We start from the raw sequence: 1153433 nt of genomic DNA on the forward strand, positions 1-1153433 counted from the left end.
GGGAACTACTCACTGTGTTATTTATTAACGTGCTATTTACAGATTCAGAAAACATCATATATATATATATATATATATATATATATATATATATTCCTCAATACAACATTGTAATTTGGTTCTTCCTGACGATTCCTTAACCTTCGATAATCCATTCATCATTTTTAAACTGTACCGCAATGTATCTGGTAGGTGAGCTGACGACTTTATAAAACTTGCTGGAACAATGTAAATGTGTACAGCGTTCTAAATTTGCACAGGTAACGGCGTTCTAAATGTGCACAGGTAGCAGCCACATAATGGGAAGAGAAAGTTTGCTTCCCCGCCTTAGATGTATGGTCCTGGCAAAGATACAATTACTTCTGTATTAATTTATCAAACGTGAGCCCACCATGTAACTGGTCAAAAGTGGCAGCATTGGATGAAAACAGACAAGTCTTTAATTACTGTACCTACCTACGTCTACTGTGCAGTCATACGAGTGCATTTCAGTATCCACACAACATCTGGGCGTTGTAGCTGTAGATGTAACAACTGCCAGAGGCTCACGGACACGAGCTGCGTGCGCAGTGGTAGTTGGCTCAGCGAAGAGAGCGGCGCTGACATAGCACGTGGATTAGCTGTGGTGCAATATAGAGGAGGACAACAGAGCGTTCCACTTTCCGGCAGGTCGAAGCGTCCCAGCGACATGGCGACAGCGTTGTCAACAGTCGAAGTCTGCACCAAGGCTGCGGAGCAGGGGCGAGCAGCTACCGGCGCGGTTGCTGCCTGGGCTGGGCAGGTAAGCAGACGTCTGTCGATTGTGACCTGGCAGTGGCAGAATTACCGCATAGACTCCAGGGCAGTGTAGTAGACTCGTAGCGACTATTGACACAAAGAAGATATTGTGCGTGGCGCTGCCATGCTGATCATGACCCTGCTGATCATGATGTATTGTGTTAAAATGCAGCTACTTTGATCGATTTTGTGGAAGGATTACGCTTGTGTGACACCATGGAAAAGTTCAGAACAGGACCGGTGACCAGCGTCAGTCTGTTATCAGGTGACAGACTGCCCAACTGCTGAAATTTCCTGGAAGCTGGTCAATGTCCCATGTGACTGAGACATAGAAGTGTGACAAACATAAGTGGACACGTGATGAGGGGATGCTCGTGCCAGAAGGACGCTGATCACAGCTGCTGGCGTTCCAGATATGGCACTTGAACTGCCTGAGTGATAAGCTGTCGCAACTCCTTCCCTCTGTGGAAAAACCCAACCTTCGTTTTGTGCTGAAACTCAGATACTGGTTTATTTTCAACAATCTACACCTCACATTTACACCTTCACTCAGAGTGTTATTTTGTCCTTTACACTATGTGCACTTCCTGGCCAACTTCATTATCCCCTCGATCGACACAGAGGTATTTTTCATAATTCTCCTTGTCCTTCGTGAAATTATTTATCATTGTGAATATCTTTTGGCTCCACTATGTGGGAGGGGACAGTTGTCGGGTGACTTCCTAATACTACGATCTCATTTCCTCTTATTTCTCCCTCTCCATATCATCTTCTTCATGTTTATGCTGGTAACTTACTATTTACTATCAAAAACTAGAAGGAAAATACATATACTGTGGCAAAAATCTTATCTCAAACTATGGGGAACAAATCTGACCATTGTGAGCAGAATGGTTCGTGCACTGCTGTATTGTTGACGATACTGATCCAGGTGAACACTGCAGTTTGTGCACTGTTCTTTTGCTCTATGTTCTTATACATTAGCAATTTGGAAAAGTTTATTTATAACCTTGCTTTTGTCACCTTTCAAGACACGCTGAATGGGGCACCTGCCTGAACATCCATAACTTAATAGCCTTTTCACTCTTTATTAATCATTTATTTAATATTTCCTGTCGCTTATTGACTCGGCCTGCTTTAAGAGCTCTCCGTTACCACTGACTCAGTTACACGCGCTATATCAGCCCCACGTATGCTGTACAATAATCCTGACATTTCTCAGCTTCCGGCGCTATATCAGCCCCACCTTGCTGCACAGTAACCCCATAATTTTCCGTGACTGCAAGCACTATATCAGCTGTGTCGTAGAGCAGAAAAGAATCCCCTTAATTTCTTGACTTTCACATGTGACAAACCTTCCCACTATGTCACTTCTTCCGTTTAGTCAGCTGTTGTTGGTCGATCTGACACTATGATCAACATTGACTCTTTTTTTTATTCAGAAACAGTTACAACAACATTATGAAATTGTTTATTATAGTGACATAGGCCTAAAGATAATCTTCTACATTACTGGAAGCCTTTGCGAAAACAAATCATTTCTTGAAAGTGATGTTCGTCTTGCGACCTGGAGAAGTTTAACTGATGACGCCACGCGTGGCCACAGTCATGTGGGTATGTCACTGCTTTTGGTGTTTTGAGAAAATGTCACATTACGTGAAGACCGTAAAACCCAACCAAACAATACCTTTGCGACTCTTTCTTGCTCTAATTATTGGCATTGTATCATGACTTAAACATATCCAATGAACTGAGTTGTACCTGTTAACTATTTTCCATGGGTGTCACATTTTCCAGATAACATCTCCCAATATTCCACAACTTAAAACCTTACATGATTCCTATCTTTAATTACTGATAGGCATTGTACTCCTATCGTCCTTACCCACATTAAAACATTTAATCTATACAATTACTATTTCCAGTAAAACGTTTATGCCTAGCCTGGCAAATCCTTACGCCTGAGCCAAGCACACTTTCTGCGCTGGCTTGCATAATGCCCTTTTTAATGGCAAAGCCATCTAACTATGGGGTGTTACTCGATGCATGGAGTGTAGTATCTAGCTAAACTGTATTGGGTGCATATATACAGGAGTTAACTTTTCGGTCATCAGTCCTTTCACGTACTCTACAACAATATTTAACCCCAACACCACAGATCAATGTAGGGAAAGGTCAACCCAAAGGACGTAGGGAATCCTGTACTTACATATCTTGCTGTCCGAGACGATTCTTCAGCACTTTCATCCACTTATACATCTACATCTACATCTACATCTACTTCCACATCTACTTCCACATCTACATCTACATGATTACTCTGCTATTCACATTTAAGTGCTTGGCAGAGGGTTCATAGAACCACAATTATACTTTCTCCCTACCATTCCACTCCCGAACAGCGCGCGGGAAAAACTAACACCTAAACCTTTCTGTTCGAGCTCTGATTTCTCTTATTTTATTTTGATGATCATTCCTACCAATGTAGGTTGGGCTCAACAAAATATTTTCGTATTCGGAAGAGAAAATTGGTGACCGAAATTTCGTAAATAGATCTCGCCGCGACGAAAAACGTCTTTGCTTTAATGACTTCCATCCCAACTTGCGTATCATATCTGCCACACTCTCTCCCCTATTACGTGATAATACAAAACGAGCAGCCCTTTTTTGCACCCTTTCGATATCCTCCGTCATTCCCACCTGGTAAGGATCCCACACCGTGCAGCAATATTCTAACACAGGACGAATGAGTGTAGTGTAAGCTGTCCTTTTAGTGGACTTGTTGCATCTTCTAAGTGTCCTGCCAATGAAACGCAACCTTTGGCTCGCCTTCCTCTCAATATTATCTATGTGGTCTTTCCAACTGAAGTTGTTCGTAATTTTAACACCCAGGTACTTAGTTGAATTGACAGCCTTGATAATTGTACTATTTATCGAGTAATCGAATTCCAATGGATTTCTTTTGGAACTCATGTGGATCACCTCACACTTGTCGTTATTTAGCGTCAACTGCCACCTGCCACACCATACAGCAATCTTTTCTAAATCGCTTTGCAACCGATACTGGTCTTCGGATGACCTTACTACACGGTAAATTACAGCATCATCTGCGAACAACCTAAGAGAACTGTTCTGATTGTCACCCAGATCATTTATATAGATGAAGAACAGCAGAGGACCCAGGACGCTTCCCTGGGGAACACCTGATATCACTTCAGTTTTACTCGATGATTTGCCGTCTATTACTACGAACTACGACCTTCCTGACAGGAAATCACGAATCCAGTTGCACAACTGAGGCGATACCCCATAGGCCCGCAGCTTGATTAGAAGTCGCTTGTGAGGAACGTGTCAAAAGCTTTCCGGAAATCTAGAAATACGGAATCAACTTGAGATCCCCTGTCGATAGCTGCGTTGCACAAGAACGATGTTTTCTGAAACCATGCTGATTACGTATCAATAGATCGTTCCCTTCGAGGTGATTCATAATGTTTGAATACAGTATATGCACCAAACCCCTACTGCAAACCGACGTCAATGATATAGGTCTGTAGTTCGATGGATTACTCCTACTACCCTTCTTAAACACAGGTGCGACCAGCGCAATTTTCCAATCTGTAGGTACAGATCTATCGGTGAGCGACCGGTTGTATATGATTGCTAAGTAGGGAACTATTGTATCAGCGTAATCTGAAAGGAACCTAATCGGTATACAATCTGGACCTGAAGACTTGCCCCTATCAAGTTATTTGAGTTACTTCGCAACTCCTAAGGTGTCTACTTCTAAGAAACTCATGCTAGCAGCTGTTCGTGTTTAAAATTCTGGAATATTCCATTCGTCTTCCCTGGTGAAAGAATATCGGAAAACTGCGTTCAACAACTCCGCTTTAGCGGCATAGTCGTCGGTAACAGTACCATCGGCACTGCGCAGCGAAGGTATTGACTGCATCTTGCCGCTTGTGTACTTTACATACGACCAGAATTTCTTCGGATTTTCTACCAAATTTCGAGACAATGTTTCGTTGTGGAACCTATTAAAGGCATCTCGCATTGAAGTCCGTGCAAAATTTCGCGCGTCTGTAAATTTTAGTCAATCTTCGGGATTTCGCGTTCTTCTGAACTTCGCATGCTTTTTCCGTTGCCTATGCAACAGCGTTCGGACCTGTTTTGTATACCATGGGAGATCAGTTCCATCTCTTACCAATTTATGGGGTATGAATCTCTCAATTGCTGTTGCTACTATATCTTTGAATTTGAGCCACATCTCGTCTACATTTGCATAGTCAGTTCGGAAGGAATGGAGATTGTCTCTTAGGAAGGCTTCTAGTGACACTTTATCCGCTTTTTTAAATAAAATTATTTTGCGTTTGTTTCTGGTGGATTTGGAAGAAACGGTATTGAGCCTAGCTACAACGACCTTGTGATCACTAATCCCTGTATCAGTCATGATGCTCTCTATTAGCTCTGGATTGTTTGTGGCTAAGAGGTCAAGTGTGTTTTCCGAACCATTTACAATTCGCGTGGGTTCGTGGACTAACTGCTCGAAATAATTTTCGCAGAAAGCATTTAGGTCAATCTCGGAAGATGTTTTCTGCCTACCACCGGTTTTGAACAAGTATTTTTTCCAACATATCGAGGGAAGGTTGAAGTCCCCACCTACCATAACCGTATGAGTGGGGAATTTATTTGCTACGAGACTCAAATTTTCTCTGAACTGTTCAGCGATTATGTCATCGGAGTTTGGGGGTTGGTAGAAGGAGCCAATTATTAACTTACTTCCGCTGTTGAGTATAACCTCCACCCATACCAATTTGCTCGGAGTATCTACTTCGACTTCACTACAAGATAAACCACTACTGACAGACACAAACACTCCACCACCAATTCTTCCTAATCTATCTTTCCTGAACACCGTCTGAGATTTCGTAAAAATTTCTGCAGAACTTATTTCAGGCTTAAGCCAGCTTTCTGTACCTATAACAATTTCAGCTTCTGTGCTTTCTATTAGCGCTTGAAGCTCAGGGACTTACCCAGCACAACTACAACAATTTACAACTACAATTCCGACTGTTCCTTGATCCAAGCACGCCCTGTATTTGCCATGCACCCTTTGAGATTGCAGCCCATCCTGTACTTTCCCGAGGCCTTCTAACCTATAAAACGCCCAGTCCACGCCACACAGCCTCCGCTACCCGTGTAGCCGCCAGCTGAGTGTAGTGAACTCCCGACCTATTCAGCGGAGCCTGAAACCCCACCACCCTATGGCGCAAGTCAAGGAATCTGCAGCCAACACGGTCGCAAAACCGTCTGAGCCTCTGATTCGACCCTCCACCCGGCTCTGCACCAAAGGTCCGCAGTCGGTTCTGTCAACGATGCTGCAGATGGTGAGCTCTGCCTTCATGTCGTAAGCAAGACCGGCAGCCTTCACCAAATCAGATAGCCGCTGGAATCCAGAGAGAATTTCCTCAGATCCAAAGCGACACACGTCATTAGTGCCGACATGTGCCACCACCTGCAGCTGGCTGCACCCTGTGCTCTTCATGGCATCCGGAAGGACCCTTTCCACATCAGGAATGACTCCACACGGAATGCACTCGGAGTGCACACTGGATTTCTTCCCCTCCTTAGCCGCCATATCCCTAAGGGGCCCCATTACGCGCCTAACATTGGAGCTCCCAACTACCAATAAGTCCACCATCTGCGATTGCCCGGACCTTGAAGGCTGAGAATCATCCTCTGAAACAGGGCAGGCAGCTGCATCCGGCTCAGATAGAGACAGTACCTGAAACCTGTTTGTCAGACGCACCGGGGAGGCTTTCTGATCAGCCTCCGGGGCTTCTTTCGCTGCCTGCCACGCCTTGGAACGACCTCCCAATCAACCACAGGCGAGGGCTCAGCCCCACTGCGGGCAGCAACCGGGGCAACCACAGCGGCAGACCGATCTGGGGACAGACGGGACGAGGTTGACATCCCCGTGATACCCAAGTCCGGCTCCCCACAGTGGTGCCCATTGGCAACAGCCTCAAGCTGCGCGACCAAAGTCAGCGCCGCCTGCAGCTGTGAGCGAAGGGATGCCAACTCAGCCCTCATCCGAACACAGCAATCGCAGTCCCTGTCAATTCTAATCGATGTTGAACAACAGTTACTGAAACACGAATCCGTGCCTAGATAACGCAAGGGAAACACGCAAAGAATGTATGAACTAACTTGTACAAATGCCTAACGACTGCGCTACAATCTGCCTGAATTTACGATTACAGTAACTAAAACTCGAAATTACACCTCCTATACGAAACTCACACGCAATGTAAGTAAGAATCTACGAAATAAACACAGAAAAGAAGCTATATACGTATCTTTCTGCGCTGTCGATGTGCACCAACTGGGACCTCAGGCCACACTGGTCTCTGAGAGCCTACTAGACAGACAAGTGCCACTGACGTACCGAAACAAAAGCCTAACGACTGCGCTACAATCTTCTCTTCCCCCTTGATGAAAGTACTGCTACAAAATGGTTCAAATGGCACTGAGCACATTGGGACTTAACCTCTGAGGTCATAGTCCCCTAGAACTAACCTAAGGACATCATACACATCCATACCCGAGGCAGGATTCGAACCTGCGACAGTAGCGGTCGCATGGTTCCAGACTGAAGCGCCTAGAACCGCTCTGCCCCAACGGCCGGCATTACTGCTACAGAACCATGGCACCGGATGCTGTCTTCTGACTGTCCACCTTCATCTTCAGTAGTCCTCCTTTCAAAAATTGTAATGGAGAGAGAGGTTAGCTTGGTGTTGGCGTCATTCTGTGCTGAAGACTTGATACAGGTGCACAACAGAAGCAGGTTGTGTTAAGGATACAATTGATTCTTTATTACTGCTTTATTACCTTATCAAACTTGACTCCACCATGTAACTGGTCAGAAGTGACTGCGTACAGGCATGAGGATGAGCACAAACTGGTTCTAAATTACGTCACCCAAGCTGTACAATCGTTTAAGAGCGATTCAGTCTTCACATAATATTCTGGGTTTGTAGCAGCAGACGTAGCAACAAAGAGGGGCTCGGGGATGCGGACTGCTTACGTAGTGGTATGGCAACTCGGCACGCTGACTCCACCGTGGTGGCGTGGACACCACATATGACTTAGCTGCAGCATGGTGAGGAGCAGGCCAACAACATCTTGTACTTTGCGGCAAGTCACGGATACACGCCGATGGTGCTGCCTAGATCGAAGTCTGGACTAGTGCTGAAAAGCAGGTGCGAGCAGCTCACGGCACAAGCCTGGACAGATAGGCGAGGGTCTATGGATCGTTGCCTGGTGGCGGCCGAGTCGCGATGAAGACTTCAGGGCTGCGTCAGTAGATTTTAGCGACGATTTACACACAACATGTGCATTGTCATGTCGATCATGAAATAGTCTGATGAGCCGTGGTTTAAATGCAGCTTCTCGGTGCTCACTCCCAGAAGCGTGGCGTCTGTGTGTCACCTTGGAAGTGGCTTAGAAAGGGCCAATCACTGGCGTCCATCTGTTGTCAGGCGACAGTGTGTCAAATTATGTAATAAAATGGAACATCTACAGAGGTCCCAAAGATGTTATTTATTATTAGATGGCTACCAGTTTCGGTGCTTCGGTACACAACCTTCAGGCCTTAACTGGGGTTAACTCCAATCGTATACACGATTCCATCAGTGGCCAACATCTATCAACTGGTTTTGGCCATTGATGGAAGGCTATTCACAATTGGAGTTAACCCTCTCAGCAACAGTGAGGACCTGAAGATGGTGTACTGAAACACTGAAACTGGTAGCCATATAAGAAATAACATCGTAATGATATCTGTAGGTGTTCCTCAAACTTCCAATCAGAAGGATGGACATGCAGAGATCTGCGTCAAACTGCTGAAGGTTCCTGGAGGCTGATCGGCGTCCCAGGTCATCAGCATGTAGAAGTGTGACGGCACAAAAACGGGCACCCAGAGGGGGGCTCTTCTGTCAGCAGGGCACTGACTGCGGCGGCTGGCGTTTGAGACACAGCACATGCACTGGCTGTGGCTTAAGACATTACTGCTGTATGATATATGAATTTCTGAAGGAGACCTTTTTCCAGTAATGTTTGTGAAATTACTGCTGCTGATGATGACGATGCTGAACAAAACACAGATAGTGATGACATACGTAAAATTTTTGAATCTCACATCCATGCCCAAGTAAAGAATCCAACCAGAATCCTGAGCTTTACGAGACAGTGGCGCTGGCCTGTGATCACAGAATCGAGCAACTTTTCAATTACATGCTCATTTCAGCCCTCCATTCACTAATAAAATCTTTAGTCACTTTTCGTACCTCTAACTTTTCCTTTTATGGTCATTCTTCTTTGCTATCATCCTCCAGAAAATTCAGAGCAGCTGGTGACACAGTGGCTGCCTGGTGTGGACATACAGGCGGAGGCCTGTGAATCATGGACCGGTGATGGCAAAATCACGGTCAAGATTCCAGGGCTGCGACAGAAGACTTACAGCGACGGGTGACACACGACAGATGCCATGCGTTGCGCAGCTGTTGCAATCGTTTAAATGCAGCTACGTGGCGCTGTCTCCTGGAGCGTGGCATTTGCGTGTCGTTGTGGAAAAGAATAGAATAGGGCGATGACCAGTATCCATCTATTGTCAGACGACAGTGTTTTAAACTGCCGAAGCTTCGTGGATACTGGTAAACATCTCAGGTTAACAGCACGTGCATGTGTGAAGACACAGAAATGAGCAAACAACAGCAGCGCATTGACCATGGCTGCTGGCATTCCGGATACGGAACTTGCTCTCGTGGTGGCTTAAGATATTACAGGTGCAAGACATGTGAATTTGTACAAGAGTCCTGTAGCCAGTAGTGTTTGCGAAATTTCTGCTTCTGATGATGATGATGACCATCATGCAGATAATAACGATGTATGTAATATTTTTGAAACTCTCATCCATGCCCAGTTCAAGACTCCAACTAGCACCCAAAGCCTTATAAGACAGTGGCACTAGCTTTTTATGTATTTGATACATACCACAGTAGAACGGATATTAGTAACAGACAGGTACATGCTAAGTGCAAAATATGGGCTTAGAACCGAAAAAAAATTATGATAATGAATGGCTGAAGCTCAGAATTATATATGAATAAAATGTAGACAAGGACAAAACTGGAAATAGGGGGACTGAAAACGCGTGATTTCGTGTGCTGATAAAACAAATGATGAGCCTTAAGCATAAAATACAAGGGAAAAGTAGACAACAACTTTATTATTCAACGGCGTCACCAAAAGAGGGAAATGCCAGTAAACAGCAATCTAGAGCTATTGTTTTGGCACTAAAAAGAAAAACACAGGGGAAAGACTCTGGGTGTAGACAGACAGCAGAATACACAAAAGAAAGAGTCTGTAGGGCGCAGTAGGTACACCGCAAGAGACATCTTCTAACAGCTTTAACTAAGACGGAAGACTGCGAATTAAAAAAAATAGCATAAGAGCAACAATACTTATCATAATTCTAGCGTATTTCTGTTGAAATAAATTCATAATTTTATCTCCAGCCTAAGAAAAATATGGAATCTGAAAGTTTCGTGAGCTAGACAGAGGTTTTTCGCAGTGAATGTGATTGCAGTATTTGAATGAGGCTTTTGGTTATTTTTCATAGCAAAAGCAGTGTATATCTACAGAGAATATTACTGTGAGCCGTGGCTGGCTCATGTTATGCTTTGCATTAAACCTTGGTTACTATTCTGTGATTAGTCTTCCAAGGTTATCGCGATTATGCTGTTGTCCTCTCTCTTCACGAGTCGCAATAGCAGCGTGTATCGATATTCGCACCCTTGCAGTATCTCTGGTCTCGAGCTTATAGTCTCTGGCTGTGCCGTGTGCGGGCAGTTGGTCGGTTGGCATGGAGCAGAGAGGAAGTCTCCGTGGCGCATGTCTGGCCGGAGCCATTGGCGGCGTCCACGCGCGGTCGGACTGTGTGGTGCTGTTCCCATTGCTACGAGATCCGTGGCTCACCGATCCCACACAAGGAAGCTGACTCTTTACTTAATCTACCAGCCAGCCCCAACTATTCACATTGTGTCGTTTGAATTTCGTTGTGGGCTGTTGTGGCATTCCCGCGAGCAACAATGTGTGTTTTTTAGGTTGGCGAAATTCTAGCTGCCCTCCTGTGGAGTTTAACTTGATTATTTTTGAATTGAAGTGCACCGGCGCAATCTTCGGCCTTGTGGCTATTAACGTTTTATTTATCTGCCCTGGGCGTTGACGTAACAGTGTATTTTTCTCGTCGTGTTGTGGCTGTCCAGCACGGCGTCTAGTTTGACAGCTGAATGTGTAATTAGTTGTGGACGCCGATGCCTTCTGCGTTGTTCCATTGAACTCCCTGTTGTGTGCTGGTCGGGTGGAGCGGAAGTTATCATGTCGGTGGGTCCGTTGACTGTCTGTCGGTTTGGTTGTCGTCGGATTGAGAATTGTTGGGCCGACTGCCTGTCTCACCCAAGCGAGCGTTAGTGTTTGAATTCCAGGCCGACCCTTGGAAACTAGCGAGCGCCATTTGATGAACTGCCTTTTCTTATTTGTTCTTGTTGTTTGTTTATGTATGGATTCCAGCCGATTTTAAATTAAAGTTGTTTTGCCCTTAAGGCGTGAGATTGTTTTGGCCTTCAGTCTGATTTAAAGAAATTTTAGGATAAGGCCTTCTGCCTTTAAAATTCAAATTCCAGTTTTTGAGTCTTAAGTTTTTGGCCTTCAGCCGGTTTTAAATTGAAGTTGTTTTGCCCTTGAGGCGTGAGATTGAATGGCGAATTTAGCTGGGAATTAAGTTCTAAAATTAATGTTTGGCTTGCTCTGTTTTTAATGTTTTCTTTACTCTTGTAATGTTTGCCAAAGGAATAAAGCAGTATGTTCGAGTGCAACTGACAGCCAGTCATTTTCAACCCTTTCCACAAATTAAACTATCTGTCCTGTCCTGCGGGTATAGCAGGGGATCTCGTACTGGTTTCGAAAACACTATGCAAATCCAAAAAGTGCTTTTGAAAAACTGTCGTTACATATTATCTCGACGTTTGCAACACAGATTTTGTCTGCATTGCCATTACACTTCAGAAGCGTAGTTCCAAGCGGAGGTTTGAGGATCAGTCTATAAATTTGTAAGTCTCTGACCATAACCTGCCACTGTGGCGGGTTTTATTGGCTCCTTCCTCTCGATGGAGATAACGCCGTCGAGAGCAACTGTAGCCCAAGTCATGGACGCTTACGATTTTCAGAATGTGCGAAGTTTCGAGTGGTCACTGTTAGGGAGTCGCGAACTTTATCTACTGTGCTTCTCAGCTGCCGTAAAACGAATATTGGCCGAAAAGTATTAGAGAACGAGGGTCATAAAATGAACACAGGAACGTTGTAGCTTGAATTACTCTTTGAGCGTAGCTGACTTCTCCCTTTGTTCCACACTTCTTTGTTGAGACTGTCTGAACGTTGTCAGATCGACTGAAGTAAACTTCAATCGATATGCTATGCAACAAAATAAAAAGTTAATTGAGTGTTGCGGGGAGTAAAATCAGACTCCAGTTTTGTTATTGGAACGGAACATCTTCAGCGCCTTCAAACGATCTGGATTAGTTTCCCTAAAACGATTTTCACGTTTACATCGGACGCCTATTCCGCAAAAAACTAAGTTCTCCAAGCAGAAGCATATTTTGTATGAGAAACACTTAAGTGGGCTATAGACCGACTTCAAGTCGCCACTATACCAAGTTTCGTACAGCTCGTCGTTCAGAAATACAGAACTTCTTTACACTGTTCAGATTCTTCATATATATTATAGCTTTAATCTCTATCTCGTGCGGAATCTCAGAGCTCTGTTTTGGCTGTAAGTAGTAGTAAATCTCCAGAACTATTTCATAAGTGTACATATTCGTCCAGAATGAAAGTGTTTTATTCCAGAACTATCGAATGGATATTGTTTCTAATCTGTCAACGCTCTTGGAATGTAGTGCAATTTAAATATCTTATTGTCTGTGGAATTGAGACATGTAGAAGGAACGAACCCTTGTCACAGTATTTAAAAATCAAATACCGGCTCCGTAAGTGCTTTTAATGAAATATTACCTATCTTCTGTATTTCAGAAGACTGACACAGTTCATTCACCCTGCAATTCCTCCATAACTGAAGTACTCACTGTCTTATTTACGAGTATTATTGTGGTATCTGCTGCCTCAGATAACTACAAACGTTCATAAACCTTCCTTAATACTATATTGTACGTTATTTTCTCATGAGGATACTCTTAAACTTTATGTACTTTCCATTACTAATAAATTTTGACCTTAGTCCTATCTTGAGAGGTGTGTTTATGACATTTGGGGAGATTTAGAGGCCCCACGTATGCATATAGATGAAGGCCATAACATTTTATATGGATGTTAGATGTTACATGGATATTACTGTTACTTGTTTTCGTTAGAGTATTTCGATATGGTTTTCACGGTTCAGACGGAAAGGCCAGACCCTGATTGGCATCAGTTTGGACAACGTTACTCTCACTCGGTTTTGGTTGTAAAAAGAGTTTGTTCCTGATTAGTATGTTGTCTAAATTCATAGGCACTGGTTTATGTTTATGACAGTGATAGAGGGCAGGATAATGCCCTCGATACATGCCCTGTTCAAACTCCTACTATTTTTGCAAGTCACTCGCCACCAAAATGAGGGAAGTATCCGTCTTCTGAGTGGTTTGATACGTCCCCTCCACGAATTCCTCTACAGTGCCAATCTCATAGCAGCAGTTCCAATCTGTGTCCTCAATTATTTGCTGGAGGTTTTTCAATCTCTATCTTCCCCTTGTAATGGTACTTGAATTACGTAACCATTATGGTACCTCACCTGAACCTCTCGATACCAGTAATATTCTACTGTATTTCTGTTAACTACTTACCATATTTCTGAGACAACATTCAGATTTGATTTCACTTTTGATACATCGATATGTTTATATTGCAATATATTATTCTTATGTGTATTCTTTCTTTTGTCACTATGATCTTTGACGTACTTGTAACTCCGATTTTTGGGCGCGTAAGCGATTAATAGTTAATAGTTAGTTGTTAAGTTGTTAGAGAGTCGGACCTTGAAAAAGTCAAGTCCTGGACGTCATGTTGGAAACGCGCATAACGTAGTCCTACTATAAAATGTGAACTTTAACAGTGACTGTGAGGAAGATGTTTTCAAGTATGTTATGTATTGTGAAGTGATGTTTTGTGTTTACGTGATATTGCAATAAAAGCAATTAAAAGGAAGTGTAACTTAATTTCGGAGTGCTGATTATTTTTTTACATCACCATTGTCCAGCAAAAGTGTAATCTTCAAGGATGGTTTGTGAAGCGCATCTACAAAAATTTTGAATATAGCAGAATAAAACCTAGGCCTCTTTGCATCCGAGCTTGGAATCATGACCACCTAGATTTTCAACGATTGAGCCATGATTTTACGACGAGACCAGCGTGGGAAACACAAAGATGAGTGCCTAGTTTTTTGATTATTACATGAAATGACTTTATTAACTGTGCTCTAATGACACCTGCCACATAATATGACTGTTGTTCCCCGAAAATGCAGTATTTAGCAGCGTGAGCAACACCACAATCGTTATCAAATGCTGGCCTTTGTTGTGGTAGGGTTGTTAGACCCTGCAGTTTTTGTCCTCTACAACTCTCTCGAGTACCATGGAAGTTATTCATTGATTCTTAACGGGTGTCCTACCATGCTGTTCCTTCTTCTTCGTAGGATTTTCCATATATTCGTTACCTTGCCAATTCCCTGGAGAACCTCGAGATTCATTACCTTATCAGCCCATTTACTTTTAAATATTCTTCTGTAGCACCACATCTCAAATACATTGACTCTCTTTTTCGGTTTTTCCACAGTAATGGCGTGCTCCAAATGTACATTCTCAAAAATTTCTTCCTCAAATTAAGACCTATATTTGATAGAAGCAGACTTCTCTTGGCCCGGAATGCTCTTCGTGCTAGTGCGAGTCTGCCTTTTGTTCTCCTTGCTCCGTCTGTCATGGTTTATTTTGCTGCCTAGGTAACAGAACTCCTTAACGCCATCCACTTCGTGATCACCATTTCTGATATACGTTTCTCACTGCTCTCATTTCTGCTACTTCTCATTACGTTCGTCTTTCTTCGATTTACTCTCAATCTATATTCTGTTCTCATTAGACTGTTTTTTCCATTCAGCAGATCCCGTACTACTTGTTCACTTTCACTGAGGGTAGCCATGTCATCAGAGAATGCTACCATTAATATCCTTTCACGGTGAATTTCTTCAAATTGCACAAGGTTGAAATGAACTCTGAATTAATTCTTTTAGGGTCAAGAAAAATATTCGTACTTTTCTCAATCACCATTCACACTAAGGTCACAATAACACGCATTTCGCAGCTTCTGAGACAGTCATGGCTTTTAGAAAGAGATACGGTCGCCGTACTACCAAATATTCTTTCATAAAACACTAAATGACTGCCAGTCTTCACTTAATTCGCTGCTATGCCTGATTAGGTGCGTACATCGCATACATCAGCGAGCTGACCTGCAGGCCTGTTCTGAATGCAGTGGCTCATTTCCGAGGCCGAAATCGGCAGAGGTTACAACCTCACCCTGCACACAAAAGGGAATTCCCACGTCATCTGTGTTGCTACAACCGAACAAAGATAAGTAAGGCAGATTTGATGTATTATGTACAGGATCGATACCTGTGCCCTTACAACGAGCTTCGACATACTTGTCAGGGCCGTTATGAAAAATGCAAGACCCATTGTGGGCAAAGTTGGCCTCTACCTAATAGGTCTTTAGAAACTGCAGCAGTAATTGTTTTAATCGACTGTGGGGCTGATGTAAAGGGTGAAACCGAAACCCACTGACTATATTTCGGAGCTTTTGAGGGCTATTTCTTGTGTATTTTGGAAAAGAGGACTCGTAGTCACCGGTGGATATTTACAGAGTAATAGCATTTCGTTTGATTTCTTAAGCCCATTTATGCCCGTATCAGTCCAACACTTCAGATATCTGTACAACAGTGCAAATGAGAATTGTAAGCGCCTTGTGTCTCTTTTGGAAACAAAGTTGTTCTGTTCACTCAGGTCACTTGCTGACGTCAGTAGTGTCCAATTTACTGTTTCCCTCGAGTTTATGTTTAATACTGCTGTATGACTGTCTCGGTATTTTTCCCAGCAGCGTTAGTTGTACAACAACATAGACACTGGGCAGTACGGACAGGTCTTCTGATGGAGAGTTGGCCGGTATGGATCTCGCGTGTGGGTCCACATAATGCAATGCAAGTGCGACACAATTAAACTACACTGAAATACTGAGAACCTCCCGATCCGACACCAACCACATAACAATACTTTCGTATATAACGGTTGTTACATTAATCTGTGTTTTGCACCGTAATTTTTGGTTGTTGATCGTTACAAACTTTTTCAGTGTTTTGAAGGAATTTTCATAAAAAACAAAGATAACTGGGGTAAAACTCAGGTCACTCGCACCAACATACTCAGAACATATTCTTGAATAACCTCCGAAATTTGTCGGTCTTGTTCGCGATCACCCTGAGTATAAATCCTCCTTGGCCTCAAGTGTGTTCTTACGATTCCAGCTGGCCCGAAACGGATCCTGCGTCGTGACCTTTGACCTCAACTTATTCAGGAACTGAATCTTAATGATCTAACACGGCGTGACAATTTTCACGCGTGCAGCGTGCGCGCTCCGCGAGCGGGCCAAGGCTCGGCCCGTCTCAGCTCCACACGGTCCTCCCCGGAAGTATCCGGAACGGCGAGAGATCTCGGTCGGCACAACTCTCTCCATTTCGTCAGAATCGTAGTGTCACCGTTGTTTATCCTTCACTGTTGGTTTGTCGTATGAAGGACGTTCAGAGGACCAGGATCAGCGGATGTTTGGTCACAAGCCTTTAAAAATTAATGGGAATGAGAGAAAAGAGGGATGAGAATTCTCTATATACATTACGCATTCGCATAAGCTATGGGTACTGCAGATTTGCAACGAAACTACATTAAAATACAATGCAGAAAGAATTTAAATACATGGTTTGCAATGAAAGAGCAAAAACTAATAACGATCAATATTGGAAATTTGTGGTAAGTTCCCATGGGACGAAACTGCTGAAATCATCGGTCGCTAGGCTTACACACTACTTAATCTAACTTACGCCAAGGACAACACACACCCATGCCCGAGGGAGGACTCGAACCTCCGACAAGGGGAGCCGCACGGACCATGTCAAGGCGCCCCAGACCGCGCGGCTACCCTGACAACGATCGAAAGATGGCACTCAGTGTTCTAGTCATCAAGAAGCACTTCGTGCTAAATTTGTAGGGGTGGAGCAAGTGAAGAAATCTGTGGTACGAATAGTAAAATTTCTGAAGTCACACGCGTTATTTCACAGCCTTTTGCAACAGTTTATGATGGAACTGAATGAAGAATATGGAGACTTTATATATTACTTCAAAGTACAAATTGGTTAAGATAAGGGGCATGCCTGGTACGATTTTTCAATTTCAAACAAGCTGTTGTATTTATGACGGAAAAGGAGTGAAGGACCGAAAATTATAAGATCCGAACTGGATTGCAGACCGCATCGTAAGTGGATTTGACTCGACAAGGTGAGAAACAGCTTCATTCCTACTTGCATTTGAAAAGAAATCGCTTCTTAGAACAGGCACATTCTGACAAAAACAGCCCAATATTCTAAGCTCACTGGCGTCAAAGAGGAGGTGAGATCTGAAGAATTAATTGTGGCCTTGGAAGAATTATAAGAATAGTTTCCTAGACGTTTAGAGGACACTGCCAATCTTACAGTTGTTTTCGAGCTGTTTTCGAGACGATTTGCACTTTTCAGTTGAAAGCGCTCCTGTGCATGTGCAGACGTAATAGTTTTGATATGCAAGGTAATTCTCGTTGTAATGACAAATTCTTTTACCTTAAACTCTCCAGGACATCAACATTGATTTCCTCACGTAAAGATTCCAAGTCTCCATAGTGACGTTGTAAAAGTATTACGATATTTCGACCAATATATGTGTGTGAAGGATGTTTTTTTCGATTACGTCGCAACTTCAGCGCGAAAATCTGTGAAACTATCTGCGTCTGTTCGTGTACCGACAGTTTATATCAGATAAACATTATATTATGTCCTCAGCGAGCCAAAAATAATTAAATAATACCAAAAATTTCATTTGTTTATCTATTTGGTTGAGAAAAGTCAAATGTAAGACAAGTCGTATGCAGTGCGAATGTAGTGTTATTTAAATATGGGCTTTCGCAGTTTCCCTTCTTGCCCCTCCTCGTGCTCAGTCGGCGTACCGCGGCGTTGGGGGCAAATGGGGCAACCAAACTGAGTGCTATGGTATCCGCGCCAGGGCATGGTTCGCGAGTCGAATTCTTCACCACAACTGACCTAATGCCTTTCAGAAGAACTGCTTTTGAGTGATGCCCGTTTAATATGCTGATTCTCGCCGAAGTGTATGGCCTCCGTGTATGGCCTGTGCTTGTCATCACTGAATCTTATTCAACATACTTCAAAGCTCGCGTTATTTCAGATGCTGGACTAGTTGGCATAGTAACAGAGTCAACGGTCATGCAGGAATCAAGCCTTCGCCTGAGCAGCTTCATGTAGTCTTTCATTAAGCCTCTGTCACATGGAAACCAGAAATGTTAGTTACACCTTCCACTTACATCTCTACATAGTCACCGCTCCAACTTCGAGTGTTGTCGTAGTGTTGTATCAACTTTCCAATATCCTTATCACAGAAACCAGCCGCCTGTGCTTTTGGCCTGTTATCTGCACTGGTCCGCAGCTCGTTGTCTGTAGAAAAATTTTGTCGTCATAGACAGTAGTTCTTGTGAGATGAGATGAGACTCGGGGAGAACCAATTACGGACCGTGTTGTTGGTGATCAAACACTTCTGTGGTGTCACCGCCAGACACCACACTTGCTAGGTGGTAGCATAAATCGGCCGCGGTCCATTTAGTACATGTCGGACCCGCGTGTCGCCACTGTGTAATCGCAGACCTAGCGCCACCACCAAGGCAGGTCTCGTGATACGAGAGAGCACTCGCCCCAGTTGTACGAGAACCTAGCTACCGACCAGATGTACGAAGCCTTTTCTCTCTCATTAGCCGAGAGACAGAATAGCCATCAGCTAAGTTAATGGCTACGAACTAGCAAGGCGCCATTAGCCATACAATGATTGTAATTAAAGTCTCCTGTGTATCGTCAAGATCGATGTACCACAATGATATTAAAGATAAGTATTAATCAAGCTACGTACTTTTCTTCTTAACATTAATAACGTAGCCTGTTCCAGTACTTCACGCCCGTCTGCGTTAGTCTAGCGTGCATTTTCAGCCATCTCAACTTCACGGTGTCGGCCCAGATACCGACACAACAACTTCTCATCGGAAACGCTGCAGGAGCGTCTTCATTGCCCCTGCAGTGTGCGGCCGAGAATTGGCATGAAGAAGGAACTGCTCGGCAGCTGTGTTATGTGGGCTGCATGACACAGGCAAAATCTCTAACCAGGCCCTCTTACTTGGCGGGAGACGCTATTCCCTTGGCGTCTCTACGTGCTCACTGTTCACTCAAAGCTGAAAAGAGCGACGCGACACGATCAACTGGCATACTAGAGACACTGCCCAACACATATGTGCGAAGCTTTACCGGATTTTCCCAATGGTTTCCATTTCGCGACCGATCGGAACTTAATTTCCGGACAACCCTCGTAGTTGGGGAGCCACTGCAATGCTTTACGAGTTTATGGGAGAATACCAAGTCGACTGAGGCGTGAGCGGGAATTTGGATTGAAAAGGGGGGGGGGCGTGCTAGGGTAGTGCATGTGGTTAGCACGGCCGCTGTGCCAGAGTGGCGTAGTGGTTAGCGCATCTGCCTAGTGAGTAGGGGAAACCTGGCCATGGTACACATTTTCATTCATCTCTTTTGTCTGCATATAAACATAGATAATAAGATAAGGCTATACGTGATCCTGCATCATAAGATGCTGACATGAAACATGGAAGCAGTGGGTCACCGAACGGTTATCATAATTAATATGATACGAATTTAAGCCTGTATTAAATTTTCTTCTAGCTAGTTAACTATTTGTTCTATACTGAACTGGGTGCACATAAACGGGGAAAGTGCCCTATGTGGCTGTTGGATGGTACAGACAGAAGGCTTACGCACATTCACCACATTGTGTTGGTTTCACTACACTACTCATTTATGTAGTAGATATCGCTTTCCCCGGTAGCTGAGTGGTCAGCGCGACGGAATGTCAATCCTAAGGGCCTGGGTTCGATTCCCGGCTGGGTCGGAGATTATCTCTGCTCAGGGACTGGGTGTTGTGTTGTTCTAATCATCATCATTTCATCCCCACCGACGCGCAAGTCGCCAAAGTGGCGTCAATTCGGAAGACTTACACTCGGCGAACGGTCTACCTGACGGGAGGCTCTAATCACGCGACGACTTTGAGATATGCAGGCCCTTTTCCTCTTTTCGTTGAGATGGGTTTATGAAAGTGTTAGCTGGATAACTTCACAGAAGTTTTACGAGTCAGATAGCGTTGTAAATTTATTCCTGGGACATTATATTTCCATTCTGCATTTCACCAAAAACATCACAGCATATTTATCATTACCTATGGGAGTAGTAGATATTTCTTTGTAGACACACACGCACACCTTTAAAGGTACCATTCCAACATTTGCAATCGTCATTAGACAATTGTAAGCAATTATTTCGAAGTTAATTAGCTGATTCTGAATTCCTTGACATCAGCAGCATTAGCTATAAATCTAGAACCTAATAATGACACATGAAAATCCGTGCTGGACCAGGACTCGAACCTGGATTTCCTGCCTATCGCGAGAGGTCGCCTTAGCTACTTCGGCTCTGCGTGCACGTTCCCCAGCCCAACCAAACTTCCACATGTCACACTCTCTGAATCCTTATAACGTAGTCCACTCAGTTCCTTACCTAATGTTGGCAACACTTCTTCGATGCCCGCAACAGGTAGAATGAGACTGTGAGGAATCGGGACCAATGTTAGCGTCGTTTGCTCTCCTACCCTTGTAATCTGTCTGTGCACGACAGTGCTCGCAACCAACAAATTCCAAAAGTTTGTGCGCGAGAATGCGATTTTTGGGGGTCAAATCTCAGTTTCTATTGCTCATATAGAAAAGAAGTCAAGTGTTTCGGATTGCCCTTGAGCTAGTGCCCATCTTGCAGTTATCTTACAGTACAGGGTTAGAAATTACACATTACATACTTCCTACAGTCCAGGCGATTTGAGAAAATCTGTTGGTTCTTTTGCATTATATGTGGTCCTGGATTGGACATAGATGCCTTTTATAAGCACCATTTGTTTGTGGGTAATTCCTGAGAAAACATCCAAAAACCATGATTTTTGGATACCAAAAGTACCAGTTGTGGGGATGGCCACTTCTATAATTTATATTCTAGGTAAACCATCAAAAATTTTCCCATATGATGCGAGCTAACATTCCAAAGATGTTCGGGCTCACATGCGGTTCTTTGTCGAAATGTCTTGGCTCAAACTCGTCTAGGAGTTGAACCGCACTTGTCGCATAACACGCCCTAAATTAGTGGTTAAATTTTCTGGCTGATGGCAAGTTTGTGACATTTTATGTAACATACAACGTTAATATAACATATAACAACGGTAATAATAATATCGGGAGCTAAATTAACGACCCATAAATGATGTAGGCCACACAGTTGCGATTTCGTTAGAATAACGTTTATTCAGAAAGCAAACTAATAGCGAAAGTGTTCGTATTTAGAATTAATGTTACACTCGAGCTCATATTGATTTGACACAGTTCGATCATTAACAATCTCATCGCGAAATACATCTTAGGTCCGCCACATTTAACACTACTACGCCTCCCTGGCCACAAACAGCTTCTACAGGGTATCTCTGTGACGTAGGTTCTCGTCTGTCTTACTCGCACACTACAGAGCTTAGGCCTCATTCAGCACAATAGACAGCTATGAATATCCCCATCTCGTGGCGAATCTGCATTCTTTGTGGCACATGGTCCTGGACGACAGGATTCGTTTCACAATTCCTGACGGCTGACTCTTTCGCCCATATACTTAAATGAGAGAAAAATGCTCGTTAACTCACAATGTTCTTAAGATGATGTTCTCGGGGAACTTGGAAACTTTTGAGATATCATTGTCCATGACAGAGACCCAGGGGTTCAACCTTATCGTTATTTTGCAGAAAACGGAAAATCTTTTTAGCCGTTTTTCACCTTGTACCACAGTTATCTAAATAACTAACAATAAAGAATGGCTAAAATATGAAGTGCACATTCTTTATCTAGAAATACCAATTTCGAGTTTTCGAAAATATTAATCCGCTATAAGTTATGCCAGAAAAATCATGAGTTTTCGGTACCAAAAGTACCAATTGTCAGAATGCCAGTTCTGCTATTTCTGTTCATGGGAACTGTAGAATTTTCACCAGACGTTCTTACAATGATGTTCTCGGGGAACCCTTGTAACCTCCCCCTCACTTATCGACCTTAATGACAGTGAAAAATTAAACCGCGTGTACCTAATGGAAATTTGGGAAAAGCAATCGTCACCGAAGTTAACCTGTCGGTAAAGAGGGAGGAAAGGGTTACATCTAAATGAAAGGAAAAAAGCAAGTGAAACTGGTGGAAATTAATTTTGAAATAGGGATAAAGTTAATAAAGAAAGTAAATGTGCGGCCGTTACGTCAACAATCAACTAGCGGTAATTAGATATTTGAGATTTGGGGGAAATTACGGTCGCCAGTCCTATGGACAATTACTATAATAACTGAAAAAGAAAGGTTATTACACATATAATTAGCACTAGAAGCGTGGCAACTGAAGGTTGACACGTGTAGTGTGAAAACTGAAAGTTTGTCAGAAGTAATAAATTTCGCTACACTTACTTTAGCAAAAGAATTAATGAAACCGGAAAATCGAAAGTTAATTTAGTGACTGAAGTTAATAGTGAGCTTTCTTTCTGAAGCACATCGAAATACAGTTAGTCTTGGACTACCTCAACAATCATTTCTAAAGCTACTTGAATCTACGCAATTTGGAAAGAAGAGATTTAACTTTGAACTTGAATTAAACGATTCTGAACAATTAACAATAGTAAAATTTAGTACGTACCAAGCTGAGCTGCAGTCACAGGTAAGCTAAAATACGGTAACAAAACTCGCACTCTTAATTTGTGCTTGTGTAATCTAACTATTGTGGCCAGCTATGAATACTTAAATTGAACTTTGAAATTAAAGCAGTGAAATGGAATTATGCTGGCGTTTTAATTTCAGCGACACTCGGGTTCATTTCGGAAAAGGAAGGGACCCTGCTTGGCAATGCAATTGGGAGAATGAGCAACAAAGGTTCATGCTAAGTTGCTGTAATTTTGAGAGGCAAATGGAACAATTTGAAAAGCTGAGGTCTGCCATACAGTTCTGAAACTTTACGTGCTTTTAGTCTTCCTTGTTGGTTGATTGAAGGTTTGAAGCCGTCGATCGAGGAAGTGGCGACAGTCACTCATTGTCGGCCGTCGCTGTTGCAGAAGCTGGATGTTGGCGCGCCTTCTTCTCGACACGGTCACCAGGCGAAACGGGCTCTTGATGTGCGCCAGCTAATGCTTCCCGTCCGCGACACCATGTCAGAAACTATCATCGCGAGTCGAGCGCAATTACATGCTGCCAAACCCCGAAAGCGCGGCAACTCGCGGGAGCGTCACACAATACACTTGCTCCACTCGCTACTCCAGCCAGAATCCTACTGCTCTGCCCGCGCTCCACGCGGCAGAGTTAACACTACCAAAGATCCTACACACTTTGAGTCTTCACACGACCTATTGATGTAATCGTTCGATAGCAGTTTTCCCTAGGCAAGACCCAGCGTAAAAATACAAATAATATTTACGAAACAAACCAATTATACATCGACATAAGTGCATAAATATATATATACAAACAGTAAAACAATTACAATACGTAAAGACACAGAAATGTCATATCTTGAGGTAACAAAAATAAGGAAAACAAATTATAGTACAATAGATGGAAATACGAGGATATGCATTTCCGGCGTTACACCCTGAAACTTTTATCCATTGGCCAGATCCACAGGTTCAAACTTACCTTACATACGCATGTAAAATATGCATAATGTTCAGTCTGAGGCGTAAAGGCACTTTTAACTGACGTAGTAAACACATTGCACAGGTTACAGTGTTATCCAAAGGGTTCTGAGGTCATTAAACTACGTCTTCAGTCGCCATTTTTTCGCCTTATATCTTTATGACGTTTGTTCTCTGTATAATGGGTACTACTGATTTGAGCTGGAAATTATGCAGTGATGTCATCTGGAGGCGTAAGAAACTTACAAAAAATTATTGCGTCATATGAAATTCTTTGTACTTGCAAATCAACACCGCATTTTTTGGTACACTGAAGGTGTTGCCTAAAAATGTAGTGCCTTTTTGTGTTAAGTAGCATGAAGTGAACTTGCATGCGCACTTATTTGTTATTTATATGTGTCAAAGTATGTGAATGTGTCGAAGTATATAAATAAACTGTTAAAAATTGACTGACCTACAGAATTCGTCCCATGTAACCTGCAAAATCTGCTGTAACAGGAAAAAGGAGGGAACCACTTGAAAAATGCTGCTGTCTCAGCACAATATGGGTGAATATCGTCCTCTTTAAAAGACTGTGACAGAATAAAGGAGAACCAGCTGCCTCGGTCCTCTTTCCACCTTCCTCACCATAAACTTTGGCGTGTGAATATATTCGCGTTTTTGTGCTAAAAGACAGTAGAAGAAAATGACTGTGGAAGAGACAGGACACAGTGGTAGAGGGACAGAAAGAGAGAGGAGACAGTGTGGTGGGAGAGAGGAAGAGGCAGTGGAAGACAAGTAGAGCTGGAGACAGTAGCAATAGGATCAAATGGGAGAGAAGGTACTGGAAATGAAAGAGAGAGGAGACCCTACACGACTTTGGGGGGTGGACACCACCTCTCACGACCACCCGAAGCCGGCGAACTTTAACAAGAATAAATTTGGCCGCTTTCCCAAAACCCCTATAACCATGTATTAAAGTTCCCCAGTCTAGAGGTCAAAATCCCAAGCAACCCACCCTGAAGGACAAGTGTGGAGAGGAGGCAATGTCAACTGAAGAGAAAGACAGACATTGTAAGCAAGAAAGGAAGCGGCAGTTGCAATGGAAGAGAAAAGAATGGGACAGACACAATGGCTGTACAATGGAGAGAAAGAGAGGAAGCTAGAGGAGGGGGCAATGGTAAGGAAAGGGCTAGAGAAAGGTACAAAGAAGACAGTGACAGTGGGAGAGATGGGCAGGAGAAGAAGACTGTGGGAGAAAAAGAAGACGGTGGGAGAGACATGTACAGATAGTGGTAGTGAGAAACAAAAACTGAGTATGAGGGCTACAGCACAAAGAGAGACCCGGTAAAATGATTTTGAATTCTCTGTGTTTTACCAGGGCAAATTTGTTCCCATGCCACAATTTTTGATGAGGAAGACGGAATGAGGATTGACTTTTCTGTGAGAGTCTTTTAAATAGAAGCGTATTCGTCTTTTTGTGATCCGACATGAGCATTTCTCGCTGACCTTATTTGCATGTCCACGAGATTAGGTTCGATTAGATTAGATTTAGTTTTCGTTCAATAAACCCAAAAATGAGATGATCCTCATGTGTGTGCATGGAACATGTCAGAAAGTATAACATAAACACCATAGAACATTTGTATATGATACATCCAAGATTGTGGAGAAGATTTTCAAAAGATTGTCAAAATATGTGAATACATTGTAGTAAAATGGGACTACTAATATATACAGACTAACACACTTTCAGAATGAAACACAGTTACGCACTTTTAATAAATTTATCATACACAGAATACCTAATCTTGACTGTTGTGATTGATGTCAAAACTGAAATATAACAGACGTTTTTACTTAAGCTGATCTAACAGAGACTGTTAAGATATTTATCTGCAGAGTAGGACGATTTGACTACCAAAAAGCGTGTCAGATCCTGTTTAGGTTGTGAATTATCTAAAAACAACTTGTTAATGGTTGTTGGCAATTTATTGAAAATGTATGTTCCGGAATATTGGACCCCATTTGGGCCGTATAAGCGATTTTAGGTCTTTGTGCCGATTATTATTATTCCTAGTATTGATATTATATACTGAGCTACTGGTTGCAAATAGAGGCATATTATTTGCAACATATTTTACTAAGAAAAAAATATACTTAGAAGCTGTGGTTATAATATCCAGTTACTTGAACAGGTTTCTGCATGATGTTCCTGAATTTACAGTGTTAGAATTAACTTTAAACCATTTATTAACGTTAGTTTAAATTTGACTAGCAGCCATTTCTAATTTTCTACTTGATTTACTATTTATTGCAATGTTGTATCATCTGCAAACAAAATAAAAACTTAGCATCTGGCAACATAACAGACGGGAGGTATACAAGAAAAAGTAACAAACCCAAGGTAGAACCTTGAGGAAGACCACATGTAAATAGTTTCCAATCAGGCGAAGATTGACTACTTACTCTACAAGTATTTCGCAACGACACGCATTGCTTGCTGTTGGTTAGTTAAGACTCAAACCATTTGGTAGCACTGCCAGTGACACCATAATATTGTAGTATATTTAGGGAATGCCATGATTGAAACAGTCATAAGCTTTTGACACGTCACAGAAAATGCCAGTACCTCAAATTTTTTATCTAATCAGTTAAGGACATTCTCACTGTATGTATAAATAGCATTCTCTATATCTGAAGCCTTAAGGAACCCAAATTGTGACTTGGACAACGTATTATTTGCAGTCAGATGCTAAAGAATACTCTTAAACACAACCTTAAGTATTTTTGGAGAAGCTGGCAAAAGTGAAACCGGTCAATAGTTTGATGGTGTCACTTCGTCACATTTTAGCCAATCTGGGAATGTTCCACTACTAAGAGACTGAATACACAATTACTTTAAGACAGAACTCAACTCACATATACACTTTTTGATTAACTTCTTTGATATGTTGTCAAAACCACTAGGATACGTTGATTTCAAGGATTTTATGATGGATGCTACTTCTTTGGGAGAAATGAGTGTCAGTGTCATTTTACTGAAGTTATTTGGTGAGACTGGTCTCAGATATTCCACTGCACTCTTTACTGGAGGCGACCACCCCAAGCTGCCAGTAACACTAGCAAAGTACTTGTTTGAGAGGTTTGTACATTCACTTGTTACTAATGTGTCATTTACCTTTAATGCTTTCTATTCCTCTTCCATTGTGGTTTCACCTGTCACTGTATTCGCTGCATCCCATATAGTATAGCCTAAGTGGTTAAGGCGACCGCTCGCAATAAGCGGGAAATATGGGTTCGAGCCCTGGTGAGGCACATTTTTCGTATGTCACTATTGGGTAGTAGACCCATACCTAGTACAGCTGACGTCCAGGAATAGGCGGTGAGCGAATTAACTTCGAAACATTTCGCCCAGCTGTCTATCATCAACAATTTCTGCTCTTCCAGACATGCATGGAAGTACCAGCAATTATTCCAATCAACGTTGGGTAGTACCAAAGAGTTTGAAGGTGATATTTCACTCTGGCAGTCCGCTGTGCCTGAATTTTGTCACACACGGCCGCCGTCCGGAATGCGAAAAACAGTAAAGGCCGAATTAGACTGGTTGTAGGACTTGGGAGTAATTGTACCAATCTCAGCTAGTCTCTAGGCGACCCCATCGTGGTCGTACAGAAAGCAAACGGTTCCGTCAGGATTTGCGATGCTTTCGATACCACGATTAAGGTAGAAAGTGAGAACGACATTTGCCAAATTCCTCGGCCAGAGAAGCTTTTAGAAAAATTTGTAATGCGGGAATATTTTTGTAAGACTGACTTGAATGATTCGTTTCTTGCAGCTACCTCTAGACGTCAGACACGTAGAAAATCTTGGTAATGAACACTCCTTTCGGAATGTACCAGTACCGGATATTACCATTGGGGGTCGCCTCAGTAAGATACGCAGAGCAATTAACTCAAGGTATTCCAACGTGCATATATTATTTGGATGACGTTCGGGTGACAGGTGGTACCAGGAAGGAACACATACAAAATTTGCGAACAATATTTCAGCTTTAAGTTGAGAACGGGCTTCGTTGTCACACGGAAAAATTGAAGTTCTTTGCACAGTCCGTTCAGTAAATGGGGAGTATGCTGACAGCAAAGGAATCGTAACGACGGCAGGGCACATTGAGGCTATCGAGTAACTACCGACTCCAAAAAGTCTGATGGAATTGAAGCCTTACATTGGAAAGTGAACTACAACGCCCAGTTCAGTTCCAAGGCAGGTCGCCTCATAAATACATTGAACCATTTCAGGAAAAAATGCGTTTAGTTCGTTTGGTCTCACGAGTAGGTTTTGCGACGTTGGGACCCTTGCTTCTGATGTGTCACAGTACGGTGTTAGAGCTGTCCTGTCCCATAATAATACTGATAGCACAGAGCACCCAATTGCTTTTGTATTTAAGACACTCTCTCGGGAGCAGCAGAATTATTCACAAATTGAAAAGAAGGCATTTGCAATTCTTTATATTGAAGCATGAGTTACTCATGGATCATAAGCCCCTCGTCTCCTTGTTTGGTCCACGTTCTCACCTTCTAGGCCGGCCGAAGTGGCCGTGCGGTTAAAGGCGCTGCAGTCTGGAACCGCAAGACCGCTACGGTCGCAGGTTCGAATCCTGCCTCGGGCATGGATGTTTGTGATGTCCTTAGGTTAGTTAGGTTTAACTAGTTCTAAGTTCTAGGGGACTAATGACCTCAGCAGTTGAGTCCCATAGTGCTCAGAGCCATTTGAACCATTTTTCACCTTCTAGACAAAAAAGCGCAGCGTTTGAAACATTGGGCATTATCATTATGAAATTCAATTTATTCTCGCTGTACAGCATGAAAACTCCGACGCAGTACTACGCCACCTCATTGGCCCCGATGTTGTATTTGACCGCCAGGAACTTTGGAATAATCGGTCAGTATGCGACAATGTGACACAGAATATAAAGGAAACAAATGTCATAAATTCCATTTGTGGATAAACGTAGAATTCTGGGAATGACATTTGATTCTCAGCTGAAGTGGTATGAAGAGACAAAGATACTTGCAAACAGAATGTCATCAGAATGTCATAATCCTGTCGTCAGTGTGTAACAGTCAGTGTCTTTTAGTCAGGTACTTATTGTACACTTAATTCTTAGCTATGGAATTATTTTCTGGGGAACAAGTGCACAAAATACGAACGCACTTTTCAGTTTGCAGACAAGTGCCATAATAATAATAATAATAATAATAATAATAACCAAAATAGTAGTCGAGCTCATTGTAACAATCTGTTGAAAAAGTTGGGGATTTTAATCACACCACAAGGGTACATTTACCAATTAGGTGCACGCATAAGGAATAACATTGATAATTACAGCACAAACAGCTGTATCCTTGACCACGGAACAAGATTTAGACTGAAATTACGTTTACCAAATCTCAAAACAACATTTTCTGCTAAGGAATAAACTATACAGTAAATCGCTCAAAGAGACGATAGATATTGCTACAACGAACTTATTTAAAAAAAGGCAGTTAAAAAGTACGTGTTAAGCAGTACAGTCTATTCACTGAAGAATTACTCAGTTAACACAGTGTTAGTGATGGTAAAAATATACGTAACAAAAAAATGGTTCAAATGGCTCTGAGCACTATGGGACTTAACATCTGTGCTCATCAGTCCCCTAGAACTTAGAACTACTTAAACCTAACTAACCTAAGACATTACACACATCCATGCCCGAGGCAGGATTCGAACCTGCGACCGTAACAGTCGCTCGGTTCCAGACTGAGCGCCGAGAACCGCTACACCAATATGCGTAACAAATCAATAATAACAGTAGCAGTAATAATAAAACATTTGTCATTCCACGTAACAGTTTCCCATTATGTTCTTTCATCATTTTGTCTTTTCTGCTAAAACTTATTCTCAAACTTTTGATGTGTATAATACAAACACCTTATTCTTTTTCTGAGCTAACGTTCCACTCGTTATAGAGGGACATGACTCGGTTTTTCACGTTAACAAATAGAACTCTGCGGTACACAGAGCTGAAACCAAACGTCGTCACTATGGTTCTGACATCAGCTGGCAGTGTATGCAGTGATACATAATGAAATAATCTGTGTAGCGTGTGTAGTGTGAGCAATGACTAAAAGCGAGAGATGAATTAACACTGTAGCCGTAGCATTTTACATTACTTAATAACATATTTAGAAAACAGTAGTGCACACCAGAGATAAACTGAATGACGTAGCACTCTCGTGAACAGACGAGCCTTCTGTTCGTAAGGGCGGAGGCTCTAGTCTTCATACGGCCAACCTGACGAAGGTTTTCCGTGCTTTCTCTAAATTGCGTCAGTAAAAGGCCGGGATTGTTCATACCTTATCGTGACAGCCGAGTATCTGTCCCACCATTATCAAACTAGACCTGTAAGTATACAAAAGCCAGTAATATGATTTAAGTCATTTTCATTATTCTTAAATGTGCACAACTTGGATCATCAGGCAAAACGCAGAAGAGTCCGCCATCACATCAAACAAAGACTTTGTTATTTATGTTCTGAATCATCACTTTTTGCAATCTTTCAAAATAAAGAACATGTCGTAATAAGATAACGTATAGGTGATGCAGTGGTTCTGAAGTCCTAAACGTGATTAAAAATGTATTCAATTTATTAAGCTTCTTTTTTGTTGGAACAAATTACAGTTAAGGCCATGGTATGCTAATGGGTGCATAACGATCTCAAAAGTCATCGAACTTTTCTTAACTAGTTGCGGTTGTCAGAGGGAGATACAAGTCGTATTAACAGAAGAGCTTTCCGAAGTACCCAAGTAGGAATTCTTGAAACAAGCTGAAGAAAATAAAACAGCTAATGGCTGCGCTCGCCTCCCATTTAAAGGGTGAATTAATTAAATGTGTGCTTCGGTTCAGACTGTATAGGGACTTTATCTTCCTAATCAAATTGTAATTGCGAGGAAATGCTTTGCAAGCTGTGGCAGAGAAAAATATAATTACAGTCAATGAGGAGTGGAAATAAATGTTTACATATTACAAAGACTTTCAGTCAATATTATCGTAGAAACATTTATTTATTTATTTTTTACATATCAAACTCTAGTCTAGGTATATCGCGGCTATGTTGATACAGGTATGTATGTGAACGCGGCTATTGACAACGTCTGTAAATAAGTCTCACGTGTATTTGGACAGACAGATAGTAAGGTAATTTAACACTAGAAAAAAGCCTTGAATCTTAGTGACTGCAGTATAATTGTCTTCATTAATGAATCCCGCTTCGAACTTATCCCCTATGACCAAAGAAGACACGCCTGGTGACGCCTCAGACAGCGGCGGGGTACTAACATGACCGTAGACCGCCATACGACCCGACAACCAGCAGATGCCATTTCATTTCACAGTAGGAGTCTTTTGGTTGTCATGCGCGGCACCCTTACTGAATAGTGGTACGTCGACGATATTCTAGGGGCCTTCATGGTAAGCCAACATAGTGCCCACCCGTAAGCGAAGAGAGTTTCTACCACTTGTCTTCGTGCTTGCCAAATCCTATCTTGGGCAGCAAGGTCGCCGGATCTCTCCTCAACTGACAACAGTTTGAGCATTATCGGCAGGGTCCTCCAGCCAGACTAAGATTTTAACGATCTGTCACGCCAGTTGGACATGCTTTGGTTCGATATTCCTCAGGACGACATCCAACAACTATATCTATCAACACCAAGCCGAATGACCGTTTTTTAAGGGCCAGAGGTGGACCGACATGTTACCGACTTTTTCAATTTGTGGCGATCTTTCTGCTGAATAAATTACCCAATTTTCTCAAACAGTAATCATTTGTTTGACTGTACATCAACATCACATCTAACGATTTCCGTGCTGTTCGGATAATTCCTTTCTTGGTTCATCATTTTCCTTTTTCTGCCGGCCGGTGTGGCCGAGCGGTTCTAGGCACTTCAGTCTGGAACCGCGTGATCGCTACGGTCGCAGGTTCGAATTCTGCCTCGGGCATGGCTGTGTGTGATGTCCTTAGGTTAGTTAGGTTTAAGTAGTTCTAAGTTCTAGGTGAATGATGACCTCAGATGTTAAGTCCCATAGTGCTCAGAGACAGAGACAGAGGCAGAGGCACAGAGGCAGAGGCAGAGAATACAAACGTTAGGCAGCGACAATCGACAGTAAGGCTACATTTTGTGCTGTGTAGTCTCCTTAAATTTTATCTTCATGTGACAAATTATTCTTTTCTATGTATTTCCTTTTTGCTGTAGTTTATATTTATTTGTTCACGAAGCTGATGCTGCTTTTTTTTTTAAATAAAAAAGAGAGCCAGGAGAAAGGAAAATCTCTGTGCAGTGACATGTTTGGTGGACTGTTTTATGTTTTTCAGATTATTCTTAGACAACCGAGGTTTCTGATCTGCTTCACTGGCGCTGTTACGTATGCAGACAGCTGGTTCTAGTCTACGGGAAGAAACTTTCATTACTAGTAACTTTCCGCCATTTTCTCCTCAGTCAGAAGCTTTTTTTATTTATTATATATTTATTTATTAATATTATTTTGTTCGTTTTCGTTCGTTGCATCTGTTCGGGGCGGACGTCGTAAGTCATCCGTTAAAGTTCGTCGTTGATCAATTAACTCAGTTTTTTTTTATTATAGAGGGCAGATAACCCTCTGACCGAACACGCAGAGCTACCGTGCCGGCATCTTGGGTAGTGGAATGCCATTCGGAGTGCTGTGTTTGCGTCACCTCTTTTGTGTGACAAAACTGCTGCAGAAATGGTCCGGAGCAGGGATGAAGGACAGCAGTCCCTTATTGCGCTTGAATTGAATGGTAGGCTTACGGTATGTAAATAGGCGCACCCACCGCGCTGCGGGATGAATATAACCTTCCACTGGCAGCTTCGGCATACATATGGGTTATGTCTGTGCACTGGCAGCTTCGGCAAACATATGGGTGACGTTTGTGGACTGGCTAGCAGCTACTTCTGTTCGGTTACTGAAGATGATTCAAACAGTTCTGTTTGTCAGCATTCATCAGGAGACAAATCATCTCAGTGAGTACATCGAATAAGATTAAACCAACCTTCGTAAAGCGATGATTAATAGTTCAAGAAGGATCATCTGTGTTGTTCGGCAGTTCTTTTAAAATCTTGCGTTCTCCCTCTCCTGGGCTTTTCCCCAGTTTTTGGTCTAATTTCACTAGTGTAGTCCGTGGGTGGTATCTATTTCTAGAACCGTTATCTATCCTTCAGTCTGTTCCTGCTCTTCTCCATTTCTTTTTGTGTCTTTTCTTATATTCCTGAACTTATTCGATGGCTTTGGAATATCTTTGATCCTGTAAAGCGTCGCCGATGATTTGATACTGTTCCAGTTCTCTAATACTCCAGCGCTATAGCGCGTTCTCTTCTCCTCAAGAGACGGTGCATGCAAAATTCCGTCCGCTGTCGATTGTTTTCAGGCAGTGGATAGAGGCGTCATTGTTTTATTAACTTATAGAAAATCTTTCTGTGTTGAGCGCGTGTCTAGAAGTAAGATTCATAGTTTAAGGCAAGCCACTGAGATGGATCCGTATCTGCGTTTTACAGATGAGGAGTTCCCTGGAGAAAGTGTAGCACTGATATATTGTACTATCTAGACATAATGCACGCGGAAGCACTGTAGCAGCTATCCCAGCCCTGTGACAAATGAATAGTGCTCAAATAAGATTTAATTAAGACTTTAGATTATAAATTCGGCTTCTTCTTTAGCTTACGAATCTACTGATGTAGGTCACTGTCTAATCGGTCCAGTAGTTTAATGCCGATTTTCCCCGGCAATAAGGATTGACCAACTATAGCGCTCCCGGATCGGAAAGAGATTATAATTTTATGAAGTCTGGTTTAATTAAGGTAGAATTTATACAATATGGTGTATTTCTGGAAGGCCAAGTTAGCCGTTAGTTTGAATTTCAGTCCTTCTTCACCAGCAATGGAAGGGGGGTCACATTCCGCCCGGCGATTGCGCAGAAGACCCGCTATTCCAGATCTCCCAACTTGTGGGCCCAGGCACTGCCTTAACGCGCCAGAACAAATTCCCAAGAGACGCATCTGTCAGGTTTGTTACGGGACACCTCTTCTTGCCGGCGCAGGAATGCAATATCTTTGGGTCTTCGTACACAAAAGTGACGCGAGACGCAATCGCCACGCCGTGGAAGTCAGTGCTAGAAAGGTGCACGTTCGTGACCATCGGCAGCGAGTGTGTTTCCGCCGTTACGCACGGGTGGGCGTGCTTGTCACATCGATAGCGGACATCGATCGCGCTACTCGATACAATACGGTCAGTACCCATACCCGTACGGTCAGTAATCAGTTTCCGCTTGCTAATCGGTAACAGTTCCGCCGCGATGCAATAACGCGTGCACCGTACACTAAGGGCGCTGACTGTGTCATGTTTCTGGAGTACCAATCTATACCGTCCGTGCCCGTGTCAGTCTCCTGAATTCTTATGACTATTAGCACTCAAGTATCTCTAGGCGCTCTCGCTCTTAATCAGGTGTTAGATAATGCAGTACAATTTCCGTAATAGTTTCCTCTTCAATTGTTCTTGTGTCTTGACCTGCAACTTAATTTGTGTGTACTAACTGTTATTCACTTGTAACAGCGTACCTCTCATCTAATATGTTCTACTGAGGCAATATATGCTAAATTTTACCAGATCTGTGTTACTTTTTTGGTCTGCGGTTCACCCTGTTGTTTCTTTTTATTATCAGTTGAATAATGAAACTCCAGATAGACGTGACGGAGCCTGATGCCGGCTGTGGCCTGAACAACAACATAACCGCAGGTGTGGTTTAACATCGCAAGTTCGTTATAGGAACAATTTAAATCACTGGTATCATACTTTGGATTAATCACATCATCTCACTTCATCTCGAGAAGCATTGCAGCCACAAATAGTCTGTACCAGTGAGAGTGTCCAGCAATGAGAAACGAGTCAATCATTCTGCGGCCACAGTTATGATTGTCTGAAAGGGCTAAACTACTCAGCAAGTTCGGAGAGCTGTCCTGAAATAACGAAAAAGGAATGTAGTTATTCTCCTTCATGCAACGAATAAGGCGTGTCTCACAAGATCAGGAGTTTCATCGGCAGATCTGTTTCATTCAGGGATTTAATTTTACCAGGTGCGAGTGTGATTTTGCCTTGGAAATTTTGCTGTGGTGATAGCCGACCGATAATTGTGGCTTTCAACGTTAAGTGTACTGGCGATTTACCTCAAATGATTAGTACCATTCGGAAGCAGCCTTCTCTCAGATCACAGAGACAATAGTTAGAGAAGGTGCTTGCGAAGAGATTGGCTTGGTGGGGTTCATTATCATGGCAAAAAATTGGATCGATAGAGTGAAACCTTAACTATATCATTTTTGAGTGGCTTTATGACTCATAAATTAACTGAGTTATCTTCTCGTAACTCTTTATTAGCTGACATTGCCAAAGACATTGCAATGGGCAGATTACAGGTTACGTAGTGACTGTTAGCGATGGATATTGCAATAAAAGGTAAAATCTCGACAGTTAGTACAATTGGACTGAAACAGGGCAGCAGTCAGTGGTTTCATAGTTATGACTTTTTATCCTCGTCTCGCAGCTCGAAGCGTGGCTGTGGACCTGTATCATGAGCCCTGCGTCCGGCGTTACACACGGGGGACGCAAGCGTATGTTCAGGCCTATCCCTCGGACTTTTGGAGGTGTCTCTATGATAATTAATGGGGTTATAGAATGATGGAATGAAGTAGACCAGAGGGTTGTTGCTAAGCAACTTGGGAGCGTGCAGAGATTTGGATGCCCAACCATAACAAGTGGAATTAGGAACACACCGTATCGCAGAGATGAAGACCATGGTGCAAATACCCCCATAAGATCTTTGGGCTATCATAGAAGCAGCAGAAAGCAAATACTGGTTAAAAACTGGAAACCTTCTTTGACATATCGAGAATCGCACACTAAAGAATGTGATCAAGATAGGAATGGTCGTGTAAATGTCGGCTGACTATACACCAGATTACAGCAACTCCAACGAAGTTTACGCTGTAACAGTTGAAGTACGGGGCAATGGAAAATGAAACATGATACCGCTGCGAGAGGTAGTATGGTTTACTGACGGGTTAAAAATAGACGAAGGCGCTGGGGCCGGGATATACGGCATGCAACCTACACTAGAGACAGCAACGTCTCTGGGGAAGCTGGCCACGGTATTACAGGTGGAAATATTTGCTATTAAGGTGCGCACAGAGGAGAATCTGCATAGGTGCACAAGAGTCGTGGTTTTACTGTCATCTAGACAGCTAAGTTGCTCTGAAACCTCTGTCAGAGCCCTGCAACGAGATAGAAGATCTTCGCAGAATGCCTTGAACCTCTGGTGACGCTGGGAGAAGGCAACACGGTAAGCCTTTTGTGGGTACCCACCCACACAAGAATTAGTAGTAATGAACAAGCACATATAAGTTGACCATGGGAGGGACGACATTTCCGCCGGAGACTGTGTTAATCAACAGGGAAGCGATGGTAAAATCTAAACTACATAGATGGGTCAGGAGGCAGTATGTAGAATATTGGCGTAAATCGAAAAACAAAGAAAGGGCAAACTAATGATTCCAGAACAATGTTTTCAGAGAAGCTCTAAAGAATCATGGGCCTGAACGTGAGGTGTATTAAACTCATTGTAGATCTAAAGACTGGAAGCAGAAACCACTTGCACACGATGCGCATAGAGAAAGAAGCGCCTAACTGGAGAGTGTGATTTAGGGGATAAAATCGTTAATTTAATATTCCAGTCACTGGAGGCCAAAGGATACAGAATATTTGAGTCACTAATTCCTAAACACACATGTCTAACAAGGATTTATTAAAGGGGTCACCTACTATCCTTCAAGGGTAATGGCTGGCTTTATTAGAATGCCAACAAGAGCAAACACACAATAATCTGTTTGGGAATGGACAACAGGTGCTAATAACATGTTTTTGTCCTCCTGATTAAATCCAATCAACTGGAAAATGGGTAACTGGTTTTAGCCGAACTAGACAAGTTATCACAGGCCTCTGAAAGAGGTATGTGAAAATCGTTTTACCTTTTAGCATTTCACACTGGCGTGAATGCAGTTTTTGGTCACACAGCTCCGCCCAAACAAAACTTATACCTTGAAAGTAATAACAGCGCATTGACTGAGCAGTTCAGACGCTATAGCTCAGCCTCAGTACTGCAACTGGCTATAGCAGCCTGTGGATAAAAGAGACGTTGTTGCTCCAGAGCTTTTTTTTTTTATTATGAAGCGTGACTACATTTATCAGTATTTGTGAGTTTACAAAGCAATTGAGGTTAGGTTAGGTTAGTGTTTTTTAGCGTCCCGTCGACAGCGAGGTCATTAGAGACGGAGCGCAAGCTCGGGTTAGGGAAGGATGGGGAAGAAAATCGGCCGTGCCCTTTCAAAGGAACCATCCCGGAATTTGTCTGAAACGATTTAGGGAAATCACGGAAAACCTAAATCAGGATGGCTGGAGACGGGATTGAACCGTCGTCCTCCCGAATGCGAGTCCAGTGTCTCGATTGATCAGGTTGCTGTTCAACAGCAACCTGATCAATCGAGACACTGGTTTCCAACTTAGTACAGCTTGGAATCCCGCAATAACTAAAATTAGAAGAGAACGCTCCGGCACGAAGACGGTAGCGGCCACAGACGTATTAGGAACCGGCAGGGACTCGTCGCCCGGTCCGCGCCGCGAACCCTCCACCGCTGGCGCGGCGGCCGATTCCGCAGGTACCTGATTGGTCGGCGCCCGGAATCAGTCACTGGTCCAGGAGCCTTTATAGGACCGCGCAACACAGCATCTCGACACTTCGCTTGAAGATGATGGGTACGAAACCCTTCGAAACGTTGCGAGAAGACGACGCCTTTACTCGGCTGATCACCCGAGAAGATTTCACGAATGGAATACGCCGAGAAAGTCTCAAATCACATTTATTTTATATACATTATATACACTCCTGGAAATGGAAAAAAGAACACATTGACACCGGTGTGTCAGACCCACCATACTTGCTCCGGACACTGCGAGAGGGCTGTACAAGCAATGATCACACGCACGGCACAGCGGACACACCAGGAACCGCGGTGTTGGCCGTCGATTGGCGCTAGCTGCGCAGCATTTGTGCACCGCCGCCGTCAGTGTCAGCCAGTTTGCCGTGGCATACGAAGCTCCATCGCAGTCTTTAACACTGGTAGCATGCCGCGACAGCGTGGACGTGAACCGTATGTGCAGTTGACGGACTTTGAGCGAGGGCGTATAGTGGGCATGCGGGAGGCCGGGTGGACGTACCGCCGAATTGCTCAACACGTGGGGCGTGTGGTCTCCACAGTACATCGATGTTGTCGCCAGTGGTCGGCGGAAGGTGCACGTGCCCGTCGACCTGGGACCGGACCGCAGCGACGCACGGATGCACGCCAAGACCGAAGGATCCTACGCAGTGCCGTAGGGGACCGCACCGCCACTTCCCAGCAAATTAGGGACACTGTTGCTCCTGGGGTATCGGCGAGGACCATTCGCAACCGTCTCCATGAAGCTGGGCTACGGTCCCGCACACCGTTAGGCCGTCTTCCGCTCACGCCCCAACATCGTGCAGCCCGCCTCGAGTGGTGTCGCGACAGGCGTGAATGGAGGGACGAATGGAGACGTGTCGTCTTCAGCGATGAGAGTCGCTTCTGCCTTGGTGCCAATGATGGTCGTATGCGTGTTTGGCGCCGTGCAGGTGAGCGCCACAATCAGGACTGCATACGACCGAGGCACACAGGGCCAACACCCGGAATCATGGTGTGGGGAGCGATCTCCTACACTGGCCGTACACCACTGGTGATCGTCGAGGGGACACTGAATAGTGCACGGTACATCCAAACCGTCATCGAACCCATCGTTCTACCATTCCTAGACCGGCAAGGGAACTTGCTGTTCCAACAGGACAATGCACGTCCGCATGTATCCCGTGCCACCCAACGTGCTCTAGAAGGTGTAAGTCAACTACCCTGGCCAGCAAGATCTCCGGATCTGTCCCCCATTGAGCATGTTTGGGACTGGATGAAGCGTCGTCTCACGCGGTCTGCACGTCCAGCACGAACGCTGGTCCAACTGAGGCGCCAGGTGGAAATGGCATGGCAAGCCGTTCCACAGGACTACATCCAGCATCTCTACGATCGTCTCCATGGGAGAATAGCAGCCTGCATTGCTGCGAAAGGTGGATATACACTGTACTAGTGCCGACATTGTGCATGCTCTGTTGCCTGTGTCTATGTGCCTGTGGTTCTGTCAGTGTGATCATGTGATGTATCTGACCCCAGGAATGTGTCAATAAAGTTTCCCCTTCCTGGGACAATGAATTCACGGTGTTCTTATTTCAATTTCCAGGAGTGTAATTACAAAATAAGTCATACATTTTTAACGTTGTGAATGTTTCATACTGCACATGTTCAGTAGTAATTAAACATAAATGTGTCGTGCAGAATGACAAAAGGAGATACTGTATGTGTAACACAATACACATGCTAAGAAAAACATTTTAATAAATATAAATGAGACAGGCTTAATACATGTTAACTATTGGGAAAATGCAGTATGTAAATAAGGCACAACAGCATGGTACAATAACATTTTCAGAAGAACTTATGTAATAGGGTGGTCATATCATAAAGCAGTTAACTATTGCGTAAAAATACATGATGTAAATAAAGCACAACCGCATGATACAATAACATTTTCAGAAGTGCTCATGTAATATGATGGTCCTGTCATACAGCAGTTTTAATGGATCAGATCATTTTTATTACATACTTTAAATTCTTCTATTGTATAGAATGCTTTTTGTCCAAGCCACTGATTTGTAATATTTTTGAAGACATTCAGTGATACACTGAGTGCTGTAGGTGGTAGCATGTTAAGTAATTGTATCCCTGTGTATGTGTAACTGTTTCCGGTTTGTTTAAGCCTAGTAACTGGGATGTCCATCATCTGCCTTTGGCGTGCGTCATGGCTATGTATAGACTCGTGCAGTTTATAGCTTTCTTGGTTTTCCTTTATGTGCACTAAGCAACTGAGAATAAACAGTGATGTAAGTGTCAGTATTTTTAACTCTTTGAAATAGTCTCTACATGATACATGGTTTCTCACTCCAGCAATACACCTAATGGCCTTTTTCTGCCAAAGATAAATTCTTTTTGCACCAGAGGCGTTGCCCCATAACAGCACTGCATACGTGAGGTGGCTATGAAGAAAGGCAAAATAGGCATTTAGCAGTAGCTCATCCGTCACACAAGTCCAGAGCTTAGTTAGCAGATAGGTGACTCAGGATAACTTTTTGTATATATAATTGGTGAGAGTTTCTCAGGTTAATTTTGGGTCCAGATGAATGCCCAGAAGGTTAACTGAGGAACTACAGTTGTCATTGTTACATAGGCTGAATAGAATGTTTACAGTTTTAGAGTGGTTAATTTATAATTCATTTGCTCTGAACCATACACTGGATAATCTGAGTTGTTCTGCACTTTTGTGCTTGAGTATGTCCAAGGACCTATCTACTGTAAGAAAGGTGGTGTTGTTGCATATAGTATGGACTTACAAGGCATCACATTGGACAAATCATTTACATAAATTATGAAAAGCAAGGGTCCAAGCACGGAACCTTGTGGCACACCTCATGTTACACCCAGTGTGTTTGATTTGTTTGTTAAAATGTACTCTCTGTTTTCTCTCACTCAGATAAGACGTAATCAGAGATAGTACTTTGCCTTCAAAACCATACTAGCAGAGCTTATTTAATAGAATTCTGTAGTTGACAGAATCGAAAGCTTTAATTCAGGGCTTCACAACATACGTGCTCGTGGAGCAAGCTGTGAGCAGGAAGGCGGGAGCACGGAGCAGCGCGAGCACGCTACCCCCACTACCAGACCAGAGCAGAGAGTGGGGAGAGTCACGTGGGGCACACAACAGCTGGCGCCAGTCAATGTAAATCCGCGGCCACCTGCAGGGATATCACTCACTAATTATTACTGCGACAAATGAAACAAATAAAGGAGAATGTACACATGCCACATAATTTTATTAGCTTAGTGTATGCCTCTACATTCGCATTAATTTGTGAACTGTTACACAATAAAAGGTGTCACTGAAGTGTGGGATACTCGGTTATCTTGTACTTTTTGCCCTTTACAATTGCGTCTATGTTCGGAGTAACTGTTCTTGTGCATTTTAGGCACAGCGTACAGTTTAAATTTCGATCAGACAGTGCGTTTCTCAGGCGCATCTTGTTACATTTCATTGCAGAGAACAGTTGTTCACAAACATACGTGGAACCGAACATTGATATTATTGTAGCTGCCAGTTTGTGCGAACGAGGAAATCTATCCTGAGGGAAGTGTCTGTAGAATTCCAAAATGTTTTTCTGTTCTGAAATTTGTCTCTGTATTCTCTGTCACACTGCAGGTCAATAATTTCTTGCTGCAGCTCAGGACGAATCTCTTAAATATTCACTGAATATGGAAAGAACAGATCAAAATCACTGTCTAGTGCCGTCAGATCTTGAAAGCGCTGATCAACTAAACTGTGTGAATAATGTTCACAATCTTTGTGAGCATCTTGCATGGAAGATAATTTAGGAAAATGAGCTAGGTTTCCTGTTTCCAGCTGAATCGCCCAAAGTGTCAATTTCATGTTAAAAGCTCGTATTCGATCTATGAAATGAGTAATTAGCAGATCTTTACCTTGTAGTAAAATGTTCAAGGCATTCAGATGGCTAGTTAAATCTGCTAAGAACGCGAGATCACATTCAAACGTGCGCGCGCATTTCCCCTCCCTCCCCTCCCTCCCTACTCCACGACGCTGCACCTGCTCGCGAGCACGTGCCTGAGCAGACGCGAGTACTCGCGCTCGAAACCGGCCAGTTGTTAAGCCCTGCTTTAATTGGAACTACAAGTCTGGCATTTACAGAAAGCTTGGCTTCGAATGCAGACAAAGTGAAAGAAATAATATTTTCCACTACCTTCACAGTTGATAACATAGGTCTGAATCCAAATTGAGAATCACTAAGGAGGTTGTTGGCAGATAGATGCTTATGGATTTGGAGTTGCATGCAATCCTCTATTACTTTCGATAGAATGGGTATACGAGAAATTGGTCGATAATTACTTGGACATGACTTGTCTCCTTTTTTGTGTAGTGGTGTGACCACTGTCTTTTTTAAACATGTTGGGAAACAACCACTAATAAACATCCAATTTACAAGTACACAGACTGGAAATGCTATTATATCTCCTATTTTTTTAATTACAAAATTAGAAAGACCTTAAATGTCTTCTGCTCTTGAACTTCTTAATTTTGCAATTGATCTCATTATATCACTTAACTGGACCTCTTCCCATTCACATGTAGGATAAATGTGTTCCAAATATTGTAGGAAAGATACAGCTTCCTTTAGGTCCTGTTGACATTTATTATTTGACTCAGCTGCAGCAGAGGAACTTATGTCACAAGCATTAACGAAATAGGCATTGAATTCATTTGTTGTGATATTCACATTACAGTCATCGCTTTTACAGTTCTTACTTCTCCCCAGTTCAGTCTTTACAACATTCACGCAACTCTATATTTGTTGTCAGAATTATTAATGTAATTGTCATTTGCCTCATACTTTGCTAACCTGACTTCTGGTCTGTATTTACTCTTTAACTTAATATACCTAGCTTAGTCTGCATCATGATTTTTATATTTATCATAATAAATCATAACCAGTGCTCTAAGCCTCTGCAGAGTGGGTGTGAACCACTTGGGTGTAGAGTCATGTTTTCTGGTTGCTGCCGTATTTCTTTTCAGAACTTTTGGACAACTGGTCTTAAAAATGTCTGCGAGTATATTGATAAAAACTGTAAATGCATCCTCGACACTTCCACTATCAAGTAGGATATCATTCCATCAAGCCATCTACAACTGTGTCCTGCAGTTGTCAATACTTTGATCATACAGTAGCCTGATATGCTTTGCTTTGGGGCAGTTAGGTAGAGGTTTATTGATTTTTAATTTTAACCATATCCCCTCATGGCCTGAAAGAAAATAAGTACTGAACAACCCTAGCTCATACAGATCTTTTTCAACATTGGTGATAACGTTACCAAGACAGGATAACTGCTTGATGTCTTTAGTCTTATATCAATTTTATGTCTCCAAATATTAATATTCTATATATGCTTAATTTTTCAAAGTGTAAGATCACTTTTTCTAAGACCTGTGTAAATAATTCACTGTCACTATCTGGAGTATGGTATACTGACACTATTATGAGTTTTAGTGTTGTAAGTAGCATTGCACAAGCTGGAATCTACGCTTCTTTTCCTTGGCGCTGTAACTAGTTGCCACACGTTTAGTTCAGTGCCACTTATTTTAACAAGCTGTACCTGTGGAATTGCTGTTCTTCATGGAGGGCTGAATCCATGATTTTTGCTATTTTACTTGAGTGTTTTCGCTCAAAATGTATGCTCATAATTTTAACGTAATGTAAGTTATGTACGAGCCATTTTTATTCCATGTACTTCAATTCACTGTTGTAATGTATTGGTTATTTTCGATTGTAACATTACAGGTGATATTATTCCTTCTGAAGAAGATACCATTAGTGGTATCAAAACTCGGTTAAGGCTTTTTACAATCAAGTTTTTGCAACTGGCTGGCTGTATACATCATCAGTTTAAAATTTATATATGGTTACTGGTGCCAGCCATGTTTGAAACTGTGATATTTCGATAGTATCTAATTTTCCTCTGTTACATCTACGTCTGCCAATGCAGGATGTTCGTATTACTACACGCGAGTGCTATTGGGTCGCCTGGTTTCACCAACATAGACTTCGTCGCAGTCACATCGAAGTTAGTAGAAAGCAGCAGTGCTGAGAACATCTACCGGATCCTCCACGGGCCTCAACACATTTCGAACCTTATGGCCACTCTGGAACCATGGATCTAATTCCTCTGCGATGCAGAACCTTGCCTACACGTCACTGACGGTTCTCACGGTAGGTAAGAGAGCAACAGGAAGAGTCCCTTCTGTACTTCTGTCTTCGCCGTACTTCATAACTAGTTGCATATTTCTGTTACTATATCCATTCGAAGGAATTTCGGGATGAGCTCGCTCAGTTCGTCTTGTATGTGGTTAGCGTCACTGATATGGTGAGCTCGGGCTGTCATTGTAGGTAGCAAATCGTTCTTTCGTGCTGGATGTTGCTGCGAATGAGCATACAAGTGCCTGTTGGTGTGCACTGGTTTCCTGTAGACTGTATGTCTTAGTCTGCTGCTAGGTATTCTGTATCACGTCCAGAAAAAAAATCGAGCTGTTATTTCCCAGTTCTTGCATGAACTGTATGTTCTTCAATAAGCTGTTGAGATGCTGATGGAATCTGCGTAGTTCAGCCTCCCCATACGGCCATATGACTTGTCCTCTGATTACCTCAGCCAGCAGTGTTGGAGCAGCGGCACAGAATTTAGCGCTGTCTGTTCGAAAGCTTTCGTGTATATGTCAGCTGCTAAAGACGAAAGGGGCGGCCCATTGCCATTACGTCTATATGCTCGTAAAATTTGCCCTGGCAACTACAATATGTTGATAACAAGCACAACTGCACCTGGTCTCAGTAGTATCGGCGTGTTTGATCCTGTGGGGTGTTGATGGCTTCGGATATACTCACCCCGGTAGACAAAGATTTTATCCATGGGCGCGCATTCTGTTGTGATGAAAGGCAGCCACAGCCGAGGTGACGCGAGTGTTTTGACAGCTGAGGAGGTATGCAGGCCAAGTCAGGCAGAGCTCAGTGGCCATCAGCGTTCCGCGGTGTCATCAATAGATAGCGGCAACCCTTGATACTCAGTGACTGGCGGACACTGAGTACTTGAATTGCCAAGACCGCAGAGCAGAAACTAGCAGGCTCTGGCCGTATTGTCGGGATAACATGGTTGTTGGGATGAAACTTGGAGGGGTAACCGCCGTGGCTGAATTGACTTGCCGAGAACATATATCGAATGAGACTTCTTCTAATGAAACGTAAATCTACAAACGTACAAATACAAACGGTTATAGGCGCTTCAGTCTGTAACGAAGCGGCTACTACGGTCGCAGGTTCGAATCCTGCCTCAGGAATGGATGTATGTGATGTCCTTAGATTAGTTAGGTTTAATTAGTTCTAAGTCTAGGGGCTGATGACCTCAGATGTTAAGTCCCATAGTGCTTAGAGCCATTTTTGAACGAGTACAAAACTAATATGTGTGCTTGGGCGAAAACACTCTCTCGATATGAAGTTATTTCATGTTAAATGCTTTATGTATGAAACACACTTAAAAATTGATAAATCGATATCTCAACACCGCCTTCAGTGATTTTCACAAATAAAATATATATGGATAGGTCTCATTTAGCACTATAAGATCGTTACAGCAGATAGTATTTAAATAGTGCCTATTTTGAATTACAGGCCGGAATCTGCAGTCCGTAAAATCCTGAATTTTCACGTGAATAATAAATGATGCATTACAAGTAGCGGAAGCATAGTAAAGTAGACGTAGATGTGGCTAATTGAATGTATTTAGTTTTAATTATTTATATTTATTAGTAATAGAACAAGGTAAACTTGGGTTTATCTGGGCATAACAATTATTTTTGGACAAAACTATTTAATGTACAGAAGCAATAAGCAACAGAAATCAGAGGCAATTATGTACTAACTGTCCTGTGATTATTATATATATATATATATATATATATATATATATATATATATATATATATATATATATATATATATATATATATATCCGTCTCTGTGCAGGAGACTACACTTTACTTGTGGACCGGATGCGGTGGCCGTCTGATTTGAGATCTGGAACAGGGAGTATTTATAATCGACGGTAGGTCACCTCTCATGTATTCTAAGTGTTGAGTCATGGACTTATGATTGTCATGTGTATCGCTAGTCAACAGTCTGAGATATTCACAACATGGGTCTTAGAATATTTCGCATCAGGTGGCGTATTCCTAACTATAAATCTTTACTGCTGTTATTTTTATGCGTGGAATGCATTCGTAATTTAGTTAGTTCGCAAGTGTTGAACTTGAATTTCAGATTTGTGCTAAGGAACTTTGATTATTTCCCAGAAATTTATGTGAACTTCAGGTACTGTTTCATATACATATATTAATTAATCGAACGTTAAACTATTATTATCTAATGATAAGCTTTAAGAATTCTCAGAGAAAAATTCGGAGGCAGTGCTTTTCAGCATTCCATAGCGCATTTCTGGTATTGTGTAAAGCACAGAAGTTTTTCAGAGCAGCAGATCAAGTGAAAAACAGCTTTTGCATCGTCTTCTGAATGGAAGTAGAATGGAAAAGATGTTGCCTACTGCTATTTGTTACATGCACTCCTCAGTGTGCATTATGTTTACACTATCACACAAAGGTGTGACCGTAAGAAGTGAGAACGATAGTCAAATGACATTATAAACGCAACGTAAAGTGAACAGTAAATGCACCAGGTAGCTGTATGAAGCACGTTTTCGATTCTACTTGCCATCAAAAGACGAAACATAACCCACCTTGCAGTATGTCTGCGCTGTATAAAGGTGTCTGCGCTCTACGCTAATACCAGGATTGCAACAACACTAATATTCACTTAAAGATGATGTCGCGAGCCATCGAAACGCGTAGTGGGAAGGTAAGTTGTTAGGGCAATAAACTGTTCGAGCTATATTCATCAACGGTCATTTATAGACGAAATAATCTTTCCTAGAAGAGCCAGTAAATCTACTGCTTCCTTCCACGGATGTCTCACGAAATGTCATGAATATAAAATTAGAGAGATTCGAACTCACATGGAGGTTTATCGACGATCGTTCTCTCTCGCACCAATCGCGACTGAAACAGGTAAGGGGAAAGCGACAGCAACGCACAAAGTAACGAGATTACGGAGGGCTGTGTGTCGTAGGAAGCCGTCTAAGGTGGTGTTGTTACTTGCCGACGTCACCGCAGCTCAGTCTGTACGTACATAGTTACACTTACAGCATCTTTAGCCTATCAAATTTTATACCAGCGCTCCCCCTCCCCCCCCCCCCCCCCCCGACCCTACACACCTTCCCATATTCTCCTAAAATGGCTTCTTCTTGTTTGCATGGATGAGGAATACATTACATGGCAAGCATTCCTTGAGTGAAGACCAGGTGATTTTCGAGATGGAGCGTTTCCTGGACAGCCAATAATGCAGATTTGTACAACCAAGGGCTATGCCAAGTTATTATCACATTGACAGGTGGATATGTAGAGAAGGACTCAATACATTACGTACTTTTATCATCGCAGCTTGTACCTTGTGGAAATGACGAGAAATGGACGACTTGTAAGTGCCTGAATAGACTGGGATCTAGAGTTGGCAGATCAAAGGTTAATTTGGCCAGATGGCGCTACAAGGATCAAAAATGATCAGCATCATATGCTTCAGTGCCAGGTGTGTCCAGTTTCTTGCACAGATGATGAACTACATCAAGGAGTAGGAAATGAACTGTAAGTGGCCAAGTTTTGGGCAAAAGTCATATAATTGAAACAGTGTGTAGTGTTGTCCAGAGGGTTGTCCAGAAAGTAAGTTCTGATCGGTCGCAAAATGGACACCACAGTGAAAACCTGATGAAGCTTTGCACAGATGTGTTGGATAGTGTCTCTAGTATGACCGACGATCGCATCAAGACGCTCTTTTCAGTTGTGAGCGCACTGTGAACGAGTAAAGATGCCTAGAATAACAATGTCTCCCGCCAAGTAGGAGGGCCCAATGAGAGGCTTCGCCTTAATGAATGCAGCCCACCTAACACAACTGCCACACACTTGCTTCTTCATGGCAGTTCTCAGCCACACTCTGCAGGGGCAGTGAAGACACTCCTGCAGCCTTTTCGATGGGAAGTGTTCGATCACCCACAACACAGCCGTAATTGGCTCTTCCTGAGTGTCGTCTCTATTCACATGAAACGCTGGATACGAAGACAAGATATGGACGCAGGCTACGAGATACAGACCAGCGTCTGTGTGTCGTAGGAAGCCGTCTAAGGTGGTGTTGTTACTTGCCGACGTCACCGCAGCTCAGTCTGTACGTACATAGTTACACTTACAGCATCTTTAGCCTATCAAATTTTATACCAGCGCTCCCCCTCCCCCCCCCCCCCCCCCGACCCTACACACCTTCCCATATTCTCCTAAAATGGCTTCTTCTTGTTTGCATGGATGAGGAATACATTACATGGCAAGCATTCCTTGAGTGAAGACCAGGTGATTTTCGAGATGGAGCGTTTCCTGGACAGCCAATAATGCAGATTTGTACAACCAAGGGCTATGCCAAGTTATTATCACATTGACAGGTGGATATGTAGAGAAGGACTCAATACATTACGTACTTTTATCATCGCAGCTTGTACCTTGTGGAAATGACGAGAAATGGACGACTTGTAAGTGCCTGAATAGACTGGGATCTAGAGTTGGCAGATCAAAGGTTAATTTGGCCAGATGGCGCTACAAGGATCAAAAATGATCAGCATCATATGCTTCAGTGCCAGGTGTGTCCAGTTTCTTGCACAGATGATGAACTACATCAAGGAGTAGGAAATGAACTGTAAGTGGCCAAGTTTTGGGCAAAAGTCATATAATTGAAACAGTGTGTAGTGTTGTCCAGAGGGTTGTCCAGAAAGTAAGTTCTGATCGGTCGCAAAATGGACACCACAGTGAAAACCTGATGAAGCTTTGCACAGATGTGTTGGATAGTGTCTCTAGTATGACCGACGATCGCATCAAGACGCTCTTTTCAGTTGTGAGCGCACTGTGAACGAGTAAAGATGCCTAGAATAACAATGTCTCCCGCCAAGTAGGAGGGCCCAATGAGAGGCTTCGCCTTAATGAATGCAGCCCACCTAACACAACTGCCACACACTTGCTTCTTCATGGCAGTTCTCAGCCACACTCTGCAGGGGCAGTGAAGACACTCCTGCAGCCTTTTCGATGGGAAGTGTTCGATCACCCACAACACAGCCGTAATTGGCTCTTCCTGAGTGTCGTCTCTATTCACATGAAACGCTGGATACGAAGACAAGATATGGACGCAGGCTACGAGATACAGACCAGCGTCGAGAATTATCGGAAAGCATAGGCGGCTGCCTTCTATGACGATGGTGTTGAAAATTTGGTATAACGCTCTGACAAATGTTAAGTCGGTGTGGCGACTACTTAGAGACGTATCTGGAAAGTGTATCTGACTCTAGCAAATAAAATGTTTCTGAGTTTCACTGTGGTTTCCATTTAGTGACCGATCGGAACTTACATTCTGGACAACCTTCGTATTTGATTGGAGCTTGATTTTTCGAGGCAGTAATTAAAACTGTACGGCTACCACTCGGAGGTACACTACACATGTCAATCGAGTCGTCGATTTTACTGTGTGTGCACATAAACAAATACAAATACACATTCACTAGATTTTCATGTCTTTTGTCTGGAACAAAATGGTAGTTGAAATAAAGTTATTAGATTAGTACATAAGTTCAAATGGTTCAAATGGTTCAAATGGCTCTGAGCACTACGGGACTTAACATTTGTGGTCATCAGTCCCCTAGAACTTAGAACTACTTAAACCTAACTAACCTAAAGACATCACACACATCCATGCCCGATGCAGGATTCGAACCTGCGACCGGAGCAGTCGCGCGGTTCCGGACTGAGCGCCTAGAACCGCTAGATCACCGCGGCCGGCAGTGCATAAGTTCGCACCGGTATTCATTTCATTTTGGTATTCCGATTGCAAGGGTTTATCTATCTACTGTCGTTTATTTGTAGTCCATTGTTGCTATGTGAGTTTATGTATTGTCATTTTGTCATTTGGCGATCGTGAGTGGACCTGGGGACACTAGTAAATGCAGTGCCAAATGGATAAGTGGGAACATTTCCGATATATTCTTCTGTTTGAGTTCAATAGGGAAGTGACAGCAGCGGAGGCGGCCAGAAGCATTTGCGCCATGTATGGGAATAATACTACCTGACAGAGCACGACAAGAAAATGGTTCTCATTTTAAGGAGGATCATTTTGACATTAGTGACTCTCCTCGTCCAGAAGACCCTCTGTGTTTGATGAAGATCGTTTAAACGCATTAATCCACAATGGTACACGTCAGTGTACTAGAGAGCTGGCACATGAGATGAGCTCTGATCATTGCCCAACATGAGATATTTGCATGCAATGGGGAAGGTGGAAAAATCATGTGTATGGATACCGCATGCTCTAAGCGAGGCTCGTAAAAATCAATGGGTGGCCATATGTGCATTTGTGCATGCTCGTCATCAATTTTCACGTGAACAACGCCGACCATTCCTATCCTGTATTGTTACTGGTGACGAGAAATGATGTCTTCGTGCTAAGATAAGGAAAAGAAATGAAAGGTTGAGCTCAAACAAAGCAGCAAATACCGGTACAAAGACCTGCATGAATCCTCAAAAGATAATGTTATGCATCTGGTGGATCAGCGGTGGTGTGATGTACTACGAATTGATTCCCCGAGGTGTAACCGTCACTGCTGGCATTTATTGCCAACAATCGAGAAGTCTTGCAGACGGAGTCGAAGAAAAGCGACGAGGAACTATGCGTGAAGCGATGCTACTCCATGATAACGACCGCCCGCATTATGCTAGACTGACAAAAAACACTACACAGGAACTGGGTTGGGAAGTCATTCCCCAACCACCTTAATCAGCTGATCCTGAAACCTCAGATATTCATCTTTTCCGCTTTCTATCGAAAAGCTTCAAGGAACTTCCTTTCCGGATGAAAATATGCTAGGAACATGGCTCGACAAGTTCTTTTTCTGAAAACCACGTGATTGCCAAGTCGCAGAATCGAAGAATTACCCCAGCGTCGGCAGACTGTTGTAAATAGAGCAGGAGAGTATATTATTGAGGTCTAAAGTCTGAATTACGTTTATCTTTTGTGTCTGTCCATCTTGTTGGAAAACGATGCGAACTTATGCACCAACACAAGAGTTCCTTTGCCCTGGTTCTGACCAAGGTTCTGAGCAGGACTCCCTTCGTTTTAAGGCAAGTGCTGGAACTGGAAATCCCTCCCAAATTGAGACGAAGGTGGGCTGCTATCTGGCTAATAAGTCCCTGACTCTCCAATGGGTTGTTGTTCGAACAGCCCACTATACGTTTGGGATAGGGAATCAAAAGTTATCAGAAAAAACCTCGTTGATAATATTAGGACACTACAGTACGTCACGTGTTCGGTATACTGAGAGTCAGTCCTGTGCGCCAGACTTAGGAGCTGGACAACGCGCGTCCAGGGTGGTCCGGTTATGTGTCGGTGCGAGATCCTGCGGTCTCTGGCGGGGCTCCAGCGGGCGCGCGTTATGAATAATTCGTCGTCCGTGGCGCTCTCCAGACCAGACCAGACCAGACGGATCCCAGAGGGCCGGGCCAGCGGCCGACCCGCGCCGTAAATTATCCATTCAGCGCGCGGACGGCCCCGCTATCTGCCCGTAAAATGTTTATCGCTGCCGGGTGGCAGGCGGGGGGCGGAGGGCGGGGAACGCACGCCAGGGACCGCTTCCTGCCGCGCCCGCGTGGTCAAGAGAGGGCTGGGCAGGGGCATTCCAAATTTATCGCAGTTAAGCACCGAGAAAGCTTCGAGGAATGTCTCTCTAACGGTAAAGTCCAATTAAACTCCTCGGCCCAGTTACATACGACGAGGTAAATAAGTATTGTTTGTTCTGATTGTAGGCACCATCAACAGGAATCCTCCGGCACGGCAGATGAAAATGTTTTTCCATAACTAGTACGCACATAGTTTTGACTATGTGCTTACCACGCAAATCTGCAGGAATTTGTATAGACGTTTGTCATAGAATCTGAGAGAGACGTTTAATAAGCAACGCAACACTTCTTTTCGTGGGCAATTTCGGCTGAAAAAAATACGGAATTTGTTTTGGGACAGCGTGGAATATTCCCGCTTCAGTCCTTATAGTTTCATTGACATATGCGCTTGCAGAATGTCTTCGGGTACCTGTCAATGAACGAAAGCACGGCGAGTCGTTGGGCGAGGCGTCGGTCATCATCGCAACAAGGTCGCGCAAAACTGTCCGACCTCCTGCGTGTCGGCCGACCGCACACAGCCGTGACACCTGCAGTGTTGGAACGTGAGGACACTGCCATTCGAAGTAATCGACGGATCTCGATCAGACACATCGCTGCTGAATCGGACGTCTGTGTTAGTAGTGCTGGCCACCCTAGATGAGCCCACAAAACTTCACTGGGCTATTCCACCTCATCCACCCTACAGCCCGCGTCTCGCAGTTTCCGAATTCCATCCGTTTGGCTCAATGAGGGATGCACTCCAGGCAAAGCAGTACGTAGTGACGGGGAGATTATTGATACAGCAAGACGATGACTCTACAGTCATGAAGGGATACAGGCCCTCCCGGTAATGCTGGATAAGGCTGTCGCATGGCACAGGCGTTATATAACCAAAAGTGTGGGGAATAATGCTTTATAGTCAAGTCCTGAATACGGCTAACCTGTTTCTGAGAAAAATGTGTTGAATTACTTGCTAAGCGCCCCTCGTAAAATCTTCTAGGATGGTAGGCCGCGTCATGTGACTTTTCAATATTTTTTGCACGCTCGACGTTTCGACACTTCTTTTGGGATCTTCTTCAGTCACAGCTATCCGCGAACACCAGACAATACTGAAGAAAAGACCAGCAGTCGGGTCGAAATGTCGATCGTGTAGAAAAATTTGAACACGACCCGGTCTAACATATTAGATTTTATCTTCACTGTAAATATCATGTTTGACAGTGCGTTTTAATAAGTTAGTGCAGTAAGTTTGAGTATGAGGAATAGTCATAACGTTATAATAATCACCTCGGAAAAATAAAATTACATAATTCATTTTTTTTTCTTGCTGGTACAGGTCTGCAGGAGAGAAAACGAGCTTCGCAATTCACTGTATTCCGCAAAGTGCCCTTTATGTACAAGAACGACTAAACACGGTTTTGGGAAGACGAGTCCAGTGTACTTTGGTGAACATAAATGCGTGCGACTGTTTTATCTCATTGTTTCAGTTGGCTACTCTAACACATTATTGTGAGTAACATGAGAAGGCTACGTCCAGACTTTATTTTAGGCTCTAGTTCTCTACGTAAATCGGAGTAGATAAACAGAGAAAGATACGAATTCGTCCAGAACAAAGCTGCACGTTGTCAAAATAGTTAGCTGGACAATTTACACTTAATAAAAGGAGTTGCATCCTAAAGCTTATAAGTTATCATTAGCTTAAAAATATTTTCTGAATAAAAGTTCTTGCAATTAAAACTCATTTATATACTCATTTCCTATACAAACATTTTCGTCATACTTCTTTCAGTTACGGTATTTAATGTACTTTACTTTTTTTAAAATTTTGTAATAAAATTATAATAGCATTGTGTCTATCAGGCCAATCCAGTGACTTCTTTAGCGGCTTAAAACCACAAACAATACACATACCATATATAATAGATACAGAACAATGTAGTATGTATGCCATCTCCTACACTAATAATGAATCTATAAAACTGTCGCGTCTATCTGTCGGATCACGCTTCTCCAAAACTACTAAACGAATTTTCTTGAGTTTCTCACATGCAGCTTTAGTGAGGTCTGGGGCACTATACAGGCTTTATTTTATCAAATACGCAAAATATCTAAAACCGCTGTATCGTTCTGTTTCTCCGTCTGAACACACTGATCTCCAAAACTACTACACGAATTTTCATGAGTTTTCCACAGATAGCTTGAACATAGCTTGGGACACCATGCAGGCTTTACGTCATCAAATTCGGATCGCGAAAAAAAATGTATCAGTACTAATATTATAAATACGAAAATAACTCCGTCTGTTACATTTCACAACTAACCCGCATAACCAATGTCGATAAAATTTGGCATGGAAGTAGCATGAACCCCGAGTAAGAACACAGGCTGCTTTAGGAAGTGTGTAGTACAGGATATTTATTGATTTGAAGAGAATTACGCGACTCAGGACAAATTCTTTATTCTCTGATAAAGCTATTTACTCTTTGACTTTTGATCTGTATCATATTTGTGGAAAAGCTTTTATTGGTTGATATGCACTTCATGATACGATTCAATGGTAATGAATACAATGCTTATAAAATTTTCATTATGTTTAATTGATATTTCCACTCTATTTGTTGCATAATGTACACGTATTAGTATGTATAGCTACTTCAGTAACACGATGCATAGATGTGCATTCCTGTCCATACGCCTCTGATGCACTGATCAGCACTGACACACAATGTGAGGGGCAGCTCGAGAGGGGGGAGAGTGGTACACACATTACGACCTGTGCCTACCCGACCGAGCAGACACGTGAGGGCAGCTGATGTTATAGCACATACAGTAGCTTACTTACTCATCATCACTCATAAAAAGAGCTAATGATATACAGATATGTATAACAGGTAGTACATAATATGTACACATGGATACATGAAAAGAATATAAAAATGAATGTAAATACAGGGTGTTACAAAAAGGTACGGCCAAACATTCAGGAAACATTCTTCACACACAAAGAAGGAAAATATGTTATGTGGACATGTGTCCGGAAACGCTCACTTTCCATGTTAGACCTCATTTTATTACTTGTCCTCAAATCACATTAATCATGGAATGGAAACACAACAACAAAACGTACCAGCGTGACTTCAAACACTTTGTTACAGGAAATGTTCAAAATGTCCTCCGTTAGCGAGGATACATGCATCCACCCTCCGTCGCATGGAATCCCTGATGCGCTGATGCTGCCCTGGAGAATGGCATATTGTATCATAGCCGTCCACAATACGAGCACGAAGAGTCTCTACATTTGGTACCGGGGTTGTGTAGACAAGAGCTTTCAATTGCCCCCATAAATGAAAGTCAGGAGGGTTGAGGTCAGGAGAGCGTGGAGGCCATGGAATTGGTCCGCATCTACCAATCCATCGGTCACCGAATCTGTTGTTGAGAAGCGTACGAACACTTCGACTGAAATGTGCAGGAGCTCCATCGTGCATGAACCACATGTTGTGTCGTACTTGTAAAGGCACATGTTCTAGCAGCACAGGTAGAGTATCCCGTATGATATCATGATAACGTGCTCCACTGAGCGTAGGTGGAAGAACATGGGGCCCAATCAAGACATCACCAACAATGCCTGCCCAAATGTTCACGGAAAATCTGTGTTGATGATGTGATTGCACAATTGCGTGCGGATTCTCGTCACGCCACACATGTTGATTGTGAAAATTTACAATTTGATCACGTTGTACAGTACGTACTGACGAAACTAAAATGAGCTCTAACATGGAAATTAAGCGTTTCCGGACACATGTCCGCATAACATCTTTCCTTTATTTGTGTGTGAGGAATGTTTCCTGAAAGTTTGGCTGTACCTTTTTGTAACGCCCTGTATATTAAAAATACAGCCATATATTTATAAATAGTCACATAATTTAAATGAGCTGCCAATAATCTCTAAACATCTCCTATCAAAATATGTATAATTACCATGTTTTCTTTACATTACTAGCCGAAACATGTTTGGAGGACACAAAGCATTTGATTGCAAAGAATGGAATTTTCGCTAATTATATTATAAAACATAATATCCAGTATATATTTAAAATGTAGAAAGAGCAACCTGGTATAGGGAAGACTTATGCAAACCCACTCTAGTATGTTCATTGAAAGATAACTAAAGCTATGAATTCGATTGCCGCTGAATTTCAGACTTTCTCATGGTGGGCTGTGCCTGAACCTTAGGAGCCAGCACTTGGATGCATAAGCTTCAACAGGTACAGCACATTGCAGTCTTGGGCAGAAAGTAGCGAGGAACACACACGAGGCGCGAGGAAGCATTCAGAGTTACGCCGCTATAAGAGCTCATCACGATTTTTGTGTTGTGTAAGGAAACAATGAAACTTATTCTGCACTTCATTTTAATGCAAGACACATTGAGAAGGAGAATTACATTCATTTTTGTAAGACCGTGTTCAGGAACAGCCGTGCCCAGGTCATAGTGTGCTCGTTGTGGGACATGCAGAGTTGCCCCCACGACATGGCAGTGCCCGATGGAATCTACACCAGATTCTGCACAGAATTTGCAACTGAGTTAGCCTGTCTTCGAACCATAATACACTGTGAATATTTTGAACAAGAAATCATATGACATACTCGTCTACATGACGGACATCCATTTGTGTAGAATTTTAGAAATATTCTAAACCCAAAAGTATTTGTTTCTAATTACAATTACAGTAATTATTAATTACTGTTGCTCCTCAGAATGATATTTGACCTTAAGATAGAATATATCCTATGAAAGTACTTGCTATAACTAAGAATAGAATTACTGTACCAATTATTCAGGTGTGTATATACATATAAGATTCGTTGTAGATCCCTCGTCCTACATTCAAATAAATGCAGATAAAAAATATAGGGGCTCCATTTGCATGTAATGTTCGGATAATTCAACCACTATTTACGTCCTGACAGATGTGAACTACACTACTGAATGCTATTTCAATGTTTCATTTATAATGTATAGCTAAAAATAATCCGCCCACAATTTGAATTACTAAAATAGCCATAATAGAGACCCAAAATTTCATCAAAATGAAAAGTTTGTTGATGTGGATAGATCAATTAGGGAATTATTAATAATTTTAATTAAAGGGTGTCGTAATCATAGGGGTTTATTCATTAGTAAAATTTTCTTACTTTAAGAATCGGTCCTTGGTTAATATTAGTAATGTTAACTACTGCTAATAATGCTAAAAATAAATACCTTATTATTATTATTATTGTAATAATAAATTTTGGTCTATTATATAATTTTTTAAAGATTTTATTTCTTGATAATTAATTGAGTTATTAATATTTGTAGATTCGGTATTTTTGAAGAAACCTGAACGTTTAAAATACTCCTGCGACCAGCAATGAACATTTGCAGCTCCGTACAGCCATTCGACACGATGCCTAGCTACACTATGACGCCGTCACCAGCAAACAAGCCACTTTCCACTGTTCCACAGTTGTGTCGGCTACAATGTTCTCTCCAGAGTAACGTGCAACGAGAATCATTTTGTAAACGGAAGCGGGATTCTTCTGTGAAACACTCCTTTCACTCGTGGTCCAATTTTGATGATGCCGATTTCACAACACACAGGCCTGTCTCTGCGCTGGAGTGAGCGGGCTGCACACACCCTCTCGCCTGACAAACAGCTCGGATGTCCGGAACCTGCAATACACAGTCTGTCAGGGAACAGCAACTCCTGTGGCTGCTGCAAGCTCTGCAGCCAATTGTCTTGCAGGTGCACTCCGATTTCGTCGGGCAGTTACGGTCAGATATCAGTTCTGTTGTGTGGTTATTCTTGGTCGACCTGGTACTGGCCTACGATGATCATCTTCTGTACCTACACCGTCTTCAAAGCCTTTTTTGTAGCACATCCAAGGATACTGTGACTTCGGTCTGTGTCTGACCTGCTTCCAGGCGGTTGAGTGTTCTATCCTGCAAAACAGGGTGCAAATGTCACGTTTATCGCATTACGTTATCCACTTGACCAAGAGACTACACTCTCCTCACAGTGAACGTACTAACAAGTCAGATATGAGTGGTCTCATGGCCTGTTGTATTTTTGCATTTCGGTTACGCTTCTTTTCACTACACGAAGTACTCCTTTCCTAAACAAAGCGAACAAGTAGGGTTCGCAGGTAAATATTTACGGTGCTGCTGGATGATTGCTGACCTTTTCTCTTTTCATTTTCGTGTTTTCATTATTGTGCTTAACTTTTGGACACTAATGTATGTGAGCATAAAACTTATTCCATAGTTCTACAACAGGCTGACGCCAACGATGTACGCCGATAATTACGAGCGTCTGCCCGACGTCTTTCTTATTAGCGAGAATCACCTGTTCCTTTTCTCAACCAATAAGTACCCTTCCTCGCTTCCCTGTCCTTTGATAAAATACTCCCAGAAGGGGAGCAAATTCTTTTGCATAATTGCCATAGAACCTCCCAGGTACCTCGCCTGGTGCAGTTGCCCTTCAAGCATTCAGCAGTTTTTCTAAATTTCGGTATGCTTACTAACGTTACATGAGACGAAAATATCTTAGGAGTTTTAGTGAGATCCTTTGGCATAATATTTCCTTGAAATTCACTGAATGCTTCTCAAATCGGTCACCTCACAATCATTTTGGCTTCATTCAAATTATGTTTATCGACCAAGCTTTGCCTTCGCCGAAATCTGAGATGTAGTTCTCTTTGCTTTCGCAGCTCGTTTATAACACGGATACTAAACCACGGTGGGTCTTTCTAAGTCCCTCACAAACTTTCTCAGTGCACATGACAACTTGTCTAAGGCATCCTGTACAATACTTTCGAGTTTTACTGATTTGGGCTCAACATCTTCAACCTCAAAGGACAATATATGATATTGCCTACTTATATACTGAACACTGCAGTTCATATCCTGTCACTCTTGCTTCCCATAAATGTTGTCCTACCCTTTTACTCCTACCATTTTTTACATCTTTTGTAATACCCCTAGTCGCTCATGCTATCTATCATACCCTTATGATCACTGATTCCCAACCCGGCTCCGTATATGAAGTGACTAATGCACGCTTGTGCGGCGGCGTTCGACTCTGTGGTAGGCGATTACGAGTCCTAGTTTTGGATGAAATTGTCACAAACAGTATTTGGCCAGCAAGAGATGGAGAGATGATGGCTTAAATTTGCTTATCGCCAGTCCTTACGTCAATCTACTGGATTAAATTTCAAACTTCTCCGCGTTGCCTGATAAAGTCATATAGGAACGTCAAGCTCTACGACCCTCTTGGTGCTATTCGAGAGTTGTTGGCTATGTGGTGGCAACGGGTTTCACCTTCTCCCTTCTCTCATTTTCATACAACACAAACATAATATTACACTGTACTCGCGTCCATTACACTCAGCTACATCATCCTATAGCGGAGATAGATGAAATTGGCATCCGAGATCGTCGCAGAGCAGCTTTAGCCGCTGGTTTAGATAGTCAACGCAACTTCAAACAAAAGGACCGCGATCAATTGTGCTCACGATGCTGCCAAAGGTGAGCTGTGTTTGCACTCTGCCTTTATCTCTCCAGCTAACATCCCAAAGGGACCTAGGATAGCCTAAGAACCCAGGCGACAAGCGTCGTTCGTGCCGACACGAGTCACTGTCAACAGCTGATAGGCACCGGTGAGTTCAATAACTGCCGGCAGCGTCTCCCGCACATCTCAGACGCCACCTACCGGAAATTACACCGAGTGCACTCTGACATTTTACCTGCCTGCTATTTCCCTCTAAGGGTCAATTACCCACATAACGCTGGAGATCCCAAAGACCAAACCAGCCCTAAAAAAATTGGCTGCTGGCCCAACAGACGAGCAATCCCGTGCTGGCTCAAATATGTTATCAACAATGGGCAGCAGCTAGTACCTAGTACGTGTTCTGTCAGAGATACGAGAATTCGCCACAGTCATACTTTGGTGAGGACAAATTGACCACATCACGCACAGTCTAAGAGGTAGAGACATCGGGGTAGCGTGGGCAGTCCAGCAACACCAGATGTGTCGCAGCTTTCATCACTGTTGCCCCAGTATCGCCGCAGCTTAGTGCAGCAGTCTGTGGGCATATAGGTTCAATGATAAGTGTAGCAGATGGCAGATATAGTTTCATTGGAAGGTTACTTAAAAAATTAAGTTAATACTCAAAGAAGGCTGCTTATAAGACACTAGTGTTTCCCATGCTAGAAAACTGCTTACTTGGGTGTGCTCCTTATGAAACGTGACTGCCAGAGTTATTTGACCCTCGGGAGAGCGTCATGGAAAGGCTGACATCCTACACGACTAGACACTTTGAGATAAATCCTAACTATACCGTCAAAGCTTATTTTAAACCCCTCAAGGAATAGTCGCCAACAAAGAAGAAATTAGATTAATTACAGAATGCCCAGTCTTATTTAAGCAGTCATCGATTTCGCTCTCATTACATCAATGGAAGCAGAAAATCTGTAAGACGGAAGTGCCGTCTGACAAGCACTCAATAGTGCTTTGAAGAAAATAGACGTAGATGTAGATAAGTAAATGAGAATAAAAATTGGCATCATGGGAAAGGACGGAGCACTATGATCGGGTGTGAGGGGTGCCATTGTGTGAGAGAGAAGGACGGTGGTCTGCTTCCGTGGTGCTCTGCCTTTTTCTTGAAACATATCTGGTGGTGCTGCTTGTGAAACAATTTTTCCCTAGAATCGTTAGACTTTAGCGTTCGTTCCATTGATGGGCTTTAATTTATCCTGTGTTCAATAGCCCATACGAACTTGGATTCACCTAGTTAGTCATCGATCCAGGTATATGCTACACAACGGGGCTTAAAAATATGTATCCCTAATAATTCTTTAACTATCTCAGTTAACTAGCCCTGGAAATTTTCTCAAATTATCTGACTTCGTGCTCATAGTGGTGAGAGATCAGAGCTATACACGCAATAAACAATGTACCTTGTCGATGTGAAACTTCAACCACGCAAACTCACTAATAAATTCATTCAGTGAAGTAAACTGCGAATCAAAAGGTGAGAAATGCTCTAAATAAGTGCCGAAGTATTCTCATTCCCTTACAAATATCGCGCCGATATACTCTGGCTATCAGTAATCAGTAATATTTCAATTCAAATTCCAGTGAAGCAAATCTGGCCTGGTGCATGCATGTAACACAAGACTTCGTACATAATTAAAAAGTATAAAACTGGTTTTTAGCAATATCACTAAATACTTTCAGTCATTAGCGGACACGGCCTGGCGTTCTTTGACAACCGCGGTTTTATCGCCAGCTGTCGGACAGATCGCTGCCAACGACGAGTTACAGGTGTACCAACCGTCGTATCATTGATAGTGTAGCTCAGTTATGAAACAGTTTTCATCCATTTAACACACAGAAAATCCTCCACGCCATCAGTTCGTCGGCATCTCAGCAATCACCTTCTTAAAAACTCAAATATTGCAAAGAATGTCATGAGGGTCGATATAGGCGATCCATCACACGCTGTTTGCTGTCTACAACAGGTGTTTGACATGACCTGGAAGCTACACTGTGGGCATTGACGAATTCACGCAAGTGAGTTAATGCAGATAAGAGTAGATTTACATTTTATCGATTGAACATGTAATGCAACAGCTGAAATTCGACTAAAAATTAATGAAATTTAACCCTTTAACTGAAACCAGAAAAATCGATGCTTGAGACACCGATTTTATGAACAATGTTAAAAGTCTTTGACTAACTATTAAAAGGAAATGATTGAATTATTATTTCTTAAATAAACTAATAGCATAATAATTAATGTTTATAGTAATTACAGCAGCAGAAATATTCATAGGTTATTTGGAAATGTCTAAAACTTTTGAGTAAGCTAGTAAGAGAGGTGGAGATCCACTACGGGTTTTCAGTCCGTTCTGCGTGGATGACCTTGGCGCCGACTAGAAGGAACGTAATGTTTCATGGCATTTTGACCTGCTATATTGTGACATACATTGTATAATTGCCACTATTTATGTATTTGAATTCGTGGTTTCAATGTAATATTTTACGTAAATTAAGAACTTTATATCTCTGACTCCCTACGCCAGATAGCGGTTATTGCGTTATAACAAATTCTGTTATATTTGATGTCATGTCTCGTATTTGTATATTTCTCTTTTTTACTAGTCCTGTAATCTGACACCATATAATTTTACCCGCTGATTTTTATTCTCACATGTTTTTTAAGTTGTTTGAAAATAACACACCAGCATATGTTGCCAAGAAGTGCATTTCCCCCCTTTTTTGCCATGCGCTTTTTAATGTACAATTTTAAAAATTGAAATATTCAGTTAATGATTTGAAATTGTACTTTGCTATTTTGTGGTAATCTCTTGCCAAATAAAGTATTGTTAAGTTATTCACGTGACACACGCCACATAGAGGGCGTTACGAAATCCTGTCAAACCGAAGTCTGCTGTATAAGTGAATGTAAACAGCGGCTTCAGTTATTGTGATCGTCTCTCAGTTTTGGTTACTGGTAACTTAATACCAGTGTCTATGAGTTTAATTTGTACACCACAAGCATGTTCTTTCCAAAAGTTGGTTTATACTCAGGTGTATTTGTGGTTTTTGTTTTTTATTCACTGATCACTATGTGAAATTATTAACTTTCAGCACTGAAGATGATCACTATGTGATTGAAAATCGATTTTGCTATCAATAAACCCTCAATATTACGGCCAACATTGACCTTCCTTTTAATTTAACATACATGGTCGTTGTGCACACAGCACTCCATGGAGTCACCGATCAATTCTAATTAACAAATCCTTTGGAGGGAGATTTCAGAATTTCATATCAATAAATAAAAAAACAGTTGGTCATGTGTTTATTTTCTACAGAAAAGGGACACCTCCCTTGAGAAATAGAAAAGCTATATTTGCATTGATGATCAAAGAGTTGTAGTTTGATCCGTATTTAATACCTGATAGTGCCATAAACCTGTATGCTGCATTACCGGAACATAACAGAATGGAAAGTACTATTAAAACTATTTTAGGCATACAAGATGCTCAAAATTGGTAAACTATAAATGATTAACGAATAATTGTTTGTAATTACATTGTGCAATAGTGAGTATGTTTATATTCAAACACAATTTTATTTGAATCGAAGAATTGTTCAGTCGTTCAAAATATATTACCAAATTTCAGCTATTTAGCAGATAGTTACCAAAATACAATACTGAGTGCACTGAAACGAACAAAAACAAAATTCCTGTGTTTGTGCAAATATGTTAGTAATAATGAAACTTTTGTTTGAGCATTTAATATTTTGATAGGCTTATCTACGACTAATTTTTTTCATTTTCAGCATCACATTCATTAGTACCATTCTGTAGAATATAATCTATGTCGGGTGCCATTTTTATGTGGTAATGCATATTGTTAAGTCCAACAGTGGAAAGTCATTTTTATGTAAAGATCAATTTATATGGTGATGGATTGTATTGTGTTAGCCAGCTTGGGAAACCAATGCACACTGAACGTATTTCTTAATTACAACAAACAGCACTAGAGTGCAGGATGTAATTAAAACATATTAAATTTGTTATTATTTCCATAGCATGTATTTTTCCCTGTTTAATTAGCAAAAATGTTACATTTGGCATGTGCAGCTATAACTCTTTTGTCACTAATTGTGGCAAGGAACTGTCAGAGGAGCACAACATTGTAGTACTTCATTAGAAGACGACCAAATACTCAGAATCACTTTTTATTTCAAATAAATATTCTCTCTTCCTGAAAATCGTGGAAAAATTAAGTTTCCCAGGAATATATCATGTGGTCTGTATCTTAAATGTGCATTTCGTACAGGAAATTGACAAACACTGGGTATTCTCTGCTAAATCCATTATGAGTTACATAGAAATACTAATAATCTTTTTGAAAACTGTATATTTAAAATCCTATTGTAAGAAATGCATTGTTGGGACTTGAAGTTCGTATCTCTGGGACATTAAATAGTAACAAATGCTGGTGTCACTTCAGGTACCATGTATTGAAATACATGTTTCCTTTTACATTGAGAAGCAGATACTTGGGCTCCTTTTAGTATCATGTTATTGTTAGTGAATAATCGCTTAGTTTATTCGTAATTTTTGACACCTATAGTGACATGTCTCAGCAGGTGGCGTGAACTTTGTTCAAGATGCGTCTTCAGTGCTTACATTCAATTTGGCGAATTACATGTGCTTAAATGTTGAACTAGTGCGGTATATGTTTTAGGAGGTCGTCTGCACCTGTGGTGTTGTTCCACGACTATGGATTGTGTGAATACAGGATAAGTGAAACAGAGCTGAATCAGTTTTCTGATCAGCTTATGAACAACTGGATAACGCTATACTACTGAAGTCATATAGCAGAATTGCCACCGTTTTGGCAGTAGTTTCGAAACAATCCATTTGTTCTTCTCCAGGCATTGAGGATACCCAAAGCAATAGGTGCAGGAACACATAGTATTTTTTTCTGTCCTAGTGATTCAGAAACCTTTACGCTGTAATAAGGCAGGAAACTATGTACGAGAATCTTTGTCCAACACGCTCAGCCATCTACTGTTTCAATGTCTAAATCTACATACTGTGCAGTCCTGCATCAACTGCACACTGACCATTGCAGTTCCGTGAAATGGCATAAAGAAAGCACTGACATGAGCGCCAATGGAAAGAGTGGGCAGTGCCACACCTCCAGGAAGAGTACAGCGCCACCTGCCAATGCTGACTTAACGAGCCTCCCATCGCTGATCAGAGCTAGTTTGGTCACAGCCTTCGAGAGCATCAGTACAGAGTTGTGGGAAAACGGTACTTAGTCTGCATTCTGTGAGTAGTAATACTGTATAAAAGTAATTGCATATAGGAGGCACAGGAAGGACATCTAGCCACATCATAATGAGAAGTTGAGCTACGTTTCCCTATTGTCTGGAAATAAAGTGTTCTGCAAGTGTTTTCTACAGATCATTTTGAATTCCTGCCACAGCCAATCACAACTGCTCTTCTTCCTTGCTTGAGTAAGTGCTAGTAGCAGGGCAAAGCAGGTTCTGGCACACTTTTGATGTCAAATTGATATGAAGTTAATTATGGAAAATAATTGATTGAGAAATTAATTATCCTCATTCCTGATGACATCATGGGTTTTTCCCAGCTGGCACATGGGTCCTTTCTCCAACCCCACCACCCCACCTCACCCCACCCCATCCCTCATCTCTCCTCCCCTCCACTCCCCTGACTCCTCCTAACCTATTCCCTCCTCTCCCCTCCACACATCTCTCTCCCATCCTGATCTCTTCCCACAAACTGATGGGAAATTGAAATTTTGGTGGGAAATTCAAATTTGTTGGCAGGAATATCAAAATTTGTGTTCACCTTGAGGTTCAGAGACAAATTGATCTAGCTACTAGTTCACAACACCACCACCACCACCAGAGGGCGCTGTTGGCCCTCCACATACCCCTCTCCCCCACCTGCACTCCTTTCCCCGAACTGGAAATTGGTGGGAAAAGTGTTAATTATCTTACCTGAACACAGTGTCTGAAGATAAAAAAGAAAACTGACTAGTCATCTCCAGTCTAGGCTAGCGCTATCTACTAAGTGTATTGTGAACAGGAACAGTTGGCACATCAGGACATCAGTGTGTAGCAACAGCCATGAGCCTCGAAATTCTGTTGCGTGACATCCTCATTACCCCTCGTGCCACTGGCTGTGGCATACGGCGAGTCAAGCACCAGCGGCTTGGATGTATACAGTAGTTCTGACCAATTCCATACCGACATAGATTACTCAGTTTAAAAAATTCGAGAGAGGGCTGATGTTGAGCATACACCTCAAATTTCTCATGCAAAATGTAGATTTCTCCCTTTTATACGAGTTACTTCTGAAGTCAAAAGAAATAGCAGCACACACGCATTTTCACAACGCTCAAGTATCGTTACTTGTAGTGCAATCCTGTAACAATTTGGCGTGGGCTATGTTACCTCTATGTATTCTCTCATCAGGTAAAAAATTTGTGCTAATCAGCTTAATATCTGTCATGCAACTCAGGACTAGAATATTGCACTGATTTTTGGCTGATGATGCAGTTCTAAGGCTTACCTCTGTCACAGGATACCTCCTCTGTTTCGAACTCTCTTAAAGTAACCAATTGCTTCGCCACATATGAAGTCTCCTAAGGTAAAAGCACAGAGAAGTTGTAAATACCAGGTTTATACCACATATCACTTCATAAGTTCGGTAATACATCTCATTTTATTACGATGGTCATCCCTGCCTGTCTATGTGGGAGATCGAAGTTTCGTTAAAAGGTACCGCCACAACGAAAAAATGCCTGGTTTCTGCTCCAGCTGTCGAATCATCTCCTTGGTACTCTCAACCTCGCTTCCACCCACCTGGCAGCATGTCATTGATATCAAATCGATTAGCTAATCAATTAAATTGATCATGAGAGTCCCTTTGCATTATGAGTAATTTTTTTCCTACAGTCAGATTGCACTCTTCAGGTAACCATTACAGACACTTCCGTGACGTCTTCCCACAGGCTCAAAGTGACTGCCACTGACATCAAAATTGGTAGTAATCATTGTCAAATAGCTGAAGATATCAAACACTAATTGCATTCCGTCTCTCGGTTGTCTTACCATGATATTGGAAATAAGGAACTTATAATTTTGGTATATTGCTCCCAAATTAATTTTGCTGAGACTTGCCGATCTCCACCCCCATGACGCCTCCGTCACTGGATTGCAAGTGAACAGCTGCCACTGCCGCCACAGGGTTGCATCAGGCCTCTACCGCAGCCAGCTGGTAAGCCACCACTCGCCGTGCCACACAATCAGTTAATGATCCCAGTCCTATCCTTCTCAGGACTGGGCGCTTACATGTCGCTGGGGTAAATAACAGTAAGTTGAACAATCTGCTTCCCTCATCACTCCTGCAAACTGAAACGCTCTGAGATGTGTTTTCAAGGTATTCCGAAAAGGCTGACACAGTGAGAAATAACAAAATACCTGTCTACTTACCGCCACGTCCTGAAATTGTACGAGTCTACAGGCGTAGGTTTTCCTCAGAGTACAGTCCTATAGAAGCGTTCGTTTTGGCTCTCGCCAAATCGTGGGCGGATTATTCGAGAACTCAATTGGGAATCCCTAGAGGGAAGACAATGTTCTTTTTAGGAACACTGCTGAGAACCGACATTTGAAGCTGACCACACAAGGATTCTACTACTGCCAATGTACATTTCGCATAAGGACGACGAAAATAAGATACGAGAAATTAGAGCTCATACAGAAGCAAACTGGTAGTCTTTTTCTCTCGCTCAATTTGCGAGTGGAATAGAGAAGGCAAAGATGAGTAGTGGTACATGGTACCTTCGCCACACAGGGCAAAATGGCTTGCAAAGAAACCATGTAGATGTAAATGTAAATTTAATCTTCTTATTAAGGTGTCAACCCATCGATTTATTGGCACAACAAATTCAAGGAAGAATGTTGTCTCTTATTTATCGACAACACAAAAGACAGAACTTATGCTGGTGCTACTTGTCTCTCTGTAGAAACATTCATATTAGCCCCAAATTTCCTAATTGTAGTCACTTCGCGAGACGTTTATGGGAGGTTGCAATATGTTTGCCCACAATACTTACAAGAAACAATATAGAGCTCACCTCTCAACTCCTCTTTCGTCAGAGTATCGCTTACCTGCCGTATCCTCATGAATCTTCGAATCTTCGGTATATAGCATTTGAGTCCACCAGATTCTGTGAGTAAAAGATGTCCCCTGTCAAGTTACAGACCCCACAATTCTTGCGAAATCACATCACATTCTGACTGCACTGTTCCATGAGTTAAAAGGCTGACAGGTAGAGAGCTATCACAACGAGGGAAATACCACAGTAATGTACAGAAGGATACTCATAATCAGGCACAGTATGCTCAGTCCACACAAAGAAATTCAGAAGTGTAACATTGATATTGAATGATGGATGTCACTCTCTCTCTCTCTCTCTCTCTCTCTCTCTCTCTCTCTCTCTCTCTCTATATATATATATATATATATATATATATATATATATATATATATCTCCTAATCTCCTTTCTCTAGTCTCTCTCTCTCTCATTATTTTTGTAAGACCCAAAGGAGTAAAATTACAAACAATAAAAGCTTCGCTAACATTGCCTGGTATAGAAATCAATAAGAGTTTACAGCGTTTCTCTCTTCCAGTACAATGGGAAACAACGTCTGCATGTTGACATCAACCATATGCGGTGATCCCACGAAATATACATGTATTGACCCATTGGAGCACGCGACCAGTGATCAAAGTCGCTTCCATGGAGTTCTGTAAAGTTTTGATGCCTGTTCTGTAAGACAGCAATGCCCTCATGGTATATGGTAGCGTCTTTGCTTAGTAATCTAAAAAGTCCTCGTTCGTAGGTTGGAAATCCACCATTGCTTAATTTTTGATTAATAATCAGCAGTGGCAGCTGAAGACTTCTGGCATGAGAAGTCACCCTCATTCTGTCTACAGCCCTCTAAAAGAGGGTGGAGGAGCAGAAGTTCAGGACACTCTCTTGTCCTAAAGATGGGAAACTGCCTGTAAAGGCGGAAGAATCAGCAATGATCAACGGAATCGCCACAGCTTTCATCTGCCAATCACCACCGCCGCATCATTGATTTAGCTGCTCCCATTCCTGTCACATCAGAGCCATTCTCATCGTTTACAACTTCACCACAGCTAGTCACTATCATCCCAGCGCTGCTTCAGCAGCTGTTCATCGCAATCAACGCCTTTCATCACTCTCTGCCACTATAGACCCTACTATTTCAATCATCTACACCTCTCAGTCTCCTGCTCCCACTGTCACCATTTGGAGCATGTCCTCTAACCTGCACTCCTACATCCATCCCCCCTTACCTACCATATCATGTTCTACTGCCGCAGTCACATAAGTATCTGTCTCTGTCCCCAGCTCACTCCACCTTTTCTCTTTCATCCAGGACTCACCAGCCAGCTCCACCACTGCTGCATATGTCACTGCCTGCCAAGTAACAGTTGCAACAGGTGATATCTCAAGCATCACCTCATTGAGCCTAACTCCACCGACCAATGCAAGCCATGTTGAAGGACCTACACCAGGTAACCATCAACAACTTCATATCCCACCACCCACCCATCCCAGAACCATTCTTCCCTCCCAAAGCCGTTAAGAAACCTGCGAAACGAGAAACCACTGACATCTCTCCCATTCCCACCCCTACAAAACCACACACTGAACCTGAAGACACCCTGCATATGGATACAGCTTTTCCTTCTCCAACTTCTTCCCTTACCCTCGACACCTTTATCCTCTTCAACCGTGACCCAAAGTTCCTTAAACCGAAATCCCTCACCTACAAAATCAAAAAATACCTGCCCAGTCTCCACATCCAACAAATCATCCCAAGAAAGTATTCCAGCTTAGTATAAAGTCCCTAAATCTCAACTTCGATATTTCACTCCCCTCCAAAATTATTTGCATAACCTTTGGTCCCAAAGCCTCCTTAACACCTCTCACCACCACACCCAGGCCTAATTAGGCTCAATATCTCCACCATTCACCCACCCTCACTGCTGTGATAGCAAAAGTCGACCTTGAGATCATGGATGAGGAAGTGGTGCCAGAGCTGAAAAATCCCCTGGATTTAGTCTGAAGAGCTATATTCATCAATAATGACCTGGGTCCCATTCCCTTGTCCATATCTTTTCTGAATCTCCCGCCATCATAGACCTCCTTCTTAAAGAGGGAACCCTGATCTACCACCATCAACATAAGATCGAACCTTCAAAATTCCATCTTTAGTCCTAATTCTGCCAAAATGCCTCTATTCAATGACTTCCTTACCGCAGATCGTCGAAACCCACCTACTTGTCCACACAGAAAAACCTCCCATTTTCTTAAACAGTGCTCTAACCTAGCACCCCACATACCTGTAACACCTGCAATGACTCCCACCCCACTTTCTCAGCGAAAAGCAAAGCTAATCTACAACCTACCAAACATGAACTCACTGTCCCAATCTGTACCACTATATATCCACTCATCCCATCAATTCCCTCTCCCAACTCCCACTACTGAAAATATTATCGATATCCTTACAATCGAAAACATCCATCCATTCCAATGCCCACACACCCTCCAACAAATCTCCCTTGCAGCCCATTCCATCTTCCATATCAACACACAACCCATCTACTTCCGTAACCAGATGCACTTCGTTTTCACCCACCTCGACAGCCTTTTCTAAACGTGCTCAGACCTCATTCACACAAACCATGACAGCACCACAAAATCCTGTAACACAACATTCTCTTTCTCCCCTCCAATAAACACCTTCTAATGCATACCCTATCCCATCACAACATTCATACATTTATCTTTAGCGAAACATTTCTCCAACGCCATTACACTAATTGCACCTCTTCTATGCCCTCCACAACACAGATAATCCTCTTCCCCTGACCAGAGTTGGAGTTGCATTTGGCCACAACAAGAACATTCTGGTTTGGCCACAGCCCTTTACAATACACCTACTGAACACCTGATCCTTACTCTCTTTTTCCACACCCTAAACATTGGCTGTCTGACCATTTACATTCGACATCATCAACCCATCCTGTATGGCTTCGTCAGCCATATAGATTGTACATTTCTACCTACATTATTGCTGCAGCCCTGAACATTCATAGCAGATCGCTGCAGAACACCAGTGGTGGCATCAGTTTACTGATTCCCTGCAAGGGAAAGCCACATCACCCCTGATATCATCCTAGCATCTCCCAATCTCCTTGGACATCTCACTGCAGAAGTCCTTGATCCAGTTGGGAGTGACCATCTAACTGTACTCCCCACAATATCCTCCACATAACGTGATCCCTGTGCAACCCATCTGAATCTTTATCCAAGAGCCACCCCCTATCCCTCCAGGAACCTGATGATAAGCCTCTTGCCACGTCCTTCCTGCAGTGGACCTTGTCAGACTTTATATCCACTCACATTCCTACCAAGACCATATATCCCCACTGCCCCTCCCCCTCCAAAGCCCTGCTATTTCTTCGAGAATCCTGTCATATGTACAACTCATTTTTGCAGACTCATTTCTGTGATGCAGTCAAAAACTACAACACCTGTAAATACAGAGACATATCAGGAATGCAAGAAAACGCCGTGACTGGCACTAGACATGCAACAAACTCAACGCTACACTCCCCATTAACTCTTCCAAGTACTGGAAAGCATTCCATTGACTCACTGGCTACAATCGAATATCTTACTACCCACTTCTCCCTGATATCTAACCCTTACCTGACAACTTGAGCGAAGCTAACCACTTTGCATTCTATGTGTCTGACATCTTCTCCATTCTTGATGGCGCACATTTTATTTACTCTCTTTTCACTAATGTCCATGAACGTACAAATGTCGTTGTTCCGCCCCTGGCTCCCAGCTTTCAGTACTTGGATAACATACCACACAGAGAATTAAATACACCAATTACAGCAAGTAATTCAACAAAAAACGCAACACTTTCCCCAGTCATGACTGCATTACATATCGACTCCTCAAAGAATACCTCCTCTCTTTCCTCATCACTCTCGCAACCCTTTATACCACTATTCTCTTCACAGGTAACTATCCTCAACAATGGAAAACATAAAAAAAATCCTACTTTTTGTCAAACCCCAACAATCTCCTACTGATATCACCTTCTACCGCCCCATCTGCCGCACCACAGTGTGGTGAAAGGTAGGAGACAAAGCTGATAGTGTGATTACAGACATTGGGAAGGACAGAGGGTGAGGAGAGTAATGGTGTGGTCTTCAAATCCATCCTTTTCCTCAACACTTGAACCAACACCACCTTTTTCCCATTACCCAGTGTGGCTTCCGTCTTAATTTCTCCTCTAATGTCCAGCTCCTGCATCTCTCCCATCTCCTACCCCACCAACTCCTGTAAATTCGTTATTTTTGTCTCCCTTGACATAGAAAAAGCCTAGGCTCATGTATAGCAGTCCAGTCTCGTCTTCAAACTCCAGACATAAGCACTTCCAATTAAATATGTCTGCCTTATTGCATCCTTCCTGCCTAATCACCCATCCTTTGTCACTATTAACTATAGCAATTCCCATACTTTCCATCCCACTGCAGAAGTACCCCAAGGTTCTGTCCTCTCTCCTCTCCTTTATCTTCTTTACACTACTGATATGTGCAAACCACCACCACCGGTCCATCTCCTTCAGAATGCTGATGACACTACTTTTCCTCACCCTCAAACCAACACTCTAGAAATCCCAACAGTCCCTTCAAATTCACCTCAATCAGTTTACATCCTGGTGTAACCAATGGCTCCTCAAGATCAACCCCTCCAAAACCCAGGCAATACTTACAGGATAAACCACCTGCATCTCCCACCTCTATGACATAACCTTACCAGTTATAACCTTCCTATCCAGATAACTAATACACTAAAACATCTTGGACTAACCCTGAGCAGGCACTAGCAGAAAGCCCTCAATAGACTAAAATGACTAAAACTACTAAAAGGCTGAACTTGGCGATTACACCCCTTCACTGTCCTCCACACCTACAAAACCCTCATCTGACCTATCCTTTGTTACTCAAATATTGCTTGGCTCTCCACTGCACCAAATTTCTATAAATCCTTCCAAATCCTCAAACACTATGCACTCCATCTTGCTTTTTGCATTTGTTTACCTTCCTCCACCTGGATTCTATACCATTTCACCGAATTCCCACCCCTCCTCACAAACATCGAGTGGGTGTCTACAATCTAGTCTCCAATAACCCCATTGTCTCCACTCTAATAACCAACCCTGATATGCAGCCACTCCTTCCAACCCTACACCTTCATACACATCATATCCTATCCCAATGACACTACAACCAGCTCCCTCTCCCAGACAATCATATCCACCCTGATATTTATCCCTCCAACCAACTTTAACCCGTCCCCACCTGTCGCACTCCACATCAGGGCACCTCTCTCTTTTTCGTTCTACACCCACTCATATCCATTTCTTCTTATACCACTACCCTCCCCACACACCATTACTCTCCTCACCCTCTGTCCTTCCCAATGTCTGTAATCACACTATCTGCTTCGTCTCCTACCGTTCCTCTCCATAGTTTATCCACCTAATTGACCCCTATCTCCTTACCCATTATCCCCTAAACCTCTATGGAGCATATTCTCCCCACCCAGGGTATTTTTTACCTTCTGCCGGTCTTTCAGATGTTCAATGCAACTGCAGTGTTCCTGTGTTTTTTCACTGAAGAATTTCGCCTAATCACATCTGTGTTTTTGAGTTGCATATATTCTTAGTCCTTTTAGCTGCCAATCATTAATCTTTTTAACTTACAATGTAATAAGTCCTCACATATTTGTTTTTCTATCACTTTTGTTCTATTTTTGTGAGCACTCTTCACTGAAGAGTGGAATACTGTACTGCTGACAGCCCATGCCCCACCCATATGGGGGTTTGGGGAATGAAAGAACAATGAAGGAAAAGAAAATAGGTGTCCTGGGTCAGTGGATCGCTGTTCTAATATTGTTATAACCCATCCTTATGCTCCTCCCAGCAACAGCTATTCACTTGTAGATCTATACTTTCCAAATAGGGCTATTGGCTAAACTGGCTGGAGCAGTTCTTCAGTGTTAGACCAATAGCGAAAATATCCACTCCACATACGGAAGCTGCTGACTATACTGGGTGGAGCTGCTATTTAGTGCTCAATCAATGGCAACTCAAATTGTTTAAATATGCATTGTTCTGAAGGTGGAAGGGGCAAAATACAGGGAGCGAAAGGCTATTTACAATTTGTACAGAAAGCAGATGGCAGTTATAAGAGTCAAGGGACATGAAAGGGAAGCAGTGGATGGTAAGGGGGTAAGACAGGGTTGTAGCCTCTCCCTGATGCTATTCAATCTGTATATTGAGCAAGCAGTAAAGGAAACGAAAGAAAAGTTCGGAGTAGGTATTAAAATCCGTGGAGTAGAAATAAAAACTTTGAGGTTCGCCGATGACATTGTAATTGTGTCAGAGATAGCAAAGGACTTGGAAGAGCAGTTGAACGGAATGGACAGTGTCTTGAAAGGAGGGTATAAGATGAAGATCAACAAAAGCAAAACGAAGGATAATGGAATGTAGTCGAATTAAGTCGGGTGATGCTGCGGGAATTAGATTAGGAAATGAGACACTTAAAGTAGTAAAGGAGTTTTGCTATTTGAAGAGCAAAATAACTGACGATGGTCGAAGTAGATAGGATATAAAATGTAGACTGCAATGGCAAGGAAAGCGTTTCTGAAGAAGGGAAATTTGTTAACATCGAGTATTGATTTAAGTGTCAGGAAGTCGTTTCTGAGAATATTTGTATGGAATGTAGCCATGTATGGAAGTGAAACATGGACGATAAATAGTTTAGACAAGAAGAGAATAGAAGCTTTCGAAATGTGGTGCTACAGAAGAATGCTGAAGATTAGATAGTTATATCACATAACTAATGAGGAGGTATTGAATAGAATTGGGGAGAAGAGGAGTTTGTGGCACAACTTGACTAGAAGAAGGCATCGGTTGGTCGGACATGTTCTGAGGCATCAAGGGATCACCAATTTAGTACTGGAAGGCAGCGTAGAGGGTAAAAATCGTAGAGGGGGACCAAGAGATGAATACACTAAGCAGATTCAGAAGGATGTAGGCTGCAGTAGGTACTGGGAGATGAAGAGGCTTGTACAGGATCGAGTAGCATGGAGAGCTGCATCAAACCAGTCTCAGGACTGAAGACCACAACAACAACAAGCAATGTTGCGCACTGTGTACAAAATAAAGACTTAGGTCCATCGTATTCGGCAGACCAACACAGTCTGAGCCCTTTTCCCATCAGTTTCGAAATGACGGAGGGGGGAAGGGTAGGGGAGAGGGGAATGTGGAGGCCCAAGGGCTCCATTTTTTAATTTCTCACCAAGAGGAAGGGTCCCACGCGTCAGCTGTGGAAAACTCATGACTTCATTAGGAGGTGGGGGTAATTAATTGATCAGTTAATTAATTTACTTAACTAATTTGATATCAATTTGATGTGAAAGGTGCGCGAGAACCCGCTTTTCTTTCCTACTGGTGCTGACTCCCTCAGTAGCTGACACAACACAGATACACCACAAGCTACCGTTGGTGTCATTTCCTTTTCTGCTCCACTCGCAGACAGAGCGAGGGAAGAACGACTGTCAATATGCCAATATACTAGTCCTGATCTCCCCACTCTTACCTTCATGGTCCTTAAGCGAAATGTAAATTGGCGGCAGTAGAATCTCTCTGGAGCTAGTTTCAAATGCCGGTTGTCTAAATTTTCTCAAAGTGCTCCTCCAAAGGAATGTAGACTTCCCTCCATTCATTACCATTTGAGTTCTCGATGCATCTTCGTAATAATCGCGTGCTATTGTAAGATACCGGTAATAATTGTAGCTGTCCACTTCTAAACTGTTTCGATGTCTTGTCCTAATCTGACCTGGTGCGTATCCCAAACACTCGAAGAGTAGTCTACAATGGGTCGCACTATGTAGGCTCTTCTTCACAAATGATCGACACTTCCCTAAAAGTCGCCTTCCCACCACTTACATGCTCATTCCATTTCATGTTGCTTAGCAATAGCTTATTTCATCGACGTAACTATGTCAAGGAACATACTACTGTATTCGAACGTTATGTGTTTGTTTTCCCTACTCATCTGCACTAACTTAGACTTTTCCTACATTTAGAGCTATCTGTCGTTCATACACGAGCTAGAATTTTTTTCTTAGTCATCTTGTATCCCCCTACAGCCACTCAACGACGATACATTCGCATACATCACAGCATCATCAGCAAATAGCCGCTGTCTGCTGCTGACACTGTCAGCAGATCGTTTATGTGCATATAAAATAACAGCGGTCTTATCACACTTTCCTGAGACACTTCTGATCATACTCTTATCTCCCGTGAACACTCGCCGTCGAGGACAACATACTGGGTTCTCTTACTTAAGAAGTCTTTGAGATACCTAACTAGGAACCTATTCCGTATGTTCGTACCTTCGTTAACAGTCGGCAGTGTGGCACCGTGCCAAAGGCGTTACTGAAACCTAGAAATATGAAACCTGCCTGTTGCCCTTCATTCATGATTCGCAGGATCTCACGTGAGAAAAGGGCACGCTGAGTTTCTCATTAATGATGTTTCCTAGAACCGTGGTGGTTTGTGAACAGAAGAAGCTTTTCCCTCTCAAGGTAACTTATTAAATTCGAACTGGAAATATATTCAAGGATTCTGCAGCAAACCATGTTAGGGATATTGGTCTGTAATTTTGCGGGTCCGTTCTTTTACCTTTCTATATACAGAAGTCAGCAGGTCTTTTTACCTGTCGCTTATGGCTTTGCTCTGGGCGAGAGATTCGCGATAAATGCAAGCTAAGCAATGGGTCAGTGATATCGAGTGCTCTTTGTAAAACCGATTTGGGATTCCATCACGACCTGGTATTTAGTACGATTGTCCTGTGTGAAATGTTTGTTAAATTCGAAATTTAAAACTTAGGCATTACTTTTTATAATTCTACTGCCACACCAGACTGGTCAACGTGTGACTGAATACAAGACATCGACCCACTTACCGATTTTACTTAGGACCAGAATTTTCTCCGGTCTATGGCAAGATATGACGACTGCAGTTGTAAGCTTCGCCCATTGATATTTTTGCAGACGTACGGATTTCTCTTAACTTTTTTCTGTCATCACTTGCCCATTCTCTTTTGAACCGAGAGTGCAGCAGCTTTGTTTCCTTAGCATTTTCAGAATTTCGTTGTTAATCCACTTAGTCTGCACATAGTTCTCCAGAGTACGAATTACAATCCGTTTAAACTTTGAGTATAATTCCTCTATGTCCTTCAATATGTCAATTCATTGTTTAAGTGGGATGCTAAAAACCGTCTATTTGCTATTTCTTGCAGAAATGCTCACCTATAGCCTCTTGACTGATTTATTAACGCTGTCAACTAAAGTCGCTACGATGACATCATGGTCATCAATGACCGTCTCTATACTGACGCCGTCGATTAAGTGAGGCCTATTTGCGGATACGAGGTCTAAAATATTTCCATTCCGTGGGGGCTGTCGAACTAACTGCTGTAGACAGTTTTCGGGCAACGTGTTCAAAGAACTTCACAAGTGTATCTGTCTGTACCTCCTGCTTTGTATCCATAGACATACCAGTCCATACTTGGTAGGTTAAAGTCGTCTCCAACTAATATTGTATGATGTGGTTATTTCCGCTCTACTGACGTAGACTTTCTGTCAGTGTCTCCAAAACAGTCACAGAAGATTCGGGTGGCCGGTAAAAATGTCAAAAGTTATTTTGATTTCACCTAGACCTGTTACACGCGACCAGATAAGGTCAGTGTCACACTGACATTCGATCTCAGTAGAGACATTTTTCTCAGCTGCACTGAACAGATCCCTTCCCACGGCGTCTAAGCTGTCTTTTTCATATACGTTCCATGAATAGCTAAATGTCTCAGAGCTTCCTATTTTGGGTGTAGCACAATCTGATACATACAGTAGGGAAACTCGCTGCTATGAAAAACGTTCCCGTCTGCCATTTACTGCGACACTAGCGCCCCAACCGGCCAGATAACAGCCGTAAAATTAAAGTTTGTTTCTAATTATTTTTTAGTTAATTAGCGAAATAGTTACAGGACTTTTGCGTTCCAAGCGTTAGTAAATTATCAAGAGACTTCAATGATCATGAAATACGTGCAAAAACAGTCAAATCTCTCTAATTCAGTGACATAAACTAGAAATTAATAATGGATAAATAATTCCAAATACATACGTAATTGCCCTCCCCCCATGAACCATGGACCTTGCCGTTGGTGGGGAGGCTTGCGCGCCTCAGCGAGACAGAGGGCCGTACCGTAGGTGCAACCACAACGGAGGGGTATCTGTTGAGATGCCAGACAAACATGTGGTTCCTGAAGAGGGGCAGCAGCCTTTTCAGTAGTTGCAGGGGCAACAGTCTGGATGATTGACTGATATGGCCTTGTAACATTAACCAAAACGGCCTTGCTGTGCTGGTACTGCGAACGGCTGAAAGCAAGGGGAAACTACAGCCGTAATTTTTCCCGAGGACATGCAGCTTTACTGTATGATTAAATGATGATGGCGTCCTCTTGGGTAAAATATTCCGGAGGTAAAATAGTCCCCCATTCGGATCTCCGGGCGGGGACTACTCAAGAGGACGTCGTTATCAGGAGAAAGAAAACTGGCATTCTACAGATCGGAGCGTGGAATGTCAGATCCGTTAATCGGGCAGGTAGGTTAGAAAATTTAAAAAGGGAAATGGATAGGTTAAAGTTAGATATAGTGGGAATTAGTGAAGTTCGGTGGCAGGAGGAACAAGACTTATGGTCAGGTGATTACAGGGTTATAAATACAAAATCAAATAGGGGTAATGCAGGAGTAGGTTTAATAATGAATAAAAAAATAGGAGTGCGGGTTAGCTACTACAAACAGCATAGTGAACGCATTATTGTGGCCAAGATAGACACAAAGCCCATGCCTACTACAGTAGTACAAGTTTATATGCCAACTAGCTCTGCAGATGATGAAGAAATTGATGAAATGTATGACGAGATGAAAGAAATTGTTCAGGTAGTGAAGGGAGACGAAAATTTAATAGTCATGGGTGACTGGAATTCGTCAGTAGGAAAAGGGAGAGAAGGAAACATAGTAGGTGGATATGGAATGGGGGGAAGAAATGAAAGAGGAAGCAACCTTGTAGAATTTTGCGCAGAGCATAACTTAATCCTAGCTAACACTTGGTTCAAGAATCATGAAAGAAGGTTGTATACCTGGAAGAATCCTGGAGATACTAAAAGGTATCAGATAGATTACATAATGGTAAGACAGAGATTTAGGAACCAGGTTTTAAATTGTAAGACATTTCCAGGGGCAGATGTGGATTCTGACCACAATCTATTGGTTATGAACTGCAGATTGAAACTGAAGAAACTGAAAAAAGGCGGGAATTTAAGGATATGGGACCTGGATAAACTGAAAGAACCAGAGGTTGTAGAGAGTTTCAGGGAGAGCATAAGGGAACAATTGACATGAATGGGGGAAAGAAATACAGTAGAAGAAGAATGGGTAGCTCTGAGGGATGAAGTAGTGAAGGCAGCAGAGGATCAAGTAGGTAAAAAGACGAGGGCTAATAGAAATCCTTGGGTAACAGAAGAAATATTGAATTTAATTGATGAAAGGAGAAAATATAAAAATGCAGCAAATGAAGCAGGCAAAAAGGAATACAAACGTCTCAAAAATGAGATCGACAGGAAGTGCAAAATGGCTAAGCAGGAATGGCTAGAGGACAAATGTAAGGATGTAGAGGCTTGTCTCACTAGGGGTACGATAGATACTGCCTACAGGAAAATTAAAGAGACCTTTGGAGAGAAGAGAACCACTTGTATGAATATCAAGAGCTCAGATGGCAACCCAGTTCTAAGCAAAGAAGGGAAGGCAGAAAGGTGGAAAGAGTATATAGAGGGTTTATACAAGGGCGATGTACTTGAGGACAATATTATGGAAATGGAAGAGGATGTAGATGAAGATGAAATGGGAGATAAGATACTGCGTGAAGAGTTTGACAGAGCACTGAAAGACCTGAGTCGAAACAAGGCCCCGGGAGTAGACAACATTCCATTAGAACTACTGATGGCCTTGGGAGAGCCAGTCATGACAAAACTCTACCATCTGGTGAGCAAGATGTATGAGACAGGCGAAATACCCACAGACTTCAGGAAGAATATAATAATTCCAATCCCAAAGAAAGCAGGTGTTGACAGATGTGAAAATTACCGAACTATCAGTTTAATAAGTCACAGCTGCAAAATACAAACGCGAATTCTTTCCAGACGAATGGAAAAACGGGTAGAAGAGGACCTCGGGGAAGATCAGTTTGGATTCCGTAGAAATGTTGGAACACGTGAGGCTATACTAACCTTACGACTTATCTTAGAAGAAAGATTAAGAAAAGGCAAACCTACGTTTCTAGCATTTGTAGACTTAGAGAAAGCTTTTGACAACGTTAACTGGAATACTCTCTATCAAATTCTGAAGGTGGCAGGGGTAAAATACAGGGAGCGAAAGGCTATTTATAATTTGTACAGAAACCAGATGGCACTTATAAGAGTCGAGGGGCATGAAAGGGAAGCAGTGGTTGGGAAAGGAGTGAGACAGGGTTGTAGCCTCTCCCCGATGTTATTCAATCTGTATATTGAGCAAGCAGTAAAGGAAACAAAAGAAAAATTAGGAGTAGGTATTAAAATTCATGGAGAAGAAGTAAAAACTTTGAGGTTCGCCGATGACATTGTAATTCTATCAGAGACAGCAAAGGACTTGGAAGAGCAGTTGAATGGAATGGACAGTGTCTTGAAAGGAGGATATAAGATGAACATCAACAAAAGCAAAACGAGGATAATGGAATGTAGTCAAATTAAATCGGGTGATGCTGAGGGACTTAGATTAGGAAATGAGACACTTAAAGTAGTGAAGGAGTTTTGCTATTTAGGGAGTAAAATAACTGATGATGGTCGAAGTAGAGAGGATATAAAATGTAGACTGGCAATGGCAAGGAAATCGTTTCTGAAGAAGAGAAATTTGTTAACATCGAGTATAGATTTAAGTGTCAGGAAGTCGTTTCTGAAAGTATTTGTATGGAGTGTAGCCATGTATGGAAGTGAAACATGGACGATAACCAGTTTGGACAAGAAGAGAATAGAAGCTTTCGAAATGTGGTGTTACAGAAGAATGCTGAAGATAAGGTGGGTAGATCACGTAACTAATGAGGAGGTATTGAATAGGATTGGGGAGAAGAGAAGTTTGTGGCACAACTTGACTAGAAGAAGGGATCGGTTGGTAGGACATGGTATGAGGCATCAAGGGATCACAAATTTGGCATTGGAGGGCAGCGTGGAGGGTAAAAATCGTAGAGGGAGACTAAGAGATCAATACACTAAGCAGATTCAGAAGGATGTAGGTTGCAGTAGGTTCTGGGAGATGAAGAAGCTTGCACAGGATAGAGTAGCATGGAGAGCTGCATCAAACCAGTCTCAGGACTGAAGACCACAATAACAAACAACGTAATTGCAGCTGACTCCGCTGGAAACAAGAGAATACAAACACATATTTCACGCATGACAAAAAGTGTTTTGTTGTCAATTCCTCTTCAAAATGGTTCAATTGGCTCTGAGCACTATGGGACTTAGCTTCTGAGGTCATCAGTCCCCTAGAACGTAGAACTACTTAAACCTAACTAACTTAAGGACATCACACACACCCATGCCCGAGGCAGGATTCGAACCTGCGACCGTAGCGGTCGCACGGTTCCAGACTGAAGCGCCTAGAACCGCTCGGTGCAATTCCTATTATGACAGGCATTTTCCTTGTATAACAACTTTGAAGGGTGCCTAATGCTTCACACAGTCTTACACTTCGCTTGACTTTCTAGTGCATAAATGTTTTTTGTAAATGTGATTATTTTTGCTTTAAAAGCGAATGTCTTGAACATTACTGAAGTTTGTGAGTCAGATGCAGTAACAATTGTGAAACTGGTTTCCTCTGCGTTCGGAAACAATTGTTATTCCTTTTGTTATTTTCTTATCACGTCTGTGCGGTTTTTACTTCAGCTATAGTTGTTGTAGCTTATCTGCTACGTTAAATAATGTAGGTATTGCATTCTGTACACGATACCGATGTTCCACATTCACTGATTTGACTGAAAGTGCTGTGAAGAAACTTCAGGTTTTTGAGAAGATTGAAAGGTGGCTTCACTGAGTCATAGCGCCAGAGATGCGCCAAAGATTATTATTCCGCCGCCTCCACTGGTGCAGCAGTAGTTCAGAGGTTGTCGAGGGCAGTACTTGTTGAGAGGATGTCGAGTGCAGTTGTTGTTCTGTTGGGCGAGAGAGTAGATGCTGTTCGGTTGGTGTAATGTATAGATGGAAGATGTTGCAATGCTCACAGGGTATTTTTCGTCAATATTGAGGTAAAAAAAAAATATTTCACATTTCTTTAATGACAATGTCTTTTGGTCACTGGTTCAGTCAACAAAGCATCTGGCTCGTGTTCATGTATTAGACTTGTAATTCTGGTTTCTATGTGCAATTATAGTATTTCTGGTTTTTCAATTAGTTCATTGTAAATGGTGTTTAAAATATCTTGTCGTATTGAGGAAGAATCGTGCCAGATGCATGTACGTTGAATCACACTACCACACACAGAACAGTTACACTTGTGCTTTGTTGTTTCGTAGCCTTTGTAGTTGCAGGGGACTTAATTAATTAATTGTGTTAATGGAAATTTCTTATCATTCTTTATTTTTATTTTATGCAGTCAAATTGCGTGCTAATACTACTCAGGGCCAACCGGTTACGAGACTTCGTAACCGGACACACAGCTACTAAAGTTATTACATTTATTCATTATTCCTTTTTATTAAGGCCCCATGCACGTGGCGACCGCTGCTTCGGATGGTCCCTTGGAAATCTTCAGATAGTAAAAATAGCAGACAGTAGTATTGTTGTAGTAATTTGTAGTTTAGTAGCTGTAGTCTGTAGTGCACGTATAGATTTTGTAATTGAACATTTGTAGTTGTCTTGTCATTCTTCTGATGGTACTTTTGTAGAATTTAATTTTTGATGTCTCGTTTACGGGTTTGACAATTTTGTGCAATTGTGAAGGTTTTAATTGTTCGCTAATCGTGTTTGTCGGGAAGCATTTCGTGTGAATGGTATTGTTGGTGATAAAGCGTTATATTGAGTGTAATTTTCGTATAGTGACGAGTTTTGTAAGTATTGTAAATGATTACGCAATCGATGAAAAAGGCAAAAATGATGGATAGTCAGAATGACGAAATTGTTAACATGGCGAACTCGCCAACACAGGGGAACAGTATGATGAATAATGAAGTAGAAAACAATTTAATAAGCCGGGCAAATAGTCCGGAATCAGTTCAAAATTTTTCATAATCAAAAAATTTTCAGAATACGAGATTAACGACAGAAGATTCTGGAATAGTATCGAACACAGATAGCTTTACAGCTATGACGAAGGAAGTTTGTTTTACGGGAAATGTTAGGGGCAAAAAGAATTTCGAACCAGTTAATATGGAGCAGTTGATGAGTGCAATATTAAATTTGGGATCACAGTTAGGATCTGAATTAAAAACAGTGGCAATACGGTTAGAAACTGATATGGGAACAATGGAAACACGGTTAGACTCACGAATAGGGACATGTTTTAAAACATGAAAGATGAATTAAAGAAAGAAATTAGAGAAGAAGTACAACTGATTTTGAATACTCATAATAATAGATTAATTTCAATAGAAATTAGACAAAAGGAACAGGATAGAGAACAGGAAGAAAGAGATCGCGTGATAGTACAAAAATTTTCAGAGTTAAACTTACAACGTGCACACGACAAGGAAGAAATATTTGAAAGAATCGAGGAATCCGTACCAAATGGCAGAATAAATAACCTAATACAACAATATGAACAGTTAACTACTAAATGTGTCAATACTGAAACCCTAGTCGCGACACTTAGGGAAGACGTAAATAAACAAAAGAACAAATAGGTGACTTATCGGAAGGAGTTGAGATTTCACATAAATTGACAAATCTTAGTTTAAATGGGGACAGAGATTCAGATGATACAGCTCCATTGCCATTTGCAGAAACAGAAGGGTACCAGAGTATAAATAAACATGTTGAAAATCAGGGAAAATTTAATGGACGCGTTAAAAGGGAATTTGAGGCGTTACGAAAGCAAGGTAAACAAATTGAAAGCGATATCGTAGGAAAAGACAGTAGCAGAAATTTAGAATCACCAATAGCAGCGGGTTTTGAAGAAAAGAATTTATTTCATTTACGAGATGCAACAAGAGAGCGCCAGGCGCGCGAACTTGACAGTAATAAACATTCGGACTGGGACTGACGCGGTAGGTCTTTGTCGCGATGAGGTGAAAACTTTGACTATAAACACTTTTTAACTGTTCGGAAATTTAAGATCTTTCGCAATTCTAAGAATGACATACATCCATGTTCATGGTTAGATCAATTTTTGTATGCACTTCCACCAAATTGGCCACTAAGTCACAAACTGGAATTAAGTGTGGCTGTTTAGGTCCTCAGGGGATTCACTACACTAAGTGAATATATGCCGTAGCGTGCACAGGGCCCCGAGCTGTAGTGGTACTATTTTCCTTTTAGTTTTCTGCACTGCTGCCTACTCTTTTACTATTCTTTGTATCTATCAAAACAACCCTTCAACTATCAATATATCTGAAAAGGAGTTAGTAAAAAATAACCGGATATGACTATTTTACCCAAAAGTGACAGTTTTCAGGATATTGATGAAAAACGTACCGGCGACGCGCATGCGCACACTTATTACAGATTGTAATAATTTAAATGATTTTTTATCGTGCATTTCTATCGGCATATTGGTCTGAAAACACGCAAAACAGTCAAACATAGTCTTATTATGCAGCGTAATTTTAAACAGTCAGAGTTCCGCACACCGGCAGAATACTTTGAAGACATGATCCGAAAGAATCAATTCCTTTCCAACCCTTATAGCACGACTGAATTAATTCGCATTTGTTTAACTAAGCTGCCACAATCGATAAGACACATTGCTTTAGCCGGAAGATGTAAAGACGACATTGAAATTTTTAAGACTTTGCTACAAGAACTTGACTATGACAGCGACGACGGAACTTCTTGTAATTTTTTCAGTCACGGTAATCACAATACATTTTCAGAGAAAAGGGATAATGATCGGAACGGACGTTATAACGGTAATTTTGGAAATGACAGACGAATCATACAGGACAATAGATACCAGCCTTATGAGAAAGGAAAGCGTAGCGATTAGACACTATTATTTAGTTGGCAATGACATTCTTTTTAAACGAAAATCGGTTGACAACTCTGCTTGGTTACAACTCTGTTTGGTTAGTTTGCATTCTTGGTGAGTGGGTTAATAAACTTGATTTGGTATACACATTTCAGTTGTGCACACTTTGATCCCAGAAAATGCTTTCATAAATTACGAGAAAATTGCTACTTCAGTAATATGGAAAAACGTATTCGATTTGTTTTTGCCAAATGAAAATTATGTCAAAAGGCTAAGCCGCGAACTATATCTCACAGAGCACCGTTGTTTCCTATCATTCCAGCGAAATTAAATGAGATGGCTGCAGTCGATTTGTTCGGTCCAGTGGTTCGTTCTACTAATGGTTTTGCGCTCATTTTGCTAGCAGAGGAATTGACATCAAAATATGTGTGTTTTACACCTTTACGTAAAGCAACAGCTCGTTCAGTATCTACTGCTTTCATCAAACATTTTCTTAAAGAAGTGGGTCATGTTGATAAAGTTATATCAGATAATGGATCACAGTTTCGCTCTAAAATTTGGCTTCGTACTCTATGGCGTCGTAAGATTAAACCAATTTTCATTTCACTTTTTCACCCTCAATCTAACGCTTCAGAAAGATGGATGAAGGAAATAAATAAGTTGTGTCGTTTTTATTGTCATCATAATCACAAAACGTGGGATCAGTATCTTCATATTTTTCAAAACATTCTGAATGAACTCCCTAATGATTCAACTTCTTTACCGCCTATATTGATATTAAAAAATAAAGCACCGACATATCGCATTTCTGAAATCGTTCCTTTTCCACCTACACGGAAACTACGGCATTCTGAAGTTGTGAACCGGGCTGTACAAAATATTGCATCTGCAGCTGCTAGAAGAGAGAAATCAGCTAAACGTCCTGGTCGTTTAAAAACTTTGTCAGTTGGTCAAAAGGTGTTGATTAAGTCTCATCATTTGTCTCACAAAGGAAAACGCTTGTCGCAAATTTTTTCTGCTTCATAACGGTCCTTATAGAGTAAGCAAAATTATTCATGATAACACTGTTGAAGTAGAAACTCTTAAACCACGGCGCTCTAAGGGAATACATCATATATCGAATGTTAAAATTTGTGTGGAATGACATACTCTTGAGAAATTAACAGTTACACGTAAACACGCAGAGAATACAAGGATACCGCGCCGTGTTTTGGAGGCGGCACATACACAAAGCGACAGTCAGTCCGCGCGCCGCACAAGGTAGTCGTTGACCGCAAACAATTACTTCCTACGTCACGCTTACGTACAGCTGATCAAGCGCTCAGTGCGAATGCACTGACAGCCGTAGACAAATACACGGTCTAATTTCTCCGATTAAATTCAGTATAAAGCTATAGTGACTTGACAACTTATGTTATTAACGTTCAGTTTTCTCTGGGATACAGTTGCATAAAATATTTAAGAATTTCAGGTAAATTCGCTGCGTGTCCGACGTTAAGAGGACTTGCTATCGAGAAAATTTCAGGAAGAATGTTATTTCGAAGAAGAAAGTAATTAACTAAAAAGGTAACAATTAATTGAGTTTATTTTTCAGGTAACATATTTCTACTTAGGTATGTACTTTATACGTAATTTGCTGCTCGCGATTACGTGATTTATCCTTTTGTTAACTGATTTTGACAATGTTTTATTAATGAACAGGGTTGTTACTTGTGTATATTATGCATAACTTGCCTGCTCTGTCTTTTCACTGATGTCATATTTTTTATTATGTGCCTGCTGTGCCTATTTATTTAAATTATAATTGTCACCTGATTAGTTGTGCTGATATGGTTATGTATGTAAGTTACACTTTGTGATTTATCGGCTTGCGCCTTCATGTTTACTTATTGCGATTACATATGAACATTTATTTGCTCATGCTGATATGATGCTAATGACCTATTTATTATGTAATATATATACTTGCTGCTTTGCTTATGGATTGCATATTTACACATTTGTGTTTTGTTGTTGTAACTACTCTATAATTTGGTATATAGAAATGCTTATATACTGTGTACGAACATGGAGTTTAGGTTACACTATGGTACTAATTATAGATTGTTTGCTTGGCAGAGCCTCGTTGTAGGGATTGTGCTACATCCACTTGTTGACATTCTGTTCTCTACTGGTATATTTACTCGCTATTGCATGTTTTGCTTACACTCAGTGCTTTATATTTTACGATAAGAAAATGAACTGCTATAATTCTACGAACTACATTGGTACAAGAAACTTCATTGAAGTCACATGAGCTGGAGGTTTTATGGAAGCTGTATAAATGTATGATAATAGAATGTTAGCTAACGACATGAAATACCAACATTAGCTTTAGACCATTGACAGTTATTACACTGCATTCTTCGTGAGCCATTGAAATAGCAAGTGGCACTTGACACAAAGAAATACTCCACATGTTTGCTTCTGTTTTGCCATGATTCTTGAAGTGGTGTACACACTGTGAAATATTACGATTTATTCATTCAAAGTCTTATGTGATCGTTCATACTGCGTACTCGCACCTACTTACTGAAAGTTATTCAAACTGAAGGCTGTTAGAGGTCATGTATGCATTTCTTTTATTTTATGATGGACAAGGTAACCAAAATGTACTTTATAATTCATAATGAGTAGAAGATTTGGCTCAGGTGGATTACACAGAGGTTGTGTGTGGACACTGTGTCTTCGGGTTGTATGGGATGATGAACTGAAGTTTGTACTAGGATTTTATCTGTACTTGTTCGAGGAGACTGACTAGAGGAAAGAGTTGTTATGGAAGTGAAATGATATTGGTGATGAGGTTTATATGTATCGACGTATTGAAGAGGTGTTATTGAAATATTGAGATTGGATGATTATTGGAGTTTTGGTGGATAAGACGTAAGATAAATGATATTAGTGATAAGGTTTATATGTATCGACGTATTGAAGAGGAGTTATTGAAGTATTGAAATTATGTGAAGCTGATAATTATTGGAGTTTTGGTGGATAAGAGGTAAAGTAAGTGAGGAGCATATTTTTTTTTTTTGGTTTATATGGAACAAGACGGATGAAGATGGCAGACTAGAACACTCCAGAGGAAAGAAGATTGTCTACACACACACTTTGTTAAATGAATAAGCAGTGTATACTTTTTTATGGAGAGAGGAAGTATTTGCATATCTTGGCACACTGACAGTTGTTCAGCAACCGTACATTTTGATTTGTCTTGGCAAACATTGGTCTTGACATGATGAATATGACGTTGACTAACTATTATTGACTGTTATACACTGCTGCCACTACTATTTGATACACATGTTGAACATCAAATTTTGACAGAATTGCATTTACATAGTTAACACTGTTCAATTACACAATAGTACTTAATATGTGGATGAAAGATGAATGAGTGTGTTTTGTGTGTTTTGCTTTCCTAATCCCAAATAACTGGTATCGACCTAACTCCTAAATATTATTTTTCTTCTTTGTTGTGGCTTGGACTGACACCCATAAATATTATAGATTTACTGATATTTGTGTATTTGTAATAGTTAATATGACAATTATCTGATATCATTTGTGTGTTTATTATAATTTGTATGTTTAGTGTAAGAGCATTGATAATAATTTTATAAAAGCAATTGTGTGTGCATTCAAACTGTTGTTCGTGCTTGCACCTATTATCATTGATGGGTGCCACTTGGAAATGTTTAATTTCTGCTGAGGATCTGATGAACTGTGTAATTATTGCTGGTGAATATTATGGACCGTTACCTGCACTTGTTCAACATTGGTGGGTGCCACTTGGAAATGTTTAATTTCTGCGGAGGAACTCTGATGAACTGTGTAATTATTGCTGGTCAATATTATGGACAGTTACCTGCACTTGTTCAACATTGCTGGGTGCTACTGTTGGAACTGCTCAACCACTGAAGAGATGACACTTGTTGCTGTCTGCACCCGTTCAGCATAGCTGGGTGCCACTGTTGGAGCTGTTCAAATACTGCTGATGAAATGTTATGGGACTGCTATTTGCACCTGTTGACCATTGCTGGGTGCCACTGTTGGAACTGTCAACTACTCTGAGGAGTGCTAGTTGTTTATTGAACTATTGATAAGATGTTATGTGAATATTTGTATAAATAGATTTATTGTGTATAGACTGTTCACGAAATGTTATGAAACTCTTACCTGCACCTATTTGTCATTGCTGGTTCCATTGATTGAACAGTTTAACTACTCTGAGCAATGATACTTGTATAAACTATTATGTAAAATCACATGTATGCAAGCATTTGTATTCCTTACTGTATTTTATATAATAGGTTATTGAAGGGTCAGTGCAAAACCAAAATTTATTTAGTTATATAATATTTACTTATTAATATCATCTTTTAGTTTGGCTGTGTTTTTTAGACGAATTTGGTGATATTTTCACCACCAATGCTAGCACAAATACCACCAAATTTTAGCCCGTGGAGGAGGGGCATGTGAAAAGTGGCTACACTGAGTCACAGTGCCAGAGATTGCGCCAAAGATTATTACTACGCCGCCTCCACTGGCGCAATAGTAGTTCAGAGGTTGCCGAGGGCAGTACTTATTGAGAGGATGTCGAGGGCAGTACTAGTTCAGACAATGTCGAGTGCAATTGTTGTTCTGTTGGGCGAGAGAGTAGATGCTGTTCGGTTGGTGTAATGTATAGATGGAAGATGTTGCAATGCTCACAGTGTACTTTTCGTCGATATATATTGAGCTAAAAAAAAATTTCACATTTCTTTAATGACAATACCTCTTGGTCACAGGTTCAGTCAACAAAGCATCTGGCTCGTGTTCATGTATTAGACTTGTAATTCTGGTTTCTATGTGCAATTATAGTATTTCTGGTTTTTCAATTAGTTCATTGTAAATGGTGTTTAAAATATCTTGTCGTATTGAGGAAGAATCGTGCCAGATACATGTACGTTGAGTCACACTACCACACACAGAACAGTTACACCTGTGCTTTGTTCTTTCGTAGCTTTTATAGTTGCAGGGGACTTAATTAATTAATTGTCGCTTCCCACGCCCGGGTTCCCGGGTTCGATTCCCGGCGGGGTCAGGGATTTTCTCTGCCTCGTGATGGCTGGGTGTTGTGTGCTGTCCTTAGGTTAGTTAGGTTTAAGTAGTTCTAAGTTCTAGGGGACTCATGACCATAGATGTTAAGTCCCATAGTGCTCAGAGCCAATTGAATTGAATTAATTGTGTTAATGGAAAGTCCTTATCATTCTTTATTTTTATTTTATGCAGTCAAATTGCGTGCTAATACTACTGAGGGCCAACCGGTTACGAGACTTCGTAACTGGACACACAGCTACTAAAGTTATTGCATTTATTCATTATTCTTTTTAATTAAGCCCCCATGCAAGATATACGACGCTTTTCTGCAAAAGGTCAGGTCTTCTGCTGTTTAGTATTAATTTTTTATTCTTAAAGGACACAACATTCTCCAGTAAATATGTGTAGATTACAAGAAATCGTACCTGAACTGTTCTGTAATGTAGCGATTCATACCTCCTAAGATCGTTAGGAAACCAAAAAAAAAGACAAGTGTGGTGTCTTCATCTTCTTGTTGCTGCAGTTTATTGCGCTACAGACGCTCTCGTTTGTAAAAATCATTTTACAGCCCAATATAAACAATTACGATTTGCTTTCGCTTTCACAAGATATCACCGAACTTAATAGTGTAACCTCCTGGCGGCTTGGTGGGCTGCAGTCGCTACTATTATGCCTAGTTTACACGACGACACTAGATTACATGCAACGGTGCTACGTGACTACCGCTCATGCGTGGTGCGCGTTTGCGCAACCCGATTATGAACCTAAGAGTTTCGGTGCGGTCCAACTTTGGCGACACGACTATACTTGGGCGAGCTTTGGGGTTACGTGTGTCAGTATAGTTTAAACAAACAGAAATATGAAGTGAGGAATGAAAGACATTCTTCGCATTTTGGACATCTACACTATGGATAAGTGTTTGTGGCATTTCAATGATGCCGACTAGAAAAACAAGCAGCGACGTGTTGTTGCACTTGAGGCCGTCCTACGTGATGTAAACATTGAAGGACTAACGATGTCTGAGCTGCAGGGCAAAATAAAATCAATTAGGAGTACATATACCAACGAACTAAGAAAATGCAGGCAAGTAAAACATCTAGCTGTGGAGCAGCCCTTGTCTACAAGACGAAAATCCCATGGTTCGATATGGCTGATTCGTTTTTAAGGGAAATTGTGTACAGGTGAAAAGGATACACAAATCTGGTAAGTTGAATTCTTTACTCTATATTCATTTATTTAAAAAGTCGTCAGAGCTTATCATTCACATTTTGTAGTACTGGTACATATTTTCAGATTCTTAAATTTTGCCCCGGTTCAGCTCCATCTGTAATAAACATGTTATTCTTAATACAGCCTGTTTTGAATAATTACTGCTGCCGGCTTGTAGGCTCGCATCTATCAGCCCCTCTGCATTTATACTCCATGTCCCTGGTTGGTAAATTCCACTTTCCACATTCGCCTGGTCTATCAATTTGGGCTGTAAATATTGCTGGGGAGCTGTTCTTCTCTGCCATTTGTGGCCAGCACATGTATACCTTACAATTCTGTCCACTATTTGTGGGTTGAGTAGTATCGGCTTTTCAGATACACGACATTTCGACACGAGAATTCCGAACGCATTTGCTACAACACGTCGTGCTCTCGAAAGTCTGTAATTGAATATTTTGTCTTTTATGCTCAGTGGGCAACGTTTTGAAAAAGGATTCATCAAATACGGTGTCAACGGGGAAAGCATCATTACCAACTAAAACTGCATCTTCTGCCAGGCAAAGAATTCTGGATTTTATTGCCGATTTTAGTGTACAGCTTGCAAAAATGCCACCAGCAGACGCCCTCTCTGCTTCACCAAATTCAACAGAAGTAAATCAGTAATTACTGTGTACAACAGCAAAGAGAACAACGCTGAAGGTTCCCTTGTACAGTACTGTCCATTAAAATTGCTACACCACGAAGATGACGTGCTACAGACGCGAAATTTAGCTCACGGGAAGAAGATGCTGTGATGTGCAAATGAGTAGCTTTTCAGAGCATTCACACAAGGTTGGCGCCGGTGGCGACACCTACAACGTGCTGACACGAGGAAAGTTTCCAACCGATTTCTCATATGTAAACAGCAGTTGACCGGCGTTTCCTGGTGAAACGTTGTTGTGATGCCTCGTGTAAGGACGAGAAATGCGGTCATCACGTTTCCGACTTTGATAAAGGTCGGATTGTAGCCTATCGCGATTGCAGTTTATCATATCGCGACATTGCTGCTCGCGTTGGTCGAGATCCAATGACTGTTAGCAGAATATGGAGTCGGTGGGTTCAGGAGGGTAATACGGAACGCCGTGCTGGATCCCAACGGCCTCGGATCACTAGCAGTCGAGATTACAGGCATCTTATCCGCATGGCTGTAACGGATCGTGCAGCCACGTCTCGATCCCTGAGTCAACAGATAGGGATGTTTGCAAGACAACAACCATCTGCACGATCATTTAGACGACGTTTGCAGCCGCATGGACTATCAACTCGGAGACCATCTGCGGTTACACTTGACGCTGCATCACAGACAGGAGCGCCTGCGATGGTGTACTCAACGACGCACCTGGATGTACGACTGGCAAAACGACATTTTTTTGGATGAATCCAGGTTCTGTTTACAGCATCATGATGGCGGCATCCGTGTTTGGCGGATTCGCGGTGAACGCACATTGGAAGCGTGTATTCGTCATCGCCATACGGGCGTATCACCCGGCGTGATGGTATGGGGTGCCTTGGGTTACACGTCTCGGTCACCTCTTGTTCGCATTGACGGCACTTTGAACAGTGAACGTTACATTTCAGATGTGTTACGACCCGTGGCTCTACCCTTCATTCGATCCCTGCGGAACACTACATTTCAGCAGGATAATGCACGACCGCATGTTGCAGGTCCTGTACGGGCCTTTCTGGATACAGAAAATGTTCGACTGCTGCCCTGGCCAGCACATTCTCCAGATCTCTCACCAACTGAAGACGTCTGGTCAATGGTGGCCAAGCAACTGGCTCGTCACAATACGCCAGTCACTACCGCTGATGAACTGTGGTATCGTGTTGAAGCTGTGTGGGCAGCTGTACCTGTACACGCCATTCAAGCTCTGTTTGACTCAATGCCCAGGTGTATCAAGGCCGTTACTACGGCCAGAGGTGGTTATTCTGGGTACTGATTTTTCAGGATATATGCACCCAAATTGCGTGAAAATGTAATCAAATGTCAGTTCTAGTATAATATATTTGTCCAATGATATCCGTTTATCATCTGCATTTCTTCTTGGTGTAGCAGTTTTAATGGCCAGTAGTGTAATTGTGGAATTCAGAAAAAGTATTTGGTGGACATTTAATCACTACATGTTTCCCATCTACTGCACAATAACATGGGAAATTCCATAAGTCTTTCACTATGTCCCTCCTTTCATTTTCAGTCAGGGGTACCTGAAAAAAGTAATCAGGATTACTGATCCAATCATTCCAGGTCATTAGAATGATACTAAATTATGATCAGGTATATTACAAATCTGGTTATCACAATCTCGTTCTCTCCCTTCCAGGATGATGATAAAGAAAATGAAGAATATGAAAAATCAGCATGTATTGGAGGACACACTAATAAGTGAACTACAGTCTCCACCCACATGAACAAAATCAATTGTAATTTGAGTGTTCAATCTTGCAGCAGCTGCTTGCAATCAGCATCAAAATACAGTTCAAAGGAGAGGCGTGTCGAAGACTCTATCCAGCATCTAGAAAATGCTGTCGAAGCGCTAAGGTCTAATTACAGATCATCCTGAGGAAGAGGGTGAAATTACCAGTTTTTGCAAGAGCATTATGAAGCAAATACGGAAATTGCCAGAAGAATATAACATAGAAATGATGGAGGAAATTAAGTCCCTAATTAACTCTAAGTGAAAGCGTTTCTTGACCGAACAGCTAAAGAAAGAACAAGTCGACTCAGGACAGTTAGTTGCTGCCGAGCAAATATTATGTGGGGAAGAAGGACTGTAACAGTCAGAAGCCATCACCTTATAGTCCTCATATAATGACACAATGAATTAAGTTAAATTGTAATGGGAAATTCAATTTTGACCTTTAATAATAATATTATAAAAATAATTAAACAGTGTTAGGCTTTACCTCCATATATTCTGCAAGTCCCATGTAGATGGCATCACAAACAGCTGGGACAAATTTAACAATTGTGGATTTAGGAACACGATACAGGTATTGCAGTGAAGAATATGAATCGCCACTTGACAGGAAACGCAATGTAATTTGTAACTTCAGCTCTGGCTGCACACGCATTACTGTATCATTTTTCCGTATTGCACTGTTCACTGTATTGAAAGACACGTGAACTGGTCTGGTGACATTCGGAGGCGATTCAAATAGTTTTTTCGAGCTTCTTTTAGCCCGCTCGGTTAGGCGTTCGGTCTAACGCACAGCTTTCCGGATTGGGTAGGAGCACCTGGTGGACTTGTGTCGAGGTCCGGTGAGCCCGCTAGTCTGTGGTTGGTTTTTAGGCGGTTTTCCATCTGCCTCGGCGAATGCAGGCTGGTTCCCCTTATTCTGCCTTCGTTACGCTATGTCGGCGATTGCTGCGCAAACAAGTTATCCACGTACGCGTACACCACCAGTACCACGCAAACATAGGGGTTTACACTCGTCTGGTGTTAGACGTTCCCTGGAGGGTTCACCTGGGGTCGAACCGCACAATAACCCTGAAAGAGTCATTCGGTGTGGGGTGGCGGAGAGGTGAAGTGGACTGCGGTAGTCGTCGTGGGGTTGTGGACCACTGCGGCTGTGATGGGATTGGAGCCTTTCCGTCGTTTCTAGGCCTCTGGTTAACATACAACACCATTTCTTTTAGCAAGATCGCCAAGAAACCAAGCTGACTTCTTTTCTTGATCCACTTGCAAACCCAAACACGTTCCTTAATATTTTTTCCTTATGCAGCGATTTCACGCAAAGAAGCATTAACTCCACCACAACTCATACACATGTCAAAAGTTTCATTTTAGATAAGAATATATGGCACTCAGAAACTGAAACGTACGCTGATGGCGGCGTGTCTACAGACATATACGAAACCATTTGCGTGCAACGCGTTTCACGCAATGAGTGACGCAAGACGGTGCCATCGTGTGAACTAGGCCCTATGTTAGACTGTGGGTTTAGCCAGCTCTCGGTCCCGAAAATTATTTAATCGCTGGCAGAGAACACTGCAACCCATAGTCACTGGTAACAAAGCACAAAAACAAGTCACAGAATATATGTATATTGTATGTTGTGGTGTAAGGGGTTCATTATATAAGAGGTTTACTGTTCACTACCCTACAAGAGCAAACGTAATTTCGATGTCTTGCTCACGCACTGCCTGCGATATAAAACATCTCTGCTGTAATAGAATCACAGGTCAGAGCAGTGTCAGCAGAAGTAATAATCGCTCTGTCCTACAGAGCAGTCGCAATAGTTCATTGTTACAGAGAAGTCGTAGTAGCTCATCGCTAAAGTACAGTTGCTAGCTACGTAAGAGCAAAAGCAGTCGCCGCTGGTGCAGTTCAGTTCATTGCCATGTAGTATGAGGTAAACTTTATTATTCTTCATCGCCATACAAGTACTTAAATTTGTCTGAGATATTAATATGAATTTGTTTCAATCTTTTTGTGATTTGTCAGCACTAATTAAGTCAGACTTGTAATGTAACGGTTTGCAGAAATGTTTTCAGTAATAAGGTTTTGAAGAACATAATTTTTTCCAGTCATTTACTTGAATTTAAATATTTTACAAATTTTCCCAGAACATAGTCATGTGTTGCTTAATAATCAGAGGACAAGCTATGCAGCTGTGTCAACAAGCAAAGTCAGTTTTTTTCTAATAATGCAAATATCAGACAAACGTTGTTCAGTAGTAGTAGATAGGCCAGCATTGCACTTAGCTGTGCCATTTAGGAGCAGATATATAGATAGTGTTATCCGGCGACACCATTGGGTTTGGTTGGATTGTTTGGGGAAGGAGACCAGACAGCGAGGTCATCGGTCTCGTCGGATTAGGGAAGGATGGGGAGGGAAGTCGGCCGTGCCCTTTCAAAGGAACCATCCTGGCATTTGCCTGGAGCGATTTAGGGAAATCACGGAAAACCTAAATCAGGATGGCCGGACGCGGGATTGAACCGTCGTCCTCCATATTGCGAGTCCAGTGTCTAACCACTGCGCCACCTCGCTTGCGACACCATTATGAGGTAAGAGTTTTCATTTTATTCAGGTTGATTTCAGAGGGCCATGACGTAGCGCTGCTAACGTCCAAAACTTTCAGCTTCAATTCTCAGTCTATTTTGTATAGGAAATTTTTTTATACGGGATGGTTACACTTGGCGACATCCGGCCAGGATCGTACTTTTGAGAATTTTCTGAGAAGTAGTCAGCTATATATCTGCTCTTACTTATCCAGTGTTAAGTGTAGTTTATATCTGGCGCAAAGCATTTGCTAATTTGTTATTTTTTTCGCAGATCATTGGCAATTTATTGCTCTTTGTTGTCATTGTACTTGCTCCAGTTTGTGTCCGCTTTGGCTTTGTTTAATTTTGTGTCCACCTTTGACTCATGAAAATGCTGTGAAGAACTGCAAACAGTACGTCGCGAAATGCAATGAATGAAAACGCTGATATGAGTAGTTTAACTGCTAACACTACAGATAATCAGTCTCACAGTTCTAATTCAACCTTAGACAATCAGTGCGTAAAATTTCAAATTTAAACGATGAGTCAATAGATTTAATGATGTCCACAGTAAATATAACAACAACTGATGACTCAGTGCGTCAGACTACATTCAACGCTGCCCAGTTTCACACATCAGAAGTACATAATTTACACAGTGAGCAGCTAAATACTACTAGTGAAAACGAGCAATTTACTCAAAATATGCCAGATTTATTTAGTTCCGATGTAGTGACCAACAGTGCACAACCAATCAGCAAACCTTTTCATGAATCAGACAATGAGCAAATGGTTACACAACAAGTACTAAATGCAGATACACTATTATATAGCACAATAAACAGAGTCGCTAACTTTGATCTTAATCAAGTTATGGCAGTATTGCTACAACTAAATGAAAATATCAGACGGTCGAATGAAAAACAAAACAACAATTATAAACGGCTTAACAAGCGCCTTGATCAGTCTGATGAAAAACACGACAGGTCGGTCAAACAAACCAAAGAAAATTTCAAACTGTCAAATGAAAAACACAACAGATCAAGGAAACAATCCGATGGATATTTCAAACAGATTAATGAAAAACTTGACACCTCTATTAAACAGCTTACTCAACAGATTACAGCTATTGCCGTGCAACGTAATGAAACTAGAAAACAATTACGTGAGGAAATTAAGGCCTGTACCAGGAATGGTAGTGAAGAAATCAGACCCGTTGCACGATAAATACGCAACACACACAAAGCCACAACAAAATTACTTAGAGATGAAATCAACGCAGTCGCTAAACAATGTTCAAAAAACACAACACGGTTACACGATGAGCTTAAAGCAATATCAGCAGAACTTTCACGTGCTTTGGATGCGAAAGTTGAAGAGAAATTTGAACAACAGAACACCTAAATTGACGAACATCTTTTTATTACCACATACAAAGCAGCGAAACGCGTTACCGCAAATTCATACAAGAACTGAACAAAGTAAAGAAACAAGTCATGCAAACAATTATTACACAGTGACAGGAAGATTAGTGTAAGTTACTCGTGAAAGCAGAAACATATGTAGACATCAGCATTGCTGCAGTATCGTATGAAATTAACACAGTCAAACAATGGAACACAGAATTACAGGATGAACTTACCGATCTGATAACAAAAACAGACACTAATCTTCAGACCTTATAAAATAAATACACAGAAGACTTTCAGACAGTTACTAGTAGAATTGAACAATTGGAATTAGTACAGGATCCCGATGCCATTAAAGCAGACGTTAAGAAATTAAATGAAACTCCGCATAAAATGCAAAAACAAACTGATCCTTAGGACGCCATAAATGACAATCAGGTAGGAGCAATGACTGAAAAATTTGATGAATTAGCCACTAGAGTTGACATTATCGAAAAAAATAATGACATTAAATCAGACGATACGTAACCAGTTTCCTTCAATCAGACACCCAAATTTCAAAATATGCAGCAAACAATAAGTGAGTTAGGTACATCCAATAAAATGCTATGTCAAAAAATGTCATCTTTACAGCATGAATTGACAGAAATGAAAAATATTTCAGCCTCTAACATCTCACAGCATTCGCCACATTCTGAACATTTGTCACACTCCCACAGCCAACACAACTTAATGCAGACAAACAGGTTCTTACACAACCCTGATCCTGCTCAAACATTTAGAGACGATAATTTCGACTACAGTCACTTTTTATCCGTTAGGAAATGTAAGATATTTAAGAAAGACAGAACACAAATTCAACCCTTGAACTGGATGCAACAATTTACTTTTGCATTTCCACCAACTCTGATCTTGCTCAAACATTTAGAGACGATAATTTTGACTACAAGCACTTTTTATACGTTAGGAAATTTAAGATATTTAAGAATGATAGAACACAAATTCACCCCTTGGGCTAGATAAAACAATTTACATTTGCATTTCCACCAACTTGCACTGTAACACACAAGCTACAATATATTTGCAGCTTTTTGGAAGGCGAACCGGCAACTCGAATGAGACCGATCGCGAGACAATGTTACTCAGTAGAAGAATTTAAAAATGCTTTTCTGTCAGCGTATTGGTCGAAAACGACACAGCTCGGTATCAAGGATGAGTTAATTAGCCTACCGAACAATGAAAACTCAAATTTTACCACTAAGACACAATTTTTTGAACATATGGTACAGCAAAACCAATATTTATGCGAACCATAAGCGAGTCAGCACTAATTCAGCTATGTCTTTCGAATTACCACGATTGTTAAGAGTATCGCTCTTAACTGGACAATAGAAAGAGAATATTTCGGCATTTAAAGACGTATTACAGCTTTTGGAAGTCCAGCAGTCAGATTATTCATTCATAAATAAAAATCTTCCACATCATAACCAAGGCCAACGGGTATATGGTAACTACGACCAGCCACGCTATTTTAGTAGCAAAGGAGCTAGACGTTCCCGAAATGACAAGAACTACCACCACAACTTTAATGACAGACAGAATTTTAATCATCAGTATGAACAAAATTATCAGCAACCGCAGACACATTTTGGCAACAATCGAGGCTTTTCCCCACAACAGCAGCAAAACCAGTCAGTTAACATACCTAACCAACAATGCAATTTCCAAGGTCAGCCAAACTTTAATGTTACGCTGTCTACACATATAGCATCGGCTCCGCCGACTAGTAACGCTCAGCAACAAGGAAATCAGTACGTACAGAAAACCCATTATTTCAACTCTTATCGCAACGCGCCGTATAATAGTAATTATCATGACAAACGTAAATGCAATGAGCACAGTTATCGCAACAGTAGGTTTTGTCAGTAGCAGAATCATCCACAACCACAGATTAGCATGAATGAACCAGACAGTCGATATCATCCTCAACCTAATACGGCAGAACGAAGTAACAGAACAGTACAGATAGCTGAAATACCACAGCATCCTCCCGCAAATAACAGCACGTCAGAAGGAATTTGTCTAGATACAGTACAGGTTGCATCTTCCAGCAACGTAAGCAACACGTTTAATACACAAGATTTTGTTCAAGAAATTGTTATTTCTTTTGACGATATCCAAGATACGCTTTTACATGAAAAACCATTTATACAAAAAGCCATCTCTCACCCTGTTATTGAAGTAAAAGTTGGATCATTCACATTTTCAGCAGTAATCGATTCTGGATCACCTATTTCAGTAATAAATGAAGAGACTTTCAACAAAGGTAACAAAGGAAATAATTATCCTACGTTACCACTAGGCAAAACTAAAGTAAGAGGTGCAGTATCTGGCAAACGAGTAGATGTAAAACTACAGACACACTTATTATTTTTTATTGCAGGTCATACGTTTCGCACAAACTTTTGGATTGTTCATTTCTTGACAACAGACGTTATCTTAGGCACGAATGTTTTGGTACAACACGACGCAATTATGGATTTCAAAAGTTCCTATTTGATGTTAAAGGATGGAAAAGCACAGCTGGCACGGAAATTTCAGCACACATTATCAGCAGAAGAACAGGCAATTAATCGAACAGAAGTCATGTCTACATCCCATAACGTCGACTTGCATTCCACATTATTCACAGATACGTATGTACACAACGACGGGACAGCAGACGAACCTGATTACGACGTGATGCAAACGATTTCTGAGAAAGTAAAACAGAGCAACGAAAATACAGATAACGAACGTACTCAACTACGTGAAAGTGTCATACAGCAGGCCCCAGGTTTCGACAACATCCCTGGTACTATGTCTGGTTTCATGTATGAATTTCAAGTTAAACAGCACGACACACTTAAAGCCAAACATTATCCTATTCCTTATATCCACAGAGAACATGTCACGAAATAACTCCGAGCTATGCTAGACCAAGGCATTATCGAACCGGCAGTTAGTCCGTACGTAAACCCGCTTCATATTGTGAAGAAAAAGGAGGGCTCACTTTACCTTGTACTTGATTCTCGTCACGTCAATGACATCATCATCAATGAAATAGATCGCCCACAGACACTAGAAGAACTTCTTCAGAAATTTCATGGTACTGCTATCTATTCCACCTTAGATTTAAAATCCGGGTTTTGTCATATTCAGCTCCATCCGAACTGCAGAAAGTACCAGCTTTCCTGTGTTTTGGTGATTGTTATCAATTTTGCAAATTACCGTTTGGGTTATCAATTTCTTCAGCAGAATTTATTCGTGGTATGAACACAATACTTCTGAAAGAACTTAAAGATAGAATCACAACGTACGTAGACGACGTCCTTATAGCAGAAGCTAACTGATCTCAACATAATTTCATTCTTGAGCATCTGTTACCAACTTTTCGTGCACAAGGAGTCACAGTTAACCTTAGCAAATCGCACTTTGGCAAACCCTCCATAACATTTCTTGGAAATGTAATTTCAGCAGGAGGCTCTGGGCCTGACCCTGAAAAACTTTAAGTTTTATGCGACATTACTGTTCGAACGAGTAAGAAACAGCTCCACAGTTTTCTAGGATTAATCAACTTTTTTGGTAAATTTATTTATTACTCCACTTTGGACACCCCAAGATTTATGCCTGTTGACAGGAAAAATCGCTATTTGGTCGTGGGGTAACCAAGCACAATCTGAATTTATTAATCTGAAACATGCCTTGTTGAACGCACCACTTTTATCACACCCAGATCCCACCAAAAATTTTTCCATTGCTGCAGCCAGTTGTAACACAGCTCTAGGCGTACACATTTTTCAGGAAATCGAGGAAGATGGTACTACAGTAATCAAAAACATCGCATTTGCAAGTCGCATTCTGTCATCTGCTGAACGAAATTATTCTGTTACAGAGCTTGAAACATTATTTGTTGTATGGGCATTTACCAGATTTAGGCATTTTCTTTATGGAAGACATACTATCGTTTACACAGACCATAGAGCTATACAGCTTTACTGTCCGCCAAATTCACACATGACAGATTAAGTAGGTGAAAACTTTATTTACAGGAGTTTAATTTTACAATTGTTGATATTTTCGCTGAGAAAAATATTGTAGCAGGCGCACTATCCCGTTCTCTCAGCAACAATGAGCAAGACGTTGCAGCTAACTTCTGCCAAACAAATTTCAGCCTCATGTATATCAACAAGTCACATTTGAAAATTTCATTTCGTCCTCATTACGAGACATTGCGAAAGAACAGAGCAAAGACAATGTATGGAAAGAAATTAAATACCTTTAGCAAGATAGGAATAATGATACCATTAGAAACAATTACACTGTATGCAACAATATTTTGTTCCACTGCTCTCGCCCTGACAGCAACAAGTGGTTACTCTGCATACCTGAAGAGCTTGTTAACAAATTAATTTGGTACACTGATTTAAGCTACGTCCATTATGGAGCCAGAAAATGTTTTCTTATCCTAAGACAGAATTGTTATTTTGCCAACATGGAGAAACGTATTGGACGAGTTTTAGCGTCATGTAAAATCTCCAGAAAGCTAAATCAGCCACTACTTCACATATCCACCGTTATATCTTATTGTACCCATTAAATTAAGGCATATGACCGCTGTAGACATCTTTGGACCGATTCCTAGATCTAATAGAGGTTTTTGTTATATCTTTGTTGCTGTTGAAATCACTTCGAAATTTGCTACCTTTACTCCGCCACGCAAAGCTACTGCTAAATCTATTTCAAATGCATTCGTAAAACATTTTCTACCTCATGTAGCTCGTGTACTGAAAGTAATTACCGACAATGGACCACAATTTAGATCTACAACATGGACACGTATGTTACAAGCTAGAAACATTTCTCCGATTTATATATCCAAGTATTATGTTTCTTCGAACCCTTCTGAACGATGGATGAAAGAAATTGGTTAACTGCGTAGAATATACTGCGATAAGAAACATATTAATTGGGACACACACAGATTTTGATTCAAAGATGTAACTAATTCTATACCAGATGAATCCACTATCTTATCTCCTACTGTTATTTTGAAGAACGTTGAACCAACCAATAAATTATAGAACTGTTATCTTTTCCTACATCACGTCGACTACGCCACCACGAAATAATTGACATTGCGCTAAACATATCAAGCATGCCGCAGAGCACCGCAGAATACAGGACGAAGTAGATGTAGTAAATTTGAACTTCTATACGCTGGTCCACATAGAATCCGCACCATTCCTCACCCCATTGTAGTAAATATCGAAACTTTACGAGCCAGAAAGTCAAAAGGTAACCACCACATTTAAAACGTCAAACCCTTTATAGAATGAACCTGTTTAATGATTGTCACAGTGTAATGACATTTCCAATTACATTTACGTTTATATTCAAATGGTTCAAATGGCTCTGAGCACTATGGGACTTAACGTCTGAGGTCATCATTCCCCTAGACTTAGAACTACTTAAACCTAACTAACCTAAGGACTTCACAGACATTCATGCCCAAGGCAGGATTCGAACCTGCGACCGCAGCAGCGGCGTCGGACTGAAGCACCTAGAACCGCTCGGCCACATGTGCCGGATACTTTTATGTCACCACATACTGATTATGATTGTATTTTCTTGGCAAATGGCGGGCAAGATAAGGTTAGCAGGTCGCTTTTCTTGTCGTAATATCAGACCGTGCACATTTTATAAATAACATAACTTTTCTTGGCAAATTCACAATAATTTTAACTTACTGATTATGGTGGTATTTTTCCTGGAAAATGCCCGGCAAGATGAGGTTAGCAGGTCGCTTTCCTTGTCGTATTATCAGACTGTGCCAATTTTATAAACAAGATAATTTCTCTTAGCAAATTCCCAGTAACTTGAACCTAGTAAGTCAGTTCACTTACTGTAATCACCGACCTAGTATATTTTCCATTTTGTAATGTACATATGATGGTTTTCCTATAGAAAATAGAATATTCTCTGTATATACTATGTAGTTTTTAAGATATAACAAACACAAGTTCACTTTGATATTTTTGCATTATGATGTCCCACTATCTTGTTTATTGCATATTTCTTTATGCCACTACATTGTGATATTGTGTCTGCATTTCTGCACTTGAAAATATTCTTGTCTATGGATTTGTGCCTGCCACATTTTCCTATTATACTATGCTACATGCACATACCTTGACATATGTTATAAAATAAAACAAAAAAAACGTTTTTACTATGTTGTATTTGATCATATCTTTAGAAATAAGTTTTCCCTTGTTGTGTATATAATGTAAATGCTAGATATTACTACATATTCATCATTTTCAGAAATAAACACCTTGTAAAACAAATAAATTAAAAAACTACAGTGTTTACTGTAAATTGATGTGGATATTTTACCATCAGAACGAAAGAAAGAAAATGAAACACACTGTCATGTAAAATAAATGGCCCAGAATTAACAAGCATAACAAGAATATACTATACACACCATATCACATCAGTCTTAACTAATAATTTTTCTTTCAGAGTTTGACACGATTATGGCAGACTATCAAGAAGATCTATAATGTTAATTTTAGTGATGCAGTATGTTAGATGTAACTGACTCTATAATATATGAAATGATGATGAGAATGAATTAATGTGAAAGATAATAATGATAGTAATAATGTTATAAGAAGAAAATGATACTAGAGAAGTCATGCCTTGAGCTGACACAGACAAATGATGATGATGAATACTGAAGTCTTTATTTTTTGCATATGATAATAATGATGAAGTTTTCCTTTTAGTTATGAGATGCTATGTAGTTGTTTAAGATTTGTTGTAATTCTTTTTTACAGTATGTCATATATCACATAGTGTAATGACTGAATTTTTTGGTAGAGACAGCTAGATTACATTCATATTAAATACAATTTTTTCATTACCTGCTAATTTGGAGTTTATTACTTTTCAGCCTAATATGCATTCATTTCTTCTTTCAGCTTAATAATCCAGGAATAACATTTCATGTCATCACAATCATTTCTGAAATATTTTTGGTTATATGCTACAGACACTTAGTTATTAAACCTGCTCCACTACTTGTATTTTACCTGCTTCTTTCTATCATTCACAAATGTGATCACATATATTTACTTAATTGTTAACCTAGCTGTGGCTGACTCATGATGAATGACAAACAACGTTAATCATTTTATTTCCAGCAGTACATCAAAAGCAGTTAAACATTAATCCCAAAGCAATGCATTGCTAGTCCGATATATACCCAAAAATTCCAATCTTGTCTTATGTATTGATTCCATTACTTGTATGTATCATTAGGCTAAGCACCTTGATCACTAGGTTAAATGTCATACATTTTAGGTATCTCTTATGTCACTTGCACAAAATTATATGTACTTACTAACAGCTTAATGCTATATGTAATAAAACCTATTTCTGAATTTCTGTATCATCTGTATCACTTAATGAAGTATTGACAGGTCACTGAGTGCCAACACTTCTTCAGCTAAGAATGTAAAATTACCAGTAATGATCCCCATTAATGATGTAATAACTCCTATTTATGAATAATGATTTGTATATCATCTGTATCACTTAATGAAGTATTGACAGGCCACTGAGTGCCAATACTTCTCCAGCTAAGAATGTAAGATTACTAATGATAGTTTATATGTTACACTTATTTAATGTTTTAATTTTATGATTTGGCCTTTGAACGCCACAACATTTTGTAAAACTGTCATGTAAAGCTTCCTTGAAGCCATATAAATGAGTAACATAAAATTTTTTCTTGATCGACTAATTATGTCACATCAAGTATATATCTATGTAAAACCGCCAATGAAACGCTCATGTTAGTTTAACTTACATATTTTATGTCACGGGAATTTGGCTTGTACTTTGTAACTTTGGATTGGTGTCAATTACGTAATTTTTTTACAATATGTTGTAAGACTAAATGTATCCTTCAAACTCTGACCCAGTTATCACCAGTTAATGAAACATTCCTATATCCTGCCCATCCTCATGGTCATGGAGCACTCTATTTCGTTTTTTCACTAATTCTGCGTTGATGTAAGGTTATGGATTCTACAAGAATGCACTGTGGACATATCAAGCTGTCCACCACCCTGACCAACGTCGATGTTATCATGGACCTACAGTTTGGTGTGCCTAATGTACTACCAAAAGAACAACAAACAATATTAGTTCATTTCAGTGTCTTGGCTACACTGATAAATGCTTTGGGAAAGAGAACTTCAGATTGTCACACTTGGAGTTGTGCTTCTGTGAAAAGATATGCACTTTTCAGTGCAGCTATGTGCAACCCACTGTGCCACAATCATGATTCTATCCATTCCTTCCTCACCTTCTTCTTATAAAGATGCTAAAGACTTATACAGTGCATTTGCACTTCATCTCATTCTTAATATTCATAACTGCCTTTGTATGTTCAGTACTTATACAGGGTGGTCCATCGATAGTGACCGAGCCAAGTATCTCACGAAATAAGCATCAAACGAAAAAACTACAAAGAACGAAAATCATCTAGCTTGAAGGGGGAAACCAGATGGCGCTATGGTTGGCCTGCTAGATGGCGCTGCCATCTGTCAAACGCATATCAACTGCGTTTTTTAAATAGGAACCCCCATTTTTATTACATATTCGTGTAGTACGTAAAGAAATATGAATGTTTTAGTTGGACCACTTTTCCGCTTTGTGGTAGATGGCACTCTAATAGTCACAAACGTATAAATACGTGGTATCACGTAACATTCCGCCAGTGCGGGTATAAATTACCCGTGTTAAAATGGACCGTTTACCAACTGCGGAAAAGGTCGATATCGTGTTGATGTATGGCTATTGTGATGAAAATGCCCAACGGGCGTGTGCTGTGTGTGCTGCTCGGTATCCTGGACGGCATCATCCAAGTGTCCGGATGTTCGCCGGATAGTTACGTTATTTAAGGAAACAGGAAGTGTTCAGCCACATGTGAAACGTCGACCACGACCTGCAACAAATGATGGTGCACAAGTAGGTGTTTTAGCTGCTGTCGCGGCTAATCCGCACATCAGTAAAATTGTTCGAGAATCGGGAATCTCAAAAACGTCGGTGTTGAGAATGCACATCAACATCGATTGCACCTGTACCATATTTCCATGCACCAGGAATTGCATGGCGACGACTATGAACGTCGTGTACAGTTCTGCCACTGGGCACAAGAGAAATATCGCGACGTGACAGATTTTTTGCACGCGTTCTATTTAGCGATGAAGCGTCATTCACCAACAGCGGTAACGTAAACCGGCATAATATGCGCTACTGGTCAACGGAAAATCCACGATGGCTGCGAGAAGTGGAACATCAGCGACCTTGGCGGGTTAATGTATTGTGTTCGTCATTATGGGAGGAAGAATAATTGGCCCCCATTTTATCGATGGCAATCTAAATGGTGCAATGTATGCTGATTTCCTACGTAATTTGCTACCGATGTTACTACAAGATGTTTCACTGCATGACAGAGTGGCGATGTACTTCCAACATGATGGATGTCTGGCACATATCTCGCGTGCGGTTGAAGCGGTATTGAATAGCATATTTCATGACAGGTGGATTGGTCGTCGAAGCACCATACCATGGCCGGCACGTTCATCGGATCTGACTCCCCGGATTTCTATCTGTGGGGAAAGTTGAAGGATATTTGCTATCGTGATCCACCGACAACGCCTGACAACACGCGTCAGCCCATTGTCAATGCATGTGCGAACATTACGGAAGGCGAACTACTCGCTGTTGAGAGGAATGTCGGTACACGTATTGCCAAATGCATTGAAGTTGATGGACATCATGATGAGCATTTATTGCATTAATGTGGCATTTACAGGTAATCACGCTGTATCAGTATGCGTTCTCAGAAATGATAAGTTCACAAAGGTACATGTATCACATTGGAACAACCGAAATAAAATGTTCAAACGTACCTACGTCCTGTATTTTAACTTTAAAAAACCTACCTGTTACCAACTGTTCGTCTAAAATTGTGAGCCATATGTTTGTGACTATTACAGCGCCATCTATCACAAAACGAAGAAAGTGGTCCAACTAAAACATTCATATGTCTTTACGTGATACACGAATACGTAATAAAAAATGGGGGTTCATATTTTAAAAAAAACGCAGATGATATCCGTTTGACCTATGGCAACGCAATCTAGCGGGCCAACGATGGCGCCATCTGGTTTTCCCCTTCAAGCTAGACAAGTTTCGTTCTTTCTAGTTTTTTTGTTTGACACTTATTTCGTGAGATATTTGGCCTGGTCAAGATCAATGGACCACCCTGTATAATTTGTCAACGATTTGATATATAGCCTGTAATGGTCTAAAACATATGTATATTAATTACTAGAACTCATTTTGTAAACTTAGTAACCTAAATATGTCATATCTATTTGCAACAGAAAAATTTGTTGCTCATGGCAAGTCCAATTGACTTACCATCGCTGCTAAATTTTTACCTCCTAGTGGAGGCTTATGTAAGGGGTTCATTATGTAAGAGGTTTACTGTTAACTACCCTACTGGACTAAATGTAATTTCGAAGTATTGCTCACGCGCTGCCGGCGATGTAAAACATCTCTGTGGCAATAGAATCACAGGTCAGAGCAGTGTCGGCAGAAGTAATAATCGCTTGCTCCTACAGAGCAGTCGTAATAGTTCGTTGTTATGGAGCAGTCGCAATAGCTCGCTGTTGCGGAGAAGACGTAGTAGCTCACCGCTACAGTACAGTTGCCAGCCACGTAAGAGCAATAGCAGTCGCCGCTGGTGCAGCGCAGTCCATTGCCATGTAGTGCATCGCCATGTGCATACTTAAATTGTGTTGTCTGAGATGATAATATGAATTTGTTTCAATCTTTTTGTGATTTGTCAGCACTAATTAAGTCAGACTTAAAATGTTCAATTTTTTATGTAACGGTTTGCAGAAATGTTTTCAATAATAAGATTTTTCAGAACATAATTTATTACCAGTCATTTACTAGAATTTAAATATTTTACAAATTTTCCCAGATCATAGTCATGTGTTGTTTAATAATCAGAGGACCAGCAATGCCGCTGCGTCAACAAGCAATGTCAGCCTTTTTAAATAATGCAAATCTCAGACAAATGTTGTTCAGTAGTAGTAGATAGGCCAGCATTGCACTTAGCTGTGCCATTTAGGAGCACATATATATACAGCGTTATCCGGCGACACCATTATGAGGTAAGAGTTTTCAGTTTATTCAGGTTGATATCACAGGGCCATGATGTAGCGCTGTTTACGTCCAAAATTTTCAGCTTCAATTCTCAGTCTATTTTGTACAGGAAATTTTTGTATAAGGGAAGGTTACAATGGCTCTGTTTTGAATTTAGGAAAGATCAGTGTAGTTAGGTAACATCTAGTTGCTGTACCATTCACACATCGTGCACCTTAACCATTTACTCTTAATCACACTGTGAAAGGGAATATACTGGAAACTCAGAAGAAATACAACCTACATACATTTGGTTTAGATAGAGTAGCAATCAGTCGTAGAATTAAGTTGCTTTAATATGACATTTATAGTCACAACGCAGATCTGATTTCGACCTGTGTCAGGTCATCATCAATGCAGTGCGGAATTGAAGCAGTTGTTCGTGTTCAAGTGAATGTTTACATAGTTCAACCATTGCTGATTTATTTGCGTCATGTACATTTGATAAATTGCGAAAACTGTTTCTGAGATTTTTGGGACACTGGTGCTGATGGTACTGACTATGGATTGCCTGTCAGGACTATTGAAGCATTTGCCACAACTGAACAATTTACCAAACCGTTACTTACGAGACATGGGAATATTGGTCGAAATTACATTCAGATATAAAGCCATCACTGTTTTAATTCTTGGTAAAGTAAGGAGTGATGTTATACTGCAACCATTCTGATTTAATATAGACTAAATCATGCAGCATATCAAGCAAATTAATGTTGGTGGTAAGATGTGAATGTGATATCGGAGTAAATCAGGAAGCTTATAACTTGTAACATACGTAACCTGCAACCATGATTTATAATTACAAATATAATATTGGATATAAAGCAATGTGGACTATATAACTGCAGATGAAACCGATATAAGTTTCCCACTACTAAGATTTTTGTCACTAAACCATTTTTCCAACAGTCGTAGAATTTATTAACACTCTTTCGTATATCTGATGTGCTGGTTATATTACTTAACAATTTTCAAACTTTTCAGAAATAAGTTATGCAAATTTAATGTTATCTCAAAGTTTCCTTAGTCACATAATGTTGTCAGATCACCTTTCTAAAATTACATCAATACGGGAAAGCTGTTAGCGATTCCAGGCTGTATTGTGTACATATAAAAAATACGATTATACGCAATGAAATTCTGCCGTCCTTCAGCAAGCAGAAAGAATTGCTTGAGGTTTGCATTTTTTGTTAATATTTCGAGAAGAAAAGCCGTGACATATATATATATGCAACTTTCAAAATGTGTTAGCTAGCTGGAAGAACAGCCTGAAGTTTTGCCAAATTATCTGCGGTGAAATGAGTACAGTGGATGCGGATCTTGCTCGGGACATATTCGCTGTAGCGACAATACGAATAGCGGTGCACATGGACGCATCAAAACACCGCTCGTGGTTGCAAAACACAGCACGACAGTACGTTTCTGGAGCGGAATAATATGGCTGGACTAGCCCCGGAGATTGTCTGCGGAAGCCTGTCCAGTAAGTGAAATCCTCTTTCAGTTCAACCCTGTCCGCCACACCACACAAATAAAGCTGCAGATACAAGGTAAACTCTGGTGCATCCAGTCTCCCTCAGTTAACCACACGCGGGTGGATCGATAAGTCTGATGAATCAGTATGTGATAGGGGAAAATGTAGTTACGTTGAAATGTGCGGTTATTATACTTTTTAACAATTTCCAGCGGATGCAATACACAGTTGTTCATCAGAAGCTTTCTTTCGTGTAGTCATGTATCGCAGAGAAACAGAAACAGAAGATTCCTCTGCTGCGATAAAACACCTTCATTTGAGAAGTTGGACTGTTGACACTGGAGCCAACATTGAAGACCCTTTATCACAAAGTAAATGAATTTCAACGTGGTCGGACTGTAAGTAGGCTGTTTATGTTTTCTTATTGGCAACGTTACGTAGCGCCCTGTATGAAAATCACTGGCTGTGCTGTGTGCAGTCTCTGGCTAGTTTGCATTGTTGTCTGCCATTGTAGTGTTGGGCAGCGGTAGCTGGATGTGAACAGCGCGTAGCGTTGCGCAGTTGGAGCTGAGCCGCCAGCAGTGGTGGATGTGGAGAGAGAAATGGCGGAGTTTTGATATTTGTAAGAATGGATGTTATGAACTCCTATATATATTATGACTTTTGATGATATTAAGGTAAATACATAGTTTGTTCTCTATTAATATCTTTCATTTGATAACTATCCCTATCAGTAGTTAGTGCCTTCCGTAGTTTGAATCTTTTATTTAGCTGGCAATAGTGGTGCTTGCTGTATTGCAGTAGTTCGAGTAACCAAGATTTTTGTGAGGTAAGTGAGTTGTGAAACGTATAGGTTATTGTTAGTCAGGGCCATTCTTTTGTAGGGATTTTTGAAAGTCAGATGGCGTTGCGCTAAAAATATTGTATGTCAGTTTGAGCACAGTCATGTATAAATTGTTCAAAGGGGACGTTTCAGGACAAATTGTGTAGATTTGACACGCAGAAGAAGACGCAGGATTACAATTCCCTCTGCGTAAGTGGTCGATTACATTAATGTTAATGTGATAATCTCACATCACATTAATATTCGCAACATTCCTAGCCATCTCATCTAAATGAGCAATAACATCTTTGAATGCATTTCTACACAGGAACGCCAAGCGCTGTATGTAACAAGAGGAGCACAAATGTAAAATAGCAGCAAATATCTCAGTTGTGAAAAAGATGAAGCATGAAGTTGTGTATTGTGACATGCAGGTGACAGAAGCCATGAACACGTGCATAAATTTAGCTGGCTCTGAGCACCACGGGACTTAACATCTGAGGTCATCAGTCCACTAGACTTAGAACTACTTAAACCTAACTAACCTAAGGACATCACACACATCAATGCCAGAGGCAGGATTCGAACCTGCGACAGTAGCAGCAGCGCTGTTCCGGACTGAAGTGCCTAGAACTGCTCGGCTACAGCGGCCGACTATGAATTTAGGTATAACAAATAACGCGGAAATATTGTGTGATCCATAAAGTGTTAACTCATGTTTTACAACTTAACTTGATAACAGTGGCACACGAAATGGTAGCTTTGTTTAACATAAATACATGACTAAATTGCACAGAGCTGAGATGATCTCGCGTTTTGCCGAGTGGCGCAGTGGCCTGAGGGTTAATTACAATGTAATGAAATACTTAATACAGTAAAGTCTTAAGTAAATATTCTAATACAAATTGAAGCATTGAGAAGTCTCTTCCGCAAGTGTTTGTCTGAAGTGTAGCCTTACGAGATAGTGCAACGTGGACGATAAACAGTAAAGACAAGGAAAAAACACAAACTTTTGAAATGTAGCGCTACGGAAGTATGCAGAAGATAAGGTGAGTAGATCGAATAGCCTAATGAAGAAGGTACTTAATCGAATCAGGGAAAAACGAAATGTATGCCACAAGTTGGCCAATTGAAGAATGAGTGTTGGAAATAATTCTGAGGACTCAACGAATTGTTAACTTGGTAATGGAAGGGAGTGTGGGAGTAAAATTTATAGACAGTTGTCAAAGCTTGTCTGCTGTAAGCAGCCTCAAAAGGATGTGGATTCCCATAGTTACGTAGGGACTAAGTAGTTACACAGACTAATGTGACGAGCAGCATCAAATCAGTCTTCAGAGTGTAGCCTACAACAACAGTGTGAATATTGCCCTGTGTCAACCAGCACAGCATTGTAATGGTTCAAAAGATACCGAGACACACACTAGCCGAATGGCTATTCACACGATTTGTGGTAGTATCTGTAGAAGTTGTAGCTGTCATTATAATTCACAGCTGCAGTCTCAGGATGAGAGCTGTGAGCGTACCACAACATATCGAAGCAGGAGCTCCTGGTTTCCAGTACTTGGACAACATTGCACACACGGAACTCAATGCCCCTATCACTACACAGGATCTCATTGATACCCTCCGCACAAAACGCAACACCGCTCCTGGTCACGATCGTGTCACGTACCGTCACCTTCGTGAAGCTCCTGTCTCTTTCCTCTCCACCCTGGCCAGGCTCTACAATGTAGTCCTGTCCACCGGTTACTACCCCGACCTGTGGAAAACCTCCCATATCCTCAAGTTCCTTAAACCTGGCAAACCGCCGTCCGCCGTCTCCTCCTACGGTCCCATAAGCCTTACCTTGGTCTTCAGTAAGGTCCTGGAATCTATCCTCACGCGACGCATCCACCTGTATGTCCGCCAGCACCGCCTCCTTCCCGTTACCCAGTGTGGCTTTTGGCCGTCCTTCTCTTCCGACGACCTTCTCCTTCACCTCACTCATCTACTTTCCGAACAGCTTAATTCCCGTCGCTCCGCAATCTTCCTCTCCCTGGACCCCGAACGTGCTTATGACCGCGTATGGCATTCCGGTCTCCTCTTCAAGCTCCAAACCTTCGCCCTTCCGATTAACTACGTCCGTCTGATCGGCTCCTTTCTCTCCCGCCGTCCTTCCTATGTCACCATCCATAACACAGATTCCTACACCTTTTCCCCCTCTGCCGGTGTGCCCTGAGGTTCCGTCCTCTCCCCCCTTCCGTACCTTTTGTACACGGCGGACATGCCGCCGCCGTCACCCCCGTCCACCTTCTCCAGTTTGCCGATGACACCGCCTTCCTTGCCCTTGCCCCTACCCTACAGCGCTCCCAACACCTTCTCCAATCCCATCTTGACTGGTTCACCGCTTGGTGCAACCAGTGGTTGCTCAAGGTCAATCCCTCCAAATCCCAGGCGATCATTGTAGGCAAAACCACCCCTTCCTTCCGCCTCCTTGATTTCTATATCACCATCTATGGCCGACCTATCACCCTCACTCCCACCCTTAAGTACCTTGGCGTCACCCTCGACCGTCGCCTCACCTGGACTCCCCACCTTCGGACAATCCAAGCCAAGGCACGCTCCCGACTCAGTCTCCTCAAGCCCCTCTCCGGCTGTATGTGGGGTCTGGACCCCTCCACCATTCTGCACACCTATAAATCCCTCATCCGCCCTATCCTTTGTTATGCCCATCCGGCTTGGATCTCCGCCCCCCCCTACTTTTTACAAATTCCTCCAAATCCTTGAACGCCATGCTCTCCGCCTCGCCTATCGCATCCGTCTCCCCTCCTCTACGCGGATCCTGTACGATCTCACCCTTTTCCCCCACCTCCTCCTTTTCCTTGAAAGGATATGGATCGTGTACACCTCCCGTAAACTCGATCCTCCTCACCCGCTCGTCTCCCCGATCCTCTCCCATCCCCACCCGCTGCTGCGCCTGTATTCCCACGTCCCACCCGGTCTCCATCTCTCCACCCTCCTTACCCTCTCCCAAGGTGGCTTCAGCCAGCTCCCCCTCCCTGATGATGTCCTCCTCCCCTCCATCTACCCCTCCTATCAACTTTGACCCTGCCTCACCCCCCACTTCCGGTGTCCTTTCCTTTAGGCACCCTCCCTCCCTTCTCTTCCTTTCCCTTCTCTTTCTTTTTCCCCCTTCCCCTCCCTCCACCCCTCTCCCCCCGGGCTTCCCCTCTCCCTTCCTCCTTTTCCCCTATCTCCCCTGCCCGTGGCATCTCTGCTCTCCCCTCTCGCTCTCCCACTCCCCTTCCTCCTCCTCCTCTCTTGGCAGGTCCCCGGACTCGCACACGCATAGTGAACATTCGCGCGCCGGAGATCATCGCCATCGGTGTCTCGTGTGTGTGCCTCGTTTTGTGTTTCGCGTTCTTTCGCAGTTACAACTCCACTGTTCACATGTGCCGTCGCTGTTCTCCGTGTTCTGTGCGCCGTGTCAACAAGTGTTAGTGTTTTTATCGTCCAGCGTGAACGGCTTCATGTTTATTGTTTTTTGTCTCTACTTTTTTGCCCGCCATTTTTCACTGTATTGTCTATGTCGCCTCTTTGTCATATGATTGTACCGCTTAAGGCTGAAGAGCGGCGTACTATGCTGCTGACAGCCCGCCTGTATGAGGTGCTAAAATTACAATAAAAAAAAAAGCTCAGCCTGCCAGTATAACCTTGCGTACGTCTCAGGACATATCGCCTCACATTGGACAGCTTATTTACTTTCGTGTTTTCTTTATGAGTGGACGTGGTTGTCTTGTTTGGTTTTCTTGACTGTGTTATCCGTTCTTGTTGTTGTCGTAAGGTCCTTCGTTGGTCGTGTCCGCCCCCTCCCGTTGTGTTGTTGTTCGCGGGCCGCTCCGCGAGTCCCGCCGCCTTTCCGTCACTTCAACTCCACGACTCTTCCGGTCGCTGTTACAACATTTTGGCGACGAGGTAAATGGTGGTCGTTGTTGGTATGAAGGTGAAGTTGGTCTGTCTGCTGGAGCAACAGCAGCAGCTCACGTAGCAGCAGCAGCTCCAGTTAGACAGCTTACAAAAGTTGCTGCAGTTGCTAAGAGACAAAGTCGATGCCCGGGACACATTACCACAACAGCTTCAGAGTCCTAGGGTGTCCAATGCTTTCCCATGTCCGCCGTCGTTTCCATCCATTAATGACGCTGACGAGGACTGGGAAACACATTGGCTGAAACAACATTTCATCTCTTTTCAAGTCACGGACGACTCCTTGCAGCGGTCGTTGTTTTTGTCTTAGGCCTCCCCAGACACGTTCTTTCTTCTCCTCAAGCTGGTACCGTTGTCCGATGCTGTGGCTCTCTCTTTCCAGGAGATCTGCCTTTTGCAAACAAAATATTATTCCCAATGCTACCATGTGGTCGCCTCTTGGCTGGTGTTCCACCAGTACCATAAACAGCCTGGTCAATAGTATCGTTTCTGGGTCACGGACTTGCAGGGTCTCAGCCGTCGATGCGATTTTACGTGAACCAATCAGCGGTGTAAGGATTCGTATACTGACTCCCTGATCCGGGATGAGGTGGTTCAGCTGGCTCCCGATCCTGAGGTCCGTACTGCGCCATTGAAACTCGACAATCCCTCCTTGGAAGAGATTCTCCACACTGCCCACACCTTTGAAAATGGTCAAGCGGCTAACGAGCGTCTTATGGCGCGACCACAGGTGGCGGCGATCGCGGCGTCACGGCGCGTTTCGCCCTCGCGACGTCGATGTGGCCCAGCCGACAGAGGCCAGCGCCGTCGGGACTCTTCGTTGTCCGACGTCTCTATCGCATCGGCGCCTATGGTCGCCCCAATCCGCCGGTCGCGCGGCCCACTTCCACCTTGCCCATAGTGCTTTACTGCACATTCGCGGGCTGTTCCCACAGCTGGAAAACATGCATGCTGTCTAACAAGGAGGGCTACATCCGATCGGTTTGTTGTAGTCGCTCGACTCGCTCCAGTCCTGCCCCTCCTGGGCCTCAAGATACAGTCGATGCTCTGCAATTGGTCATTCCACAGGACGACCCGTCAGCGCAGAAGCTTTTTCTCATGCTCCGTATTTTCGCTGAGGATGTCAGTTTTCAAGTCGACACTGGGGCCACTGTGTCCCTGATTAATATGGCGGCATATACCCGGCTGGGCTATCCTGAATTGTCGCCTCCCTCTCGCCGTTTGGTCGCCTATGGAGACGGTTCCATTCCCCTTCGTGGGCAGTTCGTCGTCCAGGCGACGTACAAGCGTGTTCCCCGGCTTCTTACCCTCTTTGTCGTCGACCATCAGTCGGCTACGAATATTTTTGGCCTGGACGCGTTTCAACTGTTTGGCTTCTCAATTTCCGACGAAGCTAAGGTTGTTTCCATGGCTGTTCACTTTCACGACTTGGACGATCTGTGCTCCACTTTTACGTCATTGTTTTCACCAGATCTCTGATGTGCTTCCAGCTTTCAGTTGCACACCACCCTATGGCCGGATACACAGCCTTGCTTTTTCCGGGCCCGGCCCCTTCTGGTAGCCTTATGGTCAGCGGTCAAGCAGGAACTTGATCGGCTCCAGGCCGCTGGCGTGCTGGAGCCTGTCACTTACAGTGCATGGGCGACAACAATGGTGGTCACACGGAAACCCAATGGGTCCCTTCGGCTGTGTTGGGACTGCGGCGCTACAGTCAATGCTCAGTCCCTCATTGACACTTACCCCATTCCCCGACAGGAAGACCTTTTTCCCAAGCTTGCCAGGGGAGAGTATTTTTCCAAGATTGACCTGGCTGAGGCATACCACCAGTTGCCCTTGGATGCCGAATCTCAGAACATCATGGTTATCAACACGCCTTTCGGATTGTATAAGTACAAGTGCCTTACCTTTCGTGTCTCTTCGGCGCTGGCCATTTTCCAGGGTTTCCTGGAGCAGTTTACACAACCTATCCCTGCCTATGTGAATTATCTGGATGACATCTTGGTCACCAGGCGTTCCCACCAGGAACATTTGCAAAACCTCAGCGCCTTATTTCACACTCTGCAGTCGGCTGGTTTACGCTATCGACTGGAAAAGTGTTGATTTTTTTCAACTGGAAATGGAATACTTAGGTCACTGGCTTAGCAAAGATGACATTTGCCCTTCAGGTCGTAATGTCATGGCCATTGAGGCCCATCCTCGTCCCAAAGACTTATCTGAACTGCAGGTGTTTTTGGGCAAGGCCACTTTCTACTAAAGTTTTTGCCCCAGGCTACCTCCATTGCTCAACCCCTCAATCACTTGATCGCAAAGGGGAACCTTTTTATTGGACCCCTGCCTGTGACCAGCCTTTTCTCTGTTTAAAGGCGATGCTGAAGTCTGCCCCTTGTCTTACTCCCTTTTCTCCAGGCAGCCCCTTGATTGTGGCGGCTGATACGTCGGCATACGGCCTTGGGGCCGTCCTTGCACACCAGGATGCCGATGGCTCCGAACAGCCCATCGCTTATGCCTCTAAGACGTTGACTCCAGCACAACGGCCGGCCAGAGTGGCGCTACAGTATCGGACTGCGAGACCACTACTGTTGTGACTTGGCAAGACAGCCAGCCACTATGAGATAGCCGAAAGGCACGCGTTTAAACTCACGCAGGCTGGCGTGAGGTCTGGAAAATGATAAGGAATTGAGACTAGCAAAAACGGTACGTAGCTTCTGGAATACTTAACTTTAATCCAAAATTGGTGATCATCGGTCTGACGGTACATGCATCAGAAGATAAATAGCAATTGATAATGGCGCCTTGCTAGGTCGTAGCAAATGACGTAGCTGAAGGCTGTGCTAACTATCGTCTCGGCGAATGAGAGCGTAATTTGTCAGTGAACCATCGCTAGCAAAGTCAGCTGTACAACTGGGGCGAGTGCTAGGAAGTGTCTCTAGACCTGCCGTGTGGCGATGCTCAGTATGCAATCACTGACAGTGGCGACACGCGGGTCCGACGTATACTAACGGACCGCGGCCGATTTAAAGGCTACCACCTAGCAAGTGTGGTGTCTGGCGGTGACACCACAACTACAGTCCCAGGTTCGAATCCTGCCTCGGTTATGGATGTGTGTGACGTCCTTAGGTAGGTTAGGTTTAAGTAGTTCTAAGTTCTAGGGGACTGATGACCTCAGAAGTTGAGTCCTATAGTGCTCAGAGCCATTTTTTGTTTTTGAGCCCAGCACAACGGAACTACTCCCAGATTGAAAAGGAGGCTCTGGCGATCGTGTTCACTGTCCAACAATTTCACATCTATCTCTTTGGGGAAAAGTTCACCCTCCTGATGGACCATAAACCCTTGGTTACACTTTTTGGACCCCACGCTCACCTTCCAGAGCGGACGGATCAACGTCTCCAGCGCTGGGCATCGTTTTTACATAATTACAGTTACACCATCCAGTACGAGCCCAAAGTCCACTACGCTAATGCTGACACTTCGTCACATCTCCCAGTGGGCCCCGATCCTGCCTTTGACCAACAGGAGGTGCTCTGCTTTCACATTGATTGCACCCGCCGGGATGCGCTCGTTGGTCTGCCTCTTATGGTTACTCACATTCCTGCGGCTACCCACCATAACCATGTCTTGCGGCAGGTTCTCAACTACATGGTCCACAGGTGGCGGTCCTACATCACTTGTCGGATGCAGTCCGATTTCAGCCACTGGCGCCACCTGGACCCCGTGGTCAATGATGTCCTTCTGTTGGCCATGGAATCAGATGCCCATCGGGTGGTCATCCCTCCGGCATTGCGGCTTCAGGTGCTCATTTTGTTACACTGCGGGCATTAGGGTATGTCCCGTATGAAAGTTTTGGCTCGCCAGTATGTGTATTGGCCGAGCATTGATGGCGATATGGAGCGACTGGTCCATGGGTGCACTGTGTGTGCGCGTCATCAGGCGAGTCCCCCTCAGTCATTTGCACCCTGGCCTGTGCCTCGCTGGCCCTGCAATCGCATCCATATCGATTTTGCAGGCCCGTTTTTGGGGTCCATGTGGATTACTCATCGTTGATGCCTACTCCAAATACCCATATGTTGTCCGAATGGCATCCACCACCACGGAGGCTACACTCACGGCCCTGGGCCAGGTTCTTGCCATCGAGGGTCTCCCACACACATTGCTCTCCAATAATGGTCCCCGATTCACGGTGTCCTCCTTCCACGACTTTTGTCAGGGCAACAGTATCAAACATATCCGTAGCCCCCCTTTCCACCCTTTGTCCAACGGCGCGATGGAGAAGCTTGTTCCCACTTTGAAACAACAGTGGACTAAGGCAGTCGACACTTTTCCAACAATGTCGGCCCTCACCCGGTTTTTGAGCACCTATCGCACTACGCCCATTGACGGACGCAGTCCGGCACAGCTCCTTCATGGGCGACAGCCGCAGACCCTGCTCCATTTGCTGATGCCATCCTCCTCCCTCCCCCACTCCAGGCCCTCGCAGTGGTACGCCCCTGGCACGGCCGTGTAGGCCCGCGAGTACAAGTGCAGGGTGGGTTGGACACCCGCCACAGTCGTCGCGGCCCATGGGCGGCGTGTGACGTCGGTGCTGGCATCGAACGGCTTGGAGCGCCGCCATCATAATCAGCTCCACGCGCGTGCCGCTACGGGACTCGCGCTGCCGCCTCTGTCCCTACCTCCTTCAGGTATGGACGTGGTCCTCGAGTCACCATCCCTGCCCCTGGTTGCCGTCTCCCCGTGGGCCTGCCGCCATACCTCTCCACCTCCGGGTGAATTGGCGGCTCCCTCACCCACCCTGGACTACAGATCGGCTGTCATGGATACCTCGGGCGTCCCTTCCTCCCCGCCGATAGCAGTTGATGAGCCCAGCTCCTCATCCTACTGCCGCCCGCCTCGGCACCGTCCGGGGTGTTTCCGCCCCTACGCGCAAGTTTCAGGGGGGAGGAATCTGGTACCGCGCGCCGCGGAATTTGAATCCCCACCAGAAGTCATGGACGTCGAGGACCCATAGAGGTCTCTGCAACATCGCGCCGTAAGCTGTGGCGGCGCGCGTCTCCTGGTCTGCATTTAGAGTGAGGGCGCCACAGTGGAACACGTGGTTGCAGCGGCCAATAGCGGCGTCCCCGATCGAGTACTTAAGCTCCTGCCTGTCGCTCAGCCTGCCATTATAACCTTGCGTACGTCTCAGGACATATCGCCTCGCATTAGACAGCGTATTTACTTTCGTGTTTTCTTTACGAGTGGATGTGGTTGTCTTGTTTGGTTTTCTTGACTCTCCTGTCCGTTATTGTTGTTGTCGTAAGATCTGTCCTCCCCCGCTGTGTTGTTGTTCGCTGGCCGCTCCGCGGGTCCCGCCGCGTTTCCGTCACTTCAACCCCACGACTGTTCCGGTCGCCGTTACAAGAGACATATTCTGTGACGTGGCACGGAGTCGGATTGCTTTGGCAGACCAGCAAACGGGTGCACCTGCACACCGGAATCCACTGGGGTTCCAGAGGCTCATTGGGAAGTACCTGCGTTCGGAATTAGCCGGACGTGAGACTGCGTACTTGCATTTTTAGGCGCGCGCCATTAATAACAGATTGCTGCCGTCCATGACTCCAGTCGTCGAGCGCATCGTGGTGTGCCGCCCTCACCAGCAGGAGGGTAAAATATTCGTTGCTATGGCGTAGGGCTTCAATATATGCGTCGCAGCAGCCTGTTCTTTGGAAACATATTTTTCTTTATAGAATGGTAGAGTATAGAAGCTTGATAGTAGCGTAGTTTTTGGGCCATACCACGGATTCACATGTATGAAGTGAGGTAAAGCAATTAGTTCTGGTTAAGACCGTGTGTTTATCCGAAGCTGATCACTTTGGTCACCATAGACCGCATATCAGTGAAAGCATTTGCCCGATAAAGAATGTTTGTGCCATACCTTTAGCCATTTTTTCTCTCGTGATGTTAAGAATGAAAAAATCTATTGCTATTTAGGCCACATTTCCTCCTAGTGTTCTGATTACCATTACGTTTGCCATTTTCATTAAATTCTTGGTTGCAATTGAACGTTGGAAGCTTGCAGAATAACGCTTGTTTTACCACCAGTATGTGACATATCCTCAAAAGTCAGACAGGGATACCTTAACAGAAGTGTTTGTCTCACTCAGGAACAGTTGTCCCCAATAATGTGTGATGAACAGCAAGACCGATGGTGTCATACCACGAGCGCCTGATGTCATTTAAGCATAGCACAGGTTTCCTATTACAAACGTCGTGGTTTGTTGTTGAGTGCCTGCATTCTTGACGACTTATGAATGCAGAGAGATACTTGAAGCAATGTCTAGTGGTTCAAATGACCCTGAGCACTATGGGACTTAACATCTATGGTCATCAGTCCCCTAGAACTTAGAACTACTTAAACCTAACTAACCTAAGGACAGCACACAACACCCAGTCATCACGAGGCAGAGAAAATACTTGACCCCGCTGGGAATCGAACCCGGGAACCCGAGCGCGGCAAGCGAGAACGCAACCGCACGACCACGAGCTGCGGACTAGTGAAATACAATTTCCTCAGGAGACGGCAACCATCACTGGGAACGACACAAAGTGGAGGAACGTGAAAAGGAGACGGGATTTCCCAGATTATACACCAGTCACCGTGTAATGGTCACCTAGTCGTAGATATTGCTAATTGCTATAATCGCACTATTTCACTCCAATTTACAGAGGTTGTTAGCACTTGATGTTACGTTGGCGCCACTAAAATGCATTGTAGCAATCGCTGCTGCTTGCTGGATCGCTGCTGTGTCTTGATGCTGATGCTGGCTCTAAATCTGGTTGTCTACGGTAAAAACATGAGGTCCCGTGTTTTTTTATGTGCTTTTGATGATAAAGAACGAGCGAAACCAACAAATATGTAAACATCAAATATTTATTACTCTGGTGGCCATCTTAATTCCACTGTCCACCAAAGACCATGACACAACACAAAGTAGTACTTCCTTTACATGTTCTTAGCATTGTTTATCCACCTCAATCAATAACACAGAAACACACTTTACCAAAGTTACATTTCGACTGCCTCCCCAACCCTTCTTGCTGCTCGTATTTATAACCTCTTTTTAGTAGCTCTAAAAAGAGATATAGTTTATAAGTCACATGTACATCTGTTATCATAATTTGTGCAGAAAAGTTATTAATTTGCATCGAGTGACATAATTTAACATGTTATTAAAATGACAGACAGATTTGTTGAGTTGACAGAATAATTCTTTGTTACAAAAACGCCGTTTTTTAGAAGTTTGTCAATTGACTTCTCTAATTTGCATAAATAAATAAGTAACATGAATTATTAAGAATTATATTGGTTTTCGTCTAAACTAGGATTGATTACGTGAATACTGAGTGAAAACGCTCCTAGTGAACAAATAGGTTTCACTGGGTGATTTTTAATTTAAGGAGATCCAAAATACCTAAGTTGGCCATTATTTTTCGTACTTCATATTAATTATTTAAGATGAACTTAGTGTTTTTACATGATTACATTTGCTGTATCAGTGATCAAGTGATATTAACTTTTGTGTGGGTCAGTTATTCAGTATAATTTAATGGGTTGACTGTTTATGGAGACATGTTATGCAATCATTGTTAACATACACAATAACTTTTCTATAATCATAAATACTCGTTAAACTGGTTGAATTTGGAGGGTATCGCATACTTCATTAAAGTAAAGCCTTTAATATGTTCCGTTACAACCGTAAGATGAGATATTCTCATTCTATATGAAGACAGTGATACATGATTCCACAGCGTTCATCGTCCACTGTCTTGGATCGAAAATTGGCTCCACCAGCGACAAAAGCGCCTTGATGGAAAATTAAACATTCTGGAGGACAGAGCCTGGGAGGCCATGAACAAAACTACCAGGCAGGGACAGCCAAGAGATCAGTCGGTCGGGTAGATAGTGAAGAAACAGGACTTTTCAGTCAGATGGAGAGCAGACAGTCAATGGACGTGGGTAGACAGAGATTAGACAGTAGACAGTTAGTAGAAGAGAAGGCAGTCAAGGGACAGCGAAGAGACAGTCCGAGGTATCAGCAGAGACAGTGATTTTTGTCTTCTGGAGGTATGTCAGTCTATTGCTAACTAAGTTTTCGGACTTTGAGTCGTTATGACTCTACTCATTCCGATTTCACTTTGTGACAAACTCGTTTCCACTCCATTCGAATGGGCAAATCCTTGCAGTTCAATGCTTGAATCTTTCAGCATGTAACTGGATTTTCTTGTGTGAGAGCCTCCGAAAATTATGCTAGCACCACTTCTGCATGACAGTTACTGCTGACGTTAGTAGACGGAAGCGTAAACACAGGAGCACTGCATCGTCCGCCGATTGGACTGGACACGAACGAATTACATTGTCCAGCATGGAAGAAGGAATGAGTTAAGCTGCCCACGGCGTCGCAGTAAAGCCAGAGATCACGTAACGTGAAAGCTGCCTACTGCCAACAGGCAGTAACTCAAACAATGAGGTGTGATCATGGTGTCGTGCTGACCTCGAACCCACTCCACATTGTCTTCATGCCAAGCTGATATCCGTGAGTGATGAGATTAGACAATTCATTTCCTCCCCTTTTACTTTCTCAATTTCTACGTCATGTTTATGACCTGTCAAATCGGACCAGATACTACTATTTCTGTTGATGATATAATAATAAGCATAAATGTTTCCATGTTTTCATCCCTTTAATGATTTGTTTTCTCTTTGGCCTTATTTTCATACCAAATTTACTGTTGCATTACTTTTGGCGGTCGACATGGATTATTAAGGCTGATTAATTTTCATGATTTATATGTCAGTTTCTGTGATTCAGAACAGCTTTGGCATCACGTGTGGGAGAATTAGTAAATCAGTTTCTTGAATTTACTTCACTGTAAACTTAGGTATTGCCACGCACTATAGCCCCAACTCCGAGACATACCGAGGCAGCGGCAAACTGAATAGTTACAACAGAATTCCAAGCGGGTGAAGATGCTGAAAAGTCTTGTGAATTTCGTTTTTTGTTTTACTGATTACTTACTTTGATTTAAATTTATTGCTAATTAGTTAGAAGTGATTGTTTAGAATTAATGTTAAGTTGTTCTGTGTAATTTGCCATCTTCGGTACTAAATTATTGGACGTTAAGTATTAGAGAACATAACACGCAGCGGATGCGTTCTAAGGTATAGCTCGAAATTTACTTTTTTCTGTACTTTGGAGTGATTTGAATCTCTGTATTTTGAGTAAACTGTAATTTTTTTAATTAATGAGACTCAATAAAAGATTCAAAACAGGACCTGAAATCTGTAACTACAATATAAATTTTAAAGTAAAGTCTCTAATGTGGCTTTCACTTGCTGGATAGGCGGTACCGCTCACCTGAAATTTTGAAGAGGAGGCCGAAGGAGGGGGAGAGGAAGAGAGAGAGAGGCAGAAACGCAAGGCCAGGCGGAGTAGAATGTTGCTTGATGAGCTCCATTGTGAGTCGAAATTTACGCTTCTTAGTCGTCAATTCCCTGGACCTCTGATTAAAGGAAGAAACCAGAAATCACTCCTTTTGACGTCAGTCCCTCCAGAATTACATCTTAAAGTCTTGAAGGAATATTGAATTTTTACTCGTTCCACTATACATCGGATGAAACGACTGGGCGACTGCCTATTCTCATTAAAGCGTTGCTTGTCTGTTTTTCTACTGATTCTTACAAACATCTAAATAATATATAAAAAAAGGAATAGACATATTATTTTTACTAATAAAATGTCGAATGATCGAATGATATTGTCATTTGAGGTTGTCTCTTTAGTTTAAGCTGCCAGAGTCGTAAAGGCATTATTTATTGGCAATCAGTGGCCATATATCGTTTGCGGAATGTGAGTGTAGTGACTTATTTGTGACTGTATCGAGTGCGTGGGGAGTGCAGGTCAAGTGGCGACCAAGCGCTCAGAGTAAACTACGTGGAAGAACTGGACCGGGTTTCAAGCAAACAGCTACTTATTCCTAGAACTGAACTAACTACAGCTCTTCTACAAATTTCGATTTACGATGAAGGCTCCTGGGGCTGAAACCCGTCTAACGGCGAAACTGGAACCTCAGTCGTTGGATAATCGCGCCTCATATTTCTCTCTTCGTCATCTCCTCAAAGATTTCTTCGTCCGTCTGGACCACGTCCTTCTGTAGTTTGCGCATCATCTCATCTCAAAACATCACGTTTTCTGAAATTTAGTCTCCCGTCAGACCGGTACACGGGTTCCCACGAACCAAGACGTATTTTTCTTTTCCAATTGTTACCATTTTGACGAGGTGGATGACTAACTCACAGGTTCGCAATCAGGAGCTTCATGTTGTGGTAGAATGAAGTGCGTTTGTATAAACTAGCGGGTTCTCCCACATTTACTTCACACCCACAGCCACACTCACAAGTAAATGCAAATCTGCTTCTGCATCGTTCGTACCAGGACCGACTAACGTCAGATAATTTTGTTTGGCAGATCCTTATTAGCTGTTTCTGATCATCAAAATGCCTAGTCTGACATGCTCCTGCTTCTCTTGCCCCCAAAATTCCTGCAGAACAGCCTGTTTTAAATTCCTCGAAAGTCCTGCATTTCTCCATGATCACGTGTATTGTTGCGGCTGCTTCTCGCAGATACTTGTAAATGAAAATGATTTTACAAACGGCGGATAGAACCTCGGGAATCCGTACTGGAATAGTGCAAGTTTTGGGATGCAAACTTTCAATAAAGCAGAGAAAGAGTGCATACTCCTGAATGGAAACAAAATGTTTACTAATTTCATGCATTTCAGCGTCCTTTAACTTATTCCTACCGGTACAGCTGATTGTATTTGTACATTTCCAGGTGATGGCATGGGTCCACCGCGAATATGGCAGAGTCTGTTGATAATTTAAGTATCTTGTGCTCTTCCTTCTGCACATTTACCTCACCCATTAACGTCTATCCCATCTGCGTATTGTTTGCTGATTCACTATTATGCTGTTTCTCTTTAAACAATGCCTTCAGCGTTCCACGATTGTGACAGTTATATCTTCTTGTATTTATTTAAACTAGAAGAACAGTTTCATTCCTCCTGGTCTTTGAAATCAATCAGGACAGTTCTATATCTCACGTGTTACATTTCACTCATACAGTTTTGCGTATGTAGCTTAGTTACTCCATTTCTTCTCCCCTTTGTATGTATCTAAAGCTCTTCCTCCCCCTCTTATCCCTGCACCACTTCCCCACCTGCCCTCCCCTCCCCGATTATTGGTCGTTACTGGTCTTTTATGATCCCAGTACTTTACGATCAGTCTCTAACTGGATTTTCTTCCCTTGGTGCAGATGGTTAGTTAAAGGGAACTATTAATTTTCGTAAGTTGCAATCATTAAGCTAGTTTCAATAATTTGCCGTAAGTAAATCTAGTTATACTCATAAAACCAATCATTTGCAATTGACATCCGTTAAATAACTAGTAGTATTTTACACACCATAGCTTGGCCACAAACTATTGCGTTTACTTGCTCTTAGTAGGCTATATACAGTTACATTTAAAAAGTTGTTCACAGCTGCAGTTAGACAAGTTTTACTGTTTGGTACATTTGTTATTTACAGTTAGTTTCTACCCTTTTTTCATAGCTACTTTTACTAAGGTGATTATTTACAGGTTTTCAGTCATGCACAGTTGTAAGTAGTGGTGTTCTTCTAACTCTAAATGGTTAGTCATTTACATTATTAGGTAATTAACCATTCATTGTTACAGATAATAAACTATCTACGACTTACAGGTGGTGACTCATTTTTGTTCCTAGTAGATAGCTGCATATAAATGATGACCGGTAGACACTCTACTCTTATAGCTCTACATGCTTTACTTTATATTTACAGGTAGAGTTTAGGGCTTACAAGCACTTTTAGTCATTCAGCGTCAGGTATACAAACCTGTTGTACTTATTTCATATGATTAATATGACTGTCGCTAGTTATATTTACTTCACGAAGCTCATTTAAGACTTTGTATACATTTCTGAACTAGCTGTTTCACAGTGAGAGCAGTATACAGCGATGTTCACATTTCGTTCCTCCTATACTTATTTTTGAGCCTTCATTTTGACTACTGATTAGGAATTGTTATTTGCACGACCATATTTCCTGCGAACACGGTATTGACCTCCCTACAACAGTTCAGCGATATGTTCGAAACTTACTATACAAATGGTGTGAATATCGTAGGTTACAGTTCATTCACGAATGGTATTTTCGACCTGCATATACTCCAGTACTAGTTGTTTCACACAACAGAAGTATATAGGTATGCCCACGCTTCCTCTCCTCTCTAATCTTGTTCTGAACCTCTATGTTAGCTACTGACTGAGAATTGTTTCTGCGCTTACTCCAGTACTTACAGCTTCCAATGCCATGATGCGGTTCGCAATATGTTTCCGCCGACAGGTTCCCTGCTAGCAAACTACTAACCTCCCTACACATTTTTCAGAGATTAGCTCCTCAACTTCCCATCCATAGCACCACATGTCCTTCATACTACTTTCTTATTTATCATTGGGTTTCTATATACTAAATACTTAAAACGCTGGCTATGCACACTTACATTTTCGTTTATGCCTAACGGCAACAACAGTTGCTTAAGTTTTTGTAATATTATTTTATCGTCGTTTTACCCCAGCCCTGAGACCAACCTCAAGATATGCATGTCATTATCTTTTTAGCTCCAGTTCTGGCATGATATCTGCATTTGTAGTTTGGTTTCCTTATACCGCACTTATACAGGCATTATGGTCCACATTTAAGTACTTACGAGGTCTTTTTGCATTATCGCATTTATTGCCGTAATACACTACGGTAGGATTCTGCGTACACGTACTTATGTTTGACGGTCGCTAATAATGCAATAATTATATTTTTATCTTCAAATTTTTAAGCTTTCTTTTCTTAAATTCCTAAAGTCTTATCTGGCATGTACCTAGTTGTAGCATATTTTTCTGTACAATCCTCAGAAGAAGGGCTCTATGTGCCCAAACCTGTGTAGTTGCTGACTTTTTCAAGAAATACATATGTAGTTCCTGAATGATGGATAAAGGTCTAGACCGAAAGCATCAAGTTTTTTGCAGCGATTTTAACTATTGGGCATGAAAACAGACTAGTGCTGCTTGATGCTATGACTATGTCAAGTCATAATTCTAACCAGAACCGAGCATCGCCCAACTAAGTCTAGTGGTTAATCTCGTCTCAAGAATTTAGTGTAAGGGCATTACTACTAGTAAGTTGCACCTTTCACCGTTAGTTTTAATCCCACTCCTAAAATATTGCTTCCTCAACGTTTAGTTCGAATAGCAATGGAGATAGACTGCGTACGTGCTTTATGCCCTTTTTATTTGTATGAACAACCCATTAACAGAGCAAAGTAAATCAATATTTCAATTCGTGCAGCATGCATTCCTCATTCTTTTCATCCATTCCGTTCACATATTCTGCTCTAAGCTTCTTGAGCTATTCCGTGTTGTGAGGCTGTTTAATTTTTCTTTCTTGTTCGTCTTTGAAGATCACTTCTTGCATTTTATTCATAAAAAATTCTGTTATGTGCTTGCATTATGTTTATGTTTTGTTCTTTGAGGTCGTTAAGTGTCGATGTAAACAATGCTGGTTGTCCTATCCGCTCCATAATTTTACAAAAGATTTGCTTTGTCAGTCTCTCATCATCCATTCTGGCAAAATGCCCAAAGAACGACATTCTTATTCTGCACATTGTGCGCATTATGTTCTCCTTCATATACATAGCCTGTAGACTACCGACTGTAGTATTTTGTTTCTGTTGTTCTGGGGTCAAGTATGCTGTTAACCAGTCATCGCCGGCCGGAGTGGCCGAGCAGTTCTAGGCGCTACAGTCTGGAACCCCGCTACCGCTACGGTCGCAGGTTCAAATCCTGCCTCGGGCATGGATGTGTGTGATGTCCTTAGGTTAGTTAGGTTTAAGTAGTTCTAAGTTCTAGGGGACCGATGACCTCAGAAGTTAAGTCCCATAGTGCTCAGAGCCATTTTGAACCATTTTTTTTTTTTTGAACCAGTCATCGTTTTACTTTCACAAATTTGTTTACGCCACCTAACCTTACTGGTTATAGCGTTTCCGCGCCACAGAGAGCCTCAGGTATTAATGCTGTATCACAATGTTTGCTTTTGGTGCCCAACGATAAAGCCTTTTCCTTGGAAACGAACTTCAGATATTATGGACTAGCTACGCAGTATGGAATACTGTGATTTCTTATTCATCGAGTGGTGCTCCGTAGCGGGAGATGGATGAACTACAAAATGTTCCTGTGATGCTCTGCAGCTCTGTAGCTGGTCCAATTACTCTCTAATCAGGGTGCGAGTTAAGGCACAGATAAATTGTTTTCGTAGCTTGATCAAAATTTTGCAGTTCAGTTTTCAAAACATGCAATAATTATTGAAGGTGTTCACTACCGATGAAAACTATGCATTTTTAAAGTAAAAGAGTAGTAGGTCGTTATGTATAGCTCGACTTAGGGCTATGTACATAGTTGGTTCTGTTTTTATGTCGCGAAGTCGGGATAACGTGGGACCACCTTCACTGTGTAAGTGATGAGAACGACGATTAGATACGTGACTTCCGCAAACAGATGAATGCCAAACGAATCACCTCTACTGTTTTGGAACATTGTTTTGAAGTTTATAAACTTAACAGATTTGTTATCCAATCAAATTATTTTTTCTGTTACTGAATTATTTTAAGAGTGTAAATGAAGAGCACTCTCAAAATAGCATTTTGTGTACTTTTATTAATATGTTTTATCCGAAATTTACATGATTATCTATATATTTCACTACCCTATTACATAATTCCCGATAACTTCGTGTTAACCTCTAAATGCGAACTTTATTTAAACTTTATTTTTAGGCCGTAAGTTTTCTTAAATTTTAGTAAGGTAAATACAAATACTTGTTGGGAAATATTTGGAGTTTATAATAAAGTGCGTGTGAGATCTAAAAATGAGTCCAGTTGGGAGACAGGCCTAAAACCACAAAAGTACATCTTATTTGCACTTTTCTGTATTCTGACTTCCTCATTGCTGTTTATGTGAGAGCATGCTGAAAACTAATGGCTCCAACTTTATGGGTGAAGGCTCCTAAAGCTTTTTTAATAAAACAAACGTTATTAACAGTCTACACCCACTATAGAAAATGGTTCAAATGGCTCTAAGCACTATGGGACTTAATATCTGAGGTCCTCAGTCCCCTATACTTTGAACTACTTAAACCTAACTAACCTAAGGACATAACACACATCCATGCCCGAGGCATGATTCGAACTTGCGACCGTAGCAGCCACGCGGTTCCGGACTGAAGCGCCTAGAACCGCTCGGCCACAGCGGCCGGCCCCACTATAGAGCTCAAAACTGTAGCGTCTGGCATGGCGGTACGTAACGTAAATATATCGGTGCATGATAAACAACATGCTGTAATGAAGTTTAGAAACCGAAAAGCTCGTCCACACATGGAACACCCTGTCCTTCACACGTTAGCCTTACATCTGCAACAATCCGACGCCTTGTTTTCCCAGTCATCGATCACCCTCCATACACTCCCGAGTTGGTACCGTCTGATTTTCATCCATTTCCAAGAGAATAACTTCCAGGACTTCATTGTGACAGTGCCGAGGCAGTGGAGGGAGAGGCTAGGTTATGCCTCTTTCAAAGAAGTCTTACTAGGACTACTATGCTGACGGTATTAAGAAACTGGTCTCTCGTGTAGCGGATTAGTGCCGAGGTCGGGTGTGCCGGCCAGCCTGTCGATGGTTTTTTAGGCGGTTTTCCATCTACCTCGGAGAATGCGGGCTGGTTCCCCTTATTCCACGTCAGTTACACTATGTCAGCGATTGCTGCGCAAACACTGTTTCAACGTTCGCCTACACCATAATTACTGTACCACGCAAACATTTGGGGTTACACTCATCTGATATGAGACGCTCCTGTGGGTATCCACCGGGGGCCGAACTGCACAATAACCCTGGGTTCGGTGTAGGGTGGCGGTGGGTGGGTGTACTGCTGTGGCCTGTTGTGCGGTTGTGAACCACTGAGGGCTACGGCGGAACGAAGCCTCTCCATGGTTTCCTGGTCCCCAGTTCAATACATACATACATACATTCATACATGAAGAATAAGGGTGGAGAATGATGATAACGTTTGCTTTATTTAAAATGTTTTAAGAGTTTACATGCAAAAATATTCTGAAGCATCCCTTTTCAGCACGCTCTCGTGCCTAGCTACTCACGTAAATATTTGAGAGAGACAACTTTTCAATATGACCGTTTATGTCTTGTCCTCTGGGTACGAGGATACCGGTGCTAAAATCCGTACAGTATGGACAGGAACGCTGCTGTTTCGTGAAACACAAAACGAAGTACGAAGCGGAAGAGGTGTTCCTTAAAAGCCTGGCATTGAAGGTGAGCATATTATGACATAAAAACAGAGCGCCTGTGTTTGTGGGCGGGAAAGCGCGCAGCGTTAATCCGGGCTGCCGCCGGCGGCTGTGTGGACCCGCCGGCGAGCGTCCCCTGCGGCGAGGAGCCGGCAGCACCCAGCCGAGAACACGGATCCGCTCTCAGCTGCGGCCTCCGGCGCCCCGTCCTAAGCCGGCAGCCACTTGTCATGGCGAACCCTCACCGCCGGACGCTCGGTCGGCTTCATTACTCCACACCGCTTCCAGACAGAGGCGGCCTCGACTGGGAATCTACTTCATGCGATACAGGAATGCATCGTCTTCATACCAGAAATGGCCATCAAGAAAGTACGAGGTCTGCTACAAAAGTATCCGACTTTTGGCCAGGAAGAAAAACTGGGCAATCTGGAGCGTTGGACACCTAATCTCCTTCAAAGTAGTTCCCTGGGGACTTCATACACTTCTTCCAGCAGTGCCTCAATTGTTAGAAGCATGCCGAATAAGCCTCTTTCGGAATGTTTAGCTCGGCTGTCGTTGTTGCCACAATGTCCTCTCTTATCTGAAATCGCGTTCCTGTAAATGGCCTCTTGAGTTTGGGGAACATCCAAAAGCCTAAGGGAACCATATCAGGAGAGTAAGGAGCCTGCTGAAACACTGGAATCTGGTTGTTCGTCAAAAAGTCAATCAAGTGTGAGGAATATGCAGGAGCATTATCGTGATCGAGGCACCAATTTCCTGTTGACCGCAAGTCGGGTCTCTTGCGCCACACAGCATCACGTAGGCGACGGAGGACGTCTCTGTTGTACCCTTTGCTGATTGTTTGACCCTGTGGTGTGTACCCATGATATACCACCCCGCTGGTGTCAAAGAAAGCGGGCACGTTCACTTTGACATTACTGCACACTTGGTGATGGCGAGGAATTTTTCCACTGTGACGACTGGGGTATCTGGTTTCTGGCTCGTACCCAGACACACCCAGGACTCGCCAAAAGTGCTTCTGACGTACACGAAGTTGGGGATCGATTTTGTAGAGTCCAGCATGCCCTGTGAGACTCCAACATCTAGTTACTTTTGCCCCGCCATCAGCAGCTTTGGCACTGGTTTTACCTACACTCTCTTCATGGTCAATTCTTTGGTCATAATGAAATATGCCGAAAAAGTGCTGATGCTAGACCAAAATGCTAACTTTGGTAGTGACATACTCATTTAGCCATGTTGATGGCCGACTGAAGTCTCATTACGCTTGCAATGCAAAACCGACGTGAGCGCTACACACTTCCTCACTCAACTGCTACATGCCAGCAACTGACGATATCAATAGGCAGGAAAAAATTAACGCATGCACATGAAGGTTCAAGGTCGTCTCATGCAAGTGCACTAGATTCAGATCCATCAAGTATTAGTTTTAAAAAAAAGTCTGCTACTTTTCTAACTGACCTCGTTTAGAGTGTCTTTTTAAACAGTTATAATTTCTTTATTTATGAACCAGTTTTCATACAACTACTTTCGTTAGAAACAGCACTTCTTGACGTTGGGCCGAATGTCATTTTTTTTCTTTTATTTCAGTTGGAAAATGATGCACGTGTTATGAAACAACGGATGAAAATAGGAGCTAGTTATGAGGTCTGTGAATATGTGGTGAGTAGAAAGGTTTCATGCAACAGAGGGTGCAAAAACTGTTAAAAATTCCCAGGACACCAGAGAATGTTGACAGAGTTCGTGAAATGTTCATGAGGAACCCTAAGAAGTCACTGCGTCAAGGATCTCTTGAAAGTAGTCTTTCACGTTAAGCAGTTGCAATGATTCCTAATAAAGATCTCACTTTTATGTTGTGGAAGCCAGTTTTAGTGTCAGCATTTGTTTCATGATGACTGTGCCAGAAGAATGAACTCTGGAGAAATTATCTTGGGTTGGTATGATGACTGACCTGAACTTTTTGAGAACGTTCTGTGGACTGATGAGGCAGTTTTCCACATCGAAGTATTTGTAAACAAGCATAACTGTCATTATTAAGCAGCTGAAAACCTACACTAATGTGAAACTTCCTGGCAGATTAAAACTATGAGCTGGGCGAAGACTCGTACTCGGGACCTTTCCCTTCACGGGCAAGTGCTCTACCGGTAGAGCACTTTCCCGCGAAAGGCAAACGTCCTGAGTTCGAGTCTCGATCCGGCACACAGATTTAATCTACCAGGAAGTTTCATATCAGCGTACACTCTGGTGCAGAGTGAAAATCTCATTCTGGCTACCCGAATGTGCTGAAAAGCACAGGGGTCTCCATAGGTGACAGTACGATGTGTATCACGTCAGCCTTTGGTCGGCCAGGGTGGCCGAGCGGTTCTAGGCGCTACAGTCTGGAACCGCGCGACCACTAGGGTCGCACGTTCGAGTCCTGCCTCGGGCATGGATGTATGTGATGTCCTTAGGTTAGTTAGGTTTAAGTAGTTCTAAGTTCTAGGGGACTGATGACCTCAGAAGTTAAGTCCCATAGTGCTCAGAGTCATTTGAACCATTTTTTTTGTTGGTCCTTTCTTTCTATGGAACACAATGAATGGCGAAATATTCCTGGAAATACTGCAAGATCATGTATGTACAGAAATTTCGCAATGGAAAATCCCACAGTTTCACTCCATGCAGAACGGAGCACCAGCTCGTTTTGCAAATGATGTCCGCGAATGGTTGCATAACCATTTCCCAGATCGTTGGGTTGACAGCTGTGATGCATATGAATGGTCTGCCTGCAGCCCTAATTTAACAGTTTGCGATTTTTTTTCTGTGGGTTGCACTGAGTAGCAGGTTTTAAAGAGAAAACCACCTAACTTGGATAAATTGGAAGCAGTAATATCCGATGTATTAGGTAAAGAATGTTGGAGCTTATGTGGAGGTATAGAAAGATATTAAACACAAGTTCGAGGAGTACTCCTTCTAACAAAAGTAGTTCTAAGAAAATTTGTTCATAAATAAAGAACTTATAACTGCTTACATAAAGGAAAGGACTTATCAGGCACCCTGTAGTCATTTCAAGATCACACCCATTGCTTGCAGTCCTCAGATGCTAACTGCAGTGTTTCGTCTGCCTCATAACTAGGCTGACCAAATTTCAAAGAGAAAAATCCGGAACACTTTTGTTTATACCTAGACTCGTTACTACACGTCACACTTATCTTTCTTGTCACTTATCTCAGATTTTGAGATCGATAATAGGCCGATGACGATAGCAGTTGAAAAACCCATAGCGAGAATGTATCTTCATTTCGTGACTTAGAAAAGAAAATGTAAGTACATCACACATAAATGAATTCTTGTCTTTACAAAATAAAAAAAATAAAACGATTGATGTATTCTTTTTCATTGTAATAACTTTGACATATTGTCTGCAATAATTAGTCACTTACTAGGGACGTAGCTACAGTTTGTTAATCCTGAAAAATATATAATAATACTAATTAGTAATCAGATACCAGGTATATTTTTCATCCTAAAATTTAAGATTTCTCTTGACTGCGGACGTTTAGGACAAGCATGCATCATATTCGATAAGCACTGCTAACACGCGACGCATCGCTCGCATTCTTAACATAATTATCTTCCATACGACTGCAGCCCCGTTAGGATAAATGGTTTAAGTGATGATCCGTCACACCACCTCTGAGTTTGGTTTCAATTGTCTAGAGGACCATAAAGTGGAAGATCGGCAAGTTAGAGATGGGGGTAGGTAGTAACTAGTTTTCTTTTCAACTTATCTCTCACTCTACTTTTACGCATAAGACTAATTAAACCAAATGCTGTACAGCCACATAATGCGAAACTGTATTTCTGTAACATTCTACTTCTAGAAAAATTGTTTTCACAAATACTTAATTAAATGAGAAGCATTATTACTAGCATTTTGTTCCTCAATTAAAAATCGGGACAAACATGTGTCCCGAATGATTTTATTGGAATGCCAGACATTTACGTGGAAACCATGACTGTCCCGGCAAAAACTGCTCATCCATGTTCACTGTTAGCCGTGTTCACGTGTGGTTTCAGTCTACCATGAAATGGTGCGTTGGCGTATGTTTGGTAGTCAGCAAAATGCAGAAGCAGGGGACTACGTACAGTGTTACTCTTAACGGTGTGCATAAAGGGTGAAGAGACGTTCTAAAACAATCCGAAGTTGTAGCACTGAATACACTGAAGTTTTTTACCGATCTAGACAACAGCGAAGAAACCACGAATAATAAATTTTGTGAAAGTTGATAACATGGCAACAAAGCCGTATTGTATTCCTGAATCGACTGCATTACATATTAACAGTGCAGTAACATCGGCAGTCTCACTAGATGTGAGCACATGTTTTGATTCTCCGAGAAATGGCTGTGAGTGAAAACGGCATTCTACAGAATTGGACGAATGTGACAAAAAGTTAGTGCGTATTACTGTACTTCGATACTAAGTCAAAGGAAGGTATCTGACGGCTTGCAAAATACAGGATAGTCTTCGTGAACAAATATTGTTCTGTCTCTGAGACCTCTTTTCTTTGTCTCCCCCTCTCACTTGGCTTTTGATTCAAAAAGTATAATGATGGACAAAAATTTTGAGTGGAATTCAGAGATGTTGCAGCAGCAAGAGCGACGTTTTGTGTGCAATGCACTTACTGCGTGGAGGGCAACAGTCTTGTAGTATACCTCGATAAAACTTGGCTTTCATGAAACTACAGACAGAAACATATTTTGCTCACTTCAACGGAAATATTGGTCTGAAAGTACGTCAGTTACTTTCATATAGCGTATATCTGTGATCTGCCAGCTAAGTGCATTGACGAAGAGTCAGTAAGACCTGCAAATAAACAATTTTCGGGAGACAGGTAAAATCCTCGATCGTATTGTGCAAAGCCATCGGAGCTAAATTCCTGGCGGAGGCATACAAGTAGTCGCGCGCTGCCAAGCACAGACTCTCTCCTAAATAAAATGTATTCATAGGCGACGCAACACAATAATGTTCTCTAGTGTTAACAAAATTAATTTTATAATTTTCTTCTCAATTTTCTCACTGGAAATTTCTACAAGGCCTTTCAGAACGCGAAATTCATCAACGACGAATTTTTTCGTTACACAAGCGGAACAGTTACACACTTCTTAAGGTAATTAATTTTTTTATATTTCAGATTACTTTCATGTTTCCACAATAGAATGTATCTCACTTCCTTCTATAAACCTTAGAAGTATTGATATATTTTTTAGTACAAATATGTCTGTGCTTCTGTTTTTTTCACAAGTTGAAGTAAAAAATTTTTTTTCGAAATTTTTGTGACGCTAATTCTTAATTTTATCATAGAGATGGCAAGAGTGTTCTTTTGGAAAGTACGGCTTCATATTCTAGACTAAATTAGAGATGTCAAATTTTTTTCCGAATTTTCACTAACTAGCAATGTTGCAGGATTGAGATGACCTTGAGGTGTCTATAATAGTGAGACCGCTTTATCTTCGAACTTCTGGTATTATGTGGCGTTCATGCCACCTTTCCAGCCATATTTTATTATATCATACCTAAATACTTACGCTGCTGTTATTTAGCGAGCAAGCACGAACGGGAGATTACCCACTCCACAGGTAAGAGATGCTTATGCTAAGTGGACAGGGACCTTCATGAAATATGAAAATATGCTACATTGTGCTGAAGTGTCGACAGCGAGCAGTGAACCCATTTCAGCATTTGGTACAAAGATGAGTAGCTTTTAGTAATAATATTTAAATGTTTATATGTTATTCTAACAGTACTCCAAACCTTATCCACGCTGGTATATATCTAATTATAATTTCAGTCATTCAAAATTTCTTTGCCAGGGTTAATTAATGAAGCAATTAATGTCACAGATGATTAACACATTTAACTGACCAATCACAAAAGCACCCTGCCAGGGCAAAGAAATGGTTCAAATGGCTCTAGGCACTATGGGACTTAACATCTGAGGTCATCAGTCCCCTAGAACTACTTAAACCTAACTAACCTAAGGACATCACACACACCCATGTCCGCGGCGGGATTCGAACCTGCGACCGTAGCACGGCGCGGTTCCGTACTGAAGCGCCTAGAACCGGTCAGCCATAGCGGCCGGCCTGCAAGGGCAGACTAAAAAAAGTTAGCATAGCCATGTAGCAGTCTGTGACTAGCTTACTTGAAGGCAGCGTGTGTTCTCTACAATTTCTTGTGTATTTTAACTAAAAGTGAACTGAAGTTTAACTTCGGCTCCAGAAGCATTTCAGTCAGTCTACAAGACTATTTCACACCGGAAAATTTTGGTGATCTATAAACGCTTCTTTCGTTCCATTAAAAGTGAGATAAAGTTTACCTTTGCCTCTGGACATGTAAGTGCTCGGTCTATGATTAGTTTCCAGGCAGACAACACATGTGTTCTGCGAATGGTTATTTCATTTAATTAGAAATGAATTAATGTCTAACTTTGCCTTGGGAAATATTTTATGCAGTCTCTTATTGCCATGAATATTGTGTGGGAACAGATCTTATGTTCTTGGTTATCAATATCATGGTACTCTACAGGCTGTAGTCAGACTCCAATATCACAACCAAAGTTAATTCAATTTGGTTTCAATTAATAAATGACTTGGAAGCCCATATTTTGAAACTGGATTGGAGTGTGACAATAATATCCCCAAAAATCACTCCAAAATGAATTGCCTATTGACACATGTAGTGAGCAGCACCTGAAAGCTAAGAAATCCAATGGGGTCATCGAGACAGCTTCAGAAGAAAAGAGTTGCCCAGTCCCTCTCCTGATGATCTAGGAAAGAAATAGGAGAAAACTGCTAGAATTCTTCTTCAGGGATTGCTCAGTGCAGCCCTACACATACAACTTCGCACAAAGTAGATCTTGCACAGTTAGTACATGTGAAAATGTAATATACAGCATGAACCAATGTTGTAGAAAGTGGGATGTTACATCTAGGGATCATTTTCAGTTTCGATTTGAAAATTTCGTTACTCACATTGTTTGCCTATTACGATACTGTTGTTTCAAATACATCAAAATACATGACCTCAGCAAGGAAACACATCATTCTTTTCCTTTTTTTTTGAGAACTGAATGTAAATTTTGTTTAAAGAATTAATTTAGTGAAAGTAAAAAGTTTTCGTTAAAGAACTGATTTCAAGGTTTTTGTGTTTGGTTTTCACATACATTAATAACGATCAGTAATTCAGCCGTGTTCTCATCTTTTTAATTTCGCTGATTAATAGACAACTAAGCCAAAACAGTCTGGAAGTCATTCATTAATGAGTCTCTGAATCTCCCTTGTTATTTTAAAAGTTATAAAACGTAGCAATACGGACTCGCACTGTAAGTCACAAGATGTGATTATTAACTTGTGATTTGCTGGCCCTCAGCAAGTTGTACTTTAGTAATGATAAAATCAACTTCTTTCTTTTGGCTGATTCCTGAGAAATGCGATTGATTTGCTATAGCCTGTTTATCCATTGCTCCACAGATAAGCCATGTGATTATTAGCACCAGAATTAAACATGTCTTGTGGACTTAGGGAACAGTGATTGTCCACCCAGACAACATTCAGTGAAGCAATAACTGGTTTGATATATATTTTGATATTATTTATTTCAGTGATTGTTAAATGTTTTGTGTTAGATATTCATGTATTGATATCAGGTATAAAATTAATACAGTAACGTAATATTCAAATATGGAAGGTCAAACGTGAATTTTTCATACATATTACAATTAATAGTTAAATACAGCTAACACAAAATTTTTTACAGATTTAGAAGGAAAACTGCTACAATTATGTCTACTAGCGAAACCATGAGCTAAGAAAAATACAGATATTTCCTCGGCATATGATGATCTAAAAAATGCTTTTTAAAATGTAAAGTATTGGAGGATATTTAAAATCCGCAGAGAAATAATCTCACAACTCAAAATATGAATCACCCACCTGAAAGAACACTGTCGACACTTTGCAGCGTTGAAGATGGTGTATGCGGCCATGTGACCGTAGACTGATGACATAAGCTGTGACGGTGAAGTGGCTTACATGTGCCGGAAAGTTGCTTGGAACTAGCGGGTGATAGCAGAAAGGAGCTGCAAAGTTTGGTCTTCTCCAACCTGCAGGAAATTGCCTCAATTTTAATCTACCAAAGTGTGTTATCTAACCTCTCAACAAGGAATGGTATACTGCTCACAACCGTTTAGCAAGGCATAACACGGTAGCGGTGGAAACATTCTAATCTGCGGTGACAGGAGATGAGTGAGCCACCTTCACAATGGTAACCACTTTAAAAATAGGAACCGCGCTGTCAGTGGGTACAAGTCCCATTCAACCTGTTTGTGACCGAACACTGCGAACAGCAGTGCATCCGATGGACATATGGAGTATTGCACCTTTCAAAGGGTCGTTTTCACAGACGCACACTGACCTGAAACGTCTTCAGTAGCCCCAAGAAGACAGAAACTGGGATTTAGATGACTGGTTGTGTGTACTATGGACAGACTCTGAGAGTTCTGGTGCAGGCTGCGTAGTTGCCTATTTCCCTTGTCCCCATCTCCCCTACCTTACCCCTTGTGATGTCACACACTGTTGCCAGTTTGCACCATCGTCTCTCCACCCTCTGACATAGGCCAATTCACCTATGAACACAATTTTGAGAAATTAAAAAAGTGGTAAAAATCAAAAATGAAGAAAAAATTTAAAAAAATGTTGGAAACTCAAAAATTGCGCAATTGACCTATGTACAAAGTTATATAGTCTGAGACTGCACACCTACGCCAATTCTCCAAAGTGTGAACTGATGGAAAACCAACATGCATAATTATTCTACTGGTTGAAAATTCAAGACGGCTAATGAAGGGATATTGGTACAACTCTATGACGTCAGAATGCCAGAAGGAGATCCAAGAAGAATGACTGTGGAACAGTTGTTTAGATGTATGGCGTTAGAATCCAAGATGGCTACTTAGGGTTATGGTGTAGCTTCAAGACATCTGAATCCTGCAGCTCACTGATGCAATCTGCGTGGTTACCAATCCATAAGAAAAATAATTTAAAGTCTGTGGTTGCACATCATCTAGCAACCATAAATGTTCCCAGTCAGTTCTCAGAAGGTAACAAGGGAATGGTCCAATAAGACCTGTCGAAACCTGCCCTGAAATTTTTTACACAGGAAAAATACTACGAAATAGACGCACTGCCAAGCTTTCAGATGCTAAGAGGCACTGCAAGTATTTTGTAAAACATATTGAAGTTACTCATTTTTGCGCGTGAACAGTTAATAACAGTGGTTTGTACAGCCATGCCCGCCTAGCGCGCGACTCAGCGAATCACTCACGCAGCCCTGAGTAGCGGAATTATCCGGAGTTCACAGACACCAATTTTAAGCTCCTATAGCGTGGTTTTCAATGGAGCGAATGGAAGCGCACACTTGCCAATGAGCATATGCAGAAAATTCCCTAACATTTGCTCGTTCATGAGTAGAATCGTTCATACTAGAGGGAACCGAAAAGAACATTGCCTATGAATGCTGCGTTGTTAGTTTTTAGTTTTTGGAGCTAATATTCAGCATACAAGATACAACTCTATCTTGTTAGAGCCACGATGCGAAACTTTGCTCTTCCGTAAGAATTATTTGCATGGCGAGCACACTGTGCTTGACGGACAATGCAAAATAGCGCAGGGAAGGAAGAATTTAAGTGTCTCAATGTGTATGGAAACGTGACATGCGAGATGATCGTGCACTCTACACGGAATTGCATCTCCGTCTCTCCTTATTACTGGTCCAAAATTTTCCTTCTATGTAACCTGCTATTCTTCTCTGGCTTCTCATTACCACTGAGGGGAAATTTGTAAACAGAACACTAATTACCGAGGTCGAGCATCATCTCAAGAGGTGACACATCTAGCGTGTCCACTATGCTTGTATGGTTTAATGGTCATATTCATTTTTGTTTTTTTTTTCTTCTAAAACAAAAATGGTCTAGTGGCAAAGTACACGCTTTGTGATCCAGAGAGCCCGCGATCAAACCTGTTCAGACCACATCTTCCTCACTATGATTTTTAACCAAGCATCCAATTCTCATAGATGTTGGAGTTGCCACGAAAGACATGTGGTTCGGATTCCACGTTGAACTGCATGTCCCCATTTTCCGATTAGGTAACTGGGAGGATTAGGGACCCGTTAATAGGTGTAGTGGCGGCCAGTTGAAAGACCTGAAAGAGGTCTACCGGGTAAACCAGGCAGAAGTCTCTTTTGCTCGTGCTTGTTTGCTCCGGTGAAAACCTGGGTTAAATTACACAGAAATTTTTTGAATAACTTCATATCAACATTTCAATTTTTGGACAAGTGAATAGCAGAGAAAATAAAATTATAATAGTGTTTGATGCCACAGACGACTTCCACGGCCGGCCGGTGTGGCCGAGCGGTTCTACGCGCTTCAGTCTGGAACCGCGCGACCCCTACGGTCGCAGGTTCGAATCCTGCCTCCCGCATCGATGTGTGTTATGTCCTTAGGTTAGTTAGGTTTAAGTAGTTCTAAGTTCTAGGGGACTGATGACCTAAGATGTTAAGTCCCGCCGGCCGAAGTGACCGTGCGGTTCTAGACGCAGCAGTCTGGAACCGCGTGACCGCTACGGTCGCAGGTTCGAATCCTGCCTCGGGCATGGATGTGTGTGATGTCCTTAGGTTAGTTAGGTTTAACTAGTTCTAAGTTCTAGGGGACTAATGACCTCAGAAGTTGAGTCCCATAGTGCTCAGAGCCATTTGAACCATTTTTTTGTTAAGTCCCGTAGTGCTCAGAGTCATTTGAATCATTTTGAACGACTTCCATCAGTGAGGACTTATAATTTGTTGAAATGAAATGTGTCTTGCAATACTACATTTTATAACAATTCCTGTAGGCCATTCCTTATAATAATGTTTGAATGTTGTACGTCTGTCTATCAGTGGAACAGTTCTTTGTTTATTCCCTGCAGTCGTCACAAAAATGGGAAGAGTCTATTGAATGACAAAAACAAATGTTTTTCTTGCACCAGGCACATCGGAAAAAGGAAAAATTGACGCAGTCAGGCACGCCGCAGTAACCACTAGTTTTATTTAGACAGAAGTGGGATGAAGTCAGAAATGGCTGGCTCTGGGCACTATGGGACTGAACTTCTGACGTCATCAGTCCCCTAGAACTTAGAACTACTTAAACCTAACTAACCTAAGGACATCACACACACCCATGCCCGAGGCAGGATTCGACCCTGCGACCGTAGCGGTCGCGCGGTTCCAGACTGTGGCGCCTAGAACCGCTCGGCCACCCAGGCCGGCAGTCAGAAATGGTCCCGGCCGTTGTTCTGCATTTGCCCCGCATACCAGGCATACTTGATCAAATGCGTAAAGCGTGGCGAAGAAAATTGGCAATGCACAAATGACTGGAGCTTAAGAATACGGTTCCGATGATAAACCTGAAATCAATGAGAGGTATCAGAAATTATGTTGTCTGATAATTTCCTGATAAATGCTTTCCACTGTAAAAAAAAAAATTTATCGGGAGGTTGAACTTCACTAGTAAGTCCGGCAGAATCCACATTACATCTACAGATTTTTCGACGTCCTCCACAAAAACGAAGGTGTCATTATGTCCAGACCATGACTCCAACAAAAGCAATGAATCAGTTTTTGCAGCTGGTAGGAATATGTTTCGCATGAAATGTTGAAAATTATTCTTTCCCATTTTTCCAGGTTTTGATACTTCGATTACAAGATTTTTGCAACTAAACAGTCCACTTTTTATTTTTTGTACTAATTTGCCTTGCGGTTCTTGAAGACAGATATACAGCAGCGGAAACAGTAAACCATTCATACTTATCACTGTCATTATCGTATATGAATGTGTCATTGCATTCATTGATTGGGCAACCGACTCCTCCTTTTTCCACCCCGAAATGATAAAGTGCAGTGTACACGCAGTTCTTTTACGAATCCTGACCAATAGCGTTATAAACAGCAGTTGTGGGCATAACAGCAAGTTTAAACTTTACGTCAGCTATGAATTTCTCTACGGCATTTTCTATTACTGGCAGCTGATCTACACGTTTACGTGACGTAAACTTGGTAATTTTACGACTTCCTGTTCCGTACGATTTCTTGAACATGCGTAGCCAGGTCGACAAAGCCTGGAAATTAGCAATGTTCATGTCAGGTGCAATTCAGAGGACCCAGCTTCGTAGATCTCCATCGCTAACGGTAATAGCTTATCACAAGCGGTTCTAAGTCTTTCGAGCAGTTTTCATTCAGGTAGTTTCGGGTTTCTGTTTGGCGCATATTTATTACTTCATGTAATTCGTTCTTCCATTTTTACAGTTCACGCTCCGATTTTACATACGAAAACGCCTTTGCACACTGCGTAACTTCAAGCGTTTTGCCCTCCTTCGTTGAACCAATATATCATTGCCTTTCCTTTGTCTCTGAAAACTGTTGCAGTACGTGGTTTTTTAGGTTCGGAAGGTATTGTCCTTCACAACTGTTACTGGCACAACTGATGTCCGAACCATAACTCAGGGAATCGTCACAGTTATTTCCTATTTCTTCTAACATATCCACAATTTTAAACGAAATGTCGATATCATTCGAATGAATGTAAAGGAAATCAACTAACACATGACACATATGTACGTCTTCAGGAGAAGTAGGTGATTTCGTCTGGAAACCACGTTCTTCATATTTCGCTACTGCAAAATTGAGGAGTTAATTGGAATCCACATTACTGTGAAACTGGAAGGGAAAAAAAGGTGGTATTAGCAGGCATGTCTTATGAAAGCACAATAAATATTAATTCAGCTTTATATGTATAGTCAAAACTTACCAATACTGCAAAAAGCAACTGATTATTTGTAATAGATGTTACTTGAGTTGCTAATTCGAGAGAATAGTAACTGTGTACTATAGTGTTAGAGAAACTATCAACGAACGGTAACCTGAAACGTCCTTTACAGTTGCTACAACGCCAGTAGGGGTGTACATTTCTATCGCCACCAGGCGCGTTATAAATTTGGCAATTTTCAGCTATAATTTTTAATACTTGCAGTGCCTCTTAGCCGCTATTATTTTGACAGTGCAATTCTTTCGTTGTCTTCTTCCTGCGTAAAAAAGATTTAGGTTTCGACATGTCTTACAGAAACATTCGTCTGCAAGTACAAATGAATGTGAAACCATTTGTGTGAACACTTGCCGTCCAAAACCTATCATTTTAACAAGACTGAAACTGCACTATCAGTATACCAACAAATTACCTCCAAACCACTTTGTATAGATGAACCACTCAACTCAGATTGACCTAGAGCAACTTATCACTCGCACTTTTAAGCCTTCAGTTCCCCCTCTAAAATTCACAATGTACTGGGTGTACATAAATTCCGGGAACACTTTCAATTATTTATTGTACAAGAACCAAACATTGTGCAGATATCATACATATGTCATTTTGAGGACAAACCTTGAAAGTTTTTTTTTCATGTATACCGCAACAGCGCAGTTTGGTAATTCGCCGATAGTGAGCTCTAGTCGCAAACATGGCGAGTTCATGTGCAAGAGCACTTCGCCTGCAGCGCTGTCACCGGATATTCCTACTTGAACATGTTGCAGCGATTGATGATGCCTCAAATGCAATCGAACTCTCCATTCATCTTTCAGCAGGATGAGGTTCCACCCCCTTTTTCATCGTGAAATTCGTGGGTACCTGAACACGGAGCTGACGCATCGATGGATCGGCCGCGCTACGGAAGGGGACAGCTGTTTCATGAAATGGCCCAGTCACCAGATCTCACTCTGTGTGACTTTTTTCTGTGGGAACACATTAAAGATCTGGTGTATGTACCGCCTCTAGCACGTGTGTATCAGCGCTCAGGGAGAGAATACGGGAAGCGACTGCCACAGTCGACGATGCCATGCTGGGACGGGTATGGCAAGAATTTGATTACCGTATCGACGTCTGCCGGGTCACCCGTGGTTCGCATATAGAATGTTTCTCAAGAAAAAAGCTTTCAGAGTTTTTCAGAGTTTCTCTTCCAAATGCAATATGTATGACATCTGTACAATGTTTAGTTCTTGTGCAATAAATGATTGAAAGTGTTCCCGGAATTTATTTACACCCTGTACTTTTAATACTGAAAATGGAGCAATATTCAAAATATGCATAAATTACAAAAATTTCATATATGTTAAAGTTCTTTGTTACCTGGTACCCTTCACACCAGACACATTATTACATATCTAAAATTTTAAGCATAATCAATTAAAACATCGATCCCTATTACAAATGACAAAGAAAAAGTTGTTAAAATGTGTGAAACAAAGTTTGACCAACTGATATGTACTCTATTCAGTGATGGTATCAAACCATATATGGCCGGCCGGAGTGGCCGTGCGGTTCTAGGCGCTGCAGTCTGGAGCCGAGCGACCGCTCCGGTCGCAGGTTCGAATCCTCCCTTGGGCATGGATGTGTGTGATGTCCTTAGGTTAGTTAGGTTTAATTAGTTCTAAGTTCTAGGCGACTGATGATCTGAGATGTTAGTTCGCATAGTGCTCAGAGCCATTTGAACCAAACCATATCTGGCTATTACGTGTTCCAAGTGATAAGTGTGTTTAATACAGACCAAATTAAGATTACATTAAGTAAACTAGAAGTTAGTACGTTTGCTTGCGTGGTCATCTTCCGTAGCAGCTGTTGACATGTGTTACTACAGGTTATTCATCTTGAGCGGACTGCATTCTAATCAAAAGGAATTATACCAGACGCGTTTTGCTTTGGTTTTAAAGCATCGTCCGTGGTTATTCTTTAAATTGGATAAATACGTTTGTACATCAACCTTCGTTTGTACTTAAAACAATCAAAAATGTACAAGCGTATGCAGTCTGGAACCGCGAGACCGCTACGGTCGCAGGTTCGAATCCTGCCTCGGGCATGGATGTGTGTGATGTCCTTAGGTTAGTTAGGTTTAATTAGTTCTAAATTCTAGGCGACTGATGACCTCAGATGTTAGGTCGCATAGTGCTCAGAGCCATTTGAACCAAACCATATCTGGCTATTACGTGTTCCAAGTGATAAGTGTGTTTAATACAGACCAAATTAAGATTACATTAAGTAAACTAGAAGTTAGTACGTTTGATTGCGTGATCATCTCCCGTAGCAGCTGTTGACATGTGTTACTACAGGTTATTCATCTTGAGCGGACTGCATTCTAATCAAAAGGAATTATACCAGACGCGTTTTGATTTGTTTTTAAAGCATCGTCCGTGGTTATTCTTTAAATTGGATAAATACGTTTGTACATCAACCTTCGTTTGTACTTAAAACAGTCAAAAATGTACAAACGTATGCAGTCTGGAACCGCGAGACCGCTACGGTCGCAGGTTCGAATCCTTCCTCGGGCATGGATGTGTGTGATATCGTTAGGTTAGTTAGGTTTAAGTAGTTCCAAGTTCTAGGGGACTAATGACCTCAGAAGTTGAGTCCCATAGTGCTCAGAGCCATTTGAACCATTTTTTACCCAGCTGTTGGCTGCTCGGCTTAAACGGACGGCTCGGTACGTGTTTTCCCCCTATCAAACTTCTTTGGGAGGTGTCAATAACATCAGCACTGTCCTCTGCCGCTATCGGGACATAATCGCTTTTGCTTACGCTCGTTGTTGCCTGGACTTCTGGCAGCTCTTGACTTTAGACAGGCACTCGATCGATTCGATCACAACTTCCTGGAAGGGTGCTCCGTAATACGTACTACCCTGATACTACCGTCGACGTCGTAATGCGTCCAATTCGTGGAGCTACGTCTCGTGTATTCTAAAATGGCCGTCTTACTCCTCCCATCTCGATCCGTTGATCAGTGCGTCAGGGGTGCCGGCTCTCTGGACCGTTGTGTGCACTCGCCACGGTACTATGCTGCCTCCGTCAACGCCTCTCTGGAATGTCTCTCGATGACCATGTATTCAGCTGCACTGCTTATGCAGACGATGTCGTCATCGGCCTTCGTAGCGGCTTTGAGGTCAGGGAGTCACTGGCATGGGTTACCGCCTACGACGAAGCTTCTGGTATCTGCCTTAACTGCCGCAAATCGAGCCCCAAGGCTATAGGTGTGGGCGTCCTGCGGACAGTGCTGCTCCTTCGTGTGTCGCTGATACCCCCAGATTCTTAGGGCTCGATTTCGCAAGTGATCTGCGATGGACAATTGCCCTCATCTGCCGACATATACTTTCGCAACAACGAGCTGGACTCTTAGATCACCGTTTACGAGCACTTAATCTTCTGCAGCGCACACAATACGTAAATGTATATTCTGCGTCACGTATCCCCCACGTGGCACAGACACTTCCTATTCCGCCATCCATGGTCCGCTGCGTGCTAGCGGCGTTGGGTTCGTTTGTTTGCCACGGCTTGCTGTTCAAGATGATACGAGAGCTTCACCGTCCCCCTCCCGCGGTGCAGGGGTGGTTTAGGTCTGTATCATGTGCCTGACAAAGCGGTAGCCTCTTCATTGGCTCTTACGTGACGTTGTGGCGGAGTCGGACAACATTTACTTCTTCCCACATACATCTCGCGAATTGACCATGAGGAGAAAATTCGAGAAATTAGAGCCGATGTAGAGGGTTACCGACAATCATTCTTCCCGCGCACTATTCGCGAGTAGAACAAGGTTGGAAGGATCAGATAGTGGTAGCGAAAGTACCCTACGCCACACACTATTAGGTGGCTTGCGGAGTATGATGTAGATGTAGTTCTATGCGCCTTACCAGCCTATTGCTGGAGGCCCGGGCATCATATTCTCCCTCAGCACCTATCCAGCTTTCGGATGTCCCACCGCCTTTCCTTTACTTCCGTCACTTTTTCCTTGAACTGAGCTACAGAGTACCGTGATACTGCCGGCGCAGTTGACATCCACGAAAGCGATCTATGGTTTCCTTCAGCAGCACAGGTCACCAAATGTGATTGAGGGGAGGCTTTCCCCACCTCGACTGGCGTGCCGTTTGGCGGTCGGTATGCGCTCCTTATCTTGACACTGACGTCCATGGTACCTTACTGTCAATGAGAAGCAAGTATGCCGGTCACGCCTTCACACGATTCATCCCGCAGACATCCCGTTGTGTGTCGTCTGTGATGTTATGGACACAGACGAGCACCGCCTGGCGTGCAGATCGGAGAGTGGTGTCTGGTTCTCGGTGCGACAGATGTTGTGCGACTCCACATCAGATACCTACTCAACTACTGCTCTTTCCGGACGCTGGTTACTTCCCGCAAGCGAAGACGAAATCTGTGACGTGGATTTGTGGACACGCAGGACACTACTTGTTTGCTGATGGCGAGAAAAGTATCCTTGACTTTTGGCTGTTCCTTAATGAACGCCATTGTGCAGTTGCCTGCAATACAAAATATGGACAATTTTTCTCCAGTTCCCTCTGCAGTGTCTTTCTTAACCCACCCCAGGGCTGGGGTATTCCTGTCATGAAGAGCTGATCTCCGACTCCTCCACAGATAGAACCGATATATTCACTGTCATTGGAATGTTCTTCGCAGAAAAAGTATACGTTGATAGTCTCAGTTAATCTGACTTCTTGCTGCGCCCTCCTCTTGTGGGACGCCGGTTTCCTGATATTCTCGGTGCTATTAATGACAAAAACAGAACTAAAAGGAAAATAAATAAATAAGCGATGTTCATTGTACCTCTACTCCACATTCCGTACTCTCTCTTTGGTTCGTAGAGCGTGGAACTGGGACATGGTGTCCAGGCTTTGTCCCCACCCCTCCCTATCAGCGCCGGGAAGGTTCCTTTTACAGAAAAAGGTGGTTTAGTAGCTAACGCACCTGCCTAGTAAGCTGGAGACCTGAGGTCAATTCCCGGCCTTGGTACAAATTTTCGCTCGCCATTTCAGTCTACATAAAAAAAAAGTGGTTAATGCAGCTACACATGACACGTGGGAAATCCGAGTTCGTGTCCGGTTCTGGGATAAATTTTCATTGGCACACGTAGCCGACGAATGTGTACTCAGAATATGCAAATTCATTTCACGACTTTTACAGCACATTTGTAGAAATCAGCCACCTATCCTGACTTCATGTGGCTGCCATTAACAGTAAGCCGGAGTTCGTCAGAGAAGCCAAACTAAATTTCTGTGCAAAGTCACTCACAGGTGACTACCATGCTCAGACGAACTCACAAAACTTTGGGAGGTGCTGCATGAATAAGGTTGTCTAGAATATTCCACGGAACTCAGTAATTTTGATAGGCAACGCTCTATAGCACATCATAGGTGGAGAAACCACTCAAGCGGTATGACACAAAAGCAAGAATGTTGGAATGGCTGCAGAAGAGGAATGTTGAGTATAATGACAGCATGTGAATCCAGATCCTGTTATCTGTACATCAACAAAACAAACCTGCGAAGAAGTCGTAAGCGGTTGGCGAAATGGTAAGAGAGAAAGACCATATAGTTGTCTCCTTGCCCCCATATAACTGCAATTTAAATGCTGTGGAACTAGCATGGGCAAAAGCTGAAAGATTGTTGAGCGAGCGAAATACTTCTGGCGATATTTCAAACGAAAATTTGATGAATAGTGACAGTGAGTCCCTTCTGGCAGAAACTGCTGAACACTAGTAAGCATATCGCAGGAATCCAGTAGCTGGAAGAAGATTACTGGAGGCGCTACGTGGAACTTGCGATAGGCCAATTCATTACTGATCCTGCCGAATCAGACGATAGCGACAATAACAAAAAGTCTTGCACAGATGAGGTATGCAGTAAGATTCAGAGTGATTCTTGTAATTATTAAGTGTTTATAATTATTCTATATTTTATAATTATGTGTTGCATACGTTAATAAAAGTTCGAAATTTTCATCACTCTTTCTTATTGCTACAATGTAATACATTTCCAGCTCTTTTAATTTCGAATTGCCTGTGAGAACTGAGACGGAATTAGCAGCAGCAAGCTTCTTCATTTCATATGATACTCTCGATTATGACATTAATGTTCCTGCAAGCAATTGTTATGCCCTTGTCTCCGTTTTTACATTCGCGGATGCTACGGCAGTGGCAATACGTAGCTGTTGTTACGGTGACCAACATAAGGCACTTTTTTCAACGCTGCTTGGGACATACATTTATTTGTGACGACAAGTACGTTTTCAGCACTATGTTACGTAGTCTCGGCTTGTTCTCCTCGCACGTCCCTCACCCATCAGCAGCCATAGTATTGAGATTCGGTGGGCGGAGCCTGCTTCGTCCGCTCCCCGCACCCCGCTCGGGACCCGTTCTGCCCGCTGTGAGCAGATAATACATATTAAGCGAAATCAGTTGTTCTTTCAAGGACAGCAAAGCTATAAGTCATAGAATTTTGAGTAAGTATTCTGTTACGATTCACATAAACGGAAAATACTCAATGTGACAATCGGTATGCACTATACGTAGGCATGATATTACAGCTAGGGTTGCCAGGTGTCCTTATTTTCGCAGGACGTCCCGATCTTCAGGGATCTGTTAACACATCCCGATTCACTCTCGATCGGGACGGTGAATATCCCGATTTTACAGCTGTCTTATATTATAAAAGTTCCACAGCTAAAAAGTGGTGCGATACAGACATCGTATTGTTTAGTTCTTTTCGCTGACGCGCGGCTACGGCCATTGCCGTTCACGCCCACTGCGCCGCTATACATTTCATACTCAGGCAGACACGTTAAGTTACGTGCGTTTTGTACGCCTTCCAGTTTTCTTATGAAAAAACTAACGAAAGTTGTACCCGTCCAATACTTTAATACATCCTTTAGAAGTTGTATTGTTGCAATAAACATATGTTCTTAACGTTCTGTTCTACTTTTACCTGTCCGTTTAAGGTTATCCGTTATAGGTACAGTGACCAATTCAACGAAAAAAGGAAAGGAAGGAAATATCAGCACGGGACATTCGTGTGGTTATGTATGGTGAGTGAGGATAACTAAATAGGGGTGTCTGAAACTAGGAAAAAAACGTAAGTAACTGAAGTATTAATTTATTTCTGCAAACATACTTCTCATATGAGTAGCATTCTTTTGTTCCTTTGTTTTGGTTTAGAATTTCAAAAACGTTTACACAACTGCCCATACCACATTTTACAATAACCACTGCACGTACCATTTCAACTTTTAGTGTTGATTTTTCCACCTACATGGAAATTATCAACTAAAATACTCTGTCGGCAGACGCGTTCGTCACTGACAGAGAAGGTACTGTATGATGAGCAGGTAGCTTTTGCCTGTTATTTGCCGTTCTTTCAGTTTCCCGTATACCTCTCATCATCGTGTGTCTGCATGTCTCTTCATCTCCAGCCATCACTTCAGAAAACAGTGCTGCAAGGAGTTTTGAAATGGAGAAATATTGATAACAAAGGACCTGTAAACGAAGAAAAAATAGATTAACTGGTAAATTGCTCCAAAACAAGAACTTTACCGCCAGAGGTCAAACGTGATGATAAGGAAACAATCTCAAGAGGTCCGCTTACCTGATCGAAGCATCTCCCGCTAATGAAACGTTTTTTGAACGCAGCTGGGTTCTACAAAACTACCGACCTTATAAAATTGTGTACTATATACAACGAGTTTCTAAAGAAAAAATTCGCTTTTCCATAAAATGTTTTGATTGCTTCCTCCCGATATTAATTTCTTTAAAAAAATTTAGGTCTTCTTACTCGCACTGTACTTGCTAATATGTTTCCATATTAACAGTGGTATCATACTCGTGATATACACAAGTGTGCTAAGCGTACCGTCTTTGGCACACCAATGCGGTAGCAGCTCTTGTTTCACTTGAATGTGGCTCCTTTCTGTCGTAGGGTTCTTATTAAACTATTATTGTTTGCTTTGCCCAGTGTCTAAAGTAACGATATTTCAGGGCAATAGAATAAACATAATTGCGTTTCAAAAACAAAAAAAGGCCACTTTATTTGAAAACTGATAACTTTAGTGCAAAGCCGAGGCAAGACGATTTTGGCGGTTTTTCCCAATCGGTTGTTAATAAAAAATAAAATAACCGGCTAAAAGTAAGACAAAAAATAACCGATATACCGGATGGTCAAACCTAAAAACTGGTTTTCGGTTTTAACCAATAACTTTCTATCCCATCACTAGTTCTGAGGTTTTGGTTGATTAAATAAAAGCTAAAATGATACACGCCGAAGCATACATTTGCATTATACCATAAGCGTGAGAAATTCATGAAACAAGCTGTTTTACAAATAAATATAGATTGAATTATGTTCCAGCAATGCAACATGTTAATTCAGTAGAGCAATATACGTGCTTCTTAATTCGAGTATTTTAATGATTCTACAGGCTTCTAAGCGACTCGTAGCTGCAATATATATATATATATATATATATATATATATATATATATATATATATATATATATATATATATGTATGTATGTATTTCAAGGCTAAAATATATACTTACTAAATTATTTCGTAACAATCGAGCTAAGAGATTTGCTTTTGGAGAGGGTCCAACTCGAGCAAAACACAATTTTTACTTTTATTTTTATGTCCCAGGCATGTTCCACTGAAATTTCAGCATTATCTGTGGGTTTGTTGTTGTCTTCTTGTTACTACGTACTGTGGATTTTACAAACAGTGACACATAAAGTTACTTAGTGTAGGCTTTGCAGTGACGATAATGGGGAAACCAACAAAAATGACAAACTATGAAATAAAAAATGCATTAAATTTTATAAAATCCAGGAAATTCACATGTGATAACAAGAAGGTAGCAAAAAAACCCATTGATGCCCTCTGAATCTTCAGCGAAACACGTCTGGGAAATAAAAATAAAAGTAAAAATTGTGTTTTGCTCAAGGCGGATCCTCTCCAAAAACAAATCTATGTGTAAGCAAATGCGGAAAGAAGAGCTTCAACCTCAAAATGTTTAATCGAGCATAGATTTCACTCTGTTATAAATGTAACAATTAACAAGTATTACCCATCTCTTTTGCAACTTCCGAATGAAAGTTTTCCTACACTGGAACGAAACGAAAGCTGCCGACCACATAGCGCTCACGCGGAAAGAAGTTCTCAGGGATGGAGAGAGGTGAGGGGAAAGGTGAGAGGAGAATGTTTACCACAATACCAGCAGTGCATGTACTGCTGCATATCGATTAGGAGCTATAGTACAGGATGTCCCACACAAACCTCCCTGATTTCAAGGACCCAGGATAGAAAAACCGCAGTAGATACGACAGTGAAAATGCACCACATTGTGGAGCATCTCAAAGAATATATATTTCGGCGTCAGAAGTGCCAGCATCGTTGCCAGAGTGCAGCATGATCGCTTGAAGTGAAAATGGCGACTCCACAGCAGTGCGCAGAAGTAGTAGTGTGGTTTGCAGAAACAAAATCGCCGATTACTTTGCAAAGAAATTATCGTTGTGAGTATGAATGTGATGCACCTGATGTGAAAACAATGAAGGAATGGTATAGGAAGTTTCTGGCAACAGGAAGTGTTCTGAAACATTCTGGTGGTGCACGTTACGGGCTTTCAGGAGAGACACCGGACGATATCAGACAAACGTTTCTGTACTTCGATCAACATTGCATCGTGTAGTTCACCAACGTCTTTGTATGTTTGCTTACAAAGTGCAAATTCTGCGATATCTGACGCCGAACGACAAACCACGCCAACAACAAATTGCTGCAGATATGCTGCAGCGTATTGATATGGATGCCAGCTTCGTGTAAAAATGTTGATTCTCAGATGTGGCAACGTTTCATCTATCAGGAACGGTTAGTAGGCATAATGTTCGGAATTGGGGTTCGCAAAATCCGCACGTTGTCATTGAACATGTTTGTGATAGCCCTAAACTAAACGTCTGGTGCGGGCTAATGCACGACAGGATGGTTGGACTGTTCTTCTTTGCGGAGCGACCAGTGAATGGGTCAATGTACCAGGACATGTTGGAGCAGTTTGTGTACCTCAGATACAAGACTTGCAACCCAACATCATTTTTCAACAAGATGGAGCTCCGCCGCATTTGTCAATGGCTGTTCGTAGGTTCCTTGGTTGGATATTTCCCAATCGTTGGATCTGACGCGAAGGAGTCATTGCATGGCCACCACGTTCACCCGACGTTACGCTGCTTGATTTCTTCATGGGGGATTCGTGAAGGACCGCGTGTATGCGACCAAAGTGGACGACGTTCCTACTTTGCGACATCGTATCACTAATGCGATTGCAACAATAACAGAGGAAATGTTACAAAGAACTTGGCAAGAAATTGAATATAAACTTGATATTCTTCGTGCTACAAATGGTTCACACGTAGAAGTGTATTGATGATAAATAAATAAATTTCTTTGAGAGGCTCTACAATGTGGCCCATTTTTCATTGCCGTATCTTGTCTTTGAAATAAGGGAGGTTTGAGTGGGGCACCCTGAATATGTTACACTTGGAAATAACAGTGTTATAAAGACGGTTGTCTTCAAATGCTGTGCTTCTAGCAATGAACGTGATATCATTTTTATGCTGTTGTTATGCCACCATGAGATCGTTAAGTTGGCACAGATGTAAAACAGAAGGCAGTCAACACGAAATGTCCTAAATTATGCCGATCCAGCTCGAGGAAGACTGGGCGCAAGGACTACTTTCCAAGTAAGCACTACCCACGAAAGAAAAACAAATCCATTTGGGGAACTCTGGACTGTACAGTAGCATTAACATTCACAGTGTGTTTTATCTCTAACATATTCAGCTCATTTATTTGATCGTCAGACAACAGTCTTTTATTCCTATCCTTTTTCTGTAGAAGGATGTACCCCAGACATTCACTGATTAAAAATTGTGCGTAATTTGAACTGAGAGCGGTTGTACTGCTGCTGTATCATTCGAAACAACCAACAGCGGAGCACGTAAGCAATTCGCAGCGCCCCCAGCTAAATAGGCAATCGTAAATGAGACGCATAGTGCATATTTCTGTCCATTTGTTGAATGATTACGATGTATAATTACCACATTTTCCTTTTCAGCATTGGATTAATTACGAAACAGATTTTTGAGACAAGTAACATTGCTTCAACGAGTTTCGTTACTCCCTGATAATATACAGAGCACGCTGCACATTGTGCTCAAAGGATTTCAGCACATCTCATGGAGGCAAAAATGACATAGAAAAGCACAGAAGTAGCGTTGATCATACGAAGAAATGAAGAAGTACCAATGTCACGAAAACTTAAAAGGGTTTCTGAACACCGTTCAAATAAGCACTCAAGAAGAAAAACTTGTAGCTGCCAAAGTAACTAAAACCTATCATTGCGTTAAGCACACTCTGTCTCTGGACTGTGAAGCTAAGCCTTATAGTGTCTTGTGTAGTGATTCAGTAATTTCAGAAAAACTTAAACGTGGAAGAACAAAGGCCAGCGCAATTGCGCATAATGTTTTAGGTCCATTGTCTATTCAAGAAACGATAGAGGTCTTCCGAAGTAGCACTTTCTAGTGTTACTACAGATACTTTCTAATCAAAGTATAGCAAAACTGTTTCTATTGTTTTTAAGATTTTATAGCCCAAAGATAAATTTAAAAATATAAGTGCTTGGCTTTTACGAAGACGCAGATGAAACTGCATTAGCCATTTGCACACTTAGTAGCACGTCTAAAGGAACGCGATACTGACGTCAAATTTCTTACCAATTTTTGTTCACACAACGAAAATGTAGGTTTGGGATGACGTAATTCAGCTTTTCAGATGCTGTATAATGAAAACAATAACCTTTTTCCTGGGGGATGTGAAGAACGTATTTTTCACAAGTGTAAAATTTGCTTTGAGTTAAAGTAAATTTGATTTGAAAAATTTTATTCTTAAGCTCCATAGACATTCTTCATAGTAAGCAAAAAGAGAAAAAGCTTTAAAAGATCTTTATGAAATGCATGTATCTGAATTTGCTCCGGTCCTGCGACATGTAAAAATGCGATGGCTATCATTATTTTCCGTTGTAGAGCGTGCATTGACATCCAACTGAATACCGAAGAAATATTCATCTCACTCGTCGAAGAGGAGTGTTCTTTTGTACTCTGGAATTTCTTTAATAGAGGTCAAACATTCACACCACGCTTTCTTCCAAAATGCACTGAAAGAGCTACAAGACGCTGCACTGAGCCTTGAAAACGAAAGACTGCTATTTCACGACGGCTATGATATAATGATCGGAGTCACTAACAAATTAAGGCAAAGGATTGACGAATAATTTTGGGTTTCACTTGCAGCAATGGAATAAAAATGTACCTATTGAAACTGCCTCAGGAATAAAAGCTGTTTGCTGTTGATGGTATAAAAAAGTTTTAAACTATATAAAAACAAGGTAAGAGTTTAATACGAACAAATTAAAACTGTTTAAGCCATTTGCTCTACTGATGACCTTTTAACTTAGGTATCAATTGTTAATTTTACTGAAAAATGTACTATTACACGTTTTTAAAGGACGCTCTTTATGAGGAAGTTCCTGATGTCGAAGACGTACTAAACGCAATAGTACACAACAAAAAGTTGACGACATTAAGAAGATGGCACGCTTTACTTGAAAACCATAATCTTCTCAATATGCACCATTTATTTTATTTAATAGCATCCATACCTGTTTAAAATGGTGCAACAGAGAGATTTTTCCTTAGTCAAATATAGTTTGGTCTGTGAAACGTAATCAACTATCTCTTGAACAAGTAAAAGTAGGGATACAAGTAAAAATGTCATGCACAGACTTTAATAATTATGCTATAATAAAAAAGTGCTGCTTAAAACTGTAAAATGAAATTCAAAATACAATTTTAATAAAAAATAATTATTTCATGCACAGGTATTGTAGATTTCAATACGACAAATGTAGTAATATAGCCTATATTGACAGGTATGACAATCATCCAGATAGCTTAATTTATGAGCACAGTTACGTACGTTGTGATTTGATTTGATATCTTGACAGACCTACTAAGGGTGTTTGATAACTCATTCTTTGCTTAAAAGCAAAGTATATTTCTAAAAAAAAATTAATTAGTTGTACCAATTTAATAGTTAGGATTTATTGTGTTGTAAAATGTATGTCGACGTTCATTACTTGATAGGTAATAACAGTTTTATTACCATAGGTTGTTAGTGGTTAATGAAAAAAATAAATTCTGGTTTTCAGAGACTGTATTTATTTTAACTGTCCCGGCTTGAGAAGCAAAGTCCCAATTTTTGTAGCGTACTATCACGAAAATTAATGTTCTCGAACTGGCAACACTAATTATAGCGTTGTTTCCAATAATGAACTCATTAAAACCGAATAACACTACATCGCTATGAACAATATTAACCCCCGGTTGGTTCTTTATATTTACTGTTGCACGACGTCCTTCAACAATATATTTTGGTATGCAATCATACAGACGCCATCTCAGCCAATCGCTTAACTTTGTGAATATTAGATATCGGTATTCACAAAATCGGAACTGAAACAACACGCCACTTACAAGATTTTCAATTACTGCAAACTTCTCTGTATTACTAACGTCAATCAAATACAAATGCAACTGACGAATCTACGAGTGCTGAAAAACACAATATGAAAAGTGACAACGTCACCAGATAGAACAGTGTAGTTTCGGTCCCATCTTGTTAACGGATACACTTCCGTGTGCGATGTCCGAAATTATTTACAATATTTTTCAGTAAAAGAAATGCGAGTCCAGCTGCTAGCTAAGAAAGAAACGGTATGTTGAATCACTGATTAAAGCCCACTAAAGTGCCCAACGATATAATTTAACTTTAAAAATCGTTCAAGATTAGTTAAATTTTTCAACTGGATTCTGTGTGCCTAAATAATGTAATTAAAACATTACGACGCTAATAAAGATTACTTCTACGATGGTCTGCCATAGCTGCAACATTTCCGCTGATGTAGAAATCGAATTATCGCACGATACTCCACTTTATCAATGGGCTACGCCATTTTGCTTTAGCTCTTCTAGCGATATGTTATGGTGCTACCGCTTGGGGGTTTCTGCGCTGCCGTCATGTTTCAGTAAATAAACAAAAAAATAACTTTATTATTACGAACTCACTATCAGAACATTATGACTACCTCTTTACTACGCCCGTCTATAGACGAAATTCGGCGGAACAAATGTCTCCCGCCGATTTATTTCCAAGCTGCTACAGCGTAATCCAAAGCCACAGCATTATGGAATTTAGGAAACAGCTGACCCTTGTATCACGTCTCAGAATAATTCTCGAATTTTCCTTGCATACACCAATAAGAAAAGGAGAAATTTGATAACTGGTTGCCAGCGGTTAGGAACTACTCAGTACACACGTACTGTACGGCAGGGCGCTTGGACCAGCGACGCCGCCGCCATCGTAACGACCGACGCCGTTTTGACTTGCAAATGCGTCTCGACGCCTGGTTTAGCCCGCCCACGCTCGGGCGACACTTGAGCGGTCGCTTCGTCTCCCGTATTTCCTCTGCTTCCTCAGTGGTTCGCCCAATATCTGAGAGGTGCATCTGTGGACCGTAGACACATGGTTTTCGGCATAATATTCGGAAGCAACCAGTGTGATAAATTACAGTCGTATGGAATTTTTTGCCTCAATTCAGCCTTCTGAATCAGGAAGATCTACTTTCATTAGAAAAGAATCCTTTATTAAGCTATGAGTCACCACGCAACTGGTAACTAGTTGCATGTAGTGTTCCACAAGGTTCCATTTTAGGGCGGTGGTGATGGTTAGTGTTTAACGTCCCGTCGACAACGAGGTCATTAGAGACGGAGCGCAAGCTCGGGTTAGGGAAGGATTGGGAAGGAAATCGGCCGTGCCCTGTTAAAGGAACCATCCCGGCATTTGCCTGAAACGATTTAGGGAAATCACGGAAAACCTAAATCAGGATGGCCGGAGACGGGATTGAACCGTCGTCCTCCTGAATGCGAGTCCAGTGTGCTAACCACTGCGCCACCTCACTCGGTCCATTTTAGGGCCCTTACATTTTTTTATGCATACTGAATTCTCATCAGAAATGTTACCGGAAGCTAAGTTTGTTTTGTTTGCAGACGATACAAACATTATAATAAATAGAAAATCGGATATAGTTTCAGCAAATGTGATTAGTAAAATTTTCGTAGCAGGGCATTGTTTTCAGCACCATACTCCAATGCAAATGGGCGATAAACTAAAGTTATATGGCGTTCTTCGCTTGGTTTCAGTCGGCATTATCTAAAAGATCTCCTTTGAGTAAGACAAATTCCTGCATTCAAGCCAAACTGCGAACTTATTACACGTGATGTCCTACAAGTTGCCAGTGTGCGGCTATTAATTTTTCTGTTGTGTATTAATGACCTTTCATCAGCAGCATTAATAGGTGCCAAGTTTGTTTTATTTGCAGGCGATACCAACACTGGAATAAATTACAAATCATGTACACCTTCAAAAACAACTGTCCACTACCTGCATGTTGCATTTACGAAAACATTGACACACTGCTTCATCACCATTCGAAAAAGTAATAAATGGGATACTAAAAGTCGTATTCGTTCTTCGCTTGGGTTCAGTTGGTTAAACAAATAAAATCTGTTTCAACAGGAAAGAGACCTGTACTAAGCTATCAGTCATCATCTAACTGGTAAATAATTAGTTATTCTGCCCCATAAGGTTCCATTTTGAGGTGCTGAAATTTCCTTCAGTAATTAACGAAATTTCATCAGTAACATTATGGAATGCCAAGTTTTTGTTTTGCATAAGTTTCAAACATTGCAATAAACAGCAAATGAAGTATGGTTTTAGAAAGAGCTTCTAATGCAATTTGCTTGACATTAATACACGATTCCTACTCTAGTATGAAAACACAAATAAGTTAAATATATTTGAACTTTTTTTCAATTTTAATCTTATAATTATACACACACACACACACACACACATATATATATATATATATATATATATATATATATATATATATATATATATATATATATATATATTTTGTTTCATAGTGGAATGTCGTGTTCCCAGTTTGGCACAGCTTTGCCACAGGAAACACGAAAGCGGTCGAAGAAATCCCTCTTCTGGTCGGCTCCTGATCGTTGTCAGAAGGAGGCTAGTTTTTGATTACGCAAAGACTTCTATTATTTGGAAAAGAACAACCCGGATTTCTTTACTTAATCAGTATGAATTTTATAATTACCTAAGGGACCTTTAACAATGAACAATAAAAAATTTTGCATTTACAAATGAAATCATTAATAAATGGGGCAGCTATGAGTTGTATAGAAGACAAGGAGCGGCCCTCTGTCTACGACCAGAATGCCGCAGTATTCTCTGCTATAGAAAGGCTGTTTGATATTTACAAAAATAATATGACATGGAGGTAAAAAAAATATAAAGGAAAAGAATAGAATAAGAAATCTGGTAAACACTAAATATACGAGGGCAGTTCAATAAGTAATGCAACACATTTTTTTTCTCGGCCAATTTTGGTTGAAAAAACCGGAAATTTCTTGTGGAATATTTTCAAACATTCCCGCTTCGTCTAGTATAGTTTCATTGACTTCCGACAGGTGGCAGCGCTGTACGGAGCAGTTAAAATGGCGTCTGTAACGGATGTGCGTTGCAAACAACGGGCAGTGATCGAGTTTCTTTTGGCGGAAAACCAGGGCATCTCAGATATTCATAGGCGCTTGCAGAATGTCTACGGTGATCTGGCAGTGGACAAAAGCACAGTGAGTCGTTGGGCAAAGCCTGTGTCATCATCGCCGCAAGGTCAAGCAAGACTGTCTGATCTCCCGCGTGCGGGCCGGCCGTGCACAGCTGTGACTCCTGCAACGGCGGAGCGTGCGAACACACTCGTTCGTGATGATCGACGGATCACCATCAAACAACTCAGTGCTCAACTTGACATCTCTGTTGGTAGTGCTGTCACAATTGATCACCAGTTGGGATATTCAAAGGTTTGTTCCCGCTGGGTCCCTCGTTGTCTAACCGAACACCATAAAGAGCAAAGGAGAACCAGCTGTGCGGAATTGCTTGCTCGTCATGTGGCTGAGGGTGACAATTTCTTGTCAAAGATTGTTACAGGCGATGAAACATGGGTTCATCACTTCGAACCTGAAACAAAACGGCAATCAATGGAGTGGCGCCACACCCACTCCCCTACCAAGAAAAAGTTTAAAGCCATACCCTCAGCCGGTAAAGTCATGGTTACAGTCTTCTGGGACGCTGAAGGGGTTATTCTGTTCGATGTCCTTCCCCATGGTCAAACGATCAACTCTGATGTGTATTGTGCTACTCTTCAGAAATTGAAGAAACGACTTCAGCGTGTTCGTAGGCACGAAAATCTGAACGAACTTCTCCTTCTTCATGACAACGCAAGACCTCACACAAGTCTTTGCACCCGAGAGGAGCTCACAAAACTTCAGTGGACTGTTCTTCCTCATGCACCCTACAGCCCCGATCTCGCACCGTCGGATTTCCATATGTTTGGCCCAATGAAGGACGCAATCCGTGGGAGGCACTACGCGGATGATGAAGAAGTTATTGATGCAGTACGACGTTGGCTCCGACATCGACCAGTGGAATGGTACCGTGCAGGCATACAGGCCCTCATTTCAAGGTGGCGTAAGGCCGTAGCATTGAATGGAGATTACGTTGAAAAATAGTGTTGTGTAGCTAAAAGATTGGGGAATAACCTGGTGTATTTCAATGCTGAATAAAACAACCCCTGTTTCAGAAAAAAATGTGTTGCATTACTTATTGAACTGCCCTCGTATTCTAATAATTCTCACAAGCAATTAGATCTTCTTTATAAACAGTAGAACTTACATAAGTAATTTTCTAACTGTATGGTGCGATCAGATTTCAGCCTGTCCTGTACTAGCTTTTTGGTTCACGTTTTTGTCACAAATATTACAGTCATTACTTTTCTCCTTCCTTCAAGACAATTTTTGCACCGTTCAACACCTTCATAACAATAACTTGCCGGTGTACAATACCGAACATCAATTACTCGAATTTTATTACTGTAATAATGTTGTCTGCACGCTGGCAAGGCCGCTCACTTTTATGGCTTAAAGACGACCTTCTTTACGCTTTCACATTACAAGTGGAAGTACGATAAAATCTGAAGATCTACAAAAGTTTTTACGGTCATCTTTTTTTTAGATCGAAGCGGAACGTTCAGTTCAGCTTCTGTTAAAATGTTTCTTTGACTACGCAATCGATGTATTAGCGTCCGTGCTAGATGCGCATCTTCACAGTTACGTAAATTATATAAAACAAATGTCTTTCGAAGAATAGGTCTCATCTCATAAGTTGATCATTTAATATACAGATAGGTGAATGCCTTTCCAAGGGTACTCACAGCTTTCATACTACGGAAATCGCAATAATATTACATCTCTTCCCGCGTGAGGAGTAATGATTCTGAAAGATCGTTACGACTCACGCGCAGTCGTAATATTATTGGATTCACGTACTTAGTGAATGAAGTATTTAACGATCTCGTCTTGTAGGGAGCAAAACAAACAAGAATTACTCTCATTCAATCGATAGAAACATTGAAATACTAACATAGATACAAGTACAAATCAAATACACATAAATATATACATAAATATTGACAAGAAGGAAAGAAATTCGATTACAGGAATTCGTTTGAAGTACTGGTACATTTCCGCCAATTTTGAACAGAATATAAAACTTGTATCAGTCTTTCTCGTAGCGACGTCACTCTTCACTTGGTGGTTCGGAGTATTTCTTATGAGCTCGGGTGATTTTCACGGGGAATTCTTTCACCACCTTTCACTTTTCACTGCACTGTAACTGGGGACCACCTTTTCACATTCTGGTGGAAAACACTGGGAATTTCACTATGTGAAGGGGGAAGTGATATTTCTTGACTCGACGATCCATCGGGTCAAGTCGGGAAACAGGAAAGTTGATGACTGGCTCAATGACGAATGAGTCAGTTTGGTGGCTGTCTTAATCTCATTCCAATTCATGTTTCAGCACATGAAAATACAGAAAAAAATCTGTATTAGGACTTGCTCATTAAATATCATCTTAATCTAAGGGAATATAGAGGAAGAATTTAAGACAATAAAAATTACTACATAGACTATGTAAATATACACTATATATTATTCATGGTTTGTGTCTAGGTTTTATATTCTTTCGTTAGCAAACAATAGCAAAACACGTTTCGTCTTGTACAGGTCTTTCTTAAACAATGTATTTAGCAATATTGTTGTAGCAATTTTCATAGTTAAGGAAAAGTCATCATTAGTGTCCTTTTCATGTAAATATAATTAAATCGTGCGTATTTTATCAACGTTTTATTATTTTTATGTCCATTTTCATCTCAAATCTGGAGCATACTCGCACCCGTTATGGAAAGGAATGCTTATTGTTGAGTACGGGCTGGCGAGCAGTCATTGAATGTTGCCACAGTGCTTCACAGTCACGTGGTAACGAACTGGCGGTTTAACAGCGTTGGTAGTCCGCGTCCTGCACGAGGCAGGTAGTTCAGTGGCTACCAATCGTTTTATAATTGTGCATTTTGTTGAATCATGGGTACTGAAGCAGCTCGTCAAGGCGACGTGGTCAACCTGGACGGTAAATTGACTGCACCAGCGACAAAGAACAGTCATCGATGACTATCACCTATTGCAGTGAGTACAATAACTTGTCTATTCTTTGACTGGTAGTCATTGTATCGTCGTTGCAACGTGAGAACACTTGTAATGCTAGTTCACACGCAGAACATCACACGTGTCCATAAGTTTGTCACAGTTTTGATTCACACAAGAGATAACTAGTTTACTTGTCCATACATGTGTCAGATTATGATTTTACATGGGCCAACACACACACACATATATATATATATATATATATATATATATATATATATATATATATATATCATTTTGTCACTAAGTCACACGCAGTAATCCATACGTGTCCATATAGGTGTCTTTATACTACAGAGTAGCACAGGTAATGCTAAAATTATTTATCATAAAAGGATCATTTACAAAATATAGATAGTTTTTTTTAACTACTGTCCAAGACCTAACGAAAGTCGTGTTCGCTATTCTGAATGGTGCTTCTGAAGCACGTTAGATTTTAAATGTATTTAAAATCTGATTCTTTTCCTTTTATTATTGTTCTATAACAGCCTTTTTTTTACTTTCTTTGTTCATTTACTCGGTTACATCAATAATCAGTAAAAAATACCCTCTTTGGCGTGCCGAACAGTTCACGTTCAAAACTTCATCTAACAAAAATCGGGAAAATTATTCATATTTACTAGGATGCTTTTGCTCACGGCGAATCAGATTTACATCACGTTTCGATAATTAACTGCAGATACTCATTAACCAACGAGCCACGATCGTCAATACACACAATATACACACGTCAAGTCTTATGAACCAATTTCCAAATTACCTCCCCTACCGGGTAGGGTAGGAAGGTAAGAATGCTAAAGAAGAAAACTACAATAGGATAGTAGAAAGAAATGAAAGATACGAAGATAGATAATCGCAAAATAATCAGTTTAGCAAATTCATTCTTCGGCTCCACCGTTTTTAATGTCATCCACGCGGCATAACTTGACTTCAGTATTAAAATGTCGCACAAATCCGCTTCCAAAGCATCTTCAAGTATATCTCAAAATCACGCCATGCTGACATAGCAGAAGAATATAAGTAGATTATCTCAGTCCTCAACTAGGTATCTTAGTATCGAAGGTTTCTGTATGATACTCGTGGCATTGGAATAGTCCCTCTAAGTTTCTCCAATACAGGACCTAATTATCATTATAAATGCATATTTCTTGACTGGTTGACTCATAGTAATAAATAAATTAAAGTTGCTCTCGAGCTGCGAGTACCATGACTCATTTCTTTGTACATTAACTATATGTTGCTGCTTATACTCGGTGTAATCTACAGATTACAATGTATCAGTTTTTCATCGTACATGCGACTTAAAATATAAATCCTTTGAAAACTTAACTTAGGTTATTACTTCACATATACGGACATTCTGGTCTGATTGAGGGATTTAAAGGAAACCTTTACTACTTAGTAAAAAGGAGATTTGCCATAACTTAAAATTAAAGCAGCAGGTGGCACTTCGGCACATCCCTTACTCAATTCAACGACTGCAGCCCTCTATTGCTCAAGAAACTTAAAACTACCTTAAAACTAAAGCAAATCTTATTTTCCAAATACGTAGAGTACCTTCTTCAATCACCTAATATCCTTCCAGCTCCATCATTACTTTATGTCCACTTCACTTAAATGATTACGTCAGCTGCAGAATACATGTACGTGCTGTTGACTCACATACTTTCTAAACAGATTACACTCTTGCTTCAGGTTGCGGCTTAACATAGTAAATGATGTTTTTTAAAATGTTTTTCATGGTACTTCTTTAGGTCTACATGGTGGTAAAGTCCTTTTACTCGTCCACTAACTGGATCTGCCAACACATAACAACCAATATGTGGCTTCCTGACTATAACAAACGGTTCTTCGTGTAGGTGTTGCCACTTACGATTTTTACGTAAGATGAGAGATGGTTTGAAGTGTGTCCTCAGAAGAACACGCTCGTTCAAGCGATACGACAGCACTTTATTGAGATGCTTGTCAAATGCCTTTTTTCTTAAATTGGCATTTGTTGTGAGAGAGATCAGGGCTTGTCTTAACTTATTATCTAGGTTGACTTCTGGACCTTGTATCTTGGGGATAGGATCAGTCCATCCATTGCTTTCCTTTTGGCTGGAGATTAGTTCTGAAGGTGTGAAACCGGTCGAAGTGTGTTTTTAGTTTTCCGCATGTTCATTAGGTTGAATTTCGCTCACAATTACCTATGAAGTACCGGGCGGTAGGCTCGGTACGAAGTTTGCTTCCGTATTCCACCTAAGTTGCGGGCTATTTGCCGGAATTTCAGCCGAGATGGTGTGTGTTGGCTGGTTTGCTCGGGCACAATAGATGCGAGAATTTTGAGGTTCATGATTTTGAACTTGATTGTTAGTAAAAGGTGGAGGACTATTCCTAAAGTTTGGAGCATACCGTTGTTTGTATTGCTTGGAAGGATCTGGAGCATTTCTCCCATGAGAACAGTGCTGGAATCTAGGCTGGTTACAATACTGCTGTTGACTGTTGGTATAATCCAACGTCCCTTTCCATTTAAATTATTATTATTATTGCCTTGGGGATCGTTATTATAGTGATAGCGATCACTGTAATTATCTGGTGAATTACCGTATTGCTGTTGTGTTGTCTGGTATGTTGGGTGGTACCTGTTTTGATCCTGGAATTTATGTTTCTGCTTGCCGTTGCGGCGATAGTAGTTGTTATTATCACACGGCACGTCGTGTCCTTTACTGTTGTTTGGTTGGTATTACATACCTGAGTCTGCGCCTACGCCCTGCGGCTGTGTAGTGTGCGGGTCAAGATTACAATTACTCCGCGCACTTGCACGCACGTTTCCTTGAATCATGTCAAGGTTGTCAAGTACTGACAGAAAAGCGTCCGTGTCGTCGTCACTGACATTTACTAACTTCTCCCTGATTGATACCGGTAGCTTTGAGTTAAGGATCATAATTACGTCCTTCGTGTAAATGGGCGTGTCCCAATACTGTATTTTTCGCAGGTATTTCTCAAAGTACCTACGGAGACCAGCACTTCTCGTATTAAACGGTTCAGCATTATATACTTCCTTTCTAAGGCGTTGTTGTATGCCTGAACTCCAGAATTTGTTCAGAAATTGCTTTTCGAAGTCAGCGTAATTATTACATCTGTCAATTACTTCTGTTCCCCAGACAGAACCCTCTCCTTGAATGTAACCTCCTATAAAGCGCATACGTTGCTTGTCATCCCAGCTCTCAGGAAAAACACCATTAAATGACTTCAGAAAAACCATTGGGTGGATGTTGTTTTTCTGGAAGAAAAGGCTGGAACACGCGGTGCTTGAGAACGCTTTCTTCTTTCATGAGCTCGACAAGAGTTACTTGATCATTCTGGTTGCGTACTAACGGGTTCTTACAGCTGCGACCATGAACAAGTGGAGAGAATTTTACACGAGACACGGGATTATTATTGCATTCATGTTCTGAAGAAAGCAAGTGTGAATACTCACTTCTATTGTCATTAGGAAAATCATTGGCTTGTTGTTTCAACTGATCGATTTCCTCAGTGAGGTGCCGTTTTCACTCAGGAAGATCGCGGTGAAAAACTCTACGAACCTCTCCTAATTCACTGAGAAGCGTATCTCCTGATGTACCTGGAGCAGCTAAAACTTCAACTGTGGCTGACTTAACGGCTTCTTTTAAGTCGTGTTGAACCTTGTTTTCTATGTACTGTTCTTTAGTCTCGACCCATTCTACAAATTCTTTTCCTATCGTGGAACGTACGTTGGCTGCAGCATCGTTCACCCTCTTTTCAATGTTAACGTCGGATAGCGCCTGTGTCAGGTCATTGACCTGGCCTTGCAGGGTGATGACATTGTCTGCAAGCTTGTTTACTTTAGCTCCGACCTCAGCGGACTTTTTTGAAACTTCCGTTGCAACTGCCTGGCAACATTCGATTTTTAGTTTGATGTCTTTGTGCACGTTACCTACTGTGCTCTCACATGCATCTACCTTCTGCAGAATACCTTCTATCCTTTCATTAACTTTCGTACTTAGTTCCGTGATATATTCCACCGTGACTGTCCTTATTCTTGCCTCTAAATTGGCATCAATATTATCTAACCTATTTTTCATTGTACCAATGGTGGTATTTGGATCAAACCATTTTCGCTCTGACTCCTGTTCCTTTTCTCTTTCTTTTTGTTTCCTTTCTTGTCTCTCTCGTTGTTTTTGTAATTTATAAGCTTCCCTTTCCAGCTTCTCCTGTTCTCTTTCTTGAAAAAAAATTCTCATCATTTCAACCATCGAATTTTCTTCCGCTTGCTGTGACGATGATTGCTGTGACAATACGTCACGCACACTATCTTCGTCTGCAGTGCTCTCCATTCGCGAATCGGGTCTGCATGTTCGCGAACGTAGTGGGTATGACTTGACAACTGTGTCATCACCATCATCTACACCGTTTGTCGCCTTGCCTCTGTCATCTGCCATGTTCATTTCCAAGTTCGTGACGCAACTGCTCAAAGAATTCTTTCGCAGCACGCCGATCGTCAAAACTCTCAGATGCACACGCTGCGACGCTTCCTGGTAGTCAAACGTCACACCGCGGTAGCTGACAATTGCAGAGCAATACCGGGTAGAAGACAAGATGGCACCTAACTTTGAAAATAAGTGACAAACACCTACTAGACACATAATCCTGCTATTATGGCATCCATCTTGTGTTCTTAACCGCAGCAGCAATGATGATGCTAATAATGCCAACAAATAAACTTTGCATGAAGAGATGATCAGAAACGAATTCTAACTACGTAAATAAGCAACTCTGCAAGGAAATAACAGCGATAGGATAAAATGAACCAATAAGGAAAGAAATTCCGGAAATCAGTTTTTTTATACAAGTCACGAGATCTTATGCGTAATGAAAACCGTACTTACATCAGTCGTTTTGCGCACTGCTGTTATTTTTCGAATTTTTTTTTCAATACTTCCACGGTTTTGTTCAGTACTTCCTTTACGGCTTCTCGATGTCCACCGGATGATGTCATGAAACAATAACAGAACAGATTAATTTTTTTTTTAATCAGGTCCCTGTCCGGGCGTCTCATCTAGTATGAAAAAACAAATAAGTTAAATATATTTGAATTTGTTTTTCAATTTTAATCTGATAATTATATACATTTATTGTGTTTCATAGTGAAATGTCGTGTTCCCAGTTTGGCACAGCTTTGCCACAGGAAACACGAAAGCGGAAGACTTCTATTATTTGGAAAAGAACAACCCGGATATCTTTACGTAATCAGTATGAATTTTATAATTACCTAAGGGACCTTTAACAATGAACAATAAAAAATTTTGCATTTACAAATGAAATCATTAATAAATGGGGCAGCTACGAGTTGTATAGAAGACAAGGAGCGGCCCTCTGTCTACGACCAGGATGCCGCAGTATTCTCTGCTATAGTAAGGCTGCTTGATATTTACAAAAATAATATGACATGGTGGTAAAAAAAATGTGAAGGAAAAGAATAGAATAAGAAACCTGGTAAACACTAAATATATTCTAATAATTCTCACAAGCAATTAGAGCTTCTTTATAAACAGTATAACTTACATAAGTAATTTTCTAACTGTATGGTGCGATCAGATTTCAGCCTGTCCTGTACTAGCTTCTTGGTTCACGTTTTTGTCACAAATATTACAGTCATTACTTTTCTCCTTCCTTCAAGACAATTCTTGCACCGTTCAACACCTTCATAACAATAACTTGCCGGTTTACAATATCGAACATCAATTACTCGAATTTTACTACTGTAATAATGTTGTCTGCACGCTGGCAAAGCCGCTCACTTTTATGGCTTAAAGACGACCTTCTTTACGCTTTCACATTACAAGCGGAAGTACGATAAAATCTGAAGATCTACAAAAGTTTTTACTGTCATCTTTTTTTTAAATCGAAGCGGAACGTTCAGTTCAGCTTCTGTTAAAATGTTTCTTTGACTGCGCAATCGATGTATTAGCGTCCGTGCTAGATGCACATCTTTACAGTTACGTAAATTATATAAAACAAATGTTTTTCAAAGAATAGGTCTCATCTCATAAGTTGATCATTTAATATACAGACAGGTGAATGCCTTTCCAAGGGTACTCACAGCTTTCATACTACGGAAATCCCAATAATATTACACTACTCAACTGTTTATCTCTAATTTTTGAAACGACACCCTGTACACAGTTCACAACTTCTATGAGGTTGCCTTCCAGTATATGACTGAAATACGACGACAAACACATAGAAGAACTTGATAGGATTAAATTCTTGAGATTCTAGATTCACAGCAAACTGGGACAAGCAAAGCGCGGAACTGTTGGAAGGAAAACTTTATTTACAATGCGGATATTCTCAGATACAGGTAGCGTAAAAATAAATATGCTACCTTATATCGCTTACTTTCATTTCTTAATGTCATAAATTTACACTTCTTATGGTGGAGGGGGGAATAACTCGTCAAGCCAAGGTAACGTTTCCGATATTCAAAAACATCTAATACGAACTTTTTGTAGTGTGAACTCAAGATCATGCTGTATAGGTCTGTTCAGGGAACTGGAGTTCCTACCTACTGCTTCCTAACATATTTATTCCTTAATTAAACCTGTCATAAATATTTTTTAATCCAACAGCTCAGTTCATAGATCCAATACGAGAAACAAGAATAAGCTACAGAAAGGTTAGTGTCAAATGGTTCAAATGGCTCTGAGCACTATGGGACTTAACTTCTGTGGTCATCAGTACCCTAGAACTTAGAACTACTTAAACCTAAGTAACCTAAGGACATCACACACATCCATGCCCGAGGCAGGATTCGAACCTGCGACCGTAGCGGCCGCGCGGTTCCTGACTGTAGCGCCTAGAACCGCTCTGCCACCCTGTCCGGCCGGCTAGTGTCACTTGTGTATTGTATTGTGTATTAAACCGGGGACCTAAAAACGACAGAGAGGCTTTGTCCCGCTGTAGCCCTCAGTGGTTCAAACCCCACAGCAGTCCACCCATCCCACCGCCGGCCCACACCGAACCCAGGGTTATTGTGCGGCTCGGCCCACAGTGGACCATCGCCCCGCAGGAACGTCTCACACCAGACGATTGTAACCCCAAATGTTTGCGTGGTAGAGTAATTATAGTGTTCGCGTATGTGGAGACAGTGTTTATGCAGCAATCGTCGACATAGTGTAACTGAAGCTGAATAAGGGGAACCAGCCTGCATTCGCCGAGGCAGATGGAGGACCACGTTGAAAATCATCCAAAGGCTGGCTGGCACACCGGACCTCGACACTAACCTGCCCGGCGGATTCGTGCCGGGGACCGGCACGCCTTCCCGCTCGGGAACCACCGCGTTAGACCGCGCGGCTAGCTGGGCGGGCTCCAGTGTCAGTTTGTCCAGAACGGTGTCCATTGCTAGGTAACACATCTTTTCAATAACTGGCCAACAGACATAAAAAGTTCAGCTATTAATGAAATTAAATTATTCTCATTCTGATCCATAAACGAATTTCTTAGTAGACTATTTTTATCTATGTGAAATTTTAGTTGCGTGCATTTCTGAAGAAGATGGGTTTACATGTGTCGAAACCACGATAAAAGATTGAATACATTCACGTTTTGTTGCAACTGATTGGCTGCTTTAGATTCACTTGCTGTTTTATGTAGATTTTATTAATAATGCAAAATACGCGAGATTTACTAAAATCTGGCTACAGCACATCTTCATTGCAGTAATGTGGCCAATGTAAATAAATATTGTAAACTGTTTTCTCGTTGATGATGTGTCGTTGCAGTACTCTAAAAATTATATTATACCCCTCAGAGCATACTGATTTAAACATTTGTTACAAGATTCGGTGTTACCTCTAAAAAAATGTTTCAGGTTGTTTGACGTTTAATCCATACTGATGAGGACCGTTACACTTAGTATCTACAGGAATATTAACATATCTCTTTCTTTAAATACAAATTTTGTTTTTATGTGCCGGTATTTTTGTTTCATGGCGTGTTCTACATTATTGAGGATCTGACTGTGGATCTGTGGAACAAAAAGTATATCTAATATAATCTAAACGCACCTGACTGGGCGCTCTTCCTCTGTATAATGTTATACTGTGCCCTGTTTCTTGTATATGACTGTCATGACTGCATATAGAGCGTAGTACCATTTTCGAACTGTTGATGGCAATGAAAAAGGAAGGGGGCCCGTGCTAAGCCCTCTGCCAAACTTTCTATGTCCATCTGCTCCATCTGCTGAGCGGAACACCATCAACTATCTTACATGAGACACTACTTGCAGATTGAATAATACTGCACTGCAGCACGTTATCGACCTCGGCTACTGAATTACACAGGGCGACAGTTGGTATCTGTGGAAAAGTTTCAGGCGTGTAGCATACAAGTTTGGTAGTTACTTATTCAATTCGTGTTTTATTTCGAAGTGTTCTTTTATGTTGATGAAATCACTATCACGCTATCACGAAAATGGTTTTATTTCGTGTAATTAAAAAGACAGCTTTTCAGCAGTATGTCCATGCAAGATGTATTCGATCCACTTGCAAGAAAAAGATGTCTTCTTTGTCCACCTACTATTAAGAGGGTAATATTTCTAAAAATCTTGTTCTGTTTGTCTCACAGGGAAGGTTTTCATTGCTTGCACAAATATCTTGCAAAAGTTTCTGAGTTGGGGTAAATTTACAAGCTATATCATGATGCCAGTCCAAAGTTTTCTAATTTTTCGAGTGAAAAGAATAGTAACGAATTGTGCTATTAGTGGAAGAGTGAACAACTCAATGCGGTGGCTGATTTTCGAAGGCTAGTGCTATGATTTAGCCAACGAATGTGATTTCGTGGCGACAGCCCTGCGACACGTTGTAGGACTAATCCACTGATCAGCCAAAACTTTGTCACCACCTGCCTAATATCGTGTCGGTCCAATTTTTGATCGCTGTACAACAGCACTTCCGCTTGACAGAGATTCTAGAAGTCTTTTGTAGGTATTCTAAGGTATGTAGCACCAAATATCTTCAGATACGTGATGCAACTACCAGAAATTATGTCACGGTGGCTTGTGGACGCGGAGTTGGTCCCCGATAGCGTCCGAAATGCTTTCTATAAGGTTCACATAAGGGGAATTTGACGGCCAAGTCATCAACGTAAATTCACTATCATGCTCCCCTAGCAACAATAGTGCGATTCTGTCTTGTAATTCGAACAGTTATTTTGGTGGAAGGTTTCATCACCGTCGGAGAAGACATTAAGCATTAAGAGGTTGTACCATGTGCTCCTGGAAACGTTGGCTAATAAAAGACTCTTGGTTTACATGAAAATTAATAAGTACGAAGAATAATAAAACTGTAAAAAGACATTCTGCAATTACGTTGTCGAGAAAATGCGGCAGCGAATCTGTATGTAAAAATATATATTCTTTGAAGCAAAGGACATTATTTTTTCACAGCACCATGTAATACACTGATAATAATGATGACTCTCTCTCTTCCACTTTGGTCTGAATAGCACCCAGGGTCGGCCATTGCCTACGTAAGTGTAAACCATAGAATAACTTTGTGCTAATTACGTTATATAGTATAAAGTTGTTTTTACTTTAAGCATTTAGTGTATCCCTCCTCACAAAGCAAAATAATTTTATAAGTTTTCAGGAAGCTGAGTCGAGTTATGCGGTGCGAGATCGGCAGCATTGTTGGCAATCAGTTAACGCCACAGCTAATACAAATTCCTTTACATCTTTCTGCACGAGATACGGCTGCGAGTACGTCATATACGTACTCTGCAAATAAATTTCAAATATAGCAATAACAATTGTTTTAAAAATAATAAGAAATTCAACGATAGTTCAGTGAAGATATACGAGAGTAACGAGTATCTAAAATAAAACCAATTAATAAAATGGCTCCCTAACTGTGAGGCTTGAATTATTGTATATATTTACCTGTTTGTACATGATGTAACATACAATGTGTTCTTTTTCATGTACAATTTACACGACTAAGTCTGTATATACGGGACAAAAGGAGATATGGAAGTAAATCATTTACTGGAATTTAATCTTCCGTCAGTACCTAGAACTGGAGAGACGCGTGAAGCAACAAAATATTAATCAAGGTAAGGATACGACCGTATGGTCTTCCAAATTTCAGAAAGTCAGGCAATTAGTATCTGGGGGCCATGCATGAAGCATAACTTATGTAAATGAAGGATATCTTCTTTGATGATTCTGTGTAAATTCTGAGATTTTATATGCCGTAATAAAGTTTCTGGTAGTTAAAACCAATTTTTTATGTGACATAATACGGAAATGTACTTAGGTGTCACAGTGTTAGTAAAGATATAGCTTTTAGATAGCTAAAAACAATTTTCTAAGTGAAGTCGTATAAAGTGTACTTACAGTGCCTTAATTTTAAAGTGCAGATAAAGTTTGCAGAAAGTTTAAATCAATCTTTTAAGCGACTTAGAGCAGAATTTTACTTACAGTGCCTTATTGCTAAAGCACGAACAGATTCATATGGCTGTGTTTCATTTGCTTCAAGTGAAAGATTTAAGATTAATACAATCAGTGATTAGGCAGTAGTATTTTATATTTGTGGTGTATGTATATGTATGTTTGTGTATATTTGATGTGTGTCACTGCGTATTTTTGGTGGGAATTTGTAGACTATAGAACATGGGTAGACCACATAAGAAAGACAAAGCTTAAGGTGAAGTATCATCCGAAGTCGAGATGACGGAGGATATGCAAGAAGGGAATTTAATCGAATTAACTGAGAAAACTGATTCGGGGATCCAAAATTTGCAAACAGACGTCATGTCAAGACAAAATGTTCTGCCCGGATCTAGCGTGGAAGCGCTGGTACAGCAGACAAGCATTGAATCAGCTGGAGCTTTAAACAAAGTCGAAACGCGAAACGGCTACTACACCAGCCGATGTAATGCCACTGCCGCGCCAGACCAATGACTTCCTGACGTTACTGCTAGCGCAGCTTGATGAGAGGGAAAAAGCAAAGGAACGTGAGAGGGAGGTGAAAGAGAGACAGAAGAAACGTGAGAGGGAGGAGAGAGATAGACAAAAGGAACTTGACCGCGAACAGAAAGAAAAGGATAGAAATGAAAAACTTGTCGAAAGGTTCAATAAAGTTTTAGATGATAGTTCTTTGCATTTCAAGAGGGAAATGGATGATCTCAAAGAAGAAATGTCGAACTTCATTATTCAAACAAAAGATCTGCCGAAAAGGTCGAAGAACTGGACACGAAAGTAAACAGTCTCGACAATGCCTAGTTAAAGCTAGAGGCGAAGGTTAAGACACTCACTACTACCGTGGATGTGTTGTTGCAAAATATAGAGCAGAAAGTAAAGGGAGAGGTAACGGCCGGATTCAAGTACTGAAAGTGCATTAAAGGTGTTCTAAAAAGAACTTTATGTTACGGGCGCTTCACGTAAGCGCAATGTCATAAAGACTGTTTGTTATCAACAGTGAATTTAATTAAATATTCTTTGACCGTTGCGAGAACATTTTAAGATGTAAGGCTAATCTACGGAATAGTTTACTTTACAAAGTTCACTGACGTCGATGGCTCTACTATTATTCTTCCACCAAAGACTATGACATAATCTCAGTCTTAAATTCCTTGGCCCTAGCATGGGATCATGACGACCTAAGTGGGCGGACTATTGCACATAAAATACCAGCATAACATCCGTCAAAACACTGTAATGTCATTAGTTGTTAGTCAGCTTTCGAATGTGGAGGCAGAGGAGGTTAAAGGAAGTTCGAGATATTTTTTTAAATCTTACGCGGCAAGACTATTCAGCGACATTACAATAATTTTTCCACCACTCGTAATGTCCTGCCACTTGCCCTGCGAGGAGTGGATGGGCCGAGAAGCACTTTGTAACTCATGAATGTTATTTCTTTGCGACGCAACACAACACGGACAACAGTCACTGCGCAATGCCTACATACTGTACGGAACGTTCTGTATTGGATCGCTGAGGCTGAGAGCAGCTGGAAAGAAAACACCGCGGCCCAAAGCAGAAACGACATCTACCGATTTCTGCCGATCCAGAACTGACGAGCCCGCTGCCTTCTGGTTGCGAACAAGAAGTAATACATGGTATTCCGCTGCTACCAAAAAAAAAAAAAAAAAAAAGGCACCCTGTCAGCTCTGTCTTCAGATGAAATTTATCTTCCCTGGCTAATTTAATACGTATAAAAACGTACTTCCACAGCCTAATCGACAGATAAAGTTGAACGCTTTTCGTTAGTAGTGCATTACCTTTACATGATTTCGGTAATATCCATAACCGTAGTAAACTACATACACACATCAAAAAATGTGTTGCATCACCTCGGTTCCAAGAGTTCCGGAACCTGTACAGAAAATTCGAATGGAGATCAACATAAATATCATTTCCGACCTTTTTATTGCTCATGAATACCACACATTGCATGCTGTACCACCATACAGCGAGACCTTCAGAGGCTGTGGCCCAGATTGCTGTACACACCGGTACCTCTAATACCCAGTAGCACGTCCTTTTGCATTGATTCATGCCTGTATTCGTCGTGGCATACTATCCACAAGTTCATCAAGGCACTGTTGGTCCAGACTGTCCCACTCCTCAGTGGCGATTCGGCGTAGATCACTCAGAGTGGTTGATGGGTCACGTCGTCCGTAAGCAGCCCTTTTCAATCTATCCCAGGCATGTTAAATAAGGTTCATGTCTGGAGAACATGCTGGCCACTCTAGTCGAATGGGTCGTTATCCTGAGGGAAGTCATTCACAATATGTGCACGATGGGGTTGCGGACTGCCGTCCATGAAGACAAATGCCTCGCCAATATGCTGCCGATATGGTTGCACTATTGGTCGGAGGTCGGCATTCACTTATGGTACAGCCGTTACGGCGCCTTCCATGAACACCAGCGGCGTACGTCGGTCCCACTCCAAAACAGCAGGGAACCTCCACCTTGCTGCACTCGCTGGACAGTTAGCCTAAGGTGTTCAGCCTGACCGGGTTGCCTCCAGAAACGTCTCCGACGATTGTCTGGTTGAAGGCATATGCGACACTCGTCGGTGAAGAGAACGTGATGCCAATCCTGAGCGGTCCATTCGGCATGTTGGACCCATCTGCGCCGCGCTGCATGGCGTCGCGTTTGCAAAGATGGACTTCGCCATCGAGCCGGCCGCGGTGGCCGTGCGGTTCTAGGCGCTGCAGTCCGGAACCGTGGGACTGCTGCGGTCGCAGGTTCGAATCCTGCCTCGGGCATGGATGTGTGTGATGTCCTTAGGTTAGTTAGGTTTAAGTAGTTCTAAGTTCTAGGGGACTGATGACCTCAGATGTTAAGTCCCATAGTTCTCAGAGCCATTTTTTGAACTTCGCCATCGACATCGGGAGTGAAGTTGCGCATCTTAAGCCTATTGTGCACAGTTTGAGTCGTAACGCAATGTCCTGTGGGTGCACGAAGAGCGTTATTCAACATGGTGGCGTTGCTGTCAGGGTTCCTCGAGCCATAATCCGTAGGTAGCCACGGCAGTAGTAGCCCTTGGGCGTCCTGAGTGAGGCATGTCATCGACAGTTCCCGTCTCTTTGTATCTCCTCCACGACCGAACAGCATCCCTTTGGTTCACTGGGCACTTAACTTGTTGAGAACTCTTCCTGGCACAAAGTATTGACCGTCTAGCATGGTTGAAGCACAGACAACAGGAGCCGTGTACCTCCTTCCTGATGGAATGCCTGAAACTGATCTGCTGTCTGACCCCCTCCGTCTAATAGGCGCTGTCCAAGCATGGCTGTTTACATATTTGGGTGGGTTTAGTAGCATCTCTGAACAGTCAAAGGGACCGTGTCTGTGAGACAATATCCACAGTCAACGTCTATCTTCAGGAGTTGTGGGAACCGGGGTGATTTTTTTGATGTGTGTATATCGAGCCCGCGACCTTCATGGCACGAGATATCGATTTTGTTTACAGCGCTGCTGACAACTCATCTAATGTCAGTTGTGTTCTGGAGATGAGAGAAGCTGCTGTAGTGTGGACTTGGCACTACTCTTACCTCGCGGTAATTACTTCGAGATTGTGTGCTGTGGAAAGTGGTTTTGACTTCGTTTACTTGCGAATTACGATTACGATTATAGAAATGATGTTGATTGTCATGGGGAGAAGCATGGTGAAAGACATAACTAAAGAGTACTGCTCCCAGTTGGATACACGAACTATGGAACTGTCAATGATGGAGATCTGGATCACAAGAGTGGTAAGTTACATTACTCTCAGCTTTTTTTGGTACATCTTTTGTCGTTTAGTCAACGCTATAAACAAAACGGATATTGGATCCAACACAGTCACGCGGTCACTCGTTGTTGTTGTCAACACTGCAAACAAAATCGCCATGACAGTTGCGCACTCGATAAGTATGGCTTGAAAGGGATCTTGGAAATTACCACACATTCTTTACCATTAGGATTTATTACGCACAAACACTCCCTCAAATTTATAATGCATATTGCAAATTTTCATTGGTGGACTACATATTAAAGAAAATGGAATCTCCAGATAAACAAATTCACTGATTCACATTATGACTTGTTCGTAGTTTAACAAACACGCAGTCTTACTTGTCTACTGTTTCTGAGTTGCGTGAATACATAAATCATTTATAATTTAGTGTTGTCTGCGCAGTTCCTGTAAGTATTTCTACTTTACTTATTAATCCATGGCGTGTATTGATAGACATGTTAAAATAGTATTGGATACACAAAAATTTCTATTATTTATACTTTTCCTTCTGTAGCTAGAACAAGCTATTATCAATGCAGAGCCAGGGATGCTTCTTCCAATATCAGGGAGAAGGTAGTGGGGGCTGATTGAGTGGCAATTGAAAACACATGGGAGCGTTCTTGCAGTCCTGGCATTTGCCTTACAATCAAGGGAAACCTCTCGAACTTTGCTCAGAACAGGGGATGGTAACAACATTTACTTTAATTCTGAGGCAATAAGTCAGACAAATTGTTTTGAAAACCTTTCGTCTGTGTAAGTATCTTTATTATGTGTATACAGAGTAACCTCTATTATTGCTTGACATGTGCAGTGTGCTTACATCACGACAGATCGCAGGCGATGCGATAAGACAGGGAATACCCATTCCTCTGAATGCTGTATTCAGTGGGCTTTTAGTGTTTCTTTATTATTTATTTTCTGTATTCACCGAAGGATCATGTCACAATGATACACGATTTGTGAAGTTAGTACAGTTCAAATCAATAGACCAAAATATATAATAAGCATCCTTTATGAAGATAGGGCAGGTAGACTGTGTTGTCAGGACAGGTGGTTAGCCATGGCCTTGATTGAAGAACCGTCTCAGCATTTGTCATAGCGATCCAGGAGAACCACGGTAAACCCAATTCAAAATGGCCTCGTAAATATAAGGTCGTGTCTTAACAGCTCCACTGCCTCATTTGCTAAGTCCCTATTGTTTAATGTTCCTTGATTTACACATAGTCTGCTTCAGGTGACTTACAAATATAACGTTGTTTTGTTCTTCATTGCAGCACACACTGAGGATACCCGCTGATGACTCCTAGACTGTTTCCAGTTACGTGCAATGTAAAACGGAGTTCCGCTCTTCACTACCCCACAGACTAAGGCACCTATCGATGACTCCTGGACTTTCAGGGTGCTGCGGTGCCTCTTGCGACAACTCCAGATTCTATATTCAATTATGTGTCGCTGTCCATCTGAAAAACTTAGCCAATGGACATTGCTGTCGTGTATTTTTACATCATGCCATATGTTTTTTTTCCTTATGCAAGCAGTAAACCACAATCAGTCATGTATTGAAACGTGAAAAGGGCTGTAGTTACCCTTGCATTACTGTCCACTATTCTGCGTACTCTAAGTAAACATTAACTGTGTAACGCATTTCTAAAGGACCTTTTAGCTGCCTTTTATAAAGATGTATCTTTTTCACTTCCTTTGGTAGCATTTTTATACAGTTTTATCCCTTGATACAAAATGCTTTTTCTAATATATTGTTCCTTTTTCCTGGGTACGCGTAACTCCAAACAGACTCTTGTTTCATATTTTGTGCATTCGATTCCCAGCAAGAATTGGTTGTTACAAGCTCATACTAACACCTAAAATGCATAACATGCTGATGACACTCTTTTAGCCAGTATATTTGTATGTTCATTCAGTGTTTGCTAAAAGTCGACGTTCAACTCCAAATAAAAGCTCTACATTTATTGTCTATGCTTGGAGTATATTGCGTAGTTTAGTTTTGTCTGCGAGAGAGTTAAATTGTTTTATCAAATTAAAGGAACCAGCCTCTCTAATTTAAATTCAACTGTTACAGACTATCGTTTATCTGTGTCACTCTTATGGTGTTACATATCCCTTCCTGTCAAAATGTTCGTAGATGTATAGAAAATACTTATATATTCTACACTGAACTAACTATTCGATTAATGCTAAAGTTTATATAATTTCATAAAAGCAGAAACATTGTAATAGCAGATAACTATTACTTATCTTTCTGTGGCTGTCTCGGTGTCTAGAGTGTGGGTTCGTGTGTATGCTTTACAAGTAATTGATCAAACATTTTTTGTTTCAGTAAAAGTCGCTGGTGCTCTTTGACACTATCAGTACTTATTCATGAATTCTTGACACTTTCTACAACACTACTTGTTAATAAAATGTACTGTGAAACATTTCAACAGAACACATAGAACTTGGGAGTTACATTGACCACTCTCGACAGCAACTGAAACTGGTATGGCGCATCTGGCACCTAAAATTTCTACAAGTACGTACATAGCTTCCAAAATCTTATAGAACAAGGTGTAGTTAAAATAAATCCTCTTATGACTGCAATAATTCAGATTACTTTTCATGTATAATTTATATAATGTTTTTGGGAAATAGTTATGTATACAAAGATTAATGCGCCTAATAGTTAATAATGAAAGTTGCAAATTGTGACAATATAAAAGGCTTCTTGTCTTTGTATAATTGTCGATTGAATTACCGATAATAAAATTAGAAAAATTAAAATGCAAACAATAATTGTATTTACATGAAAACTAAAGCATAATGTTTCATTGAAAAGTGGGTTTTGACATGTTTAACAACTGTGGTTACTAATTTTCATGGTTTAAGATTGATGTTGCTAAACGGATCGATATGAAAAATAAAATTATGTTATAAGGTAAGCAGTGTTTTGCTGGTCAGATGATATGTAAAATTATTTTTAAATGTGTAATATATAACTTAGGTACAGTCCGAAATTTATACGGAATCGAAAATTTCAATTGAAGTACAAAAGTTCTGAAGAGGCAAGGGTCATTACATCGTGCAGGTTGTTAATATCCCTTCTGCGGCACCAAAGGTATGAATTCAATGTTGGCTTCTGCCTGTTGTACCTAGGTGGCGAGGGGTACTGAGATCTATGACTCGGCTGTCGGCGATTCCGCGCCGCTATATGGCGAATCCTCGTGTCTGATTCATACGGATCTGCAGTTAAAATTATGACAATAGAATTTGTGAGCTGAGGCACTGGAAGGTTCACAGTTTTGGAGTCAAGAAATACTTTCAAGAAGAGCGGGTTGAAATGTTCATACTGGGCTGACATAAAATTTTCACTTGCACACAGTTTTCACTTACGAACAATCGCACAACAATCTCAACGATCGTTTATTAAATAGCTGCTTAAGAAAGTCAGTGTGCTGTGCCCGTGAAAATGTTACTGCTAATTATTCTCAGTCTCATGTAGGACTGGTTGAACAAAGAAACGTCGTCGTAAAATTCTCAAAATCTGTTTGATATGCAGTTCACGCGTTCCATACAGTGAATAAACTGAATCTCTTTTAAAGATGGTGTGGAAAGCAGTGGAAATGCAGCAGTACGTTCATTACCTTATAAATATCTTGCAAGAAGTCTAAGGAACAGATGAGAATATGTAACAGCTGACAGTACTATTCCGACGCAGAGAACAACTACGATCCGGGCGTGTTGGGAACTGCATCGTGTCCGTAACACATAGAAAGGAGCAAGGAAATGGTACGAGGAAGTGGAGAGGTTAGGTGGGGACTGCTGGCCACTTCCTTCGCAGACCGTCACAGCGGGAAAACGGGCGCGGCTGGCTGTATCCTTGTACGTGAGGGGAATGTAGCGTACAGCTGCCGAGGAAACGGCGAGGGAACTGTGTGGTGCAAACCACACAGGTGGCCGCACTCAGCTGCTGGAGTACCAGCTGCAGTCTGCTGTGGAATCGGAAAACACTCACGCAAAACACTACCCACACTCTTTACAACTCTTTCATTTCAACAGTGGGCGAATTTTAGAAGAACACAGTGTGTAGTGTGTGAGTCGGTTGATTCTGACATACAACGCATTTTGGCTCGTGATTGATGTATAATTCCGCTCTGCTTTTACCCCTAGGCAGAAACGGAGGCTACTTTCTGGATAACAAAGTTGTCGTTTCTAGTGTTGTTGCTGCGGTCTTCAGCGGAAAGACTGGTTTGATGCCCTACATCCTAGGCTGTCCTGTGCGAGCATCTTATTCTCTAAATAACTGCTGTAAGCTACTTCCCTTCTAAACTGCTCACTGCATTAATGCCTTGGTCTCCCACTATAATCCCTAATGTTTGAGGAGATAAAACAATAGTTTACAGTGTGTAGTGGGCATAAGTACAGAATTTTTTTTTTGCCGGCCGGTGTGGCCGTGCGGTTCTAAGCGCGTCAGTTTGGAACCTCGTGACCGCTACGGTCGCAGGTTCGAATCCTGCCTCGGGCATGGATGTGTGTGATGTCCTTAGGTTAGTTAGGTTTAAGTAGTTCTAAGTTCTAGGGGACTGATGACCTCAGTAGTTAAGTCCCATAGTGCTCAGGGCCATTTACAGAAATTTTTATATGTGGTATCTTAATATATACACACATATCACTGAATGTATTGTTTCTTCTCTGTGTCTAATAGTCTTTCCACAAATACGTTACGTAATTTAGTACCTGATGTTTTCTGCATGGTATTAATTGCATCAAGAAGCGAACTGTATCTGTCAGTGCTGACCAGCAGAATATAAGTATGAACAGCTTGCTGTTGCCACATGTACTAGGAGGCACTATCCAATCTAAGAACGTGCTACTCCCAGTAGCTGTAATTATTAGTCTGCAAATAAAGTAATTGCTGATATAATTTTGTCCATATACTGTTCTCGGTCACCAGTAACAATATCTCCACTTAAACCTGTTACGTCCTGTATAAGAAAGGTATGTTTTGCACTGCTTTCATAATATCGCACATCTTTACCCTTTGAAGTTATCGATGCTTAATGGCTTTCATCCTCATTAATCTATGAGGAAGGTATGTCGTTGATCACTCTGATTGTAAATAGATACCCTTGTATTCTCCTTGACTTTTGTCTTCTGGCCACCTCTTAATATGGCAGGTAATGGGCTTGATCGTTCATTTCCCTTCCCGGGGGTTGTAGAGTTCACACTGTTCAACATGTAGTGTTGATGAGGGGAATTTATTTGGAAATATCACTCAAATGATGATTTACTTTGTTTATTTTTTATGCCAAGGTCATAGGAGACTTAAATTTATTCAATGTCTTTTCTTTTTTAAATTCGTAAATGAGACGCTATACAGGGTGTTACAAAAAGGTACGGCCAAACTTTCAGGAAACATTCCTCACACACAAAGCAAGAAAATATGTTATGTGGACATGTGTCCGGAAACGCTTACTTTCCATGTTAGAGCTCATTTTATTACTTTTCTTCAAATCACATTAATCATGGAATGGAAACACACAGCAACAGAACGTATCAGCGTGACTTCAAACACTTTGTTACAGGAAATGTTCAAAATGTCCTCCGTTAGCGAGGATACATGCATCCACCCTCCGTCGCATGGAATCCCTGATGCACTGATGCAGCCCTGGAGAATGGCGTATTGTATCACAGCCGTCCACAATACGAGCACGAAGAGTCTCTACATTTGGTACCGGGGTTGCGTAGACAAGAGCTTTCAAATGGCCCCATAAATGAAAGTCAAGAGGGTTGAAGTCAGGAGAGCGTGGAGGCCATGGAATTTGTCTGCCTCTACCAATCCATCGGTCACCGGATCTGTTGCTGAGAAGCGTACGAACCTTTCGACTGAAATGTGCAGGAGCTCCATCGTGCATGAACCACATGTTGTGTCGTACTTGTAAAGGCACATGTTCTAGCAGCACAGGCAGAGTATCCCGTATGAAATCATGATAACGTGTTCCATTGAGCGTAGTTGGAAGAACATGGGGCCCAATCAAGACATCACCAACAATGCCTGCCCAAACGTTCACAGAAAATCTGAGTTGATGACGTGATTGCACAATTGCGTGCGTATTCTCTTCAGCCCATACATGATGATTGTGAAAATTTACAACTTAATCTCGTTGGAATGAAGCCTCATCCGTAAAGAGAACATTTGCACTGAAATGAGGAGTGACACATTGTTGGATGAACCATTCGCAGAAGTGTACCCGTGGAGGCCAATCAGCTGCTGATAGTGCCTGCACACGCTGTACATGGTGCGGAAACAACTGGTTCTCCCGTAGCACTCTCCATACAGTGACGTGGTCAACGTTACCTAGTAACGCATCAGCTTCTCTGACGCTGACATTAGGGTTATCGTCAACTGCACGAAGAATTGCCTCGTCCATTGCAGGTGTCCTCGTCGTTCTAGGTCTTCCCCAGTCGCGAGTCATAGGCTGGAATGTTCCGTGCTCCCTAAGACGCCGATCAATTGCTTCGAACGACTTCCTGTCGGGACACCTTCGTTCTGGAAATCTGTCTCGATACAAACGTACCGCGCCACGGCTATTGCCCCGTACTAATCCATACATCAAATGGGCATCTGCCAACTCCGCATTTGTAAACATTGCACTGACTGCAAAACCACGTTCGCGATGAACACTAAACTGTTGATGCTACGTACTGATGTGCTTGATGCTAGTACTGTAGAGGAATGAGTCGCATGTCAACAGAAGCACCGAAGTCAACATTACCTTCTTCAATTGGGCCAACTGGCGGTGAATCGAGGAAGTACGGTACATACTGACGAAACTAAAATGAGCTCTAACATGGAAATTAAGCGTTTCCGGACTCATGTCCACATAACATCTTCTCTTTATTTGTGTGTGAGGAATGTTTCCTGAAAGTTTGGCTGTACCTTTTTGTAACACCCTGTATACGTGACAGTGTGAGGATGGTTGTGGTTACATTGCGTGGTAACCCTATGGGTTACCGCACCCTTTGGCTGGAGTTTGCACGGAATTACTCTGCCGCCGATTCCAGCCACAGCAGGTACACAGCTGCTTTCCGCCTATACGATCGCTGGAGAACACCCAACGCGCTCTTTCATGAGCCACCGACCATGACGCGTTATCTTGAGGCTCTCCGGTACAGCCACAGGCACGTAATAGAGACATACACCAGAGGGAAGCACCGCAGAGTCTGGAGAGAGTCCAGATCCAAATTTGAGCACGTCGGGATCCTCCTAGCCTCACTTTTCAATCTTCAAACTACGACTCCTATTAAACACCGAACCAAAATCTCAGATGCACTTCATTTATTGCACTGTTTACCGTCATTCTACTGTACTGTGCTTCGATACTTCAAGTGCTATTAACTTGGTTACGCTGTTGGGCTGCTCTGAGTTGTCAGATTATTACGCTTTTGAATGTTTTGTACAGTACTTTTCTGACCCAAATACAGCTGTCTACAGTTGTGCTGTTTTGTGTTGAGAGTAACAGCACAATTGGCGACGGCGCCAGTCGGACCAGTGTATGCTACTAATTGCCATGGACCGTCAGTAACATTTTCCACTGCCACAGCAGACACCTGCCTTATGGAAGCATTAGTGCTGTGGATCCTGCATCAGCCATTCGAGAGCCAGATGCGCCAAGAGGCTTTGCTGACTAGCAACTGTGTCATCCGTCAGCGTTTCATCCTTCTGAGAAGCCCACTAAGGTTGAAACTGCTACAAAAAACGGTTTTCTCAACATTTGGCTGCATTTCAGATAATCGACGCTGGCACTGTTAAATCTCTTTTCCTGCCTTGGATAAAGTCACCCACTTATCACTTATGGCGCAAAGTCGTCCTCTTAACGGAACAGGTCACATTTCGAAGAAATGTGTAATCTACTGAATGCATACCTGCATCGTCAGTGTCATGTGATTTCCTCTCGAGTCGAATTCTACCAGCGCTATAACAACAAAGTGAAACCTACTGCGCCTAGGCGGTGGAGGTTGTGTCATAGCCCCTAAAACTAAAGAATCATACTCTAACGCTATGATCAATGATGTAATTATTCAGGCAGCACCAGTTAAGGAAGCCACTCAAAATGCTTTGCAGTTTGCTGATCCTGCTCTGGAAGAAATTCTTAACCCAAGCTGCAGGCCTGAATTTAGAAATTTGGACTAAGGTGAAGCAGTAAATGCAGTACTGAGTAGTCCTTGCTGTTTGTGAGAAGTCAACATCAACAATGGCGCACACCATTTCAGCAGTAGTAGGGTAACGGTGGCATGAGCGCCTTTTTTTAGTGCAGGTTGCATACATCAGGGGCAAGCATACTTTCACGCGCAAACCTATTGTTATGCTAATTGATTTATAACCCCCTTGGGATAATCCTTCTTTACATATTGTTCTCTTAAATGGTTTTCCATGTCACTCCATAACCCTCCCCATCCCCTCTCATTAAGCTACTGTTCTGCTCTATTCCTCCCCACCCCTTAACATATTGTTCACTGTAACTTATTGTTCATTTCTGAGCCACTTTTTGTCACCCCTCCCTTCACCCCTCTCACTAGCCTATTGTGTCACTTTTTACCCCCTCCTCTCCCTCTCTGGGAAATCCTCCACATTCTCCCCCCCCCCCCCCAGAAAACAATTTAGCAGGAACATCGCTCATTCTGTGAAGAAGTGTATGTGTGCAAGGACATATTCTTTATTTTCGGAAATTATGGGTTTTATCCTCTTAGAAAATTTCTCTATATTGTCAGGAAAAAGTTCTGTGTGTTCTTACCTTGATGTACAGGGATCAACTGAGCAGCTCTACAATGCCACCACCAGATGATGTGCCTCCCCAATCCCTCAAGCCTTACACTCTCCTTCCCCACCACTCCCAGAAAAAATTGGTGGGAAAAGTCGCTGAGCTGGTGAAGTGGAAGGATTCCACGACAGAAATTTAAGTTGCATTGAAGAGGACACGATAATAGTTAAAATAATAATAATAATGTATTCCCTATTAATAAAATTTAATTTTCATACCAATTCACAGGGGTTGGTTCTCTCATTTATTTGGTGGGAAGAGCTCATCATTCTCTGGTGTTTATTTAATTCTGGAGGAATCAAGTCCTGTAAACTAAATCGAAAAAAGTAATTAAATACACAAATAAATCTCTATCTTTTCCAATCGCTCAAGGAATACCATAATGAAATTGGCAGAAAATGCAATGACAGCAGTCACTTTCTTCCAGGAAAGTATACTTGGGCTGCAGCTGCAGCATAAGACCAGTAGTAGCCTCCTTTGTAGTAGCTACACCCCGAGTGGGGCCATGGCTGACCGTATGCGCCCCACCCTCCATAACCCTCCGCCATTCGATCCCCTCCTCTGCACTCCTTCCCTGACATGCAGACCTGGACTGCTAGTCGATGTTTCTTTTTGTTTTCATGCTTTGGGTGCTATGGAAACCTGTAGCAGCAGTCTGGAAGAACTAGGTAGCGTCTGTCATGTGCCACCAGAAACCACACCAACCCCTTCTTTATGCTGAAGAAAGCAGCATATACCTGAGAAACCCCCAGCGCTTATGTTACTGTGGAAATGTTGGGAATAGGCCCCAACTCTACGAAACTGATTGACTAATTAATAAAATCGATACCCTCTGTGTGGGACAGTTTTCCTTTGCATCCTATTGGTGGATGATGGGACTGGCACATTTGGCAAGCATTCCAGGATTGATGCCTCAACCACACGGTTTCCAAACCCTACTCCTTCTGGATTTTCCTTTCCTGTCATTGGTTGTTACTGGCACAGTTACGTCGTTTGGGGAGGGGGGGGGGGAGGAGGGGGGAATCCATTATGATGGAGATAGCTGAAAATTGTGGCGAGAATTCCAAATTTCATCTCAGTTGCGCTATGTCACTAAGCAGTTTGCAGGAGACAGGACAGGGATTTTACTGGAGTGTGCTTGTAACACCACTATGAGAAATAAGGAATTGACCAATCAGGAATTTGTCATTGCGGTTGGATGAGGTTCTCTATAAAACTGTAGTTGTGATTTCAAATTTTGGCGGGAATTTATGCCACCATGGTTGTGTAGTTCCCGACCACCTACAGGTCTGCTATGTGTATTTTTTAGAGCACTACAGAACTCCTAAGTTCGTTCTCGCTGCCACACCAGGAAGAAGAAGGAGGGGAAAAAATGGTTCAAATGGCTCTGAGCACTATGGGACTCAACATCTTAGGTCATAAGTCCCCTAGAACTTAGAACTACTTAAACCTAACTAACCTAAGGACATCACACACACCCATGCCCGAGGCAGGATTCGAACCTGCGACCGTAGCAGTCCTGAGGTTCCGGACTGCAGCGCCAGAACCGCTAGACCACCGCGGCCGGCAAGGAGGGGAAAGGGCATGCCATCTAATAGGATGGTAACATCAACAAATCCACATTTATTTAAACAAATACTACTCTACCTTTTCGCTACAAGACAGAATCCATTGGGATATATTGAGAGGCACTCAGCACCACACGCAGTAGCCGTCAGCACATGGACAGGGCACATTATAAACACATACACTTAAACCAGGATCCTTTCCTTTGTAGAAACTTCTGTAGGACACTACCACTGGTCGTCTTCATACATACATCTCTTGGCATCCACACACCAGTTGTATCAGATGCTCAGAGGCTGGAGAGACTGCCTACATGACTGCTAAGCCATCAACCAGGAGAGCGCTCGCAACATACACGACGGCGAAGGCTGCCTGAATATTGGTTTGCTATTGATCCGTCCAGAGGGCGACACAGTTACGTCAACTGCACATTTCTACCCTGCCTGTCTGGTTTGGGAGGCTCAGTGGCTGCTCGCGCCATTCAGCTACCACTGCCTGGTGCCTAGAGCCAAGTACAGTCATCCTAGGAAATTAGTCACATGCAAGTATTTATCAGTGTAATTACAATTACATATTATGATTGCACCACCAATGTGACGACATTCAACAGTGACTGAAGTAACAGAAACACCTCCTCCTGATGACGTGGCTCTGACACTATCAGTTTCTTCTGATGATTGGACATAATTTTCCATGTAAAGCGTTTCATACTCCTTACAGTTACTGATGCGTTGGAATCGCAATTTTCCACGTCTAATCCATATCTCCCTTACGAATGGATGTATTCCCAACTGACATCATCATTTTCTTCACATGCGGTGGAACACTGACCACTAACTTTACGCTCCAACACATACACATATCAAATAAGCAGTGCAATTAACGTTTATATGTGAAGAAAATTATGGTGTGGCCACACCCACACCAGCGAGGTGTCTCGATTCTCCTGATATCTAGGAAATTATCTCACATTTAAGTCTTCCTGCCAATCAGATTCAAAAATAGATTGCAGGTATTTTCAATCAGCACTTCCGGAAGATGCTGCGTCCTGCCAGGAACCTCTCAAACTATTGTTGTAAAGCATAAGCGTCAGGCACAGTGTGATAATCAACAGCGCTCCCATGGACGAAATGTAGGAAAGACACCACCGATGTGCATTTGTGTACTGTAATAAACATCTCAGTCATCAGAGCGTAAAGAACATCTGAGGATCATTCTACTGGACCTGTTGAGGCGATGTTATATGTATCCATGATGTTACAGCTGCATTGGTTGCTCTGCTTATACACTGTAGCATACTCAGTTCAGCTCTTGCATTGCTGCATTGAGCAGCTGTTTATGAAGTGAATCTATCATCCCTTAAAGTCTGATATACTCGTCAATACGTTGAAGTCACAATTCCCCACATTTTATCTATCCTCCAATTACAGCTAGATACCAATAATGTTTTACAGGAATAGTAGTTTGATCACTTTCCCACACTCAACTTTTCGTTCCAACAGCATACCGCCCGCATCTCGTGGTCGTGCGGTAGCGTTCTCGCTTCCCACGCCCGGGTTCCCGGGTTAGATTCCCGGCGGGGTCAGGGATTTTCTCTGCCTCGTGTTGGCTGGGTGTTGTGTGCTGTCCTTAGGTTAGTTAGGTTTAAGTAGTTCTAAGTTCTAGGGGACTGATGACCATAGATGTTAAGTCCCATAGTGCTCAGAGCCATTTGAACCAACAGCATACCATTCCCGACAAGTAGAGTGTTTATCATTATAGGTGTATAGCAGCCGAACAATTATGGTATGTTCACACTGATACCAGCTGGGTGTCATTTTGCATGGCCCACCATAGCTTCCAGTAGCAAAACCCTACCTTCACATCGTCGGTATTACATATTCGTCGAGGATTAAAGGGCGAGATGACAATTAAAAGCCCTGCCATGTTCTATCTATGTTACACATGTTCTTGCACAATATTTGGCGTTTGCCAGAGTAGGAGGAACTGGTACCCCAGCCAAGTCAGAAACTCCTGCTATGTTTCTTGAAACCCCATCAAGTTCTGACAGCACTGTTCCATAGTCAGGAGACTACTAGTCCTCCATTCGTCACTAAGCAGGTAAAGGGCTATCACAAAGAGAAAAATAGCACACTAACCCACAGAGTGAAATTCACACCAATGCAAAGTATACAAGAACTCCACAAAAAAATTCAGAGGTATAACACCTACAATTCATCGATAGTGAATGACAGTCTATAAATATCCTCCCGTACATGCCCTAATCTCCTTTATCGTACTCCCATGATTACCACGCTATAAATGGTGTCAGAGTGTTCGTTGAGAGCACAGTCTCTCTCTCTCTCTCTCTCTCTCTCTCTCTCTCTCTCTCTCTCTTGCTCTCTCTCTCTCTCTCTCTCTTGCTCTCTTTCTCTCTCTCTCTCTCTTTGTAACATCCAATGGAGTAAAACTATGAACTATAAAAACTTGGTAACGTCACATGGTAGAGAACTACTGGATTTTACCACGACTCTCTCTTCCAATATATGGGTAACCAATACCGTCTATGTATTGACATCGACCATACGTGGTGACCCCATTAAATATACTTGTATTGGTCCTTTGTAGCAGGCGACCAGTAATCAAAGTCGCTTCAACGAATCTGTCTGAAGTTTTGTCGCCTGTACTGGAGGAAGACTATACCAGACAGACTATTAGTCACAATACAGGGTGGTTGTATTCTTGTTTCACAAGCAGTCTGATACAATGTTCTTTGCTGTAACTCATGAAGTAATGTATGATTACAGCTGTGTACGTAGCCTTACGTTTTGTTGTCCTACCCTGGCTTCAATCATTAACACATTTCGATCCATGACTCTCACAGAAACCTCAAACCGTGTGGTGTAAACTAAGCTGCTCGCACAACACACAGGATTGTTGGAATACATGACCGAAGGGGTGTTTCTTTCTTACAAAAATGGGGAAAATATCTCAACATATGCAAACAGGAAGAATTTGCGGATTTTTGGAGTGTTTCCAAACAGCTATCCGAAGGTGATGACCATTATATTTAATCTCATCTTCCAAAGTGACGAGGTAGCACATGTCTCAGTGTTCCGTTTTCGGAGAGACTCAGAGCATTGATTCCTAATATTGGTGGTGCATATTGCACCCAACTATGTGGTCGGTGTTTCGGTGTCTTAGGTGGTAGTCATTCTGAGCTCCAAATCTTTGGATACGGCGTCTTTCATTTTTATGACTTACAATGCATAACTGTATGTGAAACAAGGGATTATCCTGCCTCACGTAAACCCATGGAGCACATATAGAGTGCACCATCAGTCGTCAATCCCACCGGTGGAGGAATGGAACGATTTTCAAACAACCAGGCGAGCATGTAAGTACTATCAGCCCTCTACATTTTCGTCATATTTTATCAAGGTCCAAGCCACCACTCAGAACGAATTGTCTCAACACAACTTCTTATCATGTAGATCTGGTGATGCTATTGCAGCATGGTTGTCAATTTCTGTTTCGTTGCCAAACCACTCCGCCATTAATTTGCGAGGGTCATACACATGTGTACATAACGTGAACCACGTTACACTGACTACGTCACATGATACAAATATTATTTCCTAGTTTAGGAGATAGCCATCGGCAGAGTGGGGGTGCGAGATCTAAGTTAGTTATACGAAACACTTTACAAATTCGGTAAGATTTTATTACGATTTACGACCTCTCCCTACGTGGATGGGAGTGATAAAGTATTCTTGCATTCCTAATGTATAGTCAGAGATCACCAACACCTTTGATAATTACACCCCCAACAGACGAATCATATCCATATCAGCACACTGCCCTCTATTTCGAAGCGAAATGCCCCTTCGATCTCCATACTTCACCATCAGTGCTGTGTCATACACGATCTCTCTAGATGCGTGGATGCAGAGGAGGTTAACACCCCTTACTGGTGTACAGCAGATAAGAGCCAGATACGTGCGAGAGTGCTGTGAAGAAACGTATGGTTTATGCATGATGGAACTCCAGTAGGAATGAGTTTGAAATATTTTGCACAAAGCACTCGTACTATAAATTCAGCAGTATTGTTGTGCTTGGCTTCCCAACCAGAAAGGTACTGGGAAGAGAGACATGATCATAGAAAATAAACACACACAACTAAGACTACATGGTTCTGCACTTAAGCATGCTATAATTGTAAAGTAGTGTAATTAACGATATATTAGTCGCGTCGACTGGAACGCTGTTAATACTCCAAAGAAGGAAATATATTTCCCCAACAGCAGACAAACATTCAACCTGCAAGTTTTCTGTCCCTCTCACTATGGCGAGAAACATTAAGATGATGAAACTACTAACTTTTTACAGCAAAGTAAAAAAACAACATGGATTCTGTGTGAAACATGCATTACGTAGCTTTCCTGAAGTGTAGCACAGTTCGGAATCTATGTTATGCTCTCGTCAATCCTACATAATGGTCATCGGCAATGCAAAATGCAAGAAAGAACGACATCTTATGAGGAAACAGGCAAAGGCATAGCAAAGGTTTTTGACCTGCGAAACTACACGCCACGCTGCGCTAAATCTGTGAACAGAATACAACCTCTTCCACACGCAACATCCGTCAAGCAAATGTGTACACTGTGATTGCAGTAACGCACAAACCCCTATCACTAACTTAGAATCACTGCACCTATGAAACTGAAGACCTGATTTATGTCCAAGATGTGGCAGGGAAATGGAGTACTTCGCGTACTTCTATGTTCATCTAGAGAAGAGTGGCGAAATAGGTTTCTCATCGGTTCGGTGGATATGATTCATCAAACATGAGTTGGAAGTCCTCTGGTGACTGCGGTATGGAGAGGTTTGCTGTTAGCGATCGCAGGAAGATAGTGCTCTAAGTCACACACAGAATACGCAGTTTTTAACCAGTCTAATGCAGGCTATATCACACAACTGATACACCCGAGAAAACAACGGAAAAAGCGGTCAAATGCGTGATAAATGACCTGCCGCAACATCTCCCTCTCTCTCGAATGCATCATCAGTCTATCATTGAATCACACCTCATTAAAACCATTTTCACCGTTTACTCTATCTACTTTCCATCATCCTTCAACGCAGGTCGATGGCAGTTTAGAGTCAGATGATTCTCTTTTCAAGGAAAGCGTCAAAGGCAGCAGTCAACTTATTTGTATCCCTTTTACCTCAATAGACAAACAGCAGAATGTTGTTAAGGATCATGCATGCAGGTGCTTTTTAGCTGACACCGTATGGTTGTGATTGGTAGAGAGAACAGAGATGCACATAGTAAATACTGTTGTTCGGGTTTAAAACACCTGAAAAGTATTGCGCAGGGCATAATACGCGATCCATTCTGTGGATGTATGTTGCAGCTCCCAAGTTGGTAATACAGAGCCCTTTAGCTAAGGACATTCTATAAAAACTTTGGGGTCATACCTGGGCTTGTGATCCGACGTATTACTTTACATTGGTTGTCATCCACGTCAAACAGTCTGTTCCAGCCATCTTAGAGCTGCCCATGAAAAATGACTCTTTCTCTTAATTCCCAGTTCTCGTATTCCTTTTGCTGTCACAAACTCATTCCCATGTACAAGAATTTTTCTACACCAAGCAGACATGTACGTAGTGTTTGGCCACGATAACTTGACTATTGCGTTAGTGCTGACAGAAGCGCGGGAAATCGGCGCCACTTGAAAAATATTTATTTGTCTGTAAGCGCGGCCAACTTCATGCTGCTCCTACTCGCAAAGTACTACGAAAGGCTGGAGTTTACCAGCAAGTAACTTCTGTAAGCACCTCCTGTGTTTACATTAGAACAAAATTTTACTCAAATTTACTTGTTCAAGTCACTGTGCAAGTTTATTTCGGGAGCTTTCTGCAGGTACTTGTTGCAGAAGTGCAGTTACTCTTAAAAACCAAAGCAGTCTTCACTGTTCTTGTTTTATTATTAATCAATAAAAATCATGACGAAACACAAAAATAAAAAATAGAAAAAATGTTACCAAGAAACACTATTCACTTAACTAAAATCAGAGCATTTCACTTTGATTGAAAACTTTGAGGACGACATATGCAAATGTGGACCATCTCTTGTCTATTGTACGAGGTTTGGAACTTAAATAGTGACAACTATTTATTCACAACCGATACAAAAGAGTTACATGTTTGTACCTGTTACTGTCCTTCAAAGTAGTGACCAGCGTTGTGTAGAACCCCTTTTCCAGAGATGTGGAAGGCGTAGTATACCGTTAGCAGAGCCTGTTCTGTTGATGGTGCGAATGGAGCGGTCTACTGCCTGTCGAATCTCTGGAACAGTTCTGAAGCGAATGACACGAAGTGGTTCTTCATCTTCGGAATCAAATCAGAGTCACAAGGACTTAAGCACGGGGAGTATGGTGGATGGTACAGTGTTTCCCAGTCCCGTCGACCGAACAGAGCAACCACAACTTGCGCTGTATGTGCCCGCGCATTATCGTGGGTGGGCTGCCCAGAAAATGTCGCCGCTTCTTTCGCAAAGCCGGTCGCACTTGATGCTCCAAAAACGGACAGTAATACTGTGGACTGACGGTCTGCCGTGGAGGAACGTAATGCCTTAGGTAACACCATCACAGTCGTACACGAGAATCACCATAACTTTCACCATACTGGGGCTCTGACGCACTTTCTAATTTCGCAGTGACCCATAATGTAGCCATTCATTGGATTGACGTTTCAGTTTAAGCTCGTACGATGTGGCCGATGTCTCTTCCAGTATTAAGATACGGCATGAGCAAGCCTCTCCTTCGCGCTCATAGCGCTCCAAGTGCGTCAGAGCAGCGTCGTAACGCATCCATTTCTGCGTTTCCGTCAAGTCATGCCGAACCCATCGTAATGCAACTTTTCGTATGCCTAGTCGTTCCTTCAGGATGCGAAGCACAGTCGTATGTCCTAATCCGGTTTCGTGGGCGAGCTCATGAATCGATATGCCGTCGATCACTGTCCACTAACGTGACAACAGCATGCACTTCTTCAGAGTCGCTAGGATGACCTGCCCGATGCAGGTCTGCCACAGTTTGCCGACCTTCGTTGGAGGCTTTTACCCAACGTGCCGCTGTTCTGTACGCCAATGCCGATTCCCCGCACGCCTCTTGAAGACCTTGATGACACTGTCGTGCAGTAGGACCTCTGGCACCTTCAGTCTCGATCCAACTCCGTTGTCCCTGTTTCAAAAACATATTGACACCGTTATGTTACACTTCTCGCTCACAAGTGACTGTGTTTCTCTCGATTGTGCGCACGCCGGTGGCGTGGGACGGACGAGCCCATTTGCTCGGAGGGAAGGTAGGCATGTCAACAACGTCTGCTTTCAACGACAATAGTAGATTCCATTGCATAATCTCCACAGCAGTGTTGCCACTATTTAGGTTCCAACCTAAGTATAATCAAATACTCGGTAACAGGAAACAAAAATGATGTACGGTGCTTCACCAACAGACTGCCTTTTAATTACTCTTCGATTTTTACTAACAGTAGTTACTACTTTTATCATAAATATTATGCATTTATGTTTACAATAACATTACAAAATCAGCTAAAATTAAAAGACACCTGTACTGCCATTTTGCTTTCCCTTCTGCTGAAACAGAGTGATTGGTAAAGTAATTTCGCACCTCCTTAACTGGTGGTCCCAATTATATGTGTTTAGGGGTTCCAACAGCACATTTGTTGCGGCCCATCTGTCTTTGTGCCACTTTTATTTTCGGCAGTGGCATTTTCTCATCGGTACTGAACACACACAACCTCCGTAAGATTGAGAAAAACTTCCACAAGTGACAAATTCGGCAAGTATTTGCAGGAAGATGCAAGAAATTAGAACGAACTTTCACCTTTCAATGGAATGTGCGCTGATTGGAAACTCCCAGATAAATTAAAATTATGTGCCCGAGAGGGAATCGAACCTGGGAACCCGGTGTGGGACACAAGTTTAGTTTGTCAGGAGTTTCATGCAAGAATCTGTTTTCACGAACTTGCGAATTTCTTGGAGTAGACGGAGAGGGGGAGCGGGGAGGGATGTTTGGAGATATGTTGATTCCTATATTTCACCTAATTCTGTGATTGTATGGATAATGCGCCATACCATAACAGGAAGTTCGACAGAATGTCTAATAAATATGATTTCAGGATTACGATGTTAGAGTAGTTGCGAGACAGGCAAATAAACCTTAACTACTCAATGAGGGAAACTGAACAGTTTTGTAGAAAGGAAAACAAAGTAACCGTGAAAGTCTATGTCGTGGATAATCCGTTTACTGCCCCGCAACTGCCATCTGAATCCGATAGATCTGGCATGGGCCAAAATAAAACACAATTCTAGGGGACAATGTCACTAGTGACATATCGAAGGAAAGATTGCAGAACCGTATTATCGCTACTTTCCTCTTCAGTTACTGCACAGGACTGGCTAAGTTACTACATGAAAGTGCAGCAGCTGGAGTGGGAGTATTGGACACGACGTGGAATAATGGAAATTGTCATGAATTATCATGAATACCACGCCCTTAAGTTATGATGATAATGATCCTCAGTCAAATAGAAATGACAGTGATCTTTAGCGAACATAATTTGGATAGTTCTTCAGGCACAGTTAATTACACTTTGTAAATGTTACTGCTGTGCCGTGTTTAATAAATGCAGTGAGCAAACGGATTCCAAAAATCTGTTTTTAACTTGTGATTGATAGTGTCGTATGATGTGCATTCTTCTACTTTCATTTTTCATGATTTGCAATGAATAAATAATAGATAAGTTATAGGTAAAAAGTTTTGAGTTTTGACCGCGCGTGTGTGTAATGGATGAGGATATCGGATAGTAATTTTGAGTATATTGTAATTAATAGAAAAACTAAACATACTTCTACTTTGGAGATAATGAATCTCAATGTAGACAAGTGTAATGTGCTGCGAATACATAGAAAGATAGATCCCTTATCATTTAGCTACAAAATAGCAGGTCAGCAACTGGAAGCAGTTACTTCCATAAATTATCTGGGAGTACGCATTAGGAGAGATTTAAAATGGAATGACCATATAAAGTTGATCGTTGGTAAAGCAGATGCCAGACTGAGATTCACTAGAAGAATCCCAAGGAAATGCAATCCGAAAACAAAGGAAGTAGGTTACAGTACGCTTGTTCGCACACTGCTTGAATACTGCTCAGCAGTGTGGGATCCTTACCAGATAGGGCTGATAGAAGAGATAGAGAAGATCCAACGGAGAGCAGCACGCTTCGTTATAGGATCATTTAGTAATCGCGAAAGCGTTACAGAGATGATAGATAAACTCCAGTGGAAGGCTCTGCAGGAGAGACGCTCAGTAGCTCGGTACGGGCTTTTGTTGAAGTTTCGAGAACATACCTTCACCGAAGAGTCAAGCAGCATATTGCTCCCTCCTACGTATATCTCGCGAAGAGACCATGAGGATAAAATCAGAGAGATTAGAGCCCACACAGGAGCATACCGACAATCCTTCTTTCCACGAACAACACGGGACTGTAACAGAAGGGAGAACAGATAGAGGTACTCAAGGTACCCACCGCCACACACCGTCAGGTGGCTTGCTGAGTATGGATGTAGATGTAGATGAAAGTAGTAAAGTTCACCAATGAAAGAAAAATCGAACGGTCGTCAGCCCAATTAGGCACATTAATTTGAAATATTATGATCAAGAGAATTGAATATTAGTTGGTGTAGTGACTTTCATTAAGTATCCCTTTGAATAGCACTCTCGATACTCACGAATACAGGGCAATCTAAGTTGTGGGTAGCAGTAGTTACCATTACTGCACATATCAGTAATCATAGAAATCAAAATTGTACACCACTGATAATAATAACAGTTATAATGACTATCATTACGTGACTCATTATTGAGATATTACTTTAGGAAACACCGAACTAAAGTTGGATATGGAGGAGCTCTCGAGCATAAATATGACAACAAATTAGGTGATATGCGACCCAACGGAAGTGTCACGTAAACGGGCAATATTTCTGCGAGTGCCGCCCCCGATTTTGCCGATGCTGCCTTCCCGTCACCACTTCTCTCCCCGCTCGGCAGCCGTAATGCGGGGGCACGGCCGTTCCCGACAGCCACCGCGCCAATCGTCAGCTTAACATGGACAGCCAGTATTTCCTCAGTCTCCCCACATTTTGGCGTATTTTCCCTAAATTTATAAATGTTTTCCATCAGTTCTCCTAATTTTATCTTTTTTTGTCATTTCAGCTAATGTGATCATGATGTCACTTCTCGCCACATATTCTAAAATTCCTTTGCTACTCTCAAGATATGGTAAGCAATGTGAAACGACTCCCAGCTGGTCTCAGTGTGGACATATAATAATTTTTCGCACACTTTACAACTACAGGGTGATTTTTTCCGTTTACAAACTCTAGGGACTGATCGATGGAGGATATTGAACAAAAAATTTCTAATGAACTTATGTCTGGAAATGCATAGTTTCTATGCTAGAGCCCGTTTATTCAGTTATACATTGTTACAGAGACTGCGATCTAATGTGCGCTCTACGATGCAGCCTCAGTTCCACGATGTGATGAAAATGGTTTCCTTGTGCCACAATGCACGTGTGTATGTGCCATAGCAAGTTCTGTCTCATATTCACATCAGCCAGGCTGCATCCGAACAGCGTCAAAGGGAGCATGAATACGATTCCCCAGTGCCTCCACATCTGGCATGGGTTCTACAGACACGATACTTTTAACATGGCCGCATAACAACTGGTTGAGATCTGACGAGTGAGCAGGCCATGCAACTGTACCTCCTCTTCGAATCCATCGACCAGGGAAGACACGACTGAGATGCATCCGGACATTAACAGTGAACTGGGCTGGAGCACCATCATGTAGCAGCCTTATAATCCTTCGAATTATCAATGGGACTTCTTCCAGCAGAGAAGGCAAAGTCCCCGATAAACGCCGATATTTCAGCGTGTTAGGAGATGTGGAAGGAAACTGGCGGCAAAGTAAGGGTGTCAATTATCCCCACCCACATATTCTACCTGCACTGATGCTGATGATTCACTGTCACCATACCGTGGTGGTTCTGCATAGTACCTCAAAGATGACCGTTAAGAAAACCTCATCTGTGAATAGGATGGATGACACAAATCTCGGAATTGTGGTTGCCTGGCGAAGAAACCAGTGACAAAACTGCTTCCGATGTGGAAAGTCTGTCGCTAGCAAGCTCTGCACACTCTGTAAGACAAGTGTAATAACAATTCTCATGGAGAATCTTCCACCCGGTCGTCTGGCTTACTCTGTACTGGCGGGCCAACTGCCTGGTACTGACATGGTGGACGCCTTCCACCAGTGCTAATCACATTTTCCTCCAAGTCTGGTGTCCGAACATTTCGGGTACATCTTTCATGATTTATTCCTTCCTGGAACGACCCTGTCTCAGGCAAACGGCAAAACACTGCTGCAAACATTGAATGGTGTGGTTGTTATCGGCGGAGATAGGTCTCGTGATAGAACCTTGCTGCCCGCCGCCCGTTGCCATTTGCCTTTCTGTAAGTAAACACCATGTCGGCAACCTCTCGATCCGAATATGGAATCACTATGTACAGCGCAGTATCGCATCCACTACAAGTTGAGTCAGCAAGAGAAGTGAAATGGACACAACATTACCAATTACTACGGCAGGAGAGGGTGTTAGGGCATGAACTACGAGGAAGAGTACAATTCTCTAGGAGGAAACCATGGGAACTGTAACTGTGGCTGCGTGGTACAGTGCTTATTAGACCACAGTCTCTATAACAATGTATGTTTGAATAAATAGTCTCTAGCATTGAAACCATTCATTTCCTGATGTAAGTCCATTAGATCTTTTTTGGTCCATATCATCTCATCAATAAATCCCTATAGTTTGTACACGGTGGAAATCATCACGTTGTCTAAATGCTAATCATGTTATTTATGAGAAATGCTGCGCTGCTGTGGTTAACGTTCCAATATATCAATAGATGTGTGTGAGTATTTATGAGACTAGTATTATAATAAAATATTACGTATGTCTGACCATAAGGGGAGGATGGATTTCACCTGGGGAATTGTGATTTCAACGCAGAGGCGAGTATATCGGATCATGAGCGGTGATAGATCCGCTTCGTAAACTGCTGCACACTATAACAGCGCTAGGGTTCAACTGGATCTGCTATAGTGTACGAACAGGGCAGCCAATACATCTGTAACATCATGTATACGCAGAACATCCTGTTATCGGCGCCACCAAACACATCCTCATATGTTCTTTGTCGTACCATTAACTTTATTACAGTACACCAACCCATATTGGTGATGTCTTTCCAATCCTTTCATCCGTGGGAGCGCTGATGATTATCACATAGTACCAGTTGCCTATGCTTTACAACGCTTGTTTGCAAGGTTCTTGGTGGGTTGCAGCACTTTCCGGAAATGGTGACTGAAGATACCAGCAGTCTATTCTCGAATCTGACTGGGTGGATGACTTAAATGTGAAATAATTTCTTAGAGTTGAGGAGGCTAGACTCATCTAGCCGGTGTGAGTGCGGACGCACCATAATTTTTCAGAAGTTATACGCGTATAACAGACAATTGTGCTGCTTATCTGAAATGTTATATGTTGGAGTGTAATGGGTAAAAAAAATTATGTAGGTTGGGACCATGTAAATTGATAAGGGAGCTATAGATTTGACGTGGAAAACTGGGATTTCAGTGCATTGATAACAGTAAGGCGTATAACAGATTTTACATGGAAAATTATGTCTATTCAGGAGGAGGATACAGATTTACGTGGTAAGCTGATATTTCCAGAACCACAGTCATCAGGAGGAGGTATTTCTGATACTCTGTTCATTGTCAAATGTCACTAGATTGCTGATATGATCGTAATATTTAACTGTAATTACATTGATGTCTATGTGGCTGGTTTCCTAGTACAGCTCTGCTTGGCTTCTAGGTGCATGGCAGAGTTTACTAATGGATGGAACGAATGGAGATTTCTGGCTTAAGGCCTTAGCCACCACTGAGCCTTCCAAACCAGACAGCTGGGGTACGAGTGTGCAGCTGACGTAACCATGGCGTCCTCTGGGCGGGTCACTAGCGAACTAATACATGGTATGTGTTAGGCAGCCTTCGCAGTCGTGTGTGTTGCGACTGTTCTCCGATTTTTATGTAGCAATTTGAGAAGATTCAATATGGCGATTGTTTGCGCTGGACGATTATTCCTCTTTATGTAAATTGACCGGTTGACAACTTGGCAGTCATGCCGGCAGTCTCTCTAGCCTTTGAGCATTTGATACAACTGGTGCGCGAATGCTAGGAGATGTGTGTGCTTGAAGATGACCAGCGGCGGTGGCCTATGGAAGTTTTCGCTATCTCCAACATCTAATCATGGCAACCACAGCAGAGTGGATCATGGATTAAGTGTATGTGTTTACAAAGTGCCCTGCCCATGTGCTGACAGGTGCTGTTTGTGGCGTTGAGCGCTTCTCGATACATCAAAAATGGTTCAAATGCCTCTGAGCACTATGGGACTCAACTGCTGAGGTCATTAGTCCCCTATAACTTAGAACTAGTTAAACCTAACTAACCTAAGGACATCACAAACATCCATGCCCGAGGCAGGATTCGAACCTGCGACCGTAGAGGTCTTGCGGTTCCAGACTGCAGCGCCTTTAACCGCTCGGCCACTTCGGCCGGCTCTCGATACATCCTAGTGGTTTCTGTCTTGTAGTGGAAAGGTGTGACCTGACTGTCGCAATATCCACCAATAGGAGGAAAGGAAAATCCAAAAGCGGGAAGAATTGGGTTCGGAAAACGAGCAGTTGCGGGATCGAATCTCAGGATTTCCCTGCCACATATACCAGTCCTATTATTCACCAATAGTATGAAAGGGAGAATTGTCCCACACACAGGATTTCGATTTAATTAATTAGTCAAACAATTGATAGAATGAGGGACCTATTTCCAAGGCATCCACAGCCCAGCATTTTGGGAAGGGCTGGGGGCTTCCAAGGTATCTGTTTCTTTGTTCAGCATGTAGGAGGGGTTAGTGTGGTTTCTAGTGTAACACAGCAGACGCTACCTGGCTCTTCTGGGCTACCTTTGATCCATCTGATACAAGTTTCCATAGCACCAGAAGCAAATACCAAAAGTATATACTGACTACCAGCGCCAGGGAATGAAAGGGAGGAGGTGTTGGTAGGGTGTGTGGAACATCCTTGTCTGAGTGTGTTGGCACATGTTTGTTCACACAAATACACAGGATGGAACCATTGAGAGAGAGGGGGTGAAAAGGGAGAGAGGGAGGAAGGGAGAGAGTGACGGAGGGAGGGGGGAGGGAGGGAGGGAGGGAGCGAGGGAGGGTGGGAGACAGGATCTGATTCTGGTATCAAAGGGACGCCAGCACCTGATCCTTTTGTTCAGGAAATCAGTGCAGTTCGGCGGCTGCTACTGTTGTGAAGGCCTGGCCGGTGGCATGAGCACAGAGTTCGACTCTGGCGGCAAAGCTCCGACAGCAGTTTCGACGCACAGTGCGGCCACTGACCACGGGTTCGATGCGCGTGGTGCTGCACAGTCCCAGTTGAGGTGCGGCTGCCACAAAAGAAGCAGGGTGCTTCTGCTCTTATGCCACAGCTGCAGTTCAAGCGTTTTTTCACGGAAGAAACTTCCATTGTGATTACGTGTGGTGAGTGTGTTTTGCCGATTTCACGTTGGTATTCCTTGTGCGATCGGAGAAAACACTAACGATTTGTGTTTTTAACTACCTTTTCTCGATGTATCTTACAGGACCTGCATCTTCCAAAATTAAATAAACAGCAGTGAATGAAGAGCTTTTATGTCCAAATAAAAGAGAGATCCAACTCCTGTGGATTGGTATGTAAATTGAATTTTACGGATAACCAATATATTATTATTATTATTATTATTATTATGTCCCTTTCAATGTAACTGAATTTTCTGTTGTTGGATCCTTCCACTCCACCAGCTCAGCGACGTTTCCCGCCAGTTTTTTCTTGGAGGGGGCAGCGAGGGGGTAAGTTGACAGGGGATTGGGGATGGACATCCTCTCATCTTGGAATTGTGCCCTAACTCAGTTGATCGTTGCATGTCAAGGTGAGCACACACAATGTTTTTTCCCATCAGTTTCAACAAAGGTTTCCAATAGCATTACACCAATAATTCCAAAAAAAAAAAAAAAAAGTATATGTCCTTTCACACCAACAGCTCAGCTCAGACAGAGCAACTTTCCTACCAATTTTTTTTCTGGGAGGGAGTTGTAGAGGGAGGCTGGAGGATTTACCAGATGGGGAGGAAAGGGGGCAAATGGTAACGAAATTGGTTAAAGGGAGGCAAAGGGGGAGAGAGTCAAAAAGAGAGGCTCAGAAATGAAGAATGGGTTACGGGAAACAATAGCTTATGGAGGGTGGGATCAGGGGGTGACATGGAACAGAAAAATGGTTAAAGGTAGAGGTGAGGGGGAGGGGGAATGAATGACATGGGAAACCACTTCACAGAACAATATGTAAAGGATGGATTGTTCCCAGGGGGTCATAAATCAATTAGCAAAACAATAGGTTTGTCCATGAATGTATGCTCGCGCCCGATGTATGTATGTAGTTCACTGTAACAAAATATGCTCATGCCAAGATTACCCTGCTACTCTGAATAACAGCAGATGACATGGGCTGATCGCAGCTTAGGAATATGTGTGTATTCCGACCTTGCCCAAACTATTCTGTTAAACATTCTTGTGATGACTGTCCATACACATAGTCACAATGTTATAAATGTAACGACACGGACACCATGCTTGTGCATGAAGGGCATCTACCTTCCTCAATACTCTTTGACATGAGCAACCAATGTAAGTTAATGCTGAGGTTTCAAATGTTACACATGTGGTTTCAGCACCCAGAAAACTTTTCATAGCTCTGAGCATTCGGAAAAGTAAATTCATTTACTGGTACATAGACTGGAGCAGCAGCCTCCCTCCTGAACTACACCCTTATTTTCAACCGGGTGCAACACATTAACTTATATGTAACGCAGGCTAGTCACCTATAACAAACGATGTATCCCTATGAAGTGCCAGTTCACATTTTTCCAGAGCATTCCCCCTACAGGAGCTCGTGAAAGCAGAACTAGACATTCACAGATGGAAAAAATAGCAACACCAGAAAAAAGGACTAATGTAGAGTAATGAACTATCAGGCCTATAACTGTCTAGGTAAAATATTTAAGTGATTAACATCGCAGATCAATGCAAGAGGTAGATAGATCATGACAAATGTGAAACTGTGGTACATTAATAACCAGTGTAACCGCCAGAGTGTTGAATTCAAGCATGCAAACATGCATGCACAGTTTTGCACAGGTGTCAAATGTCAGTTTGTGGTATGGAGTTCTATGCCTGTTGCACTTGGTCAGTCAGTACAGGGATGGGGGATGGTTAATGCTCTTTGTGGATGAGGCTAGAGTTGTCATCTGATGATGTCTCATGTGTGCTCGATTGGAGATAGATCTGGTGACTGAGCAGGCCGATATAACATGTAGACACACTGTAGAGTATATTGAGTTACAACATCGATATGTGGACGAGCATTATCCTGTTGGAAACATCCCCTTGAGCGCTGTTCATGAAAGATAGCACGATGGGTCGAGTCACCAGACTGATGTACAAAATTGCACTTAGGGTATGTCAGAAAACTGTGATTGCTTCTGCTGTCATTCGAAATTACAACCCAAACCCTATCTCCAGATATAGGTCCAATGGTTCAAGGACACAGACAGGTAGTTTGCAGGCCCTCAACTGGATTCCTTGTAGCCAACGCACGGCCGTCACTGGCACAGAGGCAGAAATAGCTTTCATCAGAATACTCAACAAACATCCACTCAGCTCTCCAATAAGCTCTAGCTTGAAACACAGAAGTCGCCATTGGCGGTGGTTTGTGGTCAGTGGAATGCACACTACTGGGCATCTGGCTGGGAACTGTCCTTGAAGTAACCGATTTGTAACAGCTCGTTGGGTCACTATCGTCCCAAGAGATGCTCGAATTGGTGCTGCACATTCAATACGATGGACCAGAGCCGTGCACTGGACAGAATGGTGTTCAATCTTGGTAGTGCCATGTGACCATCCCGTGCCCAGTCTCTTTGGAAAGTACATTCTCGTGACCACTGCTGCCAGCAATCGAGTACAGTGGCTACATTCTGGCCAAGTCTTCCTGCATTATCGCAGAAGCAACACCCAGCGTCTAGTAGTTCTACTTCATGACCCATTGAAACTCCAGTGTTGATAATGGCATCTTTGTCACCTTAAAGGCATTCTTGACTAACATCAACTCACTATGTCCAATCTCTGAGGCAATTAACGCTCACGACCGTTACAGTGTGTATTTAAAGTAAACCTGATTGGCATTCTCATAGTAGCGCTTAAGCAACTGATGTGACACTTGAGTAGACATCACCTTTTAGGTGTAAAAACACGCCTACCGTATTTCGTTTATGTCACACAACTCCTTCTTTGTGTTGCGATATTTTTGTCTTCAATATACTAAAATACATTCTGGAAGCTATCGAGCCTGTCTCAGTTAAAGATTCAGCAACACTAAATGTCATTCTGAAAAAGACTTCTCGAGAACACTGTCTTTGCGGCGACTTTAAAGTTACCATCAATTAACTACGGAGGAACTGACACTTACCCAGTTCTCAAATCTGTGAAACACCTTGCGAAATGGGCTGCGAGACAGTACTTCGACAACACTTATCTCACAGATGCTTAACAGCAGTTATTGCGTGATGAAAAATCACAAACATTTCCTTGTTCTCCAAGACTGAACATGTTACACCAGCGCTGCTGTTAAGGTGGTAAATATAAGTATGAGTTATCGACAAAAACGAAGTGAACATAATTAGTAAATGAATGTTTTTTAAAGCCAGGAAAAAGAAGTGGAGCGGTCTGACTGTTTTCCCACTGCTCATTCGCGAAAGGATATGCCCTTCCTAATCAACACTGAGTGTGTATTATAGTGTTAAAATTGGCATGCAAGTCTTAATGATCAACAGGATGATTCTCAGAGCTGAGTAAGGAGTTGACATTGGCATTCCCTACACTGCTTGCACTGAGCTACGTTTTACCATATCGGCCATTTGTGCTGCGGCGTCGTGGTTGCATTGGGGAGCATCCATCAGATGTCTGCCTTCAACGTCTGAGGATTAGCCCAGTGACGTTAGGAGTTGGGTGTTACACAGTATTGGTGTGTAAGGCTGAAAACAGCCTGAACTATGATGGCCCTATCGTTGTTGCATCTAGGTCACTTATATGCTGCATGATGGGTCTATTTGTAAAGACACTCCTGGTGTGGAAAATACGACTAACCCTGCCCTATTTTGAAGTAAGTACCAGAAGATACCCGTTCATATTAACGTTAATGAGGACGACGGTTTGTGTCCATTTCAATGCAAACCTGCAGTTAAACTTCCGACAACCAAATTATCGATTAATAAATATTCTATCGGTATGAATAGAGTGATACTGAGTGATGCTCATGTCGAACTCTTACTTAAAGTTAAACTCTCCTGCTTGGGTGAGAAAAAAAATGCTGAATACTCTCCATTTTCAGAAATATGAACCAAATGCTTGTCAAATTTCATATCTAAAGACAAAACTTGAGCTGACACAGCAGAAGGTTAAACATTTGACTGTCATCTTGGCTGAAAGCTACGGCAGAAGCCATTCTGCAACTGCACAGGACCAGCCATCGTTGGAGACACAACGCCGTTGTTACTCGTAGACTATGTAAACCAGTTAATAGATATTGGCCACTGATGAATCATTTATACAACTGGAGGTAACAACCTCAGCGTCAGCTAAGGCGTGAAGAAACTGTGCTGAAGCACCAAAACTGGTAGCTGTATAATAAACAACGTCGTAAGGAGGGTTGTAGGTGTTACATTTCAGTACCGAAATTTTTGTCCCCACTAAAGTGTTGCAAGTTCTTTAGTATGCAAGAATGAATTTTGAAACGTTTCTATGACTGTGTCTCAAAATAGATAGAAAATTTTACTTGTTTGAATCCTGTTACATTACATGTTTCATTATGAAGCCATCAGCAAATACAACATGAATATGTTTTTTATTCCAGTCTTTGATCACAATATAAATTCCTTTGACGATAGCCGTTTTCAGTAAATCGAATGCTTTGCCAAAAAAACTGAAACTGAGTACTTCATTGCAAATGTACCTCACTACTGATTTTATGCTTCAGTTTACAGAACCTTTTGACTCTGTCGTAAGCCAGACATGGCACTAGTTTCACCAGCTGCGACATAGGCCGCATATGAACAGTGATCCAATACTGACAAATCAAAGACTGGAATAAAAAACATTTGAGAGTATTGGATCACTGCTCATATACGCGACTATGTCGCAGCTGGTGGAAACTTTACGCTAAACAATATCTGATATGAAAAGAAAGAAACGACTATGTCGAATGATTTAACAATTTTGCTGTTATTGAGGTTCAGTCAGAAGTCTGGTTTGATGCAACTCTCCATGCGAGTCTATCATCTGCAAGCTATTTCGCCTCCACATATCTACCGCAAGCTACATATATCTGTATTTACTGTATACACTGTATATACTGAATACACGTCCTGCTTTCCCTCTACGATTTTCACTCCCCTCCCCCTATGTCTCTCCAATACTAAATTGATGATCGCTCGATGCCTCATGACATGTTCTATCAAATCGATCACTTCTTTTAGCGAGGCTGTTCCATTAAATTATTTACTCCCCAAATCGATTAAAGCCTGTTCATTAGTTGCCCGATCTACCCATCTAAGTTTCAGCATTCTTCTGTAGGAAATTTCTATTCTCCTCTTCTTGTCTGAAACGTTTATCGTCCAGATTTTTCTTCTGCGCACGCCAGACAAATCAATACATAGCATAAAAATGGACTTGTTGACAACCAGTCACATTGCAGTATGCATTTTTCTGCAAGAGCCTTTACTCAAAAGTATCCACTCACACACACACACACGCACACACACACTCACACACACACACACACACACACACACACACACATGCCAGATTCTTCAACAAACGGCGCTTTATTCGAAAGTATTTGTTCAATAAATTACATGAAGGGTGTACCTTGCCGTATTTTTTGTTGTGCTCAAAAGTAGCGGAATGCTCGGAATTTTTGCACCTTATTCGAAACCATTCATTAAAAAATTATGTAAAACAGCAACTGCGTATGTACAAAGTTCGATTTCCTTAGCACAAATAGTGTAAGGCACAACGAGGACTGCCGGCCGGGGTGGCAGGGCGGTTGTAGGCGCTACATTCTCGAACCACGCGACCGCTACGGTCGCAAGTTCGAATCCTGCCTCGGGCATGGATGTGTGTGATGTCCTTAGGTTAATTAGGTTTAAGTAGTTCTAAGTACTAGGGGACTGATGACGTCAGAAGTTAAGTCCCATAGTGCTCAGACCCATTTGAACCATTTTGAACCACAACGAGGACTCAGATTAATTATTTCACTCATCTAAATTGTTGTGATGCTCGTCAAGCGCCAGAGAGCAGCGGGCAGACGTCGGCCGTCGCTGACTGACAGTGAGAGTGATGGTTCTTGTCTTGCTGACATACACTGCATCTGACTCGTTCAACTTGGCATAATACGAAACGCGTGCTACACTGGAAATACATGTCAGCACTACTGTACATCAGTCTTGTAGCTTCAAGGGCGCCCGTCAGTGTGAGTAAGCAACGTTATTCTCATGTCAAAATCTCGTCGTCACTGCTCATTCACTAACTGTAATATTACACATATTTCGGAAGCTAAACTTACTATGGAAAAGAGCAAAATTCTTGTTAAATTGAATTTTCAGGCCTGTATTAACGCATTAAATTTTTATGCGCGATGCTGAGCGTAGCCATTATGGGAATGTTTTGGAAAAAGATTTATTGTATTCACTTTGCAGGCATTAATAATAATAATAATGATAATAAAAAAAGAAACTTCTTGAATTTACGATAAGAAATTGTAAACTAGAATTAAAGGGAATGAATTCATGGATAATGTCGCCAAATCTAGATGCCTTCATTTTGTTCCCAATATTTCGAGAGGAAAGTGGCTGAGAGAGAGTTATATAGAATTTTCTGATTCAGTTGAGCTTTCACTTGTTGGAGCAACATGTTGTGCTCCACGACTATTCACCATTCAAAGTAGATGGCGAAATCTATTTACTGCGTGAAAAATATATGTTCTGTGATGTGATATTGGACAAGATGGTACATTTTCAGAGAAAGTTTATGTATTTTTAGCTCAAGCTGATACAATTCCGAGACAAATTAATATTTTTCAGCAAAGCTGATACATTTTTAGGGCAAGTTGATAAATTTTCAGGACAAGCTAATATTGTTTACATGTGTCATGACGTCAAAAATTATGTACAATAATTGTGCACTAGCCTCATCATCATCATAAACATTAAATTTCATATCTCAGATTTACGTACAACAGTAAATTTCATTCCTATGTATCTCTCTTTAATGCTTGATTTAATAAGGTAGCAAAATTGTAATATCTATGCTTGACAAGTCTCAACTAGTTGATTATTCACTTTTACTTGGAACAAGTCACGACTTGCCGAAACAAGTCACATCTAGCTTAGCTCATACCATGATTGGACTTGCTGCCTTGGTTGTCCATTAATACTGCTTAAGCCATTTAGATGTTAGTAATTTTCAAGGTAATACGTACATTCGTAACTTCCATTATCAATATGTAAAGTACCATTACATTTACCGAATGGTTGTTCATGACTGCTTCATTACTTCGATTCCGTCGTTCATATGGTGTCACTACCTGTTCTGCATCTTCACTAATACGGATTTTGGTTACGGGGCGACTGTGAAATATTTGTGGCCTATGAGGTTTTGCCAATGCGATGTGTGCGTTACTGTAACGGCCACTCAGCTGGAAAAAACCACTCACAGTAAACCTTCAGAATACTTGCTGCTCATGTGACAGCCAGCCCACTTCGACGTGAATATACTTCCCCAACAGCAGAAGTTGAGATTAAACCAATAGCTCCACTAGAAGTTGAGATTAAACCAGTAGCTCCACTTGCTACCTCTTCGTTATCCTTTCTCACCTGTATGAGGACTCAGGCTGTGCCGAGCCGCTTGTCAAACCAGTGCAAGTCTGTCACTTCACAGCCCTCAACATTAATTCTTCTTCCAAATTTCTTCTTGGTTGCTTACACTGCTTTTTCAGTACACTGACTGAATAAAATCTGGGATAGGCTACAACTCTCTCCCTTTTAAACTACAGCTTCCTTTTCATGACCTCCAACTCTTGTACTAGAAGACTGATTTCTGTATAGGTTATGAGTAATCTCTAGCTTGCAGTATTTCAACCTTGCTACCCTTAGAATCTAAAAGAATGCTATCCAGTCAACACTATAAAATGCTTTGAAGACTGATTTCTGTATGGGTTATGAGTAATCTCTAGCTCGCAGTATTTCAACCTTGCTACCCTTAGAATCTAAAAGAATGCTATCCAGTCAACACTGTAAAATGTTTTCTCTACGTCTACGGTTGATATACATAAGGTTTGACTTTCTTCGCCCACTCTTCTAAGATGTGTTGTAGGGTCTGTGCTGCCTCGTCTGTTTCTATATTTCTCCATAACCAAGGATGATAGGGTTGTTGAAAATTCATGCACTACTTGTACGAGAAATTACGAGGTGAGATTATCAGTAAACATTTGGGCAGCGATTCTTGGTGATCACCATATATGCCCACACATATTGCCAGATCGTATGAATCATGCATGATATTTGAAAATTCTGCACAATGCCCTACCTATACTTCTGGAGGACGAGTCCTTACAACTGCTTACTAGTTTGTGTTTTCAAAACGAAGGCGATCGAGTGCACTTTCGTCGTAGCGCTAGGGCATATCTCACAGACAACTTCAGGCAGAGGATAATTTGAAAGAAATGGCCCGTATCTTGGTCTGTGCGCTCTCCTGAGCTCACCCCCTAGACTTTTCCTCCACAGTTATGTAAAGTCCTTATGTATTCAACCCCAGTAGCAACAGTATCTGCGCTTATTGAGCACATCTTCACTGCGTTTGTTGCCATCAAGGAAGAACGCGGGTTCGTCGTTGCACATTATGTAATGAAGTTGATGGTCGTTACATTTATCGTTTACTCAACAGTAGTGAAGCCACAGCAACTGATTGTACTCTACTGTGAATAAATATTATCCAGACGGAGCCGCGTCACCGCTATGGTCGCAGGATCGAATCCTGCCTCGCACATGGATGTGTGTGATGTCCTTAGGTTGGGTAGGTTTAAGTAGTTCTAAGTTATAGGGGACTGATGACCACAGATGTTAAGTCCCATAGTGCTCAGGGCCATTTGAACCAGACGGAAGTATTCAGGTGTTTCATTTTGCCTTCCGAATGCACAGAAAATGCATAGTTTAGTAAAAGCCTTATTTCACAATTCCGACTATAAGTTCCTTATCTCAACACCTTCAAAATTTCATCTTTACAGTCTCACAAATTTTTGAAACTTCATTCAGCTACACCCTGCGTGCTGTATGTACGTCTGATTTGTCAACAGATTGTAAAGTGGGACATAATATACACCAAGATGACATCGCTTATTGTTTATCTCTGTGCTGTGACAAGGCACCATTTGTACACGGTGACAACTGTTGAACTGTATTAAATAAAATCTTCATAATTTCTGAACGGTTTGCGTTAGGCCGTTCATGGTGCTGGGTTGGTCGCGTGGCATGATGAGAATTAGTATGTTCATGATTTAGCGACGAAGCCCACTTTCATTTGGATGGGCTCGTCAATAAGCAAAATTGGCGCATTTGGGGGACTGAGAATCCGCAATTCGCGATTGAGAAGTCTCCTTACCCTGAACGGGTGATTGTTTGGTGTGCAATGACCAGTCACGAAATAACCGGACAATATTCGTAACGGTATGGTGACTACCGAACGATACGTGAAGTTTTTGAAAGATGATTTCGTCCCCATTATCCAAAGCAACCCCGCTGAAGCAGAAGAGTGTTTGATGTACTGGAGGGGCACCTTGGGTACCGTATTTCGGCTCTAGGGTACCTAGAGGCCACTGGCATGGGCCTCCATTGGTCGCCATATTCATCCGATGTGAATATGCGACCATTTTTGTGCAGCTATATTAAAGACAATGTGTGCAGCAATAACCCCAAAACCATTGATGAGCTGAAAACAGCCATTCAGGAGGTCATCGACAGCATCGATGTTCCGACACTTCAGCGGATCATGCAGAACTTTGCTATTCGTCTGCTCCAAATCATCGCCAATGATGGTAGGCATATCGAACATGTCGCAACGTAAATCTGAATATCTGTAGTGACTTCATGTTGAATAAAGTGTGTGCTCGCCGTACATTGCAACTAATTTACTTTTTTGGTAACTGTGTACGTGTACGACAGCACGTTGTCTAGTTTACCCTTTAGACTTTTGTTGTTTTCTCATTATTTTATTTATGGGCTCGTGATAAGTTCAAATGGTTCAAATGGCTCTAAGCACTATGGGACTTAACATCTGAGGTCATCAGTCCCCTAGACTTAGAACTACTTAAACCTAACTAACCTAAGGACATCACACACACCCATGCCCGAGGCAGGATTCGAACCTGCGACCGTAGCAGCAGCGAGGTTCCGGACTGAAGCGCCTACAGCCGCTCGGCCACAGTGGCCGGCTCGTGATAAGTTTGTGGTAATTGGCAAAGAAACAAACGCTTGACAACAAGGGGCGGAATGGGAAGTCCATTGAAAGATGACACAAAAATCTCCCATTTAGGATCGAATAAAGGAAGAAATATATTTGGGTTAAATTGGCACAGACGAAAGATTAATAGCTCTCCTGGTACGATATACGACATAAAATTGACGAAAAAGTGACAGACTACAATATATTAACACACAATTTAGAGAAAGTTACAGCGTAGTAAAAGAAGAAGTACAGAGGAAAGATTGTTGAACGTAGATAGGGATATGAGACTACTGAATCAGACGCCTGAAATAGATAAAGAGGGGTAACGGATACTCAGAGCTTGAAAAGTATTGGTGTTTGTATCGTAGAAGTATGTAGAAAATCTTTTTCTTACAAAAATGGAAAAATCTTGTTATTGATTACTGTCAATAACTGACTGATTAAAACTGCTTTTTATTACGTACTAGTCAGGTTTTTCTAGACTTGCTGTCTATCGTTGAGGAAATCTTGACAGCGTACACAGTTAGTCAGTTTAATTGGACTCAAAGAAATTAGGCAAATAATAAGCAACAGTTACAACAGATTTAAATTGTTAGTCTTAAAAAAATGGTTCTGTGACACTTCCTTCAAAAGTTAATGACTGACAGCCCAACGTATATATGCGTTGTACTAATGGAAATAAATCTCGGTAACTCAAATCGGACCACAGCTTTGTCTCCACTTGTGACAAAAGCCAGATTTCAAATCTGTAGCATTATTAAAAACACCGCTAGATTGCAATATAAATATGGTTACATTTCGTTTTGCATATGAAGCACTGAGAGAGGAATTTTACTTCGAGATATCGTATTTGATACAATGATGACTTTATGTGTTAATACACCACCCCGTGTACACAGGGAGCATTCAGTGTAGAATAAGAATTAACTTTCAGCAGCAATAACGAAATAAATTCATTATTAATTAAGTAATTCCTTATCCTGAAAGTTTTAGACAGATTAAAACTGTCCTTCGGAACAGGATGAGAATTAACCACCTGTCTTTCAAGTATCCATGCACTCCATTACCTCTCTCCGATTGCTATTGGTGGCAGATCGATTACCGACTAAACTATCCAAGTACCTCGGGAACTTCTGTCCTACCTTCGTAACTTTTAGGAACCTCTCTCACACCTCTCTAATCCTTTAGAAGTTCTCCTGTGTTCCAACATGAGCTAGCCACCTTAAGATCGTAAGTCTTCAGGCTGAAAGAATGGCCTGTTACACATTGAGGACGCGTTGGGATGCTACCTTAGAAAATGCACAACTGTTTGTTATGTGTCCTTCTTGGAGCTTATCGCTATTTGTAACTGGCCGTCGGAAACGTAGCATTACTCCTTACGATAACTTTTAGCCATGCATTTCATGTATCATGTTATAGAGAGCAATGAAGTAGTCAAAGGAATGTGTTTATAAAAGCTTGGAAAGATCAACGGCCAAATTGGAATAATGTATCGTCATGGGCTGGAACTTCGCGGTATCACCACAACCCACAAAGAACTGACAAATATTCAAAATAAATTATTTTCCGAAAGCAGAATTTGAGGAGGTGATGTTGGATCGTGTAGGGGTTAGATTCATCAATATGCACCAATCCACTTTGCCGTGAAAGGCACATATTGAATAATACGGTGTGGAGTGTACTGATGGAGCTGAAGTTCCTTGCGTCCTGAGTGCTGGGGACAAATGATTTTCGTTCCAAAGCTCAGTTCCGTAACGCTTGCACCGACTAGCGAATATCACTTTGAATATTTACCGTCAGCATGAGTTGTTGCTGCAGGGTATAATCTTGTTTTACCCATGACGAAATAGTTATTGGAAGACTGCGATAAAAACAATGGCATTTGTTAGGAAATATACACTGCTACCAGACCCTTTTCTCTTGATATATTCTCCAGGCGACACACTCTGGAAACTAATTCCATTATAAAGCGCATTTATTCGTGTACTATTATATTTTTAGGTGTAGTGCTTGCGATATATCAGCAGCTGCGTTATTCTGGTGATTTTAAAGTTTCTTGTTGTGGATTACACACATTTATAATTACGTTTTTAATTTTTACTGTCAACTGAGAACTCTGAAAGTAATGAATAAAGAGTGGCCATGCACGTAAGATGATAAAAAGAAATCATTAAGAGAAGCATTATAACAAACGCTTTTGATATTGGAAATTATTTCCCAAAGCACGTCGTGCGGAAATGAAATAAAGGAGAACCGTAACTGTTAGCATCATAGGAAATTTTATAAGAACCAAAGCCATTATTAGGGGAAAGCTGGTTATGTCAATCAAGAACTAAGTATTTATTTTTGACTATCAGTACCTGATATCATTCAGCTTTGAGTCGTCTATTGTCTGCCTAGTTTTAAACTACAAATTCAGAGTACCCTGTAGGAATGGAGTGCAATTAATCTAATTAGGGATGGGAAAACCGACTATTTAAAACCCATACCAATATTTTCGGTCTGAGAAACTGGTATTCATCGGTATTTGATTGTTCTCGATTGTAACACGTATTTTTTTGTGCTTGCCAACAGCCGGGTAAAAATCCGAAATATCAATTAGACATGGCAGCAATGCTACAATTTTTCTTTTATAAATAAACTTTGATAAATGAATAATTTTTGTTTCGAAAATTCCCATTGCTTTAAATAATTTTGCGTTATACAGAACATGGGAAAAGCTATCATGGCGATTGTAATACCAAATGCCGAGAGAAACGAGCAACAAAAATATGACAGAAAAATTGGTGCAACATTGCAGACAATAATGCACCTGTTACAATGTGGTGTGGCTTATTAGATGGCACATGTGTACATGCAGTCTGCAAGACTTGCCCCATCTCGTCTATAATATATGGTGGTTTCTTGCTGCCCTCATTGAACATCAGTTCTATTTCAAAATGGCACCATCCTCAGCTCCTTAGCCTAATAATATTTTACCAAGTACGGTATCAAAGTACAATGCTTTATTTGCTTTAAATTGGAGGTGCACAACAATCTTGGGACATTGTATAATACTTAAAAAAAACCTTGAAGAAAAAAACATTCAAGTCGCTGATCTCCTGCCTGTGGTTAATTAATATGCCTTTATATGCTTATCGCCTTGTTAATGAACAAATTAACACTCAAAATACAGTTCCTCAACTTCAGCGTTCAGCCTTCAGCACTGATTATTCGTAATGCCCAACTAGTGGTATGATCCTCGGTAACCATATGATTTTTGAGAAGAGTTTCAAAAACCAGGAATCAATATGAGAATGCTGGTGATTTTTTATAGTGTTCAACCACTTTTCACTTATAGAGAAAAGCAGCAAGCGGTGGACGGATTAAGTTTTTGTTTATTTTACTATTTAATTTAATATTGCAAGTCTATGTCTCTTGAAACTGAGGTACGTAAATTTTATCAATTTTTGTTCGGTTTCTATATTTATTATAGAAAATTAAAGAAATAAAAACTGAAAATCGGTGATTTCAGAAACTAGTTATTTGAAGCGGTTTTAACATTGCGGTTGAAATGGCGTTAAGAAAACCGATATAACAAAAATACGGTTGTTTCAGCGATAAGCGCCATCGTTAATGCTAATTCATACCTCTTCACTAGAGTATATTACTAATTTTCAGAGGGCAAAGGCTCAGGAGTAGACTTCGCAAAGCCGAGAAGTACGCGTGGCCGAGATTTGAGAGCCGCGCCTTCATTTGTCTGCAGCTCCCCGCCCCCTTTCCTGACCCTCCTAGCCCCTACCATCCGCAGCCGAGCCAGCAGCCGCCTCTGCTAATTACACTCCTAAACTCTGCAACTTGCCCACTTACAGAGACGATTACGCAGATTTCTTTCTGAGTACCTGAGTGGGAGTTAAATGGCTTCTGATTACTCTTTGTCTGGAAACAAACTCCCCCACCGCCGGAATGACGAATGCCCTCTGAATTCGTGCTACTACGAGAGACAAAAAGGAATCTGACTTTCTCTGCGTTTAGAAATGTGTTTTCTTATTGACAGTAAATATACTGGTATTTCGAGTGCAGACATGACTTAGTGTTTGTACAAGTATTATAAGGTTTCTAAGGAGTCCAGAATTTTAGATAATATTGGCGAACGTTCCGGTTACGACAAAGTAGCTTTCTTATCTCGATGAAGCGTGATGTTACGGTGAATCTATCCTAACAGTTATCTTATTATGGTTCGTTTCGAGAAATATTAGAAGTTTCGTGGAGATGCACCGTAACTATTAATTTCTTTCAGAGTATTCTGTGCATCATAGACTACAAATTAAATACAAAATCGAAGTTCAGTTAATATTGTGAGGAAAAAATTCAGATATCGTCATTGACTTAAAAATAGTCATGTGGTTCCCTAGGAATATAGCGTACATATAGAATGCTCTTCTTGATGAGAAGTAGTGGTGTATTGGCAATGTTGACTCTTAGCCAATTGTGATGCATGTATTAGCAAAGACGTATTGTTGGGCTGTTGATGACGACTAGACGGCAAAAAGGTGAATAGCCTCTAAAAATTTACATGAGCTTTTGACTGAAATAATCCTTAACGTTAGAAGTAACGTGCAAGTGATAGATTTGTACGGGGTGCCCTCTTGCACTGATATGTCACAAGCTCCTCTTACTTATCTCCTTTCGCATTAAATAACATGTGTTTACACCTATTTCTACGCAATAAATTGCAAATGCTTGCAGCAACTATTGATTTTCTGGCATTGCTATATCTCACCATCATCTACGAACAGGATCATGTAACTTCCGATGTCAACCATTAAATATGCCAGTTGTGGTATGCCAACGCTACTTTTAAATGCTAATATTTCTCTCCGTTAAGAACGACATGTATTATATTTGCTACAAAATCTTCATTTCAGCTGGTCTGTAATTACATATGCCCATAATGTGATCAGCCTACATGGATGCCGGTATCTGCTGCCTTTTAGGTCTCACAGATGAACAGTGCAAGCTGGATTTCAGAAGCCTATTGTTTCCTGCAACTTTGTTGATTGGTACAGAGGTCATTTTCAGTGTCCAGAAATGCCACAGTAATAATTCTACAACCAACTAAGGTCAGTGATACAGGCCTATAGTTTTGTGCTTATGTTCCATGACCGTTCTTGATTATAGGAAAGTAGTCCGACAGTGTATGGTGCCGCTTTTGATATAAAAAATCCCCCAGCCCTTCTCTTCCCTGCTTCATGTCTCCTCTCCCCCACTTGTGAATTGGAGGGAAAAAGACTCAGCCTGTGCTGAGTTGCAGGAGAGGAAGGATTTCATGACCAAAATTCAAATCATTGTCATTTACATTCTAGAGTATAAAATAAAATTTTTTTGTTCTTTGGTGCCCACGGCGCAAAATATGTCCTCTAGTGACATGATTATTACGAATATCAGCCAGCTGCATTGCTATTTAAACAAAAAGAAGAACTCGAGGCAAGATCCATAAACAAAGCACTACAAATCCTCTAAATTACGCAAAAGGGAGCAAAAGGGAGGTATATTCATATGTATATTGCTACCCCACAAATTTATTAAATGTGCAACCCGACATAAAGCACAAAAAATAGATAGAATAATTTATTCACATTAGAAAGGAACAAAATGGGTTAAAGTAATAAATCAGAAACACTAGATAACACATATTCATAGTTACAGCGATAACAAAGGGAAGAGTATAAAACAACGTCATAACACAAAGAAGAAAAGCATCACAAATCACAGACAATAACAAAATTATTATTATAACTTTTCTGATCATAGTTACAGACCATTATGTTCGGAATAACACTTCACCACTTACTTATGTATTTGCAGAGCATGTTATGATGGCAATACACCGAAATGGGCTCAACGTAAGTGATTTATGTAAGCCATTTAGAAAATAAAACTATTTAAAGAGCAGTGTAGATGGCCGATATTCATAATAATATGTTGTTTATTTATAAAATTCAGTTTTCATTTCTTTATTTATTCATTTTGTGATAGACAGCGCGCCTCCTTTGCCTCTCCCAATTGTGATTTGGTGGCAAAAAGGATGGAGAGTATATTGGTGTCACTATTTTTAACAATAAATCTGTTCGACTGACGAGATGTTGGTGTTGGACAGAGAGGAGTTTAATATGTGTATTTTCTATAGCATACATGCATTTCAAAAGCTTGAAATATGAATGTTGAACAGTGTCTTTCATGTATGTCACAAAAGTCAGTTTTACGTTCGACAGCAAGCTGCAAAGCACATCTCTATCCCTCTCTTCCTTGTCTTGTAACATCCATTCGAGTAGAACTGTGAATTACATTAAAACACCCTGTATTTCGAAACGAGCTGCCTCTTCATTGAACCTATTGGCTAAGGATCCTGAAAAAGAATCCTAGAAAGTCTCCCTTTCTACGCATCATATAATTGTTTCTCTGTCTTTGACTAACTCTCCTGATTTAGTCAGAAACTAAACAGAAATAGGAAGGCACTACACCTACTACATTTGACTTCTCGTGATGGGACAGAGCGAACCCACATAATCAATACACTTCGATATTTTACTTTCAGTAACGGCATTACATGTGTCCTAAAATTGCACAACCGACCATGACTAGCAGGATTGCCTGGTCTGATTACAATAATGTAACTGCCATTCTGTGAAGTCTCTTCCGCACCAATCTTACTCAAGACACACTCCAAGTACAAGCAATCATTCTAAATGTGTGCATGCTCAGTAGGTTAGCATTGCTTTTCGCTGTGTAGCAGATATAGCCCTAAAGCGTTTGAGAGTGTTGTGGTGTTATAGCAGACAGTTAAGAAGAAGTAGGAACATGTGGTTTATGCATGCTGGAGCTTCAGACAGAAGGAGTTTGAAACATTTTACGTAGATCATTTGTACTATCGCATTGCATTGCTTTTCGCTGTGTAGCAGATATAGGCCTAAAGCGTTTGAGAGTGTTGTGGTGATATAGCAGACAGTTAAGAAGAAGTAGGAACATGTGGTTTATGCATGCTGGAGCTTCAGACAGAAGGAGTTTGAAACATTTTACGTAGATCATTTGTACTATCAATTCTGGAATATCGTCATCATGTTTGGTGTGCATGCCAACAAGGTTTTGGACTGACAGATATTATCGTATAACACAGTGCTAAGGTTACATGGTTCGGCACTTAAACACACTGTACTGTTAACACTGTGGGGTTTTCTGAGATATTAGTCATGTGGAATGCAATTTTGTTAATAGTCCAGTGCAGGAAATATATTTTCAGCAACTGAGGTACATTAACCTTGCAAATTTTGTATCCTACTCACTATAGTGTGAAACTTTAATATTAAAAAACTACTACCTTCTACACCAAAAACATAGATACCTTGTGATAAATGCAGTATATAGCTTTCTGGGGGCATATAGCACAAACTCTTCACATCCAATTTATGCTGTGCGCACATCAGTTCTATAAAATGATCATCAGCAATGGAAAATGCATGAAACAACGACATCTTGTGAGGAAATAGACAAAAGCATAGCGAATTACACACCATGGCAGACAAACTCCATGAACAGAATACAGTCTCTTCCACACACAACAACTGTCAACCAACAGTGTACACCAGGTGTGCAGTATCTCACAAACTCCTCTGTCACTGAATTGGAGTAACTCTATAATGCAGAGATCGAGGATACACTTTCGTAGGTCAGCAGGACCCATGCAGCCTTGCTGGCTCAGCAGCGGCCCTTGGCTTAACCCAAAAATTTCCATTCTTTCGGCTCACAACTGAGGCCACCAGCTGTACTATGCAAGGCCCATGCTCCACGTTCTGACTGATGGGCCAGTCGGTTTACCTAATTATATCGATTTGTCACATTATATTCAATGCAAGTGTTGATAAACAAACATCGACCCACTTTGACCATGATTCAGCCCCTCAGATATCATACCTTAAACGACTTTTGAGACCTCATATGGTCATTATGATTACAGAGTCACATACAATGCTCTATGCTATCAGTATGTCTCATGTTATCAGTGGCCGATTTTAACTGTCAGTCAAACAAACGCATGATAAACAGTATTCCATTTCTTATATTCGAGACAGATGTATGATGCATCAGTTCTCTCAATAATTATGTCCCCACAATGTTGTAGGAAGTGTCTCAAAAACTCAGTAACACAACAGTGGCATCTCTAAGGTTGCGAAGGGTTCTTGCGTTGTAGTTTTGTAAGCAGTTTGAGACACTATTTTTTTAGTATAATACACCAAAGCAGCGTGCGACACCAGCTTTTTACTGCTACACATTTTCTTATGTTGAAAACTAGGAGGACTGATAAGGTAAGGAATGAGGAAGCTCTGCACAGAATTGGAGAGGAAAGGAATAAGTGGAAAACAGTGATAAGGAGAAGGGACATCAGTTAAGAAGGAATGAGTTCCTTGGTACTAGAGGGAGCTGTAGGGGAAGACAGAGATTGGAATACATCCAGCAAATAATTGAGGATGTAGGTTGCAAGTGCTATTCTGAGATGAAGAGGTTGGCACAGGAGGGAAATTCGTGGTGGGCCGCATCAAACCAGTCAGAAGACTGATGATCCAAAAGAAAGAAAGTAATTTATTTTCGTACCACGATTATGAGGTCTATGTCAGTTGCTAAACCAACATTAACACATTTTGATCCATTGACTCTCACAGCCTGTTTGGCGGACATGGAAATGTGTAGGGTGAGCTGCTACCACAACACACACAGGGTGATGGAGATAAAAGAGAGGGGCAGTGTTTCTTATAGACGAAAATGTGGAAGACCCACAGCAAAGGGAAACTGGAAGGGCTTTTAGCATGTGAAGTGCTCCAAACAGCTTTCCAGAAGTGATGACCTCTACATCTAATGTCATGTTCCACACCGATGGGGTAGCACATGTTATGGTGTTCCGCTACTGCCGCTGACGACAACAGCTCAGGTGCCAGTGGCGTGAAGGAGAGAGAGTGTGGGAGGTCCCAGCTTATGGATCCAACTCACAAAACAGTATAACTGTGCTCTGCAATGTGTGTGTGTTGACGACAGAATAACGTCAGTACCTTACCTTGCCTCAGTAATCCATTTACACGCGTGTGTGTTTTTTTTGTGATAGTCTGTAGATAACATGACTGTTTTGGGGTCTATACATGGAAGTTGAATGTTGAAACAGAAATAGCAACTCACATTTGTAAGGAATAAGTGCGTATACATATCGATAAAAATCGAAAGTATCGAAAAAAGTCACAAAAATTCTTTTATGAGATGTTCTTGCCTGACATCTATGTTTATACATAGAGTGTAGTGGAAATGTCAGTTCGTATAATAGTTGCTTGGGATTTTACCTATCATGCTGCATGTATGGGTCTCTGATCGAAGTTGTTTCCATAGACATGTCAGTGACCAGTGTAAAGTTTTGTCATCTGTACTGGAGAAAAGACAAGTCAGTTTTGGAGGTTCCTGTAGTGACAGAAGAGCTGAAAGTTGCAATGAGGGATGCTGTAATTTTGTAAACAGTTTATTGCAGTTTTGATGTATTTTGCTAGACATTTTCGTGCAATTTTGGAGCGTATTGTTACCATGTCAAACTCAAAGACAATCCAGACCGAGGTAAGCTTTTAAATTATGCTATATCTGCATTCAGTTTTTATTATCCATCTGTAAACTATGTGGGTATTCATAACACTAACTCCAACAAAGACGATATAAGTATTACACAGAAGCTCTTTATTAAAGCAGGCGAAACGTATATCCCCCAATACAGGACAGAGTTCTCTGCCATACCATCAATTACAGACATTACCTTATTACAGCTCATTCTTGTAAACAAAGCTTTTCCTGCGAGTGTTAAGGAGGGGAACCAATGTATTGAACAAACTTAAACCATTTCTTATTAAGGAAATTCCTCCTCTAAGTACAGATACTGCGCTATGTTTATGGAAAAGAAAACTGGAGCTACAATGCTACAATGGCAGATTATCAAGATTTAAGTGGGTTCGAACGTGGTGTTATAATCGGCGCACGAGCGAAGGGACACAGCATCTCCGATTTAGCTATGAAGTGGGGATTTTCCTGCACGACCATTTCACGAGTATATCGTGAACACGAGGAATCCGCTAAAACATCGCCAGACGCTGTGCCCGAGCGGTTCTACACGCTTCAGTCCGGAACCACGCCGCTGCTACGGTCGCAGGTTCGAATCCTGCCTCGGGAATGGATGTGTGTGATGTCCTTAGGTTAGTTACGTTTAAGTAGCTCTAAGTCTAGGGGACTGATGACCTCAGATGTTAAGTCCCATTTGACACTGAAGTTATGAAATGAGAACCGGGGTGTGTGGCGAAAACAAACATATCTGGGAAAAGAATACAGTTGCAGATGTGTGAGCAAGTTTTCCGCATGGGTTTAAACATTTTGTATGGGGAATCTGATTATGGTGGCGGGAGGGGGGGGGGGGGGGAGGGACTATTAGCATTTATACTTCACAGGAATGGCAACTGGGCACTTGTTGGAATACTGAGCGAAATTAATAGAACTGATTGTTTTGGGGGAGGGTTTAAGTGACGTATCCCTCCAAGAAAGCCACTGAAGTCACCACTACAGGTTTGCAAGTACAAGCAAGTTTGAGATGTCTCACTTTCTGGCATACGTGCATCTTTAGAACACACACAGACAGAACATTCTGACATTTAACAATATTCATAATGGTTATTGCTCTTCGTACCATTTCAACCAACGTCACTCACATCTTAGTAATGGAGTAGTGGTTTAGCAACGATACAGAAAATCAGAACCAAGATGTAATGTCATTAACCGAGATCATCACTGGATCGACACGATGAGGTGTTTCATTGACATGATAAGATGATGAGAGAAGTTATTTAGAGCTCAGATAATTGAGTAAAATGCATTGAAATTATTAAACAGCAGATAAAATAGCAAAAATTGATGGAAAATACTCAAAACTGAGAAAATATGACAAAAATTAGGGTACTTACATGCCAGGCTGGGCGGATGAAAATCGTTCCATTCCTCCACCAGTGCGATTGATAACTGGTGGTGCATACTATCCTCACTCTGTGGGTGTAAGTCCTGCAGAACACACCCTGTACTACACATGGTTAGTAGCTGTAAGCCATAAAAATAAAGTGTGCAGTGTCCAAAGATTTGGAGGTCAGAATGACCAACACCTAGGACACAAACAGTAATCATATACTTGTGTGCAATTATATGGAACCAATGGTCTTAGACTGTTCAAAAATGGAACACCATACCATCTGCTTCCCCATCACTGTGGTACAAGAGATTAAATGTAGAAGTCATCAGATTCAGACAGCTGTTTGGAAATGATCCACAATGTTGCAGACTCTTCCAGTTTGCTTATGTTGCGATGTCTTTCATATTTTCGTCAATAAGAAACATCGCCTGTATCTTTTATTTCCACCACCCTGTGTGTATTGTAGGGGAAGCACACCCTACCCCATATGATGTACAGCCTGCACACTTTGCGATCCAATGGACTGAAATATGTTAATGTTGGTTTTGCTCCTGACAGTCCTCAAAGTCGTGAAATGGAATGAGAATGTATGGCACTGTACAAAGCTGTAGTCCTACACTTCTTGGATGTGTTGTAGTGAAAAAAAGCATCAAACTGCTTACAAAACTACATCACAGGAACCATTCATGATATCAGAGGCAGCAATGTTGAGTGGTGGTGGTGGTTGCGGTAAGTTCGTGTGCGACCAAAAAGCTGTCCCTAGGTATGCACACTACGTAATCTAACTTAAACTAACTTACACTGAGGATAACACAAACATCCATGCCAGAGGGAGGACTCGAACCTCTGACAGGGGGAACGACGTGGTGCGTCTTACAACCAGTTGCCAACAATAAATGCAATAACGTTTATCACTTTTTTGATTTACTAACGAGATCATGAAACATACTGACAGCATCGAACATAATATGTGAATTTGGAATCGTAGTAACAATATGAGGTATGAACAATTGTTTCAAGTGTGATATCTGAGGTGTTGAATGATGGTCTACATAGAATGATGTTTTGTTATCAATACTGCATTAAATTTGACGATGAAGAGAAAGATGAGTAAATATAGTGAGGTAAAGTGACCAGTTCGTTGGTCACAACTTGTGATGTGGCATTGCCTAGTGCAGCCAGCAGTCTTGGATGCTAGCACAATGAATGGGCATTTCTGGATTAAAGTGCAGGCCACTGTTGAGCCTCACCAGACTCGACAGGCAGAGTGTGAGGGTCCTGTGGACCTACGAATGTTTTTCTGTGACCTTTGTGTTGTGTGACTTTTGACCACGACAACTACAGAAGGATCGATTTACAAAGTACTTTATCCATAAATCGAGCCTTCAGTTTCATAACTGCAGTGATTCCAATTGAGTGAGAGGGGTTGGTGACGTACTGCACACCTGTGTACACATTTGGTTGGCAGTTGTTATGTGTGTGGAAGAAACTGTATTCTGCTCATGGAGTTAGTGTGCCATGGTGTGTAATTCCGCTATTCAAACACTGCTGCAATGTATGTGTCTGTTTCTTCATAAGATGTCTCTGCTTCATGCATTTTCCATGGCTGACAATCACTTTATAGAACTAATATGGGAATAGCATAATTTCCGACTCCAATCAGATGTAACACTGGGAGCTATACAGTTCCAAAAAGCTGTATAGTGCACGTATCGCAAAGTATCTATGTTTTTGGTGTAGGAGTAGTGGGATAATTAACTTCGAGGGTGAATGTATGTCAGGTGTTGGAAATACATTTTCTACATTGGAGTATTAACAGTGTTGCATTCCACATGACTAACATATCAGAAAAACACACAGTTTTAATATTATAGCGTGTTTCAGTGCCAAACTGTGAAGCATTAGAACTTCGTGTTTAGAACTGTGTGTTTATGTTCTACGATCATATCTTTCTTTCCAAAACCTTCTGCATAAGGATTCCAAACACTAGAAAAACAGTAGAGAACTGATAGCACAAGTGATTTATGTGGATTGTTTCAGAGTCCGTCACAAGTCACGCACAAACCAGACATTTCCTCTTCTTAGTTGTTTGTTATATCGTCACAACATTCTTAAATGTTTTAGGTCCATATCTACTATTCAGCTATAAGGAGTGCTAAGATCATCAGGCTGGACACGTCTAGAGAGACAGTATGTATTAGGAAGGTTCCGTGAGTAAGATTGGTATGGAAGAGTATTTGCAGAAAGGTATTTACAGTATTGGAATGAGAATACCGGTTTATATCACTAACGTCAATCGATTGTGTAAATTGGAATACATGTTATGCTCTTTAGAAAGCAAAATACTGAAATGTATTGATTACTTGTTCCATTATGAGAAGTCAAATATGTCGTGTCTGATGCCCTTGTGCTTCTGATCAGTCCCAAATTAAATCAGAGACAATGTTGCAGGGAGAGTTATCCAAAGACAGAGGAGCAGTTACACAGTGCATAGACGGAGAGAGAGAGAGAGAGAGAAAGAGAGAGAGAGAGAGTGTGTAGAGAGACCATCTGGAGCTTTGCTCAGGATCCTTAGCTAATAGGTTCGACAAAGAGGCAGCTCGTTTCGAAAGAGAGGGCTCAATGCTGCTAATGTAATTCATAGCTTTATTTCATTGCATGTTACAAAGTAACTAGGAAAGTTGTTTTGACGTGTGTTGAAGACACTGTTCTGCATTGATATTTCATGCATCTGAAATGTATATAATAGCCACGTGCATAGCAATTCATTTGCAAGACTTCCACAGACACTAACTTTGAACTTGGGAAAAGCTCTCAAACTGTAACATTTTGTCCATCAAATTGAAATAAATTGGTAGTATGTTTTGTCGTGGAATCATGACTGCTTTATTATCATCATGATTGTGCTTTTTAATAGCTGGTCACTTAAAAGAGGTAGGATGACGTTAGATACGACTGTTCCACTGAAAGATTCCGTCACACAAGGGCACTTAACACTGATGTTTCAGAACTTAAAGTTCGACCCGAAATAGTTCTCGCTTTTAGTCCCATTGATGTTGCTAAACAACAAGGATATTCTATAGCTTTCACATCAAAATACTGGAAGTTTCCGATGTATCATCGATTTTACACATGGCAGAAAAATGCTAAATATGTATTATTGGTTAAAACATGTATGGAAGGTGGGATGGTGGCGGTGGCGTCTGGAAACGGTGGTGTGTGGAGAGAGCTGTAGCATAACAACGTCTAAAATAGTGTTTGTCATGCGACATTGTTGTGTATGGCATACGATAATGTCATTTTCGTGGCTGTTACAGGGAATCTATGTTTTCTTTGGTGTAAAATGTAGTTGTGTTATCACTTTAAATTTTGTCGGCACAGTGTGTCGGAGAGAAACTTGCAGGGTCAATGTACGTCAGACGCTGGAGGGGGCCACTGTAGGATAATAGCCTTGAAAATAAAGACACCACCCAACGTACCCACAGACCAGTAAAGGTAGATGATTGTAGAATGCTGCACTCCTGCCAATGTCGAACACGCCATACACCAAGGAGAGCTTTCTGGGGCAAGCAGTGGAATGGCCGCCGGTTGTTTGACGCTCCCATAGATCGTTATCATCAATAATAGTTCAGGAGTAGACCACCCACATTGTGAGTCTTTGTTCTACAAGCACATACGTGTCGAAGAACAACCATAGCTACGTGCTCGATCATCGGATAAATTGGTGGCCAATTTAGAGTGGTATTGTGGACTAGGGCACACAGGAAGGTGAACATATTATACACACATGCAATCAGAAAAATTGGGAGCTGAGACAATGGAAATTGGGACGGGGAGTTGGCGGAATGTGGAAGCATCTATAGGAGAATCCAAGATAATATCTTCAAGGATAAATAAAATAAATAAAAATTTTACATCGCTTTTCTCAAGCAGCTCAGCACACAGAGTCTATTTCTCACCGATACAAAAGTGGGGGACAGGAGGGAAGTGGGGGTGAGGAGGAAGGAGAACATCTTGGTCCATGGGTTTGGGGAGCAAGTGTTACAACAAGAAGTAACCACTTGAGAGAGAGCAGAGGTAGTTTATCAGGTATCGAATATCAAAGAATACCACAGTCGCTCAGCTGTGAAATCAAAGGGAGCCACTGTGTCTTGGCTGCAAATTGGGCTTGCGCTTATTGTTGCAGGGGGAGGTCACATTGGCGGTGCTGGCAGCGCCCTGTGGGAGGCTGAAGAGTGAACTAACCAATATGCTGGTTGAGTGGGGCAGAAGCAGAAGGGTACGTTTTGTGTATTGCATCAGAGGGTCTTACCAACTTTATTTAACTGCCATTTTTTCGTGTACGAAAGTTCTCTAGTGGTGGGCGCCTCTTTTCTTTCGTGACATGGTGTTTTGTTGTGTGACTAATTCATCGATTTTCAATTCGTGTGTTTTTGTACCTGTACATATGAAGGTTTTGTATCTGCAGCAAGCAGCATATTATTAGGACAGTTTGTTTTTCGTTGATGTTTTCCAGATGTCTGTGTGTAGCTCGAAGTTTTCAACGATATGTGATGAGTTACAAAACGTTTCTCGATGTGTATGCGAGATTATGGTTTTGTTCTAGTTATTTACTTTTGAGCGTTTTCTATGTGTGGACGATTGTTTCAACGTGATTGCTTTTTTACATCATCCTGCCAGTTTTAAGCAGTTGTGTTGATTTGAATTTTCGACAGTAAGGCTGTAAGGTAACTGTCAGTTCGGTTTCCGTGCCGAAATAAAGAAAATTCTTCCGGCAGCGGTTGTACGACAGTTTCCCAACAATTCGAACTTCAGGCTGGCACCAGCGATCCGTGTGCCAAGGCGAGCACCTCTGGTTCATTCAGTCTGAGGTAGCGGAACAGGATAATGTTGTCTCCTGCACTTTGGATGGACTGGTTATTTAAAAAACCATAAACAGCTCCAGAACTGGAAATACACTTACGAGTTGCAAAATGCATCCTCAATGTATCCCATTATATCACCTTTATTTGCTGAAAAGTATTATCCCTGCGCTCATCCATTATCACTTTCTTCCATTCCGCATGTGGGAGGCTATGGGCACAGTCCTCAGCTGTATGCTTACAGGTAATTCACATATTAAATTTCTCTCTGCCCAACACCAACATCTTCTCAATTAAACACATTTCCCGACAAAAATAGACAACACCTTCCTCTCCAGTCTTTTTTCGCCAATTCAAATCTGGTAGAGGGGAGAGGAGGTGCCCTGTCTCTCACAAACAGATTAAATAAAGAATATGAAAACTGAGTTTTGTGAATAAACTGTATATCACTATCTACCCTGCAGTGTAATTGACATTAAGTAGAATTTCGTGTCGTGAGATTGTTCCTCTCCAGCAGCTCAGCAAAGACTCAGTCTTTTTCCTGACAATTCACAAGTGGGGGTGGCAAGGGAATTAGGGGAGAAGGGAGAAATTTGGGAGGCGAGGGGAGGGGAGGGCTGGCAAATTTCCCAGGAGGGGAAAAACGACTCAGAACTAAACTGAGGAGAAGTTAAAAAAAAAGTGTATTCCTTTTCCCTGAGTGTTGGTGGAGGACAACCTGTACAAGGGAGAGTGGGGGGCTCTCGGAGTGGTGGATTATCCCCTGGGGGTCATAAACCACATAGCAGAAGAATAGTCATGTTCAGGGGATCATGTACCAGTTAGCATAACAATGGATAAGGGAATTACATCATCAATTTAATTAATGGGCATATGAATTCCATATCAAAAGTGGCGCCATAGTATCTCTGCGCCACTATTTCGAAACACTTCGCTCTCCCCTATGACTTATGACAGGCTGGTAGTACTCGTACAAAAGCAAGAAGTGCTTACTTGTATTCTTTTTTTTTGCGCAAAAGGTATGTGTATAAATCATCTATGACTAATTAAGTAAATCCACTTTATGATGGATGTAGGGAATTACGATAAATGATTCATTCGTTTTCAATGTTCTATATTTTCTAGAGTGTTACATGTGCAAATACGATTGATTCTTGAAGAGAGCTGTAAACTCTTGAAGTTCTCTTTGCACTCACCAGTTGGCGTTAGGTGTGCAGTGTCTTGACAAAATGGTGAGAAAGCAGGAAAAGTTTTTTGTGTTGGAATATGCGAGATGTTTCTCTGTTATAACAGAGCAAGATGCGTTCAGAAGGAACTTTGGAAAGAACCCATGGTATTATGCGTTAGTATCGATAACTTACAGATAGTTGTCTGAGTAAACAGAAAGGTACTTGTCAACTAAGCGTGGAGATACAAGCGTAGAGAGGGTGATGGAAAGTTTCGTACGCAGACCGAAAAAAGTCAACGGTCCGTCCAAGCCACAGAACTTGAATAGCATTAAAACGACATGAGATGATTACGGCCGGCCCTTCGATTTTCCATCACAATGCAGGAATCGGTAGACGATAATAGTTTCACCTCCAAGCTGACATTCAACGAAGAAGCAGCGTTATACTTATCTGGAAAAGCTAATCGCCACAATACTTGTATGAGAGTGTGGAGATCCGAAAATCGCCGTGAAACAGTGGCACATGAAAGAGATTCGCCGAAGGCTAACTTCTCCTGTGCAATGTCACAGACGAAGCCGTACGGATGCATTTTCGTCTGTGAGAACACCGCGATGGTTACCTCATACCTTGATGTGTTGGACGCACTTCCGCATTGCTGGATTGGGCTTGGTGGTGAGGATGATGTGGCTTTGCACCTTGTTCCTCAGATAGTTTGATCGAACGCCCTGTTACACTAAGGACAGTGTTTACGTACCCCGACTGCCGAGCACATTTGAACCAACTCGGAGAACATACATGTGGTCACCATTGGCAGAATGTTGCTACATAAAGTATGGAACAAACTTTATTACCTAGTGGTTATGTGTCCTGTGCCCAGGGGGCAATAATAGAACGTTTGTACAGTGAATGATGTTTACTGTTCTATTCGTGCATCAGTCATATCTGTACATGTAATAATAAGGGATTTATAGAGTTTTGAACATGACTGAATCATTTATCGTATCCCTTTATAATCTTCTGCATTCCGTAACTGGAAGCTCAGTTATTTGCAATTTACAGTAGATAATCAAAATTAAATAGCTCGTCAAACTGGGTAACACACAAAAAATATGCCTAACAAATAGGCCACTACAAGCTCTAGAGTCAAGTGCAGACTCTGGTAGAGCATACAGGATGCAGACATCTTTCTGACATACTACTCGAACTCATGGTGGGATCGGTAAGACAGACAGCTGTGGCACTGATGGTGTTCTAAAACCGATGTTTTTTAAGATGCTTGATGTCCGTTTAAACTTGGTTTTCATGGACAATTGACAACTGCTAACATTAAGATACTATCAGACTTGTATCTGAGTCAAACTTAGCTGAAGTGTTCAAAAATGCAGTTAAGTGCTCTGGTCGTCAAAATCTCCTTTCCGTCAGTAACTACAAGGAAGTTATATCTTGACATTCGGGATATTCGGGAATACAGCAGGATGTTCGCATCGTTCTCGCACGATATTTCAACAGCGTGCCTCGCTGTACTCTATAGTTGCTACCTGAGCCTGGACATTGGGTCGATCGAGTCCAGTATTTATGCCTGGAAGGAGCTGGGCGTTCCCTAATTGGTCCGCGACGAGTCGAGTGTTCCGTCTGTAATCCGCGCCCGCCAGACTCGGCTTCAATGGATCCCTCCAGTCGCGGATGTTCCGACTGCCGTCCGCGCCCGTTTTGGCCGTCTTCTGTTGTCGAGTTCATGATCTGGGGTGTGTCAAATCTGGTCTCTAATGTCAGATAGCCAGCGGCAGGCCACTCGATGGCTCGCTACTGCAGAGAGTATTGTTGGCTCCCAACATATGCTGGAGTCATGCCGAGGCGAGGGCCGCAGTTTTGGCTGTCAGATCACAGGCTCTTGTAGTCAACCGTGATCTTAACCACAATGGTGTAGAAGCACGTGCCGGCCGGAGTGGCCGAGCGGTTCTAGGCGCTACAGTCTCGAACCGCTTGAATGCTACGGTCGCAGGTTCGAATCCTGCCTCGGGCATGGATGTGTGTGATGTCCTTAGGGTAGTTAGCTTTAAGTAGTTCTAAGTCTAGGGGACTGATGACCTCAGAAGTTAAGTCCCATAGTGCTCAGAGCCATTTGAACCATTTTTGAAGAAGCACGCAGCGGGCCGCCCTGCGGCTCCCAGCGAGTGGTGCTGAGGCAACTGGGATGATGGATGCTGAGTCGGCTGCCAGCGCATCCTGACATCGTCAGAACTCCACGGCTGTACACAGCCGGCACGCCGCAGTACATTGCACGGGTCACTGAGGTAGCCCTTCCGTGCCAAGCCGTTCTGCAGACAGCAAAGTGGCGTCCTCAGCATCGCCGTAATCTGTGATGTAGACAGAGGGGAATGCGGCAACGTTGCTGGGAATAATAAAACACTTGAAAATTACGGCCGAGTTTTAACGTGGCGCGTCCTGACAGTTTCCACCCACATCCTACATTCCTCCACCACTTGCAAATGTCTACATTTGGCAGTGACAGCTGCAAACTCCTGTAAATGAACTAGCAGATAATGTCGGAATCTCAGTGCAACTAATAGTGAATGATGCACGTAGATAGTCCCTAGAAAACTCTAGCGAAATGCAGGAAGACTTGCAGAGTATCGAATCCTGGTGTATGTAGCGTGTTGGTCACAAATAGTGGGAAGACACGGTATTTATCATTATTACTGGAAGCAGTCACAATCATTAAATATCTCAGAGTACACGCATAGAAAGATTGAAAGTGGAGTAACCACTTAAAACAAACTGTAGGGAAGGCAGATGCCAAGCCGGACGCTGTGGCCGAGCGGTTCTAGGCACTTTAGTCTGGAACTGCGCAACCGCTACGGTCGCAGGTTCGAATTCTGCCTCGGGCATGTATATGTGCGATGTCCTTAGGTTAGCTAGGTTTAAGTAGTTCTAAGTTCTAGGGGACTGATGACCTCAGATGTTACGTCCCATAGTGCTCAGAACCAGCCAGCAGATGCCAAACTTGAAATGCATTGGAAGAATCCTCAGGAAGTGTAAAACAGATGAGAAGGATGTAACTTACAAAACGCTCTGTCAACCGATACTTGAATATTGCTTATCGGTCTAGAAACATTGCCTGATAAGATTGACAAAGGAAGTAAAGGTATAAAGAAGAGTGGCTCATTTCGTCATAGATTCGTTTAATAAGCATGAAAGCATCGCAGAGATACGCTTCTAAAGCTACGGCCTTGCCAGCTGCACCTCGCCTGGCACCTAAGTAACTCACGACTCACCATGTGACTCATGTTCCGAAACAAACTGCTGTGAACTTAAGAGACCGGCCGCAATTAGCGCTAGGTGAGGTTGGCGTGTCGCTAGAGGAACGGTCGATTAGGTTCTTCTTGGCATGTCGCCTAGTGGTTCTGAAGATTATCCTACATGACAGAGGTTGCTGATTAAGTCATTTCGTTTGTTTCTTCTCTAACGTGGAGAACAAAACATTAATAGCAGCATTTTCGGAAGGAAAAGCTTGTGCAATCCAACGGATGATCTTCACAAAATCGTAGAAGTTCCAAGAAGATGTGAGAAGGTGTTACAATGGAACCTGGCAGCTCCAGTAAATTGTGTTTTTATTTTTATTCATGAAAGCAACTACAGATTAACTAACACTTATAATTACATAATAATAATCGTAACGGTTTAAGGTATTTTTAATTTTGTAACAAACTCATTTCTGAATAAAGTCCATCGAATTACCATCACGTTCAATAAACAAGATATTCCTAGCATTTACTGAGCTGCTCATATACACTGCAGCGCCAAAGAAACTGGCATAGGTATGCGTATTCAAATACAGAGATAGGTAAACAGGCAGAATACGGCGCTGCGGACGGCATTTCCGTGGTGGCCGCTATCAATTGCTTCCCCCTGGCGACTGCTTAGCTACTCACTGTTGTAGTGCCGTTTTTATCGTCTGGGACGGGAAGCTCAACTGGAGCTGCTGCTCGGTGACGCGTGGTCACTTAAATCCGTCCTCGCCGTATGTGCATTTACTCTGCACACCAGCGGACACGTAATCAGCGTAAACAATTAGTTGCGCAACTGTAGCGCCACCGGCAAAAACATGAACGCAGCTGGTGTCGACGCTGGCGCCGCGATTATCCATGAAGCTTGCCACAAGTTAGCTTGTAAACATACAAGCGTTTGTTTGTATGGTATTTCCCATAAAAATGTGTGTAGTCAGAATGAATATGGAATGCCAGACTGCACAAGATTGGACACGTAGGACATCAGCAACTCAGAGGTCTGCTTCACTTGTACTAATAATTATTCAACAACGACCTGTTTGGAGATTATAAAATCCCATCTTCAGGTGCACGAAATTATAGTATTTGGCAATACATCACACGCGTTCGGGCCAGTCAGTGCATGCCCGTCACCGGGCGGTCGCATGGCAGGAAAGTCGAAACCGGTCGTGGTCTGAATAAATATTAGAATTGAAGCAGATCTCTATAAATTGATTAGATTGCGCTGTAGCTCAGAATACTAACTGTTCTGAGGTGAGAAAATCACAAAATTTGCAGCAGGACAGAAAATAGTTTTGTTTAGTTTTCGATTAAGATGTGATTTGAACAAACTCCTATTGCAACTGATTCTGAGTAAGTATGTTATTTTTCCCACCGTGATGAACCAGGCACAGAGATAGCTGTAGGAGTGTGATGACATATACTGCCGTGGACAGCAAGAATAATCGGACTTCGAATATCAAACAATTTAGACTGCAGGTTCTGTGAGAAATGAAGCAAATATACGTACGATAGCACGCCGATGGCATCTAATCATGGCATCACCGAACTTCGCTTCCGAGCGGAATTAAGCTGCTGTAATATAATTATAATAAAATTGTACAGACAATTAGTGTTATTAAGGTACATATTCAATAAATAGTGAGTCACTTTAACACAACAGTGAGATTATTATTCATAACTAACTTAAAGACGTATATATGACTTCTTAAATGTATCTACACAGAAGAATGAACGGGAAGTAAGTAGGGCTATAAAGAACTTCATTTTTTTCATATAAAAGAAGAATAAATTTCATCTGTCGACTCCAATACGTCGAGGTCAAGCATATACATGTATCACTGCATAGTACTTAATTAACCAGAAAAAAATTAATTTACCAGGTCTACATATACCAGCCGATACATTTATCTACAAATGGTGCCCGCCAGTGTGCTGATGTTTTATTTAACAATAACCTTTTTAGAATTTACCTAAACGTTATAACATAAAAGTAACATCGTATAATTAATGCATTATTGTTATTGAACAGCATTAAACAGAGAGAACTTTAATTACGTAACATTTATATCACCCGATGTGATCAATGTTAACACGGATGCTACGTGCAGCTATGTGACTGCCCTATTCTATTTGAAATATATGCAGCGAAACGCTGTATATAGTGAACTGCAAAGACGGCAAATGACTTTACTTTTGGGTGTACGGACAGTTTTTCTGCGACATGTTGAGATTCTGTTTTCAACGGGCTGTGATCTGTTATGAGCAGTGATTCATAAATGTCAGAGACAATATCACAATGTTTGTATTACTGGCTGCTGTTGGAGTAAGGTTAAAACATAATGAAATACCCACATCTAATTACAGGAAATGAAATGTGTTTTAATCCACTTTTACTCTCAGAAAGTTGTAGGGTCCCAACTGGTTCCAAGACCACAGCCTTGTCTGGTTGCCGATAAAGGTCCACCGACACCAATAACAACACTACGACTTGCATGCACATGTCACTATGATGCCGTACCGTCGAAGAATAAAAATAAAAATTAAAAAAAAACTTATGAAAGGAAGACGTATGAATGAAAAAACAATTGTCCTTTGTTTCCACTGTAAATAGCAAATTCTACTCCTCCACTCATTCCAATTAAAATAAAATACTGTTCCATGTAAATTGAAGGTGGAGATGGGGAGAAAGGAAAGGGAAAAGATTAGTGATGTCAGCTGCATCGGGATATGTTATTCAATATTCACGACGAAATTCAAATACTTTGTACGAAAATACTAAACCTTACGTAAAAAATGTACAAAAATCTATCATAAATACATTAAAACGATTAAAACGCGCCTCTCAGATTGATTACTTTTCAATAGTGTTATAAATCTGCATTGTGTAATATCAATATCTCAAGGTTGAAGGCTCCTCTTGATGTTCTGCCGTCGTTTTTCTCAAAAAAGACCAAACACTAGGGCATATAAAGAACAGTACAGTGCTTACAACCATGCATACGGAGTAGGCATTGTAGGAAAATTACTGATTTTCAAAACAAAACTGTATTAGACGATTCACTGAAACAACAGTGTAACAGCAAAATAACAGTGTGATGTAAACTTGTTAAAAACATAGGGAGAACTCAATCTACACTGAAGAGCCAAAGAAACCGGTACACCTGCCTAATGTCGTGTAGATGCTGTGTCCCATCGCTCGTGCACCGACTATAACACCACGTTCAAACTCACTTAAATCTTGATAACCTGCCATTGTAGCAGCAGTAACCAACATCTGCCCCAGACACTTGTCTTATATAGGCGTTGCCGAACGCAGCGCCGTATTCTGCCTGTTTACATGTGTCTGTGTCTGAATACTCATGCCTATACCAGTTTCTTTGGCGCTTCAATGTATTTATTGTCAGTGTCAAAATGAAAAAGGTAAACCTAAGAGAAAATTACGTTATATGTTCACTGAATACTCGATTGCTTCATTTGTATGTGCTGATGAATTTGTACTATATTTGTCTGAAAATGTTACAAGAAAAACCTACTAGTTTTTGCCCTTACCAGCTAAGAAGGCAAAAATTTCAAATAAAAATAAAAATGAATAATGACAACAGCTTTCAGCCACAGGGGTTTGGGAAGCTGAATGGAAGCATTTACATCTGATAACTAACGATGTCTGATTCCACTGAGGGCTTGCTTGCATCTCAGTGTTATATTTGTTGCTTCATGCTAATTGTCCGACTATCTATTATAATATGTAGTTAGTAGTCAAAGATGCAGGGCGTACGCATATAATGTGGCCGAAAGTTAGTTGTAACACTGCTTCTTGCGACGAAATGTCTAAACCATTATTAACTCTATATTAGACTCTGATATGTGACGCTGGTGTATGTTAAAAAAACAGATAGTAACCATTGCTGTAAAGAGGCCATTTTCTGAAAAAGTACTGGCAAAAATGCATTCACGATCTGGTGAGAGCTGTTTATGAAACAGATTAGCTTTTATTATTCTGTAGCTAAAATACCTGTGTCATTTCAAACATATTCGAATATTCACTGAATTATTTGATATTATTTTGGCAGCCTATGTATTTATTTAGAAGTTGTGTCCGTCAGTGTGTTAATCGCAAAGAAAGGGATGAGAGTGCCACAGATACGATACCGAATCATTAAAAGGAAGACATTTTTCACTGTGATAAAGCCTCATGAAATTTCGGTCACCAACTTTCTCCTCAGAGTGTGAAAATGTTTTGTTGTTGTCCCACCTACATAGGGAGAAATGAACATTGTAATAAAATAAGAGAAAACAGAGTTCGCGAGGAAAGATTTCTGTATTCGTTTTCCCGTGTGCTATTAGATTGTTAAACGGTAGAGAGACAAGAGAGATATCTGAAAGTCACCTAACAGAAATTGTGAACTGCAGGATAGACATGTAGATGTAAAATCCTCCAGGTGGAGGCCTGTGAACTGGCAACTTACCACTCAAGCTGGTGATGCCAAGAAGCTACAGCAGCAGCATGCAACAACTCAGCTTCTGCCTAAGATAGCAATGTTGAAAACAAATAAATCTTGAGTTCCAAATTGTGTAATATCTTCGAAATTACTGATCAGATTTTGTAGAGTGAAACACCGTTCAACTTATATAGTTTCTTAAATGTTTCAAGAAATGTCTGATGCGAACAGATTAACTGAATCGCCCTGAATAGCAGTAAGACTTTTAGTTAACTAGCTCAGTACTTATTCCAATCGTCTCTTTGTCCACATCCTCCTCTCCCCTCTCTGTTCATTCCCTCCTCCAATCTCTCTCTATGCATTTCCCCCTTCTCTGTCTCTCTCTGTCCATCTCTTACTCACCCTGATTGCTATCCATCTCTGCCTCTTTTCTTTCACTGTCCGTAGCCTCCCCTCCCCTCTCTCTGTCCACCGCTTCCTCCTAACTTTTTATGTCCATTTCCTCCTCCCCTCCGTCTGTTCATCTCTTTCTTCCCCCTCTCTCTGCCTACCTCTTCCTCCCCTGTCTCAGTCCATCTACTCCTCTCCCCTTTCCATGTCCATTTCCTTCACTCCCCCCCTCCCCCCTCTCTCTCTGTCCATCTCCTACTCACCCCGATCGCTGTTCATCTCTGCCTGTTTTCTTTCACTGTCCATACCCTCCTCTCCTCTATCTCTGTCCACCTCTTCCTCCTACCTTTCACTATCTATTTCCTCTTCCCCCTCCATCTGTTCATCTCCTTCTCCCTCTCTCTACCTTCCTCTTCCTCCCCTGTCTCAGTCCATCAACTCCTCTCCCCTTTCTCTGTCCATTTCCTTCACTCCCCTCCCTCCCCCTCTCTCTCTGTCCATCTCTTACTCACCTTGATCGCAGTTCATCTCTGCCTCTTCACTTTCGCTGGCCATACCATCCTCTCCCCTCTCTCTGTCCACCTCTTCCTCTTACCTTTCACTGTCCATTTCCTCTTCAAAATGGCTCTGAGCACTATGGGACTTAACATCTATGGTCATCAGTCCCCTAGAACTTAGAACTACTGAAATCTAACAAACCTAAGGACATCACACAACACCCAGTCATCACGAGGTAGAGAAAATCCCTGACCCCGCCGGGAATCGAACCAGTGAACCCGGGCGCGGGAAGCGAGAACGCTACCGCACGACCACGAGCTGCGGACATTTCCTCTTCCCCCTCCATCTGTTCATCTCCTTCTTCCCCCTCTCTCTGCCTACCTCTTCCTTACTCTGTCTCAGTGCATCTGTTCCTCTCCCCTTTCTCTGCCCATTTCTTTCTCTCCTCTCTCTCTCTCTCTCTCTCTCTCTGTCCGTCTCCTCCATCTTCCCCACTCTCTGTCCAACTCCTCCTCTTCCATTCTCTTTCCACATTACCGCACTTCCTACACCCACAGTATTTCTTTACAAATTGTAGCTGTTATACATGTCAAATTTCGTTGAAATAGTTTCATCATCGATAAGCGTTTTTCCTTGCGTCATTTGGTGGGGTCGTCAGCGAAAAAAGTTTCGTGAAGGTTTAAAATTATGTGCATTCTCACTGGATGACTAAAGTTAGGGTATTCGCCAATCGTGTGATACACTGATTTTTCACTCCCAATACTTTGATAGGTAGTTGGTTCCTAACACCGTAAAAATAATTTACAGAGCTTTAATGATATGTGTACCAAGTTTTGTTAAAATCGATTAAGTGGCTTAAGTGGATATGAGGAACACACATACGGATATACATACACACACATATATGCGTACATCCATTTTTATAATATGTATGGATGTCCGGTGTCTCGAATTATATTTGTTGCTTCATGTGAATTGTCAGAGTATCTGTTATACGAGTATGTAGATAGTAGTCGAAGGCGCTCAGCGCACGTACTTAATGCTACCGAAATTCAACTGTCCGATTGCTTCTTGTGAGCAAACGTATGAATTATTAATCACTCTGGGTTAGAATCTGATAGGGGGACGTTGGTGTATATTCGTAAAGAGGTAGAACTTATTGTCATAAAGAGACCATTTTCTAAACTGAAACTAGAGAAAATAAACTCACGGTCTGGTGAGAGCTGTTGATGAAACAGATTATCTTTTATTTTTATGCAGATGGGAAACTGTTATCATTCACTGACGCCTATCGATTGAGGACAAAATGGAGGGTGGTCGGTACAGTTGGGCTTCCGAGGCCTCTGTGGACGGAGTTTAGTATAGGTTTAGAATATTTTTAACATTTAAAAGGTATAACTATCGTCGTACTTTGTCGAGCTTATGCCGAGACACATTTAAACCTGCAATCTTCGGAACAGTTATTTCAGTTTACAACTTACGAGAAACACTAAATATCATTGTCATCCTTAGCTCGATAAACTTTTATCACGTAGTACAGTCCCCGTGAACACAATGACAGCCACAGAAAGAAGAGCAAAGAGAAAAGGGATAAGAATCGAAAGAGAAAACATTAAAAAAAATAACATAAAGTGTTTCTCACATTTAACTTAATAAGAAACATATTAAAATTGGAAAATAAGAATAGGAAATTACTTTGCCTGGCTGCTCTGTTTTGGTTTTGCTAAGACTTCCCCACGTACTTTGTTATGATAATCTGATTTTTATCTGCATTATCCAGCGTTATGTACATAACTGCCTACATTTTCTTTTTGTATAACATAATTGTACGTTACACCGTAGCTACAGTAGTTTCAATGTTTTGTGCGTATTGTTTCAGGTATTTTAATTACAAATTGTGTTTGAAGGAAACGAGATTGTGGGCGCTGTCAAAATTACATACAGCGCGAACCGAAGTAAACATACATTAATTCCCTTTATTGTGTATCACTAATACATACTTTTTTTCACATCACATAATTGTACGACTGTAGTGTTCAAACCACTAGTCACTATAAGCTGGTTCTGGCAGTAGAATCGAACATGTCAGCCTTGACCTCATTTCTCTTCCACACAAGAAGTGGTAGACTTTTTATCACATCTTCCTCTTCCTCCCACAACGGCTTTGCAATAACATCTGATTTCGTTTTTAATCAATCTTGAGTCTTTAACAAAGATGTACCGTATTCACAAAATGCGCGAAGACTTGCAGAATTTGAAACAAAAAATGGAAAGCTGGAGGAAGTTATATTTACATGGGACCACAAAGTGCAACGGCTTTTGTGGAAATATTTATCCTTCTTGTACTCAAACAAGTAAATATTTCTCTACCACTAATCAAATATACTCACTCGGCACTTGTTTGTTGCCCTGCGCGCACCATCTCCACTTTGTTTGTGTAAGCTGATTAAATTTAAATTGACGCGTTTCAGATCACATGTTGTCCTCCGCGTTCCGCCTACGGTGTCACGTGGCCGTAATCTACAGTTTATATGAAAGAATCGGCAAAGAGTAATACGCGAGTTTGCGCACCGATTATCCTATTAGTATTGCTCTCGCTATAGTAGTTTTCACCACTTTTTTCAAGTAGCCGCATGCTTTTCTTACCGTACTCACACACAAGTTGGTGACTTCATTTTAAGGTATTTGCTGTTGACATGATCTGCTGCAGTGTTTTTAAACGTGAATACGTTTTCCTTCCTATTATAAAAATAGGTGACACCTACGGACAGGATTTTTCTACCCTTCCAATGTCATCGCAGCAGCAGTGTTTTGTGTTTACTTCGCCATCACTGTACAATGTAGAACACGTATTGACGCTGAACGTTGATGGGGTATCCACCGTGGGGTGAAGGTCTGGTGCACCGCGAGGGCATCAGCGCATTCAGCGGAATACAAGAATTTGGTGAAAATTTATGCACCCGATTTTAAAAACAGGTAGAAATGAACTAATTTCACTGCAACTCTCTTTTCAGTAAATACACTGAGTTCAATGTTTTCCCAGTGACAACATGCCATGTCTGAAATAAGAATTGCAAAGATTGGTAGAATACAGCTACCATTTGAGTAAAAACTCCTAACCACTTCATTGGACACAAACCCTTCTCGACCCTCAATTTTTTTTTTATAAGTTCGAGTATATGGGAGTCAGAAGAGGATCCCTTGTGATTATACTGGATGCTCTAACAACTTGAAAAGCCTCAGCGGTTTCTATTGGTAAAGCAATTTATGGTCAGCTGCTTTTTCAAGATGTCCCATTGCTTTTCTTTTACAATTCAGATCGCATGATATGAATTTATGTCTTATCCAGTTGATCTAGAGCATCCTTGCTCTCTTTAGCAGTTAATGATCTACCTTATTCAAAGTTAATCAATATAGAGCTTAACATTTCCGGCACATGACATCGACTTCTGAAATTCTTAGTGATTGGACACATATTTCTACCATTTAACTGAGGAATGTTTGGCTTCTGAGTGTGAAGCGTGAACTCCTTTCAAACTTTTACATTACTGAAACTTCATGCATTATTAAAACTGTGTGCCGGTCCAGCACATAGATTTAATCTGCCGGGAGGTTTTAAATCAACGCGCCCTCGGCTGCAGACTGAAAATTCGTTCTGAGTTAAAATATTGTTAATAATGTTCTCTTCGCATTTGCTTTGCGCCACAATCGAAAAAATGCGCCACTACAGTTGCACAGAATCTCCTCTAAATTACACAGTACTCTTCCTGATAATAGTTTAGGGCATTAGATATTTGATGCAATGCTAGAAACCAATCATTCATTGAAATATGGCCCCTTTTCCATACTAGTTTTGTCTGTGATTTTCGTCTGTGGCTACAGTTTCGCGACGTCCTTCACTTTGATCAGTTGCAACAGGAAATGGATGTGCTGAATTCGGAAACCGACATCGTAGCTGTTGAATATGAACAAACAGCCTCTTTGTAACCTTGTCTACGATTAAAAGTCCAAAACACACAGTTCTGTCGTGACACGAAATTTCAAAAAAATGGCTCTGAGCACTATAAGACTTAACATCTGTGGTCATCAGTCCCCTAGAACATAGAACTACTTAAACCTAACTAACCTAAGGACATCACACACATCTATGCCCGAGGCAGGATTCGAACCTGCGACCGTAGCGGTCACGCGGCTCCGGACTGAAGCGCCTAGAACCGCACGGCCACACCGGCTGGCACGAAATTTCAGATTATGCAGTTGAACACATCATTCAATACTATTTAAGCGGTCTTATAAAGATAAGCAGCTTGTATGTCAAGTTGGCAGTTTAGTTACATTATTATGTGACATACACTATGCGATCAAAAGATAGCTGACAACCGCAAAAACATATGTTTTTCGTATTAGGTGCACTGTTCTGCCACCTACTGCCAGGTACGCCAATCAGCAACCTCAGTAGTGATTATACACCGTGAGAGAACAGAATGTGACGCTCCGCGGAACTCACGGACTTCGAACGTGGTCAGGTGATTGGGTTTTACTTGTCTCATACGCTTGTACGCGAGATTTCCACATTCCTGAACATCCCTAGGTCCACTGTTTCCTACGTGATAGTGAAATGGAAACATGAAGGGACACGTACAGCACAAAAGCATACAGGCCGACCTCGTCTGTTGACTGACAGAAACCGCCGACAGTTGAAGAGGGTCGTAATGTGTAATAGGCAGACATCTATCCAGACCATCACACAGGAATTCCAAATTGCATCAGGATCCACTGAAACTACTGTGACAGTTAGGTGGGAGGCGAGAAAACTTGGATTTCATGGTCGAGTGACTGCTCATAAGCCACACATCGCGCCGGTAAATGCCAACGACGCCTGGCTTGGTGTAAGGAGCGTAAACATTGGACGATTGAACAATGGAAAAACGTTGTGTGGAGTGACGAATCACGGTATACATTGTGGCGATCCGATGGCAGGGTGTGGGTATGGCGAATGCCCGGTGAACGTCATCTGCTGGCGTGTGTAGTGCCACCAGTAAAATTCAGAGGCGGGGGTGTTACGGTGTGGCCGTGTTTTTCATGGAGGGCGTTTGCACGCCTCGTTGTTTTGATTGGCATTATCACAGCACAGGCCTACATTGACATTTTAAGCACCTTCTTGCTTCGCAATGTTTAAGAGCAATTCGGGGATGGCGATTTCATCTTTCAACACGATCGAGCACCTGTTCATTAAGCACTGCCTGTCGCGGAGTGGTTACACAATAACATTCCTGTAATGGACTGGCCTGCGCAGAGTCCTGACCTGAATCCTGTAGAGCACCTTTGGAATATTTTGGAACGCCGACTTCGTGGCAGGCCTTACCGACCGACTCGATACCTCTCCTCAGTGCGGCACTCCGTGAAGAATGAGCTACCATTTCCCAAGGAACCTTCCAGCACCTGGCTGAACGTATGTTTGCGAGAGTGAAAGCTGTCATCAAGACTGATGGTGGGCCAACACCATATTGAATTCCAGCATTACCGATAGAGAGCGCCACGAACTTCTAAGTAATTTTCAGCCAGGTGTCCGGATACTTTTGATCACTTAGTGTATGCCATCATACAAAAAACAAAATACAATCCATTTCAAGGATGTCTGTGTGCAGAAAATTTTGTCTTTACGCTCTGTTATGTATCTATGTATATTTAGTGATATCATCCGTCTCTGTGTCTAAGTTCCTAAACGATAGTTATTGTGTCGCTAAAACATTTAACAATGAGATATGTATATTACTTGTCTCACTAACTTGATTCAAACATGTTTATTGCCTGCTGCATGTCGGTTTTTCTGCTATAATGTGTCAGGATGCGACTCCAAAGTTTCAAGGTCAGTTCTGTGCTTTATTGGAGGATTTGATTTGTTTACAGTGGTACTGAAAATGAGGTGTCGTCTCTTTTGTGTCCTGGCTCGATAGCGAGACTGCTGGAAAGCACAGATAAAAGTTTCCGGCGGTCCATGTATGGTACGCCGACGGCGATGCATGACAGAGGACATCCCATGGTCAGCGTAATGGCGGGAACACATCGACACAGCCGCAAACAACTGCGTATGTGCCCTGATGAGTGACTGCCTACAGTGCCGTTTCGATATCTTTGCTGCTCGGGTGCATCAAGCATAAGAAATGATGTATTTGCAAGTAGTGTTAGGGTCCTCCCTCTTAGTCTGCATATCAGAGAAAGAGCTGAACTCTTCCGGATGCAGAAAAAGTGCCATAAAGGGTAAACAAAACACTTAAGTCCTGTGAACGTAAGCCCATCTCCATCAGAGAACGTATTATGTGCGGATTTGCTCCAGGAGAGAATGTGGTGGTGGTGGTGGTTAGTGTTTAACGTCCCGTCGACAACGAGGTCATTAGAGACGGAGCGCAAGCTCGGGTTAGGGAAGGATTGGGAAGGAAATCGGCCGTGCCCTTTCAGAGGAACCATCCCGGCATTTGCCTGAAACGATTTAGGGAAATCACGGAAAACCTAAATCTGGATGGCCGGAGACGGGATTGAACCGTCGTCCTCCCGAATGCGAGTCCAGTGTGCTATCCACTGCGCCACCTCGCTCGGTCCAGGAGAGAAGGAATCGTTCTGCCACTGGGAGGCAAACGTATACTTTAAATGTGAATGTATGCTTTCCCGACGTATACAGCTGGCGAAGAGTTCTCGGGCTTCCAGCCGGGTGGCGGTGTCTTCAAACTGCGACGTTTCGACGAGTGACATACTCGTCATCTTCTGGCGAAGTGCCGAGACTTTGCGGATGCCGGTCCCTTTATACCTGCGGCGTGCCCCCCACCAACTGGCCGCGAGGTTATCAACTGAGCGCGGCCTGGAATCCAGCATTGGCCGCAATACGCCAGGAACGCACCAAGAACCGTCCAGCTCACGAGACGCGACCGGAATGCTCTGACGGAGACACGAACGGCGCACCCGCTTCCCCCTCCGCCCCACCCACCGGACCCAGCCTCCCGTGCCAGCTGGTGGGGGGCACGCCGCAGGTATCAACGGACCGGCATCCGCAAAGTCTTGGCACTTCGCCAGAAGATGACGAGTATGTCACTCGTCGAAGCGTCGCACTTTGAAAACACCGCCACCCGACTGAAAGCCCGAGAACTCTTCGCCAAATGTATACTTTATTTCCAAATGTCAGGAGGAGACACCGGATGGTACACGTTCAACCAACCACAGGTGTTGTACACTTTCTGGCGGGACATGGTCCATACCCAGATTATGTACGAAGAATTCGAAAGAAAGAGCATCCCAGTTGTAATCGCGGAGCAATCGGTACACCAGACCATGTCCTTATGGAATATCCAATTAATGATTCCCTGATGGCAGACGGTATCCTGTCTGCGATGAGCAGAAATTTGAATGAAATGGCTTCAGTCTTCTCACAGACAGCCAAAGGAAAGCATGCAGACAAACTACTTCGTGCCTTGGGCAGAAAGATGTAACATGCCGTAGAAGAGGGGAACTTTTCGATATCAGGTCGAGGATTAAAGGGGGGGGGGGGGGGACAGAGCTTAGTAGACCGTCAGCTTGTCTCCTTTTTCGAAGCCGAGTTGTCCTCAGAACAGATTTAGAGTATGAAAGGGAGACTGTGTGTACAGCGCCTTACCTGCCACACAAGTGCTGAAATGGAAATGGTCCAGAGCAACCCCCTGAAATTATTTTAGGTTACTAAAAAAGCATGTAGCACTTCTCATCTCCCCAACAAATTTGCTTAGCAATGATACATATCTTTACACAAATGTAGTTATTTTAACGGTTGAGAATTGACACATATGGTTACTGATTTCGATTACATTATCACCATCACGAGATCCTATTAACCATGAGAAGTGAATTTTTGTATGTTTCTTTCCTTCTCAGCTCTATTTTGCTTTCTGTTCCTTTTCTCTCACTTTTCAATCTTTTTATTATTATTACTATTATTATTATTATTATTATTCTGTAATACTAGGTGGAGGGTAGTTCTAATGGCTACCTCCAATGGGTTACAAATAGCTTACAGAAGATACAAGTTCAGAGGAATGCGCAGTCGGGAAACGGTTCTCCGCTGGCAGCAAACTAGGTCACTAGTATATACACTGAAGAGCCAAAGAAATTGGTACACCTGCCTAGTATCGTGTAGGGCACCCGCGAGCACTCAGATGTGCCTCAACACGACGTGGTATGGACCCGACCAAAGTCAGAAACAGTGCTGGAAGGAACTGAGCTGGCCGAGCGGTTCTAGGCGCTACAGTCTGGAACCACGCGACCGCTATGGTCGCAGGTTCGACTCCTGCCTCGGGCATGGATGTGTGTGATGTCCTTAGGTTAGTTAGGTTTAAGTAGTTCTAAGTTCTAGAGGACTGATGATCTCAAAAGTTAAGTCCCATAGTGCTCAGAGCCATTTTAACCATTTGAAGGGAACTGACACCATGAATCCTGCAGGGCTGTTCATAAATCCGTAACACTACCAGGAGGTGGAGACCTCTTCTGAACAGCACGTTGCAAGGCATCCCAGATATGCTCAGTAATGTTGATACCTAGGGAGTTTAGTGGCCTGCGGAAGTGTTTAAACTCATAAGAGTGTTCCTGGATCCACTCTGTAGCAATTCTTGACGCTTGGGGTGTTGCATTGTCCTGCTGCAATTGGCTAAGTGCCTCGGAATGGACAATGAACATGAATGGATGCAGGTGATCAGACAAGATGCTTACGTACGTGTCACCTGTCAGAGTCGTATGTAGACGTATCAGGGGTCCAATATCACTCCAACTGAAGACCACCCTGTGCGACTGGTCCCGGCGGAGGTTCGAGTCCTCCCTTGGGCATGGGTGTGTGTGTTTGTCCTTAGGATAATTTAGGTTAAGTGGTGTATAAGCTTGGGGACTGATGGCCTTGGCAGTTAAGTCCCATAAGATTTCACACACATTTGAAATTTTTTTTTGAACACCACCCCACTACATTACAAAGCCTTCACCGGCTTGAACAGTCCCCTGCTGACAAGCTGGGTCCATGGATTCATGAGGTTGTCTCCATACCAGTACACGTACATCAGCTCGATACAATCTGAAACGAGACTCGGCCGTTGTGCGGCATCACGCGGCTCTTAAGCTGGTGTTCGGGACCTCGTGGTTGCTGCCGGGCCGCGGCTTTGACGAGCGTGCTGTGCGGCCGCCCCAACTCCGAACGTCTAATATTTCCAGGGCGCCACATCTCGCCTGTTACCTCACATAGTTATGACTTTTTTAAATGAGATGATTTTTGTTGATGCACCCTGTGCTTCCGCTGGGAGTGTCCACAATGAGGGGACACATTCCATCGCTTTTTCAGAAAGAATTCAACGTTGAAAAAGCACAATTTTACGTTCATACAACATGTAACCGCGGTAAAGACTTTTCACTGTGACGTAGAACGTTACAAGTGTTGACACTAGAATATCTGGTTTCTTACAAGGTTAATTTCCTGCGAAGAAAACAAGGTAGCAGCAGAAAATGCTAGCCAGACAGAATACAGCTCTCTTAGTCTGTCCGCAATCTTAGACAACAACATGCTGCGAGGATGTTCAGGCAGGAGCTGAGAGAAAGCTCCCTGCGAGCATACCGCTGCGCTACATTTAATTAAGGTGGATCTCTGCGCACAGCGGAGAGAAATGAGGTATTTCCGCGTCGCCGTAATTAAAGCTATAAATGGTCGAACACTTGTTTCCAACGTTCCCATGGGCTGTAGCCCGTCTTCCATCACCGACGTTACAGAGAAACAACGACGGCGACATGTCCTCGAGGCATATTCAGAGTGACGAGCCTTCCGTTATTGAGCACCAGAAACGGGGCCGCAGTACTACTAGACTTCTGTCTCTCAACTGGAGCGTCGAAATTACGTAAGCTGTTCACATCTCCAACACTGTCGTGTTCCTCTGACACAAGGTTGTATTTAGTATGATTTCTATATCAAAGTTCTAACCTTTATTCTCTTGGCGACGACATAAACTGCTCGACAGGATTTTTCACTACACTCAACTGTGAAATGAAAACAAAACAATAAACAGTCTGTTCGGAAGTGCCATATTTGTACATAAATACGTAATCAATTGACATCAATCTTTCACATACCTTAAAAATCACAAAGAAGTCAAGTTAAAGGAATTCATTTAAAATAAAAGATATAGAATGCAGGGACCCACACATCAGCGTGTGAGCCCTCCAGCCCCTTGTCTAGTATCGTACAGAAAGGGCACGCTCTCTAGGTAGCGCTCTCAAGCTCCCCTCCCCAGTTATCCGTTGCGAAATTTTGATTCAGGGCTTGACGACATCTACTTTCATCTGGCGTCCCTAGGCAAGGAGGTTAGACGGTAAACTTTCACTATATCAAAAGAAAAGAAGCAAAAGGTAGGCCAGGAGCCTAATGTCTCTGTGCTTTCTAACACACAGTAAATATTTAACCAATTTCTTCATTGATAGTATATATCGGATATAAACAAAGACATAGTCGAATAAATATATTCACAAGCATCCTGCTACCGTTTTTTCGTGTAACTGTGTAGTACTTATGACCTGACGCGATCGATAGTAATCGGACACTTTGACCTCCAGTAACTCATGTACTATTCAAGTTACATGCCTGTAATTCATACCAATTTAGGGTTACACTAGTAGCTTTCTAAAGACATGGCGATCGACAAAATCGTATGAAGCGTTTATATTTTGGAAATTTGTTTCTGGCGTTACTTGTATAATTTACCGTCAGATAGTTAACTTTAAACTAATAAAGATACTGAAAAATCTGATTATACCATCAGAATCGTCGTGCAAATAATAGTAATGTACATCTTTCTTTGCGATGTATCATCTGGCTACTGTTAATTTCTATACGAGCTGTGAAATGTCTGCCATTAGGCCTAAGGTTTCACAAAATACGCCATCTTTGGCACTCCCGGCGTGTCTCCTTCATCAACTCAGCGTCACGATGGATTTCCCAAGTTTATTGTATTCGAACTGAGAATATGTTAAAGGTTTCTGCAGCAAACAGAAGTTAGGGATATTGGTTTGTAATTTTGCGGGTCCGTTCTTTTACACTTCTTACATACTGGAGACCCCTGCGCTTTTATCCAGTCGCTTGGGACTTTGTGCTGGGCGAGAGTTTCTCGATAAATGCAAAGTAAGTAAGGAGACAACGACGTAAAATACTCTTTGTAAAATGGAATTGAGATTCCATCCGGACCTGGTGATTTGTTTGCTTTCAAATATTTCAGATGTTTCTTTACCTTAGGGATGCTTATTACTATGTTGTCCACACTATTCAATGGTCAAATGAGGGTATGTTTGTAGGACTTTATGAAACACAAAATCCTGAGAAAAACTGAAGTAGGCTATAGGGAATGATGGATAATATACAAGAACCAAGAGGGAACAATAAGACAGCATGACCAAGAACGGAGTGCTCTAATTAAAAATCGGGTAAGACCTTAGTAAGACAGGAATCCAATCATTCACATCTACTGTTCGGACTTACATTGAAAAACCTATGTTGGAAAAAAAGAAAGGTTCAAAAGTGGGATCAAAATTCACACTACAACATTCGCTGACGACGTTGCTAATCTCAGTGAAACTAAAGAAGAATTACAGGATATTTTGAATGGAATAACTGATATAATGAGTACAGAATATGGATTTATAGCTTACCGGAAAAAGAAGAAAGTAACGAGATGTAGCAGAAATAAGAGTAGCGAAAACTTTACTTCAAAACTGGTGCACAAATTAGGCGGTGTTACGAAATTCTTCTATTTTTGAAGAAAGATAGCCCATGAAGGAAGAAGCAAGGAGTACATAAAAACCAGAATATCAAAAGGAAGAAGGAAATTCCTGGCCATGAGAAGACTTCTGGTATCAGGTGTAGGCGTTAAGACGAGAAAGAAATTTGTGAAAATGTACGTTTGGAGCACGGCATTGCAAAAAAATGGTTCAAATGGCTCTGAGCACTGTGGGACTTAACATCTGAAGTCATCAGCCCCTAGAACTTAGAACTAAATAAACCTAACTAACCTAAGGACATCACACACATCCATGCCCAAGGCAGGATTCGAACCTGCGACCGTAGCGTAACTAACCTAAGGACAACACATTCATCCATGCCCGAGGCAGGATTCGAACCAGCGACTGTAGCGGTCGCACGGTTCCAGACTGAAGCGCCTAGAACCGCTCGGCCACACTGGCCGGCACGGCATTGCATGGAAGTGAATTATGGACAGTGGGAAAACCGAGACAAAAGAGAATCGAAGCATCTGAGATATGTGGCTACAAAGAATGTTGAAAATTAGGTGGACTAGTAAGATAAGGAAATAGTGGACTGTCCGCAGAATCCACGGTGAAAGGAACACATGGAAATCGTTGACAAGAAGAAGGGACAGGACGACAAGACATACGTTGTGACATCAGGGAATAAGCTAAACGGCACTAGACAGTTCTGTAGAGGGTAGAAACTGTAGGGAAAGACAGAAACTAGAATACGTCCAGCAAGTAGTCGAGGACGTAGGTGCAGTTGCTACTCAGAGAGGAAGAGGTTGGCGTAGGAGATAAATTCGTCGCAGACCCCATCAAACCGGTCAGAGGGAAATGCTCGATCGAGTTAATGTCAGTATATACCACAGGTCATTCCATTTTGTTGAGGATCTTATTCGATGGTGCATAACCCTGAAATTAGTCTTGATAGTCAACATACGTACATGATCGTGACTCAAAACATATCTGATTCTCATTTCCGTTCAACTGACGGGAGTTGATTTGTTGTCCAAGAGGTGCATATGTACTTGCCCAGCCCAATGATAATTATCAAGCGTCAGTCTGCAGCTCGTAGTGTAGTTGTTAGCGTTGCCGCCTCTATACGCTAGAGAGCCTTGGATTCGATTTTCTCCGCATGGGTCACTGGTTTTTTGTGCTGTCTTTATCTTTTTATGTCATCTTCATGAACGCGCGAGTTGCCGAAGTGGTGTCAGTAGCAGGTGTTGCTCGAGACGCAAAGCTAACCCGCACGGGGTCTCCAGCTGAGTAGTGCCATACGACAACCTAAACTCGTCGATGAAGAGACACCGTCTACATTGATCCAGGGTCTATTAACACCAATTTGTGAAGATTTCACTAAGCAAGATACTGCGGTTGTTGTTGGTAGGCCAGACCATAGTAATGTCAGAGATACTGCATAAAGTGACCTGAAAGATTTGCAGCAGCATGGAGACATTCCAAGTGCTGAGTTTGTATCCGTTTTGGGACGCCATATTTTTATGTTCTTGTTTTATCTTTGCACTTCCATCTTAATGAAAGCCTATTGGTTCCACGTGGCGAATTGTCAGACCGTAAGAGCAGATCGGGTCTGCCATTCAGTGATGTCAGTAAGATTATCCTTCAACGTAATTCTTACGTAAGCTTCAGAATTGCGGTTGCTAGTTGCTGAAAAACAACCATCGATAGTATCTTCATAGAGAGATTTAATGACAAAACTGTATTAGAAAAATGATAGTCAATGGCCTCTCGACCGTGACATGCTGTTCCTTTTGGTAAAAGTTAATACACTACTGGCTATTAAAATTGCTACACCAAGAAGAAATGCAGATGATAAACGGGTATTCATTGGAAAAATATATTATACTAGATCTGACATGTGATTACACTTTCACTCAGTTTGGGTGCATAGATCCTGAGAAATCAGTACCCAGAGCAACAACCTCAGGCCGAAATAACGGCCTTGATACGCCTGGACATTGAGTCAAAGAGATCTTGGATGTCATGTACAGGTACAGCTGCCTATGCAGCTTCAACACGATATCACAGTTCATCAGGAGTAGTGACTGGCGTATTGTGACCAGCCAGTTGCTCGCACCATTCTCTACATCTACATCTACATCCATACTCCGCAAGCCACCTGACGGTGTGTGGCGGAGGATACCTTGAGTACCTCTATCGGTTCTCCCTTCTATTCCAGTCTCGTATTGTTCATGGAAAGAAGGATTGTCGGTATGCCTCTGTGTGGGCTCTAATCTCTCTGATTTTATCCTCATGGTCTCTTCGCGAGATATACGTAGGAGGGAGCAATATACTGCTTGACTCTTCGGTGAAGGTATGTTCACGAAACTTTGACAAAAGCCCGTACCGAGCTACTGAGCGTCTCTCCTGCAGAGTCTTCCACTGGAGTTTATCTATCATCTCCGCAACGCTTTCGCGATTACTAAATGATCCTGTAACGAAGCGCGCTGCTCTCCGTTGGATCTTCTCTATATCTTCTATCAACCCTATCTGGTACGGATCCCACAATGCTGAGCAGTATTCAAGCAGTGTGCGAACAAGCGTACTGTAACCTACTTCCTTTGTTTCCGGATTGCATTCCCTTAGGATTCTTCCAATGAATCTCAGTCTGGCATCTGCTTTACCGACGATCAACATTATATGATCATTCCATTTTACATCACTCCTAATGCGTACTCCCAGATAATTTGTGGTATTAACTGCTTCCACTTGCTGACCTGCTATTTTGTAGCTAAATGATAAAGGATCTATCTTTCTGTGTATTCGCAGCACATTACACTTGTCTACATTGAGATTCAATTGACATTCCCTGCACCATGCGTCAATTCGCTGCAGATCCTCCTGCATTTCAGTACAATTTTCCATTGTTACAACCTCTCGATACACCACAGCATCATCCGCAAAAAGCCTCAGTGAACTTCCGATGTCATCCACAAGGTCATTTATGTATATTGTGAATAGCAACGGTCCTATGACACTCCCCTGCGGCACACCTGAAATCACTCTTACTTCGGAAGACTTCTCTCCATTGAGAATGACATGCTGCGTCCTGTTATCTAGGAACTCCTCAATCCAATCACACAATTGGTCTCATAGTCCATATGCTCTTACTTTGTTCATTAAACGACTGTGGGGAACTGTATGGAACGCCTTGCGGAAGTCAAGAAACACGGCATCTACCTGTGAACCCGTGTCTATGGCCCTCTGAGTCTCGTGGACGAATAGCGCGAGCTGGGTTTCACATGACCGTCTTTTCCGAAACCCATGCTGATTCCTACAGAGTAGATTTCTTGTCCCCAGAAAAGTCATTACACTCGAACACGTTTTCATTTGATGAGAGATCTGGAGAATGTGCTGGCCAGGGCAGCAGTCGAACATTTTCTGTATTCAGAAAGGCCTGTACAGGACGTGCATCAAGCAGTCGTGCATTATCCTGCTGAAATGCAGGGTTTCGCAGGGATCGAATGAAGGGTAGAGCCACGGGTCGTAACACATCTGAAATTTAACGTCCACTGTTCAAAGTGCCGTCAATGCGAACAAGAGGTGACCGAGACCCATATCATCAGGCCCGGTGATAACGCCAGTATGACGATGACGAATACACGCTTCCAATGTGCTTCCACCGCGATGTCTCCAAACACGGATGCGACCATCATGATGCTGTAGACAGAACATGGATTCATCCGAAAAAATGATGTTTTGCCATTCGTGGACCCAGGTTCGTCGTTGAGTACACCATCCCAGGCGCTCCTGTCTGTTAAAATGGTTCAAATGGCTCTGAGCACTATGCGACTTAACTTCTGAGGTCATCAGTCGCCTAGAACTTAGAACTAATTGAACCTACCTAACCTAAGGACATCACACACATCCATGCCCGAGGCAGGATTCGAACCTGCGACCGTAGGCTCCTGTCTGTGATGCAGCGTCAAGGGTAACCGCAGCCACGGTCTCCGAGCTGATAGTCCATGCTGCTGCAAACGTCGTCGAACTGTTCGTGCAGATGGTTGTTGTCTTGCAAACGTCCCCATCTGTTGACTCAGGGATAGAGACGTGGCTGCACGATCCGTTACAGCCATGCGGATAAGATGCCTGTCATCTCGACTGCTAGTGATACGAGGCCGTTGGGATCCAGCACAGCGTTCCGTATTACCCCCCTGAACCCACCGATTCCGTATTCTGCTAACAGTCTTTAGATCTCGACCAACGCTAGCAGCAATGTCGCGATACGATAAACCGCAATAGCGATAGGCTACAATACGACCTTTATTAAAGTCGGAATCGTGATGGTACGCACTTCTCCTCCTTACACGAGGCATCACAACAACGTTTTACCAGGCAACGCCGCTCAACTGCTGTTTTGTATAAGAGAAATCGGTTGGAGACTTTCCTCATGTCAGCACGTTGTAGGTGTCGCCTGAAAAGCTAATCATTTGCATATCACAGAATCTTCCTGTCGGTTAAATTTCGCGTCTCTAGCACCCCATCTTCATGGTGTACCAATTTTAATGGCCGGTAGTGCATTTACCAGTATACGAAATCGGCTAAATCTGAGTTCAAAAGGAGTCAGTACGATAAAAGTTGATTATTTGAGGAAACTCATTAAAGCCATCAGGTGGTGTACTCGTGGTAGGAACGAAAAATTACAACAGTTATTAATCACATTCATTAATGAATTCCTTTACTTCTTCGACAGCATTTTATCCCCCAGAAGTAGCTTTCTCAGTAATTCTGTGCAGCCCACTGCCGCGAGTTCATCTAAGCGGCCGGCCCCGTGGTAATGCAGATGTAGCGGAAACAGTAGCGGCTGCGAGGGGCACATCCCCGCCAGTCGTCCCCGCCGGTGTCGCGTGCGCCGCGCCTTCAGGCGGTCGTGACGTCATAGGCGGCGGCGGCGGCTGTGCGCGTGCGCAGTGCGCGACCGGTGTTTGTTTTGGGAGCGCGGCACGTCGGCGGCGACGGCACAGTGTCGGCGGCCGGGGATGCGGCCAGCTGTGGCCACACACCATGGGCGCTCACCAGTCGGCGCGCGCCTGCTCGCGGGGCCCCGCTGACCAGGAAGGTGGGTGCTCTCTCTGCTTAATGTAGTCCAGAGGCTGCAGCGCGGCCGCACCACGTCCACAAACGCGTCAAGGTCATTGTTACGCGTTCTTCGCGTTTCCTCGTGCTTTATCTTTCACCGTAATTTCCTGCCATTTGTGGCAATATCTATGTAACGCGACCATGTCAAAGTCGATGCAACGTATTTTGCAGGGAAGTCACCAACTATCGATAATTTTAGTGACCGTCGTCGGATGTCGTTAATTTTCTTAACGCTTAATGTACACAATGTTCACAGTAAACTGCATATCTTTTTCTAATGAACTCTTCATAACTTGAATTACATTTTAGAATAGTAGTATTAAGAAATAGAAACAGAAATGACCTTCAGTATTCACCACGTAAATTCCCTGTTCCATAGCAGGGGGAGGGGGCAAACCATGTAGCCACAACAATATTTTACCACCGCCGTCGAAAGCTAAATGCATTATTAGCCAAAGGAAACAGTTTTGAAACAAATTTTAAACCATCTTTACTTGACAATTCCTTTTACACCAGAAGTGAATGCGTGACTGGATAGAATTTGCGAGCGAATGTTTCACTTGGTAAATTACAATCAATGTAAAAACCAGTCATATAAACCGTCAGAATATAGCCACGTTCCCGCTAATGATATGTATTACACTGTTACATGGATTGACATGTTCCACGTTATATCGAGATGTTATTATTAAAACATGTAAATGACTAAGTACCTAATTACTTCTGTGGCCGAGCGGTTCTAGGCGCTTCAGTCTGGAACCACGTGGTTGATACGGTCGCAGGTTCGAATCCTGCGTCGGGCATGGATGTTTGTGATGTCCTTAGATTAGTTAGGTTTAAGTAGTTGTAAGTCTAGGGGTCTGTTGACCTCAGATGTTATGTCCCATAGTGCTTAGAGCCATTTGAATCATTTTTGAACTGTTAACGTGATGTAGCTGATAAGAATACAATGTGCAGTACCAAAGACGACGTCTGATGATGTCCGTAAGAGGACGAAACCAGTGATAAAGCTATGTATTCTATGCGTCCACTTTTCTTTTGTAAATTATAATGAAATACGTGTGGTCAGCTGTTGCAGATCTCACATGATGTTAGTTGAACACTTAACTTCTTCGTCGTTATAAAACAGGGAAGAAGGCAAATAAAATGAGTTTTTCAATATTTTGACTACTTAGTATATTATGTAGATACCCTCTCTTAAAAGTTCCAAGGTTACAATTAAGTTCGTCTGCGTGATTTAAATGTTTGCTAACAGATCTGTGTGTGATTACAGTTCTACTTTTATGAAAAAAAGGTTAAGTGAAGGAACAATGTAAATCCTACATTCGATTATAATTGTTCTTAACGCTGTATAACAATGTGTCTTGCTAACTTGAACGTGTGAAACGCATGTAGGCATTACAAACCATCATTAGGAGTGTTGAAGAGTATTCGAATACGAAGATGGGTTAAGATATATTGAACATAGGAAATTCGATCTGTGCTCGTAAGCGTAGCTACGAAACTAAGACTTCAATTGAGAAACGGTATTTTTGCGTAAATACCTTAGTTTTCTGTCTTCTAGATTTTATGTAGCAGTACCTCGAAGGAAGGCTGTTAGGCAATCGCCGATGTTCACCTAGTGTGAAATTTCCCTTTGTCTATTACACATCATTCACAAATCTAAATACCATGGGCACTTAATGTAACTATTAACCCTTTCATCCTTTAATTTTTGGTGGAGAAAGAAAAAGTTTTCTTTGTATGGTAATGCTCTTAAGTGATTTTTAATGATTTTAGCTACAAGATTTATACAAAAATATGTACCTGTTTTCAAAATATACTTAGTATACTTGGCTACATTTTATGAGCTACAATAATTAATTATGAAATTCTGTATTGTAATAAATAGTAAAATGATCATCAATAATTATCATGGAAAATAATAATTACAATATTCAACTATACAATGAAATATAGCGAACCAACGACAAGCTGCTGCACAATGCTACATTGACTTACTGACATTTTCATAGTGATGGAGAACAGTTGGCAACATTTGCGCATGATGAAGAGTATCAACATTCACAAATGTATACCTCAGGTTTCCATTGAGAAGAAATACTTCTGTTCGAGCTGAGACACTGTAAAAGTTAATGTACACAGTTGTAGCCGGAGGGTCTGAAAGGATTAATTGTATTTGATAATAAATTCCAGTTGATTACTTTTTTTGTTTTTTGCGTTTATGCAGAAATTTTTAAAACGCTTTTAGTGCTAATATGGACATTTATCTAAAAGGACGAAAACGTGCGGAAACTTCCTAAAGAGAAGGTGGTACTCTCACGAGATATTGTAGACGTGTGTTTCACCACGCTTGAGCAGGAAGACATTACTATTTGTCGTTGATTAACGGACCTCTAGACCACTATGTTACGACACGATAACTATAATTCTTATAGCGCCTGAAACGAGTCCTTACTGAATAAGATTAACCTCGGTTTGTGCCTCTACATCACAATTTCCGAGCTGTTCCTGGTCGTTGGTTTTATACGTGCAGATTCAATCCTTGTTGGATTTGTTATTAACAATAAAGTAATGCCAATTCAAGTTACATCATAATCGCGATGAAGCCATACCGTAATATTTGGAGTCAGATGCTGTTAACGAAATCCATCACTAACGGAATTAAATAGGGAGATGGTTTACGTTGGCGTTGCGTGACGAAATATTTTTATTTAAGTAGTCAGGTGAACACCATGTTTTATTCTCACCCGAAAGATTTTATTTTGGACTAGCGAATCCCGCCCTAAACATACTGAGAAATCGTAAATTACGATGTTGATCTCTCGTTGTAGACCTAAATCAGGTTCACGTACATACGGAGAATCAGCTGAATGCAGCCATCAGTCCACTGTTTTCTTAGTTAAAACACAGTACCACCGAAATACTTATTGAAATGTTCTTCTACCACGGTCTGAAACTAAACTGATATGCAAAGAACAATCTACAACAAAATACATGGAACTCCATCAGTAGAAAAATAGTATATTCGAGGAATATAAACCGCCACTCTCAAAGAGTTCCTTTGAGTTTTGAGTTCTTGTACCGTTTTGTTTAGTAATACACCCACAATTAATGTTGGTTAAGTGTTGGTAGAAAGAAACGTATTAACGCAATTTGTTGCTTGTGTCACTACAGAGTAGCAACTTTGCTACCTTGAAAATTTGTAGGTAAATAATTTATGAACAATTTACAGTCGTGATAAAAGGATGTGAAAACACAAAAACAAATACGGCCTGTTAACAAACAGTCCATGTCTATTATGATTGCGGGAGAGAGTAATTAGTGGATGTCCTGTGTTTCCAAATATTGGCTCGTATGTCAAGTACAATTGGCATGCTAATCGGTGTGGCCTGCAAATTGTTCCCAAAGTCGAGAGTAGAAAGGCACAGCTTTCAAATACTCGTAGACTATCAGCAGCTGTGAGCCACTGTCTGGAATGGGCAATAGAATTTTGTTCCTTTTACCTACATTCGCTATTCCCAGAAATTCAGTAGATAGGATAAAAGTGAGTATTTGAGCTCTCCTCAAGGAAAACCATTAAATCTTTCCGGTGAGCACCTCCAGTGACTTCAAGAAACCTGCCTGGAAGTTTTGCTGCAGAACTTTTATCTCGTTTCTTAATTCGATTTTTGCATAATTGAACAACACAACTGAATATTTGAAGTCCATGTTTCTTTCACTCTATCGTTGAGTAATTGCGGTGCCAAAATTACAATATACCACTATAAAATCTGTTACTTGGAATGGTAACTCTACCACATGCGGTCTCCAGTTTGTAAATGGATCCAGTGGATCTTCGCTTGTTTTCGAATATATCGTTCATTTAAGAACATTATCACCAACTGGACAGAATGGAAAAGAACAGACGAGTTGCAAATGGTTATTGTTGGTGATGATTCATAATACTGGCAATTTGAAATGCAAAACGCTAATTCTGAGTTTAATGAAAGTCAGATTTGTATTTAGTCTACATAAATAACTTACTGCTAACTTTGAGGGAAACAGATGTTATGGCTATGCCCAGTGTTTCTAGAAAAGGAAGCCGTGTTGCATTTTGTACTATGAACGTAAATGCTGTGGGGAACGTATGTGGTTCTGTGACCACACTGAACTTCGTGCCTTTGGCAAGGAGTGCGTGCGAAACCAAGATTACACGTTACATGAGGACCCTCTTCACGGCACCGTCAAAGCTAACAGAGTCGTCACAGACTGCTGTCGCGAGTCAGAATGATCTTTCAATGAAATGAATACCCTTAGCTGCATACAGGCGTTGATATAAGTCAATGGGGACGGTTGAAAACGTGTGCCCTGACCGGGACTCGAACCCGCGATCTCCTGTTTACATGGCAGACGCTCTATCCATCTGAGCCACCGAGGACACAGAGGATAGTGCGACAGCAGGGCTTCATCCCTGGCACGTCTCCCGTGAGACCCACATTCGCATCTTATTTCCCGCACTATATTCATAGTGCCCCTGCCCATTACACTCATTACTCGCGGCTTTACTGCCAGTTCCCCTAAGAGCTCGCGCGCTGTTTGAGCATGCGCCCAGAAGAAAATGGTCAAATGGCCGGAGAGCCTTAACTATATATATATAAAGATGGTATCTGTTCTTTCGGACATGTCCGAAAGAATATATATATATATATATATATATATATATATATATATATATATATAATGATTTCCGCTGGCCAAGAAGGAGAGGGCAGAGAGTGCTTTTGTCGTATTTCTCTCATAACAAACCGCGCAGAAATACGTGAACCGCTCTTGCAAACATTCTTATTCAACGACATTTCCTGTGTCGTGCTATGATCATCTGTTAGTTCTATCGGATAAACTGTAAAACACTTGAGAAATAAGTGGTTCATAAGCCAAGTTATCTTTCAGGAAAGACAGATCAGCAAAACGCAAAAAAATACATTCCTCGCATCAAAAGTCGTCCGCAAAGGGGATGATTTAAATAATCCTTAGATTACGTTCAGACCGCTCGTTCTTTTTTCCACAGCCGACCTAAGGTTTTTAAAATCGTGCGGGATTCATTGTCGTCAACTTCTTTTATTTCAGTATATAATGGCGACCCATTTGATGGCATGTCCGTTGATTCTACACTGTCTAGTTACTTTAATATGACCATCTTGCAGAAGCTTTAATAACCACCATCTGAAGCGCAGACCGGTGCTATACGCACAAGAAGAGTCAGTGAGGTTCTGAGGTACCGACAGGGGTGACGGCACGGTAACTCAGCGTGTCAGGTCAGAGGGTTAGCTGCCCTCTGTAATAAAAAAGAAAAAAAAACTGAGTTAATGGATCAGCGGCGAAACGAAACGTGAGTCTTGCGACGTCCGCCCCGAGCAGATACAACGAACGAAGTCGAACAAAATGAGATGTAGGAAAAAAAAACAAAAAAAAAGAAAAAACAGGGATGTGGAGCCGTGCCGACTCCAGTGCTGTGGCCAGCTGCGATAGGCTTCTCGGTTGAAGATCCACCGTGCGAATAGCCCGATAAAGATGTTTCCACGAATTCTCAATTGGACGTAAATTCGCGGAGTCTGGTGGCTAGAGGAGTGACGTAAATTTAGCCTGGTGTTTCTCGAACCACGCTTGAAAACTGCCAGCTGCACAACACGTCGCATTGTCCTGCTGGTAGATGCCGTCGTACGGGGGAATAACAAACTGCATTTAGGGGTGGACATGGTCCACAAGGATAAATGCATACTTGTGTTGATCCATTGCGCCTTTCAGAGATCACTCAGGAAATGCCTCGGAAACATTCCCTCCACCGGCCTGCACCATTCCGACGATTTTTCCATAGTGTTTGCTTTCAGAAGTTTCACGCCGTACGCTTCAATAGCCGTCTCTACAATGGAGCATAAAACGTGATTCATCTGGAAAGACCACCTATCACTACTTGCTAGTTGCTTTCGTCACTGATGAACAGCAGTGAGCATGGGTGCATTAACAAGGCGCCAGCTGCAGGTGCCCGTAGGCAGCAAATGTTCTCTGAGCGGTCGTCGAGGAGACAGTGTTGGTAGCCCCTGGGTTCACCTGGATCGTCAGTTGCTGAACAGTTTCGCGTCTGTTCGCCCATAAACATCACTCTTATCTATGTCCCGTGGTGCACCACAGAGTCCTCGGTACCGGGTTAGGACATCGGCAGTTTGCCATGCACGATATATTTTAACGAGGATGGCAAGCGAACTGTTTACAAACTTAAGCCGTTTTTACAAATCCTACCACCCTTGGCCGAATGCCAATGATCATACCCTTTTGGATATCAGACAAATCTCTCCTTTTCCGCATTACAACAACGAGTGCATCGTTTCCCGCGTCCCCCTCCAGTACTAGTGCTGCCACCTGCCATCTGTGAGTGATAATTGCACATTGACGTCGAACAGAGGTCGATGGTCACATTAAAGTGCCACGACCGTGTATATTACCGACCATATAGGGTAGCATTGTTGCCTGTCAGCATTGCCTGCCCCATAAATACCAGCCAAATGTTCGGCAACATTCTCGGCCACTGTTGTCCGGCAGTGTTTACGGTAGTATATTCCCACAGTACTGTGCGAAATCGACGAGAACCACCTAATGAAACAGAGCAAATGGAAAAATAGATGTTGGCGAAAATTAGATAAATCCGGCAGTAAAATATTGCAATACAGTTAAGGACTGGGGCAACAGCCTTGCCGCCGTGGGTACACCGGTTCCCGTGAGATCACCGAAATTAAGCGCTGTCGGGCATGAGCGGCACTTGAATGGGTGACCATCCAGCCGCCATGTGCTGTTGCCATTTTTCGGGGAGCACTCAGCCTCGTGATGCCGATTGAGGAGCTACTCGACCGAATAGTAGCGGCTCCGGTCAAAGAAAGCCATCATAACGACCGGGAGAGCGGTGTGCTGACCACACGCCCCTCCTATCCGCATCCTCAACTGAGGATGACACGCCGGACGGATGGTCCCGATGGGCCACTTGTGGCCTGAAGACGGAGTGCTTTTAGGGACTGGCGAGAATCTTCGCATAAAATTCGCAGTCTATTCGACGATTATGCTCAGGCTACAACATTGTACTGGTGAATAGTTAAAGGCGGGCACAGCTGTGCCTAATGCCAAATTTCACAAGTTACTCCATTATGGCGTTTAAAATAAGTTCTAATCCTTCGGCGAGTACTAGACCGGCCATTAGCGCTCAGAACTCATGCAACCGTTAGATGAAAATAAGCACTGAAGTCCGCCTACAGCAGTTAGAGTAACACTTTCCGCAGAACATGGTTAAAAGTTTTGTGAACATACGCGGCCAGTTCGCCGCTGAACTGCCACAAGCACTTCCCTCAGCGACTACTGGACACAGCATTTTCATTCCCTGCGTACAGATGTCTGAAAACCCATTCCTCTCTCACAGTAAATACCTGGCCTTACAACTGTCGACGACATTCCGCATATCTACCTAAGGCAGGGAAGGCGTACGGTTAGCACGGCTACCATTAGTGGTACGTGACCAATTACACACATCAAACAATGTTTTGCATCACCTCGGTTCCGAGTGTTTAGCACGTTCCACAAGTTCATCAAGCCACTGTCGGACCAGATATTCCCACTCCTCAAAGGCGATTCGGCGTAGATCCCTCAGAGTGGTTGGTGGGTCACGTCGTCCATAAACAGTCCTTTTTAACCTATCCCAGGCACGTCGATAGGATTCATGTCTGGAGAACATGAGGGCCACTCTGGTCGAGCGACGTCGTTATCCTGAAGCAAGTCATTCACAAGATGTGCACGATGGGAGTGCGATTTGTCGTCCATGGAGACGAATACCTCGCCAATACCGCCGATATGGTTGCACTATCGGGCGGAGGACGGCATTCACTTATCGTAAAGCCGTTACGACGCCTTCCATGACCACCAGCGGCGTACGTCGGCCCCACATAATGCCACCCCAAAACAGCAGGGAACCTCCACCTTGCTGCACTTGCTGGACAGTGTGTCTAAGGTGTTCAGCCTGACTGGGTTGACTCCAAACACGTCTCCGACGATTGTCTGGCTGATAAAATATGCGACACTCATCGGCATGTTGCTGCGCGCATCTGTACCACGCTGCATGTTGTCGCGGTTGCAAAGATGGACCTCGCCATGGACCTCGGGAGTGAAGATGCGCATCGTGCCGCCCATTGCGCACAGTTTGAGTCGTACCACGACGTCCTGTGGTAGCACGAAGAGCATTGTTCAACATGGTGGCGCTGCTGTCAGGGCTCCTCCAGCCATAATCGGTAGGTAGCGGTCATCCATTACAGCAGTAGCCCTTAGGCGGCCTGAGCGAGGCATCTCATCGAAGTTCCTGTCTCTCTGTATCTCCTCCATGTCCGAACAACATCGCTTTGGTTCACTCCGAGACGCCTGTATACCTCCCTTGTTGAGAGTGCTTCCTGGCACAAAGTAACAATGCGGACGCGATCGAACCGCGGTATTGACCGTCTATTCATGCTTGAACTACAGACAACACGAGCCGTGTACCTCCTTCCTAGTGGAATAACTGGAACTGATCGGCTGTCGGACCCCCTCCCGTCTAATAGGCGCTGCTCATGCATGGTTGTTTACATCTTTGGGCGGGTATAGTCACGTCTCTGAACAGTCAAAGGGACTGTGTCTGTGATATGTTATCCACAGTCAACGTCTGTCTTCAGGAGTTCTGGGAACCGGGGTGATGCAAAAAAAAACTTTTTTTGATGTGTATTATATGGACACGGCATTCACACTTTCAAGACCAGCTACTTCGAAGAATATTGGGCCATTTATGCAGTTATTTCAAGCGTTAGTGGCACGCAAGTAATTATGTATTGTCAAGAGTAATACACACTACACCAGGGCCAAGCTTCAAGATTTATTTCTCAAATTTGCTTTAGTTCTTTGATCGATTACTAATTTTAAAATAATTTTGACAGAAAGTATCATTACCCTGCCAAGAAAAAAATGAGACGTCAGTTATTGAACAATTTCATCCGCATGGGCTTCCAAAATTTCCTGAACACTCAACAAATATGACGTATCTGAAACAAAATTACCGCGAACTGCGAAACCTAATGCGTACGTGCACAAAATTATGTCAAATGTTATTAGCTCAGCCATTCGCGACAGCAGCTGTTTCGTTCGCTAACGTTTCTTTTGAAATAAGTCTAGATATGGACAACAGAGGGCAGCATCAGTCAATTGGCAGATAACGAGACGTCAGTTCATTATTCTCATACGAAATGTGTCGAGTTTTCCAACGGTAGATGGCTCGCGCGTCCAAAAACTCGCGGCCCGAAATGTGCCCGAGAGCGGCTTTTTAACTGGAAGTTTTGGCCCGAGCCAGGCTCGTGTTTTGTCACCAATATGTTAAATGAGGAATTTAGGTAGGTACACCTGATACCAATAATTTATTTGTATTTTAAGTGATAGAATCAAGTACATCTTGAAAGTGCTGTCTATACCGATGCGTCTTAGAAGTGGTAGACGAAATATCTTCGCACAATCCCACGTTGCGAGTCATGGCGTCCTCAAATGCGTTAGTAATAACGCACCGTTATACGCTGTTTGATGGCGTAAGTCGGTACCTGCTCTACCAACGATGATTTCAGACGTCTGCCGACAGACACCGTACTGACAAATTGTCGTGGCGAAACAGGGTTCACCAGTTAGATTTTGTTTGTTGCACGCTTACTTCTTGTGGCGCAATTACACATAGTTAGTACCATTTTAAACCTATGAGGTTATGGAACTTGGGTAGTTTGGCAAAGGAACGAAAAATTCTTGTTAAATGTAACAGAGAATTTCGAACTTGGTGGACTGAGAAATGTGGGATGGTTAATAAAGCCAGTAAAGTGGTTTGTTTTGTTGTGGGACAGTAATACGTGGAACATCGGCTATAAGACGGCACTTTGAAACAAATTACAAACCTCTTTGTAAAAAAAGCGAATCAGAGAAAAAGCAATTCGTTGCATGTGCTATTAAACATAGGAATGAGCATCGATATCTATGATTAAGTATTTTATCAAGGATTGGCGGATCAGTGCCAGAAGTTTCTCGGTGCAAATTCTGGTGCCCGGCATGGTCAACACTTCGGCGACGGGGAATTTTTTAAGGAAGCCTGGTTGGCATGTGCCCCATCAGTTTCTGAAAATAAAGGTAAGATAATTGAGGGCAATAGAGATGGTCGTCCTTTATCTAGAAACAGAATCAACGACAGAATTGTAAGAATGGCGGAAAATGTCCTCTCCATATATTTAGTTGTGTCTTGAGAAAGTAGAGTTGTAGCTAAATCTTCCCAATTAGCTGAGTTCTCTCAATATTTGAAATGGGATCAAAGAAGAATTGATTGCAATACTATTGTTACCAGCTACTACTAAGAGCAGAGATGTTTGTACGGCTGTTGAAAGTTCCCTTACTTAAAGGAAATAATTTTAAGCAAAATTGATTCGGTAACGACTAATGGTGCTCCAAATATGGTTGACGAAAGCAAAGGATTTACTAATTTATTTCAAGCACGCACTGGACATTCTATTCTTGATCCCCACTGCATCCTACTACAACCACCCTTGTGTGGAAAGGGTGGTTTTGGTTCCCTTGATAAAAAATAGTAAACCTTATATCGTCGTAAGCTTCTAATAAAAGAAAGTTCGAAGCGTTGTTAGATAAAGTCATGTCGGTGTATAAAGGCTTGCTGATGTACAACAATGGTCGCTGGTTGAGCTGCGGCTACGTATTTCAATGAATTGTGGATTGCTTGGAAGAAACCAGGCTGTTTTTACAAAATGAGGGAAAAATTGTGCAATACTTACATTTTATGGATATTAAGTGGTTTTCAAAATTGAAATTTTTTACGGGCATTTCCCATCATTTCAATTATTCGACCATAATGCTTCGAGGCTCAAACAAAACACGTATTGTTATGATACATCTTATTCGTGCTTTTGAGGCTTAACTGAAAGTTTTTAATAAGGATATTGCTTCCAAAGACTACAAGTATCTCCCAAACCTGAAAAAAAAATGCCAGAGATTTGGATTTATGCGGATAGGCACACGAAGAAAAAGTTACTGCGAAACTTTCGTCGATAGTACATTCTTCAATCGAAGCATTTTCATTGAGATTTTCTCAATTCGAATAGCTGTCGGAAGCACCAAAATTTATTTTGTATCGAGATGTGACTTGAATGGATGCACCGAACTTGTCTATACTTGATTGGTTGAAAACTGAAGAAAGTGAAACTCACCTGTTTGATTTGCAGACTAATTCAATTTGGACTGAAACATCCATCGAAGGAAGAAAAGCATTGTAAGTAAACGAATTATGAGGATTACCAGGCGATAGGAGCAAAAATGCCGACAGTAAAACTGCGGAAATTCAGAATTCAGTTCCAGATCGGTATAGCTGTCTGTAAAACATGGCGCTTGTTATCTTGATAGTATTTTCATCTACCGACGCCTGCGAGTCATTATTTCCTGAAATGATTAAAATTAAATATTCGCTAAGAAACCAATAGTCAGATGATTTGAACTCAGCTGGAATTCGGCCAAAAGCTACAAACTATGCACCTGATGTAATGTAAATCGAAATTGCAACAGCAGAAGTCACATTAATTTCTTTTTATTTAGGTGGACTAGAAATGTTTATTTTATTATCGGACTATGAAAGGTCTATTTCGTATTGCAAATGGAGTATTAATATTGAAGTATTTAGTTTGTTTTTTATTAATCGTTAGAGCCATAAGTCCTAAGCACTATCAGATCTGAAAATATGCATTCATTCCTGCACTGTCGTATGTTTAAACATGCACAAAATAAGCAAAAAAAGGAATAGTAGTATGCGGTAACAAAATTTAGCTCTACAATTAGTTTGATGGGTCACCACGACCTAATGAAATATTTCTTTGGAGAAAAATGACACTTAGAAGTACAAAGATTCATCATCTCTGACCGAAGGGAGGTCTTAGAAGCTGTCTTTTTATATAGAGCATTCAAATTTGTAAATTTCGCACCGTAGGTGCTGTAAAATGGCTTCAAATGGCTCTGAGCACTACGGGACTTACCTTCTGAGGTCATCAGTCCCCTAGAACTTAGAACTACTTAAACCTAACTAACCTAAGGACATCCTAATTAACCTAAGGACATCACACACATCCATGGTACTGTGAAATCCGTGATGGTTCCTATGTAGAAGTTGTTTGTACGACTAAAGCGTCGCCATACGCGACTACTAAATATTTTATACAATTTTGCAATGAAATGACCTCAGCACATGAGAGACGTTCTGCATGTTTCTACTGCTGTCATCCTCACATGCGTCCTTTACATAAGTCATAGAAATTGCATATTGCCAGCAATATAGCCTCTTAGTGCCGTCCGTCAAATTGCCGGCGATTGTTGCTCCGCAGCGGTTGCGGAAATACATTTACATTTCCCTTCATAAATGTTTACAAGCAGCTAAATGGTCGAAAGCAGATAGTTGGACGGAGAGCGGCTGTTCAGATGGGAAAACCATTTATTTTTCCTTAGTTGCCGTACATATACCAAAATTGAAACTTGTGAATTTCATCAACGTGTCGGCCCATTATGATTTATATATTCTAAAAGCAATTACTCCGAGAACTGAAAAGGTAAGTATCAATATGGCAGACTGTATACTGGTTACAACCAGACTGAAGATCAGCCTTCTGTTTCTGATAGTACGAATGTTTGATGTACGTCTTTAAATTGCACTTCTCACCGGTATGACACTTGGTATCAGAAGCATGCAACGCTTTGGTGGACAAACTTAAGGAATTCATTAAGGTAAGTCTGAAATCTCAATCAGATGTTTGTACTAATGATTTATTGTGGTTCCCCAGTGCAGTGAGAGCACTATGAATTTCATGAACGCATGAATACATCTATGACCAGAGGTGTGGGGCGTGGAAAGAAATATATACAGGGAGAGTCATAAAAATGACAGCCGGCGAGTTGCTGTCTTTGAGCACAGAAATATACGTGATGAAACTCACAAAAATTTTAGAACTCTTAGGAACTATGCAGAATACATTTACATATCACTGCTCTATCTACACCTACTTACACTTTCCGCACGCCACTGTGTGATGTATGGTGGAGGGTACCATGTCTACAATTGGTCACTTCATTTCGTATACCACTCGCAAAATCAATATTATCTTGTCTTCGCGGCCCATTCGCGAAATGTACATTGGGGTCAGTACAATCGTTTTGAAGTTCTAATTCGCAGAGAATCTCTGTGACACGTATGGATTTACCCTACCGGTAACAAATGTAGAGACTCGCCTCTGAATTGCTCCAGTGTCTTCCTTTAATTCGACGAATGGGTCGCACAAGTGTTCTATACACTATCTCCTTTATAAATAACCTACACTTTACTGCAACTCTCCCAGTAAACTGAAGTGGACTATTCGCCTTCCTTACTACCGTCCTTATGAGCTCGTTACGTTTCATTTCGCTTTGAAATGTTACGCCTACGTATGAATGCTGTTTTTTTAACCTTCAGTCGGTCATGAATTGTATCGTTTGCAACATTTAGCTACACCCTCCAGCTAGTAGTAGCCGCCACTCCGATTTAGATATCTGTCCTAGAATGACTGTCAAACAGCACACCATTAATACTGTATTCGTATATCACAACATTGTTTTACCTGAATGAGATTTTCATTCTGCAGCGGAGTGTGCGCTGGTATGAAACTTCCTGGCAGATTAAATTTGTGTGACGGACCGAGACTCGAACTCGGGACCTTTGCCTTTCGCGGGCAAGTGCACTTGATCCTACAGATAAGATGAGTAACGATCTGCACTGTTTGCTGAAGACGCTGTAACATATGGGAAAGTATCGCTGTGTAGAAGGATACGGGATGACATAGACAGAATTTTATTTGGTATGATGCAGGGCAGTTTGCTCTAAATGTAGAAAAATAAGTCAGTGCAGACGAGTAGGTAAAACAATGAAACTTCCTGGCAGATTAAAACTGTGTGCTGGACCGAGACTCGAACTCGGGACCTTTGCCTTTCGCGGGCAAGTGCTGTACCAACTGAGCTACCCAAGCACGACTCACGATCCGTCCTCACAGCTTTACTTCTGCCAGTACCTCGTCTCCTACGTTCCAAACTTTACAGAACCTCTCCTGCGAAAGTAGGAGACGAGGTGCTGGCAGAACTAAAGCTGTGAAGACGGTGCGTGAGTCGTGCTTGGGTAGCTCAGTTGGTAGAGCACTTGCCCGCAAAAGGCAAAGATCCCGAGTTCGAGTCTCGATCCGGCACACAGTTTTAATCTGCCAGGAAGTTTCATTGTTTTACCTACTCGTCTGCACTGACTAATTTTTCTACATTTAGAGCAAACTGCCCTGCATCACACCAAATAAAATTCTGTCTATGTCATCCCGCATCCTTCTACAATCTCTCAACAACGATACTTTTCCATATGTTGCACATCTTATCTGTCGCATCATTTATGTATACGGAGAACAAGAGCAGTTCTGTCACACTTCCATGGGGCGCTTCTAACAACACCCTTGTCTCTGACGAATAGGCGTAGTCGCCATCGAGGACAATGTACGGGCTTCTCTTATTTAAGAAGTCTTAAAGTCTCTCACATTTCTGGGAATCAATTATATGTTCGTATCTTCGTTAAGTCTGCGGTAGGGCATCGTGTCAAATGCTTTCCGGAACACGGGAATATGGACGCTGCCTGTTGCTAATCATTCACGGTTCGCAGGATATTGAGAGAGAAGAGGGCAAGCAGAGTTGCACGAACAATGCTTTCTAGATTCGTGCCGATTCGTGGACAGAAGCTCCTTTTAATAAGATGGCAGCGGCAGAAAAGCCATTTTTCAGATTGTGGTTTTCATATTCATTATTTTCTACATCCCATATCCCTGGACGTAGAGGTTTCACTTTCATAAAACGCATGGTATCTCATTTATGACTTTCTCCATTCCTTTAGACCACAGATAAATAAACTGCACCTACGCACGTGCAGAAACCCTCGGACTGGGGGGAAATCATATTGCTTCACCGTTCAGACCACCTTAGTCTGCACAAAAGCTGTGTCAGTGTAAGAAACAGATTACAAGTCAGTGACAGATAAGTATTTATAATTACGAAGACAAGTATGGCCTGGTTGTAACAGTCTCCAGTCCAGACCGAAAACGTCGGCTACATCTCGGCCACATCTCTGCAAATACCTGAAACAGCTTACTTAAGCAACGATATTGCCGGGCAATACGTCAATATTGCCACATATTCCGATACACTTCAACAGTATTGGAGGTGATACTTTTGTGGGTATTCATTGCTGTAAGATACTCTCCCCGTGATCGTAATTGTAAAGACTGGAACAGTCTGTGCCTTCATCCAGTTTCGTGTGATGTATGTTAGCTTCTTGTTAGACTATTTCAAAAGAATAGTCAATTGCACTGTGTATTCGATACAGAACCTAACAGGTGCTACATCGAGACCGAAGTTTTTTTTTTCTGCTGTCTGTCTTCAGTTGTGTTCCAATTCTGTGCTCTGTGCTCTGTGCAGTTCCCGACTTACTTAGTACGTGCAATGTTCTAAGGTTGGAACTGTGATATAGTGGAACAGTTTTGGAAGACAGATTATAGTATTTTTACCATTCATTTTACCGTCTTATCTTTAACGTCATTATAATATACGAGCATGTGGACAGATAGATGACTGCATTCCACTGGCTGATTTCCCATGCAATCAAATTTTTAAATTTTTTTTTTAATTTCCAAACCTGGTCGTAAAAATCTTGCTTTGTGTACGCTGAAGGACTTCCTACAAATTCAAGCTCTCTTATTATGATTTTCATCAGGTTTTACTTTTTGTAGCACAAAATTGGCTACTTAGTTTGCCCCCCCTGCGGGTCTGAGGGGTTAGAATAGGCGCGGGGTATTCCTGCCTGTTGTAAGAGGCGCCTAAAAGGAGTCTCTCACATTTCGGCCTTTATGTGATGGTCTCCTGTACGGTTTCACCTCCATTTTTCAAAATTTTCCCCAAGAGCTAGAAAATTGGGGAGGGCGCCTTTCATGGTGCATCGTGTCCATCATGCGTTGAGACCTATCGCATCGTTTGTCGACGTGGATCTGCACTTCTCCTCATTCTCCAACTGTTGGGCGAGATCACCCTCCTGCGTGCGTATTTTTCCACTAACGTGCAATATCGTCTTCTACGCTGACGATCATAATGGACTTGTTTGCTTCATGGCACCTGATATCCATCATGGTAGCCAGTCCATTGTGATGGGGCCTCCATGTACCCTGTTGGTTGTACCCCCCTGACCACACAGGGATCGCTCTGCTGATGCCTGCGCCGTTAACTCCTCACATATGCCGAGAAATAGATGCCCATCACCCTGGGGCTTCGGGACTCCCGCCAATGGCTATCCCGCCAGGTGGCCTTTGTTGCGACTGGGTGGCGCCTGTGGGGAGGGCCCCTGGTCGGTGTGGGTGGCATCAGGGTGGACGGGTGGAGTGTAGTACATCATCTCTTGCTGGTGGTCAAACACCAGCAGTCTCTAAGCATTCACGGGCTCAATTCAATGCACAGAAGTACGACCCCAAATCGTTGCCGGCCACTGGTGGCCGAGCGGTTCTAGGCGCTTCAGTCTGGAACCGCGAGACCGCTACAGTCGCAGGTTCGAATCCTGCCTCGGGCAAGGATGTGTGTGATGTCCTTAGGTGAGTTAGGTTTAAGTAGTTCTAAGTTCTAGGGGACTGATGACCTGAGCACCCGTAGTGCTCAGAGCCATTTGAACCTTTTTGAAGTTGTTGCTGTCAGAATAAGGAAAACACAGGAAATAACTGTCCGCAGTGTAATCTTACTCCATATGGTGCAGTACCCCTGAATGTATTAACTGCACTGGTTAATGAACTCCCTAAACCTTTCGTCTTTTGGGAGATTTTAATGCCCATAACGCCTTCTGGGGTGCCGCCGTGCTTGCTGGCCGAGGCAGAGATTTCGAAACTTTACTGTCTCAGTTCGACCTCTGCCTCTTAATTACTGAGGCCGCCACACATTTCACTGTGGATCATGGTAGTTACTAGGGCATTGATTTATCAATTTGCAGCCCAGGACTTCTCCCACCAATCCACTGGAGAGCACGTTACGACCTGTGTGGTAGTGACAACTTCCCCATTTTCCTGTCACTGCCCTGGCGTCAGGCCCACGGACCGATTCCCTAACTGGGAAACTTTCGCCTCTGACCTCTGCTGTCACCGTTGAACCTCCCCCACACGGTAACATCGATGTGATCGTTGAGCAGGTGACTACAACAATCCTTTCTGCGGCAGCAAACGCGATCCCTCGCTATTTAGGGTGCCCCTGGCGAAAGGCATCCCTTGGTGGTCGCCGGAATTCGGTGAAGCAATTAATGATCGTCGGCGGGCTCTACATCGGCGTAAGCGGCACCATTCCCTGTAGCAACTCGTAGCCTTTAAACAGCTCCGTGCCCGCGTTCGCCAACTTATCAAACGACGGAAGCAGGACTGTTGGGAGAGATACGTCTCGACCATTGTGTGCCATACGTCACCTTCCCAAGTATGGGAAAAGTTCAAACGTGTTTTCGGGTACCAGACCCCAACAGGTGTTCCCAGTGTTAACATAAATGGCGTGTTATCTACCGATGCAATCGCGATTGCCGAGCACTGTGCTGAGCACTATGATCGAGCCTCTGCGTCAGTGAATTACCCCCCCCCCCCCCCAGCCTTTCGCACTCTCAAACGGCGGCTGGAAGAGGAAGTCCTCTCGTTCACTACACACCACAGTGGAGCCTATAACTCCCCATTTACAGAGTGGGAGCTCCTCAGTGCCCTTGCACATTACTCCCACACAGGTCCTGGGCCAGATCGGATCCACAGTCAGATGATTAAACATTTCTCATCTGACTAAAAGCGAGATCTTCTCGTCATCTTTAACCGGATATGGTCCGATGGCGTCTTTCCATCACAGTGGCAGGAGAACACCATCATTCTGGTGCTCAAACCCTAAAAAAAATCCGCTTGATGTGGATAGCTGTAGGCCCATCAGCCTCACCAACGTTCTTTGTAAGCTGCTGGAACGTATGGTGCGTCGGCGGTTGGGTTGGGTCTTGGAGTCACGTGGACTACTGGCTCCTTGTCAGGGCGGCTTCCGCCAGGATCGCTCTACCACTGATAATCTTGTGACCCTCGAGGTTGCCATCCGAACAGCCTTTTCCAGACGCTAACACCTGGTTGCCGCCTTTTTTAATTTACGAAAAGCGTATGTCACGACCTGGGGATATCATATCCTTGCCACATTATGCGAGTGGGGTCTCCGAGGCCTGCTTCCGATTTTTTTCGAAAATTCCCTGTCCCTTCGTACTTTCCGTGTCCAAGTTGGTGCCTCCCATAGTTCCTCCCATATCCAGGAGAATGGGGTCCCGCAGGGCTCTGTATTGAGTGTGTCTATTTATAGTGGTCATTAATGGTCCAGCAGCAGCTGTAGGGCCGTCCGTCTCAACTTCTTTGTATCCAGACGACTTCTGTGTTTCGTACTGTTCCATCAGTGTTGCTGAGCGGCGCCTACAGGGAGCCGTCCACAAGGCGCAGTCATGGGCTCTAGCCCACGGTTTCCAGTTTTCTGCCCCAAAGTCGTACCGTTCATCTAGAAACAGAGCTTTGCCTTAATGACGATCCAAGCACTGTAGTGAAGACATATCGATTCTTAGAACTGGTTTCCGATTCCCGATTGACTTTGCTTCCTCACCTTCGTCAGCTCAAGCGAAAGTGCTGGCAGCACCTCAATGCCCTCCGCGGCCTGAGCAGCAACAACTGGGGTGCAGATCGCTCTACGCTGTTGCAGCTCTACAGAGCCCTTGTTCAATCCCGCCTTGACTATGGGAGTCTAGTTTATGGTACGGCGGCGCCATCAGTGTTGCTTTTACTCGACCCAGTGCACCACTGTAGCGTTCGCGAAGCGGCAGGAGCTTTTAGGACGAGTCCAGTGACTAGCGTTCTTGTGGAGGCCGGAGTCCCTCCATTGCAGGTTAGCCGTTCACAGCTGCTCGCCAGTTACGTTACACACGTTCATAGTTCTCCTGCGCATCTGAATCACCGTCTCCTTTTCCCACACACGGCAGTTCATCTCCCCCATAGGCGGCACAGGTCACGGCTTCCAATTGCAGTTCGAGTCCGATCCCTTCTTTCCGAACTGGAGTCCTTGCCTTTACCACCTACTCTTGAGGTCCATTCGCGTACACCTCCACGGACCTTTCACATGGCCCTAAGGACTCCGTTACCCCCGCGGCTCTCCGCTGCGACTTCCTCCCGATGCCTGACATGTACCGAGGCCACAAAGTGGTTTACACTATCGGCTCGATGGCTGATGCTTCTCGTATGTCCATGGAGGACATAATGAACAGCATTCCTTGCCCGATGGCTGCAGTGTTTTCACTGCTGAGCTGGTGGATATATCTCGTGCTCTTGAGTACGTCCGTTCATGTCCTGGAGAGTCGTTTCTTCTGTGTACTGTCTCCGTGAGGAGCCTACAAGCTATCGACCAATGCTACCCTCGTCATCCTTAGGTAGCGACCATCCAGGACTCCCTCTACGCCCTAGAACTGTCCGGTCGTTCAATGGTGTTTGTGTGGACCCCAGGTCACGTCGGAATCCCAGGCAACGAACTGGCCGACAGGCTGGCCAAACAGGCTACACGGAAACCGCTTATGTAGATAGGCTTCTCTGCAACTGACCCGCGTGCAGTACTATGCAGCAAGGTTTTGTAGCTTTGGGAGACGAAATGGCAAAACCTCAGCACACACAACAGATTGCATGCCATTAAGGACTACGAATGTGTGGCATTCCTCCATGCGGGCCTCTCACAGGGACTCTGGTTCTCCACTGGCTCAGCATTGGACACACTTGGGTGACACACGGCTACCTCCTGCTCCGTTAAGACCCACCTCAGTGTCAGTGCGACGTCCAGCTGACAATGTCCCATATCTTGGTGAGCTGTCCTTCCTTGGCTGCCCTGCGACGGTCTCTTCAGTTACCGGACTCGTTGCCATTAATTTTAGCTGACAACGCTTCATCGGATGATTTAGTTTTACGTTTTATACGTCACGGTGGGTTTTATAATTCTATATAAGTTTTAGCGCATGTCCTTTGTCCCTTCGTGTTCTTCACTCTAATGCTTTTAGGGTGGGCGTTTTAATTTGTCGCAAAGTGGCTCGCTTTTCCTTTTTATTCTCGTGTTCGGCCAGTCACGGTCATCTGATCTCCTGTTTTTACCCCTTCTACCTTTTTCTTGTTTCTCTCTGCCGTTTTGTTTTCCAATTTTGTCCATAGTAGTGTTGGTTGTTCTGCCGTTCTTCTGGTACTTCATTTCTCCTGTTATTTTGCTGTATGTCTCCTTTCTTTTCTTCTTTCCATTGTGTGATTATTTTACTGGGAACAAGGGACCGAGCCGGCCGCTGTGACCGAGCGGCTCTAGGCGCTTCAGTCTGGAACCGCGCGACCGATACGGTCGTAACTTCGAATCCTGCCTCAGGCATGGATGTGTGTGATGTCCATAGGTTAGTTAGGTTTAAGTGGTTGTAAGTTCTAGGGGACTGATGACCTCAGATGTTAAGTCCCATAGTGCACAGAGCCATTTGAACCAAGGGACCGATAACCTCACAGTTTGATCATTCCCACCCCCCCCCCTCTCCCCTCTCCCTTTTAAACCAACCAACCTACTTAGTTTGGTGTGTATCCGTCCCGCTTTTGTAGTAACTTTTGATACTGTCATTGAACAGTGGAATGTCCTTAACCTCCCCTTATCGTCTTAGACGGTAGAGTCTTATATATCATTGTGCATGCAATAATTCTCATTTTGCACCATTGAGAGAAACATATTGTAATTTCCACGTCGGAGGATAACACCTGTTAACTGCGTACCATGTTTACCTTCCGGATTACAAACGTTGATCAGTATGATGACCATTTCCATCTACAATAGCCGCCGTTGGATAAGCAGCTGCAGCAGCAAGTCGTATACTCCTAGCTCACTCATTTGTTACATAGTTTAATTCTTAATTTATTTGCGTGTTTTTGGTACTTGCATTGTTTAATTCATAAATTTCGGGCGTATTATAGTATCGCGTTTTAGTACCTGAATAGTGTAAATTCGCGTAGTCTCCTTCCGCCGCCGAGCAGTGTCAGCAGTGCGCAAGTAGCAGCATTACTGCATTTACTAGGCAATCTTGTATTTTAATAACCGTTTAAATTTTGTCGATTTGTTTGCGCTCTCTGTAGATTAGTTCAGGTGTTCTTTGCAAAACAGGTTTTAGCATGGATAGGGACTGCAACTGCTGTGTTCGGATGCAGGCTGAGTTGGCATCCCTTCGCTCCCAGCTTCAGGCAGTGTTGGCTTCGGTCACACAGCTTCAGGCTGTTGCCAATGGGCATCACTGTGGGGGTCCGGATGAGGGTTTGTCGGGGACGGCCAGCTCGTCCCACGCATCCCCCGATCGGACTACGACTGTGGTTGCCCGGGATACTGCCCGCATTGAGCCTGATCCCTCACCTGTGGTAGAGTGGGAGGTCGTCTCAAGGTGTGGCAGGGGCGAAAGACATTCAGGAGGGCTGAACGGAAGGCCTCTCCAGTTTGTCTGAGGAACCGGTTTCAGGCTCTGTCTCAGGCTGATACTGATCTTCGGCCTGACATGGCTGCTTGTCCTGTTCCAGAGGTTGCCCCTCAGTCTGCAAGATCCAGGCGGTCGCAGAGGGTGGGCTTACTGGTAGTTGGGAGCTCCAACGTCAGGCGCGTAATGGGGCCCCTTAGGGAAATGGCAGCAAGAGAGGGGAAGAAAACCAATGTGCACTCCGTGTGCATACCGGGGGGAGTCATTCCAGATGTGGAAAGGGTCCTTCCGGATGCCATGAAGGGTACAGGGTGCACCCATCTGCAGGTGGTCGCTCATGTCGGCACCAATGATGTGTGTCGCTATGGATCGGAGGAAATCCTCTCTGGCTTCCGGCGGCTATCTGATTTGGTGAAGACTGCCAGTCTCGGTAGCGGGATGAAAGCAGAGCTCACCATCTGCTGCATCGTCGACAGGACTGACTGCGGATCTTTGGTACAGAGCCGAGTGGTGGGTCTGAATCAGAGGCTGAGACGGTTCTGCGACCGTGTGGGCTGCAGATCCCTCGACTTGCGCCATAGGGTGGTGGGGTTTCGGGTTCCGCTGGATAGGTCAGGAGTCCACTACCCGCAACAAGCGGCTACACGGGTAGCAGGGGTTGTGTGGCGTGGGCTCGGCGGTTTTTTAGGTTAGATGGCCTTGGGCAAGTACAGAAAGGGCAACAGCCTCAACGGGTGTGGGGCAAAGTCAGGACATGCGGGGACCAAGTAGCAATCGGTATTGTAATTGTCAACTGTCGAAGCTGCGTTGGTAAAGTACCAGAACTTCAAGCGCTGATAGAAAGCACCGAAGCTTAAATCGTTATAGGTACAGAAAGCTGGCTTAAGCCAGAGATAAATTCTGCCGAGATTTTTACAAAGGTACAGACGGTGTTTAGAAAGGATAGATTGCATGCAACCGGTGGTGCAGTGTTCGTCGCTGTTAGTAGTAGTTTATCCCGTAGTGAAGTAGAAGTGGATAGTTCCTGTGAATTATTATGGGTGGAGGTTACACTCAACAACCGAACTAGGTTAATAATTGGCTCCTTTTACCGACCTCCCGACTCAGCAGCATTAGTGGCAGAACAACTGAGAGAAAATTTGGAATACATTTCACATAAATTTTCTCAGCATGTTATAGTCTTAGGTGGAGATTTCAATTTACCAGATATAGACTGGGACACTCAGATGTTTAGGACGGGTGGTAGGGACAGAGCATCGAGTGACATTATACTGAGTGCACTATCCGAAAATTACCTCGAGCAATTAAACAGAGAACCGACTCGTGGAGATAACGTCTTGGACCTACTGATAACAAACAGACCCGAACTTTTCGACTCTTTAAGTGCAGAACAGGGAATCAGTGATCATAAGGCCGTTGCAGCATCCCTGAATATGGAAGTTAATAGGAATATAAAAAAAGGGAGGAAGGTTTATCTGTTTAGCAAGAGTAATAGAAGGCAGATTTCAGACTACCTAACAGATCAAAACGAAAACTTCTGTTCCGACACTGACAATGTTGAGTGTTTATGGAAAAAGTTCAAGGCAATCGTAAAATGCGTTTTAGACAGGTACGTGCCGAGTAAAACTGTGAGGGACGGGAAAAACTCACCGCGGTACAACAACAAAGTTAGAAAACTACTGCGAAAGCAAAGAGAGCTTCACTCCAGGTTTAAACGCAGCGAAAACCTCTCAGACAAACAGAAGCTAAACGATGTCAAAGTTAGCGTAAGGAGGGCAATGCGTGAAGCGTTCAGTGAATTCGAAAGTAAAATTCTGTGTACCGACTTGACTGAAAATCCTAGGAAGTTCTGGTCTTACGTTAAATCAGTAAGTGGCTCGAAACAGCATATCCGGACACTCCGGGATGATGATGGCATTGAAACAGAGGATGACACGCGTAAAGCTGAAATACTAAACACCTTTTTCCAAAGCTGTTTCACAGAGGAAGACCGCACTGCTGTTCCTTCTCTAAATACTCACACAAACGAAAAAATGGCTGACATCGAAATAAGTGTCCAAGGAATAGAAAAGCAACTGGAATCACTCAATAGAGGAAAGTCCACTGGACCTGACGGGATACCAATTCGATTCTTCACAGAGTACGCGAAAGAACTTGCCCCCCTTCTAACAGCCGTGTACCGCAAGTCTCTAGAGGAACGGAAGGTTCCAAAAGATTGGAAAAGAGCACAGGTAGTCCCAGTCTTCAAGAAGGATCGTCGAGCAGATGTGCAAAACTATAGACCTATTTCTCTGACGTCGACCTGTTGTAGAAATTTAGAAAATGTTTTTTGCTCGAGTATCATGTCGTTTTTGGAAACCCAGAATCTACTATGTAGGAATCAACATGGATTCCGGAAATAGCGATCGTGTGAGACCCAACTCGCTTTATTTGTTCATGAGACCCAGAAAATATTAGATACAGGCTCCCAGGTAGATGCTATTTTTCTTGACTTCCGGAAGGCGTTCGATACAGTTCCGCACTGTCGCCTGATAAAGTAAGAGCCTACGGAATATCAGACCAGCTGTGTGGCTGGATTGAAGAGTTTTTAGCAAACAGAACACAGCATGTTGTTATCAATGGAGAGACGTCTACAGACGTTAAAGTAACCTCTGGCGTGCCACAGGGAAGTGTTATGGGACCATTGCTTTTCACAATATATATAAATGACCTAGTAGATAGTGTCGGAAGTTCCATGCGGCTTTTCGCGGATGATGCTGTAGTATACAGAGAAGTTGCAGCATTAGAAAATTGTAGCGAAATGCAGGAAGATCTGCAGCGGATAGGCACTTGGTGCAGGGAGTGGCATCTGACCCTTAACATAGACAAATGTAATGTATTGCGAATACATAGAAAGAAGGATCCTTTATTGTATGATTATATGATAGCGGAACAAACACTGGTAGCAGTTACTTCTGTAAAATATCTGGGTGTATGCGTGCGGAACGATTTGAAGTGGAATGATCATATAAAATTAATTGTTGGTAAGGCGGGTACCAGGTTGAGATTCATTGGGAGAGTGCTTAGAAAATGTAGTCCATCAACAAAGGGGGTGGCTTACAAAACACTCGTTCGACCTATACTTGAGTATTGCTCATCAGTGTGGGATCCGTACCAGATCGGTTTGACGGAGGAGATAGAGAAGATCCAAAGAAGAGCGGCGCGTTTCGTCACAGGGTTATTTGGTAACCGTGATAGCGTTACGGAGATGTTTAATAAACTCAAGTGGCAGACTCAGCAAGAGAGGCGCTCTGCATCGCGGTGTAGCTTGCTCGCCAGGTTTCGAGAGGGTGCGTTTCTGGATGAGGTATCGAATATATTGCTTCCCCCTACTTATACCTCCCGAGGAGATCACGAATGTAAAATTAGAGAGATTAGAGCGCGCACGGAAGCTTTCAGACATTCGTTCTTCCCGCGTACCATACGCGACTGGAACAGGAAAGGGAGGTAATGACAGTGGCACGTAAAGTGCCCTCCGCCACACACCTTTGGGTGGCTTGCGGAGTATAAAAGTAGATGTAGATGCAAACCTCACTAGTCATACCACTTTGCAATTGCCCGCGGTACTTTCCGAAAAGTGGAACGTGGTGTTTTCAGCTGTTGTGACACAGCTCGTGCACTGGTTGAAGGTCGGGCTTTGCGTCCAGCATTCTCGACCATGGCAACAGTAAATTCTTCAACAATTCGTGGGGCAATTGGCCATCTGCTTTATCCAAGCAACTCTCAAATCGCCAGTGCATTCAAACTTCCGAATCATGTTCTTCAGCCCCAGAAAGATGACCTCTCTGTATTCCTTTAACGCGTCGTGGAGAGCAGCAGCTGTTGCAGTTGTTCTGATAAGACAGCTTTACGAGTAAAACCCTGGTCACCTTGTTGAGACCCATGTCGAGTGTCTGCACCTGTAATGCACACTGATGCCCGTGTTAAACCTCACGTCGCCGTACTACTAATGGCGTCCAACAGCAATTCGTGGCACTAACACCACTTGGCACTGACCCATCTGCAATCATTAATAAACTTTTTGCATTAAAAATGAGCCTATGTTAGTTTGAAACTGGCTTGGTAACTGAGTAAATAGGTACAGTGGCTATATGATGGATTTCCACTCAAATGGCCGACAACAACGGAGGAAGAAGAAGCAATTGAGGCCTTGTTGCAAGAAAGGATTCGCCATTCATCATAAATTATTACGGTAAAGCACGAAAACTTAACGGTGGACTGGAAAACTCATCTCAAACAGGAATCCACTTCCCTTACATATCCATATTTTCCACCTTCAGTACGGTCAGAATTTACAAAAAAGGGTGAACGTAGGGAAGGTGTTATATACAGACACTGCATTCACATGTATAATGTGTATCGTTGTAATTGTTACGGGGACCCGTCAGGTTAGCCGAGAGCGCTAATGCGCTGCTTCCTGGACTCGGGTAGGCGCGCCGGCCCCGGATCGAATCCGCCTGGTAGCTTAACGACGGAGGCCGGTGTGCCGGGCAGACTGGATATGGTTTTTAGGCGGTTTTCCACATCCCACTAGGTGAATACTGGGCTGGTCCCCACGTCCCCCCTCAGTTACACGGCTCGCAGACATCTGAACACATTCCCACTATTCCATACATTACACTAGACACAGATGGGGTACACTACTTCCGTCCTGGGGGGGGGGGGAGGGGGGGAGTACAGGGTGCGGCAGGAAGGGCACCCCTTCAGTTAACCTTGCCACATCCGATTAACCATGCCGACCGTGCGTCAGTGCGGGAAACGGCGCAAGCAAAAGAAAGAAAGAAAGATAGTAATTGTTAGGGGAAACTGACACCAGTGAAAGTATACAGTGTCGTTATAATTAAAGTTTCACTACCTGAGACCTGAGACAGAAAACTGTTTACAGTATGAGCACCCCCAACTTTGAATGAATTACACAGAGACTGTGCGCTGCAGGAAATGCGCTGTTAGTAGTGTTAGCAGCACGAATTTCTGCTTGGGTCGGTACAGGTACCTCGACAAAGGGCTGAAACACGAGCATCAGTGTGCATTACAGTCGCAGACAGTCAGCATAGTTACGGAGAAAGTGAGCAAGGCTTTACTTTTAAAGACTTTTATCAAAACAACAGCAATAGTGCCGCTGCTCTTTGTGAGTATCCAGGTATGAAAGAAATACGGAGAGATCCTCCTTCCGCACCGGTTTCGTTTTGTTTGTTTTGCTTTAGGGCGCAAAAAACAGCTGGGGTCATTCGCGACCAAGTCAAAACTGTAGAGCACGAGGAGACAGAGAGGAGTTGAAAAATGACTATACGTCTGTCCCAATTGACATAAGAGAAGACAGCTAAGACAGGCACGTGAGGAATGGCTAAAAAAGACACCATACAGAAGCGGAGGTCCAGAACTAAAAATTAAATGGCCTTCGCCATGTTACTTTGGCCGCTGGAAGAGGTTGAACATTTTAACTGGCCGTTTGTGAACTGCTCCTGGGAGTGGCCGATGGATAGTAGTGTCACAAATTCTTACAGATGTCACTGTTGCCATGACAGCGACTGATGGACGCAATACCCGATATTCAAGCAATGCACGAGCTGCCACGACAGCTGAACATTTCATGGTCCACCCTTTGAAAAGTCCTGCGGACAGTTGTGAAATGATGGTGGTGACTGGTTTGTGAGGAGCCCAACTGCGCGGTTATTAGCGCCCGTACAAATTCCCAACCTTTACTCAGTCCAGTCTCGCCACTTTCATGAATGAAGATGAAATGATGAGGACAGCACCAACACCCAGTCATATCGAGGCAGGTGAAAATCCGTGACCCCGCCGGGAATAGAACCCGAGAGCCCATTCTTGGGAAGCGAGAACGTCGTCACATTGAGGAACGTTAGAAAACAAACGTAAACATGGTAAGCAGTTAACAGATGTTTCCCTCTCACGTGACAATTAAAATGAATTTTTTTAATCGCTGAGCGCCTCTCAAGTAGCAAAAGTTTAATTATAACCACTGCCTGAGAACTCAGCTGTCGTTTGAGGAAGTCTCTGGTGTCTTTAAGAAGGTTGATACTTAAAGAGTTTGGAATCTGATAACGAATGGAATTCATCACGATTCGCGTACTAACACTGAAGTGTGGGAGAAAAAATTGGATATTAAAGTTAGTGTTCCTTCCAAGTTCAGGTCATTTACTTGCAGCGCATGGGCTAAGACTGATCTGAGATGGAAATAAAAAAATTAAAAAAAAATTGAGGGTGGCTAGATGGGGCTCCGAACTCCGATTCTTCCAAATGCATGTCGAGTTATAATGTGCGTAGGACTTGTACTACCAGTTGGACAGAGGTTTGTAATTGTGCTGTGTCACTGTCAAACTTACTGCCGTATCGACGTTTTGGTGTAATTGGCTTATTCCAGGAATATACTTTCACACGAAATACTTCCTATAATAGGCACGACTCTGCTTTGTAAAATAATACAATGCACGCATCTACACGGGCAAGAGCGTAGAACATCTCACGTTGAAGTATACACGTTAGTTTCAGAGTTAGATACAAACAGCATCAATTGCAGCTCGGACGCTGTCGGGTAACGACGAGAATAGTAGAATTTCATTACCAAAAGTAGTATATTAATCAGGACACAAAGCATCCTTGAAGACCAAGTCGTTTATGAAATCTCCTGACATATTTCTCTCGTCTTCAGCAAACAGAATGAGCACTCGCAAAAGCTGCTAATATGCATACCACACAGTGAGCTTAACGGTCATATTTTGTATTAGATTAGATACATACTTTTTCTATAGGTCTGTAGTGAGGAGAACTTCAGGGCGTGCGGCGCAGTTTTTATGCCCGATGTCAGGTGTATGAGAGTCATGAGCTGATTTAGTTCTTCAGTTAGCCAAGGTGCAGGCTTCCTTACTCTTCCGGTCTTCAGGAGGGCAAAACTGTCACACAGTTCTGAAAGTTTGTTTTTAAAACCATGAAGTTTTTTCTTTATGTCCGGGAAAGGAACAGAAGACGTACCCCAAACTACTTCTTGCACCTCCGTTGCAAAAATCAGATAAATTAATGTGTTTGAAGTCTCGGTATGCAGTCAGTCGTAGTTTCTTGCTGGGACATACTAGCGAGTTCATCATGAAAATTATCTCAGGGAAGACGTGCTGGATGTGGATATGTGAGAGCTAGAAATTACTCTGTTTGGGTATTTAGTTGCAAATAGGTGCACAGTGTGATAAAGCATCATCTGGAAAGCAATGGTTTGTGGACAATAACACTACCGAAACTGTCTGGCCTGTTCAAAGTACCGACCTGAACTCAGTGAAAGATCATCGGGATGAGTTACAATGTCGCCTTCGCTCACAGACGATTCTTTTCACTACCTTTTCTGGTCTCTGCTCTTGATGAAGAATGGTCCGCCATACCACCTTAGCCGTTCAGACATAATTAAAAGTGATGCCATCAGAGTTAAGCCGTGACAAAGGCGATCTGTAGAGACATCCCACATTAATGCCCATTAACAGGTGTTAGGGTACTCCTGATAACATAATGTACACTGAGGTGACAGAAATCATGGGATACCTCTTAATATCGTGTAGGAGCTCCCATTTTCCCGGTGTAGTGGAGCAACTGTATGTGGCATGGACTCAACAAGTCGTTGAAAGTCCCTAGCAGAAATATTAAGCCATGCTCCCTACATGGCCGTCCATAATTGCGAAAATGTTGCCGGTACAGGATTTTGTGCACGAACTGGCCTCTCAATTATGTTCCATAAATGTTCGATGGGATTTATGTCGGGCGCTATAGGTGGCCAAATCTTCCCCTCGAATTTTCCAGAATGTTCTTCAAACCAGACGCGAACAGTTGTGGCCCAGTGACATGTTTGGGAACATGAAGTCCATGAATGGCTGCAAATGGTCTCCAAATAACCGTACATAACTATTTCCAGTCAATGGTCGGTTCATTTTGATCAGAGGACCTAGTCCATTCCACGTAAACACAGCCCATGCCATTATTGAGCCACCACCAGCTTTTACCGTACCTTGTTGACAGCTTGGATCCATGACTTCGTGAGGTTTGCGCTACGATCGATCCCCACCATTATCTCCTGCCAACTGAAATCGATACCCATCTGACCAGGTCACAGTCTTGCAGTCGTCTAGGGCCCAACGGATATTGTCATGAGCCCAGGCGAGGCGCTACAGGCTATTTTGTGCTGTTAGGGAAGATACTCGTCGACAGTCTGCTGCCATAGCTCATTAACGCCAATTATGCCCTAGAGGATATGTTCCTCGTACGTACCACATTGATTTTTGTGGTTATTTCACGCAGTACTGCTTGTCTGTCAGCGCTGATAACTCTAAGCAAATGCCGCTGCTCTCGGTCGTTAAGTGAATATCGTCGCTCCCTGTGTTATCCATAGTAACACTTGAAATTTGTTATTCTCAGCACACTCTTAACACTGTGAATCTCTGAATACAGATATCCCCAATGATTTCCGCAATGGAATGTCCTGTGCGCCTAGCTCCAACTATCATTCCGTGTTCAAAGTCTTGATTCCCGTCGTACGGCCATAATCACGTCTGAAACCTTTTCACCTGCACCTCCTGGGAACAAATGACATTTCTACCAATGCATCGCCCTTTTATATCTTGTGAAGGCGATATCACCACCATCTGTGGTGACATGGGGAATAAAAACTGCGCCGCACGCCTTGAAGATCACCTGAGAGTATAGTGAAAACGTGAGAAGTCTATTATGATTCTTTGGGGCATGTTACTTCTGTCCCTGTGAGGCACTCTCAGATCTGTACAACATACAGGCTCGAGTATTTCTCGTTCGAAAGACCTATCTGCGAAGATACTCTAGTATCTAGTAACAGACGAATGATATTATTGTAGGTACATGTTCCTAAACAGTAAGAAAGGCACCAAGTTTACTGCAAAGTAGGAAAGGCAGCAGCTGAAATGAAGCACACGATTAAATTTTGCAATCCGAAAGAACTGAGATCAAATTGAGAGTTTACAGAGCTAGAAAAAAAGCGCGTGATGACGGATAATAAAGTGACAAAAGACAAGTCTGAGAGATCAGATTTCGCGTTGTACAGATTGTTTGGAGTGTTTAGCCCGACAGAAAGTCCAGCAGTTTGCGAACGCCCCTGGGCGCTCGAGAGACAAACAGCAGGTCATTTACTCGGCAGATTACTGCGGTAGCCTGGGAACGCACCCTGCCGCAGGTAATATGTGCTCCTTAATTAAACATGTGGCCGCTCGAGTTTGCCTAGCAGGGCCTCCTAGGTCAGCCGTTGGTTACACTCGGGCCGCGAGGGGAGCTGCCGCCAAATTCCACCGATGCAGCGATGCGCGTTAGTAACATAGTTCCCGCTCGAGTTGTTCTGCTGTTGCCTAACTATGCCGTGAGTGTTTGGAAGGCGCTGGTAACAGAACGCTTGAATTCACTGACTCACGTTAAATTTTCTGCAGTCATTAATCTTTCCGACTTTTTTCGTACCACACTGTACTTTATATCCTGTGTCAATATAAACACTGCCGCATTCCTATTGCTTACAACGCTCACAGTAATCCGTGTTACGTACTCGGATTAGTGCTTATCCCTAGAAGTCTCCTTTTCCACTTGTCCCCCTGTAGTGTTAAATATATCCAAATGGCAGGACTTTCGACGTCCGCGTCCAAGACGAGGAAAGTTTCCAGAATTGACATTTTTATGTAATTCAGTCTTCGAAAGTGAGAACGTGTCGTGCCCCAAGGAAAAAAAAATTGCCCAGATACACACGAATCTTATTACACCTCAGAGAACTGATCTGTACTCAATATATTTTTTTTGGAAGATAGACCACTGTGCCGCGGCTGATCTGTACTCAATAGATTTCTTTGGAAGATTGGTCACTGTACCACGGAAAAGTTAAATGTATTTCATTCAATACGTAAATCAAATCTTTTATAATCTCAATATAAATATGGATACTGATTTTTTAATTCATCCATCTGAAATTACATATTCATGTAATGAAACCCCGTACACGCAACGAACTGGGAAATAAATTTAAGGAATACGGAGTATAGATATATTTATTCTTACGCCATTAACGTTAGATTGCTTCTAAATTTCAAAAATTTAAAGCAGAAAAAAAGTCAGACAGTGACGAAAGCCGTATTGGACACAATCAAAAATAACCACCAAAAAACCCTGCTTTCTTAAAGTGGAGAAACAGATAATAAACTATGGAAAACTTTTACTCAAGTTTCGTGCTCTCTAGATTCTGTTTGCTTATAAAACCTGACGTCTGATCGTCTTAATGGAGTTTTTGAGTTATCAGTGTTTTGATTGGTTTGATACGGCCCATCACGAACTACACCCACTCATGTGCCAATCTTTTCATCTCAGAGTAGCATTTGCAACCAACGTATTCAATCATTTTCTGGATGTATTCCATTCACTGTCTTCCTCTACGGTTCTGATTTTCTGCAGCTCCCTCTATTACCATGGAAGTCATTTCCTGATGTCTTCACACATATCCTGTGACCCTGACCCTTACTCTTGTCAGTGTTTTCCATACAATCCTTTCCTCGGCGATGCTGCGGGGAAACTCCTCATTGCTTACTTTATCGGTCTACCTGATGTTCAGCATTCTTCTGTGACACCACACATCATATGCTCCGACTCTCTTCGTTCCGGTTTTACCACACTACACGTTTCACTACCGTACAGTGTTGTCATCCAAGAACATATGTTGTGACTACTGTATTGCAGTATATGATCAGCAGCGGTAGAAACAGTATGACTCTGCCAGAACTGTGGCCCAGTTTACATCACGTTTTAAAAATGGGCGACGGTGTTATGCTAATTTTGTGTATGTTTTGTGACGACTCCACTATGGCTTTATTATTTTAGGTCAAGTTATAAAACAGACTGGAAGATTGTCATTGCTGACTGAAACCAGTAATCTGAGGACCAAAAGTTTTGCGGTCATTGACAGAAATTAAAGAAGTTAATTCTGTATGTAAAGGAAGGTGAAGATCTAATAATAATCGTGGAGGATGGAAGAAAAGCTCACGGTGGAATATCGTCTAGGCAGTAGGAACGAGAGAAGAGGGAGTCAGACTGGGTTCTGCAACAAAGTTCAGATGGTAACAGCAAATATTCCGCTCAAGAATCACAAGAGGAAATGGTATACTGGGAAAAGACCCGGAGACACGGCAAGGTTTCAGCTGTATTACATCATGGCTGGACAGAGATTCCGAAATCAGATATTGTAAGGCGTACCCAGGAACTTACAGACTCAGAGAATCGTATGGAAGAATCATTGTGGACGGAAATTATACACTGAAGTACTGAGGAGTATTGAGACGCGTTTAAAATGGTTCAAATGGCTCTGAGCACTATGGGACTTAACTACTGTGGTCATCAGTCCCCTAGAACTTAGAACTACTTAAACCTAACTAACCTAAGGACATCACACACATCCATGCCCGAGGCAGGATTCGAACCTGCGACCGTAGCAGTCGCGCGGTTCCGGACTGCGCGCCTAGAGCCGCTAGACCACCGCGGCCGGCGACGCGTTTAAATTTCACTATGTATGTAGATACTGCAATAAGGAATATCACACAAGACAGTTAAGTGTAAGAGGAGTGGACATCTATAACAAGGGCAGTCACAGATGTCGGAAAATCAGACATAAGTAGCTCTAGCTAAGTAGCATAAGCCCTCCGCCACACACCGTTGGGTGGCTTGCGGAGTATCAATGTAGATGTAGATGTAGATGTAAGGTAACTCCGTAGAAATCTTGGGTTAGAGAATGACTACTTCACTTGATCGATGAAGGTAGGAAGTACAAAAATGTTGAAGGAAAAACAGGAATACAGATAATGTAAATCACTTAGGGATGAAATACACAGGAAGTGCAGGTAAGGCAAGGCCTAATGCCTGTAGGAAAAATGTGAAGAAATGTTTAGATGAAGGTAGGAAGTACAAAAATGTTGAAGGAAAAACAGGAATACAGATAATGTAAATCACTTAGGGATGAAATACACAGGAAGTGCAGGTAAGGCAAGGCCTAATGCCTGTAGGAAAAATGTGAAGAAATCGAAAAAGAATTGCTCATCGGAAGGTGTTACACAGCATATAGGTAAGTCAAAACAACCTTCAGTGAAATTGAAAGCAGTGGTGGTAACTTTAAGACTGCAATCGGAATTCCACTGCGAAATGCAGAGAAAACCGCGGACAGGTTGGAGGAGTACACTGACGGCAACCACGAGGGGGCGGATTTGTTTGATGTAACAGAGGAAACTGGAGTCGATTAGGAAGACGTAGGGGATCCAGTATCAGTCAGAATTTAAGAGAGTCCTAAAAGACAGAAATAAGGCAGAAGGGATAGCTAAAATTCCATCGGAATTTTCGAAATTTATTGGGGAACTGGCAACCAAGTGACTATTCAAGTTGATGTGTAGAATCTTTGAGACTGGTGGCGTACCATCAAACTTCCGGAAAAATATCATCCATATATCTATGGAGATGGCAAGAGCAGACATGCGCGAAAACTATCGCACACCAGAATAACAGTCAATGCATCCAAACTGCTCATGACAATAACGTACAGAAAAAGGGAAAAGAAGACTGAGGATCGGTTAGATAACGATCAATTTGGCTTTAGGAAAGGCACGAGAAACGCAGCTCTGACTTTGCGCTTTACAGTAGAAGTAAGAGTGAAGACGAATCAATATAAGCTAATATCATTTTTCGATCTAGCAAAATCGTTCGACAATATGAAACTGTGCAATAGGACAATGAGCTAGGAAAAGACGGGTGATTTACAATATGAACAAGTACCAAGGTGGAATAACGAGATTGGCAGACCAAGAGCGAAGTACTCGGGTTAAAAAGACCTGAGGGTAAGAATGCAGTCTTTTGCGCCTACTGTTCAACCTATACATCCGAGAAGCAATGCGGAAATGAATGTTTAGAGTATGGAATTAAAATATATTGCTGAAGGATATGAATGATAAGATTCACTGACGACATTGCTATACACAGTGAAACTTCAGAAGAATTACAGGCTCTGTTGAATGGGATAAACAATCTATTAAGTGCAGAATACGGAATAAGCGTAAGATGGAAAAACACAAAGCTAATGAGAAATAGCAGAAATGAGAATAGCGAGAATTTTATCAAAATCGGTGCTCACGAAGTAGATGAAGTTAAGGAGTTCTGCTGCCTAGCTAGCTAAATGACCCATGACGGACGAAGCAACCAGGACGTCAAAAGCAGACTAGCACAGGCAACAAGGGAATGCCTAGTACCAAACATAGATCTTAATTTGAAGAAGGAAATACTCAGAATATACGGTTAGAGCACAGAATGATGTGGTAGTGAAGTATAGCTGTGGGAAAACCGGGAACAAAAGAGAATTGAAGTATGTGTGTTGTGTTACAAAGTATTAGACTGATAAGGAATGAGGTGTTCTCCGTAGAATTGGCAAAGAATGGAATATACAGAAAACACTGACAAATAGGAGGGTCAGGATGATATGACATTTGTTAAGACACTGGAGAATAAATTCGATGGTACTAGACAGTACTGTAGACGGTAAAAAACCGTTCGGAAGACAGAAATGGAATTGAGGGCGTAGTGTGCAAGTACTAATCTGAATTGAAGAGGTTGTCGCATGAGAAGAATTCATGGTGGGCCGCATCATACCAGTCAGAAGACTAATGACTCAAAAAAGAAGAGAAAATAATTCTATTAAACAAGGAGTCCACAGTCGAGCGAATAAACGTATAGTTTCATAAGCGCGATATGCCTGGATCGAATCTGACTGCTGGTATATTTCCTTTCATTGCCACGCATTTTCAACAACAAATTGTTTATGACTGTGCGAATTATCAGCATTTAATGACTCATTTAAGCCGGCCGGTGTGGTCGTGCGTTTCTCGGCGCTTCAGTCTGGAACCGCGTGACCGCTACGGTCGCAGGTTCGAATCCTGCCTCAGGCATGGATGTGTGTGATGTTCTTAGGTTAGTTAGGTTTAAGTACTTCTAAGTTCTAGGGCACTGATGACCACAGATGTTAAGTCCCATAGTGCTCAGAGCCATTTGAACCATTTTTTGACCCATTTATTATTGTAGTGATCTTTATCCTGGAAAAGAAAAAAAAATCGTAAGGAGATTCAAAGTTCTTGTGTATCCTGTTTTTATATGCAATCACGTTAATATACCCATTTTATTTACATCACTCTATCTACATTTCTGAAAAATAATGTGTAACCTATGTAGCATTGCACAAATCAGGTTGATACTAATCATAGAAACATGGGAAACAATTATCGCGATATACAGTACACGTAATGAAAGCAGAACTTTTGCATTTGCACGTTTTTCAATGTACCTATTGCAAATCAAACTTGGTTTACATTCATTAACGGTTCTTCGTAATCACATAATTACATTGCGTACCACGGTTATATCTTGTTAGAGTTACGGAGAAGGAACAAGGAAACTACTGGAAGCGAAATTCGAGCCAGAAACCTCGCGATTATGAAAGTGAACGGTTAAGCGCCCCGCTGAGGACACCTTGCGTGCTAGAGTGCATACGAAGTATATAAACACGCTAAAAATTTCAAAACTCGATTTCCTCGTTTACATTTATAGAGGTCCTAGTCGGGCCCTAGAAACCTTGTCAATGAGAAGGAAATCGATGAGCCGAAGTTCGTACGGTCCCCTTTCAAGCTCAGCTCCTTTCTGATCAGAGTAAACTTCTACTTGCTTAAGCTTTTTCCTCTTTTTTTCTTTTTTTAAAAGAAAAGGTCTACTGCCATCTCTGCATATTGGTTAGTTTTCTCTAAGTTAGGCCTCGCAGGATGTGGGTACTGCGATGTTTGCGTGCGTGGGGCTATGATTAAGCATTTATACGCGATCATCTGGAGATAGATGGATGGAAAGTTGAATGAACGGTAGCTGTTTGAAGGACAGCGGGAAAAAGTGCCAAGGCAAAAGCCAGGGAGGAAAACCCTCTGCAATAGTTGGGTCGCGATGTAAGAGCAGTAGCGGCTTTCTTGCTGCCTACGACAGGTCATGCAAGGGCAGGTTTTGTTAGGAGCGGGTATCGTGCAGGCGGATACCTTTGACGTTGTGGTGCGCTGTTACTCGGCAGCTGCAGCTGGGTACTGGTGTAGGCTTCTCGGTCAGCATAAGCATATCTATAACATCATCGGTTAGTGTCCGATAGGTCATATATCGGATTCACAGTGTAGGGTAGTGTTGACGGTTTGTGCCTTATAAAATTTTGCTTCATGTGGGAAAGCGGCCAAATTTTCAACCGTTTTGCGAATTCCCCTCCATTGACATTTTCGTAATTATGGACAGCTGCAGAGGTACTATGGCTCAATATTTCTGTCGGTGACTTATGATGACTTGTTGAGTCCATGCCACGTCGAGTAGCAACCTGGCAGGATGAGTTTCGGCACTTGTCACCTTAGTGTACACTGTACACTGTGTCTGGCATCACACTACAGACAACCATGCAAAGGTGAGTGTTGACTGTTGTAGCCAGATGAGACATGGAAGGTATTGAGGTAACTGATGTGGTCATGAGTACAGGAGAGGCGCTGCAGGCGATGTTGTGCTGTTAACAAAGGCACTCGTGTAGGTCGCCTGCTGCCATAGCCCGTTAACGCCAAATTTCGCTGCACTGTCCCAAAGGATAAGTTCAGCGTACTTCTCAAATTGATGTCTGCGGTCATTTCACGAGGTGTTGCTTGCCTGTAACCACTGACAAAATCTACGCAAATGCCGCTGCTCTCAATCGTTACGTGAAGACCGCCGGACGCTGCGTTTTCCGTGGCGAGAGGTAATGCCTAATGTTTCGTATTCTCAGCACACTCTTGACACTGTGGATCACTGAATATTATATTCCCTAACGATTTCCGAAATGGAATATTCCACGCGTCTCCAGTTACCATTCCGTGTTCAAATCTTCATTCCCGTTGTGCGGTCGTAAACATGTCGAAAACGAATAGTTTGAATACAAATGACAGCTCCGCCAACGCACTGCCCTTTTATACCTCGCGTACGCGACACCAGCGCTATCTGTGAGCAGTGATTGTATATCGCTATCCCCCATGCCTTTTGGTACCTCAGTGTATACTGCAGGTCGCAGGAGCGACAAAGATTACCTAGCGTATACTGAAGGTCGTTGGAGCAACAAACAATACCTGGCGATTAAAAAGAGAACAATACTTTCCCTGTGCATTGAGAGCCGTAGGACATATGCACATAGTTTTAAGCACGGTCGTGATGACAATGGTGGTCTACCACTGGGGTCCAAAATAGTTTCAGAAGTGATGTCCACTGTCATTGAGCCCAACAGTTGCAATGTATTTTTTGACAATTACTTTGCTAGTCATGACAATGCCAGCTGGACAAATATGAGGATTGTCCCTCTTTATTTATTGGTAGCAATCTTGCAACCAGATAAGCACCAGTTATGTAACCGTAACCCAGCACCACCTTATGTCAACAGCAGCACATTTGTGTCTCCATAGGCCAAGCATATTATGGTAATTCTGTCCTCTATTAGTGGATAGTTCACAAGAATTTGCTCAGCATGAAGTAAAGCACTGGAAGATGCTAATTTCCAGAAGTTACACGATCTAGTGCAAGCACAACACGGTAAACAACACGTTCCCCACAGAACAGCACTCTGCAAACCTTTTGAAGTACCAAAATGCCTGTAGGTCATAACTGGCAATTTAGCAGTGGGGCAAGAAGCATTTGTTTTGGAAAGAAAGTATTCTCACAATATATTCCATGGGTAGGAGCTCAGTTTCGCACATGACTGGACAACACATAAACACTAAAAAATTCCTTCTATTAGCAGAAACAGGTTTTCCTACTTAAGTATACATAGCAAACACTGTAGGCTAAGTAATAAACTTAACCATAACTACAAAGCTTTCCTTCTTGTTTGATTTCAATGTTTCAGCAACAGCTACTTCATAATGAAATTAACAATACATGGCCAAGTAGGCCAACATGAAACTAAGCAACAGGAATAAGCTGAATAAAACGATCGATTACACAAACCGTACCTGACTTCCACCAAGATGGAATAGTATGGAACATGTTTTAAGCTCACATAATTTGACGCTTTTGGTGAATGGATCTATAAATATCAATAAGGATTCTGAAAACAGACATCATGTGAAAGGAGTTCGTTCTTTGGATCCACGAGATTCGAGGCGCAGTACACAGCGGCACCTTGGTTGCTTCCGTGTTCGTTGACTACAGGTAGGCGTTTTACACGAGTCCTCACTGTCGTTTAATTAGCGCAAATACGATCATACAGAAAACCGGACAAGATTTGTGATCAGACTCAGGATTTCTTTGTAGATGGTACCCTGCTCTTAACGAAGCAATATTGACAAATGTGAGGCTGATGTCAGTGGTATCCGAAGCAAGTGCTACGGAGCCGTTAATACATACCACACATAGGTTGTCAAGAGCAATTTCGATTTGCAGTGTGTACCTGGAGTTATCCCAAACAAATACTGCTGATCAGCTTTTTCATTCGGTGACCAGGTTCGACGGAAAGCGTCGCTTTGTTTCTCGCTACAAACAAAATGGTTTTTAACGCGTTGGTGCACATGTCCACTGGAGTGAGCACGTGGACCCCAGGGCTTAAGCGGAAGTTTACGAGCCCATTCGATAGAGCGTTGCCATATTGGTCTAGAGCGGTATTTGTTTTATCGATATGTGTTTACAAGGACAGTCCAACAGGGAGGATACTCCAGCATCAGCAGCACCGCACTGCCCACGCTGACTGCTACCGCCATGTGACAGTAATGTTGGCCGGTCAACTGGAGACACACAGTGAGGCCGCTTTAAAGCTATGTCGGATAGTGGGAACGGTGTCTCAGACGAGTACGCGGTATCTCCGTTTCCTTCACACAGACCGCTCAACACCTGACGCCACTTACAAACACTACTGGCTACGGTAACAAGACTAAACACGAACAGAAATAGTGCACGCAGAGAACTGCTTCTAATAATTTACATACCGATAGATGGTGTGCAGATGAACGAAGTTACATTAACAGTCGTCCATGTCCTCTAAGTGGTTCACATTTTTCTCAGGCAGTATACTTTGGCATAATGAAAATATTATTGAAAACACAGTACACGGATTTTATTATTATGTTTTTCCTCTTGAAGTGAGTGATAGTTTACGGATGAATTGAAGTCCAAGAAGAAACTAACTCACTTCAGTCAGAAGATAGGTAACTGCACAGCACATGGCTGTGAAAGTAGGACCAAACCCACTGAAGGATACAACAGAAAAATCCCCTTCTTAAATCATTTATTTATCACAACTTAATAGCATAACAGCATGGCACACTGGTATCAGCGTAGATATTCAGACTACAATAACCGTTTCTTATCCCATAAGCATTATGTAAATAAAATGTAGCAATAAAATGAAAAACTAAAACTGACAACATATTGAATTTATAGTTCGGAGCCACTGGCGATTAGCCCGTGAAATACAACACACAATAACTAAAAGCGCAAATTCATAAAAAAAATATATGAATGCCTGACAAAAACAAAATCACTCTTGTAACGTGAACAAATAGACCTGGCTAGTGAAATTATGCCTCAATTAAATTTAAACTTCAGTTTCGAAAAAGATTTGCAATTCGGTAAAAAAGTTCATCATCAGAAGGTTACAACCAATCCTTTATAAAGAGGACTTCAAGCACGATACAATTTCACAGCATTTGAACCGACTTATCTCAGAGAAAAATAAAAATAACAAAAATCCTTCAAACATAAATTTAGTTTGTTTATTCCGCAGCCGTATGGGCTCAGTAGAATCAGTACCTCTACTTCCTTTATTTAAAATAGCATGATTTACAACTTAAAAAAGAGGCGCTTTTACATCAACATTGTGTCGTTGCACTACGACCCCTTGAGAGAGCATAGGCCCCACTGACTGCGCCTGACGGCGGCAGCACCTAAGGCAGCCTCCCACACAACACAGACAAACAAGTTGCACTCAACAACATATGGAAAAACCAATAAATTTATAGCCAAGCGTTTCGACTCTTGTGGAGCCGTCAACCATTTACTCAGCACTAATGTAAGACAGTAAACACTGAATTAACCGATCGGTTTAAAATGGCTCTGAGCACTATGGGACTCAACTGCTGAGGTCATTAGTCCCTAGAACTTAGAACTAGTTAAACCTAACTAACCTAAGGACATCACAAACATCCATGCCCGAGGCAGGATTCGAACCTGCGACCGCAGCGGTCTTGCGGTTCCAGACTGCAGCGCCTTTAACCGCACGGCCACTTCGGCCGGCAACCGATCGGAGTAACCAATGGTTTCGGTAAATACAACACAGCTCATATTGTTGTAGACAAACTTTCAGACGAGGAGATAAAAATAATCATGACTAGTCTGCTTATACCTTTTCACTTTACATAAAAAAATGGGTCAAATGGCTCCGAGCACTATGGGACTTAACATCTGTGGTCATCAGTCCCCTAGAACTTAGAACTACTTAAACCTAACTAACCTAAGGACATCACACACATCCATGCCCGAGGCAGGATTCGAACCTGCGACCGTAGCAGTCGCGCGGTTCCGGACTGAGCGCTACTTTACATAGCCGCAGTGAAAATGGTCACCAAATTATACAACTCAAGTTATAGAAACACTGGGCGATTAAGAGGGTTATCTAACATAAGTAACACCGAATCCCTGTAACGTGCAAATAATAGATTTGAAATTTACGTGGTTTGTAATGACACCTCCCAGACTTAATGCAGTTTAAGAATCAGTAACAAAATTGCAGGCGCTTAGCGTTTCTCACTGACTTCACGTTAAAACATTTTAAGTGGTAAGTGCTTGGCACGACCATGCAAAACTCATTTTAAAGGAGCAACAATTTGATGTAAATATCTAAATCTACCTCTACATGGATATTCTGCAAATCACATTTAAGTGCCTGGCACAGGGTCCATCGAACCACCTTCACAATTCTCTATTATTCCATTTTCGTACAGCGTTCGGAAAAAAAACGAACATCTATATTCTTACGTGCGACTTCTGACTTCCCATATTTCATTATGGTGATCGTTTCTCCCTACGTAGGTCGGCATGAAAAAAATCTTTTCGCATTCGGAGAAGAAAGTTGGTGATTGAAATGTCGTGAGAAGATTCCGCCGCAACGAAATCCTCCTTTGTTTTAATGATGTCCACCCCAAATCCTGTATCATTTCAGTGACACTCTCTCCCCTATTTCGCGATAATACAAAACCTGCTGCCCTTATTTGAACTTTTCCGATGTATTCCGCCACAGCGGCATCTGTAAACAACCTAATACGGCTGCTCAAATTGTCTCCCCAAGCGTTTATATAGATAAGGAACAGCAAAGGGCCTACAACACTACCTTGGGAGACGCCAGAAATGTTCAAATGTGTGTGAAATCTTATGGGACTCAACTGCTAAGGTCATCAGTCCCTAACCTTACACACTACTTAACCTAAATTATTCTAAGGACAAACACACACACCCATGCCCGAGGGAGGACTCGAACCTCCGCCGTGACCAGCTGCACAGTCGGAATTCAGAAATCACTTCTGTGTTACTAGATGACTTCCCGTCAATTACTACGAACTGTGACATCTCGGACAGTAAATCACGAATCCAGTCACATAACTGATACGATATTCCATAAGCAGGGAATTTCTCTACAAGCCGGTTGTATGGCATAGTGTCAGAAACCTTACGGAAATCCGGAAGTAAGGAATCAATTTGAAATCCCTTGTCAGTAGCACTCAGCACTTCGTGCGAGTAAAGGGCTAGTTATGTTGCACAAGAACGATGTTTACTAAATCCGTGTTGACTGTGTGTCAATAGACTTTTCTTTGAGGTAATTCATAATGTTCGAACACAATACTTGTTCCAAAATCCTGCTGCCTATCGACGTTAATGATATGGGCCTGTAATTTAGTGGAATACTCTTACTATCTTTCTTGAATATTGGTGTGACCTGTACAACTTACCAGTCTTTGGGTACGGATCTTTCGTCGATCGAACGGTTGTATATGATTGTTAAGTATGGAGGTATAGTATCAGCATACTCCGAAAGGAACCTAACTGATATACAGCCTGGACAGGAAGACTAGCTTTTGTTAAGTCATTTAAGTTGCTTCACTACTCCGAGGATACCTACTTCTACGTTATTCGTGTTGGCAGCTGTTCTTGGTTCAAATTCCGTAATATTTACTTCGTCTTCTTTGGTGAAGGAATTTCAGAATGCTGTGGTTAGTAACTCTACTTTGGCGGCACTGTGTTCGATAGTAGTTCTGTTGCTATCGCGCAGAGAAGGCATTAATTGTATCTTGCCGGTAGCATACTTCACATACGAGCGGAATCTCTTTGAATTTTCCGCCAGGTTTCGAGACAAGGTTTCGTTCTCCATAGCAGTATAGGAGGGGGAGAATCGAGCACTGCTGGGGCAGAAAGTAAAATAGCGCACCACAACACGGCACGGTTTGCAACAGAAAAATAACTGCCAACAACTTTGTATTTCGGAGTGCAGAACTTCAAACGGCTCACCCGCTTGAAAGTATGCCATCTGCCACACCAACATGAGGGCTGGAGGCACTGCGTAATGCCATGGGGCAGGACACAGCCACACCGAGGCCTAAATCGCCCACGGACAGACAGCACAGCTTCCACTGCGTACGCTGACAACCCCAGTTCGGCTACGCTGTCGTGACCTGAGCAGTGTCGCCCCTCCGCGTCACACCAAACCAACAGCGGCCCTGCACTGCCCCAGGGCTGGCTGCTCGCCGCGACCGTCACAGCCGTAGCACGCTCGGTACACGAGAGTACTGCCCGGGCCCGAACGTGCCCGTAGCTCCCTCCAATCTCGCCGGAAACCGACCTGTCAGTGCGATTTTTTCTTTTTTTCTCTATTGAATTTAGATTCCCCCCCAGAGGGGTGAGGGGGTGGAGGGGGCGACCTGGCAGCAGCTCTGCAACCTACAGTAGATTTAAAAAATGGTTAAAACTGTAACAGGGCGAAAAGCTCCTGAAGTTAAAATTTAAGACAAAGGGTTGGTGGTGACGATTAAAACAAATAGTAATTAGACAGGCACAACTAAAAAAATCATGGCTGGTTTCTGTTCGCAAGAGTTAAAAAACAGTGACAGGATGGTCTCTGTTCACAACACGTGAAGAAAACGGGACACACAACAGTGACACATCACTTAAACACTGCACTACAAAGGAGACACGAAAGCTGGTGGGGGGGGAGAAGGACCCAGAGAGGAGAGGGGAGAAAGGGGGGAGGAGACGAAAAGCAAAAGAGGGGAAGCTGATGGAGGGAGAGGACACAGAAAAAGGGGGGGGGGGCAGGGTAGACGAGAGAAGGAGTAGGGAAATGCAGTGAAGGTGAAAGCAAAAGGACTCAGAGGAGAGAAAGGAGTCAAAGAGAGGGTAGGTGGGGAAAAAAGAAAACAGGATGGAAGGGTGGGAGAGGGATCCCGCGGAAAGGACAGAGGGAGGGAGGGGAAGGTGAGGATCAGAGTTGATATGAGGATGGAAGCCACCTTCAGAAAGGAGATGAAGGGTGTAGAGGTGGAGGGTAGGGAGGGGGGACACAACGGCACAACGGTGAAGGTGCGGCAGAGGGTGGGGGTTAGAGAGGAGAGGAGCCACCAGGGGGTGGGGGGGGGGATCAAGGCGGCGGGAGGTGTAGAGGACTCAGAAATGTTCCAGGAAAAGGAATCAGGTCATAGAAGACTTACATGGGGGACGGGAGGCGTATATGGAATGCGAGGCGGAGTGCATGGTGCTCAAGGATCTGGAGGCACTTACAGAATTTTGGGGCCGGGGGGGTGGATATCCCGGCAAGACTGGCATAACAGAGGATGGGACGGATTAAGGTTGCTTAGGTGTGGAGGATGGTAGAAGGGTTCAACCTCCATGTCGGGCCAGAGAGGAGTTTAAGGAGACGGGGGTGGTTGTGTGCTTTGGATGGGATAGAGTGGAGATGAGGGATCCAGTGAGGTGACAGTCAATGGTGAGTCCAAGGAAGGTGAGGGTGGGGGTGAGGCGGACAGGACGGGCCCAGATGGTAAGGGAAAACTGTCAGCGCGTCTTAGTGCGCTCCTTTCCAACTTCAAGTGGACAATCGTGCCATGGCAAAGCAAGCTAAGGCGAAGGGCTGAGACACGGTTGGCGCCAGAGGTGAAGAGAATGCGCCACGGCTCAGTAAATAGGTCTTAACTAACGTTGGTAACAGCTTAACATCCTTAACACAAATCTCCGTAAATCATTATTTGTAACACAGTATTTACACGTAAATAATGTATTCATCTTTGCAGTGTCTTTGAACACTGATTTACAGAGACTTGTATTAAGGATGTTAACACTGTTCAAAATTCGAGTAATTTATATCATTTCAGGATGTACGGAGCTTCGCGCTCGTTCGACGCTGATGTGTTGCTGCAGGAAAAGACTTCGTTCTAACGAGGACAAGGATGCATGTCGAAGGATTTTAAATTCTGACATGTGCTGAAACAAAATCTTTTGCACTACCGCTTGATAATGGCAAAAGGATGAAATCGCCATAATGAAATCAACAATTTCTAAATTCAATGGCGGTCATAATAGCCTTCAGTAATTTTCACGTCCTTTTGACAAATACTTGCATTGTTAGGCATACCTCGATGTTAACATGAAAAGTAGATGTAACTTTATTATTTTGAAATGCAAGCGTATAAAATTCTTGCGCATACTGTTTCAAAAATTAGAACATATTATACTGCGTAGTGTATTAAATGTAGTACATTTAGATTTAACGAAACAATCCAGAAATCGTTCATATACATCGTTCAAAATGCCCCACTACACCGTTTATGTGGATGTCACATGTCACCTGCGCCAGCGACCGTGTCAGGAATTATCACGAGAGTAACTGAGGGTTAAGCCTCTGAAACGACTGTATGTGATGACAAGCATGGGGAAGGTTCTCTAGTTTCGAACGTGTCTTAAGAGTTTAACAACGACATAAATGTAGCCCTCGCGAGAATGAATACTGAAGTCGATGGAAAAATGAACTTGTTAAATTTCAGTGTCTATCACGCTTGCCGCGACCAAATGACACATTAATCTAGACAGAAGCGGATTACTAGCACGGCTGCGTAGTCATAATTCAAGCGAATCAATTAGGCAACAGGGCCGGCACAAACCAGCCCCAGTAGCGGAGCGGAGTATATTACGGCAAGCGCTGGCTGTTTCCATTAGCCGTGTCCCCGCGACGTCATAACAGGCTTAACGCCCGCCTGCAACGTCTGCAATGGCCGCCTTTACGCCGTCGCCGCTCGGTGGACAAACCTGGCAGAGCGGCTTTCGTCCGCGGGCTGTATTTCAATTAAAATCAGAGCCCACGCTCCAGCACACGAGGCCGCACTTAATGAGGACGAATAGGGTCTCCTACGGGATTCGCTGGTGCTCGACTAGCCAGTACCAGGAGCGCAGCTAATTGATATAAATACACTCGACCGAGCAACCATAAGTGCTCAGGAGTAATGGCATAATCGGGGAACGGTAGCCGGCCCGCGTGCTCTGGCAGCAGCTCCGGTGAGAGCGCAGCTTCTAGACCGGCGAAAACGACAGGGGGAGGGGGAAGGAACGAAAGAAGAAGCAAAGGAAGAAGACGGGGATAGGTTGAAGACCACTGAAAAAGGAAGGAGAAGCAGCTGCATAAAAGACTACAAATGGAGATTCGGACTATACTGTGTTGAGCAATATTCCGTAAGATCTACCTTTCCCTGGCGCAGAGGCGCTCGTATTTTACATTTTATAGTTTGACAATGCATGAACCTGTGTTCAGTGTATGCCGCCTTTAGCTATAAACTATATGTATTTCGCATACATTCGGTTAGATTACTAATAAGCTTGGTTAAATATTGCAATTATTTTTAGGTTTTAATATAAATTTTGTTTTGTATTGTTATAGAATCTGAAGATGGTCATTCTATGGCCGAAACCGGTTATGACTGTGTCATATGAATGTGATTGCGTCAATAAATAAACAAAAAATTTTTACAAGATAATCAGTCACTCACTCCATTGACAAAATGTCGTTTTTTCCAAAAGAACTTCCACCATCCTTCATAATTATTCCAAGAGTCCTCATCCGTTTCCTCAGAAATACCTGAAACGGGAAACAAAACCACTTCCATTTCCACACTATGTTTCCAGCGTAACAAACTAGCCTGAAACTGTAATTGGATAAGTTTCCACCGTATCTTTTCAATAAGGGAGATCTGTTTTGGATCGATATTAATCTTACACTAATCTTGATAAAAGTCACTTACATGAAACAAGTGAGCTTATGTCCTGCAATCTGCATGTGGATCGGAGCACTTCCTTGCAAAGGATCAATATTCAAGTGGACACCAAACAGAGAGCTACCGCACGCAGTGTAGGCATCACCCACCTCGCCGGGTGTGGTTGCTGTGATAGCCAGGTGGCTGTCAAGTGAACCGCACGAGTGCCGGCTCAGTTCTGTAACGCTGCCTTCCACCGGAGCGTACTGTATCACAAGTTCGTACTGCAGCAGCATCTTGCGAAAGTATGAGATCCCTGGCACACCTCTCCTACCTAGGACCGATTCCATCACAATGCCTAGAGAGAAAACAGTAAAGAACACACAACAGTACACAGAGACAAAACAAAATTTCCCTGCCTAAGATCATTATCAGAACCTTGCCTCTCTGGTAAAACCATGTTCTGCTACCATTGTTATGGTGTGGAGCTAGGTAGTGGGGTGGTGAGGTGCTGGACACAATGTAAATACGAATTGCTTTTAATGTCAATTATCATAAATAAACAATAACATAGAAGCTTATTTAGTATCTTTTGACAGTATCTTCAAAAAGACCAACTAAGAGCACTTAAAATTTTAGTTACAGCCCAATGAAACTTGAATGTTCAATAAAAAGAAACTATTAAAATGTTCCTAAAATTTGAGTTCAAGTGTACCAAAATTTTATAACACAGAAAACGATCATTACTGAGTTGAAACAGTAATCGTTTTAGAAATGCCAGATAAATTGCAACAGTTACAAGTGAACCAAATTAAAGCTCCAGCCTCTTAAGCTAATTAGGGTTCAAAACGTGAAGGCTAGTTTTGAATGCGGCAACAACCAATTGCTTACGGCCTTCACCTAATCACCTTTAATATCAACTGTTCTAATGTACAATTCAGCAAACCTTCCTGCAACACACCAAAACCTTAAAAGACAAGAGTAACACTTAATACATTTAGAAAACTCCAACATCACTTAAAATGGTGCAAATGGCTCTAGGCACTATGGGACTTAACATATGAGGTCATCTGTCCCCTAGACTGAAACTCCTAAAAAACCTAACTAACCTAAGGACAGCACACACATCCGTGCCCGAGGCAGGATTCGTAGCAGCAGTGCGGTTCCAGTCTGAAGTGCCTAGAACCGCTCTGCCACAACGGCCGGCCAACATCTCTGAGATAACTAATTTTATCATTCAAAGTTTTGAAAACAGCTATCAGCTCAGCCAGTATTTGAAGTGGCCAACACAATCATACAAAGACAACTGAGCAACACCTCAGCGGCTTGAACAAATGAAGAGCCACTCTAAATAAACATAAATGGTTCTTCTGACAATTTTGAATACATTTGCACTGATTGCACCAGAACGCACCTTATAAAGTTGTTAACTTCCTCAGGCATTAGCCCATAAGTAACGATTTGGTAGAAGTTAATCAGTCCACCAATAAACCCGCTTGCTTGACAATACCGCGCATGACTTGCAAGTATAAAGTTACTTATTCGTATTACTTGAACGTGGCGTGGTCTAAATGGACACGCCAAGTGCGAAGGGTTCTAATCATAGCGCTATTTACTGAGAACCAGAATGGCGGAACCTGACAGACTGCAGGGGTCAAAAGGCTCACTAGCACAGAATAATATTGAACCGTGGGTTTACTTTCAAAGTCTTTTCTTAAAGAATTTACTTTACTAGCGATTCATCAAAAACATTAACACATTTAATCACACTATGTGAGCGTGAAAGTAGTGGCCAGTGGGTAGCTGATGAAAACAAATTTCTTTCAACAAATGGAAATTTTATTCCTAAAACCCTTTCCTTTTTTAAAAAAAAGAAACGGATTTAAGAATGATAATCAGAAAGCACCCTCTAAATATCAAGTTACAATTTATTCAGAGGCAGAAATAACTTTTTTTTTGACAGTATGAGCCTTCGGGGTGAGAACCTTGCCGCTCACTTTTAACACGGTCGTAGTCACGACCGCTCACAACAACCTCTAAAAGACTACACTGGTGCAAATCTGCAACACACCAGATTACTTTAAACTAAAAATTTTAACAACTCACACAAACACACAAACTATGCCCCCTGTAGGAGGGATGTAAATGGTACAAAACACTCACATTAAATATTTTACTTTCCACCGAAAGTGCAGCTTGTTTCTAAAAGAAAACTCTTACGGTGGAAGGGTGGCAATTTTATATACTAAAATTACCATTTAAATAAAAACCCATGAAATGCAGTCTTACATAAAATATACAAACATGGTCTACATTACACATATACCGCCTCTCAAGATGATAGGCAAGATAAAAACATATTTCATGGATTCGGCCTTCACCTTAAGCAATAAATTCGTTAATACCGAATCCGACAAACATGACAGAGGCAGCTATTAACGTATGGCAGATTGACATGGGGATTACTTAACAACCCGAACCGCAGATTGCTCTAACCCGCTCCTACTCCACAAGGGAAAAACGGACCACCCAATTCATAAATAACCACCTCCCCCCGGTGGGCAAACGGAGAAGAATGGTGCGGCGACCCCAAAGCAAAACGGCTGGTGACCTCACCAAGAAAACGAGTAGAATTTAACAAGTAAATGAAACAACATTTCTCCAATCGCTTAACTTCTAATAAACTGCGATTTCTGGTGAAGACCTGGCGCAGCAGCCCCAACGCTCTCCCCAGCAGTCCTCTGCCAGCCGCTTCAGCGGACGCAGGAAGGCGCGCCGATCTCCCGTCTCACGGCGTCGCAGCTCACACCGGCCAGCCCGACGTCGTGGTTTGACTCCTGTTGCTCTCGTGTCGACCGCGAAGCCACTACCCCTTTCTATACGGCGCGGCCCACTGGACTCACGTGGCGACCTCACATGCACCGACGCTCAAGGCTGACAAGTCATCTTGTGTCTCAGTGCGCGACCGACCAAGCGTTCGATCCAACCCCAATGACCGTTGCCCGAACAACTCGAGCAGACTGGCGGCCTAACGCGCAGACTCAGATGCAGTAACTTAGCCCCGACCGGGCGACCACTAGCTAACTTCTGTTACTGGAGGAGTGGCAAAACTCTCATTTTCTGGTTTTAAAGTTTGATCCAAACGACAGACATACTAGCACTCCGCCGACAGACAGACACTAACTGCCGCACAAATGCGGACGAGGACAGACCAGCACCTGGTGACGCGAGATTGACCCAGACTCACTCCGACTGACCATCTGCCTCTGGCGAGCTTATAGCGCCCCTTAAATGCACGTGAACAGTCAACCTTTCCCCTTTTACACCAGAGGGAGACACCAAAGCTGCGATTGCCACAGCGGCGCCACCGCCAGAAACGGAGGGCGACTGCTTCACACTAAGCGCTGCGGCGCCCTCCTCAAAACAGCAAATTTTACCACGGCTCAGATATGTCAGATGCTCGCCAAATAAAGCGTATAGATCCGTTAAGAGACAGCGCAAGGCCAAGCGGTCACAATTCACTCCTCACAGCTGACGGAGTAATTGTAGTCTCCGCTTCAGGACTGCAGGCTCCTTCCAGTACGTGACACAAGCGACGGCTCCTACCAATTGGCGGCAACCACGTATGTGGTAAACACGTCTGCTACACACCAATAAGCGAACCCTCTCGGTGGTCCAATCTCTTGGCCGTAACACGGAAGCACATTGCTCCCTGCGGCCCAACAAAGCTGCATTTCCTCGTTAAATCGCAAGCCACTTATGCCAACCAGGATAAGCCAGCCGCCGTATGGAGCTAACTAAACACTTCGAAAACACTGAATACGACAGAAGAGACACTGACCATTAAAAACGGAGCCATTATCTGAAACTCGGAAAGGAGCTGTCGTGGGATGACAGATTGTAGATCAAAAGAAAGATGAATATGATGGGAAATTGGAGAGTTGTGGTGATGAGGGGTGAAGACTGGTAAGAGATGGTGATGAGATAGCGGTGGGTGTGAGTGACCAGCAGTGAGGGGTAGCTGGGATCTATAAATTTGAAAGGAAAGGAGGATGGGAAGCGGCAGAGAAAGGGAATGGATGTGATACAGGGTGAGGTCAAGGAGGGGACCTGACTGGTGGGACGGGGAGGGGGCAATAGGGTGGCATGGATTCAGAGTTGATAGGATGGGTATCTGTCGTGGCGGAGTCCGTGGTCTGGGAGAGAGAAAAAGTTGAAATTTCTTTGACAGAGAACACGTGGAGGGTGTGCAGTTGGAGGGTTGGTGGGATGTGTGGGTAGAGGCGCAGCAGGACACTGGGTTAGGAAAGGAGAGGGGGCACAGTCGGATTGTTGAGGTCGAGTTTGCGGATGGTGTAGGTGATTCAGAGGTGTTCAATGTGAGTGAGGATAGATGGAAATTTGATGAGTTGGTAAACCATTCTTAAGGGAAAAGGTAAGCGGACGTGGAAAGCGAGGCGGAAGACATGGCGTTCGAGGTCGGGGGGGGGGGGCGACTTTTAGAACTCGGGTGGGACGGACGTCCATACGGAGCGCATGCGCGTGCCTGTACACACCCGACTCGCACGTGTCTGCCCCCTAGAGAGACGCCGGTGCACCAAACCACTTATACGATGCAACCTTGGATTGAGGACAATAGGTTCAATCCATATAACGAGATTTACTGGTAGCTTTTGACACAGTGCGCACTGGGGACTGTAAACGCACGTCCGAACATAAGAAGTCTTATTCACATGCGTGTTAACTTATTAAGTAATAGAAACCAGTATGTTTCTTGGTTGACGTGTGTTGATCGGAGACAAAGGTATCGTCAGGAGATCCTCAAGGAACTGTGACAATATCTCTTTTGTTGAAAGATATTAAAATCTTCAATGTGCAACTGGGATTTTCCCGAAGTAGCTATGAAAGGAGATAGATCAGCGGTTGTCGCTGTAACTCCGGTTGTGGTTATCTGAAAATGGTTCAAATGGCTCAGAGCACTATGGGACTTAACTACTGTGGTCATCAGTCCCCTAGAACTTAGAACTACTTAAACCTAACTAACCTAAGGACATCACACACATCCATGCCCGAGGCAGGATTCGAACCTGCGACCGTAGCAGTCGAGCGGTTCCGGACTGCGCGCCTAGAACCGCTAGACCATCGCGGCCGGCTGTGTTATCTCAAACATGAAGTTAACGTATTACTCTGATTCTTATAGATGAAATTTCAGTCCATCGTAGGGAGTTGAAAAAAAAAGAAAATAAAAAATTAGCGAAATTTTAGGTATTTTAAAGAAGTTGCAATTTTTCGGAGCCCTCTTTTTTGGCCAAAAAAATACTGAATATCTGCATAAAAAAACGGCTACGATGAACTGCAGAGAATTCGGTTTGCTTCAAGGGAGACTAAAAATCGTTAAGATCGGTTGAGAATTGTATCGTGGGCGACGACAACTCTGCCGAAAAACGTAATTTTGAGAAAAACGTATTTGAAGTTTGACAAGTATTTACGGTATAAAAAAGGAAGGGACAAAGCTTGAAACTTACTGGATATCATCGATGCCTGCTCCATAGTAACTGTCGCCCCGGCTAGTGGATTACTGCTCTCTGTTACTTTGTCCTGAGAAGCCATCTCCTAATCCTCAAGGCCGTTTTTGCCGCTTGAGTCCATGGTCGCTGGCGTCTCTGTCTTCACAGAATCGGAGCACTTCAACGCCGTTTTTGATTTGGAGGGAATTTGCCACGTGCATTAATGCAGTATGGCCTACATTGAATAGACATACGTCCAAACTTGAAGCAATGTTCACAATTTCGCTTCGGCAGGATGTTATTCTTGGAGCGTATCTCCTAATGAGACTATTGAAACTTTCATTGACGTTTTGAGTAAAACCGCCCAAACAACGATCTAGCAAAGCAGGTTTAATCAGATCAGTGTAAACAGGGAGCGTGAGCGCGGAACCGATCCTCCAACGCCGAGGCGTGCCGTGGGCGCTCTGCTTCAAACGCTCACGGAATAATTACTTTTTGGAGCTCGCTCATAATATTGTGGGGAATAATTCTTCAATATGTATATTAGAATTGCGCAATAAAAAACATTTCGACTTTTTTCAGCTGTCACCCTGTCACCATGCTTCTTTTCCCTGGGCAGCAGGTCGGGGTTAAAGTCTGGACGCGTCGACACAAAACAGTTAGTCCATACTCAAAGGCGTACTCCACTTCGTGGTGCAGTGGTGCATTTACGACCATGCAGAAAACGTCAGTTAATAAATTATGCGACGTGTTTGTGGAAAGACTGTTAGACGCAGAGAAGAAACAACTAACGCAGGGTAGTTACTGAGGTACTAATGATCAAAATATCTCCACTTACACTCTGAATACCCTGCATCTAGACATGCAATAGACGGAGTGAAGCGTCAACAATCAGCAACTTTCCTTCCGTCTCTGTCACTGGAGTGAAGTTGGTAATAGTGAAGGTGCAGTTCATATGGTTAGTGAACATGTGGTAAGCTTCGGTCCATAGTCTAAAAACGCACGTCTCAGAATCACTGCTGGCAGAAACATTTTTATCCCAGCTATTTGAAGTGTTGACGGAAGAGACAGTGAGATGTTGGTGTATTTCGTCTGTGCGGAAATATGAATCGTGCGGCGCGGGACGGAATCCCGCGCGGACCTCCGGCGGAAGTAATCCGCTTTCGGGGCGGGCCAGGGCGCCAGCCTTCCCTCCGCTGCTGGGCCGGAAATGTGGCCGGCCGGCCCTGCTGGCGCTCGGGCCGCCATGAATCGCGGCGCCCACAGCCAGCCAGCCAGCCAGCCAGCCGAGCTGCCCAGCTGCCGTTACGGGCCGCTCTGCTACTCCATTCTCTTCTTGGTCGCAGCTTCACCTGCTACTTCTTCCAAAGCGGACTTACTGCACAGCTGTGACAGCAAATTGGTAGAGCTCATATTAAGAACGTGGCATCTTGGCAAACAATCGATGCTGATTTCGATTTCATCATACACTACTGGCCATTAAAATTGCTACACTACGAAGATGACGTGCTGGAGACGCGAAATTTAACCGAAAGGAAGAAGATGCTGTGATATGCAAATGATTAGCTTTTCAGAGCATTCACACAAGGTTGGCGACGGTGGCGACACCTACGACGTGCTGACATGCGGAAAGTATCCAACCGATTTCTCATACACAAACAGCAGTTGACCGGCGTTGCCTGATGAAACTTTGTTGTGATGCCTCGTGTAAGGAGGAGAAATGCGCACCATCAAGTTTCCGACTATGCTAAAGGTCGGATTGTAGCCTATCGCGAATGCGTTTTATCGTATCGCAACATAGCTGCTCGCGTTGCTCGAGATCCAATGACTGTTAGCAGAATATGGAATCGGTGTGTTCAGGACGCTAATACGGAACGTCGTGCTGGATCCCAACGGCCTCGTATAGCTAGCAGTCGAAATGACAGGCATCTTATCCGCATGACTGTAACGGATCCTGCAGCCACGTCTCGATCCTGAGTCAACAGATGGGGACGTTTGCAAGACAACAACCATCTGCACGAACAGTTCGACGACGTTAGCAGCAGCATCGACTATCAGCTCGGAAGCCATGGCTGCGGTTACCCTTGACGCTGCATCACAAACACGAGCGCCTGCGATGGTGTACTCATCGACGAACCCGGGCGCACGAATGGTAAAACATTGTTTCGGATGAATCCAGGTTCTGTTTACAGCGTCATGATGGTCGCATCCGTGTTTGGTGACATCGCGGTGAATGCACATTGGAAGCGTGTATTAGTCATCGCCATACTGGCGTATCACCTGGCGTGATGGTATGGGGTGCCATTGGTTACATGTCTCGGTCACCTCTTGTTCGCATTGACGGCACTTTGAACAGTGGACGTTACATTTCAGATGTATTACGACCCGTGGCTCTACCGGCTCTACCCTTCATTCGATCCCTGCGAAACCTACATTTCAGCAGGATAACGCACGACCGCATGTTGCAGGTCCTGTACGGGACTTTCTGGATACAGAAAATGTTCGACTGCTGCCCTGGCCAGCACATTCTCCAGATCTCTCACCAATTGAATACGTCTGGTCAAAGGTGGCCGAGCAACTGGCTCGTCACAATACGCCAGTCACTACTCTTGATGAACTGTGGTATTGTGTTGAAGCTGCATGGGCAGCTGTACCTGTACACGCCATCCAAGCTCTGTTTGACTCAATGACCAGGCGTATCAAGGCCGCTATTACGGCCAGTGGTGGTTGTTCTGGGTACTGATTTCTCAGGATCTATGTACCAAAATTGCATGAAAATGTAATCACATGTTACTTCTGGTATAATATATTTGTCCAATGAATACACGTTTATCTCCTGCATTTCTTCTTGGTGTAGCAAGAAGATATTAAATTATAACTCTATAGAATAGCAAAAAACCCGAAATATCCCATAAGTGGTTTTAATACAAGGGCTATACGTTTGTTAAGATCTTGTTCCTGAGCTGCGTAAATAAATCTGGTATACAATCTGAGCAGTCCTCTTAGATGTTTTGCAAATGCCGCTGTCATCAGATGATCAAAATAAATTGCAAAACGATTTAGGAAAGATATCTGTAAGGCACAGAAAGTGGCAGTTGACTCTAAATCATGAAAAGTGTCAGATCATACACATGAGTACTAAAAAGGAATACTAAATTTGAGTTACACGACAAATTACACAAAACCAAACGCTGTAAACTCAACTAAATACTTAGAAATTACAATAACGAATAACTTAAACTGTAACAATGACATAGATAATATTATGGACAAAGCAAACCATAGACTGCATTTTATTAGCAAAACACTTAGAAAGTTTAACAGGTCTGCTAAAGAGACTGCTTAGACTGGGGTTGTCCGCTCTCTTCCAGTGTACTGCTGTGCAGTGTGGGCTCCGCGTAAGGTAGGATTGACGAAGGACACTGGAAAAGTTCAAAGAAGGGCAGCTCGTTTTGTATTATCGCCAAATAGGGGAAAGAGTCCCACAAATATGATACACGAATTGGGATGGCAGTTAATTTAACAAAGGCATTTTTCGCTGCGGCAGGTTCTTCTCATGAAATTTAAATCATCAACTGTCTTGTCAAAGCGTGAAAATCTTTTGATGGCGTCCACCTACAAAGCAAGAAATCATAATAAAATAAGAGGAATCAGAGCTCATACGAAAAGATTTAACTGTTCGTTTTTCCCGCGTGCTGTTCGAGAGTGAAACGGTGGAGAAACAGCTTAAAGGTCGTTCGATGAAAACTCTGCCAGGCATATATATGTGAATTGCGGAGCAATCATGCAGATGCATGTAGGTGCGATCGGTCGTGTTGTTTTATTTACAACAGTTAGCTACGCCTAAAAAGTACCTATATTCCACGGCCTATGTAAAGTTTTATTGTGACACGTGTACTTAATGTTCCACACTTACACACAAACTTCCAGAAGTCAGACACTGAGATCAGTACCAAACGTTGTGTGTAGATAGAGTATCAACTATAACACCGATTCAGTTTGTGGTGTGTGCTGTCGTCCAAGATGCGTAAACGGAAATTAAAAGTAACACCAGAACTACAGAGTACCGCTAAACTATATCTGTGGCAATAGTCTGTGAAGATCTCTGTCAGGTGAGTTAGTAGAGCGTCAGAATATTATGTTCTAGGTCCTGAGTTCGAAACCTACTAAAGATGAAAAAAAGGCAGATTATGTTTAAAATTGTTCTATGAGATATCGTGTTTTTTGCCACGTAAAAGGACGTTTCAGAGCTTGTAGTATTGGCAATGTTCTTTAGCTTCGTTAGCTGAAAGTAGAAAACCTATAGTGTATATATGTATAGATAACACCAGACCTATCTCTATAGGTTTGCTATTTTCAACTAACGAAGTGAAAGCAGATTGCCAAAAGAACATTGTTACAAACTCTGAAATGTCCTTTTACATGGTAGAAAAATGTTATTCCCTATAACAATTTCAAGCGCAATTTGTTAAAAAAATCGCAACCAATGGGTTTCTAACTCGTGACCTTTAGTGTAACAATCTGGCGCTCTACTTTTTTTTCTTTCAAGTTGGTTTATTTATCACCACAGATTACATATAATACCACGTATTACAAAACTTTCAGTAGTGCAAAACATACCTATAAATTGCATCGTGGCCAAAATATAACTAATTACAGTATTAATATTCAGTCATTAATATATTATTCATTTTGTCTCTATGAATAATCATAATCGTAATTCACCAACCAGAGATCGTCACATTCAGAGATACGGTTTGCCTGCACTCTGTAGTTCTGGTGTTACTTTTAATTACTGTTTACGCATCTTCTGCTGTACGAAAGCACACAGCACGAACTAAATCGGTGTTTTGATTGATAGTGTATCGACACACAATGTTTGGTACCTATCTAAGTGTTTGACATCTGGAGTTATGGGTGTTAGTGGAATTGGAAAATCTATGCCTACCAACAGAATATAGATAGTCACAATACGATCGATATCGCACGAGCGTTTGTTACTGCGTGAAACAACGACCGGAATGTAAAAAATGCTAATAAACTAAGTTTCACTGGACACGGTTTGAATGAATTTACTCGTAGATTTCAGAATAACATCGTCATCAGCTCCAATAACGACCAAAAGTTAATTTTGGTAAGTAATTGTAATGACTTTGAAATCACGTAAATATCTTGTGGGAAAGACAAAACAGCAGCTGGACAAAACTCACATGCGCTAACTTACATGTAAAAGACACGTCTGACATGAACACAAAAGATGTTAATATAGAATTCAATGACGTTAGTTACCATAAAAATCACCAATAATAATCACTGTCTAGCAAAACTTTATTGGAAACTGTACTGTGTTACGTAACTCATGGTAATGCTGTCCATTTCAAAATATGTTTAGCAGTGACAAAAACTGTTTCATTCTTTACACATTTCTCTGCAACTGATTGCGTCTCAGATTAACGCCGTAATAATCTTCATCTGTGACAGCAAGTATTTTCAGTACTAATGTTACGTTGACGTATACATGTAATATGATTTACAAAATACAACATAAAATTACGAAACTACTTTGACTACAGGAAAACCAGCGTAGTTTTGTCATAGAAAATGAATTTTAATTAAATCACTTTTAATTTGAGGTGGTTGTCTGCAATAATAGTGCTATACTATTTGAACGGTATGTTATTACTGCTTTTGAACGGAACAAGTACTTAATCGAAAATCAACTGTAAATTTCACTATATTTGGCTTCTTTTGACTATTTCAGTCAATCGTGACTTTCTCGGAATCTATAGTGAAAGGACAGAACGGTGCTTATGGCTAACGACTTGGGTCAATTCATTGTCTCTCTCCAGGCTTGTCCTGTGACTAAACACGCTCTACTGATTCAAAAAGTTACTAAAAATTGGCATATCTATTATCCAGATATAAAATACTGGCTGGATCTTACTTTGCGGCGCGTTGCTTGTGGTGCGAAGTAGTGCTGATTATTAGATACATTATTGTCAAGAGGCTCTTCTTGATTAGCGAACGGCTCTTCATTACTTCCAAAACCTTCTTGCGACCACATACTGTGCTCACATACTTGATCTTCCTCTTATAATTTGCCTAACCGCATATTACAACAATATTTCGACCGCCGACGCATATGTCTGATCCACATGTCAGGTGCTTCGGAATTACTTCTCTGCCTTCACATCTACGACTGCGCGCGCTCACGCCAACGATGTTATTGTTACACGGTGTTTTCTGCTATTATTTGTCATGCAGAATGATAATTATTCAAGTATATGAAAAAACGTAAATTAATTATAAACTACGACGTGCACACATTTTATTCAAGACGTAAACGTCACTGTAGATGTTTAGAGTTAGGTTATGACATGTTCGACATGCCTGCCATCATTGGCTATGATGTGGCGCAGACGAATTGGGAAATTCTGCATAACCCGTTGAAGAATCGGAACATCGATGCTGTCGATGACCTCCTGAATGGCTGTTTTCAGTTTAGCAGTGGCTTTTGTGTTATTGCTGTACACCTTGTCTCTAATATAGCCCCACAAAAAGGAGCCATGTGTTCAGATCCGAAGAAAACGGCGGCCATCGAGGCCCATGCCAGTAGCCTTTGTGTACTCCAGAGCCAGAATGCGGTCCCCAAAGTGCCCTTCCAGCATATCAAACACTCTCCTGCTACGATGGGGTCGGACTCTGTCTTTCATGAACCACATCTTGTCGAAATCAGGATCACTTTGGTTACAGGGGATGAAATCATCTTTCAAATTTTCACATGCCGTTCGGTAGTCACTATGCCGTCAAGGAATATCGCACGGATTATTCCTTGACTGGACGTTGCACACCACACTGTCACATGATGAGGGTGAAGAGACTTCTCAGTCGCGAAATGCGGATTCTCAGTTACTCAAATGCTCCAATTTTGCTTAATGACGAACCCATCCAAATGAAAGTGGGCTTCATCGCTAAGCCAAACCATGCGTGCCCATACTAATTCTTATTATGCTCCACAACCAACCGTGCAGTTTCAACGTCCTAACGCAAACCATTCAGAAGTTACGAGGATTTTATTTCATGTTGTTGTGTGTTGTGGTCTACTGTCCAGAGACTGGTTTGATGCAGCTCTGCATGATATTCTATCCTGTGCAAGCTTCTCCATCTCCCAGTACCTACTGCAACATACACGCTTCTGAATCTGTTTGGTGTATTCATCACTTGGTCTCCCTCTACGATTTTTACCGTCCACGCTGCCCTCCAATACTAAATTGGTTATCCCTTGATGCCTCAGAATATGCCCTACCAACCGATCCCTTCTTCTAGTCAAGTTGTGCCACTAATTTCTCTTCTCTCTAATTGTATTCAATACCTCCTCATTAGTTATGTGATCTACCCATCTAATCTTCAGAATTCTTCCGTAGCACCACATTCCGAAAGCTTCTGTTCTCTTCTTGTGTAAAATATTTATCGTCCACCTTCACTTCCATACATGGCTACACCCACTACAAATAATTACAGAAACGACTTCCTGACACTTAAATCTATGCTCGATGTTAACAAATTTCTCTTCTTCAAAAAACGCTTTCCTTGCCATTACCAATCTACATTTTATATCCTCTCTTCCTCTACCATCATCACTTATTTTGCTCCCCAAATAGCAAAACTCATTTACTACTTTAAGCGTCTCACTTCCTAATCTAATTCCAGCAGCATCACCCGACTTAATTCGACGGCCTTCCATTATCCTCGTTTTGCTTCTGTTGATGTTCATCTTATAATTATCAAAAGCTTTCTCAAAGTCCATTCCGTTCAGCTGCTCTTCCAGGTCCTTTGCTGTCTCTGATAGAATTACAATGTCATCGGTGAACCTCAGAGTTTTTATTTTTTCTCCATGGATTTTAATTCCTACTCCGAATTTTTTTTGTTTCTTTTACTGCTTGCTCAATATACAGATTGAATAACATCGGGGATAGGCTACAACCTTGTCTCACTCCCTTCCCAACCACTGCTTCCCTTTCATGCCCGTCGACTCTTATAACTGCCATCTGCTTTCTGTACACATTGTAAATAGCCTTTCGCTCCCTGTATTTTACCCCTGTCACCTACAGTATTTGAAAGAGAGTATTCCAGTCAACATTGTCAAAAGCTTTCTCAAAGTCTACAAATACTAGAAACTTAGGTTTGCCTTTCCGTAATCTGTCTTCTAAAATAAGTCGTAGAGTCAGTATTGCCTCACGTGTTCCAACATTTCTACGGAATCCAAACTGATCTTCCACGAGGTCGGCTTCTACCAGTTATTCTATTCGTCTGTAAAGAATTCGTGCTAGTATTTTGTAACCGTGGCTTATTAAGCTGATAGTTCGGTAATTTTAACATCTGTCAACACCTGCTTTCTTTGGGATTGAAATTATTTTATTCTTCTTGAAGTCTGAGGGTATTTCGCCTATCTAATACATCTTGCTCACTAGATAGTAGAGTTTTGTTAGTCCTGGCTCTCCCAAGGCTGTCAGTAGTTCTAATGGAATGTTGTCTACTCCCGGGGCCTTGTTTCGACTTCGGTCTTTCAGTGCTCTGTCAAACTCTTCACGTAGTATCATATCTCCCATTTCATCTTCATCTACATTCTCTTCCATTTCTATATTATTGTCTTCAACAACATCGCCCTTGTATAGACCCTCTATATGCTCTTGCCAGCTTTCTGCTTTCCCTTCTTTGCTTTGAACTGGGTTTCAATCTGAGCTCTTGATATTCATGCATGTGGTTCTCTTTTCTTCAAAGTTCTCTTTTTATTTTCCTGTAGGCAGTATCTATCTTTCCTCTAGTGATATGCAAATCTACATCCTTATATTTGTACTCCAGCCATCCCTGTTTGGCCATTTTGCACTTCCTGTCGATCTCATTTTTGGGACTTTTGTATTTCCTTTCGCCTCTTTCATTTATTGCATTTTAATATTTGCTTCTTTCGTCGATTGAATTCAATATCTCTTCTGTTACCCAAGGATTTCTATTATCCCTCGTCTTTTTACCTACTTGATCCTCCGCTGCCTTCAGTATTTCATCTCTGAAAGCTATCCATTCTTCTCCTACTGCGTTTCTTTCCCCCATTCTTGTCAATCGTTCCCTAATGCTCGCCCCGAAACTCTCTACGACCTCTGGTTTAGTCAGTTTATCCAAGCCCATCTCCTCCAATTCCCACCTTTTTGCAGTTTCTTCAGTTTTAATCTACAGTTCAGAAGCAATAGATTGTTGTCAGAGTCCACATCTTCACCTGGAAATGTCTTACAATTTAAAACCTCGTTCCTGAATCTGTCTTGCCATTATATAATCTATCTGAGACCTTCGAGTATCTCCAGGTTTCTTCCATGTATACAACCTTCTTTTATGATTCTTGAACCAAGTGTTAGCTATGATTAAGTTATGCTCTGTGCAAAATTCTACCAGGCGGTTTCCTCTTTCAATCCTTACCTCCATTCCATATTCACCTACTACGTTTCCTTCCTACTATCGGGTTCCAGTCACCCATGACTATTAAATTTTCGTCTCCCTTCACTATCTGAATAATTTCTTTTATCTCATCGTACATTTCATCAATCTTTTCGTCAATTGCGGAGCTAGTTGGCATATAAATTTGTACTAGTGTGGTAGGACTGGGCTTGGTGTCTATCTTGGCTACAATATTGCGTTCACTATGCTGTTTGCAGTAGCGTAGCGGCATTCCTATTTTCCTATTCGTTATTAAACCTACTCCTGCATTACCCCCATTTGATTTTGTATTTATAACCCTGTATTCACCTGACCAGAAGTCTTGTTCCTCCTGCCACCGAACTTCACTAATTCCCACTATATCTAACTTTAACCTATCCATTTCCCTTTTTAAATTTTCTAACCTAACTGCCCGATTAAGGGATCTGACATTCAACGCTCCGATCCGTAGAACACCAGTTTTCTTTCTCCTGATAACGACTTCCTCTCGAGTAGTTCCCGCCCGGAGATCCGAATGGGGGACTATTTTACCTCCGGAATATTTTACCCAAGAGGACGCCATCATCATTTAACCATACAGTAAAGCTGCATGCCCTCGGGAAAAATAAATTACGGCTGTATGTTCCCCTTGCTTTCAGCTATTCGCAGTACCAGCACAGCAAGGCCTTTTTGGTTAGTGTTACAAGGCCAGATCAGTCAATCATCCAGACTGTTGCCCCTGCAACTACTGAAAAGGCTGCTGCCCCTCTTCAGGAACCACACGTTTGTCTGGCCTCTCAACAGATACCCCTCCGTTGTGGTTGCACCTACGGTACGGCTATCTGTATCGCAGAGACACGCAAGCCTCCCCACCAGCGGTAAGGTCCATGGTTCATGGGGGTGGGGGCTTTTCATATAGCTCAATAAATGTCACCCTGTAAATAATTTTTACTTATCCTATCAACGTATATTAAAATGTAATATACACTAATTACTGACAAAATTCATTAACGTGTATATTTAAAGAAAGTATTTATAAAATCGAGAAATCAAGTAGCTGAATAATACGGGAGGCACTGGGTTCTTGTGTTACACACCTTCCAGCTACTTCTCTATATCGTTGTTGCTCCAACTTAGACATTTGTTATAGCGTTCTACCAACTTTCCAATATTATCGTTCTAAAAAGCTTTTCGCTGTCGTATATAACAAGATATCAGTGATTCATGGGGTAGAGGGTGGAACTCTGTTATGGCTGTTGTGGCAGTCCGCTCTGTGCGGTGTTGGAGGGTGCATATATGTCTTTACAGCAGAAGACAGACAGAGACCATTACCGACACTTCATGTTGTACACAGACTACGACTGTGACTATGCTACGCAGAAAATAGTTATCATGTGGTAGAAAAGCAAAAGTCGCCGCATACCACGAAATGAGAGTCTCCAACCGTCAAATCGCAAATACGTTCAACCGTTCAGGTACAGGGATTGATAATTTCTTTAGACTGGGCGCACGATATGGTCATACCGGAAAACATGGGCAAAGCACAAAATTATTTGTGGCATCGAAGGTGTTTCTTTTGCGCAAAGCCAGGGTCACAAATCGTAGCTACCTTCAATTTGTTGCCGATTTACAGTTGATAGTGCTGCAAGACGTTTACGACAAATTTTGCTACATGACAAACATCTTTCATTCAAGAAACGATTGTAGAAACAGTATTATCATATTTTATTACGGAAATAACTGGGGCAGTTACTGTGCTGTGTGTAGGAGCCAAAGAAGTGACTCCTTGCATAAGAAGAACAAACATTATCATTGCATTATCTCTGATTTTTATTACCTATGTTGTTGAATGTAATGTTAATGAGTCCGGTTTTGTTCCTGCTGTGATAAAAACGAAGGGAACTTACCATGGTGAATATTACGTATTACAACTCGATAGTAAACTTTGATGAATAATTAGGTGAGACTCTAAGGTAAATATTACTCTTCCTAGTCCTACTAATTACTGTAGAAATTTTCAGCTACACTACGTCGACGTGGAGATGGGGAGACGCTGGGGAGATATGCGAAGGAACCAGCAAATAAACACAGCGACTTTCAACGGACTCAAGAGCACGCAGAAAAAAAACTGCCACAGCTCTTTAGAGAAATATTACTACACGCCAACACACACACACACGCACACACACACACACACACACACACACACACAAAAGGCGGGTTTAGTTTCAATGGAAATTTCAAGACTCCATTTGAAAACCAAGAATACATACTAATCTTTTCTATAAAACCGTAAAATAACAATAAAAATAAGAATATAAAACCTGCTCTAACACTCAAACATCAACAGACTAGATTGCATTTTGCTAAAAAAATATGTGTCAGGGACTTCAGAATGTGATAAAGTGATTTTCAGTGATGAGAAGAACTTTGATTTTGATGGGCCGGATGAATTTAAATATTGTAGGCTTGTTCCGAGGACAGATCAGCGGGTAGGAAAGAGCAGAAACTTTTGTGGTAGAAGTGCTGTGATTTGCACAGTCTTCTGCGCTAAATAGGCATTACTTGACTGATAACTAGACTGAACTTTAGTATGTGCACTGAGATGCTACAGAGAGAGAATTGATTAGAATGTATGAGAACCTAGGGGACGAATGTTTGATGTTTCAACAAGATATTCCATCTGCGTCTGTTCCTGCTCCAGCCAAAAAATGGTTTTAAGATAAAGATAGCTATGTCTTGCACTAGCCTGTACGTACCTCACATCTGAACCCCCTAGAGAAATGTTTGGTGAATAGTTGCAAGGTGTGCAAACCCCTTATTTTGAGATTCGTGTTATGAAAGGAACTAAATATTTCCGTGATTATTGTCTTACGTGTACCTCGTATTACTTTCGTAATAAATTCGATACATGTATGCTTCAAATATTTTACAATACTTTCATAAGAACCATGCCCTTATATCGATTTCCACTAATGTACCAAGTCTCGCCGCCCGTGATTTTTTTTTTTTTTCAGAAAGAATCTATGAGCAATATGGATTTATTACGTCGTCGCTGACATCGTATCCTAAGCGTGACTTAGTTTCAAAAATGGTTCAAATGGCTCTGAGCACTATGGGACTTACCATCTTAGGTCATCAGTCTCCTAGAACTTAGAACTACTTAAACCTAACTAACCTAAGGACATCACACACATCCATGTCCTAGGCAGGATTCGAACCTGCGACCGTAGCAGCAACGCGGTTCCAGACTGAAGCGCCTAGAACAGCTCGACCACAGCGGTCGGGATGACTTAGGTTGTAGGGGTTAGGGACTAGGAAGCTAGGGGCCTTAAATCGTTCCGAAGGTAAAGACTTGAAAAGGCTGTAAACCCATTCCATTTGCAAAAAGATTTTTATATTTGTGTGGAAGCAAGGTGTAGCTTATAAATAAAGATTGAGTGTACGCAAAACTAATTTTGCTACTCGAAATATTCTATCAACTACAGTAATTCTCCCTTAGGAAGTACGACTTCAATTAACTTACACCCCATTATAAACGAACTGTGTTGGGGATGATTCGTGTGAGTGCAATGTTGAAACTGCATAATCAAAAAAATTCTTAAGTCACTTTATTTATTGGAAGTGGTAGTAAAAACTTCATTTACATGTCTCCTGCCGCCCGGAGTGGACGAGCGGTTCTAGGGGCTACAGTCTGGAGCCGAACGACCGCTACGGTCGCAGGTTCGAATCCTGCCTCAGGTTTGGATGTGTGTGATGTCATTAGGTTAGTTAGGTTTAATTAGTTCTACGTTATAGGCGACTGATGACCTCAGAAGTTAAGTCGCATAGTGCTCAGAGCCATTTGAACCATTTGAACATGTCTCCTACTACAGCCGTAGTGCCTTATCTTCCCTCTTTTACATGAGCTGGTTTTTTTCGCACAGGGTTAGGTTTAAGCTGTGGGGTTGTTTCTCAAAACGTTCATAATAAAATTACTGGTTTGATATTGCTTTGAATAATTGTAAGTTACTTTACGAAGATATTAATTTTCAGTAGACAATGAACGCCATGCATCAATTGTTGTTTGACGAGGGAAAATCTTTCTGAAGTTTACACCCGATCTTGTTGATTACTGGACAACGTGCGTCCTACAGGTCAGGGAAAAAGTAGAAAGTTAACGTAACTATCCTAATTCAACTTTTCTGTGAGTAAATTAAAGCGAGAGGCGATTAATTTATGACGTGAACTGGTAATAGATTTTTTCCAGTTTCACCTGCTAGTATCTTCAGAAGAAACGACTCGTTCGTATCCGACCCATAAAGTTCACAGACTGCCTCCGCCACACGCCTAAACGTCCTTTCACGTCGTGACAAGCAAATAATACGTGAAATAGCGCGCACCTGGCTCCTCGATCTCGATCGAGTGTCGCTCTAGCGAAAGGAATTTCAATATCGGTAAGGCGGCCGGAGCAGAGGTCGGCCGTTGGGAATTTTACGTCCGCAATAACGGTTCGGTGGCCACTAGCAGCAGGCCAGCCAGAGGGCGGGCCGGGCGATAAGGAAACCACCAGCGGATAAATCGAAGCGCCCAGTGAGCGCGCCGTTAATCCACTGTCCAGCGGACAGCGGGTAGCGGGTAACGGGCTGTTTCATTTCCGCACCCGCGCAGCGCAACGACGCGACGAGGTGCTCGCGACCTCGTAATAGTGCGAGCTGTATTTAAGTAATGACTAGCGAGCCCGGCAATGATTCACAGTTGCTGAATGTGTGTGGAATCTGGATATACATCCTGATCTCGTCCTCCCCTCCTCTCTCTGTACACAATCAACTCCCCCGTCTCTCTTACCATCACCTCCTACCCCTATCTCCCTCCATTCCTACTCCTTCCTTTTTCTGTCCATCTTCCCCTTCCCCTGTCTCTGTCCATCTTCTCCTTTCATTTCTCTCCGTCTGTCTCCCTTCTCTCTCTCTATCTCACCTTCCCCCCTCTCGCTGAGCTTGACTCTCGTTTATTGTCATCGCTTAAAAGAAATGGGTAAATCGGTTGGCGTCAATGGTATAAAGGGTACGAGAGATCTCACCTGCTGCTGGAGGCTCTATTCTGCTAATGTGCGTACATGAGCTCTTGTGAACAGAGCAATATGGACGCTGTTTTAGATAAGTTACGTCATGCTTGACTTGCTGGTATACTACTGTTCTGATATTCATAAAGTATCGTTGTATGATATGACGCGGTATAATATGCGTTTATAATATGCGTTTGATCAAGATTCAGTTAAATGTACTGCGGAAAATCTGATGATGCCCACGTAGTTTTCTGAAGCTGATCGTCACAGTAAATGCTGTGCAATAGCGTTGGTAGCTGTCTGAAGTTGTATTTCTGTTTCTACATTAATCAAGATCGCTCCCTAACTTCATAATGTTAAGCATACATAATTCATATTAGGCATAAAATTTGGCAAATTAAGTAATGAAACATTATAAACGCTTGTCACTTGCATATGATGTACTATAAGGCAGTAATTGTAGCTCTATGAAAAGATTTTTTAAATTACCGCTACCAGTCACAAACTTCGTTGACTGTTGTATTACTTATTTATGTAGCGACATGTTTCGAGGGAATACCTCATCTTCAAGCTAAATGGCATTACAAAAACAATTCTACAATAAGGTCACAATGAAGTTACATAGTCTTTTCATAAATGCTGTGCGGCTGGTCTCGCCGGAGGTTCAAGTCCTCCCTCGGGTATGCGTGTGTGTGTTTGTCCTTACGATAATTTAGGTTAAGTAGTGTGTAAGCTTAGGGACTGATGACCTTAGGAGTTAAGTCCCATAACACTTCACACACACACATAAATGCTGTGCATATCCTGTGGAAGAAGAGAAAACTTAGTAAGAGGCGATGTCACTTTGGAATCTGGACTGATGTTTGCATGAAAATGTTTTGTAATGGTCACTCAGGCTATTCTTCTGGCGTGGCAGTCTCGTTGTGATGCGCTGAGGTATTCCCATTTCCGTGGCTCTCTCGACTTTCTTGGTCACTGTTCACAAATTTTCAATAACATAATACTAACTTGGAAACACGATCACAAAAACAAACCTGTAGTCCTACGGACAAGATGGTGGTCGAAATTCAGCTGGTTTCGATTTGACTATCGATTTGTCGATCTATGTGGTGTCAGATGTTTAGATGTCTTCTGCACGTCTTGTTACCGTATTACATATGTAGGTTGACATTACAAATTGAGCACCTGTTACAATATTATTGTGCACATCATGATATAAACCATTTATTTTATATATTTCTAAGCTGTTTATGGGGCTAGAGTCAAACGACTGTCATGTTATGTATCTTTTATTCTAAGAGTATTGTAGTGAAATTGGAAAAGAAATGTGAATTTTTGAAGTCTGTCTGTGGAACAGGAAAGGAAATGACAAGTATTGGTACAAGATACCCTCCACCACTCACTGTACGGTGGCTTGCAGAGTATCCATGTAGATATAGATGTAGATGAAGTCTCAGAAACGTTAGAAACCTCTTTCCTAGGTGAATGGATATTTTGAATATTTTGAAAGGCCTGGGTTCAGCTTACCGCGTTGAGCTCTCCTCTCTAATTTCCTTACACAGAGCTCCACAAGCTTTTCATTACTGCCAGAAAAAGCTAAAAATGTGTTTCCCTTGTTCTTGGCATCACAATTGTGACACATACACTTTTATTCCATCAGGAAGTTTCATTACAGAGGTCCCACCGGTATAGATAAGAAGTGTCAACCTATTTTAAATCCTTCGGTCAAGGTATTTGTAGGTACTGATAGATTCTGAAAGATCATAGAAAGATGGGATGCTAAAGTTTTGCATCGTATCGCGTTACAACCGATCAGCATCTCAGGCTAGATTGGATGGGGAAGTAAATCGGCCGTGGCTTTCTTCAAGAATGTATTCAGACATTCATGTCAAATGGCATAGGAAAATCATGGAAAATATAAAATTTAGCTACTTCGTCCTAATCATACATTAGCCAAGGCTTACCGAATACCTTTCGATGTGTGATGGCACTTTTGATTTCTGACAGCACCTGACAATTTTCAGATAATTCCAGGATTTGTGGTTCAGTGTAGGTGCTAAGAAGGAAGTGAATCCCCTGGAATAGTTTATGGTGGATATAGTGTAATCAATTTTCGTATTGCTTAATATTGATTAACTGTCATTCGAGCTGAAATGAAATATAGCATGGACAGGAAGCAAAATGATGCTCCTGTGTTTTGTTTCGTTTCAATTTCAATGATGTATGGAATAGCCAATTTTTTTTAATTTCCATTTTTTTAAGTGTTTGCTGGTCTAAAGAGCGAGATTTCCCTTTTTTGCTTTTTTTTAGTTTCAGGTATGCTTCTTTTATCAATTTCAAAACTTTTCATAGTTATTTTTTTACACTTCTATTTATTACTTAAATTCTATTTGCTTTTCTTTTCTTTTGAAAAGATATTTTTTCCATTTCTGCTGTTTTTCATTTCGTTACCTTCTGTTTCTTCGTGCAAGGTTCATTGTATCGTCATAATCGTTGGATTCACGTGTCACAGAGAAAGTGCGTCTTAGCCTGATCAACCCATGTTTGAACACGAAGGATCAAATAGACCCCTTTATTTGTTTTAGTGACCGCTGATGACGCAAGTTCCAAGTATTAAGTATCTTCCTGTATGTTGCGGAAGCCTGTGAACTAACAGCTGTAGCTCTTTCCTGGCAGATGTACGCGTTATTTCGTCGAACTTAGTAATTTTGGCGATGAGAAGAAAAATTATGTTATCCGTCACTCACAGAATGAAAACTAAACAGGTAGTGTTTATATGCCTCGTTTGCTGACTCTGACCTCGAGGTTGCGTGTCCTCGGCAGTGTCTATTTGAAGAAGCAGCAGCAGTGAAAACACCGAGCCCTGTGTTGACGGTGAGCGAGCGCAGGTTCCAGTCGGCATTACGAGGATTCAGTCTATTCCCGGAGCAGGGGGCAGCGGAAAGCGAAGGCTGCGGGATGCCGACCGGGCCCGCATAGGAACAGGGGCGGTACCTGCAACCCGCCACGCCCAATTAATCTGTACTCAATGGTTTACGGTGCAGCGTACTGGTATAGCGCGAAAACCCACTCACAAGTTTGCAAAACTGTGATGCGTTGAGGTTCTATTAAAGGGCAGTGGTTCAAGTTTCATTGTAGAAAAAACCCTCACGAGGAATGTAGGTAATGCGTATAATTCCCGGTCAGTTCTAGACAAGGAGAAACTCGCCGAAGAATTATGTCTAGGAATAGTACTCTGAAGAATTGGTTACTCACATCGACAAATTAAAATGGTTGAAGTCAAAATAAATTTAAAAAGTGCCCGATGAAGCAGTTCAGACCGAGAAAGGAAAAGAAAAGTGATGAATGTAGGAAAAGAGACGCTGACTCCTGCGAAAACATGGCATCCACTGCATTTCTCTTCCATCAGCAAAGATAAAATGTCTTCATTCCAGTTCTGAGGGCGATATGGGCCTCCTAAAATTGGGTCTACATCGCAATCAGTGCGACTGTAGCAAAGCTTACGTCGGACAGTCTCTTGGAACAGTTAAAGAAATGATTTGTGACACACACGACTACCAAAGCAAAACAGCTGTCACCGAGCACAGACTCGAATATAGTCGTGAAATGAAATACGACGATACCAGTACCGTGGTGCAAACGCCAGAGTTTCTCGGACAGCATAACTATGGAGACTACGAAAATTGCCGGCCGAAGTGGCCGTGCGGTTAAAGGCGCTGCAGTCTGGAACAGCAAGACCGCTACGGTCGCAGGTTCGAATCCTGCCTCGGGCATGGATGTTTGTGATGTCCTTAGGTTAGTTAGGTTTAACTAGTTCTAAGTTCTCGGGGACTAATGACCTCAGCAGTTGAGTCCCATAGTGCTCAGAGCCATTTGAACCATTTTTTGAACTACGAAAATAAATATGTCGGAAAAGCTATGGTTTGTGTTTTTACCTACACACTTGAAGCTCATCACTCTGTGCTCTGGCGTTGCAGCGTTCGTAGAAGGTGTTCGTGAAGCTGTTCAGACTTTGACAAAGTGTACTACATTGGAAAAAACTTTTCTTTCATTCAAATTGTCACTGAATTTTTGGAGCAGCAGCTCGCTTGTATACTAAAATTATCCTGATCATGTCAGGGCCTGACGGTCTTTCACTGCAAACATCAAAAAACGGAAGAAATTACGTAGTTCACTTGAAGAAAAACACACATACACACACAAAGCCACTACGGTAAAAATAAAAAAAAGTTGATAATGTGGCTTCAAATATTTATCTGAGCTATTGTTTCCATTTTTTTTGGACAGCATCTCGTCGACCGACCGTGTAATCTTCTCCAGGTGATGCGAGCTGTGTTCTTAATCGTACTCATTGCCTGGCATCTAAACTATTCTCCATTATTGTTGCCATTGTGCTGCTAAGTAAATCCGAATATCACCCGCTGTATCCTTTGATGGTTATCTGTGTTACATAGACTCACTGTTCCTCCTTGAAATGAAGATTCTCCCAGTGTTTTCCAGGTCTTGTCTATCAGATATCGTATGGCATTTTAATAAATTGTGTGATGGACCCCAAGTCTTTTTTTTATTTTTATTTATTTTTTATTCGAAACTTCGTTGTCCGGAACCACTTCTGCTGACGAAAGGACAGTTGTTTGTGGCACTGTTATCTGTTGTCTAGTTGCCGTTTGATTAAAAAGGAAGAAAGTAAGATTAATGTGTAACGTCCCGTATTCAGCGAGGAGATTACAGACGGAGCACAAGCTCGGATTAGGAAAGAATAGGTGAAGGACATAGGCCGTCCTCTTGTGAAGGAACTACCCCAGCATTTGCCTTAAGCTATTTAGGAAAATCACAGGAAACCTAAATGTGGATAGCTGGACGGAGATTTTAACTGTTGTGTTCCTGAATGCGACTCGAGGATGCAACCCATTGTTCCACATCGCTTGGTCATTTGATCGAATTCCACAAATGTTATTTCGATGAATTCCTCTTTGGAAAGGCTTTCCTATGTCGCAGATAAAAGTGTACATCCCCACTAAAAACCGCGCGACCGCTACGGTCGCAGGTTCGAATCCTGCCTCGGGCATGGATGTATGTGATGTCCTTAGGTTAGTTAGGTTTAAGTAGTTCTAAGTTCTAGGGGACTGATGACCTCAGATGTTAAGTCCCATAGTGCTCAGAGCCATTTGAACCGTTTGAACCATCATTTTTGTAATTCAGCAGTAAACATAAATAACCTTTTAAATGGAAATAAATGTTTCATATATTATATTCTAAATCGGACTAAAAAGAATAAAATAATTGCTCCTAGCTGCATACAGATTTCTGACACCATATCAATAGTCCTGAAAATTTTGTGCTTGTGAATCTTTAATGGCTATGACACTGTTTAGTAGTTTACCTCATAACTACTATTTATTGCATGTGTCCCACGTTTTTCGTGTTAGGATATGGAAATGTATTGAAAGTGATACTGTAGCAGGATGGAACAATACTGTGATTGCATGGCATACTTCGATCATTTTCTAATACAATCGATATCAGTAAAAGACGTCGAAAGATTGATAAGTATCTCTTCGCAAACTCCCCCATGCCATCTGGCCCCGTCTCGTCTACCAGCCTTGGACATGTTATCTACCTCTCTGCTAATGCCATGCAGCACCACAACCCATTCTTTGATGGGGTACTGGTTGACCTTCGTGCTTTATTGTCCCTGTGGTGTCACATATCGATACCACCCTACCGCTGGTTTTAAGCTGGCAACAAAATTGCAAGTGTAGGACAGATGCCGATAGTGGTCGTGGGAGATCTGGCGGAACCAATGGAGCATGCATGCTGAGCCAAACTCCAGTGACTGTACAAAATGAGAGGCCAGTTTAGCCGCCATATAGGAGAGCAAGCGGCAGCAACAAAGCCATTCGCACTTGGAGCCTCTTTGCTACTTGATTCTAAGCAGGTGCCACCTGGCAGTGAGACCAATACCATTGTTTGTGCTTTGTTTTACGGAGCCTCATTCTTGTTGTCATTGACAACGGGACTCTATTTCTTCCTACATTATTTATAATGAGTATTCGTGCACTTGGACAAATAGAAGTTAACTAAATCTTCTATTTATTTTATCAACCTGTTAGCTGATCATTTCTGCTCGTGCCCAGTTTAATATGTCGACAGTTGTTACGCCACTCTGTTGCCCACCTGTCCTTAGCATTGTTTATGAAGTCGTACACGGTAGTGCCTTTTAATAAACTTCGTAAAATATTATTTCGGTTTAGAGTTCTTAGATAATGTTCTAGTGAATGTTCATACTCCATAAAATTTCACCTACATAAATTAGTTGCAACGAGAAACACACTGACTTCCGCTGACGCAGGGTATCACGTCAAATACCTGTTTAGCAGCAACTCCATTTGCACATACTAAAAACGAAATTGTAAACGTCTTTCGAAACACACAACAAAATTCGACTAGTTACTCTTCGTAAATATCGCATTAGTGGCACATGCTACATGTTTAAGTATCTTTTAGCCGACAACTGGCAGCCCTGTCAACACAGGATACGTTTCGGGAACTTTAGGATTCCGTAAAGAGTAGCGTATAGTGGTGTAAGTATAGACAGAGAAAACTGTGTTGTATCAGTAATCTACTGATCAGTTAGTAATTTCTCTCACGTTTTATCATTTGCAATGCACGGTGTTTATAAATGAATATCGAGGTTTTAACGCTTTATAATATTTATTATATTAAACTTACAGATATAAGTGATATGTCAAATGAAAGAGCAACTCAAATAGTTTGACCAAGAACCTTACAAACGTTCAATGTGAGCACCATTTGTCACACGGCACTCATCAAGTGTATATCCGAGGTCTTTCCAAACGTTGATAAGTGTGTCTTCAGTGATTGTAGCAACAGCTGCTTCAATCCGGTTTCTTAATTCAGGAAGATCTGCTGGTAGCGGAGGCACGTACACACGATCCTTGATGAAGCCTCAAAGGAAAAAATCGCATGACGTTTGGCGTTAGGTCGGATGAACGTAGAGGCCATGCAAAGCAAGCCCTGTCATTGGGCCCCTTGCAGCCTATGCAGCGCTTGGGTACAGTGAAGTTCAACCAGTCGCGTGCTTCGCGATGCCCGTGGACATTTGTAAGGTTCTTGGAAAAACTGTTTGAGTTGCTCTTTCATTTGACATATCATTTATAACTGTAAGCTTAATATAATAAATATTATAAAGCGTTAAAACCCCGATATTAATTTATAAACACGATGTATACTAGTCATTGACTACGTATTGTTCAATACCAGGTGAAAATCGCACTAATTTTGAAAACTTAGGACATTAACGTTTCGTAAACTGGGAAGCAACGTGCATACATTTTACGACCTCTTTCGCCAAATAATGAAGAGAAATGCATTTGATGTTCATTCCACAAGAAACTTATCAAACTACCAATGAGGAACAGCTGACGGGCTGTTCCTACTGAGGAGTGGGAAAGGCAGAAAAAGTGTCAGCGTGAAGGTGTTCACTGAGTTCTTGCCATTTACTGAGGTGGAGCACAAGCGTTCAAAAGATATTTGCACCCCATTAACGTAACACTGTTTTGGACTAGAGACTCTTTCCTCCTGTTTTGAACCTGTTTGCGAGCAGCTTTGATTGTTAAAATTTTTTTAGAGAACATTATAAGCTAACTGGACAGAAAAATCAGTCACCCCTAGGAAAATCGTTACAAGCATCATTTAATACCGTGTAATTGCGCTCTGGCGTTGATATCCACTTGGACTGGATTATAAAGTGAATCCACAATGTTATGCAGTTACGTCACACCCACGTTAAGATTCTTTCTGAGGATGTGATTGCGCCGGCCGCGGTGGCTGAGGGGTTCTAGGCGTTACAGTCCGGAACCGCGCGAATGCTACGGTCGCAGGTTCGAATCCTGCCTCGGGCATGGATGTGTGTGATGTCCTTAGGTTAGTTAGGTTTAAGTAGTTCTAAGTTCTAGGGGACTGATGACGTAAGATGTTAAGTCTCTTAGTGCTCAGAGCCATTTGAACCATTTGATGTGATTGCGCAGTTTCACCGAATTTAGGGGATACTGATGTCGATGTTTCACCCCCTGCTCCTAGATGTCCCATAGATTTTCTACAGAGTTCAAGTCAAGAGATTTTGTAGGTTACTTGGGATTTAATAGGTTAGAAGAATATTATGAAACCAGTCATATATTCTTCCAGCCCGATGAAATTTACTGTAGTCGCCTTGAATAATAGGGCTTCCAACAGCACTTTCATCATGAAAATGGCTCTGAGCACTATGGGACTTAACTGCTGTGGTCATCAGTCCCCTAGAACTTAGAACTACTTAAACCTAACTAACCTAAGGACATCACACACATCCATGCCCGAGGCAGGATTCGAACCTGCGACCGTAGCGGTCACGCGGTACCAGACTGTAGCGCCTAGAACCGCACGGCCACTCAGGCCGGCTTTCATCATGCAGGTGTTGACTGCAAGGCTACACCTGATAATTCGGAATGCTTACATAAACATGCTGGTTCATGATAAGTAAAGCACTCCCGAAACATAACACACCAACCTTTGGCTTGCACATAATCTTGCACACATTCTAGACGAAATGCTTCATTTGACCTTCGGTGCAGATAACGATGTGTGTCATTCGAATATAGACAAAAATGTGATTCGCGAGACCGTAGTAAGTTCTGGCAGTCAGCTACTGTCCACTTTAGATGATTTCTAGCCCGTTGAAGACGCGCAGCTTTACGTGCCTGAGTGAGTAATGGCCCCTTCGAAATGACCATCTCCAGATGTTAATTGTATACGGTTGCTGTCACAATGTTCTTTCGCTACCAGGTTAAGATAGACCTTCATTCACAGTCTGCAGAAATTCCTATCGGGTTTGGAAGCGATTTTGATTCACAAGCCGTAAAACGCATCTCCGCACCTTCTGAGTCACGGTCTCTTTAGCTCTCAATTCTAACGTCGTGTTTCGTGGCCCCGTGTGTTCGCTACTGCTTTCAGACACAGGGAAGAGTCCGCCGCGATACACCAACAAATCAAGCAGCTTGACACATTATGGCCTTGGGCAGGACCAAAAACGATTGAGCTTTTCTGCCACTGTGACATGAACTTACATTTATCCACCTTTGCGTACAATATCTGTTTCAAACATAAATGTCTCACTCCTCACTACAACCTTATTCTCGCGTAGAAGCTATGCGACCATTGCTAAGCACTCAATCGCTGCACCATCTGTAAAGACTCAATGATTCATCTATGCGTGCGCACTGGGGTGACTAATTTTTTGTTGTATGACCTTATGAGGCACTGATCTGCTTGGTAGTTAGACGTATTACTGAAGTATAAGGCAAACGAATGTAATCAGTAACGTGCGTGACTTTGTTAAATGCATAAAAGCCATTGCCCAACGAAAGATTACAAGTACTGCCATGTTGCTAATGTCCTAAAATTAATTATTGTTTTTAATTACATTGCATTAATCTTGCTATTTAATATCCAGTGAGTCTTCAGGAGTGTCAATAATCTAAACACAAGGTGTTTCAGAAAAAAATGAGAACATCTGCAGGAACAACTTTTAAACAATAATGCCCATAGAAAAAAGCTAACAGGTGGGAACCGTGTACTATCACAAACGCTGTGCAAGTCACTTTGAATACGACATGTGTTGTGAAGAGTATAAAATAGACAACATGTATTTTTTTATTTCTCTACATCAGACGAATAACTTTACGTTTCTGTATGCAATACACCTTGCTTTAGCCGGAAGCCTTACTGCACTGGAGTTACTGATGTCTATTCCTCTCTTACTACAGAAGCTGCGGATTCCTTTCCTCTGCCTTGCTGCAAGAGGTATACAGAGTAATGTGGTGCTGGTATGTACGACGATTGCTTGCCCCACAAGAGATTCTTCCAGTCAGATACAGCAGGGTTTCACAATGGACGTGAATTCTGGAGAAGAGCTGGGGTTCAAATGCTATATCCGGTCATCTGGAATGACAAGGGGATCGCACCTGATGATCATCACAGATTTCGTCCGGATTTGTGGAATATGTAAGGTGTGGCTAGAAATGAAAGTGACAGAAGTGAAGCTCCATATGGTAAAGCGTTTAGAAAAAAAATAGCATTTTTTGCGCATGTCGGCCGAGGCATGAGCCATGCATGATAGTGTAGTTTCCAGGGAGTGGTTGATGCAGTGGAAAGAATTCAGAACGGTAGTCAGAGGGTCGGGGGGTTAGCTCCCTATCAGAAAACTTTTTTATTTCGAATTTTTACGTTGCTTAAACTGCAAACATACCGAATTGACGGTTAGTATATTGTTTTTATTAATATCTTCATAAAAGGCTTGGTAAGGGAAGCTCAAGGAAAATTTTGCATTGAAAATAAATTTCTAAGAAAGGATTGTAGTTACAGCGTCCAGAATGACTAGGAAAATAACATTGCAAGAAGGGATTATCTAAGCTTGCAGGGCTAAGTATTCCATTAGTCTAACTTTTGATAATCAAGCAGCCAATAGCAGCTGCACGTGAACAATATGTTCCCGACGCAGGTAAAATCGACTCATCGAGAGAGAAAAAGAAATCGTATCCCAAGTGGACGGCATAAAAATACATACCACTGCACATCGTGAATATAAACCAAGTTTGTTTTCCTTTATACTTTAAAACAACCATATAATTGTAAAACTGCAGCGTTTAAGACGTGTACAAGATAGCAAGACAATTACTGGGTCCCCTGTTTTTTCGATGAATATCACCTCAGCACGTGTAAATAACCAACTGTAAAATCATGAAAGTATCTTATTTTATACACCAAGTTGTCGTGTACGTCTTACAATCCTTTCCTGGGAATTTATTTGCAATCCCAAATTTTCCTTTGTCTTTCCTTTTCATGCCTTTTATGAAGATATTAATGAATATAATGTATTGAGTAAAATTTCGATTGATTTACAGCATAAGTAATTTAAAAATTGCAGATAAAGATGTTCGCACATAGAGGCTTGATCCCACAACCCTCAGGTTACCGTTCTGTACTCATTCTGCTGCACCAGTCGATGCTTGGTAACTAAGCTATCACACAAATGGAAAACGCCTCGCCCGACCAGTGCCATAAATACTATTCATTTAAAACCATTGTATGTCTGGATCGCCTACTTCTGCCGCTCTGAAATCAGGTCAGACCCTGCTTTTACCATAAATGTTGACGAAATCGATGATGATGAGTAGTTGCAGCCCCATTGTGAGGTTTCCCATCGTTTTCCTTACGCAGTTGAAGTGAATGCTGGGATGAAAATTAGAACCTAGTCACATACTCCAGTATTATTACAATTCTTGCTCAATTCACAACAAAACAAACTTCAGGCAACACACTTATGTTAGACGCAACCAGAAGCATAAACAGGCGGACGAGGGGATAAACGAAGCTGTCAGACTGCCACGAGGCTACTAGGGTTAGTGCTACACTAAGCTTTCGCAAATCCATTTCTCCGATGGGCCAGTCACGCCAGTACTTTCAGTGGCATATTACGAAACGTACAATGAAGTAATTCATAGACAAATATTGATGACAGATCACACAGTGTATTATTTATTGTTGGAATTCCTATATCCCCAAAAACCAGCTGAAACATGACTTTTATGTATAAAAGTCTTGTATGCCACAACACGCAATGAATATTTTCACATTGAAACCTTGAGTATACTATAATGCAACGCAAATATGTGAAGCGAACATAATTTCGAGATGGGTGCAGTTTTATTCCGGTTGCAGTTTTATTCCGGTTGCATTGAAATACAGACGCCTCAACGTGTCTCAATCTCAAGGAGGCTGCCCATCTACTAGAACTGATTCAAATGCTATGGGCAACATAAGCGCAACACAAACCACGATAATTCTCAAATCATTGTCAGCAGGCAACGTCCGATTTAGCTGATGAATATGACTCAACCAGTCACTCCTGCTTCATTATCTATACTCAGCATACAGCCTTACTAAATTATAGGTTTAAAAATGCCACAAAATAAGAATTAATATGACATATGAACATGTAAGATCCTCAGAATGCCCTAGGTTAGATGCAGTGCAAAAATATTACCTATTTTGTGTGGATTAGAAATTATACAACTGAACTGTGTTAACGAATTTGATTCTATGAATATTTAAGAAGTGGAAAGTAAATGCTAAACTGAATGCATTACTACATTTTGTAGTAATGATATTCTTTACACATAACTTAAACGTGATAGAATACGGATTATGTAGTAATATAAGAGGTACTTACAGTAAGTAATTCAATGCTAAAGAACACTGACCGCGCCAATTAAGACTGAGTTTCTAATTAATTATTAATTTTACTCTCTTAATCGGACCTCAGTCTATACCCTGCACGTTTTTAAAGCCATATGAATGAGAATTTTGTACACTAAATAATATAAATAATATTCCGCTGTTGGTGAGTTCTTTTCGTATTGCCATTAAACAACCGTGATCAAGTAATTCACACTACATCAAAATGTAATAGTAACTTCTGTAACAACCTTAATGCATATATTATTAACAGGGTTAATCTCAATAAGAACTCTTCAGTCAAATGTAAACTGACTTCACATCATTATTTATTAAACTATGTCAAGGCAGGATATATTGACATTTTGTTTCAGTTACGACTACATCAATCAGCATCAATATCCTTGTAAGTAAACGACAATAATGACAATGAATAATAGGAGATAATTCTATTGTAATTAACACTGAAGCCGCGAGAAAGCTGATCGTGGACAGCAATTTTAAGACTGCCGTACGTTGGGCATTGGAGAGTATCAGTATCACGATTCCTACGAAGCATGTTCAAGATTTCATAATTTGCGTGATACTACGTTACTAAATGTATAATTAATGTCTGTTGGGAATAGAAATAAATCAAGAAATAATAAACGAAGAAAAGATTTATGCTTAATGGCAATTACACGAAAACGTCCTGGATGGGAGAGAATAAAGAAACTCGAAGATTCCCAAATCAAATACTCTTTGTATTCGTCTTTTAACTTGTTTGTAGAACTTTAATAATGAATCGTGTATCGCATGGATGATCAGTCGTAAAGAAATCCATTTCAGGATCCAAGGAAACTGGTTTGCTATATCAGAATACCAAACAATTATCGATTCCTAGTGGAATCATCATTTGAATGAAAATGTTTGTGTGCTGTGCAATGTAAAATTTTAATTAGTGCTCTTCCGCTTCACGCGCGTTAATCCTGGTGCTCTTACATTACCTTTATCTGCTTGAAGCCACAGTTGCGCTAATCGGTTTACGTCGTAACCTGAACAACGGACACACGAAGTAAAAAGAGAACGGGGAATTCAGTTTATTAGGTGTATCAAACTATTAGGAAAACTAAATGGTACAATTAGTTAATTCATGCATCTGGAAATCGCGTCATTAACGGGCAGGTAAGTACTTCTGCATACATTGATTTTCCGCTTCCAGCTCTATGGTAACGCTACTAATCCAGAAATTTCCCAGCATATTAAAACTAGAAAATTCCTGGCAGATTAAAACTGTGAGCCGAACCGAGACTCGAAATCGAGACCTTTGCCTTTCTCGGGCAAGTGCTCTACGGACTGAGCTACCCACGCACGACCCGTCCTCTTAGCCCTACTTCGGGCAGTACACAGTCTCCTAATTTCTAAACTTCACAGAAGCTCTCCTGCAAACCTTGCAGGTGTGGGACGAGTTTCCGCGGAAGTAAAGTTGTAAGGACGGGTCTGATTCGTGCTTAGTAACTCTGTCGGTAGAGCACTTGCCCACGAACGGCAAAGGTCTCGAGTTCGAGTCTCGGTCCGGCATACAATTTTAATCTGTCAGCCGGGCTGGGTAGCCACGCGGTCTAGGGCGTTTTGTCACTGTTCGCGCGGTTCCCCCCATAGGAGGTTCAATTCCTCCCTCAGGCATGGGTTTGTGTGTTGTCCTCAGCATGTTAGTTTAAGTTAGATTAAGTAGTGTGGAAGCTTAGGGACCTATGACCTCAGCAGTTTGGTCCCATAAGACCTTACCACAAATTTAAAAAAAATTAATCCGCTAGGAAGTTTTATATCAGCGCACATTGCGCTCCAGAGGGAAAATTTAATTCGATATTAAAATTTTATACTGGACGGAAACTATATTGCGTCATGTGACCTAACTGTGGCGTCTTTTGTTGCATTTCAAATTATAAGCATCGTATGTCATGGTAGATGAATGATCATTGATTAATTAACTTTTCAGACGTGTATCAAAGTTTGCAGTTAATTTACAAACACTTTAAACAAAACAAAATTGTGAAAATCGGATTCACGATCACACTCGTCATTCGAAATCTTATACTAACGTACTGAATACATGTCACGTAGAATGGTACAACTAGTCACGACTGATTATCTATAAAAATTTCAAACAAATACATTCATTTCGGTCCATTTTAGCGTAGCATAACTTCTGTCAGAAGTCTCGATTAGAAGCTAGTGCAGCCACAGCCATCATGACACTCTACCAGAATAATTGTTGCTTATACGTGATTACTATTACTTGCTCTCGCAAAACTACAGACATCTTACGTGATTTTAATTTTTGCAGGCTGCAATGATATTTATAAAAACATAAAGATAGAAATACATAATCCCTTACTAAACAATACATTTGAAACAAAAGAATAAAATATAGTGTATGTTAAGAAAGTATAGCTCTACCTCTGAATAATGAAATTTCCATAACAAGTCAGTAAAGTAAACAAAATTTTCATCGCAGAAGAGAAAGTAAATTACACTCATTACGGGCATTTTCCGGACTCTACATTTTAATTTCTTTGTTTATTAAACATCTTGCTTTAAAAACTTTTATATATTTCTTAATTAAACGTTTATAGCAAAATATGTTATTAACACTTTAATAAAACAAAATGTTAAAACATTTTTTTTAAATTTAGTGAATACGATGTTCGAACGGGCTGAAAATTTCCAAATGTTAAATGCTTTTATAATAGTTAATGAATATCGTTTAGGTCCGCAGCTCGTGGTCTAGTGGCTACCGTTGCTGCCTCTGGATCACGAGGTCCCGGTTTCGATTCCCGACCGGGTTGGGAATTTTCTCTGGGGACTGGGTGTTTGTGTTGTCCTCATCATTTCATCGTCATAATCATCATTTGCGTTACGGGCTGGCGACAGGAAGCGCACCTAGCCACCCCTTAAATTAACCCTGCCAAATACGACCCTAACCATGCCGACCCTGCGAAAGGCACAAGAAAAAGAAGAGAAGATCGAATATCATTTATATTATATAATAAATGTCACGAACACGATTCTGAACCACGACAAAGAAATAACGATCCCAAACCGTACTTTTGTTCTTAGCGGATCATGTCTTGCAAACGTTAGCATCCAAGGAAGCCTCGCAGCTCGACTCAATGCTTCAAATTATGGCGTTCCTGCCGCTCGCCTTAATTCTCAAAGTTACCTATAGTATCTTGCAGAAGAGATTAAATATCTTGGAGAAAGTTTCATTGCGACATGTGTTCTGCAGAGTGTGAAACGTTGATTGACCTTCGACAGGCTCCACTGGTAGGAGTAGCTAATTCGTTAGCTCGACCTTTGTTACTGCGTGCTCTGTTGCGAACTTCAGACGGATTACTTTAGACTGCTGAGTAACAAAACAATGAATGTGCTGATTAAACCTATATATTATAATACTAAGCCCCTCCATCATCATGTGAGACAAGAAGTGAAAGTCAGTAACTCCCAGGTCTTTTTAATCTTGTGATGCAGGAAGCAGCTACAGGTCACGTTAAAACATTGGTTAAAACATGTCAAAGTTCTGTCATATTTTAGTGTTGAGTTACTATTTGGCAGTGGTGTTTGATATTTCTTTTGAACATTTCTTTTTCAGCCTCCTTATTATGGTTGGCTGTGTATTCCCTCTATGGGCAGCTTGACACACTGTTTATCTGACTGGCTGTCAGCGCAGTTACTTATTTTTAATTAGGCCGTGGAAAACAAATTGTCCGAAGGTTGTAGACTCCATGCGCACAACAATCAGTCCGCAAAACTTTTTGGCATGCACCAAATATGAAATTTCCATACAATTTGCTCATCAACATTTAGGCATAACCACATCTAACTACATAATGAGTAGAGTAAATGACAAAGGTTGTCATACTTTTAATTGGAGAGCCCACATCTCGTGGTCGTGCAGTAGCGTTCTCGCTTCCCACGCCCGGGTTCCCGGGTGCGATTCCCGGCGGGGTCAGGGATTTTCTCTGCCTCGTGATGGCTGGGTGTTGTGTGCTGTCCTTAGGTTAGTTAGGTTTAAGTAGTTCTAAGTTCTAGGGGACTGATGACCATAGCTGTTAAGTCCCATAGTGCTCAGAGCCATTTTTTTTTTTTTATTGGAGAACCAGTAACTTTTGTATAATACAATGTCGTGAAACCGAAAACAAAATGTCTCTTCCTCTACTTTCGACAACAGAGAAGGCACTGTTTTATGAAAAGCAGTGGACAGTCGAACTACTGCAGTTTCAGATTACGCGCCAACAGCGTCTTTGACTGTTACTTATAATAAACTTCTACCCTAATGACGCGCAAATCGACCAAGAAGTGAAAAATGAACTAATAAGTCTTTCTGGGATATTATAATATATTGGAGCAGTCCTCCTTAATAATTAAATATTGCTGCTGTTCACAACGTCTTTGCTTCCATTTTTTCCCTTATATCTCATATGCTAAAACTGTTCTTTCCGTCTGGGAAAGGGGATGAGGGATGAAGATTTAGTCGTTACATCATTCGAGTAAATAAGTAGTTCAAAATGTTCAATACGTGTATAGAAAATAGTTCTGTGCATCATGCAAACTAACGTTGAGATATATTAGTCTTGACAATGCCATGTTTCACAAAGATGTCAGTTCAATGTTTCGTTGCACTTTATGTTTGTGACAGCTGGTTAGCATGCAATTTATATGTAACTTTTAAAAATTGTTCAGGTAGTTCTCCGTTACACTGATCCTTTGCTTACAATTTTGTTTCTACTAACACTTATTTTTAGTCAAATTAGATTTTGTTGTCCCTGCGTTAGTGATTAGTTTAGAATCACGATTTGATCCTATCCTGAAGAAAACGTGGGCAAAGCCGCAGGAACACCCTTTAAACACTGATCAATGGATTCTACACAATGCAAGGGTAAATTACATTTTGACAATTGTTTCAGATTTTCTTGGATAAAGTTTTCAGTATTTACATAGCTTTTTTGTTTAGACGTATACAGAAACCAAGTTATCTTTCCATAAATTGAATTTGTGGATGACTTGATTTTCACAGTGTAATCTCAATAAATGTTTGAACATCGTGTTTACACCATTTCACAAGATATTGTTTAGTGCTGGTGTGACATCGAGGCGCTGTCTGCATATGGTGTCGTCGATGGAGCTTCCTTATAGATAGCTAGGGATCATAGAAGACCCTAAGCGAAAGACAGGAAAGCACCTCACCGAACGATGTTCAGCGAAACCGATGGCTAGATAAAGTGACACATTCGTGCATCAACATAAAAGATACCTGTCTGTAAGAAAACCCATGCTAAAACTTACTTTTGTTGGAAGCAGGAAGAAAGACCCCTTCATATTCTCTTAAGCTAACTAGAACTGGAATTGTTTGGGATCTGGTACAAGCAATCAGTAGTACTTGTATTTGTTTTTCAGCCTGTCTGTGAAACACCATCCAGATACTTATAAGTGATATCAATATGCGTCTTAATAGAGCATTTACATCATATCACAGCACAAGTTTTGCAAGTAACGTTTCAGTTCCAACAACACTCGCTAGTAAGCAGCGATTGTCAACTGTCAGTTAGCGAAATGCAGGAAGATCTGCAGCGGATAGGCACTTGGTGCAGGGAGTGGCAACTGACCCTTAACATAGACAAATGTAATGTATTGCGAATACATAGGAAGAAGGATCCTTTATTGTATGATTATATGATAGCGGAACAAACACTGGTAGCAGTTACTTCTGTAAAATATCTGGGAGTATGCGTGCGGAACGATCATATGAAGTGGAATGATCGTATAAAATTAATTATTGGTAAGGCGGGTACCAGGTTGAGATTAATTGGGAGAGTCCTTAGAAAATGTAGTCCATCAACAAAGGAGGTGGCTTACAAAACACTCGTTCGACCTATACTTGAGTATTGCTCATCAGTGTGGGATCCGTACCAGATCGGGTTGACGGAGGAGATAGAGAAGATCCAAAGAAGAGCGGCCCGTTTCGTCACAGGGTTATTTGGTAACCGTGATAGCGTTACGGAGATGTTTAATAAACTCAAGTGGCAGACTCTGCAAGAGAGGCGCTCTGCATCGCGGTGTAGCTTGCTCGCCAGGTTTCGAGAGGGTGCGTTTCTGGATGAGGTATCGAATATATTGCTTCCCCCTACTTATACCTCCCGAGGAGATCACGAATGTAAAATTAGAGAGATTAGAGCGCGCACGGAGGCTTTCAGACAGTCGTTCTTCCCGCGAACCATACGCGACTGGAACAGGAAAGGGAGGTAATGACAGTGGCACGTAAAGTGCCCTCCGCCACACACCGTTGGGTGGCTTGCGGAGTATAACTGTAGATGTAGATGTAGATGAAGTACAGTACAGTATCTATCATACAGTAAGTGCGTAGTCAGAGAATTCTACCATACAGTTTGTTTATATTTTTGATGAAAATGTCTTGTGTGAACAACACTTTCTAATAAATCGATTGTGTATCTACGAATAACAGAAAAAGAGCCTTTTGTGTGTATATTTTTATTTTTGTTTGAGCTATTGTCTCTGTTTGTTGTTCATAGCTGGCTTATGCGAACCTGTGTATTTCGGCGTCGAGGGTTGGGGTTAATGAAGTAGGCCTACTATTATTTAATTCTGTCATCCTCGAGTGTTATTTCACATTCCGATTCACACCAATTATCCCACGGTCTTTTGTACGAGGCGTTTTTTTTAAGTAAGTACCGTTTTGAAATTTAAAAAAAAGACATGGTGAGATATCTCAACAATTTTATTTTTACATGAAAGCCTGTACCTTAATCTACGCACTGTGGTCGAGGGATTCTAGGCGCTTTAGTCCAGAACCGCCCTGCTGCTACGGTCGCAGGTTCGAATCCTGCCTCGGGTATGGCTGTGTGTGATGTCCTTAGGTTAAGTTAGGTTTAAGCAGTTGTAGGTCTAGGGGACTGATGACCTCAGATGTTAAGTCCCGTAGTGTTCAGAGCCATTTGAACCATTTTGTTTGATTCTTCTTTGTTTAAGTTGTGTATTGAGCGTTTAAGATGCCTCCGATAATCGTGAGTCCCACCGACTGTGAAGTACGGGCTGTTATAAGATTTCTTAGTGCTAAAGGGCTGAAAGAGATCAATAGTCATCGCGAGATCTGTGCAGTTTACGGAGAAAACATTATGAGTGATGGAATGGTAAGAAAGTGGGTGAGAGCATTTAAACATGGCCGCAAAAATGTGAATGATGAACAACGGAGTGGGCGTCGTTCGGTCGTTAACAAAAGTTTGATACAGGAAGTGGACAATGAGGTGAGAGAAAACAGACGCTTTACGATTTCCTCCTTGCGAGGTGACTTTCCTAATGTTTCTCGTAGTGTTTTGTATGACATTGTGACCGAGCACTTGAACTACCGAAAATTGTGCGCACATTGGGTACCGACAATGTTGACGGATGTGCACAAAACCAAACGTTTAGACAGTGCATTGACTTTCCTTGAGCGGTACCACATCGACAGTGATGATTTCTTAAGCCATATTGTTACGTGCGATGAAACATGGGTGGCCTACGTCACACCAGAACCAAAGAAACAGTACATGGAAGTTGAGCAAGGGCATCGATTTGTTGCAAGACAATGCCCGTCCGCATGTGGCGAGTCAGACCAAAGATCTCATCATATCTTTTCGATGGGAAACTCTAGATCATCCTCCGTACAGTCCCGATCTTGCGTCCAGTGACTACCATCTGTTCCTGCACTTGAAGAAACACCTGGGCGGTCAGCGTCTTCAAGACGATGACGAAGTCAAAACAGTGGCGATGCAGTGATTAACAAGTCAGGCGGCAGACTTCTATGAGGGGCGTATTCAAAAATCGGTACAACTTGATGACAAGTGCCTCTATATAGACGGAAATTATGTAGAAAAGTAGATTAAAGTACAGGCTTTCATGTAAAAATAAAATTATTGAGATATCTTAGCACGTCTTTTTTAATTTCAAAACGGTACTTACTTAAAAAACACACCTCGTACCTTTAAGGAACTTAGAGTAACGCGTTCCCTTTGTTACAATACTCATCAGTTGTTAAGTTCGAATCTATTTTTGTTTCCAGTAACATTTTGATTTGTTTCTAAGTGGAAAGCACGTGAGAGCGCTTACACATATGAAACGTTTCATTGAAGTAGAGACGCCAGTGTGGCAGTTTCTTTATCAGTTGATCTTGTATTTGCTTTGGGAGTAGTTGTACTGTACACTGTCGGACTGACTAGACACCTCAGGACCTCTAGTTGTAATTATCGTCTCAGGAGGCACCCGCACAACCAGGAGCTAAACTACTAGAGTGTAAGCCGCTACACGCAAGCGATCGTGAACAGGCTCTGACTAGCTAACCAGATGACGTCGAGTGTAATTCCTTAGTATTTTAGCCACATGTGAGGAAAACTTCACAAAACGCAAGAAATAACAGCGTCTCAGAATAAAACCAACACAGTTCGTAAACTGATAACTAATTCATTTAGCATGGGTCAATTGATTAGAAACGCACTGGAAAACCCTGACGTAATGTATCAAGCAACTCACACAGTCACATCAGTGTGGTCTAAACTGATAATACATTCAATGGCAATTCATTATAACGAAGGTGATCTCTGACTACTCTAAAATCCATTAACACCGAAGTTCAGATAAAAAATATACTCGGCGCTCTTTGATCATTACATGAATATGGAGTAGCCGAACTTCCTATCATTTCGTTTTTGGTGTTTTCTATTCATTTTCAGCAATCGCCGTCGATAACTTTGTCTTTGACAGCAGTAGCATCTTTGACCGGCCGTCGGTTACCTTCCGCCAGCGTCGTAGAACTCAGTCCTCTGGTCGTGGCTGACAGCGTTTCCCACAAATAACCCATCACTCAGCAGCATGTTTCATGACGTTAACCCTCTTGGTCCATGTCTGTGCACTCGGCTGTCCGTTCTAGCGATCCCTTCAGTACAATGTTACGTGAAATACACTCCTGGAAATGGAAAAAAGAGCACATTGACTCCGGTGTGTCAGACCCACCATACTTGCTCCGGACACTGCGAGAGGGCTGTACAAGCAATGATCACACGCACGGCACAGCGGACACACCAGGAACCGCGGTGTTGGCCGTCGAAAAGCGCTAGCTGCGCAGCATTTGTGCACCGCCGCCGTCAGTGTCAGCCAGTTTGCCGTGGCATACGGAGCTCCATCGCAGTCTTTAACACTGGTAGCTTGCCGCGACAGCGAGGACGTGAACCGTATGTGCAGTTGACGGACTTTGAGCGAGGGCGTATAGTGGGCATGCGGGAGGCCGGGTGGACGTACCGCCGAATTGCTCAACACGTGGGGCGTGAGGTCTCCACAGTACATCGATGTTGTCGCCAGTGGTCGGCGGAAGGTGCACGTGCCCGTCGACCTGGGACCGGACCGCAGCGACGCACGGATGCACGCCAAGACCGTAGGATCCTACGCAGTGCCGTAGGGGACCGCACCGCCACTTCCCAGCAAATTAGGGACACTGTTGCTCCTGGGGTATCGGCGAGGACCATTCGCAACCGTCTCCATGAAGCTGGGCTACGGTCCCGCACACCGTTAGGCCGTCTTCCGCTCACGCCCCAACATCGTGCAGCCCGCCTCCAGTGGTGTCGCGACAGGCGTGAATGGAGGGACGAATGGAGACGTGTCGTCTTCAGCGATGAGAGTCGCTTCTGCCTTGGTGCCAATGATGGTCGTATGCGTGTTTAGCGCCGTGCAGGTGAGCGCCACAATCAGGACTGCATACGACCGAGGCACACAGGGCCAACACCCGGCATCATGGTGTGGGGAGCGATCTCCTACACTGGCCGTACACCACTGGTGATCGTCGAGGGGACACTGAATAGTGCACGGTACATCCAAACCGTCATCGAACCCATCGTTCTACCATTCCTAGACCGGCAAGGGAACTTGCTGTTCCAACAGGACAATGCACGTCCGCATGTATCCCGTGCCACCCAACGTGCTCTAGAAGGTGTAAGTCAACTACCCTGGTCAGCAAGATCTCCGGATCTGTCCCCCATTGAGCATGTTTGGGACTGGATGAAGCGTCGTCTCACGCGGTCTGATCGTCCAGCACGAACGCTGGTCCAACTGAGGCGCCAGGTGGAAATGGCATGGCAAGCCGTTCCACAGGACTATATGCAGCATCTCTACGATCGTCTCCATGGGAGAATAGCAGCCTGCATTGCTGCGAAAGGTGGATATACACTGTACTAGTGCCTACATTGTGCGTGCTCTGTTGCCTGTGTCTATGTGCCTTTGGTTCTGTCAGTGTGATCATGTGATGTATCTGACCCCAGGAATGTGTCAATAAAGTTTCCCCTTCCTGGGACAATGAATTCACAGTGTTCTTATTTCAATTTCCAGGAGTGTATAATACCATCTCGGCAGTAGGTGGATCCTTACAAAGTTTGTATGCCTTCTTTCTCCAAAGACGATGAAGTGAGTGAAGCAAGACAAGACAAAAGAAATGACAAGATAAAAGAAATTGAGATGATTATGTGACAAGGAAGTTTGATTGTGTTGGGGCAATAGAATACGATAAGAGGGAGGAGATAAAATAGCAGGAGAACACGGATGTAGGGAAAAAATGCAACGGGAAGACGCATGATAGCATTTTGCACATCATTAATTTTATCACTGCTAACTTCATTTAAGAACCATGAAAGAAGGGTGTATACGTGGAAGTGTAACTGCAAAACATTTCCAGGGTCGGACGTGGTCTTGTTATGAACTAAGGTCTAAAATTGCAGGGAGGTAAGAAATTAAAGAGACAGGTCTTGCGTGAGTTCAAAGAACTAGAGATTGCTCAGAGTTTCCATGTGAGCTTTAGGCAATTACTGACTGAAACAGGATAAGCTAACAATATAGAATAAGACTGAATAGCTTCGAGAATTGGTGTAATGAACGCAGAAGTGGAACAGTTAAGTAAAGGAGACAAGCAACTGTATTTAAATTCGGAGCTAAAATGGCAAGACCGACCTAAGCAAAGCAGGAAAGTATGAAAGGTGGACCGAAGATAATATTACGGAAAGAGCAGAAGATGTGTGTAGATGAAGAGGCGATGGGAGATATGACACAACAACATAAATTTTACAGAATGTTGAATGACCTAAGTCATAACAAGGCACCTGGGGTAGAGGATATTCCCTCTGAACTATTGGGATCCTTGGGAAAGTATACCATGTCAAAACTATTACACCAAGTATACCAGAAGGCGAGCGAAATAGGACCAGACTTAGAAAATTCAATAATTCAAATTACGAAGAAGGCAGATGATGCTGATGGCGGGTATGAATATTACAGAACCAAAATTAATGTGGGTGCAATAATTATGCAGAGATGAAGAGTCTTGTAGACTAGAGTGGAGAGCTGCATAAAACCTGTCTTCGGACTGGAGACCACAACGACAACGTTTGAGTGTGTGAAGGGTAATAGTTTAACGTTCCCCCGACAGCGAGCCCCTGACAGCGAGATTGTTAGAGACTGAGCTCAATCTCGAACTGGGGAAAACGTGGCGGAGGACATGGACTGTATCCATCTCAAAGACGCTGTGCAGGCAGTTGTCTTAATGCTGTTAGGTAGGGCGTGGAAGACCTAAATCCAGATGGCCCGACAGAGATTTAAACTGAACAGTACCTACTTTTTATCATCAAAGTTGAACACGAATGTATATGTATATATGAACATAGTCCAGAGGCAACAAAATTTTAAATTCATAAAACTGTATTAAAATACTTTACATTAATTAAATAGCAGCAACCAAAACAAATTACAAAATGGACGCAACACGCTCCCAGGCCACGTTAAAAATCCAACTTTGCATAAAAGATACAGGACGTCAGCTAATGACGCCACTGAAATAACTCAGCAGTTAAGTTACTAGTAAGAAAGGGAACTCTAGGAGAAGCCGGCCAATAAGAAAACAATTTGCGAATGTTTACTGCGTTAAGCTGAAGGAGCAATCATTGCACATTGAAGTAATTAAATAAGAGTGTGCTTCAATAAGCTCGGCACCACTTAAGATAGGTCAATAAAATCAAAACTAAACAACAACTTTAAAAGAACTTTACGAGAATGCATAATAATGAAACCCATGACTTCAAGTGCAGCCAGCACATCGGCTGATAAAAATAACGTACAAAATTCACATAAAATTAATAGAAGCCACTGTTGTTTGAACAGGGCGAAACCTACTAAAACAAGTAAAGGACGAGCAATGAATTTTAAAGACTTTAGATGCTCTCCCATGTCATGCAGAAGGGTAGTTCATCTTTGTTCCCCCACACAGAATAACGTTCCATGAGCCACAACGCCTTTCCAATGCGACACCAACTAAAGGCGCTTAGTATCCACCGCATTTCCACGTTAACGAGCCACACAATGTTCCCGCCCAGTGCCGTTACAACGGTCGACTTAATCCGCTGAAACTTGAAGCTTCATGCCTAGCGCCGTATCTGCATGCAAACCCACACACGGCGGCCTAGTAAGACTTCGCTACATTGCAAGGTCTCCACCGCTGTGGACCACAGCTATTAAAACACACTTCGGCACCACTCCACCTAGTGCGAGGCACAGCAGGCCACTCGGAGTGTAAACCGCGACATTCACATGCCCCCCCCCTCCCCCCCCCCCCCCCCCGGCCTGTATTTCTCTCCTCAAGGCCTCGACCCTCCACGCCCGCCACCTCGCCGCAAGCAATACATCGCGAGCGGAATGCAACACTCTCCGATATCGACTACGCACCGTCTCAGAACCACTCTCCTCCAAGATGTGAATCAAATGTTGCAACTAAGGCTTCACTTTCGTCCGGTAGCGCAAGACAACATTGTGGAAACATACTACATTAGATGCAGTTGTTAGGAGAATAACACTCTCGTCGTATGTACTTGGAATCGTTACATGCTCTACTATCACCACTTATGTGGAGCTTGAAGGAATCAGAATAGGTCTATTTCTTTTAGAGCGGCGGGAACCGTTTAGATGCTATTCAAACGCGTTGGTGGTTCATGAACTCATTCCTGCCACATTTACCGGTGAAGAGACGCTCACTATCTTCCCAGCTTTAATTTCTCTGACCAAATTATTGCGCGTTTCCACGAATTACCGAAAACTATACGACGTACAGCATATGTTGTTATACTGCAACATCGTATACATTATATGAACAAGAACATATAATAGCAAGAGCTTAACTGATGTTAGGTTTATGTTTTAAGAGCCTCGTACAAAGAGGGAGCTGTGTAATCTTATTTTATCCCGCGTGACACAGTCGATAGCACATCACTCCCGATAACAGTAACAGCGCTGATAACAATTTTATAAGCACATCTGTTCGGTGATATAGCCTATTCTACTTTTGATACGTGAAAATGAAGACTAAATTCCAACGTCCCGTCAACAACAAAGTCATTAGCGACTGAGCACAGGCTCGGATTTTTTCAAGGATGGCGAAGAAAGTCGGCGGAACCCAATCAAATGTATCCACTTAGAGCGATTTAGGGAAATCACGGAAAATCTGAATCTGGATGGTTGGACGCGGATTTGAACCATCATCCTCCCAAATGCGAGTCCAGCACGTTAACCGCTGTCCCACTTCGCTCGCTTTGATTCATTATACAAACTTTAATATTACGTAACACTCAGGATGGATATTCTATATAGCTCGGAACGAATTCTGTACATAAAAAACCGAAAAAATGGAAACATCTGGGTCAATGACTTCAGTATCACATGGGACCACCTTTAGGCGGTCGTAAAGATGCGTTTCGTCGGACTAGGTACCTAAACCTTTTGAATCGCTTGCGCAAGAATTTTGTAACGCGTGGAATGCTGTGTTGCGCTTAAATCCATGGTTTGCAAACCTAAGACAAACAAAGCTGACGCACTACGAATAAATTACCCGAATGGGACAAAAATGGGTAGAGGTGAATCTCATAAACACACAAACAAACGATTGCGAACTCGGAAAAACTGGCTGATTTATCCAAGGGAAAGAGTTCCTCAAAATGAGTGGATCAAAAACGCGTCGATCCACCTCTGGCCCTTACGCTTGGCATTGATTGGCAGAGTTGTTGGATGTAGCCCTGAGAGATATCGTGCCAAATTCTATCCAATTGACACGTTAGATCGTCAAAATCCAGAGATGTTTGGAGGGCCCTGCCCACAATGCTCCGAACGTTCTCAACTGAGAAGAGATCCGGTGACCTTTATGACCAGGGGAGGGTTTGGCAAGCACCAAGACAAGCAGTAGTAACTGTCGCAGTCTGCAGGTAGGTTACTATCTTGCTGAAATCCAAGCCCAGGTTGGCTTTCCATCTATGGCATCAAAACGCGGCCTTAGAATATCGTCGACGTACTTCCGTTTTGTAAGGGTGCCGTGGATGACAATATTAGACCATCATTCCCGGTAGTCGGGGCGTACGAAGGGCAACAGTCAGGTTAGTATCCCACAGCTGACCGAGGCGACTCCAGGCACGTTTTCACCGGTTATTGAAGCAGGACTCCTCACTGAAAACACTTCAATTCCAGTCGTGAGATTCCAGGCCGAAGACGTGCCTGGAGGCGCCCTCGACACCTGTGATCTCTGGTATACCAATCTAACTGTCGCCCGTCATGCGGCTCGATAACCAGCAGTGATGGTCTGGGGTACCATTTCTTTTCATAGCAGTATCCCTCTGGTTGTCATCCGTGGCCCCTAGCAGCAAAGAAGTGCGTCGAAGATATCCTACGCCCAGGTTTGTTGCCCTTCATGGCAGGCTATCCATGGATTACTTGGCAACAAGATCACCGGACTTCTTCACAGTTGAGAACGTTTAGGGCATTATCGACAGGCCCTTCCAACAAGCTCTGCATTTTGACAATCTAAAGCTCCAATTGGATAGAATTTGACACGATGTTCTTCAAGAGGACATCCAAAAACTGCTTAAAACTATGCCAAGCCGAATAGCTATTTGCATAAGAGCAGAGGTGAGCTAACGCGTTATTGACTTGTTCAATTTTGAAGCTCTTTCTCTTGAATAACTCATAAATTTTTTCTGAAATAGTAATCGTTTGTTTGTCTGTACATGTACATCAGATCTACCGATTTCCATCCCACTGGAATTACTCCTTCGTTGTGTATCATTTTTTTTTTTTTGTTTAGAAATTTGTAGGGGGGGGGGGGAGGGGGGAGTGTATCTGTACCGTACATTGTGATTTAAGGATTACAATAAACGCTTAATTTTTCGAGTCGAGTAACTGACCGGCCCAGGGATGTTCGCAAGATTTCTCAAAAAACTGCGATGAGATGTTGGTGTAGTAACTAGGTCAGTTGTCCTAGAAGACATATGAAATAACTTTAAACAATGAGGTTGCTACAACGGCAGTGACTGTCTGCAGAATAAAAAGATGAACAGAAGGCTATGTAAAAGTACTCTGTGTTATCAGACTTACCTTCATGTTTAACAGCGGGAAGTAGTAGTTTGGTAATTAGGTTCGTTGTGTCCGTTGTACCCGAAAGTAAATCCTCTGTATTGTCAGTAGATACATCGCTATCGTCCTATTTTAATGACTTTCCAAGTTACCTTTCGAATTAGGTGAAAATATGAATCTCTGAACGATACAGTCCTCTTATAAACTCTGTTGGCCCATGTTGCCAGTTTCGGTGACAGTCACTTCGACGCCACACGTTTCGAGGCAGATCAGACACAATAAATGTGGCATTCGATTGCTGGTGTTCATTTTATGCAGCTTTCTCGGAGTGCTGCTTGAGTTCCGACGCTGCTTACGTCGTATTATTTCTACAGATCCTTGTCATATCCATCCCCAATAATCGGCGACCTTGGTCCTCAGGTTTGGATTTCATCCCTTGCTACATTTTCTCTTGATTGGAGTCGTCTGTTTGGATGCTGTTATTCCCGCCCCACGTAATGCACGTCCATAATTAACAAACCCACTCCTATTAGCAGCACTAGATGAATCTTCTTTCCTTGGAAGCGACGAACATCAGTCGTCTTGGTTGCCCGACAGTGCGTCTTGACAACTGGACTCTGTGAAGGTTAGATTACATTTGGTAATCCCAGCAAACAATTTTTTTGCTAAAAGAAACGTTTTAGCGCTCAGAATGCTGTTCCAGAACATCGCTGTGTTTATTATTCGGCATAGTGGCAGCTCACCAATTATTAAGACTGTGTCTGATGTAACCTTCTACGCTGCACTTTATGTGCAGACCTGTTTCACGTTTTTTCCATAAATATCATCGATTGATAACGTATACGACTAGATATCAAGATCTTTATGTTGTCACTAGCAATTGGAGTGAGCACGGATATACGAATCGTGACGTCGGTGTCTTCTGAATGTACGTCATGACGTTCAAATTCCGCCATATCGGCTCCTTAGGATTTTACTGATAAAGAAACCTATTCACAGTTCCTCACATAGCTTAGCATATTGGCAACACTTACCGTATGTTTATTTATGTTTGAAGATTGTTAGGAAAAGATGGTCGTAGTTCAAAAGCAAGAGGAAATTAGATATACATTATCTTTTGCGCAAACTTCTCATGGCGCGTCGGGAAGTATGTGAGCATAAAGACAATTGACCACGTATCGAGTGACTTCAGGAATGTAGGAAGTATGTAATGCAAATCAACATGGAAATAGGATGTTTTCCGCTACAATACTACTTCTAATTTACGGAAGTTTTCTTATGGCCTCACCGTGAATTTGACACGTTGAGTTACAGACAGGCACAGCGAAAAGACTGTTACACACTGAGCTTTCGGCCAAAGCCTTTTTCAGTAATATGTTAAAAACTCGCCTCCGTAGGCGAAGTCAGTGACACATGCGTGCGCGATGAGACTCATCTCGGAGATAGCGTTTTCGAAATCTGGTGGAGCAAGCCTTTGGCTGGGAAGGGCAAGATGGGTTATAACGTGAAGTTATCACCAAACTTTGTGCCCTTAAATTCAAAATCTCTCTGCACTGTCTCAGGGAGTGAGGACTTGGACTGTGTTAATGGTGATTACGACTGTGATGTATGTAATGTTATCCCAGAAACATAGCGCTGTTACTCAAAATTGATACGGACTGTTGCTCTTGTAAACGGGGAAAAAAAGAAAAAACATAAAAAAGAACTAACAAGCTATCTACAGTTGATGGGTTACCATGCACAGTTGACGGTCATACCATGCGTAACTGTGTATAGCATGTGATTTCTCTTTTTTACTGATTACTAGGTGATATGTCTCTATCAACCATACTAGCTGTATAAATTTGAGAAACGAAACAGGCAGTGGAGCTAGTTTTTCATATTCTTACATCCATTCAGTTGTATGAAATAGACAATGATCACACGTTCTAAAATAGCTAGGTGCACGGAATAAAGTACCCATTTAAACTAATTGACCGATAGAAACGATGTCATTCCATAAAAATAAATATCGTTAGCCACTACTACGTGGAGTCTTCAAAACGTAAGTTACACGTGTCGTCCCACACTGAGACCTTTGCCCAACAAAAGTGATACGTTGTTGTAAGAGAGTACAGTATTTTCTTGGTTTCTTGCAGACACAGCTATACTGCAGTACGGTTAACAGGTTTATTACAGACTGGGAGTGAAATGGCGAAGCAACTGAAACGTGCACCATAGCTGAAGTACGCGCAAGGGTGCGATTCTCGTGGGCAAACGTGTAAATTGCTCACAGGTTCACCGTCAAAATGCGGTGGTATTCAGAACAAATGCGAGGTCGCCTCCAGCGGTAGCGAAGTGGTGCCAACAATTTGACGATTTGAATTTGTGGGTGATGCTGTTCTGGAAGGAAAACCATCGACGTCGACGTCGACCACAGGCGGCAGTGTCCAGGCAAGCGAGGAACTGACTCGCAGCAATCGCGGTGAGAACTTTCTCACAGTAGTTCTAGAATGGCTCTCTGACAAAGGAGTGGATTCCTATCGTCGAGGAATTCAACGACTGGTAGAGCGTTCCGGTCGTTGTGTGCAGAGACTTAGTGACTATGTTGATAAATATCGTCATGTATACGTGTCACTTTGAAGTGAAGTGCATCACGCATCAAAGCTACTTCGCCAGCCACACTAACGAGTAACTTATTTTTTGAAGTGCCCTCGTACCTAAAATAGATTTAAAGTCTTCGAAGCAATTGAAAGCGGAACTGATTCTATAAGGAATTGACGCAGTTCACGTCATAACGAACTGTCGGGAGTATAAGCTGTTAAAAATTAATAACAGCAGACTAATATCTATTTTGTCTCAATGTGCCTGTGATAAATACGTGTGTTCGTACGTGTTCACTTCTGAAAAAAGGATGTTTCATCTCCTGCTTCAGACTCTTAGGGGTCGACTTTTTTCCCTTAATTTCTAAAGTAACCTTTGTTTTTAGTCGGGTTTCAGACTATCTCCTACGCAAATTTCATCGAAATAGGTTCCTCAGTTTAGTTGTGAATACGTGACAGATTTACATTTGTATACAATAATATTGAAATGAAAGTATGGGCTAAATCCGTTGAGCATTGTATAAGCATTGTGTTTATTACTTTGAATCTTATTGCGTGGAACATAGGAATCAATAAAAGTATTTTCACAAATATGGTGCAGTTCAAACGTCGAAGAGTAAGCACCTTTTTCAGTGACTTAATGTTTCCCTGTGCCACGTTATATTTTTCAGAGGGGACAAAACTTTAAATTACAATATCCTTTTTTCCGTTATCCCATTTTGATGAAATAAAGCGAATATGTTGCCAAAAGCCACGCTCAAGGTACTTGTGGAAACCCCATGAAAATTCGTCTGGTACTTTTGGAGATTAGAGTATTCAAAGAGACAAGCAGACAGGCATAACGGTTTCTTAGACTAAAGTTTAATCTCCTATATTTATTTCGTGAGTCTGTTCTGACAAAATAGAACCTGTATGTTGCTTCAAGGTACTCTGAAGTTTGCCGGCCGCGGTGGTCTCGCGGTTCTAGGCGCGCAGTCCGGAACCGTGCGATTGCTACGGTCGCAGGTTCGAATCCTGCCTCGGGCATGGATGTGTGTGATGTCCTTAGGTTAGTTAGGTTTAAGTAGTTCTAAGTTCTAGGGGACTAATGACCACAGCAGTTGAGTCCCATAGTGCTCAGAGCCATTTGAACCATTTTTTTTACTCTGAAGTTTCGTGCAAAAATCCTTAAAAATTCTTCTAGTTAAGTAGGTTTGGAGATTAGCGTGTTCAAACGGACAGAGAGACACGACGGTTTTACAGTTTTGTTGTTAGCACAGATATTACAGTAGTGTCATGTGTTTTTCCTTTCGTAATGGATAAAATATTCTATTAACAACGAACAGAACAGTCAATAATGCAAAAAAAAATATGCATAACTTCATTTTTTCGAGGCATTTTTTCGAGATGATAAGAGTATGACTAACCTTCTAATGGACAGTCGATGCATGAATCCCCCACCTGTATTAAACGTCCATAAATGTATCAATTTAGCCAATGAGCCTGAAGGAGATGGTATATGAGGCATACATTACGAATGGCCGTGCTTTTCCGTCAGAATTTTGTGAAAATTAACACCACCCGTCCTTGGACTACCTTAGTGAGTCATCGTGTTGGATTATTTCTACCTGTTTCACCAAGAAGCTCTCGAAGTTTACGTCCATCGCAGAAGCAGTATCGGTGCCGTCGGATTTTCTGTAAAGTAAAACTCTACTTCCTGTTATATTAATAATGGAACGAGCTATTATTCGGAAACCTTCCTACTAGCTTCGTGGTCTAACGCGCTGCTTCCCGAACAGGAAGGCGTGCCGGTCCCAAGCAGAAATCCAGTAATCCGCCCAGCGAATTAGTATCGAGGTCCGGTGTGCCGGCCAGCCTGTGGATGGTTTTTTTAAGGCGGTTTTCCATGTACCTTGGCGAATGCAGGCTGGTCCCCCTTATTCCGCCTCAGTTACACTGTGTCGGCGATATCTACGGAAACACTGTTTCCATGTACGCGTACACGCAAACATTTGGGGTTACACTCGTTTGATATGAGACGTTCCCGGGTGGAGGTGGGGGGGCGGGGGGTCTACTGGGGGCCAAACCACATAATAACCCTGGGTTCGGTGTGGGGCCGCGGTGGGGTGGGTGGACTGCTGTCACCTGTTGTAGTGTTGTGTACCACTGAGGGCTACGGCGGGACGAAGCCTCTTTGTCGTTTCTAGGTCCCCAGTTAATACATGTTTTTAGGAATAACGTTCAAAAGGGATAGCATTATGATGCGTTTATTTACTAAATATTATAAACTTACAGTATTCACACAGTTAATGACGATTAACTGAAAACTGACGATTTCCTGAGAGCATAGTCATACGACAGAACTACATTGGAAGGCATCCTATCGGCGACTGAAGACCATGGTACCTCGTACTTACACTCGTGGTATGTCGTAGCCGTTCGTAGATTTCCGTTAGCTTGAACGTTATTCATTTACTTATTAAGCTGATCAATTTATAGCATTGGAATATTGTTTAAGAAAGTGCTTATGACCTGTAGGCTTCTCCTAATACTAGTATTAGAAAAGCGACTTTTATTAGCAAATATTTATTGTGCAAAATTACTTGCTTCGTGCCCGAGTAACTTTGTTTTCCCCATGTATCTCGCTGCTGACGTAACGGGCGTTCTCGTGTCCTAGCCACAGCACTTCTCACCAAGGTCCACTGGAAACGCCATATGGTCCACTGGCTCCTTCAGCCAGCGTTGGACTAATATCTTACTCCCTAATGTGTTCATTTTGCAGTACCGCTTTACTCATTCAGTGCTACATGATAAAGAGTCCGTGCAGGAGACGGTGGCCGATGGCAGTGACCAATTTTCGTCCAAAGCGCTGGGAAAGTTCATTTGTTTGTTTGGAACGGGAGGCCGAAAATGTTTACCATTCTTTGGCCGGTCGGTGATGCGAGAATCGAGGCGCACGCCATGCAATATTTCTCTAACGATTTTACAGAAACAATTCGATAAAAAATTTCATTTTTACATTACTCATAGCTTTATATGTGAGGTTCATTATTATCTGCCCATATTTTCGTTAATGGTCACAGTTACTGTGATATTTACATGAAAGTAAGACACTGCGCGAAATTCGAAAAATTTTGCAATGAAAATCAGGGGTCGCTATGATTTTGCGTTTGGTACATTTGACGTAATACGTTACTGCGTATGAAGTTCAGCTAACGTATCGAATTTTTCTTTATAACTGGCTAAAGGTCTCTATCTGTTATCATCTCGAGAAAACTGATATGATTTAGTATTCTCATTTTCAATCGCACCACTCTTCACTATAAAGCCAAAGTGAAGTATTCAGCCGGCCGGAGTGGCCGAGCGGCTCTAGGCGCTACAGTCTGGAACCGCGCGACCGCTACGATCGCAGGTTCGAATCCTGCCTCGGGCATGGATGTGTGTGATATCCTTAGGTTAGGTAGGTTTAAGTAGTTCTAAGTTCTAGGGGAGTGATGACCTCAGAAGTTAAGTCCCATAGTGTTCAGAGCCATTTGAACCATTTTTCATATTTCATTCTTCATATTTCATAAATTGCTAGAGATATGGAAACGAGATTTTGGCAAATGATGGTACACAAAGAGGAGAGCATTTTTCCATTTGGTTATTATGTAAAACCTTATTATTTACCGTTTTATTCCACTAACTACAGACTTTTTCGATGAAAGAACGTAATTTTTAGATGAAAGAATGTAATTTTTAGGGGCCATTGATAGCTGGTGAAACGAGAAATGCTACAGGTTTTGGAGCAACATAAGTGAAGACTTACACGTTTATTTTGTAGTGAGTTTTAATAAGCTGCTGACCTCACTTTTCCTTATTTCCTCACTTAATAAACCCCTGTTTCAGAATTGTCTCTGAATTCCGTCTCCACAGCAAGTTGATGATGTGGCACTGCATAAACCCTGCTGTGTTTTGGCAAAAGAAGCTAATTTCAACACGTCAACATGAGAAATGTGTAGGTTTTAGTCAGAAATCACCACTCATGATGCTGCTCTGAAAGTCCCGTTGATTAACAAGCCATGCGAAAATAAATTGCTGCATTTTAAATGGAATCCTTTTTACTTACTAACCAAAGCAGATGTGTTTTTGAATTGTCACAATGCAATTGTGGGCGTGGAGGGGCTCCACTTAATATTTAAAAAATGTGAGCGTTTCCTTCAGTTTAGAATGGCACTTCCCCTCTAGTGCTCGGCATTTCTCCTACAGCGTCTGCCCGTAACCCCCACCACTACCGCTCTCCTCACTTGTGCCCTGCTGACTACGTATCTACCGGCCACAGTATTCTGCACGGACTCTGTCTGAAGACGCGATGCAAAATTGTACAGGTAGAAAATAAGGAAATTAAATGTTGCTTCAATAGGAGGAGTACATTACACGCAACGTGGCACAATCGCAAGACCGGTCGTGCAACTTTTTCCGTTCAGTATCCTTCGGTAAAGTTTTCCTAATTTCATACTTCAGCGGTAATATATTCTGGGTGCTGACGTATTGCTGCCTTGCGTTGAGTGTGTGTGTAATGGGGCGACACAGTATTGGGCAACTGTGCCTGCGACGACGTGATGATGGATGCGCAGCTGATTGCTGTCAGTGGTGGGGCGGCCCCTGTGCGCCTGCAGCCAGCTCTACACGAGAGCAGGCAGGCCGGCCGCTTGTCGCGACGACTCGCCGGCAGCGCCTGTACGCCGCCGCATCTGCAAGTCAAAGCGCCTGCCCGGAGGCTGCCTGTGACAGCGGCCGGCGCGCGCTCCCTGTGTTTTGTCGCCACGCCTGTCTGCAAGTGCCGAGGCGGAACGGCATAAGCCATCCCTTACAACGGGTTATCCACAATCGTCTTCCGACAGCCTCGATGTTGGTACGGGGTTTAATCCTTAGCTTCACAGGTTTTTTTTTTTTTTGTCACACACTGTCACAGGTGCGATCTTACAGACCTCTCTATGTTTAAATACCCTTGTGTCAGTGAAATAAAATGGTTCAAATGGCTCTGAGCACTATGGGACTCAACTGCTGTGGTCATCAGTCCCCTAGAACTTAGAACTACTTAAACCTAAGTAACCTAAGGACATCACACACATCCACGCCCGAGGCCGGATTCGAACCTGCGACCGTAGCGGTCACGCGGTTCCAAACTGAAGCGCTTAGAACCGCACGACCACACTGGCCAGCTGTCAGTGAAATACTTGAGCTTTGAGCTTTTTATGCAAAGGTTATATAAATATCACACAAAAATTTATTCAAATAAATTTTAAAATTTATTTCTACGAAAAAACGCATATAACCCAAAAAGTGCACAAAATGAACGTAATATTACATGAGAATGTTAATGCTACGAAAACTCAAATACCTTGCACTCCAAATTTTACTTTTTGCTATAGTTTTATATGTTTATTATAAATACAATAATAAAAACTCACATAAAACATTAAAATATTGAAAATTACTTTAATAATTTTCAGGTTTTTAATTTTCTTTACAGAGCGTTTCTTTGCTGTCCTGGAAGTTTTTACAGAGAAATCAAGCTAGTTTTGCTTATTACATCGATGACAAATATAAAACATCATTCTATTCGTGTTTGGCTCACTGGTGGAGGATGTTTTGCGTTTTTAGAATCGTTGTTCAACGAATTCTACTCTTGGTTCTGCTACACCGCAAAACACAGTTAATCTATACACGAAGGTCACGGGCAATGTGTTAGTTGTTGAGTCGCTTTTTACTTGTGATGTAAACAACTTGTTTGCAAGCTTCTTCAAATAATTAAAGTCGTTCACCTGAGTGTTGTCCTAGTAGGAACACCGAAGGGCAAGTACATTCACGCAACTTACGTCCGGGGTTCACCTGAGTGTTGTACTTGCGGGAATTGCTAAGGACAAGTGCATTCACGCAACTAACGTCCAGAACGCGGAAAAACAATGCCTTTGGGTATCATTGGAAGATCAATGGTTCACCAATTCAGTATTGGAGGGCAGCGTGGAGGGTAAAAATCGTAGAAGGAGACTAAGAGATGAATACACTAAACAGATTCAGAAGGATGTAGGTTGTAGTAGGTACTGGGAGATGAAGAAGCTTGCACAGGATAGAGTAGCATGGAGAGCTGCATCAAACCACTCTCAGGACTGAGTACCACAACGACAACATCTTTGGAAGAGGCTTCGTTGACCAGCGCTATTTCTTTCAACTAAATATATTTCTAACAGAACCTTTAGTTAAGGATTCAGCCTGACAGTACTGTCTTCATCACTCTGATCATTTTTTTCATTCAAGTATTTCACAGGTGACAAAACAAATTTGTCTTCACTTTCGCACTGTTCGTATTCTGTATTATGTTCACTTTCAATTTCGTTGCCATTATGAAATCCAACATCACTTCCTTAACTGTCCTCAAACCATTTCAAAACAGTATCCTCAAAGTCAGGGACCGTAACATGAACAGCAGGTGAAGAATTGAATATTGAATCTATAACGCAAAGTCCCAAGTGTTGTCTCAGAGACTACTAACACGAAAGAAGCAGTAATAGTATAGGTTCACGTCACATTAAAGTGGCTGCTGGCAAAGGAAATCACTGCAGCTGTGGGAAGCAACAAGTACATAACGCTGTAATCTTCTACCCCACCCCTCTGCATTAGCAATGGAGTAACAATAAAAGCTAGCGGTCTGTGATACCGTACCTGGGACGTTTTAATAGGTGCTAAATAACATTTTAGTCGATATAGTTAGCATATAACCCAGGGAAAAACAGTTGCCGCTTATAAAAAAATTAAAGAGACCTTGCAAGAGGAGGGGAGCCCATGTGTCAGTATTTAGAACTCTGATGGGAAGCCAGTATTAAGAAAAGAAGGGAAGACTGGAAGCTAGGAGAAATATACACTTTCCAGCACAGTTAAAGGCTTCGTAACTGCATAATGGTCTCCCGTTGCTACACAGATTCAATGGTTCAAATGGCTCTGACAACTATGGGACTTAACATTTGAGGTCATCAGTCCCCTAGAACTTAGAACTACTTAAACCTAACTAACCTAAGGACATCACACACATCCATGCCCGAGGCAGGATTCGAACCTGTGACCGTAGCGATCGTGCGGTTCCAGACGTAAGCGCCTAGAACCGCTCGGCCACACCGGCCGGCTACAGAAGATTGAAATTTGGGTCAAAGGTGCCTACATCCTTCTTCAGTCATCATGCAAAATCATGATTCACTGCGACGTCACCTTCGGACTCGGGGACCCTTCAGCAAGCTGTCGACACTTGTTACAAAAGGCCAGAGCTCAGATGGCCATGTGACGTGTAAAATGGGGTAGTAATGAAACATCCTGGCAGATAACATTGTGTGCAGGACTGAGGCTCGAACTCGGGACCATTGCCTTTCGCAGCCAGGGAACTGAATTATGAATTATGAAGAAAAACTGAAGAAGCAACAGAAAGATGGATGAAAGAGAAATGCGAGGAAATAAGAGGAGTGGGAAGACAGTTCAGGCATAAAAGATATGTAGATTGAACAGGGAGATTTTTCTTGAAACTAAAATAGGAAAACTAACATGGAAATAGCAAGATCGGACAGTATAGTAGCTGAAGAACCTTAGGAGGTCATGAACAACTGGCAAGAATATACAGAATGTATGTAAGATAGATCAGGTACCGAATGAAATCAGGGTTGAAGAGGAGGAAAATGTACCAGAAGATGGAAAGTGGTACAGCATCACGAACTGATGAACGAAGTGATCTAGTTGTTGAAACTACAAGTCTGTTGGTACCACTTACTTACTGCTGGCTGCTATTTCGACTGCACATGAGGTTGCATTCCTCCTACACTTGGTTAGGGAGCTTGAAGATAGCCTATTGAATGTCGGGAAATAAATTACATTTGAAATATAGACGGGTGAAGGTGTTTTCAGTTTTATTCTTAACTTTACATTTTGCATTGAACAGACCAAGTCCCACAATCATCTTGTACAAAGATGGACGTACAGAGACAGGAAGATACATGGGATGTCAGCAACCATTATCGACCAGGAATGAGCTGAGACAAATGTACCGCTAACTCTTAAATCGCCGTTAAGGGACTCTAGACCCAAAGGCCCCCAGTGACTTTGGGCTACTCAATAGTTTCGAGGTAACTGACGGTTGCTGTATCAGTTGGCGTATTCCACATTTAAGCCTTAGAATAATAAAAACAGAATTGTCGCTCACACTCCGTTTAATGTTCCACGAGAGGCGCTATTGTCGTATGTTCGTTACTATTTTTCATTAAATTGTTGTATTTTACATTGGTGGTCGCCTGTCAACTGAGGGGTACCCACCAAAAACCTTAGATGCGACTTACATGTTCCAAACCGTGTTTACAACGATAGAGGTTGGCCTCACAGAACAATTGCGAAATCGGAAAAGGAGAGAAGTAATTTCTACATCTACATCTACATCTATACTCCGCGAGCCACCTTACGGTGTGTGGCGGAGGGTACTTATTGTACCACTATCTGATCCCCCCTTCCCTGTTCCATTCACGAATTGTGCGTGGGAAGAACGACTGCTTGTAAGTCTCCGTATTTGCTCTAATTTCTCGGATCTTTTCGTTGTGATCATTACGCGAGATATATGTGGGCGGTAGTAATATGTTGCCCATCTCTTCCCGGAATGTGCTCTCTCGTAATTTCGATAATAAACCTCTCCGTATTGCGTAACGCCTTTCTTGAAGTGTCCGCCACTGGAGCTTGTTCAGCATCTCCGTAACGCTCTCGCGCTGACTAAATGTCCCCATGACGAATCGCGCTGCTTTTCGCTGGATCATGTCTATCTCTTCTATTAATCCAACCTGGTAAGGGTCCCATACTGATGAGCAATACTCAAGAATCGGACGAACAAGCGTTTTGTAAGCTACTTCTTTCGTCGATGAGTCACATTTTCTTAGAATTCTTCCTATGAATCTCAACCTGGCACCTGCTTTTCCCACTATTTGTTTTATGTGATCATTCCACTTCAGATCGCTCCCGATAGTAACTCCTAAGTATTTTACGGTCGTTACCGCTTCCAATGATTTACCACCTATGGCATAATCGTACTGGAATGGATTTCTGCCCCTATGTATGCGCATTATATTACATTTATCTACGTTTAGGGAAAGCTGCCAGCTGTCGCACCATGCATTAATCCTCTGCAGGTCCTCCTGGAGTACGTACGAGTCTTCTGATGTTGCTACTTTCTTGTAGACAACCGTTTACATATTATTCGAAAAACCAGGTTCGCCTCCAGCAGTTGACGCAATGCCAAATACATGTTATTTGCACGCAAATCTTTTCCAGTCCTCTGCGAACATTCCAAATCCTGTAGTGAGAAAAATTATCTTCCTGAAAGAATCTCTTCACCTCTGCGATGTTAATAGTCACGTACGATTGAATACGATATCCTAGATCGTAATTGTAACCAAACCGTTACAAACAAGTGTCCCTGCAAATATTACAACATTTTTTGAATCAATACGAGAAGGCACTTGGTCAATAGTGCAACTAGAGATATTGCAATGGCTTCATCAATAATAACCATGCGGCCACATAGTTGGGCAGGCAAAAGTGTGATGTACCTGTAAAATATCTTCGCCGTATAACAATGGTAAAATCATGTATGGAAAAAATCCCTGAACTGCAAACTTGCAAAACATATTTATCAGAAATCAAAATTCAAGATTTTACAAAATATCTAGTAAAACAAAGCTGAGATGAACTGTATAGAGAAACCAATGTAAAAATCAAATTCTCAACGTTACGTAAGTTGAACTTCGAAAAGATATTTTCAACAGTACCCACATCCACATCAATGCCCCACAAAAACAAATGGATAACAGCAGATATAAAGGAGTCCATCCACCTTAATTTCTAGAAAAAGAGTGATAATGAGCCAGAGTTCTTGAGTTCCCATCACAGATTAAAAAGAATCATAGGAAGGTACTGATGCTGCAAAAAAGTCATTTAATGACAAAATAATATACAATGCAGAGAATAAAACCAAAAGTCAGGAATGTCATTAAAAAAGATATAGCTAGCGACAAAAAAGGCAGAGAGAATAAAACCAAAAGTCAGGAATGTCATTAAAAAGGAAATAGCTAGGGACAAAAAAGGCAGAATAACATGCTGATACTGGGCGTGGATGAAGTAATAAATGACCGACACCAACTACAAAACTACGTAAATGAACATTTTTCACGTATTGCAGGGACGTTACAGCAAAAATTCCCCAAAACAACCATAACGCCTGTAAATAATTAGGCACTAACGTAAATAAAATGATGTTGCTACCAAGCACAGAGCATGTAGTCTGCAAAAACGCACAAAAAATAAAAAATTAAATGTCCGAAGGCATAAATGAAGTACCAATGTGCATACTGGAACAATGCATAAAGACTATGCAAGCACCCATAACAAACAAAACCAACGAACCTTTTGCATCAGGCTAATGCCCAGAATATTTAAAACAGGCAAGCGTAGAACTTCTGCTAAGGAACGGTAATACAGAAGACATAGAATATTAGCGGCCCATTTCTCTGCTGTCACCATTCACAAGAATAATAGAATCAGTTATGAAACACAGATTAATGAATTACTTGAGTAAGTAGAATCTTTTAAGTGACTCACAGTTTGGTTTGCGAAATGGTAGAAGTACGGAATCAGCTATAGTAGAATTAACAAAAGTAGTGCTTGAGGCTGTTAATGAAGATGAGTGTGTCACAGGCATCTGTTTAGATCTCTCTATGGTTTTTTATACTGTTGGCTATAAACTTCTATTAAATAAGCTAGAAGAAATCGGATCACGGAAGATATCCATATATATTGTAAAAATGTATGTAGAAAAAACCATTGTGGGGGTGACAACCACTTACCTATGGAATTGGGGGAGGGGTGAAAAGCAATTGTAGGGCACGACACGTGAATATCCGGTTTGTATTCATCAAGTGTTTGGGAACCAGAGCAGTTGGTGACTCGCGACGAAGTTTACACATGATGTTCCTAACGTCAAACTACTTGTCGCAAACAGCCATCACAAAATAATGAAAGGAAGAGTGTTTAGCATTTATTATATTTTCGCCAATTGTTTCCGCGTCAGACGTGGCGTTTTAATTTATTGTTACTTTTCTACTAACTATATTAGCGAAACATTTTGCGGACAGTGTTCACATATAGCTACCACTGACTTTAAATGCAAAGTCAGATATTGTGCGATACTTAGTTCAGGATATATGACACTGAGATGAGTGGAAAATTGCCGCATCATATACGACGTTCAAATTTATTATCACTGATCCGCTTAATGGATTTGGATGAAATTTGCTAAGGAGATTGCCTGAACAACTGACAAAGAATATAGGCCACTTTAGAAAGTGTGTGGTACAAGGTACTTATTGATAAAAATAATATTACACGAATTAGTGAAAAATATTTACTCTAAGAAAGCTATTTACTCTTTCGCTTTGGAACAACATTTCCAGCAAACGTGACGTCGATATCGACGGTCGTAGGAGCTACCAACTGCGCACTTGCGTTAGCGTTCGATATTGGCCTCTCACAAGACTTCATGCACTAATATTGGAGAGTTATAAAAACACATCATTCTTGGAATGATTTATTATAACTAATGTTGTAATAAACGTAGCATAACTATTTATCTATGGTTAATGCCTTGATATAAAAGTGCTGATCGTCAATAATTTACAAATTAAACATGAAACAAACTTGTATTATAATTTGCAGTATGCTTTTTCAGCAACGGAGTTTTGAAAATTTATCAGTAACTCATCATTATGATTGAATGTCAGTTAATTACGCCACAACAAATAAGCCTTCAAGAGATAACATGATAACCAAGGCAGGAGACAAACATTGCATTACTAAGTGCTAGCGTAATGGATAATATCATGGTTGCTGCAACTGGAAGATGCCGGTTCGCTTCCAACCACATGCAGATCCATTTTTCTTTTTAATGTTTGCGTTGTGGACACATTCTGGGACTTTCTTATAAATATAATACAAGTATGTCCTCCAATATTCGATGTTAGTTACACTTCTGTCTGATTAGAGAACGAAGGATGAAATAATATTTATCGATTTCCGACTGTGTGGTTAGGCAGAAACCTAAGAAGACAGCTTAAAATTCTGCCGGCGAAACGAGGAGCAATGATATTTTCCTTCTTGCCATAAACACTTCTCTGTTTATTTACCAATATGTGGCGATTTCTGAGGAGAAAGGGGGGGGGTTAGGGGAGAGTCTAATAGTACAGCTTTAAATGCTGCGACTAATACTAGGTGCAATAGGTATTCTTTCTTCTCAGAAATTGGCTGTTTATTTCCGAATATGTGGCGATTTCCGAGTGTGCGGTCAAGAGGTATCTAAGAGTACAGCTTAAATTGCTACGAGAAATCGAGGAGATATGACATTCATATCCTTCCTTTCCAAAAGGATCATGTGTTCGTAAATATTGTACGTGACGTCAAAATAATATCAAGTTTTCAAGACGTGTTGTGAAATGAATGTTGTCCGAATCATATTTGTTAAACCGCTTTTATTGGTTCGAATGTACTGTTTGATAAGATTCAAAGTAATGAATACAATCCTTATACAATATGTTTAATCCATGCTTCCACAATACTTCAGTAGCACAATGTACAGAATCACCCCTCTGTACACACCCCTCTGTACACAAGGGTATAGTGGGGAGCAACACATTGCGAGCTACGCTTCCCAAGACGCACACACGTCAGGGAAACTGATGTTATTGCACATACCGTAGTTTAATTACTCACCATAACCCATCATAAAAAACTACTGATATGTATACATAGCTGCGGGTGGCAGCTAGTTATGAATAACAGGTGTAGCTGATGACTGTTTCTGACCATGCCTGGCAGATACAGTAGAAAGAGTAGATATAACACACACCTAAAGTAAGTCAAAAGTTTTAGTAAACACTAACCAGTATAATATACATAATATAATATAATATAAGAGATCCTCAGGGTAGCGCTTTAGGACCAATACTGTTCCTGATGCGGCCGGCCGGTGTGGCCGTGCGGTTCTAGGCGCTTCAGTCTGGAACCGCGTGACCACTACGGTCGCAGGTTCGAATCCTGCCTCGGGCATGGATGTGTGTGCTGTCCTTAGGTTAGTTAGGTTTAAGTAGTTCTAAGTCCTAGGGGACTGATGACCACAGATGTTAAGTCCCATAGTGCTCAGAGCCATTTTTTTGTTCCTGATGTACGTTGATGACTGTCCTTCTACTGTTAGTCATGAAGAAAAGTGCTCATCTTTGCTGATATTATAATCACTGTGAAAAAAAGAGAACTCCTTGCAGAGAAAGCAAATGAGAACCTCAAGGAAGTTTGCAGTTGGTCATTAAGGAATAAAGTTAGTTTGAACATAAAGAAAACAAATGGCATGAATTTCTGGTGAAGAGTAGGAGTAGGACAACATACTACTTCCCTTACATACGTCTCGCGTGATGAGTAGAAAATTCGAGAAATTCGAGCCAATACAGGGCCTTACCGTCAATCATTCTACCCACACGCTATTCGCGAGCTGAACGAGTTTGGAGGGCTCAGTTAGCGGAAAAAAAACTACCCTCCGCCACTTCATTAGGTGGCTTGTGGAGTATGATGTCGATGTAGATGTAACCACACGTTGCAATATGTTCCGATCCATTTTGACTGAACTACATATGGTACCCGAGTGGGTTCCATTAATGGGTTCCATAGAAAAACCTTCTGGACTACCAATCAGGGCGCTTTATGTGGATTCATTGGTCTTTGGATTCCCAGTAAAATGTGTGTTCATTAAGCATTCTAATGTCTAAAACATATCCCAGACACTGACCACAGACGTGCTTAAACAAGGTGAAACTGTCATCGAGACAAAAGCTGGTTGAACGGCACAGTGATTTACTAGGCGTGGTCCAGTTAGCAGCGTTAAGTCCATGTCTTCCTCTTGTGGGATGTCAGGTAAAGGAAGATGAAAAGAATGCTGTCTCGCATCAAGCTGTGAATACTTGGTCCAGGTAGCAGTATTATCCGACAGTAGATGGATCGGACCTCAGTCAAGCTGTATGCTGGGAATTCTATAAGGATTCAAATGTTAGTGCCTTCAATCACTCTCCCGGCAAAGTATAGTAAGAGTGGACAAATCAAACGGTAGGATACTAAAATAACAAGTCGAAATCAAGAGTTATAGGTTACTTCTTTCTGTCCTAGTTGCTAAAAGCAACGCACTGATTTGTAAGAAGCACTCTTTATTACTGATCTTCCCTCTGAACTGTGGTAACTCTCCAGAGTTAATGAATTATTTCTGACGGAATGCATCATTAATTGGGAGGAAATTGTGACGATTGTGGTGGCCATATTAGTCTAGAAACAGGCACGGTAACAGCGGTACACTTAATCATCTGTAAACTTTAGCTGCGCTTGCACAGTTTGTTATGTGACTTCGTGACTATTTGCAAAGTGATATCTATTCTGTGGCTACTTTATTGTACAGGGTGTTAACTTACACTGAATACGGAAGTACGTCGTAAAAGAGTAGCAATAATTTAGCAGTTGCTATATGATTTATGTTGCTAAATGATGAATAAAATCCACGGTCGAGCTGTTTAACTGTCCTTGTACACTCATCCTAAAAGCTCTTCCTGAAGGCCTCACAGGTGTTGGCGACCGGTAGCCTGCGCTCTGTTGCGAAGGAAGTACTTAGCACGTGAAATAAGCACTCCTCAAATAGACGGCGTCCCGAGGCCAGTCACGCTATATATTAGGTCTTTGTTTGTTACAAGGGAATAGGCGTTTATTTTTCGACGCTTGTTTCGACTTGGGGGTTCCAAGAAGGCGCCTAGACAGAACCGGCGCATTTTTTCGAGTTTCCGCCCGAACTACATCAACGTCACAACACCAGCACCTCTGATTTGCTCAGGTTGGTAGACACGGTTTCGCCGACTTAAATTCGACATATTTCAGCGACAGTTATTCTTGCATGTCTGTATCATAGTTTGGAAATACCTAATACTGAATTCCACTGCTGTATTTTCAATAGCATGTTCACTCATCGGTGCACATACCGAAGCAAAGCTTCATTATAAGGGCATTACTTCCAGATGGAAGGACCTTCACTGTGAAGTCAACAGGCCAGGTAAGGTATCTGAAGATCAATAAAGCGTTCTTAACTGAAATTTACAGTAGTGGTGGAATGTATTGAGAATTACAGGAAAAAAATTTGTAGATCTTTGTAAAAATTTATGTAGCTGACCTGTGAATTTTGTTGATTTCTGCTGCATGCTATATCACAATAAATTAACTTCCACGTGTTGTTTACTGTGTTATATGTACATACACTGATCAGCCAGAACATGATGATCACATGCTTAGTAGCCGGTATGTCCAACTCTGGCACGTGTAACAGTGGCGACGAGCTGTGGCGTGGCAGTAATCAGGCCTTGGTAAGTCGTTGGAGGGAGTGGGCACCAGATCTGCACATTACCTAATTCCATAAATTCCAGGAAGGGGGCCATGAGCTCTGACGCCACCTTCAATCACGTCTCAGATGCGTTCGATCGGGTTCAAATCTGGTGAGTTGGGGGCCCAGCACTTCAACCGGAACTTCGTCGAATCACTGGATCACACTCCTGGCCTTGTGATATGGCGCATTATCTTGCTGAAAAATGCCATTGTCGTCGGGAAATATGATCGCCGTGAAGGGGTGTACCTGGTTAGTGCACGATACTCCTTGGCCTTCATGATGGCTTGCACGAGCTCCACTGGTCCCAAGAAAGCCCACGTGAATATTCCCAAAGCATACTGGAGCAATCGCCAGCTTGTCTCCGTCCCGCAGTACAGGTGTCAAGGAACTGTTCCTCTGGAAGACGACGGATTCTCGTCCTGCCATCGGCACGATGCGCCAACGTCCAGTGCCGATGCTCATGTGCCAATTTCAGTCGTAGTTGCCAATGTCGAAGTATTAACATTGGCACATGTATGGGTCGTCGACTGCGAGGGCCCATCATTAGAAGTATTTGGTGCACTGCGTGTTCAGACACACTTGTACTCTCCCCAGTATTAAAATCTGATGTTAGTTCCACCACAGTGTGCAGCCTGTGCTATTTTACCAGTCTGCCCATCCTACAATTTCCGACATCTGTAATGAGGTGTGGCCGCCCAACCAATGACGTCTGGACGTAGTTTCACCTTTGTTTCGCTTCGCCACACGTTGAAGACACTCAACACAGCAGTCCTCGAACAACCGATAATACTTGCAGTTTCTGAAATTCTCGTGCCGAGGCTCTGGGCCATCACCGCACAGAAAATGTTGTGCTATTATGATATGCGCCTACAAGGTTCCAATAATTTGCACCGCAGATGGTCACACAGTGACCGAAATCTATAAGTAAAATAAAGGATTTTGGTATTTACAACCGATGCTGCTGTGTATCCAAAACATATTGACGATAATACTGTCATGGTTCACATGGTTCCCAGTGGAATTAGACATAAAAAAAGACAGATCGCGCGCTTTCCACACTCTACACACGGACAGCACGCTCACTGATGCTACATGCAACATGCGCGTGTCTGATTAGCAGTCATTCCTCGCCAGGTGACACGGCTATCTCCTGCACTGGTCCATATGGATAGTAAGTCTGTGGTCATAATGTTCTGGCTGATCAGTATACTATGTGTTCAATGAAAGCTGGCTGATCAGCTCCCTAGCCCTGACACATTTGAAGTCAGTAGACGTCGGAAGAGATTGGCTGGTAATCATTTGTTTTTTAGCCGGACAGCGTGGCCGTGCGGTTCTAGGCGCTATAGTCTGGAGCCGAGCGACCGCTACGGTCGCAGGTTCGAATTCTGCCTCGGACATGGATGTGTGTGGTGTCCTTAGGTTAGTTAGGTTTAATTAGTTCTAAGTTCTAGGCGACTGATGACATGAGAAGTTAAGTCGCATAGTGCTCAGAGCCATTTGAGCCATTTGTTTTTAGCTGCAGCCAACGTCACCTAGCAGACAGTACTGCATGATGCAGCTATTTCTGATGTGCTACTGAGCTGTACTTCGCTCTGTTCCGTACTGTTTCCTTTCCTGGAGATAAGTATACGTAAGTCTTGCTGTTATAATGTTTACCACAGACGTCAGTACATAAAAGAAATTCACATTCGATGAGGAACAATATTTTTAATCTTTTGCTATTTTATTCACACACGTGTCAATGTAGCAAGCCCCCCGCCATCCCTGCACTCAGGATGGCGTGAAGCAAGTGCGCTGAAAGAGCATAAATACCTTTTGCGTCTTTGGATCACTTTCACATTTCGTGAAACGGTTGCGAGTGGTCCCTAGTGGTTACAAAGTATATAACAGAGCAAAAATTGCGGTCGCGCTACACTCCAAAGTGCTCAGACATAGTTCAATAGGTTTTCAATGGTACGATGTCCTTATAGAAGAGTTTAATAGCCTGTCGAACGCTGTCGAGAATGGAGCCCTGTTGCTCATCGCACGGTGGCTGTTTTCGACCGTGAAATGCGAGGGAATTACCGCCACAAAGGAAGGAGTGAGTTCATTAACCCTTTACGTTACCTCCTGAGGTCTTTTCGTGTCGATTCCGAGTGGCGGTATGTCTGAAATGTTTTTCTCGTCCACCCATAAAGAAACAGCGTGATTTGAAAGCTTGGCGTCGCTGTTCTGATCTCCGTTACATAGGCGTCCAAAGAAGGGTTGAAATGTGGGTAAAAGGGAGTGTGTCGACTTTCCCATCGTGTGACACGTCTACAGTGGTACTGAGCAGAATTGTGGTGAAATTTGGTGCCACTATGATATTATTAACCGACTATACGCGAACTTCTGAGCTGTGGCATATTTTCCACACGTGTCGACACCTTGCTGTTTCAAGCGTCGCCGGGGCAGAAGGTGACGTCACAGGGCAGCATGACCGCTTCTGAACCACCGCAGAAGAAGGTTCTGGGCTCTTCTAAGCCAAATTTCAAACTTCTGCGTTGCAGTGGGAGACATTTACGGGATGTAAAAACGTGGCCCCTTAATTGTGAAATGTAGAAAAACTAAAAAAAAAATATGATTCCAAACTAATTATAAACATATTTCGAATGACACCTGAGTTCGAAGAACTACAGTCTACAACTTGCCACATTTTCTTTCCATACTTACGGGCTGGGGCTTGAGTATTGACGTGGACGATTCGTGCAACCAGTAATATTAAGGCACTCTACGTGTAGCTCTGGCTGTAGTGTGGGATTTTCATATCTTGGAGATGCGGTTTCTTTAGACATTCTTGCTACAAGACTGCTTGAGGAATGCAACCTACAGAGCAATCCCGACCTCCTTTCCAGATATCTGGAATCATTCGTTCGGAGAGTCCGCCGATGTTCTCGGCGTGGGATGTCCGTGAAGATCCTTTGGGACCGTGTGGTCACATTATAGTGGTAAACAAAATCAGTGCACGGCGAAGCGCAGCATATCTTAGGTTCCAAGGCCCATCTGATATCTTTAAACGACTGCAAGACTGTTAATAATATCAAGTTTTTCTGTGCGTTCACATTTATTGTCCTAATAGCTTTCTTCCTGTGGCTTCACACGCTTTTGCGTATATCACTTGTATTTCACACATACATAAACACTGTCTGACAACAAAAGTGAAGCACCAGTAGAGGAAGAACAAACAAAAGCAATTTCACGGGTTGAAAGGGTGTCGTATGTTATTGAGTGACTGCGTACCGAGTCAAATTTACTAACAACTTGGCTGTCTGAGACCACCCGTCAGTATCACGTTGCATTCTCTCTAGCCTAGACGTATGCTCTGATGAGTTTGGGAAGAGCACCATAAAACCGTTGCATCCTCTCCTGAGGATACTGGCACTGGCACGGAGTTGACATCCAAGTTGGTCCCATCCAAGACGTATCAATTTGTGGTCGCTGTTTGTAGGCGGGCAGTGTCCTGTTGGAAAATGCCACTACGATACTATCGCGTGCTAGTTAACATTTGGACTGGAGGATACCTGTGACGTACCTTTGTGACGTCCGAATTCTCTCAGTCACTACCAGACACGACCTGAAGTCATACCCGATCCCTCCCCATACCATGATGTGATGAGTAAGACGGCTGTGCGTCTCCAAAACTTTGGAAGAATGGGACCTCTCACCTGGTCACCGCCATACACGTGGACGATGGTTGTTCAGGGGGCCCAGGGTAGTGCTGCGATTCTTCACTGAACACAATGCGATGGCATTCATCAGCGGTCCATGCTTCCTGATCACGGCAGCATTTCAGTCACAGCTGTCTCAGTTGTAATAACCGCAGCGGACGCATGGGCCGACAGTTCCCTAGTTCAGCTGCTGCTGGTCTCCGATCAGTGGTATGGGATGACACAGAATGTTACAGGTCCCCCATCACTTGGTTTGGGGTGGCAGGCGTAGACGTGAAGCTGTAATGATATGTTTTCTGCTCAACACAGAGATTCTCCTTTGTGGTGGACAGACATACGAGTATGCTTGCCCTCACTTTCCCATATTTTCCAACATTGAGCGAGTACCTTTTGTATCCCGCCTGGAAAGCGGAGCATGGGTCTGCTCCTGTAATTTTGAGAGCAGGTCGAATGTAGGAAGTTAGGAGGAGCAGGTGAGGTAGAAATGCGTCGGTACTGCAAGTAAAGAAAAAGATGTTTACGCTAGGTAAGACAAGTAGTAAAATATGGTTACATAACTTTGGCTATGATGAGCACGTAGGTGTGAAGCAGGATGTATCAAAGCTAACAGAAGTTACACAGGCGAAATCTGTAGTGGCTTGCCTACTATGAAAATGAAACAATGTTGGTCGGTCGTCTGCTCGTGATCAAGTGGGCTGCATCTGGAGCGGCGCTCGTAGAGCTTCACAGCACCGGCTAGAGGGCGCTGTCGTCGGTGTGGATCGTCCGCTCTCGTAGTGCCAATCTAAGGACTTGTACCTGCGCCGTGGCATAGTAGCTATCGATATCATAGTACCTCATGTGAATGCCCCACCAATCTGGATAGTGCACGTTTCGATCAACCGACGAAATGGAGACCCACAATAAGGGTTCTTCCAAGCTGTGTCGTGCGATCATTTCGTTGCCACACGCGAGTATGCTACATCTCCATGCCCTTCGCAACGCTGATGCACTCTGGTCACCGTTCTACCTGTCACAGAGAATTCCAGCTGTAATTACTTACAGACCCGCCGGTAGCGTACACGTGTAGGAAATTACATTAACATCCGTCCACGTCATCTTGGTCCTTGTTTTGTCAGGCACTGTATTTCACATATATTTAACATATTACACACATATTTGTATACATTTTTCGTCTGTATCTGTATTGAATTGGGCCGTGCAGTTTCACCTGCATCGTTCGAAAATTTGTCAATCTGTTTGGGTAATAATTATGAAAAATGTAGTGGACGATGACTTGTCTTCCTGGGTGCGAAAATAGGAGAGACATGTTTTATATTTGTAATATGGTAAGTATTTCATTTCATTTCTTCGTATTTACTAACATTCTTTCTTTACATAACACTTTTAAAGTATTCTGAATCAACCAAATGCAGGAAACAGATACCAGCAAGTCGTTTCCGAAGATATTTAAATATCATCCCACCTCATTCCCATCCCAAACCTGTCGGGGTTGTAAGAGCATCTTACTCTGACGCTACTTTTTTGCAAATACTGAGTCATGTATAAACTTGATTTGATTGAAATTGTCCCAGATGTCATAAATTAGTCTTTTTATGGCACCCTGCTTCACCACTACCCTCACCCACAGGGGTGCTAAAAGTTTCTTTTTGTCTGGTAGACTTTTTATTTTTTTTTAAACAAGCTATGTGCACGCTTCGTTTTCTGGCAATTGCTTCAGGCGTCACGGAGATATGCCGAGGTCTCACTGTCTTAGCACACTCATCCCCACCCATAGAGATGAAACTTCATCGGGACTGTCGCCAAATGACCCTAGATACTCCTAAAATCACGGATCTGACACTAACGTCGGTCGTTATTGAATTAGTTCAATTGCCACTGAACATAACCCGCACCCCTAACCGTAGGGGTGGTAAAGGCATATTATCCGTACAACATTGCTATATAAATTAAATAAATAATGAATCATCTATTGCCGGCCGAAGTGGCCGTGCGGTTAAAGGCGCTACAGTCTGGAACCGCAAGACCGCTACGGTCGCAGGTTCGAATCCTGCCTCGGGCATGGATGTTTGTGATGTCCTTAGGTTAGTTAGATTTAACTAGTTCTAAGTTCTAGGGGACTAATGACCTCAGCAGTTGAGTCCCATAGTGCTCAGAGCCATTTGAACCATTTGAATCATCTATTATCAAAATTTGGTTGAAATTTGTGCAGAAATTCATGAGTTATACTTCCACGTGTCCTCCTTTTCACAACCACCCCCACAAAACATGGGTATTTCTTCCCCTTACAATACCAGATAGTACGTGATATGTGTGACATGGGTACCAAGTTGGGTGAAATTGATCCATAGGTTTAAGAGGAGATGTGTAACGAACATAAATTCAAATATTTTTATAAGTGTGTAGGTTGCTTGTCTTATTGACTGCACTTCGTGAACGAAGCTTTGCTAAAACTATCGCAACTCACGGATGAACACTGTTGAAATCTAGGGAACACATGAGACCCTAATTTATTTTATAAGCGACTTAGTACAGTGCCAGATAATAACAACCGTCCCTTCCAACATCGCGTCAGCAATAATAACAGTTGGTTAATGTTGTACTTGAATGTACATAGTCATTTCAAATACCCTACATCTCTTCCAGTGGTGTTACAATCCCATAGGACTACCAATTTCATTCAGTATGTAAACGATATTTCAATACTTTCTTTTGACTTCATTTAAGTTGCAAACATCCATCATAAATGCGCAAGATACGTCGAAAATGAATTGGAAATTCACCACTCGATCCAGCCGGAAACGTCTGTTATTGCTTCCTGCGTTTTTCGATTCCCTTGAAAGTTCTTGTAGGGAGCACTGTATTCGATTGAATTGCTAGTAGGACTCCTTAATGGTCGGAAATGCTATTTGAAAGAAAATGAATGGTTGAATGCACTAATCAGATATTACAATCTCTCTCGTCTTATCGGAATGTTTCGCAATATTTTATAATTTTTATCTCTCAAATTTTAGTCTTGATTTACTATTGATATGACATTAAAAACTCAGTATGCCACGCATCGCAAAACGTTAGCGCGGTATGAAGAATAGTGCAACGGTGCATATATAGTGATGGACGAAAGACTTAAAACATGAAAACTATGGGACTTCCTCAGATCTCTATATATAAAAGCCAATGTCCCCACCAACTAACTCACTGACTCGTCATCGCCAAGCCCAAACTACTAAGGACAGAAGCTTGAAATTTGCAGAGGATGTTGATTTTATACTGTAGGCGTCATTTAGGAAGAGATTTTTGGAAATTTAGCGACTAAGGGACTAAAATATTGGGTGAAAATTTTTTTGAAAGCAAATCATTATTAAAGGACTATTAAAGAATTTTAAAGGCACGTCTTTGAAAACTGGCACTGACTTCTCAGTTCGAAATTTAAAAAAAAAAGTATGTTCCATTGTTTTAGGAAATTCAACCCACTAAGAAAGTGAAATAGGGAATGAAAAGTTCTATGACATTATTCACTGCGAAAGCCTTTTCAAAGCAGATTTGTATTTGACATCTCTATTAGAAATAAAAAAACACGTGTTTCACTGTTATTGGAAATTCAACCGCCAAGGGGGTGAAATAGGGGACGAAAATTGTTAAAAATAGTTCGTTGTACTAATAAAAGGTAAATCCATTGAAACTGGTATTTCATTTCTCTATTAGATACAAGAAATGTGTGTTAGGGGGTGAAAGTTTCCATGGAAATATCACCACAAGAACGCAAAAGGCATGATTAACAAAAACCTTGGACTCCAGCTGCCAGAATCTCTTTTTGGTCAGAGTTCCATTCGGAAAAGAACACGCTTTATAAGCTGTAATTGATGTGAAAACTTGAAAAGTTATTACAGTTTGTGAGCTAAATCATAGAAAGCTATTGAACAGTCACCACGACAAATTCACTTTGTCAGAATGGCATAGAAGAGGAAACAGCTCATTAACATACAGATTTTTGAGAATGCCTGATATACATTTATAAAATTATTTCTGATCTAATTACTGCACAATCATGAGCGAATCAGTGGACGTAAAGTTAGTAATATATAAACTGAGAAGATCATCCAAAGTCTTCAGATTGGAGAAAAATGTAAATAACAGTTCAACAGACGAACAGAAATGTACCAAGATCTTACAAACAAAATGTCTTTGGGAAATAATACAAGGACTTCAAAGAATTAGAAAAACATCTAGTACCAAGCTTGAAACTTACAGATGATACTGGAAAAGCTGCCAAAACAATTTGCAAACTCCTTCCAACCTATTTTCTAAACCTACTGGACTTTGCAAATCTAAATGACTAACTCATTTATTGTTTGATAAAGAGACATCAAAATTAGATCTTATAACATGTAACACTAGAGGAACTCAGCAAAAAAATTCATTACGTACAATTGAATTGTGTATAATAATTATCCCAGAAAAGTATTCATGGTTATGGGGGATACAGTATGGGGTAACAGAACATTAAGGATCATGACTCGGATTCAGACAATTAAGTCATGGAGGCTTATCGTAAATACTAGAGGATTAAAAAAATCTCCCCTCTGCGACATTGCCCGTCTGCTCTACATGAAGCATAAAAACGAAAACAATTATTTGCTGTCGGTCAGTAAGAAAGTGCCATATATGAAACATCAAAATTGACTCTTATCATCATATCATTATTAATTACACCTATGGTCTCAGAGGTGGAAGGTTATGAGCAGTAGTGGAATAATTCTTGTGGCATACTTACGCTAGGAACTCTAATGGAGCCATAATCATTTACTGACTTATAATAAATTATATTTCATTTTTCTTGTAACCATTTACGGATCTTAAGATGACATATTATATTTTTAAGATACTTCTGTAATGTTGTACAGATATAATTTTAAACGAGTTTATATTATGCAAAGTTTCTGTGCAAATGTCGAAAGTCCATAAATTCTAAGGTGTATCATTTGCATAATATTTCTTGTGATATGACAAATATATTTTCGAAACGGAACGCAACATACTCTCAGTGGGAGGCTTTTTCACAAAATGTATTGCACTGAGCTTTTCTCATTTCGGCTGAAGACATAAATGCTACCCTCGTAATTGTTATTTTATTTCCGAGAAAGGTTACGTTATCCTGAGTATATTAGCTGTGTATGTAAGTGTTCCACTACTTTTTCAATTTCCATACATGGTTTATGCATCTCGCACTGAAATATTTTTTTCATGTCACTGGGACAGGTAACTGCCGTTTAACTTACATCTAAAATAGTGCTAATGTACGTTTTGCAGTAGCTGCAATACTGTTCCGTCTTTGAACGCTGGTAGATATCAAATTTCCGCAGAAAATAAACGTGTAAGAGATGCTGAAGCTACAGGATCCATTTAACGTAAACACCACTGACAGATTAGGGCGTAGGCCTTTTCTGACTGGCCGACTGCTGTCTACAAGGTGATACGAGGAGAGGTCTATGGACGCATGTAGCCAGTCCCTCCAGCCGTATTGCCAGAGGATGAGTCCTGGTGATGTCGTTCCTCATTTGGCCTTATGAGGCTGAGTTATTTCTTTTGCACGAAACCATACCTAATTCCCCGTCGCACCCTAGTCAGATTTAATGGTAAGACCACGCAGTGCATAGCCAGTCAAACACTTAAAAGAAATTAAGCGTGAAAATAGGAAAAAGAGGAGCTGAACTGCGAAAAAAAGAGCGAAATAGAAACAGTGAACGGCCAAAGCTCAAGATATGTGACATCCAGTATATTCGGATAGCTGCGGCGTCATGTTTGTGTGGTCACGGTGTAGGGTTTGTTCTACACAAGTACCACATGTTATGACTCTTGCGTTCAGGCTCTGAGCACTATGGGACTTAACATCTATGGTCATCAGTCCCCTAGAACTTAGAACTACTTAAACCTAACTAACCTAAGGACAGCACACAACACCCAGTCATCACGAGGCAGAGAAAATCCCTGACCCCGCCGGGAATCGAACCCGGGAACCCGGGCGTGGGAAGCGAGAACGCTACCGCACCACCACGAGATGCGGGCATTGCGTTCAGTTTTGGAAGTTTTGACTGTAGAACTTCTTTTCTGTAACATAGTTCTCACCCGTTTTTTTATTTATTTTTTATTGTGAGAGGTCCATAAAGGATCTTGCTGTTCATCACATATACTTGCGACGGTGTTATATTCTTTCCACGTGACTCGTATCCTACGACCAATATGTAGTGTGACAGTTTCCAAGACTACAGAACGAGAACAGAGAAGTCAGTGACCGGACCGAAAGTTCGTAATTGTGGAGAAAAGAAATGGGCACGAGGGAGTTTGAATAGGAGTCTTCCGCTTTGCAGGCCAACACCATGACCACACATCCACGACGTGCGGTTCATAATATTCGCCCGATGTTGCGTATCTTGAGCTTGCAGCGTCCACTATTTTGCTTCTTTTTTCACTGTTCATTGTACCTACTTCCTGTTTTCATGCTTAATCGATGTTCTGTTCTCGACAGGCTGCCCTCTGGGCCATTTTAACACTAAATCTAAGGAGAGAGGGGGGGGGGGGTGATGGGAACTTTACCTTGTGAGAAAAAAAATCTGAGAATGGACCAGGAATCGAACCCGAATCCTTTCATATCAGTGGCAGCGAAGGTTCCCATTTGACAACAGAGGTAAATCTGGTAATTTAAGCTAATTTGGATATCATACAGTATGTAACATTGGGATATTTTGTAATTTAAGCAATGTGAAATATCTTATACGAAATATCAAAACAACAATAGCTGAATAAGCCGCACAAACTGGACAAATTTACTTACATAGTGAAAACATTAATGCCACTCTGTTTAAAAGAATGTCTTTTTCCTTCATAACAAGTGTAATAGAATACACTGGACATGTAATTATCCATCTTTCCTGTAGCACTCAGCCGGAAGGTTTGTCGACTGGTGGCTGGTTCGTAGCAAATTTTCGGTGTTCACGTTTTTCTGCCTTCTTCTTTATTGCTGAACAGGTGCTACAGTTGGAGATTTATACTTTAATGTACGTATTTCACTCTTCCTCTAGATGCTGTTCCATTGATATATCTCTATATTATTGTTTTTAGGAGCCTCTCATGTCTCATTAAATGGCCAATGAACTCATCCTTTTCCACTATATATTCCATGGAATTATGTCGCACACTTTTAAGAATTTCTTTATTCTTGACTTCAGAAATCCATTTGATTTTCATGAGATGCTTATAACATTTCAGTTCAAACGTACCCAAAGAAGGAGTTGCAGGTGTGGTACGGTTGCAAAATATATAAATTATTAGTGGATAACGGCTGGAAGTCAATGGTTGCAACACCAGAAGACAGAAGCAAAATGCGGAGGATCTACGACTGATGCAGGGACTATCATGTAACCCTGAATATAAATAAATGTAACGTATTGCTTATGACGAGGCGAAGACACTCGTTGCTGTTCCATAGTTATTGGCAAAAAATCACAGGAAGCAGTGAGAACAGTAGTAAATCTATGAGTAATTGTCCGGAGCGACCTTATTGGAATGACGACATAAACTTCATGGCAGAAAGATCATATGCCAAGCTCAGATTCATTGGGGCAATGTTTTGGAGAAACGCAATTCATCCACTAGAGAATTGGCTTACAAAACAGTTTTAGGACCACTTCTTCAGAATTGTGCACCAGTCTGGGATGCTCACCAGGCTAGTTTGAAAAAAGAGATAGAGAAGATCAAACGAAGAGCGGCAAGTTTCTTCACGGGATAGCTCAGTCGGCATGGGAGTGTTACGGACATGCTCGATGCATTTCAGTGGCAGATGCTACAAGCGGGGCTTTGTGTGCCACAGATAGGTTTATTGTATAAATTCCGAGAGCATACGCTTGAAGAAGAGTCGAGCAACATATTACTTCTGCCCACGTATGAATCACGAAATGAGTATGACGAGAAACTAGGGCTCATTTGGAGGTTTATCCTTCACTGAAATTAACACATGTATAAAATTATAAGAAACGTAACCTCATGGGTGGTTGACGAAATTTCAGACAGAATTCTGGAACTTTGTCCCACCTTAATAAGTAATGACCTTAGTGATATATTCAGTGCATCTCTGGAACAGAGAAGTCTTCCAGACAGTTATAAATATTCACTTGTTAGACTACTTCACAAGAGATGTGGCACGACAGATTTAAACCATTATAGTCCAGTTTCCTTGCTGACATCCTTTTGCAAAACATTCGAAACGCAATATACTCAAGAGCAATCTCACACTTAAGTGGAAAAAATTTACGTAGCATCTCACAGTTTAGATCCCAGAAAGGGTTGCTCGACTGAGAATGCTATTTATGAATTCACTCATCAAATAGAATAAGTCTTAAAGAATTACATATCACCAGTTGGTATTTTTTGTCATCCATGCAAGGCATTTGATTGTGTACATCATATTAATGTCTTAGAAAAACTTAATTTTAATGGAATAGATGGCTTTACACTCACCTCGTTTGAATCATACTTAACAAACGGAATGGAAAAGGTTGTGCTGAATAATTCAGATAATGACGGAAAGGTAGGAAATTTTAGTAACTGGGGGAAAAAAATCACAAAGGTAGTCCCAAAGGGCTCAATTTTTGGTCCTCTCCTAATCCTTACATATATGTATTACCTTTCACTTAACATTCGAGAAGCAAAATTGGTACTTTTTGCAGACGATACTGAAAGCTGGCTGGAGCCACAGATAAGTCAGCCGAAATTTTTGCGAAGAAAGTAACGGTGCTCAGAAGGGAAAGAATTAATGTACTTGGTGGTGGTATGTTTGTTGCTATTAGAAGTAATTTGTCTTGTATCGAAACTGAAGCAGATAATTCCTGTGAATTAGAATGGGCAGAGGTCATCCTTGGTAGCTGGAATAAAATAATAAAATTACTGACTTCCCAACGTAGATGTTACAATTGCTGAAAGTTTCAAAGAAAACTTGAGTTTAATTTCAAACATGTACTCGACTCATACAATTGTAGCTGGAAGCGACTTTAATCTACCCTCAGTATGTTCGCGAAATTGTTCTTGATGCATTCTCTGGAAATTATTTCGAGTAGTAAACGGTTGTGAAAACACACTTGACCTCTTATCAACAAATAATTCTGAGCTAATAAGGAGCAACAAAGCGGGTACAGCGGTTAGTACACACAGGGAGTGTCGTAGAGAGATTGAATATTGTAACTCCCAAATCTCCCAGAAATATACGAAAAATATACCGCATATATAAATTCACTTGACGCCTTCATGAGAGACAATCTCCATTCCTTCCAGGTTAAAAATGTAAGTATAGATCAGATGTGGCTTGAACTCAAGGAAATGCTATCGACAGAAATTAAGAGATTTATAGCAAATAAATTAACGAACGACGGAGCTGATCTGCCTCGATTGATAAAACAGGTCAGAACACTGTTTCAGAACAAGGAAAAAAATTTGAACGAACCCAAAATCTCCAAGATCGGCGATTTTTTACTGAAGCTCGAAATTTTGCGCGGTCTTCAGTGCGAGATTCTTATAAAAGTTTCCAAAACGAAACTTTGTCCCGAAACCTGGCAGAAAATCCAAAAAGATTCTGGTCGCAAGTAAAGTATGATAGCGGCAAGACGCGATCAATGCATTCTCTGCGCCAGATAGCAATGGAAATACTGACGACGGCAGTGCTACCAAAGCAGAGTTACTAAACACGGACTTTCGAAATTCCTTCAGTGAAGAAGACGAAAAAATAGTCCAGAATTCGAATGAAAAACAGCTGTCGACATGAGTAACGTAGAAGTAGATATCTTCGAAATAGTGAAGCAACTCAGAAACTTAATAAAAGCAAGTCTTCCGGTCCAGACTCTACGCCAATTAGGTTCCTTTCGCAATATACTGATCATAACTCTGCACTTAACAATCATATACAATCGCTCGGTCAAAGAGAGATGAGTACCCAAAGATTAGAAAGCTGCAGAGGTCATGCCAGTATTCAAGAAGGGTAGTAGGAGTAATCAATCCTCTAAATTACAGGCCCACACCCTTACGTTGATATGCAGCAGGATTTTGGAACATGTATCGTGTTCGAATATTATAAATTACCTCAAAGAGAACGGTCTATTGACACACAGTAAACACAGATTTAGAAATGATCGTTCTTGTCAAACACAACTAGCTCTTTATTCATACGAAGTGTTGAGTGCTATTGACAAGGGATTTCAAATTGATTCTGTATTTCTAGATTTCCGGAAAGCTTTTGACGCTGTGTCACACAAACAGCTTGTAGTGAAAGTGCATGATTATGAAATATCGTGTCAATTATGTTGCTGAATTATTGATTTCTTGTTAGAGAGGTCACAGGTAGTAATAATTTACGGAGAGTAATCGAGTAAAACAGAAATGATTTCTGGTGTTCCCCAAGTTAGTTTTTAAGCCCTCTGCTGTTCCTTGTCTATACAAAAGGTTTAGGAGACAGTCTGAGCAACCATCTCAGGTTGTTTGCAGATGATGTCGTTTATCGTCTAGTAAAGTCATCAGAAGGTGAAAACAAATTTCAAAATGATTTAGAATATATATCTGAATTGTTAGAAAATTGGTAATTGACCCTAAACAATAAGATGTGTGAGGCCATCCACATGAGTGCTAAAAAGAATCCGTTAAACTTCGGTTACACGACAAATCAGTCAAATCTAAGACCGTAAATTCAAACAAATACCTAGGAATTACAATTCCGAGCAACTTAAATTGGAAATAACCCATAGGAAATGTAGTGGGGAAGTCAAACCAAAGACTGCGCTTATTGGCAGAACACTTCGAAAATGTAACAGCTAAAGAGACTGCGTACGCTATGCTTGTTCATCCTCTTTTGCAGATAGTTCAAAGAAAAACAGTATATTTTGTCTTATCGCGAAATAGAGAAGAGAGTGCCACTAACATGAGACAGCATTTGGGGTGGACGTCATTGAAACAATGGCGTTTTTCATTGCGGCGGGTTCTTATCACGAAATTTCAGTCACCAACTTTCCCCCCCGAATACGAAAACACTTTTTTGACGTCGAGTTACATAGGGAAAAACGTTCATTGTAATAAAATAAGTGAAATCAGAACTCGCACGGAAAGATATAGGTCTTCGTTTTTTCCGCGCGCTGTTCGACATTGGAATCATAGTGAGTTATTGTGAAGGTAGTTCGATGAACCCTGTGCGAGGCACTTTAGTGTGATTTGCAGAATATTCACGTAGATATAAATGTTTGTATTCGCTAATGAAATTCGTCATAAATAATCCAACCAAATTTCAGAAGGATAGTGGTGTCCATACCTACAACACTAGATGGAAAAATGGCCTCTATTATCGGTTGTTAAAGCTGTCAGTGGTTCATAAAGAAGTTCAATATGCACCAACAATAATTTTTGATCATTTGCCCTGTAACATAATGTGTCTGCCAGAGAGCGAAGTAAAATGTAATTTAAAAACATTTCTCCTGGACAACTCTTTGTATTCCACCGAAGAATTTTTACTTAAAAACTGGTAGCCAGTAAGTAATAAAAACCTATTTTAATTGTAATTGCAGGAATAGGACTAAAATAATACTTTGTTCGTTAATGTCTATACTAATAATGTATACGTAGCCCGTAAACTGACTCTTTCCACATCATTTCGATTAAGGAATCATTCAAATTCTTGCCACGAAACCATTCACGAACGGAACAGAAATTAGGAATGAAAATGGTACCAGAAGCTCATTAAGCAACACATAATCAGCTAGTTTGTGGTTTATGGAAGTATATATAGAATCCCAGCGCTGATAAATGTCAGACATAACTGCTGTTGTGAGACGAACTGGACGCCTTTAAATTTTATGACACTGGTTGCTTGTGACATGTCCTGAGTCAGCTCTCTATATTCCCCACTACATTCATATTGAGCGACAGCTAACCTCTATAAGTAGTGATGTACGCCGGAGAAAAATCCGCTTCTGCTGAGGGTGCGTGTGAAAGGATGTAGGCTCCCAGTAAGCGTCGGAGCAGTACTGAGGAGGCGGCCGATTCGCTGTTCGCATAGACAGGCGGCGCGAATCGCTGTCACGGTTGGAGAGATCGCAAATTCCCAGAATTTAATCTCGTTGCTAGGTACGGCGGCTGCGTCGGCTGGGTAGAGTTGTCGCCTGCACAACTCGCAGAGAAGTTTGCGCCACCGCTGCGGGGCAACGCCCGGCTATTGAGTTTCCCGCAGTGGTCGAAACCACAGTTTCTGCAGATGAAGGTAATAATGGGACTGGAAGTGAATACCATAACAGCAAAGAAGTGCCATTAACTTATTCGCAGTAGTAGTTAGACGTAAAGTCGACAACCAGATTTAGCGATAGGTAATACAAGAAAATGGCTCTGAGTACTATGGGACTTAACATCTGAGCTCATCAGTCCCCTAGAACTTAGAACCAATTAAACCTAACTAACCTGACATCACACACACCCATGCCCGAGGCAGGATTCGAACCTGTGACCGAAGCGGTCACGCGGTTCCCGACTGCAGTGCCTAGAACCGCTCGGCCACTGCGGCCGGCCGATAGGTAATACAGCTCTATGAAAAAATATATTTTAGCCGCACATTGCTAGGTGAAGCTTGCTTACTCCCATGGCACCTGGGCTCTGACTATATGTCTGACCTCAGTTTTTATTTTTTACTATATACACCTGACTCAAAGAGACCCGCCATGACAGACGAGTACGTTAACTCACCGCTTCCGGGATTCGGGGAAACAAGTTGCCCCGGAATTAATCCGCTTCGAGAATTAACGCCGAAGACTGACGAGACACCCAGTCTGGATGTGGTTTTCAAGCAATTTTCCACTTCCAGCTGGACGAACAACAGGCTGGTGACCGTGCAACACCTCAGACAGACGCTGCGCAAACATTTAGGAATCGTTCTCGAACCTAAACCTAAGATTTACTCTAGAGCCAGACGGTGTACACAGTTTCCGTCTCGGAGTGTATGGAGGCGTGAGGAGTGGTATGCGGACATCAACTGTCATTAACATCGCCTGAAGCCATATAATAACACCAACCCCATAAAGACAAGGAAAAGGCAAAAGAGAATAAGAAGAATAAGAAGAAGAAGGCAGTTTGCTGATGAGTCACAAATTACGACCACCTGCTTAATAGAGTATTGCTCCAATCTTTGGAACGCAATACGGCTGTTGTTATGCAATGGCATGCATTCGAAAAAGTCATTCGTAGGTTTCCCGCGGTACGTGGCACAGAATATTAACAAAAAGGTCATAATATTCTCCTAAATTACGGGCCGGATATTTGTGGGCACGGAGCTGCCATCCGGGAACGTCCCAGATGTGATCCATTGGGTTCAGATGAGGCGAATTCGATGGCCAAGCCATCGTGAGTTCACCATCATGCATATCAGACTACTGTAGTACAGTGTGGGCCTTATGAAGCGGACAATTATTATGCTGGAGGAGGCCACAGCGGGCGTGAAAGACGTCAAGCATGAAGATATGTGACAATGGATGTATCTGTTCGTTCTATCAAATGATCGCTGTAAATTCACTTGTAGAGTCTTGTCCTTTATGCTCATTCTGTTTTTAAACTATGTTTGAATTGCATGGCTGATAATGCTTTTATTACTGTTTATGCATGGAGGCCTGAAGATGGTGCACTGAAGCGCCGAAACTGCTAGCCACACAATAAAGGACATCATAAGGACAGCTGTAGATGTTTCAATTTCTTACAGTAGTTAACGGGCGTATTCTCCCTGACCTCCAGGCACAAGGATGGAAATACAAAAATTTGCCACCTAGTAGCGTCACTAGAATACTTCTCCTCCACTCGTCTCTGCTCCGTTTACATACTTCTGTTATTGCGTGACGTGCCCACAGCGCCACAGGGTGGCATTCAGTCTCACGGTGAGCAGTGGCAATAATTTTTCCGATCAACTGTGTGTGTGTGTGTTGCCACGACGTAAATTCGTCACAAACTAGAAAATTAGAAAAACACATGTAATTGCAATGAGAAAGAATTTATTTTTACAAGTAACGAAATTCTTTTGTTAAATGTAAACTTAAAAATATCTCTTTATTACATAGGAAATATTGGCCTATGCAGGATAAGGCAGCTACGTCATACCACTCCAGATGTATTCGGAAAAAGTAGCAGTAGCAGATGCGGTTTTCAGTGAGATAAAGTGAACAGTGTGACAACTTTTATGACACATGGAAATAATTTTTAACGACTCCATCTGCCGTATCACGACACCGGAGCTTTTTCTCTGGCACGTAATGCGCAGCGCAAGAAAGTTAAAGGCCAACTTTTATTTATTTATTTATTTTTCGTCATTTTCTCCAATTGCGACATTTCTCTCACACGAGCTTCCAACCTTCCTCTGTAATCCTTGACAAAGCGTAGCGCCCTGCAACGTCACCGGCTGACTCGACGATGCTTCAAAATGTAAAGTGGTGACACACTAAAGAAGTAATAATAAAACATTAAGAACACTACAATTCTGCCCGACGCCACCGTGGAGGTTTCACATCATGAGAAGCTCACGCCTCTTCTACTCACATCTTACTCGTTCTCTTGACGCCTCTGCGTCGGAAGTCGGAACCAAGGCGTCCAGGATTGAAACCACGTAGTTTTCTTATGGGTGACCGAGAAAAACAAATTCAGACTCACTGCCGCTCAGAATCGACATGAAAAGGCCTCAGGAGGTGGCATCAAGTGTCAGCGAAACCATCCTTCCCTTGGGGCGGTAATTTTCAAACATTTCAAGGTGGGAAACGTTAGTTTGCGCTGCAGTGAGCTACAGGACGATGTCCATGTCAGTGTTACACACTGCTGATACCATCTGGACGATTCATTCCTTGAAACTGCTTTTTGAGATGGGCGTCTCTGAAACTTACCTGCGGTCAGTATTAAACCGCAAGGTTTTTCGACTTTGGGAGGCGGAATGGCATAACGTCAGTACGCACATCAAACTGCGTGCCATTAAGGAGACTAAGGATGTGTGGAAGGCATCCATGCGGGCATCTCGGAGGGGCTCTTTGATTCTCTGCCGGCTCCGCAGTGGCCACACTTGGGCCACCCTCGGCTGTCTGCTGCGCCATGAAGACCCACCTCAGTGTTGGTGCGGCGCCCGGTTGACAGTGGCCAATATATTGTTGAGCTGTCCTACTTTGGCTGTCCTGCGTCATGATATTCGATTACCGGACTCGTTACCGTTGATTTTAGCAGACAACGCCTCATCGGCTGATTTGGTTTTACGTTTAATACGTAAGGGTGGCTTTTATCATTCGATCTAAGTTGTAGCCCATGTTCTTTGTTTCTCTGTGTCCTCCACCCTAGTGCTTTTAGGCTGGAGGTTTTAATGTGTCGCAGAGTCGCTCGCTTATCCTTTTTATTCTCGTGATCAACCAGCCATGGTCATCTGCTCTCTTGTTTTAATTCCTTCTACCTGTTCCTTGCATCTCTCTGTGGTTTTCTTGTCTTGGTGTTTGTTGCCCTACTGTCATTCTTGTGGTTCTTTCCTTTCTCCCAGTTTTGAGTTGGAAGTCTCATTTGTTTCGTTCTCACCCTTTTATCGTTGTGTTAATCGGAACAAGGGACCGATGACCTAGCAGTTCGGTCACTTCCCCCTCTCACCCCCTCTTTAAACAAACCATCCTTCTCTAAAGTGATCGTAGGCTGCAACCACATTCCACGAGACCACACCCCTTCGGCGTGCAGCATGTTACTGATTTTTGTTCCGGTATACAGGGAGGAACCAGTAGGACCCGTCGAAAACCATTCGACCACACGTGAACGTGATCCGAAGCAGAAAACAGTGTCTATGCTTTTTCATCCCTCCTATATCACATCCTGCTGTCGCGGGTGCACGGGAGGGCGTGACTTCTACACACGTGTGAATAAAACAGGGAGGGGTCTTCTTAGGCCGCCTAGGTCGGTGACACTCTCGATGCCACATGCGCACATTTCTTGGGGGTCTTTAAAAAAGTATCTGTAGGAAGAAAACCCATCTACCGATCCGCAGTCTGATAGGCAATGTTTTAGACACATTCGAGCCAAATGTGGAACCTGTATATGGCAGTGAGAGAGAATAAAGGGACTTCAGAAAAGTGTCCCTTTAATTTTGTTGCACGATGAATTCGCGAGACTTAGCCAAATAATATCGAGATATCAACGCTACAAAGCACTGTTCTTTCGTTTTTTCACTTGCAGGGAGACAGTGCTTTCCACTATTGCTCAGGAACGACTGGAGGAACACCTCATGTACATTGGGGCTACTATGACCGTTCAGATTACCTGACCTCAATTCAGTCCCTGAATAATTGATGTGGTGGTTGTTCTCCACAGTGAAGACACAATCTGCCTTAAAGGAGTATTAAGCAAACACAGGATAAAGGCTATATACGAACCGTCAAAGGCGACCAGAGATTGTGTCGTATCAGCTAAGGACAATGGGGACCCAGTCGTAGTGTCGGTTATTTAAATATGGAAAAACCTATCTCTGAATGGGCGAACAGTACATCTATACCAAGATTATCTGAAATTATTGGCTTTGCATGTTGATACAGATGAAGGTATCAGCCTTGATGGAGCACGCGCGCCGCGGGGGATTAGCCGAGCGGTCTGAAGCGCTGTAGTCTTGTACCGCGCGGCTGGTCCTGGCGGAGGTTCGACTCCTCCCTCGGGCATGGGTCTGTGTGTGTGTTTGTCCTTAGGATAATTTAGGTTAACTAGTATGTAAGCTTAGGGACTGATGACCTTAGCAGTTAAGTTCCATAAGATTTCACACACATTTGAACATTTTTGGAGCACGGGCTGTAGTAGGCCGAGTACGTAATAAAATTCGCCGAAACGCAAGTTCTCGTTGTAGACAAGAACTACCAGGTCCATTTGTTGAGGGGAAATTATCGAAATTCACAAGCATAATAACAATTTCAACAAACAAGAGAAACCTTTCCAGACAAAGACAGTGTAAGGTACACATGCTGCGCTGTTGACAATAACACACTTCAATCGCCGCGATCAAAGTACAGACACATTTATTGCTCCAAGATGACCGGTTTCAATAATCTTATGCTGCCATCATCTGATCTAAGGGAAAAAAAATGGTTCCAATGGCTCTGAGCACTATGGGACTTAACATCTATGGTCATCAGTCCCCTAGAACTTAGAACTACTTAAACCTAACTAACCTAAGGACATCACACAACACCCAGTCATCACGAGGCAGAGAAAGTCCCTGAACCCGCCGGGAATCGAACCCGGGAACCCGGGCGTTGGAAGCGAGAACGCTACCGCACGACCACGGGGTGCGGACTCTAAGGAGAAAACAAAGGTAATATTGGGGGGGGGGGGGGGGGGCTGATCTTTTATAGCAAGTTGCAGAAAGTACGTGAAATATTGTATATTCTATATACCCGTAATATGGATTGTGATCTCCCATCCCCCCCCCCCCCCCCCCCCATTATCTTCTTTCTCCCTCAGAGCAAGTGATGGCAGCATGAGACTGTTGAAACTGGTCAGCTTGGGACAATAAACGCTTGTGAACTGCGATTACGGCGTATGAGAAGTGTTCATTGCCAAACATAGCGTGATTTTTGCATTTAACAACGTCATTGGGGATATACTCAGTAACTATTACCCAGTGGGCTATTTCCATGTGTGACGCTGAGTCAACTGGTAGAGAAACGAACAGGAAAGTCATTTCGAACCGATGAAGTTAGATCCAATGGTATAGTCTCATACAGACACCTGTAACAATGCTGCAATAACATCATTATACATTCTGTGAAAAGGAACTGACTGCACATTTACATGCAACTTGTGGAACTTTATGGCACATATTGAATGGTGGTTTGAGTTATCATGATCCCCCATGTTCCTTATGAAATTAATACGTAGAAGAAAGAAACATTCGACCGTTTGCGCGACTTTTTTTTGTGGCCCTGACCTGTTGATTATAGTGTAAAGTTATTCATAAGTTCGCTACACAGTTTCAGAAGACGGCTGTGAGAAAACTACGAGACATACACAAGTTTTAAGTCACATTACTGGACCGTTTATGACGAAGAAAACGTCAGTACAGACCGAATAGCACGTGTTGCAGTGAACTTCTGGGGTCAAAATTAGTGGTGCCCCTTTGCAGGGCCACAGCATCAAGATAGTAGATGAAGGCGACTGTCAAGGCTGTATGGAGTAACTTTTATTACCATTTAAAACTCTAGCAGGACGCATCTGAGTTCCATCAACCGAACGCACACAAAATCTGAATACTGTAGCAGTACAGAACTCCTGTTGCTGTGTTACGGTTTGTCTCAGTTATCGAAAAATGATTACTTTCAAAATTTGGCTGCTACATGCAGCCGAAGCATTTCTAACAGTAAGGTTCCTCACGTAATCAATTTCTCAAACAGTTAAATATGGGAGGTATTAAAAACTAATTCTATAAGTTTTGCAAATATTTCCTGTACCAAAAGAAAACGCGTTAGGCTGGAAATTTTGCCTAAGACCACAGTCTACATCCCAGAAACCACACGCTACCACGGAAGAAACCTATGGTTTAATTTAAGGGTTTCACGTTTTCATTCACTATCACATCGCTCCGTTCGGCGTTACTCCACTGGGTGATGACAGCTTGTTGTTGTTCTTGTGGTCTTCAGTCCTGAGACTGGTTTGATGCAGCTCTCCATGCTACTCTATCCTGTGCAAGCTTTTTCATCTCCCAGTACCTACTGCAACCTACATCCTTCTGAATCTGCTTAGTGTATTCATCTCTTGGTCTCCCTCTACGATTTTTACCCTCCACGCTGCCCTCCAATACTAAATTGGTGATCCCTTGATGCCTCAGAACATGTCCTACCAACCGATCCCTTCTTCTGGTCAAGTTGTGCCACAAACTTCTCTTCTCCCCAATCCTATTCAATACTTCCTCATTAGTTATGTGATCTACCCATCTAATCTTCAGCATTCTTCTGTAGCACCACATTTCGAAAGCTTCTATTCTCTTCTTGTCCAAACTATTTATCGTCCATGTTTCACTTCCATACATGGCTACACTCCATACGAATACTTTCAGAAATGACTTCCTGACACTTAAATCAATACTGGATGTTAACAAATTTCTCTTCTTCAGAAACGCTTTCCTTGCCATTGCCAGCCTACATTTTATATCCTCTCTACTTCGACCATCATCAGTTATTTTGCTCCCCAAATAGCAAAACTCCTTTACTACTTTAAGTGCCTCATTTCCTAATCTAATTCCCTCAGCATCACCCGACTTAATTAGAGTACATTCCATTATCCTTGTTTTGCTTTTGTTGATGTTCATCTTATATCCTTCTTTCAAGACACTGTCCATTCCATTCAACTGCTTTTCCAAGTCCTTTGCTGTCTCTGACAGAATTACAATGTCATCGGCGAACCTCAAAGTTTTTATTTCTTCTCCATGAATTTTAATACCTACTCCGAATTTTTCTTTTGTTTTCTTTACTGCTTGCTCAATATACAGATTGAACAACATTTTACCCCTGCCACCTTTAGAATTTGAAAGAGAGTATTCCAGTCAACATTGTCAAAAGCTTTCTCTAAGTCTACAAATGCTAGAAACGTAGGTTTGCCTTTCCTTAATCTTTCTTCTAAGATAAGTCGTAAGGTCAGTATTGCCTCACGTGTTCCAGTGTTTCTACGGAATCCAAACTGATCTTCCCCGAGGTTGGCTTCTACTAGTTTTTCCATTCGTCTGTAAAGAATTCGTGTTAGTATTTTGCAGCTGTGACTTATTAAGCTGATAGTTCGGTAATTTTCACATCTGTCAACACCTGCTTTCTTTGGGATAGGAATTATTATATTCTTCTTGAAGTCTGAGGGTATTTCGCTTGTTTCATACATCTTGCTCACCAGATGGTAGAGTTTTGTCAGGACTGGCTCTCCCACGGCCGTCAGTAGTTCCAATGGAATATTGTCTACTCCGGGGGCCTTGTTTCGACTCAGGTCTTTCAGTGCTCTGTCAAACTCTTCACGCAATATCATATCTCCCATTTCATCTTCATCTACATCCTCTTCCATTTCCATAATATTGTCCTCAAGTACATCGCCCATGTATAGACCCTCTATATACTCCTTCCACCTTTCTGCTTTCCCTTCTTTGCTTAGAATTGGGTTTCCATCTGAGCTCTTGATATTCATACAAGTCGTTCTCTTATCTCCAAAGGTCTCTTTAATTTTCCTGTAGGCGGTATCTATCTTACCCCTAGTGAGATAGGCCTCTACATCCTATGATTTCCATTTAACGAGTTGCTGCGTCGTCGGTTTTACCATTTACCTCTCCATACTGATTTCTAACGTGGGAGGATTTTTTTTTTTTTGTCTTGATAAATCTCGGGTGTAGTGACGTAGTTTTCTTTCTTTAATTCATAGACACATGCGACTTGAGACTAACTTTAAGAAGCTGCCACCACCTCCGTCACAGTAACGTCATATTCTTCCAGTCTCCTACTATACGCAGCTGTGACAGGTCGTTTTCCAGCTCGCCGTGTCTTCGCATTCTTTCTTTGTCAAGAGGACGCGCTTCCTTCGTTTTTTCTCCTACCACCACTCCTGACACTGGCGTTTCAGGCAGCTTTACTATATGAACATCCCACTGGATCTCCTTGCTTCTGTCGATGTTCGTTATCCGATGTTCACCCACCATATCGCATATTTCTATCTATTTTATCGATCTTTAATGGCTCCAAACGTTCTCCTTTTCATCTTTCTTGTAGGAATGTAAATTTTATATGAATTTCACATCCAGGCATAACATATTTTGCATCTGCTAAACACTACTAAGCACTTGATGGTACTGTAGTTTTCCATCTTCACTAGATATGACGATGGGATGGAGTCACTCTATTTCAAAGACCGAACAAAATAATGGGTTTCCACGTTGCGATTTCTCACTTCGGTGGTCATGTAATGCAGTTGGGTCACGTGACCCACTCTCTCTACTGTTCTATCAGCATCTAGTCTTCTTCATCCCTTAATGCTAATGCAGTGGTAGGAGCGTAGAGGAAGCTGGGCGAAAATTAGATTAAATCTTTTGCTTAAAATAACTTACTAAACAGAAATTCAAACTTCAGTATTAAAAGCCAAAAAAGTTTGTTTTATCTTTCACAGGGTAACATATGCTATACACTCCATATCACAATTTATGACGACATCGTGCTACAACAAATAACAGTGTAACAGTATGATAGTGGTCCACAAGAAAGCAAGCTGAAATCACAAATTTTACGCACAACTATAGCTTAAGAAAAGAGGGTTTCAAAACTGAAATCGACTTCATAGAGCATACGTAACAACTAATACAAGTTAAAGCCTGAGTTACGAACCTTAAGTTTGCTTTCGCCCAGTTCAATTCCAGAAGAATGAATTCGCAATTACCATATGAATTACTAAAACTTTAAAAAGGCGTTATAGCTAAGTTCGCTGCAATGAGCAAATTTTAAAAGGAGCAAGAATAATTATATAACTTCACCTAGCGAACACTTCAAAAAATGAAGATTAAATACAAAAAAACCAAACAACATAGATCTTAGGCAAACAGCCTTCTCAAATAGTATGTACCTAAAGCAGCAGATACATCTTATTAGAAACGGTGCCAATTCCAAGAAAACGGTAGTGACAGATTACAATGCAATTGCAGTTTTCTGTTACTAACTAACAGCATGACAAAATTTTGACTAGCCTACAACATGACAAGTTAAAACCCAGGTTACTTAACTTAAGAGCCTTGTTCCATTTAATAACACGAAGGCACGAATTTCACTGTCAAATGGCTGCTTCCAGGGTTTTTAACAAAATATCAGTCATCAGGGTGGCCTTTACAATGCGTTAACAAAGAACATTTGTGTAGAAAAACCTGAAACATAGATTTGTTAGACATTACGCATAAAGGATGGCACTTATACACTTGTTACGTGCACTAGCTATTTATTAGAATGTTAACAAAACACTATTAGCTTGAGGCCACAGCACTGTTCAAATGTTGAAATGAGAATAAACGTAACTCGGTTTTCAGATGTAACCATGGCGCAGGAACAGTGTAAGTAAACCGGAATTCCGACTGCTTTCTGGAGGACCCGGTAGAAGAAATACACCAGTACACGCCCTAGGTCTCTAGAGCAGCTAGAATTAACACGAAGGTGACCGGATACCTGGGTAAGAATAACTGACAAAGCTCCCACAATAGTCTGCCACAGTGTCACCAATTCATTCCGAGCTCCACAAGTGTTCACTCCACAGAATTCAAAAATGGCACGCAGTCTTCTGATATGGTCTTCAGGATGCTAATAGAGCTATTCGAGACACACGTGTCTTTAGCAAAAGCAAGTTGGACCACGCTACTGCACAAATAACAGCCGCCTTGGACACATTACTGCCGTCTCCCACGGCGCGTGTCGTCACAGTCCACGGCACCTCGCAGAGGGCCACCAAACAACCACACATCCAACGACACTACTCTCGAAGAGAACCCACGGCAACGTGTACGAGTCCAAATGGCCTTGCACGTGCTGCATAGGAAACCCTCTGGCAGGAAAATTTCTATAGAACAGTCGAATTATCCAAGGGGACGGTTCAACTAATATCTATTGTAGGCGCCCTAGTATACCCGGTCGCCTATGGTGGACTGGAAGCCGAGCGGTGACCTCTCCAGTTCACAGGATGCTAGGAAATGACTGTGGACGTGTCAGAAACGCCAAAGAAGCATTATTAATTCATGACACCTTTATTCCTGCCGAGTACAATGTGGTCTGCGTAACACATGCTGGCTGAGTTTGGTGATATCAACGACCTTCCCCGAATCCTCGCTGACTAGGAACGATGACACCAGCTCCGGGCCGCACCAGTCTTGCTGGCGGAGCGCCGCGTGCTGTGACGTATCGGTGGAATGCTCTTACTTCGGCACGCGTGGCTGGCGGCACCCGGCTGGCTGGCTGGCCGGCTCGGCGGCGGACAGCAGGCCGCTGTGCGTAGGAGGCTCCGGGTTGGAGTCCCCGCGCTGTCGGCACGAGAGGCGTTCTCGTAGTGCGGAGTGTACTCTATCCCACCCCGTCTTCTTCCCTGCTCCTCCTGGTGGCTCGTCCGCGGTGGACGGGCGAAACGGGCTGCAGTCCCCCAGCGCCATCGGCTCACCCGGTTGTGACGGCGGACGCACCGGGCCTAGGCCCCGCACGATCTCGACGACGGCTCACTGATGTGGTCAGCATTGGCGGTTAGCGAGTCTGCCGCGATGTCTGCTAATCCTGGGTTGATGAGTGACAGCAGCAGCAGAGAGGACCAGGGTTGGTACTGTCCCCTCACGTCTGCTGCTGGATGGGCCGCCCTTACTGCAACATCTCCTTAATAAAGATTAACGTGTCTATCACCGAGCTGAGCGCTACGCAGCGTCCCAGTACACATCTGACTGCAAGTCTAACTGCAAGTGCCTTGTTGCTATCAGAGCTGGCGCGTTTAAAGGAAGCAAACGCGACGTCCTGACGTCATGCTCGTTTGTAATGAACGCATTTGTTCCACTTAAACTGCCGATTTATCTGTCATACTCGCCCCATAGGTGTTCATGTGACAGAGTTACGTGTTTTTATGGCAGACTTACGTGAAGTTATGAAATGCAGTACAGATGATGCTATACCTCTGTCTTACACTCTACGAAAGTCTCCGTCTAACACAAACCCGCATGTTAAGCAATTCTCTCTCACCTGTTGTGTGCAACCAGGCCACTGCCCCTGCGTGACGACACATTCCGATACATGTGCAATCCTCTTACCTCTTGGCTCACCTACTGCCTCTGGTTCTCGGCATACGCAACGAAACTTTGACAATAGTCCATGTTTCCAACTCTCTACTATTCTGCGACACTACACTATTTCATTTATTTTTAGTCTCACTTCCAAAAACTGCTTCAAATGGTTCAAATGGCTCTGAGCACTATGGGACTCAACTGCTGTGGTCATCAGTCCCCTAGAACTTAGAACTACTTAAACCTAACTAACCTAAGGACATCACACACACCCATGCCCGAGGCAGGATTCCAAAAACTACTGAACCGTGTCTTGCACCATACTTTCAGCCTCTTTGACCTCGGAATGTCACCGTAATGGCATTGCGTAGGACCACTATTTTGGACGTCCATTTATATTTGGCCAATTACGATATCATTTGCGTATCTATCTTATCGATTCGAGCACTAGATGGTGTAAGCCAACTAATGTCCTTAGTGCGTTTCCTTATATATTAAATACCTATCATCATTCCGCAACTGCAATACTAAATCGGATATGTCTAGCATGTTGGCTGTACCAGTGCAAAACATTAAATCTTTCTCCATCTTCTTCTTCATTTCAGCCACATGGATCTCACACAAACTATCCTCTGAGCTAATTCTTATCCAAAACCACAGCGCACTGAAGAGAGGATTAGCTTTAACCTGAATCATCGGCCTACTTTCTCTCTTGAAAGATTATAGTTGTTTTCCATTTGTGCAACAGTAAGCCAATATCTCTACCACATTGTCAACAATGTTTTATCATCCCTGTATAAACCGTCCGTGAAGTTTGTCCCAGATACCTTGACTCCTCAACAAAAAAACAATGGGGCGCTGGCGCCAGCCGAGACTTTAGAGAAATTAAAACGCTGACAGTTCTTTAGTGGAGGAAATCATCTCAAGTGAAGTGACGAGACTTGTTACCAATACGAAGCTAACACAAGAAGACGAAATGCAGAATGGCTCTCTGATGGTTCACCAAGGCCGAAAGAGGTGCGAATGTAACGCGCGAGTTAACAACATCCCAAAGAAGGACTTTTTTGAGAGTTTCACACGGTTGTATGGAGATTTTGTGCGTTGTATTCAAGTGAAGGGGACACTATGTAGAACATGTAGCTATACATTTGTGACCAACGAAATAATTTTTCCAGGATCAGTTTCCATTTTGTGCGTTGACAATGTGTGTCTATAGCGCAGGTAATCATTCACAATGAGGAAGCCTGTATGGCTATTTGTTGTGTGCAGGCTTAGTACGAGTGACTTTCCGAAAGTAAGTTCCGTCATTGTTTTTCACACTGAAACCTTATTAGCAGAAGCAAATATACCATGGCATAATGAAATATACACATTCCCTTATTGTTCGATATAGTCACCACCGGCAACAAGACATTTGTGGTAGCGAGCAGTCAGTTTGAAAAAACCACTCTGGCAAAACTCGGTGCCCTGCAGTGAAAGGAATTGTGGCGCAGCATGCTGTGTCTCAGCTTTGGATTGGAAATGACATCCCGACTGTGCAACTTTCACCTGTAGTCCAGGTGATCCATATCTCCGAAGCTACGAATCTGATCCTGTGTGAAACTTGCTGTGTGTGGTTTTGCGCTGTTGTCCAAGAGCCCAACACCTTCACTCAAGAGCCCTGGTCTCTTTCGCCTAATGGCGGGCCTGAGTTTCGTGAGAGTGTTGCAAGAACGTGCCACACTGATGGTTCCTTGCTGGAAGAAATTAAGGAAAATCACAACTTCCACGTCCCTAAACAATGTGACCATAAACTTTCCTGTGGAGGGTGAAACTCTGATTATTTTCCTCACTGGTGAACTTGGGTGCTTCCACCTGATTAAGGCGATCTTGGAATCTGGGGTAAAGTGGTGCTCCCGTGTCTGTGATGATTCTGAACTGAAACTCATTTCCCTCTCTCATGCGCCGCATCAAGTCATCGAAGCTGATTCCAATTCTTGCACTCTTTCGATCCAGGTCTCTGGGCACCAGTCTTTCAGGTATTTTTCGGTAGCCCAACACCTCATGGAGCAGGTGATGTGTCTGAGCACTGCCGATACGCGGTGTAGTCGCCACGTCTGACACCATTTGAACCTGTCCTCTAACACCATGTCTTTAACTCTAGCCATGTGTTTTCATTCGTGGATGTGGCGGAAAGCCCACTTTACACCCTCAACCTCCGCGATCTATCTTCCTTCTATGAACATGCAATACCAGCGACCAACCATTTAACGAGATACCGGTAAGACCTCTTCACTATACACGGTAAGTGTGCTTTCATGGATGATGGCCGTACTATTCACACGTGGCCATTCACACAGTATGCACTTCCTCGTTGTCAGTACACGTCCATCGACGATCGCGACGTGTACCTAAATAACTTCGGGCACGCCGGTCCGTTGCTACTCTATCTTCTTCGGCGTTCTGTGCATGCGTCATTCTTCTTCCGCTGAGGCCCTTCCCTTCATTGAACCAACAACGGGTGTGGTTTCATATGGCGTTTGTATGTTTCGCCTGGTGTACCATATTCTCTTTGAAAAACAATGGCGAAACCTACTTTCTTAAAGCCCTCGTACGCCTGATGGCAGTAGTAAGAATTACTGAGGTGCGGCAGGACGCGCCAGTACTGTAATGCTACATGTGAACGCTTAGCGCCGAAGATTTTACGTAATTTACTACTGTTTTCTACATGGTGTTTTTTCCATGGTGTCTTAGAATGATGAAGATGTTTAATACTTAAATTACGTTACATATAAAACAAATAAATAAATAGTATTGCCAAGACCCGATTGCAATTAACGGCACAGGAACGGCTGGGAGAAATAACTATTACGTGAGTTAGGGGATTTAACATGGGAAAAAGAACGGAATAGAATCCCGCCTATCATTAGTATGTTCTACGTGAGTCTCTGTGAAGAGTAGTTAGTCTGAGATCTTGTGAGCAGACCTGGATTAAATCTCAGATAAAATGTGTGAAGCCGGCCGGTGTGGCCGTGCGGTTCTAAGCGTGTCAGTTTGGAACCGCGTGACCGCTACGGTCGCAGCTTCGAATCCTGCCTCGGGCATGGATGTGTGTGATGTCCTTAGGTTCGTTAGGTTTAAGTAGTTCTAAGTTCTAGGGGACTGATGACCTCAGTAGCTAAGTTCCATAGTGCTCAGAGCCATTTGAACCATTTTTGAAAATGTGTGAAAATGAAACTTTTGGAATTGACATTTACATATCAGTTGTATATCATCGTAATGGAGTGTGTTGATTCTACTTCTGCAAGTACTTAAAGTTAGCGTTTGCAGCAAGAGATGAACATTGTAATGAATCTTGCGGATGGCGGCTGGCTACAGCAGCTTATATGTACTACAAGCTGTTGTATGTAGCCAAATATTGAAATAGTGCCTAAAATTACACAGCTGTTTCGACAAAGGCAAATTAACTACTCACTTAAGTATCAACGGACTTTAGTATTTTTTTACTATTATTATATGTGCTGCGCAATCAGTGGCCACGTTCTCAGGATGCTATTATGCAAAGTAAATTTTTTGTTTTGTGAAGCCAGCGTCTGTCTAGTGTGATGCCTTTGTTTGAATAATTACTTGTTTGATCCTTGAAACTGGTCTTACGTGTACCTAAGTTACGTAAGTAGTGAGTGCATCCCAGTCCTACGAGGACGTACTTAACAGTAATGCATCGGAATTTTGTATGTGAAATCTCTTAAAACACTTGTAAATAAAACAAATATTATTAATTCTGTACATCTATATTCTTCATATCTACATATTTACCGTCTTCTCCCGCTAGAGGTGTCCGAATTGAAGCGTATGACATGGCGATGTGTAAAGTAACTATGTCGGTACTTGAAAAACAGCGTACTGTAATCAAGTTTCGAATTCGAAGAATTCGTCCTCACGATGGAGCACCCTCTCCTTGAGTATGGCAATGCCAGATCACACAAGAGCGCTGCAACATCTGCATCAACAAACTCCTCTCGATGGGGAAATGCATTTTTCGCCAGGGAGGCTGTGTTGAGAAACAAATATGTAGAAATTATGACTAAAGATAAAGAATATTAATAAAATTCGTTTTATTTAAAGGCTTTCAGAGTTTTCACATAAAAAATTCGAAGTCATTGTTTTTCAGTATGCCCTCGTATGTCCCATGTGCCTAACGTTTTACCATATTCAACAGTTACGAAAGAAAGCTGGTACAAGCTAGTTTAATATGTTCTAAGATCAGCTGATTCAGCGAACACATCTAAATAACAAACCAGTGTACTGTAGAAAATATGTCAACTGGCTGTGAAATATGCAACGAATCAGACTTACAATTTTTAAGTGCCAATTTCCTTATTAAGCAGTATAGGTACTGTGGTCAATAAATTGCAGTGAAATCATTACTTTAACTGTGTGTGACGAAATTAAAGTGTCATTCCGTACAATTACAGTTTTTTCATCATGTTCAGTTCAATCTTGTCTTTCACATCTTTGCTATAAGTGAACTTCTGCCGACTTTCATTTATAAGAAATAAATGTTCTTTACACTTACAACGGAAAGACAATCCACATCCGTAATTTATTGCACCGTCAGTGCAATGCAGGATAACCATATAATTAATTAATTGATGTTACTTACTTAAATGTTTATCATTATGATGTGTTTTTGATGTTAGCGTTGTTTGTGAGTATAAATACAGGTAGGTTCAAATATTTCAGTTAATGTCCTCTATTTCTTGTTGGAATGTTCCAACATCAGTCATCCCAAGGTTAGGAAACAATTATCAGCGGAATTAGTAACTTCGCCTCTATTAGCATTAAATGTCTAATTAACTGTTTCATGTGTAGTAGCTCGCTTGCACTACGTGGTTGCGAAGTGCATAGGATAATAATAATCATAAAGCATGTACTGCACGTGATCGTTACAGTTTCATAGTTGACTGTCAGATAAAGGGGATTCCTGATTAGGAGGGTTTAATTAGTTGAAACGCTACGGTAGCATCACAAATACCTCAAGCATTAAAACCACAATCTTATCTCTCCCTATGTTTTATTAATCCAGTTTCGAATGTTCATGAAAACACGGGACATTTCTGTTGTCCTGCCATCTCATCTGCTAACTTTTCCCTAGTATTCCTTCATCTTCCGAGCGGTCTATTTGTTCTCTACATTTGATTCCTTCAATGTTACCGTCATACATTTCTGTTAAGTGTTATTATTCACATTCTGTGAAAACGTAATGAAGAAGTTTCATACTACAATGTTAATTAGAATGACATTTCTTAAATTCCATAAACCTATCATCGTTTTAATTGTACAAAAGAAAACACTGAAAATGAGGTCACTATGCTCTATTTAGTATTTTATCTCTAGTCGGACGCTTCCTAAGTGTTTAAGACTGTGTGTATCTCGGCGCACAATTCGATCAGATCCCAGTAAAGCAAATTTTTGTTGTTGGCAGATGGGTATTTTATCATTGCTATTGGTTTCCAGGTGCCCATTTGGATGTTTTGGCATTTCTCCCATTGTGCAGAAAATCACTGTGACTACTTATACTGGTTTACGACTGACTCATTCAGACTTCATTCAGTTCTGTTTGCGTGTTCGTATATTGTAATTTTTCTAGTTGTTTCTAGTTGATTCTTCTATTCCCGGGGTGGAAACGCTAATGATCTACGCTTTCTTTTTCTTCACAATTGTGATATATGGTGTACCGTGTTCCAGCAGTCGATCTGTAATTTGGGAATTTCTTTTCTGCAACTTTATCTTGCTTGTAATCCCACAGATTTTTGCCACCACGAGGTGGTAATTTTGGAATGGGTTCCCGTGGATCATCTGTGTCACAGCATAATGCCTCTGTGTGTAATCAGTCTGAGAGGTCTTTCTGTGACAGCTCAAGGTATGACTCGTTGTTTCCTCAGCTTCTTATGGACTCTCTACTTCCGAACTTCTGCTGATTTCTCGACTCTGGCTTTGATGGTGTTAACTCTGATCTCTTGTTCCTTTTCAGTAAAAATCAGTCGTTGAGTTTCCTTTATTAGGAATCCCTTGGTTGGCCAAGGCCAGATCTTTTTCTTAATCATTTTTCCTTCTATCGTCTCCAAAAACTTCCCATGCTCTGCCATACTGCGCGAGTTGTCGGTGTGGCTCTGTTGCACAGGTAACGGTATTGACTCTTGGTTTGATGCACTTTGAGAAGCTTTCTGTTGTTGACTTCATTCTGAGTCGGTTATTGGCTGTTTTTCGCGTAGTATCGAGTCTCAACTGAAACATGATGAAGTCGTAACAGAGCTTGCTCTTTGTGCATATCATACTCAGTACCGAGGTATACAGCATTAATAGGACTTGTCGATACTTCTTGGCAGTTATATAAGCCAAATGAACACAGTCCCCACTTGCGTATGTGATTTATAAAAAGGCGGATGCACTAGTGATCAGCATGAAAACAAAATTTTCCAATGAGACATTCCAAAAAGTGATTTGGCTGTTCCTCAGTTGTCATCATTATAATAAGCAACCTGAGTATTGAAGTTACAGCACTTCAAAACCATCAATAATAATGAAAGCATCATCACAATATTTTAGTCCTTACAATAAAGTCGTTATAGACCCGGCACATTTCCTTTGTACGTTCGACCACGAAAGAGGAGCGTTATCAAACTCTTGAAATATTCCCCCTAATCAAACCCGTTCTGCGTCGAAAAGACCTGAACACATGCCTTAAATTGTTTGTAATTTTTTTGGATACATGGAAGACATTATCTGATTTCATCTGCCTTGTTAATAGAGGACACACAAGCACTTCGAGATGTAAGAAAATTGCATATATTTTCAGTTTAGTTGCACCATTATATTAAAATTGAGATTTATGCGTGTTTACACCGAGATTAATACGTAGAAAGGCAAAATAATATATTTTTTAGAGATATACCCTAAGCCACAAAAGGTTTTTACAGATTAGACTTTCTTCATTTTCACACACAGACTTACTGAATATTTTGACATTAAAAATTAATTTTTCCATCAATTTATGTTTTTTTGTGTAGATGTCCGTGAAAAGTAGAATATTAATAAAACAACATATATTACAATACAGACAATTATCACAGATAATTACTTAAACATAATTTCCGTGCGTAACTGGTTACTCCATGAAGACTTAGCAGTTTCCACTCACAGGCCATAACTGACACTGTCTCCTGCTCAGCTCCCTGCTGGATCTATCTGTACCATCATTTCTTTAATGATATTACTCATAGAGCGCACTTCCATCAAATGGTTCAAATGGCTCTGAGCACTATGGGACTTAACATCTATGGTCATCAGTCCGCTAGAACTTAGAACTACTTAAACCTAACTAACCTAAGGACATCACACACATCCATGGCCGAGGCAGGATTCGAACCTGCGACCGTAGCAGTCGCGCGGTTCCGGACTGAGCGCCTAGAACCGCGAGACCACAGCGGCCGGCGCACTTCCATCGACTGGAAAAAGCTTCTCTGGGCATTCCGCACCAAAACAATGGAGAAGTAAAATTTCAGTCGCCTTCTTATCCTATACATTACACCTATTTAAACTAAAGTTATTTCGTTTTCACGCTACTGTCTTATTTTTAATCTTCCAGTATACCCATTTGGAACTTTTTCCCGTTTGTGGCTAAATGCACTGCAGGTAAGAAAGAAAGAAAGAGTAAGTTGTGTCTGCTTGTAAAACGGTTTGCACCATGTCAGGAGATCGTACGTCCTGACAGAAGTCTCTCAAAATACGCTTCTCTTCTACCGCAGTCTGACTCATTCGCAAGAGCGTTGAATGCCTCAGCCTTTTCAGGTGAAATAAATGTATAAACAAAATAAAAAGAGAATATATCGCATCAACATGCTCGAGTCCACATTTTATTTCGAGCCCCCTTTGCCTCTCCATCATGTACCACGGCTGCTGCAGATTCTTGGGTGCACGCTCTGCTTACACCGACCAGTGTCTCTTTTATCAAATGTGTAGTCAGATTGTTTATCTTTATCCTAGCTGTTCTGTTTGGATCTGTATAACACGAAACGGTTATAAATATTGTTTATTATTATTTAAAAAGCATGATAACTTTAGAAACTTGGTGATTTTGTCTGGAAATGCATAACCAATAGGTGTATAACGATACTTAAAAATATTTTAAATGTTATAATACCCCATTCTAAAAAGACTGTTATCCGTATGTGTGTATCAATATTTGTATCGATATAAATTTCAACGATTTTCTATGTAAATTCTTGAATAATAAGAAAAGGCGAAGTCTTCTAATCTTTTAGAGAGCAGCTAGGAGAAGCCTGGGTATTCGCACTCATCTTTCTGGTTTCAACTACAGCAATGTGAGCATCGTGGTCTGTAGCTGTAAGTGGTTTCATAGTTTATTTTGAGTAATTTATGCGTTTCTTTCTTGTTAATGAATCATTTCATCATTTATTGCATTTCTAGCAACACTTCAATGTGGTACCGATCCACTATTTGAAAAACTAATTTGCAATTTTAATTTTCACTTTCTGTGTGTGCGGAGCCTGTAGTCATTGCGAGAAGAAGACCGAGTTTTTCAGATCAGTCATACAGCGTAAAGCGATTACCAAATCGCAGCACACTGATTACGTTTGTGGTATCTGAGCTCGCGGAGATGGGAACCAAGTCATAATATTTTGGTCACAAACCATAATAGTTGTATGTGTAACGTTCGGGTCATCATGACCCGACACAAATGATATTAATCTAATGTCAAATACTTTTTAGTTTTCTGTAACACTTGATACTAATAGTGAATTTTATCGTTCGTACTCGCTCTGAACAAAAAACAAGGCCTCCGCATTTACAATATGGTGCTTGTTCCCCGATCCTTCCTAGAGACTGTTTAGCACTCTCAGTTATTTGAATCTTTATTGTTTGTCATCGGTTTCAATTGTGATACCATGGCAGTTACATCACTGACGAGTTCGAGTTGGAAGAATTAGTAAATTCCTCAAAAGGTGAAGGAATATTTTCTACATTTGATAATCTTAGAAGTAATGCATCCGATAGCAAATATTTTATTATGACTGTGACGACAGTCAACAACCTTTACAAAACAGTTTACATAATTTTCTGTCTAAAAATGGGAATACGGAATTGTAGTTACACCCGCCGGTGTAACATGGCCGCATTTCGGAAGAACAGAAGATTCTCTGAGAACCGTCAGATGCATCCAAACCCCTGAAGGTCTGACAGGTGTGGTAGAATCAATGGCAAAAAGACGGCCTACTAAACGTGCACACTGCAAGCTGAGTCCAAAAGCAATGACAATAAAACAAACGTACTGTGTATAAAATGTAACATACATGTTTCCAAAACGTATACCACCTATTTGTACCGAAACTGCAATTATTAATAATAAAAGTAAGCACACACATGTCAATGCCTTAAAAATGCCTGTATTGAAAACTGTTGTTTCCTATTTATGAGTTTGTCGATATATTCATGACTACTTGTATCCAAACTGCAAGCTGTAAAGTAAAAAAGAAAAACTATCAAAAGGGAAATAACGTAACACTTCGTAATAAGGATGCCTAATTGAAAACTGTATTGTTCCAAATTCATCCTATGTTAGTATTAGAATAAGAAATTTTCTTAATGTGTTGTACATTCTGGTTGTTGTTCTTATTATTATAAGATATTTATATATGTCTATTTGTGTCAGGCAGCAATCTAAGTGGGGGTAACAATTAAAAATAGTTCAAATGGCTCTGAGCACTATGGGACTTAACTGCTGAGGTCATCAGTCCCCTAGAACTTAGAACTACTTAAACATAACTAACCTAAGGACATCACACACATACATGCCCGAGGCAAGATTCGAACCTGCGACCGTAGCGGTCACGCGGTTCTAGACTGTAGCTCCTAGAACCGCTTGGCCACGCCGGCCGGCGGTAACAATTACCTGCCTATCATAATTGAAGAGATATGACGTCATAAACAATTCAATACGGGAAAAGCTGTGTTAAATGTATTCGTTCTGTGCAAATTGTTGTATTCACAATAAATTTAATAGGCACTGTCCGCATGTGCCGTTAAATGTACCTACAAATATATATTATGGTACCGCATATAGTTCAGGAGATATGGCGTCATAAACACTGAAATGTATGAATAACTGCTGGGCTGTCTGTTTAAATTTATTACTTCTTTTCTGCTACCTCTATTCGCAACTCATTTTTCCTACACTACCTACATACGCTGCCGAATGTACCTATAAAATTATATCATTGTGTGACACATAGATGAGGAGCTATGACTTTATAAACAAACTCTGAGATGTTTCTAGAATGAGATTTTCACTCTGCAGCGGAGTGTGCGCTGATATGAAACTTCCTGGAAGATTAAAACTGTGTGCCGGACCGAGACTCGAACTCGGGACCTATGCAAGGTCCCGAGTTCGAGTCTCGGTCTGGCACACAGTTTTAATCTGCCAGGAAGTTTCAAACTCTGAGATGTGTGAAAAACTGCCCCATCACGCATAACTTTTAAATTTATTACGCCGTTATTTTGACGAATACATGGAAATGAAATTTTTTCGATACTTCACTGCGTTGTTCGTTTTTTGTTTTCATTTCTAATAGAAACTCAGCAAAATAAATCCCCTGACATGGCAGGATTTATCAGCTAGTATTGGTACACTACAATGTCAACAAACGCACAAAAATGTGTGTTAGTTTTTGCGGTATTTGAGTGGTGACTAATATCGACCCGAAAAGTGCATTTGTACAGTAAAAGTGAGCAAAACAGCGGCGTTAGATGACGGAGAGTGCAGAACAGAGTGACAGCCGGCGCCGCCCCCAGAGGCCAGCTGCTCCTCCCGTGGCCCGCGGCACGTGACGCGAGAGGCCGCCCCACACGTCACGACGCAGCGTCGCGTGCTCTGTGACGCCCGTCACGGCTGACACCTTATTCCATGCATATAAACCACTCCCGCCGCCTGCCACGGCTATCTATTCGAGGGGAAGTTTTTTGCTCACGCGATCGGTTTCCATACCAGGAAGCCGCATGTTGTCTTTAAAGCGTTGCGTTTGAAACGTACACGGTGTATTTTGTGGTGGGAAACCGAAAACTAGCGATCGAGAGGGATTTCAGAAGCTATAAAAATAATGTTTGTGTCAGTGTTAAGTCAATAGCAAAAGAAAAGTCAGAAAATGCTCTGATGAAAGAAATTGAAGGATGGAAAAGGGAACGTTCAAAATGCCAAATCTTACAATTGTGAGGACAATCGAATAACAATGTTTAGGAGTTGGACAGAAATAGGGAAACAACGCGATAAATGCATGCTTTAACACAAATGCAGATGCTAGCCAATCCTGCAGGTAGCGCTGATGTATTTCACCACGAACGACGCCTGTCCAACGTCCTCAATACGTCGCAAGTGTCAGTCGGGGTCAGAACAGTCTTCTATGTACACTCATGCTCATAAATTAAGGATAATTACAGAATGTGGTGCCACACAACGTGGCACTACACGAAACTGGCACTAAGAGCACAGGCACACAGGGAACACACACGACACACATCTGTAAGTCCACGATATTGGTGATAAGTTGAGAAAACACATGTGCTACAAAACGTCACTGCTTCCTGCGCATGTACCCCTACATCAATATGGGATATGATCACCATGCACACGTACACAGCCGCACAACGGGTTGGCATACTCTGGATACGGTGGTTGAGTAGCTGCTGGGGTACAGCCTCCCATTATTGCACCAGTGCCTGTCGGAGCTCCTGAAGTGTCCTAGGGGTTTGAAGACGTGCAGCGATACATCGACCGAGAGCATCCCAGACGTGCTCAATGTGGTTTAGATCGCGAGAACAGACAGACCACTCCATTCGCCTGATATCTTTTGTTTCAAGGTACTCCTTCACGATGGAAGCTTGATGGGGCCGTGCGCTATCATCCATCAGGACGAAGGTGGGACCCACTGCATCCCTGAAAAGGCGGACATACTGGTGCAAAATGACGTCCCGATACACCTGTCGGGTGTTACAGTTCCCCTGTCAAAGACATGCAGGGGTGTACGTGCACCAATCATAATCACACACCACACCATCAAACCACGACCTCCATACAGGTGCCTTTCAAGGACATTGAGGGGTTGGTATCTGGTTCCTGGTTCACGCCAGATGAAGACCCGTCGAGAATCACTGTTCAGACTGTATCTGGACTTGTCCATTAACGTAACCTGGGACCACTGTTCCATTGACCATGTACTGTGTTAGTGACATCAGGCTTTACGAGCTCTCCTGTGACCAGGGATCAGTGGAATGCACCTTGCAGGTCTCCGGGCGAATAAACCGTGCCTGTTCAGTTATCTCTAGACTGTGTGTCTGGAGACAACAGTTCCATCGACTGCGGTAAAGTTCCGAACAAGGCTACCTACTGTACTCCGTGGCCGTCTACGGGCTCTGATGGTGAGATATCGGTCTTCTTGTGGTCTTGCACACCACAGATGATGCTGTAATTTACCGTCTAGTAAGGTCATACGAAGACTAGTATCAGTTGCAAAGCGATTTAGAAAAGATTGCTGTATGGTGTGGCAGGTGGCAGTTGACGCTAAAAACGAAAAGTGTGAGGTGACCCACATGAGTTCCAAAAGAAATCCGTTGGAATTCGATTACTCGATAAATAGTACAATTCTCAAGGCTGTCAATTCAACTAAGTACCTAGGTGTTAAAATTACGAACAACTTCAGTTGGAAAGACCACATAGATATTATTGTGGGGAAGGCGAGCCAAAGGTTGCGTTTCATTGGCAGGACACTTAGAAGATGCAACAAGTCCACTAAAGAGACAGCTTACACTACACTCGTTCGTGCTCTGTTAGAATATTGCTGCGCGGTGTGGGATCCTTACCAGGTGGGATCGACGGAGGACATCGAAAGGGTGCAAAAAAGGGCAACGTTTTGTATTATCACGTAATAGGGGAGAGATATGATACGCGAGTTGGGATGGAAGTCATTAAAGCAAAGACTTTTTGGTCACGGTGAGATCTATTTACGAAATTTCAGTCACCAACTTTCTCTTCCAAATGCGAAAAAATTTTGTTGAGCCCAACCTACATAGGTAGGAATGATCATCAAAATAAAATAAGAGAAATCAGAGCTCGAACAGAAAGGTTTAGGTGTTCGTTTTTCCCGAGCGCTGTTCGGGAGTGGAATGGTAGAGACATAGTATGATTGTGGTTCGATGAACCCTCTGCCAAGCACTTAAATGTGAATTGCAGAGTAATCATGTACATGTAGATGTAGATGTAGATATAGATGTAGATGTGGAAGTCCCGTACTGTAGCGCCTGGACACGTTTCGTGTCTGCTGGAATCGTTGCCATAATAGTGAGATCACACTTTATGGCACACAGATGGCCCGTGCTACGACCCGCTGGGTTTCACCAGCCTTCAGTCACCCTATTATTCTACCCCTCATAACGTCATCAATACGTGTTCTTTGAGCCGTTTTCAACACACAGTCACCATTAGCACGTCTGAATACGTCTGCACACTTACTCGCTGCACCGTATTCTGACATGTACCAACACTCCTCTGCGTATGTGGACTGCTGCCAGCACCACCGTGCGGCGACCGCAGGTCATATGCACCATATGGTCATGCCCCGAGGTGATTTAAACATGAAAACCGGCCCCCCTCACCCCCCCGCCAGAGCGTTGTTTCATCATGTATCAGCATTATCCTTAATTTATGAGCATGAGTGTAGTTGTGAGTGCATTAAAAGCATCGGAGCTAATTCTAACATGGTCTAATTGCTGGTACTCGTACGGTGGGTGGCTTCCATATCCAATGTAGTCGACGTGTATGGTGTTTCAAGAGCCACTGTATCTAACATTTATACTGCATACAGGGAAAGCAGAAAAACGTTATGCTCTAAGTCACAAGCCGGATGAAAGTGTGAATTGAATGATCGTGACGGACCTTGACTGAAGAGGACTGTGACGAAAAATAAGAAAACAGCACCTGCAGACGTCATTGCAGAACTGAATGTCTCACTCGTGAACACTGTCAGCATCAACAAAACACGAAAGGGGCCCCTTGGACAGGGAATTCCTGGACAAGCTGGGGATTCAGACACACTTATTAGTGATGCAAATGTCTGTAACAGCAAAACATGATGCTGAAGCCATAAAACCTGGACTATGGAACAATGGAAGAAAGTCAGTTGAGACTCTTAGCAGAAATAAAGGGCATACAACATCAGCCTGAAGTCTCTTTTACCTTGATGTCAGAAATACACTGAAATCGTTGTATGCTAAGGGATGTGGTCTTGGGTTGCTACCTGTATGTGATATGTGCTTATTATGACCCACTCTGACAGTCTTCTCATTTTCGTATATACCAGGTGGACCACGCACGCCGTCCTCCGTTGACGTTAGTTTATCCTTTCGGAGGAAAGGTTTGCCTTCGCAGAACAGTAAAGGGGAGTCCATACCAACAGAGAGAAGACCCTGCTAAATGTAAGACCAGCAATTCAGAACAAACACTTTACACCCATAACTGGTCCTATAGCTCGTCGCTAGAAAACTCGCTTGCTGTAGGAGGGCTGCTGGGTTTGATTCCTGGACTCCGGAAAGGTGTCTGTGTAGAAGAATCATTGTCCGTGAGTAAAACAAGAGATGAAACATATTAATTATCTGTTTCAAAGCGTATCGACATATGACAATTAGTTTACTAACAACAGATAATTTAACAATTTGAACTTCACAATTGGCAATATTAATTAAATGGTACATCTTTGATTGCACTAATGAACCATGAACATGATGAATATCGTGAATGATGTTTCTTTTACCTTGTTATTGGCTGACAGATCTTTATAACTGCATTATTCATAACACAAATGTTGAAATGGATGTCTGCCTTGTTGGACGCTTATCGGTATTAGCATGCACACCTCTTACCATTTCTGCAGATATTGAAACACAGGCGTAACGTGTTCGTTGTTTTAACACATCTGAATTTTCCGGTTCCGTTTTGCAGTCCATGGCTTTGGTATAACCCTATAAACAAAAACCCAAGTGCGTTAAATCAGGCGATCTCGCGTGCTCAGTAATTGAACCACCACGACCTATCCACCGTTGGGGTACCCATTCTTGAGATATTCCCTAACCCCTCTGCAAAAATGAGGTGTTGCACCACCGCGCAGAAACCAGTACGTCACAGCTAACTGAAGTGGGATGTCTTCCAGCAGATGCTCATGATTCAACTCACTCTGTAGGAATTGCAAATACAGCCGACCAGTTAGTCTGGGAGCCAAATAAACTCGTCCAGTGATATGGTCTCCTATAATGCCGCGTCATACGTTAACACCACAGTGTGCTTGCTTTTCATGTAACCAGTCATTATTTGCAGGAGCCCAGTGATGTAGATTGTGTCTATTGGCAGTGGCGTCATTGGCGAAACAGCATTCGTTTCCCCATAAAATCTGCCAGATGAAATCTGGATTTACGGCTACTTTATGATCGAGACGTCTGCAGAACGATGCCCGATTTCGGAAGTCGTCTCCATATAGCTGTTGGTGTGGATGCAGCTTAAAGGGATGCCACTTTCACTTCTCCACGATCCTTTGTACCGACGACCTCGATATCCTCAGGTGCTCTGCAGCTCGTCTTTGTCCTGATTACGATAAGAAATACATTGGTGTCCAAAATAAAAGCAACAAACCGCTATTTCCCCGTCCTGTGTCTAATTCACGATATAATTTGTCCGTACGATAGTGTTCTGCACAGAAGACGCCATTCTGCTCAACGGAAACCATGCCAACGATTAAGTCAGGACACCTATGAAACGAGGTAGCGTTTTCCGTGTAGCCCCACATCCTCAATCACTGTGTACACAGTCACAGATGGTTCAGTATGACACAGAGAAGATATATACCAAACTCTCTGGGTGGAGGGCCATAGAAAGAAAGGAAACAGGACAGTCGCAAACTGATGTGTCCCGAAGGCTTAATGTGAATCGTTCTGTTGTTTCTCGGAAGTGGCGACAGTTTATAGAGACCGAAACTGTATCCCGAAGACCAAGGCAGGGCCGACCACGTGTGACTTCAGAAAAGAAGACCGTTATTTGGCTGTAAGGGCGCGACAGTACCTCCTTAGTGCGGTACGGCAACCGGCATGTGAGCTCGCAGCATCCACTGGACGTGTTGTATCGAGATAAACGGTAAAAATGGAAATGAGCGTTTGGCGTCATTGGCCGGGAGGCCCCTTGCGGGGCAGGTCCGGCCGCCTTGGTGCAGGTCTTATTACATTCGACGCCACATTGGACGACCAGCGCGCCGTATGGGGATGACAGCACGACACCCAGTCCCTGAGTGGAGAAAATTCCCGACCCAGCCGGGAATCGAACCTGGGCCCGTAGGACGGCAATCCGTCAAACTGACCACTCAGCTATTGGGACGCACGAGATTTTTTTTTATTTATTTATTTATTGTTCCGTGGGACCACATTTAGGAGAAGTCTCCATGGTCATGGAACGAGTCAATACATGAAATTATAACACGATTGTAGAAACAGATAAAATGAAATATAAGAAACATATTCAGGCGACAAGTCGTTAGTTTAAATAAAGAAAATCAAGAATGTAACACTGGAATTTGCTTAATTTTTTATCTCTTCCAGGAGCTCCTCGACAGAATAGAAGGAGTGAGCCATGAGGAAACTCTTCAGTTTGGACTTAAAAGTGTTTGGGCTACTGCTAAGATTTTTGAGTTCTTGTGGTAGCTTATTGAAAATGGATGCAGCAGAATACTGCACTCCTTTCTGCACAAGAGTCAAGGAAGTGCATTACACATGCAGATTTGATTTCTGCCTAGTATTAACTGAGTGAAAGCTGCTAACTCTTGGGAATAAGCTAATATTGCTTACAACAAACGACATTAAAGAAAATACATACTGTGAGGGCAATGTCAAAATTCCCAGACTATTGAATAGGGGTCGACAAGAGGTTTTCGAACTTACACCATACATAGCTCGAACAGCCCGTTTTTGAGCCAAAAATACCCTTTTTGAATCAGAAGAATTACCTCAAAAAATAATACCATATGACATAAGCGTATGGAAATATGCGAAGTATACTACTTTTCGTGTGGAAATGTCACTTATTTCAGATACTGTTCTAATGGTAAATAAAGCGGCATTTAGTTTCTGAACAAGATCCTGAACATGGGCTTTCCACAACAGCTTACTATCTATCCGTACGCCTAGGAACTTGAACTGTTCCGTCTCGCTTATAACATGCCCATTCTGTCTGATTAAAATGTCAGTTCTTGTTGAATTGTGGGTTAGAAACTGTAAAAACTGAGTCTTACTGTGATTTAGCATCAAATTATTTTCCACAAGCCACGAACTTATATCATGAACTACATTATTTGATAATGTTTCAATATTACACACAAGATCCTTCACTACCAAGGTGGTGTCATCAGCAAACAGAAATATTTTTGAATCACCTGTAATACTAGAAGGCATATCATTTACATAAATAAGGAACAGCAGTGGCCCCAGCACCGACCCTTGGGGAACGCCCCATTTAACAGTGCCCCATTGGGACTGAACATCATTACCACTCTCAATATTGCGGAGGATTACCTTCTGCTTTCTGTTCTTAAAGTAGGAGGCGAACCAATTGTAAGCTACTCCCCTTACTCCATAATGTTCCAACTTCTGCAGTAATATTTTGTGGTCAACACAGTCAAAAGCCTTCGTTAAATCAAAGAAGACACCTAACGTTCGCAACCTTTTATTTAATCCGTCCAAAACCTCTCAGAGAAAAGAGACTATAGCATTTTCAGTTGTTAAGCCATTTCTAAAACCAAACTGTACATTTGACAGCAAATTATGTGAATTTAAATGCTGCAGTAACCTTGTATATACAACCCTCTCGATAACTTTAGCAAACACCGATGGCATAGAAATAGGTCTATAATTGTCAACATTATCCCTGTCTCCCTTTTTATAAAGTGGCTTCACTACCGAGTACTTTAATCGGTCAGGAAACCGACCACTCCTAAAGGAAAAGTTACAGATATGGCTAAGTACTGAGCTAACATACGTGGAACAATACTTCAGTATTCTGCTGGAAACCCCGTCATATCCATGAGAGTTCTTTGTCTTTAGTGATTTAATTATTAACTCAATCTCCCTCTTGTCAGTATCATGGAGGAGCATTTCAGGTAACAGTCTCGGAACACTTTTTTCTAAGAGCGCTATATGATTCCCTGTTGGGACTAGGTTTCTATTTAGTTCACCTGCTATATTCAGAAAGTGATTATTAAGTACTGTACATATATGCGACTTATCAGTAACACGGACATCCCCACTACGCACTGATTCTATATTCTCGACCTGTCTCTGCAGACCAGCCACTTCCTTTACGACTGACCATATGGTTTTAATTTTATCCTGAGACTTAGCTATTCAATCTGCATACCACATACTTTTTGCCTTCCTAATAACTTTTTTAAGCACCTTACAATACTGTTTGTAATGGGCTGCTGCATTTAGATTTTGACTGTTTCTAACGTTTTTATATAATTGCCACTTTGTTCTACAAGATATTCTTATCCCTTTAGTCAGCCACCCAGGCTGCCTGTTTGTGCTAGTACCCTGTTTTGAACGTTCTAACGGAAAGCAACTTTCAAAGAGCACGAGAAAAGTCTTGAGGAAAGCATTATATTTATCGTCTACTGTATCAGCACTATAAACATCTTGCCACTCTTGTTTCTTGATAAGGTTTACAAAAGTCTGTACAGCAACTGGATCAGCTTTCCTAAAAAGTTGGTAACTATATTTAACATGTGTTGCAGCACAAAAATCTTTTAGACTTAAAATTTGTGCATCATGATCTGAAAGGCCATTCACCTTTTTGCTAACAGAATGCCCTTCTAATAATGACGAATGAACAAAAATATTGTCTATGGTTGTTCTACTGTTCCCTTGCACTCTCGTTGGAAAGAATACGGTTTGCATAAGATTATATGAATTAAGGAGGTCTACCAGCATCCTTTTCCTTGCTCAATCACTTATACAATTAATATTGAAGTCACCACATATAACTAACTTTTTGTATTTCCTATGAAGTGAACCAAGAACCCCCTCTAGCTTTAGCAAAAATGTTGTGAAATCGGAGTCTGGGGATCTATAAATAACAACAGTAAGAAGTTTAGCTCCACTAAATTTAACCACACCTGCACAACATTCAAACACCTTTTCAATGCAGTACTTTGAAACATCAATTGACTCAAATGGGATACCGTTTTTCACATACATGGCTACTCCCCCACACCGAAAAGAGCTCCTAGAAAAGCTGCCAGCCAACCTGTATCCTGGTAAAGGAAGCCTCTGAATTATCTCCTTATTTAAGAAGTGTTCAGATATACCAATAATTTCAGAGTCAACATCTATAAGCAGTTCACTAACTTTATCTCTAATACCTTGTATATTTTGATGAAATATACTAATTCCCTCATTAATCGGATACCAAAGCTTTGTAGAAAGTGGTTTCTTTGTTAGAGAGACTTCCCTTCAGCAGGAATACCTATCAGCTGACTTCAATCTAAAAAAGGTACAGCTCTAACACCCACAACTACCGGAATTTTCCCATGAGTGATCCCACCACCCCCACCTATGCTGTCACCTATAAGTTTTGCCAACCTCCCCTTCCCATACCTGTTGAGGTGCAGAAGACTTTGGCAGAGTGATCTTTACTATCGGAGACCTGCTGTATGTTTACCTCTGACGGGTCTTCACAGAAGGGAACGTCTAGAGTGGAGTCACCAACATGCCACCAGAACGGTCGAACTGTGGACCAATGTTGATTATGTTTGGTTTGTGGGGACCTCAACTGCGTGGTCATCTTTACACAGTCGTCTTTACACAGTGTAATCCAGCCACTTTCACGAATGATGATGAAATGATAAAGACAACACAGACACCCAGTCCCCGGGCAGAGAAAACTCCAGCCCGGATTGGAATCGATCCGAGGACCCCATGATCCAGAGGCAGCAACGGTAGCCACTAGACTACGAGCTGCGGACGTGGGCCAATGTTGTTTTCACAGGTGAGTCCAGATTTAGTCTGGAGGTTGATTCTCGATGAATTCGCATTTGGAGAAAACGTGGGACATGATTTTGGAACCCAGGTATTGTAGGAAGAGACCGCTATCAAGATGGATCCATGACGGTGTGGAAAGGCATTATATTTACTCTCTAACCCCTCTTAATGAAATTGTACGGGGGAATCGGCAAGGCTTGGCTGCTGTCAGGTATCAGAGAGATGTTGGGACCTCTTTGCGGTTGTCGCGAGTTGCTGTGGGCCCAGACTTCGTACTGATGGACGATAATTCTCGACCTCATGGAACACCAGTGGTTGATGTTTTCTTGGAAACTGAAGCTATTGCACGCATGGCATGGCCTGTTTGCTCTCGCGATTTGAATCCCATAGATCAAGTCTGTGATGTACTAGGAAGAGGGCTTGCATCACATCAGCATCCACCAATCCCTATTCAAGACTGCGAGCAACTCTGCAGGAAGAATGGGCGTTATTGCCTCAACACGAGACTGATGACACCATTCACAGCATGTCCCGTCGTTGTCAGGCCTGTATCGCTGCCAGAAGTGGTCACACCCCATACTGAGCAGCTTAATCAGTTGTCGCAGTTGTAGGAATGTGTTTGCAGATCAATTAAGAAAGAAAAAACGAAGAACATTTTTGTCTACCTTTATGCTTATTGCAGTTGTTTACGTTCTGTATTGTTTACGTTGTTTCTACATTACTATCGCCTGCTTACACTGTTTTGTGGGTAAACAGTCGCAACCTTGCCAAATTTCCGTTTTTTGCTTTAATTTTAGACACCAGGGCACTTATTACTGGGCGACATCTAATGACTTTCATAATATTAATGATACTGACAGTAATAATGTTATTGTTATTGTAGGCACATGAAATGAAATGAGCGTATGGCATTGTTGGCTGGAAGGCCCCATTTGGGGAAGTTCGGCCGCCAAGTGCAAGACTTATTGCAGTCGACGCCACATTGGGCGACTTGTGTGACGGTGCTGAGGATGAAATGATGATGAGGACACACAACACCCAGTCCACGAGCGGAGAAAATCTCCAACCCGGCCAGGAATCTAACCCGGGCGCGCTGCACGGGAGGCAAGCGCGTTAACACCCACTTAATCAGGTGGACATTATAGGTACAAATAATACTGCAACCAAAATGCAATACCACGATAACACTTTCTTCTGTTTTACACTGTACGTAACCGTTATTGTCATTTGAGCTACTTTTATCATGCGTGGAATGTGCTCCAATAACGTTCCGGGCAACATCGGCTGCGTCGCGGATTGGTCTTCCTCGAGTTGAAATCTCCCTCGGTTATTAAACGCATCTCTGTACGTCTAAAAACATGAGCAGAAGGAAGACGTCACGCTGTGAAACACTATGACTACAGCCTCCTGACCTTAGCTCCATTGCGGTGCGTCGAGTTCCCATAGATGAGTGTCATATCGGGGTATTCTTCGCTGGGGTACATTGCATTTGTTGCCTGTTTGTCTGTAGGACATGCCCCGAACTACAGACAAACAGCCACGTGACCTTATCAGAGTGGCACCAGGAGGAAAACGCACGGATGGCGGCACAGCTTGGTGGAATTTCGCTTGTACGTGCACTTCCCCTAAGGACAGCACTGACGAGGTAACCCTTTTTGCACTAACGTATGCGGGAAACACAAAGCTACAGAGGACGGCATGCGAGGGCCACCTGATCTCTCTCTCTCTCTCTCTCTCTCTCTCTCTCTCTCTCTCCACATCCAAAAGAAGAGGTACCATATTAATATATTTATAGCTAATGTTTGTTCGTCTTGGAGAGGGATATCCAATATTATCAAACTCGAACGCCCACCACACACCATGTGTGAGGTCAGAGAGCTCAAATTTGAAATCCTAAATAAGATCCTCTACTTTTCATTGCAGAGTCGGATTCTACAGAAAAAATTCTTAAGTTTTTCTAAAATATTTTTTTAGTTTCGTGAAGGGATACCGCTGTAATCGGAAAAATCAAAACGGATAGAAAATCATACGTATCAAAATGGTATGCAATGACCCTTGGATTAACGCTCCACTTCCACGTTGTGAGGGTAGGACAGGCAATTATTTCGTAAATTTCGATGGGAAACCCCGTTCTGAACGTTTTATTCCTCCGACAAAACGAAAGCTGACTTCTCTCCGCCCCACTGTGGCCATGGACCGAACAACGACTTATCATAACAAGCTGTGCAGTACCATTAAACGTAAAGAAATAACTGCCTGTCCTACCCTTGCACCGTGGAGGTAGGGGCTACTTCAAGTATCATTGGATAGCATTTCGAAACATACTATTTTCTATTCCTTCTAATTTTTCTGATTACAGCGCCATTCGTTGCGTAACGAAGAAAAATATTTCAGACAACACTGATGTATTTCTTTCCGTAGATTCTGAATGTGCAATAATAAATGAGGTTTCCTATTTAAGATTTCAAAGTTTCCTCCCGCCCGCATTCGCGCGGTGGGGTGGGGGGTTGAATTTGGTATCAGTGGATGTCCCCCTACGAGACGAACAAAAAATATAAATATTTTGCCTCCAATGTGTTGTTTTCGAGATAATTCAATGTCTTCAGATAAATTGAACAGCCTGTATATATTGGTTTCAGGTATAAGTCACTGGCAGGCAAAGGGTTAAGAAGAGCTGAGCATCTTCATGGTTGGAGGCGTCACAATCGAAAATTCAGTTACTTAAGAAACGGGTAAAGAAGTGAGGTCACAGCACATAGCAGTGAGTAAACCGACCAGTGACGATAAGATGTCTCAGAGCGACCCAACAATTAGCGTCGGATATGGGGTTCAGCAGTTTGGGAGACAGTCGGAGCGGAGAAACAGCTAGGCGCGTCAGCGTTACTGCAGGCCACCTGCTGTGGGCCGGATCATCCTGCCGACTTCCGGAGCGGCCGAAGTTGGCAGCGAGTAGACCGTTGGCAGGGCGCGGCGCGGCGCGGCGCGTTAGCTCGTGGGGGCCAATCAGCGGCGCCGGCAGCCGGCTCGGCTCTCTCATTAAGCGGCCCGCGGGGCTAATTGGGGACTTGGGCCGGCTCCCTACTCGCAAGATGACCTCAAGGGGATAAGGCAGGCGCCGGGAGCGCGCCAGTTACGCGCGCTCAAACACCGCCGGCACTCCGACTCGAGACGCTGTAACAGAAATTTTGCGCTACCTCACTCACAGGACTTTCTGAAGATAAAGTAAAACGACCGTACTCGCTTACTGGATCAGTGGCTGCCGCCGCCAGACATTGTTTATCGTTTGCTCCGCCCGTATGCGGGCACGAACCTCGCTCGTGTGCGATACCTGTCTTAAGATGTTTCTTCCCTGTTAACGGCCGAGCGGTTCTAGGCGCTACAGTCTGGAGCCGCGCGACCGCTATGGTCGCAGGTTCGAATCCTGCCTCGGGCATGGATGTGTGTGATGTCCTTAGGTTAGTTAGGTTTAACTAGTTCTAAGTTCTAGCAGACTGATGACCTCAGAAGTTAAGTCCCATAGTGCTCAAAGCCATTTGAACCATTTGAACCCTGTTAAAATGTAACTGTGCTCGCAGCAATAAATACACACTTAATTAATAGTGAGACATTTAATGGTCAATCTGTGAATACGTACTAACGAGATAATGTTAATTCAGTCATGTAGACCATCCGTATAAATATGATACTGCAGTGCCTGTGTTGTTCACAAGTACGATGCGATGTTGCTTCGCACTCCAGCGACTTCAGCTGTTATGATGTACATGAAACTGCAGTGTTTGTTCTTTCTGACATGCATGCATATCCAAAGGAACACTGCATTGTACTCCTAAACAACACAGGCACTGCAATATCGTATTTATTCGCTGATACCGGGCAAGCAACTTTCAATTAAAATGACTCCCCTGTACGGGAATAAACATAATGAATGTATGAGTGCAGGTCATGGTTGACAACATATGGATGTTTGAGTCTAGCCGAGAAATGTGTTCGGATATCCTAGTGGTCAGGCTATCCCGCGCGACAAGCGAGAATTCCGGGTTCGAGTCCCCGCCCGGCACAAATTTGCATTCTCGTCATTCCATTATACAACTGATGGTTGTCCATATTCGCAATTGCAAATACATTTCGTGTACCTACAGGAATGGCCTTGCTCCGATTTTTCAGAAACGCAGAAACTCAAAGAAGAAACGCAGTGGGACGATTCACGTACTAAAATTTTGGGGCAAAGCAGGATGTTATGAAACAAACAGCATCACGCTGCAAAAAACACTTCCAAACGCGTCCACTACAGCATTAAAATGAGAGTTCTAAAACAAATTGATCTGGTAGTAATGCCTTCAGCCACTCCTTCGGTCGTGTCATATCATATTGTCTCTGCTAAGCGTTTTGATGAGTGAAAACAAGTGCGCATCAAGTGATGTGATGTGCAGCTACAAAATGCAGAGATCAGTGTTAAAACTGTTTTTCCTGTACCTTTTGGCCAGTTTTTCACGATTTTGATGTATTTTCAGATTCTTCATTCGTGAATTTCGGAATTTAATCTCTAACCTTCTAACAAGAGGAATATAATTTCGCATCGCATCACTCAGGAATAAATGCAAATAATGTATTCAGCAATTTGTACATGATGATGGACCCACAACGTCCGAAATGCATCCTGTGCCTTAATAAAAAAACGATGATATATTATTCGAACTTCTTCTGTAAACAAAATTAGCTTGACGTCCCTTCCGCTGGCCTCATCCACTCCTCTGAAAAAATTCAAGATGGCAAACTTCGCCCAACTGTCCCCACGTTTGCAATTGTGCTCTGAAGATCCTGCAGTCAAATGTAGAAGAGTCCACCTTCTACGAATTTACATTGTTTTTAACCGGATATTTCCTCTTTATCGAGTTGCTAAGGAGGAGAGCTCAAGGGTCCTATCCCTTGCCTTACCATCCTCCTTACCTTTCCGTATCCCGTCGTGATAGAAAAAAGTTGTGCTTTGTTTGTGAAAGGGATAACACCTCTCAGTGTATGCTACTGTGGCTGCTGATGCTCAGTTGTTTATTAGGTTGTAGTGGAATGTTAATCATGATGAAACTTAGGTAAAGTGCTGTAGCTGGCCTCAGGGGAAAATAGCACGAATCTACGCCCTCCAGATCTTAGTACCTCAATGAAAGAGCACGCGGGCGGGCGTTCGTGTGTGTGTGTGGGTGTGAGTGTGAGCGATACTGTTTTATATAATTTTGCCCTGAGGTCATAGGTTGAAAGCCCAGAGTAATATGGAACAACTGTCGTAAAACCTGCAGGTGTGTCCTTAAGGTTCTGGATTAGAATCTAGAAGTAATATGGAAATGTCAGCACTAAAACCAAGGATATTTGACCCGTATCCACTGTCTTCAGCTTCTTTAGAAGAGTTGGACTGGCATTCAGTGTTTTATTTGTTGGCGCATCTGACACTTCAGATTAAGTTATCCAGTCCTTGTGAAACTCTTCACTGTTCGGATACCGCCAGGTCCAAAAATGAGTGGCAGAACTGGGTAGCCACCTTTTGAGGTAGTGATGATCCAGAAGTAAATCCTTACAGACTGTTGTTGGTGTACAGCGGTAACCACCCACAATTTGCTTTCAGGTTACTTTATTCCAAAAGTTCCGTAACGGGTTTCGAATTAATACAGTTCATCATCAGAGCGGTTTCATTCTCTCGTAAAGACACATGTTAAGTTGGTTTACCGGTAAGCTGCCTGCTGTTTTATGTTGGTAAGACAGGCAGAGGTTTCGAAATTAACATATATAGAACACTTTCATGCCAAGATTTGACAACTTAAACAAACCTACATTTTCAGCCCACAGTTCTGAAGAAAACTATTCAGTGAGAAACGCTAAGAACGATATGAAAGTAATACACATAGTAGAAAAAGGAGACTCTGTGAATGTTTTCTAGAAGAAATAGAAGTACACATACACAAAAACAGCTACCTCGACCAATCAGCAAATTTAATTGGCTCATACTCCTTTCCTGAAAACACTTCCAGAAGAACCTTCCACATTCCTATATAAATAAAATTTTTCCACCTGTCTGCAGGTAAAGTAACAACTCTTATACTACTGTATACGTCAACTAAGTCAGCTATTTCCATGACACTAAATGTTAAGAAATTTTAATCGAGTATTATCAGCACTGTTCACACAACATATGAGTTTTCACTAAATTCACATTCATTTCTCTACCATTTTGTAAAATAAGTTTGTACGGTTGTCATTTACTGTGTGTGTGTGTGTGTGTGTGTGTGTGTGTGTGTGTGTGTGTGTGTGTGAGAGAGAGAGAGAGAGAGAGAGAGAGACAGAGAGAGAGAGAGAGAGAGAGAGAGAGAGAGAGAGAGAGAATACAAATAGAGAAATTATCTATATGAATGTGTTTAGTAGGGGAAAAACTGTTAAAAAAATTCGTCCAGACCGCCGTTTCACGGTAACTCGCCACTCAATAACTCACCACTCACCAGTAAACCAACATAACATGTGTTTTGACGAATGCATTAAACACCTCTGATGATGAATCGTAATAATTCGAGACCGGTAATGATACTTTTTGAATAAAATACATAAAGCCACCGTGGCTTGTTACTGCTACGCACCATCAACAATCTGTAGCAACTAACAGCTATGGTCGCCAATCATGTCTTTATTTGACAAAATTGCAATGATATAGACGCCTTCAGTTACGATTTTTTCGTGTTTTATTAAATCACATGATACATTACGCAACCTGTAGGTGCATCGTCAGGTGCAAAAAGTCTAAAATATAGTTTACAGTTGCTCTTGAGTGAGGAGAAAGTTATGTTTCCGATTTGAGAAAGTTGTATGTAAGGGTTTGTATTTCGTAAATCAAGTGCGGAAAATATGTGAGAAAATGTGGAAAAAAGGGAAAAACTTACCGAACAAACAAGGGAGAACATTTTTAACTTTCTGAGATCAGAATACATTGCTTAATTCATTCTGTCATTGAAAATCACGCCGCTCAAGGTGAAGATTTGTTTACACATTTCAAAAACACTTCACAGGTGTATTTTAATGTGATATGATCAAAGATAAAGTTTTTCACGTAGTGTCGGAGACATGGTTAGAGTGTTAAGAATATGCAAAGAACAAATTTAAAATAAGTCTTTAAAATCACTAAAATAACTGTGGCCAGCGAAACTTGTTCGTTCATTTAATACAGATTCACGATTTTTGATTTTGTGGAGGTATATTTCCAATTGTTCTAACAGATTTAGCATCCTACAGTTACCTTCATTGTGTAGTACTACCAAGTTGTTTTCTATCCTTTTAATAAAATCTTAGGTTACTTCATAGCATGTGCTAGAAATCAATTTTTCAAAGTTGTTGAATCTGAAAGAGTTTATGTGTTCTTGGAAACCGGTTTTGAAATTTCTACCTGTTTTCCCTATATAGTAGGCAAGAGAACTGGGGCATATACTCCACTGTTGTTGAATTTTTGGTTAACTGTTTTTATGGTGTGGACTGGCAAGTGTCCTTAATTATTATTAGTGGGAAATGCAATTGTTACCTTGAATAGGTTAGCATATTTTGTAATACAGGGCCTAGGTATGGGATACTGGCAAATATTTTCTCTTCTTTCTTAGTACAGCAATCGTTTGTCTTATTTTTTTGTATTAGTGTGTCTCAGTTATCAGTTGTTTTGGCTGTGTACCCATTGTTTTTGGTAATATTTTCTGTTGCGTCCATTTTTGCCCTAAGGGTGATTTCTTTTGAGTCTAGTGAGTGTGATCTACGTAGCATAGATCTAAAAGCAGAATATTTGTATTCAATGGTATGGCATGATGAGCTGCCAATTGTTATGTCTGTGTATGTGCATTGTTGGTTTAGCAACTCAAATGAAATATGTAGAATTTTCTTTATGTACACGTTTGCTTCTTTTGATGTAGCTAAGCTATTTACAAATGAATTGACAAAAGAAATAATAGAGTTAATTTTTAGAAAACTTACTAAAACAAAAAGCTGTCAATTTCAAAAATATTACAGGTCACTGACATGTTGCAACTAACATGTCACATAATAACTTAACCTTTAATGGAAAATTTACAACCAGAAAGAGGTTCTTTCCATGGGCAGCAGTATAAGGAGTTTCCTGCCACATTTATTTCTCAGCCGGCCGGTGTGGCCGAGCGGTTCTAGGGGCTTTCGTTTGCAACCGCGTGACGACTACGGTCGCAGGTTCGAATCCTGCTTCGGGCGTGGATGTGTGTGATGTCCTTAGGTTAGTTAGGTTTAAGTAGTTTTAAGTTCTAGGGGACTGATGACCTCAGATGTTAAGTCCCATACTGCTCAGAGCCATTTGAACCATTTTATTTTATTTCTCAATCATCTTAAAAAATCTTCTTTTGAAGAAAACAGTAGGCCTAAAAGTAAAACAGTGTATTACTGGGGGTATGTTGATGATGAACTGCTGCTGTACGATGGTAGAAAATTGGAGATCGAGGATCTACTTGCGTTGTTCATTTTATTCCACGAAAATATCAAATTCACACTAGAATATCAGGACAACAAAAACGTAAATTTCATGTATTTTAGAAATACCTGCCTCCAATAAAAGCGTAACTTCAACGTACACAGACATAACAGTTGATAACTCATCATTCTGTCCCACTGCACACAAACCTTCTGCCTTTTAAGTCCATGGCACACGGAGCACACTCACTTGCCTTAGAAGAAAATGGCTTTATGCCAAAGTTTGACATCATAAAATGCAGGCTATTGCCGTAAACAACGGCTACACAGCCATACCACCTCATAATTTAGACACACTGAAATCCAAAAATAAGACACAATATTGCCATACTGAGAAAGATTGGAACATGTTTGCCAGTATCTGATACCTAGGCCACATGTCACAAGAAATTGCTAGCCTATTCAAACAAACCAATGTAGAGGTTTATTTTCTGCTAGTAATAAGTTAAGACGCTTAGATAAACACAGATAAATAAAAATTCAGCAGCAATGGAATGTATAAAGTATCATTCCCCAGTGGCCCTGCCCATATGTGGGTAAGAAAGTCAGATATTGCAAAACCCGTTTCCAAGGACACACAAATTCTTTCAGACTCAACCATTTTTAAAAATTAGTTATTTTATAGCATATAGTAGAATCGATGTACATTTTCAACAGGATAGAAAAGTAATTAGGCGCTTTTCACAATAAAGCCAATGGTAAGACTTTTGATCTGTTACAACTAGAAATATACTAATGCAAAATCAAAAAGCCTGAATCTGTTTTAAATGTACATAAAGGTACCACTAGCCATAGTTTCTTTAGTAATATTAAAGAACAATTTTAAATTTATTTGTTGCTTATATTAAATTTTTAATGCTCTGTCCTCTAACTACATCTCTGACACTACATAGTAAACTAAATCTTTGTTCGTATCACGTTAAACTATATCTGTAGAACGTTTTTAAAATGTGTAAACAAATGTGCACCTTGTGTGACGTGAAGTTCGACGACGGAATGAATAAACGAACTTATGCTGTCCTCAAAAGGTTAAAAATGTTCTCCCCTGTTTGTTCGGTACGTTTGCCCCTGTTTCTCCACTGTTTCTCACGTTTTCCGCACTTGATTCACATTATAAAAAGCCTAACGTCTATCCTCTTCATAACAGAAACATGCATTTCACCTCACTCAGCAGCAAATGTAAATTATGTATTAGTCGATTTACGCGGGTTCGAAATGCATCGAGTAATTTGCATTTAATAAGTTTAATAAAACACCGATAAGTTGTGACTGAAGGCGTTTTTATTCATACTTACTGTATATTGAATACAGTCACGTTCACAGCTGCAAAATATAGATAAAACTAAAAAGGTGCATTAGCGCTGTCCACTGACACACAGTTACCAGTGGGTATTACTCCTGAACTGCCGAGCCAGACAGGGTTGGACACGTTGAATTAACAAATTGTAATTTACTTGCCTACCCCTCGAGGCACTTTCTAAGACATGAGAGCGCGGGAAAGTCTCGACGCAGTCTACAACAATGAAGGTCCTACAAATTAGAATAGCTTACTTACTGTTGTGCAAAAGATTGATCTTTTGATGCCAACAAAGATTTATAGACATTACTGTTATGAAAGTGATACACAGGATTACTTTCAGCTATTTGACACCTAACACTTAAAGAACAAGGTCATTTAGAAAAGGTTTGTTTGGAGTTCAAAAGTAAGAATACTCTCCTGCAGCTCAGTTATTGGATTCAAAAAACAGGACACAATAAATTAAACTAAGAGAACGAACAGATATTCTGAATATCTAATTACACTTTGATAAGGCTTACAATGAAGAGCCAAAGAAACTCGTATACCTTCCTAATATTGAGTAGGGCCTCCGCGAGCACTCATAAGTGCGGCAACACGACGTGACATGGACTCTACTAATGTCTGAAATAGTGCTGCAGGGAATTGACACCACGAATCCTGCAGGGTTCTCCATAAATCCGTAAGAGTACGAGGGGGTAGAGATGTCTTCTGAACAGCACGTTACAAGGCATCCCAGATATGCTCAATAATGTTCATGTCTGCGGAGTTTGGTGGCAGCGCAAGTATTTAAACTCAGAAGAGTGTTCCTGGAGCCACTCTGTAGCAATTCCGTACGTGTGGGGTGTTGCATAGTCCTACTGAAATTGCCCAAGTCCGTCAGAATGCACAACGGACATGAATGGACGCAGGTAATCTGACGGGATGTTTATGTACGTGTCACCTGTTAGAGCCGTATCTAGACGTATCAGGGGTCCCATACCACACCAGCTGCACACGCCACACACCATTACAGGGCCTCCACCAGCTTGAATAGTTCCCTGATGACATGCAGGTTCCATGGATTCATGAGGTTGTCTTCGTACCCGTACACGTTCATCCAATCGATACACCTTGAAACGAGACTCGTCAGACGAGGCAACATGTTTCAGACATCAACAGTCCAATGTCGGTGTTGACGGACGCAGGCGAGGTGTAAAGTTTTGTGTCGTTCAGTCATCAAGGGTACACGAGTGGACCCTCGGTTGCGAAAGCCCATATAGATGATGTGTCGTCGAATGGTTCGGACGCTAACGCTTGTTGATGCCCAGCGTTGAAATATGCAGCAATTTGCGGAAGGGATGCACTTGTGTCACGTTGAACGGTTCTCTTCAGTCGTCGTTTGTCTGATTCTTGCAGGTTCTTTTTCGTCCTGAAGGATATCGGTGATCTGATGCTTTACCGAATTCGTTTTATTTACGGTGTACTCGTGACATAGTGGTGCGGGAAAATTCCCACTTCATGGGTACCTCGGAGAGGCTGTGTGACATTGTTCGTGCGCCGAAAATAACACCACGTTCAAACTCATTTATATCTTGATAACCTGCCCTTGAAGGAGCAGTAATCGATCTAACGATTGCGCCAGACAGGTGTTGTCTTATATAGGCGGTGCCGACCGCAGCGCCGTATTCTGCCTGTTTACATATGTCTGTATTTCAGTACGCATACCTATAGTAGTTTCTTTGGCGCTTCGGTGTATAAATAAGTGTTTTGTACATTTCTTTGGTAATATTGTGGCAATGTCTGCATCGTAATGGAAAACGTTGACACTAGCTTGTATGTGTCAGCCATCCGCAATGATTACGGCACTCGTCTCGTTTTCGTGAGGATGGGGTTCGCATTCCAGTCGGAACATATTGATTCATGTCGGTCCAAGAATACTCCAGCATCAAGGCGATGCTGATTTGTCTCCCACTCTCGTCCTTCCCAGCCACTGTTTCATTTCAACTACAGCCAGGTACGTTATCCTAGTTGAGTTTCAGCTTATGACACAAGTTACTTACTTCACCTTGTGTATTCATGAACAGCAGTAGAGAGCACATCAAATCGAACGATTTGGCACGGTGATAAAACAGACTCGCATGCAGGAGAATGGAGGTACAAATCCCTGTCCAGATTAAGGTCTTCCATCATTTGCCTGAATCGATAAAGCAAAGGCTGGGATTGTCATTTGAAATGTAGATGATTAATTTGTTTCCGAATCCTTCGACAATTTGAACTTGTGCACACGCTCTAAGAGTGTTGCCTCTCAAGAGTGACAGAATTTCGAACTTCATTTATTTTAGAGAGTATTATACAGCTTGTGACTTTATAATTAAAATTATGATCATATAGTTAACAAAGACCTGATTCCATATTCGTGTGACTACTTATCTTTTCCTACTTACTTGCCTTCTGGCTTATGACTGGATTTTCAACTAATAGTTGCCTTCTTTCTGTGCTTTTTCAGTTAATTTCGACCACTTCCAGATACTGAGAGCGATAGGGAAGGGCAGTTTTGGCAAGGTAAGCCATCACATACAGATATTTCTCTCAAATGTATGCATATTGTGCAAAATAATTAAAGCTCCACTACGTGGAAACGCCGTAATTGTCTCCCGTAGCGTCGTAGAAATGTGAAGTCCGGCTCAAAGGTGACTACAGTCTTCCTCTACAGCAGTGCAAAAGCGTGGCGCCGTGCTACGTCAGCCTCGGGCTCAGCCCTGCTTGTAACAGCAAGGTGGGAAAAAAGGCCAGAGTTCAGAAGTTCATATGAGATGTTAGGTGGGTTAATAACGTCACTTTGGCACCCAGCTTCACCACAATTCTTCCCAACGGCACCACGGACGTGTCACGTGATGAGGAGGTCCTCTCTCTCCTTCTTACTTATGTTTCATCCTTTCTTTCGACGCTTGTGCGACGGAGGTCAGAACACCGGCGTCCCGCGTTAAAATCAAATGGTTTGCTCATGAATTGCTGACGAAAAGATTTCAGACACATCGACGCTCAGAATCGTTACGTAGAGGCCTCAGAAGGAGCCAGAAAAGAGAGTCAATGAAACAACGCCTTTCCTTTGGTCGTCGATTCTCACACATCTCGCGGTCGAAAACGACAGTTCGCATTGTGTTGAGCAACAAGGCGACGTTTTTGTTATCCTTTGACATTGCTGACACCTCCTGACGATTCAACGATTTCCTAATGACAAAGTGGGACAGCAGCTAGTTGAACGTGATCGCACCCCTTTGGAGTGCAGTGTGACTACAACATTTGCTGAGGTGTACGGGGAGGGAACACTAGAGACTATCAAAAGCATTCGATGAAATAAACGTGATCTGAAGCAGGAGAGCGTGCTCAGTCTCCATCAGCCCGCCTATTTCATCCCGTCCTGTGATGAGATCAAGGAGGGGTATGATATCGACATTTGCATGACTGGAACGGCAGAGAGTTCCTCTGAGATCTCCCAATTCGGCAACACGCTCGTCGTCATCTGTCCGCTTCTCTTGAGCACTTTAAAGTTGTACCTGTACAGAGACAAACTGTGACAAGAATCCTAGGTGTCTAAAGGCACGCTACTCTGCCGCTCTTACGCCTACTAGTAGGCATGAGGAATCAGAGGGGTGTTTGTCTCTGTGCAGCTACATATTTGAAGTGCTTACAAAGCCGAGTGGTTGGCACCAAGCATGTTGCTAAACTGGGGATCTTAGAGAAATCCTTTGTTGTTTTACTCACACATGTGTCCTTATTGCACTCCTCTGTGATCACGTCACAGGAGGGCACGAGGTAGGAGGCCCGATAGAGAATAATCACCCTCCGCTGCCTCGCTTCACATTCATATTTCGTCTAATACTTACGTTTGTCGTTAGCGGTACCATATTGAAAAAGCTGTAGACGTAAAACACTCCAAATGGGTCCGTTCACGTTCAACGTGGTTGCTGGTCCGTGATGTCCTTAGGAAAGGGCTGAATCATCCGGGGGTGTCAGGAGTATCAATGGTTGTCAAAAACGTCGTCCTTTTGCTCGTTATAATGCGAACTGGTGTTTCCGAACACGAAATGTGTAGAAATCAACGCCCAAGAAAAAAAAATGTTCAAATGTGTCTGAAATATTATGGGAATTAACTGCTAAGGTCATCAGTCCCTAAGCTTACACACTACTTAACCTAAATTATCCTAAGGACGAACACACACACCCATGCCTGAGGGAGGACTCGAACCTCAGCCGGGACCAGCCGTACAGTCCGTGACTGCAGCGCCCCAGATCGCTCGGCTAATCCCGCGCGGCGCCCAAGGAAAGAGATGGTTTCAATGATGTCCTTTATGCAAGCCATTGAGGCCTTCTTGTCTCCATTCTGATCGGCGATATGTCTGAAATATTACCTTCTGCCATTCATGAGGAAACCGAATGATCTCAACGCTCGATGTCGCGGTTCTGACCTGCATCACATCGAGTGGGAAGCCCACGGTAGCGCTGGGAAGAATTTTGGTGAAATTTGGTGCCAGTATGACATCATCAGCTCACTTTACATGAACTTCTGTGCTTTGGCCTTTTTTCGCATGTGTTGACACCTTCCTGTTTGAAGCGTCGCCAAGCCAGAGACTGATATCACAAGGTGCCAAGCTTTTACACCACTGCAGAGGAAGGGTGTAGGCAATTTTTAGCCATATTTAAAACTTCGGCGATGCAATGAGAGATAATTTCTGGGTTTCCAAAAAGCGACCCTTTAATTGTGTTGCGCAGTTGAGATGCCATTACGTAAGTCATTATAAGCAAATTTCCTAATAGAGCTGTGACACATGTCACAAGTTTTTATCCGTAACTCAGAAAATATCTTGCTTCAAAATCTATGAAATGGGCTTTTCTGGGAAAGGGCTGGCAGAAAAAAATGAACTGTTACAGCATGTATCTGAGGATCTTATGTATTACGCCATATTTCAGCCCGTCGTGAATCAAGTTTTTTTTTTCCTTAACTTAAATGTATTCACTATGAGAACTTAATTCGATTGATAAAGGGCGTCGGACACCGAGTACATAGGTTATTATTTGGTGTCAGTACTATCAACAGTATGATCATTAGTCATTGCGATATTGAATTTCCGTCTGGTGGCGTTACGGCCACGTATCTTGGTAATGGAAGTGTGTGAATGGAGCATAGACGAAAGGGAATAGTTCTAATGACGACACGAGTAAGTGACTTTTCCAAAGGCCGGATTGTTATAAACAGGCGCCTGGGACCATCATCTTGAAACGATACAGCTGATTAGTTGTTTGTATGCGACTGTCGTAGAACGACGGTGAAGACATGAGTTGTCGACAAGTTGTTGGATGTCCACGCCTCATCACGTAACGTAGAGGTCGGAATATTGTCCACTGGTAGTGGTCTCGGACAGATCTGGTGAAGAGTTTAGTACTGGGACCGAAGCAAAACGTTCTGAATATTTTCTTGTCAGAATGTGAGGCTCCGTGACAGTTGAGCCCTACCAGTGTCGACCTAATGACATCGTCAGTTGCGACTACATTGGGCACGGTCCGGACGCAGACTGGTGGGGACTGTCTTATGCTGTGGGAGACACTCAAGTCGGTTTCCATGCAGCCTGTGGTAATCACTGACGACACAGTGACAGCTGTGAACTACGTGAACACTGCGGATCGTCTGCATCCGTCATACTTGATGTTTTCTCCGACTGCTCCAGGGACTTGAGGCGCATGGTAGCGAACTCGCCTTGATGTCTTTACTACCAAATTCATTTGATCCGAACCCGATGTAACACATTTGCAACTTTCTGTAATGGAGTGTGGACGTAGAAAACAGAGGCCTAGTCGTTTCACTGTCCTTGAACCTCTTCTCTGTAATGCTCACTAGAATAGTACTCGAACAGCGGATAGCTTCGCCGTTTCCGAGTTGCTAGTGTCCACGCGCCGGCCGATAACAACCTGCTCTTTGTTAGAATCGCTTATCTTATGGGGTTTTCCGATTAGCGGTGTGTGTCGTTGCTAGAGTGATTCCTGATTCGTCTCTGTTCCGTTTTATAACTTTCTTTGCTGCGTCACGTGCCCACGGCGCCACAAAACGGCATCCTCGCGGTGAGCTCAAATGTGCAGACGATACGTGTTTTAGGTGGAAGAGTGTTTTGTAAAGGAAGAAAATGGTACGACTGGAAGAGGAGCCGTAGCGTGCATGGAAAACAAGACATTCCACACAAGTTGTCTCACTTCATGTTCAGGTAGGAGAATGACGTTAAATTTTCATTGGGACAAGATGTGGAGAGTGTGCAAGAGTGGATGCGCTGATGCAAGCGTGACGTTGTACGTGGTTGAATCGCTGTGTGAGCTGCTCAGAAGAAAAGAATCAGAGCGACTGGACGTCATTCCACTTGCAAGGGAAAGTTCCCCAGTGTAAACAAACGATCTTCATGAAACTTGACGCACATTTAGAGGGTCCAAATAATTGAGTACGTTTTTCGTTTGTGCCCATCTTCACGTTTAAGGGGTACACCACACCGCAAAAGGTAATTTGGCGTATTAGGATCAGTGGAGACATCTTACAAAACATCATATGTAAAACACGTGTTTCACGTAAAAGTTAAAATGTAATTAACTTTCTTGGAAACGGTATAATCAACTTTTGTAATAATCTGAAATTTTGCAAAGTACTCCACCATCATTAATTAATTTTGAAATATGTATTGTACACAATGTGCAGTTGGAGTGTTTTAAACATGCCCAATTAAAATATCTAACCGTTAACTATTAATCTGATTATTTATTTAACTTAGTTTTGTGTTATGTTTTAAATTGTTATCTTACGGTTTGCTTTCATGTTTCCTTTTGGTGTTTTAGTTTACCGTTTAAAATGCGCGGAATTTGTTTATTTACAGTAACCAGAAAGTTATTATTGTGATACAGAATCATTACAGTAATGATAATCTGTGAGTAAATGCTTAAAACATAACATTTTTACATCATGCTCTTATTTAAAGTTTATTATTATTGGGCGAGACAGACGCAGAAACAAGGAAGTAATCGATTTTCTGACTTTTACCTATTCCTAACCAGGATCGAAATGTATAATTTCATCTGTGTACTTCGATAGTTTAGTTTCTTGAGTTTCTCCGTGTTAATTTAATATCCCATAGCCACAGTTCTCGCGTTTACGTTGGTGTCGAAAAGTAAACTGATTTTGTGACATATTACAAGTTCCTAATCAGGGGCGAGTTATTTAGTTTCACCTGAGTGATTCGGTAGTTAGATTTGTGAATCTCTGCATATTAATCTAATTTATAAGACACGGTTCCTGCGTTTTCGTCAGCGTCGACAATACAGTTCAGTTTTTCACGGTCTTTAGTATGGATAGGGACTGTGATTGTTGTGTGCGCCATTTGCAGCATAGTCGACAGGACTGATTGCGGATCTGTGGTACAGAACCGAGTGGAGAGACTGAAACAGAGGCTTAGAGTGTTCTGCGACCGTGTAGGCTGCAGATTCCTTGACTTGCGCCATAGGATGGTTGGGTTTCAGGTTCCGTTAAATAGGTCAGGAGTCCACTATAACCAGGAGGCCGTTACACGGGTAGCAGGGTCTGTGTGGCATGGACTGGGCGATTTTTAGGTTAGAGGGTTTCGGGAAAACAGAAAAATGGCTTCAGTCACTAAGGGTGCAGGCCAAACACAGGAAGAACGTAGATACAGGAACCATTGATATAACAGTTGTAAATTGTCGTAGCTGTGTTGGGAAAGTACCAGAGCTCCAAGCGCTAATTCAAATCACTGTGCTCAAATCGTTATAGACACTGAAAGCTAGCTAAAGCCAGAATAAGTTCAGCCGAAATTTTTGCGAAGAACCCAACGGTGTGTCGAAAGTATAGGCAAAACACAGTTGGCAGTGGCGTGTTTGTTGCTGTTTGAAGTAGTTTACCTTGTCGCGGAATTGAAGTAGATACTTCCTGTAAGTGTATTCGAAAACGATATATGTTCCAGAACCTGCTGCATATCGAACGTTAATGATATGGGCCTCTAATGGTGCGAAAATTGGCAATTGATCCTAAATAACGAAAAGTGTGAGGTCATCCACACTAGTGCTAAAAGCAGTCCTTTAAACTTCGGTTATACGATAAATCAGTCAAATCTAAAGGTCTTTAATTCAAGTAAGTACCTAGGAATTACAATTACGAACAACTTAAATTGGAACGAATACATGGAAAATGCTGTGAGGGAGGCTAACGAAAGATCGAGTTTTATTGGCGGGACACTTAGGAAATGTAGCAGATACTGTCCGTCCTCTTTTAGAATACTACTGAGCGGTGTGGGATCCTTACCAGATAGGATTGACGAAGCACATCTAAAAAGTTCGAAGATAAAAATTTGGAAATTTGTGGTAATGGCTGTTGGACCAAACTCCTGAGGTCATCGGTTCCTAGCCTTACGAACTACTTAATATAATTTAAACTAACTTACTCTAAGGAGGACAACACGCAGTCCCATGCCCGAGGGAGGACGCGAACCTCCGACGGGGGGAGCCGCGCGGTCCATGACAAGACGCCTCAGATCGCACGGATACCCCGCGTGGCAGTTCAGAGGAGGGAAGCACGTTTTATATTTTGGCGAAATAGGGGAAAGACTGTCACTGAAATGATATAGGATTTGGGATGGATATCATTAAAACAAAACCGTTTTTCATTACAGAGGGAATCTTATCACGAAATTCCAATCACCAACTTTCTTCTCCGAATGCGAAAATGTTTTGTCGACGCCGACCTGCATATGGAGAAACGATCACCGTGGTAAAAGAAGGGAAATCAGAGATTGTACGCAAAGATATAGGTGTTCGTTCTTTCCGCGCGCTATACGAGATTGGAATAATAGAGAATTGTGAAGGTGGTCCGATGAACCCTTTGATAGGCACTTAAATGTGATTTGCAGAGTATCCATTACATGCAGAAGTAGATAGATTTTTATCATTATAGTGAGTTATGTCTATTTTGTTAACTAAAAATAATAAGTATGTGGAATGGTAAACTAGAGAAAATTGTAAAATATAAAATAAAAATTTAAAACATAATACAAAAATAAGTAAAGTAAAATATTAAGATGACAATGAACATTTAGATATTGTAATTGGGTATGTTGAAACTACTCGAACAGCACATTGTGTGCCGTTTGTTTTTCTAAAATGGCATTTCAGAAACCAGCTTTATTACTTTGGGCAGCTTTATTACACATTGACGTACGTGGTTTGAAAGCTTCTATAATTTATGTTGTAACAAGAGTTTTCATTATTCGAAATTAATTAATAATGAATTTTGGAAAATTTCAAATTATTACAGATGTAAATTATACAGTATTCAATATCGTTAATTATACTTCAATTTTCTTATCAAGCACATTTTTATATATCACGTTTTTGAAGACATTCCAAATTACTTTCTGTGGTGTAATTTTCCCGTGAAACGGAAACTGGGCAAAATAAAAACAAAAAAATTATTCAATTATTCTGACCCCTCCACACACCTGGCTAGTTTCACCAATATCTTTTGTTTGCTGTCGGGAATCTTTCGTTGTTAATAAAAATCATGTGTATTAAACTAGTATTCAAAATATTTCAGGACTATGGAATCGAATATCTGTGATGATGTGCTCCCATTTACGAAATAATCTCTTTGTGTAAATCATCATTTGATAAGGCTGCATATATGAATAATGGGTTCAGGTTAGTGAAATGATGATTGAGAATCTCGATATTTCTGCTTAAGTTTTATTTTTCTTCGTTCTTTCAGCTTCAGATTCTATTTTTCGTCCATTTTAACTGGAAAGTGGAAAGTTTCTTTCGTGCTGGTCGTTCATCAAGACATTGCTCGTCCAGATTGTCCCACTCGTCAACGGCGATTTGGCGTAGATCCCTCAAAGTGACTGGTGGATCACATATTCCATAAACAGCCCTTTCCAAACTGTCCCAGGCATGTTCGATGGGGTTCACGTCTGGAGAACATGCTGACCACTTCAGTCGAGCGATATCGTTATCCTGAAGGAAGCCATTCACAAGACGTGCACGATGGGGGCGCGAATTGTCGTCCATGAAGATGGATGCCTCGCCAATATGCTGCCGCTATGGTTGCACTGTCGGTCGGAGGATGGCATTCACGTATCGCACAGCCGTTACGGCGCCTTCCATGACCACCAGCGGCGTACGTCATCCCTATATAATGCCACCCCAAAACAGCAGGGAACTGCCACCTTACTGCATTCACTGGATAGTGTGTCTAAGGCGTCCAGCCTGACCGGGTTGTCTCTGAACACGTCTCCGACGATTGTCTGGTTGAAGGCATATGCAACACTCATCGGTGAAGTGAATGGGATGCCAATCCCGAGCAGTCCATTCGGCATGCTGTTTGGCATATCTGTACCGCGCTGCATGGTGTCGTGGTTGCAAAGATGGACTTCGCCATGGACGTCGGGAGTGAAGTTGCGCATAATGCAACTTATTGGGCACAGTTTAAGTCGTTACACGACGTCCTGTGGCTGCACAAAAAGCACTATTCAACGTGGTGGCGTTGCTGTCACGGTTGCTCCAAGCCATAATACGTAGGTAGCGGTTGTCCACTGTAGTAGTAGCCCTTGAGTGCCTGAACGAGGAATGTCATTGATAGTTTCTGTCCTCTGTATCTCCTCCATGTCAGAGCAACATCGCTTTCATTCACTCGGAGAGGCCTGGACACTTCCCTTGTTGAGAGCCCTTTCTGGCACAAAGTAACAATGCGGACTCGGTCGAACCGCGGTATTGACCGTCTAGGCACGGTTGAACTACAATCAACACGAGCACATGTATCTCGTTCCTTGTGGAATGACTGGAACTGATCGGCTGTCGGACCCCCTCCATCTAATAGGCGGTGCTCATGTATGGCGGTTTACTGCTTTGGGCGAGTTTAGTGACGTCTCTGAACAGTCAATGGGACTGTGTCTGTAATACAGTATCCACAGCAACGTCTGTCTTCAGGAGTTTTGGAAACTGGGTAGATGCAAAACTTTCTAGATGTGTGTATGTACAGGATAGAGAACTGTATCCAATTCGCCATGGAAATAAAAATATGTCAGGTTTACGCCACATCAGTGGTCGTCAGCGAAAATTTCGATTCTAGTATTCTGATGATCACTTACTATATTTGTTGAAAAAGACTGAAGGACAGGAGAAAACAGCTAAGAGACAATTTACCCAACATTTAATCCTCCCTTATTTTTAGAATAATTATAATATATGCACGTGTGTTCCATCTACAATGACTTTTAAAATCATAATTGAAACTCGTTTAATAAAAATTTGTCGTTAGGAAACGAATAGTCAGTAGCTCACAGTTATTAGCTTTTATATGCAAGACACTCCTCACGTGTGTTCATTGACAATGTGCTTTCCGTAAAAGTGCAACTCAACCTTGGCATGTGTTTCATGGTTACAGAATTTATTTTACTGTATTTCAAATTTGACGTGATATATACAACCAGTTTTTGATTTTTTAAACCTGATGATAGCCGAAGCAGTCCGAAAGCGGTCGTTCCGTTTGAAATTATTGTAACTGTGCCGAACAAAAAATAATTTTCAAAACAGTCAGTTGCTCTGTGTCTCCATCTCGACTTAACACTCATTCTGCCCAGAAGGAGTATTCCCTGCTTCTATAAATGAAAAACTACGTGGTAGCTCCGTAGAGTATCAATAATATTTCCTCGAGCACTCGTTTTCGCATACAGGTATTTAACTGCATGAAGAAGAATAACAAGCAAAGTTTAAACTGATGGAAAATTGTGCTCTGGGAAAGTATGTACAGAGTAAGTGACTTCAAGAGAGAAAAGACTCACCGTGGTAAAAAAAAAAAAATCGTTAATGAACCAGAGGCTGTTGCATTCTCGTTCAAAAAAGAACGCCAAAATGTCAGTACCAAATTGGTGCATCTATAAAAAGATCGATGCGGGAAGCGAAAGGTCTTGCGGAGAATCAGTGTAAATTCGGATCCTACGCAAAATCACTATGAAGGTCGAATACTTCTGTCCAGTTCCTCGTCAACCAGTGGGGTGAGGCAACAGAAGACAGTAAAAGGAAACCTGAAGTTTTAAACTTTGTATTTGAAAAATCTTTCACGCGGGAAGATCATACTAAAATACCATCGTCTGACCGTCATAGAGAGGTCCTTATAGAGGACATAAAACAGGCATTCCTGGCGTTGAGAAGCAACTGGAAGTCGCCATGTGCGAATGGAATCCTAATTATGTTTCAGATAGTGTGCTCTACGCATTGGCCCCTTACTAAACCTACATGTATCACGAATACATCTTTCCCAGCGCAAAGCAGCAAGCGGATGAAGAAAAGCGCAGGTGACTCCTGTGTATAAGAACGGTAAACGAAGGGACCCGTCAAATTAGAGACTAATTTTCGTACATCTGCAGATTGTTGACCGTATTCGAAGTTCGAACATTATAAATTTCCCTCAGAGAAAGAAGCTTCTATTCACAAATGAGCACAAATCAGGTGATCCAGAAAGCATCGCTCATGCAAAACCCAGCTTGCCCTTTTCTGACGTGATATCCGGCTGACTGTGGATAAACAGCAGCAAGCAAAGACCGTATTATTACATTTACGGAAAGCTTTCGACGTTGCCCCACTGCAGACCGTTAATGATGATCCGAGTGTATGGATAGGTTTCCAGATATGTGAATGGCTCGAAGAGTTCAGAGTTATTACAAATGATTGAAGCGATTTCACAGCTCTACAATAACTTTATTATTCGAGATATTTTCACAATGCTTTGCACACACATACAAAAACTCAAAAAGTTTTTTTAGGCATTCACAAATGTTCGATATGTGCCCCTTTAGTGATTCTGCAGACATCAAGCCGATAATCAAGTTCCTCCCACACTCGGCGCAGCATGTCCCCATCAATGAGTTCGAAAGCATCGTTGATGCGAGCTCGCTGTTCTGGCACGTTTCTTGGTAGAGGGGGTTTAAACACTGAATCTTTCACATAACCCCACAGAAAGAAATCGCATGGGGTTAAGTCGGGAGAGCGTGGAGGCCATGACATGAATTGCTGATCATGATCCCCACCACGACCGATCCATCGGTTTTCCAATTTCCTGTTTAAGAAATGCCGAACATCATGATGGAAGTGCGGTGAAGCGCCATCCTGTTGAAAGATGAAGTCGACGCTGTCGGTCTCCAGTTGTGGCATGAGCCAGTTTTCCAGCTTGTCCAGATACACGTGTCCTGTAACGTTTTTTTCGCAGAAGAAAAAGGGGCCGTAATCTTTAAACCGCGACATTGCACAAAACACGTTAACTTTTGGTGAATTGCGAATTTGCTGCACGAATGCGTGAGGATTCTCTACTGCCCAGATTCGCACATTGTGTATGTTCACTTCACCATTAAGAAAAAATGTTGCTTCATCACTGAAAACAAGTTTCGCACTGAAAGCATCCTCTTCCATGAGCTGTTGCAACCGCGCCGAGAAATTCAAAGCGTTTGACTTTGTCATCGGGTGTCATGGCTTGTAGCAATTGTAAACGGTAAGTCTTCTGCTTTAGCCTTTTCCGTAAGATTTTCCAAACCGTCGGCTGTGGTACGTTTAGCTCCCTGCTTGCTTTATTCGTCGACTTCCGCGGGCTACGCGTGAAACTTGCTCGCACGCGTTCAACCGTTTCTTCGCTCACTGCAGGCCGACCCGTTGATTTCCCCTTACAGAGGCATCCAGAAGCCTTAAACTGCGCATACCATCGCCGAATGGAGTTAGCAATTGGTGGATCTTTGTTGAACTTCGTCCTGAAGTGTCGTTGCACTGTTATGACTGACTGATGTGAGTGCATTTGAACCACGACATACGCTTTCTCGGCTCCTGTTGCCATTTTGTCTCACTGCGCTCTGGAGCGCTCTGGCGGCAGAAACCTGAAGTGTGGCTTCAGCCGAACAAATATTTATGAGTTTTTCTACGTATCTGTAGTGTGTCGTGATCATATGTCAATGAATGGAGCTACAGTGAATTTATGAAATCGCTTCAATCATTCGTAATAGCCCTGGATTTAAGTAATAGAGCCCAGTATTCCAGCGCGAGTGTTCATCAGGGACAAGAGTATCGTTAGGAGTGCCACAAGGGAGAGCTATATAACCGTTCTTCTTCTCTACATAGGTGGCTGCTGCTGCCAGCCCGCCCCGATGGGGAATTGAAATACAATAAAGAAAAAAAAAAAATCTACATAGGTAAATGACCTGGCAGGTAGGATGAGCTGCAGTCTGCAACTGTTTGCTGATGGCGATGTGGTACAAGAGAGTATTGTCGCTGAATGACTGCCGAAGGCTACACGATGACTTGGAAAGAATTTGTGCTTGGTGTGACGGACGGCAGCTTGCTCTAGATGTAGAAAAATGTGAGTAAAAGCAGCAGAGTAGGAGAAAGAGTCATGTAATACTCGAATACAGTACTAGTAGTGTCCTGCCTAACGTAGTCGTGCCACTTGTGTACAGAGAGTTAGTGGTATAGGCGCAGATATTTTTATTGGTGACTTAAGACAGAGCACTGAACAACATTACGCCAATATTTACTTCGTTTGCAGACTACTAATTATAGGTATTACGATTAGCATGTTTTTGGTTGGTTAGTACCTCCAAGTATATGTGGCAAGAGCAGGCCATCAGCGTTTATTCGTGAGCGCAATTAGGTAGACGACGTTCTTTTCACGAAACACTACTGCGAAAATTCTCAGTATGTGCATTTGATGCTGACGGCAAAAAAAAAAAAAAACTGGTGCTGTCGCCAACGTACATTTAGCGTAAGAACCACGAAGACAATAAAACGGGCATGGATGTGTGTGATGTCCTTAGGTTACTTAGGTTTAAGTAGTTCTAAGTTCTAGGGCACTGATGTCCTCAGCAGTTAAGTCCCATAGTGCTCATAGCTATCTGAACAAGTTTTTTGACAGTAATAATGAAGTTAGGGTCGTACGGAGGTATACAGTCAGCCATTTTCACTCGTTCCTATTTGCGAATGGGATACGTAGATATTTTTTCCTTGAGAAACTTGGGTAAATACATTTGCGTATGAAATGATAAGTCAGGGCCACGTCGCGACAAAAATTTATAAAGAAAATTTAATTTATTAACTACTTACGTTAATACAAAAGGTAAAATGAATTTAATGCACGTAATATTTCCATCCGCAGCTAGAAAATTGCTAAGCAGACACTCAGAAATGCAGTCATGAGATTCAAACCATTTGGATAGCGACTATAAATATTCTCATCCGTCTGACAAGGAACAAAGAAAACACGTCTAACGTACAGCCACAGCTACAGCAAGCTCCCGATTATCGTGGTGCGTAATTTTCGGCTTGCGTATTATCCATACATAATTCGATAGTCTTGTTAATGTAAAATACGAAGCACGACGTATTTTCTTATAATCAGAACAAATACAAATCTGTGGTTGCGAAGGCGTATGCAAAAATAATACTCACGAGTGGGGAAGTACCGATTCCTCTGAAACGAAATGTGAGCAACTGTGTGACACGGGTATAATGAATAAAATACATTCGGTACAGGAAGAGAGCGAAGAGGTGGAGATCGAGAGACCCGTTATCGCATATACTGACGCACTGAAATCCGTAAATCTGTATTAGAGAATGCAGGACAGAATTTGTTTGAACAGATCGATGTCTTGACTCTCCGAAAATTGAGCGCCGTATCAGAAAGAATGTTAATGAAAACGAGAAAAAATGAATGCTTGTATTCTGAAAGTGAACTGAAAATAAGTGAGACGAAATACTGTATGTTTTAAGTTCAAAATGGTTCAAATGGCTCTGAGAACTAGGGGACTTAACATCGATGGTCATCAGTCCCTTAGAACTTAGAACTACTTAAACCTAACTAACCTAAGGACAGCACACAACACCCAGCCATCACGAGGTAGAGAAAATCCCTGACCCCGCCGGGAATCGAACCCGGGAACCCGGGCGTGGGAAGCGAGAACGCTACCGCACGACCACGAGATGCGGGCTTTTTAAGTATAATTTAGTAAATAAATTGTTAATATCTAACGATTAACGTGTAAGTAATGCAGTGTGTTTTCGAATGTGGCATGAAGCATGTTTTTTTAACACGGTAATGGTGTAGGTGTGCGTACATATCTGGATTACCTGTTTTTTGAACACGGTAGTTGTGTAGGTGTGTGTGCGTACATATCTGGATTACCTGTTTTTTTAACACGGTAGTTGTGTAGGTGTGCGTACATACCTGGATTACCTGTGTTTTACGGTTAACCGTCCAGTCCCGGCTCCGAAAAAAAAACAAAAAAAAAACGTAGGAACGAGATTTTCCCCTATCTTAAAACCCTGACAGGGAATTCTATTCCGTTACGTAAAACACTTCAGCTTGTTTACCTGAAGACTCAACGTAGTTTTCTGAGCGGAAGCATCGTACACGTTTTTCCTTCGAGGATATTCCGCCGGTGAAAGGCTTGAGAGAAAGGTACTGTTTAGCAACAAATTTTGCAATGGAGATTTATTCAGAAATGTTCTCAGAACTTGCCATAAAAGCTGTTAGCGCTGTGCGCAAGTTGCCGATAACTCGAGGTGCCGGCCTTTTACGCGTCGTTCCGCTACGCCTAAGCACTCCGCCGTTCCTAGAGGGGGTGCGCAACAGCGTGTCACGCCGTCTTACCCGCACTTCGCCCCAGATTCTCCTCCACACAAGCGGCAGTTCCCCGTCCTACCATAAATACGTTGTGAAATTTTGCACGAGACGCTCAAAAGTAAAAACTGACAATCCCGTTCTCTGCAGAAAGTCAAGTATAAAAGGGCTCTTCAGAGGATTGGCGACTAACACGAAGGAGAGTGTTCTCCAAAATCTTTTAACTGACGAATATCTTATTGCGATTCCGTCTTCCACTCTCCAGTCTAATCCCAAAATGGGAGAAGCCGAAATGTGTGTCCGCAGGATAGAAAACCAAATTAAATCGCTCAACAGAGGTGAGGCAACAGAAAGTTGTGGGACACCGATGCAATTATTCAGTACAGAGTATGGCACAAAAGCTGCAACTCCCCTAGCAACAGACTATCGTAGGTCGCTGGAGGAACGGTGAGTTCCAAATGACTGGAAAAATGCACAGGTCATTTCCATTTTCAAGAAGCCTCATTGAGAAGATATGTAAAAAAAAATGTCTCACGAAACCCAGCTCGCTTTCTTTGTCCACGAAATCCCAGAGACAGTAGACACCGTCACTCATGTTAATACTATGATCTTTCCAGAAAGGGTTCTATGCGCTTCCGCACTGTCCCTTAATCAACAAAATACGAGCGTACGATATAGCAGGCTGGTTCTGAGATTAGATTGAAGGGTTACTGGCAAACAGTACGCATCATGGCTCTGTTAATGGAAACAAACGTTTAGACAAATATACTACAGCGCCAAGGAAATTGGTATAGGCATATATATTCAAATACACAGATATGTAAACAGGCAGAAAAAGGTGCTGCGGTCCGCAACCCCAACATTAGACGACAAGTATCTAGCGCAGTTGCTAGATCTGTTACTGCTGCTACAATGGCAGGTTATCAAGATTTAAGTGAGTTTGACCCTGGTGTTCTAGTCGGCGCACGAGCGATGCGACATGGCATCTCCAAGGTAGCGATGGAATGGGGATGTTCCCGTACGACTATTTCACGAGTGTACCGTGAATATCAGGAATCTGGTAAAACATCAAATCTCCGACATCGATTCGGCCGAAAAATGGTCCTGCAAGAACGGGACCAGAGGTGACTGACGAGAATCGTTTACCGTGACAGAAGTGCAACCCTTTCGCAAATTGCTGCGTATTTCAAGGCTGGGCCATGAACAAGTGTCAGCATGCGAACCATTCAACGAAACATTATCGATATGGGCTTTCACAGCCGAAGGCTCACACGTGTACTCTTGACGACTGCACGACAAAAATATTTAAGCTTCGCCTGGGCCCGTCAAAACCGACATTGGACTGTTGATAACTGAAACATGTCGCCTCGTCGGACGAGTCTCGTTTCATGTTGTATCGAGTGGATGAACGTGTACGGGTACAGAGACAACCTCATGAATCCATGGACCCTGCATGTCAGCAGGGAACTGTTCAAGCTGGTGGAGGCTCTGTAAAGGTGTGTGGCGTGTGCAGTTGGAATGGTACGGTACCCCTGATACGTCCAGATACGACTCTTGACATCTGACACGTACATAAACCTCCCGTCTGATTACCTGCATCCATTCATGTCCGTTGTGCATTCTGACTGACTTGGGCAATTCCAGAAGGACTATGTGACACCCCACACGTACGGAATTTGCTACAGAGTGGCTCGAGGAACACTCTTCTGAGTTTAAATACTTCCGCTGGCCACCAAACTCCGCAGACATGGGCATATCTGAGATGCCTTGCAACGTGCTGTTCAGAAGGGTTCTCCACCCGATCGTACCCTTACAGGTTTATGGACAGTCCTGCAGGATTCTTGGTGTCAATTCACTCCAGTCATAATTGAGACATTAGTCGAGTACATGCCACGTCGTGTTGCGGTACTTTTGGGTACACGCGGGAGCCCTACACGATATTAGGCAAGTGTGATTCTTTGGCTCTTCAGTGTACGAGGGCAGTTCAATAAGTAATGCAACACATTTTTTTTCTGAAACAGGGGTTGTTTTTTTCAGCATTGAAATACACCAGGTTATTCCCCAATCTTTCAGCTACACAACACTATTTTTCAACGTAATCTCCATTCAATGCTACGGCCTTACGCCACCTTGAAATGAGGGCCTGTATGCCTGCACGGTACCATTCCACTGGCCGATGTCGGAGCCAACGTCGTACTGCATCAATAACTTCTTCATCATCCACGTAGTGCCTCCCACGGATTGCGTCCTTCATTGGGCCAAACATATGGAAATCCGACGGTGCGAGATCGGGGCTGTAGGGTGCATGAGGAAGAACAGTCCACTGAAGTTTTGTGAGCTCCTCTCGGGTGCGAAGACTTGTGTGAGGTCTTGCGTTGTCATGAAGAAGGAGAAGTTCGTTCAGATTTTTGTGCCTACGAACACGCTGAAGTCGTTTCTTCAATTTCTGAAGAGTAGCACAATACACTTCAGAGTTGATCGTTTGACCATGGGGAAGGACATCGAACAGAATAACCCCTTCAGCGTTCCAGAAGACTGTAACCATGACTTTACCGGCTGAGGGTACGGCTTTAAACTTTTTCTTGGTAGGGGAGTGGGTGTGGCGCCACTCCATTGATTGCCGTTTTGTTTCAGGTTCGAAGTGATGAACCCATGTTTCATCGCCTGTAACAATCTTTGACAAGAAATTGTCACCCTCAGCCACATGACGAGCAAGCAATTCCGCACAGATGGTTCTCCTTTGCTCTTTATGGTGTTCGGTTAGACAACGAGGGACCCAGCGGGAACAAACCTTTGAATATCCCAACTGGTGAACAATTGTGACAGCACTACCAACAGAGATGTCAAGTTGAGCACTGAGTTGTTTGATGGTGATCCGTCGATCATCTCGAACGAGTGTGTTCGCACGCTCCGCCATTGCAGGAGTCACAGCTGTGCACGGCCGGCCCGCACGCGGGAGATCAGACAGTCTTGCTTGACCTTGCGGCGATGATGACACACGCTTTGCGCAATGACTCACCGTGCTTTTGTCCACTGCCAGATCACCGTAGACATTCTGCAAGCGCCTATGAATATCTGAGAGGCCCTGGTTTTCCGCCAAAAGAAACTCGATCACTGCCCGTTGTTTGCAACGCACATCCGTTACAGACGCCATTTTAACAGCTCTGTACAGCGCTGCCACCTGTCGGAAGTCAATGAAACTACACGAGACGAAGCGGGAATGTTTGAAAATATTCCACAAGAAATTTCCGGTATTTTCAACCAAAATTGGCCGAGAAAAAAAAATGTTGCATTGCTTATTGAAATGCCCTCGTAGTAGCTTCGAGCCTACCCCAACTTTCTGTTACAGGGTCATTCTTGTAAGCAGTACGTATAAATGAAATCGAAACCTGCATGTTTGCGGTTGATGCTGTTGCATGAAGTGAAGTCACAACGCTAGGAGATTGTGTCAAAATGCTGGATGGCCTGCAAAGCAGCGACGTTTTAATCAGATAATTAAAGTTAAGTTGATCCCTAGTATAAATCCGTTCCTTACGAATAGATTGAAAGATCCGTCATTTGTTGCTCATACAATTGCTAAACAATCACTGGCAATAAAATATATTAAACGTCTGTTAGTATATGGGGTGATTAGATTCCGTGATGTTAACAAACTTTCAGAAATGATGGAGAAGGCTAAGCGTATGAGTTTGATGTAAGGCACCCTTGTCCGGAAACAACAGAATCAGAAGCTGAGAGTGAAACCTCTGACAGTGGAATACACACCGTCCATTCACGTAAATGTGACTACCGCCTATGTCAGCGCGCAGTAACCGACCACAGATGGCAGGTGACACCACAATGAATGGGGGGTATATAAAGCGTGTCGTACGGACCCGGAAAAGAGTATAGTCTTTATCGTTATGCGGAAATGGAGCGATTTATCTGACCTCCGAAGCCAGATGTTTACTGGCTGTCGGGCCAAGTATGCAAGCGCTTCTGGAACGGTCAAGTTTGTAAACTGTTCTCATCACGTGGCGATGGAAGTATACCGTTCACGGCCAAATGTCTCTTTCCAAATCTGGTGCCGAGGCAACTGTGGTGCAACACGGCCCATAGATGACTGTGGTGAACGCGGCTCAAGCAGTCCATCTGTTGAGCATCTGACCGTCCAGATAAACCAAGGAGGTACCAACAGCTTCTCCTCAACTACCGTTCAGCAAACATTGCTGCATAAGGGCCTCCGTCACAGGCGCCTGGTTCATGCAGCCATACCGACCGCTTCTCATCGAAGTCTAAAGCTGGAATTTTTCCTCCAATACGGCAAGTGGACGTCACTGAGTGGCGAAAAATGGCCTGTACAGATGAATCACGTTGTATGCTCCATCGGACAGACGGCCGTTGGCGGGTGCGGCAACTATCGTTGGCAGGGTACAGGCCGGCGGGTGTATCCTTGGGTGATTTCGTCATTCTGGAAGGCACAACAGATCAATACATGTATCCATCTATCCTTGGGGACCATATCCACTCCTATAATACATAGAAAGATAGATCCCTTATCATTTAGCTACAGTATAGCAGGTCAGCAACTGGAAGCAGTTAATTCCATAAATTATCTGGGAGTACGCATTAGGAGTGATTTAAAATGGAATGATCATATAAAGTTGATCGTTGGTAAAGCAGATGCCAGACTGAGATTCATTGGAAGAATCCTAAGGAAATGCAATCTGAAAACAAAGGAAGTAGGTTACAGTACGCTTGTTCACCCACTGTTTGAATACTGCTCAGCAGTGTGGGACCCGTACCAGATAGGGTTGATAGAAGAGATAGAGAAGATCCAACGGAGAGCAGCGCGCTTCGTTACAGGATCATTTAGTAATCGCGAAAGCGTTACGGAGATGATAGATAAACTCCAGTGGAAGACTCTGCAGGAGAGACGCTCAGTAGCTCGGTACGGGCTTTTGTTGAAGTTTCGAGAACATACCTTCACCCAAGAGTCAAGCACTATATTGCTCCCTCCTACGTATATCTCGCGAAGAGACCATGAGGATAAAATCAGAGAAATTAGAGCCCACACAGAAGCATACCGACAATCCTTCTTTCCACGAACAATACGAGACTGGAATAGAAGGGAGAACCGATAGAGGTACTCAAGGTACCCTCCGCCACACACCGTCAGGTGGCTTGCGGAGTATGGATGTAGATGTAGACGTAGATATATGCAGTTTGTTTTTCCTCGGTACTCTGGCATCTATCGGCAGGACGATGCAATCTGTCACATAGCCAGAGGTTCGAAGAGCACCTGAATGATTTTGCCGTACTACCCTGGCCACCAGATTCCCACGATTTACACGCAATCTAGAATTTGTGGGATCACCTCGGTCGGGCTGTTCGCACCATGGATCCTCAACCGAGAAACGTAGCGCAGCTGGACACGGCACTGGAGTCGATATGGCTCCACATCCCTGTCGGTGTTTTCCACAACCTCATTGGTTCTCTTCCTGAACATCTCTCAGTGGCTTGCGCTGCAGAAGGTGATTATTCAGGCTTTTGAAAGATGCTCACGTTAATGTCATTGAACTGTGCATGTACCGGGACGATTGATGCAAAGATTTTGTGGTTTGAAACACATATCTTTTACTGAATAAGTGTTCATATTTATTTGACATTTTTTCTTGTTTTGGGATCAAGCAACCTCTTCCAAAAATATGGAAGCGAAAGACCTTGCTGTAGAAGAGTTGTGTTTCACATTATCGATGAGGAACATGGTCCCACAGTTCCTAAGATGTTCATTTTGGAGCACACGTTTGCTAGACATTTTTATCTTGTTTTGGTCCATACTACCACCTCTGAAAATTGCTTGTCCTACAATTTTGGAAACTACAGTACCGGTATATGTATTCCACTGTCACCAGTGTCAGAACATTTTTCGCTTATAACTTCCCACTGGATCGTTTCACGACTAGGATCTCTTACCTCAAATTGGTACACTTATCCTCCTCCATCGTCCACGAAAGTTTGTAACATCGTCACGAAATCACCCTGCATTTATAGAAGGAGTTAATGTAGTATGACCGCATGAAATCAATCATTGGGAAATCATACACCGCATTGAGATATTACATCTATATCTATACTACGCAAGTCACCATACAGCATACAGCAATAAATGTCCAAATGTGTGTGAAGTCTTAGGGGACTTAACTGCTAAGGTCATCAGTCCCTAAGCTTACACACCACTTAACCTATATTATCCTAAGGACAAACACACACACCCATGCCCGAGAGAAGACTCGATCCTCCGCCGGGACCAGCCGAGCAGTCCAGGACTGTCGCGCCCTAGACCGCTCGGCTAATCACGCAGCATACAGCGATAAGTGGTTCTCGTGCCTTTATATTTTCGACTTCCTTCCCTCTTCCATTCGCGACTGACGCGCGGGAAGAACTATTTGTCGGTAACTCTCCCAACGAGACAGTCACGGAAATGGGATCTCTTACTACCATTTCGTGAGACGTACGTGAAGAGAAGTAATTTGCTATCCAATATCTGTAACGTTCTCTCTCGAAATTTCAACAGTAAACCTCGCTTGACAGCACAACGCCTCTGTTCTGTCGTTTGCCAGTGTAGTTAAGTGAGTTAACCGTGACATTCTCTCTCGAAATTACTGATCTTGTTACGAACGAGCCACTCCGTATTTGATCTCCTTTGTCTCTGCTACTAATCGTGCTTAATAATGGTCCCAGATTAACAAATAATACCTAAGAGTAGATAGAGTAAGTGTTTTGTAAGCCACATCTTCCGAGGGAGAAATAAATTTGCTTAAGAATCCCCCAATGAATCTCACTCTGATGTTTGCTTTTGTTACTGTTTTATGTGGTCATTGCACTCAGGTCCACATGGATGGTTATTCTTAGGCATTATTATTTAATCCTACAGCAGCAGGTCTTTCTGCCTAATTACACGCAATGTGTTTAATTTTATTCTGTGTTCAGGGTCAACTGCCAGCCCCTGCACCAATCGTCCCCCTTAAAGGTCTTCCTGCATTTCCCTACTCTTCTGGCGTTGCAACCTTCCTATAAACAACAGAAGCGGCCACGAATATCACGAGCCTCCAGCATTATCTCTTTTACATCTGTCAGTTTTGTTCCGCTCAGAACGACGCCTTGAATTATATCTTCAAGGAAGTCCTTAATCCAGTCAAAAATATAGTCTGATATTAAATAATCTTGTATTTTATTCACTAAACAACAGTACGGACCTGTAAAAAATACCTTATGGAAGTAAAAAACTGTGCCATCAATCTGAGTCACTCTTCTTCCACATGAAAAGTGGAGGGAGGATTAGAAGCGGGTGACACCCTCCCTGTCACGTTAATGTTACAAGAGAAACAGAACAATACACGCGGACATTACGTACAAAACTCCCACAGCGCTTTAAAATGCCCGAAAAGCGTGGCATTACTCGTGAAACAACGCAGCTAGTGCAGTACTTTATTATGTCAATATGTATCGCTTCACTGTTGAGAGGATTTTTCATAACAACCGAACATCACAAATGTTCGCAATCCTAGCGAGGGCTTTATATCATGCGATTACCGCTGACTTACAAGAATTAAAAAATGATTGGGTGTCGTTATTATAACCCTTTCTCAGGCGAATGAATGACTGGATGGGGAAGACGGCAGCTTTCATACCGTTCTCCATCAGCACCAGAGGTTCAAAGTTGCCTTATAAGGACACATAAAATACGCACATAAGATTCAGTGTGACGCGTACGCACGTATAAATTCAGTGTGACGCGATATACGAATAATAAAGCACCACGCAAAATGGCTCATATTTGGAAGTTATATTATCTAGGCATTGATCTAGAAGTCCCATTTTCCCATTTTCAAAAATCTTTACCCGCTATCGCAAAACACCCCAAGAATGTGGTCTCAGGATAACAAAACGGTTGCGCAGGGTCCAAAACAGCTACGCACAGCGAATGGATGTAACTGTTACAATATATCCCTAAAATCCCGATGTCGAACAAACTTGCAGAGGTTCGAAGTTATCCTACTTGCACTCGTAAAATATGCACGTGAAATCCGGTGTGAGGAAAAAGCGTAGTTTAAAGTGACGTACCACAGAACAATACGCTGTAGAGTGTCTCCGTTATCATCACAAGCGTTCTGGAAACCACATGTTGTAATACTGAAGTACACGGAAAATTTCTGTGCACTTTAAATACGGTCTGATGCATAAAATTAGATACGCGTTATTTCAATTTCACATAAGTAAACTATCAAAATTATACTGATCCATAAAGTTATTTTAATATGAGCGGCATACCCTGCAGTGGCAGGGACAAAAATGGAATCAGCGGAAGAATACTCCCATCGGAGCAAAAAAATGGCGAATATGCTACTGTTTAGGACACAGACTGAGAAGAGGGGTGTCAGCTGCCTCATTGCACTATCTTCAGCACCTTAATAATTTTCCCAAAAATTGTGACATGCGAACATATCCGACCCTTTTTGCTGAGAGAGAAGGAGACAGTGGCAGTGGGAGAGAGACGGAATGGCAATCAATACTTAAAGATAGTAGATAGTAGTTGTGGTTATAGGAAGGCCGAAGGAGACAACGGCAGTGGGAAAGAAAGAGAGGGACACATTTGCAGTGTAACATAGTTGACAATGACAGAAAACTGTTAGGAAAAGAGTGAAAGAGGCAGTGTCACTGGGAGTTGAATAAAGAGAAGAAAGTGGAAGTGGGTGAGAGCCAATGATAGTGAGAGACAGAGTATATGACACTGACAACGAGGAAGAGAGTTGTAGTAGGACAAAATCAAGGGGACTATGGCTGTGAGACAACGGATAGTGTCAGGTAGGGAAACACAAAGAGATAATGTCAACGATTTGGGCTCAAGTATTGAGTGATAATGGCAAGTGGGAGTGGATGTGTATGAGCAACTTACAGAGATGGGCTAGAGTGTTTGAGTAAATTGCAGTTAGAGCAGCTTGTGGGTGTGAAACGCAAGTTCTATGTTAAAAAGAACACGAATATATTCGCATGCCAAAATTTTTGGCTAAATTTCTAAAAGTGCTGAGGAAGGTATAATGGGGCGGCCGGTACCCCCTTTTCAGTCAGGAGCATTTTCGTCATTTTTGTGCACCGATAGTAACATTTTTCCTCTGGTCTTAAGCAACTCCAGGAAAATATTCAACAGAGTCTTGCTTCACACCGTTAATTGTAGAATGTTTAGATATTCCTGGTGGTCATTCAGCTGGTGAAGAAGGTTCGCACGAGGGGGCACAACAACTTACAACTAACGCATTCAGGTTCAGGCCAGCAGGTGCTGTTATCCCTTCCATTTGGTTGATTTGTGTCTGCTAGATGAATGTATGATGAGTGCGCTGTGATCGTCATCACATTTTTTAAAGCCGATCCAGTCGCCAAAATGCCAACTGCAGAACTGTACTATTGGTGGAAGGAACGTGTCCCGTACTGTACGACCCTCAGACTGTCCTCGTTGGCAATGAATAGCGTCAGCCACCGTCACACATTCTTCTGCATCTTCGGGCGTCAGCATAATCCTGCAATGGCAATGGCAATGACCCAAATTTTATACCATATTTTCCCTTGACCACGTTCTGTGAAAAAAAAAAACGGCCCTCTGGGTTGCCTTCAAAAAGGCACCGTACCGTTCTGTTGCATTCTCCTTGAAGTACATCTGGGAGCCGTAATTTGAAGATCGTGGTCATCGGTTGGTGGTATTGATCACAATCCCCCACGATAGCGGTTGGAAGTTCAATGACGTCGCTGGGAATATGCCAATTCGGCGGTCAGCTTCCTATGCCGATAATCCTTGCCGTAAAGTAGCAGTATGTGGACAGCTACCGATGATGAAACGATCCTTCGAGGCGTCTCGACAGGTGGAATTCCCTACGTCAGTCGCATTGTCAATTTAGGACTGGTGACTGGCGGCTCTATACTCTTACGCTGGGGACGCACGTTTACTTTCACCTCCATTAAACATGGGCCTGTAATTAGCGATTTCCTATCTTTGAAAAAAAATTGGAAATGATTTTTCGACAAAAAATTGCTAGTTATTAAATTTGTTAAGGCAGTTTAGACGTTTCTTGAGTAGATAATACAGAAATAGAAGAGTTTCTTTCCCTTAAAGTGAAGACGTATCTTCTTAATTCCGTTCGCTGTTTTGTACAGCAGCAGGCGCGCTACCTAACATACAATAGGAATGAATCTACTACCAAATGTGTCAACAAAGCACGCAAATCAGGAAACATCGTGCAGTGCCACTATTCTACGCAAATTAATGGCACTTATACCCGAGACTTTGGTGCATTCGTAGAGCAAAAGGAAATCTAAGAGACAGTAGTTAAAGGACGAATAATACACAATGAAAGGAAGGAAAAAAATGCAAATGTGTCGTACATCACACACATACATCTCATCGTCTGCGTCAAAGGCTGAATGCGTTTACCAAAGAAGAAATCATCTACGTAGATAATAGCGACTGAAGCCAAAACGAACACTTCTTGCAACAAATGAACATAAACTGATACACTCACTGCTAAATTAGTATTCTCCTCCGGGCCTAAAAAATTGTCTCAGACGAATACATTGCTCAAATTACAAGTTCATGTCTTCCGACAGATCGAGAATGTGTAACATGTTTCCCCATTGAATATATTCCTAACATCTTCATTGGAGCAATAATGGGCGATAAATAAGAAAACTGCTAAAACTAAGAGCTCAAAGCCTTGATGCCACACTTCACTGATGCTGCGTGCAAGTGTACTCACTTAGATGGTAATATTAGTGGAAAGACAAAATAAATGGGACGTAAATGGACTCTTCCAGCAAAGAGTAAACCTCTGCAGTTGTTCGCCGTTTTACTTTGTGATCCCCGATCTGCTAACGTATTTCAGCCTCTAAGTAAAATGTAGCAACGTGTAAAACTCAATTCGCTATAATATTACTTTTAACATAAATAATACTTTTTTTGTACTCTACATTTCGTAAGGTATGCATGTACTTCGAGTATACGACATCTCAAAATTTTTACATGAGCTACAATTTTGAAAACTCTGTTTTTCAGTATGTAGTTTACAGTCAGCTGATAACGATAATGTAGTTCCTGTAGAACACTGTATTTAGAAAAATATTTAGAATTTGCAATTCGTAGAAATCACGTGCACTTCAGAATTCGATCCTGCTATTAACTGCTTTTTTTAGGACGGATAGCAATAAACCCACGATTCTTTACAGAACCGAACTCCCATGTGTAAAACAGCTCCAAACGTCTGATTACTTCACAAATGTGATAATGGATTAAATATTTGAGATTAAGTATGTAAGCACGAAAACGTTTAGAAAAGGGCTGAAATTATGTTTAAGGTTTGATTGATGGTGCTAGGCACTCTCATTACCAAATACTGTATGAATATACTGTGGGTGATTCTCGCTATCTTTTAAGAGAAAGCTAGTTTTTCACGCATCTCAATCTCCATGACGCCATATTTCCTGTACTATGTGGCGCACGATGATATACGTTTCCGTTTACATTCAGTGGTGTATGAAAATCCTATCTACGAAATGTCTGGCTAATACAGTTAGTAGTGAAAAAGTAATAAACTAAAACGCCATGTCTCATGCTGAAGATTTATGCTATGAACAGCAAAAATATAGTAAGCCCCAATTTTATCTTCTTTTCATCATTTCGTGTGTGTGTGGTTAGTCGGGGGGGGGGGGGGGGGGGGGGGAGGGGGCGGGGGAGGAGGGACAGCGAGAAAAAAGTTGCGAAACGGTTTGAAATTTGCAGAAGGAGTTTCTCCTTCTGCACCGCAGTGTGCGCTGGTTTGTAAATTCCTGGCAGATCAAAACTGTGTGCCGGACCGATATTCGAAATCGGGACGTTTGCCTTTCGCGGGCAAGAATTCTGCTGAAGGAGCTACCAAAGCACGACTCACAGCTTTACTTTCAACAGTATCTCGTCTCCCACCTTACAGACTTGACATGGCCGCGTAAGGGAAAAGTCCAGAGTTCGAGTCTTGGTCGGACACACAGTTTTAATCAGCCAGATATCTTCATGTCTCGCACTCCACTGCAGAGTGAAAATTTCATTATGGAAATATCGCTCTTTGGCTAAGCCGTATATCCGCAATATTCTTTCTTCCAGAAGTGTTAATCCAGGAGGACGTCCGTGAAATTTGGAAGGTATGATGTGAGGTAGTGGCGGAAGTAAAGCTGTGAGAACGGGTCGGTAGCTGTGCTTAGGTAGATCGGTTGGTAAACAATCACCAGCGAAAGGAAAATGTCCTGATTTCTAGTCTAGGTACGGCACACAGTTTTAATCTGCCAGGAAATTTCATGTTTGAAATTATGTATAAAGTTTCTCGAAAGTTGCTGAGTGCTCTCATTCTCCAATACTAGATGAATATAGTCTGGGTAATTTGCGAGCCGTGAGTTACACTACCTCCTGACTTGTACACAAGTTCTATCTATTTCACATGACTTAAACTGTAGATTATGAGAGTAGCTTAAATTTTCAACTGCGGCCAATAAATGTACGAAATATCGAAAAGCAAATGTTTGTTGTTCATGGAACCGTTACGTAAGCAACCAACAAGAGGAACCGGGTGTCCCTGCCATGGGTTATCCGTTTTGTAGTATAGGTGCCGTATTTGAAAGCATTCATTTCCGTCGTTTCAAAGAGTAAATTGTCTTTTCTGAAAACTACGTGATTCAAAACTTTATCTTCGTTCGATGAGACTCATTTCTAGTACATTTTTAATCTTAAAATATAATCCTTTGAAAATTTCAGTGTTATTATCTAATAGCCTTAACTTTTCTGATCCCAAAAATACATCTTTTTCCTAAAATAAGATGTTAGTTTGAAATTTTTCAACGAGAATATGAAAGTTTCCAGAAAATTTTTGGTAGGCTTTGGAAATTCCTATGCGCCCTAAAACTTCCGCAACATAAAGTAGAGACATAATTTGCACCAATATAAGGACATTCAGCTAATTATTAGTCAAAATAACTTCTTAGTGTAATGTGTTTGTGTACCCTAACTTCTAAATTTTGAGTGAAAATCCAAATTCCAATAGCTTTACATTTCAAACATTTTGCAAACTCAGCTTACGCTTCTCCTTAAACGGTCATTGGATACTAATCCAGTCAGTCTGTAGCCAATTGTCAACATTCCAAGTCAGTGGGTGATGGGTATTATCCTGTGCAAGCATTGGGTTCTTCGGTCATTCGGCGTCTGGTAATAATATAATCTGCCGCACCAGTCAGTCGGTGGTGGCCACTCAACCAGTTCCGATATTATGTTACCCAGTTCTTTTTTTAATTTATTCTGTCGGCATTTAGTACTCATCATGTGAAGTTCTGTGTCAACTGTTCAGTTTAAACTGTAATTAGATATCAACGAGTATGCAAATTATGCATACATCAAAGATAATCAGCATTGATAACTGTCAATTGTTAGTGAACTTTCTGACCCGTTGAGCGAAACTTATAATGTACTGCTGATCCTCATGGTGATTAATAAATTTATTATCGCGGATAACTATGGAAATCTAAGTGCGTGATGTTGTGCAAACTCATTTCAGATTGTAACGGGACGTCCTCCTCTATCATTACTTTTCATCGACAGTAGTTGTCGATACCAGTATTACTTTTCGGATCTTGGACAAAAAATGGTTCAAATGGCTCTGAGCACTATGGGACTCAACTGCTGAGGTCATTAGTCCCCTAGAACTTAGAACTAATTAAACCTAACTAACCTAAGGACATCACAAACATCCATGCCCGAGGCAGGATTCGAACCTGCGACCGTAGCGGTCTTGCGGTTCCAGACTGCAGCGCCTTTAACCGCACGGCCACTTCGGCCGGCGATCTTGGACAGATCAGTATTCTCTCAGCTGCTAAACATTCATGTAATTTTAGACACAGTATGTTACATTTCAAGCTAATATTTATGAAAAGGAATTACTTTATTTTGGATGTTATAATCGTTAAATAGTAGCTATGAATGTACAGTAAAAATCATTTCTTTTTAGGAACATTAAAAATTACGAATTATTTGGCACACTTAAAATTTCTATTATTAGTTACGCGCTCTAGAACTGTTTACTATGTTTATTTCTGGATTCATTTATGAAATAGTAGTCGAAACTAATAGAAATTAACCTGTCACGAAAACTTGTAAGCTCTTGGCAATATTGTTATTTCCGTTGAGTGACGTAGTTGTAAGCATGTCTCTGATGAGGTGGGACGTATTTTTGTATTTTGGGCGAACAATGTAATTTCGGCTTTGTTAATGTGAAAATTCAAAAGACTGTATGATATACTAAAATGTGACGCAATATATTAACGAAACAACAAAAATTATGCAACAACAGTCTTCAGTTTAGATCAATTCAACCATGAGGAACTAAAATGTGAGAATTTCAGCTTCAAGAATCAGACCCCTAGACAAGAAAAATGGAGCCAACTCTACACGAAAAGCTATGTAAACTAGGTAGTTTATTGTAATCTTCGCTCCTCTCAAATTTAACATAAAAGCCTTTGCTTATTGTGGATACTAGCTCGAATTAGGAAGGAGGGGGAAGATTACAAGACCCACTTAAAATCATATTTTATCCGTGAGAAGAAATTGATTTCAATAACACTACTGGGGAGGCTAAAAGTAGTTGAGTAAAGTTCAACACGGGAAGGGTGATCCTAGAGTGGGGAGACCTAAAGGAGAACTAGACACCTTTGTACGTTAAGCTTATCATTGTTGCCCCCTTGTTTTCATCACGTAAACACAAAATAGCAGCTGTAACTGTAGTAGCGTCAGAAACTAACTTAGACTGAATTTAATTTCGTTCATCATAACCGATTTTTCTGGAAAGCCTGCAACTGTTTCATTCATGTTTCATGTTCAGCACAACGCGTTTTGAGAATTTATTCTGATTTTCAAGTGCCTTTGTTTACATAAATATTTTTATGATATTTGCATGTGTGATTTTCTGCCCCTCTTGCGCTGTGATTGCAGTATAACCTAAAAAAAAAAAAGGCTACAGTACAAGAGAAGTAGAAAATCACACATGCAGATATCATAATAATAGTTATGTAAACAAAAGCCCTTGAAACGTCTACGCTAGGCGTGAAAAAAATGGGTAACATATGTAAATTTTTATTGTTTAAATCATAACTTAGACTAGTCGAATGGGTAGGAAGACTGCGGCTGTCATCATTTCACTTCATTTCGCAACGCAGTCTGACAATTAGGAACACTATCATTGGTCATTAAGAGTTGGTCAGGATCTAACGCCTTCATTTTGATAGGAGACGTGAAGGCACGGTACCTCGACGTACAGGATATGGAGAGCAAACGGAACATGTCAGCTATAGTTTTATAGTCTTTGTACGGTACTGGCTTCACTGCGGCTGTACTGTGTGCAGATCTACACCGTCGTACCTTGAGACACTTCACGTATTGGCCACAAGATTATTCAGGATTTGCCCCATATCCTGCCTTCCCATCACACAGCAGTTCTGGAAGAAGAATGAGGCACATAGACTTTATTGACCAATCCAGGCATCTGCATACCATACCTTTTACTCAGTTACTACAGAATAGCGTTTTAACATCTAATATTAAACAACGATGTCCTTCCGCATTCGTGAATAGATGTTGGTGTTGTAGATAGTACGGCGTTATGTCAAGGTTTGAGCAAATTACTACTTCAGTTTCTCACGACGTCTAAATTAAATATGCATTTAACAACTTTTAAAAAAGAAAGTAAAGGAAATATAGTTTTTAAAGTGTCTAGTTATAATATTTTAGACATTTCATTTGTATTTCAGTATTCCGACTGGCCTAAATGGAAAAATGTTTAACATAAGTTAAATATGAGCAGCAATCTGCTGTTGCTTGCTGATGATGCTATGTTGTACGGCAACGTATCGTCGTTGAGTGACTGTTGGAGGATACAAGATGACATAGATAAAATTTCTAGCTGGTGCGGTGAATGACTTAATGTAGAAAAATGTAAGTTGATGCAGATAAGTAGAAAAAAACAAACCCATAATGTTCGAATACAGCACCAGAAGTGTGCTACTTGGCATACTCACATTGATTAAATATCTAGGCGTAACGTTGCAAATCAGTATGCAATGAGATGAGCATTTAAGGATTGTAGTAGAGAAGGCAAATAATCGACTTTGATTTACTGGGAGAATTTTAGGAATGTGTGGTTCATCTGTAAAGGAGATCGCGTGTAGGACATTAGTCCGACCCATTTTCGAGTCTCGCTCAAGTGTTTGGGATCCGCACCAGGTCGGATTGAAGGAATATATTGGACCAATTCAGAGGCGGCTGCTACATTTGTTACCGGTAGGTTCGAAGAACACGCAAGTAATACATAGATATTTCGGTAACTCAAATGGGATTCACTGGAGGGATGGCGACGTGCGTTTTGAGAAGCAGTATAGAGAAAATTTTGAAAATCAGCATTTGAGGCTGACTGCAGAACGATTCTGCTGCCACCAACGTACATTTAGTGTAAGGACCTCGAAGATAAGATCAGTGATACTAGGGCTCCTACAGAGTCATTCAGACAGTGAAGTAGGAAAGGAAATAACTATTAGTAGTTGTATAGGGTACCCTCCTCCACGCACCATACGGTGGGTCGCGATGTATGTATGTAGATGTACACGTAGATGTAACCACGTGAGATGTTTAACTATTTTGCCCAAGTTGCTTGGTTGCACTTCAGCACAGGAAAAAAGGAACGAAAATAAATGCACATGAATAAAATGTCTCATTGTTAGTTTTGTTTACTAAATGTTCTGTGTTAGTTACGATGAAATTTGTGCCGAAGTTCATTAATTTTTAAACTTGTCACTGATGGATTTCACAGCGTGTGTTAATTTAGAAGGAAAGCAGTGGAGATTTTCCATTGACGGTGTGTTGTTTCTATCACCTCGTTTATCAGAGAGCCGTTTTGAGTACTTGGGTTACGAGGGATACCTAGATAAGGCGTTCCTTCTCCAGGGCGGCCTGTCGGACGTAGAGTCGTAGACGGCACTTTTACGACCAACATTTGCTCAGAGAAGAAGTGCCTCCTACCTCCCCCTCCATCTTGCGTCTGTCCCTCAGACAAGAACGACCTGATTTCTTTGCGGTCCCCGTGTAACTCGTCCGCTGTCATTCTCCGTTAATGCCCTCCTCTCTGGCAAAAGTTATTGGACTGAAACCATTTCATTAATCCGGCGCCTGTCTCAGCAGAATTGCTGTCCAAACTTCATTCAAGTTTCATTTTCTGCTCTAGAGTTCCTCCCCTCCACACTCTCGTTTTCCGATCTTGGTTTTATACTGAGTTACCACTGTGTTGCCGAAGAACAGCTCAAAGCCGCTTCGTGCGGTGATCCCTTCTGTCGCCGAGAAGAATTGTATCAGTTTTGACACAGTGAGTGAAGCACACTTCCCTTAACTTATCTGACTAAACGCGTGATTTTTTTCTATAGTGTATTCTTCTGTTCGTGAATGTAGACTAAACCGAGCAAGCGAACAACCATATTGTTGACTCACAATACCGATGTTACTAAGGGGCTTCATTATACATAGTAGCAGAAGCAGCATTAATCTGTCTTTGCACTGTGTTTTGCAGAACGATATCTGGGACATAAACTTGGAGAAACAGGCAGTCATATTGAAATGTTAGTTACACGAATGTTATATCGCAGGATCGCCCCATTTTACCATTAAGAGCACAACCTCCCTCAGTGCCACTTCACTCACACTTTATTTTCACTCCATTTTACTCATTGTACTTCATTTATTGTAAAGCTTGGTTCAGCATTCTGCTTAGTATTTGAAGGTAACTGAAAAAGACAAAAAGTAGAAGAGGCAGAAGCATTATTGTAATATAAAAAAACATCACATCGACAGTATTCAGTCTGTACGAATATCTACACTAGTTGAGGACGAGGCAACCAGTTATAATATTTCAGGTTCTAAACCGTCTATCCATAATAACTAATTTGGGACACCAATTTATTCTGTATAACTAGGTTTGTTAAGTTAATTCTGATTAATTTCTCAATGTGTCCATCTATCTTACGTATTTTATTCTTGTGGTAAGAGGGCGTGCTGGAAAGTAATACCTCCAAAATTTTTATGTGACAGCTCATGAAGCTTTTAAAATAAAGCAGGCGTTATTCACATTCTACATCTCTGTTCTTTATGTCTACATATTTATCTCCTAACGTATTTACTCTGGCGATGAATAAATTTCTCCCAATGAAAGATCAGTTTTTTGGCGTCATAAATGTAGATTTTTAGACTTGGTTGACGGAGCCACAACCTCACCTCTGCTTGCACCACTTAGTCACTGTCAATGTGAAGTCCACGAAGGTTTTCTTTATGTTTTGGAAACAGATGAAAATCGGATAGGGCCCAGTCGGGACTGTACTAAGATAATCAGTAACAATGAACCGAAGGCGTCGGATTTTGCAGATGTTGCTGCGCTCGTGTATGGTCTGGAATCCTCATGCTGGAGGGGAGTAAATTACAGACTGCATGGGTATCGTTGTATAAACACGTTACAGTCGGATGCCTGCAGCTATACGGGATGTGACGGGTATAGAGATATTTTTATATGTGGCACCTTAATATGTACAAGCATCAATGTGTTGATAGTATTTTCTCTGCGTCGAGCAGTTTTCCCTCACACACGTCACAGACCTTACGACCTGATGTGTCCTGCATGGGCATAATTGCACTATGAAGTGGACTAATCTAAGGACACCATACACATCCATGCCCGAGGCAGGATTCGAACCTGCGAACGTAGCAGCAGCGCGGTTCCCGACTGAAGCGGCTAGATCCGCTCGGCCACAGCGGTAGGCTGTAGTGTTAATTCGTATTCTTAATCACCAATAGAAATACCTACACCTATAACCGTTACGCTCTGAATACCGAGCCTTGGAAACGTAAGTGTATCTAGTACTAAGCTAATCAAGATATCATTAAATAGCGGTCGCGCGGTTCCAGACTGAAGCACTTAGGCTCTTCAGCCCGGAACCGCGCTGCTGCTACGGTCGCAGGTTCGAACCCTGCCTCGAGCATGGATGTGTGTGATGTCCTTAGGTTAGTTAGGGTTCTAAGCCTAGGGGACTGATGACCTCAGATGTTAAGTCCCATAGTGCTTAGAGCCATTTGAACCATTTGCTGCCGTCTGCGTGCAGGCGCTGCCAAAGCTGCAAGGTTCGGTGGTGCGTCGTACTGTGAGAGATGACCCCACATCCACCAATGATTGTCTCACATCTGCAAAAATATTAAAGTTTCGCCCAGGTGTCCGGACGAGTTTACAACTAATTGCTTTCTCCGTAGAAGTGGAAGAGCTGTAGTGTCTGTACTCCTCGATGATCGGGAAGCAAGTCCTAGCTGTTGCTCAAAACCTTCCAAAAAACAGCCATCCCCCCCCCCCCAGTGTTCTTGGTTCAAATGGCTCTGAGCACTATGGGACTTAACATCTATGGTCATCAGTCCCCTAGAACTTAGAACTACTTAAACCTAACTAACCTAAGGACATCACACAACACCCAGCCATCACGAGGCAGAGAAAATTCCTGACCCCGCCGGGAATCGAACCCGGGAACCCGGGCCCAATGTTCTTGAATATGCCCAGTAACGGTTACCGTGCTGATCATGTCTTCTAGCAAGGAGACCCGATCTACCTCAAACAATTACTGCAGTGCAGTACACATTCTGCTCTCTGAGACAGCAGCAAACAATGCCTGGAGGTCCTGCAGCCAAACCCGCGGCGCATTTCACAAGATGAGGGAAGCCTCCTAGTGAAAATAAGATCCGTCTCGTCCATAAACCGATTTAGTGGGCGCCGTCGTAGCGAGGCATGGTGGCATCTAAGAAACGCGATGTCGGGAGAGATTTGTCGTACCAACTCACAAGGTATGCTGCTCTTGTAATAAACACATTAGCTGGACCCCAGCCTGACGCCGCTTTACCTGGACCCGCACACAGGATAAGGGGACCAGACTCCCAAACCACGTCCAGCCGCTAATAAAGTGATTAGGCTGGCGCCAGGATGCCCGGCGCTGCCAGTTTCTGAAGAAGTGTCATTTTGCATTCAGCCACGGCGTTCCCACCCTCTTGCTTCGGTCGCTAGCGGAACGAGGCCGACTGCCAGAATGGTGGCCTGCAGGGCCCACGGACAGTTTCAGTCACTACAAAGGAAGAGTAGCAAAGAGAAGGTTCCGAGAACTCGCCTGCTACTCGGGGAAAGTTCTAAGACTGCTCCTAATGCAATGACCACCTCCAGCGTCCAAAAATCGGTCTCTATAGCCGAGTTTAATTCTACTTCTGCTACTCAAGTCAAGCATGTATTGTGAGATCAGTCCGTGGTTTACTCTAACAGTAATAGTCCATCAGACTAATATCAATCAGGGAAAATTTGGATGCACCGAAAGCGAATGAAATTGTATGATAATCACTGAAACAAAATGAATGGGGAAGTGCCTGATGGTATTGCCACAGTAGTGGCCTGCTCGGAAGGCACCACCATCTTTCATACTTCCCTCTTCTATGTCAACAATTCACGTTTGTGACCACTTTTATAATGCAGAGACAGTGTAAGAAAAAACGTCATTCACCTTAAACAATACAAGGAAATACGCGATTTTAGCCCATTGGTCACAATACCTTTGGCTTTTGTGGAGGGCTATCGCAGGTCTCCCTTGTATCCATCTTCTTGGATTCATTGATAACAGCTAGCGATGGGTTTTCTGTCTTGCTGCATCTCTTTCACATATGAATGTGTTCCAGTTCTCTTTTCTCTTCCTTACCTATGACACAACACATATAAATACATCAAAGCCTATCACTAAGAAAATATAAATTAATCCATTCCTGAAACTTAGTGGCAGATTAAAACTGTATGCCAGAGCGAGATTCGAATTCAGGCCCCTTGCCTTTCGTGCGCAAGTGCGTTACCGACTTTTGCTTTTGTTTCAACTGCCTCTTCTTTTAACCACCTCATGAATCGTGACAGAATGGGCAGGGAGTCGAATTGGGCAGGGGTCCCAACCTGAGGTCTGGTCGCAACATACTCGCCCTCGCCCCCCCCCCCCCCCCCCCCACCATGCCACTGCGGATTTGATAGGAAGGGAATTTGATCAAGGTGACTGACAACAAAGGCTTTTTTTATTATATGTATGCACGCAAGACAAGAGGGGTCAATGTGGGGACGGGGGGGGGGGCGGAGGGATAGGGGGGAGCCGTAAAAATAGCGCGCAGACACATATTAAAATTTTAACTCAGAGAAAAAAAATGTGCAGTCGATCAGGCAATTCTCCCTGCACACATTCAGGTCGTGGGCCTGGGCATGTTGGTATGCTGCACCATTCTGGAAATGATTATACGCATGTCAAGGATGTAAGAGGTTGGGTACACTGGAACTATTAGGAGGTGGGTTGTCATGCTGTGCAGGTAACTGGCAAAGGTCTTGCGACATGTGGGAGAACATTCGAGTAAACTGTGTGCTTCCAGTATATGACACCAAAAATCAGTAGCTCAATGTGGGGTATGGTCTTACCTTTAATTCACATGATAGCATGTTGCTTAGCTGGGAAAGGGGGGAGGCAATGGAAACTAGAAGGCCGGCCGAAGTGGCCGCGCGGTTAAAGGCGCTGCAGTCTGGAACCGCAAGACCGCTACGGTCGCAGGTTCGAATCCTGCCTCGGGCATGGATGTTTGTGATGTCCTTAGGTTAGTTAGGTTTAACTAGTTCTAAGTTCTAGGGGACTAATGACCTCAGCAGTTGAGTCCCATAGTGCTCAGAGCCATTTTTTTGGAAACTAGAAGAGTGTGGAAGGAGTAGGAGAAGGGTGGGGACCGTAGCTGGTGGGGCGCAGAGGCAGCAGCTCAATACAAACTGTATTAGGAATCAGATCTCGAGTTTCAAGTGACGCTCATTGGTGGCATTGCATAGGCAATTGGTACAAAGCGGCGACGCAGCCAGACCAACACAGTGTAGTCGTTGGTTATTGGAAAACTTACCGTTGACAATATGGTGCCAAAATTCCCTGTTGTCAGAAGGAAGGAAAGGTGCATGAACAGCCTTCCATACAGTCGACTATTGGACGTCTGGGAATTGTGCCATCAGTGCGTTGCGGGCGGTGTGCATCAACATCAACTTGAAAAAGTCTTTCACCTGCTATGGGTGCGTGGTTGTAAGAGCATTGTGCATGTAACTAAGTTTGAAAAAATAGGTGGAAATGTGAGATAGCGCTGGAGTGATGGGCACAAATTTTATTGAACTGAGCTACCCGAGCACTCCTCCTGTCCCCTCCAGAGAACTTTACTTCCACCAGTACCTCATCTCATACCACCGCGCGGGATTATCCGAGCAGCCGGTCGGTGTGGCCGAGCGGTTCTAGGCGCTTCAGTCTGGAACCGCGCAACCGCTACGGTCGCAGGTTCGAATCCTGCCTCGGGCATGGATGTGTGCGATGACCTTAGGTTAGTCAGGTTTATGTAGTTCTACGTTCTATGGGACTGATGACCTCAGATGTTAAGTCCCATAGTGCTCAGAGCCATTTGAACCATTTTGATTAGCCGAGCGGTCTAAGGCGCTGCAGTCATAGACTTTGCGGCTGGTCCCGGGGGAGGTTCGAGTCCTCCCTCGGGCATGGGTGTGTGTGTTTGTCCTTCGGCTAATTTAGGTTAAGTAGTGTGTAAGCTTAGGGACTGATGACCTTAGCAGTTAAGTCCCATAAGATTTGAGACACATCTCACACCTTCCAAACACCACAGAAGTTCTCTGGCGAATCTTGCAGGACTAGCCCTCCTGTAAAAATGGATATTGGGAAGACATGTCTTAGCCACAGCCTGGAGCTAGTTTCAGTAGCCCACTTTCCCAAGAAAGGCTAAGGCCACGAGTTCGAATCTCGGTCCAGCACACAGTTTTGATTTGGAAGGAAATTTCGTATCAGCGCACACTCTGCTGCAGAGTGAAAAATAATTCTTTCAGTCCTGTTCTGTTGGTGGGAACAATATATTAGTGGCCATCATTACCCCTGGCGACAGGAACACTGTACTTCGGTGCATCACAACCGCCGGCGGCTGTCCACTGCTCTCGGCAACTGCCACTGTGCGTCGATGCATTGAACAATAAGACGTGGTCAGTCTTCCGCGGTGCTCTCGATGACATCCAGTTCGTGGGTGAGCCGCTTACTTTGAGTGCACAGCACAGGATGCAGGCAGCCGCTTCGGGCAGAGGTCCCTACGTTCCGACATGTTGGGAACGAGACGGTTTCCTGCCACGGGAGTGAGGCAGCGGGCAGACCTGCCGCCCGAGGCAGTGCGGAGCAGAATGCTGACGTCGCGCCGGCAGTGCCGGCCAACTTCCCCCGGCTACAGAAGCAGCAGCAGTAGGAGGCAGCGGCGCCGCCTTGCAGCTACAGAGCTCGCCCCTCGTAAGCAGGCGCCGGCCTCGGGGCGCGGCCTTTGTGCGTCCCGCCGAGAGCGGCCTCCATGTGTCTCTGATGAAAAATACACGCCGCTGTGGCGCTGCGCTGCACTGCCTGCGCCGCGCGGCCGGCCTCCTTTCCGAGCCCAGTAAAGGCCGACTCCTCGCGCTCCCCGGGGGAGCTCTCTCCCCTTCTGCTAGAAATGAATAAGCCGTCCCTGCCCGCTACAACGGCCGTGCTTAACTCAGTCGTCGAGGTGGGCTTAAAGATTTAAACTGCCGTATTCATCAAAATAATGCGCCTTTTTAAGTACCACGCCGGTGATGAGGGCAATTCAGCGCGAATGAAATCCTGGTAGGAGTGGCCCACCATTTCTTAGAATCTGCCCCTTTTGTCTCCTTGACGCATGAAAAAAACAAAATTGTGTCGGACGAAAAACGTCTCCATGTCGGAAACTGTTCCGACCGGACGAAACTACACTACTGGCCATCACACCAAGAAGAAATGCAGATGATAAACGGGTATTCATTGGACAAATATATTACACTAGAACTGCCAGGTTATTACATGTTCACGCAATTTGGTTGCATAGATACTGAGAAATCAGTACCCAGAACAACCACCTCTGACCGTAATAACGGCCTTGATACGGCTCGGCATTGAGTCAAACACAGCTTGGATGGCGTGTACAGGTACAGCTGCCCATGCAGCTTCAACACGATACCACAGTTCATCAAGAGTACTGACTGGCGTATTGTGACGAGCCAGTTGGTCGGCCACCATTGACCAGACGTTTTCAATTGGTGATAGATCTGGAGAATGTGTTGGCCAGGGCAGCAGTCCAACATTTTCTGTATCCAGAAAGGCCCGTACAGGATCTGCAACATGCGGTCGTGCATTAACCTGCTGAAATGTAGGGTTTCCCTGGGATCGAATGAAGGGTAGAGCCACGGGTCGTAACACATCTGAAATGTAGCGTCCACTGTTCAAAGTGCCGTCAATGCGAACAAAAGATGACCGAGACGTGTAACCAATGGCACCCCGGACCATCACGCCATGTGATACGCCAGTATGGCGATGACGAATACACGCTTCCAAAGTGCGTTCATCGCGATGTCGCCAAACACGGATGCGACCATCGTGATGCTGTAAACAGAACCTGGATTCATCGGAAAAAATGACGTTTTGCAATTCGTGTACCCAGGTTCGTCGTTGAGTACACCATCGCAGGCGCTCCTGTCTGTGATGCAGCGTCAAGCGTAACCTAAGCCATGTTCTCCGAGCTGATAGTCCATGCTGCTGCAAACGTCGTCGAACTGTTCGTGCACATGTTTGTTGTCTTGCAAACGTCCCCATCTGTTGACTCAGGGATCGAGAGGTGGCTGCACTATCCGTTACAGTCATATGGATAAGATGCCTGTCATCTCGACTACTAGTGATACGAAGCCGTTGGAATCCAGCACGACTTTCCGTATTACCCCCCTGAACCCACTGATTCAGTATTCTGCTAACAGTCATTGGATCTAGACCAACGCGAGCAGCAATGTCGCGATACGATAAACCGCAACTGCGACAGGCTACAATCCGTCCTTCATCAAAGTCGGAAACGTGATGGTACGTATTCCTCCTCCTCCTTACACGAGGCATCACAACAACGTTTCACCAGGCAACGTCCGTCAACTGATGTTTGTGTATGAGAAATCGTTAGAAACTTTCCTCGTGTCAGCACGTTGTAGGTGTCACCACTGGCGCCAACCTTGTATGAATTCTCTGAAAAGCTCATCATTTGCATATCACAGCATCTTATTCCTGTCGGTTAAATTTCGCATCTGTAGCACGTCATCGTCGTGGTGTAGCAATTTTAATGGCCAGTAGTGTACTTTCGTCCGGCCATAAGTGTGGGCTCATTGATTGCTCTATGAGATGGCACATACGCTCTACATATAACTCACGAATAATGGATTTATTTGATTTTGACGCAGTTATTTGCCACAGAAGTTCCTCATAACTTACAACTGTCAGTGACTATTAAAGCAGAACTTGATGCTCTAATTGATAAACTGTGCTCTTGAAGTGCAGTGTTCCACATTTATGAAAGTACAAAACTATCTGAAACTTTGAATCACTCGGTAGTCCTACTGGATGATTCTGACGCCTTCAGAAGAGGTCACGGACTGGGCAGGGCTCTAACATGCTCGGCACTTTATTAGCCTGCGAGGGCGCTGCTGTGCGTGAATTCAGGAGCGCCTCACATTAGCCCACGCGGATTAGAACGGGACCTCGCTAATGTCTGTCGTGTCGATTCGCGGTGCCTACTCTGGTGTGACACTGCGATCGCTGGATGACACCACAGAAACGAATCTCATTGTACATCGTTTTCTTACAGGGTGTTTCAAAAATGACCGGTATATTTGAAACGGCAATAAAAACTAAACGAGCAGCGATAGAAATACACCGTTTGTTGCAATATGCTTGGGACAATAGTACATTTTCAGGCAGACAAACTTTCGAAATTACAGTAGTTACAATTTTCAACAACAGATGGTGCTGCGGTCTGGGAAACTCTATAGTACGATATTTTCCACATATCCACCATGCGTAGCAAAAATATGGCGTAGTCTCTGAATGAAATTACCCGATACCTTTGACAACGTGTCTGGCGGAATGGCTTCACATGCAGATGAGATGTACTGCTTCAGCTGTTCAATTGTTTCTGGATTCTGGCGGTACACCTGGTCTTTCAAGTGTCCCCACAGAAAGAAGTCACAGGGGTTCATGTCTGGCGAATAGGGAGGCCAATCCACGCCGCCTCCTGTATGTTTCGGATAGCCCAAAGCAATCACACGATCATCGAAATATTCATTCAGGAAATTAAAGACGTCGGCCGTGCGATGTGGCCGGGCACCATCTTGCATAAACCACGAGGTGTTCGCAGTGTCGTCTAAGGCAGTTTGTACCGCCACAAATTCACGAAGAATGTCCAGATAGCGTGATGCAGTAATCGTTTCGGATCTGAAAAATGGGCCAATGATTCCTTTGGAAGAAATGGCGGCCCAGACCAGTACTTTTTGAGGATGCAGGGACGATGGGACTGCAACATGGGGCTTTTCGGTTCCCCATATGCGCCAGTTCTGTTTATTGACGAAGCCGTCCAGGTAAAAATAAGCTTCGTCAGTAAAGCAAATGCTGCCCACATGTATATCGCCGTCATCAATCCTGTGCACTATATCGTTAGCGAATGTCTCTCGTGCAGCAATGGTAGCGGCGCTGAGGGGTTGCCGCGTTTGAATTTTGTATGGATAGAGGTGTAAACTCTGGCGCATGAGACGATACGTGGACGTTGGCGTCATTTGGACCGCAGCTGCAACACGGCGAACGGAAACCCGAGGCCGCTGTTGGATCACCTGCTGCACTCGCTGCGCGTTGCCCTCTGTGGTTGCCGTACGCGGTTGCCCTACCTTTCCAGTACGTTCATCCGTCACGTTCCCAGTCCGTTGAAATTTTTCAAACAGATCCTTTATTGTATCGCTTTTCGGTGCTTTGGTTACATTAAACCTCCGTTGAAAACTTCGTCTTGCTGCAACAACACTGTGTTCTAGGCGGTGGAATTCTAACACCAGAAAAATCCTCTGTTCTAAGGAATAAACCATGTTGTCTACAGCACACTTGCACTTTGTGAACAGCACACGCTTACAGCAGAAAGACGACGTACAGAATGGCGCACCCACAGACTGCGTTATCTTCTATATCTTTCACATCACTTGCAGCGCCATCTGTTGTTGAAAATTGTAACTACTGTAATTTCGAAAGTTTGTCCCCCTGAAAATGTACTGTGTCCCAAGCATATTGCAACAAACGGTGTATTTCTATCGCAGCTCGTTTAGTTTTTATTGCCGTTTCAAATATACCGGTCATTTTTGAAACGACCTGTAATAACTGCTGGAAATAAAACCTTTACCTAACTCTCTATTTGCAAACATTTGTCTTTACAAATGTTGATAACTACTGCTTTGTTTATGGACGAAAAGTATTTCGATAAAAATGCATCATAACTGTAAGCTAGTTTCTTTTGATATGCACGCTTATCTATGAAATGGCTCGACATTATGTCCTGAAGGAATAGTAATATTGTGAAGCGAGGTGCACAGCTCTGCTTGTGGGAAAGGATCACTTTTTGCCCTGTCCGCGCCTAACGCATCGAATTCATTTCCTACCGCAGGTGTGAGTCGAACGTGCCCACACAACCACAGTGGATACTTAACAGGAAAGGGCTAGCACAACTCTGTTTAAATAAGAGTCGATTACAGGTTCAATTAAATGTACAGGATGGTCAGAAAAGACTTGAAAAGCTTGTAAAGAGATTTCAGGGTATACTGTACTGGCAAATAATTATTAAGAAAAAATTCGATAGGTTGCGCTGTTTCAGAGTGAATTAGCATTGAGATTAATCCAGAAGGTTGTTCCGCGCACGGATTAAAGTGGCACGCCATATATGGTGTCACCAAAAGTGTTCTTCCTTTGGTTTCCTAAAATCGAACAAGGGATCGATACAAATATTGGACATAGGGCGCTAGTAAGAATCGATCGCGAGCCTAAGGGTGAGCAGTCTCATGCGCTGTCATCTACGCTACGCTAAGAGAACATTTGACACTAAACGTGTTTGTATGGCCGCACGAATCTGCGCGCGCAGCGGCCTGACTGGCTAACTTCGGTGCTAATAACTCTCTAACAGTGTAACACATTCATTGTTCATGTACATACATCGTCCTTGTTTTAACTTCCACCTGCGCGGAGTGGTCACCCGGTTTGAGGCGGTATGTCACGGTTCGAGTCCTCCCTCGGGCATGGGTATGTGTGTTGTTCTAAGCATAAATTGGTTTAAATTAGTTTACGTAGTGTGTAAGTCTATGGACCGATGATCTCAGCAGTTTGGTAAGTTAGGAATTCACACACACACATTTAACTTCCAACTTCTCGAAAAACACGCATCGTACGAAGACAACGTTCCAAATGAAAAGTTAATATTTTCAAAGGGGGACATCTGTCTAGCCCTGTCCCCATTTGGGGGGAGGGGATAATAGAATTTTTATTTTCAAATTTGAAGCCCTCCATTTATTTCAGTTTTTTATTCTGCGGTCAAAAATGCACAAGGATTATCCAAAACATTTTTTTTTAAATTCGTTGTATATAGCGCTGTAATCTACAAAATTCAGTTTTTCCTATTTTAGCAACGAAGAACCGACTGTTTTGACTCTACATCACATTTTCAACAAAAACGTAAACTTTTTGTTCTAAGCAGTTGATATTATTGTTAAAACTGATTTTAGTTTAGCTAATTATATTTCAGAGTAAAATTTTTATAGACATTTAAGTATAAAATCTACATTTAACGTAACACATTTTTCCGTTCGCTTTCGGTAGAATTCGGTGTCCCCGCACCATCAGAATACTTGATTTCGGAGAGCCCCCTCGAATCTCATCATCGGGGGGCTGATTTCGACGTGATCTTCCGTCCAACCATCGTAACTCTCGAACCGATCACAGCACCATGTGCCACTTTTTTTTTAAAAAAAAAAAACGTGTTTCGGATAAACCCTAGTATTTTTTGACGTAAAATACGAATCTGAAATAATGGGAGGTTCACATCTGAAAATGAAAAGTTGACCCCAAAGGGGGATGTGCGGTTAGAGGATGATCAGTTTTTGCATAGACATACGTCCACTTTGAAATATTAACTTTTCATCTGAAACATTTTTGTTTTCATAAGATGCGTATTTTTCGTTATATTTAGTTGCTCCGAGTGAAAACTAACGCCCTGTATTTTCATGAAGACCCACAAACATAACAACGAAACTGAATGATTGATCAAGTTAGAAAGGTACTGAAGTAGGTGTTCATTTGCACAGATTTGGGCTGGTAGGTTTGTGGCCTTAGCTCACCAGACACTGACTTCTTATAATGGCCAGAATCGCTTCTCTGGTGCCTCTCTGGTGTATTCACGCTCGAAGAACCGTTCAAATTCAGTGCAAAGGGCTCCGTCACAACAGTACATACTATCTTGGCGAAAATTACTAAATTATGCGTTAATTGCACTTACAACAAAAATAAATTCTAGACATTATCTCCGTACCGGCGCATCAGTACTGTCTACATAGTATATCTCGTTCGACCTCGCAAAACATCTAATATCACGAATCACATTATAGTAAAAAGTAATTGCCAGTACTTCTGGCCTCTAAGGCTTGTTAATCTCTAATAGACCCTATATAAATGTGGCGATAATGGTTTGAAGAATGTAGCGTCATAATTCTTCTCACAAAAACTAACATCTAACCTTTTCTTCTACTTAGCAAGGAAGCAAACGCTCATTCGTCTTCCAGAATTTCTTCCTTTGTCTTCATTTTGCTGTTACACGCCCTGACCTCACCTATCCTTTTTCCTCTTTTTATTATTTGTAATCCATCGGTTTCCCATGTCCCTCCCTGTATCTCCGCGTCCTGCCTCTACTCTCACCCATTTCTGCCTCAACCTAAATATAAACTTAATTTTCTTTACAAATAGAGCTATTACTCTCCATTTCACAAGCTAACTTAAGCTGCTGTTATTTCTGAAGTAGCTACTACTGTTCTCACACCTGTTGTTGCTTTATCTACAGGTCACATTGCATACTAAATGTGATTTAAAATAACGCGTGTAGCTTATTGAATACACTGATAACATGTGAATAATACCTAGTTAAATGTAAAAGAAACCTTACCTGTGCGGACTTATCAGGTTAAATCAATACATTTTTTTAAAGAATTTCTCATCTTACTTGAAAATGAACAACATTTTTAAGTATTCTGTGTTGTTAAAGTCCTCATATTAGTGTGTTATCTGTAACTGCAACTACAGTTGGTGCAAGTAGCTTAACTTTCATTATAAGCTCACATCACATATCTGGGACATAAACAAAACAGCAATAATTGTGTTATACAAAGACAGACCTCCGCAAATACATGTGTGTCCACAAAGAAACGAAGTTTGAAAAGGGCGCTAGTTACTTGTAGAGTGAAAATCCCAAATTAAAAACTACATTGACATTCCTCGCCTTTTAAGGAGCACTGCTGGAATGAACGTAGTCGAGTAAACCGCATATTTGTTTAACTAGCCCCCGCACTGAAGTGCACGTTACTCGTTCATGTAGGACTGTATTCAATAAATAGATACGTTAACGACTGCGCAACAGTGAATGCAACATGCGGAGGTGGCATGCCAAGAAGGAGACAGCCTGAGTGCAACTGTCGGTCTCGCAGACAAGCGTGAAATCAGCTACTGTGCATTCGATCATCGTCACAGAGCACGTTGTAATACAATTGAGTCGATCGGTTAGCATGCTACAATTGTGAAGGCGCAGGGTATTGTAAAAGAGACTCTGGGTGTCGATGTACTGACACAGTATGGTAAGAGCAAGAGATTTATATCACTGGAACAGAAACGTACATAAAAGACAAGATCGTGCATAGTATTTCAAACGTATCTTAATGAGGTTAACGTATCCTTAATGGAAATGTGAAATAACGTTTATTTTAAATGAAATAACTTTAAATGGGAAATGATGATGCGAAATCTATTTACATTGTTTGTTAATCAATATTGATTGACTAATCACATTGGTCAAATCTAAGGTTTTGCGTTAATATACTGAAATTCAGGATAATAGGTAAGACATAACAATGACAAGATGAGCCTAATTACGTATGATACGTGTGAACTCAACAATAAATGTTTGATGTCAATCAATAATATTAAAGTCAATTTTCTTAAATCAAAATTATAAATACAATATCTATAAATCGGCCTCTACAGTATTAAGTTACTCATTTACTTCCATTTTCTTTGTTTTTGCGACTATATTGCAAGGTATATGTCGGTGAAAAAGTACGTGTTTACTAGAGCTTCGTATTAGCAGTAAAAGTTGGAAAACCTTGGATACCACTCCGTTTCCACATACTGCTACAATTCTTAGTGTTAAAGGAAGAATATTTTTTTGGGTTTAGTTAAGAGATAGAGATAATAACATATATTAGGAAAAAACTCAAATCGGCAATATTCCAAAAGTTTCTGCCTTGTGCGCAGGTTGATCCCTATCCCTTGTGAATTGCACTGGCACCGTCGGTTATTATTCCCCCAAAAAAGTCATACGCTTGAGAAAGACATGTGTTCACACTGTTTCTAGAACACCGTGGGCTATCTTACCAGTCATTTATACATGTTCCAGCATTTTTACATAAAATGTTATGGCAAACAGCTGGATGGAACAGGAGAAAAGAAAGGAGAATAGTAATTTACTGCCATTGCTGATTGGTATGATCAGCTGATTTAACAGTTTCTGGATGAAATAAGTAATACCTACATAAAAATGGCGTTTTTTCTGCCAGACGAATCGTTATTTTAATCGTTTTGATAAAAGATCCACACTACTTCCAATAATACCAGGTGTTGTACCACAGGCATTCAGCGTTTAATAATCACAATGTTGTCAGTCACCACAGTTAGTTAATTGTCAGAGTATACGTGAAACAGCTTCCAAGGAAACTTCTTGGCAGACAAACATGTGTGTACGTGAAGAGCTAACCAGGTGGCCAGGATATTTGCTCGATATAGCGGTCTGGACACAGCTGGAAGCGAGTAGTCACTTGAAGATCGGCCGAGGCCCTGCACGTGGCTATCACTAGTCAAAACCGCGAATTGAGGTGAGGATAAAGGCCACGTTTTGTGATACGAAGCAGTCAGCTATGGTTCTTAGCTATTAGACGGAAATTAAGGCGATCACATGGAGATTGAATGTTCCTGAAAGGTATTGGACCAGGTCGTATGCAACCATTTCAGAGTGGAAAGAGATAAGGTAAGAGTGTAGAGACAGCATCGGCAGTGCCAAATCACTACTGGAGTAATGGAGTAATAGATTGCTGAGCAGTAGAGGAGAGCAGTAGAGCAGTGGAGTGGCGGAGCATCGAAGAAGTATTAAGGAGATGCCAGTGACACTGATTGACAGGAGCCGTAGCGTCTGGGGCGGTAGGACTCCATCCACGAGAATATAATGTTACTCAGGTGGTGCAGGTGATAGATGAGTGCCAATCTTGCAGATGTTTCATTCAATAGCGTTGGACAGAGACAGTCTGCTTTTTTTCTCAAATTGAGGTGTAGTGTATTTCATTTGCTCTTAGAAACTTGACACTTGTGAATTAGGTTCAAATGGCTCTAAGCACTGTGGAGCTTAACATACGAGGTCATCAGTCCCACCTAGCGAGGTGGCGGAGCGATTAGCACTCTGTACTCGCATTCGGGAGGACGACGGTTCAATCCCGCGTCCGGCCATCCTGATTTAGGTTTTCCGTGATTTTCCTAAATCGCTCCAGGCAGATGCCGGGATGGTTCCTTTGAAAGGGCACGGCCGACTTCCTTCCCCGTCCTTCCCTAATCCGATGAGACCGATGGCCTCGCTGTCTGGTCTCCTCCCTCACAACAACCCAACTCATCAGTCCCCTAGACTTAGAACTACGTCAACCTAACTAACCTAAGGACATCACACACATCGATGCCTGAGGCAGGATTCGAACCTGCGACCGTAGTAGCCGCGTGTTTCTGGACTGAAGCGCCTAGAACCGTTCTGTGAACTAGGCCAAGGGCCATTGATTAGTATGTAGACCAAGTGGCCGTTAATTCAGTAGATGGCACAACAAGTGGCAGCAGTTGTTCCTACCTTTGAGCTGGGAACTCCACGTAATGCATTTAATTGTGACAAGAACAGGACTCCCGCTGGCTCTAGTAGCGGGGAGCCCATGTGTTACAGGTGAAAGGGTCTCGAAAGTAGAACCTTCGTATCAAGTGCAGATTATTTATATACTAGGTATGGTCAAAAATACGTTGAATGATTTTTTTAGCTGCAACTGCTGACGCTACAAGCGTTTGATGTAATTTGTCCGATAGCATGATCCATTGAGACAGGCAACGCCAAGCTGGAACATGTTGAGACATGTCATTTGGCGTCCAGAGACACCGGAGTGACGTTATGTTTACCACGTCTGTCGCGCATCATTGATTTCGAGCAAAGCGCGAACGTTAACTTCTGCTTCGAGTTGCAAAAACCTGCCAAAGAAACTCATGAAATGTTGAAATTCGTCTATGACCATAATGCCGTAACTCTGAAGCCTGTTTACAAGTGATATGACCGATTTAAAGTCGGAAATGAGTCGGTAGAGTACTAGAAACTCTCGGGACGTCCATTAACTCCAAAAACAGAAGAAAACGTGCAAAAATGGAAAAAAAATATTCGTTCAAACAGGGGAATAACTATTCGAGAGCTTACCGAAGAACTTACGTGTCCGTGCAAAGTATTTTAACTGATAATTTCTACTTGAGGCGACGGAGTGCAAAATTTGTTCCCAAACATTTAAGTGGTTAACAGAAGGAAAACGTGTGTCAGTTTTTACGGAGTTGAATGATAACCTTCATTTAGATCCGGAATTCATGTCAAAAACTGACCTGGAGTTGAAAACTGGGTATATGAATGTGATCCTGAGACGAAAATGCAGAGTTCCCAATGGAAAACCAGCTAATCACCTCACTCTAAAGATGCACGTCAATTAAAATCTAATATCAGTATCAAATTCATTGATTTTTCGATATTGAAGGCTTAGTGCAATCAGAGTTCGTTCCAAGGACAGCAACTGTATACGCCGTATATTCCAAGGGCGTAGTGCAATGTTTGCGAAACGATGTACGAAGAAAGATACCAGAAAAATGGAACAGTGGCTTCCCTCTTCATCACGAGAATGCGGCGGTGCTACACCTCGCATTTGATTGGCGATGTTTTCGCCGGAAAACTGTTCCTATCTCACCACATCCGCCTTACTCACCCGATTTAGCACCATGTGACTTCTGCCTCTGCCCCAAAATTATAGGAAAACGTTTTCACACCATTATTGACATTGAGAGGGCCACGACAGAGCTGCTGAACTCCTATACAAATGAATCCTGTAGGAATGCTTCCAGTCATGGATTCAGCGTTAGCATAAGTGAATTGCCAGCCTTAGGACAGTACTTTGAAGGAGGAAATTCTACATAAGCGTATTACATCGTTTCTAATGAAATTATTCGCCGTACTTTCGATAACACCTCGAATGTTAAGGGCTTTTTGCTCATACACCTCATATATTATGTCTAACGATAAATAAACACTTTTAAAGAGTTCATATGATGCTGCTATTTCAGCACAGCACCATCCCAGTTAAAGACCCTTCTGTGGTCGCAACAATAGTCCCAGATAGCGTAGGAAGTTCTACTTCCTCTTGACACCGTTGTTGTTGTTGTGGTCTCAGTCTGAAGACTGGACTGATGCAGCTCTCCATCCTACTTTGTCCTGTGCAAGCCTCTTCGTCTCTGTGTAACAACAGCAACCTATCCTACGGAATCTGCTTACTGTATTCATCTCTTCGTCTCTCTCTCTACGATTTCATCCCCCACCCCCACCCCCACCCCCCATCCCCATCCCCACGCTCCCCTTCAGTACTAAATTGGTGAACTCTTAATGTCTCAAAATGTGTCCTAGCGACTGATCCTTTCTTCTAGTCTGCTTGTGTCACAAATTTCTTTTGTCCCCTATCCAAAGGCCACACTAATTCGATTTCGTAGCTTGGACCTGTGTCGGGACGCGACATAGTGTTAATCATGCATGGCAATGGTCTGTGGTATCTGCACGGGATTTTAGCAGACTACAGTTGTGCATTGTCACATTGTTACATTCTCAAGAAAATGATGAAATTCTGTTATAAAGACGTCTCTGTTTCTCAGTACCTCTTTCCCCCCCAAAAAAGAGCCGTTAGTTGTCGATTTTACTTCACTAGCAACTAATTAGTTAAGACACGTAGGACTAGCGAGAATACTGCAGATACGAAGAATGTTTAGAGGGCGTAGAATCCCTTAATTGATAAACAGAAGCTTATTTAAACCTGATTTCCACACACTTAAGTTTGCTGATCTGGAGTGATCGGTGAAACCATTCTTTCGTTGGTGGATCAGCGATATAGTCACCCGTATCAAAATGCTACTCTCAGCACTTTAAATAAATGAGATGTCTGTATCACGATCAGATCATTACTTCCTAGCAGCCTTACTTAATGGAAGAGTGAGAGCTCAAAAATTTTAAAATGTATGTCTAGTAAATGGTTCTAATTAGCTGCTAAAGTGTGGATATTTTAGAATGAAGTAGTGAATTCATCATTCAGTGATACATTTGCTCATTTGACTTGTCTCAAGGACCAGTTGGAGGACGACGGTTAAATCCCGCGTCCGGCCATCCTGATTTAGGTTTACCGTGATTTCCCTAAATCGCTCCTTTGAAGGGGACGGCCGAATTCCTTCCCCGTCCTTCCCTAATCCGATGAGACCGATGACCTCGTAGTTTGGTCCCTTCCACCAAAACAACCAATCAGTTGGAAATTGTAATTATTCAAATACGTAAGTTTCAATGGTAAAATGATTCTCAGAACTATAACTGACAGCGCCCTCTGCCACTCTTTTTTCGTGTTTTTATTTTTTACACCTGCTCTTCAGTGAGTTTTCGCGAAATGCACGTTCCTGTTGTGAAGAGATTAGATGTCAAGTTTCGAAACCCATGGATGAAACAACGAAATATTATGAAGGGAAACAGTGACAAAGTTACCCAAAAAATTTTTAACATTTACAGTCAACAAATATTGCTTCATCCATATTATTATTGCGCATCACGTCACTCAAGGTGCGCACTTCCTCGTGCATGACCAAAGATGTGTAACATGTAATGTCATAGAAGATTTTTATATGAATTGATGTAAGCAAATAATTTAAAATAAATCTTTAAAAGTATTCAAATAATTATGAGTGGCGAAATCTGACTGTTCATTTCATTCTGTCAGTCATCCAGTTATTTCGCAAAAATTATGTTATCAATGCTTTATGACGTTGTTCAAAATGGTTCAAATGACTCTGTGCACTATGCGACTTAACTTCTGAGGTCATCAGTCGCCTAGAACTTAGAACTAATTAAACCTAACTAACCTAAGGACATCACATCCATGCCCGAGGCAGGATTCGAACCTGCGACCGGAGCGGTCGCTCGGCTCCAGACTGTAGCGCCTAGAGCCGCACGGCCACTCCAGCCGGCTTAAAGCTATTGGAAGAGTATAGAGATATTAGGAGCACAGGTCGAAATAACAACGTCATGCCGGCCGGAGTGTCCGTGCGGTTCTAGGAGCTACAGTCTGGAAGCGAGTAACCGCTACGGTCGCAGGTTCGAATCCTGCCTCGGGCATGGGTGTGTGTGATGTCTTTAGGTTAGTTGGGTTTAATTAGTTCTAAGTTCCAGGCGACTGATGACCTCAGAAGTTAAGTCGCACAGCTGCTCAGAGCCATTTAAACCATATTTGAATAGCTTTAAATCTACTTATTTCTCGATTAAAATAGCTTCGCGAACTTTTATTTGCCTGCGAGCTGCTTCGTCCTTCCAAGGGTAGAAAGAAGGAAAACTGCAGATTGTGGCTGTTAGACCCACGTCAATAATATTACTGTAATACAGTTCCTGCGTCTGCGAGGGGCTAAATGAAAGACGTGCTGGCACGCAGCAAAGGGCGATGTGGGGTTAACTGCGTCCGAAAGAGGGCAGCACCGTCCCACTGCAGAAGAGCCGTATTCCTGTTCCTCTGTAGGTGCCTCCAAGTATGCGGCAGGGAGTAATTAAGTCACTGGACATAAATTCGTGAGGAATTGAATCTACTTCCCTTGTCCGGCCATCAAGATTTGGATTTTCCGTCGTTTCCGTAATTCTCTTAAGACGCATACAGCAATTAGACCGTTTGTGCCCTTCCCCGGTCTGAAGTTCTGCCCGTGCGTTTATGGATCGTGCAGTAATTTCTGGTAAAGGAATCGAGATTGAGCAAAACAGCTGGAAGAGCCACATTACTATTTTAAATTTAAAAAAAATAGGAAAACACTTTGACGACATGGTCTTACAAGAATGATGTTTTACACAAACTGATACTGTTTACGTACAGTTTTAAATGACATCACGGGAGCAAACAGTAATGGCCAGACTCCTTGTGACACAAAGTAGTTCAATATTTGTACTCTTCTACGATGATCCTTTCCGCTACCACCTGTTTTCGTATTTTTTTAATCTGTTGCTGGGAAAGCAGATTGAACTAGAAGCTAGTCCCATTGTCCATAAATATTCGATAAGGGACATGTCTGACGATAATGCTTGCCAGGGGAATCGACGAACATCTTGCAGACATTGTTGGGTAAGGCAAAATAAGTGTGCGCATCAGCGTCCGACACGAACAACGCCTATATCCAAAGTCGTAGGAGCAGTGTCGGACTAGTCTAGATGGTGCTGTTAGTGTATCCTGCACTGGTCAGTCTCCCCTCAGTCAAAACCAGAAGCTTTGTACTATTTAATGGTGTAGTTTATAACACTAAAGGGCTCTCTGCTGTCACTTACTTAAAATTATAAACTTAAATGCGTGAAACGTCCCCTTAGAAAAATTATATATGACTGTGCTTAAACTGACACACAATATTTTTAGCGCAACGCAATCTGACTTTCAAAAATCCCTACAAAAGAATGGCCCTGACTAACATTAACCTATACGTTTCACAAATCACTTACCTCACAAAAATCTTGGTTACTCGAACTACTGCAATAGATCGAGAGCCACTACTGCCAGCTAAATAAAAGATTCAAACTATGGAAGGCACTAACTACTGATAGGCATAGTTAGCAAATGAAAGATTTTAATAGAGAACAAACAATGTATTTACCTTAATGGTCATCAAAAGTCATAATATATATAGCAGTTCATGACATCCAGTCTTACAAATTTCAAAACTCCGCCATTTCTCTCCCCACATCGACCACTGCTGGCGGCTCACCTCCAACTGCGCAACACTACGCGCTGTTCACATTCAGCTGCCTAACACTACTATGGCAGACAACAATGCAAACTAGCCACGGACTGCAAACAGCACAGCCAGTGATTTTCATACAGAGCGCTACGTAACGTTGCCAATAAGGAAAAATAAACAGCCTACTTACATAGCCCCCATGCTCCCCACAAAAAGTTTTACAAATTGTTTTGGGCAGTGGCCAATAATGATTTGATAAAATTTTTCATAATTACAATAACAAAGATATAAAATGCACACACTTATTGATACAATGTTGGTCAAAAGCTAAAATTTTCTCACAGTCCATAAAGACAGTCCTGATCATTCATCACAGTAAAATTGCAGTGTTTTTCTCAAAGGCTGAGCAGTAAAAGAAAATGCACACGGAAGTAGTGGATTTCCATGCAGTCTTGAAGAAGTAGTGTTGTCCTTCCAACGGAAAGACAGAGCTGACTCTCGACATGCAGACAGGTAATGGGCCACAACAGAGCAAACCCACAGCAGAGCCATTCGAAGTTTTGAAGAATATTGGAAAGTAGGTCATCACAGAGCAGACCCACTGTAGTCCTGGTAGAGATTATGGTATTGGTGGGCCAACAGAGGTGCAGACCCACTGTAGTCCTGGTAGAGATTGTGGTATTGTTGGGCCACCAGAGGTGCAGACCCACTGCAGTCCTTGTAGAAATAATGGTACTGGTGAGTCAGCAAAGGTGTAGACCCACTGTAGTCCTTGTAGAAATAATGGTATTGGTGGGTCATCAAAGATGCAGACCCACTGTAGTCCTTGTAGAGATGGCCAGCAGCCATCTGTTGTGACTGTGCAGGTGCACAATTACCATTGAAGAGTCATGCGGAGAATATAGCAAGTCCATAACCACCACTTGCGCACTCACAAAGTTTTTGGAATTGTCCTTAGAACCAGCAATGCTGTTACCCAGTCCCTTGCTGAATTATTAACACACGTGCAAACACTAACAGTCCCTACTTCTCACATATTGTCCATATACTATGACCAACAGAAACATGTGCAGTGAAATGGAACTTACAAGTTAATAATATGATTAACTGGTGTCAATTACAATTTTATAACATAAGAATACAATTACAAAGGTACAAAATACATCATTAAAAACATAACAATACAGATAACATTTGTAGTACAGGCTTTACAAAAGAATCGAAATAACATATACATCAGTGTTACAGGAATTATGACATGAGTACATACATAAAAGATCAGAATAACTTTCGAAACATCAACTTCACACATGAGCATTAAAACAGAACAGAATAAATAATGTCTAAACATCTTTTCAAAGAAAATAACATATTATCAGAAAAATTCTACAACATAACAACATCAGCTAAACACATAAAGACAGGAAAAACACAAATACACAAGGGTACACAAACACATAGATGGATAAGACAGAAGGAAAGGACAGGGTTTGTTTTACTGCAGTATTTTGATTGGAGATCTTCCTTCGTTCATCATTATTCTCAAAAAGTCCTATCTAAGCCTGCTTTCTGTATCCTGTTCACATCCTCTTTCAAAAATAGTTTTTCTCCACTGTACACTACTTTTTTGGCCAAACCATTTTCTTATAGCTTCTCAATGCATTTCTTCCAATTCATCATAGTTAGTTTCTTATATGGTCTACCCCCTCTTAAGCTAACTTAAATCTACTGAGCTCAGATGCTAAACTAAGGGACAAGGCAATGCAGCGGCACAAAACAATTCACACAAACAGCAATGACAAAAAAATCAAATTGGCAAAGCAAGCAGCAATATTACAACTAATATAAGGCAATGAGCAGCAAACAAGAAAAATAAATCAGTAGTAAAACTGGCTTAACAGAGTAATGTAAAGTGAAATTTAGTAGCACTATGCTTGGCAAACAGCCGCAGCAAATGCAATAACTTATATCCAAACATGACATAGCTCAAGCAGAAAAAATATTACAGTAAAAATGGCCATGTTTAACACCTATGTCACATCTTAACACTAGAGTGATGCATCACAAAAACTTACTCTGCAAGAAAGTTACCAAGTCATTAAAAAAATAATTTATGCAATTTGTGTGAAGGGAAATGTCGATTTGTGCTCTCTTTTCTAAGAAAGTATATCATAAACGTATTCTTTACTGGGACTGTAGACAGAAATCCTATGAATATAACAGTGTTCAAAAAGTTTTCATCGTCATTGTGATACATTCGCGCATTTATACACATTTCATAGCTCTTGAAGTATGATTCTTGGTTTCCAACATCCTTTTCCACAAATCAGAGTCCCTAACCACCACTCATTATTCATATACATATTCGTTGACACTTCTTCAACATTTCATCATAATAAATACGTAGCATAATCAAATTCCTTATATATGGTAGCATCATCTTATTGATCATAAACATACCTCAACAGCATAATACATATTCTCGTCGTAAAAATAACATCATAACACCTCAGTCAAATCTCAAAAACGTCGTAGCTAACTCCAACAATTTCAAACCCTAAAAAATATTCTCTGCTCATTTCAATAGTGTCATCTAACTCAAACGTACTTTAAAATCATGATCCCACACCAAATACATCATTCAAAGCTCTCACAGTATCCCAATGGTTCCGAAAAAATATGAACAGTCCACAAAGTACAGACAAAATACAATTTCATAAGTGTGAAGTTACCCAACTGTATAATTGCGTAAACATGTTTCACTGATGTAGTAAAAAAAAGTGTTTATCTCTCAGTTAATTGATCAGATAGCTGTGTAATTTGTGTGTTAGAGAAATATGGTACCGATGTGTAAAGTTGTATAAGCAAATACCATATTAGCTAGGGCTCCTTGTGCTTGCCAAACACATGGTACACAAAGTAAGCGTGTACCCCCTGAGAATTAATATAATTATATCCTCAGGTGTTACAGATTACAGCAATGGAATGAAATATATCATGGAAAGCCTTTGTATCATTTAAAAATAAATGATTTTAGTACAAAATTAATCACTCAAATACGTGTACTGTAGCGCTAAACTGTGCGCTTGTTGTAAGATAAACTCTGTGGAAGTGTTGTAGTTATCATCCTGCGAAAGCTAAGTTCTGCAGAATCCAATGCACTTACTTCATGATAAACAAAAGTGAAATGCATTGCGTATAGATATCTTAATTATTACACTTATTGCCGTGATGAAGAAAGTACTATACTGTAACGTATTGTTGTGCTACGACAAAGGCTGTCACATTGTAGCTATACCACAAATGTTACTACTAAAACATGTTTTACATTCCAGGAGAATTCAGAAAATCAGATACACTGCAAAAGCAACAATGTAAATTGTGTCACACATTAGTAGCGTTGTGATATAATTGTGTAGCTGTCAAACAAACCAAATGCTAAGTCATCTTTAATGTCACAGAAAGTACATCAAATAAAGAATGTCTTTTTGAGTAAACCAAAATGTTGCATTAAAATCTCATTAGGAGTATATGTTCTAAGTAAGTAAGCTTTATAGTCGTTACGTAATTGTGCAACTAACAAGCAAGAATGTACACACACAATAACACTGTGACGTCTGTTCACTATAACAATGCATTCGTAATTTCTGTTTCAATAAGTTCTCTTGGTTCTTGACTGAATATTTAACTTCAAACATTGTTGCATGGTAACAGTTTCTAATTCTGGCAATGCATACTAGAAATGTGAAGTGAAAAGTTTTATGGCAAAGACAAAGATAAAAAGCAGATTATCTTTCAATAAACGGTTTTACATGTGAAATATGGTGTACACCTTTACTCTTCCTAGTACACAGAGTTTCAACTTGAACGCAATCATCATACAGTATACGTCGGTAGAGAATACTGGAATTTTTCTCAATGATAGCGTCTATGTTATTTTTCTCTGAGCCAGCCGGCGCGCGTGGTTGCCTGCAGTGCGAGTCATTGTCTGCTATCTCTTTGTTGGCGTGCGTCGTTATTGGGATTAGGAGACCTAACTTTTGCAAATTCATCTTGTCTAGAGTGCCCTGCTCTGTTTGAATCCCGCCAGTTCTGATGGAATTCAGGTCTGTCGTTTTGTCGGTAGTTTACATAGTTTCTTGTTTGTCGGTCATGTGGTGGAGAATTTCTCCCGGAATCGTAACTGCGCGCTGAACTGTTAGGTCTGAAGTTATTCTGTCTCCCTTGATAATAATTGTTTTGGTTTCCATATTGTCTGTTTCTATGGTTATCTCTGTCATATTCATAATTACGGAAGTGCGATCTTTCTCTGTAACTATTACTCTGCCAGTGGTTGTCATATGGGTGGTGTCTGTTTTGGTCACGATTTGCGTTGTAAGAATAGACTTGTCGTGTCCAGTTATTGTTTCTGTCGTCACGGAATTGTGACGGATGTGACCTGTAGTGATTGTTTTCCTGTTTTTGCGTCCCGTGGCTGTCTGTGACAATTTCTAATTCATGTAAGAGTCCCTCAAAAGCTTCAATGTCGTCTTTGCAACGTCCTGCCAAAATAATATGTCGTAAATGTTCAGGTAATTTGATTAAGCAAATGCGGATGAGTTCTGAGGGGCTGTATGGGTCTGACAGGTACTGGTTCTTGTGCAACATGTCTTCAAAATATTTCACAAGACTGGAAAATTCAGATTGTTCGAAATGTTTCATCATTATGATGTTATGTTTTACTCGGTCTTCTGTAGCTTGAGACCAATATGCTGAGAGGAAGGCTTGATAAAATTCTCCTTCACTGTGACAATCGTGATTGACCGATCGCATTCTTTCAGCTGGTTCAATCTCTAAGTAGCCACACATAAATTCTAATCTGTGCTCTAATGACCAGTTGGGAGGAAAACAATGAGAGAAATGATGGAGCCACGCTTGTGGATGAATGTCGTTGCCAGAATTCTTAAATGTTTTGATTTGTGTGTAGTAATGAACAGCTTATAGTCAAAATCATCGTGTCGGCGAGTAGCATATCGGTCATTGTTGCGTCGTGTCGGCGGTTCCATCTCGAAATTCGGTGCACCTTGCCAATTTCTTTCATAATTTCCGAAATACCCTGTGTTATTATTTTGTGGCTTTTCCGTATTTCTAAGTTCCTCTTCCCGTGTTGGAGTGCGAGTGTCCTCTGAAATATGTAATTTTTGTAGTACTTGTGCCAACTGATCTTGTACTTCCCGGATTTCTCTTTTGTATTGCGTATTAATTTAATTCTGATTTTGTTTGAATTTCTTAATTTGTTCATACACTTCTGTGTCAGTGATGGCTACAGGTCTTGTATCATTCAGATCATCATCTACCCTTGCAGATAAGTTAGTGAACTGATCCGAAAGTTCGGCTACTTTCTCCAATAGTGTACTTATTTCCTCAGTGTGTTTTTCTGAACCAAGATTCAGAGTGTCCATTTGTGTTGAAATCGTATCTACTGTGTTCTTTAAGTTTTCCTGAGGTTTTGCAAGTAGCGTAACCGAGTTGGTAGATGCAACTGAGTCAATTTTAGCCCACAAGGTCTCATGATTTTCATGAACAATGGTTTGCAGTTCTTTTATGGCTGCTTCGTGATTCTGTAATTCATTTTCACGCCGTGAAAAAATAGATTGAAAATGCTCACAAATTTGTGTTTTTACATCATTATAGACTTTTTGACATTTCGATTCAATGTTATGTAACTCAGTAGTTAAATCTTCACGTGTTTGTTCAAGTGTGGTGTCTAACTTTCGAAGCTTTTGTCCCATTTGTTCCATTAATTGTAATAACAATGCACTGGTGTCTGAAACATGTTTCTCAGTGCTATTCGGCAATGCATTTGAACCCCCAATATTCACATTTTGAAAAGCAGAAAATGTGTGTTGACTTATTTGAGGACGCAAAACCTGAATCTACAGTATTTGCAAGATTGTGTCCTGTCATTTCGGATTCCTGAGGCAAGCTGTTGCCTACCGAACGATCGATAATGCTTCCCTGTTCACTAATTGTTTCACTGCCTACACCATTATTTGCAGCCCACTCCATTTCCCTATGCACAATTACCAAATTACTACTTTGAACATTAGTTAATTCATTACACGGTGGTGCTAACACACTGCTTTCGTATTCACTGTCATTTCTCAGTTTACTTTGGAGCCTGGTATTACGTTTTTCACACGCCATTATTGTCACAATATTTCACACGACAACACAGGAAAGCACAATTTGAAGAGCAAAATAAGAAAATACATTAACATAGCATTGAAAATAATATCTCGTTAATTGAAAGTGTAGCTGCGAAATACTTGGTGCAAATCTACATGCATGCCACAACTGTTTTACTGTACAACAATGAAAACTATAACTACAAAGGAAATTCTCTCTATGATTACGCACTAGCAATAAACAATAGCTACACTAATTACACAAACTACAAGAACAAAATCAGAAGATTCCAGTGAGGTATCCTGGCAGGGTCGCCATATGAAACATCCCCTTAGAAAAATTATATATGACTGTTCTTAAACTGACACACAATATTTTTAGCGCAACACAATCTGACTTTCAAAAATCCCTACAAAAGAATGGCCCTGACTAACATTAACCTATACGTTCCACAAATCACTTACCTCAGAAAAATCTTGGTTACTCGAACTACTGGAATACAGCGAGCGCCACTACTGCAAGCTAAATAAAAGATTTAAACTATGGAAGGCACTAACTACTGATAGGCATAGTTAGCAAATGAAAGATTTTAATAGAGAACAAACAATGTATTTACCTTAATAGTCATCAAAAGTCATAATATATATAGCAGTTCATGACATCCAGTCTTACAAATTTCAAAACTCCGTCATTTCTCTCCCCACATCGACCACTGCTGGCGGCTCACCTCCAACTGCGCAACGGTACGTGCTGTTCACATCCAGCTGCCTAACACTACAATGGCAGACAACAATGCAAACTAGCCACGGACTGCACACAGCACAGCCAATGATTTTCATACAGAGCGCTACGTAACGTTGCCAATAAGGAAACATAAACAGCCTACTGACATGCGTCGGAATGTAGGCGTCCATTTCACGCAGTTCTGGCTATTCTACGTATTTTGGTTGTTAATGAGTAAAAGTATGTAGAGAAACGTATGTAGACGAATCGCGCTGTGTTGTGTATGTTTTCACTATGTTAAACGGCAATAAACGTTTTGTTATTGCTGCAGTTGACAAGGCAGTTGTGGTAAAAATGTGGCAACATGATGGATAAACAGCCTAACAAATATATGGCTCCGTAAACTATCCCGCCGTTATAATTGGTTGTATTCATGTCGGGTCTCCAGCCGGAATATGTCGTCATCTCGACAAAATATTTCTGCGGTCCACCTAGCCCACAGCTTCTGGTGAGTAGGCCCTCACTCGCCGGAGCCGGAACTGAAAGCACATAATTTTTTTTCCTTTATTGAGTTTCGATTCCTCCATAAGGGGGCGCGCTGGCAGCAGCTTAGTACGCCGCTCTTCAGCCTACAGAATTTTTAAAACATAAGAAGATAATAAACAACAAAAGCAGGCGATAAAAACGGTGACTTAAATTGTATAATGGCGGAAAATTTTGGAAGTTAAAATATAAAACAGAGGGTTGGTGTTGCTAATAAAACACACGGGAAGCAGACAGGTAAAATAGTAGACAGACAATTGAAAAAATCACAGCGTCAGTCTGGTTTCTGTTCGCAAGAGATATAAAACTGACATCCAGCGACAGTATGTTTTCCGTGTTCGCAACACTTCGGAAAAGACGCACAACACTAAACACTCACTTGAAACTCTGCACTAAAAAGTGGGCACGAAGATGACACACCACAGCCAGGAGCAGATGGAGGGGCTGCGGGGCTGGACAGATGAGGGGGAAAAAAGGGGGAGGAGAGGAAAAACGAAGTGGTGGGGGGTCAATCACACCAGCCTCGGCGGCTCGTTTATAGACCGACCGTGGATTAACAGCACGTGCGCGAACATAACTGCCCTCTAGCGCAAGGCACAACAGCGCACCGGCACTGAAAGCTCGCGGAAACGATAAATCGATATCAAACTCTATAGAAAACTTTTGATGAGCGAAACAAGAACCGTTGTTTCTTAATGTCAAACAGAACAGGATTACAACTCTTACTTGAAGGATACCCCTATCCTGTTTATAATATTGTCATATAGCCGATTTCAATGGCTTCTTTCACTAAACAGTCCCGATACCGCTACACAGGGGAAACCACTTGTGTCTCATCGTACAACATTTTATGTCCTTCAGTAAGACAATGTTTGGCTACTCCAGATTTTTCTGGCTGTAACAAACGCGTGTAGCGATGATGCTCCAAGCAACGATCCTGGATCGTACGGGTCGTTTGTCCGGTATAGCTTTCCCGCTATGACAAGGAACCTTGCAGACCTCAGGCTTTCTCAAACCCAAATCATCCTTCACTCAGTCCAGCAGGGCTCTGGTATTAGCTGGCTGACGCAATAAAATTTTAATATCAAATTTCTTTAAAAATCTTCCTATTTTTGAAGATATGCTTCCCGCAAAAGGTAGGAATTCCACCGATTTGCTCGTATCTTCTGTTGGTAGCCCGCGACGGTCCAATCTGTGGATCAAGACGGATCCGATTGTCAGTATAATCATTATTCTTGAACACAGCTTTTGGAGGATCAAGTCAAACTATCTGCATCTGAGATGGCTTAAGCTGTTTTTACCAATGTACGTAGGACCCTTTTGTGTTGGAACGATGGATGACAACTTGATGCGTGAAGATATCGGTCCGTATGCGTGGGAGTACGACAAACACTATGTCCTAATGTCCCATCATCCCTGCTGTAGACCAAGACATCTAAAAATGGAAGTTTTCCATCCTTTTCAACTTGAATCGTAAACCTAATATTGGGATGTAGACAATTTAAATAATCTAGGAAAAGATTCACCCATGTGGCCATCCATAAACGTACCGTCGTCGTATCTCCAGAATCAAGTTGGCTTTAAGAACACTGTCTTCAGTGCCATGTCCTCAGAATCTTCCATAAATATAGCCCCTTCGTCAGTTTGTGAAAGTCGCTGGGGTGACACCCGACGCAACGTACGAGAGCCTTTCCGCCTAACCTCATCAGCTAGATCGTCGGGAAACCTGGACGCCGCTTGTTCAACGGTGGAAATGAATTCCGTAATGGGAACATTCCTGGGTGTAGGGGCAAAATTCAAACCCCTTTCCAATACTGTCAGAGGAGCATCGTCCAGTTGTCTGGATGTGAGTTTGATAACAATATGTCGATGGGTGTCATCATCTGTTATTGTAGACTGAAAAGAAAGCCGTTGAAACTTTGAAAATTACCTACTGACGGCGTTTGCATGGATCGAATCTGATACTGCACAGGACAAACCGTCAATCCAATCTCAGGACGCAGCAGACAACAACGCCGAAACTTCTAAATGCAAATAAAATAAATCCTTGGATCTGAAATCCAGTTGTCTACGTGCAAAAGGAATGCGCTTCCTTACTAAGGCAAAACCAGCACGCTTCTCAACATTGTTGTCCGTTCTTATTTCAATGTGATAAACAATTCTGGCAAATTTAGGTATTATACCTTCATTCCGGGATCTCAGTAGAAAAGCGAGGGCGCTCAGCAACCTGCCCTTCTTCTAACGAAGTTTATCAAACTTCCTTACAAGTTCAAATACTCCCCTGAATATGGTGGCCAGGTGGACCGCCTAAGTATTGTGTCCAGATGACGATATGTTTCGGCTGGAGACCCGACATAAATACAACCGAATAAATAAAGAAATTAAGGAAGTCTCCTATTAATTTTTTACGTACCAAGTCGCATCGAAGAAATTTGCGTACTAGTTTCGTAATTTGTCTGTTTGTATACTTCTTAATTCATTATGCTACTACATTACTATGACAAGTGCATTATCAAGAACAACAACAGTATTTGTCTAAATACGTTTATCTACTTAACTTTATTCCGTAACATCCAAAACACGGAGAATAGATGATGACACTGACAGACTGACAGCAGCTAAAAATTCGACACGACCAAAAGACAATAAAAAACGTTGATTGACCAGAAACTGTGATTCAACTATAACATGGAATTAAGTCTCTCTTGCTGTTTTGTGCATTCGTACACCCATGCATTCACGCAGTGCACAGTAATCATAGTCTTCCTGAAGATATTTCTCTTAATTTTACTGCGCCACTTTAATGCAATAGGACGTTATTATTTAATGAGATAGTTACGTAAGTACATAATTTCGGTATTCTATTAATTAACGAAACAGGGTTAACGGAAACATTGCGAATCATGTGAATGCCGGAATTATTACTGTTACTACAACCCACTCACAGTTAACACTAAACAATGATCTAATGCACTTTAACGAGAAACAGAAATAGGACTGTGATAGAGGGACGTTGCATGCAAGAGATGCGCAATGTAAATCAATGACATCAAATGCGAATCTTTAAATGGCGGCACAGTCACGTAAAACTGAAATGATCTTAGCCATTTTAGTACAAATACCAACGCTGCGGGATAAGATGCATATGTTACCGTAGCGTGTTACATCATAGATTTTTCCCGACCCTTCTGTACAGCTAGACGGCATTGCACTTGTTTGTTCGGGCCGTCTATTACGACGCCTATCCCTGATACAATCTAGAAGTATCAAATACGTCTTACGACAATGGATAGTGTTGTATTGAACCGACACTCTGACGACTGCTGCTTCTCATATACCTCTATTATTAAAGCATATATTGCGTATTCAGTTTCAGGCGATTGCCGTGCTTCTAAAATTAACAAAGCTCTAATCTGACGCTCTCTAAAATTCTTTATTTTAAATCGATTGAGACATGCCATGGTCCGATATCATAGTATTGCTATGTCTACTCTTTATACTAAAAAGTTCTTAATTTTATCGATGTGGTAAAGAGATTGAAGAAAGGTATGAATTGATTTAAGAAATTATTCAGATATTTAAGGGAGACGAAAATTTAATGGTCATGGGGACTGGAATTTGGTAGCAGGAAAAGGAAGAGAAGCAAAAGTAGAAGGTGAATATGGACTGGTAGAATTTTGCACAGAGCATAATTTAATCCTAGCTAAAACTTGATTTGAGAATCGTGAAAGAAGATTATGTGCGTGGAAGAGGCCTGGAGACACTGGAGGCTTCAGATAGATTATATAATGGTAAGATAGATATTTAGGAACCAGGTTTTAAATTGTAAGACATTTCCATTGGCAGATGTGGACTCTGACCACAATTTATTGGTTACGAACTGAAGATTAAAACTGAAGAAACTGCAAAAAGGTGGTAAATTGAGGAGATGGGACCTGGATAAACTGAAAGAACCAGAGGTTGTAGAGAGCTTCAGGGAGAGCTTTAGGGAATGATTGACAAGAACGGGGGAAAGAAATACAGTAGAAGAAGAGTGGGTAGGTTTGAGAGACGAAATAGTGAAGGCAGCAGAGGATCAAGTAGGTAACAAGACGAGTGCTAGTAGAAAACCCTGGGTAAGAGAACAGATATTCAATTTAACTGATGAAAGAATAAAATATAAAAATGCAATAAATGAAGCAGGAGAAACGGAATACAAACGTTTAAGAATTGAGATCTACAGGAAGCGCAAACTGGCTAAGCAGGAATAGCTAGAGGACAAATGTAAGGATGTAGAGGCATATATCACTAGGGTAAGATAGATGCCATCAACAGGAAAATCAAAGGGACTTTTGGAGGAAAGAGGACCACCTGTATTAATATCAAGAGTTCATATGAGAAACCAGTTCCAAGCAAAGAAGGGAAACAGAAATGTGGAAGAAATATGTAGAGGGTCTATACAAGAGTGATGTATGGAAATGGAAGAGGACATAAATGAGGCTGAAATGGGAGATACGACACTGCATGAAGAAAGTGACAGAGCACGGGAAGACCTAAACTGAAACAAGGCCTCGGGAATAGACAAAATTCCATTATAACTACTAAGAGTCTTGGGAGAGACAGCCATCACAAAACTCAACCATCTTGTGAGCAAGATGTATGAGACAGACGAAATACCCTCAGACTTAAAGAAGAAAATAATTATTCCAATGCCAAAGAAAGGAGGTGTTGACAGATGTGAAAATTACCGAATTATCAGTTTAATAAGTCGTGGATGCAAAATTGACAATCTTTTATCGCCCTTTTTGTGTAGAGGATGGATTGAAGTTGACTGCCATTCAGTTGGTATCATCCCAGTTCTCCAGATCTCCTCAAAACGTTGGACTAGTACATCTAAAGTTTCATTATTTGCCAGCTTCAGTAGTTCCGCCACTACTGAATCCTCTCCAACTGCCTTATTATTCTTAAGGCTGTTGATGATCGCTTTGATCTCCTCTTTACCAGGTAGAGAAGAGTTGGATAGTTTGTGGATCGGGGCACAGACAGGGAATCTTTCTTTCGGTTCATCACAATTAAGTAGGCTTATTAATTTAGGAATTGAGATAAAGTAAGGTCGGTACCATATGAAAAATCACATCCTCGGTACAAAAATAAACGTGGAATTTCTTCACTTACATTGTTCCAAACCTCACAGCATTTCTCGTTTCACCAGCTATCGATGGCACTTAAAAACCGCATTATTTCATCGACAACGTCTGTAGTTAGTGGAATAAAACAGCAGATAATCAAGTTTTGCGTAGTAGCCATATGGCAAAATACTCTTCTCTTTGCATGCTATCATTTAAAAAGTGTCGTTTCGATACCTCGAACCATTTAAGAAATATGAGAAATGTTGCGGAAATTTCACTTTGGCTTTATCGCTGGCGCGGTGCGATCCCAAACGAGCGTGCTACACTAGATCAATTTTCTCGAGATTGGTCAGTGAAATAAACTCAGTATCTTAGCTAAATTTCATATGCAGCGATATGTTATGTATTATATGTTTTTCATACAAACTTTTCCGAATTTCGTGCAGTGTCTTACTTCCATGTATTATGACCATTAACGAAATGATGGGCACATCATAATGAACCTGGCATATAAAACTATAGGTAATGCAAACATATAATTTTTTACTGAATAGTTTCTGTAAAATAGTTTGAGAAAAAATGCAGAGCGTGCGGCTCAATTCTGTCATTACCGACGGGCCAAACACTGAAGGCAAACCACCAAATACAGTTCACAGCAATATACTTTGAGTGAATTAGATGCCACTTTAATGAGAAGATTAATTGAACTTTTTCGTAGCTGAGAAATAATTGAAAGTAAAAGACTGCACGAAGCGAGTCCTTTCCAACTAGTAGTATATAACAGCTTTCCATTATAGGAGATATGGAGTATGAGAAATTTTACACACTCGAATATGATGGTAAATGTATGTATAAGTAGCAGCACCGTCACATACTACACTGCGGCGACAGGCAGTACTTCTTGGCGTCACAAACCAAAGATTACAGCACGTACAAAGTGCAGCCGTCTAGAACATTCCAGTAAGTGCCATTCCTCTTGTCAACACCATCGACCATCGCTGACAGAGCAGACAAGTGTGCAGAACTTAAAGACGAAACGAATTTACATATGATGTGTCACTGCAATGTAACATAGCTCGACGAAACTTGACAACACACAGAAAGAACTGCTACAGTACAGCACTGAAGATAACTGAAATAAATGTACAGTGAGATGAAGAAAAGTGATACTTTTATTCAAAGATAATATTTACACTGACCACCGCTATTTCTGATGGTGCCCTGGTCGTTACAAAAGGTGCGAAACGGTTCCTAATAGGGTGTATAATGACCACGGACGGGAATTTATCCCGTGCAAAGTGCTCCCATGCTGGTCATAAGGTTGATAAGGAGTTATTGCAGTGTTTCATTCCTCCATCTGCGGAGCTGATAACTGTTGGACGATCTTTGGTGCCTGTAACGTCTTAAATACGTCTCGACGACGCATCCAGCGCGTGCTCAATGGGATTTATGTCGGGGGAACGGGCAGGCCAGTTCGTTCAGCGAAGGTTCTCTCGTTCCAAGAGCTACCCACGCGATTCGATGCGAAGTAAGAACTAAATGCGCACCTGAAGAGATGCGCATGGGCAGTGCTACAATAACGTTCATCGCTCAGTGAACCTTCTCCAAGGATTTGGACATAGGTACGCCCATGCGTTGCAATATTATGCCTCCCCATGCCATGAAAACCTGAACGACTGAAACAATCATGTTCGACAGTGTTTAGAGGGCAAGGTTCGTTCGCACCTCTCACCTTGTAAGGGTTCCTCTAGAATCGCTACATAGACTGAACCTGCTCTCATCCCAGAAGAGCACACGACCTCCCTCCTAGTTGGTCGAGTCCCTATGCTCTCGGGTCCGTCGCAGACAGCGCCGCTGATGTGTCAACGATGTCAATGGAACACAACGTACTGCTCTTCAGACAACGAGACCACTGCCATTCAATTGCTATGCTATGGAGAGTGAGATCGCGCGCCTTGCTGTGCTATTAATGTGTTTGCAATTACACCCACTGTTTGACGTGAGTCTGTTCCTGGCTGTTGTACAATGGTACAGCGTAGCGGTCATATGCTGCTGTAGTTGACTGTGATCGACCACCTTCTCTCCTTCGGACAGGTGTGCCTTGGGTAAAATGTAAATGTCGTGTGACTAGGGCCTCCCGTCGGGTAGACCGTTCGCCGGGTGAAAGTCTTTCGATTTGACACCACGTCGGTGACTTGGGCGTCGATGAGGATGAAATTATGATGATTAGGACAACACAGCACCCAGTCTTTGAGCGGAGAAAATCACCGACACAGCCAGGAATCGAACCAGAGCCCTTAGGGCTGACATTCTGTCACGCTGACCACTCAGCTACCGGGGGCGTACCCTTCCACTCATGAAGTCATACAAATGGTGTCTCCGAACTATGTGGCAATGCGGTACATCTCCATCTTGCAGCATAACCGCTTATTCACTGAAACACATTATCTCTTCCTGTTCCTTCAACTGACTCGTGCTATGAGCCCACCCCCATTTACCACAATAGTCACGCTGATGTCACGCCATATGACCTGCAGCTTTCTGGGCACGACTGGGAGAGCCCTGGGAAAATAATTTCGCACTTTCATTCATTTCCACTTAGTTTTTAATATGTTATCCTGCTTTATCTTTGTGGTTCGTAAAGCTTGCTGGGCACTGTAGCAAAATTCTTCATCGTTAAACACAACGTTGCCCTGTTCTTGAGTTCAATTTTTTTTCCAGTAACTCATAAGAGGCTAATAGCACGATCCTGAGAGGACAGAGCAAATCTGCGTGGTGGCAGCTTTTTATTATAACTCAGATTCTAGCAAATGCTTTGAGATGGTCGTAGTTGGTGCGTAGTCCCGCCCAGTCGTCTCTTATAGGGTGCCTAAAAGATGCTGCTTTCTCGGATAGTTATACAACAATTCAAGCAAATCAATTATTGGTTTTTATTACTTAACTTTGGTTTACAAGAACGTGTTGCAAGAAATAGGCTACATACGAACAATTAGTGTTCTTTGCTATATACAGTGTCTATGTAAGCAACTGATATAAGGCACAGTTTTCAGTATAACAGTTAGGATGGCGGTTCTTCTAATGCCAGACCTGCCAGTGTCCGGCCGAGGCAGGCAGGAGCGGTGCTTATATTCTCTTCTTGTAGAGGGGGCTCCTGTCGAGGTGAAGTCCTAGTCAGCGGACGATTGGCTGACGTCGTCTCAGAGCCTTCACTGCTCTTGCGTTCTTCATCTTCGTGCCGGACCTTGTCGTTAAGCCGGAACAGTTGTTGCGGATTTAACATTGTTTTTAATTCGTATTGCATTAATTGTGCAATAGGCAGCGTCTGCTGGTGCGTTTCGGCGGTTCAGTCGTTAATATACACGCCGTTGCTCTTTATAATCTGAATGCTCATGATAAGATTTGGCAGAACAACCTGGTGTATAAGATGCAAACGTCCATCCCTGACATCTACATTAAGATTGTGGATGATTTCCTTCACCAGATGACCTTCCTCGTTGATCGGCGTGGTAAGCGCTCCAGTGCACGCCATATGCCGATGAGTAACACTCACGGCTCTGTGCTATTTCCTCTTCTTTTTAATGTCAGTGACATGCCTGTCATACGTCACTGCCATTTGGCGCAATATGCCGATGACATGGCGCTTAATACGACCGGCTGCAATCCTGATCAACTCATTGTTCGCCTCCAAAAGCAAGTGGACGCAACAGTCACCTGGTGTCGCTCCCATAAGAAGGTCCTCAATGCCGCCAAAGCTACGACAGTGTATTTCACAAAACGGCGCCCTATACTCCGCCACAACCTCACAGTTGGGGGCGTCCGGGTCCCGTGCACCCAAGCTACTAAATATCACGGGGTCCCGTTGGATAAGAAACTTTTCTTCCACCGCCACGCAGAATACACCAACCATAAACGGTTAAAGTTGACAAAGGCCTTGTACCCGCTCTTCTCCAGCCGAGAACTGAATTTAGATACCAAGCTCCGGCTATATAACTCCGTTGTCCTACCCTCCCTAACATATGGATCCTCTGCGCGGGGGTTACGATCAGTAAGTCCCGGATGCTGATGCTCCAGCGCCTACAGAATAGATTAGATTAGATTAGTACTTGTTCCATAGATCATCAATAAGACACTTCGTAATGATGTGGAACGTGTCAGGCTAATAAAAGGTGTCTATGCAAGATATTACATTACATAAAATATTACATAACACTAAATATTTTTTTTGGGGGGGGGGGTGGGGAAATTGCCTACTTACTATATCCAAAAGTTCATCTAATGAGTAGAAGGCACGCCCGGGTTCCCGGGTTCGATTCCCGGCGGGGTCAGGGATTTTCTCTGCCTCGTGATGGCTGGGTGTTGTGTGCTGTCCTTAGGTTAGTTAAGTTTAAGTAGTTCTAAGTTCTAGGGGACTGATGACCTAAGATGTTAAGTCCCATAGTGCTCAGAGCCATTTGAACCATTTTTTGAGTAGAAGGAGTTGCCATTACGAAATGCTTTTAATTTCCTTTTAAATGCTATATGGATGTCTGTCAGACTTTTGATGCTATTAGGTAAGGGACCAAAGACTTTTGTGGCAGCATAATTTACCCTCTTCTGGGCCAAAGTTAGATTTAACCTTGAGTAGTGAAGATCATCCTTTCTCCTAGTGTTGTAGCCATGTACACTGCTATTACTTTTGAATTAGTTAGGATTGTTAATAACAAATTTCATAAGTGAATATATATATTGTGAGGCTACAGTGAAGCTCTCTAGCTCTTTAAATAAGTGTCTGCAGGATGATCTTGGATGAGCTCCAGTAATTATTCTGATTACACGCTTTTGTGCCATGAACACTCTTTTACTCAATGATGAGTTACCCAGAATATGATGCCATACGAAAACAGAGAATGAAAATAGGCGTGGTAAGCTAATTTACTGAGATGTATATCGCCAAAATTTGCAATGATCCTAATAGCGTAAGTAGCTGAACTCAAACGTTTCAGCAGATCTACAGTGTTTCTTTCCAGTTCAACCCCTCATCAATGCATACACTTAGAAATTTTGAATATTCTACCTTAGCTACCGATTTCTGATCGAAGTGTATGTTTATTATTGGTGTCATTCCATTTACTGTGTGGAACTGTATGTACTGCGTTTTGTAAAAGTTTAATCAGAGCTTATTTGCAGAGAACCACTTAATGATTTTCTTAAAAAATATTGAAAGGTGCCTACACTGAGCCACTGCGCCAGAGATTGCGCCAAAGAGTATTATTCAGCCGCCTCCACTGGCAGTGCTTGGGGAGAACTCGTAGTAGTCAGTGCTTGTTAAGATGTGCTAGTGAAAAGTGTTTGCTGAGATGTCGTGGTGTGGCAGTGCTTGCTGAGATGTGATACTGAAAAGTTCTTGTTGAGATGTGGTAGAAGCGAGTCGGTGTGGAGATATATTGTAATGATTAGAGTGCTTTTCGTCAATATATGAAGGTAAAAGAAAAAAAAAATTTTCCTTTTCTTTTTATTATCTCAATGTCTTAAATAATGAGTCATTACAGGTTCAGTCAACAAAGCATCTGGCTTGTGTTCTTGTATTAGAGTGTAATTCTGCTTTCCTTACGCAATTATAGTATTTCTATTTTTTAATTACTTCAGTATAAATGATATTTAAAATTTCTTGATTATTGAAGAAGAACCGTGCCAGATGTGTACGTTGAATCACACTTCCACACACAGAACAGTTACTCTTGTGCTTGTTGTTGCCTTGGTTTTATAGTTGCTGGGGACTTAATTAATTAATTGTGTTAACGAAAATTTTCTTTCATTCTTTGTTGTTATTCTATGCAGTCAGATTGCGTACAAATACTAGTCAGGGCCAACCGTTTACGAGACACAGCGTAATCGGACATACAGCTACGAAAAATAAAAATTATTTTCAAATATAATAATTAAGCCCCCATGCAATATCGTTTACAATTTCACCAGTTAATTCTTGTCTGTCGGTTGTGATAGCTATACTTGTATCATCGGCAAAAAATACCAGCTTTGCATCTTCGTGAATATAGAATGGCAAGTCATTAATATGTATAAAGAATAGCAAAGGACCCAAGACCGAACCTTGCGGCACCCCATTCTTGATTGTTCCCCAGTTTGAGAAATCGCCAGTTTTTTGCATATTATGTGAACTGCTTATTCAATAAAATTCTCAGGTGGAGTCTTCACGCCCCTCCACTCACCAGGATTGTCACTCTGCTTGAGAAGACAAATACGGCCCTTCTGATGACGACCATTTGCCGTAAGGCTCGCCAGCTATACAGTAAAGTGAACGCCCTCCGTGACACGGTCGCTGGACTCCAAACCATCGGCACCACAGTTCCACGGCGCTGACACCGACACCCCGTTCCGCTCACTATCCTGGAGGGCTCGGATTCGGGCTATGACTGACGATAGGCCCAATACGACCGCGTTTTTCTGTCAATTTTCGTACAGTCACTAGCAGTGGCCTGTTCTCGTCCAGCCACTTTTTTCTTTGACCATAGAGTTGGCGCATTACTGCACCCTTCCTCTGTACTTCCACCGTCGGAGGGTGGCATGGAACTTAAAGTTTCACCACCACACCTTTTATGTTCTATGCTCGGCTGTTATTCAGCCGTTGCTTTGAGTCTCCTCTCACTTGTCCAGCGAGCCAGTTGGACCGGATCTGAACCAGTGACGCTGTGTGTTAGTAAACTGCCACAAAAAAAAGTAATCTGAGCCGCGAGCATGAGAACATACTTTAGAATCAGCTGACACATTGCATCATATCTGTTGGGCAGTTTTTTGGGAAAACCATTTAGCTGAACATGTGAGCGTAAAACGCTCTAGCTGAAATTCAGCTAACTTTACGAATCGCATTCATAGCGAAAAACAGTTTTATATTTGTGCCATCGCATTACGATGGCCGATGTAAAAAACGCTGTTTCAGTAAGTAGGTCGAGTCGTTATGGGCACTGCGGTTTTACATGCATCCCTTCCAGGAAATTGTTATTTTATACGTGCTTTTGCTGCGCAGTGCCACTTCCCCAATGCTAATGTGCCGCCTCTATATCATTTTTCTATCTGCTGTTTGGCCCTTATCCCACTAGCGCTGGTGCTCGTACGCCAGCGCCCGCCGTAGGTTGTCCACAGCGGTAATTCCGCTGCTGTTTACTCCGGGAAATGGCAGTAAAACGGAGAACGTGCTGCCACTTAAATTTCCCCCGCGCCAACTCACCAATGTTATTTGATCGGTAAGAGCAAGGAGATGAAATTTGAGTGCACCGCTTTTAACGAATACTGTGGTCTTTATCGCTCCGTCATCTCATTACGTAATGGAACTCGTATCGTAAATTATGATTGTCGCTTATTTTAGAGCGAAAATCATTATCGTTTTACTATAGCCTAGGTTGCGGACGTAATCAATAAAATTTCTGAGCTGAAACAAAGATAGGACAGTAAAAGAATTGCAGACGTCGACCTCGTCTCTCTACATAATGCAACGCAAAATGCAGTGGCTTGCTGGCCGAGGAAGTAAATCAGATCAATATCGCAAAAGCATGTCTGATGAGTGACTATTGACAAGGATCACGGCGAACGCGGGTTGGCATTTTGGAGGCTTTATACTCGTACATTTCTATAGGGACATTGTGGTTAGTGACAGTGAGCAACATCCGGTCGCAGAACTGAGCCAACTGTACTCCAGGTGACCGATTGCACGCCGCATTCTGGCTGATACGAAAAACAGGAAAAAATTCCAAGTAAAACAGCAAGCATGTACACTGAAGAGCCAAAGAACCTGGTACACCTGCCTAATATCGTGTAGGGTCCCCTAGAGCACGCAGAAGTGCCGCAACACGACGTGGCATGCACTCGACTAACGTCTGAAGTAGTGCAGGAGGGAATTGACACCATGAATCCGGCAGGGATGTCCACAAATCCCAAAGAGTACGAGGGGGTGCAGATCACTTCTGAACTGCACGTTGCCAGGCATCACAGATATGCTCAATAAGGTTCGAGTCCGGGGAGTCATGTGACCAGCGGAAGTGTTTAAAATCCGAAGAGTGTTCCTGGAGCCACTCTATAGCGATTATGACGTATGGGGTGTCACATTGTCCTGCTTGAATTGCGTAAGTCCGTCGGAATACACAATAGACATGAATGGATGCAGGTGATCAGACAGGATGCTTACGTACGTGTCACCTGTCAGATCATATCTAGACGTATCAGGGGTACCATATCATTCCAATTGCATGCGTCACATACCATTCCAGAGCCTCCACCGGCGTGAAAAGTCCCCTGCTGACATGCAGGGTGCATGAATTCATAAGGTCGTTTCCATACCCGTACACATCCATCCGCTGGATACAGTTCGAAACGGGACTCGTCCGATAGGCAACATGTTTCTAGTCATCAACAGTCCAATGTTGGTCTTAACGGGCTCAGGTGAGGCGTAAAGAATTTGTGTTGTGCAGTTATCAAGGGTAGACGGGTGGGCCCTCGGCTCCGAAAGCCCTTATCGATGATGTTTCGTTGAATGGTTCTCTCGCGTCCGTCGGCCGTCGTAATTTAATATATTATTATTGTTATTATTATTTTTTGATTGTTGCCGACTTACGTGGCGCGCCTTAATAAAAATGATATTTCATTTAATTTTGATTTTACGATTAAATGCTTTCCTGGAGTTCTCCTTTTTAACAATATTAATTTCAAATTATCTGTTATGTTAATGAATGTTAGACTCGCTGAATCTTAAAACATGAGCATATAAGTTGAACAATGTAATAAACTTCTCATCTTAATTTCCTCGGCTAGTCAGTTCGCTTTAAAGCAAGAAATCTTTATTTATTAATTAAAATTGCGGCCCACACACGCGCGAGAGTATTTTTCTTACCTCCGTTAACCATTGTGTTGTAGTCGGAGTCCTGGCTCTGGCTCTCGGCTATGGTACTGAAAATAAGAATCTTAAAGCTAAGTATTTTCTGCAATGTCGGGCGGCTGTGGAGAAAAATTAATATTATTTTAATAGCGGGCGAGTATTTCGCTTCCGCTAATTTTCATAAGTTAATATCGCCACGTAATGGCGTCGTTGGTTGCATCGGCCGCTGCGATTGTTGAACTGTAAATTACTTGAATGTAGGTTAATTCAAGGAAGGCGGACATGAAATTGGGATCACCTCTCACAAATTAAAAGGGCACAATAATATTAAATCAGAATATTATATGCTTAACTCATACAAATATGCTTACATTTGTCAGCACTCGCAAGATGTCTGTCTGTACATCATCAAGACAAGTGAAGAAGTGAAGTCGACTAAAAAAAATTAACAAAAGAGTGTATCTTGTCGTCTCTTTAGATCATTTTGTCATAAATTATTTCTTTGCATTGCATTTCCTTGCATTTCTCGACAGAGAAATTATTGTTTTACGGCTACATGATAAAAATATATTATTCAATTTTTTAATGTCTCTTCTTTATAAATACTGTTTTTTAAGTCTTTTCGTAATATAGCAATGGGGACGCTATATTGCCCCCCGAAATGTTTATGTCATAAAAAATGTTCGTGTTTTTTGACATAAATATTTCCTCTTTCATGTCCACAGTGTCCACACGCAGATTTTTCTTTCACAGCCTACATATGTCACATCGTATGCTGTAATTACTGAGGTGTGTTGCACACAGATGAAGTTATCTACATAACAATATAATATACAATTGGTTACGTATACAGTCATGTACAAAAGAAAAGGACATAGAATACAATTAGTTTCATTTTGGCTGCTTCTTTTTAGGGTTGCAACTTTTGCAGTGTTCAAAGGTATACAATCACGAGTTAGTCCGGAATATTTGAAGTCCCAGGGGTGTCAACTGTTCGCTCCCCATCTGGTGCGGCCGTAGGGAAACTTGGGGAAAACCTCGGCGGAGCGACAGACTAACTGCTTGGGTCACTTTCACTTAAATGTTTCTGGGATGTCATTGGAGTACAGGATGTGCATACATTACAAATAATGTTTTGTTGCACTATGCAAAGAAATGAGGTCATTATAACAATTGATTGAGGTGTCGTTGATGAACTACGCCTCGGAGTTTAGCTCGCGACGGCGTCGGTTGGTGTGTTTGGAGGTCGGTGTTCGCGGCGGCTGCGGAGAGGTCAACGCCCGCTCGACGCCAGCGTGTCTCTCGCCGTCGCGGAACGTCAGAATCAGCTGATCGGCTGCACGGTTGGCGATGCGCTTCTGTCTCGCCCGGGCGTGGCGGAGTGGGATGATATTCGCCCCCCGCGCTTGTTGGCAGGAGTCAGCTCTGCTACGCATCTCCGACGTAGTACATGAAACATACACACAACCAACGTAATATTTGTTTCCCGCTGCAGATGGTTACGCTAGTGGGAAAGAATCATTTATTAGTGCGGCAGTTGTTGTTGAGTTTTCGCCAGTTTCCGAGTGTCAAGCTAGCTAGCACTGCCTTGCAGAATACATGACATGGATTTTCTCCCGTGAATGAAGTTTTGATGCGCCACTGTTTCCATTACACGTCAGTTTTTGTCTTGATAAAATTATTTATGTTTTCGCCGCACTCGCAGGCACTGGTGAGTGTCCCAGTACGAGCTTAGCACAAAACATTCGCCGTTTCTGCGGTCGCTGTTTTGCAACAGTCCACGCATCGCATTCCAATCTCGCATTATTGTACTCACTGAAACTACAGTCTGTCTCAAAAATATTTACTGTGGGTTCACTTCACGTTAACAGTTCACATTTATAAGCAAATTCACAGTTTTTCGTGCGTAATATTAGCGTTTGGCGTCCTTACCGCTGTTGAACGTTCAAAACTAGCACTTCACTGTCCGTATCACAGTTTCACCTTCACAGTTTTTCACACTGCTTGAAGTAACTGTTTCGATTAGTTCACAAACACTAATGTATTTCATTCAGTCTGAACTGGATTTTGGCTCGTGCTGGATTTTACCAGTCTCTCGCACTAATTATCTCTTTTCATTTTCCACTTAAGAGTCGTACTTGCCTTCAGATTTTTTGAGTATACAATTGTATTTCCGTCTCATCTGAGGTAAGTCCCCATGTCATGTCTGCCCACTCATTGCGTACTTGCCCTCCAGAGCCAGGCTCGACTTTACAAAACTTTGCCTCTCGCATTACTGTACACATTTTATAATCTAGGCCTAGCGTGCAAGTTCCTAGATTAATGTTAGATTTGTGACTTCTGTTTACACTACAAATTCGTGCAAATCTCTGCCTTAGCAGATGGCAATATATTTTAACAGTGCTTAGCGGTAGTCGCGTTTACTGATTTGCTTTGTACCTTGTCCACAACACATGAGGTACCTTGGGTGATGTACACCCTGCACTGATATTGTTAAGTAAATTATGACTGAGCATATTTCAAGATCGGTATAGACATAAATACATGGAACAACATATACACTATAATATTGAATTTCATAAGTTGCATTACTACTACAGTTCAAAAATATTCATGACATACTAATGAAAAATTCTTTCATCGTTACATGCTGTTGAATTTTTTTTAAGCGTTTTTCAACATGAATTTTGTAAAATATTCTTAAACCTACGTTCATTTTTTTTCTTCAAAATGCAATTGCTTAAAAATACTATTAATCCTTAACATCTACAAAATTGAATCGCACTAATCTTGTGCGCCTCATTGTCTTTAAATGTTACACTAAAATCTGAACATTTACTCACAAAAAAATACACTATAAACTTAACCTACTACACACAAATGTAAACGTTGCTCTACTGAGCGAACTTCTTTAAGTCTTTGTATGGATAGAGTCCTTTAATCTCTTCCGATTCTACGTCACCCAACAAATAGCTACATCCATGTGGTATTTCTATGATTTTGTAGGGCCCGGCATACACCGGTTGCCATTTTTTATTCTTTTTCGCTAACAGAGATGACTTGGGATGAGTCCTTATTAGCACCAAGTCACCTGGTTGATACACTGTTACCTTCTTTATTTTCTTGTCATGCTTCTTCTTTCGGCGCTCCGCGCACCTCGTTAAGTTATTTAAAGTCTCAGCTATAATTTGTTCGTGAGGTAGAACTTGTCGTGGTACAGTTGGTAATGGTGACAGCCAGCTGTCGGTTTCCTTCTTTCCAAACATGACTTCTAGTGGAGTATAACCGGTGGCTGAATGTGGCAATCTATTGTGGAGTTCCTCAAAAGTCGAAACGTATTCTGCCCACTTGGTGTGGCGATTCGGAATGTAAGTTCTCATGAACCTGTTCAACTCTTTAAAGGTACGCTCTACAAGACTGCTCTCCGGGTGAAATCGAGCTACAAAAATGTGTTTAATACCTTGCTCTTGTAGAAAAGTTTTCCATTTGAGACCAGTAAAATAGGTGGCATTATCGGATAATATAATCTGTGGTTTGCCAACATTAACAAAATAATCTGTTCGTAATTTCTGAATGAGGGGTGTGGCCGTTGAAGCTTTTACAGGATACAATTTTAGAAATTTGGAAAAGGCATCATATACAGCAAATACATATTTCACACCACCTCTGCCAGTGGGTGGTGGCCCTAGAATGTCGACAGAAACTAGTCGTAACTGTTTGTTAGGAACAACAGGGTGCAATTCACCTACAGTGGGCAGATTCGTAGGTTTCGTCCTTTGACAAACTACACATGTCCTTGCAACATTCTGAATTATTCTTTTCATATTCTTAAAATGATATTGTCTTGCAAGAAGTGCTCTACATTTTTCAATACCAACGTGTCCCCACGAAAAGTGCACGTGCCAGATTAAATCACTGATACATACTTCCGGTACACAGAACACCACAAGTCCTTGTTAACATCCTTCCGGTAATATAATACCCTATTTTGCACAGAATAATGGCTACCTATCTGATTTCCACCCGAAGCTAGGAGTTCTTGTTTGAGTTTTCCCAAGGTGGGATCTTCGTCCTGTAAACTAGGCAGTTGCTTGCACGTCTGCAGGAACTATTTTCGACAAGTAGGGTCTTTCATAACTAAAATTTTGTACTCTGTTGCCTGTTCTAGTATTATTGTTAACTCAGGCAGACCTTGCGGCAACCGTGACAAAGCATCAGATACTACGCTGTCACAACCTTTTATATACATTATTTGAAATTGATATTCCTGCAGAGCAAGCACCCACCTAGTCAACCTGTCGTGCATTAACTTGCATGTCAGCAAAAAACTTAAGGCCTGATGATCACAGAAAATTTTTACATTTTTTCCGTACACATAGTATCTGAACTTCTTCATGGCCCATACTACTGCTAGTGTTTCGAGTTCGGTGACTGTATATGATCGTTCACAACTTGACAACACTCGGCTTGCGAAACCGATTATTCTTACGTTCTTGTCTCCACCTTCCTCATCGATTTGGAATAAACAAGCGCCTAGTCCGACAGTGGAAGCGCCTGTAGCAAGGCAAAATTCTTTTGACATGTCAGGATGTGACAGTAGATTAGCATTTAGAAGGGCTTGTCGTATTTGCTCAAATGACTGCTGGCACAGTTCATTCCATATCCAGGGTGTATTCTGTCTCAACAAGTTTAACAGGGTATTATCATTTAAAAGCTGGTCAGGTATGAATCGTCTGAAAAATGACAATAGACCCAGAAATGCCTTTAACTGTTTCTTGGTTCTAGGAGGAGGGAAGTTCTCAATTGCTGCCATTTTCTTCGGATCGGGCACAATACCTGTAGGTGATATTACATGACCAAGAAATTTTATTCTCTCCCTGCCAAATTTGGATTTTGCGAGGTTTGCTGTTACGCCTACCTCAGAAAATCTTTTTAGTACGCATCTCAGCGTGTCCATGTGGCTTTCCCAATCGGCAGTAGCTATTAATAAATCATCGACATACATCGTTACTCGGTCCAACAAATCTGGTCCTAATACTGTATCGAGCGCTGCAATGAAGACACCTGCACTAACATTTCATCCAAATGGTAAAACTTTAAATTGGTAACTTCTGCCGGCAAACACAAAGGCAGTGTACTTTCTTGATGATTCAGTTAGTGGGATTTGCCAATACGACGAACGCATATCGACAGAGGTGAGATACTTAACTCCATAAAACTTCTGTATCTGTTCATCCAAGTTTTCTGGTCGCGTTCTGACAAGTACAATTATTTTGTTAATATCGCGCGCATCAAGCACGAGTCGTATACTGCCGTCCGCTTTCGCTACGGCCACGAGCGGACTGCTGTACGGGGATAGAGATGGTTCAATTATCCCCCAATCGAGCATTTTTCTTATTTCCTTCGTAACTGCCTCCTTCTTTGACCACGGGATGGTGTAGTTTGCGTGACAGAAAGTATCGTGAGGTACCACTTCGATGTTACAGGTATAGCCCTCGATAACACCTGGTTTTTCCGAAAACACATTCTCATAATCTGCAAGTAGCTGAGTCAATTCGTTTTGTTGTGCTTCAGTCAAATGTTCTGACTCCCTGACTTTCATGGCTATCAGTTTCCTTTTTTCCTCTCTGTCTTCAGTAATAAACTCTTTATAACATGCTTGTCTTGTACTTAAGTCAGAATATAAATTCATTACCTGTATTCCTTCGAATCTCGACTGAAAGCTCCGGCAATATTTACCGTGCACGTCCCGTGTACTCAACAATGGCAAAACTACACGTCTACCCTCATTCATAAGGCTTACTTCCCAGCACAAGAGGTCGATTTTTGCGTCCCTCTGGCGTAAAAATTCCATCCCCAGGATGTAAGCAACACCTAATCCTTTAACTACTAGGAACGAGCTTTTCATTGCTTCATTTCCTACCGTAAACTAGACTTGCACCTGGTGCTTTATGATATGAGATTGTGCACCTATTGCACCTGTTACACGACAATTCTTCACTGGCAATACTGGTATTCTATTATTTTGACTCAAGTACTTGTAAAAATTTGCACTCATGACATTGGTTGACGCACCGGTATCGACTATTATCTGTATTGGTGCTCCGTACATATCTGCTTGCAATATAGCCTGCACAACACTTTTGTCGGTTCGGTTACACTTCTGCGGTGTGTCTACAAGCTCCTTTTCTATTTTTGTTCCTTCATTGTATCTCAGCCGTGAATGTGCCCTCACTACACCATCCTGCAGCCAACAACGGAGAGCGTATTGTGGCTGTCTTTAGTTTAACGGATGAGCATTAGTGGGTTGACAGTTGTCTGTCACTTCCACTAACCTCACATTGTGGTTCTGGTTGTTGTTGTTGCTACTGCTGGGTTGGCCGCCCTGCCTCGCCGATGGCGTATTTTGATATTGTGTATGGCTTTGGTTTTGCGGTGGTCGGTTGTAACTTCCTGACATGCTCTGTGATGGACCTGGGTTGGTGTTCCATTGTGGCGCTGTGTTTTGTTGCCACTGTGGTGTCGGTTCGTTATGACCACGCCACTGGTTTCGGTTATTCTGCCATTGCGGATTGCCGTTACCATTATATCCATTACTCATGCGTCCATCATGACGTCTCTTTCGATTTTGACGATTATAACAGTTGCCGTTATAACCATCGCCATTGTTTGTGCCTCGATTCTGTTGCCGGTGCTCTTGCCTATTTCCGTTACCATTTGGTACTAAGTTACTACCGTTACTGTGGCTGCTATTGTAATCGGCTATTTGTTGATTACAGCCTGCATGGTTCCACTCGTTTTCGGTTTTCATATCTTCGATCAATAAGTCAACAGAATCCACTATTTCCATGAATTGTTCTATATCGTATTCCGGCACATTGATGAAATATCTTTTAATTTCACTGGGCAACTTCATTTTTATCAATCTGATTATGTCACGATCGGACATGGGCTCGTCCCAGTACCTGGTTTTGTTTATATACTTTTCGAAATTTTTGCGTAACGTTCCCATCTTAGGATTGTACATTTCTGGACTGTACAACTCCTTTCGTAGTCTTTCTTGGACGCTATCGGACCAGAAATTTTGCAAGAAAGCACCTTCAAACTGTTGCATCGTTAGACATTTTTCGGACACGTCGGTGGCCCACAGTGCCGCGTCACCTTGAATAAAGGAGATCACGAACTGTATTCTTTGTCTTTCCGTCCATGCCCTGGGAAACACGTTCCTGAAGCTCTTAATAAATGCAACAGGGTGGACATTTCGTTTTTCGCTATTGAAGGGTTGGAATGTCCTGTGTTTTATTACATTGTCCTCTTTTTTGCACATCTGATTGCTACATTCTGTGACATTCATTACTTGGTGATGTGCGCTGCACGGTATCGCATGTTGTTCGTGCTCATAATTCGCATTGGGTTGCGGTTGCGCGCTCGCACCCTGCCTACCGTCAGCGTTATTATTGTAATCAGTATGCGGAGTCGGATTCATGATCTGTCCGCCACTGTTTACATTGCTTTCCAACGCAGACAGTCTCCGCGCGACCTCCTGTTGCCAATTTGGCAACTCCGCTGTCACACGGGATTTGATCTGTATTAATTCGGCACGTAGTGCGGCAGCGCTAGCGTCAATATTTACACTCGCGGCCGCAGTTGCTTGTTCTACAGCTGTTTTTACGTCGCTTTCAATCTTTGCAGATATCTCGCGATCCTTTACTTCTAGCCATTCATTTAATTCTTTTTCTACTTTTTGAGCTTGCACTTCCAAATATGCGTCAATACTTTTCCGTGGATCTATCTCCACATTATCCACGCGGGTGGTTAAAGTTTGGACATTGTCTTCAAGCCTAGCCTGCGATATCTGTAGTTTTTGCATCTCGCCGGCTAAGCTTTGCACAAGATCGGGTATTTCTTTGCACGCGTCCCGCATCTCGTCAAGTTCGCTTTGTATACGGTCTAGTTTCGCTTCACTGCGCTGCTCTTGCTCATTGAGCTTTTGCGTAAATTCTTTCCCTTGGTGATGTAGCATTTGCGTTAATTTTTTCTCCTGCTCATGTAGCTTCTGAGCCAGTTTTTCGTCTCTTTGTTTTTCCCTCTGTTCTGACATTCTTTCTTTTTCCCTTTCTTTCTGTTCTCTTTGTTGTTCTTGCTCATGGAGCATCTGAGCCAGTTTCTTATCTCTCTCCCTATCTCTTTCTTCTAACCCGCGCAGAAATTCTGCAAATGGGTCTGCAATCGGTGAGCATACTGGTGCCCCGCTGCTTAATCTAGGACTCGATTGGCCCCCCTACCCAGGCAGTGGAGTTGGTACTCTATTCCCATTCTGCTGTGGAGCGTCATTCACCGACCACAGATCCTCGCCCCCCGCTCCGGAAATTATGTTATCCGAGGCGGTGGCTTGGGATTCGTTTACGTATTGCAAATGACCCTCACTTTTCATAGTAACAAAATTTTGTTCGTCTGGTACGGATGCTTTAGCTTGTCCTATCGTACCCATAATAAATTCACTTTAAGCCACTGACGAATCTTTACCACTGATACACACACGAATAATTATCCCCTCCAAAAATAAACATATAAATAAACAAAACGAATAATTATCCCCTCCAAAAATAAACACATAAATACACAAAACACCGAAGGTATCTCATGTGCACATGGGTTCGATATTCCGCACAGAGCTACACAGGATGCTTGCACAATAGGCCCTACCTAACTTATTTTTCTTTCTCGCCATTCTTTTTTCTTTTCTACACTTTTTGTTCTCCAGATCTCCTCAAGGTGTGGTTTTGTTGCTGTACATATGAAAGAATTCATTTAAGCATTAATATTTTTCAACAATTAGACATATACATAATTACATTCATTACAATAGAGTCAGATTTAATAAATTTCGTATTTTCTTTGATCGGGCCCCAAAGTTGCGGCGCCAATCTCGCGTCCTTCGGCCGTCGTAATTTAATATATTATTATTGTTATTATTATTTTTTGATTGTTGCCGACTTACGTGGTGGGCCTTAATAAAAATGATATTTCATTTAATTTTGATTTTACGATTAAATGCTTTCCTGGAGTTCTCCTTTTTAACAATATTAATTTCAAATTATTTGTTACGTTAATGAATGTTAGACTCGCTGGATCTTAAAACATGAGCATATAAGTTGAACAATGTAATAAACTTCTCATATTAATTTCCTCGGCTAGCCAGTTCACTTTAAAGCAAGAAATCTTTAGTTATTAATTAAAATTGCGGCCCACACACGTGCGAGAGTATTTTTCTTACCTCCGTTAACCATTGTATTGTAGTCGGAGTCCTGGCTCTGGCTCTCGGCTATGGTACTGAAAATAAGAATCTTAAAGCTAAGTATTTTCTGCAATGTCGGGCGGCTGTGGAGAAAAATTAATATTATTTTAATAGCGGGCGAGTATTTCGCTTCCGCTAATTTTCATAAGTTAATATCGCCACGTAATGGCGTCGTTGGCTGCATCGGCCGCTGCGATTGTTGAACTGTAAATTACTTGAATGTAGGTTAATTCAAGGAAGGCGGACATGAAATCGGGATCACCTCTTACAAATTAAAAGTGCACAATAATATTAAATCAGAATATTATATGCTTAACTCATACAAATATGCTTACATTTGTCAGCACTCGCAAGATGTCTGTCTGTACATCATCAAGACAAGTGAAGAAGTGAAGTCGACTAAAAAAAATTAACAAAAGAGCTTATCTTGTCGTCTCTTTAGATCATTTTGTCATAAATTATTTCTTTGCATTGCATTTCCTTGCATTTCTCGACAGAGAAATTATTGTTTTACGGCTACATGATAAAAATATATTATTCAATTTCTTAATGTCTCTTCTTTATAAATACTGTTTTTAAGTCTTTTCGTAATATAGCACTGGGGACGCTATACTTCGCACGCTGACACTTGTTGATGGCCCAGCGTTGGAATCTGCAGCTATCTGCGGAAGACTTTGCACTTCACGAACTATTCTCTACATTCGTCGTTGATCCCGATCTTTGCAGGATCTTTTTCCGGCCGCAGCGATGTCGGAGATTGATTTTTTACCAGATTCTTGATATTCGCGGTACACTCGTGAAATGGTCGTACGGATGGAACTCCAGTTCATCGCTACCTCGGAGATGCCATGTCCCATCGCTCGTGCGCCGACTATAACACCACGTTCAAACTCACTTAAGTCTTTTTAACCTGCCATTGTGGCAGCAGTAACCAATCTAACAACTGCGCCAGACACTTGTTTCCTTACATAGGCGTTGGCGACCGCAACGTTGTATTCTGCCTGTTTGCATCTCTCTGGATTTGAAAACGCATGCCTAAACCAGTGCCTTTGGCGCTTCAGTGTAGATTGCATGACTACTGTCTGTTATAATGTAGCGTAGAATCTTTTCGCGAAATACTATGAGTTTACAATGACGAGTCAGCGGAAAAATGCTCCTATTGAAGCACAAAAATGGCGAATACGCGCCTGTTTGTGAAAAAGGCTCCTAAAAAGGAGAAGCAGCTTTTTCATTCCAGATTTCTCAGCTTCTTCAAAAATTTTTCTAAATACATTATCATTCGAGCATATTCCTGCTCTTTTAACATGCAACTCACCTCTCACTCCTACAAGCTCCTCAAACTGTGACTGGCTGACACCCTATAGTCCATAGCTGTAAGACACTCATACGCATCCACTCCCATTTGTCCACTCTCTCATTCTGCCCAACTCGTTGACATTATCATAATCTCTTTCTGTTCTTTCCATCTCATAGCCATAGTCTCCTTCTTTCTATCCTGCTCCTCCTTCTCCTCCTCCTTCTACTACTACTACCGCTATCTTCTTTCACTGTCTCCGTCTCCCTCTTGCTCTCTCTTACTACTACTATCACTTTCATTCATTCCCACTGCTGCTGCCTCGCCTCACTGTCACTGCCCCTGTCTTCCACGCTGTCATTATCGTAGACTCTGTGTCTCATTATCACTGCCTCTCACCTAGTTCCTACTCTTTATTCCTCTCCCACTCGCACGATCTCTTTCACTCTTTGCCAGCACTGTTCTGTCACTGTCAACTATATGCCATTGCCACTGTGCTCCCCCTTTTCTGTCAAATGGTTCAAATGGCTCTGAGCACTATGGGACTTAACTTCTGAGGTCATCAGTCTCCTAGAACGTAGAACTACTTAAACCTAACTAACCTAAGGACATCACACACAACCACGCCCCCTTTCTGTCACATTGTCTTTGTTTCCTTCGTTCTTTCTGTGCCATAAACAATGTCTTCTATCTTCCAGTGTTTATTAATTTTCCGTCTATTTCCCACTTTCACTATCTCTCAGTATAAAAAGAATGAATGCGTTCGCATGCCAAAATTTTTGGGAACATTTTTAAAGATGCAGAGGAACGCAGAAAGAGGTAGCTTTTATCTCAGTTTTTAGTCAGTCTTTTAATAAACTGCAGCATATTCGACTTTTTTTGGCTCCGATAGGAGCATTTTTCCGCTGGTTCCCATATTGTCACTGATACGAAAAGAAATTTATGGGTCAGTGAAATATTGATACTTATGTGAAACTGAAATAACGCAGGACTATGTAACTTTACACCTTAGACAGGATTTCATAAGCACGAAAAATTTTCGTGTGTTTCAGTACTACAACATGGGGTTACTAGACTCGCTGTGATGTTACCGGAGATACTTTACAGCATATTTCTCCATACTACGTCACCTTATAAACTATGTTTTCGCCTCACTCCATATTTTACATGCGTATTTTACGTGTACAAGTAGGGTAAATTTGAACCTTTGTATCTCGGACACGGGAAAACATATCAGGAAAACTCTCAAGGTTGTTCGTTGGAATCCGCGGCTCGGTGTTGGTGCTGAAAACCCACGTTTTTCAGTTTTTCTCACGAACCGCCATGAACTAAATGATGCCTACGTAGACCTCCAAAGACGCTCCGTAGACCACATCTAACACAAAAAGAATTGACAGACTTACTCCATTTGCATAAACTGGAGGAAGTGTGTAGTGTTGAATCTTTGGCCCCGCACTGTAGGATAGTTACAGTACAAAGATCCTTCTGTTGGGTACGTAAGTGGTTCCTAGCCTAAGGTCTATTCAAAAGAAAATTTTGTCCCTTCTTCGTATCACCAACAGCACCCGAGGTACGAGCTCCGGAAAAATCCCGTTTCTATGCGCGGCAATTTGGAATTTAGTAGGTAGCGCATGCTGTCGCATACGTACTGATGGTCGCTGCCTACTGCGGGAATGAACGCCACTTGTTGGTGCTGTAGATAAGTGTCGCGGTACGGAAAGTGTACAATCGAAGCAGAGGAGGCATAATACCAACGATACTGGTTGCCAGAGGGGAAATCCACTGATGTAAGCCACCGTGACAGGGGGCAGACTCGCCTCATCACAGGACAAGGAGGTCGGACGGCTTGTTCGCTCTGTAGAGGACGGAGGCTGGAGATCTGTATCAGATCTGAAAGTTGAGCACAGGGGCTGGTGTAGGCACAAGCGTTTCGGAGCGTACCGTTCAGCGCATATGGGATTCCGCAGCAGACGACCCTAACCTGTTACCACGATCATCTCTTGCGGTGGTTGCAACCCTTAGGAAAATTACACTCTGAAGGGTAAATTGTTTTTCTGAGGAGTAAAAAAAAAAAACGGTACACTTATTTTTCGGTCGTGTAACTAACTTATTTTAAAAGATAATTATTATTATTACCCATTTTGACCTCCAAGACAGTGATTAATTTGAGTGTTACATTATTATTCATTTTTTCCTCGTGTCCGTCGTTTTTTCCTCTTCCCAAAAAACCTCTTCATTCTCTGGCTGTGTTCCCGTTTCCTTTGTTCTGTCCACATTTTGCGTGTTCTCTTCCATTCTTTTACTTCAAATTTCGTGTTTATTATTTCGTTTCTGAATTTGTCTCTTTCATTTATCGTTTCAGTACTGATCCCTGCTTGTTTTAGGTCTTTTTCTGTTTCTTGAAACCAACTAGTTTGTTTGAATGATCTATTTACTACATCAAAAATCCTCTTTAACAGTTGTTGTTCATTGCATGTATGTGTCTATAGAATGTTGGTCGGCGTTTTCTGGTCAAGTCTGTGAGCCTGTCTGTGTGTTCGTATGATTGTTTGTTTGGTATCTTCATCCATATAGCACCTCTCTGTATTGCACCAAAAATTTTTCTGCGGATATTAGGTTCTGTTTCTCTCTCTCTGTGATGCCTAATGCTCCAATTGTGATCGTTTCTGATGCTTAGAGTCCTTCTGGTAGTGTAACTGTACTGTAGTGCCTGAGTTTAGCCTGTCTTTAAATATTTGTTTCATTGTAGTGCACGTATGTCAGTTTGTATGCCCCCTGAAATGTTTCTGTTATTTGCTTGATGGATGCCTTGTTTGATCCTCCTGTTTTTATATATTCCCTATGATACTTGAATTTTTCCACTCTGTTATCCATTCTGTGTGTTGTGTACATGGTATTATTGTTGTCCTTTCTTACCATGTACTGCGTCTTCTCATATGATATCTCTAGACGTGAGATAATTACTGTTATTACTATTTATTAAGACTGTAACACAGATGATGATAGTTCCCAATAATAATATTTTTTCAGTGTGTTGTTTCATTAACGTGCGACGCAGTGTGGTGGATGTTACAACTTGCGAAATGAGTGAATGGAAGTATTCCTCACACAGTCCAGGCACTACACATAGTTCTTTTATTTTGTACCATGGACCTATGACAGTAAAAGTCAGACATAAACGTCACATGTCCCGTAAAAATGCTTTACCGAGTTGTGCGTAGTTCCAGCAATATACCAGAAACTGTATCTTTATTCGTTTCACAAATCAACAGTAGCTATGTAATGTCTACCTCACCGCTGCAGGGCTTACATCGTGTCATTATTATTATTGTTGTTGTTGTTATTGCCAGTATTCAGGCACTAAGAACTGGCAGCCTGAATTCAACTTGTGTCAATTCAGAAGTTGGGTGTCCGTATCAAAGTAACTTACAAACAGTAAGTATAGTGCGCACATTTTAACTTGCTTGATTTTAGATGAGGATGTACACGAAGGTGACAAAAATCATGACTTAGAGATATGCACGTATATAGATGGTGGTAGTATCGCACACACGATGTATAGAAGGCCACCGCATTGGCAGACCTGTGATTTGTACTCACATCATCATGTACACATATTTACGATGTGATTATGGCCGCACGACCGGAATTAACAGATTTTTAACGCGGAATGCTAGTTAGAGCTAGAGTCAAGGGACACTGCAATTTCATAAATGGTCCGCGACTTCAGTATTCCGAAATCCGCAGCGTCAAGGCTGTGCCGAGAATACCAAACTTCAGGTATTAATTCACACCACGGACAACGCAGCGACCGATAGCTTTCACTTAACAACCGAGAGCAGCGGCGTTTGAATAGAGTGCTCAGTGCTAAGAGACAAGGAACACTGCGTACAATAACTGCAGAAATCATTATGGCACGTACGACTAACGTATTCACTAGGATAGTGCGGTGAAATGTGATGTTAATGGGGATACGGCAGCAGATGGACCACGCGAGTGCCTTGCTAACAGTACGTCGCCTGTAGAGTCCCTCCTTGGCTCGTGACCATATCAGTTGGAGCCCAGACAACTGGTGAACCGTGGCCTTGTCAGATGAGTCCAGATTTCAGTTGGTAAGAGCTGATCGTAGGGTTCGAATGTGGCGCAGACCCCACGAAGCCATGGACCCAAGCTGTCAACAACGCATTGTGTAAGCTGGTAGTGGCTACATAGTGGTGAGGCTGGCTTTACGTGGTACGGACTGAGTCCTCTGGCGCAACTGTATCGATAATGGACTAAAAATGGCTATGTTCGGCTACCTAGAGACCACTTGCAGCCATTCATGGACTTTGTATTCCCGAACAACGATGGAATTGTTATGAATGGTAATGCGCCATGTCACTGGGCCACAGTTGTTCGCGAGTGGTTTAAAGAACGTTCTGAACAGTTCGGGCGAATGATTTGGCCATTCAGATAGACCGACATAAATCCTGCCGAAAATTTATGGGGCATAATCGAGAGGTCAGATCATGCACAAAATTCTGTACCGGCAACACTTTCGCAATTATGAACGGCTATAGAGGCAGTATGACTCAATATTTCTGCAAGGGGCTTACATAGACTTGTTGAGGCCATGCCACGTCGAGCTGATGCACTACGCTAGGCTAATGGAGATCCAACAGCTTAGAAGGTAGCCCATGGATTTTGTCACCGCAATGTAGAGAGTTGCTGAAGCAACTGTCATTATGAAGACGAATGGTGCAGAGGAAGCATGTATTGTAACAATTTTCTATCTTGAGTGTGGTTAAACATCTTTGTTTTCACGATGCACGAAGAATTGCTTCCATATATATATATATATATATATATATATATATATATATATATATATATATATATATATATATATATATATGTGTGTGTGTGTGTGTGTGTGTCTGTGTGTGTGTGTGTGTGTGTGTGTGTGTTTGTGCGTGTGTGTAGATGGATGGAAGAAGGTCCGTTTGTTTGTTTGTAATTCATACAGATCTACAGTTTTTCTCCGATCTTGATGAAATTTTGCACAATTTACCTTCCAGACAAGATGAAATCACTGTCCACATAATATTTCGTAATCTGACTTGAAACATATATGTATGGGATATATAAAGGAGAAAGGAAGAATCTATAAATTTCTACAGAATCCCCTAATGAGCGTTTGGACGGATATAGCCTACATGTTTTTTTTGTAACAAACGCAAATAAAAAACGTTGTTACCAAACACTTCGATGAGTATTTAATCTATGTACTTCGAAGTTCTCGGCTGATTTACTTCTAATTTCTACATTCAGATGTAAAAACGAAGAAAATTAATTAAAAATTAAATGCCTAAATGCGAAATATATTGTGATAAACCGACTGTAGTTCCTAAGGCGAGAATAAAATACTACAATCAGACATAGCGAGATCGCGGGACGACAGAGAGCTGGAGTATTTGACAGAAAGATGATTGCAAACTCCAGACGTATTTATTAGTTGCCGTTGTTACAGAAGATGCCTTTAGTCTGTGTTTCACAGTTATTTTTATTATTAAAATCCACAGTGCTATACAAACGCTAAGGCACATCGTGAATATAGTACCAACAAAAGTTATCAGATTTCTTGCCAATCAGAAGATCGAATATAACCTGATATCTCCGAGGTGTGACGTAAACTGTTCGAACAGTTCGTGCCGTGCTCAAACACAGACCTACTCGAAACAATGACGACTGAGCAGAAACGATAACGACAAATTCTCCAAAACCCCAAGGAGATACTTATCGCAAAATGTAACAACAGATGGCGCAACTAATCGTCTTCTATGAACATCAGCAAGGCACAAGACCAACCACTTAGTGTGTCAGATATTAAACACCCAGGACAACACTGGGCACAGCTGTTAGTCAATCTGAAGAAAAGGGTGTTAGAAATAAGCAGTACTAATAGTGCCACTGACTCATTATTTCGGTGTTTAGTAAAACACCTACAAAAACCAAGCATCATTTATCTTTCGTCATTGTACAAATAAAAATGTTCAAAGCAAGTTCTTTTTCACTCATTAGTTTAGTTGGGCTCTAATGTTGATAATGGCTGGAGGAAAGGGGAGGGGGGGGCAGGTACTAGCTAATGTCGACTGCAATCATATAATATGGGACCCACTGATCTAATGACATCATGAATTACGATTGCAGTGGGTCAGTATTTAACGGGACTAGATCGTGGATAGATGGAAATGTGTCGGCTGGTCGGATGAGTCATGTTTCTTGCAGCGCCTGATCAGTTTCCGTGTCTGGGTACGCTGCCAACAGGGCGAAACGTGCACCATGCTACGGACGCAGGGCAATGGACATGTATTATTCTACTATGGCTCATCCCTCTGGGCTGATGTGACACCTGTGGTAGTAAAAGAAGGCATCTTGACAACTGTGAACTACCTGAACACTACTGCGGATTAACCGTATCCCCTCATACTTGATGTCTTCCCCCATCTGTGATGGCATCTGCTATCGGGATAAATGCCCATGTCACAAGACTAGAAGTGCGCTGCAGTGTTAGTGGAGCATGATCGTGAACTGACATTGGTATCTTGACCACCAAATTCGCCAGAGCTGAATCCGATGTAACACACCTGGGACACTGTTGGGGCTACGGTCGCAGGTTCGAATCCTGCCTCGGGCATGGATGTGTGTGATGTCCTTAGGTTAGTTAGGTTTAAGTAGTTCTAAGTTCTAGGGTACTGACGACCTTAGAAGTTAAGTCTCATAGTGCTCAGAGCCATTTGAACCATTTGACACTGTTGGGCTCCAACTCAACGCCCAAAAACCGTAATTTAGGGGAGCTGCGTGACCACCGCTTAGAAATCTAGTGTCACATACCTCTGAAAACCTACCAGGACTTTTAGAATCCGTTCCGCACATAATCGTTGCTATACTGCGTTCCAAATGTGGACGAACAGCTATCACGCATATGGTTACAATTTTTTGGCTCCTCAGTGTATAATGTGAATGGTGAAGTGTGTACAGTGCTGTGTGGAGCGGAAGACATGATGAAGAGTGGTCATTTGACTGCATTGCATTATGAGCTATAAGATTAATAACGCTAGCTGTAAGAAACCTTCTCAGATGCCAATTCAGTTAATGGAATTAAATGAATAACATTGTGACAGCGAAACTTCACCATCTTTACCTGATATTTTAAGAGAAAAAAAATTGCCACTAGCAAGAGACCAGCCCCAGCAATCAATCCCGCGCGAAAGCTTGGGCCATAATTTCGACTGTACGCTGTTATGACCTTTAGAAAGTATAGCTTTTAACCTTTTGTGCGCAACGTTTCTTTGCCAGTCGCTCTGCCGCAATGCACCCTCTTAATGCCCGAGGGTGAAGTACTATTCAGTGGAGTGAGTAAAGCCGGGTTCTCCTACGGGGAAGGAATTTTGCGTCGCGCGAAGAGGGCAGAACGTTTTGCGAATCATATCTTTCTCCCAGCTCCCTGTGACCATATGCATTTCCGATTCTGTTTTTCCATCTCCACCTCCTACTCCTCTTTTTCCATCTGCCGACTGCTTCCCTACACCTTCCATTTGCTTCATGCATCTTCCCCTCCTTCCCTCTCTCTGTCTATTTACTCATCTACCTTACTCTGTCTGAACCATCCGCATCCACCTTAACCTGTCCCCAGCCATACTCATCAGCATGTTCAAAGAAAGTAGGCCGATATTGCTTCCATAACATGTCGTTCATGTAGGGCAGGCTACATATGATGAGCTAGAGAATCATTTATTTACCCCTGACATACAGGCCGCCATGCAAAGAAGTTGACAAAGCAGGCTGATACTACTCGAACAGAACATACCTGTCATGCATGGCAGTCTACATGTCAGGACACAGAAAATATTTCTTGCCCTTGATATGTAGGCTGCCCAGCAAAGCATGTTAAAATGGTAGACTGACACTGTCCCAAATAAAGGCTTCCTTGCAGGGTAACCTATATGCCATCTGCTGTATGCCATTACCTATATGCCATTACCTGTATCTACGCTACTATTGGAGCTAGGAAGGTATAAGCCCCACAGTACTGATGCCTATGAAGCCCTCTGTAACTGGCCAAGTTTGGTTAAAATCGATTGAGGTGTTTTAGAGGAGTTACCAGACACACACATATACACCCTGCTTTAAATATGTAACAGGTAAAGTTCTGACCATTACACAAGATATTGTCATGTTGTGTATTGTTTGTCATATCATATTAGTCTGATCATCAGTAAGGTTACTTAGTGAAAAATAGTTTGCTTGAGTACAATGTCAGTTGTTTGAGTAACTTCTATAAGAGGTGTTACAGGGGTGTCAGTGCTGGACCTGGGAAAACGTTGCTGATGAGTGCTGCGGTGACGAATAATATTAGTATATTTTTCCACATTTTCAGTGAGCGATATAACAACTGAAGAAGTGCTACTATCGGTTTCAAATGGTTCAAATGGCTCTGAGCACTATGGGACTCAACTGCTGACGTCATTAGTCCCCTAGAACTTAGAACTAGTTAAACCTAACTAACCTAAGGACATCACAAACATCCATGCCCGAGGCAGGATTCGAACCTGCGACCGTAGCGGTCTTGCGGTTCCAGACTGCAGCGCCTTTAACCGCACGGCCACTTCGGCCGGCTACTATCGGTTTCCTCACAGTCTAGAAATCTCAGCTTGTCCCAGCAGCTGTCTCTATTCTTTCTTACAGCGGGCACTGCTACACCTATTTCTGGTTTTCTCAGTATTCCGTACAATCTTCCACAGTCTTTGGCGCTAATTCACTAGAACTCAGAGTATAACTCATTAGACTCGTTCAGAACCAGTTGGGCTCTCACGGTTGATGTAAAGCGTTGGCGCACTACGCAATGCACTCTGTCGGAAAATACATTCACTATTTCGTCACTGTTACGTGGACGACGTAGACCGCCGGGCGCGTTACGTATTATGCGGTGCTAAATTCCTACTCCTAGGAAAATTCGGCTTAAGGGTTTGCGAAATACTGTTTCTACGTAGGTAACATGCTTTGTTCATTGTGTCAAAGTGCAAAGTTTCTAACCTGCAGCTGGTACCAGAGATTTCTTTGCTTTGAACATTACTGTATTGAAATTCACAAGTGCAGTGTAAATGATTGAAAGGAATGAGTGTGTTATTAATGAAGTAACCTAGCGCTATTCAGTTATTAACATCGGTCTTGTGAGTTACCTTCTTTGATTTTAAAGCTAGCACTGTTAAATTGAAATACATTTGCAGGAGGTGTGCTATGTAAAACGAAAATCATTAACTTCATTCCATAACAAGTCTTCAGTTACATACGTTTATTCGTTTTGATTTTGAAGTATATATATATTAGTAACATCAGTACGTAATATGGCAACCTCACACACACACATGCAAGTTCAGTATTATATTAACATTACTCTGGTATTGATATTTTGTATATATATATATACAAAATATCGGTACCAGAATAATGTTAATATAATACTGAACTTGCATGTGAGGGTGAGGTTGCCATATTACGTACTGATGTTACTTAAATTCTTTTCGCGTAGAATAACATACGTTTTCGGACAAGATCTCAAAACACTTAGGGCAGGTGTCTACCCTACCCTTCCTCTTCCCTAGCCTTCAACATCTCGCCGATGGGAGGGTTCTGGTTGTCACGCCGCTACACAGCGCCTCACGCTCGCGCGCAAGGTGGCGGAATTGGAGCCGAGCTAGTTTAAAAACTGTACGTTCAGTAGGCCATAGCTATGTACTATTGTAGTAATTATTACGGCTGAAATTTTTGGCATGGATCCCTTTCTGAGGCTGGAATTGTGCATGTGTGCATTTCTCATCTTTAAATGTGAGATTAAGTTCGTGATGTTTCCTTGTGAGTGCGTAATATTACATCTTGAGAATTAGACACTTCTCAACTTGTATCTGAACATGCCCAAGAATAAATTACTCTATTATGTGCTCAATGATCATGAGATGAAAATGGTGGAACGTCGCACGGGGATCTGTTGTGACGTAATGTGTCTCCATCCCTAGCTCCGTTTCCCTTATTTTCACATGTATGAAGAAGAAAGCGGTACTCAACTGTACTATCTATCTCCTGTTTCCGTATTGCCACTGAAGCTACTATACAGGGTGAAAAATATTTAAACCGACAAACTCCGGGAGGTTGTAGGGGACATCAAAACAAATATTTTTCCCTAACGTCATTTTTTCCTATGACAATTATTTCAGTCGGTGGAGGGAGATTTCTCTGGCAGCAAATTAATTAAACACTTTTCCATTTTTTATGACCAAGAGACAACACAATAACAAAACCCAATTTCAAATACAGTAGATTTTCAAAAATGCCTCCATTGACAGGTAAACAAAGGTTACACCGTCGGATCATGTTCTGTCGGACACGGGTACAAAGTCCAGTAGTATCCTGAATTCTTCTTTTTGCTGCTACTATCCAGGTAACCAGATCCTCTTCTGACGCAACAGGAGTTGCGTAAACAAGGTTGCGCATGTCTCCCCACACAAAAAAGTCCAGAGGGGACATATCTGGGGATCCAGTAGGCCATGGTGCGGGACCACCTCTGCCAATCCACGTTTCTGGGAACTGTCGGTCCAGGAATCGACGCACACGACGACTGAAATATGCCGGCGCCCCGTCATGTTGGAACCACATGCGTTGTCTTGTAGGAAGCGGGACATGTTCCAGCAATTCTGGCAATGCTCTGGCGAGAAAATTGTAATAGTGCCTGCCATTTAATGATCTAGGTAGCAGATACGGCTCAATTAAACAGTCCCCAACAACACCGACCCACACATTAACGAAGAACTGCACTTGATGAGCGCTAGTAACTTTGGCATTTGGGTTATCCTCACTCCAAACATGCGAATTGTGCATGTTGAAGACTCCATCACGCTCGAACTTTGCTTCATCGGTAAACAACACAGAGGATGGAAATGTAGGATGCATTTCACACTGTTCCAGGTACCACAGTGAAAACTATGCTCTGGGTGGATAATCAATTGGTTCCAAGTTGTGGACACGCTGTAAGTGAATAGGACGTAACAATTGCCCTCGAAGGACTGTTCTTACATTCGTCTGATTCGTCCCCATGTTACGTGTAATTGCACGAGTGCTGATTGAAGGATCCCGCTCCACATGCTGCAAGACAGCTTCCTCAAATAGCAGCGTTCTTACCGTGCGACGGCGTCCCTGTCCAGGTACTCTGCTAAATGACCCGGTCTCACTCAGACGTTCGTACACAGCAGCAAAGGTCGTATGATGCGGGATACGGCGATTAGGATATTGCTGTTGATAAACCCGCTGTGCAGTTCGTCTGTTGTGATGCACTACGTAGTACGCGCCAACCATATCAGTGTACTCACTCCAGGTGTATCGCTTCATTAATAAGCAGAGACAAAGCACAACTACACTGGTAGACAGCAGTTGCCTGCAACTGCAGAGCGTAATACGGCCTCTAACAACTGAAGAGCGTAATACGGCCTCCACCGGTTTAAATAATCCCCATAGGAAAAAATGACATTAAGGAAAAATATTTATTTTGATATCCCCTACAACCTCCCAGAGTTTGTCGGTTTAAATACTTTTCACCCTGTATAGGTGAATTTCAAGTTTAATCCCAAACAAGTAAACATTAAATTTCTCTTGGTTGTAATGAAATGCCTGAAATGGAAGTCTCATCACCTCAACTCGTCTGTCATTTACCAGTTCCTTCCATTAGAACAGCCCGCTCTAGCACCAAAATGAAAAGTACAGGCAATAAATTGTTTCGGCCAAGGTTTCGCGAATATTCTCCTGATTCTAAGACAAATACGGTAACAGTTTAATCGTGACTCGTTTCTAATTTCCAACGGGTAAGCCTTCTGCCCTACTACCAATCGTCTGTTATTTGACAGGAAAGAATAGTGTATCTACAGTGGCCTGGATCGGAAACAGAGCACTCTACACCTTGCAGCAGAGAGTGAAAAGTATCTGTTGCGTTACCACTACGAGTATAAAATGTTACGGCGTAACGACAAGCGCAGGCAGGAAGAGAAAGAACGTAACCGCAGAGAAGGCTGTCAGACGTCGTCAGCCAATAGTACGCTGACTAGGGCCGCACCACGACACGAGCGGCCTCTATCCGAAGAGGATATAAGTGCCACTCCTGCCAGCCACGGCCCGACAATAGAAGACGCGTACTAGTAGAGGACAATAGCAGACCAGACTAGAAGAGAGCACTAGCAGAGCCGTGACTTGTGATCCATATCCATTACTTGCATGGACACTGTATACAGGGTGTTACAAAAAGGTACGGCCAAACTTTCAGGAAACATTCCTCATACACAAAGAAAGAAAATATGTTATGTGGACATGTGTCCGGAAACCCTTACTTTCCATGTTAGAGCTCACTTTATTACTTCTCTTCAAATAACGTTAATCAAGGAATGGAAAAACACAGCAACAGAACGTACCAGCGTGATTTCAAAAACTTTGTTACAGGAAATGTTCAAAATGTCCTCCGTTAGCGAGGATACATGCATCCACGCTCCGTCGCATGGAATCCCTGATGCGCTGATGCAGCCCTGGAGAATGGCGTATGGTATTACAGCCGCGCACAATACGAGCACGAAGAGTCTCTACATTTGATACTGGGGTTCCGTAGAAAAGAGCTTTCAAATGCCCCCATAAATGAAAGTCAAGAGGGTTGAGGTCAGGAGAGTGTGGAGGCCATGGAATTGGTCCGCCTCTACCAACCCATCGGTCACAGAACTTGTTGTTGAGAAGCGTACGAACACTTCGACTGAAATGTGCAGGAGCTCCATCGTGCATGAACCACAAGTTGTGTTGTACTTGTAAAGGCACATGTTCTAGCAGCACAGGTAGAGTATCCCGTATGAAATCATGATAACGTGCTCCATTGAGCGTAGGTGGAAGAATGAAACTAAAATGAGCTCTAACACGGAAATTAAGCGTTTCCGGACACATGTCCACATAACATCTTTTCTTTATTTTTGTGTGAGGAATGTTTCCTGAAAGTTTGGCCGTAACTTTTTGTAACACCCTGTATAGCGAAACACATTGGTTATTTGCATGTCGCTAACTGCATGCCATATGACTTGTAAATCGAAGTTAACTATTGTCATTTCAGTTACTATACAAACTCCATTAATGTGATTTGCTTGTATGTCGTCTAGCTACCTGAGAGCTCAGCTTCGTAGGCACCCTATAAGACACGAGTGATCAGGACCCCACACGAAATGCAATTCTTTTTAGCTGTTGTTGTTGTTGTGATCTTACTCTATCCTGTGCAATTTTCTTCATCTCCCAGTACCTACTGCTAACTACATCCTTCTCAATCTGCTTCGTGTATTCATCTCTTGGACTCCCTCTACGATTTTTACCCTCTACGCTGCCCTCCAATGCTAAATTTGTGATCCCTTGATGCCTCAAAACATGTCCTACCAACCGATCCGTTCTTCTAGTCAAGTTGTGCCACAAATTTCTCTTCTACCCAATCCTATTCAATACCTCCTCATTAGTTATGTGATCTACCCATCTAACCTTCAGCATTGATCTGTAGCACCACATTTCGAAAGCTTCTATTCTCTTCTTGTCCAAACAATTTATCGTCCATGTCTCACTTCTACACATGGCTACATTCCACACAAATACTTTCAGAAAAGACTTCCTGATCCTTAAATCTATACTCGAAGTTAACAAACTTCTCTTCTTCAGAAACGGTTTCCTTGCCATTGCCAGTCCACATTTTATATCCTCTTTACTTCAACCATCATCAGTTATTTTGCTCCCCAAATAGAAAAACTCCTTTACTACTTTAAGTGTCTCATTTCCTAATCTAATTCACTCAGCATCACTCGACTTAATTCGACTACATTTCATTACCGTCGTTTTGCGTTTGTTGATGTTCATCTTATATCCTCCTTTCAAGACACTGTCTATTCCCTTCAACTGCTCTTCCAAGTCCTTTGCTGTCTCTGACAGAATTACAACGTCATCGGCAAAACTCAAAGTTTTTATATTTTCTCCATGGATTTTAATACCTACTCCGAATTTTTCTTTCGTTTCCTTTACTGCTTGCTCAATATACAGATTGAATAACATCGGGGAGAGGCTACAACCCTGTCTCACTACCTTTCAACCACTGCTTCCCTATCATGTCCCTCGATTCATAACAGCCATATGGTTTCTGTACAAATTGTAAATACCCTTCGGCTCCCTGTATTTTACCTCTACCACCTTCTAAATTTGAAGGAGGGTATTCCAATAACATTGTTAAAAGCTTTCTTTAAGTCTACAAATGCTAGAAACGTAGGTTTGCCTTTCCTTAATCTATCTTCTGAGATAAGTCGTAGGGTCAATATTTCTGCGGAATCCAAACCGATCTTCCCCGAGGCCGACTTCTACCAATTTTTCCATTCGTCTGTAAAGAATTCGCGTTAGTATTTTGCAGCCGTGACTTATTAAACTGATAGTTCTTCGGTAATTTTCACATCTGTCAACACCTGCTTTCTTTGGGATTGGAATTATTATATTCTTCTTGAAGTCTGAGGGTATTTCGCCTGTTTCATACATCTTGCTCAGCAGATGGTAGAGTTTTGTCAGGACTGGCTCTCCCAAGGCTGTCAGTAGTTCTAACGGAATGTTGTCTACTCCCGGGGCCTTGTTTCGACTTAGGTCTTTCAGTGTCCTGTCAAACTCTTCAATTTAAAACCTGGTTCCTAAATCTCTGTCTTACCATTATATAATCTATGTGATACCTTTTAGTATCTCCAGGCTTCTTCCAGGTATATAATCTTCTTTCATGATCCTTGAACGAAGTGTTAGCTATGATTAAGTTAAGCTCTGTGCAAAATTCTACCAGGCGGCTTCCTCTTTTATTTCCTCCCCCCAATCCATATTGACCTACTACATTTCCTTCTCTCCTTTTCCCTACTATCGAATTCCAGTCACCCATGACTATTAAATGTTCGTCTCCCTTCACTATCTGAATAATTTAATAATTTCTTTTATCTCATTATACATTTCATCAATTTCTTCGTCTTCTGCGGAGCTAGTTGGCATATAAATTTGTACTACTGTAGTAGGCGTGGGCGTCGTGTCTATCTTGGCCATAGTAATGCGTTCACTTTGCTGTTTGTAGTAGCTTCCCCGCACTCCTATTTTTTATTCATTATTAAATCTACTCCTGCATTACCCTTATTTTATTTTGTATTTATAAGCCCGTATTCATCTGACCAGAAGTCAGATATTAGCAAAGTCTTCAGCAAAATTATTTGTTTTGCCTTTGAAAGATTTTATGTTGTCTCCGCAGTTTAATATGCTTCAATCTTTCTAATCCCTCTGTAACCGGGACTGAAAAATCGTTACGATCAACGTAAATTTTCCTTCATATTTCACGTCTATTGTACTCGGCGATTAAATAACAAATTTTTTCCGCCTTCTTCGTTAGAAGAAAGAACGCACAGCTATTACAGTGGCTTTTCAAAAGCCAAAATTTAATTAAAGAAACAAGCAAACAAGAATACCCGACTGCAGCACAACAGCGTGATTAATTTGCACCGGCAGCGAACTTCTTTCAACTCTGTGCGGTTTCTAGGCCAGCGCTTTAATTTGCAGGCGAGTTCCTGCGTGGCGGCCACGTTGCTCGGCAGGCACTTCGTCAGGGCAGCCATAGTCCCGGAGACAAAGGCCGTTCACGTGCGCGTTGTGGCGGAGCAAAAAACCTATTAAAATCTTTCTCTTCGTTCTTCCGATACACTGATATCCGATATCGCGACAAAGAATTCAGGTCGTATCCCCTGTTTCTCTTATGAGTCGTTTTGCTCCTCTCTCCCTAAGTTTCTTTTTTGTCTTCGCTATAAACGAGGTGCAAATTAGAAACTGCCCTGCAAGCGTTGTAAAGTGGCGTTGCTTCCCTGTTGTTTATATGATGTGATTTAGGAAGAACGTAATAGCTGTACCAGGAAGGTGAACTGGAAATTGAAAGTTAATCTTCTCTAATTACGGTACAGTGCTTAAAATTTTGCTTACCAAATTACTTCTTACTCTCATTATCTCCACTTACGGCACCTGCGCTTTATGGAATTTTCCTTCAAGTGGTCCATATAAGAAATTCCGTTTACGGCGGAATCCTATGGTAACGTAGTAAGCGTTGAGTAAAGCTACTATCAGAAAGCAACACATATACGAAGAGTTATAGATTTAGTTTCAAACTAATTAAAGGGTCGTTAGTCGGAACGACGTTGCTTTGGTATCCACAAGTTGTCTTAACGACTCACGACTAGCGTCGTTAATCTGTTGGAAGTTGTTCATAGCAGCGATCTTTCTATAGTTTCCTTTACATTCTCAATGAATCCGAACTGCACCAACATAATTTCCGGATGTGTTCAGAGATATTATTTATGTGGTGAAATGAAATTTTCATGGTCGTATGGCACTGTTGGCCGGGAGACCCCATGCAGGGAAGCTCGGCCGCTGTATTGCAGGTCCTTTTTTTTTTATTTGACGCCACTTCGGCGACTTGCGAGTCAATGATGATGATGATGAAGAACAAACAACACCCAGTCACCACGAGGTAGAGAAAATCCCTGACCTCTCCGGGAATCGAACCCGGGACCCCGAGCGCAGGAAGCGAGAACGCTACCGCAAGACCACGAGCTGCGGACATTTATATCGTATTTTGGTATCAGAGACCCTTCGACTTCGATGGCTCCTTACAAGGTGATGCATTTCGTTGGATTGTTACCCCCATTTCTCTCTATATCTTTATTGCGCAGAAAACATGTAAAGAAATGTGTAAATGTCGATGTCGTATGCGTGGTTTGACCGGAAACCACTTACTCTCACCCCCAAACCTCGAGTCAATGATGATGATGATGAACACACAACACCCAGTCACCACGAGGTAGGTACATTCAGTATTCTACTGCTCTGTTCTGTCTCGGTCGAGTTTTCCTGGTAGTGTTATTTGTACTGAACAGTGACATACAGCGATCAGAATATCTACACTCCTGGAAATGGAAAAAAGAACACATTGACACCGGTGTGTCAGACCCACCGTACTTGCTCCGGACACTGCGAGAGGGCTGTACAGGCAATGATCACACGCACGGCACAGCGGACACACCAGGAACCGCGGTGTTGGCCGTCGAATGGCGCTAGCTGCGCAGCATTTGTGCAGCGCCGCCGTCAGTGTCAGCCAGTTTGCCGTGGCATACGGAGCTCCATCGCAGTCTTTAACACTGGTAGCATGCCGCGACAGCGTGGACGTGAACCGTATGTGCAGTTGACGGACTTTGAGCAAGGGCGTATAGTGGGCATGCGGGAGGCCGGGTGGACGTACCGCCGAATTGCTCAACACGTGGGGCGTGAGGTCTCCACAGTACATCGATGTTGTCGCCAGTGGTCGGCGGAAGGTGCACGTGCCCGTCGACCTGGGACCGGACCGCAGCGACGCACGGATGCACGCCAAGACCGTAGGATCCTACGCAGTGCCATAGGGGACCGCACCGCCACTTCCCAGCAAATTAGGGACACTGTTGCGCCTGGGGTATCGGCGAGGACCATTCGCAACCGTCTCCATGAAGCTGGGCTACGGTCCCGCACACCGTTAGGCCGTCTTCCGCTCACGCCCCAACATCGTGCAGCCCGCCTCCAGTGGTGTCGCGACAGGCGTGAATGGAGGGACGAATGGAGATGTGTCGTCTTCAGCGATGAGAGTCGCTTCTGCCTTGGTGCCAATGATGGTCGTATGCGTGTTTGGGGCCGTGCAGGTGAGCGCCACAATCAGGACTGCATACGACCGAGGCACACAGGGCCAACACGCGGCATCATGGTGTGGGGAGCGATCTCCTACACTGGCCGTACACCACTGGTGATCGTCGAGGGGACACTGAATAGTGCACGGTACATCCAAACCGTCATCGAACCCATCGTTCTACCATTCCTAGACCGGCAAGGGAACTTGCTGTTCCAACAGGACAATGCACGTCCGCATGTATCCCGTGCCACCCAACGTGCTCTAGAAGGTGTAAGTCAACTACCCTAGCCAGCAAGATCTCCGGATCTGTCCCCCATTGAGCATGTTTGGGACTGGATGAAGCGTCGTCTCAAGCGGTCTGCACGTCCAGCACGAACGCTGGTCCAGCTGAGGCGCCAGGTGGAAATGGTATGGCAAGCCGTTCCACAGGACTACATCCAGCATCTCTACGATCGTCTCCATGGGAGAATAGCAGCCTGCATTGCTGCGAAAGGTGGATATACACTGTACTAGTGCCGACATTGTGCATGCTCTGTTGCCTGTGTCTATGTGCCTGTGGTTCTGTCAGTGTGATCATGTGATGTATCTGACCCCAGGAATGTGTCAATAAAGTTTCCCCTTCCTGGGACAATGAATTCACGGTGTTCTTATTTCAATTTCCAGGAGTGTACATCTACCTCATTACTCTGGGTATCACAATTAAGTGCGTTGCAGAGAGGGCGAACCACCATCAAACTGTTTCTTTATCGTTTTACTCTCGAACAAGGCACGGGAAAAAAGAACAGTTAAATGTTTCAGTACGAGCTCTGATTCCTCTTATATTATTATGATTGTGGCGTCAAGAAAGCCTCCTTACTAGGTTCGATAACAAAACTTTCAAGCATACCGTATTAATGAGTGTTATTACAAAATGAAAAGATGCGATATTTAACTTTTGCAGTTACACAGATATGTCGCAAACAAAGGGCGACATACAGAATAAGAAATCTTCTTGAGTATAGACAGTTCCAAGTTTGAGTTACATAGTGTGTACAAGCGAAGTGATCTAGCGTTGACGCTTCTATCCAAGGCGCTAATCTTGAAGCTGCTATTGAACTGGGGCGTCGTCAGTTGGTCGCGACGCTTATGCCCTCTTCACATAGATACCGCTGCTGTCGCGTTGTCATCCTGGAAGGCGGTCTGGTCAGCGTGCGAATGGCTGATCTCTTCTCACAGTCCTGAACCGAGCGAGGTGGCGCAGTGGCTAGCACACTGGACTCGCATTCGGGAGGACGACGATTCAATCCCACGTCCGGCCAGCCTGATTTAGATTTCCCGTGCTTTCCCTAAATCACTCCAGACAAATGCCGGGATGGTTCCTTTGAAAGGGTACGGCCGACTTCCTTCGCCGTCTTTCCCTAATCCGATGAGACCGATGACCTTGCTGTCTGGTCTCCTTCCTTAAACAACCCAACCCTCTCACAACCCTGTCTTCTCTGTCGTTCCCGACTGGCGTGCTGGCACTTGACTTTACGCCATAACAATGATCATACCTGCGTATGTAGATGAGGGTAACAAAATATTTTAACACTCGGAGGAAAAAGTTTGTGATTGAAATTTCGTCAGGAGATCCTGCCGCAATGAAAAATGCCCTTGTTTTAATGATTGCCACTTCAATTCACACATTACATTCGTGGCACTATCCCCATATTTTGCGATGATATAAAACGAGCTTCCATTCTTTGAACTTTTTCGATGTTGTCTATCAACTCCATCTGATGCTGATTCAACACTGCACAGAAACACTCCAGAAGAAGGTAGTCAAGCATAGTGTGAGGAGTGTCTTTAGTAGACATGTTGCATTTTTCTAAGTATTCTGCCAATATGCAGCAATTTTTGGTTTGCTTTCCCCACAACGTTATCTATGTAATCGTTCTAATGTAAGTTATTCGTGATTATAATCCTTAAGTCATTAGTTGAATTTACGGCCTTTCGGTTTATGTGTTTTATCCTGTAACCGAAATTTGGCGGATTCCTTGAAGTATTCATGTGGAGGACTTGATACTCTTATTATTTACAGTCATTTCCAATTTTTAGTACCATACAGATATCTTGTGTAAATCATTTTACAATTTATTTTGACCATCTGATGACTAATAGACGGTAAAAGACAGCATCATCTGCTAACAGTCTAAGGGTGGTCCTCAGATTGTCTCGTAGATCGTTTATCAATATCGTGAACAGTAGAGGGTCAATAACACTTCCTTGTGGAACGCCAGATACGACTTCTGTTTAACTCGATGATTTTCCATCGATTACTGCGTACTGTAACATTTCTGACAGGAAATAACAAATCTAGTCGGGTGACTGAGACGATACTCCATAGGCAAGCAATATAGTAAGAAGTCGCTTGTGAGGAACGATGTCCGAAGCGTCCTGGAAATCTAAAAATATGGAATCAGTTTAACATCCCCTTTCGATAACACTGATTACTTTGTGAGAATAAAAAAGCTAGTTGCGTTCCACAAGAACGGTATGCCCTGAGTCCGTGTTGGCTGTTGGTCAGTAAATCGTTTTCTTAGAGGTAATTCGTAATGTTCGTGTGCAGTATATGTTACAAAATCCTAGTGCAAATCGACGTTAGCGCTATGGATCTGTAATTCGGCAGATTATCCTGTTTCATTTCTTGAGTGTTGGTATAACTTGTGCAACTTTGTAGCCTATAGGTACGTATCTTTCGAGGAGCGAGCGATTGTATACGATTGCTAAATATGGAGCTACTGTGTCAGTGTACACTAAGAGGAACCTAACTGGTCTACAATATGGACCTGAAACCTTGCCTTCATTAAGTGATTTAAGCTGCTTCGTTACACCAAGAATATTTACTTCTAAGTTACTCATGTTGGCAGTTGTTCGTGATTCTAATTCTGGAGTACGTTCTTCGCCTTCTTCGGTGATGGAGTTCCGGAAAATTGTATTTAGTAACTCTGTGTTAGTGCCGCTGTCACCCGTGACATTACCGTTGTAATTGCGCAGTGAAGGTATTGAATGTGTCTTTCCGCTGGTGTACTATACATTCGACCAGAATCTCTTCCAATTTCTGCCATATCTCGACACAAGTTTCCATTACGGAAACTACTGGAAGCACCCCGCTCTGACTTTCGCACTAATTTTCGAACTTCTGTAAAACTTGGTCGATCTTGTGGGTCTTGCTTTCTTTGAAATTTGGCAGGCCTTTTTTCTTTGCTTCTGTAGCAGTGTTCTAATCTGTTTTGTGTAACGGACCAATTCTAAGCTGTTCCCTCAGTAACAGCAGTCACATCAGTTTACATTTGTGGATAATGTAATTGTATTCCGCTTGTTACCCCATTTGTGAAGGTTACTGTCACAAATATGTTAACAAAATTGAAAAAGGGAATAATACGCAATCAATGTAACATGGTAGGGCCGCTTTCCCGTAGGCACTTTAAACAGATGTGGAAGTATTGTCAAGCGCCGTTGTGCTGATCCCCCAGTACATTCAGTGAACCCATACGTCAGTAAACCTACTCATGCTGATGTGACCATAGAAAAGACACACGCACTACTTTGACTGTACCGACCAAAGGCATGAAGTACAAATGAAATCTCAACAACACAACACTATCAAAACAGTAATAGTCATAACTGAATTTTTTAATCCCAGGCCTCAAGTTGAATCTAGGTGCAAAACCAACAAACTTAAAGATAGCTGACAACAATCTAAACACCGATCTGTGTGCACAGTCAAAATGGGCAAACGATCTAACGTTAAATCTCAACCCTTCCAAAAGCCAAGTAGTACGTTTGGTCATTCGAGGCTCATTAGTCTGAAATATCGGGAATCCCAACCACCTTTAATACTAAATGGGTCAAATATCAACTTCTCTCTCAGCAAAGAGTCCAGGACCAATAGCACATTAAAATCTGAAAAGGTCTGAGTACTTATTTGCAGTGTGGAAGAAGGCATCAGCATCTCTCGAATCCCTACAACAAATATAAAATTCTCTTCTCTGTTCACCTGAGGAAGAAACTTATACAAACACTTGTACTCTAAATTACTGATTACAGTGATGGTATCCTGCAATGTCCTTCTCAGGAAAGTTCACGACGCTTGGAATTGGTTATGAACGCCTGTGTTCGATATGCAGTTTGAATCACCTAAAACTTGCACCGTAAAAATTACGGAAGTGGAAAGTGCTATTGACGTGCGGTTTTCACAGAATCAATTGGTAGTCAGGGGTTCGTACTGTTAGCCAATAAACAGATCGTAATAGTTCTTAGAAATTGTATGTTTTTGCAAACATACACTTTTTAAATGGAAAAATGCCTATTGACACTGACAATCTAAAAGCAGGATAAATTAGAATGTCAGTGGCGTGTGTTGCAGTGAGAGTCGTTGACGAGATATCGTTTTTTGGAAAGGTTCCACACCGACAAAGACTTTGTAGGAGTTACTGGAATTGGTTTTGTGACAATTATCTTCTATGGGGCTTATTACTTTATCAAACATGAGTGAAGAGAGACATCCCGAATGGCTTGCCATTTTTCACTGCTTCCTTCATTTCAGTGTAAGTGACACATCTTACATGATCAAACATCTGTCTTATATACTCATATCTAGGTCTGTCAGAAGCATTTCTTCTATTCTTTCTATTAAAATTTTCACCAACGACTCGCTGCATAAAGAATGGTCAATCATTCTGTCTCTTCGATTTGTTAGGTTCTTTAACAGGACTTCTTTCTCGTTGACTCTCTGAAGGCGTCTTAGTTCAATACTCAATCAGTCCAGCTGAACCACAAAACTCTTCGGTAATATCACCCTTAAACTTTTGTATTTTAATGGCTGTTTCTTTCCACGAAAGGATCTTTATCTTTTGACTTCAAGATTCCTTATTTTTTCCTACTTTAATTTCTTGCTTCCGTTCTTCGATAAAGAACTTTTACAAATATTTTAATGCATATGACAGTAGGCAGTTTCCACATCAGTCAGCTCTTGAGACCATCACAAAATAATAAACAGTTTCTTACCGTAATCTAATGTAACTAATTCACTTTCAAAAATCAGTTGCAAAGAGTCTTTCGAAGTACCAGAGGAAAGGATTCTGACGATCCTAAGGGTACACCTCAGGTACTCCAATTGTAAAGAATGTAGAACGCATTCCTGCCCTCAAAGGGTCTATCTGAAATGTTGTGCGTGCTTTATTGTTAGTTCCAGTAGGCGGCAACGTGAACCTGTTTCCTCGAGAAAGTTCCATGTTTTTTACAACTAACTTTATAGAATAATTTCGCATACTATATGACTAATCAAAATGGAAGTATTAATCTGTTGCTGTTAGCAGTTCACCGAACCGACTTTGCTGAGAACGAATTGGAAAAGTTTGTAGTCAACCGTTCGAGAGATGTGCCTAAACTGCTTTTGTTCCGCAAAGCGACTACAATGATTGAGAGTAACGTCACGTTTTAACTGTTTATGACGAAGGAAGAACATAGATTTTGCATCTGGGAGATCCAATGCTGCCATCGGCAAAGCTTCCTTGGAAAAGCAGTCACAGCTTCGCCTTGCTTAACGTCACCTTCATTTTAACGAGTAAGTGAATTCAGTGTGCTCGCTTCCAAGGGTAGTACGGAATTGTTTGCAATTAGGAACCTTTTGCCACTGACTCACTTCTAGCGAAGTAATCCAGAATCAGGTTTCGAACCTAATCAGATTTAGGCACTGCCGATTCACCATCATTTCTTAGCTTGTCTGAACTTTTTTCAAAGATATCACTATAAGTATCTAAATCTTCCCGTCTGAGGGCGTTGCTGCAGAGTATAACACCGTAGCGTGACTCCGATGCTGGTATATAAGCACCGACAAATAGGCAAGGCAATACTGTGGCATTCGTCTCTTTCCGATGTGCGTCTGGGTAAATGCTTAAATGCGGAAACGTGAACTAAGGCCATGTTATTACCCAATGCGCCCAAACAGGACCAACATACTGTCATTCTTTTCCTGACTACCGAAGAACAAACTCCGGTAGATAACCATCGGTAAATGAAGAATGTGTGTGCGGCAGCATGTCTGTTGAAAACCATCGTTATGGAACGGTACGCGACAAGGGGTGCTGCTGCTTCATAATAGCGCACGTCCACATATCACAAATATCGTAATTCATATATTACTCCAACTCGTCTTCGGTTCCTTAAAAAAAAAAAAAAAGTCCTAAAGGGTCGACGATTCCTGTCGGAGGAGGATGTGCAGCAGACTGTTACGGACTCCTTCGAGCAGCAGGACACGGTGCTCTACGAAACAAGTACCTTCAACCTGGTGCATCGTTGGGATGATTGTCTCAGTACTCACGGCCATTTCGCTAGATCGCCATACCGATTCTGGACTGCACGTGCTTCGAACTGAAATATTTTGATCGACTCTTATACTACACATGAGCATTTAATTAGTAGTAGGAACATGGCATTACTGATGCCAGACGTATACTTACTCATACTACCTGGAAGTATGTGTCTAGGGCTCGTTGGTAACTAGATATGATAGGGTGTTCTGTTTATTGGCCGTTCGTGACTCAATTGTTGCCTTCATGTGATCCTGTTTTAGGTGAACAACTTTGTAATATGAAATCTTCCTATTCGTACTTAATCAAAAGTAGAGCTTACGGGGATAGGAATTTATGACGCCATGGATGGAATTTTACCATGGATGGAATTTTGTCAAATTCTTTCTCAAAATTTATTCCTTATGGTTTTGTGAAATAAGAAACTTTTTGAGAAAGATTTTTCCTCAATTTTTATTTCCGGCATTGTCACGATCATCGATTTCTGATATCGAGAAAATTACTTGTTATAAGGTTTATGTGGAAGTGCGCTATCAGCCTGAAATGATCTGACGTGCCAAGATATTTTACAGACTTTATTCCCAATGAAGTCCTAGTATTGCTCTTGTTTTTATTACTGCTTTTCCATAGTTGATAAATGAAAACTTGCCATATGATGGCAAGATTGTGGTATTCATTTCATCTGAAGCACTCGCGTTTACAGTAGCGTCTCTACACAAAGTTGTGCCATTCTTAGGAGTTTCAGTTTTGTCGAAAACCTGCAATAGTTCGTTGATAGTGACTGTAATACAAAAAACAAAAATAGACTTCTTACGAGCTCGCATTGGAAGACTCAATGGCACTGACCGGCAGCCGTGTCATCCTCAGCTGTTAGGCGTCACAGGATGCGAATATGGAGGGCCATGTGGTCAACATACCGCTCTCCCGGCCATTGTCAGTTTTCGTGACCGAAGCCACTACTTCTTGATCAAATAGCTCCTCAATTGACCTCACAAGGGTTGAGTGCACCCCATTTGCCAACAGAGCTCAGCAGACCCAGACGGTCATCCACCCAAGTGCTAGCCAAGCCCGACAGCGCGTAACCTCGGTGATTTGATTCTGTAATACTACAAGGTGATAAATATACAAGACTATGGGTTTTACTACTTGCGAGTCTGTAGTTCCGTGATTTGGGGAGCCAACACCCAGAAGCTTTTGCCTTCGCTAATGGAGGTCTAGTCCATTCCGATATTATGTTATATTACATTGCTGAAAATCTCGGGACACCCGTGGCTATTCGTTTCGAAGACACCCATAGGGTCTAAGAGTTAGTGTTACAGCACTGATTTTCAGGGATGTTTCCTCAACGATGCGGAGCATGGTGGTACTCCATTTCTACTTTTTTTGGGTAATGAAATTTGCATCGTAGGAGGGGGCTACTAGGAAACATACTGGCACCCGAAGCTTATTTTCTTCGTTCCACTTTCTGGCCAGACGGGTCGTCGCGCTGATACCAAAATGATATACTCCGCCTGGCAATAAAAGAGGAGTACCCAAAAGATGTAGTAGGATGTCAATTTTTCGTCGTACAAATAGACCCATATCACTGACCTCAATTTTCAGTAGGATTTTGGAGCATATAATGTAATCGAACATTATGAATCACCTTGAAGAATATGACTTATTAATACATAACCAACACGGATTCAGAAAATATCGTTCTTGTCTAACACAGCTAGCTCTTTACTCCCAAGTAGTGAGTACTGTCGACAAGGGATCTCAGATCGATTCCATATTCCTAGATTTCCAGAACGCTTTTGATACCGTTCCTCACAAGCGACTATTAATCAAATTGCGTGCATATGGAGTATCGTCTCAGTTGTGTGACTGGATTCGCGATTTCCACTCAGAGAGGTCAGAGTTCGTAGTGATAGACGGTAAATCATCAGGTAGAACAGAAGAGATATCGCGTTCCGAAAGGTGGTGTCATAGGCCCTCTGCTGTTCCTGATTTACATAAATGATCTAAGTGTTAATATGGGCAGCCCCCTTAGACTGTTTGCAGATGATGCTGTTATTTACCGTCTAGTAAAATCATCAGACGATCAATTCCAATTACAAAATGATCTAGAGAGAATTTCTGTATGGTGCGAAAAGTGGCAATTGCCCTAAACAAAGAAAAGTGCGAGGTCATCCACATGGGTACTAAAAGTAATCCGTCCAATTTTGGGTACACGATAAATCGAACAAATCCAAGAGCTATCAATTTGACTAAATACCTAGGAATTACAATTACGAGAAACTTAAATTGGAAAGAACACATAGATAATATTGTGGGGAACGCGAAACAAAGACTGCGCTTCGTTGGCAGAACACTTAGAAGATGCGACAAACCCAATAAAGAGACAACCTGCATTACACTTGTCCGTCCTCTGCTGGAATACTGCTGCACGATGTGGAATCCATACCAGGTGGGGTTGACGGAAGACATTGAAAGAGAGTAAAGAACGGCAACTCGTTGTGTGTTATCACGCAATAGGGGTGAGAGTGTCACTCATATGATAAGCGAGTTGGGATGGCAGTCACTGAAACAAAGGCGGTTTTCTTTGCGGCGAGATCTATTTACGAAATTTCAATCACTAACTTTCTCTTCCGAATGCGAAAATGTTTTGTTGACATCCAGCTACGTACGGACAAAAAAATGGTTCAAATGGCTGTGACCGCTATGGGACTCAACTGCTGAGGTCATAAGTCCCCTAGAACTTAGAACTACTTCAACCTAACTAACCTAAGGACATCACACACATCCATGCCCGAGGCAGGATTCGAACCTGCGACCGTAGCGGTCGCGCGGCGTAGGGAGAAATGATCATAATTATAAAATAAGAGAAATCAGAGCTCGAACGGAAAGATTTATGTGTTCCTTTTTCCCACGCGCCATTCGAGAGTGGAATGGTAGAGAAGTAGTATGAAAATGGTTCGATAAACTCTCTACCAGGCTCTTAAGTGTGAATTGCAGAGTAACCATGTAGACGTAGATGTAGATGTAGACCGACCAGTGTGTAAATGATTATAGTTGCAGTTCTCTGTGAGATTTAGAGCGGCTTCCAGGGTGCTTTAATATTGTTCGTGTTTAATATTGTTTCCAGGACTAGAAAGGTAAATAAGTGGCGTGAACAGCGTCCGAAGGTGAGTGTTCACTTCGAGGGACACGGAGATGGCAAGTACTCGTGTGGGACAGCGTTATCAACACCTGACAGAATTTGAAAATTGTCTCATTGTGAGTCACCATCGGCCGGCTGATCGAATCGTCCTTTGTCCGTCCGTGTCTGCGGAGCATTTGAATGTGACGGTGGTCCTATACTGGAGTGACTGCGAACGTGAGGGCTGGCATACTCGTCTTCAAAGTCCCGGTCAACGAAGTCTGACCACCACGAGGAAGCATCGCAGTACCGTGCATCAAGCGCATCGTATCTCATTCATATCTGGACCTGCCATCAGACAACAAGTAATGGACCGCCTGCAACATTTTGCGTCATCCCTCACCATTTGTCGGAGACCTGCAGCAGCTGGACTATGGAATTACCATACCATGTGTAGGCTGCATTTGTCCCCGCAACAAACCGCAGCGATACCGTGCCCGGTTAGCATGGACTGGTGACGAAACGCGTCGCTTTGTGTTCAGCGGCTAATCGTGGTTTTTCAAGACCGCAGCGACCTGAGGAGCTGTCCATTCTTTCAATCTTTTGGAGAGACATAACGGTGTTATTTCTGGCGTCGGGTTGTGGGGATCCATCAGGTATGACTTCAGATCACCGTTGGTAGTGATTGAGGGAAGTGTCCTGGCATGACTGTATGTCACAGTCATCTTGCGTCCTCTCGGGTTACCTCTCACGCGACAGTATCGTGGTCCCATTTTTCAACTGGACAGTGCTGTCTACACATCGTACCGGTCTCTATGAAGTGTCAGCGTGGCCAAGAGATCCCCATATTGCTCCGCAATAGGACGTATGAGACCAAGTGGGCGGCAACTCCATTGCAGGATATCAAGAACCAGTTACAACGGTGGGTCAACTTGCCACAGAATAGGATACGACAGCCTTATGACATTCTTTCCAACCGATTAATCGATTACGTGCATGCATCCAGTCCGTGGCGGGGGGTGGGGGGTGGGGGGTGGGGGGATTGGCTTGGACTCGAGGATTCCGTTTTGGAATCACTGAAATACGTTACATTGTCTAAAACGATTCCATAAACACAAGCTTTCGCGTTTCCATGAGTGAAAAGCGGCGGTGCGTGGCCTGTAAAAGAGCAACAGTTCTAGACCACAGAGAAGCTTAGACTGAATTTTGCCGTTGCCACAACACACTCAGGTAAATACAGGAATCGAGAAGAGCTCCTGGTCCACACACTGAGTTCTGTATGATTTACTGAGATTCACTATATCATGAAACCGTCTTCCACAGTTCCTCATACCGGTAATGATGTCGCTGGTACCGTAGTGTTGGACGATGCAAACTCGTTCTCCTAGTGTGTGGTTACTGAGCATCATCACAACAACTGATGTAGTGAAAATGATTTGCAGTAGTCAAAGGATCGTTGCGTATAGTAAGCTTCACTGTTCGGTCCAAGCCAATTAATCTCTTCCCTCATCCAGAACAAAAACTGAGTTTCACACTTAGTCCACTTGACAATTACGAGGGTTGCCCAGTAAATAATGCCCCATATTTTTTTTTTCTCCGAAATAAAAAATATTAGAAATGTGACACTTTAGGTGCGAGTTATTTGAAGTTTCCCGCGTGTGTACGCAAAGTTTCAATTTCCTCCGACAGAGAGCGGTGGTGTAGGAATGTTCTAAAATGGCGTCTGCAGGTGACATCCGTCATAAACAACGTGCAGTGATTGAATTTCTCGTAGCAGAGGAAGAAACCGTGGGCAATATTCATAAACGCTTGTGCAAAGTCTACGGAACATCTGCAGTCGATAGGAGTACTGTTGGTCGCTGGGCACAGAGGGTGAAAGCATCAGAGGGCGGTGCTGCGGAGCTCCGAGATTTGCCGCGGTCGGGAAGGCCTCCCACGGCTGTCACGCCTGACATGTTGCAGCGGGCTGATGTTCTCATTCGACGGGATCGACGCATTACGACTCGACAATTGGCACTGGAGTTGTCAGTAAGCAAAGGAAGTGTGGATGTGATTATCAATCAGCTTGGATACTCAAAAGTGTGTGCAAGATGGGTTCCTCGGTGTCTTACTGTCGATCACAAATCCCAAAGAAATGACATTTCTTTCGATTTGTTGCGACGCTTTCACGTTGACGGGGAGGCCTTTTTGTCACGGATTGTGACAGGTGATGAAACTTGGGTGCATCATTTTGAGCCCGAAACAAAAAGACAATCGATGGAATGGCGTCATGCTTATTCTCCACAGAAGAAAAAATTCAAAACAGTTCCTTCAGCCGGAAAAGTCATGATGACTGTGTTTTGGGATTGCGAGGGCGTAATTCTCATTGATGTGATGCCAAATGCAGTACCATTAATTCAGAGGCTTATGTCAAAACATTAGACAAACTTAAGCAGCGCTTCCGGCGCCTTGGGCGTCATGTTAACCCACAGGATGTTTTGATTCAGCATGATAACGCGCGTCCTCACACACGTTTGAGGACTTGTGAACACATCGCGAAACTGGGTTGGATAGTGTTACCCCATCCACCCTACAGCCCCGATTTGGCTCCTTCAGACTTTCACTTGTTTGGGCCAATGAAGAATTTCATTCGTGGAAGACGTTTTGCTGATGACGAAGAAGTGATTCACGAAGTGACAACCTGGCTCCGTAGGCAGAGTACAGATTTTTACCGGCAGGGAATACACGCTCTTGTGTCTCGCTGGAAAAAGGCCGTCGAACTTGAAGGAGATTATGTGGAAAAATAAAGCAAGTAGACAAAACATCAGTCTTTCACATATGTAAATTTGATTGTTGTGGAATAAATACTTCTGGAGAAAAAAAATATGGGGCATTATTTACTGGGCAACCCTCGTAGATTGCAAGATGGATATGGAGACAGGAATTTGCTGAGAAGTATCTATAATAAAGTGCCAATAGTTGTGAGTTGCTGCTACCACACATCATTACAACTCATTCAGTCATCTCCATTGACATGAAGAACATCTGTGATGTAAATGCATTGTGGCCGGTCCAACGCTCCTCGGATGCACAGTCAGACAACTGTTACTGTGTGTAATGGGTTAAGTGCAGAATTTGGCGTATGTATCGTTCGTGCCGTTCATATCATTCGCACACAAAGATACTAATTTCTTTTAGAAGCTCCTCCTTTCAACCGCACACTGCCGTACTTGGCCAGAACTAGATGTACAAATTCTGTTTCTCAGTTCAATGGCGCGCGGAGCAGCCATGCGGTCTAGAGCGCCTTGCCACGGTTCGCGCGGTTACCCACGTTGGAGGTTAGAGTCCTCCTTTGGGTATGGGTGTGTGTGTTGTCCTTAGCGTCAATTACTTTAAGTTAGATGAAGTAGTATGTAAGCCTAGGGACCGATGACCTCAGCAGTTTGGTCCTGCAGGAACTTACCACAGATTTCCAAAATTTCAGTTCATGTTTAGACATACATGCTACTGAGTACTTAAAATTCACCTGTTATGCAACTTGCTGGCAGATCAAAGCTGTGTGCTGGACCTTTCCGTTAGCTACCAATGCTTATACTGACTGAGCTATCCAAGAAACACCCACGACCTGCCCCTACAGCTTTACTTCCGCCAGTACCGGTACTGGTCACGAAAGGCAAGTGCCTGGTTTCGAGTTCAGGCCTAACACATAATTTTAATTTACCAAAACGGTGTTTAGTCCATGTGGCTGCGTATGATTAATATCCTCTCACCATACCCTTCTTTTCCCAAGGCAATTAGCAGCCTGTTACGTATGAAGCAACTACAATAAGCCAGCGCTCTTAGAGAACAGGGCATGCTTCAAAGGCTTTAGCCGCCAGTCAGGTGAGAAGTCTACCGCATTTCCTACACTATCGTTGATTTCAGTATCGTCAATTTCTTGCCACTTAGCTGTTCCAACATCTTTCAGTGCGAAAATCTTTTCCGCCCGTAGGTCGTTCATCTCCTTCTTATCTTCTAAATAAGTATCGGTAGTTATCTTTAATGTCACTGTTCGAAAACCATGAGATAGCATTCCCAGGTTAGCTCGATAACGGATTAAATGTACACAACCTGATTAAAAGTACTCGATTACCTATTTGTCGACATTAATACGGACTGCGTCCATACTTCGCGTTTGTGACTGCCTCAACGCTTGTGGGTGCACTTGCAAAGAAGTCCGAATGTCTCTGGAGGAGTGGTAGCGCATTATTTCTCAAGAGTCTAACACAGAGATTCTGGACGCTGGGGTACGGAGTGAAGTTGGCGTTGCAACTCATCCCAAAGATGTACCAATGGGCTGAGGTCTCGACTCTGAGTAGGCCAAGATTGTTATTGTCCACCTACCATACTCTAGCAGATACCCCTTTCTTTTTAACTCCCTACACAAAGTCATTGTGCTAGATTCCTTCCGCTGATTTCATGCGTTTTGCTGCCACCCTCCGCAGTCCCCGTCCGTCAGTACTTGAGGCAAGTCTGGTCTTAGTTAAACTGTGGTTGTAACTTCGTGTTTTCACTGCACAATCAAATCACCAGCATGGAATTCGGCAGCTTTAGAACTGTGAAATGTCCCTAATGGATTTAATTACTCGGCTTATATCCAATGAGTAGCCCACTTGCGACGCCACTGAGCTCTCCTAACTGACCGGATCTAATGTTAGTGCTTCTCTACTGACTACACAGTACTCCCTCACCACCCCTCCTCCTTTCGTACTGTCAGTTTTGCCTCTCGTGACATATAATAGACAATTACGCATTATGTAGTGGTTTCCAGATACTTTGGTACTTTGGATCAGATAGTGTAGTTGCTGGTGAACAGGATATCAATTTTTCTTGAACTTCGGTCATTCATTTGAATCGAGACAAGGCGAGAAAATCTATGCCTTTACTTACACTTACATAAATAAATGTTCATTCACTGCGGTTTCACGCAGTTCTAGTACCTGGAGAACAAATGCCCCTATCTCCCTGCTCCGACCACGTTTTTCAACAGGTTCGCTTGGTTGTAAGGCGATTCTGAAATGGCTATTCCCTCCTAAATATCGACAGTTTTTAACTTCTATACCCGAGTACAAAATTGCTTAGATGATTGAGAATAGCAGAGCTTTACATTATGTCGGAATAAAATCACTCCGCTCCATCCTTGGGGGAACATAATGCTGCGTAAAAGGAGGGATAAACTGTGTTTTAAACTGTTTACAATTTTTCTTAATTTGGTTTCCCCAAAGACTTATGCATCATAGAAATGTGTTTAAGGAAAGCATATCAAGTATTCTGATAACATTTAATGCGAGCGTCGCAGACGCGATAAATAAAAAGAAACTTTTACATCATTGTACCCCAAATTCCACAGATTTGTGTTAGCACCAGACTTGCAAACCGTCTGTCAGTATTTGAAGGATTAGAAACTTCTCCCGCTACGACAGATGTGTATTTCGTAGTCACTCGCAAGCAAATTAAAGCATGCGTAAAGAAACACGACACACTATGGCACTGTTTAATGAATGTGGTTTGGATCTGGGATTTGCGGAATTAGTTTGAGAGTGGCTCTTCCTTTTTAGGTTCGGCTGTATAATGTATGCTCTGCTCTTTGGCCGCCCGCATTAACATATCGATCCCGTTAACTAGTTCGTTAGCGTGTTACAGAAAAGCCGTGGTGATACCTACTCCGGCTGGGCTCGCCGCATGATTTCATTACGGGGCCGCCGCTCATTTTGTCTTTCATTATTTTTAATTAGCTCAGCACTCATTAAAATAACAAATAAATTCTTCCGCCCGCTACGCACTGATTAATGCGTTTCACAGCGACGCGACGTACCTGATCAGTACAGATGGTCACAGTAGAATGTAACAAAGGGGCGGGGAAACCTCCGCCAGTGATTAATGCGCTGTCTTTAGTGAGAGCTCATTCTGCTTCAAATAGCGAGAAAAACAGCAAATAATATTTCGACCAAGCAGACGTCTACGCAGTCATTAAAAACACATTACAACTCCCTTAGCTATGTAATATTACAGATTTTCTTGTTCACTCTGATGTACAGGCGCAGTCGTGTACGACGCAACAGTCCTTTTATTTCGTGAACTGAATAGTTTGAGATATCGAAAGAAGGTTTTTAGTAAATGACAGCAAGCAGAGATACACTTGATTTCACTCGGTGATTAATAATCTCAGCTCTTGTGTCACTGAAGTAAATATTATTTTATTTAACAGAACGCCAAACCCTTTTCAGCTCCACTCAGAACTTCTTGAAAATGTGAGTGCTGTGATATAACGCTTGTTACTGTTGGCACTGAAACTTTTCGCGAAATGACCCGCAAAATCTGTTAAATTTAAAGGCAAGGTGGATGGAATCTTCTTATTAAACACCACTAAGCGGGCCCTCACGTAAGCCTTAAGCAAGCAAGAAACTTGCTACGCTATTACCATATAACTTATTTCATTTACCTCGTATTTTATATGACACCGAAACTGGTTAAGCTGCGAATGTTAAAAATGGATTCACACAGTTTGACAAAAATGGGAACACCCAAAAGGGGAGAACGAAACAGAAAGGAACTTCACGGGATGAGAGAGTATAAAATGTTAATTCAATGATTACAATATCGAGGAAAATTTATGAAGAACTTGGAAAAAATGGTTTAAATGGCTCTAAGCACTATGGGAGGTCATTAGTCCCCTAGACTTAGAACTACTTAAATCTAACTAACTTAAGGGCATCACACACATCCATGACCGCGGGAGTTCTCGAACATGCGACCATAGCAGCAGTGCGGTTCCGGACTGAAGCGCCTAGAACCGCTCTGCAACAGCGGCCGGCTAGCATCATGGCTCTCGGAGTATCGTCTTCCTGCTGTCGATAGGCACGCAGCCCGGGACGGGTACTACTGTACGTTTCCACCGACACATATGGATACTGAACGTCGCCGCAGTATTTTTTCGACAACAGTTTTGCAATACGTCGGCACATTACACATCACCTACTTGTCTGCGGCTTAGCAATCCTGTTCAGCTCATTCTGCCATCATAATGATTTTCACGATTACTACAATTACGTACAAACATCGTCATAACCGAACAGTAACTCGCTGTACTTATATTTCCAGGAGCTTTCGAATGGCGTTGACAGAAATATGTCGTGATTTAAAGAAGCAATACTTGTCTCAATATTTCTTTTGATGCAAGAGGTGATACGATTAAGCATGGAAAAGATTACAAGCCTTTCCACGTGGTAGCATTTGCCGAAAAGCCGTTTCGATTGCTTGCACTGTTCCTGAATTCAAAAGGTGTGCTGCGTCTTACACAAAGGGCGCTAACTAGGGAATACATAGGATGAAAAATGTATTCTTATTCCAAGCAAGCGAGGTGGCGCACTGTATAGCACAGTGGACTCGCATTCGGGAGCATGATGGTTCACATCCAATTTCGACCATCGAGATTTAGGTTTCCCGAAATTTCCCTAAATCGCTCCAGGGGAAAGCCGGGATGATTCCTTTGAAAGGGCGCGGACGAAAACTTTCCTCTTCCTTGAAACAGTTGAAATTTGTGCTAGGTCCCTAAAGACCTTGATGTCGAAGAGACGTTAATTCCTAATCTTTCTTTGATCCAACAGGTAACATAGCACCAAAAGTAACTCTCCTGCAAATCGCTAACCTCAGTGTAAGAAAAATCATACTGATGTTAGGCGATCTTTAACAAAGTACAATGCGTTAAGGAAGTAACTGTCGAAAATTGTTGTTTAGTTCTTTATTGACATATACATAATTTAAATTTAAAGTTCTACTACGTACAGTGACAACCGCCAGTTCACCGCACGTATTATAGCGCAGCCACAGAATTTTGCCACGGTTTGCTAGGCATTCCTGTTGCTGGTTCCAAAACATGACAGACAGGCATCTCAGACAGAATCAGCCAGTCCCTCTACAGCTTCTGTTGGAGACTTCAGACACTGAGGAAGTCATGTAATACTGCAGGGAAAAAATTCCAAATAGAACATCACAGACAATTGCGTATTGTGTACTCAGGTAGCACCTCCTTCCTGAAGCAGCGGTGTGAGTAATGCTACACCGGTATCACTCATTCAAGTCCTCGTTTCGCCTGAAACATCTGTTTCCGGCCATTGTTTGTGCTTCCGAAATACAAATATTGGGATCCTGTACCGTTTGTATAATTTTGACCCCAGAGGTTTAACATTACATGTATACATCTGATTAGCCGTATTTTTGTTTGCTCTTGCGTGTGCAGCCACGTGTAGTCGTTACCGTTGCACGATATTTCGACAGCGTACCTCACCGTCATCTTAAGACGATACCTGTAGGCTGAGAGTTTTCGCTACGTCGCGCCACCTTCATACTCTTAGGTCCGTTTTAAACTGTCAAATTTCTTTGAGAGAGATCTTTGATCACAGTCCCTTGCTAAATCTTCGACAGTGTACTAGGGAAGCTATATCAAAGATTTCCTTGCTCAAAGATCTTTGTTCAGATATACTTTACAACACCAAACACTTGAATTATTAAAACCTCAGTGAACGGTTAGGCTGTCAGATGTATTCGAAGGGATTGCACTGTGGATGATGTAGGGAAGAAATCTAATGGACTCAGTTATGTGTGGTAATGTGGAAGTAAATGTATGGTTAATAAAGTGTGCATAAGTGAAATGTGCCGGCCGGTGTGGCCGTGCGGCTCTAGGCGCTTCAGTCTGCATCTGCGTGACCGCTACGGTCGCAGGTTCGAATCCTGCCACGGGCACGGAAGTGTGTGATGTCATTAGGTTAGTTAGGTTTATGTAGTTCTAAGTTCTAGGGGATTGATGACCTCAGAAGTTAAGTCCCATAGTGCTCAGAGCCATTTGAACCACAAGTGAAATGTATTTATTAGGTAATCTACATAACGCAACCTAAACTTCATAAATTCTTCCTTAAATGATTTATACTCATATGTTGCTTCACATGTTTCTGGAACAAGATATGAAGTGGTACGCTATGGGATGCGAGTATTATCTTGTAAGCTGGAATAGGTTTCGCCTGTTACTAGAAATATTAACATAACAATGAGCTGATCCTTAGCAGAAATCACATTTTTTAAACGAGTATCTTGTTTGCAAATATAAGGGGCTGCTCTTATGAGGACAAATTGGAATATTTGTTCATCCATTCTCAAATAATTATCGTAGCTGAAAGTTCCTGACAGCTTAAAATTTTGTAACAGCCCGGCACTCGAACTCAGGACCTTGGCTTTTTGTGGGCCAGTGCTCCACCGACTGAGCTTCCCAAAAGTGACTCACGACCCGTAGTCACAGTTTTACTTCCGCTAGTACCGCGTCTCCTATCTTACAACCTTTACAGAAGTTTCGTAGCTCTTATGTCCTCGAACAGTAGGTCACGAAGCAAATTCTGGTGGACACTGTGAGCTTCTCTTCTCGCTGTCTTTCGTTTCCGTTTAGTTTTCTTTTTCTTTTCCTCGCCGCCAATATTACATCGAGTGCTGCTGTACAGCCGATTAACTGTCCAGCATCCACACTCCAACATCTACGATGAGTAATTTGACGATAGTGTAACAGCTGTAGTGAAGTACTTTGATCAAAGCAGTGGGACAAAACCCTTAACAAAGATCTTTGATCAATACGGGCCTCAACACTCTCCAGCCCTTCCCTCACTACCCGACCACAAGCTGCGTCAGGTGGAGTGGTGCTGGGCCGCGATCTCCGATTGCTCTACCGTCCCTGTCGGGCGTGGAAGTCGCTCTCGACCGGGTTTGTGACTATAGTTGCTGAGCGCTAAGTCTTACACTTTACTGAGAGCGCCGCTACTGTCTCTGTTGATAAAGAGGATTAGAAAATGTCGCCTCTGCCGTAAGCATCACGTGGTCCAGGGTTCGATTCCCGGTCGGGTTGGGGATTTTCTCTGCCCGGGGACAAGGTGTTTGTGTTGTCCTCATCATTTCATCATCATTATTCGTGACAGTGGCTATATTGGACTCTGTACAGAAATTAGGCTGTGTAAAAATTGGGACTGTGTACGGGCGCTGATGACCGCGCAGTTGAGCACCCCACAAACCAAACATCATCACCATCATCATCATGATTATCATCACCTGCCGTAGGAAACTAAAGTATCGAACAAGATCGGCAGACTCTTGGGTCGACGTGACATTAAATGCGATTTCCGTCCACGGAACGAGTTCAGTTGAGGTTGAACAGTGCATGGGGGCTCAGTATTAGCACGCAATCTGACTGCATAAAATAAAAATAAAGAATGACAAGGAATTTCCATTAACATAATTGCTTAATTAATCCCCTGCAACTATAAAAGCTACGAAACAACAAAGTACAAGTGTAACTGTTCTGTGTGTGGTAGTGTGACTCAACGTACATGTATCTGGTTCGGTTCTTTCTCAATACGACAAAATATTTTAAACACCATTTACAATGAACTAATTGAAAAACCAGAAATACTATAATTGCACATAGAAACCAGAATTACAAGTCTAATAAATGAACACGACCCAGATGCCTTGTTGACTGTACTTGTAAGCAAGAGGCATTGTCATTAAAGAAAACTATAATACCTTTTTACCTCATTATATTTTGATGAAAATTTTCCATTACACCAGCATAATAAATCAAAAGCCCACTCTGACATTACAACTTGTTCCAACTATACATTACACCAACCGAACAGCATCTACTCTCTCGCCCAACAGAACAACAACTGCCCTCGACATCCTCTCAACTACTACTGCACCAGTGGAGGCGGCTGAATAACAATCTTTGGCGCAATCTCTGGCGCTGTGATTCAGTGTAGCCACCTTTCAACAGCCACGTCGAACGTACCCCTGCTCTTGCTGCTGCGCGCTGTGTTACCGAGACTGAAGCGGAGTTGTGAAGAGAAACTCCACAGCCCCTTCCCCCCCCCCCCCCCCCCACCCCTCAGATTTAAAAGAAGCAAAATAGAAACAGTGAACAGTACAAGCGCAAGATGTGCAACATCGAGCTAATTTGAAGGGAGACGGCGTCGTGGTTCTGTGGTTACCGTGTTGAACTGCGAGGATTGAGATCCGTGTTCGAATCTCCGTCGTGCTCCTTTCCCTTCCTCACAAAATTATGAATCCTCCGTCCGGTCATTGACGTGCCTGTTCGCTGTATTAAGATTTGTGTCTATGGCGTGGTGTAACGTCAGTTTGCAACAGCGAGGTGTAAAGGAAGGGACCACCAAACGTACGTTATCTCCTATTTGTTCTAGACAAGTATCACGTGTTACAACTCTAGCGTTCCGTTTTGGAAGCTTTGACTCTTAAATTCCTTTGTTGTAACATAGACCGCAACCATTTATTGGTTGTTTTCATTTCGTGTGAATTATATGCAGCATCTCCCAAGCTCTCACTATTCATGACATTTACTTGCGATGGTAATATATTCTTATCCCCAGACTCATATTTTATAACCAATGTATAATTTCAAAATTTCCAAGACTATAAAAGGAAGACAGACATGTCAATGACCGGACGGACAGTTCATCATTTTGTGCGGAATAATATCGGTATGAAGGTGATCTGAGCACAGATCTCTCGCTTCCCGGTCCAACAATGTGACAACACAAGCGCGACTCCGCGGTTCTTCCCATTCGCTCGCTGTTGCACATCTTGGGCTTCGACTGTTCAGTGTTTCTATTTTGCTTCTTTTTTCATAATTCAGTACACTTTCTTCCTGTTTTCATGGTTCTTCGGTGTTCAGTTTTTGACAGGCTATCCACTGGCTATCTTACCACTATATCTGAGGGAGGGGGGCGGGAGGTTTGATTGGGAATCTTCCTTGTCAGAAGGAGCGCCTCTGCTGTGCTCTAGCGTTGGCGGAAGAAAATTGTCATTTCTTGTGTCGTTCTCACGACACGAGCAAATTGTGTTTTCACGCTACATCATGGCCAACGAGGGCGATAAGAAGAAGAAGAAAGGCGTATCAGCGGAAAGAACATCGGACGCGCACCTCACCGACGAAGATGATGACGGCACAACTGTTCCACCGCTGTACATCCACTGCAGAGGTACAGAAATGACAAAGCTGTACGATGCGATGATCGACTTCTGCGAGCTGAAACTTCGCGTCCAGTCTGTAGACTCTGATGCCATGACAGACCTACAGGCGGTAAGTATGACAGACTTTAGAGCTCTTAAGGACGTTGCGTCTGTCCCTATAGTAGAACCGCCAACGAAGAAGAAGCCGCCGCACCACTAATAATAGATAACTTAAGGCGCTCCTCTGAGGGCTGCCTTGGATCTTCTATGAGGAGGCAGTCTAGGTAGGCCTGGCTTCGGGGTTGCGGCGTAAAGCTGCATAAGCGAACAAATAGGAAGAGGTGGCCGCTGTTCACAGTCGCCGTACAAGCGGCAAGCGACGTCGGCAGCATCTTAAGAGTGCATAACCCCCAAGGCATACCCATTACAGTGGAAGTCCTCCCTCACAACCTAGTCCGCAGTCCACAGTGCTTCCGATGTCCGGTCGAAGGCCATGTGACGAATCATTGCCACAAAGCCCTCAGGTGCACAAAATGCTGAGGCGAGCATGACAGATGCACCTGTGGCTGAGGGAGAGATGAAACGCCGATGCGGGCTCCCTGAACTGGGCCATACGTCTCGAACTGGCGGTGCTACCCGACCTGTGCAGTCACTGCAACGCCAACGACAAGATGACCAAGTAGACGAGCTCAGCTGCTGCCGAGAGAGGCGCAAAGGGACGCCGGAGAAAACGAAGGCAAGGCAGAATCACAAAGCGGTCTCTCCATCTGAGCATTTGGTTCACCCCGCCCCCAGTGACAGTGGTGGAGGAGAAACGGGAGAGGAGAAACGGGAGAGGAGTCAGTCAGCACCAGCCCGCCATACAGCCCAAGCCGCCACAGGCGGCAGAGGATCAGACAGCGGGGCAGAAGAACGGTGAGCCAGCAGCGACGCCGCCATCCAGGAGGCCGAGAACCGTTTCCGGATGGCACTACATGCAGAAATGGAAGCTGCTTGCCTCTTACTGTGAGAAGCGTACGAGAGGCTACTGCAGGAGTTAGAAACAGCAGTCAAACATACCGAAAACACGCAAGTGAAGGCGACGACGCAACAAACACAAGCAGATGAAATAGCATATCATCAATACGAGTGGGCGCGACGCAAACAGATGAGCAGAAGTCGCGAATATAGAGAAAGACAATGCTCATTAACCGGGCAATACAGGTGACGAGTGTCGCCAGAGAAGAGGGGCTAGCGGTGACCAACCAGGAGGCCCAAAGTCCGAATTCTGCAACTACATATGACACCTCGTATACATCGAAATCCAAGAGAGGACGGTGGAAGGACGGGTGCTTACAGAGCTGGCTATGCATCCGTAAATAACAAGCTGAAAATTACACACATCAAGACGAACTTAACGCAGGGACGGGAGTTACACCTACAACTGAGGACAGACTCCCAGAGTAGATCACACTCGCCCTAGAGTAGTGGTTCCCAAGGTGAGAGGTAAAATGAAATTTTCTGACGGGGAAAAAACTAAACGATTTGATTCTGTTTCAGTCACGAAACCAAATTATTTTCAAAACATCATTACTAGTATCACAATTTTGTAAGACTCTAATACTGGTTATATAAGTTATCCACAATTACACTATGTGATTAAAAGTATCCGGACACCTGGCTGAAAATGTTCGTGGCGCCCTCAGTCGGTAATACTGGAATTGAATATGGTGTTGGCCCACCCATAGCCTTGATGAAGCTTCCACTCTCGCAGGCATACGTTCAGTCAGGTGCTGGAAGCTTTCTTGGGGAATGGCACCCCATTCTTCACAGAGTGCTGCACTGGGGAGAGGTAACGATATCGGTCGGTGAGGCCTGGCACGAAGTCGGCGTTCCACAACATCCCAAAGGTGTTCTACAGCATTCAGGTCAGGACTCTGCGCAGGCCAGTCCATCACAGGGATGTTATTGTCATGTAATCACTCCGCCACAGGCACTATGAACAGGTTCTCGATCGTGTTGAAAGATGCAATCACCATCCCTGAATTGCTCTTCAACAGTGGGAAGCAAGAAGGTCCTTAAAACATCAATGTAGGCCTGAGTTGTGATAGTCCGACGCAAAATAACAAGGGGTGCAGGCCCCCTCCATGAAAACACGACTACATCAGAACACCACCGCCTCCGAATTTTACTTTTGGCAGAACACACGCTGTCAGATGACGTTCATCGGGCTTTCGCCATACCAACATCCTGCCATCGGATCGCCACATTGTGTACCATGATACGTCACTCCACACAACGTTTTTCCACTGTTCAATCGTCCATTGTTTACGCTCTTTGCACCAAGCGAGACGTCCGTTAGCAATTACCGGCATGACGTGTGGCTTATGAGCAGCCGCTCGTACACGAAATCAAAGTTTTCTCACCTCCTGGCTAACTGTCATAGTAGTTGCTGTAGTGCAGTCTGGAATTCCTGTGTGATGGTTTGGACAGATGTCTGCCTATTACACACTACGACCCTCTTCAACTATCGGCGGTCTCTGTCAGTCAACAGACGAGGTCTGCCTGCAAGATTTTGTGTTGCGCGTGTCCCTTCACGTTTCCACTTCACTATCCCATCGGAGACAGTCGACCTAGTGACGTTTAGGAGTGTGGAAATCTCGCACACAGACATATGGCACAAGTAATACTCAGTCACCTGACCACGTTCGAAGTCCGTGATTTGCGCGGAGCGCCCCGTTCTGCTTTCTCACGATGTCTAATGACTACTGAGGTCGCTGATATGGAGTACCTGGCAGTAGGTGGCAGCGCAATGCACCTGATATGAAAAACTTGTGTTTTTTGGGATCTCCAAATAATTTTGATCACATAGTGTACTTTTTCTCAATTATTAGCATTAATCCGATGGAGGTTACGCGTTCCGCACTTTATCCACCCACTTCACTCGTATGTTCCGAGCTTTGCCGAAGATAAAAGTGAAACATATACGTTATAAAAGCTAAATATCTCAAGAAAATCTCTTCTCCAGGTTGTAGATACTACCTGCAGTCGTCCAGAAATTGCTTCATTATTCGCTTCGAAACAGATAAATGAATTAGTTGACATCACGCACAGTAGTAAATACGTAAGGCTGTACGCAGTATTATTATTATACTAGGTAGATACAAAGCATTAACAGCCTGAAATCGTCCAATTTCTTGCCAGTTCAGACGTCATGTCTCCCGCAATCAGTAAGTGCACACATCTGAACTTGTTTGATTTGAAATGGGTTTACAGTGTACAGGTCAAGCGAATTCCACAATGGAGAAGAGTAATGCAGGGGAAGATACTTAACTTTCTAATCTGAGAAGAAGCTGTGGGTAGCACTTGCGATGCACTGTAAATTGCTTCATCATTCATTCTAACACACACGCGCGCGCACACACACACACACACACACACACACACACACACACACACACAAACGCACACTAAATATCATTCATCTTTCACATCTTCCATCAATTTAAAAATAAATGTGTTCCAAAATAAGTCTTTCATTCTACAGTTTAGTTACGTGCTGAAGTTAGTGATAATGTGGTGGAAGGGTGGGGGGGAGGGAGGGGTAGTAGCTAATGTCTGATTACACTCAGGGGTAATGGTCTATGAAAGTACGGGAAGCACCGCACTAAGGCGACAAAACAGATGGCAACACCAGCGGCTATAGCCGGATTCTCGAGCGGATTCTGGAAGCTTTCCTTGGCTGAAAAAAAAAAAAAGCGAAATATCGCACTACTTAAACGACTCTATGGACACCCGAGAGCAATGCAAACAGTTGATACGCCGCCTAAAAGTGAAATAAATATGATATCATGATGGTTCTCGACACATATTCTGCCACAATAATTTAAAAAATGTTTTCTTCCCACTGTTGTTGAAAGCATTTTAGTGAAGCAAACTTGTAAAACTAATCGATGATGATGATGATGACAGAAAACATCAGATTCTAAATTTTTCAAGCTTTAGCGTTGACATTGACTGCACGTGCCGCAGTTAATTTTGCATTCTTATGAATTACTTTTGCATTCTTAATGAAAAAAAGACAAAATAGTGCATAATCAAGGATTTATAGTTTTCATGACGTTAAGATACTATCAGCGTATTGTAGTCAGAATCTTTAATTACTTGAGAGAGAGAGAACCGTTAATACCATGATGTTCTTCGTATATGAGAGAATTCTAAGGATTTACTGAAGCACTGGAAATGTTTCGTTAAGCAAAAATGTCCGGATTTTATCCATGTATGATTCTTGCGAATACTATGTCAGGATTGTGACTAAATAACAAGCTGTGAGTGTGGTGTGTGTAGTGACAACACAGTGATGAGACAAGGCATTACGACCAGAGAGAGGGACTCAATGTCTGCTGACGGCGTTGTGGGCACGTGACGCAAAGGAAGCAGGGTCTTACAGGGCAATCATACATATTTAGAGAGGTGGTAGTACGGAATAAAACTAGAAGAAAATGTCCAGCAATCATGATCTATAAAAAGTATACCTTAAGACCTATCATCACTTGTTCATCTTCACTACTTTGAAACACATGTCCTCTCCATATTTGGAGAGGAAGTGGAGTGGACCAATACAAGATAAAAATGTTTAGAAGTAAAGGGCTCTAAAATGTATACTTTAAGATCAATGGATAGTTTTTTGGCAGAGGAGATGGGTTTCACGGTAGCGATGATGAACACGTGCTCATAGCTCTTAAGGTATGCATTTTACTCGATATATTTCATTTTTAATTGGTTTGGTGCTTGCTGCCACCCATGGAATACTGTTTCTTCTTGCACCCTTTATAAGCGAAGTAATGACAGTGGGGAAGCCTTCCATATCTGCATCTACTCTACAATTCATTCTTAAGCATAGGGTTTATCGAACCACCTTGAAGCTGCTTCGCTACCGTTCTATTCTCGAGCAGCGCGCGGAAAAAAACGAGCAGTTAGATTTTTTCCGTGGGAGCTATAATTTTTCTTATTGTATTACGATATCATTTCTTTCTAAGTAGGTGGATGTTAATAAGAATACTTCCGCATTCGGAGGAGAAAATTTCTGATTGAAATTTCATGGAAAGCTCTCGTCGCATTGAGAAACACTTTTTGTTCCTTTTTTCTTCCAGATGATTGCCATCCCAATTCGTGTGTCATATCTGTGACACTCTCCCCCCTAAATTGCAATAATACAAAACAAGCTGCCATTCTTTGAACTTTTTCGATGCTCGCCGTGATTCCTGTCTGGTAAGGATCCCATACCGTGCAGCAATACTCCACAAGAGCACGGATAAGCGTGGAGTAGCCAGTGTAATTAGTCAGGGTGTTTATATCTAAACTTTCGCAGTGTAGACGGAAGACGGAAACCTAATTACCGTTTGAGTTCCGATCTTCATAGGAATGATGATCCGACCGTGCGCTGCAGGATTTGCATTGTTAGTAGTGGCAGTGTCTTGACTTGCCGTTATGCACGGTACTGGTACAGCGACGTAGGCTGCTGTCACTTTGAGCAACGTAAACATGGCACGCAGTTAACAAACGTTACCTTATGATGTGGAACTTAAAACATACATCTTCAATAATTTATTATTTAATTTTCTTTCGCAAGCCCTTCCACAGAGTTTCGTTATCCAATGATCACTCGTTTGTTACGGTGGCCCTCTCAAGCAGCAAACGTTTAGTTATAACTACGTGTAGGTCTGTGACATCTGCTTTGCGCTCTGCCAATAAATCGCTGGCTTTGGTTCTCTTTCTTCACAACATTATCAGCGTGATAGTTCCAATTTATACTGCTCGTAACTGTAACACTGTAGTTAATTAAATGAATTAAGAAGCTTCAGATTTGTGCGATTTGTCGTGTAACCAAAATTTAACGGATTCGCTTTAGTACTCATGTGGGTTACCTCAGACATTTTATAATTTAGAATCAATCCCCAGTTTTCGAAACATACTGATAACGTTCTAAATCTTTTTGCAATTGATTTTGATCTTCTGGTGACTTCACTAGACGTTAAACGACAGATTCATCGGTAAATAATCTGAGAGAGCTGTCGAGATTGTCTCGTAAATCGTGTATATGCGTTGGGAACAGCAACGGCGGTATGGGCTGCAAACGGAGAAATCCTCCGACGTAAGCAGCTTTGACAAATGGGAGCTTGTTATAGTCTGACGTCTCGGAACGAGCGTCTAGGAAACAGAGATGCTGGTCGGCTGTTAGCGTGCTTCTGTAGTGAGTATCTGTTGAAACTGATTCAAGAATAACGAAACCACAAGTAGCCGACAAGGTGTGGGACGTCCACTCCTCGTCAAAGAACTTGGAGTCGGACGGTTATTCGCAGTGAAAACCAGGGCAGGCGGTGATCTGCGGTAATCTGACGTCAGAGTACAATCCTGGGGCGGACACACGTGTTTCTGAGAACACTGTTTGGCGCACATAGTTGAACATGAGGCTCGGCAACAGACGATCTCTATGTGTTCCATTTTTATTCAAACTACATCGTTCATTACGATTAACGAAGGCATGGGAACAGTGAGGCTAGATCGTAGATCATTGGAAACGTCTCGCCTAGTCAGATGAATCAGGTCGGTGATCGCTTCCGGATATACGAGTAATAGTTTGAGGAGCGTTATAGTGAACTAATATTGATGACTTGACCACCAAAATCGTCTGATCTGAAACATGTGGAGCACATCTGGTAAGCTATCAGGCGCTAGCTTTGTGCCCACAAATCCCCGACCGGTAATTTACGGGAATGGCATGACATATGGTTAGAGGTATGGTGCCCAAACTGCCAGAAACCAGCAAAGGACTTGCAGAATCCACACGAAGGAGAATCGCTTTTGCATTGCAGCTCAGTGGGCGAGCAACACACAATTAATCAGGTGGTCGTGGTATTGTCTCATCAGTGAGTCTGTATGTTTTGAGACTAAGAGAATACAGAATTTACTGGATCTGGTCAAGGACACCCTTGATCCAACTGAAACTTTATGCACTCAGGTCGCGGAGTAGGGAAGGAGGGGAGGGAGGGGAAATGCGCGCGCACGTTTGAATAGGGCCGCAGCGTGCCTCTTAAATTCGCGCTGACTGTGTAACGTTTAAAGTACTATGATCAGCTCTTAACACTCACTTCGCTGGTTAAGAATCATGTGAAGTAGCCGTTGTGTAACCCCAACAGTACTTTCGCAGTTCAACCCCCATTGGGAGGAATTGTATCTGTTTACTGAAAAAGATACTGTTGCAAAATGTTTAGTATGTCACAAAACGCTGAATTCTTTTACGAAATTTAATTTGCAGCGTCATTATATGTCGTACCACGCGAAAGACTACGGACGTGGAAAATGTGATTGACCAGATCGTGCACAGGAAGTTATTAAACTTAAGAGGAAGCTATCCGAAGAAGATCTGGATGACGAAGAAAAATCAACTGAGGCAGCTCTCAGAGTGGGTTACAAAATTGCTTTGCTTTTAGCAAAATCCCTGCGCCCCTTAACTGATGGCGATTTAATAAAAGAATGTTTGGTAGTTGCGGCGGAACATTTGTGTCCATCTCAAGTTGAACAGTTTCGGATTGTGCCATTATCTAACGTGACCATTATGCATCACATACAGGACATGGCAGACGACGTCCAGAGCCATCTTGCAAATATCTGTAAAGATTTTATGGCGTAGTGTCTAGCTCTGGACGAAAGTGTTGATATCACTGGAACAGCGCAGCTTGCCATATTTATTAGAGGTGTTAATAGAGATCTTTAGGTGAGGGAGGAGCTCCTCGATGTAGTAGCCATGAAGAACACTACAACCAGAGGTGATATTTTAAGTAGTGTTGAAGAAAATGTTGAAAATATAGGATTGTCGTGGAATTCTTTAGTTTCAGTGTCTACAGATGGTAGAGGCATACACTCTGCTAATAAAATTATGTGGCACGTGTACATTCTCCTTTATTTGTTTCATTTGTCGCAGTAATAATTCGTGAGTGATATCCCTGCAGATGGCCGCGGATTTACATCGACTGGCGGCAGCTGTTGTGTACCCCACGTGACTCTCCCCACTCTCCGCTCTGGTCCGCTCTGGTCCGGTAGTGGGGGTAGCGTGCTCGCGCTGCTCCGTGCTCGCGCCTTGCTGCTCGCAGCTTGCTCCGCGAGCACATATGTTGTGAAGCCCTGGTGTAGATCGTTCTCGGCTCGAAGTGATTCCCTGCTCGTCGTAGTTACGAAACATTGATTTTTAATCCTTTGGCTCCAAAAACGTACCTTATGAAGTTTTTGTCGATTGATGATGCCCCATGTGGCAGAATGTTACTGTGAGGGAATCCAACCGATGGAAAGGTGTGATAGATGATTCACTTTTATCCTCGGCTGAATAGAAACGTAACACCAACGTATGGAACTGACGATGTTGTTTATAAATTTTCTTTATCGCCGAAATTTATTAGTAGCCTAATAACGGGCTCTGTACCGATAACCATATTAATGTTATACAAATTTCCCCTTCCTCAACTAAACTGCGCCGTGTCGTCCTCAGACGGTAGGCGTCACTGGAATGTGGAAATGGAGGGGCATATTGTCAGCATATCGCTCTCCCGGCCGTCATCAGCTATCGTGACCGGAGCCGCCACTTCTCAGTCAAATAGCTCCTCAATTGGCCTCATAAGGGTTAAGTGCACTCCGCTTGCCAACAGCCCACTGGAGTCCCGGACGGACACCCATTCCAGTACTAGCCAACCAGGTAGCGGTTACCTTCAGCTATCTGACGAGATCCAGTGTTACCACTGCGGCAAGGCCGTTGGCTCTTCTTTTTTAAAAGAACAATAAATTTTCCACTGTCGGTAGTGGCTATGTACCTACTACGATTATGTATTTCAATAGGGAGAGCTGGAAGAAATTTTTCCTTTTTGACTGACCTGTGCAGGTGTAGGTTTGGCTGGGGCCGCGCCAGGATGGAAGGGTGAGTGTTGGATATGAATAAACAGCTTATTCTGCCACATCCATATTAAACAGGTAACAACTTTGCGTATATGAATGAGGTACATATATGAGTAAAATTTCCAGTCAAGTCATATGTAGCAGCGTGACTAATTTGCGGTGTTCTCACGGCTCGCACGTGAGATTCCTATGATTCTGTCACCAGTTAAAATTTAAATGTGGAGAAACTTCATGTTCTATTCTTCCATTCTGAATCGTTCAATACAACCTCTGATTCGTTGATCTGTCTAAACGACAAACTACATTGAGATCGCTGGAGCACGTTCTAAAACTCTCGTCTGTGGTTCCTGCGTAGGCTCTGACACAATTGTATACGGTCCTCAGCTTGATAAAAGTACAGTATTTATTCAGAACTCTCCTATTTCTGGCTCTCAGCATTTTTAGAAGAAATAGTAATGTACTCTTTATGAAACTTACAATCGTCTGAATGAGACGCCATTGCTTGACTGAATCACATGAATAGCGTACCCAGAAAAAGAAGTATACTAACCGTAATACCATAATATAATAATGAAATTAGTTTCAGATTCAAACAAACAAAGAAAACAATTAGTCCAATGCGAAGATGGATAGCGCTAAATTGACAAATGGTATGGTCGGCTTGGAAAGTAAATGCGCTTATCGTATTACATTAGATATGAAAATGAAAAGCTTAAAAAAGAAGTGATAAAATTTTAATATAGGCCAATTTCTACATATACGCATGAATGTGGGTATGTACAAATATTCTTTACATAATTAATAGGACTTTTCCTGCCGCACATCCGTTGATCAAGTATAATAGTGACTGAACACTTCTGACGAAGTAGCTACTAACAATTTGTGCTAGCTCTTGATGTTTCTGATGGACTTAATACTCAGGTACATCTGTCATGGCAGTTAGTAAATGATGAACACATCGTATAATTCCCTCAGCCACTAACTTTACAAATAGGAGTTATCGTTATATGTCACGTTGTCTCTACAAAATATTTATATTATACACTTAACATGAGTTCAGCCAAGAGAGGTGGCGCACTGATTAGCACACTTGGCTCGCATTTGGGAGCGCGACGGTTCAAATCCCTGCCCAGATATACATATTAAGTCTATCCGAGATTTCCTTAAGTTACTTGAGCCTAGTGCCTGCACATTTATCATTTCCTGATTCCATCTTGTGCTCCACCTCTGATGATAACGAAGAGTGCTTGATGGTAAGGTGAAACCAGTCCCCTGGTTTGAGTAAAACCGGTATCTCAATGTTTTCAAGATACACACCACCTCCAGGAACACTCCCTGTTAGGTACCGCCCCATTTCTCCCACCAGCTGTCTTTCCAAGGAGACGGAACGTGTGATTCACCACCGACAGGTATGGTGGCTCGAGTCTCGCAATCTACTTACTACTGCACAGTGTGCATTTCGTGAGCGCCGTTCTGCAGTTGACTGTTTCGTCACTTTGGCAATCCACGTCACGGACGGTTTCCTGCTGAAATACCAGACTGTGGCCGTGTATTTTGATTTCGAGAAAGCGTACGACACCTACTGGAGGATTGGTTCAAATGGCTCTGAGCACTATGCGACTTAACTTCTGGGGTCATCAGTCGCCTAGAACTTAGAACTAATTAAACCTAACTAACCTAAGAACATCACACACATCCATGCCCGAGGCAGGATTCGAACCTGCGACCGTAGCGGTCGCTCGGTACCAGACTGTAGCGCCTAGAACCCCACGTCCAGTCCGGCCGGTGGAGGATTGGTATCCTCCGTACTCTATACACGTGGGGCTTCCGAGGTCGCTTGCCCCATTTCCTTTAGGAAGAGTTTTAGAGGTACGTGTGGGTTCGGCATTCTCGGAAGCATTTTTCCAGCCGAACGGGTTGACTCAGGGTTCCATCCTCAGCGTCGTCTTTGCTATGGCTATTAACCCGATTGTGGACTGTCTCCAACCAGATATCTCCGGATCCCTTTTCGTAGACGAATTTGTGATCTATTGCAGTTCTCCACAGACTTGTCTTCTTGAGCGACGTCTTCAGAGATGTCTCGATCGACTTTGCTCTTAGAGCTTCGACAATAGTTTACGCTTTTCCATTGACAAAACCGTTTGTATGAATTTCTGTTTGCGCAAAGAGTTTCTAACCAGTCTTTACATCTTGGGCCCGTCGCTCTTCCGTTCGCTGAAACTACGGCATTCCTGAGGCTTGTGCTTGATAGGAAACTTTCTTGGTCTTCCCACGTGTCTTACCTGGCCACATGCTGTACCTGGTTGGTGTGCTACGTGGTCTAAGCCGTACATCCTGAGGAGCGGATCGGACCACCCTCCTCCGACTGTACCGATCCCTTGTCCTTTCCTAACTAGACTATGTGTGTTTCATTTATTCCTCTGCACGTCCGTCCTCATTACGCAGTCTTAACAAAATCCACCATCGTAGAAAACTTTTGGCCACTGGCGCCGCTTACACTTGCCCAATTGAGAGTCTCTATGCCGGCCGTTGTGGCCATGCGGTTCTAGGCGCTTCAGTTTGGAACCGCGCGACCGCTACGGTCGCAGGTTCGAATTCTGCCTCGGGAATAGATGTGTGTGATGTCCTTAGGTTAGTTAGGTTTAAGTAGTTCTAAGTTCTAGGGGACTGATGACCACAGATGTTAAGTCCCATAGTGCTCAGAGCCATTTGAACCATTTGAAAGAGTCTCTATCCAGAAGCTGCTGAACTACCACTGTCATATCGGCGTGATGTCCTCCTCAGTGGATATGCGTGCCGTCCGTCTACCATGCCCGGCCACTCATTCAGTGCCCTCTGTTTCGCTGACTCTCTTGACCTCTCCTGAGACGCAGCAAGGTAGGAGTAGGCAAAATGCAACAGGGAATAACAATATTAATGTGGTAATAGTAAACTGCAGGAGCGTCTACAGAAAGGTCCCAGAACTGCTTTCATAAATAAACGGTCACAACGCCCATATAGTACTAGGGACAGAAAGTTGGCTGAAGCCAGGTGTAAATAGTAATGAAATCCTAAACTCAGATTGCAATGTATACCGCAGAGACAGGCTGGACAGTGAAGGGGGAAGCGTGTTTATAGCGATAAGAAGTGCAATAGTATCGAAGGAAATTGACGGAGATTCGAAATGTGAAATAATTTGGATGAAGGTCACGGTTAAAGCAGGCTCAGACATGGTAATTGGATGTCTCTATAGGCCCCCTGGCTCAGCAGCTGTTGTGGCTGAGCACCTGAAGGATAATTTGGAAGATATTTCGAGTAGACTTCCCCACCATGTTATAGTTCTGGGTGGAGATTTTAATTTGCCGGATATAGACTGGGAGACTCAGACGTTCATAACGGGTTGCAGGGACAAAGAATCCAGTGAAATTTTTTAAAGTGCTTTATCTGAAAACTACCTTAAGCAGTTAAACAGAGAACCGACTCGTGGCGATAACATATTAGACCTTCTGGTGACAAACAGACCCGAACTATTTGAAAAAGTTAACGCAGAACAGGGAATCAGCGATCATAAAGCGGTTACGGCATCGATGATTTCAGCCGTAAATAGGAATATTAAAAAGAGTAGGAAGATTTTTCTGTTTAGAAAAAGTGACAAAAAGCAGATTTCAGAGTACCTGTTGGCTCAACACAAAAGTTTTGTCTCAAGTACAGATAGTGTTGAGGATCAGTGGACAAAGTTCAAAACCGTCGTACATAATGCGTTAGATGAGTATGTGCCAAGCAAGATCGTAAGAGATGGAAAAGAGCCACCGTGGTACAACAACCGAGTTAGAAAACTGCTGCGGAAGCAAAGGGAACTTCACACCAAACATAAACATAGCCAAAGCCTTGCAGACAAACATAAATTACGCGAAGCGAAATGTAGTGTGAGGAGGGCTATGCGAGAGGCGTTCAATGAATTCGAAAGTAAAGTTCTATGTACTGACTTGGCAGAAAATCCTAAGAAATTTTGGTCTTATGTCAAAGCGGTAGGTGGATCAAAACAAAATGTCCAGACACTCTGTGACCAAAATGGTACTGAAACAGAGGATGACAGACTAAAGGCCGAAATACTAAATGTCTTTTTCCAAAGTTGTTTCACAGAGGAAGATTGCACTATAGTTCCTTCTCTAGATTGTCGCACAGGTGACAAAATGGTAGATATCGAAATAGACGACAGAGGGATAGAGAAACAATTAAAATCGCTCAAAAGAGGAAAGGCCTCTGGACCTGATGGGACACCAGTTCAATTTTACACAGAGTACGCGAAGAAACTTGCCCCCCTTCTAGCAGCGGTGTACCGTAGGTCTCTAGAAGAGCGTAGCGTTCCAAAGGATTGGAAAAGGGCACAGGTCATCCCCGTTTTCAAGAAGGGACGTCGAGCAGATGTGCAGAACTATAGACCTATATCTCAACGTCGATCAGTTGTAGAATTTTGGAACACGTATTGTGTTCGAGTATAATGACTTTTCTGGAGACAAGAACTCTACTCTGTAGGAATCAGCATGGATTTCGAAAAAGACGGTCATGTGAAACCCAGCTCGCGCTATTCATCCACGAGACTCAGAGGGCCATAGATTCGGGTTCACAGGTAGATGCCGTGTTTCTTGACTTCCGCAAGGCGTTCGATACAGTTGCCCACAGTCGTTTAATGAACAAAGTAAGAGCATATGGACTATCAGACCAATTGTGTGATTGGTTTGAGGAGTTCCTAGATAACAGGACGCAGCATGTCATTCTCAATGAAGAGAAGTCTTCCGAAGTAAGAGTGATTTCAGATGTGCCGCAGGGGAGTGTCATAGGACCGTTGCTATTCACAATATACATAAATGACCTTGTGGATGACATCGGAAGTTCACTGAGGCTTTTTGCGGATGATGCTGTGGTGTATCGAGAGGCTGTAACAATGGAAAATTGTACTGAAATGCAGGAGGATCTGCAGCGAATTGACGCATGGTGCAGGGAATGGCAATTGAATCTCAATGTAAACAAGTGTAATGTGCTGCGAATACACAGAAAGATAGATCCTTTATCATTTAGCTACAAAATAGCAGGTCAGCAACTGGAAGCAGTTAATACCATAAATTATCTGGGAGTACGCATTAGGAGTGATTTAAAATGGAATGATCATATAATGTTGATCGTCGGTAAAGCAGATGCCAGACTGAGATTCATTGGAAGAATCCTAAGGAAATGCAATCCGAAAACAAAGGAAGTAGGTTACAGTACGCTTGTTCGCCCACTGCTTGAATACTGCTCAGCAGTGTGGGATCCGTACCAGATAGGGTTGATAGATGATATACAGAAGATCCAACGAAGAGCAGCGCGCTTCGTTACGGGATCATTTAGTAATCGCGAAAGCGTTACGGAGATGATAGATAAACTCCAGTGGAAGACTCTGCAGGAGAGACGCTCAGTAGCCCGATACGGGCTTTTGTCAAAGTTTCGAGAACATACCTTCACCGAAGAGTCAAGCAGTATATTGCTCCCTCCTACGTATATCTCGCGAAGAGACCATGAGGATAAAATCAGAGAGATTAGAGCCCACACAGAGGCATACCGACAATCCTTCTTTCCACGAACAATACGAGAATGGAACAGAAGGGAGAACCGATAGAGGTACTCAAGGTACCCTCCGCCACACACGTCAGGTGGCTTGCGGAGCATGGATGTAGATGTAGATGTATGGGGCGCGTCCTTCTTCTCTGTTAACTCCCAGATCTTGCTTTCAGCTATTGCTCTGGCAGCTAACTTCACGCTACCTACCACGTTACCGATGGATGTGAAACATTCACCACCTTGGCGTCGTACGACAGCCCGTGTTCATTTTAGGCTTCAGTCACTTCCTAAGGAAACCACATCAGATTCGATCTATTGCTGTAAGTTTCTCGACCTTCGCACGGAACTTAGCAATAGTGCCTTTGTGTAGACTGATGGCTCTCGGACCTACTGTAATGTCGGGTGTGCCTTCGTAATTGGCACCGACGATTTTCGGGTTCAGCTTGCGGAACATTGCTCACCAGGCCGTGCAGTTCGTACGACGACACAGGCTCTTCAGTCGTGTCACCTACTCCGATTCTCTTAGAGCCCTTCAGAGCCGCTGTGTGCTGTACACAGTCTATCCCTTAGTGCAACGCGTCCAAGAAAGCGTCCACCTGCTCGCTGTTGAGGGGAGCCACCATGATGTTCATCTGGGTTCCTGGTCACGTCAGCATGGCGAGAAGTGAGGCTGCTGACGCTGCTGCCGAGGCCGCAGACCTCCTTCCAGTGAGAGCTAGCTCTTCCATTCCTTCGGATTATCTCCGTGTTGCTGTCAGTCGGCAGATGATGTCACTTAGGCACCATCACTCGTATTCTCTTCATGGGAACAATATCCGGTGAATCGAACCTCTCCCAACAGCCCTCCCGTCGCGAGTAGGTCATTTTATCTCCGTTGTGTACTGGGCACTGTCATTTTAGCCATCGTCATTTGCTACGTAGTGACCCCCATCCGCTTGTACTCATTGTCATCAACGTTTTACGGTTCGCCGTTTCCTGACCCAAAACACTTTTTTTTAACGGTTACGTTGTAGTGTATGTTTTCCGTCTGAGTTATCGGCCGTTTTAGTGAACATTGCGCGGACTGACGACCGTATTTTACTTTTTATCCGTCACAGTAAAACGGCGAACGACATTTTTAATCTTTGATTCGGGAACTTCGCTGTCTTTATGGCGTATTTTGTCGTTCATTCCCGAAGGGGGGAGTCCTTCAGTCGATTGGGCTTAACGTATAGTCATTTTAACTTTTTTTATTTCTTGTTGAGATTATGACATGGGCGCTTATGACCTCGGTTGTTTTTGCGCCACAAAACAAGAAAAAAGAAGAAAACAAAACAAAAAAAAGCTCAAGAATTGCCAGTCCCCCTATTATGTCCAGGGATGTCTAAATTTAAAAGAATCTATTTGGCTCTGTTGTTTATGACACTTCGTGGTTTGACTTCTTTACATAATTTACAATATGTTGAATAATCTCCCCCAAAAAATGTGAATAAGTGTGGTATATTCTAATGTGGCTCTCTAATTACTGAAATGATAGTAGAATTTAGTATCACAATGAGATTTATTGGTTTATAGCAAAAATTTATTCAGTCTTTATATATTATGGCAATATGTGCCTATTCAAATACGTGACAAGTGCAGTAGTTGGCAAAGTTGTAGTGGGGAATGTATCAAATGATAGCAGTTCCCTTTCCTCTACCGTGAGTGTCCTGATCATCCTAATAGATTGCCACTTCGCTAACATGTGGTACAGTGATCGAGTAATAGTACCCGTATATAGAAACCCACATGTAAATTGGATCTACTGTGGACACTGTTCAGGCATGCCCTGTGTTTGGAGAGTCCAAATACCTAAGTGAGTCATTATTTGGAGTCAGGTATCATCGATGAGGTATACGGCGAGAAAACGAAGCCAGTACGACAAAAGGTGCCCTCCGCAGTTTTGGCGCTGCGCGCACAGAAACGGAAATGATTATAGTAAGTCACTTTCGTAGAAGTAGAGGTGCTCGGGAGAAATTTGTTGGTTCGTGCAACATCTGCTAAGCGGTATATAATTACTCTTCATTTTTACATACAACTTTGGTGGACCAAATGAGAGAGAGATTTTTTTTTTCTCTCTCTCTTCCCGTAGTTCACTGGGTTCGAATGCCATGTGTGTAACATACAGTCAGAAACCCACAGCACCGTCCACAGCTTGCATTTTTACAATTCGTATGAAAGTGTCAAAATATAAATTGCTCCTGAATGCCTACGTGGCGTTACATAAGACAAGGAAATTGAACTTGCCTCTAAGGTGAATTCACAGCACTGGCACAAGTCATCATATTCTTGAATTATCCACAGAGTACAAAGACTGCAATCAGGACTGCTGATAACCGTCACGAGGTGCGGCTATGGCCGACATTCCGACAAGTCGCGAACTGGACCCAAGTTATCCAGACTGGCTGTTGAGATCAGTGCTTATAAAGACTCTGTCCCAGCTACCAAGATACTCAATACTCTTAACTCCACCGATCTTCGCTCGCTACTTCTCGTTTTCTCTCATTCCTGCAGTCTGGAATAGGGTTCCGTTCTTTGCACGGACTCTGAAAAAATTAAGATGCGCCCACCAAGCAACTTAGCTGCCAATAGCGGCTGGTCACAGTCCATAGCGCCAATCACCAATGTACATATGGCTATGCACAATCCCTCCAAAACACTACAAAAAGCCTATTCCAACGGAGTGCCCTTCCGCCAAAACTAAGGCACCTTGTTAAGTGAGAAAGCATCACCAACAGTCCACCAATCAGAATGCTATAGGAAGACCGCAGTCAAGGTGGAGTAACCACATAGTAAAGTACTGTGCCTACGTCAGATGCTGGCTTGGCAGATGCCGTAATGTCATTGAACCCCAATTCTAAGAACACAACAATACAATGTCTGATTGCCCTGTTCCACGCACCATGGCGTCGCTCTGGCTGATTTCACGGAATCCTCGTTGCCTTATCTCTGGTCAAGAGAAAGCCAGGAGTACCTTTGAAAGAGAGCGCCCTGACCACCGCCATTGTTACCGAGGACCAGCCTTTGTGCAACATGGTAGACACAATTTCCCTGTACCGTGTGCCTCGCCCACGCAAAACGTCCACCAAGAGATCTTGAAAAGTATACCAATTGGAGTAAGAGCCATCAACTGACTTAATTCGAACGAAGAGTAATTAAAGCGCTTAATACCCAATGACCTTCCTATCCTCATCCCCCAAGAAACCAATTAAAGAAAATAAGGGATGAAGCCAAAAGCATTTAGTATTTCTCGACTTCAGTGTCGATGAGACCTTCCTTCTTTATATGAATGAAGACAGCCGTTATGGTAAATTATATGTAGGAATATAAAGTTTTTATTTTCAAAAGATTTTAGAAGAGTAAGGGAGGGTGACGTACGTAAAAAATAGTGTACCTAGGAACACACGGTTCTTTTTTTACGGAGTTCATGAAAATAACAATCTGTAGAGCTCCTTTCCCCGATGAGTGACTGGGGTCCAATAGAAAGGCTTGCACAGTGCCACTGAAGTGCACGAAATTATTATTACTTGTGTTGCCCGTGGTCGAAATTTCACCATTTGTGCTGATGTCATAAAAGTACAACCGCTGATAACATGGTACCGTAAACTGGCATGGGTTGCGGCATACTTACTTCAGAACGTCGCTATCAGATGATAGGTGACGTGGGATTGTCAGGTTACCCATTTCTTGGTACGTGACCAGCTGCTTGGTCGCGAAGTCAGGCTTACATTTTTCAGGTCTTTGTGGTTGGAGACAGTTCAGAAAGACTCGCATGTTAAGCTGAAGAGGTATATACGGTGATAATAGGGGAAATGAGATTATGGGTTGGTTGACTGATTATTGGGAAGTATTTCCTGGTAGCTGGATTGGAAGGGGAGGTCGTATTGCATGGCCTGCGAGGTCACCTGACCTGAATCCCCACGATTATTTCCTATGGGGGGTATCTAAAGTAACTTGTGTATGAGACCCCAGTGGTTACGGAGGTTACATTAATTGCCAAAACTGTAGCTGCCTGTGAGTGATTTGAAACACACCAGGGATATTTGTCAGGGTGCGCTAGAATCTTATTCGCCGGTGTCATCTACATCTACATCTACATTTATACTCCGCAAACCATCCAACGGTGTGTGGCGGAGGGCACTTTACGTGCCACTGTCATTAGCTCCCTTTTCTGATCCAGTCGCGTATGGTTCGCGGGAAGAACGACTGTCTGAAAGCCTCCGTGCGCGCTCGAATCTCTCTAATTTTACATTCTTGCTTGCATTGAGGTTGATGGCCGTCAGTTTCAGCACATTTAATAAGGTATAGTACAAATGGTATGTTCATCGTGTCAATGATGGCATTTACAGTTAACTGTAACTAATGTAATTTTATTCCTGTTATCTCCTTAACCTGGTTTCTCTGACCTCAGGTTCCACACCTCAAATTGTTTGGTGGAGCTCTTACGGAAACATCCCGTATGATTAATAAATGCAACTTGTAATTTCATACTAAAGGAAAGTACTTACTAATGCTATGTCATAGGTTACAGAATGCCGCAGTGTAACATTTGGCGTGGCTGGGTGATGATTAGAGCACTCCTCATCGTCTATGATGAAAGTCATGTCTAAAACGAAAGAATGCAGTTGGGAATCAGAACTGATCCTTAATTGAAAAAAAGTGATACAGTAATTCAAATGAAAAATAGATGGAGACGTTGATCAAAAGCCGAAAACGAGACTGACCTGAGTTAAATCACGAACTGTACTCATTCCGACTAAAATACGTTCTTGTCGGCCTGTGTCAAGCACCAAAATGCCTCTCATAAATATTATTCAGGGAAATACAGCGGCCAATGCTGGGCCCTTTGCCTGTAGTTAAGCAACGGCTTACTTACCGTCAGTCCAGAGGGCACCTACGCGGATAAGTTCGTCACAGTTGTTGCCGACCGATATCGGCAACGGCCGGCAGTTATGTCAGACACTAACGTTGCAATCCACTGCTGGTACTGAATAGCGCTTTGAGCCAATCTGTCAGTTTACATACCTGAGGAAGACGGCGCTCGAAACTGGTGTAAGACGCCTTAGTACTACGTCTGCTGTTTGCCATCTACGGAAATTCTAGGCAAAGTGGAATGGCTGAGACATATGGACAACCTTGGTGAGCATCTTAATGTGCTGTCGGATTCTTATACAATGTGTTTTATGCTTCAGGTAGCCCCAGTATTGCCAAGCGTCGTTTAGCAGCGGTGACATTAGTAAATTTGTTTTGCTTCAAGTCTAGGCCGCCTGTAGCCTTTGTACTCAGTGGATAATTCAAGAATATGATGACTTTGCCAGCACTGCGAACTCAGCATAGAGGCAAGTTCAATTTCCTTATCTTAAGTAAAGCCGTGTAGGCATTCAGGATCAATTTATATTTTGATACTTTGGTACGAATTGTGTCCGCAGCTCGTGGTCTCGCAGTAGCGTTCTCGCTTTCCGAGCACGGGCTCCCGGGTTCGACTCCCGGCGGTGTCAGGGATTTTCAACTGCCCCGAGATGATTGGGTGTTGTTGTGTCGTCTTCATCATCATCACCATTCATCCCCATTACGGTCGGAGGAAGACAACGGCAAACTACCTCCATTAGGGCCTTGCGTAGTACGGCGGTGCGGGTCTCCCGCATAGTTCCCCTACGCTCTGTCAAGAAGCATTTCCAATACGAATTGTGAAAACGCAAGCTATGGAAATTGCTGCGGGTTTCTGTCTGTATGGTACAGAAATGACCTTCGAACCGAGTGGACTACGGGAAGAGAGAGAGAGAGAGAGAGAAAAAAATTATCTCTCTCATTTGGCCCACTCACGTTGTGTGTAAACAGGAAGAGTAATTATATACCGCTTAGCAGATGTTGCACGAACCAACAAATTCCTCCCGAGCACCTCTACTTCTTCGAAAGTAGCTTACTGTAATCATTTCCGCTTCTGTGCGCGCAGGGCCAAAAACTGCGGAGGGCACCTTTTGTCGTACTGGCGTCGTTTTCTCGCCGTATATCTCCGCCGTAACGAGGTTTCTGCGTAAACCCGTGTTAAGAGTAGCTGGCAGGCGATAGTGGTGCCCTTACAGCGCACGCTCGCTGCCAGAAGAGGGCTTTGTTCTTCACAAATAGCGCTGCGCAGCTCCACAAAGGCGCAGGCGGCGTTGGAGAAATTACTGCGGAAAGTTCTGCGGGTTTCTCGGAGCGGCGCTGTGGGCACTCGGGCCCAAACAAATTGGTGTTACCGTGGATTACATATCTTCATTTTAGAGGTAGGAATTTTTCTCCCTTTGGGCTTCCAACGTGGCGATTATACACAAGGAACATTATACAGAAGGAAGACGTGAACCGAGTTTCCTTCTTAAGTCTAATTCTCTAAGAAGTTATCGGCTCAGTAACAACACTATGTGACACTGAGACGGCCTGCAGGCTTTTTCGAAGATTACGCTGACTCTTTCCTCTAATTAGTGGAAAATACGCCTCTAATACTTACTCTCTCTCTCTCGGTGACTTATGAAACAAATGGTTCATTCCTGTACTGCTTGGCATTATTGAAGATTTGAGTGCAGTCTGTTGAAGAATAGAGACCTGCTTCTTCGGATAGCTTATGGGAAAAGGCAATTCTTTAAATGATTCAAAGAATTTACCTGGTAGGTAATGTACTAAATGCGTAATGTCAGATTCAGTACCTTTCTGGGAGGTATCCAGCCAGGCTATCTGATAAGTAAACTGCTGTCCATTGAAATTAAAACACCGTGAAGGTGGAATGCTGCAAATATCAAACGGCCATGATTGCGCTACACCCTTATACGTACAAATGCGCAGGCCGGTGTAGCCGAGCGGTTCTAGGCGCTACAGTCTGGAACCGCGCGACCGCTACGGTCGCAGTTTCGAATCCTGCCACGGGCATGGATGTATGTTATGTCCTTAGGTTAGTTAGGTTTAAGTAGCTGTAAGTTCTGGGGGACTGATGACCTCAGAAGTTAAGTCCCATAGTGCTCAGAGCCATTTAAACGTACAAATGCTTATCATTTCAGCACAACCGCATGAAGTACGTAATAGTATCGCTATCTATGTTCTTTATATATCGTCTGGTCACACTAAAGTGAATGCCGCTTATGTTTAACGTCAGAGTACAATAAATGCTCACAGACGGTAGGTGCCAACACTAGTAGCGAAAGATATATAAAGCGAATCGAGGAGACGATGTCATAATGCCAAAACGGAGTGATTTATTTAACGTCCATAAGGGCATGATCATTGGCTTTCAGGTCAAGGTTGGACGCATTTCCGAAGCGGCTAAGTTTATAAACTGTTCACATGCCGCCATGGTTAAAGGATACCATGTAAGACAAAGTGGTGCTATCCAAAACCAGCACCGAGGCAACTGTGGAGATGTGTACGGGCTGCAGAGATGCATACAGACCAACAGAACTGCAAGTGACGCAGCATGTGAAGGTTGGTGTGTGTAGACGGGTTACTCCTGTAACCGATATTGCAGATTTGAAGATGGTTCTAGAGAAACCGAAACCGGTCATGTGAATAAACATTTTTGCAATCAAGATGAATTATAAGTAACATTGTATATACAGTGATTGCGGTATCCCATAAGACATTATGTCTGTATTTGTAAAGAACTGCAAGTGTTGAGTAATTGACCATCAAGATGAACCAAGGGCCTACCAACGGTATCAGCTCAACGACCGTTCATCGAAAGTTGCTCCGTATTGGCCTCCAAAGCAGGCACCTGGTTCGTGCACCCATGCGAACTGCTGTTCGTCGGCTACGAAGGCTGGAGTTTGCACGCCATTACCGCAACTGGACGTCCACTGAGTGGTGGCAGATGTCCTCTTCAGACAAATCACGTTTCATGCTCCATTGGACAAATGACCGTTCGAACGTTGGACGGGTTCAGGTCGAAAGAGGGAGTGTTATGATTTGGGGAATGTTTTCGTGGCTTTCCCTGGGTGATCTCGTCATTCTGGAAGGCACAATGGATCTATACAAGTGCACATGTACGCCTGGAGACCCCATCCACCCCTACATGCACTTTGATTTTCTCGTCAAGATGGTATCTATCAGCATTGCAATGTAACACCTCACACAGCTTGCAGTGTACGTGCATGGTTTGAAGTGCGCCAGGGCGAGAGTTTACTGTATCCCCCTCGCCATCAAATCCCTCTATTTCAATCCCAGTTCAAATGGTTCAAATGGTTCTGAGCACTATGGGACTTAACATCTGAGGTCATCAGTCCGCCAGAACTTACGACTACTTAAACCTAACTAACCTAAGGACATCACACACATCCATGCCCGAGGCAGGATTCGAACCTGCGCGCGATTCCAGACTGAAGCGCCTAGAACTGCTCGGCCACACCGGCCGGCCAATCCCAGTTGAGAATCTGTGGGACCGCCTCGATCGGGGTGTTCGCGCCGTTGATCCTCAATCGAGAAATACGGCGCATCTGTCTACGTCACAGGAGTCAGCATGACTCCATATCTCTGTTGGTAGCTTCTATAACCCCCCTGACTCTCTTCCTGCACGTCTCGCAGCTGTCCATGTTGCAAAACGTGGTTGTTCATACCTTTGACGTGTGGTAACGTTAGTGTCACAGGAACATATATATATGCCCACTTGACTTTAAAAAATCAAAACTCGGGTGTGAATATCATCTGACGATATGACTTGATGGCTCTGCAGCGGGAATGGGATGGAGGATATCTGCCTGAGTTCTCCAGTTACAGTGAAGGGAAGAAAAAAAAGCGCAAGGATGTTGTGATGTGTAATGATTTTGGAGATAATGATTGTCAGTCAGAGATGTGACAGTTATTGCAGAGGATATAGCTAATATTAAACTTCCTTCATATCTTCGCCTGTAAATAGCATCGCAAAAGCAGTTAATAGTGTTAACGTGTAAGCGACCTCTTTTATTCATGAACAGAGACATAGACCATCGATAAAATTGCTATGGAGACAGAACAGAGAGAAAGGTTATAAATTACACAATGTCTTCCTATAGTTTTAATTATTTGTTGTAAACTATAGGAATATATGATTTCACAAGACCCCTAAACATTGTACGAAATCTCGGGTAGCACATTGCCTGTAACTGCACAGAGCTGCTGTAGGTGAGGGCTACTGACTCACCTGGCTGGGAGGATAACGCTCTACAGTACTGATTAAAATTATTAGATACACCTTAGAATAAAGGCAAGGGTATGTGGGGAAATTCTAGCATATAGCAATGTGAGGTGGGAGAGCTTGATTACAGAATTTAAAAATGTCAAAGTTTTTGATCTCAGCATTTATAGTAATATTTACAGCCATTTTCTAAATAGGATAGCTGTGCTCGTGTCTTTCACTGTGGTGAGAAGGCGCTTGTAACTAAGGCCCTGAAAAAATTATTCTTAATATTAAACCTGACATTAAGTTCTTATTATCACTTGTAAGAATCACCTACTCCTGCCCCAAACAAAGGCGTTCATTGCACAACAGTGCACAGAGTGCAAATGATAACTGAATTTATAATGAGTAATTGGAATGGGAAGGGGAACTTAATTCATAATGTCCCAGAGAGTCGTCACGCCATCGGGTCATGGTCATTTTATTCCATCACTGTGTTTTGGTGGCCACGCCATGTGTTGGGGGAGGGGGAAGAAAGGGAAGATGGGAGGGGATCCAGTGACCTTGAAATAAGGTCGTTATCTTGGGTTGAACCTGCACTGTTGTACTATTAACGTTACCATACACTGGTATCAGACTCATCGCCAATTCAGACAAAGAAACCATACCAAAAGCGGTGTGTTTTGGAGAGAAATCTTTAATTCGGTGTTTCATTTAAACTGTATATTTTCGTATCACGCAAGTATATATACGAAATCCACCAAATACAGCACAGTATCTTCAGAAACACTGAAATCGATGCACTTATATCAGGCAAGCAGAGCACAGGATACGAGATCTAGTCAACTAATTTCGACAACACATTTTCTTTGAGTGAACACACAAACGACTCAAAAAAATACTGAGCATGCAGTACGAATAAAATAGGAATGTTTGATGTCCTAGAGTGATAGAGGAAACCGCCAAAAAGCAGACCCCCTCCCAATTAGTTTTTAATTTTTTAAAATAGGTAATAGTAAATGTTTGTTTTAAAAGCACGTAGCATTTATTTCGTAATATAGCAGACTCTAGGAATGGCGTGGGGCAGTTACATTGTCAGAAGGCTTCGTGGTCGATTGTGGAGAGTGGATAACACTTTATCTCCAACTTATACACCGGTTTTGTGGCGTGGTGGGGACGCAACCGTACTCCTGTCCAGTAGTAGTAACCTGGTAGTCAGCCGGTAGCTAGCGGCCATCCAGCTGGCTGCATCTCATAGTGGTGGCCTGCTTTGCTGACAGGTGTACTCAATGCTGGGCCACAGCACTGACATCATAAATGCGGAGTGGAATCTTGCAGGGACAATCCCCTTTCGATGAATGAAACATGGCCAAGGTGAGCAGCAAGAGGCACATCAACTGTATTCATGGACATTGACTCCTCTGACACCTCTTGCAAACCTGTCGTCTCCACTCACATATCCCAGATGCTACCCATTAGCGATTGCGGTAGTCTTGTTGTGACTCTTACACCCAGTACTTCTGCACGTTTTTCGTGAGTGACTGGTCCCTGTTCGTAAAGTTAAATGATATCTTCACATAGTTCATACAGTCTCCCAATCCCTCTCCCAGCGTTTATGCAACCTCTCTTCTGCCATGGTAGTGTAAGCGTCACCACCACCACTAAAAGCTGCATCTTTCCTGGCAACTGCTCATATGATTTAGACAGTTTTTCACACTTCCCAGAAAACTTCCACAGGTACTCACCTGATGTCGGCTGTCGCAAACCAGAATACATCTCCTCCAGCACCTTATTTCATTCTCAGCACCTTATTTCATTCTGGTATTCTCATGTGTTAAACATTAAACTCACAGTCTATTCCACTTGTCTGGCAAAAAGAACTCCTCCCTCCAGACGCTAGTTCCGCAACACGCACACTCCAACGATGGTGACGACGGGAAGCACTTCCAAGACTAGCATCCTTCCCATCCCAATTATTGATATCAGTAAGCCGAGGCGGGAACCAGCATCATCTTCCCTACCCCCTATGATGCGTGCTGTCACTGGTCAGCATCTTTCACAAAAGTGAGACCAAAGAAAAGGTATTGTAATAAAATATTCATACATTCGCCTTTAATATACTACTACCTGCACCATGTACATAATATCCTAAATGATCATCAGTAAACACAATAAAAACACATCTACTACTTCCTTGACCTCAGATCATGTGGCACTTCTTGCACAGGGTCATGGACACTTTCCTGTATACCACACTGCCACCTTTTTGCTTTTCCCATTTTTCTGTATTTCCACTTCTTCTATTACTGAAGCGTCTCTGGACGGTCACAGGTGTCCAACATGCATTATTGTTGATCTAATCAGCAACTATAGCCTAATGTTGACTGGTGACGTGGTTTATGTTATCTTATAAGGACCCTAGTACCTATCACAGATGCTGTATAAATGCTAGACAACGTCACACACTTCTTTTTCTCTTTTTTTCGACCCTCAGTCTTCAGACTGGAATGATGTGGCCCCCCACGAATCCTTCTTCTGTGTCAAACTCTTCATCTCAAACTAGTATTTGCAATCTGCATCCTCAATTATTTGCTCGATGAATTCCAATCTCTGTCTTCCTCTACAGTTTTCACCATTTACAACTCCTACTAGTATTAGGGAAGTTATTCCATGATGTCTTAACAGATGTCCTATCATCCTGTGCTGTCCCATATTCTTGTCGCTGTCTTCTATAGATTCCTTTCCTCTCCGATTCTGCGCAGAACCTCCTCATTCGTTACTTTATCAGTCCACCTAATTTTTAACATTCGTCTGTAATACCAAATCTCAAATGCTTCGATTTTCTTCTGTTCCGGTTTTGCCACAGTCCACATTTCAAAATGTTTCAGATGTCTCTAAACACTATGGGACATAACATCTGAGGCCATCAGTTCCCTAGACTTAGAACTACTTAAACCTAACTAACCTAAGGACATCACACACATCCATGCCCGAGGCAGGATTCGAACCTGCGACCGTAGCAGCAGCGCGGTTCCGGACTGAAGCGCCTAGAACCGCTCGGTCACAAGGGCCGGCTCCACATTTCACTAACATACAATGCTGCGCTCCAAACGTACGTTCTCAGAAATTTCTTCCTCAGATTAAGGCCCATGTTTGATACTAGTAGAGTTCTCTTGGCCAGGAATGCCTTTTCTACCAGTGCTTACCTGCTTTTGATGTCCTCCTTACTCCGTCTTTCATTGTTTGTTTTGCTTCCTAGGTAGCAGAATTCCTTAACTTCATCTACTATGTTACCATCAATCCTGATAAGTTTCTCGCAGGTCTCATTTCTGCTACTTCTTATAACCTTGGTCTTTCTTCGACTCACTCTCAATCCATATCCCGTACTCAGTAGACTGTTCATGCCATCCAGTAAATCCTGTGACATCAGCGAACTTTATTACTAATACCGTTTCACCTTGAATTTTAATTCCACTCCTGAACCTTTCTTTTATTTCCATCATTGCTTCTTCAATGTATAGATTGAAGACATGGGGCAAAAGACTACACCCCAGTCCTACACCCTGTTTAATCTGTGCAATTCGTTCTTGGTCTTCCACTGTTAGTATTCATTCTTGGCTTTTGTGCATGCTCTGTGTTATCCGTCTTTCCCTATAGTTTACTCCTATTTTCCTCAGAATATCGAACATCTTACACCATATGGCACTGTCGAATACTTTTTTAAAGTTCACAAATTCTATGAACGTGTATTATCAACTGCAACGTCAGACCTGCCTCTAAGGTGCCTTTACCTTTTCTAAAGGCAAACTGATCGTGAACAACGATGCCCTATGTTCTGTGAAGCATACCCACAGGTCCCAACGAGGAAGTGTTTGACGACCTTCCACGCACCGAATGACATAGGCAGAAAGTATTGTCCCTGAATCTTTGACCAAAGATGCACAGGCGGCTGTCGCCTTGGAGGCATAGGAACACTAGAATATTTTGAGTGGTGAAGGGGTGGATGGATGCAATGTGGCTGATCTGCTGCTATGATTAATTCTCCTTCCCATGCTGTTATGAACGTACCACTGCCTGCGAACCATGTGCAAGCGTTCCAGGTTGCCTCAATCAATCTCAACACGCTTGGCACCCATATCAAACTCAATCGCTATGCGATATGCTCAGAGCGGTGGATGTAGATGTTGCGCTAATGCAGGGAGTTCGAATAGCCACCCTACAAGACGTCTATGGGAGGCCCTTGTGTGAGGTGGAAAAGAGGTAACCAATGTGATGTACTTGCCGTCATCATCGAGACTGACGTTCGATATGCAGAGGACTCGAGTTATTAATGTCTATGTTCCCTCTGGGACAAATAAAAGGCTGGACCAGTCATGGTTTTACGAGAAGAAATTACGCCTCCCTTCTTGGGTTGCTATGACCACATCATTATTGGCGGAGACTTTAATAATGAACTATCTCAGAAAGACCAACAACCAAGCGACATTATGTGCCCCAAACTGCGTATCTTGGTTGAACACCTGAGTCTTGCTGATACTTGGAATCTGTCATATAGTTTTCTCATTAGCTTCACTTATGTAACTAGTCATTCCACCAACAAACTTGGTCGCATCCACTGTATGTCTCTTCTGATCATGTGACATCGATCCGGGAAGTGTAGTGCTGGCCAACGGATTTCTCGGTCGATAGTGCATATATCTGAAGAGTTACCCTCCAGAGACAGACGGTGTGGAGAAGTTGGGGATCATGGTAAATGAATGTAGCACTCATATTGGGTCAGGAATATAGGCAACTAATAGCGAGTACATGGGCCTTATGTGAATGTCAGTTGCTGAAGTATCTGTCGACGTTTCGATGGTGGCTCAAATGTGTCAGATTAGCTTTACAATTGCCACTGTTTTGTTAGAATAGGGAAAGATCGCTCTGGCACCAACAAATGATGAACGTGTTTTACCCACTTCTCTGAGAACTTCCAGCGCTCGCACCATCCCGGGATCATGAGGTGGATATCCATCATGCCAAAGCGAAGATTCTCACCTTTTCCAGCCACAGGCTAGACGGAGTCGTGGTGCGAACGAGGTGCCAGGACAGGTTCAGCAAAGAACCTCCCTCTGTGCCCCACATTATCTCCAAACTACGACAAAGACGACGAACACAGGTGCACGTTTTGGATCTCGTGGATGGTTGCAGGGTGATGACCAAGGCAGACACCAAATGCGTGTTCAATGATCACCATCACCGACATTAAATTGAGGTGTGTCATAATTATGTGGTCTTGTTAGCAGTTCTCCAGACCCTCACTACCATACATGATGATGGGGTGTCAGCATTTATTTGGAGGATATGACGAGTGATGAAACTGTGAACGCCATGGCCAAGAGGAGTATTAATAAATCACCTGGTTCAGATGGTTTCCCATTGGAATTATGCCGGACCTTGAAGAATATCATGGCCCCATGGTGAAAGGAGATGCACCAAGAGATGCTGTCATTAGCAGTTCCCAAACAACTTGCTTTCATGGAGGGTCTCATTATTTTGGCGCCCAAACCAACTGGACACACACACTTACTGAATGTTACCGACTTATCACCTTCCTCAACGATCATTTCAAAGTCCTCACGAGAATATTGGCTATGCGCCTTAAGCTAGTATTGCGCCAATTTACAGCCTAAGACAAGAGAGAGAGAGAGAGAGAAAGAGAAAAGGAAATTGAGAGAGAGAGAGAGAGGGGGGGGGGGGGAGTGTGTGTGTGTGTGTGAGAGAGAGAGAGAGAGAGAGAGAGAGAGAGAGAGAGAGAGAGAGAGAGACGCACCATGAAGAAATAATCCAAATGACAGGGAAATAGGTAAACATGATGTACATGTAGAGATAAAAAAAACTGATTAAAAAATCGAGAAATTTGAATTATTTATTAAACAGAAAGAGTTTCTTTAATTGAGGAAGTTAGTAACACATTAGTCCACATCTGGCAATTAACAAAGAAATTACTCAGCTTGATTGATAGAGTTGTTGGAGGCCCCCTGAAGGGTTTCGTGCGAAATTCTGTTCAGTTGGAGCGTTGGATTGTGAGAATCCCGAACTGGTTTGAGGGCTCTGACTGTAAAATTCTTAACGTTCTCAATTTGGGTAAGATCTGCCGTCTCTGCTGACTAAAGTTGGGTTTGGCAAGCACGGAAACAAGCAATAGAAACCCTCTCCATGAGCCGGCATATATTATCTTGCTGAAATATAAGCCCAGATTTGCTTGCCATCAAAGGCAAAAGAAACAGGACCTAGAATATCGTCGACGTACCGCTGTGCTTTATGGGTGCCGTGGGTGACAACCAAAGTGGTCCCGCTATGAAAAGAAATGGCACCCTAGGCCATCACTCCATCGTCGTCTAGGGCATCCCCAGATATGTCTTAGCTGGTCATTGCTACTCAGTTCGAGGTAGAACTCATCATTGTAGACAATTCTACTCCAGTCAACGAGATTCCAGGCCGAAGACGTGTCTGGAGACGCCCTGGACAGTGGCGGTATGCCATCCTAATTGTCGCCAGCCATTCTAACTGTCACCAGCCTGAAATAATGGTCTGGGGTGACATTTCTTACAGCGGGATCACTTTGGTTGTCATCCATGGCCCGCTTACAGCACAGCCGTACGTACATGATATTCTACGCCCTTTTTTGTGACCCCGCATTGCAAGCCATCCTAGGTATACATTTCAGCAAGATAATACCCGACGGCGCATGACATGAGTTCCTGTTCTTTGTCTTCGTGTTTGACAAACTCTGCATTGGCGGGAATATTCGCTGGCTGTCTCCGCAATTGCGAACGTTTGCGGCATTAAGGACAGGACCCTCCAATTATCTCCGGATTTTGACTATCTAATGTGTCAGATGGACAGTATTTAGTACGATATCCCTTAGGAGGACATCCAAGTACTCTATCAGTCAGTGCCATACCCAATAACTGCTTGCGTAAGGGCCAGAGTTGGACCAACACATTATCGACTTGGTCATTCTGTGAAGTTCTTTCTCTTGAATAAATTATCCAGCTTTTCTGAAAGTGAAATCAGTGTTTGACTGTACATGTATATCACACCTATCACTTTCCCTCGTATTCGGATAATTTATTCATGTTTTCGTTATTTTTTGTCTTGGGGTGTATTTCATATGAGAAAAAAGTCTTTGGAGGCTGGAGCCCATCGAGATGTGATCGCCACTACATCAGCCTGTTGGTTGGATGGTACTCTGGTCTCGTGGACTTTGAACGTGCATTAGTTCAAGTGAGTTATTCCTTCTTGGCCACCGCGCTGAATCCCATGGCCATCCGTGTCTGCTTTACCAGCGTAATCATGCCCGTTCTCCATGGTGTCTTGTCTAGTATTATGATTAATGGCCACAGGGCTGTCTCCTCCTAATGATACTCTATGCAATTACGGCAGAGCCACTGCTACATGCGTTGCAACAACATCTTTTGGGGATCTCTTTGAGAGAGAAGCTTCCAGTGCTGCGCTTATACAGATGATGTAGCCTTTTTTTGCCCGTCCTGAAGAGGACGTCACCCAGGAGTGGCGTGGCCTGCTGTGCGATGAGCGGTTCAGAGAACATATTTTGCGATGGATGTCCGCGCCACGTGGTACCTGGTGCTTAACGAAAAGACGTAGACTGCACAGCATTGCTCTGGCCAGTTCCCAATGTGCATGGCATTGTCGTGCTACTGACACAGATGAAGATCACTTGGGAAAAAGGAATTTCTAATTCGAAAGAGGCTTGCCTTCTATCTGCGAGAGCCGTCCGTAATTGTCTATCCCGGAACGCTCCTTCACCCGACTGAGACCTAGTTCCCTCCATCAAAGACAAATGCGATGAACTATCAAAAAACTTTCTGTGTAGTACCTTTGCCAGATGGTCTCAGAGATATGCTTGTCGCTCGGACTTTCGTATAGGAAAGACAAGATGAATTACAGAACTCTTCCAGATATTATCAGATTTTTGGTAAATACTTAAGCAGTGTATTCGTGGATCCCCTCGCTTAAGACAAGTTGATTGTGGTCGACAACTAAGCAGTTTATCTAACAATGGAACACTAAACAGGAATGAACTCCAAGAAGTCACACCCGGATTGGTCTCTGCTGTGGAGCCTGGATAGCTTTTATTTTCTGACGTTTCACCCCGCGGAATGGCCGCGCGGTTTAGGGCGCCATGTCACGGACTGCGCGGCCCCTCCTCTCGGAGGTTCGAGTCCTCCCTCCGGCATGAGTGGGTGTGTGTGTTGTTCTTAGGATAAGTTAGTATAAGTTAGTTTAAGCAGTGTGTAAGTCTAGGGGCCGATGACAGTTTGGTCCCTTAGGAATTCACACAAATTTTCTCTCTGACGTTTCGAGTGGTTGTAGCTCTTGTGATCTACTACCAGAAAGGTATCCCAGGTTGTTGCATTCTTTTTAATACTGTTAAAATAAAATAGAACTCTGTCACGCAGGTATCCTTTTGTACTGTAATTTTATTATGTTCACTATCATTCAGGCCACAAGCGCGATAAAGAATTGTAGTGAAAAATTTCTTGTTCAGAGTGTGCAGTATATTTTCCACCTTGTCATTATTGTGAAATTTTTGTATTTGTGATAAAAAAAGTGCTTAAAAATCCTATTAAGGTGACCGCTCGCGTAAAGTGGAAAGGCCGAGTTCGAGCCCCTGTCCAGCACAAATTTTCGTAGTTGTCATTCCATGAAACAGTTGGAGGTGTTCATTTCTGCAAGCGCGAATACATTTTATTTCTTTTATAGTAGCTGACAGTGCTAGGCGGCGCATTGGTTAGCACACTGGACTCGCATTCGGAAGGACGGTGCTTCAAACCCGCTTCCGGCCATCCTGATTTAAGTTTTCCATGATTTTTCTAAATCGCTTCAGGCAAATGCTGAGATAGTTCCTTTGGAGGGCATGGCCGACTTCCTTTCCTAATGCGATGGGACCGATGATCTCGCCGTTTTGTCCCTCCCCCAAATCATCCAACCATCCACAGCAGTTGTAGTCTCTGTAGCGCCTGTTTAAGGAACATTGCATCGTACGTTTTCATAACAGGGCCACTGCAATTTGGTGAAAGGTAACACGCGCAGCAGGTGACTTGCGTACTCCGCTACGGAGCGGTAGAAGCCGATCTTAAAATTATTATTACTTGGGTAACTATTGTGTAAAGAAGGAACTGTACGTGTGAAGCCCTGCTCCGATGTAGGACAGGGCCTGATGGCCCTGTCAGATCAGGTTGAGTAAATAAATAAAGTACTGTACACACATTGGTTTTAGGAGAATGCATCTACAAGAACCTGGACGTCCGCTTGAATGGCTTTGGGAGGAGGGGCACTTCCCTGTATAGGAAGTGCATAATTATAAGCAAGGCTATGCTTTCACATACCCTTAATGGTCAGGACACTGAAGACACCTGTTTCTTTAAAAGGCACAGAATTGTAGTCGTTAATCGTGCTTGCAGCATTCTTACCCGCCTCAACGGAAAAGTCCTTTCGATCGATATGTTTTATGGAACATGTACTCATGTAGGAGACCACAAAACGTGCGGCCTTCGTGCCATATCATGGGATGGTACATCTCACGTCCCTCTGCAATCTCTCCACGTTCTTGTGTTAACAGAACGACCTGTCGGATATACGAAGTTCACACGACGTTACACACTAAGGTGCTGAATACATTCAGTACCTAGAGTGTCGGTCGGCTTAAAGCAGGGCTTCACAACATACGTGCTCACGGAGTAAGCTGTGAGCAGCAAGGCGCGAGCACGCTACCCCCACTACCGGACCAGAGCGGAGAGTGGGGAAAGTGACGTGGGCCACACAAAAGCTGCAGCCAGTCAACGTAAATCCGCGGCCACCTGCAGGGATATCACTCACGAATTATTACTGTGACAAATGAAACAAATAAAGGAGAATGTACACATGCCACATAATTTTATTAGCTTAGTGTATGCCTCTACATTCGCATTAATTTGTGAACTGTTACACAATAAAAGGTGTCACTGAAGTGTGGGAGCCGGCTGAAGTGGCCGTGCGGTTAAAGGCGCTGCAGTCTGGAACCGCAAGACCGCTACGGTCGCAGGTTCGAATCCTGCTTCGGGCATGGATGTTAGTGATGTCCTTAGGTTAGTTAGGTTTAACTAGTTCTAAGTTCTAGGGGACTAATGACCTCAGAAGTTGAGTCCCATAGTGCTCAGAGCCATTTGAACCATTTTGAAGTGTGGGATTCTCGGTTATCTTGTACTTTTTGCCCTTTAGAATTGGATCTATGTTCGGAGTAATTGTTCTTGTGCATTTTTGGCGCAGTGTGCAGTTTAAATTTCGATCAGACAATGCGTTTCTCAGGCACGTCTTGTTACATTTCATTGCAGAGAACAGTTGTTCACAAACATACGTGGAACCGAACATTGATATTATTGTAGCCGCCAGTTTGTACAAACGAGGAAATCTATCCTGAGGGAAGTGTCTGTAGAATTCCAAAATGTTTTTCTTGTTCTGAAATTTGTCTCTGTATTCGCTGTCACACTGCAGGTCAATAATTTCTTGCTGCAGCTCAGGACGAATTTCTCAAATATTCGCTGAATATGGAGAGAACAGATCAAAATCACTGTCTAGTGTTGTCAGATCTTGAAAGCGCTGATCAACTAAACTATGTGAATAACGTTCACAGTCTTTGTGAACATCTTGCATGGATGATAATTTAGGAAAATGAGCTAGGTTTCCTGTTTCCAGCTGACTACCCAAAGTGTTAATTTCATTTTAAAAGCTCGTATTCGATCTATGAAATGAGTAATTAGCAGATCTTTACCTTGTAGTAAAATGTTCAAAGCATTCAGATGGCTAGTTAAATCTGCTAAGAACGCGAGATCACATTCAAACGTGCGCGCGCTTTCCCCCTCCCTCCCCTCCCTCCCTACTCCACGACGTTGCACCTGCTCGCGAGCACGTGCCTGAGCAGACGCGAGTACTCGCGCTCGAAACCCGCCAGTTGTTAATCCCTGGCTTAAAGCAACCGCTAGTGATCATCCCCGCAAGGAAGATCTTTTCTTATGAAATGTATTCATATACGATTGCACAATAGCTTTACGATTTACTAGTAACTTATGATAATTTATGCCAGATCGGTACTCGAGCCCGGATTTCCCGCTTTAAGCGAGCGGTCGCTTAACCATCTCAGGCACCCAAGAATGCCACCAGGATCGAGCCAAAAATACATATGTCTTAGTTTCTGCGTCCCATAGTGCTCGCACACAATAAAATAAATTAATACGGCTGTTAATCGTCAGCAGTAACTGTTCTATTGGACAAAATGAAGACTAGTCTGTTACCGTATGCTTAGAGAAGCCGAAATCTCTAATAAGACTCTTCATCTCTGGATAACACATGGAGGCCAAAATGGCGCAAAAGTCGGAGATTTTTCTTACAGTCATTAGCGAAATGCCGAACCAAGTACCGATGCGGTTATTCTGCTTGAATGTGATTGCACATTTTCCCTGCAACTATCCTTCCGCACTTGCTGCAGGCGCCAACGACGGAATGGATCTTAATTTGGCATGAAGTTACGTGGAGCAAGGCATATGGGGCACTCCACTGACCGTGGGACTATATTATTGTCCACGATCCACGGCTATAAGTCGCTTTTATTGGGTTTGCATAATGCCTATTTACCAAGAAGGCATCCGTTGCACTCCATTTTCCATAGTATACCTTAAACAATGTAGTTCCTGCACAAGTATTTTTCCTTTGTTTATTTGTTCCATTCATTGTTTCATCACGTAATGTTTGTATATAATACTCAATTACATATTAATATATATTTTGTTTAATACTCAGTCATTTGATTCGCAGTAATTTAAGCTATGCCCTTAGGTGCCAGTGATGACTGGGTGTTGTGTGATGTCCTTAGGTTAGTTAGGTTTAAGTAGTTCTAAGTTCTAGGGGACTGATGACCATAGATGTTAAGTCCCATAGTGCTCAGAGCGATTTGAACTTTAGGTGCCTGCTGAACCACATCCGTGGAGAAAAGGAGCCAAATTTTTGTGACAAATATGACTCTATGTGAAGGCCTAGTTTCACCTGCTACTATATTGTGCGTGTATTCATTAAAAACATTAACCATTCTCATTTATGCGTTCATGTGGCAAAAATTATGTTTCGAATGACTGACTAGATCTCCTGTCCTGTGCGCTTACTCTGTGATGTCGCTGGTTGACCAGATCACGTGGCCTATGCTCTGCTTGGCTGATAAAAGCAAATGGCACAGCGAAATCATGATTCCTGTGCTTTCGAGGCTAAAGTGCCTTTTTTGGTGGACTTCGTGTTTATGCTTGCATATTACGGAGATATGTACTTCTAGCGATACGCGTTGTTAAAATATTTCCAAAACGTGTCGTTTTGGTACGGTATGTTGCAGTAAAGTTGCAGGAAGTGCGATACCTGACATGAAATCTTAACTGCAACCGGTAAGTAATTAAAAACATGAACTGTGCTCAGGATGGTCAGAAACAGTTTGCATATGTTTTAAGGGTATTGCAGGAAAGCTGTGCTGAGCAGTACTTGCCAAGAAAAAAAATTCTATAAGCTGCGCCGTTCCAGAGTTAGCTGGTATTGAAGTTACCTAATCAGGCCGCTGCGCGCAAATTCAAGCGAGCCGCGAGACACAGTTAGTGGCAACCGTTTTCATAGCGTACATGATAGCGCACAAGACTGCCCATCTTTTGTCTCGGGTTGGATCTTTGCAACCGCCCCGTGTCCAATTATGTATCGTTCTCTCGTTCGGTTTTAGGAAAGCAAACAGAGAACACGTTTGGTGTCATCGTCTGAGGCAAGCCGCTTCAATTTGCGCGCAACACCGTGATTGGCTAAATTAAAAGCTAATTAACTCGGAAATTACCCAACGTATCGAACTTTTATCGTAACAATTATTTCTCAGCACAACCTACAGTTTGGAGACTGTTTCTGACCATCCTGTTTAATAGAAATCTCTCCAATTCGCTACATAAGCTATCAATTTTTTGACAGACATGAACTTTCTGTGATCAAAAGTTATTAAATAAGTATTCAGTGTCAGTAATGATGAAAAACCTGTCATTGCCTTTTCTGTATGTTAATTATTATAGCCAATGCATTAACTTCTAACCAAGTTCGTGCTCATACTGTTTTTGTAAGCACCTGTATCGAGCTGTGTGCAAAATTTTTTCTTGTTGATACTTGTGGAGTCTCTCGCAGGCTATGAGAATTGACACAATTTCCCTGCATGCATTTTTTTCCACTTTTTTCTGTCGTCATGTCTATTTCCAGTGTCTGAAGGTTGTTGTTTGTCTACATTTGCGTGTTTTGTGCCATATGCGAGGGCATCGCTTCCAGCTTATAAGAGGGCAGAATGTGTTGTCTGTCATTGGTGGAAGATATGAAGAGTGTGATATATTTCGGTTTGACAGCTTGTCTGGCTGGGAAGTGTGTTTAGTTTTAGAAATTTTCATGTGACAGTGAGTTCACAGTGATATGTGAACTCGTACAATTTCTCATTAATCCAGGTAGCGTTTCGATTAGTGTGTCAGTCCGTTAAACAAATAGCTAAATTATTAATTTTTTTAAACATTTATGTATATTTCTCAAGTTACGTTAAGAGTGGAGGGTTTTCTTAGTCACAGCTGCAGTAATGTGTCAAGCTCAATACACTTGAAAAATGACTGCATTTTGTTTAATTCTGAAATTACATGGTTTTATCACACTGTCGGCACCATTGTCTAATTTTAGATACAGGGTGTAACAGCTATAAGCGCAGCTATTTCTATTGGTAACAGAGGACTGTGAACTGAATAAAATTACATCAGTACTTACGTCATTTGGAGACTAATAATTACAGCCATTACAAGTCGTATGATTTTAGGTTGGTTCATACCTCCAAGTACATATGGAAAGACCAACCAATTAATGCTTTTTCCCGTGAGTGTTCAAATGTGGACGCGTGGACGCCAAACGGTGTGTCTATGTTGATAAGTGTTATCCACATAATGGTGCAGTATGACTGTGGAGAGAACATTAAGCCGTAAAGCTGGAACTTGTTTGTAGGAATACTGTTCGATGCAGAGGCAACCAAGACGCTGATGTGTTTACATATAAAGGTACTAAATAAAAAGTTATTTGCACTTATACCCATTACACAGTACATAAAAATACATCCTACATGTGCTTTGTGCTCGCAAAACTCTAAAAGTAGTCAGTCGATTCCTTTGAAATTTTGACACAATGTAGCACGTGTAAAAGTCCGTCTTTTCATATAGCTACTACATTAATGTATACAATACACAAATAAATAAGTAATATACAACAGGCAAACGTTCTTACCAAAAATATCGAAATATTCTTGACCGACATACTAAAAATTTTTACACGGTAAGCTAATGAATATTCAGACAGACGTAACCTATATACGTTTAATATATGTAGTACATAAATAGAGTTATTCTAACTGATGAACCCATTTCCAAAACTTCGTATTTATTCAAATACAAATCCAACATGAACAAGCTTTATATCAATGAAAAGAGGAAGTTTCAAACTTTTCTTTTACAATGTTTGATACCAGTTTAATAAATTTAATAATCTGTAATTAATCTGAACGATCTGAGGAACCATATCACTGCTGCCGTGCGCTCAGTAACAGCAGGTACGCTTTCGCATGTTTGGGACGAGTTTGGCTACTGCATCGATAATTGCCGTGCAGCCAGTGGTGACCACACGGAACATCTATAACATTTATCACATTTCTAATTATTAAATAGTTATTAAAAACTAATTAATTACAAATTATTAAATTTATTAAACTGATATCGAACTTTATGAAAAAACTTTGAAACTTCCGCTTTTCATTGGTATAAAGCTTGTTCATTTTGGATTTGTACTTGAATATATACGAATTTGAAAATAGGTCCATCATTTAGAATAACACTTATATGTGTCATGTATAAAGGGGAAACATTGTTACCAGAAATCTCGAAGCGGTGTTGACAGATTTACTTAAAATTGTGCACAATAGTCTAATGAGCAGTCAGACAGGCAGTATGCTACATATTTCTTAATATACATGACTTCTAAATATGTGTATAATGTATAAAACGGGACCATCGTTATCAAAAACCTCAAAAAAGGTTTTAGTCATTTACTTCAAAACTTTACAAATTATTTTAATAGAGGTTTGGACGAATATATGTGTTAGTGAAACACTGTTAGCAAAAATCTCTAAAGTTCTTGACCACCTTACGTACTTCAAATTTTAAACAATAATCTGTTAAATATTCAGACATAGCTTACATATTTTTTGAAACAACAATGTACACATTTTCTATTAAAATCAACTGCGCGAAAGAAAATTCATTGGCATAAAGATGTGCATTTATTGTTTCCTTTGTCGCAGCCAGTCTTAACACCGTTAGCAGAAGATGTATATCATTAGACAAATCGTTTCTCCCATTTATATTCTCTCTCACTGTATACACTCCTGGAAATGGAAAAAAGAACACATTGACACCGGTGTGTCAGACCCACCATACTTGCTCCGGACACTGCGAGAGGGCTGTACAAGCAATGATCACACGCACGGCACAGCGGACACACCAGGAACCGCGGTGTTGGCCGTCGAATGGCGCTAGCTGCGCAGCATTTGTGCACCGCCGCCGTCAGTGTCAGCCAGTTTGCCGTGGCATACGGAGCTCCATCGCAGTCTTTAACACTGGTAGCATGCCGCGACAGCGTGGACGTGAACCGTATGTGCAGTTGACGGACTTTGAGCGAGGGCGTATAGTGGGCATCGGGAGGCCGGGTGGACGTACCGCCGAATTGCTCAACACGTGGGGCGTGAGGTCTCCACAGTACATCGATGTTGTCGCCAGTGGTCGGCGGAAGGTGCACGTGCCCGTCGACCTGTGACCGGACCGCAGCGACGCACGGATGCACGCCAAGACCGTAGGATCCTACGCAGAGCCGTAGGGGACCGCACCGCCACTTCCCAGCAAATTAGGGACACTGTTGCTCCTGGGGTATCGGCGAGGACCATTCGCAACCGTCTCCATGAAGCTGGGCTACGGTCCCGCACACCGTTAGGCCGTCTTCCGCTCACGCCCCAACATCGTGCAGCCCGCCTCCAGTGGTGTCGCGACAGGCGTGAATGGAGGGACGAATGGAGACGTGTCGTCTTCAGCGATGAGAGTCGCTTCTGCCTTGGTGCCAATGCTGGTCGTATGCGTGTTTGGCGCCGTGCAGGTGAGCGCCACAATCAGGACTGCATACGACCGAGGCACTCAGGGCCAACATCCTGCATCGTGGTGTGGGGAGCGATCTCCTACACTGGCCGTACACCACTGGTGATCGTCGAGGGGACACTGAATAGTGCACGGTACATCCAAACCGTCATCGAACCCATCGTTCTACCATTCCTAGACCGGCAAGGGAACTTGCTGTTCCAACAGGACAATGCACGTCCGCATGTATCCCGTGCCACCCAACGTGCTCTAGAAGGTGTAAGTCAACTACCCTGGCTAGCAAGATCTCCGGATCTGTCCCCCATTGAGCATGTTTGGGACTGGATGAAGCGTCGTCTCACGCGGTCTGCACGTCCAGCACGAACACTGGTCCAACTGAGGCGCCAGGTGGAAATGGCATGGCAAGCCGTTCCACAGGACTACATCCAGCATCTCTACGATCGTCTCCATGGGAGAATAGCAGCCTGCATTGCTGCGAAAGGTGGATATACACTGTACTAGTGCCGACATTGTGCATGCTCTGTTGCCTGTGTCTATGTGCCTGTGGTTCTGTCAGTGTGATCATGTGATGTATCTGACCCCAGGAATGTGTCAATAAAGTTTCCCCTTCCTGGGACAATGAATTCACGGTGTTCTTATTTCAGTTTCCAGGAGTGTATATTTTCAAAGAAAAATTTTATACACAACAATGTGCTGTTTTGTTTTCTTCCTCTTTGACGGTTTTCACAGAAAACAGGAAACTCGTATTTCTGGCTTATAATTGAAATATTAATTACAGAATGTGAATTTCCAATTACAATAGATGACGGTCAAGGTCAGAGGGAAGAGGGGGAGACGACGACTCGTACAGAAGGGTGGGAGGAAATAGGCATAGAGAGCGGGAAAAAGGAGTGGGACAGTGAGGGGAGGGGGCAGGAGGACATGGAGAAGAGGGTGCAAGAGAAAATCGATGGAGAGAAAGAGTTATGGAAAAGGGAGGGGAGGTACGAGGAGGAGGAGGAGGAGTTGGGCAAAAAATGGGGGAGGAGGAGATGACCAGAGATGGGGGAGGGGAGGGAGATCATCGAAGATTATCACGTATATCCAATTCTCACACACGTTAGAAACGTGTGCTTCCTCTTTTCTTTCTTTTCCCCTTAATCAGATTGAGTCACACCAATGCGGGGCCACTTTAAAATATAAGTGGTTATAAGGGAAATGCTAATTACCATTACGCGCTGTAACAGACCTGTGCTCATTAACCAGCAGCATAGATCTCGTCTGGGTCTGGCTCATGTTCCCCGTTTCAGAAACAAGTGCGCTGTGTGTTACGCAACAGGGGCAGCTCAGTGCATGGATGTTAAGGATCCTGGTTTATTATTTATCTCAATAAACGGCACAAAATACTCATACAACAGACGCAAAGGCCAGACACGATATTCGCATAAGTTTTTTCTGCTCGTAATGGGAATTTCGAAACAGAGGATCTGCCTTAGTTTTCCGGTCTGAAAGTTGCCCGCTCTCCATCGCCGGAACAAAAGCCATTAGCTGCTGTAAACTCCGGGCAAATGTTCCGCGCCGCTAATGAGGTCACCATCGGTGAGAGGATTCGATCTTAAGAACACAAAACTAACTTTTACGCTCTAGTTCCAGTCTAGGAACCATAAACCCTCTTAGCTAGAGTTCACTGACCACTCAACAGCAAATGTATTATAGACGGAGCGAAGGAGAAAGATGAGCCGTAGACAGCTACATTGACAGAGATGTACAAGAACGACGTTTCAAAAATTTAGGAGATTGCATAGGAAGAATTTCGGAACGTTTTGATACGAGGGACCTGTAGCCGGAAATGTGAAATAAAGTTCCTACAACCACCAATGGGCTGTGGGGAAACACACGCTACCCGTACGTGAAATTATCAGGTGAGAGATGCAGTAAACATTTGTGATGGATTTCTTGGAGGTGACGTTATTGGAACACACATCGTATCAAACTGTTTGAACGGGGCAGGGTACTTGTAATTTACGGACAGTGCCTTGCCTGGACGTCTGGAGAACGTTTCGTTGCAACTGCGCACTATTTTATGGTTCGAGAACGATGGTTCTGACAGACCACGTCAGGCAGGGTGATTGGAGGGGGACGTCCAGTTCCTTGGCCTGTGCGCTCTCCTCACCTCACTCCTTTTGCCTTTTTTTCTCTAGGGTTATGTAGAGTTCTTTGTGTATAAAGATCTTGGTGTATTCAACACAAGTGGGAACAATACCTGAGCTTCTAGAGCGGACCTGTACTGCATTTTATACTGTCAAGATAAAAGCGTGGACTCTTACAGAGAAACAGACAAAGCAGTGTTCGTCGTCGCACATTACGTAACGAAGTTGGTGACCGTCATACTGAACATTTACTCGAAAGAATTGCGGCACTGGTTCTGTTTACAATATTTGATTGTACTCCACTGTTTTGTCAGAAAAGGTTTCCAAACTACAGCATTCTGGTCATTCATTTATCGCACCTACTTCATATAATGTACATAGTGCTCTAGAAACTTTTCTTTCACATTTCCAGCTATAGGTTTCTCACAAAAAAAGTTCCGAATTTTGGCTTTGGTCCGGGAACCAATGTTCGTGTCTTTTTGGACGCTAGATAACTCAATAACTGCACTACTATCCGAGTACCGCCGACACGCTTTATTTACCATGTCACCCGCCATCTCTGAGTGGTGGTTGTACGTTGACGTCGAACATATGCGGTGTTCACATTAACGTGACTGGACGGTGTATAATAAGGTAAAGGGACGGTATAAACACTGCTGTTCCCGATCTACATGAACAATTTAGGAGGCAATATGAGTAGTCCACTTAGATTGTCTGCAGATGATGTCGTCATTTATAGTCTCTTAAAGTCATCAGATGATTAATAACGAATTAGAAAACGATTTAGACAAGATATTTATGTTAGCTAAAAGTGGCAATTGGCTCGAATGTGATATGGGAATTGGGGTAGCAATCATTTAAAACGAAGACGTTTTTCCTTGCGGCAAGATCTTATCATGGAATTTCAATCATTGACTTTATTGTCGGAGTGTGAAAATATTTTGTTGGCGCCCACTTGTGTGGGTAAAGATGATCATAATAAGAAAATACAAGAAGTCAGAGCTTGCACGGAGATATTTACGTATTCGTTTTCCCGCGAGCTGTTCAAGAGTGGGATGGTAGAGAAATAGCTTCACGGTCATTCGATAAACCTCAAACTTCCCCTTAGAAGAATTAATGAATTACTGTGCTGATAAACCTCTACGTTATTTGATTTTCAAGCAACTGAGCAAAACTGAACGTACTCAGACATTACTCTCTTTACTTATTCTGATCAATACTAAACTGACACACAATATTTTTAGCGCAACGCAATCTGGCTTTCAAAAACCCCTACAAAAGAATGGCCCTGACTGACAATAACCTATACCTTTCGTGAATCACTTACCTCACAAAAATCTTCGTTACTCGAACTCCTGCAATACAGCGAGCGCCCCTACTGCCAGCTAAATAAAAGATTCTACCTACTGAAGGCACTAACTGCTGATAGGCATAGCTAGCAAATGAAAGATTTTGATAGAGAACAAACAATGTATTTACCTTAATAGTGTTCAAAAGTCATTATATATATACACACAGGGCTATTACAAATGATTGAAGCGATTTCATAAATTCACTGTAGCTCCATTCATTGACATATGGTCACGACACACTACAGATACGTAGAAAAACTCATAAAGTTTTGTTCGGCTGAAGCCGCACTTCAGGTTTCTGCCGCCAGAGCGCTCGAGAGCGCAGTGAGACAAAATGGCGACAGGAGCCGCGAAAGCGTATGTCGTGCTTCAAATGCACTCACATCAGTCAGTCATAACAGTGCAACGACACTTCAGGACGAAGTTCAACAAAGATACACCAACTGCTAACTCCATTCGGCGATGGTATGCGCAGTTTAAAGCTTCTGGATGCCTCTGTAAGGGGAAATCAACGGGTCGGCCTGCAGTGAGCGAAGAAACGGTTGAACGCGTGCGGGCAAGTTTCACGCGTAGCCCGCGGAAGTCGACGAATAAAGCAAGCAGGGAGCTAAACGTACCACAGCCGACGGTTTGGAAAATCTTACGCAAAAATGCTAAAGCAGAAGCCTTACCGTTTACAATTGCTACAAGCCCTGATTCCCGATGACAAAGTCAAACGCTTAGAATTTTCGGCGCGGTTGCAACAGCTCATGGAGGAGGATGCGTTCAGTGCGAAACTTGTTTTCAGTGATGAAGCAACATTTTTTCTTAATGGTGAAGTGAACAGACACAATGTGCGAATCTGGGCGGTAGAGAATCCTCACGCATTCGTGCAGCAAATTCGCAATTCACCAAAACTTAACGTGTTTTGTGCAATCTCACGGTTTAAAGTTTACGGCCCCTTTTTCTTCTGCGAAAAAAACGTTACAGGACACGTGTATCTGGACATGCTGAAAAATTGGCTCATGGCACAACTGGAGACCGACAGCGCCGATTTCATCTTTCAACAGGATGGTGCTCCACCGCACTTCCATCGTGATGTTCGGCATTTCTTAAACAGGAGATTGGAAAACCGATGGATCGGTCGTGGTGGAGATCCTGATCAGCAATTCATGTCATGGCCTCCACGCTCTCCCAACTTAACCCCATGCGATTTCTTTCTGTGGGGTTATGTGAAAGGTTCAGTGTTTAAACCTCCTCTACCAAGAAACGTGCCAGAACTGCGAGCTCGCATCAACGATGCTTTCGAACTCATTGATGGGGACATGCTGCGCCGAGTGTGGGAGGAACTTGATTATCGGCTTGATGTCTGCCGAATCACTAAAGCGGCACATATCGAACATTTGTGAATCCCTAAAAAAACTTTTTGAGTTTTTGTATGTGTGTGCAAAGCATTGTGAAAATATCTCAAATAATAAAGTTATTGTAGAGCTGTGAAATCGCTTCAGTCATTTGTAATAATCCTGTATATATATATATATATATATATATATATATATATATATATATATATATATATATATATATATATCAGTTCATGATATCCAGTCTTCCAAATTTACTCTCTTTGATAGACACACGTCCACATTATCCGCTCTCAAAACTCCACTATCTCTCTCCCCACATCCACCACAGCTGGCGGCTCACCTCCAACTGCGCAACGCTACGTGCTGTTCACATCCAATTGCCCAACACTACAATGGCGAATATTTCAACAATGCCAACCATCCACAGACTGCACACAGCACAGCCAGTGATTTTCATACAGAGCGCTACGTGGCGTTACCGATGTAAAAACCTAAACAGCCACCTGCAAACCTTCTGCCAGGCACGTAATTTTGAATTGCACTGTAATCATGTGGATTTAGATTCAGATCTGTTTGGTTTCTTTCTTAACGTCGGGAAACATTTATAGGAAATCTGTACATAGGAGGCATTCATTGCTTGTAGCATTGTTTTAGCATATTTGCCCATGTACCCGAAATATAAACGGTAATGTACGTAGGATACACGGTTGCCGGCCGGTGTGGCCGAGCGGTTCTAGGCGCCTCAGTCTGGAACCGCGCGACAGCTACGGTCGCAGGTTCGAATTCTGCCTCGGGCATGGATGTGTGTGATGTCCGTAGGTTAGTTAGGTTTAAGTAGTTCTAAGTTCTAGGGGACTGATGACCTCAGAAGGTAAGTCCCATAACGCTCAGAGCCGTTTGAACCATTTGATACACGTTTATGGAAAAAGTCAAGAATTATTTGAAGTCGTTTTCCAGAGCTTAGAAGGTAACGTCAAACATTATTAAAAAAAAAAAAAGTTTAAACCGATATGTAGCGTGGATGTTACTTCTGAATATACAGAAAGTTCATTTCATCTGAAGGACGTTAAGGTGACATACTGGGAAACATTCATGGACACCAAGATTTTTCGGATCCGACCATTTTGATTTGTTGTTTCTTCGAAAAAATGGTAATAAAATCGCACGACCAGATGATGTAAGAGATAGGAGTACTGGCGACGGAGAGTGTTGAAAATATCCTCAGGCTTAAAAAGTTTCAAAACAGCGGATGGGGCTGTCTGCATCGCTGAGCAAAAACGGCGGAAAGCCGCTACGGACGGAGGCGGTGGCCTGGAGCTGGAAAGCAGGCTGTGGCGTCGGATGAAAGGCGTCTGGGGCCGCGGGCCGGGACCCCAATTCCAGACAGCGTGTTTGTCTCTTTCATCGAGATAGGCTGCACGCCGCATTAGGCAGCGGCGCGGGAGGGGGGCTACGAGGGGCGGGAGGCGGGGGTCGATAGCCGGACTGTGGTTTGGCGAGACGCATTTACTGATAGCGGCTGCCCACTCTCTTCGCGGCGCGCTTCGTAGCAGTTTCCGAGGGGCGGCTAACTATCAGATCTCCTCCGAATAGAAGGATGGCTCACTTTCTGCAGGAATCTCCTTTTAGCTGGGGAACGTTTTGCTAAGAATTGTCGCTTTATGTGCAAGATACTTAGATTCCGAGTAATTGTCTAATTTAATATTCCTCATCTTTATGAAAATTCACCAAGGCAAATCAAAACCGAATTATGAGACAGTTTTAGCGTAATTTATGTGACATTGAATACCAACGACTGTTTCCAAAAGTGGTTCAAATGCGTCTGAGCACTATGGGACTTACCTTCCGAGGTCATCACTCCCGTAGAACTTTGATCTACTTAAACCTAACTAACGTAAGGACATCACACACATCCATGCCCGAGGCAGAATTCGAACCTGCGACCGTAGCGGTCGCGCTGTTCCAGACTGTAGCGCCTAGAACCGCTCGGTTACCCAGGCCGGCGACTGTTTTCCACATTGGTTACGTTCTAACATTCTGTACGTTGTTGGCCCACAGCCCTCATCTCTTGTGATTAAACAAGCTCCAGTCTTCCGTTGATGACTACGTACTTTGTCACAAGAAAAGATTAGGTTTTGAAAACGAAATATATGTACCAGAATCATTATGTGAGCTTAGGTTATTTATTAGCTGGTTGTCAGGCTGTACTGGGCCTCGTGACTTCAGTAGAACTGTCAGTTTTCTTGCCTGTGGACTGGTCCTTGTTGTCACCACATTTTGCAGATGATCGTTCCCTTAAATAAATATACTGTGACTATGGCCTCCCGTCGGGTAGACCGTTCGCCGGCTGCAAGTCTCTCGATTTGACGCCACGTCGGTGACATGCGCGTCTTTGGTGATGAAATGATGATGATTAGGGCTTAGGGCAACACAACACCCAGTCCCCTGAGCGGAGGAAATCTCCAACCCAGACGGGAATCGAGCCCGGGCCCTTAGGATTGACATTCTGTCACGATGACCACTCAGCTACGGGGGAGGGGGGGGGGGCGGTCATCGTTCCCTTGATCAGACGGTTGTACTCCGCATCCATATTGAGAGCATATCGTCCGGGTTCTGAATATTCTGCACTCTTGCTTTCTCTTTCTTTCCCCATGTTGTTGTTGACGGTGTTGTTCTTGTTGTCTGTAGACTGGTTTGATGCAGCTCTCCGTGCTGCTCTGTCTTGTGCAAGGCCTTTCATCTCCGAATAACTATTAAAGCCTACGTTCTTCTGAATCTGCTTTCTGTGTTCATCTCTCGTCTCCCTCTCCCCCCTCCCCCTCCCCCACGCACACACACACACACTTCCCTCCAGTACTAAAATGGCAATCACTTGATGCCTCAGAATGTGTCCTATCAACCGATCCCTTCTTGTAATAAGGTTTTGCCACAAATTTCTTATCTCCAAAATTCTGTTCAGTACTTCCTCATTAGTTATGCGCTCTGCTAACCTAATTTTCAGCTTTCTGCTGTAGCACTACGTTTCAAAAGCCTCAATTCCTTTCTTGTCTGAAATGTTATTCGTCCTGTTTCACTTCCACACTTCGCTATACTTGAGACACATACCTTCAGAAGAGAAAATACATAATTGGATGTTAAAAAATTTCTCTTCTTCATAAAGGCTATTCTTGCCGTTGCCAATCTACATTTTATATCTTTACTTCGGCTATCATCAGTTACTTTGCTGGTGAAATATGAAAAGTTATCTACTAACTCAGGTGTCTCGTTTTCTAATCTAATTTCCTCAGCGTCACCGGATTTAATTCGAAGACATTCCACTACCTTTGTTTTAATTTTTTGATGTTCATCTTATATCATCCTTTCAAGACACTGTACATTCCTTTCAACGGTCTTCCAAGTCCTTTGCTGTCTATGAGATGATTACAATGGCATCAGTAAAGCTCAAGTTTTTTTATTTTTATTTATCGTGGACATTAATTCCTACTCCAATTTTTCTGCAGTTTCCTTTGCTGCTCGCTCAGTGCCACAAATTCAATAACATCTGCGCTACGTTACAATTCTCTCTCACTCCCTTTCAACAACAGCTTCCCTGTCCTGCACCTCGACTGTTATAACTGCCGTCTCGTTTCTGTACAAGTTGTAAATAGCCTTCCGGTTCTGTAGTCTAACAACGCGACCTTCATAATTTCCAGTCATCATTATCAGAACATTTACGTAAGTCTGGCCGGCCGGGGTGGCCGAGCGGTTCTGGGCGCTACAGTCTGGAACCGCACGACCACTACGGTCGCAGGTTCGAATCCTGCCTCGGGCATGGATGTGTGTGATGTCCTTAGGTTAGTTAGGTTTAAGTAGTTCTAAGTTCTAGGGGACTGATGACCACTGCAGTTGAGTCCCATAGTTCTCAGAGCCATTTGAACCATTTTTGAACCTAAGTCTGCAAACTCAATAAACATGTTTGACATTCCTGGACCTGTCTTTTAAGAAAAGTCGTAGGGTCAGTATTGCCTCATACGCTCGTACATTTCTCTGAAATTCAGACTGTTCTTCGCGAGGTTGGCTTCTACCATTTTTTCCTTTCTTCTGTAAGGAATTCTTGTTAGTATTTTGCAACCTTGACTTATTAAACTGATCTTTCGGTAATATCCACACCCGTCACAACTTTCTTCCTTTGGAACTGGTATTATTATATTGTTCTTGAAGTCTGAGACTATTTCGCCTGTCTCATACATCTTGCTCACCAAATGGGAGAGTTTTGTCACGGCTGGCTCTCCCAAGACTATCAGTACTTCTCTGGAAATATCCTCTACTCCTGCGGCCTTTTTCGAATTAAATATTTCATTGAGCTGTCAAATTCTTCTAGCAGTATCATATGTCCCATCTCATCTTCATCCACGTCCCCTACCATTTCAGTAACCGGCCGGTGTGGCCGAGCGGATCTAGGCGCTTCAGTCTGGAACCGCGTGACCGCTACGGTCGCAGGTTCGAATCATGCCTCGGGCATGGATGTGTGTGACGTCCTTAGGTTACTTAGGTTTAAGTAGTTCTAAGTTCTAGGGGACTGATGACCTCAGATGTTAAGTCCCATAGTGCTCAGAGCCATTTTGAACCATGTCAGTAATATTGCCTTCAAGGACATTTCCCTTGTAGAGACCCTCTATATACTCTTTCCACCTTTCCCATTTTTGTTCAGGACTGGTTTTCCGTCTGAGGTCTTCATATTATATTTTCTCTTTAATTTTTTTGTAGGTGTTATCTAATTTTCACCCAGTTATACATGCCTCTATAAACCTACATTTGTCCGCTAGCTATTTCGTAGCACTTTACGTAGAAACAGCCATGAAACTTTTTTATAATATAACGTGCACATCCCAGTAGTCAGGATAGTCTATTTTTTAACGCTGCCTAAAAACTGTAGATAATATTCACTACTGCCAATCATTGCGATTCTAATTACTTCTTCTTCTCGTTTCCTCTTATTGAGGTGAGGGAGACCTGTTATTTGCTGCAGCGTTGGGGCCCTTCTTTAGCTAGCTTTTGACGGGGAATTTAACATAGAAGAAGGAGTGGAGTCTCATATCTTGTTCGACAGTGAAAGTTGCCACTGAGTAGGCAGAGAACAGGTGTCGTGTATCATGGAAAGATCGTATTTTAATAGAGACCTTGAAAAAACGTAGAGCATGCAACGTCCGTGTGTTTTAGTAAGTCATGTAGACACTTTTAGAAGCGGAAAAATACTTCGTTTAAAGGCCAAGAGAGCATGCAGATCTAGTGCGCGAATAGAGCTTTCTTCGTAAGCGAGTACTCCTTAACCTAATGGAAGTATCAGTAGCGCTATATGCAAGCTAAATAAATTTCAGTAAGTGATAAAAACGAATTAGATGCGAAAATTTTTAATGTGCTTGCCAACACCGTCATAACTTACAATAAATGGTAAGTAATTACATATTTATTTTCAAGATACCGACCCTTACATTGTCTCTGGATATGTTACATCACTCTGATACAGTCTTTGGTCGTCTCGTGAGTTTGTGTATAAACAGTTTGTCGTTCTGCAGTTTAATCGATATATCCTAATGAAACACCTCCATCCATCCTTTCCTAAAAATCGTGTTTTAAGTATAGTCGAATTTTTTTAGACGTTGGTGTAGTTGATCACGGGATTTTAGCGAGTCTTTGTTCTGAATACTGCAGTATTTTAAGTAGTATTTGTCACCGATTGTATTATTTCTTGTGGTGTAGAATGGGTCAAATGGCTTTAAGCACTATGGGACTTAACATCTGAGGTCATCAGTCCCATAGACTTAGAACTACTTGAACATAACGACATTACACACTTCCATGCCCGAGGCAGGATTAGAACCTGCGACCGCTGCGGTCGCGCGGTTCCAGACTGAAGAGTCTAGAACCGCTCGACCACACCGGCCGGCCCTTGTGGTGTAGACTCTTTGCTCCGCTCCTAAGCTGGTTGCAAAAGAAACGTAATGCGATGACAGTACACATTATCAGATTGCATGCACTTTACATATTTAGTAACTGCTGCAACGCAAAGATCACCTTTTCTTGCATCACTACTGCATTTTGGAATTGAGAAGCATCGTAGGTGGGGTAAGATATTTAATTTGAGCCTGGTTTCATTGTTAATACTGCACTATTGTTGTATGGGGATAAGGAGGCGAGAAGAGAAGGGGAGGAGAGGAGCGGGAGTAAGGAATTTCCATTTGCAATTGCTAATTGATTGATATTATTGTTTGATGATGTCGCTGATCAGTGTGGTGACTTCACGAGCTCAAGGTCACTGATAACGCCATGCATTACGTCCAGGATCACGTACTATCACGTGATCACCTTGAAGGTCTTTTCAAGGAAGCCGCCATAGCATTTCTACTCTGCATACGGCACTGGTGCCTCTACTTCTCTTGCCACACCCAGTTCTGCTCAGGAAGATGTTCTGTCACTGCGCTCTCCTTCGTTAAGACTTGTCTGACTACACTGGCTTATTATACGACAACCAATCACTGTGTTACATGACAGTGGATTGTGGACATACACTTCCACCATTGTCCTCCTTTCGATGAAGGAAACGAATTACAGGAAGGTATTTTACGTTATCAGTGGAATGTAGCACTTTGTTTTCGCTCCTCTAGTGGCGTACGTGGTAGTGTGTCATAATGATTTGACTATCTACTGCGACAATAGATACATATTTCAAATTAAATTTAACTCATAAATTATTTATAATTATTTGTTAATGGTATTTATTTATGTATTGCTTTATTAACTGCGTAATAGTTGTAAGTGCATTGTAATTTCCAGTTAATATTTAAGACCTTATAACTGTTTCTCATAGTACGTTGTAATTAAGTAGTGGGTAGGCTTGTCGGACACATTTAGTGAGGTATCTTTGGAGGAGTAGCACTATTCTGCATCAAGATCTCAAACCAAAGAATGTAGCGTTTTAGAGCAATGGCGTCCGGCGCGAAGTCGACATTGTAACTCATCCCAAAGTTGTTCCATCTGGTTCAAGTAGAACTAGGGGCAGACAACACCATTCGAAGGATGTTACTGCCCATAAACCATTATGTGACAGTGTGCGCCATCATGTGGATGTTCGTCTACTGTACCTAGTACACAATGCTTCAAAATGTGTTCATATCGTTCCTCATTTAGCTTTCTGTTGAACACAGTAAGGAGAGCACAATATAGTCACGAGAATCGCTCTCATACCGTAACATCGACACCTCCGTACCTTACTGTTGGCAGTACATACAATGACAAGTATTACTTAAAATACTGCTGTATTCAAAACTAATACTCGTTAATAACCCTTAGTCAACTACACCAACATCTAATAAATGATTTTTAGGAAGGATGGATGGTTCAAAAAAATGGTTCAAATGGCTCTGAGCACTATGGGACTTAACAGCTGTGGTCATCAGTCCCCTACAACTTAGAACTACTTAAACGTAACTAACCTAAGGACGTCACACACATCCATGCCCGAGGCAGGATTCGAACCTGCGACCGTAGCAGTCGCGCGGTTCCGGACTGCGCGCCTGGAACCGCGAGACCACCGCGGCCGGCAAGGATGGATGGAATAAAGTATGTTTTGTTAGGGGATATATCGATTAAACTGCTGAACGACATACAGTGTTTATACACTTGCAATCTTTGTGGTCCTTTAAACCACGCATTTTTTCTTTTCTAAAAGAGTCTCCGTAACTGATTAAAATATACGCACATTACCCGCTTATCCAGGCAGTCTCCAAACCAAAATACTTCTATCAGATTGCCACATGGGGTAGCGTGATTCATCATTCCTAATTATTCGTTCCCAGTCCAGTGGCGTAGCTGTTTACATCACACCAAGGCTCGTTTTTCACTGACTACAGAAACGAATGACTAATGAGGAGCCGCTCGATCACTCTTTTCCATTATTTTTAACTCCGAATGCCCAATCACTGTGCTAGCTGGACTGCTGGTAGCACTTTGAATGTCACGCGTGACTCCATGCGCCAATTTCACGCGATTTCTTACAGGCACCCTCCGCAGTGATCGATCTGTCACTACATGAACTCTACCTAGCGTTGGCTTAGCTCTTGTTGTTTCCTCCGCGTTTTCACTTCAGAATCACCTCACAAACAGTCCACTTGGGCTGCTTTAGAGGCTTTGAAATGTCCTGTGGATCTGTTACTCAGGTGACATACAGTGATTATTCTACGTTCGAAGTTAATGAACTCTCCTGACCGATCCATTCTGCTGATACTGCTGCTCTACTGACAACACAATACATCCTCATCCTTTTAGACTGGCGCGTTGGTCTCTCGTGACGTCTGGATACTTTTGATCAGATAGTGTATGTTCTAATGCTTTCGACAGTGACGGAAGAATACAGATGGGAAGGTAGAGGGTACTGTGATATTCTTCTTGGATGGAATCTTGATAATTTCTTGTTCCAGGCCACAAGGAAAGCATTAGTGGTCAGGCAGTGGGTGAAGGTATGTGTTGTTATTATGAGAAGCAGTGAGTCAATAATAAGCTTTATGATTAAATGCTATCATGGTGTTCGTTAACTACATTGCGTCGTGGACTTGTGCGTCTAGTGTATGGGGGGGGGGGGGAAGGGGGGGGAAGGGGGGGGGGGGAGGACCCGGTCTTCAACTGTAACTCTGCTTTGCTTACGTGTGTTACTGGTGTTGTGTCTACAGGTGTGCATCGTGCAGAAGAAGGACTGCAAACGCATGTTCGCCATGAAGTACATGAACAAGAGCGCCTGCGTGGAGAGGGACGCGCTGCGCAACGTGCTGCGAGAGGTGGACATCCTCGCCTCGCTGGAGCATCCCTTCCTTGTCAACCTCTGGTTCTCCTTCCAAGGTATGCGAGCCAGCTCACCACCAACGTTAAAATGTACCAATACATGCCAGTGATCAAAAACCAAATATTTTCCTTTAATGTTACCAACTTGTGAAACGTCGATAGTTCACTCCTACCATCTACATCTACATCTACATACATACTCCACAATCCACCATACGGTGCGTGGCGGAGGGTACCTCGTACCACAACTAGCATCTTCTTTCCCTGTTCCACTCCCAAACAGAGCGAGGGAAAAATGACTGTCAGTATGCCTCTGTACGAGCCCTAAACTCTCTTATCTTATCTTTATGGTCTTTCCGCGAAATGTAAGTTGGTGGCAGTAAAATTGTACTGCAGTCAGCCTCAAATGCTGGTTTTCTAAATTTCCTCAGTAGCGATTCACGAAAAGAACGCCTCCTTTTCTCTAGAGACTCCCATCCGAGTTCCTGAAGCATTTCCGTAACACTCGCGTGATGATCAAACCTACCAGTAACAAATCTAGCAGCCCGCCTCTGAATTGCTTCTATGTCCTCCCTCAATCCGACCTGATAGGTATCCCAAACGCTCGAGCAGTACTCAAGAATAGGTCGTATCAGTGTTTTATAAGCGATCTCCTTTACAGATGAACCACATCTTCCCAAAATTCTACGAATGAACCGAAGACGACTATCCGTCTTCCCCACAACTGCCATTACATGCTTGTCCCACTTCATATCGTTCTGCAATGTTACGCCCAAATATTTAATCGACGTGACTGTGTCAAGCGCTACACTACTAATGGAGTATTCAAACATTACGGAATTCTTTCTCCTATTCATCTGCATTAATTTACATTTATCTATATTTAGAGTTAGCTGCCATTCTTTACACCAATCACAAATCCTGTACAAGTCATCTTGTATCCCCCAACAGTCACTCAACGACGACACTTTCCCGTACAGCACAGCATCATCAGCAAACAGCCGCACATTGCTATCCACTCTATCCAAAAGATCATGTTTTGCAATGGTCAGAAACTGCATTTGCATCACGGAGGACAGTGGCTCAAAAACCCATCAAGACATCCTAAACAGATAATCCAGAAACAGGGATCGTTCCTCTGAAAAGAATACGGCCTATTTCGTTCCACAACGTTCACACCGCCTTTGTGGTTTGTTTTCGTCGTTAAACCCGTAAAGGTGATAAAAATTCAGCCCAAAGGAACATACTGCCGAAACTACTGAAGCGCCAAAGGGAATCTTGATTTTCAATGTAGATGTTGTGACAGATAGGTGATACAAAAACAGAAATTGGTAACACATTTCCCTTACTTTCATTCCATAATGCCATAGAGGATCATTTTTCGGGCTAACTCACGAATACAAATTAAAATTTTTAGAGTACAAAAGCTCTTAAAACGAATTATTAGTGGTGTGAACTCATGCATGTCCTTCAAAGCCCCGTTCATGCAACTATTGATGTTGAAACTTCTTCCCAGTATATTTGTTCCATAACGGAATTTGTCATGAATCTCTTTTCTCAAACAAATCTTAGACGAAACGTTTCCTGCGGAAAGGCAACAAGCCCACATTTTCTACTTTAATAGTAGAGACAAAAAAACTGAATAAACATGTTTAATGCAATTTATCTCCTGCCATGTATTTCAGGTTTTTTGGTGTAGGTGTTCTCTCATTATATACAGCTAAAAGTCAAGTATGAAATGAAGGGAAAGAGGGAGACACTTTGTTGGCGTTGGACATGTTCCCTTTCTGCAGTAAAAGGGATTTTCAAATTCATGCTAGGGTTACGTTACGTGTTTTGAAATAAAATTCTACGTGTAAATACCTTTCATTATAATAAAAATTGTTTATTACGTGTTTCTGAATAATATTTGACATTTTTCATGTTTGCATTACTCAGTTATCTCCATCTACCTCACTAGATGCCGTTGTTGTCAGTGGTGAGGTGACAGAATTTCAAAATTGTATCGTGTCTTGAGAGATGTAGAGGAAACATTTCTAGATGGCTTTTGTTGTTATTTATAAGCAGAACAGATATATGGCCTTTCTTTAATGACAGTTTCAAAGGTTGTAGAGCTTGTCTCAGCATAAAAATGTCCTTCATCGAACCAGCAGTATTAATGTCGCACTATGTGGATTTTCAGCTCCAAAGGTCATCTCGTGGCATCTTCATATAGTGATAAACTCTTTCGGGTGTCTATAAACGACTTTACCATAAGAAACATCGCTTCAGCAGAGCATAATTTAGGCTCCCTGGGTTTAGTTGATAAAGAATCTATCCTCATTTGAACAATGGAAAACTTGTTACTGTTTTCTGAGAATTTTTTTTATGAATTTAACATCGTCATCCACTTTCCTTCTCCTACCAACATGCCCCGAATTAGTTCGCCAACTGCTGTTAACAGAAAACTGACGGCGTTGCCAGGCCTGTCTTATAGTGGAAACAGGATTCCTTTTTGTGGTAAACAATGCATTGATCCACTCAGAATCATAACCATCAAAAAATGGAAATTTATAAATTTCAGAATAGCTGCCTTTCTGCAGTTTGCGTTTCACATGTAATTATGCATGCCAAAATGTGTGTACCTATCTGTCAAAGGGGTGATAAAAAAAGGAGAGTAGCTCACAACTCGTGAATACCCATACTTTATTAATCCAATATTTGTGAATGAGAGCACATTGTAACATTCAATAAACTTTACACATGGCATCGAACCTTTATGAAACTTTCTCTTGCTGACAAGTCGCCACATAATTATGAAAGTGAAAAAGGTTATCGCTTACTATATCTTTGCCGTTCATGCTGAGCACTCCCGCATGAAACATGACGTATTAATTTATTATTTCCTTACTACTAACTGTACTCGTTACCCTACGACACAAAGTTCAGGGGACACATCATTAACATTGAGCTGCATGGAAATGAAATTGCAGGGCGAAATTCGCTAGAAGCGTACGCGAAATACGAGCATGTGCACAACAAATATGTGTGAAATATGTAAAATGCATATAAAATATATTTGACATGTGCATATGCAAATAAAGCCACAGGTAAAAATCTCAACCTAAAAATCTGGAACGATTTCAGTCAAATTTGGTATACATATTAATTACTATCAGGAAAAAAAAACTGTTGGAGCAAGAACAACCAGCCTCATTTTGGGGTGGAAGTGGTAACGTGGTGGGGGAAGGACGGAGGAGAAGATGGACAGATAGAGAGGGAGAAGGAGCAGACGGACTGGGAGAAGGGAGGAAGAAATGGACAGAGAAGGGGAGGCAGAAATGGACAGAGAAGGAAAAGAAGAAGAAATGGACTGAAAAAGGAAAGAGAGGAGACGGACAGGAGCAGGAGGGAGAAAGAGATGAACAGCGAGATGGACAGTGGGGAGGGGGGAGGGGGTAAGAGACCACGAACAGAGGGAGGGGGAAGGAAGAGATCGAGAGAGAGTGCGGGGTGGAGGGAATGGGCAGAAAGAGGTGAAAGGAGAAGGTGAACTACTAGAAAACTGAAACAAATACATGAGGGTACTTTTTTAACAAATGATAATTTAACCTAGGGTAAAATGCGGGATGGAGCTAGTCAGTAATAAAGATAACTACAGAAAGATTAAAAGTCAGTTATGTTGTGCAGAAATATGTTCATTATTCAGGAACACACGTTTTACGTACATAGATAGAAGCCGTGGAAAGTTTAGCTGCTGAAACAAGTCTGTTTAAGAGGAGCCGACGGGATAATTTTATTTTCAGTCCAGTAATGTGAGCAGTATAAGTGTTCTAAGTTTCTTAGCCCACTGGACTCGCATTCGGGAGGACGACGGTTCAATCCTGCGTCCGGCTACCCTGATTTAGGTTTTCCGTGATTTCCCTAAATCGCTCCAGGTAAATGCCGGGATGGTTCCTTTGTAAGGGCACGGCCGACATCCTTCCCCGTCCTTCCCTAATCCAATGAGAGCGAGCGATGGCCTCGCTGTTTGGTCTCATGCCCCAAACGACCTAACCCCCCCCCCCCTCACCCACCCCCTTTGCGTATCGGATCCTGGTACAAGGTGCAGGAAATCTTCGTGCTCGTATTGTGAAGGGCTGCAAATCCACACGGAATATTCCAGGGATAGATCAGTGCGTCTGGAATCCAATGCGGCGGATTGACACATGTGTCAATGCAAGCGGAAGGCAATTTAAAAATTTTCTGTAAGAACTATTTTCATTTTCTATTCCCTCCTGCTTTCCACGATTGACTTACAGTGAATAACTGTAGAAAACGAATCCTAACGCGTAATTAATGGGTTGGCAGACTTTTTCTAACTATGTGGAATATGTCTTTGAAGTTTAGCCAGTGCCTGTCTTTAAGCATATAGTGGTAGTAACGATGGTACTGATGGGTCGTTTGAAGTGATAGCGTTTTCGTATCAAAAATAGTATCAGGTATCCCAGTTTTCTTCGAAAGTAACCCCATTAGCTTAAGGTGTGGGTTACTGTTCCTTGACCCATCACTCAGTGTAGACATAAGTTGTCAGTTTGGACCAAGCCACACGCTCAGAAGACCAGTTTAATGAATCCTTACACACGTTGCAGAGCTAACTGATTCGTATGGGAGAGTATGGGGCATTAACATGCAATAGCTATAACCCCCTATATAGTGGGATGTCGGCAAGAAATTTTAATATCAGTTACAAAGAACTTATAAGGCACTGACGAATTAATGTATCAAGAACATCTAATAAAAGAAAGTCAGCAACACACTGGGATACAGACATGGCAATCTTATGCCATAACAACACAAGAAAGAGAACGCTCTCTATACAACATATGCAGATATAAATATTTCTGTTTTGCAGTTCAGGCCACTGAAGATGTCTAGTATTAATAAGTGGGACATGTGTGATTAACGTAAATAAAACATTCAGTTGCAAAATACAGAAATTTTTATGAGCTGTACGATAAATCATAACCGAAAAAATAAATATTATGTAGATATGTGGCGGTATGAAATCACACTGGGCCAAAGAAATCGTTATACAGAAAGTGGATATATGAGCGGAAGCGAAGGCTCATGGAAAACCTGAAAATCACATCTGCAATCATGTGAATTTGTTAGTGTTAGTTAAAATCAATACTGAAGCGCATTAAGTTCTCGTTACGGAGAGTCTGCTGTCTGACCCAATGAGAATGCCGTAGAAGAACAGTTATGTCATAAATTCAATAATAATTTCTATTCGTTTCTAAGACGGTTCTGGATAAGTATTGCAAGGACAGGATAATGGGTGAATCCAAAATCACAGATATTTTGTTCGCATTAATGGATAAACACTTTAAGTATCATCTAAATTCTTGATCATGTTCGCTGCAGTTTAAGTTTAGTTAAGAACTGTTATGTGATGGGCACGTCACAGAAAAATTTAAATCGAAAAAGTAACTTAATACCGCGACTTGTTTAATATCAGCTACAATAATAAGTCACGTAACTTTATTGAGAATTCAATTAATAATTATAAGGAAAAAAGAAGGAAAGAATGATAGAACTCTGTTGCTTCACTGTTTGGCTGCAGTTTGTATCGTACCTCTACACGACATGGCTTCGCTGAAAGCTGCATCGGAATTTCATTCGGGCGAGTCAACACAGTAGTTGTGCGATGCGCATATTGTGCCAAACTCGATAAGAGGCTGCATTGTGACAATTCAGTTCGCGCGTCGTATAAACAGTTTGGATAAACTTGGTGGCTGAGCGAACGGAAATGCGAAAATCAAGTGACATTTAGACAACTCGAAACAATGTGGAGAGACCGGGAACATGCACTTGTCTGTTGCTCACAAAAGCCACACGTGACTACAAGAAGCTATATGACGGTTCCAGAAACAAGAGTGTAGTGAGAGTTCCACAAGCATTTTCGCTTCAAACCCCAGTATTTTCATTTAGTACAAGAAATGATCGAACACTACTTGTAGAAAGCGTTCATTTTTGTTTTGAGTAACAACACAAATTGTTGGTTAATGGAGCATTTCAGAGTCGGAAATACTTTTTAAATCAGCGCCGAAGAAAATTACATATTTTAAGTGGAAAATCTGTTATGTGCTGACACAACTTAATGAACGAAGTACAAGAACTTAACACAGCAGACAGGACTTGTATAGCTAATATTGAGCAAGTGAAAAGAACACTGTTTGGCACAGCCATGAGAATTGCTGAGAGTTGAACTGGGCCCCAAAACAGCACCTCACGTATGTGCATACGCGAGAGCGACTCCGTAGTATAGCCTTCGTAAGAGACACAAAATGAACGAATAAATTGGCGTAAGAGAACTAAAGGTGGGACAAAGTAAAGCGTGATCAAAATGTCTTTTTTATCGGCAACTCAAACTGCATTTACTCATTAACCCTCGTAATATAGTTGAAAATATTGAAAAATTGTTTATTATTTTTAATGTCATCTTACACCAGATTCGGCAGTTGTTTTAAATTTTTCAGTAAAATATAATTCTTAGTAGTGATCGTGACTTTTCACAACAATTCTCATATTCATATTATCAGGTTCACAACAATTGTCATATTTATAGTAGCAGGTTCAGGACCCTTCATGTGAATATATACATCTTTCAAAAGTATGTTGTGAATAAAAGTCAGCGATAGTCAATGAAATTTATATTTTTTTAAAAATTTTTGTGGCAGTCATGAAGTATCCCTCCACTCGGTGTGCACATTACGGACAATGTGTTGGCATTGCTAAGATTGTGCTGGAAGAAATTGCCACGTTATGGACCTACTTATACCAGATGTGGAAGTATGAAACCAAAATTTCCCTGCAGATGGTGCTAGCCGTCAGTATAGGGCCCGTGAGACCGTGTCTGCAGCGGCATATACTTCCTGTAACGGCTGACGACCAATGTCAGCACACAATAGACCAAGTCCCATACATCTGTATCTGTTTAAAACCAATAAACAAGTCACGTTTTGTGCCTACGAACTACGATTTGCGGACAGCATTAGTTTTCTGTTATCACTTGCAGAAAACTGCTATAGAATCGCATCGAACGCTTGTCGAAGCTTTTGGCGATCATGCTCTTGGGAAAACACAATGTTTCCGGTGGTTCAAAGAATTCAAAAGTGGTGATTTTGACGTGAGAAACGACAATCGCCGGACAACACCGAAAAAAGTTCGAAGACAACGACTTGCAAGCTTTATAGGATGAAGATGATACTCAAACGCAACAGGAACTTGCGGAACAATTGAATGCGACGCGGAAAGCCGTTTCACTTCGGCTGAAAGCTATGAGAAAGGTGCAGAAAGTGGGAAAATGAGTTCCCCATTAACTGAAGCATAGGCAGCAAGCATATGGAAAGACCACTTGTGAAATGCTGCTCGCCAGATACAAAAGAAATTCGTTTTTCCATCGAATAGTGACAGGTGATAAAAAAGGGATATATTTTGAGAATCCTATGCGTCGTAAATCATGGTTGAATCCAGGCAAACCATCGACATCCACTGCAAGACGAAATCACTTTGGAAACAAGACAATGCTCTCTGTTTGGTGAGATCAGAAGGATGTGATCTATTACGAGCTGCTGAAACCTGGTGAAACCGTTAACACTGATCGGTACCAACAGAAAATGATTGATTTTAATCGAGCATTACGCGAAAAACGACAGAAATATAGAAAAAGGCAACGCAAAGTCGTATTGCTCCAGGATAATGCCCCGTCACACTTGCAAAACGGGTCAGGGAAACGATGTAGGCTTTCAGTTGGGAAATACTAGGGCATGTGGCTTATTCTCCAGACTTGCCTCCGTCAGATTATCATCTATTTGCGTCACTGGGACCTCCTCTCGCTGAACAACGCTTCAATTCGTATGGAAATGTACGAAAATGGCTCGCTGACTGGTTCGTTTTAAAAGAAGAACTGTCTTTTTACATAGCATTTATAGCCCGGCGGAGAGGCGGGAGAAATGTATAAATAGCAATAGAGATTATTTTGAGTAAAATATTGTTTATCAGTTTCAAACAAGAGACGTGTCATTATTGCAACCAAATTCCGGTTTCATACTTCTACATCTGGTACACCAGCACCTATTTGAGAAGTATATTGTTAATGAAAGTTAGTCCGCCTGTTTAGCTGGGTGGTACCGTGCTTACCTCTCATGCAAGCGGGAACGGGTTCGGTTACCGGCCGGGTTGGAGATTTTCTCCGCTCGTGGACTGGATGTTCTGTTGTCCTCATCATCATCATTTCATCGTCATCACCGGCATGCGAGTCGCCCAATGTGGCGTCGACTGCAATAATCCGAACTTCCCCTCCTGGTCAGCAATGCCACACGCTCATTTCCAATTAGAGTTAACAACAACTAGCGAAATTTGCTTCTTTTTTAATCTTTATGTGTTGGGCATAAAGAACTCGATCCTTCGTTGGTGTTACACGTTATGCCTTGGTACTGTTAGGGTTACAGCAGTTCTAAGGATTTTGATGAATGTTGGGATATCATTCAAACTTATTCAAATGTCCGACATGCTTCTGTAGCCTCGGAAGATAGACTCTCTTCTTCAGTTGATTGCTTCGCAAGAAGGACATCATGCTTGCCGTCGCAGATCTACACTGAAGCGCAAAAAAAAAACAAAAAAGAAAACAACAACTAGTACATGCATAGAAACTCAAACACAGGCAGAATACGGCGCTGTGGTCGGCAACGCCTATGTAAGACAAAAAGTGTCTGGCGCAATTGTTAGATCAGTTACTGCTGCTACAATGGCAGGTTATCAAGATTTAAGTGAGTTTGAACGTGGTGTTACAGTCGGCGCACGAGCGATGGGTCACGGCATCTCCGAGGTAGCGATGAAGCGGGGATTTTCCCGTACGACCATTTGACGAGTGTACCGTGAATATTAGGAATCCAGTAAAACATCAAATCTCCGACATCTTCGATATCTCTGCGGCCGGAAAAAGGTGATGTCAGAACGGAACCAACGACGAGCGAAGAGAATCGTTCAACGTGACACAAGTTCAACCTTCCTCCAAATTACTGCAGATTTCAATACTGGGCCACCAACAAGTGTCTGCGCGCGATACATTCAACAAAACATCGTCGACGTGGGCACATTAATAATATTAGACATGTCAACATTAATACTATAATCAGTTTCGACAGCAATAACAGTCTTATATCGACAAAGCTCTTCCATCTGGTCTACAAGATGTATGAGACAGGCGAGATACCAACAGACTTCAAGTGGAATGTAATAATTCCAATTCTAAAGAAAGCGAGTGCTGATTCCTTTGAAAGGGCACGGCCGATTTCCTTCCGCATCCTTCCCTCACCCGAGCTTGCGCTCCGTCTCTAATTACCTCGTTGTCGACGGGACGTTAAACACTAATCTCCTCCTCCCTCCTCCTCTGAGTGCTGACATGTGTTACAATTACCGAATTAACAGTTTAATAAGTCATGGTTGCAAAATATTAACAGGAATTCTTTACAGAAGAATGGAAAAACTGATAGACGCCGACCTCGGGAAAGATGAGGTTGGATTCCGAGAAATGTAGGGAAAAGTGAGGTAAGTGACCCTACGACTTATTTTAGAAGATACGTTAAGGAAAGGCAAACCTACGTTTACAGAATTTGTAGACTTAGTGAAAGTTATTGACATGTTGACTGGAATAATCTCTTTCAAGTTCTAAAGGTAGCAGGCGTAAAATACAGGGATCGAAACCTATGTACAACTTGTACAGAAACCAGACTGCAGGAAGAGTCGAGGGGAATGAAAGGGAAGCTGTGGTTAACAAGGGAATGAAACAGTGCTGTAGCCTACATCCGATGTTGTTCAACCTGTACAATGAACAAACAATAAAGGTAACTAAAAAAATTAGGAGTAGGAATTACAGCTCCCAGGGAAAAGATACAGAAACTCTGAGGTTTCCCGATGACATTGTAATTCTGTCAGAGGTAGGAAAGTACTTGGATGAGCAATTGAACGGAATGGAGATTACCTTGAAAGGAGGATGTAAGATGAACATCAACAAGTGCAAAACAGTGGTAATGGAATTTAGTCGAATTAAATTAGGTGACGCTAAGGAAGTTAGATTAGGAAACGAAACACTAAATCAGTAGATGGTTTCTGCTGTTTGGGCAGCAGTAGAATCCTTAGAAATGTGGTGTTGCAGTGGAATGTTAGAGATTAGATGGCTAGATCACATAACTAATGAGGAGGTACTGAATAGAATTGGGTAGACAAGGAATTTGTGGCACAATTTGACCATAAGAAGGGATCGGTTGACAGGACACATTCTGCGACATCAAGGGATCACCAACTTACTATTGGAGGAACTTTTGGGGGCTATGAATCGAGAAGGAAGGCCAAAAGATGATCACAGTAAGCAGATTCAGATGGATGTAGGTTGCGTAATTGTTCTGAGATGGAGGGGCTCACACAGGATAGAGTAGCATGAAGAACTGCATCAAATCAGTCTTCGGACGGAAGACTACAACAACAACAACAACAACAATAACATCAACAAAAGCAACAACAACAAAAACGTCGAAGAAGCGACGGAGTTCACTCTGTGTTCGCGTAAACAAGTGTAATTTCATGTGCACTAGGTTTTCATATTTTTTCTGGAACAAATTTTTCAGAAATAAATTAAAAATTGTTTCCATCCCTTGGTTCTCATAACTGTTTTCTGGAGAGTTCTGTTGGTTGTAAGGTACAAACTGGAACTAGAAATCCCGTCTCCAACAGTCCAAAAGTGCCCCATTACCATCTCACCTGGTGATTAGCTGATAAATGTCTCACTTTCGAATGAGTAATTAATCGATGTGTCCATTCTAGAAAAGGAAAATTATAAAATATGGTTACTTTTTAAAATTGTTGAAGGATTTTCACCAAGGAAACCGCAGAGTGAAGCAGAAAGATATGTCGCCCTTTGTCAGGGCGCAGTTCGTATAGGAACAACACGGAATTCTGAGGAGATGTCGAGGAACTAAGTGAATGTGGGCAGGCTTCAACCCTGTAACGAGCGCGGCGGCGACGCTCGTGGGTAGTGCGTGTTGGGAAACTATTTGCTCAGATTGATACTGGAGGTACAGAAAATCAAAATAAACATATTTCCATCAGGAATATATGGTCTCTGAAGTCATCTTGTGATGTTAGGAAACATTTTGTTAGTGGCGCTGACGAAGTCGCTGACTGGCAACGTGTACTGTCATATCAAAATTGCTCTGTGTACGGGTGGTTGGCTCTGAGGTCCTCTTGGAAACACAGAGATTCATTCGCAGTCATGGCCGCCTTGTGACAACAGTGAACATGGAGCGTTTTACGTGTTATGAAAGGGCTGAAAGTCGGCCGCGGTGGCCGTGCGGTTCTAGGCGCTGCAGTCCGGAACCGCGGGACTGCTACGGTCGCAGTTTCGAATCCTGCCTCGGGCATGGATGTGTGTGATGTCATTAGGTTAGTTAGGTTTAAGTAGTTCTAAGTTCTAGGGTACTGATGACCTCAGAAGTTAAGTCCCATAGTGCTCAGAGCCATTTGAACCACAGGGCTGAAAGGCATCTGGTATATGCGTCTGTTTAATGGAAAGGGACGAGATCCAGTGCAAGAGAGTCGACAGCGCTTTCCCAACCGCCGATTTTCGCAACACCTAACATTCGGTCGTCTGCATCGCCTACTACATAAACAGGCTCTTTCCGCTCAAGTATGCATGATACAGGTCAGAGTCAAACAGTGTGGTTCAAATGGCTCTAAGCACTATGGGACTTAACATCTGAGGTCATCAGTCCCCTAGAACTTAGGACTACTAACGTAAGGCCATCACACACATCCATGCCCGAGGCAGGATTCGAACCTGCGACCGTAGCAGCAGCTCGGTTCCGGACCGAAGGGTCTACAACCTCTCGGTCACAGCGGCCGGCTCGAACAGTGTGATCTCCCGGAATGGAAGACGAGATTCTGCGACATGTTGAAGGCACTCCATCTACAAGTACACGACACACATCCTTGGCGTCGAACATAGCCTTGTGTGGAATGTTTTACGTGACCAGCAGATTCGTCCTTTCCACCACCAGCGCATAGCAGTACTAGCACTTATAGATTTTCCCCAACGCGTGCAGTTAGCGCAACGAGTTTTACAACAGAGAGCACTTAGTACAATGGTTTTTATAACGAATTGCCCTGCGCCCTTGATTTCCAGACGAGGTTCTATACACCGATCAGAGTTCGTTTACTCGTGAAAGCTCTTTCAAAATCCACAGTTCGCATGTTTGGGCATATGTGAATCCACGATTTACTCAACGTAGTCCTCATCAACAACGATTTGGTGTTGATGTGTGGGCCAGCATTCTCGGTGACAGGAAGACTGGAGCATACAATGTTCCGTTCCTCCTCAACGAATGGATATTTTCAATATTCGTGGAACTTAATGTTGCCGGAACTGCTTTAGGATTTACCTATGGATGTTAGACAGAGGACGTACCTCCAGCACGACAGTGCGCCAGTCCATTTCAGCATCGCTATGAGGAATCATCTGAGAGCCACCTTGTTAAATCGATGGAGGACATTGTGGCCTGGCCTCTCAGATAGTCTGACCTCACGTGTCTGGGTTTTTTCCTCTGCGGGGCATATGAAGTAGTTGGTACATGAAACCGTTATGGGAACAGAAGAAGGCTTCGTCGCCAGAAGCGCCGTCGCTTCTGGTGCGCTTGCGCACATGCCGGGAATCTTCAAACGGAGAGTAAAATCAGTGGTCCGACGATGTACTGCGTGCATACGAGCCAATGGTCGCGCTTTCGAGCAGTTCCTGTGAATGCCGATGCTGCGATTAGCATGCTAAACTACCTTCTGTGTAAATCGTTCCAAGCAGTAGATATTCGGGGACTACGTGTAAAATAACTAAAGACGAATAGTTTCGGAACACCGTGTGTATTATCACAACCGATCGAGCATTGCTTGCCACAGTGGAGTTCCATCGTAGTAGCTGCAAATGACTGTTTCTACACTTTCTTGTATGTGGTTACGCCAATAAGTGAGCACCATATTGAAAATCAAAATAAAATTAAAAAACACAGCAGGCCTATGTGTGGACCAGAAACAGTATCTGCATTCATACGAAATTTCTGCAAAAATCCCTCTCTCTCTCTCTCTCTGTCTCTTTCTCTCTCTCTCTGTCTCTTTCTCTCTCTCTCTCTGTCTCTTTCTCTCTCTCTCTGTCTCTTTCTCTCTCTCTCTCTCTCTCTCTTTCTCTCTCCCTCCCTCTCTCTCTCTCTCTCTCTCTCTCTCTCTCTCTCTCTCTCTCTCTCTCTCTCTCACACACACACACACACACACACACACACACACACACACACACACACACAAATTTGGGTTGAGAAATTTCTGAGGCTAGGTGGATGTACCATTGTTAAGACATACATCGAAGGAAGGAAATAAAAACGCTAACGGAACAAACACAGCACAAAATATAACTTAAAGATGCACAAAGGAATGATGAACGTATTAAAAAGGAGAAGAGTGACTAGCATTCATCAACATGGGGCTCATACAGCAGAAGTAGAAGCGAAAGATTTCTCGATTCGGGAAACTGCGAGCGATGGAGTCGTATACAACATGACATCTGGAAGCCTAGTTCGGTCCTGTAGGCGTGCTTGGATAGCCAAAGCGGTCAAGGCGACAGCTCACTTAAAGCGGGAAATCTGCGTTAGAGTCCCAGTCCGGCACAAATTATCATGTGTCACCAATAGGTAATATCTTCATACATATCGCAGACCACGTCAGAAAGATTCCGCAATTGCGAATAAATTTCATTAAAGAGGGAAAAGAGTTGTCAGCATTAGAACGATGCAGCAGGTGGAAACTTACTTTAACAAATAAATCCTAGCCGTATCAAATATTGACATGGAGTTGCGTATGGAGTTCCTGAAAGCGTATGTCTAGAATACAGCTGGCGTATGAAAGAGGAAGTGCACTACTGGGAGGCAGGAGGCTAGGAAACTGTACCCAGCAGAAATGTGGTACCAAGGAGCAGCGTTAGAAGTTGAGTGGACATCTAAGGTAGGAATTGACGATGTACAAAAATAAATACACAGAGAAAGAAGTCTTTGAAACATCTTTCCATCAGAAGTGATGAAGTTGTGTAAGCTGTGACAGGCACCCAGGAACAGTAAATTCGGCGCTGGAAAGCGGATATCTTGTAGGAGTACACTAGAGCATGGAAAACAGGCTGTGGTGTTTATTCATTGTGGTCGAAATGTAAAGACAAAAATCTTCGAAGAAGCAAGGCTGTGGTGAAACACAAGTCAGATGAGAAATGAGAGAGGCCAGAAAAATGTCAAAATAATTTTATGAAATGCTGACTGAATCGTCTTTGACTCTTCGGTTATGTATCTTCATATTGCAAAGGAATCCTAGTCATGAATCTAACTGCCAGTGACAGTTTTACCGAGTCGCAGAGACCGACTAGACTTCCTTGAAAACCAAAGGAATATCACAGGGATTGATTTATATCCTGAACAGACATTATCGAGAGTAATATCAAATCAATTGACAGTAACACTGAAACTCTTCAAGTTCCATTTAATTGAGTCATATCGAATAACTATTCCTACAGTTTTGAACGCTCTCTCCCATCCCCTTCATGCGCCATTCACTTTACTGGCACATCGACAACATTCTTTCTTCAGGAGTCCTACTTCCGACACAGGCGTAACCAATGACTTTCGCGTCAAAATGTATATATAGATTATAATAGCTGCTTAAGTTATTGAGAATGTTCAGTCTGCGCTCTCAGAAAGACATGACGCTTTCCACATAGACTTGTTACAGTTATTTCATAATTCTTGCAGGAAAATTATCCTTACATGTGCCCAGGTTGATTCCGTGTTCCTTGACTTCCAGAAGGCACCACAGTTCAATAACTTTGTCTAATGAACAAAAGGCGAGCGTACGGAAAATCAGGCCAGCATTTGCATCGGATTAAAGAGTTCCTAGAAAGTAGAACATAGCTTGTCATTGTTAACGGAAAGAAATCATCAGACGTAAACCTAACTTCGTGTGTACCACAAGAGAGTGTTATAGGACAATTACTGATTTCCATGTATATAAATGACGTACTGGATAACATCAGCACTTTGACAAGGCTGTTCGCGGATGATGGTGTTGTATATAGAGAAATCACAAATGTGGGAGCTATGATCACGCGATTGTCGAACAATCAATGGATGCATCACACCCATAAAACACGCAGTTTGGATACGGCGCGAATTAAAGTGGAACGATCACATAAAGCTACTCGTACGGAAGACAGTTACGAGAGAGATTCATTGCCAGACTTCTCAATAAGAACAGTCACCGGCCGTTGTGGCCGAGCGGTTCTAGGCGCTTCAGTCCGGAACTGCGCTGCTGCTTCGGTTGCAGGTTCGAATCCTGCCTCGGTCATCGATGTGTGTGCTGTCCTTACGTTAGTTAGGTTTAAGTCGTCCTATGTCTAGGAGACTGATGACCTCAGATGTTAACTCTCATGGTGCTCAGAGCCATTTGAACCATTTTGAAGAGCAGTCAGTCGACGAAAGCGGCTGTTTAGAAAACCCATGTTCTACCGGCACTTGAGCATTGCTCGTCACGCTGGGATTCTTGCCAGGTACAACTGATGGATCAAATAGAGCAGATTCATAGAAAAGCAACACGTTTCGTCAAAGGTTCGTTTAGTGAACGCGAAACCACCACTGAGATGTTTATCTAACTCCAGTGGCAGACGCTGTAATAGGGGTGTTGCATTACACGATGCAGCTTACTTTTAAAATTCCGAGAGCGTACGTTTCTAGAAGAATCAGCAAGTAATACTATATTGATTCATCCCACGCATAGTTTATGGAAATTACCGTGGCCGTAAAACTGGAGAGATTCCAGGAGCTTCTAATCTTAAAACATTCTACCGAGGATTGAGTGAAGCTTACAGCGTAGGTGTGTTAGTCATAGAGTTCAACTTCTCAGTAATACAAAGAGAACACTTTACATTTTTTGCTTGGGATCGTCAGTCTTTTCATTGGTTTCATACCGTCAGCCTTGATTTCTTTCCAGTGCCAGTCTTTGCACCTGAGGATCAACCAATGTCTACAGATGTTTCTTGTGTATTTTCTAATCTCTGTCTTCATCTATAATTATGGCCTTCAACGACACTCTCTAGTACCAGGAAAAATATTACCTCATATCTTAACACGCGTTCCATTATCTTATTCCTTTCGATAGTTAACGTTTACGACATCTTTATTTCCTCGCCGATTCTGTGTAGAACTTTTTTATTTTTAATTCTACATCTACACTCCTGGAAATTGAAATAAGAACACCGTGAATTCATTGTCCCAGGAAGGGGAAACTTTATTGACCCATTCCTGGGGTCAGATACATCACATGATCACACTGACAGAACCACAGGCACATAGACACAGGCAACAGAGCATGCACAATTTCGGCACTAGTACAGTGTATATCCACCTTTCGCAGCAATGCGGGCTGCTATTCTCCCATGGAGACGATCGTAGAGATGCTGGATGTAGTCCTGTGGAACGGCTTGCCATGCCATTTCCACCTAGCGCCTCAGTTGGACCAGCGTTCGTGCTGGACGTGCAGACCGCGTGAGACGACGCTTCATCCAGTCCCAAACATGCTCAATGGGGGACAGATACGGAGATCTTGCTGGCCAGGGTAGTTGACTTACACCTTCTAGAGCACGTTGGGTGGCACGGGATACATGCGGACGTGCATTGTCCTGTTGGAACAGCAAGTTCCCTTGCCGGTCTAGGAATGGTAGAACGATGGGTTCGATGACGGTTTGGATGTACCGTGCACTATTCAGTGTCCCCTCGACGATCACCAGTGGTGTACGGCCAGTGTAGGAGATCGCTCCCCACACCATGATGCCGGGTGTTGGCCCTGTGAGCCTCGGTCGTATGCAGTCCTGATTGTGGCGCTCACCTGCACGGCGCCAAACACGCATACGACCATCATTGGCACCAAGGCAGAAGCGACTCTCATCGCTGAAGACGACACGTCTCCATTCGTCCCTCCATTCACGCCTGTCGCGACACCACTGGAGGCGGGCTGCACGATGTTGGGGCGTGAGCGGAAGACGGCCTAACGGTGTGCGGGACCGTAGCCCAGCTTCATGGAGACGGTTGCGAATGGTCCTCGCCGATACCCCAGGAGCAACAGTGTCCCTAATTTGCTGGGAAGTGGCGGTGCGGTCCCCTACGGCACTGCGTAGGATCCTACGGTCTTGGCGTGCATCCGTGCGTCGCTGCGGTCCGGTCCCAGGTCGACGGGCACGTGCACCTTCCGCCGACCACTGGCGACAACATCGATGTACTGTGGAGACCTCACGCCCCACGTGTTGAGCAATTCGGCGGTACGTCCACCCGGCCTCCGCATGCCCACTATACGCCCTCGCTCAAAGTCCGTCAACTGCACATACGGTTCACGTCCACGCTGTCGCGGCATGCTACCAGTGTTAAAGACTGCGATGGAGCTCCGTATGCCACGGCAAACTGGCTGACACTGACGGCGGCGGTGCACAAATGCTGCGCAGCTAGCGCCATTCGACGGCCAACACCGCGGTTCCTGGTGTGTCCGCTGTGCCGTGCGTGTGATCATTGCTTGTACAGCTCTCTCGCAGTGTCCGGAGCAAGTATAGTGGGTCTGACACACCGGTGTCAATGTGTTCTTTTTTCCATTTCCAGGAGTGTACATACGTACTTCGCAAGCCACAGTATGGTGCTATGTGGAGGGTATCTTGTTCCACTGCTAGTTATTCCCTTTCCTGTTCCATTCGCAATTGCAGTGAGGGAAACACTACCGTCTATATTCCCCCGTACAAGCCCCTGTATCTCTTCTATTCGTGGTCCTTCACGAAATGCGTGTTAGGTCAGTAGAAATGTCTTGCAGTCACCTTCCAATACCGGTTCTCTAAATTTTCTCAATAGTGTTCTGCAAAAAGAACGTCCTTTTTCCACCACGGATTCTCATTGAGGTCACGAAACATATTCGTAATATTTGCTCGTTCGTCGAATCTGACAATGACAAATCTGCAAACGCGCTTCTTTAACATCATTTCTCAAACCCTTTAGATAACTTCATTTACGGTTTTTACATCGTCCTTGATTCACCTCTAGATGAACTACGTTCCAGACTTACATTCTCTGAGTATTCTTCTCGCAAGAAGGCCTTTTTAGGTACTAGCAGACTTCATTTGGTGAAGAATTCTCTCTATGTCTCTGCTAGACTTACTCTTAAATCCTCCTTGGTCCTTTGAGCTTTTTAGCCCGTGCACTTAGTTCTTGGTATTCTATTGTCATTGCTCCTCTTAGCTTTTTGCACCACATTTCATCGTAGAACGCATTCCCAGGTCAACGAGAACTATGAAAATATTTTGCATATTTACGCTTAATCAAGTGTACCGTCAGAACTGCGTCTGTGTTGCCCTTAGTTACCTAAAGACTAATTAGTCACCATCTGATTTTCTATTCAGTTTTCCATTCGTTTCCATATTACTGTGTGCAGCAACTTTGATGCATGAGCCGTCACGCTGATAGTGTGCTTTTACGCACATTTCTCCCCTTGATTTCGGGAGTGAGTCTATCTTACTCTTGCGAAAAGCAGCATGCTTCCAATCTCCTAAATTTTACGTTCTAACTCGAATAATTGTTCGGTTACCACTTCACCCAATGATTTTAGAAATCGTGTAAGTATTTTGCTTACCTCATCTGACGTGTTCGATCATAAGATTTTGCGAGGATTTCCAAACTGTGACAGTGACACTAAAGCCCCTGTCATCCAAATCTGCAGCCCTTTCATCTTCTACCACACTGCCAGACAGGTTTCCGTTGAATAGAGGCCTACAGTTCACTATTTCTGTCGACATTCTAAATCCTTTGTATTTAACTCTTAATGTCTAACGCTTTTAAATTTGCCTAATTTTCTATAGGTAAATCAGTCTTTCTGCAAACTATTTTCTTTTCAATTTGTTCGCGATTTTGCTATAGCCGTTTCGCTTTAGCTTCCGTCAACTTCCTACTGATTTAATCTCTATGAGACTTGCATGTTTCTGTTGCACACAAGTTCTTCTCAGTATGGTTTCTTATACCTACGTTTGTCGTATGTCAATACCCTTTTAGAGGTATCCATTACTAGTAAACTGAACTACATCCTATACAGATTGTTATTCCAATACCTACAGCCTTACAGAATGTCGAAAGCACATACCCATTCCTCAGTATTCCCGTATTTCGCTTCCTTGTGCGTTGGTTCATTCTTACGATTTTCTTAACCACTTGAATAAACTCTTCATTATGATGAAATTGTGATATGAGTCTGTATCTGCTGCTGAGTACGCCTTACAATCCCTTAACTGACAATCTCTGCGTCATGATGATGTAATAAAATATACATCTTTTTGTGTGTCCTGGCCGTTTCCAGCTAAACTTTCTCCTCTTGTGCTTTTTAACAATGTATTTGGTGCAAATATGTGAGAATTACTGCAGAAACTAAGGGGATTTTCCCCTCACTCTCTTCCGTTGCCGAACCAGTATTCTCGCGTAATCCTTCTTCTATGCTTTCCTATACTATAACTTTTCGATCCTTAATGGTAACTGAATTATTCATGCATTCATATCTGAACTGTACAATCAGGTCCTTCATACACAGTCTATCTTTCATCATCTGCTGTTTATGGCGCCAGCATGTGTGCCTAACTATAGCAGTCGTACTTAGTGTGGATTCGGCTCTGATGAGAATAACCCTATCTCTGAATCGTTCACGGTAACTTACTCTTTGTCATGTCCTCTTATTCATAGCTATTCCTTCTCCCGTTCATACCATTTTCTGCTGTAGATGCATCTCTGTATTCATGTAACCCTGCACATTTACGCGGTGTCGTTTCTAAGACAGTCGTATACATTGAGTTTTAAAGGAACGCCCCTTCAACGTCATGTCATTAGAGACGGAGCAGAACCTCGGATAGGGAGACGAAAATGAATAAAATCGGCTATTTTTTTTAACAAAGGGCTGTTCAAAGGTTTCGCGTTACTCGGTTTAGCAAAATCACGGTAAACCCACATGTGAAAGGTCGGATGGAAATTCGAACATCAGTTCTCGATAATACAAAGCCAGTCCCTCAAAAGCTAGACAAACTCGTCCACTTATATACCAAACCTATGTACTTCATACCACACACCCACACTTCAGGTAGAAAGATTGCAGTTTATGCAGAGAAAAACTTTCGTATTTGGGGACCGAGTTGGCCTTCTAGATCTTAAACCAACAATTCTATACTACTTAGGTTTTTGTTTCTACGATTGTAGTGCATCAGAAACTAAGAGGTGTGTCAATCCATGAAGAAGGGTGAGGCATCTTAAACTTATCTCAAAACGAGGGAATAAACGATATTTTCAGCGGAGTACGGACTGTTTTCATCAATTAGCTAGGTGGCGATGGTGACCAGTAGTTTCAGTTATCGCTCACCGAACCTTGAGTTTTAACAGAATTCCACTTGACATGACATTTGTGGGCAGTTGTATTTGACAACTAGCATCATTTCTGAACAGAAGGTGTCCTTTTGGAAATGACAGCAGGATTTGCCTTTTTATCATTTATTGGCAAGAGCGTTTTATGAAGCGCCAAATTTTTACATTTCTGTTTGAAATTCTTTCATACTATGTAAGTAGGCTAGCTGTCTCTTTACTTTCCATAACTTCTCTCTTGTAAATCATTCTTTGTGATACGCGAAGTAACAATCAACTACATCACGAACGTGCACCTATGTACTTAGCTCTTCACTCTTTCACGTATAACTCTTTCCTTGAATTAGCTAGCTACGTTCCTTAAACTCCCTCGGGTGGTATCCCTCTCACAGGTTATGGTTTTTATTTTTCGAGGGACCACTGGTGTTCCTCGATCACACCTAAGTTCTGCTTACAGCACACATAAGTGGATAACTGGTGGCTAGTCAGGATCGCTGGGAATTTTAAATCTTCAGGCCCGTTAGTATGAGTCCCATTTGTATACATCGCGTGCATTAAACGCAGCTGCAGGAATGTTACGATAGATGGGCGCCTCATAAAATGCACCATTACATCGTTTTTGTTATTAAGAAAACAAGATTGAGGAAGGAAGTCGGCCATTCTCTTTTAAAGGAAGCTTCCCTGTACTTAACTCATTTAGGAAAAACGCATAAAACCGAAATCTTGATAGCTGGAAGTGCGTATGAAACGTTTTCCCCCATCCCCGAGTAAAGAGTTCAGTGTTTTAACCACTGCTGTCCTTCCCTCCTTAAAATAAGAATAGTTTTTCCGCAGGTATCAACAATAGAAAACGCTTTAGTTAGCTGCAAGTCCCTTCAGAACATTTACTGACTGATATTTTATTATGGCTGCTTCTGAACGCTTACTGATGATTTCACGTAACAGAGACGAGTTTTAAATAATTTTATAACTTAAAACTCTTTTGACTGGCTGCACATAGTACTTAATTCCAATACTCACGTCTTTTTTTATATTTAAAGGCTCATCTTTGTCTGAAATAACACACAGCTTTGGTTTTACATGAGATACTTACATACTGCTGAACTCATTTATAGGGCCTCTTTTTCGACATTGTCTCCCATTGGGCATCAGAAATTTGAAATTTGGCTCAATGGTTCCTACAATTTTCGTCTCCGATGGTGCATCGAGTGCCGCCCAGGACATCCCACTCGGTCTCAGCGACACTTCAAATAGCAAGGTGTGGACACACGTAAAGGAAAGACCAGAGTTTAGAAGTTTATGTAAAGTGTAAGGGCCGGCCGTAGTGGCCGTGCGGTTCTAGGCGCTACAGTCTGGAACCGAGCGACTGCTAGTCGCAGGATCGAATCCTGCCTCGGGCATGGATGTGTGTGATGTCCTTAGGTTAATTAGTTCTGAGTTATAGGCGACTGATGACCTCAGAAGTTAAGTCGCATAGTGCTCAGAGCCATTTGAACCATTTTTGAAGTGTAAGATGGGTTTATTTTGTCACTAAATTTCACGAAAATTCTGTCTGACACCCCTGTGGATGTGTCACACGGTGGGAAGGTCTTCACACCCCCCTTTTACCCACATTTCACCCCTTCTCTTGACGACTCCACAATGGAAGTCACAACCACGAAATCCAGGGTTGAAAACACGAGGATTCTTTCTTGGCAGCCGAGAAAACATTTCAGGCACACTGTCGCTCAGAGTCGACACCAAAAGGACGTGTGTGTGTGTGGGGGGGGGGGGGGGAGGGACGGAAGGAGGGCTAACTAAAACAGCGTCATTGAAACTAACCATTCCCTTGGAGACCTGATTGCCATACACTTTTGCAGTCGCAAACGACAATTCACAATGCGATGAGCAATAGGATGAAGTTCTTGACAACCTTTGACACTGTCGATACACGCTATGCGATTCAACATTTCTGTCAGGGTTCCGTGGGCTTGGAATCCCACTGAACGGGATTGCACCCCTTTGGAGTGAAGCACGACTGCAAAATGGTTCAAATGGCTCTGAGCACTGTGGGACTTAACATGAGGTCATCAGTCCCCTAGACTTAGAACTACTTAAACCTAACTAACCTGAGTACATCACACACATCCGTGCCCGAGACAGGATTCGAACCTGCGACCGTAGCAGCAGCGTTGTTCCGGACTGAAGCGCCTAGTACCATTCGGTCACAGCGGCCGGCAGCACGACTGCAACGTTTGCTCTTTTGTACAGGGTGAAACCACCAAGGACCGTACAAAACCATTCGAAGAAATTTAAACGTGATTCAAGGAAGCAAAGTGTGTTTATGCTTTTTCAGCTGTTTTGTTTCGCACCCGCCTGTGGTGTTGTCACGGGGAAGTTGACATTGACAAATCCTTGAATAAAACAGGAAAGGATCCCTCAAAAGCCACCCAGTTGGCAACACCTTTGGTGTCACCTACGTAGATATGTTGCGCGCTTTGAAAATGTACCTGTATAGAAACTACGTGTGTCAGATTCCTGCTGGCAGCAAACCCCCTCGATACCGCTCAGTTTCTACTTGCCTGCAAGTAGGTGCCAGAACACTGCCGTAGCGCCACTCAGCTCAAGGGTGCCAGTGGGTTGCCTGTCTGTAAGCTCCTAGGAATTCGCCACGTGCTGCCTTCGTACAGGTACATTTTGAAACTGATTAACAAATGTCTGCAGCTGGCACCGAAGGTGTTGCCAAACTGGGGGAGTTAGTAGGACTCTTTGCCCCCCTCCCAACTCCCCACCTGATCAAACCACAGAAGGGAGGGGAACGGGAGGGCTACAAGAACATAAACACCATTTGCTGCTCTGAATCCCTTCCAAATTTCGTTCAATGATCACTAGTAATGCCGCCATGCACAACAGAGCAAAAATTGCAGTCGCACTACACAGCAAAGGGGTGCGATCATGTTCATGGGGCCTTTGGGTCCACGATGTCCCTAGAAAAGCAATGAATCGTCTGTGGGGTGTCACCAGTATCAGAGACTGTGAAGCACGTAGTCCTGTGGCTCATCGCACTGTGAGCTATAATTTCGACCGCGAAATGTATGGGAGTCAACGCCCCAACGGAAGGGGTGGTTCCATTGGCGCACATTTATGCCACATCCTAATTGATTTTCGTGTCGGTTCTAAGCGGCGGTCTGTCTGAAATGTTTTTCTCAGCAATAAATTTCAGCATTGGGCGTTGCGGTTCTGAGGTCCATCACAGAGGCTTCAAAGAAGGCTGAAATGTTGGAACACTGGTAAGAGGGGAACGTGACGATGTTCCCATCGTGTGACACGTCGACGGCGGCGTTGGGCAGGATTGTGGTGAAATTGGTGCCAACGTGACAGCAATAACCCACCTCCCATCTCTCATACACCTCTGACCTCCGGTCATTTTTTGGCGTGTGTCGACACCTTGCTGTTTGAAGCGTCGGCAGTTCCGAGGGTGACATCGCGGGGCGCCCTCTCTGACTCAAATTCAAACTCCTGCATGGTAATGGGAGACTATTACGGCGTCTCGAAGAAGTTACCCCGCCACTGTGTTGCACAGTGTAGTTTTCAACACGTTCGCACAGTAATGTTTGTATAAACAAAATGTTAGTTACAGTTACTTGTCTCTTGCCCAGCTCTGCGTTGCAATCCACTTGGGCGTGGGTTAAGAGAAACACTTCTACATAACTTAGGAAAACTGGGCACATATTCTCATCGAAATCCTTTGGTTTTATTTTTCTTTTCACTCTTCATTCTCATTAAGTACATGATGTGATACATTGCACTACTTCTCTGGCAATAACTTCATATTTACGGTGCCAAAACTGAGAAGATTTTAGCTGCACGGATTGTTTGCTTATTTGGTGCCTCTGGTCACGTTCGTGCTCATATTACCAAATTATCTCTGCTTCTCTCTCCCTCTCTCTCCCTCTCCCCTCTCCCTCTCGCTGCCCTCTCCCTGTGTGGGTGTGTGTTTGAGTGTGTGTGTGTGTGTGTGTGTGTGTGCGCGTGAGAAAGAGAGAGAGAGAGAGAGAGAGAGAGAGACTGGCAGACAGCGACAGAAAGAGGGTGAGTGAGTTTGCTTACGATGGTGTAAAACAAATTCTCCCATTTTTACAGGGAATGAATTTTCTGAGGAGAGGGATTTGTTGGTACTATGCTCATTACTGAGATCTTAACAGTATACCGGGTTAATGAATCGTATTTCACTAAGAAAAAAAAAGTTTCACTTTATAGAACTAATATTTGTAATACTCGGTGAAGAAACATAGCCACATCAGGAAACTTGTAGTATTTAGTTTCATAACACTAATAGGAACACTGCTGTCCATTGGAACTGCAGCATCACTATAGCATAAAGCTATGTCAGATTGGCAGGGTATGCACTACATTCTTGGATACATAACTTTTTCTTTCCACGTTATAACGTAGGACCAGATGTTGCTCATGCTTACATACCTCGATGTAGTTTCCGAATGTTGGTCCGCATGTCCACCAGACGTAACACCCACTGAAATTTTTGGTTAATTATTGCCGAGAGTGTGCCATGCAACTTCTCGCCAACCACTACGCATGAAGAGTTCTGGAATAGAGTTTAAATAACATGTAGTACCACATATGTATCTGCCATCCCAGCTAATTTCGTCTCGATGTCCGACCGTGTTACAAACATTGTTGCCGTCACGGCTGGCAGTTCTATGCTCTAAATTTCGCACCCTGCGTTCCCCCAGATCACCTACAAATTTAATAACATCGTCTTCTCCCTACACCCTATGCGCTCAATAAGTAAAATTTCGTTATTTGCTACTTTTGTTGGAGTTTAAGTTTTAATGGCCAGCGGTGTACCGGGTGGTTATAATTAAAGTGCAGCTACTCACAGAGGTCCAGCGAGGGCTTTAATAATTGTATGACAGTGAAACTTCGTAGATAAGCTAATACCTTAATGTGGAACCGATTTACGCTGGATAAAGTTAATTCCAATTTTGGCCGCCAGGTGCATATCTGGGACTGTGAATGCAAGAAACACGTATACAAATGTTTCCTTATCTAATCGTTTAGGAACTGAACGTGGGCAGAAATATTCAGACACATTAAAACGGCATAATGCAGATTTTATTATCAACCGTCGCTTACACAATTTGTTCAGTCTGAGCACCGGAGTCGTCAACGAGATGCCGCATCTGTAAAACGACTCGCAACTATTCCGATGGAATCTGCGCAACGTGTTCCTGTATGCTGGTTATCAGATCAGGTAGAGGTCGAACCGGTTCTTCTTTGACGAGAATTCACTCAGAGGGCTTGTAAGGTGTACCGTGACGTCTACACATTATCGTGATCTCCTTGTTCAACACGTGATTATTCCTCTGGAAGAGTGCAACTGTGCAGAAACCACTGTTTTCGTGCAAGATGGGGTGACACGTTATGTCGACACTGGACTTGCATTCGGGAGGACGACGGTTGAGTCCGGCTTCAGGTAGAGGTCGAACCGGTCCCAATTATCGCGTTCTTTTAAATATCCCCGGAGCTAAAAGTGATATGGATTCGTATCAGACGATCTTCCCAGCCTTGCATTTGGAAAACCTTTGGGTATAATACGTTCGTGGAAGCTTGCATAAAGCAGATCTGTAACGGACGAGCGACATGAGGGTTGGGTTGTTTGGGGAAGGAGACCAGACAACGAGGTCATCGGTCTGATCGGATTAGGGAAGGACGGGGAAGGAAGTCGGCCGTGCCCTTTCAAAGGAACCATCCCGGGATTTGCCTGGAGCGATTTAGGGAAATCACGGAAAACCTAAATCAGGATAGCCGGAAGCCGGACTCAACCGTCGTCCTCCCGAATGCAAGTCCAGTGTCGACATAACGTGTCACCCCATCTTGCACGAAAACAGTGGTTTCTGCACAGTTGCACTCTTCCAGAGGAATAATCACGTGTTGAACAAGGAGATCACGATAATGTGTAGACGTCACGGTACACCTTACAAGCCCTCTGAGTGAATTCTCGTCAAAGAAGAACGAACGGAGAGTAAAAGTGCTTCTGAATCACAATAAAACACTGCGAGTGCCATCGCTCTTCGTGCGTAGCACCACAAATTCTACAGTTCTGTGTACCCACTGCACCCTGCAGTGTACAATGAGCCTCGTTACTCCGTAGAATTTCCCGGCCACATGTCAACAAGTTCGATCAGTGCTAGAAACCGAAGACTAAATTCAGAACGTTGGTGCGGACCATGAGGTACCACTCACTACACCGTCTGCATGTTGTACGGGTACCAGCGTAATATAGACACTAAACTTGCGGTATTGTTGGCCAAGGGATGGACAAATCTCGTGACACCGCCGAGCAATAGCACTACTCAGGGGAAGTGCTGCATAGTCAGGTACAGCAACAGAAACCTCGTCAGGATCTTCTACCGGAATAGGACGCCTTCCTATTTGGGGCTTCACACTATGCTCACGATCATCTTCTTTAAACCATTTAATGATAATGGACCTCTCCTCGGACGTTTCAGTCGGTGATGCTCTCTCAAAGCAGCAGTGTAATTGCTGCCTTTCCCATAAAAGAGTTTCACTAACATCTCATAGTCTCTCCGCTAGATAACGTCACCGTTCACTCACGCTGTGGCTTGTCAAATGACAGTGTCGATGTCATACCGTCATACAGACCGTGTACAGGGCCACATTTGTACCTGAGGGCAACAGTTGGACCGAAATTTTTTCCAGCGTAAATATATTCCACATTAACGCATTAGCATATCTACCAAGTTTCACTGCCGTACGAAAATTAGGGCCCTCACTGAAATTTCGTGAGTAGCTGCACTTTTATTATAACCACCGGTATGTAGCACTTGACTGAGCGAGGTGGCGCAGTGGTTAGCACACTGGACTCGCATTCTGGAGGACGACGGCTCAATCCCGTCTCCGGCCATCCTGATTTAGGTTTTCTGTGATTTCCCTAAATCGCTTCAGGCAAATGCCGGGATCGATCATTTGAAATGGCACGGCTGATTTCCTTCCCCATCCTTTCCTACTCCGAGCTTGTGCTCCGTTTCTAACGATCACGTTGTCGACGGGAAGTTAAACACTAAATCTCCTCCTCCTCCTGTAGCACTTGTGCACTAAGTAAAGCACAAATTCTAAAACAAAAATTCTTCACTGGAATAGGAGTTGCTCAGAACGAAATATTTCAGCTTACTTCCAAACGTATATTTGCTGGGTGCCAGACATTTAATAACACCTTGCTGGAAGTTTTTCGGAACAGATATCACTGTGCGAGCTAGCATCCCAAAGATGTTCGGGCTCACATGCGGTTCCTCTTCGTCGAAATGTCTTGGCTCAAACTCGTCTAGGGGTTCAAACGCACTTGTTGCATAACACGCCCTAAACTAGGCACTTGTGACCCTTTGGTTAAATTGTCTGGCTGATGCCAAGTTCGTGAAATTGTACGAAACATACAACGTTAATGTAACATATTATTACAGTAATAATAATATGAGGAGCTAAATAAATGACCCATAAATGATGTAGCCCACACCGTTGCGATTTGGTTGGAATAATGTTTATTCAGAAAGCAAACTAATAGCGAAAGTGGTCGTATTTACTGTTACACTCGAGCGCATATCGCCGGCCGCGGTGGTCTAGCGGTTCAGGCGCTCAGTCCGGAACCGCGCGACCGCCACGGTCGCAGGTTCGAATCCTGCCTCGGGCATGGATGTGTGTGATGTCCTTAGGTTAGTTAGGTTTAAGTAGTTCTAAGTTCTAGGGGACTGATGACCAGAGATGTTAAGTCCCATAGTGCTCAGAGCCATTTGAACCATTTGAGCGCATATCCATTTGACACGGTTCGATGATTCACAATCTCATCGCAAATTACAAGTCCAGTATTCCACCTCGTTAACTATGCGGAAAGTTCACACTAGGCGCACGGCTGCTCACCTCTCAGAGACCATGTCCCGCAATACCACACAACGCGAAATTTTCTAAGTCGTTTTACTTCCTACCTAAAGATCGACCGTCCGCTTTCGCGGTTCCACGAGCCCGTCACCGGCCGCGTTTCCCCGTGCGCCGAACATCCTCGCTCAACTGATGCTCCGAAATGGTTCAAATGGTTCTGAGCACTATGGAACCTAACATCTGAGGTCATCAGTCCCCTAGAACTTAGAACTACTTAAACTTAACTAACCTAAGGACATCACACACATCCATGCTCGAGGCGGGAATCGAACCTGCGACCGTAGCGGTTGCAACTGACTAGTGCAGTTCCCTTTCCTGAAGCCGTCCATCTGATTGACTACAGCTTATTCTACGTTATTTTACATTTTAACATACTTAAATAATCAAAGCTTAACCACTTTCACATTCTGTTGGCGATATACATCTGAGTAAATTAGCTCACCACGTATATTTTCATTCTCTGCTTTCTACATCTACATCTACATTTATACTCCGCAAGCCACCCAACGGTGTGTGGCGGAGGGCACTTTACGTGCCACTGTCATTATCTCCCTTCCTGTTTCAGTCGCGTATGGTTCGCGGGAAGAACGACTGTCTGAAAGCCTCCGTGCGCGCTCTAATCTCTCTAATTTTACATTCGTGATCTCCTCGGGAGGTATAAGTAGGGGGAAGCAATATATTCGATACCTCATCCAGAAACGCACCCTCTCGAAACCTGGCGAGCAATCTACACCGCGATGCAGAGCTCCTCTCTTGCAGAGTCTGCCACTTGAATTTATTAAACATCTCCGTAACGCTATCACGGTTACCAAATAACCCTGTGACGAAACGCGCCGCTCTTACTTGGATCTTCTCTATCTCCTCCGTCAAACCGATCTGGTACGGATCCCACACTGATGAGCAATACTCAAGTATAGGTCGAACGAGTGTTTTGTAAGCCACCTCCTTTGTTGATGGACCACATTTTCCAAGCACTCTCCCAATGAACCTCAACCTGGTACCCGCCATACCAACAATTAATTTTATATGATCATTCCACTTCAAATCGGCCGGCCAAAGTGGCCGTGCGGTTAAAGGCGCTGCAGTCTGGAACCGCAAGACCGCTACGGTCGCAGGTTCGAATCCTGTATCGGGCATGGATGTTTGTGATGTCCGTAGGTTAGTTAGGTTTAACTAGTTCTAAGTTCTAGGGGACTAATGACCTCAGCAGTTGACTCCCATAGTGCTCAGAGTCATTTGAACCATTTGAACCACTTCAAATCGCTCCGCACGCATACTCCCAGATATTTTACAGAAGTAACTGCTACCAGTGTTTGTTCCGCTATCATATAATCATACAGTAAAGGATCCTTCTTTCTATGTATTCGCAATACATTACATTTGTCTATGTTAAGGGACAGTTGCCACTCCCTGCACCAAGTGCCTATCCGCTGCAGATCTTCCTGCATTTCGCTACAATTTTCTAATGCTGCAACTTCTCTGTATACTACAGCATCATCCGCGAAAAGCCGCATGGAACTTCCGACACTATCTACTAGGTCATTTATATACACTCCTGGAAATGGAAAAAAGAACACATTGACACCGGTGTGTCAGACCCACCATACTTGCTCCGGACACTGCGAGAGGGCTGTACAAGCAATGATCACACGCACGGCACAGCGGACACACCAGGAACCGCGGTGTTGGCCGTCGAATGGCGCTAGCTGCGCAGCATTTGTGCACCGCCGCCGTCAGTGTCAGCCAGTTTGCCGTGGCATACGGAGCTCCATCGCAGTCTTTAACACTGGTAGCATGCCGCGACAGCGTGGACGTGAACCGTATGTGCAGTTGACGGACTTTGAGCGAGGGCGTATAGTGGGCATGCGGGAGGCCGGGTGGACGTACCGCCGAATTGCTCAACACGTGGGGCGTGAGGTCTCCACAGTACATCGATGTTGTCGCCAGTGGTCGGCGGAAGGTGCACGTGCCCGTCGACCTGGGACCGGACCGCAGCGACGCACGGATGCACGCCAAGACCGTAGGATCCTACGCAGTGCCGTAGGGGACCGCACCGCCACTTCCCAGCAAATTAGGGACACTGTTGCTCCTGGGGTATCGGCGAGGACCATTCGCAACCGTCTCCATGAAGCTGGGCTACGGTCCCGCACACCGTTAGGCCGTCTTCCGCTCACGCCCCAACATCGTGCAGCCCGCCTCCAGTGGTGTCGCGACAGGCGTGAATGGAGGGACGAATGGAGACGTGTCGTCTTCAGCGATGAGAGTCGCTTCTGCCTTGGTGCCAATGATGGTCGTGTGCGTGTTTGGCGCCGTGCAGGTGAGCGCCACAATCAGGACTGCATACGACCGAGGCACACAGGGCCAACACCCGGCATTATGGTGTGGGGAGCGATCTCCTACACTGGCCGTACACCACTGGTGATCGTCGAGGGGACACTGAATAGTGCGCGGTACATCCAAACCGTCATCGAACCCACCGTTCTACCATTCCTATACCGGCAAGGGAACTTGCTGTTCCAACAGGACAATGCACGTCCGCATGTGTCCCGTGCCACCCAACGTGCTCTAGAAGGTGTAAGTCAACTACCCTGGCCAGCAAGATCTCCGGATCTGTCCCCCATTGAGCATGTTTGGGACTGGATGAAGCGTCGTCTCACGCGGTCTGCACGTCCAGCACGAACGCTGGTCCAACTGAGGCGCCAGGTGGAAATTGCATGGCAAGCCGTTCCACAGGACTACATCCAGCATCTCTACGGTCGTCTCCATGGGAGAATAGCAGCCTGCATTGCTGCGAAAGGTGGATATACACTGTACTAGTGCCGACATTGTGCATGCTCTGTTGCCTGTGTCTATGTGCCTGTGGTTCTGTCAGTGTGATCATGTGATGTATCTGACCCCAGGAATGTGTCAATAAAGTTTCCCCTTCCTGGGACAATGAATTCACGGTGTTCTTATTTCAATTTCCAGGAGTGTATATTGTGAAAAGCAATGGTCCCATAACACTCTGTGGTACGCCAGAGGTTACTTTAACGTCTGTAGACGTCTCTCCATTGATAACAACATGCTGTGTTCTGTTTGCTAAAAACTCTTCAATCCAGCCACACAGCTGGTCTGATATTCCGTAGGCTCTTACTTTGTTTGTCAGGCGACAGTGCGGAACTGCATCGAACGCCTTCCGGAAGTCAAGAAAAATAGCATCTACCTGGGAGCCTGTATCTAATATTTTCTGGGTCTCATGAACAAATAAAGCGAGTTGAGTCTCACACGATCGCTGTTTCCGGAATCCATGTTGATTCCTACATAGTAGATTCTGGGATTCCAAAAACGACATGATACTCGAGCAAAAAACATATTCTAAAATTCTACAACAGATCGATGTCAGAGATATAGGTCTATAATTTTGCGCATCTGCTCGACGACCCTTCTTGAAAACTGGGACTATCTGTGCTCTTTTCCAATCATTTGGAACCCTCCGTTCCTCTAGAGACTTGCGGTACACGTCTGGTAGAAGGGGGGCAAGTTCTTTCGCGTACTCTGTGTAGAATCGAATTGGTATCCCGTCAGGTCCAGTGGACTTTCCTCTATCGAGTGATTCCAGTTGCTTTTCTATTCCTTGGATACTTATTTCGATGTCAGCCATTTTTTCGTTTGTGCGAGGATTTAGAGAAGGAACTGCAGTGCGGTCTTCCTCTGTGAAACAGCTTTGGAAAAAGGTGTTTAGTATTTCAGCTTTACGCGTGTCATCCTCTGTTTCAATGCCATCATCATCCCGGAGTGTCTGGATATGCTGTTTCGAGCCACTTACTGATTTAACGTAAGACCAGAATCTTCTAGGATTTTCTGTCAAGTCAGTACATAGAATTTTACTTTCGAATTCACTGAACGCTTCACGCATAGCCCTCCTTACGCTAACTTTGACATCGTTTAGCTTCTGATTGTCTGAGAGGTTTTGGCTGCGTTTAAACTTGGAGTGAAGCTCTCTTTGCTTTCGCAGTAGTTTCCTAGCTTTGTTGTTGTACACGGTGGGTTTTTCCCGTCCCTCACAGTTTTACTCGGCACGTACCTGTCTAAAACGCATTTTACGATTGCCTTTAACTTTTTCCATAAACACTCAACATTGTCAGTGTCGGAACAGAAATTTTCGTTTTGATCTGTTAGGTAGTCTGAAATTTGCCTTCTGTTACTCTTGCTAAACAGATAAACCTTCCTCCCTTTTTTAATATTCCTATTAACTTCCATATTCAGGGATGCCGCAACGGCCTTATGATCACTGATTCCCTGTTCTGCACTTAAAGAGTCGAAAAGTTCTGGTCTGTTTGTTATCAGTAGGTCCAAGATGTTATCTCCACGAGTCGGTTCTCTGTTTAATTGCTCGAGGTATAATGTCACTCAGTATAATGTCACTCGATGCTGTGTCCCTACCACCAATCCTAAACATCTGAGTGTCCCAGTCTATATCTGGTAAATTGAAATCTCCACCTAAGACTATAACATGCTGAGAAAATTTATGTGAAATGTATTCCAAATTTTCTCTCAGTTGTTCTGCCACTAATGCTGCTGAGTCGGGAGGTCGGTAAAAGGAGCTAATTATTAACCTAGCTCGGTTGTTGAGTGTAACCTCCACCCATAATAATTCACAGGAACTATCCACTTCTACTTCACTACAGGATAAACTACACGAACACTCCACCACCGGTTGCATGCAATCTATCCTTTCTAAACACCGTCTGTACCTTTGTAAAAATTTCGGTAGAATTTATCTCTGGCTTAAGCCAGCTTTATGTACCTATAACGATTTCAGCTTCGGTGCTTTCTATCAGCGCTTGAAGTTCTGGTACTTTACCAACGCAGCTTCGACAGTTGACAATTACAATACCGATTGCTGCTTGGTCCCCGCATGTCCTGACTTCGCCCCGCACCCGTTGAGGCTGTTGCCCTTTCTGTACTTGCTCAAGACCATCTAACCTAAAAAACCGCCCAGCCCACGCCACACAACCCCTGCTACCCGTGTAGCCGTTTGTTGCGTGTAGTGGACTCCTGACCTATCCAGCGGAACCCGAAACCCCACCACCCTATGGCGCCCACCGTATGGCATCGTACTCTGGGGTGACTCATCATTGAGTAAAAGAGTGTTCATTGCACAAAAGCGTGTAATCAGAATAATTGCTGGAGCTCATCCAAGATCATCCGGCAGACACTTATTTAAAGAGCTAGAAATCTCCACTGTAGCCTCACAATATATATATTCACTTAAGAAATTTGTTATTAACAATCCGATCGAATTCAAAAGTAATTGCAGTGGACATGGCTACAACACTAGGAGAAATAATTATCTTCACTAGTCAAGGTTAAATATAACTTTGGCTCAGAAGGGGGTAAATTATGCTGCCACAAAAGTCTTTGCTCAATTACCTAATAACATCAAAAGTCTGCCAGATAGCCATATAGCATTTAAAAGGAAACTAAAAGAATTTCTTAATAGCAACTCCTTCTACTCATTAGATGAATTTTTGGATATAGTAAGTGGCTAATATCCCAACCCCCACAAAAAAAGTTGAGTGTCATGTAATATTTTGTCTAATGTAAAATGTTGTATAGATACCTTTTATTAACCTGACACGTTCGACATCATTACGAAGTGTCGTATTCATGATCTATGGAACAAGTACTAATCTAATCTAATCTAATCTAATCTAATCTCTAATCTGTATAAAGTAACAATAATATCCATTACATAATAAACGTTGAATTCTTTTACATAAAACAAATACAATTTCCTTCTTAACTTTGAATGTTCCGGCCAGTAGCCTTGCACCAACCTGCTTTCTGATAAATAAATAAACAACAAAAGTATCTACTACGCACTAAACTTTACAACAATTATTCTATTACATAATGATTCAATAAAGTGTTCAATGTGTTTTGTGTGGAGGAAATAATGATCTGATCCTTAACTGAAAAGACTGATTTTTTAAATTTACTGTATCTTTTAAGCAGTAAAGTTACAGAGTTGATATTTACAACACTTCTCATTTTAATGATGCGCTTCAAAGCGTTCAGATTTTAGCATTCAGGTCTTTATAGAAAACTTTTTAATTTCACTTGCACAGTAAATCCTAAATTGTTATAGATATGATCAATGTTCAAGTTTTATTGGGATCACTATGAAAATTTATGAAGCATGGTAGGTTAAAATTACTGTGGCTTCATTCCCTGAGTCCGCAGCTCGTGGTCGTGCGGTAGCTTTCTCGCTTCCCACGCCCGGGTTCCCGGGTTCGATTCCCGGCGGGGTCAGGCATTTTCTCTGCCTCGTGATGACTAGGTGTTGTGTGTTGTCCTTAGGTTAGTTAGGTTTAAGTAGTTCTAAGTTCTAGGGGACTGATGACCATAGATGTTAAGTCCCATAGTGCTCAGAGCCATTTCATTCCCTGAATTACTACAGAATCAAACAGTTTTCACAAATGTTTGCCTTTATGGCTAATCTTAGGTACGCTATATTTAACACTGCTACGTATCCCTGGCCACAAACAGCTTCGACGGGTGTTCCCTATAACGTAGGTTCTCGTCTGTCTGACTCGCACACTACAGCGCTTAGGCCTCATTCAGCACAATAGACGCCTGTGAATTTCCCCATCTCCTGGCGAATCTGCGCTCTTCGTGGCACACGGTCCTGGATGACAGGGTTCATTTCATAACTCCTGAGGGCTGACTCTTTCGGCCGTATACTTAAATGAGAGCGAAAGGCTCGTTAACCTACAACTGGCGGTGTTGGGTGTTGCAGATGAGGAGGACCTGTTCATGGTGTCGGACCTGCTGCTGGGCGGCGACCTGCGCTACCACATCTCGCAGCGCGTGCGCTTCTCGGAGGCGTGCGTGCAGCTGTACGTCTGCGAGCTGGCCATGGCGCTCGACTACCTGCACAGCCGCCGCATCGTGCACAGGTGGGGCGCGCAACAGGTGCACGGCCTCGCTCCAGCACTGTGCGGCGTCCCCCCCGCATGCCACCCTGCTGTACTCACCTACGGCGAACGAAGCTTTCTGTCTTCTGGTGGCGCTGTTGGCAAGCTTTTATCACGAAGAGCAAAAGCCAAGCGTCAGTACTGACCGAAAGCCTTAATTGTCTACAACTGTGACAACACGCAGGTGTTGCCATAGGAAAGTAAACAAAATCGCTTTACATGTCTGCTAACGCGAAGCATGCAAAAAAGTCAGTTAGGGACCTTCTCTCGCCGTATTAATTATTCAGGCTGGTCACGATTAGTCTGAAAAACTTATAAGGGTGTTTCTGGGTGGGTTTTGTTGAGAAATAACTGTTAAGCAAAGGAATTCTATACATTGCACCGTTTACGAGGTTATTAGCTGTTAAGTCCGGTCAATCAGTCCGCTGCGTTCGCAAATTCAGGCACCCTGACAGAAATGGTGTCACCAAACGTGTTCTTCGTTTGGTTTCCCAAATTACAGCCAGAGAGTGATACAAAGATTGTAGATTGGACGGTAAGAATGGCTGCACCCGAGCCAAAAGCTGAGCAGTCTCGTGCGCTCTCATCTACGCTAAAGGGAGCAACTGACACTATTTCTATATGGAGGGATGCTTGAATTTACGAGCGCAATGGCCTGATTGCCTTAGTTCAACGCCAATTAACGATGAAACGATGCAACATATTAAGTTTGCTTGTTAACAGTTACGTTTCAGCACAGCCTACCCTGCAACGCAGTAACAAGCTTTTCAGACTGTTTCTGATCATCCCATATACACAGTGATCCAGCTGTCCCTACTGTTGGGTTTTATGCAACTCGCAAAGCCTTCAAATGTTGTTGTTGTTGTTGTTGTGGTCTTCAGTCCTGAGACTGGTTTGATGCAGTTCTCCATGCTACTCTATCCTGTGCAAGCTTTTTCATCTCCCAGTACCTACTGCAACCTACATCCTTCTGAATCTGCTTAGTGTATTCATCTCTTGGTCTCCCTCTACGATTTTTACCCTCCACGCTGCCCTCCAATACTAAATTGGTGATCCCTTGATGCCTCAGAACATGTCCTACCAACCGATCCCTTCTTCTGGTCAAGTTGTGCCACAAACTTCTCTTCTCCCCAATCCTATTCAATACTTCCTCATTAGTTATGTGATCTACCCATCTAATCTTCAGCATTCTTCTGTAGCACCACATTTCGAAAGCTTCTATTCTCTTCTTGTCCAAACTATTTATCGTCCATGTTTCACTTCCATACATGGCTACACTCCATACGAATACTTTCAGAAATGACTTCCTGACACTTAAATCAATACTGGATGTTAACAAATTTCTCTTCTTCAGAAACGCTTTCCTTGCCATTGCCATCCTACATTTTATATCCTCTCTACTTCGACCATCATCAGTTATTTTGCTCCCCAAATAGCAAAACTCCTTTACTACTTTAAGTGCCTCATTTCCTAATCTAATTCCCTCAGCATCACCCGACTTAATTCGACTACATTCCATTATCCTTGTTTTACTTTTGTTGATGTTCATCTTATATCCTCCTTTCAAGACACTGTCCATTCCATTCAACTGCTCTTGCAAGTCCTTTGCTGTCCCTGACAAAATTACAATGTCATCGGCGAACCTCAAAGTTTTTATTTCTTCTCCATGAATTTTAATACCTACTCCGAATTTTTCTTTTGTTTCCTTTACTGCTTGCTCAATATACAGATTGAACAACATCGGGGAGAGGCTACAACCCTGTCTTACTCCCTTCCCAACCACTGCTTCCCTTTCATGTCCCTCGACTCTTATAACTGCCATCTGGTTTCTGTACAAATTGTAAATAGCCTTTCGCTCCCTGTATTTTACCCCTGCCACCTTTAGAATTTTAAAGAGAGTATTCCAGTCAACATTGTCAAAAGCTTTCTCTAAGTCTACAAATGCTAGAAACGTAGGTTTGCCTTTCCTTAATCTTTCTTCTAAGATAAGTCGTAAGGTCAGTATTGCCTCACGTGTTCCAGTGTTTCTACGGAATCCAAACTGATCTTCCCCGAGGTTGGCTTCTACTAGTTTTTCCATTCGTCTGTAAAGAATTCGTGTTAGTATTTTGCAGCTGTGACTTATTAAGCTGATAGTTCGGTTATTTTCACATCTGTCAACACCTGCTTTCTTTGGGATTGGAATTATTATATTCTTCTTGAAGTCTGAGGGTATTTCGCCTGTTTCATACATCTTGCTCACCAGATGGTAGAGTTTTGTCAGGACTGGCTCTCCCACGGCCGTCAGTAGTTCCAATGGAATATTGTCTACTCCGGGGGCCTTGTTTCGACTCAGGTCTTTCAGTGCTCTGTCAAACTCTTCACGCAGTATCATATCTCCCATTTCATCTTCATCTACATCCTCTTCCCTTCAAATATCACATGCGATTTTTGATATTCTCTCGATCGCTAAGAATTAACTATTAGCACTATGGAAAAAATGAACAGGTCCTTTTTGTATCAAACACAGTATAGATTAATTTTGTACTGGAGTGCACTTTCGGCAGAGGTTGTAGTTTTCGAATATTTATTTATTTTTTTAATAACTCGAAAACTGTTGCCTCCATCGAAAACGTATCCCAGTACAAAATTTAACTATATTCAGTTTCCTACAAAAATGTTCCGTTAATTTTTTCTATAAGACTAATAGATTATGTGTATCGAGTGAGAGAACAAGAAAATCTTGCACGCTATTTGAACATATCGCGGGTGGCATAAAACCCAGCGTCAGGGGCAGCTGAATCATCCTGTATATAGTGAAGTTGCACTCACGAGTAATGTGCATGCACTGTCAGTTAACAGTTTTCTCTACAGACAACCTTCTTCTAATAGAGACGAGACAGTGTATAACGTCATTACATGTATACCTCGAAAGACAGGCTGTGGCGCGTACGTCACGAGGGCAGGAGACAGCTAGCTCTTTCGTTTAGAACAGCAGACTACCTGCGTTTCTAAACCTGTTCTCTCTTAATTGGGTGGTAACGTACAAACGAGAGTTGCATCATCTGTTGCACTTTGTTATTATGGCGAGCTACTGATTGGTATGGCCTCAACGACCAGAAGTCCATAGGCCTACTACAAGTTTGTTACGGCTGTGCTAGGCACAATAAAACTAAAATCATGCCAAAATGATTATACGTTAAATGAGGCGCTATATCTTGTATCAAATGACGACTGTTAAGGAGAAGAGACTGAATGCTATAAACAAGCCCATTTCTGTCGAGAATACAACGTAAATCGTAAATTACAGCGTATTGAAAAGTTGCGTGTTTCGTTGCTGTCCTAGTAATCAGTAAGACTACATAATAGCGGATTCCAGTATAAAATGTAATTCTCGTTTGTACGTAAATACCCTATTACGAGCTAACAGGGTTAAAAACGCAGTTCGTCTGCTGAGTTGAGCGAGTGATGGACCGAGCGCATGCTTACCCTCGTGACATACGCCTAGCGGCCTGTCTACCCGTGGGCCATTATCTTGTTCAGCTCCCAGGTGGATACCTGCTACAGGCGGCTTATTCACTAGACGATACATATTATTTTTATTATTATCATAATGTTCTCAGTCGACAATATTTGGTTGTAATGATGAGGCCGTGAGTATTGTCTGATTGCATTCAGAAACGTGAGAATGGATGGAATAAAGTGGGGCAAGATTGCGTGTTTAAAATTTAAATTACGATGTACTGCATGAAATGCAGCAAATAACACTGATATGTTAACTAATATTTCGTCTTATTTTTGGTTGTTGTACTCTGAAGCGCGAGAGGAGCTGCTATAACCACGCGTATTCAGATATCTACATCTACATCTACGTACATACTCCGCAATCCACCATACGGTGCGTGGCGGAGGGTACCTCGTACCACAACTAGCATCTTCTCTCCCTGTTCCACTCCCAAACAGAACGAGGCAAAAATGACTGCCTACGTGCCTGTGTACGAGCCCTAATCTCTCTTATGTTATCTGTGGGGTCTTTCCGCGAAATGTAAGTTGACGGCAGTAAAATTGTACTACAATCAGCCTCAAATGCTGGTTCTCCCAATTTCCTCAGTAGCGATTCACGAAAAGAACGCCTCGTTTCCTCTAGAGACTCCCACCCGAGTTCCTGAAGCATTTCCGTAACACTCACGTGATGATCAAACCTACCAGTAACAAATTTAGCAGCCCGCCTCTGAATTGCTTCTATGTCCTCCCTTAATCCGACCTGACAGGGATCCAAAACGCTAGAGCAGTACTCAAGAATAGGTCGTATTAGTGTTTTATAAGCGGTCTCCTTTACAGATGAACCACATCTTCCCAAAATTCTACCAATGAACCGAAGCCGACTATCCGCCTTCCCCACAACTGCCATTACATGTCCCACTTCATATCGCTCTGCAATGTTACGCCCAAATATTTAATCGACGTGACTGTGTCAAGCGCTACACTACTAATGGAGTATTCAAACATTACAGGACTCTTTTTCCTATTCGTCTGCATTAATTTACATTTATCTTTATTTAGAGTTAGCTGCCATTCTTTACCCTAGTCACAATCCTGTCCAAGTCATCTTGTATCCTCCTAGATTCACTCAACGACACCTTCCCGTACACCACAGCATCATCAGCAAACAGCCGCACATTGCTATCCACCCTATCCAAAAGATCATTTATGTAGATAGAAAACAACAGCTGACCCACCACACTTCCCTGGGGCACTCCAGATGATACCCTCACCTCCGATGAACACTCACCATCGAGACATGTAAACAGGCAGAATACGGCGCTGCTGTCAGCAACGCCTACATAAGACAACAAGTATCTGGCTCAGTTGTTAGATCGGTTACTTCTGCTACAGCGGCAGGTTATCAAGATTTAAGTGAATTTGAACATGGTGTTACAGTCGGCGCACGACCGATGGGACACAGCGTATCCGAGGTAGCGATGGATTGAGGATTTTCCCGTACGACCATTTCACGAGTGTATCGTGAATATTAGGAATCCGATACAACATCAAATCACCGACATTGCTACGTAAGAATCCTGTCTGATCACCTGCATCCATTCAAGTCCATTAAGCATTCCGACAGACTCGGACAATTCCAGCAGGACAATGTTACGCCCCATACGTTCAGAATTGCTGCAGAATGGGTCCAGGAATACTCTTCTCGCCGGCAGCTGTGGCCGAGAGCTTCTAGGCGCTTCTGTCCGGAACCGCGCTGCTGCTACGGTCGCAGGTTCGAATCCTGACTCGGGCGTGGATGTGTGTGATGTCCTTCAGTTAGTTAGGTTTAAGTAGTTCTACGTCTAGGGGACTGATGACCTCGGATGTTAAGTCCCATAGGGCTTAGAGCCATTTTTGAACACTCTTCTCAGTTTAAACACTTCCGCTAGCTACCAAACTCCCCAGAAATGAATATTATTGAGCATATCTGAGATGTCTTGCAATGTGCTGATCAGAAGAGATCACCATCCCCTCGTACCCTTACGGATTTAATGACAGACCTGCTGGATTCATGGTTTCAATTCCCTCCAGTACTACGTCAGACATTAGTGAAGTCGAGGCCGCGTCGTGTTGTGGCACTTCTGCGCGCTCGCGGGGACCCTACACGATATTAGACAGGTGTATCAGTTTCTTTGCTCTTTGTTGTATAGCAGAATCCGAAAGGGATACGTAAAATTTAAGCTGTAATAAGTAATAAGTTAAAAAAGTGATGGAAATGCGTAGTCTTACGCGACAGATGGGTAAGAATGTGTTTCTAGTCTGATAAGTTTGCCATTTATTATCAAAGTGAGAAAAACCTACGTGTCATTCAGTGCTTATTCTTTGTTTAAATTTTAATATACGTTCTTGTACTGAACTTCGATTCTCAGAATATAATAATTCTTATTAACACAACAATTTGTTTAACGAACAATTCAAAGGCTTGTGAAGAAGAGAGATATTTCCATCAGAATAAATAATATTTAACAACAGGAACAGGAGCTCTGCCGCAACTTCTCACAATTTGGACACAAAACTGTGTTCTGTTACTGGACTGTTACACTGTTTATTACAACTTCATAGTGAAAAGTTTTGAATTTCCTTTCTTTCTGATTAATTAGAATGGAAAAGTTTTCTACTTGGCTTCTTTGCTTATCCAGTACTATGGAAGTTATTCCCTAATGTCTCAACAGATGTCCTACCATTCTGTCCCTTCTTCTTATTAGTGTTTTCCACACATTCCTTTTCTTGGCGATTCTTCGTAGGTCCACCTCATTCCTTACCTTCTCATTCCATTTAATTTTCAACATTCTTCTTTAACAACAAATCTTAAATAAGTCGATTCTCTTCTTCTCTGGTTCCCCAGAATCCATGTTTCACTGCCGTACAATGCTATGCTCCTAACGTACATTCTCTGGGATTTCTTCCTCAAATTAAGGCCTGTGTTTTATACTAGTAGACTTCTCTTGGCGAGGAATGCCCTTTTCGGCAGCATTATTCTGATTTTGATGTCGTGGGTTTTTGCTGCCCAGCTAACAGAATTCCTTAACTTCATCTACTTCGTGATCGCCACTTCTAACGTGTCTCGCTAAGAGCCTTGGTCTTTCTTCGATTTACTGTCAGCCGATATTGTGTGCTCATGAGAGTGTTTATTTCATTCAGCTGGTCCTGTAATTCTTCTTCTCTTCCATTGAGAATAGCAATGTCATCAGCGAATCTCATCGTTGATATTCTTCCACTTTTAATTTTAATTCAACTCTTGAACCTTTCTTTTATTTCCTTGATTGCTTCTTCGATGTATAGTTGAACAGAAGGGGTGAAAGACTATATCCCTTTATTACACCGTTTCTAATCTGAACACTTCGTCTCCGACTACTAACATTCCCTCTTGGTTCTTGTACATATTGTATATCGCCCGTATTTCCGTATAGCTTACTCCTATTTTTCTGAGAATTTCGGACATCTTCCACCATTTCACATTTCTCTAGATCAACAGATCCTTCTATGTGTCTTGATTTTTCTTCAGTCTTGCCTCCATTATCAATCACGAAGTCAGAATTACCTCTCTAAAGCCAAACTGATCGTCATATAACACATTCTTAGTTTTCTTTTACTTTCTTCTATATGTTATTATAGTCAGCAAATTATATGCATGAGCTGTTAGGATGATGTGTGATAATTCTCGCACTTGTCAGCTCTTGAAATCTTCGGAATTTTGTGCATGATGTTTTTCCGAAAGTCAAATGGTACATCGCGAGACTCATACGTTCTGCACACCAACATGAATAGTCATTTTTGTGGCCATTTCCCCCAATGATTTTAGAAACTCTGATGGAATATTGTCTACCCATTCCGTCTTATTCAAATGGTTCAAATGGCTCTGAGCACTATGGGACTTAACATCTGAGGTCATCAGTCCCCTAGAACTTAGAACTACTTAAACCTAACTAACCTAAGAACATCACACACATCCATGCCCGAGGCAGGATTCGAACCTCCGACCGTAGCGGTCGCACGGTTCCAGACTGAAGCGCCTAGAACCGCTTGGCCATACCGGCCGGCTTTCCGTCTTATTCGATAGCAACTCTTCCTAGGCTCTTTTAAATTCTGATTCTAATATTGGATACCCTGTCTCTTGCATATCGACTCCTGTTTCTTTTCACATCACGTCATGAGACAAGTCTTCACCCTCATAAAGACAGTTAATGCACTCTTTCCAGCTATCTGCTCCCTTTTCTGCATTTAAAAGTGCAATTCCCATTGCATTCTTGCTTTTAATTTCACCGAATGTTCTTCTGGCTTTACTGTATGCTGTGTCAGTCCTTCCGACAATCTTTTCCCTTTCGATTTTTTCACATTTTTCTTGCAGCCATTTCGTCTTAGCTTCGCTGCGCTTTCCGCTTATTTTCTTATTTAATTTCTAAGTGACTTGTATTTCTATATTCCTAAATTTCTCTGAACGTTTTTGTACCTCCTTCTTTCATCGTTCAAGTTAAGTACTTCTTATGTTATACACGATTTCTTCACAGTTTCCTTCTTTATACCTGTGTTTCTCTTTCCAACTTGTGTGGTAGCCCTTTTTAGATGTGTCCTTTCCTCTCCAACTGAACTGCCTACTGAGCAATTCCTTATAGCAGTATCTATAGCCAGAGAGAACTTCAAGAGTATCTCCTTATTCCTTAGTATTTCTGTATCCCATTTTCTTGTGTATTAATTTCTCCTGACTAATCCCATAAACTTCAGCATTCTCTTCATCACTACTAAATTGTGATCAGAGTCTGAATCTGCTCCTGGGTACGCCGTTCAAACCAGTATCTGATTTCGGAATCTCTGCCTAATCATGATGAAACCTAACTGAAATCTTCGAATATCTCCCGGCTTTTTCCAAATATACCTCCTCCTCTTGTGATTTCTTGAACAGAATATTCGTTATTACTAGATCAAATGTATTGCAGAACTCAATAAGTCTTTTTCGTCTTTCACTTTAGTATCCATATTATCTCGTAACACACTCTTGTACTCCTTCCCCTTCAACAGCATTCCAGTCCCCATGACTATTTGATTTTCATCTCCCTTGACTTGCTGAATTAGCCGTTTTGTATTCCCATATACTCTATTTCATCATATTCGGCTTGTGACGCCGGCATGTATAACTAAACTGTTGTCAGTTTTGGTTTGCTGCCAATTTTGATGATAACAACCCTATCACTGATCTGTTCACGGTAAGTCATTCTCTGCCCTACCTTACTATTCATAGCGAATCCTACCCTCGTTAAACCATTTTCTGCTTCTGTTGATATTTCCCTCTACTCATCTGACCAAAGACCCTTGTCTTCTTCCCGATTCACTTCGCTAACTCTCTCCCTCCATCCCCCCCCCCCCCCCACTTTATTTAGATCGAGGCTTTTCATATTTTTTAGTTTCCATACCACGCTCAAACTACTGACATTCCACGCCTCGACTCGTTGTCTTAATAATTGTAATTCTAGTTATCGTTTGAAAGAGCTCACACACGCTACTCCTGACTTCTTTAAGTTTATCTTCTTGGTAAAGGAATCATTTCATTTGATGAATGAAAGTTACTTGGCCCTTGTTGTGATTCACATCTACAACCACAGTCTTCAAACAAATGTCAGCTGTGTAACAGAGGACATTTCCCATTTTACCAGATTTCTTTGGTTCGCTAGTCATATGACTGGTTAAATGCGGCCTAAGACAACTTCTACTCCAGCGGCAGGCTCTTCGTTTCTCGCGAGCATTTCCACTCAAAGTCCTTAGTCATTTATTGGACATGTTACAATGTGTGTGATCCTCTATAGCTCTCTATAGTAATATGCAATTTACTCAGTGATGTTTTATCATCCTCTCCGTTCTTCTTATCAGTGTTCTCCTCGTATTTCTATTCTTTTCTATTATGCCAAGAGACATCTCATTTCTTATCTTACCTCTCCATCTAACATTCTTCATTCTACGTCAAAACACTTTCATTCTCTTCGTATGCTGTTTCCATAGTCTAACGTAGATTGTTGTGCTCTTGATGTACATTCTCCCAAATTGTTTTTTCAAATAAGGGACTACATTTAATACTAGTAGATTATTTTCGGCGAGAATGCCGTCTTTGCATGTGCTAGTTGGCATTTTGTGTCTTCCCACCTTCATCCATCATATGTTATTTTGCTTCCAATATAGCAGAATCCCACAACTTCGTCTACTTCGTAGTCCCCAATTTTCGTGTTAAGTTTACCATTAATACCTTTTCTGCTACTCCTCGTCATTTTCGTCTTTGACATGTGGAATAATCGGGTCTACTGCCGGATGTTTCTGTCGCTCTGGCACAATATTTCGGCCAGGTAACTCGTTGCCTTCTTCAGGTGCTACCTGAGACTGCCATATTGGAGGATCTTGTCCAGTACTTATGCCCAGAGGGCGCTGGGTGCTCTCTCTGCCGTCCGCGCCCGCCTGGCGCTGCTTGTAATGTGTTGTCTCATCCCCGGTGCTCCCTCGGACGTCCGCCCCCGATTTGGGCGAAAGCCAGGAGAAGAATGGTACAACTCTACCCATTATTAAATCCAGCGTCAACACTACCATCAAGACTAGGGGCGATACTGTACCTTACGCTGGTGTACCAATCTTAGACTACGCCGCTGTTGTGTGGGGCAATGCTGCTCCAACCCACATACAACGGCTACATCTGCCATACCGGTTCCCAACGAATGAACTTCACCAACTCGCAGGGGTACCCTATTTGAAAGACCGATTCAGAACCACTGCCAAAACCTTTTACGAAAACACACAATAGTTAGATAACGAACTTGTACGAGAACTTGGACACAGGGTGCACTACCTGGCCTCCACCCGATGATCTACGCGAATAATAAGACTACACATCTTGTGTATATATTTTTATTTAATTTTAATAATTATAATAATTTTAATTTTCTAATTGTAGTTTTATTTGAATTTTAATCTTACTTTTATTTTATTTTAATTATATTTTAAATCTTATTTTATTGTATTATTATTTATTTATTTATTATTATTACTTTATATGTAAAAAAAGGTGAATGAATGAGTGTGAGAATGTGTTAACTGTAATATGTATGAGTGTGTACAATGTACATATTGTGTAAATGTGTGAGCGAATGGGAGGAAAAAAATAAAAAAAAGAAAAAAAAATGAAAAAAGAAAGAAGATAAAAAATATAAAAAAATTAAATAAAATCTATCATACAGCCAGTGTAGTTTTAAATAATTTAAAAGCGGGAAAAAACATGACAACCAAAAAGGTATTGTATTAATGAAAATTTTTATTATTGAATGCGTAGCCGCATGGCTTGAACTTCTATTTTCAGACTGGGCAAACCTTGATACCCCAATATATATTCTGCAGCGGCTCTCAGTCCAAATTCCGTGCTAACCGAACTGTGTAATCCAGTGAGCATATCCTGTAATTTCTCCTCGCTTCTGCTTAGGGGCCGGCCGAAGTGGCCGAGCGGTTCTAGGAGCTACAGTCTGGAGCCGCGCGACCGCTACGGTCGCAGGTTCGAATCCTGCCTCTGGCATGGATGTGTGTGATGTCCTTAGGTTAGTTAGGTTTAATAGTTCTAAGTTCTAGGGAACTGATAACCTCAGAAGTTAAGTCCCATAGTGCTCAGAGCCATTTGAACCATTTTTTTCTGTTTAGGTTAGTAATGTCATGTGTAAACCTTTTCATTGATATTCTGTCACCATGACTTTAAACCCTCTTCTGAATGTATCTCTTATTTCTGTCATTGATTCTCTGATGCACCGATTAAACAGTACGGGAGAAACCTACATCCCTGTCTTACGTCAATTTTTACCCCGAGCACTTCGACCCTGGTCTTCCATTCCTATCGCTCTTTCTTGATTCTTGTACATATTGCATATTAGCCGCCTTTTCCCAAAAAAATTATTCTGATTTTCGAAGATTTTAAAACGTTTCCCATCATTTTACTTTATCGAACGCTTTTTCTACATCGTAGGGTCCTATGAACATGTCCCGATTTTTCTTAAGTCTTGATTCCGTATTCATTTAGTTGCTTTCCTATCTCATTTTTTTCCGCGACTTGTACACATGAGCTGTTAAGCTGACTGTGCAATAATTCTCAGTCTGTCTCTGCTAACTTCGGGAATTGTGAAGATGGACTTTTTTCCGAAAGTCTGATGTTATGTTTCCAATCTCATAAATTTTACATAGCAACCTGAATAGCCGTTTTGGTCAAATGGTTCAAATGGCTCTGAGCATTATGGGACTCAACATCTGAGGTCATCAGTCCCCTAGAACTTAGAACTACTTAAACCTAACTAACCTAAGGACATCACACACATCCATGCCCGAGGCAGAATTCGAACCTGCGACCTTAGCGGTCGCACTGTTCCAGACTGAAGTGCCTAGAACCCCTCGGCCACTACGGCCGGCAAAATAGCCGTTTAATTGCCTGTACCCAAACTGGTTTTAGAAAGTCCAAAGGAATGTTCTCTATGTTTTCTGCCTTTCTAGAATGCAAGTCTTCCTTAGCTCTGTCAAACTCTGACTCTATTACTTGATCCCATACGTCTTTCAGGTCGATTTCCATTTCTTGTTTTGTCACCTTTGAAAGGGCACGACCGACTTCCTTCCCCATCCATCCCTAATCCTTTGGGACCGGTGACCTCGCTGTTTGATCCCCTCCCCAAAATCAACCAACCAACCAACCAGCCAACCAAGTACATGCCTCAAATTCTTCAACAAGTGCTCGAATTGTGTTACGGGAATTGTCTCTTCCCTGGTCAAGACCTCAAAAGATTTTAAGGTGCATTTTACATTGGTATCCCTACAAGATTCAAAATGGCAAGATGGGCTACAACACCATGACATAGCCTTTCGTTTCTTTGGCACACTTTTTGACGACATTTGACTGGGGAATATTACTTGGACAGACGAGGCGCATTTTACTTTGCACGGTACCATGAATATACAGGACTGTCACATGTATTTCTTCGATGAGATGACACCTCGCGAGCCTGCTAGGTGTTCAGTGATATCTGCACAATATAAGGATCTCCTTGTGCAACACGCGTGTCCAGCTTTACAGAAACACCACTGTGTCCACAATACTATTTTCATCCAAGATGGAGTGACAGCGCCTGTCGTTGTCAGGTGAAAGATTTTCTTCAAGAAACCTTCGGTAACGACCACACCATCTCTAGGCAATGTCAAGAAATGTGGCCTTCCAGGTCTACCGACCTAAAAATGTGTGTTTCTGGTTGTGAGGATATCTGAAAGATCATGTCGATCAGGGCTGTAGCCGGACTCATCCAGAGCTGAAGGATAACATGTGACGATTCACTTCAGTTATACCAGATATGCTGATCGCCACTGCCGTCCTAGCCGTGTTACGGATTCTGCATGTTGCTAAATCGGGAGAACACATTGGATACATATTGAACTTGCGACGGTATCTTAAGAATCGTGGTAGAACCACCGTTATCATGTGTTTGATCGTTGCTCCTCTTTTCCTGCATCCGCACCACATTCTGACTGCTTACAGCACCATATTTCCACCTGATGGTAGAAAGTAGAACTGTTACTTTTTGCAGCATACTCCCAGAGCGCATCGATTAATTAACATACCTACGATGTTTCAGTATCCTATGGTACATACAACCCACACCGAAGCACTCGAGTATTTGTTCCGTTACCCAATGTTTATTCGCAGTTTCCGTTCTTCTACCTATATTTCTCTGTCCAAGTTCCGTTATTACCCGTGTAAGAGATGTCCGTTCGTCCTGAACCGGACTGCCTACTGTGGTATTCACTATCACTGTAGCTACTAACTTAGATATTTTCAAACATATATCGTCTCCCTTGAGTGCTTCAGATTCCTACTTCTATCCATACTCCTTCTTTCTGCTGAATTTCTTAAACTTCAGTCTACTGCATATCATTATAAAACTGTGACATGAATCTACAGCTGCTCATGGGTATGTCTTAAAATCGAATAACTGTTTCGGCGTCTCTGCCTGCCCATAAGGTAATACCGCTGGAATTTTCCTGTGTCTTTAGGCTTTTTACAAGCATACTTCCTCCTTTTGTGTTTTTTGAACAATAAAATCGATATTACCAGTTGAAGTTTACTGTAGAACTATTTGCCTTGTTGTGGAGTGGAAGGTAAACTAAAAAGTATAAATTTACATCGCCGTTTACAATAGCATGGAAATTACTTTTGCAGTCAGTCAGAAAGATTTGGAGAACATACTGACCATAGTTTCCAGTCTGCAAGTCCACATTAAGGGAACTGTTCCTACTTGCTATTTACTCAGTAGCATCAGGAGCTATGACTGTAAAAAAAATTTTTGAGGTGTAACTGATTCATACATTCAGTACATGTTCACACGCACAAACATAATAATATTCCAGAAAATAATAATAATATCCTTATCGGAAACATCACTATTAACTGCTCAGAGGCGACCTCTATGCTAAGTTCCAAATAAAATGGTCAATCAACCCGACTTCTAATCATCAAAGTTAATTGGTGGCCTTAAAAGTGGAAAATAATCTCTCAACTTGCGACGTGGTTTTGTCAACATTACGGAGATACACAGACAGTTACTTCCGTGAAATCTAAGCGTTTCAGAATGGTGTACAGTTCTCGCGAATTCACTTCCTACCTTTACCGAACACGTTTGGCAGGTGACGTCCTCCGCGGCAGCGCGTAAGCCGGCGTTTGACTGACGCAGACAGATTGATACCTGTGTGCAAAGTCTCTCCCCCAACAGTTTTTTTTTTTTTTACTTTATTGTTATTTTAAAGCCTGTACAGCAGGCAGGCTGGCAGCAGCATACTACGCTGCTCTTCAGCCATAGACGATACAATCAGCAAAAACAGGAGAAAAGCATAAAGGTTACAAAATGGTGGGCAATAAACAGGAGACACAGAGAAACAAACATGGAGCCGTTCACACTCGACGAGAAGCCACACTGCAAACTGTTGAGACGTCGCACTAACACTGAAGGAGACGATGGCACTGGTGAACGATGGAGTGTGACGGTGAACACTGAACACTAAACACGACGGCACACACAAGACACTGATGGCGGTGATCTCCGGCGCGCGAAAGTCCACGTAGTGTGTGCGAGTCCGGGGACCTGCCAAGAGGGGAACAGGGGTGAGGTGGGGGAGAGGGGAGAAAAGGACGCCGAATGGCGGAGGAGACGGGGGCAGGAAGGAGAGGGACAGGGGAGGGGAGGGGAGGCCCGGGGGAGGAGGGGAGAGAAAAGGAGGAGGGAGGGAAAAAGGGAGAGAGGGGAGGGAGGGTGCCCTGAGGAGCAAGCACAGGAGGAGGGCGGGAGGATCAAAGTTGGTAGGAGGGGTAGATGGAGGGGAGGAGGGCATCATCAGGGAGGGGGAGCTGGCGGAAGCCACCTTGGGAGAGGGTAAGGAGGGTGGAGAGATGGAGACCGGGTGGGACATGGGAGTACAGGCGCGGCAGCGGGCGGGGGTGGGAGAGGATCGGGGAGACGAGCGGGTGAGGTGGATCGAGTTTGCGGGAGGTGTATAGGATTCGTATCCTTTCGAGGAAGAGGAGGAGGTGGGGGAAGGGGATAAGGTCATACAGGATCCGCGTGGGGGAAGGGAGACGGATGCGATAGGCAAGGCGGAGAGCATGGCGTTCAAGGATTTGGAGGGATTTATAAAAGGAAGGGGGGGGCGGAGATCCAGGCTGGATGGGCGTAACAGAGGATAGGGCGGATAAGGGACTTATAGGTGTGGAGGATGGTGGAGGGGTCCAGACCCCACGTTCGGCCGGAAAGGAGCTTGAGGAGACGGAGTCGGGAACGTGCCTTGGCTTGGATTGTCTGGAGATGGGGAGTCCAGGAGAGGCGACGGTCGAGGGTGACGCCAAGGTACTTAAGGGTGGGGGTGAGAGCGATGGGACGGCCATAAACGGTGAGATAGAAATCAAGGAGGCGGAAGGAGGGAGTGGTTTTGCCTACAATGATCGCCTGGGTTTTGGAAGGATTGACCTTGAGCAACCACTGGTTGCACCAAGCGGTGAACCGGTCAAGATGGGATTGGAGAAGGTGTTGGGAGCGTTGCAGGGTGGGGGCAAGGGCAAGGAAGGCGGTGTCATCGGCAAACTGGAGAAGGTGGACGGGGGGCGACGGCGGCGGCATATCCGCCGTGTACAACAAGTACAGAAGGGGGGAGAGGACGGAGCCTTGGGGCACTCCCCCAACAGCATCTCTGGCCATATTTATACAGGGTGGTCCATTGATCGTGACCGGGCCAAATATCTCACGAAACCAGATGGCGCTATGGTTGGCCCGCTAGATGGCGCTGCCATAGGTCAAACGGATACGAACTGCGTTTTTTAAAAAAAGGAATACCCATTTTTATTACATATTCGTGTACTACGTAACGAAATATGAATGTTTTAGTTGGACCACTTTTTTCGCTTTGTGATAGATGGTGCTGTAATAGTCACAAACATACGGCTCACAATTTTAGACGAACAGTTGGTAACAGATAGGACCGATGTACTGAGCATAAACGGCACACACGATTACAGCAGCCAAGTAGATCTGTTATTGCCGAACATTGCTTGGATACTGGTCACCTTATGTTATACAACAACACCGAGATATTGGTATGCATGTCCAACTATTGGAACAGTGTTATTAAGGGGGCAGTTGAGATTACATTAGCGAGCAACCTTGTAAACAGGGATGGAGGTTTCTGCTTAAACTTTGTTTGGAACCTTGCTCTTTCGCTTGTCAAAAAACAGATGGACAGAGTCAGTGTTACCTCATCTGCTAGTTCATAGTCTCACTATCGATATCTCTGACTTTGGTCATCTTTGGTGGCACTAGAATTCAGTGTGTGTTATCTTTCCTGCATTAGTCCGAGAACTGAGGTTTCAAATTTAGCTGTATATCGCCTGTCCGTTGGAGTTTGCCTTGGAATGTCGGGGTGTGCTCCCGTCGAAATATCGGCCGTCGCTGTTAATACTGTCTGGATGTGTTCCCGTAAGTTGTTCGAAAATTGTATACGCCAGGAGAAACACTGGCCTCACATTGTATGTTGGATGATCGATGGCAGTGGATGCAAGGCGTCGGATTGTTGCAGATGTCGCAGCATTCGTGTGTGGTCTGGCATTTTCATCCTGAAAGAGACGGTGCCTCATGTGTGGACTACCTCATCGAAGTCGTGCTTTCAGTTTTGTGAGGGTCTCACAGTACCTTAAGAAGTTTATGGTGTTGCCTTTAGGCATGAATTCCAAATACATCGCTACTTGAACATCTCACAGCACTGTGAACACAACTTGAACCATTTTGGCGACGGTATTACTTTGTAGCGGAATTCCAATATATTCTCTTGTTTTCTGGATCAAAAAGATGTACCCAGCTTTCATCTCCAGTCAAAATGTTGCTAATGGACCCATCAATCTCACGCTCAAAACGCAAGAGAAATTGTTGAGAGATGTTGAATTCTCCTCAGAAACCTGTGTATAGCTCGGTGTCTCTCACGACCGTCATAGTTACGTTACACATTGTCGTAATGAACGGAACACTTCGGAGCCCTCAAGCGGAAAAGGTTTGCAACTTGCGTCAGCAAAGCCGAAAAGTCGACTGAGTGAACATGATATGTGATACCCCAATTGGGATCAGAGTAAAACATTTATGAGGCGTTCCCTTTCAGTACGGCCTCGTATTTGTTGCCATTAGATCCAATATATTTCCGTGATGGGTGTGGTGTAGCAGTATCTGTTCTAAGTAGTTTTCAGAGAAGACATATAGCAAGATTTCTCGGACTGTCTTGTCATGCCCACCATTAACAAATTTGCTATTGCACTGACTCATTATTGGAAGGTTAATGTCTCCTCCGATAACAGGAGTATGACGGAAGACCTTACGTAGTAGTCCCACTTTCCGGTAAGTACTACAATGGAATGGCGTTTCAAGTGTGTCATGTAGCACGTATTGTAGAAGTATCAGTAGAGCTTGCCGGTAATAACTTGTATCTTTTGAATAATCCTTGTTTCTCGATTATTAGTGCAGTATTGGGTCCGCTTTAACCTTAGTAATAGGTAATTTGCTGTAGTTCTGAGTGTATAAATCTTACCAATTTTTTGATGAAGGCCGTTTTATATTGTGATAACAGAAGGACAAGCCGAAATCTATTGAATATTAATTGCATCCTCTTTCTTCTCATTAAATACGACGAAATATTCCGACATTTGCTTTTAAACTGGAAAATATTTAATATGAACACCCAACACTGCGATACAGAAAAATATTTTTCATGAAAATGAGTCTTTTGGTGCCTAAAGAGAAATAAAACCACATTTTTTTGCAAACAGTGTGTGTTTTTACCTCTGTTTTTCTATATAAGTTTGGCTTTCAGTGATTCTCTCTAGTACCATGAAAAATATTTCCTGTTGTTTTAACACGTGCCCCATTTTCTTGTACCTTTTGGCAGTTAGCATTTTTCCGCATATCTGTTTCCTCGCCTATACTGTGGAAAAATTTCTCATTTTTTAATTTTACGTCTGCATACATACTCTGCAGGCTACCGTATTGTGCGTGCCGGAGGGTTCATTGTACAACTACTAGTCACTTCCTTTCCTGTTCCAATCGGAAATAGAACGAAGAGAAAATGACTATCTCCATGCCTCCGTACAAGCCCAAATTCCTGTTACCTAACTTCATAGTCCTGTCATTACTCAAAAGACCAGATCGCGCTATCCTTGGACCATATTCACTGAACGGATGTAGATTTCAGTGTATAGAGATATTCTATATGTTGTTGTTGTGGTCTTCAGTCCTGAGACTGGTTTGATGCAGCTCTCCATGCTACTCTATCCTGTGCAAGCTTTTTCATCTCCCAGTACCTACTGCAACCTACATCCTTCTGAATCTGCTTAGTGTATTCATCTCTTGGTCTCCCTCTACGATTTTTACCCTCCACGCTGCCCTCCAATAATAAATTGGTGATCCGTTGATGCCTCAGTACATGTCCTACCAACCGATCCCTTCTTCTGGTCAAGCTGTGCCACAAACTTCTCTTCTCCCCAATCCTATTCAATACTTCCTCATTAGTTACGTGATCTACCCATCTAATCTTCAGCATTCTTCTGTAGCACCACATTTCGAAAGCTTCTATTCTCTTCTTGTCCAAACTAGTTATCGTCCATGTTTCACTTCCATACATGGCTACACTCCATACAAATACTTTCAGAAATGACTTCCTGACACTTAAATCAATACTGGATGTTAACAAATTTCTCTTCTTCAGATACGCTTTCTTTGCCATTGCCAGCCTACATTTTATATCCTCTCTACTTCGACCATCATCAGTTATTTTGCTCCCCAAATAGCAAAACTCCTTTACTACTTTAAGTGCCTCATTTCCTAATCTAATTCCCTCAGCATCACCCGACTTAATTCGACTACATTCCATTATCCTTGTTTTGCTTTTGTTGATGTTCATCTTATATCCTCCTTTCAAGACACTGTCCATTCCATTCAACTGCTCTTCCAAGTCCTTTGCTGTCTCTGATAGAATTACAATGTCATCGGCGAACCTCAAAGTTTTTATTTCTTCTCCATGAATTTTAATACCTACTCCGAATTTTTCTTTTGTTTCCTTTACTGCTTGCTCAATATACAGATTGAACAACATCGGGGAGAGGCTACAACCCTGTCTTACTCCCTTCCCAACCACTGCTTCCCTTTCATGTCCCTCAACTCTTATAACTGCCATCTGGTTTCTGTACAAATTGTAAATAACCTTTCGCTCCCTGTATTTTACACCTGCCACCTTTAGAATTTGAAAGAGAGTATTCCAGTCAACATTGTCAAAAGCTTTCTCTAAGTCTACAAATGCTAGAAACGTAGGTTTGCCTTTCCTTAATCTTTCTTCTAAGATAAGTCGTAAGGTCAGTATTGCCTCACGTGTTCCAGTGTTTCTACGGAATCCAAACTGATCTTCCCTGAGGTTGGCTTCTACTAGTTTTTCCATTCGTCTGTAAAGAATTCGTGTTAGTATTTTGCAGCTGTGACTTATTAAACTGATAGTTCGGTAATATTCACATCTGTCAACACCTGCTTTCTTTGGGATTGGAATTATTATATTCTTCTTGAAGTCTGAGGGTATTTCGCCTGTCTCATACATCTTGCTCACCAGATGGTAGAGTTTTGTCAGGACTGGCTCTCTCACGGCCGTCAGTAGTTCCAATGGAATATTGTCTACTCCGGTGGCCTTGTTTCGACTCAGGTCTTTCAGTGCTCTGTCAAACTCTTCACGCAGTATCGTATCTCCCATTTCATCTTCATCTACATCCTCTTCCATTTCCATAATATTGTCCTCAAGTACATCGCCCTTGTATAGACCCTCTATATACTCCTTCCACCTTTCTGCTTTCCCTTCTTTGCTTAGAACTGGGTTTCCATCTGAGCTCTTGATATTCATACAAGTCGTTCTCTTATCTCCAAAGGTCTCTTTAATTTTCCTGTAGGCGGTATCTATCTTACCCCTCGTGAGATAGGCCTCTACATCCTTACATTTGTCCTCTAGCCATCCCTGCTTAGCCATTTTGCACTTCCTGTCGATCTCATTTTTGAGACGTTTGTATTCCTTTTTGCCTGTTTCACTTACTGCATTTTTATATTTTCTCCTTTCATCAATTAAATTCAATATTTCTTCTGTTACCCAAGGATTTCTACTAGCCCTCGTCTTTTTACCTACTTGATCCTCTGCTGCCTTCACTACTTCATCCCTCAAAGCTACCCATTCTTCTTCTACTGTATTTATTTCCCCCATTCCTGTCGATTGCTCCCTTATGCTCTCCCTGAATCTCTGTACAACCTCTGGTTCTTTTAGTTTATCCAGGTCCCATCTCCATAAATTCCCACCTTTTTGCAGTTTCTTCAGTTTTAATCTACAGGTCATAACCAATAGATTGTGGTCAGAGTCGACATCTGCCCCTGGAAATGTCTTGCAATTTAAAACCTGGTTCCTAAATCTCTGTCTTACCATTATATAATCTATCTGATACCTTTTAGTATCTCCAGGGTTCTTCCATGTATACAACCTTCTTTCATGATTCTTAAACCAAGTGTTAGTTATGATTATGTTGTGCTCTGTGCAAGATTCTACCAGGCGGCTTCCTCTTTCATTTCTGTCCCCCAATCCATATTCACCTACTATGTTTCCTTCTCTCCCTTTTCCTACACTCGAATTCCAGTCACCCATGACTATTAAATTTTCGTCTCCCTTCACAATCTGAATAATTTCTTTTATTTCATCATACATTTCTTCAATTTCTTCGTCATCTGCAGAGCTAGTTGGCATATAAACTTGTACTACTGTAGTAGGTGTGGGCTTCGTATCTATCTTGGCCACAATAATGCGTTCACTATGCTGTTTGTAGTAGCTTACCCGCATTCCTATTTTCCTATTCATTATTAAACCTACTGCTGCATTCCCCCTATTTGACTTTGTGTTTATAACCCTGTAGTCACCTGACCAGAAGTCTTGTTCCTCCTGCCACCGAACTTCACTAATTCCCACTATATCTAACTTCAACCTATCCATTTCCCTTTTTAAATTTTCTAACCTACCTGCCCGATTAAGGGATCTGACATTCCACGCTCCGATCCGTAGAACGCCAGTTTTCTTTCTCCTGATAACGACATCCTCTTGAGTAGTCCCCGCCCGGAGATCCGAATGGGGGACTATTTTACCTCCGGAATATTTTACCCAAGAGGACGCCATCATCATGTAATCATACAGCAAAGCTGCATGCCCTCGGGAAAAATTACGGCTGTAGTTTCCCCTTGCTTTCAGCCGTTCGCAGTACCAGCACAGCAAGGCCGTTTTGGTTATTGTTACAAGGCCAGATCAGTCAATCATCCAGACTGTTGCCCTTGCAACTACTGAAAAGGCTGCTGCCCCTCTTCAGGAACCACACGTTTGTCTGGCCTCTCAACAGATACCCCTCCGTTGTGGTTGCACCTACGGTACGGCTATCTGTATCGCTGAGGCACGCAAGCCTCCCCACCAACGGCAAGGTCCATGGTTCATGGGGGGATATGGCCGTAAGAAAATCGTTGAAGCCGTCCTCACCCAACGATCTCATCAGCACCACGCAGCCCACCCATTCTGTTCAGTATCTTCAAACTTACCAAATCCTTCAACATATCTCTCATCAGCTGAAAAATGAAAATAAACATTTTCGTTTCCCTTGACTACTCAAAAGCCTTTAACTAGCCACAGTATTCTTGTCTGCTCTCCATCCTAAAGCGGTCCGAGACCATTAAATCATCCAAAAATCCGAGATCCAACACTCAAAAGTCTACCCACGCATCAACAATCCAGGTAAGACGACGCACCAGTCGCTTTATGCGTTATTCTTACTCACCCATTAGAACGCCAATATTGTAAATACGAAATTAATCACAACATATAACTTCTTTATCTGTTAAAGCCTACAAAAGCCTACAACGTTACGTTCTAATCTTAGCTCAACGTATTTTTTCGGAACTCCCTTCCCTTTCATCATTAAGTTATGGTAACAATCTTATATCATATTACTAATTTTAAAACATAGCAAACATCGCAATTTTCGCGAGTTGTTGTTTTAAAAACAAGCTTTCATCGCAGTTGTTACAATTTTGTTTTTACCGTCGCTTGTGATGTTTTAAAATGGCCGTTTAAAGGTAAAATATGTGTTAATAACGCCTCACTTCTGAAGGAGACATCATGAACAGTTGGTGAAATGTGCAGATTATTGGGAGCCAGATGTCGTAATGGTAAGGCACGGCACTCGTATTATGAACGTCGGCGGTTCAAGTCCTCGTCCCGCCATCCGTACTGAGATTTCCCGTTATTTCCAGAAATCGCTTGAAATGAATGCCGCAATATGATTTTTCAAATGGCGAGTGTGATTTCCATCCCCCATATTTTTCTAATCTGAGCTAGTGCTCCACCTCTAACGACCAAGTCGTCGATGGAACATTGAACTCTCATCTTCGTTCCTCTCTATACAACTGATGTACAATTTTCGTGGCGACTTACTGCTTTGAAAGTATATTGGATTTATAATTGCTTCTTCCCGTACTGAGCTCGCAGTATGTCGAGAAAAACTCCTCTTTCCTCTCTGTTGGCGCAAGACGCTGCAATCAGTTCGCTATGCCTGTGTCGCCTGGTGGCAGGTGGCTGCCACAACACAAACGGCGAGAGCGACCGCTCTGCTCCAATTACGTGGACGGCAGCTCTGTCGATACTGCATCAGGTGCAGCGTAACAGCTTCGCCGGCGAAATAGCTTGTCTTGGAAGCTCGTTAATCGGAGAAAGGATTTGCTCTCGGCCGCTCTGGGAGCTGTCAGATGGAGCGCTATTGCGCCGCCTCTCGTGTGGCAGTATCGGACAGCGACGCCGTACACCCCACCACGTTGACCAGACCGAGGGGATTCAGGTCAGCTGCAACCGATGCTTGTAAATAATACTTGGAAAATCATTATGGGCTGGTTTCTTCCCATCTACATCGACGTGATGACTCAGCAATTTAGACTTACGGGTTTGCAGAGGTTTCATAGAATCTCTTTCAGACATTGGCTGCTACTCTGAGGTGAAGAGAAAGGAAAGAAAATCGTTGCGAAGCGTATAAAGCAAATGAAAAGACTGAGAAGTTGAAGGCCAGCGCTAGCTTATCAACAATGTCAGCTTCACTCAGTCCTCGATCCAATAGTTTTAAGATCAGGAATTCCTGGCAACACTCCACTTTTACCTTCATGGTATTTTTCGCGAAGTATGCGTAGGAGAAATCAATACACTACTCATATTCCCTGACTCTTCAAGAAACCAACGCTCTCGGAATTTTAAATGTGAACCACCTCGTGTAGTACAACACATCTCTTACAGTATCTGCCTCTGGAGTCAGAGATAAACACTCCTTCCAAGGAGTGACCAAGTTGTAGTTAAAAATAGTGTCTTCTAGGCAGGATTCCAGTCGTAAATGTCGTGTGACTAGGGCCTCCCGTCAGGTAGACTGTTCACCGGGTGCAAGTCTTTCGCTCTGACGCAACTTCGGCGGCTTGGGCGTCGATGGGGATGAAATGATGATGAGTAGGACAACACAACAACCAGTCCCTGAACGGAAAAAAAAATCTCCGACCCAGCTGGGAATCGAACCCGGCCCCTTAGGATTGACATACTGTCGCGCTGACCACTCAGCTACCGGGGGCGGACAGGATGTAAATTCATTGGCTTGGTGGAGTTGTCTCGGCGGCACCTATTGTTTTGCATATTAATATGTCGGGGTGGTTTTCTTCCCATATTGAACTGCAAAATATTTTTCATTACTTTGTGAAGTTTCTTGTGATGTTTCTTGTAAGGCTCAGTGTGCACCATTTATGATGCAGTTTACCATGTAATTAACTACGAACATGTCGCTGATGCTGTCAGCAACAGGGGTGTGTGTGTTGGTTGCAGTTGAGATGAATTCTCTGTAGAGAAAACGGGATTGATGTACTAGAGTAAGATGATGTAGTGGAAAGATAGGTGGAATATGGAAGTGATTTATAGTGTCGTTCGTGATATTTTGTTGGTGTAAATCAGTAACATGCTGCATTTCAGCAGGATTTTGAAGAATGGAATTAGCGCTTTCGATTACGCTGAGTTTAGGCTGGGGTACGGATTTTAGTCTTTGAATTGTTCAGGACGGTAGCTGGGTGGAGGTACGTTTGCTGTTCACCGAAATCCAGAGAAGGACAGATAAGAAAATGCAGCCAATTGCATCCAGTTTTTCTACAGTGATTTATCTCGAGATGGTTGGAAAAACAATAACTGGGTGAAGAGTGGCAGTGTCGCTTGTTGGTAATGATGGAAACGTCGTGTAAATTCAGGCTGTCCGTAAACAGGCGCCACACCTGCTTATCACTAGGTAAAAGGTGGAATCTATATTGTAAATGTTAAACACTCGATGTACACGATTCAGGAACTGACATGGGACTGAGTGTTTAGATAATGTGATTTTCGCTCGGATTTCCCTTTTTACAGTCAAAGTGCAGTCATCTCTAGACCTTACCGGGGATACAACATGAGGACACATTGGTTTGGAGTCGAGAGGATATATGGCAGTGTTTCCTCTGTTATGACGACAACGATGTAATACGGCAAGGAACAAAACACTCACCTTCTTCCACGGTATAGTGTTACCGCAAAAAAATTGAATATGGTTCCTTGCTTCCACTTTATTCAGTGTCACACTGTAAGTTTTGTTCAGTAGGTACTGCCATTTTCACTAAATCTATAAAAACGTTATTCATCTTCAGTAACCTCTTTCACAGCTGAGTCTTAGTAAATATGATGCATTAAAATATTCTAGTTTCTCAAATGTAATTCGTGTATACTATTAGAGCATACTTCACAACGATAAGTCAATATGTCAGTTTCATTTCCGTTGGTATATATATATTTCCTTGTTCTACACACAAACCGCCTACAAACAGAATCCAAAATAGTTAGTTTCACCACGTCATACTCGATATTATACGCACTAAGAACTCTGAAACCTACCTAGACATTAGCAATCGTAAAATTTCAAGTATTATAGGTGCGGAATCAAAACACAGCGCTTAACTATTACCTCTGTGTACTGAAATTTATATAAGCAAACGTTGCACAGAAATAGAATTGAAGTACTCACGCTCTTATAGTGAGTAGTTAAGTGGCCTTAGTGTGTAACAGTTTTCAAGCAGCGTATTTTCATCATGAATACGTGTCTCCGCTTATTTTGTCGTCTTCTGTGATCGTCTGTGTGCGGCCGGCCTTTGTGGTCGAGCGGTTCTAGGCGCTTCAGTCTGGAACCGCGCGACCGCTACGGTCGCAGTTTCCAATCCTCCCTCGGGCATGGATGTGTGTGATATCCTTAGGTTAGTTAGGTTTAAGTAGTCCTAAGTTCTAAGGGACTGATGACCTCAGATGTTCAATCCCATAGTGCTCAGAGCCATTTGAACCATTTGATCGTATGTGTTCATCTTATTAACGTATCCAGGGCACCTTTATGCGACTGCGGCGACGGAAATTGCAGGCAGGCAGAGGGTTACAATTTGTTAAGCTGCTTTACTACAGAGAATCTAGAAATTACGATACATCTACGACATATACAGTCCCGTCACATTGATGTGACCACCGTCTATGTCCAACCTGAACATGCAATAAAACCGAGCGAGGTGGCGCTGTGGTTATCACAAACGCATTCGGGGGGACGACGGTTGAAACGCGCGCCCGGCCATCCTGATTTATATTTTCCGTGATTTCCTTAAATCTCTTCAAGCAAATGCTGGGATGGTTCCTTCGAGAGGGCACGGCTGACTTCCTTCCCCATCCTTCCCTGATCCGATGGGACCGATGACCTCGCTGTTTGGTCCCCTCCCCAGACCAACCAACCGTGTAACAACGACTCACGGGCGACAGGTGGCAGCACTAGCAGAGGAGAGAGTATAAAGCGTATCAGTGGGACCCGGGAAGCAGGACAGCCGTTACCGTAAGACTGAAACGGAGCAATTTATCTGACTTGTAAAAGGGCATAGTCATCGGCTTTCAGGCTGAGGGTGGAAGCATTTCGGAAACGGCTGAATTTGTGAACTGTTCGTGTGCTGTTGAGGTTAAAGTATACCACGCACGACAACATGACTCTATCCAGCTGTGTCACAGCACAGTCCATAGGTGACAGGCGTGAATGACGGCTGCGGGTATGTGTCCGGGCGAATAGACGTGCAACTGCCGAGCGACTGACTGGCCCAATGAACCAAGGGGCTGCCGGCAGTGTGTCCCCAACAACCGTTCAGCGAACGTTGCTGCGTATGTGCCTCCGCAGCAGGCATCTCGTTCCACGCTGACTGATGTTCGTTGGCGACATAGGCTGGACGTCCACTGAGTGGCGACAGGTGGCCTTTTCAGAACATGAATCGCGTTTTATGCTCTGTTGTTTCCGTGGCCGTTGGCGTGTACGGCGTGAAACGTCTGAAAGCAAACACCCTGCAACAATCGTCAGAAGGGTCCAGGCCGTAGAAGAAAGCGTTATGGTCTGGGGAATGTTTTTGTGGCACCCCCCGGTGATCTCGTCATTCTGCAAGGCACAGTGGATAACAGGAGCAAGCACCTGTTCTTGGATACCATGTCCATGTCTACATGCAGTTCGCTTTTCGTTGGCGCGATGGAATCCACCAGCAGGACATTGGAACGTGCCATATTTTGCAATGTAGGCGCGTGATTTAGAGAGACCCAGGTTGGGTTTACCTCACTCCCCCGGCCACCGTACTCCCCAGATTAAAACCCAATCGAGAATCTATTGGACCACCCTCATCGGGCTGCATGCGCCATTTCTTATCGACGAACCTAGTGCAGCTGGCAGTGGAGTCGGCGTGACTTCACATCCCTTTTGGTTCCTTCCAGAACCCCACTGATACTCTTCCTGTACGTCTCGCAACGGTCCGCATTGCAAAACGCAGTTATTCGGGCTTGTGACAGGTGGTCAGATTTACGTTGCTGGACAGTGTAATATCCGCTAAACATGAAAAAGGAAAGAAAATTCTGCGTGTTTCAACTCACTCACCGCTATCAGACATAAGAAATTTCGAATAGTCTGGAAAGACTTTGTAGAAAGGTCTCATTTTCTGTTTAGTCGGAAGTCAAACGCTAGTCTGGTCATTGAGATTAAGATTGTTCGTTCGTGCATTTCTTCAACCAAATCCTGAGGTGGTTTTTCCCAAACAATGACTGTTTATTTCCTTCCTTAACGTGAACTAATGTTCGGTCCACAATTACGTTATATTTATACTGAAACTGACACACCTTATGAAAACTGGAAAACTAGAAATTACCACCTAGAGTAGGGGAAAATATCACATATACGATATTTAGATTTCAATGTGTTTGAAAAATGTTTAGGTTACAATTTGTAACCGAAATGTACTGTTTTTAGCATAGTAAGTGGTGCTGTTGTTGTGGACTTTAGTCCGAAGACTGGTTTAATGCAGTTCTCCACCCCAGTGTTTCTTGCGCAAGTCTTCTCATCTATGCGCAAATACTGCAAACCACATTAATTTGAAGCCGGCTAGAAGAATCAGACTTTTGCAGCTCCTCAATAACCCCACTGCCCCTCTTTTCCGCCCACTACCAAACTAACGTATGCTTGATGCTTCAAGATGTATCTTATTAGCCTAGCTCTTCGTTTAATGAAGCTGTGCGATAAGAGTTCCTCTGTACCATCACATTCTCGGAGTTCCTGTTGTCTACTTTTATACACTGTTTACCGTTCTCTTATGCCTTTCGTACAAGGCCGTATTCCACGCAAATACCTTCAGAAAAGATTTCCTATTTCTATTCGATTTTAACAAAATTCTCTTTTCAGAAATGCTTTTCTCGCCAATGCCAGTAGGTATTTTACATCTTCTCTACTATCCCAAACAGCAGAACTCATCTACTACTTTCATTGTCTTATTTCCTAATTTAATACTCAATGTATCGTCGTAGTTAATGGTTGGAGACACAACATCGTTGTTAGAGGCAGTCTAAAAAATTCAGTTCGTAGATGTTGGCCACTGATGGAATCGTGTATACAGTTGGAGTTAACACACTCAGTGCCAGTTAAGGCCTGAAAATGGTGTACTGAGGCACCAAAACTTGTAGTCATATATGTCTGACAAAAATCTCATCGCTATCAAATGTCTACTCAGGGGTTTTACAGTTCTGATGTTTGCTTAAACCCCGATGAGTTTGCTGTCAACTGCTAATACCACGAAGTTGAATCTGCTGCACCTACACTTATTTACACTTATTGAGATTCTGGTGGGACAACTCTTACATGTTCGGAACTGCAAACACTTCTTAAGGTTTGTAATTATTTTTTCGATCTATGAGCTACGCAAGTCCTATTGTGAGTATATTTTAACCATATGTAACAGATTTCAGTTATCCTAGCTTACATATGACCTTCAGTTTACTGCATAACGCACATCTCTAAAACCATAAAAATGCGAAATATTTTACGCGCTAAATGTACCTGATATATTGCAAGTCACTCGGCGGTATGAATGTTGGCAATCCAGAAACGCTCAGCGTGTGTTATGAAACGAACGTCGAACAACCATGCAAAAATAGACTTAAATACTGTATCTCTTTTATATTCGTAATGATACACATGAAACATCTACTGAATTCCTTGCATGATGAGTATGACATTCGGTACTTACAGGGAGACCACACGGCAGTCATATTGATGGAACGTGAACGCTATTACTCAAATATCAGTCGTCGAGTGCAGTTAGATGCAACTCTGAAAAATTGTCGAGAAATTCTCTTTGGCGTTTTCCAACCATGTTTAATATGGTAACGTAGAGTCCTTTGTGTTTAGCAGGTAGTGTGGCTATGGCTACGTTGTAGCGTGCTAGACTGACGAGGGGCAGCCTGGCGGCCTGGGTTCCGACCTCACAGGAATAATTTTTTTTAGCAAAGGTGAATGTTCTACGAGCATTTCCGTGTAGCTTAAAATCTATACTGACTGGGAAAATTTAATTTCCAATGTTTTTTATTTAATTTAAAGCATCTTGATTAACAAACTTTAGTAACTGATCGGTAATTAAGAATTTATGTTTGTACTGGAAACTGGATTCTTGTGTTGGTTAGTTAATGCGGGGGGGGGGGGGGGGGGGGGGGGTGGTCAAACAGTGAGCTAACATCGGTCCCATCGGATTAGCGAAGGGTGGAGAAGGAAGTTCGTCGTGTCCTTTAAAATGAGCCATCTCGGCATTTGCCTGATGCGATTTAGGGAAATCACGGAAAACCTAAATCAGGATGGTCGGACGTGGAATTGAACCGTCGTCCTCCCGCATGCGAGTCCAGTGTGCTAACCACTGTGCTCCCTCGCTCGGTGTATGCTTGTGTGAGATATGTACTTACAAGGGAACCTCCCCATCGCACCCCCTTCAGATTTAGTTATAAGTTGGCACAGTGCATAGGTCTTGAAAAACTGAACACAGTTCAATCGAGAAAACAGGAAGAAGTTGTGTGGAACTATGAACAAATAAGCAAAATATACAAACTGAGTAGTCCATGCGAAGATAGGCAACATCAAGGATAATCTGAGCTCAGGTGCGCCGTGGTCCCGTGGGCAGCGTGAGCAGCTGCGGAATGAGAGGTCCTTGGTTCAAGTCTCCCCTCGAGGGAAGGTTTTTTCTTTATTTTCGCAAAGTTATGATCTGTCCATTCGTTCATTGACGTCTCTGTTCACTGTAATAAGTTTAGTGTCTGTGTTTTGAGACCGTACCGCAAAACCGTGCGATTAGTAGACGAAAGGGCGTGCCTCTCCAATGGGAACCGAAAACATTTGATCGAAAGGTCATAGGTCAACCGATTCCTCCACAGTAAAACACGTCTGATATGTTCTTTACGACACTGGTGACGGCATGTGCGTCACATGACAGGAATATGTTGTCGACCCACCTAACTTGTACACTTGGCGAATGGGTAAAAAGATTCTTCTACCTTGCCCGATTTAGGTTTTCTTGAGGATGTGAAAATCACTTCCAAAAAAGTGATGAAAACATAAGAGTTTGTCACATAAACTGCAACAAATGAATCCAACAGTTTCACAGTCGCACACTTTCTTTTGTGCTCTGTCAAAACATATGTTTTAACGTTTTCAAATTTTTCCGTGTGTAGACCGTCAAATCCTGCATATGTCCAAGCAAATCTGAAGATGTCCTGGAATTTTGGAGAGCGAAGTTGATTATGTGTGAGTGCCTGAACTTTGATAATTGTCTGAAAATAAAAAAATTAAACTTTTCGCTCGAAGGAAGACTTGAACCAAGGACCTCTTGTTCCGCAGCCGCTCACGCAAACCACGGGACCACGGCGTTCCTGAGTTCAGTCACTCCTTGATGTTGCCTATCTTCCGCATGGACTACTCAGTTTGTACACTTTGCTTATTTTTTTCATAGTTCCACACAACTCCTTCCTGTTTTCTCGATTGATGTGTGTTCAGTTTTTCAAGGCCTATGCACTGTGGCAACTTATAACTAAATCTGATGGGGGTGCGATGGGGAGGTTCCCTTGTTAGAAACAATTATGTCTCTTAATTGGCATACATTTGATGAATTTTATATTTAAATGATAAGTATTGGAACTGAACGAGAAAAAGAAAGAAGTAATAATGACCAAAACGACGCTCGATGCAGCGTTTGTCAGTCTCCAGCGCTACCGTTCTTCTTTCTTCGTCTAGACGTATTCAACGTCTACGGAAATGCTCGTGGAAAAAGCGCCTTTCTTTAAAAATCGGATTGTGCCAGGTATCGAACCCAGGTCCTCCACATGGCAAGCCATCACTATAACACAGAGTGACACTACTTCCCGATAGATGTACTTAAGTTAAACTTATTAAAAATGCTCAGAAAACTTCACAATAAATTTCCTCGAGAATTGTTTAGAATTGCAGCGATCTGCTTTGGGACTCTGACATTTGAGTCCCGAACTTGACGTACCATAAATATAAAAAATTACAAACATCGATTTTCTATGCGGTCTCTTTGTTAATTTAAGTACAGGTGTAATCAGTTTTTGCATTAACTTTCATAAACCTTACCAAAGCAAAAGTCCACCTTTGTGCCCTGAGACGGGCCAATTGGGAACGCCGACCGCCTTGTCATCTTCAGCCAAAGGCGTCATTTCGGTGAGGTATGGAGGGGGCGTCGGGTCTTCACATTACTCTCTCTACCGCTGTCGGCTTTGCAGGCCTTGGAACCGTTACTTCTCGCTCAAGCAGCTCCACACTTGGCATCACGAGACTGATTGGACCCCGTCACTGTCCTTCGGCCAACGAAAAAATCCGTGGCAGTAGCGAGAATCGAGACTCGGTCATACGCCTGCTAGTGAGCCACGCTGACCATTCAGCTACGGTGGCGGACAGATGTTTCTAGCTTCGACTGCAGTTGCTCATCTTCACGAATCATTCAAATGCACGGCGAGTCAGCAGTGGTGCTCTTAAAACTAGTAATGAACTCAAAATAAATAAATTAAAACAAATTTGCTTAATACTTTGTCGGAGAAAAGAAACTAATCTGGACTTTGCAACTGCACGCGCATTACTAGATGTAAATCTCATTGGTGGAGCTCTCCACAAACTGTAGGCTCAAACGCTTACTCTCAGGACCGCAGGTCGAGTAAACCAACGCCACCAAGGTCTACTACTGTAGATGACGTGGGTCTATGGTAGCTACGAAAAAAAGATAAGTCTAAACCCAGACACTCAGTCTGTAGTTCATTGCTAAAGAATGTAAATAATGACAAGTTAACAACTACACCACTCATGTAACAATACGACAAGGGATTGAAGCATGAGCATCAGCAAAGGAACAACGGCACTGAACGCAAGAAAGATTTTGAAAGGTTAGCCAAACTGGAGAGTTGTCATTCACTTTCATGCACATGTCAGTCAAAAAGCAAACCACTGTCTAGTATCCCATCATTAAAAAAAAAACAACAAAATTTTAATGTCAGATGTCTTAATCTCAGGAAACAAAGCACTGTAACAGAATGAAGGTAGCTATTGTAGTCGCGGTTATATGAGTCTTTTCGAGGGTAACAAATCCTTGAATTACCTATGCTAGTAACTCGGTGCATCTTCGACCACAACGGCAATCAGTCACTTTTGCGGGAAGTAAGGAATATGTTTAATGCTTGCGTAAATAAGAGAAATAAACGGTTACAGTTTAATTTTTTTGCCTTCGTTGTCATTCATAAGAGCCAGTTTATGGGTTTCAGATATTTATTAGTCCATTATGGTAAATGACGACAATAGAGTCAGCTACTGAGAACGGTTGATTATGTAAGACAGCGATGTAACATCAAGCAAATAAAGTGGAAACACGGCTGAGACACCACAATTCTAACATTGAGTTTCATTAACTTTGAATTGCGTTTTTATTACAAGTTATATTCCTTTTCCTTGCAGATACGATAACTAAAATACATACTGAAATTTTGATGACAATTGACATCGACTGGTTACTTTCATATTTTCATTTTACACTTTAGCTTCATGACACTTATAACCATCGGATGCAGCGGAAGAAAATTGCAGGTATACTTGTATAAAAACGAATCCTCCTCCTTGTTAAAACAAACATGTGATATATATTGTCAGAGAGAACTTGAAACGTCCCCTTTGAACAATTTATATATGACTGTCCTTAAACTGACACACAATATTTTGTTAGCGCAACGCAATCTGACTTTCAAAATTCCCTACAAAAGAATGGCCCTGACTAACATTAAACTATACCTTTCACAAATCACTTACCTCACAAAAATCTTCGCTGCTCAAGCTACTGCAATACAGCGAGCGCCACTACTGCCTGCTAAATAAAAGATTCAAACTATGGAAGGCACTAACTACTGATAGGGATAGTTAGCAAATGAAAGATATTAATAGAGAACGAACAATGTATTTACCTTGATATCATCATATATAAATATAGCAGTTCATGACAAATTACAAACCTCCGCCATCTCTCTCCCCACATCCACCACTGCTGGCGGCTCTCCTCCAACTGCGCAACGCTACGCGCTGTTAACATCCAGCTGCCCCTCTACAATGGCAGACAACAATGCAAACTAGCCACAGACTGCACACAGCACAGCCAGTGATTTTCATATTGAGCGCTACGTAACGTTGCCATTAAGAAAACATAAACAGCCTACTTACATAGAGAAAACATAAACAGCCTACTTACATAGAGAAAACATAAACAGCCTACTTACATAGCCCCCATGCTCCCCAAAAAAATTTTTACAAATTGGATTGGGCAGTGGCCAATACAGATTTGAAAAAAAATTTTCATAATTACAATAACAAAGAAATCAAATGCACACACTTATTGATATTATGCTGGTCAAAAGCTCAAATTTTCTCACAGTCTATAAAGACAGTCCTGATCATTCATCACAGTGAAACTGCCGTTTCTTTTCTCAAAGTCTGAGCAGTAAAAGACAATGCACACAGAAGTAGTGGATTTCCATGCAGTCTTGAAGAAGTAGTGTTGTCCTTCCAACGGAAAGACAGTGCTGACTCGACATGCAGACAGGTAATGGGCCACAATGGAGCAAACCCACAGCAGAGTCATTCGAAGTTTTGAAGAATATTGGTAGGTAGGTCATCACAGAGCAGACCCACTGTAGTCCTGGTAGAGATTGTGGTATTGGTGGGCCACCAGAGGTGTAGACCCACCCTGCAGTCCTTGTAGAAATAGCCAGCAGCCATCTGTTGTGACTGTGCAGGTGCACAATCACCATTGAAGAGTCTTGCGGATAATATAGCAAGTCCATAACCACCACTTGTGCACTCACAAAGTTTTTGGAATTGTCCTTAGAACCAGCAATGCTGTTATCCAGTCCCTTGCTGAATTATTAACACACGTGCAAACACTAACAGTCCCAACTTCTCACATATTGTCCATATACTATGACCAACAGAAATGTGTGTAGTGAAATGTAATTAACAAGTTAATAATATCATGAACTGGTGACAATTACAATTTTATAACATAAGAATACAATAAAGGTAAAAAATACATCATTAAAAACATAACAATATAGATAACATTTGTAGTACAGGCTTTACAAAAGAATAGAAATAGACATATACGTCAGTGTTACAGGAATTATGACATGAGTACATACATAGATCAGAATAACTTGCGAAACATCAACTTCACACATGAGCATTTAAACAGAATGAATAATGTCTAACATCTTTACAAAGTAAATAACATATTATTAATGCCAATTATATTTGAGGATAACAGTATTCCTCATCATAGTGAATGTAGCTTAATATTAAAAGAAGAAAAAAATTCTATGAAATTACACAGAGACAGGAAGAAAACAAATACACAAGGGTACACAAACACATAGTGGGATAACACCAATAGGAAAGGACAGGGTTCGTTTTCAGTGTAACATGTGGTACTGCAGTCCAACCCAAAACTTAATATATCTTTCCTCTTATTTCATCCTTTGTTTCCACCAAAAAAAATTCTATCTAAGCATGCTTTCTGTATTTATATGTTCACACATTTCTCACCTCAACATTTATTTCCAAGAAAATCCTATTTAAAAACTTGTTTTCTGTACTTTTTTTTGTATAACTCCTCAATGCATTTCTTCCAATTCATCGAAACTCATTCTCTTAGAGGCTACCTACTCTTAAGCTAACTTAAATCTACTGAGCTCAGATGCTAAACTAAGGGATGAGGCAATGCAGCATCACATAACAAATTATCACAAACAGCAATGACAAAAAATGCCAATTTGCAAAGCAAGCAGCAGCAAATCTAAATTAACAGATAAAATGCAAAATTACAACTAATATGAGCCAATGTGCAGCAACATGAAAAATCAATGAGTAGTAAAATTGGCTTAGCAGAGTAACACAAAGTCAAATTCAGTAACACTATGCCTGGCAAACAGCAGTAACTTAAACGTAAACATGACATAGCTCAAGCAGAAAAAATATTACAGTAAAAACAACAATGCAGATAAGGGAAATGTATATTCACATCTTAATATCTATGTAATTAAAGTGGTGCACCACAACAACTTATTGTAAAAGAAATATTACCATGTACTTGAAAAGAAAATTATGTGTTACTGTTACTAGTTCCTTCTTATTGTTCTTTCCTTTCCAAGTGCTCCTTTTTTAAAGAATGTGGATCATAAACTAATTATTTAATAGATCTGTTGACAGAAAGTGTTCACATTAGTAAATGCATTTCATTTTATAAAAGCAATGCTGCAACACAGCTGGAAACCAGATATCAAATGAAATAAGCAATTACGCAAACCAAAGCATAAAAATATCATTCAATAGTCATGTGGCATTTCGTAACTCAGTAGCTCTCAACTCTCATAGAAAGACACTTGTCATAATAAGGTGTGCAGATGTACGAATATTTCCCATCAATTCATAAGCATTTCAGTAATTAGCACAAAGTACGAGTAACCATATGTTTTCAGGTAATGAGCGTTTAATATTTGCGATGCTTTCTACAAAGGAACGTCAATAGCCAGGATAATGGCCTCCCTTTTTTTTTCTACCTGTGCCGCTGAAAGGCTAATGGCTTTTTTTTTTTTTTTTTCGGGCGGCTGTCGCCCAGGTGGGTGCCCGCGACGCATTACGTGCAGGTGGTCACTTAACTTTCTTACGGAAAAATTTACGACAGCAGTTTCCGCTACAGTGACAGTCTCATATAAACATTTCACAGGTCGAAAATTTGCGTAACAAATGTGTAGAAACAAAATCTTGTAAATATAACAGCGTCCAAAAAAAAATTCGTCAGCATTGTGATACAGTCACACATTTACACACATTTAATAACTCTTAAAGTACGATTCTTGGTTTCCAACATCCTTCTTCACAAGTCAAGAGTCCTTAACTTCTTTCATTATTCATATACATATAAACACGTAATCACATTCCTCATATATGGTAGCATCATCTTATTGACATAAACATACCTCAACAGCATAATACACATCGTCGTCTTAAAAATAACATCATAACACCTCAGTCAAATCTCAAAAACGTCGTAGCTTTCTGCATTAATGTCAAAACCTAAAAAAAATTCTCTGCTCATTTCAATAGTGTCATCTACCTCAAACGTACTTTAAAATCATCCTCCCTTACCAAATACATCATTCAAAGCTCTCATAGTATCACAATGATTCCGAAAAAAAATATGAACAGTTTACAAAGTACAGACAAAATAGAGTTTCATAAGTGTGAAGTTATCCAACTATGTAATTATGTAAACATCTGTCACTGATATAGTAAAATAAATGTTTGTCTCTCTCAGTTAAATGATCAGATAGCTGTGTAATTTGTGTGTTAGAGAAATATGGTACGGATGTGTAAAGTTGTATAAGCAAAATACCATATTAGCTAGGGTTCCTTGTGCTTGCCAAACACATGGTACACAAAGTAGGCGTGTACCCCCCTGAGGATTAATGTAATTATACCCTCAGGTGTTACAGATTACAGCAATGGAATGAAATGTATCACGGAAAACTTTCTTTGTAATTCAAAAATCTTTAAAAATAAATGTTTTAAGTACAACATTAATCACTGAAATGCGTGTCCTGCAGCGCTAAATGTGCATCTTGTTGTAAGATAATCTCTGTGGAAGTGTCGTAGTTATCGTCCTCCAAAAGCTAAGTTCTGCAGAAGCCAATGTACTTACCTCATGATAAACAAAAGTGAAATGCTTTGCGTATAGATATCGTAGTTATTATGCTTATTGGCGTGATGAAGAAAGTACTGTACAGTAACGTATTGTTGTGCCACGAAAAAGGCTGTCTCATTGTTGCTATACCACAAAAGTTACTACTAAAACATGTTTTTCTTCCCAGAAGAATTCAGAAAACTGTGCAGATATAAAACAGATACACCGCAAAAGCAACATTGTAAATTGTCACTCATTAGTAGCGTCGTGATAAAACCGTTTAGCTGTCACATAAACTAACCACTGTGTCATCTGGTATCTCACAGAAAGTACTTTAAATTCAGAATGTATTTTCAAATAAACCAAAATGTTGCATTAAAATCTCATTAGCAGTACTGGTAAATGTTCTAAGTATGTGAGCCTTATAGTCGTTACGTAATTGTGCAACAAACAAGCAAGAATGTACACACACAATAACACTGTGATGTCTGTTCACTAGAACAATGCATTCGTCATTTCTGTTTAAATAAGTTCTCTTGGTTCTTGATTGGATATTTAACTTCAAACATTGTTGTATGTTAACAGATTCTAAGTCTGACCAAAGCATATTAGTAATGTGAAGCGAAAAATTTTATGACAAAGTCTAAGTTAAAAAGCAGATTATCTTTCAATAAACGGTTTTGCATGTGAAATGTGGTGCAATCCTTTACTCTTCATAGTACTCACAGTTTGGCTGGAATACAATTATCATGCAGTATACGTCGGTAAAGAATACTGGAATTTTTCTCAAGGTTAGCGTCTATGTTTTTTTTCCCTGAGCCAGCGGCCGGACGCGGCTGCCTGCGGTGCGAGTCATTGTCTGTCCCTTTGTTGGCGCGCGTCATTATTGGGATTTGGAGACCTAACTTCTACAAATTCACGTTGTCGAAAGTGCCCTGCTCTGTTTGAATCCCGCCAGTTCTGATGCAATTCAGGTCTGTCGTTACGATCACATCGTCTGTCGTCATGTCGGTAGTTCCTGTAGTTACTTTCTTGTCGGTTAAGTGGTGGAGAATTTCTCCCTGAATCGTACCTGCGCACTGAACTGTTGCGTCTGAAGTTATTCTGTCTCCCTTGATAATAATTATTTTGGTTCCCATATTGTCTGTTTCTCTGATTGTCTCTGTGATAGTCACTACTGTGGAGAGGTGATCTTTCCCTGTAATTATTACTACTCTGCCAACGGTTGTCGTACGGGTGGTGTCCATTTTGGTCACGATTTGCGTTGTAAGAATAGACCAGTCGTGTCCGGTTATCGTTTCTGTCGTCACGGAATTGTGACAGATGTGACCTGTAATTGTTGTGTCCTTGTTTTCGCGTTCCGCGATTATCAGTGTCAATTTCTAGTTCTTGTAACAGTCCCTGAAAAGCTTCAATGTCGTCTTTGCAACGTCCTGCTTAAATAATATGTCGTAAATGTTCAGGTAATTTGAGTAAGCAAATGCGGATGAGTTCTGAGGGGCTGTATGGGTTTGAAAGATACTGATTCTTATGCAACATGTCTTCAAAATATTTCACAAGACTGGAAAATTCAGATTGTTCGAATCGTTTCATCATTATGATGCTATGTTTTACTCGATCTTGTGTGGCTTGAGACCAATATGCTGAGAGGAAGGCATGGTAAAACTCTCCTTCACTGTGGCAACCGTGAATTTCCGATCGCATTCTTACAGCTGGTTCATTCTCCAAGTAGCCACACATAAATTCTAATCTGTGCTCTAATGACCAGTTGGGAGGAAAACAATGAGAGAATTGATGGAGCCATGCTTGTGGATGAATGTCGTTGCCAGAATTCTTAAATGTTTTGAATTTACGTGTAGTAATGAACAGCTTATAGTCAAAGTCATCATGTCGGCGAGTCGCATATCGGTCATTGTTACGTCGTTTTGGCGGTTCCATTTCAAAATTCGGTGCACCTTTCCAATTTCTTTCATAACTTCCGAAATGCCCTGTGTTATTATTTTGTGGCTGTTCCGTATTTCTGTGTCCCTCTTCCCGTATTGGGGCGCGAGTATCCTCTGAAATACGTAATTCTTGTATTACCTGTGTCAGCTGATCTTGTACTTCTCAGATTTCTCTTTTGTACTGTGTATTGATTTGCTTTTGATTCTGTTTGAATTTTCTAATTTGTTCATACTCTTCTGTGTCAGTGAAGGCTACAGGTCTTGTGTCATTCAGATCATCATCTACCTTTGTAGATAAGTTAGTGACCTTATCCGAAAGTTCGGCTACTTTCTCCGATAGTGAACACATTTCCTCAGCGTGTTTTTCTGAACCAAGTTTCAGAGTGTCCATTTGTGTTGAAATCGTATCTACTGTGTCCTTTAAGTTTTCTTGAGTTTTTGCAAGTTGCGTAACCGAATCGGTAGATGGAACTGAGTCAATTTTAGCTTGCAAGGTGTTGTGATTTTCATGAACAATAGTTTGCTGTTCTTTTATGGCTGCTTCATGATTCTGTAATGCATTTTCATGACGCGAAAAAATAGGTTGGAGATGCTCACAAATTTGTGTTTTTATGTCATTACAGACTTTTTGACATTTCGATTCAATGTTATGTAACTCACTAGTTAAATCTTCACGTGTTTGTTCAAGTGTGGTGTCTAACTTTTGAAGATTTTGTCCCATTGCGTCTAACTGTTGCTGTGTTTGTCTCTGATGTTGTTCCATTGTGTCTAACTTTTGAAGATTTTGTTCCACTGTGTCTAACTTTTGCTGTGTTTGTCTCTGATTTTGTTCCATTGTGTCTAACTTTTCAAGCTTTTGTCCCATTTGTTGCATTAATTGTAATAACAATGCACTGGTGTCTGAAACATGTTCCTCAGTGCTTTTCGGCAGTGAATTTGCACCGGCAACATTCACATTTTGACAAGCGGAAAATGTGTCTTGACTCATTTGAGAAAACGGTGAGGATCCAAAACCTGAGTCTGTAGTATTTGCAATATTGTGTTCTGTCATTCCCGATTCCTGAGGCGAGCTGTTGCTGACCAATCGATCGATAACGCTTCCCTGTTCACTACCTGTTTCACTGTCTACCCCATTGTTTGCCGCCCGCTCCATTTCCCTATGCGCAATTACCAAATTACTACTTTGAACATTAGTTAATTCATTACCCAGTGGTGCTGGCAAGCTACGCTCGTCGTCACTATCATTTCTCAATTTACTTTGGAGCCTAGTGTTACGTTTTTCACACGCCATAATTGTCACAATATTTCACACGATAACACAGAAAAGCACAATTTGAAGTGCAAAAATAGGAGAACACATTAACATAGCACTGAAAATAATATCTAGTTAATTGCAAGCGTAGCTGCGAAATACTTGGTGCAAATCTATATGCATGCCACAACTGTTTTACTGTACAACAATGAAAGGCTACAACTACAAAGGGGATTCTCTCTACAATTACGCGCTAGCAATAAACTAAAGCTACACTAAATACACAAACTACAAGAAAAAATCAGAAGATTCCAGTGAGGTATCCTAGGCTAAGGGTCGCCATATGAAACGTCCCCTTTCAACAATTATACGCGACTGTTCTTAAACTGACACACAATATTTTGTTAGCGCAACGCAATCTGACTTTCAAAATTCCCTACAAAAGAATGGCCCTGACTAACATTAAACTATACCTTTCACAAATCACTTACCTCACAAAAATCTTCGCTGCTCAAGCTACTGCAATACAGCGAGCGCCACTACTGCCAGCTAAATAAAAGATTCAAACTATGGAAGGCACTAACTACTGATAGGGATAGTTAGCAAATGAAAGATATTAATAGAGAACGAACAATGTATTTATCTTGATATCGTCATATATAAATATAGCAGTTCATGACAAATTACAAACCTCCGCCATCTCTCTCCCCACATCCACCACTGCTGGCGGCTCACCTCCAACTGCGCAACGCTACGCGCTGTTAACATCCAGCTGCCCCTCTACAATGGCAGACAACAATGCAAACTAGCCACAGACTGCACACAGCACAGCCAGTGATTTTCATATTGAGCGCTACGTAACGTTGCCAATAAGAAAACATAAACAGCCTACTTACATAGAGAAAACATAAACAGCCTACTTACATAGAGAAAACATAAACAGCCTACTTACAAACTCATATCGCAAAATCGATTCACTGACAAGGCCATAACACGACTTATAGGTTACTAATTGTCTCCTCTCAGAAAGCTTTCCCCTATAATTCGTCAAAAATGCATGACGACCAATATTTTCAGGGACTAATTTTCTTTCTTGGTTGGTTGGTTGTTTCGGGGAAGGAGACCAGACAGCGAGGTCATCGGTCTCATCGGATTAGGGAAGGGCGGGGAAGGAAGTCGGCAGTGCCCCTTCGAAGGAACCATCCCGGCACTCGCCTGGAGCGACTTAGGGAAATCACGGAAAACCTAAATCAGGATGGTCGGACAAGGGTTTGAACCGTTGTCCTCCCTAATGCGAGTCCCTTGTGCTAACCACTGCGCCACCTCGCTCGGCCGGTTTTATAAACATTATACGATGTTAGAGTGACGAGATCTGAAATCTTTTACTCACTTAGTTTTTTTGTACATCACATTCCATAAATAGCTTACTTCTTAATACGAAACGTCTTCTGTATATTGCCTTCATTACGGAGATGATTTCTCAAGGAAATTTTTAACGACATCCAATATTTTTTAGTAGGAGAGGTGTTGCACTTTGCAAAATGATTTTAATGTATTATATTTTTCCAGTCTGAAATTATGCAAGGGGAGTTCAATAAGTAACAGAACACAACTTTTTTTGGCGGCCAGTTTCGGTTGAAAAAATGCGAAATCGTTGTGTAACATTGTGGAATATTCCCGCTTCAGCTCCTATAGTTTCATCAAGTTCCGTTAGGTGGCCACCCTACGCGTAGCTTTCAAATTTGGGTCTGTAACGGAGGTGAGATCCAAGTAGAGTGCAGTCATCAAATTTCTTTTGGCGGATAACCAGAGCATTTCAGATATTCATAGGTGATTGCACAGTGTCTACGGAGACGTCACGGCGGACTAAAGTACGGTGAGGCAATGGGCGAGGCATCTGCCACCATCTCAACAAGGAATCTCAGACGTGTCTGATCTCCCGCGTAGCGACCGGCAGTACACAGGTGTGACTACTGCTGTCTTGGAATGTGCAGACACTGTCATTCGAGGTGATCGACGGATCACAATCAAACACGTCGCTGCTCAACTGGACGTCTGTTCAAATGTATGTCAAATCTTATGGGACTTAACTGCTATGGTCATCAAAAATGGTTCAAAAGTCTCTGAGCACTATGGGACTTAACATCTATGGTCATTAGTCCCCTACAACTTAGAACTACTTAAACATAACTAACCTAAGGACATCACACAACACCCAGTCATCACGAGGCAGAGAAAAATCCCTGACCCCGCCGGGAATCGAACCCGAGAAGCCGGGCGCGGGAAGCGAGAACGCTACCACAAGACCACGATCTGCGGACTATGGTCAGCAGTCACTAAGCTTACACACTACTTAACCCAAATTATCCTAAGGACAAACACACACACCCATGCTCGAGGGAGGACTCGAACCTCCGCCGGGACCAGCCGCACAGTCCATGACTGCAGCGCCTCGGATAGCGTGGCTAATCCCGCGCAACTGGTCGTCTGTTTTGGAAGTGCTGACACACTCGTGCACCATCTGGTCTACTCAAAGGTGTGTACTCACTGGGTTTCTCGACGACTAACAGGTCATAACGAGTAACGAGGGACAATCTATGCGGAATTGCTTGCCCGTTACGAGGATGATCATGACAATTCAAAAAAATGGTTCAAATGGCTCTGAGCACTATGGGACTTAACATCTGAGGCCATCAGTCCCCTAGAACTTAGAACTACGTAAACCTAACTAACCTAAGGACATCACACACATCCATGCCCGAGGCAGGATTCGAACCTGCGACCGTAGCAGTCGCGCGGATCCGGACTGCAGCGCCTAGAACCGCTCGGCCACCGCGGCCGGCGATCGTGACAGTTTTTTGTCGAACATCGTCACAGGCGTTGAAACATGGGTTCATCACTTCGAAACTTTAACAAAACGGCAATCGATGGATTGGCGATTCATCACCTATCCTTTGAAGAACAAAATTCAAAGCCGCTCCCTCAGCCGATAAAGTCTTGGGTACGGTAGACTGGGACTCTGAAGTGATTATTCTGTTTGATGTCCTCCCTCATCGTGTTACGACTATCTCAGAAAATGGAAGAAACAAATTTAACGTGTTCCCCGCCACAAAAATGTAAATGAACTTCTCCGTGATAACGCAAGGCATCGCAGAATTCGGCGTACCCGAGAGGTGCTCACAAAACTTCATTGGACTATCCCTCCTCATCCATGCTACAGCCCGAATCTCGCACCTTCGGACTTGTATCTGTTTGGCTCAACGAAGAATGCGCTCCGCGGAAAGCGTTACGTGAATGATGCGGCGGTTTTCGATACTCCCTGCCAGTAAGGTTTCGTAAGACTGTCGCACTCAATGGAGCTTACGTTGAAAAATAGGGTTATGTAGCCAAAAGAGTGGGAAATAATGTGGTGTATGGAATCCTGAATAAAGACAACCAGCTTTCAGAAAAAAAGTGTTCCATTACTTATTGAACGCCCCTTGTAGGTACAGCAGGGTCATGTACCTTGGAACGAATAGCCTATTTACATTTAAAATTGTTTCAATCGATGAAGTCTAATCAATACTGTATATAATAATCTTTGTATTACATTATTACTCAACTGAAATGGGCAGTGAACCAGACGTTGTGGGAGTGATAGGGCAAGGCTGTCTGCTCAGTAAAAGTAAAATAAGGAAGCAGGGCGTTAATTGATTAACAAGAAACAAATTCTTGTCCGAAAGTTTACAATGCAACTATAAATGGCAGCAGGTGCCCTATTTGCTGCTTTCTTTTATAGTCAGTCGAGTTTGGGCAGAACTCAAAGCCAGCACCAATTCACAGCACTGAAAGCACCGTTCTACAGTATGCCGGCCAAATAGCGCAGTCACTAGTACTCATAAAACATGTAGATAGAATACATTTAACAAGTGCCCAATTACCAGTTAGCCGTCAAAGTTTCATTGGATTGCACATTGCATTGGAACGTCCAGAAACGTATATAATTAACGTTTCATTACACTATTATGCAATTTAAACCCCATAAATATGAAGCCAAGAACAAGAAGTCCTGGAAAACCTGATACAAGCGTAATACACCTAGATTGAAATTTGCGAAAGACGCCTTTGATGACGAAAGCGTAATCGAAGAGCATCAAGCAAAATATACAGCGTCGACTAGAACAAGTGACGAACGTAATAAAAATTTTAAAATCGGGCGCACGCAATTTCTGACCCGCTGTACTGTTCAAATCTATCCTCCGCGTACACCCCCCGGCACTGAAACGAATAAATAGCCGGTTTAAACACAGGGTAAAGAACAAGCAATTTAATCCCAAACAATTAAAAATAAACTCTTTTCAAATCTGTCAGCACCAGTAGCAAACACCAAGTGCGAAACATACTGCAGGACCAATAGGGAGTGAAGTTCCGGCAAACAGCACTAAACCATATTGGACTATACACTAAAGTCAGCTCCGTGCGCAAGCGCACAGCAATAGCAAATATTTTAAAACGTGCTCACCAAGATCCGTCCTTCTTGTTTGAAAAGGGGCTGTTCCATGTGGTGACTTGTACACCGATCCTCTTCTGATCGCGCTGTGTGAGCCGACGACTCCTGCTCCCGAAGTTGGGGCACGGTCTTCACCTGCTGCCCACACGCCCGCATAGGCACCGCTCCGGCGCCGTGCAGTCGGCCACGCGCCGCTCTGCTAGACCCCACTGAGCTTTCCCTCTCGGAATGGACTCCGCGCTCCTGTCGCCGGTTGGAACCCTCGTTCTTGACCACCAGGCGCAGACAGACACCCATCTCCACGGGCTCTGTATGGCTGTAAACAGCCCGGATGTCGCTGCGCACATCGTCTCGGGAGCAACGCGCTAAGTCGTTGCTGGGTAATGGCCAAAAAGCGTAACAACGCGCAATATCGATAACAACCGGCACGGCTTAGCTACTACACACCAGTTATCACTAACAGAAGTCAAATTAAGGAATAGTATCATAAAAGAACAGTTAACATTTTAAAAAAATGTTTTGTAATAGAAGCTATTGGCAGCTAACACAAATTTCTACTTTAAAGAGAGGAAAAATCTTTAAGACATTAAATAAAATCAGTTCATTTGCAAATGTGTTTTACCATAGAAAATCATCTTTTGTTTCAATATATAGATGTTGTACGACCAATGAAGTATGGCGTAATAGTGCACGTATTACGTAACTAGTTTTAAAAGTACACAGAATTTTACTCACTATAAAACCCTGTAACTGAAGAGTTAACGATATCCTCCAACTAGCTTTAATATATAGCACTTAAATATATAGTACTCGTAATAATTACAAACGCTGCACAAAACACAACCTTAAGTGCCGGCCGGAGTGCCGAGCGGTTCTAGGCGCTACAGTCTGGAACCGCGCTACCGCTACGGTCGCAGGTTCGAATCCTGCCTCGGGCATGGATGTGTGTGATGTCCTTAGGTTAGTTAGGTTTAAGTAGTTCTAAGTTCTAGGGGACTGATGACCTCAGCAGTTAAGACCCATAGTGCTCAGAGCCATTTGAACCATTTTGAACAACCTTATGTCTCACAACAATAAAAACAATAGAAAACGCCGAATACTGCTTGTGGTGGTCTCCAGTGCTTATTAGTTCATGTGATAGTAAAATCATCACTAGAGTGAAATACCGATCATCATGGGAACATAACAATACCAAGATGTTAATCACGGCCACAAATTTAAAAAAAAATTAAAGAAATTTGACGTTCTTGTTTTACATCTTTATTAGCGAATTGTTCCACTAATCCATTATATCATTCTCACTTTAACTTGTCATGTGTTTAATGAATACAGTTATTCTGGTGTAACTGTTCTTTGTCCACTTTGATTTTAATACAATATCTGTATTAATTGCTGGTTATACATGGATGTCATTGAGATAGAGGACGACGTTCATCCTCTATGACGTGTACTGTGGCTAGTGGTATAGGTCTGTAAACAGCAACTCAAACTGGATGAAACCATGTCCATACCAAGGTCATGAAATAACATATGTATTTAAGAACCCTCCCCCCTCCCCTTTCCCGCCGCGCGGGATTAGCCGAGCGCTCTAAGGAGCTGCAGTCATGGACTGTGCGGCTGGTTCCGGCGGAAGTTCGAGTCTTCCCTCGGGCATGGGTGTGTGTGTGTGTGTTTGTCCTTAGGATAATTCAGGCTAAGTAGTGTGTAAGCTTAGGGCCTGATGGCCTTTGCAGTTAAGTCCCATAAGATTTCACACACATTTGAACATTTTTTGACCCCCCCCCCCCCCCCCATGAACCATGGACCTTGTCGTTGTTGGGGAGGTTTGCGTGCCTCAGCGATACAGATAGCCGTACCGTAGGTGCCACCACAATGGAGGCCAGACAAGCGTGTGGTTCCTGAAGACGGGCAGCAGCATTTTCAGTGGTCGCAGGGCCAACAGTCTGGATCATTGACAGATTTGGCCTTGTAACAATAATCAAAACGGCCTTGCTGTGCTGGTACTGAGAACGGCTAAAAGCAAGGGGAAACTACAGCCGTAATTTTTCCCGAGGGCATCCAGCTTTGCTGTATGGTTAAATGATGATGGTGTCCTCTATGGTAAAATATTCCGGAGGTAAAATAGTCCCCCGTTCGGATCTCCGGACGGGGACTACTCAGGAGGACGTTGTTATCAGCAGAAAGAAAAGTGGCGTTCTACAGATCGGAGCGTGGAATGTCAGATCCCTTAACCGGGCAGGTAGGTTAGAAAATTTAGAAAGGGAAATGGATAGGTTGAACTTAGATATAGTGGAAATTAGTGAAGTTCGGTGGCAGGAGGATCAAGTTTTCTGATCAGGTGAATACAGGGTTATAAATACAATATCAAATAGGGGTAATGCAGGAGTAGGTTTAATAATGAATAGGAAAACAGGAATGCGGGTAAGCTACTATAAACAGCATAGTGAACGCATTATTGTGGCCAAGATACATACAAGCCGACGCCTACCACAGTAATACAAGTTTATATGCCAACTAGCTCTGCAGATGACGAAGAGATCGATGAAATGTATGATGAGACAAAAGAAATTATTCAGATAATGAAGGGAGACGAATATTTAATAGTCATGGGTGACTTGAACTAGATAATAGGAAAAGGAAGAGAAGGAAACGTAGTAGGTGAATATGGAATTGGACTAAGGAATGAAAGAGGAAGCCACCTGGTAGAATTTTGCACAGAGCATAACTTAATCATAGCTAACATTTGGTTCAAGAATCATGAAAGAAGGTTGTATACATGGAAGAACCCTGATGATACTCGAAGGTTTCGGATAGATTATATAATGGTAAGACAGAGATTCAGGAACCAGGTTTTAAATTGTAAGACATTTCCAGGGGCAGATGTGGACTCTGATCACAATCTACTGGTTATGAACTGTAGATTAAAACTGAAGAAACTGCAAAAAGTTGGGAATTTGAGGAGATGGGACCTGGGTAAACTGAAAGAACGAGAGGTTGTAGAGAGTTTCAGTGAGAGCATTAGGGAACGACTGACAAGAATGCGGGAAAGAAATACGGTAGAAAAATAATGAATAGCTTTGAGAGATGAAATAGTGAAGGCAGAAAAGGATCACATAGGTAAAAAGACGAGGGCTAATAGAAATCCTTGCGTAACAGAAGAGATATTGAATTTAGTTGATGAAAGGAGAAAATAAAAAAAAAATGCATTAAATGGAGCAGGCAAAAAGGAATACATACGTCTCAAAAATGAGATCGACAGGAAGTGCAAAATGGCTAAGCAGGGATGGCTAGAGAACAAATGTAAGGATGTAGAGGTGCGTATCACTCTGGGTAAGATAGATACTGAGTACAGGATAATTAAAGCCACCTATGGAGAAAAGAGAACCACTTGCATGCATATCAAGAGCTCAGATGGAAACCCAGTTCTCAGGAAAGAAGGGAAAGCAGAAAGGTGGAAGGAGTATATAGAGGGTCTATACAAGGGCGATGTTCTTGACGACAATATTATGGAAATGGAAGAGAATGTAGATGAAGATGAAATCGGAGATATGATACTGCGTGAAGAGTTTGACAGAGCACTGAAAGACCTAAGTCGAAACAAGGCCCCTGGAGTAGACAACATTCCATTAGAACTACTGACAGCCTTAGGAGAGCCAGTCCTGACAAAACTCTACCATCTGGTGAGTAAGATGTATGAGACAGGTGAAATACCCTCAGACTTCAAGAAGAATATAATAATTCCAATCCCAAAGAAAGCAGGTGTTGACAGATAAGAAAATTACCGAACTATCAGTTTAATAAGCCATGGCTGCAAAATACTAACACGAATTATTCACAGAAGAATGGATAAACTGGTAGATGGCGACCTCGGGGAAGATCAGTTTGGATTCCGTAGAAATGTTGGAACACGTGAGGTAATACTGACCCTACGACTTATATTAGAAAATAGATTACGGAAAGGCAAACCTACGTTTCTAGCATTTGTAGACTTAGAGAAAGCTTTTGACAATGTTGACTGGAATACTCTCTTTCAAATTCTGAAGGTGGCAGGGAGCGAAAGGCCATTTACATGTTGTACAGAAACCAGATGGCACTTATAAGAGTCGAGGGGAATGAAAGGGAAGTAGTGGTTGGGAAGGGAGTGAGATAGGGTTGTAGCATCTACCCGATGCTATTCAGTCTGTATACTGATCAAGCAGTAAAGGAAACAAAAGAAAAATTTATCCATGGAGAAGAAATAAAAACTGTGAGGTTCGCCGATGACATTGTAATTCTGTCAGAGACAGAAAAGGACCTAGAAAAGCAGTTGAACGGAATGGACAGTGTCTTAAACGAGGATAGGCGATGAACATCAACAAAAGCAAAACGAGGATAATGGAATGTAGACTGGCAATGGCAAGGAAAGCGTTTCTGAGGAAGAGAAATTTGTTAACATCGAGTATAGATTTAAGTGTCAGGAAGTCGTTTCTGAAAGTATTTGTATGTAGTGTAGCCATGTATATAGGTGAGACGTGGACGATAAATAGTTTAGACAAGAAGAGAATAGAATCTTTCGGAATGTGGTGCTACAGAAGAATGTTGAAGATTAGATGGGTAGATCACATAACTAATGTGGAGGTATTGAATAGAATTGTAGAGAAGAGAAATTTGTGGCACACCTTGACTAGAAGAAGGGATCGGTTGGTAGGGCTATTCTGAGGCATCAAGGGATTACCAATTTGGTATTGGAGGGCAGCATGGAGGGTAGAAATCGTAGAGGGAGACCAAGAGATGAATACACTAAACAGATTCAGAAGGATGTAGGTTGCAGTAGGTACTGGTACATGAAGAAGCTTGCACAGGATAGAGTAGCATGGAGAGCTGCATCAAACCAGTCTCTCGAGTGAAGACCACAACAACAACATCATTTACGAACCTGTTGAGTCTCCATGACTCGCTTCATACGGTATGGTACTTACCGTGGTGCCGCCAATTGTGTAAAATTGTGATGTGGATCTCGTTTTATGCCATTATCTGTATGTTTTCTTTGTATGTCTCATATTTTGTCGCATTGATGATAGCTGTACTGTGGCTGAAATATGGATCTGCAATAACTCTTAGACTGAAAATCAACTGATTGCTGACTTGCTTCCTGTTTGAATTGGATCAGACTATGAACACAAGAGTTGTTATGGAAATGGGACGGGAAAGAAAACAACTTTCTAAACACCGTGAGCTAGAATTGAACAGTCATCCCTTTTATCATTTTTGAATTCTTGATCCACTGGTTTAGACATTTTTCGAATGACTTTCAGAAAATATATAACGTACATCTGCCCTCACATAATGGCGAGCAAACTATTCACTATAGCTTTGATGACTAACATAATACCTGAATTTCTGTTTCATCTGCACTATAGCAGTCCCTACTTAACCACCGACTTAATATTATTTGGTGTAAAGGATGTCTCATTTTAACAGGGTCAATGCACATTTCATAAATGGACTTGCTTATGAGAACATATCTGAGAGTCATCTAAACGTTGTAGGAAAACAGACAAATACTTTGTTAATAAAATAAAGACTAGGATTTAGCATCCCGTCAACAGCGAACTGATTAGAGATGAAGCATAAACTTGGATTACGATAGGATGAAAGGATGCGGAAGAGTTTTAAGGAAAGAATGAAAAACCTAAATGCCGAAGGCCGGTTGGCGATTTCAATCGTCGTCCGAGCGAATGCGAGTCCATAATGCCGATCGATGCATTGTTACTTTAACATTATTTTTCCTATTTCTTTATCATGACCACATTAATTTGCGTACAGGATATTCAATTTGGTCGTTGAGTTCCAGGAGTCATTAATGTCGATGTTATAATTTAATGTTGTTTTTCTTCTTAAATTGAGGTTTTAATTTTTAGTATGGTTTTAGTGTTGCAAAAATTCAAAAGTGTAGGAGAATTAAAAGTGTTTTTAAATTCGGCGTAATACCCAGTTTCATTATTTTAGGCTTGTATTTTACTCACGCTCAATAGTTTTAGCAGAATGTATGAAGCATTTTGTGTACTTTGCACTCCGAAGTTTTCTGAGAAATGCAAGTTATCAAGAGCTAAATTTTTTTTTCAAAATACATAATACTTAAAGCAAAGTATTTCACAAAATGATACGTACAAGGTCGTGCTAAAAGTAATGCCTCCGGATCGGTTATTCTGTTGTAAATATCGGTAGAGGTATTACGTATTACTGGGATGGCTTTTCTGCTTCATTCACGCTAATTGCAGCCCCCTGTCGCTAGAAACAAATGGCTCTGAGCAGTATAGGACGTAGCATCTGAGGTCATCATCGCCTAGAACTTAGAACTACTTAAACCTAACTGACTTAAGGATATCACACACATCCATGCCCGAGGCAGGATTCGAACCAGCGACCGTAGCAGCAGCGTGGTTCCGGAGTGAAGCGCATAGATCCGCTCGGCCACAGCGACCGGCTCTGCTGTTAGAGGACTCAGAATTGCACCGTTTAACATGGCGGAATGTAACGTAACTTCGTCGGTGTGGGAAAAACAGCGTGCGGGAATCAAGTAGCTAAATGGCAGAAAACATGCCACACATCGAGCTGCCTCTCCATCAGCATCACAGACCGAACAAGAAGGTTGTGATATCTGCTGAAATCCGACGTCTTGCGTTCATTGTCATCGATCATCCACCCTAGAGTCCAGACTTCGACCCATAAGATCTTTATTGTTTCCAAAAGTTACGGAACCCCTTCGATGACTTCACTTTGATAGTAATGAGGCGATACAAGCATAGGTGAAGCTTTGGCTCCGTCAACAAAGTCAGCCATTCTATAGTGATGGTATCAACAAACTGATCTGTCTCTGGGAGAAAATTACTAGGCGGCGGGTGACTACGTCGAGAAATAAATATGTAGACATGAAGAATTAAGATTTAGAGTGTTAAAACAGTTTGTCTCGTTTAAAAAGCTTCAAGACATTCACATAAATGAGTCGGAGTCATTTCTTTTCAGCACGCCCTCGTGTTTTCGTACTCCCTACGAATTCGATTGGTTTCTTAATTATTGACCAAGATATGGCCATTATCTATCTTTATCAAGCTTTAACTACGGATAAACAGCGGAGTCGCGACCTTGGTTGTAACTTACTTTCCTTAAAAAATGTTGAAGTTTATAAAGTGAAAATTACACGCTTCTGTGAGTATAAAGTTGCAGGATAATGTTCCGATACATATCTTCTCGTTTGATACCTCTGTTGTTTCCCAACATTTAAGCATAAAACACATACGCTTAAATCTACAGCTACACACGCATGTCACTTTACGATACGACAGTTGTAATTCTCCTATGATGTCATTTTTCCTTCACTTTCTCGCCATTATTTTGCGAGACACATGTGGGTGGCACTAATTTGAATCCAGAGTCTAGTGGCGGCTACGCTCTAGGAATTTCAATGGCAAACTCTCTCCATGATGCATAACGCCTGTCTTACAACAACTGCCACTGGAATTTGTTGAGAATCTCCATTACGTTCTCGGTGTATTAAGCAATACCGTAACGAAAGAAGGTGCTCTTCCTTGGGTTTTCCCTATTTCTGCTATAAATCAGCCTCATAATGATCCTAGATTGGTGAGAAATACTGAAGAATACATTGAACGTGTATTTAGTCAGCCACTTCTTTCACGAATGAATTTTATTTCCGTCAGATTCTTGGAGTGAATCTGAATATGCTATCTGTTTTTCTTATAGCTAGAACTGTTTCACTTTAGGCCGCGCCGGACAGTTTCCACTACGTAATTTGCGGTGGATACTGTTTCTAATGATTTATTTCCAATTGCGTGATGGACCTCTTAGACTACTTACGAACAACACACTACATTTCAGGCTGAGATCAACTGCCAGTCACTGCAAAAATCAGCGATACTTTGCAGATCTCCCCTCATTTCGCTGCAGTCTTTTGGCATTGCAAACTTCCTGTGTGTACACCATCGTCCGCAAAACAGTCACATGGAATTCACGAAATAATCCACCACAAGCGCTGTAAACAGTAACTGCCCTATAGCAATCTTTGGATTGCTCCCTAATGTAAATTATATTTACATCTGATTATTTTTCTCGTAGATCACAGATTAGGTTAATGACAATCCGAAAATGATTAGGAGTACGAAGCTTTCTACTCCACATTCACTTCCACGTGAGCAGTTCCGCGCTGAAATATATTTTCAGTTGCCAGGAGGTGGAGCAGAATACGCTACACCGTTTCATGCAAATCCGGTGTTACGCAATTCGTCTGTTTCAGGACCGTACCCTTTTATTTCCCCTCGCCGACCACACAGTGATCAGCTTACGACAAGTACGGAACTCTTTCGTGCGGAATTATTTTATCCGCAGAGCCCGCCCAATTGATAGATTCTAATTACATCATTCAAACGAAGCAGAACTGGTTCATTACCATCAAGTGAGAGAAGAATACTGTTATCTGTGGAATGTAAACTTCGTACTATTAAAAACTTCGACGCAAAACTTAAAATTAGTGAATTGAGAAATAAGTTTGATCAGCTGAAATCAGCATTCAGAACAATTATAAAAGGCAAAGAAAAAATTCTCGAAGCTGTGTAAAATGCTCAGCCTTTGAATTCAAGTACCATTCGTAAACGTAATGATATTATCGTGTAGATAGAAACAATCTTAATATTATAATATGACAATCAGGTAAAAGTGAAAAATTGTCCTTTCGACTAGAACACGTTTTACGTTCGAGCTAAACTGATTTTTGAGAGACTGAAAGAAGAAGCTGAGGAGACGGTCAAAAATTGAATGTTTAAAGGTGGCTATATCAGTCAAACCATGTTCAGGAAGAAGATGCCGTAATGAATTTTTACCGCATGAGAAGAAAAAACCTTTCCATGTCTTGGAACCTCCTAAGACAGATTGACAGTGATGGTGATTGTAAATTAAAACATCTCTTAGTTTGTCGCTCAGATGATCCAAGAGCTTTAAAAAATGCATCTAAAGCTGGGGTGCCCGTGATTTAGAAGTCGAATGCAAAAGCTTGAGTGACAGCTTTCCATTTTGAGGTCTGGTTTGATCATCACTTCATCACTGAATCGGAGGTTATTGCCAATTAAGACAAATACCATTTTAAATTATGCTAATAATCGACGACGCACCAGATCATCTTCCACGCGACTCACACATGAAAGTTGTGTACCGAATACAACCAGTTTGCTTCAACTTATGTACCAGGGGGTCACTAGAACATTGTCCGCGCCCGGTAGCTGAATGGCGCCGGCACGTTAGCTCAGCGTGTTCAGTCAGAAGGCTGCTCACCCTCTGTAAAAAAAAAAAAAAAAAAAAAAAAAAAAAAAAAAAAAAAAAAACTGAGTAGAGGAATCAACGATAACTTTGAACGGATGTCTTGTGACGTCCGCCTAGACCAAACACAACGAACAATACCAAACAAAATGGAAAGACAGAAGAAGAACATGGTCAGCGTGACGGATTGTCAATCCTCTGGGCCCGGGTTCGATTCCGGGCTGGGTCGGCGAAATTTCTCCCCCCAGGGACTGGGTGTTGTGCTGTCCTCATCATCATCCTATCATCCTCATCGACTGCAGGTCGCCGACGTGGCGTCAAATTGAAAGACCGGCACCCGGCGAACGGCCTGCCCGACGGGGGGGTCCTAGCCACACGATTAAATAAATAAACTAGAACATTTAAAGTTTACTACACGAGATGGGCACATCTACATAAAACTATGAAACGAGCTGTGAAACCAAACGATGGACATTCAGTTAAAGATTTCTGGAAGCATGTCAATGTTTTGGACGCCAAGAGAATAACTGGACAATCTTGGAACGAAATTTCACAATAAACTTCAAATAGCGCCCTGAAAATGACTGTGTCCAGTCTTTTCACCGCCGAAACTGAGGGGGAATCAGCACCAGATCCTGATCCAATTCATAATGTGATTGAAGGAGTGGTCGATGTTGCCAGACAATTAAATTTGGAGGTGGAAGGTGATGACGTTCAACAACTTGCTGGATTCACAGGCTCAAAAGCTGACAATCAATGACTACAGAAATGCGTGAGAAAGAGCAAATCATTAAACGGCATGATTCTGTACACCAATTTCAATGAGAAGATCAAATGACGGTTGACAGTATCCTCATTTCCATTGAAAAAGCATTGCAGATTTTAGGGATGCACATGGCCGGACGTGTGGTAAATAACACTGCTGTTCGAGCCTCCGATACACAGTCAGTCGGGAAACAGCAACTGCGGAGGCAGCTGCAAGCCTTGCAGCCAATTGTCTTGCACGTGTTCGCCAATTTCGTCGTGCAGTTATGAACAAATTCCTTCTTTGGGGTAGCTTTGCTTCGTCGACCTGTTACTGGCCTACGACTAACATTTTCTGTTCCTCGAAACGGGTGCCAAGGCTCCGATATGACACACTGTGCAACATAGAAGGTTACAGAGACTGCGATATACGTTTCACCTGTTTCCAGGCGGCCAATTATTCTACCCTGCAAAGCATAGTCCAAATGGCTCTTTATGACATTACGTTGTCAACGTGACCAAGAGAGCATACTCTGTTCACTGTGAAAGGACACGCAAGACTGAGACACGCATGGTCTTATGCACAGTTTATGGTTATCTTTCGGTTTCGCCACTATTCACAGCACGGAGTACTCTTTTCCTATTCAGAGCGAAGAAGTAGGATTCGCTGGTAAATATTTACGGCGATGTTGGGTGGTTCCTCACCTTTTCTCTTTTCATTTCTGTGTTTCAGTGACTATCCTTAACTTTTGGACACTAGTGTACATTCAGCCTAATTCCGACCCAAGTCACCGATACTTGGGTGGCGTCAGTATAAACCATTTGATCAAAAGAATCCGGACATCTGTTAGTGGAAATGAAAAAAGGAGTGTGGTCACACTTCTGCTGACTGTACTACTGGTAGCACTTAAGAACTCAAGAGTGATTCCTTCCGGTGATTTCATGATATTTTTTCCAGCCACCCTCCACAATATTAGGCGGTCCCTGACCGTCGCAAGTGGTATACCTGATACTGGTTTAGCTGTAGCTGTTCCTTCGCCTTTAAACTTCACAGATACATCACCAACAGTCGAGACGGGCAGCTGTAGAAGGGTTTAAATGTCCCTGACTCATATATTACAATCGTGACATTCAAATAACTGGTCCATGTTCGAAGCCGCTGAGCTCCCTTACCGACGCATTTTCTGCTGTTACAACTTTTGTACTGAAAACACAATCCTTCCCACCTCCTTTTATACTGGTGGCTCTACGTCTTGTGACATCTAGTGGTCAGTTCCATATCACATATGGATGTTCGGATACTTCTGATCGTCGTCATTGTAGCACAGGCTGTATACTTCTGATCGGATAATGTGTATCACGTCGTCATTGTAGAACAGGCGGAAAAGGAAATCCTCTAAAATTATAAAATTTGCCACTAAGGATGCAACCAATGATATTCGCATGTTCTTGTAGTCTGTAGAATTTGTAAATTCAGAAAAAAGTCTGGAGGGATCAGACAGCAAGTGTGCAAGAATTTCAAACGGAGAGGGGAATATCCACCCGAGCGTTCCAGCGTGGAGCCAGCACTGTCGATGAAGCTGTTCTGGCCATAAGAATAATACGGCTGCTGCATTTTGCTGTCTGCTGATTGTTCTGTACTCTGTACCTTCTTTTAACATCTCAGAGTTTCGCACACGCATTGCTGTGGTAACAGAATTTTCTTACACGTTGTCGCGGAGTGACAAATTCATTTCACGCAGACGGATCTTTTTTGTAGAGTCTAAACTGACTCATATGCTGATATTGCAGTACTCCGTAAGACGTTGAACTGCTTTTTCTTCCATTCATATCGTGTGACAGTTCATCAGTAACTGAATTCCCGTTACTTTTATTACTGCTCACACAAGAAGACGGAGCTTCTGGGTCTTATTCTAGCCGGCCGCGGTGACCGAGCGGTTCTAGGCGCTTCAGTCCGGAACCGCGAGACTGCTACGGTCGCAGGTTCGAATCCTGCCTCGGCCATGGATGTGTGTGATGTCCTTAGGTTAGTTAGATTTAAGTAGTTCCGAGTTCTAGAGGACTGATGACCTCAGACGTTAAATGCCATAGTGCTCAGAGCCATTTGAACCATTTCTTCTTCTAAGTTATCTCAAATCTCTATCACTTCTTCGTTTTTCATTTTTTCACACATCTTCCGACTGGATTCATTATGCTTGGGCCCAGAGCCATCAGATATCGATTAAAAGTTAATGTATGGACGGCATTTGGAGGTGTTGGTTGCAGGTCACAGCAATGTATTGGCGGTCAGATACGCTTTACAGTCGGTTAATATTTATTTGCTATGGCCAGTACCACCCATATTATTTGCCTTTGATATGTACTCACATCCTTCAATACGAAGACTAGTTTATAAGAGCAGATAATTGTTACTTTGACGATAACATGTCTTTTGCGTAGGTAGGACATTTTTTGAGATTTCAGACTTAACATGACAATAGTTGTAAAGCTGAATAATGATTGTTTAAAATAGATGAATACAAATATGCAGTCAAAAGGTGGTAATTTCTCTCAAAGATTCTATTAAAAGTCGTACACACAGAGGTCATCGTCCCATCTGGAGTGACATTATAGATGGCAATTGCTCTCTGAAATAGCATTTTTGCGGCAGTTTCATTCTGCCACAACGTTATCACCTTAACGTTGGGTTCTCATAGTAGATCATTATTCTATTTCACAGCACCAGTACAATAAAGGAACACCCAAACTACGAGCTTGCATCGTCTCTGGTACCTGGTGACTCTCCCCTGTTGCCTGGGAAGGCTGATGGTAGTGTTTGCTGCGGCTCTTGTGCCTGCATGGGTACTGTCTCCTAGCTTTAGTCCCAGCCCTAAACTCTTGGTAAAGTTCCTCCTGTTTAACGGCTGTGGATAAAATCACCCAAAATTTGTGATGATACAACCGGAAGCGGTAGAGTGATGGATTAGTATCTGAATCCTACACCACCTTCCATTTTTCTGTGTGACAGTTGTGGAGCTCGCCTCATCGTACACAAAAGGGGACAGGGAGTGAGCTTCTTCAGAGCTGGAGCATGGCGCACCATGTGTAGCGATTCCCGTCGTATAACACTGCCCCTGGAAAAATATCCTCAGGGCCAGAGCTCGTTTGTCTTGATAACCCTGAGGTCGGTGTTCAGTGAGCCGCCTGGTGGCCAACCGCGGCTTTGCTCGTTAATCACAGCCTGCGGAGTTTGCATCCTGCTAGCTGATACTCCGTACACAACGACCAGCACGCGTTACCCTAGAATACTGGGGTGCGTTCATCGAAAGCCCGCAGTGACTCATTACATTCCGTGGTAATCGCACATTTCAAGTAAGGATAACAAATATTTTTATTTTTTCCAATATCTGTCACAGCGGCGATAACAGCCATTAGTTTGTGGCGATTATTTTCGGATCATCCAAACCATAGCCTTAAACGTAAATGGAATCATATAGTGCATCAGTGAACACATGAGTAATAAATGTTCATATTCGTCGTTAGTCATCATAACATGAATACAAAATGTGAAACATCATGCGAGTTTATAAAATGGCTTCCTTCCAGTCGAACGATTGGATGATAACACTTTGGTTTAAGACTAGGGTTTGGAAAGGTCGTAATGATACAAAACTAGTCACCACAAAGAAATAACTATTATCGCAGTTGTGACGGATATTGGAAGAAATAAACATATTGCTATCCTCCATGGTGGGACTTCATAGAGGAAAGGAATTCATCAATCAGTGGCAAGTCCAATCCGTAGATTTATCGTTGAACCACATTTCAACTATTAAACAGCTATATTGGGTGCCTTGAAATCGTGTCACACAGATCTGTCAAGCTTTTGACCACAGATGTTATTATACGACTTTAGGACGCACATTACCCGATTCTGACTCAACAACTCCAATGCAATCAAACTAGGTTTAATAGAAAGTAGTTTGTCAGGATTTTGCAGACATAGTGAACAACGAAGATTTCGGCCACGCGAAATCCAAACCCCGCTTTTCTCACGTACGTTGTGAAAGCCATCGCTCAAGGCAGCCTGATGCATTATACTGGACGCATAAAAAGTAGGGCTGAATGAATGGTCACGTGTTTGTCTGACTTCAGAAAAGCTTTTGACTAAAAAACCATATCAACACTTATTAATGAAAGTATTTTCATGTGGGGTATCAAACTAAATTTGCAGCTGGATTGAGAATTCATTGCTTGGGAGAACAAAAGATTGTTATCATGCATGGAGGGTCACCGATAGATGGTTCTGTATCTGAAGGAGTGTTCCAGCGAAGTGTCTTACAGGTTATATGTTTTAAGAAGCTTTTGACAACAGTGACTAATCATGCAACACCGCCGTTCCACAATTGGCATTACTCAACTCATACACATATCTGGGTTTAGGAATTTGTGGTGGAAGAAAGATCTGAAGATGACAGTATAGTCTGCTGAAACCAGTTTTCTTAAATAAAAATTATTTATGCAATCTTGGCTGTTGAATGATTTTTAAAAATTAAACAGATCGCCCTTCAATTCTTTCAAAATGAGAAAATACAATTAATTCGTGGGGATATGAAACGGAACGCTCTCATAGACTCCATTGCAGATAAAGCAGGCGAAAGACATCGGTTCTTTGCTGGGATATTGAGAAAATTCATTCAGTTTGCAAAGCAGATTATTTATAAGACACTTGTATAGTTCGTCCTGGAAGATTTTTAAGTATGAGGGAAGTATGTCAAAAAATGCTTACAGGGAGTGCTGAACGCGTATAAAGTAGGGCAGCACAAATGTTTGTCTGTGTCACGGGAGATAATTACGAAAATACCGAAAAACATGAACTGGCAGACGCTTTAAGATCGACCCTAAGTTCGCCCCGAATAACTATTTACCAGCTTTCAAGAAATAGTGTTAGGGAGGGAACTAGGAAAATAATTCAGCACTCTATATATCGCACTTTACAGATCGCTAAGCTACGATAGGTCAGCACGCACAAATGTATTTAAGAAATCATTCTCGCTTCTTCCAATTCTCGAGCAGAATGAGAAGAAACATAAATATGTGGTACGAGCGAAAATCTTCTTCTCTGCGCTTCACAGTGGTTTTCAGAGTATGAATGTAAAAATTTCGATCTATTCATAGGGCTTGCCACCTTCCTCACAAGTTTAAACTGCAGGTGTTGGGCAAAAATTTGAAAACACGACGACAGGCGCATACTCGAACACAAATGCAGATGCTAGCCAAGCCCGCAGCTTGAGTTATTGTATTTTACCGCGAACGGAACTTGTACTCAAAACGTTGCAGGTGTCAGGCGTGGTGAGAACAGTGTTTTGTGAAGCCGTGAGCGCAATATGTCGGAGCTAAGTAAATTATAGCGTGGGTAAATTACACAGGCCAGCGATGGAAAACCTTTTTTGCTGAAAATACCTTACTCTTATGTATGAACATCAACAAAAGCAAAACGAGGATAATGGAATGTAGTCGAATTAAGTCGGGTGATGCTGAGGGAATTAGATTAGGAAATGACACACTTAAAGTAGTAAAGGAGTTTTGCTATTTGGGGAGCAAAATAACTGATGACGGTCGAAGTAGAGAGGATATAAAATGTAGACTGGCAATGGGAAGGAAAGCGTTTTTGAAGAAGAGAGATTTGTTAACATCGAATATAGATTTAAGTGTCAGGAAGTCGTTTCTGAAAGTATTTGTATGGAGTGTAGCCATGTATGGAAGTGAAACATGGACGATAAATAGTTGGGACAAGAAGAGAATAGAAGCTTTCGAAATGTGGTGCTACAGAAGAACGCTGAAGATTAGATGAGTAGATCACATAATTAATGAGGAAGTATTGAATAGGATTGGGGAAAAGAGAAGTTTGTGGCACAACTTGACCAGAAGAAGGGATCGGTTGGTAGGACATGGTCTGAGGCGTCAAGGTATCACCAATTTAGTATTGGAGGGCATCGTGGAGGCTAAAAATCGTAGAGGGAGAACGAGAGATGAATACACTAAGCAGATTCAGAAGGATGTAGGTTGCAGTAGGTACTAGGAGATGAAGCAGCTTGCACAGGATAGAGTAGCATGGAGAGCTGCATCAAACCAGTCTCAGGACTGAAGACCACAACAACAACAACAACGTGTTTTTAGGGTGAGAAATCCAAATAAGATACTTAAAAAATGTTACCCACCATTTCTTCACATTTTACAGTTAAATGTATTAAATTAAGCGGTTTTTTAAAGAATTTAACAGCTTTTATGTATCGTTAAAATAATTTGAAAAGGAGATGTAATGAATGTAGATGACGTTGGTAGCACTGCTCAAAAACATTTGCTGGCAAAAAGAAAGGTCGATTCTATTTTAGTGTTAACAGATGGTGTTTTGCTTACTGTCAACCTAACCTTACTTTACCATTTCCTGTACATGTACCCAGTACAATGTCTAATCGCGGTTGTAAAAATTCTGCTAATTATTTTTGTTACATTTGTGGTGAATTGGTGAAAAAAAACACCAAACAAACATTACAGAGTTCGTGAAAAAAGTTTATCTATCACACTTTGGATCTGAATATGGTGATCAAGATAAATTTTGGGCGCCACATAAGGTATGTTACGTGTGTGTTGAAGATCTGAGAAAATGGTCCCAAAAGGAGAAAACAGGCTTTCGATTTGCTATTCCTATGATGTGGAGGGAGCCAAGAAATTATTCTGATGATATTACTGGTCATAATTCGAAAAACAAAAAGGTAATAAGCTACCCTAACCTTCCGTCCGCCATCTGACCATTAGGGCAAGGTGTGGATTTGCCGTTTCCTGAACCACCAAAAGATTTCAATTCTATTCCAGCAGAAGTATTTTCTGATGTACGATATGATTTAGATGAGCCAGATGATGATGAATTCCATTGTAATAAGATACAGAAAGTCTAGAGCCCAAATTGTTTACTCAGACCGAGTTTAACGATTTGCCTAGGGATCTGGGCTTAACGAAAGAAGAAACTGAATTGCTTGGCTCCAGATTAAAAGAAAAGAACTTGTTGGCAGTTGGAACCAGCATATACATGTATACAAAGAGAGAGCAGCAATTTTCCAAGTTTTTCAACGAGAAGGTTATTTAGTGTACTGCTCAGACATTCCCAGTCTGATGAATGAGTTTGCTATTGAATACAAAAAGGAAGACTGGAGGCTATTTTAGTGATTCATCCAAAACTACTTTAAAGGCTGTTTTATTACACAATGATAACATGTATGCGCCTATACCTGTTGGACATTCTGTACATATGAAAAAAGCTGTGAAAACCTAGAAATGGTGCTAAATAAAATAGGCTATTCTGCTCATGGTTGGATGATAATTGGCGATCTACGAGTAAGAGTAACATGCATGCTCCTTGGTCAGCAAGGTGGCTTTACCAAATTGCCATGTTTCTTGTGTGAATGGGGCAGTAGGGCTAGCAATCAACCCTGGTGCAGAAAGAACTGGCCTGTGAGGAAGTCTTTAAAACCTGGTGACAAGAATATTCTACGCAAAAACTTTGTAGATCCAAAAAACGTACTCCAACCACCCCTACATATAAAGCTAGGCCTAATGAAACAGTTTGTAGTTTCTTTGCCTAAAGATGGACCATATTTTAAGTATCTCTGCCAAAAGTTTCCATACCTTTTAGAACTTAAACTAGAAGAAGGTGTCTTTGTCGGACCTGACATTAGAAAATTGATGTTTGATGTTAACTTTGAATCCACAATGACCTTAAATGAGAAAGAAGCACGGCTATCGCTCAAGCAAGTCGTTACAAAGTTCTTAGGACATGAAAAAGACCCAGAATATGTAACTAACATAGAGACAATATTAAAGAAGTTTAAACCTTTAGGATCTTTAATGAGCCTTAAAGTTCACTTTTTGAGCAGTCACCTTGATTACTTCCCGGACAATATGGAAGATGTTAGTGAGGAGCAAGGAAAGCGTTTTCACCAGGACATTAAAGTGATGGAAGAACGCTACGAAGGCCGCTGGAACACCAACATGACGGGGGGCTCCTGTTGGTCACTTCACCGAAAAGTTCAGCAAGCGACTCATCGCAGATAGAGGTACACAAGAAGCTTCAACGAAAAAAGAGAAAGAAAATACAAACCAATTCCAGCTGACAAGTGAAACTTCTATTAACAAATATCATTCCAGAATGAGTTTTTCACTCTGCAGCGCAGTGTGCGCTGATATGAAACTTCCTGACTGATTAAAACTGTATGCCGTACCGAAATTCAAACTCGGGACCTTTGCCTTTCGCGGGCAAGTTCTCTACCATCTGAGCTACCCAAGCACGACTCACGCCCCGTCCTCACAGCTTTACTTCTGACAGTACCTCGTCTCCTACCTTCCAAGCTTTACAGAAGTTCTCCTGCGAACCTTCCAGAACTAACAGTGCTGAAAGAAAGGATATTGCGGAGACATAGCTTAGCCACAGCCTTGCTAGTTCTGCAAGGTTCGCAGGAGAGCTTCTGTAAAGTTTGGAAGGTAGGAAACGATGTACTGGCAGAAGTAAAGCCGTGAGGACGGGGCGTGAGTCGTGCTCGGGTAGCTCAGATGGTAGCCGGCACGGTAGCTCAGCGTGTTCGGTCAGAGGGTTAGCTGCCCTCTGTAATAAAAAAAAAACTGAGTTAATGGATCAACGACGAACTTAAACGGATGTCCTGTGACGTTCGCCCCGAGTAGATGCCACGAACAAAAACGAACAAAATTAGATTAGAACAAAAAAAGATGGTAGAGAACTTAACTTGCCCGCGAAAGGCAAAGGTCCCGAGTTCGAGTCTCGGTCCGGCACCCAGTTTCAATCTCCCAGGAAGTTTCAACACATATCATTGTTTTAGATAGCTTACTGCAAATACAGCCCATGCTTATGTTGTAGCAAAGCGTTTCGTTAATTTCCCCGTTTACCGTATAGCATAGGACTTTTATACTGTACAATAAAAAGCATGTTGTTCGAAAACTATGGGTGATACAATCAAACTAAGGTTAGATTTGGATTCAGCTCATAAAAATCTATAAAGTTAGCTATCAAAGTAAAAAAGTTTTTCAAAAAAAAGTTTTGGTTGCCCGTGTTTTGGTGCTAGTGTGGTGCGTGATTCCGTAACCAAGGGAGCCGAGGTGTTTGGTATTTTAAGAGGCACCGTATCGCATACAGGGAACACGGCAGGACATCAGCCGCTATGTCACAACGCGACAACAGTGTGTGTTGAGTGATCGTGACAAACGGTCATAGAGGACTGTTACAAAAAAATAAGGGGACGGCAGCTGTAAAAGTCACTGCAGAACTACATATAGCACTCTTGAAAACCAAAACAAAACGAAGGGAGCCGGGAATTGCAGGCGAGCTGGAATTGCACAACCACCCATCAGCGGTGCAAATGCCCGTAACAGGAAAACATGGAGCCGCATACATAAAACCCGGGTTGTTGATCAGTGGGAGAAAGTCACTACGCCGGATGTGTCTTGTTTCACACTGTTCTCAATTTCTGGTCGTACTTACGTCACAAGAATGAATCATGGCGGGGCTTCGGTGATGATTTGGCAGCCGTTTCGTGGTATTCCGTGCGCCCCGTGGTTACTCTGCAAGATCGCTTCACTGCCAAGGATTACACGACCCTTCTGGCTGATCAGATCCAGACCACAGTACAGTGTTTGTTTCCCAGTAGTGGTGCTGTGTTCCAAGACGCCAGGGACCCTGTTCACACAGCTCGCATCGTCCAAGGTTGGTCTTGTGAGCACGAGGATGAATTGTTGCATCTCCCCTGGCCACTAAACTCACCAGATGTCAACGTTATTGAGCCTTTGTGGTCTGCTCTGGACAGTAGCGTGCGTGATCCCTATCAGCTTCCATCGTCATTATCAGAACTTGCAACTACAGTACTGGCCATTAAAATTGCTACACCACGAAGATGACGTGCTACAGGCACGAAATTTAACCGACAGGAAGAAGATGCTGTGATGTGCAAATGAGTAGCTTTTCAGAGCATTCACACAATGTTGGCGCCGGTGGCGACACCTACAACGTGCTGACATGAGGAAAGTTTCCACCGATTTCTCATACACAAACAGCAGGTGACCAGCGTTGCCTGGTGAAACGTTGTTGTGATGCCTCGTGTAAGGAGGAGAGATGCGTACCATCACGTTTCCGACTTTGATAAAGGTCGTATTGTAGCCTATCGCGATTGCGGTTTATCATATCGTGACATTGCTGTTAGCGTTGGTCGAGATCCAATGACTGTTAGCAGAATATGGAATCTGTGGGTTCAGGAGGTTAATACGGAACGCCGTGCTGGATCCCAACGGCCTCGTATCACTAGCAGTCGAGATGAGAGGCATCTTATCAGCATGGCTGTAACGGATCGTACAGCCACGTCTCGATCCCTGAGTCAACAGATGGGGACGTTTGCAAGACAACCACCATCTACACGAACAGTTCGACGACGTTTGCAGCAGAATGGACTATCAGCTCGGAGATCATTGTTGCGGTTACCCTTGACGCTGCATCACAGACAGGATCGCCTGCGATGGCGTACTCAACGACGAATCTGGGTGCACGAATGGCAAAACGTCATTTTTTCGGATGAATTCAGGTTCTGTTTACAGCATCATGATTGTCGCATCCGTGTTTGGCGACATCGCGGTGAACGCACATTGGAAGCGTGTATTCGTCATCGCCATACTGGCATATCACCCGGCGTGATGGTATGGGGTGCTATTGGTTACACGTCTCGGTCACCTCTTGTTCGCACTGACGGCACTTTGAACAGTGGACGTTACATCTGAGATGTGTTACGACCCGTGGCTCTACCCTTCATTCTATCCTTGAGAAATCCTACATTTCAGCAGGATAAAGCACGACCGCATGTTGCAGGTCCTATACGGAGTAGGTATCTTGCTTTTATTACTTCCGTGTACACAACTACATAATGAATGTTACTTGAAGGTTACATTTAGAGGTTTCCTCACAAATGATGTTGTAAAAGTCGACCATCAATTGCACTGCATTTTGCGAACAGCTGCTGTGTCGCTGATCTGAGCTCATCGTACAGTTCTTTATTTGAGAACACGGATGTAAAACACGAGTGAAAAGTTCCTCCTTTGTGAAGTGCGCATTGAAATGGTTAGTAAAGAGATCACTACGTAGCCTAGTGTCATTTTGGTTGTATTCGTGAGTGTTGGTGAAGAACAACATTCGACTGTGATTTTCTGACATCTGTATGTCGGATACGGTCTAGAAAAGGGCATATGTTCATTTCAAGTCTTTTGTTCCGATTCACCAATACTATCAGCCCTAAAAGCATTTACCCTCACTCCTGACTCACTGTATATGAATCTTAGGACCAAATTACGAACAACTGAAGTCCTGAAGCACACATCATATCGCGTGTGGAAACTGTTCTCGTTATTTAAACACGAGTAGACGAATGAACCATTTTATTAAATGTACGTATGTCATTCTGTACTCCTGTATAAAATTGACAAAGGTTTCAGATAGTTACCAGTTTGGAAATTCTGGAAATTCTGACATAGCAGAACTTAATATATTACAGCTTCCTATATACAGTGATATGCGGTGTAAGAAATCAGTAAAAGGTGGTCCTCCTTACTGCATTATGCAGTCTTGCCTACTATTTTCATGTCGTGAGCGAAAATAGGTAGCAGGCCCTGTTCACACGATTCGTTTTCTTTCCTAGTTTAGTCTGTGTTATAAGATTCTACATTGCCTTAGTGGCTACGTAACATTTGTGTTTCTTCCATTTATTCCTTATTCACTGAAATCGTAAGAAATAAGAAAATTATAATGACAGTTTAAGCCAAAACAAAACATGTAGCTTACATTCCTTTCTCTCTTTCCAGGGACGTGAAACCAGACAACATACTTCTCAACGAGGAGGGTAAGCGACATAATAAAAAGATTTTCAACAATATATTTGCTTCTCATAAGTAGTTCTCATATTACGTTAGTGTTAAGTATCGGTAATGTACTCAGTTGGTTCCATTATCTTCTGCTGTATGCTAAATAAGTGTTGTAGTGTTAGGTTAAAAAGTCAGAATGCGTAGTACAGTAAAGAGCAATAATTCATCATTTTGGCTCTACCACAAGGACTAAATTTACGACACGTAGTTTTCAATGACCCAGTAGGGAAGAATTTATCCAATCAGTCACTGCGTATTTATGGCAAAAGACGGGTAAAAAGTGAACATCTGTTTCATGGAAAAGCTATCTTTAATTTCGTTGCTGCGTCTGCCTTCACCCACTACCGGTACACGTTTCTTTTTAATCATTTTAATTGTCACTAACGACATTTTTGCTGCAATTTTGTAGTTAAACTATGTAGGGACGTGTAGCGCAATATAGCAGAACGAAAATAAAACTAAAATTCTTTTATAAAGGAATCGTGATTACCGATATGCAAAAAGTATCTTAAGGAAGTAGAGGCGAAAGTGACCGTATGGGACTAAATCACAGCAAATGGGGATTAGAAACGGAGCAGACGGAGACCACATGTTTACGAGATAAGAAGCATCCCACAGTTATTAAAATTCATCACTTACAGAGGCCGTAATGACAGTTGATGTATGAACTGAACCACCGGAAAGATAAACAAGTAAGTTAAACTGTACTAAATTTAAGCTATAATAAAGCAAGTGAAAAAAAAAATACGTTGTAAATACTTCCGCAACAAGACATTCTCTCTTTCGTCCACTCACTGTGGTTTCTATGAAATGTGCTGCTGTTTGAGGCGCTTTGCTTCGTGGATGATCTATTGCGGTCGTGACAGGCGTTGCGTGACCCGAGTGGAAACGTTTTCTCATGATGCAGCCACGCCCAGGTGATATGATCATCCCAGAAATATAGCTACGACATATTACCGTAGCGCCAATTTTGCTGTGTGACGTCTTTGTCAGCGTTAGCTTCACACCTCCGGTGACGAAGTTCACTTACCAGACTAGTCGTTTCACCTGTAAGCGCTGTCGTTGAAAAAGCATGCCTTGCTTTAGTACACGGACAACAACCTTTTCTCTTCCACGAAACCGTAAACTGCGGCGGTATGTGCTAAATAGTAAGATAAAAGAAAGACTAACGTTCCTGTGTGAATGAAAAACAAAATGGAAATGAAAGAAAAAAGATATTCTCGTAAATTCATAGCCTCAACTAGTATCTTCTCCCACATCAAACGTTTATCCCCAAAATTCGACTTTACTTTAAATTCCAGTAGAGAATGGAAAAATCTTAATATGAGTAAGCAAACAGACTTTAAATTTCGCGCCGGCTGTGGTGGCCGAGCGGTTCTAGGCGCTTCAGTCTGGAACCGCGCGACCGCTACGGTCGCAGGTTCGAATCCTGTCTCGGGCATGGATGTGTGTGATGTCCTTAGGTTAGTTAGGTTTAATTAGTTCTAAGTTCTGGGGGACTGCTGACCTCCCCTGTTAAGTCCCATAGGGCTCAGAGCCATTTGAACAATTTTTTTTTAAATTTCGCGTTATTACGTACGGTGCTCCCCCCTCTTGTATGAGATCCTGTTGATACAGATTACTTTATATATCCACCGAGAAGGGAGAATTACTCGGTTTCATGAATAGAGGAACAAACTTCTATAATTTTCCTACGAACAAACGTAATTACATGTTCCTTTAAAAACATGCCTCTAGACTTACGCTTTCATTGTCTGTCCCTGATGAAAAAGAAAATCAAAGTTATAATGATTTTATGTTGGTACTGGTCATCTTTTGCAACCTCTACTGCAGGTTGTGTTTGTCTTTTAAGCCACACATATTATAAAAATGTATCTATGTATGTACGTCCCAAACCTACTACCAAACCACTGGACAGCTTACAACCAAAGTTCGTACACATACTACTTACTGTTTGGAAAGAATCGCTAAAACCACCTACCTGTCAAAGGGTTAGTACCCTACTACACGCAAATTCCAAGACTCCATTCATCAATATTTCAGAATGAGAGCACTAGTTACTTGCAACAAATATTCCACTCAATTTCAAACTTTTAAAAAACTTTTCTTGTTGGCAACGTCCACAAAACGATGAAAGCAAAAAATTTTATTGCTTACTACATTTTCGCTATTCATGCATTAAAAACTGCCGCATCAGGCATGATGGCTCTGAGCACTATGGGACTTAACATCTATGGTCATCAGTCCCCTAGAACTTAGAACTACTTAAATCTAACGACATCACACAACACCCAGTCTTCACGAGGCGGAGAAAATCCCTGACCCCGCCGGGAATCGAACCAGGGAACCCGGGCGTGGGAAGCAAAAACGCTACCGCACGACCACGACAGGCATGATGATTTAATGTGTAACTTCTATGCTAGACTCTATTCGCGAAGAATTTCGCATATACCGCTGACTGTAACAGCAAAATTAAAATCATGGTATGACACATAGTTTAGGAGACATTACGTCGTAAACAGTGAGATGCCTGGAAAACTGCCGCATCGTGAATGACATTTAAATTTATTACTTGTATGCTACTAATTCTAAACGCAACACATTTCGCATACAGTATCCACATACACTCCTGGAAATTGAAATAAGAACACCGTGAATTCATTGTCCCAGGAAGGGGAAACTTTATTGACACATTCCTGGGGTCAGATACATCACATGATCACACTGACAGAACCACAGGCACATAGACACAGGCAACAGAGCATGCACAATGTCGGCACTAGTACAGTGTATATCCACCTTTCGCAGCAATGCAGGCTGCTATTCTCCCATGGAGACGATCGTAGAGATGCTGGATGTAGTCCTGTGGAACGGCTTGCCATGCCATTTCCACCTGGCGCCTCAGTTGGACCAGCGTTCGTGCTGGACGTGCAGACCGCGTGAGACGACGCTTCATCCAGTCCCAAACATGCTCAATGGGGGACAGATCCGGAGATCTTGCTGGCCAGGGTAGTTGACTTACACCTTCTAGAGCACGGGATACATGCGGACGTGCATTGTCCTGTTGGAACAGCAAGTTCCCTTGCCGGTCTAGGAATGGTAGAACGATGGGTTCGATGACGGTTTGGATGTACCGTGCACTATTCAGTGTCCCCTCGACGATCACCAGTGGTGTACGGCCAGTGTAGGAGATCACTCCCCACACCATGATGCCGGGTGTTGGCCCTGTGTGCCTCGGTCGTATGCAGTCCTGATTGTGGGCTCACCTGCACGGCGCCAAACACGCATACGACCATCATTGGCACCAAGGCAGAAGCGACTCTCATCGCTGAAGACGACACGTCTCCATTCGTCCCTCCATTCACGCCTGTCGCGACACCACTGGAGGCGGGCTGCACGATGTTGGGGCGTGAGCGGAAGACGGCCTAACGGTGTGCGGGACCGTAGCCCAGCTTCATGGAGACGGTTGCGAATGGTCCTCGCCGATACCCCAGGAGCAACAGTGTCCCTAATTTGCTGGGAAGTGGCGGTGCAGTCCCCTACGGCACTGCGTAGGATCCTACGGTCTTGGCGTGCATCCGTGCGTCGCTGCGGTCCGGTCCCAGGTCGACGGGCACGTGCACCTTCCGACGACCACTGGCGACAACATCGATGTACTGTGGAGACCTCACGCCCGACGTGTTGAGCAATTCGGCGGTACGTCCACCCGGCCTCCCGCATGCCCACTATACGCCCTCGCTCAAAGTCCGTCAACTGCACATACGGTTCACGTCCACGCTGTCGCGGCATGCTACCAGTGTTAAAGACTGCGATGGAGCTCCGTATGCCACGGCAAACTGGCTGACACTGACGGCGGCGGTGCACAAATGCTGCGCAGCTAGCGCCATTCGACGGCCAACACCGCGGTTCCTAGTGTGTCCGCTGTGCCGTGCGTGTGATCATTGCTTGTACAGCCCTCTCGCAGTGTCCGGAGCAAGTATGGTGGGTCTGACACACCGGTGTCAATGTGTTCTTTTTTCCATTTCCAGGAGTGTATGTCACTGAATATACCTACAAAATTATTACGACGAGAACATTGAACTACGTGAAATTGAATGTGGAGAGCAAAATTCGGTAGACATGCAGGTGAAATATGTACACGGATACGTGCGAAATATGTTAAATATGTGTGAAACCGATATGACATATGCGTAAGTGGGCTGAACTGCAGATAAAAAAACCCTCATAAGCCCCTGGATGATATCAACTCAATTTGGTACCCACATTACTTACTATCTGGAAAGAAGTATTCTGTGGGTAAGAGCCAGCAGCCACATTTTGGGGTGGGAGTAATAATGTGGAAAAAGAACGGGTGGAAGAAGAAATGGAGAGACAGAGAGGGGAAGGGGTGTGATGGACAACGATTTGGAAGAGGAGGAGGAAGTGCACAGAGAAAGGAAAGTGGTGGAGATGGGCGGAGGTAGTGGAAGGAGACAGAATGGACAAGAGGAGTTGGACCTAGAGTGCGCTGGAGGACTGGAAAAAGGGGCAGGAGTAGATAGATAGAGTGGGGAGGAGAAGATGGACAGAGATAGAAGGGAAAAGCAGATGGAGAGAGTGTGAAGTATAGAGGAGGTGGGCAGAGAGGGAGAAGGAGAAGGAGATTGACAGAGAGGGGGCTGGAGGAGAAGGACAGAGGGTAAAGGAGCTGATGGACTAGTAGAATCTGCAAACTGATTGGTGGCGTTAATAGAAATTTAGTTAACTGCTCTACATTTATACAGAAAGAAAGCATCACATGATATTTATCCTGTCTGATTTACAACATTGTAGTACATCCAGATTTGACGGAAAAAGTCATTTTCTGACCAACGTTTTCGATACACTCCTCCTTATAGCCAGCTGACAGACACATTCAGGGTATTCGTGACTATCGAACTCTGAAATCGTTTGAGAAATGTCATCCAAACAAATACTCTAGTTGAGCACTGTCATGTTTTGCAACCAGGTATGCCAGCTACTGTTTAACGTATATTTTTCTTTTTTATTGTTTCATGTTGATTTTGCCAATCTGTACTGAAGCGCCTAGAACCACTCGGCCACAGCGGCCGTTTGGTTTACTGACCAATGTTTTCACTCTATTCCTCACTATGATTCTGCCGATAATATTTCCGTTTGCTACTGAATGTTCTATCGAGTTCATTTCTTATTGATGTTTAATGCAGTTATGTGAGCTGACGGTGTAGAACTTGTAGGTAAGGAACAAGTAATCGGAATTCTCTTTCTTACTATGTTTGCTGTTGGACACTAGCATGAAACCTGTACAAAGTTGTGGTACTAGTTGAGTAGCGTGTTACAAAAAGGTATTTTCGCGCAGGAAGAACAGGAAATTGAATTCGGCTGAAAGATTTATAGATTTGTAGCTTGAGACAGCTGTACTCAAGAAACCAGAATCCATTATCTTTTTGACGTACTCAAATGAAATGAGAATACATAATTCGAGTATTACATTATGAAACTAATTACATCAATGGAAAGAGCCGAGTTCTAGACACTTAGAGAATACGAATACGGCCCGATAGACACTACACTACACTACAATAATGTCACACTTCTTATAAAAATGAATTCCAATCGGTAACTGTGGCCGAGCGGTTCTAGGCGCTTCAGTCCGGAACAGCGCGCCTGCTACGGTCGCAGGTTCGAATCCTGCCTCGGGCATGGATGTGCGTGATGTCCTTAGGTTAGTTAGGTTTAAATAGTTCTAAGTTCTATGGGACTGATGACCTCAGATGTTGAGTCCCATAGTGCTCAGAGCCATTTTAACCATTTGCAGACGGGATTTAAATGTGGGTAAGAGGGAGCGTGATGACATTCCCATCGTGCCAGACGTCCAGGTATGTGGTGAAATCTGCTGCCAATGGGACATCACTGAACCACTTTATACCTCACATGAACATATGAGCTTTGGCCTAACAGAAAATACGACAAAACTGAATATTTACGGTTACAAAAGGCGCCTGAATACAGCAAATTTTTACGAAACCCGACATCTGGGTGTTCAAAGATTCCTCAGAACGTAATTAATACTTGTTTTATACGGCACGGTAGAAACTGAGAACATACAATTTACAAGTTAAATTGCATAGCCTTTACATTCAGGTATGTGTTTATATTCGGGCAATCACATGACGTAAGATAAACCAATTCATTTCCAAGCAGTTGTTGGACAAGAATCGTATTGCTCCGTGTAATTCTCTTTCAAGTTCAGTCACCGTTTCTCCATAAGATTAGTAGCTGTTGCAGAACATTCTTTGAGGAACATCGTTATTAACGTCTTGGAAGACTGGGAATATTCTGAAACTGTCCAGGTAGTGAAAAGTGGAAGACAAAAGAAGAGTAGTCAACGTCAAAAAAGTAAGAAGTGCACGATTGCACTCTCAAATGAATATGTAAATATAGACTGTAGCCATACTGAAGCAACAAGGGAAACGACTTGCAAAGCAGGATGTTTGTGTTTAAATGTTCTTACTTATTCTTTCAGAGACAGCATGAATATAAGTACGACAAAAGTTTTACAGTATAATTTTACACTACTATACATGTGAGTGTACTTGCCTAAAAGATACAGAGTGAAAGAAGACGATAAAAGCAAAAACCTGTCATGTTCTCATATTATATGAGAGAAGAAGGAGTCTGAGGGATTTCTGTGTGTGCCTCAACGTTCAGAAAAGTGAAAAGTAGGTCTGATTTTACTTGTAGCCGATACAAAAGGCTTGTACTCTGTAAATACTTGTCTCAACAGGATATATTTATTTCATATCAATGGTCGGCAATGTAAACCTCGTAACTCCACCTGTCTGTGAAAACTCGTAATTACAGTAACCAGTAACTCCGTAATCAAAGGGACATTTGAAAGCGCATGGATTTATTTAATCTGTTAATAACTAGGCTACTACTATACAGTTCCACATGTAGCAACTATCTGTATCACTTAACATTATTTTTTAAGAAGCAGTTTTTGTTTCCCCTGCGAAATCAATGAAAAGGAATTACGAGGTTTTCATTGCCTACCATCGATATGTACTTGCTCAGGCCTGTCCGGAGTCAGATAAAGGCGTTTTGTCGAAAGAGGTAAGCTACAGGGTGTGCTACTCAAGTAGAATTGAAGAGGACAAACTCGCAAGCTGCGGGAGAGGGATGAACGCAGACACAATTCATTAAGGACATACACATTACTCTAGAAGTAAAATTAAGCAGTCGTATTTTCCACCAGAGTTAAATCCTTAGAAAATTCATGGTAGGAGCAGTGCTTTCGAGCTGAACAAGTGTTGCTCGGTTGATCTCTTTCAAAGTGTAAATATGTGTTCTACAAACATTTCAACATGGGCTTGGAAATCCTCGTGCTGGTAGTTGCTAAACCTGTGCACACTTTGTTGCAGTGTCAGCTCACGATGTGGAATTAAAAAATAATTTAAGAACAGATTATAGGTTGCACAAAAAGGGTAAAAATGTAAAGGTTGTCATTTATGAACTCGACTAATGTGCAGTACTCATAAATCAGCTGACAGAAGCAGTTACAGATTGTGTTATGTGTTGTTATCTGAGAAACAATGAGGAGAAAGTGAACTACAGAACAGCAGGTATTTGTGTTGCAAGCTTGGTGGGAACATGACAGTACGTTTGTGATTTTTCTATAGAACGATGCAATGTTTCGTGCAGTCCCCTGCTAAACGTCAAACAAAGCCCTCCAGAGAGTACGGGACAGCAACAACAAGCCTTACGAAAGACCCAGAAAAAGCTTTAATGAAGACCATATGGTCCTACTGTATATCAAGGCATAAATGAAGTTCATCCGGGCACGGCTAAAAAACTATGCGAGTTGTACGCAACTTACTGTTTCTCACGGAACGACGAAGCGACTTTGAAGGTGAGTGTCTACTGGGATTCTACAAATCCCCATGTGGCGATGGAGACAGAGTTAAACTCTCCTGGCGCGAGTGTATGGCCTTTGTATTTTCAGCGCTACGCTAATTGCGCCTTATTCTATAACGATAATTCTATAAATTACATAGACTGCCTCAAGAAGCGTTGTTAGAACTGAAAAGTAGTGCTATTTTTGAACAATTGCAGCCGGTTGAGAAGCAAGCAGGAACGCCCCTCCATTATTCGGTTATTATGAGAGTGTTTATAAACGAAAACTTTGATGAATGGATTGGCAGGCGGGGTGTTACTGAATGGCCCTCACGATCCTCAGATGCGACAGACATGTATTCTTTTAATCTGGGGCATGCTAAAAGATGAAGTTTACCCTGCCAAGAATGCTGAAGTTGGGCGTTTGAAGGAAGGAATCCACCTAGAATTTGAAAACCTACAGTCCCAGAAGACTTACAAAGAAATTTGTAAAACAGTGTTGAAAACATTAAATGTTTTGTCATAACAGCGTGGAGACTACTTTGAGCATCTTTTTTGTAGGTTCATGGTTCTCTGCATGTATATCTGTGTTTATAGTCTGCACTCCATGATATTGTATAAAGACAAGTCGTTGTTTAACGTTCTTACCGAAATCCAGGAAAGTTCTTTTACTTTAAATTTTTACGCAATACTCTAATGAACTGCTTTTAATATTAAAATATTAGGTAGGCCATCTCCATCCGAATGTTCATTAGAGTATTGTGTAAAAGTTTACAGCAAGTAACCTTTCGAGATTTTTGGTGTGTGTGTGTGTGTGTGTGTGTGTGTGTGTGTGTGTGTGTGTGTGGGTGGGTGGGTGGGTAGAATATATGGAGGCGAAACGTAGTTAGCAAAAATCCATAGTAGTTCTCTACCGATTTACTTGATTTTTACGCGTTACTGTATGAAACGGAACTTTTTTTTTTTAATGTAACATAGTGAATGTAGAAAGAGGAAACGTTGTTAGGAAAAATTAAAGGACAATATACATCTTTTCTGTTAAGACCAACTGAGGCGAAGAAAGTACTCTGTTGTGCGCTGCTGCGAAAATCTGCTGTTTTCTCTTTCTCGCAGTCAATTACAGCTACGATAGCAAGCTACGATAGCAGGGCATTTAAATCATTAGACAAATTGTTTCTTCCACATAACAATGTTTCTCATTACGTATATTTGTAAAGAAAATTGTATGTAGATCGATGTTGGTTTTCTTCCTTTCCTAGCACTCGTTTTCCACAGAAAACAGGAAAGATTCATTTATGACTCATCGCGTTATGATTGGAATATTTTCGCGGAATTTGAATTTGCAACAACAATAAACGAGGCCCTGGGTCAGACAGAGAGATGAATGGGAGATGGAGGCCGGAAGGGGGAAGAAATGGACATAGAGTGGGGGCAACAGGAGATTAAGAGAGAGTGGGGCAAGGAGGAGAAAGAAAAAGAGAGTGGAGGAGAAGATGGATTGAACGAGGGAATAGGAGGAGATCAGCATGTTACCTAGTTGCTATAGCAGTTGCGAAGCATTACCAGGTTCCCTAGTAAATTTCTATTTTCATTTGTTTAGTGTTATTACGCTCCGGCCGGAGTGGACGAGCGGTTTTAGGCGCTACAGTCTGGAACTGCGCTACCGCTACAGTCGCAGGTTCGAATTCTGCCTCGAGCATGGATGTGTGTGATGTCCTTAGGTTAGTTCGGTTTAAGTAGTTCTAAGTTCTAGGGGACTGATGACCTCAGAAGTTAAGTCCCGTAGCGTAGCCATTTGAACCATTTGTTATTACGCCAAAAGCATATTTGCGAACTGCTTGTGGTCCACCCCTCTATAGCAAGGTGGCTGGTAGCAGGTTTATCCTCAAATTTCCGTTCGAGATTTACTTAGATTCTGGTACATGCTGAAGACGGTTTCATTGGTTTTGTGGTGGCATTTAGAGAAATCGCAAAAGCGCTAGGAGCAGGTAACCCCCAACCCCAACCTGAGCTGCAGAACTCCTACTGTGAGAAATGGCGTGTGCATCGACTCGCTCAGCACCTGGAAATAAGAGGAAGGCGGGTCCGCGGCGAGACGCGGCCTGCCCCCGGCGCCACGGCGTCGCGACGCCGGACGGCCGTCCCCCGGCGCCGGCGCAGCCTGGCAGGGGGTTGGGGCGGGGGTCTGGGGGAGGGGAGGAGGCGGCCGCCTGTTGCCGACCTGGGCTGTGTAGCCCGTACTGCTAGCCTGACTGGACCATCCGCTTTAATCCGCAGCCGCGCCCAAGCCCGTAACGTCTGCTCAGTCTGACGGCGAGCTTAAGTTCCCAGCCCGAAAACGGCAGCCTCCCTGATCTAATAACTGCCACAGGTACGACCTTTGTCATATCAGTCGCTTAGACTAGCGCACGATTGGATTACGGCTCTGAAAGTGACCTCTAAATTCTGTACCGTATGTTCTCCCTATTGTCGGCCAGTTAGAGAGTAATAGCTATTCGTTAATTTCGTTCATCATTGTCATTGTAGAAAGGTTATTCAAAAAATATCTTACAACTATCATCGTAGGATAGTTTGTTTTATATGACATTAGGGAGAGGTTTACTATATTCTGGTTCAAAAAATCGATTGTTTTAAAGCTGCATTTTTCGAAACCTTACAGGATGTTAGAAACCACCCCTGAAACGGTTTTTCCGAATATGGAACGGAATTGTTTATTCGCGGTTGAACAAAAAAATGCACCTGCCTGAAATCGGACTTTTTCACGCTCCAGTTTTTTTTTTTTTTTTTTCTTTCGGAGGACGAGTTTTTGTACCGGAGCTTGGGTGGAAACACACAAAATTCAAATGAAAGTTTGAACGTGTGTGTTTGGAAGTTAAGCACTTGCATTCTGGTGCGCAGACTGTAGAGATTGCGACTTTCCTGGCAGTGAGCAGCTTCAACGAAGGGTATTCAGCAATTTTGAAGACCATGAGAACGATGGACGTCACCCTGGGACTCTATTCGACGCAATTCGCCAAGCATTCAGACGACCGCCGGATTCAAGGGGCCGAAAACCACTTGTCACAGGCCGTACGAGCGGCTCTGGAGCAGTGCAGGATGGCCCTGATCGAGCAGAATGCCCTCTGTGGGGAAGAGGAAGGACTAGTTTATGGACCCGGAATAGGAGATTGAAAGTACGTTGCATAATATTGCATTTATATGTAGTAAAAACTTTAAACGCGTTTTTCTCGAAATGACGTTTTTTTTTATCGCGTGGTTTGATAAATTCAAATATACTGAAACGGTTGGCATGATTCTTTGTTTCCGACGAAGCTAACTAAATTGTCTAGGAGTTGTACCACTTTTATTCCCATTTATGAACTATAAATATTTTTACTTGGCGAAGAAGTCGTAAAGTCGATGAAGACAACCCTATTTTTTTTCAAATGGCCGCCATTTTGTTTCCTACGGTCCAAATAACTTAAGCGAGGCACAACTGCTAAAGAATCTTATATTCTTCACTAACGTCAACTTAATTTTGATTTCAGACGAGCCAGCTGACCTGTGACATACCGCGCGTGGAGGTCTACATCGAAAGTTTGTTTCGTTCCGACGGCACTTCCGCCTTTGCTCTTCGACATTTCCGGTCGAAAAAATTCCAGTTTGTAGAGGAAATATCAATAAACATTTAGACCACATTTGACACTGATATCTGTAACACTGTAACACTTAACTGGACCCACCACTTACCACGTAGCCTCCTAAAGCGACGAATCCCGTAAATATTGATAAAATTTTTTTCCTTATGAGAGTATTGGAGGGCAATTTGTTTTATTTGTTAAAACCTACTCATAAGCAAGAATGGCATAAAATATATTTTTTTATTCAAGACAACAGTCTTAGCTGTTATCTTCGGGTCTTAAACACTTTTTGGTAGTAAAACATGTTCATTTTACGCTGAACCTGATGCACGAGATGTTAAGTGGATAAAAGCTCAGCATATGTGACACAGTCAAGGTCTTTGGGGCACTAGTTTGTGTTACATTGAAGGCTAGGACGTAAGCTGATACTCCAGAAGTCTTATCAGTGTACTTGATATATCGTTATCTGTTCTTCAACACGTGCTGCCCCTGTACCACCTATTAGTTACAACGCTATCTTATAGCCTGCATTACAAAAATAAATAAATAAGTAAATAAATAAAGGTTTAAGACCTGAAGATGACAGCTAAGACTGTTGAAACTGGTTGTCTTGAATAAAAACAGTTTTATGTGACCTTGGCTTTTGAGTGGTTTTTAACCTTACAAATATATTTACATTGTAGTCGTCAGTTTTATGGTGTTGTAGGTCCACGATAGTAGTGGGGCGGGAGACCTATGACAACAGCTAAACATCCAACGATGAGTAATTTCTGACGATACGATTATGCTGTAACTGATAAGTGGTAGAGTGGCAGTGTGGGTTCAAGAACAGACAACGATTTTAAGGTCAGTGAAAGGGTACTACAGTATCATGTCACAACTAAGAGAGTTGTGCGAGATACATTCAAGGCCACACCCCCCCACTTCCCCCCCCCCCCTCCCACACACACATCCATTCCCACGCTTCTAAGGTAGTCGTATATGCGGTTCAGTCAAAGTCTGTGGGGCACTAGTGTGTTACACTCAAGGCTAGGACGTAAGTTGATACTCCAGAAGTCTTATCAGTGCTCTTGAGATAACATCGTTATCTGTTCTTGAATATACGCTGCCCCTCTACTATTTATTAGTTGCAGTGATACATTATCACCAGAAGCTCCATTATTCACGGTCTGATATGTTAACTGACGTGTTTTCTACCTTCACAAACAACGAACAAAAACTTCGAATAATGTTTTGTTATTAATTCTTTGTACATCAAAGATAACACGAGATATATGCACTAAAATATTTCACAGCTCATTGCTGCCGTCTTCAACCAGGACGAAACATACGCACACCTGTAGCTGTGAAGTGCCCCTAAACGTCCCCCTCAGATGAGGCTTTCTTCCAGTGGCTGGTGATATCATTTACATGGCATCAGACAAGCCATACTTCAGAATTACGAAATGTCTTACGCATCAAATTTTTATGTTATATTGATGTGTACTTATGCAGATAGTTCAGTTAACCCACATGACATTGGAAGCCACTCACAAATTGTTGCTTAGGACAATATTTTAACTAAACGGGGTTGAAAGCTGGTGGAAGGGCTACAATATACAAAAGCTGAAATTACTGGAAAATAGCAAAACAAAATACAACCAGAATGCTATCATGATGACGTGTATGAATCGTTTCCGTTTGATGAGAGAATTACAGAACTGAAACTGGATTTCGTCTAGGCACAGCATTGCGAAAGTTACCGATATATCTATACGGATGTTTTAATTAATTAACAGTAATTGCGACATCGCCTTTGAAGTAAAATAAGTTTTGAAAATGAAGATATTTTTATTCTCTGCTTCGACTTAAATGTAACAAATGCTTTTCTAAAACAAGGTTAGCAGTGTTTTGCACGATCAGTTCATTGAAGCTATCATCCCTGGAGATAACAGGTTGTTCTGAATTCCATCGTATGTTAGCAAAGCTAGCGATAAATTAGAAACAAAATAAGGGATGGATAATTTGAAGCAATTTCGGGTTAGTGACCAAGAGTGTCTTTTATATTACATCAGATCGAATGTTTATTACGCAGAATTTACGTTATGATGAAGAATCCAGTTTTCATCTGAAGCCATAGGCTTATAATGGATGGATTAGTCACAGTCGATTTCCGATTTATGAAAAGAGCGGTGAGTTGAATAGAATTATATCACAGTAGTACTAGGCAAAACTAGAAATCTGGCCTAAAAACAAGTGTCAAGAAACAAGTACTCGTTGGCATTTGGGTAATGTTGCTCTATGTTAACCACGTGTCACTGACTCTGCTGAAGGTTTTCCATGTGGTCACAACGTAGACTGCCCTCCTTCTCAGAGAGCCATGAGCTCGTGCGAATATCCCTGGCTGCTATTGCATCTGATCATACCCATGCGTCATGTTGAGTGTGTGTGAGGGTGTGGAATTCACCGGCGGATTTAAACGTCTCCGTAACCTGAAATCTAAGCACTAAGGTCAGCTGTGCGGGGAGTCATGCTATTGGACATTGTCAATCAATCCACCATTCAATAAATGTTTGTGTTATGTACTATTACACGAGGCGTAAGAAATTGGCTTTAGGCACGTCTCGCATAAAGGACATCCACTGTCTTTCTGCAGAGGTAACTTTATCCAGCGTGGGTAATTTTTTGCGCAGGAATTTTTGATAAACAGCAGTCGTTAATCTGTGTTGTTAAGTATATAAGCCCATGAGTCTGTCACGCACAACACCTGCCCACACACTGGTGCTAATGCGAACCTCTCACTTCTTGCTTCCATTATCGCTCGACGATTTGTATCTTCCTACAAGTGGCTGTTGCAACAGTTAATTGTACTACTCCGTGTGAATCCCACGTAGTCCTCAAGTAAAAGACTATCTGAAAACTTGGAAATTTTCAACAAACCATCTTACAATTCATTGTCAGAACTGCCGTCTTGCCTACAGAGCTTATACTTGCTGTGACATAGGTTAAGTAAGTACTCCTAAGCTACTGACCACGCAAGCTCTGATTTCAGAAACTTTGCTTCTTCTTTGCTCTCTTGTTTCCATGTATTTATGTCTCCGTGCATGGAGACAACAAAAAATAAGTAAAATCAAATTACATCCACGCTCCCCTTCCGCTTCACAAACATCACAAGTAACACGTCATGATTAGCCGAGCGGTCTAAGGCGCTGCAGTCATGGACTGTGCGGATGATCCCGGCAGAGGTTCGAGTCCTCCCTCGGCCATGGGTGTGTTTGTTTGTCCTAAGGATAATTTAGGTTAAGTAGTGTGTAAGCTTAGGGACTGATGACCTTTGCAGTTAAGTTCCATAAGATTTCACACACTTTTTTTTTTAACACGTCATCGCACTTTCGAAAGCTATTAAACTCGCCAGCAAAGAATAGTTAAATGATAATTAACAGTTCAGTGTTGGCAGTAGACTGTAACATAGATAACTCAAGTAATATAGTCTAACACCAACAGACCGCAAGAAAAAAGTTCCTTACGTGTAATATTATTGAGAAATCTTGATTAGTTACAGATAACAAACTGTAGTAAAATTTCAGCTATACTGCAGACTACAGACAGACAGGCAGAAACGAACATCAATGTGTCATATTAAGGTGTATATGTTGTTAATAATGATATGATAAAAATGATTGATTCCGTATTTCTATATTTCCAGAAGGGTTTTTACACTGTACCACACAAGCGGCTTGTAGTGAAATTGCGTGCTTACGGAATATCGTCTCAGTTATGTGAGTGGATTCGTGATTTCCTGTCAGAGGGGTCTCAGTTGGTTAGAAAGTCATCGAGTAAAACAGAAGTCTTGCTTGTGGAATTATTTTAATCAGAACGAGGGACCGATGACCTAGCAGTTTGGTCCCTCCCGCCATCTCTTAAACCAACCAATCAACCAACCAACCTCCGTTGTTTCTTATTAACATGATCGATTTAGGAGACAATCTGAGCTGCCGCCTAAGGTAGTTTGCAGATGATGCTGTCTGTTATCGTCGAGTAGAGTCATCAGAAGATCAAAACAAATTGCAAAACGATTTAGAAAAGATATCTGAATGGCGCGAAAATTTGCAATTGACCGTAAATAATTCCAGTTGTAAGGTTATCCACATGAGTGCTAAATGAATCCGTTAAACTTCGGTTACGCCATAAATCAGTCAAATCTAAAGGCCGGAAATTCGACTAAATACCTAGGGATCACAATGACGAACAACTTAAACTGAAAAGAACACAGAAAATGTTGTGGGGAAGTCAAACCAGAGACTGTGTTTTATTGGCAGAACACTTCGAAAGTTAACATGTATACTAAGAGACTGCCTACACTACGTTTGTCCTTCCTTTTTTGGAGTTCTGCTGCGCGTTTCTGTGTCCTTACCAGATAGTATTAACGTGTACATCTAAAAATTTCAAAGAAGAGCAGTACGTTTTGTTTCATCGTGAAATAGGGGAGAGAGTGTCACTGATATGGGGTGGACATCATTAAAGCAAAGGCATTCTTCCCTGCGGCGGAATTTTTTCACGAAATTTCAGTCACCAACTTTCTCCTCCGACTGCGAAAATATTTTGTTGATGCCGACCTCCATAGGGGGAAACGATCATCATAATAAAATAAGGGAAATCAGAGCTTGCACGGAAAGATATAGGTGTTCTTTTTTCCGAGCGCTGTTAGAGACTGGAATAATAGAGAATTATTTTGAAGGTAGTTCGATGAACCCCTCGCCAGGCACTTAAGTGTGATTTTTAGAGTATCCATACAGATGTAGAATGTACACTGCCCGCTCAGTTTTGTCCACCTGTCAAAACCTGGAAAACCACCTCTCGCAGCGCGCACAGCTGCAAGACGTACAGGGAGAAAGTCGATGAGGTTCTGGAAGGCACAGACAGGCATGTGGAGCCATGCCGACTTCAGTGCCGTGGCCAGCTGAGCTAGATTTCTCGGTTGAGGATCTACGGCGCGTTCAGTCTGGTCGATATGGTCCCACAGATTCTCGGTTCGGTTTAAATCCTATGAGTCTGGTGGCCAGGGGAATATGGTGAACTCAGCCTGGTGCTCTCTGAACCATGCAGGTACACTTCCAGCTGTGTGAAACGTTGCGTTGTCCTGCTGGGAGATGTCATCGTGCGAGGAAAAACAAACTACATATGAATGCAGAGGTGCTTCCGAACGATAGATGTATACTTACGTTGATCTCTTGTGCCTATCAGAATGGCAAGATCACCCAGGGAATGCCGCGTAAACATTCCCCAGACCATATTCTCCCTCCTCCGGCCTGGGCCTTTCCGACGATTGTTACAGGGTGTTTGCTTTCAGTCTTTTCACGTCGATGGAGCATTGAACGTGATTCATCTGAATGGCTACCTGGCGAGCAAAATCCAGCCAATGAACTGCAGTCAGCGCGGCTGAACAGTCATTGAGAAGCACTGTTACTAGCCCCTTCGTTCATCTGGGCCTTCAGTTGCTCAACAGTTTCACGTCTATTCACCCGTGCACATCTCTGCAGCCGACGTTCACCCCTGCCATCTATGGGCCGTGACGCACCACAGTTGCGCCGTTGCCGGTTGTAGATGGCTCCATTTTGCCATGCACGGTACATTTTAGTCACGGCGACACGCGAACAGTTTACAGAATAGTCTTCTCAGAGAGGCTTTCAACCTCCGCTCGCTCGCAAGTCAGTGATCATGCCTTTTGGACGTCAGAACAAATAGCTCCGTTTTCACAACTTCTGCTTTTCGCTTCGCCCCGACACGCTTTATATACCCTCCACTGCTAGTGCTGCCACCTGCCGTCTGTGAGTGGTTATTGCATGTTGACGTCAAACTTAGACGGTGAATGCATCAATGAGACTCTACGCTATAAATACTGTAACGCAAAACTGCAAAACATTTACTTTTCATTCGAAAGAAAAGAATGTGAACACCCTGGCAATGGGTGCGCTCTCAACATACAACCTTGAGCAATTGATCAGAAAACCAACTCGAGATGGGAACATATTAGATATTTTGGCGACAAACAAACCTGATCTTTTTGAGCAAAATAGTCTAGAAGAAGATATTAGCGACCATAATGTCGTTGTGGCTTTTATGTCAGTGGCAGTTGCAAAAAAAAAAAAAAAAAAAAAAAAAAAAATAGAAACAGCGTAGAGTTTTCTTGTCTTGGAGAGCAAATAAAACTGTCGTTAATTAATATCCTCATAGTCAGCTCCAAGCATTCACCGCGGGACACAAGGATATTGAGTATCTTTGGTCGGAATTTAAAGGTATTGTCAACCACGTGCTAGAGAAATATGTACCTAGCAATATAGGGGGGGGGGGGGGGAAGGATCCACCTAGTTTCAACATATTAGGAAGTTGCTGAGAAAGTATAGAATTTTGCACAGTCGTTTCAAACGTAGTCACTGCCCCTCTGACAAACAGAAATTATGCGAAATGAAAGCAGCTATTAAAAGGTCGGAGAGAGATTCTTTTAACGAATTTGAAAGCAATATTTTATGTGCAGATTCTACAAATAACCCAAAAAATTTGGATAGTACCTAAAATCTATGAACGCTACAAATAATTACCTTCTCTTGCTGACAGTACAGTTAATGTAACGGATGATGATAAACAGAAAGCCGAAATTCTAAACCTAGCTTTCGAAAACTCGTTTACGGTAGAGGACTGCAGCACCATTCCCCCTTTCAATTACCGAACAACTCAAGGATGGCTGGCATAATGTTTAGTATATTTGGGATTTAAAACAGTTAAGATCCTTAGACGCCAGGAAGGCATCTGGCCCAGACCATACCCCTGCAAGATTTTATGTTGACTATCCATCATCTATCAGAGATCATTGGAACAATGGAAAGTTACACCGGAGTGGAAGAAGGCCTAGGTTACAGCAATCTATAAAAAGGGTAGAAAATCGGATGAACTTAATTACCGGCCGATTTTACTGACATCGATATGTTGTAGAATCATGGAACATATTTTGTGTTCAAACAAAATGACCTTTCTACACTCAGAGAAACTCGTTGGAAGAAGCCAGCATGGTTTTAGGAAACAGCGGTCATGCGAGACACAGCTGGCCCTCTTTGTGCATGATGTGCAACAGGCTGTAGGTGCCGGCTTCCAGATTTATGCCATATTTCTCTACTTTCGAAAGGCTTTCGACTCAGTTCCACACTGTCGCTTCCTCCAAAAAGTGCGCGCTTACTGTCTATCCGATGACATAAGCGGTTGAAAAGAAACTTTTCTAACAGACAGAGAGGAGTATGTCGTCCTGAATGGAGAGACTTCAACAGAAACAAGCGTAACATCAGGTGGGCCCCAGGGCAGCGTATAATAGGTCCGCTGTTTTTTACGATATACGAGTATATAACGACCTGGTTGATGGTATTTACGGCGGCATTAGACTGTTTGCCGATGATGCTGTAGTCTACAGGAAAGTAGTATCGCACGATAGTTGTGAACAAATCAATGAGGATTTGCAGAAAATAAATGCGTGGTGTAATGACTGGCAGTTATCTCTGAATATTAGTAAGTGTAACCTACTGCGGATAACAAAGCGAAAATCCCCATTAATGTACGAGTAAAAAATAGATGCCCAGTCTTTCGAAGCGGTAACATCTGTCACGTATCTGGGTGTGGCTATTCGAAATGATCTCAAATGGAATGATCAGATTACACAAGTAACGGGTAAGGTGAACTCTAGATGGCGGTTTATTGGTAGAATCCTGGAGCGATGCACTCCTTCAACAAAGGAAATTGCTTACAATACGTTAGTTCGTCCAGTCTTAGATTACTGTTCGTCCGTACGGGGCCCTTACCGGTTGGATTTGATTCAAGAGATTGTGAAAGTCCAAAAAAGAGCGGCGGTATTTGTGACTGGTACATATAGCCATCGCTAGAGCGTTAAAAATCTCGTAGAAAGTTTGAAGTGGGACATGCTTGCAGATAGACGACGAGCTAAACGGAAGGGGCTGCTCACTAAATTCCAAAATCCGATCTTCGCTGAGGATGTGGAACATATATTATTACCACCAACTTTCAAATCGCGCAATGATCACCATTCAGAGGTAAGGAAAATTAGAGCTCATACTGAGGCGTTCAGACGGTTGTATTCCCCGCCGCGCGATCCGTGAAGGGGTGAGGGGGGGAATTGAATTTGGCGCGATTGCAAAATACGTCTAGTTTCTACTAATGCTATATTTATAAATTGGATGAATATATAGTGTAAATAAGAGAAAAAAAAGTTATCATCAAGTCGAAATAGCCGATGTCGGAGATAGTGCCGTACAGGCATGAAGAGCGTGCACCCTGTAAGTCACTTGTGAGGCAAGCGCAATTTGAGCAAGATTTCACGGGGCTAGTATAACGCCACCAACCATAAGGAATTGGGAGAAAAAAATTACCAGCTCTGCATGTGTGCCTAAGGATAGGGTTTATTGAGTTCGGAATCGCTTCCTCGTGTGTCATGTAACACCCTTCACACAGCAACAAACAATGCGAAGTGTAATGCGTTAGTTTTGTAGCCCGTTCCCACTTTAGTGTTCTCCTACATACTACTATGATGAACTGCAACCCTTACCGTATGTCTTAGGTGTCTGTATAAGAAATCATAATTCCTACACATTTAATTGACATTGTATTAAACTGCTGAGACATGCGTGATCATCGACATTACATTTAAAGAACTACTATTAGTTTTGAACCTATGGTCTGAACTCATCAAACTGTCATCAAACGTATATGTGCATTAAAGCAATAATTTCTGTAATCGCTCCCTCTTTTTTTTGTTCCAACAACGTTTAGGCTAATTTCTCAAGAATTCGTATCATGGAAGTAAAGTCTTTAGACTTTATAAACCGAATAAACGAGAATAATGTTAGTCAGTTTTTGATATTACACTGACTCCGTTTCGTTTCGGTGAGTCATTAGCTTATCAAATGCATTTTGCTACATTGTATGGAACACATGTCGATATACAACAACGCTGTGTTCATTTCAGGAACGTACTGGTAACATAATTCATGTCTGCGTCGGGCAGCTCCATTTCACTCTGTTACTCGTTGGCACCGAAAATTAAATATCATAGTGATATATTGACGTCAGCAAAATGAAAGATTATCTTGACGTACATTGTTAACATTACTGACGGCACAGAGAAAGCATTGGGACGAGTACTGAAGTATTTAAAAACTCAAGCGAAAAATACAGGAAATCCTGTGGTCTGCCATGGATGCTTTCCAATCAATGAATTACGCACCATGTAGTTGTGTACGCGGATACTACAAAATGGAAGTTGCAAAATGGATTATAAGAACATAAGGGCAACTTTAGAAGGAGAGAAACAATCGAATCAGCTATTTGCGAACACTCTGCATATGGGAAAGCATCGGATCGGATTTGAAAAGACACAAGTCCAGCCGGTATGAGCAAGTGTCTGTTAAGATATGCAATATAGAGAGGGTATAGATTATTAAACAGGATATTAATATTAATCGGGAGGAGGTGGACGTGAAAGTGAATGATGTCTGGAAGGCGTGTACCAGTCTTCATCTGTTTTAGGAACAGCGGATGGCAGCAAACGACAACTGCCAACTCAGCTCGAGTTTTGAAAATGTCTGAAGTCACGCCTCCGTTCAGGAGCAAGCAGAAACAAAATTTTATTTTGTCAATAGAACCTACAGTGCCTCATGAAGATCTACTCACAAGGAGAGGAAACGTTTTATTTCTCCATGAAAACCTTTCGACCATGGGGTGGGGGGGAGGGGGGAGGAGGAGGAGGGGAGATTTTGCGGCGTGCTTTGAGGCGCCATGTCACGGACTGCACGGCCCCACCCGCCAGAGGTTCGAGTCCTCCCTCGGCATGGGTGTGTGTGTGTGTGTTTTCTTAGCATAAGTTGGTTTAAATTACTTTAAGTAGTGTGTAAGTGTAGGGACCGATGGCCTCAGCAGTTTGGGCCCTTAGGAATTCACACACATTTCAACATTTGGACCATGGAGGTAGGTTTATTTTATTAGGTGAGACATTTCCGGTAGTGAAATCTAAATTCGACATTTAATTTTTACGCACGCGACTCCCGTTTTGCTGGTGCTCTTTTATACTTTCATTCATGTCTGTCCATGTTTTCCCATTGGTGAATGTGTCGTCATCCCCGCAGTTAACCATGTAACGGCGATTACTGCACATTAGTTATGTATAATGTGGTCTGAAACGTTGCCAACTTGCTGTTTCTTGATACTGTGTCATTTGCATCTAATGACCACTTCTTCCACAGAAGCAGACACAAAAACACAAGAAACAAACAACTTTACAGAACTAATGTCGGAATTAGACTAAACGGAAGACACGGTGAAAGGTGGCTACACTGAGCCACAGCGCCAGAGATTGCGCCAAAGAGTTTTATTCCGCCGCCTCCACTAACGGTGCTTGTCGAGGACTCGTGGTAGGCAGTGCTTGCTGAGATGTGGTAGTGAAAAGTTCTTGTCGACAGGTGGTAGTAGCGAGTCGGTGTGGAGATGTTGTAGTAGTGAGTGCTTGTTCCATGTTTTATGCAGTTGTTTGATGGGATAGACAGCAGATGTTGTTCTAATGGAGATATTGTAATGATTAGAGAGTGCTTTTCATCAATATATATGAAGGTAACAAAACTCGCTTTATTTCTCATTATTTCAATGTCTTGAATAATGCGTCATTACAGGTTCAAAACGGTTGGCCCTGACTAGTATTTGTACGCAATCTGAATGCATAGAACAACAACGAAGAATGAAATGAAAATTTCCGTTAATACAATCAATTAATTAAATCCCCAGCAACTATAAAACCTACGAAACCAAAGCACAAGTATAACTGTTCTGTGTGTGGAAGTATGACTCAACGTACACATCTGGCACGGTTCTTCTTCAATAAGACAAGAAATTTAAAATATCATTTATACTGAAGTAATTAAAGAAAATAGAAATACTATAATTACGCAAGAAAACCAGAATTACACTCTAATACAAGAACACAAGACAGATGCTTTGTTGACTGAACCTGTAATGACGCATTATTCAAGACATTGAAATAATGAGAAATAAAGCGAGTTTTGTTACCTTCATATATATTGATGAAAAGCACTCTAATCATTACAACATCTCCATTAGAACAACATCTGCTGTCTAGCCCATCAAACAACTGCATAAAACATGGAACAAGCACTCACTACTACATCATCTCCACACCGACTCGCTACTACCACCTGTCGACAAGAACTTTTCACTACCACATCTCAGCAAGCACTGCCTACCACGAGTCCTCGACAAGCACTGCAAGTGGAGGCGGCTGAATAATACTCTTTGGCGCAATCTCTGGCGCTGTGGCTCAGTGTAGCCACCTTTCAACGGGAGAGTCCTTTTGTAGGCAACACTTGGGACAGTTGTGCACATACACATACATTCGGCAAATACATGTCATAAAAATAGTAAGGATTAAGATAAAACAGATTGCATCCCTTCTGTACAAAGTTGTTTGTCTTACAGGGGCACTTACAACGTCCCCTGCAACTGTTATCCTCTACGACTCTTTCTAGTGGAATGAAGTTATCCATGACGGTTTAACACATAGGCAGTTATCCTGTTCCTGCTCCTAGTAATCATTCCTCACCCTCGCAAGTACTCTTTAATTGCTTGTATTATCAATGCATTTAATTGTCAACATAGTTCTGTAATATCGTAATTCAGACTTTTCCGTAGACCATGATCCTCAGTCACAAAAATCTGTATCGCTCTAGATACATATCTTCAGCAGTTTTTCTCTCAAATTAAGGCCTATGTTTGATAAAAGGAGAATTCTTTGGTAAGGAAAGCTCGTTTTCCTATATTGGTCTGCTTGTTATGTTCTCCTTGCCTCGTCCATCATCCGTTATTTTGCGCTTTGGAGGCAAATGTGATTCCAAATTTTGATAACCATCAGTAGTCTCAAATCTGCTCCTGTGCAATGCTTCCACTCTTTCTTTTGTCTTGTAACACTTCTGTCACTAAATGTAACTGGGTTTTCTCTTTTGATGCTAGTCAATTGTCAGGATGAGCATTACTGCAAAGGGCATTTGATTCTAAAGCATTATGTCAGGTTCAAAATACAACATGTGGGCAGGGTGGGCTCTTCCTTGGCTCTGGTATGAGGTAGAATGAAACAGCATTTTTACATAAGATAACTTTTATTGAAAGTTTTGTACAACTGTTTCCTTACTGGATGTTCTGGCTGCGAGAGCGGCAGCTGTGTCGTTTGCGAAGCCTTCTGCTGCGACAGCGGCGGCGTCTGATTACGTGTGGCCGTGTGTATCTCGTGTCGCCGTCTCGCCCAGTTGACTGGAGACGCGCATCGTGCTGTGTGGCCCGTTTAATTATTGAGAACGAAGTCGTGAATCGGATGGTAATACCTTGGATGTGGCGTCATAGTGTTTATCTTCTCTAAGCGGCCGCTTGTGTCAGTGTTGTGTGTCGGCCAGCGGAGCGGAGCGGCGGGGGAAGGCCAGTGTCCCGAACTCGAACAACGGACTCCCGCTTGCCAGTCTTCGGCTGTCAGATCTTCATCCCAGCTCACAGGTGACTGCTGATGTGAGGCCGTCTCCTTCCCGTCCTCACGATCACCTGGCTACGTAAAAATCAGTCTTCAAATACCTCTTAACTTCTGTCTTCTGGCGCCGAGGCTGCTGCTTGCTATTCCATTACTGCGGCGGACTTGGTGCGTCTGTGTATGATGTAGTCTCTTCTTGCATGACGGTCTTCAACACCGAAACTGACTGAAAACTACTGCTACTCTCTCTTCTTGTCGGGCCCACTGTGTCTCGCGTATTTATTCACTTCAGTACGCTGGAGGTGAACGACTTCACGGTCATTGCCTCTTCTGTCACGTTGAAAAGCTTCTCGAAGAATCTTCTTCACGTGAGCCGGTCGGGCGATGCCCTGACGGCTGAATCGACAGTTTCCGCTTCTCTCCTGAACATGCTGACTTCAAGCGCCGCCCGTTGCCACTGCTGCTTTGCCCGTTGTTTGCCAGTATGTAATTCTTCTAAACTAAACTAAGTTTTTCATTTATTTTATAATTTCTACTTCACTTCACATTGATTTCACTAATTTATTTACCTATCTTAAGTACCACTCAACAGTCTGCTTTCAGTCTATATTCTGTGCTCAGCACATCATCGCATTCGATAGGATCTGTTATTCTTCCTTACTTTCACAAAGGATGTCAACGTCATTAGCGACTATTGTCGCTGATACCATTCGAGCCTTATTTCTAATAATACCTGTTTGGCCTGTTAACAGCAGCTGTAATATTGTATCTTTACAACTTTTTCAGAGAAACACTACAGATCAAACACGGAAAATAAGGAAAAAAGAAAAGAAAAAACAGAAGCAGCCTCTGGAAATGTGTGTGGTGACAATAAACTACACAGCCGTATTTTTGTGAAGATTAATTCCGGAGTATGTCTACTACAACGAATATAATAAAAACTCTTTATTCGTCGACTTGCACGGGGTGCGTAATGTCTTCTTTTTAGCTAAGAGTTGTTTCACAGTCTCCTATTGATGGAATGGACGTGTATAGCTATTATGGTAGTGTAGATCACATCAAAACCATTTCACCATGTCGTTCACTCGTAATAATATGTTGCACACAGACTAAATTCTTACTGAAGAAGAGGTCAGTTGCAATTCTTATATGAGGACCTCCTTAAAAAAAAGTCTCATCAGCATTATCACTGATATTTAAAAATATTTCTTTGAATAGTTATTTAGATTAGTCTGAGATTATCGGCATCGTCGTTTGCCCATCATTGCAGAACTATAGAGTAAGTGGTGTTCTCAGCACCAGAAGTATTATTTGCCCATAAACGATGACGTGAAAGTAACTGCTCTCCAGAAGTACGTTCGAACTTGCGAGAAGAGAGAGTTCCTCGGGGTAAGGTGGGGGCCATAAAGCGAGGTCGGTCTCTCTTAGCGGTCGGGCAGTTACTGATCGCGACGGCAGGACGCAGGACTTCCATAAAACTCTGCTGACCGATCGCCTCGGGGATCAGCGGCCACGTTTATTGCGGCCCAGCCAGATCCGGCAGCGGGGCGCCGCTTTATGACTCCTCTCGTGCCGCGCTCGGGGCGCATCACATGAAACCGATGAGCCAGCTAAGCCGATCTAATCGCGCTAAGTAAATTCAACTTTGGAAATCCCTGAAAAAAAGCGAGTAAATCCTCGTAGTAGTTAAACACAATGATTCAGTCCTACACTGGCGTAACTGGAAAGGGTTAGACCTCGTACACCTTGATCGAACGTTACCACGCATATACTCCAGTACTCGTACTTTCGTGCCTGCTGGGTAAATCGATTTACTTTTCATCCTAGTGTGAGTTTATGTTATAGAAAGAGAATTCATTCCCACAGTTTAAGAAAGCAACGGCTATATGAAGGCTACTGGTTCCGTTTGTCGTTAGTGGAAATTTTCAGTTGGTGATTGTAACACAGCATGCCCAGAACAGATCCAGCTTCATCACCATCTTTGACTTCTAGAAAGGTTGTAGCATTTGAATGAGTGATGTGGATGCATCCATCATACCGACAGGTCACAGACCAACGGCTGTTGTGCTGTGACTCTAGAACGATTCGTTATGAGATGGACTGAAGATAACAGTGCGGCAAAAGATTAGGAAGAGCACACCACGAGAAAATCTCTGACAAGAGATGAATTCAGGTCAGAGGTCGGAGGTTGCAGGCAGTGCGTCACCAGGAGCAGTTGGGAACAATTTAATGAGAGCTCGGTTGAGGTCTCGAGTTGCCATTAGTCGTTTACTCCATAACACAGACATAAGGGAATTTACACATAATTTGATCGAAAGTATCTGAACACAATTTGTAATGAGGAATTGACCACTAGATATCAAGACAAGCAGATCCCCAGTGCAGAAGGAGGTAGGGAGTACTGTGTTGTCCGTAGAGATGCGGTAACAGCAGAATGGGACAGTCATGAGAGCTTAGTAATTCCAAAAGTGGACAAGTCACGGGCGTCACCTGAATAACAAATCCACTCAGGGACATTTCGCCCTTCTAAAGCTGACGAAATCGACTGTTGGTGATTTGATTGTCAAGTAGAAACGTGAAGTTACAGCCACAGCTAACCTCAGACCAGGCAGACCTCATGTACTGATGGACAGGGAATGTCGTCCGTTACTGACAATGGTTGCAAGAAAATTGCTTGGTTCAGTGGAAGTAAATACTCGTGGGTGTCTAAGTGCAACTAGTACACTACTGGCCATTAAAACTGCTACACCAAGAAGATATGCAGATGATAAACGGGTATTCATTGAACAAATATATTATAGTAGAACTGATATGCAATTTGGGTGCATAGATCCTGAGAACTCAGTACCCAGAACAACAACCTCTGGCCGTAATAACGACCTTGATACGCCTCGGCATTGAGTCAAACAGAGCTTGGATGGCGTGGACAGGTACAGCTGCCCATGCAGCTTCAACACGATACCACAGTTCATCACAAGTAGTGATAGGCATATTGTGACGAACCAGTTGCTCGGCCACCATTGACCAGACGTTTTCAATTGGTGAGAGATCTGGAGAATGTGCTGGCCAGGGCAGCAGTGGAACATTTTCTGTATCCAGAAAGGCCCGTACAGGACCTGCAACATGCGGTCGTGCATTATCCTGCTGAAATGTAGAGTTTCGCAGGGATCGAATGAAGGGTAGAGCCACGGGTCGTAACACATCTGAAACGTAACGTCCACTGTTCAAAGTGCCGTCAATGCGAACAAGAGGTGACCAGGCGTGTAACCAATGGCACCTGCATACCATCACGCCGGGTGATACATCAGTATGACGATGACGACTACACGCTTCCAATGTGCGTTCACCGCGATGTCGCTGAACACGGATGCGATCATCATGATGCTGTAAACAGAACCTGGATTCATCCGAAAAAATGACGTTTTGCCATTCGTGCACCCAGGTTCGTCGTTGAGTAAACCATCGCAGGCGCTCCTGTCTGTCATGCAGCGTCAAGGGTAACTGCTGCCATGGTCTCCGAGCTGATAGTCCATGCTGCTGCAAACGTTGTCGAACTGTTCGCGCAGATGGTTGTTGTCTTGTAAACGTCCCCATCTGTTGATTCAGGGCTCGAGACGTGGCTGCACGATCCGTTACAGCCATATGAATAAGATGCCTGTCATCTCGACTGCTAGTGATACGAGGCCGTTGGGATCGAGCACAGCGTTTCGTATTACCCTCCTGAAAGCAGCGATTCCATATTCTGCTGACAGTCATTGTATCTCGACCAACGCGAGCAGCAATGTCGCGATACGATAAAGCGCAGTCGCGATAGGCAACAATCCGACCTTTATCAAAGTCGGAAACGTGATGGTACGCATTTCTGCCCCTTACACGAGGCATCACAACAACGTTTCACCAGGCAACGCCTGTCAACTGCTGTTGGTGTATGAGAAATCGGTTGGAAACTTTCCTCATGTTAACACGTTGTAGGTGTCGCCACCGGCCCCAACATCGTGTGAATGCTCTGAAAAGCTAATCATTTGCATATCACAGGATCTTCTTCCTGTCTGTTAAATTTCGCGTCTGTAGCACGTCATGTTCGTGGTGTAGCAATTTCAATGGGCAGTAGTGTAGTTCTTAACACATGTACCATCATACTGTCCCATCTTCTTATCAGTGGTTTACATCGTTCTGAGTCCTCCCTTTACCAGTTTTCTGGAGAACATCTTCATTTCTTACATTACTGATCAATATTGTTTTCAATATCATTCTATTGCACCTGTAACATGACAGTCTCAACTTACTGTGCAATATGCGATTACCTTTCTGCTCATTTATTGACTGTTTTTGAGCAGAGTACAAGGCTTGTTAACTCAGGAAGAAGGTTTCAAATTATCTTGTTAAGGAACGAGTGGACCCGTGCGCGGAGCAGCTGGTTGGGCAAGCACGTAAGGTGACGCCGGCCCCTGATCTGTGTTCACCGCTAAATACCGCTGCCCGACTATTGCCGGCCAGGCTCTCGCCGGTCACTGAAGCCTTTAGTTACGCGTCTTAGAATAGTACAGTTTTGACATTGTCTGATTTAAGTTTTTGATTTGTATTTCTACCTTGATTGTTGTATACGCTTAAGACGACCTATCCATCCTTTGAACTCCTTTTGGTTAGTACTTCACTCGTGATCACTGCTGTCATTTAGTTCGGGAACCGCTTATTTTGTTCCGTAGGTCCGTACCTTAACACCTGTGCAAGTTATCATAAATTATGTTCTACCTACGCAGGTAGGACAGAAAATCCACGATAACAATTTGCGATTTCAGCGGCGACTCCGGTTACTACTGTGTTGTTGGTCAGAATCACACATGTTCACGTGCAGCTTGCCGCTTTACACGTCTACATCTACCTACGGGGCTAAGAGAAAAGTAATGAGACTGAGAACTATGCGAGCGATCTCGCGACGCTGTGTTTTTGTACTGTGTAGACCACTGTGTTCATACCATCCAGATTCTTCGTCCGAGTTTTTGCTCCATCCAGCCATCACGTGTTTTTTGAAAGGGCCATTAATGTAGTCCAGTTTTTGTTGTGTGTCACGAAAATGGAACAGCCGAATTTGGAACAACGTTATGCCATCAAGTTTTGTGTTAAACTAGAGGAATCCACGAGTGTCACCTTTGAAAAGTTGAAACAGTCTCACGGGGAACATTTCTTATCAAGAGCACAAGTTTTTCGCTGGTTCAAATCATTTTGGAAGGTCAAGAACACGTTGAAGATGAACCTTGCTCAGGGAGACCCCCAACTTCAAAAACTGACGGAAACGGCGAATATGTCCGTGCTATTGAGAGATCAGACCAATGTTTAACAATCAAGATGAGGGGTAACCTGTTAAATTTAAGCAAATTTACTGTACTTCAAATTTTGATCTAAGTTTCGCACATCCGAAAGGTCTCTGCAAAAATTGTGGCAACACCCCATATCACACGGCCACGTCCATCAAGGATTTCTTGATCTCAGAAGTCATTTCTGTTCACCTGATCTGAGTCTTTCTGAGGTTTTTCTTTCCCAAAAATCCAAAAATGTCTTCAAAGGATCTCATTTTGGGATTCTGGAAAATATTCGGAAGAATGTGGCCGACATGATAAAGACCCGACCGAAACTGGGAACAACGACTCCACCAGTGTACAGCTCCCGAAGGGAACTACTTCGAAGAAGACAATATTGTAATTTGAAAAAAAAAAAAAAAAAAAAAAGACTTTGGTAGGCAAAAAACCAGTCTCAATACTTTCTTCACACACCTTGTACATACACCGCAAGCCACCATACGGTGCGTGGCGGAGTATACTTTTTATCACAAGTAATCGTTTTCTTTCCTGTTCCACTCGCAAATACAGCGAGACAAAACGATTGTTTATACGCCTCCGCAAGAGCCCTAATTCCCTTATCTTTGTGATCCTTACGCAAAATGTACTTGCGTTCGTCGGAAAATATATTACCTCTGTACAACAATTTATATGTGATACCTTACATCGATCATGAGGTACTGACAATGGAAATCTCCCAACTTTATCAATGATTGACAGGTTGTACACTACGTGATCAAAAGTATCTGGACACCCTGAAAAATATACGTTTTTCATATTAGGTGCATTGTGTTGCCACCTGCTGCCAGGTACTCCACGTCAACAAGCTCAGTAGTCATTATATATCATGAGAGAGCAGAATGGGGCGCTCCTCGGAACTCACGGACTTGGAACGTGGTCAGGAGATTAGGTGTCACTTGCGTCATACGTCTGTACGCGAGATTTCGACACTCCTAAACATCGCTAGGTCCACTGTTTCCTATGTCATAGTGAAGTGGAGTAAAGGGATATGTAAAGCGCAAAAGCGTACAGGCCTACCTCGTCTGTTGACTGACAGAAACCGCCGACAGTTGAAGAGGGTCGTAATGTGTAATAATCAGACGTCTATGCAGACCGTCGCACAGGAATTCCAAACTGCATCAGGATCCACTGCAGTACTATGACAGTTAGGTGGGAGGTGAGAAAACTTGGATTTCATTGTCGAGCAGCTGCTCATAAGCCACACATCACGCCGGTAAACGCCAAACGATGCCTCGCTTGGTGTAAGGAGCGCAAACATTCGATGATTGAACATTGGAAAAACGTTGTGTGGAGTGACGAATCACGGTACACAATGTGGCGATCCGGTGACAGGGTGCGGGTATGGCGAATGCCCGTTGAATGTCGTCTGCCAGCGTGTGTAGCGCCAACAGTAAAATTCGGAGGCGGTGTTGTCGTGATGTGGTCGTGTTTTTCATGGAGGGGGTTTGCACCATTTGTTTTTTTGCGTAGCATTATCACAGCACAGGCCTACATTTATGTTTTAAGCACCTTCTTGCTTCCCACTACTGAAGAGCAATTCGGGGATGACGACTGCATATTTCAACACGATCGAGCACCTGTTCTCAATGATCAGCCTATGGCGGATTGGTTACACGACAATAACATCCCTGTAATGGACTGGCCTGCACAGAGTCCTGACCTGAATCCTATAAAATACCTTTGGAACGCCGACTTTGTGCCAGGCCTCACCTAGCGACATCGATAGCTATTCTCAATGCAGCACTCCGTGAAGAATGGGCTGCCATTCCCTAAGAAACCTTCCAGCACATGATTGAACGTATGCCTGCGAGAGTGGAAGCTCTCATCAAGGCTAAGCGTGGGCCAATACCATGCTGAAATCCAGTATTGCCGATGGGGGCCGCCGCAAACTTGTAAGTCATTTTCAGCCAGGTGTCCGGATACTTTTGATCATATATTGTATGTCGAGCAGACAGCTTGTTGCCAGAGGAATGGAAGAATAAGTATTTTTAACCCAGATAACTTTTTCGTTTCATTCTTCAGCTTCTGACAAGAAGTTCAATGTCAGACAAGAAAGCCAGAACGATCCCTAAAGGTCGGATGTCGGGGCCATCAGATGGAATCTACAAAAGTCAGATGATGTGGAGTGAGGAGGGTGGTTAGAGATTGAGAGAAAGGGAGAGAGAGGTAAGGAGAGAGATATAGAAAGCTCTATCATTCTGATATCGGGGCAAAGCTACCTGGGTCTCTGTCACCGCTTTGTACCGTCCCTAATGTGGGTAGTACACAGATTACTTAATTCTGTCAGCAAAAATGGATTCTAGTTAGATGATCCCACTCTGCCGAAATCTCTTTCATGGTCAATGTCAGTAGTAAATTACGTTGCGAGTGAAAATCAGAGTTAACAATAAAAATGGGTACACACAGCTGACTGAGAACTCTGTTTATGGAGTCTGATGACTTCAGGTCGTATTAACTGGTCAGTACGAAAAGAAACAGTTATTTGTACACTGAAGCGCCAAAGAAACTGGTATAGGTAAGCATATTCAAATACAGAGATACGTAAACAGGCAGAATACGGCACTGTGGTCGGCAACGCCTGTATAAGGCAACAAGTGTATGGCGCAGTTTTTAGACTGGTTACTGCTGCTGCAATGACAGGTTATCAAGATTTAAGTGAGTTTGAATGTGGTGTTATAGTCGGAGCACGAGAGACGTGACACAGCATCTCCGAGGCAGTGATGAAGTGGAGATTTTCGTGTATGACCATTTCACGAGTGTAGCGTGAATATCAGGAATCCGGTAAAACATCAAATTTCCGACATCGCTGCAACCGGAAAAAGATCCTGCAGCATCGCGACCAAGGGCGACTGAAGAAAATCGTTCAACGTGACAGAAGTGCAACCCTTGAGCAAATTGCTGCAGATTTCAATGCTGGGCCATCAACAAGTGTCAGCGTGCGAACCTTCAACGAAAAATCATCGATACGTGCTTTCGGAGCCAAAGGCCTACTCGTTTACCCTTGGTGAGTGTGCGACACAAAGATATACGTCTCGCCTGGGCCCGACAGCACCGATATTGGACTGTTGATGACTGGAAACATGTTGCCTGGTCGGACGAGTCTCGTCTCAAATTGTATCGAGCGGATGAAAGTGTAAGGTATGGAGACAGCCTCATGAATCCATGGACCCTTCATGTGAGCAGCGGACTGTTCAGTCTGGTGGAGGCTTTGTGGTGCGGGGCGTGTGCAGTGGGAGTGATATGGGACCACAGATACGTCCAGGTACGACTCTGATCACCTGCATCCTTTCATGTCCTTCGTGTATTACGATGGACTTGGGCATTTCCAGCAGAACAATACTGTTCTGAGTTTAAACACTTCCACTGGCCACCACACTCTCCAAATATGAGCATTATTGCAACGTGCTGTTCAGAAGAGACCTCCACCCCCTCGTACTCTTAAGGATTTGTGGACAGCCCTGCAGGATACATGGTGTCAGTTCCCTCCAGCACTACTTCAGACATTAGTTGAGCTCATGCCACGTCCTGTTGCGGCACTTCTGTGTGCTAGGCAGGTGTACCAGTTGTTTTGGCTTTTCATTGTATATTGGTGTTTCAGAGAGTCAGTGTGTGTTGTAAATGTAAGTTTGAACGTGATTTTTCTTACACCTGTGTCTACAGGCTTCAGAAAACTCTCTGTAATTTTTTTATGGGAAAGGAGAAGACACCATGAAAAATTTCTATGGCCATAATGGTATGTAATCTCTTTAGAGTTATGAGTTGTTTCTTGTTTCAATACAAATACTGGTTAAGAAATTTTTTATTGTAACACACGTGGATTTGGCTTCATGGGCTCCACTGGGACTGAAATGCGACTAACCATTCTGTCTAGCCACATCTCATTCATGTAAGAGGTGATGAAACAAATTAATATGTTAATAAGAATAAAACATGCCACTTACTCTTGGAATTTTTGGGAGGGACATGACAGTGTTTGCAGCAGCATTGCTAACTCTCTGTGCTTTTACACTGTAAGAGGATTTCAAGGATGCTGTATAGTGATGTTTAGAGGTGGACATGGTCACGTCGGGTAAGAGCGAGTGCTAGGGACAGTGAGGGCCACAATAAGGTTAGTCATTTGGGGTGTAGGCGCCAGTGCTGTTTCGTGTTGGGCAATGAACCGATGCTCGAGGGAAGGCAGCAGAACGGGGTTTTTTGGGGACGGCTGAGGAATCACGAGGCCAGCGCTGGAGTGCAGACCACCAGGGCCGAGAACACTACTCAGGGATGCAGTTCAGCAGCACCATTGATCCGCCCCTCCCCCCAGTCTAACCTGTAGGCTATAAAACGTGCACTCTGGTTAACGAGATAAACATTCCCAGTGGTATGAGAGAATGCAGAGAAATACTGTGAGCTTGTGTGGGTGTGCAAAAGCATAAACTCCCACTGCAGATAGTATCTTTAAAAACCGTACCAAGAACACCACCGACTGTGACTTTATTGCGTGGCTGCCAACAAAGCCAACGTCGAGGGAGTAGGGAATTATTTTTTCCTTTTTTTTCTTCTTCAATGGTGAGAACGCGCCATCGGGAAAAGAACGGATGGCACTGATAGGTGGACAATGACATAGGTAATGTGTTCCACTTGTTGGATTGACAGTGGCAGTGAAGAAGTTGATTGGGAGAACACTTTTAAGGAGACACAGGAAGAATGGTGCAACATATTAAATTATAACAATGGCTAGTGCTGGCGGTAAATCTGCTGATTGACTAGAAACTTCGGGAGAACGAAAGGCAGCCGGCAGGCCGACAAGAGTGCCTTTGGATATTCAGGCGGAAATATTCACGGCCAGAACTCAGCGATGGAGGGTCGGAGTAGATTCCGGACACGGGGATTTGAAAGAGGACATTTGGTGTCAAACGGTCAAGGGAAGACGGGAAAGATCCCAAGGAGTGCTCGCTCACTCGATCGACGGAGATGGACGGCCCCTCAGTTTATGCTACTACCGTTTGATGCCGACCTCCACTGCTTACGGTAAGAAAATATTGCAGCAACAACTTGATATGGATAGATAGTTGCGATAAATTGTTATATTCTAAGGAAGTTGTGAACCCTCTGTCGATCGCACTACGCCGGTAATATGCTTGCCTTCACTTGCTGATATCTTCACTTTGCAGACTCTGTGTACTTACCTATTTTTGCGATGTAATAACGATGATACTGCATATACTTAACCAGTTTGCTAAAAAGCTTATAATGGTTTTTAATCCTTTCAGTATCTGTTACGTCAGTTGTGGCTTAATTTATAAATGCATTTCAATCATGCATTTTCCTTTCGTAGTCATTAGTAGTAATAAGAGAAGAAAGTTAATTGAGGGCCGGCGGAGTGGCCGAGCGCTTCTAGGCGCTACAGTCTGGAACCGCGCGACCGCTACGGTCGCAGGTTCGAATCCTACCTCGGGCATGGATGTGTGTGATGTCCTTAGGTTAGTTAGGTTTAAGTAGTTCTAATTTCTAGGGGACTGATGACCTCTGATGGGCTACGGAGTGATGCAGCAACCGTCATCATAGGAAAGCTCGACAGGAGCAGAAGTGATCGAAGAAGCAAATGAAGTAAACAGAAGATTTACTTAATTTGTATTTCTCCAAGCGTACGAAGCCTCGTTACAAATAATCCAGCAAGGAATAGAGTTCAGCTCTTAATTCAACACGGAAGACGGTCTCTGAACTAAAGCACAGACACGGTGAACTGTATTAAATTTCGCCGTGCAGCTTAATTAATCAGCGCTAGCTCCTGAGGAATGAACTGTTTCCTAACTATACTGGAAAGCCCGGTTCACCGTCAAAGTGGCGCAATTTAATTTTTAAAGTGGGAATCATTCGTAATGTGAGGTTTGAACTTCAACAAACGTACTTAATCGTGCGCTAAATATATACCGTTCTGAATACGTGATTACAGAACAAATTGAAAGTAATCGAGCGTCGCATGAGGTCTATTTTGCGTTCAGAGTAGAATAGCGTAGTTTACAGAACATGCCTGTTGGAGGGTTACGACCAAACTATGCATACTTCTACTCACTCTTTCTATCAGTGACCGTTCTAGATGACTACAGACCTGTCACGGAGCAACGTCCTGTAAAGTAGATAATGTCCATCAACTTGGAAATAACTAGATGCAGAGAAACTTCCTTGATTAAGCTTCAATATGATACTGTAGCTGTAAAACAGTACATGTCATTAACGAATCTAAGTGGTGTTCACAAACGGCTTTTCAGGCATAAATCACGTGGGTATAGGGACATAAAGTGTGTCTCTCCAGGTTTTTAGTTACAAAAGCCTTCGTTCCTGCACTGGTGTCTCTCAAAGGCCTGGCTCCAGCAGAGTTAATTATCAGACGGCTGGTGTTGGTTCGTCAAAAGGACAGCACATACAAAGGGGAGCCGCGAATCTACAGGCTGAATGGCATCTAGAGAGCTCGTACAGGTCACAGTACAAGCCACATCTTTATAAGCTATTTGCATTTGTCTGTATTGACCTACAGTTCCAAGGCGTTTTAATTTCCATATGTAAACTTGCTTTCACCAATACTTGTAATTAAATTCTGACTTCAGAATAATAAATAGGAAATTATCGAAGTAGAACTGTACATACTCTCGCACAAACTGAAATTTATGTACACAGAACTTGAAAATGTAGCGTTTACCGGTTCAGTTCCTTTGGTAAGCGCAGGGGTATGTGTTGAGCATTACATAAAGTAGCTTTTCCATTCGAGAGGATGTGCAGTCTACGAAGTCAGTGAACCGTTTGAGTTGGATGAAATAACTCAGTGTTTGAGTGTGTCGGAGTTTAATGAGTGCAGTTACGTGAAGCAGTCATCGCTATGATATGCAAACATAACGTAAGTGACGAGTACATAAGAGAAATCTGATATAGAGAAAGTGAAACGTTTGAATAATACGTGTCGTAACTTAGTTGAAGAGTTTTATTAAAAGGTAGTAGCATAGTGATTAAAAAATAATGACCGACAATGGTGATTCAGTGTAATTCTGTGGATTTAATAGTACGTGTTTCAAACAAGAAACCCAGTCAGTTAGGATCCATAAAATCTATAAAGGACAGCACACAACGACATTAGCTGTGGTGAACGTTCTAAGTTAATAACGGTGAAGAGTACGGAAGCGAACTTGAATTGCTACGCTTCAAATTTTTGTCAAATACACATCTAATAAACGTATATGTGTACGGGTACATCTACACTCTATAAACCATTTTGAAGGGCTTGCCAGATGGTACTTCCAATTGTACCACGTCTTAAGGCACTTTCTCGTTGCATTTCCATGTGGAATGCAGGAAGAATGACCAGTTAAATGCGTCTGTGCATGCTGTAATTAGTCTGAACTTGTTTTCCAGGACCTACCTGAGTGATACTTGGGGTTGTAAAATATTCCTGGATTACATATTTAACACTACTTTATGAAACCTTATAAGCAGGCTTTGCTGGTGAAGCTTTGACTAGTTGAAGTTTCTCAGTATCTCCATGATCCTCTCACTTATGCGCGTTCAGTATCCCGCATTAGTCCTACTAACTTGATGAATGTTCTAAGATGGGACACATCAGTTTTCTGTTAACAATCTCCTTTGTAGGCTATTTTTATTTTCCCAGTATCGTACCAGAGAACCGATGGCTGCCATTTGCTTTACACAGAACCTAGTCTGAATGATCTTTCCATTTTATATTCCCAAATTTGTTATATACAGGTATTATTGTGAGTTGACAGATATCAGTTTTGAGTCATTGATGCTGAAGTCATAGGCTGTAACGCAGATTCGTTTTGTGGAACGCACAATTTTACATACATGAACAATTAAAGTAAGTTGCCAATATGTGTAACACTTTTAAATCTTTTCAAGATCTGGCTGAATATATGTACAGCTTTTTTCAGATATTACTTTATTAGAGAGAGCTGCATCACTTGCAAAACTCTGATACTATTTGTATTGTCAGTCAGGTCGTGAAAATACGTAATGAACAGCAAGGGTCCCAACAAACTTCCCTGTGGCACATCTGAAGTTACTTCCTTGCTACGGTTTTCTACGTGCTTTGTGCTTTCTCAACCGTTGTCTTACAATTGATGTGACAGATACAGATTGATGGAGAGATTCGATGTAGACTGGGGGAGGGATTCGAAACTTCCACTAATGTGAATAGTGGCAATTCACTGTAAATAATGAGAAGTCATCCACATGAGTACAAAAGTTATATATTAAATTTTGGTTATACGATTAATCACACACATATAAAGCCTGTGAATTCAGCTATGTACCAACGTACACTGACGAAAACAATGTCGCAACACCACGAAGAAGTTGTGCGACATAAACAGGATCCTTTATTGTATGATTATATGATAGCGGAACAAACACTGGTAGCAGTTACTTCTGTAAAATATCTGGGAGTATGTGTGCGGAACGATTTGAAGTGGAATGATCATATAAAATTAATTGTTGGTAAGGCGGGTACCAGGTTGAGATTCATTGGGAGAGTGCTTAGAAAATGTAGTCCATCAACAAAGGAGGTGGCTTACAAAACTCTCGTTCGACCTATACTTGAGTATTGCTCATCAGTGTGGGATCCGTACCAGATCGGTTTGACGGAGGAGATAGAGAAGATCCAAAGAAGAGCGGCGCGTTTCGTCACAGGGTTATTTGGTAACCGTGATAGCGTTACGGAGATGTTTAATAAACTCAAGTGGCAGACTCTGCAAGAGAGGCGCTCTGCATCGCGGTGTAGATTGCTCGCCAGGTTTCGAGAGGTTGCGTTTCTGGATGAGGTATCGAATATATTGCTTCCCCCTACTTATACCTCCCGCGGAGATCACGAATGTAAAATTAGAGAGATTAGAGCGCGCACGGAGGCTTTCAGACAGTCGTTCTTCCCGCGAACCATACGCGACTGGAACAGGAAAGGGAGGTAATGACAGTGGCACGTAAAGTGCCCTCCGCCACACACCTTTGGGTGGCTTGCGGAGTATAAATGTAGATGTAGATGTAGAAACAGAAGTTGGTAGGCGTATTTCTACATCTGAGAGATTATATCAATTTATATTTCTATCTAGCAGCACTAGAGTGGAGCTAGTAGCGTCACTATGAGGATGCAAATCAGGTTTGCTTTAAATTCACGCCGCAAGCCTCATGAGTGTTGCTTACCTTTGAGATTGGACGCGGTGAGTTGACGTTAGTCAAGGATGCCTTCAAGGGGACAATGACGGCATTTATCGACACCTCACTGAGTCTGAACGATGTCGTGTAATAGAGGTACGAGAAGCTGGATGATCTTTCTGCGATACTGCAGAAAGACTTACCAGGACTATAGCCATTGAACATGACTGCTGGCAGCTGTATACACGGGAATGTACGGTCGCATGAACACCGCACTACCGAGGGCCAAGACCATCGTGTTCGGCGTATGGCTCTGGCGCATAGCACGACATCCGCAGCAGCCAGCTGGGGACCTGCAGCCAACCTTTCTGCGTGATAAACACACTGGACCCACACGTGGAGCTATGATCTGGGGCCTGATTTCGTATGACATGAACAGCGTTCCAGGTGGTGTTTTCCAAAAGGATAATTGTTGCCTTGGCCTGCTCGATCACGAGATCTGTCTGTAATCGAGTACATGTGAGACATCATCGAATGACAACACCAGCTTCATCCAAAAACAACATTAACTGTCCCAGTATTTACCACCAAGTGCAGCAGACATGGGACTCCATCCCATAAACTGACATCCGGCATCTGTACAACACAATGTATGCACATCTGCATGCTTGCAATCAACATTCTAGTGGTTATACCAGTTATTAATACATTAGCATTTCACTTCTGCAATGGCTTATCTAGTACTTACATCAACCTGTATTCTTGCAATGTTAATCACTTAGATATGTTACCTAGAGAAACGTATACCGGTGATTTCATTATTCTACATTAAGTTTTATTTTTGGTGATGCGATTTTTTCCGCCAGTGTAATACAATTACGAACAACTTACATTGGATCGAACACACAAAAAATGTTGTGGTGAAGGCAAACCAGAGATTACGTTTTATCGTCAGATCTCTTATAATGTGCAACAAATTCACCAAATAGATTGCGTACACTTGACTTGTCCGTCCGATTCTGGAAAACTGCTGCGTGGTACGTTATCCGTACCAGATAGGATTGATGGAGAACATCATAAAAGTTCAAAGGACAACGTAAAAAGCGGTTTTCGTTGCGGCGTAATCTTTCGAAAAAATTTCAATCACCAACTTTCTGCTCTGAATAAGAAAATATTTTATTGGTGCCACCCTACATAGGGAGAAATTACCATCGCAATAAAATACGGGAAATCAGGGTTCCCACGGAAAGATCTAAATATCCTTTTTTCCGCGCGCTATTCGAGTATGGAACTGTAGGTAAATAGTCTGAAATGGTTCGATGACCTCTGCCAGGCACTTAAGTGTGAATTCTAGAACAGTCATGTACATGTAGATGTAAAGCCCGTGGCTCATCACAAAGTGGATTGGATGCATATAGCTACGAGTACGTGCGTCGTTAAACACATTTAGGTGCTTTATGATGCGTGGAGATGGACAGTAAACAATGGCAATGCTTGCATTAACTGTGTACTACGTTTCATTACATTAAAGTGCATAAATCTGAAAATCACGAACGAGAAATAATTAAATCCTGTTATTACAAGAACGATGAAGAAAATAGACTACCAAAACATAACATAGATAATTTATGACATATAGGTGACGATTATACAAACAGACTTGAAGTTTCATACTGAGGAAAATAGTATTACTGCCGAAGGAACGGGTGAGCTATTTCGAGATAATGCTTCTTGTCTCAGTATCGCAATTCAGAGAACTGTTTTCCGGTGGTTGTGAGGTACTGCCTGCCATTCGTAGCCATCCGAATCAACGGCTGTTTGGTACTGAATAGTTATATATTTCTGATCAATCACTGTTACTCCACATGTCATCATACAAATACACGTTAGCTCAACTATCAAGTAAGGGAAGAAATCCACGCGTCACACAGCGAAGAAGGTATCGACATTCTAGAGAGGAATTGATACATCGTTGTCTAGTTGTAATACTAATAGTGCTAGGCACTGATACTTGTTTGCGCCGTGTAGGATCACAGTCATCAGAAATGTTACTTTGCGCACTCAAAATCCGTAATAGCGTTTAGTGCCGCTGATGTGAGTAGCATGCAAACGTACGATGCATGTTTGAGTCGTACATATGGTTTTAGCTAAAAATTTCTTATATATGATTCAGTTACTGAATATACCCAAATTAATACATTTGTTATGTCATCTTAAATTGTTAAGCATACATAGCTCCATTTAATGCTTTTTATTTGCTTTACACTTAGAATGCAACATATACTCATATGTACAGTCATACTCAAAAGTATCCGAACGACCTGAATTGCATTTCGCCCGATTCGCATGCAACCCACATAACGCAGCTGTCTAGTAGGTCCTCTAATCGCTCCTTGGTACAGTCGTTTGACTATTGAAAATGGTTCCAACAAGTCACCACTAGAAAACACTGCTCTGTATCGCAATAACTCAAGATGTAAAGTAATACTACGATACTACAAATATCAGGGAACACCTTATCACAAATAAGACTGTCCTTAAGGATTGTAAGGTCACATTTATTACAATAAATGACATACCTGAAATGTTACCACTCTAATTGTTGCGTCAGATAGGTAATGCACGTTGTAAGTTCGTCGTATTCATGATTTCCTCTTCAAAGTAACATACCGTACTTATTATTAAACACAAAATTTCATTAAAAATTTAAGTTATTCACGAGCAGCTAGTTGAGAATATGTATGAACTTCACGACGAACCGTCTCGTTCTGCATATGGATTCAAACCCAGGTCATGCAGACTAAGAAAAGATTTCGTTACTGACGGAAACTAACAGTCATTCCTGATTAGGCATACAGAGAGTGATATACCTCGATTTTAGACAGTAGCAATTAGCAAATACCAACTTTAAATTCCATAACGCAAACATTTTTAACGGACGCGAATTCTTACCCAGCACCTATTGTCCCTGTTAACGAACTACGAGAGATGTTAAACGTGCGTAATGCGCGAGTTGTATCTATGACACCGCAGTTGATCATTGTTGGCATATGGATATATCATTGTGAGCTGCACTGTGACGACGTCTTTGCGAGTTTATTACAGCAAGTGCCGGATTCCATGATTTATCAAGATTAAAACCACTATCTCTATTAATTAAGTTCGTCGTCAAGCGACGACTTTTACAGGCTAACAAGTCTGCAGTGGAGAGCACTGTATTGGTAATGGTCACAGTGTGTTGTATGACAACGTCGAAATTTTGGCAACTACATCATCCTTTTGGGACTCGATAGTAAAGGAGGCAATTGAAATTCGCTTGACGACGAACTTAATTAATAGAGTGGTTTTAATCTTGATAAATAATGGAATCCGGCACTTGCTGTAATAAACTCGAAAAGATGTCGTCACAGTGCAGCTCACAATGATATATCGATATGCCAACAAAGATCAACTGCGGAGTCATAGATACAACTCGCGCATTATGCACATCTCTGCCGCCGACCAACGTCTCTGGCGCATTTGCATATGTGGCCGCATGCGCAGTCGCGCGGTACAACAGTGTAAAGGGACGAAGCGAGCACTGGAGCGGCAGTCTTGAGGCTCACTCTGAAGATGGCTGAACGTTATAAAGCCGAAATATTAGAAGAAGAAGGAGATTTCTTGCGGCTGCACACCCGAAACTTAATGGAACATGTTAAATATTGTTTCTTAACAATTAACATACTTGAAATGCCGTGAGGTAAGCCTTCGTATTGGACAGGGATTCGAACCCAGAACCTAATAAGATAGATATCGAAGCACAATCAACTGTGACATATCGCATTTTCTTGGCAGTAGCTAGATGTTTTAATTGAGAAGTGACGAGATGAAACATTAATTTTTTCCTTCCCAGGACTCCAACCCGGCACCTATCGCTGTTATATTCTAGAGAAAACGAACATTAAATATGGGTTTGTTGCACCAGCAGCGACATGTGAGCATGTTTGAACTAGAAATAATATGACGAAGAGTTCAATGCTGACTGGGAATAGAGCTCCACACATATCGTTGTTGACTACACACAAAGAGACGTCAGCTACCAAATTTTTCTCCACCAGCAGCTCGGAATAACATCTTAAACTTACAGTGATCTCACAAATAGTTCTGTGTCTCATTGGGAGTCAAAAACGTCAAATATCGTTAGTGTGGACAACGAATGAAAATACATTAAACATCGAAACTATTATCCACCACCAGGTAGGTGTTCTCATGGTAGATCTTGGTAATACATAATGAAATCTTTAGTGCAGGGCCACGATTCGAAGCCATTCACGCGCAATATGTGGAAATGTTGAGGAATCTGCAGTTTTGAACAAACAACAAATTGTAGCCGAGCTGTATTGTCACGAAGGGAACAAATTCCGTGTTAAGGGCGGTCTGAGTTGCAGTCCCAGTTCAGAACCAATTTTATCGACATACAGAAGCTCAGATAAAAGATGGAATAAGTGTCCTGCGATTCTACATAGCGTTTGTTTCGTTACTAGAAATAAATAACTAGTTATGAAAGGTTATTGGTGATAGAGTTTCTGTATGTCGCGACTCCTGACTTTACTGTGGCTCAACCTAACGTCTACTTGGTAGAGAAGTAATATCATTTTTAAAGTGAATTTCAGACCACAATGCCATTACAGGGTGTTACAAAAAGGTACGGCCAAGCTTTCAGGAAACATTCCTCACACACGAAGAAAGAAAATATGTTATGTGGACATGTGTCTGGAAACGCTTATTTTCCATGTTAGAGCTCATTTTATTACTTCTCTTCAAATCACATTAATCATGGAATGGAAACACTCAGCAACAGAACGAACCAGCGTGACTTCAAACACTTACAGGAAATGTTCAAAATGTGCTCCGTTACCGAGGATACATGCATCCACCCTCCGTCCCATGGAATCCCTGATGCGCTGATGCAGCCCTGGAGAATGGCGTATTGTATCACAGCCGTCCACAATACGAGCACAAACAGTCTATACATTTGGTACCGGGGTTGCGTAGAGAAGAGCTTTCAAATGCCCCCATAAATGAAAGTCAAGAGGGATGAGGTCAGGAGAGCGTGGAGGCCATGGAATTGGTTCGCCTTTACCAATCCATCGGTCACCGAATCTGTTGTTAAGAAGCGTACGGACACTTCGACTGCAATGTGCAGGAGCTCCATCGTGCATGAACCACATGTTGCGTCGTACTTGTAAAGGCACATGTTCTAGCAGCACAGGTAGAGTATCCCGTATGAAATCATGATAACGTGCTCCATTTAGCATAGGTGGACGAAACTAAAATGAGCTCTAACATGGAAATTAAGCGTTTCCGGACACATGTCCACATAACATCTTTTCTTTATTTGTATGTGAGGAATGTTTCCCGTAAGTTTGGGCGTACCTTTTTGTAACACCCTGTATATCTTCTTCACTTGGTGTGGACAGAAGAGAATGGAATCCGTCTCTCCCTATCTAAAATCACTGACCGAAGTTGGAATCGAACCCAGACCACAGATATATGAACCTATCATCAGCCCAACAGACCACCAAATCCTTTCCTCAGTGGCCCATTTTTCTATCATAACGCCGTTGTGCCACTCTGGCTGAGAATTCTGACACACAGGCTGCCTGTATCAATTTGCAGCATGTTCAGTAAATTCATTTACTTGGTTGACCGAATCACCATGAACTAGATGCCTCGGCTACCCAGTGCATACATTCAACTTTATTTTGTAATCACCGAAATAAAATCACGTAGCTGTTACCTACACAGAACTGCCAACAGTGTAGGATGCAGAAATTTAAATACGAAGTGTTCCTTTCCACTTGAGCTACTGAGCGCTATCTGTTTGTTGAAAACGTCGTGTAGTGCAAAAGAAAAGGTATAACTGTTTGTCTCTCATAAGTATTGACGTGGCCATATGCATTATCCCACAGCGCTGTGGAATGCAGAGGTTCTGGAGGAATTGTTCTTCACTTCCTGAGCTGTTATAGCTACGTGTCAGCTAGTTGCGTAATGCTACGTAGCGCGCGCGGTAGATAAGATATCTCGAGTTCGAGAACATTCACTGCTCTATTTTTTTGAAACGCAATTCTGCTGTCTGCTAAAGTTATCAATCTAATGGAACTTGTAACATAAATCTCTTCACTTCTCAACCCAAAATAGTTGCATGTGGGAAAAGGGATAACTTTTGCGACATTTTATTCTTTTCAGGTTTAATAGACAACCAGGCAGCAGACGCATCTCGAAACTTTTGAATTATGTACGGGGAGAGCGCATCGTGCCAAAATACGTCGGAAAAGTATTTTCTACATTAGCTGTCGTCTGGTAGTGGCATTTTATTCTTCTTCAAACCTTGTTTGACAGATTTAACTCAGAACAAGTTTTCTACATGGATGTAATCAATAAACCGCGTGTGCATTTTCAGACTGTTATAGATAACATCAGAGAATTCTCATGTATCGTTGATTATTAATTTCTCTCTGATGTTTACTATTGTTTTAACAACACTAAAGGAAACCTTAGGAAAATTGTGAGCTGTATTATAAGAAATGTAATAAAACTACCCACAATAACCGTACGACGAAAGTCTGTTTTTATAAAACTGAGTATCTGTACACGAGCGTGCCTCTATTGACACGAATTGGTAAAATACTACTCACTTAGATTTTGATTGGGTCTGTGTTTAATTGGTATGCTGTGTCATACTCAAGAGGTATGCAAATGTGGCATTTCATAAATAAAGTTCTGTATTCGTAGAAACCTAAAATTTGCTTTTCGGCAGCGGAAAGAGGCGTTACCTGTTGTGCAGCATTGTAAGATTTTCACCATTGCACTATGAGCCGAAAGTATTTCCTTGCGATTTCCTTATCGATGTTTGATCTTTCACAGAAGGGATGAAAACGCTACACTAGGTGAGACTGGAGCTGCGAACCATAACAGACGCTTTTTCACAGGTCAGGACGTTACCACAGAGCTGGCGGAGAAGTATGTGGCGTAGCGTTCTCTTACGAGACCAATAGGGGCTAGAACTCGTAAACCGCTATTTGAAGGACAAGATTAGTTCCTATTTCCACGTTCAACGACTTTCCTGGGCTGAAAACCGTAAATTTACAATCTTTTGTTGCACCTCAAGTGATAATAACTCAGATAATTCAATGGAAATGACAGGTAAAATCAAGTGAACATTGAGGCTTAATTCCGTGCACACCAGGAAGTAACTCGTCGATCACAGAGTTGCCAAACATACATTGCCTTGTTGCCAAATCTCAGTTATAGTACCAGCAGGAAGAAGACGAACCGATGTGATCTCATAGCGGGCTGGGAAGTGACCATAACTGTTGTCTCCAAGTCGCGGCTGCTACGGCCTGGAAAACGTAATGCGTCTGATTCGCATTTCTGTAACTAGGTTTAGGGACTGGAGCGTAGTTACTAATAATACTCGGAACTGACTGCAAACTAAGCATCATAAATCAGTAACTCTCATAGTTGTTTTTATATTTCTTTCGTAAGTGTACTCAAAACTAAGAAACTCATTCACAGACGTTTTCGGGCCTCGCCGATGATCGAGCACAAGAAACTATTAAGAAAAATAATGTGTGTGTGTGTGTGTGTGTGTGTGTAAGTGTGACAGAGAAGGAGAGAGAGAGAGAGATAAAAATCAAAAAGAATGAGAGTAAAATATTGTAAAGAAATTGAATCATGGTATATAGAGAAATCATTCATTAAAATGACACGTTCCACATTATTACGAAATATCGTGTCCATGATGTATGAACTATGAATTAATCTAATGTAGTCTAATCTAATCATATCATATTGATGACTAGACATTAACAGTCATGAATTACCGAAATTTTTGCTAATACCAGTAACCAAATCTAAACTTGAAAATAAAAGACGACGGTTTTTGTATTAACCGGAACTTCTATCAAGACCCTTTCGTCCCTGTTAACTAACCACATAAGATGTCTGATATACCTCTATTCTGAAGTAACAAAGTGTGCATGATTTAAAGATGGAGTGCATGATGTGAAGTTCTGTAACAGAGATACGAACCCAACACGGTTCTTTCCCTGTCTACGGAATCCTTTTCACGTTAGTATCAAACATCAGCAATTACTCGTAGATTACATTAAAACTAAAGTAATTGATGAAGACGTTACTTGATAACAAAACCGCGCTGCCTTTCTTCATTTACTTGCGCCTAGAAATGGCTATCGAGTACTGCCAAACCAAAGGGCAACAGATCTTACTACCTTCCGATATACGTCGCTGTCAGTTCTGCCACATGATTTAGTCGACACAACCTATATCACGTTGTGTATGGCAGACAATGTTTTAGAAAATCCATTGTTTTCCTTTTCAATAAACAGAAAGATTTTCATTCTAAGCTATCCAAGTACAAAGTTTTCGCAATATTAGTTCAAATTTAATATTCGCTTCTATTATGTAGGAGAGTATTTCACAGTTGCAAAACTCGCATCCGACTCATTGACCTTACACTTAGTCGCTGACCATAAATTCTAGCTCAGAGTGACACCAGATTAAGTAACCTAATGTAGCGAGGACTGTTTTCCAGTGCTCTTTCTCACCGGAAAATATGCAATTCATTCATTGGGCTCCATAAGTACACTGTAACAGTAATTTCTGTGTGAATGCAATGCATACGGATTAGAATTTAGTGGTGCTCTCTCTTCCACTTCTGTATACAATATGCCTGACCTAAACGGGTCCTTTATCATTACAGGCCCTGGGCAGTGCAACATCATACTGACAGCAGTAATGTGCTTATACTGACAACCTTACTGTTTGTTTTACTTGATTTTGTAATCCTTTAAATAAAACAAAATGACCTTCCAGTGGGAGTCATTTTGTCCCACTTTTCCTTCTGTGAAATTTGTCAGTAAGCCTTTTGCCTTCCAGCCAGTGAAATGCCTCAGAGTACGGCCGGTAAACGATTACCACTATTTACTGCCGTTAAGACGATTTATTTAAACGTCACAATACTGCACATAGGTGCAGTCGATTTCGAGGTGCAAAGTGTTTTTTATCTTATTTTTGTGACAGGTGGGCATAAGTGATTTCCAAAGACTTTTTATTGTACTGAAATAATCTTTTGTCACAAAGTAACAAGGTAAGTGTTTTATTCGTATATCTTTTTTTTAGGAAACTAATCGTGATGGAAGATTAATCACCTGAATGTTTGACACAACTCGTAGGAGAAAACGCTCCATATTAACCAAACCCCGCATCTCCTCTCCACATCCTATGACACGAACGCGGGATTCTTCTCGCATACCGCTATAGAGCTGTTCCTAGCACAGCTGAGAATTGCAACATCGTCACAAACATTAGGCAACACTGTGACAGTGCAATCACTTCCACGTATGGTACTGAATTGACTCGCTAAATTCACTTGATATTCTCTTTCCATTTGAATGACTCGTGCTATATAATCCTCATGTAAACTAAGACACTGAGACAGAAAATTCAATTTTTTGCCTAAAGAAATGCTATTCTTCACATAAGTGACTACTTTTATTATCTTTCATGATGCGTTATGAGGCTGAGCGACAATTACCATGATGAGAGTGGCGTACAGGCAGCAGTGTGTCCGTAGCCCGGTCGTACCTCCCGTGTCTTTGGTCAGAACGGCTCAATCAGTCGTCAGTTGTAACCGTGGTAGGGGTCAGCGTATGCGAGCTTTTTTTTCTGATATATTTTATGGAGCTGGGAATTTCCAGAAAAAATTCTGTATCGAAGTCGGAAGAAAACCTTTAGACATCAAATCGTCTTGGTAGCTCGACTCAGTAAGTTGTGTTAATGGTCATAGATCTTGGCTTTCTGACTGCCAAGCTGCTTCGCAATACCAGCGTCTCTGAAGAAATTCGAATCGACCATCAGCGATGCGAATTACAATATTGCTCTTCACTTAAGATTCACATGCCAAGGTGATAAGTATGAAGGAAATGAACCTCTTGATTACTATAGGGCCTCTATGCTAAATTTCCACAGAAGCAATTAGGAACTCCCTGCAGACATTTGCTAACAGCGGCTCTAGCAACTTACTTTTTCTCTGGGTAGCTTCAAATATGGGCAATTTTGTCGCCTTAAATCCAATTGAATATTTTAAATATCACTTGTGAACAGCTTTCACTTCTCCATTGATTAAGGTATAGACCTCAAAACAAGCCACGTGCCGGAGTAGCTATAGAGCATCCATTTACCATAGAGAATCAAAGAAAGAAATCTAACACATTACATTGCATTTACTCTCTGTGCCTTGACTAACACATATTAATCCATGACAATAGTAAATTATTTGAGGAACCTCCCGTGAAAGGGAAAAGAACAGAATGTGACGCTATAATTGTAGTGCACTGGATCAGAAACAATGAAATTAATTCTGTGCCACATCGATGTATTGCATTCTAGTGTAATAAAATAATCATCAAGTAAAAACGGTTTTGTGCCTCCTTTGCTATCAAGAGTGAAACACAAATCGTAGACAGATTTTATGGGTCACCACTCAACATTATTAAAGCATTTTACATGGTCGAGAGTGCAGAGTGGAGCAGACATTGTCGGCAGAAGGCGAGACAATGCATTGCCTCAGCCCCCGCCTGTAGGCAGTAAACGGGTCCCAGAGAACTCAGACGCATGCGGTGTTCAGAGGCAGATGGTCGGCAAAGAAATCTTTCGCTAAAACATTGTTGGAGAAAACTGTTATTATCAGTGTGACAGAAAGCGAAATCTATTGTAGATTAGCTTGAATTGCACTCATAGCTTCAGCACCGAGAGGAAAGGGGCGATAAAAACTTTGTCGACGTGTGCTTTTAGTGACCAGACTTCGTATTAGCTAGTCTCGCGTTTTACCTCAAGACTACGATCGTAGTCAAGAATAGAGTAATAAAAGTGAAGTCAAGACTTCCTCTGGGAAGTGCTGCAGTCTACAGTCTCGCCAGATCGAGCATATTGCTGGACATAGGATTCTTAGAGGAGCATGACTGTATTGCCCACCTTACGTGAACGACTCGGCGGTCAATTTTTTGCGCTAAGACTGTATCTACAACACATATTGCACGCTTGAAGACCCAGAAGGATTAAAAAAGCAAAAGCAGTTTACGAAAGCAACGTTAACTATAGCGTTCGAAGTATTCTTAGTATTGTATACGTGTGTGTAAACGCCTTCCAATGTCCACTCAAGGGGGGGAAGACAAGGATACACAGTCTAGCTTCAATATTATAAATTCGCCTCAGTTTGCGAATGAACTCAGACTTAGGTTGAAAATCATTTTGAAAATTTAGCGCCACTATACTCATTGGCGTTAATTAGTTTTCAAGCAATGATTCCCACAGCTACAGGAACACTGCTAGTGATACCTCATAGACAAAATACTTACGCAGTGCTATCAGACGAAAAGATCAACCTGACAAAAACTGTGTGAAGTTTGTTTTACAACCTTCGTACCTGGATAATGAGCTTTTTACTATTTAAGATGTCTGTGAACATTGCTGCTTGAGACGATTTATGACGAAACTAAATTCCTTCAGCTACGACAATGTTTAAAGAAATCGTCTTAACGGCACTAAATCGTGGTTTGTGAATCGTTTACCGGCCGTACTCTGCTGCATTTCGCTGGCTGGACGGCAAAAAGCTTACTGACAAATTTCGCAGAAGAAAAAGAGGGACGAAATGTCTCCCACTGGAAGGTAATGTTGTTTTATTGAAATGATTACAAGATCAGGTAAAACGAACAGTAAGGTTGTCAGTATAAGCACATTACTGTTGTCAGTATGATGTTGCACTGCCCAGGTCAAGCATATTGTATACAGAAGTGGAAGAGAGAGCACCACTAAATTCTAATCTGTATGCATTGTATACACACAGAAATTACTGTTACAGTGTACTTATGGAGCCCAATGAGTGAATTGCGTATTTTTCGGTGAGAACGAGCACTGGAAAACAGTCCTCGCTACATTAGGTTACTTAATCTGGTGTCACTCTGAGCTAGAATTTATGGTCAGCGACTAAGTGTATGGTCAATGAGTCGGATGCGAGTTTTGCAACTGTGAAATACTCTCCTACATTATAGAAGCGAATATTAAATTTGAACTAATATTGCGAAAACTTTGTACTTGGATAGCTTAGAATGAAAATCTTTCTGTTTATTGAGAAGGAAAACAATGGATTTTCTAAAACATTGTCTGCCATACACAACGTGATATAGGTTGTGTCGACTAAATCATGTGGAAGAACTGACAGCGACGTATATCGGAAGGTAGTAAGATCTGTTGCCCTTTGGTTTGGCAGTACTCGATAGCCATTTCTAGGCGCAAGTAAATGAAGAAAGGCAGCGCGGTTTTGTTATCAAGTAACGTCTTCATCAATTACTTTAGTTTTAATGTAATCTACGAGTAATTGCTGATGTTTGATACTAACGTGAAAAGGATTCCGTAGACAGGGAAAGAACCGTGTTGGGTTCGTATCTCTGTTACAGAACTTCACATCATGCACTCCATCTTTAAATCATGCACACTTTGTTACTTCAGAATAGAGGTATATCAGACATCTTATGTGGTTAGTTAACAGGGACGAAAGGGTCTTGATAGAAGTTCCGGTTAATACAAAAACCGTCGTCTTTTATTTTCAAGTTTAGATTTGGTTACTGGTATTAGCAAAAATTTCGGTAATTCATGACTGTTAATGTCTAGTCATCAATATGATATGATTAGATTAGACTACATTAGATTAATTCATAGTTCATACATCATGGACACGATATTTCGTAATAATGTGGAACGTGTCATTTTAATGAATGATTTCTCTATATACCATGATTCAATTTCTTTACAATATTTTACTCTCATTCTTTTTGATTTTTATCTCTCTCTCTCTCTCCTTCTCTGTCACACTTACACACACACACACACACACACACACATTATTTTTCTTAATAGTTTCTTGTGCTCGATCATCGGCGAGGCCCGAAAACGTCTGTGAATGAGTTTCTTAGTTTTGAGTACACTTACGAAAGAAATATAAAAACAACTATGAGAGTTACTGATTTATGATGCTTAGTTTGCAGTCAGTTCCGAGTATTATTAGTAACTACGCTCCAGTCCCTAAACCTAGTTACAGAAATGCGAATCAGACGCATTACGTTTTCCAGGCCGTAGCAGCCGCGACTTGGAGACAACAGTTATGGTCACTTCCCAGCCCGCTATGAGATCACATCGGTTCGTCTTCTTCCTGCTGGTACTATAACTGAGATTTGGCAACAAGGCAATGTATGTTTGGCAACTCTGTGATCGACGAGTTACTTCCTGGTGTGCACGGAATTAAGCCTCAATGTTCACTTGATTTTACCTGTCATTTCCATTGAATTATCTGAGTTATTATCACTTGAGGTGCAACAAAAGATTGTAAATTTACGGTTTTCAGCCCAGGAAAGTCGTTGCACGTGGAAATAGGAACTAATCTTGTCCTTCAAATAGCGGTTTACGAGTTCTAGCCCCTATTGGTCTCGTAAGAGAACGCTACGCCACATACTTCTCCGCCAGCTCTGTGGTAACGTCCTGACCTGTGAAAAAGCGTCTGTTATGGTTCGCAGCTCCAGTCTCACCTAGTGTAGCGTTTTCATCCCTTCTGTGAAAGATCAAACATCGATAAGGAAATCGCAAGGAAATACTTTCGGCTCATAGTGCAATGGTGAAAATCTTACAATGCTGCACAACAGGTAACGCCTCTTTCCGCTGCCGAAAAGCAAATTTTAGGTTTCTACGAATACAGAACTTTATTTATGAAATGCCACATTTGCATACCTCTTGAGTATGACACAGCATACCAATTAAACACAGACCCAATCAAAATCTAAGTGAGTAGTATTTTACCAATTCGTGTCAATAGAGGCACGCTCGTGTACAGATACTCAGTTTTATAAAAACAGACTTTCGTCGTACGGTTATTGTGGGTAGTTTTATTACATTTCTTATAATACAGCTCACAATTTTCCTAAGGTTTCCTTTAGTGTTGTTAAAACAATAGTAAACATCAGAGAGAAATTAATAATCAACGATACATGAGAATTCTCTGATGTTATCTATAACAGTCTGAAAATGCACACGCGGTTTATTGATTACATCCATGTAGAAAACTTGTTCTGAGTTAAATCTGTCAAACAAGGTTTGAAGAAGAATAAAATGCCACTACCAGACGACAGCTAATGTAGAAAATACTTTTCCGACGTATTTTGGCACGATGCGCTCTCCCCGTACATAATTCAAAAGTTTCGAGATGCGTCTGCTGCCTGGTTGTCTATTAAACCTGAAAAGAATAAAATGTCGCAAAAGTTATCCCTTTTCCCACATGCAACTATTTTGGGTTGAGAAGTGAAGAGATTTATGTTACAAGTTCCATTAGATTGATAACTTTAGCAGACAGCAGAATTGCGTTTCAAAAAAATAGAGCAGTGAATGTTCTCGAACTCGAGATATCTTATCTACCGCGCGCGCTACGTAGCATTACGCAACTAGCTGACACGTAGCTATAACAGCTCAGGAAGTGAAGAACAATTCCTCCAGAACCTCTGCATTCCACAGCGCTGTGGGATAATGCATATGGCCACGTCAATACTTATGAGAGACAAACAGTTATACCTTTTCTTTTGCACTACACGACGTTTTCAACAAACAGATAGCGCTCAGTAGCTCAAGTGGAAAGGAACACTTCGTATTTAAATTTCTGCATCCTACACTGTTGGCAGTTCTGTGTAGGTGGCAGTGACGTGATTTTATTTCGGTGATTACAAAATAAAGTTGAATGTATGTACTGGGTAGCCGATGCATCTAGTTCATGGTGATTCGGTCAACTAAGTAAATGAATTTACTGAACATGCTGCAAATTGATACAGGCAGCCTGTGTGTCAGAATTCTCAGCCAGAGTGGCACAACGGCGTTATGATAGAAAAATGAGGCAGTGAGGAGAGGATTTGGTGATCTGTTGGGCTGATGATAGGTTCATATACCTGTGGTCTGGGTTCGATTCCAACTTCGGTCAATGATTTTAAATAGGGAGAGACAGATTCCATTCTCTTCTGGCTACACCAAGTGAAGAAGATTTAATGGTAATGTGGTCTGTAATTCACTTCAAAAATGATATTCCTTCTCTACCAAGTAGACGATAGGTTGAACCACAATAAAGTCTGGAGTGGCGACATACAGAAACTCTATTACCAGTAACCTTTCTTATACTAGTTATTTATTTCTTTTAACGAAACAAACGCTATGTATGATCACAGGACACTTATTCCATCTTTTATCTAAACTTCTGTATGCCGATAAAATTGGTTCTGAACTGGGACTGCAACTCAGACCGCCCTTAACGCGGAATTTGTTCCCTTCGTGACAAAACAGCTCGGCTACAATTTGTTGTTTGTTCAAAACTGCCGATTCCTCAACATCTCCACATATAGCGCGTGAATGGCTTCGAATCGTGGCCCGGCACTAAAGATTTCATTATGCATTATCAACATCTACCATGAGAACACCTATCTGCTGATGGATAATAATGTCGATCTTTAATGTATTTTCATTCGTTGTCCACACTAACGATATTTGACGTTTTTTACTCCCAACGAGACACAGAACTATTTGCGAGATCACTGTAAGTTCAAGATGTTATTCCGAGCTGCTGGTGGAGAAAAATTTGGTAGCTGGCGTCGCTTTGTGTGTAGTCAACAACGATATGTGTGGGGCTCTATTCCCAGTCAGCACTCAACTATTCGTCATATTATTTCTAGTTCAAACAAGCTCACATGTCGCTACTGATGCAACAAACCCATATTTAATGTTCGTTTTCTCTAGAATCTAACAGCGATAAGTGCCGGGTTGGAGTCCTGGGAAGGAAAAAATTAATGTTTTGTCTCGTCATTTCAGTTAAAACATCTAGCTACTGCCAAGAAAATACGATATGTCACAGTTGATTGTGGTTCGATATCTATCTTATTAGGTTCCGGGTTCGAATCCCTGTCCAACACGAAGGTTTACCTGACGGCATTTCAAGTAAGTTACTTGTTAAGAAACAGCATTTAACATCTCTCGTAATTCGTTAGCAGGGACAATAGGTGCTGGGTAGGAAATCGCGTCCGTTAAAAATGTTTGCGTTATGTAATTTAAAGTTGGTATTTGCTAATTGATACTGTCTAAAATCGAGGTATATCTCTCTCTGTATGCCTAAACAGGAATGACTGTTAGTTTCCGTCAGTAACGAAATCTTTTCTTAGTCTGCATGACCTGGGTTTGAATCCATATGCAGAACGAGATGGTTCGTCGTGTCATTTGAAGTTCATACATATTCTCAACTAGCTGCTCGTGAATAACTTAAATTTTTAATGACATTTTGTGTTTAATAATAAGTACGGTATGTTACTTTGAAGAGGAAATCATGAATACGACGAACTTACAACGTGCATTATCTATCTGACGCAATAATTAGAGTGGTAACATTTCAGGTATGTGATTTATTGTAATAAATGTGAGCTTACAGTCCTTAAGGACAGTCTTATTTGTGATAAGGTGTTCCCTGATATTTGTAGTATCGTAGTATTACTTTACATCTTGAGTTATTGCGATACAGAGCAGTGTTTTCTAGTGGTGACTTACTGGAACCATTTTCAATAGTCAAACGACTGTACCAAGGGGCGATTAGAGGACCTGCTAGACAGCTGCGTTATGTGGGTTGCATGCGAATCCGGCGAAATGCAGTTGAGGTCGTTCGGATACTTTTGAGCAGAACTGTACCTAAAAAATATGAAAGATGAATGATATAGTAAAGGTTTCCCGTCACTGTCGATTTGAGATGTATTATATCCCTGACACGCTGATACAATGGGTTTATACGTACAGATAGTTTGTTGCGAAATTTTCTGTTGTGAGAACTGTTATGGAAAATTGCTAAAATGTCGTGACAATTAAAGTTGTTGTTTTCGTCAAGCTTGTTCTGAGATTCTTTTATAAAGCCTAAGATTGTTTAACAACTTCTGTAGGATAAAATTTATTTCTCTTGTTTTCACTTCCGTCAAGGTTAGATTAAAAATTAAGTCTGCTTCTTCTCTTACACATATATCCTATCCCACTTACCTTTACCACCATAATTTAATGAATGACCCAGTCCCTGTAGCACTGTAGTGTAGATAACGTAGCCGCCTAGGTGTAAATAAATTTCTCTTGCTACTTCTTTAACAGTGTAAAGTACATACTGCCAGTACCTAACAGCCTTCGCTGTATTATTGATAGATATGAACTGTTGGAAAGTTCTTGTTATTGATTCTTAAAATTCCGTGTCGACAATCTAGGAATTATTATGCTATTTGGAATAGACGTAGCTCATATAAATGTCGTTTTTATGGTTTGAAATATTACGAAGTAATGTTAGTCAAGCGTTATCTTGCTTGAAGTAGTCCTGAGGTATGTGTATAGCTGGAGTAGATGAATTAAAGTACGGAGTCGTGATTCACTTTCCTTGTTGGGCGCTTTATCGCCAATGGAGTCCAGCATTGCTGAATGGTTACTAACAATCTGTTCTCCACTTTCAATAGTTAATAAATGGTTGGGTTCATTAAAACGTGTAGACTTTTCGTGAGGATGGCTCGTGTGAAGGAAGTCTCTAACTTGCAACCACAAATCACAGCATCTAGAAAAAGCATAACATGGCTTTGCACAATCAATAATTAGTGCTGTATGGAATTACTGAGGCGAAAAACGTATCATACTGAACAATATAATAGATTTTACACTATGAAATAACTGAGAATTCGAAAAAGATATTCTCAGCAATGTTTGAACCCGTTTGAAAAGAATCTAACTAATTTTGTACATCGATATGTTACTTCGAATGGGACATGGGTTCATCACTGACAACAGGAAAGATACAACAATCAAGGCAGAGGGTGGAAATCAATGGTCGTGAAGTCGATTTCATAACTCGAACCTAAACACCGAACCACATCGATATATAAAACAATTTCCACCAGGATGAGAAAATTTTTCGCCTCACTTCGTACGTTTCTTGTGATTTAGTCCACGCCTAAATGACTCTTATTGTGATACTCACACTGCACGTTAGGAAAAGAATGTAATATGTATAATGAATTTAGATAAACTAGCAGCAAAATTTGCAGTCGTTAGAATACCGTTGAACAGGCCATTATTTCACATAAAGAAAACAAAGCAGTTGATCAGAAATCCGTGAACTAATTAGAAAACACAACAGGTGCTGTTAGATACTTAAATCTTCACCAAAACGAAAAACGTTAACTGAAACGTTTCCCGACAATGGCAGTTTGTAGATGGCAAACGGAATTTTTCTGTTAAGCTGGAGGAGGCTGCCGTATTTGTGAGAATTGCTTGTTCGTCCGATTCTTGAGTATTGCTCATCAGTATGGGACCCTTACCAGGTTGGATTAATAGAAGAGATAGACATGATCCAGCGAAAAGCAGCGCGATTCGTCATGGGGACATTTAGTCAGCGCGAGAGCGTTACGGAGATGCTGAACAAGCTCCAGTGGCGGACACTTCAAGAAAGGCGTTACGCAATACGGAGAGGTTTATTATCGAAATTACGAGAGAGCACATTCCGGGAAGAGATGGGCAACATATTACTACCGCCCACATATATCTCGCGTAATGATCACAACGAAAAGATCCGAGAAATTAGAGCAAATACGGAGACTTACAAGCAGTCGTTCTTTCCACGCACAATTCGTGAATGGAACAGGGAAGGGGGGATCAGATAGTGGTACAATAAGTACCCTCCGCCACACACCGTAAGGTGGCTCGCGGAGTATAGATGTAGATGTAGATGAATTGCTGTTACGCGAATTTCTTTTCGTCAAGTTGCGGCCTTTGCACTATAGAAATGATGGGCAGCGTTTCGAAATAGGTGACTTAACTTTTAACTCTGTAACAGCGCTATGGAAGGAAGAGGGATGCACGGTTAAATCTTCAATTACTCGCTGTTGATCTCAGTTCAACGGAGGTGATAAGAATATTGATAGCGTTATTTGTGCTTAGAAATATTTTCTGAGTTCTGGAGAATATATTCAGAACAGATCAAGTTTTCATTTTGCAGACGAAGACGTTGCAGCGGTTCTTGTTGTAGATTCTCTGTAGCAGGAAATTATTTATGATAGGCAAATCTTTTAGAGGAGGAATGTGAAAGAGAAGCTTGGGCGTGTGTTTCATCATACTGTAATAAGCACTTGTGTCTGGTGTAAACCTGCGCACAAACGAAAAGTATACATGGCCGAATACTAGGTAGGATGGGTGAAACCTACTTCACAATCAAACGATAACTTTGTGGTAACCATTCTCTTCTTCGAAATATTGACGAGGAACATAAGCGCAGAAAGAATCTACGAGATTTAAAAATATGAATTATATCCAGCAAATGGGCACCAGTTTGCAGAGAACGTCAAATTACGTGGCCTAAGAAACCATTGTCTGTCAAGGAATGAGAAATTGATGGTAAATTTAAAGCCAACGAAAAGTTCTGGAGTAGCTACAGAATAAATTCTTTTATATTTTCTGTCAATGGTTTTCATTCGTCGTTCCAGCATGAGTAAATGCAGTTTTGTATCTCTTATTGGCCTCTATCAGAGAAGGGTGCACTGATCAGCCACAAGTTGTGACCACTGATCTACTATCGATATAAACCTGTCCAGGTGATAGTAGTCACCTGCGAGGAATAACTGCTTGTCAGACACAAGCACAGTGCATGTAGTATCACTGAGCGTGTTGTCCGTTTGTAGAATAGGGAAGGCGCGCGATCTACCTGAGTCTGATCGGGGGCAGATTGTGATGGCCAGGAGTCTCGGCCGACTTTTCTGGTGATCGAAGAGTGCTTTGGTGAGTGTCTTCAACACGTGGTGAAACCGAATCCCGACGTCGTGGGGTTGGTGGAGGGGGGGGGGGGGCACCCCTCATTACAGATGTCAGATGGCGTAGGCTGGATAGACTGGTAAAACAGGACAGGCGGCGAACTGCAACGGAACACACATCAGACTTTATTGCTGGACAGAGTACTAGTGTATCTCAACACACAGTGCACCGAAGACTCCTGACGAAGGGCCCTCGCAGCCGACGACCCATGCATGTGCCATTGTTCACATCACGACATCGGCAACCATGTCAGAAATGGGCACGTGTCCGTCGGCACTAGATGTTGGCGCAGTGGCAGAGCGTTGCATGGTCTGATGAATTCCGATACCGTCTTCATCACAGCGATGAGAGTGCACGAATCCGTCGTCTTAGAGGAGAACAGCTCCTTGAAACCTCTACGGCGAGACGGAAAATCTGGCGGTTGCTCCATTATGCTTTGGGGAATATTCACCTGGGCATCCATGCGTCCAGTGGACCTTGCACAAGGCTCCATGAACACCAAAGAGTATCGTACCCTGGCTGCAGACAACCCTTCATGTCCATCATGTTTCCGACGGCAGTGGCATTTCTCAGCATGATAGTGCGTAATGTCACAATGCCAGGAGTGTGATACAGTGCTCAAGGAACACAGTGGCTCGCGAGCGCGCCAGACCTCAACCCAGTCGAACACATCTGAGGTATTAACAGTTGCGTCAGAGCTCAGGGCCACCCTCCCCGGAATTTACGGGAATTAGGTGACTTGTGTGTGAATATGTAGTGCCAACTCCCTCCAGCGACCTAACAAGGCCTCATTGTTTCCATGCCAACGCATCGCCAATGTTATCTACGTGAAAGGTGGACAAATCGGGTATTAGTTAGGTGATCATAATGTTCCGTTTGATCAGTGTATATACACTAAAACCAATACAGTCTACCTGACAGGTTCTCAGAACCTGCTGAGGCTGTGGACCACCACAAAATAAAATTTTAAATGTATGTATTGCAAATAAGTGCAATAGAGCCGTATTAAGGGAGAAACTATGTTCTGGGGATGCAGAGAGTGGAGGGATGATGGGGGGTTGAAGCACGAGTGACATGGTCGCCGCTGGCCGCTGTGGCCGAGCGGTTCTAGGCGCTTCAGTCCGGAACCGTGCTGCTGCTATGGTCGCAGGCTCGAATCCGGCCTCGGGCATAGATGTATGTGATGTCCTTAGGTTAGTTAGGTTTAAGTAGTTCTAAGTCTACGTTATTGATGATCTCAGATGTTAAGTCCCATAGTGTTTAGAGCCATTTTTGAACTTGGTCGCCAGACTGTGACCATCCACTTTCCTGCTTCATAGGTCTTCAAACTGAAGAAGAAGAATGTGACTCCCCACTGCAGCTATCTCAGCGTGTTACAGGAAGAAACTAAAGTGTGTTTTACAAAGTTATACAACTCCACCACCGGGTGAGGTAGCGCAGTGATTAGCACACTGGACTCTCGTTCGGGAGGACGACGGTTCAAACTCGTGTCCGGCCGCCGAGATTTAGGTTTCCCATGGTTTCCCTAAATCGCTTCAGGCAAATTCCGGGATCATTCCTTTGAAAGGGCACGGCCGATTTCGTTCTCCATCCTTCCCTAGTCCGATGGGACCGATGATCTCGCTATTTGGTATCCTCCCCCTAAATCAACCGACCAGCCAACCAACCAATCCGCCGTAAGGAGCCTTATTGGTGGGGGGGGGGGGGGGGGGGAGGAGGACGATGTTGATTTCCACAAAGTACGTTAATAATACATGGAGCACAGATATGAGCTTCTAATAATACTTTACGGCGACTTATTATTTCTGCTAAAAGACTGGATAGCGTCACTGCAGACGACATGGGACGATTGGGAAAACTAGCGACTGGAAATCTGTTACTTTTGGGGTATTACTCATTTTCGAACGAAATTGCATGAGTTTCGCCAGTCTGTGGAGTCTCCTGAAGTCTAAAGTCCATGTCGTGACACGCTGAACTCTCCCAGAGTGTCTGCGAGACAGGCAGGAAGTGACACTGTTTGGACAACAGATACAAGCGGCGCGAGCTGCACAGTGATCATCCACTGCAACCCAGGGTGTCGAGCCGGCTTTATTGCTGCCAAATGTCTCTTTGTCAGCAACTGCCACAGGGGATGGTAAACTAGTTGCACCGAGATTAACACTTTTTCCACGAGAAGTAATTCTCGTATGTGTCACGCTCAGCGATACAAAATTAATCACAAGCGTCCTGCCAGTAATGCATCACTCAAATTGTTGATCGCGTATAATTTAATGTCTGGGGAATGCTGGCAACACATTTCTTCTTAAAACTTACATATCTGCCAGTATTTTCTGATTCTTGCTTTTGAATATATTGTTGCGTAAACAAGTTTGATACTTGTCTATCACGTAGAAGTCTCTTCCTGCCTACATGACTACTGCAGCCTAGATTCATTGGAACCTGCTTGCAATAGTCAAGCTTAGGTCTTCCTCTAAAATTTTACGCCTCACACCCAATTCATCCACCAAATTGGTTATTCGTTGATATTCCTGTAGCCAAGTTATGCCATAAATTTCGTTTCTTCTCAGTTAGATTCAGTATCTGTTCATTATCTATACGATTCATCCATTTAATCCTCAGCATTCTTCTACAGCACCCCACTTAAAAATCTTCTATCCACCTCCTGTCTATCCTGTCCATCATCCATGTTTCACTTCCGAATAACGCTACACGCCAGACAAATCTCTTTAGATAACATTTTCTAACATTTAATTTTATAGTATAAGATACTTCTCTTACTCAGAAAAAATTTTCTTGCTATTTCCAGTCTGCATTTTATATCTACTCTATCTCGGTCAGTGTAAGTTTTTTGCTGCCCTAATAACATAACTTATCTACTGGTTGTAGTGTCTCATTTTCTAATATAATTACATATGGGTCGTCTTATTTAATTCGACTGTTGTCCTTTATCCTTGCTTTACGTTTGCTGATGTTCGTCTTGTGTCTACCTCTGAGCGAATGACTTTTCGCTTCAAATGAATTCCCAACTCTTATACCACCTCCGAACAGAATTCTAAACATATGAAGAGTTTATCTCATCTTATGTTGTGGTTTCCTTCACTAATTGCCTGAAGTACAGATTCAGCAACTTCGTGGATTGGCTACAACCACGTGTCTCCCTCCTCTCTGCTACGGATTTCCTTTCATGTCCTTCGACACCTAATTTCTGTACAAGCTGTAGATAATCCTCCCCCCCCCCCCCCCTCAAACACACACTCCGCAACCTTTATTATTTTAAGAGTGTAGTCCTGGCTACATTTTCAAAAGTTTTATTTAGACATTCAATTGGTATTTACGTAGCTTTGCCTTTATTCAAGGCAAGTTCTAAGATAAATTTTACAGTCAATATTGCCTCACCTGTTCCTACATTCATCCCGAATCCAGACTGATCCTCCCTCCGATAGGCTTCAGTCAGTCGTCCCATATAGGCCTCAATAGTTTGTGTTTGTATTTTGCAGACATTATCTACTAATATTTACACTAGTCAGCAGATTTCTTTCTTGGAACTTGAATTATTAGTCATATTGAAGATCGGCGGTATTTTGTATGCATAATATGTGAAACTGATTTATTAGTAGTATTTCTTCAATATCAGATTGTCTTCTTCAGCATCCCTCATGATGATACTATTCACGCTAAAAGCAACTGTCGCCTGAAAATCCTACCATAATGGCTGTTTCTAACATACCGTAAATTTATTGCTCACTGCACTGCTAATAAACAAATGTGTCTTAAATAGAGGGCCGTACATGACAAAGGAAGAAGATACCTAATGTTCTACGGCGCGACACTGCCCTAGATTCACATGGTCGCTGATCGCTATGACCAACAGCCGACAGCATTTATCTTGATTACCGGTTTTAGTCATACACTTTCACCATCTGCTAGTAACTGACTTCCGTCCTCTAAGACGACAGCCGGCCGGAGTGGCCGTGCGGTTCTAACCGCTACAGTCTGGAACCGAGCGACCGCTACGGTCGCCGGTTCGAATCCTGCCCCGGGCATGGATTTGTGTGATGTCCTTAGGTCAGTTAGGTTTAAGTAGTTCTAAGTTCTAGGGGACTGATGACCTCAGATGTCAAGTTTGATAGTGCTCAGAGCCATTTGAACCATTTATACAATAATCGCGTTACCGGTAAAAGGTCAACATGTTGTAAGCAATCCTGCGCTTCATTATCTATTTTATTATTGTAGCACTTTGATTCAAAGAGGTGTCTCATGAATCCCTGAACTACTGGTTATACGTACTGCCACATTCTAAACAACCCCAAGGGCACTGTTACATATATTTTTGTGTCTGTGAATATGTTCTGGGCTTAGCCCATTTTCAACACAGCACTCGTAAAATTGAGTAAGTTTACAAGTCATGCCTGTCTAAAAGATATTGGGCTATGCCCGAAGTATATTCTCGCTGAAACTACTGATACTAATTCCGGTCGCTATGTAAGACAAGCAAAACTGAAACATCAATTTTGTTTAGCTCATTACATCTCTCCGAATCACATTTCAATAGCACTGAATTCCATTGGATGTATCGGCGCCGGCCGGAGTGGCCGTGCAGTTCTAGGCACTACAGTCTGGAACAGAGCGACGGCTCCGGTCGCAGGTTCGAATCTTGCCTCGGGCATGGATGTGTGTGATGTCCTTAGGTTAGTTAGGTTTAATTAGTTCTAAGTTCTAGGCGACTGATGACCTGAGAAGTTAAGTCGCATAGTGCTCAGAGCCATTTGAACCATTTAATGTATCGGCTCATGCGTAGGGAGCTATATGGGTTGCTTGGTTGTTTTGGGGGAGGGACCAGACGGCGAGGTCATCGGTCCCACCGAATTAGGGAAGGATGGTTTAGGCATTTTCCTGAAGTGAATTTGGGAAATAACGGAAAACGTAAATCAGGATGGCCGGACGCGGGTTTGAACCGCCGGCCTCGCGAATGCGAGTCCAGTGTGGTAACCACTGCGCCAACTCGCTCGGTGCTATGTGGGTGTTAGAGGGGGTTACCACTGTAATGAATTACGGACGAAAGTGAAGCGAAATTTGATGCTATGTATGACGTTATGTAGGAGCTGAATTCATCTTTCCCCGTTGTTAAACAAACAGTCGCTAAAGAGATGGACAGCAATCACATAACCACCCGCTAGTGTAAACGAAACGCAGTGAGAGTGATTTAAAATTGCAGGCTGCCGTTTGTTGACTGTTATCGTCTGATCACTGTGACACGTCACAGGAAATTGTTTACCCATCGCGCTTCCACGTTTGCTACACGAGATACCAATATCCAACAAAACGTCAAAGCGACCACAAAATACGCACCGACGGTAAGTGATATTCAGATTTTATTGCCCACGTGGGAAATACAGTGTAGGGAAATTATTCTCGGCGGGTTGTTGAAGCAAATGTTTGTACGCAACCAATCTGTATACGAAATGACCGTATCAGTTTACTTTCCTGCACAGTGCATTAACTTACGTATATGATATTACATTTTATATAGGCCTACAATGTAGATAGCTTTGAAACGTATGAACTGACAGTATCGTCCAAAAAATGATTAGAATGATGGTGCGAATTTAATGTTCTGTGTATTCATGCGTTTCCTGTTCTGTTACGTAGTTGACCCTACGTATGCTTATTGTAAGCGAAAATGAATGAAACCTCTCAACGTCACTATTCTCCAGGTAAAATAGATGGCCCTGTTACCTGTAGGTTTTCTTCGTATACGGGTGCAGACTCGACGTTGGGAAGCGAAGAGCTTGCTGGCAGCGGACCGTGATGATATGAGGTATAATGCAATGGTATTTTGTGCATTTCGCAAGGAATAATAGTAATAGGACTTTGTAACAAGAAATTTAGATTGCAAGGTTCGACTTGTGGAAAATGCAAATCTCTTTGTAATGGGGCGCGGATGGCCCGTAATTGTCACGTCACCAAACGAATCGCTTCTCAATGTCATTTATAGACAAAACAGACATCACATCTTAATACATCATTAGTAACAGGATTCCTACTGAATGGTTATTAAATAAAAATATAAATGTATTAATACACGATCGTTATTACTAGCGAAATTATGAGCAACAAGGAAGTGCGTCTTTACATGAGGTGGACGGAAGAAAAAAGTCGATCGACAAGAGGCTATTCGTGCTTCAGTTAATTTAAAGTTGGAGAACGAATTTATATCAACGTTGGCTGTGACGTAATATAGATACTACGTGGAATTTTTATCTTTGAAACATCGAAATGAATTAATTTATGTCTCCACCAGGTTTATGCCACGTTATTTTATCCCCAGGAAGCACTCGATAGTGTTCTCTACTGTCGTCTAATGTAAAAAGTGTGCGTGTGTGGAATATCACATCATTTTATCGATTAGACTGAAGGGTACCTAGCCAATAGAACACTGCATATCATTCGTAACGGAGAGAAAACTTCAGACGTAAAAATAGCTTCGTGTGTAGCCGACAGTTACTGTTCACAGTATGTGTACGAGGCGATTAATAAGATGAATTTGCCTACACCACAAGACGCATAGAAAAATGACATTTGTGAATGGGCAGATCGTCTCTCCAAGTTTCGACTCGTAATACTTACCGTGGCTTAGCTGCTGAGTGCACCACTAGGGGGTAGACGTGTTGGAACCTGATGAGAAATGATCCTCTCCTAGAGTTTTAAAACTACAGTATGCTACCATAAGTAAGCGTAGACTACGGTAGTTTTTATAGAATCTTTAGGCAGTCACGGTCGCACCCGCATTACCTGTACCTCACATCGATCGCATTGTTTACGTACGCGATCAGTGTCTTACTAGATTCCTCTCGATAATGGAAGTGGTGAACCATCCAGAAATATTGCCTGTTTATATTGTTTTACTATCTCCTCATTACGCTTTTAACTCTTCTGTAGGCTGCAGAGCAGCATCGTGCGCTGCTGCCAGCCCGCCTCACTCTGGGAGGGGGAATCGAAATTTAATGAAGGAAAAAAAAATCTAGAAACTGAATGAGGATATATAAAGGCCCGTGGAACCTATGGAATATTTTTGTTCTGCAGTATTTACAGAAAAATAAGAACTGTCAATATTTATACAGGTTGCACTTGAAAACTTTTGATTTGTAACGTGAAACGGGAATGTTGTAGGAAGAAAAGAAGATTTATGATATAGCGCTGCAAAACGCAATTTACTTTAAAAAAAAGTAAGATTAACAAACAAACCAAAACAAAAATCTGTCCAGCAGCGCTTCACTTCTTCGTCAAGATTACGTGAAACGTGTTTCTGATATTCACAAGGAACTTTCGCATTTTTCAGCATTGATGGTGATGTACGCGTTCTATTGAATACAAAATAAATCAGTGATTATAAAACTTTTTATGGTTGTGCATGTAAACTGTGCTAGCATCAAAAGTAACCGCTTTGATTACAGTAAAGCACAATCAACTAATTTTTATTACCTATAAAATGTAATTTATATTCTGTAAGGATATGAAATACACAGTGGACTAACACTCAATGATGAGCGGTTGTAACTATGCGCAAAGCGAATAAACAAAGAGAAGTTGTCGACTCCCAATTCCTGTCTTACACAATCATTTATGTTTCTTTCCGTACCAATGATAGCGGTAATTCTACCATTTGCTACCTCATTTATGCAGTGTACTGAAACTACTGAACCTTAGTTTTCGTAGAATACAGCTCTATGACCACTCCATACTGTAGCATCGAATTAGTTCGTGCCCGCAGATAGGCAACTCAATGAATAGATTTCCAAAGAGGACTGCCGCCGTAGCAGCAGCAACCTTCAGTACACTACACACACGTTCTCTTCCGCCCGTACTGAAGTTTGCCACATCACAAACGGTGTCCATATCGAGTAACTGTAAAGTACGTTTAGCGCTTTGAGAGCAGCTCTATCCACCGATTTGTGTATGTTTTCTGTATGTGTTCTAGTTTTTGCGCAACCGTCTTCCGAAAATCCCCTGTATTTATGACTAATCCTGTACACCGAGGTGACAAAACACTTGGGACAGCGATAGGCACATATACACATCGCAGTAGTATCACATACACGTGGTAGAAAGGGCAGTGCATTGGCGGAGCTGTCATTTGTACTCAGGTGTTTCCCGCACGACGGGAATTAACAGGCTTTGAACCCGGAAGGGCAGTGGAGCTAGACCCATGGGTCATTCCGTTACGGAAATCATTAGGGACTGCAATATTCCGAGCTCCCCAGTGTCAATAGTGTGCCAAGAATATGAAATTTCAGGCTCACCTCTCACGATGGATAATGCGATAGATGACGGCATTCACTTAATGACCGAGGGCAGCGCCGTTCGCGAAGATTGGGTGGTTGGTTGGTTTGGGGGAAGAGACCAAACAGCGAGGTCATCGGTCTCATCTGGTTAGGGAAGGACGGAGAAGGAAGTCGGCCGTGCCCTTTCAAAGGAACCATCCCGGCATCTGCCAGGAGTGATTTAGGGAAATCACGGAAAACCTAAATCAGGATGCCGGACGCAGGATTGAACCGTCGTCCTCCCGAATGCGAGTCCAGTGTGCTAGCCACTGCGCCACCTCGCTCGGTCGTTCGCGATGAATTGTCAGTGCTAACAGACCATCAACGCTGTGTGAAATAACCGTAGAAATGAATGTGGGACAGACAATGAACGTATCCGTTGGGACAGTACGGCGAAATATGGCATTAATGGGCTATAGCAGCAGACGACCAACACGAGTACCTTTGCAGCAAAGACTAGCACTAACTGCACGATGTCGCCTGCAGCGCCTCTCCTGGGCTCGTGACAATATTTGTTGGACCCTACACGACTGGAAGACCGTAGGCTGGTCAGATGACTTCCGATATCAGTTGGTAAGAGCTGACGGTAGGATGCAGACCCCACGAAGCTATGGACCAAAGCTGTCAACAAGACACTGTGCGTGCTTGCTGTGGCTCGATAGTGGTGTGGACTGCGTTTATATGGAATGGACTGGGGGAAATGGCTATGTTCGCCTACTTGGAGACCATTTGCAGCCATTTATAGACTTGATGTTCCCAAACAACGATGGAATTTTTATGTATGACAGTGCGCCATACCACTGGACCAGAATTGTTCACGATTGGTTTGAATAACATTATGAACAATTCGAGTGAATACTTCGGCCACCCTGGTCACCCGATATGAATCCCATCGAACATTTATAGGACATTATCGACAGATCAGTTGAAGCACACAATCCTGCACCCGTAACAGTTTCGAAACTATGGACGGCTATAAAGATAGCATGGTTCAGTATTTACTGATGGGACTTCCAACGACGTATGACGTATTGGGTCCGTTCTACATCGAGATGCTGCAGTACGCCGGAAATAAGGTGGCCAGCACGGTATTAGGAGGTATCCCATGACTTTTGTCACCTTAGTGCAAATGCCGTAAAGGATAATGTTGGAAGTTTCTTGAGTCTCTTTGCAGCTGATTCCTTTGGATGCAGAGAAGTCGCAACGTAGAAAATTTGAGCCAAATGCAGGAATCCCTTGACTGCTGGGACTGGCATTTAATTTCAACATAAACAAATGTAACTTACTGTGTATAAATAGACAGAAATATCGAGTATTTTATGATAACACGACCGCATATCAATCAAACTGAGCAATCACAGCCATAAGTATCTGATAGAATGCGTAAAGAGCGATTTAAATGACCACGTAAAACTTACGGCATGGGGGCAGACCCGTAGCAGATTGTATTGATGAAGGGAATAGACAATACCCAAAGAATATTAGCACGTTACGGCACAGTTTCGTTTATTAAACTTGAAAGCGTCACAGATGTGTGTTTCCAACTCAGCTTCAAGAGAGGGGTTGTGCGTCACTTATTGTTTACTGTAAAAATTCAGAGAAGGACATTCCTAGAAGAGTCAACGAATATACAGCTGTCACAGGAAAGGGGGAAATGACAGTGGCGCACAAGTACCCTCCGCCGCCTATGATAAGATAGCTTGCAGAATATAGATGAATCAACAATGTAGGTAAATATAGATTGCTATTTAACGTAAAGATGACATGTTCTGTTGTACATAGACACAATTAACAGAGACTTTCATATAAGCTTTCCGGTCACAGCCTTCGTCAGAAAAAGAGAACACACACACACCATTAATTCACACAAGTAAGCACACCTCATGCACGTACGTCCGCCAACTCAGGCAGCTGCTGAAGTTGGTTGACATGGCTTATTTCAACTGGGCGCTCTCTCCAGTGTCATGAATGTTCATGTTATTAAATTTAGTTATTGCGTTACTTCTCAGGAAATAGTTGATTACCTCTTCTGATACTCATAGTTGAATCACGGTCGCCCTTAAAGAAATAATTTTCTGTTTACTGCAATGCCTGTTAAGGATACTTGACTGTTTCACTTCGCAGCTATAAACTCGTCTTTAGAGATAATTCTGCTAAAATTCTTTTCGGGATTACTTAAATACATCTTCGACTTGTATACTACTTCTAAATTTTGTGTAGAATGTTTATTACACACCTTTAGCATTTTCCTCACACAGAGCTGCAGTCTAACATTCACCGCCAGACACACGTCACCGACTGCCCTCTCCGCCACTCCTTACAAGGGAACCTCCCCATCGCACCCCTCTCGGATTTAGTTATAAGTTGGCACAGTGGATAGGCCTTGAAAAACTGAACACAGATCAATCGAGAAAACAGGAAGAAGTTGGGTGGAACTGTGAAAAAATAAGCAAAATATACAAACTGAGTAGTTCATGCCCAAGATAGGCAACATCAAGGAAAAGTCTGAGCTCAGGAGCGCCGTGGTCCCGTGGTTAGCGTGAGCAGTTGCAGAACGAGAGGTCCTTGGTTCAAGCCTTCCTTCGAGCGACAATTTTTTTTTATTTTCAGACAATTATCAAAGTTCAGGCACTCACACATAATCAACTTCGTTCTCCAAAATTCCAGGACATGTTCAGATTTGCTTGGACGTATAGAGGATTTGACGGTCTACACAAGGAAAAATTAGAAAACGTTAAAAACCGTTAAAAACATATGTTTTGACAGACCATAGGGAACCCTCTGCGACAGTGAAACTGTTGCATTCATTTGTTGCAGTATAGTGACACACTCTTATGTATTCATCACTTTTTTGGGAGTGATTATCACATCCACAAGAAAACCTAAATCGGGCAAGGTAAAACCCATTCGCCAAGTGTACAAGTTAGGTGGGTCGACAACATATTCCTGTCATGTGACGCACATGCCGTCACCAGTGTCGTATAGAATATATCGGACGTGCTTTCCTGTAGAGGAATCGGTTGACCTACGACCTTGCGATCAAATGTTTTCGGTTCCCATTGGAGAGGCACGTCCTTTCGTCTACTAATCGCACGGTTTTGCGGTGCGGTAGCAAAACACAGACACTAAACTTATTACAGTGAACAGAGACGTCAATGAACGAACGGACAGATCATAACTTTGCGAAAATAAAATTTTCGCTCGAGGGAAGACTTGAACCAAGGACCTCTGGTTCCGTAGCTGCTCACGTTAACCACGGGACCACGGCGCTCCTTACCTTAGTTTCGTCCTTGATGTTGCTTATCTTCCACATGGACTACTCAGTTTGTATATTTTGCTTATTTTTTTCATAGCTCCACACAACTTCTTCCTGTTTTCTCGATTGATCTGTGTTCAGTTTTTCAAGGACTATCCCCTGTGGCAACTTATAACTAAATCTGAGGGGGGTGCGATGGGGAGGTTCCCTTGTTAGAACCGCGGGCTGTCACAGGAGCGTGAAGTCTTAACACCCTAAAAACTCTGGAAGACCAAAGGCGTCAAAGTCGCTGGAAATGAACTGCTAGGTCGATCGTTATTAGGGATTTGGACAACGATAGCATTACACACTTCTGTCATGGCTTTCCACTCTTACCGCAGTTGTACATGTCACTTGAATTGAGAGCCATTGACCAACTGCCAGACGCCTTCGACCGATACCTGCCCGCCATTTGCCCACACTTGACCAGTCTGCAAGTATTGTGGTTGGTAGCTAAGCAGTCAAAGTTTATGATAGCTCGCCAGTGCCCTCACTCTCTCACGGACTGCAGCAGCACTGTATTAAAGTCGTAAAACTACCAAAGGCTATGGAAATGGAAATGAGCGTTTCGCATCATTGGCCAGGAGGCCCCTTACGGCGCAGGTCGTACCGCGTGGTGCAGGCCTTATTACATTCGACGCCCCATTGGGCGACCTGCACTCTGGATGGGGAGGAAATGATGATGAAGACGACACAACCCCCACTCCCTGAGCGGAGAAAATCCCCGACCCAGCCGAGAATCGAATCCGGGCCCCTTAGGACGGCAGCTGTCACGCTGACCGTTCAGCTTTCGGGGAGGACACCAAAGGCTATCATAAGTATAGACTACGGTCGTTACCCTAATAGTCTTGGCCAATTCATGTCGTACAGCATTACCTGCATGTTAAGCATGTTGCACACCTACTGGGCGTTACTTCAAATGGATCGTTTTGTTTAGGTATGCGATAAGTGTCTCGCAAGATTCCCCTGGAAACGTGAGGTGGTGAACCACCTAGCAACTTATTGAGGATATGTATAGAACCACATAACCTAAGGAACATTTTCGTTCTGCGTGGTTAACCTCCTGTCTATTACAAATAAACAGTCTTTACAGCAAACTTGAAATTCTCAATGTTTAATTCATGATTTATTCAAAAATTGAGATCCGTAACGAAAAACAGAGGAATATTGTAGAAGAAATAAAAAAATATTCATCCCATAGTGATAAAGAAGGATATTTTCTCAAAAAAGTGTGAAATTAAAAAAAAAGAAACACGGGACAAAAATATAACGAACAGCGCTTCAACACTTCTTGGAACTTATATAAACATGTTTCTATTAGTCATAAAATACTTCCGCATTTGTTGTTGTTGTGGTCTTCAGTCCAGAGACTGGTTTGATGCAGCTCTCCATGCTACTCTATTCTGTGCAAGCTTCTTCATCTCCCAGTACCTACTGCAACCTACATCCTTCTGAATCTGTTTAGTGTATTCATCTCTTCGTCTCCCTCTACGATTTTTACCCTCCACGTTGCCCTCCAATACCAAATTGGTGATCCCTCGATGCCTCAGAATACGTCCTACCAACCGATTCCTTCTTCTAGTAAAGTTGTGCCACAAATTTCTATTCTCTCCAATTCTATTCAATACCCCCTCATTAGTTATGTGATCTACCCATCTAACCTTCTGCATTCTTCTGTAGCACCACATTTCGAAAGCTTCTATTATCTTTTTGTCTAAACTATTTATCGTCCACGTTTCACTTCCATACATGGCTACACTCCATACAAATACTTTCAGAAACGACTTCCTGAGACTTAAATCTATACTCGATGTTAACAAATTTCTCTGCTTCACAAACGCTTTCCTTGCCATTGACAGTCTACATTTAATATCCTCTCTACTTCGACCATCATCAGTTATTTTGCTCTCCAAATAGTAAAACTCCTTTACTACTTTAAGTGTCTCATTTCCTAATCTAATTCCCTCAGCATCACCCGACCTAATTCGATTACATTCCATTATCCTCGCTTTGCCTTTGTTGATGTTCATGTTCTATCCTTCTTTCAAGACACTGTCCATTCCGCTCAGCTGCTCTTCCAGGTCTTTTGCAGTCTCTGACAGAATTACAGACGAGACTCAAAGTTTTAATTTCTCCTCCATGGATTTTAATTCCTACTCGAAATTTTTCTTTTGTTTCCTTTACTGCTTGCTCAATATACATATTGAATAACATCCGGGAGAGGCTACAACCCTGTCTCACTCCCTTCCCAACCACTGCTTTCCTTTCATGCCCCTCGACTCTTATATCTGCCATCTGGTTTCTGTAAAAATTGTAAATAGCCTTTCGCCCCCTGTATTTTACCCCTGCCACCTTCAGAATTTGAAACAGAGCATTCCAGTCAACATTGTCAAAAGCTTGCTCCAAGTATTCAAATGCTAGAAACGTAGGTTTGCCTTTCCTTAATCTATTTTTCTAAGAAAAGTCGTAGAGTCAGTATTGCCTCACGTGTTCCAACATTTCTACGGAATCCAAACTGATCTTCCCCGAGGTCGGCTTTTACCAGTTTTTCCATTCGTCTGTAAAGAATTCGTGTTAGTATTTTGCAGCCGTATGTTATTAAACTGATAGTTCGGTAATTTTCACATCTGTCAACACCTGCTTTCTTTGGGATTGGAGTTATTATATTCTTTTTGAAGTCTGAGGGCATTTCGCCTGTCTCATACATCTTGCTCACCAGATGGTAGTAGATCAAATTGAATGTTGTCTACTCACGGGGCCTTGTTTCGATTTAGGTCTTTCAGTGCTTTGTCAAACTCTTCACACAGTATCATATCTCCCATTTCATCTTCATCTACATCCTCTTCCATTTCCATAATATTGTCCTCAAGAACATCGCCCTTGTATAGATCCTCTATATACTCTTTCCACCTTTCTGCTTCCGCTTCTTTGCTTGGAACTGGGTTTCCATCTGAGCTCTTGATATTCATGCAAGTGATTCTCTTTTCTCCAAAGGTCTCTTTAATTTTCTTGCAGGCGGTTTCTATCTTACCTCTAGTGATGTATATGTCTACATCCTTACATTCATCCTCTAGCCATTCCTGCTTAGCTATTTTGCGCTTCCTGTCGATCTCATTCTTGAGACGTTTGTATTCCTTTTTGCCTGCTTCATTTACTGCCCTTTTGTATTTTCTCCTTTCATCACTTAAATTGAGTATCACTTTTGTTACCCAAGGATTTCTATTAGCCCTCGTCTTTCTACCTACTTGATCCTCTGCTGCCTTCACCATTTCATCTGTCAAAGCTACCCATTCTTCTTCTACTGTATTTCTTTCCGCCATTCTTGTCAATCGTTCCCTAATGCTCTCCCTGAAGCTTTCTACAACCTCTGGTTCTTTCAGTTTATCCAGGTCCCATCTTCTCAAATTCCCACCTATTGCAGTTTCTTTAGTTTTAATCTACAGTTCATAACCAATAGATTGTGGTCAGAGTCCACATGTGACCCTGGACATGTTTTACACTTTAAAACCTGGTTCCTAAATCTCTGTCTGACCTTTATATAATCTATTTGAAACCTATCAGTATCTCCAGGCTTTTTCCATGTATAAAACCTTCGTTTATGATTCTTGAACCAAGTGTTAGATATGATTAAGTTAAGCTCTGTGCAAAATTCTACCAGGCCGCTTCCTCTTTCCTTCCTCACCCCCGTTCCATATTCAACTACTACGTTTCCTTATCTTCCTTTTCCTACTATCGAATTCCAGTCACCCATGACTATTAAATTTTCGTCTCCCTTCACTATCTGAAAAAACTTCTTTTACCCCATCATACGTTTCATCAATCTCTTCATCATCTGCGGAGCTAGTCGGCATGTAAACTTGTACTAATGTGGTACGCGTGGGCTTCGTATCTATCCTTGCCACAGTAATGCGTTCATTATGCTGTTTATAGTAGCTTACCCGCATTCCTATTTCTTATTCATTATTAAACCTACTCCTGCATTACCCCTATGTGATTTTGTATTTATAATCCTGTATTCACCTGACCAGGAGTCTTGTTCCTCCTGCCACCGAAATTCACTAATTCCCACTGTATCTAACTTTAATCTGTCCATTTCCCTTTTTACATTTTCTAGCGTACCAGCCCGATTAAGGGATCTGACATTCCACGCTCCGACCCGTAGAACGCCAGTTGTCTTTCTCCTGATAACAACGTTCTCCTGAGTAGTCCCCGCCCGGAGATCCGAATGGGGGACTATTTTACCTCCGGAATATTTTACCCTAGAGGATATGCGATGTGCTCCCTAAATTGTGATTGGCCCCCTATGTCTTTTGCTCATCTTCTTCGTCTGTTTGTAAATAGTCTTTACGCCGTGTTTGCGCAACATACGACCAATTCTGCGAATGTGTGGCTCGCTGGCGATACATGATATTTTTTTCCAACATGTCACTTCGCTGGAAGCTAGGTATCATGCTACTTCTTGGCAATTGTGGGGAAGCCATTGTTTCTCATAAAGCACATGTTACCCGTCGATTCCGAGCTGTTGCGGCCCACATATTCGTCTTGTGGGCGTTGCGAGCTTGTTATATTTATGTCTTTTTGGCTCGGGTGGTGACTGGAAAGTTTGTGGAGCTATCGGTCGGTGAATGTCGGTTTTCGATATATGCTGCGGCATAAGTTCTCACCATTTTATGTAACCAGCGCCACTGCGTGTGTTGTGTAGATAGGAAAAGAGCATGAATGGGATAAGAAGTTACACACACTTTCATTTGTTCTAGTGTACGGCCTTTTCTCTTGTCCTGAACGTTATGCGTTTTCACGACTATGCAGACACATATTAAACAAAGCACTCTTTACTACAGACATCATGTTATTTGCAGCCTCATACATGTGTTCTAGAAGTAACGTTTTTGCATTATTTGACTGTTCCGTTTGTTCTTCTTAGAATATTTTACTCATTGAGAATGGAAATGAGTTTCACTGTTGCAATAATCTACAGTATTTATCATTTTACAAACCAGTTTTCGTCTGTTACACTATATATTCTAGTCGTTTATAATATTAAACCTTTTAAGGGTAAGATTGTTTTATTTAGTCACTTCCCTTAAGCCAAGTCACCAAATTTTTCTATATGTTGTTGTTTCTATATATGTTGTTCAACTTTACCCGAACAGTTGTTGTAATTAGTCATACTGCTATCAATCTAAACATTTTTCAGTGAATTTTTACCGAAAAAAGCCTCATCATTTTATTCCCCAGTCAAATTTAAGCATTCATCATCTTTAGAAGCCAAATAGGATACTCTGTAGTTGTACTGATTTCAAACGTTTGATACCATAAATATTTCACAGCACAAACATTTAGCTTTTTATCCATGTTGCTGCTGAATTTGTTACGTTAATTGCAAAATCTAGAAACAGGTAACAGAGTTAACATAAAGTTTTTTGGAGGTATTTATGGCTGGTTTCGTTCTTCACCAATAATGACCTCATAGTTTTCTGCTATAAACAATACAAAACTAAACAAGAATGTTTTCATTGGAATATCTGCAATAATTTAAACTGATTCCAAAAATATGTGTACTACTATTGATGTTGTTTATTCCTCATGATATTAAGGTTGTTTGTCGTCTCAAAATAAACTAATAATCATTTACCAGAGTTTTACGGAGTCGCTTTTTCCGTCACACTCAAATGTTTTCCAACGTGTCACTTCGATGGAAGCTAGGTTTCACGCCACTTTTTGGCAATTGTGGGAAAGAAACGCTCGTAGTTCCGACACTCGTCATAAACACTTTTTGTGTAGTAAATTGTTCAGTGCTTGCGTTGAGTCCGCTTTCTCACTTCAGTATCACATCGAGGTGAATATGAATGGATAAACCGGTGTGAAACGTGCTGCTGTAATAGTATACTCGTCGCCTTAATTAAATAAACGTTTCAAGGTACTGACTGCAGAAACCGTCAACTTGTATTTGGTGGAGTACTGTGTCCAAAGGGCAGTAAAAGGAGGCGAATCAGTGCAGAGCAATGGAAGGGGGACAATAGTGGCGCGACCAGGCCCTTGGGCGTGACAGAGGGAGATCGATCGGGACCATTGGCTCTGTCGGCGCGCCACATATCGGGGCAGAGAGACCACACCGGGCCCGGGTTTCTCCTATTCTAGTATATCCCTTTTGTGCTGTTTCAAGGGAGACACTATTAAAAACGCAGCGCATCAAAACCAGACAAGTGACAAATTGTTGTTATAATTAGTGAGTGTGTATCATTCATAACTTTAACTAAGTCCAACACTGGGAACGACAAAGCAAATTCTTTTAGATAGCTACTGCGTCTGAAATGTGGGCACGATATCTTTTCACGTAAATTTGGTCAAGAACTATCAATTCTGTGTGGTAGTACCGCAGGTGATAATCATTAGCATAGCGATCAAAGATGGTTCTATACCGCCTCACAACAATTAGCGCTACTCTCTGTATGCAGATAAGCAGACTTTAAATATTGGTACATTCTAATTTAATGACCTAGTTTTCTATTTAATGAATATTAATAGGTTTTGATTGTTTTCAGATTAAGGCACTTACTGTTTTCCTTCATTCGGAAACATATCCTTTAATTGGCGGTGACTTACTTCCGTCGTAATTTTTGAAATTCAAAGATATTAAACTTTCACTTCTTGAGAATTCGTTGTTTAGATGTTTCTTTATACGGTTGATGAATTCTCATTATAATACGATAATTCATTGGTAAATGACTCTGAGTACTATGAGACTTAACTGTTGAGGGCATCAGTCCCCTAGAACTTAGAACTACTTAAACCTAACTAACCTAAGGACATCACATATACCCATGCCCGAGGCAGGATTCGAACCTGCGACCGTAGCGGTCTCGCGGTTCCAAACTGTAGCGCCTAGAACCGCTCGGCGACACCGGCCGGCTCATTGATAATAAATACTCAGGATGCTATCTACTTTCAAAAAGGCATGAACACTATTATTACGTTCTTCATAAACGTCCTTACACTAGTTTATTGTCCATAAATTACAAGGCACGCCACATATTATGTAACTTGAAAGCAAATAAACACATCAAAAAAAGTTTTGCATCACCTCGGTTCCGAGAGCTCCGGAACCTGTACAGAAATTGGAATAGAGGTCAACATAAACGTCATTTCCGCCATTTTATTGCTCATGAAAACCACTTATCGCATGTTGTACCACCACACAGTGAGACCTTCAGAGGTGGTGGTCCAGACTGCTGTACACACCGGTAGCTCTAATATCCAGTAGCACGTCATCTTGCATTGATGTATGCCTGTATTGGTCGTGGCATACTATCCACAAGTTCAGCAAGGCACTGTTGGTCCAGATTGTCCAATTTTCTCAACGGCGTTTCGCCGTAGATCCCTCACTGTGGTTGGTGGGTCACGTCGTCCATAAATAATCCTTTTCAGTCTATCCCAGGCGTCTTCTACAGGGTTCATGTCTGGAAAACATGTTGGCCACTCTAGTCGAGCGATGTCGTTATCCTGAAGGAAGTCATTCACAAGATGTGCACGATAGGTGCGCGAATTGTAATCCATGAAGACGAATGCCTCGCTACTATGCTGCCGATATGGTTGCACCATCGATCAGAGGATGGCTTTCACGTATCGTACAGCTGTTACGGCGCCTTCCATGACCACCAGCGGCGTACGTCGGCCCCACATAATGCCACCCCAAAACATCAGGGAACCTCCACTTTGCTCCACTCAATGGACAGCGTGTCTAAGGCTGTCAGTCGGACCGGGTTGCCTCCAAACACGTCTCCGACGTATGACAGTCGATTTGACGGTTCTGCAGTCACATGTTTCCATACCGAAAGATGAACTGATGTTCACAGTTCTGCCGCCACATGTTGACAGCCAAATATGACAATTCGAACTGAACGTTCGGCATTCAGATTCGACCCCACAGTCGATTACGCCAAGAATGCATTGGTCGACTTTGGAACAATGAACGATGTTTGTTAACATTTCAATACTTTGATGGTTAACTTTTTTGTTTCAGATCAGACAAATTCAAGGAAATATTCAGTTGGAGGAACCCGTCCTCGATGAATTGATTGACTGACAGACAGATAACGTCCAGCCTAAGCTACTGGGGATACAGACATACTGGACGATAACACCGTGTGTTAAACCGGCTGCGAGAAAGAACATGCTAAGCTGAAAACAGAAAAGTTGTATTTTTGGATAACTTTATAGTCCTTCTTGTTCATAGACTGAAACTGTCATTAAAGCTACTATAGTCCTGGGGCAGATCTCCATGTCGTTGACATAATGGCCATGCAGGACTTGAGGCATATTTGCGACAACCACAGTATGCAAGATCTAAAAGAACAGTCCATGCACTGACTCATGTCCGACACATTTCCTCAGTTCGCGTATATGCTTTCCTTACCTCTTCACGGGCCCACAGCGCCTCCAAGTGGCATTCAGTCTTATAATGGGTAGTGGTCACAATTTTCAGCTCACTTTTGTATAAACCGAAAGTTAAAAAAAAGTTTATTAATTATTGCACTTTTAATGAAGTGTCCGAACGTCTATGAGGAGTGACAACAATACCTTTCTCAAGAGCCAAAACTAGCCGAAGGTATTCTTTTTTGACACTAGGGTCTGGAAGTAGTCGATGTTCTAACTCATCCCAAACATGTTACGTTGGGTTCAGGTCGGGATTTTCGGCCGGCCAATCCTCTTCAGGAATATAATTGTCCACAAACCACTGGCTTACAGATGCTGGCTTATGACAGGAGGCTTTGTCATCCTGATACAAACCATCTTCGTCTCCAAATTGTGCCTATACTGAACGCAGCACACAATACTGCAAAATGTATGTATATGCTATCGCATTTAGCCTATTACTAAACGCAATAAGGGGACCACCCCATAATAGCGAAAAATGGCTGCATACCGTAACATCACCTCATCCATGCTTCACTGTTGGCACTATACATGTTGGCAAGTAAAGTTCTTCAGTCATTCATTAAACCCCAACACCTCAATCGGAATGACAAATGGTATAGCGTCACCCATCTCCCAAAATCACGTGTTTCCAGCCATGCAATGTCCGATGATGTTGCTGTTTACACTACCTTAAGCATTGCTTTGCACTTATTGCAGTTCGTGGGTTGGTTGGTTGGTTTGGGGAAGGAGACCAGACAGCGAGGTCATCGGTCTCATCGGATTAGGGAAGGACGGGGAAGGAAGTCGGCCATGCCCTTTGAAAGGAACCATCCCGGCGTTTGCCTGGAGCGATTTAGGGAAATCACGGAAAACCTAAATCAGGATGGCCGGACACGGGATTGAACCGTCGTCCTCCCGAATGCGAGTTCAGTGTTTTGCACTTATTATGGAAATGTGTGTCTTGTGAGGACCTGTTCGACTATTGTAAACCATTATTTTTAAGTCCCTACGCATAGTCATTGCTGAATGGACTATTAGTAGCAATTTAGAAGTCACAACCACCCTCCGCAATGCATAAAAATAGTGGGATCCTCTCCCCTCTTTCCTCCCCCCACTCCTCCCCCCCCCCGTTGCGTATCTCTTCCTCCTTCTCCCCACTCCCTGCACATCACTGATGCCACACTCTCTCTATCCATATCCTTCTCCCTCATCTCTCTCTCCGTCTCCTGCTCCTCCGCTCTCTCTGACCGTATTTATTGTTATTGCAAATTGAACTTTGATTGGGAATAGATGTTCCAAATGAATAGGTAGACTGGTGGGATTCATTAGTAGGAGAGACCTTTCCAGCTGCTAGGTACGTGACGATAGTAGCTTTAATGACAGTTTAAAAAATCTATGAACAAGTAGGATTATAAAATAATCCAAAAACACAACTTTCCTGTTTTCAGCTTAGCATGTTCTTTTTCGCAGCCGGTTTAACACACTGTGTTTATCGTCCAGTATGTCTGTATCTCCAGTAGCTTAGGCTGGACGTTATCTGTCTGTCAGTATTCCAAATGTAAATAGCCTATAAAATGAAGATACAGTATATCTATAATAATAAAAACTTAATCTAAAGTTGTTTATGACGCTAGAGGCATTCATTGTTTTTGAATTGTCATGATTGCGACAGTAAATTGACCTCGACATTTTGTAAGCGACAACAGTACTTGCCTTAAGTAAATTAGGAACACTACGTGAAACGTAAGTGAATGGTGGGTCGCATATTTCACACTAGCTATTACCGAATGTGAGCGAGCTTCCCAAATCACATCAAAAGCTCACAAGAACATACTGTAAGGGAATAACATGAGTGAATTAGATCTGTATTCGTGTAACACTGTCATAATCTTATTACTTCGTCGCATGACTCAGGTGGACTTTCTTTGTGTTTGTGTTGCAGGTCACGCCCATCTGACGGACTTCAACATCGCCACCGTCCTCGAGCCCGGCCAGCTGGCGACATCCATGTCGGGCACCAAGCCGTACATGGGTTAGTAGGCCGTTGATGTGCGTTTGCGGATGCGTGCGTGTGGGGGTGCATGTGCAAAGATATGAGTAAAGGAAGAGACTGGTGGGCGTGTGAGAGTGTGGCATATATTGCATGAACCTGAGCATCCTACATGTCAACAAGGTCGTACCGAGGCCGAAGTTGCTCAGTTAAAGTCTGGGTCGTAATCAAGCTCCATAATCCGATTGCTAGGACCAATGACAGGTGAAGGTTATGTGGACATTCTCCCATAGCGTCTGTGTCTATTTTGACATCAGAGTACCCTGATGAAAAGGTCATGTCATGCGACAGGTAACTGCTCTTTGGTTACAAGCATGAGACCTGAACTACAGTCTAGAGAATAATTCACGACCATTCCTTGGCCGACAAGATCACCGACTAAGTTGTCAGTGTAATATAAATCGTTAGATTCCCAGTCTTTTATTGTAGAAAGCAAAATGAGATAGTTCCAGAAGAAACTGACATATTCAACGTAACTAACAACAAATATTTTAATTGCTATGTCGTATCCACGAGGTTTTACGTGGCATTACAGTTTTTTTAAGTCGTATGAACTGATGAAATGTAATTAGTATCTGAAGGAATAAAAATGGTTGAAATGGCTCTGAGCACTATGCGACTTAACTGCTGAGGTCATCAGTCGCCTAGAACTTAGAACTAATTAAACCTAACTAACCTAAGGACACCACACACATCCATGCCCGAGGCAGGATTCGAACCTGCGACCGTAGCGGTCGCTCGGCTCCAGACTGTAGCGCCTAGAACCTCACGGCCACTCCGGCCGGCTTTGAAGGAATAGTTCTCGTAACTGTGACAACAACGCCTCAGCTGTTAACATAGTAAATAGGTGCTTCTGAGGAATCTGATATACTGTACGGTATTATATCGTCAACTGTAAACCTTCCCAAACTCCATTACATAATTACGTGGAAAAGGCATATTTGCGAGAAATTTCGAACGTTTCCAAAGATTTCCATACTTCATAGGTGTTTTGCATGACCTATTTCGTAATGAATCGGTGTTTGTGGTTAACACTTACTGTAAATAAGTAAGATATAGTGCCACATTATTTCTCTCCTTTAATTGGTGTGTATATTGCCTACGCGTATCGTAAGTTAACGTTACTGTCGAATTTTCGTAGTGACCATAACCTGGGAAACTTTTCAGAGAAGCACTAAAACTTGGACCAATTTTTCTGTTGTCGTAGTAAATGTCTCGTTAGTTGCAAAAGGCTACTGGGAATAGCGTACTTGCAGCATATCAGACGCATAAATTAAAAGAAAGTCAACAAGCTTAGTATAAAGTTACTTGTTCCCTGTTCTGAAAAACACTGCAGCAGGCGTAAGTTATTTTTTTACTTCTCCGTAAAATATTGCACCGTATATAAGGTACCCCCATTCCGTTTGTTTTTCTCTGGCAAGGGATGACTTGGTTCTGTGCGCAAACAGCTATTATATCTCCCTGACTGCTCTAAAGTTATTAGAAGCTGCTTCGAGTGGGTGAGTTGAGAGGGTTACCAACAGCTGTGTACCAGAAATACCAAACGTACCTCAAATACTATCATCATCTGTGGATACTGTCTCGCCTGTAGGAAATACAGAATCCATCATTACACGTTTACTTTACTGTGAGTGGCGTGTAAATGGTAGGTCTAAGCGTCCTGTACAGAGGAGACAGAGATCAGGGAGAACGCAGGATGCTGCACCCATCCAGCTAACAGGTTTTACATCTACAACTACATGGATACTCTGCAAATCACACTTAAGTGCTTCGCAGAGGGTTCATCGAAACACCTTCACAATAATTCTGTATTATTCCAATCTCGAGCAACGCCCGGAGAAAACGACCGCCTATATCTTTCAATGCGAGCTCTGAGTTCCCTTATTTTGTTATGATGATCGTTTCTCCCTACGCAGGTCGACGTCAACAAAATACGTATTTTTACACTCTGAGGAGAAAGCTGGTGATTGAGATTTCATGAGAACATTCCGCTTCAACCAAAAACCCCGTTGTTTTAATCATGTGTACCCCAAATCCCGTATATGTTACTGACACTTTCTTCCCTATTTCGCGGCAATACAAAACGTGCTGCTTTTCTTTGAATTTTTCGACGTACTCCTTTAATCCTATCTGATAAGAATTCCAGACCGCGCAGCAGCACTTCAAAACAGGACTGACAAGCATAAAGTGGACAGTCTATTTAGTAGATATGTTACATTTTCTATGTGTTGTGTTGATAAAACGCAGTCCTTTTTTTTTTTTTTTTTTTTTTTTTTGCCACAGCATCTTCTATGTGTTCTTTCTAGTTTAAGTTGTTCGTAATTGTAATTCCTAGGTATTTAGTAGAATTTACGGCCTTTAGATTTCACTGATTTATCGTGTAACAGAAGTTTAATGGATTCCATTTAGCACTCATGTGGATGATCTCACACTTTTCATTATTTAACCTCAACTGCCAATTATATCTCATACAGATATCGTTTCCAAATCGTTTTGCGATTTGTTTTGATATTCTACTGACTTTACTAGACGATAAACGATAGTATCATCTGCAAGAAACCTGAGACGGCTGCTGAGATATTCTCCAAAATCCTTTATATAGATAAAAAACAGCAGAGGCCTATAACACTACCTTTGGGAACGCTAGAAATCACTTCTGTTTCACTCGATGACTTTCCGCCAGTTACTGCGAACTGTGATCACTCTGACAGGAAAACACGAATCCATTCACATAACTGAGGCGATACTCCATAAGCACACAATTCCACTACAAGCCGTTTGTGTGGTAGAGTGTCAAAAGCCTTCTGGAAATCTACAAACACAGAATCAATTTGAAATCCCTTATCATTAGCAGTCAACACTTGGTGTGAGTAAAGTTGTGTTTCACAAGGGCGATGTTTTCTAAATCCTTGGTTCAAATGGCTCTGAGCACTAAGGGACTTAACATCTGTGGACATCAGTCCCCTAGAACTGAGAACTATTTAAACCTAACTAACCTAAGGACATCACACACATCCATGCCCGAGGCAGGATTCGAACCTGCGACCGTAGCGGTCACGCGGTTCCAGACTGAATCGCCTAGAACCGCACGGCCACACCGGCTGGCTCTAAATCCTTGTTGACTGTGTGTCAAGGTGCTGTATTTCACTGAAACCGAAATAGGCCAGCCGGCCGCGGTGGTCTACCGGTTCTGGCGCTGCAGTGCGGAACCGCGGGACTGCTACGTCGCAGTTTCGAATCCGGCCTCGGGCATGGGTGTGTGTGATGTCCTTAGATTAGTTAGGTTTAAGTAGTTCTAAGTTCTAGGGGACTTATGACCTAAGATGTTGAGTCCCATAGTGCTCAGAGCCATTTTTTTTTTCGAAATAGGCCAGTATACTCGCTTCACCACTTGGGAAATCTGCTTTGTCCTGTGTCCTGTGGAAACGAACACAAAGGGCCTATCCCTTTGTGTTCGCCGTCCCTTGATGCAGGTCTTTTAATCGGTGTAATCCAAACACACGGCGAATAATGGTACCCCTTAGAGAAATGGCAGCAAGGGATGGGGAGGTACGTCAGATTTACTCAGAGTATATGCTTGAGGGTATCATTCAGGATGTCGAAAACTCTATTACGGCAGCCATTGGGGGAACAGGGGCCACCAGTTGCAAATTGTTGCGCAGGTTGGAACAAACGGTACCAAGAATCTGGGCTCTGAGGTCATACTTGGATCATACTATCAACTAGCAAAGGAGGTTAAGAATACCAGCGTTGCTCATGGAGGTTAGGAAAGCTCACAGTTTGGAAATATTCTCCCCAAGACAGATCTTGAACCATGATTCTGAGTCGAGAGGAAGGCTAAACAGAGACTATTAAGGTTCTGTGACAAGCTAGGCTTTGACTTACTTGATTTGCACCACAGGGCTGACAGTTGCAGGATCTACATCTCCATCCACATATATGCTCCTCAAGCCGCCATACGGTGCATGGCGGAGGGTACATAATGAGTTATGACAGCGAACCAATAGTTCTGTACTGACAGGTTACTCTGTAACTGTGTATATGATCTGAAGATGGGCAATTAGCATGAAACCGGTTATTGAAAATAAAAAATAGCGATCAAAAACTAAAATGCCATATTTTTATTCAAAGAATGATCGCGGCAATCGCAGTAAGACAATCATGTATAGTTTTGATAAACCTTCCCCTATACCACAACGTGATGAACATAGCCATAAACTGCGTCTCACACAGTCCGCCAAGTCATTGATGTGTATGGAGAACAATAGCGGCCTATAACACTTCTTTGGGACACTCTTGTCTCATGAACACTTGCTGTAGACGACATCTACTGATTCTATTACTTAAAAAGTATTCGAACAACTCATATATTTGAGAACCTAATCCAGATGCTCGGATCTTCGTCAACAGTTTGCAGTGGGGCACCGTGCCAAATGCTTTTCGGGAATCTAGGAATATGGAATTTGCCTGTTGCCCTCCATTCACGATTTGTAGGATACCCTGTGAGAAACGGGAAAACTGAGTGTCACACGATCGATGTTAGCTAAATCTGTGTTAATTCATGGACAGAAGCTTATCTATCGCAAGGAAATTTATTGAATTCGAACTCAGAATGTGTTCAAGAATTCAGCAGCAGATCGATGTTAATGATACTGATCTGTAGGCCGAGCGGTTCTAGGCGCTACAGTCTGGAACCGCGCGACCGCTACAGTCGCAGGTTCGAATCCTGCCTCGGGAATGGATGTATGTGGTGTCCTTAGGTTAGTAAGGTTTAATTAGTAGTAAGTTCTAGGGGACTGATGACCACAGCAGTTAAGTCCCATAGTGCTCAGAACCATTTGAACCATTTTTTGAACTGATCTGTAATTTTCCGGCTCAGTTCTTTTACCTTTCATACGTACAAGAGTCACCTGCGCTTTCTCCATTTGCTTGGGACCTCGCTCTGAGCGATGAGCGAAATAGAGGCAAGCTATGTAAGCGTCCAGTCCTGCAGAGTACTTTGTCTAAAACCGAATAGGGATTTCATCTGACTTTGTAACTCATCCGTTTTCAACTCTATCAGTTGCTTTTTCTGCGCCACCGATACCTATTTATACTTCCTCTGTGGGGGAGTCTGAGTGTTGTTCAAACGACGGTCTGTTTATGTTTCTACGATTCTCCATTATGAATGGTTTCTTAAATTTGAAATTTAAAACTTCAGATTTCCTCTTCTATTGCTACCCTGGACTGGTCGACGAGTAACAGGGTAGAAGACAACGACCAGCTTAGTGATTTTACGTATGGCCATAATTTTCTTGGGCTCTCGCAAGATCAAGATGGCGGTGGAAGTTGTACGCTTCGGGCATTGATCCTCTTACTGACACACGGATCTACACTAACTTCTGCCTGTCGACATTTGCGCGTTCATTTTTGAACAGAGAATACAACACTCTCTTTCCTCAGCATTTTCTGAATTTCAATATTGAATCACAGAGACTCTTTTTCCACCCTTAAGCGACTTATCTGGCATATTCGTCACCAGAGGGCAATTCACACTTTGCTTAAACTTTGCATGATACTGGAGCCAGACGATGTCCATTCATTGCGTAAGTGGGATGCTAACAATTGCTTATCTGCTTTTACTAGCATGAATACGATCCTGGATTTCTTGATCGATGTATTAACTGTAGCAACTATCGTCGCTATTATGAAACCATGATCACTAACCAAATGTTCAAATGTGTGTGAATTACAGTGGGACCAAACTGATGAGGTCATTGTTCCATAGACTTACACACTACTTAAGCTAACTTACGATAGCGACAACGCGCACACCCATGCCCGATGGAGGACTCGAAACTCCGGCGGGAGTGGCCGCCCGCTCCGTGGCCGATCACTAATCCCTGTCTCTATATTGACACCGTCAATAAGGTCGGGCTTGTTTGTAGCTAGAAGGTCTACTATATTTCCACTGCGTGTGGGTTGTCTAAGCAGCTGTACAAGGAAACTTTCGAAAAGTGTTCAAAAGTACTTCACAAGACTGTGTATCCGTACCACGTGTAGTGAATCCGTAGTTACCCCAGTCTATACACGGTAGATTCAACTCGCCTCCAGCTTATGCTGCATGATCGGAGTACTTCCGCGCTACTCGCCGTAGAGTTTTCTTGAATGATTTTACAACAGTTTTGGTGGAATCAAGTGGCTGGCAAAAACATCCAATAATTAACTTGAGCTGACCTAGACCTCATACTCGGTTACAAATAACTCAATTTCGACTTCGATTGACACAATATCGTGTCGTCAGCAATAAACAGTCCTTCCTCCTATGGCGTCTAACCAGTCTTTCCGATAGATTTCCCAAGCCTCTAGAAATATTTCGAAACTTTCTAATTCCGTTATCGGCCAGCTGCGGTTCAAATAATAATTTCAGAGCAACAACTTCCCTGGAGGGCAATAAGTTCAGGAACTTTGTTACGAATATTTCGACAATTTACGATAAAATTCTGACGGCCGAAGTATCTCTATTTTGTACGTAGTCAGATTTTTCCCTCTGCAAATCGACTGGCGAGAGATCATAAGAGAAATTCAAACTATGCCTCTCCTAAAAAACCCCCATCTGCAGCCCGAGTAGCCGGTTTCTTTGTGTGGTGACAGCTGACCTATGTAGAGAAATCCTAGAACACTCGACCCCATATTTAAAGTCCAGAAATCTGCAGCCGCAATCATCACAGAGTCGACGGAGCCTGTGGCTGGGACCCTCAACTCGGCTCCGAACCAAAGAACCTCGATCAACTCTTGGTACGATGCTACAAATTGCATGCTTTTCTTGCACCCCACGAGTGAAGCCAACAATCATGGCCACTTTCACAAGCCACCCGTAGAAACTGAGGGTGGCATCAGCAAAGTGCCAGAGGCCAGTGGTGTCTACACGAACAAAAATTTGCTTCTCCCTGTACATGCGAAGTCCTTTGATTTGCAGGCAAATCGAGGGTCTCAACCACATACACATCTCAACAGAGGCCACCCAGTAGACATACCGAGTGCACACTGGAATTCTTTCCAGTCATAGACGCTATTATTCTAAGAGGCTCCACAATGTGCCTAACATTGGAACTCCCAGTAACTACCAAAAGCCTCCAGCCGTGTGCCTGATAGTACGCTCCTGAAGGGACGGCCAACTGTGCACCTACAGAGCGAATGGGCGAGGATAAGCGATCAGCCTCGACAGTGGCTCTCCGCCATGAGCGACACGGCCGCCTAAACTGCCATTCACCCTGCAGGGAGCGCGGATGCCCCCCTTGTCGGATACGCTCGAAGGTGTCCCGACAGCAGAGCCCGTGGGCGAAACAAACGACACCTGTGGTGTTCCATGCGGCACACCAGTTTCTCCTCTGCCGCCACATCCCGAGGCAACAGCTTGCAGACGGCTGACCGTGGCGATAAGCGTTTTCAGCTGTTGATGATCTGCAGCCAGCTTCTCGTGCTTCTAAACACAACACGCACACGCTCTATCCATCCTACTACCACTAGCTTAAGAACTGAACTATGGAGAAAAAGAGAAAAAGCTAAGAATGTAATTTCAAAAGGTTCCTGGTGTTTTACCAATTAAGGCTAATGACTGATCGAGCTGTAATAAGTGATTACTGCCCTGCAGATGACCACTGCCCTGCAGAATGCGTGAATGTACATGTTAGTGTTACTAAAAAGGATGAATACACCTCTCAAATACAAAAAGTACCCAGTGAATTTAAGAATTAAACAAAGCCATTAACCAATAAGTGCAAAGTATTTAATTATACTATGAAAACAAACAGAGAAGCTACGTATGTGACTTACTGGTCTCCTGCAGTTTCACCAGCGAAAGCTGACGGCCTAAATGGGTCAGGTGTGAACTACACGTTAGAGGCATAGAGATTAGGCGTCCCTCCATACGATGAAATAACGATAGCTGTAGGAAACACGGAAGACACGGTGTAAGATCCAAATCAATACTCCTTCCCCCTATCCGTAGGTGAGAATGTTAAAATCCTAGAAGCATCCGCAGCAAAATGTTAGAGTTTGAAGCGTTCCAAAAAATCAATGCAGCTCACGTAATACTAGAAAGCACAAAGGTCTAATTAAAACCGTAAGTTGACAGAAGTGAGATCTTTGCGGAAAATTTAAGTACATACCAAAAGCATAGGGAAATGGGAAGTGAGGTGGTGTATTTGTTGCAAACAGACAAGAAACAATAATCCATCGAGATGGATACTGAAACTGCATATAAGTCCCCCAGGAGACATAAAATACATTACATCTAATGGCAACATCGGTCCTGACCTGTTTAAGGATGTCTAATTCGAAACTGGTATCAGCGCCCTTGAGGCAGTTATAGCAATAATGAATACGAAAGTACGAAGGTGAATTAAAACATGTAGAAAGATATATATTTTCATATATCCTTCTGACATCGTCAGCGTGGAGGCGATCAGTAGTTTTATGAGCACTGAATAAATTTCAATCCATGTTCTCGTCATTACACAGTCTCCTCCTTCGGTACAGTCGATCCGATGAAGAGAACAGAGGAATGCCGAAACCGGTCATCTATATGAATAAATAATTTTAGTGATCTTGGTAGTTGAAAATCTATCCAGTGTTCATAAACGTGTTCGGTAAACAAGATAAAGAATCAGAAGTGTGATATCTCACTGACGAACCTGAAACTCTTAGCTCTGGGCAGAAGAGTGTAGAGGAACTATGGGTCAGTTTTGAAACAATAGTTGACCATGCACTGGATAGATACGTGGTCAGTAGAACACTTCATCGTGGAGGAGATCCTCAATCGCTGTAAAGAAACTTCTAAAGACATAGAGCTCCACATAATGGGTATAAAACTAAGCATACGGCTGTAGATACATAGATGCTGAATGAAACGTGTTTGGTGGTCGGAAGAGCATTGCGTGAAGGCTTTGACTGCTCTAGCAGAAATTGACGAAAAATCTTTCACAAAACTCAAAAAAATTATGTACGTATGTAAAGGCTGTCAGTGGCACCATAATTAGCGTCTGGACAGTTATAGACGAGACTGGATCTGAAACTGAGGATAGCAAAGCAAAAACAGAAAAGCTTAAGTCTGTTTCTAGATGTTCCTTTACACACAAAAAAAACAGGATTATTGCCTCAATTGAAGCCACTAGAACTGAAAAGATGAGTGAAATAGATATGAATGTCAGTGGCGTTCAGACACAGCTGGAATCGCTAAAACGGAACAAAGCTACAGCGCACGATGGAAAGCCTATCCCGCTCTGTAACCAACTTGCAGCTGATTCATCTCCTCTTAGCAATAATCCGTCGCAGATCCCCCGAACAGAAACAAGAAGGGTAGCAGAAGTGATCCACAAAACTATCGTCCAGTATCCTTGACATCCTTTTATTGTAGAATATACTCTGAGCACAAACATAAATGAGATATCTCGAACAGAACGAATTCCTCCTGGACACAAGCATAGATTTCGAAAACATAGATCATATAAAACCCAACTTGCACTTTTCTCACACGACATCTTGAAAGTCTTGGTTCAAGGCAGTCAAGTAGGTGCAGTATTTCTCGATTTCCAAAAAGCAGTTGACTCAATGCTACATCTACACTCACTATCCAAAGAGTGATCGTAAGTGGTATCGGACTAAATTTGTGAATGGACTGTAGATATCTTGGTAGGGAGGACGCAGCGTGTTATATTGTTTGGAGAATCATCGACAGATGTAGAAGTAGCTTTGGGTGTACCCCAGAGAACTGTATTGTGACCATTGCTGTCCATGTTCTACTTTAATGGCTCTGAGGACAAAATTAATAGCACCGTAATCTCAAACTTTTTACGCACGATGCATTTGTCTGATCGAAGCTACACAAATGTTAAGTCAGACATCGATAAGATTTAAAAGTGGTAGAAAGATTCACAATTTGCTTTAAATGTTCAGAAATTTAAAACTACGCTCTTCACAAACCTAAAAAACATAGTACAATATGAATATATTATCTGTGAGCCAAAGCTGTAATCGTTAAAGTCATAAAAATACGTGGATGTAACACTTAGTAGGGTCATGAAATGGGACGATCATACAGGATCAGTCTTGGGCAAAGCAGGCTCAGATTTTGGTTTACTGGCAGAATACTAGGGAAATGCAATCGTTCCACAAAGGAGATTTCTTATAAATCACTTGTGCGACTCATCCTAGAATACTGCTCAAGAGTGTGAGACCCGTGCCAAATAGGACTAACACGAGATACTTAACGTGTAAAGAGAAGGGCAGGACAATGGTCACAGGTTGGTTTGACGCGCGGGAGAATGGTCGCAGTCGTTTAAAGAACTGAACTGGTAGACTCTTGAATGTAGACGGATACTATCCTGCGAAAGTATACTAAGTAATTTTCAAGAACCGCCTTTCAATTGAGATTCTAGTAATATACTACAACCCTACAAAAAATGGTTCAAACGGCTCTGAGCACTATGGGACTTAACATCTATGGTCATCAGTCCCCTAGGACTTAGAACTACTTAAAGCTAACTAACCTAAGGACATTACACAACACCCAGTCATCACGACGCAGAGAAAATCCCTGACCCCGCTACAACCCTACAAATAAATCCCATAGGTATCTTGAGGATAAGATTAGATTAATTACAGCATACACCGAGGCAGTTACACAGTCATTCTTCTCGCACTCGATGCGTGAATGCAACGGGAAAATAGCCTTAATCACGTGTACAATGGGACGTATCACTCCACAGCGCTTCACAGAGTATTGATTTAGATGTAGATTTAGTAGCGGGATACCATAGCGTTGCGTTTGACCGCTCAAGCATTCTTGAATAATCAGTTCGTACACATTTTGTAAGTCACTCGCACTCTGTTGTATGACCACTTGTCGGTGTCATTTTGGCGGATTTTAATTTGTCTTGAGTGTACCTTACGGTACACCAAATAGCCGTGATTGTGAAAAAAGTTCTTTGCCCTACAAATTTAGTTTTTGCAGCTCCAGTTGGCTGATGTTATATAGATCTAGTGGGAGAGGGAATGCGACTAGAACGGGTATATAACGCCATACTGGCAGCTGCTTTACTCTTCGAGAGTGTGACGAGTGACGAATACTCGTGGAGTGGTGGAATGTAACGCTGTTGCTATGGTTATTGTTGTCGTTGTTGTTGTGATCTTCACAGTCGTTGGTGGCGATGATGATGATGATGATGATGATGATTATGACGAGAGCGGCGAGAGGGTGAAATCTGCTATCCACTAACCGTACACATATTTCGAATATCACCGGAGAAGCTACTTAGCTTATCCTTCCCATTTATTATATGTCACATGCCATTCCTCAGAGAGGAATTTAGCCCAATGTATATCGTAAAGCAGCAAGATATAAATACCGATACCTGCACCTAAATTAATATTACTCATTCACTGTCTTCGATGTTGCTCACGCTGTCAGTCATTTGCATCGTTTATTCCAAGTAATTTATAGTTTATTCTTTGTATGCCGTTTGAAAGATTTTGCAGTGACATGACTTCCCAAAGGTTGTACATGGTTCACTAAATAGCCCTTGTACACGTGTCTGTTACAACACAACGTGCCAAGCGACAATTGTTACAGATCAACATCAATTTGCGGTAAGCAGAATACTGTTCTCCATAAAATTACACGTTGCTGGAGGAGCATTACTTAGCACCCTGACTTACAACTAACGTGCACGCCTGACACATTTACGATAAAACAAGATGAGAAATCACAACAATACACAATTCACAATTAAATGACGGAAACAAGAGAGAACATAGCTCTACCCAGTGGCAACTAACGATTCCAATCTACCACTGCTGAAATCATGCTTACTATATTCTTATTGAAAGTTTGGCTCCCTTTTTCAGTGACGTGGATTTACAGAACTTGAAACTTTTTCTGCTTAAGTCAGACAATTCAGACACGATAATTCTGGAAGACGTTCTGCTGACCAGAAAAATACAAAAGTGTAGAATGTAAATAATGCCGCCTCACGGTTTGAGAAGTACAGTACGACAGAAAAACTGTTACTCAACCCATTGTAGGCTTCTGTATCACATTTCAGACAAATTAGAACAACAGTACAGCGCAATAATTTTTTTTTACGTGGATGGTTAGAATGGACTGAAAGAACGTATAAAGAGAAAATAGTGAAACAGTGTGATCACAATTTCCATTGTTTTCGCTGTAAACCTCACCTAAGTTCTCGAAATGGTGCCCATGATTCTTGAATTTCATCAACATGTGTTATCAGTACATCAAAACGCTGTATGACTCGTATTTTTGTGATCATTTACCTTTGAAGAAGACTGGGAAGTTGCTCAGTCAATCGACCGTTTCAGTTACAAATGTTTATACCATACTGTATAAACAAAGAATACAGCGTTTAATGATTATCTTGTTCTGAAATGCAGAATCCAGGTAAAGCTCATATTACGTTACTTTTTCTGAGCTCATGCCGATCATACAAACGGCAACAACACGAAGTGGGACAACAGGGTGCGTGGGCCAGTGTGGCCGAGCGGTTCTAGGCGCTTCAGTGTGGATCCGCGCGACCGCTAAGGTCGCAGGTTCGCATCCTGCCTCGGGCATGGATGTGTGTGATGTCCTTAGGTTAGTTAGGTTAAAGTAGTTCTAAGTTCTAGGGGACTGATGACCTCAGATGTTAAGTCCCATAGTGCTCAGAGCCATTTGAACCATTTGAACAACAGGGTGCACAACAAGTTTTGCCAGGACCAAGAAAGCAGGATCCTCTTATGGTGTTTCCGAAAAAGATAAATGTTAACAGATCGTGTCAGTATGCGTTCACACTTGGTTTAACTACCGATGTATAGCAAAAGAAATTGCTGCACAAAGTTACTTATCTTCTTCTAGAGCACGACTATAGCGCGCCATCTTTTAGGTTCCCTTCAGTTACACGAATTCAGTCCTTACTGTCTTTTAACGGGAGGGATGCATATTTTCAAAGATATTTTGATGTTTCGAGTTGCACAATCCATTCTGTACATAAAAAGAAAAGATCATTAGGCGGGTACCGAGGTAGATAACAGATTTGACAGGTTTATCAGAACCACAGCTATTACGACTCGAGAATTTAGTCTGTTATGAATACGTTGTCTTTCTGTGTTGCTGTTATTCGTCGTTCATCGTAAATTCAACTCTAATGTAAACCAGCACCTACTCAGCACGTTCAGAGGCGGGTAGTCACTTAAGTGCACGTCCACCAGACGTTGCGACTCAACTGGAAATTGGCTCTGCTTCTTCACAAATTATTTCATTGTTTAATGCGTATGACAGTGTTTGGCTGCTTTACATGATTTTTACCGATCAAATACTGGTGTTCTGGTGCACGACTGCTACGATAAGTAAATGCCATAGCAGCAGCCTAACCCCTACCTGGTTGTGGTGCGGAGGGGGCGGGGGGGGGGGGGGGGGGTCAGCGCAGGAGTGTTTTAAGCCCCACGTCCCCTTTGTACGGAAGTGGTCGCAAACGGCCCTGCAACAGTGAACGAGAATTCTCTCAGATGTAAACGACAGGTGAGTCCGGGCCAGTAGTATGCGGTCGCGTTTAGTTCGCATTAGCTTATGTTCAATAGTGTTCCACTGGTTGTGGTTGCTTTAGCGAGTCATCAAAGGAAATACGGGTCCTCTCGGCTTCGGCGCTAGCAGTACAGATAGCTTTCGTCTCCCGTCCGGTCTAGTTTGCTTTTTGTTGATGTGAGTTGCATGAGCGATAAAATGGTCAGAAGAGAAGTAACGTTGCCGATAGAGGAATATCAGCAAATGCCTGAGCCTTTAAAGAGCCGAAATCCCAAGTGTAAAACTGCTTGAAACGTCCGATTAATTAAAAGTGAGTTTATGTGTTAACCATTTAGGCGAGAAGGAGTTTAGAAAGGATTTGAAATCATATTTAAAGGCTGTTGTCAGTCGCTAAACTGCTCTCATCATGAAACACTGGGTGAGTATAGTCTGGGTAATTTCGACTCCGTTTTTCCCAGAAGCTACTTTTTACGCAACCTATTGTTTATGATGTCATTTCTTCTGAGCTATGTGTCGTACAATGATATAATTTGGCAGGTACATTCAGTGGTATATGTGTATACTGTCTGCAAAATGTGTTACGAGTGGAATTATTACTAATGAAGTAATAGATGAAGGAGCTTAAAGAAGCTTTTGATTCTTGTAAATCCGCTTTCTCTCCCAAAGACCACACTAATTAGCTTGCGATCGCAAGTTTAGAAAAAATTAATAGGCCCATTTGACCAGTTGTTAATGGAATTGATAGCCCTTGGTGTTTATTGTGCTTTAAGTTGCAACCATCTTCACCCCCTTCCTTTAAAAACACGCGCGCACACACACACACACACACACACACACACACACACACACACACACACACATGTCCGAGGGAGGATTCGTACCTCCGACGAGGGGAGCAGCGCGAATCGTGGCAAGGCTGTGACATACGCATTATTTAACTAAGTTAATACGTTCGGTCGATGACTCCGTTTACTGAAGGCTGATAATGCTTATCATATAAGTAACATGGTTTCAATAAATTTTAAATTCTAAGAAAAAATTATTTTTACTCCGACATTGCATTGGCATAACGTTACCTACACTCCTGGAAATGGAAAAAAGAACACATTGACACCGGTGTGTCAGACCCACCATACTTGCTCCGGACACTGCGAGAGGGCTGTACAGGCAATGATCACACGCACGGCACAGCGGACACACCAGGAACCGCGGTGTTGGCCGTCGAATGGCGCTAGCTGCGCAGCATTTGTGCACTGCCGCCGTCAGTGTCAGCCAGTTTGCCGTGGCATACGGAGCTCCATCGCAGTCTTTAACACTGGTAGCATGCCGCGACAGCGTGGACGTGAACCGTAATTGCAGTTGACGGACTTTGAGCGAGGGCGTATAGTGGGCATGCGGGAGGCCGGGTGGACGTACCGCCGAATTGCTCAACACGTGGGGCGTGAGGTCTCCACATTACATCGATGTTGTCGCCAGTGGTCGGCGGAAGGTGCACGTGCCCGTCGACCTGGGACCGGACCGCAGCGACGCACGGATGCACGCCAAGACCGTAGGATCCTACGCAGTGCCGTAGGGGACCGCACCGCCACTTCCCAGCAAATTAGGGACACTGTTGCTCCTGGGGTATCGGCGAGGACCATTCGCAACCGTCTCCATGAAGCTGGGCTACGGTCCCGCACACCGTTAGGCCGTCTTCCGCTCACGCCCCAACATCGTGCAGCCCGCCTCCAGTGGTGTCGCGACAGGCGTGAATGGAGGGACGAATGGAGACGTGTCGTCTTCAGCGATGAGAGTCGCTTCTGCCTTGGTGCCAATGATGGTCATATGCGTGTTTGGCGCCGTGCAGGTGAGCGCCACAATCAGGACTGCATACGACCGAGGCACACAGGGCCAACACCCGGCATCATGGTGTGGGGAGCGATCTCCTACACTGGCCGTACACCACTGGTGATCGTCGAGGGGACACTGAATAGTGCACGGTACATCCAAACCGTCATCGAACCCATCGTTCTACCATTCCTAGACCGGCAAGGGAACTTGCTGTTTCAACAGGACAATGCACGTCCGCATGTATCCCGTGCCACTCAACGTGCTCTAGAGGGTGTAAGTCAACTACCCTGGCCAGCAAGATCTCCGGATCTGTCCCCCATTGAGCATGTTTGGGACTGGATGAAGCGTCGTCTCACACGGTCTGCACGTCCAGCACGAACGCTGGTCCAACTGAGGCGCCAGGTGGAAATGGCATGGCAAGCCGTTCCACAGGACTACATCCAGCATCTCTACGATCGTCTCCATGGGAGAATAGCAGCCTGCATTGCTGCGAAAGGTGGATATACACTGTACTAGTGCCGACAATGTGCATGCTCTGTTGCCTGTGTCTATGTGCCTGTGGTTCTGTCAGTGTGATCATGTGATGTATCTGACCCCAGGAATGTGTCAATAAAGTTTCCCCTTCCTGGGACAATGAATTCACGGTGTTCTTATTTCAATTTCCAGGAGTGTACTTTTGGTATACTGCATTTGTCATGTATTCTATACATAAATTTTATGAATTCCGATGCAATTTTATATATCCTTTTGGCCTTCTGTTTCATCTTCTTTCACGTCATCAAACAAGTCCACCCTCTCATAGAGCATATCCATCACTCTGGGATGATAATGGCATTGAAATAGAGGATGACACGCGTAAAGCTGAAATACTAAACACGTTTTTGCAAAGCTGTTTCACAGAGGAAGACCGCACTGCAGTTCCTTTTCTAAATCCTCGCACGAACGAAAAAATGGCTGACATCGAAATAAGAGTCCAAGAAATAGAAAAGCATCAGAAATCACTCAACAGAGGAAAGTCCACTGGACCTGACGGGATACCGATTCGATTCTACACAGAGTACGCAAAAGAACTTGCCCCTCTTCTAAGAGCCGTATACCGCAAGTCTCTAGAGAAACGGAAGGTTCCACATGATTGGAAAAGAGCACAGGTAGTCCCAGTCTTCAAGAAGGATCGTCGGGCAGACGCGCAAAACTATAGGCCTATATGTATGACATCGATCTGTTGTAGAATTTTAGAACATGTTTTTTGCTCGCGTATCATGTCATTTCTGGAAACCTAGAATCTACTCTGTAGGAATCAAATTTGATTCCGGAAACAGCGATCGTGTGAGACCCAACTCGCTTTATTTGTTCATTTGGTGCAGGGAGTGACAACTGATCCTTAACATAGACAAATGTAATATATTGCGAGTAAATAGAAAGAAGGATCATTTATTGTATGATAATAGCGGAACAAACACTGGTAGCAGTTAGTTCTGTAAAATATCCGGGAGTATGCGTACGGAACGATTTGAAGAGGAATGCTCATATATAATTAATTGTTGGTAAGGCGGGTGCCAGATTGAGATTCATTGGGAGAGTCCTTAGAAAATGTAGTCCATCAACAAAAGAGGTTGCTTACAATACACTCGTTCGACCTGTACTTGAGTATTGCTGATCAGTGTGGGACTCGTACCAGGTCGGGTTGACAGAGGAGATAGAGAAGATCCAAAAAAGAGCGGCGCGTTTCGTCACAGGGTTATTTTGTATGCATGATAGCGTTACGGACATGTTTAGCAAACTCAAGTGGCAGACTCTGCAAGGGAGACGCTCTGCATCGCGGTGTAGCTTACTGTCCAAGTTTCGAGAGGGTGCGTTTCTGGATGAGGTATCGAATATATTGCTTTCCCCTACGAATGTAAAATTAGAGAGATTCGAGCGCGCACGAAGGCTTTCCGGCAGTTGTTCTTCCCGCGAACCATACGCGACTGGAACAGGAAGGGGAGGTAATGACAGTGGCACGTAAAGTACCCTCCGCCACACACGTTGGGTGGCTTGCTGAGTATAAATGTAGATGTAGATGTAGATGTAGGCCTTCAGTGCACTCTTTCCACTTATTCGCTCTCTCCTCTGAATTTGACAGTGGAATTCCAATTGCACTCCGAATGTTACGGCCCTTGATTTTAATTTCACCGATGGTTGTACTGACTTTTCTACACGCTGCGTCAGTCCTTCCGACAAAATTTCTTTTCAATTTCTTCATGAATTTCGTGTAGGCATTTCGCCTTAGTTCCCCTGCACTTCCTATTTACTTCATTCTTAAGTGATTTGTATTTCTGGAGTCCTTAATTTTCCTGTACATTTTTGTACTTCCTTTCGTCGACCACATGAACTATTTCTCGTATTATTCATGGCTACCTTCCCTGTGCCTACGCTTTTCCTTACAATTTTTGTGACTATCTTTTCTAGAGACGTCCATTCTTCCACTGAGCTGCCTACGTAGCTATTCATTATCGTATTATCTATAGTCTCAGAGAACCTCAAGCGTATCTCCTCATACCTCTGGACTTCCGTATCCATCTTCTTTGCATATTGATTCTTTCTGACAACTCCCTTAAATTTAATCCTACTGCTGGGTTCGCCTTACAGTTCAACATCTGATTCTGCTATCTCTGCCTGATCATGCAGTAATCTAAAGTAATATTCCTGTATCTTCTGTTGTATTCCAAGTATACTTCCTCCTCTTGTGCTTCTTGAAGAGAGTGTTCACTATTACTAACTGAAATTTACTGCAGTACTCAGTTAGTCATTCTCCTGCCTAATTCCTAGTACCAAGCCCATACTGTGCCGCAGCCCTTTCTTCTACTCTTTCCCTCATAACTGCATTCCAGTTCCCCATGAATATTAGATTTTAATCCCCCTGTATGAACTGAATTACCTGTTCAGTTTCCTCAAATACTTTCTCTACTTTTCATCTTCTGCTTGCAACATCGGTATGTATACCTGAATTATTGCAAGCGATGTTGGTTTGTTGTCAAATCTGGCCGGCCGCTGTGGAAGAGTGGTTCTAGGCGCTTCAGTCCGGAACCGCGCTGATGCTATGGTTGCAAGTTCGAACCCTGCCTCGGGCATGGATGTGTGTGATGTCCTTAGGTTAGTTAGGTTTAAGTAGTTCTAAGTCTAGGGGACTGATGACCTCAGATGTTAAGTCCCATAGTGCTTAGAGCCATACGAACCATTTGATGTAAAATCTGATGAGAACAATCGTATCACTGAACTGTTCACAGAAACTCACTCTGCCCTATCTTCCTAGTCATAACGAATTCTACTCCCGTTAAACTACATTTTGCTTCTGTTGGTATTACCCTATACTCTTCTGACCGGAAATCCTCGTAATCTCTCCATTTCAGTTCACTGACATCCTCTATATCTAGTTGAGTCTTAGTATTTCCGTTTTAAGATTTTCTAGCTTCCCTACCACGTTCACATTTCTGACATTTCAAGGCCCGACTCATAGAGCGTTATCCTTTCATTGGTTATTCGGTCTTTTTCACGCTCATATCCTCCTTGGCAGTTCCCTCCCTGAAATTCGAAAAAGGTATCAGTCCGAAATCTTTTGTCAATGGAGAGATCATCATGACACTTTTTCAGGTACAGGCTGCATGTCTTATGGATACACGTTGTGTCGTTTCCATTTCTTCTGTATTCTCGTGTCATTTATCACTGCTGATTCTTCGGCCTTCTAGGGTCAGTTTACCATCCAAAGGCAAAGCCATTGGCAGAACGACAGTGACTTCTTATGCCATTGGTTTTACAAAATCTTACAAACTACATTTTGGGCGTGCTGTGTAATAACATCCACATATACAGTCTACATTGCTGATTGTGAATGTGTTCTGTATCAGATTTTTTGTCGATTTTTAATTAAAATCCAATTGAAAAGCATTTCGCTGTTTAATTAATTGTGCTACAAAACATGTATCTCAATCAAAGAGCATCGCTGATTGCTACAGATCGAGTGCTTCATCTCTTTCGTACCTTAAATAATACAAAAATTATTATGTATTTGCTGAATTTAGGGATAAAACTCGGCGAATTACAATTTATATCTTCATAGTGTGAATCGTTTTGCTTCGTTAATTCGATGTATCTATTACGGTTTGCATTGCAGGTGTGCAAACACGATAAATACTCTGAAGCGCATGCATATTCAATTACAGAGATATGTAAACAGGTAGGATACGGCACTGCGGTCGGTAACGCCAATACAAGACAACAAGTGTCTCGCACAGTTGTTAGATCGCTTACTGCTGCTACAATGAGGGGTTATCAAGATTTAAGTTAGTTTGAAAGCGATGGGACACAGCATCATCGAGGTAGCGATGAAGTGGGGATTTTCCCGTACGACTATTTCACGAGCGTATCGTGAATATCAGGAATCCGGTAAAAACATCAGTTATCCGACATCGTTGCGGCCGGGAAAAAATTCTGCAAGAACGGGTCGAACGACGAGTGAAGAGAATCGTTCAACGTGACAGAAGTGCAAACCTTAGGCAAATTGCGGCAAATTTCAGTGCTGGTCCATCAGCAAATATCAGGGTGCGAACCATTCAAGGAAACAGCGTCGATATGGGCTTTCGAAGCCGAAAGCCCACTCGTGTAGCCTTGATGACTGCACGACACAAAGCTTTGAGCCTCGCCTGCGTCCGCCAGCACCGACATTGGACTGTTGATGACTTGTCGGATGGGTCTCGTTTCTAATTATATCGAGGAGATGGACGTGTACTGGTATGGAGTCTACCTCATGAAACCATGGACTCTGCATGTCAGCATGGGACTATTCAGGCTGGCGGAGGCTCCGTAATGGAGTGGGCGTGTGCAGTTGGAGTGATATGGGGCCCCCGATAGGTGTAGATACAACTCCGACAGGTGACACGTGCGTAAGCATCCTGTCTGATCACCTTCATCTATTCAGGTCGATCGTGCATTCCGACGGACTTTGGCAATCCCAGCAGCACAGTGCGACACCTCAAACGTTCAGAAATGCTACAGAGTGCCCTACGAACACACTTCTGGGCTTAACCACTTCCGCTGGCCACCAAATTCTTCAGACATGGATATTATGGAGCATACCTGGGATGCTTTGCAACCGTGCTGTTCAGAAGAGATCTCCACACTCTCGTACTCTTACGGTTTTATGGTGTCAATGCCTCCAGCGTTACTTGAGACATTATTCGACTCGATGCCTCATCGTGTTGCTGCACTGTTGCGTGCTCGCGGGGCAATACTCGATATTAGCCAGGTGTAGCAGTTTCTTTCGCTCTTCAGTGTATAAAATACTTCTGAAGGTGCTAGTGGTGGAACTGACGTCATGTACGCTCGTTTGAATCCGGTGTTCCGGAGTTTCCTGGCCCGGCCGTCATTGGTCAGCAGCGCGGCAAATGGAGCACTCACTCGGCGGCCTACACGCCCACCTCAGCCCGGCCATAACCGCACACGCAAGTCAAATGACGCTGGCGACCAAGACCCATCAACCACCCTCCTATAAAGTTCGTTGTGTTATAATTAGTGATACTAGCTCGCACTAGGGATTCTTGCTGACTGCTTTTCTTAGGATATTTTTGAGCATCGTTAAGAACAAAATATTACCAAGTAGAGAAATGGTCAAAAACACACTCAAATTACCAGCTAGTCGTAGGAGTTAGTAAATGCTGTGTCAGATGCCGCGACAGAAAATACACATAGGACAGGAGGATGCCAGTAAATGTAATCCGTGCCTTTCAGACATCAGCATAATGTTTTATTGAAGACTTCCCTTGTTGTCCGCAGCTCGTGGTCGTGCGGTAGCGTTCACGCTTCCCGCGCCCGGGTTCCCGGGTTCGATTCCCGGCGGGGTCAGGGATTTTCTCTGCCTCGTGATGACTGGGTGTTGTGTGATGTCCTTAGGTTAGTTAGGTTTAAGTAGTTCTAAGTTCTAGGGGACTGATGACCGTAGATGTTAAGTCCCATAGTGCTCAGAGCCATTTGAACCATTTTGAACTTCCCTTGTAATATTCTACGTGAGAAACAAAATAGCCGAAACTATTTGGAAAAGACTCCATGTCCCCCAACAAATCAGGTGAAACGCAAAGACCTGAACTGGGAGAAGGTCTGGTGTAATTTTGCAGGCAAAGTTCAAGGTTGCCACACACCGAACAGTAGCTTGCTGGAAAATTATAGGTATGTGGTAATGGCTAATATTTAAATCAGTGAGTTTACAGCCGGCCGCTTTGACCGAGCGGTTCGAGGCGCTTCAGTCTGGAACCGCGCTGCTGCTGCGGTCCCAGGTTTGAATCCTGCCTCGGGCATGGATGTGTGTGATGTCCTTAGCTTAGTTAGGTTTCAACAGTTCTAAGTCTAAGGGACTGATGACCTCAGATGTTAAGTCCCATAGTGCTTAGAGCCATTTGAACGATTTTTAGAGTTTACTCTCAACGAGGGTCAACGAAATAATGAGAAAATAATGCATAGGAGCGTCACAGCATTAGCAGCGTCAGAGAGTAGAATAGTCGCCTGTTTCGTGCATTATTTTATAAACTAAGTCTTAAGCGAGGAAGGTGAGTCTAGAAACGACTTTAAACAATGCATTATGAACGCTAAGCAAGAAATCCTCAACAATAAATGGAAAAGAGAAAAGTTTTAACTAATTATACATGTTTTGTAAAGGCTATATTTAAAGTTATTGTAATAACTATTCCTCATGGCGTCCGATGATATGAAATAGATTAAATTAGGCATTATGAAGTTATGGTAAAGAAGAAAGCTTATTATTATTGTTTATGTTAAGTTTCAATTTAATTAGACCACACTGCACATAAGTTATGTGGAGCCTCACAATAAGATTTTTAACTATTATGAAAGCTTTAACAAGGAAGTCAATTACCGTATAGTGTTTCTAACGCAGCAGCATAGGACATCAGTAATGTGGAGCTCCACAGTAAGATTTTTAACTATTATGAAAGCTTTAACAAGGAAATTAACTATTAACAATGGATAAGCTTTGGCGCACTACTGCAAAGTCTAAGGACAAGCAACATAAAAGTAACGTAATATATTGTCAGTGGAAACGACAAAGTGCTGTAGCATGTTTCAAGACGTCTCCCAGCCATAACAGAAAGCTGAACGTCATTAGGCATGAATCAGGGTGACTGCAGAAACAAACTTGGCTGGATCCACAACACGAGGCAATTGAAGGAACGGGAACGACTGTGTGTCAGTCAGCGAGTAATTTCGGTGCCCTGTGTTCTTCGTTTGCAACGTCGTCTGCAGACAACACATGGATGACTTCACACGCTGAAGAATCATCGGGAAACTGAAACAAGGGTGTGTGTAACGAGTATTGCCCATGATTTTCGTATTGTACGTAGCACTGTTTCACTTGGATGGTAACTTTCTGAAACAAAGGCACTGCTGCCCGAAAGAGAGTAGATGGTCGAGAACGGTCAACTACGGCAGCATCATCATGTGGCGAGAAGTGGTACCACATAAAGCACGCTGCCACATTGTCGAGCGTTGTCGTTTTCGTAATCCAGATGTTATGCTACGGAGATTTGTAATGTTGCGTGGGTGTACTGACCTCCAAATCTTTAAACACGATGCACTCACTGGTCGACTTTGTTGTGTCCAGCCACATAATCAGTTGTCAAAATAAAATGTTAATTAGGAAGTACTGAATCAATCGCTTAATTATAACGATGTATGTTCTTAATGATGTCGATAGGAAGTGCAAAATGACTAAGCAGGAATGGCTAGAGAACAAATGAAAGGATGTAGAGGCGCATATCACTAGGGGAAAGATAGATACTGCCTACAGGAAAATTAAAGAGACCTTTGGAGAAAAGAGAACCACTTGTATGAATATCAAGAGCTCAGATGGAAACCCAGTTCTAAGCAAAGAAGGGAAAGCAGAAAGGTGGAAGGAGTATATAGAGGGTCTATACAATGGCAATGTAGTTGAGGACAATATTATGGAAATGGAAGAGGATGTAGATGAAGATTAAATGGGAAATACGATATTGCGTGAAGAGTTTGACAGAGCACTGAAAGACCTGAGTCGAAACAAGGCCCCGGGAGTAGACAACATTCCATTCGAACTACTGACGGCCTGACAAAACTATACCATCTGATAAGCAAGATGTATGAGACAGGCGAAATACCCTCAGACTTCAAGAAGAATATAATAATTCAAATCCCAAAGAAAGGAGGTGCTGACAGATAAGAAAATTACCGAACAATCAGTTTAATAAGACACGGATGCAAAATACTAACGCGAATTCGTTAGAGAGGAATGGAAAAACTAGTAGAAGCCGACCTCAGGGAAGGTCAGTTTGGATTCCGTGGTAATGTTGGAACACGTGAGACAATACTGACCCTATTACTTATCTTGGATGATAGATTAAGGAAAGGCAAACCTACATTTATAGCATTTGTAGACTTAGAGAAAGCTTTTGACAATGTTGGCTAGAATACTCTGTTTCAAATTCTGAAGGTGGCAGGGGTCAAATACAGGGAGCGAAAGGCAATTTACAATTTATATAGAGAAACCAGATGGCTGTCATAAGAGTTGAGGGGCGTAAAAGGGAAGCAGTGGTTTGGAAGGTGGTGAAACAGGATTGTAGCCTACCCCCGATGTTATTCAGTCTATATATTGAGCAAGCAGCAAAGGAAAAATAAGGAAAATTTGGAGTAGGAATTAAAATCGATGGAGAAGAAATAAAAAGTTTTTGGTTTGCAGATAACATTGTAATTCTGCCAGAGGCAAAAAAGGACCTGGAAAAGCTGTTGAACGGAATGGGCAGTGTCTTGAAAGGGGAATATAAGATGAACATCAACAAAAGCAAAACGAGGATAGTGGGATGTAGTCGAATTACGTCAGATGACGCTGAGGGAATTAGGTTAGGAAATGAGACACTTAAAGTAGTAGATGAGTTTTGCTTTTTGGAGAGCAAATTAACTGAAGATGGACGAAGTAGAGAGGATATAAAATGTGCACTGGCATTGGCAAGGAAACCGTTTCTGAAGAAGAGAAGTTTGTTAACATAGAGTATAGATTTAAGTATCAGGAAGTCTTTTCTGAAAATATTTCTATGGAAGTGAAACATTGACGATAAACCGTTTAGACAAGAAGAGAATAGAAGCTTTCAAAATGTGGTGCTAGAGACGAATGCTGAAGATTAAATGGGAAGCTCAGGTAACTAATGAGGCGGTACTGAACAGAACTGGGGAGAAGAGTAATTTGTGGCACAACTTGACTACAAGAAGGGATCAGTTGGTAGGACATCTTGTGGGGCACGAAGGGATGATTAATTCAGTGTTGGAGGGCAGCATGGAAGGTAAAAAACCGTAGCGGAAGACCAAGAGATGAATACACAAGCAGATTCAGAAGGATGTAGGTTGCATTAGGTACTCAGAGATGCAGAAGCTCGCGCAGGATTGAGTAGCATGGAGAGCTACATCAAATCAGTCTCTCGACTGGAGACCACAACAACATGTTCTTAATCACTAATTCCATGATAATACAAAATATACATGAATGACCTTATGGATGACATTGGATGTTCACTGAGGCTTTTTGCAGATGATGCTGTGGTGTATCGAGAGGTTGTAACAATGGAAAATTGTATTGAAATGCAGGAGGATCTGCAGCGAATAGACACATGGTGCAGGGAATGGCAATTGAATCTCAATGTAGACAAGTGCAATGTTCTGCGAATACATAGAAAGAAAGATCCCATACCATTTAGCTACAATATAGCAGGTCAGCAACTGTAAGCAGTTAATTCCATAAATTAGCTGGGAGTACGCATTACGAGTGATTTAAAATGGAATGGTCATATAAAGTTGATTGTCGGTAAAGCAGATGCCAGACTGAGATTCATTGGAAGAATCCTAAGGAAATGCAATTCGAAGACAAAGGAAGTAGGTTACAATACGCTTGTTCGCCCACTGCTTGAATACTGTTCAGCAGTGTGGGATTCGTACCAGATAGTGTTGATAGAAGAGATAGAGAAGATCCAACGGAGAGCAGCGCGCATCGTTACAGGATCATTTAGTAATCGCGAAAGCGTTACGGAGATGACAGATAAACTCCAGTGGAAGACTCTGCAGGAGAGACGCTCAGTAGCTCGGTACGGGCTTTTGTTAAAGTTTCGAGAACATACCTTCACCGAAGAGTCAAGCATTATATTGCTCCCTCCTACGTATATCTCGCGAAGAGATCATGAGGATAAAATCAGAGAGATTAGAGCCCACACAGAAGCATACCGCAATCCTTCTTTCCACGAACAATACGAGACTGGAATAAAAGGGAGAACCGATAGAGGTACCCAAGGTACCCTCCGCCACACAATCGCGAAAGCGTTACGGAGATGACAGATAAACTCCAGTGGAAGACTCTGCAGGAGAGACGCTCAGTAGCTCGGTACGGGCTTTTGTTAAAGTTTCGAGAACATACCTTCACCGAAGAGTCAAGCATTATATTGCTCCCTCCTACGTATATCTCGCGAAGAGATCATGAGGATAAAATCAGAGAGATTAGAGCCCACACAGAAGCATACCGCAATCCTTCTTTCCACGAACAATACGAGACTGGAATAAAAGGGAGAACCGATAGAGGTACCCAAGGTACCCTCCGCCACACACCGTCAGGTGGCTTGCGGAGTATGGATGTGGATGTAGATGTAGATGTAGATAAGAAATTAAAATTTAACATAGACATGCGAAATTGTTAACTGAAAAAATTACATACAGTGATAGTAATATTCAATTTCTAGAAACCAAAAATTAATTAATTTCCTGTTTGATTGATGTTTCGCATTTTTGTGCTGAATTTTATGTCATTGTGAATACTCGTAATTTCATGCGATTTGTAATTGACAACGTAAAGATGCTATCTTTACTAAGAAAGTATAATTCATTGTTTGTCAGTTAAAATTTCCATCTAATAATAAATAGAAATTGAAATAGAAGTAAACAAAAGTTGTTTCTACCAAGAATCGACCATCGATTTCGCAGTGAACAAATAAACGATATGCACTGAGCTACCAGTTGTTGCCGGCCGGAGTGGCCGTGCGGTTCTAGGCGCTGCAGTCTGGAACGGAGCGACCGCTACGGTCGCAGGTTCGAATCCTGCCTCGGGCATGGATGTGTGTGTTGTCCTTAGGTTAGTTAGGTTTAATTATTTCTAAGTTCTAGGTGACTGATGACCTCAGAAGTTACGTCGCATAGTGCTCAGAGCCATTTGAACCAACTGAAAAACCACTGTTGTTGTTTGTAATTTTTGGCGTCCTTGATATAACTCTACTCCGTGGCGCCGCTGACTCTTATAGAGTGCAGGTCATGTGGTGAGAATACGTTAACGTCACAAGTAAACGTGATGAATAGTGAGAGCAGCCGGCCGTTGTGACCGAGCGGCTCTAGGCGCTTCAGCCGGAACCGCGCTGCTGCTACCGTCACAGTTTCGAATCCTGTCTCGGGCATGGATGTGTGTGATGTCCTTAGGTTAGTAAGGTTTAATTATTTCTAAGTTCTAGGCGACTGATGACCTCAGAAGTTAAGTCGCATAGTGCTCAGACCCATTTGAACCTACCAGTTGCTCCTTAATGGACGGTAAGTGTTTTGAACTTACAACAAAATGTCACCAACTTGACCTCATGTTTTAATGAGTAAAAGACATGCGCGCAAAATATCAGCCCCCTCAATCGATCCTGCACCAAAATTTGGGCCGTATTTCTGGTAGTACGCAGTTATGACCTTCTGAAATCACAGTGTACAAACTTTCTCCCTCACCGGTTGTTTGTCATTCGCGCCGTTCCACTGCAGCAACCTAATGTCCGAACTCGAACTACCACTCAGTGGAGTGCATAAGAGGTTTGTAAAGTACTCTTTTGATAATAGTGACATCCTTTGTTCACTTTGTCAAAGTGAGCTCCGAACATTTCTATGTTGGAATTCACAAATGCAATACAAACGAATGAAACGAATCAGAGTGCCAATAAAAATGTAGCGTAGCGCTATTTACTTATTAACATCGGGGATTTGCGCTATTGCCGTTGAATTTTAAAGCTGGCTCTGTGAAAGTGAAGTACATTTGGAGGAGATGTTGTATTCTTCAACGTGGTTTGCATGGTTAAATAGTAAATGGAAAATTATTAACTTCATCTCATAATAAGTCTTCAGTTGCTTAAGTTTATCCATTCTGATTCTGAGGTGTATGTATAGCTGCAAACTGTTAGTGCGAGAATCTATCTATCGATTGCGCCTGTATCCACGGTCGAGCAGTGTCGGCGTGGTTAGCTACGGAATTGACATTGTTAATGTAAGGAGTGGCTGGGTGCCGTTCCTGCCGCCACCCCGTATCCCCCAGAATGGAATCAGTGTACCCCAGTTGTCTGCGCCTAGTGTAATCTATGGAATAGTGCGAACGTGTTAAGATGGTTCAAATGGCCCTAAACACTATGGGACTTAACTTCTAAGGTCGTTAGTCCCCTAGAACTTAGAACTACTTAAACCTAACTAACCTAAGGACATCACACACATCCATGCCCGAGGCAGGATTCGAACCTGCGGCCGTGGCGGTCGCGCGGTTCGAGACAGTAGCACCTAGAACCGCTCGGCCATCCCGGCCGGCCGTGTTAAGATGTCTGCGAGTCGTGTAACTGAGGCGGGACGTTAGACCAGCCCAGTATTCAACTAGGGGGATGAGGAAAACCGCCTAAAACCCACATCCAGACTGGCCGGCACACCGGGCCGCGTCGTAAAGCCGGCGAGCGGATTCGATCCCGGGACGGCGCGCCTAACCGAGTCCAGGAAACAGCGCATTAGCACTCTCGGCTAAACAGGCGGGCCAGAATATTAGTACGAGAATATTGTTAAAATAATGTCGTATGCATATTTGCGTGAGGTTGACGCACAGAACACTCCATATTGCTTCCCATTTATCGCGTAGGATAAAGTCTTCTCGAACAAAATTTGACTTTGGTCAGATGTGTCCATCTGCCTCATCTTGAACATCACGTGAATTAGACGGCTCTGGTTGTCAGTACTTGGGGTTCGGGCATTAGGCGGTTGCAGTGGGGTGGAGCCAAGGACAGGCAACCGGTGCGCGTGAATTGTTAAAAGCTGTATTTTCGTATGGTCTTAACTACGCATTCTTAGAATTGTGGCACAAATTTTCGCTTGTGATCGATTGCTGGGACCGATATTTTATAACTATACCTTTTTTCATTGAAATATGAGGTCAGGTTATCGATATTTCCTGTCCGCCTTCTTAGATCAGTGATCAACGCGTCTGAACGCCATGCAGCAAGCCAAGGTTTGATTCCAGACCATATAGAAGATTTTCTTAGTTCGGGGATTTGGTATTGTGTTGTCATCATAATTGACAAGCAAGTCGCCCAATATGGCGTTAACTTAAAACACTTCCTAGGTAGAGACTCCTGTCAATCAATGCCACACAATCACTTCATTTCGGTGATGATTCCTAGTTAGCATTGCTCAGAATTCTTTTATGAGTGCGTATCGAAAACTACGGCCCCGACTACGATCATTTCGTTTCAGTGATACTTCCTTGTTAGGACCGCTCAGAATTCTTCTACGAAAGCGTACTCAGAAGTAATGCCTCCTAACTTCTTCTTCTATGAAAACTCTTAAAGCCTTTTGAATAAAACGAATGTTATTAACACTCTACATCTTTAATCTTATTCTACATACTTACGTCTTATCTTAGTCATACTGACGATGAACACATTTCTCCCAAAGTGAGACCGGTTTGATGATAACGTCACTGTAGAATGTCTGACTTTGCTGATGTAACCACAACCTCACCTGTTCTTGAACCGCTTCATCCTGTCAAAATGAAGTTGTCGAAAATGTTCGAGTTTTGGAAACGGATGAAAGTCGGTTGGGGCCAAATAGGGACTGTATGGAGGATGGCAGTGAACACAAAGCGTCGCACTTTCGCAGACGTCGCAGGGCTCGCGTGTGGTCTGGAATTGTCGTTCTGAAGGAGAGAGTGCTCCAAGAGTGTAACAAAGTCATCCAATTTGCACGATGTTTCTCATGTACCAACATAGTTACGTTACACAGCGGCTCGTTACACGCAACAATTCGCAATCCTGTGCGTCAAAGGTCTGCAAAGCTGTAGCCATGAAGGATAAGGACGTAGTAGGTTAATAAAGTATGTTTGATTTAAAAAGTTTTAAAATTTCAGCATGTCGTTGTACCGTGTGCATTGAGCTACAGATTGCCCCTTAATCAAGTCTAAGTATATTGTACCTACAAAGGAACTCCCCAGCGCACCCTCCTCAGATTCAGTCCTAATATGGCCCAGTGGATAGCCCTTAAAAATCTGAACTCAAAGCAAGCACGAAAACACGAAAAAGGTGCACTGAACCGTGAGGAAAGAAACAAAATAGAAACCGTGAACGGCCCAAGTTCAGCAAGTGCAATATCGAGCGAAGATGAGCAGGTGCGGCGTCGTGGTTAAGTGGACGGGAAAGCGGACGAGCCGTCTACAAAACTCCCTCGTGCCATTTTATTCTTTTACACAACATTAGGAATTGTCCGTCCTGTCATTGAAATTTTTGTTCTCTTTCTGTAGTCTAGGCAGTTTTCATATTACACATTTGTTATAGAGTATAAGTCATGCGGTAAGAATACGTTACCGTCGCAAGTAAACGTGATGAATAATGAGAGCAGTCAGCCGCTGTGACCGAGCGGTTCTAGGTGCTTCAGTCCAGAACCGCGCTGGTGCTACGGTCGCAGGTTCGGATCCTGCGTCGGTCATGGATGTGTGTGATGTCCTTCGGTTAGTTAGGTTTAAGTAGTTCTAAGTCCAGGGGACTGATGACCTCAGATATATAGGTACCATAGTGCTTAGAGCCATTTGAAGCAACAGTGAGAGTAGGTGAGATACACCAAGCCATTTGAACCAACAGTGAGAGCAGGTGAGGTACACCATAGACGGCACACAGAAATGAAAACAACAAATAAGCGAGTGTGAACTATGGTTCAAACTGGCTCTGAGCACTATGGGACTTAACATCTATGGTCATCAGTCCCCTAGAACTTAGAACGACTTAAACCTAACTAAACTAAGGACATCACACAACACCCAGTCATCACGAGGCAGAGAAATGTGAACTTCAGTCTACTGACTGGTTTGATGCGGCCCGCCACGAATTCCTTTCCTGTGCTAACCTCTTCACCTCAGAGTAGCACTTGCAACCTACGTCCTCAATTATTTGCTTGACGTATTCCAATCTCTGTCTTCCTCTACAGTTTTTGCCCTCTACAGCTCCCTCTAGTACCATGGAAGTAATTCCCTCATGTCTTAGCAGATGTCCTATCAACCTGTGCCTTCTCCTTATCAGTGTTTTCCGCATATTCCTTTCCTCTCCGATTCTGCGTAGAACCTCCTCATTCCTTACCTTATCAGTCCACCAAATTTTCAACATTCGTCTATAGCACCACATCTCAAATGCTTCGATTCTCTTCTGTTCCGGTTTTCCCACAGTCCATGTTTCACTACCATACAATGCTGTACTCCAGACGTACATCCTCAGAAATTTCTTCCTCAAATTAAGGCCGGTATTTGATATTAGTAGACTTCTCTGGGCCAGAAATGCCTTTTTTGCCATAGCGAGTCTGCTTTTGATGTCCTCCTTGCTCCGACCGTCATTGGTTATTTTACTGCCTAGGTATCAGAATTCCTTAACTTCATTGACTTCGTGACCATCAATCCTGATGTTAAGTTTCTCGCTGTTCTCATTTCTACTACTTCTCATTACCTTCGTCTTTCTCCGATTTACTCTCAAACCATACTGTGTACTCATTAGACTGTTCATTTCGTTCAGCCGATCATTTAATTCTTCTTCACTTTCACTCAGGATAGCAATGTCATCAGCGAATCGTATCATTGATATCCTTTCACCTTGTATTTTAATTCCACTTCTGAACCTTTCTTTTATTTCCATCAGTGCTTCCTCGATGTACAGATTGAAGAGTAGGGGCGAAAGGCTTCAGCCTTGTATTACACCCTTCTTAATACGAGCACTTCGTTCTTGATCGTCCACTCTTATTATTTCCTCTTGGTTGTTGTACATATTGTATATGACCCGTCTCTCCCTATAGCTTACCCCTAATTTTTTCAGAATCTCGAACAGCTTGCACCATTTTATATTGTCGAACGCTTTTTCCAGGTCGACAAATTCTATGAAAGTGTCTTGATTTTCCTTTAGCCTTGCTTCCATTATTAGCCGTAACGTCAGAATTGCGTCTCTCGTCCCTTTACTTTTCCTAAAGCCAAACTGATCGTCACCTAGCGCATTCTCAATTTTCTTTTCCATTCTTCTGTATATTATTCTTGTAAGTAGCTTCGATGCATGAGCTGTTAAGCTGACTGTGCGATAATTTTCGCACTTGTCAGCTCTTGCCGTCTTCGGAATTGTGTGGATGATGCTTTTCCGAAAGTCAGATGGTATATCGCCAGACTCATATATTCTACACACCAACGTGAATAGTCGTTTTGTTACCACTTCCCCCAATGATTTTAGAAATTCTGATGTAATGTTATCCTCCAAAGCTCTTTTAAATTCCGATTCTAATACTGGATCCCCTATCTCTTCTAAATCGACTCCTGTTTCCTCTTCTATCACATCAGACAAATCTTCACCCTCATAGAGGCTTTCAATGTATTCTTTCCACCTATCTGCTCTCTCCTCTGCATTTAATAGTGGAATTCCCGTTGCACTCTTAATGTTACCACCGTTGCTTTTAATGTCACCAAAGGTTGTTTTGAGTTTCCTGTATGCTGAGTCTGTCCTTCCGACAATCATATCTTTTTCGATGTCTTCACATTTTTCCTGCACCCATTTCGTCTTAGCTTCCCTGCACTTCCTATTTATTTCATTCCTCAGCGACTTGTATTTCTGTATTCCTGATTTTCCCGGAACATCTTTGTACTTCCTCCTTTCATCAATCAACTGAAGTATTTCTTCTGTTACCCATGGTTTCTTCGCAGCTACCTTCTTTGTACCTATGTTTTCCTTCCCAACTTCTGTGATGGCCCTTTTTAGAGATGTCCATTCCTCTTCAACTGTACTGCCTACTGCGCTATTCCTTATTGCTGTATCTATAGCTTTAGAGAACTTCAAACGTATCTCGTCATTCCTTAGTACTTCCGTATCCCACTTCTTTGCGTATTGATTCTTCCTGACTAATGTCTTGAACTTCAGCCTACTCTTCATCACTACTATATTGTGATCTGAGTCTATATCTGCTCCTGGGTACGCCTTACAATCCAGTATCTGATTTCGGAATCTCTGCCTGACCATGATGCAATCTAATTGAAATCTTCCCGTATCTCCCGGCCTTTTCCAAGTATACCTCCTCCTCTTGTGATTCTTGAACAGGGTATTCGCTATTACTAGCTGAAACTTGTTACAGAACTCAATTAGTCTTTCTCCTCTATCATTCCTTGTCCCAAGCCCATATTCTCCTGTAACCTTTTCTTCTACTCCTTCCCCTACAACTACATTCCAGTCGCCCATGACTATTAGATTTTCGTCGCCCTTTACATACTGCATTACCCTTTCAATATCCTGATACACTTTCTCTATCTGTTCATCTTCAGCTTGCGACGTCGGCATGTATACCTGAACTATCGTTGTCGGTGTTGGTCTGCTGTCGATTCTGATTAGAACAACCCGGTCACTAAACTGTTCACAGTAACACACCCTCGGCCCTACCTTCCTATTCATAACGAATCCTACATCTGTTATACCGTTTTCTGCTGCTGTTGATATTACCCGATACTCATCTGACCAGAAATCCTTGTCTTCCTTCCACTTCACTTCACTGACCCCTACTATATCTAGATTGAGCCTTTGCATTTCCCTTTTCAGATTTTCTAGTTTCCCTACCACGTTCAAGCTTCTGACATTCCACGCCCCGACGCGTAGAACGTTATCCTTTCGTTGGTTATTCAATCTTTTTCTCATGGTAACCTCCCACTTGGCAGTCCCCTCCCGGATGAACTATGTTACAACAAAGAAATTCAGTGGTCAAAAATTCAATAAACAAACGCAACTTCAAGAACATTAGAAACATACGTTTTGGCAGACCATAGAGAAATTGCGTGACTGTGAAACTGTTGCGCTCATTTGTTTCAGGTTAAATAACAAACTGTTATGTTTTCATAATTTCCTTGGGAGTGATCACATTCACATTCATATGGACACCTAAATCGGGCAAGGAGGCATGTCTGACTTAGTTACCAGGCGTACAAATTAGGTGCGTCGGTGAGAGATTCCTATCAATGACACACTTACTGTCAATAACACTGCGTGTGACAGATTAGACGTGTTTTCCGCTGGACGAGTCGGTTGTCTTGTCGCCTCGTCATCAAACGTTTGCGGTTCCCAATCGAAAGCCACTTTCTTTCAATGGACTCGCATTCGGGAGGACGACGGTTCAATCCCGCGACCGGCCATCCTGATTTAGGTTTTCCGTGATTTCCCTAAATCTCTTCAGGCAAATGCCGGGAAGATTCCTTGGAAAACGCCACTGTCAATTTCCTTACCCATCCTTCCCAAATCCGATGAGGCCGATGACCTCGCAGTTTGGTCTCCATTCCCAAAACAACCAACCCACCACTTCCTTTCGGTTGCTAATAGCGTATTTGTGCAAAATCAACTGTCATAGGCCGCTTCATTACACCTCGCTGTTGCAAACGGACGATACACCACGCCACAGATACGAATTTGAACACAGCGAACAACGCGCGAGGGGCGGGGGGGGGGGGGGGGGGGGAAAGAGGGGGGTGAGGCACAAGGGAAGTTTGAACACGGCACGGCTGCTTGGACTTTCAACCCCGTGACCGCTTAACCACGACTCCGTCGTTCTTTTGGCCTGCTCTATATTGCACTTCTTGTCCTTGGAGCGTTCATTGTTCTACTTTGATTTTTTTTAACAATTCAGTACACCTTCTTCCTGTTTTCATGCTTGATCTGTATTCAGTTTTTGTCGGGCTGTCCACTTGGCGCTCTCCTACTAAATCTGAGCGGGGGTGCAATGGGGGTGTTTCCCTTCTTAGGATAACACAGAATCCATCCAATGTTAAAAGGTGTTTTTTGGAGGCATTTTGCCACGTTTAAGCTGACGTGTCTCGTCTTACCGGCAGCGCCCGAGATCTTCGAGTGCGCGGCGGACGCGTGCCTGGGCTACGGCCCGCCGGTGGACTGGTGGTCGCTGGGCGTGGTGGCGTTCGAGGCGCTGTGCGGCGCGCGGCCCTTCGACATCCACTCGGGCACCTCCGTGGCCGAGGTGCGCGCGCTGCTGCAGCGCGGCGCCGCACTGCCCGCCGCCTGGTCGCCCAGCACCCGCGAGCTGGTCGCCGCGGTCAGTACCACTACTACTCTATACCTGCCTGTCTGCTTGAACGACAGTGTTACCATTTGCCGTTGCACCACCCTCGACATACATTAAGAAACCCTGATTTCTGTGCAGCTGTACGAAACACAACTGAGTTCTAACTTCTAAGGCCGTGGTTCCCAACCCGGGAGTAATCACCCCATGAGGAGTTAAATGAATTTTCTGAGGGTTGAAAACCAAACAATTCGACTCTGCTTCAGTCACGAAACTAAGTAAATTTCAAAAGTGCATTACTATTACAAAACTTTCCTAAGACTTTAATATTGATTATATAAGTTATCAATAACTACATTAATCCAGTGAAGGTTACGGTTCCTCACATAGTCCACCCACTAAACAAAAAGGTTGCACTTTGTCCCGCATGTGCAGCGCGGGGTAGCCGCGCGGTCTTGGGCGCACTGCCACGGTTCGCGCGGCTCCCCCCGTCGAAGGTTCGAGTCCTCCCTCGGGATAGGTGTGTGTGTTCTCCATTAACGTAAGTTGGTTTAAGTTAAATTAAGTAGTGCTTAAGTCTAGGGACCGACGACCTCATCAATTTGGTCCCATAGTATCTTACCACAAATGTTAGTATGCTGACAATAAAAGTGAGACGTATACGTAACATGTGCTAAAATCTAAGGAAAATGTCTTCTACAATTTGCAGTCATCCAGAAATTGGTTTATTACTCCCTTCGTAACAGATAAATGAATTAACTGACAGCACGACACAACAGTGACTACGTAACACCGTACGTTATTGTTATTGTTATTATTATTAGAGTGGTTAGACAGAAACCAGTAACAGCCTGAAGTAGTCCAATTTCTGCCAAGGAGTCCAGCAGTCAGCTAGTTCACAAACAGTAACCATAGTCCACATATCTGAGCTTCTCTGAGTTTAAATGGGATTACAGTGTGCAGGTCAAAGACGGGCCGAGAGGTGTAATGCAGGAGAACTGTGGACAGTTAGCCTTCTTATCTGAGAAGAAGTGAGAAGTACTTGCGATGCAGCACGAATTCCTTCACCATTCATTCTAACCCTCCCCCCTCCCCCTTACAGACACACAGAAACACACAAACTAAATATCATTCATGTCTTTCGAGAATAGTCTTTCATTCTATAATTTAGGTAGGTGCTTAAGTTGGTGATAATGTGACTGATTTGGGAGGGGGGGGGGGGGATAGCGGAGCGGAGGGGCATGGGGGCGGCAGGGGTACTAGCTAATGTCTGATTGCACTCAGCGGTAATGGTCTATGAAAAGTTGGGAACCACTGTTTTAAGGTATAGTGTACGAAGGAATGTAAGCAAATGACGCGCCAGACACACATTTTCAGGTAACAGCAAGAATAAGTGAGGTGCCGGGATCTGCATAATAGTGAGTGACATTAAGTAAATTTTACAGGAAAGACACATAAAGATTCAAAAAAACTCATAAATCAAGTGATGGGCATTAGAGGTAAGTTTAATCCATTAAAATGTGCTATATACGTTAAGATTTTCTTGGCACTTGAAATGGAACATTTTCAATTACTGCACGTAGAGAGAAACACTACCATGTACAACAAATGCATGTGATTCTGCCGCTTGTCACTGTATATCACTAAAGGCTCAGTGACAACATTTGGTTTCACTGATCACAATTAACTTTGCTCTCAGCATAACCTATGACACTTCCAACAATTACTTCAGATTCATCTACCCTTTATGCGGCTTCGTACTGAGTCAGGGGTAAATAAGATCCGTGATGCATCGCTCATGCCTTATTCGCTGGTATCCAGCAATCATGATCCCCAGCGCAAGAAGCAATACGTAACAGCAGATCCTCCTCCCTCCAACGTAGCAAACTATTGCAATTAAGTTTCCGCTCCTTCCTCTTCAAAAGACCAGTCATAACAGCGACCTTTTAAAAGTGTGACCTACTGTCACGCTCAGTGAGCAGTAATAACAAAATGTAATTGACTGCACGCCAAAGTCGCACTAGCAGACATATTCGACGGCTACTGTAACTATAGCCTCAACGCTGGTTACTGCAGTACAATTTTTCATGATACCGTACCCTGTATTGTATTGAACTAGGGACCTAGAAACGACGGAGAAGCTTCGTCCCCGCCGTAGCCCTCAGTGGTACACAACCCCACAACAGGCTACAGCAGTCCACTCACCCCACCGCCGCCCCACACCGAACCCAGCGTTATTGTGCGGTTCGACCCCAGTGAACCCCCTCCCCCCCCCCCCCCTTCCATTGGGGAACGTCTCACACGAGACGAGTGTAGCCCCAAATGTTTGCGTGGTAGAGGAATTACGGTGTACGCTTACGTGGAGATAGTGTTTGCGCAGCAATAGCCGACATAGTGTAACTTAAGCGGAATAAGGGGAACCAGCCCGCATTCGCCGAGGCAGATGGAAAACCGGCTTAAAAACTATCCACAGACTGTCCGGCACACCGGACCTTGACACTAATCCGCCGGGCGAATTCGCGCCGGGGACCGGCACGCCTTTCCGCTCGGAGAGCAGTGCGTTAGACCGCACGGATAACAGGGCGGCTAAACCATACTTTACTTGGAAACCTTTTATGTGAACCAACTAACACTTGCCGAGGAAGCCTACGCACTTGTATTTAAGAATTTATCCCACCGCTCATAGTCCTATTAAATACTCGTATTAGTATTGTTTAAGAGTATTCTATGTACTGCACCGTTATGATAAAGAACATAGTCATGTTCTTTCTAATGGCATTTGACGTAACTACATTTTTTATGCTTAGGGCAAGGTGGTGCAATTCCGATCATTTCCGACAAATGCTATTGTAGCTCGGAACCTATTGAAGAAAGAAGTAACTTAAACTATGGCATTTGTTCCTTGATGTTTAATGAATATGTAACAAAAATATCACACCATTGCAAGTGTTGGTTTGAACACAAGAAAAGGTGGATGAATAGTGTAGAGTTATTTGAATATGTATCACATTAGGTACAATTGTGATCACTTCTTGATACAATTCTTATCATTGACATCTGTCCCCCGCGGTAGCTGAGTGGTCAGCGTGACAGACTGTCAATCCCAAGGACCTGGGTTCGATTCCCGGCTGGGTCGGAGATTTTCTCCGCTTAGGGACTGGGTGTTGTGTTGTCCTGATCATCATCATTTCCTCCCCGTCGACGCGCAGGTCGCCGAAGTGGCATCAAATCAAAAGACCTGTACCAGGCGAACGGTCTACCCAGTGGGAGGCCCTAGCCACACGACACTTCAATTTTCCATTGACATCTTCCACATCAAAATCACTTTTTCCCTCTGGCACCAATGCAAGCTTCATGATATCAAACATTACATTTTTAAAGCGTATACAGCCACGCTGCGGAGGTTTTCCAGGTTTTCGTCTCAAGTGAGTCGAACTGATGTCTGTGTTTTCTTTTTCGGGAAGATTCTTTTTTCTCTGGAGTTGGCTAAATGTCCTTGACAATATCGTGCTGAGAAATCGTACTTGATGCTGGTGTTACGGTCTTCAGTTACATCTTTTAAAGATATGCGCTCTTCTCCGATAATGCTGGTAGTTGCTTGATTGGTGGGGGTCTAAGGACCACGTGCCTCGAACAACGTTCTCCTCGGGAACAACGTCTTTGCAGAAGGGCATTATTCCTGTGCACTGGAAACCCTTGACTACACACCCAGCAGATGCAGTTTTGCTCCAGGCATTACAGAAAATAGTACATATTCTTTGTTCTGTAATGCTTTCATCGGGGTTTCAGTGAATCCACTTAGTTATATTTCTGTGACATTGAACCCTTAGAGCCTTGAAAAAAAGTTCTGTCTAATGGCTGTAGTACATGAGTAATGTGTGGAGGCAATCCCAAAAGTTTTGTCCCATTTTCCCGAGAGGACTCTACAGCATGTAAGCTGGTATGACTGCCATGGTTGACAATAATAAAAACTTTAATACCACCCACTGTTTCGTATTTCTCGAAGGGTCGAAGCCACATCATAAACAGTTCTTCATTAATGTAATAAGACTCACTCATCTCCGTAATTGAACTAGGAGGTAAGCCGTCTTCAAATTCAAAATGTTTCCTCACCCCTTTGAAAATTACCAGTAGTGGTAAATACGTGCAACATGCATCCATGCTTGTAGCAATAGTCACATTTTATACTCTTTCCACATTTGTCAATGAAACAATTTCTTGCTTACCATTACAACTAACTATTTTTGGGGGTCTGTTGTTAAGAGGAAAGTCGGACTCATCCATATTATAAATACACCCCGTTTATCAGACAAAACATTCCCTTTAACATGTCTTCCAAATTCTGGAAATATTTACTTACTTTATTTAAGCCTTCAGTTCTGGCTCGTGAAAGACCCTCGGGTTTTCGCAGGCTAAGGTTAAAGTGCCTCTTAATAAATCCTGTAAACCAGTGAGTCAAGCAACCTTACATTATAAGTTCCAGGTATGTTTCAAATTATTTTTCTCAGCCAACTGAAATGTAGCTGTTCGTAATTGGCGTTGCGACAGACCTGATACTCGCTGTTCTAAAAAATTTGGAAATTTCTAGTAAGGTCTTATGGAACCAAACTGCTGAGGTCATCGGTCCCTAAGCTTACACACTACTCAATCTAACTTAAACTAACTTACACTAAGGACAACACACACACCCATGCCCGAGGGAAGACTCGAACCTCCGATTTTCCTTGGATTTCACACGTCCTGCTCGCCCTCCTTCCCCCTCCCTCCCCCCACACACAAAACTGTGAAGCCCATTGGAAAGGCCTCAAGTAACGTAAACAAAGCCAGCACCGACTGGAGCTATGGTGAACTCTCACAAACTCAGTCTGCATCCGAAAACAGCCATATGAGTAACTATCCATACACAAGACGACCGAACTCTGCTCTACACAGTTGTTAAAACGCAGGACTGTGCCTAGGAATACAAAACACTCAAGAAAGTGGAGAATGAAACTACAAAAGGCAGTGGTAGAACTAATTAAGTATCTTCTATTAAGAAGTTCGTTAATTCACAAACGAGAGCTGTGTTCTCCTGTGGTCCTGATGGAACGAAGAGTGGCACCTAACCTTAGATTAAGTACCAGAAGCATGTATTTTCGTACGTTAATTAGGGAGACAAAGAAGAACCGTCGAACTATCCATCACTCGAGACATTGACCACATTGGTAACAGACTCACAGCCTTCCTCAATGTAAAAACCAGGAGTCACGTTTGTATTAGGGGATATCATGTTCAGCGTTTTTCGATGAACTGTCTCCATATTTTTCTGTTAAATTTTGTGATAAATCTAAAACCAATAAACTTGTGAGAGTTTGCCATAGAATGTGCTAATGTGACCACATTAAATTTGTTTTAATATAAATTTGTTTTGGTATACACTGTGGGATGAAAATGATGCAGCTAAGAAAAGAGAATGCCCAAAAGTAATAAGAGGTGAACTAACATAAAAATTATAACCGTCTGTAATTCATTATTCTGTTACTACCATTGTCTTATTGCATACTTCTGATCATTTGTGTAGATTTTAGCACTATCGGTAAAAGACACAGTACTATGTTCATTGTCACAGATATCGCCATCCCCCCCCCCCTCCTTGTATATAAAATGGCTTACACTAGTTCTGAAGCCAATATAAGCGCCATCTCTGGGATCTGAAAGTTTTGTAAGCCTATTAATCTTTGTTTTGACTTACATTCCAGCTGGGTACGAAAATTTTATGTGATCAAATCTTCTTTTTGCTTATATCGTAACAAAGCAAGGTGGTAGAAAAATCCAATAGTATAAAATTTTGGAAAAAATACTATTTTCGCAATTTCTTCTCTTGATAGAGTATTCCAGTAGGGCTGTGTGCATTATAGCATTCACCAGTAGGTGAGTAGTATCGGCTATGGGTGATATTGGGAACATTCATATTGGATACCATTCACCGGCTTACCCTTCTGTTTTCTCTTGTTTTTCTCTCTATTTTGTTAATCTAATATACTGTCATTAACGTTTCTGTTTAACTGAGAATGTTTTGAATATGAAGAAAAGGGAGACGTGGGCCACATGAATTCTTCAAGCTGGTTGTTGTGCTGTTTAAAATAAAGAAACGGAAACACTGAAAAAGGAGTAAGTGCTTGAAGTACTAATATCAACTGTTAGTGACACTAGAGATATAAGAAAGATGAAAATGAAGAAGCTATAGTAGATGAAAAGAAGCTCGGGAGAAAACCAGTGGAGACAGAAGAATCGGAGCTTCTTGATTACTGCACTGATATGGAAAATAACCCCCCCCCCCCCCATGAACCATGGACCTTGCCGTTGGTGGGGAGGCTTGCGTGCCTCAGCGATACAGATAGCCGTACCGTAGGTGCAACCACAACGGAGGGGTATCTGTTGAGAGGCCAGACAAACGTGTGGTTCCTGAAGAGGGGCAGCAGCCTTTTCAATAGTTGCAAGGGCAACAGTCTGGATGATTGACTGATCTGGCCTTGTAACAATAACCAAAACGGCGTTGCTGTGCTGGTACTGCGAACGGCTGAAAGCAAGGGGAAACTACAGCCGTAATTTTTCCCGAGGGCATGCAGCTTTACTGTATGATTACATGATGATGGCGTCCTCTTGGGTAAAATATTCCGGAGGTAAAATAGTCCCCCATTCGGATCTCCGGGCGGGGACTACTCAAGAGGATGTCGTTATCATGAAAAAGAAAACTGGCGTTCTACGGATCGGAGCGTGGAATGTCAGATCCCTTAATCGGGCAGGTAGGTTAGAAAATTTAAAAAGGGAAATGGATAGGTTGAAGTTAGATATAGTGGGAATTAGTGAAGTTCGGTGGCAGGAGGAACAAGACTTCTGGTCAGGTGACTACAGGGTTATAAACACAAAATCAAATAGGGGTAATGCAGGAGTAGGTTTAATAATGAATAGGAAAATAGGCATGCGGGTAAGCTACTACAAACAGCATAGTGAACGCATTATTGTGGCCAAGATAGATACGAAGCCCACGCCTACTACAGTAGTACAAGTTTATATGCCAACTAGCTCTGCAGATGACGAAGAAATCGAAGAAATGTATGATGAAATAAAAGAAATTATTCAGATTGTGAAGGGAGACGAAAATTTAATAGTCATGGGTGACTGGAATTCGAGTGTAGGAAATGGGAGAGAAGGAAACATAGTAGGTGAATATGGATTGGGGGACAGAAATGAAAGAGGAAGCCGCCTGGTCGAATTTTGCACAGAGCACAACATAATCATAACTAACACTTGGTTTAAGAATCATGAAAGAAGGTTGTATACATGGAAGAACCCTGGAGATACTAAAAGGTATCAGATAGATTATATAATGGTAAGACAGAGATTTAGGAACCAGGTTTTAAATTGTAAGACATTTCCAGGGGCAGATGTGGACTCTGACCACAATCTATTGGTTATGACCTGTAGATTAAAACTGAAGAAACTGCAAAAAGGTGGGAATTTAAGGAGATGGGACCTGGATAAACTAAAAGAACCAGAGGTTGTACAGAGATTCAGGGAGAGCATAAGGGAGCAATTGACAGGGATGGGGGAAATAAATACAGTAGAAGAAGAATGGGTAGCTTTGAGGGATGAAGTAGTGAAGGCAGCAGAGGATCAAGTAGGTAAAAAGACGAGGGCTAGTAGAAATCCTTGGGTAACAGAAGAAATATTGAATTTACTTGATGAAAGGAGAAAATATAAAAATGCAGTAAATGAAGCAGGCAAAAAGGAATACAAACGTCTCAAAAATGAGATCGACAGGAAGTGCAAAATGGCTAAGCAGGGATGGCTAGAGGAAAATTACCGAACTATCAGCTTAATAAGTCACAGCTGCAAAATACTAACACGAATTCTTTACAGACGAATGGAAAAACTAGTAGAAGCCAACCTCGGGGAAGATCAGTTTGGATTCCGTAGAAACACTGGAACACGTGAGGCAATACTGACCTTACGACTTATCTTAGAAGAAAGATTAAGGAAAGGCAAACCTACGTTTCTAGCATTTGTAGACTTAGAGAAAGCTTTTGACAATGTTGACTGGAATACTCTCTTTCAAATTCTAAAGGTGGCAGGGGTAAAATACAGGGAGCGAAAGGCTATTTACAATTTGTACAGAAACCAGATGGCAGTTATAAGAGTCGAGGGACATGAAAGGGAAGCAGTGGTTGGGAAGGGAGTAAGACAGGGTTGTAGCCTCTCCCCGATGTTGTTCAATCTGTATATTGAGCAAGCAGTAAAGGAAACAAAAGAAAAATTCGGAGTAGGTATTAAAATTCATGGAGAAGAAATAAAAACTTTGAGGTTCGCCGATGACATTGTAATTCTGTCAGAGACAGCAAAGGACTTGGAAGAGCAGTTGAATGGAATGGACAGTGTCTTGAAAGGAGGATATAAGATGAACATCAACAAAAGCAAAACAAGGATAATGGAATGTAGTCTAATTAAGTCGGGTGATGCTGAGGGAATTAGATTAGGAAATGAGGCACTTAAAGTAGTAAAGGAGTTTTGCTATTTGGGGAGCAAAATAACTGATGATGGTCGAAGTAGAGAGGATATAAAATGTAGGCTGGCAATGGCAAGGAAAGCGTTTCTGAAGAAGAGAAATTTGTTAACATCCAGTATTGATTTAAGTGTCAGGAAGTCATTTCTGAAAGTATTCGTATGGAGTGTAGCCATGTATGGAAGTGAAACATGGACGATAAATAGTTTGGACAAGAAGAGAATAGAAGCTTTCGAAATGTGGTGCTACAGAAGAATGCTGAAGATTAGATGGGTAGATCACATAACTAATGAGGAAGTATTGAATAGGATTGGGGAGAAGAGAAGTTTGTGGCACAACTTGACCAGAAGAAGGGATCGGTTGGTAGGACATGTTCTGAGGCATCAAGGGATCACCAATTTAGTATTGGAGGGCAGCGTGGAGGGTAAAAATCGTAGAGGGAGACCAAGAGATGAATACACTAAGCAGATTCAGAAGGATGTAGGTTGCAGTAGGTACTGGGAGATGAAAAAGCTTGCACAGGATAGAGTAGCATGGAGAGCTGCATCAAACCAGTCTCAGGACTGAAGACCACAACAACAACAACATGGAAAATAACTTTCTAGGCCTTACTGGGAATCACATGATGTCGATGGCGTTCCACCTAGCTGGTCGAAAGTGGTTGGCTTTCTCCAATTTTTCCCCAAGAGGACAATTAGACTATCAAACACACCTTTTCACAGTCTTTCAAGAGCTATGATCTTATTGTTTATGGAACAAAACATCAGTTTTTTCTCAATCCGGAAAACAGAACTAAAAAAAGTACTATTCTATCCTGTTTTCAATATGAAGGAGACAGTGATCACAACTGTACAATTCAAAGCTGTGCAAGTGATTCCTTTCAGTGGCAAATCTATGGTTCACGGGCTGTCATCAGAGAGGGAGTCTCAATACTATCATCACCTACATGTCGGCTACTGATCAGTTTGTTCTCCAGTGATAGTTCCCCGTTTTCCCCAAGACATGAACCAAACGACAGGGACTCATCTTGGAGCCATTGCAGTGTTTTCATACATCAGGTTACATCCAATACGATCTATTCTGTCAGTGAATGAAACATTCTGCTCCTTTTCTGAAACTTTGAGCCAAATATCTTGTTGTTTTAGACAGAAACTATGCACAGTCCAGAAGTCATCGACCAGTTAAAAGTTGTTACTCCTGCACATACGTGTATCTTATTTTTAGAAAAAACACATACATCAAAAAAAGGTTTCCATTACCTTGGTTCCGAGAGTTCCGGAACCTGACAGAAAATTGGAACAGAAAACAAAATAAACATCATTTCTGCCCTTTTTATTGCTCATGAAAACCATACATTGTATATTGTACCACCATACAGCGAGACCTTCAGAGGCGGTGGTTCAGATTGCTGTACACATCGGTAACTCTAATACCCAGCAGCACGTCCTCTTGCATTGATGCATGCCTGTATTCGTCGTGGCATACTACCCGCAAGTTCATCAAGGCACTGTTGGTCTAGATTGTACCATTCCTGCCCACTTTGGTGGCCGAGCGGTTCTAGGCGCTTTAGTCTGGAACCGCGCGACCGCTACGATCGCAGGTTCGAATCCTGCCTCGGGCATAGATGTGTGTGATGTCCTTAGGTTAGTTAGGCTTAAGTAGTTCTACGTTCTAGGGGACTGATGACCTCAGATATTAAGTCCCATAGTGCTCAGAGCCATTTGAACCATTGTTTTGTCCCATTCCTCAATGGCGATTCGGCTTAGATCTCTCAGAGTGGTTGGTGGGTCACGTCGTCCGTAAACAACCCTTATCAATCTACCCCAGGCATCTTCAATAGAGTTCATGTCTGGAAAACATGCTGGCTATCCTAGTCGAGCGATGTCGTTATCCCGAAGAAAGTCATTCACAAGATGTGCATGATGGGGTCCCAAATTGTCGTCCATGAAGACGAACGCCTTGCTCATATGCTGCTGATATGGTTGCACTATCGGTCGGAGGGTGGCATTCACGATCGTACAGCCGTTAGGGCGCCTTCCATGACCACCAGCGGCGTACGTCGGCCCCACATAATGTCACTCCAAAACAGCAGGGAACATCCACCTTGCTGCACTCGCTGGACAGTGTGTCTAAGGTGTTCAGCCTGACCGGGTTGCCTCCAAACACGTCTCCGACGATTGTCTGGTTTAAGGCATATGCGACACTCATCGGTGAAGAGAATGTGATGCCAATCCTGAGCGGTCCATTCGGCGTGTTGTTGGACCCATCTGTACCGCGCTGTATGCTGTAGTGGCTGCAAAGATAAACCTTGAAAGGACGTTGTGTGATGTTGAGCATCATGCAGCTTATTGCGCACAGTTTGAGTCATAACATGACGTCCCGTGGCTGCACGGAAAGCATTATTCAACATGATGGCGTTGCCGTCAGTGTTCCTCCGAGCCATAATCCGTAGGTGTATATTATCCACTGCAATACTAGCCCTCGGGCGGACTGAGCGAGACATGTCATCCACAGTTCCTGTCTCTCTGTATCTCCTCCATGTTCGAACAACATCGATTTGGTTCACTCCGAGACGCCTGGACACTTCTCCTGTTGAGAGCCCTTCCTGGCACAAAGTAACAATGCGGACGTGATCGAGCCGTGGTATTGACCGTCTAGACATGGTTGAACTACAGACAACACGAACTGTGTACCTCCATCCTTGTGGTATGACTGGAACTGATCGGTGGTCGGACCCCTTCCATGTAATAGGCGCTGCCCATGTATGGTTGTTTACATCTTTGGCCGGGTTTAGTGATATTTCTGAACAGTCACAGGAGGCTGTGTCTGTGATACAATATCCACAGTCAACGTCTATCTTCAGGAGTTCTGGAAACCGGGGTGATGCAAAACTTCTTTTGATGTGTGTAGCTGATGGTGGTTAGTCGGAAGCAGTACCCTCGTGTCATCGAAAAGTGTAAGAACGTTCTAGAAAATCGATTCAGCTAACATAGACAGTCATCATGCATTACAATACCACGATAACAGAACCTTTCATTGTAACCAGGGGAAAAGTTCTATTGCATAACTGAGAAAAAGTTCCTGGCAATAATATTAAACACTTACTCATATGAGACATATTCTCAGATGTCTTCACAGTCAAAAAGAGATTACTCTATATATACTAAGATAAGCTGCTAAGGGTGTTCATTTCATTGTAATTTAATTCTAACGAGCTGCATGGTCACCGATAGTATCTGTTCTTTCGGACATGTCCGACAGAACAGATACCCTCTTAATATATATATAGTTAAGGCTCACCGGCCACTTGACCATCTTCTTCTTCTGTGCGAATGCACAAACAGTGCCCGAACTCTTACGGGAATCGGCAACGCGGTGCGAGTAATGAGTATAATGCGCGGGGGCACTACGAATGTAGTGCGGGACAGTACATTGAGAATGTGGTTTTCGAGTGCGGGACAATACATTGAGAATGTGGGTTACGCGGGAGACGTGCCAGAGATAAATCCCTGAAATTGCACTGACCTCTGTGTCCTCGGTGGCTCAGATGGATAGAGCGTCTGCCATGTAAGCAGGAGATCCCGGGTTCTAGTGCCTGTCGGGGCACACATTTTCACCTGTCCCAGTTGACGTATGTCAACGCCTGTAAGCAGCTAAGGGTGTTCATTTCATTGTAAGAAATTACTCGTTGCAACGGTCGTTTGGAAGAGACGACCCTGTTATTTACGCTACTACAGGTCACATTTCAGTTATTGGTAAAAGTTATTAATCATATCGGCAGGCAAGAAAGAGATGCCGTGGACAATTTCGTATTAACAAGTGCTTTATTAAAATGAATGTTCGCTTAATAATTTCAGAAAAGAGCGGAAGAACACAAATGAACCTTTTCCCGTTATATTACCACAGGATTTTTTATCTTTATTATCAAACTCATTAATTAAAAATGCTCTTTGTGCACCAATTTATCGGCAATGCGGCAACAGCAGCAATAAAAGGCAAATGGAAGAACTCCGATATACTAGATTATTGCTCAACATTTAGCTGTAATACAGCACTATCACTGGTACAATGTATAAATATCTTTCAGATTGATTATCTACAAAAATGTCTTTACTCAAGAAATTAGATTTCTATTAGAAAGGAAGATTAAGAATAAAAATGGTACATAATCCTTTGGAAGCTCCGAGACATCTGTACATCAGGTTTTTTCTGACGATCTTGAAATGGCAAAAAGGTACAACGAAGTTAGGAGAGCGCTTTTGGTGAAGAAACAGAATTGAACAAATGTTCCCATAAAATTAGGAAACGTCCGTATAACGACTGCGTAATTTAATTACACGTCATCTAATTTTCAAGATTGATTCAAAAACGCAAAACAACTGTACTTTGCACTAAACACGTTTCACAAATGTTACATATTCCTTATGTGAGAATACAGATCTTTGATACTATTTTACTGTGTCTTTAGATTCATGTCTAACGACATGGAAATCATGTAAGAGTTCTCAAATCACGATGGACGAAACTTAAAGTTAGTCGTCGGAAAAGGCGCTCTTATGACAAACGTCAGAAATCCGAAAGACAGTGAAGTGACTGTTAAGATGATGTGTAGGTGTCCACTGACATAAGCTAGTTAAAACACAACGATATAGAGCAGATTAATTTGTCACATCAAAACTTGTCGTTCATTATTAATGTTTCTCTTTTGTGTGCAATATGTACTAATTAAACATCAAGCTTAAACTTTTCTTTGGTTGTCGTGCGAGCTGTCCTTGAGTTCATAATTCGAAACTTATGAGTTGCAATTACAGAATGTCTTTGAACACTAACTGACTGTCGGTGTAGTTATTTGTAAAACCGTTAGTTGCGTCCTCTGAGGTCAGTCATAAGTTGTAATTCAATCATCTCTTAACACAAATATACTTCATTTGTTTGGCTATGGTGCCCAAGGCTGTTTTACTTAAAATATTTGAAAATTAGTCTTAGCGGCTGCTAGAAATATTCATTCCGTCATAATCATATCATTTCATCGGTATAAAATATCACCTGTGTTTACTTCCTCCGCTTATTAACTTCTTACATCCAGAAGGATCGTCTGCATGCAAATTTGTCAGGTATTATAGATATTATGACGAGTGTTTTGTGTCCCTTTCGCTTGCGGCTCTCGATATTTTTGATGTAAAACACGATTGAATGTTGCACCACTGGTGTTTCGTTACTACTCTCTGATTAAATGTTTGTATGGTTACGTCTAGTCAGACAAACTTAAATAAATATTAGTGGTGCTATATTTGGTCGAACCAACGTCGCAACTAGACGATGATATCGAACGAATAATTCAATATATAAAGCTAGATGAAAATCTAATAACACAGTTGTACGGGAAGGAATAGAAGAAACAGTTTCTATGGAATATTCACTTGGAAGAAGGAATGAGACGAGAGAAAAACTGAGTTGTGCAATAAATTTCAGATGATAATCGCGTATGTTCTGTTCAAGAATCGTAAGAGGATGAGTTATATTCGGAAAAGACCCGGAGACACGGGAAGACTTCAGATATATTAAATCATGGCTAGACACAGATAGCGAAATCAGATATTGTTCAGATCACAATTTACTAAGGATGAAGAGAAGGCTCAAGTTTAAGAGAATCGTCTGGAGAAAGCAGTGTGGAAGGAAGTGGGATATTGAAGTACTGAGGAATGGTGAGATACGTTTGAAGTTCACTAAGGATGAGTAAGTTGCGATAACGAATGCAACAGTGGGCAGTTCATTGAGGATCAGTGGTCTTCTCTAAAAAGGTGAACACAGATGATTGACTGCCATAGGTACAAGGACGATAACGCTGATGGAACCTTGCGTAACAAAAGAAATACTTCAAATGATCTATGGAAGAATGAAATACTAAAGCATTCAGTGAAAGATAGAAACACATCATTATGAGTTACTTAGGAATGAAATGGATACAAGAAAAGGTAAAGAAATGGAAAAAGTAACTATAGTCGGGACGACAGACTCAGCATGTTCAAAGTTTAAAAGAACTTTCAGTGAAATTAAAAGCGAGGGTAGAAACATTAAGACTGCGAAGGGAATTTCACTGTAAACGCAGAGGAAAGAGTAAATGGAAGACCTCTACGAGAGAGAGAGAGAGAGAGAGAGAGAGAGAGACAGAGAGAGAGAGAGAGAGAGAGAGCTTCTCTTTTGACTTGACAGAAGAACAAATTGTAGTCGATATGGAAGTCCTATGGGATGTGTTATTACAGTCGGAATTTAGAAGACCTCTGAAAGACATGAGAACAATAAAAATAAAGCAGACGGAACTGACAACCAAACGACTGTTCAAGTTTTTGTTTAGAATCTAAGGCACAAACGACGTATCATCAGACTTTCGGAAAAATATCATCCACACAATTACGAAGACAGCAAGGACAAATACGTGCGAAAACTATCGCACAATCAGCTTAACATACCATGCATCCAAGAAGCTGATACGAATAATACATAGGATAATCGAAAAGAAAATTGAGGATCTGTTAGATAACGACCAGTCTGGCTTTAGAAAAGGTGAAGGCATAATGGAGACAGATCTGACTTTGAGCTTGATAATACAAGCAAAATTAAAGAAAAATCGAGATAAGCTAATAGGACTGTCGATCTAGAAACAGCGTCCTACAGTGTGAAATGGTGCAAGATTTTTGAAATTATCAGATAAGTAGGAGTAAGCTACAGGGAAAGAGAGATCTATACAATGTATACAAGAACAAAGAGGAAGGAATAATACTGGAAGAGAAAGAACGATGTGTCTGTATTAGAAAAGGTATAAGCCTGTGATGAAGTCTTTCGCCCCTACTGTTGATTCTAAACACCGAAGAAGCAATGACGGAAACAAAAGAAAGGTTGAAGAGTGGGACTCAAATTCAAAGCAAATTGATGTCAATGATAATATTCGCTGATGACGTTGCCATCCTCATTGAAAGTGAAGAACAACAGCAGAATGTGTTGAATGGAATGAACAATGTAATGAGTGATGATTATGGACAAATCGAAGAAAGACGAAGGTAATGAGAAGTAGCAGAATTAAGAATAGGGAGAAACAGTTGGGGATCATGAAGTAGACCAAGATACCTGGGGCTCTAAATAACACATGATGGACGAATCAAGGAGGACATAACAAACAGATTCTAGCACAGGCAAAGAGGGCACTCCTGACCAAAAGAAGTCTACTGGTATCAAATTGGCCTTAATTTCAGTGACGAATTTCCAAGAATATAGGGACTTTTAGAGCACAGTTGTAGGTTGTACAGAATCATGGACCATAGGAAAATCGGAACAGAAGAGAATCAGAGCCTTTTAGAGGTGGTACTATGGAAGAAAGTTGAAAACTTGGTGGACTGAGAATATAAGGAATGTGGAGGTTCTCTGCAAAACCGAAGAAGAAAGGAAAACGTTAACAGTAAGACGAGACAGGGTGATAGAGCTAGTATTAAGACTACAAGGAATAACCTCCATGGTAACAGGAGGATATGTGGAGGGTAAAAACTGTAGGGAAAGACAGAGATCGGAACACATTCAACAAATAATTGAGGACGTAGAGTGCAAATGCTACTCTGAGGTGGTGAGGTTAGCGCAGATGAGGAATTCGTGACTGACCGCATCATCAGAATTCTAATGATAAACGTTATACGTCCTGAAATGTGCAGTGTGATGCGCGACGAAAGGAAATTACGCCGAGAAAACTTATGCCAGAGGCAGGAATACCTATAAAATCTACATTAAGGCGACACTTCCGAATGTAAGCAGTCATCACATGACAATGAATATGTACATGACTCTGTAACACTTTAGGGACGAAATACTTTTGGTTCCAACATAGCGCAGTGCTAGGGTATTCTGTCCAACCTGATGTGCATGGAACCCACACAACACAGCTGTCTTTCAGGTCCTCTAATCAACTTACAGTTCAGTCGTGTGGCTATAGGAAACAGTATCTTCTTGGCTAGCTGTTTTGTTCTTGCATGTAATCATAAACAAATTTACATCTCAACGACTTTGTATCGTTTTAGTTGTAACGTCCCCTTAGAAAAATTATACATGACTGTGCTTAAACTGACATCCAATATTTTCAGCGCAACGCAATCTGGCTTTCAATAATCCCTATAAAAGAATGGCCCTGTCTAACATTAACCTATACCTTTCACAAATCACTTACCTTACAAAAATCTTCGTTACTCGAACTACTGCAATACATCGAGCGCCACTACTTCCAGCTAAATAAAAGATTCAAACTACTGGAGGCACTAACTACTGATAGGCATAGTCAGCAAATGAAAGATTTTGATAGAGAACGAACAATGTATTTACCTTAATAGTGTTCAAAAGTCATAATATATAGAAGTTCATGACATCCAGTCTTACAAAGTTACTGTCTCTGATGGACACACGTCCAGATCATCCGCTCTCAAAACTCCCCCATTTCTCTCCCCACATCCACCACTGCTGGCGGCTCACCTCCAACTGCGCAACGCTACGTGCTGTTCACATCCAACTGCCAAACACTACAATAGCGAATATTAGAACAATGCTAATCAGCCGCAGACTGCACACAGCACAGCCAGTGATTTTCATACAGAGCGCTACGTGGCGTTACCTATATAAAAGCCTAAACAGCTTACTTACATAGTGTCTGAACGTAATCGTGATGTAATAATTGTAAACTACATGTAAAAATTATCGTCATAAAACACTAAGTTTGTATGTACAACAATGAATCCATTGTATCACACAAACAAAAATTATCTATTTCTACAGCGTTCATTTGTTGATATGCTCCTTTATGAAATTTATTGCCCTGACTTACACAAAGCACTGGATTGAGACACATAGGCAGTTTAGAAATTTGACTCTGTCCTTTGGTTTGATGTATCAAGGAGACCTTATCCTTTACAGTTACTAGTATTTCACATGTTCTATTTAGCACAGAGCCTACATAAACACAGCCGGAAAAAAATAGTACGCCTGGGAAAACGACGTCGATTTTGATCCTATGATGGCATATGCCACGTGGAGGATAATATATGTGCTGGTAATCATTTCAGGGTCGTCCGCCAACAGAAATCGTAGTGGCGTAGCTAACAGAGGGCCATCTGTGTCTACCCTTCAGTAACGAATTCTCATAGCCAGAGACCTCGTTGTGGTGCAGACATGCGAAGCAAGCAGTTATCATGCCACGGGTAGGCACTCGTGCTCCGTACAGACAACTCAGCCAGTCAGATTGTGACCTTCCACCGGCCGCGGTGGCCGAGCGGTTCTAGTCGCTTAAGTCCGCAACCGCGCGACTGCTACGGTCGCAGGTTCAAATCCGGCCTCGGGCACGGATGTGTGTGATGTCCTTAGGTTAGTTAGGTTTAAGTAGTTCTAGGTTCTAGGGGACTGATGACCTCAGTTGTTAAGTCCCGTAGTACTCAGAACCATTTTTTTGTGACCCTCCGAGTGGCGGGATGGTCATTTCGGAAAATGCTGTTCATGTTCCACGTGCTGAATCAGCTGTGCAACGATGCTGGTACCAGTGGTCACGTAAAACTTCTCACACCAGTAGACGAGGTTCTGGACGCCCACGCAGCACACGCTCCAGCCAGGATTGTCGTACTGTAAGGGCAGCAGTGGCAGATCGTACAGCTACCACAGCGCACGTAAGAGGGCTTGTGAGCCCAGACTTGTCGACACGAACTGTTGCGAAATGGTTATTAGCAATGGTACTACGGTCACGCACACATCCTGCCCGCCTCCCACTCATACTACAGCTTCGATGTATGTGGTTCAACTAGTGCCGTCAGAGGATCACTTGGAAGATCGAATGGCGCGCCGTTGTCTTCAGCGATGAAAGCAGATTCTGCCTGCACGCAAGTGACGGTTGCTTGCGCCTCTGACGTAGGACTGGTGACCGCTACCACGTAGAGTACATTCATCCAAGATACACTGGCCCTAACCCAGGCCTTAAGGTCTGGGGCGCGATAAGCTACAACTCTGATAAACGTTATACGTCCTGAAATGTGCAGTGTGATGCGCGACGAAAGGATATTACGCCGAGAAAACTTATGCCAGAGGCAGGAATACCTATAAAATATACATTAAGGTAGTATTTCTGGAGGAGACACTAACCAGCGTTCGGGATGTGCAGAATATTGGCAGACACGTTCTTTTGCCGTTCTTGTAACAGTAAGTTTATGTTTTCTTCCAACAGGAGCGTGCTCGCACAAACACACTTCGTGTGAAACTCAAAATGCTCTGCAAGATGTGCAGCATCTTCTCTGGCCAGTACCATCTCCGAACTTGCCTCTAGCCGAGCACGTGTGGGATATGATGAAACCAGAAGTGACTCGCAGTATTCGTCATCTATACTGTGGTGTTGCGGCATGGATCAATACCGGGTACCTCAGAACCGCTTGTGTTAGTGATCTGTTCAAATGTGTGTGAGTTCCTAAGGGACCAAACTGCTGAGGTTATTGGTTATATTGTAACAAACAAGCCCTCGGTCACAAATAGTACAAACTTTAATTTTATTAATGTACTATATACCTAATGTTTTAGTACAGTTAGTCTAATTGTGAAGACGACGTTCAAAGCAGCGTCGAAACCAGGTCCATTTTTGACTTAATATTTGTGACCGAGGGCTTATTTGTTACAATATAATTCTGATACGGTCACTGATTCTTAGCAGCTACGTTCAGAGTTTATTGGTCCCTAGACTTACACACTAATTAAACTAACCTACGCTAAGAACAATAGACACACCGATGCCCGAGGGAGGACTCGAACCTCCGGCGGCAAGTGCCGCGCAATCCCTGCGTGACGCCTCAAACCAGTCGGCCACTCGGCGCGGCTACTGATCTGTAAATGTAACCGTTTCATGTACTGTTGCAAAAACAAATCTTGTGTCACTTAAAAACTTCTAAAAGGGTGTTCTAAGTTTTTTCCACTGGTGTACACAAACGAAGTTTCCTCGTTCTTTTTCAATGGATGGTACTCCGTAAAACATTTCTCGATATGGAGCGGAACCGCAAATATATCTAATTTCACGTTGTTTTCCGCTGGTGGCGCAAACTCTGTAGGTCTGGTAGTAAATTTCATTTTTCCATTGTTTGAAAGGGATACAGGTCCATGTTGCTTCACGTCACCCGAAAGCCTTCCAGATGGATTTTTACGTGGTGGCCTCCCTGTTCAAGTAACTAATGGGCTGGACATATCTGTCTCTAAGGCTGGAGAGCCTTCATTAACATCGTCGGTAAGCCTGTGTTTCGCCATCGAATAGAGAAGAGAGTTTTCTCTTCTTTGTAACTGCTAAAGGAATTGGAGAGCTCACAGTTTATTAGATAAATTGACTTTCTTTATTCATTATCTCGATTTCTTTGGAATAGGGTACTAAGATAGGTACCAATTCACACCATCACCTCCTTTCATGTAAGCATTGTATTGATTTACAAACATAGGCTTCAGTACATCCTCTACGTTTTCTGTATTTTTCTCTTTGTGTTTGCGCCAGAGGCATCATAATTTTTGATATCATGCTGACATGTCGTTTTTCTTTCCATACAAGCAGAAGTATGTCACATAGAGAAAATTATGCCACCTTTCTTTATTATTCTTTATGCTTCGGCTTTCAGAATTTGCTGTAAACTTCTATTCACCCTAATAGTACCATAGACTCTGGTTTTGTTTTTCAGTAGTAACTCTGCACTAGAGGTACTGTAACGCATAACAATTATCGTGGTAGATACAGTGCCTCATACCAAGATAAGGGCCATGAACTGAGAGAACAACGTCTTCCAGTTTCGTTCCTTCTCCACTGTAAACCACCTTATTTCAGACAGCCTCTGTCACACCTGCATACCATCCTAAGAAGTAACCCATATTTCGCAATTTTTGCAGGATCGTACGTTGGTAACGTCAGGCGCCCTCTCCATGGAATCACCCAGTCGTCCCAAGATAACTGTTGATTTGGTTTCTAAAGTAACCTGAATTTTTTGAAGAAATAACCCAGTACAGGTCTGTTCAGATCTGTTGCGACTCATGATTTGCGAAAATACTGTTGTGCCTATTAGAGGGTCTGTTGATCATTAATGTTTACACCTACGTTTTATTGCTTGTCCCTTTAGAAAAATTAGGTAAAGGAGATTATTCATGGCTCTTTCTGTCGCAGCAGATTTCTTGAGTGCTTCAGGCCATGTTTTACGTTTCATTGAGATCTGATCGTCATAGGTGCACAACTCTTTGAAAAACAGTTCAAATAATCATTACTAACGATCAGACTAGTCTATAGACTAGGCTATAGAGTCACACTGCGCTGGAAATTCATGACCCGAGAATGATCTCCAAGCAGTTTCAACTGTGATTGTCAGTTTCACACCGATCAATGTTGTCATTATGACATAACGAACCATTCACAATAATGGCGTCACCTTCATAGTTATTGTCTTAACCACTGGACAACACTGCAACCTTACGCTTTTTCACATGTCTGAAAAAGACACTGTCGCCGGCATCGCCCTCAGAAACCTATATAAAACAAAATTAAGGGATAACTTTTTCGAAATGTTGTAATTGTCTCCCGTTGCAGTACATGAGTTTGACACTTGGCTCAAAGGTGTGTACAGCCTTTCTCCCTAACGGTGCAAAAGTGTCGCGCCCTGCGACGTCACGCCCGAGCTCGGCGACACTTCAAACAGCAAGGTGTCGACACATGCAGAAGAAAGACCACAGCTATACGTTGCGTTAACGGTGTCACACTGGCACATAATTTCTCCACAATTCTAACCAACGCCCCTGTGGACGTGTCACCCTATGAGAAGGTTGTCACAGCATCTCTTACCTACATTTAACCCCATCTTTTGACGTCTCTGCGATGAAGTTCAGAACCACAACACTCAGCGCTGAAATCATGCGGTTTTCTTATCGCTGGTGGAAGAAAACGTTTCAGACATAACGCCACACAGAATCGATGCGAAAAGGCCTCAGTGGGTGGTATAAAAGGCATAAATGAAATCATTCCTTTCATGGGGCGTTGAATCCCACAAAATTCTCATTCAAAAGCATAAGTTCGCAGTGCGATGAGCAACGGGAAGATTTTCTCGATAACCTTTGACACTTCCAGCACCATAGGACGTTTCGGCTCTTCTGTAATGGCATTGTGGGACTGCATCCCGCCGCGCGGGATTCGCCGAGCGATCTAGGGCGCTGCAGTCATGGACTGTGCGGCTGATTCCGGCGGAGGTTCGAGTCCTCCCTCGGGCATGGGTGTGTGTTTGTCCTTAGGATAATTTAGGTTAAGTAGTGTGTAAGCTTAGGGACTGATGACCTTAGCATTTAAGTCCCATAAGATTTCACACACATTTGAATTTTTTTTTTTTTTTTTTTTGCCTGCATCCGCTTTGAAAGTGATAGCACCCCTTTGAAACGCAGTGCCATCGCAAGTTTTGCTCATGTGTACAGGTTGGAATCGTTAGGGAGCGTTCATAACTATTGGACGAAATTTGAACGCGATCCGAAGCAGGAAAGGGTACTTCTTCTTTTCCAGCCCTCCTGTTTTTCGACCGATGACCGTAGCAGTCTGGTCCCTTCAATCCCCAAACCAACCAACCAACCAACCGCCTGTTTTTCGCCCTCCTGTGGCGTCATCACGCGCGAGTGCATTGTATGCATGTTAGTAAATAAGACGGCAATGGGTTAATCCCCCTCCCCCTCCCCTTTCACCAGTTCGTCAACACCGTCTGTGACATCCACGGACGTATACTGAGCACTTTACACATGTACCTGTCAGAAACTTCGACACCAAATTCATCCTGGCGGCTGCACTAGCGCCTGAAGGTAGACAACCCGCACATCGCGGGTGTCGAAGGTGCTGCCTAGCCCCTAGGCGCTAGAGCAGCGGCGAGGCTTACTTGGTGCCGAAATTTCTGACAGGTGCATTTCTAATGTGATCAACAACGGTGCGTGGGTGGTACCGAGCGTGTTGCCGAACTGGGGCAGTGGGTGGGGAAGGGCAGGAAGTTCGATCTCGTTCAATGCTGACGCAGTCCCTCAACGCCCTTACAGAAGGGTTGAAACATACTAGCGTGTCAGCAGTGTCAAATTTTATCAAGAACACCGTTTGTATGAAACGTTTTCCTCGGCCAGACGTACGAAACCCGTGTGATTTCAGCGCTGGGAGCCGAGGTTCTAGCATCCATCGCAGAAGAGTGAAAATAAGGTGTGAAATTTGAGTAAGAGGGGACGTGACGCCCTTCTCGTTGTGTGACACGTTCCTGGGGCCATAGGGCAGAATTTCGGTGAAATTGGATGCCAATGTTAAATCATTCACCCACAGAACAGGCGACATGAACTTCTAAACTGTGGCCCTCCTTCCACAGGTGTCGACGTCTTGCTGTTTGAAGCGTCGCCGAGCGTGAGGCTGGCATAGTAGGGTACCAAGCTTTTGCACCATTACATAGGAGTGTTGTAGCCACCTTTGAGCTAAATTTCAACTATCAAAATACCTTCCCAATGGTAAATAAGCAAACGGTACATGAAGACTATCACTTTTGATACGTTGCTAATGGAGGTAAAGACTGTACGAAGTCTATAGGCAGTGTGTCGTAAACATGATTTATCTCGTGATTCGTCGGCAACAATTTGTGCGCGAATCGCTAGTAAACTCGGATCCGTCCGCTAGTTGTTAAGTGAATACAAAGAAAATCGTATGACAGAATAAATACTCCTGTTTAGCAGTTGCAGAGACGGATCTTCAAGTATCTTTAGTAGTTAGGGACTGATTTTACGACAAGCTTCATGTAGCCTTTTAAGGAACGTCACGTGGTGCCGGTGGTTGCTCGCTGTGCTTGCCGCTGTAAATAACTGGCTGTTCTCTTCACAGCTGCTGAGCGTGCGGCCAGGCGCCCGGGTCAGCTCGATGGAGGAGCTGCGCAAGCTGCCATGCTACGCGCGCACGGACTTTGCCGCTGTGCTGCGGAAGGAAGTTAAGCCCGACTTTGTGCCTCCGGTAAGTGACGTCCACCTATTATTACACTGAGCTGATTAACTGGCTTCTCGGCTTATAGCAAGATGGCATGTAACGCTACCACCGACCACCTTTAAACGGCAATCGATGCTAACGTTGTACCTCTGCGAGGAATTTTTGAGATGTGACCGTGGGATAACCTAATGGAAGCAGAACAATCAAACTTGGATTCGTTTCCGAAATACTCCAACAGAGTGTAAGCAATAGTAAACTGCGGGTCAGGAACATGCGTTCTCCCATCACAAAAGCAAGTTGTAACATTAAACATTAAAACAGGTCGCCAGCCTAATTAGGCTTTCTTGTGCCAAGCATGACGACACAGCAGAAGGCAGTGTGAACGCTAACGTAGCCTTTCTTGACACACACACAGACAAAACTCTTCCTATATACCTGTTCACACTACAACACAGTAACCTAACGTTAAACATAGATGTGCTACTAACTAGTAAGTCAGATAAGCCAATGAGATAGTAAACAGCAACATATACCTCTCAAAACCACGTACCTTAAATGAACTAGGTGCAACAGTTTATAAAGCCAAATAACGACACACATGAAACTAGTGGAAATAATAGACAGGGAAAAGCTTGAAATGATTCAGAATTTAAATCAGGAGTCTACTAATGATCATAATCTATAACTTCACTGCCTAATACAGGGTCTCTAAGCCTGTGCATTAATCGACTTACATTAGAATAGATAACACAGTAAACAATTCTTTCTTAAACTCGCTTTGAAGCAACTGAACAAAATGCAAATCTAACTACACTGGCTCCGAACGAGTCTTTGCATTGCTTCAATAAATAATTACGCTGGTACATGAGGATCGCTGAGCTTTCATGGTTTTAAGAACCATTCCCATTAACAAAACTACACCAGTCTGTATGAGAAAAGCGAAGTATTCTTATCTTTAATTAATAGTTAAATGAAGCACAACAAACTATAACTCTTTAAATAACAAATGCACTTTCATATGCAGTCTTTTTACCTACTCAAAGTTATAACTGGCTGTACAAATGATAACACAACATTAATTTCAAGTTCAACCACTTTCTTATAATAAATTAGGACACTCGGAATTAAATTGACTGGGATAGGAATCTTTTCCAGGTTTGTGATTTGGGATAATCGCGAGTGTAAGACAGACTTTTTAGTAACACCATGGCCATTATTAAATTCAAGCAAATTTCACAAATACCTGGTCCATTTACAGAACGTCAAATACAAAACAATTTAGTGGAAGGATGGTGGCGCCATTTCCAGTGGCTATTAATCTGGCGGCGATGCAATCATGGTATTACTGTAGGTCTCGCCCTATAACGGATCTTCGTCGAAACAATGTTTTTATAGGGCCAAGAACCATGCCATGAAAATAGTATCACCAAATTCAGCATCCGAAGCCCATAAATACTGCCCTTGAGCTCTTCTGGCCTCTTCCATAATTATGGACCAAGTCATTTATAGTACATTACATAACAGTCATTTCAGTAATTATTTAAATTCAAAAGTATAAACTAAACAACATCGTTCAAAAATTTACATAATTGAAACATGTATACATAGGCAAAGAATTTCCATGACAGATACAACATCATACATAAGCAATACTACAAACTGACACCTAAATATCGATACAAATACAAAATAGGTCAAAAACAGGTATTACAAGCATAGGCTGGTACCGGATCTTATTTTACTTCAAAATCAAAGCACGCATTCTTCACAGTGTAATATTCTTGACTACTTCCAAGTTCCGTTGAAATTTAAATTTTAGTTGCGTTAAATCAATCGAGATGAACGTACTATATCAGAGAGCGGAGATACGTTACATGTATTTTAATGGAAATATCTCGTCTTAAACCACATCCTGAATGGAGCTGTTCAAAACGGTTAACCAGTTTTACAGTTCTATAGCTTCTACATTAATGACGATAGTAACAAGGGATTGTTCTCAACCTGTGCATAGTTTTACAAAGTTTTAGTTCTCGACAGAACAATCCGATTTTATAAGGATATGTGTTTCACATGCATGTATACATCATCTTGAATAGTTTTTACGATCCCGTTTAGAAACAGTAGTTTCATTTAACTTCCACAAGCTCCCAATGTTCCCGCTACCGGATATCTGAGAAACATCTAGACGATATTCGAACATGTCCCAACAGACATTAAATAAAACATCGTACGCCAGCACAGTCTCGGGAGCCAGGATATTCCACGACCCTTCGTGGAAGCAAACGTAGTGTATAACAATCTTCGTGGCACACAGTATACCAGAGATGGATTTTATCGTGTCTGTGGCAACCACTATAACTGCTACTGTTATGCGGGTTAGCAGTTCTCCCAGAGTTTTGGAAGGGGAGGTGCACTGGCGAAGATTTCCACGAATTCTTATATAAAAGTTTCTTATCGTGAGATCAGGCCAATAGTTCCTTGAACGATCCGTATAGCTCTTATGGCAGATCCATCACTAAGGCGACTTATTGTTAACAAATGCTCCTACATGCAGTGGCGAGTGCAGCGGTGTTCCATCCTGTTGGAAACTAAAATATTCGTCATGTTCTAACATAAATTGTGGAAAAGCCTGTTCTCAAACGCATCCATGTACGTTATTTCTGCAAAAACGGACGGGTCGTCAATATTTTCTCAGGAAGCGGCACAAAACACGTGAAGCTTTGTAGGTACTTTCTATCGGTCGACTGTGGTATGTGGCTTGTGTGTTTAAAGGTGTTCGCTGATTCACTCATCCTTCATTTCGATGGAATATTTTTGCATATCTACTACTTCCGCTCGCTGGTCGATTTGGATATCTCCATGCTACCTGGAAAGTATTTAGCTTTCACTGGCGATCTTCGGAGAAAGAATCTCAGCATTTCAGCTAACAAAGTCTAGGTCTCTGTGGTACTGTGTGAGCGCTTTGTGTCTGAAGGATGGGAAGGAGGCAGTTCCAAGGACACTTGCAAAGAGTCAGTTGTATGGAAGTAGTTGTAGTGAGGCAGTTAGCCTGTTGTGGGGCGTGCACCGTCCTAAGTGGGCTTGCCATATATTGCAGTGCATCTTATTATCAGTTAATCAGTGCTGAGGAGTTTTGCGCGTGAACTGCATATTATTATGAGTTGGTGCGAGCAGGCAGTGCTGAGCCGGAAGAGGCTGATTCAACGTTGTTTGTATTAAACAAGATGTGGTCAAGTAATTCTGTTGCCACTCGGTTGTAGAGAACGAGTGCGTGATGCTGGTTCAAATGGTTCAAATGGCTCTGAGCACTATGGGACTCAACTACTGAGGTCATTAGTCCCCTAGAACTTAGAACTAGTTAAACCTAACTAACCTAAGGACATCACAAACATCCATGCCCGAGGCAGGATTCGAACCTGCGACCGTAGCGGTCTTGCGGTTCCAGACTGCAGCGCCTTTAACCGCACGGCCACTTCGGCCGGCCGTGATGCTGGTATTGCTATTGAGAATAGCTACAATATTAGTGTTGAGAGAGTAAGCTATATTTTCTGAATTGATTTTCTGAAATGACTCTCATAGAGCCGAAGTAAAGTGTTACTGATTTTCTTTTATTATGGCTTTGCGTGTATCTGGTGGTATTATGGCCGATGAACCGTGGAACAGAATGACGATTAGGCTGGGTCTAATATTCAGCAATGGTTACTTTCGCATCCAAATCTAAGCCGCCATCGGAGTTAGTAAATCATGGTATTCATTCACCAAACAGACAGAAAATGTTTCTCTACGTTTCTTAATATTCCCGATTCAGGAATCGAAACAAATGTAAATGTATTGAGTGCAGCAGATGTTACCTGTTCTATTAATTTATACGAGGATTTGTTGTAGTAATTATTCTAATAAACCACAAGTTTACTTGAATTTTACAATTTCTCTACCTTCGTTACAATAATGTTCCATACTCATGCTTCTTCTAAAGTAATAATCAATAAATATTCTGTGATTAATATTATTACCGATTATTAACTTTTACTGCCTCAATACTGCGTGCATGAGAAGCACAATTGTAATGTTGTAAGTAACGCTGACGAACGACGAATCTGCGGTTGCCGAATTCCTATCTTATTCTTTCTGGTAGTGTGGCGTTCTCAGTCCTTGTATGAGCAATTGTATCTGTTATTTGACTTTGTATTCTCGTCTATAAGGATAGGAGCTGTCCGTTAACAGCCTACAGAGGTCGTTTATTAATCGTACGACACCAGAAAATCTCTATAATACAAATAGATTGTACCGTTGCGCATTATACACTGAAGCACTAAAGAAACTTTTACAGGCATGCGTATTCAAATACAGAGATACGTAAACAGGTAGAATACGGCGCTGCGATCGGCAACGCATATATAAGACAACAAGTGTATAGCGCAGTTGTTAGATCGGTTACTACTGCTACAATACTAGGTTATCAAGATTTAAGTGTGTTTAAACGTAGTGTTATAATCGGCTCAGGAACCATGGGACACAGCATCTCCGAGATATCAATGAAGTGGGGGTTTTCCTGTACGATCGTTTCACAAGTGTACCGTGAATATCAGGAATGCTGTAAAACATCAAATCTCCCACATCGCTGGGGCCAGAAAAAGATTCTGCAAGAACGGGACCAACGACAACTGAGGAGAATCGTTCAACGTGACAGCAGTACAACCCTTCTGCAAATTGCTGCAGATTTCAATGCTGCGCCGTCTGCGTGAAAACCATTCAGTGAAACATTATCGATATGGACATTTGGAACAGAAGGCCTGTTGGTGTACAATTTATGATTGCACGACACAAAGCTTTATGACTCGCCTGGGCCCGTCAACACCAACATTGGACTGTTGATGAGAAAAAACATGATACCTAGTCGGACGACTCTCTTTTCAAATTGTATCAAGAGGATGAACGTGTAGGGTTATGGAGACAACCTCATGAATCCATGGACCCTGTATGTCAGCAGGGGGCCGTTCAAACTGGTGGCGGCTCTGTAATGGAGTGGGGCGTGTGCACTTGGAGTGATATTGGACCCCTGATACGTCTAGATACGAGTCTCACAGGTGACACATACGTAAGCATCCTATATAATCACCTGCATCGATTCATGTGAATTGTGCATCTCGACGGACTTAGGCAATTCCAGCTGGACAATGCGGCACCCCTCATGTCCAGAATTGCTACAGAGTTGCTCCAGGAACACTCTTCTGAGCTGAACCACTTCCTTTGGCCACCCAACTCCCCGAACATGAACATTGTTGAGCATATCTGGGATGCCTTGCACCGTGCTGTTCAGAAGACACCTCCACCTCCTCGTGCTCTTACGGATTTATGGACATCCCTGCAGGATTCATGGAATCAGTTCCGTCCAGAATTACCGCAGACATTAGTCGAGTCCATGCCACATAGTGTTGCGGCACTTCTACGTGCTCGCAGGGCCCTGCAAGATAGTAGGCAGTTGTACTAGTTTCTTAGACTCTTCAGTATATGTATTGGTTTCTGTCGAATCGTGCTTGGATTTAGTCATGCTCATTACTGATACCGATGTCTCCTTTTAGCCGACGCCATACAGTGTCCTCCTAATTTTCATGTTATGGCGAGTCACTTTTCTTTCAAAAAACGATGTATCATCACCAGTGAACACCAACTGTGAATGTAAGCTGTCGTCTCCGTCTGCACTCCCAGAATGAATTTACGAACCTCTACACATTCTTGCCTACCGCAAATATGAAAGCCTTGTAGCCACTGAATGCTGTATGGCCTGAAGCAAAAACGTCGCACCAAAAAGGTCAGACACGTTAGGAATGACTATATGTCTGCCGGCAACGGGAGTAGACTTCCGTAGACTTTGAGGAAAACGTGCTGTAGGTCCTGAACGCGCACTCGTGATCGACGTGTAGATTTCCTCCTTCATAAACAACCAGTGCCTTGATACAACTTTGAAATGTAGAGGGTGCTATGGGGTACTCCCAGCGAAAATAACACCACACAGTAGTAGCTGAATTGCACCTTTTGAAAGGAATAACGATTTACACTTGCGGTTGCTTTTTTTGTCACCGTCTTGACTCGACACTCAGTACGCAATGAACGAGTGAACCCATGGATTTGGCAACTGACTTGGAAGTCCCATTCCGACAAACACATGAACCCGCAACATACAGGTGGCGCCAAGTTTCGAAGCTTAAGCAAAAATCTGACTAAATTTTAAGAAAAACGTCAACGGATTTCAAAGGTTTTCCCTTCCCAACAGAAATCTTTGCATCAGATAAATGGGATGATGGCTGAACGCTGTCGAGTTTTTAATTATAAGACGATCTGTAACCAATTTTTATTTCATTACGCACCTGAACATTAATATTTTGATCACAGGTGATTAATCAAGAAAGTGTTGGATGAAATATTGAAGCATAAAATATGTACTCCCTCAGCCAACATTTCATATGCATCAAAGCTGTCAACGCGAGCTGTGTCAGTTGCTGCCACGTAGATGCAACCTGTTTAGGAATGTAGCCACAGTCAAAATATAGGGTAAGTCAGAAAGATTTCAAATGTTTCTTACAGACAAACTGCAAAAGATAGGAACATCAAAACATTAGCCTATTTCATTTCACGTACGAATCAATATGTCTCTGTTTATTGAGTCTACAGCAGTTCGATTTCTCAGCTCTTGAAAAGTAGCTGCCATAGGTGGGACACAGACTCTGCCTTTCATATAAACTAAAAAAAAAAAATTGCTATACGTGAGGCCTGGTGTCCAGGAAGCCAAAAGCAATGAACAAGTTCTAATTGTCCACGTCTTCCATTCCAGTGTTGTGGGACGGTGTTGTTAACATGGCGCCGCACCTCAAGGTGAAATTGAGGCTAGGCGTCGTCATGCATAAAAATGAAATCATCGGAATCTTCGTGAATTTGAGGAAACAACCAATTTTGCATCATGTCCACGTTTGATATTCCTGTCTCAGTTTCTTCGACAAAAAAAGAGGCTCCATAAATTTTGTGAATGGGAATAGCACACAACAAATTCAGTTTCGGTGAGTCTTTCACGTTGGACAACAATGCCATCATTTTGTGACGCCCAGATTCTTACATTATGGCGGTGTACTTTACCCGGTAGGCGAAATGTCGATCTGTCCGAAGAGATGTGTCGTTCGCGAAAATTGTCCTCTTCTTTGTCCTGGGAAGTCGAAATGCTAAATTTGTACCTTCTGTTACGGTCGTTGGAACGAAATTACTGCAGTAACTGCAGCTTGTAAGGCTTCATACGCAGGCTTCGTTTCAGAATGCTCCACACCGTTGTTTGAGGAAGTTGAAGTTCCTGGCTTGCCCGTCTTGTGAACCTCCGCGGGTTTCGTATGAACGGATCTCGTATGCTGACGACTTTTTCATGACACGTGCGTGGCCGAACAGTGCTCTTCTCTTGGCATATCGAACAAACATCCAAGAATTTGGTATGACAGTCATGAATGTGCGTATACAGAGGCGACTTCTCGCTGAATCTATTATGTCTCCGTGCTCATTGTTAAATATGTGGGGTCTAGGAAGCCTGTTTACTAGGTTGGCTAGACAAGCAATTCAAACAAATCGTATTAATGAGTTTTGTTGCAAAAACGAAAATGGCAATACTTAACTTTGACAATCATCCAGAAGTGTCACAAGCAAAGAGTGGAATACAAAGTAAGCAGTACCTTCAGTATAACAATTCCCAAGTCTGTGCTGATGATGATGACGATGACGTGTTTGGTTTGTGGGGCGCTTAACTGCGCGGTCATCAGCGACCATACAAAGTCCCAATTTTTTCACGGCCCAATTTTTTTCACAGTCCAGTCCATCCATTGTCACGAATGATGATGATGATGATGATGATGATGATGATGATGATACGATGAGTACAGCACAACCACCCAATTTACGCCGTAACAGTATCGACGGTAGAATGCACATTGCACATGAACAATAGATTGACTTCGCGCAAAGTCCAACACACAAAATGATTCCTCTTGTGTTCTAGTCGCCACGTTGCAGCACAGCTTGTCAAAACTTTGAACCCTCCTCTATGCAGTGACATGTGTTGAAACCTGTTCTTTATTTTTGTTTACCGGGTATAGCTTAAATTGGTTTTAAATAAATACGTGATACAATGTAATTACTGTAAAATTTAGGAGAGGAAGTACTGTATATTTTTGTTACTATTACTTCCATGTGAGAAACCACATGAGCTTTTACGATTATTGTAATAACGATTGACTTAGCTTCTTCCCAATGTCATTACGTAACGTGGGACAATTGTTCTGGTCTAAGTTTCTTTAGTCTCTTCAGAGCAAGATTATACATTGTAAACTAGGATGTGCTGATAATTTATCCATGCGTCATTTGACTAGGTCTATACAACTTTTGGATATCTACCAGGCGACTGGTACTAAACCTTCCGTCAAACAAGCGCTTTGTAAGAGAATGCAATGTTTAGCAGGCTCTGGTCTCTCATCAAAAGCTTGGAGTCCTCCAAATTTTCGATCTTACAGTTCTTATACAGTATCTTGATATTTTTCTCTGTATCGAAAGCTAATTTATTCATCCTTTCCTCTTTTCCAGAGTGCCTCGATGTCGATGCATTTATTTTCAAAATTAATTATGCTTGGTGTAATAGGTGTAAGTGCAGATATTTCTGTTGGCCCTGAGGACAGCGTTTTGAACAACATTACATTAGTACACTACTGGCTATTAAAACTGCTACACCAAGAAGAAATGCAGATGCTAAACGGGTATTCATTGGACAAGTATATTATACTAGGACATGTGATTACATTTTCACGCAATTTGGGTGCATAGATCCTGAGAAATCAGTACCCAGAAAACCTCCTCTGGCCGTAATAACGGCCTTGATACGCCTGGGCATTGAGTCAACAGAGCTTGGATGCCCATGCACCTTCAACACGATACCACAGTTCATCAAGAGTCGTGACTGGCGTATTGTGATGAGCCAGTTGCTCGGCCACCAGTGACCAGAAGTTTTCAATTCGTGAGAGATCTGGAGAATGTGCTGGCCAGGGCAGCAGTCGAACATTTTCTGTATCCATAAAGGCCCGTACAGACCTGCAACATGCGGTCGTGCATTATCCTGCTGAAATGTAGGGTTTCGCAGGGATCGAATGAAGGGTAGAGCCACGGGTCGTAACACATCTGAAATGTAGCGTTCACTGTTCAAAGTGCCGTCAATGCGAACAAGAGGTGACCGAGACGTGTAACCAGTGGCACCCCATACCATTATGCCGGGTGATACGCCAGTATGGCGATGACGAATACACGCTTCCAATGTGCGTTCATCGCAATGTCGCCAAACACGGATGCGACCATCATGATGCTGTAAACAGGACCTGGATTCATCCGAAAAAATAACGTTTTGCCATTCGTGCACCCAGGTTCGTCGTTGAGTACACCATAGCAGGCACTCCTGTCTGTGTTGGAGCGTCAAGGGTACCGCAGCCATGGTTTCCGAACTGAGAGTCCATGCTGCTGCAAACGTCGCCGGACTATTCGTGCAGATGGTTGTTATCTTGCAAACGTCCCCATCTGTTGACTCAGGGATCGAGACGTGGCTGCACAATCCGTTACAGCCATGCGGATAAGGTGCCTGTCATCTCGACTGCTAGTGATACAAGGCCGTTGTGATCCAGCACGGCGTTCCGTATTACCGTCCTGAACCCACCGATTCCATACACTGCTAACAGTCATTGGATCTCGACCAACGCGAGCAGCAATGTCGCGATACGATAAATCGCAATCGCGATAGGCTACAATCCGTCCATTATCAAAGTCGGACACGTGATGGTACGCATTTCTCCTCCTTACACGAGGCGTCACAAAAACGTTTCACCGGGCAACGCCGGTCAACTCCTGTTTGTCTATGAGAAATCGGTTGGAAACTTTCCTCATGTCAGCACGTTGTAGGTGTTGCCACCGGCGCCAACCTTGTGAGAATGCTCTGAAAAGCAAATCATTTGCATATCACAGCATCTTCTTCCTGTCGGTTAAATTTCGCATCTGTGGTGTAGCAATTTTAATGACCAGTAGTGTATTTACACCATCTGCACAATTATAGTTATTAAGAGAAGTGTGTTTCTAGGAAGGCTAGTATCTCCAATGGTACATGTGGCGAGAGCAAGCCACTAATACATATTTTCATTTGGCAGCAGTTCAGGTGGTGAAGTTTGGATGCGTGGATGCACAGTGCTTGACTAACTGACAGTCGTACTCATCTTTGTGGTGCAGTTACGACTGTGCAGAAAACATCAGGTCGTAAAGTTCATGACGTGTTTGTAGGAAAAATTATCAACACACTGCTGGCTGTACATATTACTATCTCAGATATAAAGGTATCTGCACTTCTGCCATTTAGATCCAGTACTTATATTAGAGGCGTTCCATAAATAATGCAACACATTTTTTCTCTGAGAGCAAGTTTGTTTTATTCAGGATTACAATATACCACATCGTTCCACACTCTTTGGCTATAAACCCCAGTTTTTCAGCATGATTTTCGTTCGATGCGATTGCATTACATGACCTTACTGGGAGGGCCTGTATGTCCACATGTTTCCTCTCTACCGGTCGACGTCAAAGCCAACGTCTTACTGCATCAGTAACCTCCCTATCATATATATAGCGCTTCCTGTGGCGACCTTCATTGGCTCAAACAGAAGGAAATCGCAAGGTGCAAGATCCAAGTTGTGGGGTGGATGAAGAAGAAGAGTAAAATCAGTTTTGTGAGCTCCTCTAAGGTATGCAGACTTCTGCAACGCTTTGCGTTGTCATGGAGAAGCAGAAGTTCGTTTTCATTTTTGTGACGACGAACATGCTCGAGTTCCAACGATGCCGGAATCACAGCTGTGTGAGGCCGGCTAACATACGAGAGATCGGACAGGTTTGCATGAGCTTGTTGCGATAATGACAGACGCCTCGTCCAACGACTCACCGTGCTTTTGTTCACTGCCAGGTCTCTGTACCTATTCTTCAAGCGCCTATGAATAGCTTAGATGCTGTGGTTTTCCTCCAACAGAAACTCAGTTACAGCTCTCTGCTTGGTAGGCACCTCTGCTACAGACGCCATCTGGTGGAACTTCATGAAAGTGTAGGGGCTGAAGCTGGAATATTTCGCGATTTCCTACAACAAGTTACGCATTTTTTCAACAGAAATTGGTGAAGAGAAAGAGGTTGCATTACCTATCGAACGCCCTTCGTAAATTACCCTGTGCTAGTGCTTCTTCAAGCATGTATGTCCGGTGCTGGTTGCTCGATGTCTTAACTATATATTTCCTAGGGACTTCTCGATTATTGTACAGGGTGACTATAGTTAAGGTTCGTGCTGAAAAGGCTGTAAGAGATAAACAACCACTCGTCAGAGTAAAGGCCGTTCCTCAGTTTATGTCTGAGACGCTCGACATGATTGTCTCAATGCAGGATCACGCGCTGCTGGTATAGCACTTTTACAAGAATGGCGACCGTGCACCAGTAGTTGCGCCAAAGTTCTGGACACTTAAGTGTATGAGAAAACGCGTTGTTCCGATGTCTGCCAAGGGTTTCAGAAAATGATTAAGATATAATATAGGTTCTATTGAAGTGCAGTTTCGCAGAAGGAGCGGAAAAGTCGATCTGACGTCAGTAGAGGATGTGGTGTTAACATCGCAGGAGGAGTCGAGCGGCGGTGGGCAAACATGCAGTACATCATGAAGAATTGCCCGATCTTTGGACATGTCAGTGACTTCGGAGCAGTTACTTCTACGAAGCACCCTGCATTTCTCTCCATTCAAAATTACCCACGTTCTAGAGTTGTTTAATGCTGTCAGCCAGTAAGGAAAACGTATACTCAGAATTTCTTGCTCGCATGGAAGTAGACAATGAATGGTCATGAAATATTTTATGGAGAAACGATGCCCATTTACAAGATTATGCCAGTACATAGAATTTCAGAATATGGAAAATGGAAAATCCACTCGCACATCAACCGGTACAACTTTATTCTGCGTAGGTAACTTCGTGGTGCGTGTCGACGGCATCGTTTATCACAGAGCCATTCGCCTTTTTTTTTTTCGAGGAGATGATTCCTGCGGGTACCTGTGCCGTCAGTGGTAAACACTATGCCATTCCAAATCTTCAACAACGTGAATGTATGAGCAGGATTATTTTTATGTAGCCTGGTGCTCCTCGGCACATTGCGTAGCCAGTGAGGAAGCTGCTGCAGCGGCATTTTGGAAGTGGTAGAACTATCAGTCGTCGTTTCCCTACATCTGGCTGTCCAGTTCACCTGTTCTTAATCCGTTTGACTTCTGGCTGTGGAGTTATCGCAAAGATGCTGCTTTCAGTACTCTAAGAATGTAGCTGAAATGAAGGCACGCATTCCGCAACACATTCTGAATAAAACCCCTGAGACGCTCCGATCTGTTGTGGAACATGTTGTTCCTCGATTTCAACTTGCACCAAAAACGGTGGACAACACATTGAACATGTCTTGGCCGCTGTCATGACAGTTAAGAACCGATATCACTGTGGCATTTTTATGTGGTTTGAGGGTTCAGGACAATCAAAAACAGATTTCTTCCATCCGATGCGGTACGACGTTGCCGGGATGGATGGGCTTTTCTAGCTAATAGTGCCAGAACTATTGAAATCCAGACTTGAGCACTCATGCACATTGCACAGTACCGCTGGTTTGATGTGCAACTCACATCATAGCCGTCGTATGGCGAATCACCAGTTGAAACTCTAAGTTTAATCATAATCTCTTTGTATTGTAAGGTTACCATGACGAATGATCAGATATGAAGCCTCGGTTTGATTATTGGGTGTTACTTACCATGAAATTCTTTACATCAAAATTCAGTGCCAGGCTGCGACTCGAATTTGGTAATTTGGAGTATAGTTTCTCACTTAAATCAATCGCAATCGCTACATAGACAGACTGCATTTACATATCTTATCTTCTGACACTGAAGAGAGCCATTAGGAATCTCAGTTAGCTCATTTGCCGAATCAGAGACAGTGAAATCTGAAGATATGGAAGATAGTCTCGTTTGGGGACAATATTTTAATATCTCAACATATTTCTTGTCGAACTACCGTTGTTGCTAAAATGTAGTGTTGTCGTTGTCTGGGAGATTGAAGAGTAGACGAAACAGTGTATCTGCAATCGTTTCCATTCTTTATTGTGCGTGTTGTGTCTTGCGTACAACGATACTAAGTGAGACTGGAGATAGACTGCGCTGTTTTCATTGTTGACTGCAGGGAGAGAAGGGGTGATACAGATTGCAACTAGAAATCGTTTACATTCGTTACATAAGGAAAATGGAAAGGGAAATATCAAGAAATTTAATCCTTTGTTCAGATCATAGTGTCTGTTGGCTCAGTGCGATGAATACAAGCAAATATATGCATTTAAACGTTCTGGAAGTTAATAGAAAATGATATTGTCTTGAGTTTAACGATTACTATTTGTGGCTGGAGATGGACTGCGCTGTTTTCACTGATCACGACAGTGCGAGAAATGGTGGGATATATTGCAGCTACTGATCCTTTACACTTCTTACGTAAGGAAAATGGAAAGTGAAATACTAAGAAATTAATTTTATTTTAAGAAATTATTAAGAAATTTAATTTGATTTTGTCTCAGCTCATAAATAATTGCAGATATCCCCAAAACAGCCATACATTGACAAAATAAAAATCGACATACATTTCACACATTCACTTTGTTCTAAATCGTAAATAATCGCAGCTATCCATAACAGAGTTGTACATGGGGGAAATGAAGATGAACACACTTTTTAAGCTCTGTAACTATTCTTCATTTGGTTAGTGTTTTAGAAGTACTTGTAGCCAATTTTACTATGATTCAGGACAGAATAATTCATGTCTTTGGGTTATGCGAGTGGTGCCCATGCGCTGTCCTTTCCTTAGTTAATTTAAAAAATTATCTTCGTTGTTGATACTGCTCATTTAAACACAAACAGATTTTAGAAGCACGCACACGCATTTATACAAGGTATATCATGTACAGTGCTCATTTAGCTTGTTATATGTTCCCATTGGCAAGCGAGTTACACATTCCACAGGCAGGCAACTCACGTAGAGCTACTTAAAGTTCTGCAGGACAAGGTTAACGAGTTGAATTCTGTTTGCATATTCAGCTGCAAGCGGAAAACAAAGTTCGCCCTGTCAGAAACAGTCGAGGAATTTAGTTAGGGAAATCCGCTTTTTGATACAGACCTGAACTACACGTACCTAGACGTAAGAGGCAAAGCAACGAACACTATTTATATCAGTTGCCATATATTTGTTATTGTGGTCTTCAGCCCAAAGACTAGTTCGATGCTACTCACCATACTGCTCCATCTGCGCCAGCCTCTTCATTTCCGAATAACTACTGCAACATACATACTTCTGAATGAGTTTAAAATTACGTAAATTGCGATTCACTATGATTTAGTTAGTGAAGCGGTGCGCGTGGGAAGACACAAGATTCAATTAGTAAGAGTCAAAATCCATTTCTCATTCGTTTTCGTCTTTCGTGGTTTCTTTAAGCAATTCTCACGAATGTTAGAAAATTCCATGCCTGACTTCCCTCGCCATACTTTCTAATGGAAATGATACTGTATCTCCCATAACGACACTATCAGTTACATGTTAATCACCAATCTTCATTTGCTTCAGCATAAAGTTCTCTTTACTAGCCCTCAGCTACAAAATTTTCGGTGATGAGTTAAAGGTGTTTTTGTCTGCACATTTGCGTAAATATATCAATACCGTTAAGTTCATTCGTCTTTAAAGAACTAAATCGTGACACGTAAATTACATTATAATGAAACAATTATTTTATTGCAGAAGGACCATCTCAACTGCGATCCTACTTTTGAGCTGGAAGAGATGATAATTGAAACCCGACCACTTCACAAGAAGAAAAAACGCCTTGCCAAGCAGCGCTCTTTGCGAGAGATGCAGGGGTCAGTGAGTGTTGATATGGTGAGTTTTGGAACGCACATATGTATAACTCAAATATGGATTTTTCATTCAGACTAAATTCTAATCTGGAAACAATTATCCTACCTAGTTGTTTTGTATACACCTTACGGTTTGTGGAGGAGGGCAGCTCTGGTACCAATTATTACTTCCCCCTTTTCTGTTACGCTCGCTAAAGATGCGTGGAAGGAGCGCCTGCCTTAAGCTTCCGTAGGAGTTCTCACTCGTCTGTGTGTTTCATCGCGGCCAGATTCGCAGTACATCATGGTGTGCAGGTGCTTTTGACTTCTTCACGGATGAACCTCACTTTTTTTTGGCGTTAGTCTTCTCACTGATCTGATGCGGCCCACCACGAATTCCTCTACTGTGCTAACAATTATCGAACTACATGAAAAAATACGCAAATTATTTACAAACTGCGTGATGTACCCACTATATTCAACATGTAAACGTCACTACATGTATTCGGATTTAGGTTATGACACGTCAGATATGCCTACCATCATTGGCGATGATGTGAAGCAGAAAGTGTCGGAACATCGATGCTGTCGATGACCTCCTGAATAGTTGTTTTCAGCTCAGAAATAGTTTTGGCGTTATTGCTCTACAACTTCCTTTAATATAGCCCTACATAAAGAAGTCGTATGTTTTTCTACCAAGAGGGAAGTGACCGTGAGAAAAAGATTCAATAATCAACGAAAGGATAACGGTCTACGAGTCAATGAGTGGCATATAAGAAGCTTGAACGTGGTAGGAAGCTAGAAAATCTGAAGAGGGAAAACAAAGGCTCAATCTAGATATAGTAGGGGTCAGTGAAGTGAAATGGAAAAAAGACAAGGATTTCTGGTCAGGTGGGTCTACGGTAATATCAACAGCACCAGAAAATGGTATAACGGGAGTAGGACTCGTTATGAATAGGAAGGTTGAGCAGAGAGTGTCTCATTGTGAACAGTTCGGTGATAGGGTTGTTTTTATCGGAATCGACAGCAAACCAACACCGACAACGATAGTTCAGGTATGTCGATGTCGCAAGCTGAAGATGAAGAGATAGAGAAATTATATGAGGATATTGAAAGGCTAATACAGTACGTAAATGGAGACGAAAATCTAATATTCCTGGGAGACTGGAATGCAGTTGTAGAGGAAGGAATAGAAGAAAAGGTTACAGGAGAATATGGGCTTGGGACAAGGAATGAGAGAGGTGAAAGACTGAGTTCCGTAACAAGTTTTAGATAGTAATAGCGAATACTCTGTTCAAGAATCACAAGAGGAGGAGGAGGTGGTATAAATACTTGGAGAAGGCCAAGTGATAATCGAAGACTTCAGTTAGATTACATCATGGTCAGACACAGATTCCGAAATCAGTTTCTGTATTGTAAGGCGTACCCAGGAGCAGATATAGACTCAGATCACAATGTAGTAGCTACGAAGAGTAGGCTGAAGTTTAGCGGATTAGTCAGGAAGAATGGATAAGCAAAGAAGTGGGATACGGAAAAACTAAGAAATGACGAGACACGCTTGAAGTTCTCTAAGGCTGTAGATACAGTAATGAAGAACAGTCAAATGTGCAGTACAGTTGAAGAGGAATGCATATCTTTAATAAGGGCAATCAGAGAAACTGGAAAGAAAAACATATGCACAAAGAACATAACTGTAAAGAAACCATGGATAACAGAAGAAATACTTCAGCTGATCGGTGAAAGAAGGAAGTACAAGAATATTTAGAGAAATTCTTAAATACAGAAATATAATACTCTGAGGATCGAAATAAATAGGAGATGCAGGGAAGCTAAGAAGAAATGGTTGCATGAAAGATGTGAAGAAATCGAAAAAGAAACTAATTCGGAAGGACTGACTAAGCATATAGGAAAGTCAGAACCACCTTCGGTGAAATTAAAAGCATGGGTGGTAACATTAAGAGTGCAACAGGAATTGCATCGTTAACTGTAGAGGAGAGAGCGGATGGCTGGATAGAGTACATTGAAGGCCTCTATGAGGAAGAAGATTTATCTGATGCGGTAGAAGAAGAAACAGGAGTCGATTTAGAATAGCTAGGGGATCCAGTATTAGAATGAAAATCAAAGTCAAATCAGGCAGAAGGGATAGATAACATTCCATAGGAATTTCTAAAATTATTAGGGAAAGTGGCAACAAAACGACTATTCCCGTTGGTGTGTAGAATGTACGAGTCTGTCAATATACAGTCTGACTTTCGGAAATATGTCATCCACACAATTCCAAGACTGCAAGAGCTGCCAAGTGCGAGAATTATCACACAGTCAGCTTAACAGCACATGCATCCAAGTTGGTGACAGGAATAATATACAGAAGAATGGAAAAGAAAATTGAGACGATGTTAGATTCTGATCAGTTTGGCTTTAGGAAACGTAAATGCACAAGAGAGGCAATTCAGACGTTGTGGTTAATAATTGAAGCAAGACTAAAAAAAAATCTAGACCCTTTCATAGGATTTGTCGATCTAGAAAAAGCGTTTGACAATATAAAGTGGGGCAAGATGTTCGAAATTATGTGAAAAATAGGGATAAGCTATAGGGAGAGAAGGGTAATATAGAATATGTACAAGAATTAAGAGCGAATAATAAAAGTGGGCGACCAGGATAGAGATATTCTCGGATTAAAATGGGTGTATGACAGGGATATAGTCTTTCGCTCCTACTGTTCAGTCCGTACATCGAAGACGGAATGATGGAAATAAAACAAAGTTTAAGGAGTGGAAACAAAATTCAAGGTGAAAGGGTATCAGTGATTCCATTCGCTGATGACATTGCTATCCTGAGTGAAAGTGAAGAAGAATTACATTATCTGCTCAGTGGAATGGACGGTCTGATGAGTATAGAATATGGACTTAGAGTCAATTGAAGAAAAACGAAAGTAATGAGAAGTCGTAGAAATGAGAACAGTGAGAAACTTAACATCAGGATTGATGATCACGTAATAGATGAAGTTAACGAATTCTGCTACCTGGGCAGCAAAATACGCAATGACCCAAATGACGGACGGAGCAAGGAGGACGTCAAAGGTAGACTTGAACTGTTAAAAAGGGCATTCCTTGCCAAGAGAAATCTACAAGTATCAAACATAGGCCTTAATTTGAGGAATAATTTTCTGAGAAATGTGGAAATTTTTGGTAAGTTCCTATGGGATCAAACTGCTGAGGTCATCGGTATCGGTCCCTAGGCTTAACACACACACACCCCCTATGCCCGAGAGAGGACTCAAACTTCCGACGGAGGGGATGGGGGGAGAAGGGGGCAGCCGCGCGAACCTTGGCAAGGCGCCTCACACCGCAAGGCTACTCCGCACGTCTTATTTTCTGAGAATATATATTTGGAGCACAGCATTGTATGGTAGTGAGACATGGTACGTGGGGAAACAGGAACAGAAAAGTATCGAAGCATTTGAGATGTGGTGCTACACACGAATGTTGAAAATTTGGCGGACTGATAAGGCAAGGAATGAGGAGGTTCTGCGCAGAATCGGAGAGGAAATTAATATGTGGAAAACACTGAAAACACTGACAAGGAGAAGGGACAGGATGATAGGACATCTGTTAAGACGTCAGGGCCAGCTGCGGTGGTCTAGCGGTTCTAGGCGCTCAGTCCGGAGCCGCGCGACTGCTACGGTCGCAGGTTCGAATCCTGCCTCGGGAATGGATGTGTGTGATGTCCTTAGGTTAGTTAGGTTTAAGTAGTTCTAAGTTCTATGGGACTGATGACCATAGATGTTAAGTCCCATAGTGCTCAGAGCCATTTGAACCATTTTGAAGACGTCAGGGACTCTCTTCCATGGTACTAGAGGGAGCTGCAGATGGCAAAAACTGTAGAGAGACAAAGATTGGAATACATGCAGCAGATAATTGAGGATGTAAGTCGCAAGTGCTACTCTGACATGGAGAAGTTGGCACAGGAGAGAAATTCGTGGCGGCTGCATCAAACCACTCAGAAGACTGATGACTCAGAAAAGAAAAAAAAATAGGGGTGAGATGCAGGTCTTCACCAACAATTTGTCGCAGTGTCTCCCTGTTGATTCCCAACTGCTGTGCAGCTTGTTCGATAGTTTTCCTGGAGCTGGTTTGAAGCACAGCGCCTATGTTCTAAATGTTTTCAAGCGTTTTCACACTTTTTGGACGACCGACATTGCGAACACTGTCATCACGAACTCTAACTATTCTCTCAAACTTGGGAATCAAATTCTTGATTGTTAGGACAACTGGATCGCTTATCTCCAGCTTGAACTCGGTTTCAAACTTCCTTCGAGTCGCAGTCGGGATGTTATTGCTCGTCTAGTACTCTTTCACAAGCACTATACCCTCAGGCACGCTGTACCGTGACATTTTCACTTGCAAATGCCCGACAACAAGGTGCGTGCGCATGCGCACACTAATTCTCATCATGCTCCATGGCCACCCATGCAGTTTGAACGTCCTGATGCAATCCGTTCAGAAATTATGATGGTTTTATTTCATATAGTTGTGAAAAATTATTACCCTGTATTTGCTGAATGTATTCCAATCTCTTTCTTACTGTATAGTTTTTACCCTCTAAAGCTCCCTCCAGTACCATGGAAGTCATTCCCTGATGTCTTAACAAATGTCCTATCATTCTGTCCCATCTTCTTGTCAGTGTTTTCCACATATTCTTTTTCTCTCCGATTCTGCGCAGAACCTCCCCATTCCTTACCTTATCAGTCTACCTAATTTTCAGCATTCGCCAGCCGCACCACATCGCAAATGCTTAGATTCTCTTCTGTCCTGGTTTTCCCACATTCCACGTTTCGCTACCATAAAATGTTGAGCTCAAAAAGTACATTCTCAGATTAAAGCCTATATTTGATACTTCTCTCGGCCAGGAATGCCATTTTGCCAGTGCTGTACTGCTTTTGATCCCTTCCTTGCTCAGTCCGCCATTGATTGTTCAAAAGTGTGTCAAATCTTATGGGACTTAATTGCTAAGGTTATCAGTCCCTAAGCTTACATACTACTTAACATAAATTATCCTAAGGACAGACACACACACCCATTCCCGATGGAGGACTCGAACCTCCGCCGGGACCAGCCTCACAGGCCATGACTGCAGCGCCGCCATTGATTATTTTGATGCTGATGTAGGAGAATTCCTTAACGTGGTCTACTTCATGATCACCAGTTATGATGTTAAGTTGCCGTCAGTTCTCATTTCTGCTACTTTTCCTTACTCTCGAGTTTTACTCTCAATGCATATTCTATACGCATTAGACTGTTCATTCCATTCAACATGTCATGTAAATCTTTTTCACTTTGACTGAGGATAGCAATGTTATCAGCCACTCTTAACATTGATATCGTTTAGCTCTGAATTTTCATCCCACTCTCGAATCGTTCTTTTATGTTCGGAACTGCTTTTGCGACGCAGAGACTGAACGTTAAGGACAAAAGACTATGTCGTTGTCTTGTACCGTTTTTAATTCGAGCACTTCGCTTAAAGTCTTCTAATCTTCGCTCTTGACTCTTCTACATACTTTATATTACCCGTCCTTATTGTATCTGGATTTTGAACATGTAGCACCATTTTACAGCGTCAAACGCTTTTTCCATATCCTATGAATGTGTCTTAATTTTTCTTCAGTCTTGCTTCCATTATCAACCAAAATATCAGAAGTGCCTCTCTGGTCCCTTTTCTTTTCCTAAAACGAAATCGATGTTCATCTGATAGATTCTCAGTTTTATTTTCTATTCTTTTGTATATTATTCTTGTCAGGATGCACATTTGTGAAGCTGATTGCATGATAGTTCTCGCATTTGTTGGCTTTTACAATCTTGGTAGTTGTGTGGATGATATTTTTCCGACAGTCAGATGGTATATCACCAGTTCTCATACATTCTACACACCAACGTGAATAGTCGTTTTGTTGCCACTTGTGGTTTTAGAAATTCCATGGAATCCATCCTTCCTGTCTTATTTGATTTTGAGTCTTCCATAGCTCTTCTAAATTCTGACTCTAATACTGGATCCTCTATATCTTCCCTATCGACTCCTCTTTTCTGTTCTATCACGTCAACGTATAAGTCATCCGCCTCGTAGAGGCCCTCAATATACTCTTTCCACCTATCCGATCTCTCCTCTGCATTGAACGCTGGAATATCCATTTTAATGTTACCGCCCTTGCTCATAATTTCATAGAACGCTGTCTTGAGGTGTCTGTATACTGATTCAGTCCTTGCAACAATCATTTCTTTTTCGATTTCTCCACATTTTTCATGTGGTTATTTCGTTTTAGCATCCCTCAAACATCACCTTCACCGCTAGAAACGGACCGCCTGGCAACAGTATTTTTGTAATTTTTTATATGTATGGTGCGTGAAGCTCTGAACTCAAATACACCCTAAGTTAAAAAAAAAAAAAAAAAATAGAACATTGACGCACCACGAAGGAATTATCGTTATGGGATGGCAGTTATTCAACTTGATATTTATAATAGAGTTGTTACATGTCCTCCTGAGGGATATCGTGCCAAATTATGTTCAATGACCAAGGTATGGTTTGGCAAGTACAAAGACAAGCGGCCCATCTCTCACTATGAGCGGGCGGACATTGTCTTACTGAAACGTAAGGGCAACAAAAATGGGCGTAGAATATCTTCGACTTGTCGCTGCCCTACAAGGATGCCACGGATGACAACCAAAGAGATCCGAATGACACCCCAACTGTCACTCTTAGACGTGGGGCTGTGTGGCGGGCGACGTTGATTGCGGTATCCAACCCGTCCGAGGCGTTTCCAGGCCTGCATCTCATGACTGATGTAGAATTGTCTTCAGCGATGAGTCCCACTTCCATCTGGCCCCGATGACCAGCGAAGGACCATCCAAGTACCTTTGAATTTTTCACAACCTAACGCACCAAATGGACAGAATGTGGGGCGATATCCCTCGTGAGGACATTCAACAAGTCTATCAGTAGATTTAAAGCCCCATATCTGCTTTCATAAGTGCCAGAGATGGGCTCACGCAAGTTTTTGTAGCTCCTTCTCTGGAATAAATAATCCAGTTTTTTCTAAAAGTGTATCCATTTGTTAGTCTGTACACATGTACCGATTTTCGTCTCATTCGGATAATTTCTTCGTGGTGCGTTGTTTGTTTTTGTCTTGGAGTGTACATCTCCCCCAAAACAGTCCGATATAACTTTAAAAAGTACCTGACAACATGGATTTGAAGTTTTCCGGCCATTTTGATCATGGTAAACTAAGAGGGTCCCGAGTTCGAGTCTCGGTCCGGCACACAGTTTTGATCTGCCAGGAAGTTTCATATCAGCACACACTCCGCTGTAGAGTGAAAATTTCATTCTAGAAACATCCCCCAGGCTGTGGCTAAGCCATGTCTCCGCAATATCCTTTCATTAAGGAGTGCTAGTCCTGCAAGGTTCGCAGGAGAGCTTCTGTGAAGTTTGGGAGGTAGTAGACGAGGTACTGGCAGAAGTAAAGCTGTGGGGACGGGGCGTGAGTCGTGCTTGGGTAGCTCAGTTGGTAGAGCACTTGCCCGCGAAAGGCAAAGGTCCCGAGTTCGAGTCTCGGTCCGGAACACAGTTTCAATCTGCCAGGAAGTTTCATATCAGCGCACACTCCGCTGTAGAGTGAAAATTTCATTCTAAGAGGGTCCTTTCAACTAGCAGCGTTGTCATATGGTCCAGTGCTCGCTCACTGTCTGGGGGAGGTACGGTTTCGATTCCAGATACAATAAAGACTTTTAGACAAAGGTAAATGTTCTATGAGCGTTTTAGTGAAGAGCAGAATACATAAAGCGCACGAAAATGGTAATCGCTAGAGCGAGTCTCGTTTCGGTCATAATTTTTTCGTATTTTTTCCGTCGAGTTCGAATACCTTCGTCAATTGAATATAAAATTCATCGAATATATGGTAACTAATACATTGAATTGCCATTTTCATGAAAAAGCATGCCTTATTATTCATAATTGTTTATTGCACATAAAAGTCCAGGTTTCGTTGCAAAAAAAACGTTTCATTATATTCTCATGTTTTATAAAGAATTTTTAATCAATACTGTACAATTAAAAAACTTACAAATTGATTTTTTTCCACCTTTTTGTATTTCATACTTCATGTAAATGCTCAGAGCACATGTACCTTGCTTTAAAAACTTCATTCTACCAGGATTCGAACCCAGCCCCCCTCCCCCAAATGCTTCAGGCGAGCACTCTACCGCAAAGCCACCTCGCATGTAGAAAGACCACTCCGACAGTTTAAGCTACTAAAAACGGCGGGAAACCTACAAAGCTGCTTCTCTCTAGTATTTTTGTGAGTTCCGTCGAACTGCTTTGGGGGAGGTGTATTTGCGTTCTGAGCTTCATGTACCATAAATATAATAAGTTACCAAAATCAGTATTCCCCTTGTAAGTACTAGTGTAATTGAACTGACGTCTTGACGTTTCTTCTATTCCCAGTGTTTGTGAGACCATTAGCCCAGAGTGCAATAGGATATTAGGTAGCACCTCCTCCTCCGCCGACTATCATCAACATTAGGGCCTAGCTAAACTTTAGAACGAAAAAGAATTTTCCCTGAACGCTTTTATTTTCACAACGACCAAAGATAAATAAATTTAGTTTTTGCAAGTGTTTTACTAAACCATATACGAATTAGACAATGAGACAATTGGTACACCTTATTTTTATCATCATCTTTTGTGGTATGATACAGCAAATTTCAGTGCATCGTGAGTGGTATCTACAACTCCTTGTCAGGAAAGAAAACTTATTGTCTTCATCGAGGGTAGTGATATGTTTCCGCTACACCATTCGTCCCCCTAGAGTCACTCGCTGCACCCACACCCTGCATCCCCGTTTAAAGACAATTATTTTAAAAGGCTTGCACTATACTGAGCACTACTGTTTGTGAATCTTGTGACTGCCAGACTCCTTGGTTCTGAGCTCACAAAAATCGGAAGACTTCAGGCAGCCAATGCGTTTTATCCTATCAAATGGTTCAAATGGCTCTGAGCACTATGGGACTTAACATCTTAGGTCATCAGTCCCCTAGAACTTAGAACTACTTAAACCTAACTAACCTAAGGACATCACACAACACCCAGCCATCACGAGGCGTTTTATCCTATCACTGGAACTAATAATTATAATAGTAATACAATGTAGACCCTACAGCAGTGTAGTAGCCATTACATACAAGGGTCATTGTATAAGTCGTAGGAACTATGGTATATTTTGCGATAATGCGACGACTTTGAGGATCTCGCGACAGTGTATATCTGAATGCCTCCCCGGCCGCGGTGGTCTCGCGGTTCTAGGCGCGCAGTCCGGAACCGTGCGACTGCTACGGTCGCAGGTTCGAATCCTGCATCGGGCATGGATGTGTGTGATGTCCTTAGGTTAGTTAGGTTTAAGTAGTTCTAAGTTCTAGGGGACTGATGACCACAGCAGTTGAGTCCCATAGTGCTCAGAGCCATTTGAGCCAATCTGAATGCCTCCAGTACAGGAGGTCACGGTAAAGTTGAAATCAATCACACTCGTTGGAACTTCGGGTAAATTCATTGTGCACTAGTACAAATGGAACAAAAATGAATCAGAACCAAGTGCTGTGCTTCAAATCGGTTTCCCAGTGCATACGCACAGCGTTTGCAATGATGGAGTAGGCTATGAATACCTTTGGCATTGCCATCAATGTGTGTCACCTGTCGTCGAAATGCTGCAAGGTCATTTACCCTATCTGCAAAACGCCTCCCACGCAGTGGTCTCTTTAGTTGTGGAATGAGGTCCAAGTAGCGTAGACTAAGGTCTGGTGAGTAGATTGGATGGGGGTGTGGGATTGGGGGGGGGGGGGGGGAGAGGTCGGCAGATCCATCCCGTAGCACGTTCAGCTCATACTGAATGTTTCAGGCGCTGGTACCGAGCCATCCTCGAATGCGATCGCTTGATTTCGGTAATGTCTGCCGCGGGCTTTCAAATGTACAGTATTTACTGTGATTATGGTAATGCGAAACATTCGCTCGATATACCATAGTTGCCGTGAATTATGGACTGACCCTCGTAGCTACTGTTGTGTTATGCCATCAGTTAGTTCGTTTGTGTGTACACAGGGATTTCCGTAAGAGCGTCCAAAAATGTAACAAGGCATAGAGAATTCTCCACTGACCAAATTGAAGCAAGGAAGCTGGGCTCGGAGAAGTCAGCTTAAGGAGATATGGAATTAAACCTGTCTACCGGTTTGTCTAGCAATATTACTGTTTTACAGCTTATTTGCAAGTAGAACGTGTACAAGTAACACGTACTGTGCTATTTATTTACATGTAGATTATTTATTTCCTGCAAGGAGACAAGGAGGAAGAGCCTGATTACCAGGAAGCCATGTTGAAAGTTTTGTTTACTTTACTTGTCTATAAAGTGGCTCTGTTGCACCGTATTTACATTGTCCGTGACACAACGTGCTATGAATCAACGACAGAGTCATTCATTGCCGGCTGATGTGGCCGAGCGGTTCTAGGTGCTTCAGTCCGGAACTGCGCTCTGCTCTTGTCGCAGGTTCGAATCCTGCCGCTGGCATGGATGTGTGTGATGTCTTTAGGTTAGTTAAGCTTAAGTAGTCCTGTCGAGGGGATTGTTGACCTCAGATGTTAAGTCCTATAGTGCTTAGAGCCATTTCAACCATTTTTCAACTCATTCATTACTCAGTGCTATTCAGAGAAGTACAGTACAACACGGTGGAGCAGTACCGGTACAGTATTTCCTCGTCGCTGGATTGGAAGGGAAGGTCCTAATCCAACGTATGCGAGGTTATGTGATCTGAATCCCCTTTATTATTTCATACGGGGATTTGTAAAGTCACTTGTGTATGAGATCGCAATGGATACGGAGATGGAATTAGTTGCCATAGTTGTAGCTGCCTATCATGTGCTTCGAAACACCAGGGATATTCGCCGATTTCAAGCGAGCACTGAGGTCGAAGGCCGTCAGTTTCAGCACATTTTTTAAGATACAGTTGAAATGGTTCAAATGGCTCTGAGCACTATCGGACTTAACATCTGTGGTCATCAGTCCCCTAGAACTTAGAACTACTTAAACCTAACTAACCTAAGGACATCACACACATCCATGCCTGAGGCAGGATTCGAACCTGCGACCGTAGCAGTCGCGCGGTTCCGGACTGAGCGCCTAGAACCGCTAGACCACCGCGGTCGGCTGTAGAAATGGTACATTCATTGTGTCGATTATGGTATTTGCAATTAACTGATGTAAAGAGAAAAGTACACAGTAGCGTGATTTTATTCCTATTATCTCCCTAAGAAAGTTTCTCCGACCCCAGGTTCCGTACCTCATATTGTTCAGTGGCGCACCCTCTACGTCCTGTTAAAATTTCTCACGCACTTACGGAAATACCCTGCTTGTTATTTATATGCCTCAGTGTTACTGTCGCCGGCCGGAGTGGCCGTGCGGTTCTAGGCGCTGCAGTCTGCAGCCGAGCGACCGCTACGGTCGCAGGTTCGAATCCTGCCTCAGGCATGGATGTGTGTGATGTCCTTAGGTTAGTTAGGTTTAATTAGTTCTAAGTTTTAGGCGACTGATGACCTCAGAAGTTAAGTCGCATAGTGCTCAGAGCCATTTGAACCAGTTTTTGATAGTGTTACCGTCAAAAGAGCCTGATACAGAGACTGTGTGTAATGGGTGGACTTCGTAAGGAACAAGTTGTCTATATGTTTATTTGATAAGCTGTAACCTCCACCATATTGTGCCACACGTTAAGGCTAGTATTCGAAAAAAATGTAATTGTTGGTAAATTATCCACCTAGCACTGCAATCTTGCAAAGTAGTGGTAATAATAATGACTTCCAAAAACAATTCAGTTTGTTGACCAAAACAGTAGCGAAACCTTTAATGTTTATCCGTCGGAAAATTTCATTTTACCTCTTGAAAGTAGGTAACCAAAATTGTTTCCTTTTTTATTTTGATTGTATCATTGATAAGATTGTTCTAAATTAATTATTCAACTAAACTGCGTCTGACTGCGTCTGTGAACTTGTTTCTTGCCCTCCTCCATTTTGCCAGAAATGCAACATGTATTTGACTCAGCAATCAAGTTTAAGAGAATAATGCCGTTTGTGCAATGGCAGTAATATGCTACTGGGAAATTAACTTTTGGCCCAGATGTTTACTTATTAAAAATATATCTTGACTTGGATAATGCTAGTTGCGCAATGGCATAAAATTAGTTATTTGAATTAACTTTGCTCGTTAGTTCGACCAAAATCGATTTCAAGCCATGAATTGCACATATATATTGCATAGAGGCCTCTTGTGTAAAGTACACAAGCGGCAAGACGCAGTCAATACCTTCGCTGCGCAGTGCCAATGGTACTGTTACCAACGACTGTGCCGCTAAAGCGGAGTTATTGAACGTAGTTTTCCGAAATTCCTTCACCAGGGAAGATGAATGGAATATTCCAGAATTTGAAACACGAACAGCTGCTAGCGTGAGTTTCTTAGAAGTAGATACCTTAGGGGTTGCGAAGCAACTCAAATCACTTGATACGGGCAAGTCTTCAGGTCCAGATTGTATACCGATTAGGTTCCTTTCAGATTACGCTGATACAATAGCTCCCTACTTAGCAATAATATACAACCGCTCGCTTACCGATAGATCTGTACCTACAGATTGGAAAATTGCGCAGGTCGCACCAGTGTTTAAAAAGGGTAGTAGGAGTAATCCATCTAACTACAAACCTATATCATTGACGTCGGTTTGCAGTAGGGTTTTGGAGCATATACTGTATTCAAACATTATGAGCCACCTCGAAGGGAACGATCTATTGATACGTAATCAGCATGGTTTCAGAAAACATCGTTCTTGTGCAACGCAGCCAGCTCTTTATTCGCACGAAGTAATGGCCGTTATCGACAGGGGATCTCAAGTTGATTCCGTATTTCTAGATTTCCGGAAAGCTTTTGACACCGTTCCTCACAAGCGACTTCTAATCAAGCTGCGTGCCTACGAGGTATCGTCTCAGTTGTGCGACTGGGTTCGTGATTTCCTGTCAGGAAGGTCGCAGTTCGTAGTAATAGACGGCAAATCATCGAGTAAAACTGAAGTGATATAATGTGTTCCCCAGGGAAGCGTCCTGGTCTCAAATGGCTCTGAGCACTATGGGACTCAACTGCTGAGGTCATAAGTCTCCTAGAACTTAGAACTAGTTAAACCTAACCAACCTAAGGACATCACAAACATCCATGCCCGAGGCAGGATTCGAACCTGCGACCGTAGCGGTCTTGCGGTTCCAGACTGCAGCGCCTTTCACCGCACGGCCATTTCGGCCGGCAAGCGTCCTGGGACCTCTGCTGTTCCTGATCTATATAAATGACCTGGGTGACAATCTGAGCAGTTCTCTTAGGTTGCTCGCAGATGATGCTGTAATCTACCGTCTAGTAAGGTCATCCGAAGACCAGTATCAGTTGCAAAGCGATTTAGAAAAGATTGCTGTATGGTGTGGCAAGTGGCAGTTGACGCTAAATAACGAAAAGTGTGAGGTGATCCACATGAGTTCCCAAAGAAATCCGTTGGAATTCGATTACTCGATAAATAGTACGATTCTCAAGACTGTCAATTCAACTAAGTACCTGGGTATTAAAATTACGAACAACTTCAGTTGGAAAGACCACATAGATACTATTGTGGGGAAGGCGAGCCAAAGGTTGCGTTTCATAGGCAGGACACTTACAAGATGCAACAAGTCCACTAAAGAGACAGCTTACACTACACTCGTTCGTCCTCTGTTAGAATATTGCTGCGCGGTGTGGGATCCTTACCAGGTGGGATTGACGGAGGACATCAAAAGGGTGCAAAAAAGGGCAGCTCGTTTTGTATTATCACGTAGTAGGGGAGAGAGTGTGGCAGATATGATACGCGAGTTGGGATGGAAGTCGTTAAAGCAAAGACGTTTTTCGTCGCGGCGAGATCTACTTACGAAATTTCGGTCACCAACTTTCTCTTCCGAATGCCAAAATATTTTGTTGAGCCCAACCTACATAGGTAGGAATGATCATCAAAATTAAATAAGAGAAATCAGAGCTCGAACAGAAAGGTTTAGGTGTTCGTTTTTCCCGCGCGCTGTTCGGGGGTGGAATGGTAGAGATATAGTATGATTGTGGTTCGACGAACCCTCTGCCAAGCACTTAAATGTGAATTGCAGAGTAGTCATGTAGATGTAGATGTAGATGTACATTCTTTCATTGGTGGAAAACTTTACTTTACTACTCATTTTCGTATTAAATACGATTATGATGCAGGCTATTAGATTTAAACACAATGTTGATCTCAATATATATTTTGGAAAATTTTTTGTAAGAGTGATTCGTGCTACAAAAATGTTTGAAATGGTAGGTTTTGTGTATGACTTAAAATTTTAACAATATATATATAGGTTTTGTGTATGACCCTGATCAGACCATTTCAAAGATTTTTGTAGCACGAATCACTCCTACAAAAAATTTTCTAATACGCTTACTGCGTCAAACCTTGGACATACAAATCCGAACTCTGAACATTATCTAACAAAAACCAAATGGAAATGATTGTACATGGTGGTCAGAAAATGTATGAAATGCTTGTATGGATGTTACAGAGCAGGTTGTACTGAGACATAAATGTTAAGATAAAAATTCGATTCGTTGCGCCGTTTCCGGGTTATTTAGCATTGAAGTTAGCCAATCAGATCGTCGGCGCGTAAATTCAAGTTTCAGCTAACGAGACAAAGCACTCATTGGGCGACACCGCTCGTGGCAGGCCGCTTGAGTGTGAGCGCGCGACGCCCCGATTGGCTAAATTCTACGCTAAATAACTTTGAAACGCAGCAATGTATCGAATTTTTTCTTAACATTTATGTCTAAGTACAACCTGCCCTGTAACATCCCTATAAGCATCTCACACATTTTCTGACCAACTTGCACATATTCTCTCAAACTCGGACCTTTGCCTTTCGCGGGCAAGTACTCTACCACCTGAGCTACCCAAGCACGACTCACGCCCCGTCCTCACAGCTTTACTTCTGCCAGTATCTCGTCTCCCACCTTTAAAACTTCTGGAAACATCCCCCAAACTGTGTCTAAGCCATGTCTCCGCAATATCCTTTCTTTCAGTAGTTCTCCAAGGTTCGCAGGAGAGCTTCTGTAAAGTTTGGGAGGTAGGAGACGAGGTACTGGCAGAAGTAAAGCCGTGAGGACGGGGCGTGAGTCGTGCTTGGGTAGCTCAGGTGGTAGAGCACTTGCCCGCGAAAGGCAAAGGTCCCGAGCTCGAGTCTCGGGTCCGCATCTCGTGGTCGTGCGGCAGCGTTCTCGCTTCGCACGCCCGGGTTCCCGGGTTCGATTCCCGGCGGGGTCAGGGATTTTCTCTGCCTCGTGATGACTGGGTGTTGCATGATGTCCTTAGGTTGGTTAGGTTTAAGTAGTTCTAAGTTCTAGGGGACTGATGACCTCAGATGTTAAGTCCCATAGTGCTCAGAGCCTACTCAAGATTTTATACTCATTCCACCTTGCGGTTGGCAACTACCGATTTTATTTTCTGGAGCTACCCTGATCAGACCTTAGCACATACCTTTCACTCTCGTCAGATAATAACCCCCAGATTGGGAACCACTGTTCTAAGGTGAACACTTCACCATTGGTCGGTAACGTCGCCTGTCGTTATGCCCCATTCCACTGGTGTTTATTCGGCCTTAACAGGACTAAAACGATAGGTACCTCGCGGTCCGTTTCAGGTTGACTGCGACCTGCCAGCGGAGAATCAACTGAGTCACGTCCCGGAGTTCAGAGTGTACAACCGCGAGAGGGTGCTGGCGATGGAGCAGAAGGAGAAGGCGTGGGAGGAGGAGCTGGCGGCGGCCATGGCGGCGTCGGAGGCGGTCTCCGCCGTGGTGCCAGCCGCCGCCCTGTCGCCCCACAGCGCCTCCTGCCCGCGGCTCGACAGCACTGGCGCCCCCAGCTCCGGCAACAACAGCAGCAGCAACGGCAACGGAAACAACAGCAGCAGCAGCACCAACAGCAGTGCGGCGCAGCACGGAGACCGGCAGCGAGCGCGCTCCGGGTTGCTGCACCGCCACCAGGGGGTCAGCTTCGACGCCGCCATGAACCACCTGCACGACTCCAAGGCGCCGCACCCGGCGCAGCAGGGCGGCAAGGGAGACCGCGGCAGCGACGTGCTGCGGCCCGCGACCACCACACCCCTCTGCCAGTGACCGCGCCTCGCGCTCGGCCTCAGCTACGAATCTTCCGTCTGAGTCTCCACGTCTCCCCGCGTGGGTGAGCGTCGCCGCGGTTCCCGCAGTGGTGCCGGAGTAAGCTGACGTATTGTGCGGTGGGTGCTGCAGGACCGAGGACACTCATTCGAAATCTCAGTAAGGAGAGGCGATCTAAAATGGAAGACTGAAAACGAATTCACCTTTGACACTCGAACAACATGTATATACATGTGAATGAAAATAAATGTTTCATCTTTATTTTTAGAACAGCATTTTATTAGTGATAAAACTCAAAAACGTGGATTGAGGGGAAACCGCAACAGAAGAGAATCGGAGCACTTGAGTGTGGGTGCTGCAGAAGAATGTCGAAGATTAGGTGCACCGATAAGGTAAGGAATGACGAGGTTCTGCACAGATTTGGCGAGGAAACGAATATATGGGACACACTGACAAGAAGAGGGAACAGGATAAAAGGATTTCAGTCAGTAACGAGCTGATAAGGGACTTAGACTCTGCACGCACCAGCAGGAGTGGGTTATCCCGGACGCGCGCAGTAGCCCTACTAGCAGCGCGTTACTCTGGTGAGTCCGGGCCTGACTCCGAGCCAAGTCGGGCGGGTTGCGTCACCGAATCGCTAGGCGCTCAGCGGGCAGTGCGGCACCATGTTTCCGAATTTTTTCAAACTGTTGCATCCTTGAATTATTCGCCGATCGAGATGTCATCGCCTACAAGACCTGGCATTGTGGTATTGATCCGAGGACCCAAAGTAGACCTACTTATGTATATAGTAATATGCCATTTACATTGTATACATGCTCCTGTAGAAAAGTTAGTAATGATGAGAAGATACATGTATGGATTTACCGATAAGGTAAGGAATTACGAAGTTCTGCACAGATTTGGCGAGGAAAGGAATATATGGGACACACTGACAAGAAGAGGGAACAGGATGAAAGGACGTCAGTCAAGACACAGCGGAATGAGTTCCACGGTACTAAAGGGAGCTATAGAGGGTAGGAACTGAAGAGGAAGAAAAAGATTTAAGCACATCCATAAAATAATTGAGGATGTAAAAAGAAGTGATTTATGGCGTTCCCCAAGGTAGTGTTATAGTCCCTTTGCTGTTCTTTATCTACATAAGTGATATCGGAGACAATCTGACCAGCCGTCTTCGGTGTTTGCAGATGACACTGTCGTTTATCGACTAAATAAAGTCATCAGAAGATCAAAACAAACTCCAAAACGATTTAGAAAAAATAATTGAGTGGGAGTTAACTCTAAATAACGAAAAGTGTGAGGTCATCCACATGAGTGCTAAAAGGAACTCGTCAAACTTCGGTTACACGATAAATCAGTCTAATCTAAAGACCGCAAATTCAACTAAATACCTAGGTATTACAGTTACTAACAGCTTAAATTGGAGGGAACACATAGAAAACGTTGTGGGCAAGGCTAACAAATGACTGCGTTTTATTGGCAGGACAATGTGAAAATGTAACAGACCTACTAAGCAGAGTACCTACACTATTCTTTTCCGTCCTCTTTTAGAATACTGCTGCGCGGTGTGGGATCCTTACCAGACATGACTGACGGAGTACATCGAAAAAGTTCAAAGAAAGCTAGCACGTTTTGTATTATCGAGAAATATGGGAGAGAGTGTCACAGAAATGATACAGGATTTGGGTTGGACATCATTAAAAGAAATGCGTTTTACGTTGCGACGGAATCCTCTCACAAAATTCCAGTCACCAACTTTCTCCTCCGAATGCAAAAAATATCTTTTGACACCGACCTACATAGCGAGGAACGATCACCATGATAAAATAAAGGAAATCAGAGCTGGTACGGAAAGATATAGGTGTTCATTCTTTGCTCGCGCTATACGAGATTGGAATAATAGAGAATTGTGAACGTGGTTGGATGAACCCTCTGCCAGGCACTTAAATGTGATTTCCAGAGTATCCATGTAGATGTAGATGTAAATGAAGATGTAAGTTGGAAGTTCGGTTGGCACAGGAGAAGAATTCACAGCGGGACGCCTCAAATTAGTCAGAAGAGTGACGATAAAAAAAAATCTCTGATCACGCCATCGCGTTGTTGTTCTTTTCAGAGTTCTTAATTTATGAAACTTCATAATTAATACTCTAACAGGCACTCAACCTTCATTCTACAGGCATTCCAGAACTTCCGTTATCGCTTTGTTTGACTTTAACGTACCATCGGCAGCGACGTCACTAACATGGGAAATACGTGGTTTTGAACGCCCACAACCACACGAAAATGTGCTTAAAATATAATCGTGGGTCCAAAAAACAGTCGTATGACCCATTAGCATGGAAAACTGCGTGTATCATCGCAAGTGACATTTCACAGCTTATGACGGGAACTTTGGTTAAGCAAAGAAATAAAATATCGCTGTAACAAAACGAAGAACACCTATATTTCAGTGTGACGACTTATTGCTTGATTTCCCTCTGCTTAAAAGAAGTACACCATCTGAAAAACAAACTCATTCTACTGATGTGATAGTGTTGCACAGCTGTTCAGTTCCGAAATATAGGTGTGGTATTTCCATGAATTAGTCAAAGAAAAGTGAAAGAGAACAACATGCACTTCATGCACTTCTTCACCTCGAACATCATTCCTGCACTCAAGGAGTCCAATCACAAACGCAGCACTAATTATATTTTCAAAAGCTGATGTTGCTCTGTCAGTGTCGTAATCTGCCTTTCCCTAAGCCATTTGTAAATAGACTTCTTCTTCGGTGTATAAAATAGTTTGTTGCAGCAAGAGTGATGTCTAATGATGAGTGACGACCGTGTTTTCCATCTTGTAGTCTTACAATGTCAGCTGTCCAACTCACATAGAGCTTGTATTGATAAAGCGGTACACATTAAGAGGTTGGGAATACTTTTTGTCGTCGGTGTATTTTTGGTATTTTTGGTCCTGTTATTTCGACATTTTGATTCTTCGCAATACCAAATTTCCACTCTTAGACCACGAATACGTGAACAATCAAATGTCTCTCGTGATAGGGAGTGCAGTTTCGCATGCAAGTGGCTGTTACGACAGATTTTGGGATGAGATATTTCTATCCTACGCACATTTTTGTGCCGTTCTAAGCACTCAGAGTACCACATTTCACTTGCAAGTATAGAGTATTAAATTATGTTTCTTTGCAGACTGAAGCAACTAACGAAAATTTGTACCAATGAACGGATTCGAAACCAGGCCTCCTGCTCACTATGCAGATGCCCTAAGCGCTAAATCATTCTGGCACAGTGTCTTTCCGCAACTGTGCGGTCTGCCCTAGCACCCATCCGTCCTCAGTCCAAATACGCATTCACGCCTCAGCCCAGTTGGTACACATGAAAGGTATTTGAGACTTGGAACGTTCTCCGGAACCATATAGTTTCATTTGAACAAAGCACCTAGGGCTGGGTTTCAGGCTAGATCCCTCGTTTCGTTCGATGTTGAGGTGCTATTGAAATACATCTGGAGAGCCTCTTCAATGCTGTTCAAGTTTAGGGGGAATGCTAAGTAGGATGAGGCTTTAATAGGAATTTGGACTGAGGAGGGAGGCTACGGTAGTCCGTACAGTTGTGCAAAGTGACTGTGCCAGATTGGCGTAGTTCCCAAATCCGAACTTGTGCTGCGCTTTTTTATGACCCCGACGTCGATGGAACATTAATACTTAATCATCACTCGTTCCCTCACATCGATCTTCTACAGAAAATCGAATACAATAATAAATTAGAATTTCAGCAATGAAAATGTTAATAATTGACAGTGCATTAACCGTCATTCTTTTATTAAAATTCCTCTACAGAACAGATGGTTTACATCAGAACAGACGATTACACGCTACAAGGTCCAAAGGTCCATTCAATAATTAACCAGAAAATTTGTATAAAAAATCCAAACTTCAACCAAGGTTATGTTTCTTCGGTCTTTTTTTCTGTGTTACAGAACTATTATCGGACGTGTAAGCCTGCCTCGTGAGTGGGACGTTGGGAGTCTGTGAAACAAGATGGTGACACCATTGCAGGTTCGCACCAACGTGGAGCAGCGGAGTGTCGTTAGATTTCTGTTAACTGCAGCGTTGAAACAAATTGAAATTCACGTCAGACGGAAGCACAATTTGGTGAAAATGTTGTGAGTCGAACTCAAGGGCACGAGTGGGAAGATAAATTCAGACAGGGTGTAACAAGTATTGAAGGTTCAACACGACCAGGACGCTCTGACTGTGGATTCACGAAGAACAACACTGCGAGACTTGATATGGGAATACAGGCGTCTGCAACAATGAGCATTAGGGGCGGATCAGCCAACCATATTGTTCATGACGTACTGATGTTCGAGGAAGTGTGTGCGAGGTGGGTTCCAAAACATTGGACGTCAGCAACGAAACATAGGCGCACGGATGTGTGCTGGTGGATCTTCTTGCCACACTCCGTATTCCTCGGATCTGGCACTATCATGTTTTTAAATCCCTGAAACAATCTCTTAGTGGCTCAAGGTTCATTGATGATGAAGTCCAGACGGCAGCTCTTGACTGGTTACGCACACATCTCTAAGAATTGTTTTTGCACGTGGAACGGAGAAGCTTCTGCAGTGGTTAAGTTGAAAATGAAATAAGTGTTGTATTCCATCGTCGTAAAAGATTTTAAAAAATATTCCAGTTTTTATTGAGTGACCCTTGTAAATTTAAAATTTGTTAAGTAACTTCTAGGTTATATTTTTGGTAAATGATCGTAGATCATACATTTCATGAATTGCATGACAATAAGCAGTGGAAATTAACTGCAAATATTTTAGGTAATTGTCATTCACACTCGCCTGTACTGATGTATGGAAACAAAAATCTTTCGACACCATCAGCCGTGAGACAGGAATAGTACATTGTTTCTCTCTTGCAGTTTTTGTAGGTCTTCTCACTCGGCCCAAGAACAACCAACTGTCACGGTTTTTGTTCCAGTCATCGTTGGGACTGCTATAGTTATTCTTTTGCTTCAAAGATTCGTCTCGAGAACGGAGAAAAATTCAAACGAGTGTATACAACAACAAGTAAGTCTTAAACAGTTTCGGACTTCGACGCTGTTCGCTTCTATCAGTAATACTGCGCAACGTTTAAATTAATGCTTTAAAAAGAAAGGAGGTAAAACAGATCATTTTTCCATCACTCATTCACATAGTCATTACCTAGATAACGAAAGCTATAGAATATTTCATGCCAGTTTTTGTTATGTGAACAGCGTTTTACTTCTTCAGGCGTGCACTTCATCTATTGGACCGTCCGGAGCCGGGACGAGGACCTTATCACAATGCTAGATAATGTCACTTTAACCCAAATTCATGTTTCGCTGTTACACATTCCAAAGCAACAATATTTTGTGGTACTTTCATAGAGTCTGAATGAATACCCAAAGGCGTGGTGGGATTATGTCTCTCGCATTAAACTGGGTAGTTTATGGGAAATGGTAAGCGATTTGATGAGTTTTCGGACGCCACCATCCCGATATCCACCTCTTAGCATCGAGCTTTGTCTTATTCAGCAGTTAATTCTGATACTTATTAAAAGGACCCTAGCTGATGAAGGTTACGTTAATCTTAAACTTTGAGATAAATTTTTGAGCTGCTCCTGTTTTTTAAACTAGTTTGTGAGTAGGTCGCATTTTGAAGATTCAGTTGTAGTGTGGTAAAATACGTTCTGTAACAGCTACCAACAAAATCCGAAATATATATTTTTACACATTTAATTGTTTATGACTATTGCCAGTTTCGAACATTTTATTCATCCTCAGATGCCCTTATGGTATTTAATGTTCAGATGATAAATGATTACACTTGTGTTCTATAGGGAAATATGTGTTCAACTGAGATATATTTGTTGTAAAAATGAAACCCAAGATAAACTAAAGTTAAAAGAATACGCTGCGTATATTGCCAACGTTCATGCAGCAAAAATGCCCAAGTTATTTAAGAAACTTACATTTTGCATGTAGCACGAAATACGGTATTGATGCAATTTTTATTGTAGCTGTCAAATCAACACTTTTTTACAAAAGTCAAATTGACATCGGCTCGTTATTCATACGGCGGTGGAAAGCTAAGGCGACATGAAGTCTGTCTTTTCTACCTCTTCTGTAAAGATTGTAATTGTCCTTGAGGTCCATAGGAATGACAGCAATGTGCAATCCCGCTAACAAAAGTCAAATTGACATCGGCTCGTTATTCATACGGCGGTGGAAAGCTAAGGCGACATGAAGTCTGTCTTTTCTACCTCTTCTGTAAAGATTGTAATTGTCCTTGAGGTCCATAGGAATGACAGCAATGTGCAATCCCGCTAACGGCTAGATAATTTACTATCTCTCCTATGGCTCGTCAGACGCATTTTCCCTGGTGTTTCAGGAGTTATTTGCAGTTTAGTTCTGACAATGTGTAACTGGGATCAGACCAAAATAATACTGCTCATTACGTCTCTCATGCGATGTTAAGTTTAGAGAGAAAGCGTTGGTTTGTGTCCCGTTACGAACGAAATTAGTTTGAGATAGGAATTTTGCGTGCCCGTTCGACGGAGTGATTCCAAATTAGTCCAGCGGGATATTGGTTTTATCGACTTGTAATTAGAGGGACAGTAAAACACGAAGAATAACCTAGGACATGAACAACGACTGTGCGAGTGCTGCAACATGGCGCAGCATTTAGCGCGGGCCACGGCGGTGCTGTCACCGTTGGAGCACTTATCATTCTTCCTGTTTTACTGTCCCTCTAATTACATGCCGATAAAAGTAATATCCCACTGGACTAATTTGGAATCATTCTGTCGAATGGGGAAGTAAAATTCCTATTTCAAAGTAATTTTGTTCGTAACTGGTGACAAACCAACGCTTTCCATCGGCGCTCGTCGTCTCATGAAAGACATGTTGAGTGGCATTTGTTTGGTCTGACTCCAACTACACTTCGCGGAAACGAAACTGAAAATATCTGCTGAAACACCAGAGAAAATGCTCCTGGCGACTCTTGGGGGAGATACCTTGTATACGACTAAATGGAAGACTAAGTATTCCTAGACGTAAGTGACGAGAAGCTGAGGACCTAGAAAGCAACAATCCGTGCATGACGCTCGATGCTTAGTCAGAGGTATGTCTTTGATAGACCTTAGTGGGACACGCTGTGGCAGAGTGGTTCTAGGCGCTACAGTCTGGAACCGCGTGACTGCTACGGTCGCAGGTTCGAATCCTGCCTCGGGCATGAATGTGTGTGATGTCCTAGGGTTAGTTAGGTTTAAGTAGTTGTAAGTTATAGGGGACTGATGACCTCAGATGTTGAGTCCCATAGTACTCAGAGCTGTTTGAACTATTTAAGTGGTACACTGTTTACTTACACATGTTCGGTGTCTTGAAGACCAACTTGTTTGTAAGGGTGCATCGCGTAAGCATTTCGATCTACTACCTTTTAATGCACTGTGATTTATGCTGTCATGGGAGAGAAGCAGTAGCTATAAATGCAGGAATGAAAGTGGCCTTTTCTTGAAAAACAGTTACAGATGATAAACTTGTTAAAATTTCGTGTGTCCTTTGTATCTCAATATAAACTCTAAGACTGGTAGCTTCCATGTGCTTCAGACTCATTGACTCAACCAACATTTAATTGGAAATCAAGCAGATAGAAGTGCATTAAAAACGGCGTAGAAACCGGGTACGCCGAAGTGGCCTTGCGGTTAAAGGCGCTGCAGTCTGGAACCGCAAGGCCGCTACGGTCGCAGGTTCGAATCCTGCCTCGGGCATGGATATTTGTGATGTCCTTAGGTTAATTAGGTTTAACTGGTTCTAAGTTCTAGGGGACTAATGACCTCAGTAGTTGAGTCCCATAGTGCTCAGAGCCATTTGAACCATTTGAAACAGGGTACAAACTTGATTCTCAGCAACTCTCTTTCTCTCTCACGTCCGCGCGCGTATATATTATTGGTGTTTTGCCCTTAAAGAGCGCATTTGGACCAAACTACATGGCCAGTTCCTTTTGCTGCCTTCCTTGCTGCCCAAACTTCCCTCATTCGCTCGCTGTGTTTCTGTATCGGGTTCTCTGTCCATGCTTCTTGTCGGCTTTGTGTCTTCGGCTTCATCTTGATTGCCTTTTTGGTTGCCCATATTTCTTTCATCTTCCGGCTGTGATCTTGCTTGCGTTATTCGGTCCATTTTACGCCTGTTCGTTTGTCACATTGTATCTCATGTAATTTACTTTTCTTAATGATGTTTCTGAATTTTATTCTGTCGTTTAATGTGTCTGCTGTTATTATGAGATGGTTCAGGTCGTTTTTTTACCTCTGCCACCCATTCGTTGTTTCTAGTGGTTACCCAGTCAAAGATCTGTTTGGTCAGTCTGTGTGATGGCATTCTGTTTAGGTGTCCATAGAACTGAAGTCTGCGTTTTCTAATCTTTTCTGTGATTGTCTCCGTATGTTTGTATACTTCCTCTGTAGGTTTCTTGATCCATATTCCATTGTTGTTAGTTGCGCCAAATATTTTCCTAAGTATTTTCCGTTCTACTTTTTCTAGTTGTCTGATCCGTGTATGCCCTGGGATTAGTGTGGTCTCTGATGCATATAGTGCCTCGGGGAGCACCACCGTGTCGTAGTGACGTAATTTGGCTTTTTGTGAGATTGACTTCTTGTTGTAATGATTCCACACTACTTTGGATGCCTTGTCCAGTTTAGTTTTTCTTTCTTCGTTTGAGTCTCTGTTATGTCCACTCATTTGTAGTGTTTCACTGAGGTATTTGATGTATGCCGTTTTGTAAATCGTGCCATACTTTGTGTTCAGAGATGAGAGTTTCTTTGTGCTCATAAACTGTGTCTTTTCGTAAGAGATCCGTAGTCCAGTTTTGGAAACGATTTCGTGCAGTTTTTCAATAGTGTCTTTTGTTTCTTTTATACCTTTCGTGACGATCGCCATATCGTCTGCAAAAGCCAGGAATTTAATCTGTAGGTTTTCTAAGGTTATTCCCTGTTGTGATGTTTCCCATTCTTTTATTACCTTATCTAACACCAGATTGAAAAGGCGAGGTGAGAGGCCGTCGCCTTGTCGGACACCTGTGCGAATTTCAAAGGGCTCTGAATGTTCCCCACAGAACTTTACTTTGGAGGTCGTGTTGGTTAAAGTTTGCTCTATGATAGCCCGTGTTTTGTTGTCTACTTTGTATTCTGCTAGAATTTTGAAGAGAGTTCTCCGGTCAATAGAGTCGTACGCCTTTTTGAAGTCGACAAAGGTAATGATCAGGTTCTGTTTGTGTTGTAAAATCATGTTCAGGTTCCAAATTTGTTCCGCACAAGACCGCCCTTTACGGAAGCCTGCTTGGTATTCCCAATCAAGTGGTCGGTCTGGCATTCTAGTCTTTTTAGTAAAGCTTTAGAGAAGATCTTGTATGTGACAGGTAGAAGGAATACTCCTCTGTAGTTGTTTGGTTCAGTATTGTCACCTTTTCTGTGTAGTGAGTGTATCAGGGCAGTTTTCCAGTCGTCAGGAATTTTCATGGTCTTCCAGATATCTTCCAAGATCCTGTGGATGTCTTTGGTGAGTTCTGGGTCTTGTAACTTCCAAATTTCCGCGATGATGCCGTCTTCTCCTGGTGCTCTACGATTCTTGAGTGACTTGATTGTTTCTTTAACTTCTTCTACAGTTGGAGGTTCACTATCTGGATTGTACGTGCTCGTTTCTGTCATCATTTCTTCCACAGGGGGTCCGTGTTGAGCAGTTTTTCAAAGTATTTTGCCAGAATGTCAGAACTGCTTATGATTGGTTTCTAGGGTTCCATCCGGCCTTCTGAAGCACACGTTGGGTGGTTGATATCCAGTTATATTTTCTCTGAACGTTCTGTAGAAGTTTCTTGTATTGTTCTTATATATATATATATATATATATATATATATATATATATATATATATATATATATATAGATATCTCTGTGTGTGTTGTTTGTTGTTGCTCACAAATGGGTGACAGATATCAAGATTTACAGTGCAGTATGGAAGATGACTGAAAGCAATACACAGTGAGACGAACAGAAGGGTACAAATGGCTCTGAGCACTATGCGACTTAACAGCTGAGGTTATCAGCCCCCTAGAACTTAAAACTACTTAAGCCTAACTAACCTAAGGACAGCACACACATCCATGCCCGAAGCAGGATTTGAACCTGCGATCGTAGCGGTTGCGCGGTTCCAGACTGAAGCGCCTAGAATCGCTCTGCCACATCGGTCAGCTGAGACGAACAGAAATTACACTTTTATTCAAAGGTAATAATTAAAATCACTGCGATTCTTGGTCTCCCCGCCGACATTGCAAAAAGCGGGAAGTGGTTGTTAATTGGAGGTGTGATACCATGGACAAAAATACAACTTTCGCAACGTGGATGCATGCTGGCCACAAGCTTGGTTAAGAGCTCCTGTTGTACCGCTCACCATTCCTCCACCAGTGCAGCTGACAACTGCTGGATGAGCGTGGGTGCTCCCATATGTTTCTCCGTCGCATCCTACTCGTGTTCAATGAGATTTTCGTCGGGGTAACGGGTGGGACAGTCCATTTGCCTAATATCCTCTCACTACAAGAGCTGCTCCGCAGGGGCAGTTCAAGGCAGTCTGGCACTTTCATCTATAAAAATGAATTCACGCTGATTGCATCCTTGAAGTGACGCACATGGGGAAGGAGTACAGTGTCACAATAACGTTGACGTGTGAGTGTACAGTGTCCAAAGATTTGGAAGGCTGCGACCTTATGCCTCCCCAAACTATAGCACTTGGACCCACAAAGCGTTCATGCCCAACATTGCTACAGGTATCCTCATATGGAGTCTGCACTCAGGAACATTGCCGAACATGATCATTTTGGTGGTCCAGCAGATAAGGTGTCGGCAGACATAACGTACACTCATCGGTAAACGTTGTTTGTGACACTTTACGTTTTATTTTGGGTGCATTCGGCCATGACTTCCTTTATATGACTCCCAATGTGTGACTGCATCGAACTGTACAGGTGTAGTAGCCCTTGGAACGAGAGATTATTCGGCAAATGGATAACCTATCCGTTCCCCCGACTTAAACCCCATAGACAACGTATGGATGCGTTGGAAAGACGTATTCCAGCTCGTCCACATGCACCAGCGCCTATCCAGCAGTCGTAAAAGCGCGCTGGCGGAGCAGTGGAACGCCTTACTGCAAGGACTCCTAACCAACCCTGTAACCAGCATGAGAACACTGATGTCCGTGGTGGTCACACACCCGCCTTTTGTAATGTTCAGGGGGCCATCGTAAGTTGTGGTGACTGCTGTGTAACTATTGCTTTTGACTAATGTGTCATTTAGAATGAGATTTTTACCCTGCAGCGGAGTGTGTGCTGATATGAAACTTCCTGGCAGACTCGAACTCGGGACCATTGCCTTTCGCGGGCAAGTGCTCTGGTAGAATTTGTGTTAAACTTGGGAAATCAGTGAGTACGACCTTTGAAAATTTGAGCGGGTCTATGGGAAACATTCCTGAGCAAGAGCACATTTTTTATACTGTCACATATCATTTTGGACTGCCGACAACGCGTTGAAGATGAACATCGCTCAGGGAGACTTCCAACTTCAAAAACTGACGAAAACATCGAACGTGTGCGTGCTCATGTGAGATCAGTCCTATGTTTGACAATAAGGGTTATGGATGACCTGTTAAACGCAAACACTTTAACCGTGAATCAAAATTTGACCGAAGCTCTGCACATGTGAAAGACTTCTGCAATATGAGGCCGAAAGACCTAAAAACTAATGAGAAGGCCAATTGAAGAAACGTGTGCTTTCATCTTCTTGCGAGAACTGCTAAGACCATGCGTGATTCAGTAGTGTGATCACAGGTGATGAATCCTGAATTAGCCGGCCGCTGTGACAAAGCAGTTCTAGGCGCTTCAGTCCCATAGTGCTCAGAGCCATTTGAACCATTTTTGAATCCGGAATTTTTTAATACGAGCCTGAAACAAAGCGGCAAAGCGATACAGGAACGCTGAGATATCTCGAACGAAAAAAACTCGAATGAGAAAATCAAAGATCAAAACAATACTGATTTGCTTTATTGGCAGTAGGGCTAACATGCGTAGAGCATTTGTTATTCCAGGCCATAAAGCTTTCCTTTAAAGAATCAAGAAAAGGAGAAAAGGGTGAATGGAATGAGACTGGACATTGTGGACAAGTGGATTCTACATCATGGCACAGGCCCATATCACATGGCCACTTCCATAATGGAATATTTGACTGTTACAAGGACGTCATTTTGCGGCTTTGGAGAACATTAAAAAAATGTGAGCGACATGTCAGAGATTCTACCAGTTGTAGCCTTTCAGCGCTGCTACCAAGACTGGAAACGAGTCTGGTGCTGAATAGCTGCCGGGAGGAACTACTTTGAAGGGGCAATAATGTTTTTTGAAAAAAAAAAAAGATTTAGGCCGATAAAAAATCAGTCTCGTTACTTTTCTCACACGCCTCGTTTCCGAGTACGCAGTGTGCCAGGAGTAAAATGAATAAAAAAATAAGTTGGGGACTAGCATAAGAGTAAATTATTTGGGTTTGAATCCCTTCTTTCTCGACGGCAATGGCATTCCAATTTGGGTTACTGTCAGTGTCACAAAGCCAGAATCGTGCTACAGTGGTTTGAGGAGAAAGATAGAGAACTCACGTTGTTGCTTTGGCCATAAAATTTGCCTTATCTAAACCCGATGGAACACATCTGTCACGCTATCGATCACCAACACAGCACCAATAACGCATCGGTTCGTGATTTACGGGAGTTGTGCGATGTGTGCGTAGATGACTGGCACAACATAGGTTTGGAAACTTACCACGAACTAGTCGGATTTATGCCACGCAGAATCAGTGTCCCAGTAGTTGACCAACACAGTATCAAGTAGACTCTCTTAAGGCTTTGGTTCGTCATTGTTGTGTTTTAGTATTAGAACTGAAGCTATGATACAGAACTCCCCGTATCCCATGTAAATCCGCTGTCCACAGAGCTGTCCCGTGAGTGCAGCTCTAAACTCAAATTGGAGGTGGACACTGCATCTTTTTTATATATGTAACACAGAAGAATATAGGAAACGCAATGCGATAGTTATACGATACGACTAAACTGTTTTGTGAATCACAGAATAAAGCCAATAAAACACAAGATACAACTAAAATATTACCTTCACTCGAAAAAATTATCTGCACTGACTACAATAATCTTGGAGTAGTTACTAAAAATTGTCGGCAGAGGCATGTTTGATAGGTCTAACCCAGTGGTCATCAAACTGCGGGCTGCATGCGGACCAAATAAAGTGTTCACGTTGCCCGCGGTTCTCAGCCGTATTTTACAATAATATGCATCTGCCAACTAACAGCTGAATCCAAAAACGTTAAGAGCATCTTAGTGTCGTAGTTTTTCTGCTCAGTAATAAAGAAAAATGTTTATAGAGAGTAAGATTTCAAGATGGATTTAAATTTTAACTGACTTGGTGAATTCGGTTGCAAATACATCGCTACAAATCTAGGGATTGACAAAACTGAGCGCACCAACATTTGACTCCCGTGAATGCAGTCCTCGAAATCTTTTGGTGTAAAAAGGAAATGCATCAATTTAAAATATTTGTTGCTTATATTTGAGCATTTTAATATGTAAAACGTGACTGATGAATGTCAGCAACTGCACAATGATTTTATTCGATGAAGCAATCAGTTAGGGCCAACAGTTTTCAAATGAAATGTTTTTTCTTTACCAGTTTCGAATATACACTTCCACATGTAAGAAATGTTAACTTTTAATAGATTTTGAACAGGGATAACTTATGTACAGCCGAAAACAAAAAACAAAAAAGTACTCACCATTTGCAACTTTTTGGCTGTACCTGACTCCTTCGTGGAATCGAAGGTATACTGGACGAATTATAGCAGGCGTGCGACAAGTTGGCCCATCACGTCAGGTGCGAAATTGCCTTCAGGAACTGATAGATTACTCATTCCGATAGAGACAACTTATGGGCGTATGTGTTCCTCATAACGATGCGTTGCTATCTTATAATTTTCAAGTGGAAGTGATATTCATTTGTGAACTTCAATTACAGAGGTGGACATCTTCCAATGTGGTACAAATTTGTAGCAAGGAATATACTGTTGTAATACAACGCAATAGATTGAAGACAAATTACATTCAAAACATTTAGTAAACATTTACGATCGTGTCCTATATCACATTGTGCATTTAAATATAAGTACAGATACTGGTAATAATCAGTCAATCATCTTTTCTCACAGACAATACACAACATTTCGTCAGGCACTGACACAGCCTTGGGGTCGCTGAGAGTGGGAGGAATCTGAAACAGACTACCGTCGATAAGTGGTGTTGCGAATGGTGCCGACGTTTAGATTTCAGTACCTGGGGCGGGCGGCCAACTTGTCACGACCTTACTTCGCGTTGCTAGCCTGTAGTGGCTCATAACATAATGATTTAAGTAGGTCACCAATTAATAAAATGGTGGGTACATATGCGGCCCCAGGTGCCGCTCCACAATAGCATTACTGGCTTCTGAGCAAAAACGTTTGACGACTACTGGTCTAACATTGATCTCACAGATAATTGAATGACGAAAAGGTAATTTTACAACTGTGATTTGCGACTAGGATGTTGTACGCTCTACGCTGACCAAACCGATGGATTAGGTGTCATCCCGTTGACCGTTGATGTCACACATGACAATGAAATATATACCAGTCAACATCCATGATGCTTCTGCTCGCTAGTTATTTTGTGTAGCAAACATTGCAGCATATATTTTTTTAATGATGCAATTCAAAATTTGATGGCTAATCTGCATTTCATCCGTCGCCACTGTCCAGCTGATTCTGTACCAGTATCACTGTCACTCGATGTTGTCTGTTTATACACATCTTATCTGTCGGCTCTTCATCAACCGTTTCCGTACTTTCCTAGAACACATGATTCAATATTTTCTACGAGTGTCTTCTATACTCTTCCAAAAAAAAAAATTAAAAAAAAATAAAAAGAAAAAACCATCACTCTGCAGTATGACAAAAGACGTAAATCTTATAAGGGAGATCGGAGCACATTTATAATGATTTATTTTCGGAATTTTTAAAATTTCTGGTTAGATTTCTCGCTTTTGAAACTATTTGAGTCTTGTCTATAAATCTTAGAAGCTAGATTAAGAAAAGGCAAACCTACGTTTATAGCATTTGTAGACTTAGAGAAAGCTTTTGACAATGTTGACTGGAATACTCTCTTTCAATTTCGAAGGTGACAGGGATAAAATAAAGGGAGAGAAAGGCTATTTACAATTTGTACAGAAACCAGACGCAGTGGTTGGAAAGGGAGTGAAACAGGGTTGTAGCCTCTCTCCAATGTTATTCAATCTGTATATTGAGCAAGCAGTAAAGGAAGCAAAAGAAAAATTAGGAGTAGGTATTAAAATCATGGAGAAGAAATAAGACTTTGAGGTTCGCCGATGACATTGTAATTCTGTCAGAGACATCAAATGACTTGGATGAGCAGTTGAACGGAATGGTCAGTGTCTTGAAAGGAGGGTATAAGATGAACATCAAGAAAAGCAAAAGGAGGATAATGGAATGTAGTCGATTTAATCGGGTGATGCTGAGGCAGTTAGGTTAGGAAATGAGACACTTAAAGTAGTGAAGGAGTTTTGCTGTTTGGGGAGCAAAATAACTGATGATGGTCGAAGTAGAGAGGATATGAAATGTAGACTGGCAATGGCAAGGAAAGCGTTTCTGAAGAAGAGAAATTTGTTAACATCGAGTATGGATTTAAGTGTCAGGAAGTCGTTTCTGAAAGTATTTGTATGGAGTATAGCCATGTATGGAAGTGAAACATGAACGATAAATAGTTCGTACAAGAAGAGAATAGAAGCTTTCGAAATGTGGTGCTACAGAAGAATGCTGAAGATTAGAAGGGTATATCACATAACTAATGAGAAGGTACTGAATAGAACTGGAGAGAAGAGGAGTTTGTGGCACAACTTGACTAGAAGAAGGGATCGGTTGGTAGGGCATATTCTGAGGCATCAAGGGATCACCAGTTTAGTATTGGAGGGCGGCGTGGAGGGTAAAAATCGTAGAGGGAGACCAAGAGATGAATACACTAAGCAGATTCAAAAGGATGTAGGCTGCAGTACGTACTGGGAGATGAAGCAGCTTGCACAGGATAGAATAGCATGGAGAGCTGCATCAAACCAGTCTCAGGACTGAAGACCACAACAACAACAACATGTTTATTAAAATATGATTTCGTGTATGTACTTCTAACTCAACATTACGCTGAAGAGAGCAAAATAATTTCACATAGGCTCAGGTCGAGTGCGTAAACGTGCCCTGGTTTTGGGGAAAGTTTACACACCTATGGGGGGCTTGTGTTTGCGTATCACAGAGCACAATGACGAGTAAACAAAATATGGTACAAACATTTTCAAAATATTTTTCATTGCCAGTAACAAAATGACTGGATTACATACACCAACAGACGAGGCAAAATACAAAAATTTAAGAGTATGTAAACAAAACTTTTGGCGAACTTCTGGCCTACACAGATGTCTGACTGTTACTTAAAGGACATTCTACATCACTGTGCGAGTTGCAGTTCATGCACCAAAAAAAAAAAAAAAAGTGTTTACTTTGGCACAATCGTTGTGTACCGCTCCTACATGTAAGGCAATGAACCCATCTTTGAATTCTTTTTCATTATCTGTATCTTCAGAAGCAGTAAATTCAAAAGCATTTTCAACCTCTTCATAAGACTGTTGCAAGCTATGAGAGAAAGACTAACTTTATGGGACATTCGTTGAGAAGGGAGTGTCTTTGGAAGGACTACTTTGTGTGAGAAGATTGAGATAAAGGAGGAGGTACAAGATGATAGACGACATAAAGGGAACTGGAAATTACGTAAACCTGAAGAAGATTGTAGAAGACAGGAGAACATAGAACCATATGAAAACCTACCTTAGTGTAGAGCTCTGGTGATGACATCAAAAGTAGGCCCACCAACATTTTTCGCGTTTCTTAAACCAGTTTCTTGCCCTTATCAGTCTTGTTCTTATAGAATTATTTTTTCTTGAGATTCATGAGGTTGAAATAGTTTTTTCTCTATCTTTTATTCTCCTGTGCCTTCATTGTTTTTAGATTGCACTTCTGACTGCTGTTGTAAAATTTCCTTGACTGGAAAATCAGTTGGGATGGCAATGGAAAATAGTACATAAAAGTGTCCCAACAGATTTGTGTAAATGTGCACCAGCACCATGTTTGAATTAGTTGCGAAGCAACAGTAGCAGCTTTCATGCTTTCAGATTATATAAATGCACCCTGTAAAGTACAATAATCTCCTGTAAACGAACACATATTTCCCTTATATTAGAAATAAAATACAATCGCGGGCAAATAAAAGTGGCCCTGAGAACAAAATTCCAGGGTACTAAGAAATACAGCAGAAGAAATGAAATACAGTACTAACCTGACTATAGCAAATGTTGAGAGTAACCACCATTCATCTCTTGGCACTTTTCGGACCCGGTCAGCAAGTCGTTGAAGGCGGATGAAGCTGGACTGCTGGAATTTCTGCAGTTTCATCCGAAATATTCCGCTGCACTTCCTGAAGACAATGGGGTTATGGCGATACACCTTAGACTTGAGCCCTCCCCACACAAAGTGATTCTGGGTGGCCAGCTAGGACCGTGTCCAGACTCACCTCTGCTAACAACTCTGTCCTGCGTGAATACTGTGCTCCACGGTTCGGTCAACTGTATGGACAGTTGCTCCATCCTGTCGGAAGTGACTGTAGAGCTTTACCTCCTCCATTAATGCTGCCACAAACGGTTTCACAATGTCTGGGCCAATTTTATTTGCCCCATCTTGTATGAAGTCCATATTTGTGTTTGTCATGTATTTTATAACGTATTTACACGCAGATAACTGCCTTAACAAGACGCTTATATATTTACCTGCTATCAGTTCTAATAGGTATGCTTCCTAGGACTTCGATATTTGAGTAACAAAAGGTGTTCACGCTGTACAAAAACACAGATATGTGCTTCGCGCTAAAACGTTCACTCCTCGGACTCCCACACTTCTCTGAATTTCACGCTAACTACTTTCGACTGACCGCAGCCAGTGTGTGGTTTAATGGACGAGTGCTGGTATCATAAAGACGAATTTGCAAGTGTCTGCCGGCCGCGGTGGTCTCGCGGTTAAGGCGCTCAGTCCGGAACCGCGCGACTGCTACGGTCGCAGGTTCGAATCCTGCCTCGGGCATGGATGTGTGTGATGTCCTTAGGTTAGTTAGGTTTAAGTAGTTCTAAGTTCTAGGGGACTGATGACCACAGATGTTAAGTCCCATAGTGCTCAGAGCCATTTGAACCATTTGCAAGTGTCTGTTTCTCCCGTTAGACAATGATTCGTTGTAAATGACTTCATACCACACAGTCCACTTTATGCCATCAGTCTCAACCCTACTAGACGGGAAAACAGGCAAAGGCCTAGAATTTATGTCAACTCCCACGTCGCAGGATGCAGAATAGGTGGCCCAGAGTAAGGTGACAGGCAACTACTGGAGCATGGTGGTCAGCATGGTGTTAACGAGCCATTTGTTCCCAAGTCACTACTTTTATTACCAGGAACCACTACCATGGAGGGCCATCCTCTATCCGTTTGCGGGAAACCTGTTCTGTAGCTTGGGGGTAGGGCCTCTTTGTGTCTCAAGCATTTGGGACTACCAGAGTTGGAAGAGAGGAATATAGCAAGGAGATGCGAGGGAAGGTTAGAAACTACATTTGACGGTAGAGAAAACTAAATAACTAACAGCAGGACGTCAGATCTACAACATTTATATTCCGCCAGCGTAAAGTGCGTGATATATACAGATGTGATCATTCTTACGTTATTTCTCCCCACTTCAATGTGTTAGTTGTTTTTCTTTCCCTGCGTCTTACAGTATTCCTGCAAACACCTCACACATCTTACTACCTGATGTTTTCTGCATGGTCATAACTGCGATACTAAGCGGACTACGGACATCAGTATCGACTAATTGCTGTGCGTCGACATGTCCACATCTCAACACCTGACCTGCTGACCAGGAGAAAATATGAATTAATGGCTTTCTCCCACCACGAGTACTTGGAGGTACTGACCAACTTCAAAATATATCCCACCTAATAGCTATAATTATTATCCTGCAAATGAAGTAAATACTGATGTAATGTGTTCAGTATACTGTCCCCAGTCACCAATAAAGAAATCTGCACTTAAATTTTTAACAGCCTTGAGTCGTTCGTCATGTTTTGGAAGGAGTCGTGCCACACTTCCAGGAAACTGTTGTATGGAGAGCAGTCTAGAAACTAGATGTGTCGTGGTGGACCTTCGACCACGTTTCTTTCTGAATAAAATTTCAGTATCAGTCAATATATCCCAAGCAGTTAAATGTCAATTGCGTCGCTATTCAAATTATTTGTACAGAAAAGTCAAGACTGAAGAGAACATTTTTGGATGCTGACAGGAAATAAGTACGAACATTTTAAAAAGCATTGAGAAAAGCAAGTCTGTAAAGTCGCGACATTCTTAAAGCACATGCAGAAATTTGATTATTGCACAACTTCCTAATAACTTTACCTGTAATAGGCTTAGAGACAGACATAACACTTATTCCACAATGAGATTTTCACTCTGAAGCGGAGTGTGCGCTGATATGAAACTTCCTGGCAGATTAAAACTGTGTCCCCGACCGAGACTCGAACTCGGGAACTTTACCTTTCGCGGGCAAGCGCTCTACCATCTGAGCTACCGAAGCACCACTCACGCCCCGTACTCACAGCTTTACTGCTGCCAGTATCTCGTCTCCTACCTTCCAAACTTTACAGAAGCTCTCCCGCGAACCTTGCAGAACTAGCACTCCTGAAAGAAAGTCGTGCTTCGGTAGCTCAGATGGTAGAGCGCTTGCCCGCGAAAGGCAAAGGTCCCGAGTTCGAGTCTCGGTCGGGCACACAGTTTTAATCTGCCAGGAAGTTTCATATCAGCGCACACTCCGCTGCAGAGTGAAAATCTCATTCTGGAAACATCCCCCAGGCTGTGGCTAGGCCATGTCTCCGCAGTATCCTTTCTTTCAGGAGTGCTAGTTCTGCAAGGTTCGCAGGAGATCTTCTGTAAAGTTTGGAAGGTAGGAGACGCGATACTGGCAGCAGTAAAGCTGTGAGTACCGGGCGTGAGTCGTGCTTCGGTAGCTCAGATGGTAGAGCGCTTGCCCGCGAAAGGGAAAGGTCTCGAGTTCGAGTCTCGGTCGGGCACACAGTTTTAATCGGCCAGGAAGTTTCATAACACTTATTTGTTTTCTTCAGTGCAAAGTTCGTTTTTGCTCTACTTCTATCTGACATCAATGATTTGAATGGAACGTGGCAGTTTTGCAGAATGTGTATGGATGCTTTGGATTTTTTTTCTTAATGAGAATTCCAAATACTACTATATTCACGTTTTAGGTCAGATTTTCTTGTTGTTGTCTGCCACCATCATACACTTGCTAATTATTTTCCTCGAAGAAAGTATTAATTACATATATAGTTATTTACCTGTCACAATGCCATTCTTGTTAAAAGTTTCCTAAACCAGTTTCAGCATCAGTTACTATAAGTTCCTCTTAGACATAATTCCTCTTTCATTTCCGTCAGCATTGACTCGTTTTATTTCTTCTCTGGATGTGGGGTTATCGGTAATATCATACTGCTAAATTTCAGGTGTGATTCTTTGAGATTCCAACATTGTGATGCTTAAAATTATACCGTTGAGAACAGTCTGTGCTGTGTCGTGATTCTCGATATGGCGTTTGAGAAGCAAAATATATACCTAGTGCTGAGCTTGAAGGACCAGTGACGATCAAATGGAGCGTGAACTCTCAGCATTTCTCGAATAAACACAATATTTCACTGTATTTACATCTGCAGAGTATTGATATGGAGCACTTCATTAATTCGAAACATGGACGTCCGTGAATGGAGTAAGTGAGACAGGAAGAGTCGAATGCTATGAGTTAAGTGCAATCTAATGTATCTCACAGACAAGCAAGGGAAAAACCACATAAGGAGCACGGGGAATCATACATAATTAAAAGAGGAATAAGCAATATCCACAATTCTTATGATAACAGAGGTGGTAAGATTTAATCCAAGATCTTGCATCCAGAATGGTAAGCCACAAATTCTGGTTGTTCTGTTGCGGAAATCCTGTTACAAAAATTTCTTTCCCTAGATGGCTCCAGCTCACCTATATTTAATGAATGTTCCAGTAACTTAATAAAAAACTGCCGTGGGAGAAACATCATTGCGTTAGTTTAAGAAGTATTTCTAGTTTTGTTCTAAATGTCTTTAGGTTGTCAGTACTGCTTAGTCCAATTGCCAGCCGCTAGAACGCGGATGACACCATTCTAGTTGTCTGCGGCAGGTTTCTTCGTTGTCACATCAGTTCGCCCTGTGGTGTTGAAAAGTTAATATGACTGCGCCGCTCCCCATTTGGACCAATAAAGAGCAGCGCTCTGTAATCCGTTTTCAGTGGACCGACCGTATGTAAGAGAAGAAATCCACAGACGACTTTCAGCACGATACGGCAAAAAGGTTTTACAACGGTATAATGTTTACGGATGGAATGAACAAAAGCACCCGAAGTAGTTGGAAAAATTAGTAAACACTAATTCCAACAATGAACAAGTCCAAGACTGGATTTTAAGTAACAACAAGTGGCTGCTGAAGCGGTAAACCCAAAGCACATTAGTCGTGGCTCTGGATATGACTAGTTGACTACATTCATAATAGGCTCAATGTTTGTCAAGTCTGTTCAAAATGTGTACCAAAACACTCCTTGCACAGCACAAGCACAGTGGTGTGAGAATTTGTCAGCTGATGTTGGACCATAAAGAGAACTTAGGTGAAATGTTTTTGAAACGAATGACAATGGTTTCATCACTTAGAATCAAATATCAAACACTGGAGCAAGCAAAGGCAACAATGTAGATCTCCAAACAAATACAAATTGAAGAGTCAACCTGCAACCAAATATAAATTGCAAGAATCAACCCACTGTAGGATAAGTGATATTCTAGAACTGACCAATGCGTGGCTAAAAATCTGTGAACACGGATTTATAGGACGCATATTGCTCAGTTCTGGAACATTACTTGGTAAAAGAGGTAACAGTAAAGAGTCAACGTTACAATGAAATGCTGACCTACGAGTTGAAGCGTACAAAAAAAATACCAAGGTCTATAGTCAATCAGCGTTTTTATTCATTTTTTTCCATGACAGCGTGCGCTCACATATCGCCGGTCACAAATTCATACTCTTCAGAATATGTAATTCGAGGCGTAGAGCGTCTTGCACACAGTCCTGATCTCGCTCCATCTGATTTACATTTGTTCCGTACACGTGAAGATGATTTAAGAGGCCGCAGATTCGATACAGATAGTGAAGGGAACGGTGTATAGGTGGCTAATATTAATTGGAACTGCCACACTAAAAATCTGTGTAAAGTCATATAAACAGCAGACAGTCATTTCGTCAAAAGTAATCTATGAAAATAAAATAAACAATTGTGTAGTTAAAAACCGTTTAACATGTGACTTTAAAATTATGCACTGAAGAGTTTACCAAAGTCTACAGTTCTTTCTATGTTAATATGCTAATGCCTTTGCTATATATTTCAATAATGAAGTAAATATGATTTATATTCACAACTTATGAAAGAAAAATCAAATTACAATGCAACTTTACATAACTTACAGTGGAGACGAAGCTACATTAAGTTCTGCCTTCTATAGTTTTAAAGCCGTTTTAAGAACTCAGTTGTCCACTTTACATTTATAGATTACTTTTTATGAAATGACTTCATGTTCAAATTGTAGACGTTACTTCGAAATTTTGCGAGACAATTCCAGTTATTATTTTTGGGGATTATTTTTTGAAATGACCGTATGGTTAATTTGTAGATGTCAATTTGAATTATTGTTAAGAAGTCCAACTGCGTTCAACGCCAACTAACGGCCATCAAACAGCGCTAGTCATGGTACAAGTGTACATCTGCTTTGACGAAATTCTGAGTATAGAGATTTTAAGTATGGTGTGTCTTCGTTTTGTTCTGCAGAATGCAGTATTGTTTTTCTGGTAGAAATATAACTTCTCACTGTTCTGTTTTTCTGACAGATTCTGATGATTGCTGTGCACGAAATGAATTCAGATGTATAGTTTAAGAAAAAAAGATATAAATAGCAGTCTAGACAGAAAATTACACTGAGTAGTGATAGTCAACGAGGACTCGTACAATGATTTTATGTCATTTATATAAAACAGCAAACTGCTCAGCTCACGTTATTCAGCATGTAGCAAAGCAGAAAATGACCATTCTGTGTTACCATGTTGACTCAATGACCGTCAGTTACGATTGCAGTGTGTATAGGATCACAGATTTGAGTGTGAATCAATGCTCAGATGAATTCTTCTAATGTCACCAGGTTACCGGTCGTGACCGGATACGCCATCATCCAGGCTCACGGTTACTCGAAACTTGCTACGCGCCATGGAGACGGACTAGTGGGGGCAGTATTATATCATGGGGGATAGTCATCTGACCTTCCACTGGACTTGTTTCAGTCATGTAAATCGCAATGACAGACTTGAACGTTGTTGACGAACACCGGTATCTCTTCATTTAATGGTGTCCCCAACGGCGATGGCATCATCTGTCAGGATGCCTGTCGTGTCTAAGCGACAGATTCGTGCTTCAGTGAACTGAGCAGCTCGACAGTGAACTCACGTTAATAACTTAGAGGTCAAATTTGACTGATCAGACGGAATATACCTGGGACGTGCAAATATTGTACGCTTCGTGTTGCAATCCTCATGAGTATTTGTCAAGAGATGTGAATAGGAAATGTCAAATGTTTAACATCCAGCTGCAACACGTACACAAGGCGACTTCGAACTCATAGAGAATTTGTAAACTGAAGTGGAAAAGTCTTGGGATAGCGATGTTATGCACATATACAGACGGTGGTATTATCGCGTACACAAGGCATAGAAGGCCAATGCATTGGTGGACCTGTCATTTGTACTCAAGTGGTTCGCGTGATAAAGTGTCGGACGTGATAATGACTGCAAGGCGGAATTAATAGACTTTAAACGTGGTGTTGCAGTTGGAGCTGAACGCATAGGGAATTCCATGTCGGAGACCGTAAGGGAATATTCCGAGATCCACAGTGTCAAGACGGTACCAAGAATACCTGCTTTCAGTCATTACCTCTCACCATGGTCAACGCAGTGGCCGGTGGCCTTTACTTAACGAATGAGAGCAGCGGCGTTTAAGTATAGTTCTTAGTGCTAACAGACCAGTAACACTGCGTGGAATAACTGCAGAAGTCAATGTGAGACGTACGACGAACGTATCTGTTAGCACAGTGCGGCGAAATTTGTCGTTAATGGGTTATGGCAGCAGACGACCGACGCGAATGCCTTTGCTAACAGCACGACATCACCTGCAGCTTCTCTCCCGGGCTCTTGACCATATCGGTTGCACCCTGCACGACTGAAAAACTTTGGCCTGGTCAGATGATTCCCCTATTTCAGACGATAAGACCCCACGAAACCATGGACTCATGTTGTCAAGGCATGGAACGAACTGGCAGTGTCTCCATAATGGTGTGAACCACGTTTACGTGGAATGGACTTGGTCTTCCGGTCTAACTGAACCTCTCGTTCACTACAAATTGTTCTATTCGGTTACCTGGAAACCATTTGCAACCATTCATGGACTTCATATTCCCAAGCAACGACGGAATTTTCATGGACGCCAATGCTCTGTGTCACCCGATCGGCGTCAAACCCATCGAATCGAGAGATCAACTCATCCACAAACTCCTGCACCAGCAACACTTTCGCAATTATGGACGGTTATAGAGGCAGTACGGCTCATTATTACTGCCGGGGACTTCCAGCGACTTATTAAGTCCACGCCACGTCGAGATGCTGCAATATGCCGGGCAAAAGGAGGTCCGACACAGTATTAGGGGGTATCCCACGACTTTTTTCACCTCCGTGTAATTGAGACGCACGTGATTTGATATAGAGGTACATAACGTATGATACTGACGATGGGTACTAAGCCCGTATACAGATGTGGCAATTAAGTGTTTTACGTGCAGCTCATGGTGATAACAAGGCGTCTTTAAATAAACATCTGGGACACTATCTGGCTCCAGCTCCGCACTAGCAGACCACCGGAATATAATTTACGGGAACTGCTTGATCTGTGAGAGGATTTCTAGCACCACATACCTCCGGCAAAGTGCCAAGAACATTTATAATCCGTACTACAATAAATTGTACTAAAGTAACTAAAGTAACACAAAGTGCTGAGTAGGTTTACCATCGCTTCTGCTGTAACCTTACAGCTGAAAACCAGGCTATGCAAGAGCTGATGTGGCACCTGGCGGTTGAACACACTGTCTCGAAGAAAATCAAGCAAAAAATGATAAGGGTGTCATCCCAATGTCTGTATTTTTTTTTTAATTACGATGTCGCTACTACCTTGGATGTGACATGGTCAGTAATCGGTTCTAGAGGATACTTTGTTTAGTTGACGTCTGAAAAGGGTCGTATGAACGTGCCGTAGGTTAATCAGGTAGGCTGAACTGGCACCAGAGTATTATGACGTTCACTAATCAGCTGCGTGGAAAGATTACCTCCATTTCGCACGTCGTTATTAGCTACCTATAAAATTTTGTGTAAATAGCAGACCTCGATCTTGAATTTAAACAACTTGTTTTAAACGACAGCGTAAAAATACGTTTGGGACTAAAATCTACTTAGAAGGATACGTAATTTGGAGGTAATTCCGAACGGCCCCATCGGAGCGTGATGGAAAGCTGTCCTGTTGAAATTACATTCTATGGGGTTTGTCCTGTGAAAATTGAAAGTACAACGTTTCTGTTAAGTGACTTTCAAATCTATAAGGTGCACACCTAAAATTGCATGCCACACTTTTACTCCATCCTACTTCTATAAGTATAACGGAGTGTGTTTCGTCACTTAAGAGAAATCGATTTATGCCGGAAAACAAGATATGTCCTACGAGTTTTAAAGCAGCACTTCTGTTCACATTGTGTAATATTCACAAGTTAAATCCATAACTGGAAAACTCTTGAAGTAATTGCAGGATGAACGAATGAAACTGAACGCTGTGCAGTGTCCGCTCTACAGATGCCATTTGTTCAAATGGTTCAGATGGCTCTGAGCACTATGGGACTTAACATCTGAGGTCATCAGTCCCCTAGACTTAGAACTACTTAAACCTAACCAACCTAAGGACATCACACATATCCATGCCCGAGGCAGGATTGGAACCTGCGATCGTAGCAGCAGCGCGGTTTCGGACTGAAGCGCCTAGACCTGCTCGATCACATTGGCCGTCTGATGCTATTTGCTTAACCAGCACTTGGAGAAGAATTTTCCAGACATGGTCATTAACTCCCTACAAATATTGTAGAAGAGTGGCCCGTTTTTGTAAGACCACCTTTTCTCTGACAATTTTGCTCTTTGTGGACAAGCTTTCTTTGTTGGTCTCTTTGCAGAATCCGTTAGCTCTGAATAGGATGTGAAGCCCCTGCGTTGCCGACGGTAAGTAGGCCGTATTCCATATTCAGTGATCCTTCTCGGCAAGTCTATATCATACCGAATCCTACTGCTGTTGAAAGTGACAGTATCTCGTGGGCCGTGCTCTTCTCTGTGACCCATATTAATGCAGTTGCCTCTCGACATTCCTTTATATAAAACAAAGAAAAGTTTTCATGCTGGCATTGAGCTTCTAAAATACTTTTTTTGGCTCAAATACCAACGCGAGCAGTTAATCCTGATCCGAGACAAGGATTGGAAGTCATTGCGCTACCATTCTGACGGAGTACGATTTTCCCTTCCGATGCGAAAGCAAAAACTTAATGTTCAATGATTCAGGCATCCAGTTTGTCCACTAATAGTTAGCAGACTTCTCAGTAATGACTGCACTGTGTTGAACTACGCTAAGTACGAAAGGTATGACCTTTAATGGATTCTTTCCGTGATATGCTAGAGGGTGTTCCAAAGAAAGTCATCTGATTCCGTATAACTGTTTCTCGTACGCGAATGAAGACCAAAAATTGGTGAATTTTCACTTGCGCTTTAAAAGTAAACGTTTATTTTGCCGTTAGTTGTAAGTACTTGGTTCATGCAATTGGTGGTAACGGCTGCCTGGAACGGATAGACTACTTGCCCGTCTATCACCCTGCCTCTGTTGTGTTTAGACGGCGAAAACGCACCAACATAAATTGTATTATTGTAGCCAGCGTCTCGATTAAGATTCGTGTGTCGCGAGCGATGCTTTGAAATCATCACCAATAGGATGACTTGACCAATGTAGAACCTCCATGTTGCCAACCAATGAAGACAGCCAGGATTGTGTTATAAGCGGTGGGCACCCGGGTACCTTCTTCGAGTTTCGTGCTGCTAGATGGTGCCGAACGTTACACCGGGCTGTTGATAGCTACCTATGAAGGAAAACATTCAGTGTACATAGACGCACGTACTTGCCGGGCCTCCGCTTACAGCTGGCTACGGCTGCCACAAGGTGCCAACAGTGTAGCAGCTGTTCAGCAACAAGTTCAGTAAAATATATTTACTTGAAGTGCACTTGTGTCAACTAATCGTTTGCTAGCCTGTCCAGGTTTCTACAATGACAGATCCCTTTTGCCACCTTCCACCCATTTATCATGAGCAACGAGCACAAGACATCTGGCTCTTCGGAACGTTACAGTTGCCCACTCGCATCAGAATATAAACAATTTTACGTTCTTCATGTCTACGTGTGCAGCTGAGCTACAACTATGCCACATCATTTTCGTTGGGAGCCCGTGGCTGCGCCTTCTGCGACTCAAAGCATTGGAAGAAGGTCCCAGTCGTTTCAAGATCATGGTTGTTAAATTATAGGGAAGCCCTCAGGTGGTCTTTAATAGCTCGTACAAGACGTAGAATGTTTCCAGTGGAACTTTGCACGTAGTTTACAGAAGGGTACTCGACGTGCCAACCAATATATAGCTGTTTGGCATTATTTGCGACGACGTTTTCGCTAAAAATCAAACTGGATTCAATTGCTAGGAGCTCTTCATATTGGTCATAATACAAATTGTTGTAAATTCATTTGGAATTTGGTGATGGAATATAATTTTCTTTCACGCTTACTTTTTAGTTAAGGTGCTACAACCAGTTTAAGTGGAAACCTGATCCACCATAATTTAAGAGTGATAAAACAACAAATGTTAACTCTTTTATTCAAATTATCCTTACTCATTGAGACTGAAACTTTTAAATTATGAGATAAACTGGGATCAGGAAACATGCTCAAGTAAATTACTCCACGTGAGTAGCAGAGTGATGAGGCTCCACATGCACTTTTTATATAAAATTGATATGGAAATTAATGAAATTGGCCAATTAATTACCACCCCCGCCCCAAACCCCAACTCCACCCACAGATGACACCATGTGTTTTCCCCAGCTGGCACATGAGTCCCCACCCTCTCCCCCACCACACCCTTTCCCCTCCAATCCTTCATCTTCCCTATTGAGGGAATTTCGAATTTAGACGAGATTTCCGAATGTGGAAACCCACCCAACACCCAGAGATTAGCGGTGCCCTTTCTAAGTATTCTAATCAAGGTCCTTCTGGACAGAACCCCCCTCCTCCCAACGAATGGAAACTATGCAGATGCAGGAGAGGGAGGTTAGGTTGGTGTACTTTATTTATTTTGATTGGGAAACTGAATTAAAAATTAGTCCTAATTATATGATTAGTCATAAAGATCTGTCCTAATTACAGAACTACACAAGGAGCACCTAAAGTAGCAACAGAGCTCAAAAATTGACGATGCCATACACCTGATGTTAACCTGCTGGGAAAAAATTTTACAATACCACTCAAAACTAATAACAGATGTGCGTAGACTCTACCCATCACTTACAAGATGGCAGGAAAAAGGCTGGAGTCGAGGGTACTACCAATATTTTCTGGTGGGAAATATGTTCAACTGACGAGATCCTGGTGTTGGCCAGACAGGGGTATAATAAGTGTATTATCTGTAAGAATACAGCGCAGGAGTGTGTTTATCACTGTTTGACGCTGGACGTCGCTAGAGACGCCTCCTGCTGCACTGCTCGACAATCACCCTGCAATCCAGTTAATCGAAATTCAGGAAAGCTAATACACGCTACCACCACTGATGTAAAGTCCTTCATTGTTCTAATTACAAATCGAAATTGTTGTGGAAAAGAAACACCATCAGTCATAATCAACAGATGATAAGGCACCACATATACTGGGACTAGGGAAAATCTTCGCCCCAAAAGCTTGCACCAGGAGAGAGCATCTGCAACTGCATGTACGTTTGCAACGATGTATGGTCACTAACTACCGAACTTACAGCCACTCTTACCTGTGGTGGGGGATACAGCATCTGTAAATCGGCCAGCTACTACTGCTTCCACATGGTGCCTGTGCTGCCTGCAGCCTCCTGCCATATCTGGTGGCCGAGCCTCCAGTCCAACGTGTCCCCGATGAGCAGTCCAGGCAGTCACTCTGAGGTAATGATGCTGGCATACACAACAGAATGCAATTCTAGCAGCACCCCTGAACAAAGAGAGATAAATGATGGCCTCCCTGAGTACAACGTGTTCATCTAAAACGTAACCGCACCACACCGCCCCCAGGCTGGACTACAGCCACTTCAGGCGACCACACACACTGGACTCACCTCCCAGCCGCAACCAATGGCAATTTTGTGATGGAGAAAATCTTCATTGACATCAACGCACCTCCTATAAGCGACCACCAATTTAAAAAATTTAAGTGCACTCATGACAATAATAAATGCCCTCTTTCCACAAAAATAGGAGCAGCACACTCTGTTATACTTTTATGAGAAAATCGGTATAATTTTTATGTGCTACTGCAGGATACAATTCGCACCTCTCTCTCCCTCTACCTCCCGTTATTTTGTGACATCCAACGAAGTGAAAAAAAAACTTCATCACTGCTGCCTATTACAGTTGACCATAAAATAGATCCAACAGCGATGTAACTTTTTTCCTCATTGACGGTTTTGTTCTCAACTGTAAAGTACTGTCTACCGCCACAAGTGAACGAATATAGCCGTTAGATTCTTTTAGAAATCAAGTACCATCGATATAAACGGAAACGACGATGAAGTTTAACTTGACTGAAATTTGCTGTGAATAAGCTGTGTGGGGAATCGATAGAGTTCCCTTTTTTAGTTGAAAAATAGAATGATCGTGTCAGTTTAACTATCCAGGCACATTTAACAGATCGAATCACGGCTTTGTAAGCCATTAGAAGGCTATCATAATATTGATACATGAACTCGAAAATTGAAGTACAGATTTTTAATATTAATTATACAAGGAGGCCACTGGACTTACAGAACTGGAAACACTTTGCCATACACATACACAAAAAAAATGTGTGTATGTAGCTGTTAAGAATCATAAAGCGAAGTAGATGCATTCATATTCGTAACTCTGATAATACCTTCTCTATGAAGCATTAAAGTCACCAATGCGTGAAAATCGGAAATTTCCCTGTGCCTCACTTCGCTAATATTGGTACTAACACCAATCAAGTGCTGTGGTTGAAGTGGCACATGACAACGTTTCGTGAAATCTAAATCTAGGGACGTTTATGCTTACTTGATTCATGTTCAGCAGCACAAGCAAGCCGGGCAGCTACAGTGCAACGTCTGTAACATCGATGAAGTTTCAGCGCTGGAAATCAAGTTCTGGTGGTAACAAAGCGTCTCGGAACAGCAAACATAAGTTTATCTGCATCATGTTTCATTTTCTTTTCTGTAGAAGTAACTTTCTGCTCTTTTTCCTCCGTAATCAAAAAAATTTTAATTAAGTTCGCAATTTTCAATTCCTTTACTTTGAACAGCAACGACTTCCCCTGATATACAGTAATTATAATTGTATTAGGTTATGCCTCGAAGAAGAACACTAGGGGGTTGGACTGAAAGACGAAGACCTAAAGATGCACAATGTTTATGCAGACAAAGTGATAGGTATAATAATGTGGATGATGATAATAATAATTCTATTGTTATAATGAAAAATAAATTTAAATGATCACCTCACCCAGTTTCAAATAATTTGAGGGTTATAACTGCGGTTTGATGAAATTACAGTGCAGATTTTGCAATGCATATAATTTCGCATCTGAGGCTACTTTACGTGATAAAATGGGATTCACGTTGCACTCACATAAGGGAAAGTTAATTTGTTGAGATCAGGTACACTGAATCATTTGATCGAGTTTCGACCGCAGGCGATACTAGTCCCTATTAATATGTTTCATTTTCGAAATTTCTTTTGACCTTTCCTCACAGTCTGATATAAATCGAATCAATAGAGAGCTGACAGAAGTCAGGTAACATTTTGTGCTCTGTCTCCTTGAGGAAAAAATAGTTTGTCTCATGTGGGTCATCAGAGACAGGTCTGCCTGCAGTTTTCCAAAGCTGACTAGAACAAATAGTCGTTGTTTTGTCTGCTCACCCACAGAGCCATGTAGAGAGTGTGAAGCGGGCAACTATGGCGGTCATTAACAAAGATGGGGAACCAAATTCGCTACTCAAAAATGGTTCAAATGGCTCTGAGCACTATGGGACTCAACTTCTGAGGTCATTAGTCCCCTAATTCGCTACTCCCTGCGTCTACTGCGTGGCTACTATGACAACAGCAATCTCTCCCTTTTTGTAATAGTCTATACTTGTGTTGTAGTAGACTTTCTTACACTGACAGCAGTTGCATTTCGGCATCTGATATGCTTTGTACTCAGAAGAGGAATTTTATGCACATTTATCTTCTCAAAACTAACCAAAAGTATACCAACCATCAGATCCTGTTTCGAAACATTCGCCTGTTATTCATTTTGAAGACGCTGGGTGCATCTCCAGCTCAGGAAACGGCACCATCCTTACGCTGAATGAGTTCGCTCCTCGTATTTCACTAGGAGTGCAGTGCCATGCTGATATAATTAATACAGTCAGATCAGTATAGTAAATACGTGTGCTCGTTCCAATCTAGGTTAGTAAATTGCACTTTTCAATACATTTTCGATATCCATCACCCCACACAAACACATTGATCATTAACAACGTAACTGACCGTCGTTCGATGAACACTCCTTAACCATTGAATTCTTCTGATCCAAATGCCAGATATGCTGCTCTGGTTGGGAGATAATTACAGCAAAATGATAGTTACGGCACCTGACTGGGGATACAGTACCCATTTCGTTTGGTGTTCGTATCACGTAGTGCTGGAAACTTGTGTTTTACAACACTAGTCTGATAGTCTTGGTGGAACACTAGACAACCGCTACCCCATCACTGAGGAAGATTGTTTGGAAACGCTCCACAATGCCGCAAACTGTTCTAATATCCATATACTGTGATGTCTTCCACATTTTCATTAATAAGAAGCATCGCCTCTCTGTTTTATTTTTACCATTATGTGTGTTGTAGGAGTGGCATAGATTACACCACACTATGTTCAGCATTCTGTTACAGTCAATGGAACACAACATGTTAATGTCAGTTTGGCACCTGACGCAGACCTCAAAGTCATGGTAGAATACCAAAATGTATGTCAGTGTACAAAGCTGTAGTCATACATTGCTTGGACGCATTACAGCAGGAAAACGATGTATTAAACAGGTTATGAAGGAACAATAAAGGAACCCTGTCTTGTCATGGATAGTCTGTTGGACATGGTCTTCCTCCAGTAGAGGCAGCAAAACATTACAAACCTCTTTGCAAGTGACTCAAACGAATGGCCACCTGCTCCAAAGGGTGATACATGTAATTATAATATGCTGGATTTCAAGACACATACAGTATTTGTTTCTAGATGTATCGGTCACTAGACTTACGCACTAGCTAAACTAACTTATGCTAAGCACAACAAACACACGCATGCCCGAGGGAGGACTCAAACCTCTGGCAGAAGGGGCTGTGCAATCCGTGACATGACGTCTCAAACTGCGCGGCCACTTCGCACAGCTATATCAGAAGAGAAAATCATAGTAAAATCTTATGGGAGGTTCTATTACACAGAGATGTATGACTGGTTTGGATGCAGATAGTTCATAATTTTTTATCTACTCTGGATGTTACAAATCATGACGAGGAACGCTCTCAAATGTAATAAATGACTGTATAGATGCTGATCTGTATCAGTGTTTCATATCTCTGAAATGAATGTAATGCCTTCGTGCATGACAATTTCTAATTTTAACACATGGAATGCTCTCAAACACATCGATTTTGCTCATAAAATTAATAGGAATTAACTGTATCTATTCTCACGTATTCATGACTGTTTTATTATTATCGTCACAATTGCACGTTTAAAGATAGGTGTTACTACAAGTCCTGTGTTATTTCATACTTCATAACCTCTCATTATAGATACCATTAGAATTATTGCTCATTGTGGAACCTAGAAATGATAGTGTTGTTCCCGACATGTGAGTAGATTGCCTGAAACAGGCTGTTCTGTGATGACCAAATTGCTTACGAAACTAGAACGCAAGAATCCGCTGCTATTGCAAATCGTTGTCTGCTGGATGGTGAAAACTACGCACACAGGTCGGTAGAAGCAAGTAACGAAGCAAAAAATATCAGGCATCATCATACATAAGGTATCTGATTTCGATGTGTCAGACGAATCTTGTCGGGTTGTCTACTGGGTGACATTAGGAGATTCTATTACAAGATATTCTCTCACGATTTGTTTCGCAAACGCATTGCATTGATGAAATGGGATCTGTCATAGTGTACAAAACAACAATGTCCTCTTGAATTATAGCTTCTTGTTGTCAGATGTAAAATGATTGTGTATTTTTTGACATGTGAGCAAGTGGTATGACAGGCTTGCTCTGTAACATTACTTAACGTGTCTAAAAGTGTTATAATACACAAGTGCATGACAGTTTATTTACAGACGCTGGTTTGAACGTAAGGGACGCTCTAAAGCCATGTAATTTTGTCCATCAAACTGAAAGAAATCACTCTGATCTATGCAAACTGGTCATCTGTAATCAGCAGCAGTACTGAAGTTTTTTTTTTTTTTTTACTTCGTTGGATGTCGTAAAGTAAGGGGAAGTGGGGGGATAGGGAGACGTGACTTGCATCCTGCAGTCGAACATAAAAACTATTCCGATTTTGCTCATAAAACTATAAGAAGTGTACTGAGCTTATTTTTGTGGGAAGAGGACATTTATTACTGTCGCGATTGTGTTTTCATTTTTTAATGTAGATACTTGCTTATAGGAGGTGTGTTGACATTAAATGAAAGTCCTGTAGTGTATTCTGGCATCATTAGCGCTGAGCGACCGCCAGGACCCTGCAGCGTGTGTTCACCAGGGACGAAATGGACTGAAGAGTCTGCCACCAAATGTGGTGGGAGGCTGTCGTCAGCTTAGGCTCCGCATCGAAGTTTGAGCAGCTGGCTGTTTGGAAAATGGAGGGAGAGGGATGGGTGAGGGGAGGTAAGAGTGGCTCTAAGTTCGTTAGTTCGTGATCACGCGTCAGTGAGAACATACGTTCAGTTTCCGTCTGGTGCAATCTTTTAGGATGACAATTTTACCCAGTCCCCAGTACATGTGTTGCATTATGATCCACTGACTGCAAGTGCTATTTTTTCATGTCAATTTCGATGTGTAATTAGAACAGTGAAGTATTTTTCATCATTTGTGCTAGAGTGTTTTGGCTTTACTGAATTTCGATTACCTAGGCTACAGAATGATCGTCGAGCAATGCAGTGGGAGGCGTCCGTAGCAAACTCCGACATCAAACAATGATAGACACCGTCCTCAGCTGTATGCTCAGAGATAACACTCTTATTAAACTCCTCTTGTCCAACACAGGCATCTCGTCAGTTGAATATACATCTCACCAAAAAATGTAAATAGTACCTTCGACTTCAGCCTGTTTCATGCCAGCTTGGTGGTTAAGGCTAGAGTTTGCGTACATGTGCCACTAGTTTCCACTGTTATTGCGAAATTTCTTTCCAGCACGACAACACCAATCTTATGGAACGTCATTTTTTTGAGCTGTATTGATAATTTAGGCGCTCCTTGTGTGGAACTAAGCATATAGTTCTTGAGTTTGTGATTCATTACGTAATTAGGACTGAGCCTTATTTAAGTTTCCCTACCAAATAAATAAACTACAGTAACCTAACCTTCCTCTCCTGCATCTGTACAGTTTCCACGTGTCGGGTGGTGCACTTGTGCTTTCCATACGAAAGGACCGGTGTTTGAATCGCAGATAGGGCACCATCATTTTTATTTTCCCGCTAATTCGTGGGTGGAGGATGATGTGGAAGATTACCACAGTCTTATGGGCCATTTCTGAAATTCTCGCCATTTTTGAAATTCCCTCCAAAAGTCTAAATTCCTGACAAAATTCGATATTTCCTCGAAAATTCGAAATTCCCGCGAAAATTCGAAATTCTCGCCAATAGGGCAGGTGGAGGGAGGGTGTATGGGGAGGGGGGAGGGTGCTGAGACCCACTTGCAAGCTGAGGAAAGAACATGATGTCTTCTGTGGATGGGGGTGGGGTTTAGGGAGTGGTTATTAAATGATCAATTTCATTATTTTCCGTATCAATTTGACGTCAAAATGGGCACCCAGAACGCAGTCACCCTTACACTCATGCGTACATAGCTGCATAGATTAGAATGTGCCAGAAAATAAAAATATACAAAATAAATTTACAAAATGCATGCTAATGTCCGTTCCACATATACCAGATGAAATGGATACGGAATAAGCCAAAAGCTCTTAAACATAGTTACGGTCAAAAGGTAATCGTAAATTTGTTACTAACATTTAGATGAACTATATATGATAATTCTTGGGCTGTTGTATGAATCATCAAAAAGAAAACTCAGTTTAGTGTTAGTTACAGTGATGGTATTACTGCTCCAGAGATGTACATAAATCAGATTTTATTTAATACAGTCGCATCAGTTGGTTCTACTACAACATTGACTAGAAGGAGACAGCAAGCAGTAAATCCTTTGGCTCCTCTTAAACAGGACTTTATAAGTAGTTAAACAGTCATATCTTACAGCATGTTAATGAAAATGCGTGTACTGAGTAATGGACACCAAAGTAAGTTCATATTTCTGGTGCTGATTCCGTATACTGTGCAGTTGCTCTGAGAAAGAAATATATTATTAACGACAAATTTCATAACGAACACATTTATTGGAAAGCAGTAGTTAGTACCACAGTTCCTTGAACTGGCCTCTGCTGGACCTTCAAGAATTCACAGCCTGTAAGAGACATCTCCGATTGCTTATAAAATATGAAATGAAACTCTACATACATTAAGATATAGAGATATGGGTATCTCATTGCTCATCTGATATTCATCACGTATAATCTAATTTTCATATGATGTAGTCTTTATACACTGCACTTACAGAACCTGCAACGAAATTCTGCTGTAGAATTACGCGTGTAGCATAGGAACACTGAACGTGACCACGTAACACACATGGCCAAAAAAAAGTTGATGGCAGAGAAGCCGGTTACGCAGACAATTGCGTTTTGCAAGTACCGCACAGAGTAACTTCTCCGCTCTACGCGCGACGGTGCAGTCCCTCCGCACCTCCATCGTGTAATTTCAGGTCTGTTCCAGAACAAAGAGGCGGCGGGCAAGCCGTCAGCAAACTGAGAGCAGCGAGAAAATTCCTCCAGCCGGTCGTCCCACTCTCCCCAGAGGAGTGACTGTGGGTTTAATTAAAAGAGAGACCTGCGGACCACTTACAATGTAAGCGCTTTGCGTGATGGAGAGTCCACACTCAAAAGAAAGAACGGGGCAAACGAGACTCGTGCGACTCCGGTCGTCACCTGAATACCTCGCACCCCTCCCACTTCAGCTCCTAGCTTGTCTCCGACAGAATTTTTAATTACAGTGAAACGTATTCGTCTCCTACTAGATGTGCCAAAGAAACATATTCATTTTTAGCAGCGGCAGTGCTCCGAACTATTTCCTAGCTGAAGCACCTTGAACACAACTCGTGAAGGTAATGACTTAGACCTCCTAGCGACAAACGGAACTGAACTTATCGAATCAGTTAACGTCGAGGGTGTTATCAGCGACGATACGGCTGTGATAGCAACTGCCGGTATGGCAAGGCATGATAAGAAAGGTAGGAAAACGTTTTTGATTATGAAGAGTGACACGGACAAATTACAGAGTATCTTAGTAGTCAACGTCAAACATTCAGCGACAGGGACGATCATGTGAAGCACAAATGGAAAAAATCAAAAGCATCGTTCAGTATGCCTGAGACAAGTATATTCCAAGAAAGGTCGAAAGGGATGGGAAAGACCTACCTTGGTTTCATCACAGAGTGTAAACTTTCACAGACACACAGCGCTGAGGAATTGTATGCGTTCCTGATACATCTCAACAGTATCAATCCAAAAATACAATTTGCTACGGAGACGGGGAATAATCGCCAAATTAATTTCTTGTGTGTGTCCGTTATCAAGCGAGGAGACGGGACGTTGCGCCGTAGAGTATACAGGAAATCTACGCATACTAACCGTTATCTGTACCAAGGTACTAACGACAACCCCAGACAAAAAAGAAGTGCGATGAAAGCCTTGGTCGACAGGTCGCACTAAATTAGCGAATCGACTTATGTAAAAGATGATCTTGAACATCGACGGTCGTTATTCAAGAAGAATATTGATTCTAACAAGGGTGAGATCGAGCACTTCGCCCTACGGAGAGAATCAGGGTTCACGGGGAACGACGGCCGCCCAGAGGGAAAAATTTTCCTCCTTTCATCAGTAGGATTACAGATCGCATTGGGAATGTGTTGAACAAGTATGGTGTGGAAATTACCTTCGGACTCACCAGGAAGATAAAAGAATGTTTAAGATCGGCAAAAGATCAGCTACACCGGGTGTGTAAAACATTCCTTGTAGTTGTGGACTGGTTTATTTAAGTATCACAAAAAAAGTGTTAACACCCGTCTGGCTGAACACAAGAGGAATTGCCGCCTGGGACATAAGTCGGCTGTAGAGGAACAAGTTTACCAAGAGGATGGTCATGAAAAAAAATTCGCTGACACGAGCGTCATTCCGAAAACATCTACAGAGAGGCTATTGAGATTCATAAACACCGCAATAATTTTAACATAAAAGAGGAAGGTGTTAAATTAGATAAAATTTGGATGTAAACATTGCAACGTAAGAATGACGATCGATTAATTTCAATCGGAAATGTTGACACTGCCAGAGATAAGCTCGCAGACGATGTCACGTGATGGACTGTGGTGCCCTCTACATTGCCCGTATATTCGACACTTCCTCGAGTTCTGGTTGCAGTTCCCCACTTTACCTCTGAAGATGTTTCGCGCAGTCGGAGAGGAAACGTTAGGAAAAGTCTTCAGTGATGACTGCGGTGGTTTAATAACTGTGTTAGAAATCTTCTACGTAAACCAAGGAAGTCTCACCATAGAGTCGAGAGAAGTCAAAACGTAGCAGAGAAACAAAAGCTGAACGACGCGACAATGAGTGCAAGGAGACCAATGGAAAAAGCGATCAGTGGGTTTTAAAGTAAAATTTTGTCAAATTATCTGATTCAAATTCCTAAAACGTCTTTGTTTTACGTGAAATCAGTAAGCGATTCGAAATCATCTCTTGAGTCAGTGACCATAGTTTCACCGCGCGAAACACAACGGAAAGAAGGCCTAAATATTGAATTCGGTCTTCCCAAACTGTTTCCCCGCGGAAGATCGTAATACAGTCACTTCTTTTAATCACAGTAGGAACGTGGAAATTTCAGATATTGAGACAACCGATCACGGAACAGAAATACAATGGCAGTCACCTAGTAGTGGAAAGGTATCAGGGCCATATGAGATACTTGTAAGATTCTACGAAGATAACGCCAAAGAATTTGCGCCCCTTTGTAGGGGTAGTTTATTGTAGTTTCCTGCAGCAACGAAGGGTATTCAACGAGTGGAAAATCGCAAGTCATTCCCATTTTAAAGACAGGTCTTAGGACAGCTGCGCATAGTTATAGGTCTATACAGTTGACGTCAAACTGTTTTAGAATTATGGAATATGATTATGCTCAAGAGGTGCTTTTCGAGAACGGAAATCTCCTCCATAAAAAACAACATGGTTTCCTCAAACAGAGATTTTGCCAAACTCTGCTCGCTCTGTTCCTCCATGAAACCCATAGCCCAGTAAACAACGGCGCTCGGGTTGATTCCGTGAGCCTCGACTTCGGGAAGGCATTTGACACCGTCCTGCAGTGACATTTAGTGAAAAATACGAGCATACCGAACATCGGACCAGATTTGCGACTGTATTGGACTTCTTTGCAGACAGAACGTAACACGTCACTCTAAGAGGACCTAGCTGGAGCGATTTTAAATGAAATGACCACACAAAACAAATAATAGAAAAAGCAAATGCCAGACTAACATTCGTAGGAATAATATTCAGGAAATGTAAATCATTCTCGAAGAAAATGGCAAACAAGGCGCTTGGACTACCGATTATTGAGTATTGTTCATCAGTCTGGGACCCTCACTATTAGCACTTACAGGATAGACAGAGAAGATCTAAAGAAGTGCGGCCCGTTTCATCAGGGAATCGTTTGGTCGCTGCGAGAGCGTTACAGACATGCCCAATATACTGCATTTGCAGACGCTACAAGAGAGGCGTTGCGCATCACGGTGGGGTTTACTACCGAAATTTCGAGAGAGAACACTCCGGGAAGTGTCGGACAACACATTGCTTCTCCCACATGCATCTCTCGAAATGACCAGAACGAGAAATTCGAAACATTAGAGCTAAAAATAGAGGCTTACCGAAATCATTCTTCCCACACGACACTCGTGAGTGGAACACGAAAGGGGGAATGAGTTTGTGGTACCAGAAGTACCCTCCACTACATACTGTCAGGTGGCTTGCGGAGTATTGATGTAGATGTAGAACATCGATGGCACAGTGGCTAACAGACGGAACCCGAATTCTGGAGAGGCGGGGTTAAAATGATCGCCTTCTCATCCAGATGTAGGTCAACCTCGGTTACATTAAGCATTAATCATGGTTCTGGCAGGAATGATATGTTCGAAAAAGATGTAGTCGATGTATCAACTAATTCTTTTCCTTTCTGACCCCTCTATTGACCTCTTCGATGACAGGACATCGAAGTATAATATTCCTTTGACCACTCACCGGAAGAAGTGGTTCAAATTGCGTTGATTAGAAATACTCTTTGTGGAAAAGTAAGCACATTTTTTTATCTAAAACTCTTCTACTGCCAAGATTTCATTTTTTTACGTCTTCATAAGGAATTAAGCACAGAAAACCAACACAGGTGTTGGTGTGGTAAACTATGATAGTTCCTGACTTAAATTATGAGAAACCCAAGAGTTGTCACAGACGAAGCCTGCAGGCAGTGCTACATAGCCGTAATCCACCAATATCATTATCAATAATGGATGGAGAATGTGATGAATTTTTGGGCACATTCCCGACCTTTGGGTGAAAAACGCGAAATAATTAGCTGCGATAAACGACAGCCGGCCGTGGTGGCCGTGCGGTTCTAGGAGCATCAGTCCGGAACCGCGTGACTGCTGCGGCTGCAGGTTCGAATTCTGCCTCAGGCATGAATGTGTGTGATGTGCTTAGGTTTAAGTAGTTCTAGGTTCTAGGGGACTGATGACCTAAGGTGTTAAGTCCCATAGTGCTCAGAGCCATTTGAGCCATTTGAACCATAAACGACAAAAGAGTTCAGGTTACTAAATTAAGGATATGAAATATGTATTAATGTGAGAGACAGTTTTTGCGAAATAATATCCCACGTGAAAAAATTTACACCCAATTAGTTCACCGATCGGGTTTCCGAGTACGGAAATTTTAAGAGAGGCTTACTTGGGAGAGTATAGATAGGGATAACACACTACGAGATGTAGTGTGACCTGTTACAAATTTATATGTCCTTGGAAATGAGCAAATCAGGAAAGAATGATTGACAGACTAACGCAAGTAGGAATTAGTGAAGTAAAATGTAAAGCAAACGTTCTGTCGAGCTGCATACCTGCTAATAAAACATTAGTGGACGAAGCAACAGACGTACTTAGTTCTACGAATGCGAAGGAAATCAACAGGATAAGCTGTTATGGGAAACATATGGACGATCTTGCTGTTTCCATAACTGTAGTCCACCGCCACTACTTAGATCGTAATGCTAATAAAGAAACAGTGTGAATATATGATGAAATATTGGATTGTGTGTGAAATTAGGTATCTCTTGGACAATGGAAAGTTATAATGAGGTAAGGGGCTGGCTCTGAGCACTATGGGACTTAAAATGAGGTAAGAAAAGTTATGCGTACGTATTAGGAAAATTACGCCGGGGGAAAACAATGAGAGCGGGTAAACTCTTTTGAAGTTCGGCAACACAAGAGAAGGAACACTTGTAAATGTTCAAGAATTCACCATCAAGGCGAAGAAGGTATGAAGAACACATGAAATATTTCAGACCATGGGTAAATAACGGAAACTGAAAAAAACTAGTTACTAAATGGCAACCCATTAATGTAGAGTCGCAACTTACTTGAACTGAAGAAGGAAACACTTAACGAAATTGAAGGAGAGATGTTCATAGGGAATATTGATAGTGGGAACTGAAAGACTTTTTTGTGCAGGAGAGTAAATGTATTAACCTACGAAGTATAAGTGTAAAGACACGTTGTACAGAACAAAAGGCAGTAAGATTCAGAGGAGAACAACGAATTTCTCTTCGGTGGGAAAGAGCCGTGTCGCACTCAGGAGAAAAGAAAATAGAAGGAGGTTGATTTGAAACAGAAACGCGATCCATTAATGCGGCGATACTGTAGTAAACAGTAACATTGCAAATTAAGTAATCGTGTGGCCCGCGGTTTGAAGCCATATTTATGTATCTACCACCAAACAGCCGAATCCAAAAACGTCATCTAACTTTAAGATCTTCTTAAGAGCGTAGTCTTCCCTCTCAGTAATAAACAGAAGTACTAGTAAAGTCAATAATTTTTGAAGATGTACCTAATTTTAACTCATGGAGGTGAACTCGACCGTGTGTGAAGTGAATTTGGCCGCTTACCTTAAGAGTCAGAAGGGAGGTAGCAGGGCCACTGAAGAGCCAGGATGTGTGACAGGGGGAATGTTTTCTGGCAACTCAAGGGCCTCCTGTCGATCAGTTGCTACGGTATAAATTTTGACACGTAACACTGATTCGTGGATGCGCAGTCGTCTTCAAATGCAGCACATATTTGTAGCAAGTAATATGAAATTATAGTAAGGCTTCTGTAATACAGCGAAATGAGTGGAAGAAAAATTACATTTATGGTCTTGTATCGTGTTGCATAATGCATTAAAATATAGGTGCAATTCCTGTTATTAATCAGTTATACATCCGGACACACAGAAAATAAAAACTTGGCCAGACAATTAAACTGTCACTACCTTGTGGGCGCTGAGGGAGCCAGCAATCTGAAACAGAGAAAAGTCGACGCAGAGCGTTCCGAATGGTGCCGACTTTTAACGATCAGCATGAAGCCAGTCTATAATGCCCTTGCTATAGCTACTCTGTTGGGGACTCGTAAGAAGTTAATTTGTGTAGAATACAAATTATTGAAAGGATCGTTGCATATGCGTCCCGAGGTGCCACCGCATAATGTCAGTATTGCATCTTTAGCAAAAATGTTCGACGACCACTGCTTTGGGATCTAGTGAAATTGGTGATTGTTAAAATAACTACAATACCTATTTTCTGGAAAACATTTGTAGACAGAATTCTTGGACATGGTATTGAAAGAGACGCGAGCTGAAAGATATTTCACGTTCAAGAAGTATTAACCACAAACGATAGAGAAACATTTATTGAATGACGATGAGTACTTAAAATATTCAAATGTATGTGAAATCTTATGGGACTTAACTGGTAAAGTCATCAGTCCCTAAGCTTACACACTACTTAACCTAAATTATCCTAAGGACAAACACACACACCCATGCCCGAGGGAGGACTCGTACCTCCGCCGGGACCAGCCGCACGCTCCATGACTGCTGCGCCTAAGACCGCTCGGCTAATCCCGCGCGATGAGTGCATAATGAATACCGATGTGAAAGGAAACGGACCAGGAAAGAATTCTGACTTTACGTCTGGCATTTCAATAAAGAATAAATGAGGTAACTTCACTTTATCTGCGGATGCTAGGGGAGCCATAAAAAAGTTTAGATAGTTTCAAAATTAACAGTTTATGAGTAGTATAGCAACAAGACGGGTACGTAATCATGGCCGGTTTAAGGCCCAAGAGACACAAGAGAGGCATCGGACGCTCAGCCGAAAGGGGTGTCGCAGGCGTCCATGCCCACAACTTTTGTACAATACAGGATGTATCATAATTAGTAGTGAAACTGACCTGGATGAATGTCTGTTTCACTTAATTTTTATTAACTTATTTATTGTAGCTATAGACAACAGTGACCATACAGTCAGTAGTAGTTACAACAGTACCACGTTAACGTAAGAGCAGAATTGACAGTGAATAATAAAGAAGATTTGACGTACAAACATATCTCCTTAATGTAAAATAGAAACACGAAATGACGAGCACCATACAAGTGGTTCAAATGGTTCTGAGCGCTATGGGACTTAACATCTGAGGTCATCAGTCCCCTAGAACTTAGAACTACTTAACCTAACTAACCTAAGGGCATCACACACATCCATGCCTGAGGGAGGATTGTAACCTGCGACCGTAGCGGTGGCGCGGTACCAGACTGTAGCGCCTAGAGCCGCTCGGCCACCACGGCCGGCGAGCGCCATTCAACCAGCAGTAATTACGCTAGTGCCTAGTTAACACAGTTGTAAATTTCACAATAGAACAATGATGAAGATTTGAAGTAAAAATATATTTTATTAAGGTAAAATAAGATCACAGTATTACGACCCAGGGAAGACGATATTCACAGCACCGGGAGGACGATATGATATAGGATAACGTATGGTTTAAAGCTGGATATCATCATACGAGCAAATTGTACTTATATACAGGGTGCTCAGAATCAGTCTGAAAAGCTTGTTGGGGTTTGTAGGGTAGGTTGGGCTGAGAAATAATTGCTAAGAATAAAGTTCGATACGGTACGCCGTGTCTGAGTTAATTAGCTTTGAAGTTAGCGTATCAGGCCGTTCCGCTGGCAATTTCATGCAGTCGGCCGCAGAAGGTGTCGCCCAACGCGTTCTTCATTTGGTTTCCTAAAACAAAACAAGAGAGCTGTACGAAAACGGTACATGAGGTGGTGGTACGGATCGAACCCCAGCCAACGACTTAGCAGTCTCGTACCACACCATCTTTACGCTGTGAGAACAACTGATGGTAATTGTACCTGGGTGTCTGGCAGAGCTCATGAATCTGTGTGCGCAGTGGCCTGATTGACTATCATCTATGCTAATTAACTCGGACACGGCTGAACATATCGAACTTTTCTCCTAAGAATGATGTCTTAGCGCAACCTACCCTGCAGTACCCTTACAAGATTTTTAAACTGGCTCTGACCACCGTGTGTATCACACCTGTAGGGTAGTAGATACACTGGTGCGTAGGGATGACCCTTTCAAGCAATTTTCTGTACACGACCGCTTCAGCGGCCACATGCTCGAACTTGCTGTCTTGACTAGCGAGAAAGGTTCTCGTTTTGCACTTCAGCGTATCTTGCAAGAGCCTTCTATTTTCTTTTAATGTAACACGCGGTGCTCACCCTGTGATTCCGTCTTCATTACCTTACATGCCTTTACATCTGCAATTGAGGTACCTCTGAGAAAGCCTTCTCTTTCTTATATCTGCACAACCGTTTTAGCAAGTCTCCAAATTGTAATAAAAATCTCCACCGGATGAAGCTCACACTCTTGCTCCGTCTTCATTCTGATCCGTTCCCTGCGGATCCACAGGCTTCCGGTGTCATAATAGATTAAGACTCCATGTTCTTTAAAAAAATCTCAGCCCACTGTTATTTCAGATGGAAGATCTACGTCTGCCGAAATTACATGGAAATGATGCCTCACCTGAATTCCGTTTCTCGTTCTTAATTCGAGAATTACAGGTCCCTCTGTCCTTGCAACCGTATTAGAGATTCCACGGAACCTAATATATTCGGCTGGTTTACACTTTCCGCTGTTTATCAAACCGCTTCCTGTAACTAGGCATTTCTGCACACCACCATCCACGAGAAACGTCAGACAATTAGTAATGCCTTCGTGACAGAACAAATAACATAAACTCGTTTGCACTTTCGCAGTCGAACGTTAATATCTTCCTAGATAAGGCGTAAGGCGATTGCATTCTTACGCCGTTACTTGATTTTCCTGGTTTTTACTTCTGCTCTGTGCATTGTGTGCGTCGCAAATATTTTCTGGGCTGTCTCATGCGTAATGACCCTTTTTTCTGCGATTAAAACACGTTACGGACTTCAAATGCACAATTGGGCCTCAACGACTTGGTGGATTACATTTTGAGAACCTCACTATACATGATTGCTCCTTTTCTCTACCTTTTCTTGATACGACCTACCCCACTTCTCTTACTGTTTTATCTGCACGACACTGTCGTGGCACGTGGTCTGGCTTCCCACGTGTGAAACACTTGGTGGCTCTATTTTCAGTCCGCGGTACCACACCACCACCTCAGTCAGTCACCTTTTCTCCGGCTAATGCTACTGTCCTCTCCTATGTTGGAGCTATCTGCATAGCCTCTGCTAACATTAGTTGTTCACCTCAAACACGCACTATTGTCTTTATCCTCTCATCGTAAATCACTTGGATAAACACTCCTCAGATTACTTTCTAAATGAGATTCTCGCATTCCCTGAAATGACGCTGCATGGTGTACAATGTCGGGCTCCGCTGAGCTAACTTTCCTAACGTCCTTACTGTCTTGTAAACATTTGACATATCTAGAAGTCAATTATCCTTTCACTAGTATAGTCTTCTACTAATACAGCATGCACATCTCGCCAAGTGGCGCTTCGATCTCTGACTAATAACTTGCTATATGCTGGGCCCATTATTTTAGTTGTAATAATATTCAAAAGAATATTATGCTGCTGTGGGTCTATGAGTTCTAACGCAACAATAGAACTGTCAAGGAACTCATTTAGAGTGTTCTTAGTACCACCAAACGACTGTAGTACATCTAACAAATTAATGAATTTCCTACTTTGTAACTCAGGAGGTTCAGAGGCGGCGCTGGAAACATTATCTCCGTCTCGTTACACGCCTGGTAGTCTTTTAACTTACCATTGGAAATCCCATGGCTGCCGTTGCTCTTGTGTCCCGTCTCCTGCTAAGTGTTGCCCATGTACCGCCGCCGCAGCCGCTGGTGTCTGCCCTCCGCTGCCCGACACCGCCGCCTGTACCCTGGTGCGTCTGTCTGCGCTGCGGCCGCTGCCGGCTGCCATCATGCCGTGTGTCCCCTGCGCCAGTGCCAGTCGTTGCCCGTGCCGGTGAACCGTCTCTGTGGCGGCTGTAAGCCCGCACTGCTCGACGCAGCTCATCCAGCGACTCCGCGCTGCCCGCCGTGGCTGCCGGCTGTCCTCGCGCCTCCGTCCGCACCCTCGCCTTGCCATCAGCCAGCCTTCCCCTGCCCACTTTGCGGGATGTCCTCCTCGACTCCGGGCGCCGTCCGTCCTCTCTACTGAGACTGTACCATCCTTGGCCGCCTTCTTGAAAGTCCTCCTTGTCCCAAGGCACCGTCAGTTGCTGGGCTAATCCCTCCTCCTTCTTCTTTCTTCGAGCACCTCCTTCTTCTCAAAAGCGAGAGAGAAACCTTCTGCTTTTTCTGTCCTAGTTCCTTGCCCTGCCACGGGCCTATGTTCGGATTTTTCAAGGAATGCAAAAAGGTTCCTCACAACCGTTCCGTCGTCTTACATGCGTCACGCTGAGCAGGTTCGATATTCCTAAGAGAGGTGATCCATTACCTGACCTAGCCCCACACCTGGCACCATAAAAAACCCATATATATCGCGTCCAGCGAGCGGTCTAGACGCTCAGTGGCGTTGGAGACTGGAGAAGGTCCGACCAGCCAAGTAATGTGGAGATGGCTAACTGGATCTTGGAAAGAGCTATGGAACTACGTCGGGAAATAATAGAACAAAGACAAAACTTGAATAACTACAGTTTTTAATGCTCACTGGAGCAAGAATTGGATAATGACTGGAATGAAAGTACGCTACTGCTGACAGCAAACTCTCAGGGAGGTAGGTACACGTCTAAGCACGAGCGCGCGCATAGCCAGAGAGAATACTGCAAGTCCAGGTCCCGGACCTGACCTTCACAGACGGCCCTGTTAGACCACTGTCTGTACTCAAATCTCTTGATGACGGTGCATCCGCCTTCATACCGTGCTGTAGGCCGCCCCTTGCACACTGGCGCTTCCGACCTCCACCCTGTGTGGTTTCGTTTGACCATATATGGTCACCGCCAACGCACTGCCGTGCCTCGTCGCTTTCCACGAGAGCTCGCGTGATACCTCGTGACTCTACGTAACATTTCCGGCCAACGTCCATACCAGCGCTCTCCCTGTGGCGTCTGCTTTTGTACTCCGAGTACTTTCGATAAAACTGCTACTGTTCCATTGTTTTTCAGGGGCTGCATTTTTTAAATGTGCAAGATTGGTACACACCAACATGACATGATTAAATTCTTCTCCTGCCGCTTGGTCGTAATCGCAGTGTCTAGAAGTGATCATTTCTAAGCGGTGTAGGTGGACGAGGTAGCGCTTTTGTCCTTACATCATGCGAATAATAGAAGTCACATGATGCCTATTAAGCTTCACTGAGACGAACCACGGTCGAGCAAAGACAAACGGTTTTGTGGCCAGCTGGTAGTCACCCTTAATAGTGCCATTCACATTTCCAGTCATGATAAGCAGCTTTCTTAATTTCGATTTGAGATCAATAAAAGGGATCGGTATTGGATGTAACTGTCCTTTCGTAATGCCCCTCTTGGCGAGGCGGTCAATAGCTTCAATATGCATAATGTCATGGTAACCTTTTCATCCAGATTAAGTGGACGTCTATGCCCAATGTCGGTGCATCTGTTACGACCTCCAAGCCATACATTTTATCAGATACCGGATGGTGTAGTTTCTGCAACACGCTTTGGGAGTCCGTGAGAATTAGTACGAGCTTGAAAAGCTGCGAACGACAATAAAGGCCCCCCTGAAGTCCAGTAACTCCTCCGCGTTGATAGACGATTCAAGAGCAAGTGCAAAGACTTGGTAGGTGCCGCATGACGGAATGAAGAAGATGCATGCCGCACCTGCCTCAGTTTTAGAGCCATCCTTATAGATGCAAGCGGTACTGTGGCCAGTGTCGGGAAGGAAATGCTCTACGACGAGAATGATGTTAGTCCCCGTTCTGAATGCGCACAGCATGTGCGACGCCGCTGCTGGATTGAAGAAAATACCGAACGAAGAAAGAAAGCAAGAGAATTTCGAATCTTATAGAACTGGTGGCAAGAGATGTCCAGATGTTGCCGTTTCTCATAGCTAGGGACACGTAGGGGAGTTCAGTTCATTTTTATTTAGTGAGATGCTGTGTGAACACCCATAAATGTACCATCAACCTCCCCTATACACCTTCCGCGATGTCCTCCACGACTTCTCCGTTCGTCCATTGTCACTGAGGCTGCATCACCCGTGGCCGCCTTCTTGGATGTCCTCCCTGTCCCCAGGGGCCGTCTGTCCCGGCCTCTTCTTCTTTCTTCAGGCACCTTCTTCTTATCCTCAAAAGCTAAGTAGGTATCCACTTTCTTTTCTGTCCTGGCTCATAGCTCTGCCGCTGGTCTCAAGGGAAGGACAATCAGTTATCGAAGACCGAATGAAAAAGAAATGTATCGGACAAAATCTGCAGTCGTATGATTAGCGTGATTGCAGACTCTTCTACCAGCAGTGCGTTGATGGGATTTAATTTCATGGCTCCAAGATCAAGACATAGCATCCTATAATGTAGGGCATCGACTTCGTACAAAGTTGATTTCGTTGCGTTGGCGTAGACGATGCTGCCATAATCGAAGACAGAGAGGATCAAGACTTGATGAATTTTGATGAGAAACAATTACCATAAGTACTGTCAAGTCGATTCCGCACTAAACTCCATCAAGCATCCGCAGTATATTCGCAGTGTTTTCCATCTTGTCTTTGAGGTACACTACGTGGTACGTCCACGTCAGTTTGCAATTGAGGTAGTGGCCAAGTATTCTAGCAGTTACTGAACGGGAAATATGCACAGCCCAAGTTAAGTTTGATGAGAAGAAATTCCACCTTTTCGTCGTATCACTACCGGAAATTTTTCGGGTGACATAGTCTATTTCCTAAATCCCACGTGGCCGGCATTTCACATACGTCATTAAGCCATTATTTCTACTCCAAAAAGCACTCAAACTGGGCGTACATACAAACGTCGTCCGAGTACTGAAGAACTTCGATGTTGGAGCTAAATAGAGTCTCTAGGTTTGAAAATACAGAGTGTAAAGCAGGGGACACAATATCGCATCCTGATGGAAACGATGAGACACGATGCGAGGGTCATAAACTCGTAGTTCTGGTTATGGGCGTATACGGTACGACAGCCGAGCAAACCATGTATAATTCGTAAAAGGCTCACCGGAAATTGTAGCAGTATTAGTTTGTTAATCAGCTCAGCTATCATTACGTTGCCATAGGCCCTCACGAAATCAATAAATAAAGAATTCAGATACCACAGAATGATATTTTCACTCTGCAGCGGAGTGTGCGCTGATATGAAACTTCGTGGCAGATTAAAACTGTGTGCCGGAGCGAGACTCGAACTCGGGACCTTCGCCTTTTGCGAGCAAGTGCCCTACCAACTGAGATATCCAAACACGACTCAGGCTCCGTTCTCACAGCTTTACTTTCGGCAGTATCTCGTCTCCTATTTTCCAGGCTTCACAGAAGCTCTCCTGCGAACCTTGCAGAACTAGCACTCCTGGAAGAAAGGATATTGCGGAGACATGGCTTAGCCACAGCCTGAGGGATATTTCCGGAATGAGATTTTTCACTCTGCAGCGGAGTGTGCGCTGATGTGAAACTTCCTGGAAGATTAAAACTGTGTGCCGGACCGAGACTCGAGCTCGGGACCTTTGCCTTTCGCGGGCAAGTGCCCTACCAACTGAGCTACTCAAGCACGACTCAAGACCCGTCCTCACATCTTCAATTCTGAAAGTATCTCGTCTCAGTTGGTGGAGTACTTGCCCGAGAAAGGCATAGTGCATAGTGAAAAATCTCATTCTGGAAACATCCCTCAAGCTGTGGCTAAGCCATGGCTCCGCAATATCCTTTCTTCCAGGAGTACTAGTTCTGCAAGGTTTTCAGGAGAGCTTCTGTGAAGTTTGGAAAATAGGAGACGAGTTGCTGGCAGAATTGAAGATGTGGGGACGGCTCGTGAGTCGTGCTTGGGTAGGTCAGATGGTAGAGCACTTGTCCGCGAAAGTCAAGGGTCCCGAGTTCGAGTCTCGATCCGGCACACAGTTTTAATCTGCCAGGAAGTTTCATTCAGACACCCGTTAGTCAGCAACGTTTTTTCAGTGTACATAGCAAGAGAAGTAGTTTTGTCAAAGGTACTTCTTCCCTTACGAAAACCTCATTGCATCCGAGGGAGGATGTCCTGATTTTCTAACCACCATTCGAAGCGTAGCTCGAGGAGACGTTCAAAGGTCTTACACATACATGACGACAGTGCAATCGGAGGATACGATATCACTTGACCAGTCTTTCCGAGGTTCCAATATGTAGAGTAACATTTTGGTCGCCCAATCTGCTTGAATGTTCCCGTCCATGAAAGTTTCATTGAAGACGCTCACGAGAGCGCGTTTTGCATTGGCGGAGAAAAGGCTTATCACGGAGAGATTTGGTCGTATCCGGTGATGCGTCCGTTAAGCACGTCAGAGCACTGTGTAGTTTGGCGAGAGAGAATGGGTTCGGTAAACTATCTAGAAGGGAGTCTGCAGAACCGGCCGCCGCGGAATCTTCTGTTTTACGCAACGTTCGTGCTATAATGTTGACAGACGAGTCTGTCCAGGTCTGCAGCCGCTTGGGAGACACATGTTTCCGTTTGAGAGAGGAAATCACTGTCCAGATCGGTCCGTAGGAGGAGTTCTTGCATAGTTTTTCGCAAAGTTTTCTCCAGTGTCCTATTTCGCAAATCTTGAGAAAGCCCTTAGTAGCTGCATCCATTCGTTGGTAGCCAACGTGGTTCTCCCATTTAAGTGGACTGCAAGCCAACCTCCTCTGCACCAACCGACGCTAACAATCTTGAAATATCAAATCAAGCACCTTTCAGCCGTCTACATTTCCAAGTTGTTATTTTATTCGGCTACCAGTTTCGGCGATATTACGCCATCTTTAAGCCCCGTGATCGACATGCAGGAAGACTGCAACCTCGGTTCTGTCCAAAACATGGGCCAACATTCAAAGACCGGTGTCTGTAGATTTTCGAGACAGCAATCATTTCAAACATCACCTGCCGGCCTGAAGATGGCCAATGAAGATATACATTGGTAACGTAACACATCGTGAGTGGGAGAATGACGATCTATTAATAGCAGGATGCACAATACAGGAAGATAAAGAAGTATCTCTCCTAAGACGCAACATTAAATATTATAACCAGAGCTAGAGAGAAACCAGAAGTCGGTTACAGAAAGTGAAAAAGTTTTCTAGAACATAAAATATTTACCGGTACGTAAATTTCATATAACATTAAAAACGATGTTCTAGAGTAAGGCCTAATTCGAAAGAGAAACTGTGCATTTCAAAAACTACAGAAGAAGGAAACTGACAGGTTTGAGATGTACTGCTACTGAATATTGAGGAGTGAAACGGGCACATGAAGTAGAAAATAAAAAGGAACAGTAAATAAAAGGCATGGAGTAAAATCTGCGAAAAACCCATATCATAAGAAGAGGTGGCTATCAAGAATAATGGAAAGAGAAAAATTATGTAGGTTGAAAGGTATGTGCTGAGATTCGATCAGGATAGAGCCAGTGAAAAATGTCGATAGTTCCCAACCGCAAGGTTGGACGAGTAGTACATCTTCGAGTAGTAAGATATTTGACAGCTAATATAGCTAGGTGCATGCGGTAAAAGTTTGAGTAGTTTTGAGGAGATGCGCAGAGACAGCAGACGTGTTTCGAGTCGGAGCTAGATGCCTGCAGGAGGCAGCCGGGTCGTGACAGCATCAAAGTAAGAATTGGCGCTACGCACCTAATAAGCTATATATTGAGCGAAACTCGGCACATACCTGGGGAAACTAGAAAGAATAATTAATAAAATAGGTTTTCTTTGGTTAAATAATGTCTAAAAGCTAGATGGATATCACATTGTTGATGCAATAAGCGTTTTGTGAAACTTTCTCGTAAATCCATGCTATAGAAGTTTTTTTTTAGTTTTTCATTTGTGCCTTAAAAGTTTGAACAATAAATATTTTTTAGATAAAATTAGAGTTTCATCTCACACCTTATGTCGTTCTCCGCATCCTGTGCTTGCATTGAACCAAAAGGTACATTAAAGTTCCCATGAATAAAGCTAATAATTTCATTTATCAGAGTAAAATAATCTATACGCCATTGCACAGTTGGCAAATTATTCAGATCAGGACAGAATTTTTATTAAGTAACAAACAGGGCCAAAATTTGTAAAGTTATCTAGAATGACAATTTTATGCCATTGCACTACGGCTGAGTTGAATATATGTTTTATTATCGGCTAAACGGGAAGGAGTGCACGAGCTAAGTCCACAGACGCAGTCAGATGCAGGTTGGTGACTTTCATTTATTTTTACCACTAAACTTTCATGCAGTCAGATGTGTATTTTGAGTATTAATTTTCCAACAATATTTTCACGCAGTCAGATGCAAGTTTTGTTGAAGACTAAAGCAGTCACATGCAGTTCAGTCTAGTTTAAATAGAGAATTTTTATTAACAACACTTTCAGTGTAAGCAAAGATTAGTATTCGTAAACAGGCTTTTGAGGACGAGGGCTGTAATAAGAATGCAGGGATGGAAATAGCAACACGATCTTTGAAGAGATATAGGGCTGCATCTGAGTAATCGAAAATCTGATGACCAAAACAAAAGAAAACAACGATCCACATGATGCAAATTAACGAAATCTGCTAAATCGCGTAACACCAAACGGTTCGTGCTAAATCGTTTAACTAAATCCTTTGGGGTGTAAAATTAATTTTCGTTTCATTCCCACAGCGAGAAATCAATGAGGATTACATTGTGCTTGGAGGATTAACAGAACACACCAACCGTTTTTTCGACCCCGCAGAAATTACCATTGTTGTTTCCAGTTTGGAATAATGAAACCGCAATCGTATTGTACCAGAGCTACTGTAACCTAAAATACATTTCACGCGTTTACTTTCCACTATGCTCAGATCCTTCCCTTGTAATTATTTCCACCATTGGTTTACTATTGTTTCGTCCTTAGTATAATTCCTATTAGTGTCAAACGTACGTAATTCAGTTGTGGTTTCTCCGTACCTAACATTATGATAAATACTGCTAAACGAGTACAGTCACCCAGAACAGTTGTAGGTTACCCATCTAATGACATCCAGGAGCTACATTTCGCATACACATTTCGTACAAGTATTGAACGAAATTTAAGAAACTGAAAATGATGTGAACTAATCATTACGAACAGATCCTAAGATTCAAAGTTTAACACAGAAAGGCAACTATTTACAGTTGGAAATTATCCTTGTCTTGAGGTAGCGTAATTGATGACGCACAGATATCTAGATTTCATTCATCCAGTATTTGAAAACGGTAGCACTTAACTTTACAAACTTTAGCAACAATTTCAAACATTCACGAAACATTTTCTCGCTGACTTCCCCCTAAGACAATAAAATGAAAAAACAGTTTATAGCTCACTACGTTTTCACTGTTCATGCAGCCAAAATTTAGTATTAGTCATGACGTTTCAGTACATTATTTTTGTACTACCGACTCTGTTTGCAACACTGTTTCCTGACAGTATTCGCATATAACATTGAATGTGTCAGAAAAATTTTATCCTTGTATGGCACATAGTACAGCAAGCATGACGAAATAAACATTGAGCTACGCACTACAGAGCCAAAGAAATTAGTTCTGTGGCCTAATATCGTGTAGGGCCCCGCGAGCACGTAGAAGTGCCGCAACACCACGTGGCATGGATTCGACTAATGTCTGAAGTAGTGCTGAATCTTGCAGGGCTGCTCATAAATGCGTAAGGGTACGAAGGAGTGGAGATCTCTTCTGAACAGCACGTTGCAAGGCATCCCAGATATGCTCAATAATTTTCATGTCTGGGGAGCTTGGTGGCCAGTGGAAGTGTTTAAACTCAGAAGAGTGCTCCTGGAGCCACTCTGTAGCAATTCCGGACGTATGAGGTGTCGCTTTGTACTGCTGGAATTGTACTGCTGGAACCGTCCAGGTCAGTCGGAATGCACAATGGACATGAGTGAATGCAGGTGATCAGACAGGATGCTTACGTACGTGTCACCCTTCAGAGTCGTGTCTAGAAGTATCAGGGGTCCCGCATCACTCCAACTGCACACACCCCACACCATCACACAGCCGCCACCAGCTTGAAGAGTCACCCGCTTACATGCATGATCCACGGATTGATGAGGTTGTCTCCATACCCGTACACGCCCATCCACTCGATACAATCTGAAACGAGATCCGTCGGACCAGGAAACATGTTTCCAGGCATCAACAGTCCAATGTCGGTGTTGACGGGCCCAGGCGATTCGTAAAGCTTTGTGTCGTGCAGTCATCAACGGTAGATGAGAGGGCCTTCGGCCCAGAGGGCCCATATCGATGATGTTTCGTTGAAGGGTTCACGCGCTGACACTTGTTGATGGCTCAGCATTGAAATCTGCAGCAGTTTGCGGAAGGGGTGCACTTCTGTCACGCTGAAAAATTCTCTCCAGTCGTCGTTGGTCCCGTTCTTGTAGGATCTTCTTCCGGCCGCAGCGATGTCGGAGATTTGATGATGTATGGGAAATAGTCGTACGGGAAAATCCCCACTTCATCGCTACCTCGGAGATGCTGTGTCCCATCGCTCGTGCGCCGACTATAACGCCACGTTCGAACCCACTTAAATCTTGATAACCTGCCATTGTAGCAGCAGTAACCGACCTAACAACTGCGCCAGACACTTATATAAGTTTTGCTGACCGCAGCACCGTATGCTGCCTGTTTACGTATCTCTGTACTTGAATATGCGTGCCTACACCAGTTTCTTTGGCACTAATGTCTATGAAAAACTAGGTTTTTGCTGAAAATGGAGCGCAAATTAACCACAATGTGTTCATTCAGTGTTTCACAGTGGGAACACTTAGCGACTTACAACACAGAAGCATAATTTCAAGCCTTTTCCTAGATTTTTCCTCGATTAGATGCTTAAAATCAGAGATTTAACGCATTAACTCGTTTGTGATCAGACGTTGAAGCTGTTTTGTGTATGGAAGATCGATCTTTAAAGAATCGTTGGCTTACTTATTTCATATAATTATTGACCAAACTTAAAAATTTAAAATGCCATTATTATCTTCCCAATTGGAAAAATATAATCTTACGTTGCAGTTGTAACACAATAAATACAGTACGGTATTAAAGTTAGGAACCACGTATACGCCTTGAGAGAGCGTACCTCACTGTGGATTACCCACACTATATGGAAAAAAATATTTGACAATAAGAGCACATAGCTTCTTCCGACAAACTTGATACATTATTTTAACCCTGTCGAAACTTTTTTTGGTGACACACTCAAAAAATTATGAAAGAAGAAGAAATAAATATCACTTGCCATGTTTCCATCGTTCATGAAGTAAAAATTGAACATCGGGCATAATTCGTTACTCCTTCACTACTAAATAAATTTGTAACACGTTCTGTACACAGTATCCATATATTACAGTAACTGTACTTGCAAATTTCAGGAGAAATTTTTTATTATTTATTTATTTCGACTTTAGGCAACACTGATGGTACAACCAGCAATAGCTTTAACAGCGTAAAATAAACATAATACCCTTAATTGGGACAAAAATAACAGAGTAAGATTAGCTTAGAGATAACCAATAGGCCATGGAGATCACCTTACGTACAGATTTATCCTTACAGCGTTTTCAATTGGTCTCTTGTTCAACATGATTTGAGTCTACACGTACATATGCTAATTCATAATTATGATTTCATAATCATCGGCATGCGTGAAAAATTAGCTTTTGCTTAACAGCGTTAGGTTGTTGTTGTTGTTGTTGTGGTCTTCAGTCCTGAGACTGGTTTGATGCAGCTCTCCATGCTACTCTATCCTGTGGAAGCTTTTTCATCTCCCAGTACCTACTGCAACCTACATCCTTCTGAATCTGCTTAGTGTATTCATCTCTTGGTCTCCCTCTACGATTTTTACCCTCCACGCTGCCCTCCAATACTAAATTGGTGATCCCTTGATGCCTCAGAACATGTCCTACCAACCGATCCCTTCTTCTGGTCAAGTTGTGCCACAAACTTCTCTTCTCCCCAATCCTATTCAATACTTCCTCATTAGTTATGTGATCTACCCATCTAATCTTCAGCATTCTTCTCTAGCACCACATTTCGAAAGCTTCTATTCTCTTCTTGTCCAAACTATTTATCGTCCATGTTTCACTTCCATACATGGCTACACTCCATACGAATACTTTCAGAAATGACTTCCTGACACTTAAATCTATACTGGATGTTAACAAATTTCTCTTCTTCAGAAACGCTTTCCTTGCCATAGCCAGCCTACATTTTATATCCTCTCTACTTCGACCATCATCAGTTATTTTGCTCCCCAAATAGCAAAACTCCTTTACTACTTTAAGTGTCTCATTTCCTAATCTAATTCCCTCAGCATCACCCGACTTAATTAGACTACATTCCATTATCCTTGTTTTGCTTTTGTTGATGTTCATCTTATATCCTCCTTTCAAGACACTGTCCATTCCATTCAACTGCTCTTCCAAGTCCTTTGCTGTCTATTACAATGTCATCGGCGAACCTCAAAGTTTTTATTTCTTCTCCATGAATTTTAATACCTACTCCTAATTTTTCTTTTGTTTCCTTTACTGCTGGCTCAATATACAGATTGAACAACATCGGGGAGAGGCTACAACCCTGTCTTACTCCCTTCCCAACCACTGCTTCTCTTTCATGTCCCTCGACTCTTATAACTGCCATCTGGTTTCTGTACAAATTGTAAATAGCCTTTCGCTCCCTGTATTTTACCCCTGCCACCTTTAGAATTTGAAAGAGAGTATTCCAGTCAACATTGTCAAAAGCTTTCTCTAAGTCTACAAATGCTAGAAACGTAGGTTTGCCTTTCCTTAATCTTTCTTCTAAGATAAGTCGTAAGGTCAGTATTGCCTCACGTGTTCCAGTGTTTCTACGGAATCCAAACTGATCTTCCCCGAGGTTGGCTTCTACTAGTTTTTCCATTCGTCTGTAAAGAATTCGTGTTAGTATTTTGCAGCTGTGACTTATTAAGCTGATAGTTCGGTAATTTTCACATCTGTCAACACCTGCTTTCTTTGGGATTGGAATTATTATGTTCTTCTTGAAGTCTGAGGGTATTTCGCCTGTTTCATACATCTTGCTCACCAGATGGTAGAGTTTTGTCAGGAATGGCTCCCCCACGGCCGTCAGTAGTTCCAATGGAATATTGTCTACTCCCGAGGCCTTGTTTCGACTCAGGTCTTTCAGTGCTCTGTCAAACTCTTCACGCAGTATCATATCTCCCATTTCATCTTCATCTACATCCTCTTCCATTTCCATAATATTGTCCTCAAGTACATCGCCCTTGTATAGACCCTCTATATACTCCTTCCATCTTTCTGCTTTCCCTTCTTTGCTTAGAACTGGGTTTCCATCTGAGCTCTTGATATTCATACAAGTCGTTCTCTTATCTCCAAAGGTCTCTTTAATTTTCCTGTAGGCGGTATCTATCTTACCCCTAGTGAGATAGGCCTCTACATCCTTACATTTGTCCTCTAGCCATCCCTGCTTAGCCATTTTGCACTTCCTGTCGATCTCATTTTTGAGACGTTTGTATTCCTTTTTGCCTGTTTCACTTACTGCATTTTTATATTTTCTCCTTTCATCAATTAAATTCAGTATTTCTTCTGTTACCCAAGGATTTCTACTAGCCCTCGTCTTTTTACCTACTTGATCCTCTGCTGCCTTCACTACTTCATCCCTCAAAGCTACCCATTCTTCTTCTACTGTATTTATTTCCCCCATTCCTGTCAATTGCTCCCTTATGCTCTCCCTGAATCTCTGTACAACCTCTGGTTCTTTTAGTTTATCCAGGTCCCATCTCCTTAAATTCCCACCTTTTTGCAGTTTCTTCAGTTTTAATCTACAGGTCATAACCAATAGATTGTGGTCAGAGTCCACATCTGCCCCTGGAAAGCGTTAGGTATTTGAAAGAAATGAGGTGTTGTGGCTGGCACTTTGATAAATGCTTTTTGGTTCAAATGGTTCAAATGGTTCTGAGCACTATTGGATTTAACATCGGAGGTCATCAGTCCCATATAACTTAGTACTACTTACACCTAACTAACCTAAGGACATCACATACATCCATGCCCGAGGCAGGATTCGAACCTGTGACCGCAGCAGTCGCGCGGTTCCAGCCTGAAGCGCCTAGAACCGCTCGGCCTCCGCGGCAGGCTAAATGCTTTTTACAGAGATTCTCAGAACCTCTTTATATGAGCGCCGTGCATCTGATAGACCTGACAAACGTAGACAAAATTTAGCTACCACAAATGTATGCCATTATCTCGTATGGTTCAACAACATAGCAATGAAATTTAACCACTGAAGGCAAAATGCTATCAGATATCCTCTCAGATTTGTTCAGATTGTTTTCCTTTTCATTTCAGGCGAATACATAAAGTAATTTTCAGAAAATTTCTAAGTGTAGATTTCCTTATAATTCTACAAATAAATGTCTAATTTCGTACATCCAAAAGAAGTAGACCTTCAAACTGTTTGTTAGTAAAAATTTTGCTTTGTGTGACTAGTTTAAAAGTAACATACATTTTAACTGCAAAGTGAGTAATCATTTTACAAATAATTCCATACTAAAAATTAGCGTTTCGTTGACCCCAGGTTTTGAAGGCAATGGCTCTTATAAGAAGTAAACTAAAATCGAAATTTCATATTCGTCTAGAAAGGCATTAAAGTTTAAAAACTGCACCATGTTCCAAAGTTCTCTCTTGATGTCACAAGAACTCTTCAGAAAGTCACGATTTTCTTAGCCCATTCTGTTGGTTCTTTCTTTTAGACATTAGCAACTTCTGAGCAAAATGACTTATTGTCTATTAATTCATCTGTCGTCCGTAATAGGTTACTCGTCAATGTCTCATATTATTTTCTTTGTCTTTGCACCAGTAATAAATGTTACATTGTTAATATCTTTAACTCTCCTAACATTTCCAACTTCCAACATTGATACAATGTCAACAGCAACCACTTCTGTAACTTTTGCTCATGCAATTATAGTCTTGGGATTGTTCAACCTTTCGGTGGGACATATATTTTCAACGAATGTTGACTTGCCTAGGCTTTAAATGCTGGCATTACTGCCGTCATAACAGCTTCTACGACGTTATGTTTGTATTTTATGTCATCTATAGTCTTATGTTCTTTTTTTTGTATTTTGACTTCAGTTCAGAAAACAAACTATGTTTAAGATGCTCATCAGTAGCCAGAACATGAAAACCAGTATCCCATACTGTTTTCATCCATTTCTCTTTTCCTCTTTATTGTACTTCATTTCCCCATCCGGGCTGGCAGCAGCATATGAGCTGCTCTTCAGCCAAAAGACAATAATGATACACCAGAAGACATTTAAAATTACAAAGGAGAAAATATGGTGGACAAAAATATAAAAAAGGGGGAAAATAATGGAAGAGAACAGACAAAAAGGGGGCTACTGTAAAATGGAGATAAGAACCTTAAAAAAGTATTGTGAACAAAAAACTCACACTGGGACAATTAAAAGAACACAAGGCGAAGTATGGCGGCAGCCAAAAAGTATTGATGGATGGCGTAGCACATAACGATGACTGAGATCACTGACAGTAACACTATGTGCACCTCCAGCACACAATTAAAATCACAGCTCTTGACAGACAGGAGAACAGCACCAAACATATCACTGACATAGCACAATGATGACAATGAGCAAAACACAGGATCTTCCAGGGTCATGGAGATGATGGAGAAGGGAAGAAGGGCGGAAGTGGGGTAAAGGGGGGGGGGGGAGAAGGGCGGGGGCACGTCGAAGAGGGCTGGGGAAGGAAGGACGGGGGAGTGACACAGTTGAGAATGTGGTGAAATGACTCAGGGTGGCGGAGGGGGGAGGGAAGGCGGAAAATCCGCTCTTGGAGAAGGAGGGGAGAGGAAAAAGGGGGCCTTGGGCAGGGGAGGGAACAAGGCCAGGTTACAGTTGAAAGGAAGGGTAGATGTCATGGCGAAGTTCAACATCCGGGAGGAGGAGGTGCTGGAAATTGCCCTGATGAAAGAGATAGAGGGTGTGGAGGTTGAGAGAGGGAGGGATACAGCGATAGAGGCGTGGCAATGGGTGGTGGGTGGAGAGGAAGGAGGAAACCAGGGTGTGGGAACTGGCATGCCTTTAAGAGCTTGAATATTGTTTCTTTAACCATGCCACAAAACAATCGAGTGCAATTTTTTATGTAGACTCTGAGTCAATCTTTAACACCAAGCGATTTCCAGTCATTAAGAGTTTTACATTTTTGTAAGCACTGGATGTTCTGGCATAACCACAAATCCCGGAACGAAGACGAAGAAATAACACCAGACAACGCGGTAAGACGACGTCGGCCAATGGTGAATGGAATAGGACCGCACCACGACAGGAGCGCTCTCAAACAAAAGTGAGTACAAGTGGCGCTACTACCAGCCTCTGCCGCTCATATCGGCTCAGTATACGGATATTAGAGAACATTAGTGGACAGTATAGGCTCAGTTGTAGACCGACACTTGCGGATCAGTTATCAGAAACGTGTGTCAATTTGCAGGAATATTGTGTATAGCAAGAGCTCGGACATATGTTGTATGTCACCCATCATTTTCGACATCTTTTTAAATACAAATTAAGTATTGTCAATCTGCTTTATAGAAATAAAACTAGTAATGTTATATGCTTGTATTGTATAGCATTACAAGAACGCAGCATCCCTTAGGCAACCTATATGAGACTAGTGGGCAAGACACAACACTGGAGTCTCCATCACCAAGGCATATCACATATGGACACCACGTTTGTCGTGAATATGGACTTCATGCCTGCTGGCACCATATACCCCATTTAATTGCCTTTGTTTCTGACTGTGTGTCTTTGTGTGCACCTTTCCTCCATTCATCTCCTTCATTTTTGTCACTTCTTCTTAGTGTTTTCCCTCCTTGTAAAATGACCCACGATTTACTTGGGTCGACAAAAATAACTGAAGAGACTGATGACCTATTTACATCCACGTACTATCGCAGGAAGGATATGCTTTCGTAAACAGTACCATCACTATCATTAATTACATGTATGATAGGTGTAGCCACATTCTCTCACAGACAATACTGAGACTTTTCAAAAGTACTGATGACATATTTGCAATGCCACAAAATACGTTGGCACCTTCTCTTCCATATGAGGACAGGTTCGAGAACACTTCTCCACACCAGTGACATGTTGAAGCGGCTAAGCCCCTTCTTCTACACCCCCCCCTCCACCCCACCCTCTCAAACCCCTTACCACAACAGACACTAGTAGTGTTTCCTTGAGTTATTGGTGAGATCAACAAAAATAAATCTGTATCTAGTTATTGTTGAAATGGTAGTTTTTTATTTTGAAATAAATCCCAAACACACAATACTCTGCAATAGAAATACATTGTCTTTTCCTAGCGTTAGATATTAAATTAACAAACAATTCTTTTCCATTTAAGTTTACAGATGGTATATTTAAATCCGGACTTAGTGGCAATAGAAAGGACTAGATTAGCTTCAGTAAAAATGCCCTGCCTATGAACTTAGTGGAAAGACTGAAAGTATAAATTTTCTATATTTTTCTTATTCTAGTAACGTTACTTTTCAGTTCTCTGACGTGTATGTTATTTCACTTTGCATCGGGAAGGTTAAGAAGGAAGTACAGTTAGGTGGCGCAGTGGTTTTCACACTGCACCTGCATTCGGGATGGCGACGGTTGAAACCAATGTCCGGCTATCCTGAGTTAGGTTTTCCGTGATTTTCCTAAATTGCTTGAGGCAAATGCCAGCACGCTTCCCTTCAAAGGGCACGGTCGCCTTCTTTGCCCACCCTTCCCTAATCCGATGGAACCTATGACCTCACTGTTTGGTCTCCTCCCACAAATCAACCAGCCAACCAATAAGACCCTGTATAACAGCCTAAATTGTATGTTAATGCAAAGAAATTCAACACTAAGTAGTTAAATTTTAGATAACTTTCTATTAAAGTATAGTCGGTTGAAAATTATTTTACTTTGATTCAGTTATCCCAAACAGACTAAATATTCGATGACCAAATATGAAACTGGCATCACTGTGTTCTGCAAGGGATACACGACGTTTTCAGTTAAGTTTTATTTGCGGCAGCAAATTATGAAGACGATTTAGAGACAAATTACGAAATGTAATTTTTAACACGTTACTAAGTTTTCGACATGCGTGATACGTTTTTGTTAGTGAAACTAGGTGAAGACATTTATGCAAACGAAATGTTAAGAATACATAACATTTTGATCTATTTAATATCGTATCCCCGCCAGATTTTTCTAATAAGTTACATAACATGCACAATGGTCATCTCACCCGTCAAGTACTAACGGGTAGCCCGTAAGGATTGTTTCCGAGAAATAGGTTTATTGTTAACTTTTGGTATCTGGCTACTTATTTCTAAAGTAACAACAAATAAGTTTTATGCGTGTTTATCACGCTGAGAGGACATGATCTAAAGAGACCAACCGTTATTGGGAAAGAGAAAGCAAAACAGGAATAATATGTCAGTGTTTTATTCTAAACGTAATATTTATTTTGTGTGATGCAAACTGAACTCCTAAGGTGAGTTTAATTTTTTGTATTATTGATGAGGCAGAAAAAGTTCATTGGGCGTTATCTGTTGAACGGCCATCATAGTAAAATGTCGAAGCTTAAGGATAAATAATTTTGAAATATAGCGGCATGTCATTGCAAATTTTTCCAAACCTGTAATTGAATCCGCCTGTGCTCTAGTTGAATCCGCCTATGCTTAATTTCTCTGGTGATAATGGAAAAACTCCACTGACGTCAATCTCGTCGCTGTGATGGGTGCTTTCAGTGTCACTTTCGCTGTCGTTGTTGCTGTTGTTATATTTTAATAAAATGATAATCTTTCAGTCTTCAAGGTTGAACAGTTAGTGAGGCTACCCCAGTGGAAATACTTCAGATCTTGTAGCAACAAAGGGGCGTGACCTTATCGACAGTGTCAGTATAGAGGCAAGGATTAGTGATCATGATGTCGTCATAGGGACAATGGTTACTTACTTTAATAAATACAATAAGCAGACTAAGAGAGTATTTATGCTGCAAGGAGCAGATAAGCAGTTGTCAGCATATCACATAGACAATCAATGAGCATAATTTAGTTTCACTTTGGTGGAATGTGAAGGAATTATGGGCAATAGTTAAACTTACTGTAAATCGCTCGGTGAGTAAGTATGTATTGTGTAAATAGATTAAGGGTGGAAAAGACGCAACTTGATTTAATGATGAAATCCGGAAAATGCTGAAGAAGCAGAGACTGTTGCGCTTTCGGTTCAAGAAAGAACGCGCTAATGTCAACAGCCAAAAGTTAGTAGAAATTCGTGCATCTGTAGTACTGTTGATGCGTAAATCATACAATTACTTCCGCCGTCACACCTAAGTGAAAGATCTTTCGAGAACGAGAGAAAATTCTGATCTTACGTAAGATTTATGAGCGAGCAGAAAATTTCTTTGCAGTTACTCGTTAACCAGTCCGGTGTCGCTAGAGAAGACAGCAAAAGGAAAGCTGAACTTTTAAAATTCGCGTTTAAGAAATCATTCACACCGTAGGATCGTATAGACATACTGTCGTTTGACTGTCGCACAGACTCCTATATGGAAGAAGTAGAAACAGGCATCCATGGCATAGAGCAGCAGCAGCTGAAAGAGTTGAAAACAATTAAGTACCCAGGACCGAATGGAATACCAGTTCCGTCTTACAGAGCGTGGGCTGCAGCATTGGTAACTTACTTAGCTTTCCTTTATGGGGTACACTGCTGCGCCACTATCACCACCTACTTAATGAGTTTGGCACGGATAACACCGATGACGCATCGTAACACGGAAGCAATGAAGTGTTGGTACGTCGCCGGAGGGAGGGTCACATAATTCCCGTAAATTCCGGGTAGGACGGCGATGAGCTTTGACGTCACGTTCAGTCACATGTCAGATGTCTTAGAACGGGTTCTGATCTGACGATCTGGGGGGCGGTGACTGAGGGCAGCACATCAATTGAAACTCGTCACTGTGTTCGTCGAACCACTCCATCACACTCATGGCCTTGTGACATGGCGCATTACCATGCTGAAAAATGCCACTGCCATCGGCAAACATGATCGTCAAGATGGGGTGATATGGTCTGCAATCAGTGTATGATATTCCTTGACCATCATGGTGACTTGAACAAGCTCCACTCGGTGAATATTCTTTAGAACATACCGGAACCGCCTCCAGTTTATCTCCGTCCAGCAGTAGAGGTGTCAAGGAGCTGTCCCCCTGGAAGGTAACGGATTCGCGCCCTCCCATCACTTGATGAAGAAGGTATCTGAGTTCTTCAGACTATGCAACGATCTGCCACTACTCCAACGTCCATTGCCGATGGTCATTTGTCCATTTCAGCCACAGTTGCCGATGTCACGGTGTTAACATTGCCATATGCATGGGTCGTCGGCTGCGGAGGCTAATCGTTAGGAGTGTTCGGTGCCCTGTGTGTTGAGACACATTTGTACACTTCCCATCATTAAAATCTGATGTCACATTTCGCCACCTGTTCAGTTTTACCAGTGTGCCTAACCTAGAAGTCCGACATTTGTAACGAATGGTGATCGCCCAACCACACGACGTCTTGACATGGTTTCTTCACGTGTTGAATACATTCACTACAGCACTCCTAGAACACCCGACAAGTCGGGCAGCTTCCGAAATGCTCACGCCGAGGTTCGGGGCCATCACAATGAGCCCTCGGTCAAACTCAGAGAGATTTCGCGCCTTCCACATTCTACGGACGGACGCACACTCACTGACTTTACGTGCAACGTGCGTATGTCTGACTAGCAATAATTCCTCGTCAGGTGACGCTCCTATCACCTGGACGGGCTTATGTCGATAATAGGTCGCTGGTCATGATGTTCCGGCCCAGCTCAAAGTCCAAAGTGACTGGAAAAAGGCACAGTTGCCTCCAGTATATAAAAGGGGGAAAAGAACAGGCTCGCATAAATTCGGATCAATATCCATAACATTGGTATCCTGCAGAGTTCTTGAACATACACTCCTGGAAATGGAAAAAAGAACACATTGACACCGGTATGTCAGACCCACCATACTTGCTCCGGACACTGCGAGAGGGCTGTACAAGCAATGATCACACGCACGGCACAGCGGACACACCAGGAACCGCGGTGTTGGCCGTCGAATGGCGCTAGCTGCGCAGCATTTGTGCACCGCCACCGTCAGTGTCAGCCAGTTTGCCGTGGCATACGGAGCTCCATCGCAGTCTTTAATACTGGTAGCATGCCGCGACAGCGTGGACGTGAACCGTATGTGCAGTTGACGGACTTTGAGCGAGGGCGTATAGTGGGCATGCGGGAGGCCGGGTGGACGTACCACCGAATTGCTCAACACGTGGGGCGTGAGGTCTCCACAGTACATCGATGTTGTCGCCAGTGGTCGGCGGAAGGTGCACGTGCCCGTCGACCTGGGACCGGACCGCAGCGACGCACGGATGCACGCCAAGACCGTAGGATCCTACGCAGTGCCGTAGGGGACCGCACCGCCACTTCCCAGCAAATTAGGGACACTGTTGCTCCTGGGGTATCGGCGAGGACCATTAGCAACCGTCTCCATGAAGCTGGGCTACGGTCCCGCACACCGTTAGGCCGTCTTCGCTCACGCCCCAACATCGTGCAGCCCGCCTCCAGTGGTGTCGCGACAGGCGTGAATGGAGGGACGAATGGAGACGTGTCGTCTTCAGCGATGAGAGTCGCTTCTGCCTTGGTGCCAATGATGGTCGTATGCGTGTTTGGCGCCGTGCAGGTGAGCGCCACAATCAGGACTGCATACAACCGAGGCACACAGGGCCAACACCCGGCATCATGGTGTGGGGAGCGATCTCCTACACTGGCCGTACACCACTGGTGATCGTCGAGGGGACACTGAATAGTGCACGGTACATCCAAACCGTCATCGAACCCATCGTTCTACCATTTCTAGACCGGCAAGGGAACTTGCTGTTCCAACAGGACAATGCACGTCCGCATGTATCTCGTGCCACCCAACGTGCTCTAGAAGGTGTAAGTCAACTACCCTGGCCAGCAAGATCTCCGGATCTGTCCCCCATTGAGCATGTTTGGGACTGGACGAAGCGTCGTCTCACGCGGTCTGCACGTCCAGCACGAACGCTGGTCCAACTGAGGCGCCAGGTGGAAATGGCATGGCAAGCCGTTCCACAGGACTACATCCAGCATCTCTACGATCGTCTCCATGGGAGAATAGCAGCCTGCATTGCTGCGAAAAGTGGCTATACACTGTACTAGTGCCGACATTGTGCATGCTCTGTTGCCTGTGTCTATGTGCCTGTGGTTCTGTCAGTGTGATCATGTGATGTATCTGACCCCAGGAATGTGTCAATAAAGTTTCCCCTTCCTGGGACAATGAATTCACGGTGTTCTTATTTCAATTTCCAGGAGTGTATTATAAATTCGAATATAATAGATTTCTTTTAGACAAAAAAACTTCTGTCCACATATCAGCGTAGATTTAAAAAGCATCGCTCATGCGTAACCCACAATGCCCTTTTTTCACATGACATCCTACTAACCAGGGTTAACGAGGATATGAGCATACGAATTGGTTCCTAGGTATGTGAGTGGTTCAAAGGCTTGTTAAGTAGCAGCAATGAATACGTTGTCCCCGACGGCGAATGTTCGTCAGAGACAGGGTTTCGTTAGGACTCAGGATTGCCTCAGGGAAGTACGAAAGGACTACTCCTACTCTCTATATACATAATTGATGTAGCGGGCAGCGTGAGCAGCAATTTATGAGTTTACGGCTGCTGGCTGATGACGCTGTGGTGCACGGAAAGGTGTCGTCGTTGATTGACCGTAGGAGGATACGAGGTAACACAGAATTTCTAGTTTGTCATATAAATGGCTCTAAATGTAGAAAAATATAAGTTAAAGCGAATGAGTAGGAGAAAAAAATCCTGTAACGTTCAAATACAGCATGATAAGTGTTCTGTTTCACATTGTCATATCGATGAAATATGTAAGGGTACGTTGCAGAAAAATATGAAATGGAACGAGCTTGTAAGGATGGTAGAAGGGAAGGGCAATGGTAGATTTCAGTTTGTTGGAGGAAGTTCGGGAAAATTTAGTCCATCTATAAACGAGATCGCATTTAGAATACTAGTGCGAACCATTCTTGAGTACTGTATGAGTTTGTTGGATCACCACGTAGTCGGATTAAAGGAATATATAAAAGAAATTCAAAGGCGAGCAGCTAGATTTGTTACCGGTAGGTTCGCGATTTGTGAAACCAAATGGGAATCTCTGGAGGGAAGGTGACGTTCTTTTCGTGAGGCATTGTTGAGAAAATTTGTGGAACAGGCATTTCAGACCGACTTCAGATCTATTCTAGTGCCGCTAACTTACTTTGCGCGCAAGGGCCACGAAGGTAAGAGAAATTGTTGCTGGTACGGAGGCATAGGGATGGTCGTTTTTCCCCCGCTCCATTTTAAAGGAAATCGCTAACAGTGGTACAAGGTAACTTGCGCCATGCATTGAATGGTAGCTAGCAGTGTGTGTATGTATGTAGATGCAGATGTACGTAACAACGTCTTCTGTGAGTGCTTCGACATCAGTAAGAGTAAATGCATTAGTATTCACGACATCGTAACCTTCAATTTGGGCCATTGTTAATTCTACTGGATTTAAATAGCAGTGACAAGCTGGTTCCCCATTTTTCCAAAACGAGGATTTCGCATATGGGGACCTGTAGTTTATCAAGAGATATTAGTGCCATAAATTCTCCCTTTCTGAGGTTATCAGTCACAGGACATTAAACCACAGGAGCCTGTCAATCATTTCCATCTTCAGCTTTCCCATGGTAACTGCCTTCTCAACAACTGAATGGTAACGATCATTATCTAGAAAATTTGTTGATGGTTTTCCCAGATTTGAATTAGAGATTGTGCGACGCACTTTGTGTACGAAACGTGGTTCATTCCTCCTAACTATTTTTACCTTACCTGCCAACCCCAAAGTAATTTTGAACAGAGCATAGTTGAGAGTTCATAGATGAACAGGAGAAGAAATTTGAATGTGATATGAAAGAGAAATATTTTATTACTTTAGTCGGGTGAGGACGATACGAAGAGCACTTCCTTGAAGGTTTACAGTATGTTGCAAAATGTAATGTACTGAGGTAGTGTAGCGATCCTTGTTAACGTAGACCTTGGTTGAAATTTATGCACGTACTGCTGTCGTTTGATACAACCTGCAATGTTAATGTTGGCCGTCGTAAAGCAAGCGTGAAATTTGCATATTCTCTCGTTCGCTACTTGCAAACAATTAGTCCTACAGAAAAAATGAGCAGGACCTTTTGTAGGAAATGTAATGTAGCTAAATTTTGTACTGGGACTCGTTTTCACTGGAGGCCACAGTTTCCGAGTTATTTACGAGAAACGCACAAAAGTAAACTTTAAATTAACCTTCACGCCACACTCATCCGTCACCAGCGAGGATTTGTAGTATGATGTTCGTGGCACTCCCTCCTACCACCGTGCAAAAATTTCCGACTACACGAACTATTTCGATAATCGACCTACACTCCTGGAAATGGAAAAAAGAACACATTGACACCGGTGTGTCAGACCCACCATACTTGCTCCGGACACTGCGAGAGGGCTGTACAAGCAATGATCACACGCACGGCACAGCGGACACACCAGGAACCGCGGTGTTGGCCGTCGAATGGCGCTAGCTGCGCAGCATTTGTACACCGCCGCCGTCAGTGTCAGCCAGTTTGCCGTGGCATACGGAGCTCCATCGCAGTCTTTAACACTGGTAGCATGCCGCGACAGCGTGGACGTGAACCGTATGTGCAGTTGACGGACTTTGAGCGAGGGCGTATAGTGGGCATGCGGGAGGCCGGGTGGACGTACCGCCGAATTGCTCAACACGTGGGGCGTGAGGTCTCCACAGTACATCGATGTTGTCGCCAGTGGTCGGCGGAAGGTGCACGTGCCCGTCGACCTGGGACCGGACCGCAGCGACGCACGGATGCACGCCAAGACCGTAGGATCCTACGCAGTGCCGTAGGGGACCGCACCGCCGATTCCCAGCAAATTAGGGACACTGTTGCTCCTGCGGTATCGGCGAGGACCATTCGCAACCGTCTCCATGAAGCTGGGCTACGGTCCCGCACACCGTTAGGCCGTCTTCCGCTCACGCCCCAACATTGTGCAGCCCGCCTCCAGTGGTGTCGCGACAGGCGTGAATGGAGGAACGAATGGAGACGTGTCGTCTTCAGCGATGAGAGTCGCTTCTGCCTTGGTGCCAATGATGGTCGTATGCGTGTTTGGCGCCGTGCAGGTGAGCGCCACAATCAGGACTGCATACGACCGAGGCACACAGGGCCAACACCCGGCATCATGGTGTGGGGAGCGATCTCCTACACTGGCCGTACACCACTGGTGATCGTCGAGAGGACACTGAATAGTGCACGGTACATCCAAACCGTCATCGAACCCATCGTTCTACCATTCCTAGACCGGCAAGGGAACTTGCTGTTCCAACAGGACAATGCACGTCCGCATGTATCCCGTGCCACCCAACGTGCTCTAGAAGGTGTAAGTCAACTACCCTGGCCAGCAAGATCTCCGGATCTGTCCCCCATTAAGCATGTTTGGGACTGGATGAAGCGTCGTCTCACGCGGTCTGCACGTCCAGCACGAACGCTGGTCCAACTGAGGCGCCAGGTGGAAATGGCATGGCAAGCCGTTCCACAGGACTACATCCAGCATCTCTACGATCGTCTCCATGGGAGAATAGCAGCCTGCATTGCTGCGAAAGGTGGATATACACTGTACTAGTGCCGACATTGTGCATGCTCTGTTGCCTGTGTCTATGTGCCTGTGGTTCTGTCAGTGTGATCATGTGATGTATCTGACCCCAGGAATGTGTCAATAAAGTTTCCCCTTCCTGGGACAATGAATTCACGGTGCTCTTATTTAAATTTCCAGGAGTGTATTTTGGTATCTATTAATTGGGCTATTACACCATCTGCGTAGACGGCTACTTCGTTAACATTATTAATTTACTCGTGCCTGTGAGGGTAAGGAATGAAATACGGTTTTTGTAAACGTTACGCCAAAGCCAATTACGTTGATAGTTACCACCACAGTTGTTTGGTAGTCAAAAGGCCTGATGAATACAACGATTTAATTGTTTATGTCATGCTATTAAAATTTACAAGACTGTTTGGTAAAATTTACACAAACGTCACTTTTACAATCTGTAAATGCTCAACTACGCCGTGGCGTGAAATGGTCAGTCAGTGAAGAACTACAAAAGGTCGAATTTGGGAAATATCTGTACAATGGTAGGAAGGAGGGAATGCCATGAACGACATAATAGAAATCCTGACCGATAGGGGCTAAGTATGGAAGTATAGATGTGTTTGAAGAAAAACAACACTTTTGTATTTGAAGGTTACTGCTATACGTTATTATTGAATAATTCTAGAACTACAGTCTTTAGTGAAAATGTCTCCTAGTAAAAAATTTAATTTAATTAAATTTACTACAGGTACCGTAGTGCTCATATTTTTGTGTGATTAATAGTTCGTCCCTAGCGAGCGAGAGAATATCAATATCTTGCGCGTTGTTTATAAAGGTCAGATGTAACATTGAGGGTTGCATAAAACGACAACGGTAGGGGCAGCTGAACCAGCCTGTATGCTTACATCAACAAGAACATTATTAGATACTGAGGTCTGTGGCCGCTCATAGGTAATAGTAATCACAGATCCAGTCACATTAATATGAGAACACTGCCTATGTTCGACGTCAACGTGCAATAATCACTCTCAGACGGCATGTGGCAGCACTAGCAGTGGATGAAAGGCTACAAGGGTCCGACATTATACTCAGCTTTGATGTCGGCTCTCTTTTCTTTCGAGTGTCCTTAGGAGACTCCATAAAACTGATCAACGACACGTTTAGCCCTGAGACAGCTTTATAGACACATTCTGACCGACCTGTATTATTTTCAATGGACAATACTTCGAGCAGACTGATGGCATAGCCACGGGCACCCCCTTCTCGCCAGTTGTAGCAAATTTTTTCACAGAGTATTTCGACGACAGAGCACTGGAAACCACCGAATTAAAATCTGTTTGTTTCTTTCGGTATGTTGGCCGAAAAAACTTCAGAAATTCTTAAATCATCTGAATCTCGTCAACGAAAACATCAAGTTTAGCAAGGATATAGAAAAAGATAGCAAATTTCCTTTTTCTCAGCGTCCTAATCCAGAGTTTGCGTGACGGCTCGCTTGTCCACTGTGTATACCGTAAGCCAATGCATAAGGATTTATGTCTCCATGCTTTTAGCTGCGGCCATCCCTCGCAGAAAAACAGCGTGCTCAGCGCCTTAAGACACAGAGGAACAAAGTCTGACGGTAGAGCTGCAGCACCTGGAACCTGTCTTCTGCTAGAATGGATACAGCAACCTACAGATTCGAATTCAAGAGCCCAAAAACACGGAAGAAGAAGTAACAAGACCACTTTCCTACAATTTCCTAGTAAGGTATCATGAAAAATTGGCAGACTACTGCGGAAACTCCACATAACGCCAGTTTTCCGCTCGCCAACCGAAATGCGAGATTTACTAGGGACAGTGAGAGACGGTCTGGGCGGCGATGTGCCAAGTTCCGTGTGAATGCCGAAAATCTTATACTGCACAAACGATCCTCGCAATCGAAGATCGATGTTCAGAACATGAGCGCCAACCCGCTTACTGCAGAAAAACAATTCTGCAATGGTAGAGTACTCCATTTTCAAAGAAGCGATTGAAATCTATGTGACAATTAACAGGGACAAGCGTTTCCAGTTGGGCAAGGCCTGAGAGCCAATACTAAGCCCATCAAAACAAAAAGTGACGACTGGACGAGACACGCGACAGCTACTGCGGGCAGGAAGTGACTGAGACTCCCGCTTCCCCTCCCAACCACCACCACCACCATCACCATCACCACAGCCATACGCCCCCCAGTCCTCCATCCCTAACCTCCCTCCGCCCCTGCCACTACCGAACATGGCATGGAGCCGGCGACGCACGAACTCTGGACAGGCAGGTATAAATACCGCCAGCTTGAAGCGGACACATAACTCCATCAACATCACCTGAAGACGGCAGAACGGTTATTCACTGAAATGTTGTGGGACTTCGACGATTGGATCCGACAGTGCACCCGAGAACCTTCGAAGCAGCATATATACTTGGAAAGCCTCAGATCGCTTACGTCCTCCATCTCTTTCAGGCTGTTTGCACACGCACTTTTAGGCCCTAGTAAAAGCCTGTGGTATCCATATACCACACGAAAGTATCAAATATTCCAACATTAACAACGTTCAAAATTAAAGATCAAACAGCTCAATGCTACTCACCGCCTCACATGCTGTGGGTCCTTAGAGAATCATAAACATTTGTCCATGAAGGCATTGGTCGCCTTGTCGAGTAGTGGAATAAATGATTTAACAGTTCTGGGATTTGCTCATGATATAATAAAGATTACTTACTTTTTTCCAACTGTCTCGTTTACATTTATCTGTCAGTTATATTCGATCCTCACCTGCTTTCACTATTTCATCTCTCAAAGCTGTCCAGTGCGCAACAGATTACAGAGGAATCCACCCGAATACGTTAAACTCTACCTTCCAGCATGCAACGCCAGCTTTCAGGTGACCATAGAAGTCTTAAACCTTTGCTGTCTCTGGGAAATTGAAGTCGGTGAATGGTATCTTGACGTTCCTCTGGCCTCCAACAAACTGGAAACACATAGTGACACATTTTGCCGTACACCAGTCTGTGTCATGCTGTGTGTTTCACTTCTACCTCTCGTTAGTGTGTATGATAGACCTATATCCAACTATTTACGTGAGTTTTTTTTAGCACCGTGTCCTGTACAATCTGAAAGATGCACCATACTGCACCTGTTGAAATCACTCGCCCAAGACAGGAAGCAATTTCAAGACACTGCAGCCCGTGCTAGGAGCCACTTAACACTCGTCATGTGGTGCCCTCAACTACAGAGCGTAGCCATTGTTTTGGAGCCACTTCGGCCGTAAAATACGAGTAGCACTTCGGACAGCAGCTATTGACATTACCTGGACTATCGAGGAAACCTGCCGTTGCTTGTGGACGGTGATAAGTGTTGGATTACTACGTACGAATAAGTTCAAACGAGTACGTCTTTTCACCCCGCCCCTTTCTTAATTTATGATTTCATGACATGCTTATACACAATTTTATTGCTGTTCAGAGATTTCGGAATTGCAGCCGGTCGTCGTAAACTTCATTCTACGATATTTCGACTGGACAACTGCCAGCCATCTTCAGGTGAGCTGAACGAGGACTGACAAACACGTTTTTTTTCTTTATTGTTATTTTAACACCTGAACAATCAGGTAGGCTGGCAGCAGCATGCTACGCCGCTCTTCAGCTATAGAGTTGACAATAACAGTACAATAACGGAGAATTAAAATGAACATAGTGACGGGCAAGAAATAGTGGTTACGGAGACACAAAAAAACACGGAGCCGTTCACACTCGACGATAACGACACTGAAAACACGTTAACACGGCGCACAGAACACTGGTGAATCCGACGGCACAAGTGAACGTAGAAGCGTGACGGCGGACACTAAAAAACACAAGAGTCACAGATGGCGATGATCTCAGGTGCGCGAATGTTCACTGAGTGTCTGCGAGTCCGGGGACCTGCCAAGAGAGGAGGAGGGTGGGATGGGAGAGGGAGAGGGGAGAGCAGAGATGCCACGGGCAGGGAAGATGGGGGGATGGAGGAAGGGGGAGGGAAGCCCGGAGGAAGAGGGTTGGAGGGAGGGGACGGGGAAAAGGAAAGGGAAGGGAAGGGAAGAGAAGGGAGGGAGGGTGCCTAAAGGAAAGGACACCGGAAGTGCGGGGTGGGGCAGGGTCAAAGTTGATAGGAGGGGTATATGGAGGGGAGGAGGACATCATCAGGAAGGGGGAGCTGACGGAAGCCACCTTGGGAGAGGGTAAGGAGGGTGGAGAGATGGAGACCAGGTGGGACGTGGGAATACAGGCGCGGCAGCGGGCGGGGGTGGGAGAGGATCGGGGAGACTAGCAGGTGAGGAGGATCGAGTTTACGGGAGGTGTACAGGATCCGTATCCTTCCAAGGAAAAGGAGGAGGTGGGGGAAGGGGATGACATCGTACAGGATCCGCGTGGGGGAGGGGAGACGGATGCGATAGGCGAGGCGGAGAGCATGGCGTTCAAGGATTTGGAGGGATTTATAAAAGGTAGGGGGGGCGGAGATCCAAGCCGGATGGGCGTAACAAAGGATAGGGTGGATGAGGGATTTATAGGTGTGGAGGATGGTGGAGGGGTCCAGACCTCACGCGCGGCTGGAGAGGTGCTTGAGGAGACTGAGTTGGGAGCATGCCTTGGCTTGGATTGTCCGGAGGTGGGGAGTCCAGGAGAGGCGACGGTCGAGGGTGACGGACAAACACGTTCTCCACTCCGTCTTATATAGAGCGCTGATGGTACTGCCGCGCATGCGTTGAAGTCGCGGAGACAGAAGGAACACACCGTGCAGCGGCAGCGCCCTCGTTAGTGGAACTGGAAGACGCAGCTGCCGTCGGTATTGCCGCTGGCCGCAGCTATCGAAGTCTTCCGGCATCTTCGTCTCGGAGATGACGGGAATTCACGCGTTATTCGGTTAGTAACCACTGTCACGGTTCATTATATTTTCCGCAATGCGTGTTTCAACGGATTCTTTGATAATGGAGTCCCAAAAGGATGTTGCTGTGGCCAAAATCAAAGTTTTGTCATACTCCATTGAATATCCGTTGTAAATACAACTACTAGGTTGCAGCAGGCGAGTGCAACATTGATGTTCCATACAACGCTCTTCCACTGTACGCATTGTCTCTACTATATAGGCCATACCACATTGACACGATATTTTATAAATTCTCGCCTTCCGTTTTTGGGAGATTCGTCGATGATACTTTCATAGTGTGGCCCACGGTGAAAAAAAGTTAATGGGATTTTTTCATCATTTTAACTCCATCCATCAGAATATTCGATTTACTATGGAACTAGAGAAAGAGGGTTGCCTTCCATTCCTGAATGTTTTGGTTAAACGGAAGAGTGACGGATCGGTGGGACATTCTTTTTATCGTGAGTCCACTCACACTAATTTGTACTTGCATTCTTCAAGTTGCCTTCATCCATTCCAAACCATGAGTGTGCTTAAAACACTTGTGCACAGGGCACATACGGTGTCGGATGCAGAGAATTTGCGTAAGGAACTTACACATTTAAGGACGGTGTTCAGAGACAATGGATACCCGACCCGGCAAATTAACAGGGCCTTCTCAAGGAAAGCCAGCAACCGAAAAGTGGTTAAAGAGGAGACGGCGCCAACCAAGTCCCTAGCTTTTCTTCCCCTCGCTGGAAATATCTCCTTCAAAATAGCGAGGATTCTTAATAATTTTCATGTGAAAGTGATTTTCCGTCCACATTCTAAGATTTCGGATCTGCTGGTATCGGTGAAGGATGATTTGTTACTGCGGAAGGCGGAAATTTATAAAATACCGTGTCAATGTTGTATGGTCTACATAGGAAAGACAACGCGTACAGTGGAAGAGCGTTGCATGGAATACGAACGTTGCACTCGCCTACTTCAATCCAGTAAGTCTGCAGTTGCGGAACATTGTATTTCCAACGGACAATCAATGGAGTATGACAAAACTTAGATTTTGGCCACAGTAACATCCTTTTGAGTCTCCATTATCAGAGAATCCCTTGAAATACGCATTGCGGAAAGTCTAATGTACCATGACAGTGGATACCAGCTGAATAACCCGTGGAATCCCGTCATCTCCGAAATTTGCTGGAGACGAAGACCTCGATATCTACGGCCAGCGACAATACCGACGGCAGCTGAGTCTTGCAGTTCCACCAGCGAGGGCGCTGCCATTGAGCGGTGTGCTCCTTCTCTCTCCGCGACTTCAACGCATACGTGGCAATACCATCAAAGCACAATATAAGGTGGAGCGAAGAACGTGTTTGTCAGTCCTCGTTCAGCTCACCTGAAGATGGCTGGCAGTTGTCCAGCCGAAATATCGTGGAATAAAATGCGATCTGAAGTTTTCCCTGCGTATGCTGTGAGGAACAGCACAGCATTCGTCAGGAACCACCTGAAGATGGCAGCGTGTACGTCTGCCGTAATATTGTGGAGAAACTACGACGCTACCCGGTCGGATACCCGAGAACTGTTCAAATTGTGGAATGAAGTTTACGACGACCGGCTGCAATCCCGAAATATCTTTGAACAGTTCATACGCCGGGAAAATAATAAATTTTACAATTTTATTGCTCTCAGTATCATATTGTGATTACATACCGATACTTGGGAGAAGAATCTTCATCAGCAGCTTCTTTCTCTCCCATTACCGGGACCTGATTTTCTACCTGCGTGGTATGGATGTGTGGGTGTGCATTTTAGAATATCTGGGGATAGAAGTTCCTTTCCCTGAGAACATAGCATTACCACTCTACCCTCCAGCATTCCATTTTGCGGTCCACAGACTTCCAGTAAAACAGCGTGCTGCGTATCCTCAGATTTCCAGCTTTCTCAGTTTTGCCCTATTCACTAGCTGGTCGGCGCCATCTCCTCCCCTTGCCAATAGCGAAGCGCCATCCTCAATGGACGCCCAGAGGCCGGCTTTTAGCACACTCTTCCTGCAGGCTCAGAAGCGTGAGCATGGCAGTTCCCCAGGAACATGGTTTGGGTATAAGCCACTTTCCTTTTTTGTGAATTACGGTGTTTTTAGAGACGAAATGAGCTGTATTTAGTCAATGATCAGTTATGCTTTTTGAATAATATTCGGTTTTGGATACTAGCAGATGAAAGTATAATCTATAATTTTGTGCTCATGCTTTGTTCTTTAGTAGTATCTACGCATCCATGTGGCCGTATCACCCTACCTGCTGAAAAGATCCGTGTTCTGTGTCTCCCTTTCAGTACCCAGAGCATCTGGTTCTGCAGAGCGTTAACTGAGCGAAATTCTTAACGACAAAGAAATTTTATCTGTGTAGTGCATCTGGTACTTCACCAGTGATCGCCAAACTTGCTGTTTTTTTTGTAACTCTGAGTTCCGTTTATTACTTCTTCTTCCCCTCATCGATCTGTACCACTATAATCAAAGTTCGTGCCGCTAATTTTGTTGTTGAAGCAATATGTTTGGTAGGGTCATGTCCATCCTATGTATGGTACTGTTCAGCACGTAGTGTCAAATCTATTTTTTACAGTTAAGAATCCCATTCACTAAAGACAGCCCAGTGCTATGAAGATAATGAATACCACTACATTAATATCAGTTTCGTATAACCAATTTTACTGTATTTAAACTAATTAGCTCCCGCAGATGATCCTGTTTACTATACCGAATAGTACCCTCCCACCTAATCCAAGGTGTTAGTGATCCTGAGCAGAATGAACCCCCACATGCATGACAATATTTCCCATGATCAGGTGTTATTGCAATAATTAAATTCTTATCGAGCATGTTACATTTGGATATTACAGCCCCCCTAGGCGAATCAGTTTCAGACATCCTGTCAAACGTTTCTGTAGAGTTCTTGCTGATCCATTTATCCAGTCTGATACATGTTGTGTGTATGAGGAACCATAGTAAACTAAGAATGATCCCTGATGTTCAGATCGTTTCCTTTGTGCTGAGTTGCAATTTTATGTTCTATATAATTAGTTATATGTGTGCTAATCTCTTGTTTGATTCAACCTCTGAAAGATACCCCACACTGCAAACGCATCCGAGAGATGCACTAAATACCGTTACGTGTAATGAGTCCCAATAGAATTGTCTGACATAGTATGGCCTAAGGGATCAGAAGCATTTCTGCTTTGGATCCGTTGACAGTACTACCAGTGGAAGGTAGATAAAGCGTTTCGGGGGCACACGGGAGAGAGTTCAATCGTTGTCGTAATGGGGCAATGCAGCTATTTATCTGAAGTCCTAAAGGGTATAATCATTGGCTTTCGGACCAACGATGGAAGCATTTCTTAAACGGCTGTTGTAAACTGATCGCGTGCCTCTGTGCATGGAAAAATGGCGCTCTCTAGAACTGGCGCCGAGGCAACTGTGGTGCACCACTGCCCATAGATGACAGGGGAGATGTGTACAGGCGAGTAGACGTGCAGCTGTTGAGCTACTGACCTCCCAGATGAAAGTAAAGGGTCCAGGGCAGAGAAGAAAGCGTGAATGTTTTCATAGCATTCCCTTGTTGATACCGACATTCTGGAAGGCCCAAGGGTATGCATGTGTCTTTGCGTCCATGTCCCCCCCACCTATATGCAGTTTTCCTCGGCACGACGACGTCTGCCTGCAGGACAATGCAAAGTGTCACACAGCTCGCAGTGTTCAAAGAGCACCAGGATGAGTTTACGGTTCTTCCCTGCTCACCAAACTCCCTGGATTTAAAACCAATCGAGATATGTGGGCGACGGCTGTAGCTTGAGAAAGAAGATAAAGACAAATAAGGAAATAAACAAGGCAATGAAAGAAAGGAAGAGAGAAAATAAAAACAATATGAGAAAATAAGAAAAAACTGTCACGAGATAGAGGGAATGGAAGAGGAGAAAGATAGGAGGGAAACGAATGAAGGATAGGAAAAGAAAGGCGAGGGGGAGAGAAAAGGAAGCGAAAAAATGTAAAGGAAAGGAAGATGGAAATAGGAAGGGAGAAAAGGAACATCTAGGGAGAAGGAAATGGAGACAGGAAGAAGATATAGGCCTAAATTTCGAGTTTAAAATACAGGCATATGGAACTGCCTTTATATTCAATATGACGAGCGATCAAGTTGAAGCACGGAGCTAAGGGCTGTTGATATTGTTTCTAATAGCGAGAAGATGTGAGGCCAGCTATAATGTGAAGTTGGAGAGGTAGGCGAGCCGGCCGTGTTTGCTGCAGACGGGGCCGGGAGTGCGGCCGCGGTCGGCCGTTTGCAAGTCTAAGCAGGAGGCTGCCTGCTGAAACGGCCCCATTCTCTGGAAGCAAGCGTCTCTGTTAGCTCGTGAAGTCGCCGCAACATGGCCAAGGCGTACCCTCACTGTGCTTGCAACCCAACCTTCCTGTTGTATTTCAGCCATATACACAAGCCAGCGTATATTTTCATAGAGATACTACTACTCAGGTTCTTTAGAGGAATCTACTTACACAAGTGTGACGAAATTTTCACATGAAATATTTCCGTTGTTGTTAATGCATCTGTTTTAATGTTGTATAGTTTATTTCACGGGATATAAAGACACCTGAATGCAGTTGTGTACTGTGACAAATGACTGTTTTTACTGATATGGGTCATATATACTTTTAGTGTGTTACGAGCCTTTTCTCTATTGCTTCACCTGAGTAAGCACTCAGCACACGTACTGAACGCACCTGCTGCTTCCGCTGTTCCTGTCCACCGCATTCTCTCACCGCTGTGTGCCTATCTCCTCATCCCCACCTTTACTGAATATATATTCCACACTTTCTTCTGACCGTATCTATCCTTCCATATCCACCCCCCCCCCTTTGTTTCCCGCCTGCCCACTACCCCTCCACCTTTCACGTGCCTCAAGCATCTCCCCTCTTCCCTTTCTCCTGTGTCCACTTACACCTAAACATCGTTCTGTCCATCGCCTCCTTTATCCATGTCAACCTGTCCACAGCTATGTTCATCAGCACACGTAGCCCCTACGATATATTTCAGTAAACTAGACTGACACTACACCGACAACATAACTGCCATGTGCGCCAAGCTACATGTCAGGGGCTTGAAAATAATTTATTTGCCCCTGATGTGCAGGATGCCCTGCAAAGCAGGTCGATAAAGCATGAAGACCCTGCTAGAACACAACACACCTGCTATGCATGGCAGTCAACAAGTCATGCCCAGAAAAGCCTTTCATGCCTCTAATGTGTAGGCTGCCCTGTGAAGCAGGTTGATTTGGCAGGTGGATACTCTTCCCACACAATGTATCTGTCTTGCAGGGAAGACTATATTCCATTGGTTCAAATGGCTCTGAGCACTATGGGACTTAACATCTATGGTCATCAGTCCCCTAGAACTTAGAACTACTTAAACCTAACCAACCGAAGGACATCACGCACATCCATGCCCGAGGCAGGATTCGAACCTGCGACCGTAGCAGTCGCGCGGTTCCGGACTGGGCGCCTAGAACCGCGAGACCACCGCGGCCGGCATATTCCATTGGCTGGAAGAAACAGGTCTTTTGCCCATATCTCTGATGACATTGTAAGTAGCTCCTTATAAATCATGCTGTCCTGATACTAGTAAGGGCTGCTGTTCCTGAGTCTAATTTAGTTAAAACTGATCCAGCAATTTGGTATGCGATCCCTGACATACACACATACAGTCTGATTTATATACAATGGTGGGAAAAATTCGCAACATCAAATAGTAATTAATGTACAGTAATGAAATTTCAGGAATACATTTTTCTAGGTGGTATATTTAGGTGTATTAAAATTGAAAGATAAAAGGTTAATGCAAGTGCAAGATAATCGATTACAAATGTGAAATGCTGGTACATTAATAACCACTGTAACCGCCAGAATGTTCAATGCAAGCCTGTGAGCATTCATGCATTGTGTTGTCCTGGTGCCGGATGTCTGTTTGCGGGATGGCGTTCCACGCCAGTTGCACTAGGTCAGTCAACAAACGGACAGGTAATGCTGTTTGTGAATCACACTGGAGTGTCGCCTTAAGTGCATGAGAGGAGATAGATATGGTGATCGATCAGATCAACGTAATATGTCGAACTTCTGTAGAGCATTTTGGGTTACACCAGCGGTATGTAGAGAAGAGTTATCGTATTGGAAAACACCACCTTGAATGCTGCTTCTGAATGGTAGCACAATAGGTCGAATCACCAGACTGACTAACAAAGTTCAGCCTCTGTGTGTGGGATAACGACAGTGCACCTGCTATCATATGAAAGTATACCCCAGACCATAATTCCAGGTGTAGGTCCAGTGTGTGTAGCAATAAACAGATTGGTTGCAGGACCTCAACTGGCCATCGCTGGCACTGAGGCAGAATCAACTTTCTTCAGAAAACACAACAGATCTCTACCCTGCCTTCCAATGAGCTCTCATTTGACACAACTGAAGTCGCCAATGGTAGTGATTTGCGGTCAAGTGGAATGCACGCTACAGGGCCTGTGGCTCGGCGTTGCCCTTGAAGTAACCAATTCATGAAGTTCATTGTCTCACAGTGGTGCTAACAGCTGCTCAAATTGTTGCTGCAGATGCAGTACGATGCGCCAGAGCCCCACGCCGGACTCGCTGGTCTTCCCTGTCGGTACTGCCAACTGTCTGGTTTTCTTGTGACCATATGTCACCGCGAACAGGGCTGCCAGCAGTTATGTACAGTGGCTACATTCCTGCTGAGTCTTTCTTCAGTATCGTGGAAGGAATATCGAGCACCTCTTAGTCGTATTACACCACCCCATTCAAACTCAGTGAAGTGTTCATAATGGTGTCTTCTTCACCTGAAAGGCGTTCTTGACTAACACCAACTCACTGTACTACATAAGCCATCACTTTGGACGCATCTATGTGTAGTCTTCAGGGAAAACGAACATTAATAGTCTGTTTTCAGTACCGTGAACGAACCCAGCAGCTGCCTTGATCGTATTGGTGCTAATGGGCACATAATACCATCACCTATGATTCGTAGAGCAGGTGATGTTTGTCGGTGATTTCTGAAGCGTTAATACATGTGGCTGCAAACTGTCCTCGTGGTCTCTGTGACGTTCTCTTCCAACAAGATTATAGAAGACTGCGTATTCTACATCTACATCTATATGGATACTCTGTAAATCACATTTAAGTGCCTGGCAGAGGGTTAATAGAACCACCTTCACAATTATCCGTTATTCCAATCTCGTGTAGCGCACGGAATGCACGAACACCTATGTCTTTCCGTACGAGCTCTGATTTCCCTTATTTTAGCATGTTGATCGTTTCCCCCTATGTAGGTTGGCGTCAAAAACACATTTTCGCATTCGGAGCAGAAAGTTGGTGATTTGAATTTCGTGAGAAGATTCCTCCGCAACGAAAAACGCCTTTGTTTTAATGTCCATCCCAAATCCTGTATCACTTCAGTGACACTCTCTTCCCTATTTCACGATAATACAAAACGTGGTGCCTTTCTTTGAACTTTTTCGATGTACTCCGTCAATCCTATCCGGTAAGGATCCCACAGCGCGCAGCAGTACTCTAAAAGACGACTGACAAGCGTAGTGTATGCAGTCTCCTTACCAGATTTGTTATATTTCATAAGTGTTCTGCCAATAAAAAGCATTTTTTGGTTAGTCTTCCCAACAACATTTTCTATATGTTCCCTCCAACTTACGTTATTCGTAATTGTAATTTCTAGGAATTTAGTTGAATATATGGCCTTCAGATTTGACTGATTTATTGTGAAACCGAAGTTTAGCGGATTCCTTTTTGCAGTCATATGGATGAGCTCACACTTTTCGTTATTTAGGGTTAATTGCCAATTTTTGCACCATACAGATATTGTTTTTAAATCTTAATTTGCTTTGATCTTATCATGACTTTACTAGTCGATAACCGCCAGCGTCATCTGCAAACAACCTAAGACGACTGCTCAGATTGTCTCCCAAATCGTTTATGCAGGTAAGGAACAGCAAAGGGCCTATAACACTACCTTGGCGAACACCAGAAGTCACTTCTGATTTACTCGATGACTTTCCGTCAGTTACTATGAACTGTAACCACTCTGACAGGAAATCACGAATCCAGTCACATACCTGAGACGATATTCCATAAGTGCGCTATTTCACTACAAGCCGCTTATGTGGTACAGTGTCAAAAGCCTTGGGAAGTTCAGCCGGCCGATGTGGTTGAGAGGTTCTAGGCGTTACAGTCTTGAACCACGCGACCGCTACGGTCGCAGGTTAGAATCCTACCTCGGGCATGGATGTGTGTTATGTCCTTAGGTTAGTTAGGTTTAAGTAGTTCTAAGTTCTAGGGGACTGATGACCTCAGATGTTAAGTCCCATAGTGTTCAGAACCATTTGAACCATTTTGAACCTTGGGAAGTCCAGAAATAAGGACTCATTTTGAAATCCCTTGTCAACAGCGCTGAACTCTTCTTGCGAGTAAAGGGCTAGTTGAGTTTTCCAAGCGCAATGTTTTCTAAATCCGTGTTGACTGTTTGCCAATTACAGTTTCCTTCGAGGTAATTCATTATGTTCGAACACAATGAATGCTCCAAAATATTGCTGTAAATCGACGTTAATGATATGGGCCTGTAATTTAGTGGATTACTCTTACTACATTTCTCGAATACTGGTGTGACCTGTGCAACTTTATAGTCTTTGGGTAAGGATCTTTCGTCGAGCCAGCGGTAGTATATGATTGTTAAGTATGGAACTATTGCATCAGCATATTCTGAAAGGAACCTGACTGGTATACAGTCTGGATCAGAAGACTTGCTTTTATTAACGATTTAAGTTGCTTCACCAAACCGAGGATATCTAATTCTACGTTGTTCTTGATCCGAATTCTGGAATATTTACTTCGTCCTCTTTTGTGAAGGCGTTTCGGACGGCTGTGTTTAAAAACTCTGCTTTAGCAGCATTGTCTTCGATAGTATTTCCATTGCCATTTTTCAGACAAGGGACTGATTGTGTCCTGTCGCTAGCATACTTCACATACGACCACAATCTCTTTAGATTTCCTTCCAGGTTTCCAGACAATGTTTCGTTCTGGAAACGTTTATAAGCATCTCACACTGAAGTCCACGATAAATTTCGAGCTTCTGTAAAAGATCACTAATCTTGGAGATTTTGCGTCTGTTTAAATTTGACATATTTTTTTAGTTGTTTCTGCAACAGTTTTCTGACCCGTTTTATGTACCAAGGAGGATGAGTTCCATCGTTTGTTAATTTATTTGGTACAAATCTCTCAATTGCTGCCGATACTATTTCTTTGAATTCAAGCTATATCTGGTCTTCACTAACGTTGTTAATTTGGGAGAAGTGGAGATTGTCTCTCAGGAAGGTGCTCGTTATTGACTCAGGTTGTTAAGAAGTCAAGTTTTTATTTCACAACCGTTTATTACTCACGTGGGCTCGTGAACAAACTGCTCGAAATAATTTTTAGAAAATGCGTTAAGAGCAATTTCGGATGACGTTTTATGCCTACATCCGGAATTAAACATACATTTTTGCCAACATATCGAGGGTAAATTAAAGTCACCACCAACTACAATTGTATGAGTAGGTACGTATTTGAAATCAAACTCAAGCTTTCTTTTAACCTTTCAGCAATTTTGTCATCTAAATTGGGAGCTCGGTAAAAGGATCCAATTATTATTTTACTCCGGTTGCCAACAAGGACCTCTGGCCATACTAACTCACAGCGGCTATTTACTTCTCTTTGACAAGATAAACTACTTCTGACAGCAACAAACATGCCACCGGCAACTGGTGAAACGTCCCCTTTGAATAATTATACATGCCTGTGCTTAACCTGACACACAATATTTTGTTAGCGCAACGCAATCTGACTATCAAAGATCCCTACAAAAGAATGGCCCTGACTAACATTAAACTATACCTTTCACAAATCACTAAATCACTTACCTCACAATAATCTTCGTTTCTCCCACTACTGCAATACGGCGCTTGCATCTACCGATTCGGTTACGCAACTTGCAAAAAGTCAAGAAAACTTAAAAGACACAGTAGACACGATTGCAACACAAATGGACACTCTGAAACTTGGTTCAGAAAAACATACAGAGGTGGCGTTACCAATAAAAAACCTAAACAGCCTACTTACATAGAGAAAACATAAACAGCCTACTTACATAGAGAAAACATAAACAGCCTACTTACATAGAGAAAACATAAACAGCCTACTTACACTGGGTTTAGCCTATCCTTTCGCAACACTGTTATGTTCTTCGTAAAATTTCGGCTGAACTTATCTCTGACTTTTGCCAGTTTCCAGTGACTTTAATAATTTGAGTATCAGTGCTATCTATTGGCTCTAGGAGCTCTGATACTCGCCTAACATAGCTACGACAATTTACTGCTGTTATACCGACGGTTCTTGTATCTACACTACTGACTATTAAAACTGCTACACCAAGAAGAAATGAAGATGATAAACGGGTATTCATTGGACAAATATATTATACTAGAACTACATGTCATTACATTTTTACGCAATTTGGGTGCATAGATCATGAGAAATCAGTACTCAGAACAACCACCTCTGGCCGTAATAACAGCCTTGATACGCCTGAGCACTGAGTCAAACAGAGCTTGGATGGCGTGTACAGGTACAGCTGCCCATGGAGCTTCAACACGATACCACAGTTCATCAAGAGTAGTGACTGGCGTATTGTGACGAGCCAGTTGCTCATCCACCATTGACTAGACGTTTTCAATTGGTGACAGATCTGGAGAATGTGCTGGCCAGGGCAGCAGTCGAACATTTTCTGTATACAGAAAGGCCCGTACAGGACATGCAACATGCGGTCGTGCATTATCCTGTTGAAATGTAGGGTTTCGCAGGGATCGAATGAAGGGTAGAGCCACGGGTCGTAACACATCTGAAGTATAACATCCACTTTTAAAAGTGCCGTCAATGCGGAAAGTGGTGACCGAGAAGTGTAACCAATGGCACCCCATACCATCACGCCGGGTGATACGCCAGCCACGTGGGATTAGCCGAGCGGTCTCAGGCGCTGCAGTCGTGGACTGTGCGGCTGCTCCCGGCGGAGGTTCGAGTCCTCCCTCAGGCATGGGTGTGTGTGTTTTTCCTTAGGATAATTTAGGTTAAGTAGTGTGTAAGCTTAGGGACTGATGACCTTAGCAGTTAAGTCCCATAAGATTTCACACACATTTGAACATTTTTGATACGCCAGTACGGCTTCCAATGTGCGTTCACCGCGATGTCGCCAAACACGGATGCGACCATCATGATGCTGTAAACTGAACCTGGATTCATCCGAAAAAATGACGTTTTGCCATTCGTGCACCCAGGTTCGTCGTTGAGTACACCATCGCAGGCGCTCCTGTCTGTGATGCAGCGTCAAGGGTAACCGCAGCCATGGTCTCCGAGCTGATAGTCCATGCTGCTGCAAACGTCGTCGAACTGTTCGTGCAGATGGTTGTTGTCTTGCAAACGTCCCCATCTGTTGACTCAGGGATGGAGACGTGGCTGCACGATCCGTTACAGCCATGCGGATAAGATGCCTGTCATCTCGACTGCTAGTGATACGAGGCCGTTGGGATCCAGCACGGCGTTCCGTATTACCCTCCTGAACCCACAGATTCCATATTCTGCTAACAGTCATTGGATCTCGACCAACACGAGCAGGAATGTCGCGATACGATAAACCGCAATCGCGATAGGCTACAATCCGACCTTTGTCTAAGTCTGAAACGTGATGTTACGCATTTCTCCTCCTTACACGAGGCATCACAACGACGTTTCACCAGGCAACGCTGGTCAACTGCTGTTTGTGTATGGGTAATCGGTTGGGAACTTTCCTCATGTCAGCACGCTGTAGGTGTCACCACCGGCGCCAACCTTGTGTGAATGCTCTGAAAAGCTTATCATTTGCATACCACAGCATCTTCTTCCTGTAGGTTAAATTTCGCGTCTGTAGCTCGTCATCTTCGTGTTGTAGCAATTTTAATGGCCAGTATTGTATGTTCGTCCTGTGTTCGGCCTTCACCCTTTTTGCCTGAAGCCCTCTTTGTGTTTTCCTGAGACCCTCTAATTTAAAAAAAAAACTGTCCATTCCACGCCACACAGCCCCTGCTACCCGTGTAACCACCTCCTGCGTATAATGGACTCCTGACCTATTCAGCGGAACCCTGTACCTAACCAACTGCCAGGCACTTGAATGTGATTTGCAGAGTATCCATGTAGATTTAGATACAGATGTATGGTTCAAGTCGAGGAATCTGCAGCCTACACGGTTGCAGAATCGTCTGAACCTCTGATTCGGACCTTCCTCTCGGCTCTGTACCACAGGTCCACAGTCGGGTCTGTCGACTATGCTGCAAATGGTCAGCTCTGCTTCCATCTCGCAAGCAAGCAAGCCTGGCAGCCTTTACCACTTCTATTAGCCGCCCGAAACCGGACAGGATCTCTTCCAATCCAAAGTGACACACATCATTGGTACTGGCGTGAGCAACCACCTGCAGTTGGCTGCGTCCTGTGCTCTTCATGTCATCTGGAAGGAACCGTTTGTAGGCTTTCAAAAAGAAAGTTAGTGGGGACCCTCAACTACGTACCCTCAGACTCAGAGTTTAAATATTAAACGTGTTCACACGTTTCGTTGTCTAGGGGGTGGAATACGTAGTTGCCGCATTACATGCCAAATGCTGCTGAGTCTATAGTATACAATATGAAAGCACACATGAATCACGTAGTTAGTTATGAGCAACAACATAGAACGCGAGATATTCACATTTAGACGCATACTACGTCTTTACTGCAGAAGCCACGTAAATGTCACAAGTGCACAAGCCGGCACTACGAAATATTTCTATCTCCGGTAACCACACGCAAACTTCTCAACACTCTCCAAATGCTTCCTGCTAACATCCGTCGCTCCTTCCCATCCAGCGTCCTCCTGTGTCCTGTGCGACCCGATGCTCCTCCCGCTCTTCCATACAGTCTCTCCATTGACTTCGGTAGTCGCCTACCATACTAAGGATCGCTGTGATTGGCTAGAGCGCTCCCACCATGTCTCCAAGCCAACGCACACTCACAAACATATCGAAACACATACGAAATACTGGATCTACATTTAAATAACTTGAAATTAAATAAATATTCCTACAGCTGGACCGTAAACACGCTCTAATACACATTATGTAATACATAAACAGATTAAATAAACATATATCAAAGGAATAGAAGCAAAAGTAGGCCAGAGCCTAATGCCTCTCTGCTTTCTAAAACATAGTAAATATTTGACCAATTTCGTCATGAGTATTATATATGGGATATAAACAAAGACATAGACGAATAAATATATTTACAAGCATGCTGCTACCGTTTTTTCGTGTAACTGTGGAGTACTTATGACCTGACGCAATCAATAGTAATCTGCCACTTTGACCTCCGAAAACTCATCTACTATTCAAGTTACATGTCTGTAATTCATACCAATTTAGGTTTACACTAATAGCTTTCTAAAGACATGTCGATTGACAAAATAGGATGAACCGCTTAGATTTTGGAAATTCGTTGCTGGATGTTACTTGTATAATTTACAGTCAGTTATTAAACTCTAAATTAATAAAGATATTGAAATTCGGATTAAACCATCAGAATCGTCGTGTAAATAATGGTAATGTACATGCTTCTTTTTAAGGTATCGTGATTCTTCTGTCTATTATTAATTTCTACATGAACTGTGAAATGTCTGCAGTTATGGTTTCACAAAGTCCGCCATCTTTGGTACTCCCAGCATACAAATCTCCTTCACCGACACAAAGCAGAGTTCTAGACACAGCGTCAACATGGAATTCCCAGCCACGCGCTCGGCCTGGACCACGCGCTGGGGCTACCCCTCTTGCTCCAGCTAATTTTTGGCATCACGCGGATGCTGACGAGCCCCAGCTTGCCCAGCGGCCCATGCAGCCACGCCAACTCCGAACTTGAAATATTTTCAGGGCGCCACAACTCGCCCGTTACCTCACACGTTCCACGTGTGGAACGATTCCACTCGGTATGCGCACGAAGTGCACGTTAGCTTTCTTCCCCTTCCCCTTCTTGGCAGCCATGTCCCTAAGTGTTACCATAACTCGCCTAATGCTGTCCTGATCTACCTTGATAAACAACGCATTCAATCGTTTCTGTGACCAGCACGTTGTCTAAATATGTCATCCACTGAAAGTATATAATCATGAGTTGTGGAGATACTATCATGCTTCGAATCGTCAGCCACTGTGATTGATGAATTGTGGCAGCGCATTGAAGTAGTATGCAGTGATTTACCTTATATGACATCCTTGTTCAATTCGACTATATCCACAGTTGTTCCAGGATATGACAGCTGTGTTTAGTATACTTCATGCCCTCTATATTCCTGAATTAACAACAAATTTAATCATGCATTCTTGCAATTCTTCCATACAATTACAATAACCACGTCGTAGCAACTCTCACTAACTTTTCCTTTCGCACTCAGGTTAGATCATACAAAAATTAAGTAAGCTCCACAAATAAAAGTAGAAACTGATATTTACAGCGTCATAAACATTAACAAACCTTATATGACAGAACAAACATTTAAAAAGAGCCCGATTAATTAAGTATACTACGACTGCCAGTTAACTGTGCATGAGATTCGTGCAGTAATAGTATACATGTATCACAGTCCCAAGTAAGTACGCCGAAGTTGTATTACAACTTTCTCTCCGACACAGAACATCGACAGAAGATAAAGAACCTAAAATTTTGATACAAATCATAGGAGGAAGAATGAAGGTGGGGTGCATCGCCCAAAACTTAATATAGAAATCTATAGCCAAATCCGTATAATTACACTTAAAATGCGTATGTAGAGAGTTTAACTAGCGAGACATATGCAGGGTGGTCATAGGCGGTATGAAAAGCTTGTAATAGTGTTGCAGGGTACGTTGTGCTGAGAAATAACTGTTAAGAAAAAAATTTGGTACGCTGCACCGGATCCGGGTTAATTAACACTGAAGTTAGCCAACAAGGACGATCCAGATTTTGACCTTAGGCCATTTGTACTTATTTGTATGTGAAAATTTGCTTGAAACGACGAAATATGGATAGTAAAAACATAAAAAACAATAAAATAAAAGTTATTATAGTCAAATGGCGGCAGCATCATTTAAAAAATTTACCATGACTGTGGCTCCAGTCACAGAAGAGAGTGATACAAAATTTGGGCATGCGACTGTAGTAAGAATCTAAGCCGCACCAGAGGCTGAGCACTCTGTTGGCTATCATTTACTCTATGAGGAAAACTGACACTAACTGCACCTGGCGTGCCGCTTGAAATCGGACGCGCGACATCCTGAATGGCTAACTTCAATGGCAGTTAACTCGAGAACTGGGTAACTGACCCAATTTTTTTCCTTAACAATTATATTTCAGCACAACCTAGCCTGCAACATCCTTACAAGCTTTTCAGACTGTTTCCGACCTGTAGAAGCTATGACCTGAAACTGGCTGACCCAACACATGCACAAATTTTTGAAAAATCAGGCTACTTCATTCACACCGAGAAGGAATCACCAATTTACAGACCAGAGATGTTATTAGGAGAGTCATGAAAACGTGAAGTTTCGAGAAAGAAGAGGTAAGGTCTAAACAACACACATGGACGTATTGATGGAAACTCACTCACTAGTTGCGCATGGAAGTTTACACGTCTAAAGGAAGTCCACCACGATTGATTGTGCATCCCCTTAAGCGACCCCTCTCCATAGAGGATGATGAGGAAACAATAACTAGCGAAATTTACGAAAGTATTCTTGTCAAACTGAATGAAAAAAAATTGAAACAAGACTTGAACTGCATAAAAATATCAGGACATTGTACCCGCCAACAACAATGATATGCTAAAGATAAAACTGAGATGTGGACTAATGACTGCTAGAGATTTCATCACATCAGATTTTGCAGTCTCTAATATCCATCTGTTACCAAACGTTAATTAATCTGTGTCTAAAAGCGTTACGAGTCAACTGAAGAGCTTACGACAGACAAGAGTATTATTGATACATAGAAGAGTCGTACATCAGGTATGGTTCACTGATGTCATTGTTAGGAAGGGAATTCATTACTTTGGTCTTGTGAACACAGATTCTGTGCAGTACCACGCACAATGAGATTCGGCTTATAGCACGTTTAATTAGTTTCGTTTATCCGAGTGAGTAACTGTGAAGAGGGACTGTACTGACAGTGAAATAACAGAAGCAGATAAACTTGAAAAGAAAAAAAAACTGCTGTCAAAATAAAGCTTCGTAGGACGTTCTTGATGTTTAATTTGTCAGAAAAAGAGAAAAATACAAAAGGAAGGACGACCAGGGTTTAACGCCCTGTTAGTGACTTGGTCATTAACAACAGGGCACGCGATCGATTTGGTGAAGTTTATGCGTAGAAATCTTCCGTTCCTCTTCAAAGAAATTATCCTAGCATTTGCCTTAATCAAATTTAAAAAAAGGTATGGAAAGCCTAAATCGGGATAGGCGAAAGGGGACTCGAACCTTCTTCCTCCCGAATGAGCCAACTCAACTCGCGTAGAAGAAAAAGATTTGACTAGCTGATGAACGAATTTTATAGAAGTTTTATGGTGAAAGGGAGGCTCTGGCACAACTAATTTCAATGAAGGAGAGATTTTAGGAAAATCAAATATTTAAGAAACAAAAGTAATAAACAACAGCTTCTTCAGACAATACTGAAACTATCTAATAGCACTAAATTTTATATTATATGGTGTCTTAATGACTTATAGCCGCTAAGACTTAAATATGCGTTGGCAATATGTCTGCCACCCAATTACATAACTGTCACAATGAAAACTGATACTACAGTTCGTCAATGCCGATGTTATTTACCGTTACTGTTTATTTGCTGCAATAGGAATTTGCTGCGCTAGAGAGCAATTTACTCGAAACCTCGCACTCACAGGAGCATCGAGGCTACTCCTAATTATCGACAATTAGTTAGACTCTGAAGAACGCAGAAGAGGTATAGTTGAAAATTCAAAACAATAATGGGTGATACGTATTCTCTTTTGGAGTAATAAGTGGAAAACGAGGACTATAAAGGCTCCATACATGGAAGACAGAATTGCTGGATAGCATTCATAATTAGATGCGCTTAATGAGTGGTCGCCGTTCTATCCGTTCCTTTACAAATACGAAGTTGTTCAACAATCAGTGATTAACCGTTACCAGATTTTGATTTTGCGAAACGTGATTCATATTTGGCATGATAACAGAAGGTAATATTCGGTGTAAACTAGTTTGTTTATGTCATTATTGTACATTGAATGATTGTTTGCATTAATTTTCACAGACGCATGCAATGTGGAAATTACAATTTGTACTGAAGCAGATGAGAAAAATGACAAGTAAATACACGCGGAATTTGGAAAGAAGAATATTACCTTGAAACAGGGAAACTAAGAAATTGCAAACGGAAGATGTACCGGTTCGTACAGTTGACGTAGAAAAGTAATTAGTAATTTCAGTTAGGAGAAATGTAAGCCATAAAAGGCATTTACCATGGAAAATTGAAGGGAGACATGATCTATAATAACTCCAAGAAGTAGCATGTAAACAGAAGATGTCAAATAAATTTTCTTGCAAATTCCGCAGCGTTCGAGTAGGTCACCAAAAGGCGAAAGGCAGCAAACCATTTTGCAACATTGTATGAAAATAGACCATAATTTTTGGATCGCCCATGTACATAAAATGAATAGGCGCATCAAAGGCGTCTGTTGAATGAGAACCTGTTACGTATTAAACTAATTACAATGACATAAATCAAGCAGAAATGGACCTTTACGAGCAATGACTGCCGATATGTTCTTTCCAATGGCTACAAGAAGTATTTCGCATCAATAACAATATTTAGAATGGATGATTCAAAGAAAGGCAGAAACGGTCAAAATAAATGGAGAATGAACTACGATTTTGTTCGCGTCATAAGACAGATAGACAATTGAGCGCGTGAAGCCGATGAATATTATTATGTAAAATTTCTGTAATGTTGTTAAACCTGGAAACGACACTTGGCGGTGCTCTTAAGAAAATTGAATGAAAATAGTAATTAAAAATTTAAATATAATTTAAATCATTTCCATCTGAAATAAAAACAAAAGAGCCAGTTAGCGACGGAATGTTAGAATGGCTCGTCTCAACCTAATGTAAATTAAACGGCATCCGAAATTGTTCAGTTTTTCAGGGGGGAGAATGGAATTTAATAAGTTCATATGGGCTCGAGGGCTTGCGTGGGGAAGGGTCAAAAGAGCCAGTTAGGGATGGAATGTTAGAATGGCTCGTCTCAACCTAATGTAAAATTAAACGGCATCCGAAATTGTTCAGTTTTTCAGGGGGGAGAATGGAATTTAATAAGTCTATATGGGCTCGAGGGCTTGCGTGGAGAAGGGTAGACGTTTACAGAAAGCAATCTCGCATCTAGATGGAGGATTTTACGGAAATGACAGAATATTAGTAGAATGTAAATGCAGGTGACGTGAAAATAAGAGGTTAATTTACAGTTTGGCTTTATAGGCATGGAATATAGTGGTTGCACATTGCAAAGAATCTATACCTGTCGTATCGGCCGCCGCACAGCAGCCGTCAACTCGGCGCGGCGTGCTACGTACAACACGCGCGGCACACAGCGAGTGCCGCTGGCGCCGCACACGATGTCAACAACTGGCGGCAGTGAACGCGTCGTCGCGGGGTTAGCGGGAGCCTACACACCACTATCTATTCGGATTACCCTGGCGGCGCTGCCCTTGTCACCAGAGTGAGCAACCGTATAAGGGCGCCATCTACCAACACACTGATTGGCCGGACCTGAGCCCTTTTAACCAGTTCAATCTTCGCCGATGACTGTGTTACTACCCGGCTGCTGGATTCGCGACGACCGAACCGTACTGTGGCCTCCCTGGCTGGAAACTTGCGACGCGTCGGTATCGACTGGTTGGCAGTGGTTTGGGCTTGTATTCTCTACTAGTGACTCTGATTTCTCCTTGGCGCTACAGCCAGCGAAGTGTTGTGTAGTCGAACTTAAGTTTTGTTAGTAGTGACAGAAGGCAAATAAATTTGGTTATCACGGAATATTTGTTGTGTTATAGTGCGGACATAACAATACCCATCGGAATTGCTGCTCCACTAATGAAGTATTACGATCTAAAGTTTACCAACACTCGAGTTGATTTTCTTACGTATTTTTTTTTTTTTTTAATTTCCTATCTATGAAAGTTTATAGAAATTCACAGCTGTCAAATACGTTCTTTCCGTAAAAATATTTTCCACCTGTATTTCGATGTATTATCTGGTATCGATCTTACATCACGAAAATTAGTAAACACAGTTTTAAAAGTATGTGAACTGAAAAGAAGTCTGTTAGATACAATAATTAATTTGTGAGTTTCAAAGTTAACAGTAAATAAAATATTTGCCCCCATTTATAATTTCATCAATTTCACCGTCGGTATTAAAAATTGGAGAGCTTCATTTTTAATATTTTCAAAATTTACCACCTTTGATATTAACTATTTGACCTGTAAATCTTCAAGTAAATAATTATTTTCAAGAAACAACACATAATTCAATCTGACGAACATTTTCGTTAATGAAAGCTATCGTAATGCGAAATTGATTTACTTACGGTTCTAGCATTTCTGGAAACTGGCACTGCAATATACACACAATTTTTTGATGTCAAGAGCGATAGAGTGGGGTTAGCAGTTTTAGACTTTGATTCATGTTGCTCACAGATAATGACCGGACAGGTTTTCAGTGAAAATCATTGAGTGGAAAGGATAGATTTTGTATGTATTGTTTTCGAAGAATCTTATGAATGTTTGTGAAAATATGGATGCTCAAATGAGAAGATAAAAAGAAACGTGTGGCAAACTGAAATTGTTAATTCTTTGTATCCAGTTAATAAACAAGACAGGTTCTCCTTTTATGGAATATTACACTGGAGAAGAGACTCAGACACCGAAGCCACCTTCGAAAGATAAGTACCAGTTATTATTGCAATGTACTGAATTCTATCCTCAACTGCAAAAACATGAAAAACAACATGACGTAGCAATGTTATTATGAAGAATAATTGTCGAACATTTGGGACTGGGTTTATTACATATTTCGCCAGTTAGTAGTTGTAGTCTATAGACAGATTTTCCTTGTATATTTAGTAGGTGCGTTTTCATTACTATTGTGCAGTTAACGAGATAGAACGGTAATATGCGATGAAGCAGAAGTCATGTTGCCACCAGAATCGTTAAAAACCGTTTAACAATCCGCACCAAAACGCAGGGCAATGTTACTGCGTGCGTAACAGCAGCTCATAAATTAAAAATATCACTTATTGTCATTCTAGGTCTGTTATTAACCTATCATGAATAACAAACTTCATTACTTTCTTCTACAAATATTGCGTTCGTTTTAAATCTTAAAAAGTAGCGTTATGTGTTACGTGGCGGTAAACATCTCGCCGCATCTCCTGAAGTAAGCAGGAACAGCAAGCATACGTGACTGAAGTAAACGGAGAGAGAATGATGGTCACCAAATTCATGAGTGCGTGGAATCTTAACTTGGCGCACCGGTAGAGTTCTTGAGTGCTTTCGTCACTCGCTCATAATTTTATGGAAATAATTGACTGCAGTCAAGCAATCAGCGCTGGATGCGAATTACCTGAATTACGTTGTTGAGTGAAGTTCATAGAGTATTTGAATGTCGCAGCTGTAGAGAACTACTGAATCCGAGTAATATAAGTAATTAATCAACTTACTTGGAGGCGCTCGTTAAACAAACTCGTTTTTACAAATAAGACATTGTGTGTTGCTGTGTGATGTATCGATCGCCTTATGCAAACTCGGTCGGTTCTACAAACCGTTAGTAAGAATGCTGTGAGAATTGAGTCTATGCAAACTGCTCGAACACAAAGAAATGGGCACCAATTTGAAAGCCTTGAATGCAGACACAAGCAATGCTCCTAAGTTGACCTAAACACTAAAAATATTGAGCTGAAAATCATTTTTTTAAGAATAAGTGATAACCACGAAGCCCGGGCTCTTACTCTAAGTAATTAACAGAGAAACATTCGGTAAGCAATTACTGAAATATAGGGTAACTCTACGAGAATGCAACTTTTAAAGAAATTTTTTTGTGCAGACATTAGAGATGCAAATGCTAAATACGACTGACGGTATACGTAATGTGGGGGGTACTATACACAATATAAAATAATTTCTGTGACGAGAAGAGCCCTGTAGAGGGATCCCAAGTGGACGCAGTCAGCTGCAAGCAGACCGTCGTTGTGCCGGCCGCTGGTGGCCGAGCTGTTCTAGGCGCTTCAGTCTGAAAGCGCGTGACCGCTACGGTCGCAGGCTCGAATCCTGCCTCGGGCATGGATGTGTGTGATATCCTTAGGTTAGTTAGGTTTAAGTAGTTCTAAGTTCTAGGGGACTGATGACCTCAGATGTTAAGTTCCATAGTGCTCAGAGCCATTTGAACCAAAGGCAGCAGACAAGATAGAAAAGCATTGCGAATAACTGAGAGTGAACCACTGTCATTCTAGACAGTAGTAAAGTAATTCTTGTTAGCCTGACGTCATGGGACTTATTGTGTAATCTGAAGAAACAGTCTGTTTTCGAAATGTGGTTTCTACAGTCAGAAAATTTCCAGCTCAAATTCACATGACTATAGAGGAATACGACTGTATGATGACGATGACTTTTAGTTTGTGGGGCGCTCAACTGCGCGCTCATCAGCGCCTGTAGAAAGTCCCAATCTTAACACAGTCCAATTTTTTTACAGAGTCCAGTCTAGCCACAGTCACAAATGATGATGACCAAATGATCAGGGTAACACAAACACCCAGTACCCGGGCAAAGAAAATCCCAAACCCGTCCGGGAATTGAACCCAGGACCCCGTGATGCAGAGGCAGAATATGATTGGAACTGCACCGGTCTTTGAGCCTGCAGCAGAGTTGAGTATCGTTTTGAATAATTTGGCTACTCACCCTAAGTTTTCACCGTTTTTGTGTTGTTGTTGACTTACTATCTGAACAGTGTGAACCAACTTTACACTTCATCACTTCACATGTTGGATTACAACTGCTGAACTCACTTGGAAATCTGATTTCATTAAACTTAAATTTGGAACTTTTTGATTAATTGTATTTGTAAAATACGAAAATCGGATGTAACTGAACTTACAGTTATTTATCATTATGTTCACAGTGAATGCTCACCAGTTGTCTGTGGAAGTAAACTGTCTTACTGAATGTAGCTTGGTTAACTGCAGATATTAGACTTCAGGACCATAAGGTGGCCATGTATGGTCACCTGCTAACAGTTAGGTAACCATTGTCAACCATAGTGGCCATACATTGTTCCACTAAACTCTTGGAAAGATTGCGAACATTTCATTCTATTACAGGATGCAGTAAGTAATACGACACGATAACATAATTCATACATTTAATAACATTTGGCTATGTGCTGTATACTGGGTAAAAGTGCTGATATTTACACACATCAGTGTGTTGGTTGCTTTTTCACTGCGTCGAAACAGTCTTTCCACAAATATGTCAGAAGCGTTGTGACCTGATGTTTTGTGCATAGTCGTAACTGCACTACTAAGTGGAATACATCTGTCGGTTCAGACTAACCGCTTTTCATCTACATGTCCACACTTCAACATCTGATCTGTTGCCCAGGGGAAAATAAGCACTAAAAGCGTGCCCTTGCCACACGTACTTGGAGGTACAAACCAACCTAAAAACATGTGAGTAGTACGTTTATAGATATAATTGTTGGTATGAATATGGCGTAAATGTTGATGCAATGTTGTTCAGCACACCGTCCTCCAATAGAAGTATCTGCACTTATACCCGTCGTCCCCTGTATATGCGCTAATGCATCAACTGTGAAAAATGGTTAATATTTTCAGCCGCTAATTTCTCACAAGTCCCACATTCAGAGATCTGTAAGTTTAGTTTGCTGTCCGACAACATTTATAGCTGTGACATTCAATGTCACTACGTCAATTTTCCAATTATTGCAACCTGAATGTATTTCCACTTTGAGCACAGGTTCAATCATTTTCGCTTTTTATGCATCTGAATCAGCAGTAAAGATATCGTACTTTCCAGGATTTCTTTCTGTTAGTTCAAAAAATTATGTTCTTTAAACTTAAAAAACTGAAAGCATTTTGTGACAATGACCTTATCAGTGCTTTGCAAGCTGGTGCTCCCCTAACACGCATTTTTTAATTTATAATTATCAGCTCAAATACGAAACTGTAGAGCTACATGAGAGTGCTGCAATTAACGAGGGAAAAGTTAACGCAAGAGTATGTGATTCGTTCGTCGGACGTTTCGATTTGTATTCGTAGCTTAATGACTACTAACACGAGTGTCTGCACGTGATCAAGAGGCGTACGTATAATTCTCCCAAATTTAACCCGAAAATAATGTCTGTTGGATGCATGTTCATTGCGAGACTTCTAATCCTCTTGTAATTTCGGAAGAAATTTTACTTCTTGCATGTTGACACTCAGCAACATAGGTTTTTTTTGAGTATTCTGACATGGATGGGAATAATGGTAGTGTGATCATTTGAAATGCGACTAAACGATTATCTTGTTTATTATAATCTTTTTCCATAACATCGTATAAAATAGTACAGTTTTGTTACAAAACAGCGTGTCATTCAAAATTTCATTATAGCTGCACTCATCACAACAGTGCAGCCCAGGTTAATACATACTAATCCATATACATATTCATTCTAATATTGTAAATGAGAAATAACTCCGTCTGTTACGTTTTCACGACCTAACTGCTCAACCGATTTCGATGAAATTTGGTACGGAGGTAGATTGAATGCTGAGGAAGAACATAGGAAACTACTGAAAGTGTCTTGTAGTGTCGAACCTCGCTTAAGGGGACTGGTCTGTGAGTGCCAGTGGAAACCTTGAAAAATTGTCAGTTTTCTAAACACTGTAACTCAAACAATAAGATTTGCAAGCCCATATAATTATTACCATCTTTTAAGACATCTTTTGGCAACATTTTTCTGTACAAACCACAGCTTAAGCATTAATTGCATTTTTTTGTTGCAAGTGAAATAAACCACGCTAAATATTTGTGTACATCATAGGTACACATTACTCAAAATACAAAGTAGAAGATATGTTTCTTCCTGTAAGTTCTTTACACTAGTATCTTTAAATCAGACTATTGAGAAGATGGTGGTGTCATAAATTGTGGTACAAAAAATTTAAAGTATGATTATCATAAATTTTGTTAATGACTTCATGGGTTTTCTCCAAAAAAGCATTTTATTTTCAAAGTTAAGTCACAAGAGTAGTATACTTTCCAGTTAAGCATGTTTTAAGACAGTAAAAAAAATCAGCTCTCTATCTTAAACAGTTTTTAGCCAAAGTGTACAAGAATGAAGAATAATTTAAATTTCGGGACATTCAAGTTAAAGTTAACACTTGCTTTTTCTATTAAACTTGCATGGCACTAATGCATTCCAGGATCATATTCATCTTGTTTCCTGTCTTGTTCTTCCTCCCTTCTCTTTTTCACACTTCTTTTTCTTATTCTTGCTTCACTGATGGATTCCAACGCTGACTTTTCTGCTTCAAAGAGTCTCCTTTGGTCAATGGCTATTAGAGCTCTATAGATATTTAGCCACCAGGCACTCCCCTAAGTTCCATAAAATTAAACCTTGACACTGCACCGTCAGTAAAATATAGAACAGCATGTAGCACACCTATTTCCAAAGTATTTAGTTCTACTAGAACAGTTTTTGGTATCCGTTCCCATATACAGTTGTTGAAATTTGCATTTGGATTTTGAATCCTACCAGTCTTACATTGTAAACATTTCTCTAATAATCTTGTGTCACTGAGATCCCTATATACAGGTTTTATAACTTCCAGTATAGCAAATGGCAAAGAATATTTATGGTTGTAGCTCTCACCTTGAATAACAGCCTTCTGGTAGACAGAGCAACAGTCACTGCCAGGTGGGCAGAGTCCATGACATGGGTTGTCATCTGTGGAGGGTTTATGAAATGAGGTCGTCCATACTGCCTTTAGCACTTCTTCAAGTCATTTTTATTTTGTCCATAATAATGCTACAACCTGTCTATTTCTTCGTTTGTAAGCCGACCACGTCCACTAATGCACTTATCGCCACATAATTTCTTTCCCTTCAAATTCCTCTTCAAGTTCTTCGTTCTTCTACCTAACCTTTTATGGACATGTCCAACACATTAAATTTTGTCAGTTTGTGTGTGAGCATAAGGTTTGGATTCACAAACTTTATTTTTTAACAGAGATGACTGTTTCCCATGAGGACATGGTGGTGCGTGCAGCCATTTTTAAATTCCACTAAATTTGGTATCTTCTGTGCACCATTATCCTGAAAGTAAACTTTTTCTCGTTCAGAAAACTACACAGATTCTTTTTAAACAAACATTAAAGAATCGTTTTTTTGGCAGTTATTCATATACAAGTCCCCTTAACGAGCAGCATCCATAACGCGCAATTCGTATAACGAGCAAAACAAATTGTTAAAAAAATGCCTCGCTTTGCGCGGAATGTTATGCATAACGAGTGACGACGATTTAGTGTGACGTCACCAGCTGTTCGCGAGCAGCAGGTGGAACGTTCAACAAAATGAACACCTATCAGCGTAGGCAGCGGCATATGAACTATGTTTTTGGCACGCACTGCCGTCTGATTTCAGCGTTCTTTCTGCTGCTATCATAATGCACTTTCTGCTGCTATCATAATGCAGCTTGTGATCACACATTTTTCTAAACTTGAGCTCACATCGTGTTTTTTGTGTGCAAATTTTAAAAGCCATCAAAGAAATTGCCCCGAAGACAAAGCCACAAAAGACGATCTTAAAATAAAGAAAATTACTTTATAAATGAAACGTAAAAGCATTGAGAAACGCGAACGTGATATGAGCGTTGCTGATGGTTCAAAATGGTTTAAATGGCTCTGAGCACTAAGGGACTTAACATCTGAGGTCATCAGTCACGTAGAACTTAGAACTACTTAAACCTAGCTATCCTAACACACATCCATGCCTGAGGCAGGATTCGAACCTGCGACCGTAGCGGTAGCGCGGTTCCAGACTGAAGCGCCTAGAACCACTCGACCACACCGGCCGGCAGCGTTGCTGACTTAGCACGCTTATGAAATCGATGTACATCAACTATTTGCACTACCCTCGAGTTCAAGGACAAGGTTAAGGAGGTAGATGCTTCAAAGGGAGTCACAAGAGTACCTAAACAACGGTTTAGTATTCTGGGAGATGTCGAAAGGTTGCTCCTTATATGGATAAATGAAAAGCAATTGCAAGGCGTCACTTTTGACGAGAACATCATTTGTAAGAAGGCGAGAATGATTTTACCGAGCTCGTTAAGAACAAACGAGGTTTATCAGCTGTCTAAGGAGTGTTTCAGGGAAGCCGTGGGTGGTTCGAGAAGTTTAAGAGAAGAATCGGCGTCCACAACGTTGAGAGGCACGGTGAAATAGCCAGCTCCGACACAAAGGCAGCAGAGATCATCACCAGCAATTTCAAGATGCTCGCAGATACTGATGGTTATCTACCGCAACAGGTTTCTAATTGTGACGAGACGGGTCTATTCTGGAAAAAGATGCTGAAGCATGACTTTATAACAGCATAGGAGAATGTACTGCCCGGTCACAAGCCAATGGAAGACCGTCTCACGCTGCTATTCTGTGCTAATGCAGGCATAGATTTGAAATTTAAACCGCAGTTTGTTTACCATTCGCCTTCGGCAACTCCTCGAGCCCTCAAGAAGTGTAAAGCTAGAAGAGCAAGTCAGGTGTGATGAGCAGGTCCAACAACAAGGTTTCGGTGACGCGTGATCTTCTTTGTGATTGAATGAATGAAGTGTTTGGTCCTTCGGTGAAAAAATATTTGAGTGAGATGAATCTCCCACTCCATGTCTGCTTGTTATGGACAACGCTCCTGCCGATTCTCCAGGCCAACTCCTTGAAGAATTTCTATTCATCAAGATCCGATTACCGCTTCCCAACGCCAGTCCGTAACTCAAGCCTGTGGAATAGCAGATTATTTCTAACTTTAAGAAGCTCTGAACTAAAGCACTCTTCGAGCACTGTTTGAGTTGACTGAAGCTACCAATCTCACTCTCTGAGAGCTTTAGAAATATCACTTCAGCATCGTTGCCTGCGTTAAGATGATAGAAAAGGCGTGGGAAGGGATTATAAAGAGAACTGTCACCTCTGCTTAAAAGAAGCTTTGGCTGGAGTGCGTTGTCGAATGTGACTCTGAGGCATTTGAGTCAGTACCTGTGGAGCCTGTAGTCAACGAGATTCTGTCTTTGGCCAAGAGCATGGGACAAGAAGTCGATAACAATGACATCGATGAGCTTGTAGAAGATCTCGCCCAAGAAATGATCACCGAAGATCTTATGGCGTTGCAGTGTGTTTCACAGCAGGAAGCTGCGGAGAGAAGTTCTTCAGAGAGGCGGAGGAGGCGGTAACAGCAGAGCAGCAGTCTTCTGGCGCATTAAGAGAAATGATGAAAGCATGCGAACCGATTGCAGTCTACATTGAAAATCATCACCCCAATAAAGCAGTAGATAGGCCCGCTACATATTCATTTTAAGATAATGCTGTGTCGCATTTTCGCCAAGTGTCCATACCTCTCCTCAGTGCAGCACTTCGTGAAGAATGGGCCGCCATTCGCCAAGAAACTTTCCAGCACCTGATTGAACCTGCGACAGTGGAAACTGTCATCAAGGCTAAGGGTGGGCCAACACCATATTGAATTCCAGCATTACCGAAGGAGGGCGCCATGAACTTGTAAGTCACTTTCAGCCAGGTGTGTCTGGATACTTAGCGTACATAGTTAAAAAGAGTTAGTTATGTATCGTAAATAAAGTACATAATACTGTATGTATTTTTTTCTTTGAATAAATGGCGAGAGTAAGATAAAACTTTTAATACTTTTTGTGCATGTAACGCATTATCATATTTTACATTAATTTATACGGGATGAATTATTTCGCTTAACGAGTGTTTCACACAACGCGTAAGATTCTGGAACGAATTATTCTCTCTACGCGAGGTTCCACTGTGCTATATATTTATTGATCTGAAGAATATTACCAAAATCAGGAAAAATATTTATTTCTTGAAAAATGTATTTATACATTGAACTTGAACCATATTGCAGATTTGAAAATGCTATTATTGATAGGTATGTTCTGCATATGTATAGCTACTTTAGTAGCACTATGCATAGAGGAGCTTACCTCCCCACATCCCTCCACATGCATTGTTCATAGGGACGTTGCGCGTCCTGCCATGTCGTGCATCAGTTGGCACATCGTCAGTTGTTCTTACCTGACAGGCACACACATGAGGGCAACTGGTGTTATTCCATGTGCAGTACCTTACTTAATCACCATCGCTCATCACAGCAAAACTGTCGATACGTGAGAGAACCCACGGGTGTCCGCCAGTTCCAATGATGCGAGTCCGCAAATGATAATAAGTGTGCGCTACTGAGCACCAACAAAAATCAGATAGTCAAGTACGTGCGAGCTATCGACAGTAGACACTGTTCTAGTTTTATTCAATACTCACTGTTGCCACCAGACATAACCATTAACTTAATTTGTCAATGCACTGATGGTCTTTACCTACTCATGCGGCTGCAAAAGACCGAAAGGTTGTGCACATGTGAAACGGTAGCTATAATAACTATGCACACTTAAGCAACCTGACTGCATAGCAGGCTCGCACTATTCTCAAAAACTTCACATTTTTTATGTATCACCAACAAATCATAATGTGCTGGCGTAAGCTGTCTCCAGCACACCAGTCGGCAAAGATAAAGCAAATATCGATTAGTAGGCACTGCATCAAGAGCACCTATAACGAGAGAGGCCAGAGAGACACACACACACAAGCAATGCGTCGCCAACGCCCTCTCGACAGCACGTATTTAGGCCGCCGCCGCAGACTGGAGGATCTGACTCACTCACTCACTCAATCATCCAGTTTGGCGTCTGACAGTTTACTGACAGAGCGGTTTAGTTCATCACAGGCTATGACAGTACATAATGACCAGATTAGTGACTATAGTACGACTGTTACTGATGAGCTTGTACCGCAAATGTGGACTCTATTCAAGTTCAGTAAATGTTCCAGTTCATGTAAATACACAACTGCATTAATTCAAGCGTGCATTTGTGTTGTAGAAAGAGGATGTCGGCCACTGATAACAGCATCCTCTCCCTTGCTTCCTTGCGGTACAAAACTCTACACATAAAGTCTATGCTGCGTTTTCTTACACTTATCTGTCAGTCATATACATAACTTAAAGAAGCAGGCACATCAAGCTGTGCTAAAATAGTTGTGATACAAATCGTTACAAAATTTTATGAAATTGTTGTCAGTGTGTATCAGGGCTGCACATGTATGCCAAACTTCACACATGCATGGTGTGTGGGCTCTGCTCAGCTTGTCTACCTCAGCTTTGCTCGTCCCTTCGCAGAAGTTCTCAGTACAGTGCAACATTTCATTTACATGGTTTGGATGAAAAACAGTGGCACCACTGTTATAATTCATACCAAACTTTACTGACAGACCTTCACCATATCACATGGCCTCAGCATAATCGCCCCAATCTCGATCACATTCGAAGTTGTCCTACACCATCTGCTCGTCCATCTCTGTCTTACAAGGGCCCTCCTATGCCATGGGTGATATCTCTTTTGTTGCAGTGCGTGCCACTGAGAGGTTCTTTCATTTTGGCGAACAGGTCGTAATTGTGTAGACTCATATCAGTGAATACTGCGGATGTTCCAGTATTTTCCACCCCCTCTTATGCAGGAGCTCCTGCATGGAGTTCAATCGGTGGCATCGAGCATTTTCATGAAGGATGAAGCAGTGCAGTGTCAGAAAGTGTGCCATCACTTCCTTCTCAATGTGGGATGAAGGTGATGTTGGAAGGAATTTCAGTAGTAAGGTGCAGTGACCGTCTGTTAGGCTGCCTGAACTGGCTTCCCGCTCTTTCAGACAGAACACAATGCAGCTGACTCAAACACAATAGTCACCGATCAATGCACTACTTCAGCTGATCTGCTAGTAGCTACAGACAGTGCGCATGTCATTTGATGCATATCTTTCATGTTACGGCAATGTTGCCTGTACTTTTCATCCAGCTCTAGTAGTACAGTGGTGTGGCATTTTTCGATCAGCGCATCTCTTTCCAGTTTGGCAGAATCGTGCTGTTAGCGCTGTTTACCCATAGCTATTGCTCATGTTATGTAGGACGTTCGCATGTCCAGTGGATATTTTCAGAAAAGGAGGCATTCTAGCGATCTATCGTCACAAACCTTTTAAAATGAATGGGAATGACGGAAGAGAGGGATGAAAATTCTCAATATCTATTATGAAATCGATAAGCAACGGATACCAAAAATTCGCTACGAAATGATGTTACAGTAGTATGCAGAAAACATTTAATGATTTAGCTGACAATGAAAGAGCAAAAAATTACAAAGATATACAGAAAGAATTCATTATTCAGTGCACTAAGAAGGACTTTATGTTACATTTTCCGGCTTGCAACACATGAAGAAACTGATGGTATGAACGGCGAAATTTCTGAAGTCCAACACATTTTGCCACTATAACTGCAACAGATTCCGATGGAATTTAACGAAGAATTTGTATACTTTATATATTACTGAAAAGTACGTTGGTAAAGATAAGGGTCACGCCTGGAACGAATTAAACTCCTAACCGATGAATTTATGAAGGAAAGAGGAGTGCAAGAACGAGATTTAGAGCACCCGAAATGAATTTCAGACCTCACATTTTAAACAAACTTGATAGCATACTATCCACTGTAAGAGCCTGCAACGTGAGACACAACTTGTTTCTGATTTGAGGGGGATCCATTAAAAAGAAAATCTTGCTATGGAAGGGACGCTTTCTTACAAACACACCCCAGTTTCCTAAACTCACTGACATTAAAGAAAACTCGAGGTTTGAAGGTCTCATTGTGGCCTCGAAATAATTAAAAGAATAGTTTCGTAAACATTTTGAACATGCTGTCAAATAATTAAAAGAATAGTTTCGTAAACGTTTTGAGGATGCAGTCAATCTTACGTCTGTTTTCGAGACAGTTTGCCGCTTCAGTTGAAAGCACCCTATCCGCGGTGGTGTACACGTTCCAGCGGTTCAAGTAAGCTGGTGCGAATACAAGTGTTTCGCGATCTGGAACACCTCGAGTAACAGCCTACAAGGAAGATCAATTCATACGCGCGCAAAGTATACGTCAGAGGACGCGTACTGCACCTGAAATTTGCGAGGAAGTAAAGGAAGTAAATAGTATGTTAGCAGCTCCAATCTCTGTCCCAACAGTGCAATTCCGTCTTAGTGAACAAGATTTGAAGGGGTACATAACGGCCAATAAACCTTTATTAAAGAAACAAAACAAGGCGAAAAGATTGCAACGAGCATAGTAACATAACAACAGAGTTTTGTCAGGGCTGATTCTCCCAAGGCTATCAGTAGCTCTAATGGAATGTTGTCTACTGATGGGGCCTTGTGCTCTGTCAAATTCTTCACGCAGTATCATATCTCCCATTTGATCTTCATCTACCTCTTCCATCTCCATAATATCGCCCTGAAGTACGTCACCCTTGTATAGACTCTCTATATATTCCTTCCACTTTTCTGCTTTCCCTTCTTTGCTTAGAACTGGTTTTCCATCTGTGTTCTTATTATTGATACATGTGGTTCTCTTTTCTCCAAAGGTATCTTTAATTTTCCTGTAGGCAGTCTTACTCCTGATGATATATGCCTCTACATTCTTACATTTGTCCTCTACCATCCCTGCTTAGCCATTTTGCGCTTCCTCTCGATCTCATTTTTGAGACGTTTGTATTCCTATTTGTCTGCATGAAGCATACAAAAAGGAATACTCAATTTTTATATTTTCTCCTTTCATCAGTTAAGTTCAATATCTCTTCCGTTACCCAAGGATTTCTACTAGTCCTCGTCTTTTCACCTACTTGATCCTCTCCTGCATTTTCAATTTCATCTGTCAAAGCTATCCATTCTTCTTATACTGTATTTATTTCCGCCATTCTTGTCAATCGTTCCCTAACGCTCTCTCTGAAACTCTCTAAAATCTCTGGTTCTTTCGGTTTATCCAGATCCCATCTCCTTCAATTTCCACCTTTTAGCAGTTTCTTCAGTTTTAGTCTACAGTTCATAACTAACAGATTTTAGTCAGTCAATATCTGCCCCTGAAAACGTCTTACAATTTAAAACCTGGTTGCTAAATCTCTGTCTTACAATTATATAATCTATATGAAACCTTCCAGTGTCTCCAGGCTTCTTCGACGAATACAACCGTCTTCCATGATTTTTAAACCAAGTGTTAGCTATGATTAAGTTATGCTCTGTGCAAAATTCCACCATGTGGCTTCCTCTTTCATTCCTTATCCCCATTCTATATTCGCCCCCAACTTTTCCTTCTCTTCCTTTTCCTACTATCGAATTCCAGTCCCCCATGACTATTAAACATTTGTCTCCCTTCCCTATCTGAATAATTTCTTTTATCTCATCATACATTTCTTCAATCTCTTCGTCGTCCGTGAGCTAGTTGACAAATAAACTTGTAATACTGTGGTAGGTGTAAGCTTTGTGTCTATCTTGGCTACAATAATGCGTTCACTACGCTGTTCGTAGTATCTTACCCCGCTCTTATTTTTTTATTCATTACTAATCCTACTCCTGCATTACCCCTATTTGATTTTATATTTATAACCCTGTATTCACCTGACCAGAAGTCTTGTTTTTCCTGCCACCGAACTTCACTAATTCCCACTATATCTAAGTATAACCTATACATTTCCTTTTTTAAATTTTCTAACCTACCTACCTGATGAAAGGATCTGACATTTCACGCTCCGATCCGTAGAACGCGTTTTCTTTCTCTTGATAACGAAATCCTCCTGAGTAGTCCCCGCCCGGAGATCCTAATGGGGCACTATTCTACTTCCGGAATATGTTGCCCAAGACGAGGCTGTTAAGCTTTTAACCATACAGTAAAGCTGCATGCCCTCGGGAATAATTACGGCTGTAGCTTCCACTTGCTTTCGGCCTTTAGCAGTACCATCACAGCAAGGTCGTTTTGGTTGATGTTACAAGAGCAGATCAGTCAAACATCCAGACTGTTGCCACTGCAACTACTGAAAAGGCTGCTGCCCCTCTTCAGGAACCGTACGTTTGTCTGGCCTCTCAACACATACCCCTCCGTTGTGGTTGCACCTACGGCACGGCCATCTGTATCGCTGAGGCACGCAAGCGGCAAGGTCCATGGTTCATATTCACAGTATATTTGTGAAACGATCGTACGGGAAAATCCCTCTTCATCGCTGCCTCGGAGATGCTGTGTCCCGTCGCTCATGCGCTGTCTATGACACCACGTTGAAACTCACTTAAATCTTGATAATCTGCCATTGTAGCATCAGTAACCGATATAACAATTGAGCCAGACACTTGTCCTATACAGGCGTTGCCGATCGCAGTGCCGTTATTCTGACTGTTTACGTAACTCTGTATTTGAATACGCATGCCTGTACCAGTTTCTTTCGTGCTTCAGTGTGTTATGTGTGACAGTAAACTTTTGACCGGTAATATATGAGTTTACTGAAGCCAGTTTTGACTTAGTGTAATTTCAAGATCCTACGTTTTTTTTTTCTTTTTGAGAAGTTTACAGTTTTATATTTCACAACATTTAAGTGCGGCTGTAGAACAAAAGTTCGAAAAAATTATTTTTTTTTAAGTTGCGTAATTTATTAGATTGATTCTTTGAGAATAACATCGCAATGTTTCATAATGGAATTCTATTTAGAAATATGTCGTAAAAAATTTGTCTGGGCTTCTGCGCCTGCCACACCCCCTCTTTCTATACTGTAATCCACACCTCCCCTACGCTACAAATTTTTTGTGCATTAATTTTTCGTTAACACAATCTAACCGAAATCTGGATGAGTCTAAAAGGCTGCGAGAAAGTTATCTTTGGTTGTTCCTGTGCTTACAACATGTTTTTTTAATAGTATGTGCCACAAACTTATTTCAGTTTTAGTTTTTCATGTATCGACCTGTTTTGCTCGAAATGGGTCGTAACAGTTGACGCATATCCAAAAAAAGTGAGGAAATGTCGAATTTCACGTGTAAAAAATGCAATAAATTTAAATAACAGTGTTATAGATGATGCTCCTTGCCGTGAAGAACAATTTTCGACAAAGTCACTGAGATCATCCAAGAAGAAAGTTATTGAAATCACTTCTGATGCTGTGTTCGGTACCAAAAACGAGTTTTCCAGTAGATTTAGGTTAACTGACTTAGAAACATTGAGCCATATCATTAATGTTTAATGAGCATGTGGTAACTGTGGGTCAAAGCGCCTTAGACTGTATGATGAGAGTGACAGAATTGGCATTGTATGTAATACACATATTTTGTGTAAGGTTTGTAAATATAATGTTCAGTTAAAGAATTCTGCTCCAGATGAGAAGATTTATGAGGCAAATACAAGATTGTGTTACGCCATGAGATGCTTAGGTTTAGACAGAGAATGCACAAATTTGTTTTGTGGCTTCAGAACATGCCTGCACCAGTGACTAGATTCAGTGACTGCAACAGAGCACTCGTCAGTGCTCTTGAAGTTGAGGGCAAGGAGGACATGAAAGCAGCTTTTGAGAAAGCTGTAGATATTAACAATGAGTGGGAGGAAGGACACTGTTTAGTGAAGTCAGATCTGTGTGTGTCTTGTGAGGAAATCTGGATGAAGAGGGGCCATTCATCATTTCATGATGTATCATTTGTCATTAGCGTGGAGACAGGGAAAATATTCGAATTCCAGTAATGAGCAAATATTGTTCTCAGTGTGATACAAGAAAGAACAATGATGGCAGTGAAGAAGAAAGGCGGCAGCAGGTATACAAGAAAGAGAGCAGGAAGAATTACCAGGGGTCAAGTAGTGGAATGGAAGCAACTGGGATGAAATTAATATCACAAAGGTCATTTGAACATTATGGTATTAGGTATGTGAAGTATATAGGTGATGGAGGTTCTAGTGCTTGTAAGATTGTTTTAGAGAAGCGAATGAGATGTAGACTTTTCAGATTTAAGAAAGAAATGAACGGGAAGAAATTACAAGATGGGAAGCCACAGGGAGGTGTTAACAGACTGACAGACAAGAAAATTCACATTTCACATACATATTGTGGAGGAGCTATCAGGGATAACTTACATAGTGTGAAAACAATGCAGCAATCCGTGAGAACAAAATTCTTTCACAAACTTTCCACAGGCGATAATCCTCAACATTTCCTTTGTGGCATATCGTGGTGCAAATATCTTCAGACAGAAGCCAGTGGAAAGCCGTACGCCTACAAACATGGTTTGTCATTTGCTGTTTTGGATGTTATCAAACCAACTTTCAGGTACCTAGACGACCCTAAACTGCTGAAAAAAAGTCTGCATGGGAAAACAGACTCTAAATGAGAGCTACAATCACCTTATATGGATGCGTTGTCCAAAAACAATGCCGACCGCAGTGGCCGAGCGGTTCTAGGCGCTTCTGTCTGGAACGGCGCGACCGCTACGGTCGCAGGTTCGAATCCTGCCTCGGGCATGGATGTGTGTGATGTCCTTAGGTTAGTTAGGTTTAAGTAGTTCTAAGTTCTAGGGGACTGATGACCTCAGATGTTAAGTCCCATACTGTTCAGAGCCATTTGAACCATTTGAATTTGAACCATTTGATTCCAGAAACAGTATTTGTGTTCTCCGTCATTGTGAAGATAGCTGCGTGATGTCTGTCTTCAGTAATGGTAATGTAAGTAGTATTAAGTGTCTGCAGAGACTGGGATTCCGTCCAGGTGCATTCACACTGAGGATACTCAGAAGCATCGATGAAGTGCGACATAACAAAGCTCAGGCAGCAGAAGGAAAAATACAGAAGTTGGCTAGACAAGTGATTATTTCAGGAATACGAGGAACAGAATAAAGATTATGGGTATGGACAGCATTAGTAACTATAGATGTCAAAAATTGAAATAAAAACGTGAATTGCGAATTGCCGTAAACTGGCTTTTTGATCTATAATGTACATTTTCTCAGGAACTATAAAAGCTAATATTCTGAAATTTGTCATAGTTCTTAATAATTACATACTGAATAATCCTGTAGAAGACTTTTCCGTTATCTTTTCTCTAAGAAAAATTCTCCTTTACAATTTGAGAGAAATAGAGCAGTCCCAGGTAGCGCAAAACTGAAAAATTAATTTCAAAGCTAGTATGACCTTAAATAAAAGGCTGTTCCACACGCTTTATTAGCCTCTTATGCAGATATGAATTATGAAACTCCAGTTTTATTGCTTGATTCGCTTACGAGAAATGGACCATTATAGAAACAATGGTAATTAAAAATTCAAATCCTTGTAAAATTTGTTTCCATGCGGATTTTCAAACAAAAATTGCTCATAGTATCGAGCACTATGTTGTACGTAACAGTCTCACGTTTTGCTATTTTACCTGTAATATTTCTGGAGTTATATATGTTTAAGTACAAGAATGCACTTTGCCCTGCGTCTGGCATCAAAGCTTTTTACCAGTGTTTGTAGCACTTTGAAATGTTGTCAACAGCTGACTAAATATTTGTGCAGCTTTCTTCACACGGTATCTCTTTATAGATAACTACATAATCTGCGAAAACCTGAGATTACTATTAATACAACCCACATGGTCATTAATGTGCAACATGAAGAGGAAACATCCCAATACACGTCCGTGGGGCATACCCGACGTTACTTATATGCTTGTCGACGGCTGTATGTCACAAATAACATGCTGTATCTGCAATACCCAAAATTCTCACTCCAGTAACAGGTTAAGTGCTCAGTCATACTTGTAAACTAATAAACATATTCATATCAAAAAGATGTATAGTAAAATGAATATGTGAAAGATGCAAATGACTAAATTAAACTCTTATAGAAATTCCCACAGTCGGAGGTTTTGCTACTATACTTCATTTGTTCTAACGTGATAGTTTATGCAAAGCTCTAGATTGTAGCACGCTGTAATACGTGAGCCTATTTGCATGATGCACAGTAAAACGCTGCAGTGGAAGCACGTATGTGAACGATGCATATTGTGCACAACGACTTCCATTAGTTTCGATGTCTAATATAATACGGCAGTTTGGTACACATCTGTCGTCGTTCGTCTTTTGATACCGATCTTTATTGGTCGTAAAGAACGTATCAAGTTTCTATAGGGAACGCGATATTATCTGTCTTGTGCCAAAAGATTTCCGCAACTATCGAAGATTCAGTGCCACGAAAATAAATAAGGTCTCCAGCTTGAGAAAGGGCAATATTTTTTTCGGGCCTGGGTGCTTGTGTATTTTACTTTGCTCTATGGCCTTGATGTTTTGTGATACTATGAGACAGCAGCAGGTATTTTTCTCTTACAGCTTTATGCAAATTATCACGCTGATTTCACGTCGTAAGAAGTAATGAACGGGAGAATTATTTAGCAAGTCATTCGGAGTGAAGCATTTATTAAAACGTGTTATAGCACTTATAACTTACAAATCTGAAACGGTGATAGAATACATAAACTGTCTGGTTTCTCACACAAAACACATACATTTTTCAGTGTTACTATGCTCATAAGCTAGCTGGTTCGTGACACGACCCGTTCGCTGTGTCAGAGCTGCAAATAGACTCTCACGAGATTGCATTATCAACGAGCCATAAGAGCACCAGGAATGTACAGCATTTCGCCAAAAACAGCTTATGTAAAACGATGGAGTCTTAATATTTCTCAGAGAAAAACGTTTGAAAACATTTCCTTACAACAAAAGTGAATTCGGCCATCCGTTTCTTCCAATTGCATTGTTCGACGTGGTTAGCAACAAACCATAAGGTTAGGTAGTGGATATTGGAAGGCTAGAGAAGGTCTGATGGTGGTTTTAACGTTTATGTTGGACAGAGAGGTGAAGTAGCGTTGGTAGAGCTCCCGGGTTAGAGCAGAGCGGATTCAGCAACAGGAGCTTATCGTTTCTAAACTGACGGTATATACAGTTTAATTTAGTGGTAATCTTAAGTCTGTAATACACGACACACCCAACGTGGACAAGCCAACTGTAGACAACGTGCCACGTAGCAGCAAAATGGGTGAAGCTATAATTTCAGTAGACGGTTTATCCGCCGGGGAGAAATAGGAGCTGTTCTATTCTACCTTGGACCCGCGAATACGCAGCAAAAGGGGGGTATACGTGCTTGCGCAGAACGTACCATTAACTGCGGGCTTTTTGCTTGTTATTGTTTTCGCGCGTGGTCAGAAATACGTGAGCTCTCGAGGACTCTTTCGGTTATTGCATGAGGTATTCTACACAATTTCACTTAATACATTTTTATAAATACAATAATGAAACAAGTGAAAATTCTCTTCTTTGTATTGCCGTTGAGAAAAGCTTTATATCCAATGATGACTTCTTATTGTTGAAATGAAATGAGATAAAGAAAATACAAGCGTGCTTATGGAGACATTCAGCAAGGAAAGGTGTCTATATGATCCTCTTTATACGCTGTACCATAATAAGTTAAGACTACAAATGTTTAATTCTAAGTTTATATTTTCACATGGAAGTGTATATAGTTTTACTTTCGATATGTGTGAAAGTACAGCATATGTTTGATTTTACTGCATCTTTTGTTTTATTTCAGCATGCCAGGGAGGACAGTTTCGAGAGAGTAACCACTACAGTGAGAGCAGGTGTGCTGGCCACGAACAGTGAGGACTGCATAAACTGTTTTGCATCTTTGCGGTCGAAGTGTTGTGAAATAGGTTGCCTCATTACTGTGTCACTTGCATCGATCCCGTTGTGACTGTCGACTACGCACGTCCATTCTCACAAAGATCCAAAATTACTGTGAAACCTCGAGCCTCAACTCCTCCGTTAACAGCTGAGTATATGCCCCTGCCTTGAACACTTCTTCCCAGCCAGGGTCGAACCCAGTTCCTACTCCTGGCATTACCAGTGACATTACGTCACCGTCCTGCCTTTCTGCTAACGACTAAGGCGGACACTGCCGCAGCAAATGATGCATACATAATTGCGGCCTCCAAGTCTAAAATTCTGTGAAACGTAGACATAGATAATCATTTGTTTGTCCCAGCATGACATAAAACTAACACAGGCAACACTTTAGTCTGTATGATCCCATCGTCATTTCATTCTACCTACAGAAGATAACAATAACTTCTTAATAAACAAGAACTTAGACCTTTTAGGACTTTCCAAGTGAGTAAACAGCAGATTTACAAAATATCAACGTTCACGCTCAGCGCTAATGACGTAAACAAGCATTCTGTTCCGATTATGTACGCTTTTGGAGCTGGTGCAGACTTTTATGCGATAGGTGTAGAATGTAATACCGGGTTTTCTTGCATGTGAGTAGAGGTGAACAGTACCTGATTATTTATAGCTGTTTTTAGTACTACTATATATTTATGTTGTAGGAGTTCGTATATTTCTCGATTATTTGTGTTCAGTAAGTTCAGTCTCTTGAGTTAGCGTTACATCGCCTGCGGGTGGTAACATTAAGAGTCTAATGGATGTTCCACTGTTAAACGCACGGGAAAGAGAGGACTGGTGGAAAGGGTATACTGAATTCTCCTATGAGTGGGAATGTTGGATGTAATAGAAGAAGTAACAGGAGTGGATGTAGAAGAGATACAGGACTCAGTATTAGAATCAGAATTTAAAAGTGCTTTGGAAGACTTAAGATCAAATAGTGCAGAAAGGATACATAGAATTCCAAAAGAATTTCTAAAATCATTAAAGGAAGTGGAAACAAAACCACTATTCACGTTGGTGTATAGAATGTGTAAGTCTAGCGACGTATCATCTGACTTTCGGAAAAATATCATCTCCACAATTCGGAAGACAGGAAGTGATGACAAGTGGGAGAATTATCGCACAATCAGCTTAACAGCTGATGCATCCACACTGCTGACAAGAATAATACGCAGAGTGACAGAAAAAAATTAAGGATGTATTACATGACGACCAGTTTGCCTTTAGGAAAGGTAAATGCACCAGAGAGGTAGTTCTGACGTTGCGATTGGTAATGGAAGTAAGACTAAAGAAAACTCAAAATACGTTCATAGGACTTTTCGACCTGTAAAAGTCTTCCACGATGTAAGATGGTCCAGAACGTTCGAAATACTAACGAAAATAGGGTAAAGCTATAGGGAGAGACAGGCATGTTCAAGAGCTAAGAACGAATAATAAAAGTGGAAGACCAAGAAAGCAGTGCTTGAATTAGAAAGAGTGTAAGGTAAGGATGTAGTCTTTCACCCTTATGTTCAATTTAAACATCGAAGAAACAATTATGGAAATAAAGGAAAGGTTCAAGAATGGATTTAAAATTCAAGGTGAAAACACAGCAACGATTAGATTCGCTGATGACATTTCTATCCTCAGTGAAAGTTAAAAGAATTACAAGATCTGCTGAATAGAATGAACAGGCTATTTAGTGCAGAATATGGACAGAGAGGAAATCGAAGAAAGACGAAAGTAATGAGAAGTAGCAGAAATTACAACAGGGAAAAACTTAGCATCAGGATTATGTTAATTAATTCGGCTACCTAGCTAGGAAAACAACCCGTGACGGACGGAGAAAGGCGGACATCAAAACCAGACTAGCACTTGCGAGAAGGGCATTCCTTGGCAAGAGAAGGTTACTGGTATCAAATATCAGCCTTAATTTGAGGAAGAATTTCTGAGAATGTACGTTTGGAAAACAGCATTGTATGTTAGTGAAACATAAACGTTGAGAAAACCGGAATTGGTGAGAAACGAAGCACTTGAGATGTGGCGCTGTGGACGAATGTTGAAATTTTTGTGGACTGATAAGCTGAAGAATGAGAATGTTCGGCGCAGCTTCGCCGAGGAAATGTATATATGGGAAACACTGACAAGAAGAAAGGAGCAGGATGGTTGGACATCTATTAAGACGTCAGCAAATAACTTCCGTGGCACTAGAGGAGATGTAGAGGGTAATCAGCAAATAACTGAGGACGTAGGTTTTAAGTGCTGCTCTGAGATGAAGAATTTGGCATAGTAGAGGAATTCTTGGCGGGCCGCATAGAAACCAGTCAGAAAACTGATAACTCAAAAAGATTCAAGCTATGTTTTAATTTGTGCTCACTTCAAAATAGAATACTGACTAAAATGTGAAAACCAGTTAACAGAACACCCTTACAACAAACATCTATTTTCGTTGTAACCTGTCACAAATCAACTCAGCACAATCCATCTAAAATTTTACAATGCTGATAAACAATCAGCCGTAGAACAAAATCCACGAAACCATGAACATGCACTAGAAACAAATTACATTTGTTATTATTTATTAGTGTCAGCAGAGTGCTATATGTCATTACGGTTCTGTGTAATTTCATTTTGGCTAAGGCATTTACAATTAATGAAAATCAATTTATGCACACCCTGATATTAATGTCTCAGACTGTTTCTCAGAAAATCCAAAAAGTGCTATCCTGGACAACGGTTTGTCTATTTATGCCAAGCCCTGAGCATGTTTAAAATGTTTACTCTGACTCACGAAGCTAATAAAGAGCTGAACACGCGTTTAAGATCCAAGCTGAAATTATTTGGCACTATGGAATGACTAATGTGAAGAACTTATTACCCTAGCTGTGGACCCTAAAGTGCAGAGTTGCATAATGTTAAGTTATACATTAATGAAGGTGTTAACAAAACAAGTTTTAAATTAATTTAACTTTGAAAAAAAGTCCGGTCATGTTAGAGCCACATTAATATTTATTTTATTTTATTTTATTTTATTACAGTTAATTTTAAATGTGGCTAATGCAGTTATATGCCTTTATATTGATCTTACCGATATGACCTTTCTGATGACGTGGATAATTTCAAAATTCAGTACGCTAGCAACTAGACGTAATGCTGATAACTGTAAAATGGACAACGTTGCCAAATTATACAAGCTCGACTTTAATAACATACTATAGAGCGGCTAGAGCTCGTTCGTTTCATTATCAGATAAATCACTGGACAATTCGTTAAAAGCGGCTCGCAGAAAATAAGTTCCTTTGAAATACTGTTGATAGCAAGAAACGAAATTAATAATTACAAATGATGAATGTTAAAATACAGAACAATAGTATTATTATTTAGCTCGTAATTACTCATACTACGAATAAATAAGACAAACGCTGGTTCACGCATTGAGAAATTACACCCTTCATCTACGAGTTCTTGAAGAAGACAGAACGGAATCGATGGTGTCATTACATTTGTAATAATACAATTAGAGAGAAAAGGTCACATAGCGTAACATAGATGCTATTGTGACAATCGTTATGTCTCCGAAATGGTCAACAAATCTTTTCTAAAATTATACATGATATCAGCTATACATGGGTATTGCACTGCATTGCGCATACACACGACGTCCACACAGAAATCCCTGCTGGCTTCCCTGTGCCCAGCTATTCGTGCTAGTGTACCACACATGATCGACGCCCCGCATTGTGTGGCGTGCGTGATGACATTGTCAATTTACCGGCGGTGAGACAATTAGTGCCACTTGCGTTAAATACTCCTTTCATGCGCCACTGGCATCAATTCAGTCTGCATTAGCCCTGAATGCGAAGCTCTATCAATTAGACATTGCTTTCTGGCCACAATGCTTGCAGTTCCCCGTACTGCTTTGTAAAGCCTTCAGCACGATCCTTTCTGTTATTCTATCGCGCTTAATCGCGTGGACCAGACAGTTTCAATGCAAGGCATCGGCCTATGTAGGCTGTTAATGCTTTTATTTCGTCAGGCTGAGACTGGAAGTAATTTCATGAGTTTAAGACCACCTCAGGACTGTGTTCATATTTTAATGCTAGAGAACACTTAGTGCGCTAAACGAGAATCACGATGTGATTTATACCACATTAATGAATTTTGGAATGATTATTTATCGGTCCCAAAATATTTTTTGGAACACTAATGTTTTCAGCAGCAGCGCAAATATAGTGTTCAACTTCTGGTGCAGTCGTCACGTACATCTAACTTGAACAGTAGAAAAATAACGAAATAACGCATAGGACCACCCACGAACAACAGAAATACATTATATTCGCATGTAAAGAATTAATAGTATTTTTAGGGCACAAATCCAAAACTTTTAACAACTAGGCTAAGAGAAAACTTAAATTTCGTTGAATAGATAAGCAAACAGTAATGTCATAAAGGTGAAATGAGAATGTTTACTTTGAATGTCGTTCACATACCTGAAACAAGTTTGAATTTATCGACCCACTTTCCCTAAATAAATGAAGCATGTGATCAAACTTCACTATCCTCACCACATAACGCGGTATGGATGACTTTTATGCTACACTCATGATTATCTCTATATTAATAGGGTAATGCGTCGACATCAAACAAAAGAAGGAAGATGGAGGTGTTATGTGTCGTTAAAGAGAGGCTGTTAGACACGCAGGAATTAGGGAAAACTGAAGAAGGAAACCGTCCTTGATCTTTGAGTGAAACCACCTCGACAACCACTGTAACTGATTTAGGGAAATGATGGAATACTGTGCCTACATGGATGGACGCAGATTAGAACCATCGTCCCAATTCGGCGTGTCGATGTGAAGGTGTTTTGTTTCCGTTAGTCTCAATATCTCACAAAATTAGTTAATTAGATTGAGTGCATTGCGTATTCTTTAATACACTGACACTGGTTATTTCAGAAAACTAAGCTTTCTGGGCAAAAAATTAGTCGTCCCTGTGCGCACGCACAGATGCGTCGTTATGACTTGACAGATGTCGCAGCGATCGAGTTATATACTCAAATGCCAAGCGCTCTGCCTCTGCGTTGAGCAAAAGAAGGTAGCGATCACTGGTCATGTATGTTTCAAGCGTACATTGTACGCAAACATGGCTAAAAAGAAGGACGTGGCAGAGTGACAGAAAGGGGCAATCCTGTTTGGCCGTATCAATGCCGATTCGGTGCGTAAAGTTGCTCGATTTGTTGATGTTTCATGGCGCACTCTTTAAAGAGTCTACAAGCTGTAGTGTAACACACGTGACCACTAAACCCGGCGTCAGAACTGTGGTCAGAAAAATATCCTAACTGAGAGGGACTGGTGATAAGTTTCACAGCTTGTGAATTAAAATCGCTTCCAAACCCGACACGAATTGCTGCAGATAGTGAACGAAGGCCCATTCCAACCTGTTAGCTGAAGAGCAATGATACGGTAACAGCATAAAATGAATAAATGGAGCTGGAAATCTGGTAAGAGGCCATTGCTCACATAGGAACATACTTCTGCGCGGCTGCAGTGGGCCAGCTGGGACAGCATTTGCAGCTGACTGGTGGAACGTAATGTGGTCTGACGAATTACGTTTTTCCTGTATTCAAAGCACTACGTCAGACCTGAATATGTGCAAGGTCAGATTCAAGCTGGAAGTGGGCCTCTGATGTTTGTGGGGTGTTCTTCTTATCGTGAATTGGGCTCGCTCACAGAGGCGACGGCTAACATGAACCACCATGTTTGTGTAAACACCTGCATCATGAGCTTGATGTTGGTACTCCCATTTCTGAAGATTACAACAGCAAAATTCATCGGGCTAGAAGATAATGTGACTAGTTTCCTCAACACTCCGCACCCTATTACACATTGATTTGAATACGAAATCAACCAACTTGAAGAAGATCTGAAGTATTTGTGGGAACAGCGAGTACAACATTGAAATCAGCATCCTCGCAATTTGGTGGAACTGCTCGATCAAATCCTCAACGAGTGGAAGTGACGTACCAGCACAACATTGTGGACTCACTTGCCATTCGAACGCAGGGGTCCTAAAGCCCAGGGAAGGAATTACAAGACATTAAATGACACGTGTAATGATTTCATTAGCTGAGACTAATTTTTCGACCAGTGAGTCAAACAAGTGAAAACGGGGCTGCAAAATGGATTCACTGAGACATCTGACGGCAAATGGAATGAATAAAAACAAACCAACAGGAAGACAGATGTAACAGTGCGTAGTATTTCTGCGGGAATGTAGATAACTATGGGTATACCAGCTGCTGGTAACTCTGCATTAGTCGACGAAATCTCGAGAGAACAACATAGCGAACTCAAGCTGAAGAAGGTGTCTACATCACTGTCGACTCAGTAAGAAAGAAAATATGGGCGCTTGTACCGTCCCAAGCTAAGCTAGAGTAAACCGAAGAGCTAAGGAAATAAAATGAGCGTTTGCGCTAAGAACTGCCTGGTGCAGTTGCGTTTGACTTTGCCTTTGCCAGTATGACCTATCTGATGACGTGAATAATTTCAAAGTTCAGTGTGCAACCAGGTAGGCGTACTGCTGATACCTGTAAAGCTGCCAACGTTGCCAATTGAAGCATGTTCGACTTTAATAGCAAAATGATTAACTATAGCCCGGCTAGAGCTCGATCGGATCATCGTCACATAAATCAGTCGATCGTAAAATTTACATTCCGTTGAAATACAGTTGATAGCAAAAAGAAAATTAGTAATTACAGTTACGGATGCTAAAATACAGAACAAGCTCATTATTATCCAGTACGTAATTAATCATACAATGAATAATACACCTACTTCTTAAAGTGGAAGTTAGCGAGCTCGGAAAGGAGAATCGGAAGTTAAGATACGAAAGCAGACTCATCCCGCAGTGTTTTGAGCAGTAGTAGCCACTGGTTCAGCTGGAAAGACGAAATACAAATTGGAGGCGCGGACAGACCAATCAAAAGCAAAGCGGACTGGTATAGGCATGCGTATTCAAATACAGAGACATGTAAACAGGCAGAACACGTCACTGCTGTCGGCAACGCCTACATAAGACAAAAAGTGTTTGGCGCAGTTGTTAGATCGGTTACTCCCATTACAATGGCAGGTAATCAAGATTTAAGTGAGTTTGAACGTGCTGTTATAGTCGGCACACTAGCGATGGGACACAGCATCTCCGAGATAGCGATGAAGTGGGAATTTTCCCGTACGACCATTTCACGAGTGTAGCGTGAGCGTCAGGAATCCCATAAAACATCAAATCTCAGACATCGCTGCGGCCGGAAAAAGATGCTGAAAGAACTGGACCAACGACGATTGAAGCGTGAGAGAAGTGCAGCCCTTCCGCAGATTGCTACAGATTTCAGTGCTGCGCCATCAACAAGTGTCAGCTTGATAACCATTCAAGGAAACATCATCGATATGGGCTTTCGGAGCCGAAGTCCCACTCGTGTAACCTTGATGACTGCACGACACAAAGCTTTACGCCTCGACTGGGCCCATCAGCACCGACATTGGACTGTTGACGACTGGAAACATTTTGCCTGGTCGGACGTGTCGCGTTTCAAATTGTGTCGAGCGGATTGACGTGTCCGGGAATGGAGACAACATTATGAATCCATGGAGCCTACATGTCAACAGGGGGACTGTTCAAGCTAGTCGAAGCTCTGTAATGATCTTAGGCGTGTATAGTTGGAGTGATGTGGCCTCTTGATACGTCTAGATACGACTCTGACAGGTGGAACGTAGGTAAGCATCCATTCATGTCCATTGTGCATTCCGACGGACGTGGGCAATTCCAGCAGGATAATGCGTTATCTCACACGTCCATAATTGATACAGAGTGGCTCCAGTATTACTCTTCTAGATTGAAACACATCCACTGGCCACCAAACTCCCCAGACATGAACGTTACTGAGCATATATGGGATGCCTTGCAACGTGCTGTTCAGAAGAGATCTCCGCCCCGCCGTACTCTCACGGATTTATGGACAGCCCTGCAGGATTCATGATGTCAGTTTCCTCCAACACTACTTCAGACATTAGTCGAGTCCACGCCACGTCGTGATGCGACACTTCTGCGTGCTCCTGGGGGCCCTACGCGATGTTAGGCGGGGTTACCAGTTTCTTTGGCTCTTGAGTGTATAATTCGCGGCGATAAGCTTCTAGGATTTCGTAGTGGCTCAGAAGGGTTTTCTCTGTTGGTTCCCTGGTCATTCTACGAAAGGCTGTGATAGACAACAGTTCTGTGGAAGATGTGCGAAACATCCAAATAGGATCTGTGACAAGATTGGGGGACCTGAATGTCCAAGAGACAGGCAGTTATATAGACGTCAAATTGAACGCACCGAACATGAAATTTCGGACAACGTTCGCTACAGAATATAACCACACTGCCCGTAGAACAACTTCTACCTCAAAAAATGGTATGGACTATAAAACCGAAAGTATGTTTCACCTTCTACTGGGACCGGAGCTTCGTACCGAGCAATCGCTTGGAGGCAACATATGGGACTTACGCCAATCAAGGACCTAGAAATGTATCACTTATGTGATACATTTCAGCAGCTACTTTCTTATTAAGGTAGACTACATCGACCACGTATGTACTCCATGTGCGGTAGACTAATACTTAGCTTGGCAAGTCCAGTGCGACTTGTATCAATGGTACACCTTCCAAACGTAGATCTTACTCAGAATGGAGGAGCCTCAGATGATATATTCCATCTAGAGTCACACACACACATGTACCCGGATCGAACTGTCGCTGGAATAATTGCAGTACTCCGCATCAGACCACCGAAATTAATGAAACTGCCATACACCTGGTGCGGTGTTACACTCGCTAGTTCCATGCTGGTTCCGATGTACGAGGATAAGAGAAGTTCAGTTTTCACATAATCAGCTTTGCACTGAACTAAATTTTGATTTAATCTTGTTTGACCGTTTTCGGATTTTTGCTACCAGCACGTATGGTGCAACTCAACTTCTTGAAGTTTTCTGATAAGCAGTTAGGAGAGTCGAAGGTCTAGAGACTTAATCTAGAGCGAAAGGAAATCCCGTTATACTGGTAAAAACAGCGATTCCTCTCTGTGGAACGGGCCGTGCCGTAAATAATCTCTGAAGGAAATGTCAGATCTTCGTAAATCATCACTCTATAACCATCTTTAAAAATCCGCATTAATTATCCTTCAATACACATAAAATGACTTGTGGTAAACTCTTGCAAAATAATAAATAACTTTATGCTTCTTAAATGAGAATTTGGAAAAAACTAATCTTCACGTTTCTATTGCATCGCAGCAAATTTACTACAGATCAACTAATATCAGTGCCTTAACGCACTCGGATACAATTATGCCGGCTGTTAATCTGGATGGTAAATGTGCTGGAAAGTTATTTATTGTGCTGCGAGAAGTTTGAGGTGCTCTGCCCCTACGATTCTTTCTCGTGTGAGTGGTCTTGTAAGGGCAAGCAAGAGTGGGAAAATGGGCGTAAAATAACAACTATGGTATAAGCACTGCTTTTGGCTAATACCTGGTCTAAATAACTTTCTTTTACTTGATTCCTGGTCCGCGTGTAAAAATCATATTCCTTTAGAGCAAACTATCCCTCCTGAGAAGTGTGAGACATTACCGTTCATACCACCCGGAATCACTGGGTAAATTCAGCCTAAGGATGTTTGTTCTTTCCGAGCCTGTTGTGGTGTCATCGTAAGACACCACTCGTGCGGTGGCTGTCAAAGGTCTGCCTGCGTGAACGTCAGTATCTGCGGACCCCGAGGGGTGGCGCAAATCAGGCCCCGCATCTCCTCTGTTAGGGAAGACTGCACGGCACCAGCGCGCTCTCCGGCGCTTGCATAAAGGACGCCGACGACACGGATCGGGAGTCACTTCGTCAGGGCAGAGCGTCTCCCCAGTTAGACAGCTCAGCTCCACCAGATAGCGTCATGGACTGTGCGGCTGGTCCCGACGGAGGTTCGAATCCTCCCTCGGGCATAGGTGTATGTGTTTGTCCTTAGGATAATTTCGGTTAAGTAGTGTGTACGCTTAGGGGCTCATAACCTTAGCAGTTAAGTCCCATAAGATTTCACACGCATTTGAACATCCACCAGATAGCAGTTGCCAACGTCATAGTTAGGTCTGCAAGAATCAGCATACGTAGATAAGTAGTTTTTTATTGAACTGACAACAGACTGCCTGTCGAAAGACAAGTAAACGTGTCTGATTATTCAGTCATAGCACTGTCTATTGATATTCTGTAGTGTTCCCAGCAATCGTGGTCTGTTTGTTACTTCCTAGTCCACGAGTTACTGTTGTGACCACTCGAGATACAAAACCTACAAAAAGTATTACCGCACTATCTACAGCTAAGCCTTAAAAGATTGTGAAACTGTCTGTTTCACAATAAGCTCCACGACACACAGTCTCGCATTCATTAAATGTATTCACAGTTGCGAATATGGACAACCATCAGCCGTAGAATGGAACGACGACAGTGATCATTTGTGCTGCATCGAGACTGAAAGCTGGATCTCCTGCTTATCGCTAGCGGTAGCCTTACCATTTGGCTGTCCGTGCACGACTCTCGTACGGACCCAAACTTCCATATTTCGTCAACCATAAGTCTATGACCTGTACTTGTGCCTCCATTATGTATATCACCGACAGGTGAGAAAATTTACTTGAAATTCGCATGCATGTCCAAAGGAACTTCATATCGCAATTTCGAATATCACAGGCACTGCAGTATCGTATTTATCCGGCGACAATGGGCAAGCGACTTCCAAATAAAATGTGACACCTGTACGAGAATATACATAATGGATGTACGGCTATAGATCGTACACGCATAGCTGATGACGTAAGGAAGTTTGGGTCTAGCCTTGAGCCGTGCACGGGTAGCCAAATGATAAGGCGACAGCTCGCGATAAGCGGGAAATCCGGGTTGAAGTCTCGCTTCGACACAAATTCTCACTGTCGTCATTCCATTTATGAAACGTCCCCTTAGAAAAATTATATATGACTGTGCTTATACTGACACACAATATTTTTTAGCGCAACACAATCTGACTTTCAAAAATCCCTACAAAAGAATGGCCCTGACTAACATTAACCTATACCTTTCACAAATCACTTGCCTCACCAAAAATCTTCGTTACTCGAACTACTGCAATACAGCGAGCGCCACTACTGCCAGCTAAATGAAAGATTCAAACCACTGAAGGCACTAACTACTGATAGGCATAGTTAGCAAATGAAAGATTTTTATAGAGAACAAACAATGTATTTACCTTAATAGTGTTCAAAAGTCATAATATATATAGCAGTTCATGACATCCAGTCTTACAAATTTCAAAACTCCGCCATTTCTCTCCCCACATCCACCACTGCTGGCGGCTCACCTCCAACTGCGCAACGCTACGCGCTGTTCACATCCAGCGGCCCAACACTACAATGGCAGACAACAATGCAAACCAGCCACAGACTGCACACAGCACAGCCAGTGATTTTCATACAAAGCGCTACGTGGCGTTACCAATATAAGAACCTAAACAACCTATTTACACATTTTACAACTAATGGTTGTCCATATTCGCAACTGAGAATACATTTAATCTATTTCGTAACGGCTGTAGTCGCTGCAGTGCGTCGTAATCCAAAATAACATAGGCATAACACAGGCACTGCAACTACGTGTTTCGCTTTCTGTTGCATGTCATCACATTCCATCAATTCTCTTTATCCAGGTACACCAGTATGACTCTATTGCCTTCTTTAAGAGTCGACATCTAGCTGAACGTTAAGCATGGTTTGTAGCTCCCAAGGGTTTCGCCTTCGATCTTGATGGTGGAAACCTTTGTGGTCACTGTAGCGCGCCATTTCTAATTCAGTGTTCATGGGGCAAAGTTTATGGTTTGTTTAGAGCATTTTTGGTACATCGATTATGTCCATTTAGTGAAGTGTAATACATATATCTAAATGATGGTTGATCTCTGCACCTCCCGCGCTCACAAAGTCTGTCGCCTCCAGATGCACGTGGTGAGTCATTAGGTTAAATTTAACCAAAAAAAAATTAAAAGATTTGGAGTCTAATGTAAAAAATAATTTCAAACAATATTTTTTTCAAAATTTTAAAATAAAAATACCAGAATAGATTAGGATATTTTCCAACCGTGGGCACAATGTGCCAATCTCCCGCCCCCTTTGGTAATTCGAGGGTTAAAAACGGTAGACGGTACGGCGGCACAGGGCTGAAGAGCTCGGCACAACAAGCTCCTCCCTGATGACGAACAAACACATGACTAACTCCATGCAGACTTACACTACCAAATGAAAGATATTTACGCAAAAGGCGGTGTTACCATCCCTTCGCTGGTGAAGAGGAAGTACTACAGATAGCTAGACTTCAAAATATCAAGGCACCCGACTCGGATGGAATAAATCCATTAACTATTAAAAATCCATTCACACCGATAATACCCCTACTAACGACGCCTTACAACAAGGAAGAGTCCCTGATCCTTGGAAAGCTGCCAACGAGGCCAGTATCAAGGATTCAGAGGATAGCGTCCAACTGATATAAAACACAGAAGCCAATCTGCCGCCTAAACACACTGGCTAAGGTGCAGTTACACAGGCAGCTCTTTGGCCTAGGTCCACGTCAGTACGGTTTGAGGACAACCGAATTAATAGATGACTAAATTACACGCGCATTAGAAATAATACATACTGCAAATGAGAAATACCAAGTTGTACTTTTAATGGACATAGCAGGTGCTTTAGATTACTTTTGCTGGCCTGCATTGTTCAATGTGCAGAAGCTAATTAGATTAGGGCAAAGACAGGACAGAAGAGTGGCAAGGAGAACACCAGAAAGTAGTCAAGAAAACAATGAAAGGATGCCCGCAAGGATAAATATATAGACCAAAGTTTTGTCACGTTGTTAACGAGGCATTCCTAAACAACTTGGACGCAGGTGACAGGATAAATGTGGTAGCCCCTTATGGCGATGACTTATTTGTCGTATCAGCAAACCCAACTAGTAAACCTTGAAAACAAATCTACACAACTTCTCAGAAGTATAAGAAATTAAACGAGTTCCTCATCCACGCCGTGAAGGCTGAAAGGATGTCCTCTACTATGCGGCACCATGCCGATTGCAGTATGGAGAGGCATGTGGTCAGCACACCGCTCTCCTGTTCGTTTTGCAGACTTTCCACACAGTTGGTATCTTCTGCTCTATCAAGTGTCACCTCATTTGGCATCACGTCGCTGAGTGCACCTTACACCTATCCTCTCACCAAGGATAAACCGTTCGCAAGACCGGGAATCGAACCCGGGTCCTCCGAATAGCAGCTATTTACGCTGACCTCTCAGCTGCGGATGCGGACAAGTATACGTGATTGTTGTAGCTAAAACAAACTCAAAATAGCAGCAAACCCATTACTCAAAGGGCCACTGAAACAGAACCCATTTGTTAGACTTGCTGACATTAACGTAAAGCGGAAACTAGTAACGCAGTACTTAGGAATACGTATTGACGAACGACTTTCTTTCAGTGTGGACACCACATTGACAAAGCGGTGAAACTAATGCAGAGGCAAAACACGACACAGTCACAGAGTACCACTGAGGACGCTACGAAAGTATCAAGCAGATCTCTTGGAAGCCATAGTATGCTTTGCAGAAAGGGCTTCCACCACCTGTGTCTAGTGATCTATAAAAACACAGTGAGGCGAGGACAGAGAAGCACATTAGTAAGAATGTGTTGGCTCTGGAGAATTGCCACACTGACATCACTCTCCGCTACAGGCCAGCAACATAGTGGCTAAAGAGTATCAGACATGATAAAGTTCGTGAAATAACAGGGGAGAACGTTGTAAACATGCGTCAACTAAAAATCTAACTCCTTGACACATGGCTGGAGGTGTGAGAGACGACCGACAAAAGCCATCACATTTTGTCCTTCTTCCCCTATATACGGGATCAACTGACGCTGAATTATGCGGAGCCAAGTCGTGGCATGGTTCACTTACTGACCGGCCACAGCCCGCACCCAGCACATCTGAGCCGCCTGGGCCGCAACCAGAGCGCTACACGCACTTGTAGGTCATATGGATCTTCTGAACACGTGACATTACCTTGCAAAACCCTCACACACGTAGAACTATATAACAGAATACGCTGACATCAAAGAAATGTTACGAGATCTGTGCTCTAGGTAACTTTCCTGATAATGTTTCAAGAACAGTGCATGACGTCTATAGACAAGAAAGTTCATACGACAGATCTCGATCAGACACACAATAATCACGGCAACACGATGCTTTGGAGGTCACAAAATCAGACACAGATAGTGATCTAAGGAGAAACATAAAATGATACAAACACAACCATAATGTCAGAAGGAGGAGCATAACACGTAAAATATATAAGTAAGATAACTAGAAGTAGAGCAGACATTGCACGAGACTGGTCCACGTATCTAATACGCGCTTCAAACATGATAACTAAATAACGTAAAGGAAAATGAGTAATGTAAACATATCTAAGGAATACGTTAAAAAGGGAATCGAGGCTCGAAGTTTAAGTTTCGAGGCCTATGGTACTTATTGGGGGAAACAGCATGATACACACAAACATACAGTACGACATAACAGCAGACATAGATTTAGGTCTAGATATATCGACACAAATAGCGCAAGCTATACGCATTACATAAGGAGCTAGACATGTAATAAGCAGTACGTGTCCTAAGACAGTGGGATCAAATGCACATAGAATCATCCATTACGTAGTTCATTTATTAACATAAGAAGACACAATTTCGTATATTACTTCGGGTGAGACAGGTTCGATGTTTCTGCCAAGGGCCCTTCTACTTGGAGCAGCAAGAACACAGCTAATAAGTTCTAAATCAGCAGAATGTCACTTTCCTATATTTCCACTTTCTGTTCGAAATTACTAAACATTTGTTACTTTGCACCATCCGTTTCCATCAATTAATTTAATTTTCTTCGTAACTCATTGTTATGACTCCTGTTTTGGTTGCTCAAAACAATTTTTGATAGTAATGTGTAACAACGTACTATTGTATGTAGAATTTAAGTTATGTGACTAGCTTTTAAAACATTGAGCAGCAGGTCTTTAAAAATACAATAAATGAAACTAAATGAAGTCATATTAGAGAACTGTACAGTTTCAGAAGAAATGAGACTGTGAGGGAAAACACTCTCAGGCGTTTAGTTAGAGAAATTTCACAGGAATTATATCTGTCTTCTGCAGCAGATGTGTATTCGTCAGGGAAGAAATTAACCAAGTCAAACTCTCTTGCACTAAGACATACAGTATACTGGAGTATTCCGCAGAAGACTACAACTAAGAATAAACCAAATCGTTGTAGAAAAACAAAGGGTCAGCGGAGTTCAACAAAAGTAAGGACAGAATTTAATGAATTTCAAGTCCAACTGTTATTCAAAAAAATGCTTAAAAACAAAATAAGGCTTTTCTCCATGTAAATACAATCGTTTAAACTAACCCATACGTCCGAAAGACTGTTGATCGTGATGACACCAAACCGAAAAGTTGTAGAGTGAAGGCAGATACATCACATTCTGTCTTCTAAAATCACCCCACTAAAAATGTATCACAACATAACTCCTATTTTCCATTGTGGCAAAGATCTGAAAATGACGAAGATATACAAAACCTGGGAAACCAAAAACAACTGACGGCAGGTGTAAACTGAATAGAGCGATGGACCTGGTGCGTTGTCCTGTAAATTACAGTCTGTTAAGTAAGAACACAGTCGGCGTGAAACACAGATTGTGAAAGATATCGAATTAGTTCTTTCAGAACCCAACAGAGGAAAGTTTGTCCTTTAAGCAATGTCCATAAAACACAAATTTTCTTCGAATTCCTGACGGAGATATGCAGGAACAGACATTAGTGCAGCTTTAGCGTTGTGTTTAACAAAGATGTTTGATGCCGACTGCCAAACGTTGGTTCATCGACAGAAATGAAGACTGGATACCGCAGAGTGATTTATTCAAGAGAAATATACTCACAAATTGAGAACGTCAATAATGCTTTGGTCCACCTCTGGTCCTTATGTTAGCAGTTATTCGGCTTCGTATTTATTAACAGAGTTCTCATATATTCTCTTGGGGGATATCATACCAAATTCTGCCCAATTGGCACGTTAGGTCACCGAGCTAGTTGGAGGGGCCTGCTAGTAATGCTCGAAAAGTTCTCTAATGGGGAGAGGTCCAATGACTTCGCTGGCAAAGGTAAGGTTTAGCAAGCACGAAGACAAGCAGTAGAAACACTTGACGTGTGCGGTCGGGCGTTATCTTGCTGAAATGTAAGCCCTGGATGGCTTCTCATGAAGGGCAAACGACGTGCCGTGGATGATAGCCAAAGGATTCCTGCCGTCAAAACAAAAGGCATACCCGACTATTACTCTTGGTTTTGGGGCCGTATGGCGGGCGACAATCAAACTGCTATCTCACCACTGTCTGGGGCGTCTGCACTCACGTCTCGGGTCTCAAATCATATTTTCTGAAGTATAATAGTCTTTAGTAATGGGTCCCGCTTCGCAGTGAACTTCGATGCTCACTAAGACATGCCTGGAGATGCCTCGGAAAGCGGTAGGATACCGACCTGACTGTCGCCCGCCAGACGGCCGGACAAGCAGAAGTGATGGTCTGGGAGTCATCTATTTTCGTAGCAGAGCCGCTTCTTTGGTTGTCATTCGCGGCACCCTCACAGCACAGTGGTACTTGGACGTTATTCTGTGCCTTCTTTTGTTGTCCGTCATGGCAGGTCATCTTGCGCTTACATTTCAGCAAAATAATGCCCGACCGCACATGGCGAGAGTTTCTGCTGTTAGTCTTCGCTGTTGATAAAAACCCTGACCTGGACAGCAAGGTCGCCGGATGCAGGTATGTGATTGGACTGAACAGTTGTTAACAAATACATTCAAGTGTGCCGTTCTTAATGAGACAATCTCACTAAAGAAGACAGTGTAGATCACCTTTCACTTCACACAAAGTGTATGGGACAGTTACTTTTCAGAAACCGACCTGGGAGAGAAATTTTTTAGGTCTCTGAGGCTGACTGTAGACGACACAGCTGTTTACAGGGAAATGCTGGCGATTTGAAAGAGATGGAGCTTGGTTCAAAGATCTGCTCCTGACCGTCAACCTAAAAATACAGGAAGACTCTTTATCGTTTCACTACCGCCATCCTCTGGAGACAGACACAGCCATCAAATAGATAGGAAATTCGCCGAAGTAGCTTACAGAGAAACGGGAAGTTAGGAGTTGTTACATGTTAGCTTGGCCCATAAGTTCCGGTGTTTCATTTTTTATTTAAGTTTTTTAAGTCTAGATTTTCTCAAAAATAAGTGAGGAATGAACAACAAATCAATCAGTCATACGTCCACAAAGTGAGTTCCGTTTCTACTTCTATCCGAGGCAGCGCTACAATCGCAGTTCCGAGCATCCGCGGCGGTTACTCTGACTCAAGGAGAAGAAACCATTTTCAGATAGCTCCTGTACACCATTTTCAGATCGCTGCTGCCGACGTCTGCTTTGTAGTGCTTCTTTGTAATGTCATATATAAGTCAAAATGCCGTCGCGTGTGAAATCAGATCTGTGATTCATTTTCTAAATGCAAAGAAAGTTAAGCGAAAGGAAATTCATCGGCAAGTCAGAGAGGTTTACGGAAAAAGTGCTATGAGTGATTCAATGGTTAGAAGATGGGTCAGACTGTTCAATGAAGGACGTGATCGAGTGCACGATGAAGAACGAAGTGGACGCCGGCCTGCGATTATTGATGAACTGCTTCACACAATTGAAGAGAAGATTAAGCACAACCGTAACTTTACACTTACTGCCTTGGTATGGAAATTCCACAAATCTCACGATCACTATTTCATGAAATTGTTACTGGAAAACTGAAATTTCGAAAATTTTGCTCACGTTGAGTACCCAAAATTCCAGCTGAACAACGCAAAAACAACGGACGAGCAGTGCACTTCAGTTCTTGACACGCTACAGTGAAGAAGGCGATGGTTTTCTTTGTCGGATAGTCACAGAGGATGAAACTTGGGTATCGTACGACACCCCTGAAACAAAACGGCAATCAATGGAATGGAGGCACACTTCATCCCCACGTTCACACGCGGTGGCATTTTCAATTACGGCTTACGTTATAAAGAAGCACTACAAAGCACACGTCGGCAGCAGTGATATGAAAATGGCGTACATGTCATCTCCTTGATTCAAAGTAACTACGGCACATGCTCGGAACAGCGATCGTAGCGCTGCAGCGGATAGAAATAGAAACGGAACTTACTTTTGTGGACGACCCTCGTATTCTCCGTTTTTCTTTACAACTTCTTCCCAACGTTAAGAACGCTGTTCTGTGTTTCAATGGTAGAAATAACCAATGATTCCACTCCTGGAAATCGTCCAACCAAGCCTTTAGTTCCACGTTATTATTGAGCGAAGCGCCACACAGCGCATTAGAAAGGATTGGGAACAAATGGCTATTCGAAGGCGCCAAGACGGAAGAATAGGCAGCATTTGGCAGCGCGTCCATTTGGCGATGTGAGGGCGTTGCCGGTTGCAAGAGAACTCCATGTCACCGATCAGCTCGTTTTTTCTCAGTAACGTTGTTGTGCTGTTGAATTTGCTGAGCTTAACGTTTCACGTTCTCGATTTCGTTCCGATCAAGCAATTCATGGTGGACATTGCATGTCATTCAGGTCGAAATTGCCGTCTATGAATCGCTTACATAATTTCCGAGCCAGCCCTAAGAGGCATCGTTTGTTCGCCATGCACATCACATATAAATTCGAATAGCTTCCGTGATTTTGGCACCTCGACTAAAAGTAAAAACCAGAAGGTGTCGAAAATACTCTTTTCTGTCGACTTGAAAATTCATTTTAATGACTTTAAAAGAATACAGTATAAGAACTTAAAAAATAAACACGCTATTTTGGAGAGCACACAATCCTTTATCGAATAACTTAAAACACAATGCCAAAAAATATTTCCCACAGAAAAATTTCACTTGAAGAAGTGATTTGCTTATTTCTCAACCCATTAGTTCTGACTATCATCTCGATACAATGCAGTTGGATATTAATGTTTTATTTATTTACCGGTACGTGTCTGCTCTCTTCGGGCACAGTGAAATCCTCATACCACAGTTCCGTAGCACGCCCATAGAGGAGACAAATCAAAATGACGCGACGCATAGATATTGTGCGGTAATTCGCTTCCTGTATTTGAGGAGCAACAATGCTGTAACCGTCGATGCTGAGTTATTACACAAGATACCATCTCCTCACACTGTGCTTAGATGGCGAAGACGCTTCCATTGAGGTCAGACGAGCATGAACGGCAAACAACAAAGTGGCTGAGTTATTACACAAGATACCATCTACTCACACTGTGCTTAGATGGCGAAGACGCTTCCATTGAGGTCAGACGAGCATGAACGGCAAACAACAAAGTGGATGACCGACTCTGTGAGACGACTCTGGAATCACAAGAAAATAAATAAAGTAAAAGAGAAGTGGAAGCTCTGGTGCTCTAAGTGTGGAGAATCAAAATCGAGGCAGTAATGTCGCATGTGAAACTCAGCCACAGATCAGTTTCGCCGCCTGCTAGGTTCCACGATTGCTGACACCAAGCGAAAAGTTTGTTGAACACACTGTGCAGCGGAAATGTTGCAGCTGTTCCGGACAATCCAGGTCAGTGGACATAAGTGGATTCAGTGGCACCGACACCCGACCATTATCGGGTAAAGTGATGGTGAGTGTTTTCTGGAACTGATGTGGTGTGGTGCTGACAGATTATGCATGTATGATGCAAACCGTCACAGAAGCGTGCTATCGGAAAGTCAGACGAGCTTACGGAAGTCTGCCAGAAAGAGCCATGAGGAGTTGCCGAGAAGGTGCTCTTGCTGCACGACAACGCCCTACCTCATTCGAGGCAGGAAACTGTCACACATGCTGCCTCTTTTGATTATCAAACGTTCCCTCGTCCCTGGATTCTGCTGGCACGGCAGGCGGTTAAGCGTTTCTCCTTCCTTGAAAGAAGAAGACAATGCATGGAAGGCATTTCCAGAATGATAAAAATAGTGGTTTTTGAAGTGAGACTCTTCCTTAACAGCCGAACTGTAGACTTCTAGAATAAAGGCCTCCATTGCTGAGAAGAACGTGTAAGACTGAAGGGGCAGTATATAGAAGAGGCCTGGTACCGTCAAAACGTTTCATGGTCGCAGATTCATTCTTACGAGGTGGTAGCTAAACCTATGTCACAGCACTTTGTAAATCTAGGGAAAGCCAGATATCTGACAGAGGTCAACAGAAAGATTCCTAAGGAAGTGCACACTTGGGGACTGATGACCTCAGAAGTTCAGTCCCATAGTGCTCAGAATCATTTGAAGTGCACACTTGTGATGGATGTGTGCTAAGAAAATCTCGTCCAATTTGTTCTTAACTATTTTTCGTCAGTTTGTAATCCTTACTACATCAGATTCATGGAAGAGAAAGAAAATATTCAAAGAAGTGTTACGTGTTTCATCAGAAGTTCGCGTAGTCAGTGGCAAAGTGTCCAATAAAATACTGAAGAAAATATAGTATGAAACGCTACGAAAATGCGCTGTGGATCGCTAAGACTGTTACCCAAAATTGTATACGTCGACAAACAAATATGATATTAGACACATATAATTTCCTCCATCAAGCCTCCGGCGTAGTAGGACGAGGACAGAACTAGATACATTCCGGTGTAAGCAGAGGGCCACAGTAATCTTTGTTCCTCGGCACTAAACTGGATGAGAAAGCATGTTATTGTGGTTCAGAATACCCTTCACCGTACACCAGAGACGATCAAAGACTTGGCACGTGAGCCGTGTGCTAGCGTGATTGCTCCAGCACTCTCACCTATCTGCACACTTCTCCCACTTCCATGCCGCACTGATTGAACGTGGAGGGGAGAAGACGATGAAACTGTGAAAGCTCCGCATTTAAATGGCAATGCAGTCGCACTGCCTATGACTTCCTTTTATGTTTCATACTTCTCACAACATAGATGATGAACAAGATAACTTCCCAGTATTATTTCATTATTTTTCGGCATACAGTTTTTCGTACAAACAGTCGGCATACAGATTCAGACAGTTTCACAGATTTTCGCTCTCAGATTGCCATGTAATCATGACCCAGAGCGGAGAAAAGCTTTGACACACATATTTTGACAGGAATATTTTATCGCGTTTGGAACCTCAATACTCTTCCTGAGGAAAACAATGAATGCGCCTTAGACAGTTTTAACGTAAAATAATTTGTCATTTAAATGGGGCATAAACCGCAGATCAATCCGTTTCACGTGTACACACACAGGTGCGCTTTCAAATGAAACTGCAAACCATCTCGTAAACAGCACGAAACACATGTAAGATTTCCAATATCCTGAAACGTTTAGAAAACTCTCTTTCTAATTCTTTCAAGGCCACGATGACTTCTTCGAAACTCGCATTTTCTTCAAGCTCAGCGAGGTTACGGGAATGGACGGTGTTTCTTGCCAGACGATTGATTTTGTAATGCACTACATCAAATCACAAATAAATCGTTCCTCATCTTGCACTGTCATACTGTAGCAGTGTGGCGGCAAATCCGTTGAAAATGCAAGGTCTGCAATCCATTTCGGAGGTTCTAATTTTCTTAACTGCTTTCTTTTTTCCTTCAGATATTCAACAATAGCCGGTTTTAAATCCAAAAATCGTTCCAGGTACGCCCCTCGGCTTAACTAACGTACTTTCCATTAATGTGTAAAGTCTCCATACGCTTCGTTTTACTTCATTGGAAACTGTTGCAACTGATAATTGTCAGTCGTCGTAATTTTTTCCTTTTTCATCGTGAACGAAATATTTAAGTGATTTCTGTTCAGTGATGTAATGTCGTTCCATAGCAAATATGAGCTATCCGACGATTATGTGACCGCATAATATACTCGTATATTCAGCTAATTCTTGTATTCTGTCACTTGTGACGATGGAACGTTAGACTGTTCTTTGTGTTCCAACATCCATTGGATGTGTGAACATCTTATATATCGAGAGCGATGGTTAAACAGCGCTGATAGTACAGTTCTGCCGAACTGAAGAATATGCCGACCGAAAAATACCACACCGCAGTGCTAAATCAAATGTCGCGCTATACCTTGGATTGCCAAACATGTATCAATCAGTAATACTACTCTGACAGCCATTTTAGGACACTTCTGTCACTTCCCAGATACAGAGAGAAGCTACAGGATGATGTCTTCAGGAAATACGACACAGGCTTCTGCAATGTCGATTACGTAAACAATGCCGTCATTGTTCTACAGTCAAGAAGGCTTCATAGGCTAAGTAACTACTGCATGTGAAGCTCAGATAGGTATGTAAGGGCGTTGTGGATGACTTGCAAGCTGTCTTTTCCTGCTTATGTTTTGTAAACAGTATAACTCTATGGAAGCAGTAACTTTGTCTACAATTATTCACTTTGACATGGACTCCGATATCATTATATTTGGTGAAAGGAAATATAAATGTGGATATTTCCGAATACATCTGACGCGACAATATAATTCCCAATATGAGCTGCAGCTTGTTATTGGACCATTCTACATCAGCATGATAGCATTCATACTTACAAAATGTCGATCATTCTATCGAGATCCTGCAAAAATATTTACATTGTTGGACTGGCCAGTATACATTTTCTGTCTAAGAAAGACCGATTATCTTTGAGTTAGAATAGTATGTCTGTTGCCTCACAGATATATTCACCTAAAAACGTTGCGACTATTTGGTATTCAGTTACAAGAAAAACAGGGCATATCTCGCCTGAGACGTATCCAAACTTACCAAAATCCTTCCTTGAGTAAACTTCACTGTTAGTACTGTAGCAGGGATCATTCGAAGAAAGTACAATGGCCGCGCGGGATTAGCCAAGCGGTCTAGCGCTGCAGTCATGGACTGTGCGGTTGGTCCCGGCGGAGGTTCGAGTCCTCCCTCGGGCATGGGTGTGTGTGTTTGTCCTTAGAATAATTTAGGCTAAGTAGTGTGTAAGCTTAGGGACTGATGACCCTAGCAGTTAAGTCCCATAAGATTTCACACACATTTGAACAAAGGACAATGGCTCTCCTCTGTCACTAGTACACATATCATACGCACCTAGTGTGGTAAAACTCATCTTCGTGGTCCTTACCCAAGATGTATGTTGGTGGCAGTAGGGTCATTCAAGGACTGTCGCAAATGACCGGTGTCGAAGCCGTCTACATTAGTGTTTTGCGAAAAGAACGTCTTATTCTCTCCAATAATTCCCATTTCGCCGACCGCGGTGGTCTTGCGGTTCTAGGCGCTCAGTCCGGAGCTGCGCGACTGCTACGGTCGCAGGTTCGAATCCTGCCTCGGGCATGGATGTGTGTGATGTCCTTAGGTTAGTTAGGTTTAAGTAGTTCTAAGTTCTAGGGGACTGATGATCACAGATGTTAAGTCCCATAGTGCTCAGAGCCATTTGAACCATTTGAACCAATTCCCATTTCAGTACACATGTTTTTGACTAGTTCGATGCGGCCCACAACGGATTCCTCTCTTCTGCCACACTCTTCATGTCAGAATAGCGCCTTCACACTCTCCTCAGCTATTTGTTCACGGTATTCCACTGTTTCCCATACAGTTTTTTCTTAACACACACCCTCCCATGCGATCCTTCTGATTGTCGGTGTTTTCCAAATGTTCCTTTCTGCCTCGATTCTGCGGAGAACTTCGTCAGTCCTTATCGTATCAGTCCGCCTGAAGGTCAACATAGCACCTCATCCAAAGGCTTCGATTCTGTAATTTTCATGCTTTCCCAAAGTCTATGATTCACTACCATAAATATGTGTTCCAAATATAGGTTCACGGAAATTTCTTCCTCAGGCTAAGACCGATGTTTCATAATAGCACACTTATCTCGGTCAGGGAGGCCCCCTTGGTCCGTACTAACTTGCTTTTAATATCGTCCATGCTTTGTGCGTCATGAGTTATTTTGCTTCCAAAGTAGCAGAATTCCTCTCCTTCGAGTGCTTTGTTTTCTTTGATTGTGATGTTAAGTTTATCGCTAAATTCATCTCTGCCACTCGTCACTACTTGCGGCTTTCTTCGGTTTATTCCCAGTCCATATTCTGTAGTCATTAGAATGTTCGTTCCATTCGATATACGTTACAATTCATCTTCACTTTCACTGAGGGTAGCAATATCATCATCGAATTTTATCACCCTGCATTTTAATTCCATTTCTGAAGCATTGCTTTATTTCCGTCATTGCTTCGATGTATAAATTGAACAGTAGGGTCAGAAGGCTACATCCCTGCTCACACACTTTTTAATCAGAGAACTTCATTTTTTGACTTCATTCTTACTGCTTGCTCTTGGTTCTCGTACATACTGTATATTATATTACCTTATTGCTTACACCTATTTTACTGAGAATGTCGAGCAACTTCAACCATCTTACGTTATCGAACGCTCTTTCTTAATTATTGTTCTATCATCAGTCTCAGTGACAGACTGGCCTTATCTCTCCTGAACCAAAACTGATCTTCTCCTAACAGATCCTCAGCTTCCTTTTCCATTCTTCCATCAATTTTTCTCGTCAGCAACTTGGGCGCACGAGCCTTTAAGCAGATTGGGCGATAGGTTATGCCCTAATCTGCGTCTGCTATCTCGAGATTGTGTGGATGATACTTTTTTCGAAATGTCTCCGTACTCATAGATTCCAAACACCAACCAGAATGGTCACTTGGTCGCCACTTCCACCAGTGATTTCAGAACATCCGAAGGATTGTTATCTACCCATCTGTCTTATTTGATCGCAAGTTTTCCAAAGCTCTATTAAACTCTGCACCTAATACTGGATCCACTATGTCTTCTATGTGTTCTATATCGAGTCCCATTTGTTAAGAGCGCTAACACATTTAGTTTTTGATTGTACCTGTTCGCAGCTACCTCTACAACATGTTCCACAATGTCATCTATTTTGGGAACGCATTGAAAGCTGAAGAAGGAGCCGATTTGGTACAAGTCAGTTGCGTGTATTGTAATGTGCAATATAAAAAAACAGTAACGTTATACGAACAGTTTTACTTACGTACGTAAAACAGAGCATATAGGAAGCCTAGTAAGTTTGCAGTCCTTTTCTCCGTCTATAAAAATCTAAACAGATTTCAGCTTTCACTTGAATGGTTGTACAACTCCCACGCCAAATTGAATATATATATATATATATATATATATATATATATATATATATTCTCAGAAATTTCTTCCTCAGACTAAGACCGATATTTGATGCTAACAGACTTATATTTGCCCGTACTAATTTGCTTTTAATATCGTCCATGCTTTGTGTATCACATGTGATTTTGCATACAAGGTAGCGGAATTACTTACCTTCGACTGCTTTATCTTCTTAGATTTTGATGTTAAGTTTATATATATATATATATATATATATATATATATATATATATATATATATATATATATATATATATACACTCCTGGAAATTGAAATAAGAACACCGTGAATTCATTGTCCCAGGAAGGGGAAACTTTATTGACACATTCCTGGGGTCAGATACATCACATGATCACACTGACAGAACCACAGGCACATAGACACAGGCAACAGAGCATGCACAATGTCGGCACTAGTACAGTGTATATCCACCTTTCGCAGCAATGCAGGCTGCTATTCTCCCATGGAGACGATCGTAGAGATGCTGGATGTAGTCCTGTGGAACGGCTTGCCATGCCATTTCCACCTGACGCCTCAGTTGGACCAGCGTTCGTGCTGGACGTGCAGACCGCGTGAGACGACGCTTCATCCAATCCCAAACATGCTCAATGGGGGACAGATCCGGAGATCTTGCTGACCAGGGTAGTTGACGTACACCTTCTAGAGCACGTTGGGTGGCACGGGATACATGCGGACGTGCATTGTCCTGTTGGAACAGCAAGTTCCCTTGCCGGTCTAGGAATGGTAGAACGATGGGTTCGATGACGGTTTGGATGTACCATGCACTATTCAGTGTCCCCTCGACGTTCACCAGTGGTGTACGGTCAGTGTAGGAGATCGCTCCCCACACCATGATGCCGGGTGTTGGCCCTGTGTGCCTCGGTCGTATGCAGTCCTGATTGTGACGCTCACCTGCACGGCGCCAAACACGCATACGACCATCATTGGCACCAAGGCAGAAGCGACTCTCATCGCTGAAGACGACACGTCTCCATTCGTCCCTCCATTCACGCCTGTCGCGACAGCACTGGAGGCGGGCTGCACGATGTTGGGGCGTGAGCGGAAGACGGCCTAACGGTGTGCGGGACCGTAGCCCAGCTTCATGGAGACGGTTGCGAATGGTCCTCGCCGATACCCCAGGAGCAACAGTGTCCCTAATTTGCTGGGAAGTGGCGGTGCGGTCCCCTACAGCACTGCGTAGGATCCTACGGTCTTGGCGTGCATCCGTGCGTCGCTGCGGTCCGGTCCCAGGTCGACGGTCACGTGCACTGGCGACAACATCGATGTACTGTGGAGACTTCACGCCCCACGTGTTGAGCAATTCGGCGGTACGTCCACCCGCCTCCCGCATGCCCACTATACGCCCTCGCTCAAAGTCCGTCAACTGCACATACGGTTCACGTCCACGCTGTCGCGGCATGCTACCAGTGTTAAAGACTGCGATGGAGCTCCGTATGCCACGGCAAACTGGCTGACACTGACGGCGGCGGTGCACAAATGCTGCGCAGCTAGCGCCATTCGACGGCCAACACCGCGGTTCCTGGTGTGTCCGCTGTGCCGTGCGTGTGATCATTGCTTGTACAGCCCTCTCGCAGTGTCCGGAGCAAGTATGGTGGGTCTGACACACCGGTGTCAATGTGTTCTTTTTTCCATTTCCAGGAGTGTATATATGGTGCTACAAAAAGGTACGTCCAAACTTTCAGGAAACATTCCTCACACACAAGGAAAGAAAATATGTTATGTGGACATGTGTCCCGAAACGCTTAATTTCCATGTTAGAGCTCATTTTAGTTTCGTCAGTATGTACTGTACTTCCTCGATTCACCGCCAGTTGGCCCAATTGAAGGAAGGTAATGTTGACTTCGGTGCTTGTGTTGACATGCGTCTAATTGCTCTACAGTACTAACATCAAGCACATCAGTACGTAGCATCAACAGGTTAGTGTTCATCACGAACGTGGTTTTGCAGTCAGTGCAATGTTCACAAATGCGGAGTCGGCAGATGCCCATTTGATGTATGGATTAGCACGGGGCAATAGCCGTGGCGCGGTACGTTTGTATCGAGACAGATTTCCAGAACGAAGGTGTCCCGACGGGAAGACGTTCGAAGCAATTGACCGGTGTCTTAGGGAGCACGGAACAGTCCAGTCTATGACTCGCGACTGGGGAAGACCTAGAACGACGAGGACACCTGCAATGGACGAGGCAATTCTTCGTGCAGTTCACGATAACCCTAATGTCAGCGTCAGAGAAGTTGCTGCTTTACAAGGTAACGTTGACCATGTCACTGTATGGAGAGTGCTACGGGAGAACCAGTTGTTTCCGTACCATGTACAGCGTGTGCAGGCACTATCAGCAGCTGATTGGCCTCCACGGGTACACTTCTGCGAATGGTTCATCCAACAATATGCCAATCCTCATTTCAGTGCAAATGTTCTCTTTACGGATGAGGCTTCATTCCAACGTGATCAAATTGTAAATTTTCACAATCAACATGTGTGGGATGACGAGAATTCGCACGCAATTGTACAATCAAGTCATCAACACAGATTTTCTGCGAACTTTTGGGCAGGCATTGTTGGTGATGTCTTGATTGGGCCCCATGTTCTTCCACCTACGCTCAATGGAGCACATTATCATGATTTCATACGGAACACTCTACTTGTGTTGCTAGAACATGTGCCTTTACAAGTACGACACAACACGTGGTTCATGCACGATGGAGCTCCTGCACATTTTAGTCGAAGTGTTCGTACGCTCCTCAACAACAGATCCGGTGACCGATGGATTGGTAGAGGCGGACCAATTCCATGGCCTCTTGACTTTCATTTATGGGGCCATTTGAAAGCTCTTGTCTACGCAACCCCGGTACCAAATGTAGAGACTCTTCGTGCTCGTATTGTGGACGGCTGTGATACAATACGCCATTCTCCAGGGCTGCATCAGCGCATTAGGGATTCCATGCGGCGGAGGGTGGATGCATGTATCCTCGCTAACGGAGGACATTTTGAACATTTCCTGTAAGAAAGTGTTTGAAGTCACGCTGGTACGTTCTGTTGCTGTGCGTTTCCACTCCATGATTAATGTGATTTGAAGAGAAGTAATAAAATGAGCTCTAACATGGAAAGTAAGCGTTTCCGGACACATGTCCACATAACATATTTTGTTTCTTTGTGTGTGAGGAATGTTTCCTGAAAGTTTGGCCGCACCTTTTTGTAACACCCTATATATCTGGCGGAAGTTCAGGTGAGGGCTGCTGAACGCGGATGGAATAACTTGTAGAATGATATGGCAGAAACAAGAAATTTCTTAGTGGCTTCTGTGAAAGTATTTAATTAAATGCACTGAAATAAATCCTAGCTGAAAGAAGTTTTTGAAGGTATACCGATGTCTTCAAAAAATATGGTGAGTTCAGAAATGCTAGTAAAAAACGTTAAAACGTGTAAATATAAGTTGCCAAACTAACTTAAACAGTCAATGATCTGCTCATTAAAAACCAAAACTAACTCCCACGTCTTGTAAGGGTTCCAGTATATCTGATGAGTTTTCGCATTCCTCAAGAGCGCCAGCCGTCACGTGGATATGAGGATCGATAACATGGAAGATATCGCACAAGCTAGCGCAATACGTGTTAATCTATACGAAAAGTTCTGTAGCATTAACAGCTTAAACATTTGCAAGCAGTTGAAACTATGATTTGGTTCGTTAGTTTTGTAACTTATTAGGAATGTATAACACTTCATACGACCAAAACTCAACTACACGGAAATGCAATTTCGTAGTTACACATTACATACGAATATTTGCAAGTTGTTGCTTCAATGGAAGTTAAGTTTTGTTTTCAGTTTCAACGTGAATCGTAATACCAGCGCTTCATGTCACTCTTAATTTAGAGTTGTTTATAAGTTACAGTTCTTTATAAGCTGTGATGTATCTAATAGGATCCTGGAACAAATCCTATTGTTCACCTTAGCCACACAATTTGATTGAGCCGCGCGTGGTAGCCGCGCGGTCTAGGGCGTCTTATCACGGTCGGCGTGGCTCCCTCCGTCGAGGATTCTAATCCTCACTGGGGCATGGGTGTGTGTCTTGTCCTTAGCGTAAGTTAGTGTAAGTTAGATTAAGTAGTGCGTAAGCTTAGGGACCGATGACCTCAGCAGTTTGGTCCCATAATACCTTACCACAGATTTCAATTAGATTGAAAAATTTTAAAAAATTAAAATTTATTTGCACGAGGACTGTCGAGGATTAGTAAAGTCACTAGAGTTGCATGAAAACCGAATGCCGGTTCATAACCGAATATACTTAATTTAGCAGAAGATTAGGAAGCATTTCTTTTTAAATGTAATAGGTTACAGATCCATCAACATAAAAAGCCATTATTTGAGCTAGTGTGCAATATTGAGGTGAAATATAAAGTTCATTATAATTTGAAAATAACTTAAATCTGACAATACTATACAACAAATGTGAAATACATGTTTACATTTTGTTAAGCGCGCTATTATTTTATGTGCGAGAAGAGTAGTGTTAATAACCTACATAGAGGTAGCAGGTCTACTTGTCAACGTCCATGATGACTTTAGAAGTTGCATTTTTCACAATTATTATTCAGGCCACTTTCCTAATTGTTAGTGAGTGGAACTCATTTTCTTTTTAATTAGTATTCCATAATAAATAACAAAATTTAAACATAATAATGATGAATGGATTTCTCGTGAGACTGTAGGCGAAGAAATTGAATTTACTTATTGAAATTTTGAGTTTAAATACTGCCGTTGCCTTTCGTACTGAGACTAATGTCCGATTTGGACTGTTGGTCGTCCTATTACCTTGCAACAACTAGTTACGACTGCTTTATGTGAACTAACAAGAAAGTTTCAAACTCTGCATTTTCCTGTATACTGAAACGGTGTGTTTCGTAATAGCGTAAATTACTTTTTATTCGATTGTCTAGGTAAACCATAAGTAACACGATAGCACTCGAAATATAATAAAGTAAAAGCACGAGAGAGAGAGAGAGAAAGTGAGGTATGTGTTAAAGAGTGAAATAGTTAAAAATGTGATAGTCGTTAAGAGGGAAGGAAAATTTCTGATAAACATCTCGCAATAGCTTCATGGCTGCAAAACTCAAATAATATATCACTACGAAGAAAATAATACACGTGTTTCCGTATTAGTTCCAGAATGCCACATGATTTGACGAGGAAATCTAGCCTATGTTCTGTAAATATCAGATGTCTCTTTCTTACTTTACGTAAATTTATAACTAGTGAAGCGACATTACTAAGAGTAAAATGTGAAACAGATATATCCTGTGATTTGAGTCACAAAGTATGACCAATGTCATGAATAAAAATATTTCCAAATCTCCCAAAAATCATGGGATCTTACGTTCCTTCTGAGTGCGGAGTATCACGTTTCAGTCGTAAATCAAATATGATGTTGTGTTCAGTTGAAAACTAACACAAATGTACTTTTATTTCACAGTAATAATTACTAAAATGAAAAGCCAGTGTTTGAAGCGGTCAGCAGTTCACTACTCGTGCCGCAGCGCTTCATCTGCTAACCGCCAGGCACAAGTTGCTAATTAGAACAGTAGCCGGACCAGTGATAGAGTTGAAACAGTCTCCTTTGACCTTTAACGGTAACGGTTCAACGACGGAACGAATGGAAACTATCACTCGATACGGACGACTGCTTCATTGTCCAATAACTCTCCTCTCCCGGATCTGCCGCTGCTGACTGTGCCCTGATACGAGAGAGGAGTTTGCGCGAGCGAGATACGATACGCCCGACCTAATGTAAACGACTCTAGACGACACCGGGATAGAATGCGGTGAAACAGTATTAGCGGCAGCCTGAATCTTGCTCCCTATTTGAGGTATCAATCCCGATCTTTCTAACGATGATGGCGGGGTATAAAACTAAACATGGATTTTAACGGAAAATGACATACTGAAGATTTTTTTAACATCTGTTTTGAGTCATAATTGATAAATGTCATATAGAATACTACTACTGCGATAAAAAAGACGAAACGATTGACCTCTTGCGACTGAATGAGATGGCAGTCAGTGTCCAGTGCAACATGCGCTCTGCATCTTTATTTCTCTCGTCTGTGTTACCACAGACAGCATGTAACTACTCCCACTTGTACTGGGAATGCGTGACTTGTGAGGGACATACCTGTTCTCCGTTGCATAAAAGCAAACCACTGAGATTCTGTAATTGTCCAACAACTCAATGTCTTCTAAAGATGGTCCTTGTTCCTGTGCAGAGAATGAACCATGTCCCGCATCCGCTGGCCTTGAGATGAGGCTGTGGAATTGGCTAGTAAGTTGGCTAAGGTTCACTACAATACAAAATGGGTATCAGTAGTTAATTGGGATGCCAGTTTACACATTCTATACTCTGTTCTGCTCTATATTGCTCACAGGATCAGTATTTTCCAGGATCAGTATAAACTGTGCGTAGCTCAGGTCTTCATCGTATGGTCCATAGACCAAACTTTACCTCATGGTCCATCCTTACTGACAGAACTGGTCAGCACGAATCGCTTCGTTCGGTATGCACTATTGACAACATTGTTGCATCGAGTTCTTCGTTTGCATATCACTGTTCTAATGCTACAAAAAGTGATTATTGAAAGCAGATTAAAGTCAGCAGATGTTATCTTACTACTGTGATGATATATGATTGACAATTGAATCAGAATTGTATTAAAATAATTGTTAAATGAAAGTTAGAGATTTGGTACTGTGTTCCAAGGCTACTCCTTAGAACTACTGGTGTGGCATCCAATTGCATTATCCGACCACTTAATTGACGAAATTTCTTCTGGAAACAGAGCCCACTGTACCATATGTTGTCTGCCCCTCGCTTCGCTTCTTGCATCACACATCAGCTAACGCAATCTCAACCAAATTATGACGTGAATATTGAGGTTTTATAATACAGCTTCTAAGGAAATAAATGTTACCCGTTCCCTCCCTGGCGGGTTTTTCAAAACTGCAATTTTCTCGCAGACAACAGATGATTTTGAAAACATGAAATGTATGCGCAATTGCGTATGCGGAGAATCATCAGCTGTGTAATGGAATGACGACAGTGAAAGTTCTATCCGCACCGATACTCGAACCCGTATTTCTCGCTTATCGCGAGCGATTGTCTTACCATTAGGCTATCAGAGCACGCCCCATACCCAGACCCAAACTTCCACATGTCGTCAACTATGTGTCTACAACCTGCACTTGTACGAGGGTAATTCCAAAAGTAAGCTCTCCTGTTTTTTTATAAGTACATAGACCTGTTTATTTCTACAATGGTTTACATCAGTTTACAGTTTGAACATTTAGATATTTTTCGACATAATCACCATTTCTGTCGATGCATTTTTGTAGACACTGTGGCAATTTTTGTATGCCCATGTCATACCAGCTCGCCGCCATGCTGTTCAGAAAGTTATGAACCTCTTCTTTCACATCGTCGTCGGAGCTGACTCGATTGGACCACGATTACCGCTGACAATTATTGTGAGACTCTGAAAAAACTCAAACGGACAATTCAGAACCGGAGAAGAGGAATGTTGAGCAAGGGCGTACACATTCTCCATGACAACGCTCGCCCACACATCGCTCGGCAAACCGTTGCTCTCCTGCAACAGTTTCTGTGGTACATAATCACCCACCCACCCTATAGTCCTGACTTGGCGCCCAGTGACTATCACCTGTTACATAGGTCAAAGAAACATTTGGCCGGAAAGCGATTCAGCCCCGACGACGAAGTGAAAGAAGAGGTTCATAACTTTCTGAAGAGCATAGCGGTGAGCTGGTATGACATGGGCATACAAAAAATGCCACAGATTCTATAAAAATCCATCGACAGAAATGGTGATTATGTCAAAAAATAGCTAAATGTTCAAGCTGTAAACTGATGTAAACCATTGTATAAATAAACAGTTCTATGTACTTACAAAAAAATAGGAGACCTTACTTTTGGGATTACCCTCGTACATTCGTTTCGTGTATTCCTGTACAGGGGAGACATTTGAACAGAAAGTCGCTAGCCCAGTATCGACGGATAAATACAGTTATGCAGTGCCTGTGCTGTTCAGAAGCACGTTGCAAAGAAACAGTGATTATGGCGACTACAGCTGTTATGAAATACATGAAATTTATTCGCATTTGCGAATATGGACAGCACTCAGCTGTATAGTGGAGTGACAACAATGAAAATTTGTGTCGGACCGGGACACTAACCCGGATTTGCTTCTCGTGTTAAGCGAGAAATCCGTTTTAGAGACCCGGTCCGACACAGATTCTCATTGGCATTATTCCATTACACAGCTGAGTACTGTCCATATTCGCAAATACGAATAAATTTCATATATTTCATAACGGCTGTAGTCGCCGCAGCAGTGTCTGTTCCTTCGGACATGCATTTATGCCCGAAGGAATTTTGCAATGAACTTCTGAACAACACAGGCGCTGCAGTATTGTAGTTTTGATATGCAGTTGATATGCAGTTGTGCTTATCATTATGAGCGAAAGTGCAAAAAAAGAATGACGAGGATCTCTCGATAGCAGCGTCATCACATTTATATTCAGTCTCTATCTCACGCCGAAAATAAACTTTTACAATCCTTGGATACAATGAACAATACCAGAACACACTAATCGAATAGCTAGTTTCATGTTGGACGGATCGTTTGTATGATTAACGATAATGATGTGGAATGAGTCATTTTACATTCACATTGAACATAACACACCTAAATTTGGCTACATGGTAACCATCGACAACTTTTTTTTTTAATTTAGCTTTGCTGTCTCTCAGGCATTTTCTGTCATTCGGAAAGTGACCAAAAATTTTGGTGGCAGCAATGTGCACCCCTTGTCGAGCTAAAGACAGCCTTAATGTGGAATAATGAATGTCATTTTCTCTTATGGTATGGTAATTACGGACATAATGGTTCCGTTTGGACTAGTAAATTAGTTACAACAAACTTCGTGAGGGAATAAATATACTGTGAACCGGTAGACAGAATGCCCAGCCCTTAAACATACGTCTGCAAAATGATCGTGGATAAGCGCCACATATGATTCTTAAAGCATGTTTTCGAGCAGTTAACAATTTCTTTCTTAAAGTTAAGTTATCCCAGAACATTATTCCGTATGACATTACTGAATGAAAATATGCGAAATATGTCAACCTCTGATTTATCTCTGCCCAATATTTGCAATGACTCGGAGTGCAAATGTAGCTGAAATAAGTTTTTTAGATGTTCCAAAATGTGTCTTCCCCAGTTTTAATTCTCATCAATATGGACATTTAAACATTTCGACGATTCCACCCTGTTAATTTCTCATCATGTGTTAAATTTTAATTGGTGTTGCACCTCTAACGGTGCAGAACGGAATATGTCCTGAGACAGTGATACATTACATATTTGTATTGGAAGAAGTCTGTAGTAGTCTTTGGAAACGCCATCAAGTATAGGCGAGCTTTAATTTTGCAGTGTGCTGGGAGAGCTCCCAAGACTTGTGTACCAAAGGTACATAAAGAGCTACACTCTCCTGTGGATCCTGACTCATGTACAGAACCGTCAACGAGAGCGCACCCCTTGTTCCTGCTACTACTAAGGCGAGTACACCGTTCGCTTGTTACATATTTGTACGAGCTTCAAACAGGAGCGACTTATTTTCAGTTATCTTGGTAGTTACTAGTTTATTTTTGTAATTTCCTGCATGTTTGAGTGCTTAGTAGGCACAACCTTTTATTTAAATAACAGTGTAGTGTACAGTACCCCCGTAGCTATCGTCTTTTGTATCGACACTCGTATCGTACAGGCTTTTGTTTGTTTGGTTAGAACAGCTCAGTGTCGGTTAGACCGTCAGCGAGAGCGCACCGCTAGTTCCTGCTACTCCTAAGGCTAGTACGCCGTTCACTTGTCATATATTTGTACGAGCTTCATACAGGAGCGACGTATTTTCAGTTATCTGGGTAGTTACTAGTTTATTTTTGTAATTTCTTGCGTGTTTGAGTGCTTACTAGACACAACCTTTTGTTTCAATGACAGTGTAGTGTACAGCACCGCCGTTGCTATCGACTCTCGTATCGTGCAGGCTTTTGTTTGTTTGGTTAGAACAGTTCAGTGTTGGTTAGACCAGCAGTGAGAGAGCACTTCGATTTCCCGCTGCTAATAAGGTGAGTACAATGTTCGTTTGTTACATTTTTTGTATGAGCATCAAACAGGAGCGACTGCAGTAATGGATAGGAACTGTGATTGTTGTGTACAGATGCGAAGTGAGTTGGCGACGCTTCGCTCTCAGATCCAGGTTGCTTTGGCTTCCGTCACACAGCTTGAGGCTGCTGCCGAGGGATGTCACTGTGGGGGATCGAACGCATGGATGCGAAGGACGTCGAGCATGTCCCACGTGTCCTCTGATCGGTTCACTGCTGTGGCCGCCCCGCGTACTGCGTGCACTGAGGATGACCCCTCACCGTAGTTGAGTGGGAGATCGTACCAAAGTCTGGCAGGCAGCAATAAACTTTCCGAAGGGTCGATCGTAGGGCCTACCCGGTTCGTTTGACGAACAGATTTCAGGCCTTATCTGTATCTGACGATGTCTCTGAGCCTATGCAGTCGTCCAGAGTAAGCTTCTCGGCCTGCAAGGTCTGGGCATTCACAGAGGGTGGGTTTGCTGGTAGTTGGGAGCTCCAACGTTAGGCGCGTAATGGAGCCCCTTATGAACAAGTTTCGTATTTATCTGACCCCAGGCAGGTGCCTTCCAAGTAAAATGTCTCACCTGTACCTGAAAATACATAATGGATGTACGAGTACAGGTTGTAGACGAATGATCGACGACATATGCAAGTTTCGGTCCGGCACTGAGTCGTGCACGGATAGCCAAATTCGTGTTCGATTTCCAGTGCGGCACAAATTTTCATTATCATCATTCCAGTCTATAGGTGACGGTTGACTCTATTCGCGACTGCGATTAAGTTTAATCTTTTGTCCTAAGTGAAGAGGAGGTAACTGGAAAGGAGTTGGGGTCTATCAATCGTCGGCAGTGTAAATATACGGCGAACGGTAGTATTCCCTTAGGGAAATGGCAACAGGGGATAGGAAAAAATACCACGTGCATTCAGCGTGTTTGCCTTGCGGCCTCTTTCGACATGTTGAAAAAGCTGGTGCGTCGCATGGTACACCCCAGGTGTTACATGCTTCACCCACTGTCCCTGCTGTCGAGACATCTTCGCGGGTACCGGGCGCGGTTGGGCCACCCTCTCTCCAGGGGAGTGGTGGGTTCAGCAGCTTTCGCGGCGCACGAGGCGGAGGGTCAATGTGGAGGCTGGTTGTGTGGCATCGCCCGCTCTGCCTGCGAGTGGACATGTGGACGCTCCTTCAGCAAGGTCCGAGCAGGCACCCGGGGGGGAGAGGTTTATTAGTTATTGGGAGCTCCAACGTTGGGCGGATGATGGAGCCCCTTAGGTAAATAGCGGAAAGATCGGGGAAGAAGACCAGTGTTCACTCTGTCTGCTTGCCGGGGGGTCTCATCCGAGATGTGGAGGACACCCTGCCGGCGGCGATAGAGAGCACTGGGTGCACCCGACTGCAAATTGTTGCTCATGTCGGCACCAATGACTCCTACCGTCTGGGTTCAGGGGTCATCCTCAGTTCGTACAGGCGGTTGGCGGAATTGGTGAAGGCGGAAAGACTCGCTCGCGGGGTGGAAACTGAGCTAACTATTTGTAGTATCGTTCCCAGAACCGATTGTGGTCCTCTGGTTTGGAGCCGAGTGGAAGGCTTAAACCAGAGGCTCCGCAGATTCTGCGGAGATCTGGGGTGCAAATTTCTCGACCTCCGCTATCGGGTGGAGAAATGTAGGGTCCCACTGAATAGGTCAGGCGTGCACTACACGCCGGAAGCGGCTACAAGGGTAGCGGAGTACTTGTGGAGTGCACATGTGGGTTTTTTAGGTTAGACAATTCCATCCCTAGGCCCGACAAGACGCCTCCTGAGACGCGGCAAGGTACGAGTAGGCAAAATGCAACAGGGAATAACGATTTTAATGTGCTAATAGTAAACTGCAGGAGCGTCTATAGAAAGGTCCCAGAACTGCTCTCATTAATAAATGGTCACAACGCCCATATAGTACTAGGGACAGAAAGTTGGCTGAAACCAGACGTAAACAGTAATGAAATCCTAAACTCAGATTGGAATGTATACCGCAGAGACAGGCTGGACAGTGAAGGGGGAGGCGTGTTTATAGCGATAAGAAGTGCAATAGCATCGAAGGAAATTGACGGAGATCCTAAATGTGAAATAATTTGGATGAAGGTCACGGTTAAAGCAGGCTCAGACATGGTAATTGGATGTCTCTATAGGCCTCCTGGCTCAGCAGCTGTTGTGGCTGAGCACCTGAAGGATAATTTGGAAAATATTTCGAGTAGATTTCCCCACCATGTTATAGTTCTGGGTGGAGATTTTAATTTGCCGGATATAGACTGCGAGACTCAAACCTTCATAGCGGGTGGCAGGGACAAAGAATCCAGTGAAATTTTTTTAAGTGCTTTATCTGAAAACTACCTTGAGCAGTTAAACAGAGAACCGAGTCGTGGCGATAACATATTAGACCTTCTGGTGACAAACAGACCCGAACTATTTGAAACAGTTAACGCAGAACAGGGAATCAGCGATCGTAAAGCGGTTACTGCATCGATGATTTCAGCCGTAAACAGAAATATTAAAAAAGGTAGGAAGATTTTTCTGTTTAGCAAAAGTGACAAAAAGCAGATTATAGAGCACCTGACGGCTCAACACAAAAGTTTTGTCTCAAGTACAGATAGTGTTGAGGATCAGTGGACAAAGTTCAAAACCATCGTACAATATGCGTTAGATGAGTATGTGCCAAGCAAGATCGTAAGAGATGGAAAAGAGCCACCGTGTTACAACAACCGAGTTAGAAAACTGCTGCGGAAGCAAAGGGAACTTCACAGCAAACATAAACATAGCCAAAGCCTTGCAGACAAACAAAAATTACGCGAAGCGAAATGCAGTGTGAGGAGGGCTATGCGAGAGGCGTTCAATGAATTCGAAAGTAAAGTTCTATGTACTGACTTGGCAGAAAATCCTAAGAAATTTTGGTCTTATGTCAAAGCGGTAGGTGGATCAAAATAAAATGTCCAGACACTCTGCGACCAAAATGGTACTGAAACAGAGGATGAAAGACTTAAGGCCGAAATACTAAATGTCTTTTTCCAAAGCTGTTTCACAGAGGAAGACTGCACTGTAGTTCCTTCTCTAAATTGTCGCACAGATGACAAAATGTTAGATATCGAAATAGACGACAGAGGGATAGAGAAAAAATTAAAATCGCTCAAAAGAGGAAAGGCCGCTGGACCTGATGGGATACCAGTTCGATTATACACAGAGTACGCGAAGGAGCTTGGCCCCCTTCTTGCAGCGGTGTACCGTACGTTTCTAGAAGAGCGTAGCGTTCCAAAGGATTGGAAAAGGGCACAGGTCATCCCCGTTTTCAAGAAGGGATGTCGAACAGATGTGCAGAACTATCGACCTATATCTCTAACGTCGATCAGTTGTAGAATTTTGGAACACGTATTATGTTCGAGTATAATGACTTTTCTGATGACTAGAAATCTACTCGGTGGGAATCATCATGGGTTTCGAAAAAGTCGGTCGTGTGAAATCCAGCTCGCGCTATTCGTCCACGAGACTCAGGGGGCCATAGACACGGGTTCACAGGTAGATGTCGTGTTTCTTGACTTCCGCATGGCGTTCGATACAGTTCCCCACAGTCGTTTAATGAACAAAGTAGGAGCATATGGACTATCAGACCAATTGTGTGATTGGATTGAAGAGTTCCTAGATACCGTTGCTATTCACAATATACATAAATGACCTTGTGGATGACATCGTAAGTTCACTGAGGCTTTTGCAGATGATGCTGTGGTGTATCGAGAGGTTGTAACAATGGAAAATTGTACTAAAATGCAGGAAGATCCGCAGCGAATTGACGCATGGTGCAGGGAATGGCAATTGAATCTCAATGTAGACAAGTGTAATGTGCTGCGAATACATAGAAAGATAGATCCCTTTTCATTTAGCTACAAAATAGCAGGTCAGCAACTGGAAGCAGTTAATTCCATAAATTATCTGGGAGTACGCATTAGGAGTGATTTTAAATGGAATGATCATATAAAGTTGATCGTCGGTAAAGCAGATGCCAGACTGAGATTCATTGGAAGAATCCTAAGGAAATGCAATCCGAAAACAAAGGAAGTAGGTTACAGTACGCTTGTTCGCCCACTGCTTGAATACTGCTCAGCAGTGTGGGATCCATACCAGATAGGGTTGATAGAAGAGATAGAGAAGATCCAACGGAGAGCAGCGCGCTTCGGTACAGGATCATTTAGTAATCGCGAAAGCGTTACGGAGACGATAGATAAACTCCAGTGGAAGACTCTGCAGGAGAGACGATCAGTAGCTCGGTACGGGCTTTTGTTAAAGTTTTGAGAACATACCTTCACCGAAGAGTCAAGCAGTATATTGCTCCCTCCTACGCATATCTCGCGAAGAGACCATGAGTATAAAATCAGAGAGATTAGAGCCCACACAGAAGCATACCGACAATCCTTCTTTCCACGAACAATACGAGACTGGAATAGAAGGGAAAACCGATAGATGTACTCAGGGTACCCTCCGCCACACACCGTCAGGTGGCTTGCGGAGTATGGATGTAGATGTAGATGTACAAGCCATTCGGGCAGCCATTGAGGGTACAGAGATCAACCAACTCCAGATTGGGCACACGTAACAACTAACGATGCCTGCCGTTGCGGCTCTGAGATCTTATTTTGATCGTTCCAGCGACTGACGCCGAAAGTTGATAAGACCAGCCCTGGGCGAGGAATTTTTTTTTTTTTTTTTAAATGATCATGCCCACCTCGTACTGAGTCGAGTGGGAGGAATGAACCACAGACTTAGAAGGCTCAGTGGCAAGATAGGCTGCGACTTTCTAGTCTTGCACTATATTGTTAAGAACTGTAGGTCCCCCTAAATGGGTCACGTGTGCACTACACGTCAGAGGTTGCTACACAGCTAATTAACGTGTGTGGGGTACCGACAAGGGTTTCTCTGATTAGGCAACTCTCTATCCAGATGCCGACAACTGTGTGAGACCCAGAAATATCAGTGTAAGATCCAAAGGAACGTCGATCACAGGTGTGAATGAAATTCTAGTGATTAACTGCAGAGGCATTCACAACAGAGTACTAGAGCTGAAGAATTCCTGAAAACCAGGGAAGGTCACACAGTACATAAAAGTGAAGGTCACATAGTAGGTTAAAACCTAAAGCTGACAGAGTGAGATATTTTGAGAAAATTTAAATGTATAGTGAAAGGATTAGTTAAAGGAAAAGTGAAGGTTGTTTATATGTCAGCAAACTAGACACTCAGATACATCGACATAGGAATTTAATTTGCTTGCGAGGTCGTTAGGACTAGACTCAGCATCAGTACAGAACTGTTTCTGTATCCTTCTGTCGATCATAAGATTCATCTCCTGATGTAAGTGAAACTCTTAGAGAAACTTCAGTTCCTCATACGTAAGTTCACCAATCAAATTGCCATCATTGGTGGATGGTGGAGCATTTAATCACCGAACAATCAATTTGATGAATTATAATTTTATTAGAGGTGACATGATAATACATCTTGTTGCAACAAATCAGGATTTGTAGTAGTTTCACAGAATAACATAAATTTTCAGTACCACCTAACTTTATGTAATGTTTAATCTGATTTTCAGCTACAATTTGCAGGATTCATGTTCACCAAAAAATTGCACTATACATTGGTGCAGTTGCTAAACCTTGTATCTTTTCAAATCTGTACATAATGTAATAATAATTTTGCACTCTTTTGTTAATCAGTATTCTGCTAAGAAAATTAGTTATCGTATAGATTCAACTTCACATAAGTTACCAAAAGTGACAGGTATTTCGGGTATTCGCCAAAATATTATTCATGTAACTGTTCATGAAATTTTTTCATTCAATAAATAGAAAATGTTTATTATGTTTAAAAAAATATAAGTTCTCGTAAATACATTCACTTGGCAGACAAAGCTATGTTGTCTTTCACACACAGCATATTTAGAAATTTCAGAAGTTACAGTTCATAGTTATTTGAAGAAATTGTTGTTACTAATTTTAACCTTACATTTCTGTAAACTTCAAAAGCTGTTGCTTTTACTGCCATTTCGAGAACATGTTAGAAAGTCATATTCTAAAATACAGGACAAATTATGCATAAAGTTTTCATTCCCCTAATACAGTCGTCATATAGCACGCAGCTTCTGTGGCAAACAGAAGCTATTTTTCTACCTGCAGTTGGAAACATAAACATGTGAATATTGTTTTTGTCTTTAAGTAGTGCACACTGAAATGTGGTTCTCATGAAAGAGACACATTAATAGAGAAGCTCTGTTCAGTATTAAAACAGTTATCACTATGAAATTTTAGTGTTCCAACAAGAAATACAAATGTGAACTAAACCATTGTACAGGTTCATTGTAAGAAAACTTCTTTACTGTGAAATATAAAACCCACCTCCATTTCATCCCTAGACAAAGAAGACAATGAGCGTCAGATCTGAAACTATTATACCGATGAGTACAAAATTGTACACCGTTTATAATTCTTTTAAGAGCTTTAGTTAATATCGTCCTCTCCTATAATATTAAACATGTACTGTAGTGCCAGTAGCCAACGTTAGAAGATTATGTGTTTCACATTCGTAACTGCAAGACAGTTTATTTCGTAAAATAAGAAGGAAACGATACCACTGTATTGTGAAACATCACAAAATGACATGTCTGAGAACTAACTGAAACAAAAACTTCGGGGCCCCACTCATGGTGGAAAGATGTTTGCTCTAATGGCCACGAATAGACCTGACTTCTTTGAGAACTTCCACATCAAAACAGATATTAATGACCATGAGGCTGTTATGGGAACAAATATTATCAAACTACAATGGGTAACTAACACTAGGGCACACTTGTATAAGACCGCAGACCCAGATATACTGCTTCTAGTCAGAGATTATTGCAATATTGGAGTAAGAGAGCGGTTGGCACACAGTTGTACGTAGCTGTCTGTGAGGTAAAGACGATGGAGTAGGCAGTTTTTGTGGTGTGCTGCCTGAAGCCATCCAGTTTTAGATTAATTTAGGTATGTCAATATTGTTGAACATCAAAGCAGACGTCTTCATGCAAGCAAGGTAAAAATGTAAAATAATTATGATTTCTGTTTCTGCTAGCGCGTTAGTATAGATGGGTTGCCTGATAAATTGTAGTTATTGAGTAACCCCAGAATGTATGTAAACTGTTTTGATAAAAAGGCTAGTTAGATATTTCGCTTTTGTAATGCTTCTAAGATTTGTTGACAGAGCTATATGTAATTTGATGATCTGCATTTATAATGGTTTAATGAGGTTAGATGATACTTGCTGTTTAAATCTCATTGATTGTGAATCAATTGTGAGTAACGTAACTTCAATTGTTAGATGCTTTTGAAAAACCAAACTTAACTGGCAATATAATTTTGGTAAAAAAAAGACTTAGTGGTAGTAATTTACCATAATCAGCACCGCCTCCCTGTCCAGGTCATATATTATTTAAGGACTTTAGATTTTCTTTAATGCTCTCGTTTATCAGCCAAAAGAATTTCATGTGCATTAAAAATATTATGGCCAGCATTGCACGCTGCTGAGCCTGAAGCTAGCATTTACATTTTTTGTGAGAGACCAGAATATATCGCGTCTCTAGAGACGTGAGACAATTTAATTTATTTGTTATGTGCACAGGGACCAAAGTTATCAGTTTTGAAGAGGACAAATGATTCAGTGCCTAAGAGGCTGAATATATTTTGCAGTGACTGTATTTCCTCATAGGTATTGGGAGCTGCATCGCCCAGTCATTTCGTAACGCAGAGTATGCACACCACTGCCCTTATAACACGCAACACGTCAATTCGAGCTCAGTACTCATTCCATAGATCAGACATTCATTCAACGTATTCCTAAAGCTTTTATTTTATGAAAGAACATTACACTTAGTGACAGCTCTGCCAGTCGTTCGCTTTGTGAAATCCTTGATAATAGAATAGTCAAATATATAGGAATCCTTGATAATAGAATAGTCAGATATATATATATATATATATATATATATATATATATATATATTTTCTGTTCTCTCAACAACTCTGAAGCAATAACAGTAGTTAGATATTTTTGGCGTAACGCAATTTACTAACTTGTACCAAATTCTTCCACAGTTCACCGGCATTCTTATGCTCCGTCTTTTTTTTTTATTGGGTTGAGTGTTGAATTTTTATCTTTGGTCTTGTACTCAGTATTTGAAACGATGCAGCGCAAAAGCGTCAAGGTTCCGGCCCGTAATCTGATAATTGTACATAACGGAATAGACTAATTTCCCATTACTGACAACTATGTTGAGGATGACAGTAACAACGCTGCGGTGCAACAGTTGCAAAGCACCACAGAAAACGTGAGTTACGCTTCCCAGAGTAATGTACAGTTTCATGACAGTATGATTTCACCTAATTTACCATCTGCTCAGACTGTCGATTCCGGCATAGCGGAAGACGCTGAGGTAGATATTGCTAACACGCAGATGTCAGAACACGATTCTTTACCGAATCAGGTCAATGAACTATCCAATACTTGTACAGTCAGTTAGAATGCCAACAGTATGTCAGAGGACACAGTAGTGCAAAGTACTCGATCTGTTTTTAAAAATCCGTCAGATTCCGTAAACGGTAATTATGCAAACAGGACAACTAACGAGACGTCCATTGTATGATATCTCCACATCACACAGGACAACACAGGTGACACATGTCGCATCAATTCAAAGCAATATCGAAGCGACGTTTTAAAATCTCATGCACATGTTCAATGAACGATTTAATAAAGACGATGAACAATTTTCTATCTTACGAGAATTATGAGTTTACATCATCACTCAGTTCAATGAATGATTTAATAAAAATGATGAATAGTTTTCCGTCATACGTGACGAGCTTCAATTGTCCACAGAAACGACTGATAACCGTTTCAAACAGGTAGATACAGACGTCAAGGCCAGTGAAAAACTTCTTTGCGATAAAATTGAAGTCATAGCTAGGCAATGCACAGAAAGCACCAAACCTTTGAGGGATGGCATTAATGCTTTAACATTTACATAGTGAAGCATATAAAAAGTTTACAGATGAAATACAATCAGTTAATGAAAGAATAGATCAACGAGACACTCGATGAGATGCACGCCTTAAAGTTCACTCTGAGACCTCTATTAAGCAGGATGAAATGTCAGTTTTTCCTCTGACGCTACCGTCAGCGACAACAGTTGGCTAATCTCTGAAAATATGAATGAACCAGTTATACCTACCAAATGCGATAACAAAGCTATGTTTCCATGTCAGAAATTTCATTCCATTCCATTGATACTGACGACAATACTACATGGAGCGACACACATGACCACTCTGTTGAGCCACCCACGCTGTCTGAAACAATTAATAGTGAAGTTATCAAGCCCCATATTAAACATGATGACACTAACAGTAAAGAAGATTTCTGTCAACCCGAAAATGATACACACAACACCGGCCTTAGTCATGAAAACCTTCCGTCCACGCCACAGCTTTCCGCTTCATCGTGTGTAAACACTTCTGCTTCAGTCAACCTTTGTCATGATAAATTCTATTCCCCACCCATCGATTTGCAAACCAGATTCATACAGCAAATCAAACCTCAACAAATAACTCTTATTTCCTTCAGATTAACGATGCGAACAATCAAACATCAGACGCCACATTCTGTCTCAACGCAGAACAGAGTTTTTTTTTCCTTCTGTGACGCATACCAGAAATATTAGATTGTCACTGCGTCACAACGCTACATTTTTTGAAGAACAAGACGATTACTCTTACATTGAACCTTTGAATTGTGCAACTAGTACCGGGCAAAAGTAAACTACGTATTCCCCTCACAGCCCATTGACATACTTAGCAGCCCATTCTGACAAGCAAAATGTTTCTAACAACACTCCTAATCCATCTACTGTTGCTACGGATTCCTGTGAAACCACGCAGTATATCACTATGCCGTTTATCTCTTTCAAAGCAGCTACATATAATCACGACAACCTACCGTCAGATCCCAATATTAACAACTAAAAGAAGACGATGTCCATTACTACAGAAAATACAACACACCAACTTTGTGGAAGTGACATTCAGAATTCCAGCACGGATGCAAATGTTATTTTGAGCAAACAGAATTTTACTATCGACGATAAGCCAGCCCAATCTGATGTCACAGCCCGCAAGAATAATGGTCACAACAGTTCCAATTTATTTCAACAGCCCGTTTCCAATTCTAGCGAACAGCATATTAATTCTGATTATGTTCGAGAACTACAATTGACAGCAGCTTTCATAAAAAGAAGTTATCTTCTGGCACAGTGGGCCGTACACTGTCAAGCAACATTTGTGATATTTCAGACAAAATTTGTGAAACCGACTTTCAGCACCAGTACAGAAGAGTCTAAGCCACGAAAGCAACGTCGTAAGAAACATATTCAAAAGACCAGTACATACGCAGATGCCATATATATATGACTCAAATTCAAAAGAAAAAGAATAATCATCCTTGCACGGGACAGAGATGTACCTAGAGGAATAGTTCATAATGAGCGGGGCCTTCCATGGTATACAATCATTGTAAAGAAACTTGTAAGCAAACTGTGTATGGCTATAGATAGAGAGATGTAGAATGAAACGTGTTTGGCTGTCGGGAGATCAGTGCGTCAACTTGTCAATGAAACCGTACCAGAATACCGTCAGGTGATCTTTCACAAAACCCAAAGAAATTCTGGTCATTTGGAAGGCTGTTAGTGCCAACAAAGTTAGTGTCCATTCACACGGATATGGGACAAGAACTGAATGCCTCTAAGCGCTATGGGACTTCACATCTGAAGTCATCAGTCCCCAGAGCCGGCCGCTGGTGGCCGAGCGGTTCTGGCGCTACAGTCTGGAACCGCGCGACCGCTACGATCGCAGGTTCGAATCCTGCCTCGGGCATGGATGTTTGTGTTGTGCTTAGGTTAGTTAGGTTTAAGTAGTTCTAAGTTCTAGGGGACTTATGACCTCAGCAGTTGAGTCCCATAGTGCTCAGGGCCATTTGAACCATTTTCATCAGTCCCCTAGACTTAGAACTACTTAAACCTAACTAACCTAAGGACATCACATACAGTCATGCCCTAGACAAGATTCGAACCTGCAACCGTAGCAGCAGCGCAGTTCCGGACTGAAGCGCCTAGGACAGCTCGGCCACAGCGGCCGGCACAGGAACTGAAATTGAGGGTAGAAAAGCAAAGACCAGAAACGCTTAATTTCAAATGTTGCTTTGCAATGAAAAACCCAGGAAAATTGCACCAAGTTTATCTTGGCACCACTAGAGAGATTAGTGAAATAATTGTTAGTGTCAGTGGCTTTGGGAAACAGCGGAAAACATTAATACTGAAGAAAACTCCAGAGCCCGATGGAATTCCTGGTAGATTCTGTATTGAATTTGCGACTGAGTTAGCTCTTCCTTTTGTTACTATCTGACATAGTTCCATCGAAGAAAAAACCGTGCTCAGTGGTTGGAAGAATGCACTCGTTTACAACAAGAGTAGTAGAAGTGACCCACAAAACTACTGTCCTGTAAACTTGACATCGATTTCTTGCAGAATCTTAAAACATATTCTGAACGCTAATATATTGAGTTATCTTGAACAAAATGATCTCCATTCCAACGATCATGGATTCCGGAAACATTGATCATGCGAAACCCGTATCACACTGCCGTCACATGACGTTCTAAAAGCTTTGGATCAAGGCAGTCAGGTAGATGAAGAATTGCTTGATTTCCGAAAAGCGTTCGACTCAACACCGCACCTACGATTATTATCAAAAGTATGATCGTATGTGATGTCAAGCGAAACTTGTGAGTGGAATGAGGATTATTTGATAGGAACAACGCTGTAAGTTATCTTGGATGGAAAGTGATTGAGAGATTTAAAAGTAACTCCGGATGTGCCCCATTTGTGTTGGAACCCATGCTGTTCATTTTGTATATTAATGTGCTTGCGGACAATATCAATAGTTATCTCAGATTTTTGGCAGATGATACAGTTATCTGTAGTGAAGTACTGTCTGAAAAAAGCTTCATAAATATTCAGTCCTATTTCGAAAAGATTTCGAAGTGGTGCAAAGATTGGCAACTTGCTTCTCACAAAACGAAAAAACGTAGTATCCTGCGACTATGACATCTGTGAGTCACAGTTGGAATCAGTCAACCCATACAACTACCTTGGTGTAACACTTTGTAGGAATATGTAATTCTGTGATCAATTACACTGTCGTGAGTAAAGCGGATGATAGTCTTTCGTGTACTGATAGAACGTCTGAGAAAAGTAATCAGTATACAAAGGAGATTGCTTACAAATGAGTCGCGCTACTAGTCCTAGAATGTTGCTCAAGTATATGAGACCCTACCAAATAGGACTCATAGGGGATATTGAAGGTATATGGACAAGGGCAGCACGAATAGTCACAGGACTGTTTGACCTGAGGAGAGTTGCACAGAGGTTTTGAAGGAACTGAACTTGAAGGTAGATGTAAACCATACAGAGAAAGCCTACTTACAAAGTTTCAGGACCTGGTTTTAAATGATCTATGGGAATATACTAAAACCCTCTACGTATTGCTCTTGCAGATTTTGTGAGGACAAGATTAGATCAATTACACCTCGCACAGAGGAATTTAAACAATCATTCTTCTCATGTTCTGTACGTGAATGGAAGCGCAGAAACCTAGTAAATTGTACAATGATGCGTACCCTCTCCTGTGTACTTCGCAGTAGTTTGCGGACAATAGACACAAATATAGAGATGTAGGTGAGCCATCTGTACTGTTGAAATTTATGTAAGTTGCCTATTCAACATACAGCATTGACTTTTCTTTTGAACTGTTTGTCCCCGTATTTTCTACTACATTTAAGAAATGATTATTAAACGTATTTGCTACCTGTGAGTCATTAATAGTCCTTGCATTTAAATTTATAGTGAATGTGAGTCATTAATTATTCCGATTTTCCCCTTTCTTTCCTGAGGCTCATTTAAATTTTTATTCTATTATTTCATTCTGCATGTACTTCCTTGATAATTTTATAAGTTTTAGCTTCAGTTTTCATAATTTTTTGATCTAGCAGTTACTTTTATTCTCAAAGTTCCTTTTTTAATTCATCTTTAGTTTCCTTTTGCTCTGATAATATTAATCTTAAAATTGGCTCTATCGACTGGGTATAGTTTTATCCCACAACATTACTTTATTGCAGTATTACACTCTTTTTCAAAGTGTCAGCTGATTCAGTATCATATCTCAAGCTAAATAATTCTTCTATCGCCTCATTCGAAATGTCGACGTCATATTCTATGTCTCTGACGAATTAATTCAAATCTACCATGACAATGTGGTCAAGCACAAATGATTCTTCATTTTAAGTGTTGTCATTCGTGACGAAATCTACATTTTCATACACATAGTACCTGACTTCATAACTTGTGTCTTTTAGCTGATCTGAAGAATCGTCGCTACCACAATTAATTTGCTTTCCCTCCCTTCTTCTAAGAAGATACCATCTTTCCTTTTCGTGGGTTCAAGATAGAAGTTAATGAGTTTAACCGTTTTATTTTATGCTGAACACAGTTTTGAAAAATCTTTTCTCGAGAAAAATCCGTTTAAAATTTATGGAAAACTATTATATTAGTTCAAATTGCATACAAAATACGCGTTATTATATATTTTTGATGTCACTGAACCCAAATCTCAAGCTATATTTTCAAAATTCAATAAGGAGGACCAAAAATTATGTTTTGACCAAAATTCGACCGAAACAAAGTGTTTCCGTTAATGAAATTCAGTCTGCAATTCCAGGACCATATAACAATCCTTCCTCTAACTCGAATTGATTCTGGCGAGAAATCCTCTCTTTCTTCTTGGCGAGAAAAGCCAATCTGGCTGAACTGGATATGCCTGCATACGTAATATGTTTGCATGGGTGCTGCGATACAAATCATTTTGTGATCGTGCATCACGCAGACAATTTTCCATCTGAGCCATGTGTCTCTGGCTGGAAGCGTCCCACACTGCTTCGAACAATGGGCTGTAGAAACTTATGTAACACACGTCCCATAAACACATTCCTTTAAAAACATGCAATAAACGAATAACCTAATTTTCGACCATTTTGAATGAGAACCTGGCCTTAACCTGACAGCTGTCACCGAGAGAAACTCACGCGGCTGCTTGCTGTTGTTGGTGTGAAGTACCGCTATCAGAACTGCTGACGCACCCCATCCGAAGATCTGATATATGTCATTCGCCACTCCGAGCTGGTGAATCTTGTATCTGGCGTGTGTTGCTTCTCGTAGCCCCCTAGCACTACCTGCTGCCTTGCATGGTTTTTCTCCACTCCACGTACTGCATATAGCTCATGGATTCCATGAACAGTGGTTAAACGCAGTTTAGCCTAGGCAGAGCACATGCCCTGCGATACCAAGAGGAAGGGGGGGGGGGGTACTTTATGGACACCTTTTTGAAGTAACCTAATCTTGTACTTCATGTTTTAAAAATTTGGAAAGAGTATTTAACGCTTTTAATAATCTCAGTTTTGGTAGTGAGTGTCACTTTTTGCAACAAAGGTCATATTCATATTTTCAGGATCAGACTCTTCTAACACATCTCTATAACTTTAAAAAGTATGATGTGAACAAAAATGAACGACAAGTAATAGAAATCTGTAATAGTTTAAATTTTTCTGGTGTCATAAAGGACCCTACAAGTGAGTGTAAACATGACAGGAAAAGTATTGCTGCTAAAATATATTTTCAGTTTTTGTACCCTACTTATTCCTCAGAACCCGTTTAAAAGTATGTTCTGAATTAATGTTAATCATATTCAACGAAATTTGTTTTTTTGTTATTTTTGGTGGTGGTTACGAAGTCTCTCCTCAAGCCCTCCCCCCCCCCCCCCAAAAAAAAAGAAATTGATGTTACATGTTATTGAAAATGCATCGGTATTTCTAGGGTTTAGCCTGTGTTCATAAATTGTTGTCGTGATGGTATATTCATAACTTTTTAGTAGGCTAAGTCCCACAGCTCATGCATAGCTCTACAGAGTTCAAGTAAAGTTGAAATACAAAAATTGGTTCAAATGGCTCTGAGCACTATTGGACTTAACATCTGTGGTCATGAGTCCCCTAGAAGTAATTAAACCTAACTAACCTAAGGACATCACACACCCATGCCCGAGGCAGGATTCGAACCTGCGACCGTAGCGGTCACGCGGTTCCAGACTGAAGCGCCTAGAACCGCACGGCCACACCGGCCGTCTGTTGAAATACATTTCAAGTACAGTTGAGTCGCAGTTTAGTCGAGTTCACTCATAGTTCAATCATATTACAGTCAAAGTTCGAATTCACATTTCAGACTTACAGTTCCAACTCAAAATGCAAACAGAGTTGTAACAAAGGTTATGTACAGTTTACTTTTACTGATACTATCTTTCACCGCTCACACTACAAACCTCAATCAACATGTACTCAAAACGCCTCTTTTGAAAGATTATCCCCGCAAGATATGCCATGTAAGACATAAAAAAACGAAAAGATTGAACATTTTCAATAGATTGCGACGGCAAAGAGAGTCCAGTACAAAATGCGATCTTTGCACTTATTCCGTCAACTGTTTTACTTCTGGCAGCATGCTGCTGTTCCCATTCACGCTGGAAATGCAGGACAAATGAAGGGTCTATTGTACTCAGCTGCTGCAAAGCACAACACTAAGTTTCCGAAATTGTCTACCCATTTGACGCGGAAATGCTCCACTCAAGTCGGAAATCTGCGAAGCTGTGGAATGTACTTGTAAGTGGTAGTAAACGGATATCCAGAGTTAACTGGGATGCCGGTAATTTTTTTATTTCCTTACAACACACGTAGCAGCCAAAGCCACAAACTGCTAACTTTAACGTATGCCTACAAACCCACACCTAACACAGTTCGAGAATGTAACGCTTATGATGATGGTATATTAAGTGCATTGTTGAAATCACAGTGACAGATCATTTACCACGTTCTATACTCTGATTCTCCCCGCGTTGCTCACCAGGTCATTATATGTTAGATCTTTATATACGGCGCGCAACGTAGATCTTAATCGTGCGGCCTCCAGACCGAACTTTACCGGGCGGCCCCTCCCTCATCAACTGGACTCGTCAGCACGAATCGTTTCATCTGTTGCGCGTTTTTGGTGGGAGCTGATGATGCAAATCGTTACAACAGTGGTATTTAAAATGAAATCTGAAGTAACTGGATGATAGCTTACTATTGATCTGGCAGCTAGTGTGACTGTCAATTTAAGTCAGAGTCACATTTAAAAAATAACAACTGCTGAAAGTTAGACATTTGTCTTGCTGGCGTAAGAGTGACCCCCACATCTCCTGTTGTGGCGACCAGTTAGATTATACGTCTATTAAATACGCTCAGCTTCTCAAGGCCTCTGTTGTCTGCGCCTCGCTCCACATTTTACGACATACATTACATCTTCAGTCAGCTTAATCAAGCTTTCAAACATAACCTAAAATCATGTCTCCTGGACAGCTCCTTCTATTCCGTGGACGAATTTCTATTTATAAATTGGTAGTTTTTACGTATAGTGGAGTGAGATTATGCATTCACCAATGTTAACACTAATCATGTAAGATCCGTGCCTGTAAACACTATCCATGCCATTTCAGTAAAATAATTGTTCAAATGATCTGTGGAACATGTAGTTAACTAACATAAGTTACTAAAATCTCAATCAAATTATTAAGTGAAGCTCGGTGTCGAATATTACGGCTATTAAAGCCATAAATGTTACTCTGTAAGTGATAACTCCACACTTTGATACAAAACATGTCACACACAACAATTTGTAGCAAAAAAAGTCTTGTGGTTCCTTAAATCTATTGCGGAAAACTATATAAGTAACGGTGCTCGAAATAGCGTCGCATTATATTTCCTCCATTATGTCGTTTGCGACTAGTCATTTAAAATACGACAAACATTAGAAAAAGCTACGGACCGGTTCGTATAGCTTACTGTGCAAGGCGCTTCCTTGAGTGACGGGAATGAGAAGGGAGGGTACGGAGAATCCGAGCCCATATTGAATTCAGGTGGCAAATTGACAACCACTGTCTCACCGACTAGCCCGAGTGTGGTTTTTAGACGGTTCTCCACGCAAATATGCGTTGATACCCTTTATCCACCCAAGAAAATACGACGCCCAGGCAAATATAATATAATGCACATATCGAAGTTTACACGATCCACCAACAGATTGCAGACTTCCTTCTCTTAGATTGCTTACGACTGTCGCAACATGGTAGGCAGCTATCGACAAAGTTAAATGAGTTAAATATGTTAAATTATTAAAGACAGCGGAAGCCTTGCTGCGAGACAAACGCTTCTTAGCGCCAAGATGGAGAACACTATAAAAAGAAACTCCAGTGTAAATCACGTAACTTAAATAGACACAGAAAGAAACATCATATAGCTATGAATAGTTCAATAATTTCCGCATTGAGATATTTACAGAAAGCAAACAGATATTGAAGACTAGAGCCCATGAAACATACGGAAACGACTAACCAAATCACTATTAACATACATTCTGATTCACAATTGGATCGCATCTGATTCGCTTGTTCCCCATAATTTGTCCAGAAAAATCGACAATAGGAAACTGACATTTCGACTAGAATAAGGGCATCGAAATACTAGATACCGACCATATTTAGGCGAAGTGAGTGTGTTTTGAGTAATTGATCACACAGATACACTTAGTTTATTTTTGTGATGACTTCACACTAGCCTCCTATTTCTCACCATTCATCAGTCTACTGAGTAATTTGATGTCTCGCTCAATCTTTTATTTAGTACTACCAGCCAGTAACTTCAAATAAATAGTAATGAATGAAGAATCTTAGCTCCGTTCCATTCCACTCTGTCACTCACTCACAAAATGAGTTTGAAAACTGTTTTGTCAAGTGATAAAGGAAAAGGATTAAACATTCTTACATGCATTCGATAACAGCGGATAATATGACGTATTCTACTCCGTGACTCTATCACACAAACAAAGATCTGTTAACAAAACTGTGTAATGACGGTCGAGTTTGAAAGAAGTAAACTAAAATTTGAAATTTGTGGTAAGTTCTGTGGGACCAAACTGCTATGGTCATCGGTCCCTAGGCTTACACACTACTTAATCTAACTTAAACTAACTTACGCTAACAACAACACGCACACCCATGCCCAAGGGAGGACTCGAACCTCGAAGGAAGGGAGCCGCGCGAACCGTGGCAAGGCGACTTAGACCGCACGGCTACCCCTTCAAAGGAGTAACTCGGTCGTTTTGTAGTTGGTATCAATATACATTTGCGTACTTCTACAATCTGAAAACCACTGTGAACTGTATGGCAGGCTTGTTCTTAAGGCGAAACAGAGCATGCTATCGAGCATCAACTACAAAAGGCAGAGACGGGAACTGCAGAGGAATAATGCATTTGCACCCTCTTAACAGTACACATCGTACTTCGTAGAATCAAACTGCCATGGCACACACTAAGTTATTCTGGTACTCTGGAAGAATGTTTGGTCAGAAACCTGGTTACACGCTGTTCCATTAAAAAAAGAATGATATTACTCTATTCAACATGTCTATTATGACTTGTGACATCATCTACTAATTCTGACAGGGCACAAATGAAACATACCGCAAGGTTGTTAACAAAGAAATACAGAGATTAAAACATAAAGTGAAATTATGGAGAAGTTAACCTCATGAGCGCTTTTTTCAGTATGACTTGTATGGTCAGAATGAATTACTTATTCGATTGGGAAAGGTGGCATAAACCTGGTGAATCCTCTTCCGAGGCTAGCTGCTTGACAACTGTCGTTAACTGGTCCTTGTTATCCTGCATTCTAGAACTGAGACAGAGCTTATGTCCGAGATGCTCCCACGTAATGTTCTAACACGGCTGATCTGGATCTCGCTAGCCAGAGAAATACCGGAACATCATGAAGTCAGTCCATAGAGACACGTGCCATATGAAGATGAGCATTATCCTGCTGAAAAACAGACTGCCTGACAGTAAGTGAAGTACCCAGAAGGAGACGGAGGTACGAAATGAAACTTCACAGCCTGAGCGGATATGTGATGTTAACTCAGTTAACTTCTTTATAATTTCACTTTATATTTTAATCTCTGAGTTAACATCACATATCCGCTCAGGCTGTGAAGTTTCATTTCGTACCTCCGTCTCCTTCTGGGTACTTCACTTACTGTCAGGCAGTCTGTTTTTCTTTGTTAACAACCTTGCGGTATGTTTCATTTGTGCCCTGTCAGAATTAGTAGATGATGTCACAAGTCATAATAGACATGTTGAATAGAGTAATATCATTCTTTTTTTAATGGAACAGCGTGTAACCAGGTTTCTGACCAAACATTCTTCCAGAGTACCAGAATAACTTAGTGTGTGCCATGGCAGTTTGATTCTATGAAGTACGAAGTGTACTGTTAAGAGGGTGCAAATGCATTATTCCTCTGCAGTTCCCGTCTCTGCCTTTTGTAGTTGATGCTCGATAGCATGCTCTGTTTCGCCTTAAGAACAAGCCTGCCACACAGTTCACAGTGGTTTTCAGATTGTAGAAGTACGCACATGTCGTACAACTGTACATATAATGATTTTTTCTTCTGATTTTCGATAAATTAGTGTAAGCAATGTTTTGATTTCATTTCTTTTTCTTTTCGTGTCATTGTGTTAAAGAAATTGTAAGCAACTTTCGAGGTGAATATTAATATTTATGTCAAATTTCAAGCAATGCTATAACAGAATTGAAGTGTAACCTATGTCGAATCTATTGTAACATGTTTGAAATTGTAATTGTGCGCCTGGTCCATGCGTAGGCAATGTATTAGGATATGTGGAATGTAAAACCTTTGGTGAATACCCTATCTGTAGGGGAGCGGTAAAAGGTGGATGGCAGGCGAGCGCGGGAAAATGCACACGGGCGCGGCACGGCATAACGGGCTCAGCAATACAGTCGGAGTTGGGCATCTGTCTGAGGAACACGTTCCGGATCGAGGAGGCTATCCTGGAAAAAGTGGTTTCATTGAGCCTCGGATGTGCCGTTTCCGACGACTATACAGCATGGCTATATTCTATAGGCACTGAATTGACAAGGATTGCGACGCCAAGAAGAAGCAAAGTGCCGATACAGCAAGAGCCATAGCTGCGATTGTATGTGTGCTGTGCGCCTCGCCATCTCGCTGCCCGCCAACCGCCGCATCGACTCGAACAGGTTGAATCTTTAGAATTGTATTCGTGTGGACCAGTGTTAATTTTGTTCCTGACTATTCAATAATAACTTAACTTTTACCAGAATTGCCCTATCAATTAATTATCCTCATCACTAACCGAGACAGGGTCCTTTCCACATGTTGTGCAATCCGAGTGTCCCGAAATGAAGATTTAAAGTTTATGTTAATGAGAATTACCTGCAGACCTATCTATGCTAGAAAGATGTTTAAGGAGCTTTATTGTTAATGAAAATATAAGCAAAGAACAAAGGTCGGACAAAGTTGGAAGATAAATTTGGAATTGGTTTAGTAATGAAGCTTAGATAATTTGAGACAAAAATAATGGTAGTTAAATGAGGAAGTAATAAGACTAAAAGAGTAGTAACTCATATTTTGTAAATCTTGAGTGCTTAATGTTTCCAATAGTTAATAGTTACAACACAGTGATCATAACAGTTTCAGCCCCCCCCCCCCACACTCTTTTCTTTGCTATTCATTTTAAATTCTGAAGTGTACTGAACTGATTTGACCAGCAAAGTTAAAGTCAATATAAAACCTAAATTTATCAGTGTTTTATCCTCATTAAAATTGACATTGAATGTGAGTTTCAAAAGTGTTATTTCTAGGGTAACCTATGCCCGATTTCAGTCGGATCAATAGACAAAACACAGTTTGTAGTAGTCATTGTAGTGTAATGTTGTGTATTTATAGCTTGTCCAAATTAATACAGAAAGGGAAAATATTAGTTCAGTAGATTTTTCCGGTTCTAAAATTTACCATATAATGCAGTATTACTACGTGTTGTTATGATTGTACGTACCTCTACTTGTACAAGGAAAAACTCACTTAATGCCTAATTAGGCTGGCGACCGTATTATTCACAATTGGTAGCATCTGCTGTGTATGTTTCTTGCCCGTCCTAACGTGTAGTTGCACTTTATATTTGCTTGACGTATCATTGTTGTTACTGACTGGGTATAAGTCCGATTTTGCTTCCATTCAGGTACACGTGGTCAACATATGTACTAAAATCCTTTATTAAAAGGTGAAGCCCGTCAACTTATCATAGTACAGGCTTTAATGAGTTAACGTACGCCCGAGAGCGGAGAGTGTTACAAGTGGCTTCCCGGTGACAGGACATCCAGTTGTTGTCGGTCACAAATTAAAGTGAATACCGAACAGTGGATGTTCAGTGGCTCGAATTGCAATAATAGTCAGTAAAGTAAATAGCAGTGAACGTCAAGTACAGTGGAGAGGTGTAATGGGCATTCAGTATGGACAAGAATGTAGAAACAGTAGATGTGCCGAGTCTAATGGAAAATGCGGCTGGCAGTAGCAGGAGTTTACGCGGCCAGATAACAGATGGCGTTAGCGGAAGACAATTGGCATACATACACTATCATGAACACGTTAACGAACAGATTGAAATGTCGAGATCGTCTCGAACACAGCAAGGGATAAAACAGGAAGTAGAGGGTGACTTTGTAGATGATAATGGGTATGTGAATAAATCCACTGACATGTTTGATTCACCACAGATAAAGAAAGAACCAAAAGAAACTTCTGAAGTAGGATCGGAACACACCGATTCTGTAGAACAGAGTAGTGTGAAAATTTTAAGCATGAACGAATTATTTGAACGATTGACCAAACAAATTGCAGGACAGAATGATCAGCTTAAAACACATGTTGATGAGCTCAAAACACAGTGTGGTGTCACCACCAGACACCACACTTGCTAGGTGGTAGCTTAAATCGGCCGCGGTCCATTTAGTAGATGTCGGACCCGCGTGTCGCCACTGTGTGATCGCAGACCGAGCGCCACCACAAGGCAGGTCTCGAGATACGGAAGAGCACTCGCCCCAGTTGTACGACGACTTTGCTAGCGACTACAATGACGAAGCCTTCTCTCATTTGCCGAGAGACAGTTAGAATAGCCTTCAGCTAAGTCCATGGCTACGACCTAGCAAGGCGCCATCAACCGTATCTGAAGATAGTCTTCTTTGTATTATCAAGAGCGATGTACAACAAGGATAAATAAAAGTTAAGTATTCGAGGAGCTGCATACTTTTCTTATTAGCATTGAATACTTATCCTGTTCCAGAATTCACGCCCGTCTGCGTTAGATAGCGTGCATTTCGGCCTCCTATATCTACAAGGTGTTGGCATATTTACCAACACATCACACAGAATGATCAGCTTCAAAAACAAGTCGGTAGTCAGGTTAGTCAGCTTAAAACCCACGTTGACGAGCAGCTTAAAACACAGACCCGTCAGCTCAAAACACAGATCGAAGAACAAGGAATTAAAATTAGTAAACAAATAGAACAGGTAGAACAAAAAGTGGGTAATTTAAGTTCTGTGGTAAATACTATGAAATTTGAAATTGACACCATTAACAAAAATATGGATACTATGCAGGGGGAAATTGGTAACATTAACAGTAGGTTCAATGATGAAATTCTCAACATCCAAGAGAAAGTAGATCCTCTGGTTGAAACAAAAGTAAACGAAAAAGTTTTCGGTCTTAAAACTGAAATCGTAAACAAATGTTAACACGGAATCTCACAATTGAAAAAGGCAGTGTCAGACACTGAAAGAGATTTAGGTGAAAAAGTTACCGGATGTGTACAAAAATGTGAACAAAATACATCGAAAATTCAAGGCAAAATTTTCGATCTTGAGAGTAAAATTAAGGATAGACCTGGTGTTGTCTGTAATGGCACACCAAGTACGAAGCTGTTAGAAGGTGAGGAACGCTTCGATCCCGCCAAGAAACATAACGGATGGCATCCATTAGATTTTATCAAAAATTGCGAGAGAATGTTTCCTGAACACTTGTCTGATCAGGAAAAGATAAACGTAGTAATTAGCGCTTTAGCAGGTGACGCTAAGCGCTGGGGAATTAATTTGAATACCGAACGAATGACGTTCGAAGAATTCAAGCAAAGGTTTACGGAAGAATATTGGTCCGAACAAAAACAGGATCATTTATGGCGCGAGTTTATCATGGCCAAACATCATGATAACAGGGGCAGGAATTCTTTGAAAGATTTCTGCGAATATTGGTACCGAAAATTGACACATTTAAGAGGTAGAAGATCAGATTCAGAAATTATCTGGGAGCTATATAAAAAGCTTCCGAAAGATTCAAAGAGATACGTGGGAAGCAATCATCGCAGCTTCCAAGCATTTCTAGAAAGGGTCGAAGACGAAGACCATTGGCGCGAAAGTCGTGCCAATTATCAAAATTTTGGTAACCGAAATAACCGTAATAATGACGAGAGAAATGACGGCGAAGGGTTTCGCGTCAATATGATACAGAGAGGTAGAGGTAGAGGCAGAGGAAGAGGAAATTATCCAGATCGCGGTAGAGGGTACACCGCGCAAAATAACAACGATGCGAGAAACTGATTTCCGCGAACGTTGTGGGCCAAACGGAAGCGGTCAATATATACCGGCCCCGAGTTAAGAAAAGTTACTGAACTGACAGTTATATTATGAGACAGGTTAGAGACAGGCGTGGAACGACGCAACCTGTTGTCGCGAAACAAGTGTCAGGTGCGAGCCAGAATGAGTCATCTCGGCCGCGCAGAGCGCTACTTGTTAACGGGCGAGTGGAGCATCAGAGGGCAACGGCCCAGCCTAGCAGAACAACTGTTCAGAGAGAAGCCGCTAGCAATACGGCAGCATTAGGTACGAACATAGCCGTAAGAGCTGATGAGTACATTACGAGTGATAATTCCGTGGCGAAGGAAACAATAGATGAAGCTGTGGATACACAGAGAGGTACGGATAGCAGTGTTTGCAATGAAGTAAAAGGCGAGATTGAATTAGCAGAAGTAAGTAATTGGCGTGTGCAGATCGACGATCTGTACAAGGGCCTAAAGCAATGTGATTGGGAGGATTTTAAGAAGGAGTATGAAGCAAGGAAGTTAATTAGTGTAAAAGGAGGTAGTAGGGACGTCGATAAGGTGACGTGGCCCGAGTTTGAAGAGGAGAGAGTAAATAGCGCCGCGCAAAGTACGCGTGCTGCCGATAGGACGAAGGTGAAAAATAGGAATGAATTGGAGGACGAAATCCTTAGCGTTGACGAGGAAGTAACTTCTGTTAAGGATCCGCCAACAGTAAAAGCTGCTACTGAAAGGCACTGTGAGGAAGAGGCAGGTGATTACCTAAAAGTAATTGAAGTCCACGAGGATTACACGAAATATGAATTAACAGTAGATGTGAGTAAAGCTGATGATGAGGCCGTTTTGCCGAAAGAGGATATTGAATTAAAATTAAAGCCTGACCAAAGCGCAGAGGGAGAACTTAGTGCCTGTCTCAGAAAAGCGTTTATGTTAGAACCTGAAAGCGATCCAGAATGGTCGGATTCTGACTATAGTTCAGATGATGAATATTTCGGTAATAGCGAAAATAAGGGGGATACAGCTAATTGTGATATTGTAACTAATGATGATGAAGTTTCTAAACAAAACCCTGATGTTGAGACTGAACAAAGAAAGAAAGAGCCACCGGACGACTCAGTGTTTATTTTGCAACGAGTTCAAGTAAGTAAAGACTTTGAACTCCAGAAACCGGAAAAGCCGCCAGATATAAATGGTTCACAGGTCAGGAACGTATCTTGTGGAAAAGACAGGAAGGGGCATGATTTAGAGTCTGGGGCAGATTTATATCGGATTTAGAGAATGTCATGAACACATTACATCATGAAACTGCTGGGTTCCCACCAGAAGAAAATTTGTTAGGCAGCAGAAGTAAAAGTTTAATTGAGGAAAAACTAGAGTTTCCGCCTTGCACAAGCTTGGGGTTGAGTCAAAAGAAAGAATTAGTCAGAAATAGGGCAAAGCAAAAAGCTGAATCGAGATCTAAAAGACATGATAAAAATCTGAAAGTTTCAAAATTTAAAATTGGAGATTATGTTCTTTTAAAAACCCATGAAAAGTCTAGTGAACTGAACCATGAAATTTCCAAATTTAAATACATTTATAATGGACCGTATATAATACAGAACATTCCACACGATAATGCTTACTACCTGATCTACCCAAAATCCAAGAGACCTTTAGGTGTAAGAAATGTTGTGGACCTGAAACTGTATGTTCCTAGGAGTGAGTGACCTAAGTACTCTCAGAGAGCAATTTGCGTTAAATATGCTGTATCCTTATGCTGAAACTATTTTATTCCAAATGTAACAAATCTTTGAAAATGTATGTATACCAATATCAGTGTGGTAATGTAATTATGTGAGTTTCAGATTACCAAATGTACTGTAAATGTAAAGATGTATGGAGAAAAGAGCTGAAAAGAAAGGGTAAATGCTGCAAGCCAAATAAAAGATGGGACTGTCAAAAATCGAAATGGGCAGTATATGAGTCATAATATAAAGGACTGCCAAACACCAAGGAGGGCAGATAAATAATCAATGGAGAATTATAAGTGTGGTACAGGTGATGTGGTAAAATGATGCGAAATGGACTGCCCAAAACTGAATAATAGGCAGCAAATATATGTAGTGATTTTTCTAAATATTATTGTGTGTTTTTTTAGTAAATAAGGAAATGGACTGCCATTCAATGCATGCAGCAACAAATTGTCTTATAGTGTATGTAGATATTTGTGTTTGCTTTTGTAGTTAAGTGGTTGTGTTCCAGATTTTGAAATTATTTCTTTGAGAAATTTAGTAAAAATGAGTAATTTGCTATTTAAATTATGTTGTGATAGGAGAGTGGACTGTGCCAAAGGCACTTAAGTAAATGATAAGTAAATATTCTTGATATGTTAAAAAGTGTAGACCTATATAATGTGAATGAAAGGAAGCTTGTGGTATTGATATATTTTTTTTTTATGGGAAATTCGCATAAAGATTCAGAACCACTGTATAAATGTAAAATTTAGTGTTCCCATCAAATTTGTAGTTAGTAAAATTTACTGGAAACAGGGCATGTGTAACAACAACTGTACATATAATAATTTTTTCTTCTGATTTTCGATAAATTAGTTTAAGCAATGTTTCGATTTCATTTCTTTTTCTTTTCGTGTCATTGTGTTAAAGAAATTGTAAGCAACTTTCGAGGTGAATATTAATATTTATGTCAAATTTCAAGCAATGCTATAACAGAATTGAAGTGTAACCTATGTTGAATCTATTGTAACATGTTTGAAATTGTAATTGTGCGGCTGGTCCATGCGTAGGCAATGTATTAGGATATGTGGAATGTAAAACCTTTGGTGAATACCATATCTGTAGGGGAGCAGTAAAAGATGGATGACACGCGAGCGCGGGAAAATGCACACGGGCGCGGCACGGCATAACGGGCTCAGCAATACAGTCGGAGTTGGGCATCGGTCTGAGGAACACGTTCCGGATCGAGGAGGCTATCCTGGAAAAAGTGGTTTCATTGAGCCTCGGATGTGCCGTTTCCGACGACTATACAGCATGGCTATATTCTATAGGCACTGAATTGACAAGGATTGCGATGCCAAGAAGAAGCAAAGTGCCGATACTGCAAGAGCCATAGCTGCGATTGTATGTGTGCTGTGCGCCTCGCCATCTCGCTGCCCGCCAACCGCCGCATCGACTCGAACAGGTTGAATCTTTAGAATTGTATTCGTGTGGGCCAGTGTTAATTTTGTTCCTGACTATTCAATAATAACTTAACTTTTACCAGAATTGCCCTATCAATTCATTATCCTCATCACTAACCGAGACTTTTCTTATTAGTATTGAATACTTATCCTGTTCCAGAATTCACGCCCGTCTGCGTTAGATAGCGTGCATTTCGGCCTCCTATATCTACAAGGTGTTGGCATATTTACCAACACATCACACAGAATGATCAGCTTCAAAAACAAGTCGGTAGTCAGGTTAGTCAGCTTAAAACCCACGTTGACGAGCAGCTTAAAACACAGACCCGTCAGCTCAAAACACAGATCGAAGAACAAGGAATTAAAATTAGTAAACAAATAGAACAGGTAGAACAAAAAGTGGGTAATTTAAGTTCTGTGGTAAATACTATGAAATTTGAAATTGACACCATTAACAAAAATATGGATACTATGCAGGGGGAAATTGGTAACATTAACAGTAGGTTCGATGATGAAATTCTCAACATCCAAGAGAAAGTAGATCCTCTGGTTGAAACAAAAGTAAACGAAAAAGTTTTCGGTCTTAAAACTGAAATCGTAAACAAATGTTAACACGGAATCTCACAATTGAAAAAGGCAGTGTCAGACACTGAAAGAGATTTAGGTGAAAAAGTTACCGGATGTGTACAAAAATGTGAACAAAATACATCGAAAATTCAAGGCAAAATTTTCGATCTTGAGAGTAAAATTAAGGATAGACCTGGTGTTGTCTGTAATGGCACACCAAGTACGAAGCTGTTAGAAGGTGAGGAACGCTTCGATCCCGCCAAGAAACATAACGGATGGCATCCATTAGATTTTATCAAAAATTGCGAGAGAATGTTTCCTGAACACTTGTCTGATCAGGAAAAGATAAACGTAGTAATTAGCGCTTTAGCAGGTGACGCTAAGCGCTGGGGAATTAATTTGAATACCGAACGAATGACGTTCGAAGAATTCAAGCAAAGGTTTACGGAAGAATATTGGTCCGAACAAAAACAGGATCATTTATGGCGCGAGTTTATCATGGCCAAACATCATGATAACAGGGGCAGGAATTCTTTGAAAGATTTCTGCGAATATTGGTACCGAACATTGACACATTTAAGAGGTAGAAGATCAGATTCAGAAATTATCTGGGAGCTATATAAAAAGCTTCCGAAAGATTCAAAGAGATACGTGGGAAGCAATCATCGCAGCTTCCAAGCATTTCTAGAAAGGGTCGAAGACGAAGACCATTGGCGCGAAAGTCGTGCCAATTATCAAAATTTTGGTAACCGAAATAACCGTAATAATGACGAGAGAAATGACGGCGAAGGGTTTCGCGTCAATATGATACAGAGAGGTAGAGGTAGAGGCAGAGGAAGAGGAAATTATCCAGGTCGCGGTAGAGGGTACACCGCGCAAAATAACAACGACGTGGGAAACTGATTTCCGCGAACGTTGTGGGCCAAACGGAAGCGGACAATATATACCGGCCCCGATTTAAGAAAAGTTACCGAACTGACAGTTATATTATGAGACAGGTTAGAGACAGGCGTGGAACGACGCAACCTGTTGTCGCGAAACAAGCATCAGGTGCGAGCCAGAATGAGTAATCTCGGCCGCGCAGAGCGCTACTTGTTAACGGGCGAGTGGAGCATCAGAGGGCAACGGCCCAGCGTAGCAGAACAGCTGTTCAGAGAGAAGCCGCTAGCAATACGGCAGCATTAGGTACGAACATAGCCGTAAGAGCTGATGAGTACATTACGAGTGATAATTCCGTGGCGAAGGAAATAATAGATGAAGCTGTGGATACACAGAGAGGTATGGATAGCAGTGTTTGCAATGAAGTAAAAGGCGAGATTGAATTAGCAGAAGTAAGTAATTGGCGTGTGCAGATCGACGATCTGTACAAGGGCCTAAAGCAATGTGATTGGGAGGATTTTAAGAAGGAGTATGAAGCAAGGAAGTTAATTAGTGTAAAAGGAGGTAGTAGGGACGTCGATAAGGTGACGTGGCCCGAGTTTGAAGAGGAGAGAGTAAATAGCGCCGCGCAAAGTACGCGTGCTGCCGATAGGACGAAGGTGAAAAATAGGAATGAATTGGAGGACGAAATCCTTAGCGTTGACGAGGAAGTAACTTCTGTTAAGGATCCGCCAACAGTAAAAGCTGCTACCGAAAGGCACCGTGAGGAAGAGGCAGGTGATTACCTAAAAGTAATTGAAGTCCACGAGGATTACACGAAATATGAATTAACAGTAGATGTGAGTAAAGCTGATGATGAGGCCGTTTTGCCGAAAGAGGATATTGAATTAAAATTAAAGCCTGACCAAAACGCAGAGGGAGAACTTAGTGCCTGTCTCAGAAAAGCGTTTATGTTAGAACCTGAAAGCGATCCAGAATGGTCGGATTCTGACGATAGTTCAGATGATGAATATTTCGGTAATAGCGAAAATAAGGGGGATACAGCTAATTGTGATATTGTAACTAATGATGACGAAGTTTCTAAACAAAACCCTGATGTTGAGACTGAACAAAGAAAGAAAGAGCCACTGGACGACTCAGTGTTTATTTTGCAACGAGTTCAAGTAAGTAAAGACTTTGAACTCCAGAAACCGAAAAAGCCGCCAGATATAAATGGTTCACAGGTCAGGAACGTATCTTGTGGAAAAGACAGGAAGGGGCATGATTTAGAGCCTGGGGCAGATTTATATCGGATTTAGAGAATGTCATGAACACATTACATCATGAAACTACTGGGTTCCCACCAGAAGAAAATTTGTTAGGCAGCAGAAGTAAAAGTTTAATTGAGGAAAAACTAGAGTTTCCGCCTTGTACAAGCTTGGGGTGGAGTCAAAAGAAAGAATTAGTCAGAAATAGGGCAAAGCAAAAAGCTGAATCGAGATCTAAAAAACATGATAAACATCTGAAAGTTTCAAAATTTAAAATTGGAGATTATGTTCTTTTAAAAACCCATGAAAAGTCTAGTGAACTGAACCATGAAATTTCCAAATTTAAATACATTTATAATGGACCGTATATAATACAGAACATTCCACACGATAATGCTTACTACCTGATCTACCCAAAATCCAAGAGACCTTTAGGTGTAAGAAATGTTGTGGACCTGAAACTGTATGTTCCTAGGAGTGAGTGACCTAAATACTCTCAGAGAGCAATTTGCGTTAAATATGCTGTATCCTTATGCTGAAACTATTTTATTCCAAATGTAACAAATCTTTGAAAATGTATGTATACCAATATCAGTGTGGTAATGTAGTTATGTGAGTTTCAGATTACCAAATGTACTGTAAATGTAAAGATGTATGGAGAAAAGAGCTGAAAAGAAAGGGTAAATGCTGCAAGCCAAATAAAAGATGGGACTGTCAAAAATCAAAGTGGGCAGTATATGAGTCATAATATAAAGGACTGCCAAACACCAAGGAAGGCAGATAAATAATCAATGGAGAATTATAAGTGTGGTACAGGTGATGTGGTAAAATGATGCGAAATGGACTGCCCAAATCTGAATAATAGGCAGCAAATATATGTAGTGATTTTTCTAAATATTATTGTGTGTTTTTTAGTAAATAAGGAAATGGACTGCCATTCAATGCATGCAGCAACAAATTGTCTTATAGTGTATGTAGATATTTGTGTTTGCTTTTGTAGTTAAGTGGTTGTGTTCCAGATTTTGAAATTATTTCTTTGAGAAATTTAGTAAAAATGAGTAATTTGCTATTTAAATTATGTTGTGATAGGAGAGTGGACTGTGCCAAAGGCACTTAAGTAAATGATAAGTAAATATTCTTGATATGTTAAAAAGTGTAGACCTATATAAGATTCAGAACCACTGTATAAATGAAAAATTTAGTGTTCCCATCAAATTTGTAGTTAGTAAAATTTACTGGAAACAGGGCATCTGTAACAACAACTATACATATAATAATTTTTTCTTCTGATTTTCGATAAATTAGTGTAAGCAATGTTTTTATTTCATTTCTTTTTCTTTTCGTGTCATTGTGTTAAAGAAATTGTAAGCAACTTTCGAGGTGAATATTAATATTTATGTCAAATTTCAAGCAATGCTATAACAGAATTGAAGTGTAACCTATGTCGAATCTATTGTAACATGTTCGAAATTGTAATTGTGCGCCTGGTCCATGCGTAGGCAATGTATTAGGATATGTGGAATGTAAAACCTTTGGTGAATACCCTATCTGTAGGGGAGCGGTAAAAGGTGGATGGCAGGTGAGCGCGGGAAAATGCACACGGGCGCGGCACGGCATAACGGGCTCAGCAATACAGTCGGAGTTGGGCATCGGTCTGAGGAACACGTTCCGGATCGAGGAGGCTATCCTGGAAAAAGTGGTTTCATTGAGCCTCGGATGTGCCGTTTCCGACGACTATACAGCATGGCTATATTCTATAGGCACTGAATTGACAAGGATTGCGACGCCAAGAAGAAGCAAAGTGCCGATACAGCAAGAGCCATAGCTGCGATTGTATGTGTGCTGTGCGCCTCGCCATTTCGCTGCCCGCCAACCGCCGCATCGACTCGAACAGGTTGAATCTTTAGAATTGTATTCGTGTGGACCAGTGTTAATTTTGTTCCTGACTATTTAATAATAACTTAACTTTTACCAGAATTGCCCTATCAATTAATTATCCTCATCACTAACCGAGACAGGGTCCTTTCCACATGTTGTGCAATCCGAGTGTCCCGAAATGAAGATTTAAAGTTTACGTTAATGAGAATTACCTGCAGACCTATCTATGCTCGAAAGATGTTTAAGGAGCTTTATTGTTAATGAAAATATAAGCAAAGAACAAAGGTCGGACAAAGTTGGAAGATAATTTTGGAATTGGTTTAGTAATGAAGCTTAGATAATTTGTGACAAAAAAAATAATGTTAGTTAAATGAGGAAGTAATAAGACTAAAAGAGTAGTAACTCATATTTTGTAAATCTTGAGTGCTTAATGTTTCCAATAGTTAATAGTTACAACACAGTGATCATAACAGTTTCAGCCCCCCCCCCCCACACTCTTTTCTTTGCTATTCATTTTAAATTCTGAAGTGTACTGAACTGATTTGACCAGCAAAGTTAAAGTCAATATAAAACCTAAATTTATCAGTGTTTTATCCTCATTAAAATTGACATTGAATGTGAGTTTCAAAAGTGTTATTTCTAGGGTAACCTATGCCCGATTTCAGTCGGATCAATAGACAAAACACAGTTTGTAGTAGTCATTGTAGTGTAATGTTGTGTATTTATAGCTTGTCCAAATTAATACAGAAAGGGAAAATATTAGTTCAGTAGATTTTTCCGGTTCTAAAATTTACCATATAATGCAGTATTACTACGTGTTGTTATGCTTGTACGTACCTCTACTTGTACAAGGAAAAACTCACTTAATGCCTAATTAGGCTGGCGACCGTATTATTCACAATTGGTAGCATCTGCTGTGTATGTTTCTTGCCCGTCCTAACGTGTAGTTGCACTTTATATTTGCTTGACGTATCATTGTTGTTACTGACTGGGTATAAGTCCGATTTTGCTTCCATTCAGGTACACGTGGTCAACATATGTACTAAAATCCTTTATTAAAAGGTGAAGCCCGTCAACTTATCATAGTACAGGCTTTAATGAGTTAACGTACGCCCGAGAGCGGAGAGCATTACAGTATCACCCTAATGACGCATGGGAAGAACCACATGAGGAGCCAAGATGTCCGTGACTTTTCACTGTGCCACCAGATTATCCCAAAACACTACCAACAATAACCTGAAGACATACTCGATGGTTCCCCACACCATGACGCCAAGAGTAACACCGATGTGTCTCTCCAATAGATTGGAAGAACCGTATGTGTGACACAGAATGTTGCATTGTGTCCCCTATTTTTTCTCGAATGGCAGGTGCAGATGTTCAAAAAATGTTCAGATGTGTGTGAAATCTTATGGGACTTAACTGCTAAGGTCGTCAGTCCCTAAGCATACACACTACTTAACCTAAATTAACCTAAGGAGAAACACATACACACACCCATGCCCGAGGGTAAGTAACTGAAAACTAGTAAGTACACTCGTTGCATCGTGTTGGGGACACACATAACTAAAAAGATGTTTATAGTTGTAGCAAAAGGCAGAACGAAAGAGAGCAAAGTGCGGGGCTAAGGTAGCCATGAAACAAAACCTAAGGGTGGAATCCATACCACCATTAACCGGTGCTACATTTTAGACAGGGTAGGAAACAAAAAGTGCGAAGACCTTTTCGCACCGGGAACAAAAAGAGGAAATGGGGCAAATACTGTTATAGAGTGCGAGGGTTCACGAAGAAACTCTCCATCTGCTGTATCATCCAGGTATGACCTCTCGTAATGACCAAGGTAGATCCCACGTTGTACCGTGTAGTGTTCTATCGTCGTCTTGTAATTTTAGCTTCTCTTACCCATGATGTTCCAGCTATGTGGAGGGTCGTGGGACGCACAAATAATTGGAAAAATACTGTCGTTAGTTTGGGTTACGAAGGATCTTGCAATGTCGTTCCTGCAAATAGTTCCAAAAGTCTAAAGTGTCCTTAGTGCCGTCTTGAAACAAATAATGCACCGCATGTCCACGAAGCCACGTCATGGCATTAGTTCTCGTGCGTGGGTAATACGTCCCATCCGGGAATAAGATAGTCTTGGGGTCGATATGATTCGGCGTTACTCGAAGGAAGTATGCTGACATTTGCCTCACTATGTGCCACACTGCCGTAGACTCGCCACAGCTAAGACGGTGTTCATCGTTGTCTTGAACGCCACAGCTCGTGCACGTGGGTGAGTCTACCAGATGGATCGCATGTAGCCTTGATCTGGTCACCTGCTTACCGTTGACAGTGATATACCACATCGCTGTGACGTCAGTGTCCAGTGTTAAATGGTGAATTGTCCTCCATATTACTCGCCCGTTGATGTTCGGGTGCTTCCTCTCCACGACGTTATAGGGTCGTCCACGTTGCAAGACCCGATAAACCGTCTTTGCTTTCGCCAGTTGAGTCGCTGGTAATGCAAGTCGAACGTAACTGAGTTCGAGGTAAAACACACCGATGTAGAAGAGCGGGGAGGGGACGTGGTGTATCGGCATAGGTGGCAACAGGGAGGGCGGTTCTAGTTCTTCTATTAACAAACTCGTCAGACTGTCCGGACGGCGGTGCCATAGTTTGACTAATGTGTTCACAAATAGGGCGACCGCTCTGTCATGAACGTGATAAAGGCCAAGCCCTCCCCGATCCGGGGGAAGTGTGAGAGTCTCATATTTGATCTTGAAAAACATTCCTGAACTCACAAAGAACACAAAAGCCGCAAGTATACGGCGAGCTAACACCACCGGTATAGGTAATATCTGGGCGATGTGCAGAACGCGTGACGCTAAATGTGTGTTAACATAGTGGGCCCGTTGGACGATGTTTAGGGCTCTTACACGGTTGTTGACAATCCCAGTCCGAACATTTCGTAAAAGCCGTCGAAAGTTGTGAGCAGCAGTTCGTCGCATATCGTCTGTAAAATCAATGCCGAGACATTTCAAAGTATCTCTGAGCTGTAAGGGGGTGACACCGTCCTCAGACAATCCAACTCCGATGTTCATAGCCACCGATTTTGCGACGTTGATACGACTACCAGTGGCAATGCTATATGTCGCTATCCAATTCAGTGTGCTAGCGGTGTCGTCGCCATTGCGGATGACAATCACCAGGTCATCAACGTACGCTTTACATCGGAAAGTGTGGCCTCGTAACGTCATACCCGTTAGTCGTTGGCGCACGTCGGATAGGAGTGGTTCCATGGCCACAGCGTAAAGTAAAGTGGACAAAGGGCAGCCTTGGCGTGCCGATCGAGAAATAGTGAGGAGCTGAGTAGATCGGCCGTTGACGATCACCTTGGAATGTCGCGCCACGGAGTAGTCGCATGACGACAGTGACGAATGGCTGTGGGTACCTCATATATTGGATGACCGCTTCCAAGTAGTCGTGGTCCACTCGGTCGAAAGCTTGGCTGAAATCGATTGCCGCCAGTGCACCCTTCAGACGACACGCCCTCGCCAGTGAGATCAAGTCACGATATTCACTGAGTGCTGTTTGAATATTATTGTCCCTCCTAATGACGTTTGATCGGGTGAGATAACGTTTCATAACCTCTGATGTATCCGCGCCGCCAACAGTCGAGAAAAGATCTTAAAATCGCAGTTCAATAAGGTCAACGGGCGGTAGTCCTGCAGCCGTGAGCCACCGGACGGTTTGTGAATAAGAATAATCATCCCTTCCACAAGCGCCGCAGGGAGCGGCACTTCCGGGGATAGTAGTTCGTGACAGATGTTCGTCCATCGGGTGGCTAATAAATATTGAAAAGTCCGGTAAAATTCCAAGGGGAGGCCATCAGGACCACGAGACTTGTTGGCAGCTCCTTTTTTAATGGCGTCGATCACTTCTTCTTCTGTAATTTCTTCCATCAAGGCCGCTTCCATTGCCGGGGTGACGATGCCGTAAATTGTCTGAGAGACGTCCTCCACTGCTGTCGGATCTGGGGTCTGAGCAGAATAGAGCTGGAAATAATGATCGTAGAACGTTGTGTTTATGTCTTGTTGCGTAGTGAGGCGTCGACCGTCCTCCGTGTCGATGAAGCGTATCAGCACTCGTTGGCGTCGTTTACGTTCACGAAGTACGTGGAACATCGACGGGCGTTCGCTTGGTATCCGATCCTGCGTCCTCGAGCGGTTAACCACCCCCTCTAGGTGGCGCCGCATATTAGGGATGATCTGAGCCTTAACACGGTGGACCGCCGTTTGTCGTTCCGGAGACGGCGCCATAGCATCGCAATCGCGCAGTACTCTGAAGTAAAAGTCGAGTGTATGTCTAAGCCAAGCAGCGTGGTCGCGACCGTAGGTTATCAACGTTCGCCTCAGTGCCGGTTTGGCGCAGTCCAACCACCAGCGGATCGTTGTGGGATATGCACGGAGGCGATTTTCACATGAATGTCACGTATCCTCAACGGCATGGCGGCAATCCGGGTACGACAGGTGAGCGATGTTTAATTTCCACGGGCTGCGGCTTCCCAACACTTGTTGCCGCCGCCGGGTGACGGCACAAATGTAAGCTGAGTGGTCCGAGAAAGCTGCAGGCCACAGTTCCGCATCTTGTGTTCCAGTGGCGAGCGAGCGTGAGACATAAATCCGGTTGATGCGACTGGAAGAGTGACTCGTGAAGTGTGCGAATCCCGGTCGGTGGCCGTGAAGATGTTCCCAAGTGTCCACCATCTGGAGGTCTCGAATTAGCGTCTCAAGTTCCGGGCACAGATTATGCCGTGGGAGTTGGTCTCTGGGCGCCAGTACGCAATTGTAGTCACCGCCAAACACCAGATGGTCGTGGCGGCCTTGGAAGATCGGGGCGACTTCTTCCGCAAGGAATCGTGAACGTTCGCTACGTTTGTTCGTTTCGGAAGGCGCGTAGATATTGATAAGGCGGACACCTAGTACTGTGAGTGCCATTCGTCTTGCCCCAGGCAGAAAGAGGATATCGTCCGCCACTATCCCTTCCCGAAGAAGTACAGCGACACCGCTGCCTGTGGGGGAAGCTGGAGAGACGCAAGCATCTTAACCGTACATGACTGCGAAGTCGTCAACGTACACTTCCTGGAGAAGGGTTATACGATGGAGGCAGAATTCAACATATCCTGAAGCAATGATAACATAGCGCGCGTCCGTATAGTATTAATATTTATAGTTGCAACGCGATAAGTTTGAGGTCTATCCATAGCACCTGTATTGGCTATCAGTACCCTTGTAAGGCAGTCTCGTCACTGTATCTTAAGGCGGGAAAGGATCAACACTGGCGGGGTAAATTCCCCCGCGTTTCGTCCTACACGATGGGCAAGGAGTTTTCCTCACTGTCGTCCGCCCAGTCGCCATGAAATACCATAGGCTGTTGGTGGCTGTTTGTGGCCGCTGCGGCACTCGGCGCAGACTCCATCGGCTCTACTGGCTGGGAATCGGCAGCGGCTGTCTGCTTGTGATCCTGCTGTTCTGTGGGGTCGGACGGACTGAAGTCGTCACCATGGCGATCTGTTGGGTGGGATGTTGCTGCGGCCTTTGTACCGCCGGTACCGTCGTCGGAGTGTCCACAGTCCATGTCAGACGATCGCTGCAAACACTCGTCCAATGGAGCACGCCGCCGTCTCTTGTGTTTCCGTGGGGAACGCTGTTTGCGGATGTGTGTTTCAGTATCCGAATGTGGGTAGAGTTCTTCATCTGGTCCGGTGTCTGGAAGAAAAGCCGCTGTCGGCACAACGTGGGTCAATGTCCATCCTGTCCATCCATTCACTGAGAATCGCCTCTCTAACCATTTATATACCTGCTGATGGTGTGGCATCTGAATGTATCTTCTGGGTGCTTCACTGCTTTTGTCAAGATAGTTTATTTAATGAAACAGATAGTCTGATGATCTGTTAACCGGAAAATAATGCTTGTATTTAATGTTTATTGACACAATAAACGCAGGTTTTCCAAGTGTATGTTCAAAATGGCGACTGCCGTCGTTACAGTACGATATCATCCAAATCGAAGCATCTGGTGACAAAAAATGAAAGAAATATGCAAAGTTTCGTTACGAAACATATATAGTGAAAAGTTGTGATAGCCCACTTACGAGGCCTGTTCAGAAAGTAAGCTCCGATTGATTGCCAAATTGAAACCACAGCGAACATCAGAAATGTTTTACTTGTAACAATTAGCTACACCTTTCAGCTACTTCTCTACGTAGTCGCCGTTCTGACTTAGACTTTTGTCATAGCGTTGTACTAACTTTTCAATAGCCTCATCATAGAAAGCAGCCGCCAATGCTTTCCGCCAATTCTCCACGCTGGCCTACACCTCGTTGTCTGTGTCAAAGTGTTGTCTTCAAAGACAGCGTTTCATGTGACCAGAGATGAAACTCAGGGGGAGACAATTGCGGACTGCATTGTGGGTAATCTAACATTTCCATTTGAAAACGATGCAGGAGCATCTTCATTGCCCCTGCAGAATGCGGCTGAGAATTGTCGTGAAGACGAAACAGCACGACAGTTATGTAATGTTAGCTGCATAGCTTCAGGCGAAATTTCTCACCAGGCCCTCGTACTTGGCGGCAGACACTATTTTCCAGACATCTTTACGCACTCACTGCGAGCTCAGAAATGAGAAGAGCGACGTGATGCTAACTGGGGTTATACTAGAGACACTACGCAACACATCTGTGCAAAGCTTTATCGGATTTTCATAGTCGTTTCCATTTCGCGACCGATCGGAGCTTACTTTCTGAACGGCCCTCGTATATCAAACTAATCAGCCACGAGCATAAAAAACTCATGGGAAATTTTAAACTGTATGCCAGACTGGGAGTCAAACCCGGAACCATGGCTTCTGCACGCAATGCTCTTATCGCCTGAGCTGTCCAGGCACAACTCAGTATTCTCTCTCACCACGTGTTCTTCTGCCAGTGTCTCTCTTGTGTTAATCTGATAGTGTGTTTGTGGTGGAATAACGCTGTGAGGGAGGGCAGTGGGATGTGCCTGGATAATTCAGTCGGTGAGGGCATTACCTGTGTAGTGCCGCAGTGCAGGGAGGGACAGCTGTGAGCCGAGATGGTGCTACCGGCAGTGGAGACGAGTTGGAGGACAGGAGGCTCTAGTGAAATGCTACTACACTTATAACGAGTTCTTTATTGAACCGTCTTTTCTGCTTGATAGACCTAATCAGTGACCGGCTGGCCGCTGAATTCTGTTGGGCTGACTGTTTGCACAGCCCGCGATGCTGATGCCGAGTCCCCACGAAGCGCGGCAGTGAGGTTTCTGTGCCTGCGCAGTGTAAACGTGGTGATGCTGTGTCTGCTATCGCCCTGGGCGACGTCCGACTGCGTCTCGGTGGTAGATGTGCACAACGAACAGACGCCTGTCTCATGATGACGGACAATGGGTGGTGTGCACGGGGAGCCCCTCACTGCCCCCTGGGCAAGAGTGGGCTGTTTTGCTAGAGTTGATCTGTGATAGACAGCCTCGCTGCGGCATTAACAAGGAACCCCTTGATTGTGAGGTCGCAAAAGGCCAATGATATATACGACATTCGACAACCCAGATATTGTCTACCGTGCAACCACAATATTGGTTGCTAACGGCAATAGGGAGTGGGACTGGAGGTATCCAATAGTAAGGACAAAATGAGGTTGTGGAGCCTAGTTTAACTGGTTAGTGGACGAGTAACTCACAACAGTGCTACAGTAATAATGGCGTTGATACAAAACAGAGCAACGGCAACTATAAACAAGCAAACATTGTATTATGTGTTTTTTTGGAAATTTTTGGTAAGATCCTATGGGACCAAACTGCTGAGGTCATCGGTCCCTAAGCTTATGCACTACTTAATATAACTTAAACTAACTTACGCTAAGGACAACACTCACACCCACGCCCGAGGGAGGACTCGAACCTCCGACGGGGAGGGGGAAGGGGAGCCGCGCGAGCCGTGACAAGGTGCCTTAAACCTCGCCCGCGCGGGTACCACGCGTGGTGCATTATGGCATTATGTGTGCAACAACAGCTGCCGATGTTGACATTTCGCCAGAAAGGAAAGCTCGGAAATTTGGACAGTGAGGAAGGAGTGGTAGATCAAATCTTAGCGTTTCTGTAACGTGAGTCAGTGGAATGTGTGGTGTCGTATACGCACGATGATGATGATGTTTGGTTTGTGGGGCGCTTAACTGCGCGGTTATCAGCGCCCGTACAAGTTCCCAACCGTTGCTCAGTCCAATCTCGCCACTTCCATGAATGAGAATGAAATTATCAGGACAAGACGAACCCCCAGTCATTTAGGGGCCATGTGAAAATCCCTGACCTCGACGAGAATCGAGCCCGGGACCCCGTGCTCGGGATGCGAGAAAGCGACCGCGATCGTATAACCTCGAGTGTGTAGACAATGTGCATGCGGAGTACAATGGTGATGATACCTGCTTAACAAGTGAAAATGCAATCGCCACCATGTAATTCATCATCTTTCTCGTACAGGAAGCCACAAATCCCTTGTTCAGTGAAATCCTTTTCCAAGATGCAGATACTAAACGTCATTACTCATTACGTACATGGAATGGAAGATCATCGGAAGCATAGTAAAAAAAGAAAAAAAGTGTAGTGCTTAAGAAAAACAACGCATATTGAACATAGTCCAAGGCGCACTTGTTACAGAAAATGGTGCTTGCGCGTTTCAGCGATCCTCGATAAAATTTACAGGACGTGGATGATAAAGACCTACTACGTAATGCATATCAAACTGCGCGTGATATAGATTACAGTGATTTCACGGGAAGCAGTGGGTGGTTCCGTAACTTCAGACAGTGCTACATAATTGGAAGATGTAAGGTAACAAAATTTGAAACAAAACATCAACATGCCGGTGCACAGCGAACTGCAGAATCAGCCCGAAAATTTGACATAAACAAACTTTTTCTCTCTTTCAGTACGAAATCTGTTTTCAACTCCGACGAATCGGAAGAAGAAATGCATATGCGGGAAATTAGAGGGACCAAGAGAACTGAATCAAGATCAGATGACATCCGTACCCTAATGAATGCAAATACAATTATGCCGATTGTCAATCTGGATGATAAATTGGCTGAGAAGTTATTTATTGTGCTCCGAGGAGCTGCTGGTGCTGTGCCAGCTACGATTCTTTCTCGTGTACGTCATGTTGTAAGGGCAGTAGGCAATGTAGCAAGCAAGAGTGGGAAAACGGGCGTAAGCGAAGTGCAGCTGTGGTATGAGCATTGCGTTTGACCAACAGCTGCTCAATAAATTTTGCTTGTGCTTGATTATTGGACTATAAAAATCGTACTCCTTTAGAGGAGAGCGTCTTCCCTCTTGAAAAATGTGTGACGTTGGAATTCACACCAACCGGAACCATTGGACAAATTCAGCCTCTGTATGTTTTTTTCCGTGCCAATTAAACACTCTATCTGCAGCTACGACTTAACGGATAGCCAGTTTCACAATAAGCTCCACGACGCATTGCGTTGCATGCCACCACATTCCATCAGTTCTCACCACCCTGTTACACCAGTTTCATTCTATACGCATTCTTTAAGAATGGGTACGTAGCTGAACGTTCTTCACGATTTGTGACTGCCAACGAGTTAGCCTTCCATCTTGATGGCGCAGACCTTTGTGCGTGCCACTTTTCAAAATGTTCAAATGTGTGCTAATCCCTAAGCGACCAAACTGCTGAAGTCATCGGTCCCTAGACTTACACACTAGTTAAATTAACTTATGCTAAGAACAACACGCACACCCATGCCCAAAGGAGGACCCAAACCTCCTTCGGGAGCGGCCGCGCAGCCCGTACATTTTCATTCGGTGTTCATGATGACAGTTTATCTATTGTTTTGAACATTTCTTGAATGTCGACGATGCTCATTTTGTGAAGTGTAATACATACATTCCATAGAAGGTTGATTTCTGCACCTCCCAGACACTCATTTTTGTCACCCTCCTGATGCACGTGCTGAGTCACTACAATCTAATATTTTTTCCTCTCATAACTGCAAACAAAACACTCTAGAATAAGTTTTACTAAAGACTGAACTTGCGACCTCGCACTAAAGGTGTCCCTTCTAAGTTTCCTTGGAAGTCAAGGGAAAGGCTCAGTTTGTACAGCTGTTGCCTTGCAGTGCCTCGAACCTCTGACTTCTACTAGCAGATCCACGTGGCGACGTCGTCCAGCACAGCACCATCGCCATGGTAAGGCTACAAGACTAAGAATAATTTAATTAAAAAAAATGTGCAGTACCTACAGCCAATAGCGGCATGGTTTTTGTGCTTAAACGCAACTGAAAATTAGCGTATGGCATCGTTGGCTGGGAGGCGCCCATTCGGGGAATTTCGGCCGCCAAGTGTAAGTTTTATTTCATTCGACGCCACATTGGGCGACTTGCGCGCCGGTGATGAGAATGAAATTATAATAAGGACAACACAACACCCAGTCCCTGAGCGGAGAAAATCTCTAACCCGGCCGAGAATCGAACCCAGGCCTGCTTGTATGGGAGACGAGCACGTTAACACACAGCTAAGCAGGCGAACTAGTGCGCCACTATCAGTTACGCATTCTAAAAATCCTACTGCCGTTGCCTGTGTGGAAATCTGCCTTGCCCCTTGTTGCACTAGCATGTGCAGTACCGCTGAGTTTGATGCTTGAGCAGTGTAACCTGCTTGGCAACAATGCGTTCAAATGGTTCAAATGGCTCTGAGCGCTATGGGACTTAACTTCTAAGGTCATCAGTCCCCTAGAACTTAGAACCACTTAAACCTAACTAACCTAAGGACATCACACACATCCATGCCCGAGGCAGGATTGGAACCTGCGACCGTAGCGGTCGCTCGGTTCCAGACTGTAGCGCCTAGAACAATGCGTCGATCTTGCTTAATTATTACAGTGAAAACATCATGAGACCGCCTGATGTAAGAGCTGCTGCAATACATCGTGCAGGCTCACAGTAATATATGGTCGGTACGCTACACCTGAGAGTCCTGATGCAACACATAATTTTAATCTGCCTGTAAGATTCACTAGTAGTGGGGAAGGTTAGGAATGAAAAACGAAGGAAGAAGTGCTCCAATTAAAAACAGTGTAAGACAGCCATGCAGTTCGTCTGTCTTAGTATTCGCTGCAGAGTCGAAGATCAATTGTGGACAGTCTCGAAGCTTATCAGTATGGTTCGCTTCCACATTCTACCATCTACGTTAATCGAATATCGCGACTGGCCGGTCGACCTTATTTTTACGACTCTGTCATAGATGATGTGGGATGCGTACAAAAATTTGTAAATAATTGAAAATATCAGAATAGAAAATTAGTGTCGCAGAAATTCTGCGCGGCAGTGGAAGGTGAAGCCGCTGGAGAGTCGAGGAGCTCTGGAGTGCGTCGCGTCGGCATAAACAATTCAGAAGCAGCGGCGCCGTCGGCGTGAATAATGCAGCGGCACGTCGCGCGCAGCCGACCGGCGGCGTTTAGCGGCCGAGAGGAATAATTCACACCTGCCGGCTCCGGACGCGCACTGCGATCGCCCCCACGGCTATCGGCCCCCGGGGGAGGCACAGCAGTTAACCGCCACAGATGTTAAGTGCTGAACAGTGAGTGCGTCCACGCCGTAGTGCCTGAATCGGATGTGGCAACCGCGGGCAAGCATTCGGCAACGTAAAACAGTACCAGATGTTTAAAATACTCAACAAAATACAGTGTTCAGAATAATTAGAAGAGCGTGACATTCTGGCGTCTGCCATTCTTCATTGAGCAATAACTGAGGACTGGATATATTACCAAATTATACCTTTATCTCTGACACAGTAAGTACACAATAAAACATCATTACATCTTCCATCGTTTATAAAAAAAAAAGAACTGAAATGATCGACAGGTATCGAAAATAAAGATGACACAATCATTCTTCCCATCATCGCGGGTGCTTGTTAATGGACTTGAAAACCCCAGTAATGTGTACTCCACCATGAGCGTTTATCACTCCCCCACACCTGCGTGGCATGCACTATAAAAGACCCAGAGGTTACTCTGCGGTATTCTTTCCCATTCTTCAACAGAGCCCATGAGAGCTCCTGGAGTGTCTGTGGAGCAACACGAACACGTCTGTCAAGAATGTCCCATATACGCACGATAGGGCTTACTTCGGGACTCAGCGCCAGCCATTCTATTACTTCGATGTCTGGGCTTCGCAAGACATCCCTGCTGACGCCTGCCATATGAAACTTGGCATCAGAAGGAATTCAGTGCCACCACCGTATACATCGGCCACCATGTGGTCCAACAAGATGTGTTCGATGTACTGACTAGCGGTAAGCCGACCATGGGGAATGTCAGCACTGAAGACTCCCAACAACGTAACGGAACTTTACAAATCAGTTGATTACATAGTCAACATTTCGCAGGTACCGCTCACCACGGGTCTCCGCACATGAACACGATCGTAACCAAGCATCAGAGACTATCTGGACTCGTCTATGAATAACACGTTTCACCAGTGACGAAGTTGTCAGTTGATATGGGAACGGCAAAACTGAAGAGGAGTTGCGAGATGTTGTTGTATCAAGTGGGGTACTAGAAGAGGACGTCTTTGTCTTACGGTCCATCCTCTCAGCCTGTTCATCAAAGTCTGATGGGAAAAAGCGGTTCCAGTCACCCTTCTGAGATAGCCTTGTAGTGCTCTGGCTGTATCCATACTACGCCGCATCTCGAAGATGGTCAGATATCAGTCTTCACGTGAGTTGTAGTGCGTCGGCGACTTTGTCCAACTTGCCCTGTGTAATGACCTGTCTCCCTGTAGGGTGCACACAGTTTAGGGATGACAATTGAGAAGCATTGGCGTCTGCGGCGATACAACCGAAAATCCTATGTTTCTGGATCAAACAGACCACCCTTGCAGATTGTACTGCATTAAGATGTCGCATTCTAAGTACTTGGTTGAATAAGACGTTCACAATTGACAACTGCCGTCTGTGTACCTCAGTAGAAAACACTGGGTCACCGGTACTGACTTACTTCTTAGGGGTCACCTGACACCGAAACGCACAGCACAGTCACTGGATGGCGAATGAATTTAATTGTTGCCTGGTTTGAAAGCGAAGATCTCAGGCCGCGCAATAAGATCTTATGTACAGCCTGTATCAAACAGACGGACATTGATACATGTGTTCCCCTAATGTTTTTGGACAGTGCATATGTATGCCACGGGGAAAGACTAATAATGGGGAAGGTTAGGAATGAAATACGAAGGAAGAAGTGTTCGAATTAAAAACAGTGTAACACAGACATGCGGTTTGTCTGTCTTAGTATTCAACCTGTACATACAAGAAGCAATGACAGAACAAAAATAAGGTTTAAGGAGTGGTACTAAAATTCCGGTCGAAAGAGTGTCAACTATAAGGTTCACTTATGACATTCCTTACCTCAGTGGAAGCGAGGAAGAATTACAGGACGTGTTCTGTACAATGAACAATCTGATACGCAGAGAGTATAAACGGAAAGCCAAAGAAAGCGATCGCTGTTTTAAGAAGAAATCTACAGATTCCAGTCGCGGAATTCTGGCCTCTATGTTGACTGGACCAGAGGTGGGATTCTTCCTACACGTCTTTCATAGGGCCTGAAGATGGTGTAATGTAGCACTGAAACTGGTTGCTCGAATAAAAAAAACAGCCGGAAATTTAGACGGCTGTAGTTGTTTGATTCGACATTTTATACTGGTCAGCAAGGCCCCGCAACCATCTGTATGCGGATGGAATTATAGAGAAAGTAATATGAGCTAGCAGAAATGAAATTGGGATAAGCTTAACATCAAATTTGGGGTCTACAAAGTAGAATTAGTGAAGTTGAAGGTTTTGGTCACACTTCGAACATTTACGGTACATAATCTAGAGGTCCTTTCGTGTGCAAAATCCTGCACCTGCAACCCTTGCAAAATGGCTATTGAGGCAGCATGGCCCAATATTCCTGAACCAACGATTTTTTGAGTCCATGGTACGTCGAATTCTGGCACTTCGTCGGCCTGAAACCAACGCGATATTAGGAATTATCCCAGGGTTTTTATCACCTCAGTGTAGAGCTCCTGTCTTCGGTTATTTTAGATTAATTTTCTTTCGGACAATCTGACTCGAATTTGATAGATTTACAGAGACAACACACTTCGTCACGATGTAAACTTAACCATACGCTTAATACGAATACGTATCTCTTACACTTTTCAAGTTTAGAACTTTTCAGTTGAGAAACGAAAAATATCACTTTAAACAGTACAATTCAAATTACTTTGATGTTTTATCTTCCCTTTGGCACGGAACACACTTTTTTCGCCTCTACAGCTCCCTCTAGTATGATAGTTCCCTGATGTCACAACAGATGTCCTGTCATCCTGTCACTTCTTCTTGTCAGTGTTTTCCATACATTTGTTTCCTCGCCGATACTGCGAAGAACCTCCGGATGCCTTTCCTTATCAATCCACCTAATTTTTAACAGTCTTCTGTAGCACCATATCTCTAATTCTTCGATTATCTTTATTTCCAGTTTTCCCCTAGTTCATGTTTCACTACCACACAATACTATGCTCCAAACGTGCATTCTCTGAATTTTTTTTTCCTCAAAATAAGGTCCACGTTTGATACTAATAGACTTCGCTTGGCCATCAATACCCTTTTTGCCAGCTCTAGTCTGCTTTTTATGTCCTCCTTGCTCCGTTCATCTTGGGTTATTTACCTGCCTATGTAGCAGAATTTCTTTCCTTCGTCTACTTTATGATCCACAACTGTGATGATAAGTTTCTCGCAGTTCTCATTTCTGCTACTTCTCATTACTTTGGTCTTTCTTCGATTTACTAGCAATATATATTCTATACCTTTCAGAGTCTTCATTCTTTCCAACAGACCCTGTAATTTTTCCTCGATTTCACCGAGGATATCAATATCAGCAGCGAATTTTTGATATCCTTTCACCTTAAATTGTAATACTACTCTTGAAGCTTTCCTTTATTTCCGTCATTGTCTCTTCGGTGTAGAGACAACAATTGGGGCGAAAGACTACATCCCTTTGTTACACACTTCGCAATCCGAGCACTTCGTTCTTGGTCTTTCAGTCTTACTGTATCCTCTTGGCTCTTAGATTTTAGAACCTCTAGCACGATTTTACTTTGTCGAACGCTTTTTGCAGATCGACATATCCTATGAACGTGTCTTCATTTTTCTTCATTCTTGCTTCCATTACCAACCGCAACGTCAGAACTACATCTCTGCTGCCTCTGCCTTTATGAAAGCCAAATTTATTGTCATCTAAAAGATTCTCAATTATCTTTCCCCATTCTTCTGTATATTATTGCCAACAACTTGTATGCATGCGCTGTTAACCCTTTGACTGCTGTTGACGAGCTTACTCGTCGTGCTGGGTGCCGCTCCCTGGGAGCTAATGACGAGTATAGTCGCGGCCGCCGGTTTCTCCTGAGCGCTGATGACGAGTATAGGCGCGCCGCTACCTGAGTGCTGATGACGAGATACTCGGACAGCGGGCTTCCCGTCCCATGTCTCAGTAGCCTTTCACAGTTCTGGCCGCTAGCTTGTCTGTTGTGAGCCTAGGTTTCGCACTACAGTTCACTGTTCATCGGAATTTACATCAGTTTTCTTCGCCTCCTGTATTTTGCAAGGAAAATGGCGAGACGTCGTGGTTGCACTGAGGAAGAAAACATGGAGGTTCTTACGAGGAGCGACGGTGAGGGTCAACTGCTTGATTTTGACGAAAGTGACAGCTCTTCCACAGAGTCCGAAAGCTCTATTCATGAACCGTCCACGTCAGCAGGGGTGTCAAAGCAGTCACATGTTTCAACAAGAGATGTTAGTTGTTCTGAATCTGAAGAATCAGAAAGTGATAGTGGAACGCCTAAGAAGAAAGCACGTCTTAGTGATATATTTGACAGGAAAAAAAAATTACTTTCAGCCAGTTTATCACGCATTTGATGATACGCTGTCGGGACATGTGTGTCAAATAGGGAATGAGTTAAGTATCCTATCAGTTTTCATGCTATTCTTTACACAAGAACTGATGAAATATATAGCTGACGAAACGAATCGGTTTTGTTCTTTCACCAATGAGAATATTCCCGAATCAGTGCATTCTCGAATCTCAAAGTGGAAAGATACTGGATATGAAGAAATGTATTGCTTCATAGCTGTTTGTCTTCTGATGCCTCGCGTGAAAAAACTGAAAGTTAGCGAATACTGGACCAGAGACATTCTTCTAAATACACCAGTTTTTATTGAACTCATGTCAAGAGACCGCTTTTTGTTACTTACGAGAATGTTACATTTCAGTGACAACTCTGCCTATACTGGAGGAGACAGATTATTCAAAATTAGGAACATTGTCAATAAAGTTCGTACAGCTTTCCGTTGTGCATTTAATCCACATCAGAAACTCTGCATAGATGAAAGTTTTTTACTATTCAAAGGACGCTTATCTTGCAAACAATTCATTCCATTGAAACGGAGTGGATTCGGTATAAAAACATTTGTGTTATGTGATTGTATGACTGGCTATATCTTGGATTTCATTGTTTATACAGGGGCATCAACAGAAACTGATTTCCACAATTTAGGGAAAAGTGGTTACATAGTGGCTACACTTATGAAGCCCTATTTGGAAAGTGGACATACCCTCTATGTCAATAACTCGTACTCAAGTGCAGACTTGTTTGCCTGGCTTCACGGTCATGGGACGAACGCATGTGGTACTATCCGTAAGAACAGAAGCAACATGCCGAAACTTCAGAAGAAACTGGAACGTGGAGATATTCAATTTATGTGTACTGATACAATGATTGTTATAAAGTGGTGTGACAAAAGGGAAGTGTGGATGTTGACCACATGTAACACCACAGAAATGGTTGACGCAGGAAAGATTGACGGGAATACTGGAATAAAAATTAAGAAACCACAAAGCAATGTAAATTATAACTTGAATATGGGACAGTTGACCATTCTGATATGCTGCTTAGCTCTGTCGGGTGTATACGGAAAACAATGAAGTGGTGTAAAATGTTCTTTTTTCACGTTCTAGATCTCTGTGTTTTAAATGCTCATGTCCTACACGGATCACTAACAGGTCGTAAAATGACGATAGCAGAGTTTCATCTGTCACTGGTAAGGGAACTTATAGAAACGTATGCGTTAGAGCGCAGAAAAGCTGGCAGAGGAAGGTGTTCTGATGATAATCCTCTAAGATTTGTAGGAAGGCATTTCCAGACATTATAACAAGTGCGCTATCCAAGAAAAGTGCGCTAACGCGTAGATGCATTGTTTGCTGGAAACAAAAAGTGCGTCGAGAAAGCAGGTACGAATGTAAAACTTGCAAGGTACCACTGTGTGTCGAACCCTGTTTTGAAAAATACCACACAAAACAGAATTACTAATTGCAAAATAGAACGAATACAATGATGCTATTAGAAAAAACTTCGAAAACGAAAAGAAATTATAAAAAGGGAAAAACGAAATAAAAATATTTTTAACTTCGCCAGTGCCGGTCCAAAGCCCGGATCAAAAAGAAGGGTGGGAAACATATTCACAAAGTGTGAAAGTAATGCCTAAATTTACAGTTCATGACTTTGAATTTTCTCTATAAGTGAATTTAATGTGCTATCAAAAAGACAGAGATTTCACAGCATTCAAATGTTGGGAAATCTGTTGAAGACTTATGTGCAACAATCACGAGTATTGTACAAATTTCGTCAAAGAAACAAAATTACGCATAATCGGGTAATTACAAATCGCAACAAATACTCAGGCAATTCAGCGATACAAACAGTAGGCCATGTGAAATTTCTTATCACACGAGAATACGAATTTAACGACGTGAAGTAAAATTGTTCTTACCGTTGCTCACAGTAAATTCCGATGTTGCATTGCGATATAAAAGATGATCTGTATGTCGCTTTCTCCTATAAACGACGTAATACGATGTTCTGAACAACAAAAATAACGTACAGTAATCTATAATCTATGGCTTATTTTATTCGTTCTTGAGTAAGTGCGGTGAGGAACGCATAGATAAATGCAGACGTTATAAACGGGTATCCAAGAAAGAACAATAAACTATTGATGTAAAGCTAACGAATCACGTCGCTTTCGGCATAATCTACAAAAATAGTGCAAAAAACTACAAGCAAGATGTCATTCTTGGTGACGGAAAATAGTGTTAACAGACAGTTTGATTCTGCAGTAATTCACCTGCAGGGGAACTACGTAGTGAGAGCATTTACGAGTATTCCGTGTCAGCCGTGAGAGGACACAATATTTCGCGTGGAGTCGCAGCCACTGCAGAAATATTCAGCACAGGGCGGGTGGGACGGCGAGGGGCGCTCCGCCCCAGGCGGCAGCTCGAGGGTCAGCCACATAAGCGCAGGTGTACGGATGACAGTGCAGACCACAGCGCCTCAGCGTGCCAAGAGGATCGTGCGCCTCCAGGAGTCATAGGGTTAAGTTGATTGTGCAATAATAACTCGCATTTGCCGGCTCTTTCTATCTTCAGAAATGTGTAGATGAAATTTTTCCGAAAGCCTAATGGTATATCGCCAGTGTCATACACTCTACACACCAATGCGAATAGCCGTTTCCTCCAACGATTTTAGAAATTCAACAGGATTGTTATCTATCCATTATGTCTTATTTGAACTTAATCCGTTCAAAGCTCTTTTAAATTCTGATTCTAATACTGGATACACTATCTCTACCCTGTCGACTCCTGTTTGCTCTTCTGTTATGTTATCAGGCAAGTCTTCCCCCCCTCGCCCCCCCCCCCCCCCCGGACCCCCGCCACACATTGTACCCTTTCCACTTATCCGCTCGCTCCTCGTCAGATAACAGTGTAACTCCCATTGCATCCTATTTGTTACCGCCCTCCGGTCGGTGTGGCCGAGCGGTTCTAGGCGCTTCAGCCTGGAACCGTGCGACCGCTACGGTCGCAGATTCGAATCCTGCCTCGGGCATGGATGTATGTAGTGTCCTTAGGTTAGTTAGGTTTAAGTAGTTCTAAGTTCTGGGGGACTGATGACCTCAGATGTTAAGTCCCATAGTGCTCAGAGCAATTTGAACCTTTTTTTTGCTACCGCCCTTGTTTTTAATTTCACTGAAGACTGTTTTGACTTTTATGTATCCTGAATCAGTTCTTCCGACAACCACTTCTTTTTTTATTTTCTCATATTTTTAATGCAGCCATTTCGCCTTAGCTTCCCTCCATTTCCTATTCATTTCATTCCTAAGCCACTTATATCTGGATTCCCGAATTTTTCCGAAACTTTTTCTACTTGTGTCATTCATCCAGCAACTGAACCATTTCTTGTGTCACCCAAAATTCCTTCGCAGTTACCGTCAAAAAATGGTACAAATGGCTCTGAGCACTGTGGGACTTAACATCTATGGTCATCAGTCCCCTAGAACTTAGAACTACTTAAACCGAACTAACCTAAGGACATCACACAACACCCAGTCATCACGAGGCAGAGAAAATCCCTGACCACGCCGGGAATCGAAGCCGGGAACCCGGGCCCGGGAAGCGAGAACACTACCGCACGACCACGAGCTGCGGACGCAGTTACCGTCCTTGTACATACATTTTTCTTTTCAACTTCTGTCATTGCCCTTTTTTTATATACGTTCATTCCTTTTCAACAGAACACCCTACTGTGGTATTCCATATTACAGTATCCACATCCTTCGCGAACTTCAAAAGCATTTCATCATTCCTCAGTACTTCAGTATTCCACTTCCTGCAACACTGATTCTTCTGGATGATTCTTTTAAACTTGAGTCTCCTCTTCATCATTACTACATTGTGATCTGAGTCTACAACTGCTCCTGGGAACGCCTTACAATCCAGTACGTGATTTCGGAATCTTTATCTGACCATGATGTAATCTAACTGGAATCTTCCCGTACATCCCAACCTTCTCGAAGTACACCTTCTCCTCTTGTGATTCTTGAACAGATTATTCGCCATTACTAGCTGACGTTTATTGCAGAAATCAATTAGTCTTTCTCACCTCTCATTCCTACTACCAGACCCGTATTCTCCCGTAACATTTTCTTCTACTCCTTCCATTACAACTGCATTCCAGTCCCCCATAACTATTACATTTTTATCTGCCTTTAGGTATTGAATTACCCGATCAGTATACTCATATACTTCCTACATATCTTCATGTTCTGCTTGCGACGTCGGCATATGTATCTGAGCTATTGCTGTCAGAGTTAGTTTGCTGCCGATTCTGATACGAACAACCCTGTCACTGAACTGTTCACAGTAGGTCGCTCCCTGCTGGTACCGTTGATAGTAACCTATACTCGTCTGAACAGATATCCTTAACTTTCTTCTATTTCACTTGACTGATCCCAATTATATCTAGACTGAACATTTTTCTTTTTCTAATTTTCTAGCTTTCTCAGCACGTTCAAATCTCTAGCTTTCAAGCCACGATTCGTAGAACGTAACTCTTTTGTTGGTTATTCAATCTTTTTAGCATTGTCACTTCCCCTTGGCAGTCTTCTCCTGGAGATTCGAATGGAGGACTAATTCACAACCTTTTGCTGATGACACTTTATCAATTATGGTCCATGTACCCTGTGGATACACATCATTTGTCTTTAATGCAGTGATTTCCATTGCCATCTGCATGGCGTTGATCGTAGCTGATTCTTCCGCTTTTTATGATCGGTGTTCCATACAAGGGCAAGACAGTGCCCTGAACCTCTGCCCGCTCTTCCACCCGCTTTGGCAAGGCCGTTGGCAGAACTTCTTATGCCGGAAGTCTTCGGCTGCCATTGCCATTGATTTTTATTAAAAATTTAAGCAATCACCAGGTTCGAATCAGGGATCCAGGACATTTTTATTACTTGTCAAAAACGCTAGCCGTAGACCTTTCCTAACAGTGCCTAAACCATTTAGTCCTGCGATAAAACTCTAGCTCGTTTCACTGCATTTCCAAAGTAATTGAACAGGTAACCACTGATCAAGGAAGAGTTTCCATTTACGTTCTACAGGCAATATGTTCTTCCACGAAAATTACTGATTCACAAAGCACAACACTGTGTCAGCCGTAAGTCTTATAAGAAATCCCGCGCCCTCCCGAGAAATAACTGCCTTACGCAAACACTTTCCTCATACTGACGTATCACTTCACACTCTGAATTGTAATATCTGCCAATTTCTTAATTCTATTTACCTATGACTATGCTACGCGCGACCACTCGTCCGGAAGTCCAATAACGACCCTTCTCCACACACCACGACCGTTCGTGAACACTTCTGCTAGGGAACTGATGACATTATACAGCAAGACAGTGCTCCTTATAGAGAAAAGGTGCGCCCAGCTTCTAAAGTTCCAGAATCCAGCGATAAGCCTGGAATACAATTTCGATACACTATAACATCAAAGATAGCAGTAGTCCTTATAACATGACGGCAAAATACAGACTTGCACAAGCTAAGAGTCACTCCGTTATCAAAAAAACGTTATGGGTGTCAAACATAGGCCGCAATCTGAGGCAGAAATTTCTTATAATGTACTTTTGGAGCACAGAGTTTTATGGAAGCCAAATCTCGTCTGTGGGAAGACTGGAAAAGAAGAGATTCAAAGCATTTGAGATATGGTGTTGTGCGGCTCGTCCCGGTGGAGGTTCGAGTCCTCCGGTGTTATAGAGAGATTATGAAAATTGTTCCCTCTGTGCAAAAGTTTCGAGACTGAGAATATTTGAGACATGGGTTTAAGGTTTCAGGCGTTCTGCATAGCCTCGGCCCCACTTTAGCACAATGTACAGAACGTTTATACGACCGTGTGAAATTGTCAGTAAAGTTCTTCTTTAGGATGTTGGTCTACTTATGCACTACATTGGCTCGAACGTTAGTTGTGTCGTCAAAACGTTGACCCTTAATTTGACTTTCGTACTTTGGTGTTCATGGTATGTTCATATTGATCAAATCAACTATCGTAACTGGTGATTTTTGCCATAGAAGAAATGTCCGCAGTTTACGTTTCACTCATGCTGTTGCAGCACAAATTTTGTATGCACTTTTCACGTCTTCAAAACACTCTGGAGAATTGCCTGTCGGCTTTTGTCCGAAAAATGGTCAAATAAACGTGAGTAGTAGAACGCGAGGCAGAAGCAACCAAACAATGTGTCAACGAAAGCCTCAACAGTTTCGTAATACTCTTCTGGAGATAGTATATTTCAAGAATGTAGCGCTGCCTCGACCAACGACTTAAGAAGAGAGCCAATTTGCGTCCGCTCTCACCTTTCTATTGCGTTGTCAAAACGTAGGGTCCACACCAAAGTTCCTGAAGTGTAGGTTTCCAATAACCACCGCGTAGACACATTATATCTGAAGCAGAAAGGGAACGATCTTTTCTTCGCGAGAAAATTTATGTAACAAGGAGAGACTCGCCAAGAACTGATGAGCAATTTTTGGAAGCCAATTAAATGGCAGCATTCATCGGGAAGACTGGGATAAGATCAACCAGATCACTCACAGGAACATGCAGGATGAAGTCGATTGCTGCACAGAGCGACAGAAGAAAAATCGCGGAATGTCTAAAGCAGTGGTCACCCTCAGTGAATGATATTTGACCTTAGAGGAATGGTCCACCCGTCAAGAAGAACTTTACCCATGGAGTATTTCATTGTTAATACCGAAGCTGCCATCCGGACCCTCGTTGTGAAAATGATGTGGGATAAGCACAACAAATGAAAAACAGTTTTTTTTCGTGTGATATACTTACAAAGGAACAATTTTGGGCTTTAGGTCAAAGGAAAACACCTTATAAGTCTTCATGAGTGACTTTGCGAGTATCAAAATATGTGCCACAAATGGCCATGTCTTCTGATTGCACTGAATAAGAAGCTTCGCTTTTTACAACGCCAATGGATTCGTAGACCTTAATATGTGACATAAATTTCAACTTGATTCACCTACTCTTTCCTGAGCGAAAGGGATTTGAAAAGTCGGATGGACAGACACATGGACAAAAAAGGGATCAGATAAGATTTCCGTTTTTAGCGACTGAGGTAAGCCCAAAGCTAAAGAGATCCTAGATTCCTGTACTGTAGTGAACGACCACTGCAAGTAGCACTGGAGGAATAATGGAAGTAATGAACAGGGAAGCCTACTCACATTTTGGGGTGAAAGCTACATACAATCTACGACCATGATTTTGACTCCAGTCTGCCATCAGCTATGCAGAATGAAACTTTGACTGCTGCTGCATTGCTCGCTGCTGACAAATAACACAACTATCTCTTTCTGTCTGGATTGACCTTCGCCAATCAAACTCTCCCTATGCCTTGATGAAGTCAAGAACTCTTATCTGCCCCCACACTAACTATTGGCGTGGTACACCAGTCAGATAACCAGTCCACCGTGACGCCACTCAAGATTCATTCACAGGCGTTTAACTAGTACTCTGTCTGTGCGGCGGTCAACACACGGAACAACGCTTTATCACGAGTGACTCAATGTAAGGTACCACTCTGATTCCCTAACGACAGAGGTGCTCTCCCAGTGAAGTACTGAGGAGAGACTTTGCTCCTCGCTCTTTGCATCAGAAATATTCCGCCAATCAGCATTGCTCTTTTAACGGGAGAATGACGTTTCATTTGAGTCAACCAAAGCGGAAATATGTAGCATCTCTGTTAGGCGTATACTGTCCTCCTGTGAGAACTCTGTAACTACGCAGTCGGTCCGTGAAAAAATGCGTCTTCTGGGTGCTCGCACACAATGTAGCGGAATTTGCTCTTAAGTCAAACACGGGGGTTGTTATCCCTTTGCTCTGGCAAAAGCTGTCCTCTCTCTGGGCGGCTGTTTCAGCCAAAGTAGTTGTACACCAACCCACCCCTCTGAGGGGATGGGCCTCCCAGCGGGCCAGCCGCCTCCCTAGAACGAAAATTCCTGTGGCCGTCATGTTGTGTACGCCATCCTCCGCTGTTAAATTCAGATGAAAGACTGGGTAGGTGTAAAGAGTACATTGATGGGCCCTGGGAGAGGGAATACGTGTCTGATGACGTGATAGAACAAGGAATATGAGTCTATAAGGAAGGGGTAGGGGTCCAATATTACAATCAGTGTAAAACAGCTTTGGAAGACATAAGATCAGATAGGACGGAAAGGATAGCCAACAGTCCATCGGAATTTCTAAAGTAACTGGGAGAATTGACAACAAAACAACTATTCATGATGGTGTGCAGAATGCACCAAAAGAGAACAATAAGTCAGGGACACCAGAAATGAAGTTTTCGAATTAAAACGGGTGTAAGGCAGGGATGTAGTCTTTCGCCGCTACTCCATACACTGAAGAAGGAATTGTGGAAATAAAGCAAACGTTCGAGAATATTAAAATTCAAGGCAAACGTTTATCAGTGATAGGATTCGCGGATGACATAGCCATCCCTAATGAAAGTAAAGTAGGATTACAGGAAGAATTACAGGATCTGGAATGAAGAAAAGATAAACAGACAATAAATCGAAGAAAGACGAAAGTAATGAGAAATAGCAGGAATGAGAAGAAACTTAACATCGAAATTTCCCCGAAGTAGATAAAATTAAGGAATTCTGCTTCTTACCCAGGAAAATAAGCCATGATGGAGGGAGCAAGAAGGACATCAGAAGCAGACCAACACTGGCAAAAAGGGCATTCCTGACCAAGAGAAATCTACTAGCGTCACACACAAGTCTTAATTTGAGGAAGAAAATTCTGAGAATGTACGTTTGGAGCACAACGTTATGTGGTAATAAGACATGGACTGAAAGGAGTGAAAGGCCAAGCATAAAGTGAAGGAAGGAGACCCAATAGAAATAAAAATGATATAAAGACTACTTTCAGTTTGAATCACCCTAACTACCATTTTTCTCTCTCTGACAAGAGAACGAAAACTTTCAAAAAATTTGTATATTGTTACGGGAAATAAAATAAGTGTTATTGAAGAAAGGAAAAAGGAAATTAGCATATGTGATTATGAACTCTGAAGACATTTCTTTGATTCTTGGTACATACATTACGTTAATTGTAATTTTTCTCAAAAATATAATAATTTTTTTTTAGTTCTGTATAATTGATAAGCTACACCTTACATTTTCTTACCAAAGTATAATGCATATGTTGCTGATAACGAAGTTATCATTTATCTGGAAGCTGTCCTGATATCATCAAATCAGCCCCCCAGACAGCAAGGGAAAGCTATACACATACATCAACAAGTACTCTCAGTCACTAGTTCTTCAATTGGTCGGAAACTATTGGATTGCGTGCCCGACAGACGAATTATTTTCGTGAACGGAAGCGTAATAACCTAGGCCTTTCACATAAAGACTGGTATGAAGAATAATTAAATTGTTCATTATTAAATCATTAATTCAGTTTTATCATGCCTCGTAATTCATGATCATAAAGTACTGCTACAATTTTTAGTATTATACTGTAAACAGTAGATTACGAATACCACAATTAGTTCTGAAGGACTGAGAGACACTATCTATCTCACGTTCATTCCTTAATTAATTTGCAATCTGGTAGAAAGGTACTGGAGCTAAATATATAAGAAATTAAACAATTACGAATTATCTTCAATAACTATATGTACATTTATTATTCACTGTATGCAGCTTTCAGGGAATAAGACATTATGCTTGGAGTGAGATAGCACAGCATTTAAATTATAGCGTCTTCTGTAACCTAATAATGTAAGTGTTTCGTGATGACATTCTATTTCATAATCGTATTCTCCTGGAAGCGAACATATCCTTTATTCTGGTATCTGTCATTGTGAGCGCGGATATTTAAATATCTGAACAGGTAACTAAAACGATCTCCAGTTCGTTATGGACAAGACTCCAGATAGGACATCTAGTGCTTTGTTAGCGAATCCAGGATAGCTTTCTCGTGTCCTTATTAGGCGAATTACTAAAAGATGGGATGCTTTAAAATAAAAAAGTGTGGTAGTACACCATATTGGTTATCATTATAGATACAATATTTGCGAATGAAGTTGTTGTGGTCTTCAGTCAAAAGCCGCGTTTGATGCAGTTCTCCATGCTGTGAAAAATCTTTTCATCTCCTAATAGCTCCTGCAAACTACATCCTTCAGAGTCTGCTTACTGTACTCGGTTTTCGGTCTTCCTCTACGATTTTTGTCCTCTCCAACCCCATACTTCCCTCCAGTACTAAATTGGTGATCCCCTGATGTCCCATCAACCGATCCCTTCCTCTAGTCAGTCTGTACCACAACTTCCTTTTCTTGTCAGTTCCATTCAATACCTTCTCAATAGTTACATGATCTACGCATCCAGTCTTCAGCATTCTTCTGCATCACCGCGTTTCAAGAGCTTCTGTTCACTTTATCGTCCACGTTTTACTTCCATACATGACTACACACCATACAAATAATCTCAGCAAAGACTTCCTGGCACTTAAATTTGAATTCATTTCTCTTCCTCAAAAACGCTTTTCTTGCCATTTCCCGTCGACGTTGTATATCCTCTCTACTTCGGCCACTATCAGTTAATTCGCTGCCCAAACAGCAAAACTCATCTACTACTTTAAGTGACTCGTTTGCTAATCTAAATCCTTCAGCATCACCTGATTTAATTCTAATATATTCCATTTTCTTTATTTTGCTTTCATTGGTGTTACAGTTATATCCTTGTTTCAAGACATTGTCCATTCCATTCACCTTCTCTTTCAAGTCATTTGTTGTCTCTCTCAATGTCATCGACATATTATTTCTTCTCCCTGTACTTTAATTCCTACTCCAAATTTCTTTAGACTTCCTTTACTGCTTTCTCAATGTAAATAGCGTTTTGATCCTTGTATTTTACCCCTGTTACTTTCAGAATTTCAAAGAGAGTAGTCCAATCAACATTGTCACAAGTTTCCTCTAAGTCTAGAAATGCTATAAACGTGGATTTGCCTTTCCTTATGCTAGGTTCGAAGAGAAGTGTAGCGTTAGTATTACCTCGTGTGTTCCTACATTTTCCGGAATCTAAAACGATCTCCCCCCGAGGTCGGCTTCTACCAGTTTTTCCGTTCTTCTGTAGAGAATTCTCGTTAGTATTTTGCAACCGCGGCTTATTAAACTGACATTCACACCTGTTAGCTCGTAATTTCTTTAGAACTGGAAGTTTAATATTCTTCTTGAAGTCTTAGTGTATTTCGCATCTCTCATACATTTTTCAAACTGGATGTAAGAGTTTTGTCGTGGCTGGATCTCCCAAGGCCATCAGCAGTTCTGACGAAATGTCGTCTACTCCTGGGGCGTTGTTTCGGCTTTATTCTGTAGTGCTCTATCATATTTTTCTCGTAGTATCATATCATCTCCTCTCTCATATTCATCTAAGTCCCTGTCGTTTCTGTAATAGTGTCCGGAAGAAAATCTCTCTTGTATAGACTCTATATATACTCGTTTCAGCTTTCAGCTTTCCCTTCTTTGCTTAGGACTGGTTTTCCACCTGAGCTCTCGATATTCGTTCAGCCGCTTCCCTTTTCTCCGAAGGTCTGTTTAATTTTCCTATAGGAGGTATCCATCTTCCTCTAGTGAAATATGCTTCTAAATCCTTACATTAGTCCTCCAGCCATTAAAGCATAGCATTCTTCCATTATTCTTATCAATCTCGTTTTTTTTTAATTTATTCCATTTCACATGTTTCTTTTAGTGTGACTTTATATTGTCGCCTTTCATCAGCTAAATTTCTTCTGCGGATGGTGTAATAGAACTCGAAATTGGTTGGATAAATAAATTAAATACAAAAGTGACGCCTATGGGCGTTATAATTTTCATTTCATATTGAACAGACGCAGTCCTGGTAACTATGCCTTAAAAGGATGGACATACAAAGAATCGGTATGTTTCTCCAGTAAGACGTTGTGGGGAAAAAGAGGGAGCAATAATATGATCAGAAATGAGTGTACTCCATGCACTATTACTGAACAAACGACAGTCACACTAACTGAAAAAAAAAGTCAAGACCATCTGTAAAGAAGAATTCAAGTAAGAATGTACATCTGACGTGCGTTGCCTAGTCAGGAATAACTACAGGGAATTCCTTTCGTAATTCGCTACCGAAGGATTTTCGATCCAGGTCCATATTGACGCTTTGTAGTTTTTTGGTGTTAGAACTACATTCCTACGTATTTGGACGGAAATCTGTAAACATCGTACATGTTGACACAGCTCCTAACAAAACAAAAACATGTAGTGCATGGTCCTATGAAAACATTTATATTCAGCAACTTCCGTCAAAGTTTAATACATTTTGGGTCACATGAACTAACATTAGCATATTTGTATACACTGAATCCTACGCAATCATAATTTCAGGCGGATCGTAATTCACGTGTTAAGTATTCCTTACAGAAAAGAATGTTACTGCACTTACACACTGCATTCTCAGGCATTCTGTACGAAAATAATTAAGCAGTTTCGAACATGAACAAAAACTTCAGCCTATCTCTGTTCAGTCTCGCATTTTAACCCTGTCAGAACCTCTGGCTACAATGGTGTACATTAAATTTTATTGCGTCTTAGTTGCAACAGAAGTATTTTTCCCAATGGCTACCTCAGGTACACGTTTTGGTCTGTCCAACCTCTTCATCATGCGCAAGTGCTGCCAACAAATGGGCATCATTATAGAAATGTCAGCATGTCAGTGTAGCAGTGCGCAGCAGCTCATCACCACCAGAACACACGGATGATGTTGATTCGCGATATTCCCATGTATAATTTAATATTGTAATCGTTATTTTACGTGGTAATTATTAAATGATCATTTTACTATTTATTACTATACAGAACATTTCGTAATTAGTTATTTTAATCCATAAAATGAAGCAAAGTGTACAAAGTATTTTTGTATAAATCTTGCATCTGAAACCATTAAAAAGTCTCTTTAGAGCATCACCACATAAATAAAAATTTCCTTCCTCCAGAAGAAATTCAGGTCTGAAAGGGTTAAATTTAAGAATAACACTGTAGTGGAAAAATAAAACACCTACAAGGATCACCTTCACCTTCTACTGAACCTAACTTCGACACAAAAAGGAATTATATAGCCGCAGAAGTTTCTAACAATCCGTCATGGAAATTCAGTTCCAGAGAGGAGCAGTAGCGTTTTTAAATTTACATTAATGTTGGAGCGTGTGGCCTCGCGGCGAAATGAATTAATTAAATCTTCTCTAGGTTCTAACTACGACGCGTGATTAAATTTCCACGAACTATCGGCTGAGTTATCTTCGGCCAGTTTCAAGTGGCAATGAGAGCCGTGAGGCCGCTGACGTAATCCTAGCTGCCAGCTATGACGTTGGTGGTGCTAAGTCTGTTGGCGAATAGGGCCATGTTTTGTGCAGCTTTAATCACACGAAAGCCGAACTCTACGCTCTACTGAGCTGCAAGCCATATTATTTGTTGACACTGTTTCCCGATATTTTAATTTAAGGTCTTTTAAAATTTTTATATGACTGTATTCTATTTGTAGAAATAAGCGCAGAGTTGTCGTTGAATGATATCCATATCTGTATTCCAAAGCGTATTGTGCCACGACTGATTTCTCAAGTAACCCAACTGGAAACATGTTTTGTGATCTACTCAGCGATCCTTCTTAGTTTGACTGTCCATCCAGAAAATTAACTCATGAGGTATCTTCTTAACATTCCTCATTCAGAAAGCTATATCACCTTTCGCAGTCCTGACGAGTTGCAGTGTTTTTACCAAGACTCAGGATATATAATGACGTCTCTCTATAGGAGAGGTATGCAGAAGCGTGTGGCATTACGTGTTTTAATACATACGTATACTGTGGACAATATCCATGTTAGAGACGTGCTGGACATCTCATAATAAGGAGCGCGTCGCGGTGAAGAATTCAGTACTACGTTTCCTTTGATCACACAAAAGTAACTAAGCTACATTAAGCAACATTAAGATGGATGCAGATGTAATACACAAACAGTTATAAATTATTAATAATATAATAAAATTAGTGATTGAGTTGAAAGCTTGAGAAGCTCGTCAAGACAGAAGAAACACAACCCTTCCTCAGTAATTACATAATTCAGCAAGAAATGACAGTTACAAGCATATTGCCTATACAACTAAGTTATTTCAAATTATGAGACAGCTACACACCATACCAATGCGGCATATGGAAACAGACTTTCCGTCACACCATTCACAATAATTATAATGCATACCTTGCAATGTACTACCAGATTGGAATGTTCACTAACAAAACTGGCCGTAATACAAACTATACTGAAGCTATGATAAAACTTATTGATTTATCAGAATGTGAACTCCGCATGAGGATTTTAAGCAACATTTATCGTAAATTACGAATTTGAGTAATTGTTAATTATTTAATGGAAGAGTTCAGCCATGGTGATTAGTTTGTAGTTAGTTGTGAGTAAAATGTTTAAAGTACAATGTCCTCTGACAGATTATTTGAAACACCTCGAAAGCATGCATCTACAAATGCATTTTTTTCTAGCTATAACCATGTAGAATTTGGAAATCTGTATTGCTGAATAGTTTGGCGTCAGGTCGGATATTAGAGAAATCCCACCTCCCGACCCAAAGGCCGGCCAGGGTTTAGGGTAGGATTTCAATTAAGGACTACAGACAAAGCAGAATCTACGTGAGATTGTGTGGCGATCCAGCGGCGTGGCTAAGGTTGACCGAGAATTTTTACGTGGGTGTGCATGGTCGCAACACTCGTAAATTTCTCGGTGCTGCGTCGCAGTTCGGATTCTAAATATATTTCATGGGTTTTTCGAACTTTTTCAGTTTTTCTCCAGTGTGCTTACAAGAACCAGTAACAGTTTCTGATAATGAATTCTGGTCAGAATTTCGTAATCTTTTGAGTTTAGGTATTCCATTCTTGTATTTATATATAATTTACATGATTTTGATTACTTTTTAGCTTCTGTAGTAGGGACTTTGAATACTAATAAACTACAAACTCTCAAGTTAGTTAGTTAGTTTCATGTTCCATAGATCAATTGCACTATGAATCGTAATGATGTGGAACAAGTCATTTTGCTTTCACATCGCAAACTCTTTCACACACACACACACACCCACACACCCATACACATACACACACACACACACACACACACGCATATATATATGTATATATATATATATATATATATATATATATATATATATATGAATGTGTGTGAGTGTGTGTGTGTGTGTGTGTGTGTGTGTGTGTGTGTGGAAGAGAGAGGGAGAGAGATGCATTGTAGAACGAGTTGTCAGAGAGAGACTTTTTCAGTTGTTGTTGTTGTGGTCTTCAGTCCAGAGACTGGTTTGATCCAGTTCTCCATGGTACTCAATCCTGTGCAAGCTTCTTCATCTCCCAATACCTACTGCAATCCACATCCTTCTGAATCTGCTTAGAGTATTCATGTCTTGGTCTCCCTCTACGATTTTTACCCTCCACGCCGCCCTCCAATACTAAATTTGGTGATCCCTTGATGCCGCAGAACATGTCCTACCAAACAATACCTTCTTATAGTCAAGTTGTGCACAAATTTCTCTTCTCCCCCATTCTGTTCAATACCTCCTCATTAGCTATGTGATCTACATATCTAATGTTCAGCATTCTTCTGTAGCACCACGTTTCTAAAGGTTCTATTCTCTTCTTGTCGAAACTATTTATCGTCCATGTTTCACTTCCATACATGGAAGTATTGTTTTCAGTATGTTTTCAAATTTTACTTTGCTGCATGTCAGACATTTTGTACCACTGATAAAGACGGCAATAATCTGGAGTAATGAATGTCTTTTTTGTTCTGTATTTTAATTATGTACATTCCTTTTCAACTGCAGTGAATAATTAACAACACACCTTAAGAGGAAATAAATATGCAGACAAGCAGTTGCATAAAAAAGCGAGGAAAAGTGTAGAAAAGGTCTGTAATAACATTTACAGTTTGTTGAAAGTTGCTAACTGCTTTCATTAAGAAAAACTGGATGAATACAGTATGCGTGATCAGCACTCTTTTTTAAGGAAGCACAGTTCTACGCGCATCTCAATCTCATATCTCATGAATTATGTGTCGTACGATGATATAGGTTTTCAGGTACATTCAGTACGTGGTTACCGTGTACAAAATGTGTTGCGAACACATTTAGTAGTGAAGCAGTAAAAATTAAAACGTCACGCCTGATGCTGAAATTTTACTGCATGAACAGAGAAAATGTATTAAGCGGTAAACAGCATTCCTTATTTTGTGCGAGGTGTCACCGAGGAGGAGTTTCTAAGGTGTCTGACATTATGTGTGACGTTTTCTTGCTTGACATCCTGTGTGACGTGCTCTCACTCTCAAGTACTGAATGAAGACGGTCTAGGTAATTTGCGTGCAGTGATTTAGGCTGCCTGTGCATATATACAGTTTAGAACTTTAATTCTTGTCACATTGTGTTAAATTTTCAAAATAAACCTATAGTTCTTAATGAGTAGATTATGATAGCATTTTTAAATTCGGTCAGTAGTTACATGAAATACCGAAAATTAATGTTTTCTTGCTCCTGGAAGGCGTTAGATGTCTTCTCGAAACTGGTAAATACGCCGATGTAGCCGTGTTCCTATTATAGCCGTGTGGTAAGACAGACTACGCTGTGACTACACTGAATGGGGGGTTCTCGAGTCTGTCTGTGGACTTAAACTTTTATTCAGCACAGTAGGTGCTGACTTTTAGTAACAGCGGAGGCCAGTGAATTCTAACGCTGACTTCATGAAACCGCATTGCTAACATGTGACGATTTATCTAGAAAAAAAACTCGATACCATTAACACAATCAGTTTTGTCTGAGGTTCAGAGCTTTCCCATCAACAATCTAAAACTGTTTTGTGCAGTTACATCTATTTTTGAGCACATATTTACACTATTGCATCTAGTACCTCTAAATGTAGTTGCATGTGTAGAGCTAAAAATTTCAGTAATATTAATATTAGCACTATTCATGTATGTGTATTGCATCAAGTACCTCTAAATGTAGTTGCTTGTGTAGAGCTAAAAATTTCAGTAATATTAATATTAGCACTATTCATGTATGTGTGTATATATATCTTGTAATCTGACTTGCTCGACATCATATCGATAAAATAATCGAGAAAATGATTTACGGAACATGACATAACTAATACTAATACTAAAAGTATAGGGACACCCATTAGTGGATATTAACATGGTGTGCGTGCACTCTCCGCCTTTATGACCGCTTGAACTCTACTGGCGACGCTATTAGGGAAGTGTGTGAACGTCTGTGGAGGAACAGAAACGTTCTTGCTTAAGAGCTGAAACCGTATAATGTACCGATCCGGACAGTGGTGTCTCGCGCGGTACTGATATTGTAACTCGTCCCAAAGGTGTTCCATCAGGTTCAGGTCGGGAGCCCGGGTAGGCCAGTTCATTTCAGGAATGTCATTGTGCTGAAACTGAAGCCTCACAGATACTATTCCATGACAGGGTGCACTGTCATGCTGCTAATAAACAATCATCGCCTCCAACTATTACTTCACTGTACACAGTACATAAATCCGTAAAATGTGTTCACATCTTCCTACATTTGGCGTTTTCTTGAACGCAGCAAGGGGACCACACAAATACGAAACGTCCCTCCATATTGTGGCACTACCTCCTCTTTACTACACAGCTGGCAGTAAACTTTGATGCTAAATAAAGTTCTCCAGGCATTTCCCCGTAATCAAACCTCTCCAGCGGATTTCCGCTGAGTGTGGCGTGATTCATCACTACATACCAATAGTTTCCAGTCATCCACGGCCCAGTGGCGTCGCCCTTTACACCACCTCGAGCATGGCTTAGCACTGACTCCAGAAGTGCTTGGCATAAGAGGAGCTACTCAACCATTGCACGTCATTCATTTTTACTCCCTACGCACAGTCATTGTGCTAGGTGGACTGCTGAAGGCACTTTGGAACTCACGAGTGATTACTTCTGCTGATTCCATGCTTGTCTACTGACATCACCATAGTCCTTATCTCCTTTGAAACTGGCGAGTCCGCTTCTCGTGACACCTAGTGTTCAAATCTGCACAGCATATGGGTGTTCAGAAATTTTGATCAGATAGTGTATGCAATTTTGGACTAACACAGATAGCCGGCCGTAGTGGCCGAGCGGTTCTAGGCACTACAGCCTGGAACCGTGTGACCGATTTGGTAGCAGGTTCGAATCCTGCCTTGGGCATGGATGTGTGTGATGTCCTTAAGTTAGTTAGGTTGAAGTAGTTCTAAGTTCTAGGGGACTGATGACATGAGAAGTTAAGTCCCATAGTGCTCAGAGCCATTTGAACCATTTTTGAACTAACACAGATACAGCCACCCTCATCTTCTTCAGCACTGGAATCCAGTTACCACTCACCATCTATACAGAGAGGGCGCAGAAATTACTAAACACTCCCATAATTTTAGTTGGAAGGAGGAGGGGTCAAAAATTATTGCTATCTGGTTTCAGTTGCTGAAGAGTATGTGTAACGGTCCTCCACATGAGCTGACAGTAACAGCAACACACAACGACAAACTGGGCTTGCGTTTACAAAACATGCGACGTCACGCCTCATCGCACGAGCACGCGGACACGGAATTTTCTTTCACTCATTAGCGAGCCAGGAATAGACGTCGAGTTTCAACAAGAAATTCACCCGACCACGACATAGTAGTTCAGAGTATTTTAGTAGTGTGGGTCGTATTAAAAAGCCAAAATGTGCTCCTTTCCTTATATATTCTATCAATAAAAAAAATCGGTGAACTTATTGTTGTGACGGATATCATGTTGGAAGTTCGTACGTAACCTGAAACAAGCCCTAAAGAACTCCTCGCTTGGATCCCTGCGTCTAGCGCAGAGAGAGCGACACGAAACTCATTTGCTGGATTGTGCTCATCAGATTAGCTCCCGTCTCCCCTTCCGCGCCTCTCTTCCCTCTTTACCCCACCCTATTACATCCCCTTATATAAGCTGTAAAAAAAAAAAAAAAAGTCGTAACCGTCTCCGTCTGAGGACAGCGCACCTCCCACGGGGCTCTTCTCGTTATGAAACCTTTCATCGTGGCTCGTTTGTTACCGGCCATGACAGGTCTTGCGTGCTGCTCCTGATGGTGATTCTTCCAAAGAAGAAATTTATGCACATGCGCGGTGCTTTCTGTTTTCCTACGAAGACCGCGAATAATCTCACTGCAAAACGTTTTTCCAGATTCGGGAAACCGTAAACTTCAATAGAAGCGTATCTCCAAAGCAGTCGATGCAATATAGACGATTACGTTTTTCGTAAATCACCATCAAGATAAATGTTACATTTCGGTCGTCTTATGTTAATAAATGTTAAGGGAAATTCAGGAGTGCAGAAATAAGGGATGGAGTAAATAAAATTGAACCGTAGAACAGAGTTTCAGAGTACAAAGGAACACAACAGAGGAAAGGGAATACAGTATTAACCTGATTATAGCAGAGGTTGGAAATGACCGCCATTCATCTCTTGACGCTTTTGGACCCCGGTCAACAAGTTTCTGAAGGGGGATCGAAGCTGGACTGCTGGAATTGTTCAAATCCCATACAAAATGTTCTGCTCCAGTTCTCGAAGACTATGGGGGTTGTTGCGATACACTTTAGACTTGAGGGCTCTCAATACATAGATAGTAGTGGCACACTGACGGATCAGGTGGCCTCGGTGGCCAGCTAGGACCTCTGCTAACAACTGTCAGGCGTGAACGTCGTCTAAATGTGCCCCAAGATTCGGCGGGCTGTATGGGCAGTTGCTGCTTACTGTTGGAAGTAGCTGCAGGTCTTTTCCTGTTACGTTAATGCTGCCACAAATGGTCCAATCGTATCCACTTGTTCGGGCCACTTTTATTTGCCCACACTGTAAAAGAAACTTACGGATGAAATAAATAGGAAGTGCAGGAAAGATAAGGCGAAGTGGCAGCATGAAAAACGTTATGTGAAAAAATCGAAAAATAAATGATTGTTGGAATAATTGACTGAGCATATACAAAAGTAAAAACTATCCGTTGTACCTTCGGTTATTAGTCATCAGTCTTGAAAATGTCATCAAAAGGTAAGCACGTGTTACATTATGCTCACGATCTCTTACATCCTCTACATTAGTTCATCTTAAGCCTCTACATTAAATGTGTTCTGGTTTTCACAGATTTTTTTAATGAACCTGCCTAGTCATAATTCTGGAGAGTTATCACACTACTGTTTGCTACGTTATAGAGTTTTTAATGATTTGCAGAAATCTGCTTGTTTTCTGCTAAGTATCGTGCACTTCTTATAATGTACTGACTTCAGTAACTCTCAATAATAGTAAATGTAACATCTTTAAGAGACCAGGCAGGTGAGGAAAAACATCCCCACTCATTTCCAATTCCCTCTCCACCTGTCACAAGTTTCTAGAGTGTCTTGTTGTTGCTCAGTTTTCTGTATCAATATTAGGATTTCTTTATTCTCTTACATCTCCATACTGTGATATTTGTGTCTCCTGTGACTAACGTTTCTGCCTGTTTTAGTAAGGGCGCTGATAGCCTCGCCATTGAGCGTTCATAAACCATAAACACAAAAAAATGCTTCCATCAGTTCATTGTATTTAATTTCTCTGCGTACTTTAGGTGTTAGTTGTTGTGCGGCTGTCTCTACCTTAGAGCACTATGGCAGGACAGTTCACTATGTTGTATAATATGTCAATAATGCTGAGTACCAATACGTTCACCACTGGGAATTTTATAGCATGATTTGAGGTGGTATCGCTGGTGATTCACTGTTATCCATTCACTTTACGTTAGGTATCTCCAGTTAAAGACACAAATCTATAAACTTGTCAGCTTGAAGGGAGACAATTTCTCAGCTGGGACAGCATTTTTAAAACCTTTGTTTACGATGACCGTATTCGGTAAAAAGAGTTACCATCATCAGATCTGTGAATAGTGTACAAAAAGTCTAAACATATTAGATTATGAAAAATAGTCTAAAATGTCATTAATGTAACAGAGTGAATTATTATTATACATACTCTGATAAAAGTTAATACAACTGTCTAATTAAACTAAACTAAGCCGGCCGGAGTGGCCGAGCGGTTCTAGGTGCTACAGTCTGGAACCGCACGACCGCTGCGGTCGCAGGTTCGAATTCTGCCTCGGGCATGGATGTGTGTGATGTCCTTAGGTTAGTTAGGTTTAAGTAGTTCTAAGTTCTAGGGGACTGATGACCTCAGCAGTTAAGTTCCATAGTGCTCAGAGCCATTTGAAGCATTTTTTAAACTAAACTAAACTGAACTCGGTCCGAACAGGCTCAGAAGAAGCAATGGTACTGACCCACCACCGTGTCATCCTGAGCACATAGGCGTTGGTGGATGTGGATATGAAGGGATATTTGGTCAGCACACCGCTCTGCCGCCCTTTTTCAGTTTTGTGACCGGAGCCGCTGCTTCTCAATTAGGTAGCTTCTCAATTCGTCTCACAAGGGCTGAATGCACCCCGCTTGCCAACCGCGCTCGGCAGACCGGACGGTCAGCCATCCAGGTGAAAGCACTTAAGTTAGTGATCCCGCGAGAAGCAGTGTTACCATTGTGGCAAGGTCGTGTAAGTGACTAGCCTTTACTTGACTGTGTGTTATCGTAAATACAAGCTTGGCAATGTGAACGGACAACCTACACGTGCTACTGAGCTCAAAGCCACATCACTTATATGAAACTGAAAAGAATCCTGTGTGAGTTAAAACCGAACTCATGCATAAGAAAACAAATAAGCAATAAATTTCATGTTCAGGAGACTCGGTCAGTGCGAACTGTTTTGGAAAAAGAGAAAAAAAACTTACTTTATAAAAGAAACTGTAAAGTCAATCTGTATAAGAATGTAATCTGGAACATACGAAAATTTCTGCACTGACAAATGGCCGTGGTAAAATAAAGAAACTGACAGGTCCTTCATTGCGCAAAGAAAACGAAACAATCATTTATTATGAATCTCACATGCGAAATGAAGTACTGGCTGAAACAGAAACACAACAAGTCTCCGAAGAAGCTAATAAAATACTGCTAAAAACTAACTAGCGTTGGTCCAGCGAGATTGAGTTCATAATCTTGACACAGAATGCTAATGAAACACATAACTCAACCTTTAAGTTCTGAAATTTCTGTTAGGAAGGAACTTATAATATATATATATATATATATATATATATATATATATATATATATATATATACTCTAGTATGAAAATTAGTTTAATTAACTTCCATGGTACAGTAAATTAACTCAGAAGATCAGTGAATTGAATCACTATCAAAAACTCGACTGTGAAGAGGGTGAAATCGACCAACAACACAAGTCTACAAAAATAAATATAAACCTTTTACCTCATGAAATAATAACTTATTCTTCATTACAAAACCCTGTTTTATGTCTGTATGATATCCAACCATTGTTCTGAGTCATCATTCCTCCTCCTAATAAATCTGCAACTCACATACTTCCGAAAGTGCGTCCATGCATTACACTGTACACTTCGAGAACCCCGCCTGCTGCACACTGCAGCTTTCCACTACTGGCTGTTAAAGATTATACAACTCCACAGTGCTGCCTTCGCAGACACAGATACTGTTGTCTAACAACTGTTTCTCTGACCACAATTCTTCAAATATATCATTTTCCTTTACAAGTATTATCACATCTAATAACACCATCAAAAGTTAGCCATCTTACAGCCGTTAGCTGAAGTGCCTGATTGGAGCTATATATGGACTTCATAACTTACTTAACCGGATAGTTGAGGTAAGATGCATTAGCGTATCAAAGCTAAATCTAGTATTTACGAGGGTTGTTCAATAAAGAGTGATCATAATTTTTATGGTCATAATTTCTCGCGCTAAAATTTAATCTTATGAAATTCTGTTAGTTTAATGTGCAATGCGGGGCGCCACCCCCCCCCCCCCCCGCCCTCCGCTCCCCGCCGGAGGTTCGAGTCCTCCCTCGGGCATGGGTGTGTGTGTGTTGTCCTTAGTGTAAGTTAGATTAAGTAGTGTGTAAGCTTAGGGTCCGATGACCTCAGCAGTTTGGTCCCATAAGACCTTACCACAAATTTCCAAATTTTAATGTGCAACAAACACGCCGTAGTAGTTTCATTGTTGGGACTCCTGGTTCCCGCCTGTGAGAGGCTGGCAAGGTCAGACATGTTCAGTATCGTCTACCGCTGCAATGGAGATAACACGCGAGGAACAATAGGCGGCTTTGAAATTTTGCTTTCGTCTCTAGAAATCTTCAGCTGAGGCCTATAAAATGTTACAAGAGGCCTATAGAGAGTCTGTTCTTCCCTACAGCACAGCTCGAAGGTGATTTAAAATGTTTAAAGAGGGGGACAGTCAATTTTAAAGGAAGGTGGCTCCAGTTACTGCTGTTACGGAAGAAATCAGCAACAGTGTTGTCATTGTGAGACACTATCGACGAATTACCTTAAGATCACTTTCTGAAAGACTGAGCATTTCATTGGGTGCCATCCAAACGTTGGTGACGGAAAAATTACACATGACACGTGTTTGTGGACGATGGGTTCCAAGGCTGTCGATTCCCGAACAAAAGGACATTCGCGTGCAGGTCTGCATGCAGTTAAAGTTGTTGTTAGAGGAAGATCCGGAGTTTCTTTCAAATGTAATCACTGCTGATGAAATTTGGCTACATTGTTTTGATCCTGAGAGCAAACAGTGAAGCTCAGTGTGTAAATCTCCTCCATCACCAACCCCCAAAAAAGCAAAAATGGTTGCTTCTGTTTGGAAAGCTATCGTCATGTCACTCTTTGATATTCACGATATGGTTTATCAGCATGTTGTACCTGCACACACGTCAGTAACTGGACAATACTACAGGGATGTCCTGAAAACATTGCAAGTCCATATCAGGCACATTTCCGTGAAACAGGCTGGATGCTGCAACACGATAATGAGCGGCCGCATATTGCCAATGTTGTTGCTGAATATCTCACAAAAATCAACGTGAAGTGCATCCCTCACCGTTCCTATAGTCCGGATTGAGCCCCATGTGACTTTTTCTATTCCCTGACGTGAAGAAATGCCTTCGTGGGAGCCATTATCAATCATCAGAAGGTGCATCGAAACGCTGGGACAAGTCCATCGGATTCAGAGGAAACTATTTTGAGAACGACTATCAAAATTACGAGGATGAGTAAAGGTATGTTGTCAAATAAAAACTACGATCATTCTTTATTGAACAGCACTCGTACAATACGTTTCGCCAAGTGGATCCGTCCCTATTACAAATCGTAGAGTACTTCACTGATACAGGATCGCCACTGAAATGATTCGACGTAGGCAACTAGAGAACTTGTTGACATTCGGTCCCGCTGGGGGTCGTTTGCAACTGGAAATATACATATATGTAACTTTAATAAAATTATGATAAAACTGTGATGATAAAATTGTGGTTACAAATTTTTTGTAGCAGTTAAAAACTATATTTACTAATACAGCAACAGAGAAGTTGTCTTCCTTCATGTTGAATACATACAGATCGGCTCCTATCACTCAGTAGGAGCAAGTTAATTTTAAACTAGATTGTGGTCTGCGGTGAGCGTCACTTCTGACAAAGCCCAAATATAGGTGTCGACTCGATAAGGTCTCTCAACAGGTGCCAGAGACTCACCATCATTCTGGCGTCTTCTCTATGTAGTCTCTTAGCTCCTGATCCTATCAAACGGAGATTGAGCGAACCTCTCAATTCTGGATTGCTAAATGAAATGAGTACTGGTTCGTGGCTATGCGTCAGTATTACCGTAGAAGAATTTTGATACTTTGGGATGCTATGTGTTTCTACAAATTAAAAAGCCTCAAAAATAACAAAAATTTATAATATGCTTAAACAACTCTATTTGCACTTTGCAAATTGCTACACATATTCTGAAAACATTCTAACTTCGATAAGTTTACTACAGACTGAGACACGTTAAAATTCTCTTACAGCTCCTGCAGAAGTGAGTCAGTCTCAAACATAGTTACTGCTTCGTTCGCAGCCTTCTGTTATCATGTTTCCATAAAGTGAGGTTCGACAGCTGTAAAGTATTTTATAGACGAACTATATGAAATAAAATCGTCATAACTTCAGAACGGTTTGCGTTCGGACGTTAAAACTGCAGGGTTGGCCGCGGGGCATGATGGGAATTAGTATGCGCTTGCATAGTTTGGTTTAGCGACGAAGCCCACTTTCATCTTGATGGGTTCGTCAGTAAGAAAAATTGGAGCTTTTGGGGGACTGAGAATCCGCATTTCGCGATCGAGAAGTCTCTTCACGCTCAACGGGTGACTGTGTGATGTGCAGTGTCCAGTCACGGAATAATGGGTGCGATGTTCCTTGATGACACAGTGACAGCCGAACGATACGTGAAGGTTTTGGAAGATGATTCCATTCCCATAATCCAAAGTGATCCTTACTTCGACAAGACGTGATTCGTGCAAGCCGGAGCTCGACCCAATGGAAGCAGGTGAGTGTTTGATGTTCTGGAGGAGCCCTTTGGAGACCGTATTCTGGCTCTGGGATACCCAGAGCCCACTGGTATGGGCCTCGATTCTCCGCCATATTCTCCGGATCTGCAAACATGCGGCTTCTTTTTGTGGGGCTGTAATAAAGACAAGGTTACAGGAATAACCCCCAAACCATTGCCGACCTCCGACATTCAGGAGGTCATCGACAGCATCGATGTTCCGACACTTTACCTGGTCACGCTGAATTTCGCTGTTCGTCTGCGCCACATCACCTCCAATGATAGCAGGTATATCGAACGTATCATAAACTAAATACGAATTTCTGTAGCGAAGTTTACATGTTGAATAAAGTGTGTGCACTCTGTAGTTTGTAACTAATTTATGTCTTTTTCCCATTTAGTTCAATAATTGTCACCCTGTATAAAATGCACTTCAACCATGAGCGGTTTATTTGTCCCGTTAGTCATCCTCCGTTTTCGTTTATTAACCATCATCCACGATGTAGGACACAACACATTAGTTAAAAGCAAAATCTGTTGGATTACGGTTAATAGCCGAAACCGGTGGTTGACTAACTGGATAAATGAAAAGCTGATGGTTAAAATGCATTTTATATCAAAAAATTCTGTTATGAGACTACTTACTATTTTTCTTCATAGAACTAACTGAAAATTTAACTCTTAAAAACCAAAACTAGTACTTTCACATCCTGGAATTTTCATTAGTATTCGACAGCATTTTTCGTGTGTTTTCCTGCGAGTCCTCTGTGATTGTCCTCAGTCTATGCCTAAAATGTTTAGTCAAGTCCCACGTTGCTATCCCTGGAACGCCTTACACATGCCCACCGGTTGTTCTTAACGACCTACGTCTGGGGGCGTTTTGAAAGTACCGTACATCTTCCACTGCGATGGCAGCTGCCCGCTGGTGGCTGTAGTCCACAAACAAAATCATGCAAAAATTGTAAGAGGTACGTCCAACATACCTTGTCATGCCACAATGCTCGTTGCCAATAATCAAGTGGTTGTTCAGTGTAATCACTTGGTGTATTTCTCGGTAGGCTTTTGACGACCTTAGTAAAAGCTTGTATGTTGTTTTATAATTTTCTCTGAGTTGTCGTTAATTTTCAGCACATACGTAATGGAGTCCAAGAACGCTCGATGGCTGAACGTGTAAGGTTTCCATTGACAAGATTTCAGACGAATGCCACTGTTTGAATACAGAAACTTTAGCCGGCCGGGGTGGCCGATCGGTCCTAGGCGCTACAGTCTAGAACCACGCGACAGCTACGGTCATAGGTTCGAATCCTGCCTGAGGCATGGATGTGTGTGATGTCCTTAGGTTAGTAAGATTTAAGTAGTTCTAAGTTCTAGGGGACTGATGACCATAGATGAAGTTAAGTCCCATAGTGCTCTGAGCCATTTGAACCATTTTGAACAGAAACTTTAACAGTGCATGAACACGCGATATCAACCATAGCGAACTGATGAAACTTCCCCTTTGAACAATTCTTACACGACTGTCCTTGAACTGACACACAATATTTTTAGCGCAACGGAATCTGACTTTCAAAATTCCCTCCAAAAGAATGGCCCTGACTAACATTAAACTATACCTTTCACAAATCACTTACCTCACAAAAATCTTCGCTGCTCAAGCTACTGCAATACAGCGAGCGCCACTACTGCCAGCTAAATAAAAGATTCAAACTACTGAAGGCACTAACTACTGATAGGGATAGTTAGCAAATGAAAGATATTAATAAAGAACAAACAATGTATTTACCTTAACATCATCACAAGTCATAATATATATATCAGTTCATGGCAAATTACAAATCTCCGCCATCTCTCTCCCCACATCCACCACTGCTGGCGGCTCACCTCCAACTGCGCAACGCTACGTGCTGTTCACATCCAGCTGCCGCTGCCCAACACTACAATGGCAGACAACAATGCAAACTAGCCACAGACTGCACACAGCACAGCCAGTGATTTTCATATTGAGCGCTACGTAACGTTGCCAATAAGAAAACATAAACAGCCTACTTACATAGAGAAAACATAAACAGCCTACTTACATAGCCCCCATGCTCCCCACAAAAAATTTTACAAATTTTTTTTTTGGGCAGTGGCCAATAATGATTTGATAAAATTTTTCATAATTACAATAACAAAGAAATCAAATGCACACACTTATTGATACAATGTTGGTCAAAAGCTAAAATTTTCTCACAGTCCATAAAGATAGTCCTAATCATTCATCATAATAGTAATTACAGTTTTTTTTTCACAAAGTCTCATTAGTAAAAGAAATTGCACAAGGAAGTAGTGGATTTCCATGCAGTCTTGAAGAAGTAGCGTTGTCCTTCCAACAGAAAGACAGTGCTGACTCTCGACATGCTGACAGGTAATGGGCCACCATGGAGCAAACCCACTGCAGAGTCAGTCGAAGTTTTGATGAATATTGGTAGGTAAGTCATCACAGAGCAGACCCACTGGAGTCCTGGTAGAGATTGTGGTATTGGTGGGCCACCAGAGGTGCAGACCCACTGCAGTCCTTGTAGAAATAATGGTATTGATGGATCATCAAAGATGTAGACCCACTGTAGTCCTTGAAGAGATGGCCAGCAGCCATCTGTTGTGACTGTGCTGGTGCACAATCACCACTGAAGAGTCTTGCGGACAATATAGCAAGTCCATAAACCACCACTTGTGCACTCACAAAGTTAGTTTCTAATTGTCCTTAGAACCAGCAATGCTGTTATCCAGTCCCTTGCTGAATGATTAACACACATGCAAACACTAACAGTCCCAACTTCTCACATATTGTCCATATACTATGACCAACAGAAACGTGTGCAGTGAAATGTAACTTACAAGTTAGTAATAAGATGAACTGGTGTCAAGTACAATTTTATAAATTTACAACATGAAAATACAATTACAAAGGTACAAAATACATCATTAAAGAACATAACAATACACATAACATTTGTAGTAACACAGGCTTTACAAAAGAATAGAAATAAACATATACATCAGTGTTACAGGAATTATGACATGAGTACATAGATAAAAGATCAGAATAACTTTCGAAACATCAACTTCACACATGAGCATTAACACAAAACAGAGTAAATAATGTCTAAACATCTTTACAAAGTAAATAACATATTATTAATGCCAATTATATTCGAGGATAACAGTATTCCTCATCATAGTGAATGTAGCTTAATATTAAAAGAAGAAAAAATTCTATGAAATTACACAGAGACAGGAAGAAAACAAATACTCAAGGGTACACAAACACATAGTGGGATAACACCAATAGGAAAGGACAGGGTTCGTTTTCAGTGTAACATTTGGTACTGCAGTCCAACCCAAAACTTCATATATCTCTCCTCTTATTTCATCCTTTGTTTCCACCAAAAAAATTCTATCGAAGCATGCTTTCTGTATTTATATGTTCACACATTTCTTACCTCAACATTTATTTCCAAGAAAATCCTACCTAAACCTGTTTTCTCAATGCATTTCTTCCAATTCATCGCAACTCATTCTCTTCTATAGTCTACCCCCTCTTAAGCTAACTTAAATCTACTGAGCTCAGATGCTAAACTAAGGGACGAGGCAATGCAGCAGCACAAAACAATTAACACAAGCAGCAATTACAAAAAATACAGATTGGCAAAGCTAGCAGCAGCAAATGTAATAACTTATATCAAAACATGACATAGCTCAAGCAAAAAAAATACTACACTAAAGATAACAATGCAGGTAAGGGAAATGTATAATCACATCTTAATGTCTATGTAATTAAAGTGGTGCACCACAACAACTTATTGTAAAAAAAATATTACCATCTAATTGAAAAGAAAATTATGTTTTACTGTTACTAGTTCCTTCTTATTGTTCTTTCCTTTCCAAGTGCTCCTTTTTTAAAGAATGTGGATCATAAAAAAATTATTTAATAGATCTGTTGACAGAAAGTGTTCACATTAGCAAATGCATTTCATTTTATAAAAGCAATGCTGCAACACAGCTGAAAAACAGGTATCAAATGAAATAAGCAACTATGAAAAGCAAAGCATAAAAATATCATTCAGTAGTCATGTGACATTTCATAAGTTAGTAGAAATTCTCTCAACTCTCATAGAAAGACGCTTGTCATAATCAGGTGTGCAGATGTACGAATATTTCCCATCAATTCATAAGCATTTCAGTAATTAGCACAAAGTGCGAGTAATCATATGTTTTCAAGTAACGAGGGTGTCGCATTAGCGATGAAAGGCACACCCTAACCTCCAACTGCGCAACGCTACGCGCTGTTCACATCCAGCTGCCGCTGCCCAACACTACAATGGCAGACAACAATGCAAACTAGCCACAGACTGCACACAGCACAGCCAGTGATTTTCATATTGAGCGCTACGTAACGTTGCCAATAAGAAAACATAAACAGCCTACTTACATAGAGAAAACATAAACAGCCTACTTACACTGAGAAAATCTCCTTTGAAGATATTTCGCTTGGTGACACTCTCTTCAGTTTCATTGCTCTCTGCATTTATAAGCACTGCGTTTATAGGCTACCGAAACGGCACCCTTTCTTTCAGTCATAGAGTTGTTGTGAGATTCAAAACTGCACAGCTGAAGAATTATAAACAGCCGTAAGTAAATCACTAACCATCTTTATGGTGCCATAACCTGTTTCTTCCCTGCAACAGTAAAGAGTGTTAAAGAGAACGGCATATTAGTGACTGGATTTAACGATGAATCAATTTTTCTGTCAGGAGCATAAGTTTCCCGTAAGTAACTTTCATATGACGTGTCGCTACCAACTAAGATAGCTCAATGAAACTTGAACCATACATAGGAAGAATTTCTACGATAAAGTAGAGAAGCTAACTGTAAAAATATGCAAATAGACGAACCAATATGACCCTTTTACCAAAGACAATAACGATGCATGCTCTACAACCTACTCCTACGTTGGCAACAAGGTTGGTAAGAAGTTCTCGTGGCAGAGCGTTCCACTTCTTGACCAGAGTGGTTGAGAACTACTGCACGGTCGTTGGTACGTGTTGCCGTGATGCAGTGCGGCTCCCTAACGGATCCCACACCCTCTCGAAGGGGAACACGTACCAATATCAATCCGTTCCCAGAGCTCCTCCACCCTGCGCTGTTCGATAAACTCGCATTTTATCATCCCGAGAAATGATGTCAGGGCCGAATACACTCCAGAGGTAAAGCACAGTCGGAAGGAGCACAGTGTTACGATCACGTTGACCAATGACTGATTTGGAGATTACGCCGATGAAACATTATACATCCCGACCCAATAGACCTGGACCACTAGAACTACCATGTTCGACAATTTTCCTGCATGCATTGCGTGTTCTCATCTCTCGCCATATGAGCATGTCGAAAACGATTGTTCAGATGGTCCATGTGTCATGGTGTGAAGAGGCGCAATGTTGCATGGGTGTACTGAGCTCAAAAACTTTGAACAGGTTCACTCAGATTTCCAGATGCCCATCCCTTGAAATCGTAGAAATCAGTAAATCATCCCCAAAAAGAGTAAGTTGACTTTTGAATTCAAGCCCTTGGACAGAGTCCAAAACCGAAATAAATATCTCAAAACTAATACTTAGTCCAAAAGACAATATTTTCAATTGATAACTACGTCCTTCATAAATAAATACTTTGTGTTTCCGTGGTTCCTCATCCAATTTTCCATACCAGATTAGGCTCGGAGATCGATGTTTATTGGATAATATACACTGTGAAATTTTTGTGTTAGTTCATTTATATTCTCCAGATATGTTGTCATGGGTACAATTATTTTATTTATGACTCTAGCGTCAGGAATTAATCTTATCTTGCCTCTAGCTTTATGTACCATAAGACTGATGGTCGTTGATGCTAAAATACCGAATAGAAGCTACGACAAAATTGTTTACAGGGAAGACATCCAATTACAGCTACACTATTGACCATTAAAATTGCTCCACCACGAAGAAATGCAGGTTATTATGTGGTGTTGTTTTATCTGTTATAATGGTTCTGTTCCAGTATAATTTGTATTCATCATTCTCCAGTATATTTTGTGGTGCATACTTGTATGTGGGAACGTGTTGTTTTATTATTTTATGTTGTATGGCAAGTTGTTGATGTATTATTTTTGCTACATTGTCATGTCTTCTGGTGTATTCCGTGTTTGCTAGTATTGTACATCGGTTGTAATGTGATCTACTGTATCTATTTGTTGTTTGCAAAGTCTGCATTTATTTGTTGTGGTATTGGGATCCTTAATAATATGCTTGCTGTAATATCTGGTGTTTATTGTTTGATCCTGTATTGCAATCACGAATCCTTCCGTCTCACTGTATATATTGCCTTTTCTTAGCCATGTGTTGGGTGTGTCTTGATCGATGTGTGGCTGTGTTAGGTGATACGGGTGCTTGCCATGTATTATTATTATTATTATTGTTATTATTATTATTGTACGCATTTCCCTGTACAAAACGTTTGTTAGATCGTGACTTTTTCCTGACCTCTTCTTGTTTTAAAACAACAGAATCAAGAACAGACAGAAAGTGTTCTAAATTCAACTCTGAAATGATATTCAAGTTTACTCTTACATCAAATGGTAATTTACATTTCAACATTTGTAAGATGTACCTTTGTGGAAGTGAATCATCCGAATACCTCGCTTTATTGAGAAATATGCCGTTCCTCAATCAATATGGTACTGAATAGAACACTTCTTTCCTGAGACGTTCTTATAGTCCTCTGGACTCGTATTTTGCGAGGAATGCACGCTCGATCTGATATTCTACGATACGTGTTGCCCACAGAGCGCTGTCACCTTATAAATATACTAAAATGTGACTGGTTTCCTGTCACTCACTCCATGATCTCGGTCATACACAAGGAAAACTGCGTATAAACACGGCTGGATTTATTTTCTTTCCATCCGGTAAGAACAGTTGGAAATGTCTGTGCTTTATTAACTTTTCTTCCAATAACATTGGCGTGTATATTTTTGTGGGCGGTGGTGTAACGTGAGCGTACTGTCGACTGTTGCCGATCAGCTCATGTGATCGCTCCTCTCTTGTTTCCGAGATGTGGGGCAAAATCTGCTGCCGCTCGGCGTATTGTAAGTCAGTGCGACTTTCTTTTATAGCCCACCGCAATTCTTCTGTTTCTCTGCTCGTGTTCTCTATCGAATGTGATATCTGTGTTTTCCATTTCAAGAAATCTGAACAGATTAGGCTTTTGGTTTCTTATAGTTCGAGTTTTATAAAACTATCATCAGGTAACTTACCTCCCGACAAATTCTCGACTGCTTCAGATGTGCTTTTCTTTGCGCACTGGAATACTTGGCTTTCCTTTGTCCTAGCCCAAGGATCTATTTCCAGTGAAAAAAACTGCTTGTATAGATTGAACTTCTGCTGTGTTAGCTTTTCGTTTTCCTGAAACAAATCCTTTACTGTTTCTGTGATTGATGATTCGACACATCCTGCTTTAACTTAATGTCTGAAATTTCCTGTGGAAAACTCTGCAGCGCTTTTTTTAAGTTTATTTAGACCCTTACAGATCTGTCCTTGTTTCTATATGACTGCTGGAACTTGAGTTAGTATACTCCTGACTTGAGGCGACTTCACTGTTTATTTGTATTTGAGATACCTTCGATTTAAGTTACTAGAAGCGATAACTTATGCAGAATAGTATTTAAAGGATCTATCAATCCTTGGCTAGTTGTGGGTGGCTGTGCAGCTTACACCTCTCTCTTCTTTTGGTTGTACAGAGTATTATGTTGCCTTTCGTTCCCCATTTTATACTGTTGTATAGTTAATACCACAACCCGTAATAATCCCTCACTACTCTGCTTACTTAATCAGTAATACACTTCCTGTTGTCTACCTCTGTTATAATTGGTAGCTAGATGTAAATAGATAATCCTGTAACATTTTCACACGTAAAAGACGAATATCTAACACTAATACTTAAACTAATCCACAGAAAGAAGTATGAAATTTATAACACAATTCTGTGAACACTATAGAGTCCAAGTATTGTTCCTGCTCAACTCTGAAAGTTTAAATGTTAAACAGATTCAGACTGTATAGAAAAAAATTCTGTGCATGGGCGTGCGTTTCTGTTATCACAGCGCCTGAAAGTCGTTTGTGATGGACCTGTATGCTCAGTGACTTGGTATTTGTATCCACCAGACGGTTCCATGAAAAACAATACATCCGTATCAGTAAATATACATTATATGCATAGGGCACACTGAAAACAATTATCTTCTATTTTGTTTTTACATCAGTTCCTTTCTATCCATTTTTCTCTTTCTTGTCATATCTAAAGTCTTCTTTTCACCTTTACTTATGTCTACACTTCTTTCTTTTCCTTGTCCTGCACTAGGTCAACATTTTACTATATTGTTCAGGACGAGAGTTTCACTCTGCAGCGGAGTGTGCGCTGATATGAAACTTCGTGGCAGATTAAAACTGAGTGCCGGACCGAGACTCGAACTCGGGACGTTTGCCTTTCGCAGGCAAGTGCTCTACCATTTTTTTTTTTTAAGGGAAAGAATCTCGTTTTTTCGCTTTTGTTCGTTGCATCTGCTCGGGACGGACGTCGTAAGATATCCGTTGTAGTTAGTTTTTGATCGATTAACTCAGTGTTTTTAATTATTATTACAGAGGGCAGCTAACCCTCTGACGGAACATGCTGAGCTACCATTCCGGCGCCATCTGAGCTACCCAAGCACAACTCACGCCCCGTCCTCACAGCTTTACTTCTACCAGTACCTGGTCTCCTACCTTCCAAACTGTACAGAGGCTTTCCCGCGAAAGGCAAAGGTTCCAAGTTAGAGTCTCGGTCCGGCACACAGTTTTAATCTGCCAGGAAGTTTTATATTGTTCAGGTCTGCGTAGGGTGACCTCATTCGTCGTTGGTTGACAGACTTGTCTGAAGATTTAGCTGGAACTCAAAAAATGCGATCGGTCTTCACGTAAATTTCACTGCATCTGTTCGTGTGTGATAACAGAGTTCAGATGCCCATTGCATTTAGAAGGTCAAGGAAATACTTTTAGAACAATTATTCTTCTAAGAAATTTACTTTCAGAGATAAGTTTGACCGTGTAAGTTGCAGGGTCTGCCCGAGTTTCCAATACACATCCGTCCTCTTAGTTTATGCGAGTCATAACAGTACATGAACTTTGAACTTTGCAATCACTGAGATGAAACTCGAACCTAAATTTTATTGCTTTAAATAAACTTCTTTGTGTGGTCTTAGTTATTTAAACTTTAAATCTTTCTTTTGCAATCGTTAAGTTACTCTACTTTCTATACCCGTGTATATTTTAACATCAAGACCTTAGTACATGTTTGACTTTAACAATGTAAGATGCCTTCTTACTGGTACCAGTAATACATCCGTCTCGTCTGATATCTCAAACAGAAGTAGTTTATTATCTTCGTCCATTCCGCTTCTCGTAGCAGCACGCTTTACTCACGTTCGCGACACCGACTGTTAGCTTTCGCACCCGCAATAGAAGCCGTAAGTTGGCTGTTTAGGTTTCTTTAATGGTAACGCCACGTAGTGCTCTGTATGAAAATCACTGGCTGTGCTGTGTGCAGTCTGTGGCTGGGTGGCATTGTTGTAATATTCGCTATTGTAGTGTTGGGCAGTTGGCTGTTAACAGCGCGTAGCGTTGCGCAGTTGAAGGCGAGCCGCCAGCAGTGGTGGATGTGGGGAAGTGAGATGGCAGATTTTTGAGAATGGATAATCTGGAGGTGTGTCCATCAGAAACAGTACATTTGTACGAATGGATGTCATGAACTGCTATATATATTATACCTATTAAGGTAAATACATTGTTTGTTCTGTATTAAAATCTTTCATTTGCTAACTATGCCTATCAGTAGTTAGTGCCTTCCGTAGTTTGAATTTTTTATTTAGCTGGCAGTAGTGGCGCTCGCTGTGTTGCAGTAGTTCGAGTAACGAAGATTTTTGTGTGGTAAGCGATTTGTGAAACGTATAGGTTAATGTTAGTTAGGGTCATTCTTTTGTAAGGATTTTTGAAAGTCAGATTGCGTTGCGCCAAAAATATTGTGTGTCAGTTTAAGCACAGTCATGTATAATTTTTTTAAGGGGACGTTTCATATGTCGACCCTTAGCCGAGGATGCCTCACTGGAATCTTCTGATTTTTTCTTGTAGTTTGTGTAATTAGTGTAGCTTTTGTTTATTGCTAGCGCGTAATTGTAGAGAGACTCTCCTTTGTAGTTGCAGTCTTTCATTGTTATACAGTAAAACAGTTGTGGGATGCATGTAGATTTGCACCCAGTATTTCACAGCTGCGCTTGCAATTAACGAGATATTATTTTCAGTGCTATGTTAATATATATTTTTGCTCTTCAAATTGTGCTTTTCTGTTTTATCGTATGAAATACTGTGACAATAATGGCGTGTGAAAAACGTAATACTAGGCTCGAAAGTAAACTGAGAAATGACAGTGAAGACGAAAGCAGTCTGTTAGCGCCGCCGAGTAATGAATTAAGTAATGTTCAGAGTAGTAATTTGGTAATTGTGCATAGGAAAATGGAGCGGGCTGCAAATAATGGCGTAGACAGTGAAACAAATAGTGAACAGGGAAGCATTATCGATCGATCGGTCGGCAACAGCTCGCCTCGGGAATCCGAAATGACAGGGCACAGTCTAGCAAATACTGTACATTCAGGTTTTGCGTCCTCACCGTTTTCTCAAATAAGTCAAGACACATTTTCTGCTTTTCAAAATGCGAATATTGCCGGTTCAAATGCACTGCCGAATAGCACTGAGGAACATGTTTCAGACACCAGTGCATTGTTATTACAGTTAATGCAACAAATGGGACAAAGGCTACAAAAGTTAGACACAATGGAACAAAATCTTCAAAAGTTAGACACGATGGAACAAAATTAGAGACAAACACAGCAAAAGCTTCAAATGTTAGACGCAATGGAACAAAATCTTCAAAAGTTAGACACAATGGAACAACACCAGAGACGAACACAGCAAAAGCTTCAAAAGTTAGACACAATGGAACAAAATCTCCGGAAGTTAGACATCACGCTTGAACAAAAACGTGAAGATTTAACTACTGAGTTACATAACACTTAATCGAAATGTCAAAAAGTCTGTAATGACGTAAAAACACAAATTTGTGAGCATTTTCAACCTATTTTTTCGCGGCATGAAAATGCATTACAGAATCACGAAGCAGCCATAAAAGAACTACAAACTATTGTTCATAAAAATCATGAGACCTTGCAAGCTAAAACTGACTCAGTTGCATCTACCGATTCGGTTACGCAACTTGCAAAAACTCAGGAAAACTTAAAGGACACAGTAGATACGATTTCAACACAAATGGGCACTCTGAAACTTGGTTCATAAAAACTCACAGAGGAAATAATTTCACTATCGGATAAAGTAGCCGAACTTTCAGACCAGTTCACTAACTCATCTACAAAGGTAGATGATGATCTGAATGACACAAGACCTGTAACCTTCACTGACACTGAAGAGTATGAACAAATTAGAAAATTCAAACAAAATCAAATCAACACACAATACAAAAGAGAAATCCGGGAAGTACAAGATCAGTTGGCACAAGTAATACAAGAATTACATCTTTCAGAGGACACTCGCGCCCCAGTACGGGAAGAGGGACATAGAAATACGGAACAATCACAAAATAATAACACAGGACACTTCGGAAATTATGAAAGAAATTGGCAAGGCGCATTGAATTTTGAGATGGAACCGCCGAAACGAAGTAACAATGAGCGATGTGCAACTCGCCGACACGATGATTTTCATTACTACACGTAAATTCAAAACATTTAAGAATTCTGGCAACGACATTCATCCACGAGCATGGTTTCATCAATTCTCTCATTGTTTTCCTCCCAACTGGTCATTGCAGCACAGATTAGAATTTTTGTGTGACTATTTAGAGAATGAACCAGCCGTAAGAATGCGATTGGTCATTCACGATTGCCACAGTGAAGGAGAATTTTATCATGCCTTCCTCTCAGCATATTGGTCTCAAGCTACACAAGACCGAGTAAAACATAACATCATAATGATGAGACATTACGAACAATCTGAATTCTCCAGTCTTGTGAAATATTTTGAAGACATGTTGCACAAAAATCACTACCTGTCAAACCCATACAGCCCCTCTGAACACATCCGCATTTGCTTAATCAGATTACCTGAACATTTACGACATATTATTTTGGCAGGACGTTGCAAAGACGACATTGAAGGTTTTCAGGGACTCTTACAAGAATTAGAAATTGACACTGACAATCACGGAACACGAAAACAGGAACACAACAATTACAGGTCACATCCATCGCAATTCCGCAATGAAAGAAATAATAACTGGACACGACAAGGCTATTCTCACAACACAAATCGTGACCAAAACAGACACCACCCATATGACAACCACTGGCAGAGTAATAGTTACAAAGAAAGATCGCATTTCTGTAGCAATGAATATAACAGAGACAATCATAGAAACAGACAATATGGAAACCAGAAATATTATTATCACGGGAGACAGAATAACTTCAGATGCAACGGTCCACCGTGCAGCGATAATTCAGGGAGAAATTCTCCACCACTTAACCGACAAGAAAGAAACTATGGAATCTACCGACATGACGACAGACGATATAACCGTAACGACAGACTTTAATTGTATCAGAACTGGCGAGATTCAAACAGAGCAGGGGGATCTCGACAAAGTGAATTTGTAGAAGTTAGATCTCCTAATCCTAATAACGACGCACGCCAACAAGGAGACAGACAATGACTCGCACTGCTGGCAGCCACGTGCGCCGGCTGGCTCAGAGAAAAATAACATAGACGCTAACCTTCAGAAAAATTTTAGCATTCCTTAACGACGTATACCACATGATAATTGCGTTGAAGTTGAAACTCTGCGTACTAGGAAGAGTAAAAGGTTTACACCACATTTCACATGTAAAACCGATTATTGAAAAATAATCTGCTTTTTAACTTTGTCTTTGCCATAAAACTTTTCACTTCATGTTACTAGTATGCTTTGTCAGATTTAGAAACTGTTAACATACGACAATGTTTTGAAGTTCACTATCCAGGCTAGAACCTAGGGAACATATTTAGACAGTATTTACGAGTGCATTGTTATAGTGAACAGACGACACAGTGTTATTGTGTGAGTACATTCTTGCTTATTAGTTGCACGATTACGTAATGACTATAAGGCTGACATACTTAGAACATGTACCGGTAGTGCTAATGAGATTTTAATGCAACATTTTGGTTTACTTGAAAATACATTCTGGATTTAAAGTACTTTCTGAGAGATACCGGATGACACAGTGGTTAGTTTATTTGACAGCTACACGATTATATCACGACGCTACTAATATGTGACACAATTTACATTGTTGCTTTTGCGGTGTATCTGTTTTATATCTGCACAGTTTTTCTGTATTATTCTGGAAAGTAAAACATGTTTTAGTAGTAACTTTTATGGTATAGCTACAATGAGACACCTTTTTCGTAGCACAACATTACGTTACATTATAGTACTTTCTTGATCATGGTAAGGTATGTAATAACTACGATATCTACACGCAAAGCATTTCACTTTCGTTTATGATGAGGTAAGTACGTTGACTTCAGCAGAACTTTGCTTACAGAGGACGATAACTACGACACTTCAGCAGAATTATCTTACAGCAAGACGCACATTTAGCGCTACAAGACACGCATTTGAGTGATTAATTTTGTACTTAAAACATTTATTTTTAAAGATATTTTAATTACAATGATACAAAGGTTTTCCGTGATACATTCCATTCCATTGCTGTAATCTGTAAGACCTGAGGGTATAATTACATTAATCCTCAGGGGGCTACACGCTTACTTTGTGTATCATTTATTTGGCAAGCACAAGGAGCCCTAGCTAATATGGTATTTGCTTATACAACTTTACACATTGGTACCATATTTCTGTAACACAGAATTCCACAGCTATCTGATCATTTAACTGAGAGAGACGAATATTTATTTTACTACATCAGTGACAGATGGTTACGTAATTACACAGTTGGATAGCTTCACACTTATGAAATTGTATTTTGTCTATACTTAGTGAAATGTTCATATTTTTTCGGAACCATTGTGATACTATGAGAGCTTTGAATGATGTATTTGGTATGGGATCATGAGGTAGATGAAACTTTTGACATGAGCAGAGAATTTTTTTTAGGTTTTGAAATTATTGGAGGAAGCTACGACAATTTTGAGATTTGTCTGAGGTTTTATGATGTTATGATGACGATGTGTATTACGCTGTTGTGGTATGTTTATGATCAATAAGCTGATGCTATATGAGGAATTTGATTATGCTATGTATTTGTGTATCGGTAAGAAAGGTAAGTGACCTTGGCGTAATGCGTTTTGGGTGCCCAGCTGAGAGATAGTCGTCTGACAAAAGAAAGCCATTAGGTGGAGAAAAAAAGAGGCCATTAATCTCGCTATTGACATTCGTTTGTAGAAAGCATCGCAAATACGAGACGCTCAAACTTGAAAACATATGATTACACTGTGGAGCTCTTAATTTATGATATTTACTAAAATGCCTAATGAAATGATGAGAAACATTTTACATCTATTGTCTTTCTAGTGTAGAGATTGCTCATTTTGTTTAATATCTAGTTTCTAGCTGCACTGCAGCATTGGTTAAAGCAAAAAATTTAATAGATGTACTAATATCACTATTTTCTGTCTACAGACACAGTGAGGAATAATTTTATGATCTACTTTCTTAAAAAAAAAAAGGAACACAAATAGACATTTCCCCTCTCAGGAAATGTATAAATAATTTTTTTAACTACTTGGTAACTTTCTTGCAGAGTAAGTTTTTGTGATGCATCACTTTAGTGTTAAGATGTGACATAGGTATTAAACATGGCCAATTTTACTGTAAGATTTTTTCTGCTTGAGCTTTGTCATGTTTAGATATAAGTTATTAGATCTACTGCTGCTAGCTTTGCCAATTTGCATTTTTTGTCATTGCTGTTTGTGTTAATTGTTTTGTGCTGCTGCATTGCCTCGTCCCTTAGTTTATGCATCTGAGCTCAGTAGATTTAAGTTAGCTTAAGAGGGGTAGACTATATAAGAGAATGAGTTGCGATGAATTGGAAGAAATGCATTGAGAAGTTTTACAAAAAAAGTACAGAAATCAGGTATAGATAGAACTTTTTTGGAATAATGAAGAACGAAGGGAGATCTCCAAGAAGTAAAGAAAGTTTTGTTTGCAAAATACTGCGGTAGAACAAACCCTGTCATTTCCTTATTTTATCCCATTATGTGTTTGTGTACTCTTGTGTGTTTGTGTTTTTCCTGTCTTTATGTGTTTAGCTAATAAGATTTATGTTGTAGAATTTTTCAAATACTATGTCATTTTCTTTGTAAAGAAATTATTAATTCTGTTCTGTTTCAATGTTCATGTGTGAAATTAATGTTTCGAAAACTATTCTCATTGTTTTATATATTTACCTATGTCATCATTCCTGTAACACTGATGTGTATGTTATTTCGATTCTTTTGTAAAGCCTGTACTACTACAAATGTTATCTGCATTGTTATGTTCTTTAATGATGTATTTTGTACCTTTGTTATTGTATTATTATGTTATAAAATTGTAATTGACACCAGTTCATCAAATTAAGTAACTTGTAAGCATTCATTTCATTGCACACATTTCTGTTGGTCACAGTATATTCACAATATGTGAAAAAAAGATGACTGTTAGTGTTTGGACGTGTGTTGATAATTCAGCAAGGGACTGGTTAACAGCATTCCTGGTTTTAAGGACAATTCAAAAACTTTGTGAGTGCACAAGTGGTGGTTTATGGACTCGCTATATTCTCCGCAAGACTCTTCGATGGTGATTGTGCACCTGCACAGTCGCAACAGATTGCTGTTGGCCGTCTCTACAAGGTCTACAGTGGGTCTGCACCTTTGGTGGCCCACCAATACCATACTCTCCACCAGGACTACAGTGGGTCTGCTTTGAGATGACCTACCTGCCAATATTCTTCAAAACTTCGACTGGCTCTGCTGTGGGTTTGCTCTGTTGTGGCCCATTACCTGTGTGCATGTCAAGAGTCAGCACTGTCTTTCCGTTGGAAGGACAACACTACTTCTTCAAGACTGCATGGAAATCCACTACTTCCGTGTGCATTCTCTTTTGCTGCTCACACTTTGAGAAAAACACTGCAATTTTACTGTGATGAACGATCAGGACTGTCTTTATGGACTGTGAGAAAATTTTAGCTTTTGACCAACATTGTATCGATAAGTGTGTGCATTTGATTTCTTTGTTATTGTAATTATGAAAAATTTTTTCAAATCTCTATTGGCCACTGCCCAAAACAATTTGTAAATTTTTTTGTGGGAAGCATGGGGGCTATGTAAGTAGGCTGTTTAGGTTTTTTTAATGGTAACGCCACATAGCGCTCTGTATGCTGTGTGCAGTCTGTGGCCAGGTGGCATTGTTGTAATATTCGCTATTGTAGTGTTGGGCAGTTGGCTGTTAACAGTGCATAGCATTGCGCAGTTGAAGGCGAGCCGCCAGCAGTGGTGGATGTGGGGAAGTGAGATGGCGGATTTTTGAGAATGGATAATCTGGAGGTGTGTCCATCAGAAACAGTACATCTGTACGAATGGATGTCATGAACTGCTATATATATTATGACTATTAAGGTAAATACATTGTTTATTCTCTATTAAAATCTTTCAATTGCTAACTATGCCTATCAGTAGTTAGTGCCTTCCGTAGTTTGATTCTTTTATTTAGCTGGCAGTAGTGGCGCTCGTTGTACTGCAGTAGTTCGAGTAACGAAGATTTTTGTGAGGTAAGTGATTTGTGAAACGTATAGGTTAATGTTAGTCAGGACCATCCTTTGTAGGGATTTTTGAAAGTCAGATTGCGTTGCGCCAAAAATATTGTGTGTCAGTTTAAGCACAGTCATGTATAATTTTTCTAAGGGGACGTTTCAAATCTAACCGACGTTGTAGACAACTTTATCACGTAACAACACTTCCGGTTAGTGACCTGTCTTTTCTTCTCCCACGAAACACAAAGTTTCACGATATTCCACAGGGCGAAATTCCACTGCCTCGTTGACCTGAGTGTATTTACCTTCCACAGTAGCAAGATCGGGTAACAGCGTCGTAACAGCTGGCCGTGTGGGCAAACGACGCAAAGCCGCAGACGGACGTATCGAGCTGCGCGCGACCGTAGCGGTGGCGGACAATTCCGTCAGGAGCGCGCCACGATTCTGTTATCAGCACGGATAGCTCCAAGAGTGCCAGCCAGCCCCTGTGGAAACACGCTGGATATCACAAGATTGCCGTTGCGCCACACTAATATCGTGAAACGCACTAACATGGCGGCAAAGGGGCCTTGAGCTCCAATGAAAGGGAAGAGAACTTATATGGAGGTACCGTGTCAGCAGGTTCTGTATCTTTATGTATAATCCGAAACCTACGCTGAAAGATAAATGATAATTAATTGAAATCCTCAGCTGCCGACAGGTGTTGTTGATGTACCTCGATGGGGACAGCTGAAAATGTGTGCCTGCACTGTCATCAATCGTATGTGTTCTTTCGAGCCGGCCGGAGTGGCCGAGCGGTTCTAGGCGCTACAGTCTGGAACCACGCGACCGTTACGGTCGCAGGTTCGAATCCTGCCTCGGACATGGATGTGTGCGATGTGCTTAGGTTAGTTAGGTTTAATTAGTTCTAAGTTCTTGGGGACTGATGACCTCAGAAGTTAAGTCCCATAGTGCCCAGAGCCATTTTAACCGTTTGTTCTTTCGAGTGCAGTTACTATCTTCATATATATTGTTAAAGGCTACCCAGCGATTGACCTTCGTCTGTGCGAATGCGCACAGGTTGCCCGAATTCTCACGGGAATCGTCACCTTAGTGTGCGTGAGTAATGAGTGGATGGGCAAATATCTATTAGGTACATTGCGTATGTAGATTCTGGACAGTTGAGAATGTGGGTCTCACGGGAAGCGTGCAAGAGATAAGTCCCTGCAGTCGCGCTATTCATCTGTGTCCTCGTTGTCTCAGGTGGAAGCTGGCACGGTAGCTCAGCGTGCTCGGTCAGAGAAGCGGTGGCGCTCTGTAATAAAAAAACTGAACAAAGGAATCAACGCTCAATTTGAAACTGCTGTCTTGTGACGTCCGTCCAGACCAAACGCAACGAACAAAAACAAGAAAAAAAAGATGGATAGAGCGTCTGCCATGTAAGCAGGAGGTCCCGTGTTCGCGTCCCGATGGGGACACAAATTTTCACCTGTCCCCGTTGATATATATCAACGCCTGTTAGCAGCTGAAGGTATTAATATAATTCTAATTTCATCACATAATCAGTCAAAAGGAAGTAATAAATGACGCCCATTGTTATTTCAGTTAGACTTAACCTTAAAAATGGATGCTATCGACTGCCTAATTTTGTTGATTTCTGAACTTAAGTAGTATTGAAAATATGGGTACATCTCTCGCCATGTCTAATGGAATTTATGAAGCTACTACGCTTCTTATCAAGAGGCAATGCCTCTCTAAGGGTAAGTTCCATTGTGTACAATGTCGTCTGAAATCGATAGAAGAATGTAATGTAATTTAGCTCAATGATTTATCTGCAATGTGCAACGGAATGTGACTGAACGACTTCAGCATGAATTATCGGAGAATGAGTTTCATTAACAATTTAAAAAGACATTTCCCAAGCAGGGCAGCTATTCTTATTAGTCACCAGAAGCGGAAGGAGTGGTGGAATGCACAATGGCGAAGACTGGCGAACTGTACTACACGAAAAAGGACATTAATTGACACGGGGTATTCTCTCCTTGAAGTTTAGCAATCATTTAACAAAACAAAGGTCATCCTAGTATTATGGTTCCTTACAGGGGTTGATATCTTAAGAAACTGTACGTATTTTATTCTGTCAGCAAAGGATCGTGTCACTGGAACGAAGGGACACATTTGCGTTTGTGAATGCCTTAAATCTCAAACACACACTAGAGATGGGAATGGTAGTCACCGGAAGGTAAGTTCACCAATCAAAGAAAATTCTAATAATTCCTACAAATTTCGAGTGGTTGGTGTCAAACATGGGTAGGTACTGTTCATTCTGCTCGTGAAAATCCGTAGAGTACAGAGAAGTAATCCTAATGTGTGAGACTAATGAAAACCCTTCCAAAAAGTAAGCTTAAAACGATACGATTTACATACGAAAAATTTAGCCGCCCAATTGCCTTGATAAATGAATTTAATTACTCCACGGATTACTTACATTACTCAGTGAAACGTCTAACGAGAATCCCAACCAAGCGTTCTCGGTAACAACACGTGTTACTAACCACATCATCAAACAATGAAACATCCTGACTTCGCATACGCTGTTGTCTGGTGCAACATTCCCGAAAGAGGCCAGTGAGTGACCAATAGGAAGAAAAAAACGATCCCGCGGTACCAAACGCCTCGTCCTGCCCGGAAGATGCTAAAACAAATTCCAGTTCCCGTTACTCAGCCTCCCACAAATATATATATATATACATAAAAAAATCGAAACAAGATTCAGTGGATAATCCCACAGTTCAGCAGTTGGTCCCATTGAGCAATCACAAGATGTACTCTTTTAAAAAGAGTGCGGCAAACTGTTGTTTCTGGTGCACTCACATCACAACTCAACTCTGAAATTTAAAATTCAAGGTCTATTTTTAGCAACTCTATTTCTATGATCGCACATGCCGTCCTAGTCAACCACACATTCATATATCAAAGAGCTATCTGTGATTAAATTATCGATAAAGGGTAACAAATAATTCTGATATGCAATAAAATCAATAAAGTAGGTTCCCAACGCAATCGTTCTTGCAGACATGGCTGTATAAAAAGCGAATAGCAGAGAAGCAATCTGCTAAACTACATGAGGTCAAGATAATGATTACAAATAATACTTTCATTGAAGGTGGTGGAAACAACCTACCAGTCCGAAAATGTGTTTCTGGGATGGTAATAGGGCGGTGCAGTCCATACGAAAGTGTACCAAATATATTCTGAGAACATAAATTGAAATCCTCGGAATAAAGACAAAGTAATGATAAAATTTTCTCGGTCTTCCTGCCACGTCACGTGGTTACATACCCATGAGCTTTTGGCCATGGGCCCCTTCACCATTGTCAAATGTTGAATGTCACCATTTAGCAACGGCTGATTAGCACTCGGCCTAAAACCTGTGGATATGTAATCACTTGATTCATTCGAAGGACGAGAAAATTTTCTCAGTAGCTTATACATTGCCGTGAAACAATGTATTCTACGAAATGACGTGGTTCTCGCCAAAACCATGTTATCTATATTTGGAGAATCTGTATTGAAAGAAGACTGTGTTTTCATAGTGCTATCCCTGTAGTACTTATCACATTACATTCATAATAGCGTAAGAGGTAGCCTCCGTCACGCACTACAGGGGCTTGTGGAATATACCCCGTCAGTCCAAACAATTCGGGGCTGGGTTAAAAGAAATATAAAAAAGTGAAGATAGCGGTTTTAATTCTTTAGTGGTTCTACATAGTCTGTCCCACTTCACTACGTTCCACAAAATGTTCACACAACCATGTAAAACAGTCAGAAATATCCTTCTTTGGGACGTTACTCAACTCGTGCGTCACACTGGTTCCAATCTCGTCAAAGGAGGAGGAAGAGGAGGAGGAGATTAGTGTTTAACGTCCCGTCGACAACGAGGTCATTAGAGAGGAAGCACAAGCTCAGATTGGGGAAGCATGGAAAAGGAAACATGCCGGCAATTGGCTTAAGCGATCTAGGACAGTAAGGACAACCTAAATCAGGATGGCCAGACGCGGGTTTGAACAGTCGTCCTCCTGAATGCGAGTGCAGTGTGCTAACCATGGCGCTACTCGCAAAGTGTTGACCCTTCATATGAATTTCTGAATTTTCTCATTTTGTTGTAAGTTCATTGTATATTTTCAAAAACCAAATGTCCACGTTTTGCATTTCAATAAAGTTGCGGCGGACATCCACCCGTTGTTGCATTTGTTCAGAAGTCAACGTACACAGAACAAACTTTAACCACACCTTCCTCATATAGATATCTATCTGGAGAATATATTGAACTCTTGATTTAGATCAAGATTTATGGCGTAACAACGTTGACACACACCCTCCGCACGTCCGCTACTTAACTCCGCCTGCTCACAACTGATTCGTCGGTTACACATCTGCTATTTGGTTTTTAATTCGAGCTGCCCCCTGCAGTTGTTACACTGTCTTCGCTTATATGCCAGGAATAAAATCAGTCTCAGAACGTTTGGACAGACGGTGTACGTATATGCACTTGTGGTAGACGTTTCAATCTCGACAATGGAGGAGGAGGAGTCACAATAACTTACGCACAATCCTCTTCTAAACTTCCCCAAAACGTTTAGCGAGAATGTCCTTGTTCTTGCAGAAGTTTCCGTTTAAGCACTCTGAGAATCTCCATCTCTTTCTTGTATGAGACGTACCTGTCTGCTACGATCCTAAGAACGCGAAGTTAAATTTGTGTTCCATTGAAACCACAACATAAAAACCTCAAACACTGGGATAGTATTCCGGAACTGATCGTATTGAACTGTTGTTCTCTAGAATACTTCCTGCATATCTCTGTCCGACCGCTGAGGTTAAAACAGAGAACTAGCTTCGCGGTATTGTTCTTCAAATCCTTGTCCAGATTAGTTTTCCATTGTCTAGTTTCTGGAGTCTCTAAGATAGGTCCTTTGATAAGGACAAGGCCGATTCCTATCCTACGGTGTCACATATTGATAACACGGGATGTGTGTCTCGAAGTTAGCAATGGAATTGCAGGTTTCCATTAGACGCCGATAGCGATCATACAGTACTCAGCAGACCCAAAGGAGCACACCCACTGAGGCACGCTTCCAGCAGCTCCGTACCTTAGCGCCCTCTGCTCCGCAATACAGTACGGCTGGAGGCAGACACACAGCCCATTCGTACGAGCAATCACTTCGTTACACCACGTCACGCAGACTCCACTTCGTTGCCGCTCCGGCATCACCATTTGTGCTTTAGTTCCGAGAGCCTCATCACTGTTGCTATTGTATTAGCTGGACTGTATTTCTTGCCGTACTATTTTTTTTCAGTCTTCACACGTTTGGAGAAATACAAATTACGTAAATCTCCTGTTTGCTGTATTAATTGGCCGCTAATAACTTCTGCTATGTCCCGCTTTCCTATTCTGATAGTTAGTGCACCACTCTTTAGCCCACATAGCCCACCTCTCCTTACAGTTGTGTATGAAGTCTTACAAAACACACCTGGTGGCGAATAATACACTACTGGCCATTAAAATTGCTACACCACGAAGATGACGTGCTACAGACCTGAAATTTAACCAGCAGGAAGAAGATGCTGTGAAATGCTAATGATTAGCTTTTCAGAGCATTCGCACAAGGTTGGCGCCGGTGGCGACACCTACAACGTGCTGACATGAGGAACGTTTCCAACCGATTTCTCATACACAAACAGCAGTTGACCGGCGTTGCCTGGTGAAACGTTGTTGTGATACCTCGTGTAAGGAGGAGAAATGCGTACCATCACGTTTCAGACTTTGATAAAGTTCGGATTGTAGCCTATCACGATTGCGGTTTATCGTATCGCGACATTGCTGTTCGCGTTGGTCGAGATCCAATGACTGTTAGCAGAATATGGAATCGGTGGGTTCAAGAGGGTACTACGGAACGCCGTGCTGGATCCCAACGGCCTCGCTTCACTAGCGGTCGAGATCACACGCATCTTATCCGCATGGTTGTAACGGATCGTGCAGCCACGTCTCGATCCCTGAGTCAACAGATACGGCCGTTTGCAAGACAACAACCATCTGCACGAACAGTTCGACGATGTTTGCAGCAGCATAGACTATCAGCTCGGAGACCATGGCTGCGGTTACCCTTGACGCTACATCACTGACAGGAGCGCCTGCGGTGGTGTACTCAACCTGGGTGCACGAATGGCAAATCGTCATTTTCTTAGATGAATCCAGGTTCTGTTTACGGCATCATGATGGTCGCATCCGTGTTTGGCGACATCGCGGTGAACGCACGTTGAAAGCGTGTATTCGTCATCGCCATACTGGCGTATCACCCGGCATGATGGTATGGGGTGCCATTGGTTACATGTCTCGGTCACCTCTTGTTGCATTGACGGCACTTTGTTGAGTGGACGTTACACTTCAGATGTGTTACGACCCGTGGCTCTACCCTTCATTCGATCCCTGCGAAACCCTACATTTCAGCAGGATAATGCAGAACAGCATGTTGCAGTTCCTGTATGGGCCTTTCTTGATACAGAAAATGTTCGACTATTGCCCTGGCCAGCACATTCTCGAGGTCTCTCACCAATTGAAAACGTCTGTTCAATGGTGGCCGAGCAACTGGCTCGTCATAATACGCCAGTCGCCAGTCACTTCTCTTGATGATCTGTGGCATCGTGTTGAAGCTGCATGGGCAGCTGTATCTGTACACGCTATCCAAGCTCTGTTTGACTCAATGCCCTGGCGTATCAAGACCGTTATTACGGCGAGAGGTGGTTGTTCTGGGTATTGATTTCTCAGAATCTAGGCACCCAAATTCCATGAAAATGTAATCACATGTCAGTTCTAGTATAATATATTCGTCCAATGAATACCCGTTTATCATCTGCATTCCTTCTTGTTGTAGCAATTTTAATGGCCAGTAGTGTAGAACCTATGTGTGGTCATCATGAAGTCTAGTTTACTTCTTCCTGTTCTGTTGCATGTTTGATTTTTTTTTACTGGTCTTTGACTCTAGGTTCCAAGGCTATAGCTTTTGCACCCCCCACCCCTCCCCCACACTTTTTACTTTCTCTGTCCTTATTTATCTTGTTATTTTATGGGTTGCTTAATTAATATGGCTACTTCACCGGTGCTTGCAGTTGACCTAACTCAGCTTATTCAGTTTCAGAGTTAACAAATAGCGCAACACCTTGAAGTGATGAATCGCTTCATGACGGCGCACGTGACAAGGTGAAGGAAGACTGAACAGAGTACCTCGCATAGTTCAAAGTGCACATCGCAACACATCACTTACAACGTACCTGCAACACACTTATTTCTTGACAACGGCGCGGGAGTGACTATTTATAGGTTGTGCGCGACGTTGGTGCACACGTCGGACCCTGAGTTGGTACAATATGATGCCCTACTGCAGGCGCTTGCAATATATTATGAGCATGGGGTACATGTAGTGGCTGCCCGTTGCAAATTCTTTAGGTTGCGTAAGAAATAAGGGCAGACATACCGCCAGTAATTGACTGAACTGCAAGGCCTTACTAGAGAGTCTAGATTCAAATGTGACTGTGGCAAATATTATAGTGATTGATACAGCAACAGAGACAAATGTGAACTTGAGTTTTTGGAATATGTCGTTAATAGCCAGGATGTTAACCCACTGCAGTCACATTAGCTTGCTATCTGTGACCTTCCACCCTCATAGAATGTGAGGGAATAGAATCCGTGTCAGGGAAGCTCTGGTATTACACCCGATTTATTCCTAACGCTGGTCAGATCACGGCTCCCATCCACCGCTTGCGCAGGAGTAATGTTTCTTTTGTCTGGCCGCAAGAGCTAGTCTTGACTCTATTCTCACGTTGTATCTCTTCAGCGCCAGCAGACTGCCCGTGTTAAAAACATGATACAATGACTTTCCATCGTTTAGGACAAAAAATAGATGATGACTGTTTGGCAGAGTTCAGCCTGCTCGAAATTACTGCTCCAAACTTTCTACCTGCTTTCCTCTTTTCCCTGGTGATGTTTCTCCTCTGAGAAGGCCTTCTGTCTCTCTTAATATGTGGTCGCTGGCGATCTCACTGGTCGTCTGGCCTCTGTTCAACTGGTACTCAATAAGACTTTCAATGACATTTATGAAGACCTCCAGAAGGAGAATTAAATATAGAAATACAGCAGTTGGATGCAGCAGTCATTGACATTAGCCATACTCTCGTTTCCAGCTGGTGATTAAGTTACAGTGACAGGATTTATTTATTAATTTATTGGAATTTAATTAAGGTAGATCACAGTTCTGGTAAAAATTGTCGCATAATGATATCAGTCACCGCGACCGTATCAACTAGCTTCCAATAAACATTGTGGGATAAGAGCATACAGTATGCATTTGGACTTGAGTACCTCGCAAAAGTACGGTGCATATAGAGAAATATAAAGCTTCGCGACTTCGATGAGCTGAACAAAACAGAAGCTGGAGGCATGTAGTGGGATACGAGGAGTCGAGAATTTCCACCTTTTCAGACCATGTTGGGCGTCGATTGCACCGACGTCCCAATGAGGTGTTTAACCCACACACTATAGAGTGTGTAGTTCAGGCTCGAGGTAATTCTGTGAACTTTTTTGTCTTTTCTTTTTTCGAACTACATCTTGGGTCCACTCATTCAGGTTACCATGCAACACCACCGAGTGAGGCGGCGCAGTGGCTAGCGCATTGGACTCGCATTCAGGAGGAAGACCGTTCAAACCCGCACCAGCCATCGTGATTTAGGTTTCCCGTGATTTCACTAAATCGCTTGAGGCAAATGCCGGGATGGTTCCTTTGAAAGGGCACTACCGACTTCCGTCCCCGCTCTTCCCTAATCCGATGGGACCGATGATCTCGCGGCCGGCTGGTGTGGCCGAGCGGTTCTAGGCGCATCAGTCTGGAACCGCGCGACCGCTACGGTCGCAGGTTCGAATCCTGCCTTGGGCATGGATATGTGTGATGTACTTAGGTTAGTTAGGTTTAAGTAGTTCTAAGTTCTAGGGGACTGATGACCTCAGATGTTAAGTCCCAAAGTGCTCAGAGCCATTTGAACCATTTTGATGATCTCGCTGTTTGGTCACTTCCCCCAAACCAACCAACCAACCAACCAACCATGCAACACGAAATAGGATCTTTAGTTAAACATTTTCGGTGACCAAGTGTTGTCCTTTCTTCTGCATCTTCATGGTGACTAGGTGAGTATACTGTGGTTCCACCTGTCTTCAGTGATGAAACAAACGATCTTCTGGGGCTGCATGCGTACGTTCCTGGTTCGACCAACTTGCAAGCATCCTATTGCAACTCGACAGGCCTACAGAACCACGCGATCTTAAACAGTATACATTTATCGGACTATTTGGAACAGTGAATTAAAAGTAGCATTAAACATCCCCACAGCTGAATATCTCTGCGATGTCTAAACATCGAAGAGTGACTTCAGCTGGAAATGGCATCCCTGAGGAAACTTGTCGAAGCTCTTCTTCGATGAATTGAGGGCATTATCTCCAAACTATGGACCACGAAGAAGTGAGATGTGTTCTGGGCTTCAACGCTGTAGGTAGCAGTTCAGTAGGTAGTGGCGGCGGGAATGGATGGGGGCTGATCCATGGAGAGTCGAGACAAACATATGGTTCCTGAAGATTATCAGCAGTCATCATAATCTGGTTTTGTGACACCAACCAACATCACGTGGGTAAGTAAGGGCAAATACATCCATTGTACACTAAGTGACAAAAGTCATGGAATAGCGATATGCACATACGCAAATTGCGGTAGTTTCGCATACATAAGAAATGGGCACTGCTTTGGAGGGGCTATCATTTGTACTCAGATGATCCATCTGAAAACGTTTCCCACGCAATTACGGCAATTACTTGAATTAACAAGCTTTGACTGTGGAATGGAAATTGGAGCTAGGCGCATGAGAATTCCATTTCGAAAAATCATATATTTCGATATTTCGAGATCCACAGTGTCAAGAGTGTGCCAAGTATACCCAATTGTGGGCATTACCTCCCACCACAGATGAAACAGTGTCCGACGGCCCTCACTTAACGACCGACAGTAGCGTTTTTTTTTGCATAGAGTTGTCAGTGCTAACAGACACGCAACCCTGCGTGAAGTAACCTCAGAAATCAATGTGGCACGAACTACGACCGTATCCATTACAACAGAGTGGTGAAAGATGTCGTTAATGGGCTGTAGCGGCAGAAGACAGACGCGAGTATCTTTGGTAACAGTGCGACATCGCCTGCTGCACCTCTCCTGGGCTCGTAACAATAGCGGTTGGATGCAAGACGAGTGGAAACCCGTTGCCTCGTCAGATGGGTCCCGATTTCTGTTAGTAATAGCTAATGGTGGGGTTCGAGTGTGGCGACACCACGAAGCTATGTACCCAAGTTATCAACAAGGCACAACCCAAGCTGCTGTGGGCTGTGTTTACGTGGAACAGACTGAGTCCTCTGGTCCAATTCAACCGATCATTGACTAGAAATGGTTATGTTCGGCTACTTGGAGACCATTTCCAGCCATTCATGATTTCATACTCCCAAAGAACATTGGAATTTTTATGGATGACAATGCGCCATATCACCCACCCAAAATTGTTCACGATTGGTTTGAAGATCATTTTGGACAGTTCCAGTAAATGATTTGGACCCCCCAGATCGCCCAAAATGAATTCCATCGAACATTTATGGGACTCAAACATCATTTCATGCACAAAAGCCTACACCAACAACACTTTCGCGGTTATGGACGGCTGTAGACGAAGTAGGGCTCGGTATTTTTACAGGAGACTTCCAACGACTTGTTCAGTCCAGGACATGTTTAGCTGCTGCACTACGCCGGGCAGATGGAGGTCCGACACGATATTAGATGCAGCTCTGTGACCTTTTATGGAAGGGAAACGTGGACGATAAAGATGTCAGACAAGAAGATAATAAAACCTTTTGAAATGTCGTGCATCAGAAAATTTCTGAAGATTAAATGGGTGGATAAGATAACTAATGAAGAGGTACTGAAGCCAAATGGAGGGAAAAATATTTTCAACACAACTAACCCAGTCCATGTCGGAGTTGCAAAGATGGATTTCACAATCATGACTTTCTTTCCGAAATGATGCGACAGTTCTGTCTAGAAACAGCAAAAGAGCAAATAAAGCCGCTGAAATGAAATGATAGGAATAGCTGAATATATCATTTGAAGAAAAATTATAAACAGCGATTAATCAAAGCATACCAGATCACAAATGACAGGGTTTCGTACTATTCAGACAAATGGTGTGTTTGAATACCTGAAACAGATCCTGAGGCTAAAAGCTAATAAAACTGAACATAAGTAACATAATACGAAGCATGCCTTTTGCAGACTATAAAACCATTAGATACAAAAAAAATTTCCTCCAATGAGTTAGGCTCAAACAGTGTAATGTAGTCATTTAAACACAGGGTATTAATGCAAATGAAACCCTTTGAATGACGGAAGGGGCAGGGTGAAATTTAGTGGAGAATAAGTGCGTAGGATTCAGTACACCGTGTGAAAAATAATTAGAGGAACAGACTACGCAAAGTTCTTTCGCGAAAAAATATCCATACGCTGAGATGACAAAATTCATGGGATACATCTTAATATTGTGTCGGAACTCCTTTTACCCAGCGCAGTGTGGCAACTCGAAGTGTAATGGGTTCAACAGGTCTTTGGAAGTCCCCTGCAGAAATACTAAACCATGTTGCCTCTGTAGCCAACCATAATTACGAAAGTGCTCACGGTGAGGAGTTTGTGAACGTAGTTACTGTTCCATTATTCCCATATATGCTGATTTTTGTAGCACTGTGGAGTAGGGGTGGCATCTTTGATTGGTAATCACAATGTTCTCGGTCGCGGATTCGAAACCCGCCATCGCTAAAATTTTAACTAATAATCAGCATTGGCTGCTGAACACTTCCGGCGTAACAAAATACCCTCGTTCTCCTAATGGCCTTATCAAAGAGGACGGAGGAGCGGACAGAGGTTCAGGGGATTCTCTTGTCCTTGGGGTGTGAAACAGCCCCTAAAGGCAGATGAATCAACAATGGTCAATGGCATGACGATGCAGAAGGTAATCGAAAACGCTGCATTAAAGACACATAGTATGTACCCACAGGAATGTGGCCTGTAATTGAAAAAGTTTGATGCTGATCTCTCCATTTAAAAAGATTCCGGAATAATTCCCCATTCGGATCTCCGACAGAGGACTGCCAAGGGGGAGATGACCTTGAGAAAAATATTGAATAACCAACGAAAGGATTCCGTTCTACGAGTCGAGGCTTGGAATGTCAGAAGGATGAATATGGAACGGAAGCTAGAAAATCTGAAAATGAAAATGCAAATTCACAATCTCGATACAATAGGGGTCAGTGAAGTGAAATGGAAAGAAGACAAGGATTTCTGCTCAGGTGAGTACAAGGTAATATCAACAGCAACAGAAAATAGTATAACGGGAGTAGGATTCATTATGAATAGGAAGGTAGGGCAGAGATAGCGTTACTGTTCACAATTGAGTGATAGGTGGTTCTCATCAGAATCGACAGCAAACCAGCACCGACAACGATAGTTGAAGTACACATATCGACTTCGTAAGTTGGAGATGAAGAGATAGAGAAAGTGTGTGAGGATATTCAAAGGGTTATACAGTACGTAAAGGGAGATGAAAATCTAATAGTCATGGGGGACTGGAATTCAGTTGTAGGGGAAAGAGTAGAATACAAGGTTACAGGAGAATATGACGCGGAGTGAGAGAAAAGAAAGTCTAATTGAGTTCTTTAACAAATTTCAGCGAGTAATAGCGAATACTCTGTTCAAGAATCAAATGTTCAAATGTGTGTGAAATCTAATGGGACTCAACTACTAAGGTCATCAGTTCCTAAGCTTACACACTACTTAACCTAAATTATGCTAAGGACTAATATACACATCCATACCCGAGGGAGGAATCGAACCTCTGCCGGGTTCAAGAATCACAAGAGGAGAAGGTATACTTGGAAAAGAGATGCTGATACGGAAAGTTTTCAGTTATATTACATCATGCAGAGACATTTTTTGTAAACTAAAGAAAGACGAAAGTGATAAGGAGTAGTAGAAAGGAGAATAGTGAGAACCTTAACATCAGGATTGATGGTCACGAAGTAGATGAAGTTTAGGAATTCTACTATCTAAGCAGCAAAATAACCAATGACGGACAGAGCAAGGAGGACATCAAAAACAGACTAGTAATGGCAAAAAGGGCATTCCTGGCAAAAGAAGTCTACTAGTATCAAACATAGGTCTTAATTTGAGGAAGAAATTTCTGAGAATCTACGTTTGGAGCACAGCATTGTAATGAAGTGAAACATGGACTGTCGGAAAACGGCAACAGAAGTGAATCTAAGCATTTGAGATGTGGTGCTACAGGCAAATGTTGAAAATTAGATGGAATGATGTAAGAAATGAGAAGATTCTCCGCAGAATCTAAGAGGAAAGGAAAATGTGGAAAACACTGACAAGAAGATGGAACAGGATAATAGGGCATCTGTTAATACTTCAGGAAATTAGTTCCATGCTACTAGAAGGAGCTGTAGAGGGCAAAAGCTCTAGAGGAAGACAGGGAATGGAATACATCCAATAATTGAGGTGGTAGGTTACAAGTGCTATTCTAAGATGAAGATGACGGCACAGGAGAGGAATTTTTGGCGGGCCGCATCAAACCAGTCAGAAGATTGATGAACCAAAAAAAAAAAAAAAAAAAATTCAATGAGATTTGTGCTGGGCGACATTCGCACGAACTGTTCGGGATGTTCTCCAAACCAGTGACGAACAGTTGTGTCCTGATGACATAGTGAACTGTATCCATAAGAATTAAATCGTTTTTTTGGGAAATGACTGCAAAAGGTCTCCATTTCCGGTCAGTGTTCGGTTCAGATGTAGCAGAGGACCCAGTCTGTTCCATTTAAACACAGCCTACATCATTATGGAGCACCACCAGGTTGCATATTGCCTTATTGACACCTTGAGTCCATGGATTCTTGGACCACACTCGAACCCTATCAACAGTTGTTACAACCTGAAATCGGGACTCATATGACCAGACCACGGTTTTCCAGCCGTCTACTGTCCAACCGATATGGACACGATCGTAAGAGAGGTGCTGCAGGCGATGTTGTGGTGTTAGCAAAGACACTCGCGTCGATCGTCTATTACCATAGCCCACTAACGCCTATTTCGACGCACTGTCAGCCGGCCGATGTGGCCGAGCGGTTCTAGGCGCTTCAGTCCGGAACCGCGCTGCTGCTACGGTCGCAGGGTCGAATCCTGCCTCGTGCATGGATGTGTGTGATGTCCTTAGGTTAGTTAGGTTTAAGTAGTTCTAAGTCTAGGGGACTGATGACCTCAAATGTAAAGTCCCGTAGTGCTTAGAGCCATTTGAACAATTTGAGCCACACTGTCCTAACGGATACGTTCGCCCTATGCCCCACAACGATTTCTGCGCTGCTTTGCTTGTCTGTTAGCATTGACAACTATGCGCCAAAACCACCGCTCTCGGTCGTTAAGTGAAGGCCGTCGGGCACTCAGTTGTCCGTGGTAAGAGGTAAATCCCCAAATTTTTTATTCCGGCAGCACTTTTGACTCTGTGGATCTCGAAATATTGAATTTCTTAACGTTTTCCAAAATAGTATGTCCCATACCTCTAGCTCCAACTACCATGCCGTGTTCAAGTCTGTTAATTCTCGTAGTGCCGCCATAATCACGTCGGAAAAATTTTTACATGAATCACCGAAGTACAAATGACAGCTCCGCCAATGCACAGCGATTTCATAATTTTTGAATCCGATATTAACGCCATCTGTATAACAGTATGCGTATATGGCTAACCCGTGATATTTCTGTCAACTAAATGTACATTGCACATGACTATTGTCGATTAGGAGGGAGAAAATAACTATTCCGTGGTATTTAACGACTGTAGGACTCAACCGAGAAACAGAAAAAATCTGTGGATAGTTTTATACAGTGGGTCAGTAGCGAGTAACAAAATAATTCTTTTTTAAAATTCTGAGTATTAGTCGAAATGATTCAGAAATATTAGAATGTGTTATGGATCGTTGCCTTTCGGAGTTGAAAGAAAATACATCTCGCTAGCAAGAGAATAGGGCTACCTTACTTATATTTTCAAAAGAGACAACCAAGAATAAAACCAGGACAGCGGTTAGGCAAAAGAAAGCGGAAAGAGGCCAGGGAAAGAATGCTAACCATGTGTGGAACAAGAAAGGCGTTCCAAAATCCTCGCATCACTAGCAGTCGAGATGACAGGTATCATATCCGCATGGCTATAACGGATCGTGCAGCCACGTCTCGATCCCTGAATCAACAAGTGGGGACGTTTGCAAGACAACAACAGTCTGCACGAACAGTTCGACGACGTTTGCAGCAGCATGGATTGTCAGCTCGGAGACCACGGCTCGGTTACCCTTGACGCTTCATCACGAACAGGAGCGCCTGCGATGGTGTACTCAACGACGAACCTCGGTGCACGAATGGCAAAACGTCATTTTTTCGGGTGAATCCAGGTTCTGTTTACAGCATCATGATGGTAGCAACCGTGTTTGGTGACATCACGGTGAACGCACGTTGGAAGCGTGTATTCGTTATCGCCATACTGGCGTATCACCCGGCGTGATGGTATGGGGTGCCATTGGTTACACGTCTCGGTCACCTCTTGTTCGCACTGACGGCACTTGGAACAGTGGACGTTACATTTTAGATGCGTTACGACCCGTGGCTCTACCCTTCATTCGATCCCGGCGAAACCCTACATTTCAGCAGGATAATGCACGACCGCATGTTGCAGGTCCTGTACGGGCCTTTCCGCATACAGAAAATTTTCGACTGCTGCCCTGGCCAGCACATTCTCTAGATCTCTCACAATTGAAAACGTCTGGTCAATGGTGGCCGAGCAACGGGCTCGTCATAATACGCCAGCCACTACTCTTGATGAACTGTGGTATCGTGTTGAAGCTGCATGAGCAGCTGTACCTGTACACCCCGTCCAAGCTCTCTTTGACTCAATGCCCAGGCGAATCAAGGCCGTTATTACGGCCAGAGGTGGTTGTTCTGGGTACTGATTTCTCAGGATCTCGGCACCCACATTGCGTGAAAATTTGATCACATGTCAGTTCAAATGGTTCATATGGCTCTGAGCACTGTGGGACTTAACATCTATGGTCATCAGGCCCCTAGAACTTAGAGCTACTTAAACCTAACTAACCTAAGGACATCACACAACACCCAGTCATCACGAGGCAGAGAAAATCCCTGATCCCGACATGTCTGTTCTAGTATAATATATTTGTCCAATGAATAACCGTTTATCATCTGCATTTCCTCCTGGTGTAGAAATTGTAATGGCCAGTAGTGTAAATGGCCGTATCTTTTGATTGCAATGAATTAGAAGCTTCAAATTTTTGAACCGAGAATGAATTGTAGACTGCCTATCCCTGAGACGTAGTATTTCCAACAGTCCGACAGACAGACAACAAAGCGGTCCTGTAATGGTTCCGTTTGTACCGACTGAGGTACGGAAACCTAAAAGTATTGTACACGTGGTATTATACGTATATCACTGACAATAACACGCTTGTTATGAAACGGTAGCTCCCATGGCGCAAAATCGAGGAGTCCTGTGATGGAGTAGTAATTGTGTATGTGCGCTACATTAGAGCAGAATATAATCGAACTGCAAATGTTGTTCGGCATGCCGAAAATAGAAACGTAATTATTGGGTGAAGAGAAAAATTACATCCCTTGGGGTAGTCCTTTAAAGCCCGGCGCAGGAAAATTTCACGTATATTGTATAGCGAAGAATAACGCAAAATTTCCGTTTTTTAGCATCATAACGTGAAATGGCAGTTTTTATGAAATGTCACGAAATTAGACATTTTTGGGCTTCTCATGTAATAATAACATAAATCTCTAGGTGACAACATATTACTATTGGTAACTGATATTGAATGCGAAATTAGAGTTCTACTGTTTCTCTCAACATCGAAAGTTGCACATAATCATAAAATGACAGTTGATTTCGCAGGTAAATAACAATGTCTTTAAATGCAAGCTCAAACAAAAATAGCCTACACCTAACGCACTCCATTCTAGTATCAGTTCTGGGCGCCGACGTGACATTTCCCGACACTTTCGGCAGATGTTTCGTACAGAAAGTGACGCTTTTTTGAGAATTATTTAATGCGATGTTTGAGTTGAACTAGATGTTTTCGTAGAAGACAAGCATAAATTTAGGGCTATAGTTTAGCAAATACGTAAATGAACATGGTGTCTGATCGCCTTAACTTGCGCATCGGGCTACGCAACAGATTATGCTGTCACTGCAAAATGAATTCACAAAACAGTAAAAATGATACAGAATAAATACTGAAGCAAACATGCACATTGTTCTGTTTTACTGCGAGAAGCACGTTTGCTTGACATCAGTGATTGATTGATAGAATCACCTGAGCGGCAGCCATGTTAATTTACGTGTTACTGAAGTTACTCCGTGATTCATGATTTTGGTATTGATACTGGCGTATTACAAAAAGGGTACTATTTGATGAGCAAATATACTGGAAAACATGACGTCGCTGAGAAATAATTACCTGTATTCCAAATTATAAGAGGACACTGCTTCATTCTCGTGGAAAAACGAATTTATGGCGATTAAGCCAGAAAGATTTTGAGAAATATTATGGCACGAATATTTCAGACAGAGGAGAAGGAAGCAATGAAATGCTCTGGGTTGTACCTTCAAATTAGACTATCATTTCTTATGGTCATAGGTTTATGTGAGTCTGTGTTCACAGCGCTTGTTTCATCCATGGGATGATATTGAACTCTTTTCATCCTGTAATGGTAAAAAGTCGGCTATGTGCACCTCCAATGGTGTGCTATACTCAAGGACGAACGTAACTTTCGCACGATGTGTCACTGCCAAGTAACATAGCTCCATGAAACTTGGACCATGCATAGGAACAACGGAACAGTATAGTACAGAAAATAACTGAAAGAAATACTCAGTGAGTCGAACAGAAATGGCAGTTTTATTCACTTCATCACACTGAAGTCAAAATGATTTTTAATTATTCCTTAACATTACAGAAGGCAAGACATGGTTCTTACCAGTGCGTGTTCACCATAGAGTACAATGTTTACTCTGCAATGTGCTCCTGTGGTGGACGGACGCAAGGCTAGAGGCTGGTAAGGAGCTCTCGTGGTAAGGCAACAGCCGAATAGTCGTTGGTGCACGGGCACTTCTTTCAACACGTCCCCCCAACGCAACCTAACAGTGCTCCATGGACGTCGGGGAAACGGACAGGCCAATCCATTCGCCGAATAGCCTTTCGTTCCAAGAATTGCTCCATCTCCGCTGTTCGCTGCGGTCGCTCATTGCCATCCAGAAAACTGAAGTCCGGCCGAATGCGTCCTTGAAGAGACGCAAATGGCTAAGGGGTTCAGCGGCAAAGTAACGTTGACCGCGTTCAAAGAGTTGAAAGTCAGTACACTCATGCAACATTGTGGCCCTTTTGACAACGTATCCACGAAAATGGCGTCACCACTGCTCTAAAAGACTGCCATCGTGACTTTGCCAACACAAGGAACTGCCTTAAATTTCTTCTTTTTTTTTGTTGATTTGGGATAGTGCAGATCCAGTGACAGCCTTTTTCTTTCCGACTAAAAGCGATGCACTCAGGCTCTATTAACCGTAATGATAAGCGACAGAAAAGAAGTTCCATTGGCCTCAAACTGCTCTAACGGTTAAGATAAAATAGGTTTTGAATCTTGTGGTGTGTTGTGGGGAATTGTGGAAACTATCTTGGGCACATCTTTGAATTTCCATCGTTGCACACGAGCGTCCATGCCTACCAATGGCTGGAGACCAATTACGGGATTGTGATTATCCGGTCTGCAGGAATGATGGTATCCGCGTGATTCACCATGTAGAGTGCAGTGGCTGTCACAGGGCACCCCGAACGTGGTTGATCACAAACCTCGGTTTCTGCACTTCGTCACATTTTACCTTCTTTATACACCGCCTAACAATACTCCTATCCGCTGCATCAGTACCAATCACTGTACAAACTGTCCATGGATATTTACCATCGATTCCTTTTCCCGCAATCAAGAATTAAACTGCAGCACTTAACGGGTGATAAGTGTTTCATCTCTTCTGACGATGTGCTACAAAAACTTTGCACGATCAGTCTCCTATCGCTCAAGCAGTTCCGCACAGGGGGTCCTTCGTTGCTCTTTACGGTCTTCTGCAAGTGCTGAGGATCCTAGCAGGCACACATCTTTGAGTGCCTCTACCAGTTGACGAAGGTGTCAGACTGCCACAGAGACGTCCATTTGAGTACGAAGGTATTTCATTGTGACCCGTCGATAACCTCGAATGAGATTATCAGCACGTTCCAACACTGCAGAAGCCACAGCTGTGCGCGGGCAGCCGGTACGCTGCAGGTTTGCGCGACCTTGTTGTGATGGTGACAGAAACCTCGTCCAACGTCTTACTGCGCTTTTGTTCACTGCCATGTCTCCGTAGACATTCTGCAAGCACCTACGAATATTTCCGATGCTCTGTTTTGCTGTCAAAAGAAACTCAGTGACAGTTCTCCGCTTCGAAGGCACCTCCGTTACAGACATTATTTTGAAGGCTACGTATAGCGTCGCTATCTGCCCGAACTTCATGAAACTATAGCAGTTGCAGTAGGAATATTCCATGAAGTTGCACAACAAATTCAGAATTTTTAAAAAGTGTCGCATTGCTTATTGAACGCCCCTCGTATTTGGGCACAAGAAGCAGCTTTTCACCACTATACAGATCTCTCACACAGCTCATCAACGCAGAATGCACGAAGAATCGTGAAGTACATATGCTAATTCTTTATTTTCATCCATGAGTAGGAGATAATTAGTTACCGACAGCTTTCCTCAGGTAAACTGTCTTTGGTTTAACCATAACTGCGTATCAGTTTCTGACTATCGCACCTGAGCAGACAACATCATACACTGAATTAATGAATTATTAATGGGGAGACGACGCAACGGCTACTTTACTTCGTCAGGTCGTTAGAAAAAATTATTCTCTCGAGGTATTGTCGGTGTGATGATGTTTCCATTATGCAAAAAATCTGAGAAAGGTGAGAGTAAAAGCTCATTCAATTTCCAGCCGAACTTAATTTTAGACAGTACTCTTACTCATTTAACTGTTAAATAACGTGGTCGTGATGTCTATTTGCATTCATATCCACTAGAATGCATATACATAGCGATTAGTCAGCTTTTATTCCATATTTGCATTTACGTCATCTGTCGGTAACTCAATTTGTGTTCTCGTTGGAGGTCGTTGCTGAGTTTATATGCAACTCTCTCCATGTTTGAAAAATGTGTGCACAAAGGCTTGAATATCACTGGTTTGTCGAGCTATTTGGGATTCAGTGTAAATTGTTTACCGCTTTTGTGCCCCGTATCTTTTAGCAATAACTAAATGAGCATATGTGGCAGCATACTATATCACACTGAAACGCGACATCCGATCTGGTGAATGGCGGTGATGGCTCAACACAGACGTTACCACCCACCTGTAATTAGATGCTCATAGTTAACGTAGAAGTACCCACACATATTGAAGGAAAAAAGGTAAACATTCCAATAATCTAAACGTCAAGGGAAAATTTATAACATTACGTTCTAAATCTGTGTCCAATATTTCCACTAACATCTACTGGGTACAATCGTGTACATAAGATCGTAACACGTCTACGCCATGATTCAATACGTGGTGAATATAAAAACATTATTTCACACCACTACCAATGCTTTCATGGCTTCAAACTGTGAATGAATATTTGTGAAGTTTTCTCATTTGGAACACGCAAATAGTGTATGTTAGATAAATCAATATATGCTCTATTATGACCAAGCAATTTTTCTTAGACAATACCGTGCAACACAACGAGTATTTCAGAGTCAAAAAATGGAAGCATTCGACACGAATTTCTGCTTCCTTCAGTTTTTGCACTTGGGACGTATATATGGACTCTACGTTTAAACGTACCTACTCAGATCAAACACACCTGTTTTTAACCGTGTCAGTGTCTCTTATCCTCTGAGCGGTTATGTGGCAGGGTCAGGCGATTTGACAGGTAGTTTGCAAGTTACAACGCCGCAGGAGCACCACTGGTTACTGCGTGGCTGGTCGTACCAATGTACTGACGCTGGCCGTAATGGCGAAATGCTTCACCAGCTGATTGACACAGTGAGCGCGTTTACGAGTTTACGACAGCAGTGGCTTGAGCCGGCCACCCTGCTACATGAGTGTCTTCCTAGTCACTGCTTCAAGAAAAAAGCACCAGTCCAAGCAAATAATGAACACGAAGATGGTGTTGTTTTTGCTGTAGTTGTTATTGATGATGATGATGAACAGTGTGTGGCATTTAATTTGCTATGCAATGTATTCTCATTTCTAGTTTATGTGGGAAGTCGGACTTGTAATGTTCAGTGCAGACTCATCGTAAGTAAAATAAATTTCTTTATTTCCCTCTCTGATCACAAAACTGTTAGGTCCTTAGACCACCAATTTCGGTCATCTACAGCCTTCTTCAGATCTGCAGCAAAACATGGGAGGAAACAAATACAACTAGTTGATTGTCTACGTATTAATAAAATAGGCCATAATGAAAAGTGTAACTGACATACATGTGGAAAAATTAAGCTTTAAATAAGACGAGGCATACTTGCTTTAAAACATGCCATAATACAATGAAACCGTAGTGGCCTCGTCGAAAGATAAACACAAAATCAGCTTAGCATTGTCGCGCATATTTAAAATACTGTGTATACTAGGTCACGGTGCGGCGGTGCCGTCTTGTTAACAGCGCTACCTTTCATAACAAACTGATGTACCATAGGCACAAGAGGCTTGTGTCGTAAGCCGCCAGCTCATGCCACCTTCCACGATATAAGAAAAAGCCTTCTTCTGCTAATGACTCCCTGATTCTTTCGTCTACCTTGAAAGGTCTCTGTTGGACTCCTTTCATGTCAATTTCTTAAATCTGTTGTCATTTACGACATACATTCCACTTCTGAATTTACTGTGGTGTTTCTAACTATCTGGGAGTAGACTGAGCAGTGAAACGTGTTACTTTTACACATAAACAAGAACGAGCTGTCACACTACTACACTATAAACACAGTTTATATGTAATTCATGTCCCACAGTCTCATACGGAACCTACATCCGCTTTCTACCCTCCTGGAAATTGAAATAAGAACACCGTGAATTCATTGTCCCAGGAAGGGTAAACTTTATTGACACATTCCTGGGGTCAGATACATCACATGATCACACTGACAGAACCACAGGCACATAGACACAGGCAACAGAGCATGCACAATGTCAGCACTAGTACAGTGTATATCCACCTTTCGCAGCAATGCAGGCTGCTATTCTCCCATGGAGACGATCGTAGAGATGCTGGATGTAGTCCTGTGGAACGGCTTGCCATGCCATTTCCACCTGGTGCCTCAGTTGGACCAGCGTTCGTGCTGGACGTGCAGACCGCGTGAGACGACGCTTCATCCAGTCCCAAACATGCTCAATGGGGGACAGATCCGGAGATCTTGCTGGCCAGGGTAGTTGACTTACACCTTCTAGAGCACGTTGGGTGGCACGGGATACATGCGGACGTGCATTGTCCTGTTGGAACCGCAAGTTCCCTTGCCGGTCTAGGAATGGTAGAACGATGGGTTCGATGACGGTTTGGATGTACCGTGCACTATTCAGTGTCCCCTCGACGATCACCAGTGGTGTACGGCCAGTGTAGGAGATCGCTCCCCACACCATGATGCCGGGTGTTGGCCCTGTGTGCCTCGGTCGCATGCAGTCCTGATTGTGGCGCTCACCTGCACGGCGCCAAACACGCATACGACCATCATTGGCACCAAGGCAGAAGCGACTCTCATCGCTGAAGACGACACGTCTCCATTCGTCCCTCCATTCACGCCTGTCGCGACACCACTGGAGGCGGGCTGCACGATGTTGGGGCGTGCGTGGAAGACGGCCTAACGGTGTGCGGGACCGTAGCGCAACTTCATGGAGACGGTTGCGAATGGTCCTCGCCGATACCCCAGGAACAACAGTGTCCCTAATTTGCTGGGAAGTGGCAGTGCGGTCCCCTACGGCACTGCGTAGGATCCTACGGTCTTGGCGTGTATCCGTGCGTCGCTGCGGTCCGGTCCCAGGTCGACGGGCACGTGCACCTTCCGCCGACCACTGGCGACAACATCGATGTACTGTGGAGACCTCACGCCCCACGTGTTGAGCAATTCGGCGGTACGTCCACCCGGCCTCCCGCATGCCCACTATACGCCCTCGCTCAAAGTCCGTCAACTGCACATACGGTTCACGTCCACGCTGTCGCGGCATGCTACCAGTGTTAAAGACTGCGATGGAGCTCCGTATGCCACGGCAAACTGGCTGACACTGACGGCGGCGGTGCACAAATGCTGCGCAGCTAGCGCCATTCGACGGCCAACACCGCGGTTCCTGGTGTGTCCGCTGTGCCGTGCGTGTGATCATTGCTTGTACAGCCCTCTCGCAGTGTCCGGAGCAAGTATGGTGGGTCTGCCACACCGGTGTCAATGTGTTCTTTTTTCCATTTCCAGGAGTGTATTATATACTGTATATGATAAGATACTGTCATCCCCCTTCCCTTCTGTGTGGGAGGATGAATGAGCAAATGTATTTGTAGTTCCATGCTTGATGGTAGCAGAGAAGCCTGTCTGCTAGAGAACACTAGGACCAACGTCGCAACAGGTTGCTACGCTTTCTAAAAGCAGAGAGGTTTCTATTCTTAGTATGTTCCTGTCCGTTCCTTGTCATGTAGGCATAGGAAGCTGTCTCTCTGGTCACTTCCGTTTGTATTTGGGAAGCACGCTCGGTAGGAGCGCAGGTCAGTTTGTCCGCGGCGAGCGTCTGAAATGATAAGATCTCCGGCTAAGCGCGTGTCTGCTAAGTCCGTAGTACAATGGATTTCTTAAGATCAGCCTAACTGAAAATTTAATCACCTTTATTTCAGGTTTAGCTCCAAAATATCTAATGTTATCGTAAATTGCAACGCAGTGTAATTCGAGTGCCAAGTTCAGAATATATTCTGGTAGTTGCTTTGTCACTACTTTGTGAGTAAAGTGGAACCACGTGTTGATCAGTAACTCTAAGTAAGATCACCAATCTTAAATGCGAATGTGCGTGAGATTATAACGTCTCGTCTTGACAATATTTTTCAATATAGCAACTTTTCTTTATGCTCAACCCACGTGGGGTGTACTTTGTGAGACCAGTACCACGTGCTTATACAATTGTTTGACCCATCAGGTTAATAGTAAGACGATAGTAACCAGTTCGAGGTTCTTCTTTTGTAAATTGCTTGTCGATCTAATTTATTTTAATTATCAAAATTATTGTGGAGTTACACTCCTTGTGTAAACCAAGTTGACCACGTGAAGCATGTGGTGTAATCATCAAAGTAGCCCTCAGCTATTCTTTTCTGGAAGATTTCACAGAGAGTTATTATGAATTTAGTATACCAGTGTGTGGTAATTTCATGACGGACAGGATTGCACTACGAACGTAACTTCTTTGGGTGAAAATTGAATCGGTTCGTTGTGGTTAATTTCCTCTTGCATATGTTTCAACGTTCTTCGTGTGTTATTTTATGAATGCAGTGTTGTATGTAGTCTCCCAATCTTGGCTCCATATTTGATGTGTTCCGTAAGATTACAACCTCACATTTTCACAATCCTAAATAAGGCACCAGTTTAGTTAAGAATCAAGTTTAATATGCTGAAATTTCAATGATCAATGTTAAAATAAATTTCCAAATATAAACTGAATTATTTCTTTTAATTTAAATTCTCTTTACATATATATATATATATATATATATATATATATATATATATATATATATATATATATATATAACCGGTTGTCGTATGACTATTAGAAGATTATAATTAATGTTAGTCTGGTTGGGAATTTGGTAAGCTAGACTGGATACCTGGTGAAACAGTTGCGCAGTAATGCAAGGTTAACTTCCCCAGACAGCTCACAGCTTTTAAACCGCTTTTATTGTCTATCAGCACCGCTTTCAGAAGAAATTAAAGCAACAACATTACAACCATTTGCCGAAAGCGAAATATGTAGGGAACTCGGTATTTTAAACAAATGCAACAGCTAATGGTTTTCTGTAAATTATGTCACGTACCCTTACAATTGGCTAAAGGAACAGATAATAAACAGTAGGCAAACATACTCTCATCCAGAAAAATAGAACTAATGGAGAACGAATGAAAACCATTCCAATGAAATTTCAGGTAAAATGTCCCAGAAAACAGAGAGCTGTTCCAGAAAAATCTAATGTTAGACATGGGTTTCAAGTTAAAAGAACCCCAAAACAGCGAGTAAAACGTAAGCTGAAAGGGGTGTATGAGAAATTTGATGGCTCTTGACTATAGGGGATTAATGTTGATAACTGTTATAAATACCACATCGGGCAACCCGGCCCCTCTTATAAAGTAAGGTTTTAATGAGCATTCATAGCCGCGCAACAAAACTGCTTTGGAATTGCATTTATAAGAAATTAATCATAGTATAGGGAGCATTGAGAATAACATGCCTGCTCTCTACTTGACAGAAGGACTTCAAATTTCTAAAACATAAAACAAGATTCTGCAAAACTGCTCAATAGACAAAGCGATCTTATAACAAACGCCTAATTTGCTTTGTTTGATGATCTTCTGTATTAATCAATGAATGGCTCGCTTAAATATATATTGCATTTTATCTTCATCTAGTATAGAGAGTGCTTCACGTATTTGCTTCCTTTTCTTACACTGAGCGTATAACTCTCGTGCTTACTTATCCCTTTACTGTTTATATAACATATTTCATTAACTAGGTAATCTTATTAATTGATTGGTATGGTGTTTCATTATTCCGGCGTGTCACATGGTAAAGGGGCCCTCTGGCAATGAAGTTCCTCTGGCCACTTCTCGCCTATGCGGCATTCTGGCGGCCACGCCACCAGAGGGCGTTGATTACTTACTACAGTCTATTGTTCCATCGATTTTTCTTCTTCGTTTTTTTTCATTTTTATGTTATTCTGTTACCTCTATAACTTGAATTATATTTTTATCAAAAATTCTCTGCAAGAGCTTATCACAATATTGCCACTTAAGTATTTCATATCTAACAATCTAACTTAAGTAATGTTTTTAATTCATTGCATTTTATTACTCTAACAACTTATACATATGGTAAGCCCACTATGGACCTTACCTATATGTTCTCCTTTTTACTCTATATCGTACACTTATAATGTTTGACAAATAAGTGCACTTTGCAGTAGCGACATCTAACGCTCTTACGACACTAACATCTTCTCGCTTCTGTACAACTGTTTGCTTTGAACAGTTTTTTTGATCATCAGTATACTGACTGGTTTGATGCGGCCCGCCACGAATTCCTTTCCTGTGCTAACCTTTTCATCTCAGAGTACCACTTGCAACCTACGTCCTCAATTATTTGCTTGATGTATTCCAATATCTGTCTTCCTCTACAGTTTTTGCCCTCTACAGCTCCCTCTGGTACCATGCAAGTCATTCCCTCATGTCTTAGCAGATGTCCTATCATCCTGTCCCTTCTCCTTATCAGTGTTTTCCACATATTCCTTTCCTCTCGGATTCTGCATAGAACCTCCTCATTCCTTACCTTATCAGTCCACCTAATTTTCAACATTCGTCTATAGCACCACACCTCAAATGCTTCGATTCTCTTCTGTTCCTGTTTTCCCACAGTCCATGTTTCACTACCATACAATGCTGTACTCCAGACGTACATCCTCAGAAATTTATTCCTCAAAGTAAGGCCGGTATTTGATATTAGTAGACTTCTCTTGGCCGGAAACGCCTTTTTTGCCATACCGAGTCTGCTTTTCACGTCCTCCTTGCTCCGTCTGTCATTGGTTATTTTACTGCCTAGGTAGCAGAATTCCTTAACTTCATTGACTTCGTGACCATCAATCCTGATGTTAAGTTTCTCGCTGTTCTCATTTCTACTACTTCTCATTACCTTCGTCTTTCTCCGATTTGCTCTCAACCCATACTGTGTACTCATTAGACTATTCATTCTGTTCAGCAGATCATTTAATTCCTCTTCACTTTCACTCAGGATAGCAATGTCATCAGCGAATCGTATCATTGATATCCTTTCACCTTGTATTTTAATTCCACTCCTGAACCTTTCTTTTATTTCCATCATTGCTTCCTCGATGTACAGATTGAAGAGTAGGGGCGAAAAGCTACAGCCTTGTCTTACACCCTTCTTAATACGAGCACGTCGTTCTTGATCGTCCACTCTTATTATTCCCTCTTGGTTGTTGTATATATTGTATATGACCCGTCTCTCCCTATAGCTAACCCCTACTTTTTTCAGAATCTCGAACAGCTTGCACCATTTTATATTGTCGAACGCTTTTTCCAGGTGGACAAATCCTATGAAAGTGTCTTGGTTTTTCCTTAGCCTTGCTTCCATTATTAGCCGTAACGTCAGAATTGCCTCTCTCGTCCCTTTACTTTTCCTAAAGCCAAACTGATCGTCACCTAGCGCATTCTCAATTTTCTTTTCCATTCTTCTGTATATTATTCCTGCAAGCAACTTCGTTTCATGAGCTGTTAAGCTAATTGTGCGATAATTCTCGCACTTGTCAGCTCTTGCCGTCTTCGGAATTGTGTGGATGATGCTTTTCCGAAAGTCAGATATCGCCAGACTCATATATTCTACACACCAACGTGAATAGTCGTTTTATTGCCACTTCCCCCAATGATTTTAGAAATTCTGATGAAATGTTATCTATTCCTCCTGCCTTATTTGACCGTAAGTCCTCCAAAGCTCTTTTAAATTCCGATTCTAATACTAGATCCTCTATCTCTTCTAAATCGACTCCTGTTTCATCTTCTATCACATCAGACAAATCTTCACCCTCATAGAGGCTTTCAACGTATTCTTTCCACCTATCTGCTCTCTCCTCTGCATTTAACAGTGGAATTCCCGTTGTACTCTTAATGTTACCACCGTTGCTTTTAATGTCACCAAAGGTTGTTTTGACTTTCCTGTATGCTGAGTCTGTCCTTCCGACAATCATATCTTTTTCGATGTCTTCACATTTTTCCTGCAGCTATTTCGTCTTAGCTTCCCTGCACTTCCTATTTATTTCATTCCTCTTCGACTTGTATTTCTGTATTCCTGAGTTTCCCGGAAAATTTTTGCACTTTCTCCTTTCATCGATCGGTTCAAGTATTTCCTCTGTTACCCATGGTTTCTTTGCAGTTACCTTCTTTGTACCTATGTTTTCCTTCCCAACTTCTATGATGGCCCTTCTTAGAGATGTCCATTCCTCTTCAGCTTTACCGTGTACTGAGCTATTCCTTACTGCTGGTATCTATAGACTTGGAGAACTTCAAACGTATCTCGTCATTCCTTAGTACTTCTGTATCCCACTTCTTTACGTATTGATTCTTCCTGACTAATGTCTTGAACTTCAGCCTACTCTTCATCACTACTATAAATGGTTCACATGGCTCTGAGCACTATGGGACTTAACATCTATGGTCATCAGTCCCCTAGAACTTAGAACTACTTAAACCTAACTAACCTAAGGACATCACACAACACCCAGTCATCACGAGGCAGAGAAAATCCCTGACCCCGCCGGGAATCGAACCCGGGAACCAGGGCGTGGGAAGCGAGAACGCTACTGCACGACCACGAGCTGCGGACCCATCACTACTATACTCTGATCTGAGTCTATATCTGCTCCTGGGTACGCATTACAGTCTAGTATCTGATTTCGGAATCTCTGTCTGACCATGATGTAATCCAATTGAAATCTTCCCGTATCTCCCGGCCTTTTCCAAGTATACCTCCTCCTCTTGTGATTCTTGAACAGGGTATTCGCTATTACTAGCTGAAACTTGTTACAGAACTCAATTAGTCTTTCTCCTCTTTCATTCCTTGTCCCAAGCCCATATTCTCCTGTAACCTTTTCTTCTACTGCTTCCCCTACACCTGCATTCCAGTCGCCCATGACTATTAAATTTTCGTCCCCCTTTACATACTGCATTACCCTTTCAATATCCTCATACACTTTCTCTATCTGTTCATCTTCAGCTTGCGACGTCGGCATGTATACCTGAACTATCGTTGTCGGTGTTGGTCTGCTGTCGATTCTGATTAGAACAATCCGGTCACAGAACTGTTCACAGTAACACACCCTCTGCCCTACGTTCCTATTCATAACGAATCCTACACCTGTTATACCATTTTCTGCTGCTGTTGATATTACCCGATACTCATCTGACCAGAAATCCTTGTCTTCCTTCCACTTCACTTCACTGACCCCTACTATATCTAGAGTGAGCCTTTGCATTTCCCTTTTCAGATTTTCTAGTTTCCCTACCACGTTCAAGCTTCTGACATTCCACGCCCCGACTCGTAGAACGTTATCCTTTCGTTGATTATGCAATCTTTTTCTCATGGTAACCTCCCCCTTGGCAGTCCCCTCCCGGAGATTCAAATGAGTGGCTATTCCGGAATCTTTTGCCAATGGAGAGATCATCATGACACTTCTTCAATTACAGGCCACATGTCCTGTGGATACACGTTACGTGTCTTTAATGTAGTGGTTTCCATTGCCTTCTGCATCCTCATGTCGTTGATCATTGCTGATTCTTCCGCCTTTAGGGGCAATTTCCCACCCCTAGGACAAGGGAGTGCCCTGAACCTCTATCCGCTCCTCCGTCCTCTTTGACAAGGCCGTTGGCAGAATGAGGCTGACTTCTTATGCCGGAAGTCTTCGGCCGCCAATACTGATCATTTATCAAAATTTAGGCAGTGGCGGGGATCGAACCTGGGACCGAAGACGCTACCCCTAGACCACGGGTTCATCTTTGAACATTAGCTCTGTTAAAAAGATGACTCCGCCGACACTGTGGCCCAGTATACACCGTATTTTAAGTATGTGCGACTATGCTAAGCTGACTTTGTATTTATCTTTTGACGCTGCCACTATGGCTTCGTTATATTAGGACTTGTTTTAAAATACCTATGTCTCGTCATATTTAAAGAACATTCTTTCCGCATGTATGGTATTAATACATGTCATTACGCCTATTTTATTACGGTATAAACAGTCCACTAGGTGTATTTCTGTTTTTTACCAAAGTTTTGCAACAGATCTAAAGATGGTCATTGCTGGCCGAAATCGGTAATCTAAGGACATAAGAATTTTGTGATCATAGACGGAAATAATTTGTTCCACACTTTCCGGATCACTGTTCTATTCGCGACTACGACGCAGCTTGTGAAGCAATCGTTGTAACAATTTCATAATAACTCAACCTAGAACTCAATACGCCTAGAATTAATATATAAAAGGCTTATGCTTTCACTTTTTGAAGTTCATGTTTTCTCCAGACCATGTTTTTTTTTTCCTTATTTCACTTATGCACTTCACGCCTCATACACAGGGTGTAAATTTTAAGTTGACAAACCAGAATAACTCTAAAAATAAGCTTCACACGAAAAAATGTGTAGAATCCAAAGTTAATTATTTTCGAGGGGGACGTCACTCGTTAGTAAGTAGGATGTTTGGTTAGTTAGTTAGCTAGTCAGATGATTTGTTTGATAATTGAAATTTGTGTAGCCTCATGACCACGAAACAAACAAAACTTATCCGAATCTGCGGAAAAATATTAATGTTTGGGTCAACATCTGTGAAACTCTAATTCCTCTCTCTCAAACCCCACAGTATGGGGAGAGAGGGAGAGTTTTAGTCTTAGCGAATCAAAAATTACGAAGTAAATAGTATTTGTTATTTATCCGTAACCATTTTCCACGCAAAAATAAGAACACGGATTTTTTCTTAAATTACAGCGCCAACTACTAAGAATAAAAATAAGCTTAAGACAAAATGTAAGTTCCCATTTGAAATTTTAAAGTTTCCTCCCGCCCCACCACCATGGGGCTGGGGGGGGGGGGGGGGGGGAGGGGTGGCGGGCTGATTTTAGCACCGGCACCCCTCGAAAATAATCAACTTTGGATTCTACACAATTTTTCGTGTGAAACTTACTTTTCGAGTTATTCTGGTTTGTCAACTTACAATTTACACCCAGTATATTCATCTTGCCACGGTAGTATTTTTATAAATGACTTTTCAGACTATAGCGTTACATCTTTGTCTACATGTAGCACACCATACATACTCTCTTTGTAATTTCCTGTTAAACTCTACCTTTGTAACCTGCACAGACTGAGCTCACACTAAGCCACCATCCATGGAGCTTATAAGTTCTTTAGTTTTCTGCAGTAACTTTACGTGTCTATCACGAAAATGTCGCCAGCCAATCCCGTCACTCAAGTCTCCACTACACCGTCATTCCATTACTTTCATCTCTTTGTTACTCTGATCTCCCACCGATATTAATTTTCCTAGGCAAAGCATTTTAATTACATACAAACATTTTCACACGCCCCATCGGTTCATAAAGACTAAGGCTTTCGTTCAAATGAATATGTTTCCTATATCATCTTACTGCAGTGTTCGTTTCTAACCCATCTCGAAAGACAGCGTTTTCAATGGAGACTGAAATCCAATCATTTTCCTAGTTGATTAGAAACGCGAATGGGGTCACCGGACTTTGCACCCGTAAGATGAGAGAGCAGTAAGTGCAGTATCAAGACAGACAGACAAACAGAAAGACACAGATAACCAATTACGGAATTTTTCTGTGCAAAGAACAAATGACTGATATAACGTCACGAATACGTTCACTGATATGAAGCGTGTAGTGATACATTCCAAAGTTCTCGCTAGAGATGTTAACAGGACAAACATAATATTGTGTCGCTAGAGGGGATGTCCACGTGATATGTAGTGGTCAACGTCATTGACAGTTTACTTTAACACTATAATCTGCTGAGAGGTTCCACGCTCTCTGTAATCCTTCCTCTTACTGTTAGTGACTGTGGGACGTTTTGCAGTTTAATGGTGCAGACAGAAAGATGTCCAGCTAGTACTATTGGCGCTATATCATCGACCTAAATCATAAGAAAGAAAGGATGAAATGTCAGGTTTTGCTAATTAGAGACGGACCAAGAGTTCCTATAGGATGAGGATGGAGAAGGAAGACGGCCAAATCCTTTTCATATGAACTAACCCGTACCCTGCTAATCCTACCTTATCCGCTTGAGGAAAACACCAAAAGCCAAATTTTTATGGCTGGAGCTACTATTCTCTCTTCTCTCGAAACTGAAACAAAAGGAAGATCATAAGATTTGTTTGGGGAAGGTTGTAAAAGGAAATCATTCGGGTCGTTTTCAAAGAAACCATTTGAACATCCGGCTTAATCACTTTAAAGATACCGAAGAAAACCTACCCTGTCAGTCCAAAAGTTTCGCCACTGAATAAATAAAAAAATAGAGAAACGTTAATGCTCCACGCTCTCTACTTCACATACTTGAGTACAATGGACATAATGTTCATACAACAACGTGAAACTGTGAAAAATGTCCTTTCCTGTGTTTTTCACATTACCTTCAATGTCGGTTATGTCATCAAAACGTTGACTGTTCATGTGATTTTCTGCACTTTGTCGTTTAGTGGTAGGTTCTTATTGATAACGACAAGTCTTGTCACCCATGATGATTTTTTCCAGAGAAGAAACGTCCGCGGTTTGCATCTCAAATGAAGTTACGACAGACGTGCATGGATCATTGTTTTTGTTCGGGAGTCAATGTGTGCAGCGCAAACTTTGCACAAACTTTTCTATTCTTAATACATTCTGGTAAATCTCTTGACCACTTTATTTCGAGATGTTGCTCCATTACAATTTGTGACACAAAAACGTTGCCACACTGCCGTCGCACGTCCGCTACTTAACACTGCCTGCTGATAGCTGACTCCTCGATAACACGCCTGTTGTTTAAAGTCGTTAGTTCAAACTGCCGCCGTAGTTACTGCGCTGACGTCGTTTCTGTGCCAGGAACAAAATCAGTCTCGAAACTTTTTGGACGGATGGTGTGAATCTGGATACGTGAGTGCTAATTCGAACTCTGGCTCTCTCAACTGTGAGTCGCTTGTGTTACAACTACATCGCTTCCTGAGATCTCGAATGCAAGGACAGTATCACTTCGCTATGAAGAACACTTCACGTTAAGTTGTATCGAGTACCACGAAAACTATGACGTTTAGAGAAATACCAGTATGTGACCCGTGCTGCAAATCGACAGGTTGTGTCAAGCGACAGTCTAACATAACAGTGGCGACACTCTGTCTGCGATAGCAGCGCGCCAAGCGGCTAACAAGTGACACTTCAGAGTGCAATATCGGATGAATGCTCATTCTAACGTTTATATTGATTTGTAACAATAGCGGGCGAATGTAGTGCCATAAAAATCTACAATAATTGAAGAATGACACCACATTTCTCATTCTGTGCTTTCCTACTGATCATGGGAAGTATGAAACGGTAGATTACATGACAATTCATTTAGAATTCCCTTTTGAATATACAGATATTAAAGAATATCGTTTTCGTTTCATAACAGAAATTTCCAATAAACATTAAAACATCTAATGCTTTGCAGAAAGAATTCGTATATCTACTCAACAACACGAAGTTTTGCTTGCTTCACCTCCAGCCCTATCAGTGAATGTGGAACTATGAAAGCTGTATGAAATGTAATACTTTTATTATTTAACGTACCATACAAGCTGAAGGGGAAATCTCACAGACGTCTTAATAAAAGTCAAAAACCAATAAAACTGTTTCCCGACATAGAAGAAAGCAAATTCACAACTGTTGCTACACCTGAGTCACAAACGGCAAGAATTTTCAACGTATTCGCCTTGGAAGCAAAATTAATTACATTTACAAAAATATTCGTGTGTCAGAAAGTCGAGTTAAGTGTAAAAATGGGCGAATGAATAGACTTGATAAAAATTTTTTTTACATGTCAAGTAATGTGCCTGTCCTAATAAGAACAGACAACAGCAGAAACATATGTTTCTCATGCAAGAAATAAGTTTTATATTATCATGCTATCAGCGGAGGAAGTTGCAATTGCGCACGTATTAGAGAGCATTTCTTCACGAATAATTTGTAGCTTACGCCATAGAATCAGTGAAAATGGACTTCATATCCGTTGGTAATTCATTAATATATGGAATGCAAAAATATTACATTACATCATT

At 42.4% G+C, this 1153433-nt stretch overlaps 1 protein-coding gene across 1 annotated transcript; it reads left to right on the forward strand.

Moving 5' to 3' along the window:
• The first annotated feature begins 256293 nt into the window (after positions 1 to 256293).
• LOC126473909 (serine/threonine-protein kinase 32A) lies at positions 256294 to 878879 on the forward strand. The gene is made up of 10 exons (XM_050101255.1): positions 256294 to 256379; positions 429181 to 429236; positions 606471 to 606636; positions 641830 to 641989; positions 708416 to 708453; positions 788972 to 789061; positions 823666 to 823883; positions 847298 to 847423; positions 862292 to 862429; positions 878191 to 878879. The coding sequence occupies exons 1-10, from the start codon at positions 256325 to 256327 to the stop codon at positions 878665 to 878667; spliced, it is 1524 nt and encodes a 507-aa protein (XP_049957212.1). The 5' UTR covers positions 256294 to 256324; the 3' UTR covers positions 878668 to 878879.
• Positions 878880 to 1153433: the final 274554 nt, after the last annotated feature.

This window comes from Schistocerca serialis, chromosome 4, assembly GCF_023864345.2.
Source record: "Schistocerca serialis cubense isolate TAMUIC-IGC-003099 chromosome 4, iqSchSeri2.2, whole genome shotgun sequence".
NCBI classification, from domain to species: Eukaryota; Metazoa; Arthropoda; class Insecta; order Orthoptera; family Acrididae; genus Schistocerca; species Schistocerca serialis.

Excerpts from the sequence above, each read along its gene's own strand:
- LOC126473909 (XM_050101255.1), top strand. The coding sequence starts at position 256,325 with ATGGGCGCTCACCAGTCGGCGCGCGCCTGCTCGCGGGGCCCCGCTGAC. Across the intron at positions 789,062-823,665 it reads GGGCACCAAGCCGTACATGG|CGCCCGAGATCTTCGAGTGC; the intron begins GTTAGTAGGCCG and ends TCTTACCGGCAG. Across the intron at positions 862,430-878,190 it reads GGTCAGTGAGTGTTGATATG|GTTGACTGCGACCTGCCAGC; the intron begins GTGAGTTTTGGA and ends GGTCCGTTTCAG.